We start from the raw sequence: 1,106,612 nt of genomic DNA, 5'->3' as shown, positions 1-1,106,612 counted from the left end.
TAATAAAGAACCTGTAGAGAGGCTGAGGTTTAGAACAGCAACCCTTGAGGTCAGTAGAATCAACTGAAGTTTAAGCAAGGGGTAGGATCATCACTGGTTTACCATATCTATTGACAAGTGGAATGTAGAAGCAGTTCTCAGATTCTAGTGACCTCTTAAGTCATCATGTTTGCTTAAAAGTGGTCATTGTGATGGCAACACTTAGAATTTGTCTCCTTTAAAATACCTGTTATTTTGGAAACACTTCTTCCTGCTAGCTCATCTCAGAGCAGTCAGCTGTAGTTCTGCTTACAGGTAAACTTCATGTTTTTTCTTTAATCAAATATGTCTAGACTTGTTTCAGCTGGCAGATACATATTGTATGAAACCAGCTGTGGAATTTCTGGTCATGTGTCTCTTCAGATGCTGCCAGGCAGATGGGAAGGACAAATGATAATGAAAAGTTCCAGTTACAGTCCCAAGTACACATTTTGTAACAAGATGTTCAGGATAAGAACACTTATAACATACTTAAAATTCACCATTATGTCATGAGTGACAGCTGGACACACTGAAAAGGGACTTCCAGCAGTGCTGGTGCTGGGACATGCTAGAAGAAAATGGAGATGCAGATATTGTTGAGAGCTCCTGAGTCCCTGGGTGGACCTGGCATGATTGAACGCAGAAATGAAGGCAAGAAGTTCAGGTGAGTATGCAAGTGTGTGCATTTATTGATTTCCATCTTCAAAATGGAAAAAAAATGCTTCTTCCCTTTTGAAAGCACAGCCATATGTGACTGAGTTAAGAAAATTATGCAGTGTTTTGGAGAAAGTGGGTTCTCTTAATACTTTTCTGTTTGTGTGTTAGGATGAGTGTAAAGCTGCCAGTTGTGTTGCAGATTTCTTGTCATAATTCGTTGCAAGCAAATCAAACTATTCAATCTGTCACCTGGGTAAGAAGGGAAGGTACCCATACTTTAGTCCTTGGAAGCAGTCCAGTAAGGGGCCACTTAAACAAAGTGTGATGTATTTCAGGAACTTCTGAAGTAAAACTCATTTTAAAAGCAGTAGTTTAATTCTACAGTTCAGCCAGCCTTGTTCACTCTAAATGAACACCAGGGTAATACATGGTAGAGAGGAAAAATGTGGTAGATGCTGAATCTGTAGCTGAGGTTAGTTTTGTTTCAGAATGAAGAATATGATACCAGCCACCTCTGGTAGAGTTCCTTTGTGTAGGTAAAGGGCCACTGCTGCTTAATTCCATGTATTTAAAAGTCAGAGACATTCTGAAGATGAGATGGAACAACAAGGGCTGCAGTGAGAGCCAGAGTTCATGAGGAAAGATGTGGCCTTTCTGAAAAAGCTACTGCCATCCTACGGGTTTTTTGGGTAGTTGTTTTGCTTGTTTTGTTTCAACCCTGCCTCCACCTCCCTTTCTCTCCCCTAGTTGGCACCTGAGCTGACGGCTCATGTCCCACCTCAAAACAGCACTCCTCTGAAAGGCTTAAGGCTTCTATGGCTCAGGAAAAACATGAGCACATAAAGCTGAACACAATAGTGCTTTAAGACTTGATAGCTCCAGCTCCATAGCACAGCAATGTTGTCTGGCTATTAATGTGCACAAATCTGCACTTTTGTTAAAATTTTATTTCACTAACCTGATGCTAGTATTTCTTTCTTTGTGGTTTGTAACTTGTAGGACACAATACAGAAGAGGTTTAGTTATCTTGCGGAAATTGACCAAGTTGTGAAGCGGTACCAACACTTTTTCAGGCTTAGCCACTCATTTATGTTGCAGCTGTTTATTTAGAATAGAGTTAAATCGCCTTGTTGCTGGGGGGGGGGGGCTTGGTTTACTGTTTCCTAAGTAGTGGTGCAAACAGCACAATGCTAAGAGCTGCCAAATTTCCATCTGCAGTACAAGCCATACTGTGCCAGTGCAGTAAGGAAGAGATACTGTTTCATGTCCATCCTACTCTTTTTTTTTTTTTCCCCAAATAAGCTAAACTTCAGCCTTATATGTGTTTGAACTATGCTAATGAAAGGGGCCAAGCTATATTCATAAAGTAGAAATAATATTAATTTCCACATACAGAAGAGTTTGCTACTGTCTGAACATTTGCTCTTGTCTGTGTAGTCCCAGGTCCCTGTGCTGGTCTTAGAAGTTTCCCATTTAGTCCTGGATGACCCTTCTGCCATGTGTTCTGTTCACCACCTTGCATTCTTAATTCAGATGCCTCTGCAGCTCTACCATCACCTGTGTCTTACATGGTTATGTTCTTGTTACTGTGGCTTTCCTGCACAGTGGCCTGGAGAGCACTGGGCTGCCAGTCACTGCCATGTGCCAGCTTCTGGCATCTGGCACATGTTTGGGATCCTGCACTCTAATGACACTGAGCTCCAGGAAGTTAAAAAAAAAAACCCCACAAGGTGCTAGAATTTTATTATTTTTTTTTTTAAAAAAGGAAGTTTGAGAAGTGTCCCTGTTATCTTGGGCTGATATATACCATGATGTGCTGCTGGCTGGTGGCTTTGGATTGGTTTTGTGTAAGGCAGGTCAGGGTAAGAATTGTTTTCTTCTACTGCTGTCAGTTTCATGACACAAATCTTGAGTTGTTCCCGTCACATACCCAGCTGTAAGGACAAGTATCTGAGTAACTCTGAGATCTCATTAAATTTATGATGATCTCTCTGTGAGGCAGGGCAGAATCCTAGCTTTCTTCCCCAGCTATAGCAACTTAAGCTGAACATAGAGAATTCTAAACACTGAAATAATAACTGCTCAGTCTAATGCCAGATAGTTAAGATTATTTTTTTTCCTAGTCATTCTTTTGACAGATAATTTTTGTAAATAAGACCAATGAAAAGCTAAGCAACAAATAGTACTCTGCATCTAATACATTTGGCAAACTGTTGATTTATGTAACTAGAAATAGATGCACACATGAACACGGTGTAATAAACAATTTAAGTGTTTATTTGAAAAATGCTAATGGTACAAATTGGCATGGGCAGATTTGGCCTACTTACCAACAGTAAGCCAGTATTTTTATAGAATTTTGTAGAATTTTCTTTTTTGAGACTTCAAATAGTACTGCTGTCACAGGTACAAAAAGCATATTGTTTACAAGTGTGAACAATTTTTGAGTGGATAGGGCCATAAAAGTGTAAAGTGCTTGAAATATAAATCTGCCTTTTTAACTTTTGTTTTGCATATACAAAATGTCAAATTACTTGAGTAACACAAATGCTTGGTAGTGATCTTTTCCTTGCAAGGCACACTTAACCCTAAGAGACCTGAAACCAGGCTGGGCAGCTTCAGTTAGACTTGCAGGCATGGCTGATGTTTGCAATACTCCTTTGTCCTTTTCTGAGGAATGCTTCCTGCAGACTTCATGACACCCTGCATTCCATCATCTCACTATTCACAACAGCTGTTCTGGTTTATCTATGGGTGTGAAGGTAGCCAGCATCCTGTCTGAGGTGTGGAAAAGTGACTTCACAGAAGTTAAAACCAATCATAGTCCTCAGGGTGGAAATTCTGAAGCTTCTGAAAAAGCTGCATGTTTATTGAGAGGCACAGGGAAGTCAGCTTTGGGCCTCAGCCTGAGTATCCCTTCACTGATTAATCAACTGACTTGGTTTTCTTGGTAGAAGACAAGGTATTAAGATCAAGTGCCAAATTTCAGGTAAATTAAAAATTTGTTTTTAAAAAACAGTTAACTCCAAAGCAAACACAGTATTAAATACATGCTTTCTCATCTAAATTATTTTTCCTGTCTGGAAGATCTGAAGGCAGGCTGATAGTAATCACAGGTACAAAGCTGACTTCATCCAGGAGAAGGATGCCACTGAAAGGTAAGATTAGCTGGCATTAGAAAACAATATACAAAATAATTCTGTATTCTAAAAATTAGATTTATTTTTAAACTCCATCAAGTAAGTACTACCCTCATCATACCTCTTTTATGAAGCTAGAATGAGAACCCAATGGAAAAGTGGTTCAAAAATGTACTAGCTGTGGTTTCAGAGGGGTCCTTTCACCCCGTTTCTACATGTGAAATATCAGCAGTGTAGGCTCTATACACTCAATTTCATAGTAGCCTAAAACTGTCTGATGTCAGGAGCTGTGAGGCTCTTGCACTGAATTCTCTAAGAAGGCTAAAGCCTCTTGTTTTATCACTGTACTGTAGAATGGTATTCAAGACTTTGGACGAGGTCCTGACTCAAGTCTGCAACTGCCATTCACCAAATGAGACCTTCTACTCATTCTTACTAATTTGCAATCATGAATTAAACCACTACCACTTTTTACAGGACCACTTTATATTTTTTCTTTTAGCAAGAAAATTATTCTGGTTTTGAGGGGTTTTGTCTGTTTATTTTTGTTGTTTCTTTTTTTAAAGGGAGGGGAGGACCATCCTTCCAGTGTTACAACTTCTTGAAATGCTCTGACAAGCTATGCACAAGCCCCATGTTCTCCAGTTAGAAAAGAAATAACTGCAGGCTGGTTCCTCTGCTCTGCACTGACCTCTGCCATGGACAGGCTATCAGACAGTTCATGGAACAGTTGATGGGGATCAGAATATTTTTTTTCCTAGTTCTACTTAATAAAAGTTTCACACCTGGCAGTGTTAAGCTACTTACTGCTGTGAGGGGTACAAAGTATTTCTTTACTTTCTCTGCTCCAAGAAGGTAGCTGCAAGAGGTACTCCAGTCTGACAGCACATGTTGTTGAAATGTCAGGGGAGAGCATGGTCTCTTTTGTCACTGCAGTTTCCAACCTTTCTGATCTCCCAACCCTCCATTTTTCTAGCTCTGTCAGAAGGACTAAGATACATGAATTAACTGCATTCAGGACTGTTCAGAAGCACAGCTGGTCAACTGCATTTGAAGACACCAGCTGTGCTTGTAGGTGATGAAGCACACTACACTGTTAGTCACTTGTATTGAAAGATGTGTGGTTCCAGGGGGCAGATCTTCTAGAAGTGATGTGGATTGCTTTATTATGTACATGCTTGCCTGCTCCTGCACTAAACCTTTCTTGCTTCTCTGAAAAATATTAGTGTTGCTGGTACCACATCAACTGAGAAAATAAAGCCATTTGCAGTCTTTCAACTTTTATCACCTGTTGCCACCACTGCTACACCAATCGCTATGACTTGAATTTCCATACAAATTTGCAAAGCTGAATTTGAGGCCTTTCATAACTCCTGTAATATGTCAAACACAGTAGGAGTATGAAAGTACTGAATTGTTGGAATTGTTTATCTCCAGCTTCTACCATCCTCTCTTGGAGCTATGTTAACAGTGTCTCACAGTGTAGTCCTTAGAAGACAGTAAAAGTTTGGCAGTATGACAGCCCAGCTAAAGACAGTTCCCATCAAAGGTGTGGCCACATTCCTCTGAAATACCTGTGTGTCAAAAGAGTCACTTAGAATGAAAAGTTACTGGCAGCCTTTCCACTGAATTGTTGCCACCATCTTCCTACACAATGGGGCTCATTCTTGAAAATTTTTTTAGTTAATGTTTTGCTGTCATCAGAGAAAAAAAGCAAAAATTACTTACTTCTTTTCACAGGAAGGGAAAATCACCTTTAAGACTTTGAGAATAAGAGCTGCTCCAACAACTCCAACTACAATGACTTCCATCAGACTAAAGAAGATAGGTAAAGATCGAAACCAGAATCCACACAACCCTTTTCTCAAGTCTTCCACCCACTGGCACATCACCTACAACCAAACAGGTAAAAATAAAAAGATAGGCTGCAAAATGTAGTAAGTACAGTTTTTGTAGCTACTGGTTAATCACGTTACATGGTGATAGTTGTACTTAAATTTATGTATGCTTAAGCATACACAAAAGCAGGATGGAATTAAGTGGTGATTCAGACCTCCTTCTTATAAGAAGTTTGGAACAGGTGAAGGTTTAGTTCTCTGCTCATCCTAGCAGAGGTCTCTGAAAGGAAAGGCCACCATAGACAACAAAGGACACTTGGACAGAGCAGGTGAAGGGTGAGCCATTTGGCCTAAGCATAGAGAAGCTATGATACCATGGTAGTGTGTAGCAGGGTAAGGGTTACTGACAGCCCAGGAGAGACATAGCACCTTCTCTAACCTATCTGTAACTTTCAACCTACTATCTTGGCTCTCCTGTCTCTGCAGTAGATCATAAGGTGTTTCTTTCAGTCACAGAGGAGGTCATTATGCCCATTCCTAGCTAATGTGGAATTGAAACTTCTCAAGCTGTTACTGTGTTTCTTACAGCAGGGGAGAGCACTGGCCTCGCTCCCAGAGGAGTAAGACCTCCAGCAGTCAGAAAAAGCTGATGTAATTTAAAGCTAAACAGCACATGAAATAAGTATAAATGCTTAGCTTGGTATAATGTGAATATCAAAACTTGCTGTCATGAAGTATCTGTGAGGTGAGAACATTGCAGGATTTAGAAGCCCATCTGATTCCTACTGGAGTAAAAAAAAACCTCAAAAATTTATCACTGCTAAGGAGTAATTTTAGAAGGTTTCTTTAAAGCTTCCTAGATTATGCCTGTAAAAGTCTGTTGTTCTTAGTGGTTGGCTGTGGGGATTTCTTAGACTTCTGTGGAAGTCAGTTAAGTGTCAGATACCTCACACAGTAGAAAACCCTGGTGTTTAACAAATATAAACCAGACAAGTAGTACTCCAAGAAGTCAGTACTAGATTAAAGTAGCAATGGCAATTCTCTATTTCAGACATTAGTTACTACATACTATGTTGCTCTTCTTCAAATAAAAAAAATAAAGGACCAAAGGCTTAGGAATTTTACATACCTTCTTACCATCTTTAAATGGATGTTGTGTTTGATCTTTACATGAGGAAAACCCAGTACCTGAATCCTAACAATGATGGGTTTGTTTTGTTTATTCTGTAAGCATCCACAAAGGAGGAAAACATAGTATTTGTATGTGTTTCTGTAGATAATACTAAAAATTGAGAAGGAAGTTTATTCCCTTAAATACTGAATAACATTCAGCTCTATCTGCAACACGTAACTACAACTTTTCCTCCTTGAAATGTCACCAAGTTGTGTGCATTTCATCTCTGGGAAAACAGGGAAAAAGAGGGAGGGGGAAAAACTGCTTATCTCTTTTAGACCAGTCTTCAAAGACATATACTAATAAATAAAATAAATTAAGAACAAAATTACCTTGTAAGAAGATGGAGGCTCTACCCTAAGAGGGGTCTCTGGTAACTTGCCAGGTAAGGTCTCTTCATCTACTGTAGTCTCTACCTGCCAGATGAGGTACTGACTAGTAGTTTGCAGTGGATCTTGAGTATCTGAAGAAGAAAAACTAGATTTAGTGGGGGCTTGTTTTTTATTTGAGTCACTATTCAGGAAAAGAAAGATATATTGCATTTCTATACTTATGGTAAAGTTCTCACACATTTACAGCAAGAACGCTGAAGGCTGACTTTTTTACTTGTGTTTTTTTTTTAACTTGAGTAGTGAGCTCCACAAGAAGCAGAGCAAGTGTTACAGCCCAGCCTTAAGCTCTGCCCTTAGCTGTAAGTTTCAGCTGTTGCCAGATTAAAAGGTGATGAACTAGATCAAAATATTCATCTCCTATGAAATCCTTGAGAGTTTTTAATTAAACAAAACTGAAATAAGATTAAGGCATCAAATAAATTATCTTGCTTTTAAGTTATTCAAGTCTAACATAATAAAATTATTCTCTGGTTTGGAAGTGACCCAGACAGGTATTTTTTCTTCAGTTTTCTTTCCTTCTCAGGAAGAAGGGGGAGCTTTAGAGAAACTTCCATTATAGCATGGAGAAATTTACTCCTGTGAGACATCTGTGTTGCAGATTTACAAGTACCAAGTGCTTCAAAGGAGAACAGATTTGAAAACAAACAAACAAAATACCTAGAATGTGAGTAGTCAAGGAAATACCTTGAATTTAGTTATTTAAAACAAAATAAAACAACAAACCACATAAAACACTTCCCTGTTAATGAAGAAACTGTTTCACTATGTAAAACACAGGAATAATGATGTTCTTTCACCCTTTTGTAAAGCAATACATCTACTATGGATAAAAATGTTATATAACAGCTAAGAGAGATACCTTTTCCTGAGAGATTGGGAAGAGTAAAAACGATGTCATTGTCCCTTGGGATGGAGTACAGCATGCTCTCTTTTAAAGCAACAGTGTAGTTTGAATGTCTAAGTACTCTCAGGTCCTTTACTAAAATATCTATTTCTGTTACTTCTTCCTGCTGAACCTAGAAGAGATGCAAACATGTTGATATTGCTGAGTTTAAAGTAAGAGTGAAGTAGGCTGGCAGAGAAAAACAATACATCACAGAGAAGTCTAAGCTGTTGAGAGTTAGACCTAGGGATGTCGTAACAGGAACACTTCTATAGACTTCACCACGTTATAAAATACAGTGAACAGACTGGGTGTCTCTCTCCTGCAAAAACCTTGTGGTAGTCACTCCATGGGCTCTTTACCTAGTCTTGCATAGCTCATTACAGTCCTCTTTCAGGGGGGTGTTTTAGAGCATGGAAAACTCAAGTAAATAGTGAAAGAGCACTTGCAAACATGGAAAGTGTTGCTAAGGCAAGACTGACATTTTTGCTTTTGCAGTAATGTGGCTTTTTTTCAACAAGTGAAAGAACAGTTTCCTTCCTCTTCCAGCAATGCACTAGACCCATTTCATTTAATTATCACTGCAAGCATCACTTGTATAGAACACATTCAGAATAACTCCTACTAACATCAAAACCGCATTGTGAGGACAAGAACTGACTGAAATCCAGAGGGTTTGTGACCATTATTACAACTGCTAAATAGAAATGTAACTGCAAAAGAGGAATGCAGCAGTGTGACTCATGCTTTCAGAGCCATAGGCCAGGCAATGGTTTCCTTTTGCTTCAATGAAATCCTGGAATGCTCTGTGATGTCTAGTTTGAGATCTGAAATACAACACTATTGGGTAACAGCTGAATCAAACCAGGATGTATTAGCCTCTTAACAGTGGGATAAACACCTCATTAGAAAAGCTTCAGACCTCTCAGTGGGACTTCTAATTAACAGAGTAAAATCTTGACATGATGCAGATCCCTGTAAAAATACTAGATGCTGAGCATGCAGTTAATTAAGGATCAGTGGTATTATCATCTTCCTTTTAAAAAAAGGCAGCAGAGCATAAGCCAGCTTCAAAAGAGCTGTGTGACATGTAAGACGTGGATGTGTACTGAAACAAAAATTTGACACTTTTTGCTGGCTTCAGCAGCTGTATCTTTTCTTCACAACCTCTCTGGTGGGAAAAATAACTATACCTTACAGGTGATTTTGAGAACTCAGTTCTGTACATTTCAGTCTCAGCTAAAATTGTAACCTCTCACATTCACTGGTATTTGTGCAAGTACAGTTAGAATTTGGGGCTTTTTTTTCAGTTCATCTCAAAACCCATGTTCGTTACCAAGATTTTTATTCAAATTTATTAATTATCTTATATGTAAAATATTCTAAGGCTAAACTCTCAGGGGCTGAGCACTTTCAAAACACGCCCACCTGCTGCAAGAGTTTGCTGCTGCAAGCTGTTCCCATGCTAACTCTTTGTTAGCTTAGAATAAGTAATGAGGAAAACCTCAGGACTTGAAATGAGCCCATGCCCCTTTTATTAGTTTTGTACATTATTCTGTAAATGAAGTTTTGCTTCACTTGCATAAATGCATGTGTTCAAAGAGTATGTGACAGAATTAATGATATTCTAACAAGGTTTAGGGGAAAGTCATCCAACACTAATTATTAAAATAAGAACAGAAGTATTAAAACTGGAAGTTTCTTCATTAAATACTCCTGCTACTATACAGGAACTTTGGTTGGTATCTCACTCAGTACTGTGCTAACTAGCATTAGGTTACATACTTTGTGCTCTAACCACTAGGCAGATACATGTAAACCTTTTAATCCATGGTAACTACTTGCCTCTGCTAAATTAAAAACAAGCAGAACGTTGAGGGGTTTTTTTACCTGTTTTCCATCAATTTCTGTCACTTCTTCCTGAATGACAATCAGCTGCAAATCAGAACTGGATGCCAAAGGCCACTCATGAACCATGATGCGAACACTGACGGTTCCCAAGTGCTGCTGATCTGGTAAGTTATCCACGTTTCCGTTCTCCACTGTTAACATACAGTGTTGCAATTTTCAATAACAAACCACTCCCCCCAGAATGTGGTATAGAACCATGGGGAAACAGTTGCAACTGAGACAGAGATGCCCTTGCACACTTAGGACCAGAATGGAAAAGTCATTACTACCAAGAGGACTACTAGTCCCAGACCAGAGATGCATGAACATTTGTATGCAAGTCTGTGTTATGCTGATGTCTTCAGTGCTTCAGTAACTGCTGTTAAAAGCTGTAGTAATCTGGGAAACAGGTAAAACAGATGCCATGATTTTTTTTTTTTACCAGTGTATCACTAAATCAAACTTGGGGCAGGTCTTATATTACACAGCAGACAACAGCAGCACTGTATGATCCCCAGACTGAGGGAGCCCACAGACAATGTCACATCCCTGCCTTTAGGGTTTGCATTTAAGCACTCTAAGCAGTACTCTTTGGCTTCACAATTGCTGCATTTTTATATTAGTTGTCCAAAGGAGTTCATAATAGTAATGCCACAGCCCAGCCAGCCACCTGTGTAAACATCTCAGTTTGCACAGTATTGCCCTTCTCGATACAGAAACAAATACGCTCTTTTCCACACACTGCATACACTACCCAAGTGTCAGTGCCTTCATATGTGTTTTTAGTTTTCCCCCATTCTGTTTTCATATGTGACCATGACAGCTCAAACTCTCTTCCTACTCAAAAGCTTTCAGCTATTTCAACCATCTAATATTTTAGAAGGGCATAGAGAACTGCTTTTCTGCCCTCGGTGTTTTTGCAGAGTTAGGATCCTTTTCCCAGCTATCATGCCTCTACTACAGCTGAGGAGGGCATGCTAGAACTGAAGTGCTGCAGAAGTGCAAGAGCAGAGGTGACAGACCTCTCCAGCATGCAAGACAGCAGCACACATGAACTGAGACTGAACTGGTCCCTTTCTCTAAGCCACTAGTGCTGAGCCTAAGAGGCAAGGGTAAAGGTCAGACTACTGTCTTTCAGTTGCACAGTAACAACTCAATGTGTTCACTGCTTTTATGCTATGACCCCTTTCCTCATAGAGCTATTTCGTTTATTTTAAATATAGAAAAATACTTTTTTACATCATTTAGCAGTATCTCCCATTGCAAAAAAAAAAAAAAAAAAAAAAAAAAAAGGTGGCAGAAGGAGAGAAAGAGGTTAGAGAGAAAAGAGAAAAGTTCCCTATAGGTACGAGCCACAGCACTAACGTGGCTGCTGAATGTTTTCTGACTTACAGCAGCAAGCCTACACCTTAAAGGACCAAAGCCTAAAAGATGAAAAGTAGCTGAAGCTCCTTGTGGTCCCAACCTTTCATGTGTCAAGTTGCTCAATCCCCACTATATTCAACAAGAGTGAAAGACACTCGGGATTCCAAAATTGACGTATGTGGGAACTGTGAGAGGAAATTGGTGCCAGGCAGTATCTGACACATTCAAGAGGATGAATATTTGCCTCAAGTTTGGTTTTCACATACATTCAGGAGTATTTCACCATCTATTAACAGATAACAAGTATCTCAATATTCTGTTAGCATTTTACAGACATTTACAAACATCTGAATCTACTGTTGAGGATTAAGTTAGCAAATCCTATAAACATTATTTTGCAGATAACAGAGAGAAGTACTCTGCTGAGTGCAGTAGCACAGAAGTAAGAGGAGCATAACTATACCAGAAAAGGAGAAATCCATTACTGCTCTTCCTTTCCAGAAAAGAAATAGTGTCAAATTAATAATTGATCATACTTGGGGAGGAAGGGTTCAAGAAACAAGGTCAAGGCTCAGAGAAGCAATTTAGAAAAAGCATTAGTAGTCTCTAAGTAGATGTCTGATTGTAAAGAGAGGATGACCTCAGAAACCAAGCTAGAGACTGACTGCACCTGATCCACCAAGAGATCATTCTGAATACAACAGAAGCGTAAATGAGCATAATGGTCCTTGTTTAATTAATTATACAGTATGCTCTGTGTATCTCAAAAAAATTCACAGTACTTTGTGGTCTTTCACAAGAGGTGTGAGGCATTGAATCGGTGGGAAAAACAGCAGTTTCAAGATAATGAAGTAATTAACCACTGCAGGAGACTAGCAAAACTGCAGAATTTGTGCTATAGTATCCTATCCAGCAGAAACTTTTTTGTCCAATAGATGTAAAAATGAGAATTAAGAGATCTTCCTAACAATAACTCACTGAATCTCTTTTTGGATATATGCCAACTAACCTAGGGACACAGCCATTAGCAGGGTGGAGTTGCATCCTTCTGTTTACATTGTCTAGCTTGCAGTACAAAACATTCTTTAGAAAAGATAGGCAGGGCCTGGATTTCAGATTGGACCATTTACATATAAGCGTATGAATGTGACTTAAGAACAACACAGTAAGATTTTTTTCCCCACCCATTTTAGTAGCAAAATTAAACCACCTTGGGAAATTATTTGCTTCTACTGTTGCTCAGGTTTGCGGAGTATGAGAACATGTAGTGGTTGTAAGCTTTAGTTACTGGTTAACAGGGAAGTAAAACACCACAGGGGGGGGAAAATTAAGAAAGAGAATACTCACATATTACTGTTTGACATGTTATGTGGGCAACCCCACTTTTCATAGGAAAATCATTTAAATATACCTGTCCATTAATATAGGTGATATTAAAAACAACCTGAAAGAAAGAAAGGCAGCATGAATGTGTGGTTCCTGGCCCTGTGCCACAACTCTGTTCTCAGAGGAACAGACTTCATACTGACTGACGTCAGACAAAACAATATATTTGCATCCACAGGCAGACTTTGTTCCACAGCAAATTAATTCATTGAATAAATAGAAAAACTGGGCAAACCTGTCCTTTGTGAAATTCTCCATTGGTTTTCAACATCAGAACATTCACTCTGATGGTTTCCTGAAAAACAACAGTGAGAAGAAATTTAAGTTTCTGAGGGAATATATAAGCTACTGCAGGCCGCAGGCAGCTCTCATACTGCCTGAACAGAATGACAACATGCAATCCCCAGGCTTTCTATCCAGCAGACAGAAAGAGGAATATGCTTGTTTCATGTAAGAGTTGGGGCTTTCCCCCCTTCCTTTTTAATAAAGAGGATTGATGAAAAAGAATGATAGCTGCCATGCCCTTATGTATAAAAGGTTTTTAAAATAAAGATAATAAAGCTAAATTCACAGGAGGACTTGTTTCACATGGATATAATGGAAAAGAAGTCTCTTATATTAGCTGAAAAATAATAGGTAATACAAAGTAAAAATGAGATTCTCTGTAAATGTTAAGTGCTCCAGTTAGTCTTCAAGGTGAAGTAAAATTTAATACATGTTAACCTCTACTAAAGAACATTCCGTTTTGTCAGTGTGAGCAGTAATCCTGTTTCTTTTCTTTGGTTATCATTTCCAAATTATGCCACATGGGACATCTCCAGACTCACGTCTAATGGGGATTTGCTGTCTTCTTTCAAATCTTAATTGCTGTAATTTATTGACTCGCTCATTCTGTCCTCTCATTTCATCCTCGTAATTTCAGGGGCTCTTTTGCAGATAGGACCTCAAGTCTCCCACACCTGCCCCTTACAAAACCTAAATACAAAAGCCAAACCTCTGTTGGACATAACCAAAAGTAATGATTGCTACACTGCTTTTCTGAGTCACCTCTTAAAAGAAAAAAAAAAAAAAGTCAAGCTCCCCATTTGCCTTTTGGAAGCCTTAAACAATTTCCTCTGGAAAACTTCTCCATACCTTCAGCATCTTCTTTAGCTCTGTGTTTGAGTCATGGTTTCACAACTAGCAACTAAAAGTAAGTCATGTCTCAGAGTTGAACTTGCAATAAATTAAAAACCTAAATACATAAAAAAGCTTTTAATTTGGGATTTTTATAAAACACTAATTTTCAGGCAGGAAATAATTGAAATATACAGTACCTAGCATATTATAGACCCAATTAATGAACAGAGGGCTTCTGAAGTGCAACTATAATGTAAAAAAAAAATCCTTAAAACAACAGATGTTAATCAGTATATGCAGGTAGCCAGGACTGCCAAAAACTGAAAAACATCCAAATATGATTCAGCAGAAATTTGGCATCATGAGAAGCATGGTTTAAAATCTAGCTCAGATAACCTTTTGATTAGAAATGACTTACTGATGTTTCAGACACATTTGTCAAATCAGAAGGAAAACTCTGGCCACTGAGACCAAAAAGAAATGTCTTTCTTGATGTCCCATCTAGGAAACGTGTTTATACTAATTTTTCTGCAAACCTTAAATCTTAGATATTACCTATTACTTAGAGAACTGGAAATCTACAACTGAAAATATAAACAAGATTACATCCTATGATTATATTATTAATCTATTATGTCATCCTATCATTTCTTCAAATCACTTATTTTTTTCTCTTTTAGCTTTTTTAGCTCTAGCATCCAGGGCTCTACGTCTTTTACACCCTCACACTGTTAACAGATTACCAAAACCTTGTGTCATTACTTCCTTTTCTGTTTTTTGGGAATTCAGAGGGCACAAAAGATAGATTTTCCAGGCAGCCTTAATAGTCCTTCAGTTTTTAAGCCTTAATTGAAATTCTAGTTAATTTACATGGAAGCTATTTTGCAATCTTTTCTTCTACAAAGTGACTCACTGAGATTACAAGAAAAAGGAAATGACTGAGAGTTTGTGTCAGTTAAAAAAAAAAAAAAAAAAAAAAAGAGCAAGGTCCCCCCTACATTTAATCAAATGCTTTACTGGAAAATGAAAGGCATGGGTCAACACAGCTACCCTCAACGACTGAGCATTAAATATACAGTGACAGGTATATACACAATTATTAATTTTATTCAAAACAGCTGTCAATTCTGTTGACATAGTATCCACAAGCACTGTCATTAATTGTGGTTCATACTTGAAACTTGCATTTTAAGAGCATACTATATGTTTAAGAAATTAAAATATTTCAGTGGATCACTTCCATGCTGTCAGAGTTACAAAAAATAGATCATAGCTTGCAGACAAATAAGGCAGCTTAACAGCTTGCTGCCTCTGCCACTAAAAGAGCATGTATATCTCTCCTGCACATCATCCTTCCCTCTCATTTATGCTAAGTCAGTGAGCCAATTTAGCTCATTAAATTGGCAGGAAAACTTTCCCTCTTTTTGCCAGACTACTTTCCCGTCAGTTGAACAAGCAAGGAAGAGCCAGACAAGCACAAGAGATTCAAGAATGCAACTGGGAGGATGGAGCTGGGCTACTTGTTCTGATGGCCTCAGGCTGTTAAATTGGCTCTGCTGCGCAGTCTGCCTGTCCTTGCACCATCTCCTTGGGAGAGGCCCATCCTCTCCATCATCTCAGGAGACGGTGGTGCATCTCCTGAACAGCACAGGTTCATAAACCTACTCAATAACTTAAAGCAGTGATTAATACTCCACTACAGTGGCTACACCATGACCCTTGCAATTTTGTGTTCATAAGCAATTGAGAACTATTATTGCCATTTCTGTGACCAGTCTGTTCACATCCAGATCAAACAAATTCTACTGTTCACTTCCCATATTTTGTACATCTGTTCTCCTGAGTTGCTCTGTGTTCTCATTTTGCCTCTTCACTAAGCAGTGTCACAAGACTTGATGTTGCCCTTGCTAAGAAATATTTCAAATAGATCTAAAAGTTTTGATGGTAAAAAAATAACCAATTTTCAATTGTTCTTGCTCCAAATGTTCCTGAACTGACACAAAAACATCTCAAGGACCAGAGGAAGACCAGCTTTTCCTGACATACTTCTTAAAGGTCTCCAGTGATGTCCAAAATTTTCACACTCTCTTCAGCTATTTGCTCTAATACTCAGCTACTTTTAACATGAAATGTTTTCCTAAGGTCTAACCTGAAGCTTCCTCACTGCAACTTATGAACAGGTCATTTCTTTCTCTTCACAATGTCTTCCCATGGTAAAAACCAGTCCTCCAACTCAGTCTTTTTGATTTGGCTAATGCTCCCAGCTCACATAATCCTTCCTCAGAGGTGAGTTCCTCACTGCTGTCATCCCATGGCTTCCCACTGATCTTCTCTACAGTGCTGCACTCAAAATTCAACAGGTCTTGCTGTGGCCAGTCTTCCTGACACCCCATACCAAAATCTACACGAGGACAAGAACTGCAAGCTACGTGCTAAACAGCACAGGGAAAGAGGAAGGGATACTGCAAGCAACTCTCAGGAGAGCAGAGTGCCATCCCAGTAGACCCAGTTTGACCCACAGCAGGGAATGGGTGATGCACAGCATTTTCCCTGTTAACACAATCCCAATTGGTACCCCTTGATACCTGCTCATGAATATGTGCTCAAGAGTCATACACTGTTAATGCTTGCTGAACTGAGAGGAAAACAGACTGAGCAGGCCAATAGCTCTTGTAGCATGCTTTCATGATGAAGTGCCTGGCCTGACAAGCCATACTTGCTAGAAAGTCCTCCAATGATAACTCAAATATCCATCTTTCCAATCCTAGGGGTGAAGACTCACACACCTATGAAACATCCTTTAATTTCAACAGATAAAGTACTGTGTTATATTACCATCATAAAACTTAATACTTGGGGGGGGAGGAGGGGAGCAATTTGGGTCCCTAGGAAGCAGGTTGTGCTGTCAACTTAGCAGTGACACCCATTCCAGCATTCACAGCACCTTATCCCTTCCTGTGCTGGTGAATGCTTTCACACAAAACTCTCCAACTTACACTAAAAATGCTCCATCACTCTTAATGCTGTTATAGGAGGTATGTGTCTCTCCTGAGTTTTTTCCTATGATTTCTCATCACTGTTTTAGCAGTGATATTTACAGTGGTAATGGCCACAGTATATGTAAAGAGGACAGCATTCTACCACAAATGTATGTCACTCTGTTCTAGGACAGCTAGACAACAGCTGTAACAGTGTGGCAACATACATTACAGTCAATTAGTGACTTTTTGTGACCTTGGATCAATAGAGATAATCAGGTAGTAATCATTCTCTAATCCCTTCTCTTTCACCATGTGCTGCTACAGAATCCAGGAGTGTTAACTGGTGCAGTACAATCACAGCAGCAGCAAAAGAGCAAGATGGGGAAATGATGGCAGCAAAGAAAATAAAGCGTTTAGCCTAAGTTATAAGGGAATATTCATTAATTCTCAAAGACTTCCCATACCAAAGCCACACAAATCTACAGGAACATTTCCCCTTATATTAGCCTTTTATGAAGAACGCCACAGCTGTTGGCTCTAATCACACAGCAACTTCAAACAGATCTGATTACAGAATCACGGCAAAACTTCTTCCACAGGCAGTGAGGACCTGATGGGGTGTACTGTACAGTTTTTCCCAGTACAGGATAACTGTACTTGTACAGGATAACTTGTACACTTGAAGTCCTACACAACTGCATTAGTCACATAAACCCCATCTAGATTCAGGTGCTAGCAGCCAGTCCACTTAAAGCACAGCTGTTCCCTGTTGAGTCTCGCTGAACAAGGCTCTTTCTGCTCCAGGCAGCCTGTGGGAAGCAGAGCGGGCAGCACTAGGAACAGATGGCAGAGTGCCTTGCAAGATGGCCAGCTGTACAGAGGCTTGGAAGACAGACAATCCCCTTGCAGTGATTACAAAGGCACCATTGGGATATCCTGTCTGTGACAGGAAAATCAAAAGTCCAAAGAAGGTGGCCAAACAGATAAGAAATACACAAAACTAATAACTTGTTTCTAAATTTGAAAGGAGATTATGGGGGGAAAAAAAAGAATAGACAAACAAAACTACAACCCAAACTCAAATGTCCTGGCACTCACATGGGCAACTGGCTCCAAATAGTGTAACTGTTTATTTGCAACCCAGGGCTCTGATCTGTGTTTCTCACAGTTCTTTCATCAGACTCAAAACAGGACTATGTTGTAGGATGAGTCTTAACTGCAATCACACATAGCTGAGTTAAGAAATAATTATAGTACAAGTTTGACCTGACAAGTTTGCAGGATTGTAATTAGCACCTCATACTTTACAAAATTTTAGTATAAAATCTTCTCCAATAGTGTTTGGCATTATTAAACTTCATTATAATATCGGAGGCAAGATAATGAAATCCAGTATTTGCTTAAGTAACTAAAGATGAACTATTTTGTTTTACATAAAAATATAACATGATGCTTTTGCTTTACTTTTCTGAAAAACAAATTTCTATTCCTTCCTTGTTTTGCAGTGTTTCTTAGTATAACGTTGCCTATCCTTCCCTTTGCCCTACATATGTTGCTAGAATTAATCGCCTTTGCTTTCTCCCTATTAAATCAAGGCATACTATGAATTTTTTATCAGAAGTTTTAAAGATGAACACTTAGTCTCACATCACTGGGACATGGTTGCATCATGCTGCTTTAATTTAATCAAATATACATGGAAAGATGATGTCAGTTCTTTTAACCATAAAGTTCAAAACATGCACCAGGCTGTTAATAGAGAAACTGACATAAAACATTGCAAGAAATATTTCAGCATGTCACTATGGACAAATTTCTTCTTTGATTAAAATACATTACACCCATTGCGCACATACTCAAGTGGTTGGTGCACTGAAGATTACTTTCTTCTGTTGTGAAATAACCCATGCACACACAGGTTTCCTGCAGCTGGCAAATAATCTGAAAATCTTTTTTCAGGCAACTAAACTTAAAAAAAATAAAAATACTCTGGTAGGCAAGTACGCCATTCAGAAAGAACATTGCTAAACCTGAACTATCAAGAGGCAGAGTAAGCAAACAACATAGCATTAGCACTCAGCCCACTGTGCTTTTAGCCAGTTCCTATCAGCACATTAAAAAAAAACACTCTAAAACACAAAACCTAATTCTTGACCTTGCAAGAGAAAAACACATTACTTTAATGCAACAGTCAGTTGTCTTATTGCATCATTCCCTGGCTTTTTCAACTGTGTCTAATGTCAATCAATCTGTAATCCAGCTTTGCTCATCCAAATTTCAAGAGGAGAAAGAAAAATCAAAACACATGCTAATGTTTAAAAAAAAAAAAAAGTGCCCAGATTTCAAAACAGCTTATTTAAGAAATGACAAGTATTGCACAACAACAGAGGCATACGCATTCCAAAGCTGAACAAAAGCATTTCGGCCTTACAAAACATTATTCCAATGTTTCAAGGTTTCTCCTCAGTCCTTCTGTTACGGTGTCTGTAACATCATGGCCATCAACTTGGAGGTAAACTTTAACACAAGGATTACAAAAAGTGAAGCTAACAGTGGGCTCACAGAACTGTAGCCAAAGAAAAGCTGAACATGTTGATGCTGCCTGCTCCCAGCCAGTCTGCAGTCCCAAGCCATTCTGAGGATCCATCACCCACTGTCATTAAGCTTGTGTCTTCTGAAGCACACCTGACAGCATGGCATTCCTACTTTGCCTATTCCTGCAGCCTAGGTACTTCTGTTCCTATCAGCCCACCACAAACCAGCTCATGCTCAAAACATAGCAATTCTTCTACTCAAAACTTTCTCAAGATGCATTGTTCCTTTTACATTAAAAAAATGATCCTTTATGTACAAAAAAGTAGTGCAGGAGGAAACACAAGCTTTTATTTTTTCAAATTTGACATTTAAAGAGAAAAACTACTAAAGTAAAAATGTGTATGTTCCCTTTTTGACTCTTAAAACAGCTTTCCTGCATTTATTTATGCCATCACACCAGTATAAAGCTTAAAAAGTGCAGACATTTCTATAAAAAGCTGAGCTGACAGACCACCAAAGCAGTATGGCACAAATGGACACGCTCAACCCCATAAAACACAGAGCTATGCTCCTAAGGCATTACACCCCAGATACTAAGTGAAGCCCTAGCAGCACTCTGAAACATACCTGTTCTATTTCTGACCCCAAGCTGGCTTCCACGGGACTGCTACAGCGCCCCTGTGCCCTGCTCCCTCACGCTTTCAGATCCAAAGATAGCATGCACAGATGTGCCTCCACATCTTGTCCAATTGCCAGCTGTGACAACGTTAATGCTATTACGCTGAAGTTTCAGTGTGAAAGTGTAATAGCTTCCACGTAGAAGGTAGGCAAGAGCATAGGTCTATATTCCATTGTTACTTCCTGTGTCTTTTGGCAAGTTCAAGCTAGCACTCCTTTCTCAGAGGGATAAGTAAAGCTCCTGAGGACTGAGCTCTCTCTGTTTTCTTTAGTGCACCTGACTTCAAGCACTCATGCACTTTTATAGGTGTCTGAGGAGCTAGATCCCTATTTCGAAATCAGAGCTAAGCAGATTTATCTTCAAATGTTCATATAAAGAAGCAGAAACCAGGAAGTGAGCCCAGGAATGCTGCTTTGCAGTACAGGATGTGCCAGTGCAGGGCCTCTGTCAGGCTTTCTTGGAGAGGCTTTACTTAGATAAAAAAAAAACAACCCACAACCACCCCAAAAAAAACCCAACCAAAAAACAACAAAACCCCTACCCTCTGGATGAAAAGAAAGCCATAATAAATTTAATCATACAACAGTGACTTCACATTGGCTAGCCAAATGACTACAAACCCAACACAGCCTTTCCCTCTTTGTGATATCACACTTTGGAGTTCATGATTATAACAATTAGAGGACGTATTTAGTCATGATTCCAGTGCAGACAAAAGGACCCAGTTCTTTATTCTATAGTTCTAGAGGTCAAAGCTCACTGGTTCCACAGCACATCTTTTTATCCCCACTGGTAAGATCTCACAGGCAGTAGACAAAAAATTCCTTCCACTCTTTAAGAAGCTACCAAATTGAATTTATAACTAACCTTGCCAAGATACAGCATAGGCACTGGAATGGAAAAAACAGACAGCACAATGCCCCATAACACACCAATGCATCAAAACACTTCTCTTGGTTCAAGAGTACAGAGAATCACTAGGAGCAAGTGTGGACCCAACACACGGCACGCTTCCGTAGCACCGAACCATCGAGATGTGGGTAGGCGAGCATAAAAAATACAATATAAATGCATCTGTATTGCCTAAAAGTAACTTTCTCCCCCCACAACCTGTCACATACCTCAGCATATCAAATCCTATGCAAACCAATCATTGAAGGCAGAGGGAAAACACCGCACGCACGGTGACCGAGGTCGTGGCCGATGCGTAACTACGTCCTTTTGTACCATTTTTCCTACATTTCAGACCAAAATGTCCTCGAGCGGCAGGACAGGCAGTGTAAGTAGGGGCAATACACCCCAGGCTGCCAAGTGTCACCGCCGGCAGAACCCCCGGCACCCGCCCTTCGGCACCGCCGGCAGAACCCCCGGCAGAACCCCCGGCAGAACCCCCGGCAGAACCCCGGCACCCCGCCCTTCGGCACCGCCGCCTCCGCCCGCTGCCCCGAACGCCGGGCCGGCCCTGCCCGGCTGCGGTCGCGGCAACCCCGGGCAGGAGGCGCCGGCGCAGCCGCGCAACGCCCCGGCAGGGTCCGGCTCCCCTCGGAGGCGGAGGGGCTGGCACGGCCCGGCCCGGCCCGCTCGGTACCTGCAGGTCCAGCTGCAGCGGCGCGGCCGGGCCCAGCGGCGCGGCCACCAGCAGCAGCAGCGGCGGCAGCAGCAGCAGCAGCTCTCGCCGTCCCAGCGCCGCCTCCATCTTGCGACCCGGGAATTAAAAACAAAGTGAAACATCAGCAAGCGGCAGGGGCGGGGCCGCCGGGCAGAGGGCCGGGCGGCGGGAGGGGCCGGGCCCGGCCAGCCCAGCCCGGCCCAGGCCGGCCCGGCCCTCGCTCGTCTCCGCCCGCGGTTGCCGCTCCCGCCTCCTGAGCGGGGAGAGCCGGGCCGCGCTGCCCGCTCCCAGCTGCGGGCGCGTGTCAGCGCGGGAATGGCCTTTTGTTGGAAGAGGGGCAGAAGTTTAGCGAACCAACTGAATTTGTGCCTTCGTGTCGCCGCTGCCGGGGGCGGCGGGACTGCCCGGCTGCCCGGCCCGGCTGCCCGGCCCGGCCCCGGCTCCGCCGCCGCGGGAAGATCCAGATTAGCCCTTGCAGAGCAACGCGTGGACACTTCCCTGCTCCTGCAAGCGCTCATTACCCTTAGCAGATGGCACCAGCCTTTGCAGGCACTTTGCGTTACCCACGTAGCTGGTATCAGTAATGACCGCGCTGCGGAAGGGCCGGCGCAGCGTGTCCAGCCCGGAGACACCCGCCCCGGGCCGGCTGCACGGGCGGAGCAGCCTGGCCCCGCTGCGAGCACCGCACATCAGGAGCGGCTTCTCGAAAGCAAGAGCAGGCAGCGCGCTCCCGGGGAGAGCAGAAAGCCAGCAGAAAGCCATCAGAAAGGAGGAAAGCTGGAGATGAAGTTGTAAAGAGCTAGAGGTCTTCAGGCTAGGGAAGAGAAAACGGAGGGAAGCTTAGTAGCAGCAGGCAAAGCCTCAGAAGGCTCAGCCAAAGAGAAAGGAAATAACTTGGACCTCCAGGCCATCTGTGGGTGTCAAGATAAATAGTGCTTTATTTGCAACAAGAAAGACTGAAGTTATCTGTCAGCAAAAACTTTCCAGCGGTAAGGATGGCAAACATCTTAACAGCTTGTCCAGGGAGGTTTTACTGCCCTGACCAGGGGCAGGGCAATAAATTAGCTGTCCTATTTAAGCAATCTGTAGCCTGGTTTTATATTGCTCTATGACTCCCACTTGGCTGATAGTGATCATAAGTCATAAACCCCACAGGAACTTAGTATTATTTTATGTGCTGTGGCAGTCATGAGACGCTGGTATAAACATCTGGCACAAGATACAAGGCACTGGAAAATGAGGCCTAAGAGAGTCATATACTGTGAAGAATAGTTCATACATACTATGTTAGAACCTCAGACATGTCATCACTACATACATTTATTATCAGTAGTTAGTACTACTTTAGTAATTGGAAAAAGTAAAGCTGATTAACTGCCTTCTTTGTAATCACACACATCAGTAATGGATGAAGGAATAGAAACAGTGACATCTTAATTTCCACTGCCTCTCTTTACTATCACCTAGTTTACCTAGTTTCTCTTAGACCTGTCCTTATGTTTGTTTGGGTTTTTTTAGGTAAAAGTGTCTGTTCACTGTGCAGTCTCTCAAGGCAGAAAACCACATGGCAAGTCAGCTTCCTAACAAGATGTTTTGCTGAATCTCGTAAGAGGTGCATAAGAATCTTTGGGGGTAAGATGGCAGCTACAAGAATGCAGCTCCTGTTGGTACTTGCAGTCATTTACATGTGGTGGTGGGAGGAATTTTGAATTACCTAAACTCCTAACTATGAGTTGTATTCTGTGTGTAAATCAGAGTGGGCGTTACCTCCCAACAGGACTGGTAACATCCTAGATAAGCAAAAGTGAGCTGCGATAATGCAGTGTTTTGTGTATTAGATTCACAAGTAAAATGTTTACAAAATGTACCAGAGGCATAATAATTAATGGTATCAGAGTATATAAAAATACAGGGAAGCAAGGGGTGCTGACCAGCAGCCTTTATAGATTCAGCAAAGTTCAGGCTGAGTTCTCAGGTGACCTTGAGAAATTGAGCATCTCACTGAAACAGAACAGGAGATGAATGCCTGTTCCTTTTTGACTATCTCCTTTTCCAAGTTTCCTGGTTAACTCCCTATGAAGTAATGTTTTCCTTCCATTTTTATTTCCTTCGTTCTTTCTTTTTTCTCCCAGTCCTTTGCACCCCTTTTCTTTAATCCTCTTTCTGCCTTTCTTTTTTTCGCCTGGAACTTAAAACTGCAAAAATTATGTTCTAAAAATGCTTTCAGCGTACTACTGTTTTCCCAAAATTTCAAAGCTTTTATTAGTCTAACAGCACAATGGATGTGATAACAGTTTTATTTAATGCAAAAGGTAAAATTCCTAGGAATAACTAAGTAACTAGTGATCTAGTTTCAGAATTGATCTGTTCTTGGATGATGCAGTAGCTACTTAGTGCTGGGACAGGCTGAGAGCACAAAAAGTCTTTACCTTTTGGCAAATATGCATGTTTCCTAGACTGTTCTAGTCTACTAGTGAATGTGTCCTGACATGTGTAACTGTTAAAACGTGAAACATTTTAAAATATTTTGTAGTGTACTGCTTCAGCTGCTGAATGCACCAGAAGTGGTGAATTTTGGTGGTTTTATATTTAAGTTGGAAGTGATGTTTCTGACTTTTTGAGTAATCATGAAAAAAAGTAAGTGGCCTGAAGTGCAAAGAATGAGTTCTCAAAGTAGCAAGTAAATAGTTAAACTTCAGTCAGCATGGGCTTGCATAAAACTGATGTACTGTTTACATCCCTCTTAAAGTTTCAGAGTGTTACCTGTGATGTGTCCTGTAGTGCTTTCTTCTATCAAGAACTGCCATAGAGGATGGCTTAAAACCAGCCTTGAGTTAAGTGATGTACAGCCTGGGAATAAACTCACAAAAGCAATACAACACAGCAAAATGCCTGATGATTGCACAGATGGCTTTGAAGACTATCACACTATGGAGGCAGAATACAGCTCCCTGCAGTGCAGATCTTGGTCCCAGGACCAGCCCACTACATCTCCAGGACCATCACGCAGCAGGATAGTGATGAACAGAAAAGTGGGTAAATTCCCTGCTTGGCTGTTTCTAATACTGGTGTTATACAATGTGGTGATCTGGTATTACTTCTAAGTGCTTTTTAAAGAGGAGATCCTGCTCCTACCAACCTACATGCACCTCTTTGTAACTGCCAGCTGTGGATTCCTGCTCCCCCTTCCCCTTCCCTGGTTCTCTTTTGCTGTGCCCCGAGTCAATTTGGGTCACTCATCTGGCAGAAAAAAAAAAAATCAGCAATAAAAAAAAATATAATTTCCTGACAGATTATAGAGGTTTGAATCAACTCGTTGTGTGATGAGTTATCAGAGTGTGATCTGGGAAGAGGGGAAGACAGGGGAGTGGGATCCCATGCACTGAAGGAACAGGCAGTGTTGTAGTTGTGTGCTCCAGGCAAATATTGGGACTGTTAATCACTTTATAACCCTCTAATTAATAACTGTGAGCTCAAAGTGGTTTTATTTGACTATGCAGAATAAGCACACACAGCCCTTAGTGAGCACCATGCTCAAAAGCTGGATGATCAGCCTCAAAACCTACACTTGGCCTGAAAAGGTGGCTCCTGGGGGTCTCCACTCTCCCCCAACCCCTTCAGGAAGGTCTCCCTGGAAGCCTTACCCGCGCTGCCTCTCGCAATGCCCCTGCCGGGGAGGAGAGGCCTGGGGATGCAGCCGCGCCTTCCCGGCCTTGCGAGAGCCGGGGACGCGGCCGCGCTTCTGGGTGCGCGAGGGACACGCGGCTTTCCTCCCGCCGGGAAGGCTGCAGCGCGGAGACGGGCAGCTGCCAGCGCCGGCCCGGCCTCGGGGCGCTCGTCCCGCTGCGGGGCCGACGCGGGGGCATCCACCCCCGAGGAGAGGACGCGCTGGCAGCAGGCTGCTCCCCGTGCCGCCCCCCGGCGTCCAACAGGCTGCCCCGCGGCAGCGCTCGCGCCGGGACCGCGCCGGGACCGCGCCGGGACCGCGCCGGGACCGCGCCGGGACCGCGCCGGGACCGCGCCGGGACCGCGCCGGGACCGCGCCGGGACCGCGCCGGGACCGCGCCGGGACCGCGCCGGGACCGCGCCGGGACCGCGCCGGGACCGCGCCGGGACCGCCGCGCCGGCTCCTCCGCGCCGGCAGGGGGCGGCGCAGCAGGGGCGGGCGCGCAGCGGCGGCGCGCGGGCCCGGCCATGGCCGTGCTGCTGGAGACCACGGTGGGCGACCTGGTGATCGACCTGTACACGGAGGAGCGGCCCCGCGGTAGGAGCGCGGCGGGGCGGGGCGGGGCGGGGAGCCGAGCCGGGCCGAGCCGCGGCGGCCGCGGTTTCGTCTCTTGCGGGGCAGGTGGGAGCCCCGAGTCACGAAGCGGGAGGGCTGGGGCGGGCGGATGGCGCCCGGTCCTGTCGGGAAGCGCCCGTCCCTCCCAGGCCGCTCCGGGAGCTGCGCTGGATCCCGAGGTTTTCCGCCGCCCTTGGGCTGCCTGTCTGAACGTGTTCGAAATACTGAAAAGCGTCAAGTGCTGTTCCGAAGTTGGGGTTATTTATTATTACTATTATTATTATTATTATTATTATTATTATTATTATTACGCGTGTATTGTGCATGTAATGCGTGTTTACTCAGGAAATGGAGAAGATGTGACATGTTGTCAGTCAGAAGGTAGCTTTCTTCCTTAGGTGTTTGGAAATCAAGCAGAGAGGAAAAAAGGCCTTCCTGTTTTTTAATAAGTAGTTTTATTTAAGGTTCTCTGGATTACTAGAGGAAAGGTTCAGGGAGTGAGGAAGTATTACTTCTTTGAGCAGTTCTTAGAGCCTTTATAGGCTGCACGCTGATAAGCCCAAACACAGGCTGCTCCAAAAACGCTTTTCTACACGTGGAACTGGGTATCTGTATTGCTATATTTATTCTATCTGGAGTTTTCTTTAGTAAATGTTGGTGTAATTTCTTGCAGCTTGTCTGAATTTTCTGAAGCTCTGCAAAGTCAAGTACTACAACTATTGTCTTATTTATAATGTGCAGGTGAGTATTTTCAATTTCTTTTTGTTGTTGTTGTTGTTTTAAATTCACAAACATGAAAGTAGTATCTTATGTATTCTGCTTTGTGACAGAGAGATTTTATTATACAAACTGGTGACCCCATGGGAACTGGCCGTGGAGGGGAATCCATATATTGGTAAGTAAAACTTCTGTGTTTCTTAATGGACAGAGAAGTTCTGTAGGGGAGCAGAAGTTCCAATTAGATTGGCTTCAGTTCTCTTGGGGCAGAATTACTGATGGGAATTAAAAATGTTGAGGCATAAGCTTATTTGTTTTCCATACCTAAATACCTTTTCAATTCCTTTGCTGCCTTTGGCCGTTCACATTTTTTGTTCTCAACAGTATTCTGTCTCTGACCTTAGAAGTGAAGTTACAACTGACAAGTTGCACATACATTCAATTGTTTATAAGGTAACAAATAACTAAAGGTTTGGTTTTGCTAGAGAAGTATCATAACTAAGTGTTCTGTAGAAGGCAGAATCGTTAGCAGTTTGTTACTACTTTTCTTTTGTAACAAAATGCATTTTGTTGAAAGGGAGGGGAATATAGAGGCTATACTTAATCCCCCCTGTCTATAAGAAAGTTATCCTGTTCTAAAAATACTTACTTGTGTTCATTTAGTAATGTTGAATGTGTATAAGGAAATGGCTTATTCAAACAGCTAGGATGGAAGTTAGAAAAGTGCATATGTTCTATATGATTCCTTTGAAATTTTTATTAAAAGTATAATGAAAGTTAAAGAGCAAAACTAAACCTGGAGTGCTGGGGAGCACAGAGATAAATAGCTCAGTTTGAACAGAGGCAGTGTTGCTAGACCAGTGTTGATTACTCTAAGTCTGCTCTGTCAGAGCCTCTTAAATGCAAAACCTTGAAAACTTGGATGCATGGATCACCACTCTGGTGATCTGGGAAGCAGTGCAATCGGGCTAAGCAGGTGCAAGTCCAGGTAGGTAAACTTGCCAAAGCTGAGCTGTCTCTTCACATTGGTAGATCAAGTTTATTTTGATACTTCACTCTTTTAGAAGGGTTGGTCTTCTGAGGCTCTTTGGTGTGGCAGATAGGGAGATAGTGTGATGAGAAAGAGGAAGAGTCTGTTCTGCTACTAGCGTGGAGAGGGGCGGTTTGTCTTTTCTAGCTGTTCGTCACTGCTGAAGTTCATGAAATTGGAGTTCCTGTTCTTGCTCCCCAGGAAACTGATTCAGGAAGCATTTAATTTGAATCCTCTCTTAGCAAAATTAATTTGAACAGAGCACTGTCCTCAGATTTGGGCAAATGTGTGTATTGACCGTGCCTCTGTCAGGTACAGAGTGAGACAAAATGAGTGATATCAGGGTTAGACTTTAAAAGAATTTAACAATTTGCCATATCCTGTATATCTCAAATTACTCTACACAGTCCTGTCTACGTGATGAACTTAGTTTGCACAGATTAGTGGCTTTCTGTTTATTTTGGAAGAGCAATTTGTGACATAAATAATTACATTTTTACAGAGTGGATTGGCTTAATTTTACAGAACCTACTCATCAAAATACATACTTGCTTCATACATTAGAAAAATGTTATATATTGCATTTAAAAACATACACCCCACCAAAAAAAGCTGCTATGAAATGCCTCAGAGAAAAACCTGTTGTTCCCTCTAATTTAAGTTAATTATTTAAGTGAAGCAGTCCATAAAAATGTGTGTGGATGCCATGTGAGCTCTAGTTTTATTTGAATGCCAATGTAAACATTTTTAAGATGTTTTATTTACTGTTTCACAGCATTTATTTATCTCACTTTTTAAAGTTCCTTTGCCTTGTGTAACATGTTTGTTACAAATGTATTTTCAGTCAACTATATGGTGATCAAGCTAGATTTTTTGAAGCAGAAAAAGTGCCGAGAATAAAGCACAAGAAAAAGGGAACTGTGTCAATGGTGAACAATGGCAACGATCAGCATGGATCACAGGTCAGCATACAGTGGAAAGCCTTGATATATGTCTGAGTAACTAAAATGAAAATTCTTTAGATTTACAAAAGAGGCACAACAGTGATAGTGTCTTCTCAGTAGCCTCATTGGTCAAAAAGCATGTAAAAAGACAGCCATAGATAAGTATTTTGCAGTGTCAATGGGTATTTGATTATAGACAGAAAAGAGATTAAAATGCTCAGATCCAAATCCTGTCCTAGATTACTGTTATTCATTTTATTTGTTATAATTCAGTCCTCTATTTTTTTCTTTTGTTTAATTTTAATTTCTGTTAATACTTTTATGTGACTGTGCTAATTTATTGAATGGACAGGCAAAAATCCTGGAGTTAAATGAAAGTGAAAAGTAAGGAAAATGGATTTTAAAATAATCTTAAAACTTTCTGGTTATAGCTTTGTGTTAGTTTGGAAACTGAAATCACACCACAGTCTACTCTGTCTGGTGATATAAAAGTGTGCAACACAATGTAAGTTTACAGTTCTAATCCAGTACTGTTATAAAACAATTATTGAAAGTGGTTGTTTTCCCTTTGCTGTTCCCTGTTCACAAGCACTGAGTTTATCCTGGGGGTGTATTTAAAGCTTTAATCTCATAGAATGAGATTCTAAATCATTATTTTAGACACATTGTCACTTTGTAATATCCATATGTTTTAATTTAGAAAGAGGATTATTTTTAATAATGGAAGATCAGTTTTTAAAAAGTATGTTTTTTTCCCAGCTAGAGCTTGTTATACATGAAGTAATTTTGCTGCTTCCTTGCATTGTATGTATAAAATTGTTTGAATGAGGGATTTAAGAAGAGATGACGTTTATATTTACATTTAAGAATATAGCCTGCTAGCATATACACAGACCCATGGGAATGAATGCAGTTCACAGGAACATTATTACAGCTTCTTGGTTTGGGAACGAAAAAATCCAGTAGGAAATTACGTGGAGTTGACTTACAAATATAATATAGCTTCATGTAACCTGTATACCAAATACTAACCAGTCTTAACTGTGTTTCAGAGAATGAGTGAGATGTTACAAGTGAGATTGTGAAGCATGTACATAATGGTTCTGTTTTCTGTGCACATCTGCTTCTTCGTGCATTTCTGAGTGTCCGTGCTCTGGTTTGTTACCAAGTGTTCAGTTGGTGTCAATTTTCATAGCTTCAGTTTTGCTCTAAAGCAGTTTGTGATAGAGCACATTTCAGTGCCAGTTCAAGCTGATCTAAGTCGATGCTACTGTGTTCTAGTTCTCTCAGTACTACTGCATCCTGGTTTTGGGAGAGAAGGGTTTGTGATAGAAGTGAGAGAAAAAGTTCTGGGTAGAAGCAGGTGAAGGTAGAACGATGGGAGCTTTTGCCAAAATTGTGAAAATGGACCTGCTGAGTGCAGTTTGCTGAGCAGGTGATGAGACAGCTCACTGCTGCCCAGAGCTGCAGCCCTCTCCTTTCTGTCCTCTCCCCCTCATCGGCGGTGAGGCCTGCCACATCCTTTGCTGATCTTGCTCAACAATAACTATCTGCTCTTTGTCTGCCAGTCCAGTTTTCTGCAAAGTTACTGAGTCAAATCAATTCTTAGAAGGGTCCAATGAGCCAGAGCTGCAAGCTTGTGTGGAGGGAGACTTGTATGAGAGAGCCTCTGTACTTCACGCAGTGGCTCTGAGCTGTAGGTTGGCTCACCATGTTCTCTGAGCTGACAGAGGAAGACTAATCTTCTCCTGCAGAACTCAGGAAGAGGGTTGTGTTTTACATACTGATTTCAGTGAGAGTTGGACCTCTCTTAAGGTAAAACTCAAGTCCTGAGTTTTTTTATTTACTGTTACTGGTTTTGTATCTCCTTTTCTAGTTTCTTATTACGACAGGGGAGAACCTGGATTACCTTGATGGTGTGCATACAGTATTTGGAGAAGTGACAGAAGGCATGGATGTATTGAAGACAATTAATGAAACCTTTGTAGATAAGGATTTTATCCCATATCAAGATATCAGGTGTGACTGCTTTTTACTTCTCTTTCTGAGGAATACATTATAATGTAACAAATTATTCCTTTTTGGAAACTAGATTAATATAGTGATGTCGTGTGACCTGTACATAGTATCTTAAATACTCTTTTATTCCAGTATTATTGGTAAGCAGGTACTAAGAAAAACAACTATATGAGAAAATATACAACTATGTTCCCTTTACAAAAGCATCAGAATGAGTATTTACAAGCATACAGTATGTTTGGCTGTTTGGGATTTAACTGAGAGTCAGTGGAGCTGGTTTCCTGTTGCTTGGGTAAAGAGAGTTTTACTTGCATGTGACTGATGCTGATCTTGACTTTGTTTTCTGTAAGGATAAATCACACAGTAATTTTAGATGATCCATTTGATGATCCACCTGGCTTGTCTATTCCGGATCGCTCACCAGAACCTACTAAGGAGCAGCTAGATGTGAGTATTTATGGTAGCTTCTTGTGGGACAGGTGGGAGAAATAAGTGAATACACTTATCCCTATTAGTGGCCAACACACTCTTGGAAAAATAAGAATTCTATCTTTAAGAGCTTCTGTCAAATCTATGTCCTATAAAGCTACACAGTTTTAGTGTAGGAGGGTAAGAGATAGTCTTCTACTATGCCATCCTGAGTTCTGATGTGTCAAGTGCTTATCTGTTATTTGGGGCTATTACTGTGTTTAGTCAAATACAGCTGCTTAATCTTTCAAGAAAAGGACAAATGGCTGATTTGGGTGCTCTGCCTTGTGACTGTGGTGGACTTAGGTTGGAAAACCATATTTTAGATTGATATTTACAGTGCAGTTAAGCAGAACCTTCAGAATATTCACCTTTGGCATTACTGTTTTCTGTATATTTGATAGAAGACAAAATATAACTAACATTTATTAATATTAAAGTGCCTACTGCAGTTTTCCTTTAAAATGTGAAATACTGGATTTTGGTGGGAAGTAATCTTGGTTATTCTTTGAGTTACATCTGCAAGCCTTTATACTGTTGTGTATTTGATCAGGCAGAAGGAATTTACTGAAAATATAGTACTAATTATTCAGAACTTACTCATAGCATGCAGTTATGGAAGTTGCTGTGTGAAATTATCTCCTTGTATGGAAATAGTCATTTCAAGCAATGAATAGACAGAATATTGTTTATTTTTAATCTTAGTAGATACAATGGTAAGATTGGAATTAGGCTTTCATAGTATGTCGGTACTGTGGTGAATCTCTGATGTACCTTCAGATATCTTAAAAGGCATAAGGAATTTAATAGCTCACTGCCAACAGTGTAGAGGTTTGAAAGCTTATAGTTTTCTTCTCCCATAGGCTGTATGAAGGTACACCTTTTGGCATAGAAATGTCTGTAAGAAGGGCAGCAGCATTCTAGAGATGCTAATGAGCAGAAAAAAATTAATCCTCAAGTCCCGTCTAGATATAGATGTGTAAGTGTAGAATTCTTGTTGTGATATATTTAATATTTGAGTCTTATTAGACACCACAGATATTTGCAGTGTTCCTTATCTTCATTTCTGGTAGGAGTTATCTAGATTAGAAACGAATTGACACTTGTGGTGAGATGTTGAGTATGAGATGGGAATATAAAATTATTTAGAATATCTAACTGAATATGGTTCAGATAGGACCTGGAAGTTCATACGTAGTTCATAGTGCCTGAAACACATGAGGATAACATCTTCTCTCTCCTCTTTTAATCTAAGTGGGAAGAACAGAATGAGCCCAGTTCTGCAGAGATGCAGCGCTTAAGCATTTTTTCATGTCTTGGAGGGTTGTGAGCAGGGAGGTCATTCAAGTAGTATTTGGAAAGTGGGAAATAATTTTTGGCTGAGGCTTGGTATCAAATAGCTTTTCTCTTCATTTTCAGAGTGGCAGAATAGGAGCAGACGAAGAAATTGATGACTTGAAAGGACGGTCTGCAGATGAAATAGAAGAAGTTCAGGCAGAAAAAGAAGCAAAAACTCGTGCCATTCTTCTGGAAATGGTGTGTGCAGGTTATATAAAGCCTAGAAGCATATGTACTATTTATTTTGAAATTGCATATCTGTTTATGATGCCATGGCTAGGAATCTGTGCTATTAAATGTCTGTGGTGCAGTGAAAATGATTGAGCATAAACACTGGAGGTAGTTTTCTGATAAAATCTGTAATATTTCATTTTCAAAGCCAGGATTAAAAGTGGACTGGTGGAGGCTTTATATAAACTTGCTAGAAAATACCTCTTAATTAGCATATTAAGTTAAAGATGGAGATAAATTGTTTAAATACAACTAGTCTCTTTTTCAGGTTTTAAAAAGAAGTGCTACAATTCAACAGGAAACGGCACGTGTATTTGCATTTCCCTCTGTAATCTAATTTGCTAGTTTGAGGATGGGAGTTTTGGTCAAAGATTGCAAACTTTATAAAGTTGTGTGTACTGTAAGCAAGTGCTGTTTCTTAGTGAGCACAAGTGCTTTCTTCCTTCTATCTGAACAAAGTTGTGTAATTTTAACTTCTCATCCTCATCTTAAATTCAAGCTTATCCTAGCTGTTGTCACATTTCAAGGAAGGGTGAGTTTACCTTAGGTACAGACGAGGACTAAGGAATTTACTCAGTCCCTTTTTGTAACAGAGTAACTTTAAAAGTACACTTTCACCTTTTAGAGCTGTGTATTTGTTATGAACAGGAAAAACAAGGTAGAACGTATGTGTGACTTTCATTAAGTTCCAGTGGTGAAATTGCAAATAGATAATAACTTTTAGGTGCTATGGAAAGCACTTTCTTTGTGACATTGAGTTGGAAAAATGTTATTAAATTTTGATTTTGTGATAGGAATGTATCTGAGATAATCCAAAAGATATGTTGCCAGCGAGCCTGTGGCAATAAAATCTAGAGAGCTTTAGGCAGAAGTGATGAAAGCCTTTTTCTGTATGCCACAGGTGGGAGACTTACCAGATGCAGAGGTCAAGCCACCAGAAAACGTACTGTTTGTTTGTAAACTGAATCCTGTGACCACAGATGAAGACCTAGAGATAATATTTTCACGATTTGGTCCCATTAAAAGGTAATTATTTTATTGACCTTCTTTGTTGAAACTGAACTTGATTACTGCCAGTCTATTTAGATTGAGCTGTTTAGTAGTATTCTGGTGTCTCTGGACATTTATCCTGTGCCTGCATGTTTTTGGATAGAGACCACAACAGTCAGATCTAGCTAGCTGAGTATGCTGTCCTAGCACTGTTTTTTAAGTGAAAGCCTACAGAAGTGTAGAAACAAGGAGAGCATGTGATAATCTCCCCAGCCCTCTGTCCTCTCCCTCCTTTCAGCAGTTTTATCTCAGATGCTACATAAGCTAGGTACACTCTCTTAGTTTTTGTCTTCTATGGGAGTATGTATCTTTTTGAGATAAAGTGACAAACAGTTCTGCCATCCAGTACACTCCTTGTTGAAGTGTTCCTCATGCCCTACTGCCTTTTTCATTTTTGAATTTGGCTCCTAGTTTCAGTTGATTTCTACTAGTACTGGTATCAAAAGACATGATGGGCAGTGAAACTTACTTTCCTGCATCTCTCCATTCTGTACCCCAAAGTTATATTTTTATTGCTAAGAGTACTAGCCTACATACTCACGCTTTGTAGAGAAATTTTCCTTACCTTGCTTCGCTATTCTGAACCTTTTTCTGTTATTTTGTTTTCATCTCAGAACTGCACACAGTGTGAAAGAAATTACAGATTTACAGTTGGCACAGCGATATTCTCTGATTTGCTCTCAACCTTTTCTATTTAATGCTAGAGTTTTGTGGGTTTTTTTGCTTTACAATGCACAATCAGGATTCCCCCCTCCATGCCCATCTTGTTGCATTTGTCTTTGTTGAATGTCATTCACTGTCTTGTTGTACAGTTGTTCTCTTAAGAATTTTCTGCAGTTTTTCTCATAGTTTATTTTTGCCACCTTTCATAATTTTAGAATCATAGGCAAACTCCACTGCTGTCCTCTTTGTATTCTCAGTGGGAAGTGACTGTTTACTCTTACCTGGTGTTTCACATGTTTATCAATGCAAAGATGTTTCATCTACCATTGCTGCTTGGTTTGCCTAAAAAGCCTTTGGTGCAGGAGTTTATTAGCATTTCCAGTGAGATTTCAAAAGACTGCATCAAATAGATCATTATCACACATAAGCTTATGTTTATTCAGATGGTCCTGAGTAGGTCCTGTTTATTCAGATGCACACCAACTCTTCTGCATTAATTTTCTGTCAGTTTGTGCAGTACTGGCTTACAGGTCTGCAGACTGCCATATCATTCACTAGACTGAGTATGTAAGTGAAATTGGCATTGTGTTTGCCACTTCTAAAACTCCAGCATGATTTCTGGATGCACCTTTTTTTTAATCTTATCAGTTTGTTCGATACCTCTTTCGCAGTCCTTCTGCTTTCAGACAGGTTCTCTGAATAATCCATAAAGGAGTGTTCTGGCACAAGACTGTCATAGAAATATACAATCGACAAGGTTGGAAAAGACCTTCAAGATCATCAAGTCCAACTGTCCATCCTACAACCCCTAACCAGTAAACCATCTTATGAAACACCCTTTTTTAATGCCTCCAGGGATGGTGCCTCTACCACCTCCCTGGGCAGCCTGTTCCAATGCCTCACCACTCTTCCTCTGGATAAATTTTTCCTAATATCAGCCTGAACCTCCCCTGGTACAACTCGACCCCATTTCTTACCCTATCACTGGTCACTAGGGAGAAGAGGCCAACACCTGCCTCACTACAACCTTCTTTCAGGTAGTTGTAGAGGGCAATGAGGTCTCCCCTCAGCCTCGTCTTCTCCAGGCTGAGCAGCCCCAGCTCCCTCAACCTCTCCTCACAAGACCTGTTCTCCAGACCCCTATTCAGCCCAGTTGCCCTTCTCTGTACCTTCTCCAGCACCTCAATGTCCTTCCTATACTGTGGTGCCCAAAACTGCACACAGGGCTTGAGGTGCAGCCTCACCAAGGCCAAGTACAGGGGTAAGATCACCTCCCTGGTCCTGCTGGTCACACTATTCCTGGTGCAGGCCAGGATGCCTTTGACCTTCTTGGCCACCTGGGCACACTGTTGGCTCATGTTGAGCCGGCTGTTAATAACACCGCCAGGTCCCTCTCTGCTGGGAAGAACTCCTCCCTGAATAGCCTTGTCTTTGTGTGTGTGTTTTGTTTGTTTGTTTTTGTTTGGTTTGGTTTTGTTTTGCTTTTTGTGTTTGTTTTTGTTTGGTCTTGATAATCTTTTGGATAGTTTATGCTAATCCTGATTTGTCACTTCCTCAGTACATATAGGGGAGGAGGTCTCACATTATGAAATGTCACCTTAATACTGCATTTCCTGCCTTTGTTGCCTGCCTGACCTCCTTCAAGATCCTGTAGCCAGAATTCTTATGTCAAATACAACCATTTGGTAATACTGATGCAGTACTGTACTCTTCCCAATTTCCATCTACTGATCCAATACTTCAGGCTTCTTATTTTTGCCCAGTGAACTGCTTGATAAGAAAATGGTTACTAAAGAGTTGCTTGCTAAGAAGAGGAAGTTTGTTACTTGATGTATGTTTAAACTTCCTTTAAAATGACAGAGAAAACAGAATGTGAATTTTTTTGTCGTGCATTAATGAAATGCAAAAAATCAGTATCAAATAATAATGTTGGAGAACAGATTTTGTTTCATTGATCAGAAATTCATCCCTAGTTCTACACTTCCTGTTAACCACTTGTGAGTTAAATGTAAAAAAATGTAAAAATTACTCAAGTAATGTCACATGCATTTTTTTCTGTGCAGACACCCTGACATCAGTAGCTGTCTCAGAATCAGGTGTTTTAATACCTTCAAGGTTTTATTGTTGTTTTAATTTTTTATTTTGTAACTGTTACTCTTCCTTTTAAGCAGTGCTTGACTATTCTGGTTTTTTTTGCTCCAAGACCATTGACATTTTATTTTCATATAAATTTTTCAGCTGTGAAGTGATTCGGGACTGGAAGACTGGTGAATCTCTTTGTTATGCTTTCATTGAGTTTGAAAAGGTACATGTTTTAGGTATACTGTATGTATATTCTGCTTATAAAAGTTCATGTTCAGTATACTTCCTCTAAGGAAAAGCAATGAAATCTTCAAGTATGGGGTAGCCAATATTTTCTCTTAGTTATAGAAGATGCAAGTTGTAGATGAGGCAAACATTTGAGTCTTTATTCAACCAAGCAATACAAATATGTTCTTCTTAGGTTGCCTTGAAACCAGTGAGAGAGGAGCAGGTACCTTTTTTTTTTTTCCCCAGGGCACATTAGAACTTTAAAGAGTTAGAGAAGAGAATGCTACCAGAAAAAGAAGTCAACTGCATAAAGAGAGGAAGGTGTACAAAAGAAAGTAGATTGATTATGTATAGTGGGGTCCTATGCTTGCCCTGTAAATGATGCTTGTCTTGTCAACATGCTGCTGTCACAGTGAGGTTGATAGTAAAAGTTCTCTTGATGGTCCATAGCTTCTTGTTCGTATCTGCAAATGTCTCTATGAGGAAAGCTGGAAAACTGTTCTCACTTTTCTTTAGCCTACTTGTATACTTAAAATGGAGCTTTTATTAGTTGTCCTTTCTTTTCCTTCTCTTCCTGAATGCATTACGTGCCAAACATGTAGCTGGATTGGCAAGTTTTTGAAGTAGTGAAATGAACTGAAGAAATGGAATTTGAAATGCTTATCTTTGGGCAAAGCAAAACTACTTCTTTTGATACAGCACAATGCAAGGACTGCTGTGCTTCAGGCAGTTTTAGGAAAAAAAAGTATGCCATTAAGTAGTCGAGTGTGTGTTTGAGCTCTTCAGACTATTCCTATTAAATAATCATGACTCAAAATTTTCTGGAAACATTACTATCAGGAGGAAGACTGTGAGAAAGCCTACTTCAAAATGGACAATGTGCTGATAGATGACAGACGGATACATGTGGATTTTAGCCAGTCTGTTGCAAAAATTAAATGGAAGGGAAAAGGTAGGTACACTTGTTATACTTTGACCCTCATAACTTAATAAGCCATGGCTTCTAAACTGTATATATTATATAAAGAGAACCAGTTATTCTGAGCTTAAATAATCTAATCTTCAGGAATATATTTTTTCCTGGTATTCTGGTAAATAGAGCAACACAGTTGCTGTCTCTTCACTTTCCCTAAGAAAGGGTGGAAAGGTTTTCTCTTGTTCTATTAACGTAATATTGCCAAGCATTGTCTTTTTATCAGGTGTATTTTTGGCAGTAAATAATTTTTTTTTTTCTCTTAAGCTTGGAAGTTAAGGGGTTTTTATATCACTTATTAGCAAACTAATGTGGCAGTACGTTGTTACTTTCTAGTTTTGTTTCTTTATTGACTGTAAGACAGTTGGGTGTACACAAGAAAACATTAGTATTCAGGCCAGGGATTTCCATTCTTCACCTCCTGCAGGTCAAGCATATTGTATAGCAGACTGCATCTTATAAAACCCCATTTCAGATGTTTGAGGATGTTGTGGGAGGAAAAAGATGGAGGATGAGGTGTAGATAACAGTGTTTATTTGGTTGTTGGGTATGTGAGGAAAATAAATACTGGACTTGGAGAGGTGACTGTGCATTGCAGTGGTGATGTTCTTGTGTGTCTTGGCCTAGAAATGCAGCCAGCCCTCCATTGTTTGCATACGTTTTCTCCAGGCTGGAGACTAGTAATGGACACTGAAGTACTAGAATTCACTCTGCACAGAGCTGAGATGATTTTGTAATCTATACCATGCTCTGCAGTGCATCCTGAACTCACTGACTAGGAAAACTTTTCTTTATCTGGATAACTTAGGTCTAAATTGTCCTAAATACTGGAAAGCTAACTACATTGTCATCTTGTTGTGCCTACATGGTAGCCCAAAAGAAGACGAAGAGGAGATATTGTCCTTCCACCTTCTGCAGCCGTTTCTGACCTAGTCAGTTAATATTGCAGTTCTAAGTATGACCGCCAGATGGCAGCACGTTGCTGTAGAACAGTTTGTTAATCTCTGAGCTGGTACTTCTGAGTGAACAGATGGAAAATGGTATTGGTCATGTCCCTCTCTTAACTCAAGACATGACTGTTTTTTTTTTAGTTTTCCACCTGAATTCCTAAGATGTATCTGTCTCAGAGGTTTCACTTTGTGCAGCCCAGAGCAAAAAAATCATTCTATAATGAGAACAGTCTGTAGGCTTTAATGATAACAGAGTTTTAAGCAGTGTGGCATAGGACCTGTAATCAAGGTAGGACTAATTGCTAAATCCTGCTTTGTGATCCTGTTCATGTATTGTCTCCACTGGACATGAGTGAGGGGAAAGCCCTATGGTGTTTAATAGCATCTGCAAGCAAGGGAAGGATAGAAAGTCACACCTTGTCCTCCTCTTTTCTGCTCACAAGTCAATGTTGATTCTGGATCTGTATCCTGCTATGAATCTCTGTATGGTTATGAAGAGCCCTTAAATTTATAAGCAGAACACAGTGATAGGTGTGGATCTTGTTGGTTTTTTTCAGTTGGAGTAAATAGAATCTGCTTTTCTGTGCACAGGGGGGCGTTATACCAAGGACGATTTCAAAGAATATGAAAAGGAACGTGGCAAACCTTCAAAACTTACTCTGAAAGAGAAGGTAAAACCAAAGCAGGAGTATCCTTTTCTGGTAAAACATATTTTTTGCACTAAGTACAGTTTATGAAAACAGCCTGGAAAAAACTTCTTATTCTTAAAGCTTGCCAAATGGGTGTTTTGCTGCTGCTTGATATAAACATTTGGTGTTTGAGACAGAATTAAGCATTTTGTGCTTTTCAGTTGATGACTTTAATGAATTTAGTCAAATCAGAATGTGCTGTTTCACTTGCATGTTTTGTGCAGTTAAAAGTTCCCAGTCCAGAGCCCTGGAATGACATGTGGCTTAACAGTGCTTTAAGTAGTTTCACAAGGGACCTACTACATCCAAAACAAGATCATGGTAGTAACTAAATTATGCTCTGCAATTCTACTTTGCTTCTGGTGAGCATGAGGGAAGAGAAGACCATAGCTTGTTCATATATCCATTGGTAATAAAGAAAGATCTGGGACCTGGCTGTACTGTGTGGCAGGACAGAATTCAGTCATTTTAGCACAGGTGATTTTGTTCTGACTGAAATACATAGTAAGTCTTGGTAAACTCTGGTCTGATAAACGGTGGTTTGTTTGCTTTGTGAGGTTTTATGTTCTGCTATTTATTGATGTGAAGTAACAGATCTGTCCTTAATCAACACCATCAGTGCCAAGTATGACCTCCTGCTGGATGAGGATATAGAAGAGTCTCAAACTAGTCAGTCACACTTGACTAAAAAACAAAAGAAGAAAAAGCACCACCACTCTGAAGATGAAGAGGATGACAAGAGGACCAAAAAATCTAAGGTACTAACCTCTTCATGCATTAGCTTTATACCCATTTATTGTTATTCTAATAAAAAAAGCCAAGAAAAAAAAAAGTCAGATATTGAGCTGAGGACAAAGCAACACCCGTAAAATACAGCAGTGGTAAATGTACAGAGGGCTGATGTTAATATCTGATTATGACAGAGACTTTCCAGATCTGCCTGGACTTTTGAAGCTTGGCATGTCTGAATGGCTTTTTGCCAAAACATCCTGGAGAGGCAATGTAGCGTCTCATAAAGTAGGAGATCTTTAGCACTTTGAACCTGTTGTTCATATATTCCCAGTCATCAACTAATAGTTAATCATATTTCATGAATGTAAACTATTTCTCGTTTGCTTGCCAGACCAGCATGTGTTGACTTTTTCCCATATGGAATCAGGAACAATCTCTTTGTATTGTCTCTCTTCTTTTTTCTTAATTGTTTTAGAAGCATTTTTGTAAAATCTATATGCTTGTTTTCTTTCATCTGTCTTGTGCAAGCATGTGGTGCGGTAAGACTCGGACAGTGGAGGACATCATGAGAAGACAGTGGTTCTGTCACTCATTAGTTCTACAGCAGCCTGTCAAGACAGCAGTCTCATGTATCTGTGAATTTGGGATAGTCAAGATGTTGGCATTTCTTGAAAACAATGTCTGCAGTGATAAAGTGGAGGGTTAACCAGCACTGAAGTGTGATCATTAGGGGGAACTGAACTGAAAAAAAAACCCAGACCCCAAAGTGCAATATTTTAACAATGCAAGCTTTATGAGTTAGAACAAAGCTGTCTTCTAGCAATTTTGCAGAAAGTGATAAGGTTCGAGCCTCAGTAAATAAAACCATTGTCCCAGGGTGAGTTTTGAGTACTGCTTTGGAGTTCTGTGTACACAAGAGCTTGCATGATTCTGTTGTTCCATTGCATCACTTCTTGCTGTGATGCTAAAAATAGCTTTTCTCATTAACGTTAGCAATTAAGTTTTTTCAGTGCCACCAGTATGCCCTAGGGCTCATTTTAGTCTTTTTGCCACTTGTGTGCTAGTTCTGTTGGGAGCCTTTGGGTGGAGAGGAGGGACTTGTTCAGATAATTTAATTCTTGATTGGAGCATATACATACAAGAGGTCTGACGTAACGTTTGTTTAGTCTTCCTCCTGTCTTTCTGGCTGATTGACATTGTCACTTGAACATTCTTGAAACAGTTCTGGAAGTAGTCTTTGTTCTTGATGGTTCAGAAAGTACACCTGTGGAACTGGCTGGTCATGCAATATTAGCAGAAAACATTTTAAAATCATACAGATATCCCTAGCCCTGTAGGTGGTAAAACAAATACTGGCAGCAGTAGGCTGTTCACCTCTGTGTGTTACAGTTGTTACAAGTGGACTCTGAGACACATTAGCAAAGGATTTCATAGCACAAAGTACATGTCTTGAGTGTGGCCCTTTCCAGAAGAAATCAGCATGAGCTTAGCTGAAAAATCCTGTTTAGCATATACAAAATGAAATTATTTTTTTTAAGAGTTATAATTTAAGCATAATCTGGGGAACTCATACAAGAATAGTGGAAGGAGACATTCTGAAAGCAGAGTATGTTCAGTGTGAATACCAAGATGAGCACAAAGCATAACAGTATGGAAACTTTTTTATGAATGGTAGCATTTTTAATATAGGTAAACAAAGCATTTTCCCTTAACCCTATTTTGGAAATATTAGAATGTATTTGAGGTAAGAACTTCCACAACTAATTGGCCAAAGACCACAATAGCCGTGCTTCATACACACACTTCCACCCTGAGCCCCTACTGTGGCAGAGATTTTAATTAACAGAGAACAGTCTTACAATTCTGGCAACAGAAACTGCAGTTTGTGCTACCAACTCCAGCTATGACTGAAGAGGTTTTGTTTTCTGAATAGTTTCCATGATGTTGAGTTGTTTTTCTGTTCTCTTGCTGTTGTGTTTTTTTTTTCTTTAGTGTATTTTGACTCAACTTTTTCTTAGTCTGACACCCATTTCCTGAATCTTCAGCCTCTGTGTTGATGTTTTATTTTTGAATCTTGTGCTGATTGACTTATTCCAAAGGGTAGAAGAGGTAGGGTGCTGTGGCTTGCTCTTAGTAGGTAACAGGATGTGGGTCTGGAGCAGGAGGCTGCATGTAGTTTTGTGAATAGGACTTAGTAGAGGGGTTTTTTTAATACATGTCGTCCTTCTGCTTGAGATCTATGTTATGACTTTGATCCTTTTCCAGTTTTCACTGTATTTCTTGGTTCCTTGGATTTTATTTATTTAGTCAAGGTAACTGGTTCAGTGGAGTAGTATAGCCTGTCCAATGAATTTTTGTGAGACGTAGGGCCTTCCTGATTTTCAGGTTTTTGTAGTGTGTGATTTTTGCAGAGACTGATTTTTCTGGTTTTCGTTTCCTGCTCTTACTGCTTATTGGGCACTGTTCTCTTTATATTCAGGGTCAGTTTTGATCAAAATATCCCTCCTGAAAAAGCTGTCTCTATTTTTTTGCTCATTTTAATTTTTGACTAGTGTGCTTAAAATATACTTGGATGTGGTGTATTTGTTAAAATTCTGTGGTCATGGTATTTCTAGCTGATTTACCTGCAAATGCAGTTTGGCAAGTTGCCACTTTTGGCAAAGCCAGCTGTGAACTTCTAGAGAAGTGTCTTTCCCTCTTTTCATAATTCCTTCCTTGTGTATGTTCATTAGCACAGTGCTGGATTAAGAATTGGGGTGATCATCACTTACTCATTGGCTGATAAGAGCCTGTGATCGTGGATGGAGAAATCAGGAGTTCAGCAGTGTGAGAGAGCCTGTTTTAAGTAGGAATCTTTTTCTTCCTCTTGCAATGGGAGAACAGCATGTTTCTGACTTGGATAGGGCATAGAAGATTTTATTTCAAAACACTGTTATTTTTAATAATTTTAAGTGTTTAAAACGTTGGCTCTTTTTCTGTGCCAAAGGCTTAAAAAAGGTAAAGTCTTATTTAAGGGGAAACGTAATTGGGTTTTTTTTGGGCAACTAAGATGCAATTAATTCTATTAATTCAAATTACTACATTTTTTTCTTCACGATGTGATCGTATTAGCTCCTGTGATTAACTTCTTGTGGCACTTTCAGGCTTGCCCTGGACACCTCTACCCTAAATGCTTTTGTGAAGGTTATTGTGCTTAGCTGGCTCTATGCTCCTAAGACTTTTTTTATCCTTTCAACAAGTTGCCCCTTTCCATGGCTTTCAACATAGGCTAATTGTCTTCACTAACCTGTTCCCTGCCTTGACTTGGCCAGTAGCCTGTCCTAGTGTTGGCTTGGTAGATTTTTCAACTGAGTGGTGTTCTGCTTTTTTCGTTTCTCCTTGTGCTGGGAGGTGACTTCAGCAACAAACCAGCTAGAAGGCAGCAGTGCACCAAGCCCCCCATCTGTGTTTATGGCCAATATATTTGTCTTGTTCCTCTATATTCCACCACCAGTCTGTCCATCTTCTGATGTTTACTCAGGCCCTGCCACAGGGGGACTTGAAACTTGTCTTCATGTTCAAACAGATGGAGACTGGGGCTTTTGGATACAAGAGTAATATAGCCCTGCATCATTCTGAAGATGAAGGGACAAACCTCTTCTAAATAGCTGGAATGACCACTCCTTTTTGATGGATTCAGGTTTTAAAGTCTGTACTGAAAGATACTTTGAAAGCATAGATGTGAAGTAAGTGTTTGGCCTCCAGCAAGATTACTGTGTACCCATCAGTAGCAGAAAGATCAAATCTGTGATTATGGCTGTGTGTTGGTCTAGGGGGTTTATGTTGCTTATTTTAACTTTAGTATTTCAGTATTATCTACATAATTTTAAAGGTGGTGTTTCTCTGGGAACCATCCTGATCACTCCTTTCTGAATAAAAGCTTTAAGTAGGTTTTTTTTCACTATTTTAAGTGAAGTTTTCTTTTTTGTACATGCAGTATAGATTTTAGGAATACAATTGTGAATGCTAATGTAATGAGTATGTTTTTAGAAAAATGAAAATCATATCTGAAATTAAGAAATACTGTGTAGTTTAATGCAGACATTTTCATGGTTCATAATGATCTGTATTTAATAGTGATGTTATTAAAAACCCATAAAGTGGTATCTATCTGCTAGAGCTTATAGTGATTCTAAACTTTCAATGATGGTACCTTCAAAGCAAAAGTGCCAACCACAGTTTTAGTGGGAACTTACATATGTATCTTTCTACAAGATTCTGAAGTTCTTGTATTTTTTTTTTCACTGTATATCAGATCAGAATATTTTTTAGCAGTGCTTGAAAATGCTAGGAGTTCATATGTCCAAACTTAGTGTTGTGTATTAAGAAATGAAGTTGCAACTTTCTACATGATCTTTTTCTTTTTACTTTCAAAATTGCTATGATGCTGTGGCCTGTATGGGTGTTGGTGTCTCCACATAGTTGTTCTAGCATGTGCTGTGCCATGGTCTTGTTAGTGTGACATTCTGCAATCTTAGTAATTAAGCCATCTTTCCTTCCTACTAATGAATTGTATCAGTGGTTTCATACTGTTTGCCTAGTGCAACAAGTGAAGCAGGTGTGCTACTGACTGCAACTCCCCCTTTGCTACATAAACCTCATTTCTCTCCAGAGCAAATTTGTTCTGAGTGCTGAGCCACTTGGTCAACATCCTCAGTGATGATATGCAGAAAGCCAGGGAAATGAAAAATTTCCTCATTTTTTGCCACCTGAACTTTAAGGATTTTTGTCTCTTAGGAGTTCTGTGGGTGTGCTGAAACACCATTATGACTTGTAGTACCTACTGGTGGTCTGTCTTTTTTAGCCCATTTAAAATCACCCCTTAGAGTTTCCTATGTCTGTGTGAGTGTATCCTCATATGTTTCTCAATGGGTTGTACACATCAGTCTGCAAAGTACAACTGTTTTTTATTACCTTGTTACTGTTTGACTGCACATGTAAGAGGATTGGATTCTCCATATGGCTTTTTCTTGTGGACTCCCAGCTTCAAGGAAGTGAAGTCGTTCACATGCATGTGTGTTGGGTGTAGTTTTGGTCTTTGTAACAGTGTAATTAATTTTTCTGAAGCCTGAACCTTAGGCCATTAAGGATTGCTACAGGCGGGTATTAGAATGTGTTCTGCATCTTCATAGCACTGGAACACCTGTGGGACTTGAGCCAAACAAAACCTGTGACAAAATACTTCAGTTGCTTAGATAGGAAGTCAAAATCCAAATCTAGCCTAGAAGCTTGTGTTATGCAATAGAAGAGTTTGATAATATCCATCTGAGTTGAATCCCTGATACAAGCACTTTTTGCTAAAGCTCCTCAGGAGATACAAGCAGCAGCATGCCTCACAGCCATGCTTTTTTCTGTAAATGTTGACCAAAGCTGTAGATTCATTTTCTTGTTATAGTTACAGTGGGAGGTTTTTATGTGTTATCTCTTCAGATCATTCACATCATGGATGTGAATCTATTTCAGGTAGTACCAGCCCTAGCTAAGGAACCAAGCATGCTTGACTCTTTTCTACTTGTCTCCTCTTTTCCCCTCTTGTCTGTAACTGCCTGTCTGTGCAATTCCTCTGGCAGGATTCTGATCGGCAGCACGAGGGAGAACGCCATAGAGAGAAGCTGAAGGGCGAGAAGAAAGACGGGCACGGGAGTCGCAGCCGATCTCAAGAGAGAGACTACACTTCCAGCAGGCACAGAGACAAGCACAGAGAGGACTTCCGAACAAGAGACTGGGATAAAAAAGCAGACAGAAGCAGAAGTCCTAAGAAATCAAAAGACAAAGAGAGGTCCAAGTACAGATGAAGGCTGAAGAAAAGAGATGGTGGAACTAAAATATGTTTTCTTCTTGCATTTCCAACGTTCTCTTAAATGGATGTGCACTTACTGGATAACAGCAGGTGCCTTCTGTTGGCAGCTTGGCCCTGTGACTGTTGGAGTAAGCCCTGATTCCAAAAAAGTTGTTTCAATAAAGCATTTCACATTAGTGAAATAATTTGAGTCTCCATTAAGCAATGTTTTCTAAAGTTTCTGGAAGCATAAGCATGCACCAGTAAGTGAGTTGCCCTTCTCCACTGTGAAGAGATTTTGCAGGACATACCTCCATTCTACAAGGAGCTTGTATTTATCTTTCAGCTCTTTCAGATGCTATGGTAATGAGTGTGATAGAAGTCCTTGGGAGACAGAAATGTGCTGTGCACACTCCTTCCAGAAAGTGGGAAGATACCATTTGTATACGAGTACTCAAAACTCTATTACCTTCCTTTAACATTAAGTGCTTCTAGTTGTCTTAGTCCTATCAGCTCTATTTGTTGGCACCACTGTGCAGCAGAGGTTGCAGGCACTGAAGTGCTGCTTGCAAGGGCGATGGAAGTGCTAAGAACAGCACTTACTTGCTGTCCTATTTACATGGATCAACTGGTGTTGTGGCATTGCTGAAGGATGCCTCTCAAAACTTGAGATTCACTTGCTACTTGACTCATCTGGCGTCTGTAATGTCAGGGGAATCCAGCTGCTAGGATGTCAGGCAGGTTGTGTTGTGTGGGTAAGAAAGAAGAACGTAGTCACTACTTGCATTGTATTTGCCAAAGCCTAGATGCAATTAATTTTCAGGTTTCATGGCAAAAGTAGGTCAGTTAATAGCTCTTCATCTTTAGAGGAATGCAGGTGATGTTACCAGGGTCTGAGTCCTAGTGAAAGTTGGGAGCCTCCTGAATGTCTAGCTTGCTCTGATAAACATGACCTTGCCATTTAAGCAGTGTTAGCCAGTATATACATACATTTTTAAGAACATGTGTGTCTTCTTTCTCTGCAGAGAGAGATCTTGCAGTGTTTGGAGGAGAGGAGACATGGGGAATAGTATTTGTCTTTCCTTCCCTTCCATGGAATGTGTGATGGCTCAGAGGCAGTCTGCTTTGATGAATAAATCTAACTTCTTTTTTTGTGGTTGTGTTTTTTCTGCAATAGTTGCTGTAGTGTCTGATTATAATGTGTAATAAGATTTTATAGTTTGATACCCCTCACTGGAATGTGATCTGCAGGAATGATTAAACTTTAAGGCAGCCAAGGAGAGTCATTGCAAATTACTGTGCCCTGGAGGCCCAGTAGCAGTTCCTGCCGTGTCTGGCTAGTGCATTTGAATGGAGTGTGTGCAGAAACTGAACTTCTGATTAAGATACTTCTATGAAAGGCTGGTACTAAAGGAACAAAAGCAGCTGTTTACCCCATGGCAGAAAACTTTGATGCAGCAGGCTGAGCCAGATGCCTAGGATACCCAGATCCAAGCTGAGCAAGGACAATGAGGGTATTGTATACAGGAATGTGCTTTCCAGCATCATCTACCCTGTCTTTGGTTTGTTAACCATTGTGTGTTTGGCTAAGCAGCTGCCTTTTGCTGATTCTCTCCTTTCTAGCTTTTGCATGCTTCAAAGCATAGAACTAGAAACCCAGTGTTTCCGTAACTGTATCCTGACAAAACATCTCCAAGCTGCTGAGGACCTGTAGGGGCCTTTAAAGTCCTTGCATGCTGAGCCTGCTGTCCCAGAGGAGAAATAAACAGGAAGCATGCTCTTGGGAGTCTTCCGGGGAGCTGGGGCTGAGCACTGCTCACTGTTCCTGTCAAGAAAGTTTCTGCCTTCAGTCTGAGCATAAGAAGACTTCCAAAGAACTGTGCTAGACCAGGATATGATGCATTTGGGGTAGTGCTGCTGAGACAACAGGTTTTCTGCTTTGTTAAAGAAGAAAGGTTTGCACTGCCATACTGTCCTCAGTTCTTTCCAATTGCACGTTTTTGATGTGCAAAAACATTGGCCAAATTTGACAAGGATGTGGAGATGCAAAAGCACTTGACTTCCTGCTGTTTTTAAGGAAATGGCAGTCACAGAAGGAGACAAAAAGCTTCCACTCTGAGAAAAAGCTGGATTCCTGGTGAACACCAGAGGTCCTCTTAGGAGAGCGATGATACCGGTGAGTCAACAGCACAAAGAGTTTCAGCAGGCTTCAGCTAGCCCCCAGCCACCTGTGGGACCCACAGACCTTGGCATTTAAAAACAAACACCCTTTTCCTGACAAATGTGCTCATTTCTCAGCAGCAGAAATGGCTTTTTTCTCACAACTGGTAAATGCTTAAGAACTGAATGTTCATATGACTAGAGCATAGAAATAAATAGTAAATTTGCATAGGTGGCAAATTTCAAGTCTCTCGATTTTCAGTGTGCCTTAGTGCTTTTAAAAATATATCCAGTATCTTCAGATGGGTGAAATTAACTGTTTATATAAAACTTTCAAACATGGTAGGTGACAGCACAAAAGCTCCCTATTTGGAGGTAGGTACTTAATTTTAGGTACTGCTAAATAAAACTGAATTTCTGGGCTAGTCTGCTGCCACTCTGGAAGGATCACAGTTCGCCTGGTACACAGGTGAAGTGCTGAGCACTCTTTCAAGTTAGGTGGGATTTACTGCTACAGTCATTGGAAGTGATAGTTGTGTACATGTGGTTCTTCTGGAAACGACATGAATGAACTGTATGGTCAGCTGAAACCACACGTTTCCTGCTGCTGCTGACCTGCTGGAGACGCTGGAGTGGACAGGACTTATAATTATCTGGGAGTTGAAGAGTTGGCTTGTCTTATTCTAATGAGTTCACACTTCCCTATCCTAATTTCCTTTTTGTCAATCTATCTCCAGCCCCAGTTTCAGTATTGACCTTTGGTGCTTGTGGTAGTTAAACAAAACAGAACAAAATACCCCACCTTCCTCTGTAACATGGAAAATGTCGCAGCAGAAACACTAGCTTCTTCACTAGGACTTAGCTGAGGCCTGTTTGCAGGGGAACTCATCATGCTTTAGGTTCTCTGTTCAGAGGTCGAAGGCTTAAAAATCAGCTCCTTACAGTTTTCTATTAGATTCCCTTCTCTGAAACCATAACATGATGCAGGCTCTGTGTGCTGTTGTAGCCATGGATATGAGGAAGTTGGTAGACCTATTCTGTAGTCACGCTTGCAGTTCCTTTAGTTTGCTGTAGGCTTGAGGTGGACTTGACCAAAACCATATTATGAGTGGGGTCTGGTCTAAAAGCACTAAAGACAAGTGAGACAGGCTGGGGTCTTGCAACAAAGATCTCTCTTCCATCCCAAGGACATCACACAAGTCAGTAGAACGAGCATGACGTGGTAAGCAGTTACCCCAGAACATTTCTGATCACCCTCTGTTCATCCTGGCGCGTGCTCTGCCGTGCCGGTGGCTTCCTGTTTTTCTTTGCTCAAAGATCATTAGTGTGTTTATGAAACTCCTTGAGCATAAATCCAAGCTGTGCTCTGGGCGGGTTGGGGAGCTGGTGACATAAGCATTCTTCATCAAAATCCCGTTTTGGCAGAATACCTCGGTGTGTTGGCTCTTCCTTTGGGATGTGTGCTGGAAGAGTTGTTCTGTGTAGTCCCATGCATGGATGGAAGAGCGTGCCATGTGTCCCTTGTTCTGGGCTGCCAAGATTCTTTACTCTCTGTAAGTAAAACTGCACCTGCTTCCTTCCACTTCTCTAAGAAACCCACCCCCACCCATCCAAATAAACAAAAACAACAACAAAAAAGCACACCCCTCCCTGCTAGTTATTTGAACAACATTTTTAATGGCACATTTAAGAAGCTGCATTTGAAAGTTTCTAGAAGTTCAGAAGCATTTTTCAGTCTGTTGGTGCTCTAATCGTTGTTCATCTCACCCTCCTATAGCCTGTATTTTTTGGTATAAATCTTAACAACAGGATTGCAGGTTTTGCTATTGAGCTTCCTAGAGCATGGATAATGCCAGTGCCTGTACTATCTATAAGGATAGCATAAGCACTTTGAAAATTTGAAAAATGTTGAATTATGCTAAGAATTATGTAAAAACTAGCTACAGGGCAGTATTTTCATGTGAAACTATTGGTCTGGTTGCTGACAGAATGTGTTTTTTCCTGGTGAGCAAGTCAGTAGCATCTTGGTTAAATGCAGAAGCTGTGTTAAAGGCAGCAGTAAACCATGCTAAGGTGAAGGTCTTCCAAGCACACGATAAATCATCGAAGCTTAGATATGGTTCCAAGTGCTTTCTGAACTCTGAAGCTAAACAGAAGTAAACATTTGAACTTGAAAGTTGTTTGGGACTTTCTGATTGTAGAAGGTACTTTTTATTATAAGCCGAATGGACAACACTTGAGTAATAGCAATATCTTTTTATATAAAAGGCAGAGGGAAAAAAAATACATTTTAGGCAAAAAACAACATCAAATCATGAGATGGGACTGTAATTTTCCAAGAAGCAAAAGAAGTTACCATTGTCTGTACTATTGAAGTCAGTTCTTCTCTGTTTTCCCTGTTCTGTGGTCAGATGGAATGCTCACTACTGGGACATAGTTTTGGGGAGGGAGGAAAGGTGGTCATTCTGGGTAGCATGTACAAATATTTATTCTAAACATACTGGCTCTTTACCATCCTGAATATGGGGTTCCTCATCAGTAACTGATTTGGCACTCCAGCAGGACCTATTAACCCCTTTTTTGGGGTGAAAACCTGTCTCCAAGTCAAAATTTCTAGTGTCTCCAACAGGGAGAGAATTTCCCTGGCAAGAAACATCTAGACTTTGCCTAATAGTGTGTCACAGCTTGTACTGTGCAACTGTCACTTGTTCTCAGTGAACCAGGAGACTGAATTGAGGCAGGATGGCTTGAGGGTCTGATCCCAGCCTTGTAGCAGGCAGTGGGGAGACACTCTCACTCAAGGCAGGATGGGGAATGTATTAGTTCCAGACAGTATTTAATATATTCCTGGCACTAGACCTGCATTTGATCAAGCACTTGCTTTATCTTGACTGTCTTCTGCTGGTTAGGGGCTAAATAATTTTCACTGATACTACAGCAACCTACACTAGTTTGATTTTTCCCAGCAGGTGAAATTTTTCAGATGAGGAAGATGATAATAATGATTTTTCTCTAGTGCTGATGCAATAAATGACTATTTCCTTTAGCAAAGCAAATAGCTCACTGGGGTGTGTAGACCAAAATACCTGTGGTTTTGCACAGGGAGCCTCCTTGAAAGTGCTTGGTCCTCTTCTTAGCCTCCAGGAACTGCCACAACAAGGCTGTTGTGCTTTGAGGTTGGTAATGATTCCTTCTGGTGAAGGTCTAGTTGTTTTTTCAAACCAGTAGATCCTCAGTATTCAGCTCAAAAGAAGAGCACCCACTAGCACAGTGGAGCTTCTCTAAAAGCTTCTCCTACTGCAGCGCTTTCCCTCTGGAGCATCACAATACCATTGAGGAGCAAAAAATCCTTGTGCTGGGAAAATTCAGTGTGCTTGTCAGCACCAGGGAGCACAGCAGGGAAAGGAAATATCTATGAAACCACAGCCTTGGTTGCTCAAATATTTATCTGCACTGGCAAATGATAGGGTCTGAGACCATTTGAAAAATGAAACATGATCCTTTATTTCACTTGGTCTTCTGTCTCTCATCCAGCAATCGTCTAGGTAAAGGCCCTTGACAGATTCCAGAGATTGAGTAAGGGTCTTCCTGGCTGACTACAATTTGAATGATGTTAAAGTCTATTGCTTTTTACAGTAGATGGATTTAGTAATTTCATTACAAATGAAACACAAGTGTGAAATTCTCTTATCTGATTTCCTTCTTGTTTATTTTTATAAGCTCTGCTTTGTTCTTATTTATGTAGGAAAAAAAGTGTTTGACTGAGAAGTAGGAGTTAGAACGATACTATGCAATGTCATATGCTTTGCTCTGTTGCTTTCCTGGATTATAAATAGCAGCAACTTTCTCTTTCCTTTCCAGTAGTACTGCTCTGTGGCAGTCTTGTGACGAGCTGTGTGTCATTCTGCAAGTTTAAATGGATCAAAGATCCTTCTTCTCCAGAGATGTGGAGTCGAGGGCTCTGGATGTTCTGTCCCTACAGCTGTTTGGAGCAGCAGCAGCAAACTAACATGTTTCTTCAGGAGTGACCTTAGGAAAACTTTCCTATTTCTGTAGCCACTAAAGTGCTCAGCCAGACCTTTGAGAATCAGAGGAAGTTTTGTGCCAGTGGCAGGTTAGATGAGGTGGTTTGCTGCCCTTTCATCCTGCAACTGCCCGGTGCTGCTTTGCACAGCAGCAGGGCAGCCTGGCTCCCAAAATGTTTTCAGGAGCCTGGATGCAATGCAAAGGGATGACTATTGGCGGGAAGCAGTTGGCAAGGCTTGCTTACCAGCAACCAGTCTTTGGGTTAAACAGGATGCCACTACAAAAGGTTAGGCCACCCTGCTTCCTCCCACAAAGTGTGCAATTTGGGGGGGCGGAGGAATTTCTGACCTGGAAAGGGCAGCCCTGCACCTTGCGACAGTGACAGAGGTGCTCTCCGTCGCCCCCACACCCCCCAGCCCTGTGGGCAGAAGGCATCATGCCAGCAGCATCCAAAGGTTTAACCCCACCTTAAGTCTCCAACACTTCCTGCTGCCTAGAAGTAGACTCGGGGCACATTTATTTGCAGGAAGGTAAGGAACAAACAGAAGAAAACTTGGTTTCTACTGGTAAGTGCCTGTTGAGCTTTGCTGTGGACAGGCTGCATGTCTCTGAAGCAGTTTTTCAATCGAGGCACAGTAGGTTGGGGGAGTTGGTTTGTTTTTTGGTATTTTACTGTAGTCTCCCAGAGCAGGTTCCTCAGATGTGGGTGTTTGAGCAAGGCTTTGCAATATCAGGTGCTAAGCAAAATGTTGATTTTGTAAAGATTTTTTTTTTCCCATGTGTCTCTGAAGGTCAGAAATTTGCCAGACCCAAGGGGAATGAGGCTGAAATAACTTGTTAAAACATCCCTGGCGGAAAACTTCATTTGCCTTAGAATTTATATGCTGTTTCGTTACTGCCCAGTCTTGTGTATCCCTGCGTGGGTTTGACTAATCTTTGCCTGTGACTCAGAACACAGATGTGTTGGGAAGTTCATTGTGGTTTGGTTGTTTGTTGTTTTTTTTTCCCTTTTGAAAAGTGAAGTGAAAATTTATCAACCTGTACAGTTAAGTGAGAGCTCAGCCAGACAAATGAGGAAGCCAGACGTTTGCACAGGAGCCCTAACCTGCTCACTGCACTTGTTTGCTCTCAGTTGATATCAGCCCTGCCATAAAGCCTCTAAATATGGGCTGACAACTTCCTTGTGAGTCCAGTACCACTCTGAATCCAGCTTCTGGCTGGTGAAGGCTGGGACCGTGTTGCTGGGACGCAGAACCTGCAGCTGTCAGGTGAGGTGCAGAGCAAGCAGGGCTACCCGAGCACGGCCGGCTCTGCCCGTGTTGGTGTTTCCTGGTTTTGGCAAATGCAGCAGGGAGCTGGGGAAGAAAAAGGCAAAACTTTTTCTAAGTCATCAAGATAACAAATGACTGGGCTTGTTATTAATAGTTTATGTGCATCTCTAATTAGTGAAAGTAAAAATTTTTCTGAAAGCAGAGCAGCCTGGTTTCTTTCAGAAAACCAGCTTATGGCAGGGCTTGAGTGGGCTGCGGTGGTTTATGGCATGATTCTCAGGGATGGAGGAGGAAGAAGAGGCAGCCCAGGCCTACGGTGTGAGGGGGAACACAAAAGTGGCAGGGACCTGTTGCTGCACTCCTAGTGCTACTTGGCATGCATGTCTAGTTTCGAGAAGACCCGAACCTGCTCTGCCTTGACCAGTGCCAGGTCTGGCTGGGGATGCATCTCCTCTGTGCTGGCTGCAGCAGGATGGGGCTTTGGTGGAGGCCTTGAGGAACCCCAGCTCCCACTGGCTCAAACTGGTTCTTATTGTGGTTCTGTAGCCTGAGGTCATGGAAGGGGCTGCTTAAACACACCCCTGGGGGGGCACCTGGTTCTGCTCTGACTGTTCACAGAGCAAACATTTTTACAGTCATTCAAGATGAGGAATTAGAATATAAACATTACATTGTGGAAAGTGTTTACAAAAGTTTCAAATTATTATTTTCTAATCTTCCAATTCTGTCAAAAAACCCCATAAACACAAAACAAACAAACAAAAAACCTTGACTGGTCTAAATTTTTTGGTCAAAAGTAGGGTTTTATATTGATAGTTACAATTAAAATAGAAATTTGGAAATGTCACTAAAGCGGGTCCCTCTGGGGGTGTGTGTGCACACGTGCGTGCAAGAGTGGGCACAACTGCAGAGAGGGATGCTTTTCAGACTATAGTATAGGATAGGCACACCACTACCTGTAGATAAATTTAGCCAGGAAATGAGAATACTTTGGCTCTCAGGGAGAAAGTGGCAGAAGGAAATCAGAGTAGTTTGAAAACAAAGGTCATACCTTTTATGAACGGGCTTTCACAACCTGTTTGTGATAGCAAAAGCTGGACTCTGTGATGCACCATTTCTCCTTCTCATATGTTTTTGTACTGGTTATACACACCCAACTGACCTATTGGACTTGGGCACACTGCTGACTGTTTACTACCATGGAAGCTAGAGATTTTATTATCCTTTAATTCTTTAGAAGGGTGACCTCAGTGTTGCCTGTCACCAAGGCTTTTGCCTCAGGATTGCAAGCTTGTTCTCTCTGTGGTGGAAGCCCTGCAGTAGCAATATTACTTATTTATAATATTTGGCCAAACTGCAGCAGCAATACAGTGGTTAACTTTGCAAAACCATCACGTTGCTGGTGATGCTGATAGTGCATTGTATCAATGCCAGGCAGCAACCCAGAGCTCAGCTTTGCTACAATCCCAGCCTAGCCATGACAGCTGCAGCTTTATTCAGGCACAAACACACATCCTTGTATTTCAGTTCAGAGAACGGTTATTTCAAAGCTGAGAAACCATCTCAGTAACTAAAAAGTAGGCAAATTCATCTTCAGTCCGTGCATTAAAAAACAACGATTAGATGTAAAAACTGTTACACTTGTGGAGAAACCTGTAAGGAAAATCGGTCAAGTCCACTGGCTAAAATAAGCAACACTTTGGTTTAGATGGGAAAATACACATGGTAACTGCTTTCCCCTTATGTATATGACATACTGTCTGCCTCTTTTAAAAGAGTGCCACATTTATTCTGTAGAATACCTGAAATTATAAGGCTAAGTAGAAAAGTAAAGATCAAAGCCATATGAGGTGGGGTTATTAACTAATCATCAGGTTTTCCTGCTGAACTAATCAGTTTTAAATTAACTGAACCCAATGCACATTTGATCCCCACAGCCCATGGGGTTTCTACTGCCTTGGGAGAGCTGATCTCGGGCTCCTCTCGTTTCCCTGTCTGTCTCCAGTCCCTCTGTGTTGTCCTTCAAGTGGTTTTGGCTTCTGAGCTCCTGGGGTGCCCCACTGCTGGGCAGGGAGCGGCTGGTGGGCCAGCAGCATGCAGGGCAAGCTGGGAGTGTGGGTGCAATGTGGTTATGGCTCTGGGCTGGTCATGGAGGTGGTTGGTTGGTCAGTTAATTCTGCGTCATTTGCTGACTGCAATTAGTGAAAGGAAGAGGGCCACCCCTACATCCTACGTGTGGGCAGATGAGCCAGCCACAGCTTTTATCCAGGCAGCACAAATCTTGCAGAGATGTGGTGAGAGAAGCTTCAGTGCAAGCATGTCAATAGTGTCAGAAGGTGTTTGGCTTGACGCATGAGTGGTCACCCTGGATGTCCTGTGACACACAGGACACCCTGGATGTCCTGTAACACCCCGGCTCATGCTTCCCGGGCTGAAGCAGCTCTGGCTATGCCAGCATATGCTGCCCATCACCTTCATTTACTGCCTATGCTAGAAATAGCACAGTTCTGGAGAAGCTTGGAGTAGCTTTCTGCTACTTCTGCACACTGAGTTCTGAATTACCAGCTTCTCTTTAAAATAAATAGAATGGAAACTGCTTTTCAGATTGCTTGCTTCCAAACACTGCCCCAACAGCTTCCAAAAACCAGGCTGCTTCTCTGAGTATAAAAGTCCTCACTGAAACAGCAAATAAAAGGAAAAGAGTAAGTGCAGGCATCACTGGAACAGATGAGTGACAGCATGTCAGAAGGCATGGCTGGGTATGCACAGACAGACACATACTAGGAAAGACAAAACTACAGAAAATAGTTCAGAGTTCCCAGCTACTTTGCAAACAACTTATTTCCTTAAATCACTCGATGAAACTTGCTACACTTGTGAAGTTGCTATGGCATCTGAGCTTATCCAACAACACTCAAAAGATATTTATCTGCGGCTCACAAACCACACTGAGCAAACTGAAAATCCCCGGTTACACCGTCCTTTATATCATTTCCTGTGAGATAAGCCTGAAGAACAAGCTTACGCAGACAGCGTGTCTGTCACTGTGCAGACAGGCTTGCACAGCTCATGAAGGAGGGTGACACCTGTCTGACCTAACTCCTGGAGAGTGACAAACATTGCATGGGACACTCCAGTGCTTTTATAAACAAGTGTGGACCAGCAAACGTTTTCATGCTGAGAGAAGAGTGGACAGTCTTTTCAGAGAGAAGGCAGCTGACCAGAAAGTCTCTTTGCTGTGCACTAGGTAAATAACTGAGACTGCAGGTTCTTTCTTCGTGCTTGTGTTTTGTTGTTTCTAATCTTTTCTCCACTTAAAGCCGATGCCTGTTGGATGAGGCTGGGAAGACAGGAGCACTTTTAGAGGAACGTACATGCCTGCTGAGATGGCTCTGGCCAGTTCACTTTCCAACAAACCAGTATCACCATGCTCCAGAAAAGTTTCTACTGCAGGGGTGGAAGTGCACCAGAGCAAGCTGGATTTTTTCTGCAAGCTGGGCTATGGTAAGCAGGACATCTGCAAAGTGCTGGACAACCTTGGCCAAGAGGCCCTGGAAGATGATGTGCTGAAAGAGCTGATTCGGATGGGAAGCAAACCTCAAGCTCTGGACACCCAGGCTCAGCCTTCCACACTAAAACTTGTTGCCCGTGGATCATGTAGCACTACACCAGGGTCAAAGTGGCTTGGAGAAGATGACAGTGATTCTTCTGATCACTTCAGACCCATTGTGATTGATGGCAGCAACGTTGCAATGAGGTAAGCTCTGTTTTCTAAAAAGAGATTTCTCTTCCTCTGAAGATTTTGAATTTTAAAGCTGATGGCTTGAAGTATCCTTTTTCTTCAGGCGAGGGGTGCCTTGATGTGTTTGATGTGTAAGGTATGAACCACTGCTCAGTCCTGCCCTTCGGCTGAGGCACAGCTTCTGGGGACCTGCTGTCTCTATGCCTGTAAACACACATGCCAGATGCAATCACTGGCTCGCTCTGCATGTTGACCTTTCAGAAGCCAGCAGCCAGCTAACCACTGCTGCTCATGGCAGAGTGATTCAGCAGCTCACTCTCCCTACTAGCTCACCACTGACGTTTCCCTGCCTTTTCAAATGGGTACCTAGGATTTCTTAATCTGTATGCTGAGGTGTTTCTAGGAAAAACTGATAAACAGATAGAGAGAACAGCCCAACTAACCTAAGAAATAGAGGGAAAATAAAGATAGGTGACTGTGTTTCCTAGCAACATCACAGTTGTACTGTTTTGAATGGCAAGTAAACCCCAACAATGTTTCCAGATTATATAATTTTGTTGATTTTCAGTTTGGCTTCATTTTTATGGAAAGATCAGGGAATTAAAGCATCATTGACTTGTACTGAATAGTTTCATTTCCCCCTTAATTAATTCTGGTTTTGGGGAATGGTAACTGGCCAGTTACCTCTCCTAAGCAGTGTCCTGACACTGTGAAAGCCCCGTTACCGATGGGGAGCCCAGCACATCCATGTGGATGGGAAGTCCAAAGACAGTGCTGGGCTGGCCTCTGGTTACCTGAGCAATACAAATGGCCACAGGTGCTGGCAGCTGAGAGTCCAGAATGAGCTGGCTATCCACCGGTTTTCCCTGTTAACTTCCTTTTCCGCTCAGAATGGCCCATCCCCGTGGGGGGCTTCCTACTTTGTAGCTTTGCTGTGAGATGAGAGGAGACCACATCTCTGCTTAGAAAGCAAAGGGACCAAGCACAGTCAACAGCAACCGGAGACTAAGCAAATCATGCCATCTTCTGGATGAAGGGAGAAATGCCATAAAAAAATGAGGGGCTCCTTGGTTGGGGCAGCTCATGAGGAGTGAGAAATGCACAACATCACTTAGCCTTGGCTGGACCATAACCTTGGTAGCCAGGTGTTAGGATCTCCTGCCTTCATTAGTATTTTAACCCTAGACCATCCTTAAGGTGTCCTTCCTATCTCTCTGTGAGCACCCATCCATGCAGACTGGCTGAGCTGAGCCCCTACCCTTTCATTGTGTTAGGGGCAATGCTACCCTTGACTAGACGTGCTCCAGTCTCCTGGCACAACCTTGTCCTCACCAGTTTCCCAGGGCTTTTTCAGAACAGGCAGCAATGGACAAGGCAGAGAACAGTGTGCTTTCCAAGATGGCAGAAGATGCAGCCTTGTCACTGAGCAGGAGGCCCAGAGTAGGTTGGTGGCGAATGAGATAGTGCATGTCTGGAGTACTCTGGGAGAGCTCTGAGATTGATGATGGTCCATGGACTACAGGACCGTGTGGGGATGGTGACAGGAGCCAGTCTGTTGTCAGGTGACAGATATTCACCACACAGGGAGAATGAACAGTGTTGAAGCCCCTGCCTGGGGCTCCATTGTGTCAACACTGCCAGGCACTGTGCAGGTCCACACTGGTTTAGTTACACCTTCCCCAGGTCTGGCTGCAGCAATGCAGCAGCACCTGGATTAAGTGCTAATGCTGAGAAACTATTCCAGGTGCCTCTTCTCACTTGTTCTGCTTGGTCTTTTGGCCAAATCACTTCTGCTTGAGTGCTTTGCCTTCTGCACTGGGGATACATCCATGATTAATTTCCTAAATCTGACAAGGTTATAGATATGTAAGTAGTAAATGTTAAAGCAGGAGGTTGTTGAACTTTGTTTGAGTTGTGGTATTAAAGATGTACCTGGACTTCCTTTTAAAGGCAATTATCTGAAAAAGTCTCCTGCACTTCCAATTTACCTGTCCAGGTGACTTCATCCCTATCCTGGTTATATCCTTTATAACCAAACAAAACAGTTCCTCTAGAATGGAGCACTCAGATCATTTATTGGGTGGGTCTGTTTTTTTTAAAGACTTCTTGCTGCCTGGGTAGCTATCAACAAACAACTGGGTTTCTTCCTCCAAACTGCACTGTTCTTCATCTGTGGTCATTATTTCAGCACTGAAACTTGTATTGGGTGTAAGATGTAGCTTTGATTATGAGGCTGTTATAGGCAAAACCTAGACTTGAATTCCTGTGGGATGAAGTGGGGATAAGACTGTGTCATTGTCCTTGACTGATCTGTCACTGCAGGTAAGTGTAGTAACCAAGAATACGTTTTGCAGAGGTGAAAGCCTGAGTAAGGCTGTGATGATGTTATCCAGAAAGCTCAAAGTACAAGGATGAGGTTTCTGTATATACTGAGGGCATTAATCCATTTTTGGACTTTATGTAGTGTTTATTTTTGTTTCCTTGTGCAGAGGTAATTAACAAATTACCTTCTGTTACACATACTCTGCACTGTAGTCAAATTTGAGATAAGGGAATAACATGCAGTAAGAACTTCCAATAGCGGAGGGAGAAACTCAGGAAGGGTATCACCTCTAGTTGTTTTTCTTGAGGTTTTTTTTCCCTAATTGTTTTTCTTGAGGTTGTTTTGTGTCTTGCTTTGAATAATTCTCCAGAACCCTCTTTGCCTGTGTCTGCTACAGTGCCTGTCTGAGGGTTTTCCTACCTGTCTGTGCAAAGAAGACAAAATCCACCAACTAGAGCAAGATAAAAATGGAGTTGCCTGTGGCCATCTTTACTGAGGATTTGTCCCTTTCTTTTGGTGTCCTGGCTTAGCTTCTGTGTATTTCCCATCCTGCCTCTTAAGAGTTCCTGTTTCCAGTCTCTGTTTCCTAAAGAGATCATCAGCAGAACGACCTGTGATCACACTCACACCCATCCCTAGTGAGACCACATTTGGAGTATTGTGTCCAGTTCTGGGCTCTCCACTTCAAGAGGGACAGGGATTTACTAGAGAGAGTCCAATGGGACTGGAATACCTTCCTTGTGAGTAAAGGCTGAGAGACCTGGGGCAGTTTAGCCTAGAGAAGAGAAGACTGAGAGGGTATCTTACTAATGTATATAAATATCTAAAGGGTGGGTGTCAAGAAGGAGGGGCCAATCTCTTTTCAGTTGTGCGCTGTGATAGGACAAGAGGCAATGGACACAAACTAGAACACAGGAAGTTCCACCTCAACATGAGGAAGAACTTCTCTGCTGTAAGGGTTATGGAGCACTGGAACAGGCTATCCAGAGAGGTTGTGGAGTCTCCTTCTCTGGAGAGTTGCAAGACCCATCTGGATGTGTTCCTGTGTGGCCTTCCCTAGGTGGTCCTGCTCTAGCAGGGGGCTTGGACTCTATGATCTCCAGAGGTCTCTTCCAACCCCTAGCATTCTGTGATTCTATTATTAAAATCCCTAATGTCATTGTTACCACAAAAGAAAATTACCATATTTTATTTCTCATAGGAGAGCCTTGCCTGTTTCTCCTTCTGCTGGAAAAAAAACTCTCACTCCTCAAACCCTTGTCAGACAATGCATGAGAAGGGTCTGACACAGCCTAAGATCCTGCAGGTACTTGAAGACCAAAGTCCATCCAGATACCAATGAAAGCAACAGGCTTGGGTAGCAGACAGGTCATAGAAATAGTATATAGCATACCTCTGTTTTTAAGTATCCAAACAAGTTCCTGGTTCTGCTGAAGGAGGTATTTGGATCTGTCCAACCAGGACATCCTGCCAACTTGTTTTCTTGGAGACTGATGAATGACACAAAAGCTGTTTGTTTTGCTGTTTCATTCCTGACTCAGTTAAAGAGAACTGGAAGCTTCATGAAAGCTTTGCTTCACCATCCTCCCTTTTCTTTTTATAGTCATGGGAACAAAGAGGTATTCTCCTGCTGGGGGATCCAGTTGGCAGTGGATTGGTTTCGAGAAAGGGGGCACACATACATCAAAGTTATTGTCCCACTCTGGAGAAAAGAGCCCCCTCGACAAGACAGTCCCATTGCAGGTAGGTAACCATCCCAGGCATAATTTGGCAATGACTAGGTGCAGTTTGGAGACAAGGGTGTGAATAGTCTAGTACATCTTCGCCCTGTAAAGACAAGCATGGTGCAAGTTCTGTATCAGTCTTCTATCCTTAAATTATTAACTTATTGCCACAAGCTCTTGGCCAGCAGCTAAAATGGCACACAAGGCTTTGTTGCACTGCTTTGAGCCTTCAGCTTTGCAAGCACAAGTTGCTGCCAGCTGAGTTAAAGAAGAGTGAATCTGTCACCTCACAACCAGTCTGCAGAGCTTTGAAGCCCTGCCAGGAGACCACGACATCATTGCACACATTACCGAGAGGCAGCAGCATTCGATGCATTCACTATGTGTGACTATTATCTATTAGTCTGTTACCCTGATAGAGGAGCTACATGGGTTCCTCTACCAGGAGAAGGAAATGCATCAGCTGAAGCCCGTGGAGGGCAGCAAGATTTACTTTGTATAGACACAGACCTGCCAGCTTTGTGCCAGCAGCTTGGTGGCTGCAGATGAGGCAGCTGGGGTTCCGGGTTTCTGCATAGCAGGGATGACAAGAAGTCAGAGTGTTCTCAATAGCAGCGAAATTAATTTATTTATTTTACCAGCCACATTTTATCTGATGTCAGGCTGGCTATGAGCCTTCCAGCATCTAGTGGGGTAAAAAGGGGAGCTACAGGGGTTCAGCATATCTCTGGTGTAGAATTCAAACCATCCTTTTACAGATAAAAGACTTAAAAATGAAAAAGGAGTGTCTGAGATTTCACAAGTAGATGCTTTTGCAAAAGCCCTAATTTTCGCGTTGCCAAATAACCATGAGATTTCAGTGTGTCTGAAAATCACACCACTCTAAGTTGCTTAAGGTGCTGAAACATCTTTAGATTCCTGCAGGTTTCTAGCACAATTCAGACCTGATCATTATTAATTAATTAGTTTATCTTTGTAATTTTTTTTTCCCCTTCTATGTCTGCCAACTACACCCCCCTCCCCCCAGATCAGCACATTCTTGAAGAGCTGGAAAAGCAATCCATCCTTGTGTACACCCCATCCAGGAAGGTGAAAGGCAAGAGGGTGGTTTGCTACGATGATCGCTACATAGTGAAGGTCGCTTATGAGAAAGATGGAGTCATTGTTTCCAATGATCATTACCGGGATCTCCAGAACGAAAACCCCGAGTGGAAATGGTTTATTGAGCAGCGACTACTCATGTATTCTTTTGTCAGTAACAGGTAAGAGACAGTTGTTATTAAACAACCTTGAATTTGAACATTATGGGCCAAGCCAGCTCCAACATCCATGCACCTCCCACTGGTAGCAGAGTACCCAAGTCTTTTTCTGAAGGGAATTTACCTCAAATTTTCTTAGTTCTGTAGTTTTGGGGCAAATCCTGCCTGACCAATCTAGTGGCTTTCTACAATGGAGTGACTGCATCAGTGGGCAAGTGAAGATGTACAGATGTCATCTATCTGGACTTCTGCAAGGCCTTTGACATGGTCCCCCACAACATCCTTCTCTTTAACTCAAAGAGATACGGGTTTGATGGGTGGACTGTTCAGTGGAGAAGGAATTGGCTGGATGGTCACATCCAGAGGGTAGTGGTCAATGGCTTGAAATCCAGATGGAAAATGGTGACAAGTGGTGTCCCTCAGGGGTCTGTACTGGGAGCAATGTTGTTTAATATCTCCATTAACAATATTGACAGTGGCACTGAGAGCACCCTCAGCAAGTTTGCTGATGACACGAAGCTGGGCAGTGAGGTCGATATGCCAGAGGGATGGGATGCCATCCAGAGGGACCTCGACAAGCTGGAGAAGTGGGCCCAGGTGAACTTCATGAGGTTCAACAAGGCCAAGTGCAGGGTCCTGCACCTGGGCCTGGGCAACCAGAGATAGGAATACAGGTTGTTGGAAGACATGCTGGAGAGCAGCCCTGTGGAAAAAGACCTGGGGGTACTATCAGATGAAAAGCTGGACATGAGCCACCAATGTGCAGTTGCAGCCCAGAAGGCCAACTGCATCCTGTGCTGCATCAAAAGAAGTGTGGCCAGCAGATCGAGAGAGGTGATTCTGCCCCTCTACTCTGCCCTGGTGAGACCTCACCTAGAACACTGCATCCAGCTCTGGTGCCTCCAGTATAAGAAGGATGCGGACCTGTTGGAACGTGTCCAGAGGGCAATGAAAATGATCCTGAAAATGCTGGAGCACCTCCCTTATGAGGACAGGCTGAGGGAGTTGGGGTTGTTCAGCCTGAAGAAAAGACTCTGTGGCACCTTATAGCAGCCTTCCAAAACCTGAAAGGAGCCTGTAAGAAGGCTGGGGAAGAGCTGTTCACAAGGGCATATAATGATAGGACAAGGGGTAATGGGTTCAAGGTAGAGAAGGGTAGATTTAGGTCAGACATTAGGAAAAAGTTCTTTACTATGAGGATGGTTGATCACTGGAAGAGGTTGCCGAGAGAGGTGGTGGGGGCCCCATCCCTGGAGACATTCACGTTCAGGCTTGATGGGGCTCTGAGCAATCTGTTCTAGTGTGAAATGTCCCTGCTTTTATTGTAGGGAGGGTTGGACTAGATGACCTTTAAGAGGTCCCTTTTAACCCAAGACATTCTATGATTTTATGATTCTGCAATTCCTGTTCCCTCACCTTTGGTCTTAACCTCCATGTAACTCTTCTCTATTTGAATGGCATCATTAGTGACCAGCTTTGCTTCTTTCCAATCCAAACTGGGATGTTAAACCAAGGCTTGTGTCTTGTAATTTCTGTTTCGTATAAGAAACAGAATTAAATCTGTGAGAGGAGGCTGGCTGCCTGGCAGTATTTTTAACTCCCCTACAAGGCAGAACAGCACTTTTTCCTATGCTTTTGTAACCATAACTTCCTAGAAGAAGAGAGACAGAAAGCTGGTCTCTCTGGCCCTCAACCATTCCCATCAGGGAAGGTTTTCATTCAGGCACTTGCACCGTGTGAGGCTGAGCTGTACACTCCACAGTCTGTACACACCAACCCTGCCTGAGCCTCCTGGTAGTTTCCTTGTCAGCCACTAGTCTGGGAAGGAAAATGCACTTGGGAGACATCCAGAGCTTATGGACCAGTGAGAGCTGAGAAGATGGCTTACACAGCAGCATTCTCTATGGGTCAGGATGGAGGCATGGGTCTCCCACCACCAAAATTGGATGGGAGTGCCTGGCACTGGGTTTCAGTTTCCCTGCAACTTTGTTCACAGAAATGCTGTCAGTGAACATCAGCAGACTCTATTCCTCGAAGCTGCAGTCCATTACTGCAGCAATTTTCTGCCCTAAGCTTGTGCCTCAACTGGTGATGGCACTTTAGCCCCAGAAATTCAAGGTATTCTTGTTACCCTTGTGACTTTTTCCTCTTTCAGGTTTATGCCTCCTGATGATCCACTAGGCCGGCATGGACCCACTCTTACTAACTTCCTCAGCAAAAAGCCAGTGCTTCCTGAACCAAAATGGCAGCCTTGTCCCTATGGTGGGTTTCTCTCCATGCTGTGAACTGCCACCCCTCTTCCTCCCACCCCCTGCTTCCCAGAAGTGCTTTCCTTCAGCTAAGGGCAGGCACCATTGCCATGTTCTGTCACACTTTTTGTGGTAGGGACTTGGGCCAGGGCTGCTCAGACATGTGATGACACATTTTCTCCTCTTCTGCTTAAGTGACTTCAGCCTCAGCAGAGGCAGAAGCTGTTCCTGCCTTCTCCATCCTTGCCTGCACACAGCACCCAATCCACGCACTCTGGCTGTGCTGACCTACCAGCCTGCACACACTTTTCACTCTGCAGAGTGGACTCGCATGGCAGCGCTTGGGAAAGGCCAGTAATGTGGAGGTTTCCCAGTGGTAACTCCCTATACCATTTTTCAAAGCAGCCCCTTGCAGCAGCAGGTCTCCCAGCCCACTGAGTGCAGCAACTGGAACATACATTAATTTCAGGCACTTCCAAAATAGCAGAAACTTCCCTTCACTGCTGCTTCACCCTGCTATTTAGGTCACCAATATTTAATTTTGGGGCCAAAAGTACAGAACTAGAAAATTGCACTTCCCCTCTTTGCTGTCTGTGCTCACCACGCCTCTTCAAACTCACAGTGCTGGGGAGGAGCGATGAGCATGTTAATCAACGTGGGTACCAGTGACAACCTCCTGTTTGACCTTTTTGTTCTTTCAGGTAAGAAATGCACCTATGGCAATAAATGCAAATTTTACCACCCGGAGAGGGCACATCAAGCTCAGCTCTCGGTTGCTGACGAGCTCAGGGCCAAAATAAAGGTCCCGTTAAGCCTGGGGAAAGAGGAGGAGTCGCGTAACTGCTCACCCTACGGGCCCGGAGCGCCGGCGCTGCCCGACGCCCGCCCGGGAACGCTGCGAGGAGCCAGTGGCTGTGCAGGGGCCTCCTGCTACCCAGGGTGGTCCCAGGGGAGCTGCCCTGAACAGCCAGACAGCACCTGGGCTGGTGTCTCCAGCTCTGACCTGTGGCTGGACCAGAGGCTGCTACAGGCAGAGTGGCTGCGAGACCAGCCCTTCCTGGAGAAGATGTCAGCGATGTCCATCAGTGACAACCCCTGCAGCTACCACTGGTCCCCACACTGCTCTCTGGACAGAGAGGTGACAGAGAGCCCTCATCGCTGCCGTGACCTCAGGCTCAACCCATACTCGCTGCATCACCCCCACAGCTTGGACCACACCTGCTTACCAGGATGCCCCTTCCAGCACCCAGTGCTTCTGCCTGCATGGGGCGGGATGCACCCAGACCCCAGGTGGCCTCAGGAGTGCTGTGGCACTCACAGGATGGGTCAGAGGAGCTGCTACTTCCCTGATGCTGCTCAGCACAGGCGGGCCCTGGAGCCTGTGCAGCAGGTCTGGCGGCCGCTGGCAGCTCCTGCCCCGCCTCACTCGCCCAGCCAGCACCAGCACCAGCGCTTCCCCAGCCAGCCCCCGAAGCAGCCCTTCCTGTTAGACTCCAGAAACAGGCTGGGCTTCTTCCAGAAAGCCTGTGCTTACCCTGATGCCCCTTCCAGTGACAACTGGCCCACCCCGGCTGCAAGGCCACCCTCTGCCCAGCAAGCAAACATAGAGAGGGAGCTGTGCTCTCTGTTCCCTTACAGCGAGGTGAACCACATCATGGCTTTGTACCCCGATATCAAGGATGTTGCTAGCTTGACTTTACTGATTCAAAGACACAGAAACTTGTGAAGCCTCCAGATCAAACCTTTCTCAATAAGCACAAATCCCAGGGAGGGAAAGGATGCCACTCTGAGGCTTAAATAAGTGTTATTAAAGGGTGTAACAGCAAGGGTTACAGCTGTTGCAGGAGCACCAGGGTACGCATCAGCCAGCTGTGTCACATGAGACATCAAGCCAAAGCAAAGGCTGCCAGTCCCTGCAGTGGGATCCCATTCACCTCCCATGGAAATGCCTGGGAGGGCTCAGGCTAACTGGGCTGTCACTATTTGAACCTTAGTGGTGTCTGGGTTCAGGATGGCAGAGATCTTCATTAATGCCTTGAAACACTAGAGTTGTCTATAACATCCTAACCTATTGTTCAACCACCATGAAAGACCCATGCTCCGTAGCCCCCAGTCAAGGGCTCTCCACAGACCCCCCATGACTACCAGCTCAGCTGGCGTAAAAAGTAATTTGGCCTGTTTCCCCTAAGACAGGGCCATGCGCTCTGCCAAAAGGCATCTTTGGGTCCACAGCATCACCTGAAACAGGCCTAGGCCTGTGCCAGTGAGCTTCCAAACATACATCTCCTCTTGCTAAACCAATGCTGAGAACACATGGGGCCAGCAGCAGAGGTGGAGGAGCACCAGAGCTCTTGCTGATGGCTGCAGGGACACTTCTCAGGGATCACACACAATGGAAGAAAAACCAGGGAAGTCATCTTCACCTTAAGTCCTGATGTGGACTGAGGGTTTGGGGTTGTTAATTCAAAAGAAGGAACCCAGATACCAAGGGGGTCAAAAAACCCCCACAACCAACAACAAAACAAACAAACAAAACAAAAAGCAGCTTTAAAGTGTCTCTGTTGCAGCAAACAAGAAAACTATTGTTGACTTAACCTTTAATTATCACATGGGGTCCCATAATATAATTATACAGCTGATTTACTATTACAAATATTTAAACTGTGTTCTGTTGGGACATGTTGGATTTTTCAGTAAGCTGTAAAGCTGCTAATCTCTGCATTATTCCACTGAATTCTTCAGGCTATAATTGAAATATTAACATTAATCCTGAAAGTTTTTGGCATTATACCAAAGTTTAAGTATGTCTGTATGACATGTTTTAAAAGTGCTTTAACACGTTATAAAATGGTCATCTAGAACACTTTGTTCTGAATAATGTTGTCTTTTTTAATTTTCTTTTTTTTTGTGGTGGTGTTTAAAGAATCTTCAGAAAATAAGTACACTGTATCAGTTCAATCTCTTCTGCCCACATGGTTGGCTCCAAGAAATTCTAACTTGGAGTTTGAAGGTATGATTTATCTCCACAGAACATGAGTTTTTTTCCAATGTAATGAACCTTCCACTGATTAGTCATAATATATACATTGTAACAGGATCACCAGAATGGCTTGTGAATTTATCCACTGCATATTACCTAAAGAAATGACAACAAAACTATGGAATAAACACCCTATGAATTTTTTTTGAAAAGCACTTGAGCTCTACAGCCATCACTTTTTGTTGAAACATGCCAGGCACCACTCTGAACACACTCAGGTGACCCGAGTCATGCAATGGAGTAGATGCCTTTATTGTGTCTTTGCAAGGTTCAGTAGCTCACCCAGCAACCTGTGCCGGAGCCTTCCCCACCACCGCTGCACACGTGGATGCTGCTGCACACGTAAACGTGCGCACATAAACGTGCACACGCTTGCAGAGGAACTTTGCTATGGAATGGAAAAATACCTTCCACATACTCAAACAAGTGTGCAAGTCCCAGATGGCAACATTCAGAAAATATACACCCAGCAATGGAGCAGGATATAACTGTACTTGTCAACATTTATTTTTATGTCTGGAATGTACGTTATATATTTCAATACAGAAAGCATTTAAAACCTGGAGGAAAACTGGCACGATGCCTTTATATTGTGCCCTTGGCTTGCTCAAGACATGCATAGGCTTTTCTCCTCTTCCTTTGAGGATGCACAGGAATTTGGTGGTTGCCCAAAACCCTCTCTTGACGCCTAATCACTTATTTTTCTTCCATCTCTGTCTTACTTCAGCAAAATACATAGAATGTGCATTCTGCTGAGAAAGAGCCTGAGGAAACAAATCAGATTTTGGTGCTAAACAGAACTTCATTTCTCTTGGCTTTTCTGGTCACCAGAGGGATTTTTCTCATGGAGTTTTAATTCACAGGGCAGCTCAGCAGTCGTGCTGTCTCACTGCTTGCTTGGGAGGAGCTCTGCCTCTGGCCAAGAGCCCATGGGAAGCACAGGCTGCTGCCTTAGTTCACCACAGCTCAAGCCTCTGGGACTCGGGACTCCCTGCTGCAGAGCCTTCTGCACTTTCCAAGGCAGAAGAATTTATTTTTGGCTTTGTTAGCTCCTGAGGTAAGGGAATGGGGTGCTGAGAGAAAGGAGCAGGCAGCTTTTGCACAGGCAGGGTAAGAGGCTAATGCTCCTTGGTATCTTTGTGGAGATGCATTCAAGTGCAGCTCTTGCTGCCAAGTTGAAAATGAATCAATACATCCCAAAAAGCCCTGGATGTTCTTTGCTTTTTCGTTGTCAAGACGCTTTTAAAAGAAGACTGAAGTAGTAGGAGCAATCCTCCAGGAGACAGGCTGCTTTCCTAAGGGAGATTTACAGAGTTGCCAAATTCATTTTAAGATTAAAAAAAGAACAATTTAAAAAAAGTCATAAAACAAAGTCCTCCTCCCTTCTCTGCTTTCACCCTTTCTCAAAAAGTCTGGAAGCCACAGAGACCCTCCTTTATGAGGGGCTGGGGAAATTAAATGCAAGTATTCAACAGAAAACTCTTGGGTGAAAGTCCACCCTGCATCAGCTCCTCAGTGTAAGTAAACAAGAGGTTGGTCCTCTGTACCCATGCAGCCCTGGGCAGCTCACAGGACCTTCCTCCCACCCCTTCTTAAGCATGTAAATTTCACTGACAACAAATCTACTAATTTGGACAGCTTAGGTACCGTAAAAATTAATGCCATAAGATGCTTTATGTAGATCATTATCTTGCTCTGTAACAAGCACCTGTATTTACCAATCATACTGAGAAGTTTTGCTAATACTATAACTCACTTCCCGTAAGAGCTGGCACAACTTATAAGCAAACATTTGAAGTAATCACAAACAGCTACATAGAACAAGACAGGTTTCACAGCTTCTCCCCTCCCTAAGTGTTGGATTGGTAGGGGAGAACAAGCATGCCCTGTACTCCACCAGGTGTGACAATCCACCTCTGCATAGCAAAGAAAAAACCAAAGCCTCTGGTGAAAGTCTTTAACAGTCTCCTACGTTGGACACAGGTACATTACATACCTATCTCTAAGATAACTATTCAGATATTATCTTTCACCTTTTGCATGAACTTACTTTCAGAACAGGCAGAACATCTGTTTTACTCCTTGTAACTCATTCACTCTGCCACCATAAGTCTTTTTTTCCTCTGCCTCAGGGTACATCTGTTCTGCACTCACACTCATAGAAGGCCGCTGTAGACTTCTGACGTGCTGGTGGGACTGGGATGCTTCGAACTCTTGAGAAGAACAGTTTTAATATTACATTAGCACTACTTATCAGCATAATTAAGAAAGCACTAAGACTTGCAATTGATAGTGAAGGGATTTTTACAGCATTTTAGCCACATCCCTTCTCTGCCCCGAGCTGGGCTTGCTGCCTTGAAGTCTTGCAGCAGTGTTGCAAGAACTCTATAGTAAGAGGTACTGATGTGCTGACTTGGCAGATGAAAATCAAAAGGTCCGTATAAATGGAGCAAAGCTGTGGACACAGTGATTTGTGGGCAGAGCAGACACAAGGAGGCAAGACAGAAAGTTAGGACATACATGTGGGGCTGGGAGGCCTGTGAGCACAGTAAGGAAACCAGACTACATGTTTCTGCTGATGAGTGGCAGCATCAGAAGTGCTCATTGTGACTGCAATGAGAGCTCCTCCTCTTTGACCTTCCCCTGTGCCACCCAATTGGCTTGCCTAGTTCTTCCACATTTTTTTCTTCCCAGTCTTGCTGGGCTCAGAATTCCCATCCCATCTTTTATGGAGCAGGTCACAAGTTACAAAACGCTGCCCTGTCCCAACCACTCTCCTTCCAACTTCACAAAAACACACACTCCACACCCTGCCCCACTGCCCCAAACTATTGATTTGTACTCCTTTCTTTTCCCTGCTCCCTCATCTCCTCCCTTGCAACAGGCACAAGCTGGAGCATAGGAGGTTCAAGTAAAACATAAGGAAAAACTTATTTACTATGAGAGTGACAGGGCACTGGAACAGGCTACCCAGAGAGGTTGTGGAGTCTCCTTCTCTGGAGACATTCAAAACCCACCTGGACATGTTCCCATGTGATCTGCTCTAGGTGATCCTGCTCTAGCAGGGGGGTTGGACTAGATGATCTTCAGAGGTCCCTTCCAACCCTGATGACTCTGACTTCCTTCAGCCCCGCCCTCCAGCTCAAGGGTTTTTTGGGGGAGATTTTTTGTTTGGGATTTTTTTTACATAATTTGTTTTAGTTTTGCTGTTGTTAAAACCTTGACATGAATACCTTTAGCCTGGCAGAGATCTGATATGCTCAGGCAGTTTTCCCATCCTGCCTTGAGGAAGTCTTCCCACCAAAAGTTGTTTGGGAAAGGAAACAGAGGCAAAGCTACATCGACATGTACTCGTGCTGACTTCTTCCAGCTTTCTCTTCTCTAAGGATCAAACGGGGACACGAGCAGAAACTCAGCCACCATGCCCTCTTCACTACCTTAAATCCTACTGAAAAGCAATATTTATCCTTCACCTACCACCACCAAACAGCACATTTGAGAAAATTACTAACACTACTGGTTTCATGCAGAAAACTAATGGGCATTAGGACACTGAATGGCAAAATAAAACCATTAACTGGAAGCACACAGCAAAGCATGGATGGCAGTAAAAACTGTCTAATGAGACAAATGGAAATTGATTTTTCTAACAGAATTAAACAAGATTAGAATTGGTAGAAGCAAATATTTTATGTTACTTAAGGCACAATTACTGCTGTGCAAAGCAACATTCAAAAGGTGGCTGCTGCCCATCCATGTCCAGCTTGCTAGTGTGATCATCAGCTTGCTAGCTCTGATAGCCATAGCACAGAGACTTCCAAAAACTGAGGAAACAGCTATGTAAGAAGCAGTATCAATTATAGTAACTTGATGAACTACAGTGTTGAACATGAGGACAAGACAAAGACAGCATCACTGTCTGGTGATTTGGTTTCCAGATGAGATCCAGCTTTATTACAAGAATAACATTCTCCTGGCATCACTGCAGAGGGACAAGAACTGCCTAACTGGACTGAAGAGCAGCCAACGCTTGCAAAGGGGGATAGCAGAAGAAGCACAGAGGAATGCGAAGGCTTTTACCACTTGAAATGGTAAATGGCAAAAGGCACTTCATAAATAAAACCACATTCTGCAGCTTCAGGGAAACCAAAGGCATAAATGCCACGATAGCCTGGCAAAGGCTGCAGTCCATCTGATCACCACTCCAAAAGCAGTGCTGAAGAAATTTTAGCTGGGAAGCAAACTTGACTACGATTTGTTATTGCCAAAAAATACACAGCCATTGGCAGACAATTATGTTACTCAAAACCATCATTGGAATGAGAAATACCAAGTCCACCCCACAGGAGGTCCTATTAGGAAGAGACTGAAGGGAATACAGAAGCTTGTAAAAATGTTATTTCCAGCAGGGAAACATTCTTAGAGAAGAACTTCAGCATCTGAATATCCTTTTTCTCATAACATAATAAATGACATGTGGTGGAACTGGAGCCCTGACTTCACTTGAAGAAGCAGATGGAAGATCTTTAAACCTCTAGAGCATCTTTCTTAGGTTACATAGGTCATATTTAAGCCTTGCAGAAGGGGAAAAAAGTGAATGTAAGTTTAAGGTGAAGTCAAAATAGCAATATTATGGAAAAAAGGGGCAGAGAATTCAAGTTATGGATGCGTAGAAAAAAAATACTCTCCAGCGATTACTTCTGTTCATCTTTTATGATATTAATATGCAACTGGGATTGGCATTTGGAAGACATTGGTCTAGTCAGCCTCTGCACTTTGCTTTTTGATGTTCTAGTGCTCGCATTTGTCTAAGAGAGCTTAAATGGTGTTGAAAGAAAAAGTATAAATAGGCAAGTGGAACGCCTCTAGGAAATGTCAAGCAATTGACATCTCTACACTGATTGGCCTGCAAGAATGTATTTTACAAACCATGCTGGTCAAAGTCCACCACAAGGTGTCAATGTGGCAGCACTAGATACAAAGGTTTGCTCCTCCAAGGCTTTTACCAGCCAAGCACACCCACTCACACAAAACCCATCAGCAAGGGTTGCCTGCACCTCACCCACACTCAGAGCACAGTTCAGGCGCTATCCAACAGAACCCACACGACACGGCATTAACGTGTCAGAGGGCTGTGTGGTAGAGATTCAGCTCTGCTCAGCACAAAGACAGCCTGGCCAGGGCCTCCTGGCCAGAGAAGCCCCTGTAGGTTGGAAGAATTTCATGCACCTGCAGGCAAGGCTCCATCACCCCAGCTGAACTGATTCTGCTGCCTTCTGCTGGCTGCTGCTCCGTATGTGGAGCTGAAGCTCGGTGCTATTCAACACTTACATGGCTTCTAAACTTCAGCCTCTGTTTTATGGTTAAGCAGCCCTAGAAGTGTGTGTATGGCAGCTTAGATGGTCATAGAAGTTGCAGCATCCCATCAGACCACAGAGCAGGATCACTTCAATAACAGGTTTAAGAAAGGGGGCATTTTACAAGTCTACCCTTTATTTTGTATTTTTATTCTCCTCCCTCACCTGCAGCTCAAGCTATGCCTGCCCTGACATCAGCAGCTCAGGATTTATCTTGGCTGGGGCCCAGGAGCTGCTGCCAGGCTTCCCTTTCAGGGCAGCAGTCCTGGGAAAGTCACTTGGGGTCAAGTTTAGAGTTCCAGGTTGGCACATTCTTAACGCAAGCCAAAAATAAGTGTGAATGGGGATCAATTTTATGAATTTGCTGAGCTGCCAAAAATATTTTAAAGCTGAAATCTGAAACTAGGTGTACCAATTGGATACATATCACTGCCAATGCTTAGACAGAAATTAACTGGAAAAAACACCAAGTCCAGAGAGCATTGCCTTACAAAAATTATCTCTGAAGTCTTTCCATGTCAATCTGACCATGGAGAATTTTAACTAGTGAAGTTATTATCTTGCATATATGTAAATTGAGAGTTAAGCAGATAGACAAGAAGTATTCCAGGCATATAGCTTTAAGTCAGCACTAAGTGAGGGGGCAGAAACATCTTCCAAAGCAATTTAAAACATCACGGTTTCCTATGGCATTCCTTTTACACCTTCTTTCCTTGCATTTTAGGGAGCAGAGCCACCACAGCTGTCCAACTGCTCAAGGCCAGGTAGCTGGGTTGTGCACCCACATCCTCGTAAAACCAAAAATAAAACCCTCCACTAGCCCAGACAAAGGCACACACAGCTATCTGAAACCTGCTCACAGCCTTGTGTCCAAGCTCCTTGCCAGAGGCACAAATAACCCCCTTGGTCCTGCTACTGCATCCCTGGCACAGCAACAATGCTGGCTTGAAGGCAAGATTTCCTGAGCCTCTTGATGGAGTCTGTATTTGCCTGCAGGAGGGCAGCTGATTCCCAATGCTTTGCCATCCTCAATTTAATTTTTTCAGGCCTGCTTTAAACATTGCATCTGTGGTACCAAGCAGAGCTCAAAATGTAGGTTTTTTTATATTCTGGAAAATGCAGTTAGTCCCATTTCAAGGCAGAATTGCATAACAGTAATTAGCCATAATATTAGAAAAGTTACACATTTTTTCTAGAATTTATGTTGTGTGCACAAGAAGCTGTAAAACCAAAAGACACCCCCACCCTTTTTGGACACATCTTATTAATGGAAACTTTTACACTTACGTATTTTTAGTAAAATGGCTCTCAAGAGACTGCCATGGTGAAAGCAAAGACTGCAAGAGAAATCAGAAACAAATATACCTCAATTATAACTCATCTCTTAAACAGTTAAGTTGAAAAACTACTGAGTTGCACAGGGTATTAAATTTTAAACTATATAAATCCACTGGGAAAACTTCCAGAGCAAATCTTCTGGAGGATGCAGAGCATGCTATGATATATCCCCTGGACGAGATCAGGTTACACCACACCAATACAGAGCCGGGACCCAACAAGGATCCACAAACATGCCAGGCTACACACAGGGTTCCAGTCAATGTCTCCAGGGATGCTGCTGTGGCCCTGCCTGGAAACACTGCTCTTCAGTTCACAGCATGTGAAGTGTAGGGCAATCTGTGCTGAAAGCTGCACACAGCTGAAAGTAAAGGTTCCCACAGGCTGGCTTGGATGTGATTTTGAACAAAGCAGGAAACACCGTCTCCTCTCCTGCCCACCCGTGAACCAGACAGCTCTACATGGGGTTCAGAGTACAATAAAACACTGTTAGCTCAGGGTTGACTCAGCAGCTTGTGTGCATTGCATCAAGCCCTGCACCGTCACACATGCTAGCAGGAATGCTAAGAGAAGAATGACAAAAATAAGGGCTTTGTGAGTTCTCCATGCCCGCACCATGGTATAACGCCTCACAACACTGCACCAGGCTTACCTGCTCCAGATAGGAAAGGGGTAGAAGGCAGGGAAAGGAAGTTCCATCAGCGCCAGTATCAGAAACTGATGAAAAAACAGTAGGAAAATGTCACTGTGCACACTGGCTCATGTTACTGCTTGAGGGCATACAGAGAGAACTAACTGTGCCTGCGACCTGACAGGCTGGCACCAAATAAAATCCATCTAGAAGCAGCCAAGAGAAACAGCAGGTACGGAACCGATTTGTAGCTAAATACAATAAAGTAGGGTTTGAGGGTGGAGAAGACAGCAGAAAACAACCCTTTCAAACATGAGCAACAGCTGTTGTTTTAAAGGATCACACAGTAGTTACTGATAGATGACTAATGACAGACAAAACAAGCCTCTGAGCAATCCAGTTTATGCCACCTACCTCAGGCTCTTGTCCATAATTTCTTCACTGGTGTGTTTTACTCGTTGGTCTTTTCCAAGTTTGCAGTGAAACACTTTTGCTCTTAAAAAAAGATGAAAAGAAAAAAGGTTATGGGTGTAAAAGCAGAATCCAGTTGCACTGTGAAAAGAGTCATGTCACCTTCCTGCTAGCCCGGCTAGCCATACAACAAAAACTTCAGAACATTTTCCTTTTTGCTTCAGAATTAGAAGCCCTTCGACAGAAGGTAGAAAATGGCAGCCCTGACCAAACGGTGATGACAATGCCGAGATCAGCCTTTGCCTTCACCCCTGGAGAGGGTGTGCCCTTCTGATACCAAAACACAGGATTAATGGCTCATTAATAGCTCCATAGAGAACGGGAACATCGGAATCCAACCCTGTAAAACAGCAAAGAAGATATTTCCAGCTGGGAGGGTGATGAAATCCTTGCTTCAAAGCCTTATTAACACATTTTCTCTAAAAGTCTCACGAGATGAATTTCACTTGTGAAAATAAAAGATATTAAGTGAGCCAAAATCACCACATAGCAGCCTGCCACCTTCTGAGGGAGCACCAGAACTAATAAAAGTGTTTTAAGAAGCAAGAGAAAAGCATGGTTGCCATGGGGGGACAGACTGATGTTCAAGTGAGATCCAGATGCTGATTCAAGTCTTGAACAAAATCATACCATTAAAAGGCAACAGGTTCAATCCTGGTATCAGGGTACAGGTATCCATCTAGGAAAATAACAGGATGAAAAGTGGAAAAAAAAATGAAAACCAACACGAAGTCAGAGATCAGGAGATGGATTATATGCCTTTCAAGAAAACTACATAAGATGTACTTTTGCGCGTTATGCGTCTCACATCCACTTTGAACATGGCTGGGCTCTCCAAGTGGGAAGGAAGCTTCCAAGTACAGCATCACATAGCACAGCTATGCCTGACAGTTGTTTCAGGTGCAATTGTACATCACTTGAATAGTAAAGTATTCCTCTCCATTATTCAACTCTACTGTTGCTTCAGGAAACACTGAAAACAGAACGTATCACAGTTGCCTTGAAAAATGTTAGCCTGCTCTTCAGAGGAAAACTACTGATAAGTTTGGAGTATGGAGCTTGATGGCCAGGGTCGTGGGGCTGGCAGAAAAGCACTCCCTGGGGCAGCTGTACACAAGCTTCTTTAACTCAAGGAAATTTAGTCTCCAACCTTACTGGCTGGCTGCTCTGCTTCATGCAGTCCAGAGTCCCAAGGCCAGAAGTGAAGCTCATAGTGGCTGAACACTGGCCAGGCAGCACAGAGACTGATTTCCTCAGGGGTTCAAAAAGCCCAACAATTGAATTGAAAAGGACCAAGCTCAGCAGAAAAAACCCCAGCATTACTAATCTTTATTAAAGGGGGAAAGCTTTTGTCACATCCTTCAGCTCAAAAAAAAAACCACAGCTGTGCTATTATTTTCATTTCTCATGTACAGGGCACTTGTGCTAAAGATTGGGAAGAGCTTCCAATACCAAAAGATATGTTACCTTATATATCTATACATATATATTTTTTTTACTTAAGAACAGTCGCATAGTATGAACCTCTAGTACATAGCCCCACTTCTAGAAAACCTTAACATTCAGGAACATGGATAGAGAAGCAGTATGCACCTCCAAACACTTTCACAATTGCAAGGGGAATTGCACAAGAAACACAGCAAAACCAAGAAAGGTCATACTGCCACCATGGAGCAGATAGACAAGGACCTGGGCAACTTTCTCTGAATCACCAAGAAGTCAGTGAGATGGCATCAAATCACACTCAGACTTCAAGATGGATGCCTGATGACAGCATCCATCATCCTCTCTGTGGCAGCAATTTTAATCTGTAGATAGTGGGTATGAAAAAGTTACTCTTGGAGACAGAAAAGATGGCTCACGACAATTGCTTCATAATTGTGTCAGGTGCGTCTGTTGGAAGACAGTATTTTCTTTCCTCAGGTTGTCTTTAAATTTGATTTTCGGAGGGAAAACAAAGACGTAAGGAAGCGGCTCATGAAAAAAAACAAAAGACACATCCCTGTTTTAACCCAGATTTTCACTGTAGCTACCACATAGGTATAACACAATGTAGGAAGTTTGTCTTCAGTGGTTGTTCAAGTCTCTTAATAAGATGGGGGAAAAAGGAAAGCTGAAAAGACAACAGGCAGAGATAGGGACGCAGATGAATGAAGGCAACAGCAAAATTCTGCACACTGCTTGGTGCAGCACTATCATGTCACCAGTGCAGAACACCTTCTAAGAAGTAAGCCAGTGACACAATAATATTGCTGAGTTAAACACTTGTCCTCCAATCCCTGTGGTCATACTGGAACCTGTGATGTATTTACATTTTTCACTTAGCATCTTCTGTGATCCTCTCATTACTTACCTGCCCCCTTCCATCCCCATTAGCAGCAAGAAAAGCTATTGCAAGCTATACAGTGAGAAGAAATGTATTTTTTTAGGATGTCTTTACACGTTATCAGAGGAAACATACAGGCCCAAAACTGGTGTCAGAAGACTTCCAGCAGAAAGAAGAGCTGGGCCTGCTTCTGCTTCAGGAGGTTGTTCTTCCTACAACTTCCTTGATTTGCTTTCCCCCTCTTCTCCAACAGGTCCCTTCCAACAAACTTGGTTTTGGCCAAATGCCTTGTTTGTGAGTGGCATTTCACACTTTTCACTACTGTCCACAGGCTCCATGTCAGCTCCAGCGCCAAAGTAACCACAGGAGTGTGAAGAGGTGAAACACATCAAAGTATGTTCCACATCTTTTTTCCTAACACCAGCTCCCCAGGCTGGTGACAGTCTCCAATTACAATACTGTAAGACAATAACCAAGTAATTCTGGAAATCTGACTAACACAAAACAAACAACAAAAGCAAAACTGAAAAAAAGATTAAAAAAAATAAGCAGATCTGTCCAATTATGTTCTACCCAGGATACAACAAATAAAATACCAAGTATTAACAATAAAATAACAGTAAAAAAAAGCCCTCAAGTTAAAATTTACTACAGATTTGCTACAGTAAGTAGTTTGTAAATTAAATTATTTTTTAAAATAATGGCTGATAAGAGACATTCTGTACAAACATTTGCTTTGTTTGTAATATTAGATCAACATAAAGCCACTATAAAACTAATTCTGTATCTGAAATTCCAGGGCTGATAATTTTCCTAATTCAGTTTTCACTCCAAAACAAGCGTTCATCCTTTCATCTGAAATTCCCTCCTTCCAGGCACATCAATATTCACTGACCTGTTCCGAGCCGAGATGGGTTAGTAGCTGTGTACCAGCCAGACAAGGTGCTCTGGGGACTGTCCTGTTCCTAGGAGAACCTTGTGAACCTTTCCTTGGCATGTAACCAAGCATGAGACCCTGGCATGTGGTGGAAACACAGCAATGACCCCATGATGTGATAAAACTGTTAACTTGTACCAACAGACTTCTGAGGCACCACCACTACAGACCAAGCACAAAAGTCTTCACAGCCAGACATGCTACAGATGCTGTGTCCTAAGATCCCAACCCCAACGTTTACAGCCTTTCAGCTTTGAGGCCTTATGTTGACTACATTTTAGTCTGCATGTTACACTGGGGTGCAAGAAAAGCAACGCGACTTGCTTCTGCATGTGAAGAAAAAAGAACACAGCATTCTTCAGCTCATTTCCTCTGTCACCGTTACCCTTTTTCTCAGTGCTGGATCTCAACAACTTTGTGGTTGGAATTGATCTTAAAGGTATTTTCCAACCAGAATGATTCTGTGATTCTCTGATTCAATCAGCTGCAACAGTGACTTGAATTTCATCAAAACCCACCAAGTCACAAGCTGAATGCAATCTGTTGAAAATTTACTAAGATGAAATCACATAAAAAATGCTAAATATACCTTTCTTCCATTCATTTGCTACCAAATCAACTACAGCAAACTTGTATTGGCACTGTGCTCCTGTAAACGATGAGAAAAACAGTATGCAATCACCAAATTCAAAACCATAACACAAGGCACATCCATTAAAAAATATAATTAGGTTTATACAAGCATTTCAAATCGCTCATTTCAGTAATACCAAAACTGATATGCTCCTCTTGTACAAAATCTGCATTCGCATACAATATGGTAGTGTTTTATTATTTTAAATAAGCTTGCAGTTAATAGGAAGTTTGAATTCATAAAGATGGTAAATAATTTTGGATCTAAGTCACCTGTAACTAAACATAAATACCTGCATTTTAAATCAATGAAGAAAAGGGGACTGTGGTAAAAACCGTCAGCTGAACCCATGCCTGCAGCAGTACACTGGCTGGAGATTGTTACATTTTGGTTAAAAATATCTGCATATTCAATGAAAACATAATTGGATCCACTTACACTGCTGGGAATCAACATGTCTAAAGCCCAACTGAAGCAACCACTTCTGTGAGATCTGAGAGTGCTGCCACTGAAGGTGGTGCCTGAGAAGCTCTGCTGTAGAAGCAAACATATCACTGATACAGAACTGCTTAATCAAAGAAAACCAAATAAAAAACATTGAGAATTATGTCAAAATGAATCTCAACATTCATCATTATTCCCAAGTGTTTGTATAGCACTTGGGGTCGTCACAGAGCCTGAAGCCCTCAAACATTTGATACTCTTTCTGTTCTCTCACTCTCCAGTAATTTTTAAACAGTTTACACAAAATAGGAGCTTCACAAGCTATTTTGGACTACATAAAATCAGACTGCCAAAATTACCAATATGAAGAGCTACTCAAGCAGTCAGGCTTTAAAAAGGAAAGCACTGTAATCATACTATGTAATGATGAAAGGAACAAAAAGTTTAAAGCTGACTTGTATTTTCTGTTCAAATTATAAGCGTTTTTTTAACAAGAGATAAATAAAAGTCCAATTATTTCCTGGCTATTGAAAGTTAGAACTAAATATTAGTAAAAGTTGGCATGGATTCACAGGATACACTATAGATGCTGTTAATTAACTGCATTGAAAAGATTCTGTCACTGTTTCATGGCAATAGTCCCATTTTAGAGTAATGAAATGGGCAAATAGTCAGATTTCAATACTTGGCTTTTGTCTTTTTTAAAATGCTTGTTCAACCCTTCAAATTGTGTCCAGGTGCCAATTTACCCTCAAAATAGAGGAATCTGACTGAAGAAATGCAGTACCAGTAAGAATACTTTCCTTAAAATGAAAAATGTATTCTCCTGGGCATCTACAAAATATGCTTAAGGCAGGCATTTCAAAATAATAAAATCAATTTAGTTCACACACATCAAACAAATACACAGACAGGCACCATGGAGTTTAAAAAAATTCATCTATCATGAGACTGAGACTGAAGATATCACATCTCACAACTGATCTGAATTTCAGGGGTGCCACATATAACCATACTCCTGGGCAACAGAATAACTCTACTGATTGGAGACAAATGGTTTTGTAATTTACCTGAAAAGCTAGTAACGTGAACTGAAATCAGTTCCACAGAGCTTGATGTGACACAACAAACCAGTTACCACCTCTTTGTCTCAGTTTTGCTGCTTGCATTTCTAAAGGCATCCCAATTCTAAAGCTGGGCCAAGGGATGAGTACTTCATGCATTCACAAAAAACGAACAGGAACACCTCTAAAAGCCACAAAATGTACTTCTCCCTTCTGCTAAAGAGTGAAATAATATATTTTCTTTTGTTTGTGATATTTTTTTTTTCACTATTATAGAAATCACTAGCAAAGACAGTATAGAAATGTAAAGTCATAAAGCATCATTCAAGATAAAGTACTGATGTTCAAAACATAAAGCTTATCTTCTCTTCAATGAGGAAAAATAAATTCAGCGGTGAAATCTAGTTCCATTTCATACTTCAAAACTAAAACCCTTTAAAACCTACCCTTTAAAAATACACATCAGCGATGTATCAATATACTGGCATCAACTTGAAGGAAGAGCTAATGATAGACACGATCTGATATACAGGAAGAACATAAAACCCCTGAAGGGGAAGGTAAAAGTCTGTAGAAGAGACGACACTGGAGATGTCATTCCTCTTGCCCCACTGCTCCAGGATCAGTTACTGAAAATACCTGTGGATACACATACACTAGCATGTTGATGGCTCTGCGCAGCTCACTGGAGCTAGGATGCAGGTGTTCTTTCTTTTTTGTTGTTCCTCCAGGAAACAAATGCAGGGAAAAGATCAATTAGACCTTTGATAGGATGAGAAGAATTCCATTTTACCTAATTTCCCAAACATTTTTTTCCACCCTGTAGGTGATTGGTTGTATGCTTTTGGAATACAGCTGCCCTCCTCACTCCACTGTTTTTCATACAGGAGACTGAGGCACTTCAGTTGACTGGTGTGTGTTATGGAATGTTTTTTGCTGATCATCTGTTCATAGATGCCTCCTGAAGGACTTTTACACAGCATCACTGTGTCTTGGGAAAGCCCAGCTCCACATACCAAACATCTGTCTAGACAGGGTCCAAGTGGGAAAGAAGTCCAGTAAAATGGCACATCTTGTAACCCTATAATATACATAGCACCAAAATACAGTTTAAGCATATTTATCCTTACACTGTTCTTATATCAACAGTACACAACTATGTCTTCTATTACCTTGGACAAAGTGGCTGCCCATTGAATTAGAAAAATATTCTAACAATCATAAACCTCTAAAGCATGAAGTAAAAAGGCCTACTTATTATGTCAGGAATAAGGGAATGGTTCTTAGGTCAGGATTCAACCTTGTAATTATAACTTTATGGAATACATTCCTTGCTCTCACTGAATTAGTATTACACAGAATAATGCAAAACAAAAGCTTAAATAAAATCTCCAGTCTTAAGAAATCAGTCTAATTTTAATACTCTTTATGCTTATTGTTCATTATTCTGTTGCTCCACAGCATGGAAAAAGCAAACAAATCACAAAACGAAGCATTAGAATATATTTTTTTTTTTTTAATTTTTATAAATAACTTATCTGTTACAAAGACAGTTTACCCAGCTAAATCACAAAACCATCAACTCAAGATATCCAAGTTAGGTTTTATTAATAAACAGGTAAAAACTGATTTGTCAATCTTCACATAGAACTGCAGATGAAGCTGAAAAACAAGGCCTCGTTTCATAAACAAAATGCATTGAATGCAAGTGCTTTGGGTCTACTGCCTAATTACCTGGGATTGGCATTTTCTTCCCACATAAAAAAATGCAAAGCCTTCAAAACAAAGGCATCTGTGCATTCACATAGATCACTTGTAAAACTCCTAATGAAAGTGTCCACTGGCAAATGTTTACAGTGGGTGACAGTCTACTTTGTCTCTTGCTACATTGTTAGCACTCCCTCCAGCCTCACGCTAAGTGCTGCTACATAATTCTTTGCGTGCCGTCTTTCATGCATACTGTACTGGAATTCCATTTTCTTGATCTCAGCTATATACATCCCCGATCATGTGAATATTTTCCTTATAAAAATAGATCATAAAAATAAAGAGATGCTTGAGGTTGCTTCAGTGTTCAAGTCTGTTTGATTTCTCTTTTCCAGCCTTATTTCAGTTGTCCTAAATATTGCTATCCTTGTTTGCTATAAATATGAGACTTCACCACAAAGTCAGGTTTAGAAACTGGCTGCCAAAACAGGAAAGCATTTGAAGTCCTTGAACAAAGCTGTACGATGCTGCTGCTGTTGATTTTGGCACTGTATGAACTTCCCCAATGAATCTCTCTTCAGGAGTCTGCAAGATACCCAGCAGATGAAGCAAGCTTAAATCGGATGCTGATCTGTTGGTGGGTTGAAAGTTTCTTAGTATAAAGTTTCCTCATGCCAGACAAAACACTACCTTGTGTCACCCACCGTAAAACTCAGTGTACAGAGTGAACTATATGCGTAACTCTTCCAACTTTTCCTGCATTTTTACCACGCTGCATCTGCAGGTCTTCACAGATCATCAGCATTTACAAGAGCAATGTACAGAACGAGCCGAGGAAAGCTATTTTGTGCATAGTTTCTTATTAATGCTCTTATTTTAAGGCATTGCTTCTCTCAGATAAAAGCTTAAAAAAGGGACACGATCGTGGCTTAATCACTTAAAGGAAAAAAAAAAGAAAGTTAACAAAAAGACTATTACACTATACATACAGAAGTACAAGAAAATAATCAAGGTGAAGAAAAGAAATCACTTAAAGCAGGCTCTAGAGCTATGTACAGTAGGAAAAGCTTTGGGGTATTTCACTGTGTGTATTGTACAGACAACGCATGCAGTTTTTCCTTTTCATCTTTAGATGTGATTGTATTGATTTCTGGCTTCACAGAGATGTTTTCAGGGAAGACAAGGCAAGGAGTACCACTGATTTGTGAAGTTCTTCCCTTTATTGAAGGCACTATGTGGCAGCAAATGGTTTATATAGTTAAACCTTGTTCCTTTTAGATCTCCTCTGTGCATGTAGTGTTTCACTGAAAGCTCTGAAAACAAAACGCTAGCACTCTACTCCTTTCCCCTGTCAAAATTCAGTAGTGACACTGGGGCAGAGAAGAGGATGGACAACACCCAAGCACTGAACATGGTGTGTGTTACTGGGACACTGGTAATACTGTACATGGTTTAGGCAGCTGGCAACTGAGTCTTTCAGCAGATTACTTTTCAGCCGATGAACTTCAACTGCCTGTGACACGACACTGAGGTATTACTAGCTCTGTGGGCTGACATTTAACATTAGCAAAATACCATCTCATCACACCTTCAATTTTACAAAATCCTATACATAAACACTTTCTTTGCCTCCCAATGACTGGATTGTTCCTTGCATGTTTGCTATGGTTTTACACAAGGTAACAGGCCTGTTGGCTCAGAAATGCCGGGGCATTTCACACTGTTCACAGCGATTTAAGGCTGGATGATTTAAAAAAGTACAGGCAGTACAACTCCACTGAGCCCCCTCATCTTCATCTGTGTCTGGAACAGTCTTTGGTGTTTTCACAATGGACCTCTGATCTGTGACATGAAAGAGATAAGATAAGCAGTTACTAACCCAGAACAGCATGGAAAGAATTTTGAGATTATTTTTTTTTTCAGTAACTGAGAACTATCTTGTTCCCCTGAGAACAGTACAGTTATTGCAAGTGACAGAGGCAGCATTTTACCACCCCCTTGACTACAGCTTGATTGTAAGTCAGCCAAATGGCACAAGGTGAAACTATAAAAAGCAAGTTTCCCATCCCTTCACTCTGCCTTCTTTTCTTTTGGTCTCAGTTCACAGCTGTTGTATGAAAACGAGATACAACTTAGAAACTAATCAGCATGGGAAACATGCACAAGATTTAGAAGCCTGAGGTCTATGGAGCAGTCTAAAATTCATTACAACAAGAAGTGCTCTAAAACCTTTTGACATATTTAACATTTTGACCATAGAATGAGCATCAGCAGCTCTTCCTCAAACCAGATAAGCAGATAAGCTGAAGAAAAATCAATGCCTATCTCTGTCATGCTACAGCATAATCCTCCCAGGTGTACAGGTGCATCTTTTTGCACGACACATTAGAAAACAGCCTTAAACTATTTTAAAAAGAGAAAAGATGAAAAGAAATTAAAAAGATGAAAAGACAGAAGAGCAACTTCTGAAGTTAAGGGTTCCCAGTATAGGCAAATGTAGTAAGGTCTTTCAGCCAATTACTTGAAATGGAGAAGATCTCATTAGCAACTAGCCAAAAGCAACTGCTCCAAAATGATAGCAACAGCTTCAGGAAGTACAATGCTACTGACCACAATGGCAAAAAGAATTTGTTCATTCTTTTGTGAACAGTGCTAATTCTGGTTTAAGTCACAGCCTACATCATAGTTACAGTGCAACTTCAACCAAAGAAAAAAGTTAATGAAGGACTAAGATACAGTAGTGATTATTCTCTAAAAAGAAAGAAAGAGAAAGCATAAGAGGGAATTCAGAGATTTATAAATCAGTCAGGGTTAACTTTGCATTTTCAAGATAGATTTTGCATAAAATTATTTAAACACTTGAAATTTATGAGTTCCTCCAAGATGAGTCAATGCAACTGTTAACAACTAGTCATAGAAAATTAATTTTCTTCTTTGATGGGTTAGTTTTTACTTACTGCAAATGTAATTGACAGAACTTCAGATAAATTCTGCATGGTTCAGCTGTAAAACGTGTCTAATAGGATTGCATATGGATTTAATTTTACTCAGTGTTTTTACTAACAGATTGAATAATGAGACATGAAAACCCCTTAAAAGCACGAAGAACAGAACCAGTCTGGAGGAATTACAGTCTGGAGGACAAAAAAAATTTCAATCTAGCTAGACCATTCTGAAACAGAATTGCCAGAAATCCCTAAGATGAGATCCTGTAAAAACAGTTACTGCACTCTAGAAGGACCAGTCACACACACACACACATATATATATGTTGAGAAATTCCTAGACAGAAAGACTGCACAGACACATTGGTGGATTATCCACTTCATTCGGTGGTCAGCCTATAGGTCATAGCATAATTCTGTCGCAAACAAGTGTAACAATCAAGAGGTACTTATTCTGTTTCGTTTGGCATCCCACTAAGGCAAAATGGTAATGTGCAAAATTCAATGAAAAGCAGAATGTTGAAGACTAATAAACTCAGCAATACTGACTGCCCTATTGGGCAGCATTTCTCTCCTCATCAGCTATCTAAAACTACACCTAACAACAGTCCAAAGAGGCTTTTAATATGTTAATAAAAATTCTACTGTAGTCAGGAAGTTCAGTAAGGGTAACTAAACTGAGTTGCTGTAACATGTAAATAAATCCACCCTTCACCAAGGACAGTGATGAAGTAATCTAAGCAAATTTATCTCATCCCTAAGCAATGAATCTCATGCTCATTTAAACAACAACAAAAAGAGATGCTTCAACTTACCTAAACTACTTCTCAACATATTATCCATCTTTAAACATACCCCATTTAATATATTTCTCTTTCCTGAATGTATGAGCAGAGAGAAAATGAGCAAACAGAAAAACATTTACTGCTAATACAAATAAAATGCAATACGTGTATACTTTTGAAGTAACCTATTTATTAAACAACATTTAAACTAGACTCATAGAACAAAACTTGATACCAGAAGCAAACCAGATATTGACATTAAATCCAAATTTTTACAGTACCTTTGGGTTTCGGTGGCACCGGACCAAGAAATCCAATATTATCATAAAAATTATGAATAGCACTGGGATTAAAATGTGGTCCTGAAAATAAAAAAGAAAGTGCAGCAGTTTTAAAAATAAACTTGAGTAGGAAAAGTATATCAGGTTTTCTTGGCAGTAATTCTGAAACAGCACTATTATTTATTTATCACCTTTTATATCAAGGTGGCAAGACAGACCCGAGTGATACATTAGTGATGTCAGCAATAAACTTAAAAGAAACTTATTGCCCAAAATATGCAATCTAAAGTCAGAGATGGAATCGAGCAGACCAGACTCCTTAAGTATTATTTTTTCTGCCACTCTTCAATATTTCACTGTTTTATTAGTAAATTTTACCAGAGACCTTTTCTAAATTGTAACTGTACTAAAGAGATCTATTAGCTACCATGCAGTTTACTATATATGCTTAGATTTAACACTTAGAGGAACTCCTAGCTGCAACTTACTGTGACAAAACAGATATATAACCACATGCAATTTGAATACTCTATTTAAGTTCAAGTTTTTAATGCAGCATTACTTTCGGTACACCTGCTTATTTTCTCCTCACCTGCAGGTTCATTGTCTAAAGGAGAACTTGCACAGCTCATGACTGAATTTATCTAGCAGCTCGCTGCTGAAAGTGGAAAGCATTAGTCCCTTTCCTCTTGCTATCTCAGTTCTCCCTTCTTGTGCCTCTCCCTGCCATCAGCTGTAGCAAGCTCTTCCAGCAACACAACATTTTTTGCTTCTAGTGAGCAGAATCAGTTCTGCAAAGGGTCTAAAAAGCTAATACAGAGCCAGATCACAGTAAGCTGCAAGAGGGAAGCAGGAAGAGAGAGGGACCTCCTACAGGCAACTCTTGAATCAGTTCAGCTGTCTCATAATTTCACCCTCCTGACCAAAGGCTGTGTCCGTGCAGACAAGGAAAGTTCAAGGAGGAGAGAGTACTGGAAGTTACAACCATACTTTGTATTTGCAAACTTGAGAGGCTGAATACAAGACAGAAGAAATGGAAAACAAGAGAGACAGGGATGGACACATCTGTATGGCTATGTAATTTAAAAAGCCCTCCACCCTCTTCTTTGATAGTCAAATAACCAGATTTCCTACCCCTCCCCCCACCCCCACATTTATTAAATAAACAGCACAGTAAATCACAAGTTTCTCTCTTCTGAGTCACGTATGAGATAGGAATGACCAAGGGATTAGAAAAATCATAAAGCCAATAAAAATAATAGGCTTAGAAGACAATTACTTCCATGGTTTCACTCAAACTAATACGATGATTTTGCAAATAGTGCAAATACTCATCATTTATAAGACAGCTTCCTTTGGTACATGCAGAGAGTGAAAGAAAGGAAAAAAAATCCACATTTACAGTTGGTGAACTACTAAGACATACTGTACCTCTTGCTTGAAAAAGATCAATCTCTTTGGTTAGGCAATCTATGTCTATCTGCAGCTGTCTGTTACAACTTCTTAACTGTTGCATTTCTTCCAGCTGAAAAAATAAATCTGCCTGTTAGACTAAATTTTCCCATTTGATTACCACTCACACATAGGTAGACAACATTCAGTTATTTCAGAAGTTAAGATAAAACCTTTTCAATCCAAGCATAATCTTACAGAAAGCTTTCAAACCCACTTAATTCTTCTCTCTCATCAGATTTCAGAGCTGACTGAACGACTTCAGACTGTGGAGGACCCAGCCAATGGTCCACCAGATCGATGGATCATTTTCTGGCACTGAAAACTGGCGCATTAATCAGTTTCTTTGAGATTAGTATATGGATGAAGACCAAGAAAAATGGAGTGGAAAGCACTAAGTAATAAGTTGTGGTCTGAAACATTAGGAGATTATGCCTTCAACAGGTCAAACCTTTTGTAGCTGCCTTTAAAAGCAACACTTAGTCGACACTTAACCAATAAGTGATTATATAACACACACTTAAGTTTTTACTCTAAACTACACTGTTTACCATTTTAATTCTAGCTATACTGCCTGTCATTGGTATATTGTCAATATATGAGCCACTGTTCCTTTAATTTATTGTGACAGACTATGCTTGTGGTTTAGGTTTATAGACTACAGACGTTTTAACTTACAGATGGAATTTGAGAAACAGAATTAGATCTTTTCAGGCGCCTTCGTGTTAGATTATTCTCCATTTCATTGACCTCTGATTTTAGTTTCTCCAACTTTTTCTTTTGAATCTCAAGTTCTCGTTGAAGTCGCTCCATCCTGGCCTTCTGATGTACCAGTAAAGCTGCAATACATAAAGTCCCATTTTATGTACTTGATTATCCTTCATATGGCAACATTAGATAAAGATGAAAGTTACAATTCTTTTGGGAAAATACAGGCAAAACCAAACTGCTTTTCTATTCTTCTCAAGAAAAATAGCTGTCTTATGGCAGAGGTTTTTTTGAAACCAGCACAAACCAATGACAGACAACAAACAAATACAATGAGAAAGTCATACAATGTAACAGATGACCATACAGAATTTACCTACAACCTGCAAATATCTTTTTCAAGAACCCAACCAATCTACAAGAATAACTACCAAAACCCCAAACCAAATGTTTCCTTGCATTGTATTCAGCCCAACCACTGTAAAACAGGTAGCATATAGAGGATTTCAGAGAGACAGTTTCAATACAGAACACTATATATGCTGGATAAATACAAAGGTTTTGATTTTGATTGCTATTTCGATTGGGAGATAATCTAATGTTCTTGTCATCACAGGAGACACCAAAAGAAACTAAAAATGAAAGTACTACAAGCAATACTTCTGGCAAACAGCAATTATATTTATAACAGAGGCTGAACTGTATGCCATTTTATCTTTACACAATGGTGCAGAATCATTAGCACAGCTTCCAATTTCTAACATGGCTTACTGTTTGTAAAGAAAATGAAACAAGGAGACCTAATTTAGAAACAATGAAGCTGGCATTTAAATCTGAGCTTTTTAAAGCTATAAAGAAGTAGCAAAAGATGAAATCAAATTAATAACATTTAGGAGTTTATGTAAAGACAGTTATACCTATAAATATCACATGAGCAGATAACACGGCTCAAAGCAATAGTTACTTTCTATAAAAGTAGGGAAGAATTTAATGAAATACACTAAACAACCATTTCAACTGCTGCATAGCCATTCATTCATCCATTAAATTACTAATTCACAGAAGTTGGCATCAATTTCACAAAGTATTGATAGCTTTATAGCGCTGTGGAAATTACAAAAAACTAGCAGTAATCAAGTATTCAAGGAATATTGAAATTTGCCTCACAAAGTGTTTAAGCACAGCTCTAGCTGGAATGTGACATTTAATTCACCACAATTTCTTTCAGGTACCAAAAAATTAGAAGCACTAAAATTTGGCTGGTTAGGTTCCCCGAGTAGTAGCAGAGAAAAAAACAGCACATCAAAAAGATGTAACTTTCCATATATTTGGCAAGCAGAACTACCCTCTGCTGCAATTCTTGCCCATTCATTCATTCACACATCATATTTTGTCTTCCAGAGGTTCTTCAAAAGGAAGAACTATGCCAAACTATTTTTATACAGTGTTACAAAACTGCAAGACCTTATTGAGATTCAGCCTCAGCTTTTAAGTCATGTTCAAAATATACTGACATGACCAAGCTGCTTGAGTTTCTGCTTAGTTTTGTTCAATTGAGAGATGTTTACATAAATATAGGCACACCTGTATTTGTGGCAACAACTAAACACAATACAGTTAAAGTTGCAGCTGTGCTCATATATAATATAAAACCTTATTAACTGAAATCCCAAGGTAATGGTTTTGTTGAAGACTTGGAATCATCATCAGGTAGGTAGTCTCAAAAGACAGCCTGCCTCCCTGTCTTGAAAGGCCTTTTAGAAACAGCTGAAGGGACTTTTTTCCATTTATGAAATGCAGGAGTTACAAATGTAGCTGCATCTATAAAGAAAGAGTACTTTGCCTCTACTCTCACAGAGAGAGTAGAAGCCCCTTTTCCTTTTACACTTTATTTCCACATTTAGATAGTATCTTCTACTTTCATTGCCTTGGTCTTACTACAGAGGCAACTCCTAAAAGCTCAGGTTATCAGTACTTGGCTCAGCTGTGCTCTACCAACCAGACTTGGAACTCTTCAGCCCTGTCAAACTATGGACTGGTGGTGAGCAGCCAGTACACTGGACATGGTAAAGGAGAAGGAGTTCTACCAGAGCATCTCCAGGATGCATGGCGTGGCATGGCATGGCCTCAAGAGAAGACTGACCAGCTCTGGAGGACTTAGTCCTGCTGCTCTCGCTTTTTTTTTTTTTTTTTTGTAAAGGGAAAAAACCCCGCAACGTCTCATTTCAATGTCTCTCATTTCTGTGGTTTAGAAACTAAGCTGTCACTATGGAACCACACACAGAGCAGAAGACACTGAAAGCCCACAGCACTGTTACATGCGGTTCATTTTCATACCAGTCTCCAGACATGACCCAATTTATTCTCCTAGCACCTTTGTGACTACTTTACCATTTTACAATTTCAAATCACAACAGGTTTTAAACACACTTATTACAAAATTACCATTATGATTAAATAAGAAAAATTTGCTATGCAAAGCTTCTACTATTATGAATAACTTAGATAAGGGTCTGGCATGACATTGGTTTAAGTGGTGGCATCAACAGAATTTGGTAACTTCGCTTAAATACCAATTTGACAGCAGTAGGGGAAAAAAAGGGTGGGGAAGACAGAATCCCACCATATCTCATTGCAGTATTTATTTAAAGAAAACAGCAATTTAAGTATTCAGCTCCCTCTAGTGTTGATCAGAGCAACTGAAGACATTTAGAAAAAACTGCAGCGCATGTCTGAAGCTAATGCAATTCAGCTATTAGATCTAGTTTAGGAGATAATGTCTTTTTCATAATCCTAACTAATCCTGTGCTTTTTACAGGAAGGGGATTCCACTAATGCAGGCACAAACAAGTTCACTCTACATAGACTAACCTGGAGTGCAAGCCAGATAACCTCAGGCTTGCACCTGTTTATTCAGACATCCTTAAAAAGAAGCTATTCCCTGTGATCATCCTAGCAAAAGAAGCATGAAGACTGTCTCTGACTCAAGTTTACTTATTTTTTTATGGGTTTTCTTGGTTGTTGGTTTGTTTTTGGGTTTTTTTGTGGGGTTTTTTGTTTGGTTTTGTTTGTTTGGCTTTTTTTAACATCTACAAGGACTGGTTAGGATTTCAAGAAATTTGTCTCGTGCAGTCTTTTTTTTTTAAAAATCTTACTAGTTTATCAATCAATTAGAATATTTAAATTAAAATAACGGTGGCAAGAATGTACCTCCACAAATATATCTATACTCGGGCATACCATCCCCTCCCTAAGGAAAATATTAAAAAGTCAGTCAAAAGCCAAGTAGTATTCAACTAAGGGACTTAATTCCCTAGTATGAAAACATCAACCTAAAGATTTTATTACACAATTATGCATTTTCTCGATAGGATGTCTGCCCATTATACAGATGGAAAGCTATATCCAAAATGAGCAACTATTAAAAAATTGTTTAGCCTCACTATTCAACATGTGACTGCATGCACTATGAGTGTGCATCACAAAAACACTTCTGAGTACAGAATTCCCAGTTTCTAAAAAGATTTAACTGTTTTTCACCCATAGGAAATTTTATACAAAAGTAAATTACATACTGAAACGTTAGTTACTTCATATTTATAAAACTAATTATATTATAAATGGAAATATCTGCTAAGTAATGGGAACTGATACTCCTGTACACGCATGGAACTGATACTAAATAGATAAGCAAAAAATGCATTCTCTTTTGACAGTTCTTTTGGGCATGCACCTGGCATTATTTTTCTCAGAGCGTTATTAATTCTCATTGACTTCAGTAACAGATGAGTGCCCTCAACATTAGCACAAGCAAATCTGCAGTATCTCAAACTGGAATCTCAGAAAACATCAATTAGAAACAACTTCTGGTCTGGTGACAGTGAAATTCTTACAATCACAGAGTCAGTGGCAGAGATATAACCCGCTATTCCAGTGTAATGGTCAATGTCTTGACTACACTCATTCTATCTGAGCAACACCCTACTCCTTTCACATCACATAACCTCCATCAGTTGCATTGTAGAGGCAGAACAAAAGAAAGGGACACTCTTTCCCAGCAAGTACTTGAAATGCAGAATGCTTGGGAAACAAGTTCATGATGTAGAAAAGTCTTTAGAGCCTTCAAACAAGATTCTGACTGCTTAACTTCTGGATATATGAAGTCTTCTAGGATTAAACCAGCCAGCCAAGTCTCCCTTCACTGTAAGGGAAGGTAGTAACACTTTTGGAGGGCAATTTCTTTTGCTTATCTATAGACTTTTCTGAAGTTCTTAAATCCTTCATTCATTGTAAAAGACAGACTAGGATTATTAGGTTTCTTGTTTTGACACCTAACCTTTAGGCACTTGAGTTAGGATGGTTTATTCTCTCACAGGTACGATTACATCCAGAAGTAATGCACAAACTAAAATGAGGTTTTGATTTACTTCATCACTATAGTACTCCAGATGCGGAACAGGCTTCCAGTGTCCTTATCACTGTACATACTTACACAAAACAAGTAAATTTATCTGAAGAACATTTAGACTGGTCGTGGAACAACCCAGTTTTTTAAATACTGTCTTGTTTGCCAAATCCAAAGAGGACTAATGAGGTAAAAGATAAGTTATTTTTACAGTCCATCCTGAATACTGTTTAAACATCCTAAGACTCATTCAACATCTTCACACAAAACGTCCACAGAAGTGTTAATAAACCATCAAGTTGGTAATAAAGTGTGCAAAACCATGAAAACAGAAGAAAAAGATTAGCAGTTTGGGTTACCATGTCACGTATTTCAAGTTTTACTCTCCAATTACTACTGATTCTTTAAAATAGCATTCTTTGGTGTGGTGTTCCTTCTTTTATAAAGTAAGTATCAAGACTTTAAAGCATTTTATTGTCAGGCACACATTAGGAAACACGAAGGTCAATGCTTCATCCCCCTAATTGCTTTTGTAGTCTAACTTTCATGCTTCTTAAGTAACACTTGGAAAAAGAAAAAAATTGGAAACATTATCCAATGGGAACGGTATCTCAAATGATTAAAAAATCTGCCAGGAGACTTGTAACTTTAAATAATTAGGAAAAATTGAAGAAGCTTAGATGTTCCCATAAAAATGAAGATGCTATGACTCCAATTCACTCAAGAGATATCACATCTACTTAAGACAAACAGAAGAATTATCTCCCAATATTCAGTTATGTATCTTAACCATAAAAAGAAATCTACAATTTGCTTATAAAGCTTTTTTTATTTAGGAAATACCCATGAATACTAAAATTGAAGATACTGCATTACCATCACAAAGGTTAACAACTGTTTCCTGTTCTGTAATCTACATAATGAACTGACAACCTGGTTGAAATCTCTACTATTTATATTAAGAATATTACCTTGCGTGTAGGCAGCATCATCAGATCCCATACTCAATTTCCGTGCATCACTGATCCTATCCACATGTGCTAAAACAGGGTCAGTAAGATGCTGGATACCCTCTGGTTCAACATAGTGATCAGGAAGGTTTAGAAGGTTTGTAGGTTCAAAAGTTGGGGACACTACCCCTGGGGAAACTGCAGGGGGCTTATTTGGAGAAACTGTAATTTTAAAAGTATATTTTGTGTTAGGCTGCGTAACCACCACTCGAGGAGAGGTTGCAGTGGTGCTGTTGCCCACTGCTCGACTCTTGGGTGGATGGTGATGAATAAATGCAGGACCCATGCTTACTTGACCAGACATATTCCTAGAAGTGGCAGATACTCCAGGATTTGTCGATATGAAAAGTGTGGGCTGGTTCCGCACAACTTGATCATCTCCTGTTGCAGCATTTGCTGAAATGTAGACCTTGGGCTGACCACGTGTGATCACTTCATCAGTATTTGGAGGACTGGCCGATATGTAAACAGTGGGTTGACTTCTACTTAATGTCTGGCTGTTGAGGGAAGAAGGAGTAGTTGAAGTGCGAGGGCCAGTTGAACGCAACTTAGAAGAACTGTTTCTTTGTGGTGGTTCAAGTTTGATTTCAATTTGGTTTTTGCGAGGTCCTGTGGATATATTCTGAATGTTGTATTGGCCATGAGCAGAGGATTGTGAGCTACCAGATGAATGAATCATAGGTGCTTGTGGAGTAGTAGGAGAACTGATAGGCATATAGACATGAGAAGTCTGGTGGCCTTGCTGATTCGGCTGCGTTGAGTGTTGCGATGAGGTATGTGATGTAGAACTGGATGTAGGAAGAGTAGTCCAGGGACTTGGTTGTGAAGGCTGGTAGACTTGTTGAGGGTGCATAGGATTATTAAACTGAGATGTCCAGCCTGGCTGCTGCTGTGTCTGTCGAGTGGTACCACTAGGAGTCGTGATGTAAGGCCTAATATAGATAGAATTTCCCTGTGGACTGTTAAGTACAGGAGGAGGTACACCATGTATGTGCAAAGACGTAGGGGTATTGCGACCAGGCTGAATATTTGGGGCTAAAGTTACCATAATGGGATTGAATCTGGGTGTTTGTTGAGACAAGTTAGAAACTCCTTTGTTGCCTAGGTGAAATCCAAGATGTGGCCCTGGACTAGAAGTACTAACTGTATTAGCCATCCCAAAGACATTAAATCCTTGTGGAACCTGTGCAGGTGCCGTCTGTGGTTCCTGCTGAAAGAGTTCATTGTTGGACTGACTGGTTTGAAGGTGTCCATCACTAACGCTGTGAGCTAGAGTCCTACTTCCATTCATTCTACTTCCTTCTCTTCCATGATGATACACGTTCTGTGACTGCAAATCCAAATTAAGAGATGTCATGTGATTTCGTAGTCCAGGAATCCCAGAATCATCCGAAAAACCTAGGTCTCCTTCACCGTAGAGATATTTTGTGCTCTCCTGAGAGAGAACTGCACAACATGCATCCAAATTATTGTTATTCTATAAAAGACAGATGAAAGTTTGACATTATTGATAAAATACTGTCACAGTTAGATATATATACATCTAATAATCATTGAAAAATTAACAGTGTAGCAAACAACAAAGCTTTAAGTGGTTGGCTAGTATAGCTGCTACAAATTCATAAAGGCCTTGCTTAAGCTTACTGTTTCAAGAACAAGTGACTCAGTCACTGGCACCAAGGGTGCTTTTGAAGCAATGACAGGGAGATCCTGGACATTGACAAGGTGACAGCATGATACACCTTGGATTAATACTTTTGCTATTCCTTGTCAATTTCAGAACAATCTTCAGCAATGACCAAGTCTCTGGCTTGTGGGGGAAAGTGTCAGAAGGAATGTATTAATGGCATCTTTGTATCATGAGCTAATAACTTAAAAAAGAAAATCAAAATACACATTTACTTTAAATGTTTCCCCAAACACTTCAATATCAGTTATACATGCATTACCTCCTGTTGAAAATGGAAAGTTAAGCTTATGCAGAGAACAAACATGCTGACCCAAGGAGATCTATCTACATAACTTAAGAGGAAATGTAAAAATTCAGTTTATACAAGAACAGCACAATTACACTTTTGTAAGATGAAACTATGTCAGAAAACCCAAGGGACATTTGTATTTTCATTTTAAACCACTACTTGCAAAACTTTCCAATACTTACATTTGTATAGTTACTTTATATAAATCTGTAATAGGATGACCTAGAACAAAACCCACAACCCTGCTAATTTGCTTTTTAAGAACAGTTCATAAGCAAACTGCTAATCCCTCTTCTCTTTTTCCACAAGTTTAGTAATATGGTACTCAGATCTTCTTAATTTACTTTCCTACATAAGAATTTTTACAAAATAGTGAACATACACCAGTGGCATAATTTCTTAATATTGTGCTCTGTTCGTATCACTTTTCTTACAGAACTCTGACACCTCCTCCCTCCACTGCTCCAAGAAATAAAGGTTAATACTTTCAGCCAGAAGAGCACTTCTTGAGGCCCAGATGTTATTAGAACTAAATAGGTGTCACATTCATCCAGCACACAGAAACAGTTACTGGAAAGAATGCATATGATCAAGGAAAAAAACCTGCAGATGTCAAGTAATAACATTATCAGTTAGTTAATGAATAACACAAGCAAGATCAATTGTTCCATGCTACATGCTTTGTATCAAGTTATTTTTGTTAAACTAGTGTACAGCAATTCTCATCTTTCACCAGGATGAGAGGTCATAGAGTGTGTTGTGCAGACATAGAAAAACTGTCTCTCTCTTACAGACTTAAAAAAAAATAATTTATTAACATAAGTGGGAGGACAACGCCAAACTCCACCCACAAACCAAAACTATGTCTTCATACAGGCCAGCTCTGAATTCTTGAAAAAAATCCCACAAAAACCCCCCAGCCACAAACTCTTTTAAAATAACAGGATTCCCATAAAGGCTAACTAGTCAGCTGTACATAAACATTGTTGCAGAAAAGTCTTGAGAGATATGAAAATTTGTCAAACTGATGGAATGCATATCAGATCTAGTTTGGAGAAAGCACCAGAGGACAAGATAATCACATCAAGTTAGTAGTGAAGAAAGGATTCACACATGGACAGAACAGTGGGTAAGAAAATACAATAGCCTTGTATTTGTTGCAAAGAAGGGAGCCAGAAAAGGGAAAAAGAGAGGATGCCACAGAAAAACAAGCTAGAAAGATCGTAAAGGCAGATTTTGCATGAACTTAGGTGAATTAAAATTATTAACAGAAAGGCCAAAAGAACCAAACGAAAAAGGAACAGGCCAAGCTTGCAAGGCCCTTACATTCAGCTTGAATGCATTTCTTTGGACAATTTTTTTCTTTTTTAAGACTGCATTCAATCAATTCCAAAATTTCTGTGACGTCAATGAGCAAATTGGAGAACTCAAAGGGGAAACAGGGGCACATGGAACCCCTGGCATCTTCTGGCTGGCAGAGGCAGAGTTTCAACCGCTTCTAGTTCTTTATAGATCACAGAACCGGTTGATGGCAGAACTGAGCATATTCCAGCAAAAGAATACCCCTCATCTTAGCTCTGCCCATGTCCCAAATGAGTTTAAAATGTTGGCACCCTGAAAGAGAAAGAAAAAAAAAGAAAGAATAAGAACGTTGGAGGGACACAAGGAAGCAAGGAGAGCACGTAGACTTGAGGAGCAGGTGGTTATTAGAATGCTCCAGACAAAAAAGAACAAAAGGGGACAATGTCCACAGATGGGGGATGCTGCAGCGACTCCATTATGTGAAGAGAAGGGGAGAGCTGAATGCAGGAGACTTGTTGGGAAGAATGGAGAGATGCAAAACTTCTCAGGAACATTCACTGCTGTCAGCCCAAGAAAGCAACAACACTTTTTTACTCCCTAGATTACACAGGTTTAAATTTCATCCTATTAGATTTTTGGTGGTCCTCTGTTTTTAGTGTACTAGATATTGTTCAGGTGTTTCAACAGTGGGCTACTCACCTCAAGACTGCATACTCTTTATCCTTAAGTTTTTAATTATAAGTGTATAATGTTATAATGCCTCCTTTAAAACCAAGCTGAAAGTGTTTGGCTAAAAAAGTTAAAATAAAAGGACTATATCGTTTTCCTGAACAATTCACAGTGATCTGAAGTAACTTTTCTTGTTATAAAAGCCTTTTGTCAATATCATTATAAATGGTAAATACTCTTTCAAGTTCTCTTCTTAGAGCACCTCTCTTATGACGACAGGCTGAGAGAGTTGGGGTTGTTCAGCCTGGAGAATAGAAAGGCTGTAAGGAGACCTCATAGAAGCCTTCCAGTACCTGAAGGGGCCTACAGGAAAGCTGGAGAGGGGCTTTTTAGAAGGGCATGCAGCAATAGGATGAGGAGTAACATTTTCAAACTGAAGAGCGTAGATTTAGATCAGGTATTGCAAATACATTTTTTATTGTGAGGGTGGCGAGACACTGGAATAGGTTGCCCAGAGAACCTGGGAATGCTCATCCCTGGAAGTGTCGAAGGCCAGGTTGGATGGCGCTTGGAGCAACATGATCTAGTGGGAGGTGTCCCTGCCCATGCAGGGGGGTTGGAACTAGATTATCTTTAAGGTCCCTTCCAACCCAAACCATTCCATGATTCCATGATCTCTTATACTTCCTGGTTTAAAAATAACTTCACCTGACACATGATGCTTGCACATCAGGTACTGTGGGGGCAAAGCAAATGCAGCATTTTTTATAGCCAATAATGTCCTTAAGTACTTATCTCTGACCTAAACCATAGTTACTGCATTTATCAGAAATTCTTTCAACTACACTCAACTGTAAGAAGGCAGAACTCTGTTCCAGCAGCATTGCAAACACATGCTAAAGTACTCTCAAATTCTGTTTTCGCATCTTTACTGCCAGTCCAAGTGCAAAATCTTTTGGATTCAAGAGGTCATATTAGACTTCATTTTTAAAAAAACAAACCTGCATCTTAGAGGAGTAGTACAGCCAGAAGCTAACTGATTAAGAGAAAACAAAGTTCATCAAATTTCAAAGAACCACCAACACAGCAGGATTTTGTTGGTGAGTCTTAAAAGCTCACTTAACAACAAAAAGATAGCTTTCTAGCATAATGAATTAGTGTAATAACATTGCACATATGGAACATTAATTACACTACAGAATTTTTGAAAAATCCTCTACGAAAACTGACCTAAAACACTCCCTCTTTATTTGCAGTATAAGAATTAGATTACTCCTACAGGGAACTAATATAAAAATGGTGTAGGATTCTGAAAAAAAATACAGGCAATTCAGTTTCCACTTCAGCTAAATAATTGGAGGTAAAGGGTTGGGAAAAGCTTGAAACCTCACAAGCCCCAAGCAGAATTTTGCCCTCTTGCAAATCAATCCAAATTCTCTCAAAGAACTGCACTTTTCACAGCTTCTTACTCCAGTGTGAACTGAGTCATGACAAAATCTTGAAAATATGATCATCAAATTGGCACAGTCACACTTATACTCCCAACAGTACAAACACTGTATTTGGTTGCACATGTATATGACTACATATACATATGTAAGTATACACACATATGTATTTTATACATAAAAATACATATAAAAAGCAAGACAAACATTTTTTATATTCTACTTATATCACAACTACAGATGTCCTAGCACAGATGTCCATAGACTGCTAACTTCTTGAAATCATGATCTTTTTTTTTTTTTCCCAATCAAGCTACGCATACTGATAAGGATGAATATTTAGATAATTCTCTTATCCAGAGTACTCAAAGGTTGAATATCTTAGATAATGAAAAAAAACCAATCAGTATGGATGCTTTTGGATCACTGGAAAACGCACAGCAAGCATGTTTAAGCAACACAGCTAACTAAGTCCATTGGCAGTTGTTAACTCTAGGCATTCAGGTGTCAGTACATCAGGCTCTGGATAGACAATTTATCTACTGAAGTAACTAACATGATGTTACAGAGCCCAAGCTGAAGCAAAAGATGGGCACATAAATACTCTGACAGTAGCAGTATAGAAAATAGACAGCTAGAGGTAGAAGTGGATGATACAGCAGTCTGTAACCTTAGCATTAATTACAATGCCAGTAAAAATGTTTTATTACTTCCAAACTCAATAGAAATCCACAGATCAGCAGCAAAGACTCCAAAGCTACAATAAAATAAATCAAGCTGATCTGGCAGCCAAAACCCTGTGAAGCACTAGGCAGAGGCACACTAGTGCATCACACCCACTCAAGTGCAGCACGGTGGACGACAGGCTACAACCACCCAGTCCTGGCCCGATTCTGGCCTGCTGCAGAAGATGTGCAATGTCACCAGCCTTGGCTCTGCAGGAGAAGGGAGCTGGGAGTGGAAAGCAGTGGGGTCAACCTGCATATAGGCAAGGGCCCATTAATCAATTTGAAGCCTTACAGAGACCAGGTAGTAAAGTTGCTTCTGGACCTGCCCTGGCTCTCATAGCAAAAAAAGCAAAGCAAGAGAAGAAGCTGCATTTGTGTAGTACTGCTTTAAATTGTCCCTGCTGCACTCAAGTTGGCTTTGCACCCCTTCTTTTGCCACAGTTAGATTTTGTTCTTGAGAAGGCCAAAAGGCACGAGCATACTGATTGGTGAGATGGTAGTCTCCATGCACACACTGATTTACAGGCTGGTTTACCTTAAGCCTCCGCCAACTAGACATGGAAAAAGAGAGGCCAACTGAACACTTAGCTTGCTGTGTAACAAAGAAACTGGCTGTGTAAATTTCTCTCACTCAAAAAGGAGAACAGAAAGAAAAAAATTGCTTTCCAGGGAGAAATCCACAAATAACACTTAAAATAAGCATTCCTGCTTACTCCTAATGATTAACAGAACACTGACCTGTAACATGCATCTGGATACAACACCTTCAGGTACCTCAGGGAACTTCTGTCGCAGGTCATGTAAAACCTGAATATCAATTTGCTGGCTTCCTTGGGCCATTCGTATATTGCCTGGTCCAGATTGTTTTTCAACAGGCAGTTTTAGGCCTTAGTAAAGGGAGTACTCATCTCTTCTGTCCCAGCATTTTCTGGAAAAGGAAGGAAAACCTTAAGACACTGAAAGCAGGCACTGCTGATGTAACAAAACCAACCAACCAAACAAGAAATCCCAAAAAAGAAAACACACGCACACAAAACCTTTTTCCAATTAAGAAATATAAGTCTGTATTTTATGTTAATGTTTTCCCACACATCTCCGGTTAACTGACTGTCTTTCAGACACTCTTAATCTTGAAAACTGCCCATTTATACACACATCTGAGCAGTTTCCTTCTACCTTGGTTTTTATACTGATATTATAAAAATACTACTAATAAAGAAATACTTGAACTATCAAAGTATTAACATTTATGGTTTTAATAACAGCATTTTTACTTATTTAAAACAAAAGTAAACACGTAGGTCCACACAGAAATATAGGAAGGTAGTATTCATTCAGCTGTTCAGGATACCTACACTGTTACCTTTAGCATCCCTGTTACCATCTACTTCCATAATATTGTGGCTAGACATTCAGTATTTCTGTGTTTCAGGTTTACTTGCAACTGTCTACTCAAACTACTTAAGAAATATGCTGAGATTATAGGGTTATTTCCTTCTAGTAGTAACAACTCAGGTTCCTCCAACTAATTATGTTTCTCCTTTGAAGGAAATAATGGAAGATTATATTACAATTACCCAATCAGCACTTTTATACAAATTCTGTCTTGGCCATGTAATACCTATAGCCATTTACCAAGAAGAATTTCAACCAATTAAATCTGCAAGAATGCACCCTTGTATTAAGCAATGGAATGGTATAAACTTCATAATATTACAAATAAAAGTGACCATATGGTTTATAAAAAAATCTGAAGTAGCAAACAGCAACAATTTCTCTACCTCTTAAGTTAGCAAATATTTTTTAAACACCTCTATCAATTTAGCCAATTTCTCATCCAATTTCTTATCACCCTCTGCCTGCTTTTCTTTGCCTGATATTCATCATGCGCTATCACCTCCAGGTACTGACCCACAGGAACCTGCAGCAGAGAACAACTTCCAGTACTATGAGGCACCTGTATGGGCTGCTACCTAGATTCTGGTAGCCCAACTTCTTTCCCAACAATCCCACTGGGACACTCACTTTGTAAGTGAGCCTATGTGCTTATGTTTCTGTATATCTATGCACTAAAAGGCGTCAAGTGGGGGCAAATTACTTGGGAGCATAATCCTCAATTTTTTAGTGCATTAATGCCACTTGCTATTCAAACGTAATATAGTACAACGCTACAACCTCTCTTGAGAGTGAAAAGCTGGAAAGAAACTTAAAAGAATTGATGGGAAAGCACAACACACACCATTTTCAGCAGGGATGGCAAGACAGGCATAATACTATTCCAGGACTGAAGTCATGAACCACTGCATTTCAAGAGTTTTTCAACTCCTATGTCTTCTCTGGTTTGAAGTGATACAGTTACTAATTGACTGGTAACTGGCCTGAACCAGAACAACTCCAGTAACAGCTGAACGTGATCTGAAAAGCAACATGTTAACTAGTTGAACTTTCTGCCAACAATTTAAAAATAGTTCTGAAGAAAGAAAAAAACCAAACCAACCCAAAATACGTTTCACTGAAGACTCCACCTATATGCACTATCCATGGGAAAAAACAACTTGTTAGCTAATAAAACAATGAAGACTAGAATGCCTAAAAATATTCCAGGAAGCAACTGCTCATTATTTTAAACCCATAAATGCCATTTTCTCTGATATAATCACAATACATACTTTAAAAATACAATCAAGAATAGAAATTATTCAGGGATGTTCTGATAAAACACAGATCATAATCCTACCCAGTTTTAGTGTACATGATAACAATACAATATTCCACTACTGAGAACAGTACCACAACTTCAAAATGCCTTAACCTATGACAAGTACCTACCAAGACTGTTAGAACGGGAAACTCAGGTCATGGTATTTCATCCCAGAACACACATTATGTTTAGCTGACTGTGTAAGTTCAGCTTCCCTTCTCTTCATGCACTTTATTAACAGAGCCAGAGCAGCCCAACTTCTCAGGGAGTTAGGAAGTCTGGTTCTATTCAGACCTGTACAATTAAAAAAGCCTACAACTTATCTGCAAAGAGGTGACCAGTATGAAGATCTGGGAAAATAACAGGCAAGAGAGGATTTTGTGAGAGTCCTACACAAATAACTGAGAAGTAGTGAGCACCCTTTTAACACTAACAGTCATAGTATGATTATGGTTTAGTTAGATCCCACCACTTATCCTGAATAAATTTACTCTGCATATAGTAAAAATTATCTCACAGGGATAAAGAAATACGGAAAACAACTGCTACGTAAGACAACTTGTGGCTGCTACTGTAAGTACCCAAGATCACCTACTCAAAAGAAGCATGGATATATCTAAACTAGCTGCTGTCAATAGTTCAGACTGAAGTTTAGACACACCTAAGACACCTCAAAAACTGCAACACTGGAGAAGCGGAGGATCAAAACATTATTTTGAACAACTCAAGCTATGCATCTGAAAAACCATGGTGTCCAAGAGCAAACTGAAGCAGCAAATCTTGGCTTATATAACTGAGGAATATCACCCTGGCCAAAGAAAACACAAGTAAATACCTCATCTAAAGCAAAAAGTGGTAATTTATCAGGTTTTTACTCTATTATAGAGAAAAGCTACATTAAACATAATATTAATATGATGAAAATAAGGGATAAGAATTGCAGAAGTTAACATGAAGTAATGAAACAGTCTTTAAACACAAATGCAAGTACTTGAGAGTGCCTTTTCCCTTCCCATGCACCAGCCAGCACAAGGTTCAGTATGTACATATGCTGTTAAAATTATGCTAAAGCCTGTTTACATTTACTCAGGTTTTAAGCAAGCAATTAATAAAGTTTTGGGAACGAAGAATACTTTGGGAGACCCTGAAGTCTTGGAACAAATGGCTGTTCACTATGGCAGACCCAGAGGCAGGCCTGATGATCCAGGCAGAGCTCACAAGCTACAGCCAGATAAGAAAGCAGGCCCTTGAGCACAGGACACGGCTGCACACATTCCCCTGAGAACTACCCACTCCTCTCTTGCTTCAACAGGGACTGGAGATCCTGCATCGAATTGTTAAAAATAAGTCTTCAGACAGAAAACATCGAGCTGGGCTGACACTGCTCTGAAATTGTATATCCTTAAACTCTGGAAAGTCAACTCTGTGGTACTGGGAGTGCAATTTTAAAAATTAATTAATGCGTGCATTGCAAAGACAACATTCCTGTTAATTCTTCATTAGTTTAGAATGCTATACAAATCTGAGCAATGACAACACACTATTGATTTTATACTTTAAGTAACTATTAATAAAAACACTATTAAGCAGAGAAAAAAACCTCAGGAAACCAAGCAATTAAAGAACACCATTTTTTATCAATGATAACTGTACTGCAATGCTTCTCTAATTAAAATTTAAAGCTGGCAAGATCACAGCAAGACCAGAAAAATATACAATTGTCCTAATAAGGAAAATGGTCTGCTTTAGTTCAGTTTCAAATGCCACTCTTCTACTCTTCGTATTCCGAGTAGCCCATTAAACTTACTGCTAAATAAACAGTTAACCGTCCCATAATCCTCTTAAGACTTTTTTTTTTTCCAAATTCTCTAACCTACATTAAAGTAACCCATACCACAACACATTATCATTATCAAAACAGTAAATTCTAAACTTTCCATCTCAAATTCCCTGTACTGTACTAAAAAGCTTGTGTTCACTCTCTACATAAACGTCCATCTTTTGCCTGATGAATCAACCAGATTGGCGAAACAGCACCTTCACAGCTCTTGTAACAAAAACTGCATGGAAAAAGACTAATTCATCCACTCTTTTTATGAAAAACACAGATAAAAGATTAAAAAACACATTATTTTGAATACTTAAACCAGGAGAACACCCCACAGTCACCCCAGTACTTCACTTCAGTAAGGTATTTTGTATCTAGCTCATTTTTCAGTGTCTATACTCTTGATAAAACACAAAATGACCACAATTTCCATTTATTACTCCAAAACAGCAAAGTATTCTAGTAACTACTTTAAAATTCAAAGTAGTACTGCAAAGAAGCTTTCCTGCATCTTCATGAGGCATAAAATGACTCATGGGGCATCATCCAATGCTTGTACAATTATTTGTTGGTAGAAGGCAACACTTGAGAGATAGCTTATTCTTAATTTATTATTGTACTTTTCAGTTTTGGTGGCTTAGCACCCAGAAGATGGATGCAGTTAGTGCAGGAAGAGCTAGAATCAACATCTACTCTATCATGTTACTAAAGTTACTAAGAAATTTTTGTACACATGGAAACATGTCAACATGCTGGAACATTGTTATATTTATTGTGGTACAGGAGAAAATATATGTATTTTCATTCACAGAGAAACATATGTATACGGTGTAGGCAGTATACACATCACATTCACAAAAAAGGGGGTTTTTTTCTACTTCAGTTTCAATTACAACAGGCATCTGATATGACTTCACTGACAATGCAGCATATGAAAAAATGCACTTGAATCATATCAATATTAAGGTCTCACTGCAATAATCACTCAAAAATGCAGAGCTCAAAGATATTTAAAGATTGTTAATAAACTCAAATTAACCCTAAGAAGTCTATAGAGTGGCAGAACAGGAGGCCTCATGAGGCCTCTCTAGTACACACATTAAAAGTTTTTTTTCCAATTCTTGATGTTGCAAAGGAACAATAACATGGACTCAGTATACATCTTGCTGGAGGAAAATCTAAAGGAATTCAAAGTTATTTGAGAGATGCAAGCCTAAGAAACAGAAACATAGTGCTGGTGTCAGCCATGGAACTCAGAATCCGGCAGCAGGACATCCAAAATATAGTTAGAAAGTTATATACACCAGTGGAAAAATAAAAGGCACAAATGCAAGAGTGAACAGCCAAGACAGCCAGTAATATAGTGCAGAAGAAAAAGGTATCACCAGAAGGTAAGGAAAACTGCTGGCAGTGGCATTTTGGCTTCATTCAGAGACTCAGACATAAAAAAGAGCAATACAGCATTCCAGAAGTAAACTGAAAATACTATTCAAGAAATTATCAGCAGAAATTAAATCCAGCAATGGTGACTCAGAGAAGAACTTTTCCCAAAACCACCAGAGTGAGAGTTTACTTACAAAGGAAAATTAAAATACTGGAGTTCAGTACAACATATTTTTGTAGTAATGTCCTTTTATTAATACTTATACATACTGCTGCTTTTAGGCATTTCAAAAAAACCTTCAGTGTGACTTTATACTGTTGAAGAGACATGCACAACAAAGATTCTAGGGATCACTTATGCCAGAAATTCTAAATAAATGGAAGAATTAATTAGTTGTGTTCCTTTAAAGACTACTGCCAAGATCCCCAGATAACTTAAAAGGCCTGGCAATTGTAACATGGAGCTCCTGTTGAAGCTGTATTCTGTGAAAACTACTGATACAAAAGTCAACCACGCGTCATCTCTCAAAGGCTACTCAGAACCACGAATACAAGACAAAATAAACTGTTTATCATGATTATTAAAAAACTCAAAGAATGTTTAATGTGAAATATGATTCAGATGTCAAATATTAGGCTGTTACAATGCTGGACCCGTAGGTAGTTAAGAAATGAATAAACTTTAAAGTATCTTTTCTTCTGACAGAGCACAGTTCAACAGGTTAGAGACAGTATTTCCATACAAACATTAGTATCACATTAATGTTTCACAAAACACTTGGAATGTAAGTGTCTCTCAGAGTAAATTCTGCCAAAACTGATTTTATCAAGTAATTATACCTACAAAATCTTAAACAAAGCAGCTGACAGTCAAGAATGTTACTTGTAGTTCTCGTTTATTACTAATCTTTTATTACTGCAAGTTCACATACAGTCCATGCCATAAGAAAGATCAAAGGTAACTGTGCAAATATAACTGCTGTATCAAGAAACTGCAGTTGAACTTATGATGCACTTATTATAACTGAAGTCCCATTTATGGTTAGCTACCACACTGGAAACGGTGTCTGAGAATTCAAGAGAACAGCTTTTGGAAATACGTAGAACACTGCAATAGTAAAGACTATGCCCATCACCTTCCCAAAATCCAACCAATGAAACTGCTTCAGCTGCCTTTATATTTCAGCTACATCTAATAAGTACACTGCCCATGCTTTTTCATACCTTTAATCTGACCACATCTGATCTGCATGTCACTGAATTCTTATAGAAGACAAAATGCTCTGGCTCACATCATTCACATAGGTAAAAATGCAATAAAAGCAATACATCTAGAAGTTTATTTTATAAATCTGGCTCTAAATATTTATAAGATGGATGCTGTGAATACAGAAACAAGAGGACATTTCTTTGTAGCATAAAAAGACTGCTGTAATGACAGCAAATTAGATGCCACAAGTTGCAATGCAAGACCAGCAGAGGTTGCTGAAATGCCTGTCGATACAGCAGCCAAGGGAATTCTGGCATTTCTTTTAATGGATCCAAGAGGTGCAGAAAGACAGCAGAAACAGACAAGCAATTACAGAGACAACCGAAAAAAAACACTCCAAAGAACCAACCAACAACCACCCAACCCCTCTGTACTTATCTCAGGTTCCTTCAGCAGGACTAAGTAGCTCCCCAATTCTCCTGAACTGTTCACCTATCCACTGGTGAGCCCAGCAAAGGAAAATTGCCTTTTTCCCCTCCTCATGCTATTTTGAGCAGTACCTTCCCTTGTGTATTTAGCTACTTTTTTCCTGTTGTCCAAACACTTACCCATGCACCAGGTCAACAGCAAATATTAAAAAACTTCTATGGACCCTGCTTTTCAGCCAGACCACAAACCTGATGGATTACTCCATATCACTAATTCAGCTTTAGGTCACTTTCCACTGAGGACTTCCTTACACTGAACAGCCCGAATTACATGCAGTATGGCTAGTATAGATATTGCTAGCACTTCTTTCAAGAGCATAACAATGTCTCTGGTCTACACTTAAGACTGGTAACCACATTATAAACAAGTTTATGAATCTCTACCCACAAAATACCTCTCCTAAGCAGGATCTCAAGCATAACAGTAACAAGCATTTAAATTTTACTGCCAGTGTCTATCTCCTTTTTATGTGTCAACACTCTCCCACAGAATTTTTGTATCCTTATTGCTTGGGAAAAAAATAATTAAAAAATCAGACTCTAAGCACCATATTCACCTCCTGCAACCTGCCTCATCAATCACTTACATACTGATTTCCACACCTATTAGTCCTTCCTTTCCTTCCTCACCTATACCTGCAAGTCCTTGTTACATGTGAGACTAGGAAGGTCCCACTTCACATGTCTAGCAAATGGGGATAGGAAAAAAGTCAAGAGATACCATGGCCCCTAAGGCCAACCTTCACTAAAAAGTAAGTTCCTAGCTCCAGGGAGGACTGCACAGTTTTAACTATAAAACTTGCACCTTGTAGTCAGGAAGAAAAGAAAAATGAAAACCCCAAGTAAAATAAAACCAAATGTGCATGATTCTTAAAAAAGCTACAGTACAAAATACATTTAGAAATTAAACAGCAAGAAATAATGAAATAGGCTTCCCCTCTATCTAACCCAAATACACCTCTTTTAATGTTTACATGGAGTCAAATATCAGACTGCCTGAACACACTTTTGACTTAAAATTCAGAGTAACTGAGAAAGGCAGAAAAATACAGAAACAAGAACATTCTACCAAGGTCCCATGTCTCATTGCAAAAGAGTAAGGGGAGAAATAACAGCATATAAAAGCTTACACTAACAAACAACACTGATCTTTTAATTTTTTTTTAATGAGTGTGTAAGACCTAGATTACGGGAACAGGATTATTAAAATATTCCTAGCAGAATTTCATTTTTCTAATACATTACCCAGCTTTTCCATGGCTATTCGGAACCATTTCAACAGTCCTTCCAGTACCTCTACTTAAAACAGAATTGTGAAGAGGTTTAATACGTCAATATTTTCTTAGAAATGATGAGCAGATACATAATTGCTTTTTCAAAGAAAATTAGTTAGCTAGGGTTGTACTTTTTTCATGTTGCACAAATACTTCTTTTTTTTTTAAACTGTGAATTGGTTTATTTCTTGCTAGGTCAGCCATGCTAACATGCACATTAAGGGATCCCCCTATCAAGTGATTTGACATAATTTGGGTTTAAGTTTGGTTGTTTGTTTTTTTTTCCTTCCCTAGAAAATTCATTAAAAACAAGGCCACTTTCCTTTACTGTGGGCCGTTCCATGGATTGTACCAAAGCACAGCAGACTTCTCCACAGCTCAGCACTATGTTGGCAAATCTCATACATTAGCACCTGAAAAATGAGGTTTCTCAGATCACTATAAATAATTCCTCAGGATTGTGGTTTCACTAGAGAAAAATCTATCACAACAGTTACCAAGTTCACCTCAAGCTACTGTTATAGCAGACAGTTCGAAATTTGTATTCTGTGCACAGCACATGAACAACAGAAATCTGGATGCAAAAGCTTTGAAATTTGTAAAGAAGGGTTTCAATTCTTTCTTACTGGAGATTATGTAGAGGTGAAGAAAGCAAGCCACTTCTAACATGGTTGAGAAGGCTTTTTGAATTATTTCAAAGCTTATTCTCAAGGGCCAACCCAACCATTTAAGAGCAATACTTTCATGTACTCTCCTGTCCACACAGTCATTCCAAAACCTCTAAAAGCTTTACAGCATCGGAAGTTCGCCTTCAGGTTAAGAAGAGAGGTTAAGTCCCTTTCAGAATCAAATGTCTGATAAAGTATAAATTAACAGGTCACAAGAAGAAAATCTAAACATGTTATTTTTTCTCATTTTTATTCCCTGACAAGGACAGTGACAGTGCAATTAATTGCTATAAAACAAGCAATTATTTGTTAGGTATTCACATGACTCTGAAAATAAGGGCTCTATACATTAAGTTACTCTGGGAATATATGTGCAGATAAAAATCAATATGCCTGAATTCCACGTGTATCTTAAATACAGTCTTTAATGAAACTCCAACTTTTAAAACTCAGAATTTTATAAATTTATCTTGATGAGGCATTTTTTCCACCTCAGAAGCAACCATACACTTTGCATGTGTTTTATACCACCTGCTTCATGGCAACTGTAAGCTGACATATGGAAATGAAGTAGAAAAAGTGAATATTGAACTATAACCCAGTCATGGTATTTTTATTCATGAACTCCATAGTAACTCTAAATTCTGTCTGCATTGAGATTCCAGTCTTAGCATCCTTCATGTCAACTTTACTCTGGTAATCAATTCTCTCCGCCTTTAAGCAGATTTATTCGCTTCTTTTCTATGCATCTGCTTCCATTTGACAGTTTCCTAATGCATGAAAAAAAAAAATCTATCATTACTTCAGGGAAAGTTCAAGTAGCAAGTATTAATCTTCACATCCCCAACTCTGACTGTATTATTTTTTTTTTCACATTTTTTCCTTCTGCACCCTCAAATTTCTACTAGGGCTGCAACATAAAGCTTTCATAAAGATAATCCTCTATGCACTCTTTGAAGTCTACTGTTAAAGGAAGGTATTGTTAGTTTGAAAAACATGCACTATTGTCTAGTGTGACTACCCTGGAATTCAGAGAAAGAGAAAAGAACTTGGAAAAAAAAATGTCAATCAGAAAAAGAGGCAGGAAAACATGGACCCATCTGACCAGCCGTTATTAAAAAGTAGTTTGAAAACAGTAACATAATCTGCACAGAGTATTTGTTTAATTAAGCTTGTTCTTTTTCTCTTCAATTAGCTTGATTACATTTCCTTTCAAATCTGTTTTTTGACTGATGACTGACAAATGGAAAAAATTCAAAGCCTTCCAAAATGAAGTGATGATTTTAAACAGCTAGTGTAAATTTAAGTAGATGCTATAGTCTCCCACAGATCCTCACAATGCACTCTAGTATAAGAGTGTAAGAAATATCCCACTGAGACAGATGAATGGTTGTTTTAGCTCAGTTCTGTCTGCACAACAGGGGCAAAAAAGCAATATTCAGGAACAACATGTAAGCCTGAGCCTTGCTGTAGTTAGTTTCTCTCATCTTCTCAGTATTTACAACTGTGTGATCAAGGAAATTATTGAGCAGATCCCCATCTATTCTCTTTACAGACCTCTCTCTTTTTACTGCTGACAGTGTATTAATCAAATTCCTTCTCTTCACCTGCTGAAATCATCTGCTTCTGAAATACTCTGCATCAAAAGATTCCAGAAGTTTACTACTGTGTGCATTCAAAAGTAATAATAATAAAAAAAAGCAAAATCTTCCTCAGACTCATTCTAACCAGTTGTGCTCTATGCTTTGAGTGCTACGTAGTTCTAAGGTTGCAGGATTTGGTAACAGTTATGCACTCACCATCTTAATGAATTTCTAAGCTTCACTCATAAATCCTCCTAAAACCTTCGTCTCTCCAAACTGCTAAGTCTCAGTCTTTTAAGTCCTTCCTTGAAAGGCAAGAGTTGACATCTTGATTAAAAAAAAAATCTTCTTGCTATCTTCTGTGAGATCAATATATCCCCCCAAAATACAGGGACCATAGCACCCATACTCAAGAGAAGGGCTCACCATGGCTTTACACAGGAACAAAATGACACTATTCTCATGTCCTCAGTATCTTTCTGATGATGCCCAACACCTCTGAAGGCTTTTCTGGCTGCCACTGAACATTAAGCCAATAGTTTCTGTTAACTGCAATGAATCCAGGATCTATTCTGAATTTTAATGAGGGTTCTGAGTACAGTACCTGTAAGCATTACCAGGCCTATTATATACCACAAGACTGCATACTGGAACTTTAATCACCTATTCCTACCCCTCACTCCCACCTTCTCCACTTTTAGCATGAAATATTTGCCAATGCCTTACTACTTCCTAGTTTGTTGAGTAGGAGATAGCTTGGTAGAAGCTGCAACACAGCCAGAATCGAATAGTCAACAAAGTCCTTAGTACCTCAAAGTCAGAAAAGTGTGAAGCTTGTGAAACAAAGCCTGTTGTACATACTGGTTATGACCATGGTAATAAGTATGGTAACAAGCACCTGAAAGCATTAGTTTATGTCTATCCCTCTGCTTTCATTAATTTTACTCACTACTCTACACACAGAACTGTAGAGAATTCTAAAAAGAGCTGGCTCCAGAGCAGTTCATAAAGCTCCCACTTTTGTATCTGACTTCAGTCAAAATCATATCAAAGTCTTCCTTGAACAAGCTGTCCTCTAAAAAAACCTGTAGATATTCAGGGAACTTGCCAGTAACTTACTGCCAACAGCAGCAGTAAAACAGACGTGAATGACAAGTTCATTCAAAAGCTTCAAGAACCTCTACAACAGTTGACTCTGGGCCAAAGGGGACTACCCTGTAGCTTAAGTATACAGAAGCCCATCTCAAAACCTCTTGGCTCTGAACACACTCTCAATAGCATGAAACCACACTCCAGTGAGACCTGGAGCTGCAGAGCTTTAAGACTTCTGGATCCACCACCGAAAACCACAGTCCAGCATGACTGGCTGCTTCAGAGCTGTCAGTCCAAACTCTGGAGTCATTAGCCCCATGGCAGTTTCACTGAATTCAGGTAAGATTCACCTTACACTCGCTAAGCCCTTACTTCATTTAAAAATCTTCCCTTAAATGATACAGACATATGATGAAACAAGAATAATAATTTCTAGAGTCATAACCCTAGATACTTCACAGTACTTTCTGACAGCCATTTCCCCATTTCAAAATAAAACAAGCACACAAGCAAATTTTGAACCTTTCAGGAGAGACTGATACACCTTACTACTACCTGAACAGCCATCATGGGACATTACCATATAGGAGGTGACACATAGGAAGAGGATTATGCTTTTTCTTCTTTAAAGATCACATGACCAGGAATATCTCAGGCTTCCTCAATGTAAAACTCTTCAAAATTATACATAAAAAGTTTAAGTTTAGAAGACAGAAATATGAATAACCAGAGAAATAAATTTAAAATTCAAATAGTTTGAAATTTGATTTTAAAAAGCACAAAGAGAATCAAGTCCACACTGAAATACTTAGCTAAAGAACCATGGCTGGGTTTCATGCTGATGAGCAAACAGCTCCTGTGAAACAATGTATGATACCTTAACATAACCATTTGTAAAGATCTATTGCACCATTGCTACAAAGTTTCTCACAAATCAAAGTTATGCATAGCTTGCTGCACATATCTTAGCTCTCATTCTAAATAGAACAGCAAGAAATGTCATTGCTTCAATTCAGAACTAAGTAAAACTACTGTTCCTACACCCTTCCCATTGTGAAGACTATCAGAGGCACTTCAAACACAACTGGTTTGAAACTGAAATAACTGATTTTTCAATTTAAAAGCCTCTGGGAAAAAGCCTTAATTTCAAAAATGAAAGCACACGAAGGGCTAAAGGAGTGCCATGCTAAGTTATGTGTTGGGCATATAATGCTTTTGCTGGATTTTTTAAGTGACCTACAATGGTTGGATGTAAAATTATCCTGTTGTCACATTTCCACAACAGTGGAAAGTCTGAAAGTGAACTTTGTGCCCTTTTAATGTGTTCCCACTGAGAGTACGGCCGTATTTCTTCAAAAGTCATACGAGAACATAAAAAGACAAGCCCTTTTGTGCCATATTTTAGCTGTTTGCCTAGTAGTTCAATTTCCAATATGTATTTCAGGTTACTCAGTTCACAGCAGGAAGCTCTGGAAAGCCTTTGTACTGAGGCAAATACCTGAACTTTGGCAATTAAATGCAGAAGCCAGCAACGACATTACAAACGAAAAAGCTTTCATTATGTAAGCTAATCTTTTGGTAGCTTTGCTTATGACTGGACTGGTATTTGAAAACTGTTCCTATGTTTCATATCGATACTAAAGCAATTACCCCTAAAAAACGCTATGAAGTTGCATTATCCTGTGGGCATTGAGACAATCGAACAGGTTGTTTGGCGAGGTTGTGGATGGCCCTCATTGGAAGTGTACAGGTTGGACGGGACTTTGAGCAACCTGATCCTACGAAAGATGTCCCTGCCCACAGCAGTGGTCTTGGACTATAAGATCTTTAAAGGCTGCTTCAGACCTAAACCCATCAATCTGAATCAGTGACATTCAAACCAAAGATAACTGGAATTACTTAAACTGCATCAAAATACAATGCATTAAGGCCTTAAGAATTTTATTTTCCTACAATTAGACAATGTTGCTGAGGTCAGGCTATATAGCAGTTGATGCAAACACTAGTATTAGAAAAACATAATCCCAAAAACCCTGATACTAACAAGGTATTTCAACTATTTTCTCATTCACATTATATGCTGTGTTCTTTTCTAATCCATGCATTATTTTTCCATAAAGAAATAGCTTGCTTATAATATTGGCCTAAAATCTTGTTATAGCACACCTCATGCTATTGCCAATGAGATTTTCTGAAACAAAAATGTTCACCCCAATATTTTAAAAAATTAAGATGAAGCTTTCTTGTGACTTTGACTGCAAAACATTAGTTTACAGAAAAAACTACAAACCGTTTGCATCCCTCTCATTTAGGCATACAGAAGGTACAGGTCAGTTCCTGGTTTTACGAGAAAGTTATTATAATTATTTTCCTGATTCCATTAAGTCAGTCTCCATTTTTTGCTTAAAAATCCTATTCCAACAAAACCTGGTCTCATCTTTTAAAAGCTGACATAGTCAGCATGGGGTGGAGGGGAAGAGGAGGAGGGAGAAAAGCCAAGCTGCCATATATAAAAAGTATTTTCATTGAACTCCAAAATATAGGCTATGATTTATCCTCTTCTTCCACACCTCACTGCTTTTTCTCTTCCCCCCCTTTTTTTTTTAATTAGTACTCAAATGCTTACATGAATATATAAAGAATAAAAGTGAGAACATTTCAAGTTCAGAACTAGTTACACCTTTGACAGATTCAAATCAAAACTTAGGTGTTCTTATTTGGAAAATGTTCGCCTTCAGCATGTATGGTCTTATTATTTTTTTTTCCTTGTTACTTTTATGCCTCTTGAATCTGATTAAACCAGACAAGGAGGTAATTTTAGCTGTGGTTTAGACAAGCAGATGAAACCAATTCAGGTGTGCAGGGTACAGCCCCACAGTAGGGGGCAAGTATCCAATAGGAGTGGCAAGTGGCTGTCTAAAGTTGACAGCTGAATCTTCTCACTGAGGATGAAATATAACTAACCGTAAGGGAACTTAAAGGATAGAGGGCTAACTTTAGCCGTAAGCAGATGTTGGAGAAACAAAAATGCTATGTCTGGAAAACTGATTTAGAAGGAACTATGATCTCTGCTATAAGACTTAAAAGAATCTTCTAGTTTTCTTTGTAACCTTCCCAGAATAGAGTCAACCAGACATCTTTTCTCCATCCTTCATTTTTTATGTTGTTCTAAGGGTTGTTCCTACTGCAGCAAGAGCAAGACTGATGCCGATGTTTTTAAATACAGTCATCATGACACAGTGCCAAAATCTCCTCAAGCCATACAATGAGAAGGGAAATGTATATTAACTTTCTAACTCAGTCAATGAGATGCGATAACATTTCACAAGGCAAGCAAGAAAAGTCACTAGTGTGAGGAATTCTCATTACTAAATTAAAAAAGTTAGCTCCTAACAATAGGTATATTAGAATACTACTACTACTTCAAATTCTCATTTTCTGCTACAGTAAGGCTACTACAGGAAATAAAATTCCTATGAAGTATATTCCTGCTGGGTCTTTGCCCTCACAGCCATGTTATGTACTGCTCATTATATTCTACAAACAATGCAATAACTGAATAAAAGGCCTCAAAAAGGTATGATTATACCAAAGGTAAATTAAATCTAGTTGTGATCTCTCCATCAGTTATGAATTTAAGGGTGGTTCAGTCATATAATGATAGCCAAACTCCACAAACAGTACAATTTGCTTTTAACTATTCCTCATTTGTATCTTAAATTGGTGTGTAGTGTTCAACAATTAATATATCTGCTGCAGAGCAGACTATATTATGGTGAAGTAACTCAATAAAGACCTTAAATAAATACCCACATGAAGTAACACTGCTTTTGAAATAATCAAACCAAACAAAAACAAACACAAAACCCAACCAATAAAAGAAAGAAACAAACAAAAAACAAAAAAAAATCAAGCTCTGGGAAATAAAAATATTCAGTAACATCACAATCGAGACATATAATGACACACATCACAAGTCCTGGCTAACACCATGCAGTGACTTCACAGTAACGCCAGGAATAGAACTGCACACTCTCATTTTTAACACATTGGAACACAACCAAAGAAATGATTTCTCTCTTCTTATCGTACTCCAGTTCATTCATCATCTTTCTTTCATATTTCACTAGAGGAAACACTACACCTCTGAACGGTATCTTCCAAATAGTCTTACCAATGTAATCTCTTTGCTGATCTCATTTTAAAGTATAGCAACAATTCTAGATTGTGAAACAAAATTTTTCCAGCTCGTAGGGTCAAAATCTCTGATTCCCCATGTGCTAAGCAGGCACTTAGAGAAGAACACTAACATTTTGCAAACATTTATATCAAGGCCTCTCATATCTGTGGCAGTCAGCACTGGTATACAATGTGCACAAAAAAAAAACAATTCAGCTTGCTGAAGCCACATTCATGTAGCATATCACTGTGATTTCACATACTCTGAGAATGTCTGAGTCATACAAAACACCACTCAAAAGAAAACTGTTAGAAGTAAACAATTTCTGAGGAGTACCACTGGCTTTAGAAAAATTATCTGCTCAGAGGAAAGTAAAAAGATACCAAGGGTAGCTTGTGCAGCTGAGTTTTAAGTCTGAAAGCTATTGCAAAATACAAACCATATGATTTCGAAGCAAAATAATCACTTATCACCTTCAGTGTTCTTTCCTATACAGTATAAACAGTTACCTTTATGTAAAAATATGGATTATACATTGCATGCAAGCACAGTGTGAAGTTCTGATGGTGGAATTTGTGATCCTACTTACACAAAAGCTATTACTCAGAGCAGTAAAATGTATCATCACCGACCTACAGCTGCATGTTTGGACTTCTAGTGCACTGTGTTACAAGACGAAGAAGCTGTTTTACTTCCTTCTAGTTGTCATGTATACTCACGACACCAACACAACTTCTAGTCATCACCACACAAGTTTTTGTTTTTCAAGCCACTGAATTCACAACCAGTATAAGCCTTCATTACAACAAACCAAATCCTTTCATTCATATTTCAGTGAAGATGTAAATTAATTTTAAGTTGTTTGTCTAGTATTTGTAACTCAGTATCATTAATTAACCGATTAAGATTACACTGTGGAACTATAACTCCTGGTATATCAAAGTTTTTATGAAACATTAATATAGAAATCATTCATATGGGTAATTTATGTACATTTATACCAGGCATGGCATGATGGACAAGAGGCACTTAAGACAGTCTGAGGTCCTGGTTCTCTCAAGAGTTAAGATCCTTTCCTCCTCTCCGTTAGTACCTCAGCTGGCACTTCCTCTCTCTCCCTTGAGCAATTACCTGTATGAAAAAAACCAGACTTATGTAAAATACATTTTAGTCTACTTAGTAATCTCATTGTTCTGGGGGCTAGGTTAATTTTAACCTTAATCAGTTTCCCAGCCTTGTTCATCACTCTGCCAATCTAATGCTTATGCCAGCTGGAGCAATACAGGCTGGTAGTAGCTATGCCAGCAAAAATTCTCAGAACTATGATCTGAAGATGAAAAACTATTTCACAGAATGCTAATGCTTGCCTTCTTCCTGATGTTAGTCTCTAGAGAAAAAAAACATTACTTAGTGCCAAAAAAAGAAGCTTTTGGAACGTTTTTAAAAATATGTCTAGCAAGACAGGTACTTTGTTCTTATTTACAAGTCAAGTGGAAGGAAAACAAATGTAATACTTAGAAAGCTTTTAGCTGGTGCTTTCACCTTTACCCACAGAATAAATAAGCTGTGGAAGACTAGCTAATAATACAAAAAATATACAATTTACAAAGAAACTGGAAGTTTGGACTTTCAAATAAAGCATCAAACAACAAAACAAACAGTTCTATTTCATATATATCAGACTTCAGAAAAATATTCAGTTGCTGAGCAGCAAAAGGCTATGGGCATCTGTAGCAGATTGACGACAACAAAGGAACAGCCACAGAGCCCCTCACTCAGCTCTCTCTCTCTCTCACACACACACACACACTCTGGCAGGAGGAGGACAAAGCTCATGGGTTGAGACAAAGGACAAGGAGGGTTCTGCACCAATTAAGGTCCCAGACAAAACAGACTCAACTTGGGGAAAAAATAACAATTTAATTTCACACTAATAAACACACATAGGACACACACAACAAGTGCTTGCACATGTTACCCTACCCCTCCCTTCTTCCTGGGCCCAAATCACCCCAGCAGCACAGGGGGAAAGGGGATGGGGCTTAGAGTCACTTCACAGGCTGGTGGTTCTTGCTGCACCATCCTCCTCAGGAAGAAGGATTCCTTACTGTTCTTCCCTGCTTCCCCTCAGGGTCTCTTCCCATAGCATAGAGTCCTCCATAAACCTCTCCTTCATGAGTCCTTCCCACAAGGTCCGGAGCTGCTCCAGCCTGGGCTTCTCAGAGTCACAGGCTGCTTTGAGAACAAACTCCCCTGGCGCCAGGGTCTTCCAAAGCTGCGTAAGTCCAGAGTCCACTGGCAGCAAATCCCGTGGCCACAAAATCCAAGTCCACTGGCCAAGTTCACCCTTCCTGGCACCTTCAGGGAATGTTCCAGCACGTTCCTCCATGAGTGCAGAGGGACAGCTGCCATCTCGCCATGGGTTGCAGGGAAACTTCTGCTAGGGGACCTTCTTCCTCATCGACCACCAGTACGGCTCTCCTTCCCCGCTGTTCTTTCATATGTTAATCGCAGAGGCACATCTATTGTCCCTCTAATGGCTCCTTGGTTGGGTTTGGAGCAGGGGGAGCTTCTCAGCTTCTTATGGGAGCCACCCCTGAGGCCCTTCCCCCGCTACCAAAAAACCCACCAAACCAATCCAGAACAGCATCCCATTAGATTTTAATGTTTCACTGATCATCTGTTAGAGAAAGTTTTGCAAAATAATTTATCAAAATATGTAATAAAAGTAACGTTTTAGCTACATTTTGAGAAAGTATACTTGAAAAATGTACTAAACTTGAAAATGTACTAAACACTACAAAAAAATCAAGCAAATACAGATGCTGTTAATGTCACAAGTAATACATACCCGTTTTTAAGTAGTCTAGAGCAAAATAGAGAACCAAATGAGTAAGAAAGCTTTTAACTTTTGGCATTAAGCTTCTCCCCTAGGGACAGAACAGGCTGTCCCCACAAAACTAGTATTTACCAAACGTGGCTCAGTGATGAAATTACACTTTCCCTGGCATTTACCAAGTAGTGAATGCATATGTCACAAAAAGCCACAAGGAATCTAAAAAGTAACTTCAAGTATTCTCTTTACTTTCCACGTACCTAAAAATAACAATTAACTAAAATAATTGGTCCAGGATGGTAATGATACTGATTGTAACGTGTCAAAACGCATTCCTGTGTGATGTACTCCAGGTGATCCTGCTTTGGCAGGGGGGTTGGATGAGATTTCGAGGTCCCTTCCAACTCTTAAGATTCTGTGATTCTGTGACAAACAGAACTCTTCTTATAATTCAGATTGTCAAACTAAGAGAATGATTTATGGCAAAAACATTATGCATGAAAAATAATTTTTTAATAATTACATGATAGTTTAAATTTATAATTTAAATAATTTTATAGCAATACATAGTTATTTCATAATCATAATAAGTTTTTTTAAAAGAGAACTGTGCTCATTCAGATTAATGACTCCACAGGTGACTTTCATCACACTCTTCCTGAAGTTTCATTATTTTCCATTGTTCTTTAGTTAACATTTGCATGCACTCAAGCAAAACAGTAATCTCAAGTTTTACCAAAACAATTTAATTAATTCCCCCTTCACACTCACCCTATCCCAAAACACTACTTCAAAATATTGTAGCTAAAATCTGACTTAAGTAAAAACACCCCCAAAACACTTCTAAGAAACATGTAGAAACATTCTAGGAAGCACTAGTCTCACTTTGAGCAGTTGCAAACAGACGGGAATGATATAATATAAAACTACCTCCAAAAGCATCCCTGACAAAACAATATTGAGCTGGAGTATCTTCTCAACTTGGACCTACAACTCTGGAATACTTTGCAATAAAAAACAGTTCAATTTTCAATGAACAACTGAAAAGTTTAGGTTGAAAGAGACTTCTGGAGGTCAACAGATCCAAACACCTATTCAAACCAGGACTAACTTCAGGTTTACGCCAGCTGCACAGTGCCTTTACCAACCACATTCTGAAAAATCCCCAGAGACAGAGATCCCACCAGGTTTCCGTAAAACCTCCTCCAGTGTCTTATCACTCCCACTAAGAACTGTTTCCTTATGTCTAATTGGCATTTCCCTTGTTGCAACCTATGACTTCTCTCGTCATTCTGCTCACCATCTGAGATGAGCATGCCTCCCCCAACTTATCTGTAATTCCCATTAAAACAATGTACGACTATAAGTCCACCTTTAGCCCTCTTGCCCACATTAAAGGAAGATGCTGAGTTTCCTCATCCTCTTCACATGTCACTAACCACCTCAGTTGCTCTCAGCTGAACTTGCTCCCATCTGTCAGCTTTTCTGGCAATGGCAGGCTCAAGACAGCCAGATGCACCCTCACAAGGATACAAGTAGAAAGAATCAACACATGCTGCAACATGGTCACTATGCTTGCTCTTATGTTCAGTCTGCAAAGAGCTTTTGCCTATGATTTGAGAAGACTTGACACATTGTAAAGTACTTTGAAGCTCATTTAGATTCACAGCTGCTCTTTGAAATATGCTTTTTTTAAAAAAGGTTAATTAACTTGAAGCTTTTACAGCGCTTTTGTATCAGCAACTGTATTATAAATTAAGTAAAAATAGGTAAGTAAAGAATTAGATTAATAAGTATACAGTCATAAAATAATTTTAGCTGAAAAAGACCTTCAAGATCAAGATCATCAATCCCAACTGTTAACCCAGCACTGCCAAGTTCACTACTGAGCTATGTCCCTAAGCACCACATCTACACATCTTTAAAATACCTTCAGGGATGGTGACTCCACCATTTCCCTGAGCAGGCTGTGCCAGTGCCTAAAAACCCTTTCAATAAAGAGATTCTCCCCAGTATCTTATTTAAACCTCCCCTGGCACAACTTAAGGCCATTTTTTCTTGTTCTGTCACCTGTTACTTTTGAGAAGAGACCACCCCCCGCCTCAGCTACAGCCTCTTTCAGGTAATTGTAGGGAGTCTCCCCTCAGCCTCCTTTTTTCCAGACTAAACAATCCCTGTTCCCTCAGCTGCTCCTCATAAAGACTTGTGTTCCAGACCCTTCAACAGCTTCCTTGCCCTTGACATGCTCAGGGACGTCAATGTCTTTCTACTTGTAGTGAAGGGCCCAAAACTGAACACAGTACCCGAGATGCAGCCTCATCAGCGCTGAGTACAGGGGGACAATCTGTTCCCTACTTCTGCTGGCCTGTTTCTCATAGAAACCAGGATGCTGCTGGCCTTCTTGGCCACCTGGCTGGCCACTGCTGGCTCATATTCAGCCAGCTGTAGACCAACACCCGCAGGTCCTTTTCCTCTGCTCTGCTTTTCAGCCACTGTCTCAAAGGCTATAGCGTTGCCTGGGGCTGCCGTGACCCAAGTGAAGGACTGGGGACTTGGCGTTGTTGAACTTCATATAATTTGCCTCAGCCCATCAATCCAGCCTGTCCAGGTCCCTCTGTAGAACCTTCCTTCCCTCACACAGATCAACACTCCCACCCAATTTGGTGTCATCTGCAAGGGTGCAGATGACTTGCTGTCTACTGAGGGTGCACTCGAGTGCCTTGTCCAGATCATTGACAAAGATATTAAATAGAAATACTTGCTCTGCTTTTACATGTGTTAATACTTTCAGTATTTTAATGTACTTTTGATTATTTTGTGAACACACAACTACAGAAACGGATTGAGTTTGACAGCTGCCTACTTAAGAAACTGAAATGAAGAAAAACATGCAGAGAAAAAAGAAAGTTTCTTATAGCATATTCAGCCCCATAAGTGTCTTAGGAAAAATTATAAGCCTCAAAGCATTTTGTGATGTTGATCCCAAATTAAATGCAAACCTCTGTGCCAAGAATTTATCTGCTACTGTTGGGCTCTGCACGGAACCTTAATCAGTAGCTTATGTGAGCCCCGAGTCCTTTTTTTCCAGAGAACTTTAGATCATAGAATCATAGAATCCTAGGGGTTGGAAGGGACCTCGAAAGATCATCTAGATCCCCCCTCCACTAACTACATGTTCACTTTTCAGTGGAATTTAGTTCCGTTTCAATAAGACTTATTTCAAGCCCAGAAACATGTTTGCTCTAGACATCACAAATAATCCATTTAAATATCTGAAATCCAAATTTTAAAATGTCAAACTTCTTAATGCCAAAATTCAAAGCCACTGCTAACAATATTTTCACAGCAGGAGACCTTTGGATGCCAGTATAGACAGTGGAAAAGATTTTTCAATATAATGTACTGAAGTTCAGACAAAATTGTCAGGCCTCACATCTTCCCATGTCATAGCAGCTGGCAGATCTTGCTCTGCTGTTGTGGACAAATGCAGGATTGTTGTCTACTGACAAAGAGAACAGTAAACCTTGCAAGTGAAAGTGCTTATAGATATAAAAAAGGTCTTCTCTGAGTTGTTACTGATGCTAGTCATTATGAAACCAAGGGAAAAAAAAACCCAAACAAACCCAAATGAAAACCTAGTGGTAAACTTAATTTTCTCCCCACTGCCTTGAAAAGCATCTTCTTTCCAATAAGGAATGGAAACTGCTAACTTTCCATGTAATAAAAGTTACCACCATGCTGCAAATGAATGATTAGTTATTTTAAATGAGGTGGTATAGTTAATTTCTCATGTGGAAAAAAAGTTATTAAAAATATTTTGAAATGCTGTGGCTTCCTCTTAATCCTACAGATCTTCCAGAAAACCTGATTGATTAGTCTCTAGACAGACAGATATGCAATCACTTTTGGTCATTATCTAAGAAGTCCTCCGAACAAAAGCAAAGACAACAACCTAAGAAGTAATATAGAAAGACTACACCTCCTTTGAGTGTAAATGTCTTTTGACTTTGCCCTTAAAGCCATGTTCAAGCTGAAAGAAGTCAGCAACTTGTCATTCGAAATGTCACATCCTCATTCTGACACTGTCAGGGTACACTTAACACATTTTAAAAAATAAGTAGTTCTAGTGATTGGGTCAGAGCAAATAAATCAGAATAAAATTCCAGGCATCCCTGGAACCTGGCCCAGTATGCAGATGACAAGGCCTCTCACTCCCTATTACTATTTAATAGCATTAATGACACTCACAAAGACTTCTTAACCATTTCAATGGGAGCCACAGTGTAGGCTTGGTTAGCCACAACAGCTTGGTTGACTGGTGTGTAACAGTAACTAAATCACATACAGATGAATTTTCAAGACATTGCAGCATGAGTTTTGCCTTTCTAAATCAATGAGAGCTATATAGGTTTAAAATACACAAGTAATTTTAGCCTCTGTAAGGGAGGATAAGTCATGCTGGACACACAGCATCCAAGGAACCAATCAAAATAAAAAGCAAGTCTTCCACAGAATCCACTGAATTTGTCATAATGCAACATCATACATAATTACATCCAATAAACCTACAGCCATTCCATTTTACAGTGTTAAAACATATTCTGAAATATTCACAGTTGCTTCATTATTTCAGCTACAGTAAACTCAATCCCTTTTTACCATCAGAGAATCCTAACAGGATTGACTGTGCCAGCCAGATCAAAACTAAATACCAGTAACACCAATCTTAGAAACAAACTACCAGCCTGTACCTTTCAGGAACAAATCAAACGAACATACTCAAGAACAACAAAATCTAAGGTGAACAATTACCATTTCAGGTATATAAATTTAGAATGAACTGTGAAATGCTCTTAGGCCTCAGTTAATAGTAAAATTAATATGTATAACGGTAGATTAAATGACATTCTATCCACTGTATTTCACAGAAAAAACTAACAATTATTCCAACTCTACAACAATAAATGTAACTTGCCTTTTTTTAAAAAAGCATGCCATGTATCACAAAAGAGATAAAAGGCACTTGTTCTCAAAACTTACAATTCTACAAAGAAATATCCCTTACAAACAACTCTGGCAATTAGAAATACATTTCTTAAAGATTCAAGAGCAAGAGAAACTACTACTATGGCAAAATGTGTTGTGCATATGCCTTTTTCCAACTTTAGAAGAAATTCTGCATGAGTGTTCTCTATAGCTTCTAATCCATTGCATAATTTTCTCAAGTATCAGTGATTTTAGCAATTTCCTTCTTGCACAGATCAGCAAGCTTACCCACATATTAAAATGTCTCTTCAGTGCTTAGGAAAGCTACAAAAAGTCAGCAAAAATCTGCCTACAAAGAACAGTTTTGTGTTTCCTTTCCAAGCCACAAAACGTAGAAGTTCAGGAGCTGCTTCCCCCCTCCCCTCCATTTTAATGAAACCTTAAACTGCATAATTAGAAAAAGTTCTTTCTAGTTGTTGTCATAGGGATAATGAACTCTTAAAGGAATATGCAAAGCATCAATTTATACTGTAACATTACCTTACATTTCTCAATCAATTTGTAATTGTTTGGCATTAACATTACATGACTATTTGATAAAAGCATTTAGAATAACAGTTTGTTTAAAAACCTTTGATTTCTCACTTTTGCTGTTCTCAAAGCCCATTTCAGATCAGTATTTGAAAGATGAACTGGGGAGAAGGAACTCCAAACACTACTAAATAATATCAATGAAACTGTTTTATAGCCACATGTGAGCTTAGGTATTTATCAACTTAAAGAGAATAAAAATAAGAAATACTGTAACATTAAAAAAAAATCCTATAAAGACACTATTAGTCAAATACGACTGAAGAAGGCCCACTGTAGCTGAATGGTACCTGAATATAAATAAATGTAACAACCTTTAAAAAAATATATCATATGTAGCAGTACTCAGTATTACAAATTTTAAAACGAAAGCATAAACATTAAAAAATCCTTAACTATTCCATGTAAGGGAGAACAGTGTCTTTCCCCCCATTTATAGCACAAGACCAAGAACTGAAGTAAACTGACACTTCAAATGATAGAATCACCAGATCAGAAAATAAAGAATCTAATTGCATGGGTGCAGGAAATTTGACAAGTAATAGGACAGCCCAAGTTTCTGGCCAAAGAATCAAAACATTTTGATGCTTTCTTTCCCAAAAGAACCCATAGCTATATAACCACCTTTTTAAGTGTGTAGTGGCAAAAAAAGGAATTATTAAGAAATCACATATTAGCTCCTGAAATCTTAAACCTATTATTAAGAGCTTTTAGCTTCTTTTCATATCTAATCCAGAATTGTGACTTCTTGTAAGACTTCCTGTTGCCTTCACCTTCAAAAATAGAGAACGTTATTGGTCCCTCATCATCTGCAGGAATACCAACGTTACCAGTTAAAGATGGAATATGTTTAACGTTGAGATAGTTGCTTCTAAGTAGACAGCACAAATAGAGGATTCCTTAATTTTATAGTTCTTCCATTTTCCTAATGATTCATAGTAGTTAAAATTATTTTTTATGTAAAGAATAATTTTTTATACAGAATCAACAAACATACATTGTGTATCATACGTATGATATATTTTGACAACATAGAAGTATCACAGCAAAACCCTTTATTATCCTTTTCTCCATTTCATAATCAAAATAAACTCCACTGATGAAAGCTGCATCTGTGTGAGGAATATTTTGCCAGTATAGTATAACTGCACCAGCAAAACATTTAGAATACACAGATTAAACCACAGGCTACAGTTTCACAACACTTTTTCCACTGCAGTACCAGCTTAAGCAGTCCTCATCTCTCAGCTGTGCTGGCACAACTGTTTGTGCAGCTGAGCAGTGAGACCGGTCAGGGAATCGATCCAGGTCAAAAATAATATCTTTCTGATGGTAAATTCCACAATCTGCTTTGCTGCATAGCCACCTGAAACCTTAACTAGTTATACTAATGCATCTGAGGGGCAATGCAGGAATAAGAAGCTAAGGTCAGGGCAGCTCATACTAGTCTTGATATGGAAAGAAATGCTCACTAAACTACACCTTTGGTCCTAAAATATTTTTGCATTCCCTCATTAAGTGCATTATCCAAACATTGCACACTAAAAAAGAATACTACTGCACAAGTGTAAAAAAAGCACAGGAAGCTTCCATCCGCTTTTCAGAAAATACTACGCAAGGGCTAGAAAAAAATTTAAGAAACTTTTTTTTTTTTTTAATGGAAGTTGCAAACTGTATCACTTTCCCCCTCTCTCACCATTGTTTCCCATTTGTGTGGAACAAATGTATTCTACCATTCACTGTTTCTTTCAGCAGTTCACACTCAAAACCTGGTATTGGATCTCTGCCCTTCAGGCAAACAGACAAGATTGTAGTGCATTTGTTCTCTTAATAAATCCTGGGAAAAGGAAGGAAAAATTAACTGTAAGCTACAACAGTGATACTGGTTTAGTGCACCTTTGAATGTAAACATGTATTTTTTGTGCTGTGATAAAGTAACAACAAAACTAAAAAAAGTACAACTCATCTCACAATCCTAGCTACCCTGTTTGTATAAGATCTACACCCGTAGCTCCTTGCTGACATTTTGACCAACAGCAGCAATAGGACAAGCCTTTCTCTGTGCGATCTGCCTCACAACCTCAAGTTTTTCAGTCCAAAGAAACTACTGGATAAACACATCCACAAGGTCACAAAAAGGTACGAGCTCTTGCTGGTTGCACTCTACTGATAGAAATGTTTTCTACTCTTGGGGACAAAAGCTATTAACAAACTCCTAAAGCTTATTTACTATGTGAATAAGGCTTCCAGACAGAAGCTGGTCTATGAGCATGGCACACAGCTGTCTCAATCATGTTCAACAGCAGTATGCCTGGCACATCCATCTTCCTCCTCCTGGTTACAACACAATTTTTGAAAGTTGTAGTTAATACCCAAAAGCAAGCATATGCTTTTACATAAAAGGAAAAAAAAACCCTGAATTTTAGGAAGTCTGTCATTTAAGTTCATAACTTGTTCACACATACATTCTTCACACTTAGACAAGTTTCCGTATATATGTCAGAAAAGTTAATAAATGAAATGCATCACTTTAAATGTTTAAACTAAAAATCTATCAAACCACTAAATCCAACTTTTGTAGCTTCTTTCTAGAATTTGCTCCAAAAGCACTGAGATTTTAAGACTATCAACTTACATGAGTAAATGTATTTTCACCTGTTAACTTCAGATGTTTATAATCAATTTTCATTCAAAGTACAGTTCAGAATGTCAAGGAAGGAATACTGTAATTAAGGACTGAGCCTTATAAAAAAAAAAAAAAAATTGTGAATCAATATTATTGCCAAGAATACACTGCACTCTTTTCCAGCCATCACTAGAAAAAGGGAACTTTTCAGAGATGGAAAATGAGCAACAGATTTTGTTTAATATTTTGATATTTTATTAGATTTCCAATGGATATTACAACATAGCAAATCAGTGACAATGATAAATGACAGTCTTTTGACTTGAGACATTTTTTTAAAAACCTCAAGCCGGAATTAATTTTGTGTGAAACACTGACACAGGCTCAAATCAGGTTAAGACAAGTTATTGTCTATCTTGAATGCAACTCGACTTATCCCACCATAGATGTTTATCCTCCCAGGATTAAAGGTTGCACAATTCCAAATACATCCAGATAATAATACTAGCAAAAAGTGTGCACTTGTTCAATTAAGCAGTGTATTCATCAGACCCAGACTAAAACATCTGAAACTACTGATTGCCCTGTAGCATCACTCCACAGTAGTCTACGCTGTAAAGGAAACACCACACTAAGTCTTGAGACAGTAGGCTGATTCATCATCCGGTCTGCAAGTACCTTTTTAGGGGTCAGATTTCACTGCACAACCATTATACTGAGAATTCTGATAAACTCAGAGCTAACCTAAATTGTAGTCTGTGGGAGTCCATGAACATACAACTTAATTTAGATAGTTGTTCTAGCAGCTTCTCACAGCTGTGAAAGACCAGGTAAGAGTAATTAATTTTCATGTGCTCAAATACATAATCCAACACATATACTACATGCTTATGCACAAAAGGCAATTATTTTTAAATGTATGTTTTCTCTGATTTAAGTCTTACCATATTGTTATGATAATACAGATACACCTAAACTAACCTACCTTCTCACAAGATCCTACAACAGTTGAGCAAACAAGAGCAGCTTGCTGTTACTCAGAGGAGTTTCTTTCTAAATACTAATGCTGAGTTCTTTTGGTAAGTGTCCTCAAGTGAAGTGCATCACAACAACTTTTGCAGACAGTTCTGAGATAAATCCTTTAAACAGGACATTGTCTGTTAAAAGCTACCACGTTATCTTAAGTGAACTTTCTTCATGTCTTTATCACATACCTGTCCTCATTCCTCTGTCCCCTCACACCTCTACTTAAGTCAGTTCAACAGATGGCTGCTGCCACCTACCGGAATACGGCTTCCTCTCCTTTCTTCACCACGATAACTTTTCTCTGACTTTTCTACTCACAAGACCCTTTGAAGAAGCAATTCCATCTCCTAGCACATCCGGAAGTTATTTTTTGATGGGTGAGGGGGAGCCTGAATCAGTCTCTAGCGAATTGAGATGGCTAGAAGAGGGGTCTAAGTAGTGCCAATACAAGCCCACCTGTAGGGGAAGAGTATGGACCGGGTGTTTCCCTTGTTAACAGGAGGTGACTGTTGTATTAGCACTTCATTATTTCCAATTATAGGAACAAGCAGAATGACTGCTAACTCTAGAGCTAACAGCCAAATAGCATGTTGCTCATTATAAAGTGACTACTGCTATCATTAAATGTGTAACCGCACCAATACTGTTTACAGAAACCATAAAAAGTTGGGTTTCTCAAGCCTACCACTTTCACATACACATTTAAAGATACTTGAGCTTTTAAAAATGCTTAGCTTACACTAGGTACCTTCTGTAATTCTTGATCTTGAACCATTTTGTCATTAAAATATAGCCTTGAGTACTGAATTAATATGAAGTAAAAATCCTATACAACCGATTCCAAGCTTTCAATGAATTTCCAAAGTTATGACAAACTACTCCTTTCTTAGCAATTGGGCTAGTACCCATCCGTTTGGTAAGAGAACAGAAAGCAACCTCCAATTCACCTTTCCACTAATCTCCTTAAAATTTTATTTATATATCCTGACATTTCAAGTGAACTAAGGCAAAGAGACTAAAATCAAGACAGCCTAAGTGTTAGATATGCTATGAACACATCCACAGAACAGTTCTACCCCACCATGGAAAAATATTAATAAAGTATGTCATCCACATCATGAAGCAAGAACAAGACGTATCACGTTACAGAGCTGTACAGGTATCTGGTAATTCACAAAAATAACAGTTTTGGTCTTGGCATCAGATAGGCAATGGTGGCACTTCTGCTCAGATCTGCCTTTTATCATTCAGTTGTGAAAACTCCTCAGAATACCAATTTTTTAATTAGATAGTTTTACAATTTTTACTCCACTCAAATGTAGTTTTGTATCAATTACAGTTACCATCAGCATGAAGCTGACTAGAACTGCTTTCAAGTTTTTAAAGTTAAGGAACACTGATCAAAAAAGAGACTGTCACAATGACATAAAAATAAGCTTCGGTTTTCAGCAAGAAAGAAGGGAACTCTTATCAGTGTCATTCACTTTTCTCTCTTCCACTTTGTTTCATTCAAAACAAACAGCAGTTATACCCTTTAACGGAAAAAAATAAGCATTAGAGGCTTAAGTTTTAGGAAATTCTAAGGTAAATGGGAAGACAATAGGCTCCACAGAGTCTGCTTAACAGCATGAAAGGCAGGAGAGTAGAACCAGTCTAGAAGGTTAAGACTGAATAGCTGTCAACTCAGCAGAGACTTTCAGTTTCACATTTGGCAGTAATGTGTTTCTACACATTCAGACAATTTTATATGACTGGAGGACTTGGAAGGGAAGGAACTTGTCTTACTCTTCAAGTTTTGTTCCCATTTCTCTTCTGTTTTCCCCTTTAACTTCCACATCACCCAGAGTCCATCCATTCCAAAGATTAAAAAAAGGAAAAACACAGAAGCATTGAAAATTAATCCAGAAAACCCTGGGTCCTTCTTAGTTGTTGGGTTTTTTTTTTCCCAAAAATTTTTAACCTTTAATTTTTGTATGTGCAGGCTACGTTCTGCATGCTTGAAGAACAGAAGCTTCTGTTTTAAGAACATTCAAATTCTGACTTCAGGAGCCAGGGCTCAAAGAACACTAACTGTCACACAACTCACTTAAAAAACACTGGAGTTAGCATGTTTCTTTTGCTACTTACTGATGTCATCTCTTCACGCACATACTACCAGTAAGCAAAAAAATACAATAAAAAATCTCAGAAAAAATATGTTCAGAAACCAACACTTAATTACCCTACATCCACACTCTGATCTGTTAAAAGATGCAAGCACAAGATGAAATTTCACTTCCCCATCCTAACAGAAATTCCAATTGCTACAATCAGCATGAGAAAACCAGATACAGATATAGTTTGAAACAGACCTGGCACTATAGGGTGGAAGAAAAAGTTAGAAACAGGTATAGAAAGAGCACAGTACAGATTCCCTTGTAGGACACTCAGGAAAATTAGGAACAGAGTAGAAAGGTCCTGAGAAACAATCACGAACCTCACATAGCAGACAGTTTAAAGTGAGTTTTGGAGGGGGACAGGTGCGTTAATAACACCTACTAGAAACAGTCTTTGACTACCCTGTGTCGTATTCCTTTAAATTATGTGTTACTGATATAAATCCTATCAACTACTGTGTATAACTACAAGTTCCTAATATAGAATTCCATGTACCTACAACTTGCTGATCCAGCTTTTGGAAATTGCATCTGTTCTTGAAAGACAATTTTACTGGCTCCTCTGCTAGAAATCTTATCTACTTCAAAATGTAAGACACCAGTATGATTTTAAAACTCAGATGTCAGTGTCTCCCCCTCTAATTCCAGTAGTCTTCAACATTTTATATTTCATTCGCCCAGTGTTGTAACTGCAATAAATTGTCTCAGCAGCTACCTACACAAAGTTGGATGACGGATTTAACGTGTAGGGATAACAAAAAAGAAAATTCCCCCTTTCTTTGGTCAAGGAAAGAAAAATTAAATGCAAACATGATCATAACCAAGACAACTAGAAGTCTCAGAACAGATTATCAGAGACCACCTCCCCACACATATATAGTTGTACAGCCTGATGTCCTTGACTCATTATTTGCTCAAATATTGATAAAATCAAATGTCTGTTCTCCATGCATAATGTTAAAGGTAAAAATAAACAATGCACATGGAATAACAAAAGAATTAATTTATGTTATCAAGACATTTAAGTAATTAAATTGCAAATACCTGAAAACTATAATCACGGGCCCTTAGCAGGGCAAAGATCCTTAGAACATCACTATGCCTAACTGCTGAAGAAAGAGGGACAAGAAATTAAAAAACCTTTCCCTTATGAACATCTATAATCACCAGGCTTCTTTAGGAAAAAAACAACAAGCAAATTGCTGACAAAAAGCTACCAATTCCTTTCCCTCCTTTAAAAAGTGAAGAAAAAAGCCTTAAATCAGAACTGTCAGAGATTTGACCTTAACCATAAAAGACAATACACTAATAATTTAAGCCTAATCAAAAACTAATTGGTTCAAAATATTCAGGCAGAAAGTTACATTCTCCAGCTTTTCACAGAAATCAGTCTCCATCTCCTTTTTTTACACCTTCCACATACAGCACAATTCTTCTTGCTCAAAAGCTTCAAAGTGTTTTATTAGAGACAATACCACTTCAAAGCACTCATACTAATTCAATCCAGAAAATAAAGTCAGTGTATTAAAATGTTTCACATATTACAAAGTATATCACACAAAATTATGATACATGTGAGTCTCCTGAAAAGAAGTCAGACTATTTTTGAAATTTAAAGTTTTTTTCTGAGGTAGAAAATGACTAGCTACAGTTATTAATCATAGGTTTCTCTTATTTCAGTGAAGTAAAAGCAGATTTGCTCTAATGAAGGCAAGTATTTTTTGTCATTTTAAGGATTTGGGGAAAATTTCCATGCAAGAGTTTATTCAAAGAGGTGACCTTTAGAGAACAGCAGGCTTAAAGACACAGCGTAATATTTAAACACATCATTAAAAGATACACCCAAAGACCAAATAGAAAACATCTTCAGTTTTGTGCCTCACTGTTCTTCAGTTTATATTTTCCCGAGAAAATTACTACAATTATCAAAGAAAAAAGCTTTTATTTTCCTTGCTAGGCTTATAATAAAAGTTAAAACTCTCCTTTTTTTGCATCTTGTCACACTTAAAAGTTTTTCCAGTTACACTTGGAACTGGCATAGTAGGACAAGCCTCAAGGTGTTACCATAGAATAGTTAGGGTTGGAAGGCACCTTAAAGATCATCTAGTTTCAATTTCTCTGCACTAGGAAAGACAACTCCCACTGAACCAGGTTGCTCCAAGCCCCATCCAACCTGGCCTTCAACACTTCTGGGGATGGTGCACCCGTAACTTCTCTAGGCAACTTGTTCCAGTGTCTCATCACCTTCACACTAAAGAGGACACACACAACACAAAGAGCAGTGCTTGCATGTTACCCTACCCCTCCCTTCTTCCTGGGCCCAAATCGCTTTGTTCCCGGTTTCTCTCCCTCCATACCCCCAGCAGCACAGGGGGGTGGGGATGGGGTTTAGAGTCACTTCACAGGCTGGTGGTTCTTGCTGCTCCTTCCTCCTCAGGAAGAAGGATTCCTTACAGTCCTTCCCTGCTTCCCCAAGGGAACTCTCCCATGGAAGAGAGTCTTCCACAAACCTCTCCTTCATGAGTCCTTCCCACAAGGTCCGGAGCTGCTCCAGCCTGGGCTTCTCAGAGTCACAGGCTGCTTTGAGAACAAACTCCCCTGGCGCCAGGGTCTTCCAAAGCTGCGTAAGTCCAGAGTCCACTGGCAGCAAATCCCGTGGCCACAAAATCCAAGTCCACTGGCCAAGTTCACCCTTCCTGGCACCTTCAGGGAATGTTCCAGCACGTTCCTCCATGAGTGCAGAGGGACAGCTGCCATCTCGCCATGGGTTGCAGGGAAACTTCTGCTAGGGGACCTTCTTCCTCACGGACCACCACTCTTTTTCTTTTAAGTGCTCCCTCTGCCCAGGTCTCATGTCAGTTCTTTTGTTTGTTAATTGCAGAGGCACATCTATTGTCCCTCTAATGGCTCCTTGGTTGGGTTTGGAGCAGAGGGAGCTTCTCAGCTTCTTATGGGAGCCACTCCTGGGGCCCTTCCCCCACTACCAAAAAACCCACCAAACCAAACCAGAACACCTTCTCTTCTCTAAGCTGAACAACCCCAACTCTCTCAGCCTGTCTTCACAGCAGAGATGCTCCAGGCCTCTGATCATCTTTGTGGCCCTCCTCTGGACACCCTCCAGCAGGCTCCATGTCCGTCTTGCGTTGAGGACTCCAGAACTGGACACAGTACCCCAGGGTGGGGTCTCATGAGAGCGGATCAAAAGGGGAGAATAACTTCCCTTGACCTGCTGGCCACTCTTCTTTTGATGCAGCCCAGGACACAGTTGGCTTTCTGGGTCGCAAGCACACATTGCTGGCTCATGTTCAGCTTCTCATCAACCAGAACCCCCAAGTCCTTCTCCTCAGGGCTGTTCTCAATCTAATCTCTACCCAACCTGCAACTGTGCTTGGGATTGCCCTAACCCACGTGCAGAATCTTGCACTTGACTTTACTGAATTTCATGAGGTTGGCATGGTCCCACCTCTCAAGCCTGTCAAGGTCTGCCTGGATGGCCTCCCTTCCCTCCAGCATGTCAACCTCACTAAATGTTAAACAGCACTAGTCCAAGTACCAACCTCTGAGGAACACCACTCATCACTGTTCTTCATTTGGACATCGAATCACTGACCAAAACTCTTGGAGTACAACCAGCCAGCCGACTGCTTATCCACTAATCCATAAAACCCGTATCTTTCCAATTTAGAGACCAGGAGTTGTGTGGGACAGCGCTGAATGCTTTGCACAGGTCCAGGCAGATTATGTCAGTTCCTCTCCCTTTGTCCACTGACACTGTGATCCCACTTGTAAAAAGCAAGCAAATTTGTCAGGCATTATTCGCTCTTGGTGAAGCCATGTTGGTTGCTCTGAACCACTTCCACATTTTCCATGTGCCTTAACAGAGCCTTCAAGAAAATCCACTCCATGATCCTGCCAGAAGCAGAGGTGATGCTGACTGGGCCTTAGTTCCCCAGGCCCCTTTCCCCCTTTTTGAAAACTGTGGTTATGTTTCCCCTTTTCTAGTCAGTGAGAATTTCACCTGACTGCAATGACTTTTCAAATATGATGGAAAGGGGCTTTGCAACATCATCCATCAGTTCTCTCAGGAGCCACAGATGAATGTTTTCAGGTCCTTGGACACTTTCAGGTTATTTAGATGATCTCAAACCTGCTCTTCTCTTGCAGTGGATGGGTCTTCTGACTCCCAGTCCCTGCCTTTGCCTTCTGCAACTTGGGTGGTGTGGCAAGAGTCCTTGCCAGTGAGGACTGAGGCTAAAAAGTCCTTGAGTACCTCAGCATTACCCATATCCCACACGAACAGGTCTCCTGTTTCCTTCTGGAGAGGGCCACATTTTGCCCAGTCTTCCTTTTATCACTCACATACCCATAAAAGCTTTTCTTGTTACACTTGATGTCCCTGGCCAGTTTAAATTATATCTGTGCTTTAGCTTTGCAATCCTGATCCCTGGCTGCTCAGACAACTTCTTTGTACTCCTCCCAAGCTACCTGTCCTTGCTTCCACCCTCTGTAGACTTTCTTTTTCCATCTAAGCGTATCCAGGAGCTCCCTGCTCATCCATGAAGACCTCCTGGCACTCCTGTCTGCCTTCCTCTTTGTTGGGATACCCCTCCTGGGCTTGGAGGAGGTGATCCTTGAATCTTAACCAACTTTCTTGGGCTCCTCTCCCCTCCAACCCAACTCTCTCTCTCTCCCCTCAGCCATGACCAGTGATACCTTGTCCTGCAGCCTCCAAAATGGTGACATCCCTTATGTTTAGCTCCCATTTCATAGCAGCTAGATCAGATGAGAGGTGGGTAGGTAGAAGGAGGCTAATGAGCAAAGAAAAAAAATCAGTCACTCCTTAAAAGTACACTGACCGTTTTCAAAACACTTCCACCTTTTGTAGTTAATATCACAGTATCACCTATCACTACCAATTAGTAAAAAGAGTAATGTGTGACAACTAACGGGGGCTTAGATTTTTATGAGAAAGTTTTATGTCCTATTTCCCACAGACATAGATGAAAGCAGAATTAAAGGTCTGAAGCAAATGGACATGTGGGCAGGCAGTCAGCTAATTAAGCAGCAGATAAGTAGCATGATCACCAAATTTCCTCAAACAGAGAAAATATAGGGCAACTTCTACTCCCTTCTCATTTACCCTGGGTGACTCACCTCGAGAACCATCTCAGTTTATTTCATGAACTTAAGAGATTTCATCTCCCAGCAACCCTTATGCTGTTCTCTCCTGGTCAAGGAGCACAAAGGAGTGTGTCAAACATTTTTACTTCTGGGCTGACCAAATACTTCCTTTTTCATTCTTCCCCTCTTTACAAAACTTGAACAATTTATTTAATTGACAGAAGAGGTTCACTGGTAAATTCAGCATTCAGGTGGACGCCTAATGAAAGCCAGACTCTGGCAAAAAAAAAATTCCTTTTTCATCTTAGTCAGGAACTTTATTTTTTTACTAATGTATAGTTTACTCCTTAAAATGTTGTTCCAAAACAATTCAATACCGCTACTGTCATTCCTCCTGCTCCCAGGCAATGCATTCTCCCTCCTGTGATCTACGCAAATGTTGGCACTCATCTGATCCTGTAGCAAGCCAGTTCATGGAGCAAAAAAAGAGCTGGGAGGGTAGGGGGGGATATAAAAGTAGCATTGATTTTCTGCTAGTTTAACTTTGACTCAGAAGAATGCCAGTGTGAACACAGGGAAAGGAGCACAGCCAACTTACACTGATTTGCAACTCACACCCTTAGTTTTTCCTGAAGGCAATCTCGAAGGAGGGGGAAAAAACCAGGACAGGTTGCACTCAACACTAAAAGGGACTCTTCTGATTTTATGTTACCTTTTACAGTATACTAGAATAAACACTTAGAAATTAAACATCTAGCCCAACCACACAAGGCTGTCTCTGGCAGATGTCATAAACAAACAATGCAGGCCTGTAGGGTAACAGGAAGGAAGATAAATGCAAATTCTACAGAAGCAACACAAAGAGGGTTAATAACAGCAAACCACTTCCTTGAGCTATTAGCAGCTATTTGGAAACAACTGTGTTAAAAGACAGCACCTGAAGTGATAGCAGGTGAAGAAGTTTCAGAATCCTTGATAGGACACCACCAAGAGGGAAGCTACCACCAGCATGCAGGGAAGAAAGACTTCCAGCTATTTAACTGAGTGACACAAAGAAAGGAACAGCCACCTAAGTCCACTTTTCTGTCTTTCTGCTTCTTCAGATGGGGAATTGAGGACCTTGGATATAAAGGATGTCCATATTAGGAAAAGGCTTACAGCTGGGCTGCCATAGTTTTAGGCTAACAGAGGTTGACTTAGTATCTAAGTGCAGTTATCTTCACCTGTGAAAACCACACTGGCTGAAGGTCCTAAGGTAACAGAGGACAACTTTGACAGAATAGGTGCCAGGGAAAAGAAGGGAGAAATGCGGTCATGGAAACTGAGTTTTCTTTTAGTTCCCAAAGTAACACATGTAAAGGCAAAACCAAGACCACTACTGCAACATTTGGGAGGAAGCCTCTAGTTTCTGCTTATCTTCTGCCAACTTTATAGTAGTAGGGAAAATAAACAAAAATCTATTAACTTGGGAAAAAAACTACACCAAGTAACAGACCCCAACAGGCAAGAGTCAAACAGAAATACTCATGGTGGTGCCAATATAACTTATATTTCCTGTTGCTTTTCTTCAAGGAGTGTATTTTGTACACAAGGAGGGGACAGTAACAGATGTCTAAACAGCTGTTCCTCTAGTTCCCAATTATTTTTCAATACTTATCATCTTCTAGACTAAAATACAGATTTCCTACCTAGGAACTGATAATACATAATTTTAAAATCAGCTATTTTTTTCTCCTGAGTTGCCCATGCTTCACTATTAACTTTTTTCAAAGAATACAAGAATACCGCTTGTTCTCCAACCTTCTGTAAAGGAAAGATGTGATCACTGCACTTTTTGCTATGTAAGAAACTAACACCACTGACCCATTTTTCTGCACTTCACTCCACACGATTCACGGAGAGGAAAGCTAGGAAGAGCAGAAATGCCTCCAATATTCAAGGCTTCTCAATACTTACTTTTCTTATGCTGTTACAACCTTTAAAAGATGGCCACTAATCCTTTTACAAATTAACCTATATTCTCATTTTCTACCTTAAACAGTATCTCCTTGCAAAGGTCCTGACAACAGATACAGAATAACAACACAACTAGACACTCAAAGGAAAAAATTAAAAATAACCTGCTCTGAAAAAGGCAGATGAGGAAACAGAAGGAAGCTGAAAAAGAATAGAAAAGATGCCTCATAGTGCAAGGCAAGTAAAGAGCTTTTAACCTTGTAAAGTCCTCCACTTTGTCACAATGCTTGGGAATAAAAGAGACACCCACAACGTCAGCAAAATTTAGAGAAGACTGAAATATTCACAGAAAGATTCAGAATATTTGCAACTAAGATTATGTCCTATGCCTATTCCAAGGCCCTTTCTTAAAAACAATGGACAGGGGGAGCAGAGGCAAAGTGCAGAAATAAACCATTTTTTAAAAAGCTAGAAATCAAGATTACACTATCATCTAGCATTTTCCCCCTACCTTTATTTAACACTTAAATCTTCCCACTCAGATTTGACCTTCCCCGGCATTTTCAGCATACTATACCACCTTACAGGCTTTAAGAGATTAGCTGTGTTTTATCTCTTTAAAACTGGAATTAAACACTAAAAATACAGAAAGTACATACAAAAATAATTGTTAAGCCTCAGTGTTTATCTTCTAACCACAGATATAGCCAGATAGAACGTATTTTCAGGAAACTGAAGACAGAGCAGAGATCCTATTTTATAAATACAACACATATTAAACAACTCCATGGAGGAGGTGTAACTCTCCATTAAACTTTCCATGGAGGAAAAGTGACTCTGCTAGTGTGAATAGCTCTTCACAGCTCAGATGCACTAATAAATTTCTTGCATTTACAACAAAGATAAGAGGCCTGTTAATAGAAGTAGACCAACTTTTGAAAGATAAGATGAACAAAGTTATGCAGATAAAGTGGCAAAGGATTCAAAACTCTTATACTTAGCTTCAGGTTTCAGAAGGATTCATTTTTTTCACCCATTCCAATTTTCCAGTGCTTTTCCTGCAAAAATACTAAGCCACAAGTTACAGGGTCGCATAATTTAAAAATGCAAATGTGGACTTTTCAAAGGAGCTGGCAAGAACAAAGATATTAAAATATGCTTGTGCGTATGTGCATGTGATAAAGGCACATTTTCCAACCCCTATAAATGAACTACAAATTATTATTACTGCCAATTACTTATAGTTTCATTCTCACAGTAGGCTCAGAAAGGATGACAGAGAAGTGACAATAAATTCTTAAGTTCACAAGAGAAACAAAGCTGCATTGCTATGTTTCTCCTAAACTAATTTAAAAACTTAGTCCATACATGTACATCAGAAAACAAAGCTACAAGAGTCAGAGAAGCTGTATGGCAATAGTAAAACATGAAATGAGGAAGTGCTTTTGAAATCAGTGAATTCTGGCAGTCTGTGCAGTCACTATAAGCATTCAGCAACATTCATTGACATGACAGTGTAAGGTGATGACTTGCCCTTATCAGAAACAAGCAGCAGTTTGAAGTCACACAAAGCCAAAATACTCTTTTGCACCAAGACTCCTAAAAACTTCAAACAAGAAGACAACTTTTTTTAATTGATAATATTCCATGCTAGAATAACTCTGGATATTTTTCCAGCTGAAGTAATTTTTTCAGTATGAAATATATTACATCGAGTCAAGTTGCAGTATCTCATTTGTGTTGGCAAGAATTTCCTCACTCATTGATGGGGAGTGGAAAAAACATTCCAGAGAGTTACAATTGGCTGTACACTGAAGAAACAAGCTACAGCTTGGCCTGTCCTTTTGGCCAGTTTCAACAGGAAGGAAGCCTGTAGCTCCATCAACTCTGCTAACACCATCAGATGGTACTTTGACTTTAAGATACTCTCTGTTGCAGGGAATTTATTTGAAGTTAAAAGTCCACAAGAAAAAAAAATAAATAAATCAGCAAAACCAATACAAGAAACACAACCAAGAAGCAATAATGTCCAACTTCAGCGTCTAGATAAGGCTTAAACACGTGTGTTTTGTACATTTTTTATACAGATGGACATTTACATTAAGCTTTACCTTCAAAAAGTTATCAGCATTTGCTAGTCTAGAACCTGCACATGCAGGCCAGATAGTCAACTACCGTTATGTTCCAAAGTCCATCCAAACTCTGCAATTTAAAGAAAGAGAACACCTACAAAACTATTTTAATTTACTCATCCTTCAATTAAGCTTGATATTCACTAATATGGCTGAATAGCAATATTTAATAGATTTATCAGCTTCTTCTAATAACCATTAAAGTTCACAAAAGGCTCTAATTTTAGGCCAGTTTAAATAATACTCCCCTGCAGTATACAGGTGGAACAAGAATATATTTTCAGAACATCTGTTTTGCTGTCCTGTTTTAAACATATCTTCCCTCGAGTGTGAACAAGTGCTGCACCTTTTCTCTAAATTATTCTCTCACAGAATCACAGAATCTTAGGGGTTGGGAGGGACTTCGAAAGATCACCTAGTCCAATCCCCCTGCCAGAGCAGGATCACCTAGAGCACATCACACAGGAACGCGTCCAGGTGGGTTTTGAACGCCTCCAGCAAAAGAGACTCCACAACCTCTCTGGGCAGCCTGTTCCAGTGCTCTGTCACTCTCACAGCAGTTGTTTCTGAAGTTTACGTGGAACCTACTATGTTCCAGTTTGCACCCATTGCCCCTTGTCCAGTTACTAGACATCAGTGAAAAAAGTCTGGCTCTGTCCTCCAGACACTAGCCCTTAACATATTTGTAAACACCAATGAGGTCTCCATCTTTCTCTTTCCATACCTTACACACCTTATCGAAGTTATGCTTATCTCTATTTGCCACACTTTCATCAGTTTCAATGGGGCCTGAATCTCCTACACCACTGCAAAACTGGATCACAACATTTAAAGATTAAACACCTTAGGAAAAAAACTAGCCACGCTGATTGATAAAGCTTGCCAAAATTCTTACAGGTAGCATGACCACTAATTAAAACATGCCAGCTGGAAGGATTTAAGACTCCTTGATTATCTCCAGATAACAGGAGAAAGATAACTGTTGACAACTTTCACCCATAGTCCACTGGTAGAAGATTTCACACAGTGGCAGAATCCACATATGTGGGTTCTGTGGTGAAGTCTGTTCAACTAGTTCTTGTCCTACTTTTTAAAGAGCAAGCTTTTAATTTGCTTCATTTCAGCAATTCAGTTGACAACCCTCTAAACAGCTGCAGCGCTACAGTGGAGAAAAATGAACTCTTGAACTGGTCTTCCTGCTTGTCTATCACAGCACTGCTCTTAGTTCTACAGTTCCATAAGAGGCTTCTTCAGCACCAATACCAGCTTGATAAACCCTTACCTCTTCTTCGACTTCTAACCATACCTCAAGTTTTGCAGCAAAACCTATTTGTTAGATGCTCCTCAGCATCAAGGGGTTAGTCCCACTCCGTGAGATCACCTAAGACAGTTAAACAGCAATCAGCTTTTTCTGCTGAGTTTTCTAACCGCCAGTACATTGACTGGCCTGGCTCACAGACAGTTGAGACAAGTACCAGAGATCAGCTGCTTGTGTCAGTGAAAGAAACCTTCACTGTTCAGTCACAGCAAACTATCAGACTGGCCCCCAGTGCTCACAAATGCTTTTATTTGTCCATCTTTTGCTTTACTTGCTATCGCAAAGCAAATTTTTTATATTACTCCAAGAGTATTTCATTTACACAGAAATACTGACAAGAGTAAAAGCATTCCTTTCATGGGAGCAAAGGCATATTTTGTATTAATAAACTAAAACTATTCACCCTAGTCAAGGCTGAAGCTCTTCTAGAAAAATAACACCATTTTGCATATGCAACTACTGCTACACTAGCAACCTCTGCATTCATATAGCTACATTATTAAAGGATGACACTCCAAATGCATCCAAAATGATGCAGCCATGTTGGTAACATGCACAGCTTTGACAAGACCTACACTACCAGAAGACTGAAGATCACAGATTATCATATTGATATTTTTTTCCCCTTCACAGAACATGTATAAGAGCACTACTACAACTGATATTTTCCTTTCAGTCTGAAAACCACAGGGGTTTTTGGCCCCATGCAGGGGAAAAGAGAAACAAATAATGGGTATTTTCTCTGAACCTTACTTCTGAACACATCACCTGTTAGAAACAAGAGGCTGGAGAGAACAGGAATTTCCACACTCCAAATTACAGTTCTTTCCCACTGCTTACAATTTATTTTATTCCCCTTCACCAGATACTGTGGAAGAGGAATCCAAAAGGCACTTTAGGCCTGAGAAAGTAAGATCAAAATGTGCTTCTTACAGAGAATCAGGGAAATTATTTAGCAACCCCTTTTACACATACGTTCGTGCTAAATCCTAGTTGTATTGCTTAAAAATTTGCCAGTGGTCAAATCTACTTGTATTCAACTCATTTACAAAAGAATGTTCTCATTCTGATTGAAGTCCTGAATGTTAGCATCACAGATGCCACACAGGCAGATCCACTGTCACAACCTTCAAAAGAATTCCCAGCTTTGGTACACCTACCTCTACCCTAAGCAGCTACCAATGAATGCAAGCTGGCTAATTCAAGTAATTTCATAATTCAGCTATGAATTGTCCAGACAAATCTTAAAAGTCATGTGTCAGAACAGATAAATTAGTTACAGCTATTAAAGACAGTTTTAACTATTTTTTAAGACTGGCACAGTTTAAAATGTCTGAAGAACAGGTATAATAAAGATAACACATACTTTGCTGAATGTCTTTGCCTAATCCACTATATGCATCTTGGCAAACAAACTATTATTCATGGGACTACAAACTCTTCGGGGTCTGTCTTGATTTAATAAATATTTACACAGTGCTCTGCACATAAGTAAAATATACTAATCTGGTATTGGCAATTTTTCCAGCAAGACAGTTCAAAATACAGTGTGAGACACACAAAATAATCTTATCCTCATTTACTAAAGACAAGATCAATATTTTTTAAAAAGGGAACAAGGTGCCTACATTTTTAACTTGAAGCAGCTTCATAAGCTGAGATGAAACATACTACTTTTTACTTACTTAAAATGCCATTTTAAGCACACCTTTGCTGAGTGCCTGGAGATTCCCTGTTCCCAGGCTTAAGCCTGTTAGATCAATGAAGGACCTCTAGGAAAGATAACCTACCATTTCCTTCACAAAAAAAAAAGTTTGTCAAACAAATGTAAAGTAGCAGTCTGAACCACTTGAATCAAATGAAAGAAATCCAAGCACAGAACTTAGGACACTTGTTTTTTCTCTCATTCTCTCAAGGAAGCCTAAATGGAGCAAGGGCAAACAGCAGGAGAAATAAATTACAAGTGCCAAACTGGTCTCTTAAGGAAGAAAAGTTTCCAAGAAGAAATATTAGAACAAAAAAGAATGCCAAAAAGAAGTATAAACACAAGGGCACTTACGTTTCATTTATAAAGAATAGATCATACATTGCCTAGGCAAGGGAAAGCACAAGTGCAAGAGTGAAGAAAGGGTATGAATGAACAGACCTCCTCTTCTCAAGGTCACCTACATATATTAAAGGATGCCAGTAAAAAGGTGGTTAGAGGAGACAAATTCCACATGGGGCACATTCTTAAAGAGCCAAGAAAAAATAAACAGAAAAAAAATAAAAGTGCTGTAAAAAGACAGGAGACTACTGTAAAAAGAGATGCGTAGCACAGCATGGAAACAGGAGGTGAAGACTCTTCTGAAGGGTTTAAATGTGACATGAATTGACAAAGGGTATAATTACATGCCAAACTGTACAACTTCATTTTTGAAGTGTGTGCTTTCGCCCCCCCTTCCCTTATGTAGGTGTAAGCGTTCATAATTTTTTTTCCACCTGGGGAAATCAGAAAAGACTCTTCTGCATTTCTAACCTTCAGTATAAAGTAGAAATCAATTACCTCCCCCCCCTGCTCTAAACAGTTTCAGTAAAACAGATGATTTATCTGGATGCACATATTAGTCACAACTTCTGAGGCATCACATCAGTAACAAGTACTAATGTCTCATGGGGTGGTCAGATTCTGATACTTACTGCATTTTTTTTTTCCCCATTTAGCTTACCCTTCTGAAAAAGTCATTCAGAGAACACATTGATAAAGAGATTGATCAACAAATTTGTTTGGTTTTTTACACCAAAAAATGCAATTTCCTTTTCAAAATGCATTCTAAAGCCCTAGAACTCTGATAGCCTCTAAGATTTTTCCTAAGAATGACCCCCTAAAGCTAATTGTTTAACTTTATACAAGTCACCTAGGACCTGATAACATCAAAAGCATGTCCTTGAACAATGAAGATATGCTGCAGCAAATAAAATTAAAAGTTCGCTGGTAAAGCCTATTTTATTTGTCTGCCAGTTATTTCTTTTCCATTTCTACTAGCATAATCTACAAAATAGAGTTAAATGCTTATTTCAAGGATTCAACAAACTCCATAAAATCTTTAGTCTGTAATAAATTTTTATTTAAAATGTCAGGCTTATTAGAATTATTTAATAATAACATGGATCACCTTGACAGATAAATCTATTAGACCTGAGAGTACATGAAAAATACCATTGCATGTGACAGCCCACAGAGGCATAACTGAATAGTACTATTAGTACGAGACAAACATCTAAGTCACACTACCTAAAAAACCTTATAACTATATACAATATAACAATATAAGAATGCTTTTCATAACGCATTTTGTGAATAACACATTTCTTAAGGCAGTTTAAGAAACTCGTCCCTCACGCACATTCTTGCCCCATGCTGCTCCATGCACAGAGTCAGACTGATTGTTAGGGCAACTGTGTCGCATCAGACCCATACACACACATTTGCGGCACAGCAGAAGAGGCTCTGCATGGAGGAAGCAAAAGTATCACCAAACATCTAATAGTGATCTCACCCTAAGAGTTTCTATCACTGTAGTCAAAAGTTGTGCCACTGTTACAACACAATCCTAGCAGTCCAGCAGTCTTCTCGGCTACCTTACGTATCTTGCCCGTTTTGTTTTGTTTTCGTCAGTGTTTATCTCCTTAAGAACCTATTGTAACATTATTTTTTGTTTAGTAAAACTGGTTAGCTGCTGCTAACCTTCCTCATAAAGGCACTGTCCCAAAAATAGCAGAACTAACAAAGCCCTGTTTCCCATAGATTTGCATTCAGTTGCAGTCATGCCCTTGTTCCAAGTAGTCACATTCCACCTCTATCCCAGATGCCTATTATCTTACCTCCCTCTTCCAAGCACTAGCCACAATATACTTAACCTCTCATGTCCTCAAACTACTGACTGAAGCAAAGGGTACTGCACTTCATACCTAGTTCTTACCCCATAGACAACTGCTTGCTGGCCAACTGGCATGCTAAATGCAGGTCACTGCTAAATTCATGCAAAACTTCCCTCTGAAGAGATGATCTTAATTAATGAAGACATCAATGTTAACAAAGCTTGTTAAACATTATTAAAATGTAAAGTCTTTGAGCCCTTGCCCCTTGGCTAATTTCTTTACTGAAACTAGCTGATGACCTCAAAATGTAGAGATAAAGCGTTAAAGAAAACATAATTGTTCAATATTTGTCTTCAGAAAGGCAAATTAAAGATTGTTTATACAATACACAAAAATATAAAAACCAACAGCAACTCTAAATTTCTTTTTAAAAAGCCACAGACAACAGGTGCATCTCAACACCTTATCCATGTGACATCAGGCAATTCTGAACTCCCAAACTGCAAAAATTTCTTTTCTAGCACGTCTAATTAACTAAGGTTTCTTAAACTGCATTTACATGTTCCACTTGTCCTTTTAGTAAGTATTTGTATCCTCCAACAATTTTCAAGTGCATTTTAGAGGATGTGTAAAAGTCTGAGATAAAGACTTCTACAAATTTTCAGAAAACTGGCAGCTTTGCAGAAAAAAAATCTCAAATTCATGCTTTCAATGAGGGAAAAGGCAGATGGAACTCTACCCTCCCCACTGGCATCCCCAGCAGACCAGCCAGCATGCACACAGCACCACTCTTTATTCATTCTGGAACAAACTTTAGATACTTAGATTTTCTTAAGTTAGATAAACATGCAGATGCTAAGTAGTGAGGATATACAGTGGCTTTGTCCTTTTTCTGGTAAATTCTAGCAAGTCTGACTAATACGTGAACAGTTTTGGTTGGGTTTTTTTGTTTGTTTGAATTTATTTTTTAAAAACTTGTATATGCAACCTGCAGAAATACATGTTTTTACTCTACCACTGTACGTTCTTAAATTAATGCTTTTCTAAGCATCAAAGAGCACACAAGTTTTATATCTGTTCTGAAACACAGATTTTTTAATAACGGAAAAATTAAATTCTGCTCATAGTACAACCAATATCTGAATGAGTTTTAAATTACTCATTAAAGAAAGGGAAATTTGATCTTCATCTGTGTCCAGAATAGGAATGAGCTATACATCTTCCATATTGCTACAAAAATTTACAATGCATAGCATTTTTGTTAGAAAATAATGCATATTTTAAACAAAATAATATTTTTTTTCTGCAAAATTATGTGGCCAGATACTAACTTAAACAATGTTTATTTAGCACATTACCATACGTTATGCTTAACTTCTTGCCAGCAAAAAAATCTAACACATTCTAAAAATATTAACTATTTAACTACATCTTAACTGCACCTACAGCAACAAGAACATCCTGAATTACACCATTCATTCAACAGACATGGATGTTCCCAGAATATCAGGATACCACATACAAACAAAACAGATCTTTCAACTGTATGTCAAGCTATTTCACCTGGTTTCACTAGAACCCAATTACTACAAATTAAAAACCATCAAAACCCAAAGGTGGTGTAACACAAAGGTAGAAAGAACTCAGTAAACACCTGTTCACTGTTTGGAATACTTTCTTGCATGAAAGCTGGAGTTTGCTGATCAGTTAAATAAAAATAATTTTCTAATTTTACTATAATTAGGATAAAGGTCTACAAAATCTTTTGCCAGGGAAAGGATTAATATTAATGTCAGTGATTATTTTTTTTGTAAGTAGTCTCAAGAGAGGGTGAACCTATAATTATTATACTGAAAACTCTGACTAAAACTAAAAGTTCATTAAAAACACTATTAAATTGTGAATCTGACAGCTTTCTTGCTCTCAGAGTTGCATTTAAATGTGTAATCCAATCCAAATCAATTTCCAAAGCAGAATTCAAGATGTTTTCGAACATCCATCCACCAGTACTTCTGTTCGAAAGAAAAAAAGAAAAAAGTGTATACTTGCCAAGTTGTGATAACCTACTATGCAATCAAAGAAAAAAAAAAACCACAACTTGAATCACCATATATATTAATAGGGAAAAAAGTGAACTTTCCTTTCGATCATTTAAATATTTGAGTTTTGAGTATAGCTTTAAAAAATCCAGTTCTGAATCACTGGAATTTTTGTTCTATTTCCTGTAAAAGCACCAACAGCAACATCATTCAGCATTCCTCTTGCAGCAGTTCAGAAAAGATCAGACCAATCCCTCAGTCCTAAATTCACAGGCATCTCATAAACTTGAAAACACATCTGACCAACTTATTTCTTCCAGTGTTTCCAACCGTGGAGATGATGATAGGGAGGCAGCAGTTATATAAGGATGAAGAGCAATCTAGTTTTGTTTCAAAGTATACTCTCATATGAAATAGGTTGCCAAAAGCTCTTAATTCTTCCTAGAAAATAAAAATCAATATATATATTTATATATTTGCTGAGAATAATCTCTTCAACAGATGACAGGTTTAATTCTACAAGGCTTGAAAATCATACCAGTTATCTAGAAAGCCAAAGACCATTACAGAACACAGGACCTCAAGCCTTCAAAGCAATGTCATGGTGAGAAAAACCACTATTTTTTTTTTCCCCATTCTACCACTGCTGGAAAAGAGAAGTTTTTACTAGGATATTGTCATAAGAAGAATGCCCATTTTCAATAATTCTATTTTTACAAGTACCTCAATCTAATTTAAAGGAAGAAAGAAGAAGCCTTTGACTTCTCCTTCATATTTAGAAGGGAAATGGCTTACTTTTCACCAAGTTATAGAGTCACAAAATTGTTTTGTTTAGAAAAGGCCTTTAAGATCATCAAGTCTCACTCTCAAATCCACCACTGAACCATGTCCCTAAGCACCACAACTACACATCTTTTAAAATACCTATGGGGATGGTGACTCCACCATGTCCCTGAGCAGGCTGCTCTAGTGCCTGAAAACCCTTTCAATAAATTTTTCCCAATATCCAATCTAAACCTCCCCTGGTACAACTTGAAGCCATTTCCTCTTGCTTTACATTTGTTTACCTGGGAGAAGAGACCAACATCCACCTGGCTATGAACTCTTTTCAGGTAGTTGTAGAGAGTAGTAAGGTCTTCCCACAGCCTCCTTTTCTCCAAACTAAACAACCCCAGTTCCCTCAGAGCTGCTCCTCGTAAGACTCACGCTCTAGACCCTTCACCAGCTTCATTGCCCTTCTCTGGACATGCTCTAGCACCTCAACGTCCTTCTTGTAGTGTGGAGCCCAAAACTGAACACAGTATTCGAGGTGCAGCCTCAGCAGTGGCAAGTACAAGTGGACAATGCCTTCCCTAGACCTGCTGGCCACACAAAGTCTTTGAAAGCTGGTGTAAGCAAAGATAGAGCATTGCTTAGCCAGAAGATTGCACTGCCTCCATAAGTACTGACAGACAATGCTTTATCAAACATATCTTAAACTAAGCTGGGATGACCCAAACTGAGTATCTCCTCCAATAGCCTTCCTCCCCTCTTCCCTTTTGCAGGCCCTCCTGTGAAGCAACATGAGAAAAACCACCCAGGTTTTCTCAGTTTTTAGAAGAAATGGAGAGTCAGCTCAGCATCCATTCTGCCACAGCACCAGCCAAGGTACTATTTACAGATGAGCATCCACAAGTTTAACCTTATGTCCTGGTTTGAGCCAGGATGAAGTCAATTTTCTTTTCACAGATTTTTTTTTTTTCCTTCAGTGAGTGACAGCTTCATTTATATCGAAGGGCAGAATTTACTGAGGCAGATTATGTGTGTCTGCTAATTTGTCAGTGGAACTGCTAAAAGCAGATATCGCAACTCCGGTATTTGACAAAACCTAATCACAATAATACAGATAAGAACAAATAGTGGAAATATTAATATGAAATGCAAATGCTTGGTTATCTAGGAAATCATTAGCCAAGCTGAAAATTATTCCCAATTTCAGCAAATCGTGGCCAATCATTAATATAGTGCTATTGCTATAGAGTCAGTAGCCCTCCTTACTGTAGTGCATGCAAAGTACCATTTTGGTGGCTGAAGTTATGATACAAAACAATACAAACAGTATAAAAGAACGACTCTGTATATAAAATGTCTTTTAACCACCTACGTAAGTCAGAGTACTGAAAATTATATGCGACATCGTTTTCACCATTCTACAGTTAAACTTCAAAAACAGCTTTTTTCAGTCTATATATCAAATATTCTAAGCTTATAATGACTAGAGAAGCACACCAGAAACCCACTCCTTGCTAGTAAGTATTCCTTCTGAATTCCTTTTTAAATACGTACTTACTATCAGTAATACAGAAACACCTATAGGTCTTGTGCACAAACCAGGCTCTGCAGAGCTACCAGGTAAAGTATTAAGAACATAAGGTCCCTGCACTGAAGCGCTTGCTACTTCAGGACTAAGCATTCAGACTTTTAACTCAAGCCTTTCAATGAATGAGACCAAGTACTACACACCTCCGCATAGCATTCCCAGGACAGACGAAACAGAAAAAGAGAAGAAGAAAAAAGAAACTGTATGCATCTCCTCTCTTCAAAATCCCTCTTATCAGAACCACGTCAAGAGTTTCTACTCAACAATTAAACTGACTTGAATAATGGAAACTAACGTCCCAGATGGACTATATATGGAATGGAGCCCCGACAGCCCCCACAAAGCCACCAGGCACCACCAGATCGCACCTCTGACACTCTGGTTACTCATCCTCAAATGGCGGAGTCTCGCCCGACGCACTCACACCTGTCACCTGCTGGGCGCCAGGCCAGCCCCCCCTGCTCCCTCCCCCAGCACGGCCGGCCCGCTGGCAGACCGCTCCCGCTGCTCCCGCCCCTCCCGGCCGCGCAGCCCCCCGCCGCGGGGCAGGCCGGGGCCGGGGCCGCCGCCACGCACGCCGCCCCGCGCCCCTCACACGCGGGCCCGCCGGATCCCTCCCCTGCGCTACGGGGAGGGAAGCTCCGTCGACTCGCGAAGGAAAATAAAAGTTTCCATCTCTCTCTGAACGCCTCGCTGCGCGGCAGCTTCCCGTCCCGTCCCTGCCCTCTCCCTTCTACGCCCCACCGGGGCGGCTGATTCCCACCCCCACCACGTCGGGATGAGCGGGGTGCCGGGGGCTGCTCCCCCGCGACCCACAGGCCTCCCCCGCCCCAACCCCGGCAGAGCCCAGGGCGAGGAGAGGGGCTGCGGGAGCGCCTCGGGCCCCCTGCTCCTCTCAGGCCTACGGGCCGGGCCAGCCCCCCGCGCCTCTCCCTGCAGCCCCCCGGGGACGGGACCAGCCCGTCCAGGAAACCAGCCGGAGGAGCTGCCACCAGGCCCGCCTCGCTAGGGTCAGCCTTACCCTGCTGCTGCTGCTTCTCCTCCTCCTCCTCCGCCGCCGCCTCCCCCACCACGGCAGCAGCCGCCGCCACTACCGCCGCCACCAGCGCCGCCGCCGCCTCCGCCCGGCAGGGGGGAACCCGCCGATCCAGCCCGCTCCGCAGCCTCCCGCCGCCGCCGTTCCGCTCCGCGGAGGGAGGAAGAGGGAAGGAACGGGGGGTCCGTGCTGCCGCTGCGGGCGGGAAAAGCGGGGAGGCCGGCTCTGGGTGGGTGAGTAGGTGGGTGCCTGCGGCGCCGCTCCCGTCCTCAGCTGGAACCGCTCCGGCTGCGCGTCGCTCCCGGCCCCCCCTCCCCTTCCCCCCGCTCGCTACGCTCCAAATCAAAATAGTGTCACAACATGGCGGCGGCGGCCCAGCCTCGCGAGACCTGGGGCCGTGCTCGCGGGAGGCGGCGCGCGCCAGTGGCTGCCGGGGAGCCGGGGAGGGGGGGGAGGGGGCTGCGCGGGGGCGGGCGTCTCGCGCCGGCCGCCCCGCCCCGGTCACCGGCCGCGCGCGTGCGGTAACGGTTCCCGCCCCGCCCGCCCCTCGTGCCCCGCGCGCTCCGGCCGGTCCCGGCGGCGGCGGGGGGGGGGGGGGGGGGGGGCGGGTTGGGCCGCCGGGGAACGGGGAAAGCGGCGGGAAAGGAAGCAGCGTTTGAGAGAGCGGAGGGAGGGAGGGAGGGAGGGCACCGGGCCCGGGAGCATCTCTGCTGGGAGAAGCGGAATTGGGGAAGAAAAAAACCCAACAAAACACAAACCGCCGCTGTATCCGAAACAGTTGTTCTGAGAGGGAATTGCCAGACAATTCCTGCCGGAAGTACTGGTGCTTTCTCTGCGTTTATTTAGGTCTCCGTCCTCCCTCTGAGATAGCAGCTCAGCCTAATTTCTTTATCTTCACGAAGCGCCAGCAGGCGGGCGGGGGCCTGTCTGCTGCCCGTGAAGCCCCTTCCTGGCCGGCAGCGGCAGCAGCAGCAGCTGGAAGACATCCCTGACCCAGAGCGCAGGGCCGGTGGGGTCTCTGGGGGTGCCCGGGCAGCCTCCGGGGCAGGAGGACACAGCGGTCACGGAACCATGGAGCTGTTGCCGTTGGAAAAGACCTCTAAGACCATCGCATCCAACCATCCGCGCTCCACGCCCCGCCCGCAAAAAAAAAAAACCACACAACCAAAAAGCCAAAACCAAACAAACCAAAACCAAACAGCCCAGGAGAGCATGTCTTGAAGTGCCTCATCCACACGGTTTTTAAATACCTCCAGGGATGGTGACTCCACCACCTCCCTCGGCAGTCCATCCCAGCATCTGACTGCTCTTCCAGTATCCTGCCTAATACCTAGCCTAAGCCTCCCCTCGTGCAACTTCAGGTCACTCCCTCTAGTCTTTATCATTACTTACTTGAGAGAAGAGGTCAACACCCACCTACCTGCTACCTCCTTTCAGGTAGTTGTGGAGAGCAATTAGGTTTCCCCTCCAAACTAAACAAATCCCAACCTGCAGATTAATGTGCAGACCGTAAAATGGGGTCAGATTCCTCCTACAGGAGACAGGCGTCCTCCATTTCGTGAGAGGTTCAAGTAAGCCTTAGTATTTCCATAATTCAGGAAGTTTAATCTTAAATGAAAAGACAACTTTTAGATGAGTTTGTAAAATCATCCAGTAAATCAGTTGTTTTTTGGGACTCTGATACCTTACACTGTTTTTACTCACTCTCCTGTGTTTCCTTTTTTCCTCCATCTCTTGGATCCTTCTTCCTCCTCGAAGTGAGCAGGTGCTGCTTGTGCTGTCTAACACCGGACAATCTATTCATCTGTTCTTGGGTAATCCTAGTCTGCAAAATACAGACAGAAAAATACTTTTAAAGTAGTCTCTATCACCTGTAGCAGAAGGAAAACTGCCTGAAACCCTGCAACATAGAATGGAGCTTGGTGGGGATAGGGATGTGGTGGAGTTTTCAGATTTCCCTACACAGCAGTGGTGCTGAGAAGAAATGAATAGAGGGATTTTTCTTCCCCACCTTAACTCTCAAGGCAACCAGTGGTTTCCAGCGTGCTCCAGTCTATGAATGGAACTACAAAACTGCCAGCCTGTCATAATCTCAAACTTTAAAAGCTGCACTATCCGTTGCAATGGTGTGATGAGAGACAACCATACTTGCCTCACATCAGCTGTCAAACCAGCCAATTCAAAACTGAAATAAAATGTGAGAAAAATTAATAAGAAAGTAATATGTACTAGGCAGGAACTAAATTATCTGTGAAAATTTAGGCTGAGTGTTCTATCACAAGAAATAAAGCTGACTTTGCCATTGCAACCGTGCATATTTTCAGAAATGATTGAAAAAGAATTCACAAATGAAGAAAAAAAAAACAAACCTCTCAATAACATTTAGTTCAAATTGTCAAACAGAGAGAATCCCAAGGTAAGCAACTGCAGAGACTAGCTTGGCGCAGGCAGGACAGAGAGAAGACAATGCTGGCAAGTCTAACAGTTAGTTGTTATGTTAGGAAAAAAAAAATAAATAAAAAAGAGAAAAAGGAAGGCAGGTATTTTTCCCTCATGCAATGTGATGGTGTTTACACATTCCAGTAAGAATCCATTGTCTTCATAAGCTACAACAGAGAAGCTTGCAGGTCTTTTGTACCTCAGCAGCAGGGTGCAGAAATGTTTGTCACAGCCTGTATTGAGTAAAGACTATAACAGGGCTGAGAATCTGCTGAAGTTTGTTTGTTTATTGTAAGCAAAACAGTATTTCCCCAAACCCAGCCAGACATTAGTATAGTGCCTTACAGAAATGGGCAATGGGGCACCTAGAAAGAAGACGCAACGGAAAGATCAGAGCACAGAGAGCTGTGCTGGGCTCACGCCCCTGAAATGGGTCAGGAACATCAATCAAACCTTTCTCTCTTGCGACAACTCGTGATCTGCCCAGTCATCCACACAAACACTGAACTGGTGTTCAACTCTTCCAGCAAAAATATTTCAAACTTTGCTAAGCCATACCTGACCTTTCAGGCAGACAGGACAGTATACTCACAGGACTATGTTCTGTGCAGTAGAAACAGAGTTTATTTTGCTAAGTTTAATACCAACTTAAATATTTTACCCTTTTGCCTACAGTTGCTAAAACAGGGATTTACCACAGGAAAGTGAAAGACCATCTCTCACTGCTCCATCAGCAGTATTTACTGCAATGGTTAAGAACTGAGACCACGTGAGTGAGCTGCACAGCCCTCTCTCCTCCCTCTCTCAGACTCCACATTTCATTTGTAAGCCTGTTGCTAAAATTGCTCTTATCTCCTCTATTGTGGCCAATTTTGAATAAATTTTTAAGAGCTTTCCAGAACAATGTATTTAGGAACATAATTCTGTGTACTGAGATTCAGAAAAGAACTGTTTTCCTTTGTATCTGTACCAAGAACTAGGACAAGCTAGCTAATGTTAAAATCTGGGTGTAACTCTTAGCTGTGGTGCAAATCAGGGCTCCAGTCACCAGAGAGGCATGGGGAGTTGCCTGCCCAGCAGTCCCCTTGCTTCAGATCCTTGCTTCTTTCCCTGCAGATTTTAAATATTACCCATATTTTTGGCCATGCAAAGTCTGAGTTCATGTTTTTAAAACCTTCATCAGACCGTTTATATTCTTCACTGCTAGAAAGTGAAAATATAAATAGGATTGGGGAATTATTCTAAACATATTGTACAGGAAAACCATTTCTGCAAAATACAGTTAATTTTGTCAGCTTGGTGCTGACATTTCTGATGCTGAAATTTCCTGACAATTCTTTTAGAAAAGAGAACAAGTCCAGTTAAACCAATCCACAACTGGCATAATTGTTTCTGAAACTGAGTTTGAAATTAGTTTTCTGCAGTGGAAAAAGGTCACATTGGCCGCTTTAAAAACACCCTTGAACATTCACCTGGCAATTTCTTTTTCATTCTTCTAGACAGAAGGTCTGTCAGTCTTCAGGTTGACAAAAATAGAGGTAGCATTCACTGGCCAAAGGACAGTCCTTGGAAGCTGTCAGTCTGAGGTTACATCCGCAGCACCTCCTATAAAAATAATTATTTAGAATTTACATTAATAAGGTGACAAGGATATACAGAAATTCACCTTATTTCACAAGATCTGCTCGGTGTACTTTCCCTAGAAGTTATCAGCTGTGCACTGCAGTACAGTAATTTGACCAGGTTGGTGTAGAGAAGTGGATAATGCTGAATTTGGAAGTAAATGAAACTGCCAAGCCTCAGCATGAAGCCAAAGCCGTGACATGCAGCATAGCTTTGCTCAAGTGAAGGTTCTCAGCACTTGTCTCCCCCACCCCACTAGGAGTGTTTATACTATGTGATAGCTTAAAAAAATCCCTTTTTGTTTCCAGAGTAGGAGTAGTCCAGCTATTGATATTTATTTGGAGGAGAGTGTTGGAAACTGTAGTGTAGATATTCTAGTTTACTATCTTTTCCGTCTGTTTTAAATGCCAGTGTAATTCTAAGTCTGGTTTAAAAAACAAACTGAACCCAAAACATTCTTCTTTAATCAGAACCATCAGCTCTAGGAACTCAGAATTTATGAAGAATCCTAAAATAACAAACAAGTGTAATCATTCAAGTAGAAGAGAATATTTTGGTAAAGAAATGAGTTTCAGGTCAAATTATTCAAAGACTGTAGTGAACTCCGGTTGCGTAGATGGCACGTGTGTGCAGTTGCTAAAAGCTGTTGTGCCCTGATGTTTTTCTTTTCAATCCACAGTACACAAGGAGCTCTGCTATCACTGTTGAGAGTCCCCTGGTTTTCCAGGTTGCTCCCTTCCTTTCTTCAAGATAGCAGCAGCTTTTTTACTTCCTAACAGCTCATCTATTTCAGAGTTGAGAGCAAACATGACGTTTGAGATAAGGATATGATTAAGAGGTGCCTTAGTGGTTCATGAGTTCTAGCAGCCTTGCAAGATTTGGATAAGGCCTTTGCGTAAGGGAAATCCATCAAGAGAGGCAGCCTACCCTGGCATTTCCATTTTAAAAGCATAGTGAGCTGCTTTTTTGAAGAGGAGCTTTATTGTAGGCTATGTATTAATCTGACATACTGAAATAGTGTTTTTTTGGAGACTTGGCAAGACTTTTGTTTTACAATAGCCTAAAAAAAGCATTCATTTATATTGATAATGAGTATCTTAGAAGAATGTTTACACTTGAAGGAACGTATCTTAGCCTAGACAAATCAATTCTGAAGTTTTTAAAATAATTTTTGAAAACTAGGAAAGACTGCTATATTAAATTAAACTTTTGACTAAGTCAACAAAAAGTGCATTGGTGATAGCATCAACAATTTACAGATCATTCAGTGCTCTAAATAAGATAATTTAAAATGTATGAATGAAAGCTCTAGATGTACAGTTGAGCCAATACCTACTAAGGAGACAAATTCAGTATTATTTGATGCTACCATGTGCCTCTTCTATGAAAATGCTTTTTGATAACTCAGTGACATAAAATGTAGAAAGCGAAGACCACTTGAGGCTCCAAGATAGTTCAGAAAAAATACTGGTTATCTTTCTTCCCAAATCCTCTGTTTCCTATGCTTTCTGAGAAATTGAGTAGACAGCAATTACAACAATATATATCTGCTTTTCTTGAGATGTATATAATTTTGGCACATAGTTACTACATGTCCTTAAGATCTTGATTCAGCAACATACCTAGCCTCTTTCTAAAGCCCATCTTTATCCAGGGTTACTTCCAACTACTTGCATAAACTTTACACCATGTTGCAACTTGAGGCAAAAAAATGGGCTTAAGTGTTTTTCTGGACAGGTATAACATGCTGATTTGAGACATGGAACCTACCTATAAGTCCAAACAAATTACTTTTGTGTTTCAGATTAAAATCAGGAATGTTTTCATAACCCTTGCAGAACATCTTACAGCTCTTTCATTTTCCAGCTATTGATTTTAACCTCTTTTGTCTCACAGGCTTTAGCCAAATCCCCTTCCTTTACACACTTTGTAAATGTGAGAGTGAGTGCAAACTGCAAAATACTGAATATTATTAGATATGTTAACACACAAGGTGCAATAATTATATTGTGTTTAAATTCCTGTAAATCTGGAGGACGTTATGGGTAGGTGACTAGTACATTTTTAAAAATAACCCAAAACACTCTCTAAGCCTAAATGGTTTGTGGTATTAGATTTCTCCTTCATCTTCTGGCTTTCTGCCCCACTGCTGTAATTGCCTTACTTCCTCACCCAATAATACAATAATAAAACTTTCTGAACAAATCCTGTGCCTGCTATTAGGTAAAATTAAAGCTTAGTACAGATTCTCTGCATTCTTTCTTCTCTTCAGCTGTGGTGCTTGACAGCTTGCATGGTACTAGTGAAACACACTAAGCCTTTAAGTCCACCTCATTTAAAAAAGAAAAAAAAAGAAAAAAGTAGTAACTCGGAGCTTTCTGATACTGGTAAATATTCTAGAAACAGCTGATTTTGGTGAAGAGTGGTATCAGATTCTCCATTTCTTCAGACAACTGAGCAATCTAACAAAAGAGAATCAGTCGTACAAGTTTATATATACACTGTACTGTTTGGTTTTTTTAACTCCTGGATCTCATGCAAGCCCTTGTAAGTAGAAGGCAGCTCAGTTTCCTGGTCCGCACTGTGCTGGGTGTGTCTGAGATTGCCAGTAGGAGTGAAAATTACAGGGATACATTTAAGTATGTATACAGCTATCCTCTAGCTATACTGGGTCAAAATCACCATGTTCTACCTGTATGACTCTCAAGTTCCAAGCTGAGCTATGGTTCAGTCATCATCTCTCAAGCTTGTACTTTTCCATGGGAAAAGGTGATTTTATGTACCTACAGTTAAAAAATGTTTTAGTATCACAGAGCAAAATGTTAAGAAATATTGAACTTCTAAATCATCAGCTCACTAGCATTAAGAAAGATCATTCTGTTGCCAAGCTAAAATGCTCCATACAACTAGGAAAACCAACACAGAAACCAAAACAGGTCATTAATGCAAATACCCAGCTAGTATCTCAGCTGTTTTCAGCTACACAATGTCACACAGAGGTGGAAGAGGAGGTTGTGGGAAGTTTGTTAGGAGTTCCATAAAATACATATTCAAAGGAATGCGTTAATGGCCAAACATTTTACTTTTTACTTGCTGGTACATTTTGCTTCTCAAGATCTGACAGGTAACGAAATACCTTAAAAACTGACAAAAGTCTGTTCTTCCATCAGGAGGGTGCCCATTCTACAAAATGCACACAATCCTCAAATACATAACCTAGAACTGTAACCCCAGCTAAGCCAAGTGCAAACTTGTGCTTAAATTTGGGCATAGGAACAGTTCTGTTGGCTTTACTTGTATGCTGAAAATTAAGCATATGCTTTAACACTGCACTGGATTAGGGCCCATGTCAGCAAAATAAATTTCTTGGGAAGAAGTAATAAAAACGTAGCTTGCAGCGAGGGACAGCAGAGCCATTCACAGCTACAAAAGCTTTAAAACACTAGCTGGTATTTATATATTTAAAGAAGAAATCAGGCGTTAAGCAAAACATTTATTTTAGATAGCTATCTAATTAGTCTGCTACACAAGCACCTTCATTTTTCTTAATTTGATGATAAACATTTTTTGTGTCCTTGCATCCCTGAAAGCAAATTAAACTATACAGCAAGGAAAAGAATGTTTTGCAAGCACAAGCTTCAAAAGCAATTTTCCCACTGTTTAGTAACAGCCTGGCTGTTCCAGAGATACCATTGCACTCCCTGGAGAAGGGGACAGATGGGAGGCCAAGCTTTTCGAACACTGAATTTTGTTACACACATGCTCTTGAATTTGCTCATTCAAATGATTTATGCAACAAATAAATAATATAATTGAATATATACAATAAATGGCAGCTCACTAATTTTCTTGTATGCATTGTGCGCTGATGTGTGTTTATCTCTAAATATTTGGTATTGTATGTCTAGCCTTTAAAGGGAACTTACATCGTTTGCACAACCAGAATGGATATAATTCTACTAGACTGCGTCTATGTTAATTATTTTTTTCCCAGCAAAAACTTTCTGTTGCTAACAACAGTGCAGCAAAGTATGTATTCTAGTGTAGATGCAGCCCCTTTGGCATTTTAGGAGCAGTTCTATGTGGCCTCATCCAGGAACCGAGTATACCAAGTACACCAGTGGTCACAGCAGCTTACTCTGCAACAGCACTTTGGCTCTTCCCAGTAGCCATGGAGCTGTATCAATGGGCAATCCTCTCACGAAACTCCCTACACAGAAAATGGGAGAAACTCTTTCGCAATAACAGCTGCATTTATTCCTTTAGCATTACTTCCCACCTGACTCACCAGACAATACATTTGCATTGTATTTTCTGCATTTTCAAAAGGAAAATCCTTCATTCAGAAGACAAGACATAATAACTTGTTTTCCAGTTGCCTTTTTCTCCCATTTTTAGTAGCCCTCTCCTTATAGCCAATTCTCTGAAGTGGACAAGGTTGCTGAGAACATAGCCTGCAGATGTTTGTGTTCATCCCTTGTGGCCAGCCACAGCCTCTGATCCCATTGGACAGTTTCAGATAGACACACTTGTAATTCTCAACTTTTTCAGAAAAATAAAAGCTTGGTGTGCAAATAGACACAGTAGTCTCCTTGCAAAGGAGAATCTATCCAAATAAGAAAGATGAGGCTTCCCTCACCCTTATAACATGTGAGAGAATCCACTGGGAACTCCAGCCTTGAGACACAGGTCTATGGAAAAAAAAACAAACCAGGTTACATGACTCCATTGTTACCAAATTCCTGATTTCACTGGGATTCAAAGCTCAGGATCCTCAGTCCTCTTATTTGCACAGGCCGCTGCTCCATCAAGACCAGTGCAAGGTCCTATACCCTGCAGTACAAACAAAAAATAAACAGTAAACTTATTGACTGCATAAGAATTACAAGATCATAGATGAGAAGAAAAATGGCTCAAAGAGAATGTTGTGTCCGGTTAGCCTTATGGACAGTTGAAGGACTGTAATTATCAGGTTTTGTAAAAAAAAAAACAAAAACACAAAAATAAAAATCCACTCTTCTTCCTACCTCTTATGTCAGAGATTGCCTTTTCTTCAAAATTCACTCCTTTTCAGCACTTCTGACGATATGTTTCAAGTTCTGCAGTGTTGTCTACAGATAATATTAGTCTGGTTAAAATGCTTAATTCTTTTAAAAATGCCACATTTCTAGTAAACCACTACGATTCCTGTTCAGCTGGAAATAAGGACTGTGGAAGCCATAGTGCATACCAGTCAAGTCTCACTCCCACTGTACATCTCTCATCTTCTACTGATGGGTAGGAGACCTGAGCACAAATTAAAATTGTGATTTGCTGCATGTGTGTAGGTTTTGTGTCTCAACAGTGCTGCAAAGAAGCATCAGCACTGAACTGCACATTGACCAGAAGAGTGGGAGAAAGGAAAGTTTGATTTATTGGCAATAGAAGCAAGGTTGGAGCTAGGTCAAGCTGGCCAGCTAAGCCAATATGTACTAACCTGTATCCAGAAATCAGCCTGGTGGTGCAGGCTAAGATACGAGATGGCCAGAATAACAGGTCAGATTCACCAGCAGTTTCCTCAGTGCTGTGTTTTTAAATAGCTGTATTAATGGAGCCGTAAAAACTCCCACCAGGTTGAGGTGTCCAGTTGGAGAGCTTTTCCTAATGTACTACATATTTTAAAGCTTAATCATCAGCCATTCTCCAGGTAAAACTTCTACCTGTTTTAGTTAATCTTTATCAGAATCAATCCCATTACAGGGTAACAGGCTGCAGTTAAGGTAAAAATTTAAAAACAAGGTTCTAATAACAGAAAATACATTCTGAAGTAGTCTCCCAACAGAACTGGGGAGTGAAAATGAGTTTCAAAATGGAATAAAAATGTATTATTGGAGCCTCATAGAACTATGTTTAATGAACCATAGAGATTTCGTCCAGTTCAATTTCCTAGCTACCAAAATCCAATACCTGCTAGTCATCTGAAATTTGTACATGCATTAAACTGTTATTGATTAGAAGACTTGTCACTGAGTATTTTTTTTTTTTAGGGAGACCATCACCCTTAGAAAAACAGAAGATTAAAAGCAGCATAAGTAATTATTTTTTTTTATAATAAGCCACTTATCAGCTTGCTTGTAAATACCTGGTGCCCAACAGCATAAACAGTCTTTGATTTTAATTTGGAGAGTTTCAGTTTTGTTTTTAAGAATAATATTTCTATCCAGAAATCTTGCTACAGAACTATGCACAAATTTTTGTTCCAAATAATGTCTGTCTGCAAAGGCAATGCATATATTAAATTACAAAAGCACCTGTGCATTCCCAAGGCTATTAATATTAAAGTCGTAAGTGTGTTTCAAGTATGAGTAGTTCTCATAGGAACTTTGGGGTTGTAAATCAGTACTTTAAAATCTAAACTAGCTACTACCCATCAGCTTCTATAGGAAAGAAAAAAACCCAAAATAACATAGAAAAAAGGAACCAGAAGAGTTAAGTTTTGGCTATTATTTCTAGTATAGTTATCCTATCACTGAAAAAACAAAGGAACATCACAATAGAAGAAAAACAGATGTGGAAAACAATGAAGACATGATGTTAAGTTGCTACATCTGAGACTCACAAGGTACCGGTATAAAGAGCAAGTGAAAGAGCCCACTGCACAAGAGGGGGCCAGGAGTGATTTTTTAAGTGTTTAAGTCAAGATGTCCTACATAACAAGTTCCCTTTTGGTTGTTAATCTGTGATAAGTAATTAATTGATTCTACCCAACTTTTAGTTTAAGAATGTAGAAGCCATTTATTTTGAGTCACAGTTCTAGCTGCTTTCATCTACAGCTTTTATTTCTCAAACCTGTAGCATAAATAAATTTGTAGTTGGCAGTTTACATAATGCAGCTTCAAAAAAGGAATGACATAGCCTGTGTGACTGGGCAATATAACTGCAGGTGCTTTCTGTTTCTTTTAGAGGTATGATGAGTTGTAGGGGAAAATTATATATCTGTAGTCACTCTGAAGCAATGTAGCAATGAAAAAACAGTACCTGGTATCATTTCAGAATGGAATCAAATAGAAATGTCGTAAAAGGGAGGGGGAAAAGTTGCAGCACAGTGTGTAATTTTCTGCTGAAATGAAAGGACACACTGTAGTAGATGGTGCAATAACATAATAGTGTACAACATCAAACACAATGCATTTTTGCAATGAAGGAGTTGGCTTGTAGATAATACACCTACATTTCCTGTAAGGTGTTTCACATTGCAATTGCCTCACTAAAATGAAGAAATTTTTCATGGACATCTTGGGGCAAGCATTGCCTCTGTTTTTTGGTGTTGATTTGTAAAAATTCCTAGAAATTGCTCTAACTATCTTATAATAGAGAAACAATAATAAGTGTATAAGGTTGCATCAGCAATAATTTGCTACAACTTTTAGGAAAAAATGTGTGTATTACTTTGGGAAGTACTTTTAGCAGTGTTGTAGTGGTACCATTTTGAGGCACTGAAATTAGGCTGAAAATAGCTATTGAAATATAGGAGAGTTGCAGTATTCATACCAGTTTACTTCTTCTCGAGATAATCCAGTGCCCTGTCTTTAAATATGCAGATCAGATAATTAGAGTGTCCAAATGTACACTTAAATCATTTAGCTGAGCACAGCTCCAGTGTCACTGTAATGTAGCTAGTGGTGATAATTTCTGTTCTGGTTCCCTGGCCAAGCATTAAGTTAATACAGCTTTTTGTCTTTTTACTTAAAGATCTGTAGCTAAAAAGAACTTGTTCAACAAATCAGTTATGTACTTTATGAGGCCTCATTACTTATTTTTGGTACAAACATTTTAAACCGCACAAAGTCTGTAGTGCTTTGAGCATTAATTCCTGGTTTAGTACTAGCTAGGAGAGCATTTCCAATATAAATCTGAAGGATTTTTGGTCATTGACCTTGTGGAGCTAACTAATGTTAGATTGTAGTGAGGTGCTGTGTTTGTGGCATAACCTCAGACAGTATTAAGCACAACTGTGTGGAGCATCACCCTGATGGCTGTGTGTGCTGTGTCAAATCACTCTGTGCAAGCAGAAACTCTTCCATCTGGCTTATAACATCCTATGCAGAAGTAGAGGGAGGAACACAAGGCTGCAGGAAGTACCAGTGAATTGTCTCTCACAGCTACAGCCCCAGTTGGCTCTGCAGCCCATCTTGAAATAGACCCTTTTCATCAAGATAATTTTATGAGTGGAGTTCTTTCATGTCACTACTCAACACACAGTACCTGAACTGGGATGGCAAATTGTGCCTTAAAGACATCCTGCTGAAGAATGTGTAATCAGCAGATACTGAAAGCAGTATGATGTGTCTTTTAATCACATTGCATAATGCAGTGCAGTTATTTGCATGTGCTTTAAAGCAAGAACGTCTTATATTGCTAACACAGCAAAGTGAGATAGGGGAGGAGTAATGCTGTTATCTTATTTTTATAAGAAAAGTAGAGAATAAGGAGTGAGCAAGAGGTTCCTGTCAGGAGTAGTGCCTAAAACACTGTTAATAAAGAAATTTGTAGAGCAGTATAATTCCCAGCACTTTAATTCTGTGGGAAGATGCTGACTTGTGAAATACTAATTTCCTTTTGTGGTAAGGAAAAATAAATAAATAATGTGTCATCCACCTAACTCTGAAGATATTACAAATGTCTTAATTAAAAGGCAAGCATGTAGGACAGCACAGAAACAAAAGAAACAAACATATGTATAACAAATACATCTACATGTAGAAAAATATCTCCAAAAAGTCAAAGACCAGAAGAATTACCTGGGCAAAGGATGAGTCCTTGCCACTACTGCAGAACAGGTTCCTTGGCACGTACTAAGGAAACCCAGGCTGAATGGAGGCACTCTAGGAGCATGGAGCCATTGGCATTTGGCAAGCATACGACACAAAACTACCTGAAAACACAGAAACCCCTCACCCCAACAACAGCAGAAGGTGGGAAATAGATCAAATGCATCAATGAATTATTTAAAAATACAGAGCAGTTCCATTATATGAACATTTTTTTATCTTCTGTGATACTCTCAATGTAACAGTTCTGCCTGGTGTTAGATAACATTCTAACTATTATTATAATTCCTTTGGTTTCCAACATGCTTAACACAAAATAAATTAAAATTTCTACTGATGTTTACTGGTTAATTTCTACCAGTGTACTCTCCCTTGGCAAAATTCTACAATTCTTAGATTTAAACTTAGGAACAAGCAACTCTCCTTGTTGTTTGTGCTTCTGTGTTTCCTTTTAAAACTCAACAGCTATGACTTTTTAATTGTGTGTGGGTTTCTTCTTATTCACAGCTTATTAAAAACATTTCTACCAACAGCCAGTTCTTGGTCATCATTCACATTAGTTTGTTTCAGTTCTTTTTTTTTTAAAAGCGTGGGGCAGACACATTTTCTCACCTTCATCAAGTGATCCCTTTTCAAAACAGGAAGAACTTCTGAATAAACAATGTCATATTAGGCTTTATAAGCAAGAGTAAAGTCAGCAAGATACAGAAAGTAATCTTGCCCTACTCAGCACTGGCTTTAGTTCAGTTTTATTGAAAACGGAGAAGAGCAACAAGAAAGGATTACAAGTCAGAAAAATCCAGCCTATGTGGAGAAGATTGAAAGAACTGGCACTGTTTGATCAAGAGAAGAAAAGACTGAAGGCAGATAAAACAACAAACTTAAAAAATGGAACAGGGGCTTTAAAAAAAAGAAGTTTCAATTGCTGCAGTTTATGGCTAGACCTTAAGTGAACCTTTCTTAACAGTGAATGCAATAAAAGCATTGCAATACCTAGGAGAGTTCACCCAGTTCCATCTTTCGAGATTTCTGCAAACAGGTTAAAGTATAAACATCTGTCAGGAATGCCGTAGGGTATAGTTAATCCCACAGGGGATAGATTAAATAACTTCTTTAAGTCCCTCCCCAGATTTATATACAATTCTGCTTATACAATAAAAATTTGTAATTAAGATGCAAACATTTCTGTTAGCTTATCACAATTTTTTACTATTGTCATAAACTCCTTTATCAATGTGAAACACTATCATGTTAGACACATGCAAAATATGTGGTTCGATGCAAATAGAAAAAATACTGGTATTTTTACAAAGTTTTATGGTTCACAAAATCTGTGTCTCTCTTCTTTACCTCTTCCTTCAGACTATCAGGTGATAAAAGATCAAGTCACTTTATTCTGTTTATGCTATTTGGTATGAGAAATTATGATCCTGTGCATTATCAGTAAGAGGACTGGTCCATGAGTATTCCAGCTCCTATATTCCCAATTTGTATATAAAGGATTGGAAAGGATCTTCTGGATCATCAAGTCTAGGTCCTGGTCATCAAAATCAGCCCTATATTCTATAATTTATCAAGCCTAAATATGATTACAAAGATCTATCTTAAAACATAATTTCTATTACACTGACTGGGTGGCTGTCTTGAGACTGCTCTCTGATGTTTCAAAACTTCTGAGGTTTTCAAGGTAAATTTAGTTGGGGCAGTTTATACTATTTTGCTCTTGTACCAGCACTGATTTTTACCTTTAATATCTCCTTTCTGCCCCCCAGTGACAGCAATCCTATTCCCTCTAGTTTTCTGGTTAATTTTTTTTGCCTCTTCATTAGCTGGTCCCTTAGCCACCTTTCCTTTTCTCCTACTAATTTTCATCTTTGCTACGTTAACTCTTGTTTTCCCTGATGTGTTTCTTTGACATCTGGATGGATTGGATCCAATGCTTTCCTTGTCAGCAAGAAGGTCAGTTGGTAAATACGTGTAACTCATCAGTAGGGCATAATGTGCTCCTAAATTATATGGTGTGTTTGATCTTACTTTAAATTTTTCTCAATATCTTTGGTTTTATTTCTTTCAATATTTACCAGCCTTGCATAGCGTTTAGATATGATAAATGGCTCCAACTGCTTACATCGTAGCCTTGCTTCTTCCTAATCATAGGCACAGTATTTGCTATTTATGCCCCATCCTCACTGTCTGAGACCAAGTCTCAGCTATTTATTAAAAAAATCTTTACTTCTGGATTCCATTTTACCAGCTAGTTCTTCCAAATATACTGATTACTTTAATGTATAATCTCTGTCTTGCTGTTTGAATATGCATATTCAGGTCTTTCAACTTCACTGCCATCTCAGGTGTGCTCATTTTCATTTTGTGGTGTTGAACACCCTTCTTCTGAAACTATGTATTCCTCAGTAACTTAGAGGCAATACCATTTTTCACCTACACTTTGACTGCCTTTAGTAGTTTCCATGCTCTTTCCTCAGATACTTCGTTATTGGCACTTATTTAAATCAGAGGACACCCATGAATATTTTCACCAGCTAGATTTTGTGTGGTAGCCTACAGCACTCATCAGAGAGGAGGCAACTAGTATTTGGCATCTTCCTTGACCTCCTCATCCAAGTCGTTCCTACATGCATGGGCTGCTCATCCACTCCCACCACAGGCATTTCTCATGTAGGGCCTCCCACATCCCACCTACAGCCTGGGTTACTGCACTGTTCAAATTCAAAAAACCTTCCTGGAACTAAAGTGGAAGGAGGAAGAAAGAGCTTATATCTACAACCCAGCATCAGGGGTTTGGGCAGAGGTGACACCTGAGGTGTAGTCCCCAGGCTGTTAGTGCATTGAGCTGAGAAGTGGTGGTAGCGCACATCACTAGCTGCCTGTTGCAGCTCTGTGTAGATCAGGTACAGAGAGGTGGGTGCTCCAAGATTAAATTCACAACAAAATCACCCTGAGCAATTGGGAAATCCTGCGTCTCACTCACATTTCAGTGCCTACTTATGGCGCAGGAGAGAGAAACCTGCTGGCCTTTGGACGGAGAGGCAGGTAAGGAAGTAGGCTGGGTGTTCTGCAGGCTGCATGGCTACAGTTAGGCAACCTCAGTTCCACTTTTAACCAAATGTAAGCACTTTGGTGCCTACAAAATTACTTCTTTATCAACAATTTGCTGATAAAACCTGAGTCCAACAGCAATTAAGGAGAAGCTTTATGGCTGTGGACTACCTGACTTTTCTAGCCCCACCTCAAACTCACTGACCTCTGCAGCTTGCCCACCTGTAAAGGAGCAGTAACACCCTAGCAGAGTTTATGCAACTGCTACTCAAAACTGCATTAAGCTTCCTCCGTCTGACATGTAAAACTTCCATCTGCTCTGTCACCCAAGTCCTTACTTGAACTAACATCTCCTGATACTACCGTGCTATATTTGCTTCCAGCAGGCTGATAACGAAGTGTACAGAGGAGTGCCTGATCCAATTTATGCTATAGCTTGAGACAATAATTGCTTTACGCTGTTGGTTATCACCTAGCAGCAGGATCCATTTAAGTCTGTTGCTCTCTAGGGAAGAAGGAAACCACAAATACAGGGAGAAATCCATGTGCCATGGTGTTTTAAAATGTCAGAGAGACACTACTTTTTTTTTTTATATATATTTTTAATATATTTTTGTTAAGTATAATTTTAAGTTTTGACAATGCTATCAGTGAGTCTTGGTATTTTGTCATCACTGTACTATTTGTAAACATCTGTTTCTCTCCATTGGCTTCTTCTTTCATCTCTGTGGTTGGCAGCCTTGTTCTCTGTTTTTCTGTCTAATGAAAATTCTAGAACTACTGGTAGAAAGCGAAGCATTACTATGAAAAACACAATACCCCTGCCCCTTTCAATACATCTTTCTCTCTGGTTAAAAAGGAATACTTTACAAAGTAAATTAATACTGTTTCCTTCCCCTCCCAGTTCGTTCCTAAGGCAGCAGGAGCTTTTAAAAAGCTGTCTCTCTAAACTTACCAGTGAGATAATTCTGAGCTCTGAGAAAAGTTTGGTTTTGTCCACCTCCTTCACTTTTGCACAGAGACATTTTCACAAATCTCCTGTTATCAGGCAGTGCTGAGAGTGAAGCAACTGTGGAGTCTGTAAAATGCCAGCAAAGATGATTGAGCTTGCAGTGATAGAGTGCAGGAATAAACAAAACATTATGGCATGCTTTAAATATTCAATCCATCTCTTCATTTGAGTATTTCCTTGGCCTCATCCACACAAAAGAAATATAAAAAAGGCAAACAAGTACAAAATAAGCCTCTGTATTCTAGTACAGCACAATAAAGCAGCTCATAGGCTTTCTGCTTAAGCAGCTTTGTAGAGCTCTGGTAATCAGTGAAGATTCCAAACTTCTAAATCTGGCAAGTTTTTTTACTACTTTTATGCTCATTTACAGATCTCCAATCTCTAGTTCCTTCTCCACCCTTACTAAATGCCCTGCTGCTGCTGCACACAGAATCAGGTTTCTGGATGTTTCCTCACAAAATACAAGACAGCTGATCTTACCACCTGTAAACAACTCCATCTGTTCCAAAACAATTTGTGTCTGAAGAGAAACAAACAGAGAAAGAACTCCACTCACCTTGGTAGAAGGCAGTCACTGGCAATACTTGCTCCCTCTCCGTAATGCTCTGGGAAACCAGTTTAATGAACCAGCTGGGCATTCCCTTCCCACCATTCCCTGAGATTCTATAGGCTTTATGGTCCCCTTCTTTTCCTAGTTGTCGGTTCACATTAGAACAGGTGATGAGAGTCCAAAGGATTTAAATGCAGTGCTGGCAGGGCAGAGATGCTCTAAAATACAGGAGAAACATTTCCAGGACTGTTGTGTTGATGAAGTAGACTTTTCACATTCTTTCATTCCTGGTGGAGGTCAGTTCTAGCTGATCTCTGTAGTAGACACACTCCTGACCACAGACTAGGAGAGCCACAAGAAAAAGCTGACTGTGGCACTGGTGTGCTGAATTCAGCATATCTTTATGGAAACAAGGCTCTTAGACGACCAGGGACACCTAGCTGGTGCATTCAGGTTGGGGTTAGGTGGAAGCAGTGGTGGAGATACTCAGCTGCATCAAGCCATCCTGGGGAGGTGGCAGCAGAACTTGAGACATGTACAGAAAATTAGAAATACTTAGGGCTCCTCAGGTGTTAAAAATCAAGGCATGTTTTGTACAAGGCTTATTAAATTTCACTTCAGCAATGTTTTAGATGTTTCTTTTTTGTATGTGGCACTGTTCTGAAGGAGCAGTAGATTTACTCAGCCTGGGAACAGCTGAAGAAAGGTGAGGTAGATGGTGATAGCATCACTCTGGCTTCTCCTGCCTCGCAGGTCATTCACTGCTGTGCATTCAGGGGGGATTTAAGGTCCACAGGTAGTGCCACAAGTGCAGCAGTCCAGTCCATAGTGGATACCCTAAACTTAGGTCTTCCAAACAGCAAATGGATACTTCAGTTCTGACCCACAGCTAAATTAATAACCTGTAACAAATGCAAAAACCTTGCAGGTGGTTTTAAGCGTGTCCTTGGGACTTTGGTGTTACTGTTGCCATGGAGGCATCAACGTGAGTAGAACAGATTGAGATGCCTCAGGGAGGTCGGACATCTAGGACACAGCAGCTCTACTTATTGCTGAGTCCTTATAAGCTTCTGGGTGTCAGTGAAAGGAATCATCATAATTTCTAATGGCAGTAAGCCTCTCAGTCTCACAGAATTTGTCTGCTTCTAAAGTCCATCACAGTAGCTGTATTCTGATGCTGACATTTGTGTGGAAACCTTCCCCTTTGCAAGGGAAACCTTCCGCAGATTGTGAGAGAAACTGGCTTTAAAGGCTTTATTCAGCCCCTATGCTTATATAGTAAAGCACCCGTTTATTACATTTTTCATTCTTATTCTGAGTGATCAAACATGAGTTTTTAAAATTTTAGGGGCAGGGCTGGAAGCAAAGGATTGAGCTTCTTGATTAATCCAGTTTCTCACAAAAAGTGTTCACAGTGTAGCCAAAAATTGTCATTATAAGCTTTTCTGAGGTGCAAGTAAAGAGCAGTGTGTATGTGAGGTGTGAAAATATCCAAGAAAACTTGGAAGGCAGAACTTCAGGAAAATTCAGAAGGCACCATGGAGAAAATGACACAAACTCATGTGCCTGAGTGCTGGATTTCATCCTCAGAGCTCCAGTTTATGTTACAAGGTTGGAGAATCTTCTGTTTCCAAAGTCCTTCTGCCCCAGTTCTAAGGAAGCATATGAACACCTGGAAGATAGGATTAAAACAAGTAATGTGTAATAAAAGGCCAATTTATTCTGTTGGGATTAGCAAGGACTTCATAAAGAAAGATTTTTTCTTGTTAGAACAAGAGATTTTGTGCCAAGTTTTCTTCTAAACTGTGAAATACCCCACACTGAATGTGTGTGTCTGTAACCAAAGGCAAGAACAAGCATTTAAGAGACAGAGAAAAAAAAATAAAACAGTATGAGAAAAGGGACTAAGGAGTTAAAAAGAGTGTTTCCCTTCAATTTCTAAAGGCACAACGAAACTAAATACTTTGCATGAGCTACCCCATCAATAGCTTTACAAGATTAGGAGAGGGGCATTCTTTTTGTGCACATGACCTTTTCAGCAGCATGGCATATAAAATAAATAAAAAGAATAGGCCAAATTCAGAGGTGGGTTTATATTTAAACTCAAAGTTTACACTCAAGTTTCTAGGAGAAGAACTGGAACAATGTGGAGTAAGCTTGGATCTTCTCGTTCTGTTAAGACTGAATTGTGTAATATTTTTAGACTTTAATACTGTACATGTTTTGACCCAAATTGTAGTTAAAGTCTTCTTTTGTCTTGGATCTGTAGTGAGTTATTAGCGCTTGACATTCTATAAACTGAGGCAGGCATAGACTTTCATAGACACAAACCCAGAATCAGAGTGGGGTTGTGTGGCTGTTGGGTTGTGGGTTTTTTGGTGTTTGTTTGTTTGTTTCAGTAAACAGAGATTTATAATGTGCCAAAAACTCTACAGTTCCCTTCAATCAGAAGTCAAGGGGAGGCTTTCAAAACATTCTAGTTTTTTTTTATTTGAGCCACCTCACAGCTTTTTGTGCAGGCATTCCTTCCCAGAAAACAGCACAAGAGCTAGCATGCTGAACAAATAAATACACAAACATTACTGAATGTATAACCCTTTCCCTCCAAGCAATCTGCTTTTACCTTGCATACATATACATTGCAGGTTTACACTGTAGGCAGAATTTAATTCCTTCAAACAAACCAACCAAACAAACCTTGTAAGAATTCAGAAAAAAAAAAAAAAAAAAAAAAAAAAGAAAAGGTTATTTAGTCATGGCAACTTATTTAATGTGTGAACTTCCTAAAAGATCAAAAACCTCTAGGAATAATTTGCTTGTTGAAAAGTTTGTTTAGACCTCATCTTAACATTCAGGAGAGACTCCTGTGCATCCTGAGCCCTCAACAAGGAAAGACGTGAAGACTGCTGATGAGAAACACCAAGTTCATCTTCTTGGGGAATTTTCTGACTTGCAGCAACTTTCTAATAACCATACCTAGCCCTAGTGGCATCTTGTTCACTGCTCTGGTTACATACATTAAGTGAACATGACTTAATAAGGCAAAGGTAAGTTTTTTCCCTAATCTTAAATACATTAAGGCAGACTTCATGTTTTTAAAAGCGAAAAAAAGCAAACAGCTCTCATGAAAGAGTTGCTTTGGAAATGCTTTTTTGCTACTGTATCTCAGACTTCGCTTACACTGTTACAAAGCTGCACCCTCTCAGTCTCCAAAAACAAGCTACCATTTCAGTAACTAGCCATCTTGAAGCAGGTAAACACATCCAAGGAATTAAAACCACCTGCCAGTTACCATAACTGGACTGCTTCACTGTAGTCAGAAGATTAGTTTCTGTGCCATAAAAATGATATACTTTTGGGCTCCCAAGGACCACACCAGCAGTCTTCAGTTTAATAAAAAAAGAGAAGGAAAGAAAGAGAAGCACCTTTGCCACAGTATTTCACAACACTGTATCTTTCCACAAGGCTCACAGCCAGGCCCACTCTGAAGCTGAGGGGTGAGCTGTAGTGTTCTCTGCACTGTGGTGCACCCAAGGCCACTTCCCCATGTCTGTGCCCTCAGCCAGGCCAGTTGCTTCTCCTGCAGCAAGTCCTGCCCCAGCCTGCATAGGAGGGGAGGTTAATTGCTTAAGCCTCTATTTCCACAGCTACTCTTCAGGTCATATGAAGCCTGAACGCGTTAACAACATTTTTCTAAGTTTGTTTGTTTGTTTGTTTGTTTGTTTGTTTGTTTTCCCCAGATTTTTCAGTACTCATTTGGATCTAGATCCTTTTGAACCACATTTACAAAGTGAATTAAATATTTGGAAAAATATTTTTATAGAGCTTAAAAACCACATAGTTAGAAAAATCTGAACCAGAACTTAATGTTCTGTGTGGAACTGATAAAAGCAGACTCTTTTGGCCTTTTCTTCCCTCTAGGAAAGTGGCATTATGGAGGCATTAGATGTGAAGACATGTTAAAGATCCTTTGTTAGCTACATAAAGCACAGTGACCATCTCCTCTTTCTTCAAGGAGGGCAGTACCATTCCCTTCTCATGTCCACTTGTTTGAATGATGGACATCACTGAGAGGGCAGGCATGACTGGCAGAGGAAATTCTCTATTACAGCAGTCACGCGATGCAGTGCTCCCAGTGACTGTGCTGGGGAGGATGGCTGTACACACAGGAAATCCTTAGTGGTTAGGGTTTGTCATTACATTTTCCCATGAAACCAGAACTGAAAGAAGACCCAGTTTTCAGGAACTTCTAAAGTTGACCTTCTGATCCAGTAACTCAGAGTGTTTCTCTAGGACTTGAAAAGCATTAGTAATACATCAGATGATACAGGTATATAAATAAAACCTCCACTTTTACTGATCTCTATATTCACTCTTATACTGCAAACTTTTCAGAGTAAGAACTTGTAAGGACCTGCCATAGTGCAGCACAACAGGTTAGAAAAAGTGGTAGCACCAGTTAAGGACAATAAGGATATAAAAATCTAACCTGTCTTTCACCTGACAGCTAAGAGAAAATACTGGCAATAGCTCCTTGGGACAAATTTCTCATCTCCTTTGCCACATTAGTGTTTTTCAGTGTTTTATCCCAGTACTTTCTTTACATAAGTTTTCTGTTTCATTTATTCTCTCACCTTGTATACTTCCCAAGGCTCAAGCTGTTTATTCTTCCTGCAACCAACAGAAATATTATTTTATTTTTTATTTTCCATTCCCTCTCCATTTGTCTTCTGTTCACAACTTCATTTCCTGCTGCTGCATTTTCTACTTCCTGTTTCTGTATCAAAGTTCCTGGCTTTTGTTTTCATCTCATGTCAATCTGGAATCTTGGCTTCTTTTCCTTCTCTCACCCCTTGCTTTCACAGCCTTTTCTTGACATTAGTGCAATCCTGTATCACCACAAATAGCCTGCTAAACTCTCTGTAGGTGTGTGGTTTTGCATGAGGATACACATACACACACATACACTTTGTTGCTTAAAAAATTGCCTTGGGCTATCTTGGGGATGTCCCCAGTTCTCCATGACTAATTCAATGGCACAGTCACTTTGGGACTCTTAAATGAGCTAAGGAGGCTAGTTCTGAAAGTGCCCGCAATAAAAATCTCTTTCAGCTTTTCCCTTTCCACAGAGTGCAGTTTGTGCCTGTCAGAGCTGTGAGTGCCCAGATGACCTGTTCCTTGATCTCCTGTACTTTGCTGCTTGAAGTCTCTCCTCAAACTCTACCTGCAGGTGCTACCCACATTCAAGGGAACATATGAGAAACACACACTTGCTCCTCAACTGAGATTATTCGGGGTGTCTGATCCATGCAGACGAAGCAGTAGCTGCAAAATATTCTAGTCCGTAGTTCACATCAGTTTGCTTTCTCTCTCTCTGCAATCCTCCAAGTCATCCATTTGGGTTTGTCCTCTTGCTGTCTTGCTGTGCCTTCAAGCCCTGGACTCCTTGGGAAAGGCTGTATGGTGCCCAGCCACAACCAGCTCCCAAGCCTCCGGGGGCTCCCCAGGCACCCCTGAAGTGGGAGCATCCCCACTGCTGTGGTTAGAAATGCCTGCCATCTCAGCTATTCAGAAATAAAGGCCATCCCCAGAAGAATCGCTAGGCCTCGATTCAATCCTTTGAACTCAGTGTAAATACAGCCTGGTCTGCGTGAGACCTGGATCTGGCCCTTAATCAGGCAGTGAGTGCAGTAGTACGGCTAAGTATAGCAACCACTTAGTTTACAGTACAGTGACCCAATAATTATGCAAGATAATACTGTATGCACTTAGCTTGCCTGTACCATTCAGAGTGCTTGCCAATAATACACAAGCACATTTCATTATCTCCTTCCCCAGCTCAGGGCTCTTTATAAATGGTCTGTTTTCTCCTGAGATGACTGAAGCTGTGGCACAGAGAACTGCCTAGGTATATTTAACCCTGCGGGTCATTCCAACATGCTTCTTTAAAAGAAGATCATATTGTTTTTCCTGCTTTCCATTTTTGAAAGGCTAGGCTTTGGCCAGAGGGTACTCTACATATCTGGCTGCAAATAGACTGCTGGGAGCCAAGCAATGTGGTGCCTTGACTAATTTCGGCATTCACTTAAGCTAAATTATTTATGATACTCTCTGCACAGGCTTTCTCTGTTGTTGTTGTTTTAATGTTGTAATCTCAGCCAGAATAAAAGGATAATTTGCATGCATTTCCAGCTACTGCAGTAGCTGACACATGGCTCTGAAGACTGAAGCCAACTACAATACGTTCAAAGTTTGAACTGAGTGGCCAGAAAGGGAAATTTTGACATGCCAGTAAATCATGTCCCTAATGGTGAGAAAGCTTAACATTTTTTCATGAGCAGCTGAAACAACATCAGAAACATTTTCCAGTGATATAGTTATTCACTTGTATCAAAAGCTCATCACTTTTGCTGCACTAACATAAATCAGGATGATGTTAAAACTGAGAAGGGTCTCTTTTCACCTCTGAGCTGGTATTATGAGTCCAAGTTCATTGCCAGCCGAGAATGGCTGTGTCGTCGTGAGAATGTAAATGCCACAAAGAGGGAAGAAATACAACAGTGTTTTTAAGGAGCCTTCTAGTTTCCAGCAGGCATAAGGCACAGGAGATAAGAAACAAAATAAAAGTTACAAGGGAATGCAGAGCAGAGAAGTACCCCCTACTCCTCCTGCTGGTGGCTTGCCAAAGAAAACAAGAGAAGTGGGGATTAGGGCTTGCGACGTTCACATTAGAATAAGACTACCTATTCCCTGCCTTTTCTCCTCTGAAAAGCTGCCATGTGAGGAGAAACGTTCCTTTTATTATTTATGGCGACAACCACTCGTGTTTATTATGCTCATGTTACTATGCTACATACCAAGTACAAGCCCTCTTTTTCATACAGAGGTTTTTTCTTTGTACAAAGGGGGGGAAAAGAAAATAAAAACCCAACAACCTTATTTGCAGGATTAGTGAGGAAATTAAAGGCAGGGTAGAGAAAGGAGGTTTTTCTGCGGAGCTGTGCTTTGCTTAGAGAGGTGGTAGGAAGCAGAGCAGAGCAGTGGCCTGACACCGACGTGCTCCAAGAGATTAGTAGATCTGCCTCGGTAGAATTCCTGCTCACCCCAGCAGGGCTCAGGCATCTACATCCCTCAACAGCCCGAGCTGAGAACTCACAGAGGAAGAAAGATAAACAATCAATAATATGAATATCAGTAGTTGTGCAGCTTGTAGAAGATGAATATTGTTTCCCCCTCTGGGTTTGGAAGAACGTTAATAGGAAGGAAAGAAAACCAAGTTTATTCCCCCCCTTCTTTTTTTTTTTTTTTTTTTTTTTTCAAGGCAGCCAAAGGACAGCTGACCTATTTTCTGGGTTCTGCAGCACAGGAGGCTGCCCAGCACCTGATCACTTCTTTGTGCCTGACCCCTGAAGCATGTTTAATACCGAAAAGCCTGGCCCTGGTCAGTGATGGCAAAGGACTAAACCCTTGGCCTCTCCTGGACTGTGGCCTTCATCCTGAATGTGGGCAAGGGTTTAAAACAATCTACTGAATGCAAAGCAAATCCCAAAGCAGAGGGAAGGGAAACCAGGCAACAGTTCTTTCTGTGGGAGATGGCAGTGGATCTACCGCCCGGCAGTTCACAAACTGCCTACAGCTGGGGGAAATTGCTAGTTCAATTCTCCCATGTTTAATGTGATTACTGGTACTAGTTCATAGGCTTAATTTCATTCCCTTGAATTCCTCTCCACTAACAAAACCAAAACAATTGAACAGAAAAATACACAATAAAAATCCCTTCCAGAAATACGGAATTCAGAATGCATCTTTCAAAACAGGAACCTTCACTCATTTTGCCTTCAGAAGAGATTTTTTTCTTGTAAACCAAATCATAAACAGAAAGATCTTGCTGTGGAAAATTAATATGCAATGTTGTATGGAAGGAAAAGAATTATTTCTCCTTTCTCACTGAAGTTTTTAAAAGAGACCCTGACCAATGTACCTTGAGCGTATAATCTAGGAATTAAATATTTAGATATGGAAGAAAGCAGAAAGATGACAGATTTGCAGGGGCCATATGAAAACCTGACTCAGTTGGATAGAGACAGGGTACAGCTCTCCCCAGCCAGAAGAGCAGGGTAACTACAAAGCTCCAGACTTCAGCATCACAGCTCCCACACAGAGGCTTGGTTCAGCCGAGAAGGGATGAGAGGGTGAAAACATTAACAGAACACAAAAGCTCCTCTCTCACACCTATTTTTTCAAATTTTATCCTTAAAACACAGGCTACATCAACTTAGTTGTATTTCAGTAAACCACTTATTGCTTTACCATGGCCTTACAAGAGGCTGAGCAAATGTTTTCCTGTTTATCAGCAAGACAAACAGTGTGTGACAACAGCAATACTTCAGCTACAATCTTTTTTTCTTTATCTGAAATATAAAACAATTCCCAAGACCCAAAAGGAACATAACATAACAAAATGTATTCCAACAAATCCCATTTTTCACAGTATGAGGCTGCTATTACATAAGCACTGTCAGCAAATTATGTGTTTAACATACCAATTTACCCTTGGTTGCGATAAGTTGCTGAGCTAACTTGGATTTCACCCTTCATATAGTCTTCATGGTTGTTGAAATTAATGTATTTAATACATTCCCAAGGCAGGTATCTCCAAATTATTGGGATAATACCTTTACATGCTCTTTCAGCCTTGCTTTGTTGTATTTTGCAGATATCGTTTCTTTCATGGACTAAAACAAGGCTGTGTTTCTTTTTCATTTTTCTCATAAAGATGCAGAAATCATGGCCATGCTATAAATGAAACATCTGATATATGGCAATGTAATACTGCTCCTCTAGGCTCTGTATTATCCTGAGTCCACCGCAGAATATGGTTTTGCTTGCTGATTTTGCTACTTCTAAAAGATATCTTCTCTGTCACTGAGACTGCTCATTTAACTTAATTTACATCTTGCTCTGCAACTACTACATTATTTAAGCATTTATTATAATGCTTGCCAAAGACTGTCTCCATGGGTCTAATTTGTTGATTAACATTTATTGCCTATCTGATTGTATTTTACTCATTGTTGGCTTAATTTACATTGCATAAGCCATAAACAGTTCTTATGAGTTATTATCAGTTTAGCTTGGTACAGGATTAACACTATGCCATTGTTGACATGAAACTACACTTAATAATTCACTAAATTCCCTTCAGCCTCACCACCATAGCAGGCACAGAGTTATTCTCCTGTTGCTGTCCTTGACTGCACAGCCCTGCCCAAGCCAGGTTATCTGGTAGGTTTAGAGGTGAGTTATGTTCCAGGGCTCTCTTTACACCATCATCTTCTTTCATCCTTTCACTGTCCTCACCTAATGAATGTCAAACCAAGTCCATTAGCTTCAAGAGAATTCCTTTTATTTGTAGCAGGAGACAGCCAGGCTCAGTGAGCTCTGCCTCTGGCCACATCCTGGCAGGCATGCCTCACTCCAGTGCCCTAGCAGGCTTAGTTTCTTTACTCCCTCATTTTCTCCTACTTCAGGCTTACTTCTGGCTTCCTCCCCTTATTGTTGGTTTTGGTGCTGCCAGGCAAGCTCTTCCAGTCCTCCCCAGCACTTCTTTTTGCTGCACAGCCACTGATCCCCTCTGTGCTACTCAGTTCGGAATATTTCCATCATCATTTTTTCCACGTGACAACTTTAAAATGTTTTTAGCCACTGCCTTCTAATAGAGAGTGTCTGCAGCTTCTTAGTGTCATAGAATAATAGAAACATTAAGGTTGGAAAAAACCTCTAAGATTATCAAGTCCAATACCTTTCTTGCAACCTCTGTGTATTTGTAAAAATCAGATTTAATTCCTGGTGTACTATCTGAGATTATTTTCCCTCTGAGTGACTAGACAGTCTCACACAGAAGGAGTGAGTAGGTGAGGAAATCTTTTCCCAGCTAGTGGACTTGACATCTTCTCTCCTTTCACTACATTTCATCAGTTCCCTCTCAATCCTTCTGCACTCTCAAAATAACACAAGACTACACATTCCTCTCCTAAAAACCTTCCAAGCCTTTTCAAACTTAATCCACTGTCATAACTGGTTACCTAACTCCTGTATTTTTTTGTTTTGTTTTGTATCCAGGTGAGTTCTTGTCTCCACAAATCCTTTCCTTTATCAAGGGGCCTGTGCTTCCCCTTTCATGACTCCTACTGATGCCCTCAGTAGGGAAGAAGTGCACCCAGGCTCTCAGCACCATGGCTGTACCTTGTTCTGCCAGCCTAGGTCCTGTCCCTGGAGAGACGGTGACATGATGTGAGGTAGCCATCAAACTCAGCACCCAGAGCTGCCAGGCTGTGTGCCCAGCTGGGCTGCTGCAGCACTGCTCACCCACCCCAGACCCACAGTCTGAAGGTGCAGGATAAGCCTCCTCCCGAATCCAGTTACTGGCCACTTCTGAAGGATGAACAGAAGCCTTTATTTTGTCTGAGAAACACCCCTTCCTCTTCTAAGAAGGACATTAAAAATTACTAACTTCCCCCTGTGGCTTAAAGGGACAGGTGACTCCAAAATTTGCCTGCCTCGGGGAAGTCAGCACTTCCTATGCACTGGTGTGCCCACCCCTGAAGCTTCCCTACCCAGGGGAACAAGCTCTTCTGCAAACATACCCATCCTCAATCACCTTACAGCTACAGGACTCCTCAACAGCACTTGGGGACTGGACATGACATCTGACTCTGCAGCAGGTTTGTCATGGCTACACTGGTGTTCACAGCCTGTGGATCTGAGTCCCCCAAAGTGTCTTTGCCTGCAGTTGTTCAAAATCCCCCCTGGCTGTGTTTGCTCACAATACAGACCCCAAAGCTTGGACGTGATTTTATTGTATCACTCTTCCTGGCTCCAGCTCGGTTGACTGAGCACTGGGAGAAATGGTGTGAACTTGTCTGTTTGTAAATCATGCTGCAAAGTGGAGTTATAATCATAGTGGGAGGCTCTGGGCACCATTACAGTACTAATAAATGGTCAGTAATAATAAAAATAAAGGAATAAACTAAAACCAAATAGCAGCAGCAGCTGGCAAGAGCCAAGAGGCTTGAATATTTTCTTTTCTTTGACTTTTTATTGAAGTTAGTAAAAAAATTAGTATATGAGAAGTCTTTCCAGAAAAAAATGCCTCTTCTTTTCCCCAGAGTGAAAACTCACCAACAAAAACAAAAGTTTCTACACCACCGTAGTCAAATTTGCTCCATCCACAGATATGTTCATTTACTGAAACAAACCATTTTAGGCAAACATAAACATTTGACAAGAATTAAAAAATGCTAGAAAATAATTACAAAAATTATGGAATGCTGAAGAAACCTCAAAAGTAATTCTGAATACTGATCCAGTTGCATAGTTACTGCTAAAAAATTGCAACCTATTTGAATATATTGAATACAAAAGTGTGTGTGTGCATGTATTCTTATATGTGTATAAATATGTACAAATACCTATATGTGCTTAACTGTTTTATGGCCTCACAAAAATATCACGACCCTCTACGGGTGCCAACATTCCCTGCCCTTGCTGTGACACAAAATATCTGGAAAGACAGAACCTGCTAGGCACTCACACTGTGGCTATCAAGGGATATAAAGGGTCCAAATGGATTGTGGTCAAAAGTTCATCCATCTTGAAATGGAACTAGGAAATGCTTTGATACACTGAAATAAAAGCTACTCCTTTTTCACACTGTTTCTGGAAGTGCCTCAGCCTCCTTTGCTGAGGAGGTTTTCTTGCAACAAGTACAACTGTGAGGGCCAGCTAGCAGCCAGCCTCTGCTCTTAGAACTACTCTTAGAGTGGTTCTGTTGCTCCTGAAGTGCAATAGGTCACCGACTTAAAAAAGTTTCACATTCCACCTTGAGTGGAGCAATAACTTTACCTTGTTATAAATAATATAATTGTAATTTAGGTGTAAATTAAGGACCCTGATGATTAGTTTCAAATACTTATCCTTCATCCCCAAAGGAAAACAGTGTCCTGTTTCTTAACATGAACCATAGCAGATGCTTAGAGACAGAGCAGAAGTAGTATGGACAGTAGTATGGTTCCTTTCCCTGATAAATCTTCCCAGCTACCAGCAATCAGCAGATAGGGGATTTCTGACGCAGAAGATGGCACCTGAATTGTTGCATTAATAGGTCTTGACTGAGCTTTTCCCTATAAATTGCCTAATATTTTCTTATTAAATTATTATTTTGGCTGCCACGGCATCATACAGGAATGAATCCCACAGCAGAATTGTTGTCTGTGTGTATTGACTTAAAACTGATGCCTGATTGTTCAGATGACACCTAGTTTTTTTGATATGAGATGTAATGAAAAAGTGCTTCCTGTGCATCATCTTCCCTCCCTTCGTTTTATAGCTTTCACATCTCACAATGATATCTTCTTTCAGGGTAAAAAATGGCAAACTCTTTAGTTTCCCCTCACATTCCATACCTCTGAGCATCTCGCCTCTCTTTCCTGACCTCTCTCTCATTTGACCAGCTCTTTCTGAGACAGGGGAACAGAACTGCCTGCAATAACCACAGTGTAGGTGGATGATAAATTTGCATGGTGAAACAATGTTTTCTGTTTCGCTCTCCTTTGCTTTTTTAACTCTTTCTGAGTCTAATGCAACCATTTTCGGCCAATTAGCCACAGTGATTCAAAGGTCCCCTTCCTAAACAGCAGTTAATATAGTACCCAGCATACTGCACAGATAGCTTAATTTCTCATTTCCACCATCTCGCGGTTCATATTTCTCAACGCTGAATTTCACTTGCCACTTTATCCTCATCTTTTAGTGCACTCTGTACACAAAACAGTTAATCCTCAATATGTGGATGGGAAAGAAAAAATATTACATGCATTTCTGATGTACACACTCATGCATCTTGTCTTTTAACTACCTCACTCTGAACAATGTAATCCCCCCTTGCTAACAATGCTTTGCTGATCTCTCACTGACATCCCCAAATCAGAAGGAATTGCTTTGTTTTGTAGAAGCATAGACTTTGTAATATGCACAACATATTACAAATTCTACCATGAACACCTTGCTGTTTATTGTCTCTGAAAGGTAACCTTTTTTTAAAAATATCTTTACTAATGTTTTACTGATAGGATAGAAAATGTCTAGTAAATTGTGATCAAATTTACTCAGAGTTCCATAAACATTTTCCATCTGAAACAGGTAAGATTTGGATGTGTTATCATAGCCAAATAATATACAATTTTAGCACCATCTTAGAGTCATGAGATCTACATCATTATGGAAGAGGCTGCCCAGGGAAGTGGTGGAGTCACTATTCCCAGATGTGTTAAAAAAACCCCAACATGTGGACATATCACATCAGGTCATTGTTTAGTTGGTGTGTTGGTGTTGGGTTGATAGTTGGACTTCATGATCTTAGAGGTCTTTTTCAACCTTAATGATTCTATGATCTGCTTTTTATCTTGTATTTTAAAAAATTTAGTGTTGGATACCTGTTCCATGCAATATCAAACAAGAACAGTAATAATTTGTTCATTGGGAATTGACCAGATGAACTAGTGGGCATGGACTTCCTTCTGTCTGAATGCTTTCACAGCAGGCTATCATTGGCACATAAATCTCAAAGCACCCTTAGGTGACTACTTCAGCTTGTCTCCAAGTCTTGTCTGGAAGGTGTTTTCCAAAAGAATCCCACATTACCAATTTCCTGTTGCCAGACATACCATGTTTTCTGACACAGCACCCTTTCTAGTTTATTCTGTCCCTGTTTTTCCTTTTGGAGTCCCTACGGGATAACTTAAACTCTTATTCAGACTTCTGCACACCAAGAAAAAAAGGTTACGAAAGTGAAAAACGAAACATCAAATTTGTAACAAGAGGACATAGACCAAGGCAGTAAAACCAAAACCTCAAGCAAAAGTAAGAGTAAAATTCTAGTAAAGAATAGAATTCAGTTACGCAAACTACTTGCTAATTGATTTCCTTCTTTCATTACAGCACAAATGCAGCAGATCCTGAAATGTGATGAACCTCTGAGAATTCTTGTGGCTGAAGGGTCCTCCTGGTATAAGCTTTTATCTCTGTGCAAGGTGTGCTACCACCCTTTAGGGCTGCACTGCTTCCCTAATACCTTTTTGCAGCACTTGACTGTTTTTCTGCACAGCTAGAGTGAACTGGCACATTTCACCTCTCCATTACACCTCCTGCCTTGCATCTAGTTATTGGCCTTTCTAGAAGTAAGGCAACCGTGAGGAAAGAAGTGATCTCAGATACCACTACTTGCAAATTTAGGAGACAAATTAATATGATCTGGAAAATCAGTTAAAAAACCCACTCACCTCTTTGTTACATGTTATGAAAATACAAACAAAATTAAAACAATAATCTCAAAATAGTGGTTATGGATACCTGCAAGCCGAAATGATCTGGGGTAACCCCCAGAGCTGGAGGTGTATGCAAAGCTTCAGTGTCTGAGGGCTGGGATCCCCAGGTGTTGAGTTTTGGGGAAACCCCTCCTGCAGGCACAGACCAGCTTCTCCTTAGCAGTTAGCAAGCAGCAGAGATGGTTTTTTCCTGGGGAAACCAGGTTGCCACATATTCTAAACATATATTTTTAAAAGGGTTTTTTAAGGCTATACCCTCGTTTTTTAATAGTTAAATCATGAGACTAAAGGGTAGAACCTAATTATAATTATTATGTGATGATGCATGGCTTTGTTTCTTGTAACCATTTCTTTGAACAGGAGCCTCCGAGACTGTTATTGAAAGACTTTCTCATTGGGTAATTTGTCAGGAGATTGGGTTATTTCAGGGACTTTGAACTCAAAGAAGTTACATATAAAGGAGGAGCCAAGTTCCACAGCCGCAATTGTGCTACACATGGCCTAGAGGAAACCCAGGCCAAAGGCAGCAAAGCAGCATGGATGCAGCTACCCTGCTCCGGGGCAAACCCTGAACACTGTGAATTTCAGCTGGTCTTTACCACTTGGCTGTGGAATTAGTACCTGGAGTTAGGGTTATTGCACTGTTTGTACATAACAAGAAGATACATTTGTGTCTTTACAGCCTTTGAAGAAAGGTTCTCAATTTATGAATATTGAGTTTCCAGGGAGCCCAGTGAAATTCCTGTTAGGAGTTTTGGACATGAATGAAACAATATGCTGTAAGTTTAAAGTACTCATTCATCATCACACAAGTTATTTAGCAGCAGGAGCCTGAAACCCAGAAGCCTTTCTGGTGCTTGGTAAACCCATAATAAATGCTGAGATGACAAGGCGTTCCCAAGGCAGAGGCTGATAAGGCAAGAGTTGCATTCCAGACTCCTATCTCCTGCTTACTTCAATCTGATCACTGGGCAGCATTCTTTCCAGTGGCAGGAGTAAAGTGGGAATCTCCTTCTTTCCTTCCTTCTGGAGGGCTAGGCTCCCTTTCTGGGCAGAGTGTGAGGGTTTACCTTATCAGGAGAAATTCTTGTGCAGCACAGCCTGACAGACAGCTCAGCCACATGCAACGTGCATTTGTGTGCTGTAGCAAGAGGAAGAGCTGGTGGAAGATGCACTACTCTGCAATATCTAGGGACAGATAATACTGTAATGACAACATGAACAAGTCTGAATGGTCTGGGAGCTTTAATGGGTTGTAATGGAGCTCTCTCATTTGGGTGATGTGGTGACAGAGGTTGCATGGTCTGCATAGTTCAGAGCGTTCCCCAGTACCTCAGCCCATGCTGGGCAAACAGCGCAAGTTTTAAACTCTCTGGAAAGTGCTTCCCATGCCAAAGTGGATGGCCAGGGTTTCCTGGTCCATTGTTTGAATGCAGAAAGGCATAGCAGCTCCTGTCTTAAGAGGAACTGATATTCTCAGAGCTGTCAGGAAAACCTAGTAAAGGCATCAGCAGTGGGGTGCCCTGGAAAGTCCTAAAACAAAGGACATGCTGCTGCTAATGTAGAGATGTTGGGGGCTGAGTGCCTCAGAACATCAATAAGTGGACAGGAAGGGTCCCACGAACTGAAGCAAAGCCCATGGCCATGGGGACCTGCGGCCAGTACTGCTGCACATCCACGCTGCCGTGTCACTTGGGTGGGTTTGGTTAGCAGCTACAGCACTAGTGTTATGGGCACCTGTTCCGTTCATCTGGCACCCTCGCTGACAGCGTCCCCACGGGGAGTAAGGAAAGAGAGGCGCCTTGAAGCTTTACTCTTTTACCTCAGAGGTGAAGCACTGCAAGGTCCAAATATCTGCTGGAACGACAGCCTGGGGAAGATTCTCTCACAGCTATGCTTGCTATATATGCCCTGGGGATAGCTAAAGGATTTCAGTCTCCCTCTGGCTCCTTTAATGAGCATTACTTCCAATGCAAACAATTTTAAAGAAAAATTTTTGGAGTGCAAGCTCAGCTTACTGGGGAGGAACAACATGCACAAATGGAAGGGGAGTCCTGAGATGCACTCTGTGTGCAGCAGATCCAGCTGGTTTGCTTGATTCCATTCTAGCCATAATCTGCAAGAGCTTTTGCTTAGTTGGTAAGTAACTCTCCTGGTTGCAGCTCTGTTCCAGCTCCTTTTCAGGACTAGCACTGGAAGAACCCTTCCTGCATCATGCCACACTGGAGTCACCTACATATGCCCATCCTAGATAAGTCCCTATATCAACTACTGTGTCCCAGTCAGAAAGGAAGAATGTTTTGGTTTAATGAATGAGGGTTTTACTACTTTTTGTAGATTTTTGGTCAGTTCATCTCTGCAGGAGAGGGGACTACCTTTCATCAGTATTTGAAACCACAAGAAGATTGGACTTGACTTGAACAGGGGCCTCTAAGCTCCTGTAACACTGATAATAAATAATTAGGCACATTGGGAAGGGCAAATAACAACAGTTTTTCTTTCAGATTGTGGAGTGGTATCTGTTAGGCAGGTAGGATCTGTTCTAAATGTACAGCATTTTGTCTACAGGTGGGGTACTCTGTACAAGCAGTGACAACAGCACATTTCTAATACCTTTTGCAAAATTGTCTAATATCACCTGTTAAAAAAGCATCTGGAAAATCCACCTTAAAAAACTCAAACCAATGAAATGGCCTGCCAAGCTGCAGCTTCCCGATCCTTCCATTATAAAGAAATCTGCTTATGGTGCAATTTATGTAGGCTCCATATTCCAGCAAAAATACATCAAGTGGTATCAGGTTACCAGAATCCTAAAGCAACTGTTTCCTACAGGGGGAGGAAAAAAAAAGAAGCGGCAGCTTGCTTCACATTCAGTAAGCCATTGTGACACAAAGCTCTCAGGGAAGTAACAGGAACATGAGAAACAAGTTGTGTTTTTTGTTTTGGTTTGTTTTTTTCTATTGAAAGCCTAACATGGTTACTAAAAGTAGAGGAAACACCCACTTTTCAAAACTGAACCATAATCCATTTTCTAACAAGGGCAGTGTCTCCAGACAACAGTCTATCTGCTACAACAAAGCAACAGTACACCCCTTGCTCTTTAAGAAACTTCCTGGAAAAAAACATTAGTGTCTCTAAATCTTCCAATGCTATAAAACCCTTTGAGTGGGGGGTTTGATGGCAAAAAATGCTTTGACTCTTAGTTTGGGTCAAAGAGGCTTCCTGAAAGAAGCTTCAACCACCTACTCACTACAGATAATCTTATGCTGAGTTTTCCAGCAGAAACTGACATTTCAAAAACATGATTTGAAATAAAAATAAAGGGTTTTCATCTTTTGCTGAGCTGCTTTGGTTTTTCTGTGAGGGAAGCAAATATTAGCAAAAGCCAACACAGCTGCTACAGAGGGTTTCTTTTTAAAGATGCTACATAGATGCATGAAACAAAACTAAACCACATGTTCAATCAGTGGGAGTCAGAATAATTTCACCAGAATCCACAATCACATATTCGTCAGCTGAAAACACCAATTTTTATGTAGGGATTTTTTCCTTTTCCCCACTTATCTGAAGCAGACACAGCAAGCACAGAAGGAAACTTGAGCCCAGACAGTTCGTTATTTCAGAGGCTAACTTGCCCACTAGAAAAGCACTTTTACACAAAGTGGAAGTGACCTGTTTAAGGCCTGTGACTAATTTTCCTCTTTCTTTAGGCTGGTAGTTAGCTGCCATACTTTTGTCCCCCTCAGGCCCAGTGGAAGGATCTTGTTTTGCTGAGCATATGTGTGGAACATTAACTGTGAAGCATTGCAAAATGTGCTCTGGAGATGAGGGTGAGCCTGAAGTACCTGAATCTACATAAAACTTCAGCTTTACAGGAGTCTTATTTTGGCAAGTAGTAACCCTGTGGTTACACCACTGGGTGTTATATTGTCTTGCAGGGTAAATCCAGGCAGGCACATGCTTATTTGGAAAGTTTTTAAAAGTTAGATCTGTAGAAGGCACTGGCTTGACTACTTTCTCAGCTGATGCATCACCTGCTCCCATTGCTTGACTTCTTGAGTCATAAGAACAAGGTGAAACTGAAGAGGTGACACCCATGAGAAGTACTTCACTTACATACTGGCAACAGCAATTGAACTTTTATAGCTGATGTTGCATTCTGGGCTTGGGTAACTGTGAGTGAGAACTGAGTATTTGATCTTTTAAGTTTCTTTTTGGAAAATGTGCTCAAGGCTGCATCTTGCTTATGCTATTATCCAAGCTTGCCTGCAACTTCTATTCATGTAGCCCTGAGATCCTAAACATGCCATTTAGTTTCAGGGCACTTCATAGTAATCCTCTTATGAACAGTCACTATGCAGAGGAAGAGATTAAAACCCAAATGGCTGACTCATGCCAATTTGCAGACTGGCAGGCTGCAGACTCATTAAGGAATAGCTCTGCGAGCTTCCCCTGCACACACCTGCAGCTCCCACCTGCCGCCACGCCCAGCAGCTGGGCACAGGGCTCATACCCAGACTTAGCTCCTGGTATGAACTGCCAGGAACCCACCACCTCCCTGGCCTGACCAGGTCTTTGTCTTGCCACCACCACCGGTGGTGTGGCATCTAATCTGGCAAGCTGTGCAGCCACAGGCCTGTTACTGCTCGTGGACTTGGGGATGGGCCTGCGTTCTCCTTTGCACACCTGTCTGTGGCTCTGAGTGGACTGACCAAAGTATCTGCACCATTTCCTACCCACACAGTCCTTTTAAAAGCAAAGAGAAGAACGTTATTTGTATTGTTTTCTCTCTGCTCATCTGAGAACCATTGCTTTAAATAGGTACTGTTAGACTGTTCAATAGTTTAGTTTCACAATTCCAGACTAAAAATAGGTAAGAGCCAAAACTGGGAGCTAGAACAGCATCATGACAACCAGTGGCATTACATAGCACTGAATGAACACAGTCTGGAAAACATCTGTATGCCTCTTGCAGTTTTCCTTGAAAAAGTAAAAATGCTTGTAAGCAAAGCTATTGTCTTATGTTAACATATTTCTCAGATAATTCTTTTTCTACATGCAACTTACCTTTCTAGAAGAGCCTATGTACAATATAGATTTAAATTTCTTATGGTATTTACAGTATTACTACAAAACATCTTATCATATAGTAAAATAATCTCTTGATTTCAGCTTCTCTTTCTGTCAATGCTTGATGTGTCTCTACCACTTCCAAATTTTCTTACCTTGTCTCCTATAGCCCTTTCTGAAGATCTTAATTATTCTGGCTTTCTCTGATAACCACAGCAATCTCCTCTATGGGCCAGTTCTTCCATCATGCGATGTGCCATTTATATGGTATTAAGCACTGAAGCTTAAACCCTCCCCTGCAAAAAAAACCCCAAAACAAAACAAAGAAACCAACCCTAAAAACTTGGCCACAGACTTCTCGTTACATGGTGTTCTTTACCAACATATGTTCAGTGCCAAGCTGGCCTTAAAATAAACTTCATTTGACAGTTTAAAACCTCCAACCTCCCTCCCAGCCCTGCCAGATAGTTCCCCTCTTATCAGCCTCTTGCATTTTTCAGGTAAGTTTTTTAGATACTGAGAAGGTAATTAAATAACAATCAAATTAAATACGTCCATCACTGAGTAGAATGTGTCAGGGCTTATGCTGAGGGTGCGAGGAGAACTCAGCAAGCAGAGTGCAGGGACTGGCAAACTGCTCAGAAGAGCGGACATAAAGCCAGGCCTCAGTGATAGGTGAAAGATATTTCCTAGAGTTTCAAAGATGATCTTCTCAGAAGAGCTTTTGTTGCAATACAGAAGTTCCGAACTGCTGAACTGAGAGGAAGCCTGAAAATAAGGACCTTTCCTGTCAGGACATAGTGGGCAAGAAGGAATTCAGTTTCCAAACGCTTTTATTTGTATTTTGTCTCACTCTAAGTTTTACCTGTTTTAAAAGCTATAGAATTTAGTCTCTGTTAAAATAAAACTTGGGGACTCTTTAGCCTGGAGATGAGAAGGCTGAAGGGAGATCTTAACAATGCATATAAGTATCTAAAGGGTGGGTACAAGGAAGATGGACACAGGCTCTTCTCAGTAGTTCCCAGTGTCAGAACGAGGGGCAACAGGTACAAGTTGGAACACAGGAAGTTCCATTTAAATATGAGGAAAAACTTCTTTACAGGGAGGGTGACAGAGCACTGGAACAGGCTGCTCAGGGAGGTTGTGGAGTCTCCATCTCTGGAGATATTCAAAACCTGCCTGGATACAGTCCTGTGTTAAAGTGCTATCCTACTTCAGTGGGAGAGCTGGACTAGATCATCTCTAGAGGTCCCTTCCAACTCCAGCAATTCTGTGATTCTGTCTCAAAACTTTCAGAATTACAGAGAAACAGCACTGTACCAAGCACATATCAGCCTTTTTGTCTGCATTCACTTGCATGACTCTTGCTGATCTTTGCTGTTCTGGGATTTATACCTTGATTGTATTACAGTGGGGAATCTCAGTAAGCTGCATAGGAAAAAAGGTCAGAGGAAGAATGAACAGATGAATCAAATGGCTTGTTCAGACAGTTAAAGAAATGGAAGGGACTTGGTCTTGCAATACCATTTTTGCACAGAAAGGCAAAAAGATTATTCCTGTTACCTGGTACACTACACCACTCCTTGGCTTGCAAATCCCTGTTCCCAAGGCAGTCCCCTGCCACGACTGCCCACTTCCTTGCCCACTGGAATGGACCATTCTGGTGCTCCGAGTAGGTTCTTCTTGAAGATAAAACAAATGTGAACCCCCTTCAGGCCGCTCTATTGCATCCTCCCACGGTATCCTGAAGAAGAGGGAACCTGCTGTCCTTAAGTCCAGGCTTATCATCCTACTCTTTGCCTTCCTTTCTTTCCCTGGGACCTTAAATTTTATAGTATTATTTTATTAGGCTCAAAGTCAAGTCAAATTGTGATGTAAAGGCAGGTTGTCAGATAAACAGCAGAACAGCTAGAATATCAGCTTACTTAATAGTAAATAGTTTCAAGACAATCCTTTATAACGCAAATATGAAGATCAGATAAAAATGTTACTGTGATGTGAAGCCAAAATGAGATGTGAGAGTGACTAGTGTATCTTTTCTTATTACTCTATTGTCACTCATCATTCTAGCTTTTCCTTGCAGGTTTTACCCAGTAATTAAATAGTTAACTATACTAAACTGTATATTGCTGCATGACTTAAGCAATAACATGCCAATAAGATGAGTGGGAAAGGTTTAGATCTTCAAGATGTTGCTCTGCTGGCCTGTGGACACCTTTGTATTGCTTATCTTTGGCTTGCATTTTCAAAACCATCCTCACAGCCATTTGAGGGCAAACAGGATGCTTGTAAAATGTAAAATCCAGGGGATACAACACAAAGTGGCATCCTCTGCAAGACAGACTCATCTTATGCTGTCTGTGAGCCAACTCAAACTGCCCACTCAGCACATTTCCACATGATCCATACGCTTCTTTTGGGTCATACACTCCCCTGCTCCTCCCTTCATCTTCTGTAGCTTTTCACAATTTTTACAAGAACCCTTTATTCAGAGGTAACATCAAAAAAAACAACACTTAAAATGGTCATGGATTTACCTAACTTATGTAAATACATGTGTTGTTTTTCACATGTGCACGCATATTTACTTGTATGTGTACACACATTAAAATTTAGTTTAGTGATTCTTGTTTTTCTGCCTTTCCATCCCTGCTTTGTTGACATCCAGAAATAAGCTGCCATTAACAATAGTTTGGAAACCAGTGAGCATGAATTTGTGAATAGAATTTCAGTGCCGTGCTATTTTGTCAGTCATTAATACTTCATTTTACATGCCACCCATAACATTCCCAAACCAGAATCTGGTTGCCTGAATGTGTTTTTGCTGTAGCTAATAATAACTGTTTTATTTTAGAGACATAAACCATTGCTGCTAAAGTGTGGTCCTAATGAGGAGTCTGTGTTTGAGGAAATCAAGGTCTTGATTTGACTGCAGCAGGGAGTTACAGCTAAAACACTTTTATCTTTTTCAGTCTGCCAAACAAGGTGTTGCTGTATTTAGGCAGCCAGGCAAAGAAACCTCTAGCATTTCGAGTTACTTCTGATACATATATCACATCTAAACCAGCATGACAATCTTCTGATACAGTAAATAAAAGCATGAAAAACATCCAATAGCATGAACATCCTGAAAAATATTGACAGCTCAGTCTCTCAAGCTTCCTCTCAAGATGGATAAAAGTTTAAGAAGCAGCTTATTAGACTGATAGCTCCTTTTCTGTCTCTACAGACTGTGGCTGAGATCTTAAAAGTTATTCAGCCACCCGACTTTGGTTTGTACAACTTTGGGGGTCTGGGCCTTGGTGCCTTCTGTCAAGGTTACGCACATCTCTTCAGAGATCCCTCTACTCCAGGATCCCTTCATTATTGTTTTTTTCCTTTTAATTTCCTTCTAGAGTGAATTACAATTACGTTTATCACAGCAGCATTTAGGTGAGTCAGTGCAGAAGGCTATTGATACAGGTTCTCCTTCTTCCCTGCTGCTGCTCCAGTGCCCCTTCTGAGTCCCACAGTAGTCATGGTATGGATTGGAAGCCTCAACTTTTATGAGGTGTCAGCTGACCCCACAACCCACCTCTGTCAATGCAATAATCAAGACTTGCTTTGCTCCCAGCAGCTCAGAAAGTACTTTGTATGTATCATAGGCTCTCATCTGCTGCATTGCTCACAGCGTAAGCTTTCAAATCTATTCATGTAATATAATCCTTTTAGCAATTGCTATTGCTTTTAAAACCAATTTGTTCCGCACTCAAGGGCCTCTAAGCTCCCATAATATTAGGATTGGTGCCTGTACTCTAAACTCTGCTTGCTGACAGAGGTCTCAGAAAACGATCCGGTTACACATCAGGCTGCTGCAGAAACAATGGAAAAAGAAGCACATTTCAACTACACTTACTAGTCTTCCTTTCAGAATTGTAAAATTCCCTGTGTTGTAAATAAATGATGCGTAATTTCTCACATAGTTATACAGTGTAATGGTTGTTTGAAAACTCTTTCTTATCACAACCCAGTGTAAAATGCTGATCTTGCACAGCAGTTCTGAAGACAGAAGGTAGAAAGCTGTTGTTTTACAATATTTTTAAGTACACTTTATACACGATTACAGTTTTTTTTGCATTAATTTGAACTAAACAATGAGGGAGGTAAAACAACTCCACTCCCTGAGCATGTTAATCTCCCTTCATAGCGCAAGGATTCAGATGAACAAGGGCTTACACAAAAGCTCATTTGTCTATCAGACCCTTCCCCAGGTACTTTTGAACCTGGTAGACAGTTTCCATCATGTTTGGGAGAGCAGCAGCCTACTAAAGCTAATCTCATGTTTCACAGAAATCCATGAAGAATGAAGAAGGGGCAAGAGAGAGATGACCAAACCAGTTCCCTTCTTGAGGGAAAGACAAGCAAAAACCAGCCATTATCTGTGGCTTTGGTGAGCACACAACTCTTGCCTTGTGCTTGTACACAAAGTCTCTTGCTTACCTACCAGGCAAAAATAGTAGATGGTGAAAATATGAGGAAATATTTGAGTTGATGAGTAGGATGAAGTGGAGGTATCACTAAAGGGAAAAATGCTGAGGACACGGAATGAAACAAAGGCTTAAGGGAACCAGAGATGGAATAATTTTGAGTATGTGGGAGGAGCCTGCGGATATTGTTATGAAGAAGCCTTACGAGATCAAGGAGAAGATGGGGTTATTTTTTTGAACACCATAGGAAACAGAGGATGCAGACACATGGGGAACCAGAATTCATTATTTTATGCCTCTTCTGGAGTGTACTAATATGCTACATGAGTCTGGAACTTACTTTTATGCAGTCCAAAGCTTCCAAGCAGAAAGGATTCAAAGCTATCACTCATATGACATTTCCATATCCTAGAAATGGGATTGATTTCCAAAGCTAAACCTAAATGTATAGTTACACTGATACAGAGGTTTGGCCATGATACTACTTTTAACCAGACCACTTCATCATGCTGCATTGTCCAGCTCTAACTATCCACAGTGTAGGCCACTTTTGCAAACCAGAATTTTTCAAAAAAAACCAACAACCCTATCTGAGGGTTGTTTGACCTCTCTGAGCTGGTGTTTAGCAGTCAGCCTTTGAAAGAAGTAGCACAGTGAAAAAGAATGAGAGGGCAATACAAAGGAAGTTATGGGATTGCAGCTGACACCTTCTATTTAAGGCCAGCAGTTATCAGCAGGCACACTGGGAGTGGTTGAGTGATAAAGTGGGGAAACTGAGGAGTTTCCAAGGTGATCCAGGCTTTCGCCAGTGGCAAGCCCAAGTACTCCTGGCAGAACTGGTCACCAGCCACAGGCTGACCACAAGGGTCAGCAGTGGCACGGCCTAGTGTTTACAGACTTTGAGTGTTAACATCAAGGTGTTACCTCAGGCATCAGCTGATAAAATCTGGCAGCACAGACCAGGCATGTATCACGATACGCTTAGACTTTTCTGTAGGCATTGCTTACCAACCACTGTCTGACAAGTGTACTGCACTGGGGAACTCTTGTACTGACCCTCTTGGCAATTTTTATGCTCCTATAAAGCTAAATACAGGTTCTACTGTCATAGCACCACAAAGGCAAGCTGCTCCCTAAAGTGAGGTGAGCCAGGAGGTGATGGGAACCCAGGGGCCAGCAGATCAGGGACCTTCCCATCTAGGGCCGATCCACAGCATCTGAATTAGGTGAACAGGACAAACCTGGAGATGATGGCCAGAATCAGCTGAATCCAGATCAGAAGGCAAGACCGCAGTGATGAGACAGGTCAGAGGTCCAGTTGGAAATTCAGTCTGTAGGTCAGGGTTAAGATCAGGTCTAGCAATGGCTGGGGAGGTCCACAACAGCAAAGTTGCCCTGAGGTCTAGCCAAGATAACAATCTGCAGGTTAAGATCTGCACCAACAAGGCCTATAATAGCAAAACAAAAAACAAGCAAAAAACCAAACAACCAAAAAACCCCCCAAAATAGCCAAAAGCAAGCTGGAAAGTAGCACCCTTCCAGCATAGCTCAGCCAGAGTTTGTCTCTGAGCTGAACTACTCAAGCTGAACTAGAGTGTGAGTGGAAGCCCCAGCTGAGGCTAATCAAGGCCATTAATGATTACTCACAGACTCAGGGGCCTGGCATACACAAACTTGATAAAGAAGATGAGGGGTGGCTCAAAAAGATGCTATAGAATGTTTGAATCTACTTAGCGGTTACAAAGAGTCAGTGACAGTACCCCAGAAACAATAGATACCTCATTCTGCCACAAAGGCTGGTGTGGCTGGGCTAAAAACATGCTCTGAGGAGGGTGGGCTGCAGGGGTGGGAGTGGCATTCTGTTGTTCACACTGTTAAACAATGTCTTTCCACTTCCCCTGTAAAGACATACCGGGAAAAACACCACTAGCACCTTGTTAGCTTTAAAAATTTCTCATACCCACCTGAATCTTAATTGAGAAAAATGAAACAAAAGTCAAGATCAAAGGGCCAGTGTGCTGAAAACACATACACATGACATACATGTGCACTCACTCCCCTTTTATTGAACTTAGATCTACAAAAGTTGATCTTACCCTAGGTTAAGCAGACAAATGTCTCTTCTTGGGACTGCTTGTGTACTGCAACTAATTTCAGCATCTTTTGCGAGGACACTGAGCATTTCCAGTGTGAGCTCCAGGAACCTGAGCAAATTCAGGCTGAGCTGAATTGCTGGTTCTGTTATTACATCTGCAGTGCCTCCTTATTGGTGCTAAGCAGAGTGTTCACCATCTGCCCCCCGTGTGATACTCCTAAATGTAATCAATGTACAATTTGTGCAGGCAATGCTGCAAGGTAAAAGTATTCTTTCTTTGCCAGATATATGTTAATTGGTTGTTTCATTTTGCACGTATGGGACAGTAAATTTTATTTTTCTTGCCAATAAACAAACATTTTCCTAATGCTCCTTAGTCAGATCGTGTCTACAAAAGGAGAAGGCTCTAATGTTTCCTGTTGGGTTTATGGTTTACATTACTATTCATACACAAATACTTTTTGGCATCTAAATCCTGAGCTAGAAGTATTTTTAAAATTATGTCCTGAAATAGGAACTTCAGAACACTGTGTCGGCATCTGGCAGATATCTCAAGAGTGTCATGAACTGTTACTACTTGAGGAACTTGGCAGGCTCTCCACAAGCCCTGTGTACCTTACAAGTGTGTAGGAGTCCAGTAACAGCTTAATTGCTCAGCATCTGTGTAGCTAGTTTCTGTAATGGGCACATGTCCACCAACCAAACTCAAAACCACAAGGTGGCCCGTGCAGATTTCACAGGATGTATCTGAGCTCCTGAGCTATGAGGGCTGCTCAAACATGAGTGACAACACCCAACTATTTTATAAATGCAAGCATTCTCTCAGGACAAACCTTGAACCACTGTCTCACTGCTCAAAGAATTTGGCATTTGTGTTTCCAGTCCCTTGTGTTTTACAAAGTGCTGATATGCATGGTAAGTATGAAAGCACTGTATAAAGTGTTTGGGATCTCATGCACAATAGGATTTCCTGGTAGGAGAACACAGGGCGCATTGCTGGGGCCCAAGGTGAGAGGCAGTGGTGAAGCCAGCAGGCCCCAGAGTATGCACACATGGCTGGAGGTGACCACTGTCCTTGCCCCAGGAGAAAAAGGATAACTTTCAGGTAAAACGTGGTGCCATGTCCATGTTGAGACCTAGGGAGTGCTTGGTCTTTTTGTAGGACTTTGCCCCTAACCTAACTGGCATTGTAGCCATGCTTTGTGATTGCTCAAAAGCAGTAGTAGCTGTGCTTACAGACTGCAGTTTGCCTGGAAAGTAGATTTCATCTCAGTCTGCTTAACTAGGCATTTTCAGCAGCCTTTTGGTGGGAGTTATATATGTGATGCCCTTCCAAGCATCTTTGATCTGCAAACATGCTCTTTCTGGACAAACTTCTGCTCTTTTAAGAAGACACACATGCACCATAGACTTCCTTACAGTTAATGACAAAGCAAGACCATTTGCCATTTTTGAGGGTCTTCATGGAAAAAGTTGCATAAGTCTACACAAAAATGTTAGGGTTTTTTCATGGTTTACTTATGATTCTGGCACAGAAACCACATAGCTCCAGTGCGAAAAACAATGGCTTTGGCACTGGAGCCATGAAACTAAGGGCTGGGAACCCAGGAGCCCTACCAGGGTAAGCAGCAGCACCAGCAACCAAGGAAAGGGAGTTGAGGCAGACTGCCATTTTCAACCTAGGCATGCATGCCACGATAAAGCATAAGACAGCTTTTCCCAGATGCCTCAGCAACAGTTCCTTCACCTTCTATTTCTTAACTGAGCAGAGAAATCCCCCATTTTGGGAAGACTGTGAAGAGATGTGTAGAGATCCAAGACCATGTAGTAATTTAGTCCCATAGCCTACCTCCCACACAGAGCAGGACAGAAGCAAAAAATACAGGAGTGTCAGAAGAACAGGGCTCTAGGTGAGAGGCAAGTGCTCCTTGGAGGCCCATGTTACTTGTGCTTATTTAAGACACCAGCTTTCCTACAGCTGAGCACCTTGTCAGCCCTGTCCTCTCTGACAGGAGCTGGTATCTTGCTCTGGGGCTGTTAAATATTTATGATAGTTGAAATGAACTACCATGCTCTTGCTCTGTAGCTCTGGGCCTGAGATGCTGGGACCAGCCAAGGAGACTTCTCCCCCCAGGTCCTTGGCTCCAGTATTTATTGCTCCTTGCCATGCAGTTTGGACAGTTGTAGAATGTGTCGCAAGACAGAACTTTTAACTCTGGCCTTTATTTGATTTGACATTGGGTGAGGCCTTTATTCTACATCTTTCTTTAGTGGATAGAAATGCGTTTGGTCTACATTAATTTTTTGTTCTGTACCAATGGTTGGCATTGTTTGGTTTCAGTTGTGGTTTTTTTCACTATAAATGTTAAAATAAACAAACCCAAGGTCCCATGTGGTGGTCAGGGATTTTGCCAGACCATGGGAAGTAGTGGGCCCCGAGAGGCTCTGAAAACCATCCAGAGAAATACAGTACAGAAGATCTGCACTAAGCAGGGATAATAATCCATTCCAGAAGCTAGAAAATATTTTCCAGGAGACTTGGCAATTGTGGCTTAAGACGGAGAAAGAGAGAAAGAGAGACAGATAGAGAGAAAGTGTTCATTTTCCAGGAAAATGGAAAAGCCTGAGAAAAGAGAAGCCTCTGCTATTGCAGGGTACTTAGCTCCAAGGAGAGAGTTGCTCAGCAGAGGGTTTGCATCTTTGGAGATGCAGAGACAGTGCCTCATCCAGCCATAGAGTCTGGACAGGCAAAAGCTACAGGAAGTCTATTTACAAGAGAGGTGACAAAAAAGGCTGGTTAATAAGAATTTTAAAATTTAAACTCACCTCTACCCGTCTCTTAGACCCACAGAATGAGGGCTAGAGAGGTCAATAACTCATCTGGTCTGAGCCTCTCTAAGCCAGTTAAGTTTCAGTCCTTGGGATGGGCTGTTAGGTTTTGGACAGTCATTCTCATAAGGAATCCAATAGCTTGTCTAACACAAATTTGTCATTTGGAAAGGCCTGGAGCTTTGACATGATGATAGCTTGACATGAAGAACTGACCGCTTTCTTTGGCAATTTGTTTTAATGCTTACTCCCACTGTTAAACATTTCTGTTTATCTTCTCATTTGAATTTGCTGGGCTTCCGATTTCAGCCATTGGCTTTTGTTGCACATTTCTCTCCTCAATTAAGAGCTCTTTAGTCCACAACATTTTCCCCAGGAGCAAAATATCCTCTGTAATCGAGTCATTTCTCACTTTTTACAAGTCTTTTTTAAACTCAACAGACTGAATTCTCCAAGTCTTTGCTATGGCCTTTTTCTCTAGACCTTGCATAGATTTTGTGGCTGTTTTCTGCACCCATTCCAGTATTTCAACAACCTTCTAAGACTGTGGACATAAAAACAATCTTCCTAATACCGTACACAAGGATAAAAGCACATCCCTGCTCAAACTGGATTAGGGTGGTAAAATGTTCCGTTTCTTATTCCGAGGTTTTGGTTTTTTTTCAGTTGTTATCAGAAGCTGATCTGGATTCCAGCCACTAATGAGGTCCCGCTCCCTCATGTGCTTTGCTGGTGCTTCTTACTCATATGCTCAAACTTATACCTATTGCCTGAGTTGGCTTTGACAGGTCAGATCATTGAGGGCCTTTGTGGGGTTTTCCCTCTTTTTACAGCAGAGATCAGTCATTCATCTCTCATCTGAGCAATTCCTTGCCAATGTAGCAAGACTGATTCTGTCTCAGTCTTACCTGTGACCTGCAGCTGATGACTGAGACACTGTAGTCAAACTACAGTCTAACTGCTTTTTGGTTCAGTCTTGTCATGTCTAAGCAGCATTGAATAACCTGCTGCATATGGATGGCCAGCTGAAGAGAACCAGCTAATGAGTTCTTTGGAGTGACTTCAAGCCCTTTGTTAATCCCTTTGGAAGAAACCACACAGACATTGTATATCATTAGTTTCTTACAAGAATGCTATGTTGTAAACCAGTGTAGACTTCTAGTGACTATGTTCCCATCAAATTTCATTAGCAATTCATTTTTCTGCTGCCTAGGATCCCTTTTGTCAGGCAAACCAATCTGCAGTGCTGTCAAGTGTGCTGTTGACCTACTGTGACATTGGCTGAACACTCTGCATTGTTCTGATGTTTCAAGATTCACTAAAAATGACTATTTCTAGGCCAGGATCTTCTCCACCATCTCTGTAGGTCTTTTTATTGCAAATTTTCTAGCTCTCCTGATTTAAAAAAAAATGTTCATCCCTAGTCAGTGTGGTTTAATATAGTTGTGTTTTATGAGTGGAGAGAAGGCATTTATGCACATTAGCTTTCTAACTTCCAAATACAGAGAAGAACACAGTAAGTCTAATATTTTCTACACAGCCACTGATTGTTTTATCATCTTTACCTATCAAGGGGCCATTTACCTCTTGTAATATTTCTTGTGTCAAAGTAGTCATATTGTCACTTATGACATAAATACAGCTGCCCCTTTCTTACTTGTTTTCAGCTGCTTTTTACATCTTCCATGTTCCTAAAGCTCCACACTTTCCTCTCTTGCTTATTAATGTATAGTTCATTTCCCTTGAATATTGCTTTTGATTACTAGAGGCAATATTCTGAGGGACACTAATGTATTCATATGATCTGAAATTTTGGCATCTGCATCATTCTCTAGAAGAATCTCACTCCTTCAGTAGGGAATTCAGGCTCTTGTGTGATGCGGTCTGAATGTCACTAAATTTTGTTAACTTGAATGGGAGTAAGCGTTGCAACTGTGTGGTTCACTTTAGATTAGCTTTTGGTCCTAGTTTACTTCCTTTCAACTCAAGCTTTTGTTCTCTCTTTGGTTTTAACAAATTACTGTATCAATTTTATATGAATGTCAAATACATTTTTCTCTAAGTTAATAATAATTCTTCTACCTATTTTTTGTTTTGTTGTTTGTTTGTTGTTTGTTTGTGGGTTTTTGGTGTTTTTTTGTTTGTTTTTAAAAATATCTACAACTCATCAGCATTGTTTTCCATTTGCCCCTACTAACTGCCATGCTGCTGCAGGCAGGCTACTATTAAGTTTCAGACCAGTGACTAATTATCTTTATCTAGTATAAAGAAAACCAAAAGATTTATCTCTGTGGCCACAATACCCTTTTGCTAGAAATTCTTTTCAGACAAGGATTATCTTTTAAGGGAATCTTACCTCTTCAGAATTTTTTTAAAAATGAAGCAATTAGTTATATCTGCTCCTGCCCAGCCCTCCCAAAGTCTTCATCTGTGGCCTTGTGCTGGAAACGAGTAAAATGGGAGGAGAGGTAGAGGCAAATAGAGAGAGGCTGGCTGAGAGGCAGACAAATAAGTGAACTTACTTAATGGACAGTCTTCTCAACCCTACTCTACTTCCACGGTATTAAGCAATACACTTTATTTTGATCTCTGGAATGCCTCTGCCTCTCTTCTACTTAATGAGACATAATTAACCAATACTTCTATTTACCCTAAACCCTGTTTATTTTACATTCCCTTGTATTAAAAACTCGAAGCAGCACTGCTTAGACTATTTTCAGTGTTGACAGTGTTTCTTCCAGTGTATAAATCTCTGATATGGGTGCAAGCAGACACCCTGTGGGGTTATAAATCCATTCATTTCCCTGGGCATAGGGTTTTTTGTTTTGTTTTTCCTTTAAAAAATATTCTTATCAGAATGCAGAGAGCTTTTTTCTTAAAAAAAAAAATTGCTGTTTACTTGTGTATGAGTCCCAATTCTGAAAAGCAGAAGAAATATAAAATGCTGCTTGATGGCAAAAAATTACAACTGTGATTCATCCATTTTTGTGTGTGAATGGACAGAGCTGTTCAGCGATGCCTCTAGCTGAATGATTTTCTTAGTTTCTGTTGAAATTGAACACAAAATTGTTTCCCGTACCTTGCGTATCGATATTTTTTCTACCACAGTGATGATAGTTAGGGAGCTGTTAAAACTGAAAACAGGAACACAACTGGATAAATAGACCTAAGGAATCCCAACCCTTAGGGAATTGCTATCCACGTATTCAGCCAACTAAAACTGAAAATGTTTATGTAAGAAAAAGACTTGTATTTCCTGTTCTGTGCCAGGCCCTTTGGTAATTATTGTGCCAACATAAAATTCTTCATTCATCAATGCCATGCACATGTTGTGTGCAGCTCCTGCAAAGTCCTGAGCAATCCCAAGCTCACTGACAACTAAGCTCAAGTTGTCCAACACAGATTTAGCTGGAGCCAGAGGAAGCAGGAGTGCATAGCCAGTAGAAAGGGGAAGAGAGACAGTACAGAATGTACATTTCAGGTACAAGGTAGCTGAAAGTAAAGAGCCTGTACCAAACCTGAATCAACAAATAACCTTAAATTCCACTATAAGGTTATCTCCAAAGGAGTGGACTGCATCCCATACACTTGCTGATTAACAGTTCACTCTGAAATGGCCAGCCAAGACCACTCAGACACTCACACCCAGACAACTGTCTGGTTGACAAGACTCCGGAAAGGAGGAATCAATGCCAGGAATCCCTCCCAAAGCCCAGTTTTAGATGTACCTTTGCATTCTTCCCCTAGTGTCCCTCCAAATCCCTGAAGGCAGCAGGTTGAATGGTCAGGGAGCACCAAAGACCACAGTCTGAGGTGGTTGTATTATTGCTGAAAAACTGAATGGTATTTGAAGAAAAAAATAATTGTTTTGGGCTAGCCAGAACTGAAGGCACAGAGACTTGTTGGAGCCAAGGAAACTTTGTCGCAATCCCTTATGCCAAGTATTTTGCACTTCCAAAGTAATCACTGAGCTGTATCCCTAAACACACAAAGTGTGTGCAGGACATCAGAGCAGGAATAGGGAAGGAAGGGAAAGTCACTGTGTGACCAACAGTTCTTGCTGTCTGGCAGATATGGTCTAAAACAAGACTGCAATTGATAAATTTGTCTATTGTGCCTCTTTTGTTTGTTGTAAGAAGCTTTGGCCAAGGAAGATGCCTCGTTGCCAGGAAATGGCTTTTTGCTGTGATACCATATTTTCTGCTCCATTGTTCTGGACAAGTGACTGGACTGAATGCCTAGCTCCATGAAAACAATTGAGATCAGGCCTTGTCATACAAAGGACCTGTTTTCTATTGACACGGACTACTTTTGAAAAATATTTATGAAACAAACCATCAACTGTGAAGACTGGTGCCATGAATGTTTCTAAACTGTGATGGTATGGTTTTCTCATCATATCCTGAAGCAAAGCTCATGTGAGAACAACCCCTTTCTTTCCTCATTTCATGTGAAACTGCTCTCTGAGCAATACCCCAGGCACAGTGTCGTCCTAGCAAGACCCCAATGAGACACTTCCCTTTGTGCAGAATTTGGCCCATTGATTAGGAAGGGAACGAAACAGGCAGGCACACAGGCATGCCTTTGCTTAGTGTTTTAACGTAGCCAGTCCTTCAGGTAAGTGTAAACAATTGCTGGCCAAGATAAGCATGGAAAGAAGAAAGATGCTGACAGGCACATGGCTATATCTCAAGGGAGGCAACGTGACCGCTTTCAGTATCAGACCTACTTCCAGCTTGTGGGGGTGAGCTGGCAAGCCCCAGCTGCCCTGGCAGAGGCATCCTCACACTGGGTATGTGGATGGGACCTACACTGTGCTGTTTGTGGATGGACTGTGCTGTAGGCACCACCACATCAGCATCCTCCCACGTCCACTGTGGCTGAATCCCAAGGTGCCTACCAACCCCCTGGCTCATGGGTCAAATCCAGCTATCCCCATGGGAACATGATCTGCCTGCTAGCTACCACCCACAGGGAGGGAAAGGTGCTTGCGCTGTAAAGGAGTGAAAAATGTTTGTCTCCCCTTTAAAGATAAAATACTTACTCTTATTAGCAAAGATCGTGCAGGGAGATCACTGCTTTGCAAAACATGATCTGGGTTTCTCTTAGGATCCATTTGGGGCACATCTCTCACATTTTCAGTACATTATTAGTGATACATCTATTTGATGTACAGGTTGGTTCTGACAGTTTTCTTCTCACAGGTCAGCTACCACTTGGGAAAAAAAACAATGCCTCCTAAAAATCTCTTTTGAAGATTAGTGCAGTCATGGTGTCCATCAGGGGAGCAACAAGGAGATCAGAGATTGAATTGGCATATACTAACACTAAGACTGACTGCAGTTGTGTATCTTTCAAGAGCTGAGTGCTTTGCTGTGTTTCACCCTAACTTCATAGGTTTTGAAGATGGTTACTTTTGACCTGCTCCATTAGAAATCAGCCATTTCTGAAACATTTCTTTGGATAGCTTGCTCTAGTGGCTGATTTGGCTCACTACAAAATATGATCATTTACACACAAACTTGCCAAACGTCGATTGCATCCATTCCAGTATGGGAGGTTTTACTGCAGTCTCTTGAGAAGAGTGGCAGTTGTGTGAATGAGGCCTTTTAAGGCCCATTGCCAGCGCAGAGGGGCTAGACTTGGGCCGTTACAAAAAGCAGCAATTTTCATGATTCTTAGAAGCAGATCTGTCAGGCAATCTTGCAGGCATGTTCAAGTCCCGCTGGGCTATTACTTCCAGATTCAGAGATAACAGCTTTGAGGAGTTGGCAAGTGCCTGCTGGTCTGGAGCACGAACCAGTGGAATGTGGCAGGAGTGGTGTAGGTTGGGCAGGGAGAGGAGGCCACGTGCAGTTGTGGGCTCCAGAGGCGAGGGCTGCAAACACTGGGGTGTAAGTGAAAAAAGGGTGCACCACCCACATCAAGAGGGACACAAACCCCCACCTACTCAGCAGAGAGATCAGCTGCAGATGACGGTGTGCTGGTATCAGTCTGTCTGCCCTGCTAACTGGGTTTTTCTGAGCCAAACCTGATGCTGGTAGGCAAAGAGAGTCCCTGGAGCAACAGAGGGAAATGCTTCACCAGATACTGGAAGTTGACTTTCGACCACTGTGCACACTGAGATTTTTTTTCTGGTACTGATTTAACAACTCAGCAAATGTAAAGCCAGTGAGCATAGAATCATGGAATTGTTTTTGTTGGAAAAGACCTTTAAAATCACTGAGTCCAACTGTTAACCAGCACTGCCAAGTCCACCACTAAACCATGTCCCTGTGCACCGCATCTACACATCTTTAAAATATCTCCAGGGATGGTGACTCAACCAGTTCCACAGGCAGCCTGTTCCAGTGCCTGACAATCCCTTCCATGAAGAGATTTTTTATAATATCCAATATAAACCTCCTCTGACACAACTTGAGGCCATTTCTTCTTGTACTCTCACTTGTTACTTGGGGCAATGGACCAATGCCCACCTTGCTGTACCTCCTTTCAGGTAGCTGTAGAGAGCAAATAAGGTCTCCCCTCAGCCTCTTTCTCTCCAGACTAAACAACTCCAGTGCCCTCAGCCGCAACTCGTTAAGACTTGTGCTTTAGACCCTTCACCAGCTTCGTTTGTGTTCTCTGGACATGCAGATGAAATGTGACTAATTTCCTAGACTAACTGGAAATGAAGGAAGCAGTCCTCTGTTGTAGCAGCCCCTACAGTTTGGTTACCGTTGGTCTGGGGATGTAGCCCAAACCCTGCTCTGCCACACCTGAATTTACTGGCACGTCTGTCCTGGTTTGAGCCAGGATAGAAGCAATTTTCTTTAAGTAATTTTACTTCTCAGCAAGACAGATCCCAGCCCTGCTTATAACTTCCAACAATTTTTTCTTATTGATGGATGTAAAGGGGATATGAGCCAGAGCAGCAGTACAAAACATTGTGGCTCTGAGAATGAGAAAAACGTTCACACAACAATGACAGAAAAATATTTTGGATTCCAACAGCAACTAGGGAAATAGGAGTTTTCTAGGGGCATAAATTTGTTAGTCCTCTAGGATAAGTATGCCATGATAAAATACAGTGATAAAAAAATTAGTGCTTGAATTGCTTGGAATGGCGCATGGAGAAAGGGGAAGGCAGGAGAGGTAATGTTAATAAATCATTGTCCTATCCAGTGGGCTTCCATTATTCAGAGAGAAGGGCAATTACCAAGGCATACCACTGCCCAGCTTTCAAAGTTTAACATTCCTATTTGATATCTGATCTAGCAAACAGTGTTAGAAGGTATCCAAGCAGCATGCAAAGCACTTTAAATGATTAAGGGAGCAGGGTGCTTGAGCATGTGGGCCTTCTAGGCCATAGCACTCCAGTAATTAGACATCCATACAGAGGTATCTCCTTAGATATTTATTGATATGGCCCAAATTTGGTTTCAGTGAGAAAAGAAAACCACATTCCAGGCACTGTAGCAGCGGTGTCAGGTCTGAGGCTGCTGCATCCCTGAAAGACAAGGGTTTATGCTGCCAAAATCAGAGCCTGTCTCCACTTCTTTCCTTTCTAAAGCTATGACTGTGCCCTGGCTGGACTCTTTTAGAGAAAGGTCACTAAATGTTGGCAAGATTGAGTGGGCAGTTCAGACACGGCCACCTCTTCACCCTCCCCAAATAACAGGTTGGTTGGCTCCAAATCCAGTGACTCTAATCCCACAGGACAGATTCAAACCTCGAGATACCTTTTGCTCAGTGCAGTGAGTGTAATGAATACCCTTGAAAATACAGCACAAAGCTACAAACTTACTTTGGCACAAAAATGCATTTTTGCCCATCATAACCTTGCTGCCATCTTCCACAACTGTCCCAGTAACCTCTGATAAACTGGAGAATGCTGTGTTGTATTAATTCTCACCTGGAACCCTCTCACTGACCTCCTGTCTGAGCTTGGCACTGCACCTTGACTCTGAAGTCCAGCTACAAAATAGGACTAATGAGACTGATCTGTCTCACTGGGGTGTGCATTCCTCTGTGTGTGTATGTCTGTGAACACAAGGCAAAGACTGAGGCAAGTTTTTATAAATATTCAGTGGATACAGAGTCCAACTGAGTGTACAGCCCAGTATGATCTGGGTGTTGAAACACCAGTTTGGCTCACCTGACCTTTAGCCTTGCATCTTTATTTATGGTTTGAACCACCCACTCCTTCACCAAGCCTAGACAGGGTTTAACCATTTGAAAGAAGAGGGACTTAGGACTCAGAGTAGCTGTAACTGTGACAGGATAAGGATACAAGCCAGGCAAGCTTTGCAGGGAGGGCTACTTACTGTGTGTATTTCCCTTTGCTTTTGAATCTTGCTTCAACTCTCCATGACACTTATCAAGCCTCTTGTGGATTCAAAACTAATTTACAGAGCAGGGAAGGAACCTACTAGAACCAACATCTCTAAGCTGCAGGTCAAATGCTCTGTTGTTCGCTTGATCAGAAACACAGCCCTGCCCTTGCTGCTGTGCCATGAAACAGAACTTGGAGTGGAAATAGGCAGATAATAGGCAGGATGTCAGCCTGCTAACCCTGGACTAGTTAAAGCTGACATATGCCTTTCATAGTACCTCATATCAGCTTGGGTTGTCAAGTTCACAGGCTAAAAGTTGTCTTTGGGTCTCTGACCAGGATAACCATTTCATCCAGCTGCTACAGCTTTCTTTTGGTTTATGGGGAAGACCTACAGAAAAGCCTCTTTCCTGTGGAAAGATCCACTGATCTACCTGACCTATGTTGATTCATGTTAGTCTGTCTGTTGTTGATCTTCTTTCCTTGAGATTTTAATATAAGGAAGCATGGGCCTGACCCTGCTCCTGCTGACACAGATGTCAATGATCTGTAACTCCAGGGATTGTATGGAGCTGCATGGATGTCTTTCAGGCCCTGACGCAAATGAGTTTCCACCTACCTTCAGCCGGCAGGCCAGAGGCTGCTTACTGAAACTGATGGTCACAAACAGGCAGGTGTCCCAGCAGCATTAGCTCCTTCCTCTGGGTCATATTTGCTCTGTAATTTTCTAGTGTTGGTCTGCAACTCAGCAGTTACCATTTCACTGGCTGTAATGTTCTGGCATTCAGAAGAGAGATGCTTTCATTTCCAGCACAGAAAAATACAGTGGATCAAGGCAAGAGGAGGTCAGCAATCTGCCATCTGCATCCTCCTCAACCTTCCTCTCATCTTACTTGAAGAAGTTATAGTAGCAAACACATCTATCTGCCTGGCTTGTGATGGATCTGAATGCCCTATCAAAAAAAACCTCCCAGGAACCAACTCTTTACAAAGAGAAGAAGCTCTCAAGTCCAGTTAAATACCATCGTTGATCAGTGGATAAAGTTGCCAACAGTGTTTCTGTCTCCTTGGCATTTGCACCTGCTGATCACTCTATCAGCACCAGCTGCACCTTTTTGCTGAGCTATCACAGGGAGTTACTGACATGCAACACCTGAATGGAACCATTTCTAGAGTCAAAGCCATGGGTACTGTATCTCGTATCCATATGGGGTATGCAGTCTAACCCAAAGCAACCCTGAAATATGGACTGACCAGGTCAAACCTTTATGTTCAGTGAACAACAGATTCATGCACTCACATGTCCATGCACCTTTGCACTGCTAATAAAACAGAATTAGTTCTCATTAAAACACTAAACTAAAAAAAACACTCCTTCATTATGCTTAGGCTTAGAAAGTCAGAAAACTCCCCAGAACCTACTGTTCAGGATCAGTTATTCTATCACTGGCTATTTGTATGTAGTAGTGGTGGTACTACTCTTGCCACTGTGAGGAGCACAGTGCAACAGCTGAAGACCTCTCCTATGCTGCTGTAAATGGTAGATGTTGCGTACTTGGGAGCTCGCTTGCTAGGGTGCGCTGCTGAGCCCCTGCCACTGAATCACCTAACAGAATTGCATGCATTTTAACAGAACGCAGATTGTCCAAGTTTTTACGTTATCTTCACTTTTTCATGTTCCAGAAAAAAAAGTGCTGGTTTATATCTCATTTTCTCCAGTCAAAGAGCGTGTTCTCCAGCCTAGGCTCTGAGCACTTTTGTTTTAACCACTGCTGAATGCCAACCCCCAAAGTACTCTAAAATGCTTAAATGAATTGCACCTAGGAGGAATGCAGATGTGGGAACTTTGTTCTAGGCAACAGAATATTATCTGGTTTTACCCAACAGACACTGGCAAATTGGTTTTCATCAGACAGCATCTTTGTCTCAGAAGAACACATAAATTGAATGTTAGCAATGTGCACCAGAGTGCCATTCCAGATGTGTATTAGCTACCTCACCAAGGGGAGAGCAGAAAGAGGCTTTTCAGAGACGTTGCATCCTGTCCTTTTGAGCAATCTTTGAGTTATTATCTCGGGATCTCACATTTGAAGTACTGTAATAAATGGCACTATTCATTAGGAAACTGGCATTCCACTGTCACCTTCTGGTATCTCTAAATGGATTCTCAGAGTGGGCAGGCTTAATGAGTCTCTGATTTGGATGGGGGAACCTTTTTACACAGCTGTAATAGACACATTGTGAAAGCAAAGATATGCCTGGACTGCCAGTATTTTCTAGGAGATACACACTCAACATTTTCCATACAATAGTGAAAAATTCTCAGTTAGAGATTTGGAAAGTCTTCACTCTCCAAATCCTGGAGCCTGTACTCTTGTAATCCACCTTTACTTTGGCTGGCCTTGCCACAATCTGGTGAAGTGCCACCACCTGATCAGTGTTCCCCAGGCATGGGTGAAAGCTCATCTTGTCCCAGTGGTAGTGGATGGTTTGCCCTGGAAAGACACAGGGAGGAGAGAGAGGCCTGCATTGCCCTGAACCTGCTGCTCTTGCTAGAGATGTACTTGTGAACCTGAAGCTTGAGAGAGGCATCTGGGTCTGTCTGCCTGCCATGACTACTGAAGTTTTGAGATGCAAAAGTAGCTCTCATTTGTCTGTGCAGCAACAAAAACTACTAGGGAAAACTGGCCATTCACCACAGCACATTAGAGGCTTTAAGAAGTGACCTGCCACAGACATTAAACAGCTTTGTCACTCCTCTGCCAGCCACTACCACTCCAGCTCGGCACATGTCAAATGGTTTTTAAAGTGAATTTGTTTCTCTTTAATTCCTCCTTATCACTCCCATCCAAGCCTGTGGTGACACCACATCTTTTATCATCAGCTTTGGGAGAAAACATGGCAAGGTGAGAAGGAATAGCAAGAGCTGACATCCTGGCTCCAGGATTACCTGGAGTGTGCAGCTTGGTGCAAGGAGAAACTCTGTGTCTTCCTTCTAACCAGGAAAAATCCTGCCTTCTATGAAGGGGGGATTATGGGATTCCTTCAGTCAGGCCAGGATTTTGCTCTTCTTCTTCTGGAAGCACACTGTAGAAGTAGCTGCAAGTGGACAAGAGCTCAAGTGAGAGGCAGTGCTACTCTACTGCTGCTGCTGTGCTGGGGATAGTAGCAGGCTGAGGGCACACAGGAGGAGAACAATGGGGTCCACCAGCACACTGCATCATTTCAGATGAGGAGGTCTCTTCCTCAGGTCCTGCACAGTGATCTCTTTGTTTCCAGAGTAGGTGCAGAAGTCATCGTATTTTCTTAGCACTGATCTTCACAGTGAAAGGACTTTATGGAAACCACATGCAATTGACTTAGAGACTGATGCTACCAACACCTGCCATTACTATTTATGTCCATTTTTAATATATTTTCACACAATGCTGATGTAGCATAAACTCTATTCTTTAATATCCTTCCTGGAAGCTGAACTTTGCCAAGAAATTTCACACAACTACATGTGGAAATAACCTGATATTTTTCCAGCAGAAATGGATGAAAGTTTCTGTGTATTTTTTGGTGGCTTGAAAGGTTGTGTCTGACCTTACCACCCACAGGTATGCCAGCATCTTATGAAAAAGAGAGGAAAGCTCAGAACATGTTGTCTTCCCATGGGCACACTGATACAAGAAGCATGGCCAAGCCCCTGGCCACTGCAGCTCCTCATGGCAAATGACAGCTTTAACTGCTTGGGAATATGCTGAATTTCTCAATTATGTCCCACTTGCTGTGAATGACAGACCTCTTGAGCCTTTAGGTGAAGGACTGCATTGTTTTCCTGCATGGAAATTTCCAACCCAAATCCCAAATCTTGATTCCTAGTCTACACTGATTTATAGTACCCTAAATAGCAGGACTCATAAGAGTGTTTATTTTAAATGTAAAAAATGTAAATGCAAGTGAAATAAGCTGTACTTGACTTACAGTTACACTAGCAGCTTATTAATGTTATGTGAGTGGGTATATGTACAAAATGAATACAAGTAATCTGCCTCCTTCCTCCTGACAAAGCAGCATAATACATTCTTCTCTTAGGTATTTGTTGAAGAAAATAATAGAAACCAAACCTGAGCTATTTGAATCATCTGCCTCACTACATCTGAGCTATGTGGTTCTCCTTTCCTCCTGTTGTCCTCCTGACAACAGAATCTCTTCTGCTTGTTTCCCCCTCACTTTATTGCTGCAGTTAATTCTGTGTAGCTTTTGGATATCAGCTATGGAAACCATGCCAGCTTCTCCAAAGTAGATTTTGTTTGTAGCTTGTCACAATTCAGTAGTGACACAAAACTCAGTTTCATCCCTGCATTTTGGAGTAAGTTAAAAAAGTATTTAAGGAGCCTTTGCTCTTCAACACGTAGCTGTTTGCCACTGTACTTTGGCAGCTTCTTTGGACATCAGCACAGTGTCTGTGGAAAGCTTAAAATCCTGAGTCTCTGCTGCTTGTTCCTTTCATGCTGTGGTAGAAGAAACTGTTGAGCCTTGCTATGCCTGGATGAATCCAACACTTGCTTAGGAGCTCTGGGTTTCTAGCCAGGAGCTGCTGCAAGCACCTATTCCCTTCTTTCTAAAGTCCTTTCCATCCTTTTCACCCATGTGCTTCTGGCCCATATTCAGACTCCCTCACATATTGCTTATGTCCACCAGCACCAGGAACATGCAGGTGACCCAGACCCCAAGCTACTTCTGAGGTCTGTAGAGAGGCTGGTGTGACAGTCCTGTACCTCTTGTTTTAGTTGTTTGTCTATTCCACCTTCAAAATCTCAGCAGTCCTGCTCACCTTTCTCTCTCTCATGGTCACTTATCCTCACCTGAGGGACACCGTGCTGTTTCCATGCTGCTCCCTAGGCCATGGCATCCAAAAGGACTGGTAGAAGTGCCTTGCAAGATTTGTTCCCCAGCGAGAGAGACCTGATTTCACCGGGCATCCCTTCTACCAAGTGGACCAGATGACAAGAAAGAAAGAAAAGAAATAATTCTCTCGAAGACATGCACCCTGCAGAGACAGAACCACTGACTGCCCAGGTCCTCCCTCCTGTCACTCCTGAAGGTGTAGAGGCAGGCTGACACATGTGGAAGCCACAGCAGAGAAGTGGGAGGTGAAGGTTAAGGCAGAAAGGAGAATCTTATAAACCCTCTCTCCCTGTTCAGGGAATAAATTCTGTGTATCCCAGAGGCCATCAACTATATGCCTTTCAAAGGCAGATATTCCCAACAAATCCATGCCTAAATTAGGCCCTATTACAGTACACCAGGTCTTTCTGATATTCAATACCTCCTTCTGCTTTAACAGGGCTTTCTGAGGTCTAGCAAACTCCTCTCAGGTTTCAGATGATGGCAAGCTGCTTTTTAATATTCTGTGCCATTGCTGCTTAGCATGGTAGGAGAACCGAGTGGCTGCTCTACCCAGATCCCACCTCACTTGCATTTCCATAGCTATGTCAGGAAAACTACAAGTGAATCAAAACACCTTTCAGCACAAATTCCTTTTGTTAAGAGGCAGCCATAGTCTTCCTGTAACATCTGAGCAAGAGGCAATCACTGCCACGACAGCTTGGGTGTTGCCTCTGGAATCTGGAAGGATGAAATCATCACACGTCCCACCACCCTGCTAACTTTGAGGCATTTCTGACTAGGCTCATATGATGTGGTTGCCTCCAATTAGAAGAGACTGGGATCAGTGATTCAGGAGGTCACTTCCAGTCCTGCAACCTTTAAATAGCATGGAAAGAGTTAGTCTGAGGTTACCAGTGGAAGGCAACAATAATTGTTAAAAATGGCCCAGGGCCGGGTAGTATGTGATTAGGGCAGGAGAGGGGAGATACTTATCCCAGCTGTTGTGTAACTCAGTTCATGAGTTTTGGCAAATCTGTAGTCCCATTGTCCTTTATGTTTCAACTAAGTTTGTCCCCTGGGAGTGATGGCTCTTCCCAGCCTCTTTAAGGCCCTGTGATCTCTGTGTATCATTGACTCATGCTGGCTACTGGCCATCAATCTGGGTCAGCAGCAAGATACTGATTGACAGGATGATTCAGAGTCACTAGAAGCAGGCACTATACAGTGTTCTATCATATACAGTTTTGTATCAATGGCACCCAGATCTAGATGGATGCACTCATCATGTATGCAACTATCCCTTTCCTGCATTTTGATTCTGTCTTGGGAACATCTCCTTGCAGGAAGCAACAGGCACCATTGCATTTTCTGGTCCAACCCACTGCAGGGCAGTTACAGGTTCAGGAGTATGCTTTTATAATGCAGCTAATTGGTAGGGAAGGCTGCTTTAAGAGTCTTTACTCCTTTAAAAAAGCCAAAGTCAAGCAGTCTAATTGACTACCACAAAATAAAGTCCTTCCTTTCTTTTCAAAATGCCTGCCCAGTATTAAAAAATATCCTCTTGACCAAACTGGGACAAGATCCCTGCACACCTTGGGCACACAGAGCCTCAAAGGAACTTTCTTACACAGGGTATGAGACTCAAAATATTTATGCAAAAATGTGTTTCTATGGCTGTGTTCATATTCACACGTAATTACCCAGCAGCAAAGCATTTTACAGCCTTATCCTCTCTCTGTCTCCAACAAAGATTGCCTTTAATGTCTCAGTGAGGTACCAATTCAGTCTTTACATCTCTTTCTACTGTGAAAGCAATTGTATGAAGTTTGTCAGCAATATTTCTTGTCTGTTATAAGCAGCACCAACAACTGATTTTCATTTCCTTAAAGAAGAAACCCACATCTATGCTCTCTGAAGGAAAAAAAAAAAAAAAAAGAAAGTATAAAACATTTCCTGAGCAGTAATTTCTGGGCATGATGTGATGCCAGTCTCAAGCCCTGATGCTGAAAATTGTTGTTCTGTAACTTATTACTGCCAGTTCCTCCTTTAGCCTGCAGATGAGGGTGCATGGACTAATAACTCAGCAGAATAATACAAGTGGTAAGATATTCAGTAATACTCAGCTTTACCCATGCATTCTTTCTCCTCTGTTTTTGTACAGAGTTCCCCTTCTTCTTACAGTTAAGCCTGGACATATTTTTCTATTTTATATTTTCCAATGATTTGTACAAGAGAGTATTAAATCGCTAAAGGGCATATTAAGTATTACAGCTTTGTTAAACTTGAATGAAGCAATGCAAGTCTGGAACACATTTAATAAATCTGCAGCTTGATAAGCAAACTTTCTTTGCAGAATCTGACATTCCTTTGCATTACTCACCTACGTGAAAGAGCTGCCTCTAATTCTTTTATTCTTTTTAACTTCCTCACTCCAGGACTCAAACCAGCTGCAGGCCTCCCCTTCTCTTGGCACCATATAATTTAAAACCCTTTCTATGGCCTTCAGAGGAAGGTGTGCAGGAGCCAGGCAGCAGCTGCAGAGCTGTCTCCGTGGCCTCAATGGAGCGCTCCTCACTTAGATTTTTTTCAGTCTTTTATTTGTTTTTTTTGCCTTCTAAGTTGGAGAATGAGCACACAGCACTTAGCTCTGGGGAGGATTCACTCTGTGTGTGTGTGTCAACTGTATCAAGAAGACACCTATGTCAGTTAATGCAGGGGGAAGAGATCAAATCAGGCCATTCAGAATTGCCTGGGAAAATTGGGAGACTGATGACAGATTTTTTTAAAAACCTTTTGTTTTAATTTTTTTTACATTTTTCTATCACATTAAAACCCACAGGTCATTTCCAGGGTGATTCATTTTAATTTCACCTGCAGTAACCATTGGATTAGGATCCCTGAGGAAAAGCTTGTGAAACGTGAGGCTATTACAGTGGCAATGTAAGGTGGCAAGTCAGTTTTGATGGATGACAACTCTTCTAGAAGACTTTGCTACTGATTTCTGCTGGTGGCGTATCACACTACCATGTCTGTCTGACTCTGCACCTTCTTGCCTCATAGAGTTGTTCTGGTCTATTTGCTGTGTGCTACGCTTATGTTTAACATATTAAATTAATTCATCTGGGAAGATTATGAAACCCACTTCAACAGAGATTTCACACCTTAGGAAGAGCCTGTATAAACTCTCAGACCTGTTGATAAAACAGTAAAGAGGAAAACCTTCAGGCCTGTATGATGAAAGCTTCTGCTTTCTCATATCATATGATAAATAGCCTTAGTAGAGTCAACACTTCTTGCCTGAGATAGCCTCTTGCACAGTCCTAGACTCGCTCTTGATCCCAGACTGGAGGGGAAGGCTGACAACAGCAGAGCAGGCACATGGCTACATCACTGCCATGCTCCTGCAAGAGCTCCTGACAACTGCTTTATTCTTACAGCTGCACCGGTGGTGAGACAGTGAGCCAATTATTTGATGAGATTTAATTCCTCTATTTAATATCTCCCTTTGCAATATCTTGTAATAACTTCATTTTAAATTATGTGAAGAGTGACAATAAAACACATGGGCACAACTTTTTCGGCTCACTAGCAAACAGCACTTCACAAAACAGAAGTGATTTCTTCATGAAAATCCAACTGCTAGTGGATGCTTATGAGGAGAGGCTGAGGGAGCTGGGTCTCTTTAGCTTGGAGAAAAGGAGACTGAGGGGTGACCTCATTAATGTTTACAAATACGTAGGGGGTGAGTGTCAGGGAGATGGAGTTAGGCTTTTCTCAGTGATGACCAGTGATAGGACAAGGGGTAATGGGTGGAAATTGGAGCATAGGAGGTTCAAGGTGAATATATGAAAATTTTTTTTTACTGTGAGAGTGACAGAGCACTGGAACAGGCTGCCCAGGGAGGTTGTGGAGTCTCCTTCACTGGAGACATTCAAAACCCACCTGGATGCGTTCTTGTGTGATGTGCTCTAGGTGACCCTGCTCTAGCAGGGGGGGTTGGACTAGATGATCTTTCGAGGTCCCTTCCAACCCCTAAGATTCTATGATTCTATGCTCAAACGGCTGATGTTGTGGGGCTGGCAAACTCAAGGGGAGTTTCACAAGACCTTGACAGCCATCAGCAGGACAGCAAACATCATGGCTGCTGTCCAGGACCCTAGTCTTTCCCTGGAGTGCAGCACAAAGCAGCTGTGTCTGCAGGGACTCCAATTCCTCCTCACTGGGCTGCTCACGATGTCAGTGCAACAGCCCATTTCTCACTGCTCATCTGTTGGAGAGTCTGCCCAGTTGTGTGTCACTGTACTGAGATACTGCCCAGGCACTCAGCTTCATGCCCAGGACTAGCAAGGGAACTAGAGAGGAGGGTGAGTAGGCAGAGGAAATGACAGTGTCCCTGTCAGGTAGCAGACAAGACAAGACACAGCATTTCATTCAGGAGAGAAGGGCAAATGGTCATGGCAAAACAGTAGCTGCAGGATTGATGGTTGAGTCCTTGAGCCTAGTGAGAGGAAACTGGATGTCCTTCTCCTTTAAAGTGAATGTACAGTAGCAAGTCCCCGTGCTGTGTGCCAGACTGGCAGGACAGAAAAAGAAAGTCAGTCTATGTCAAGAGGGCAAGTACTGTATTGACAGCAGGAGCACAAGGCTCCTCATGCTTTTCTGATGACACGTTTCAGCCCAGATCAAGCTCTTTAGGAGTGAGCTGCCTCGTGTCATAGCCCTCAAATCCTTGGCCTCTGCACTGAGACTACCAACGAGAATGCCAGCTATGATGGTGGGTTTATTTTCACCAGACTGAATGGACTTCCCTCTCATTCCACAGAGAGCACGAGACAGCTGTAAGTTAGCAACAGCTTTTCCTTGGAGAGGGGCCCGAGGCATAAGATTTAAACCACCTAATCTCTCTGTGCCCGTGTCCCAGGATCAATGTCCTGCCAGGACCGAAATAGCAAACAAGGAACCACGGGCGAGTTCACCTAATGGTAACTGTCCATACGCTGTATGGTGCGGATGGAGGAGAGGTAATGGGAAGGTAGGAAGGCTCCTGCTTAAAGTGAAGTGCTAGGAAGAAACATTGGTGCCTATTCCTGAAGTGCAAGACTGGGTAAGTCAAATGCTTCTAATTGTGCCAAGCAAAGCTGGGATTGGTGAACAACCTTGAGAGAGAGTGATAAGGTTTAGGATGTTCCTCTTTTCTGGGCTTTGATATCGCCAGAAGAAAGGTTACCATCTGTGCAGAAGTTTAATTTGTTCTTCACACTGCCAAAAGTCAATGGGAACATGGTTTTGCAGGTTTTATGTCTGTTGATTGAAGACTGTTTTTGCCCTAGCCTGGAAGGGATTTTTCACATACTTTGTTTCTTCAGTTGGCTGTTGAAAATAAGCTGTATGTTGTCATGTCAGTATGCAGCAAGATGCTTCCTCTCTCTTCCTCCCATCTCGAGCGAGTTTATCCTTTCGGTGATCTCCAGAGATGTGGCCGCTCTCTAGTTTTCCTCTCCCTAGTTCACCTGCCTGCAACCTCTTGCCGTTCTGGGTGCCTGGATGCTCGCTGCCTTCCAGAACCCCTTGGCAGTTCTGGCTCCCTCCAGGCTCTCTCAGACAGCTCCCTTCTTCTGACGACAAACCAGTCCTCCTCATCCTCCTCGCTGGCTGCCCCAGGCTTGCCAGCAGATACCCGAGGGAACCAAGCCGGGGACGCTGCCGCCACCAAGCCACGGCCGAGCGAGAGCGCTACATCCGAGAAGAACCTAGGGAGCCAGCTCCGATAGCACGTCTCTCTGCTTCTTGTGCGACCGGGAGCCACCCCCGCCGCTGCTCCCCCTGCCCGGGCGCCGGAGCCAGGAGGCAGCAGGGGCTGGTCGGGCGAGGGGCGGGAGGGAGGCGGGCGGCGGGAAACGGGCGGCGGGAGCGGCCGGAGCGGCGGGAAACGGGCGGCGGGAAACGGGCGGCGGGAGCGGCCGGAGCGGCGGGAAACGGGCGGCGGGAAACGGGCGGCGGGCGGGCTGCGGCCGCGGCTCCCTCTAGTGCCCGCCTGACGCCGGGCAGCGAGGGGCTGGGGGGAAACGTGCCGGTGAGAGCCGGGGGTGCTCTCCGTAGAATCATTTTGGTTGGAAAAGACCTTGAGGGTAATCAGACCCAGCCGTTAACCCAGCACACTGCGAAGTGCACCACTAAACCACGTCCCTAAGCATGACATCCAGTAAGTTCGCAGATGACGTCAAGTTGGGCAGGAGTGTTGATCTGCCTGAGGGTAGGAAGGCTCTGCAGAGGGAGCTGGACAAGCCGGATCGATGGGCTGAGGCCAATTGTATGAAATTCAACAAGGTCAGGTCACAGCAACCCTATGTAACACCACAGGGGCGGGGAAGAGCAGCTGGAAAGCTGCTCAGAGGAAAAGGGCCTGGGGGTATCTCCAGGCAGGTCCTCTGAGCTGTCCGCAATTCCTTTTGGCTGTGGCTCGGGAGGCAGCAGGCACCACATATCCCTGTGTGGAGAGCATCACCAAGGTTATCCACTGTTTTCTCCATACTGTTAACCTGGGGAAGAAAATAAAAAAAAAAAGCCCACCCAAAAATAGAAAAGAAGCTCACAGGGAAAGGAAAACCTCACCTCTTGCATGAAGAATAATTTGTTCGCTTTCCCCTGTTTCTCAATATAGAAGCTCTTTTTCCCAAAACAGGATGTTGGGCCAGGGAGAGGTAATATAAACAGATGCATTCTTTAAAAGCTTGCAGTGCATTTTTGCGGAGTACAGGCTCTGCATTGAAATGCAGAGACCCATGAGGTCTCAGGGACCTAACAAGGGACTGCAGCAGGAGAAAAAAACCCTTCCTCTGAGAGTCAGCCCAGAGCCTTCCTTGACTTAAGCAATTCCTCTTCTGCAGAAGCAGAGGGCACAAAGTTGTGACTGAGAGGTGAAGAAAATCTTTAAACAAAGCTGATATTGGCTGACTGGTAGAAGAAAGCTTGAAACAGTATTGTAGGCAGCTTTTCTTCCTTTTATAAATATGCAGTATTAGTTAATTTGCACCAGCAGTGGCCATTGCTGACAGGAATCAAACAGTAGACAGATCCTGTCTCTACTGGCCTCCTGTCAGACTGGCTCTAGCACCTGAAAGCCAGTGACTTCCAGGGTTATTTAGCAGTTCCATCTGGATCCATCACCGTGTCTGGACCTGGGTTGAACCCTTTCCCTTTTGCTGTATGCTCCTGTCTTTTATCAGGCTTTTCACAGAGTGTGCCTTCAGCAGCAGGGGCAGGGAGAGTGGAGCCAGAGCAGCTGCAACTGGCCTGCCAGCTCATTTAAGGATGTCCAGCAGCTTCATACCTGCACTGGGAGTATCTACCCTTGTCTCCCCTTGTACAGGGTTCTGCTCCTTACATCTTACCTAGCGTCTCACCTTATCTCTGGTTTCTCCACTCTGGTCTCCAAACTTCTTTCAAACTTCATAGAAGCAAACCCCTCCTGTCTTTCTTGGCCTCACCTCGAGTACTGTGTGCAGTTCTAGGCCCCTCACTTCAAGAATGATATTGAGGTGCTGGAGCAGGTCCAGAGGACAGCAACAAGGCTGGTGAAAGGACTAGAGGGAAAATCTTATAGGGATAGGCTGAGGGAGCTGGGATTGTTTAGCCTGGAGACTCAGGGGGGACCTTATCACTCTCTTCAAATACCTGAAGGGAGGTTGTAGTCAGGTGGGGACTGGGCTCTTTTTTCCAGGCAACTAGCAACAAGACAAGAGGGAATAACCTCAAGCTGCTCCAGGAGAGGTTTAGGTTGAATATTAGTTAGCACTTCTTCACAGAGAGGGTGATTAGACATTGGAATGGACTTCTCAGGGAAGTGGTGGAGGCACTGTCCCTGGATGTGTTCAAGGAAAGGCTGCATGTGGCACTTAGTGCCATGGTCTAGCTGATGTGGTGGTGTTGGTCATAAGCTGGACTTGATGATCTTAAAGGTCTTTTCCTTTGCGATTCTGTGATTCTGTGATTCTTGTCTAAAAAACCTTGTGGTGGTTCAGAGTGCCATAGTTAAGTTTTGAACCTATACACATATACCTGGTTATGTTCCTATACAAGTGTAGAAACCCAACACACACTAACTGCCATGCTGCAGTGGGAACTTGCCGTTGCTGTGCGTGCCAGCCCAGTTTTGCTCCACTTGGTTATTTCACATGGGGGTTCCCTTTAGGATGGCACCTCCATACAGGCCTCACTGGCCCTGAGCAAATAACAGCCAGAAACCAGGCCTGGAGTCCTAACAGCTAATGCTATGCTTCCCCCAGAATGAGCTACTGAATCCCAGTGCAAATTTCAGGGCTTGTCCACACCTTTTCTCTGCCAGGTCTCCTCCTGAGCAATGCAAATGGGAATAATGAATAAGGGAGCAATACCTTTTGACTCACTGGACAAATGCAAACCACTTTTGGACTAACAGTCTGGAAAAAAACAACGGATCCTTGGGTTTGGCTTGGCTTACTATTTTTTCTAAAAGGCTGTTCAATCTAAACTGCAATGACTGGCATGCAATGGAGGGGAAGGAAGAAGGAAAAAAACAGCTATGCCCAGGCATTGAGCACTGCAGTCTAGGCCTCCTCAGCAAGGGGCTCCTGCAGTTTAACCAGCACTCATCCACCTCTTGCTTAAGGTTTCCTCTGCAGATGAACCTTTTGTTAGTTTACAATTGCAGCATCTACTACTCAGTTGAACATTAATCCTGTGAGTTAAACACAATATTATTATCATTACTATTAGTCATTACTATTACTATTTGATCCTAAATGTTGACTGTAAGAGCAGTCTTCAAGGGTATGATGTGGCACTGCTGGCTTCACAGTACACCAGGGCTGGTGAAAAAAAGAAGGGATATTTTGGGGTAGGTCACATTACCTGTCATTTCCAGGCAGGAAAATGAGAAAGTTTTCCCCATGGAAAATTTCCCCATGGAAATTCTCAGTGCCTTCTTTTTATTTTCAGGGGAATATACCCTAGAGCAAAGTCCCTGAGTGGTTCAGAGATCTGCGTTCAGCTGCGCAGGCTCCTTTCTGAGCCTGGGACTGACACATAAGGAGGGAGACGGAGGCTAAAGTGCCAGGGGCAGGCTGGGCAGCTGCACCTCAGCTGGATTTTGAGTGGCCTGGGGCACTTGCTGCTGGGATCGGTGGGAGGCAGAGGAGAACACTTCTTGCCGGCAGAGACTGCAAACAGTACAAGCGCTCGGGTTTGCCAAGTCCGGCTCCACCGCAGCTATTGTGATCCCTGCTATTCAGGAATTCTACAAAACCGGACCAACTCTCATAAAAGTTTTGCAGAGTAGATAAATACTATGCTCCAGCCTTCGCGGCGAGGGGAAAAGGAAAGCTTTAAGCAATTAGGCCGGCCCACACAGCGATTCGGCATCAAGCCGGGTCGCCAGCTGCGAGGGGCTCCTAAGGCAGCCGTGCCTCTGCATCCTGTCCTGCCGCCTGTGGCAGCACCGGCACGGCTGTGACTGGCAGCACCGGCACGGCTGTGACTGGCAGCACCGGCACGGCTGTGGCAGCACCGGCACGGCTGTGACTGGCAGCACCGACACGGCTGTGACTGACAGCACCGGCACGGCTGTGGCAGCACCGGCACGGCTGTGACTGGCAGCACCGGCACGGCTGTGACTGGCAGCACCGGCACGGCTGTGACTGACAGCACCGGCACGGCTGTGACTGGCAGCACCGGCACGGCTGTGACTGGCAGCACCGGCACGGCTGTGACTGGCAGCACCGGCACGGCTGTGGCAGCACCGGTAGGGCTATGACAGCACCGGCACGGCTGTAGCCGCCAGGGCAGCAGCCACGAGGGGGGGAGGGGACACCATAGGACCACATGTATTATTTTAAGGAAAGAAAGGGCCTTCCTCATGTTAGCAAGGAGCAGCAGCTTTCCTAAAAGATGCTGACCTGTGGCTAAACGCATTTTCCCTGGATTGGTCCAGTAAGCTTTGCTATCTCTTTTGCACTTTTCCATCTGTATTGCAGAGAAGTTAGAAGCCCTTTGGTTGGAGCTGTTCTTGGCCAAGGTTTTGCTGACACCTGCGTTCCCTTTCCCATGGTGAGAACAGTGAAATGGGTTGGGTCTCATCTTGCCTTCCTCACAGGAGATGGCTGCCATGGTGCTCTACCTATAAAAGATGAAAATGCTTCAGGCTCCTTAGGGGGTGACCCGTACATGCCTGTGAGGGATCCCAGTAAGTTTGAGAAGAGCCTCCTTGCCCTAGACATAAGAGGATATTCTCTTTTCTTTCTAAGAAGCAAAAAGCTTTTTCATTTGACTCAAAATATATTGTTTTGGAAAATCAGAGCTGACCACATAATAATTCCTTCTCCCAGTTTTGGAGTGATAAGACATGTGCGATGCTGCTTGACACTGTGATATTTATAAGACAAAGTAGAGGTCAAATTTGCTGAACAGTTTCCAAATTCCAGTGAGGTTTATCACAAAGAGTCCCATGCATGGACCCAAGTGGCGTGACTGACTAGGGCTGGATTGTGGAGACACTAGAAAGCTCAGTTTCCACTCAACACTGATGGGCCAAATCATGTTCTTTGGTGGCAAAACCTGCTGGAAAGCTACAATTTTGTGAGGACTCCAGGGAGTTCTCACAGCATGGTTTCTGACAAGAAGCCCCACTGTGAGGAGCTGGGTTTTCAAGCTTCAAGGAGCAACACTGTCCTCTATCAGCATTGTCCTGCCTGGGTCTGGCGAGAAGCAGCCCAAGCTTAGTCTCCTGTGGGGTGGGCAGGCAGGCAGTCAGGAGAGGCTACCACCCTCCCTTCCCTGCATCCTCATATCTCTGCTGGATGTCTCAAGCCTCCTTGGAAAAGAGGCACTTGCTGGGCTCTCCTTGCCAGCTTTCTGTCCCAAGAAGCGCAGGAAGAAAGGTTTTCCCACAGCAAGTGCTGACAGGACTAGCACAAACTTGTCCAAGGGAGACTTGGCAGAAATGCCCACCAGCTAGCTATGACTGAGAAACTGGCTCCGTTTCCCTCTCCTTGCTCAGACAACAGCCTGCAGGGCTCCTGCTGACACCGAGCATCCCTGCTCTCGCTGGAGCACTGACGTTGCTGAGTCTTCTTTGCACCCTGATGCGCTCACCTGCCAGCGCATTTCAGCCTCCCGGCCCAAAGCCAAAGGGGACGGATTTGGCGTTGCTAAGCCTCAGTTATTTCAACAGAGACAGGCTGGGGCTCGCTCTAATACTCAGAGCAGAAACTAGATCTGGAGCAGGAACGAAGCTGACACCTACAAGATGGGCTCAACCTGAACAGTGGTCCCCCAGTACTGAAGTTCAGAGCAAGGCTCAGCAGCCCTTGCTCCTCCACAACGCATGGACACTTGGACACAGGAGGTTGTATTATGTCCACATTTGCTCAGTCTTCCTTAAGATTCTCCCCAGAAGACATACGCAAAAATTTTAATGACGTGTGCTGTCCTGGAAAGGGAGGGACCTGGAGGAGATGAGGGGAAAGCACCAGATCCCTCAGCTGAGAGGCATATGCCCCTGGTCTGATAGCTGAAGAAGCCTTCTGGTTTATGGACACACCAGAAAAAAACAGCTAGATGGTGAGCCGAGCAAGAACTGTCTTTTCACTCCATGCTCGTGTTGCTTGCTGAACAGTAAGGCATCGGTTCATGTTCTGGGTTTCTAGAGACTGCAGAAAACAAAAGGAAAACAAAAGTTAGACTACCTACTGGAACACAGGTTTGATGAGTCTTCAGGTAGGCTACAAGTACCACATATTGCAGGAGAAAATGTGACCATATTATTGTAAACAGCTAAATTTACAAGACATTACTTCAGCCACCCATTGATCTGCTTATCTGGTCTTCCTGCTACAGGATCACCTTTCCCAAACATAAAGCCATCTTACAGCCATGCCATTTCTGCAGGTGTTCATTGTGCAACTAAGCAGATACAACTAGGAATTAATCTTTGTCCCAAAAGGCCATAAATGATGTGCTGAAGGGCTAAAAAGTCATCCATATTTCGGCAATTACCTGAAAAGTTTGCAGAGTTTTAAGGACAAGATCAGGGAGACAACTCCATATTAACTAAAATTCTCCATGGTACTTGTTTTGCCTTCTAAAATCTAGGACCAATCTTAGAGCAGAAAATAAAGTTTAAGGATTGAGACACTTGGCTAAATTATAATTGGTGCTTTTTCACAACATTCCTGTGTGACACTGGGAATATCACTTACCCACTTACTGTATCCACTCCCAATGCATGAACTGGACATAACAGCACTTCTTTACCTCCACTGTGGATCAAAGGGAAAAAGATACTCATCATTTTCCAAGATGCTTGGAAAATACAGTTAGTGCAGAAATACCCTACACAGACTCACCGTGGGAAATACACCAAATACAGCCTATGGATTATTTAAATACAAGGAAATGGAGAAAGTGAAAATGGCAAAGGTTCACAACTCTTCACTGAGGCAGAGGTGCCTTATTGCCACTTCTAGCACATCTCTCCAGCACAATCCTGTGACTCTTGTCTTCTTTGGGGAATCAGAGACTAATGACTGGAGTTGATTTCCCCTCCCTGAGTTTACACACAAACTAGACTGGAGGCTCCTAGAAGAGAAATTCCTGTGTGCTGTGGGAAGCCATACAAGGGACTGTATCTTTTGTTTCTGCCATGGACTGTAACTGCCTGTTTTTCTTGCGCCCAAACTGGAGATAATAATTCACTACCTGACAATGCTCCCATGAGCCCTGAGGTTACCTACAGTCTCCCATATTTTCCTGCCCTGATGAAATACAAAACTTCAGTAATACTTTCTCTTGTAGCACAGTAACTAAATCATAAGCAGCACCACTGCATGGAGAAGGATTTGATTGATACAGCCCATTACTTGCACTCAGCCTGGAGAGAGGTTTGCTGAAGGATCAAATCTATGTCTCAGATCAGCTCTTGCACATCACACACAGGTGTAGGCTGTATGTTTATCCTCTGCCAGGTTTCTGAGGGAGAGTAGCAATTCAGAAGTGCATGGAAAAATCCCTCAAAAATGATAACACAAATCATAAGCCTGAAGTATCACAGAATCACAGAATCTTAGGGGTTGGAAGGGATGTCAAAAGATCATCTAGTCCAACCCTCCTACCAGAGCAGGGTCACCTAGAGCACATCACACAGGAACGTGTCCAGGTGGGTTTTGAATGTCTCCAGAGAAGGAGACTCCACAACCTCTCTGGGCAGCCTGTTCCAGTGCTCTGTCACTCTCATAGTAAAGAAGTTTTTTCTGATGTTTACGTGGAACCTCCTGTGTTCCAGTTTGCACCCACTGCCCCTTGTCCTATCACTAGACATCACTGAAAAAAGCCTGGCTCTGTCCTCTAGACACTTGCCCTTAACATATTTGTAAGTCTCCTCTTCTCCAAGCTAAAGAGACCCAGCTCCCTCAGCCTTTCCTCATAAGGGAGATGTTCCACTCCCTTAATCATCTTTGTGGCTCTGTCCTGGACTCTTTCAAGCAGTTCCCTGTCCTTCTTGAACTGAGGGGCCCAGAACTGGACACAATATTCCAGATGTGGCCTCACCAAGGCAGAATAGAGGGGGAGGAGAACCTCTCTTGACCTGCTAACCACACCCTTTCTAATACACCCCAGGATGCCATTGGCCTTCTTGGCCACAAGGGCACATTGCTGGCTCATGGTCATCCTCCTGTCCAGCAGGACCCCCAGGTCCCTTTCTCCTACACTGCTGTCCAGCAGGTCAGCCCCCAACCTGTACTGGTATTTGGGGTTGTTCTTCCCCAGATGCAAGACTCTACACTTGCCTTTGTTGAATTTAATCAAGTTTCTCCCAGTAGCATTTGATTTTGAAGCATGTCTCAAGATTTCCAGATGAGCCAAAGCTATAGAGAATAAACATTTTGTGTAGCCCTTCTGCTGGGTGGTCTGTATCAGCACAGTATTTAGACCATTATTCTTAACCTGAAACAGCATCACCTCCATGTATTCCTGCTAATCTCCACTTTTCACAGCACCAGTTCCCCTGCAGTGTAGCAGAATTGTTTGCCATTGGCCTTTTGGCCCATCGGATCCAAAGCCAGTAGCAGAAGGATGGCAGAAGTTTGCACAAAACCTGTTCCTACTGTGCCTGCCTGAAAGGCAAAACCTTCTTAGCTGCAATCAGTTAAATACAAAATGCATGTCTTCCTTTGAGGTACTCAGAAAAGGAAATATACGTTTATATTCAAAATGCACACTCAGATATACCACTAGCCAAATCTTACCATCTTACAGCATATGAAAGGCCAAATATGTACTTGCAGAAAACATCCCCCTCTCCCCCATCCTGTTGCCCCCAGAACAACCTCCCACCCCAACTCCAGTCTCTCCCAATATGACAGCATCAGATGCTGGTGCTGGGACACAATCATTATGGTGTGCTAGTGCTGCCATCATATACACCTATTTTCAAAAGCTTATAACTGAGCTTTGAAGTTCACTTTGTGCTGCAGCTTGGCGTGCAATGCCATTTCTGGGCAAATTGAAGAAAGTGTATGACAGTTTTTCAGTTGTAAGTCAGACATCACCAACTGATTCATGGTGGCTGAGATTTAACTTTCAAATTTCAGCACACTTCCCACCATACCTGTGGGACAGACACAGACAGACCCTGCTGAGGTGGTCCCACTGATTCCAGCACCACTAGACAAGCATTTCCAAAGCTTGCTAAGGCCTGTTTTTTGTTTTCCCATGGAGCTTGTGCATGGATGTCTATATGTAAAGATGCTCAGTTCTTTTCTCTGGTCGTGGCTCATGCAAGCTTATTGATTAACCATTTTTAATGTATTTGCTGAACTCATTGCAATAAAGGCTGATTCCTTAAAAATACAACAGAAAGAGTGCTGTGGTATTGTATTACAATATTCTAGCTCTCAAAAATGTTGCTGTGTTGCTTTAGGATACAGTCTAACATCACAGATGTTCCCTTTCTTAAAATGGGGGGAAAGATCAGAGCAACATCATTACCCTTAACTGGGAATTACAGACCTTTATTGTTTAAGAGGATGTAGCATTTTATTCTTTGGCAGATGATGTTTTTTCACTCGATAAGAGGACATAAGTTGGCATGCAGTGTGGTTTCCTTTGTTAGTCTGAAAATCGACCTTTACATTAAATATTTTTATTACGTCAAGTATTGAAAGGAGGAAGAATTCAATGGCTGGAATCCAAAGATCTGTTCTCCAATGTTTAGAATTTATAATTTTGTGTCTTTATAATATGATGTACCATTGTATATTACACATTCAAACAATTCATCAAAGGTCCAGTGATAAAAAACTGCAAATAAGTTGAAACACTTCAAATACACCATCAGTTTCACTTACCTCTGATTTTGCCAACATGCTGCTCTACATGTAAGTAGAGAACAATTCAGATACTTGGACTTAGCCTTGCATCATCAGCACAGTTTATGTGGAAGAGAAGTAATTTAAACAGGAAAAAAAATCCCTGCACCATTTGTCACTGTCACTTGAAACTTAAAGACTAAAATTTATTTTTTCCCGAATGCTGCATTTTAACAACAGTTGATTCTCTCTAGTGTGAAAGCACTGATGTTTCACTTACATTACAAATTATTCTGGGCTACTGGAGCTTTTACGCCTGGCCATCAAATACCATGCCTAATAAAATGCAGAGTATGGGGACCAAGCTGTTTCTCTCCTGGATAAAACTTCCTTCTACTTAGCAGCCACAAAGCACGTGAGACAATGTACTTCAGGGTAGTTACTGCACATCTCAGGTGAGTAAAATAATTCCACCTTCACTCTCACACCTCCAGACGTATCCAATCCCCTGTTTTGCCAGGGGCAACTCCAGCCTCTTACCCACCGCTGCTGTCTCCAGGCAAGAAAACTAGTGTAAGCAAGTGGACTATGATGCTAGGAAGAAATGCACAAGTTTTATTTTCAAACATCACTGGACTGCAATATGGAGAGTCATATGGCTTATTCATATTTCAGGAGATGATAGTGAATAATTTAAAGAATATTTCATCCCAAAACATAGGTTGCTTTAATTTATAGCTAAGCTAATGTACACACGTTTTCTTACTTTCATAAATGTCAAGCACCCACCTTTCTACCCCCACAAAGATTTACAAGTACATGCATGGCACTTCCTACAAAGCTGTTGTGGGCTAAAGGCTTACAAATAGTGTTGATTTTTTTGAGTAAGAAATATTTATCAGACCAAAATATAATCATTTAAATCAACTTCTTCCTGAGCAACTTAAGAATTTGGAATGTGCTGAAAAGTTTTAATAAATAAGTAAAAGATTAACCAGCTCAAAACGTACCTTTTAACAATTAAGTAAAATATATTTCATGACAGACAAAAAGGCTGTAGGACCGGCAATCTCAGACACTATGTGCCAGATAAATTTATGAAGTACCATTCATGAAGGAGAGGCCAGGTTGATTGTTATGAAAAATACAACAATATTAAAACCTAGCAAGTAAATCAGTAAAGAGGTTTTGTATTTAGGTTCTAAGTAGTGATGGCTGACGATACCATTAAATAAACAGATAAATGCAGACTCTACGGTAAGCGGCAGTGAACTAGCAGGAAGGGTGGAAGTGTTAAGTGACTGATTATTCTGTTACAATGTTGGCAAAAAGGATTAAAACAGATTTTCTGAAAGGTGTGAATATTAGTTTTCTTTCCAAAATATAACAGCTCCACTGTGTGTAAACTAATCATTACTCTTTCAATGTAATTTCATAGAAACCACTTAAAATATACAATGCAGCAGATTCATATTTTAGCTAATATGTTAGTTGTTATCTGTGCCATTTTCAGTTTCCTTTAATGTGTTACCCCACGGTCGTGTATTGCTACCATCAACCTGGGATGTTAATAATGAGAACAGAATCTTCTACATAATGTTTTCTGTAAGTTAGCATCTTGTCTTTAACACGATTACACTTCTTTATTTTCGTTCTCTGCCTGTAGGTACAGTAAAGACTGACTGGTGATGAAGATGGGCCATAATGTCTATTTGCTCTCAGCAGGCTCATGGAAGAGGAAACCCTTAAAAAGCACATTCGAGCTTAGCCCGAGTTTATATGCCTCGTCCATCACAAAATAACTTTTGCTTATTATTTCAAACCAAAGTAGGACCTTGCAGATGGCAAACACACTGCTGAGGCAGCTGCAGAATAGGTAGATGTTTAAAAAAGACTGTAATTTAGACAGTGGTGCATTGCCCCTGGAGTGTTACTGAGGCTCATCCTGCCAAGGGGCTGCAGCTCCTCAGCTCTGCTTCCTTCCTGCGCTTCGGGACAGGAATTTATTGCTATTATCCCCTACTAATCCATCTTCATCCGGCAAAAATGGTGCACAAGAGGACAGGGCCTCATCATGACCCCCAAGCCCCCCTATTCTGCTACAGAACAGACAGCCAAATAGTTCTGCCCATTGCTGCCTGCAGGTCTGTCACTTCTGCCCTACCAGTCCTGGCAAGCCTGCACGTCACAGGGAACCCTGGGGACAACTACCTTAAAGACAACTGCATGTCATATTGAAGCTATCCTCTATTCCCCTCCCAGCCTCCACCCTTCCCCTTTCTAGTGTTTGCTGATAATACTTGTAGTGATTAACAAAGGCAAACTTCCCCAGGCTCCTCTCAACAACGTATCTTTAATCAGCTTTGGTTTCACAGAGTATGCCACCTCCTTTTACCACTCTGAAATATTTAAACTAGAGAAGCTGTGTATGCCATATTGGTAGTTTTACTTCCAGCCATGCTGAAAGCTGACTTCTGGTGTTTGTGCTGGTGGGGCAGCTGCATGCAGCTTGAGAAGTGACCAACTAAACTCTGCAATGGCAGAAATACTGGTCATGCTTAATGGGACTTCCAGATAGTCTATGTTTTTAAATGAGTAACTTTTTCTGTGTATCTTTGGATTTCTGACCCATAAAAATCTACCAATACCCTTCCTGAACATAAAAACCATAGGCTGCACCTTTTCCTTCAGTCTAATAGAAAAGCACTCAACTGCAGAAACAAAACTCTACCATTTAGGTAACCCTGCCTCGCACTTTTCATCTGTTGTTGCCCTTCACTGACCTGATAACTTTTTCCACTCTATGAACTAGAAGGGTTTACCACAACAATCTAGTTCCTGTAACTTGCCTTACGTCCACTAACATTAATTTGCCAGAATAGCAGCCTCACTCCTCCCACACTGGGTAATTCAGGAGCCATTATCCTGCCCCCTTCTGAGCCTGTTATCCTCGATGTGCACAGACACGGCAGCGGCTCTGACCGTACCACTGGGATACCAGTGTGCTCTGGGCAGAAAGAGGCACTTCCCACACGGCTCCCTGCCCGCAGTCCACATTGCTGGTAGTTAGTGCCGCAGTGTTACGCAATCAAGACCTGTTTCTGGAGAAAGAGAGAGACAAGAGTCTGTAAAATTTACTTTTCAAGACCACTTCATCTATTCTTCTGTGTTTTGCAGGTTCCCAGACTACTGTGTACTCTACAAGTTATTTTGTGATAGACAGTAGATACTTCTCTCTTAAGCTATAGCACAAATGCTACAGAGTCAACATGTTATAATGAATCAAACCCGCAAAACCAGGTATCTCCTGACGGCCCCAGCACGTGCGAAAAAGGTCTCTTTCATTCTGTTTCAAATGCTGCTGCACATTAACTCAGTTCCTTAAGGAATTGCTTTTAACAATAATTAAAAAAAAATAATCTTAAAAAAGCTGGAGGGGTCACCAGAAGAGAAAGGATAGCTCTTCCATCCATCACCTTTTATAGATATCCTCTAGCCACTTCTCATCATCTTGTTCCTCATCATCGATTGGTTCCTCTGTTTCCAGGGGTGAAGGAATGAAGAACTCTGGTCTGGGATGTGGTTTTCTGATATGAGACTTCAATCCAAATTTGCGCTTCAGCAGGTGGAACTGTTCCTTGACATAGTAATAAAACTCATATTCATATCTCATGCGTTGGTAGAGGATCTGTACTGCTTCTGGAGATGGGACGGTCTTTTTCACTGTCACAGTCAGATTGCCAAGTTTCCTATGTTCTATAAAAAGCAAAAAAACAAGCAACATGGTGGATGCTGATTCATGAGACCAGACCTAAACTTTTAAAAATAAAAAAAAAGATTAAGGCATGGCCCTACTGCAGTACTGACACAAACGACCTCAATATGTCTCCTTAATCGTGGATTCATTTTTAACGACAGATGAAAAAAGAGAGATGTTTGAAGTTTAATGTTTAAATATGGCTAGTTCATGCATGGCATTTGGCACTGTGTGTAGTCACCGAGGATCTTAATTAGCAGCTGTTACATGAAAACGCAAATCAGCTCATACCAATTATGAGCATAAAGTACACGTTGAGAGACACATAATCTTGCCTTGCTTTGGAACTTTTGCCCGATACATGCAAAATTATCTCCAGCACACAGCTGAGCTCAGCTAATAAATAATTTCCTATATAGCACACTATGTCATGTCTCAGTTGTGTTTAATTATTGTTCAAACCTAAACAGATATATATCAACCTGAATCCACCTCAGGCTAGCACCAAAGCACTGGCACCACCATTTAACACCTTGAGACGGAATATACCAGTTGACTTTCTCATCCTGTTATACCTGTTGATTAAATTAGACTTCATCTTCCTGTCGTGCCCTGGGACTGGAAGATTTCAGTATCTTCTCTTCACCTGTCAACTCTTGCTTTGGTAAATGAAAAAAAACACTTTTCTTGTTGATAAAAGAACTAGAGTTACTGACAAAACCACTGAACTGCGTTTTTGACTCCTCTCAACAGATTTTTGGAGATTAATGTATTTGAGCAAGGTGTAAAGCAATCATTTTGCTGTTTTCTACCAGATGGCAACAGGCTGACAGAGCATCCTAGGCATTCTCATATGCATTTGACTTAATTGCATGACACACATCATGACACACATCTGGTGCAAAAGGAAAAACAGTTGTATCTGAAAGATGTATTCTCCCTCTCAGTTTTGCTTACCAAGTACAGCAGAGTAATTTGAAAGGTAGGCAGAATATGACACAAGGAGAGAACAGGTGAACTAGCTACCAAATGTAACGCTGTTCTAAATCACACGCACACAAAATATTTCAAGCATTTATTTTATTTTGCATTCATACTTTTAATTGCTTTTCAAATAATGCTTTTCATTACTTGTTAAAATTATAACATATTGCTTGTAATGATATGGAGATTTTACACCCAACTTTGTAGTTCTTTACACTGAGATCTTTGTCTCTACCAATTTGTCATAGTAATTAAATAACTTAGTACACAGAGTTCTTTCTTCTTTAATTACAATGATACATGGTGATATATGTTCTGTACTTACTGAATCTTCACAGTTTATTCATTTGTATAGTTTTATTTAGATAGGAGCAAAATGATTAAAATATTTAAGAACTGAATTTAAAATAGATAAGCTCTCTTTAATGTGATGTCTAGCTAAGATAAAGTGTAGAGGAAGGATAATTAAATGCTTGCATTTGAAATAGACATTAGTATAGAAAGCACCACCTGTAGCTAGTGAATGGGATAAAGTATTTTTGGTGAAAATATCCAGGACCCCAAGAGCTTATTCTCTTCTACGCCACCTTTACCCAGGGACCAGAACAGACTAACAAATGTCTCATCTTCTTACATTCTCAGTCAGTTGCCATTGATGGGTATTATATGAACACATACCAGAAAGGACACTGTACTCAGTCTGTCCTTGGCTGGGAAGGCCTTATGATTGTTGAGCACTACAACATTCCTTTTTCTGGTGCTTGGTTGGTAGCTCCTGCCAGCTTTGCAGTCTGGTTTTCTTTACGCAGTCAGCAGCAAATATACACTACTAAATATTGCATTTATTAAGCTTAAGCCTTTATACTGCTTGCCAACTTAATTTTTATTTTACATAGGTTATTTTTGTTACAGAAAACTCCATTTACATAGCTGGAAAAAGCTCTTTACTTATACAGTCCCTCCAGGACTCTAACTGGGAAAAGCCACTTCTTACAGCTCCAGCTCCCTTTGGTGGTGGCTGCTCCTCCCAGCAGAGAGAGGCACTTATGTTGGGCTCAGAGGTGCTGCCAGTGATGACAGCGTGAAAGGCACTTGACTGTTTCCGGGGGGGGGTGGTCAGTACAGGGCAGGACAAGCCAAAGAAGATTTGAATGATGGTGTGCCAGGCAGGGACCAGCCTGCTGACACCTCCTGGCCAAAGCAGCCAGCTGCTACACAGCACCCTCAGGGCGGGCAGAGAGCAAGCAGCAAACACCCTCACCGGCTGAACCTGCAGTAGTCATAGCATAAGAGGGCTCCTGGACACGCACAACTCTTCTCTGCTCTACACGTATACCTACGTGTATAGATGTATATATACATACAGACATAAACACTCAAGACTCTGGAAGGCTACAGAATAACGTAGACTTCTCTGGCTTCTGTTGGTTTGCCTCACAGCATCATCATCAGCAACCACAGAGCATAAATAGCTGTGAGGTGCTGGCTGTCAGATGGTGCAAGCTGGGGCTGTGCCTGGCTGCAGGCTCAAGCCTTTTGATAAAACAAATGAACTTAGCTTTTTTTGCACTTGAATTTTATTTAGACTGGTTTCTAATCTTAAATACATTTTAAAGGCTCTTTAATACAAATATGAATTAACAACAGAACTGCCTCTTGAAGCCACCTTAACCACCTCTCCTCATCATAGAAGCAAAATGGAAAAATTAGGTACATCTGGCTTGAAGCCAAAATAACAATCTGCATATGCTACATAAACCCAGCTGTCCCACCAAAGGACCCCCATTTTATGACCATTGAGACAGCTAACCATATGGAGGGCAACAAACGACACCATTTACTTCTTATGGTTATTTTTTTTAACTATGTTTGCTTTGGCATTCTTATAAATTACTAAAAAGCATGTACTATACACTAACCCAACCTCCCAGTGCAGCCTGCTCGTGCCTCGAATGAAGACTAAATGGGCATGCAGATATGGATGAAGAAAATTAAATTCCTTTGGGTTACCAGATGATGAATATTTAACATTACTTGGCCTTTTCTTTATTTTTAATTTTTTTTTAACATAAGAAATCTTTTTACTTAAACAAGCCTGCAGCAACCCAAACCAGAGGGGAAAGTGGGTTTTAGACTTTGTGGCTCAAAACCCCTTGGATTGTCATATTTAGACAAAATGCTCCTAAAGGCATTCTCCACCTCAAAAGAGGATTTCAGAGTGAAGCTCTTCCCGGTGCCCCACCATTCCAGCAGGTGTGACACAGAGGCTTGCTCCCCAGTGCTGCTCTGCTCCTGCTGGACAAAGCTGCAGGGAGCCCAGCATCCCAGGGGATCAGGCTGGGAGAGGTTGGAGCTGGAGCCAGTGCAGGGCAGCTGCAGGCCAGCGTTAGCTGTGGGCTCTCCCAGCTCACGCTTGCGGTGGAAAAACCCCACGCTGAGCCCTGCTGCTCTACGGCTGTGTGAACATGACGGCTGTCACAGATGTAGTAAACTCATTTCCTGGAACTAAAAGGGGATGCCCCGCGTTTCAATAGTAGGCAGCTGAGCAGCAGCACGTACCTACTTCTCCACAGTTTTAAATGGAAATAAATGTGTGTCACTGTGGTTAGATGTGACGCACAATCAGCCAGGACTCTGCTTGACATGCCACTCAAACAATCACTGCAGTGCTAAAACAGGGCTCTGATGTCCATGCAAGAAATTATCTCCTTCCAGAATATCTAACTACAGCTCAGCAGAGAATATTCAAACTTGAAATTTTCAGCTGGGCTCCTGAAGGATATCTGGGAAAAATATGGTTTTGGGCAAACAGATGACCGTTTGGCTCTTCTTGCCATCTTTCCGACAGCCATGGGGCTGCTACTGGCGAGGAGCATGGTGGGCCTGGGCAGGTCCCCAGTCTCAGGCAGGAGGAGGGATGGGGCACCATGGCTGTGCTGTGTGACTGAGCACCTTGTGAAGGCTCATGCTTGCCAAAAGAAAGCAGGGACGGTGGAGAAAAACTACTAGTCACCAACAAGGAAGAAGTGTACTACAGACCACAGCTGATGAAAAAGTAAGTAGTGATTTATCCCACAGCATCTACTAGCTTTGTCTGTCTGAAACACTAAGAATCCAAATTATCAACTTCCTTACTGCTAGTTTATTCTCTTCTCAGTTATATTCATATCAACAAAACAAGGCTTAAGTTTTAACAACATGTAGATAAAGATGAGACACTCATGTGTGTACTGAGGACGGTTATGCTAGGCTCACTAGCAATGTTTGCTTTGTTTCAGCATTTCTGTCCTGAACTACTGTGCTGCTTTGATGACATGGAATGATTCCAGGGGATTAGGAGAACTCTAGACCACTGGCTCACTACAATGTCCCATCTCCTAAAAGTCAGATATGGACTTCTCTGAAAGGACAGATCTTCAGGAGCCATGGAAACATCCAAAATTCCGGACACCTGCAATCCTAGGTAAATCAGATGTCCTATTATCAAACAGGGATATTGGGAGCAAATGCATCAGACTGTAATAGCAATGGACCCTGCAAAACGATGGCTGCCAAGCACAGAGACTGAACTAGGTGAGACAGTTACAACAGTGCTCTTTCTTACTGCTACAATGAATAAGGAAGAATAATGTCACTGTTAAATTTAATTATTAACACTAATGTGGACAAAATGCAGGGAGCTTATAGAATCATAATCTGGCAGAAAAAAAAGGAGAGATGCCAAAACAGAGATTAGCCAGGAAGAGCTCAGAGACTATCTGAAAGACATAATCAAACAACTACTAATGCTCTAGGATGTAAACTCCAAGGAGGCATGACACAAACTCAGAACAAGGCAAAAAGTATGGAAACGTCTCATATCTCTCATGTGATCAGGTAACAAATCTCAACAGACTTTTCTCAGAGACTCTTTATTTGGTGCACCTTAATGTTGCATTCACAATTAAGATAACAAATAAGGAAAGAAAAGCTGATAAATAAGGCACATTGGGAGAGTGAAAAGGCAGACTGTTATGAGAATGTGGTCAGGCACTTTTACTGCTGTTAAGCAACTTGTAAGTTGAACTAGACAGAGTTGGAAGTGCCAAAACCAAAGTCAACTGCAGAGGAAATGCCAGGATTCTCTAGTTGGAGTTGCCGAGAGAACTGCTATGGTTGCAGTTCATATGCAATTTCTAATGTATCTTTTATAGCTGTATAAGCAATATTGAATGGATCCAGTGAAATCTGGATCTGACAAAACCACAATTTAAAAATAGGTTCTTATAGACTGCTTGTGAATTGTGTTGCATAGTAGGTGATGCAGATACTAATGTTATTGCTTTTTTGCAGAAAGAAGAGAAGAGAAGAGAAGAGAAGAGAAGAGAAGAGAAGAGAAGAGAAGAGAAGAGAAGAGAAGAGAAGAGAAGAGAAGAGAAGAGAAGAGAAGAGAAGAGAAGAGGGAAGCTGCAGTTATTCAGACAAATTTCAGCAGTGCTCACAAGCAGGAAAAGCTTTATCACAGGTATGCTAGGCAGAAAATCTGCAGAGATACAGCCTGGGACTTCAGAACCTAGAGCAAGGATCTAGCCTTTGTGCTTTGCATCACAGTAGGCTGCTATCTGTGATTTTTGTCCACAAAAAGGAAGCGATAGAAGAGGCATGCTGTGCAAGGTTAAGATGTCTAAGAGGGATGGAGTGAGGTGGAGGTGCCTTTATTTCCATATATAGTATTGACAAGTGCAACACTGGCATATAGCATCCAGTTTTGTAACCACATCCTAAATCAGACAGGGTATGAAAACAGCCTCAGAATGACTACCGAGGTTCGAAGGGACACTTTAGAGAAAGATGACAGAACCATTCTGGTCAGCTTACCAAAAAAAGAAGATTGAGAGGTGATTTGTTTATAGCATCTGCATATTTTTATGGTGAGAAAACTATGGATACTGAAAGGTTGGAAGATGAAGCCAGAGAAATACAGACTGGAAGTAGGGCACAGCTTTTTAAAGTGGTGAAGTAGGTTAATCACTAGAACAAAATAAGAGTTGATTTGCTATCACTTGATACTTTTATGTCAATACAGGATAACTCCAATTACTGATCTCTGTGCAGAGGTAAAATAAACTGCGTGGAGTATAGCACACAAGAAGCCAAGCTGAATGACCCAATGGTCCATTTAAGTCTTTCATAGAGGCAAGTTCCAAACATTTCACATGTCAGCTTTCAAGTCCAGAGCACCATTGAGAAAGCCATTTTGTCAGTGTCTTTGAGATACTGCAGTGTGACTGTCATTTTTAGAAGATGTCTGAACACATAATTTGATACCTTTTCCAGCTGTTCGCAGTTCAAAACCAGTGGTCACCACCCTTCAATATCAGGCCTTGCAGGAATGTAAAGCAACATGACATTTTTAAAAAAAGTTTGAGAGCATGGCCTTAAAATTATTAATTGTAAGTGCTGCCTCTTCTTGTCTTCCTAGAGCATATATATAACTGCTTATTGTTTTATATAAGATTAATTACTAAAAGGAGAAATGAAATAAAAAATACTAATTAGGACTAATAGTAATGGCTAATAATAAAATCTATGCACTGCCAAGATTACTGACAGGATATACAGGCCTGGAAGATGTGTATTACTGTATGAAAGCTGCTATTAAAATGGGGGGGGGAAAGGGTGGGAAATCAGTTCTTTTCCCCCTTGTAAGGAAGCTGACAGTTCTAAGGAGATTTTCTCCCAACTATGTCTGCACACAGGCAACTGAAAGCCCTGAAACTGCATTATTTCTTATTATTGCAAGATACAAGCGATCAAGAGAAAATTCTCTCCTTTGGCCTTCGGTTCTTTTTTGTATAATGAGTGACTGAAGGCAGCCAGGGGCTGAGGCACTGGTGAAGAAGGAAGAATGCTACCAGAGCAGAAACAACACACTGTTCCTTTCAAGTTCACCCCCTCCTGGCCCACAGCCCATCGGCCTTGGCCAGCTGCCAGGGTATCAAGACAAAGGCTTCCTCCTCTGGCCAAAACCGAGGAAAAGGGTCTGTTGTTTAACACAGGCAGACTTGTTTCAGCAAGAGAAAAAACTGAAAAAAGGGGGAATTATATTAACTGGAAGTCCTGGGAGAGGAGGGTAATCTCCTAGCATGGCTAATGCAATTCTCACCCTATGCTTTTTCTGGAGAGAGAACATCTAGATTCTGCTTGGGCTAGAAGGCAAAGTATAATGTCTTGGGGATAAGCCCTAAAGCTGCCAGGGTTTACATATACCTTGAGGTTACTATGAACCAGAAACAAGAATGCATCTTTCCTCCTTCCAGGAAGCCCCGACTGACCCACTGCTCCCCTCAATGCCTGCACTAATAAGCCTGTGTGAAGGGTGAGTGTCCGCACTCATAGAAAGATAGAAATTTCTATGCACCTATCAGACCCTGAAGAGTCTGATAGATTGGTGAGCCAAACATTTAGCTATCTCAGGACTCCACTGTGACTGAGGCTTCTGCTGGATTTCCAGAAAGCCATTAAACAAAAGTAAATGTGAATTCACACCTGGGTTTTTTCCTATCTCTGTAACAGAGTCTGCAGCCCTGGTCTGTGATGGAGAACTTTGGATACTTGGGGTTTGCGACAAGTTGAGAGGTCATGACCCTCCCTGAAACCTCCAAGGCAGATGCTGTTGCAGAGGTTACACAGAGATACAGTGGCTCTACATGCCAACCTCAGCACTTCTCTAATAGCACAGCCATAGGAAAAGGGTGATGACTTGAAAAAGGCAAGAGAAAATCCCTAGGTCTGGAGTGGCCTGTTTGATTCTGAGCACTGAAATGCTTGGGTGGGGTGAGCTACTTCAGAGGATGTATCACAGGATGCAGTGCCTCTGTGAACTGTGGCAGGAGACTTCCCCTAGCAATTATTTGTATGTCCCAGAGTTTTCAGAAGCAGGCCCCAATTCAAGAAGTGTGATATTAATCTGCTTGGGCTAATATAAATGAACACACAACATTTTTAGGTGCTTAGATGCTCTACAAACACTATTGAGATTTACATATGCATGTACTTGCTCTGTATTCCAGGCATAGGTCTTTCTCCTGAAGGAGGGGAAGTGGCATTTCTGACACATAGAGACCAAGATCTTTGCAGACAAAGGCCTCCTATGCACCCTGTGCATCTGCACCAGCCAGTAGCAAAGACAGCCTCCCCTGTAGTACCTCTCATCTGTCTTCAGTGACTTACATGATCAGCTCCAGCACACCTCAACCATTCTTGCTTGTGCATCAGCACCAAGAGCAATCCACTGAATAAACAAGAGTTCAATCAATGATCCTTCTTAATTCAACTGGCATGTAGCATTACTGTGCTGACAGGGAAGCAACACATGGACACACCATCCTGCCATCTATCTCCTTGTTCACAGGAAGTATATTCTCAGTAGCCTTAACTCTATTGCAGGTTAAAGGAATTAGCTGAGTACTGTGAAAACACCCAGGAATCAGAGTGGGAGATTTACAGGGTATGAAAGCCACTGCTCCTGCACTTAGTCCTGCAAATTGTCTTATGTCTGCAGTGTTTCAATCAGCAGTTTCATTCCAGTCTTAGAGAGACTGGCTAGTATCAAGGTGCCAGGACGACTGCACTGTTTTGATTTAATGACAATACTAGCCCTGACATAATTACTACCATGCTTCAAGGTTATACTGCACAAAACTTTCCCTTGTGCTTAAGAAAACAGGAGATAAAATGACCTGCTGTCTTTTTCCATGTCAGTATCTATGAGCATACATAAACATTAACACCTCTGAAGGACGATAAAATAGGACAGAAACCAGGAAGGATGTGACAGCAATTAGGAAGAGCTTTTCAAGAAAAATCAGTTTTTGGAGGGAGTGAGGTTACTAAAAAGAACACTAAACCTGCAACAAGCCAGGCTTTTGTTGAAGAATACTGCATCTTTCCACACTGTGATCTTCAGGAGTGGTAAAATAAAGGCCCCCAACATGATTCACAAGACCTGCAACATTAGAGTTGCATCAAGAAAAAGAGAGAAACCCTGTTGCGGCAGGTTGTCCCCAGCCAGCAGCTAAGCCCCCATGTGGCCACTTGCTCACTCTGCCAGTGAGCCAAGCCACAACTCTGCTCCCTTGTCCAAAGGGAGGGAACACGAAGAATGAAAGAGAAAACTCAAGGGCAGAGATAAGGACAGTGGGGGAAAAATAAGAAGCTACGCAAAGGAAACCCCTCACCACCTCCCACAGCCAGCCAGTCTCTGAGCAATGGCCACCTTGGAAACAAAAACCTGGTTCTTCCTCCTCCACCCCTGCCTTTATTGCTGAGCATGATGTTATATGGTACAAACTATCCCTCTGACCAGTTTGGGTCAGCTGTCCTTGCTGTCTCCCCTCCCAGCCTCTTTCCATCCCCAGCCTACTGACTGAGGGGGGAGAGCAACAAGCAGAGGAGGCCTTGACATTGTGCGAGCTCTGCTCAGCAACAGCCAAGACACTGGTGTGCTGTCAGCTCTGTTTCAGCCATAAATCCAACACAGCACTATGAGGGTTGCTATAAAGAAAATCAGCTTGAATCTATCCAGAGGGAGCAGAGTAAAAACGGCTGCTGTCAGGTGTGGGTAAACCTATCACACCTGTCTCTAGGAAATTTAAAACACACACAAAATACATACATAATAAATATCACAGACACAACAGAGGAGGTGAAGTACCCACTTAGACACTATACTGAGTATTGGAATGGTGGCCAGCAGTGGATGCTTGGAGGAGTGGCAGAGGCACAGACGGTGTCCTCCCTGCAGCGCTGTCTCGCAGCTTCTGGAGCTCAGCAGCCATGCACCCCTTGAGCCAGGAGCTGCATGGGTAGCTGCACAAAGAACTTCTCCATGAATGCACAGTTCTGCAGTCCTAACAAGGGTTTGGTCATCAGCATGGTGTGTTGCAGGGAGTTCTACATTACAGCTATTTGTTGGTTTGAAAGACCAAAACCACAACCGATACCAGCCAACCCTTTATGTCTATTTTAAGCTTTAAAAACCTGATTCTCCCTGAGAAATCAAGACTAACATTTTTTTTTCATTTCTAGCACATCCCACTTCAGTTTGTGTCTTTTCCAAACTCAGAGGTCTATTTATTCAATTTATTTTCCTATGAAAACCATTCCAAGTCCCTGACCATCATCCTTGCTCCTGCTTTGTACATTTTCTAATTCTGTTAGATCCTTTTTGAGACAGTGTGATTAGAACTACAAATAATTAATGGAAAATGCTGCAATTTGTGGTTAAAAAGCCACATGATATAACTAATTTTAACTTTTTTCATATTTAAGAATCAGAAGTAAATGATACCTTGTGTTTCTTTACCACAGATTGGAACTGTTGCTTGTCCCAAAGTACAAACTGAGAATATTTATTTTACTTTAAAAAAAAGGCAATTCAGGGCAAGGGATTTCTTCATAGGCTAATTCTAAAAGCAAGAGGAGAACCTAGAAGCATATTTAATTTATCTGGTAAAGTAGCATAGAAATTATAATTATGAACCAGGAGTTCACATTTCAGTGCCCAATTTCAACAGATACACCTCAAAACAACAAATCTGATTCTGAACCTATGAAATGTTATGCAATTTGCTAAGGTAACAGAATCACATACACCTAAATTTCACTCCTGTGAACAGCTGAAAGAAATCCTGAAACCACAAACGATCACAGCTTTTTACAATCTGCAGACAGAATGCACCATTGAACATATTATTAATGTTTTTTTAAAAAAACAACCTCAGAATATTTAAATTAAGTTCTGTGGAAAATATGATGAAAAATTAATCTGAGAGAATGGTACATTCAGTGTTTCCACAATAATAAAAAAAAAAAGGGAAAAAAAAATAAAATCAAAGGAGCTTTGTAAAGGCCTGTCCGAAAAAATATAAAATTCACCTCTGGGAGGCTTGGCATATGTTGGTGTAGAAGGGACACCTACTGTGTTGAGCGTGTACATGCACTTACCCTCAGCCACAGGCCCTGTGGTGCATGTTCTGACCCAGGCTCAGCACTCAGTGCATGCCATCAGGTTTTGTCTTAGTGCTGAGTACATGGGGCCCAGAACTCAGCTCAGGGCCTAGAGGAAGGCCCCATTCTCCTGTAAGCCAGTAGATGTTGGGAATAAGAAATTGTGATTCCAAGCTCTTTAAAAATAACATTCCTCACAGGCTACTCCTGTGTGGCTGGTGACTATGGTCATCAGCTTCTAAACAAACATGGTAAGCTGGGCACATCACATTCAGCTGAAACTTCATCCATCTGCTTGCCATGGTGGTTGACAGCATTTCTGGCACATTCCCAGAGCATTTAATTTTGTTAAGTACATGTATTGAAGAAACGAATCCCCCTGAACTGAGCAAATACAGAGTTCTCATAAATATAATCACTTTCTTTTTTCTTTTCTTTTTTTCTCTTTTTTTTTCTTTTTCATTTGGTCGGAATAACAGTGGGAAATGAAAAACCACAAAACTGAAGGAAGCGAAGGGGCTATTTATGTAGCATGGGAAAAATTAAACTGAGATTCAATACTTATAAAGTGTGTGACATCTGTTTATCAAAATACTTTTCTTGTATCTCTTTTGCCTTTGATTATCCAGTGAGTCTGGTAAGACTTAGGAACAGGGATGCATTGCTAGATTTGTCCTTTGATTTTAGCAGCAATCTGTGTATGTTCTGCCACTACTTTGAAATAAAAATGTTGGTCTGGCATTGCCAATTGCTCCTAAAATATACCAATATATTATGTGCCATTTCTTCACAAAATTACTCACACATGTGGATAATATATAAAGAGATGCGTGGGACTTGGAGTTTTCCCTTTCTGCATGAGAGTCAGAGTGTTTGTGTGCTAACTTTTTGTTTCTATTAAGACAAAACCTGTTGAACAAGTGGGATGTACACCAACATGTGGTCTGGAAGGATAACAGAAGCAGCCTGTGAACTGCATAGCTGAATTAAGCAGGAACTCAAACCATTGATTTCTACAAGTAGCTTGCAAAAACATGCACCAAAGAAAGTAATTTTCAGCAATTCAAAGCAGAACCTTTGGCTAAGTGGTGAGTTTGCCCTTAAAATAGACTAAATAACGTGTTCTGCAGCTTCACAAAGCACTGGAGACTGCCAGAGACCCCATATTCCACCAGCAGCAGAAGACAGTGCCAAGCAAATGCTGAAATTCAATATACAGACAAATACACTTTGCAATTTCACTGCTATTCTGTTAGTAAAATTCTAAATGAAATGGGCTGACATTCTTGGTAAGCTGTTTGCTAAGGACAACAGACTGAGGTTTCTTGCCATCAGCCACATGCACTGGCATGGCTGCACCAAGCAGGCGAGGCTGGACAAGCTGCAGTTTGCTTCTGTTATTTTCAGTTAATAAGAGCTGAAAACAGTTGACTATGAAAAGGGTTTGCAGTCCCATCATAGCTGTTCTTGGTATATCAGGATATATACGTATGTACATCAGGATGTGTGTATATGTGTGTATAAATATATATGCCTATTAGGATAATGTCTTCTTTCAAGGGCCTTGACACCAACAGCACTCATCTCAGCCTTTGTCACCACACTGACTGGAAAGAAAAAATTGCCATTTGCAAACAAAACAAAACAATCTCAACTAGAGAAATCTACTTCATTTTGATTAAAAAGAGTATACATCCTTCATGCTAAGCATCTCACCTGGTTATTAATGAAAATCAATTGGTCTAACACACAAAATCATTGGCTAAACTAAGTATCCAAAACCAAAGGAAAGACCATGACCTCTTTAAAGTGCTCAATGGCATCCAGGATTCCCAGATTATACCCTGTCTCCAAAGGCTTTTAATTGCCATCACAGTCACTCAAAATTTACCACTGAACTTACTACTTACTGAACTAAATTTAAAAAGGGAATGGGTAGGATAAGAATCAAGAAGGATTGAAAAATTCACAAAACCTGAAATAATAACCCTAAGGAAGACATGGAAAGCACTATTACCTACTATTACCTGATACCATTATGGTGAAACTGGACAAACACTAGTCCCAGGATTCAGTGCAGAAAAACAGACTGAGAACTTCTCAACATTGTGGACAGTGCAAGATCACAGACACATCTCACATGTGCTGCATCCAAAAAATCCTGGAGAGAATATGGAGGAAGCAACTGGAGAAATTACCCTGCTGCCAAATACCTGAGTAGGTTTTTTTGACCATCAAACTCTATCCCAGCTGGTCTGCCATGTTTGTCCTCTTCAAGACCCCTTCATAGTTTTAATATCCAAACTCCTTCCCCAGGCTTCCTGTCTTCTGAAGTTAATTTACTCTAAGCACTCTTCTAGCAGCTGGCTTGGCCAATATGCAGAGGTTTCTCAACAGTCTACTAGAATAGATCCTCCTCGTCATTTATCTCCTTTGCTTTTGGCAAGGAAGTCCTGGGCTTCTGCTGTTTTTCTTTGCCCCAAAGGGAACTAGATCATAGACTTTGCTCCTGCAAACACTTCAGGAGAAGATACTGCCAAGGGGCCAACCGTCCCCCCCCCAGCAATTTCACCAAAACCTTAGCTCAACTAGTACTCAGTGATGCACAGATCTACCTATTGGATAGACAAGGAGAGCAATAAGCAGGCATGATGTAAACTTTGGTTTAAATGCACACTTCATCCTTGCTCCTATAAACACTACTGTGTGCCAAATCCTTGACAAAATCTATCTCTACCCAACTGTATACCAGTACACAGCGTAAGTGAGAAATATTCCTGCTGCTTAACTCCAGGAAGCCACTCAGGGCATCAACCAAACCCTGGAGAGATAAACAGCCATTGACCACTCTTCACTGATCATGCAAGGAGTTCCATTTCCCTGGTACATAATTTAAGCACCTGATATTAAGTAATGTCAATCCCCAGTAAAGTAAACCATGTTTGTCATTTGCCTGAAGACCCTTCAAAGATCAGTCATGGCTACTGTGAAAATGGCAGAGCACTTACAGGGACAGCGGAGAGCAGAAGAGAACTTAAAAAATAAAAATAAGACTTTGATGCTCAGCAAAATACTTAGTGGTATTTGGGCTAAAAAGAGTTTTCTGTGAGTATTTTCATTCAACACTTCAAATAAATTTGCTTTGGCTATGCTCTCGTTCCTGTCATGTGCAATTACCACTAGCTTTTAGGACATGTATATTGTGTATCAGACAAACATTAATCCCATGCTCTCATTTTATGTAACAGAAAAAGTACATGTTCTCACCCAAGCAGTAAACCTCCAAACTTGCTAACATCCCAACAGCCCCGAGAACACAGCTCTGCAAAGCACCGGGGGCTCGGCCAGACTGCACACACACACCCCCTGAGAGGCAGGCACCAAGTGCTCTGCTGCAGCAACCTCAGAGAGCTCCATGTCTTCCCCCAACAGAGGCTTAAGACAACCAACCAGCCCCTGGGCTCTCCCAGTAACTTATGTTGCACTTGCTTCTGGCTAGAAACAAAAAGACAAGGAAACAACCCACCACCTCTCTCCTTTTTTGCTAGATCCAACAGTGCACTTTACTTGTCTCCTTTTCCCCCTTCCACTCCACAAAAAGCAAGAAATCCAACAGTGTAGCTGATTGTTTGGAAATTATTCAAAGCAGTCACACAACAGGAGGAGCAAAGACAGAGACAAACATTCAGAGGCTCTGTTACTACCAAAGATGTAATACTTGTAATGACTTACAGGTACACCTGTACCCTAGGTAAAGCAATACATCACATATTAACACCACTTCATAGACCCTCCAGTATTCCATTGAAAAAAACCACTATGGAAAAAGGCAGACCACTGGAATGATCTCATTTAAGATTTTCACTACACAAAATGTATTAGATGGAATCTTAGAATCACAGAATTGCTTAGGTTGGAAAAGACCTTTAACATCATCAAGCCCAACAGTTAACCCAGCACTGCCAAGTCCACCACTAAACCACATCTCTAAGCACCACATCTTCAAGTCTTTTAAATACCTACAGGGACGGTGACTCAACTGCTTCCTTGTGCAGCCTGTCCCAGAGCCTGACAACCCTTGCAGTGAAAAATTTTTTCCTAACATCAATCTGAACCTCCCCTGGCACAACTTGAAGCCATTTCCTCTAGTCCAATCACTTGTTACTAGGGAGAAGAGACCAACCCCCACCTGGCTACAACCTTCTTTCAGGTAGTTGTAGAGGGCAATGAGGTCTCTCCTCAGCCTCCTTTTCTCCAGACTAAACAACCCCAGTTCCCTCAGCCACTCCTCATGTACTGTAAAAGGCACAGGGATGGGGTATATTGTTTTAGCCCTGAGGTGGAAGAACACAATAAATAAGGTTTCTTCCTAAGGTGTGTGCACAGAGGTAACTGATGTCACTTACAGGAAAGCCACACCAGAGGAGCCAAAGAAAGCCATGGGGGAAGCAAATGGATTGTGAAGAGAATATTTCAGGGCCTGAGAACAGAGCAGGAGTGCTTGCGTGGGCAGACAACAGATGCTGCTCCAGACATTCAGCACGCAGCAAAGCAGGGAGGGATGGGTAAATACTGGGGTTTACTTGTTGTTTTAACTCCAGCAATTGGAGGAAGATGACAATTTAAGGCACTGTCCCAGGATAGCTCTTCTATTCCTCCTGAGTCTCCAATTACAATGTTTTTCTTTCTGTTCAATACCCTCCTTTCCCCTGAGTATGCACTCATCAGGAATTTGCATTCCCCAGAAATCCTCCCACTAGCTATCTGGAAAGACATTAATGCTAGAGGGCATAACACTCTTCTAACATGTAGATGCCTTTAAAACCACAAGTCCTCTTCAGAAACCAAATTACATGGAGGTGTATGAAGAAATCCTCCAAAACCTATTTTGGAAGCAAGTGAATTCAGCCAACTCACAAACATCAGCTGTAATTTCAACCCAGTAAGCATGTTTGGTATTCTCAAAAGCCTCCCTCAAACCACACACCTCTTGCACGTGCACTGCTTTTTAAAAGATTTTTTTTTTCTTGGTCTGGTTTTACACTCACTTTTTGCCCTCAGCCTGTAAGATAAAAACGTTTTCTGGGTGAGCCCTGGAGAACCAAGCAGACCAAACACTAATGCTCATATGGAATTTATTTAGAGCAGGAGAAAAAATCCCTTAAGTTGAGTAGTCATGTTATTTTGAACTGTTTTTATATTTTATGCGTACACAGTGAAGCCGGAATTTCAGTGCTGGCTTTTGTTTGCATTCATCATGAAACATTTGTTATATGAGCTGCCGCTACTGCTACCAAAACAGCAGCTGCTCACTGCTAGAAAACCAGAGACCAACTCAACAGTTTCTTTCTTCCTCTGGCAAGTCTAGCTGGTAAATGAGGCCTGGTGTTTCTACAGAAAATTACCTTTGATTTACTTCACTTTCATCCTTGCCATCTTTTGCCTAACCAGAACATGGACTTGAAAAAGAATGGATACAGGTACATACTGATGCTCCTGAATCATCTACAATTGAATGTAGAGCTGAAGTACAGCTGTACGAACTCCCTGCTTTGCAGCTAGGGCAGCACCTCAAATGTGAATGTCTTTCCTTCAGCTGCTCTTGAGATTTACTCAGGATTTAGCCCTTCTGTCCTGCATCATTTTCCACCGTCTGAAAAAACTGAGCCATGTCTCGATCTAACTTTGCATAAAGTCTTTTTTTCTGTAGGGGACTGCTTCCCTGTGCAGAAAAAAATACCCACTCATCTGACAATCTGTGCACTTCCCCACCAATTTGGACACAGATAGGATGCAGACCATCAGCAGACTGCAGTCCTGAGTGCCAAGGACAGGCCTTCTCAACTGCACATTAGCTGAATTTTAACGTGCTGCTTTGTTAACGATTACTAAAACACTTCAGTGTTCTTCTTGTTGCTTCCTGATAATTCTGTATCGGCACTCTCTCACTTTTCTCTCACTTCAGTCTCATCTTTTTAAGAGAACATTTATCCCAGGCTGGAGCACAGACCCTGAGGGACTCCCCTCAGGTTGTTCAAAGTAAGGAGAGACTACCAAACAATTAATGCCTATCTCTTTAACTGATTTTATCCTGCAGGAGAACATTCTCCCATATTCTGACAACTTATTTTCTTTTTTTGGACAGAGATCCCACTGAAAATCACACTTCTACCATCTCATACCCCTGTGCTTGCTGACTCCTTCAAAGAACTAGGTGATTTATGAGGCTCCACAAATGCCATACTGACTTTTCCCAACTGTTCATTAATCCCATTCTTTATTACAGTTCCTACCAGTACATAAATTGGATTCTTTAATCTGTTGCTGTCCAGGTGGCCATTGCAGCCCTTTAAAAGCTTAGAGTCATGTCAACTACCTTCCATTCTTACAAAATAGCTGCTGATTGAATGACAGGATACACTGCAAAATTGGCAATTTCCGTTTCAAAGAGACTCTTGGTGAATACGAGCTCTGACAGCCGAACTGGCACTGCCAAAGAGTAAAGATAGCTGAAGAGAAAAAAACACCACACCCTAACACCTAATCTGTGATCTGTATTATGGATGGCACCTGCAAGTAACTGAAAAGTTATTCAAACTGAGTCCAAACAGTGCAAATAAAACTCAAAGTTGAGATTTATGAAGTGCAGTAACCATTGTGCAAATGTTGGAGACAGAAAAAGAAGCCCAACTGGAAAGAAGATACTAATTTAAAAACACAATGGGAATGCAGTTTGAAGGAAAGGGAGGAAACATGGAAGATGAGCTTACAGAGAAGTGGAGGGGAGGACATTCTTCCTACATTTGTAAATTTGTGATTTCCTCCAAGAACAGAGGAAAAGAAGAAAAATGATTCTTCCCAGCTATATTTAGTAAAACCCCCTTCTCTTGCTATAGCTTCTTGGAGAGCAAGTTGTCAGGAGGGACAGATCAAAAAGGCTGGGAAATTCCATCTGGGAAAGGAACCAGGGAGCATAAACTCCATGACAGACTCACTCTTGGAAGAACAAGAGGTCAGCTTTCCAGCCCCACAAACTGCCTCCAAAGCAGGTATAGCAAAGTGGCTCAGAGAAAGCAGGACAGGCATGGTGTGAAGCTATGCTCAAGAGCGCAGAGTATCCCCTCAGGCGTGACGGCTGGGAGATGTACCAAAAGGACTGTGGTGTAGCTCTCAGCAGAGCTACGCTGATGATCTATTTCCTTCATTTTAAGTCTTATAACTTAGTAATTAAGGGCCAAGCCTTGAACTTTGCTGAAATTTTTTCTACTAATTCTTTTAATTCTTTTCTAATTGCTATAACAGTGGTCTTAAGATGACTAAAAGCACAATATACAGTGTCCTCTGTGAGTAACTGGTCTATTTACAGATGTACAGATAACTCTTCCCTGAGAGTGTCTTCGTACCACCTCTTCCAGTTGTTCCCCACTGTCTCCCTCTCCCCAGCCTAGTTGTAATGTGGTTGAAGAAAAACTTTTGGTATTAGCTTTAATGCCTTTAGCAAGCTGCATGCCAGAAAGTGCCTTGCTGTAATTTCACACCTAACTTGTCAGAATTTATGCTCTTTCATGTTTCCCTCATTTTAATTATTACAGCACTTTAATTATTTGAGCATCTCATTTGTGTAACTGTAAAAACTTGATTTTAAATGGCAATGTCAATGTTTATGTGAAAACCTGAGCAATTCCTTCAGAATGGCTGCTCATCTTTCTGTGCAAAATTACAGGTGAAAGCATTTTACAATTAAATTTACTTTTCTAGTTACTTGAATAATTATTTTTCAAAACATTTCTGAGTTATTAAAGATACTGTCTCATGGTACTCACATTGGTCTTGCAAGATGCCTCAGAGATAAGGATAACCAGATTAACCTGTAGCCTTATTCTGTTTGCTACAGTGGGCAGCACTTATATTAGTCTGAGGGAAAAATACAATAGCCTTCTTAGGAGACTGAAAATATTGTTAGACTCATAAAAGCAAAGTGAATAGTCATCTCTGTGATCTGCTCCATACTGTTCCTGTGTCTTTAATGCCAAATACGCTCAGTTTTCAGTTAAAATATGTTTCTCTCCAAACACTGACTCTGGAAACATACTGGGAGACACAATGATGATCAAGCTAAATTCTCAGTTTTTTGGCCTTATTATTAACAACCGGTTTTTAGAATCCAGCCTCAGGCACCTTGTGCAACTTACCTGCTTTCATGTAGGTGAAATGAAGACCTGTGCAAATGTACTGCAGCTGGGATTTAATGGCAGTCCTCTTCTATGCCTTCTGTTACCTGAGTTGAGGTCAAAGCTGTCAAAGAAGCAGTCTGCATAATCTGTCACTGCTATGATTTTTATTCTAATGCTATTTTAAAAGCAGAAGCAGTAACAGAGGTTTAGCTGGAATGTTACTGATTAAAATAGCAGTATGATTTTATTTAGTAAGTTAGTCAAGAAGGAATGAACTGTCATTGCAAGCTTTAACTGTCTGTCATTAAAATGTTTGTGGTGTTTTGTCATCAGTGACCCTGGATTATTTATGAGGTATAGCTAATGCTGTATCTGAATGCAGCTTTCCCTCTGTGCCAAAGCTTTAACAAAGCTGCTTGTCTTTGTGTTTTTCATTTTGTTATACTAGGAACAGGAAACATTCAAAAGATACATCAGGGAATCAACCTCAGATGAATAGCAGAAGCACTGTTGTAAACATAACATCTTTAGTGACTGATACCCTCATTAGATAAACATGGCAGCTGCTTGAAAGATGCCAGCAGCAACCCTTCAAAATGATCTTCTGACACAAAAAAAATTACACATGAATTCTTGTATGTAGGATGCAAAGGTCTGGCTGACTGGCCCCTTGGGATGAGACCACAAATAAGTTTTGTTTTTACTGCAACAAAGTATGAAATTACATCTGTGTGCCTTTAGTTCAAAACCAGATAGCCTATCAATAGATCTGACGAAAGGAAACGGAAACAATGCAAGCATCATGAAGATGTGGAATAAAATGCAAAATCTGGAGGCTGAATTCTTTTGGAATTGCACTAAAAGATCGACGATGATGCTGCAAGTGGTCTCAGTCTTCATAATCTTACAGGTATAAATACATCATATGGAAAATTTAGAGAGGGGAAACGCTGCTCATGACAAGAGAATGCCAAGAAGTTAAGTGTGCTTGGCTTCAGGTAAAGACTTTGCCAGCTGATTGGAAAGAGCGATATGAAAAAGGTGGTGGAGAGGAACAGGACTGCAGGGCACAAGCTCTGTATATACAATGTGTATTATAGCACAAAGAAAGAAAAGATACTGTGAAAAAACACTTAGCCTATCTCTACAATACACTGTAGGTTGTCAGAGCCAGTGTAAAAGCTCACATGTCCAGAAACTTTGGAAGAAAAGAAACATCTGATCTAGGTTTTTCAAGGGATGATTTGAGGGAACATGGAATTCACCTTCCACTGCAACTCATTCTGAGCAGAGCCTTTGCAAATTCAACTGTATCTAAGCCTAAAATAAGGATGTAAAAATCTGCATTGTACTTCTTTGCCATATTCAGCGGTGAGACCTGGAAGGCAGACAACCTCCTCAAATGCCAGAAGCCATGGGCAGAGGCACTGTGGATCAATATCAGCCCTCCTCATTCCTCCAGTTCATGAACCATGCCCAACATCCCAAACTGCCAATAACAAATACACCAGTTTCTCACCTGATCTAAGTTATTATTGTTGGTGCTACTGTACTGGGAAAGTCAACTACTCATTTTCACTCTAGGAGAAATGAGAACCACAGTAATATGTTTGGCAGATGGACCTGTAAATCCTGCTTCCCTGCACGGTAAGGTCAGGGAGCAGATTTACCTGGAGTGAGCATCATGGCTGCCTCAGGCTGTCAGCTTCCTCACTTTTCATCTCAAAATGCATCATTCATTTTGGGCCACAAGATGTATTTGTAGGCAAATGCTCTGCTGTGTAACCATGCACATGAGAGCTAACTTCAGTCTGACAAGTACATACTAGCAGAGAACAGTAAATACAGCAGACTTGAGTCTGGATGTATGCAAGCTCCATGTGGGCTTGGAAAGCTGTGACAAACTCTCTTGGCACACCTTAACTGTTGCTTGTAGTTTAGCAATGAGACTGATATTATCTTGGATAAATCTTCTGGTGCCACAGCTATGGCTCTCACACAACACACACAGTCTGGAGCAGCTTCACCTTCCTCAGCAGAACAAGAACCATAGCTGTTATGAGCTGCTAATCTTTGCTGCAGAACTTGTCATAGAGAAGTTCAGCTTCTGAGACAAATCTTCCGAAGACCTAGTGGATCTTTTGAAATAGAGTAATGAAAAAGCCCAGAAATGCTCATGTTCTTTCAAGAGCTCCTGTTCTTAAAACTGCTTAGTTTATTCACAATGGGACTTGAGACCTCTGAAAGACAGAAAACAACGTTTTCCTTTTATGGAACTAGAAAAAGAAAGGATATTTCCATTCATTGTGCTTATTGCTGATTGGTGCATCCACTAATTTCAAGGCGTCCCAGGGCAGGCAGTCGAGTTTTGTCCCTGAGTTAAATAATGTATCTACAGCTTTTGATACTACCTTCAGCTTTATAAAACAAATGAAGGAATAGATCAGCTGTGTACAATGTCCTAGATGCTATCGACCTAATTGGGAACAAACACCCTGGGGAATATGCACTGTGACTCTTCCTCTTTCCCTGCCTTTCTTGCACTCAGAGAACTTGGAATTTCTGTTACGATAAAAAGAAAAACTCAATTAACACTCTTCCTAAAGCTTAAACTGCCTGTTTTAGCACACACGTTGCTTTAGAGTGTTCTCTATGTAATTTTGAAAGTTCAGACTTCAGAGGATTAAGAAAGGAACTGTTTGTTCACATTTCCTATTTTTATTTTCTATTTTCAGAACAGGATGTTGGGTGCTAAAGAAGAAAACGCCACCCAGGCAGAATGTAAATTCACATGTGCTATTAGCACCGGCATGAAGTTCAAGTCCCCTGAAAGTCCTGAACAAGCAGGGAGATTACACCACCTTCTGGACAAAACTTTTTAAGTTGCACATTTGCTTTGCTTCACATAAAGGATGGGAACGTGTTATGGAAATGTTACATAGTTATTACTTCCCAAGTCAAACCTCGTGTTTTACCTCCACATGAAATTCAGAATTTTTTTTCTTCTGTAGAAAACTTTGATACACTGTGATTCCTCTTGACATTTATTATTTGTTTATTTAGGGAAAGCAGAAAGCTGTTCTGGAGTGTGAAGGAAAAGAAAAGACACCGTGTTTGGCGTCTCCAAAGTTTTTGAACATTTGAATGTGATCAAAGTTTTCCCAGATCCTTTTGGATTTTAAGTAAGTAGCAGATGCAAAGAAGTGATGCAAAAGAATTTCAGCATTTAAAGTGAATCTAATCCAAGCTGCTTTTGTTCTCAGATCAAGAGTGCAGATGCTTGAAGAGAGAAGTTCTGTGCATTTGTGCACAATAGATGGGCCAATATATTTCCCTTCCACATACCAGTCACAACCCTCTCCAGAAAGTACAGTTCATGAGAAGCAGGCAGACTACCAGAAGCTGCAGATCATTTGTCCTAATTTTTTACTTCCTTTCACTTTGTGCTGAACAAAGGCAGAACATAAGATGACCACTGGTTAACGACACCGCACAAAAAGCTCCACCTCCTTCCACCAGATCTCTTTCAACATTTCTTACCCAGAGTTTTTGCTATTGGAAGTTGTGCCTGCAAAGACATTCATCCCAGTTTCTCAGAGGGGAAAAAAGAACAGTGCAATCTTCTTGCCCTCTCTTTGCTTTCTTTATATCACAGCAACTTCTACAGCCCTGATCGTCACCTCCTGAATGTTTCCAAATGCATAGCATCCACAACATGCCAAAGCAGCCCTAGAACAGGGTGGGAGAAAGGCTGCCAGAAGAATGTAGACAGAAGGTAGCAGTCAGACTATGGGGAGCACTGCTAACAAAGTGAACGCTTGGAATGAAGCATAAGGAAAGTAAGAAGATCCTCTCTCAGCCTCTTCCACTTGCCAAGAGTTTTATTTTGACAAGGAATGGGAAAATGTTCTTTCCCACTTCCAGCACAGGAACCACCTGAGGGCATGCCCCAACTCCAGTGCTGCCCAGGCACAGAAGCAATTTTCAGCACAGTGAAAAGGCTTCTGGGGTTGATCCCACCCTTTTCCAAACTCCATCAAAGAAGGCTTCATCATCTTTTTCATGGTAACTCAGCATTGCAATAAAGACAAATGGCAGCATCTCCCTCTTTACTGGGTTTAAAAAGAAGGGGAAGCTTATAAACAGAAAAAGTCCAGACTGTGTCACTAGCATTCATCAACAGATTGAACTTAAAAAAACAGCAGGTTTCTATTACTCAGGATAATATTACTACTACAGTCAGAACATTCCCTGCAATTGTGGTTCTGGAGGAGAAGCATATTTTCGTTGCATTTTCAAAAAAAGCACATTTTACACTTTACCTGATAAATATATTTTGTTCCAGCTGACAGCACAAGTATTTTCATTGCACTCAATAAAATTCACTGTTAGAAAAGCTTAAGTCAGTCTTCTTGCTTTCGAGTAAGATCTACACATTCTCCATGCAAAATGTAACTTTCAGGAAACAAAGATTATTTTTTTTCTGGTATTGGGAAGAAGTGTTTTTATAGGGCTTCTGATGCCAAAGAAAATCTATGAACTCCTGTAGAGAGGTGAGAGGATATGGGCTATTTCTGAGGCGACAAAAAACATTTTATTGCCTATTCTTCGACATTAGATGCTGTTAGCTATTGCCCCATGCCACAGAAGTTGGCAAGTCAGAAGAAAATTCTATGTGCATAGAGTGTATTTTCTGTCTCTTAAAAACACCAAAGATATGAAACCCACATATGCCTATTTCAAAAGAAACTGTGTAAACATTCTCTGCGTTCTGGCTACCAGCCAGACTATGGAAGTGAGCTATAGCCAGCAAAAATGAACAGGACTGACCAATTATTTTTCCTTCAATTGTGCTCCTGAAAGTGAGGAGAGATTTTACATGTAAAGTTATGCTATAACTATTTCAGACCTTTCAAAGAGTTAAGGGAATACTTCCAAATTTTAAAGTAAATATAATCCAAGGCTCTGCAGTTGCACCCTATCTAACCCAGTGCCAGGGAAAAGAGAAAGACAGAATTTCGTGCAAATTTTACTGGGTCAGAAAAGAAATCTAGTAAACACGGTAACATTTAAATTATTATTATTATTTTTTAAATTCTACTCACCTATGAATCTAATAACCTATTCCACAATCTATCTGCCACCTGTCCCCCTCCTCCTCCATGCCCTTCCCTTTTCATCTCTTGTCAAAAGCAGTTCTGGCTGTCATGGCAGGAAGAGTTTGTCACTTTGGACAAAAGAAGTGTCAAAAAAAGAGAGTCCATTTGTAACTTGACTCATTATCAACATTAGAAGAACACTTAATTTCAAGGAGAGAGTTAAAAAGGAGAAAATCAGGAAGCCTGTAGCTGTGAAGTATTTTACAAGATAAAATTAGATTGGCTCCAATTAAAGTTTTAGCACCACAAAGAGCTTTCATATTTTGTTGCATGTTGTTACAAAAACACAGGTTAAAATACTTGGCGTATGAATTAGCTGAAGGCAACATTTTAATTAATGCAATGAAGTAAATAATCTTCCTAGTGTTCTATGACACTAAAATTTCCTGTCATACAGGATTGCCAACCTTTTTAAAACTGATAAAATCTGAGGAAAATTGGTGTGCATTTCAAAATGTGACACGATGAAAAAGAAAAGAAAAAGCCAGCACAGAACAAATACACAGCAGCTGGCAAAGTATTAAAAATCTCACTCTTTTTATTTTTTATATTTTACCTTTCTTGACAGCTTCCTTACACAAGCTTATGTAAAACACATCATTAGCATCACCAACAAAAGTGCTCATGTAGTGCTGTGTTAAGCCTTTATCTGGGTCTTTACATACACCGAGACACTTGCACTCACATTTCTGTGCTCTCTGATGTAAATGTCCCACTATCTGATGAACAGAGCTACAGTTTTACTGATCTCCTGCTTCAGAACAATAGCAGCAAAATATTCTTTGAAGGTAAAAAGGCTACAGGCCTTTGTTTTCTAGCTAGAAGGACACCGAGCAAGAGTTCCATAATAAATGATACATGCTGTCCCAGATGACAAATTTTACTACTGACACAGAAGAAAAAAAAGTACTTTGATTAGGGCTTGCATGGTTACAGGAAACTGAGACAAGAAAAAGTTCCCAGATTTCCTGATTTCTATTAACATCAACCTATACTGAAGTCTCCTCACTGCAAGAAGTTTGCTTGGATAGGAGCTGTAGTGCTCTGGTGCCCACCCAAAGCACCTGTAATGAGGGAGAAGGGTCCCAACTTTGGGAAGAAGGGATTGAACCCAGAACTCCTGCATCTTATATGCAGATGTGACCTTATGGGTTTGGTAACATTCAGCCGTCTGCTTCCTACAGCACGAGGAAGTTGCTTTTAATTTGGTTTATGAAATTGGTGGGACAGCAACCACCAGCTTCCTGTTCTGGTTTCTAATCTGTGGAATCCACTAAAGCAACACTGGATGGAAACTGCATTCCTTCAGTTACTTTCTGGTTCAAAGCAGCTCTGCAAATCCAGTTTTTTAATTGCGCCTAATCCAGAAATGCTTATTTAGTGGAATCTGGTGCAGATTCACTGACCTGGAAGCAAATCACCTTTCTGTACCTGGTCCTTCACTGTGTTTTTCTCATCTCAACATATTAAACTGATAGAAAGCTGGAAAAGCTTTACTTTATACAAAAAGAGGAAAAATTTCCATAAGAGTATCTCAGGTGGAGCAGCAGGCCAGCAGACAAAACTGTAAGTTGTACAGATTTAATCTGCAAGTGTTAGTTGCAACGATAGGTCAGTTTTGGCTCAAAGAATCTGCTCCTTTGTCGGATCAGCACACAGCTGAGTGAGCAGAGGAACATCTCTTCTTCGAAGTGCTTCATGATGCAACAGCAGAGGGTGTTGCAGATCCCTTCTACGGTGCCCTGAGAAGAAAGATGTAGCATTTCTTATATAGCACTTGGATTTTATTTTATTTTATTTCTGGCTGATTCTGCTAAGTTTTTTGTAAGCATTAGCACCAACTCAGAAATAACCTGAAAATAATTATGATTGGAAACAACCCCCAAACATATGCATGAGGAGAGAGAGGAGTTAACACAAAGAAACTGCTTCCTTTATATTCTTCCTTGTCAGTAACTGAATGGGAAACATAAACCAAAAGTTTAATCAGCATGGAAGGAATGAGGTGAATCTTCAGATAGGACACAAGACCAGTCTTGCACATGAAAACCCAGAGGAAATCACTGATCTGAAACAGGGGATGGAATCTCCCCCAGATAGTGGGAAGAGAAGAGGATTATCCAGCACCTAACAGTTCTGGGAAATTGCATATGCTTAGTGCATACCTGATGACTTCTAGGGCTCCCTGATGAAAAACAAGACCCTGCATGCTGTTTATTAGCAAGCCCCACTGTACAAGAACTGAAAATGTGTGGTGCACACACAGCTGAGGAAGTTCTATAGATTCCAAAGAAAAATCTGCTTACTGCAAAGAGAGCATCCCTCTACTGATGCTCCGCCTTCCTCTTGTCTAACATCCTCACGGGAAAATCTTGGAGGCTGAGTTGTGCAAACCTTTAGGAAGACTTACACATACTGCAAACATAGCTTTTTAAAATTTTTTTATTTACAAAGATAAATAACTGACCCAAAACTGGGCACCGCTCCTGTGTCAATTATGATGTCAATGCTCTCCTTAGGTCTGTTAGTGAGCAAAACAGCTCCATGGGTGGATATAGCACCACAACAAAGGAACACTCACACCTTCTAAATAGCTGCCTTAATTGCCTTATTGCAAGGCTATAACTACTCACTGAAATCATGTTCAGAGGAGGAATGCCACACTTTCCCAGTAATACCTCTATCATTGCTAAATACAAAATTTTCAAAGAGGCATCCTGGAAGGAGGGATTGGTGGACAGTCACTTATAATCCCTGATTATGGAAAGAAACACATGATTTCACCAAAATGACTTAATAACTGTGATGGCTGCTCTCGGTGAAAAGCCAGCCATCAGCTACATGTATTACAAACAAAATTAGATCATTAATTCTTGCAGTTTTAATATACAACGTGGTACAAAATGCACATTTCTGGCTGTAGGAATTTCATACTGAAATGAATACAACTGAGCAAGGAGTAATTCCCTTCCGGTTCATACGATGCTGCTGGCCCAGCCAAATGTAAGCAGGAAATCAGTTCTGCTGGAATGACATGCACAGCCCCACAGAAGCATCATATTTCTTGATAGAACATAAGAACAACCATAGGACACAACTGCCTTCTAAAGAAGTTAGCAATAAATAAGCATTGGGAGGGATGGACTGACACACAGAAGAGAGAACCCTTTAAGATTGATGGTGGGGTACCAATTAAGGAGTAGATTAAGTTTTCATTTCTCTACTCAAGTCTCCTAAGTCATTTCCATCAGGATGCTTTGTACTTAGAAGTCCTTTAAATACATGTTCTTATTTGTACTTTATCTAAATTCAGCTGAACTGAAGGTTTGTTTCATTTCACCTCTTAGACAAGGCTGAGGGAAAATAAAATATTCTGGTCCTGGAGAATCTCCAAAACATCCAGCTATCCAAACCATTTATTGAAGATTAACTTAGATATTATTGACACTATTTGAAGAATATTTTGATAGTATTATTTGAGAGCTGAGCATGACAGAACTGAAATACAAAAAAGCCACTCCAGTGGTAAATGAAAAGGTTTCTGGCATTTGGCAAGATCACTGGAGCACCAAGTACTTGCCCAGGAATGAAAACTACACAGTAGTAGCATTAAGAATAAAAGCAGAGTATGTACCCTTCCCCATCGATCAAATCTGCTGCTTAGAAGGAAGAACAATCTATACATTGATTAAATGAGGCATAAACACGTACCTTTCAGCAGCCATGTAGATTTGGCCAAAGTTTCTGTAAGAATAGCTTTTTAATGGAAAAAGTTACCTGGATTTTTGTAGATGCTAAGCACATCCTTGAAATAATGAGGTAAGAATCTTTCTAATAAAAGCAGCACATCCTCCAGCTCCTCCAGAATGCCCACAAGCAGAAAATTTTCATTAACATTCAGCTTTGCTCTTTCAAGGGCCCATTCACCAGGCTCCCTATATGAAATTAATGGAGGGGGAGAGAGAGAACAGGAAAAAAAAAGTTTAAATATGCATTTTCTTTGGAAATTCATACAAAGAACAAAACTGAATAAAAAATATTCAGTGCTGTACTTCTAGCAGAACATAAAGAACTCTACCAAACCTGAGTGTCTTATTGAGCCTTTCTGCACAACATCTAGAGCTGGTTTGTCATGTAAACATATGATCACCTTAAAAGGAGGTTAATCACTGCATAGAAGTAGTTAATTCTGAAGACATCTTTCACCAAGTTGTTTATAAACTTAAACTTGTGAACTGTGTTATGACTCAGAAGCATGACCTGTTTCATGGGAAGAACAACTTCCCTGGGTGACAAGAATTGCTAAGGAGGGGCAGTTTCCCTGAACCCCATCAGGAGAACTGCTGTGAGCTACCACTGCTTGCTGTTGCTCAGTAAATATCACACAGGAGGCTACCAGCTATTTCCCATCTTATCCTTCATTTTAACTTCTGCCAAAGTCTCCACGAGCTTCCCTTTCACTGCCATGACCTCTGACTGCCTTGAAGCTCTGCTACAGATTTGCATTTGTTTAATCTGACTGATACTGGTTTTGAAGATCAGTTTAGGGTTTTTTCTATCTTTTACCCCAGTGAGAGAAGCTGGCAGGACACCAGTACATCTTTATGCTTCTCTCATAGTTTCCTGGAAGAACAATTTGGTTAGACAAGCATGTGAATCCTAAATTCTTTAGACTAACTCATACCAATTATGTCCTGAGCGCAGTGGTCAGTATTCATATTGATAGGGGATATAATGCCAGCACCCCAAACTAAAGGAAATAAGCTTTTTCACAGAGTCCAGCTGGTATGATGAACATCTGAGTCACATATGCTACTTGAGAATGGCTGGAGATCACTCCTCTTTCTTGGCTCCATTAGATTATTGCAAACTTTGTGCAATAGTGATTTTAACAACATTTGTCAGAAGCTCTTTTGATGACATGTGGAAAAGCTTTTTGCTTTACACTCCTACTAGAGCACACTTGGATGAGGTTTTTCATTCCCTACAACTTTCTGTGCACTGATCCATTTTCTGGAAGTGCAGTGTCCTAACAAGTATGTCAAGCCTCCTTCTTGCAGCTCCTTGTGAGACTAAGTAGCTGAAGGAAGTGCAAGGGCATGTTAGGAAATAGGTCTATAACAAGGTACAAAACAGTACTTCAATATACTGCTTGGGAATCTGACAAAGATGTGTTGTGAAAGAATTCAGGTAAGTGACTGTTGTTAATAGAATTCCTCATACACACAAGTTAAATGTGTAACCATAAGCATTTACAAACGAGGTCAAAGTACATCAAGAAAAAAGTGTAACAAAAATGAAGTAATAAATCTGTTTAGTTTCTTAATCATAACTTCACTTATGCCAAACAACTAAAGCAGGATTTTACAGCAAAGGTTTTTAGAAACTGAGACATAAGAAGGAACACATTTTCACTTGTTTTTACTGCTATTAAAAAGTATGGCTTTTGACAGAAATTTTAAAAAACATGTGCAGCTGCTCTGCTGTGGAGAACTGGCAACAATAAATAAAGATAACTTGAAGTTGAACAAACCTAATAAAGAACATGCTTTGACCATTAATAAGAAAGCATTTGAAAACAAAAAGGTATTTAAAATTATTCACATATTATTGCATAGAAGTTTACTACACAGTATCAGTAATACAGCAATATGAGCATAGCATAAATAGACACATTAAAAATAAGCTATCTCAATGACAGCAGTAGGAGTCTGTGTTTTCTAAGTTTTAAGCATGATTACTATTTCTTACATGGACACACAAACCTGGAAGTCCTCATATATATAGACATGGTACGAGCATCTGAGCAGAGCTAAAGTATGTATTACAAAAATACAGTGCAGGTAAAATGAGTAATGAGCACGTACAGTTACTGCCATTCTCACTTTGCCAACTCAGTAAAAATGTCCACATAAATAGACCCAGCTTTGATTAACTATTCAAATATTAAAACCAGAAAGAATAATACTTAATCTGCCTTACCCTCCTTACTCCAGAACACATGCATGCAGTTAGCACATAAAGCACTACACTGTGCTTACACTTTTCTCTTGCACTTCAAATAACTGTTGCATCTTTATTACCAGTTTCTGACAAAATGTTGGCAATAGCTATTGCTGAACAAACTGGGATACCTTGTATATATTTACCTGCATCTTGGATGCTGTCCACAGAAATATGGTATGATGTAAAATAACCTGGGATTTGAACATTCAGGGTAGTTTTCAAGGATACATACATTAATGTCCTGTGGGGTAGGGAAGGAAAAAAAAAAAAAAGAAAAAGAAAGAAGCTGAATATGACATTTTCCATTCTCTATTAACAAGTGGGTTTTTTTAATCCCATACGTTACCACTTCGAGTCATCTCAGAGTCAAAGTATTATACTGAGGCTACACCAAATACCTTAAAAGTCATCTACTGCTCAATGTATCTACTTCTAAATAGCATTAGAAAGTTTCAGGTGATTAAAAAACAAGTGATTTTCTTTTAGAATGCAAAAAACATATTTTCTTTTTTATTGCTGCAAATACCACAATTATTATATTGAGATTACTGCATGATTCAAAGAGTGACACATGGATCAACTTTCATATTGAGTAATATTTAAAATATTCAGGAGATTATTTTCAGACTCTTCTTTCTTCTAAATGCACTCTTGGGAAAATCTGAAGTAGCCAGAATAAATATAATTGAGATAACTATTATATTCTTGATTTTCTTTTTATTCTGCTTCATTCAAGAACTGGAATGAACAAATGTAAGCTGTAATTTGCACAGGTTACTCTTGATATAAAAACATATATCACTTTTGATTAAAATTCTCTACATTCCTCAGATGTTCAGAATTGAGGCTATTGTGTTAACCTCCACTGTTTAGAATGGATTATTAGAATGTATTTATAATTCTCCATTTATTGTTCATCCAACTAGGTGCTATTTATAATTTTTCGAAGACTAGGCATACCTACTGTACCCTGAGGAACTATATTCCATTTCTAGCTTAACTCTACCACAGTAAATAAACTTACTAGCAACTGGGATTGGATTCCACTACCCTCATCTAGTCTAATAGACCCTTACTCTTCATGCAGACCCACTGACTCCAAAGAGACTTAGAGCACAAAAAAACATGCAAGACAACGTGAGCAAAGATGAAAGGATTTCACCTTTGTAAAACCAATCTTCATTCTTATTTAAAGACATGTGTTTTTACAATGCATTCGGCTTGATACACATCAATATCAAACCAGTGACTAATCAAATCTGTACTTTATGAAGTAAAATGAAATGTGACAGAGAACCCTTCAGTGGGCAGCATGCTCTCCACCAGACAGAAGTGCTCGGCAGTGTGAGCGACATGAGAGCATCCCCTGCCCTCTCAGGGCAGTGTGGGGTACAGGCCTCCAGCTGCAGCACCCACTTCTGAGACTGGAGAAGAAAAGCCCTTTGCTGAACAAACAAGCTCTTCCCAGAATTCGAACCTCATGCCTAACTTCACATTTGGGTCTGTAAGCCTTTTAAAGTACATTCCTGTTTCCTCCTCTGTCTTACGCTTCTGTCAATCAGTCTTTATTAGCATATCAGAAGGTCCCAGGCAGGCAAGTAAATCACATGGTGAGGAACCATCAAAGAATATGCCATAAAATTGCCAAGTGGGATACCCTTCAGTGTATTCAAGCATACTGAGAAGGGCTTGCCTTAAATATGCACCAGAAGATTTATGGTCAAGCCCTGAATTTTAACATCCAAGGCCTTAAGCTTGAAGCTAACCAGCCTCTCATTCTCAATTCTATGAATATAACTAAGAAATCTACTGGTGGCACAGTAAGTTGGTGCAGGCAAAGTGTCCGTCCTATCATCCTGATAAGGCTTTTTTTAATATTAACTACAAATTGCAGTTTTAAAAAGGTTTATTGTGTTTTTACTATAGACACCACCAGAGGTTTTTTCAGGAATACATCTTTTTGGTTTCCATAAGAACCTGCAGGACCTGAAGTAAATTCACAAATTGCTTGGATTTTAAAAAAAATAAATTTAAATTGTCCCAACAATATTTTAAATTATGTCCAAGCCATCCTACACTTGATTGATGGATTAACTGAAAGGCAGAAACAGCTACAAAAAAACCTAAAAAATCATTAGTAACACCCAACCACGAACCATTCCTCTTTTCTCTATCCCGTACAAAGGTGAAGGGACATTAACTCACAACAAAGAAACTTAAAGGTTCTTTGCAAGAATAAAGAATACAGGAAGACAGAAAATATCCCGAGATAAATAAATACTAAATGCAAACATGAAAGTGCAACATCCTTGTTATTCTGAAAACAATACTTGAGTAATTTTGCAGAAGAAACATCCATATAATAAAAGCAATGTAAATTAACATGGAAAAATCCTGCAGCTTTAACAAGTGAACAGCTTGTATTTAGTCAAAACGAGATTTTTAGCATTCCTTTTTAGGGTAAACTGCTGTAGCATCATGGAAACAACTGGACAGCACTAATCTAAACTATCCAGTGGTGATTCCCTTTTTATTTGTTTTGTGGAATGCAAAAAGATGAGAGAGAAAAACCTCCCCCCCCCCACTGATGCACTCAAGGTTTAAGATAAAGGCCAGGTATGCTTTCAGAGAACCTGCAATTTTTTTGCCATGCAACAGCCCACATTTCACATTCCTGACACCAGAAGTGCCAGGTTTTCTCTGCAGTAAGAGCACTGCCCCTTTCCAGTCTCCAGTTATCACCACTGCTGTGATCCAAATTACAGCTGCTGGAGGGTCCAGATGCATGGGCAGCACCTGCTCACCTATTTGACTGTATTCATAATCTCTGAAATAAATCAATAGCCACCATCCAACCCCTCAGAGGAGTTTTTATTTGATGATAACTATGCAGCTCCATGAGATGTGAAATCACAGTTTCTAACCAAGAAGTGGGGTGAAATGAAGCTCGGCCTGAGGTGTGCTAGTCATTACAAAATTTAAACACACCTACAGGAAAGCTGCTCTTCAGTTGCTAGCAGGACTTAAAGGAATTTCTGGGGGTTTGTTGGGTTTTTTTATGAGCACAGAAAACTAAGATGAAATTACATTCTAGGCAGTGTTATTCTGTTATCCTAAGCAACATTAATGTCACATTTCCCAGTAAGAGCATATTTTCCCAGCAGGACACAGATCTTTCAGGGCAGAAAGGTTCTTATGAGAGACAAAAAATTGCGAGGTGACAGATGACAGCCTTGCTCATTTAAATCACCAGAGGAACCTTGTAAAAAAAAAATTATTCTAACACAGCCAGGAAAGATACAGGAAGAAATATGCACAGCTACTTCAATCATACCCCTCCACAATACAGAAAGAGGACTTTTATTCTATTCCTCAGCTCCCAGCTACAATCCACACTTCTCATGTCCCACTGGGTTTCTGTCACCAGCAGGGCAGAGGGACACCCAGGAACCAGCCCTGGGGCTGCAAGGAACAACAGAAGCCATAGTTCTTTTTAATAGTGCTATGTTTTTCTATTGGTGTCATAATTTTGGCTGAAATGGTAAACTGGTAGCATCTACCAGTAATCTGTAAAACTATCTTTCATATAAAAATCACAACATGCCCTAATCCATTAATCTGTCAGCAGCCAGACTACTCACCTATCAGAAATATAACAAAGCTGTGTTATAATATTTTTCATGTTAAAAACAAACTTTTATTTGCCGTGGTGAGTTCATACATGTCATAAGACAAAGTCAGCACATCATTAAAAGTATTTAATGGATAAAAAAATCCCTTCGGGAATAAACAATTTACTTAAATTAATTATCTCTACTGTACCATATACAAAAAGATGTGAACTTTTTAATTAGATTTGAGATTTTGATTTTTTTTTTCCTCCTAATATAAAATCTGAAGAGTACTGGGAAAAATAATAACTTATTTTTTTGTGTCTGGTGGAATGAACACTTTAGTTCTCAACTAAAAATTAAGGAAACATCACATTCTGCCATGGATCACAGAATCATATCATAGAATGGTTTGGGCTGGAAGGCACCTTAAAGATCATCTAGATCCAACTCCCCTGCACTGGCAGGGACACCTCCCACTAGATCAGGTTGCTCCAAGCCTCATCCAGCCTGGCCTTGACCATTTCCAGGGAGGGGGCATCCACATCTTCCTGGCCAACCTGTTCCAGTGTCTCACCACTCTCACACTAAAGAATTTCTTCCTAATGTCTAACCTAAATCTCCCCGGTTCCAGTTAAAAGCCATTACCACTTTTCTTTCACTACAAGCCCTTGTACAAAGTCCCTCCCCAGCTTTCCTGCAGCCCCTTCAGGTACTGTAAGGCTACTGTAAGGTCTCCCCAGAGCCTTCTCTTCTCCAGGCTGAACAACCTCAACTCTCTCGGCCTCTCTTCATAGGAGAGGTGCTCCAGCCCTCTGATCTTCTCTGTGGCCCTTCTCTGGCCTTGTTCCATGAGCTCCATGTCCTTCTTAGGTTGGGTGCTCCAAAACTGGACAGAGTACTCCAGGTGGGGCTTCACAAGAGCTGAGTAGAGTGGGAGAATCACCTCCCTTGATCTGCTGGCCACTCTTCTTTTGATGCAGTCCAGGACACAGTTGGCTTTCTGGGCTGCAAGTGCGCATTGTCGGTTCACGTTGAGCTTCTCATCCACTATCCCTCTTCAGCCCTTCTCCTCCAAGCTGTTTTAGTCCATTCTCCACCCAGCCTGTAACGGGGCTTGGGATTGCCCTGACACAGCTGCAGAACCTTGCACTTGGCCTTGTTGAACTTCTTGCATTTTGCATAAGCCCACCTCTCCAGCTTGTTAAGGTCCCTCTGGATGGCCTCCCTTTCCTCCAGTGTGTTGACCTCACCACACACTTTGATATCATCAGCAAACTTGCTGAGAGTGCACTCAATGCCACTGTCCATGCCGCTGACAAAGATGTTTAACAGCACCAGACTAAGTACTGATCCTTGGGGAACACCACTCACCACAGGTCTCCACATGGATATCGAGCCGTTGATCACCACTCTTTGAGCAAGACCATCCAGCCAGTTCCTTACTCAATGAGTGGTCCATCCATCAAATCCATACCATCACAGTTTCGATACCAGGATGTCATGTAGGACAGTGTTGAAAGCTTTGCATAGATCCAGGTAGAGGATGTCGGTTGCTCTTCCTTTGTCCACCAACTCTGCAACCCCATTGCAGAAGGCCACCAAATTAGTCAGGCAGGATCTGCCCTTAGTGAAGCCATGCTGTCTGTCATCAATCATCCCTTTGCTTCCCATGTGCCTTAGCAAAGCCTTCATGAGGATCTGCTCCATGATCTTGCCAGGCAAAGTGGTGAGACTTACTGGTCTATAGTTCCCCAGGTCTTCCTTTTTTCCCTTTTTGAAAATGGGGCGTATTTTTCCCCTTTTCCAGTCAGTGGGAACTTCACCAGACTGCCAAGACTATTCAAATATGATGGAAAGCTGCTTCACAACTTCACCAGCCAGTTTCTTCAGGAGCCAGTATAGCAATTCTAACAATTTAAAATGAGAAATCATAACTCAAATACATACATGCCTTGTAAACATTTGTCCATTAATCATCTATTAATCTATGGGAAGCCATAAAAACGGCCTTTCACAATCAAATTGAAAAATATCACATGTTGTCTTTCCATGCCCTGCCCTCATAGGATATTGCAACTTCTGTGAAACCAGAGACCCTGCTTACAGCCTGGCCATGGTACATGCTCCTTACTTAAGTCTGAGGCTGAAGATGCAAAACTGAGGTGTGTCATGAAGGCTACAGAGGAACCAGCGACCTGCATAAATACCTTTCAAGTTTCCATGAAAGGAAATTAAATAAATTGATGTGGAAAACCAGTGAGTGATCCCAGTCTACAGTGACCTCTCCTGCTTACAAGGCTGTTCTTCATACGCTGCTACAGTCAAAGGCACAGTCTAGTCCTCACCATTGCCAGCCAAGGAAAATTCTTCTGCTCTGCTGAGAGCCCCCAAGAGCCCTCTTGTGGCTCATAAAACTTTTTCTCACATACTTGCTTGGTGTCTGTGAAGAGGTCAAACTGACCGTTACATCCTGAGGACAACATTGCATCATATGAACTAAATACAACCATACTGGAAAAAAAAAGCAGCGCTTTCTCTGACCCCAGCCAGGGAGCTCTGGGTGGCCATGGAGTGATGGGGAAGAAAACGTAAACATGACAGCTCAGAAAAGGGCTCCTGAGTGTAAATATGAAAGAAGGAAAAGCACAACTTCCTACTTTGTAATGCTGCAGAAAGACACTGAAAACTCAAAGTATAGTTGGCATTAAGGTTTTCAAAAATTAATGCAACATGACCTACTAAATCTTATTCAGACACACAATTTATTTATATGTTTTTATGGAAAATAAACCACAATGCAACACATTTTTAACCATAATTAGAGAGGTTTTTACTTAATTAGATTATATTTAATGCTTCTATTCAATCTCAGTCAAATATTTGGATAACTAGACCCACACAGCAGCACGATGACAGCTCATTTCAAATTCTGGAGGCATTGGTACTTGCCTGCATCTCTGATAATGGCACATCCAGCAAGGCTCATTCTCTATTTGGTCCATGCAGCAGATTTAGGTCTGCCCTGCGACGACAGATGCTACAGGAGATGGAGGCCAGACAGGATTTTAGAGACTGGAGCACAAAACGGGGAAGTGCCTGGGGCACCAAACAGTTTGGGCTGTGCTCTGCAAAGACTTCTAGCTGACTTTAACCATTGCTTTCCTGCTTAAAGGTCAAGAGGTACGTTGCTTTACCTTCAACAAACAGTACATTTGAAAGCTGAGCTAAGGTTTGCATTTGAAAACTAGTTTTCAGTCACAGATAGTACTCCTTGCAACTCTTCCTCACTTGGTGTGTCTGCTTTTGAAGAGGTACATTTCTGAACTCTTTTGTACAGCTCTTAAAAACCTGCATAGACATTTCTCACTTTGCAGGTATTCAAGTTCCTTTCCTCCACATATCTTTCAGGAGTCGAAATATGCTTTCTAAAAAAAAATAAAAATCCTTGATCTCTTTCATTCCCAGAAAATCCTCATTATAATTTCTTCAACAAACTGCTCTTTGCCTTCAGCTGAATAATGTATTTGATAAAATGCAGCAGCAACTGAAGAATGAAGAGCCCTCTCATCACCCATACATCTGTAAGGCCCAGTGAACTGCTACAGAAGGACACAGCGGAACAGCCTATGCAGGAGATGGGAAGAATATTCTTTAGAAGGTGCCAGAGATTCCTAGCAGCAGCATGTTGGATAAGCAAAAGCAGCGTGTAGAGCCAGCCTGGCCGTCTTATTTAAAGGTAAGCTCAAAACAGAAGCTGTCCTGTAAAACAAAGCAATGTGCCCTTATCAATGTGTCGGGGTCTTTTTTTCCCCAAATAATTTTTCACTTATTATTCTTATCTAGTGACAGACTCCCTTCTGTTTTCCTCTCTTTCATTTTTTCAGATGCTTCCTGCAACCATCATTTCTGTCTTCTTCACCTGTGGTTACAAGGACAGCTTACAGACGTGCTGGTTTGGTGGGTTTTTTGGTAGCAGGGGAAGGGCCCCAGGAGTGGTTCCAGTAAGAAGCTGAGAAGCTCCCCCTGCTCCAAACCCAACCACGAAGCCATTAGAGGGACAACAGATGCACCTCTGCAATTAACATACGAAAGAACTGAGGTAACACCTGAGCAGAGGAGCACTTAGAGAAAAGGAGAAGAGCAGTGCCAGAGAAGGCAGACGGGTTCTGGTGGTTGGTGAGGAAGAAGAGGAGGAAGGTGCCTCAGAAGTTTCCCTGCAACCCATGGTGAGATGGCAGCTGTCCCCCTGCACTCATGGAGGAACGTGGTGGAACATTCCCTGAAGGTGCCAGGAAGGGTGAACCTGGCCACTGGACTTGGATTTTGTGGCCACGGGATTTGCTGCCAGTGGACTCTGGACTTAGGCAGCTTTGGAAGACCCTGGTGCCAGGGGAGTTTGTTCTCAAAGCAGCCTGTGACTCTGTGGGAAGCCCAGGCTGGAGCAGCTCTGGACCTCATAGGAAGGACTCGTGAAGGAGAGGGTCATGGAGGACTATCTGCTATGGGAAGAGACCCTGTGGGGAAGTAGGGAAGGACTGTAAGGAATCCTTCTTCCTGAGGAGGAAGGAGCAGCAGGAACCACCAGCCTGTGAACTGACTCTAAACCCCATCCACACCCCCCTGTGCTGCTGGGAGAAAAGGAGGGAGAGAAACTGGGAACAAAGTGACTTGGGCCCGGGAAGAAGGGAGGGGTGGGGTAACATATGCAAGCCCTGCTCTTTGTGTGGTGTGTGTCCTGTGTGCGTTTGCTTAGCATGAAATAAAATTATTTTTCTTCCCCAAGTTGAGTCTGTTTTGCCTGGGACCTTAATCAGTGAAGAACCCTTCTTGTCCTTTGTCTCAACCCATGAGCTTTGTCCTCCTCATCCCAGAGTGTGTTGGGGGGGAGTTGAGTGAGCAGCCATGGGGCTGTTCCTTTGTTGTGGTGTTGGGCCCAAACCACGACACAGACTTACCCTAAATATTTCTTTTTCACATGCTCCAGGGTGTTGCATTAATGCTGCATGTGAGAGTGGGAATGGGAAGCTTACAGAACCCTTGTCAACTATTGATGATTTGAGATCAACCTTAAATATTAGCAGAGATAGTACATTAAGGAACACATATATCTTATGTTTCTCTCCTCAAAGCTTAGTACTTTTCCTGAATAACTGCATTGGTAGGTTAGACATTTATACTTGCAAGTTAATGTAATTTCATTTTGTTAATGGTATGAAATATTTTTTCTTTAATTAAAAAAGCCTGTACTGTAAGAGTACAATTATTAAAAGAAAATTATATTAAGAAAATCTGGAGAAAAAGATACCTTAAAATATGTAGGCTGGTTCAGTTAGGTCTTTTAATTGTGCATTAACAAAGAAACTTGACTTTTTAAAGCTAGCCTGGGGTAGCCTTTGGCTTGCTTAGATTCAATTTGTGCTGTCTTTATATCAGCACAGATTGCCTTGATTTTTTTATTTTTTTTTTGAGAGGATAGTTCTGGCCTTTCTTTGAATTGACTTTCCACTTTTTTCTGGCAAGATTTGTGTTTTTCATTTTTCCCCAAGACCACATAAGCAAATAGACGGCCAAGTTTAATTCCCACTTTTTGCTTTTCGATGGACTCCTTTGGATGGGCTAATTTGCCTGGATTTTCTGCCAACAATGTATTCAGCTTTTCTTTCTGGCATCTCGGCAAGTGAAGGAGCAGCTAACAAAACACTGTCTTCAGCTAACCGTCTACATTTTCATTTAGCTCAGTCATAAATTATTCATTAACGTACAAACTTTTGCTGGCATTAAGGTAGCAGAGGTGATGAATTATGCCTATGATGCTACTATTTAGATGCAACAAACACAAAACACATTTTTAGTTCCCAATTTTCTAACTTATAATGATGTAAAGCATGAAGAAAATACATAGGTTGATATATTTCTTTCCTCTGTGTTACCAGAAATTACACTAGTAATTTGTCAAAGACGAGTTTTACCAGTTAGAACGGAATAACTTCACAGTCATAAGGAAGAATTATCTCTTTTTTTTGTTTTTCCCTGTTGCTTTTGTATTTTTCACCACAAGCTGTCTTAGTACGGGAAAGATATGAAAAAAAACCCACAAAAGAAAAAAACAACCCCAAAAAAGAAGAAATTATACAAAAAGAGTAAGACTGCCTGCCAGCTGGAAGAAGTGTATAAGCATTAAATAACCATCCTGTTACAGAGGGCACAGATCCAGGGAAGACCACAAATACAGATCATTATACTGCAATCAAGAATGAATCCCAGTAGCAACTAACAGAAGGGAGATCATACATCTGTTAGTTCTGTTTACTAACACCTCTTCATAAAAGAGCCTGGAAAATTAGTCGGCTTCTATGATGACCCTTAACAAAGTCAATTAGGGATACAGGCGTATATTCAATTCTGCAAATGCTGGGCAGGAAATCCCCCCCACCTCAAGGATGTCTCAGCCCTCCCTAATGCAGCACTGCTGCAGCCTAGCCAACAGACGTCTGTCAGAAAAACAGTGAGATACATCCAGCAATTCATGCTCACAAAAGGTAGCTCTGGAGCACAGATAAAGTCATTCTTGGACAGAAGATGGCCTCAGCCTTGCCGCTGACTACAAGGCTGAAGGCAGTAGGCTGGAAGTGGACAGAGATGCAGCTGGTGAGCAAAGGTCCTCTCAGCAGCATGGTCTCACCATACCTGGCGATGTAGAGCAGCCCTGCCTGCTCCCTATCCTGGCAAGAAAGGCTGCTACAGAAGACACAGGGTGTTGAGAAGCATTTTAGACTATCCTTTGCTAAGGAAGAACCAGGTTTATCTAAACCAGTATTGCCATTTGTCCAATCTGCTCATAAAAATGTTCATATCTGCTCTAATTCATAGCAGCCTGTTACTGCTCCTACTGTCAGAAAAGCTTTACTAGCATCTGATACGAAAACACCTTAATGTAATTTAAGGAAACTTCTTTTTGTCTTAATCTTGATGAACACAAGGAATAACTGCAGGACATCTGCTTCATAGCATATTTTTATTCATTCAAATATTTAAATTTCTCTACAGGATTTCCTTTTTAAGAACAATTTTCTGGACTCTACTCAGTTTCTTAGAAGCTTAACTTAGGGTTTTCAGCTCCAAATAAAGCAGAAAAGACTGACGGTGCCTTACATGAGTTCTCATCTGAACAAGAGAACACCACAGAGGGCATTTTGTGTCTCTGGCTCCTTGAACCAGCATCTTCTGTGCCACACATTAATTTTTTTTAAACCAAATTGGGTAAGATACAGAGGAAATCCTCATCCAGCATCATAGACTATCACCTCTCAAGTGAACTACTCTGAATGTTAAAACCATCACTGTCCAGCCAGTGAGTCCTGCACTGAGGCCAAGTCCTGCTCCCAACTGAGCAGTGATACGCATTATAGATTGCTCAGAGTCAGAAATCATGTAAAAAAAAAAATACCACAGGAGATCTGGATGCTTTTCACATACAGAAAAGGGGCCTCTAGAGAGGGGCATAAGTCAGAAGTGAACTCAAGTGACAGTCAATTGAATAAAAAATGAACAGAAGATTGTAAAAAACAGCTAGTATTAGACAATGCTATAGAAGAACCCAACCAAGAAGGGGGAGAATCAAACTCAGCAGAGAAAGCTGTGCCTCTGCAAATTCCAACAGGTCTTTGATTCAGTCAGTAAAGATGTGATAAACACAATCTGATATTCTTAAATTCTCAGGAAAAAAAAAAAGAGGATAGGCTGATAAAGGATAGGAACCTAAGGACAGGAATAAAATGACTCATTTTCTTAGTGAAACAGAACACTGAGTAGGGTCACACAGCATCTGTGCTGAGACCTCCTGCATATAACAAAGAGGGCTTAACAGTGAAATAGCCCATTTTTCAGGGAATATTAATGAAAGCAGATATGAAATCTAACCTGAAGGAGCTATAAAAGGACACTATAATGCTGATTAGGCAATAAAATGCTAGAAGAAATTAAGTGTTGGCAAATGCATGGGTCCTTGCACCAGCATACTCTGGATGACAAAGGTTTAAGATGGATTTAAAAAACATGAACACAACACAAGAATAGCAGTAAAAAAGAAGTAAAAAATATATACTCATAGAAGAAAGGTCTATCATGGACTATTAAACACAGCTAGGGAAGGAAAGTCTGGCTTTGGAAATTGGTAAGTTGAAGAGCGTCAGAAAGCTGGGAGGACATGGGAGGGGAAGCAACCCTTTGCCATCTCCCCAGCTTGTATTGTCTTCCTCAGCTGGGCCTGATGGTGCTCCTATCTCAAGAAGCAAGTTCACACCTTTACATATGACACAATGTGATTTGCACAGATCTAATGAGATTTACATGTTTCAAAATACTGCTTCAGTGCTAGAATACAGGAAAGCCTATTTCAATAACGAGATGTTTCTGTAGTTTCTGTAGTTTCTGTAGTTCATGCTTTCCTCATGTTTTCTTTTTCAGATCAGATGTTCTAATTCCTTGACCGCATGCACAGAAATTATGCTCAGCAGATTTTAGCCCAAAACTCAAAAATGTTTTGTCATGTATTAACAGAAACACATTTAGGTTCTATGAATGCCACAACATCTTGAAACATTATACTGTTTTCTGCAGAGGTCCGTGAAAAACAGTATCAACAATACGAAAGTTTTAAAGAGGTTATTAATAAAAATATCAGAGTTCTGAATGTTAAAGATGTCATCAAAGAGAAACAATCTGTGAGCCAAAAGTCAATTCTTTCCCTTGGCAATGAGCATTAAACATTTTGCTCTGCTACATCCCATCAAGACAGAGGTGAAACAAACAAGAGAGATGATTTCATTTGCATATATTTTTACAGAACCTCATGTGACAAGAATTAGGGAGGAAAATGCTTATTTTCTTCACTATAAATCTTCAAAATAAAAGAGTATATCCACGGAGAAGGGAAGATATGCCACAATAAATCTGAAAAAATATATTATTACAGGTTTCAGGAAAGCAGTATTTAATAATTAAGCTCCTCTAATCTACAGATATAGCAAAATTTTCACTAAAGAAAATGAACACTGGTTAGCTGATGCATCTTAAAAGTTTTATTTTATCATACTGCTCAGTGATAGCTTAGATTATCTGCTATAATAAATTCTAGTTATACAATTCTCTTTCACTGATGCTAAAGGGACACAGACTGTATCCAGCAGCTCCTGATGTGCACCTGCAATAATCCAGTCACATCAAGTACACTGCCCAGCAAAAAAGAAAAAGAAACCTGCTGCTGAATTCTCCATATAAAAAGAGAAAACATATGATGATCAGGTTATATATTTATCTGGTTTTGCCCATTTTTTAAAGTTAGTACTGTAGTGACTTTTAAGAAAAACAGACTGGCTTCATCACAGCAGCAAGGTCTAAACATGTTTTATGTCCTCTCGACATTTGTGGTTGCACCTTACCACAAGCCTCTTGAATGGTGAGAAGAAAAGCCACAACTGCAAGCTGTGCTCATTCTGCTTTCTTACCAGCCTTCTTCCCAGCACTGACTAACTTTGAATCTCTCCCATCATCTCTCAGGGCTGAAATGCAAAAGGAGTTGCAGAGCAGAGAAGAAAACCAGACTGCTTGTGGCTTCCCTGCTGCTGCAGCTGGGGATGGTTTCTGCTCTGCTGCCCCTATCTAATTTCTGCAGCTATAAATCTTCCCCCTGCTGAACAGCTCTCATGCTTTTCTGGAAAATTACTAATACTTTGCATCATTTGCAGCACTGCCATTCTGAATAGAGGAACAAAACGGAACAAAAAAAACTGATTCCACTTTTCAGTTTGACAAGACTACCACTCTATTGACAACTCAAAGTATTTAAAAACTCCTACAATTACAAGTTTCAGAGGCGTAATTAATGTCCCTACTTGCCGCTTTCTTATTTTTTTAACCTTGAGTCACCTGCTGAAGGGATCCCTTCTACAACTATGAAAAACACAGCCATGCCTCTCTCCCCACAGGAAAACCCAGAATCTCTCAGTCCCCTCATCACAGGTGCTATGGTTTCAAAGAGCACAGCAAGTAACAACATCAATAACAAAATCATGGAGTTTAGTAACTGCCAGAAGGAGGGGAAAAGTATAAAATCTGCCTTTTTTTCTTCCTGTTTATTGAATACATAATCTCTTTGTATTACATTCTGAAGAATTTTTTTTTTCTTCAACCAGTGATGAGCACTTTAGGTTTTTTTTCCTTTTAAAAATATCAGAAAATTAATTTATTTTAATAAATAAATAAATGTAATTTAGCAATCCATATTCACCATGGAAATTTTCCCATTTGACACTGCTTAGTGGATTTTTCCTTGAGAAAAAGGAAATTACTCCTGACAAGCTCAGTTATGAGTAGTGGCTGGCTTTGCTTGGATCAGAGTTCATAGGAAAAAAAAGTTGTGCTCAAGGTAACCTGACTAGACCATGTTTCAGTAATTCACCGAGTAGTAGGAAGCTTTGCTGAAACAATGCTGTCCATTTTCCAGAGTCCGGAGGAAGAAATAATCAGCTAAACACCCTTGGTTGGTTTGGGTTTTTTTGGTGTTTTGGTTGTTATTTTATTTAAAGCAACCATAGCTATAAGGGATACAGAAGCTTTGAAAATAGTATTCAGTAAGAAAAAAAGATAAAAGAACACTTGGAATAAAAGTCAGAAAAAGTAAACACTACTTTTACTTCAAAGGAAAATTCTCCCACCTTGTTCATGGGCATAGTATTTTCTCAGATAACCCAGAAGGTCTACTGCTTATTCTGAAAGATGGAATTACCTTGTCATTCAAGACAGGCCCCATTGCCCCTGTGGTTGCTCACAACCATGCAACATTGTCAGGCAACTGGGGATGGATGTGTGTTTTTGAGTAAATTATACAACTTTGAATAATCATCTTAAGGGGGGGGGGTGGAGCTCATTTGAAACAGCTGATGCCCATTTCTTGTTTTCTCTCATTTCTTTCTTTAAATAAGGTAGAATAATAAGAAAGGCAAATGAGTTCCTGGCAGCAATACCCCTCCTTACTTGACTGAGTAAGGAAACAATGGCCAAATGCCCTAAATCCACACTGAATGTCAACAAATACAGGTTTTTCAGTTTGTCACAGTTCATTCCCTCATGTTTTCTTTTGGCAACATCATCTTACCAAGTTATGAAATAACACTTGCATTTGTTCTTTTGAATTTAAATAAAATCCATCACAAAAAGGCTAAAATAATCAGGGTGTTTATGGATTTCTGAAGGAGTCTGTGTGACTATCAGTGTCCCTCAGATGCCTGGGTTTATTTCCATTCAATGAAGGTGACAAGACACCTTAGGGCATGTGGTTTGAAGCCATCCTCCTCTCAGGGCACAGAAGCCATTAGCCTTCCCAAAGCTACTGCACTAATCAGCAAAACTTGCCAACTGCTCTTGTGATTGCGATTGCTTATTGGTCTGGGAAATAAGCCAATCTGCTGCCTCATTGTCTGAAGTTGCTCATCCCTTCATATTCCTTCAGGAAAAAAAAAATGAGAAGGGAGGACACCTAGTACGAGTCTGAAGCCTACAGACTGGAAAAGTTCATTTAACGGAAGCTACTGGTATGCAGATAATCCTCATAACACTGATTACACTCTTGCAAAAAAAACCCCCAAAACAACAACAACATAGAAACCAAACAAAAACTCCAAGAAAAAAAAAAAAAAGATAAACATCTGTAGCAATATCCTTTACACCAAGATGCAAAGTACACAAGCAACTTGCCAGGCAGGCCCAAGCAACCAGAGACAACACCTCAGTCCAGCTGCCAACACAAACCTACAGAATTTGGTTGCTGTTTTCCAGAAACACAAATGCACATTTCTACTTTACAGGAGCATGCTGAAACAAACAGAGCAAGACTAGATTGCCAGCACTCTGATTTTTTCAGGAAAACTATTTCCCATTTCAGATCTGTTCATTCTGCAATGAGACAAAACCAAAAACTAAATTCTCATCTCTACGCTTCACTTTCACTGTTGAGCAAGGGGTTCTTTCATTTATTTGCATATGTTTAATCAGTCCAGAATTACAGTATTTTTTTTTTTATTAAATGCAATGAGGCAGTACCCAGCATATAATATGCTGTGTTTACAATGCTGTGAATGCAAGACCCTTGCAATTTAAATACTTCTCATTACACTTACTTACTACTAAGACTACATAGTCTTCATTCAACAAAGGAGGATGCTGACACTTGACACTGCAGAGAAACCCTTCTCTCCCCATGAGAAGCAGAGTAGGCGGATGACAGTGGTGCCCAGGGAAGTATCTGGCACAGGGAAACACTCCCTGTCCTGGCAGTTTCCAGTACGGATACTCAGGGTAAAGGCTGCATGCTCTTCTCTGAGAGGACAAACAAGTCTGAGTGGCTACAGATGCCCTCAAATCTCACATGATAAGATTGTTATTGTTGAATAGGACATTACTGCTCTGACTGTTGACATTGGTCTCACTCAAGTAGCCTTTCTTTTCTCTTGTTCCTTCCTCCATTTAACCAGAAAGACCCGAACAAATAGTAACACCATCCTGGAAAACGTTGTGATCCCTGCACTGAGGACATGGATTTGAGACTTCTCCCATTCCTACCTGCAGTAGTCCACTTCTCCATCCAGCTCCTTCTTGTTCTGCTTGGTCCTAAATTTGCGTTGTATCCTAACTTGAAAGATTACACTGTCAAACTAAGTAGGGATGGCATCTTTTCCATGGTGGTCCAGGCTGCTCTTTATTGAGAAGCCAAACCTTAAAGCCATAGGCTGACATCGTCCAGACAGACAGTACTGGATAGGGGTTGCCCCAGAAGAAGACCTATTGGTCACAGGCAGTATTAGTTTTATTTATAGCCCAGGCAAACAACAATCTATCAGCTTTAGCCTCTGAAAGAAACCTCTGCAGAGACCCTCCAGATCAGCATCTCCTGGAAGGATGTGTACGGAGGCAGCGAAGACACTGTGCAATCATTGGGGAAGGCAGCAAGGAAAGAAGCTGTGGAGGCTCAGCAGGCTCTGCTTGCTGATCTAGCTGGAAAGCATCTTCCAGCCTCCTTGGCATGGACATGCACCCCAGCTGTGTCCCATGAGGCATTCAGGCAGTCCACATTGCCCCAGCTCCAGGAATGTGAGCCTGGGTGCTGACCAGAAAGGAGCACCCTGCTTCAAAAGGCCCTGGCATCCATGCCAGCTGGGACCAGAACCAAGCAGAGGATTTTACTCTGTAGCCTAGAACGATCCCAAGACACTTCAGAAAAAGTAGGATAAACTAAATCTGGAGTATCCCTGGGCACTGCATGCCCCTTTCTTCTGCAACATGCCATCTCCGCTTCCAGGTGATTTCAACACAAACTATTTCAGAGCAATAAAAGTATACAACTCACTAGTGTGACCCAGTCAGTCAACAGAAGAGTCCACATCCCCACTAAAAAACTACATGACAGGAAAATATGTTGTTGATGACAAACTCCTAAAGACCAGGATAGAGCCTTGGATGCTTTTATTAAAACATGGCTATTAGCCCTCACCATATCAGCCACACGCTCCAGGCAGGTAGTTCTCCTAACCCCACCACCCTGAATCCTCCCTGTCATCCACCAACTCAAAGCTTCAGCTTTACATGAGCTAATAAGTTTTAGAGATCAGGATTTCAGTTCATTTCACTTTGCTGGCAGTGCTGACAGTCAGAAAACTTATGTATAATCCACAAAAAGGAAAAAGGAAGGAGAATGACAGACAACGAATAAGAAGGGCTAATAAATTCAGTTCTCTTCTCACAGGTTGTCAATTCCTGCAGGTTTTAACACCTACAGAGTGAAGTGAATATACGACTGCTTGAAATTACATTATCATGCCACAGCCTGAACATGTTCAATATATATGCACTAAAGGGAAGGCTGCCTCTCTCTGCCTTTCCTCTATTGAGAGGACTACAAGTTCTTCAGTTCCTGCCCCATCACATCACATCTACTGCCAATAAAAGAGTTTTCATTTAAGCTGGTTAAAGCATAATGCAACCAGGAAAAGGAAACAGGTCTACTCCTAGCAAGGAGTGTACTTAGGAGCATATTTAGTAGGGTTTTCTAGGGAGGGCTACCACAATTTCCTTACACAAGACTTGAAAGGGTTTTTTTAACTAAACATGAAAACAATACCAAGCACTTAAAAAGTCAAACTTCTAAATATACACACACACAGATATAGATATGATTACATCATATTTTTCAAACAGATTATCTGCTGGTCAATGTCCCATCTCTGTTATTTAGGCTACGTATAAAATGCACCTTTAAAAAAGATTAATTAAAAATATATATATTAAGAAAAAAGGTAAATGAAAGCCTTATTTTCTTCCAGATGATAAAACACTCCAGTTCTAAAAATAATTCTATTCCAACTTTTGACAAACAAAAATAAATAAATAAATAATTACATATAATTACATATAAACTGTTACCAACAACAATGTCCAGCAAGGACTTCCACAGCTTAACTAAACGTTGACCGAATTGACATTTTTACACACAGTGAGGTTCTCTGCTTTGTTCTGTATTGCTTGTGCTTGGGATTTTTTTGACTGCTACTGAGAACCGAGCTAATGCTATGCTAGAACCATCCACCACACACATAAGTTCTCATTCCTGACCTTGTCTGAGCTGGCTGAGTATTCATAATTTTCTAGTGAAATAAGGATTATCCCCCCTAAACCGTTTTCCCACCTTTGCTGATGGCGACACTGGCTTTTATTCCTGGGCTACACAAGAATGCTCCTTTCTGTTCTCATTTCAATCTCCAAAAATGTATCTCCTGAAAATATATCTTATTCAGTTTATAAGGCCTTAGAAGGCCAGCAACAATATATTAGACTTTTTGTTCTGTGTTTGGGATTTTCCACTCTACAAACAATAGCTTCCTATAGAGAAGCTGGAGAAAACTAGTTCCTCGGGCTACAACAACACATAAAACCAAACCAAACCAAAAAACAAACCACAAAAAATAGCATCAAAAACTATCCTGTATTCATACTCAGAAAGGCACAAATAACAAACTTGGCAAAACTGTTAAAGAAATGAAGCGTCATCATTCTCAACCTACTTAATACAGTTAGGTCCTTACATAAAAGAACATAAATTACTATATGTACAAACATATTTAATACCATATACTGATAATTGGTGGTGCCAAGATCCTGTAATAATATTAAGTTTAAATAAGGTTGTGGGTACTCAGTGCTTGGGGTTCTTCTGCTACTTGGCTTCTGGTTTCTTGTGTAGTTCCTTAAAATTTGCAACAGCCAAAAATTTTCAGACCAGTAGAACATTGCATGAAAAAACACTTCATGTTTTCACATTCTGAAGCAAAATATTGTGGCTATCCTGCGTCCTACCTCCACGAAAAGCAATGCAATACAGAATGGTATGTTTAAAATAAAAGCATGGTATTAATAAAATCCAGATCTCTTTATCCTTGCTATCAATATAAGTAAGTATTATGAATTTCATGGAAGATTTTAATGCTGCAATCTTAACCAATGGTATATTGCTTATTTACTATGTGCAATTGATGCAGATTACTAAATGAAAACAAATTAGGAAGGCACACGTTCTTGCTCTGGTATAACTGAATAATGCTGTAATGTTTGGAATGCAAGCTCTGCAGGGGAACATTAAAAAATATTGGTTTGTAAATTGAAGTAACTGAAAAGTTAATGTCAGCTATGAAAACATTTCCTTTAATATTACATTTTATATGTTGTTTAATCAGTCCCTCCTCCAGCTGAGGTCTGAATTATCATTAACTTTGTGGTTCAATAAATTATTAATACAAAATGGGAGAATCTAAGGGAAAGGTGGTGCTTTAGAGATTACAGAGCAGATGAAGAGCTATCAAAACTCTTCATAGGGCCAGAAATTTCACTGTGAAGAGTTAATGCAGTAAAAGGGAACAGATGGAGACTATTAAAAGCCTCATTAAAAGGAAGAAGCAGCAAACTGTTCTAATTGGGTCAGCTGACAGGTGGCTGTGCTTGAGCAGTGCCCTCCCGGCAGCCCAGTCCCAGCCGCAGAGATTGATGCTACTGTGTGATCCTTGATCCAGATCTACAGCTGCAAAGCTGTGCTGCAGCTTGGGACATATCATGGGACCTCCAGTGACCAATTCAAATCATCTCAGCACCAATATGTAACACAGGGAGCAAAATGACTACTGTATGTGTGGTGACAAGTCAGGGAAATCACAGAGGGTGCATAAAGTGTTTATGCTATTAACTACAGCTCAGAACCCAGTAACTGAAACATGTACTTTTTAAATTTATATATTTAACTCCCTAATATCTGATATGCACTGCACTGACACAGCCAAATAATTTTAACCTCTGCATGCCTCAGACTTCCAATCTAAATAACATTAACCAAGTTCACAAGACCCTCCTCAAAAGTTCCAAGCTTCAATCAATGCACATGTGTAGCCCCTGTGAGGTCCTCAGCAGAAAAATCCCACATAGAAAAGAACCCTCTACTCCCCCCTCCACCAAACCTGCAGGCAGGCAACTCGCCCACTGCCTTTCCTGTACAGAACCACACTCATGAGAGTGTCAGTCAGGAGGTCTCCGGAGGCCTGGGCTCCACACCATGTTCTCTCCTGGAGGTCAGGTCTCTGGCAGACTGAAAGGCTTCAAGAAACACATCTAAAGTCATGAAGGAGAAAGCCCAGTGTGTTACTACTCACAACAATTCACAATACAATTAGCCATGGTTAAATATTTCTATTATCCAGATAAAGGCAGGAACTAACACAGCTAGACGCTGTCAGCAGAACCATTGCAGTTGGTAGAAGTATAGTTTTCAGGTAGAAGATTTTGGGATATAAATAAAAATATTGCTTATACTTATTTAGCGAATATTCTTATGCTAATACAAAACAATGTAGTAATAAAAGGAAATTCTCAAAATTTAAGAATACGAAAAATTGTTATATAGAGTTTAACTGTTCAGCTTTTCCTACGATTTTGTTTGAAATTTATGAAACGACCTAAACAATATTGGTTTAAATACTTAGCAAGAAAAGCCAATCTTTGCCACAGGAGAGGTCCCTATAATAAAAAATTTGACTTGAAAGTTCCCTGATGTCCTTTGAATTTTACTTCCCTCCTTTGCACTAATCCTAACATACTTCGTACAAATATTTTAACATTTAATTTGAAAGACAGAAAGGCAGATGATCCTTTATGGATTTACTTGCATGAGTAATCTTTAGCATAACCGAGGCTGAATGTCCTATAGTAAGGTGACAAATTCTTAATTTACCGAATGATCTTTTTTATACAAAACCTCTCTCTTCCGACAAATGAACTCAGAGATGTTTAGATCTCATACTTGAGTGAGTTAGGAGCCATGCTATTTGTGAGCCTAACAGAGGATAGAATTGCATAAAACCAGATATCCTACAATTCAGGCAACAATAAACATCCCACACTGCTTCACACACCTTCAGTCTTGGCTGTCTTAAATCAAAGTTTTAGCAAGTATTGAAGAAAGACGAAAAGCCCATACATGCCTTTTGTATCTGATGCCTCATGCTCCAGTTGTAATAAATACTAGGTAATTACTAACAAACCTTCTGGAAAGTACAATTTTCATACAACATTTTCAAATATTTACAGTAGTTTCTGTCTTTATCAGCAGTGATGCGAACCTTCTGCACTTTAAAGCCTTAAACTAGATCACCTAGTGCACATTCTTCTTTTTTATTGGTACCAGCAGCACTCACAGGTGCACTGGTAAGGGTTTACTTGCTTTATTGAAGCGTATTTACTCTAAGAACTCCAGTTCAACCTGAAACACATTCACTGTGATGGATTTAAATTAAGTTTTGTGAGCTTATCTCATCTTACAGGACCATAAGGTTAGGGCAACTTTGGCATGAGTGTGCCTGACACTCAACCTGAGGTGCTCACCACTGTTTCAGACCATTACCTCTTTGCCATATTCCATGCTCATGCGATGCTGCTGTTTATTTTGGGGAAGCCTGGAAGTTATCTCTTTAGGTCCCTGACAGTAACTCACTCCAGCAGAGAAAGTGCCAGGTCAGGGCAAGGAGGTGACTGATCTGGGTGTGAAGTCTCATGTGGCAGCAGCTGCCTCTGCCATATCTGACTCATGGATAAAGGGCTTGTTCTCTATCCTAGCTTTCAATTAAATTTTGGTAAACATAGATATTTACCAAAACATTTGTAACAATTTATCTGCCTCTTGAATGAACAGTTGTTTCTTCTGCAAAGGAATCAAAGCCTGAAGCTCTAAAATGATCAGTGAACAGTGGGAATTTCTGTCTCCATTTCTGATCTTTGCAATGTCAGCAGTTTAGATTTCCAAACTTAAAGAACAGAGCCCAAGGTATTACAAGACTTCCAGGTTTTTTTCAATCTCCCCTTTTTTAAGGATTAGAATTGAAGAGAGAGAAAGTCTCCATTAAGGATATGACCACCCAATGGCCAAGCAAGACACGAAATCTGACCCTAAAATGCTTTTCCTCCCTTTAGAGCCTGATTTATAGAGGTGCTGAGCTCCCACACTTCCACACCGCAGTTTCTGAGGGAAAATGCCCACTGCCCACAGCTTTTGAAGGGAGAAAGCCCGTGTTGGCAGCTGAATGGCCTGGAAAGGTTCCCAGTTGCTCACAGCACCTTCCAAGAGATGGAAAGCCAGGAACAACATGGTTGAGAAAAGCACAATTAGGTCCTAATACCCTAGTTTTGAAAGATGTGTATCTTTCTGCAGGCAATCCTGTCTCTCCTGGAGTTAAATTTTACAGCTTCTCTAGGCCAGTTTGTAAGTCTGTAACTGCTGTCAACACAAGGCTTCTCTGGCTCTTTAGCAATGAGCTCAACCTTGTGGAGCAATCAGCAGTTTTCTATTTTCCTAGCTGTTGATCTGAGGCTTGATGAAAGAAGAAAAATAAAAGCTTCTTGCATCCTGCCCCTGATTTCACATATATGCTCACAGTCAGGCACATCTCATCCCAAATGACTTGGGATTAATAGTGTTCTCAATATAGAAACAATATAATATTCTAAATCTAAGCTTATCCTTCAAATAGCCTCCTATAAAAAAGTGATGCTTTATGGTGAGTTTTCAATTTAAAAAAAGAAAAGAGGCAAAAATATCAGAGAAGAACTGCACAATGTACAAGGCTAGCATTCAGACCTGCCATCAGTCCTGTACTGAAGGGCTGCTCTGCCTCATGCTCAGAGGCAAAATCAGTTGCTTTACTTTCTTCCCAGCTAGATTAGGCAATTGATTTAGCAGACTTCTGAAGCTACTGTTCCACAAAATCCATTAGCTGAGTTTTAAAATATGTGCCAGCAGATTTCCTTGCACCACTGAGGAAAAGATTAAAATGCAGTCATGCAATGTATTATGTGGCTGGATAGCACAAGTCTTAAAAATGCTTAACATTTGGAATGAGAGGCTTTTGTTAAAATGAATTTCACCGGCAGGTGGCCTATACATTACTGTGACAGGAGCAACTACCCTCTTTGAGCAGTGCAAATGACAGCCAAAGTCTGCCAAGGAGGGATGGAGGACAGATTCCAAAAATGTTTCCAGGATTCTAACACTGAATTACCAAGATAGAAAACCAAAATGAAAAAGCAAAACCAGTTTTTATAAAGGATGCTGATGTGCCTCAGACTGACAAACAGCCTTTTGAACAAAATTACTACTGACCTCAGATGGCCACTTTATTTCCTTTACATTATAGCTTTTGTACCAATCTGTGTATGGGTACACATGTGCACATGCTTATAAATAATTAATTCCTTAAAGAACATCCAATGCAAATGAAATGCAATGACTTCTTTCCAGTATCTTTTAAAACAACACAAACAACAGAAATCAGATCTATTAACTTCAATTCTGCTTTAAGTAATGTTTCACTGGCTGTACAATCACATCTTAAACTGCACAGGTGGTACTAAATTAACACCAGCTTTTACAGTCAGTCAGCTGTGAGTCGTGCCCATCACTGCACATTCCACTTCAAAAGAGAAGTAGAGGCACTCAGTGAAGTACAGACTGTGCTGCTCATTTTTAACATTTTCAAAAAAGAAAACGTGATAGTGTTAACAAAGTCATAATGTAGTAAAAAACACAATCCATATTAATTTCTGTAAATCCATTTCTGTACCATCCACAGACAACCAAATAAAAATCCATGCCCACAGTGTGCAAAGCAGCTGGGGCTGCCCCCTGACTGCACATCAGGAGGTCAAAATCTGCCTAGCTGACCCAGGGACCTCTTGGTAGCCCTAGACATGTAGCAAAGAAGAAATAATTTGCAACACTATTGAAATTAGTTTATATCTGTATAGCAGATGTCATTAAGGCTATACATAGCTACACTGATACCAGTCCCACCTTCAATTATTCATAATTTATAAGCATATCTGTTCACAGGGCTTTGCATGACAAACAACAGTAGTGAAGTACAAAAGAAATCAACACAGCTCTGCCCTACAGAAAGAAACACCAATCCTCCTTAGATCCCTCTGACCTCAGCTAAGATTGAAACATGCTGTGTGGCAGTCATTCAGAGCTGTGCTCTCTATGGCTCATGCACACATCTTGTACTCTGCTGCCTTCCAAAACACCATCAAAATGTTCTCGCTTTGCTCTTCAAAAGCCACATTCTCTCTGTTTTGATGCTACTTCTGGCCCGTGACATCTGTTGTAAGCCAAAGCCAGGGGGGCTACAGACCATCAAGCTGCCCTGTCACTGCTGTGTCACTGAACTCTCTGCAGGTTCAAGTGTGGCTAAAGGCTGAGTCAGATCAAAATGGATCTACACTACAGAGAGGGTAAGAACTAATTCCACTGTTTTGTCTTCTTAGGGAGATGTCAGTGTGAATGCAAAGAGATCAGTAACAAACCAACCAGCTCCCTAGCTTCTGTGTTTCTTATTTGGCATTTGTAGAAGTCCTGCTGCCACAGGACTTTGGTCTGTGACAAAGGCTGACAGGTGCTATGACAGTTCAACAGCTGTACAAAATAAAAACTTATTATGAACACCTTATCCAGCATTATTGCTACCTTCTTAATCCAAAAAAGGCAACAAAACCAAACCAAGAACTGAGATCACAGTCCTGGTATAAAGAACACTATGCAGAACCTATTAGCAAGAACATAAGAGGCGTGGGCTCACTGAACTGCTCTGTTCCCAAGTTCCCTCTGAAGCTGCATAGTTACAGACAGTTTCAACCTAAAAATCTGTCTGAACATTCACAGTGATACATACAGTCAGAATTACTATGCCTAACCACTACACAGTGGAAATCAAACTCCTTGAAAGGACCATAATTCAACAGTAGCAATCTGGGACTTCCTGTCAGTTTACACAGTATCAAACTGGATCACTGAATTAATCAGCAACACTCTCCATGCTAAAGCTGACCCAACTAAGGACTAGACCAGACCAAGATGAAAAAAATGCAACATGGAAGATGGCTCAGTCTCCCACTTTCCAAGCATCCAGTTTGAACATCAGCATTATGTAACAATGCTGGGAAACCAGTAATCACAGCCTTTTATTTAAACATACCAGATATCTTTCCTCTTGCCTCATGCTTGGGGTACGGATCATGTGATTCTGTTCTCCTCTCCAGTCTCCGAAACGTCGAAAAAAATAATTGGATAAAAATCGATTGACAGGATCTCTAATAATATTGATGTACACGGGCTGGTCACCTCCAAACCTGGTAGGAAGAAAAACGGGTGAATCTCATCAGAAGGTTCCACACAGGCACACATAACTGTCTTTCACCTGAATGTTTTCAAATTCCTCTCTACAGAAGTCCAGAGCTTTTAAAAGGTTAGAGTAAGACTGAGAAGCTTATAACCAGTTACCAAACCTTTGTAAAAGATCTCTTTAGGATGAACAATAAATCTGATATCACATTAAGCTACATGTATACTACAAACCGTGTAAGACCATTTTCCCCCCTGCATCAGTATTTTTGCTTCTTGAGTTTTCTCCTTGCTGTTTTCAGAAGAAAAACCTCCCGCAGCTGGCACCAAGAATGAGCATTTCTCCTTTCTTAACATGTTTCTCATCTGGGAAGTCATGTCAGAGCAGGCACCACCTAGCACTAACTGCCATTAGGCAGCCTTGGATCATCCTCACCTGTGCAGGAAGTGTAGTGATGTGCAAAGGATTTCGCAACATTCGAGCTTATTTCAAAAGGCTTCCTTTGGACAAACTGACAGATATGCATGGTATTTCCATCTTAATATTTGCTGGAACTTGTGCAGATCCTCCTCCCCTCACCCCCAGCCTGCACCACTGGCTGGATTTGAGGTTATTTTGTGCTTATGCAACAATACCTTATCTGTGTACTGTGCTTCATGAAGATTTATTTTTTTTAAAGCCAATATGAAAATTCCTGCTTCAAAAAGAAATTAAGTAACCATTTCAAGTACACTCAAGCCCAAGGAAAACAAAAGGGTAAAACCAGCTGTGACCTGGCTCTGCACAAAAGCAAAATGCAGCATAGGTTCCAGCACTTTAGAGATGAGAAGATAAACCAGAGCAACCTCATCAGCTCAACTTTACCCTCTGTTATACCTCCTCCTGGTAGTTAATAACAAACACCTTCAGTTTAATAGACAGGCTACAAAACGAGGAAAGGAAGAAAAAGGAGCTTAAGAAGGCCTGCGATTATACTGTATTTTCAGGGTGTTATAATACTGAGAGCATATCTAACATTGATAAACAGCATCAGGAGAACAGGCCTAGCTGGAAGAAAAAAAGGAAAGTTGCTTTCACTCCTCCATGGTGAAAACTGAAAAATGGACTACAAATGCTGTCAGATAAAGAATAAAATAAAACCTTTTTGGATTAACAACTTCATAGGATAAATTCAACTTGGAATTTGAACGATCAAAGAACGTTAATTATGTTTTTTCCTTCTTTTCCCACAATTTAGGAGAACAATTCCTACTACTAGCTTATGCTTTATTTCTGGGAGCTTGAGGACATAGCCATATTTAAGTATTTAGGTGCTCTTCTGATGATTTTCTGATTCACAACTGTAATACAGTAGATTAGAAGAGAGAAAACTGAAGACACCCTTTAGATTAAAAAAAAAACAAACCCTCTGCTTCTCTTCATATTTTGAGTCAGATAAATAATTCAATAAGTATAATAAAATACCAGGGCTCATGATAAATATTTAAGAGCCACCAAAATTGTTTAAAAACATTAATTCCAGTAAAAAAAAAAAAAAAAAAAGAAGAGAAATATTCCACCCAGTTTGAACTGGATTTTTATTCTGCATGATTTCCCAGACCACTAAAATACAGTCTGCAAAGGCTTGTCTCATGAATAACTAGGCATATCAGTAATTTAATTGACCTCAATGTTGCAAGTTCACTGCCATAATTTGAAACTGCACAGACAGCATAAAACTTTAAAACAATCCAATTAAGAAGACAGATGCTTCTTGCTTCCTGATTAGTGCACAGCCCAGTTTGGACATGAGTGTGCAACAGAAATACCCTGAATCAAGATTCCAAATTCTTCTCTGAGTTTGCCTTTCCTGTTTTTTGTCTGTATACAGAAATAAAACCTACATTAAAAAAAAAAAATAAAAAAAGAAAAAAAGGGCATTCCTGCAAGTACCATCAGACAATGAGGGCAAAAAGCTTTGACAATATTTATTTAAATTCAAAGCTTTTGGTGAATGCCATGGATGGTAGCCATGAAAACTGAGTATTTCAAGTGAAATTTATGGCAAGAATAGGTTGCATCTGAATTACTGAACTCATTATCTTCTTGCTGCTTGATGCAGATCAGCAATAATCTAAAGACAAAGGGAGTGGAGAAGAGCAAAGAAAGGGGAAGCAATGAAGACAGTAAGAAGCGATGACAGCAGCAAATTGTCTTAAGATAGGAACAGAAAAGATTCAGAGAAGCAAGACAGCAGCAATATCCTGCCCTGGGTTTTGCAGAGGACACTAAGCCTAAATGCTTCCCAGAAGAGAAAAGAAAATAAAAGCAGGCAGCTATTAGTTGTCTAGATAGAAATATTCAACACATATTGTCGTTTCTGAAGTAAAGGGATGGGTTGGATTGCATAACGGAGCCACCAAAGTGTCAGAGCCTGTCTGTCCTTCTGCTGGGAAGGTCCTGTCCCTGAACATGTGAACAGTAAACCCAGTACCAGCAGCTCCAAGAGAAGAGGCACACGCAACCTTGTCTGTCCTGAGAGGACAGCTGAGGTGGGAGGTCACTCTTTCAAAGAGCTACAGAGGAACTTCTCATTTCTGAAATGGAGACCCTGCCCCTCCAAAAACACAGCTCCAATTTTTGATTTCCTGCCCACTCTAACCAGCCTGGTCTACATGCAGCTGCAGTTGCTCCACCAGGCAACAACTAGGAAATGTTTAGAAAAATTGAGTCTGTTCTGGCTGTTATTCAAATCTGTATTGTTTAAAAATATGGTTCATAATGCTTCAAATTCCAACCATTTGTTTATGTGGACTGAACTGAGACTCTTTTATGGAAGCTAAGCAGCACCCACATGGCATAAAAAAATCATACTGGTTAAAAAAATCAATAGCTTAAACTGTTCAGACAAAAAGAAGGGCAAATTTGTGCTCCATTTGTTCAAGTATGTTCTGCATATTTTTAGATACATAGCAATCACAACATCCTAAACACTTCTTAGTTCTTTAGAGTGAAAATTTTCAAATTAACAACACCCAAATGAAAGTGCTCCTGTAAACAATAACATACTGTGCCGTCCTTATACATCATGTGACTGTATTTATAATTGCATACCTATCGTGGAGGATTCAAAAAGGGATTCACAATCGTATTTTTCTAGGCCTGAGCAGAAGGCTTACCTTTTCTGAGTGGAATTAAGATTGGATCCTACATGATGAAGGTACCTGATCATTCTCATGCTTTGCAGTACATCATTGCAACTGGATATAGCGGGCCAAGACACTGCCACTCCAGCAGAGCTCTGATCCTCTGCAGTGCTCCTCCTGCACTTAACTTCTCCTAATTATTTAGTACATACTATTAAACCCCATTAGTTTCAACTGCTCTGTTGTGACAGGTATATTTTTTAAGTTCTCATAAAAATAACGAGAATATTTGCAGGCTTCAGTCAACAATACTTAGGTTCACTCATAGCATCTTTCCCCAACCCTTTTTAAAAAAAAAGTAGAAAAAAAGGCTTAATAAATATGCCAGATGTTGCAAGTCTGCCCATAGAAAAATGTCTCTGATGAATTCCAATTGTACCACTTAAATGAGCAAAATCTTTGTTCAAAATCATTTACAAACCCCTTATGAGTTTAAAAAAAATTAAAAGATTCAATCAAAGCAATTTGCTTGGCTTTATAATGGAAGATCTCTCAGCTCCTAAAATTTTTCATTTCACCCAGGAGGCTGCTGCATTTCTGTTAAGCACAAAACTCTTGGCACAATTAGAAGCAGGCTTCTTCATTCCTGAGGGTAAACTGCACTCCTAGAGGAAGACTCCTAACCTATTCTCCAGAAGAAACTGGACTACTTACCTTCTTTTAAGGTAAAAAGTCTCCCCTTAAACAAATGAGTTGGTTGTTAGAAATTCAATAAAATGGAAGCAAATAAGAACTGGCAGTCACCAGTTAATAGGCACAGGCATATTATGTCCTTAGGAGGCACTATGTCCTTTTACAGCTTCATACAACTGAGAATTACATGCCAAGAACATAATTGCCCAGCAAGCTTCATTCATCAATGATGTTACATGTCCATTACCTGCTCTACAGCAGAGCTTCTGGGGGAGGTCACATAAAGGCACTAACTTTCACCTTTTTAGAACCTACATCAAAATCTATATTCCTGAAATGGTATCTTGAAATGAAAAGTTATGATAATACCTTGTATTAGCATGCACTTGTGGCAAAGCAAACCTATTCTGCACACAAGGCACCAGGCACCTCTGGGATGCTCCAACAACCCTCCTCAAGGACAAGCTGCAAAGATTCCCAGAGGAATAGGCTGAGGTACCGTCTGCCTGGGACTACACGGTATTGCCAGCCTCCAAAACTCAGGCCTTTATCTTCTTGCTTTTGTCTCTAGCACCTCACTTCCAGCTTTTGCACCTTCACCCGAGGCAGTGGCCATGTTTTCAAGCTTTTCTTTGGAATCAGGAGCGGAGAAAAAGGAAAGTGAGTTGAGATCAATGTTTTCCTTTCAAAACCCTGTCTTTGGCTGGCCTGGCCTTAAATGGGAGGCATGTGTGGGGATCCCAAATTCAAGGTTCAAGGTTAACAGTAAAATAGTGCAAACTGGCAACACTACACTCATTAATTACCTTTTCTGGAGCTGTGATTTCAACACTAGAATTTTCAGCTTCTGAAGTGATGTGTCTGGGTAATGTCACTGTAAAAATTGCAACTGAGTCTTCTGGCAATTGATTAACAAACTGCTTCAGACCAGCAAATGGCTACAAGATTACACTATAAAGACATATTCCTCTGTTTCGCTATCCTGTAAATTTCCCAGAATATTTTATGTTGTTCTGTCAGGTTTTTATGTTCATGCATGCAAAACAATGAGTTTTTTACCTATGCTTTTCATCATGCTGAAGATATCAAAGTAGTTCAACATACAAATTCATAATGAATAGCATCAACACTGATACAATCCTGCCTGGGTCTGTATAGCATCTCCAACTCAAGTAAAGGCAACACTTCAGAAGGAAATACTGTTTTCATCTATGTCATGCAAAGTTAGAGCTGGAAACAGATAAGAGAGAAAACACTAATTCTCCACAAAACACAAATAGCAGCTATAGTCAAACTCTGCATTATTTAAAACAACTTAATTCCAGAGACCTTCTATTCAAGACTTTCCAAAGATCTGGCTCAGAATCTCTCTGGACCTCTGATTAACATTTCATTGTAATTCAGATATGCAAATGTTGCATATTATACAGAAAAATCTAATTACAGATTATTACAATACATTTCCAGCAAATAGCAGAACAGCTGATACAGCTCTTTGGGAAGTATTAAATCAACAACCATGCTGTGTAGAAAAGACACAGCTTCAAAATTGGATGAGACTGCAGATTTGACTGAGATAGTTATGTTCACATAAAATCTTGTGGCTCAACTTCTTAGAAGTTTTAATGCAAAGGATGTTGCAATGCACTTGGTACTGTATATTCAACTTCTCGTATTAATACATTTATCAAGAGTGTCATGGGTGATTCCAGCTGTTCTGGGGAAATGGCTGTTGCAGAAAGCTACCCAAGATAATGCTAAGAATGTCCATACGGAAACTGAAATACAGTAAATTGGGTATAATAAAAAAATCACTGTACCTTGGTGGCATATATCATGTATACAATGTATAGAATATAAAAATCAATGTAACTGAAATTGAAAAGATGGCTGCTCTGTCCCAGATGGGAAATTGCACCACCGAACTGAGGGAGCTGTGGGTATCATCACGCTCCATGCTTTGAATCGACTGCTTGACATGATACACTGTGATTCAGAAGGTAAGTTCGAAACTGCTGATAACGAAGATACTGTTTCAGGTAACAAAGTTGCAAAAGGAGAGAATAACGAAGGAAGTAGTATGGTGATCAAGAGCCACTTGAGCTTCAGGGCCAGCAAGACATACGTACACATCATGCCCTGTACTATGGCAAATAAAACCCAAAGCGTGTAGAACGAGAAGCAGAGGATGCTCACAGAGAAGGAGCAGTCCTGGCAAGAACTTGCATGCCTCCACAGATTATCAGCAGTGTGTGAGAATCCACAGGCCAGAATAATCCTAAATTTTCCTTGTTCTGATAAGGAGGAAGAGAGAGGAGCAAAGACCTGGAATAGCACTGATGTGACCACTAACAGAGTTCATTTTAAGCAAAGCATGCACAAAGTTCACTGCAGTCTCAAGATGGATGAAAATAATGCCTTGCAATGGGAACATGTCAAGAGATGGAAAACCTTCTGCTTGAAAAGAAAATAAGAAAAAACAGAGAGAAGACTGAGAGGGGACTGCACTACAGTGTGTGAGAAATTATACAGGGAAGTTCATATAGGGGTAATTTTTGATAAAAGGAGTCTTTACATAGTGGGCAGATGTACTCTGAGATCTAAGGAAAAGGAATCAGTTTGATTTCTCAGAAAAAATAAGGGGAAAAATAACTCGCCATTTACAATCTGAGAAAACAATTCAGTATTAGAAGAATTATGTACGGCAACAGATTCTCCATTTCTGGTGATTTTGAAACAAGACTTGAATTTCCTTTCTGAAATATGATACTTTAAGGTTTAAACCTAGATATTCTGTATCATGCATTACACAAGGGTGAGAAAGACTAGAAAGGACTAGAAAGCAACAATGGTGAACTAGTAACATAACAGACGAGGAGGACACTGAAACTCTGACTAGCTTTTTTGCCTCAGTCTTTAATGGGAACCGCTTTCCTCATGGCTCTCAGGTTGATGACCCACAAGATGGAGACCAGGGAGACAAAGTCCCTCCCACCGTAAGTGAAGACAAGGTTTGTGGCCATCTGAGGAACCTCAACACACACAAGTCCATGGGTCCTCATGAGATGAATCCCAGAGATGGGATGGAGAAGAGCTGCTCAGTACAACATGTAGCAATAGGACAAGGGGTAATGATTTTAAACTAGAAACAGGTAGATTTAGGTTTGACATTAGGAGAAAGTTCTTTAATATGAGGGTGGTGGATCACTGGAAGGTGTTGCCCAGAGAGGTGATGAAGGCCCCATCCCTGGAGACACTCAAGGTCAGGCTTCATGGGGCTCTGAGCAATCTGTTCCAGTGTGAGATGTACCTGCTTATTCTAGGGGGTTGGACTAGATGACCTTTACAGGTCCCTTCCAACCAATACATTCTTTGATTCTATTACCTGCGACTGCCACCATCCATCTTTTTTCATGAAGGCAGGATCAGCTATGTGATTGCCACCACCAGCTACAAAATTCTCAAGTACAAGCAATACCGATGCATTGCTGTACTTGTTGTTCAAGCCTTTTCCTAAATGTCTGATCTAGAACTTTGTCAATGTGATTTAAGGCCACCACTTTTGCTATCTTTACTCATGAAGAAACATACAGTCCTTTTATCTCTGCAGAACTTTTTGAATATAAAACTCAAAAGTGACATCACAGTTCCCTCTTTCCAGTCTTTTTTTCTTTCTCTGCCCTTTCAATCTTTTTTTCACAGCTCAATTTTTTATATTTCTGATAATTATCTTTATTCTTTTTTGAAGTAATCAACATATTTTTAAAATTCAGTTATTAATGAACTGGTAATATAATCTACAGTGTGAATATGAGCAAGGAAGCCTAACAACAGTAAAAATAGGATAGCTTAGGTGTTATGCTTGATCCCACCTTCAGTAACTGAATTTCAAGCAACCAAGTCCATTTTGAGAATATCATATGACCAGCAGAATGAAAGCTAGAAGGTGTATTATGTGAAGAACATGGGAAATCTAGGGAAATAAATTTTAAATCAGATAATCTTAAAATCTGTAGAAAAACTCACTGTAGAGCAATGTTTTTTTAAAAAATAAACCCTTAAAAACCCTTCAGACCATACAAAGGTCAAAATGCAAGTCAGATTTGTGCTTAGCCCTCCATCAAGTCACAGTTAAAAAACATCATTACACACTCACACCATTAAAAAAAATGCAGTATAAAAAAAGGAAAAAAAGATCTAGGAGGGATTACAGCACCATGTGGCCATTCATAAAATGTGTACTTTACAAGGCAGACCTCACATGACGGTAGAAAGTGTTTCATGATGTGTTAGTGAAAAAGTATAGATTGTAATGAACACACATAAAGACACAGTGTTAAGGCCGTCCACAGAAGTTTAGCTGACATTTCCCTACTTTCAAGAGCTTACCCAGAGGGTAATAATTTTTTTGTTACCCTATGTTTAATGACATTCCCTAGGTGTGTATGTTTTTCTTTTTAAAGGAGAAAAAAATCCACAACATGAAACTACTTCATTAGATAATCTTTGCCTGCGATCATTGTTTACAGATGTTGATTCCAGGAGGCTTTCAAAGAACCAATTCCTCTCTCAGCTGAGCTGTACATAATCACTGTGAGCTGATGGAACTACTGCTGTTCATACAAAGTATACCTGAGTTTGCATGCAAAAGGGTCATGGACACTCAACATCTTGTTATAGCTGCTCCACCCATTTGTGCAGGACACTACTTTGAAAAGTTAGTGGAGCATGATTAGAACACATGAATAGGTATGTTCTGCAAAACATCTATGTTCTGTGTGATATTACTTGTCCAGAGAAAAGGAGAAACAAGGATCCTCAAGTTATTAATAAATCTAAAGTGTTGTGACAACTATCCCATGACTGTTTTAAGTCAATGAAAACTGCATCACAGATTTCCCTTGATTTTACAGACCTCTTACCAGTCTATAAAAAATTCAAAAGTGAAATTCTGTTTCCAAATCAGTGGTTCAAAGACATGTACATAGGTTAATTCATGGCAAAGCAGCATAATTATTTGCCCATAAAAATTGTAAATGTGTCCTCCAACTGTCATGAGCAGTCAACAAGCTAACAAGTAAGGCTTCCAAACACCACACTGCTAGCATAGTGTTCTCCTGCTTTCAAAAGCACAGCTTATTCACATGACATATAGTCAACTCTTTGAGATTTCCCTCTTTTTTGTTTGTTGGATATGAACACATTTTACAGAGCCCAAGAACAGGGAATGCTGTAATGTAAAAGTGCTGTGTTAATTTTAGAGCTGATTCTGCATAAGAAAAATCCAACAAAACTGATGATTAATGACAAAACCTGAACATTATTCACAGAAGTTTCGTTTTGTGCTTATCCAGACTGAATCTCTCTTTGTGTACCTCTGCCTTCATACAGCATGTGATTTACTGCTACCCGTACCTCAGAATTCAGGTCAGAGTTGAAGGAGACTGTCCAAACCCATCAGCAGTGCAGCATGTGACACTCTCTGCCTGTAACAGCCTGATTTATTAATTTTCATTAGGTAGTGCTGGCCACTGTGTCTGTTTTTAAAAAGCAGTATTTACATATATATAAATAATCAGTAATGCTGATACAGACTGTCTACCAAAAAATACTTTTTCAAGAAAAACAAGAACTTTAGACATTAACTCTGCTAATGAATAACAGAAAATCAGAACTATTTCTTATGCTGATTCCAGGGACTAAGGAAGTACCTTCCCATGCAGAAGACCAAACAGATCCTTCTTGCCTTCCCAAAACCTGTCCCTTCTCACCCGTCATGCACTGAGCATAGGTTGGAATCCAAGCAGGGCACAGAGAGGTGGCTGCTGTCTGTGGCCCAACAGAAGGTCCAGCAGCTCTGTGTTGCTTGGCTTTGCCTTCAGCAGATGTACTTGCAGCAATATGATTGTCTCTGAGTCTTCTACTGGCCTTCCACAAGTTTGGTTTGAAAGTGGCCAATGGGTTCAGCAATTATTTAGGAATTAGGTATGGGGGAAAACTAGAAACACATGCAGAACAGCTGGAACGGCTGTATGAGTTTTATTTCATTAGAAGATTATGCTAGAAGGGAAGAGTTGTCCCCTGCCCTTCAACACATGCACACATGTACCAAATACACACAGCAGACATTAAACTGCACCTAAAAGGAGGAAGAGGGCAGCAGCCCGACAGCACAGAAAGGAAGGCTCCTCACATACTAATGCTGGGCAACCATTAATACTGTCTTTGAACAAATAAGATACACCAAACTGAATGATTAGGACTAATTAAAATGTAAGATGAACTTGAGTCCATGCTTTATCTGTGCATCGCCTTACCACATCATAGTAAGTTTTAAAGGAGATCATCCCCTAGTGACCTGTAACTACTGCAGAAAGTAAAGAATTCATGGTTCCAGTGAGACATGAAAAAGCCTGTTTCTCTCACTGGGTGGTCTTTTCAATGCTTCTCCCTCCTATGACTTTACCCTGACCTAATAAGCCAGCCCTTAAACAAGCAAAAGTCACTTACCAGTCACTGGTAGGGGCACATCTTTAGGTTTTTACGCATTCCCTCTGTAACGTTCATTTACTTTCAGACAGGAGGGAGCAGCCAAGCTTCCCACTCAGCCTGAACTGGGGTCTGTAAGTGGATACTTGGAATATAACAGTTCCGTGTCAGAGGGAGGAAAGCTGTCTTCCCATGTCCAAAACAGGAGTTGCGCAATTCTCCCCATTCCTGACTCATCCTGACCCAAAACTGTGGCCTCACCACCCCCTGTGTGTTCCTGCAAATGTTCTTTCTGCTTCTCTGAAATCTGTGACACTTGGAGCACACACCAAGCATCTTGAGTAGCTGCCCAAAGACTGTTAATTAGTTCAGCAGAAGATTACTAAGAGGTCAAGTGGGGTTTTTCCACAAACTTAAACTTCTTCCTGCTTCATTTTTTCTCAGGTTAAATAAATAGATGACAAGTGGCGCTTATGATAAAGCACAGCAAACAACCTGCACCTATCCTGAAATAGCTTTTTGTCTCTCTGTAGGTTACTTCAGTTCTTCACAGCTTCCCACTCTAGCACTGTCCTGCTTAGATCTACCACTAACACCTCCAGTCTCAGCAAATGTATCAGTGTTTGAATCTTAATCTGCTTATAGTAGAGACATTCTTTAATAATTGCTTCTGATTGACATTTTGGATGTTCTTCTCAGCAACTTTCATATATAAACTTCAATACAGTGTTTCTACTAATGTAATGCCTCCCACAAATATTTTTAAATACATGCAGCATTGACTTTGAAAAAGAATTGGAATATGACAAAGATAAATGATAGCTGTTACCCTGGTCCTGACATGCACCCTCTTCAGGCACATATTCCTGCATGGAGGCAAACCTCCTGAATTTCTGAGTTCTGCAAAAACGGAGGTGGGTGTCTCTGTCCTGTGCATCGCAGACCACAATGCAAGTTATGACTGACAAATCCTAGAGCTCCTTACACATGTGAGAATAAAAGGTCTTTGTCTTGTTTTTTGGGTTTTTTTTGTTTCTTTTTATTTTTCCTTTTTTGTTTTTTAACATAGGCCAACAGACCTCAGCATTCTCAGAGTACACATATATATCATGGGAGGTTTTCTTCTTTTTTATTTTTTATTCAAAGAATTTTCTAATTTACAACATCCACTGCAGTCGGGCAGCAGCTAGTAATTTTATATGCTTCATGTAGCTCATTTTTCCCCCTCGGTTAACACATCTTAAGAATAAGGAATGAAGGCCATTACTACAGCATGGGAAAAGGCAGCCTGCTGAACAGTGACTAAGAAAGGATCTAGGCAACACTGGCAAAACAACTGTCCTGGAAAGCCCAGATTGGTCTGACACAACTGTAGCTTAAGAAGGTACAAGCACGGTGACCGCAAAGTGGTTTTTTCTCCTACCATATACAGTAACAGTGAAGCTGATACAGGTCTAGAGTACAGTTTTGATGCTTACACTTAATAGAGACTATGAAACTACTGGAGAAGTTTCAGAGAAGAGTCACAGAGTTATTAAATGGATGAGGAAAACATCTGCTGCCAAAAGGTTTGGAAGTACCTGTAGCAGCAGACAGATGCAAGGGGATAAACACCAGGAAACAGAAAAATCATTTCAGTCAATACGAAGCACAAGACAGAGAAATTCACATTAGAAATTAGCCTCAATAATTTGACAGTAAAGCTGACAGACAACTGGAACCAAGTGCCTAAGGCAGTGGGAGAGGTGGTGGAACATGATGACATCAAATGCAGCCTGGATGCTTTTTCTGAGAGATACACTTTTGCCATTCAAAAGCCAGAAAATCCCATGCTGGGTTAGCCCCAGTAACAACAGCCAGTATGAAACCAAAAAGCACCGAAGTCTTTAGCTTTGTATATAAAAACAATTTCCAGGTAGGGTTATTAGAAGAAAGCCAGGTATGGAGAGGTCATTCCAGCATTTAGGGTGAAATGAGGAGGATGATGACTACAGAGCCATAACGAAAAGCCTCAACCTGGAATCATAACTAAAGAAGAATTCAATAAACAGCACCACCTTCCCAAAAATAAATGTTTCAGAAATGGACTGGATGGAGTAGCCACCCTCCCCAGGCATCCTCTCAATAAAACAAAAAATGTATTTCAAAGGTTTACAAGGAACAGTCAAAAAGGAAGCTGCAAATACTTTTATAGATCTTATATAATTTTACGTGTTTTCACAAATTTGTATTGCAAGAAAAATGTAGAGCCATTTAATCTCATGGATACAGCACAGAAGAAACATGTTACCTATGTGGCAAGGATGTACCATATGTATAGAAAATGGGACCTTGGAAGGAGAAAGAGGTGACCATGTTCCTCTTTTCTTCATGTACCTCGTGTTGTACACCATCTATCAAAAATCAGTTTAACCAAAAAACAACCCTTTGACCCTGGGGTGTGGCTACTTGTTTGATCTTGCACTTCAGCAGAGAAATAATTTCTCAAAGATAAAGAGTCCTATTCTAATGAGTTTTATTCTTTACAGAAAATACATTAGAAATGGAACTCTCATGGAATTGGAATAAAGAACACAGACAACAGGAATTTTGTTTAACTCTCTTCATGTAAAAAAGTAACGCACATAGTTAAGTTACAGGTCAAGTGAATCTCCAGGTGCTCACAAATAACTTGTTTTTTAAAACACAAAACAGCCTCTCTCAAATTTTAGCATTTCTTTCTACACTGTCTACCCACACCTGAAGCCATACATTCAAAGGATATGCACTGACATTACCACATAAACAAAACGTTGGAAAGTTGGGCAAGGTCTTGCAAAGATCTGCAGAAAATTCACAGTTCTACAGACATTTTTCTATCTAAATATGAGGAGTCTAAGCTAATGGCACAGGCAGCATAGGTCCTGAATATAATTTCCAAATTAAATTTACAGCCTGGGCAATAACCATCTGCAGTCAGCTTTAATCTCTGTGTCCCAGCTAAATGTTAGCTGGCACCGCTCATTCGCATCCTTCCAAAAATACCTCAGAAGTTTCATCCAAATTCAATTTTCTTCACATTCCCTGCTATAAATGACTTTAGAGTCTTGGTACATACTTCTAAATAGCTGCCAGAAGGGACTGTACTCCCATGATGCAGAGTATAATGTGTTTGCATGGTAATAAACTTCCATACCCTGTAGAATGGGGACTACTTTGTCAGAAGAATATTAAATCGTTTAAATTGATGAAGAGTCATTCCAGGTACAAAATTAATGAACTCAGTAGCATTTTCAGACTCATATTGGCATCTGACTATATGGAGATGAAACATTCACAACAGTGTGCTGCCACTTTTAAAACATGAGTGCACAGTTTAGAGACCCAAGTGACCATTCCACGTATGTTGGCTGGAAATGTTATAAACCAAGATCACCTCGGAGGCAAAGGCATGCAGTAGCTTCCTGGGTTTTCACAAACACACTGTACATAACTATTCTGTAGCAAAGAGAGTGTAGGAAAAAAGCCATCCCAACTGCTGAATGTGACTTCAGTGACAGAAAGGAGGAAAAAGAAAAGTCTGTCATCTTGTTCATATGTAAAAACAGAGGGGAAATATTTCAATTATTACAATTAACGGAAATCAATGAAAAAGTCTTTTAATTGAAAAAAATTGCCTTACCTTGAGAAGTTGAGGAAATGAACGTGTCTAGTGAATAAATAGGGCTGCTCAGCAGTGCTTATGTTTTTAATCAATTCCATCTAAAAAGAATTAACAAATCAAATTTTCCACGTTAGATCAACGCACATTTTGAGAAAAACATAACTCTCAAACAACATTTGATGATGTGATTTTAAAGTCCAAATAGCTCAAGAACTCCTTCCCCACCATCAACCCCAAACACTGTCATCAAGATAGAACAACTGCTACCTCACAAGTAAGCAAGAAAGGTTAAGCTGCAGACACTATCCTGCTATCAAGGACCTTACGTACTTCCAAAAGCAGGCATCAGGTTAAGGAAAGGTATCAACTACAGGAAAAAACCATCCCCTGCCTAAATCTGCACCAGAGTTTTACAAGTTGCAGCTGTCTCTGAAGACACTGGCTCTAACCACCAGAATGCCCAAATGTCAAATGTCTGAAACTGTAATAGAAAATGGGAGCTGAGCCAACAACCACTCATATAGCAATAAAAATTGCCAACCTTGTCAGAACACTGATTGATTTGCGTGCTTAAATATAGAAATTAGCACTTGCCATTCCTTTTACTGTTACAGCAAATTAAGAGTAAAAAGTAGATGGGTACTTTTAGATGCTAAATTCTACTTTAGGCACATTCACACCATTTTAATTTTATTTTTTAAATTATTTAAATTTTTAGATCATTAAAATGGAATAATGTAAACAGCATATACTGAAGACTGTGCACCATGGAGATGAGTATCTATGTTGTGTAAAGTGAGTTCTATCTGTGCTCTAAAGGAAGCTGAAAGTGTCTAATGGAGCATCATCATGCTAGAGTCAAGGCACCCTTGTTAATTAATCTTCCTTACTATTAATCTCCTAAGAACTATTTTCTGATTTTCTGTTCTGTGCTCAAATGCAGATGAAATGAGAGGGTTACTGATTTTACAAACTGGGTAGTATAAAGTAATATAGAAAGTAACAGAAATTCATCAACAGGGGAAAAATAAAACAAGGTAAGAGAATGTGAACCAAATGTTCTGGTTAGAGTCATATCAATTCATGTGCTAAATTTAAACACCATTATGGAGACATTAATGAAAGAAAATAATCTGTTTCTTAAAACCTGAATGCTATAGCTGACATAGACAAAATAAAGGAAAACATGGAATCCAGCCTGCTATGTGGTCAAGATAAACGATACCCATGCCATAACAAATACTAAACTACCTTTAAGGGACAGCAATTGTCAATTGTTTTTCTTCTCTTTCCCAGTTTTGATACACTGATATTTTTCCATGGTTTTTAAGCTGTGTGTCACATCTTACTGCCTCTTACCCATCTTTCACCCTCCATTTTTTCCTAGGACATATAACCTCCTACTTTCTTCTTTCAGACAGCACAAGCTATAGCCATTTAACTTCTAGGACCAAATAAAATCAGTGCACCAGCTAATATACTTTTCCCTACTTTGCCTTCAACAATTTTATATGCATACACGTATGATGAACACTGAAGCAAATAGTTCAGTTTGTCTGTGTTCTCAGACTAGGCCTTCTCCTGTCAAACTAGTTCAAGTACACCAAGGTGTATTAGCTATAAATCTTGTATATCAAGGTCCGAGAAAGTGTATCAAGGTAAGTTATATCAGACTATATTAGGTCTGAGAAAGGCTGCAAAAGCAAGGGAATGGAACATAATGAAGATGAGATCACCAGTATAAAGACAATACAAAAACAAAAGAGAAACAAGAGAAAACAGAGAGATGTGTGATTTTTAAAACAGAAAAAAAAAAAAAAGCAGAAAGGGAATAGCCCCCTGCTTTAGTTAGTGATACCTGAACTGTTTAATTGAGGTGCAGACCGGTCTTCATACAGCTCCTTCAGTACAATATAAATGGTATGAACAAGAAATTCATAAAACTGAAGAGCAGAGCTTGTCCAGATGTAGGAAGCCCAGGAAACTTCTCAATAATTGGCACAAAGTAATTGAGTATTGTTTTGTTAGTGCTCTGAAGAGATGAAGGCTTTCCTAGCAAAAGGAATAAGCTAAAATTTCTTTAGGACTGGTAATACTCTCTGCCAAAAAATGATATTAATTTGCCTTGCAGAATGAGACAAGGGAAAACTCTAGAGGCTGGATATCAGTCACCTCAACTGGCTCTTTTTTTGTTGTTGTTTTACCCAGACAGGTTACAGGAGAAGTGAAATTCTCAGAACTGTCTAAAGCTTTACATTGTATTAGCATTTTACTGATGTTACTCTATCTGCATGACTGAAGGAGGATGGCAGAAGGAAGTTATTGATACAGAATTAAAGCTCTATTCATGCCACTATGGTCATCACTGTAATCCCATCTTGGAATAAATGAAAAAACGTAATTATAGTTCAAATATGGAGATGTAAAGATAGTCTATAAATACAAAGTAAGGCCACTGAGTTAAAAAAAAGGGGCAACTTTAATATAATACCACCAGATCAACATGTGCGTGTGGGTACGTGTTAGAGTCCCACACAAGCCTCCCTTGCCCCTCAGCTCACCCTGGGGCTGGTACCAATTTGCCAGTACCAGGTGGATTCACATTTTTACCACTGCCACTTTTCCCACTACACTTCACTCCATGTCAGTGTCAGGCTCCTGTCAACCTGCTGCTGGACTAGCACGGGCACTTCTGGCTCAGGAGCAAAGGGAGTCTGGAAAGATGCATGGGGAGCAGGACAACATCCGGCTCCTGGCTCTTTCTTTTAATCTCTTGCTACCAAACTCAGCCTTTTGAGCTATGATAACAGCTCACTCCAAAGCAGACAGAATTTTATTTTGACTTGGAGTACCTTCATATTTAGACATTTCATGGTCACTGGACTTGTAAGCAGATGTGGATAAAGCTACAATATGTGTATGAACAAACAAGCAAAAAAATTTTCTTTTAATAATTCTGCCAAAAGGGTAAGTAAGGCTTAACTGAAACAACACACAGATGTCAGGAGGGAAAAATAAATAACTGTAATGGCTCATGGCCACATGCAAATTGTGGCCATATTTCCCATGTCTGATGTGTCTGATCCCACTGTGCTGAACCGATTTCCATCTAACAAGCCAAAACATATTGCTCAGGAATACCTAGTGATTCACTCCTCCTTTTAAGATGATGATAAAGAAAAAAAAAAGAAGAAGAAAAATCTTCCAACGTCTCCCAGAAGAGCAAGGTCTCTAGTGGGTTTTTTTTCTCTCTTGTGTTCTGTTTTTTTGTTTTGTTTTGTGTTTTGTTTTTGTGTTGGTTGTTGTTCTTGGGGGTTTTTTTGTTGTTTTGCTGTTGTTTTTTTTACAAGATGATTAGTGTAGGGAACAGAGAGAAAGAGTGAGCAGAGAATGAGAGCTGAGGCAAGCAAGTACCTTTGTATGGAATGAGTGATGAAGGAGAGATACATACAAGCACAGACAATCTACGAGACAGTCTAAAACCAACCTAAGTTAGAAAAGAGATGAAGATGCAAAAGCAGCAGAAGATAAACTACTCCCACAAACACTGTTAGGGGAGAGATGAACCAGAACATATGCATGTTTGGAGGGAGAAGCTGTAAAAATATCTGGAGGAAGCCTGAAAGGAGCACACACCTGCTAGGGTAAGGGCCCATAAAGAGCCACTCCTCATTCACACTGCTGCCCTAAGCTCTCCTGTGAGAGTAAGGCTATTTCAGTGGAACAGTGCTGAAACAGACAGCAATTTGCTTTAGAAATTAACTAAATTGCACCAGAGAGTGAATGCTGCTAAACAGGGATCCAAGGAGAGGGAAATGCCAGGAGATTAAGAGCATATAGGAAGAGGCAGGTGGTGGCACCCTGTGCTCATGCACCCACCAGCAGAGCCCACAGCATGGCCCAGCCACATCAGCTCCACTGCTGGGCAAAAGCAAACCAAAAGCACTGGTGCACTGTGCTGCCCGAGGAAGGGGAGCATGCACACCAACCTCCAGGAGTCTGTACAGACATAAAAACACGGCACGCGGTTGAAAATATCTCTGTGTGTGGTCAACACACATTCGCTGTCGTTCCACCCTTCCCTCTCAAACACCCGTTAACTGTAAGGAACAGAGCCTTTAGTCTAAATGCTGATTTGCTCCCTAGCATAACATCTTTCTACCACTGTGAGTCCTTGCTTAAACTTTCATTCTACATTTTTCTCCAAAATTAATTTTCTGCACTGAGCTTTTAAATGGGGATTTCAAAGACAACCAGATCCACAGACACAATCCTGTAAATCACAAGCTATTTTTGAATCTTAAAGCCCACCTGAGCAAGTAGACCAAGAGGCAACATTCCAAGGGGAAAGGCTTTTCCTTGTCTACTGTCCTACACTATCACTGCAGGATCCTAGATGGCCATACTGAAGAAATCAAATCATAATACCCCAGCATTGCCCATGTATTTGTACTTCACTGTTGCTGCATTGTAAATAATACTCCAGCAGATGGCATAGTGAAATGACTCTGGGAGAGACTGGATGGGAGCCCTACCCATAAGGGGAGAAACGTGGATGATGGCTTTGCTCCAGCCACAGCATTGATCTTGCCCAAGAAATCAACTCAGGCTTGTGAGAAAGGACACCTTCCTCCCTTCTTCTGCAACTGGCCAGCCCCCTGCGCTGACTGCTCAGAGCAGTTCTGTTTGGTTCAGGATTTGCCAGAAGTAAATCCTACTGGGAAGAAAAAGATATAATTGGATAATATTCCCGCCCAGACAACAGCCAAAATGTTACTAGTTTTTTTAGCTGCTGTACTTCACCGAGAGAATTCAGGGCCAAAATGTATGAAAATGCTGAGGCACCTGGGATTTTCTGAGTGAGGTCAGATGGATGATACTATGATCTCCCCTAACACTGATACAATTAGGACACAAACATCTCTGTATCTGTCTTTCTTCTACTACTGCTTTCTGTCTCTACTAAAAGCATGTAGGGTTCAGGAGGCACAAGTATCTACAGGTATATGGTATATTACTTTCATTTTGATATTCATTTTCATGAACTCCTCATAGGAATGAAAGTAGATAATAATTTTCAGCTCTCAAAAATCTGGAATAGTTTCAAGAATTTCTTCAGCTCCTTAAGCTGCTATGACCAATTTTCTGTCTTTAAAAGCATTTAAGAAAAATTAGTAAAGGATTTTTAGTGTGTTAAACTGGAATTATAAATAAAGCTGGCTGCAGAGCCAGAAAGATGGGTGGTAGAAAGAAACAATATGAGGCTAACCTATCTATTACTCCTGTATGTGATTGGTATTTGTATATCTATAAGCATACTCCACCTGATTTCTCTGAATGCAAAAATAATGGGGATGGGGAGGAAGTCAGGGAAAGGGAAGAATACATCTTGCAACAGTTTGTGTGTCATTTTAAGGCCACATCGATTAGATTGACTTTATATACATGAATACTACATATTATTTTCTGTATTTAATTTACATGGAAATATTATAGCAAATGGTATAGTACAGACTAACATCAGTTTCCAGAACTCATTCCCTTATGCTCACAGATATTCAAAAGCCCTTCTAATTGCTGGCAGTCACACATAACTCAGGAAAATTTCTTAGTAGGAAGGAGACTGGAAAAGGGAATGAAAATATGGATTCCAGTTATGTGCAATCTCTTATGTTATTAAGAACACCTACGTGCTTAACTTTATTTAACAACAGCAGACTGCACAAGCTAAATATTTACAGAAGAGTCTTGGCTGGATCAGGGCTTTAACCAAACACAGGAGAGATAAATGACAGAAGGAAGTGAGATGCATCATCTCAAGCAAGAAGCCCGTGCTCATACTAGGAGCCTACAGCCCAGCCCAGCTCTCTTTTCTCTCATTCCAATGCCTGGAGCCTGAGACCATTCATTCTGGCCTGAAACTTTTACCGACCTCTTGTGTACACAATATTCAAGGTGGGAGAAATAATCCATTTTTCCATATTCTGCTCATAAAAAATGAGAAGACAACTAAAAATGCCCCAAACAACAGAGCAGTTACTGTCTCCAGGCATGTTTCCTGGCAATCAAAGGCACTTTTCACCAAAAGTAGTCATTAAATTATGAACCTATTGTCACTATGTAAATAAGCCATAAATTAAAATAAAGTGACTCAAGTTAAAGTAGGGCAATCTATAGAGTAAATCATCAGCTCTGTAGCAATAAATCCAGCACCATCTGTGCTCCTGCACATTTGCTGTCTAGTAATCTACCAGCTTCTGGAGTGCAAAAAGGCTCCAAAAAGGCAGTTATTTATCCTCAGTCAATGTATTGGCTGCATCAAAACCAAGACTCGGCCTCTCCAGAATCTTTAGATGACGGACTAAAGCACAGAAGACTGTTCAGATGTGATCTTGTATCCTGTTTAACAAAGTACAACCCAACTTCCAGAGAAAGGCAGAACAGAACTGAAACAAAGTAGCTGATGAGGGTGAAAACTGGTGATCGTAGGAAAGCGTTTGCCAGTGAAACCCGATGAAGGACAGTCAAAACAAAACCCAAACAACCTGAAACACAAAACCAGTCATAGCCAAAGAATAGCCTAGGATAGTTTGACCTGGACCTGAAAAACTCCCCAGACGCTGCAGCACTGCCAGTGGGACACACAGAGGGATGCTTCCGTAGCTGCAGCCCAGGGCTCTGCCCCTTCCCTGGGGCACTGTCCCCCCTACAGCCTTTCACTGGGGCACCACACCCCGCTGTGCACAGAAGCTCTGGGCTGGCAGCCCTGGCCAGCTGACCCTGCTGGGGGCTGAACCTGAGCACTGTGCGGGCTTAGGCAAGCCGGCTGCCACGGGGATGCTAGCGGCCACCTTGGAAAGGAGGAAAGTGGGACCTGCAGGAGCAGTATCTGCTCCCAAATTTCCGTTTGGAATGAACTTCTGTATCTAAAATAACAAACTTATGCTTGTAAACAGGCTACAAATAAGTTGCCCCCAATCACAGCACAAGGCCACTGGCAGGCCCACGTCCATATTCTGTCCATCCCATACAGCCTCTTAGTGGTTTGCAGGCTGCTATTCCCAGGAGCGGCGTAGGAGTTCCTGCAGCATCCACCTGATCAGCAGATCGAAATGGCAGCTTTGGGCAACAAGTGCACCTGCCATGTGCACTCTGGAGCCTGAGGCTTTGCATATTACTCACATCAAAGCCTACTGATGGCAGTGATACTCAAACAGAGCACAGTTACTCTAAATACAGGGGAATTTAAATAACTGGATCTTTTGGGGAATCAAAGCTGCAAAAATAATGACCTCTACATCTTCAAGGGAACATGAAACAGGGAGTCTGGGTAAAGAGGTTTCATGTGATATTTTTTACTTGTTTTAGTGAGGGTTGTGTGGTAACATGAAAAAGACAGATGAGCAAGAGGCTGAGATAGGATCAAGGACAAGTCAGATTACAGCAACATGAATTAGCACAGCCACAGGAAACCACTTTTTGAAGCAAGTCATTACAGGAAGTGAATTTCAGAAGTAAGAAAAAAACTCCACAAAAACTGTTAGCTATTATTTATTCCTGATCTGCTTAAAGACACCCAAGCTAGGTCTGAATAAGCTGGCCTGCTTTTATGATAAATGGCTGTGCCCTGCAGATACATTAATGTAATTCCCAGAAGCTGTTAGCACCTAACTTCACTTGTACTAACCCTTCTTGCCTCTGCTGCACCAACTGCTGACTAAATTCAAGAGCTGGCTCACTGGAAGTTAGATTTTTTGGTTAGCTTCCACATCATGTTGCTCTTGGCTCTACTATCCATTTCTCCTATTAGCTAAAGCCACTTAACAAGGATGATGAGTTCTGGCTGATTACTCAGGTCTAAGTAGCAGTAAATGTCTTCAATATGATTTCTGCTGGCATATACCTTTGCTTCTCAGTTTCACAAACACAGTAAGAAAACTGGATCTAAGATGAGCAGGAGTAACTTACCTGTTCATTTTTAGTCAGTCTTGTTTTGTTATGGATGTCAGATGTAACCAGATTGAATCCATGTTTCTCTGACAAAATTCTCAAAAGCAAAACCACAGTTCGACTCCCACACTTTCCAACTCTGTTGTAGACCACCTGGCTGGGGAAAGGGAGTACCTAAATAAAGATTGAAAAATATTGAGTCAGCGTATTGGTATTTTTGTTTCTGTGTACCTCTGAATCATGGCATGTTTTGACTGTAAACCAAAATATACATACAGGAAAATTTCTAGGACCCTGCCTGAGTCAGAAGCATTCACTTCCACCAGCAAGCCAGAAGCTCAAAAAGAAAAAGCCTTAAAACAACAACCAGTCTGATAGACATGAAATTAATAAACTGTTTCAATTTCAAATATAAACTTAAATCTTCCAAAGAGACTGAGAACAAATCATGCCACTGGTGAGGTATGTACTTGTGGAATAAACAATGCAGGTGACCACAGGTGGCCTGGAGGCGAAATGGGACAGTGTGATCACATCTGTACCTAGTAACATTCACTAAACCTCAAAACAGAACAGCCACAGCCAACCTGCCTGCTGGGAAAAGGCTCCAGCCCGTGCTACCTCTTGCACCTTGCTCTCCTCCCTGGGAAACCAGAACAAGCAAGTAGCCATCCAGTGTCTTGAAGTACACTGGATGTTTTGTTCCTGGACAATGTCCATGAGCTGTTCTTTCAGTGAGAGGCATTCTGAAACTACACTACTGCACTAGATGAGTATTTGATGTATAGCATATAGCAGCATCTGATAATACAGCTGAAGAGGCATCTGTTTTCAAGCCTTTTGTATCAGCTAACACAGTCAGGAGTTCAGTTTGATACACAGCCGTGCATATATGGCACTCATTTACAGAAAGGTCATTTTTCTATTATGACAGTGGGCACAAAATGTTTCCTGACATGGGGCCTGCAGCCTAGTTCCAGGACACATGCTCGGCACCAGGAATGGCTCGTGTGCCAAAGTGATGGTTGCTATTGGTGCAATCCCATTCTCCCAGCAGAAGGATTTCTGACATAAAAGCAGTCAGATAAGGCATATGGCATTTTGTAATGTTTTATATGAAGTTTTCTTTGAGAAACCTATTCCCCCTTATTCTTATCAATCTTTCCTTCAGAAGCCCTGCTTCCTATGAAATACAAAATCCCAGCTTCAATGATTAGATAACTCCAAAGGTGATTAATGTAACATCTCTATGTTACAGCCACAGCTAACTTTTTCCAAAAGAACTGTTAATGATGTCTGAAAGGTTAACATGTGACCACATTCTATTATGTCGATTACAACACTAGGAAACACCATCATGGAAGCTTTTCTTTCTAGATATAGTCTAGATGTATTTTTGATTAATTTCTTTGCATGACAAAACCCAGTATTTGACGTGGCCCTGCGGCACTATTCACACAACACCACTGCAATGTTTGGAATGAGAGTTTCTCCTCTGCTCAGCCACACAGTTTTGGCGTACTTTGCTGTTCAAATGTGTGGAAGTCTTCAAGAGAAACACAAAGTAGTCTGACAAGTGCCCATGAAGGAGTAAGAGCTCATACAGGATGTGTGCCTAGCATCCTAGAAATGTGGTAATGAGATTTTGCAGGGCTATGGAAATATTTTAAAATGCTTCGTAATTATTAACTGCTTTGATTTTCATAGCAGAGTTGCACTTGGTGATACAGGAAGCAAATTTTTTTCATTGGTATTTCACTCATTTAAAGTAGAATTTTACTGCACCTACATTACATTTAAGTTCTCATTAAATCCCTGACTTAACTAGCCAGTAACTTTGGGTGAATCTTATTAATACCATCCTTTAAAAATGAAGTAAAATTAAAGCAGGTCTTTGTAAACTCTACTCTAAGTTCAAAAAAACTTAACCAGCTAAAAAAATGACAGTTGCTACCAAGTCTGGCCAGTTCTCACATTTGTTTCTGAAACTCACCTGCCTACATTGCCCAATTCTATTGTCCATGGCAACCCCCAAAATGAAACCACACACAAATACTCACTGCAGATACAGAAAACTGAAATAAAGGGCTATTATCTTCAGACAACTGTTTAGCTTAAAGGAGGCCAGCACATCAATGCCTCAATTCAGTAAACATCTGAATGCACTTAGGTAAAATCAGACAAGATTCAAGACAAATGCTACAGCCCAAAGCTCATTTCAGAAAAACTGTCATTAATGGTAACCAAATCTATAATTGCAGCACTGCTGAATGTGGCTGGCTTTAAGGACGCACTGCTGAAGCTCTCTCTGCTCATGTTATGTCTGTTCACATCACCATTCCACTTACACACCTACATGCACCAGAGAGTGTACCACCCAGTACACAAAACTTTTACACAGGCTCTTGGTACATAAGCAGGTATTTGCCTAATGTGACCAGTTTCCTTAGGACATTGCAAATCTGTTTTCTGCATTTTAGAAAGTGTTTAAGTAATTTCAAAGAAAAAGAAACACATCTTCCAGAAACCTGAGTTTGTATCAGGCAGATCTAAAAATGCAAGAAAGAGATAGCTTTTTCAAAGAGAAACTTTTCTTCTTCACAATACACGTAACAGTAAGGCTCAGACAATTTAAGTGATGGTGGCAGAGGAGGCACTTGAAAAGAAGACTCATATAAAATTAGCAGAAACATGATGGAAAACAGCATTTGGAGGTTTACAAAATGCTAATTGGATTACATTTTATTTGACAATAAGAATACGCTTCATGAAGATTGACTAGCTGCTGAGGTGATGCTCTGGCAACATGATATTCATGTAACAATAGCCATAACTTCAACATAATTACAGAGTGACTTTATTGAGCACTGCATCAAAGCCCAGAGGTAATATAAACAATTAAAACATGTAATTCACTTTTGAGTTATATGAATTAGTACTTACAGCTATAAAAAAGTAAAACCCACAGTATAATTACAACAGCTCTCTCTAAGGGTTTGGAAAGTTATGTAACAATTTACTTGTCAGCTCAAATGGATTTCTTGTTCTTTTGTTCCCCAGTTGAAGAAGATGTAAAAAAGCATTGTGAATTAAATCAAGGAGAAGAAAAAGCAAATTTATCCCAAAGTGAATTTGCATGACGGACAACTGTCAAGCAGCTCTGCAGGGTACGTCTGCCGGTTTCAGGAGGGAAGGCATTTCTCAGACAGCCTGACAAAACCTCAGGTTTCCATCTTCAGTTGTGGCTTTGTCTCCAGGTAGACTTTTGCACCATTAAAAAAATTACACTAGATAATTACTTCAGTGTTAACTATTTAGAGATCTACCCAAAGGCCTAAATTATTGCACTTTTACTGGGACAAATCCAGTAAAATTTTGCCAATTTACCAACAATTTCACAGTCCAGGTACCATCTGCCCAAACAAATAACACATCAGGACACATTCCCAGAAAAAAAACTATTATCTCCACAACTTCTGCAAATGACTGAACCCTGTCCTTATTAATGAGAGAGGCCAGAAGTGAGTGCCAGAGCTGGCTTCTCCTTTCTGAGAAGAAACTATCCTGTGGTCCAATGGTGTTCTGTGTTTTTCATGTGAATGTGATCAATGGGGCAGAATCTAGTCGGAGGCCTGTGACTAGTGGAGTCCCTCAGGGGTTGGTACTGGCACCAGCACTGTTCAGTTTTTTCATCAATGACCTGGATGAGGGAACAGAGTGTGCCCTCAGCAAGTTTGCTGATGACACTAAACTGGGAGGAGTGGCTGACACACCAGAAGGCTGTGCTGCCATTCAGCGAGACCTGGACAGGCTGGAGAGTTGGGCAGGGAGAAACTTGATGAAATTCAACAAGGGCAAGTGTAGAGTCTTGCATCTGGGGAAGAACACCACCATGTACCAGTACAAGTTGGGGGCTGACCTGTTGGAGAGCAGTGTAGGAGAAAGGGACTGGGGGGTCCTGCTGGACAGGAGGATGACCATGAGCCAACAATGTGCCCTTGTGGCCAAGAAGGCCAATGGCATCCTGGGGTGCATTAGGAAGGGTGTGGTTAGTAGGTCAAGAGAGGTTCTCCTCCCCCTCTATTCTGCATTGGTGAGGCCACATCTGGAATATTGTGTCCAGTTCTGGGCCCCTCAGTACAAGAAGGACAGGCAACTGCTTGAAAGAGTCCAGCACAAAGCCACAAAGATGATTAAGGGAGTGGAACATCTCCCTTATGAGGAAAGCATGAGGGAGCTGGGTCTCTTTAGCTTGGAGAAGACGAGACTGAGGGGTGACCTCATCCATGTTTACAAATATGTTAAGGGCGAGTTTCTGGAGGACAGAGCCAGGCTTTTTTCAGTGATGTCTAGTGATAGGACAAGGAGCAGTGGGTGCAAACTGAAACATAGGAGGTACCATGTAAACATCAGAAAAAACTTCTTTACTGTAAGAGTGACAGAGCCCTGGAACAGGCTGCCCAGAGAGGTTGTGGAGTCTCCTTCACTGGAGACATTCAAAACCCACCTGGACACGTTCCTGTGTGATGTGCTCTAGGTGATCCTGCTCTGACGGGGGGTTGGACCAGATGATCTTTTGACATCCCTTCCAACCCCCAAGATTCTGTGATTCTGTGGCCAACCAACATAGACAAAACTGGTAAGGTCATGAGAGCAATGACACATTTGCTGACATCACGTATCTTTATAGAGCATTGCATCTTCCCAGTGCAACTTCTCCATTTTTTTTCCAGTCCAACTAAGATAGAATTACAAGAATTTTTAAAATTATTTACTGGATCAAAGCAATGACCCATTGGGCTAATGAGTGCTATAAGATGCTTGTTAGGCACCTGCAAATCTGAGTGCTATCAGCAGTCCATTTCTCTCCAGGATCTCTCCTCCTCCAGTGTCCCCAGAGACTGAAATATGGGATCTCAGGGGGCAGATCCTTCCCTGCTGCCTCCCACGATTTCTTACACAACCTGGTATACCAACAAATTCCAGAATTTTGTTACCCACCATGCATTTCATTTTTAGCTCATCTTCTACCATTTCCAGAGAACACCTGTTCATATATTGTGGGTTTCATGAAGACAGATCAGATAATTTTCAGTCTCCAGCTTTGTTATCTTCTTTGATTCATCATATGCCTCTTTTTTAATTAAAGATTGTCACAAGTCTTTCATGGCCTATTTAAAGACAAACTGTAAAGCCACAAAGCCATAACACATTCTAAACCTAATTCCAGGAATTGCTGCACAAAATCTCATGCCAAACAAGTATCAACTTTTTTCCCTCGCTTTTAAAGCAATTACAATAAAGAACTGGTAGCACAAAGATAAGTCAGCAGAAAACAAGACTGAAATATGAAAAAGAGAGAAAACAAAATAAATTACTAGTTAGCCTCCTTCTTTATCTAAACCACACAGATTCAGTTATATCAAGATCCACTTGCAGAGCATAGTGACAAGCAATGGAGACAAGCTTTTGGAAGCAACCAACTCTAAAACAGACCAGGCAGCATGCTCTTCTCTATAGGTCCCTTAAAATACACTGGAAACCACAAGAAAGGTAATGGGTGAAGTTTGTTTCTTTGCGAAGTTTGAAAGCCATATCCTTAAGTGGAGCACTGAAAACAGGGCAAAAGAAGAAACAGAAGATTCTTCTGTTGCATTTTTATTAAGCAACTAATTTAATTGAATAAGGATGACTTCCAGCTCCTGCCCCAAACAATGCATTTAATCCGTTTGTCATCTGACATATTTAGAAGAATGAGTTAAAATGTGTTCTCTAATGAATCTACATCCTTAAGTACCAAAATAAATAAAAAACACGAGCATGGAGCATGAACAGCCAAAGGAGACTGACTGATTGTAGACACAGTCCTCAGACTAAAGAAAAGTATTACTGTGAAGTGTCCGCCAAAGCTGGTGGTTCCTGGTATGTCCCATGAAATAGATATGCATAGCCAATATGAAAACTTCCAATAACTTTTCTGTGAGGAAGTACTGCACCCATACAAATCTAAAAAGAGCTCAGTTCAAAGCATAGTGAAGTCTGCCTGTTAAGTCTCAATCAGGTCCTATTACTGGATACTACGGCTATACATACAGCAAATTGAAACCATGATGAAATCAGTAACAGCCTGGGAAAACGACAAAGAAAAGGTCAAATGTCAAGTTTCCCAAGTTGGCTGCATCCTGTCAACAGATTTAATTTTACTCTTTTTATACCTTACAGTTGATTTACCTTCCTACAACAGCAGCTCACAGGTAAGCAAAACCTCTACTTCTGCAGCCAGCTGCACAAGATTCCCCACCAAAGAGAGTGCAGAACCAGGTTTATTTCAGGTATGTGAAGTTACAGCAACATTCAAATTCAGTACATCTATACAAAGAGGCAAACAGGCTGGTAAAGAGCAGATGTTCTGTTCACTCAGCAGTTTCAGGTGGTCACTCATGTTAGGCAGCCCCTGCAGGTGTGAGCAGAATCCTGGGTCTCATCACTCAGCAACACTCACTGTAGGCAAGTGACCAAACACATGCAAGGCAATCGCCCTACCAAGCAGGTAATTGCTTGTGGAGGGGTTACAACCAACACCTGCTGGATTAACCAAATATTTTCCTTTCACCCTTTCTTAACATAGCATGCTTTTCAACCTCCTCCTCATTCTTCTTGCTTGCCTCCACAGTTTGCAATTTGCTCACCTCTTCTGGAACCAAAATTAGGTATTTTGCTGTATCTTGTCACCCTAGTGCCAAAGAGGAGAGGTATCCTCCATATTTTGCAGACACCCCCCTTAAATACTTCTGAGGATGGCATTTAGAAGAGTCAAAGCATATGGGACTGTTGCGGGTATAGGGAGGGGTGCAGAACACAAAGCCATCCCACTTCTTTTTTAGTCTACATGAGTATGAAGATTACAAGAGAAAAAGAACAGAAAGACCCTCATCAGTTCTCTTGTGAAAAGCAGTATTTTAATCTCTTATTCTAAAGTTCCTCACATTGTGGAAGTTGCCTTGCCTTACTGGTATGCACCCATCTCATACCAAGATAAAGCATACAAATGATGCAAGGACATGGTTCACTGACACTGGTATTCGTTGAGGGAACTAGCATGAATTCAGGTAAAGAATTTTAGTGTCACTTTATTTACCCAGTTTTCCACTCGAAGGCTTTCCATGTAATATCAAAAAACCCTTAAGCTGCAGAATTTGTGCAAGTCAGATTTTAACTCCAGAGCAACTTCACACGATATTTATATGAATCTTGGAATGGTAAATTTTAAAACGGCTGTTTTTCCTCCTGAGCCCAGAGTTCTGTACACTCTGATGTGCTCAGAAAATACTGGCACAGTTATTCTCTGTTTAAATAGTAAATTCTATCACATCCAACCCACATGTTTATATTGGATACTTACAAAATGAGAGATATTAAGTGGGTAAGCCTGGTTTTAAAACTTCATAATACATCCCAGCACTGGTGTTCCCTTAAGTAGCCTAACTACCTTAGAGTAGTTTCTATCCTTCCAATGCAACATTCACTAATTCACTCTGGGAGCCAATAATACTGGAATTGAACATGGTGAGTGGTAGACTAAATAATTTATTCCTCTGTATGCACTTGTCTTTCTTCAGACTAAGGTTTAACCCCTTTGAACCTATCTATTAGGCTTGCAGCTACAGCACAACAGCTCATGGCTTCACCATTGCCAGGGATCTGTCATACTGTGTTTCAGTTTGCCCTCCTGCCCTTTACTTTGGGTCCCTCTCAGTAATTCATGTTTTATTTTAATGTCTCCAACATGCTTGCCTTTTCCACCGCACTTTCTGCAGGCACTATATAAGTCAATTGTAGTATGAAATAAAGGTTGTTTATAGCTGTAACTGGATTTTAATTTGTAAAACAGGCCAGTTCTTTTGGACTGTAACCCACATTATCATTAGTGATGAGCTGGCTCTGAAGTGCTCTTGCTCTACATGCTCAGAGGAATTCAAAGGGACTGAATTTCCATCACAGCTTCTGCAGGTAAGACTCAAACCTAGTTCATGACAATGTGGCACCACCTGGAAGGAACAACACCAACAAGCACCTACAGGATGAATCATGTGCTGCCAGCCAACTCTTGTAGCAGAGCCATAACACAGCAGAAATCCCAGTGTCATTTAAACTTACTCAAAGGCCCAGAATATCTTCCCCACTGACTATAGTCCATGTGTGAGTCAGGTGAACCCTGTGGTGTTGCTGATGCCACACATTGGAGGCAATAATGGACAAGGCCCAGCATCAGGTGGTCCCATTTCACCTTTCTGCAGTCTGAACTGACTAATCTGGCTTGCTCAGACAAACTAAACCTCATTCCCGATGACAAGGCAGGACTCCTTTACACTTCAATGGAGGGAGTTTCTCTCTGCATCTGCTCAAAATCCTCAATGGTGGCAGCAGCAAAGGGCTCAATACTCCCCCAAGACCATTGTAGTGTCATGGGTGCTGTCCTGAGAACTGTCTGTTTGTCCCTTCACTTCCTTGTCCTTACAGTACTTGCTCAAATGCCTCCTTTACCTGAATTCCCATGATACTGTCACTCTTACACAGTCCAGTCAAGACACCCTGTCCTTTTCGCCTGATGTTTTGAATCTAGTCAACTGCTCATAGGCAAGATCACAATCCAATTTTTGATTAAAGCTCCCAGCCCTTCTTAGAGTACCTCACCACTATTTACTGTTTCCTGAACTACACTTTGTAAAGCCCAACTGGAAAAATGCCAGGACCTAACAGCTCATCTTCAAAAACATGAGGCTTTCAAAATAACACTAGAATTCTTTTTTTTCTCCCCTCCTGCCCCCCGCCCCAGTTTTGCAAGTCTCTACAGCATCATAAGTTCCAGGTTTTCAGATTTTTTTCTTCAAACACCACAGCTATAAAAAAACCCCGTTTTTCAGGTCAACCAAGATTCTTTCAGAACTGTTTAATAGTAACAGTTCAGGATTTAAGAAAAGCATCAAGACATACAAGACCTGTGATAAAATTGTGAGGTTTACTCAACTGAGTCATGAGGCTTAGCAACATCAGCCAAATCAGTCTGTTACTGAAAAGATACCATCATGCTACCCCTAACAAGAAGGGTAGATTTTTGTTTTTCCACTGAAGATTTAGGCCATCCAGACCCAGCTGTAATTGGACTTCAGTATTATATTCCAGCACTTCCCAATAAAAAGACAATGAAGATGGCCATAACTGAATGGTAATGATCTCCTCCAATGCTACCTTAATTTACAAATACCTTCCTATCATGGAAAGAAGGGGAAGGAGAAAGGAAAGTGTTAAAGAGCTGAAAATTTTAAACTGTATTCTGTAAAAAAATATTCATATGCTGTGAAATAATCTGCACAGATGCTTTGCAGGTGAACAAAAATCTACTCAGAGTGGATTACACCCCAAATTTCAGTGAAAACTAAGAGCCCTACTAGCTTCAAAAGTAGGGACACTAATGGCTTGGATAGTTTTTTTAGCTATAGCATGCAATGTAGAACAAAACCTATAGGTTGCAAAATTGGTGAAATGAGAATTTTTCTATTTTGTGTAACAGTGGGTAGGCTGCTGTGTTAATGCTGGAGGAAAGCAAAATTTACCTTTAATTATGCACACAGCCTGACAATTCAAGTACAAACTAAAAGATTAAATACTTTAACAAGCTTCTTTGAAATTGGATGTAATAATTTAATGATAAGTTTCAACAGAGATGGTTGAGGACTACCATCAGAGGTACTGGCCTCTACCCCATCCCTATCTACTCTCATGTGCTGCACTAATATTCGTGGTGTACCGCATCAGCAAAACAATTTGTCTGAAAGCTAAACTAGAAGACAGGTAAGTTTTCAGGCAACTGCTCTAGCTCACCCAAATCAGCCACTGGTGGGAATCCTGCACTGCTGAGAAAAAAACACAACCCTTTCATCAGCAGACTCTACCTTTTGCCTAGAAGTGACCACAGAACCTCACCTTTTCATGGGAAGTTCTTAAAACAGGTAAAAATTCTACTTAAATATCAACAGGGCTTACAAAAGCTTTCAGGCATCTAAATTCCATTAAAATAATACCACTCAAAAAGTTTAATATAAAAGAAACCCATAGGCTGTATTCATATAAAATATTATAGACATAATCACAGTGCCTCCCACCTTCTTTCTGCTTTGGAGTTTTACAAGTAACAATAAGAATTCTGCATAATTTGGAAAGGAAACTTTCATAAAAGCTGCACCTTCAAGCAACTGCAACTGTACAGCAGAAAGTGCAGTTAGTTTTACACCAATACCTCAGTAAGATACTACACTTTACCTACAGAAATAAAGTGAGCTGGGGGAAAGTAAAGCTTGGCAAAAAAGCTGTTGTCTCTTTTATTAAAAACAACAACAACAAACTACTATAAGAAAGGAGTTATAATAGTCTTCTTCTCTGAAAACAGACACAAGATAGCAGCAAATCATGTTTTAAAGAATAAACCAACAGAGGGTAAACCCAAATAAAACAAGAAACCCTAAAACCCTAAATGCCTGCTTCCACTTTCTCCTCTTGAAGAAGCCATCACCATGCTGGTCTTCACCTTAAATGTTGTGAGGTGCCACAACGATGATGAGGGAAAAGCCAATGCTGCAGAGTCATATGTGATGGGAACAATGTACTCTATCCCAATTAAAGGGCTCATTACGCACATTCATTAAATATGTCCTATCGCTCTGCTTGAAAGCATTGCACCTGCATCAGAGCGCTTTCTAGGAACTGCTGGCAGTAAAAAGGCCATCTTCACTTGCTTTATTAGCTCCAACTGTGGTGTCTTGCTTTTGCATAAATGTGCTGACAGACAAAATATCACTAAAATTCTGCCTCCCCTTGACTCAATGACAAAAATTCCATTATTTTAATCACACGGAGATTTAAACCAAGTTACTTATAAATGCCTGAAAAGACTGAAGGGGAAAAGTCAGGAAGGCCAAGCACTGTTGATGTAATATTAGCAGAGTTGCTTTACATACAAGTAAACACACAACTAGTTAAAAACCAAAAAAAGCAAGAAGACAGCAAACACAAAATAACAGCAGCTCACCTTTTGAGGGGGTGGTCCATGGTCATCCAAATAAGTGGAATTTCCTACAAAAAGAAGAAGGATGGAGATAAACAAAAGTGATCCAGTGCAACTTCAAAACTTGCCAATTCAAGGAAGCAGTGTTTCTCTATCTCACTAATTATGTGGTGTCAAATAAGTCAAGGAAGATAAATACCCTTTGCTTGAATTTTTTATTAACATGAGAACAACAAAACTAATTTGTTTTGGCTACATTTATGATAAAAGATTAGATGCGCATTGTAATTTTAGCATCAAACTAAATGGGCCAAGGCAGCTTGAATTAAATAGTCATGGCATTCTATTACTTGCATGACAGAAACTGTCATCTGCATGCTTGCAAATTTTAAGCAAGTCAGTACAGTTAACCTCAAAAAGTATCAAAGGCCTTAATCAGATTTTGGTCTGATGGAGTTGACAAGCATTCATTTATCTCTCTTCTAACATGGGTTTTTCTCAACCTCCAAGCTACTTTTCTGTTCCCAAATGGTACTGACTGAATGGGAGTTGTATTCTGCTATAATTACATCTGCTCTTTCAATATGCCATTACTTACACTCACTGATATATAAAATACACCCTACACACATGGGCTCTCTTCCCTGCAAATGTCCTTCCTGAACCTTTCTCCTGAAGGATTAATCAAGAGCCTTCCCAACACATCCCAGCAGCAGATGAAACCTTGCAGCAAGTCTAAGAGTTCCCCTCAGGCCACACACGCCTCTGCTCTCAGTCATTCTCATACCAAAGACAGAAAAAATACCTCTGCTCTAACCTTCTATCAGCATAGAGTATAAGAATAATTTTTACAAGTGCCTACTAGATACCCAAATGTCACATGGAGAAGGAACATAAAAAGCATGTCCCACTAGTGAGCTTCTCCGTTCCTGGCATGTTGAACAGCCAGCAGATACTGCCACAAAACAAACCAGTGGCGCTAAAACTTAATTTGGCACCAAAGGGCTCTTCTCTTTGACAATCTGACCAAAAGGACACCGTGTACCATTATGTTTTTCGGAGTGACATAAAAACCAAAGATATTTCTGGATCCAGGAGACAGGAAGAAGTTAATGTGTGAGTGTGTTGAATTTTCATGTACTATAATAAAAAGTCAGGATTACTTTGCAGAAGTATTTTACTTTCTCATGTTACTAAGCTTTTCTTGCATAAATTATGAAGTTACAAAGACTTGAGTGAAAAGGCTTCCAATTCATGTAGAGTTAAGTCCCAATACCATAAACTTGTTATTTGACAGATGTATGTACCTTGATCTTGCAACAGTTCTCACTACAACTTTTCAATGGTCATTGGAAATCATGAACCATCATCTGAAGCATACCAGAAACTCACCTTTCTATACATTTGAAGCAAATATCCATCCTTTGAACAATTCATCTGATTAATTTAATGCTATAGATAATATGGCTGATTCCCTATATTCAGGAATTTATATTACCTGTTCCTCTGATACGATTCTAATTGCCAGGGAAGTAATTCAGTTCCCAGGCTGTCAAGAGAGTTGAGTATGGCTTTCCAATAAAGTAGCTACTCCATACACAGTGAGATGGACTTGAAAATAAGCATTCCAGGAAAACACAGAGTTACACCTGGGAGGGGAACGAGAAAGCTCTGTTATGCCTCTCCTTCCATTCTTATTCAGCATTTAAAACTTCCCAGGAAGATCAAGCTGTTAATATGTAGTTCATAGCAACATTCTCCTCTCTGTAATTAAGCAACTCAAATAACTGCCACTGTTGTTGATAAAAATAAATCTTAGGGTTTTCTCATTGTCAGGAAAACTGTTTTGGTTTGATCCACGCTAACATTTAATCCACCAAACTCACGTTTGCTAAAAAGTCTTTTTGTTGTATAAACAAGCTAATACACTAGAAATGGCATATACATATAAAAAACCCCTAGTAATCTGTGATAAAGAGTAATAAAACTTTTGAGTTTTATGAGCAGTATTAAGGACACACTACTAGTCAACTGTATTTCTCATCTCCCCAAAATCTTAGCAGTTTATGCTTACCTAAATGAAAAAGGAATATTAACTACACATATTTTAACTACATCTTCAGTAATCACCTATTTTGCTATAGAGAAGGATTTGAATTACCACCTTCTCTTGAGAAAACAGATCATTAGTCATATTTTATAGAGTATCTTACAGAGCAGTGTCATGAGTGTTTGAGCTATATTATGGAAGCCTTTCTGAGATACTCTTTACAGTTAAGGAACCAGTAACAGCCAATTTCACCTTTTTGTATCACTATTCTGTTCTTAGTATGCATACTACATTTTTCTTACTTTGTAATTTTTTAATGATTAACATTACCTCAAAATATCTCTGGCTTTGGACACACATTCTCTATGCTGAATTTCTGCTTTCAGTATGATTTTGGTTTTATTTGTGTGTTTGGATTTTTTTTGTTGTTTTGGGTTGGGTTTTTTGTGGGGTTTTTTATTTGGGGGCTTTTTGTTTGGTTGGGTTTGGTTTTTTTTGTGGTCAAGAAAATCAGAAGTACTGATTTGAAACCTAATCAGAACAGCTTACAAATGAAGAGCCAAGGAATGAAAGCTGCAGACCTTCTCCACTCCCTTAGGCTGCCCCAAACACCATGTGCTAAGCTAGTTCCCCTCCCCAGCCCCATCTCTGATTTTTGCTCCTCAGGTGTATGAACCAGCGCTGATCTCAGCATCCTCAGAATGCCACATCAATTCAATAGTCTGAATTCTTTTGGGTTCAGGTTTTAAAAGAGTATTTGTTTTCAGTAATAAAAGTGAAACCGTTCTCTGTATGATTCATACTATACCCTGAATAAAAAAAATCACTAAAATAACTCCAATAACCCAGCTGCAATGGAGTGCAGTGGGCAGGCTCTGGGGTGCCACAGCCAGCTCCTTAACCCCACAAAGCCCTGCACAAGCTCTCACTGATCACACAGTCCTAGAACTGGGCTTTTCCATTTGGCTTGCAAAACTGGGACCACACTAAAGGAGACTTAATGAACACAGAAATACCCTAAAAATCTGCACCAGATCAGAATACTGCTGCAGAAAATGGAGAAATGCCAAGGCAACGCCAATCTATGAGCTATTGTCTAGCAGATGACAAAGAAGTACAAAAAGAAAAGTTGCACAGTAAAAATCAGGGACTTTGGAACAAATACCATAAAGGCTAAACTCACTGTTCATAACCTCAAGCATTCAATATAACTACATCAACACAACAAGCTTATCTAGGATGGAGAACATTATTATGCAGCTTTTATATACTGTGGCACATACAGCATGTGTTTGACACCACTAAGTGCCAGAAGAAGAGTATTTCTGCACTGGAAATGATAAAGCAATAGAAGAGGGGGTAATCTTTCCTCATTAAGAATCTAGTTCATCACCCTGATGCAACTTATGACATTAAATTATTAGGATGACTTCTCTGAAATTCTTTAATAAAGCTTTACTAAAGACATCATTGCTCTTGTCTGTCGCCTGACAGGATACTTCTAGTTTTGTTTTTGTTTCGTTGAGGGTTTTTGTTTGTTTGATTGATTTTTCCTGGAGAAGAGTATATATTCTTTAAAAATTAAATGCTTTACCTCATAATATATTCCACCTTCCTGTAATAGTGTGAAAGTCTAAGGCATTAGAAACAAGTCAGAAAGAATAATCAAGTCTCAAAATAGTGGTATTATGCATTCCATAAACATGCTCAACAGCACACTTGAGCTGACTGAACACAGATTCCTCCAGCCTCTGTCAGAGAAAAAAATACAAATAAAATTGGCTTTATTACAGAACATGGTGAATACATAGAAGCAGTTCAAATTTTTCCAAAATTTATTATCTTTGAGGTTAAGTGAATCAGCTGTATGCAAAATCTTTGAGGAAACCTTGTGGTTATGTTCCTTTTTTTCTTGGAATCACTGAAGTGTGGGGGTTTTGCTTGAAGCAAGCCAAGTTTATACAGAGAAAGTTGATCAGTCACCAGGATTAAGGACAAATATTACTGTGTCCAGTTCAGAAAGACAGAAAACGAGAATCACTGCAATCCTGGAAAAAACCTTTAAAAAAAATTGATGGGGGAGTATGGGAAGAGGTGATAAAAGGGCTTATGTATGCACTGAAGATCTTTTGGTAACAACCAAAACAGCATCACTCCATTTGAACAATTCAGATATCATGCAGAAAGAACTGAGCAGAGACGAAGGATAAAGCCAAGATGGAAAATGTGGAGTTTTGACTGTTTTCCTGGAGCAGGGTTTTCCCTTGGTAGAAATCACAAGCAGCAGTTGTAGGGAGTTGGGATCCAGCTGCTGCCAAGTTTAATATGTCTTGTAAAAATCCTGTTTTATTCTCTTCTCTTGGTCAGTCTGAAACTTCGAGGCGCAAATACAACCTTTACTGGCATACCATCCTTTAGATCATCTGATGCCTAAAGGAAAGGAACGGTTTAATAGAAGTTTGATGAATCTTCTGGCCTGGAAATCAAGGCTTTGAAGAACGACTCCCTCACCAAGCACCCCTACTCATTAACAGTTCCAGTGAGCAATCAGATGAGCATCAGCTCTGCTCTGCCTCCAGACAAACAGTTATTTAAGCAAGAAACTGGAAAGCCTCCCATAACCAAATTCAGTTCATGGCTCCCTAGTGCCAGTTATCATTTTATTCTACGCAATTTCCTTTCTGCCATGAAAAACTGTCCCCTACAAAAACACTGGGGAGGCTCCACCGGTAGGAGCAGTAGCTCTAACAGGATGCCCGTGGCTGGCAGCACGTACCCAAGCTACACAGGATTGCCAGAAACAAAAGGCTGGGTGTGGTTTTTGCAATTTATTCTCAGCCTCCTGTATTTTATAGGTGTTTCTCTAATTTTTTTCCTTATTTATTTTTTTCCTCCCAGTGCAGCTGTGGACATCCTTAGAAATTTCATAGGTTTTTGCAGCTTTGAAATAATAAGCTGTTCTTAATCATTGTGTCATGACACCCTTTATGCTCCAAAGGCAGGAAGGGGGCTGAGGACTGCAATTTGAAAAACAGCAGCTTAGCAGAATGACACTGCCCAGCTCAAAATGAACCTAAAAGGATTGCTGATATTGCTGAGGCCAGCAGAGCCATACCAGCTTTAACAGAGGGAATTTTTCAGAGGTGTGAGGAGAAGTTTAACATAGCAAAACATATCCAAACCCCACTGACCAGTCTATACTGGAATACAAAGTGACTTACTGCAATTTCTTCCATCATATATAGAAGTCTCTGTACCTACAACTGGTTTCCTCTGTGGAAGACTAACATCCTGTCAAAGGTTCCAGGGAAAAAATGCAGCATAAGCATTATTAAAAAAAACAACAAAACATTCTGAAATGGGTTTTTCTGCTTCCTTTCTTGTTTTTTAAAAATATTTTGGTTATTTCTCATTTTTTAAAATCATAAATACAAAAAACCCAACCCCAGACCCATACATTTAACTCTCTCTACATTACTGCATGCAGTTAAGCAAAGAAGCTGGAATATGATAAAAATACATATTTGGCTTAATTACCCAGTCAACTGAACCCTGGAAACTTCATTAAGATGTAATTCAGATTTGTTTACCTACCAGTTTTATAATTCTAACACAATTAGGAGAGAAACTGGTACACATAGGTACAGTTTTTGAGAACTTACTGCTAATTCTCAATAAGTAATATACATAAAAGTACTGCTGGAACACAGATACAAAGGGTCTGGATAATGGTAGGTTCTAAACCAATGGAGAATATATATCAGAGAAGGATTCTAAATTAAGAAAAATACCTTTATGAAAACAAATAACAAAGAATACTGACCTTCTGTATACTTATCAGTTTATCCAAAATCATTAGTGTTTATATTTATATTCTTGCCTTTTGACACTCTCAGGACTGGTGTTAGCTTGTTCCATAGCTCAATTTCTTGTGAAAAGTGTCCACTTTATTTGTTACATTCAAACATACCGAAATATATAATTATACTTAATAAACAAGAAGTTAAAAATTTTCAGTAGTTTCATTAAAAAAAAATTAAAAATAAAATCAAATTTCTAATAAGATCCCATCTATCCAAATTATGTTATCTACATCAAGCATTAATACTGCAGACATTGATTTTACTGGTGATATTCCTGGTACTTTTTGCTTTTTTTACTACCCTTTAACGGCAGACCTTCCAGCTTGGAATTCAACAAGTTGAAAGACCCATTTTAATGAAGCATGGGCTAGATAAAACTGAATATTTGATAAAGAAAAGTCATTACTAAAACTGCTCTCAAATAAGAAGGAAAATTCTTCTATTTTACTAACTCACACAGACATACCTAGGTGGTCTGACATCAGAAACTTCAAATCTTCCTACTACAAGCACCCACATTGTGTATTTGTCCTATATACATACCAATCAGTTGAACATTTTGGTCCAAGACACTTGCTGGGAGATTCCTCCTAACCCCAGTTGTCTGACACCTGCGTCTAATCTTCAGTCAGGAAGTCTTCCATGACTAGTTCACACCAACATTTTTCTTGTACTGGCCCCTAGCACCCAGAAGTCTTCATAGCCCAGTATATACCAGCCCCAGCCCAACAATCCTACTAATACCAGGCTGAGGAAACTCCGGGATTAACACAGAAAGATGCTGAGCAGTTAAACTAATAAACTGAAAAGACAAGATGCAATTCAGTAAAAAAAAGCATAAAAATTTGAACTCATGATAAGAGCAACATCTTCATAAAAACAGAGACAAAGGTAAAAACAGCAGAAAAGAGCGTGAATACGAATTCCCTTCCTTTGGATCTCTTTGAGCACTCCGTAAAAGCTTTTCAGGAAGATCTTTCCACTTCAGCTGAATGTACAGTGATAGCTTCACTAGCCTGGGAAGAAGTCAATTGATTACCACATGAAGAAACTTTTTAAGACTTAGGGTTACTCCAATTCCTTCAGAGGGACAGACAGGCATGAGGACGCTCACACGCCACTTGCCTTTTAACCTCTGCCCTGCAGAACGCACGATGCACAGGAAGAAACTGTGGGACAAAAGATAGTGGCAGGGCCATGACACCTTCCCTCTCAATGTGCACACTCTGCTCTGCACAGAGAGCAGCACACCGAATGCAGGAGACCTCCCTCTGCATATCTGAAGTACAGGACTGCAATTCCACACACAAACCCTCACTTTGCAAGGCTCTGCTTGCCAAAGTGATGACAAATAAGAGGTGGGTTGAGGGCTGGACAAAGGACAATGATGAAACGTCAGTGAAGGCCCTATGACATGCAAAGCTCTTAGTCTTACCTTACTCTGCCATTCAGGCTACAAACTTCAGGGAACCTGTATCTGTCCAGACACCTTCTCAGATGATATCAGTCTCAAGAGTTTCCAACGACATCAATACCAGACATCAGCTTTGCTCTTCTGCATGACATTTTTCCAGAGATAAGGATTTTATTATTGAAACTTAACCCAATTTGCAAGCTGTATTCCTGACCACTGAACTTATGTAGATACTTTCAGATAGATGTCTCTCTTTTGCCCCTGCACAGGCAATCTTGGAAAATAGCAATTTAATGAATTCTGGAAAACACGCAGCTGGCGAGTCACCAATTATTCAAGGAAGATTTTTATTACTATTATTAGAATAATTAAAGTACCACGCTGCAAACGCTGTCCAGAATGGCTCATTTGTTGGGCGTTGGGTTTGAAGTTCCTGTCCCTGGGGGCACATTTCCGAGAAGCTGCCTAGGTCTGTGGTCTGACCCCCGCGGCACCTTCCAAGCAGGGAAGAACTGAACACGCTTTATAGACAATGGGTCACACCAAGCTCTAAAGAATTATTCATATTTTTGTTGTGCTAAGGCCAAATGAGTTTTCCTTGTATGTGCTTTTCGCAACATCTTGAGTCATACAGTTGCTATGATTTTATTACACTTCTTTACAGAGACAGCTGCATTTAGGATAATGGACCCCCACCTGGGGTAGCCTGCAGGATTGAGCTGTATGTCTGTAGGTTTTCTACTTTCTTCACAGTTCAGGTTCTCTTTCTATCTGATCTCAAAAAGTACTACTGAAAATATATAGAGCCTTTTTGCAAGTCTGTCTCCTTTTCCTCCTCTCTATTGTTTTGTTTGCACCACCAGAGAATCACTGTAAAACTCTTCCCTACACTCATATACCTCCTGAAAAGCAAGAAGACTCTATGTAAGAAGTGGCTACGTTTGTATTGCTTTCCTCTCTAAAGATATATATTTTTTTTTTTTAATTTCAATTTGTTTAATAATTGTTAGCCTCCCATCCTCAAATGGCTTAATAGGCACAAAACTGGAAGTAGCGTTTCTTGCCAAGGTTGGTTAGAAGCCTATAACTGCAAAACAGAATATATAAGTAGGTCAGATAAGGAACACATTGTACCTATATAAGCTCTTTTTCTTTATGACACATTAGCATAAAATTTTATTAATATCTATTACAAAAAATGCTAAAGCATCAGATGGTTTTCTAGTCTTCAACATGATTTAATACAAATATTTTCCATGACTAGAAAGGCTTTGGCCAAACTGCTGAATTTTCACACTATCCAGCTACTGGTTTCTGTTCATAAAATACCTTAACTCCTTTCTACCCATGTCTCAAACAGATGCATTTGAGTGACAAAAAGACTTCTCAGTGCAAGTGACTTGTATTTTAGGAACTTCTATATAGAAATTGCATGTTTGGAAATAAGAAGCAAGATCTAGCAACCACAGAGCACTGGACTTGGCTTAAAACTTGCCTTTCCTTTTCAGCACTCTTTCATCTCCTGCAACTGTAAAAGGATGGGATTAACCCCATTCCTGTCATTCCAACCCCTTGCAATATGTACCTTCTACTTCAGATTTTAGCCTCTAGTGAGAAAAGAGTAATTTTAGTAGATTTAATAGATAACTTAAAACTTGAGGTTTCTGAAAGAATTTTCATCTTCTACAGAGAACTGCAAATGCCCAGCACAACCATCATGATTTCTAAAAACAGGACTTCTCCTGCCTTCTGCCTCATTTCTCATATTAAACAAGATTAATACCCTTTTTTTTACCAACACATTGATTCATAAACATTCTGCAGGGTCCCTAATGAAAAAATAATTTAATATGGTGGTGTAAAAGCTTTTGCTTTTCAAAATCTAATGCTGTCTTTATTACTTATTCCTTATTACTGAAGCCTAATACCCATAATGCACACACAAGTATGTACACAATACCTGTATGAAAGACACAACACAACCCTCATTACTTTAATCAACTCATAAATGTACCCAATAGAAAACATAAATACGTACTGATGATTTTTCCCAGATTGTAAACTGAATAGATTTTGCTATCAATTATCAAGCATTTAGTATGCTTTCAGTTTTCAAGACTAAGCGAAAACATTTGGAAGACAATGGACACATGAAGAGTTTTCAGATGTGCTGATTAATTCACACAGGCCTAAGCTCTCCAGACTAAAACTGTCTCAAAAATGTCAGCAATAAGAGTTTCTGCATTGACATCTTTATGTTAAAAAGGTAACTACATTGGATGCAGTGTCATACAACCACACAAGCAGTTCAAGTTTAATCACCTTCAGCAGAATTCTTCAAATTGGCATTATTCCTTTCATACTCTACACATCCTAGAAAGATTTGCACTTTGTACATTTATTACTAAAGGGTAATACATAACCTAAAGGGTGAGGATTTCAACTCAGTGAAGGTAACAAGAAGGTAAAAAATGCATTTTGACTCACTTGGGTAACTGTTTGTTTATTTAGGACTGCTCTTGGGTGTTTCGACCGCACTTACGAACTCTTGAGATGCAAACATTCATCACTGGTAACAATTACCTAGGCGTGTTCGTTCTTTTTATATCATTTTCCTGTGTTTTATTTAGCTTGGAGAACCACATCAGGATGTCACCAGTAAGATGTGGTAGTTTAATAGATCTCTAAATGCCACTTCACCAGCCCTCCTGCAGACCATGCTCCTTACAAGATACAGCTTAAAATATATGAGAAACATCTGTGCCATGTAGACTATACCCATATAATAGTCATTATCTAAATTCAGCTTCTTAGTGTATGCACGCATCAAGAGAATTTTTCTACTTTATCTACATATAACTATACAAATATATATCAGCAACAATCTCTGCTTTGCGTGAACAGTTGGGAGACTCCTAACCAATACGAAATCAAATATTTTAGAAAGTTAAAACAAAAGTATTCATATTGGCACGTACTACAGGACAGTATAACTTAAGATGTATTACTGCATTATATTATTAGGTGGTGTATTATTTTTAAGACATGACTGTCAGCCTTCTTTGTAAGAGTAATGATGCATTTTCAAATGCCAGAGCATTATGGCAGTACTTTTAAACTTTTGCTGAAAGATGAAAATAGGCTTTTTATTCTAATCATATAGCAGGCATGGTGGTGTATTTCTAAAGCACTTCACTGGGTCATTTCAGGGACAGTATTTTGTTCCTGAAAATTTCCATTGAGCTTGGCTGAGATACAGAGTAGATAAATTGCAGCATACTGAAATTAACATGCAGATACAGGAAAAATGCAATCCTTCATCATTGTGTATTAGATTCTGTGTTTCTCAGAAAAATGACATTTGTTCACAAATAACGTCAGGAGAAATATTCCTAGAGAAATCTGATCTAGAGAATTATTGTTTTACAGAGAAGAAAGACTGAAGACCCTCTAGAGCTAAGCCTGGCTCCTGTTTAATGTTATCTAAGTGCCAACAGCAGCAGTTAACCAGTTTATGAAAAGTTTATTATTAACTACCAAACATGAGGTCTTTCCACTTTCTTATACCTGAGAAAGCAAGAATTAGCAGAAGAGAAAGCAAAAATAACAATCTTATAAAATATAATACCTAAGAAGTACCTTCTCCCCAGTTACAAAGTTTATAGAGTCATGGTTTACTTTAACGTGCTATACATTTCCTTAAGGAAAAAACATTCTTACAAGGCAAGATCATCCAGATCTCAGTCATTAATTTTCTTACAGCTTTGTCCTTCTTCAAGTGGGATTTCTGTCCCTTTATAGCAGAGGTTGTCTAAGTACAATAATTCTGAAGTTAAACTCTTGAGTTCCCCAGTCAGCAACATACTGCAAAATTCACTTCTCCTAAGTGAGCCCCACTTAATATGGATGGCAGTCTTTATTCAGGAGATGTATAATGGAGATGTGTTCACAGAAGCACCACAGAAACATAATCAACCTCATTCCAGGTATTGAAGTTTGTTTTTGTTTGTTTGGGGTTTTTTTGTTGTTGTTATTGTTGGTTGGTTTGAGTTTTTTTGTTGATTTTTTTTTTAATGCTTATGTTCTAAAGCTGTCTAACAGATTGGATACCTTACATCTTGAAGGAGACCATTGTCAGAGGGTAAATGCAGGAATTTTTCTGAAACCAGGTACATAAAAGGTAAGGAACCTAGCACCTCCACCCACAGAAACCAGAGTCAGCAGTGAAAAAATCATCAGGACAGACAGACATGTATGTGGATGGTGCCTGCAGTACCAATATTAGTTACTCATCAAGAGTTTAACACTTCCACAGATTGTCCAGGCCTCTGATCCAAAGACACAGAGAGTACTTTCTGATTAATAATGAGCTCTCCTTCAAATGGACTCCTGTGGAAAAGGGATTCTATTCCGAACAATGCCCCAAAGTCAGTCTAACGCTAATACACATTTCTTTTCAATCTGAATGCAGCCTTCACACTTTAAAGGAGCGTGCTCAACAAAACTGCACTGCCACAGCAGCAGGCATGCTCAACTTGCTACTCCGCAATGAAGGTGAAATAACCTTTTACCGCTGGTAGTAGCAGATAGCTCAAGGCTTCAGTGCCTTTGGCCTGATGATGCTTTAGGACACCCATCAGGACTCTTGCAACATTATTTTCCTATCCAAGCCTCAAAAATTCATATTGGACTTCCTATCATCAGTCATGTTTTTCCACGTCTTGACATCCATATGGATCCACTATCAGAAGCTCTCATGCTATGGTCAGCCAGAGTGTCAGCTCCTCAGCTTCTCTAACTCCAAACAAAATACAGCTGTAAAAATACCTCCTCTCCACTGCTGCTGCAACTTCACATAAGCTGTTTTAGAGGTCTCCACTGTTTTCTTCTCATTTCCCACAACAGATTCCACTGTAATATTTACCAAAGAAGAGCCTTCCAGAACTTATTTTTGTCAAACACTAAGAAACAATGCAATTCCCCTAGCCAGCTTCTCAAAAACAGTACATTATTTTTTTACTCAATTTAAAACAAATAGTTAAGAAAAAAAAAATAAAATTAGCCCGAGACAGACTTCTGGCACTGAAAATACACCAACCCAAACTGCTGAAAATTAGGAAGCTGAAAATGGGGCCTTAAGGAGGTAAAGCAGGGGTAGAAACCTTGAAAAAAAATGTTTTGGCACTTGGACTACCAATATTCTTATTTCAGAAGACCTCAGTGTAGTTACTCAGGCTGAAACACATGTTCCCAGCCAAGGCACAAGCAATAAAGTGCTTCAAATGACTCAGCTGGTCCCGGAGCTCCTACTGCCATGCCAGGCAGTTCCCTTCCCTTCTTTGCAATCCTTCTTTAAAGTAAGCCAAAATAGTGTCACCTCAAACATCTCTAACAGCAATTTTTTCTTCAGTGAAATCTTAAAATAAAAATAATTGTTTTATATATTTTTAAGACCCATTCTAAAAGTAAACTCATTTAAAACCCCGGCAAAGGGTTACTTTAGTACATTACTTTTACACTAGCAATGCTTCCAGGATAGACCCTTCAGATTAGCACTGCTTTGGAAAGAAGATACAGCCACTTGACACGCTCAAGTAGGGCCCAGCACTCACTAACTCCATAATTAACTAAAACACATCAAGTTACCAAAAATCCTGAGAGTTTATTATTCATTTAAGTCCAGCACTTTACATACTTTTACATTTTTTACTCTTTCTTTGGGATGTAAACAAGCATTACATTTAGCTCCTCAGAAACCTTAAAATATGCTGCCATATTAGTTCATGGAAACTTAAAGGAAGAGGTATAAATACAGCGCTGTCAGCTGGAGCATGTGGTGAGCGAGAACAAACAGGACTTTGCACAGGCAGTGACACGAGACTCATATAAAACTTCACAATTTTACTGCAGAACACTGACTCCCACATACCACCCTGGGTGGAAACCAGGTTAGTTGGGTTGCTTTTGCTTTCTTTTTAAAACAAATGGTCTGATGCATGAATTACAGTAGGAAATCAGTGTACACTCCCCCTAAAATAAAACCTAAAAAGCCTAAAGCTTGACAGCTGAACCAGGAAGGCCAGCTTTGCTCCCATACATTCTTTTTGGTTTTGATTTTTCATTGCTTCTTTCCTTCCCTCTCATCTGCTATTTTAGAAGTGTGTCTTTATTGTAATGGAATCAAAGATTAGTCTACATATAATCTCCCTGGGAAGAAAAGCAACTTTGTACTTATCTTGTCACATTAAGCTACTATATTTGTGCTGAGGCTGGGAAGGATGCCAGCAGACTCAGCATAAGCTCTCCTGCCACCTTCAGTCAAGGAAAAGCTTTCAGGGCCTTCTGCTTCTTTACAGCACTCAACAAATAGTACCTCTGAAAATACTCTCCGTTTTTATAATGCAGCTGAATGACAAGATACATTTGCACCGCGTATTCTCATGGCACATGCTGAATGCTTAGTCAAATTTTAAGTGCCAGAACTGAAAGCTATTAATGTAAGTCATCCCTTACGAATTCTTCAGGACAGGAAAAAACAACACAAACATGGTTATCAGCACCTCATCGCTCACACTGCAAAGTTTAAGCCCTATGCTGCAGCTGCTGCATGTACATGGACCCAAGGAGAAGCCCAGACCCCATGCAAAATGCCAGCCTTGCTTCACGGAGTTAGGCCTTGTCCTCAATCTCTTCCACCATCACTGCCGAATCTGGAAGCACTACCAGCGACAGCAGGACCACTTATTTTAAAACAAACATCTACAGAGCCTAAGAAACCATGTTCGCAACTGACACTGCTCCTCCTGGGAATCACAAGCCTTGGTTTAGACTGTAAAAATTTTCAAAGTTATTGTGGGAGCTAGCACAGAAAAAAGGCAGTGAGGATGAGTCCCAAGAAAGGTAGAGTGAGACATTACAGCATCAGGTGGATTCTTCTCCTCTTTTACCAAATTGAAGTTGAAAACAAATACTAGTAAGCTGAACAGTTGTTAAGTTTTTCGATTTCTGTAATAGTTTCTCCAACTTGTAGATTTAACAGAGCCAACCCAAAACATTGACCGACATCAGCACCATTGCTGGGACTAAGGCAGACCATGCAGGAGAAGCTAATGGAGTATATCATCACTTCAGATAACTGTGCTCTAGCCACAAACCACAAGAAAAAAACAAACCCAGACAACAAAACAAACCCACCACTTACCTAGGAACTTCTGATGTTCATTTCTCAACCGTTCTGCAGAACAGACACTCATGTCATCAGAACCCAAATGAACTTTTAAATAAATTTCTGCTGAAGCCAGTGCTGAAATCAGTGGAAACTTTTCCAGCTACTTAAGTTCTGTTTACATAGAAGAGTTTCTCCTCTGAAGGAAAGAATGATCTCCTGCATGGATCCTAGCTGTTATCAGGTGGACATTTCTGACACTTCACTTTCCATGCAATACTCTGATGGTATCAATACAAAAATAACGGAGTCAGTGCACTCCCTCCCAAGCATGCACGCATTCTTAAGTGCACAAGCAGTTTCCCCATGCAAATAAGAAGTGACTGAAGCTTGAAGAACTTCAATGTGCTTAAAGTACTCTTCACAATATGGCTAGGCAACAGTAGCTTCACCCAGACAGAACAGGACAGCAATGTCACAAGTAGTTAGGGTAGGTTGAGAAATGTGATTTCATAGTATAGCTAAGATCTAGGAATAATTTACTCACTCAAAGATCACCAAGGGAAAGAGGTTTTTAGTCCTCCCAGCCACTGACCAGTATCCTGGAGGAGCTACCATTTCTGCTAAATCAATCACAGAGAAATAGGCATTTTACAGTTTTAAAATTTGTTTTCAGTACAGAAATAAGTGATGGCAGCTCACACTTTTCAGGAAACTCATAAAGGCAGCACAGAAATGTCAAAAAATTAGTTGCAATGTCTTCAGTGATTAGAAAATTTCTGCCATTACAAATGGAAGAATATCTTCACGTCTAACGTAACACTATTTTCACACCGCTGAAATTAGTCTTTCTTATATCTTTGCAATCTGGCAAACAACCTGTTTTTGACTTGCTTTCCGTTGTTAGTATGCTACTTATGCAATTTGGGCATTTTAACTTTTTTTTCCAATTATCCAAGTTCCATATTTGTCCACAACTGACCTGTTATTTACTGTCAACCTATTTTTTCCACATTATTCTGAAATGTGTCTCTGCCTTTTACCGTATCTCTATTTCAGAATCATCTGCAAATATAATCAAAATGTTAACTCTCCACTTTCTGAGCATTAAAGCTCAGACATTGCACAAAACCAGAGTACTGATCCTTAATAGACACCTTCCTTAATGCATACATATATAATTATAACTTAGCACCATGGTATATGAAAAATATTATATTATTCTCATCAGTAAAGAACATGTGCTAATGGAGAGTGCAGGTTAAATGAAGTAAAGAAAATTGGCTTCTATAAAACATCATCATATAATCACTCTTATTATAATTTTAGTGTTGCACTCCAACATACCCTAAATGACACACAGCCACATTCAGTAACCAGATCCTCCTTGAAACCAGCAGCATCCTCAGCACTGCAAGAGACCATCATGACCTGCACATGGTCATTCCTCTGCCTTCTGCAAACCTGCCCTGAGCTGTTCCTGGGTGCAAACGTGGCACCTGCATCCCTGAGCCCCTAAGCCACCCCACAACACCCAGACTCACACCCTGGCAGATGCATCCCTCCACCTTGCCCAGCCAGAGCAGCCAGATAGATCCGAGTCACACCTTGGCGGTACTGCTTTCACTTCCTAGAGGGACAGGGAAGTTCCACACCAGCCACTCCAAGAGCAGCTTTCAACACAACCTTGAGTGTTGAACCACTGCAGCGAGATTGTTGTTCCCAGCACAGAGCAGTCACCCTCTGGCTTCTCCACACATTGTGTACAATGTGGCATGCATGAAATTATTTATTGAGTTACAATTCTTTACTGTATTTTCATTTCTAACAGCCCTGAATCAAGACCATGCATTTTGAACATAGGACCCCTGATAAGCTGGTCACTTCAGAGACTTCTGAAGTGTTAAAGAGAGAAAGGAGACACAGGAATTGCAAGCTGTTTTGAGATATCCTTTTTGCCTCTCTTTGTTTCTATGGAAACTGAAACCTTTTTGCTTTCTCTTCCTACTCAAGTATATTCACACTTTCATATAATCTCTGCTTTTAATTTAACAGAAATCCCAATTCAGAAAAATATTTAGAAAATAATACTTCTGTTGTGACAAGAGCATCCCATACCAAAGAGCAGGAGAGCTGTGCTACTGCTGCTGAGCCACTTCTTCCTAAAATCTCCTCCAGATTTGGTCATTCACCTGATCAACAGCAAGGGAAAACAGTACAGAGAAAACATTCAAAGTGACAGTTGAATAACCCACCACCACTCAAGGATATTTGAGATTTTTCCAAATTAAACAGAAGGCAAACTAAATTGCTCTTCTTGTACACTCCATCATATGTTTACATTTCCTGTAAACACTTTAACTATAGCAATTCTTTATCTTCTTCAACTGTTAGGAAAGTAGTTTTAATGCATTAACAACAAAGAAAAGTCCAAAACCACATCCCCAACCATAAAATATTTAAGAATGACAGCCTTCACTCAAGCATTATGGATTCACTTCCCTTGTGATACAAACCAGACTAAACCTCCTGACAACCTTTTGCCACAAGTCACAGCAAACGTACAATGCAAGTCAGGTGGACAGTGATTCAGCTTAACAATCCCACCAGCATTTCATCTGTGACCCTACTGAACACAGAAACTCATGTCCCCAGCTGAGCCCAGTCATCAAGCTCTCCTCCAAAGGGCCTGTGACAGCTTCCCCACCAGCCCCTGTGCCAGCCAAACACCATGGGCTCCCAGCTGGCAGCTCCACAGCAGTGTTTTTTGCAATCCAGTCATGAGAGACTCTTGTGCAAGGCCACCATGAAAAACCTAATGTTCCCCACACCCACAGGAGCCCAGCAGGAATTTTTGCCTCACACGGAGGCACTACAGTCCTATAGTAACTGTCAGACCTGCGGCCACAGTGAGTTCACCATGGCCACACAGGTAGCCACAGTAGTAACTAATCTGAGGAAAGCAGTTCAGGGGAACAAGTCCTATTCTTACTAAGACAGCTCAAGAAACACACGTAACTGGAGAGCATTAGCAAGCATGTAATACACATACAAAGCAGCTCCTGGAGTTACAGGGCAATCAAGAAAACAATGCTGGTAAATTTGCCCAATAGGTGTGTTTCAGCAAGAGGTAAAATCTCACACCATCCACTTTACAAGTGGCTAAATTCCATTTTTGTCATGTTTTCCCCCAGGTATGAGAGAGCTGCCAGGGAAATTGGAACAGCAATCAGAACCATGGACTTGTCCTCACTCCATTGACACCAGTTGAGATGGGGCTTTTCCAATCTTCTGCTTTACTCCACAAACAAGCAGAGGGCAGCTCCCTGCCCACAGGGTGGACAAGCATCCTGCCTGAACCACAGTTGATGTCATTTGCACTCCTAAAGCTTCCAGAAATCCGATGGAAACATTTTCCTTTTGGTGTCTGGAAAACAAGGAATACTCAGTCTGCAACCACCTCCAGACATGTTGATTTAACCAAGCTGCCCACTGGAGTGCCTGTTGGAGAGGCAAGAACAAATGCCAGCCTCGAGCAGGACACAGGTGCTGCTGGCAGGAGGCTTTTCTCTTCCACAGTGCCACTTTCTGCCTTATTTGGGACCAGTCTTACACCAGCACCTGATGAGGCAGAGGGCAGCCTGCCTCCCTCCCTGCATCACTGATTGAACAGACTCCTGCAACTATTCTCCACCTTCTCTCCTTATGCTCCCTGGCATCTATTGTCAGCACTTCCAATATATGCTGGGTCCTGATTTTCCCTCCTTGATCTTTGGCAGTGGTCCTGACAGCACACCATGCTGGCCCAGTGACTGCCTGAGTGGGCACAGGACATCTCCTTCCCTTGTTGACCTTCCTAGGTTGGCAACAGAACAACTACTTAAAAAGAGCAAATGCTTTTTATTAAAACGATGAAGAAAAGATCATAAATATTTTCACTGTCAGATGTCTGCAGCTTCACAGGGTACTACTACTACTTTGCAACTAATCACACTCACTTTTGCTTACCTCCTCCTCCCAGTCAAACCATTATTTTCACAATGTGATATCATTTCTAGCAACAAGTCGCATTACAAGCAAGGTTAAAGTGGATTTTTGCAAGTCACATTTTCTGCAAGTTTTTGATTGCAGGATGTGTGAACAACTTTGAGCATTTTCCTTTTCAAGTTTTATAACCTACAAAGACTTGTAAAAAGAGTGAATGTTTGTTTTGAAACAGACTCTCAAGCTAGACATGGAAACTACAGCTGGAAAAACAACTTGGATTTTACTGAGCAGAAAAAAAAAGCAAAGCAAGATAATGCGTACAGACAAAAGCTCAACGTTGTGCTATCTAGATAGTTTTCAGTACATGTAAGAAACATAATTACACAACAAGAAACAAAGAAATTCAAACTAAAAAAAACCCCTCCTTTTTGCTGAACCAAAAAGTATCCTATTTTTGTGTTTAACTGAACGATCTCCAGAAAAGACATCTGAATTCAATTAAAAGAAGTTTTGTTTTGGGGATTGCACTTCTGTGTGTGTGTGTGTGTGGTTTTGTTTTGTTAGTTTAAGTATTGAACATTTAACTATGTGAACTCATCATCATTGCTGAATTTCAGGATCACAAGATGGTAAAAGCCTAATCCAAGTTTTGAATAGCTCCTTAGGAAAAGTTGTGTGCAAAATAAACACAGAATGTGATCATACTGAAAAACTGCAGCAAGATGTGCAACAGTCATGCTGCTACTAATTAATATATTCTGATTTTGGTAGTTGCTTATCCTCAAAGTCCTGAGCATACAGATGATGTATAGTTCTCAACTGTCTAATTTTAATGACTTTTCCTTGGAAGACAGATTAAGGTTCTTTTTTTTCCTGAGAATATAAAAGCCACTCAAATCAGTTAACTTGAAAAATGCATGTAATTACAAGACTTATTTTTTGCCTAATATTTCCAGATACTGGTTTGCCTCTGATGTGTGGAGATCGATACACAGTTAAGTTCTGATGCATCAACACAGAAGTAGTCAGTAGCTTCTTTCTGCAGGGTTTCTCTGGAAGCACAGCCCCCTGTTTGTCTCAAGGGCAACACATAGACTGGACTTGACCCACCAGAAGCTTCCTTTGCCTTCCTTTAAGAGGTGTGAATGACCACTCAAAACTTAAACAGCTCTTCCTCCAAAACTTGCCATGACTCCAATTACGCCTGGGACAGAGCATTGCTATTATAAGACACTATAAACAAAGTAGTCCATTACACCTACAAGTGTATACACTGAAAATCACAAAGTCCTGAACACCCATGAAAAAAAACAACAAACAGTAGCATTAGGCACAGCACATGGGAGGAAAATTGAATAATTTTGCTAAAATTTACTGAAGTGGTGGCAAGCTGCTACTGTCAATGAGAGAAGCAGTTTGCAGATGGAATGGATTTTAGCTGCTGGTACAGCCAAGCTACTCAATAAAGATAAAATACCAATTTCAGACATTTTCAGACACTGATTAGTTAACAGATTACAACAGACTCTTCTCCCAGCCTCTTTAGGGGTGCTGCCCCCTGCTTGATGTGTGCTATATAATATTCTGCATCATGAGATCCTTCATCTTCCAGAGGCTGTACATACCAGAGATGTCTCAGGCTGTTGTGCCTTGCACAGTAACCATGACTATCCTTTACCTCTAAAATGAAAATAAAATAAAAAAACACCATCCTTCTTTCTAATGTCTGACAAAAATATACTAAAGTATTTGTTTGCACTAGATTCAGCTTTTTTACCAGAAGTATTTATTCAAAAACAAGAGCTGAGATAGATGTACAGATAAGAGCAAAGGGAGGGTGAGAATAAGAAGCCTTCCAGCACTGTCCACGTGAACACTTTCTTTGCACAGCTTGAAATCACCAACGTCTTTTATTGTCTGTACATTGTCCAATATAAGTAACTAAATCCAGCCTCATTTGTAGCATCTCTTGACTCAAATGCAGGCATTTACGCCCCTCTTTCCTCTGGCCTCAACACAGCAAGTTTCCTTGGTTATCCTGTCAGATCTCCAGCTTTATGGGAATAAAAGGCTGGATTATTACAAGTGTGGGGATGTGCATCTTGTGACTTGAATCCACTGTGAAATTATAAATTCAACATGAAGTCCACAATCAAACAAGCAAACAACACAGCAATGTAACAATACCTATCACCCATGGTAAACCCTGATTTTAAGCCATTATTATTTTTCTCCAGAATAGCAAATGTCAGTTTCAAAATAAACAGATTCAGAATTAGAGGAACTAGTTCAGGGTCTCTGTAACCAAAGTACACACATTCAAGAGATGATCAAACACTACAGTACATAATTAGCTGCCATGTAAGGCAGGGAAGAGACACTGTACCATTTCTTTTGGGGTGTTTGTGTGAGAAGCAACTGTCATCTCAGTTCAGAAAAATTATTTCAGTGTCTTGGGTCAGAGAGTTTCAAATGACAGAAACATTTCTTTCCGAATTGTTACCTATCACATCGCACTTAACAGCACATTCACAAGAACATGTATGCTTATTTTTTCTGAAACCATTCTAGATATAAAATTTGCTTGCTTAGTGCCATTCTAGTGGTGATTCCAGGCAAAAGCACTTTTCTGGTCTATCTTCAAGCAGATTATCAGTTCACAGCTAACACTGGTAATGCTGGGCATTCGCAGATTACTCCCAACATGTGCAAGTCTAGGACTAACTGCCACACTGAGAAAGACAAGCTGCAATTATTCAGTTATGGCAGAGGGCTTGTCTCCTACTTTTCCTGCTATTTTACACTAAGGAATATAGGAGAAAAGAATCCTCACTCAATACTTCTAGTCCTGTTGTTCAAAACATTAGGAACAGAAGTATAAAAGGCTCAGCTACCATTAGAAGACAGACTGCCATCCATTTGAAGAGAGCCAAGTATTGCAAAGCCAACACAGAAACAGGGAAGTAACACTGATGTTGATATTTGGCACTGGTTTAGAATTGCTCAGAAATATGTAGTGTTTTGGGGAGGTATATAATATTAAACTGGACGTCTCCTCTTAAACCACAAGAACTCATGTGCTTTGCTTTTCAATTTCGAACCTCATTTTTTCAGGAGGTCGAACTCCACATATCATCTGATACCAACCCTCTTACTGCTTTCTACGAAAAGCTTGAGACAGTGATCCAAAAAAAGCGTAAGCAAAGTTTTGTCCTGGCACATGCAAAAATTTCCCAGGAGCAGCTATGATTGTTTCGTTGGTCACCTGGCTCCTATTCTGGAACAGTCCTGCTCCGCTGTCGGCTGCAAGACCTGGCTGGCTGGTGCCACTGAGGGCAGCCCTTGCTTGCTGCCCATGCTCTGCTGCACTTCTGCCAGCCTCCCTGACTCTCTGCCTGTATCTGCAAAACACAACTCAGTTTCATCAAGTTCAGACTCAATGAAGCACCTTCCCTTGCCCACTGTGTCTCTCAAGTCACATTGTGTCCACAACCTTCCTTCCTTCTTTGCAGTCAAAAGGGATGATGATCTTGAAGGGGGCTTGTGTGGCAGAAAAAAACATCCTTGTTGAAAAACCTGCTCAATGAAAACTTGCACAGCTTGTTCAGAGAGCTCACAGGAAACTCCTTTCCATGATAGCTGTTTAGGTCTGCTGGTAACAAGACTTGCCAGAGCCCAGAAAACTCTCCTCTCTCTAGCTCCCACACAAACTACTTGTTCAAGGCCATGTCATGAGTATGCTACTATCTGCAGCTGTTTATAATACCAAGCCTTGCAGCACCCATATTTTGTAAAGGGACAAGTATCCAGCTCAAGCAAACAGAGTTTAACTCCTAGGCAAAGTATGCAGAGTGAACAAACATGGCTGAAAATGCAGCATGAAGTTCAGATTCTTTCCCAAAAATCAGAAAACATCTCCCTTCTCTCCCCTCCCAAAGGCTAGAAGAGGCTATTCTCATATGGCGGTCCTGTACAACAGGTTAGGAATTTTTACCTCTCAATTACTGCCCAGCTCTCCCACCCATAGGATATTTACAGAGACTGCTTTCTGAGAGAGCTGCCATTTTTCAAGGCAGAACCAAAGTGGTTGATGCTGCTCAAAACAGTTCAAGTCCATTTTGACAAAGATTGCTACAGCTGGTTTTCTTTCAAAATTAAAGAGCCATGATGAGGTTGTAAAAAACTGACTTATTTTTGGAGTGCTGAGTATTACAACTCCAGCATTTGCCAAAGAAATCAGCAGAATGTTTTCATATTTTTTTTTTCAGAAGAGACATATCTTTGAGTCCTTGCCACAAGAAATGTTTTTGTCCTACATTTTTTATAAGCTCCCAGAACATTTTTCTCCTCCCTTAATTAAGAAATGTTGGTGTTTTTTCCATAGTTTCTACACAAACAGCATAGTAATGCCAAAATGTTTCTCAGAATACAACTTTCAATGAAGAACTTGCTACTGATACTGACCTTGTTACAGCCAGATTCGGCACAACAGATTTTTCTCTTCACATAACTTATGGCTGTCCCCAGTTCTCCACATAATTGCATTATCATTGCTATTTCCAATTCAAATTTAACTGACTGCAGCTTCCAGCTATTGCTTCCTGTTATGACTTTCTCATCTGCTGTAATTTCCTTGGTATTTTTTCCTTGAAAAGGTACTTGACCACTGTCCCAGTCTTCTCTATGCTAAATCAATACAAAGTTTCACACTGCAAGGTATTTTTTCTAGCCCTCAAATAATTGTTGCAGGATTTTTTCCAGTATTCCTCCAATTTGTTCTTTCCTCCCAAAAATGTGGCTGTCCGAAACTGTACTATGCACAGAGATAAACTTAATCTCACTGTTCTTCTGTTCACATAACTCAGGACTAAATAACTGGTTTTTACTACAGTATCAGTGCGAAGCATATTTTGATGCACAGGAAGACAATAATATATAAAGCAAGCTTTGACTTGAATATGTACCTACACTATTGAGTCATTTTATGAATGTAAGAATTTGCATTCTGGATAGCACAAACATTATACCAGTGATGTAGTGATTGCTGCTTAGGCTAAAATTCACATACACTTAAATATCTAAAATACCAATCTAAAATTACTGTACTTGATATCAGCAACACTAATAGCCAAGAAAAGCTGAACAGGACAACACTTTATTAAAGAGAGTTTACAAGTCGTGTTTGTCCAACTCACTTTCATGATTTGTGTTTAAAAATTCTGCCTTGATTTATGAATTTGGACTAATTTCCATGTCTTAAAACCCAAAAAACTTCACTTGTATTTAATTTCTTGAGCATTCTGTAGACTGCCCCTAAAAGTAGAAGCAATTTCCTAAGCTATCTTGTTAGACAGAGGTACACAGAAGTGCACAGGCACTTCCTGCCTTCGTCTGGGCTTAGCTTTTAAAACAAGGAAAAAAATACAAACACTTGGCATCTGCCCTTTCAACACTTAAACAACAAGGGTGATGCCCTGAGAGTTTTTAGGTTTTTAGGTCTTTCAGCTCCTCCTTTGTACTTTTAAGCATCATAGATTTTATATTTCCTGTTATCCTTAAATACAGGTCAAGTGAATCTGAACTAGCAATTTCACATCTAAATCTCTCCAATTGTTAGCACATGCATCTACAAGCACCAGTTCCTCACTGATCTGCTGGCAGACCTTTAGAATCTTTAAGCTCTGCTAGTAACAGAAACACAAAAACCCCACATTTTTTCCAGAGTTTTTCCAGTAATTCTTTTTCACATTCCATTTTCATTAGAAGTTATTTCTTCAAAATAGCATTTCGTCTCTACATCTGTTGAAGCACCATCATGTTGACAAGTTCCTCTTGTAATAAACAATGAACATCATGAGAGCTGACCATAAAGCTGGTGGGAAGCAAGAAAACTCTTAAACATATTAATTTCTAGATTTTGCCAAAAATACACACGGATCACAACACAAGAGCAAGCAACTGTGGATACCTCTGTACCACACAGTGGGTGGTGCAGACAGCAAAGCCACACGTGGAAACAGGAGCAGTGATGTGGCACTCAGGACACAATGCTACCAAGCCAGAGGGCAGCGAGGCATGTTGTGCTGCCAATGCAACGGCCTTGCCCGCTGATGCACTGCTGCTGCCCCGTACCCAGGAAACGCCTGCCTTCTCTGAAGGTGTGGCTCTTGCTCTGCAGGTGTGGCTACCTGCCACTGCCTGGGTCCGATCAGGGGAGGCTCCATGCGGCCTTCAGCTGGTCCACCCCAGCCTTGCTGCAATGGCAGCTGGGGACAGACTGCCAGCGGTGCCTACGACCAACGGCAGCACTCACCTCCTATCCCAAAAGGAGGGTGTTACTAAGCTGTTTCCACTTGCTTAGAAACTAGGAGACTTAGGCTATTTAGACCAGTATTTTCCACATCAAACCTTTGCCCTGTGCTGCAGGTTTTCAGGAACTAACACCTGAGGTATACAAAAAGGAAGTCTTCTCGTACCAAATATGCAAATAATAGCAACTGATGGCTACCTGAGAAAGTACTTTTTTTATCACTGGCAGTTCTTCACTAGATGACAGGTCTTACCCGGGTACAAACACACTTCATGAGAGCAAGCCAGGAACCCTAATGAGCCTGTGGATTAAATAAGGGGGTTATGGTACAAGCTGCAAGAGCAAAGAAAATAGGATCTCTGAAACACTGGAGAAGAGAAATATTGAGCACACCTGCAGAGCCAATGACTAGCAAACAAGTCATCTCAGACAGCAAACATTTTTTACAGAGAAGTTCATTTGTCTTCCCCAGTCATAACCATTATCCAATAAAAAAAAACCTAGCTGTCTTTCCATAATGCTCAGCTTCATCAAGTCTGTGGCAGAATTTGAACATTCTTTTATCTCTTAAAGGCAGAGAGGTTCCAGTACTTTTGCCTGAACACGGCAGAAATATCACTGACGCACAAACATATGGCTTCTACCCGACACCAATACTCAGCAGAGCACTACGGATTTCACCCCTTTCTTTCGCAGGGCAACACTCTCTGATACAGTATCCACATTTAAGACAGTACAAGATGTGAGAGTGTATACAGTAACTTCCAGATTTGCAAACAAAATTACAATACTTACACACTTACACTTCCATTTCTTAATACAAGAACTCTTCTCTCCACAATCCAACAAGAACGTGTGTGGCAGAGAATACAAAACTTAAAATCAAACAATATCTAAACCTGTACTAAGACCCTGACCACCCAGTTTCTAACAGTTATAAACGTGCAGCTTCTTAAGGTATGCAGAGACGTACCTGTGACAAGTGACTCACAGGCAGCAACAAATGTACCCATCTCTTTCCCACCACAGCGTTCTCCAACCTGAGCCAAAGGGCTCCTGCTGCCTCCTGAGACAACTAGAGCACATGTAGAAAACACCCAGCATCCCCAGACAAGGAACCTGAGGTATCTGTGTTGAAAATACCAAAAGGCTTAACCTGTCTTCACTTGCAAATCTATCAATCATTTTTCTACTTCTCTTTTTTTTGTGAAGAAGGCAAAATAAGAAAGTTCAAAAGGTCTTTTTTTTAAAAAAAAAAAATTTAAACCCTAAAGGATTTTTTTTTTTTTTCCCTCGTAGGAAACATTAACTGAAGTAATATCTTTCATTATTATACAATATGTTTTAGGCAAATTATTTGAATCCACAATAAGACCTCCAAGTACATGCATGGAATCTCAACAGCCTGGGGATTCTAGCATGTTGCAAGGTTTATTGCCTCTTTGTTGCTATTGTAACTCTCTTACTTAATTGTCAAACTATGAAAAGCCCAACACATGCCTCACATCTTTTTATGTACCTTCAAACCCTTTCGACCTATTTGCAAAACTGCAACCAGCAGGCTAATAGCAGAAAAGGTTTCTGCCAGCTTCATGCAGTGCAACAGAAATAATTTCCAAAGAAGGAGCAGTAGAGGTAATCGCACTTGAAGTCCCCCCATTCTCTGGAACAAGCTGCTTCAAAAAAGTAAAATTACAATGAAATAGCAAGTTTCAAAATCGAATCTTGGTTCAGAAGAGGCAGTCTTCACCTGTTAAAAGCACCACTTGTCATGCAGATTCACTGCTGTTTAAATCCTTGTCCCTGCGCACAAGGAGGCAAGAATGCAAAAGCAGAAGTAGCATATGCTCCAACATAACACTTTAAAGATTGCTATGAGGGCTAAATTTTCACTGTGCTCTATCTGCTGTAAATATGAGTCACTCTAATAATAATAATAATAATAATTATTATTATTATTATATAATTATATTATTATTAATTGTTACTTCATCTGTGTCATGAATACACATATGGAAACTTTTCGAGTTTTTTGCATGAGTAGTGCTATCTGATGTGACAGAACTATTTGATGTGAGGGAGAAGGATTTAGGATCACAGGCTCCTTCCAAGGACAAGCAGTGGATAAATATTACAACTGAACTGCTTTCCATAATTTCCTTGAATCGAATGAGTGCACACAGAGAGACCCAAACCAATGCAAAGGCTGGATTTGCTGACTATGGCCATGAAAAAGATATTTCTTATTCCAGCAAAATCCAAAATACAGCCAAAGAAAGACAGACTGAATTTAGAATAAACTAAGCACATTACTGCTTTTTTCCTATGCAATGAGTGCTGCACTCACCAGAGCTGAACTGTAGCTTGGCCAGTCAACCAGAAAGCTCTCAGGGCACATTTCAAATGCCCAGTGAAGTCCCATGGGACGCACCCAGCTAGTCCTGAAAACAAGCCACTCTAATATTGGATGAGTCTCATTGCACTAGCACAATACTCTGCTTAAGCTCATTATCCTGATGAGAAAATTAATTACTAAATTAACTAAAGAAGGCTTAAGGTGTCTAGAGATTAATCTCTTAGTCATCTATTCAGTAAAATTACAGCATTCAGCCACTCCAGTAGTAAGCCTTTTACACAAAAAACATACATGTCCATATTCAGACCAGTATAGCCATACTTTTTCCCTTTCTTGAATGACAGCACATCTCCTTAGAGACCCTTAAAACCCAAGTTCTTGATATTAACTTCTCTAACTGTATGCCTAAGTCTTCCTTGCAACTTGGTATGAACTACACAGCTGTACAATTTTTCTCTCTGAACCTGCAAGTTCAGACATCCACAGTGCCTGCAAGTACTAGAACAAAATTGTCAATCCAGGTTCATCAATCAAAACATAATTATCCATTTCCCTTGAGCTAAAATTGCATAGAGTCAGTCACCATTGTATAAGGAAGGCTGCCTCGGCAATTCCTCAGAATCCATACAGACGGTTGAAGTTTGTGAAGTTTCCAATCACCTTAGTCATATGGCATACATATGACAACGTGAGATCTAAGAAACAGTGGATCCTGTCCCAAGTTTCCTACTACTTCTGTAATTTTTTGTTAACCTTAAGCATTAAAGCTGTAAGAAACTTTTGAATCAGAAGTACCTTAAAGATGAGGTTCAACAAGGCCAACTGCAAGTTCCTGCACCTGGGTAGGGGCAATCCTCATTATCAATACGGGCTGGGGGATGATGAGATAGAGATGAGCCCTGCAGAAAGGGACTTGGGGGAACTGGTGGACAAAAAGCTGGACACAAGCCAACAATGCATGCTCAGAGCCCAGAGGGCCAAACACATCCTGGGCTGCATCAAAAGAAGTGTGGTCAGCAGATAGAGAGTGGTAATTCACCTCTATCCCTGACAAAACGACAGAGTACCTAATTCTGAAGGTCATCTCTAAGCACACGGGAAAGAAGAACGTTATCAGTAGTCAGCATGGATTTACCAAGGGGAAATAATGTTTGACTAATCTGATAGCCTCCTATGATGGTGTGACTCAATGAGTAGATGCAGGGAGAGCAGTGGATCTAGTGACTGCAGTAAGGCTTTTGACACTGTCTCCCATGACATTCTCATGAGCAAGCTCAGGAAGTGTGGGGTAGAAGAGTGGACAGTGAGATGGACTGAGAACTGACTAAACAACACAGCCCAAAGGGTCATGATCAATGGTGCAGAGTTCAGCTGGAGATGTGTAACTAGTGGAGTCCCACAGGGATCAGTGCTGGGTCCAGTCCTGTTCAACATCTTAATCAACGACCTGGATAAGGGTCCTACAGAAGCCCTCCAGTACCTGAAGGGAGCCTAAGGGAAAGCTGGGGAGGGACTTTTTACAAGGGCATGTAGTGATAGGGCGAGGGGCTATGGTCTTAACTTAGAGCAGGGTAGACTTAGATTAAACATTAAGAAGAAGTTCTTTACTATGAGGGTGGTGAAACACTGGAACAGGTTGCCCAGAGAGATGGTGGAGGCCCCGTGCCTGGAGACATTCAAGGTCAGGCTCGATGTATCTCTGAGCAACCTGATCTAGTTGAAGAGGTCCCTGCTCACTGCAGCAAGGGCTGGACTAGATAACCTTTCAGAAGTCCTTTCCAACCCCACACATTCTAGGTTTCTATGATTTACGTGTCCACATCTATAAGTTGATGATAATGAATGTTAAGAAAGGCAAACAGGAGTGTGGTGTGCATCAGGAAAGTTATGTCCAGAGAAGGAAAAGAAGTACTAACACCACTTAACAGTCTTGCATGAGACTGTATATAAAATACCATGTACCATTCCTGGCCATTTTGTTCCAGGAAGAGTAGTTTGCCTTGTAACAGGTGCAAGAAGTGTTACTAGCCCCATTAGAAGAAAGGGAGTCCTGCCAGAAACAGAGTGCTGGTTTTCTTCCATGAAAGGGCTACATTAGCTTTTACAGGCTCATACTGCTCCAGTGACTTGCCTAAACAGACATAGCAGGGATTCAGCACAAGATCATTCCCTCCTAAATCCAGTCCTTCACCTTACAGCTTAATCAACACAGAGAGGCATCTATTGGTAGGAAATGCACTGTGGAGCCACAGCTACCTGAGAGCTAGAGACACTAATCTTCATCTCAATAAAACCTACTTCAGATACTTCCAATACATTTACTGCTATTTTTTTTTCCTCTTTTTAGCTTACACTTCCCTCTTCATTCTTTTCCATCTATAGCAAAAGGTGTATCGTGATCTGCATTAAAAAAAAACAAACCAACAACGACTTGTAATAACAAAACATTAGAAGCTCAACCATTGCTAATAATTGGGCTTAATCCACAAACACTCATTAGGGGAACTCAGTTTCTTCACTGCGGAAGTCTGGCCAACACCAGTTTCCACACTCTGTTGCTGATGGCCAGCACCCCTACGAGAGGGGTAGAATGTCTCTTCAAACCCAGCACTTCATTTATGCTGCTGAACATACGAATCAAATTTGGAAGCAGTTCAGCATCAGATTATTTTTTTTTTGGCATATTTGCAATTTTCCACTCTTGACAACGCAGCAAGAACTAACAAACAGAAAAAAAAAATCCACCCGCATGTTTTCAGTAAATTATGCCACATCATCATGAAGTTTCAGTTGAATTTTAAAATTCAAGAGTAAGAGACAAAGTCAACAACCTCAAAACAGGCAGATTTCCTGGTATGTGCTAATAAAAGCTGCTTATTCTGTTCCAACTCACACAGCACCAGAAGAGTAGGTTTGATTATGTTCAGAGTCTTTCCACTAATTACACATCCAGAACTACCACAGTGTGGCTTACTATTAAAAACCATACAGCTTAGCTCATATGCTTATCAAAAGTGAAAATAAAGGTAAGCCATTTTGAACAACCTGCCAAATATATCCAGTAGTAGAGGCATATATAGAATGCTGGTTGTCTCCCCCATCTCAAGCTTCTAATCATGTTTTCTTCTGCTGAACTACTGCTACAAAAATTCCTAAAATGTCAACAGTTCTAATATACAGGAAAAAAATGAAACAAAACATCTTAACCACAGTATTGCAAAGGTTCTCAACATCTGGCAAAGATGCACATGACAGAACAGTGTTTTTACTGTTAGATATATGCTAGAAATCCTTCCACTCAACCCATGTATTTTCAACGCTTCCATATAATACACTGAAGAAACCTCTGACACGTGTGAAGTTCAATAGACAAAGACTGCACTGCCGGGGAACTTGGCAGTACTTAAATTGAGAAGTTTGCTGCAACCAGTTTTCAACAGACCTAAAAAGCATCTCCAAAATCTAATCCAGTTTATAATCTCCAGCTTTTGTAAATGCCACTCTCCAAATCTGCAGAATGGACTCAGTCATTTAAGGTAACTAATTCCTTGAATTTCAAATTTCAATTTTTATCATCATCACACAAAACAAACCAGCAAACATTTACATTCCCATTCAAGTGTTAACACGATTTGAAGCAGCATGATGAAACCAGCTAGGACAGATGGCATCTGGTATCATAATCAAGGCCAGAGTGTCCCCTTTGAAAGGCAGAAGATTAATTGTTTAGAAAATTCACAAGTGCAGTCTCCCTGATCTAAATCCAGACACAAAGTTAATGATAAACAGAAATAAATGTAATTTATATGTCCTTAATTTAGCCAATACAGTTTATTCTCATATCTCACAAAGTAAACCACCAAAGGTATTCAGTTTGTTTATCAGTTTTTCTGGTAATTCCATGACTTAGGATGGGAGGAGAGGACACATGCCTAGAAGTTGTGTTTCAGGACCAATGCAGGTATTCGGGTGTTGCACAAAACAGCACCCCTTTGACCTATGCATCCCTATGGCCTTGTACACAGCTTTTAGATTCCCTGCAATACATCACAACTTTTTCTAATTCACCCCAAAAAAGCACTAATGTAGAGCAATGAAGCACTGATCCAAAAGCAACTGGAGACATTGCAAGAGGTACTGACTGGGATTCAAGCCCCTCAGCCAGAGCCCACAGCAAACAGGGAACCTTCAGGGGGGTTCACGCTTTTTGGAAGAAGGCTTAGTTTCCCTCTCAGTAAGACTGAATGAACACCTTCCAGTCAATAAGGCACAAAGTTCTTGTTTATTTACTCCCACAACCTTTGAGCTGTTTCCAATGTTGATGGTAGCATTCAACAGTGTAAGTACTACACGCAGCCTACAATGCATCTCCTGTCAGTCTGAGAAAAATCACAGCTTCAGCAAGGCAATCTCCCCAGCCCAACATACACCACTGCCATATCCCAAGGCTTTCCTTTACACCCTTTGCTCCACTTGCAGTCTACAGGAGACATCCACCAGCCAACACGTCCAAAGACATGGCCTGCTTACTAGAAGACATGTTTACAGCATGTCCAAAACAATATTCTCCTGCATCTGCTCTGTTTATTTTGGTTTCTACACATTCGTAATTTTTTCCAGCTGTTCAATATTACTAGAAGCTTTACTACAAAAATAGGTATTACACTCTCAATAACATTTCACATAACCGAAGAGCCTTCTACTTTGTCAGAGATGTGCCTATCCCAGGAGCCATCATTTTTCCAGAATGTCAGAAGAGAACAACTAAGTGCATGCTAAAACCCAAGCACACAAAAAAATGCATTAATTACTATGGTTCCAGAGATTTGAAGCAAGAGAAAAAAACTGAAATGAAATATGAATAAATATAAATGCTATCATACCTGAAAAACCTCCAAAGCCTTATCTTGCTACTACCAATGTTCTCTATTTTCTTGAACCTCACTGGTATGCTGTCACCACCACCACATTTGCCATTATACCTTTTTTAAATGCTTTTCACAGAAAACAAAAAGTGGTGATGAAGTGTCAGACTCTTTCCCCCCCCTGCAACTTGAATAAAAAAGGTGAATCATCTTCATTCTTCAGAGAAGAATAAATCTCATAAAAGCTATAAAACTTAAACCAATAGTTTTATGTCTTCCATAATTGTTTTTTTTTTACCTAAACTGCTAAATGAATGATATTGCAACCAGAAAAGATAACAGTAATTAAAAATAATTTCACTTCAGGAATTCTTTTTGTCCCAAACTACCTAACATGACCCCACAAGAATCACTTAGGACACTATCAATTGAAACACGCTTTCAACTGTGCATATTAATGTACCATAATGTTCAAAGAAGCCATTACTAAACTCAATGTCTCTTTTGCCACATCCTTTTAAAAGATTTGTTACCAAAAGCCACGTTAGCACTACTTATCCATCTGTTGGGGAAAATTTATGTTGGTATGTCAAACAAATAAAGCTTAAAACTGCACACAGTGATGAGGACTGCTAGTCTGATCACAGGTAGCCCTGCAGCCAGGTGGGGTGACAGACCTCAGGGCTATGAGGCCAGGGACAGATTCTGCCTGCCACCTTCCCAGCCAGGAAAGACATTCCAGGAGCAAGGCATCAGTGAAGAAGCAGACAGATCCCTGCTGCACGCTAGTGACCCTGTCAAAACCTGATAAAACATGTTACTTTGTATGCTTGGCAACAGCAGCACCCAAGTTGATAAAAATAGCAAACAAATTACAATTGTCTTGTCCTTGAAAACTACCAGGTTTTATGCAGAAAACAAAACACCACATGCTCTTTGGAGGGGTAATCGCTACTCCCTCAGTAAACCAGACCTTTGTAACATGAACCCAGAAACAAGTTACCTCTTCGGAAATTAAGACACAACCTAGATTTTTTTTTTTTTTTTTTTTTTCCCCCTGCATGGTGAATTATATTCACACTACCTAGAAAATACCAGTGTTACACCCCTTCTAAAATACAGTTCTCTGGGCTAAAACATAACAAACATGAAATAAACTCTCTTTGGGCTTGGAGCAAGTAAGGAGTTAACTTATTTCTGTGAAGTTCAAAAATAAGATACTGTGGCATTTGGAACAAAACAGAGAATACATAGAGGAAAAAAACCTCTCAGTTCTCACTAACAACTGATGGACATAATACTATATAAAAACTTGGAGTCACTTAAAACAGTCATTGGAAGTCAGATTTATGGCAGTATGGAATTTATATTCATGAGGAGACAGTCAGTGAAGTTTTTATTTAGTAAAAAAACTTCCTGTCATACATATAGCTCAAATTACTTTTCAGTGAGATACAGAATCATATTTGGTAAACTATGCTGCATGCATGCACACCTTCACACTTACCACTTTTTATATTCACAAGTTTAATTTTTTTCCTGTACAAAAGTTTCTGTAATTTTAGTCACAACTTACATTTTAAGACTGCCACATACAGATCCAGCTGCAGTCTTAGAAGAAACATGACACCCACTATTTGCTCCTTAATGAAGGAGTCACACTTACTGCAACACAGAAGCCCACCAAGTACAAATATTTTATTAGGCCACTGCCACCTACTTCTAGATTATATTCTTTATAATCTGGGTTAACCAGGCATAAGGACTTTTTGGCCAACACATGCTCACCAAGTAGCCTCAGAGATGATGACTGCAGAATACTGGACCTACAATCCCCATCCAACAAACACTAACGGTCACAGAAACATGTAAGAAATGCTAGAAGCACACAGGTAAGAAAAACCAGTATGAAGTTACTCTAAAAAACAACATATTGTTACATTTGTTTTTTTTTTTTCAGCTGAGCAATCTTTAACTATACAGATCAGCTAGAAAAGCTTACTTACATATGTAAAATTAATGCCAAATATATAATTCTAGCCTGAAACCAAACACCAGAGGAGTAAAAGCAGGCGCTGCTGCCTTTGAGCTACACTACTTTTCAGAGCGCAGCTGTTCCCTCTCTCGGTTCTGTTTGTGCATTAGCTGGCAGCTCCCGCTGGCTGCATTTTTCTGAGAGAAAGATTCTGATGCAAGTCCAACAGTAAGCAGTGGTTGTTTTTTCTCTTTAGATCATGGGGTTTCCTTAACTGTTAGCAGTAAATGTCAGCTATGTGATGACAATTACAACATATGTCAAAATTTATAGACCATGTTGATAATCACTTTCAGAAAGCCAGATTCAAATGCACATCCGAATTCTTTAAGAGAACACCAAAAGAGAGATTCAGAAATTCCTGCAATTTCAAACATTTATCCATGAAGCTTAAAACATTAACTTTCTGGAATACCACCTGATTTCTGGTTCCTTCTGGATATTTCAACGTTCACATGGTGCAGAGAAGGGCACACTGACAGAAATAAGTTTAAAGCTTCAGAAATTTCTCATTTCTCCTTACAACTATAAAAGGTTCCTTCTTTGTAAATTCTTGTCTATCTATATTTAAGTTTGTATATCATGGTTTACTTTGTATTTATTAATAATGAACACCATCTAGACTGTTTCCTCTTTTTGGAATCTATCCGTGCTAGGCTTTTTGTGTTGGTGTCTGATAGACAACCTTGCTCTTATTTCTAGGTTTTTTCATTTCAAAACTTCTCTGTTCAGTTTTTAAGGAAATTACAATCCAACTGGGGCACAATTAAAAAAAATATATATAATAAAATCAGTCTCCTACATGAGAGGATAAGAAACCACATATTTTTTCCAAACAGTAAAACTAAGGCACAGTGTAAGGCATTACATGTATTTTAAGGAGATAAATTTTAATTTCCAATGCAACTTCACAGTAAATTCTTTGTGCTATTGCTTACACTCTTGCCCTTCCAAGAAAAGGTGGACTGGAAGAACAAAAGCAGTGGATGAGGGAATGCAGCATATCATAAAGTTGCCATCTCACAAAGGGCTGAGACTCCTCTTATTCAAAGGTTTATTAAGGGAAGCTTCCTGTTCCCTGCAAGAACATGTGGAGGTTCAAGGAGCAAGAAAGTAGCTTTGTAAAACTGGCATATGAGTGTATGAAGCAGAACTGAAAATTCCTTTCACAGTATCAACGCTTATCTGTATTCCCAATTCTCTTTATTGCTATTGTTTATTTCTCAGAACAGAGAATCTTCAGCTTTAAATGACCACCGGTCACTGGTGCAGTGCACAGACCCCCCCTTCCCTGTCAAGACCCTCTCACCTGGCTCATGTTTGCAGTCTGGGTGCTAGCAACTACCAATAATGTCTTTTGAGTCCAGTTCACATCAATGAACCAGCTGAAGGGACAATGAAAATAGCTTTTAATTTCTTTCCTAAACAAGCCAACCCAGCACACTAAATGAAACAGAGCTTTTGCAACAGAGCACATTCTCACTCCCAACTGGCCAATTTTAAGGGACAATTACACAGGCCTGTTACCTGAGTTAGTACCCTTGTTTTATCTACTTAATTAAATTTTAACAGATGGGTACCTTTCCACAAAAGACACAAGTAACTTTTTAAGTATTTAAACCCTTTTATTTTCTTTTGTTTCCTAGTTTTGGGGTGTTGGTTTTTTTCAGAAATGTCCTTTACCTCTCACCCAAAGGTGAGTCAGTAGCAGACTCCTGTTGAAAGCTGACAAGTCACTGTTAGCTGGTTTGTCCTTTCCCTGCTACTCTAACTCAGATGTTCAGAGTTTTAGGCAATCAATAGTAGGCAAGCCAGTGGGGAAAGCTACAGAGACCAAAGTGAGAAAGCAAGGCCTTTTAAAAGAAGACAGTATTTGGTATCTGTTTAAATGGAAAACAATTTTAAAAGTCTTCTATTATCTAATAAAACATTTGAGGAAAAGAAAGTGAGGGGGAAAAAAAGGAGGAAAAAAAAAAATAATCAGTGAAATGCAATCATACAGCTCAATTCTATAATTCGAAGTATTCAAATTAATTCTTTGTCAACTCGCAACATCACTGCATTTGTTGAACTGCTGAAGGTTTCCTTTAGAACTTGTTCAGAATCTCTTAGCCACTTAACTAGATCTAATTAACACACAGAGTTCAAGGGGCACTGTATGAAAAGGGATGTAGAAGTACTCAGGCTGCTCTTCCTTCACTCCAGGAAATGGTAAAAGCTCAGCAAAAAATAAGAAAAATCATTTCAGATCGGAATGTTTACCCATGCCAAATATGAATGTCATGTGCATGAAGGAAGATCTCATAATATTACCTCTCATCTCAGTAAATAAATTAACACAATAACAATTCCACTCTCAATCCACACGTAATTCTAACTTAAGCTTGCTATAATTTTTAAAAAATTACACTGTAATTGAAAAAATTATGTTTTCTTTTGTCTCCTTAAACTTCAAGACTCACATCCTTGGCACAGCCATCCAAATAAGATCCAACTTGCCAGAGGTATCAGTTTCATTGAAACAAATCTGCTTCAATATTTTTCACTTGAAAGAAATTAGACCATGCCTTTGCAAGATAGAATCACACTGGAGTCAGAGAAACAAAAACAAGCAGGCTAGATTCTGTCTGACTTCAGCAAGGAGAATGAAGCATTGTATCTTTTGAAGTTAGTATGTCCTAGAGGCACAATGGATTTACTGTTCTACCTCCCCATTATAAAAAAATTGCTCTCCTACTGACCCAAGAGGAAAAAACACACAAGTAAGAAGGGGAAAAAGCCATCACTCTACGTGGTAAAAGATAACTGGAACAGCTAAGAAGCATTCCCTTCCCAATATGATCATACACTGTCAAGGTTTAACGCTGAGCTGGCAATTAAACAAAAGACAGATGATCTCTATTAAGCCCTCTCCCTTTATAGACATATAGCCTTTATTGAATTTCCTATCCATTCTCTCTCCCTTACACTCAGACACATACATTATCTAAGACTCTTTTTTGGAAAAACTTAAGTTTTGTAGAATATTGTTTGATTAGCTTCTGTATGGTTTTGTTTGGGTTTGTTTGATTGTTTCAGCTACAGAGAATTGTTTATTTTATTTAAATTCCCAGGCTCTAGTCCAACTGGATAGTTAACTCTGTGTAAAACATAAATGCAAGTTTATTATCAAAGTCACTACTTATTTTTCTCTTAAGCTATATACTTCTTGAAGGATGACATGATGCAAGATGACAGACTTCACACAGCTATTAAAAGAAAACTATGCAAGGAACAACATGATGAAGAAAACTTTGCAGTAGCATATTCCACCTTCCAGCTTAAAAGAACAAGTACGATTCAGTGTAAGAAGTTGCTAGTAGTCAAGTAATCTTTGCTTCTCTTTGCAACATGAAAAACTACATTCTTCCACATTCAATTAATCAATTCCTAGAAAATAACTTCTAAGAATCCAGAAAAAAAAAAAAAGTCATTGAAGTGATTCATGAATTTGACATGCTTTTTTGACTTAGCAATCTCTTTTGGGTTAATACTGGTACTAGGACTCAAGCTGTATCCCTAGACCTGCCACTAATCAGCAACATGTGTATCTTGTCCATCTTCTTTAATGCATGCATTAAAATAGCTCCACAGGAAGTACAGTACCAGAAATACTGAAAGCTGGCTACATGGACTGGACTATTCTCACAGTGTTCAGTCTTAATTTTACAAAATCCCACCTACAGCAAGAAATACAAAGTAGTATGATGACTGTTTTTTCTGTGCCCTTTCATCTCCTAGCACCAAAGAGGAAGAATTTTCTCTGTGCTTCAAACTAGGGATGATTTTTCACTCCTACTCCTAACCACATTTCTGCAAAGACAGCACACACCATTAGATTCCAGGAGCACAGCCCATGGCATGACAGAAAGGCACCTCTGTAGAGCTTCTCATCCACTCTGACCCTCTGCTTAGAGCAGAGCCAACTAGAGCAGGGTGCTTAGGGATGGGTTTTGAATACCTTGGGGCAACCTCTGCCAGTATTTTTTTACATTTAAATGGATTTCCTCTGTTTCAGCCTGTGCCCTCTGCCTCTTGTCCTGGTCCTGGGTATTACTGGGAAGAATCTAGCTCCATCTTCTATACTGCCCCCAAAAGGTATTTGTATACATACACTGGTATGATTTTCTTCTCCAGGCTGAGCAGTCCCAGCCCTCATGACACATGCTTCAGGTCCATTATAATCTTACACCTACGCTGGATGTGCTCCACCAAGACCATAACTTTCTTGCACTTGCTGAACATCATCCAGGTCATTAATGAAACTGTTGAACAGTGCTGGCGCCAGTGGTGATAATGGGATACACCACTAGTGACTGCCCCTGTCTAGACTTCGTGCTGCTGATCACAATGCTTGGAGCTGGCAGTTCAGCCAGCTGTCAGTCAACCTCAGTGTCCACACTTCATCAGTTTGTCTATCAGGATGCCAGAAGAGATCAGAGTCAAAAGCCTTGTCAACACTGAGACAAACAACATCCACTGTTCTTCCCTCATCCAGCGATACCTGACATTTCATTGCAGAAAGCTATCAGGTTGGTCAGGCATTATTTCCCCTTATAAATAGATGATGACTGTTCCAAATCACCTTGTCCTTTGCAAATTATTTGCAAAATTATTTTCTCCATCACAGGGATCAAGATGAGACTACCTTGATATTCTTGTCTTTCTTAAAGACAGGATCAATTTTTGCTTCTTCCAGCCCTCAGGAACCTCCCCCAGTCACCATGACCTTTCAAAAGAGAATCGAGAGTGGTCCTGAAGTGACATCAGCCAGCTTCCCCAGCACTCATGGATACATCCCATCAAGCCCCATGGACTTGTGTACATCCATGCTGTTTTAATGTTACCTGACCAGTTCTTCTGCATCCGAGGGCAAGTTTTCCTTGCCTGGGCTTCCTGAAGGCAAATGTCACCGGTAAAGGCTGAGGTGAAGATGGCATTAAGTACTTCAGTCACTTCTGTCCCCATTTAGCAAACAGCCCTCATTTTCGCTTCTGACATGCCTGGAGGAATCTTTCTTGTTTCCCTTCACATCCTTCACTTGTCAACCACATGTGGGCTTTGGCTTTCTTAACCCCATCCCTGTATGCTCTAACAAGTTCTCTCTACTCCTTCTAGGAAGGATTCAATACAAATCTTACCAAAACTTCTTACAAGAGCAATTGCTCTTGTAAATTGCCATTGCTGTCTAAGTTCCTGAGTTCCAAGAAGAGAAAAGATACATTCAACAGTACCTCAGACCAATTTCTTTGTAGGCACATCAGCATCAACATCCACAAGCAACTTTCGTCTTGAGATGAATTTGTACAACTCGGATATAGAGAAAATCTGTGACCATTCTACTTAAAAACAAAACTTGTTAACGTCTTCGATCCTTGGTTAATACCAGCTATCTATTACCACAGATGTAGGAGATACATCAGCAAGTAATTCTCACCTTAACATCATGGATAAAGGAGATCCAACAGTAAGTGCTTAATTCTTTATATCCATTCCTTGTTCATTTTTATACCAGAGGGAAGACACAAATACTGACAAGTAGCAAGGCTTTAACAGGCTTTAACAATGTATTACACATGCTTCGGCTTTATGTTGTGTATGGACAGCAGCACTCTTCGTGTTGATCAAACTGTGTATAACCAAGAATATGACCTCTCTTTTTCATACACATATTCACACATATGTATTACTGATCTTGGTCTTTTCCAGAAGCAGATTACATCTTATTTCTATTACAGAAAAAGTCCTGTTACCCAGCATCTATGCTTTGAGCCATTTCTACACTCAAAAACACACAGGGAAAAAAATTACTATTGAAGAAACAAATCTAGCAGACCTTCCTCCTAAAAAAGAAAATACAGCACTACAGACTGAACTCCAAATAAAACAAACTAAAGATAGAGTTGCATAAATAAAATAATATTAAATAATGAAATGTAAATTCTAAGAAACTTCAATATATGCCAGTATAATAAACCTACGCTGGTCACACACTACGTTATTTCTAGTTAAAGAAAATAAATATCAAGCCCTACTGAACTGCAGTTCTCAGCAGGAACTTAACTTTTGTGTTGTGGACAGACTGAAGCTGGTAAAACTCACAGAAGAACCATTAATGCAAACTCTTGACTTTTTAGTTGCCCAATACAAACTTTCCCCACTTCTAAACTCATTTTCTTTTCAGGATTTTTAAGCTGGTAAAGCCCTTGGGTTTCTTTTTGTTTGTCTTTTTGGTCAAAGAAATTGCAATGCATTGAAAAGAACACAAAACAATGTTTTACAAGTTTACACTTTCTATAAACTGTTCTTTGTGGTTCACAAAGATGTACAGCTGCAGGACTCAGAACACATTAAGTTCCATTTTAGTGCTAACATCATTTTGTCATATGTGTTCAAAAACACAGTGAAAGAAGGAAAGAGAAAGAATGCTTACAATTTTCCTCTTCTTTGTTCTTACCTCCAACCTTCCTTCCCAGTTTATCAGGATCATTTTCTAAACTCTAAGTGTGACTGGCCCAGTATTACAAACCTCTGTGCTATATGAATCAATGCAATACACAGATATGTACTAAGAAATCTACCTGGCCCTGTGGCATCATGAACTAAAAGTAATTGGTTCTGCAATCCACAAACTATTTCCTGCACCAGCATGACACTAAAGCAAACTGAAGAGCTTTATTAAAAATGAGAGTTACCTGGTCAGTGAGCAGGAACAAGTGCAGTCACAGATCAGGAGTGCAAACAGTCTATGACAGAAGTGAAGCTTGAGTGTTTGAAGAGTGTAAACCACACTTATGCTATGTACAGAGTATAAGTAAGTAAATATTTTTAACCAGGGTCATAATACAATTGCATAACTAAACCTGTCATTTTTAACTTGGACTTAAGTTTCTTATTCTCTTTCATGTTGACCATATTCACAAAGTTATAGTCTGAGACTGCCTCATTTATTTCTTACAGAAATTAAATTTCAAGCCTGAATTAGGATCCAGAGTACTCTGCTTCAAAACAGAAATTTTTCATACTTTATGAGCCAAAACAATCATGCTGCAAAAACAACTGCTAGACCACAAGCCATTCAACTGACCTGCCTAAAGTTTCATCATTTTGTGATCATGACACGGCAATGATTCTGATGGGATGAGAAAACAAGTTCCCTGGTCATTTTTATTATACAAAGCAACCATCAATTCAGAATTAAGGAAACCTCTGGGTGTAAAATTTTAGCCAAAAATAGCCAGAGGGCCTAACAGATGGATAAAGTTTGTAGGAGACTCTCACTGACTCCATCATATTACGGGCTACTTTGTATTTAAATTATTTCTGTCTTCAGAATAAATAAGTTAAGGAAATACTCCTGAAGATGACTATACAGCAATGTTTATTAAGCAACATGGGCTATGTGCAGCAGCTGTTTTAAAATCCACTTGTGTCACAAATACGACTTTTTCCACCCAATTCCACAGAAGTGTCAAAGACAGCTGCAGAAAGCAGAAAAGAATACTTCTCAGTGGGAAGTCTCCTTACTGTGCTGTTTATCACTTACCTGCTCCCCCAGTATTATTCCTGACTCTCACAGGCTCATTTTAAGCAAAATATGTTAAAAGGTATGCTGTTATAGCTTAAATTGGAAAAGCTTTACACAGCAACTTGTCCTCCTCTCACCTCACTTTCTGTTCTCCCAGCTACCACCTCCTCTCACAGGCTTTCCTGTCATTCTGAGAGTCCCAAGCCAGATGCACAGCTCCGCAGTAGCAGGCTTCCCTGCTGACAGGAACAGCGTGAGGGAAGACTCTAAAAAGTTGCTGCTCACCAACAGGAAAATCCAAGTTCCCATACCTGTGCTGGATGGAGGCTCTGCTCCACAGTTTGGTAGACCTGGTTTCACACCTCCCCTAACCATCTTGTACTTCAGAAGGTGCACCAGAAAAATAACTTCACTAATTTTCAGGAATGTTGTGCAAATGTGAGCCCCACAGACTGTACAAACTCAAATCACCCCAGCCAGGAGAGGCAGGTTAGTGCTCAGATACGGGCAAGCAAAAGAGTTTCCTTGTTGCTGACCATCAGTGTTTTGTTGGACATGTACATGTTTCTAGGCAAAACCCTGCACTTCTAAGAATGCAAGGCATCATGGTAGTATTCTTGATATTGCTACTGATCTGCCAAATGACACCAAGAAAAGCATGTGGCCTGTCCATGCTCTTTAAATAAAATACAAAGAAGTGTTAATAGTTACCTTCTCTTTGACCTGCTAGATGGATACTGCTGCATGAGGATAAAAAAACAAAGTTGTACTCTCCGGTCAGCATCAGTAATGACAGAGAGAGAAGAGGAGTCAAGGAAGACACTTAGTAGCTTATTTTTACAAGATAGAAAGATTTCTTGGTCTAAAATACCTAGCAAGAGAGCTGGGACTGTTCAGCCTGGACATAAGAAGACTAAGAGGCATGCTATCAATGTATGTAAATACCTGAAGAGAGAAGAAGGTAGAGCCAGGCTCTCTTCAGTGGTGTCTAGTGACAGGGCCAGAAGCAATGGGCACAAACTCAAACACAGGGGGTTCCCTTTGAATATCAGGCAACAAGTTACTGTGAGGGTGACCAAACACTGGCATGGGTTGCCCATGGAGGTTGTGGAGTCTCCATTCTCGGAGACACTCAAAAGTCACCTGGACATGGTCCTGGGCCCTAAGTGGCCCCTGCTTGAGCATGGGGAGTGGAACAGATGACATTGAGAGGTCCCTTCCAAGCTCAACCATTCTGCGATTCTGTGTGGGTGGCTGAAAATAATTTAGTTCAGTCAGAAAATTAAAATGGTTGGAAAATACATATCCCCGATTGCTATCTACAGTGGCTACTCCCTGACTTTCATAAAACATCAAACTTTCATTTCCTCCCAAATTGCCTCATTTCAACATTTCCTCTCAAATTGTCTCGTTTCAACGTTTTCTCAGCCAATAAGTAACAATGCATCCTTGGAGAGCAGCTTATTCTTAGTGTCTCCTGCCCCCACGCCAGTTCCTAATGGTAGTCAATACATTTGCTAGTATTCACCTATATATGCAACTATCTCTATTTGCTTGTTGCACAGGTGCAGTGATGACCAAAATGACACATCTGGAAAAAAAAAGAACAAAAACACTAAAGCACAACTGCCTTCCCAAACTGAAACAACCACAGGTGGTGGGGTTTGGGCCCTGCTGTTTTGTTATTCATCCTAATTTTGTTATTGTGGTATCTCCCGATATGCAACACAAAAGAAATCTGTACATTTGTATGGGGATTTCTGCTAGGAAAGAACAATCTGCTGCAGATACGAAAGGAACTGAGAAGTCAGCAGTTTCACAGCCTTTGCCTTACAATATCTGCTGCAGTATTTCAGATTATATCAAAGCTGTTGTTATAACCCTTTTCATGGAACTGCAAGAATTGGGGAAAACCAGACATGCATCAAATCCACCCATGAAGCAGGAATAGCTATCCCTTGCAATGCTGTTTTTCTAGTGATTTATGTAGTCTTTATTTTAGGCATCCTAAGCAGCCAGGTTTCAATGACCAACTGACATGAAGTGACAATCTAAAAATCTTGCTAGCGTAAAACCCAGTCTCCTCCCCCTCACCATCTCCTTTCCACTGGTTGGTAACCAATGTTTCTAAGACTAAATACCATGAAGACCCAGATTCTTCCCACCACACTTTCTCCATACACAAGTCAGGCACTCAGCTATCAAAGACACCAGTAGCCTGAGTTGCTCTTTGGAGATAACTCTGCCTCTCCCTGCGGACTTCAGGGTTAACCTCTGAAAGAAGGACTCAGGGTGTTGTAGAAAAGCCATACACTGCCTAAATCTTGTCTATCTTTTTCTGATCATCAAGACACCTCTTTGTCCCCTCTTCCTCCCAGCAGTTCTCTCCTTGGTACTGTACTGCCCAATGTGCATGCAATTTCTACATGTAATCTCATCAAACATGAACAAAAGAGATCCCAGCTTCAAGATCTTTCAGTGTATTTCAAAGCACCTCATTAGCATTTTTCCTTGCCTTTTAGGAATGCAAAGGCATGGGCTACTTGTCGGATACTTCTAAGATCCCACTCACTTCTGATTTTCAATGCATAGATTCAGATGGCTGTTCTCTAGATGTAGGTCAGACAAAAGCAGCAAGAGTATTTGCTTTACAATGCAAGCCACTGAAGAAAAGAGAACTTGGCTGAAGGAAGTAAGACCACCAGCATGACACGATTTGGAAACTACCAGCTGTTAAAGTAGGTCTGATGTTGTACAGGAACGGATTAACAAGAGGACTGGGCAAGTGCCTGTAAATACAAGAGGACTAGAAGCAAAAAAATGTGCTTGCATCATGGAAGACAATAAGAAAACAGATGAGAGAAAATGAGACAGAAGGAAAAGGCTATATTGGTGTTTTATTGAGCTCCTTTCATAATAAAAAAAAAAAAGGGAGGGGAGAGGGAGGGAGAGAAGAAGGCATACTTAATGCTATCTCCTGCTAATTGCTATGAGATAAAACCATATCAACCCTAATCAGTTGCTTTAAGCATTCCCAAAATTACTGTGTCACCTGAAACTGAAACTGGTATATTGTGAGACAATTCGCCAATGTTTTCTGAAACAACATCATAAGGCTTGATTTCTTCTCACATCTCCCCATCTGCCCCAATCCCTTCAGGTCTCATGTCTGTTTCAACACAAGTCACTGCCACGGAGTAAAAGTGCACAACTTCATTTTCTGAATAGACATTTAAGTGAGCAAAAATTCACTCAGAAAAACAATGACAATTCTAACCTAAACAAAGATTTCTAAACAAAGTTCAGGAGATCTTACAAAGTAAAGAGACACAACTGGAATTTAAATTTCAAGATCAAGCTTTGAATTCTGGGCTGAAACATCTTGTAAAAAAAAAATCTTTGAGAGTACAGAGGAGGGCAACGAAGCTGGTGAAGGGCCTAGAAAATAAATCTTATGAAGAATGCTAGGAGCTGGGAATGCTTAGTTTGAGGAAGAGGAGGCTGAGGGGAGACCTCATCAGTCTCTACAACTACCTGAAAGGACATTGTAGAGAGGCTGGTGCTGGTCTCTTCTCACAGGTAATTAGCGACAGAACAAGAGGGAATGGCTTCAAGCTGCAACAGGGGAGGTTTAGACTGGACATTAGGAAAATTTTTTTCACAGAAAGAGTGGTCAGACATTGGAACAGGCTGCCCAGGGAGGCGGTTGAGTCACCATTCCTGGATGTGTTTAAGGGTCATTTGGATGTGGTGTTGGTAGATATGGTTTAGGGGAGAACTTCATAGAGTAGGGATGATGGTTGGACTCGGTGATCCCAAGGGTCTTTTCCAACTTGAATAGTTCTATGATTCTGTGATTATCGTAATTACCTCAAAAGTAACCTGCCATTCTGATCAGAAGACAAGCAACAACTGAGACTTCACTAAAGTGCCTAGTAGTAATTAGGCAAAAGCTATGAAACATTCACTTATTTGATACAAATTTGTTGTATGTATTTTAGAAACACTTATTGTCAAACTACAAGGACAGCTGTAAGGAACACCTCCTCCTCCCCAATTGTCCAGGACTTTCCAAATTGGAAAAAAAAAGTGAAAATAGTAAGTAGAATCTCCTTGACTAGCAGCTTTTAACACAGCTACTGGCAGCTCATCTCACAGATTTGTCACTTGCTAGCAGTTTAGTTACCTTGTACGAATAGGATTTTATGTTGGCAGCCTCTCTCCGGGCAGATACATTAAACTGAAACAAACATCCACTTTACCAGTAGAGGTTTTTAAAATAAACATTCTCAGAGGTGCTGAAACATACTATTTACATATGGCAGAGATGCACTGCTGCTTTACTCAAACTGCCATGGGCTCCATATGATCTCCATCTCAGCCTCCTGATGACTTCTAACCTGAATCATTAAGTGTGTTAAGAAGTAAAACTTGGCAAGCATACAAATGTTGACTTCTAAAGAATTAGTACTCAGAAACCATAATATAAACCTAATAATTGTGCTTCCATGCTTACAAACAAAGGCAGACATCTATTTTCCACACAAAAGGGTCCTGCTTCTCTCAGTGCAGTCCTCAAGAGCAAGAGAATAAAGTAAATTTCAAATAATTGCTCTCCACTTCCTATCCACCCCTCCAATCTCCAAACATCCTCTAACCCAGATTCTAAATAAAGAAAAACAAATGCCTCACTATATAAACATGAGTTATACTTGAAAATCTACTTGCCTACTGACCAGCAATGATGGGGAAACTTTCTTTGGTGAAATGTTGTATGTGATCACTTTCCACAGCTTTCACTTGAAAGTTAAAAAAATAATTTAAAAAACCCTCACAAGCTTTTAGCTTATGCTTTCAAGCCAATGCTGCACCAGTCTGATTATGTCTTAGAGGCCAGTCTGATTAGGTCTTACAGGCAAACACCTCCACCACCCAGGGAAAGGCAGCAGTGGCTAAGGCAGTGGCAGCACACTCAATCCTGATGTTTCCAAGTTAATGGCAACAGGCTGACTGACATCTCTGAAAAGGGCTGATCCTACTTGCATCTTATGTCTATCATAAACTGTAAAGATCTGGAAGTGGCCCTCCCCCCTCAGTGGTAAAACAGGAAAACCAGGTAACTAGCTGAGAATTACATTAATTCTACAGCAAGATAAAAGATTCTCACTAATTCTCACTAATTTCAACGTGATTATCCTTCATTTCTTGTCCCCACGGTAAGAATGCACAGTCCCTGGAACTGCACCAGCCCTGGGTCCAAAACTTACTGCTCCAAGAGTGCAACAGCAGAGAAGGGGGATTAGGAGACATTCTCCATCCACCCTATTCTTCAGAAAAGACAATCCAATTAGAAATGACTGTAAATACATCCTTAAAAATTATCTGCCCTGAACAACAATGCAGTAGTTTATTTTGGAAAGTGTGTTCATACACACTCACATGAGCACACAGAGTGGCTATTCACCCCCTTGGCTGCACTCAGAAGGGCGGAAGCACACAGGGCTCCCTTTCACAGCATACAAGTTTCAAACAGCACTCAGAGCAGCTCAGCAGCAGGTGCAAAGTCACAACTTCCAAAAAAACCAACACCTAGAAACAGACTTTTCTCCCCAGTCCAACATGAAAGTGTTAACCCTTACATCTCACCTGCAAACTTGTCTTTGCACAGAGGGGCAGTGCAAAGACAAGTGCACTAGCAGTACTCTTCTTGAATAGGTCAGGAGTCAGAAGCTAAAAAAAATGCAAGTAGTTTCACATGAGGCTATGATAACAACACAGAAACAAGGGCTCTTTTCTGTGCCCAAAGTGACCAACATTTATGTAAAAAAAAAAAAAGGGGTGATTATCATACAAAACACATTCAAGAAATTTCAGTAATTCCAGTTTCTTACTAGACACAAGACATTAGAAACATTATTATTAATACATTAATTTAAATTGTGGGATCAGAAGAGGAGGGTGGGGGAGAAAGAACAGAATGCCAGCTGTAAACAGGGGGTAGAAGAGGATATTGGAAAAATATGAGATATGAAAAATAGGTGTGTTGCTCTTTTTTGTTTCATCCCATTGCGTTTACTGTTTCAAGTTTTTGTGTCAGAACAGACATAGAATCTTATTTGACCTGTTCCACCATTTTAAGAGCACTCCAACTAAAAATGACGTCAAAATCAAGTCCCTCTATTATACCTTCATTGTATGTTTAACAAACATTGAACATACAGACTTAAACAACAAATTAAAAACCTCCACTTACTGTCACTGCTGATTTTGACACACACTATTGATTTCAAAACAGTTTTAGCACTAGTCAGTGCAGCAGACCTAGCACAGATGTTCATCTCAGATCCTTTACTGGAGGTTAAGGAAAAAAAAAAATTAGACAGCTTTTATTTTCCCCACAGAACACGAAGTGTTAAAGATTTTGTATCAGTTACTTTTGCTAGAGAATCTCCCTTTATGGCAGCCTTTAATGCTGATTGTTCTTTCTCAAAGTTTAAGCAAAAGCAATCTTCCTTCTCCCCAGTTTTGAATGAAAATATGAGGATCACTGCATCAACCACTTTCTCCTGCCATGACAGCCACAATTTGCTTTGGCCGAGTATTCTCTGAGAGAGCACAAAGTGCTTGCCACTCCCTTTGGGTGAACAAAGCTTCAAACCCCAGTATTTTTACTTTCATTTTTGAAAATTAAGTCTAAGCAGCACCACTGCAAAAAAGAAGTAAGTGTCCTGGCTACATTGTCCTGGACGTGAATCTTCTATATGAGGGCATATAAAAATTGATGCCCTTTGATGAGGCTCTGGAAATTACAGCAATAAATTCTGAAGTAAAACTGCACAGAGACTGTGTAAAATGGACAGTGGTGATACCCTTGAAAGAAAAGTAGCTGGACCACTGGCAGCCTCAGCCTACACAAGAGCTCCCTTCTAACACTCTCCATCCACCTTATCTCTTTGACATGGCCAAAATCCCTTCCCAGTAATAGGATTTACCACAAGTATATTTTTCGTTTAAGTATTTCTATGGCTATAACAACTGTGACTTCTGTTACACATTTATCTTCAAAATGTTTGGACAAAAGGGGATTAACTGCAGAGAGAATTAACACACAACTTGTTCAGTGCAACATGAAGTCTGTCAGGGCAGGGAACTGAAGCATCCCTCATCTCCCTATGCCTAAGTAGAGCATCCCATTTAACCAATAGACTTGACCTGTCACAGGTGTATACATCCTACTGTCATATAACCTGAAAGGAAACCAAAGCAAATACATTTTTTAAAAAGCTGTAGTCATATTTCCTTTCATCAATAACTGAATGAATCCTTTAAATCTTTTGTCAACAAAGTTGATAATACAAAACAGAAAAATGTTTACAGTTTCATATACACAACACCCGATTCACAAACTGGAGTTTGATTTTGAAAGCAGAAAATACATCTCTGAATAAATGCTGCCCAGTTTTCCAACTATGTTTAGAGTATCATCACAACACATACACATAATCTTATTTTTTGCTATGAATTCACTGTACACAGTGTTTTATGGTCCAGTGACCACTTCATCTTTTTGAAGGGAAAATGCTCAAGTCAGTTATAAAACGAGATGCATTCTGGTTCTCCACAGAGGATCCTTTTGACAGCATCTTGTGTTAGGTAGAGCTTTGTTAATCTTACAATCAGACAAGCCATGAGCAATGAGCAAGTCATGCAACCTTGTAACAAAAGCTTCCTGGAGATGAGGCACATCTTTTATCTTCAGGAAAGCTCACTTACAACTTGAGGGCTTACAAAGTAAGTGGATAGTCCAAACATACTTTATCTAAAAGTTAATACTTAATCACATTCACAAAAGCAAAATTAGGAAGTCCAAGGAGGACAGAAAAGTTTATTAATAAAGGACATAGCTACAGACTTGTCATGTTGGTTCAGACTCTCTCATTTCAGGGCTTCAGGAACCAGCTTCTAAACTGACCTTTCAGCTCCTTACAAAGGTAATTAATTTTAAAATGTATTATGTTCCGTGTGCAATGGAACTAAACAATCCCCTGAGAAGCAAGAGAAAAAGCAAAGTAGTTTAAAGTATGGAAGAACATCCTAACTGCTTTTATTATTTAGACAAGTTTGCCCTGAAAAGACCTGCTTTCTATCACTTTAGATATAAATGCAATATTACCAGAATAAAAACCCCAACCCTAACTCCCCTCCAAAATCCCCAACTGCTGTTTCCCACCTTCCCTTCTACAGCTGAGTAATAAAATTTGTGTATTAGAACATTGCTAGTCACTTTCCCTGTTTACCTTGGAGAGTCAGCTTTTCTTTTTAACCCTCTGTTAACACCTTACCAGGAAAAAGCCAGATACTTCAGAAGAAAAAAACAACACCTCACAAAAAAAAAAGCAAAAGCCAATCTCAAAACACCCTATTGAAGTAAAGCAAATTGATACTATCTCAATTAAAAAAAGAAAAAAGCTTCACTTTGTGTTTAGTTTTAAATATTTTGAAAGTTACAACCTCCTCAAATACACTTCTTTCTACTTCTTCCATTTGACAGAATTATGGTTATTTTCCCCCATGTGTCCAAAATAAACATAGCTGTTGTTGTGATAACTTTGAACCTATGAAGTCCAGCTGGCCATAATACCTGAGAGCTTTCAGTAGCATGATGACTGAGAGCAGGGACTAATTAAGAGATTGTCTGAAAAATTGCCCACCCAAGTCTTTAGTTTTGCATAGGAAGCCACAGCAAAGGCAATTTCCTCACGCAATCAAACCAGTGTACTTGTGGGCAGGCTCTTGGGAAGTTCAACAGGGGAAATGCTTCGATTGACACGAACAACAAGTTTGCACTGCAACTACTGAAGATTAAAAGTGTTTTGGTTTTGTTGTTTTTACTTTTATTGGCCATTAGAGGGTTGCTACCAGCCTTTGGAAATACTCATTTCTGTATTCTGAAGCATGTATATATCATAAGCCAAAGTGGGGAAGAATAAAGCAGTGTAAAACCACTGCAGTTGCTGGAGAACAGAGTCCCCAGTGTGTTCCCCAAAAGCCACAGGGCTGTCCAAGATTTATGATTTCTGTCTTACTCATCTGAGGGAAGACTCTTCTCACTTCCTCCCACTGCTGGAGCTGGTTTTTGAATAGTGAGCCAGGATTACCTTGGCAGAATCAAGAAGCAAGACCTCATAGATGTTGTGCAAGGCCCAATTCTCCAGTTTATTACTGGAAAGCCTGGCAGTTTTTAAATATTCTGGGGGTTTTTGTGCTCATAGACAGTCTGGGACTGGTATGCACCTCCATACAGCCAATTTAAGCCTACTGGCAACAGCCACGCTTTTAAGAATCTTCCACAGATTCTTTAGAAGTAAACCACTAATGCCAATGCCCTCACCAATTACACGCTGAAAACCACGGCTCTAGATCTATCCTGATGGGATGACTACAGTGTGAAACTTGAGATGTGTTTCTGTGAATCACAGCCAGAACTGAGAGCAGAAACCATTAGATTTCCACAGACCTTTCTGTCTTCTGAACTATTATGAGCTTGAAGTCAGAAGGGGACAAATAAGGAAGCACAGCCTTGTATCTACTTATCTACTCTCATTTGTTCCATATGACTCTGCTAGAGTTTTGCAATGCAAAGTAGAAATACTGGATATAACTACCTTCTTCCCTACAAGGTGCCATAATGTCTTTCTGAAAGATTCTCCACAGTCAGTATGACAATGAAACAAAAAGGGAGATACCTATGGACAGGACACCAGAGAAGTTGGTCCAGGAGAAAAACAAATTAATAGTCTGAATATTCTACAAATATATTCATCTGTACTACCACCAAAGGAAAGTTCATAGAACTAGTGAATCTTCACACAATTTCTTAGAAAATAAATTTATTCCTCCTCCTCAGTGTGGTTCAGGCTTAAGAGCAAAAAGAAAGTTTATCAACTTGAGTGTTTTCATGCTGCCTAGATTTTCTTTTATGCACACACCTGCCTGATGCAGGTGTGAGTTCTACCCCGATCGCTACTGAAGTTTTGTGTTGTTACTTGTGAACATCCTTTCAAGTCCCAAGGTAAAAAAACATCCAAGTATTCCCTCCAGTGTAATGTAACTAATCACAAGCAATGCACTGAAACTTGCAAAGCAAATAAAAAACTGGAAGTCAGACAAGATGACCCCTTCCCACGTTGTGGAAGTGCCACAAAGTAGTTAAACACAGAAATCAATTTTCCCTCTGGTCCTTCTTGGTTCATGTAGATTTAAATGCAGTAAGGGTGCTTGCAAAATTCACACATTGCAAACATAGTTTGCACATGAACTGTTCCTTTCTGCTTGGGGATTTAAATTTTAACACCATAAATTGTGGGTTGGAAGGACTGAAGGAAAGAGTTGCTTGTACACCAAGTCTGTGGCTTCAGGGGGGAAAAAAGTTTAATTTTTAAATGTCATGGAACTCGACTAGTTCAACTGTTGTGTAAAAGACACACACAAAAATGAAGGCCTTTGGTAATTAGCTGGACTGGATGTCCAATAGCTATTCCTCCAAAAACTGCTGTTAGTCCCCTGGAAAACATGCAAACTTACAAAAAAAATCGGTCATAAATTTGCAAACCTTGCAAGTTGGGTACCCCAACGAGTATGCACCATTCTTGCAAAACCTACACTCAGTAAAACAAAAGTCTTTAGCCGTGTCATTCCGATGGATACCCTTTGACAGCTCAAGTGAAACAGTACATCGAGGAAGTATAAAATAACTTTAGAAAAAAGCTCACTAACATGCACCTTAGCATCCAGGCAAAAGATGTTCCACCTCTCTGCATAGGCAGCAGCACAGCTTGCATAGTGGTGCCTAGGATTCCAGCCACTAGGACTCTGCTTCCCTCTCAGCCACTGGCCTGCTGCAGGATGCTAGACAAGTCTTTGTCTTCTCAATATCCCAGGTGACCCAGGCACAGAGAGGAAGCTCCTCAACTAATTGCTATAACAAGTGCAGAGTTTCATTAATGGTTAGATATTAACAGATCAGTCTACTTTTTCCTGAGAGTAGCCAAAACTCAAAAAAAAACCCCAAACTATTTTCAAAGACTGCACTCCTACCCCAGAGGCTCATCATGTTCAAACACACACAATAAAGGCTCTTCTGCACTTCCACAAAAATGATCATGACCCTTTAACCAAGACACAGTGGTTTCCAAGCCTTTCATGTACAGGCCTCAGAAGATTTTCCAGCAGAGACACAACTGCTGGCTAGATCAGCTAAGGTAGTAGATCCTAGTTTTATTTCCCAGATCCCTCAAAAGCAAAAAGGCCACAAACTGAGAAGCTGCATAACAAAGTGTTTCTCACAGTCTCTTACTACACAAGCCGAGCAACGTACATCCTTGATTAAAACTAAAATTTAAAAAACTGACATCAACTTTCACCTGAAAAACAGAGATCTGTGCTTGATCTAATTAAAAACTCAATCAATTGTAAGCAAAATCTGCTTCTACCTTGGTGGAAAATGTGTCCGTTTCCTCTTCAGTGGAGGAATTTCTTCCTAATCGTAACATTAAAGGAAGGAAAAAAAATCATTAAAACCCAAGCTAAAAAGGCAACACTCTATTCTGTTTGGGAAGTCATATTCAAAGGGTGTCTTCTCCTGTTTTCACTTGAATTTCTACTGATTTTTTTTCTTCCAGTTACAGCAGAATCACAGAACAATATGAACTGGAAGATACTTCTGTTCAACTGGTCCTATCGCTCCAACAAAATAGGGACAAATTAACTTGGGTTGCTCAGTGCCTTGTCCAGCTGATTATCTGCAAGGTTATCTCACCCTCCTTGGGTACCCTGTTTCAAAGTCTGACCACCCTCACACTGACACTTTTTTCCCCCCTAACATCTCATTGGAATTTGCCCTGTCACAACTTGTGTCTGTTGCCTCTTGTCCCACAAAGGCCTGGCTCTGTCCTCTTTGTACCCTCTCACCAAGTTAACTGAAAACATGGGATAGTTTTCCCCGAAAGAAAAGCAACACATATCCACCCTCCCAGCTGTCTTCACAAGATATTCATAAAGCCAGATACGGATTTTCAACTTATTTTTTCCGAAATACAAGTACTATACTTTTGTATGCAACACAACAGTCTCTCACGGATTGCCCTTCTCTCACCTTCATAGACAAATAACACAGAGTAGCTAATTGTTCTATAGTAATCCTCCCATATAGAGAACTCCCTAGTTCTTGTTCCCTATTTGAACTAGCCTTGCCAGTCTCTGGTACTTACATGACCTCACAAAACACTCTTTTTCACGACCTTTCTGTTACACAGGGAAGCAACACTTAGCGATGTGGAAAATGGGCACAAAGGAAAACCACGTGCAAAACTTGTGGTCAGCACGAGGGTGAGGACCGCAGGCCAGGGCGCGGGGCTCAGCCGGTGGCCGAGCGCCGGGGCCAGCGCCGGGGCTGCTCCCGGGCTGCTCTCACCCCGCTCGCACACCGCTCTCTCCTGACGCCAATCCGCTGCACGTGGGTGGATACTCGGCTCACAAAGTAGATGCGTTTGGTTTGTTTGGGGGTATTCTGTTTGCTCGCTCTTACTTGAAAACAGTACCTCCTGCCACGAGTCACCTGTAACGCCGTGTCGTGTTCCCCCCCCCCCCCCCCCGGCACAGCCCCTCGGCCACCCGGGCGGGCGCTGACAGGCCGGGACGGCCGCGCCGGAGCTCCCCGCCCTGCGGCCCGCGGCTGCCCGCGGCTCTCCTCTCCCCTCAGACCCCACCTGACGGCAAGAAGCAGCCGGCAGACCGCGCTCTGCCACGGTCAGCGGGCAGACAAAGAGCCAGCCCCGGCTGCAAAGCTGCCTCGGTCTGAGGACGCGTCTCACGGGGACTCGACCTTTCGCCGAGATGAACTTCCGACAGGGCGCACCCCTGCGCGCCGCTGCCGGGGCGCGCCGGCCCTTCCCACCTCGGTGTCAGACCTCACCGCCCCGCGTCCCGCCTGCCCGTCCCGGCCAGGCAGCCCCGGCCCCGCGAATCCCGCCAAGCCCTGGAGTCCCGCGGCTGCCCCCAGCCCCGCAAGCCCGGAGGGAGGCCCCAGCCCCGCGGCCCCGGGGGCAAGGAGGAGCCGCAACAAGTCTCCGCCAGGCGCCCTTACCCAGATAGTGCCGCAGGTCCAACAGAAAGTGCGGGGGGCCCCCGTTGAGCTGGTAGAAGAGGGAGCCCAGGCAGAAGAGCAGCAGGGCGGCCATGCAGAAGCCGTAGTCGCGCAGCGAAAGGAAGGGCAGCAGCGAGAGGGGCCGCCGCCTCTTCCAGCCCCCGCCCTGGCCCGGGCCCCCTCCCGCCGCCGCGGGGGGCCGGGGCGCCGGGCAGTCCCCGCCGCCGTGCTGCTGCTTCTTCTTCATCCTCCCCTTCGCCGCCGCCGGCTCACGCAGCCCGCCGGGGAAAGCGCATCCTCCATCCGCCTGCTCGGCTCCGGCTGCCCACGGCGGGGAAAGTTCCCGGGAGCTCAGGGAACACGTCCCGTCTCCATCGCCGGCTGCCCGCGGCAGGCGAGTCCCCGGCGCTGCGGCGGCGGCTGCTGCGGAGCGCCGCTAAGGGGTGGGGAAGGAGGTGGTCACCATCCCGCTCCCTGGGGCTCCTCTCCTCCTCCGCCGCCGCTCTCGCTGCCTCTCTCCGCTCGGCCTCTTGCTCGGGTGTCAAGTTACAGCCAGCGCTCCGCCGCCGACCCACTGCAACTCGCGGCCGACTTGTGCGCGCCGCCCGGCCCCGCCGCCCCCCGGCTGCCCCCCGGCCGCCCGGGCCCCGAGCCCCGCCACCCGCCCACCCCAGCGAGCCCCGGCCCGCCCGGGCCCCGAGCCCCGCGGCGCGACCGCTGCCTCCGCGCCAGCGACCCCTGCGGGCGCCGCCGGGCGCCGCCGCCCCTCGGCCTGGCTGCTGCGGGGCCCGCCCCGGCCGCCCCGCCCCACCTGCCCCACCTGCCCCGGCCGCCCCGCCCCACCTGCCCCACCTGCCCCGGCCGCCCCGCCCCACCTGCCCCACCTGCCCCGGCCGCCCCGCCCCACCCCGCCCCACCTGCCCTGCCCCACCTGCCCCGGCCGGCTAGCCCCACCTGCCCCGCCCCGCCCCGGCCGGCCCGCCCCCCTCCGGGGCCGCGGTGAGTGGGGCCGGTAGCCGTGGGGCAGGGCTGCGGCAGGGTTTCTCCTTGTCCCCGGGCCGCAGGGGTCTGCCTTCACAGCCGGCCCCGCGGGGAGCAGTGGTTGGGCCCGCCTTGTCCAAAATCCTGCCCCTCAGCTGCACTTCTCCCGCTGGGGCAGGGCTGGGGACACCCCGCCGGGACCTGGGTGAGGGGTCTCATCTCCCCGGGGCCCCAGCGGCCCACACGCCGCGCGAGGACTGCCGTATCTTTCCTCACAGTCATGAATGATAGCAGTAAAAAGGTTTGGTATTAGGGTGATTTAGACAAGGTTAACACAGTGTAACATCAGCCATGGGGGAAGCGAGGGATCACTCTTCTTGTTGCAGCTTTGCTGGGGTGATTAAAGTGGGGTTGTGGTGTACAGGGGACCAGGCTTTAGACACAAGTACGGAAATTACAAAATTAGGATTGCTCATGCAACCTTAATTTGACCCCCGTGTACATATGTCTTACGATACAGTCTGTAACTACTTGATCATGCTGTTTTTCCTCGAGAACAGCTTCCCACTATGCATAGGGTGCATGGCGTTAGCGCTGAGCTGTTGAAAAGCTTCATCCTCTTTACACAACATATGTCCCCAATATGTCCTGATGGCTTTTTTTGAGCTATTGTCTTCATTGTCTGAAGTAGAAATATATTTCATTCTGTCATGGGGCTGCGTTGTCTGTGCAGCAGTGGAGGGAGGAGGGCTTGGGATGGTATTGCCAGTTCACCATTTTGCTTTATGGACCTAGATGGAAAAGAGGCCTTCCTCAAGATCCTGCTCAAGGGATGACACTAGACTTTTCATTTCTAAGCAACAGCAAGTTCTACCCAGTGTGGTTTGGGAGAAAAGTGGGAAATCATGATCCAAGTCTAACTCTCCAGGTCAAAAATTAAAAAGCAATCACCCTTTTCCTTCTTAGGCTTAAAAAAATGTGTCCTGATTCAGGGGGCCTGACAGTGAAAGGTCTGGAGACAGAACTGGAGAAAATTGTTTTTTTCAGGGGACTGCTTCCTTATACAGTGCATGGGACAGACATTGTTCACTGTGTGTGCAGCTTTTCAGGGTTTTTTTAATCTATTTGTTCTACATATGTCCCCGAGCTTTGTTTAAAGCCATTTAAATCCTGCTTGTAATGTGGAATTATTAGGGTCATAGGAGGATTTTCTACAGCATTAATTGTTACAGTACCTTGAGCATATGATGAATGCTTATGAATTACTTTCATGAGATGTAGCTAATATCACCATTTTACTGATTGGGAAATGAGACACATAGAGAGTTTAAGGTTAAATGCATCTATTAATTTTGGTTGTCAGCCTTGAGATGACTAGGGTTTGCCTTGGTGAAATACTTGTGTTATGCAGCACTTTGTACATGCCAGGTATAGCTCCCTTTGACTTCAGATGCAGCTGTGAATGCTAACTACTTCTACAAATCAGACCCCAGGCTCTCAGACTGAACATCAAGCATAAAAAGAGCATTCGGTGACCACCTGTACATCAAGTAATCTGCTTGACACCATTTAGGAGTGCCGTGGTGCTAGCAGACACAGAATCAATCATTTTCAGAGTGGTGTTCACTGCAGCAGTCCTCATCCTCTGCCTGCCTTGACCTTGTCCCACTCTCTTTTTTCCTCCTCTCCTAGATCTAGTCTCAGCTCCAGGTTCTTGGTCCAAATCTGTTTTGGACCAAGATCCAAATCCTTCCATGACCTCATCCAGTCCCAGCCCAGCTTTTGGTCAGACTGAATCCCCTTCCCGGCTGCAACAGTTCCCACAAGTAGGACATGGTGAGCACAGAGGTGCATTCCCAGGGCTGGAACAGCATGCTCTGTACGGTGAAAGGAGTGGAGAAAAAGCTGTTCAAAATTTCTAAGTAGGTCCATATCGATGCTGTGCTAGAGACTTCAGAGCTGATTTGTAACTCCAAATGGATAGTTTCAGAAACTTCGATAAGCAAGGTAAAGAGCACGTGAAGATTGTGTGTCTGGCAGCTCTCATTAGCAATACCTGCCTGGCCATGTCAGCATGGGTTACCCCCTGGTTAGTCAGTTTTCCTGTTCAGCCAGCCTGGATGTAATATCTTGCCAGCTGGGCTGTGCACTCATGATTTGGAGCCCATGTCACTAGTATCTTGTTTGGGAATGTATGTGCCAGGCTGCTGCAGCTCTCTTTTACTGTGCCCACATAATCTGAGGTTACACAGAGATCTCTAGTCTTCCATGGGAACAGCAAAAATCCACACGCCTTAGAAACAGAACACCAGTGCTCCAAGGAACAGATGCAGTACAATTTCATCTTTTTGCAGTGGCAGGATTTTGTTTCTAACATAGGCAAAACATCTTTCTCTTATTCTTAGAAACATCTGAACACTTTTGTTGATATTTTCTAAACAAATTATCTAAATAAATTTTCATTAAGCAGAATTCCCCCGTGGGGCATATTTCAGAAGAGGCAGTTTGCAAAGGTGTAAGCAACTAGGAAGGGGTAAAATACAGCCTGGGCCCTAATTTTCATAAGACAGTAAAGACAGAGGAGATTTAAATGCAAGACTTCACTGAGTAAAGGTTTACAGGTACAACAGAATAATGTAATGTCATCTGAAAAGCACCCGTGAAAGATCACAGCTTTAGATTCCTCCAGCACTCTCAGATTAAGAAAGGGTTCAGAGCATAACAGAGTAAATGATGGCAACTATGTAGGCTTTATTCAGCAACAGTTAATAATTTGATGGAGATCAAATAAGGGTGCACCATACTCTCATGCATATAGAATGCTTGCAAGTATCAACTGCCTTGACTGAATTGGAATTGCAGCTCTCTGCCAGTGGGTTGTATTAATTTCTGTGCTTTGTGGAAGGTTCAGAAATACATCCCTGGGAAAAATATGACAGTAAATATCTGAAGACAGGGAAATATATATTTGTTTGTCAGATACATACAACTTAGTGACACTCTGATGGAGCAGGTTCACTTCAGAAGAGGTATTTATAATTTGTAATTGAAAGGGTATTTGGAATTACATGAGCATGGTGTATCAACATCACTCAGAGTATGATGGATTTATCAAAAGGTGTTTATATGAATCCCTGGCAATTGCTGGCTATCTCCTACAAACTGCTATTCACAGAGCTGTCTTAACTTCTGACACTACTGGTTTTCTTTGTTTGCTTAATTTTCTCAGAAAATGGGTAACAAGAGAATTCAACTAAGACTATTTCATTTTTAATCACATGTGTATCATTCAGGAGAGGCAGTTGAAGCTAGAGGTACAAGAGGATGTTGTATAATGCACAGTCTTGATGATCAATCCTTTCCTTTTATAAATACCCACTCAGAAACCTCCACTACCTGAGTTCCCTTTGACTTTGTGTCCTCTCTGTATTGATTTTTCAATAGCAGTCTAATGCCTGCATTCATCTGCCGAAACTACTAATGGAAAGGCAGAAGTAGCAATGTGTGAACATGAGCTTTCACACAGCAGACCCATTAGAAACTACATTTGTTTAGACAGTTAACAGAGTAACACCATATGATGTCCTGGACAGATTTAGACACGTAGAGAAGGAGACAGTCACATGGGGAAAATACAATACTGGTGCTAATCAGGCACTAATTAAAGTAGATAGTTAGACACTTATGTCTACATCCAGGAAATGCAAAACTATATTAGAATCACAGAATCATCATGGTTGGAAAGGACCTCTGAGATCATCAAGTCCAACCATCAACACAAAAACCAACCAAACAAAAAACCCAAAACACACCCCACCAAAAACCACCCACAAAAAACTCCCACAACCTTGGCCACTAGAGTACACCCTGAAGTGCCACATCTACATGTTTCCTGCATACCTCCAAGGGTGGTGACTCAACCACCTCCCTGGGCAGGCTGTTCCAGTGCCTGACCACTCTTTCATTATAGAAAGTCTTCCTAATATTTAATTTAAACCTCCCCAGCCACAACTTCAGGCCATTTACTCTGGTCCTATCATTATATACTTGGGGGAAGAGGCCAAGACTCACCTCCCTATAACCTCCTTTCAGGTAGTTGTAGAGGGCAATGAGATCTTCCCTCAGCCTCCTTTTCTTTAGACTGAACAACCCCAGTTCCCTCAGCTGCTACTCATATGACTTGTTCTCTAGACCCTTCACCAGCTTGGCAGCTCTCCTCTGAACATATTTCAGCACCTCAATGTCCTTCTTGTATTGAAGAGCCCAGAACTGAACATGGTACTCAAGGTGCAGCCTCACTAGTGCTGAGTACAGGAGCAGCATCACTTCCCTACTCCTGCTGGCCACACTATTCCTGATAAAGGCCAGGATGCTGTTGGCCTTCTTGGCCACCTGGGCACACTGCTGGCTCATGTTGAGTCAGCTGTCAACCAGCACCCCCAGGTCCTTTTCTGCTGGGCAGCTTTCCAACCACTCTTCCCCAAGCCTGTAGCATTGCATGGGGCTGTTGTGGCTGAAATGCAGGACCTGGCACTTGGCCTTGCTGGATCTCAAACAACTGGCCTTGGCCTATCAATCCAGCCTGTCCACCACCTAGCTACCTCCAGAGACACCCAGCTACCTCCGAACTAGCTGGTGCATGCATCCAACTCCACACAGAGCTATGCCATTGTAATACCAGGAAGCAGCAGAGCTGGCTTAGTGCAGGGCTCTCTGCAGGATTAGTCAGGGTGGGCAGAGAGCCATTCTGGCACTGGTTTACCTCGACCAGTCCCAGAGCCATTTTACAGCTCTCCATAGTGCACTGCATTCTGTACCATAGGGAAAAACTTTGGGGAGAAGTAAGCTAATGCACCAAGAGGTGTATTGAGGTTCAGCTTGGAATGTCACAGGAGGATAAAACAGACTTTGTCAGACAAAGCCATTTAGTCTAGCCTATAAGAAACCTCAATCCACATCTCTGAAACCACTCCTAAAATTAATATTCTAACTCCTAATTTTCTAACAGTAACACCACCACTGCTGTCTTATCAAATAAGGCAGACCTATAACCAAGATCTCCCTTTCTTGCAAGTGGGGACTCCAGCCAGTGGGAGGAGACTCTCCAACTTTTTTGGTTTTTTTTTGGTTTTAGGGTTTTTGGGAGGGGGAAGGTGAGGGAAAAGGAAGGTGAAAAGCCAAAGTGAAAGCAAGTGAAAAAAAGAAGTGGACTTGTATGAAGGACTAGAAAAGCGTGGCACACTAAAGGTGAAGACAGAGAAGATCCTACTACACCTAGTGTGGCATGCAAGGTAGAGAGGTCATCTGTACTTACAGGAGAGAAGAAAGAGATTTCTTCATAGTGGGGTGGGGAAAACAGAATAGTTTTAACCCTTAGCAGTCTCAGACTCCAGGTGGGATTTTCAAAAGCAGCTGTCTGAACAACTGGGGGTCTAAATTGTAAATTTGGTCCTGTTTTTTCAGCTCATCTCAGACCTTATATATGAAACAATTCATAAGCTGAAAGTTACTTTACTGAATTATTCAGAGACAGATTGCATGTAATCAAAGTATTTCAGAAAAACTATTTGTTCATGTATCAAAAAGCCAGCAAATGTCAAGCTCTTTATCATGGATCTCTCACATGGTAAGCTGGTATTAACCAAAAATAGAGCAATACATTGGCTGCTTTTGTATCATCCTCCACAGAGATGTCATTACATACGTTAGGTAAAATTTTCAAAACATCAACGTACAAAAATGGGACTGACCCCCAAGATAAAGTTTACTGTTAAGTCTGCAAATCAGGTTACTTCATTCTCTAACCTCCCACAAGTGGTGGCTCCACAGTGCTTGTGCTGCATGAAACTGCCTTTGCTCTTCCTTCAGCTACCAAAGCTCTGCTGCTCCCACCCCTAAATAGAAGCACACCGTATTTCAGGTTATACAAACTACTCATGAGCTACAGCAGAGGGAATGTCCTTCAGAACTGCTTGCCTTTGCCATATAGGTAACGAGGTCTTTTAGGCACTCAGTTTTATCAGCAAGCTTTTGACTGTAGAGTGGTGATACATCTCTGAGAACTTAAACGGAAGTTCAAAAATTAAAAACCCAACACCAGCAGAGTAATAGTCAAATTGCTAGAACAACATCCCGGAATTCTCCCCTCATACGAGGGACTGGAAAAGAGTGGTGCATCAAAGGTGAAGACACTGTCCTGTATACAAGTATGCACACAAACATACATGAGATGTAAAATGCTGACTTACACTAGTTCAGGCAGCTTATTGCAACAGCCCAGAGAGTTCTTTTTCTACTGAATTTTGACTCATTTCCCAGACAGTTACATATATATAACCTTGGCTTCCTATCATTTCCTTGACACATGCACATATAAAGCTGAAAGTTTTTAAATGGTATGTAAAGTTTCATTTTGATTCTGTAGTCAGATTAGGAGTTTTATTCAGTGTCAGCTTGAAGCAGAACTGTGGGAAATACGGAACCTTTAATTTTTTAATTCAGTAAGAATGTCTCATTTAAATAATTCATTCTTGCTACTCCTGCAGTTTCATATTGCTCTTAAAATGTGAAATACGCAAAGAAGCAAGTGGATCTGCATATCATAAACTATTTCCTCCCACTTTTAAATTAAATTCTTTGGCAACAGTATTTCTGGAATGCAGCAAACATTTCTTCTTCTTTTTTTTTTTTTTTCTTTTAAGCCTATATAAAATACATCTGGAAAATAATGCCTATGAAAACGCCTGTTGAAAAAGTAGACTGTATAAATAAATTACTTAGGACCTCTGAAGTAGAGCAATAAAATCGATAAAATGAATATTAAAATATGCAATTCAATTAACACAGTCATGAATGTTTACACAAAAATAGCAGCCAAGAGGAGAAAGAATGTCATTCATTTATAATGAATCAAAGGCTCCTTGCTCACATTTATTGAGATTTACCCAACATCAAGGCTTCCTCTGGACCAATTTGATTTTTCTGCAGTCTTTGTCCAGAGCCACGTGACTGGAGCAAAACTATGAATTGCTTTAAGCACTCCCAGATGCTGGGGTTGTCAGTCTTAGATCATACTATTTCCAATCCTTGTGGAAAAAGAAAGCATGTATTCTCATTATACTGGACCTTCAACTGAGTCATCTCCTGATTGAGAGACTTGAGTTTAAAAACCAGAGCATCAGTTACGATCAGCTGGTTTGTTTCTGTTGCTTGATGAAATAAAAATTGACTCTATTACTGCCACTATTTTTTGTCTCCACTGTATTTTACTTCTCTGGCCCTTGCTGCAGCAACCTTAGCTGCTTCACTCGGGCTGTGTGTGTGCTGCTGATTGAGCTAAGCCAGACGTTAACATCACACCTTGTAAAGGCAGCTCCTGCTGCCCTTACAGGAGGCTCTTCCAAAAGATGTCACCTTTTTTCCCTCTCTTTTTATCTCAAACTAATGCAAGCAGGCTCAACCAACAGAAGACTGTTGCAAGGACTAAGTGTGACAGTCCCTGCTTACACACCTCAGATGAGTTACAGACCTCTTACATTTGTAGAGTCCTATGTTGGCTGAAGGATGGGAGATGACAGATGTGCATCTGGGTAGGAAATCTCATGTGAATTGCATAATGGAAATCCCCAAATACATACAGAAGTCATGTGGTATGTAAATCCTTCTTTCCTTTAAGACAGATAACAAGAGAAAGGTGGCAGGACAAGGCTGTTGCTCCAAAATCTGCACATTGCATCAGCTACATCTCCACTCTTCTGGATGTCAGCCTAGGTTCCTTGTGCCAAGCATGGTGTGATGAAGAATGATTCCTCCTGCAATCATCTGTGCCTGATCCCAGGTCAGGAAAAAACTACAGCACTGTACTGCAAATGTATGAGAGGCAAGTGCTGTGGAAGAAATTATGACACAGGGTCCAAAGTGTGATTCTCCCACTGAATCAAGATGTTTGATTGGCTTGTTAGTGTCTGCAAGAGTTGAATTGCACCCTGGGAAGATATTTTAACAATTACTTTAATTGTTATATGCTTAAGTGTTACAACAGCAGCATCCATATTGTTATGGATCATAGCAGCTAGAGGATAAGCAGCACCTTCTACCCTAATTTAAGCTCTCCTTCAAAGTAACAGCCTTGTGTCTCTAGCTCTACTCAAAGTAGGAAACTAAAATTTCCCCACTCTTCCTTACTGCTTGTATTGCTCACACACGTGACCAAGATGTCTCTCTCTTCACAAATGAAGTATGTTTGTTCAAGCCAGGGCAGGCAGCTGCAAAACTGAACACTGATGTTTTGAAAATTCTTCTCCTATTAATCAGAAATATAAATATTAGATGGAAATAAATCATGGTTATACCAAGCTCTCAGCCAAAACCAAAGGAGAAAGTTTGCTGTCGTGATGAGATAATATTTTAGGAAAATAGGGACCTCAGAACTGGTTGGGTTTTGGTTCTTTTTGTTTAGTTGGTTGGTTGCTTTTTTGTTGTTGTTGTTTGTGGGGTTTTTGTTGTTGTTGTTGTGTTGTTTTAATACTGATGCTTTAAATCTAAGCTTTAGAAATGTGGAAATGTTTGTTTTTAGCCTTGAGACTTGCCCCAGATGTGATTGCCCCACACGGACAAGTGACTGTGAACTGTATATGTATACAATAGATGAACTGTTAGACTAATAGGAGGCTGCAGTAGGTTTCTGGGGCCCCTTCAATAACCTGGTGACAAATATTCATCTCTTATTATAGAGGATACATTTTCTCTTATGTCTCTTCTGCAATTCACTGTTTTTCTCTTTTTAAAAAGACTTTCAACTTGTGTTCTCCGAGTTCTCAAGGGAATATCAGATGAGTAAAAGATTTTTATTACTTATTAATTATCAGTCAAGATTTCTAATATTAATAGGCAGCTGAGGTTCTTGTAACTGCAAGCCTTATAGCTGAGACATTTCAGCTTCTCTGAGCTTGTGGGTATGGAAATCTAAATTCCTGGTTTGGATACACAAGAACTACAAGCCCAGTTTTTTGCCATAGTGTTTAAACAGCAAGCTGAAAGTTTTATTAATTATATATCAATTTTTATATATCTAAACCCAAGAATGCTGAGGATTCAATGCATGAGTTTAGTGTGCCATCTACAGTATAAGTACATTAAATAAATAACTTGGTCTGGTGGTCCCCAGGCACCTCAAAGGCCCTTTTTGGAATGTTTGCAGCTTACAGTCTCCCATCCTGCTCCTGTGTCTTTTGCCTTCTGAAGATCGGTTTTATAGCCCTGCATACTAAAAGTCAGGACGCTTGTTGCCTGCAGGTTTTCAGGATGCAAAATGCCATCCTGTCCTAACAGCCACACCTGTATCATGATGATACACAGAAAGCCCAAATCTTGGGTGGTGCAATTAGGTAATTCTTCTTTTGTAAATTCCTTTCCAGCCTCTGCAAAAAATGAGCTACCAAATGCCCACATAGTATGAGCTTCCAGGTTTTTGCTTTATTTGCACATCTTTGAAAGGATAAACCTTTCCAGTAAGTCTATAGAATGGTGAATCCTGGCTTACAAGCCTATAGTCTGCTTTCCCAAGCCTTTCACTTTCCATGGGGTTACCATTTACTGTTGGGGCAGAACAACAACTCACCTAAAGACAGTCCCACGTATGTCCTGTATCTCACTGAGATGGATATTCCTTCCACTGGGTTTTGTTTGATAAATGAAAGGTGGCAAAAAGAAAAATCCAAAGCATTCCCCCACACTACCTGCAACCCCCAGGACGCCTCTAATTCTCATCCCCAGGCTCTGCTTTAAAGGCCTTTTCCATCCAGTGGATGGAATAGGTTTTCTAGAGCACACCTATAACTAAGCAAGAAAAACTAGGAGGGGGTCATGGGAGTAATTTTACTGGAGTTTTATGGCTGGGACTGAGAAGCAAACAAATCAATGCAATTTCAGAGGAGTTTGGATAACACTGATTAATGATGAGACTTATGCAATAGAAAACCATGAAGGCACAGGAGTACCCCATGTGTTCTTCTTCTGCATAGTTACAGACTTTTGTAAATTAAAGTAGGGCTGGAAGATCCCAAAGAAGTTTAGCAGAGAGATGTTGAAACACTTTATAACATTTAAATAATTGTCTTGTATTTTTCAAGGGAAATTACTCATAGTGTGATTTCTACTGTAAGTAGAAATTTACTCCCTCCTACGGCACTGCAGGCTAACTTGCAGAGAAGCACGGACTAGCTGATGTTAGCAAGATGACAATTCCTTACTGTTGTGGCTCCTAATTTAAACTCTATCTGTTTTTTATGAAGTGAATATGAAAATATGTTAATGCTTTGGGGATATCTGCAGGGAGAATCTGAGATGGGACCCTGAACGTGCTGCATACAACTCAGCCCTTTGCTCTGAAGAGGGTGACGGGTGGTTTGCCCTTTGAGCATGTTACATGCTTTGTAACATTGCCCCTAAAGGAATAATCCCATACCTGCTTTGGCAGTGCTTCCAGCAAGAGGTACACTAAGAGATAGGGTAAAGCCTATAGGAATTCTGCTGTGTTTTCTTTACGTTATGCTCTAGAAAGTGAGACAAAACTGCTGTCATTGAAGCTGTCACATCCTTTTAGGATTTGGCTGGCTGGGAAATGAGGAATGCATATAACTGGGAATAGGAGAGTGTTAAAAAAATTCCAAATTCACCATGTCCAGAATATGTGCAATATTTGCAAAAGGCAGGCACAGACCATCTAACACTGTCCCCAGGCATGGGTCCTGTGGCTGGCAGGCTGGTAAACGTGCTGCAAGGGCACCTGTAGACTATGTTCTGATTTTAAAAAGGGCCACATATAGAGACCACCTTGCTATACCTTAATGCTGCTTTTTAATTTTCAGTTGAAACCTCTCTTTAAAATAATTTGAACTTCTTATGTATTATTATGTGGACTTTTCAAGCATATAATTATTACACTCTGTTATGACAATGTTAGAACCTGCAGCAGTCTTTCATGCTGACATTTTAATCACTACTACTTTCTATTACAAAACTTCTCGCAGGCAGAATTGATTTGTGAAATCAAATCTTACATAATTTATGGGGTTTGACATATTACATAACTAAGTAATTTAATGTACATGGTATGTCACTGATTTTTCATGGAAAAAAATATGTTAAACTGAGACTTGTATCTGTTATTTTCTTTCAATGGCGAATTCTGCCCATTATAAATATTCCTTTTTTAATCCATTTTGATTTTCAAGAGAGAAATTTGTTTAGTTAGATTAAGATGTCATGATTTTGCAGTCTGGTCATCAGGATTACTTCTCTTTTTTAGAAGTGCAGGGTTTTTTTCTGAATGTGGTTGAAGTAGTTATCCCCCAAAACCTGTCTGACAAAAGGATGTTTTGTATCTTTTCATCTCATTTCGGCCTTTGCATAAAAGTCAATATTGTCTTTCCATATGAATTACAACTACCTTGCTGTATATCCTTCCTTGCATAACAAGTTTTTCTGCTCATTATTATTAATTGTAGAAGCAAAAAGGGAAGAGAAAAAGACAATAGTGTTCTATGTCATCTATTCATTGTATAATATCAATGTAGCAAATGACTGGATGGATTTTTCTAACTGAAGTTGTAGAGTCGGTGTATTGGAAGCAGAGCAGGTTTATACACAATGGATGTATAAACATTATGCATCCAAACTCCTATTCCCTCTACACTATAAAAAGGGAGTTTATTTTATCCCCCTTTAGTTTATGAAGTCTACATTTCAGATGATGCATGGTTAGTTGAATCTAATCTGAGAAAAAATATATTGTCATATGTGAGTACAATTTCTTTGGTGCTCTGTTGTAACTGGTATACCTATCACCTAGAACTACAATACTTAAGCTTTGAAATGGCACCTTTCCTATGTAGGTTAGAAGTTATTTAGAAATGCTCACTGCCCCTTTATAAGTTTAGGAAACCTAGGTTCTTGCTTACAGAAGAGGCAAGCTGCTCTTGTCAAGGTTTCAGATGCCCACTTAATAATCCAAAGCTGGGTGCAGAACTTCTCTTCCTCAGTGACCAGCCACGTGCTGTGGTCACTGCTGACTCTGCCTGAAGTCAGGTCCCCCTGGCTTCCACAACCAGCTTTGATTGCTTCCTCCCCCTCCTGCCTGCTCCTTCAGAGGAGCCTTGCTGTCCTCCCAAGATTTCTGTGGGCACTGTTGTTCTCTTCTTTCTCCACACCGTATTTCAGGGTAATATGAGCTATGAACACAAATATAGTTATCATTGGTTTGGTGTCTTGCTGATACACTTCAGATCTGCCTCCTGTCCAACCTAATGTTGCAGCCTATCTCTTTTGCATTTAATGGATCTTTGGCTGATATAATAGTAGAAGAAGAACTCAATCTTCCCCTACATGTTCTTTTTCTATTTCTTTTCTTCATGCATTTGGCCATCCTGCCAGTCTCTCAGCCCTGACATTTTTTGCCCCCAGTGTGGGCTTCTCTGATTGTACCAAAGCCTCAAACTAAAACCTGAAGAGTATAACACTGTGAGGAAGTAACTGAATCTGAGATTTATCAATTAATGACTTCAACAGTAAAAGGCATAAGTGAAAAGCAGCAACAATAACAAAAGGAAAAAGGGTGCTTATCTGTGCACTTACTAAGGAACAGACATTTCAAGGGAGAGAAGCAAGCTGTGGGTATTATATGGACTTAGATAGAGAGGACATTTAAAAGTTTTGATCTTAATCTAAAATAATCTGAAAGGAGGAGGAATAATTGAATCAAAGAGGTCAATCAAGGACACCAAAATTAAGCAGGGGACAGTATGGCAGAGGAGTTGAGGTCCTGAATGATGAATTGAAAGTCAGCAGTGGTTAAAAGAAGATCTTCAAGTCAACTGGACAAGGCAGCCTGCAACAAGTGTAGCAGGACTAGAAGGAGAAGAGTATAGATTAGAGGTATATAAGTAGATTGGAAGGAAATAAAAACGCTGTTCTCTGTACTGTACTTTTTCACACTTTTTCTACATTTGGGAGTTATTCAGGTTTTATCAGGGAGCACTACACGTCTAAACTCCATAGTTATGAAGCAGCAAAATCTAATAAAATTGCAGTTGTCATTCAGCAAGGCCCATGTTTGGGTGTGTTCATGTATCAGGAACTAAATGGATTCCTAAAAATGTGTAAATATTTTGCTGAATAGATATCCATCTCATTACTTTAAAAACTTCTCTCACATATAACATAACATTAAAGGCCAAGAGGCTTTAATTATACGGGTAGGAAAACTTTTCATCTCTTTGAATAAGCTTAAAGGTGCCAAGGACTGACTCCAGAAACAATCCCAGCCAATTGTGGAATCTAAAGGACATGTTATTGTGGTTCCTGCCATTACTTTCAGTGAAAAAAACACCTGTATGCAATAGGCAGAAGTATATATAATTCATTTTTTGCTTCTGTGGCCAAGATCATAAACAGTAAAAACACCTTCCAAAAAGGAAGGCATGTTTTTGCTTATGTAAAACACCTGTCTTTCCAAGCTACGGTGGTGAAGGTTGAATGTCAAGACATTTTTTTCCCCTAAAATGTAAAGCAATATTCTAGGACTATGCAGAGGGTGGCAAGGGGTAGAAATGATACATTCAGAGATGGCATTTGGCTAAACCATTGGTCAGAAGCCTTCCAGCATGACCTCAGGGGAGAACAGCATCAGAAAACAAAAAAGGGATTTTGTTTTTACATACACGATAGCTGAAGAGTGCTGCGTTTTAAAAGTAGTAGAATGATAGAATAGGTCTACAACGGAACTCAGTAGGTCATTTAGCATATCCCCCTCTCCCAAGATAGAATTGTCTGTGTCTAGACTATGCTGGCAGATGTTAAACATCTGAAGAGATGTTCTCGAAACCTCCAACACCAAAGAGCCTACCACTTCACCAGACTCCAGTCTTTCGCTATTCTGTTGGTGATGTCTCGGCTACAGCTCACTTGATGTACTCACAAAGAACAATTTTATTCCATTTTTTCCTAGTGGCCTCTAGAATTTCTGAGGATTGCTATTACCATTTTCCCAAGTTACCTCTTCTCCAAGCTAAACAAAAGAAATTTCTGTGACTATTGTCACTGGTCACTTATTTCCTCAAGCTCTGCTCACTGCCCTTGCTCTCCACAACACTTTGGTTGTTCAATACCCCTTTAAATGTACCCTATTTACACATAGGGCTGAAAAGTAGGGAAGTGCTATCGTTTAATGATCTCACCAGGGTAGGGAGTTCTACCTTTCACCATCTAAGTCTGCTCTCTGGGACCCAAACTTATTTTCACAGACAATGGGAATGCCAAAGTGATGAAGTGAGAGTCCTAATTAAGTGAATTATCTTTGAAAGTTGGACACCAACCAATAATCTTTCAACCAGGATTTTCCTTGAAACATAATAAAAGAAGTCTAAATTCTTTTCTTGTGCAGATACAGGGGTATTAATCATAGTTCTGACTTCTTAGGGAACCTTTCTTATTTCCTACAAGTGACAGACTATTTAATTTAAGCTGTTCTTTACCTAAGCTGTTATTTTCTAAGGAAGTTCATAAGTTAATTAGAAAACAGGAGGGGGTGAGTACTTTCTGCAACATGAGTGATTTAGGAGCTTATCTATGCAGATATTACATTAGTTTTTTTGAAATTTGCTTTTGAAAATGTGGCCCAGACTTAAATCAAAGTGTAAATGAAGAAATGTTTATTTTGAATATATGTGTACATTATAGTTCATGTGTTTACATATTTTAATGTCACCTCCTAATCCTTATTTGTATGTCCTGCTCCAGTCCCAATTTGTTTTGTTTTTATTCACCAATTATTTTTTTTTTAGAGACAGATATTCCCCAGATGTATTTTATTCCTCTTGACAATTAAAGCCATATTAAATGTACTTTTTTTTTTCTAAGTTGCAAGAGTCATCTCTGTTTCTCTTTTCCCAAGCCAACAGCATCCTCTGGCTCAAACAAACAGTTTATGTAAGCTGGGAAGCAAAATTCCTCCTGAAGTCTGTTTTCCTTCTGTGAGGACACAAATTGTAGCTTCCGGCCTCTGCTGAGATTCGCTGAGCACACCCCTACTGCTAAATTAAAAAAAAAAAAAAAAAGGCCCTGCAGCAAGCATTAGCACCACAGCTCAGATGAGGTGTATTACTCAGTTGCTAATGAGCTCCCTGTTGTGGGCTACACCCGATACCCTGCTCCAGGAGGTGAGTGGGTGCAGTTCTGGAAATACTTATCTCCATGGGTTGTTCCCAAAAGGTGATATGGACATAGCTGCCCTGAGCTTGGCTTCCTCCACCTTGCACAGTTTTCTGATATTATTCTAGGAGGTTTTGTGCTACAAAATGTTTCCCATGTGACACCATGGCATGCCACAATACCCTCAATTTCATCCTGTAAAACCATCAATATTGTGGGCTGTAACGCAGCCCAGATTGCTTCAGATACCCTGAATTTAAAACCAAACAAAACAATCCCCCCAAAACCTAACTAACACCCCCTAGGGCCTCAGTGCAACAGATGAGGCCTGGAGGAGGCACAGGACAGAGCATGGGACAGGACTTCAGGGCACGTTCTGCTCAGAGGGGAGCCAGGCACCAGGAGGATCAGCAGGACCTATCCTGAGGTCTTGCTTTCTGCCATGGATTATTCAGCAGTGCAGACATCCCCACAGACTCGCTCAGAAGAGTTATTTAATTGTAAGTACAGCCTCACACACATACTCCTGTCAGTGACTCTGGGGGTAAAGTATGTTGCCATGTGCACTGTTTGTGCATGTAGTTTAAATTGGATTGTAATAAATACCCATTTTCTTGTCAGTTGAAATATAGGGGCAGTAACTTCCTCAGAGCTCTCGGTTGTCAGACAGATGTGAAAGAAGTTCTGTTACCACTGACAATTTTTATCAGGCTGTTCAATCTACAGAGAAAACACAAAATGAGGCTCAGCCTCCTCTCACCCATGGGTGAGTTTCCAACCCCAGTAGCTACTGGGTGGTGACAGGCAGTCCCATGCTGGGCCTCTTTAAACTTGCTCTGCTTTGCATAAAGACTTGAAGATCCCTGGGCCCACGAGCCAAGACCTTCAGCCTCTGAAGGAGGGAGCTTTGCAGAAAAGTGGCAGATCTGAGTTTAAATTGTCTGAGGCAAGGAGAAGACTCCACACTCATCTCCTATGCCTTGCATGGGAAGATCATGCAAACAGATTTTAAACTGGCAAACATTCTTTCAAGTGATCAGAATGTATCCCTGCCTTGCTATGGATATACAAACAGAATTGGGAATCACACGGAGTAGAAAGATAAAAATACAACAATTACTGAAAGGAACTAAACTGCTCAGTTGCATGAACGGCCTCAAAATTATACATTTTCTTGTGTTATGTGATGCAAAACGCCTTGTGTTCTACCAGAAACATAGACCTTTACTTACAAAGCTTCAGTTTTGAAGTCCCTCACAAGCAGCTTTAATTAATATCTGAAAAGACCAAGCAGGAGCATGCCTGTAAGGCTTGTGCAAACACATCCTGCTACTTAATTCCATTAAGATGTAAATGAAAACCATACCCCTCAGGATATGAGAATATAATAAATAGCAATAAATACTTCATGGAGATGGAAATAAACAGGCAGGAGGAGTTTAGAGTTGATAGCTGGCATTAGATTACTCTATGCTATGTAAACAAATACTAAGCCCAACTTAAGCATGAGAAGAAGAAGGTGAAAGGAAGAAGGACATGTTCAATTGAATTACTGTGCTTCTGAAATTTCTTGTGCTAGATTCACACAGAATTTATATAATGACTAAATTCATTATCAAGCCCATGCTGCAAAGTCTCACACTCCATTTAACATAAAATTATGTTCCTGAGTCATGGCTGTGAATAAATTCTTGAAGACATGGATCAAACAGAACTGACACAGCCTTATTTTCAAGACACCAAAGACAATCAGAGAATAATTTTCAGTTTGTCTACTGTTTATTCCTATGCAATACTGACTCTGAAATTTGAAGATGACAGACTAAATGTTAACATTGTTAACTCTTTTACTGCAGATCATTTTAATAGAGCCAGCTAATTTAGAAAATATACTTAAAGACAATAATATGTTTATGTTCCACTTAGAGCCTGATACAATCAAACTGATTGTACTTGGGTTTCTGAACAGAAGCAAGTATCACAAAAATATGTTCATGAAGTATTTTCTGAGTATTTGTGATGAGCTCAACAATTCTTCAAAGCCATCTATAAAAAAAATTAATAGTCAGGAGCTGAAAATTGATTCTGTCCCAAAATAAAAGGTAATTTTATTTTTTTAAGGTGTATTCTTATTTAGTCAATACTCTTGTGTGAATCAGATGGTTCACGGACTTCAGTCTCCCCCATGGTTGGGCTGGGTGTCTCCTTTCCAAACTATTGTTAAGGCACAGAAACAAGAAGCCAACTTTGCCTGTGGTAACAGTAGAAAAAAACCCATGAAACCCAAACCCACACACAGAGTACTTTGGTCTTCACATCAACAGTCTAGGAAGAGGAGTGCAAGCACATCATCTTGTTACTGATCCAGAATTACAAATGTAAAATTCTGGGTAAAATATTTAGCTTTTATGTGAAGAAAAAAAAACACACCACCAACCAAAAAAACCCCACAACCAAACAACAAAACCAATGTTGATACAAGAGAGGACCAGATGGGAGATGAAGGAGAGAATGCAGAAGCGAAAAGTTTCCATGTGGAATTTTAAACCAGCAGCAACAGTGCAAATGGCCAAAACCAGTATCTGAATACCCAGTAATGTAGCCATAAGAGCTGTACTTAGACCTTTACTTTTTTAAGATAGGAAAGCTTTAGATGGCTGGAGCTTTTGTGGCCCTCTCCTAGGACTCCAGGCTCCTAAGGCTTCATCCCACAGCACAGTGCCAGCCATTGTTTCTAGAGGGCATTCAGAACCTCAAGGGGTTAGAGGCAGGACTTCTGAGCTAGCTCGGCTGTCCTCTCCAGCTCAGAGATTTCAGTTCCAATATTTACAATTATATTATTGCTTTCAAAACTTGTAAGACATTCTGTTCTCCTGAATATGTAAAAAACAAAACAAAGCAAACCCCAAAAGCAACAAAACAAAACCCAAACAAAACCAAAGAACCCACAACCAAATAAAAAACCCAAAAAAACAAACGGCAGGGGTGGATTCACCACTCATAGTTTCACAAATCAAAGTAATCTCTCTCAAACTGCTGTGGAGGTCAGCAGCTCAGTGTTATTGTTTCACTCTGAAAATGGCACCTTTCAGCACCGAGACAAAGCATGTGCTTTGTCCCAAAGAGGAAATGACATCTAGTGAGTCACTGGGAGAAAGACGGAGCTCACACATTTTTCTGGTGCCTCCTGCCCAGGCGCTGCTCAACTCTGCAGTGCTGCAGCTGCTGGGACTTGACATCAGCACTTGAAAAGGCTGGCAGTCTCCACCTGCTGAAGACAGTTTTTCACTGTGTGGTTTTGACCATCTGAACACAGCATCCTTACTTTATTTCTTGGAACACCACTTTTCATGAGTTCCCAGGAAACTGGATTTCACTCTTCTGCTTGATTCAAGCTGACAAAATCATCTGCTGTTTTCTTCCAACTGGCTAAGCTTTTTTTCTTCAAATTCTTTTGACTTTGGGACAGATAACTCACCCCAGATTGCCTTTGAAATATGTTTCTAACATTTTATCTGCAGGCTACCTCCTTCTTACTTAAAATGTTTAATAAAAAAGAAACCAAAAGAGTTTTTGGGGTTTTTTTACTTAAATTAAGTTGCCACATACTTTCTGAACAGGATGCACAGCCCTATTGCTTGCAGTGCCAAAAATAACTGTAAATGAATTTGGCATTAACACTTGAGCCTTAAAAAAAACATTTTCATTGCTAAAAACACCATGAGGAACATTATTTCTCTTGGCAACAGATGTTTTAGTATATACTGTGAGCTTCAGTGATGAAGAAAATGTAAAGACATATCAGGAAGCAGTAAGGCACGTGTGGGAGGTGGAGCTTAGGTAAATTCCTTAAGTCACTAATGGAGAAGAATCCAAACTTAAAATGCCAAACTACATGTAGAAACATACATGTATACTATGCATGTGGCATATAGGTATTCTGTATTGGGCCATGCCATCTCCTTTCTAATTAAAAAACCTGCTAGTTATGAAAGTGTGACAGACCCCTATGTCAGCTTTTTATTTGCATGTGTCATTGATTTTTACTTTTTTTTAAGCTTTGTCTCAGGTCTTAAATGGGGATGGGAGAAACCCTCAACCACAAAAAACCAGCAAGATGTTTTTCAGAAAAGGATCTAAATGTAAACCAGGCCATCAGACAGTACTCACAGCAGCTCTGTTTGTCATCCTACTCAATAGATTTTCTGGCATTATTTTCCTTACAGCTAGGATGCTGAGATTTACCCTGAACACTTTTCTGCTTTTCCACCAGGAGAAAAATAAATCTAATGATAAAATTTTGTGTTCAATTTACTGATGATTTTCTGAACTTGGCCTTCAATTCAGCTTTACTCCTACAAAACCCTGCAATCTCAGTGGTGTTCACCTCAATTTCATCCAAAAGAAACAGACTCTGCTTTTTTTTTGCCTTTTTACCAGGGCAGGTTTAATCAACCATATATATGAGTAGGTTCATTTCCAAATATCGAACACGGTGATCTGAAATTGCAATATCTGCATTGCAATATTGCTCCATAATCTCTGTCTAGATGCAGCAGTACTGGGGATAAAGGACATCTTCTCAGGGGACCCACATATGGGGTTTTCCATGAGCTGGGAGTCTACTTCTGCACTTCTTCTCTCAGAGTATATAAAGCATTTACTCAGGTAAGGGGAAGAGAGGACTGACCTCCAGCAAAGGCTGGATCATACAGGACCCCCCAAGGGAATTCTTGCAGCACTTAGAATGTAAAACTGGTAGTCAAGAAAGGTAAAGTTGGATACTTGCAAACATCCATCTGAAAATATCATGATTAGCATTTCAGTCTTTGTATTTAGACTCAGGTACTCCCCATGGTAAAGATAATGGATTAAATCTCTTGTTCAGTTTGCTGTGCTGTGTGGTATCTTGCATGTGTCCTTAACTTGTGCTTATAGTTCCTCAAACTCTATTGCAAATCAAGTAACATGCAAACATTTCATAGCAGAGTTCTGCCTTATGAAATCTGGGCAACAGGTTGTGTCTACACCATTTAATGTATATATATAACATATATGTTGAACTACATGTGTAAAAATTAAAAAATTCCTGGAGGCCTTGAGTCTGGTGTTGAGATGAAAAAAAGCAGTGTGATTGTAAAAGACAGTTCAAAAATTTTAAAAGAGTAGCAGACAACACCCTAAAGATTGAATTTCTGTGAGTTTCCATATCTAAGTTATGGATTATGTCATTCCCTCCAACTGCCCTACCAACAGAGCACTGCAATGTTTTGCCCTGAGCAAGAGCCCAGGGCAAAAATGTTACCAGGGCATGTGGGGCAGAACCTGGCATGGCCCATCAGAGTACACCATAGAGCACCCAGCAGGAGAGCCCCTGAAGACATGGGTGGCATCACCGTGCAGCACAGCCCAAGCAGCCCTGCTCCACAGCCGTGGGCCTGAGCTGCAGATGGGGCTTCTCACCCACAGCTCAGGGACAGCCAGCTGCCTAACAAAGCCTTCTGGGTGCCTGCCTCTGCAAATGCTCTGGCTATTATCCATGCTTTTGCATCATGCCAGTCCCTCTTACTCTAGGTGGAGCAGAGATAGCTGTGTTCAGAAATCACTTAGACATCGTACATATAATGTAATGGGGCACAAACACAGCGTCTTACACTCTTCTGTCAGGTCTTGGTGGAAGGAGAGGACCACAAAGTGCACTAAAGAACACCTGATCATTCAAATTGATACCGTCTAGCTCTTACATATTTTGGGAGTCTGTCCTCCTTGGTTTTTTAAGTGTACATGATAGTAACAAACAAAAAAACAAACCAACAAAAAAACAAACAAACAAAACAAAAAAAACCCCACAAAACCACAAACCCCAAAACAAATCAAAAGAAAAACAAATATCAATCCCCAAACCCTCAAGTATGAGTCCTATGGTAAAGTTCAATTAACTCCAAGCCAAGACATTCAGGTTTCATATCTTAATACTAGAATAATGTTACATGTTTTCTGTATTCTTATGAGGGCATTTTTTCCAAATACAGAAAATTAGTAATATTCTTTCATAGAAACAACTAAATGAAAGCTGCTGCATGTTGCCTTATTCATATGTGAAGTCTTCAGTGAAATACAAATAATTAATGAGGTGTGTGTTCCCCATTCCATACGAAGAGGTATTTGAAATGTCATGAAGTCCATGAAACATGATGATAAGGGACAGATAGGTGATCTTGGTAATTGCCAGTAGCAGATTGCACGCTCCTGAAGTGGCAAAGAAACCCTTGATACTCCTGGCTTTTTTTGACTAGATTATATTCTGAATAAGTCTGTTTGAGTTGAAAGCTAGGGCAAAAGAGAACATCTATTTTATACAGTTCTTTACTCAACATGCCCATATGGGAGAAGGGACTTAGGAAAGCAGGTTTCCTATCTTATATTTTCTCTTTTTAAAAGCTTGTCTTCTTAGAACATGTTAAGTAGGTTCCCAGCATTGAGGCCGTTGAGCATGTCCTGGAGAGAGCTGGCAGGGAGGAACAGGTTGTGAGGTAGTATATGAAGGGGGGTGTCACTGGGGCTGCTGAAGTGCAATCTGACCAGGTAGCTGGCAGCACATGTGAGGCTTTGCTGGTGGGGATAGCATCTGGGAGTGCTGGCAGGAGTTGAAGCTGGATGCAGCTCCATTCCCAGAGGACTGTACCCACCCCCAGAGAGCATTCTGCCTCTACCACGATTGATCCTTTGATATCCTAGACCAGGTCTTGTTCAAGCAGCATATTCTGGTTTTAATCTGACCTTGTTAGATGCTCTTCTGAAAAGGTAAGTATAGATGTCACTGGAGGAATGTATTTGCTGGAGACTTTTGGAGGTATAGTCGGTGTGCAGAGGGGAACAGGGCGAGCATGCAGCACTGATACTTCTGCACAGGAAGGAGCTACAGTTCCCTCACTTGTCACTTCCTTCTTACATCCCAGCGGCTTGTTTCAGTAAATGAGGTGTGTAAGCATATCACTGAATGGGCAGTGCAAACAGCATGTGTTTACTATACTATGCCCAAAGCTGTCCCACCACATACCAATCTGCTGCAGGGCACCAATAGCAGGATAAAGATTAGTCTCTGTGGTCCCTCTGCTCTTGCTGGATTCTTGCAGCCACCTGTTACCAGGCAGGTATCACCCCCCCAACACCACCATATGCAGAAGGAGTAATTCCCACATTTACTCAGTTATGATCTACTTACAATAAGTGTGCAGTGACTTAAAGAAATGATGTTCTGGTAAATCTTCCTAAAATAAAGGATGGTAGAAATTACAACCACCAACAGCTCAGGAAAGTCAATGGTCTTGTGCTCCCTTCAGCTATGACAGTCATAAAACAAAATCAACAAGTAGCACAGTCTTAATCCATTTTGTGACATTCATTTTCTTTGAAAAATACTCTCTCTGTGATTTCCACAGATCAGAGAGAACTAACTAGTTGCTGGCAGTTGGTGGGAACTAAACCTCTTCTCCTCTTGTGCTGCGGGAGGGTAAATAAGAGGCTGGTCCCTCACAGCCACATGCTCCATCCTAATTAAAAGTCCTTGTCTTTTCCTTAGTGGTGTGAACTACCCTTCTACCATAGCTGACAAAATTATTTCTATTGTTGTAAATATAACCCTGTTTACCAAGATTTAAGTGAACTGGAAACAATATTAATGTATTTGTTTTCCTTAGACCCATGATAAAAGTTCAGTTGCCTCTTAGCCTCAAAACAAAAATGAAACAACTCCCTACAGATTCAGTGTTTTGCAAAAAGTGTGCTTACATCCTCCCAGACCATCTTGAACTCTTACACCCTGAAGATGTAGTGGCTGTTAAGTGATATTTTCCTTCCTAAAGTAGGAAGGAATGGTTTAGTTTTTATAGCTTAGAGATGATAATGTGTTCATTAGTCACACAGCTATTCTTTACATCAGCTTTGCCACTTAAAACAATTTGTTATGACAACACTCTGATAGCCCATACTAAGTAGGTTTCACTCCTTGCAATAAAAGACCTCACCCATTTAAAAAGCATAAATGCTCTGACATTGATTTAATAAATAAAACAGCTGTCAACTTTTTTACTCTTTAAAGTTGACTAGTTGAAAATACATGGGCAGTTACTCAGCAAAATAGTTTCTTACCATTCTGCTAAGTGAAAGCACAGCTCAACCCAGGTCAGAATAGGGACATTTATGCATGCCTGTAATGCAAAGAAAAATACCTTGTGCTGCAAAGCACTGAACCCCATTATTAGTATTTGCAGAGACACACATACATAAATGTGTGAGGAAAAAACTGCCACTGCAAGGAAAAAGCAGATCTGGAATGTAGAAACTTAGGGGAGAGCACAGACAAGAGGGAGAGGTCGTTCAAAGAATTACACAAGAGAAATATAAACAATTTGCAGAGAGGAAAACACGCCAAGAGTTCTCCATCAGTCCTTGAACAACAAGAATCAGTTAACTTGCAATTAACAATTTTGGCTAACGCTAAACCACTTTTAAGCTGAATGATAGTCTGTTGGCTTAAGGAGTCAAGGGATGGAAACCTATAAATATAAAAAAGGAAAAAGGGAAGGAATGATCCTTCCAGAGACACAGACTGAGGACTCACCAACAGGGAGGATGGCAAGCAATCAGTAGAACCTCTTGTGGCACATCTTACATTAAGCACATGAAGACAACAACAGCTCACACCCTCCCTCAGCTCACCTTTTGCTTCCTGACAAAACACAATTTCCTTTTTTTAAAAGGGTAAAATACAAAAGTTTCCCCAAGAAGTAAAACTGAGCACAGACAACCATTGGCTCTGTGGCCAGAGCAGTCAGTGAACAACTGGGGAGCATTCCATTTAGGAAAGAAGATGAAGAATAACCCAGACCTGGCTGCTTTTGAGTCACATCACATGCCTGCCACCCCCCCAGCTGCTCAGGCTACCTCAGCACAGGGACCCCCTGCACAGCCTCTGTGCCAGGGCAGGCTGCAGGCCCAAGTGCTGCTGCAGAGCTTACCTTGGCAAAACCAGCTCAGGGCTCCCTCCCTACTTCTGACAGAGCCTCCCAGTTCCGTGCAAGTGGAGCTAATTAGCAATTATAGAATGAGCTGTCCCACCCACCCTTTTTTTTTTTTTTTTTTTTTTTTTTCCCCCCTCCCCCCTTCTCTGTAGAGGTGCAGCTGCCCTTGTGTCCCTCTGCATGGCTCTTGAGGCTCACTTCAGCCTTCATTCTTGCCGCTCTGTGCTCCTGCCTCTGCATCCAGCAGGGGCTTGACATTCCCTACGGATGTTTTGGTGCCTCCTCAGTCTCTCTGGTGGCAGATCCTGAGTGTTTCCTGCTGATAGGCCTGGTGGTGGGTGGCTTTTGGGTGTTATCCTCCCCATGGGCACAGGCCCAATGGTTCCTCTGGGAGCTGTGTTTTTCTGCTACTCTAGAATGCTGCAAATAATTTGTCTTGCAAGATGATTTCCAGTTATAAGTTTCTGAAACCACATTAAAAAAAGCAATAGAGTCACTTAAACGACACATACAGACCATTTTATCCCTCCAGCAGGATTTTACAGGTCATGTAACGTAACTGTGCTGTCCCTCCTAAGAAACACATTGAAGAGAAAGACAGAAATGTTGGGAAACTGGCCCTCTTCATTAAAGGAAGAACAGTGGCCTTTTCCATTAATTACATGATAAATGTGCACTATCTCCCACCCCTGCTTTTGGGCTATGCAGTGTAACTTCAGGTGATTTCTGGAACGCTTCAGCTGACCATGGGATTAAATGTGTTCAGCTTGTAAGGAAAAAAAAATGTTCTATAAGGCTGCCAGCCCCACACACCCTCTCAGGGCTGTGAAAGACAAGCTGTGTTCTTCCTGGCACCAACTGCCTCTATCACCCCAGCCCAGAGAGATGCTCGGCAGGCGCAGTTAAGGTGTAGCTGAAGCCTGTGAGAGAGGATTTGTGAGCCAGGTGCAGCTTGAGCTCTGGCAGCTAGAAAAAACTTTTTTTTTTTTTTTTTTTTTTTTAACTTTAAAATGAGCAGATCTGAGGCTATGTGTCTGAGAACCCATAAATATGGACATGGGCTTTTTACAGAGTGTCTTTTCAGAGAGTAGGAGCTCTCAGCCTCAGAAGTTGGGATGGAGCCATACCATATATGTTTATGTGGCAGTACAGAAAGTAAGGTTATCATGTTTTAGTTAACTAAAAGAAATTGAGTCTGAAATGTTAATTTTCTGCTCAAACCAAGCCTCAGCTCCCTCCCCTGCCCTTAGATTGTAAAGCAATTTCACACCATAAAAGTGACTTTTGAAAACACAGATGCTTGCCCTGACTCCCTGGTCAAAGTAAAACCAAGCAAAAATAAATTCGGAGGCATTGAAATGTTATCTTTCTTCCTATTGAAAATTTCACTGGATAATCTACCAGAGTCCTAACTGACCTCCAGAGACAGCATCTGCATGTGAACATCCATTTGTCCCTCTCACTCTGTGTTACTGGAGGCATCATTTTTACAGTCATCTCCTTTGGCTCACGGGGATCACTAGTAATGCTGCTCTGGGAACTGCGAATGTCTTTTATCTGGACACAGATGGCTTCCTCTCCAGCTATTCACAGAATCCCAAGAAGTGTTAATCAGCAAGTTTTGAATAGTAAAGTATTTCCAGCTAAAAGCAGCCTTGCCCTAAGGGGTAACTATTCTGACTTTGGGAGCATCAATCTGTGAGCTCAGTGTTGGAGTGAGCACAAATAACCCTTTAGCACACTTAGATCATCTTTGTCATTCTCAAAAGTCAGTAGTGGAGGATCTTTTAGAGGTATTACATAGTCAAATTTTACCAAGAGAGCAAGATTATTAAAACAGATCTGCATCTTCTGGTAGTTTGTTACAATTCATCTGTTTTGGGTTATTAAGTTTATGGTTTTTCTAGAGGTCTTTCAAACTCCATAGGGCATGGAGTTACATATCAGGTATCATATAATAAATATTATGTATTTTATCCTTATTTCTACATTTCTACACTTCTCTGTTCGTATCACAGTTTTACAGATTATTTGGTGCAAAATTTCTTCTAGCTTTTATCTTCTTTCTGAACTTGCCATGCAGGAGTAATCCATCTGATGAGAGAAGTCAAAGGCAAGTTTTGTTATCATTCCTCATGTACCAATTCATGCATCAGCTCACCTTTGAAAGTGCTCTCCTGAAAGCTGAAGAGTGCAGGACTCCAAGACACAAGTGTGTTGTTCAGACAGCAATGAGATATCACTGCTATGGAACAAAGTTTGTCTGGCATCTGTCCTGACACTGGCAATTTGAGCAATAATTTCCTCTCCAGATGCTGTGCAATTTGAGAGATTTTGGCTCAACAGGTTAAAATAATAATGGTCTGGCAGTAAACAGCTTTTTAGAAATATTATTTTGAGACTTAAACTTGTGCAATGCTTTGCCTACAGTAACAGGAATTGCAGCAAGTAATGGTATTAAATACACCATCTGTACCTTATATGATCTACCTGAAAGAGAGAGCTGTGCTGGACTTTGAAAACTTTTCTGTTATGACATTACTTTTCCAGCTTCTTTCTTTTTATCCTGCTTGAATCACTGGATAATGACATGAGTTGAACACCCACGGACTTTGGGAAAACCTGCGTTTAGGTCTAAAAGTCAGGTTTTGGTTCTGTTCTAAAGATCTGTGAATTTATTTTCCTATAAAGAAATCTCACAGCTAATAAGTAAAAGAAAGAAATGTTAAGTAATCCTCAGAGCAATAAACATCAGCCAGCTCAATTTCCTTCTTTCCCATCAAACCCAGTCACTATTTACAAGCTGATTTCTTTAAAGTCAATCAGAAAGAGGCAGACTTTTCCCCTGTGAAGATGAACCATAATTCAGCCCATGCATCCTCATCCTGGCTTGGCCCTAGCTGCTCTGTGTTTCAGAGGCAACGGGGGGGTGGTGGTGGGGGTGGTGGTGAAGCATTCTTGAGCTGCTCGAGGGGTCCAGACCACTGAAAAGGTCAAACAAACAAAGTTAAAATAACCATGACACTTGCTGGCCAGCCAAGGCTCTGGGTCCAAGATCAGCAGTACTGCTGCTTGGTGACTAATGCAATTAAATCAGCTCTTGGTCCCACACGCAGAAACAAATCTTAAAGTGTTGTGTACTGCTGCCAGACGGATTGCTCAAGCTTGGAAAGCTCCCTCATGTGCACACACTTAATCACGACAGGCCCTATTCGTGGAAAGCCATGGCACTGAAGGAAGGATTTTTAGCTGCATTCCTGTAGAAAACAACATCAGGGAGCAGACTTCAACGTCTGGGCTATGGGAGGTGAACGTGGGCTTTGTGGGTCGCAAAGAGCTGTTTGTTTGTTGGGAACAGCAGCAAAACGAAGCCTAAAGGAGCATGTGCTGGGAAGGCTTGGTGGAACTTGTGCCAGAGAGCACTGTGGGATGCTCACTGGTGCCAGGGATGCTCTGCCAGGCTCCCCCCTGAGCCCTGGCACCCCCAGCCTCTCCCAGAGACAGGCTCTGGCCGTGGCTGCTGGGGTTGTTTCTCTAGTTTGTGCAGTTGCTTCAACCCTGAAAAATTAGTGATTGGAATAACAGTGAGAAAGTAAGATGTCTGGAATTTGTTTGGATTGAATGGGATGGATGGTTTCTCTGCATCCCACTTCATCAGTGGAAAGCTGGATAAAAAGGATGGGAGGGCAATGATAGTATCTGAAACAGGCTTATGTCACCCCCTGCACAGCTGCTTAATTCATCAGTCTCCCCATGGTGACCCTTACAATGAAAACACTTCTGCTTCCTTCTCATCAGGTGCTCCTAGTTTTGTCGCAAGTTTCATTATCACATGGAAGGAGACAAGCAGCACCTGTTTAAGGCCATGTGTTACCACTGAGTTCCAGAAACAGAACACAAAAATTGAGTGTCAGACAGGAGAGACCATTCCTGTGCTGCTGCTGTTGGCATGAGTTAAAGTTTGGGAAGCCCTATGGAGTAACACAGTAGTGATCTACTCAGTTTTTAATGGGAAGGCCCTTCCTGTTTCATTTGAATTCTCACAGGCTTCTGGGCAATCAAACTGCGGTTTGAGATTCTGCAGATTGCTCTTAGCCAAAAGAAAAGTAATCTCATATTTGACATCCATCGCTAAATCCATGTTATTACCACTAGTCCAGACTATGGAAAAAATGAGATTTAAGGGGGAAAACACAAGCTGCACCTGCCCGTCTACCAGTAAGTCTCCCAAATGTGTTAATGTTGGAATAGTTGTCTTAGGTCAGACTAAGGGTTTACTCATCTTGGTATCTTTCCTTCAGATGCATCCTAAACTATGTTTGTGAATTAAGTATGAGACTTTCCCCCCTGTACACTCTCCCAGCTATCTGTGGTTTGTGTCCTGATGTCAAGCCTGCATTCACGACATAATCTTCTTAGCAACCATAAATGAAGCTATGTATTTCACTGCCTCTCCAGTTCCTTAATTCATGTGGCCTCTGAAGCAGCTTGCTGTAAGGAACACAACAATTAAACTACACAGTCATGAACAATTATTTCCTCTTGCTGATTTAATGCCAGTGGAGCAGTGTGTTGTGAAGACCCTGGGCAATCTGTTCTCCATTTACCAGCTCACAACACCTGGCCATCATCATTTCACTGGCTTTCATCCTACCCTGCCTCAGCATCTCCCTCCAGACCTCAGAGCTATTTAGTCTCTCTTCATATGAAAGTTGTGCCACACTGAACATCCCTGTCCTCATCCTGTACTGCATGTAGTTCTAACACATCGTTTTCTGAGCTAGCAGTGACCTTAATGGCATCCAGTAGGTAAGTTATAGATAAACATTTAAACATCACACCTATGACGTTAGGAAGGAAGTTACTCAGTTAGATATTAGTGACTCAGATAACTGTATTGAAAGAACAGAGTCCCCACCCTGCTTTGCTGGGACCTGCATTTGCCTTGCAGCAAGTCCAGAAGTGTCTGCTTGGACTCATCCAATTGTGCCAAGGCCCTCCTAGACTGGCCCTAGCACAGAGTGGGGTTTGCCCAAAATACATGCCCCCCTAAGGAGGTGCCCCTCCAACTGCACAGCCTGCTCAGTAGGACCAGTGCTATGGAGGGGCAAGAAGAAGGGCAGTTAGCAGAGGCAGTTAAATCTTAAGGCAGTGGAAACTAAATAGAGTTTATTTTGAAGGGAACGTACTGAGGAAGTAGCAGAATAATAGTAGCAGAAAATAAAGTGGGCAGGGTCACTGGAGACCCTGGAAGAAACAGATGAGGAGAGCATGCTCATGTGTTTGTGGAAAAGGAAGGGTGAATATACCTATTTTGGATAGGAAAAGCTCATCTTTTTGTCCTCAAGACACACCACTGGAGGCAAAGTATGCACAGAGTAAAGAAATACAGAAAACCAAGCTATCAAGCTATATGCTAGACGCCATTATGGCACCAGGGCCAGCAATATGTTAGTTTATAATTTTCCTGAATCAAGATGGGCGGAAGCAAGTGCCTTGGTCCAGGGCAGCCCATGGAAGTATATTGCAGAATATCATTACATTTTGTTCTTGTAAAGAGAAAGCAACAAAACTAAAAGAAATAACATATAAGCTCAGCTGTAGCTGTAGTCTCTGAAGAATATTGTTAAAAGGTTTTACAAAAGGTAGTTCACCGACTTCTCATTCTCCCACTCCCTCTGCAAAAGGCTTCAGCTTCTACAAGGCAGAGCTGGTTACCCAAGCTAATTGCTCTACTGTGTGTACCACAGATGGAGGCATGACCTGACTCTGGGTGAGGCAATGGGACGGGGAACACTCATGTTCAGAGAAACAGAAAGTAGCCACTGGAAGCAAGGCACAAAGTCAAGACAGTGAAGATTTGCTGTTAAGCCCAGATTTCTAGATCCAAGCACAGAGAAGTTTTCAAGCAGACATGGGACATTCCCCAGTTTTGCATCTGCATGTCCAACCCGGGGACTGCCTGGGCTCTGACTGGGCCATGAGTGCCGGTGGGCAGGGGGGAGCTGCCAGCAGAGGCAGACTCTCCCACTGGAGAGCCAAATCTTTTTTCTTATGATGCCACTCAGAAAACTTATTGGACAAAATCCCCCATCCTATTAATCCTGAAGTTTTTGTCTCTTGTACATAATTTCTCAGAACTCTGCTTGGAAACTTCCCCAGCTCCCCACCCTGTTTAGCTTTTTCTCTTTGTTTTCAAGAAATACAGTCTCATCAAAATGAAAAAATAGCCAAGCTGCTGCACAGAAAATGGAACCAATTGACGGATCTTCTGACTTAGAGTCTGGAGGAAAACTGTACCAATAGCAAAGTGGTAACTTTTTTTTTCCCCTCCCAGACATACATTGCTTAGCACTGAGATTTGCCTCTGTCTGAAGTGTTGCTTTAAAGTGGAGTATGATCAAAGTCAGATGGCGTGGTAGATTTTCCTCAGAAAGAGAGAGAGCATGCCCTGTGTGAGAGGCAGAGAATAAAACCCATGTGCTTTTTCAGGGAAAGGAGATGAGCAGAAATCTACTTTCTCCTGTAAAGGAATCTCCCAAATTAATGTGATAAACACCATTTCAATAATACTAGGGTGGCTGGACTCCCCTGGCTGTGCACCCTAAAAAAATCTTTCAACCATTTAAGAAAAAAAAACAAGGAAGATGATGTAGCAACAACAATAACTCCTCAGTTGTCATTATTCCACTTCTGCCATGGAGCACTTGCAGGTTCATTGCTTTAGTATCATGGCTGTTGGCAAAATCTGGGTCTCATTGCTTCTGTCATGTTTTTTTTTTACTTGCTAAAATGGTGAGAAGAATGTATGTATGTATGTATTTATTTAATTTATTTTGCACTAAAAATAGTCCATCTTAAAACAAGTCTCAACACTGGCTGCAGCCACTGTGTGCACCATGCAAATCTGTTCAGCAGATTTGCCATAATGTGCGGGATCTGACTGGGACATTCCCTGAAATGCCTTCCTCCTGCTGCACCAGCTGAGTCTTGGCAGCAATAAGTGAACAAGTTGTCTGGAGTGAAATGCTCATGGCTGTGGTATTCAGCAGAGAGGAAGAGGCTGGAACAAGCACCTCGATAGGGGATCTAAGGACAAGGTAAGTGAGGGGAGGTGACGAGGGAAAGGGCGGAGTAAAAATACGGGGCTGGCACAAGACTGAGGTAGAGAAAGATGGAGAGGAAACAGGGGTGCAGGTGGACAGAAGGACTCAGGAGAGCTGTAGTGGCTGGAACATGTTCTTCTTGAAACACAGCCAAACCTTCAATACCTTTCTTCCTCCTTTTTAAGCAAATTATGTTATTTTCATATTTTCTAGGTTACAGGTGTGATTCAAAACAGCCTCAACTGACACAACCATGAAACCATTCTTTCTCTTACCGTACATATCTGCCTCATTTGATATCTCCTCCAAAATTCCTCAGTAAGGCTGTCCACAATCTTATAGATTATTTTCCTCCCCCCTTATTTTAAATCTGCCACCTGGATCGTCTCAATATAGAGTCAGGTTCTGCAGCAACTGAGAAGAGCATCCTGTAGGAAACACGGTCAGCTCATCAGAGGCAGTTGTAGAGCTCTTGGTAGGGTGAATTGAGGCTGAAACAGCCATTTTAATTCTTCTTCTCCCTGCCTTCTAAGAACATTGCATAGTCTTTAAACAAAATATAAACTTGGAAGGCAGCAAGAGATTACTGGATATTAATTAGGCTTAAATGCACAGATTCATCACACAGGCAAAATGAGATGGACAGAGGGAGAAAACTTTAGATGTTTTGTTTTAATTAGTTTTTGCCATAAATTCTGTTACTAGTAATTTTATCTCTCAGTAGTAGTACTATTGAGCTGTCCAGTAGCCGTTTTTACAACTGTTAGGCCACAAAGGTCACAGAAATACACAAGTTCAGGACTAAGAAAGCTTTAATTGTTAACAACATTTTTCCTGACTGCTAATCTAGTAAATCCAGCTTTAAATGAACCATATATGTTCATTTTGAAGAATATTTAAAAAAAAAAAAATCTTGAGGTGCCTCACTGTAAATATAATACTTATGTGGTCTTTAAAGATGGTGAAGACGAGAAGCTGCTTTCCGTAGCAGAGAAACAGTTTTATAGGCCATCACAGATTTGGATCAGTTGTATAGAAGCGAAGAAAGTTACAGCCAAATATGCAGAGGCAAGATAGTTCCCTTACAATGCAGTATCTGTTTATTGGATCTGACTGCTTTACTCTCCACTAGATGGCAATGCAGTCCTTGGCCAGTAAAACAATCATGTGAAAAGGCAACAGTATAAAAGGCCGTGGAGACTTTAGGTATATATTCTAAGTGCCACTTCAGACCACAAAAGTTATTCAAATGAATCATTTGACTGGTGTTTTATTATCTCACTGGACAGCATGAGACAATGCAAGAACAAATAAGACTTGAGAAGTGTGTGTGAAAAAGGCAGTGCCTTTCAGCAAGGGGAAGATTCTGATGCTTTTAAAGGCTGCTGGCTGTTTTAGTGATGACAGTTTCTTACACATATTTTTAGAAGAGTTGGAAGTATAAATGTAAATTTTGGTGTCTGCTAATTTGGAATTTTACTTGCTCTTGGAGTGGTGTAGATCCATTTCTTGTGTTTAAGGAAAAATTGCACAGAACTCTCCCTTCTGTTTGACATTTCTCTCCAGACTGTGGCTGTGTGTCCTACAAGTGTCTGTGCCTCTTCTGCTTGCTTACATTGCTCCAGGACAATTTCTGGGATTGTCAGTGTAGATCAAACCCACAAAACATGTCAGATTCAGCATGGTCCCTGCCTCAGCTGATAGCCTAGTTATTCACCTAGTTATTCACCACCTGTGGTGGTGTTTCCCTTCGCAGCAGGGAGCTGGTGGGAGGTATGAAATTAGGGGCACCAGAAGAGAGACAGACCAGAGGGTTTGGCAGCAGTTTTGCATTGTATGACACAGAGATGGCTGAAGTGCTCATCAGCATCCCATAGCTCAGGGCTGTGCAGACAGAGAGAGCCACAATCCAGCTAGGTTACCTAAAGAGAAGTAGGGCACGTCCTGTGAAAAAGGGCAACAAGTCAGTAGGCAGCAAAGCAAAGGCAGTAAATCAATAGAGATTAAAATGTATTTTGCCAATAGTAAATAACCTTTCCCATCTCTAAGTCCTTATAGGCTTTCTTCATTGTTGCATTTACGCATTTGCTTTTAAGCTTTCTGATTTCTAAAAGTATGGAGGCAAAAACCAGCTTTTTTCAAATATTTGACCCTTCTGTAACAGAGATGAAAGCAGCAACACTTGCAGAACAGTTTACATTTTCAGAGCCTTCTACGAACATCAGTTACTGTTTGCATTCCACTTTGGATCTAGAAGGAGCTGGAAGCAAATGGTAGGTTTGCATGGGATGCAGATAATGGCACCAAGTGGCAAAGTTTCTGTGTAAATATGGTTCAGAAATGGCCACACTGTTTTTTGCTGATTAGCTCAGTAGCAAAAAGTAGGAGGTTGTTGATTTTGTGTGGTCTCACCATTTGCATTTTGTTTGCTTTGGTTTTAAAAAGCCCTTAAAGAAGCAGTTAACGCAATGGTGATGACAAACCTTGTAGCTGCTACTTTTTTGATAAGTGAAGCCAGTGAGCAGAAACTATTTGTCTGGGAAGACTAACAATCTACTTTATGTTCCCACTGCTGTGTGTGAGAGAGGATGAATCAGATGCTGTTGTGAGCTGGCATTAGTAACAGCCTGCACAGAGCAGCATAGAGATGAAGAACAGCAGTCCATCCTGAGAGCCTGATGTCTCACCTTGCCCGGTAGTAATTGTCTTGAGCCAGAAGATGCCTGCTCTGGAGGGAAACAGCACATAGTTCCCACAAGTGTTGAGAAATAAAAGCGAACTTTCTTCTTTTCCTTAGATTTTTAAATATATATTTTAGGTAGTTCCTCTTTGAAAAGTATCTTCTTAAACTAACTCATTAAATGCATGGCACAGCCCTGTCTAATACACACCAAAACACCTGAAATGCAAGACCTCTCTCTTCCCAGAAAGTAGAAATGCTGTTCCTATTTTTATGACATTCATCAGCTTTCCACTAGTTCTTTCATCCAGCCCTTCCTTCTGTCCCTCCTGTCTCCCCCAGTAATCCTCACTACCACCTCAGCTGCTACATGAGCTGGTTGATGTGTTTTCCTTTCCCCTGTGCCTCTAACGCAGCCAGAGCAAACACATGCCAGGAATACTTGGAGCCAGTTTTTCCCTGGGCTGCTTGGAGGGACTGCCCTACTTGGGTGGCTCAGTAACACCTTGAGGGGGCTCAAAGGAAGAAGTAAGGCACAGCCCATAAATGTTGTTCCCACAGCACATGCAGGACTGAACAGAGGTAAGGAATGTATTTGGGATGATATTGGAAAGAATAGAAAACAAATAGCAGAAATCAGATGTTTCCTAATCTGGCACTGTGCAAACCTCCCACAAGGCTCAGGGTGCAACCTGACAGATTTTGCAGTTTGATCTAAATAGGATTTATCTAGATTTACTTCACTTATTTTAAGAAGATGGTGTCTGTGGGATCTTGCTGTTATTTGCCATATCTTCCTGATCTCCTAGGCCTCTCATTGCCTGTGCCTCAGGACCGAGTGCTCCTGGTAAAAGCAACATTATTCCGAATTGGCCTGGATGCTTCTCTCACTGATTGAACTGAATTACCCTTTGCCAGATAGTATCTTTATTTCACAGAGCTTTACACAAATGCTCATCAAAGTAGATACACCTGGAAAAATGAGCAGAAATAGTTACCAGCTTGGAGGAACCTCCCGTCATTTGGTTTGTTTTCTTAACTCTGTTTCCCATTTGAATGTGGGATTTTTGTCCTGACAAGGTATTCACCATGTGAGCTGCATTTTCCCTGTGACATTTTACACCTTTGGTGCTGCTTGCATGAGGGATCACAGAGCTGATTTTGTTCTTGCACACACCTGAGCGAGCACTGAACAATGAGATGGAGACCAGAACTTGGCGAACCCTTGGCTTTGGACTTCTCACATGCCAAACAACTAACATGACAATAAGATGCAGTCGGATGCAACTTGCAAAGGTGCTTAGAGTGAGGCTGAATCTCTGCAGACAAGCACAGGCAGATATGGCTTTTTTTATGTGTTCCTGGGCATGAAACAGCCACTGTGGGAAAGCTTTGCTGCAAGGTTAAACACTGTGTGTTGCAGACACTTGTCTGCTCCTGGGGGAGAAGGAGGGCATATGGAAGGTTCCATACACACATGGAAGGTTGTACCATTGCTTTTAAGCTTGCATGAATCTTCATAGACTCAGGTAGAAGCCTCCCATTTTCCTGAAGCAAGACATGAGTGACTCAATTGCTAGAATGCACACACACACAAAGTAAGTTTTTGAGCACCGTGGACTCATTCCAGAGGTTTTTGCTATGTGCTAAAAGGCAAATTTTGACTCACACTCGCATGCATATTAGAATGCAGCCTGAAACTTTCTCCTTTGTTATCAGGTTGTGGAGGAGAAAACTCAGAAGGAAGCAATTGGTCCCAAGGAATGTGCTAAATCCAGCCCTTGGGGGATAAAAACATCTCTCTCGAAGGGAAAAGGCTTAATGAATTGAGAGGGTCTCTCATGTCTCATCCAATTTCAATTTCTGTTAAGCACATAAGCACTTATTTGAGTAACTGAATTAATCCAAGCCATTCTTCTGCTCTTCAGAGACTGCACTGCTCCAAACCCAAAGCACCACCAATGATTCCCATACTTTGATGCTCATAAGCAAGGGCAGCCTGCGCTGCTCCCAAACAGCAGCAGCCCTGAAGCGGTGAGCAGGTGAGTGAAAGACAGATTATTTCAACACTGCCAGTACTGTACAGAAAAGGCTCACCATATGTTTGAGGCGGCATTGCATTTTGGTTTATATATATATATGTATTTTCAGTATGATAAGAGTCAGTGAAGCCAAAGAATGAAAGAAATAATAGCAGATTGATAGTGTAATTCTTCAGTGTGTCTCCTTAGGGCAGGATTTTTGGACATAAATACCAGTCTTGTTTTCATAACCTTGCACAGTTGTATATTCTTTTTGTGGCTAAATGGAGAAATACAACTCATGGGACTTTTAGAGTTGCATGTGACAATATAATGGATGTGTCAGGGACAGAAAAGCTCTGCCTACCTGAGATAGGATCTGCCTTGGAAGAGCCAGTCTAGAACCTCCAAGCCTATGCAGGACTAGTCTCAGAGATGGTGAAGTTAAAAGGCTGGATTAGATTAAACAATATAGCTTTTTGAAGTGCGAAAGTATAGTCCCTACTCGCCTTTCTCTCCTACTCATACCTGTCTGGTCTTAGAAGCAACTAATCTCACCAGGTGTCTGTTTGACCTTAGGCATCTAGAGTTCTGCTGAACTCCAGCAACTGCAGCCTAAGTGACAAGTTTTCCTTGAAATAAGACCTATGGCTTTGTTCTAATCTGACTTTTTGGAAGCACACTAATTCCACTATAAATGTCCTGAAAAGTTTTTAAGGAGGGTTGTTTTTTTGTTGTTGTTGTTGTTGGGTTTTTTGGTGTGTTTTTTTTTTGTGTGTGTGTAGAATACTTTAAGTTTATTTATGTGTGTAAAATTTTTTCTTCTGCATGGGGACAGGCCCAAACTCACTGAAAATGACAGAATCTCGGTAATATCAGAGCTTTGGGGCTAGGGCCTGAACACCTGTCAGCACAGTCATGGAAGCATAAGTTCAGCATAAACTAACAGTGTTGCAGAATCAAAGGAAAAATAATTATGTCCATTTGTGCAATAAAAGACTGCAGAACCTGCAAAAGGGCAAGCTTAAGAGCTAATAAGACTTTTCCTGACTGTTAAATGATTAACCTTTAGTAGTCTCATGAGGTAGCTCTGGCAGTATGTGTAACAAGACATGCATGGCTTTTAAGTCTCCATGGCTTACATCCGAACCTTTTGCTCAGGCATAAAGCCCCTTTTTATAAGTATTAGTAGCAAGATTTTTTCACTACCTTTTTTTTTTTTTTTTCTTATTTTAATGCAAGTACTTTCTTGTGGAGGGAAAACTTTTAGGACAAGGCAAGGTATGTACATGTCGGGTTGCGTGGTGGTGCTTGGCTTCGGCAGTGGCTGTGGTGGTTAGCACACATTGGATCAAAAGGCAGAGTGAAAGATGGGGGCTTCGTATTTCAGCTGCTCCCAAAGCAATCCTGGACCATAGCAGACTTGGAAGGGAAGCAATACTCCTTCCAGCTGCAGAAATGGCAAGCCCTGTGGCTTTTCATGTTGTGTAGTGTTTGTTTTGTTTTTATTTCTGTTTTGTTACTTGAGAGACTCTTGGAAACAGGCTGTGTTGGAAACAGCTGCAGCCCCCGGGGGCCAGCTGCAGGCTCTCATCCAGCCTGCAGAGCAGTGCCCTCTGGCGCACCAGCACAGCAGTGGTCTGGTCCTCAGCTGAACCAAAAGATATTAATAGAGGAGAAAAATTGAAAGTTCACATCTGACACGCTGTCTCATTCCCATGAACTGTTTGCCACGTTGTACAGTTCTGATGGGAGCACTGCCCCAGGGGAACCAAAGACTCGGCTGTCTGGATCCAACCCAAACAATAGATTTTCTTGTTTTCTCTTATATCATTTCCAGATTTAAGCTTCTGCTTAACAACAATTAATGCAGGCATAACCCACCCTTGTTACTTAGCTCTAACTCCACAAAGGATTAGCTTCTAGATATGGTGCACCAGTGTCATGTGGACCTGCCAGCACTCTGCCAGGTAGCTAACTGTACCTATTAATTACACAGCAAATTTAACTAGACCAACAAATGCAGCTCACTGCATTGAGATAGGAGGAAGTGCCAAGAGTCATGTCCTAAGGCTCCCTTTCCCTAAAACCTGGAGGCCACTGGTCTTGTGGAGGCCGCAGAGATTACCTGACTGCCCAGGAGTCACAGCCGCACTCTCTGGAACAAGGAACCCAGCCCAGTGAAGCAAAGCTGCAGCTGAAAACCAGGTTTGTCATCTCTTCTTTCAGGCAAGAGCTGTAACTGCAACTCCGGAGCATGATACTTGTATACACTTCTTCTGGTTCCACTGATTTAAATTATTCCATTGCAAAGTAGAAAAGTTCCCAAGGGGAGACCACTTCCACATCTCCCTGGGTCCAGCAGCTGGACATTCATGGCATGTTAGAGACAAAGTTTGGACAGTGATGAACCATATCCCATGGAACCACATTTTGAGGGCTGCTTCTAGTCCTGGATTCTCAGGACTTTTAGTATTTTTTTAAAAAGCTTTTTATCCTGCTGTAGATATATGTTGAGAGCGCTTACAAGGTGAGGAACTACAGGTTTGGTAAGCTGGAGGGACAGGGCCTGGGACACAAGCAAATAAATTAGAGAGACACTGCTACCAGATCAGTAAACAGAAGATCTGTTAGCTAAATTAAAAACAACCAAAAAAGAGAGAGACCAAGGAAATTTATTTACTTTTTATCTATGAACAGTATGACATATAATTATAGACAAGTTTTGATACACAGGAAAACCCTTTTGTCAACCTTTTTTTTTTTTTTTTTTGCTAAATGAAACAGCACAATAATCTTTACACATTCATATTTTGCTTTTTCTTTTTTTTTTTTTCTTTACAATACACAGCTTTCTTGGGTTGAAGCAAACTGCAGGACATATCGAGTACTGGTATATTACAGCTACTTACATCATTTAAGAACAGCAAATGGAGAAAAATAAGTTATTTAAATATTGATTTCATATACAGAAAGTGCAACTTTGTTAGTTGTTACATAACTTGCTTAACAGTTTTGATTCCCCAGAGGGTCAATTAAAGATAAAAGTATCTTGGACCAAAAGTATTATTTATTCTAAAAATAATACAGTACAACTGCACAGCTGTGACTTGGTGAATCGACCACTATTGCTGCTCTTAGAGATGATGACCTGTTGGAATAATGCAATGTTTCATGCTTCTGATCAAGCTCCCAAGTTTGCATCCGAAGGCAATGTCCTGGTTTGAGCCAGGATGAAGCTCAAACCAGGACAGGCAGGCTTGCCAGAGCACAGGGAACTACAGGGGTCAGTACCACCTGGGTGGTGGCAGAGGGTGGTCGATCGAAGCTTTCGGTTCTGATGGCTTTTGCTAATATTTTGGGCTTGCTGCTTCTATTGTTAAATAGCTGTTTCAGAGTGACAATGGTATAATCGATAGACACTTAACATCGTTAGCCTGAGCAGAGCGGATTAGGATTCCAGCAGCAGGTTTCTTTTGTGCTTCCCAAGAGTAGGTAAGTGAACTTTTGCTTAGAGCACTGAACAGTTGCAAGAAAATGTAAGAGATTAAGGCTCTCATACTGCACCACCTCACCTGCTCGGGGAACACCACAGGTCACTGAAACCACAGAAGGGAAGCTCAAACACTGAGAAGCTTAAGGCTTTTTTTCTTTAATTAAAATATAAACTAAAATTGTAATTCGAGTAAAACTGCAGAGCCAAGTCTTAAAAGAAAAACAAAGCAACTATTAAAACTCACAAATCTCAAAGTGCCCAACTCTAGTCCTGATGGGTGTGATTTAGTTTCCCAGGGTTACACAATCATTTAAAAATCACGGATTGGCACACAGATTCAGCTGATTCTCATAATTCTCCTTCTGTTATTAAGAAAGGGGAAAGTAAATAATATGGGAAAGCTTTATGTGACTTGTATTCCCTGCAATGTGAGGAAATCTGTTCCTTTTTTTATTGCATATAGCCAGCTTGGACTTTTCCCTTGCTCCAATATAGCTGCTGTCTACTTAACTTCTACTCAGTTCTGTCCCCTGCCAACAGTCCCAGCAAGTCCCAAATACTCCTTCCATCTCCTGCTTACTGACCGTTGCCATGTAAGCCTCAGAGAGGAACACACAAATCATCATTATTAAAATTACACCCAATTTCTTTTTAATAATTTTTTCTTCATTTTTTTAATTTTCACCTGTGCAAAGCACCTATGCTGTATGTTTCCTTACGCTGTCATATTAGAATATGCCGATGATCCACACACCAAGGAGAACATTACAGGAACATATCTGGAGGCTTTGCTTGAGAACAATTTCAAGTTGCATCAGTGAACTTGTTGCCTTCACATGATGCTGTGCAGGAGACAGTGGTGAAATATGAAATGAGGGAGGTAAACCTAACTCCTATCAATTCTACTAGAAGCCAAATTAATTATCATCTGTAGTAAAATTCACCTGACTTAAAACATGATCGTGAAAGAACTGTATATAGTAAGGGATCATGGACTAAACGCAATTTTGCATTCATCTGAGAACATTTTATCAGGAAAAGTGTCATTAGCTCAACATGAGGCTGAGATAACTGAGGCACCAAATTTTCAAGTGCCTTCTCTGTTTTTTTACAGTTAGTTGATGTCAGAACAGATGTTGGAAACAGCCACACATCCTGGTCTGTGCCCAGGTTTCTATACTACCTCCCTTTACCTACCAGAGCAAGGCTGCTCTGTCTTTCATGGAGTGTTTGTGCTACAAGAAGCTGGATGCACCATGCGTAGACCTCAAAGGAAAAGCTATTATTGATAATCTGTATTGGGTAAAATAAAAATTGGTCATTAACCACATATGCAAATGGAATATTTTACACTGATTTAGGCAGAAAAATACCATTACATCATGGAAAAATGGTTCACCACAAATGCCAGAACCCTGCTCTCTTCCAGTGGGAGGTAACATTAATACATAGTCATGAGGGGTATCAACTGTTGTAAAATCACAGTGTAATTCATAAGACTACATCAGATTATTATTTTTTTTATCGTCCGTGAAACGGAGTTACTGGATCTGATGATTTCTGTGGGACACAATTTGCTTTTTCAAGGTGTTTTGTCTACCACAAGTGAATTTTCATTTGCAGAAACCCACTGTTTGGAATTGCTATGGTCAGGATACCAAGTCAAAGCTGCAGCATAATGATTGACGATATAACACAGTACACAGAATATGATTAAAATTAAAAGCAGTTACATATATACAAGGCTGTATATCTCAGAACAGTTTAGTAACAACAGTAAATGCAGACTGTAGTGAACAAGAAGTTAGCCTGACAACCAAAATCTAGCATAACCCTGCATTTGTAAAAGCATCTCTACAACACGGAGTGTGTTATGATGAGCATTTTGTAGAAGCTACTTCAGCTGGAAATCACCCTCAGCACATCTCAAGGGTGAAGGTTGAAACAAGGCTTTAGAAACATGATTACAGGTAAGTGAACACTAGATAACTGCTTAAAAGCTTTTCTTAAGGCAAATAAAAAGCTGATTGCTAGAAAGCAGTTATAAAAATGACCTCAGCTCTGTACAAATAAAAATAAGCTTTTTGACTCTCCATGGGTTAGTTGCATTGGAGTGACATAGATGGACCATAGTGAAAACTAATTCCAGTCCATTAACTTTGGCCTAGCTAAAGGCTTTGTGGCGTATTGGGACCTACAACAAGCAACAGCGAAGATGACAGGGGGGTCTGTGGTTAGCTCTAAACTGCTAAAATAAACAAAAGGCATTTGCCAAACAGCTTCTACTGGAATTTTCATCTTGGCTTGTACCCGGTCTTTGGGACTGACTCCAGATACCTGGAACCTTAGAAGACCTCCAACCTAAGAAGCTCTCCATAGAAACAAGGGTCTACTAGTAGTATTACTTTCACAAAATTGCAGGGGTCCCTTAATTCAGCAAAGCTGTCTGATTCTCAGGCCAACCCTGTGCACTTTATGAGATAAGAATACATTACAGGGAAGTGAGCAGGGACGGAAGTACCACATCTATGTTACCTGGTGGTTGCTTATCTTCTCCTTCAGTTGCCAAAGACAGCAATAGAAACATTTCATATCCTCTGAAGAAGATATCTGCCTGTCCTTGGGAGCCACTTCCTTGATCCCTTTAGCTATGTGAAATAATTAGAGCAATACTGGTGCAGGAAGAAGCAGTGGATTTTCAACCAGGCAATGCCACACAACGGAGCATGTTAAATTGCCTCTGGATCAAGAGGTTTGAAGAGTCTTGCCGCTGCCAGGAGCTTGCTTATGTGCCTTTCCTCTGTGATGCCAGCTTCTTGAAGGTAAGTTTGTGACAGAGAAGGCACTTTGCTCAGTGTGTTGAATCCTGCTTCTGTGAGCAGGCTGGAATACATAGGTAGACCAATGGAAATCAGCCAGTCAGATACAGACGTGATAAGTCCCGGGGATACAGGTTTTCGGCAAATTTCAGTGAGCCCTCCACTTGGAATCTGGACAGTAAAGAAAAAAATAAATGCTTCATGTTTAATATAACTGCTTGATTCACAACAAAATCTCTCTCTTTTTTTCTTTTTTTTTTTTTTTCCCCCCCTATCTATAGCAGATGTTTCAACTTCTCTCAGGTCACATTGGTCAGTATAAGAGTGCTGTGGGTTGAAAGGCTAAGATCACTTAGCACAGGAGCAACAGTAACACTTTTGGCAATGCAGGTGCAGTGGGCAGTACCCAGCTGCTTGGGTGACCATCATGTGCCATTCTGAATTGGTTTGAAATCAATAAAAAACACTCAATGACAAGGAATTCAGGGTGATCCATTTCACTTCTCAGTAAGGCAAGAGAATACCAATTTTGCCTACTACCTCCTCCGACAGACCAAGTTCTCTTTTAAAAAGCCATGAAAGCTTTTGTGCGTTTCCCCTCCTAGTTTTGCTAAGGAGGAGTGGACAGTAGTATAGCTTAAGAAATGAAAAAGGAGTGTAAAACCTTTCAGATGTCAATACAGAAACATTTAACACATGCCACCCTTAGTGAGCAAGTTTCTGTTACCACTGCTTGCAGTCTGCTTAGACTTTGAAGACTGCTACTTAGTCAAGAGACATGGCTATTCACTCTTCTTTCAACTACTGACTGTCCTCCTTTGAAACAGGGAGAAGTACCTCCTGCCCCTGTAGTGGCCCTATATACCTTGTAGCTGCTGGGTGAATACAGGGAGCACCAGGACTTTGCACAAACCTCTCAACTCATCATCAGTCCTTTTTAAAGTCTGCTTATAAGTAAGAAAATTTGGTTTAGGGAGATACTCACTGCCATGCGATGCTGCTTCCTCAGCTGCTTTACCCGGATTTGGTCCATGTTTGTGGCAACATCCTTTACAGGCTGGTCTAAGTCTTCAGAGTACCTCTGTACCAAAGCCTCAGGAATGCCACAGCGACCATGCTGAATGTTCCCAGTCAGACACAAGGGAGAGAAGATAAAAGAAGACCAATCAATGCAAACATAAAGAGAAGTACACGATGGCAGCAAGAAGGAGCTATGCTTGAGATTGCATGAAAACTGATAAAGCAATCCCTAAAGGAAGGTCTGCACCTTATGGCTCCTTCCTTCCCCAAAAGATGTCCTAATCACTATGCTATCAATTTAGATTTTCTTGGAAGCATAAAACCTAATAATGACTTCTTTTCAGATCTAATTCCCCACAGTAGCAGAAAAAGAGACATTTTCACGCCCAGTGCCACCAAAGTACTAGTGGCCTGAAAATATGAAGGTTCAGAAGAAGTTTGGGATTTCTCAGTCCCCCCAGAAGAGTTACTTTAGACAAAAGGCCTGATAGTAAAGACAAACACAGTCAAAGAATGTCTAATGTCCCAATGATTTATGGTTTATCTAGGCTGGTTACTCATAAAATACGACAGATACAATAAACTAAAGAGTATCCCTCAGAATGCTAGTAGAATAAAATGTGGAAGCAATGTCCTTCACTTACCTTGTCAGAGTATGGTTCTTCAGTGAGATCAATGTCTTCAGACTGCAACTTGTTCTCAATTACCATTTCCAGATCCATTCCCCTGCTACAAGAGACTTTCCTTGCTGAAGCAGGACCGAGCTTTATCATGTGCTGCTGAACACTAGCAGTTTCTGGGAGCTCCGACAGCCAGGGTGGCAGCGGGCTAGGAGGGGTACTGGGCTCCTGTTCAGAAGATGTCCTATGGACAGGTACTCCATAACAATCAATGGGAGTGGATGAGCTGGTCTTTTTTACTGGCAAACATGGTGCTTCTAGACTTGAATGGCTCCCACTTGGGGTCGTGGGAGGAATATATAATCCATTAGAAAGGCGTTCTCGGCATTTTTTGGCAGGGACAGGTGGTGGCTGAGAAGGATTTTTTGGTTGCATTCTTGCCTCATTTATGCCTTTTCGCTCAGCTTCTAGACCTCCCTTGAGGACTGGAGCATAATCAGCCCGTGCAAGGTCATGAAAGCCTTTACTTCTTATTTCCAGAGGCGTTCTTGTTGCAAGATGCGCTGCTAAGGCAGGTGGAGCTTCACAGTTTTTCAAGGGGAACGGAGCAGGCTTTCCACCTGCAGTCTCCATTAGAGAGCAGTCCAATTCCTTTCCTCTTCCCTTCTGAGAACTAGCAGCTCCTTGACCCTGCTTAGGCATCAAGTCATCTACCATACAGCTGCCTGCATGAGACTGAGGGGGCAAGGCAGAGCCAGTTGCCTTTTTTGCTACAACCAGCGAATCCTGAGGAAAATAACCCACTTTCTGGCTAGCGTTCTGTAGGTTAGTATTGGATTCTCCCTGGAGATCATCCAGCGAGTGAGATCTTGGCCATGTATCCACATCTTGGGGGCCATCCAGAGTTTCATAGCTCCGACAAACAGCAACTGGTAAACTCCTACGGTTCTTCAGACCTGTAACAGCTGGAGGTTTGACAGAGCTCTTCAAAGCATGATGTGCACAGCTCAACCGGCTTTCCTTTTCCCCTTGCTGTAGAGTTTCTATTGACTTGGTCAGTGGAAGTGTGGGATAATTTGATAGCTGGTTTCTGCTGAAGTCCTTAAAGCTATGCTCACTTGCTGATTTTGAGGGCAGAAGACAGGTCCTTCGAGTTTTACCTAGAAGGAAATACACCACAAACTACCATTAAAAAAACCACAGAAACTCTGCAGAGTAAATAATAATTTCTAAATGCCTTTGAAACAAAATTATTTACTTAACTCTAAATGTACAAGAACTCAGTGCCATTTTAAGCTTATGAATTTGTGAGCTTCAGCTTTATTAATGAAGAACTGGTAAATGTGATCATGTAAGGAAAATACATTTAGAATACTTAATATCCTCCCAACTCCCCAGTTTGCAGGCATTTGAGGCTTGGCTTATGTAAATGTTTTCCAGTCTAGAAATATCCTACAGATAAAACTGATACCCTATTCCCATTATATAAGCTGGTTTGACTCAACACAGAAATAACCCAAAAGATCTACTGTTTTTTTTCCTACTTTTCTAATTTGTTTAGGATCTTGACAATTATATTCACCTTCCAATGAAGTTTACTAGATTGCTCAGGATCCTGTTTATTTATTTTAATTACAAAGTGTGCCAGTAGCGTTATTTCATCTTTTAAATGAGCAGCAAACTATATGCAAAGGCAAACTAGAGAGCAAAAAGGTGCTACAACACTGGTGTTGCACCAGTCCCTTTCTTTTAGGGACAGCAGATTTTAATGGAAAAAGGTCTTATACTACAAAATGGAGAAATGTTTCCAAAGGAAGTTTCAAGTGTGACTAGTCTTTGTGTTATTCTCATGTCATAGTGTTTTATTGAAGTGGAAGGTCTTAGAGTTGTGCTGTTTTATTATAACCACTTAAGATGAGATGACAAGAATAAACATGAACGACATGTTCTTTGTAAGCTTTATTTTGTAGTTCTATGAGATTATGCAGCACTGATTTCAAAAAGTGAAGTCCATAAAATCTGCTCAACAGAAAAATTCTGATCAAAGGGACTGAGCTCATTAGAGTATTCATTAGTATGAAATATAAGGTCACTTCTCAAATACTGCATACATATTTTAAAATTTCTTTTTGACATGACAGAAGTAAACGTCTCAAAGCAGACAGCACATCCTGAACAGTTACTGTTTTCTGAGAGACAGGAATACTTTCCCCTATGTATAATAAGATTTCTAAAATCAGGGTAGATAGATAGACAGAGTGAAACTTCTTTTGTCCAAGGAGAAAAAGCAAAATAAAGTAACAGATTAACAGATTAGGCTAAATGACATCAGAAGTGTGTAATAATAGGCAATGAATAGTTTCTGCTTAAAGGGCTGGTTACTTTTAGAGATCTGAGAAGTTCTGCTAACTTCATTAAAACTAAATTAATCTGGTATATTTTTAAGCAATTGCTACTTTCTTCTCATGCAGCTTGCTTTCAGAGGTTTATCCTGAAAGAACCTCAATGCTTGGTTTTTTAATAATACACACTGCTTGCTTTGACTATGACCTATTTAATCTGAAAAAGAAATAGCTTGCTTTCTCTCTTTCTGTTGCCTGTTTCCTTGCTCAAGGAGTTTATATAACAAAGTATCCATAAAACTAGCAAAGAAACTGGAGGTTACATTTGAAGAGAAATAAGGAAAAATTCCCCTCAAAACAAGTTGGTTGTGTTTACTGGCATGCCAGCAATGTTATTCCATCTAAAATCAAGGTGTGCCTAGAAGGATGAATGCAAGTGTACAGCAACTCCTTTATCAGAAGCTACATGGTTCACAGCTCAGCTCCAGCTAAGTATTAGCATTTCCACAAAATGATAAGCAAGACACACCACCTATTAAGCTGGCTCCCTTGCTACTACCTTGAGTTCAGATAGCTCAGAGAAGCAGCAGAAAAACTTTTCTGGGTGTACCTTTCCACGGAGCTAGGCCACTGCCTTCTGAAATAACTTACAACCACATTAAAAAGATGTGTAAGAAATGTTACATCCATTTTTTAGTGCCTTCAGGCACTAATGTCAATATGTAATGAGTATGGAAACGAGTGTTCCCTTTCATTATTCATATTTGCTAGTACATGTCCTACTTGTGCAGTAATTCACCATATTATCTGGGACTTGCTGTCACAGCTCACCTAACAGAATCTATGTACCTTCTTTTCAATCTGAAATATTGATCAGGAGTTATACTGGTTTTAGGAAAGCACACTCAGGAACCTCAGCACTGAAAGAAAAGTTGTGACAAATGCTATTACTGTGCAATATAAGCTCTTCCTGAGGCCATAAGTGTATGTAGTAAACAACATTTAATTTCTTTAGAAATGCAGTAAATTGAGTAAAAGCAGTAGCCTTGGAATGGAAAAAGGAAGAAATGCAAAATAGCATAATGAAGGAAAAAACCCAAAACAACAAATATTTTTTTTTTCAGAAAGTAAAATAAAATCTTCAGTTCATTCGAGCCCTGTTTTGCATTAAAGTAAAAACATGGAGAGAATGGGAGGAATTAAACCACATTGTGTTTCTACAATATATAACTGACCATGCCATTTTTAAGCTCTCTGCTTCAAAATAGTTCAAAAACAGTGCTGGTTCAATATTACTGTTTTGTACAAAGGACAGAGGTTCAGAATGTAATTTCTCTTGCATAGATTATAGTCAAGAGCAATAGCAGGAGGACAGCTTTGATTTCTCTTTTTCTAGCTATTCCTTCCATCCTCCTGACTGCCACGTGTAACTTCATTATGCTTCCGAGACTTCAAGAAAGGAATATAACATTTCCTGAAAATGTGCTCTTAAGTTGTTTTCATAAAGACTATATAAACAACGTCCACAAATGTAACAACTCCTCACTACCTCAGAAAAAAAACCACAACAAAAACAATCAAAAAACCCCCCACAAAACAAAAAAACCCCAACAAAACAAAACAACAAAAAAAACAACACACACACACAAAAAAAACCCCAAAACAAAAACCCCAAACCAACAACAACCAAAAAAACCCAACCAAACAACCTACAAGGGTTAAAGTATGTAGCTAGTAAATTCAAAACACATATTTAATGTTAACGTTCTTTATAATAATTCAGTCTTACAACTCCCTGGTACATGTAAGCAGTCTAATGCCTTTCATAGTGCTGTTAATCACAGTAGCATCTCTGATTTAAATGTGTGCAGAATGACACAGGTGCCTGGGTGTAAACTAAGATAACAAGGTGGTCCTTATACAAAATGAATGGAAAGTTGATACTGTCTCCCATGTTGGGTTCAAGCTACAGGGATGCTTCAACTGTTCCGTTTAACGTTACAGTGCAGTTTTTGTTAGATAAAGCACTGTCAGCCTCTCATGATATGTCTTATTAGAATACTGAAGAGGAACTTTACAATTCTCTGTCATCATCTTCAGAAGAAAGGAGATTATTTTTGGGAATATTCCCAGAGCTACAGCAACAAATTTGCAGTGTTTCTCTTAGTACTCCTTTCTGTGTGGAAGATGCCCCTCAGAAAATTCAAGTACTCAAAAGCAGAAATGGAATGCATTCAGTGGCCTGTCCAGATCCCAGATTTTCTTAACTTCAGTTTGACATGGCTCTCTGTGGCTACATTTTGCATGCAGTTCAAACAGCTCTGTTGACACAACAAGGATGATGGCAGGGTAGTCAATCCTAGTCTCGTAATGATTACAAACTAGTAGAAATAGACGCTACTAGTAGAAATAGCAACATGGCCACCTGTTCCGACTAATTAGCACTGAATGCTTAAGTGTTTAGGATGCCCACTTGACACTATGGAAATCTGGGCCCGAGATTTATCCCACCTGATAAAGCCATGGTTTGTCTGCCACATCAGTCCTGCACGTTGCACGTGCAATTCTGATCTCTTCACAACCCCCCTCTACTTATAAAAAGCTATAAAGTACAAGTAAAGGTTCACAGAAACCAGCCATGATTTGAGACATGAATGACCTATAAGGAATAATTAACAGGCCTTCTAAGACTAGGAAAAAGATGACTTGGGAAGAAGTATGACAGAAGTCTATACACAGATACTGTTAGGTATGGAGTCTGTAAGGAAGACCAAGGATGTTCATAAAGACAGCTTTAAGAAAATGGATGAATGCCAGGAATCAGTATCTAATTTTTGAAGTCCTTCAATGATTCGTTTCCCAAGAGATCCCTGGGAAGCATCAACTATGCTTGCTCTGCTCCTATACTGTTCTCTAGCTATCTTTTGGCTGGTCCTGTGAGAACCAGATTTCCAACAATTTCCAAATGCATCTCAGACAGATGACACTTGCATGCAGAATACGCCCAATAACTGCACTCTTGTCAGAAGCCTAAAGGAGAGCTTGCTCTCCTTGCCTTGTTTCAAACCAAGGATTGGACTATATGGATTAATGGTCTGATCACGGATGGTTGCTCTCTGCTCTTATCACAAACTGTATGTTCCTTGGTCTCTGTAAATTTGAATAAAATCACAGTGCTGCTGTGACTACACTGTGGATATCTATGAGAACACCCAAACATTTCTGCAGTGGAACTCAGAGAAGTACCTATAAAAGATAGATCTGTACCACTGCCACAGTACATAGCAAACCATTTTCTAGCCAAAACGTAAGAGCAGCTCTGAAATCTTGAACTGATGCCAAAAGGTCCAATATCAGCCCAAAACAGGGTACTATACTAGTCATAAAAATGTCTATGTTATGTATAACCTTTGCTGAGAAAATCTGAAGACCAATTTCTTCTCAGAATGATTTCTCCTCTATGAAGTGCAGTTTATTATTGCCGACCTGCACATTATCATGCTTAAACTAGACAAATGATTATCCTTATTTTAACAGATGACAATCCAACATATTTTGAAAAGAATATGCATATAAATTACTATGGTCCATGAACTTTGTGAAGAAGGTGGAGCACATTTCAGACTAACCAGCCTTAACAAAAATCTCTGAATTAATCCCACACCAAATGTTCTTTTATAATGATTTTCAAAACAAGCACTAAACACATTTGTGAGTAAAAATTATGCAGAAATGAAGCAAGCCATACATGAAAAGCAACATAAAAATCATCAGTGGTATTTCACATTCTGCAAAACTCAGATAGAAATATTAGTTTAAATCTAATAGTAAGTATCTAAGCAAACAGGCAATGACAATCGCTTTCTAAAGATTTTATTACATTTTTAAAATAAGGAAAATGTACAGGCAGCAATTTAACATCAGTGCTACAGTTATTATGGCACTTAGAGAGAAAAAGGAAAGAAAATTGTCACATATGCCATATATTTAGCTAATATTCCAGCACACCTGCTGTATGGGGATTCATATTCAACAAAAAAAAATCTGCTTTCAGGAATTTAGTATGTTGCTGATTTTAGGCATTCAGTTCCCAAGCAAATTGCAATTTCCTTCAATAAATGGTCATTTCTGAGTGGCAAACTGTCAGAAAATGCACATAGTAGGAGAAAGGTCTTTAGCTCCTATTTTAAATTGGAAAAACAGCCACTACAAAGGGCATAGAGTATCTCTATTTATTCTGCTCTTGGTTTCCTGTTTATATTGGATGATTGTGATGAAACCAGGCAATCTGAGGCCACGCCAGGGTGCAAATGCTTGAAGTGATAATGCCAAACTCAAACCAATTTCTTCAGAACAGAAAGAGTAATCTCCTTTATCACCTGTCTTCAGTGCACCACCTTTCACTGATGCAAGACCAGGGAATGGGAATTGATACCACAAGCATTTTTTCACAGTTTATTTCCTTATCAACTTCGCAATCAATTTAACTTGCTACTATTCATATACTAAAAAGTCTTAAATCTCTGCTATTTGCTTCTGATCGGAGGAGAATGCAATGTGCAACCTAAGCAAACATCAAAATGCGGCCTAAAACTGAGAACATTTTTTCTAAACAGTTTTTGTATGAGTTTATAAGAGAACCTCTTAATCTCAGTGGAGTTCACTGACTTCTCCATTGCCAGTGGTCCCTTAGATATGGGTTATCAGAGTGTAAATAGTGGAGGTCTCATGATGCACAATTGCATGAGAATGTAAGACGGAGTGGAGAAGGCAGGGAATGGCAGTGAGGGTGTTTTTTGCCTTAGGATCACAAAAGAAAGATGATATGTGAAATGTAATCTGTTTCCTACCAACGCAAATGAATAAATTAGAAATTAAAACAAATGGCTTGAGTCAAGAGGGAAAGAGGCAGTGATACCAAAGGAGAAAGTCAAGTATGAAGTAGCTTCTTGGGTTAACTAGCAACAGGAGCAGAAAGCATATGAAATTATCTACATGAAAAACAACACTGCAAGGATTATAAGGCTCATTGCTGTTGCCATTACCATTCTCCAGGTTTTCACTGCTTTCGTAGCAGCCAGAATCCCGAGGAGAGCATCCAGTTAGGCCTTGGCCTTCAATGAGAAGTTTCTCCTGAGATCCTGACTGGTCGCTGTTACCTAAAGGATGCAAGAATACAGTGAAAAACAGGCAAACATAAAATCCAGCTGAACTTCTCAATCTTCCACTTCCAACACCATTATCTTCCCTGTTGTATTAATTATATCAGATCACCATTATAAAAAGTGTGAGCATTAGAAACAGCCAGCATGAATGTTGGAAATATTCATCCTGTTTGTTTAAGAAGCAGCCTCAACATGAGTGTGAGGGAGCAGTGTGGTACATAATGAAAGCAGAATGGACTGGTGTGCACCTCAGCTGCCTTGGGGTCAGGTCCTGCAACTTACAGCAATGGAAATTTATTTAATATGATTGTGATAAAGCACTTCCTAAGACTTAAAAAAACCCAACAACCAATGCCCAAACAAAAGCAAAAAGCGATGACAAGAAATAAATTGAGTAAAAAATAATAAAATTCTAACCCTGACCTACTTTCCAGAAGGGACTGAGAGGAAGGATCAGGAGTGGGTCTGGTGAAGTTAGATACTGTCCCCTTAACAAAGCATGAAGGGACAAGGAAGAGACTAGCGGTAAAAATTCCTTCTTTCCTTGGTCTGTGCAAAGAGCCAACACTCAAGTGTGGTCCATCCATGCTGCACAGGCCAAATCCAGGAATTTACCCAGAATGTCTAGTCAGAAATCACATTTTGTAAAAAAATTAAATCTGGATCTGAAGACACAGAAAATCAACTTCATGATGCAAGGGTACAGTTTATACTGGTTGTTTTTTTCTTCTTCTTTTTTTTCTTTCCCTGCACTAAAATGCCAGAAATGGCTACTTCAATTCCTATTCTCAGCACATCAAAGGTAATTATGGGGTGGAACTAAGTGCTGCTGCCCTTCCCAGATTTCAGCTGTCTGGTCCTCACTTCTCTTTCACCTCATCACCCTGACTTGGAAATGGAATTTATACTTTCCAACTCCCACACCATATAGCTCCAAGTTCTCAAACCAAAACTGAAAGGCCCTAAAAAAAAGGGAAGTTAACATGCTAAATAGGTCTGCAAATAAGGAAGAGAAGCTCATGTTAGGTAATTAAAAGCTGCACTGATATAAGTGAAAAGAATCTAATTCTACAACTGCAGTTTCTTTGGACAGTACAGGAGGGCAGAGAAAGTGTGGATGCCTCTTTGGGAAATGAAATCAACAAGACACATGCCAGTGAAAGCCCAGGTCACACAGCACTGTCTATAGACACTAATCACACATCTCAATGAAATTAAGCATTGCCCACTTACTAAGCAGCTGTTTAAATTGCTGCTATGGCAGTTAAAGTCATAATACAGGATTTTGCACAGAAGCAGCTGAGAAAGCTCTCACACAATCCATCCCACTGATTCTGCTTGGTAAGATACTAAACTTCTGCTGACATTTAAGGATGAAGGGGAAACTCAATACTGTCTTGGGTTGCTGCAACTAGTTATTCAGTGCATCTAAATTCCTCTCTCAAGCTACACTTGCTTTTCTAGTGATTCTACCCTACCATGACTATCGAGCAGATCATACAGCCCTGCTTCCTCCTGTGTAGTAAAGATGCCATCAGATGTGACTGTCCTGGCTTACTCTGCTTTCCTTCATCTTTATAACCACTTGCCTGAGACACTGCACAACAGACAGAATTGCAGTGCTGCACCTTAGATACTTGGGTCAGGGTCTTTCACTCTTTGCACTTGACTGATATATTTTCTTTTTCTCCCTTGGAGAATCACTGTGCTGTCATGTGTACAATCTGAAGCTACCTGTACAATCCTGCAGTTCATGCTCCAAGAATCATATCTATATGCGGGTAAAAGGAGATAAAGTTTAATTCACATTACTCTTCTCCAAAGCCTTCTGGGCTTTGATGTTTTTCTTGCCCTTGATAACTTAAACCTCCTCCTTCCAGACTAGAAGTTTCTTCTTTCCTGTTCTCCATGACTCAGCTTCTTATTTTGAGTAGGTTATCTCAGGATTTATTCCTGACCATGAGTATTCTAAAGGGTATGTGTAGTTAATTTGACATCACTTGAGTAAGTTGGGTAGCAGGGCTTACATGAAAAGAATTCTTGGCAGAACAAACGCAAATCTTAAGTCATTCCTCAAGAATTTACATCTTGCTACACAGGATTACTCTGGAAATAATTAGATTAGGGGAAAAAAAAGAGCAAAATTCTGGAACCAGTTTTCTTTTTAAGGGGTTCACAAGGTTCTTGGCAGACCTCTAGTGAAATTGAAAACCACAAACATTACACGTACTATCATACTCCTGTAGAAGTTCCACTGCTGTGAGGAGAACAGCTCTGTGCTCTGGATCACGGATGTTCAGTTCATCCAAATCTTCTTCTTCTAAAAGCTTAAAGGTATCTAGATCTTCATAACCATTGAACAGAAAAGTAGGCATGTGCTCCTGCATTAAAAAAAAAGGGAAAAAAACCAACGGAGCTGTAAGAAAATACACTTATTTGACTTATTTTGTCAATAAAGATACTAGAAGGGATTTTCACAATCAGCAAATAAAGCAGTACTTTAGCAAAGTCAGACTACTGTATCATAGCAAAATTATAGGATTAAAGCTTGTATAAACATTGCTCAGAGTTCAGGGAGGTAACTGTGCCAGAACTAGAATGCTGCACATATTTTTGTATTTGGAATGTATTGTATTAAAGGACCTGGGTAGCATGCTACCCAAATGCACAGTATGGCTCAGCTCTGCAGGCAGGGAGAAGAACAAAGGGTGAACAACAGCCACACCAGTTTATCCCTAGCTCTACTACACAGAATGTGGGGAAAAAAATTTCCTCTTTAAAGACAAGGTAACTGTTACTATTTTACACTTTCTGCTTGCTTTTGAAGTATGTAAGCTAGTAGCCATACTATGCAATGATTAATAGCCTCCAAGTGCATACAACTTGCAGCCTACTGTGCTTCTTCAAGCGTGGCGTCAGCTATTTTCCCTCTGCAGCTAAGACCTGATTCCTCCAAGTGGTGTCACAGTCCTTAGGACTATCAATCTGGTGTGCATCTTTCAAAACTAACAACTCTAAAGATGTGGCCCCCTTCCCACAAGCAAAACTGAAGGGTAAACAGAAAGAGAAAATTTGGACCTTTAAGTTGATGCGATCCAAGAGATCCTCAACTGACTTGGGCTGGGGTGGTCTGCTTTTCCGGCGTCTCCTCGTGGGCCGCTTCGGCTTCTCTTCCTCCTCATTTAGGACATCCACATAGATAAATTTGAAAGTGCCAACTTTGTTGTTCAACAGACCCATCCAAGTGCCCATGGGAGGTTTGCTGATTATATCAATGATATCACCTTTCTGCAGACCGAAGAAGCAAGAAAGCTATTTAGACATGCTTTCTGACAGATATTCGAGCAAATACATCCACCTTATCTTAGATTTTCACGTACACAGAATGGACATCACTATTTAGTAGTCATAAGGTTAACACAGCTCTTGCAAAAGTCACACAGAATCATACAGAATCTTAGGGGTTGGAAGGGACCTCAAAAGATCATCTAGTCCAACCCTCCTGCCAGAGCAGGCGCACCTAGAGCACATCACACAGGAACATGTCCGGGTGGGTTTTGAATGTCTCCAGCGAAGGAGACTTGACAACCTCTCTGGGCAGCCTGTTCCAGGGCTCTGTCACTCTCACAGGAAAGAAATTTTTTCTGATGTTTACATGGAACCTCCTGTGTTCCAGTTCGCACTCACTGCCCCTTGTCCTATCACTAGACATCACTGAAAAAAAGCCTGGCTCTGTCCTCCTGACACTCACCCTTAACATATTTGTAAACATTGATGAGGTCGCCCCTCAGTCTCCTCTTCTCCAAGCTAAAGAGACCCAGCTCCCTCATGCTTTCCTCATAAGGGAGATGTTTCATTCCCTTCATCATCTTTGTGGCTCTGTGCTGGACTCTTTCAAGCAGTTCCTTGTCCTTCTTGAACTGAGGGGCCCAGAACTGGACACAATATTCCAGATGTGGCCTCACCAAGGCAGAATAGAGGGGTAGGAAACCTCTCTTGACCTACTAACCACACACTTCCTAATGCACCCCAAGATGCCATTGGCCTTCTTGGCCACAAGGGCACATTGTTGGCTCATGGTCATCCTCCTGTCCAGCAGGAGCCCCAGGTCCCTTTCTCCTACACTGCTCTCCAGGAGGTCAGCCCCCAACTTGTACTGGTACGTGGGGTTGTTCTTCCCCAGATGCAAGACTCTACACTTGCCCTTGTTGAATTTCATCAAGTGTCTTCCTGCCCAGCTCTCCAGCCTGTCCAGGTCTTGCTGAATAGCAGCACAGCCTTCTGGTGTGTCAGCCACTCCTCCCAGTTTAGTGTCATCAGCAAACTTGCTGAGGGCACACTCTGTTCCCTCATCCAGGTCTTTGATGAAAATGTTGAATAGTGCCGGACCCAGTACCGACCCCTGAGGGACTCCACTAGTCACAGACCTCCAAGTAGATTCTGTCCCACTGACCACAACTCTTTGACTTCTTCCTTTCAACCAGTTCATGATCCACCTCACTACCTGACCATCAAGAACACACTTCCTCATTTTATCTATGAGGAGATGGGAGACAGTGTCAAATGCTTTACTGAAATCAAGATAAGCCACATCTACCGCTCTACCATGATCTATCCACCTAGTTACTTCCTCATAGAAGGCTACAAGGTTGGTCAAACATGACTTACCCTTGGTAAAACCATGTTGACTGCTCCTAATGACCCCCTCATCCTTGATATGCCTAGAGATAGTGCCAAGAACAAGTTGTTCATCACCTTTCAGGGATGGAGGTGAGGCTGACAGGTCTGTAGTCACCTGGGTCCTCCTTCTTGCCCTTCTTGTAGACTGGAGTGACATTTGCTTTCCTCCAGTCCTCAGGCTCCTCTCCTGTTGCCCACAACTTACCAAAGATGATGGAATGGCCTAGCAATGACCTCCGCCAGTTCCCTCAGCACCCACGGGTGTATTCCATCCAGACCCATCGATTTATGGATGTCCAGATTGCTTAGCTGATCCCTAACCCAATCCTCATCTACCAAAGCAAACTCCTCCTTCATCCTGACTTCTTCTGGGGCTTTAGGGATCTGGGGCTCCTGGGGAGAGTCTGCAGCAGTAAAGACAGAGGCAAAGAAGGCATCAGTACCTCTGCCTTCTTTATATCCTCTGGCACCAGGTCACCCACCTCATTCAGCAGTGGGCCTATATTGCCTCTAGTGTTAGTTCTATCTGCAATGTATTTGAAGAAACCCTTTCTATTGTTTTTGACCTCACTAGAAAGGTTTAGTTCCAAGTTTAGCTTTCCTAATTGCCTCCCTACATCCTCTGACTACAGTCCTATATTCCTCTCAAGTGGCCAGCCCCTCCTTCCATGATCCATATATTCTCTTTTTCCACTTGTATTTGCCCAGCAGTTCCTTGTTTAACCATGAGGGTCTCCTGGCTCCCTTACTCGATTTTCTACCCATTGGGATGCTCTGATCCTGAGCTTGCAAGTGGTCCTTGAATGTTGACCAACTATCTTGAGTCCCTTTACCATCTAGTACCCTGTTCCATGGGACTTCTCTTAATAATTGATCGAAGAGGCCAAAGTTGGCCCTGCAGAGCTCCAGGGTTGTGGTCCTGCTAGGTATTCTATTCCTCCCACACAAGATCCTGCATTCCACCATCTCGTGGTCACTGCAGCCAGGGCTGCCATTGACTGCCACCACTTCAACCAGACCCTCCTTGTTGGCGAGTACAAGATTCAGCACTACTCCTCTCCTAGTTGATGTCTGATTATACTTGTTTTACAAATGAAAGAAAAGAGAATTAAGTGTCATGCCTAAGACCAAAGAGCAAGTCAACAAAAAAACCTAGAATGGACACCAACTGTCCAGATTCAAAACCTGCTTACACCCCAGTGGTGCATCACTGCTGTTTTGTACACATGTCCCTAAGCTGTGCAACTATCTGAAACTGGTGCAAAAACGAATATGCTCAGTGTATATGAGCACAATCTCACATCAGATCTCCTGAGGAAAGGAGAACCATGCAGAAGGAACCATGCAACAGTGTTGTTTTTCCTAATGTGCTCCTGACCATATAAAAGAAATGGACACAAAACTGTTTTTGTAGCCTTAAAGAGATTACCTTACGTACATCTATTTTAATAGGAGTTAGCTGCCCACAGAATTAAAGAATGAGATAGTTTGAATCAAATACAGTACAAGTAAAAATACAAAAACCTCATACCCAGAAAAATTAAAGGGAGGTGACAACTCATAGTCAGCAGAGTCACTCAGTGTTGGCTCAGAACAAATGATACTAACTGAAATGCCTTTAAGAGACACTATGCGTAGGCACATCTACATTTCTTCCAAGGATTCTGAAAAGAGGCCTTAATTAAAAATGTTGCCAAAATAAATGTTTGAAACCTTAAAAACAGATATAGCTGGTACCTTGAGCTTCAAAGAGTCTGTATCATAAGGACTGGGAGTAAAATCAGTGTGAACCCTGGCTCTTCCACAAAAAGGTCCTCTGTAAGGAGGCTCTTCATCATCACCATCTTCTGATTTCACACTCTCCCTGTTGCTTGTTGAGGAATCTGTTGTGCTCACTGTCTGACCACCTGTGCAAAAGACATAGTATCAGTCCACAAAAAAATAATCTCTTTGTGAAGAAGGTTAAGACTCAAACAGTGGCCAGAGAGAAAATGGGTCTTCTTTCTACAAAACATGATAATTAAAGTTAAAAGTCCTTAAATGCTGCTACATCTTATATACCCATGTAATGGGAGAATTAGTTAATCTACTTTGCACTCCTGTTTTCCCAAATGCAGCTCCTCAATATTAACTGTTTAACTAGTGTCTCATCTTCGGTATGTCATAGGAGATATCATCTTTCTGGGAAGTTTAGCCCATAAAAAATCCCATAGTGGTGTGAGGAAAATAAGCTCTGAATCCTCCATTTTTTTCAGGGCTTTGTGTAAACACAAAGCAAAAAAAAAAAAAAATCTCTGCACCAAAATGCTTACAGTTCTTTGTAAACCCTGAATGACTAACCCATCAGACTTTCTATTTTTTAATGACTGCTTCTGCTTTGACCTTCTCTGATTGTGCTTACTGTGGAGATCTCTGCCCCCTGAAGCCACAGAAATGGAGCAACGCAATCACAACCAAACTTACTCATTGAGCTCTGACCACTTAAGGAACTCCTCAGGCTCTCTACTGAGCCACCGGCTTTCAGCTTGGGTTTGTCCAGGGAGTCAGTGTCTGGTGGTGGCAACTGTGGAGAGCCTGGCATGACCCCAGGGCTGGACTCCTGAAAGGGATTGAAGTATTTCAGTTTGGTAAATGAGAATAGGCACTGACAGGAGATGCTTGTTCATCTCCAAGGAAAGAGATTCTGCTTTCCTGCTCTTGACCAGACAGAATGAAATCTTCTGTTAATCTACTTTTGTGATACTCTGCTGTGGCAGAAACCCCACTTTATCAGGCATGATAGCAGGGACAGGAGCAAACAGTCCACAGCATCCTAAGTAGAAAGAAACACTACACGAACCTCCCAATTCAGAGGTTTTCTTGACACATGGTATTTTTGCCAGCAATACTTGCAAAACAGCTAACACCAAATTCAGCTTTCTGTATCAGGATTTTGTACAAAGATGAATACAAACAAATCAAATGATGCAAGCGAGGCACACAACAATGCACTTCTTTTTTTTCAGTGAATTTTTGATATCTTTGCTCACTTACCTTGAAGAAAAAAAAAATCACCATAAAATGCAGCCTGCACATACTACAAATACTCTTAAACATAAATAGAAATAAGATTTTGCTATACGTGCAATAGATGAGCAATGTCTCTCCTTATGCAGTCAAGCATTAGAGGAAATCAAAAAGGGTCTTCCCTAAATTGAAATTCTGTCAACCTCTGTGAAGCACAGTTAAAGCAAATCAGCAGATACTTGTAGCCAGAATGCCTTTGCTTGTTTTTTGAAAGCAGAAAGAGATATTGGCACACAGTTTGAAAACAAAAGAACTGTAGCTTGCATACAAGAAGAATATTTGTGGAGATGTGTGGTCATAAAACTCTTAGCTGAAAGCTATGATTTGCATCTGCAGAATCATCAGAAAAAAAAGTCATCCTGGCATACGACTTCAGAGGTCAAGCCAATCTTGGAGAGAGGTAGAGAGCAGAAGTACTACTAACTCACTGAAAATCTATTTTCTCAAAGTATCCTTTTCTTAGGCAGACTTTACAGAGGGCCACTGTAAGGCCAGTCAGACACCAAATCATCTTCTTATCAGTATCAAATCATGTTAGACCTTAAAATGTTTTAGCTGTAAATTTAAATTTAATAACTGTAACTGTAGCACTGCTCCTGGTTCTGAGTAAGTATGGCTAATAATGCTACAGGAAAGGGATTCTAATGTTGCAAAGCACCGCATGAAACTGGTTACTTTTCTGCCGCACTGTGCTGTCTCCAGATTTTGCACTGTGGGGTTTTTATTTTGAATCTTACCAATCGCTTCTCTTACGGGCACTAAGGCTTTGCATCAAAACCAAAAGGCAGCCCTAGTGGGGCACGGCTCCCGTTCCCGTTTCCATTCCCGACGGCTGCAAGGATCCATGCGATCCAGCGGCCGCCACGAGGCCACCTGGGGGCGGTGTTAGCCAGGGAGAGCTCTGCTCTGTCGGCGGCTGGCGGAGCTATTACTGACACATTTCAAGTGGCAAGATTGGTTTTAAAACAAATGCTGAAGAATTCTTGACACTCCACCAAAGCAAAGAACCCAAAGTACACCAAAGCGGAAAAAGACAGCAATTGCTCCTAGGCACTGAAATTCAAAGCCTAATTTACAACTAATGTACTTCAGATTTGTCTTTAAGAATAAACTATAAAAAACTGTAATAACAGAATAATAGGAAAATCTGTGGGATGTCTCTTTCTGACCACATTGTGCTTCTCTTTTAATGGGCTGCTGCAGAGGGCAAGCTATGATGGAGAAAAGATCTGTAATAGTGGAGAGGAACCGTGTACGTGAAGTTATGTTGGGAGTTTAAACTAAGGTGCAAATTGCAGATTAAATATATTACTGTGACCCTGTGTCACAGACCAGTTCTCTTAATGATGATAAAGAAATGGAAATATAAAGAGAGATGTGTAATGCCATCAACCACAGACTTCTGCTGATGAGCTACTTGAATGAAAATCAGAAAACACATTATGATGATTTGGCATCTATAGGAAGCCACTTCACAGTGAGGCATTTTATAAGAACATAGGAATAAGCCACACCACATAAGACTTGTTAGAAATTTCTTCAGAGATGCCTTGAAGCATGAGAATCAATACTGATTATTACTTCTACGCTATTAAGTGGATTCCACTGCAAACCTCACATACCTGCTCAGACAGAGAGCTGCTGTATTTTTTAGACATCCTTTTCTTCATGGTTTCTTTTACAGACTTCACCTTTTTGCCCAGAGATATACGGGAGGCAGAGGGTGATTTGATCACTTCTTTATAAACAAAGTCTCCTTCTTTTCCCTGCAAAATAAAACAGAGTTTGAGTTTATAAAATACGAGGGCTATTTTGTTCTCAGTTAGCAGTCCTTGTGGAGGTATCAAAGCAGACAAAAGATGATGCTGTCCTGTTTACTGCTCTAAATTCACTGTTGAGACCTGGTGCAAACCACTGTAGCAGTCTGCTGTCTAAGGCCTGTTAGGATCCTAAGGATCTGTTAGGATGCCTTTATTCCTTTGAGTTTCAGGTAAGTATTTGACCTGATAGAAAACTCCACAATTTCAGGCTAAATGCTCCTGACAGGACATAAAACAGTAGTCGTGGTTCATGTTGGTCAGTACAGTTTAACAGAAGTAAAGGTACCTCTGAGATTGTAGCCAAATATATGTCTCTGTGTGTGTGTATATATTTATATGGACACCTACATTTGGCTACCCTATTTTCAGCCAGGCATTCAGTTAAGCTCTCTGGATGGCCGTCTCTGTGGTTTTACTGTTGATTGTTTGTTAAAAAAAAAAAAAAGAGAAAAAAAAAGGCAAAAAACCCTACTAAATCCATCCATCATGGTAGAAGGTTATACTTGCACAGCTATTCTTAAGACACACAACACAATACTGCCAAACTAAATTAGTTGGTCCATATATAATGGATGACAAAGGCCAGCTGCTTTGAACGCATTTAACCTTCTCTAAAACAGCTTAAGATACCCAGCATTTACTTGTGCCACAAACACACACAAAGAATTAACATGGATCAGTTAACATTTTGCCAAACTTACTTGTATGACTCAGCCGTTACTCAGATTGTCCCGGCAGCACATTAGACATGGTTTTTCACCCTGCACTGTGTCAGGAATCACACAAGGCAGCTCTACTAGAGCTACTGTCAGCATCCTCCCTTGAAAAGGGTGCACCAAAAATCACAATGCAAAAAGGACCAAAATCTGTTTGGCCAAATCTATTGACTATTGAATTTGGTCTCTCACTTGGTTCAATAATCCTTTTGAGGATTATTTAGGTAAATAAGATAACAAACCCTAAAATAAGTGTATACTGTATTCTACATAAAATACTTACCTGTTTTTTCTAAATTTATGAATGTTTGCTGCTTTACTAATGTTCTCACCAAAAGTTTATCTGATATTCAGCTGATACTTATTTTCTTGTAATGATATATTTTTTTGTTTTACAAGTGGTTTGTGACTACAATTTGTTCGGTAACTTTTTGTCTGTTAGCAGAAATTAAGGACAGCTCTTTGCCTTATCTTTTTGGAACAAAACTCTTCCTTTTAATGACTTAGATGTTTTCAAGGAAAAAACCCCTCAATCTGCACACGTTATTATGGTGCACTGCATCTCTCCCATAACTGATGCTAGTAGGGAAATATGGAACTTCTAGGTTTCACACTTTCCCGTATCAAAACCAATCTGAACAAAATATGCTGAATTATCTGTGGTTAAAGATAAACACCAAGTTTGGAAGCTAACATTTTTACTAAGTTGAAAATTGTTGAACCTAATGACCCACAGTTTTGGCCAATTTAGGGGTAATTTATGATGTTAAAAAAACAATGACAAAAAAACCCCAACAAAACAGAAAACTACAACAACCTAAGAAAACCACAGCTGACACAAAAAAGCATATAATGCTAGCATATAAAATGTTTCACAACTTAGACTTAAGCGAATAGAGAAGTTATCACAGCCAATGCTGAAACAGAAAAGAAAAACATATATGGACAAAAGAAAAAAAATGTTAGAAATTTCATTTGATATAATGTTCTCGCTCATTTCTATTCTGTCATTTTTGGCTGCAAGCTGACCAACAGCAACTCTGGGATAAACACGAGTAAAATAAAATTGAATTAATTCTCAGGGGGGGTGTTTTGTTTTTTTTAAACACAAAAGCTGTGAGACCAATTGCACAGCACCCAGCACAATGGGATCCTGGTCTACTGCAGAGCTCTTAGATACAATGAGAAAACAAATAATAAATCTCTTGCATAATGACTTCCACCCAAATAACCTGCCAATCTTCAGCAAATGAAAGTTGATCTCATCATTCCAAATAGTAAATATTTTTACCAAGAAAGCAAAGTAATCATATGTTTTGCCTGGGGTGATGCTCTGAGGAAGTCAGACATAAGAATAGCCCACAGATGTGCATCCAGATCTTCACTTTGATCATTTATTCCTGCTTCTTCACACATATGATATATAAATACTTACACTCACATGAATATGGGTGTGTATGGTTTTCTCAAAGCTAAGGAAGTTTGAGGCTAACGAAGATACTCTGATTTCTTGGATTCCCAAACTGTTATTACAGACCTAAATTACACTTCAGCCTATTCCAACTCCATTGCACAGTTCATTCTATGCTATTTCAATTCTGCACCTTCTTGTCTTATACTCACCATTTGGTCAGAACTGTTTCCAATATGAAGGGAACGATTTGTCAAGTCAAAACCTCCAAAGCTACAGGTTCTCTGAAAAAGAAAATAAAAATGGATGGATACTACTTCTGTCTCAATTAGATCACTCAAAACAATTGTGATTTGGAGAGTATGAGTGGAAACACAAATGTCTGCAAAAATGGGAACAAACAAACAAACAAAAGGATGGGAGATTTTATTATAAATCAAGAAATCTGTTATAAATCAGTTTGAGTCATTTGTCTTTTCCATAGATGACTTCTTGGCCTGAGGTCTGTTGCTGTTGAGTCATCTATTGCCTACTTTTCTTTTTTTAAAAAGAAAAAAGACTTTTGGTCTGAGGAAACTGTTGATCTTATGCATCAAGTTTTCCAGGGTGCTGGCAACTCCAACTCATCACTCCCAACTGCCTTCATAAATAAGTTGACAGTAGCACTGAAACAGAGAACCACCAATCCTTTAAAGCACTGAATAACCTACCTTCTGGGACTAGCTGCACAGACTCCATTTCCACTGAAATACAGGGAAACACTAGAGGCCTTGCAGGCCAAGCCCTTGGTAAGAGGAGGGAAAAACCAGCCCGTCTATCCATAACCATTGTGTCCCCAGAGACTTTACAAGCCATGATTCCACATTAGGTATTTACCTCTGGTGGTATGTGGCAACTCCACTACTTCTGGGAGGAAGCATGCTATGTTTACAGTGCCATAATCATCTATGGAAGTGACTCAGTTTTGGCTGAATGCACAGATGCGGTTTATCGTAATCAACCTGAATAAAAAATCAGCACTAGACACACCTCTCTCAAAGGCAGAGGGCAGCCAAACTCAGTACAGCTGCATTTCCACTGCCAGCCATGGTTTAACTGTGGGAGATTAATCTCTGCTACAGTTTTTGCATAATTTGTAAAAAGACCAGGCTCTTAGGGGGCTCAGAGAGAATCCAACTTTTGCTTTGCAATCCAGAAGATAAAACCTTTGACTTTTTATTTGGCCACTGAGCAATCAGCTGCACAGCACCCAACTACCTGGCCCTACCAGAAGTCTCACAAGGCAATCCAGGGAAATGAAGGTATAGCAGCTACAATTTACTTGCACAACTTCAACTCTGGGCTCTGAGTGTGGGTTGCGACAGGCAGATGTCTATTATAAATACTCGCTTCAGAATCAGAGTTGATACAAACAGAAGGCAGAAGATCAACCACTTGCAAACCACAAGTTTCTAGGGCCTGAACTACCGAACAGAGGAACTTCAAAGATATGTTAAGACTTAGCTACGGATCAGATCAGACCTAAAAAGGGTTGTCCAGTCAGTACTGTGAGTGTGTACTTGGGTTAAGACTGAGAACTACCACTCTGCTTCGACACTCCGTCAGGAAGAAGCAAGGCCTATAAACTGTGCCACTAACTAAACAATTATATCAATCAGTTCTATTAAAGTAAACATGCCTCCTGCTCTGGTCACTGCAAATCAGCATATATATTAATAGCTTTTAAAAAGTTTTCTTTTCTAGCTTTTATGTTTGGTGCTGTGTGCCTACAGTGCTTGGATGACAGTTTTTGTAACCACCACAACTCTATTGGAACTCAAAGCCAGCTTTGTCTAGGCTCCACACACAGTAAAGAGTGCTGTGATGTAGAATTTTTTAAAGTGTTTGTTTCCAGAAGGCGATGTGACCATGGCATAGCTTTTAAAAATTGTTTTTTGGAAAGTATTTGAGACCAACCACAAGTAATAAGATCAGTTTTTAAAGCACAGCACGTTTAGCTATGAGTAATATTATCCTGTGAAGAGTCCATTCTAACTAATTCTACAGTGTATGGCAATCCCAGCAATCAAGGGAGGACATCTGGAACTGCTCTGAGCAAACTTGTCTGTCAAACAAGCCAGAGCTCCTCCTAAAGCAGTCTTCTCAGAGAGCAAAATGGCTGCTGGTAAAAAGCTTCTGAATAAATGTACCATATTAAGGATGTTTCATTATGGACCTCCTCGTACATTTAACCTTTGACTTCCACCTTCATATTCCAGTAGCAATACTGTACCAAACAAAAGGTCTGTGGATGAGGAGAGGGATATTCAATGGAATGGCCATGCAACCAAAAGTATTGCTGTTCTGGGAGAAAAGAAAAACTGATGCAATTTGAAAATTTCATGCATGTCCAGGTCACTGAAACAAATATAAATGACAAAAAAGAAAGGCAAGGCAAGACAGAGTGACCAATTCCACTGAATACATAGGCATTGCAATTTCCCTGAGGTTGCAGCAAACAAACATTAAGTGTTTCTAAGAAGAAGGAGTAGTATTAGTTGAAGTTTGCTAGATTTTACAGTTTCAGGAAGAAGTGTGCTGGAAAAGCTACTAAGAGCAGTGTGTCTCCACCATTTATCCAATTCAAACGAGGCTGGAGCAGTTGACTGAGGAATTCCTCAACAACAGTAACACACTATCCATTTCTTCTCTATCTCTGTGAATTAGCTGAAGTCCATCCAGAGGGTTTTCATAATCAAATTACTATAGCGAGACTGCTTATTAGAATAACTGTAAAGCTTGTTTCTGTCATCTGTATTTACAGAGACAGTTTTAGAGGGTACTTTTAATTATGGGGCATCTCTAGCCCATAGGAGTATGTTCTTTTGCCTGAGTTACCAGGCAATCAACCCACAGAAGGATAAGTAAAGTTTATCTTATAATTGTAATATCCTTATGGGAAAACAATGCCTTTTGTGTACAATATCTGTAAAAATAAACAGCATCCAGTGAGTGGCGGAGCAAGTAGTAAATGCAGAAGAAATAGCAAAGCTGCCAAGAGAGAACATTAATGATATTGAGCAGGAAAAACCCATTTATTGTGTGGCCAAACAGCAAAAAAGTGAAACATTTAGTCTTGGTCACCTCCCACAGGAGACCAAGGCTCTCGTATTAAGAATACCTCACACCTGAAGAAATAAAGCAGAGATCTCTCAAAATAAAATCTGTAGTTCAAGGGGAAAAGCTGTTTCTACTTTACTGTTCACTGGAATATCTTGTTAAATGTTATGGCTGTACTGCTGTTTCCACCCACTGAAGCAGGGAACATATCTACACTGTCAACTAGACAACAGACTAGCTGGCTCAGCTTTAGAGATCCAGCTGACCCCAAAGGCAAGCTCCTAGGAAACTCAGCATCATGGTTGAGGCAACTGTCAAAACTGGATCATATAATCAGGAAGCAGCTTTGGATCTCTCTGGAGTGCTCATAATACTTAATTTCCCATTGTACAGCACAATTTGCTTTTTTTGGCCACCACTTGCTTCCTCTCCACAATGCTCTAAGGAAAAGTGACAGTTTCAACCTATGCTAGAAAGAAGGAGCAGTGGCCAGAGAGAGGAGAAGGAGCACTTCTGGTGATGCTGAGCAGCAAGCAGGAGGGCAGTATCTACATAATGTAAAACTCAGCTTTTCTGCAGCCATGTGTGCAACAGAATACAGAGCTGGGAGGGTGAATTGATGCAATGCAAACTGGAAAGGCAAGGACCAATACAAGGCAAAGACAACAGTAGAGAAATAGAGCACGGTCGACTAAGGATGCTCTAATCCTCTGAAAATTTTGCTCATCTCTTGGTATCCCTTTAAGAGACCATTGATTTTCAAACCATCGCAAAGCTCCTCTGTTCACCAGTGATCTCAGTCTCTGCACTATGTGAATTTAAAAAGCAGCATTTTGTCATATTTGCTCTCTCTCCTGGAGTTATTCTGTACACATAGAAACTGAAGACTCAACAAAACTCTTCTCTGACAGGATTATATCAAACTCTTCCCTTATAGTGAATTACAGTGCTTAAGAGTTTCTAACAGCAAGGAAAGCAGAAGCACTGAGTTCAGTTAAAAGTATAAAGCAGAAAGTGTTGACTGCAACCTCACAGAAACTGGAAGACCACCTTCATGGCAACTCTTTGACTCACAGACTTTTGGTGGATTCTCAAGAGAACCCTTTTAGTACAGCGATCCACTGTGGCAGCCCATTTCCTCTTGGCCTCCTCATCCTCCTCCAGCAGGCATCTCCTCAGGTCCTGCTTGTCGGCCTTGCTCAGGGTCCTGTCAGTAACGGGACGCACCAGCTGTGAGAGGTTGAGGTGACTGTACAGGCTTCTCTCCACCACATAGGTAATATTGAACTCGCTGACAGAAGTGCGCCCTCGTAGCCTTCTGTTTGGGAAGCCACAACCTCCACCCCCTTTCGTTTTGTGCCGCAGTAACTGTAGGTCGCAAGGTGTGGGAGATGCTCCTTTCCTAGCAGGGCGCTGGCAAAGAAAAGCTCTGGAACAGGAATAGTTAGTATCCATTTTCTTCAATCGGATCTGCTTCCTTAAACTTTGAATCTCCTCCAGGGACACCAGAAGATGGTGCTTGTGCCTGTTGCTGTCATAAAAGCAAATGCTTTCTGTACTTACCCCATGGCTCAGTGAGCCAAGGCTCTTCTTCATTTCCCCATCTGTCAAGGAGCGGCAAACTTTCTGGGTCTTCTCCTCTTCTGGGTAAGAGAAAAATGTCCCAAGTTTCTTGGGAGGCTTGATAAGGCCACGGCTATCAGTTTTGCTGAGGGTCTTCACCAGCTTCCGGTTAGCTCCCCAGGTATCAAGACTGCTGGACGAGGGAGAAGTAGTGAGTGAGTCCAAGTCTTCCTCTGGCTGCTTTTCACAGGAGCCATCAAAGTAGAATTGCTTCTTGTGAACTCCAGAGTAAAGTGGCGATCTGTCATCCAGAACAGGAGAGTTGTCTAGTGAGTGCTCTTCCACACCTGCAGGGGACAAAAGCAGCACAATGCATGTCATGGTACATGTTTCACTGTAGAGATGCAATGTATTTAAGATATCACCCAATTAAAATTGAATAAAACTTCCTGATACAAGAACCATCTCTGAATGTGTTTAAAAATTGTATACTATGGTGCTTAGGGACATGGTTTAGCAGTGGGTTGGAAGATGTAGGTTAATCGAGTTAGGTTAAAGGCTGGACAGGATGATCTTACGAGTCTTTTCCAATCCCAACAACTCTATGAGTCTATGACTCTATAAGCAGTCCAGAAGGTATTTGTGAGTGGATAAATCTGAAGCAGCTCCTTCCATTTGTGAAGTAAGAGTTCTGGGATGAGTTATAAGTAAACAAACAACAGCAACCGGTAAGTAAAGTAATTATTAAGCTTTTCTCTTTCATCTGCAGTGAAGTAAAACCACAGATGTTCTCAGTATGGAACCCTTAAAAGCTGGATCTGGGATCTGTTTCTTATTTTTTTCTTTTGATACTTGCATATGATGATCAGCTCTAGTGAGATTACAATAGGTCAGAAGTATATCCAGGTATTAAAAACCAAACGAGTATCTCTCAGGTCCAGTTTTCCAATACACAGAGTTGCTGCTGCTACTGCTGTAGAAAGCAGTTATTTTTCCCAGAAAGCTATGGAGTTGAGCTCCAGGATGAAATAAAAAGTTTTGGGTTTTAATGGGGGTCGAGACACCAACTTGAATCACACAAAATTGAGCAGATGCAAATTTTAAAAAAAGTAGGTCATACTGTGGGCATGACAATTTCAACACTGTCCTGGTACTGACAGAAATACTTGGTTTTCACCAGGTACGTATTTCACAGAAAGGACAGACAATTTTTTTTAATTGCAAGTACTAGAGATGGGCAAGCAACCAGGTTTCCTCTTCGAAGTGGAGAGCAGGGAATAAAGGACCTGAAATTGCAATTCCTTTGCACGTTTATTGTTTAAGAAACTTTTTTCTGGTCTTTTCTTCTGAGTGAAGTGTAGGCTCACGTATCAGATGCAGTACCAAAGGAAGAGTCAAACAAGAGTAAGCATCCTCCTCCATCCTGCTTGACAAATTTCATAGCATTCATAGGTATCTGCAACTCGCACAGAAATGTGACTGCATTTGACGCTTGCCAAAATACATTTCTTGCCTGACCCAATTTTGCCTTCATCTTTGATTGCTTCCACAGTCTTAGAGCAGAGATAAATTTGAACCATTACCAAAATACCTATGATTTACTAAACTTAGTAACAGGGGACTCATTTTAAGATGAAATAAGATGAGTTGCTGTGTATAGGCTTCCTGCCTCACCTTCAATTGGCAAAACATATTTGACACATATTTGCTGAAACCTAAGATGCTGTTTTACCATGATAAAACTTCTTTGGATAGTGAATCACAGCTGACACACAACTTTCACTTTTGAGAACTTTTCTGGAGTAGGTCTGTAGACTGGACTCTGATTTTGATACTGCTTTCACTGGACTATTCAACTTGCTCTTTTTCCCCTCTGCTTCTCAATTTGAACAGAAAATAGACATTCTCCTGGGACTGAATATGTGCTGATAAACAATTTTAGTTCACAGAGTAAATATGTTTTTAAACAGTTTGTAAAATATGCATTGTGTGTCAACACTGTAACAGATGTTATTTGGAGCGACTCCATGATACAAAGCCATAAAAACAGATGTAGATGTGACTTGTTTTAAAATGCTATATAAGAATGGTGCCCTGGAATTAGAAAGATTCAGTTATTTAGCTCACTAGGAGCAAACACACAATATACACATGGATTCAGACACTGGCACATTCTAGTGAGTATCAGATCCCTCTGATGTATCTTTAGTGTGACAACAAGAGTCAAAAGTAGAAATGTGGGAGAAGATCTGGGACTAGTGCACTTTTCTTTAAAAATTACCGGAATATATAAGGGAAATCTGGCAAAGTTGTTATTTGTGAAGAAATTCTTGAGGAGGAATATGTGGAATCTTTCTTCTGGAGAACTGCACTTCAAAGTCTACTGTTATACTTTTTCAAAAGGCTGTTGAACACTGATGAATTTATTAAAATTTGAATCAAATTTTACAGCCAGCTGCCCAAAACCAAGCCATCTAGGATTTCAAGTTATGTCACATTTATAATGCAGATTCAAATAAAAGCAGCAAGCAGCTCAAGAACAGATGAACTGTAGGTTAACTTGGAAGGCCAGACAGCGATCCCCAAATCTGACTACAGTGGTTTTAGTGATCTTGCAGAGCTCTCTGACAGATCCAAATGGGAATACAGACCTACATTATGAGATACGGGGATGGACAGTATTTATGAAGCACTTTTAATTTGCCACATGAAAACTTGTGTGTGAGGGGAATTTAGCGAAAGAAAAGTCACAGGTATCGACTCCTAATGTAGACTTGGCTACTTAAGGGCCCTTCTACTTATGAAGAAGTCATATTGTTACTTAGCAGTAATTTTGCTATGGAGTTTCCTAAAAGCCAGTCTACAACGGAACTACAGAGTACTAGATAAAGTATGAATTCAGAGTTCCAGATAGTTTATTCAGAAAAGTCAAGAATTAAAACAGAGAAGACAGACAGGAGATGGAGAAAGAAGGAAGCAGTGCAGTGCAGTGATTTTTTTTTCTGTGAGGCTGCAGTGGAAAACCTTGGTAAAAATTTTCTGGAAAGAACTGGGACACTTCAGTGAAAGACCGAAAGAGAAAAGGAAATAAGGAGGTGAAGCACTATAAGAGAGGGAACAGAGAGCAAAATAGGCAGTTAAGATGCTGAAGAGAAGGTCTGGTCAAACTGCAGGAAGGCATCTGCACACCCAGTGGCCCCTCAGCTGCCTGCTCCTGCAGCTTCTCCCACCCCTGGAGCCTCTGGCTGACTGCATCCTGCAGCTCTTTCCCAGGCCACCAGGGAGAAAGCCTTTCTGGCGCCTTTCTTTTCCCAGAGCAGGGGAAAAATACCCCTGCTTTGTTTGCCCTGTCTCATAAATCATATTTTTGCTTCCAAGGTAATCCAGCTTTATGCTCATCCTATGAAGAGACAGAACCTTTTCACTCAGACCAAGGCAACTGCCTGGTGCAGAGCTCTAGAGTGGCTGTGCCTTTCACACAAGCCAGTAAGAGAGGGGCAGGCTACATCACAAATCTGTCAAGAGCTTCCTGCCACATACAGATGCACAGGTTCTCCTTAAATGCACTAGGAAGGAATCATAATACAGCTCAGCTCACTGCAAACCTGAGGGGAATACGCATAAGAACCTGGGAAAGCCACTAACATAGAGGGGTGTCCACAACTTCAGTGAGGACTCAAGCAGGGCTGTGCAGAGAGGCTTCTGAGGCTCAGGCTCCATTAATCTGAGTGCTCACACATGTATACAGATCATCCAGAGTTAATTCTGCTGCATGGCATTCCCAGGGGCTGAACACTGCTTCCCATTTCCCCACCCTCCTCCTCCTCCCTTCTCTGCACTTCTCTTTTGGCAGCAGGGATCACTCAGGAGCCAAACTGCAAGCAGGCTCCCCCAGAAGTAGGAGTTCATATTACACCAGTCTGTCACTATCCCACAAGAATATCTGAGAGAGTTTTTGTACATTTGCCACAGGATGATGCCATGTGACACAACTGCACCACTAGCCAGCAGCTACCCTCCTAAAAGTCGTGAGAGCTTCACCTGTGTGAAGGAGGCTTTGGAGGAGGAAGCAACACAGTGGTGGCTCCACTTACCTCCTTGCTGAGCCTGTGGGGCAGCCAGCTGGGATTGCTCCTAGTCTCATTCCCTCACCAGCATGGGGCATAAAACATAAACCAAGTACTAATCTTTTAATGAGGGGCTCTTCAGGGCTGCTCTGGGAATACCAGATCAGTGGTAACCACATGCTAGGCTGTCACTTTCCTCCTTCCACAGTCTCAAAATGCAGTAACTTGGATAAGGCATGCACCATAGACAAGGCAGTCTTTCCCACTGTCCCTTAAGAACACTCCACCCTTCCCTCCCCCAACCCTCCACTTTCTGTCCCCTCTCAACAGAAACATGTATTCACACATGCAGTTTTAAACATAAGCATGTTGCTTTTTACCTTCTGTGCTGGGTTTTTTCATTTCTTCCACTCTTATGAGTTTCTTCCTGACTCTGCGAGTAGAATTCACCAGCTTGTGCAACCGCTTAAACTTCACCGACTCCTCTGTTTCATCATCGGATTGTTCTCTTGACTGGCAAAGAAACAAAGGGAATATTAATAAAGTAGTAGTTCCATGGCTTGTTTCTTCAAGTTAAGTTAACCGGCTCATCTGCTGTGCTGTGCCGATGCAGCTCTGTAACTGGTGCTATATTTTCAGCCCAGGTCAGAAAGAAACATTTAAATTACTGAGGGTTGTTGTTTTTTTTTTTCTTTTTCTGAAAGCATGACATACCATTTTGATTTCTAAATCTGTGCAACGTAAGATCCTAGGCACTGAATTGCATTCCTGCCCTTGTCTTTCTTCCCATGCATTGTGTAATAACTACTTCCACGTCCTCTCTCAGTTTTTTTCAGGCAGGGCTCTTTCCCAGGGCTCTTCTTACCATACCAGTTATGCTCCTGTGGTTTGGGTCAGTCACTGGTCTGTCTGGCATCTCAGAACTCGCTGTTTAAACCTGGTTATAAACAGCTTCTCCAAACCGAAGCTCTGTCATTGGCGACTTCTCTTTTTTTTCCCCCCTCAGTCTTTACAGAAAATCAAAACCAGCAGCACAAGAAAAGGACGGGAAGGAAAAGGAAGGAGGAGACCTAATCTGCCTTGCTCACAAACTGCCACAGCTACAAGATTTTATTTTCCTCCTCCCTGCTCCCTACACTCCTCCTGAAGGCTCTCAAGGCTGGAATTAAGATGGACACAGCATTCCTCCAGCACTGACCAAGGGAAAACTCTGACCTTTTCAGATATACAGTGCAGTCCATATTCCCCAGCATCCCGTTTCGTTTTGCATCTGATCCAGTATGCTCTGTTCCAGCTGTTTTCCCTCAAGTATCAAACATTACAGAGACAAAAAAAAATTCCCCTCTCTCCAGCAGCAGTGACACAACAAGTTGAAACAATCCATTCCTTGTGAACAAGAAGACGACTTCAATTTTCAAGCCAGATTCAACGTTCAATGTGCTACTTCCTCTGTTTTAATCAGTTCAGAATGTGGAAGGCGACTGGGGGAAGGGTAGGGAAGGGAAGGAGAGAGGGGAGGAGGCCAGCAGGGCTCTATGGCTCAGGCCAGGACAGCCCTGGCACTGCATGCTGCTGCACATTCCTGCGTGCAGCGCAGGCTCCAGCTGGAGCACAGTATGGATCATATACCTTACTTTGTTTTTGCCCGCAATCCGAGCCAATTCACTGCATTCCTAATGGCTGGCTCTAAAAACCCTCATACAACTTCCTGTCGGCACAGCTATCCCGCTTTCCACAGTGAGCTCATCCTTTTTCCCCCTTCTCCTTAATGAAACTTTAAAAAAAAAGAAAAATCCCCCAACAACAGCAAGCCAAAAAAAGACCAAAACTAAAAAGAAGCCACCCCCTCTCAATCAAAAATGCTGCTGGAGGCTAAATAAAAGATAGGCCAAATACAAAAATGCATTCTGCTTTTCTAATACACTTAAATATCAGGATGTGGTAATAACAGTAGATGCTATGGGGCAGGACACCAATTAGCAGTTGCAGATGTATGGATACACTTCCAAGGGCACAAATAGCTCTTGAAGGAGCCAGAGCAGCTCTGAAAGCCTACCTCGCCGGCATGCTCCTCACGAGGCCTACCCCAGAGCAAACTTCGACCATTTTCCGCAAAGGCACTGTCAGTTACCGATTTCCCACAAAGGTCATGTTACTCCAAAATAAGAAGGAACACCAAATGGATCAGATGGCAGTAGGAATTGCCATTCTGCCATCCAAGAGCCACAGGAATGCATTTACTATGGGTACAGACTGGCTAGGTAATTAACAACCTTTTCCAGGAATAACAGGGCAGTAAAGAGAAGTATCAGACTTGTTTATACCAAGGTAAATTAAGCAGCAAGATGAACATTAATTCAGAGATCATGGCTTGGACAACTTAGTGACACATCAAACAACAAACAATTATATTTAGATAAGATGAAGAATGGATTTTTTTTACTGTAATCAAGATGTTCAGTCAAGAGTTCTTAGGCCATCAAGCGCATCTTGGCAAGCAACCACCTACATACTCTGCACTCCAGTTATGTTTATTTTAAATGCAATTACTCAAAGTAATTTCTTTCCTTCATTACTTTTTATACACCCTTGGTTTTCAAGACTATTGCTAGTCAATTGTGAGCTCTGGAAGATTGAGAGAATGGCTCATACCTGGTCCTCCCTCCCAGGATTTCATAAACAAATAAAACAATCAGTCTTAATTTTTCACTACTAGCATCCAATAAATAACTGTCCCACTCACAATTACCAAGATACAACAACAACACAAGCTTTTACAATGTCTGACATGTGCATTCATGACTACCACCATGAAAGCAAAGGCTGAAATAGCTTCAGTGCGAGGGTACTGACATCAAACCCAAGTGGGTGGTAGCGGGGGTCCCATAACACTTCAAAATTCATTCAGACCCATTGTAATCAAATGCCAGCTGGTCTTCCCCATCACTTCAGGACTCCTGGCACCCTTTGAGTTGGGGTTCTTCTCAGGCAGCCACAGACCCTTCCCATGACCGTGCTCAGCTGGGAGAGGCAAGAACAGCTTGTGCCTAACAACAGGATCCACTGGATAATGGGCTGACTAAAACCAAAGTCCATTCCTCTTCAGCAGCCTATTTCCTATCATATTGGGTAACATGTGGCATGGAAAATCTTCTGTAAAGGAAAAGATGGCTAAGAAGTTCATGCAAAAAGGCCTAAAAAGTCTGTGACTACACCAGTGGTGCTCTTCAGGAAACTTCCTTGTCAAATAATGCTGATTCCCTGAAAATGAAACTGTTTGGAAAAAGGGTTACACTTTTGATTCGCTTCCGGTTTTCAAAACGATTTGTTAAAAAAAAACAAAACAAAAACAAAAACGGCCTTGAAATGATCCAAAGATTCCATTTTGGCACATGGGAAACAGAGCTTATTTTCCCAGCTCAAGCAATGTGGATTTTTTTTTTTTTTTTTTTTTTTTTACAGCTAATATTAAACAGAAAGCAGAAATGTAAAGCATGCAGCCCAAAAGCGACATACTTGGAAATCACTGAACTTCAATGTTTTGACTTCCCCAACTCACTCTACCCTCCCTGCTTCCACGGTGACAGAACTACTTTTTTTGGTGCCTCTCCCTGACTTTGCATGGGAGAATCACCCGTATCTCCCCAACATGTGGTGGGCCATGCAAATGGCTTCCTGGACAGCTCTAGTATCCAGGCCTTGGCACAGGGCTTCAATACAGCCAGCAGCCAGCCCCACTCTCACCTTCCCCCTCCTTAAAGAGCATTTGAGTGTGCTGCAGCACTGCAAAGGGATAGACATAACCTGCTAAAGAAGGAATGATGCATCTGCAAGAGGCTAGGCCAGAGGCTCCCTGGAACAGGGAAAAGGAGGAGGACAAGCTGCACCCTCTCCTCTCCACCAGCACCTCCTGCTCTGAGCACATGGCTGTTCCCCCCTTAAGCCAAGCCTCGGGGTTGTTAATGTGCTGGTAAAACAGCCAGGGCCTCTCCATCTCTCCATCCACCCGCTGGAGCAAGGCCTCTCCCCGTGCTCCAAGGGGAAAACAAACGGATTTGCAGTACTGTAAATAGGAACAACTTAACTTCCATCTCTTTTGCTCCAAATTTTTCCATCCAAAAGCTCATACAGCTCAACTTTTAATTATTTTGGCTAATGCTGTATGTAGTAATTCTGTGGTGAATGCTTAAGTGTTTCATTTCTGGTTTCCAGGGCAACATTACATCAGATTGCAGACAGCTGGCTCCACAGCCTTAAACCATAACAAATTGGCCAAAGCCGACGCACAAAACTCGCGCTTGCTCTAGAGGAAGCGTGCAGGGCTCAGCCGGGCTGCCGGCACAGCCTGCGGGGCCCCTTGGTGGGGCTGGCCAGGCACAGCCACCCTTCCCCGCCCTGCTTGGAGCAAGTGCCTCCCCAACACATCTGCAACGCTCCCACCGTGCAGAAACCCGCCAGCTCGGAGAGCTCGGCTGCACAAACACGTGAAGGACTACAGGGAAACAGGGATGAATTTAACAGCATCTGGAAATACCAACGACTGCATGCAGAGGACTCCAGCCACCACGTACCACATGGCTGGAAAATGATGGAGAGGCCAAGGCCCGTCCCCACCACCCAGCTCTTCGCTGCTAACAAATGTGGCCACAAACCTACAAAGATGCTATCAAATACAGGAAAAATCAATTTCCTCTGTCACATCTAGTGTCTCTTCTGCTTGGAATACTTTTCTGCTCACGCACCTCTAAAGACCATGCTTTGCATCATCTCACATGTAAGATCAAAGTAAGAATCCTTACATTCAGGAACAAACAGGAAATGATCACATGTACTTTGATACTCCAGGAGCTCTCTGTAGTTCTGCTCCTGGTGCCCTCTTTGCTTTCTCTCCCCCTTTTCTCATGCAGACTCTTCGCTGCTGCCTGCTCTGGAGGCAAGGCACATGGCTTGCTCTGCCACTCTCTAGCATCCAGCCCATTTCACATGCCATAGAAATAACAAACCTAACCTCCCCCTTTGAATTAGTGCTTCACACATACACACACAGAAAACTAACATTTATTAGGGTACTTGGAATTAATTGGCAAAAAGTAAACCAGAAGTAAGTAGCTAGCTTTCGGCAGGACTATGTTTGGAAACACTTCAGAGTTATAGTAGCAGTCCTTAAAAAATACAAGACAGGCAAAGCCTGATAGTCAGGTCCTCAGAAAAAAGTTTAAGAAACACTAGGACAACATCCAGTTAAAGCTATCATAACTGATTAATCTGTTTCAGCTCCATAAACAAAAACATATGTGATTTTTACATGAGCTGTGTGAAGCCATTTAGAAAGTTGTTAAAATTTTATAAATCACTTTTATGCCTAGTAGTAGTTCAGCCCCAAACTGAAACCACTAGGAAACTTCCCATATAAGAAACAAGGAAATCTGTTAATATCTGATCAAGCTCAAGCTGCAATTATTTTTGGCTAGCAGAAAATTCTTGTTCAGCAAAGTGCAGCAAAAATACACATTCAGACTTGTGGGCATATCACATCACATCCCCCAGCCCCTGGCTAGCTCACTTGAGAACTATGAGCTCTACAGTAAATGCAAAGAGATTTTGCTGTTCCCTTTAGCAGACATGGCTACACATGTCCATTCTTCTTTCTCTCTAAGAGGCTTTACAGCTGCCAAAAAACCCAACCTTTCTAAATTTGTTAAGTTTTATTAAAGATGACTGGATAAAGTCAGAGACAGGAAAACAGAACAGAAAATAACTTAAAAGCCCAAGGAAAAGCAGCAGAGAACTGAGAAATGCTACACGTGCTGTGCCTAAGAATAACCACAAAAGCCTTTTCTGTTTATCCCTCTCCGAAACAAGAGGCACATCCTCTCCACATCATGCTACATGCTCAGTGACTTACCAGCTTCGGCATTTATAGGCCTAAAGCTCAGTTTCAAGTAATTCCCCCTGAGTCCTCAACTGCTGTCAGCTTCGTAACCCTAAAATTTAGGATCAGACCCTTCTTCTTAAGTATTGTACTCGCTCTGAATCCTGAGCACAAAATGCCTCTTCTCTGAAGTTACATTATCAGACACCAAGCTGGCTCTGATTCCAGCGCTGAATATGTAAAGAAAAAAGCGTGATGCTGGAGTCAATTAGCTGTTTTCTGCTCACTGATTGATTCCCCTAGTTACTCGCTAGCTGCATAACTTGCAAGAAAGGCATAAGTCATCAGCTCTAAGCAAATCTTCTATTCACCACAAGGAAAAAAGGGAGTGTTGTACATGGCAAACAATCCCTGTTTTCACTGACGAAGGCTTGCTGACCCCTTGCTGGCCTCCAGTTCCTTAATTACTGTCTATGGAATTTCAGTGAACGAAAAAAAATACAGAGAAACTCTGCAAAGCCAGGACGAAGACTGACCCTCAAACATGACCACTAGAGTGGAGGCTGTGTCTGTAGAAAATATAACTTAAGCCCATTACCAGGCTCTTTTTATTTTCACTTTTAAATTCTTCTGACAAAAAGCCCCTCTGAGAATTTCTCTTCACAAAGGGCTAACTTGACAGAAAAATATACCTTGCTTAAATGTTTTTTAAATTAGTGAACTTACATACTTTTTTTTTTTTTCCCCCCTTTCTACTTGCTTTCAGTGCTATACAAAAATAACATCACTAAGAACAGGAAAGGCAGAGGGTGTTTAATTCAGAAATCTCAGACTGGCCTAGAATTAGCCACGTTGCAGCTTTATGAAGCACTCCAGGCATAACATCCAGCCTCTCCTTCTAGGCTGGGCTCAGACTCTCCTTCCCAAGAAACAGACTCTGAGATGTTCAAGTAAATTGGCACTTCTCCTGCAATCAACCATACCTAATCACAAACCTTGGGACAAACCCAGAATTTGGACACTTCTCAGAGCAAAAAAAAACACAGAGCAAAAACCTCTACTAATTAGGAATACTGCTATCCAGTGGTGGAAAGCAGTAGCAAAGGCATAACACATTAGCACTCTCTGTAAGACCAGAAGAGATTGCCCTTACTCAGGACCATTCCGTCAATGGCCAGTTAATCTGGATTCAACACAGATCAATCACACAGTGAAATCCCAGTGGAATTAAATATCTACTTCTTTTGAAGACTGGCTGATTTTAATGAGCCACATAGCCAAATATCCTTTCCAATTTTCTCTACCATTGTGCTAGGGACCTTACACAGCTTTTCTACTCCCTACTGGCCATGTAAACTAGATTTATTGGCATGTTGTAGCTGCATTCTTAACCTTGAATTACTTCAGCCCCAAAACCCTGATGTAAAACCCTATGGAAAATTCTGAGCTTCAGATAAAACAAGCTAGTGTTCTCCAGTTTCAATAACATACTGACCCACATCAAGTGAAACATGACAGGGACTTCCTTGAAATTATCCCAGATTTCCTTAGAAGTTCATGGCCATGACTGAAACTGATCTAAGTCTGGGGCTTTGCAACTTGAGTTTTGAAGGTTTTGGGTTTCATTAAGAAAGTTTCACAAACCTCTAACCCTCGCAGAGGCTGTTTACAGAAAACTGTCTGAAGCTCAGAAGTGATAATCTGCATCATATCCTGAGGTTACAAATAAAGACCTCCAAAATTTTAAAGAAAATTAACAGAGGTCATAAAAGTTTTGCCACTTCACATAATTCACTGAAAGAGCATGAGTTGCAAAGGCTGTGTAAGTCTAAACTGTGCAATGGTAGCATCAGCCCCCCCCAGGTAAACTGTGGGAAACAGTAATTCCATGTCTGGGTTTGGTCTGTGATTACTTACAAGGAATCAAAGGAGCATCCAATGGCTACTTTGGTGAAAGATTCATGACACACTCGCTGATGACGACACTGCTTGCTGAAATTAGTGGGAAATATTTGTCATAAGTAACAAGAACACAAAAATTTAATTCTCCCAGGAGGTCTGTCTTCATACTAGAATAGCTGCTTATGCAAATTCCTAGATGTTAACTGTTTCCAGGTTTTAGTTAAGTAATTTTGAGAAGCACATTGCTGACGTTTGCATCTGCAAGCCAGACACATTTCCTCAAAGCCAAGTGTTTCTCTCACTGATTAGCATAATTAATTTTAAAGACATTACAACTGTACTCATGTACCACTCATCATAAGTATATATAAAGCAGAATCAAGCTCTGCATTACATTATTCCTTATTTATTACATCATTCCTTTCCAATTCTCCTGCGGACACCTCTATACATGGGAAAGGTTCTCTAACAAGGCTCCATCAAGTGCATCTTGTCTTTAGGGAAGGCCTGGGGAGAATCCCTATTCTTTGGTGTAGACTGTACTATTATCAAATGGAGTACACCACTAGTCCTGGAAACCAACCTCCCTGCATTTCAGAAAACCAAAGGCAGAACAACAATGCATGAAATACAGGGAAATTTGTATCAGAGAAAAAAATATATATTAAAAGAGAATGAGAATCCTTTAGTGAAGGCTGCAGTAATTTAAATTACTTTTTAAAATAATCAAACTACTAATATTACCACCCTAAGTGCAAGGAAAGAAACACTGGCAGTAGGGAGGGGGAGTAAGTGGTAACCAACAGGAGTGCAACTACAATTTTCTGTTTTATCACAAGTAAAGATTATTCAGCATGGGTCTGCCAAATAGGGCAGTGAAACACATGGCTTTTGAGATTCTTGAACCGAGCAAGGCTTTGTTCCAATTTAATAGGCTTGGTCTCAGAAAAGATGGGGGCAGGGAAACCACATTAGGGATTACAGCATCTCCTGCTGGTCGATGCATGCAGGGAGAATGCTCATTGGCTACCACAGTCCCTCAGTCTCTAGGTAATACGAAATCAGGCATCTGCCCAAAGGCATAAAGGTATAAAAGAGCCAAGTAACATGACAGAGTGAATATTAAATTAATTTGCCTTCCCACCTCTCACCCTCCCCAAATAATGTGGCAAAATGTTTTGCAGAAAGTAAGTCAACAGGGCTTGTCTGAATGCAGTCAAAACAGAAGTGGTTGTGAACATGCCTAATTACAGCCAGTGCCTGTGCATTACTGTAAGTTGTCTTCTCTGTTTCATGACCACAAGAAGATTTTTCTCAGAGACCTTACAACAGACCAATTACATCCAGTCTTCACATCCACAGGAGCAACTCCTACTGGCAGTGAGCAGGAGGTTTACTTGGGTTACATTACTGCCAACTGCTTAGTCCAATCCTGTGGTGACAGTCTTTAGTCACTGCATACTTAGGGACACAAGTTGTATCTGACAACAACATGGACGGGTCTTGCATGGTAAATAATACTTAAAGAAATGATCAAGTTTTATTCCTAAATAAACGTGTTTCTCCTGCAAATTTTAAAGCATTCTGAAAAATTTCAGACCAAATAGGTAAAAACCTCCCTAGAGTGTTCTACCAAAGTCTAAACACATCAGTGGTCTCTTGCTCTTCTATCATCTACTCCACAGGATTGACCTTACTTGAAACTTTCTATTATATTCCGGGAACTGTAACGATGATTTGCCTTTCTCTCATGAAGTTTCTTTGTATTGCTGTACCCATAGGAAACCCTACTCTTACGTGTGCAGAGAGACAGGAGAAAGAGCGTAACAAAAATACTGTAATTTTTTTGCTAGTAACTTTCACTGAGGAGTGCTAGACACTGTTTCTGAGATCAGTGGAAAAGGAGGGCAGCCAGTGCCTCTCAGGACAGATCCCCATGCTGGACACACAACATGGGAACGTAGCACTGTCATTCATTCTGAAGCCATGTCTCATTGTTGGCTGTTTCTACATCATAACTGCTACCAAGTACTGACAGCGTTATAGGAACTTGGATGACAATCATAAATATACCATCCAATACAATGAGGTCCATCAGAGCTTTTCAGGAAATCTTAAACAGAAATTGGGTCACTAGAGTCCTTGGAGCAAAGATTAAAGCTCTGCATTCATTCATAGCCACGCTCAGCACCAGCTCCCTCTCTTACTTCAAAGACCATGCAAGACCATGCAAGGTCTGGAGACAGCAGTAAGTTTTCCAAGAACTGAAACATAGAAACATCTTATTCCACCCTTTAGCCTGTAATGGAAAAAACAAACAACCCAACAACTTAAAAAAACCCGTAAGTCCTGTGGTAGCAGCAAAACCAGGGCTAACATAGTACATAGCTTTCAAAATGCTCAGAAGATCTATGTTGCTTCAGTTTAAACACTACTGTTTAAATTAAAAAAAAACACAACTCATCAGACCCTAGTTCAATTGATATCCAATACTGGTTCCCAATATGCATCGACTTTGAGCTTAGTTCTAATAACTTAAACTGATTATACCAAAAGAAGGTCTTTTTTCTGCTTACAATATCAATCCTGTAGTATAAGCAATAATAATGTTAACAAATGGTTAAACATTTTAAGAACCCATCAGTAATATGAGTAACACTGTATTCAGAAAGCATCTACAGTCTGAATTACTGAAATACAGTGTAACTCTGAATAATGTGGATTTGCTGTAGTTACACTCTAGAGTTACTCTTCAGGTAACTGGTGCTACAGAAGTTATATTGCAATTACTTCTTTTCCTTCTGACTTACCAAACAATACAGTAATGACTATTGTGAGTCAGAGATAATTCTATCAGACTTTTGTCAGAGCTGGCTTTATACCATAGGTAATACAATCCTGATTTCAACAGCTTTGGCACCCCTTGGATCGAAACAAATACAACCCAAAGTCCATTCTCATCTCTTATTCTGCCTTTGACAATAGTAGTAAACACAAACACAACACTGCCCACCCTTTCAACTTTTAGCCCTATTTAATGACTTGGTAAATGAAAATGTGCTTGGGAAATAATACAAAGGAACAGGAACAGCAAAATATGATCTCACTCCAGCTAGAGCTGTCACAGTGTGGACTCGGTTTGCTGCTGTCCATTATGATGGTGATCAATAGAAGATGGAAAAGAGTGGCAAGGCAGGGTTTTCCCCAGCATCGGCCTCACAGCAGATGCAGGTGTGCACAGTATGTCTCTGGGTCTGCACATGCTGCCATCCTACTCAGTGAAAACAAACAGGGTGCCAGTTTCCTACTGGTAACTGTGCCATGCTGCCATTCCTGGATAAAGAAGTGTTGGGAGGTAAAACAGCACCGTGGGCTCCCACCCATGCTGTTGGAGGGAGATGCTGTCTTTGTTCTCCCTGCTTATAGATTTTGATTGACTGTCTGCTGAGGCTGCTAAGGCCATGTGGCAGGTGGGGAGGTCTTGGGAGCATGCAGCACAGCTCACTGTGGCACCCTGCAAAGAAAGGCCAGCTCTGCTACCTGGAAGCTCACCTTAATGACCTCTGGAGGCCTGACCATTATCTGTTGATCAAAATCGAAACACCGAAGCCCAACAAGAGCAACGGAACAGTTCAGCCCAGAGAAGATTACAACTTAATTTAACTTGCATCTACAAAAAAATGTCAGCACGGCTACTTAGTAGTTTGTTTCAGTGGCATCACACATATGATACACACCTCTGTCACAACCTCCCTTCTTCTTCTCTGACTCACTCCCACATATAAATATGGTAACTGGTACCAATGGCAGCCTTTCAGCAGAGGACACAGGAAAGGATTTAGACTGGTTTCTCCTAATGTTGTACCAGCAGGGTTCTGGGGATGAAGCAGCCCTTCTTTAGATGAACTGAGAATTCTGGCTCCCAAAAGTTATCAAATGAGCTTCTATCTTTAAGAAGCATAAAAGGCACCTCAGTGAACAGAAAGAATGTGATTTTGAAGCGATTTTGAAGTCCTCTCTTTCCTTGGACTTTCTGACTCTTGAGGACAAACAGGCCCTTATCTAAAAATCCAGAAAGAGATCCATTTGTATCTGCACCTGCTTTACATCCCAATGCTTGGCACAAGGCAATGAAAGCTTGTCTAGTGTTACTGCAAGCAGCCTTCATTTCAACAAAGATGAAACAAAAATATTCAGAAATAAATTTTCAAAAACATGATGAGGAATTTTAGACTTTTGATACATCTGACTGAAAAGAAAAACATTTTCAACAGCATTCCCACATTAGCAAATAAATAACACTCATACTTTGTTGTGAAACAAAGGGACCAAAGCAGTAAACTGAAAGCTACAAACTGCTCTCAAGTGGCAGAGAACCAAGTCACCTACTGACTTGGCAAGGCTTTTGTTTGTTTGTTTCTTAGGAGCAAACAAGAAGGACACACAATTAACAGTCCAGCAATGACTCTGGTCTGCCTCCCTTCAGATGCTGAGATGATGATCCTTCAGTGCTTTGCAGTTCATCTTCGGGGTTTAGCATTGTAAAGGTATGAAACGCAAGTTTCCATTATCTGGTACAGAAATTTAAAAGACAAGGAGCTGGAAAAAAGAATCCTTAAATCAATCTATAAAATTATTTAAGGATCCACACCAGTCATGTTAGTCATAAACACATGACATTTTTCATTTTCCTAAAAAGCAAACCAACAACAACTAATGATATTTGCCCTTTAGATATTATTTTGTAGGTGGCTGTTCTCATGCTGTGGGTAGAGCTGACTTGAAAGCACTGGAGTATTAAATGCTTAGAACACTCTGCCTTCATTTTTAGATTATCTTATTCCTCCGAGTCCACCTTTTTTTTTTTCTTCCTGAAATGTAGCCATTGGGCAAAGCTAGACTAAGATTCTCCACAAAAGCCTAGCAACTCATCCTCATAAGTCCTCCTAACTAGCAGCAGATCTCTCTGCCTATGAAGACAAACTGAGCAGTAAAAAACCAAACACCTAAACCAACAACAACAGAAAGCAAATAACAAACCAAAAAAACATTATACTAGTGTCTTGATATCTTTTAAATCCCCAATGTTACCAAACGAATGTACAGCAACTACATTAAAAACTTTTCCTCAGTTCCCTCAATCTGGAATTATCCTGCAATTTGCTTTTATCATTTGTGTGTGCAAATTGTTTACAAAAAGATAAGTATGATCACAATGTTCTATTAAAAACTGCCTAGTAACAATCTGGACATGAGAATGAAATAAAAAAAAATGCCAACAGAACCAGAAGAGTCACTGCTCAAGTAGTTTTAAATTAAACCAGAAACTTCAATTTCAGTGGCTCATATTTTCAATTACTTGCTGAGGTTAAAAGGCACTGGGCTATCAAACTGGATGTTTTCAATACATGGAAACATCTTTGCTTCATGGCGTCTTTAAAATGAGTGTGGTAGTTTAAGATGAGATTCCAAATTTGCAGAGTATTAATACCACAGATGTCACTGGAAGTCAAACCATTTGGCAAAGAAAGGGCTTGAAAACACAGTCATCTTTGCACCTCTCAAAAGCTGGTCATTTCAGGTTAACAGAGATCTCCTTTGGCAAAACAGTGTGATGAACACCTAACCTACCTCTAGATACAGCTGATACTTTGCACTGTTTGTTTTTCCCTCTTGCAAGTCAATTACAGCCCAAAGTCTTTCAGTTCAGTTAACCCTAGTTTCTTTCTTGTCCACAAAAAGAGAAACCAAGCTGACTTTTGTTCTAACATGAAGTTTCATTTCTGCAGATGATCTGCTTTTCCCTTGGAGGCAAGCAGTTTCACAGCTTCTATGAAATGTAACCAGGATAGAATATAGGAGCAAGGGCAAAAATCTTGAGAGGTATCTACAACAATGGAATAGAGGTCTCCCATTGTAGATAGCAGGAAGATGGTTCAAATCCTACCAGAACAGTGGAGAGAGGCCCCACTTGACTTGAAGTGCAAAGATGGCTTAGCAAAATAATTTTGGAGAAAAGGTGCCAAGACATTCCAATAAGAAGCAAACACTGAGTCATGTTCAGTCCTCACAGGTATACACACCTTTCAGTAACTTCAACACAAGCATAAACCACTATCAGAAGATTTAAGGGAGAAATTCCTTATCCTTCTGAGATTTGACCATGGTAAATGAGAGTCTTGAGGCTTTTATGCTATAGGTATCTTAGCCAAAGGCTTTAAGAAGGGAAAGCTCAGGCAATAAATACTAATGAGTAAAAGATCAAGACATCTTTCAGCCAGCTAAACAATCAGCGCAGAAAAGTCAGGATCCTTCTTTCTCTATTTGCACATTTCTGATATATCAGACCAGAGTATAAGGCAACACCAGCCCCCCTCTGCTCCCATCTAACTAAAGATGGGCTCATTTTTTTTTAAATACAAACAAGAAAATCTTTCTCCACCACAAAATATTTTAAACATCTCATAAAACGACAAAGCATTCCTCTTTTCATTTATGGAGGAGAAGCTGTCTGCTGCAGTTAGCAGGAAATTCCATTGACAATAAAATCAATCAATCAATCAATGGTCTCAAAAGCCTATGATTCAATTATATGGGTTACTAAGAGCTTGGATTTGACAGCTGAATGTGTTCTTCTCTAGGATTTATCTGTGAACTTTCAATTAGAGAAATGAAGTGGAATAAACTACTAATATGAAGATATTTGGAAGGAAAATTAATTCAAATGGCCTGACACAAAAACTGTCTGGTACCCATGAAAACAACATAAGCTACACAGCTCAGACTTAAAAATTAAGAGAGGAAAGCTGCCTTACTGTTTAGGGGTCTGGCAAAAGGTGAAAATTCTCCGGGGCTGAGAGTTAGCAAATGCAGAAATAGAACTGTTTGAAAGCAGCAGGCAGATAGGACTTAGCCAGATCCTCATCTAGAATGCACCAACAAAAGCTAGGAAGGCCTGAGAAACTCTGATTATCTGTTACTGCCAATCAGCAAAATTAAACAGCTCCCTCTAAACAACCTAAAAAATCTTTTATATGAATTTTGGAACACTAGCATTTTTGCCTGGGATCACCTATATTTCAAAAGCTCAGTGACAAAGGGCCAGATTAAAAAAAAAGATTATACAAGAAGACCATTGAAGTCTATGACAACAGACCTTGAAGATTTTAAATCCATGCTAAAGATTTCTGCAGACAGAACACAGTATCACAAGGTCAAATGATCCATTTTCTATTAAGAAAATCAGCCGGTACATATTTCTGTAATGTCACAAAAGAATTTAAATGTTAAATGATACTGGGTAGCTATATCAGAAGGACAGGTACTTACATTACAATTGGAAGACCCATCAAATGTTGAGTAAGAACCATCAGGCCATTCTGTACCATCCACAGTGCTCGACTGCCTGTGCTGGGCTTCATATTCCTTCAGCTAAGATTTAAAAAAACACAGAGAACATTTTCCAGTGAGAAGAAGCTATCAATCTTTATGAAAAGAGCAAGAGTTAATGTCCTTTCAGGTTTTTTTCAACCTCGCATCATTTTGCAACTGGGAAAATCAGAACTTTTGCATTGCATGTCTTGCTTGTTCAAAATAAATTGTTTTAGAATCAGAAGTTTTAATTATGAGATTTTTTTTTCTTAAAAGGAAGTGATCTAGAAATACTGAATTTTGATGAACTGTCATTAGTGAAGTATAAATTACACATCCCCATCTAAGAGGCACAGTTTACAGAGGACAGACTAAATCAAAATAGCCTGCCAATTTCCTTCTTAAAGAAAATGATCTGCATTTAAGACTAGGAACCATCTTTTATATTTTTATAACAAAAGACCATTTTTCCTGTTTTCCAATAAAAGGCTTAAGACATGAACTGATCCTACTGCAGTCAAACTGTTGAGAGGTCATTAAGCAGTGATATAAAAAAAACACACAACAATAAAGGTTGCTGCTAGCAGCTCAGACCGCTAAAGGGAAATACAATACATATACTAACCATATAGATCAGGTACAAGCTTCCCTCCACAAAAATTTTAACAGCAGAGCAGTAAAGGAATTCCTAATATTACCACCTGCTGATTTTAAAATGTTGCATTTTTTTCATTATATGTTTGCCAGCAAAGCAATATTTTCTTCAGGTGATAACATGACTTTATATTCTAGGATAATCTATTTCTAATATAGATTGTCAGTATAGAAATTTATCTGAGTGCCAATTCATGATCTAAATCATGTTTTCTGCACCACCCACACAGAATACCCTGTGCTCCATCACAGCATCTTGCACAAAGGTACAAAATCAGAAGTGGTGTGGAGACTTTAACACTGACCTTTTTGCTCCTGAGCAATTTAAATCTCAGCTCTATTGCTGCACAAAGACAATACCTTACAGTTATTCTTCAAGTAGTTTATTAACACTTGAATTTTGTAAAGAAAACCTAGTTACAGCCACTGTATTTATAAAAATACATTTGAATTTATTTTAATAGCAAATGTAAAAAATGGCTGAATATGTTTTCTTGAAGGCTATTACACCAAAACAATGGCTTCTGGTCTAAGATACAAGCAGAAGACATTTTAGCTTAAATCTTAGTATTTTTTTAAGTTTTAATAGCTGAAGTTGGAAGCCTTCACTCAAACTGCCCTTCAGTCATTAGCAGCAGGAAAATAATAAGAAATATATGTGTTCTGAAACAAATTAGGCAACATAAACTATAAATTGCTATCTAATTTCTGCTACCTAGTGCAGTGGGACAAACAGACAGGCTTACTCTCCATTCTCCTATGTTTTGTAAGCAAACAAAACCTCCAAATTGGTATATAATACATTCTAAAATATGCTTCTCAAGGAAACTGAAGTATGTACATATCATACTCTAGCAAGTGCTTCCTCAATGGTGATCATCTTCTCTTTGACCATCATCATCAGCTGGATCCGCTCCTCATCACTCATTGTGATCTCACTGGCCACGTACCCTACATCTTCTCCTGCAGCAAAAAGCACAGAGATAACAAGCACATGTAAGAGGTGATGCACAGAGCAGGGTACATTGAAACTGGATTTTACCCAGTGCTCTGAAACCTGGTCATCACATGGATGTGGCTGGCCAGAAACAGAACCTCCTCAGAGCAGGCTCAGGGTATTTCAAAGGACTGAACGATTTGGAAGTAACTGAGCAAGAAAAGGAAGTAAATTAGGGCTAGAAAACTAAGTCTACTTGGACACTGAAAGCAAGAAAGCATGAAAAGGGGAAATAAAAAGTGACTGTCATCACAAACTTATTGACCCTGAAATACAAAAATCAAAAGACAAAGTGCTAATGCCAGTGAAGTTCTGCACTCAGCCCTGAGGAAGACTGTATTCATCGCCCAGAGTGGACTGGAAACCCTTCCAGGAATAGCATGCTGGGCCATTTGCAAACTGGTCATGTTCCCTTATCTATCCAGGCTATATAATCAGCCTCTGAGCTAGCACATGGTGCTGGATGTATTTGGGCTCTCAACTTTAGGACAATCACTACATGCATTAACAGCTAGCAAGGACCCACATTTAACTGACAGTGTAAATGTGCTCTTTTTCAACCTCCTACGTGGGCTCCCGACATCTTTCACAATCCATCTGAACACATACACAGTGACGTGGAGAAGCATCCCCTTGCAACACAAGGATCTAACAGATACACATGGGGAAAACAGAGATTTTCTGTGTGAAGAGAAATACTTTAAACAATGCACAGCTGCATCTTTTGTAGAAGGAAGACATCTGACAGTTCAAGTTTAGATGGAATCAATCCTACATTTGCACTAGTCACCAGATCCACTTTCACTATTCCTTGTAGTGTCTTCTGCAACAAGAGGTTGGATTCAAGCCTAAAGCAACGAGTCAAAGTAATCAAATGTCACAGAAAGGAGAAACATCTCTCTAATTAAAACAGATTATGATTTCTCTTATCAAGTCAGGATCAGGGAAAAAAAAAAAAGCATCTTGTTCATTTACAGATATTACTTATAAATATATATCAATGGCATCACTTGGCATATGTGCCACCACTGACAGAACTGAAGGTGTCTCAGCCTCATGTAGATGCAGTCTCACAGAACATGACTTGTTTTTTGGAGCTGCGTCATCATGAACCAAACAAACCACACTTCCAGATCCACAACCCTCCAACTACCACACTGTTGCAAATGTATTTTACTGCTTTGTGAGGCTGGCTCCTTCTATTTTACATGGACAGTTTGTGTGTCCTTAAATAAGATTTACCTTTCGAAGTCTGCCTCATTAGTCCTTTCTGGTTCTTTCGGAAATTCTGCCAAAAAAACTTATTTTTCTTTTTCCAGTCTGCTTTCCCTAAAAGGAAAGTGGGAAGGGAGGATAAGGGGGAAGGGGAAAAGAATTTTAAAAAGAAACATTAATTAGCAAATGCTAGAGAAGCTTTCAGGCATTAAGTTATATTTTATAAGTCAAAAACAACAATAAAAAAACTCTCAATATCTCTGTTTTTCTTTATTTATTCTATACTAGAACTATGCTGATGTAGCTATTGCAGAGAAATGCACATTCTTTTATAAATGCCAGTGCTACAGAGGACTGAGATAAGGTAGTAACTTACATATTTGAATTATAAACAGAAAATATTTTACATTCATTTTGATATCTATTGAGTTGTTAATGTCAAGTTTTCAAGTGTTTTTGAAGTTTTTTGTTGGTTTATTCTCTTTAACTGAATCACAATTATGCAGCCTAAGCCACAACTCAGATAAATAATTTTCTAGTATGTGTGTGCATATCTATACATAAATACATCACATACATAAAATGCAGACACACATGCATAAAGATGCACACATTCTGCTACTTGGCATGAGAAATTTTATGAGATCATCAGCTACATCTGATTCTTGCTCTCAATATGCCCAGAGTGTACAATTAATATCAGATCTGCATATGGCTTGATGATTCAGAGTAAATAATTTGTTCTAAAAAAGAAATGCGATCTGGCTTAAGGTAGGGCATATAACTGTGCTCTGTTGAATTAACCAGGGCACATGCCATAAAGTTTATGCCATCTGCAAGAGAACACGCTGTGCCTGATCTGGCAGAAATGCTACTCCATCCTTCTGCTTTTGAAAAATTCAAAGGAACACAGTTTATACAGTACCACTGAGTTTCAGCATGTGACTACAGTATTTCAGATCTCACCCTAGAAGACCTAAAGCTGGATTTATTGACTCCCTGAAACACAGCTTAACATTAGTATGGAAATATCCCCAGAAAAAAAAAAAAAAAAAGAAGTAAAAATAAACAAGAAAAAAAACTCTCCCTTTTTAAAAATTTTTTTTTCTCTCCAGTGAGCAAAATAAAATTTGCCCAGAACTGATTTAGCTCTGCTAATAAGTTAAGAAAGCAGTAAGAACTAATTATAGTAAGCCTTAAAAAATAAGAAAGTGAAAGACAATGGAAAACAAACACACATCTAAGAATGTTGAATATTTCAGAAACAAAGGAAGAGACCTCTGTGTTACATCAACCAAAATAAAGATAATGCCAGTTATTTACTGGTGGTGGTAATTTTCAGAATACAAACAGATAGGCTAGCAGTGATCTAACATGCAGACGTTTGTAATTCAATATAACAAATCAAAAGATGCATATTTATCACATGACAAGGCTATCTGGGCAGTTTCAATGATCACTAAGACACTCAGCATCTAATTCTTAAGCAGTTGAGACTTGCCCTTCCCTTCCCCCCCAATGCACAAATGATGCTTACTTCTGCCTACATTGTGTTTACTCAGCTCTTCACATCCCAGCACAAGCAAAACTCAAAACCTGTTTAAGAATTCTATAGGAGTATAAAGTAAAATGAAATATACTGACCTACAGAGCCTTCTTCTGAACTTGATTTATGAATGGAGAGCCTAGGACAAAAAAAAAGAAGTGGACTTAGTGATGCAAGCTTCTCACATTTCATGGGAGCTGTCTGATTACAGTAAATTATAGTTTCCAAACAATACATCGTGAGGTGTTTTCCTTTTTCTTCCCAACACAGCAAGTTGGAAACAAAAACTGAACCCTGTGGTCTGACCACAGTAACTGAATTCCTCTCTTAAGCATGCCTTTTATGACCAGCATAGAAAAACATACTGACAGAAACCTATGATTAGGCAAAGGAGTCTAGCTATCCCTCAGAAAGAAAAACAACAAAACCAAACACCTTTTCAGATACTTTCCCCCTTTCCATTTGCAAAACATTAATTTGGCTACCTTAGAAACTGTAGCACTGGGATGCAGCATTTATCTGTTTAACAGTTGAAGGCCTATTTGTTTTTTATCTAAAAATGCTTTATAAATACACACCCATTAAACCTTCAGAAGCCACTGTGTGGAAGAGAGGAGCAGAGATTTTTTTTAAAGACAAGGTGAAGACAGCTTGTCCAGACCCTGTGAAGGGCAACCATAGATGACTGGAGATGACAGCTTCTTTCTCCTGATTCCTATTTGTGTGCTTTCCCACCAGTGCACACTCCTTTCCACAAAAGCTAGCTGGACAGACTTATTTTTAACAGAACATGGACCTCACAAATTACCCACTAAACAGTAAGTAAATCTTTTGTTCTCAGTCTTTATGTTCATTGAACTAGTTTTCCATAATGGATTCCAACTCTGTGCCAACAGTTCATTGCAGGATCTCTTGATGTGACATCACCCCCCTTTGCTGCCTTTTCTTCTGTCTGTATAAATGGAGCTTAAAGGAATCACCAAATCTTGTGCATTTCTTTGAAGCCTTCCTAATGGGGATCACTGTTTCGCCAAGCCAGTGAAATGACTTCTGCCAGCTTGAAGAGCTTTGCTGGATGCTCCAAGTGCAAACTGCACTACTGCAGAACAGACACGCAGAACGGAAACACGCGCACCCCAGCATAGCCGGAAGACCTCCAGCCAAATCGTTCCTTGAATGAGGCCATATAACAATACACGCATGCCATCCTCCAGTTGCTGTCGGCAGTGTCTGCACAGGCTCCTTGCGTTTTCTTAGACCCTCCAGAAGAGGGCAATGAAGAGTTTTTGATCAATTCAGTAAACCACTTAAAGGAAATCTGAGTTCAAGCCAGTTCAGTTTCGAAGATGTAAGCAATTACTGGCCAGCGTTTTGTAAGCACAAAAAACCCATGCTCATCAATTTGCAAATACATCATTAAAGGGGAAATGAGACAGTATGAAGTTTCAGTTTGATTTAGAATTCATTGAGACAAGGGGGTTTGGCACAGTGAAGCCCTCAAAGCAAACTCCTTCAACCTCAGCCTGATTAGAAATGTAATCCAGTGCAAACCGGAAATCGATTGAAGCAAACAAATTCCAGATTTTTAGTGCACCAGGTGGAGGGAGACATTTACTGTTTTCCTTGCTGGTAAACTTTACCCCTAAAGGGGAAAAGTTAATGATATAGGTGATGTGCCACCTAATGCTTAGTTGTTAAGAAGCCTGAATAACAAATGCAGGAGAAAAACACAAACTCCGTACACTCTGTGTAAAAACTCCCCAAAAAACAGTGTCAAAATGTAAAGACTTCCAACAGGGCTAGGATTTCATACAGACACTTAAAAATAAAGTTGTCAGTCAGCATTTTTCTAAATAAAGGTAAATCAGATAAAAAGGATGTTGACTTGCATATGGTGACAACCAAGAAAACAGAAAGGCAAGTTCTGTTGGAAGTGACAGAATCAATCCACTCCATGTTTTGCACTCAAGCATACACCTCACTCTTCAAGTAGTTACTCTGTTTATCTTAAACAAATGTAGTATCCATTAAATGCAGCAAATCACCATCCTTAGAAAATTAAATCTGTTAACGATCAGAACTTCGCCTCACTAGTGAAATCAGCCTTGAAATGGAGAGAGAGACTCCTGCGCTCTTCAGCCTCCATAACCATTTTAATCCTTTTCTTCTCCTGCACAGTTGCCAACAAGGATGCAAGTAGCAGGTGTCGCAGCAATGCTTGTGATGTGGACATCTGTTCACTGGGAATTAGCCTGAGGCCTCCAGCTCATCACACACTGGCCTCCAAAAAAGGGGAAGAGCAGTAGGAGCAAAATTCTGACACGCCTGAGCTAGAGGGGGTGAGAATCCAAGCAGGCCACTCTCTCATTTATAACTGATTTAAGAGCTAAGCTAAGTTTCATCAGAGGATGCAAATTGCCAGTTATAATTTCATGCATTCCCTAAAGAAGAAATCTTCCATGCCTGCACTGACCTTGAAAATGCTAACAGCTGGTCTGAAGAGATGGAAATGCTGACAAAACCTACCACATATAGCCTGATAAGGCACTCACTTTTTAGTTCCACCAGACAACTCTGATGCTTAAAAATCCTCAGTGAAATCAATCTACCGTTTTACTTCCTAGATGTCTGGTGAAAAATTCCAGAGTACCTCAGAGTTGCTGTATGCTTGATTTGCCAATTACACTCCCTAACTCTGTTAAATCTGCAGCTTCTCTCTGAACGTGCACTGAAAATTATTTGTGTTCTTCCATTCACAGACTGATAACTTGTACTGAAAGTTAATGATGCAGTGATACTTGGCAGAAGTTTCAGCACTGCGAGTCTGAAAGGGAGCCAAATGCCATTACTCCACCATAGAGGCCTTAATTTTAAGCACTGAACGGGTAAATTAGGTTATGGTAGGGGAATTTAGGTTATAGTTGGACTTGATGATCTTCACGGTCCCTTCCAACCAGGATGATTCTATGATTCTACTTTTGTTGTGGCCTGATGTACAATTTCATTAGCAAGCTTCTACATTAAATGTACACAGCATATAGCAGAAGAAAGGTATGGGTATATGATCAGATAAGAAGGAAGAAAAAAAGATTTATGGCCAGAGGGAAGGATACTTTCTTATCAACCTATAATCTCTGGAAGCAAGCTGCAGAAGGGATTTTAATCCATTAATCTCACAAATTCAAAACCATCCTTAGGCTGATACATCAGGCCTCTTGGAGCCAAAATGGAATCTGGAGCAGGAATTAGCTGATTAGAAAGACTGGCTTAACAGAATTTGACTTTACATTCAAGACTAAAATGTGCAAGTACACAACCAGGACTGACACAAAAGTCAGTCTTTCAAACACTGGAGGTTTTCAAATGACCAACTGAAAAAGGATGATTGGGGAAAAACACAACATGTTCATCCTAAAAGGCATAAGCATGGGAAATTCCAATGGCAGTACAAAGAATGAATAGATATGGGAATAGCTGTACAACCATCATTACTCATGCTTAAAAGAGACAAATTCAAACCAGAAGTGGTAAAGAGAAAAGCTGTTAGAACAGTCAGGAAACCAGAGAGCTTATCTTATGAGACAAAGGTAGAAAAGCTTTGCCTGTTCAGTCTGTCAAAATTAAAAGCTGCAAGAAAATTAATTTATTGTCCATTAATAAATCAGGCACAGGAACAAGTAGACATAAGCTGGAAATAAATTAGAAAAGAGAAGTTAAGATTTCCTAACTATTTGGACAAACTTTGAAAGGGAGGGCAGGTTGAAAAACTAATTAACTACTTTTAAGAGGGTGCTTGAAAGATAGAGACAAGACTAGATGTGTTTGACCAGAAAGATCTGGATATGAGGACTGCCTCTGGAGGGCATTTTTTGTTCTTCTTTTGCAGCCTGTGGGTTTTGTATGAACAATGGCAAAACAGTCTTTGAATTTTTCTGTAAAAGTGCTGCAGTGGGGATGACCTTGCTATATCTAAGTAATCCCTTCCTTTTATAAATTTGCACTTGAATCCTGGAGGTGGGCTCCAAAACTTGGAGCACCAGAAAGAACCAATGTGCACATTTGCATTATAAGCCAACTGAGACTGTATCTGATTATTACGATAGGTTTTAATTAGACTGCATTGAGCTACCAGGCTACAGCTTTCCCTACTAACTCTGGATTGATTCTGATCTGAGATAGACAAACAGCGAGGCTTATCTTGCATACAGAGTGGCTGATTTTACAAGAGACACAGTCATACATGCCCTGAGATGTGGATGTGCTGGTACACCGCAGAACCGGGAGAGGAAACAAATGACACCATGTGCTGCTTTCATGAATGCGCCTGTTGATTTTTGAAAGCTCATCATTCTCAAATCAGAACAAACATGGGCACTAAGAATGAGAGGATTTCTGATGGGTTTTTGTTTCAACAGTAAGTATTTTAAATGCAGATGTGCTTTAACACATGGCCACATCTCATTTATGGACCATAAAATCCACAGGTGCATAGCACCATCTGATAATTAAACCACTACTGTTACGATCTTCAATAAACTGATAGTGGCCCTCTTATTCTTTCTCAATGACTATTTATAGCCCATTGAGGAAAATACTTTGGATGCATTTTCAATCTACAAATATTATGAACGTTTATAGTAGTAAATAAACCAATGCAAAAGCCCACACTGGCTCCACTGCAAAGCCATTTGGTTGTCCATGTGCACTAGAAATGGCCCAGCCACATAATTAGCTTGAAAAACTGACAGACTTGTAACTGCTCCTGACTGAATACAAAGTAATTTATCTAACCAGAGCCAGCAGAGGGAAGAAAACAGGCCTTTGGTATTTTTATCAAATTTGCATGAACCTGAAGAGAAAGCAGGCCTGCAAGGTTCTGACCTTGCTTGCACCAGTGTGAGAAAGGGATGGAAAGCAAAGACATTTCATTCAATTATCTTCTCATTAGGTTTCCATAGCAATGGCTCTTTAAGCAGGTCAAAACTTTCTCAGTGGAAACAAACACTGAGCTGCTTATAGGCCGTGCATGTGTATGTGTATTTTCTATCACCACCAGCATGGAAGCCACCACATTGGTCCCACAGGCTTGGTCTGGTGACTGGGCAGCAGGCAGATGCGCTATGTCACATATTTAATAACAAAACAGTGGGTCTCAGACAAGAGAGAGATAATTGCCAGCTAAAAACCCTTAGACAGCAAAGAGCTGGGCCCAATGTACCACATGCAATGTTCTGTGTGCGTTGCTCACTACGCGCTGTGTCGACGAGCTGCGACAAGTTGGGCTTTCTTGTGAAAGGCGCCCTTCATGCTTCCTTGTACAAAATTACCAGGCTTGAAATCTTCATCCAGCTGCTCAAAGGCTCCCTCCTCACGTGTCCCGGGGTGGCGTTTGGCTGGCCTCTGGCTCCCATTGTGTGAGTTATTGTGGGAGTTTCCTGCCCTACTTCTCTTGAGGAGGCTGTTTAAAGGCAGCATGAATAATTTGGCTTTGACTAAATCAGTCCTCAAACAAGTGAAAACATGGCTGTACACATTCACTGATTCTTTTTGATTCCTGCAAGCACAGGGTATTAAAAAAAAAAAAAGGTATCTTAAACGCAGACAACTCAAGTACAGTAAGTTCTTACTTTTTCTTCCTCCAGTATTCCCTTCCATTTTTAAACTACACAAAAGGATCCATTTATGCTGTTAGTAATTAAGTGCAGCCTTTAGCATGCTTGGTTTGGGGAATTTGTCTTCTGCTTTGCTCTTCCCAGTTTCTGTCCTCTCTCTGCCTTATGCCCTTATCAGACCTGTGCTGCCATTTCTTTGCAGATGAGCTTACATATACCTGCCAAAGTTTATGTGGGCACCTGGAGAAGTTGCCAAAATCAAACATTATAGAATTTAAGCCCACCCCCTAAATGACCTGGAGAGATAATTTATTAACCTCCAGCATTCAAAGCTGCACCTGAAGTTCTGATGCTGCAGGGGATGAAGATTAGGAAATCTAGTGTTAAAAACTGATGGCAAAGGCCAGCAGGTTAGTGTACCAAAGGGGGCAGAATTGAGGCTTGCACGAACCCTTTTGCAAAACAAAAGCCATTTTAAAAGAGACTGCTGCTTTCAGCCAAAATCATCGTGGAAGATAGGGACACTGAACTGCAGGCATTCTCCAAGCCTTAGGCTGATTCAGAGTTCAAGCTTACACTACAGGGCAGTGAACAGCTTTACTATGGCACATCTATTGCAGAAAATCCTTTAAAACCAATTCAGTCAATAGTTTCTCTTGCAGAGATAATAGCACACAGATAGCCACTTTTGCTGTGGTCTCACTGGTTGCCTGCTAACAACCTCAGAGAAAATCTTAAGGCCTGAGCAGCCTACAACTCCTCCTCTGACATTCCCAACAAGCCATCAGGGATCTGGCCAAACTGTATAAATTCCATCTGTGCAGGGCTCAGTTTAAGATTGTCCATCCTGCACACACAGAGAGGATGACAAAGACATTCACTCTCAGAGCAGCTGAGGCAGGGAGTTGAGGACACAGCTGCCAGAGGCACAGCAGCTCCCCCATGCCAGGGGAATGCAAAGCCCCCAAGCAATGCTCCCCTCGGCTGCCTGCACCTCACATGTGTTTGCTTTTCTCCAGCACCTTCTGCTCAATGAGTCTATTTCTGCTTATCTTCCGGCTCTGGCAGAGTCTGGGGGTTTAGATGCTCAGGATCACAGGGTTGAGAACACTTAAACTGTACTGTGCCACAGGCTGAGGAGTACAGCAGGATGAGTTGTGGCATTTAATATGAAGGATGACCGTTCACTTGGTCAGGAATGTGCCTGAGTGGTACAGCTCAAGAAACAACAGGTAATTCATGTAGGAGGAGACAACTGGTAACACCCACTGCCACGTGAAAGTGATGGGAATGCCTGTGAAACACCAGATACAGGCACAACTGCTACTAGACCTATGCGTTGTTCTTTGCCCTTCCTTCCTATAGCAGCTGCAAAGAAAAAAAAGTATATAGGAGTGACTGTCCCTCATCCTATCTGTATGTAGTGCTCTTCGGTCTCTCCCACTTCCTTCTTTTTCCTGGCAGTTCTCTGATGAACCACATTTGAAACTTGCCCAGAGGCCACTAGAGTGAACATTGACAGAAAACAGATTTCCCAGGAGAGAAAATGCACAACTTCCCCTCTGCAACATCCCCAGTTCTTCTAAAAACAGGATGAGAGTCAGGATGCAGAAGCTTGAGTTCAGGGGACTGGGTTTAACCTGGATTTCCTGGCAAACATGCAGAGCTCATCAGTTTGTCGTGTAGACTTGAATGCTCAAAAATGGGAACAGACTAAAAGTTGGATTACATTGTTTTAAATGCTCTGTTTACAATTATGAGAAAACCCTGCTCAGTCCCCATGCCTGAGTAAACATCCTTGGGGTGTTGCCATCACTAGGAAATAATAGGGATTGTATATACAATACATCCCCAGATCAACATGGTATGGAGACAAAGAAGCAACAGAAACTGCTATGAACACATTTACTGCATGTTTGTTACATTGATTATTCTTCTAGCAAAAGCAAAAGTCAGCATGCGCATACAGGAGAACCTGCACATATGGGGAGATTTTTGTTTAAAATTAATACTACCACTGTTGAAGACACTGTTGACACTTTGCTTAACATACACTGAGAATCTGCGAAGTTATGCTACCACCACAGCTGACAGCACAACTGCAGTTTAAAAGATGGGAATCTTGGAAAGGGCAGAGGAGAAAGGAATTTGTTATTAAGAGACGAAAGTTACAAATACCTCATTCCATGCTTTGCATTATTTGCTGAATATTGTATTACTCTGAAGCCTGCCCAACTGGTTCAATTTACAGAAGAAACTCCAGTATGGCCAAAAAATCAGAGCAATTGTGAGGCAAAGCTTGAACAAACACGACTGTTTTCTGTTGTTTACAGATAGCTTTTCAGGCTACATCAGTACCCTTGCTGTTACTCATATAAATCTCAGAGACCTTTGCTACAACAAAGATTTTCCTCTCTTTGTCAGAACCAACTGAATGAAAACCACCTCTGGCAGGGCATTTATAATGCAGAGTAGATTTGTATGTGCAGTCCTTTTTGTAGCTTCATCTAATTAACATGAACAGAGTTGTCAGCAACAGAGGAAGGTAGTATTGCCCAAATACCTTTTGGAGGAACAATGACTTGAAGGGACAAACAACTCTGCCTTCAGACTCATTTAACCTCTTTTGTCTCCCTCCAGGAACTATGGCTGCTCTTCTGTGTCACAGCACATGAGTTCCTACATAGGTATTTGTTGAGCAACTTGTTGGACTAAGGGCACTGACTAATTTCACACTGGCTTTCAACAGATTGGACAGCAGGCTTAGTAAGACTCAAGGCAAGACTGAACATACATTGCTTGTCCACACTAACAGAATTTTTTCCTACCACGGAGCACCAAGGCTAATCTGTTTTCAGTGTGGTGCACAGTGGTGCCTGTCAGGCTCTCGTCAGTTGCATCAGAGAAAAGGAAAACCAACCAGATTAAAACAAACATGGCTTCTTCCAGACTCTGTCAAAGCTTCTTTCTGTCTGGAATCTCTCTATTCTGGGAAATAAACAACTGTCCAGGTGTGTTATTTTAAAACTTTAGACCTTGGTAGCTTTAATCTGAGGGCTGTGCAGGCAGCAGCGCTGGGCAAGGGAGCTACCAAGAGCGACCATGCTCCAAGCTGGCTACCGGCTTTATCCAGCCTATCCCAGCTTTTACTTTCTGAACTAACCTGCTCAGAACACCAGACCAGAAACAACTCACCATCCCCTCAGAAAATGTTGGTATTTTCAGTTTGTAGAAATACAGCTCTTTCTTGAGCAAGCTTTTCTTTTGCTTTGGAGGAATACTCAAAACAACAAATTTATCAGCTCCTAAAAATCTGGATGGCTATTTTGGGACAAATCTTTCCTTTGCCTTTGTGAATATGAGAAACCAGTGCACATCTGCATCAAGTTTCAAATTTGGCAAACTGGAGTCTTCTCATAACAATACAAGTTCTGTAAAAGGTATATCCCGTATCTTTCACGCAGCATGAAGAGGCCACAAAAGCAGTGGGACCAAAGGGACCACCCTTCCTGTCTCATAACATGCTCACACAGTAAATTCAGATGAAAGCCATAAACTAAATACTGAACACAAAAAAATTCCTCCAGAGCCAACATGCCGTCCTCCCTTGACAAACATAAAATTCAACATGTTAATAGCATGTGCAGATATATTGGATGGACTTGAAGTCATTTTCCTGCAGATCAATGATATAAACTCTGTCTCCCTGGAAGAGGCATTCCTGTGACAATTTAGTCCCCCAAGCTAGAGGGATGGAACCAGCATTGATGTGGCAAGCTGTCACTAGCAGTCACAGGCCTGGATAATTTCAGTACGGAATAATTTGCATGGTATGGAGTAGATATAATTTATTATTTTCAACATCTTGTCCAATTAACATGCATCACATGGCCTTGTTTCTTACTGCACAAATATTTTACACAATCTGCCTTGTGCTGGTTTCATATATCTGATCTAGTTAATCATGTACACATTTCAGCTGACAGACAATCCTCAAACAGGACACCTTCATTCTTGAAAGGTCCACAAAAAACACAGGTCCCTTCCATATGAACTAAGATAATGAAGTTAATTTCCTTTCAGTGAGGTAAATGGGCTCTTTCAGAATAGAGCCACACAGAAGATGTTTTTATAGATACTGTCTTCCCACTCAGTTATTTGTGGTACAACACCTACAAAGAAACACATTTTAGGAAACTGGCTAGAACTTGTAAAAGGAGTTTATGCCTAGCTGTGTGCTGTCCTCCTGCGAGATCTTTATCTCATTATTTCCTGAGATGGGATGATATTTACCCATGGGGAAAGTGCTTTGAGACTGACAGAAATGCATTACGATTATAGGATAACCTTGGAGGCTTACTTTCCAGATTACAGTTCTCAATGTTCCTATTCACTTGGCACTTTTGGTTTCATTATAATGTTAGACAGGCTTGTATCCTTGAAGAAAACTTCTCCCTGATTCAATATTCAAAGTTCTACTTTTAAACTCTCAGCCTTCTAGGCTTTCTCTGTTAACAACATGTAATACGGGGGCAATGACAGGACCCAATGTAAAAATCATCTTACTTGTCTTAAGTTTTTTGAAAATCAGCATTTAACTGAAGCACACCATAGCTGCTTTCTCTGTAAGCAATTAAGAGAAACAAGGCACCTCTAAAGGATAATTTATTGCTTTCCAAGATCTTAAGCATGAAACAGCTTTCAGAAGGAAAAGCTCCTAAGTAGCTGTTCCCTACCATACACCTGACTTTAACATGGTCAATGCTCAGGCATGTCCAATACCCTTCATCCACCACAGCTCCTTCTGGGACTAACACTCCTACTGAACTAGCAAGGGCAGCAATAGTCCAGTTTTGAATCACTAGAAGATACTCAAACGTGGGACTGTAAAAACCTTATGAAAGCACATCACATCTTAACTGTATTCCACATACTCCCTCTGAAATAGTCCAGCTGGCATTGCCCCATGAAATGCAGGCAATTGGAAGTACAGTGTCAGTTGTATTCATGCACTGCTGCACGTTACCCTTAGCAGCAAGGATCCAAGATCTTGGGATCAAAGGAAGGAGGCACAGAAAACAAGCACACACACTGCTGCAGGAGGTGACAGTAAACAGAAACCCCCTCATTCCTCACAGAGAGGTTTTATCAAGGATTGCTAAAATTAAAGCTCCTTTTAACTTGGTTTGAATTACTTCATTCCTTTGGCACCTTATTCAAAAGAACAGTTACAAACCCAGGAGCGCACAGGAAAAGGAAAGTGGTTTAAGTTTGTAACTCTCCCTTCCTCTCTCCTATCTCTTCAGGGCTACATTTAGCTCTAGTCACAGACAACTATTCTTTAAGTAGGTTTAAATTGCAGAGAACCTGAAATCAATGATGTTCCTCAGAAACGACTACCAGTCATATTGGTGTATGCACACCTCAAGTGCTCACAGAAGAGAGAAAAATATAACCCTTTCTTGAACTGAAAACCTAAATAATAAAAGGCCAAAAGAGAATGAGAGAAGGAACATGTTCCAAAACAGGTTTCACTAACAGGAGCTGGATCTGAAATCTTGAAACACCAATACAATACAAAATTAATTTACTTCAATGAAAAAGAAAACACACCAAATCCCCCTCCCTCCTTTCTCACCTCCTGAGTCTTTCACTTACTTTCTTTCAGAGTCGGGTGTTGATGCCGTGCTGCTGAGACCAAGTGACTCCTGAAAGAGAAGACACAGCAGTGACAGCGAACATGAGAGCAACTTTCACCCAACTTATGGAGCATACCAAATTAAAGAACAAACAAAATTGGATGATCAAGAAGTGCTAACCTCAATCTGGGATCGCAGCTGTAGAGATGTGGAGCTGGCATCAGGTTTCTCCTAAAACAGAACAGATGTCAGGTTAATGAAATATCCAGACATTAGAAAGAAGAAATCTAAAGGGGAGAAAAAGGAAAGGAGAACCAGTAAGAGAACCAAGGACTACCTCAAAGCCATGCAAATGGGAAACATTAACCTCTCCAGAACAAACTACTTTCAGAAAAAAATCTTAAATACGCCAGTAAAATGGCTTATTCCATCCTTATTACTGGAGAATTTAGGTAATTTAGAATTACTGGAGAAGAAGGTAAAATTGCCAGACAGAAGTAGCTAAAAAGAAAATAGAAAGAGGGCTATGTTATTTCACTAGATCATCACACATTACTTTAGATAACTTTAAGTGCAATTTCAAAAAAGCTACTTTCAGGAAGAACACACAGTGAAAACCTGACATTAAAAGAGCATTCTCTGAGCTAAAAATACTGAGAAGATTCAGATACCTTTCAGCAAGGCCTGTTTCTCACACGGAAATTTGTCAGCAGGACACAATTCCTTCAAACATCTAGTACTTAACCATGACCAGGACCTGGTCATCCAGAGTCCCTTTGCAGTCAATGGAAAGAGTCAGGAACTCTTACAAAACAACATGCCTGACAGGTTTCAGCTCCCTCAAGTTAGATGAGGCGAGTTCCACTGGTGGTATCTAATTTAAGTCTGCAAGCCAGCTGCCTAAAAGGCACATACTATTAACAAGTCTAGCTGCAGTCAGTGGGAAAACTCCAATTAGAATGGAGAAAGAAATTATAGTTGCTAGTACTGACAACTACACTTCGCTGGTTGCATGTGAAACCATGGGGGAACCTACTTACAGTCATTCTGTTCATGCAATCCTCAGCCTACATGTAAGTCTCTTATCTCTGTGAAATGGCACTTCCTATGCCCTTTGTTTACAGAAAGGGTGACAAAATGTTCTCAAGATTTAATACAAAAAAGAAAACCAGACACAGTTTTCTGGAAACACAGTTTTTTTGATACTAAACAGGAAATGAACACTGAATGCCATGAAGCAGTGTTGGATTAGTCTGCCCAGAAAGTCTGGAAGATCTAGAGTAGAGAGGAGCCTACTCTACAGTCACAGGACTGAGTCGGCTTGCACTGCTGGCCATGGCAGCCAGCAGGGCATAGGATGGATCATGGCCATGTTCTTGCTAATAAATAAGGCTGACATAGGCTCATTGCCCAACTGGGGGATTTTGCCTGACCGTGCATGGTCTGCATGTCTGTTTCTGCTAATTTTATATAATAGAAAAGGAACTGAAGTCCTTGAGTGGAAGTCAGCATGAACAGGCAACCCCATTCTCCTCCTGATAGATCCAACAGGACTCCTCTACTCAAGCAGAAGCTGGACCAAGCCCAGGGAAATTCCACAGATGTTCACAGATCAGGGAAGTCAAATTAGCTATTTGGCAACAGGCATCCCTCTCCTTCTGCATTAGCTCCATCAAAATGGAATCCAATTAAGTTTTGCATCTGGAAAAGTCTGCAGACACATTGCTGCGAATCTTCCTCAGGCACTCTCCCACCCCCACCTAGCAGTCCATAAAGAGGGAGAGACAAGCCCCATTCTCTGAACACTTCCTGTTCACAAGCACCTCACTTGCCCACACACTGCTGCACAGGTGAAAAAGGGAGCATTTTACCAGCTATTCCAGCTTAAAGTTTCACACAGCCAGTCAGGAGAATCCATCATGTCTCCAACGTCTCATTTCTGATTATTTATCTGTTGCCTTAAAAAAGTACGTGCTGCAAGTGTTTGGTGGGTTTTGGTGTTTTTTGTGTTGGTTTTTTTGTTTGTTTGGGTTTTTTGTTTTGTTTTGTTTTAAAATATGCTAGTTTTTAGAAACTATCTGCTCCCAGGGCTTATAGGAGTCTTTTGCCTGAGCAGTTGCTCATTAAGTCATAGCCTGAGATTGCAATTAGATGGAAAGTTACTACTTTCAGCCTAAAACTATTCAGCTGAACAGCCAGCTGCAAACCCCACAGAATAAAATCCTAAAAAAGCTGATTGCATTTGCTTTCTCTTTTCTCATTTACTGTCCAGCCTAGCCTATCACAGAACAGGAGCAGTTTTAAAGGATCAAGATTACTATGGAGGACAGAAGCAAGGACAACTCTTCTCTCCTTCCTCTAAAGCTCTACTTTGTAATGCTGGAATGCAAAACACCTGACAGTCCTATACTGTTGTGATTAGCAGAATGATATTTCTCCTATTGCTATTAGACAAACAAAGGAAAATACTAAGGATGGCACTACTCTTGTCTGAACTCCTGGCATAGATCTAGAACACAACTGAGAGAACTTTCAACAGCCTTGAGCAACTATTCATTTAGGTTAAAATCCACTAAAACTCACATTAAAATCCACAAGTTGGGTTGACTTTAATCCAATAGGGACTGGACTTTTTTATACCAAGGGCTAATTCTAGAAGTTTGAGCAAATGTTGTAGCATTAGCACACTCTCAGGCACCCTATACCATCTTTCAAAACATGTTTTCAAAGACGTGTTTCATGAAAGTACATCTTTCACCCTTCTCAACCAAATCTTAAACATTAAGTAGAGGAGAGCTTGGATTTATACAAACAGCCACTGCAGTAACAGACATCCCTCGCCTGCATTTCCAGGACTCTGGTCTAGACAAAGCAGATATCAGAGTGATAGGTATTTTGTTCTAGCAGTCTACTGCCCTCCATGCATGCCCATAAAGCTTGTCTGAGGTGTACCAGACATTCAAGACACCTGCACACTATGCAGTGTGCCCGAGTCACCCAGACAGCGTCGGTGCACGCTGCAAACATCCAACACATTGTTAAATCATAGCAACTACGATCTGAAGATTCTGGAAAAACTGGGATATTAATAAATTGTATCTAACCCCCAAGGAGCACAGAAGAGAGAGTGCAAACAGTGGCTTAGCACCAGCTTGTGCAGTTCCCCTCGAGGTCCAAGGTTAGTGCAGCACAGAATCTCAACTACTGATAATAAAGCCAGAGGCAGGTGTTAAAAATTAGTAATGCTAATATCCTGTAGAGTGGAGCCCACTGAATTTAATCTAGCATCATAAAGCCACCTACAGTTGATTTTAAACAATCTCAATTTGCAGAAACATTTTCTTCTCCCAGCCTTAAAGCCATATTCTTATCAGTCCTATTTCCTTCCTGTCTCCTCCTTTACCCAAAGCTGACGCCATAATGGGGACAGCTGCAGGATGAGGCCCCAAGGTCCAGGCTGAAACTAAGATCCAACAGCCAAAGAAAGGGAAGGTCTACAGGCGTTGTGCTGCCCAGGTACTGCCTTGTATCACCAACCCTTCTGCACTGTGGGTGCTGCAGAAAGCGAATGCAGAGACAAACAGGCTTGGGAGCTCTGATGCACAAGTGCAAATCACCAAAGTGCTTTTTACAAATCTCTCATTTTGAAAGAAAATGTGAGTTGTAAGCTTCACAAGCAGGACTTGTGGCTTATGCTTCAGGCCTCAAGATGTTTGCCTCAGGGCTCAAGAAAGAAACTTCTTCACAGGTAGCTTTTCTTCTTACTTTGCACAGTGCAATTTATGTGATCATTTGGATACACTTTCTTTTCAAATTATTGCAGGCTTCTAAATAGTGTGATTTTGGTTTTATATACTACCTTCCCTTATAAAAATCTTGAAAACAGTTTTACAATCATTTATGAGCTAAGCTTGAAAAACGCATATGGGAAGAAATCACAAAATACACAGTGAAGAAGCTGGAAACTAATTTACTGACTGGAATGGCAGGTTTTAAATTCATGAGAGACTTTTCCCCTTGTGATAACTTCAGTTCAGTTGTTTTGTATGTAAGATAACAGATAAGGGACATGGCCTATCTGAAGGCGTTGCTGTTCTGCCCCTGAAATGCACAAGCATGGACAGATGAGCATTGAAAAAGAAACTGGGTACCCAGAGTAGAACTCATACATTCTAGGTGAATGCCTGTCTTTTAATCACCTAAACATTAAGATTCATTTATGCTCCGCACCACAACTTAAGTCAGTTTAGGAAATTATATTCATTGAATGAATCCCTTCTAATTAAAAATTTATGAACTTCTTCACAGTTTCTGCCACAGGAGCTGTACAAATTTGAATTATAAATTTAAACACTCCTCTGCAGATCCCAAGACAGGATTAATCTCACTGTGCAGAGAGCAACTGTGCAAAGTGAGACTCGGCTGAGTGGTGGGAAAATCCTGTGGCATAACCAGTGGAAAAAAGAAATGGGTAAAATGTTAATACACTTTAAAAGATTTTTATGAAACCATTTTAGCAGGTCTAAAGGCACCTACAGTAGAAAACTTCCAAGAGAAAATTCTGCCAGTGCCTTTCCCCAAACATTTTCCCTGGTTGCTCTGATCACACACAGCATATTCTAGTCTAGCTTTTGAAATGATTAAACAAAGATATATCTGAAGGATAGTCAGAGCACCAAAGGTCTCTAAGAGTTTGCTTTACTTTGAAAGCAATCATTCTAGCTGGTGTCCTCTACCACATACCATAGTTTAGCATCTACAGAGGTTTTGGAGAAGGTGATGGGAAGCCCTTGTGCAGAGACTGGGCAGGTACGCAGGTGCATAAATGGAAACTGTCTACAAGTCACTAGCTCTGAGTCACAGGTAAAGAAATAAAAAAGATCTATCCCTGTGGCAACCACCTCAGCAAGCATTTGAGGGAATTAAGCACCTCAGCGAGTTCCCAGTGGTATAGATTAGTAAAAGTCCCATTTTGAGCCTCAAAGCCTCTGCACCAACCTCTTAGCTGTTTCAGTGAAGAGTAAAGGCTTTTCTGCTCCATTACTCTTGCACGTTAGAGCCAGAGCTGACACATGCTAAATGGTAATATCCTGCAGCAGCAGCAGCAAACCTCTGGAGTAAGGAAATGAGCTATGCAGGACAAATGGGGGGGGGGGGGAAAAAAAAAAAAAAAAAAAAAAAGAATTTCAAACAAGAAATACTTCTACACATGAAACAGCAGCCTAAGTGTCTTGGTGCCTCATACAGCAGTGCAGACATAGGTACACACTTAGCGTAACTACTGATTAAATGCAGCTTCAGAGAGAACATGCTGCTACAGCACTCAATTGCCTGCTTTTAGTATTAGGTAGGGAAGAAATATCATGCCTCCCAGCTTGACACAAATGCTGGAATCTATCGAACATAACATGTCATGGGGGGGAATGTTTGACACTTTCCTGTCTGCCAGCAATACAAACTGAAAGGGTTTTTTTTGCCCATCTCGAATACATTGCATTCAACACTAATGCTGGAAGCCACAGGGGATGAAAAACATTCTGTGATGATTTTGAAAAATGTAATTCGTTAGCAATTACAAAGAAACTGCAGCTTTAGTAAAGCTCTGTAAAAATGAAAAGTGAGGCAGTGATAACTCATAAATCCATTTGTAACAAATGGGGACCGAATCCAGCAAAATTACAACACAAAGACAAAAAACACCAGCAATAGGTTTAAGAGAAAGGAGAAGTCGATATGGGAATATAGCACTCTGCAGTGGGGAAATCACATACCTTCTGATCAATTTTCCAAACAAGATGAAGGAAGCCTAGAACTATGGTAGCTGTCCTTGTGCTAAAAACGTATTAATATAGAGGTGTACAAATGTGATTGGGACACAGCAGGTCTTTGATTGATGTATCTTACATCCATTACTCAAGTGGTAAAACAGTACAGTGCTCTTGTGCTGGCATAACTGCAGCTATACTCAAGCTCTTGCTGGTATTAAATAGGACTGGTAAGTCCTGTCATTTTTGCCTAAAGCTCCTGAGGTCTGCCAGCATTAACTTTTACCATACAGGTAAGGCCAAAAAGAAGTTTTGTGAGGTGAAATAATGGAAGAAAACAGTGTGAATGACATGGGTTTCCAGTGAGAACCTGAAGATAGAGCGCGGCATCAGGAAGAGCGGCGGTATTTCAGAGGGATGGAAACAAACAAACAAACACACAAAAACCTCAACATATCAAGAATGGGTAAATGCAAAGCTGGAGAGTGCTCAGGATGTGACGTAGGTGAGGGAGGCATGAGGCAAAGCCCAACCAGACACTGCCTAAAGCAAGGGGCCTTTCTTCTGCAGGAGCTGGCAATGGGCCTGGGGAAGAGTTGCCACTTCCCCTAGGGAGAGGATTTTGGCTTATAGGAAAATAACACAAGGGAGAAAATAAATGAACAAACAATTTTTTGTTACAGTGTACTGTGGAGCAGGAACAGCCTGGTCAGCCAGGGACAGTGTCCTCTCTCAGCTGTTGGTCCTCCAGCAAGGACAGCTACAGCTGCAAGTAGCTACCTTGACCTCATCCACTACCTGAACCAATAGTCTCAAGTAATGAGGAAGTCAGCATCTCTGTGAACCACACACCCCCCACACCGCTTTCCTGGAACTGCCAGGCCAGGAGGTTGGAGTGGGTTTGAAGTGTAGCACTCACAGCATCACCAATAAGATGAAAATAATTATGAATAGCTCCCTGCCTTGAAAGCCATGGCAGAATATGCCAAATTTCTTTCTAAATATCAGTGGTCCCGGATCTGTTTGTTTGTGCTCTTAAACTCAGAACACTAATTCTTCAGGTTCAGTGATGTTTGCCATTTTGCTCTGAAGTTTTTCAGACCTCACTGATTTTTCATTTACATGCATGCACAGCTGTACTACATTTGCATTAAATTTATTTGCCATTTTCTCAATTTCTCTTTTCAATACTTTCAAGATCAACAAAAGCTGTATTACATTTTTGACATCCAGCAAGGAAAGACAAAGGGAAGCCCAGGCTCAGACCAATGCCTTCAGGAAACTTCTACAGCTGTGCTACAAGACCTTTCAAACAGACCTATCATGGAATCACAGGATAACAACACAGGTCCACTGTATGTTGTATTTGAATTGATACTGTATTTGTGCATCTACAAGGCCAAAACCCATGCCCCCAGCATGTGAAATTTCATATGATCTATACTGCAAATGAATAGAAGCTTTCATGCTGAATCAGTCAATACACTCAAGTCTCAGAGATTCTTGTGAAATGCGTTGTTATCGTAACACTCATTTTTACAAGTGCGCTCCCTTTCACATCACCATTTATTGTGCTAGCTGATATTTAAAAACTCCGTATTATTTTCACTTCCTGTTGTGCCAAATAATAAGCTGTCAATGAATTATTCAGAAGATCTATAGCAGAAAACAGGAACTACAGTTGACTTGGAGTTACTAAGACCTTAAAAACCCTGGTGAAATTCAAGAGTAAGGCACTGCTCATTAAGCAATCCGCAAAGTTGTTGGTTTTTGTATTACCACAGGTGCACGGGGTACCCGCAATGAAGTTCCTTATTTCAGGGGGGAAAAAACAAACAACAAAACAATTTTGCATTAATTTCATTCTGGGAAAGTAGAGATTTGTTTGTTAAAAATAAGACAGACAAAAAAAAAAAAAGTTATCTAGTGGAAAACAAAGGATTTTCTTTTAGTTAAAATTTTTCCCTGACTTTTAAAGTGTTTTGTTTTTTTTTTCCAATTTATGTCAAGCTGATAAACTGCAATGCATTTTTTGTCAGCAAGTTACATCATTACAGTCACTGTAATGCACAGACTGGCTACAGCAGTAAAATTAAGACACTTCTCACCATCTCATTTACTTGAGACTTCTCACATTACAGAGACTCAAAGCGAAAACAAAATAAATATGGAAGAGATTCATCTCTTTTTGTTTAATCTTTCAGCTGCACTGGGCAAAATAAAAATTCAGAACTTGATAGCATCATGAGCAGTGGAAGAAAAACACCAGTTCATTGAGGAATCTGGCACCACTGTTTTTGCTAAAACTGCTACCCTTTGGGCTGTCTCTTGCTGCTATCAGGCCATGCTTTTCAGAACTCATGACCTCCTCCTGGCTTCATATGCCTCCAGGAAAATCTGCACCTACATCCAAGTTTCCAGTTTTAAGAAGTCTGTTTGTATAGAAGTACATACATCTTCTCTGATTTTTTTCTTTTAAACATTAAATTGAACCTTCCGGAATAGGACTACTACCTTTATTTAATTAAGAAAAATCTACTAGATATAAGACTTTGAAACATCCAGCACAGAATTTCTGAAAATTTTAGTGCACTGCTCAAGAAATGGATTTTGCTTTTTAATTTTTCAGAGAAGAGAAAGAATCAAGTAGAAAACAGGTAAGAGGCCACAAAACCATGTAACACAGAGTGAAGTTGAGCCAGAACCTGGCACACATTATCCCACATCCTCAACAAATGTTCTTATAATGACACTACGCCTACATGCACATTTACTGGTTTTCTCATCTTTCCATGAATAAATTAAAAGTCTCCTGTTGCATCCTTCCATGCAAGAAGAATTACGTCAAAACTTCAAATATTTGGGCAAAATGGATTCTTGCTTTCCAACTGAATGTAAAACTGTACCTCTGTTTTCCTCTTTCAGAGGTTAAAACTATCAATAGCTGCAAGCCCCAAAAATGCAGACACCGTGAACCCAGGCGTCTTGTTAGCAAAAAGTCTTGCAGTTCTAGCTTTCAATCCATCAATTCTCAGCATTTTAGATTTAGCAGGCCTTTTCTGCTGATTTGCACTTTAATGTTTTTGATCCAGTTTAGTTCCCCTTTAGTGACTCCATAATTCCGTGAGAACCCAGTCAGAAAGCTGTAACAACATGGTATGACATGCTGTGTATTTCATCACTTGTAAGTATGGAAGGCTGGTAGGGTTTGACCCTAATTTCAGCTGCTCTGACAGTAGAAACAGCAGGACTACAGATCAGAAGAGACTTGGAAAAACTTTCTATCAGACAAACTTGTGTCATCATATGGGAACTTAATCTTTGTTAACATTTTCTACTACAACAAATTTATTATGAAAACCAGTTTATTTCAGAATTGTTTTTAAGATGACACACTTGAAGCAGGAAAGAAACTGGTTATACTGGGAAAAGATGCTATATGTTTGGTTGGGGCTTTTTTTAACCTGACTTTTATAACCATTTAAGAAGCAGAATCAATGTCTAGCTTGAAATCAAACTGGTTTTGTTTACTGTGTAGGTATGTGAAACTGAGTATGTGAAAACTAAGATGGCTAATGCAAATTCATTCCCTAGAGCTAGGCACTGAACTGCTCACTCTCAACCTGCATAAATGCACTCCAGGGCATGGGAGGTGAGGGAAGAGAGACAAAGGTGGCTAGTTGGATGCTAACTTCAAAGTCTCCTAGAAAGTGAGGGAGACCATAAATTGCTAGTCTGTATTTATTCATCCTCCCTTCAAAAACTGCCTTTGATACAGAAACTTCCACTCTTTAGCTTTGAAACTGAAGTCTAGATTTGATACATGCTTTGGGCCAAATCCTTACTTATTTAAGTCTTCAGGACTGGCCATGACATGAGGATTATTATCAAACTGAATTTCAAATCATCTCTGACGCACTCTATTGTATTTTTAGGCCCAAAGAAGACATGCAAAATTGTTCCCATCAGAGGGAAAAATTACCATTGAAGGCCATTATACCATATTACACAACTCTGTGTATTTACAAAGAATATGCACAGCAACCTTGTTTGATAATACTAAGAAGCAATTATTGCCTTCCACATATTCATGACGTAATTCTGTATCTACAAAAATATTGATAGAAATATTCTTCATTTTCTATTTACATTAAAAGTAAGGCTGGACTAGAAACGCTTTTGCTGCAGATGAGTAGTTAACAGTAATGGCCCCACATGGTGACGCAGCAAATGGAAGCTGTGCTCTCAGGGCTTACTGCTGCAGCAAATTTTGCTCTGAAGGTAATGGTGTGACAGTGACATCTGACAGCTCCAACAATAATCAGCACAACTGCTGGTAAGGGGTTAAATTAAAGGCTTCAATCACACCATTAACAGCTCTCTCTCTTGGGCCTGGATCCAACCCAGCTGCAGAGCTTCAGCCAGTTCTTGCAAAGCTCAGCTGTTCTGCTGAAAAGCACAAGTGGGCTCCTGCCGCACAGCAGCACTTGGGGTAGGAAGTGAGTTTTGCCTTGGCACACCAGCCAGACAGCAGAAAAGTGGTTAATACAGGTTTCTGTGATTCTTAAATGGCAACAAATCTGAATTGTGCGGATACATCAAACAGTTGTAAAACGCTCATCCCTTCCTTTGTTCAAAGCGGAAGGTTGAGAGACTTTCCCCAGAGGAAGATGGTGGGGACCAGAGCTCTCTTCCAAGGGCCACAGCAGGCTCCTGGTGAGATCAGGAGTGTGAGATCCAGGGGCTAACTCCCACTCTCTCTAGCCTCCTCCCGCTGCTTTCAGGCTAGTGCCAGGCAGTGCACAATTTTGCCTTGTGGTATTTTTATGCAGTTATCCCACCACAGGGTCTTTTCCAAACAAAAGCCAATTGCTGAATGATGAACTAACCTAGTTTGGAGAATGTCTGCAGAGAAAAAATAATTATGACACTGTTACATGCTGCTTACAGAGAAAGTGTTTGAACCTCAGCAAAGAGCCATCCTTCAGTAATGTCAGACAACTCAGACCTGTGGAATCTGCAAAGAAACCTGCCACTTCTCCTCCAAGCAAATGATCTGCAATTATCACCCACAACTACTCGCCAGAGAATTAGTAGTGCTCAAGTATAGCCACACAAATTATTCTCTCACTGTCCTGACTTGAGCCAGGATAGAACCAATTTTCTTTCTAGTTATTTTACTTTTCAATTAAGACTCTTCTAAGTAGCTGCACTTGCTGAAATTGATGACATTTTTCAGTCAGTGATAATACTCCATGTTTATAGCTACTACTAGATAATGGTATGCAGAACCAAGGCCAGTGTTTGTTTCTGCTGAACATCTTATGCTCTGGAAACAGAAGGGAGTACAGGCGTCACACCTGTGACCCTTCAGTGGGGAGGAGAGGACCCGACGGGTGACCAAAATTCACCAAACAAGTACTCCATCCCATGCGCATCACACTCAGTATAAATCTGAGGGACCCAGTGTCCTGGAAGGAGTCTGTCCATTTTTCTGCCTTTGATCCTGATCTGTGTGTTCCCAAATCTGTGTGTTCCTGTATCCAGCTCCCATCTGCCACAGACTCCAGGAGCCAAGCCCAGAACTTTCCTAGGGCCTACCCTGGGAACATATTCTCCCTGCACAGTCAGACCACATATTCACAATTCAGCCACTCAGACCATTTTATTTCTGAAGTGGCAACTACAATGAGCTTCTTCCCAAGTTCTAGTTGCAACTTCAGCCTTTCTCTCCACCAGGCTGTGGGTCACGCTTCACTTTAAGAAGGACACACAGAATTGGCAAAGCACAAATAACTGAAGCACAAGTGCAGAGCAGACTTGCACTCCAAGAGCCACCCACAGTTTTTCAGTGATGCAATGTATACAGTAGCACATACAGTTCATTCCAGCAAAGCCTGTACAGCTTTGTACTCCCTGCCTCATGCACCTTCTTATTCACCCTATCCAGCAGCACCATATTTTACAAGTAAAGGAGTCTTGCAGTCACAGTTAATTTAATTATTGAATTAAAAATGCTGGCATGCATTGCTTTGAATTTCTTTAACTTGTCTTCTAAACACAGAAAACATGAAAGAGGGCCCTCAGCCCCTAGTAACTATGTCTGTTTGGAGGTCCATTCAAAGCCCAGCCCCTTTGCTAATAGCACTGAACAGCATACAGGCTATGCAGCAGCACAGGAGTTGGCCATGTGTTACAAGGATACCATGATGAACTAGGTAAAACTAGCAAATTATGTGAGTATCCCTCACCTGTACTGCTTCAGAGGAGCTTCAGCCCTCCACAGGCCTTAGCAGAAATATAAAACTAGGTAACTGAAAGGAGGTCACTTACCACTGTAAATGCAAGAGGCCACCTAGAGCAAGCATGCTCCACATTAACCCAGATGATTTAAGAACAGTATAAAGGCCATCTTTTAGCATCTTGATGCAGAAACTTGTGGCTTCATCATGACTCCTACTTCATACAACTAAAGCTTCCTAATAATATTCTAAAGAGGTGTGTACATTGAATGGAAATAGACCAAAAACAACCAACCAAAAACCCAGGGGATAAATTAAATATTATGGGCAAATAAATAACAAGACTAGAAGTGACAAATAAAATGTTGACAGCTGGGATGTATGGGCAATAAGACAGAGAGCAAAGCAGACTGTATGTTGCAGTCCTCAAGGTAAGAAAGTCTTGAGCCCAACCTCATCCTGGAGATATATACAATAGCTAGAATAAAGAATAATCAGCAAAATCATTAAAAACTCCAACCAATTGCACAAACTCCTCAAAAAAAAGGCAGTAGCAAAGGTATAGAAGAAACATATAACTCACAAACATCTAGGAAGCCAGACCTACAAGCCCAGAGACACTGGTGCCCCTTAATAACACTGCAGTATTGCTATGAGTGATAGTAACTCTCAATTTCAATCTAAACCAAATGGCAGTCAAAAGCTTTAGACTGGGGAAAAAAATCTATTGAAGTCAAATAATTTCAGTTAATAATCTGCTGCCAAGTGCTTTCAATGCTGCTTTGTCATTGCTGGCAAGCCCGTGGAGCAAGCGCACTGCAAGCTGCCTGCTGCACCAAGCTATGGGTTTGCTGTGGGAAGGGAGCGTGCTGTGTCTTGTCTCCTCTTCCCTCCAGCAAATACGACTCACGCACGCAAAACCCGGCGAACAAATGACCAAGCACCCTGTCTTTGCAAATGTCTTTGTGTAAGCATTATGACTCAGTTTGCTGGTAGGCCCTCCAACTAAATTAATTTACTGTGGTAAGGAAAATACCAGCAAAGTAAAATTTAAGCTGTACAAACACCTGCAAGAGTTTCTAAATGCCTGGGTTTTCGCAGCCAAGACTTGCTTGTTTGGGCAGGTGCTGCCACTGTTGTGGGAGTGTCCACAGTCCAAATTCCTCTGCTTAGTTTTCAGAAGGGAAAGCTGTCCTGGCTTCTTGGAAACAAGTCTGCTCTAATCACAACAGCAACAAAATGTCTTGACTGAAAGCTGATTTTTTTTCCTTTCTGCTCTACCCTTGGTATCTTCATTTTTCTTCCAGGTTATGGCCTTAACAGGGTTTAACCAGCTCGAGGCTCTCATCAGTGTATACACCATTTCCTTCAAAGTTTTTCAGATCCAATTGTAGCCCAGACTACTCCTCAATAATATTATTTGTGTCTTATTCAAAGTTACATGTGCTCTGTAAATGCATTCCAAAAGATACAGAATGGATTTTCAATTACACAAGTTTTTGTTCAAAAAAGTGAAATAAAAATAGTACAGTAGTAGCTGAAACTACAGAACAATCTCCCATTTGTTACATTAGGCTTTCACAGATACCAACAGGTCCCATTATATGAATTTGATCAAGTATATTGCAATGTGCTCAGGGCACTCCTTACTTGCATAAAGAAACTGGTTTACGTACTTTCAGTGGCAAACTAGAAAGAGGCACACAGTTCATCAACATCAAGTTATCTTCACTGTCTTTCTAGCCTGCTCTTCATTTAGGTTATGTATGATCATTCTAATATGTAATTTTAATACAATCTGTCAGGGAATTGAAGGGTTAGGACAACAAAGCATTTAAGCCCATGCCTGCAATAGTACTTGTATGCTTAAGCATCTGCAAGTTCTTGCATGCTTTACTGGATGGACTCCTGAGCCCACAGGACAGGGTACAAGCAGTAAGAGAAGTTAGTAAATAACACAGGATACCTTTATTTTCCATTGCACAGAATTGCAGTTCCTGTAGAAACTGCAGCTTTCATGTTTCACAATGTGTAAGCTGCAGTTCCTATACAACTAACCAAGCCTTTATAGGATATACAGATCTTTTAATAAAAATCCGCAAAAAGACTAAATCACTCACTGTCCAAACATATCCAGAGGCTTCCCTTTGTCCCTCCCTTTCAGGGAGGAAGACAAGAGTGTGGAAACTAGTCGGAACTAGGAAAAGAGTGGGAGCTGCAACACTTTGACAGTTTCATTACTCCTCATAAATGCATGCAAATCCTCACACCCAGATATGCTCCAGCACTGAAACTCTCTGAGGGCTCCTATGACTGCTAAATTGCAAAGGCAGATGTAACACAATTTCTTAGATGTCAGAGACCTACTGGAACTCTGCACTTCAAAAACAGGTTCCAAATCTTGATGGAATTGCAATGCCAAGACTAGATTTGAAGCAATGCTTCAAACAGAGAAGCAAAAAGCCCTGAAAATCAATCCACCAACTGACTTGTTCTTAACTTTTTCCAAAGCACATGATGACACTAGACCAGATAAGTTACACTTGTATTCATAAATTATTTCATTTCTCTCATGTTTCCCTATCTGTGACAAGGACCCAATTCTAGCTCCTTGTAAAAAATGCACAACAAATGTATATATAATGAAGCAGAGGCCTGTTTCAAATCACAAGCAGCTCACTAGGATTTTAAAATGCAAAAAATCAAGCTTAAATAAGGTGAGAGCGTTGATCTTTATCTTTACAGTTAAAAAAATCCAAACAAACCACAACTAAATTGCCTCCCAGCTGTCAGCTTGAATTAGACATTATTCATTACATAAACTCAATTATTAGCCTTTTATATTAACAGTTTTGTTTGCTCACTTATTCAGGACCCTTCAGTTCTAATTAAGAAACAACTTTTACCACCACAACACTACACGTTTCAGAAGGCGTGGACTGAAAGGATTGTCACAATTCTTTTGCAGCTGTGCCCTCTGACGAGGCCTTGGAATGCCCGCAAAGATTCAAAATGTTGCTACCGCTGTTTAGGGATTAAATTGTGAGGTTATCTCAGTACATCACTCCCACTCCAGACTCTTTGCTGGCTATGCAAGGTATCTGCTGTAAGAACTGCTCTTCACGGCAATTGCCTATTTGCTGCTAAATTAATCTGTTTTCTTTGCACGTCCTTGGCTTCTCTAGCACTGGTAAATGCTTGTCTTTTATACCATTCCTTTCTCTCACTTGAAGACTGTGTTTGAGGACAAAAAGACATTTTGCAGTTTACTGAAAAACAGAAAAACCTTAGCTAGACAGAATGAAGAATGACTGACCTGTTTGCTTTAATATATTTAAAATCAGGTTCTTGGTGGCTATAAATGTGCTTGTGTGTAATAATTTTCAACAAGCTTGAAAAAAGTGAAACTATTTCAATTAGCAGTCCATGTAAAATAGGATGAGTTACAGGAAGAAGGTTTAAAGGCTGGCATGCAAGGCCGTTTCCCTCTTTCCATCTGCGTCTCCCATCTCTCTAATTCTGATACACTGCATGCCATAATTTTTTATGTCCTCCACACCAGGGGAAAGGAAAAGTCTTCAAAGAGGAAAAAGGTCTCGTACAGAGTTTCCTTCTGTATATTTTGCACTTAGCACCGCCTCAAGTAGAAGATTTGCCTTTTTTTTTTTTTTTTTTTACTATACACTGTCCGAGTCTCTGTGGGTGTGGGACCTACTCCCAGGGGATTTTTCCACAGCTACACACTTAGATATGTGATTTATGTAGTGACCATGAAACACACAATGCACTACTATTCCCAGAAAGGGAAAAACTAAACAAATAGCCACTCAACCTTGAGACTATGCCTCCCACCAGGTCAGCCACTGGGTTCACATCTGGTGTACTGCTTTGAACTCTCTCTTTTGTACCACTGAAGAGCAGATCAGCAGCTCCATAGGTAAAATCTGGAACAGAACACTGTGATGGTCCAAAGGGAACGTGGCACAAAGCCCAAACACACAGGAGACTTCAGAAGATAGTGCTCCTTGGGAGGAAACAGCTTAAGACAAAATCAGCAGTGCAGTGCTGATGTACGTGTAGATTAAACTTGACATTACTCAGACTGCTATGGTCTTCCAATGGACAGCAAGACTCCTCACACCTACCATTCCTTCTGCAATAAATTAGCTCAATGCAGCACTGAGTGACTCTGTAGTTCATTCAGTGAATCTACAAAAAAAAAGATTCCTGTTACATTATTTTCATGTGCTCTTGCTGCAAATACTCTGAATAAGCATCTCTCAGATTTAGAAGCCTGAACTGGAATGACCCAGACTATAAAATAAAAGTAATAATAATAATAAAAAAGTAAAACGTAGCTATTACTGGTGCCTGTTCTGCCTCAAATTGCCTCCTGCAAATGCCCAAAGACAACACGGAGCATTGTTTATTACAAAGATAAAAAGCACATCCCCTGAGGGTGGGAACCCAAGCAGAAAAACCCAAACCCACCACAAACACAGCATAAAAAGTAAAGGGCTTCTCTTCTCACCTTCTGTGAACAGCATTCCCAAAACAGAGAGGGAGAAATCTAGACACTAAAAATGCTAATTCCCGCTTGCAGTTCTGCTAGTGGCTTTCTATATTATCTCAAGGGAATTACTTAAACCCTTTGTATCTCCATACATTTGTCTGGAAACAAGAATTCTTACCTACTGCATGGATTTGTCAAAGTTTTTGTGAAGCTGCCTGAACACCTCAGGAAAGACATTGGTGTCCTGCGTTTGCAGGTGATGGTCAGCAACACAGGGAGTCCCAACTCAAACTATGACGCACGGCTGGCTGCCCAAAGAGTATTCTGGGCTGCTGCAACCACCCTATTGCCAAAACCAACCTTGAAAACCATCAATGACATGATCGTCTGAGAAAATAACCAACACTCTGCGACTGTCTCCCACTTAGTTCCAGATAAACCTCTCTCTCTCCATATTCTTACAGGGATGCATATATGGTGGTTTTGCCTTTGTTTTTTTATTAGATAGACTAGATTTTAATTAGACTTGATCACTAGAAGCAGGGTAACCAGGGGGTCCAAGAAAGCAGGATGACAAGACAGACAGAGAGGAGCTATTTTTACAAATAGCACTTGTGAAAGCAAAGTTGGCAAAGGCCCCAGCAAACAGATGAAGTCTTGTTCAGTAGGTTAAATAACTCACCCTACCTTATGTAACTGCATGCCTGCTGTCAGGTCCTCAACTTTTAGAGTAAAATTTTGTATAGCAATCCAATTCCCTGAAAACTCACTTCATTAAAACTGAGCATGCCAATTTGACATAACATCTGTAGATGTTATAATTCTGATCTATGCAGCAATTAATTATTTGCTCTTCATCAACTCTGGCTCTGATTCCACATACACATGAACAAGGAGCCCTGCAGACTTCCTGGACTGTGACTTTATGTCCACCACTCAAAAAACCACAACTGAATTACCCAATGTAATTTGCCTCCTAAAACTTCCCTTGTTTTGAAAAAAACACGTAACAATTGTGCTCTGAAAGCAGACTTTGAGGAGAATGTGTCAGCAGTTAGCATTATCCCCCTAATTAAAGCACCATATTTATGGTCTCCACCAATTCCCTCTGTAGCCATACTGTCATTGTTTCTATAGGCCAATTTCACAGTATATGCAAATGTTTCCATATTATCAGCCCTGCCTTGCTGACGGCTTAAGATTAGGTGCTCATCTAGCAATACAAAGGAGACTTGGCTTTGTCTGCCATATATTAATGAGAAATGGGAACACAGAGAGCCTTCCACTGCTCCAGAAAATAATCTCTCCTGACTGCACAAGAATGTTACCTTTTCTTGATTATTTCAGGGCACAGCATTATGAATATACTTTTTTTCCCTCCTTCTTCTGAGCTAGCATCCCATAAACACAATGCCCTGAATTTTTGTTGCAACTCCTTCAAATGCTAATTTATGTTCCTCTGGTGATTGTTGCCCTCTGCACTTGGACAGCTTTTCACATATAGCTGAACTAATGTCCTGATATTTTCATCAAGTTCAGAGAATTGATTGTTACTTTCAATACTGAGAAGCTTACTTTGTTTTCTTGCCATTTTGAGAAAATGTATTGTGGCAAATGAAAATCCAGAAATGGCCTGCAGCCAACTGTCAAGAAAATCTGGAAACCAAGAGCAGCTGAACATCCTGGATGCCCAACACCAGGACCACCACTTCACCACTCAGCTGTGTTACTTCTCAGTGTTACTGAAAAAGGCATCGTTTGTTATTACGTAAAACTCGATCACTGTCCCATCACAGGCTGGATCCACATCCAGCCAAGAGAACTGAGTTTGTCAATAGGTGCTGGGTCAAACCCCAAAGTCTTCCAACAGAAATGATTTAACTTCTGTACGCCTCTGTTCAAGCATCTGTAAAATGGGTACTTTAGCATCCAGCTTTGTGCAATGTACAGATGAAAATCACAGGTAACAATAATCTGTCTGCATACACAGCAATATCATGGGACAACAAAAGTGAGTCCTCCCAGTGCTGCAGATAAAAAGGCTGCGCTCGTCATGGCAGCTGCAATCCATTACCTGAAAAGGTGTTTTCAGGAAGTGATGTCATGATGTTCGTGAAAGTCTGGACTTACTTTACATGATATGCTCCTATAATTCTGAAATTATTTTTTTTAGACACAAATCAAGTGACTACCACAGAAGTACCTTTCCTGCATAGTTTTAAACTTTTTTTTTTTTTTTTTTTTAATGAAGAATGGTATTTTCCACAGAAAAGGAGGGGGGAAAAACCTCATGAAAGTAACTTCAGCAGCAGTGTTTGGTCTATGGTACTCTTTCATATTAGTGAAAACCAGATCATAAAACAGCCTGTGAACAAAACAAGTGGCAGACAAACAGCCATATTAAAAACAATAGAGTTTTTCCTATAATAAGACACATTTGGGATATTGTTTTTGAAATAAAAACTAAATCAGGACTTCAAAATACAATTCCATAGAGCAACACAATGTCTGCCAATGGGAAATAAGTTACATGAATAATTTTGTTTCATAATTATATCATTTCAATCTATGCAATATACCATGATATTTGATTTCAAAGTCAACAGGCCACTAGGAATGCAACTGCACTTGTTTTTTCAGTGTATCAGGAAAATATAAAACCATATACAAAAAAGCAGGTATTAATACTACATAATATTGACAAAAAGCAATAAACTTTTTTGGTTTTTACAGCTCAGTTCCACCAAACAGAAGGTTGGATGGGAGGCACGTTACTGTCTGAGCTGAACTCTTATTTTTTCTTTACTGTTGCAAGCAATAAATAAAGCCTTCAGGGTTCAAGGAGTTAATTACCAAATTTATGGAAGGCTGCATTATAGGAATCAATAAATGATGACTAAAGGCAGCATTAGGAATACAACTTCATAGTATTGGCAACTCCATCTGAGAGAATGGCAAAAAATTCTATGTAAGAAGCATATACCAAATCAATGGAATATAATTTGCATTGAATTAACTTTATATTTTGCACATGACCTCAATGCAGAGACAGGTTAATTTCTCTCCCATCATTTTGCAAGGTCACATTTAAAGACAGGGGATTCTTAGGACCCTTCACTGTCACTATTACTTGCAGACTGACCCTTTCTTAAAAATATTAACAGTGGCATATGCTTTCAGGAATTGAAAAATGTCTACATCAATTAAGACGACTGAAAGAGCACATAATGGGACTGATCAATCAAAACCTGCCACCTCACGACCTTGCCTAATTTTTGCCCAAGCTAGCATGATCTATATAAATATACACATATGTATTTTATATATATATACAAATATACATATTAGATCAATAAATATATGTTTGATCTCTGCTGATGGATCGAGTGAGAAAGGTACAAAGAGAGACTGTAGTCTACTTCTGTTACTAAGGAGTAAAGAAGAAGACACTGTCCTTATCCATTAGAAGACAAAGGTTGTTTTCATATAAGGCTCCATTCTAGAAAAATAAATATGTCTATCTGCTGCACCACTGTTAGGGAAATAACTGATGAAAAAGCAGGTTATTCTGGCTTAATGTTTGGAAATCAAATGCTATTCAATATGGAGAACTGAAAGGTACTGCATTTAAACAGAACTACACAAAGGGTTCCAGGGTGGGGAACATCTGGAGTTAAAAGGTTGGCAGAAAAGGATGCAGGGATTACCATGAATCATAAACTAAGCATGAGTCTTACTGTCATGTCATTGTGTAAAGAATCATTATTGTTCTAGAAATACAAACAAGAAAATGGTGTGCTACCAACCCTTCTGCTCTAGACAGTCCTGCTAAGACCTCAGGTGCAATCACATACTTGGTTTTTGGTACTGTCATTCCAAAAAGAGGGCGCAAATTTATTACAGTTCAGAAAAAATAAACATTGGTATTTGTTAATGGCCTTCCAAAAACTGATGTTGGAAATTAGCACTGTTTAACCTGTGGAAAGAAAACAAAGAGAAGAAAAAAAAAAAAAGGAGCGGGGGAGGAGAAGAACATAATGTCCTTCATAAATACAAAAAAGTTGCTGTAAAGAACACAATTTCTGGCATCCATGGAAGGCCATGAAAGTTAAAGACAAATGTCTGTAAGGCACCAATAGAACCACCCAGTGGTAAGGACACTAGAATAGTTTGCCTAGGGAGACAGCAGAATTAACATGCTTGAACAGTTTTAAGTACAGGTCAGAACAACCTCTGTCAGGAATGATAAGCAAAGCTGAATCTGTCTTGGGGCAAAGGACGCGCCAAGTGATTTCTCAACATTATAAAATGAAGCCAAGGTAAGTTCCATGAAGTACAACAGTATTAATAAACACAGACTGAGGTAGCAGAAAACTTTTAAAAAGTATGTTTGGTAACCAGTAACAAAAAATTCAGATATTGCTATAATTTTATTTCACTTTTGGTTTACACATTTCACATACAAGTACAAAGAGCATCTCCACTCCTCCATTTGTAGTAACAAGCAATTTTACCCCAGAGCAGGTGTTAGAACCATCATTTGGTGTGGCTGAGATGCAGACTGCTTACTGTGATATCTAATCCAAAACCGGGAGAAGCTGGATGTACCGGGTGAATTTTTTAATTTATTTTGTGTTTCAAGAGACATTTTACAATTGCACCATCCTCAACTCATCAGTCTTCCAGGGGATGTTTTTGCACAGACTTTTCATTTTTTACATTCTATTGCTGTTCTGCAGAAGTAGCGTAGCTGCTTTCACAAAGCCCTGCTCTGCATGACAACATACAATTCAGGGAGATAGTATGAGAAAGAATAAGGAACATGGAAGTGTGGAAGAAAAGTATGGTGCAGGACACATTCAAGGAAAAGGAAAAATAAAGCATGTGGTACAAAGTGAAAGCAGAGAGGGCGCTGTGAGGACTCTTCTGAGTACTGGGTTGAGCGAAAGGGCTGTGAAGCTCTGAAAAGATGCACAGGTGGACTGAAATGAGGAAGGCAAGAGGGCACAGGGTGAGCAACTAAGGGAAGGAAGAGGAAGACTATAGGGACCAGTAAGAAGAACAGCCTTAAGAACAAAGATGGTGTCACTGAAGGAAAGTTATTACAGATAAAAGATGGAGACTCCTCCCATAGCTCTGAGACTCCTGTAACATGGCAATACAAAGGCACTATATGAATATCACTGAGGGACAGCGATGTTCGATCTGGAACAATGCAGCTTCCTCAGGTGTTTTATCCTACATCTCCCTGAGAAAGAGGCTGACAAATCCAGCGTTGGTAACCAAAACTTCACCTGCAGGTCGGTAGCTCTGCAACAGTTCTGTAAATAAAAGCCTTACTTTCAAACCCAGAGATGAAAACCACCAGAACAGTATAAATGCCTAACACATAGTAATACAGCATGACATTCTCGATTTTAAACATATCTTGCCACTCAACATAACTGCATCCAAGTTGCTCTGAAGCTGCTGGTAACAAAGGGCACAAAAGACTGACAAGCTTATGTTAAAAAAAAAAAAAAAAAAAAAAAAAGGTTCTTTTGCATGAAGCCCCTTTCTGCAGGCTTGTAAATTCTTACTCAAAAAAGTTTACCATGTTCTGAACGTGATGAACCAGGTTAAGAAACAGGTCCAACCTCTTTAGGCCTCACTCACCTATCCAGTCCTCAGATGAGGAACTGCAGCTACTGACACCAGGATTCATGCCAACTGAAGTTAATTTTCTTAGTATGACATAGAAGAATTTTTTTTTCACAGTTTCTCAACTCCAGCAAACCTGGAGACGCAGAGAGTCCATAAGCTCCTTAAAAACTTCTAATACGCCACTTTTTATTAAAAGAGCTGTTAAAATGACATTAAATACTCATGAATCACACTTGTTCTCAGGAAGCCTTAATTTCATTTTCACTCTGCTTTTCAGACAGCTGAAAAACCAATTTATCTAAGATAACCTTTTAGCTTTCCAAACCTCCTTTGGTGTTGCTATTAGCTGTTAAGTGAAATATGCCATTTCCCTTCTGTTAAAGGGGTGAGACAAGAAACAGCTCATCTTATATCATTCCATTTTGGGTGGTTTGGGGATATGAGTAATGCAAGAATATGTGCTATGAGATCAGCATTTCTGTGTTACAAGTGTTACATTACCTAAAACATTGCCACAGTAAAATATGTGTTCATATAGAAAAGGTATTACATGAAGGTTGCCAAGAAATTTTTAGGTTTTACTCATTGACAAAGTGTCTCTCCTAGCAAGTAAATGAACCTCATAATTTCAGAGTGGCCCTCAGGTAAGAGAGATCAACCCAGAGGGAATTGCATTAGCAGTAAGAAACAGAATGACCCCGTCTTATGTATAAGATTAACTTTTTAAAGTTTTTTTAAATACTTTATTTTGTTAAGAAGGAAATTGTTAGGCTTCAGGTCCTGGCAAACTGCTGTGACCTCATTCAGAAAACACTGTACTACTATTTTCAAATCTGCTAGAGGGTAAAAAAGGACTGTGGTCATAAAATAAGGGAAATAGGTTTTAAAAAAATCTACACTCCAGAGATAATGAAAAAAAAAATTCAAGATCACTAGCTTTTTAAGAGAATCCATAAGCTTGTAGGTAGAGATTTGAAAAATACTATAACCATCTCTAATGAAAACTTTCATACCTGAAGCACAGTTCAAGGGCTGCTACTGTACAACCAGAAATATTCTTTCAACAGAATCACCTCAAACTATCTAAAAGATAATGATAGAATACTCTTTAGTGCTAGGAGGACTCCAAGATTTAGTAGAGAAGAGCTAAAAAAGCCATTTATGTTAAAGGCTGAAAGGAAACACAACCTGTAACTTGGTATAAGCCAAATTACCTTGAGAGACAATTGCAAAGCCTTGCCCAAACTATACTAATTTTACTGTAAAAAAAAAAAAAAAAAAGAAGAAAAGATCAATTGTGTTTGTACTATTTAGAGAAAACAATAAATATTTCCTATTCTATGTAGCATGGATATAGAAGAAAATACAAAGAGTGTTTCCTATTGTACTTTGCTATGCTTCCCATGAAAGTGGCTTTTGGCAAAATGCCCACTCTGTAAACTTCACTATGGACCTTAGATTTTTTATATCATTCACTCAGCTAAACTGTCTTCCTGCTTTCTGCCTGAACTGTGGTCAGGAAGATATGTCTATTTTTTGTAGTTTTTAAAAGTAGAAGAAATGCATTAAGGGTGCAAATGCTAGGGATATTCATGCCCTGCCATTGCTCTAAATTAAGCTTTAATTCAATAAATACCTTTTGTATTTCAGGATCTTCTTAGGTTTTCACTGAAGTCATGCAGTTTATTCTTCAGAGTTAACAGTTTAAGTCCTATTAATCTGTGAAGCTGGACTAAGAAATGGCTAACATCAATTTTATTTTTTCCCCTAGGTGCTTTCAAGTGTATGAAACATTACAAAGAATCTGGTATATCTTTACTCTTTTTCAGCTGTTTCATTTCTCCTTTCTCATTCATTTAATCTGAATTTGCAAAATTTCAGGGCAACCTATTGCAGTGGAAATCAGAGCCTTGGCTATGGCTCACTGCTTCTCCTGAAGTACCTATCACGCACAGGTCAAAAGTGCTCTTCAAAAATCTCCTCCTTTGACCTGATGACTCATCAAATTTAGCCTGCCTTATGGCCAGTGACCGTGACAGATTCACAACAAAAGAGTGCACCACTGAGTGATGATGTTCTTGGCAAGCCATGACATCAATTCCAGCTCTAACTCTCAATAGAATTGCAACTGCCTTAAAACAACCAAAGCTGTGCTACCATAGTGAGTGTTGCATTTTTATTATTATTACTTACCATATTTTTTAAGTTACACTGTTACTTCTTCCTCATCAACACAGCTAGTTCAGGGCCCATATAGGCAAAAATTACTTACTGCTTTGTGGCACTTTTTTCCCTTGCAGCCAGAGTGCATCACCTGTTTTTCTTTACCCTAGCTTTGTTTTCTAGTGAACTACTCACTGAACCTTCTAGCACTTCATCCCTCACCCTTGTGAGCAAGCAATGACCAAACTCCCTTCTTTTAACTTCTTTCACCTTAAAAAGACAATGAGAGGTTTCAGCTGGGACACCTGCTTCAGACTCTCTCGGATTCCTCATTCTGCTCTCCCCTGCCCAAAGCTGAGGCTCCTTTCTTCAGTACTTGTCATCTCCTGTGCCTGAAATGTTTTAAGTATACCAACAAAACCTACAAGACGAGTAAAACTGAGCAAAAAGCTCCAAAGGGCATGTCCAGTTGCCAAGATTTATTTTAAGCTCTCTTCCCACCTAGCCTTCTTTACTCCCTGTGGCCAGCAGGTCAAGGCAGGTTATCCTCCCCCTCTACTCTGCCCTGGTGAGGCCTCACCTGGAATACTGTGTGCAGTTCTGGGCTCCCCAGCTCAAGAAAGACAAGGAACTACTAGAGAGAGTCCAGCACAGGGCCACTTAAGTGATTAAGGGCCTGGAGCAGCTACCATTTGAGGAAAGGCTAGGAGAGCTGAGTCTGTTTTGCTTAGAGAAAAGGAGGCTGAGGGGGGATCTCATCAGTGTTTATAAATATCTAAAGGGCAGGGTCAGGAGGATGGGCCTAGACTCTTCAGTGGTGTCCAGTGACAGAACAAGGGGCAACGGTCACAAACTGGTAAAGGGTAGGTTTAACCTAAATATAAGAAAATAATTGTTCCCTCTGACGGTAACAGAGCACTGGAACAGGCTGCCCAGAGAGGTTGTAGAGTCTCCATCCCTGGAGACATTCAAAACCTGCCTGGACATATTCCTATGTAATCTGTTCTAGGGGATCCTGCTCTAGCAGGGAAGTTGGACTAGATGATCTTTAGAGGTCCCTTCCAACTACTAATATTCTGTGATTCTATGAAAAATTTGGTGAGAAAAATTCATGGCTACTTAGCTTTTATAATAACTGTTTACCTTTAATTTGTTTATTGACATGTTTTTAACAACATGTCTTCCATGTCTAACTACCCCTTGTCATTCAGTCATGGAAAGCTTCCTGAGATACTATTTCCCTGTTACCAAAGTTTAGCCAATCATGCTGGTTTTCCACTTCCATTGTTTAAAGAAATTTTGAAGAACATTAACTGACTGCTACAAGCTATTTGTATATTTCAAGAGCAAAGGTGTAAGTTTACAGGTACCACCTGCAATTCAATAGCTACAACAAAACTAAGCTACTAATGCTAAAAAATACCACTCAGTTCAACAGAGGAAAAAGTTACCAAGTCCCCCAAAATGCTCCTCCAGCCTAGTATTAAGATACACTCTAGTCTTGCTGTTAACTTGGAAGACTACTCATAAAGAAAGAGATCAAGGGAGATAATTTGCCTGCTATTGTCTATCCTACTAACAAGAAGTTATCCAAACTAGTTATGGAGTCAAAAACAGCAATCAAGAAAAATAAAACTTGATGTGGTTCCTTTTTAGAGTATCATTCTGATGTGAAGTAACCAAAATACATATAATAATGAAAAAGGAGTGAAAAACCATTAGGCTGAGATTCACATTCCTCCACTGTTCCTAATAAAGCTGTTGAATGCTGTTTAAGGTATTCTAATTATTTAACCTGCAAGTGAAGAAGAAAAGATTCACTAGCTTTGTGAAGAAGACTCCTGCCTGGAAGATGAGATACTGGTATCTCCATTGGTACAACAGGAACTGTTTATATATGCAAATAGGGTTGATCAATAGATAAGGTTGCTAGAACTACAGAATATTAAATTGCAGGGCACTCTGCTTCAAGGTAGGAGATAAGAACTCAAGTTTCCTCAGGCAGAGGAGAGAACCAAATCCTGGCTTTCTCCACTGCTGGATCAAACCACCCTCCTGCTACTTTGCACACTGCAACCTTCATTTCTCATACATTCCCACAGGTGTTTAAAATCAAGCATTTTGTTTGGAGCTTAACGAAATGGCATTTCGTTCAGCCATCACCAGTTAATGTTATTCCAGTGAAACTAAGGTGTTGTTGAAGAAATATAAGCCTGCTCCACAGTGAAGTAGCACAGCTCTCTGCGTTTGTATCAGCATTATCCTTACCATACAACAGACAGTCTTTCAAAGTAGGAGCAGGACAGTAGAAGACATGACTGGCAGTGAGCCACTGACCAGTAGAGCTAGATTCTTCATCAGAACCCCCCACTCCAGAGGAAAATAGGACCATTCTCTGAACGATGCGAGACTGGGAATGCTATAATGTTCTGGCACAATTTGAAGATATTTTTGGTCTCTTTAAAGTGTGGGCTAGGGGACTGGACTTCAGGTTTGAGCCACAGGTGACCCAGACTGTCTTCACTCACTGCCCATGCCTTGCTTAATTAGCTCTCAGCTTAATTAGCTGTAAACTGGGGTAGACCCCAAGTAACATCATTGTCTGTTACTAAGTTGTTCTGAATTTACCCTAAAGTTTGTGTTATGCCGTTGAAAACTTACAGAGGCAGAATTACAGAATTATATAGGTTAATCTTTATGAGCAGCTGAATCTCAGGGAGGTTAGTCCTAAATAGGGATAATGGTACTCAAAGTACTAACCTCAAAGGATTAAAAAAAAAAAAAGCTAATTAATGTTTTTAAAGGGTTTTGAGGGTGGAAAGTGCTATACAAAGGAGAAATAAAACTGTTTTTGTGAGCTTGTGTGTATGCTAGCACCTAAGGCTCCAATTATGTGGCTTTCAATAGTTAACCACATGAACATAATATAAAGCAACTGACTTCTTTCTTACTTCTTATTTGCATGACTTTCAGCACCTCCCACATGCTGCAAAACTTTAAAAGCTCTCTCTTCTGTCAAAATGGACTTGAACTATGGCTTAACCTGGGCTGAGCTACCAAAACAAGGAGAAACCTGAACAGGTCTGTAGATGCACCAAGACAGAAAGGTGACTGAAACCTGAAAAATCTGCCCCATTTGGAGGTGGAGGGTGAAGGGGAGATGGACATCTTTCAAATATTGTTTGATTTATCAGCCTAGTTTGCCTTAAAAGGAAGCTTCCAAGTTCTGATTTTTCTTTTGCCAGCTTTTTTATCATCCTAATTTATCTGGATAGCTTGTGAATAAAGCCTTATATGACAAAAAGTTTGTCTGCTTTTCCACAGATATATCCAGGTGTTTAATAAGACACTATTCCTGCAAATAATGCCTTCTTTACATCCTTAAATGAGCCTGGGTACACAACCAGAGTGTCAACTATTTTCACAAGGAGCCTAAACCAAATGATTATAACTGTGGTCTTATCAGGAACTTCAACAGCAACAGGAAAAAGACAAACAAAAAATTACCAGTGTGTGTTTTGTAAGGAACTTATGGATTCAAAATTTTGTTAATTAATTCAAGTCTTTAATTAGTTTCTAATCCATGACTGATTTTATTCATCATGCCCAGCATCACAAGAAATTAATCCTTCTGATAAGGTACTGAAATTGAATCATTTTGTAAAACAGCACCCATTCATTTCCCTACATATGTTTTTACAGGATTTTTGCCTTCCCCAGCTCAATTTGCATGAGCAGCCAAAAAATACTTAGATTCAGGGAAAACCGGATGTAGGAATCCCAAATTACTTAGTTCCCTTATGTAAGATACATCTGCAATCTAAACTATAAATCAAGAGGGATATGACATATGGGAGTCAAGAAGAGGTGTTTCAGCTGATAGCCATGTCTTTTTATTATTTTTGTGGAAAACAGACTGATCAATCATCAAAGAAATCGCATCTCTTCAAACTGCTTAAGTTCTCCTTCAAACACAAAATTCACAGACCATTTTGTTTGAAACAGAGCATTTCTCTTGTGTGCTTCAGGCAACACTGCTGAAACAGGAAACCTACACAACACAGAGAAGATAATGCATGGAGAGATCAAAGGAGAGTAGCTGTGAAGAATCAGAACCTGCATCATGAAGAGCAGGGCCAGGCTGGCAAAAAAACCCAAACAAACAAAAAGAAGAAACCAACTCCTTTGAATTCGCAGATGGAGACTTGCCTTTCCTCTGGGCATCTTTGTTGGAAGAGAATCCTTCAGCTCTGGAGAAACAGATGTTCCAAAGTACATCCAGATGTGCACAAATACTCATGATGTGTTTCTTATTCTCATCACAACATGCTCTTGTATTCTTGATTAAGACCTGTTTGTTTTCCCTGATGACCTGCAAGGCTGTTATAGTTCTTACAAGCGTGGTTTTTAAATACCTCAGTAACTTCAAGACTTCCTCTCGAGCAATATCCTTACTATTCCTTGAGGATCTGGAGTGGTGTTGCTCTACCTAAGGACTTTGAAGAAGTGCAAGCTAGTGCAGCTTGACACCTGAAATCACCATCAGCAGCCTTCAGCATACAGAGCTGGACTGGAGAGCAGTGGATGGGGGACAGGAGGAGAGTTCATAGAGGCTGTGTGGGGATTCAGGCTGAATGACAAAAAGGAGTAATCTTTATACAAGACATTACACCTCCTAGGATCATTCTTCTGTTGTTTTAGCTTTGGCCACATTACGAAGTCTGACACGCTTCTGACCCAGCCAATACACATTACTGTTCTTCCCAGAATAATACCACTCAGCTGGGCACTGTGGACTTCTAGCAATATGGGAATGGCAAGCTGGGCTGCACACCACAGGAACTGTTCACCACAGAGTTTGGGTGTTTGGGTTTTTGTTTGTTCTTTGGTTTTTTGGGGGGTTTTTTGTGTGTTTGTTTTTCCTTAGTTTTTTTTTCCCTTCAGAGATGCACCTTCTTAAATGACAATTTAATTTGCATTGATTTTTAGCAATCATATCCTTGGCAATGAAATTTACCTAATGGTCCAGATAGCCTGATGCTGTACATTTTGTTTTCTGCTGTCATTTTTTAATTCAGAGGAGAGAAAGGACAAAAAAAATACACAGAGGGAGCCAAAGGCAGTGAACATCCTCCCTCCCAAAGTCTTCAGGCTCCCATGAGATTAAATCAGTTAATACAAATTTAGTCTGTCAGTTCCAGCAGACCCACACTGCTTCTAGGATAAAAGAACAGCACAGTAAGAATATATTCAACTGATCTTTGGTTCAAAGTAAAAGTCCTGCTGAATGTAAAGGTACAAGAAAATCACTACAGATGATGCTAACGGATTAAGAATAGTTAGAAAAACATTTATAACACTAAAGAGAATTTATTCTCTCCACAATTACCAATCAGACTACCAGAAGAAAGTTATCTTTTCTATTTATACCAAATATTTTATTCATAACAGTATTGCCAATTCAGAAAAAAAACACAATTAACTTTGACAACCTGTTCTTCCCATAACACCGACACTGCCAAAAATACAAACATTTTTAGAAGACCGAAGTGTTAAAACTGAAGATCCTGCTCCAAAAAGCAAGGACCCTCCAAACCTATGAAAGGAAGATATAAGGTCATCCAACCCACCACAGCTGCACAGCCTGCTGAGACTCCAACCTATGAAGTCTGCCTATAAACAGACAGATTTTGCTTCAGGGATTGCTCATAGATGGGCTTCCAACAAAAACAGTGGTGAGACTGCAGGAGATCATTAGCTTACAGAAAGTTGAGAGATTTTTACTTAGTCTGCTAGTACTAAGCAGACTAAGAATTGTTTAAGAATGGAATTCACTTCGCTGCACGTGGAACAAACCTTACTTTATTTTGACGCTTAATGCTAGCTCTGTATTTAAATGCCTTTGCTGTCTTGGTGTGTGATACATGAGACACTAAAAATAGCCCATTTGTCCTAGAAGTTCCACTGTGTCTACCTTTGAAAAGCTCCATTAATAATGAAAAAATCACTATTAATTTCACTTATGAAGATAAAGCCTAAAATATTCAGAGATTGAGACAAGGTAAATCTCTATTATGTTTTCTGTGTAAGTCTACTTTATGCACCTTGTATTACAGCAAAATCCTCTCTATTTCACCTGCAGGAAAAAAAATATATATACTTGAAAGTCCATGTATTTTACTGCTACCTTTTCTTTTGTGTGTCTGCCTGATAAGGCCTGGAAACTTTCCAAAATTTAGGAAGTCTTATCTGTGTGTTCTCCAGCTCCATTTTTTGTGCTGTAGATACCTTTTTAATCTGACTCAGATGTTGTTTATACTTTGGAGGGCCTCTTGCAGCCAGCAAGACAAAACAGTGGGATACTGTTCCAGCAAGATACGGAGGTGTCTTCTCAGGACAAAGGTAAAAACAGCCAATATTGCATTTGCAACACAGAGCTGATCACTTCATGGCAGGCAATAAGCGGTCTATTTTAGGATCCTGATGTTTTACTGTATGTAAGATGCAGATGTTAGATGTATGTTAGAGCAGGCACATAGAGAGTCCACAAAGATGTTCAGTATCATAAGTGCAGCTTCAGTGGCTAATTCCCACGGAGATTTCCTAAATACACATCAATCACTGACTGCAACAGTTCTGGGTATTTTAGTCTCTTTCTGTGAAGGCTGACTGGTTTCTCAAGTAGTCTTATGATATTGCCAACCAGCAGTACCATATGAGCCAAATACACCTCTATAAATGTTAAAGCCTAATTACTCTATCACTCACATTATTACTCTACTTTTGCCACTTCCCTCCACTCTGCCTTGCTGGACACATACCATTTATGTGGGATAACATTATCTAGACAGCCTACTCCACTTGTAATCAAACTACTGGTTGCTGTGCACCTTTCAAAACCATGCACAGCCAAAACTTATGATGACTAGATGCATGTTGGGCACAAGGCAAGAAACTTACAGTGGTTTTACATTAATTTCTGTTTTTTTTACTTTTTGTGTGTACATGGGCAGCTACTGCAAAAACACGTGGGACTGGGCAAGTCACCCAGTCAAAAACATGCACTGTACATTACCACGATGTATATAGAAATTCTGAACAATTTCCCTTCTATTTATTGAAATTAATTAAATGGAGAAAAAAAAGAGTATACTTGTATGCCTTATAGCCTTTCCAGTGGCATTCATTTCAATTTATGAAATCTACGAGTCAATAGATGAATGCAGCTTCTCAGTGCCACAATCATAGCTGTCAGAGCCCATCAGGAAAACTCAAGCTGTTCTTTGACTTCAAGATCATCAGCTACAATACAGACCTTGGCAGCAGCACTTAGCTGGCTGCTGTCAGTGACGGATGAGACAACAGAATTCAGTTTGCTCTTTCACAGCTATATCAACGCTGTCCCACCCTGCTGATAGGCAAGGCAAACCTGCTTTTGTCTGTGAGCCAGGCAGATATGATCCTGAAGACACCAAGGAAGCAGATATGAGCAGTAACAAGGTGCCACCCTCACAGAATCACTTTTCTGGCTATAACTGCATTTTAGCAGATGTCCAGCTCAATTCTAGCAGTGATACATCCATTATGGGCCTGAAAATCCACTCTGTCTACTCCAACTGCAGTTTCTTCTTGGCCAAAAAACCACATGGCACACAGCAATAGGCCAAATGCTAGGAAACGTGGGCAACTCCCATGCTGTTCACAAACATTAATGTCCAAACCCAAGCACATTCTCCATTAGAAAAACAGCAGCAAAATTCCAAACACAAAGAGCAGTTATCATGGTTAGGCACAACTAACAATCCTTGACAGCACTGCCATTTGGAAAAACACTCTGTTTTCAGCTCCATCTGCAGCTACTGTTTTGTTACAAGATATGCTGCTCTCACAAACAATTTAAGTGATTTTTTAATTTTATTTTATTTTTAATACAACTCCAGAGCAGGATATCTAGACTGAAATGGCCATGCTCTGGTAGGAAAGGTTGGAGAGCTGATTAGAAAGTACAATATACAATCAAGGTATCAACACTCGCTCCCAAACAGCTTTAAATTATTTAAAAGTGTACAGAAGCAGCAATAAACAGTTCATATTTCTGTCCTTCCAGTGGAAATGCTACAAAGGGCAATCTGGGCAAGCCAGCATTAACGACATGTTCCTGGCAAAGCTCTGCAGCTCAGGCACTTCTTTGTTAGTACACTGCTCCTCCTAGCATAGCCTCTCTGGGCAACTTTTAGAGGACGCTTTCACCCCTGGGGTGACCCATTCTTTCTCTTTGTTCAGACCATTCAGTAAAAGCAGCTTCAAACCTAACTTCAGCTTTTCGTGTTTCTGCTACGTATTAATTGCTCATACTGCATTTCAGACAAAAACATCAGAACCGCCACCCAAAAATCAAGCTGCAGTCTCCCAGCTACATCACAGCTGCTGATCGCCTGATCTTTCATGATTAGAAAATCTGAAGATGTATCCCAACACCTTTTGCTTTATGAAATTTTTGGCACATGGGATCTGCAGCTTTGAGATAGCTGTGAACAGAGACTCTCCCAGCTGCCCCCTTACTCCTCATTAAGACCTGATATCAGTGCAGGGGTTGGGTTTATCCTATGGTATCTCCTTCTCATGATTCAGTAACCTTCACTCCAGTGAACCCCTGGCAACTTGCACTAAGACTACTGCGTATCAGCTCTGCTCTAGCACTTAGCTAAAGAGAGGGAGAAGACCATTGGGTGGGGGGCACTAGGAAGAGCAGAAGTACTGCCCACCTCCAGCTTTGACATTACTACATTGCTGGGAAGAGAGGGCATACAGACAGTACTACCCCTCCTCACCTCTGCTAGGAGAGTACTGTACAACAGAGCAAAGCCAGACTAAACTAACAGCCCAAAAATACTGCATAATAATTTGGGAGCTGCATATATTTGCCATCTGCTGCATGTATTTTGCTATCAAAGCATACCTGGGATATGCTACGGAGCTGGCACTTCCCCCAGCATTACTCCCCATTCACTGTTCCAAAACCTCTGCAAATACACTACTTTTCCTCAAGCTGTAAAGAGAAAAAAATATTCATCAGATGAGTCACTATTCTGTTTTGTCTTTCACATTAGTAGTTTTGCAATTGCCTTGGCAGATGTGCTGTTTAAACCAGCTCCTGTTTCTACAGCAGATTATCAAGAGGCTTACTACTCTGTCACACCAAAAATGCATTCTAGTCAACATGGCCATTTCCCTCTTCCTGTGTACCCAAGTCAAGCCCACCTACTTATTGGTGAGAGCAAGTTTCAGCTGCAGTCAGCACTGTTTGGATGCTGCTGTTGTGGAAGCAAGCTAATATCTATACTCTGTTGTGTTATCAGCAGAACGGGTATCCGATGTCCAGAAACTGTATTATAGCAGTGATGGACTTAAAAATTGAGCACTAATTTCATTTTCGATTGCAATATCTTCTCTCTGACCTGACAGTTCAATAAGTCATCACAAGACTACCAGAGTGAGAAAACTCAATGAGAGCCACTGAAGAGCAATCTCCAGGATGCCTTTTCACACAACCACTTTCTCTGACTACAGCTTCTCTTGAGCAGAATGCGCTAGTGAATCACTTACTGGTCTGTCTTGGGTTACCTCACATCTATTTAAACCAGCGTGAAGCTCTGCACCTTTGATGTGAGTTAATTAAGCTCATATGGCTTTCCCCAGCCTGGCTTCTGCAGTCTCGGAAGTGAAGGAAGCCAAATTAGGCCCACCTGTCTAAATGGAAGGGAATCCTGTCCTGCCATAAGGCATGCTTCATTACACAGCACAAGAGCTGCCTTCCAAGAGCACCAGAAAAGGGGGTTTCATTGTGGTCAACACCAGCAATGAATACCCCAGAATATCAGGTATATCGAGCCGAGGGGCGGGGCTTGACAAGAGCTACAATTCTGCGCCATCAGCTTCTTTGCACAGAAGCTTCAAGGGTCTGTCTACAAAGGGATTTCCTGCAATAACTTCTTATTTAACACTTGGAACTTCTTGGCATCAATAGATCTGCAAAATAAGTTTTGGGTTGTTTTTTCATTTAAAAACAAAAGAATTAATTAGCACACTTGAGTAGGGCAGAGCAGGTGGTGCTCTGCCTTGATCCTGCAGCCATTCCTTGTGCAACTCAAGTTTGTGGTCTGTACAAACTCTAGAAGCCTCTCAATTGTTAAATTGGAATCCCAAGAGGAAAGAAAGCTGCCTTAAGTAATCCATGTCATCAGATGCAGCTGCTAAAGAAAGGAGACAAACCACTCCCTGTTACTAGTCAGTGCTAGCAAAAGTAGAAGACACAATTATACAACTCCAACTCCCAAATTTATCTTAAAGGTATTGGCCTTGTAAAGGAACTGCAGAAGAGTGATCAGATCCCATGCTAGCTGTGCCATACGGCTGTGCCTCAGTAGAGGTATTATTAACCATACTTTTGTTATGCATTTCTGTACATGATATCCAGAAGTTACCCCCACAGCAAAACTATACGTGACAACAAATATCATTCTTTCAGTAACTTGTTTTCTGCAAGACAAGACTTGAAGGAAGTATCTGTAAGGCTGTATGTAAAAATGTATATTATTGGGAAATACAACACTAACAGCTGACAGCTTTTTCACTGTCACGGATGAGCTTTATGAATGTTATAAAAACTAACAAAGAAAGTGTACAATGAAAAAGCACGGCAATCAGTAATACATACATATACACCCTAAGCATCAACAAACATTTACTGAAGTTACGGGACAGTACGAAAATTGTCCAACAAGTAAAAATAAGTCATACTTTTGTGATAGGCCCCTAAAAGGTTCCTTCTTAAACCTAACAAAAATGAGGTATGAGATGACTTGCACAAAAATTAGTTTTGGCTAAAATGGGACTCACCAGGGAGTCTACACAACTCAAAGGGTGAAAAAACCAGCTAGTTGAGCTTTAATAGTAGTGTTTATTGTACTACACTTTGAGGCCAGTTAGAAGCAGAGCAGTAAAGGGGTCTATCCTGTTAGAAAGCCAAGAAGAAAACAGAGGGCATCCCATCAAGGTAACAGATGATGTGCACCTCAGACTGCAGTCACCACAGTTGAGTGAAGGGCTGCCATTCAGAGTGGCCTGGCAGGAAAGCTTATTAAATTCAACTTGGACAAATGCAAAGTCCTGCTCCTGAGGAGGAGTGAGCCCATGAGCCAGCACAGGCTAGGGACTGGCTGGCTGGGCCAGCCTGCTCTGCAGAAAAGGCCTTAGCACACGCCAGCAGCATGCCCAGGGCAGCAATGACTGCCAGCAGCATCCCACAGCGTGTCAACAACAGTGTAGACAGGAGATGGAGGGAAGTGATTCTTCCTCTTTCCCTGGAACCTGTCAGGCCATCCTTGGACCACCATCTCTGGATCTGCAGTCCTGTGTGCCAGGCAGGTATTGATAAACTTGAATAAAAGTTGGATTAGAGACCCGGAAATTCGACGACCCCATCTGCAGGTTCTGTAATGTGTAATAAAAGGGGGAAGGAGTTCACAAAATTGAAGACTGCTTACATTTGGGAGCCTGAAACCAGTATTTACACCTTGGAGTTCTGAGAAGTTTGTACAGCACAACTGAAAAACAGCACACAGTTTTGCTGTGCCCATGCTGGGAGCATCTTGGAGCAGGGAAACAGTGCTTTCATCAGACACTACATTGTCTCAAAGAGTTGGGTTTGCAAGCAAATGTGTGCAAGCAAAATGTAATTAAAGAACAAAGAAATGCAGGCTCTAAGGCTTAACTAATCATAACAAATGCCTAGAAAAAAATACTAATCCTGCTAATTTTCAAGCATTTAATTGAGTTGGCTGAAATATTTGTGTGCGTGAACACAGTCACATATAGTTATTCCTCTGGGTAGGACTCTTCAAGCTGAAATACCGATTCTTTATCTGGGGCATGAATGGCAATCATTTGCTAATGAACTCATAACTTCACTACATACCATATCAAGGTCCTGGGAAACTCTCCGTTTGCGCAGCTCTTCCATCCTCTCGCAGACATCCGTGAAGCAGGTGTTATAGTAGTCTGCATACTGCTGTGCCAGGTCATCGATATTTCCCAGCGACCCATCCTAAGGTGGAGACAAGGAAAAAGAAAGGACATTAATCAACTTTAAAAATCTAATTTAAAGGTAACACCACACTCAGAGGGACACTCCCTGCAGCACGTCCAGCACACAGCTCTTGCATCATCCTCTTAATCCTTAGCCCTGAGTATGTAAGAACAACTGTATATTTTCAAACAACAGTACCACAGTAGCTCTTCAAAAACAGGCGAGTCCTTGCTAATTCCTACACAGAGAGAGAAGGCAGGGACAGCACTACACAGTAGAGGAACAGTATATCCCTAGGCACTACCTATCTCAGCTCCCTCCACCCACATATATTCATATTCCATCTGGTTCTCCCAAGCAGCTGCCCACTCATCCAATAACCAGTCATTACATTTCACTGACTTTATTTACGTGGGAGTAGCACTGCTATCCTTGACAATGACTAACAGCAGTTTGAAATATTAACTTCTTGCTTATAAGCACAATCAGCTGGACTGCAGGCAGTTGTAGCCAAACAACTTTAAGAGGCAAGTTTATGCCACCCACCAAGCACTCTGCCAATTGGTCTTTTCAGATACATTGGAGGCAGAAACATGGTTTGATTGGTCTCAAATGTCTGCCTTGCGAGGCAGGATTCCTCTACCCTGTTGATAAAACGACTATAGCCAAGAATGTAATTGTAATTATCTGATGGTTACAGTTAAAATTCATGTTTTTAAAACTATGGATAAATAAGGGAAAATAGCCCAATCCCCCTTAAAAAAAAAAAAAAAAAAAAAAAAGACAAAAGACAAACTCAACAAATCAAAACCAGCCGTAAGACGTCATTCTAAAGTTCAGGTATGTATGCCACAGAGGGCCAGGTGAGGGCAGGGTGAATTAACAGGGTTTTTTCATAAAATATACACACACTTAAAAATAGGTTCAAAAGAGGGGATCGAGTAATGTTGTTTCTCTATTTGTCTGATTTATGAAATAACATGTATGTTACTGCATACATTATTTAAAAGGTTACAATCTACTCTTTGGGCATATTCTGAGAAGAATAAGAATACACTGTAGCTTGTTATTTCATTCTTGCTGTTATTAGATGCAACACAGATAGATATAAAATTATGCCTTGAATATTGAGGAAAAAATTAACAACTGAGGAATAATTTTTAAATAATTATGCTAATAATACACATAAATTGCAATGCAGAATTTTAGCATACAAGCTAGGAGGAAATCCTTTAATTAGAAACCACACCTTACTGAAACTGTTGCCAACTGGAAATACATGATCCTGCTGTTGGGGTTCGTGACTACAGACCTTTTTAATCAAGCATCACTTCCAGAGAATTGGAAAAAACATTTCAATTAAAACCAAGGGGAAAGGCTGTTAAACCTCAGGCTCTGTAAAACCCTCTACATTTTAAAAATGCAACTCCACACATGGATCAGTTACCTCAAATTTCCCAGGAAGTTTTGTAGAGGTCATGTTTCCAAAATTCAGAACAGCGTGCAGTTTCTTAAAACTACCATGTACAGTAGAGGTGGAAAACAACTTGCATGTCACTTGTTGGAGCAGCAGAAGCAAAATAACTACACTAAATGTGTATCTATACACAGAACTCCCTCTATACATACCTATTTTTACTGTACTTTCCATGTCTCAACCTGCCAAAGACCTTAAACGGGAGATGTTTCGAATGTTAAAAGATCAGGTTCTCTATTTGAGAACTTTTAGCTTTCCAGAGTTTTGGACAAACAACTTTCCACACCACTAAGCAAGTGTGTAGATCACAACGACAAAACAAGAGCATCTTTGAGAGCACAGCAGTGCTATCCTGCCTTTTCACCAGTGCAGCAGCACTGCCCAGTCAGTGGACAGCAAACCTACATCTGCCTCCACTGCCTCCTCACCATCCATCACTTCCCAACAAGCTGGGAAAGAAACCCTGACTCACTCTGTGCCACAACCTCTACACATCTGCCTGCACAACTGGACACTCTTCCACTGGCTGAGCTTGCTGATCCAACATGCACAACAAGCTGCTTTCACAAGGTTTGCACACTCAGTTGGGATAAGTAGTGCAGCAGTGCCAGGAAGGAAAATGAACACCAAACAGAAAAAGCAACTTCACAACTTAGCCTTCATTTGCTCCCTGTTGCAGGCAATTAGAAAACCTGTATGACTTCCAAAGAGGTGATGCGACAACTGAATCCTAGCCACTCGATTATAACTAACATCCCTCTCTAAGGGTTACCGAAAATTCCCACTATAGACTATGTTCCCCAGACAGAGTCTGTTTATTGCTTGAGAAGTTCTGCCAATTCAGAGTATAGGAGACGAAAAATGTAATGAGATAAGGGCAAGATGAAAAATCCCATTTTATTAGAACAATATGAAATCTGCCTATCTGCTTTATCAATGTGTTTCCTCTCAACTCTGGAAACCATTAAATTTCATGTAGTAAACCTTCTTGGAAAGAGGTGTAACTTGTGATGGTAAAGTCATGACTTTGAAACTGAGCAGTATACTCCAAATAAAACCATATCACCTGAAATTCAGCTTAGCTGAGAGCTGGGTGGAGCTGAGGTAGGGATCGCAGCACACTCCTCAGGTATGTGATCACAGGCCACTCATGGGACAGCAGTAGTGCTGCATAACCAACCAAACCACACTGAACAAGTGCTCATTTTTCACTTATGCTGGTGTGCTTTTTTTAAAGGTGGTCTCTACAATGCTGAAGATTTTCAGCTATTCCTAGAGCAAAATTAGCTCAACTGCAGCACCCCAATAAAAGACAGAATGTGGGTGGTCCCACTGCCAGCGAGCTCGTGGCTGCAAAGAAAGGCCTATTCACAAGCAACCCAGCCCGCCAGTGCCGCAACGTCCAGGGAAGCTGAGCTGCAGGCACCAGCCTGTCTGCCTGACAGAAGGAATTGTTCTCAATGCTTGGGACTCAGTTTAGGGACTGTGCTCCCAATACAGCTCATGTCAGCTCTCCTGAGATGATCAGTCCTGCGTGAGATCACAGGAAAAAACACCCGAAAAAAGACAAAGGAACATAAATACCACAAGATCTTAGAGATGAGAACTGGTAACGGAAACACATACTCAATGCAACCCTGCTTTTGCTGGGCTACCAAAAGGCAGCAAGTTTTACAAGTTAACCACTCCACAAAAGCAGAAAGCAACCTCCTAGCTACATGCAGACAGTGTTGGGGCTTTAAGTCTCAAGCTTCAAATAATGAGAACAAAAATACAAACATTTGCGTTTACAACTCAGCTTGCCAGCAAGTTGCACTGGAGGAGGACGACTGCATCAGTTGTCTGCATGGCAAAGAGCTTCTTTTTATGATGTTGTATGTGTGGGTATGCAAAGCACTGCTATTGTCAAAAAAGAAATACAGATCCACAAACCAACCCAAGCCAAAGACAAAAGGTATTTCACATCCACATTACATTTAATCAAGTAATGTCATAACTTAGTGAAGGACTGTATATCTGATTTGTACTACCTCAAATTTTAACCCTACATATAATTATCTCCATCATCCTCCTTTGTACTTCAAGTATTATTAAAAACATTGCAAAACTAGAAGAAGAAAAAATGTTTCATTCTTCCACTGCACTGATAATGGTAGACAGGATCCAATTTAGATCAAACCACAAGTACAACTAACAAGACGACAAATTTTCAACTATGGCATTTTGTCTGTCTATTCATTCAGTTGACTCCTCTAAATTCTCCAAACAGTTCTAAAATGTCTCACATAAAATCACTACCAGTGTGCCTTGCATTTCTATTCTGTTTACAAGTTAACTGAGTATTTTTTTAAAAATTAGTATGTAAAATTTTAGCTCCAGCTTGAGAACTCATTCATTCCCTTGCAAAGCACAGAGTCAAAGGAACTGTCTGAAATGCTCTTTAAAAAACCCTAGCATTATTAATAGAAAAAAGTATTCATAAGTAATAGTATTTCTTAAATATTTCAGTCTGATGCATAAAGAATAAAAGACAGTGACAATTTTTGTAAGTTCCTTTTACTTTCTTTGACATGCAAGCCAAAACCTAGAAGATTAAGACAGCAGAAATAAACGCCTAAACCCATCAAGTTGCTCATCTTCTTCTGTATTACAACAAATGTGGAGTGCCATTTTAGTTTCACAGGTAGGAAAAAGCACATTTCTATTTGATAGCAAAAATAATAAGGCAATGTAATTGATAATAAGCCTCCAGTTATGTGCCACTGTGTCCCATTTTAACATAGATCCCGTATTTGAAACGGATTATGCCAGTAATGAAAAAGACACAGCTTTCAAATCTATTCTTACTGATACATATGTAATTCAGTAGCCACTGATGTGCTCTTAACTGCTTTAGGTCAGTAATATTTTTAAAACAAGACCTTATAATACTTTTTTAAAAGCAAGACCCTATAATAAACTCCCTCGTTTTATTACAAATGTAACAGTTAGGCAAACCCCTACCATGAAGACTGCTTTGCACCAGTTGTGTTTATTGCCATACAAACTGCAATGTTCCAGCTATATAATCCCACAGATCTTCTCTGTTGGAAAAAAAAAATCCTAAGCAACAAACATTAAGCAGAAATACCATTCCTGAAATGCTTTACTTTATTCATAAAAAGTTATAGCGTGTTTCTCCTAAGACTCCATTACTGCCTGAGACCTCTCCATGTAACAGTTTGACAGTCAGGAAAGCAAACAACCCATTACTTTTGAACAGCTAAACCTAAAATGAAGATTTAATAAAATATTCTAATGAAAACAGTAGTTAACTCAGATTTCTATTTTTGGCTGTCAAATACGTTCCTAAATTTCCATCTCATAATCTACGCATGCAACATTTTTTGTCATCATAAAACACAGAGTAAATGATGAATTGCCCTGGAATTCCCAGAGAATTACTTCCGATATGCATGTGAATACCGAAGGAATCCACTGGGATTCCTGTTAATGGAGTGACTACAAAGAAAAGTTGAAATGATTTGACGCTTATTATAAAGTTAGGATTTATCGGTCACTGCACATCAGTTGGTTTAACATACTAGTGAAATTCTTTGTATTTGACATCTGAAAGCGTAAAGGAGAAACATTTTTTTGTCAGAGCCCTCTGCTGGCAATAAAATTAAGTAAAAAAAAAGAATCTTTTAATAATAGCAATTAAACACACTATGCCTATTATTAGGAGGAATAATGGACTTCACTAAGTAACCTATACTTTTCATGAACCTGCATATGGACCTAAACACTAGGCACTGGCCACGCATACATACTTTCTGAATAAATTTCCAAGCAGAAAAAGAGTTCAAGAAAAAGCTTCCAAAAATACAATTACTTGAGACGGTACTTTTCTATCTCAGTTTCTCAAAGTTGTATTACAAAACTGCACATTCCAGCATATCCCCTTCCTATTCCAATAGATGTTGGGAATGTCAGGAAAGAGGACTTGATTATCAGGTGTTTGTGCTCACTCTCCAAGCCACAGGATGAAATGCATTTAGCTGCATCAATCTCAAATATGTAAAAGAAAAAGACATGCACACTATAAGCCCATTTGGTCAGCAAGACAGATGGGTCTCCATCTGGGCATGGCAACAGAGATTGCAACACACAATGCAGACATACAAGCTCCTAATTTGAAAACCAATCCAGCTATGGCCACAGCATTGGCAGGTTAGGAATAGGTCAGAAACTGTTAGGAATAAAAAAATCTGGTTTTTTCCTATTGAAATATAAATAAATGTATGTTGAAAGGGCACAGACGAAAGGAGGACGCTCTTTCACAACACTTTGCAATCACGCCCTGGAAAAGGCACGTTGTTGATCTTCACAGCCCAAGATGAGAAAGAAATCCATTTCCGTGCCTGAAACACAGGACTACTGTGTGGAGAGTCACTGTAAACATCAGCAGCTTATTTCTGGCAGTCGGATCGTAACAGGGACGCCTACCAAAAATTTGTGGAACATGACCCTGCATTTCAGTAATACCTTTGGTTTGGACAGTCATAAGAAGCACATAAACGAAAAGCAGAATGTGTGCCAGAGCAAACAGGCTTGTTTGGGGAGGTGAGTGGGGTAAGAGGGAACTAAAAAAGCAGTAAAATGAGACCATCTGCTGAAGGGAAACATGTTTGTACCTAATAAACACAGTGTTTTCAACAGGACTTCATCTACATCGCACACATTCTACAAGATGTTTAAGCAGAACTAGATTACCTAGAAAGCAAGGGCTACTCAGATTCTCATGGGACAATTCTGAATAAGATACCAGTGCTTTCTAAGCATTTTCCTAATGCAGGCTCATAGAAGCTTGAGAAACTTGTGCATCCTTGCCAAGGCAACCTAAGGCTGGCAGCCTACCTCCCTGTTCTGCAAAGTGTACTAATACATTAAGTCAGGCTTCAGGTGATTAATCTAAGAGAGATTGTATTTCACATTCCTCCAGAGTTCTTTCTAAGGACACAGATTTCTATTGGATCCAAACCTTTTCAAAACAGAAGAGTTAAATCTGCATGTACCTGTCTGGCTAGGGCTTGCATCTCAATTTGCTACAATAACACAGACTCGAAAACGATGAGGACAGCCATCCATAGGAAATCCTGCAGAGCTTCACAATAATTTTCTCTCTTACATGCTTCTGACCTTCTAAACTATTCCTTGCTAGTAATGTATTTCTGCCAGGAATAAGTCTGATGTTTCGCCTTCTGGCTCAGCTTGAAAATGGCTGCCATTAAAAATAAAACCAACAAGCTGCTAGAGAAAAGTTCCCTTGTTTTTCTACGGCTCAGAAAGAACACTCTTCCATTCAGCAGAAGTAACAATTCCACTATCCATGAAGTGACAGGTTCAAAGTCTGCCTTGACAGTCAGAATGATCAGAAATGTGAATAAGACAGAAGTGTGAGGCCAGGCAGCCCAGCGCTTGCCTTGATATTCAGGGGAACGCATAAAATACTCAGTGTAGAAGTCATGACATTTTTATATTGAGAACAGCTATTTTAGCAGATGTTGAAGGGTTGTCATGGTTCCTTTGACCTCTCTGTAGCTGGACGCTGTGAGAACAAAGAGAACATATAGATCAGACCAATTCAATGGAACTTTCCATTAATTTTTATGGCATCTGAGGGTTGAGTCATTAAGCTATGCGCCTTTACAGACAGAGTTACAAAAATAGATCTAATAAAACTGTGTCAAGCTCTCTGCAGCATGATTAAAGCAGTTCTAAATACTCTACAATAAGCAGAATGCACAATGGTAGGGTTTAATATAAAAGCCTTTGCAGCAGTTATCTAAAATATCGGATATAGCCCACTGAGTTCAGAGCACAGCTACTCAGAAATGTCATATTAAATAACACAGCAATGTCACATTTTTCAAATGTATGGGAAACCTTGCCCTATATCTTTACATCATAACAAACTCTTCCCCTTTTCAAATTCTGTAAATGAAGTGTTTCCTTCACTTATTAGCACCATTACCTCTTCCCCCTCACTTCTCACTGTAAAGCCCCAAAGTCTTTGTCAAGAAGCTATAACAAAGCATTCAGAATGTGATTTACATTTCCCCTTTTGTAAATTAAAATTGATTTGAAAGCACACTACTGGGATCCCTCTCTCTGGCATGCAACCAAGGAAGTCCCCTATGTAAAAATAAAATGTATGTGCGTGCATAGATACACATGCTAACAAAAAAGTTCTATCTATGCAAATGTACATTCCAACACTTACAAAGTGGGTATTTATCACAAGTAGAACCAGCTATTTCACATGCTTATTATCTTGACAGACAAGAATATGTGCAAATTTTATTCATGAAAAGTTAGTTCAAAGGACTCTTAATGTCCAGCCTGCTTAATAACAGTACATTATCTTCGACCCTCCTTTCCCTCAGGTGATCTGCACTATGCTCATAAAAATGTAACTCAAAATTCTTGCCTGCTCTGATACCTGCCAGTCCACCACTACCCACCCAGCTGCTCAGCGGTCAGGCAAGGTTATTATTGCCAGCCTGTAAAGCCAAATAAGTGAACAACTCCTTAGGCCATGTAATAGCTGTACCTGACATCACCTCTCATTAGTTTTGCTTCCCTTGCTCCCACTGCCTCCTCCTTTTTTGGCTGAAACTTTTTTTCTCAAATTCAATAGAAAAGTCTCTTTGTGCACAGCAGCTGCAGTGGGCTTCTATCCTTGGAACAGAAACAAATGGTGAGCAGAAGAATGGCAAGAATTAAGAAATTACCTTGCATGTGGTTGAAGCATCACTAAGGAGATGGAGATTAATTTGTAGGTCAACCTCCCTATATTTTCTACGCCTATGTCAGATTTTATTCTAACCTAATCCTGTTATCCTTTAAAAGAAGTGCAATATCAACATCATAAAACAGTACAGAGAGCACTAAACTTTGAATTTGTGAATCTACTGCATCAACACATGGCAATAAAACCCTTACAGTGCCCTATACTGTGTGTACTTACTGTGCAAGTTAATTCTTGCCAGAGACAACAATATAGACAGGGTCCAAACAGGTACACATATAAGGGGCATATACATAACTGTCACTATGCTACCGCAGGCAAACAAAATGCTTCTTTAGTAAAATAACTTTTTATCCACTTCGGTGGTCCCTCAATAGTTTCTCCAAGTAAAATGCACTAAATTTCTTTTTTGCCTATGAAGTGTTTATTCTTCTTTTACCCTGACAATAAGCTCCTACAATCTGTACTTTCTTAGTGGAAGAAATGGTATTTCACTCTGCCATGTGCTAGATGCTGTATAAAAACTGAGAGCAACAAGTACCTACTCTGACCTTTGTTCCTCTAATACATTTTCCAAGTGTCACAGCTGTAAAAATAACCATCTTGAACTTTGCTATGCTTTTGATCAGGACAGTTTGGCACAAGAAGAACTTACCTGAACCAAGAAAAAGTTCATTTTAAGAAACTTCCTATCCTTCTTTCTCTGTTTCCCCTGCCCTTTTCCCTTGCTTCTTCAGCATACCACTGAGCACTTTTCGCCCCTTTATTTCTACTTCTCTGGGTTTGGTGTTTAACCCCCCACCTTTCTGAGTGTTAGGCCTGGGATGCTGAGTCTCTCCTGCCTGGGCCTCCCTGAGGACTGCAGCTTGCCCCAGCCCACTGAAACCTAGTGGCACTGACTTTGGGGATGCAGCGATAAAAGACAAGACCCCTCCATGCTTTCCCTCATTTCTCACCACCTCAGCAGTTGAATCATGCACTGGCACCTTCCCCCCCAGCTAAAATTACCAGAGAGATCACAGCCCTCTCCTGTTCTGCAGGGAAGCCAGTGCCCAGGAAAGCCCAGGTTTCTCCTGGCTGAACCAGCTCGTTGCCTTATCTGCACTTCCATGGCAAGATCTCTGGAGCAGCACCGCACCTTTGTTCATGCAGCCCCCAGCTCAGCAATGACCATCCCAACGTTTAGAGCTGCTATTATGAATTTGGGTGTGACAGCAAGCACTATTCTTTACTCCTCCAATGTGCCATTTAAGAGCCTAATTTCCAAGATACAGGAACACTCCTGCAATCCATGTGCAGGTTTTGGAAAGGTAGAAAAAGAATCTTGGCATATCTGCCTTCACCCCAAAATCCAGTTTTACAGAGCATGAAAAAAATGCTGCTCAACAGGGTCTTTCCAGTGTCCTGGTTGCTGTGCCCAGCAATACATAGTACCACACACCCCAGAGACATAGCCCCTGATTTATGGAGGCACAGAGGGGAGCCTAGCTGTTAGCTCTGGAAGACCAGAATGTTGACCTTTAAAGTGCTTTCTCAAACTCTGCTGCTCTTCCATTTTTCTCCTGCTAGAAATTCAGCAGCTTCCAGCCTGGAGGATACACCCAACACTTTTGCATACCCAGGGACTAACCTCGCCTTCACTCCTACTGCTTCCTGACAGGCTGCCTTTTACCAGGAAAGGAAACAACCATAATTGAGCATGGCAGCAATCCATGTTTCCCCATCAAATCTTAGCAGCATAAAAAATGGTTTCCTGTAGCTCCTGTAAGCAAGCTGCACCCAGGCCCCTCCTCACAGACACCATCGATCCCTCCTGCCCATGCCCCCCCTGCAAACCCTCGCTTCTGCTGGGACTGGGTGCCCACCACTGCCACAGGCACAAAGGGGTTCTCACTCTTCCGTGGCATTAATAAGCTCCTTGAAACAGACACTACACATTCATACGAATAACATAAAACCAGAAAGGTTGCCCTGAAGCATTTCAGTGAAGCCTCAGCTTTTGACTCCAGCAGAGGTATGGCACTGTTAGCACACACTCTCAACCTCTGCAGGTAGCAGACAGATGAACTAAAACTAAAGCTGCTCATGCAAAACATCACAGTGCTGGGCTCAGATTTTTTTATTGCCTTAACTAAGCATCCTGAAGTCTCTTTGGAGAGTGTTTTATTTAGGAGCTGTAATGCACAGTTATCATGGGGTTTCAGCTCATTTAATTAAGTTGAATACAATTACACTCCAGTGGGTCTTAAAACTGCAAGAATCTATTTAAATATTATTGAGTTGCGTATCTTTCAACTACCACAGACTGCACAGGGGTTCATGTTTATATCAATTAGGGATACCAACCTAGCAATAAGAACTCTCTCTTGGCAGCTTACAATCCTTACTACTCTGGGATCTCATATTTTATTTGCACATTTCCCTTTATCTGTGTACAGTGAAGATGGGCTTCTCTCATTCCTGTGTGCTCATATTGTTTCATCATTGCCAAAGCGCTCCCTAATTAGGCTAAATAGGCCTCTTACTCAAATAAAAGAGAAATATTTCTGCTTACCTACAGAGCAAATCCTACAGAGTTTGAGCTTGGGTAACTGTGTGATTGCCATATCTCCCAGATGATTCAAGCACGTTTCTCTGGGGGGGCAACATGCAATTTATTACTTCCAGGAGCTCCCCAAAAAGCCATACATCATGTGTGTTTCAAGGAAGTACTTAAGCCCATGAGTGTTGTCAGTCCAGTCGGTCTGCCCACTGATAATAGACATGGGGACATGAAATGAAACTGTGCCAGAGGAAGCTCAGATTGGACGTTACAAAAAGGTTCTTCACTGCAAAGGCAGTTGGTCCCTGGAACAGGCTCCCTAGAGAAGCGGTCATGGTACCAAGCCTGTCAGTGTTTAAGGAGCATCTGGATGATACCTTAAATCACATGGTTTAGTTTTAGGTTAGTCCTGTGAGGCGGAGGGAGCTGGACTTGATGGATTTTATGGGTCCCTTCCAACTTGAGATATTCTATGATTCTATGTTGCTTTTACTGAAGACTGAATACATTACTCAAGAGTTGCACATCACCGAGATGCAACTTGAACCAAAGTGTGACACAATCTGAAAAGCCCCACGTGGTTAGAAATCATAAAAAGCAGAAGTTGGCAGAAGCCCAGCATCAATAAAGCTCACAAAACATTATGTGTCTCTGCACAACCCAGTAGCTGGTTCTGACTGACCCAAGGCCTTGAACCACAGGTTGAAAGACAACATCTATAGATAAAGACACTTGGACTTGGAAGGTAAGCTAAGTTCTCACTTTAGCAACTTCTTTATGCAAAGGAACTTGAACATCAAAAAGAGGGCATCCTGCTAACCATTTGTCAGGAGAGTTGTCATGCTGAAGAAAAACATCTCACCTAGTTGCAAAAGCAACTGCAACACAAGAAGAAAGTCTCAGATGGAAGGAGTTTGTTCACAGACTGTGCTTCTGAGATGAGAGAGGAGGCTGCAGTCCCAGAGAACACCAAACCATGAACCCAGCAAGAATGCCAGGACGCCCAACGTACCAGGATGCATGTGAAGCACCATAAAAACAGCAGGGAGCTCCCTGAGCAAAAGGAAGATGTTACACCACTTCTCACAGCAGGGATCATTACCAGTTTCAAATCAAAGCATGTATAGTAAATAAGCCGCCTCATGCAGAGAATCAGGACTTGAAGAGAAACAAGTATTTTGCTGTATGACTGTCTCATGGAGAAAAGAGAATCTCATGTTTTTAGATGTGAAGATCCCTTCAAAGCTTGAGAGGTACAACCCAAAAAGCAAAGGTTGGTTCAGGATGACTTGTGTGTGAACAGGGAGGACAGGCATCAGACTGTCTCCAGCAAAATAGCAAATTGCACTCTCATCCTCAGCCTGCTTTAGTTAACCAGCCCTCTGCTACAAATTACCCATTTGAAGCATCTGCTGCCATTACCGGAACAACATAATTTTACATGACTCATAAGCACATCAACAGTTACCCACCTATAGTCTGGATTTGTCTTCAAACAAAAACAAGGCGCAACCAGTGAGACACGAAAGCTTACTTTGCCCTCTGATATCCCTACTCAGTGCCTCAAGCAAGCCCTGTCGTTTCTGAACCAGGCTTAAATTTCCATCATTTACCTCCCACATGCTAGCTCCCTGTCCACACCATTCAGCCACCTCCTCTGGGGCTCCCTGAAGCCAGTCTGCACACTGACCTTCGCCTGCCAAGGTCCCAGTGTGTGCTCCAGCCATTTCCTGCTGTGAAGGTGGCAAAATTCTTCCTTTCACATGATCTTCCCAAATCACTCTTCCTAAGAGTTTCAAGTTACTCTTCCTGGCTGGTACACTCTTTTCACTTTTCTAAGCCACAGAAAAACAAGTCTGGATACTGAGTCACTACACCTTCATCCCATGACATCCTCCTCCGTTTCCTCTTTATACTTGAAATATTTTCCTAAGAGAAACACAAGTCTGGAGAAAAAACCCTCATTGCTACTTTTTAATATTTTTTTTACATTGCTCAACCCACACAGTGACAGATCTACCTAATAAAGGCAGAAGGACCAGAAGAGCTCGCATACTTCACTACCTCCCTCTCACTATTTCATGGCAGTTTACAGATAGATATTTAAATTGTAAGCCCTTTGCAGTAATTAGGTTTGGCTGCTGAAAAATGAAAATTTGTATAATCTTTGTGAGGATTAAAAACCACAAGTAATTTGGCAAAAATTACTTGAAGAATGTACGGTTCTATCTGACAGAAAAAACAACGTTGTGAACATCCACCTTGTTCTTTTCTCTCCACTTAGGCAATTCAGAACTCAATCTCCACATTGACCAAACACAGTGAGACTTAAAACGAACAGGTCTGTAACAAGGATGTGCAGAAGCATCCCTTTCCATTCTCATTTACAGATGAACACATGCCATATGTGGTATGAAGCAACTCTTCATTTTCATGCCAACATTTTGATTAAGTCCTTGACCTTACGTTCTCTGTTAACTTCCTGAGTTTAGATAGCTATCGTGCAAAGCTTAGGTTTTAAAAATTTCATCCATCTGCACGTACGTACTCACTCCCGGATGCAAAATCTAAACAATACATTGCTGGATCTAGGCTGAGCAAGAAATATTTACCAAGCCAAGCCATCCCAGTATTCCTTCAGTTTGGTACACAACAGAACACACCACCACAGCGGAGAGGGATAACACAGGATGAGATGCCATGCCTCACTGTGAAACACTCCGAATAAAAGTAACAGTAATTAACAAGGAAAACAAAACTTATAAAGACTGACAAACATTTTACAATGACAAATGATACCTACAGCTGAGTAGTCTCCACTGATGAGACAAGAAACAAAACAGACCTTTCCCCTAGACATCTCCAAACGATGAACAGGACACAATCATAAAATAAAATATAATGAAAAAGATGCATCTTTCAATTTTCATTTGTACAGTGCACAGCGAACAATGTGGGAACTTCCACACACAAGCTGAAACACTAACAGAGAAATTTGGACAGTTGAGACCCTGAGAATTTGCCACTTTCCTCTATAAGGAAAACACAAACTCAGAGAAACTTCAGAGAAGTACAGTATGTAAAAACACAGAGAAAAATGTCCAAAGAATGTGCCATGTACAGGGATTCACATTGTGCCCCACCAGCAGGAAATCTGCCTTTACTCAGCCTTTTTTCTCCAATGAAATGAAAATACACCTAAGGAAACACATCAGTGGGGGAAGAGAGGTTTCTCCCTGCTATTGCAGCCACACCAGTGCTCCATGCACGCAAGAACATCAGTGCCGGTGTGTCTTCTCTGTGGTACCTGAAACTAGCCCTGCTGTCAACATTCTTCAAAGCATACAAGCAGCCTGCAAGCAGAATGCTCTTACTTCCAATGGCACAAAAATCCGTTGCAAATAACAGGTGACCTCAGGGAGAAGAGAAACACAAACAGCATCTGTGGTCAAGATTCCTCATTGTGTTTGCTGTCCTGAAAAAAGATTTACATGCCAGAGATACAGCAAAAAGTAAATACCTGTTCTGAACCTAATTAGTCCTCAGTCTGAGATAAAAGTATCATGTAAATCCAATGAAGAACAGGTTAGAAACCAGTCAACATGGCTTAGTGCCACAGATACCAGCATCTCTGCTCCACTGCCCATCGACTGCTGTATTTCTTGGCATGCCCAACATGGCAGCTGACCACAAGCTTTTGATTGCTTGCTCAACTAGAAATTTCCTCACCTTACCCTTTGTTTTGAAATACAGCATCTTTAGGCCTCTGATATAACCATGCATGTGGAAACCTGTTCTTCCCAATTTCTGTATAAAACATGACATATTCCCACAACACACTCTTAAAGCACTGAGTTTTTGAAGAGTAAAGATACAGTTATCCAGAAAATGGAAACTTGAAGACAGAAACCACGACTAACATACAATGAGCAGTCTGTCCCCACCTTTCCCCATTTCACAATGGTTATTTATGAATTCTAGGTTGAGAAATAAGCCTAATAAAGGGGTGAAAATCACAACCTGCAATTTGCAGTGCGTATCATGTATGGATACAAATACACTTATGTATAAGCCAAGATTTTTCCTCTCTTCATCTTCGCAGAGTATACATTTTCAGTTGAAATGCAAAGCATATATTGTCAGATTTCAGAGAAACTGCATTGTGCTGGCCAACGGCTGAAAGCTTCAAAACTTACAAGTATTAAAAATTATTCTGTGTGGCTGAAGGCTACATTTAAGTCTATGCAGTAATATTGATAACAACATGAAATATGTCTAATGGGCATGGTGAAAACAGACGATCCTCAACTTAACAGCAGAAAGCAAGTATCTTCTATTTGCACTCTAACCCTAGGATTGCACTACAAACCCTTTCAGCAGAGTTGGAATACATAGGAAGCTCCTGCTACAAAACTGCAAGCACAAAAACCGAAGAGGATGAATGTGTTTCAGAACTGTAACAGACACAGATAAACACAAAACATCCAAACATCTCCCCAGCTGTAAGTACATAAAAACTACAGATTATACAGCAATGAGATATCACTTCTACAGGTATTTATTATTACCAGTAAGAGATTATTCTGACAAGCAAAATACCTTAAAAGCCTAAAATGCCCTTTTCCTGAAGTGCAATGTAATTCTATGCAATCAGACCTAGCACATGTTCTCACCAAAGCTCCAGCTGTGGATGTACAGTCACTGAAGGAACTTTTAACTGTGCCACTGTGGTGCAATGAGCTCTCATGGTAAGTGCTCTAAAATCCCTTTTTTCCTTCATCAAGTTAGACTGGGTTTGCAGTCGAGCAGTGAGCAAGCTCTGCACAGCTGGGCTGACTTGGTACTGGCACTGTAAGGACCAGGAGGCTCAACTCACCTGAACTTGTGAGGAAATGACAAAAGTTGCTCTTTCCTTTCTTGTTTAAAACTTCGGGGACACGCTGTCCAGTATAAATAAACTTTGTGCCTTAGACTCGCAAAGTTTTTAATGTAAACAGGGCAGAAATTAGACCCTTTATCTTCTCCTCCTTTTCTTCATCTGTTTCCATCATACTTATCAGCACTACACAAAGCATCTTCAGCTGCGAGAGGTTTAGGAACAGCCAGCAATCAAGAGACTGCTCATGTACTCTCAATTTAATATTGTAACAAGCATGATACTGTTTTCACTACCATCTATTGACTCTCCTCATGCCCACCTACAAAGTCCTGCTTTTCTATTGTATTAAATAATGACTTAAACTCCTTTACGCACACACTCTCACAGAGAATATACTGAAGGTGGAGAACACAGTGATACAAAATTTTATCATGCTGTTACTGAAGAGCTGAAAGCACTGTATATCATCATAAATTGAGTAACAACGAAACAGAAACGTGTGTATTTATATTCCTGATAATCATATTACCATGCTTGTAAGCTTCAATGTGTGTGTTTACCCAGGCACATAAGAACAACCATATTTTTTCCATCTGGAGGCCTAATCATGTAAACTGATCTCAATAGCATATCCCCATGTTTCTGTCAGGCCACAGGGAAGTCAAATCATCAACATCTAATGGGCTTGTAGCAGAGCAGTCCTGCAACATTGCTCTAACCAGATCACACTCGCATCAGGACATGGATATTAGGAACCAGTTCTCCAATTTATCATGTAGTTTTGATAAAAAAGCCCAAAAGTGTGATTTATAAATAATTGTTGTATTATATTCTTAAGCTTGTCCATCTAAATTTCCAGTTATACCCTGCTTGAAACTGTTTGCCAGACAGGTGATACGATTTCAAACTCTTCATAGGAAATGTGCCTCTAGACCTAGGACACAGTTCAAAAATGCTTATCCAGGTGTCATAAAACCTTAAGCCATTAAGTACTTTAGTATACGGAGATTACTTCAAATAAAAATAGCACATAACTTTGGGCTTTGAAACATGGCAGCAGACAAGAAAGGTCTGCTGTTACTGTAAGCCAGAAACAGCCAGCATGCCCACACCTGACCCACATCACAGCTACTGCACTGGAGTCAGCTCCTGTTATTTTTAGAGTAGTTATTTTTCATAATGGAAATCCTTGTTGCAAATTCCTGAGTTTGAATGCATTTCAGTGAACTGTGTAGGAGTTTTTTCTTGTCAGTGGGACAGCTAAATCTCTTGATGATACCAAGAAAAAAAAAAGAAAAAGCTCTTCGTATCTCAGTCTAATCACACAGCACACGTCTATGTACTTCTGTACTGGAGAATATGCTTTCATAGGAGAAACTTCATTGTTACAGACTTGCCCATATTAAACCCAGTTCTTTCTTTTTTTCACTTCCTCATGGAACACCTGGCAATCCAAATTCTTGCAAAGCCACCTCAGCATTCCAGCAGTCACAACAACCACCTTCTTCCTCCTTCTCCCACTCCCAATAATGGCAACAGAGAAAGCAGGTTAATTAGTCATCATCTGTATCACACAATCTCAAAGAGGAAAATTATTGGTGGCACTCCACATTAAAACAGGTATTGTGACAAATCACTTTTCTGGGTCACTACAAAGTAATTCTTATTCATTCTGTGTTACTGAACCTCCTACATCCAGGGCACAACAGGTACTCTATAATAATTAATACAGTGACAATGGGGAAAGTGGAAAAGGAAAAAGCCTGTGCTGCTGTATGAAGGAAAAGCGACAACCAGAGACTCCAAACGATGGGAGAATGACCTGGGAAGGCACCAGCAGGGCTGGGTGCCCCAGCAGCCCCTCCCTCACCACACTGCTTCTGGAGGAAAAGTCCTGAAGGAGTTGAGCCCAGGGCTGAAGCTGGAGCAGTTCAACTAGGGTCTGGGAGAAGATGGAAGTCCTTTCTCCCTGCTAACTCTAACTGCCCTGACCCAGACACTGCCTGTTTCATCTGTCCCTCAGCCCATGCCACGTCCAGCACTGACCTTGCTCCGGTCCCTCTGCCCAGCTCAAGTAGCTTAACTCCTCTGTTTGCACCGCACCTTGTGCCACCAGGACTGATTTACAGTAATTTCTAGACAGCATCAGGTTAAGTCAGATTAATCACTATAAAGTGCCATAAAATGTCACTTCCTCCAAGATATAAAAAAAATAGTTTTTCACCACTGCTCTTAACAGACAGCAAGAGCTGGGTTGACTTTCATAACATTAAAAAAAAAAAGAGGAAAAGTATTTTCAAATATCAATAAATGGAGCGGGAAGCCACAGCAAACCAGCAACACTCTGAAAAACAGAATTTATCCCCAACATTCCAGTTTACCTTAAGTATATAGTTATTCTCTAGTAAACAACAGTTCATAGCAGACAAAGAACATCTCCCCTTTTTCCATTGCAATGCAAAGGCCAGGGAACCCCAAAGTTTGCTTTCAAGAGAGAATGAAGACAGCACCAGAACCAAAACCCCTTATAATTTCTGACTGTACAGGATCTTGTGGAGACTGTACTGTTTGAGGGAGACCTCTGTGTTATGTGACCTGATGTGCAAGAAAAAGCCAAGACCAAAGGTTATCTGTGTGAGCTGTCTGTCTTCATAAAGAGATTAGCATTGCTAAGCCTAACTTTACATGGAGGCGAGAGAGATGCAACAGGTTAAGTTTAAAATATAAAATTGAATCCAACAACTAAACTGACAGTCAGTCACTCTTCATTTGGATTACTTTATTTGAAAGCAAAATATACTTCACAGTTTTGTAAAACAGAAAAAAACACTACCTGCTAGTTTGAAAAGTAGACGCCAGACCTTACTGGGTTCATCCTTGTTGTTGCAGCTAGGATAGGCTTTAAAACACACTCCAAAGGAGAAGATGGAATAAAAATGTTTTGCATCAGAGTGTCCCAAAGTGCTTTTGGGGCTAATTACACGGTGCCACAGCCATTTTGCCAATATGTCAATAAAAATCAGAAAAAATAGTATACTGCATTTTCAAAAGCATGTTCTACCTGTAGCAGCCGCTCGGTTGCCTGTGCTTTTCTGTAGAGCCATGCTGGCTGCTGCAGCTTCATCTGGAGAGGCCTCTCAGTGCCAAGCAGACACCAGAGAAATAGTCACCCAAATGAGTTGCTGGGAGGGCGATGGAGTAGAGATATTTCCATGGGAGGTTACGGCAAACTAATGATGGTTTAGGAAACAGCAATCCTGGGAGAAATTTGAAGCTAGTGTGAGCTGCCACAGCTCCTCCTGGCAGTCCTTGGACTGCTTTTATCAGTTGGGAATCTACTTCTCCGATCTCTCCAGATATCTAGGCTCCCTGGCTTAATATTAAATTCCTCTCCCCAAAGTATGTTAGCCAGTATGTAATTACATGTTATCACAGCAGTATTATCAGTTGGCATCTTTCTCTCTTTTGGTTTGTTTCTTTATTACTGTGATAAGAAATTCAAATAGTCACTGAAACAGAGAGCGAGACAGATTATACATGTAAATATTAGAGCTCCAAGTACAAAACCAAGTGAGCTTTATTATCCTCAAAATACTTCTCTTTAGTTGACAACAGATGGTAAGAACACACTGGTCTTCTCTTAGCATAACTACAAAATATTTTTCAGTGTTATGGAAAAATTAATTGTTTTCAGCTGTTATAATTGATTCAATAATTTGAAAAAAGAAACTAGTTATCACTTTGAAATAAAAAGCTAGAAAGACTTCTCATTTCATTGCATCTCTTGAAAATTCCTCTGTATCTTTTGCATTTTGGTCCTCAAAGACAGAAGTTCCTCTCACAAATAGACTTCTTTAGTGAAATCCCTGCTCTGTTAAAACTGATCAGTTTTGCCAGTGATTTCACTAATGTCAGGATTTGACCCAGATACCTGTTACATCTATAGTATGCAAGAAGGAAGCACATCACATTAATAAGAAAGGCACTGGTGTGTCTTCCCCATACGAAGGTAAATAGCCTATATTTTGAGAGCACATCTTCAGAAGAATTAAGTTCATTATTTTCACTTCATATAACAATTTGTTCCCAAATCTGATCAAATACAAACCTTCAGACTTTTCAGCAGTTCGCTGTCACCACATCAATACCTGATTCTATGTCAAAAATAAGCCTTTTTATGGTGTTGAGTTTTGGAGATGCAGAGAAATTTTATACTAGTACTCATGATCTACCTACTGCAATCTCTCTCTAAATCCTGAATACACTTCCATCATCCATTGTTGCTTTGAGACACTGCAAATTATAATTAACCAGTACATTCCAACATGTATGCTTGCTACATAATAAGGAAAAGCTTTTAAGTATAATTATGTTATCTAGTGAGCTCCATTAACAGCATAAATAGCTTTGAGGTGTTTACACCACAGCTGCAGCTATGGAATCTTCCATTAGAATAAGTGCAAAAGGGAAAAGTGGCTTTTACTTCACCGTAATTCCAGTACAGCTGCAAGTACACTCAATATTTGTCAAGTACAGAGAGAGTTATCATGCAACTTCAGTGTCCATAAAATATGCTGCTTACAAGCACCACTTGAGAAGTATTTGCTTCCCCACCGGACCTGGGATCTGCCATCACAGGTTCCTCCTAACAAGGTCCTATTTTAAGGAACCTAATGTACAGAATGTACATAAACAATTAAATATATTTATCCACTGAGTGACAGGAGTTCAATTTGTATTTTAAATAACTGCAGTACCAAATCTACCACCTGGGCTGACTTGTGTGGCCTCTCTTCCTAAACTCACACCTAGAGAAGACCCCACCATGACCATCACCATGCCCCACAAGGCTTCCAGCAGGGGCAGTGTGAGGAAGACCACACCTTCCTCTCATCTTCCCCATCTTAGTAACTCTTCAGTATGAGAAGAACAGAATCAGGCATTTCATCATTTTTACAAAGAACAACTTTTTCACAGTAAGAACAACAAAGCGGTGGAACAGGCTGCACAGAGAGATTGTGCAGTTTCTGTCCCTGGAGGTTTTCAAGACCAGGCTGGATAAAGCCCCAAGCAAGCTTACCTCAGAGCTCTCTCTACTTCAGTGCAAGGTTAGGCTAGATGCTGCCCGAGGTCCTTTCTAACCTGTTTCATCCTACAATCACTGCTTAAGAATGCAATTTTCTCTCTTTCAATCAACGAACTTTTGATGACCACCTTGTTTCTTGCTTTCATTGTAGCTTTCCCCTCCCAAGATCCTGGATACGCTCTCCTGCCCACCCACCACCCCTTCCCTGCCTGCTGGTGCATTCCCTTGGTAGCTTTCAAGCTGTTGCAGGACCAACCTACCCAGCTTGTCACAGCACCAACTTCTTGGTTCATAAAGCCATTCCCAGTGCACGACTCCTGTGTTTCCTAAACATTTTGGATCATTAATTACTTTAAAACCCAGGAATTTAAGACCCATACCCTCACTTAATTGACAAGATGAAAGAAGTAAGACAGCTCTTCAGGCAACTGCCATGGCCTTATGGACCATGACCAACCATTTGTAGACCTCCATTTGATAACCACTAACCTAGTTTACTGTTTGCCTTTTGCAGCAAAGGTTTGAAAAGGACAAAGCTCTAGGTACCAAAAATACAAGCAGTGAAAAAAAACACCGGTGCAACCTCTTCCTTGCCTTCAGGTAAGAACAGAGCACTAAACAAGCTTATACTCTCTTCATATTAAGATGTATTTTGCAGCCGCAAGACTAGAAACTCCTTTAAAGCCCTACATCTGGAGAAAGGGGTCAGCTTGCAGAGAGAAGAGCATCTGTCTTCCCTTAGATACGTTATTATTTGGGACCCAACACAAGGGTATCTTTTAATATTTGTAATTGTGTTACAACACAAAATACTGCAGTAAGGAAAAATGATAGTGCTGGGTGATGTTTACGACTAATATAAACCAGCAACTTCATAGCTACAAGATGATTCCTTCCTGTAAAGTAGACCAACTCCAAGACAAATTACTTTAGCTTAGTTTTATTAGAAAACAAAAAATAAATAGCTCTGTTTTCTCAGGAAGGAAACTAGCTTGTACAGCCAGCAGAAACCTATTCAAACTATTAGTTGCGTGAGAATCAGGATCTTTTTCTGCACTGAACTCCAGCACTTTAGGCTGTTGGTTTGGCCTCCTCCAACACTCCTTCCCAGGCATCCAATAGCACTTTGCTCTTACTAAATGCAGTACTGAAACCTGCCAGAAAAAGAAAGAAAGAGACTGTTCATGAAGTACCAACTGTGTGCTCCCTACAAACTGGCAGAACTGACTCTCCTTGCATTCATAGACTAAAACAGTGAAAGAGTGTACGCAGCCGGGTGCTATTAAAGTGAATGCCATGTCAAAGGAGAACTTCCATGAGGAAAAGGAACGAGGCAGCTTTTTTAGTCTTAGTTTGAATATTAACAATAACATCCATGTGGAAAAAAATTTGCAGCATAAAACGGTAATTAAATTATCTGTTCAATTCTATAACACTTTTGAATTAGATCCTACTGGTTTAGCATTTGTTACATTTCATGTAAGTTTTCCATAAGATATTTCTCATAATATCCTTTCATGTGCATTGGTTAAATGTTAACAACAAAAATTAAAACACATCAAGCTTATTCATTTGCTTTTAATATGAATAAACAGGCACTCCAGTGCTGATTACCACATTCCTGCATCACTGGAAAACTGCCAGCTCCAGTAGGTATATAACATTAGTATTTGGGTTTTTTTGCTGAGTAGCAGTCCTCTCTGGTAATTATCATCTTGCACCTAATGTAAATATTATTCTCTCTCTGCAAGCAGAAATAAAGAATTGGCTCTTCCTGTATTTTTACGGCTTGCCATCCAACCCGTCCTGTCGGCACTCAATGTAATTGTCGAGCCCCTGTTAGCGGGGCCATCTCTTTTGTTTGTAACCAGCGAATTACGAGGATTAGTCCCTCCTCACAAGATCACCAGCGCAGCAACTCCACGGACAGGCACGGACCAACTCCTTTCCAAAAAGCTACCGGGAACGGGAGCTCCACCACCGGCCCCCGGGAGCGTCGCCGGGCACCGGGCAGCGTTGCGGGCCGGGCCCGGGGCACACGGACACGTGCGTGGAACGTAAAGGCGGCAACAAACCAGCATTTCGCCCCAATTTCACCGAACCCACCAACACGCCGGAACAACATGAGACAATGCGCCCATTGACCGGCCTAAACAAGCGCTCGTGAGGGTGTAAACAGACGCGGGGTCTGGTCCGCTCCGGTAACACCCCAAACCCGGGCTGCTCCGCCGTGGTACCTCCGCCCCCCCGGCACTGACAGCCGGGAGAACTTCACGCCACAACTGTGACTAAAGCGGTCGCTGATGCAACACTTGGTTTTGCCCACGGAAGTTTTCCGGGGATGTAGGAGCCCGCACGGCGAGGTCACCCTCCGACTCGGGCAAACCCCGCGGCAGGTGTCGGGGAGACCGGCGCCCCGAACCAAGCGCCGGCGCCCGCGCTGGGGAAGCAGCGCTGGGTGCGGCGCCCCGCAGCCCACCCCGTCCCACGGCAGGCTCCCCCGCTGCCAACCCAGCCCCCGGCCCCGGCCGCACTCACCAGGATGCCCATCACGTCAGCCCACAGCTGGGCAAACGCCTCCGACGTGCCGCTCTCCGCCAGGGCGGCGGGGCCGTCCGCCCGCTCCCCCTCCATGCCCCGGGCCGGCCACCGGATCAGCGCCGGCTCCCCACCGCCGCCAGGCCGCCCCGCCCCGCCATGCCTCCCCCGCCCCGCTCCCGGCCCGCCCCGGGACACCGCGGGCCGCCCCCGCCTCTCCAGCTGGCAGCGCGGCGGCAGGGCGAGCGGCGGTGCCACTGCGGCGCGGCGGGGGCGCCCACCCGGCGGCGGGGCGGCAAAGTCCCGCCGGCCCTCCCGCCGGCCGCCCCGCACCCCCCGCCGGCCCGTGGGCTCGCCCGCTGCACGTGGCCGCTTCGGGGCGGCAACAAAGGGCCCCAGCACCGCCCCGGCGGGGTCTCGGCTGCTACCCCCCCGCCCCCCAAAACCTAGAGCCTGAGAGGCGAGATCCGGTTGCCTCGTAAAAGGTAAAGCTCTCCTTGGGGAGAGAGTGTGGAAACGCTCCCTCCGTTTATGCCCCTTGCTTCCTGTTGCTTGCCCTCCCATTATAATGACATGAAATAATCGCTAATTACAGACAAGCAGTAGGGATGCTCCTGCATCCTTCTTCGGAAACAGCTGAGTGCCTGTGCACACACGCACACCCCTGCACACTTCTCGGGGAAGGCACGTTAGGTAACGGTGGGCAAAGCCCCTGCCCGCGGGATGGGTGGGCCGGGGGCCTGCCCACCCCCTCACACCTGGCTCCTGACCTCTGCCAGAAGCAGCAGCAAGGAAACTCCTTACTCCTCTTAGTCTTAGTGCTCACAATTAAGCTTTGAAATGGTTGGATGAATCTTGAAAGGCTACAGTTTCAAGCTGTTGTTCATTGGAAGCACCTGTCTGCACAGGAAAAATGATGCATTTAATGGTCATGCAGCTGTCATGCCCTGGCCAAGCGTTTTAAGAGCTCTCATCTTCGAACAGTAGCTTCTCCAGCATCTCACCAGCACTGCTTGCTGCCAGGCTAGTTGTTACATGCCCTGCACCAACCAAACACAACCCAGTGCCCGGCCTGATCTCTGGCCTCCCCTCCAGGCTCCCCATTCAGCCCCAGGGTCTCCAAGCACCAGGCCCCCCCAGCCCCACAGGGGCTCGCATGACACCAGCAGCCTGGGAGGACTAGAGCAACAAATGACACCATTTGCTAACAGGGCGAAAAATAGATTCTGGAGAAAGCATAAAGCAGAAGTGGGGTGACTATGTGCTCCTCCTCTTCTCTTCACATTCCCAGCGATGCCCTCTTTCTGTCCTCAAAGCTACATTGGCTTATTAAATTGTGTAGCACAGCACCAGAGAGAAAAGCTGATCAAAATGTTTTATTTCTCAGCAACTGGTACACAATGAACCAAACGAAAATTTTCGAAGCACTGTGTTGTTACAGCTATTGCTGCAGTGGTGAAGTGCACACACAGAACAGAAAAAAGGAGGTGGGGGACACAGGTAGAAAAACTAAGTGAATTATGCTGGAAGTGGTAAAGAAACTCCTGAGGATGAAGAAATATGCCCATTTTTCCTGACTCTTCTTGACGATGCACATTATATAATTAATCATATTATTGACTAGTAATGAGAAACAATGAAAGGCCCAAACCAGGCATAAAATCTCTACTACTTGACCTTTACATTATATGCAACTATAAGCCTATGGAGTATGAGGATAAAGGTGTGCAAGTGAAGTCTTCTCTGTGCTCTGAGATGGCTTGCATAACTCAAAACTGGTTTAATTAGTCAGGGGTAATTTGCTTAGTGACCCTCCAAAATGCATGTTGAACCACTTACAACAGTCATATCAAAATATCTACTTCCAAAATATCTGAAAGAGGCATAGTGTTGATTTCAGGATTTTAAGACACTGGTCTCCTCTTGTAGATCCTGTGTAATGTTATTATGGAGATGTATTTTACAAGAAATCCAGCAACTGCAGCACAAAGTCTGAAAAACCCTCATTGTTCTGACTCAGGCAGCAACAGATTAAGATCAAATAGGTGGTAGGGGCAGGGCTCTTGCTTGCCTTGCCCCTCCCTGCCAAGGGAGGTCATTGCTCCTGTGCAGCTATGACTACAATGCTTACAGAAGCAGGTCCTGAATACCTGCACTTTTCAGCCTTGCCATACAGGTAACAGAAACTAGATTATGAATTGTGGTGGTCCAAGAGCTACTTCCTGAGCCATTATGTCATCCCTTTATTGGAGGCGGCAACTTTCATCAGAGGAGCATGACACGTGGCTGTGGCAGTCTTCCCCACAGGCGGTTGACTTTAATTTGAGACACACAGCCTTGGATTTTAAAAAAGGGAGACAATGGAAAAAAGATCTTGCAGAATCACTTGACTCTGGGAGCTGTTGCTTTAAGAAACAAATTGACATGGGAGAGTTGTAACAAATTCTCAGCAGTCTTCTATGGTCTTGCAATTGTAGTATGTATTCATCTTCAGACATACACAAGATGCCAGTTTTCCAAGACAATCAATGACTATGACATGCTAAAATATTCCCTGTTCTCCTTCCTTCAGACAGCCCCGTGTCCTGGTTTAAGCCAGGGCAACGCCCCCCCGCTCCCCACAGGGTTCCTCTAAAAAAAACACAACAAAAACAAACAAACAAAAAAAAACAGCTGCAAAGGCAGTATTAGAGTTTTAGAACAAGAAGAAACTCACTGAAGCCTAGCTATGACTGCAGTATTTGGACTGTGTTACAACTGGCACTACAGAATTTCAAATTAATTGCAATTAAGCATGTCACAATACAGTTTTGTTTGCATTTTTATCTGTAGTTGTCAAGATGGTAACTCATGCATCCACAAAAGACCATGTTCTAGGAGTATGTTGTACTGGACCTCTGTATGCTACTGGAAAGAAATAAATATGGTCAATTTTTTGAGATTTTTGGGATGTCTCACAGGAGTTCTGACCAGATGCTTAACATTTGGACATCTTGGAAAATGGTCACCGTGCACCTACGGGACAGCACTAGGCAGTGGGGCAGCAAGCCTGACACAGTTCCCCAGTGTGTCAGACTCAGAGTGCACAGGCTCATGATTGCTCTCACGTACAGTCCAGTGCACTCTGGATGGAAAGTCCCTCTACAGAGCAGGTATGGAGCTCCCTGCAGTTGTTCTCCTACAAATCTCAACACAGGATATGGAAATGTATGTAACATGTATGTAACGCAACTAGTTTTGCCCAGTTATGGCAGATGCACCATGCATGTGAGAGTATCCTCCTATCACACCATCAGATACACGTGGGCGTGCAGTTAATAAGATTTTCCCACATCTACACCCCAGGTTTTAACCAACTTGGAGAGCACTCTTCTGTACTATATGGACTTTCTTCTAGACGGCTACTTGGAGCAGGATCCTAGCTCTAGGTTAAAGTGGCAGTAGAGCAGCTCATCTTTCTCCTTTCTTTGTTGAGGGGTTTGGGAGACTGCCTTCACCAGGCCAAACTCTTTCTCTGTGTATACTTCCTCACAAGCACAAGCCTCGAACACAAAACTTAGAGTCATTAAGACAAAAGATGAAAATCTTTCTGTCCCAAAAGCAGTGTGTATCATCTCACCCCAGAGTTATATGAAAGTCACATAATGGTTTCAACAAAGGATTTAGCAGTGAAAAATTGAAATATGCATTAAAATGAACTGAAAAAGCTGATGTGCACCATCAGAACCAGATTATCATAAATACTGGCAACCACGTAAAAGGCATTTAATGCAAGAAATCTATACCACAAACAACCCCAAGCACATTGATATCACTTATAAACTACATGCAAGAGGCTGGGAGAGATCAGGTTGCTTTGGAAAGTGGACAATTTAATGGACACCAAGGTTCCTGATAGATGACCTGAAGGGAACTGGCTTCCTGCTCAGAGGCCAGGCAATTAACTGCCTGCATGAACAAAACACATGAGGTTTCTCAACATCAGTAACAACACCCTCCCAATATATCAAGTCTAAATTGAAACATCAAAGCTTCAAAGGAAAAAATAAGCAAGCCATTGTATGCACAAAGTATAGGTGCAGGGAAAGGGAAGAGTAAAAATTCCAGCCACCTCCTACAGGTGACCCATGAATGTGCTAAAACTCTTAACACAGACAAATTACAATGCAACACACTATTAGCAATGTTTGTATCTACTTTCAGCTCTCTCCCTCTCTCCCCTTGGTGGAGAAATCACCTTATCCATCTTGGAACAATTTTATCTCATTGTCCCCACCATTTTTTTTAAAGTCCTTCTAAAGTATAATTTCTTCTCATTCTTACCTGTAACTTAATTTTTCAAGTATTTTCCTTAAGAATTATTTAAATACGATTATTATTTCTGCTAGCGATGTCCCTCAAAGTGGAGTTCTCTGCATCACCTGTGTCAGCCAAAGGAGCCAGCAGCTGCTCTCCAGCAGAAAGTGGACATGCCAGCGGCTCCTCCAGCATGAGGCCAGACGGAGACCCACACACCCACCCATCAGCCATTCTGCCAAACAAGCTATCACTCTGTTTCAGACACTCTTGCTATGTACAGGCAGAAATTACAAGAGAGTGACTGATCCATCCTGTGCATATGCACATCAGACTGCTATATATTCCTAAAATTATAAGTTCAGCATCCTCTTCCAGTTTGATAACTACAGAAAATATTCCTGATTTTGAGAGCAGTGCAGACAATACGTAGCCAGTAGCTTTAAAACAGACAGTATTTAGAACATACAGTCTTTGTTGTACAGTCAGAAATAATTATTTATTTGTTTTGAGGCTTAGCTGTCAGTTCCCAGTCTTACTGACAGCCTCATGACTATAGAGTATCATCACATCAGAGCAACAGCAGTACACTAATGCCCAACAGGAACCAGATTGAGTTAAATCTGTTTAATTCTACCAGTAGAATGCAGTTAGGAACAACAAATTGCTTTATTCTAAGGAAAGTCTGAACTCTCCACATTACATCTGATCCATCATTCCCCTAGATATCAGTAGCCTACTAGATTAAATAAGAAGGAGGCAGAGACACATGTCTAGGAAAACCATTCCAGTAGTCCTAACATGTTAGCACCATGCTCACTAGACACACAAACACTGCTGAGTGTGGCAGTCTTCAGTTAAAATACACTGGCTGTGACTTTGCATGACAAATCATACAAGGAAAAGAAATCTAAACACAGCACCCAGTAAGTGTCACGGCCCTTCCGGAAGGATACCTTTTGCCTCATAAGAAGAAAGGAAAGGTTTGTACCCTCCCTTCCTGTCCACAGATGTGGTCCACAAAAGCCTTCCATATCTTGCCCAGCTTCCCCCCAACCTGCCAGGAAGCACAGCACCACGTTTCTTTACTGGGAGGCAGCAGCACCAGCTCAGCCAGCGGAGGGGCTCCAGGAGCTGACATGTGACCCCTGAGAGACACACAACCCCAGCGACAGCACAGTGTGCTGTTCCAAAACTGCCCATGGATCAGGACTCTATTCACCCCCCATGATGTTGGACATTGTCTGAAAAACTTCCAAAACACACTGAGACTCTTGCTGCTTCATGTTTTTCCTTCTGCCTTCTCCACCCAAACTTAGCACCCCCCCTTCTCTAACTGCATGGCAAAGCCAGCTTTGTTATTTCCTGTCAACATTTAAATACTTCACATTCATTTTACATTAGTTTTCTGCAGCAGTTTTTACTAAATCTTTTTATAAGCCTTAATTAATTTTTCAGACAGGACTTCATCATTCTTTGGGATGTCTGGAGGTAGCCTTTACACTGTTGGTCAGAGGAGCTTGCTCCACTTCTTATACTCTTTTCATAAGCGTCTGCTAGAAAGGTTGCATACAAATCTTTTTTTGTAAGTAACTTACAAAAACCACAGAGACAGAACTATTTAGCTCAGCGTCTTTTGGCTGCGCTTATCTCAAATAATTTTAGAACGGGGGAAATGAAAAAGGAGAAAAGCATGCCTAAGAGCTGGGAATAGGATTTAAGCCTTTCCTTTTTCCAAACACAGTGTCTTTTGATTCCTTTCTTGAAGGTCTTAGTAAATTACTAATGAAAAGGAGTCTGATGATCTCATCCTAGAGCGCATCATAAAACCAGCCAAGAATAAGGTACAATTTAGTAGCATGTGATAGTTGTGTATTTCAGAGATGCTCAGCACTGACATAAATACCACACCAAGCTTACTGTAGTAAGGTGGGAGGAGCACCAGAGAGATGGCCAACCTCACACAATGACTTTTTTATTACAAGTCATTCCATGACCAGCTCAGATTTTAAAAATAAGAATGGATACACATCACAAATTATACTTATTGCATCTCCTTTTGAAAGACAAAAATATCTTTCCTAAAAGGTATACTTTCTGGAAAAACAAATCAAAGAACTTTAATTAATTGTATCTTTGCAAAAGCAGCCAATTATGATATGCAAATGTAGATTTTTTTTTTTAAAAAAGAAGTTATTTGCTTTCACGAGAGAGACAAAAATTTAGAGCTGCCCTTGGCAAAGTATATCAGAGTATACGTGACACAAACATACCAATGGTAGATACTTACAAGAAAACAAGAGAGGAAGAGTTGCTTTGCTTCTCTTCCAGAACAGACTGCTTCCACCCTCAAGGCACCTCCTCCCCACTCCACCTACCACCCACTCCCCAGTTTACCAATTAAATATTGTTCTAAAACATAACAGAGCACGAAGGATTTCCTCAACTACTTTGAAAATTAATACACCACTATTCTTAACAAGCAGTGAACAGACCCTACCAAGACGTGACTTTCAGTCTCACAGGGATTCAGTACCAAGCTCAGACTTTCTGCTTTTAAGCCTATATCCCAAGTCACATAGATATATTATTAGTGAAGGAGTAGGTGGGCCTACTTAATGCAGAAGCCAACCAACAAAAAAACCCACAACCCACCATCTGGATTATCTCAGTCAGTGACAGGTGAAGAAAATAGGCAAGTACCCAGATGCATTTATTTGATGTTTGCTTGCAGATCACATCAGCCTAGGCTCAATTTTCCCTACTGCTGTCACTGAGAAGAACATACTGGGTTCAATGTCTTCTTTCAGATGTACTATCACCAGAGCTTTTCCTTCTGCCTCCATCCCGGAAAACAGCTCTAACCAGTGGGCACTGATGGATGCAGAGCACCCAATTTTCTCTCACTTTCCAAACAGCTGCCCTACCTCTCCTTTTCAATGCTTTCTGCCCCCTGCCATGGAGATCAAACTGAAATATGGATGTCCTCCCCATCTCAGAATTGTGCCCGTGGGTTATCTGACCTATGCACCACTCAGCAAGCCCAGACGCTACATTAAGAGACAAGTTAGGGAAAAATAAACAGCAGCTGACTAACAAGCAGTAGGCAAGCAGTTGGGTTACACGTGGTGTTTCAGTTTCTGTTGCTGTTGATAAGTGTTCAAAGCTCACAGATGCCAGGCACCTGAAAATTACACTTGCATTTAAATATAATGGAAGTTTTTAAGTAAGACTTTTGGAGTGCTTCAGGTTCAATTGTCTGAGTCATCAGGGTGTACTTCGGTCACATTTTCACCCTTTTATTTAAAAACAAAACCCAGAATTTACATTTCCATTATTAAAAAAACAAACAAGAAAACAGCAGGAAATTGAGGTTTTTACACCACTTAGCTTCACCTGACAGGACATTAAATGAATCATCAAGCTAGTGATGAAATCAGAAGCATTCACAAGACTGTGGCAATGTAGTCTGATGATAAGTATGCATTTCAGCTGTGGTTGTAAACACAGGCATGAGCTTTATTCACAGAGCCTGTGCTCTTCTGGAGGAGACTTTGGTTTCACTACGGTGCAGGCTGTACAATAATTTAGGCCTCTCTCTCTGAAATCAGAGTTTTAAATCACCATGGAAAAACACATTTAAACCTGCTCTATGCTCACTAACAAGTGTTAGCATGAAGTTGGAGAATCATAACCGATCTGAACATTTAATTTTCCTTATATTGTTAGTGACATGTTGCACTTCCTAACACTTCATTAAGTAGTAGAGAAAAAAGAAACATCTCTGTGCAGCCAAGCACACCTGAAAACCTGTAACAATGTATTTTACATCCATAAATTAATTGAAGGCGCTTGCAACACTTACTACTTCTGTAACACAGCAAGGAGGGGGAGTAATTTCAAAGAGCAGCTGCTTCCAGTAAGGGAAACTCAGTTGGAAAGCAGAGGTGCCTGTTAAACTAATTACAATGAGGAGAACCCCTCTATCTGAAACTCCAGCTTTTAAGCCCCGGCCAACCTACTCCCAAAATGGAATTAAAAAAAAAAAGAAGAGATAGATAGTGACAGAGACAAGTGAAAACAGGATTAAGGATTGCTGAAAATATACCTCTGGGCTACACTCTCAATAAATATTTTGGGAAGTTTGTGAACAGAAGGATTATTGTGACTATGGTGGTGTGAGTGGGAGGAATTTACCCTCCACAACTCAACCAACTGTATCAACGATGATACAAGAGCCCTCAAGGGCAATAAGCTCCATGTTGAAGTTTTACAAGGAAGTAATTTTGTTTAAGTATATGAAGAGTAGGTTGGTATCTCTAGTTCTCAGAAAAATGAATCTTCATTTGCAAAAAGTTTAATAGTTATGCAATTCTACTTGAGGATGGCCAAGATGCTTTTGCAGTACAATATGTATTCTGCAGCAAAATATGCCTAAGAAAACGTAATTGAGAATTGGGGTTTTGGAAGTTACTAATACTTAATCCCAGAAGTGCATCACACGTTCCTTTTGACTTCTGTGGGAAGATGTGATTTGTGAGAATAAATTTTAAAAACAGTTGCTTGGCTAGATGAAGGTTAAAAGGACTAGAAAGGATGCAGTGATTATTTGAAAGCATGAAGGGTGTGTAAACACCATGGGCAAAGTCAGATTCCTGAAGAAAGCTCAAGAGGGTGTAACTCGCAGCAATGAGATAAATGTATGTGTTTTTAAGCCTTGAAATATTGGCTCCTAAAATGATGACATTATTTGTGTATGCAAAAGAAGCTCTAGTTATTTCAGAAGTCATCACTACTTGTCATTGAGGACAAAATATGTGAAAGTGGCCTAAAAGGAATGAAATTTTATGTATTGGCTAGAGGAATAAGAAAAAAACCTGCAGTAATTTTGTATCTTGGGGGCAAGCCAGGTGACCTTCTGGAGTCACTTTATGTTATCTACCATCTCCACAACTGAGAAGGCAGCAGCAGGGGCAGTAAGCCCAGAAGGCTCTGGGCTAGATACAATCCATGACTTAATTTCTCATGGCTCGCAGCTACATGAATTCTTTTGGGTGTTTTTTAACGGATAATTCTAAAGAGTCTGCTACTGGGGCAACTGTCTAAGAAGTATGAAAATCTTGTGTGACCTTTGGGCTCCCCATGATTCCACATGTGGCATGTAGGGAATATATAAGCATGTGGTAAGATGCCAGCAAGGTATTTGGCCTCAGATGATTTTAATCACACAGTTTTTTATATAGAAATTTTAAACACCTGGAGATAAAAATTATTATTATTTTTATTGTTGTCTATTATATATTTGTAATGTAAACTGCATAAGCAGACAGAGCTGAGAAAAGACTACACTTTGGCTTGTCATAAAGACAAATTCCTTACCTACTAAAGCATTCTCCAAATGTCATAATACCTCCTTATGTTGTAGTATTTTCCAAGTAACATACTAACAGTCATGGACTTCTTATGTTAGAAAGTAAATATGATTGTTCTCTTGGATCGTTACTTAGAGCATCTTTCAATGTATCCAACATGATTTAAACTTAGGCCTTCTATTGCCTGTACTTGCCCGGCTATTGTTCATGTTCATCTGCAACCAGATAGGAATTCAAAGGACTTAGTTATTCACAGCACCCCCAAACATGCCCAATATTATCCTGGTCTCTAACAAGTTCATAGGTATCCAAAGATTTTGGCAAGGGAGCAACAATTTTAAAATATTTTAGCACCTACTATTTCCCAAAGAAATGTGTGTGTATATATAGGTAGCAAAGGCTAAATAGCTGGATTGTTTTTATATGGATGTATGAGAAATGACTGTAACAGGCTCCACATATGACAGATGATTCCTGTCAGTGTCAAAAGGGCTAAACAGTATTAGAGGCTACTTGGTGTGCCTGCTGGTTTCAAATAAGCTTAACCTATTTGCATTTGTCCAAGAATGCCCAGGCTTGATTTTAAGATACAAAGATTTTTGGCAGTAATAATAACTGCTGCCTTCGTCTCTAGTTCTCACTCCCACACCATGGTAATTACAAATGACTCAAGAAGAGTAGAGTTCAGGGAGGCAAAGGGAGGGCAAGCACTGGGCTGGAAAGATACATGGAAGAGTTATATAATGTTTCTTTTTCCAGCCTTTTATCCTGGCAATAGTCTAAATCAGCCAAATGGATTTGTCAAGAAATAATTGTGTGAAATCAATCTAATTTCCTTCCTTGGAGGATAATTGGTATTGGATAAGAAGCAACAGCAGATGGAATACATACTGAATTTAATGGGGTTTCTACCTTATTCAACACAGTCAGCTGATACCATTATACAGTGGTACACAACTGGTTGAAAAAAACCTACTTTCAGAGGTTAATTTTCAGTGGTTGGCAGCCACAGTGAAAGAATATATTGAGTGGGGTTTTGCAGGGATCTGTTCTTCAATATTTTAATTAACAACTTGGATAGTAGAAGAGTGAATATGATCACTACATTTACAGAAGACAGAAAGTTCAGAGAGCTGGAAAATAACTATTGAACATGAATCAAACAAGTCATCTTGCTGCAGAGCAGCAAGTTTCCTAGTAGGACATACCCAGTACAGCCAGTAGGATATGCAACCACATCCAAGACCTGTAGCAATCTATGTGCTGGTCATCAGGCCCAAGCCTTCAGCTGGAGCACTGGGCTATGTTTTGACCTAACATGCCCTACACCTGAAGACAAACAAGGACTAATGGGAGAAAATGTAGAAGACAACTGCATGAATAGGATATTTACTAGCAGAAATGGAAAAAGATGAGGATGCATTATTGAAAAGATTTCCAGAGAATAGGATAATAATTTTCAAATATGTAAAAGCTTTGCTTCACTAAGAAAAATAAATTTCTCTGCTACTAAGGATGGGGCAAGAATGAACAGGTTTAGCTGCAGCAGGGGTGACACTGGGTCAAACACCAGACAAAGCTTTCTAACTGCAAGGTTCGTAAAAGTGGTAGAATTGATGGCCTGGGGTCAGTGTGGTGCCTTCATCACTGTCTAACCTGTTTTTGAGAGCCTCCCAACATCCCATTATTTTGGTGCAACCAATTTTGCTCTGGGGCTTAGGGTTGGCTAAATAACCTCTTAAGATTCTTTCAATTTTTTTTTTTCTTTTTTTTTCTTTTTTTGTGTGTGTGTGTGTGTGTTTAATTCTTTAAAACCAGACAGTGAAAGCCCTATGTAGAGCAGCCAGGATTTATTCAAAAGTCTATCTGGATGGAATTAATGCCAAAAGGGCAACATACAATCCTGCAAGTTAGAATTAGAGTTTACAGGTATCAATGATACCTCCAAGTGCATTAAAATGCTTTGTATGCCAGTGCCACAGAAACACCTACAGACACCTGGAAAACTGAGGAATTTTTATACAGGTTATTTGTAAATCCTATGATTTCGACAGTTACCTGAAGATCTATCCCAGAGTTTGCTACCAACTGGCCTGCTTTTAATATTAACACTTGCACAAGATGTTTGAGTGGCTGTGGCAGCATGTAACTGATATGACTGAGGATGACAGTTGCCGGAGGGACAGGCTGCTGCACAAGGAAGGCAAGAATCTCAAACTCAATATGCTTCGTAAGAATAATCCTAAAAATTACAGCTGCTCAAGGGCAAGGGGTTTAATAGTTCATTGTATTCCAACTGAAATGCATTCAATATTTGTTTGGATATTTCTACCCCCCCTTCATCATATCCAGTGATAACCACTATGAAATACAGTCTAGCTACCTTTCCAAAAGTGATATCATCTCGTTGTCTGCTTTCTTCAAAGAAGCAATTTCTGGGGAAGCATATGTGTCTGTTGGGATTTAAATGCTGGAAGACATTGCAAATGTGGTTTTCTTCTGTAAACCAGACCTGCCAAGGAGTGTACAACCTTTAGCAGAAGTTAAAATCAAAACAGTTATTCTGTGTTTTTCATATTAGACATACATATGTGCAAGAACTGAGCATGATGGTGGCATGCCAAGATCAGCACAAATGACTGGGACAGCTACGTTCTTCTGTGATATCTTCATAGACACCAGCCTTTTGGAAATCAGTCCCCCACGGTGTCTGGAATCCCAAAACCAGGTATTTGCAAAATCCCTCCTTTGGGAGCCTGAGAGGGGAAGGAGGCATGGAGAGACATGTGCATTCACACATCCCCAGAGACAGAATTTCACAGACATCTTCATGTATTCTACACATATTCAATTATACATGTCATTATGTGCTTGCATAGACAGTCAGCTCTGCTATTTACATTAAATTATATGCACACAATGACATCTGTTGCTGCAGATACAAAATGCATGGTAGTCAAGTCAACAGCAAGTGACCAACCAGCCAAAATGGCAAACTGAGCAGCTAGAAATAATTTCCCTGAGTTATGAATTCCCAAGAGGCTTCACAGGAGAGTTAGCAAGTTATTGTTTTCACTCTTCACTGGGTAATAAGTGAATTTCGCAAGTTGCTGATGAAGAACAAGTGCTCTCTAAGACTCCGTAGCCCATACTTTATAAGGCAGGATGCATGGAGAGAGTTATTAAGGTTCTGTCAATTAGAAAGAACAGTAAAATGGCATCCCATCTGCTCTACAAATGTCAAAGAGATTCATGGCACCTGTCTGAGTGGAAAAACAAAATGAGCAAGAGTTTACCACAGGTTTGAATACTCCTGTGAAACAAAGGACTCTTTGTATTAGTCCTTTCCACAGCGAAAGTCCTTTTGAAAAGTTTGGAACATTTTTTGCAGTAGTGTTTGATATCATGGTGAAAAAAAGAAAAAATATATACACATACTTTCCACACTGAATGCCTTACCACAAAAGTAAGTGAATTTTTTTGTAACTTTGAAGATGCAGAAACTGTAGTTAAAGACTCCACTGGTAGGAAAAAACTCCCTCCCCTCAAATACAAATGTTGAAAGAAGAATGAAGTTGGCAACTTATACTTTAAGTATCTCATTTCCCTGCCAGAAACCTTTCCTAGTAAATTCTGGTAAATTGCAAAAGGTACAATGCCACTTGTAAATCTCCCACTCACTTCCCCTGGAACAAGAACAGCTTCTGGAATGGAGCAGCAGGAAGTTTCCTTTCTCCTTCATAATCCAAGCAGAATCAGGGAGAACCAGTCTGTTCTTCTTGTTGCTCTCAACAGAGACAAGGTCGTCTCTGAAATTCCAGCGCTCTCTCCCTGCACTAATCCGTTATGCTTCCTTTGAAATGTCTGAAAAACTAATCCAATTTGCAAAAAAACCCAGAAAATCAATGTTGACATGGATATAAAGCAATAGCTACAGCTTATGAAAGAGTTTTTTTCCTTGGTATGACTATTTTCTGTGTTAAAAACCAAACCAAATCTAAAATCATCAGTACTTGGACTTTATCATAGCTGCCATTACCTTGGCAACTGTGAAAGGGAGCTCCCTTTTTCCTAAGCAACTTGCTCCTACTGCCTGAACTGCCACGGTGTCAGCCATCTGCAATTCAAGGTGTTCTAACTCTTGCAGTAATAATGAGTGACAATGTGACCAAAGTTAAGAGTTATCAAAGTCAGAGGAATGTACAAAGCAACATGGGAGCTTTTTTCTACACATGAAGTTCTGGAAAGTCTAGAAAGAAATAATGCAGGAATAAATTCATGACCAGGAAATGACAGGTAGTGGGAGGACCATGATAAAAATTTTCCCTGAAAGTGTTTCCCCAAATAGGTCTTTTATCGTGTTCCAGTTTCTGACTGTGTTTTGTTACTTCAGAATGACTTAGCATTTTGCATGTATTTAGTGTTTATTACAGAAGTGTTTATTACCTTTAGGCAAGGTACACCTTACCTAAAGAACAAGATCTTACTGTACTAAGCACTGCATATAGATTAAGGCTATTTTCACTCAACATCTGAGTCAGAAATAGAGAGTGAAGATGCACAAATATGAAGTTATTTGCACTGGGAAACACAGCAAATAATAGAGTCAAAAAAGGAAATCAGGATCTTCCTGAGTTGCGGTCCAGGGCACTGCTGACTGGACTAAGCCATACTCCTCATGCTGTAAATAACCATGCACCAGTCCAGGCTACATGTCACATGCTCCGTGACTCTAAGAAAGCAAAGATAATTGAGGAAATAATCTGTTTCGCTGGACACCTTTTGTACAATGAAGCATAACAGAAATAAACCTGCTAGAACATTACAGTAATAACCAGGGGAAACATGCAACTGTAAGCAGACACTCCTATGAAGTCCCAAACCATGTGAAGACGTGGGAGTGTTTGCTGGAAAGTAATATTTCTGTACTACAAAGTGCATGCAAAATTCAGAGTTTCACAAAAAACTGAACAGAAATAGAAAACATTTTTAAAGTTAAGTCTTTTTGCAAGTGAGAACTAAAAGCATTGTAGTCACCTGAAGAACGTTATCTGCACTGTGATATTTTTGGAAGGTAGCACAGTGGCAAGCAGTCATATTTCAATTGTATTCTCCATGTAAAATAATATTAATGGTAATTACATAAGTAGCAGACACTATATCAGAGTGACCTCTGGTCATCACTTGCTGACACAGTAGCAAAGATGAAGAATCACAGAGGATTCAACTACAACCACACTAGGTTGTAAAGGTTTATAAAAATCACAGTGATAGTTTCATCCCTCTTCTTTTCAGGCTTTCACATCTTTCTGGATTTCATGTTTCCTCCCCATATTGAAAACTATATATCAATATGGTGCAATGGGGGAAAGAGAAATAAGACATTTAGAATAATGTAGTTGCTGAAGTCTTTTCCATATTAGTATCAGTGAAGTAAACTAATTGCTTTTGAAACCTCTACTGCTAATCTTCACTGCTTAAGGACACAGCAGATGCCTTTTTCTTATTTACTAGCAGCAATGCAGTTAACAAGCATGTGAATTCACCACTAATCCCTAATACATTGTTTCTGAAGCTGCGGTTTCAGTTTGTGGTTCATGGACTTCTGAGGTCTCACTAAGTATCATAATGAAGTCCTTATAAAGTAATAAAGAACATTTCTTAGTTTTTAATGGCCTTAAAATTACCACAGTGATTTGCAACTTCACCTAGACATCTTTAGGAGTACAGAAATGTTGCAAATGCTTTTGCTGAGTTTCAACCAGAGTCTGAAACTAACTAGATAAATTATGCTACCAGATAAATGTACAGCATATGACATTAAGTGATGGTATGTACTAATGGAAGCCACAGCTAATGTGCAGGAATTGTTGCAAGCAAAAATAAGTGGGATAGTTAGTTTTTCTGGGGCAGTTTAGTAGTCAGTTCAACACGGCAATGTCCTAGCACTTGGGTGACTAAGTAGCAGAGAGGCCCTCAAATACACATACAAACTGCATAGTCTTTAAGGGAAGAGGGAAGAAGCAATCAAGAGGAGGTGGCCATAACATTTTTTAATAAATTACAAACTCTCTTGTAAGACATCTAAGCTCTTAGGTATCCAGGATTTTTCTCTCAAGTCTTTTTTTTTTAAAAAAAAACAAAAACAAACAAACAAACAAAAAACCCAAACAAAACAAAACAAAAAAAACCCAAACTATTTAGAAGTTTGTTTCCCTTTGCTAGGGTCTTGAGCCTCTTCCCTTGCTTGTCCTTCAATTTATCAGGAGCCCAGGCACCCCCAGCCTGAGTGGAAAGTGCTCCTGTTCCTCTGCAGGTGTTTAGGCACCTTACTGATTCCCCTCCATCCATAGTTCTGGCCTCTTTCAGAAGGGGCAAAAAGTTTCTCTTACTTCAAGAAATGCATCAAGAGATGACCAGAAACAAAACCATGGATTCCTAGGGAAAGCAGGACAAATTCAGAAAATAACTGGACTAAGCGAGAAGGTGCAAGGGCTCCCCAAGCATTCCCTCAGACCCTGCCAAACTAGCATATAAGGACCAGGCAGCGGAGAGGGGCACACATGGATGTGCATGCACACATGCACACACACACACATTGGGGCTGGATGCAGAGGCTGGGCAGAGGACACTGCCAAGAGTGCTTTGACTTCTTTGATCATGGGGTAATGGCTCCACAACAGATTCCCTGCTATTCTGCTGTTATCCATCTAGTGAAGAAAGACAGAAAACAACAAAGTCAACTAAATTCTCCCCTCTCAACAGAAACAATGCCAGCAACAGTCAGAACCCAGGCAAGTGATGGAACAGAGGAAAAAAAGAGCACAAACTCTGAAAAAGGGAAGGGAGGGAAGAGAGATACTGGGGTTCACTGTAAGGTCACAAGAGGGACAGGAATAAATAGCAGCTCAGTCTGGCAAACGTATAAATCCCTTGTGCTAATAGAACAGCTATAAGGAATAAAAAAGGAGGAAATGGAAGACTTAATGCATAATAAATATGAGATTTAACTGGCACAACAGAAACCTGATGAGTTCTCACAACTGAAATACTAATATAGAAAAGAAACAGCTTTTTCAGGAATGATAGACAATGGAGAGGCCTCTGTTTGTATTTCAAAGGAAACCTACCTTTGTTCCAGACTCTGGAAAGACAGAGAAGAAAGCCCTGCTGAGAGTCTTGGGGCATTAATAACAAAAGGTCTGGTACTCTCGAACACCAACTTTAGACAACTAAACCAGGCATTAAGCAGGGTGAAGATGGATTATTTCTGAATAGTATCACACAAAGCAGAACCTGATGGCAAGCAAAAAGATCTAAGTACCCAAGTGCTGCTGGGAAAAAATCCACAGGCTGCTAAGTGCATCTTTGGTACGTAGGTGAGACCAAGTGGCTGGAGGTGGTCTTAGCAGATGCTAAGGCAGAGAAACTGAGTCCTACCCACCCCCAGAGAGGTCACCTGCATGTTCTGGGCCCCTGCTGGACCCTCGCAGAGCTGCCCCAAGCTGCTGCCCTGCCTCTTGCTGCCTCTGCCCTCTGCTGCCTCAGCCATGGACACCAAAATCTTCCTGGCACAGATGCAAGCACAACGATACAGATGGTAAATACCCCAGGAGACAAGTCAATGCTCATCTTCTTGGGCTGAAAGTAGGTTTCACAGTGGCCCTGCTGACATTTCAGTCTGACTTAAGAGAAAAAAAATGCTCAGGAACAAAGAATCACGTATGCTATTTGTAAGTAAGTAAGAACTGCAAGGTCACATGCTTTTGTGAGAAAAAATTTAAGTTATTGTCGAATAAAGTTAATTTTTGTTCAAAAGCACAAGTATTTACCTTACATATTAGAAGAAAGCAGATGAGATATATCTCCATTTTTATACAGTTTCCAATGCTTCTTCACATGGCATATTAATGAATAGAACAGTATGCATGAAATTGTCAGTGCATGACAGGGAAACCATGTCAAAGAGTATTTACCAATGGTTCCCCATCAAATTGGAAAGATGCATCAAGAGATTTCGCCACTATTCAATATTTTTACAGTATACTTGTTTAGGGGCTGTTTGCATTTTAAGACTTGTGACGAAGACACCAATTTTGAAGCTTTTCCAGAGACAATAACCATCCTCTCCAGAGACAGTAACCATCCTCTCTAGATCACAATGCTCAGCACCAACCTGCAGGCAGTGCCTGAGCCTGCAGAGGCCAACAGAAAGCACTGAAAATTGTGAGTATGAGAAGACCATGTAATAGGTTAGCTTCTGATGTGGATGATGCAACCTGATTACAGATTTTTCAGATTGCACAAAGCTAGAAGGAGCTGCAGGCATATTGAGCATCATTAGATACACAGACAGATAATGGCAATTGTAAAAATGGGCTAAGAGAAAAAGGAGGCAGCATGCAAAAAGGACACACTGTTGCAAAATATTTCACTTGGGAAGAATTAAGTGAGTGGTAGATGGGAGACAGCTGGCCCTGCAGCAGTTCTCACAAAAGGAATTGCAGGCTACAGGCTGAACATGACTCAACTTCCTTCATACTGTCATAGAACAGCAACCATGACATAAAAATTAACTAACAGATGGCACACAAAACAAATCTTTTGCTCTCCTCAGGACTGCAAGACCTCCATCAGCTGGGCAATGAGATTCACTGCTGACATTGCACTTCAAAAAAGATCTGAATCAAGTAGGGGAAGTCCAGAGGAGAGCACCTTAAATAAACTATAGGCCTAGTTATTAGGTCTACGAAACATGTTCTTAAGAAAAAAAAAAAAAGAAAAAGGCAACTGCCTGGGAGTTAGTGCTAGCTCAACTGGAAGATCTTTAACCTAAGAATTTATGACAACTGGCATTTCCTTCCCTTGCTGCAAAAACATGAAGTTATGTGGACATAACTTTTTTTTTTTTTTAAATTGCAGTGGAGATTAGGAGAAGGAAGCAACGATTTTTAACCCTCTTGATTTCACAGTGCATGAAAATACCATTTCAGCATATCTGAAATACTGATAAAAACCTGCCTGGCATAAAAAGATACCAAAAATGTATTGGGCAGTATTGCTTAAAGAATTCTCATTATTCAGGAAGTCTAACTTAAGCTTGGACAGCTGAGATCAAGAATACTACCTATTTACAACAGACTATATGAGGAAGAAAATTGAAAGTATTCAAAAAAAGAAAAAGATGGTCTTCATAATTTAAGAAGGAAGGCAATAAAGCCCAGTTGCTTTATTTTTAAATTAATTTTTCCTAAAATAGACTATCTGCACTTAGAGATACATAATCCTCCTTCAACAGTGGTATCTTCAATATTCCAGTTATATCTTTCAAATTAATTTAATCCAAGTATATAGTGCCACTACATTGTATTTCCTTTTTATTTACTTCTTCTACTTTCTCCATTCAGAGAAATACATTTAGCTTCAGTCCCTTTAGGGCACAGTAGTTCCCACTGATACAGTGAGGGATGCAAAGAGCCAAGTCTTCACCAACAAGAATGACTCAAGTCCTATTTTTGTCAAAATTGTTTTCCCTAATGAGTCTTACGAAAGTGTTTCTGCTGGAACTTTAAAAATAACTTGGTTTGGTTCTACACATAATTCTAGAAATTAAGAATCTTAAGCTTGATTTTATACCATTTATTATAAAGTGTATATACTGTAATGTACTATATACTATAAAGTACTACATACTATAAAGTATACTTTATAGGTGTAAAATGTTTAAAATTTCTTATGCTGAACTGTAGCCAGCATTTTTTTTTTTTTTTAAACCAGGCATGTAATTGAACAGCTTCTGAATTCAAGTTACAACTCACTTACATAATGAGCACTGGCATTAAAAAACTGACAACTCCTTATCTCAGTGCCAACAAAGAAAAATATTTTTGCAAGTTTTCACACACTGAAAATTTGTAAGTCAGGAAAAAATTCCAACTGAAAATCAAACATTTTCTGATGTTATCCTCCTAAAGCCCTTTGGCTTGACACCTAATTTAATTCCCAGAGAGTGAGAAGGAATATTCTGCCTTATTGTGCTCTGGGATCTTAAAGCTCAGCATGTTGCTAACATCCGTGCATCACTGGAAACAGGCCTTGCATGCCCCCAGGAACTTTTTTTCACATCTTGACTGCATTTTCTCAACTGAATTACCCCACCCATCTGGCAGACAAAAGGCCCAGAGGTATGCTCTGATTCAAAGGCTTTACTTTCTAAGGAAAAGTCACTCTTAATTGAGATTTCATTTCTTGTGCCATCCCTGGGAAGTACTAACAGCTTCAGTCACCCAATGAATCACTGAAGTTTTATGTTCTCTGATTTGGTGCAGAAAATTCTATCTAGAGCCCGTGAATACACAGGAGCAACATTCAGTTTCTGTTGGCTCTAAAACAACGTTAACAGGTGAGTAATTAGAAGATGTAGCAAGTGAGAAAGAATCTGAATGCAAGCTAAATTCAAGAAGCAAGTTTTCACTGGTATTTAAAACAGAGAGACAAAAAACCTCCCACAGCTAACATTTATATACATCTTGCTGCTCCACATTTGTATTTATTGGTCTTTTTCCTTTCAGTTTAAACATTTCCCACCTTCATATTTTTCCACAAATGTTATTTAAAGGAAGAAATTAAAAGTATAAGCCAACCTTAAAATCTGATCTGTAATATTAACTGACTGTCCCATTTAATTTCTTAACTTTCTGCAACAGGAAGAGAAGAAGCAGCAGAAGTCTTCACAAACAGTAACATCAAAGGTAATGCTTCTATTTCTCAGGGTGAAACCCTTTTGAAAGTAACTTTACTTTCAATCAAATATGCAATGCCAGTAATGATTAAATTCAGCTATAGTTAACCATATGACAGCTTTGTAAAAAGCATCAGTGCAATCTGAATGTATTTTGGAAATACAGGAAAATAGGTGCAAAAAGAGATGAGAAGGGAGGGATCTAAATAACTTACCATCTGACACCAATGAATTGTGATTGCCTCAATAGGGATTATTAAATTATTTCTTCTTTACAGCCTAGACTACTCTCCAAAGTGTCTCTGCCACTCACGTCTCCATCAACTTCCAGACCCAGAAAAGGGAAAATTCCCATCAGCCATCAAAACAGCATTTCATACTCCAGATGAAATGCATCAGCAAGCCAAACAGTCCCATATTCCTGAAGAAGAGCCACGCCTGCTAAAAATGCTGGTGGAACACTCCCTGAAATATGAAAAAAGATATTGACAGGTAGGTACAAAGGCTCAGAGGAGCTGAGCCAAAGGCCTTGCTGACTCCTCGGCTCTACATTTCAAACAAAGGCAGAGCCACCCAGCTGCAGTTGTCCAGCTGCTGGCCTTCCTTTGACAAACACCTTCTTCCCTTGCTGCTAGACGTGTGTCATTTCCACCACTGAGTGCCGGCTACCCACTAACACCGACTGCCAAAACGCTGCGCCTGGAACACAAGGGCTCTCCAGCCTGCCAGGGGAGCAGCCAGCCCCATTCCCCAGCATCTCCCTGCATCCCCCAAGCATGTCCCTCACCTGGAGGTCACGGTCTTGGCCCCAGGCTGGTCCCTTCACAACTTCCGCTTCAGCCTGGACCAACCTGAGCCCTGCTGGTTATGAAAACAGCTGATAAGGATTGTGCTGCCAAGTTGTTGTGGCCCTCTGAATCTTATCTAGGACTAAATACTGCAACAGCATTGTAACTGTACAAATGAAAATGAACTTGGAGTGCAGAGAGTAAGCAAATGTGTTGGAAATTGTTCCTTGTTCCTATGTATATACATACACAAACAAATTTCTCTTAGACATATGCATGCACACACTCACAGAAGATCTTAAATATTAGGCTCACAGAAAGGTCTTTGCATGTAATTTTCTAAAATATCTTTTTAGGTCTATTTGGAAGCAAATTAAAATTAAAATACTCTAGAAAAGACATATATCACTATGAGTTCAAAAGGGATAAAATGATTCTGAGATGGCGTACCATCTATCAAGTCCCTCTACACCATTGTAACGATGTCCTTAGACTTTCCCTTTTCATGTTAAAAAAATCTTGATTTCTTCCTTGTATGAGCTAAAATGGCATTGCTGTTTTGAAGTACTGGAAGGGCAGAAAACCATTTTCTACAGATGACGGTGACTGGGTTTTTAATTTAAAATAAAATTTTAAATAATTTCCCCACACTCCACTACTTTTGTTAGCTCACCTTGGCAGCTCAGCAATTCCTGCGTTTGCAAAGCAAAGCTGTGCTCTGGCAGCAGCAGCTCTTTGCAGTTGCTCTAGGTGGCATTTCCATCTGCAGCTATTAAACAGGGCAGTTCTTGCAGGGTCTGGTTCTCCTACACTCCCAGAAGAAAGGAGGCCTGACCTCAGTATTACAGGGGCAAACAGTGCAGGCTAGAGCTGCACACCATCCCGACCCCACTAACCACCCCTGCTGCTGTGAAAAGTGGAATGAGGGCTGCGATAAAATGAGAGGCATATATAGGAAACAGCCACAGCCATCAGGCGTCTGATACAGGGACCGAGACCCACATTTACATCCAATGGCAGCGACCTGGGGGCTAAACTGAGTGGGACAAGCCTCAGCCCACCCAAGCACAGCACCAACTGTCCAAGGGTGCTGAGGGAAAGGACAGAGGGTGGGCTGAAGGGGGTGCAGGAGGGTCAGGGCCAGTGCCCAACAGCTGAGGAACCCTGGCAGGAACAACACAGGAAGGAAGCAGGAAACATGCTGTCACCTACACTTGGGATTTCATTTCAAGTCTTGAGAATCTCTTCTTTTTTTTTTCATTAAAAGAAAAGGAAAGAAACTCCCCTGTTTACTCCTTCTGGTATCAGAGAAAAAGATTAAAGCGAGAAAACTTTAACTGCTTCCTTATGCCTCCACAGGGTTTAAAATTTAGAAAGTAAATACAAAGATTCAACTGATCTATTTTTAACCTTGTGCTTCAGTCCGATTCAAGTATTTCAAATGTTTGTATGTGTCTGCAGAGGGAATAAATCTTCCTTAACAAGACTTCCATATGCTTAATGTGTGTGTGCGCACATTTTATATGTTTAATGACAAATGTCCAGTTGGACATAATAATGCATTCAAAAACGGCACAAATATCTAACACTAGGAAATCAAGAGCAGAAAAGGGACAAAAAGATAATACACACTGCAGAATTTGTAAGACACTGTCAGACAGGGAGAATTTTTGGTTTTCAAGTTGATTGATTTCCCCACTGAAAGCAGAGCTTTACAACCTCTTCTGAACAGCCACAATGCCAGAAAAAAGGCTTAAGCTTCTGAATTTAAAGTACAAACAGGGAGTAAGGCAGAGAATTACTTTTGTCTGTTTCTTTCCCCTTATATCCATCAAAAATAACAGATGCACAATATATTTCCTGAGGAAATTTTATTGCTGTCAATCCTGTGAAGAACACTGCTGAGGACAGTCCTACTGCATGTGCTGCCTCTGCTGTGCATTCAACAATAAAGATGTAGGAGAAAGAGCCTGAACTTCTCCCAGGGCCACACAAGATGTTCCTGCAGCTGATTGTGGGGTCCCTGTGCCAGCAATTCCGTGTGTATCCTGTGTCCTCCAAGTGTGGGCTTCTCTAATCCCTCCATGTCATCTGCATCCTTGTGTCCCAGGTACCTGGATCTGTAACCACAAGACATCAACCTTTGTGTGACCCTTTCCCTCTGTTGTGCCTCCATCCTACAACCCTTACTACAACTCTTACTACAGCCTGTTCTGGATACAACATTTGTGTGTCCCATCACCTTCCCTCTCCAATTTCCTGACCAGGTTGCTTTAATGACCTCCTGTACCAGGACCTCTGTCTCTTCCCATTTACCTCTCTTGCTGGATGACTGTCAGCTCCCTGTTCTGTCTCTCAGTCCAAGATTTTTTTTTTTAATGCATCTGACTTGCCTACCAGAGTTCCTTATGCCTCCTCCTTCCTTCATGCACCTTGTTCTTGCTGCTTTTCCTCTCTATTTTCCCACCTCCCACTGCAAGAGAACAGGACTCCTGGGTTTTTGGGCATCAGCATCTCAAACTGTATCCACAGAGTAAATGTGGAAACCAGCTGGTTTGCTGGTTGCTATTAATGGATATGACTCTCATCCACATATTTATTTCTCTGTCAATAATGTTATTCTGTTATCTATTGCCTGTCAATAATGGAAAGATATTCCGTGGTATTCTTTAATTCCTCCACTGTCAGATGCTTGCTTCAGGCAAAATACCCCAATTATTTATGTTTAAGGCCATGTACTGTTTATGCATTTAAATAGAAAGTTATGCATTGTTTATGCATTTAAACATGAATATAAAGGCATTAAATGTTAAATGCATTTAAACATTGCATTTAAACAATCCTGCAACGTTTTAATGCTACAGATCTATAAATAGAAATGGCATCTAGTTGAATAAAAGATTTTTCAGACTGCCTCATTAAAATGAGGTTTACATGCAGTCTTGAAAGTGGAATAACGATTTACTTCATGTGTCTCCCTGGAAAATCACAAGTGCAGAGATTAAAACAAAAATTACATAGAAAAACCCAGTAAGTTTTATCTCTAACATGCAATAAGTAACTAACAATTTTTAAACATGCAGCAATTTTCTGTCTAATGTCCCTGATGTGCTCTTTCCAGGAGTGGGCTCAGGGCAGCTAATTTGCTTATGATAACAGTGCATCTCATTTCAGCGATGACAGCTTCATTGCTTGTCCCTTCCTATGGCTGCCCAGAACTGAAAAAAGTCAGCTCAAGGAAAGCACAAGGATTTCAATAGACCCCCCTCACCAGTTCCACAGGTGAGGCTTTTCTGCACCTATACCTCTTCCAGCTGGAGAAACACACCACAGGTCTTCCTTGGCCTGGCAAGGAGGCTACTGCAGACAGGGCTCACTGCTTAGCATGCCCAGGCATAGCAGCATGTGTCCCTGCTGCAGCCGACCGAGCATCCTCCAGCCTAAATCCCACCCCGAGTTGTAACAGAGAGGGCAGTAAATACACACACACGAGTGCACGTATTACTCTGTATGACTGTGCAAGCCCTATTGGCTGGTGAAAGAAAACTGCAGGTTGAGTGATCAATGAACCGGTCTTGGTAAGTGATTGCTCATTGCCTCTTGATTATTAGTCTGTGTAAAAGTCCTGGGCAAATCGATCATGCAAGCACACAAGACTTCAGGGCCCAACTGCTTTAAAAATACAGCTGGGTTCAGGGACCTGGTTACGAAATGGTTCCAATTTGTAGTGCCGACAGGATCTTAATAGTATCCTACAGGCAAGCACAAGCCCTAGGCTGTCTCATTTGTACCATTCCTTGTTCTGCTTTCTCTTTCTTTTTAAATAAGGAACAATACAAAGAATGAGAACTCAAAATCCAAGTCATGCTGTCAGGAAGAATAATGCATCTATTCTGTACAAAAATGCCTGTATTGTTGGTTTGTTTACTTCAGCTGTTTCATGGCCATGCTGCTGTCAGAGCTCTGGAGACAAAGCCCCAGCTCTGAGCCTGCTTCTGGGTGCTGGGCAGGGAGATCTTCCCCCTCTGCTGCTTTTACCCGGGAGGCAACAGAAGTCAGTGTTGGAGCAGCATACCCCACCCATCCCCATAAGCAATGCTGAGGATGGGAGCTGTTAGATAAATCGGAGACATCCAGGCTTCCCATTAAATCCAGCCCTTCTACGAAGCTCCAATCTCTCAATGGCACATGGGGATTTATAGGCAAGAAGCCTATTAAGCATGCAAGGGAGTTAGGCATGGCTCACACAGCTCTGCACATCTGTGAGGAGGCTTAAACCTCAGTGTCTTTCACTGGAAGGGCGTCTCCAAACACGATACTCTGCTTCATGTCACCCCAATAATGACTAATACACTGTCAGAATGTCTCAGTTAGATTGATGACAAGGAGGGGGTTTTTAGAGAGTCGCAATTCAAATAAATAACTAAGCAGAAAATAGTCAGTTCCCATATAGCTATAGCAACCACAATCTGCTAGCAACTTTCTAAACAAAACAGAGTTACAGTTTTACAAGAAATCTAAACAAGGATCTAAATAAGAAAACAAAGACAATGAGTAAAGGAAAGGGTAGATTTCATAACCTACAAAGAAAGAATCAGCACGGTGGACTGACATGCATACTAATGGATGTGTATTTTTTTTTCTGTGCGGTTCAGATATCTTGTAAAATCTATTGGTAAGCAGTTTTCTCAGTTTCTGGAAGGATGATTTAAAAAAAAAAAAAAAAAAGAGTTCCAGTCATGAGTTACAAAACTACAAAAAGAATCATTACATCTGACTTGCAAGTTAAATCCCAGAACGGAGAAAGCAATTTCCAAATCTCAGAACAGTCTATGGAAGAAACAATCCTGCTCTTATATTCTGATAATTTTTTAAAAAGACATTCTCATTCTAGTTAAGCTTCTTAATGAAACAGCACCACAGCAGACAATTCTGACCAAAGCAGGAATAACTGCATTTTGACTATAAGTTTCTATAATTGCCAAGAAAAAGTCTAAATCTCCCCTAGCCCCAGCATGGATGAATTAGCTGTGCTGCTGCCACGTTTGTGAAACAACACATCGACAGAGTGGATGAAGATGCTCTCTTTGCTACACGGAGTGTCACAGAGCCGAGCTGCAAACCCAGCAGGGAGCCGAAAGAAAAACACCAAACATTTTGATGGTAAATTTGATTCAATTGAGCCAGCTTCATGCAATGTTATTTTAATTCAGTGTTAACAAAAAATGCCTTTGTGTGAAGTATTTTCAAATGCCTGTGACAATGTTAGTGTGAAAATTTTTTTAACTCATCCAGTTCATTCCTAGACGATGTTTCCTGCCAGCTACATTCACCACAAATGATGTCTGGTAAATAGCAGCTGCAAAGGAAGGGTAAGGGTGCCAGGGGACACTTCAGTAAACACTCCTTCTCAGTAGCTCACTATATCCTGGGCCAAGCAACCTAATATACATTCACAGCCATGTATAAAAAATATCCTCAAACACAGTAGGACTTTGCATTGGTAACTCCCCTGAAGGTGAGGATAGGAAATCAAGGGCATGCCCACACTTGGTGCTGCCTTTGCGCCAGGAGCTCAGCGGGGCAGCACGCGGGGCCAGCAGCCAGACCCCAGCCCCAGCCCTGCAGCTGCTCAGCGCCCTCCGCCTCGCAGGGCAGCACGTTCTGGAGGCGCGATGTTGCACGCTGGCCACGCACCCGGGTGGGCATGCTCCCCTGCCACCCAGCCCGGGCTGTTCAGGCTGTGCCCTGCCTTTTGACTGGCTGCATGGAAATGCAAAGACCTGGAATTAAATCGAACTATTCTCATGCCTCTTCTTGCTCCCTCACCTAGCCCGTCCTGTTTTCACAAGCTGACGTCTTTCCCTCAGGCTGCCAGGCAGCAGGGAGAAAACTGGAGTGAAGGCCGTGGTCTGCCATCACCAGGCTGCCTCTGCACGTACCCCGTCGGCAGGGCCGTAACAGCTACCAGGAAAGACCAGGCTGCTGTTGAGCAACACTTCCCCCAGATCCTGGCCAGAAGCGGCTCCAAGGGGAGGACTGCTAGAGCCGGACAAGCCATGCTGACTGACCTGGAAAACTATTGCAGGCGCCAAAAGCCAGAAGGAGAGAGAGGGTTTCCAGGAGCCACACCTGTGGGGATAAACACACACCAGGGCAGGCAGCATTCCCCGGGGAAAAGATTACTGCCTGCTGGCGTCACTCCCTCTCCACCAAAAGTTATCAGTCTCGCAAAGGCACTAAGGAAACTGCCGGTGTGAATGGCCCTAATCTGCTTCTCCTGAAGCCCCTGATAACCCCGGGAGCAGCGAGGCAAACAACGTTTGCCCAGCATCACGAGGAGCTGAGGCTAAACCGCCTTTCACCAGCATGGAGGAAGCAAAAGAGTAGGATCTATCCATAGCCTGTTGCAAAGTTATCCTACAGCTACACTGACAGAGTGCCCTGCAGAGCACTTGTGTAAAGCACAAGTACAACCCCCCTGCAGTAGTTTTAGCTGACCCCAACTTACACAGGAGCCAGCCAAGGGGATGCTAGCAGGTGTGCAGTGCTATCCAGACCTCAGTCCTCCCTAATCACTACTGACTTTGTGCTGCTGAAACCTCCCCTGCCTTCTCTCTGGTATCTTCAGTTATACAATTGTTTCCCAAGGTGGCTAAGTGCCAATTCATGTGATTAAGCAGGCAGTGAGCAGGGTAGGAAAATCATGGACTGCAAGAAGAGACAGAAAACATAAAGAGAAATTGCATCATCAATTCAGAAAAGTCAGTGACAGCTTCTGTCACACAAAAGGAGACAGGATGGAGTGGGTGGAGGGCCTGGCCCGTAACAGTAGCAGAGGAATAAAAAGAAATAATAATAATAAAAAATAATTTAGAAAAATGAAAATTTTGTTGCCACTTCTCCTCCCATCTCGTCTCTCCAAGAAAGCCAGACACATCAGCAACACTTCCAGAAGCTCACATGGAGGAGAGCGCACCTAACCTCCTAGTCACAGCATGGCTGTAACCATGCATGGCTGCATAGAGGGAGAACAAATGGCAAAAATCGACTATTCCAACTTGATAAAACTTTGCTCCAGAGAACTCTGTTACATCAAACCTAACATTGGATGAACATCACCAGCTCCACCTTCCCACCAACAGCCTTGGACAATAAACAAGAGGTATCAAAGGAAACCCTGTAGTTGCTAGTACAGCACCAGTGTATGGCCTGAGGTATCCTGGTAATCAGTATTGCACTTCATTAATTAAACAACCTAAACTCTTGTACAAAAGAAACCCACACTCCATGGCCTAGAACCTTTTTAGCAGTGATGGCCACAGTAATCACTGGCACTACTTGAATAGTAGTACCTCTGACAGAGATTTTTAAAAGCAGTTGACAAAAAATAACTAAATAACACAAAAGCACTGTAAATAAGAGCAAGATTTCCCACATGCAGCAAAGCAAGACTCTCATGGATAGGTTACAGGGGAAAAGAGAGGGGGAAAAGGTGGTGATACCACCACATAAAATTACTTCTGTGGTGCAAAGCTTTCAAGATTTTTTTTTCCTCTTTCTAGCTAACTCTCATATTTTAGGTTGCATTACTTGGAAGGCTGAACCCACTAAGGACTCTATTTCTAGCCATGTCTCCTTCTCCAATAGTTTACGAACATTTATTACCTAAATATGAAAGTCCAAACCTTTCAAAACAAAGAAAACACAGGTCAGGAAAGCTGCACAAAACCAAGAGTGTGGGAGGAAAACAGTCCTGTGTGAAGCTGATTCGGCACTAGACAAATAAAATCCTTTCTCTCTGGATAGAAAGACATAACTCTTATTTATGTGAATGGGAAACATGCTCATGCATTGAGGGAGGAATAACTGCCATAGATCAGCAGAACGACTGCACTGGAGATAGCTAAAACCAGACTACATGTGCAATGAATGTGAAAGCCATTTCAGCCATCTGGGCTATGTAATTTTTCACAGATGCTTTCAGAGCTGGATGGACTGTGTTGCCCCTCTTTTCTCTGACATTTCTCCAATGTCTGCAAATTACTTTCTGTGACCTCTAGGACCGTACTCCATAAAAATTTAGTCTGTTCCTTTCTGCCATCATCCCAAGTGTTCACACAGACCTCTGCAGCCAATTTTCTTTCCAGAAGGATTCTGTAAAAAACCTTGTTCAGTTGGTTGCAGCCACCAGGCAGGTATTCAGACCAGTAACACATCGACACAGACTGCAGTATAGCCAGCTCCACAGACAGCTTCAAGAAACTCCAATTGCAAACAGCTTAATTCATTGTGGAAAAAGTTTTTTCCTTGGGTACCTAAAAAATACACACCCTCACCAACTCATTAAGACACAGGGATGCTCCTCTCAGTAGCATAGCTACCAAAAGTAACTATCTCCTCTGTAAAAGCGGACCATCACGAAACCAAAATGAGAGACTCGTATTACTTTTTATTCAGCTACTTCAGAACAGTTTTGCAAGTCCGGAGCATTAAAAACAGAAAACTGCATGCTAGACTTCATGAGCTACTGGTGGATTAGAGTTTGTTAGCTGGATTTTAACCAACTGGATTTAGCTAGGGAGATTCTATTTCATTTATTTATTTATCTATCCCTTTTGAAGCTCTTGTCACACAATGTGGTAACTCTGGTTCTAGAACACACAGTACCAAATAAAATTAAATCCAGCTATTGGACATTAAAAGTTGAACCTGCTCAAACCTACACTTCTGGTTCTGATCTGCTTTAAAGTATTTCTGAAGAACTTTAGTTCTGGCAGGAATTACTCCCGACTAGGAACTGTCTGTCCTCTGACTCCAGTGTAAACAGAAGTCTGAAATACATGCTGGTTTTCAGGCTTGGGCTAATTGAGTAACCATGTGCCGAAGTCTGATCTGAGATACATCTATGCTGGCAGGTGATCTGAATATGGTGTTGCAGAGACTGGATCTTAATGGCAAGGTAAGCAGGATGGATGCCTGTGGGACCACAGTGCTAGTACCACCCAGACACTTTTTACATCTTTTTCAGATGCATGAACCTACTTCTGGATGGTATCCAACAAGATAATGTTATACAACCACAACCAGCCTGGATCACAGCAATGGCACACTGAGAACAAATCCACACAAAAGAAACCCATCAGGGTGAGTTTCAGATTTGTGGGAAATGTTTCCCAATTTTGTAGAGGTTCTTCATACACCCACAGAAAGCAGCTGGCAGTCTAGACTTGTGCTTTTGCACTTCATCCAGCTGAAACTATGGTCCTTGGAGCATTTTTTTTTATGGCAAGGATAGTTTAAACAGCCCTGGCTCCCCTTCTTCGGACATCGGTGCTCACCCCACTCCTCTCCCTGTGTTCTGCCAAAGCTAACTATTTATGCAGCTGTGTGGTGAAATGTGTGGAGCTGATCCAGGCAAGGAGAAAAAAAACTTGAAATAAAAATCAAGGTTATTTTCCCAGCCAGATCACTTCTGTGATCAGGTACATCAGGAAGCCACATGAATACTTTTGTTGGCATAGCCTGGGGTAGGACAGAGGAAAGAAGGAAGGCTGCTTTATGGAGGTGTTATTCAAACAGTGCTGCTCTTGGATGTGGAGCCACAGCCAAAGCATTCTCCTGCATCCCTGCAAAATGGGATTTGTGTGCACAGTTCAGGCATTTATTAGTAATGGCTGGGCCCCCTTTTTAAACTTTACCTACTTCTCACAGGGCTGTGGGGGGAAACAGGCTGATGTGGTTCTGCTAGAATGAAGTTAAAGCCTTGTAAATCTAAATAAAGCTAGGCATCATTTTTATAAGCTTGGTAATAGTGCCCTGTGGAAACAGGCCATGATTACAAGCATGGCAGTTTCTAACTGCATCTTTAAGTGGCGTCCCAAGTCTGTCACACTGATATTTTCAAAGGGCTTTGAAGCAAGAACAATCACTGTTGTTAAGACTAGGCAGTTTTATATCTTTTAAATTCCAGCCATCAATAAGACAAAACTAGGTAAGCATTTTATATAAATCTGCAGAAAACTGAATAAGTTGAGGCTTGCTCCATGACCCATCACAGTTGCTATTAATCTTAATACACAAAAACAACTACACGTAACAGGCAAGCCTGACTCACTGCATTCCCTCCCTTTAATGCAGAAAACTGTCTTATGTCTACTGTTAACACAGAGAAGCTAGAGACTGCCAAAGAAAGAAAAAATCTTTACCCCAAACTGTAAAACTTCAATGTCTAAATCAGTCTTTTGAAATAACTAAAGCTTATAAGGAATAAGGCTGCCTGTGACTGTGGCTAGCCAAGCTCCAAGGAGCTTCATTTGAAGCCTCTTCTCCTGCCATGAGGAATACTGTTGGCTAAAACTTCCCAGTGTCTCCTTGAAGGGCTGTCTCAATGACAGGAACTGTTAAAAGGATGGAGTGCTTTTCTTATACAATATCAGAGGGCACATGACGAAGTACAGCTGAAACCTAAGCAACAAAAAGAAAAGGTGGAAGTCCGAACTTCCGTTCATTTGTGATATGGAAACACACTTTATTTGAAGGAAGCAAGAAGTGTTAGATGGCCCAAACCTTTTACAGCTAACTGAATCAGCTGCTCTCACCCTTTGCAATGACTATCAGTTTTGCAGATGGGACCTGGAAGACTATGGGAAAGAGGAGAGCAGCATAGAAAAACACACGCACCCGAAAGTGATACAGATCAATTAGGAGTCACCTCAGAGGTGCATTACAACAGTTTTGAAACCTGCTAAGTGACAACACCATACTAAATCAAAGAACTAAATACTTGCTTTCCTCCTACCACAGTGCACAAACAGAAAACAATTCACAAGTACTGCAAGCTCCTGCTGGGTAATTTTTAACTTGATTGTGTTTTTTTTTAGTCTGGAAACAATCACAAGCATGCAAACACAACACTCACAAAATTCATTGCTCCTGATGTGTTGGCTCTCTTCTTACTTGGAAATAAATACTTATCTCTAAATAAATCATCACTACTACAACAATCTTTGATTTATTGTAGCATTTAAGGACTTCTGAAGGAGTTTAAAGATGACATATAAACTGACATTTTTGTATGATAAAGTGAGACTGCTGCATTCAGCACTGAAACCTAATTCTCGCCAGGGCAGAAGGCAGTGACTCTTTCCCAGCCGGAGCAGTATCCCACCAGCCCCAGAAAGCACAGAGGTAAAAGCAAGCAGCGACTGCTTGGAAGCGTGCAGGAATTGGGCAGGAGGTATCTACCCCTGCGATACTTTATTTAATGCCGGGCAGCGGAGCGTGGCTTCACGGTGCTTGCAGCAGCACAAGCCCCGGTTTGCAGATGGCGAGCGGGAAGGGAGCGCGACTCTCGGCCGGGCAGGGCCCCCTGGAGCACATGTTCAGAACTGGGACAGAGGAACATCGCTGCCCAGAGGAATTCCTGCTCCTGTTTACATCAAAACTGTTTCTTGAAGAAGTCAGCTGGATTTTTAAAATTGCCTTGCTCACTAACTGGCCATGCTCACCCACACCCCTCACTCCACTGAGGCTACATATTTTTTGCATGTATTTATTTATTTATTTACTTATTTGTCTTGTTTTAGTCCTAGCAATGCAAGCAGATGTGACTTCCACTACATTATCTTCCCATCTAGATCTTACTGGTTTAACATTTAAAAGTCTGAATTCTTCCATTTCTGAAAACAACATCACCTGCTTTTCCAAGCTGCTTTTAAAAAGCAGAAGAATGCTGCATATCACTTTTAACATCTATCTGGTGTTACCTTGAAGTGCCCAGTCCCTCAGCAACTTCATCCATTTGTGCCTCACTGGAAAAAAGTTTTGCATAGACACAGCAAGTTGGCTACTGCTGTTTTATGTGCTAATTTCAGAGTTAAACAGGGAATGACTGGTCTGTAATGTGTACAGTCTTGATTCTGGACATCCCACTCAAATACTGTAGCTTTATGTGTAAGAGGCAAATTTCAGGGCTCTTTTTCCATTCAGAGTTTTGCAGCTCCAGAGTTTGTTTTCAAATCTTTGCAACAAGGGCTGAATTTTACCACTGATGCAACTTTAAATTTATTTTATTTTAATGAAAGCTGTCTTTCTCATATAATCACTATATTCAGTAACTAGGAATTAGCAAAGATACCAAATAATGTGAGAAATCTCATAAAACGAAAAGAGACAACAATATTCACCACTTGTTCTGCACTCCCACTATTGCTCTTGGCAGTGGATCTGGGCCAACAGTTTAGATAATGGAAAACATTTGCAAAGAGGTCTTCATGTGTGAAGAATACTTAACTTTCCATACAGTGGAATTCAGGAGTATTTTCCTGACAGTGTGGGGCAGTGCTTCTCCAGTGAGGTTTACTCTGAATGCCTGCACAACCTTATGTGACTTGCAGAAGACCTGCTGGCATAGAAAACCACTGCAGTAGCCAAGCTAGTCCACAGTGGTTTTGCACAACAGGTAGGAACAACTGTTCAAAAGGTTTAATTTTTTTTTAAATGGGGATGTAATTTCCAGTCCCCTAAAAATGAGAAGCATCAACCATTTCAAAAATAAGCCACATTTTTCCTGGATTCCTTACAGAATACCTTTATAAAATTATCTTGCCAGACGAACTTTAACATGTGAAGAACAACATTAAATAACCATGTATAGCAGGTGAAAGTGAAAAGCTGTATATTTTTTTAAAGTGAGATTCAGAGATGCATCAAAATGTATATTAGTCTATGGAATAATTACTGGCTTAAGACTGGGCAAAGACCTTCCCTGTAATTACATATCTTATACTTGAATCAAAGTGCAACCCGAACTGTAAACTTCCTGTGTTTGGAGGCCTAACAAGAAAGTACAGTTGATTAACTGTAGGGACCAGGAAATGCTTTGATCCACAGTTCAAGAGGCACATAAAGCAAATAGGCACTACTGAGGCCGCTAACACATTTAAAGATTTTGTTGCTTCTGTTTCACTAACCATGTTAACTGTTATCAGGTGTCTAACATCATTAAGATGAGTGACAAAGGGGTGAAAACTCACGTCAGATTAGGCAAAAGAACAGGCTACAGACGACATAGATAAATGGCATGTTTTCAAAAAGGCTAGTTCAGGGTGTTAGCAATGCCTCTGGATCCTCCTGAGAAGTGGCTGGCATTCCAGAGACTGCAAAAAGGCAAATGTAGCACCTCATTTTGGTGCCTTTCCTTCATTATCTTTCTGTCATAAAGTTTAAAATGTCACTAGCAATTCCTTTGAAAGCTCTCAAGTTCTAATTCCCCTCGGTTTGATATCCTGAAAAAGACTTCAGGTTTTGCAGACAAGAAAATGTTTGGGTTTGACAAAGCAGTAACTGCAACGACGCTCACAATAATGGTAAAAGAAGGAATAAATGTAATTCCTTATCTTCTGTGTGCATGACCAAATGTACATACATGCTGAACTTTTAAAAAAAGTTGTATTGATAAACCATCAGCAGTTTAAAAGACTCCTAAAACATTAGAGAACACAATATAGTGTTTAATTTACACCTGAGTTCTCAACACTCATTTGTTCTTCAGGTCATATGGTCTATAACTGAATAAATGAAGAAAAAAAATTTGACAGCTGTAGTCACCTGCCTCTGAGGTACTAATCTGCTTGCAAATTGTTTGGCATGGCTGCTTACTAATAAAAACATAGAGAGTATTAATTAATACATACTACCCATTTCCCTTTAGAAATGCTGAATGGTAAAAATCCTTCAAAAATTATAAAGAAAGTAACAGTATATTCTTGAAGTTAATGCATGAAAATATAAGCACACAAACCACAAGTCTTAATATGAAAATTTTTTTTCAGGAAAAAAAAATATTGAGAAGATCATTGTTCAAGATATGGACGTGCATTGATATACAGGATATAGAAAGTTTTGGTGATATGGCCAATAAAAAGCAATTATCTGCTTTATTATCCTTATTCTTCTCTGTTAAATTCCCTAGTCAAAACTAGAAAGCTATGCTTTGTTGAGTAAGAGCCTTTTAAAAGTTGAGAGAATGTCTGTTGTTTGTACTGACGATGTTACTTTTGGCTGTGGAAAGAATCAAGTTGTTTGGGATGGTTACAAACAAAGCTAAGCTGAGAAGCATCAGGGATATGCCTCAGCCATTTTAATGGTGGTTTAACAAACAGGAAACAAAAATTCCTTGAACCAGCCAACCAACAAACAAAGGAGGAAAAAATCCGATAGTGGTGGGCAAAAGGAGAGACATTTTGAGGCAAGCTCAGAGGAGGGCCACAAAACTGATCAGAGGGCTGAAGCCCCTCTCCTATAAGGAAAGAGTGAGAGAGTTGGGTGTGTCCAGCATGGGGAAGACAAAGCTCCGGGCAGACCTTATAGCAGCCTTTCAATACTAAAATGGGCTTATAAAAATGACGGGGACAAACTTTTTAGGGCATGTTGCGATAGGACAAGGGGTAATTGTTTTAAACTAAAAGAGGGTAGATTCAGACTAGATACAAGGAAGAATTTTTTTGTGATGAAGGTGATAACATTCCTGGAACAGGTTGCCTAAAATGGGGCAGATGCCCCATCCCTGGAAATATTCAAGGTCAGGTTGGATGGGGCTCTGAACAACCTGATTTAGTGTAAGGTGTCCCTGCTCATTGCAAGGGGGTTGGACTAGATGACCTTTAAAGGTCCCTTCCAACCCAAAACATTCTAGGATTCTGTTATTCTAAACCCAGTATTCTTATAGCTCAATGTCCTGATATAGTCACAAGTGTGACATAATAAAACAATGTTTTCTTCTGACAAATGCTGGAAAGTGCTGTGGTGTCACTCCATCAGGACAATTATATTTAAGAATACAAATGGGGGTCATCTCAAGTCAACTATTTCTGTGGCTACAATTAAGCTCATGCTTACATGTTGTGTATCTAGCAAGACTGTGCTCTAGTTATGTCAGAACAGGAAAGATTTAGCAGGGCTTGCGATAGGCTGGTCACTGCTGCGCCCTGGGCACTGACAGCAGAGCCAGCTGACCACCAATAAGCAAAAATTCTGTAAAAGCTGATGTATTTTTCTACATAAAAGCTTAATTATCTAATCTAATATATGACAAATGTAGATTTCTCAGGGAGAAGCTGAGGAGACAGTGCCCTTCCCTGATCATACAGATACCAAGTAACATGACAGCACAGCACCCACTTCCTTGCATTGTTCCTTCTTCCTCCGCTAATCTACATGGCACCTTCATTTGGTCTGTTAATGAGAACACATTTCATGTTAATAATTTTGCCTGTATAATTTAGTAAAATAATACTTGAAATTTTGACTGTTTGCCTGCTGACTATTTCTCCTGCTGCCAGACTACAGAATAGAGGTGACTGATGCCTGACAACAATCTGCAAAGCATGCAAGGCCAGGTATAACTTGTAACATTTTGGGGATTTTGCAAAGATTTTAAGTCAAATTCTGTGAATACTGGGTAATCTTACACACACGAAGTTAACTGTAGAGAGGAAACAAACAAAATAAATGTAGAAAGATTAGTTAACATTTTCTCACAAATGTTGTGTTTCTTCAGGAATAGCATACACATAAACAAAAATTATTAGTAATGCTGCAGTAGATTTTCTTTAAAAACCTAGCTTGTGCAGTTGTAAAACATTCACAGAATCACAGAATCACACAGAATCTTAGGGGTTCAAAGGGACCTCAAAAGATCATCTAGTCCAACCCCCCTGCCAGAGCAGGATCACCTAGAGCACATCACACAGGAACGTGTCCAGGCGGGTTTTGAATGTCTCCAGCGAAGGAGACTTCACAACCTCTCTGGGCAGCCTGTTCCAGGGCTCTGTCACTCTCACAGGAAAGAAGTTTTTTCTGATGTTTACGTGGAACCTCCTATGTTCCAGTTTGCACTCACTGCCCCTAGTCCTATCACTGGACATCACTGAAAAAAGCTTAGCTCCATCCTCCAGACACTCACCCTTAACATATTTGTAAACATTGATGAGGTCACCCCTCAGTCTCCTCTTTTCCAGGCTAAGACCCAGCTCCCTCAGCCTTTCCTCATAAGGGAGATGTTCCACTCCCTTAATCATCTTTGTGGCTCTGCGCTGGACTCTTTCAAGCAGTTCCCTGTCCTTCCTGAACTGAGGGGCCCAGAACTGGACACAATATTCCAGATGTGGCCTCACCAATGCAGAATAGAGGGGGAGGAGAACCTCTCTTGACCTACTAACCACACCCTTTCTAATACACCCCAGGATGCCACTGGCCTTCTTAGCCACAAGGGCACACTGCTGGCTCATGGTCATCCTCCTGTCCACCAGCACCCCCAGGTCCCTTTCACCTACACTGCTCTCCAGCAGGTCAGCCCCCAACCTGTACTGGTATGTGGTGTTGTTTTTCCCCAGATGCAAGACTCTACACTTCGCCTTTTTGAATTTCATCAAGTTTCTCACTGCCCAACTCTCCAGCCTGTCTAGGTGAAGTAAGAGTTTTCTTCCTTTTACATAAGTAATGCATAAGGACTCTTCCAAGTGCAAACAGCATGTCCCTATCTCACCCCCAAGACCATGTTATCTCTCTCTGCTCCTCTGCCATGATTAGATTGTCAGCAGCACTGCCAGTGAGTCAAAGCCAAAGAATGTGTGTCTTTGATCAAAAATGAATTCAATAACAAGATAAATACAACCATCAAAAGATAACTTTCCATTCCCATTGATCTGAAGCAATCTGGATTTTGAGAGATGGGAAGAGTTTTCAAGTAATCTACTTTCTTAACTGACTCTCAATCACCCATTACTCAAATGGTTTGAGCTACCTGTAATCTGTTCATTCTACCAATCAGCTTTTTGGTCTTTCAGGGTGAGGGTGGTGAGACACTGGAACAGATTGCCCGGGGAAGTTGAGGATGCTTCATCCCTGGAAGGGTTCAAGGTCAGACTTGATGGGACTTTGAGCAACCTGGTCTAGTGGGAGGTGTCCCTGCCCATGCAGGGGGATTGGAACTAGATGATCTTTAAGGTCCCTTCCAACGTACTGTTCTATGATTCTATGAAATAAGCCACCAAGAAACCAAATAAAAAACCTGGCTGATCATAAGGCAAAGATAGTCCCATGGCAGTCTGCAGTCATTTTTGGCATACGCTAAAACCTGACATCATTTAAGGGATGATGGCAGGTTCTCAACACACAACAAAATTTTGGATCCTCTAAAGAAAACATCACCTCCTGGCCAATATATAATTACTTCAGTTATGGGAAGGTCATGTAACATATATTCTCCTAACACTATCACAATGTTTATGATCAATGGACTTAGAAAAAAGAAAGTGGTAGCTGACTTGATCAGATTTTGCTCCCACTTTTCCAACAGCCCTGAAAGAAAGGAAGAATGTTTTCCAGGGACTCTTACTCCGGGTTTCCAAAATCTTTGTAGCTTTTATTATTTCTTTTATAATGAATCAACAAAAATATTTCTTTCCACTTTTGTCAGCTACTTGGCTCCCTATCCTTCACGTGTTTTTAGTCACTGGATGTAACTCATACCTCCTGCAGGGAGTCAATCTTTGATTCACAGCCTCATTTCCTTAAAAATTGGGTCTGTTGCCTCCCACGGTCTTGTCCTGTCCCAAGCAGCCAGTCCAAAAGCTATCAACAAAGCAGTTGTCCCATCTCTCTTCATGCTAACCACTACTTGAACTCAACATATATCTAGATGATTCAGTTTTAATTTGTGTCACTGTTGTCCCAGATGACAAGAAGAGACTTAATTTTACATGCAAACACTCAAACAATGAACTAAAAAAGCAGAGCAGTATAATGTTATTCATTAACTTTTTAAGGGGAGGTGAAACAGTCAAGGACAGCTTCAAAGTGAACAACTTGCTATGGTAAAACACTCCATGCTTTGCTCAGTCACCTCTGGCATAAGCTGGTTCTTAAATACACCAAAACTGCTCAGAAGCAAAACAAATGAAGAAGCAGAAAAGCCAAAGGACTCAGATAATATTCACAGCATGCTTTATTATAGTTTTAAAATGTTCAGATACTGACATATTGCATTAAATTTGCTAAAATTAGTTTTTCTGCAGTGAAAAAGATTTAGATCAATTACACATTATGTTTAAGATGGAAATGGTTATGAAAAACCTACCTTGATACTGGATTAAAAAATAAATAAACTGGTGGCTACCAAGAAGCAGTACTGACTGCTGTGTTCTCCCCATTACCAGAGAGAAGTAAAAATGCCCATGATGTAAGTAATTTATTGAGTTGTACAAAGACAGATCAATCTGTGCAAAAACTATACTGTATGAATTACAAATATGTGCTGCCTCTACAGAGCTGTAGTCTCTTGCACAGTAAGAGCAAATCTAAAGCATGTATTAGAGCCTGACAGGAGGCCAGTGAGGCACCAGCATCATTGGAGACATCAGGCCATATTTCAGCTGAAGGAGGAAGCAGTGATGAGGCTGAAGCAAACAGTCCCTGCAGCTGTACAGCACATATTTCCTTGCTTCCTGTGTAGTCCATTCTTTAAGCACATTATTCCTATCTTACTCTAACTAATAGTGGGAAGTATTTTTAAACAACAGAACATGTATCTCTCTGCTACTCCAAGGAAGAAGTTAATTGCTTGTAATGTCATCCTATTTTTTTTAAAAATGTACTTCCCAACAGACTCATTTCTAGTGTATCAGCAATACTGATGTAATGCTCTTTAATGCAGATCTGTTTTCAATTCAGGACAGATGCAGGCTACCTTTTTGCACCCACAGGAATAATCTAATCACTCTTAACATAGAGTATAAAACAGAGGAATCGAATCCCAAGGCTTACATAGGATTCCATCAAACTGTCAGTAAGCATGTGCCAAAATGAAGGCTTACATAACTAACTGATTTTTAAAGAAAAAAGATGGGGTTTGCAATATATCCTCTTGAGAAATAAATAAAATGTTAAGCTATGCCATTAGGTGCCAGGCACACTATACCTTTTAAATGTGTTCTAACCAGATGCTGTGGTTCTGTTGTAGTGTAGTTGAAAGGCAACAGATTTCTGTGGCAGTTATATGGTCTTGCAACCCAAGACCCATTTTCAAAAATCCATTTCAACGTTAGTTGCTTGAGTTCAGAAAATCAGGAACAGAGTTCCAATGGCACTGAAATCCTGTTCAGCTGTATAACTGCTGCTAGGTTTCTCTCCTGAATAAAAGCCAATGGCTCCAAATTTCCCATTTATGAAACCTGAAAAGTGTTATCTATTAGAAAATACCCTTGCAATAATAAATACACAAATACTGATGTTGTATTTGAACCAGACCATCCACATGTGCTTTCTGCCTTCCTCCTCTATAGGAATAGTCAGCATGCCCCACATTAAAATATGAGTAAAGAAAAGTTTTGTGAAAAATTATCAGAACTCCTACCATGTTGCATAATACACTCTGATTTTTTAAAATCAAAATAGACAAATTACTAATAACTGGTATATGCTGATAAAACACACACACACAAGAATATAAAATTGAAGATGGGTCCATTTATCTTTCTCTAATATATAAAAAATCAGTACTGTAAAGCTAACCATTTAATTGACTTTCTATGCTTAAAAACAAAACAATGAATGTAATTATTAGAGCAAGATTACATGATTAATTGAAAAAACGACCTATTTATTCTGAAATAACGGGCAATGGGCCACCTAGTTCTTTTTCTTAAAAACCCAGACACCTCCCAAACCCAAGCTGGAAGTGAACTCTGTTCCCTTTACTTAAGACTTTGGTTTTTGAAGCCCCGTTGCCTCTGGAGCACAGGTTTTAGCCCCACAGCCCGAGTCACATCTCTCTTGCTGGAGCAAGGCTCCCTGTCCAAGGCAGGAGCAGGCTGCACATGTGCTCAGCAGATGGCTTCAAGACACACTCACTTTTCAGAGGCTCAGAGGGGATGCAGAGCTCTCAGGAGGAAAGAGTTTGCACTTCTATCTTACACCTCAGTGATGCACATGTGACAAAGTTGCTTTCCTTCTCGAGATAGTCTCCTCTGCACCAGAGCTGGCCTTAGTCTTAAACATGATATTTGTGAAGGCCTTCATTAGCAAAGCCAGCATTTATCTGGATAAAAGAAGTATAAATAAACTTTCTTATTATTTATTTGTGCAAATCCATGCTAGCATTTGTTCCACATGGCTGAATCGTGGCCTCGAGGAAACTTGCCCTGAAACATTCATGGCCTACATCAAACAGAACACGGGGTTTGCGAAGTGCAAATTTTATGTGGTCCAGCCATGAAAATCTCAGTATTTATGCACTGAAACAAAAGAGAATGACATTGAGCCGAAGGCTGGAAAATAAAGCAATGCTAATATCCATAGTGTTCCATTGCAGACTACTGCTATTCTGTCTTTCACCTTTTTGAAAACATAGACTGCTGCCAGGTCTTGATACCCGGCATCTGGTTTTTCTACTTTGAAAAGCTTTTGCCTGCACTGGAATTTTCAGCTGGGAGGAACAGTCCATGACCCAAGTCCACATGGCAAACTTTGGCATAAGGCAAAGGTAGGAACATCTGCTGCCATCATGAACAGCTTGTTGGCCGAGTTCAGCTGCAGAGGAGTGCCAAGCAACTGATCTACTTTCACACTCCTCTGGTTTTGCTAGTAGACCCCATGTGAATTAATCTGAAACACTCAAAACACTGAGCACACTTGCTCTGGGAAGGACTGATCACAAAGGCATTATTTAGATCCATTCCTCCAGAAAGGGAAAATTTAAGGATCTGTCCTTGCATTCTGAGGACCATATTCCTCATGTCACTTTGTTTTTTTTTCTTCTGATATACTTTTGAATTTTGTTGTTTCTCTAAATTCTAGTCATTCTAACACTGAGAGCCAAGTCCTATGGTCATTTGTGGAAATGGAAAACATTTTCTGATTTTCTGGCAATTTATAGGTCTTTACTCTCCTAAGTGTTTTGTGGGGCTTTTTTTGGTTGGTTGGGGATTTTTTTACCATTTGGGTAACTCATAAATATGCAAAGCACTCATGCATTCCTCAAACCATCTTAAAATAATTTTTACTAAAAATGTAAAGATACTAGATTTAAAATACACATACAGGATAGCTTAGGTGACTGAGATGGCTACATCGCTAAGGAGTATTGGAGTGTTTTCCTTTTGGCTTAAAGACTGCATGGACCTCTGGAAAAAAGCAGAACCATTCTGTCTCAGTTTTTCTATTCCCTATATAGTGGTTGTAATTTTTATCCCCCTACCTTGCTGCAGTATTTGGAGGAATGCTTGATTAGCATACCCCTGTGCTGTGCTTTAGGTAAGATACATGGAAAGGATGTTAAGCATGTTTTACTCATCCATAAAAAAGAAAAAAAATACAGATGAGGAAACTCAAATGTTTAGTAGTTATACAGACAATGAATATGACTTACAGGTGAGGTTATCTTCTTCCATTTCTTGTATTCACTCTATAGACTATGGGAACTAATTTTTCTGCCTGTCCTCACTTCTCCATTGCTTCTTGAATAAAACTACATGGAAATCTCAGAATGTTTTATTTTGGTTTTGTTTTGGTTTTGTTTAAAAAAACAACAAACAAACAAAAAAACAACCCCAAAACTACAAAACCACTCATGAAATACTGAGAGTCCAAAGGCAGCACTCATACAGCCTGACCTGTCTGGCTAGCTAAGCAGCCCTGCAGAAAAGCATGTGGGGGTGCCTCCTGTTGGACATCAAGTTGAGTGCTGGGCATCAAGAAGGCAGGGACAACCTCTTTTCACTTGTGCTCTGTGACAGGACGAGGGGCGATAGATTCAAACTCAAGCACAGGAAGTTCCACCTCAACATGAGGAAGAATTTCTTTACTGTGAGGGCTACAGGCCACTGGAATAGGCTCCCCAGAAAGGTTGTGCTTCCTTCTCTGGAGACTTTCAAGACCTATCTGGATGCCTTTCTAACTGATCTGCCCTTGTTCATGTGTGGTTTTTTTTGATTTTTTGAGTCCTGCTCTAGCAGGGGGGTGGGACTCAATGATCTTTGCAGGTCTCTTCCAACCCCTAATATTCTGTGCTTCTGTGATTCTATGGGCCAGCGATGCACTCTTGCAGTGAGGGAGACTAGTTGTATACCAGGTTGCACGAGCAAGATAATAACCAGCAGGTCTAGAGAAAGGTTTTTTCTCTTTTCTCCAGCAACTGACACCACACCCAAAGCACTGTGGCCAATTTGGCCACCCAGCATAAGAGAAATACTGATAAATTAAAGAAAAATGCAGAGGCCAAGAAGTTGTGAGGCTGGTCCAACGCCAACACTGCCGTGCTTGCTTGCCTTGGAGAAAAGAAGGCAGAAAGGCAACCTAACCAGTCTTCACCTACCAAAAGCAGGGTCATAGATATGACATAGAGAAGACAGCAGCAAACTTTTCTTGGAGATGCATGACAAAAGGTCAAGAGGCAACAGTCACAAATTGCAACAAGATAAATTCTGATCAGACACAAGGAAAAAATTATTTACAGTGAGACTGGTTTAGCACTGGAAGGGGCACCCGGGGAGTTAGCAGAATCAGCATCCCTGAAGACAGTCAGAAGTTGGCAGGACCTGATCTACCTTTTAAGTTAGCCCTTCTGCAAACAGCCATTGGGACTAGATGGTCTCCATAAGCCCCTTTCAACTTAAATTATTATGTGATTCTATAATTTATGACTAATAAGAAGCATCATTAATGTTCCCATTATTTGCTCTCTCCTCTTCCTCTCTCCCACCCCCTCCTTTCCCTAAGGGGGATGCTGGCTCGCCAAGATGCACAAAATTGTCTAATATTCTCAACAGTACACAGTGTCCATGTAAGGTGTCAAGTATGAAACATCAGTGTTAGCAAAAAGCCAAATGCCAAAATATAAACTTCTAGAGCTCAGCTGGATTTTTTACTTGTCAGATCTGTGTTGTAATTGCTGTTTATCCACATTCTTCTTTGCTGACATGTATTTGCAGTCTTGCAGTCCTACTGATTTAGCTGGTCATTTTGAGCCTATAAGGAATTGTATAATTAAATATTGTGATTTAAACCCTTCAAACACATTAATGTTACTTGCCAGTAAAGTTAAGCATGGGAAAGATGACATTGCGAGAGCCTGCATTTATGTATAAGGTTTACATGTTTAAATGAATCTAAGAGTCTTTTAGGACTTGTCCCCACTGGCAAGTATATTTAAATTGAACATGATTCAGGAATAACAGTAGAAAAATTTATGTTCCAAAATCAGAACGCCTAAGTTTTGGAAATTACTTTAACTTGCTCTCCAAAGTATGAAAACTTCGTATGAAGATGATATTCTTACCTTGAAATAAGCATGTCAACCTGCATGTGAGTTAACCAGGAGTATTTTATCTAAAATAATTATTGCTTAATTATTAGTGAGAAAATTATTATCCAGACAGATAAAACTACTGTACAGCCTATACATGCAATTCAAGCAAAAATGGCCAAAGTTCAATTACAAATAAGACAATCTTATTGGTATGTCTTAGAACAATGCCCAATTTTAAAGGGTAATAGCCTGCTTTGGATCCTCTCAGGACAGATGGAAGACACTTCTGCAATTGACTCTCAAGACTATTCAGGTATTTCCACCTCTCCCATTCCAGCCTAGGAAAACACATGACTTTTTTTTTCATCTTAAAATTGTAAATGCCATTACTCTGTTGACAAATCACAAGATAGCCTCAAAAAAAGTGAAAGTTAGACCTGTAATAGATTTGTTGCTTTGAAGAAATCCCAGTCTGGTGTTTTGTATTCAAGTTTCAGCTTAGAGGTAGACAAACTTTTATGGCTGAGTTATTAACTCCTGAAAACAGAGCTCTGTAATAGAAATGCTGACAGACACTTTAGTACAGCAGTGCTATTGGGCACTGCTATAGTCATCAGTTTTAATGAGAGATGTTAGTATCACCTCAATCAAAATGGTTGCCCTGGGCTGATGTCTCGGGCTGTGCACAGGTGCTCTCAGCCAAAAATGTGATGAAGGTTATTACATTATCAATGAGGCACAGATGTACATCCCGTCTGAACTCAGGGTGGTGTTACTGCCAAGCAGGCATCTTTTTCAGCAGGTCCCAGGTCTGTTTACATCAATACACTGTTCCAGCTCAGTGAACCCAGGCACAGCCTTCTGCTTCTCCATGGCATCGCCAGTCAGAGAAGGAGCAACTTTTAAGAATGCAAGAAGGATTTACCCCTGATATGCAGGTGGATCACAAAAAAAACGAAACCAAACAACACCAACCCTGGATTGGTTTGTGATAGTCTCTGAACTTGGAATTAATGCATTTGGGTCTGGACTGCTTCAGCATTTCAGAGCAGTTCCTCCTTTTCACCAAGCACAGTAACAATATTGGCTTGAGGGTAAACTCACTCTTACATCTGTGTTCCCTTTTCTTTGTCTCATCTGAAATCCAACATACTTTTCATGGGATTTGCATGCTTTCCAAGCTATGCTTCGTACTTCATTAATTAGTGCTCCTGTTTGCTTCCTTCACTATACAAATCACACAAGCAAGTCACATTTCTTCTCTATTTTTTTAAAGCAACTCTTGCTTTTATAGTAAATGTACACAAATTTTTCTGACATATCCTGAATAACAGGATCTCTACTGGCAGATGCAAATACTAGAGTGGGTTATATTTCTACTGAGATAACACCTGGGCATTTAGAAACCAATGTGAAACAAGCCATAACCTTTGCTGAAGCCATTGTTCTTCCTTTGCCCTTCTAGGACCCCAGCCTGAGGGATGCAGTACTGCAAGAGGGCTGATGTAAATGAGAAATGGCATCTCATCAGAACAAAGAGCATGTGTGCTTTTGCAGAGGAAGACAACTGCTCACAGATACCAGCTGGCATGGTGATGTTACTGTGCTCCCTGGAAGCGTATGTTATACCTGGAAGGATTTTCACGTAGGTAAAGGAGCCAAGCAAGAATCACAGATTCTATTGTACCAAAATCTGAGGGTGTGCACACTTTTGTGCAGTGCACACACAGGGAAAAGATAGAGTGTGACAAGGCAGCCACTATTGCTCAGGCTTCCTAAATGTAATTCTTGATGAATTCTGCTAGGAGGAGGATGAATGTGCTGCCTTCCCCCTTAGCCTTCTGCTTCATCTTTGTCCACTTCAGACTTCACCAACCAAGTGCTGATGTCAAGCTATTTATGGTTTCACAGTTATTCCTCCGTAACTGAAGGGACAGACAAAGATGAACCCTGTCCACCAGACTGCATTTGGGATCCCTAGCACTGATCCAACATAACTGATAGTTTGAATGGGCTCTATGATGAAATCCCTGGCACTGGATTATGTAGGTGATACCAGTGATTCTCTGGCATTAAAATCTGTGCTTGAGAACAATGTTGGAAGCTGAGTCATTGCAACAAGAGGACAACATGGACCTGAACAGTGGAGGCAAACAAAGCAGAGCCCAGGCTGCAGTGTGGCAGCTAAAGGTACAGATAGGCACCCTAGACACAGAGGTAGTGGTTAAGACATGACTGACACTTTCAGCTTTGGTCTTGAACACTGTGGGTGCAAATTAAACTCTGGGTTCCCAAATATGCCCCAACACAATGTTTGGAAGTGATCTGACAAGTCAGCCTAGAAATGCAGGAAGGGAAGAAATCAATGCATTTGACGGTTTGAGCTTTGAAATAGAATAGCTTTAGATAATTATTTTCCTTTAAAAATAACAGCCTTGTTCTTGTAAAGGATTAGATGACTCTGATAAGCAAAGCTATATTTAGGTGAGCAACACTAAAACTGGAAGGAAACAAGACAAGAACTATTGCTCCAGCCAAGCAGAAGCAACACTGCCACAGAGCACTGTTTTCAAATCAGGGGATTCAAACTAGGGCTGTTTTATTTCTACCAAAAGTAAAGCTGCACTCCCTCATTTCTCCTTAGTCAAATGCCTAAGTGGAGAAATGAATAGAGATGCTCTCATCTGCATTTCTCGGCAGCAAGTACAAAGTAATCTGGTTTCGATTTATTCTGGCTGCCCTAGCATGCTCCTGTATTCTTGTCACTGTCCAAGTGGAAAGAAGTCAGTCAGGCAGAGACCTGCCCCAGCCAGCAGGCTACATGCATTAAAGTCCTGCCCCTGTGAGCATCTACACACAAATCCTGATCTAACCCTGAAAACAGCTCCCCACAAGACTTTAACCTTTGTGAGCCATTTATACATTTCAAGCAAGGCTTAAAGCAAACAGATATCAAAACCCAATGAAAGTGATCAAAGTATATCCCAGAAGAAGCTTATGTTGAGAGCAATCGCGACAAAGGAAATGTTCAGCTATCATGGTCTGAGTAACTTTCAACCCGGGGCTGAAGGGATAAGGGCAGACTTTGCTGCTGGCACTTCTCCACAGCTGCCATGTTTATTTACTCTCTGGTCTTTCGATGGCCACAAATCCTGCACAGTGCCTCAGGAGGTGGCCAGCAAGAGGTGCGACAGCACAGTCTTGTTCATGAGGGAAGTAATCCAAACTTTCTAAAGCATCCTTTTCCCTAATCATTACACACATATGAAACAGACAACCCCAAACTTTATCTATAGCAAGTGCAGAAAAGAACTTTAAAACAACAGTAGCAGCAGAAAACAGCTCTCTCCCTGCCCCAATATAAGAGATTGCTTAGCAGGAACTTAGACAGTGATTTCCTTAAATTAAATATAATACCCTAATTAGCAAACAATGCAAGGTTTTAGAATGGGGGTTTCCTGGCTTAGGTTTCTTCAATAATAATAATGAATGCTGTAAGATGATGACAGCACATAGCAATGTCAAGGAGAGCAAAACTGCTGATGTTGCACAAGGAAACATTTGCTGAGGGGAAGGGCAGGAAGTGGACTGACTCTCTTAAAAGTTTTACATTTTTATTTCCTCCCACCTCTCATGTGCAGATCCTTCTTCTAATAGTTTAAATATAAAGGATGCAATCTGTATTCAAGACAGATTGCATGAATAATTTTCTTTTATCACAGACCAGCCACAACTGTCCTTGGGTAGCTAACAAGAAACTACATGAATTGCTCCAGGTCCCAGCTGCAGGAAGCATTAGGTTTATAAATAAATTTTAGCATTTTAAATTCAACTGCACTACAGCCTCTTTTGCACCAATACATTGAAGAAGCAGTATGTTCATCTGTATGTTGAAATAAGACAAAAGGCAACATATTCTTCAAGAATTTAGATCTGTATGATCAAACAACAGACTGGTTTCTATGAGTATTCCACTGGTATCAGGAATCTCTTTCCCATGCTAAATCCTCTGCTTCTTAAACAATGCGCTTTTGCGGGGAGCCCTGGTGTGTCCCTGGAGGACTTCATTCTGCATGGGGCCTGAAATGCAGAATGATGCTGGAGCTTTCACTTTCATCCTCCTGTAGCTCCTCTGGAACTGTGTCACTAACCTCACTGATACGGGTGTTCTCTGACATTTTACTGGGGACAGACAGGGGTGTCTCTGGACACATGGGTTGGAAAGAAAGTGTGTCTGCCCTCTGGTCTCCTTTAGGAGCAGGGGCTGCCCTCACTTCCCCAGAAGGAACAGCCAGGTCGGCTTCAGTAGCATCATCCCACCTTGGAGCAGAGGACAGCAAAGGAAGAAGGGGAGAAATACCTAATTAATGGATTTTTTTTTTTTTTTTTTTTAGTTTTGTGAATGCCACAATTAACATTGGCAACTCCCAGTTTTGATGCCATCTACCAGCAAAGTCATGATCCTGCCATGATATTGATGCATATCTGCCAAACAACTGTCAGGATCTCCCACTTGGGTAGTCCATAATAGCTCTTTAGGGCAGAACTTCTTATGGGTGCCCTGCACCTGGCAGCTGCCAGAAAAAACACTTTGTTGTCAGTCCTGAAAGAAATAGCCATGACTATCAGCTGTGTAGATTAAAACTTGTAACTTTTGTGTTACAATAAACATTCTTGGAATAAACAGCTCTATGTAGCTATATCAATAGTGGCTGAGAAACACCTTTTTCCTAAACTATGGTCCAGGAAGGCATAAAGAGTAATACTGGTCATCATATTTGATTAGTTATAAGCTGATACTGCATTTGATTGTACTAGTGAAATAAAAAAGAGCAGGACAGAGAGGAAGACTGACATCCATGGAAATGAAAGAGATATGGCTATCAGGAAATCTAGCCACCCAAAGGGGGAGTACAGGCATATTGAAATACAGACTGCCTATTTAATGTACTAACATTTTGCCTTACATTTCCTTGCCAACTTCTGGAATCTTCCAATTACGCTTTCACTTAAAATTATTTGTATTTCTCCTACTGCATTGTTATCTGATAGGCCTATATAATCCAAGAATTAAGAATAATTTCAACAGAGCTATGTCATGAGGCCTTTTACAGATCCATGCAAAAGTAGTTTAAATTAGCTGGCAACTCTTTCAGTTGCTGGGAGTTAACACTGTATTAATTCCATGAAAAAAATCATTGTTTAAGTATGAATTAGCTATCCAAGAAAATCCATAATTCCTAGTCATTTTTGATGGATTATGGCCAAAACAAATTTACCTTTCCTCACAAAACTTGTCAAGTGCTGTTGACAATACGGCTCCTCTTTCTATCGTTCTGGCCCATATTTGGGGGTTGTGTTTGATTCCTTCCTTTTAGCCACATCCAGACCATCTCCAAGTAATGACACTTATCTCTACAACATCTTGAAAATCTTCAAAATCCACCCTTTCATCTCGATCCTTAGAGTGCAATCCTTTGCTTATGTCTCACACGTATCCCATTTTGGTTACTGCAGCCTCCATTCCTCCTTTCTGGCTTCCCGTGTGCACAAATGCACAGAAATCAAAGTGCTGCCAAATAAACATGTGTTTCTTGCCTGGAAGTTTGATCACCTCTTTTCTTTCCCCTCCTCCCATCCCTTTTTTAGCTCCACTACTGGCTTCCCTCCAAAATCATAACTGATGTCAGCACTTTCCAAGCTCAGTGTAGTTCTGGGTCCTTTTAATTTATCTTTCCCTTGTTAAGCTTTATCTTAAATTCTTCCCCCCTCCCGCCCCTTTTCTCCCAGCCCTCCTGCCTGCCAGGTTTTCAGAGTTCCCTTCTCTTTTGCCCCATATTGCTTCTTCTGTTCAACTTTCCCTAAAAGCTCTGCTTTACTTGAACCTGGCAGATCCATTTGCACCATGCTGCTTATGAAAAGACATCTATTTTTAAGCTGTGCAGAGTAACATTATTTCTTTTTGCCTTATCAGTTGTCCAAGCTGCCATCCTCAAGTGCTTAGACAGTGCCAAGCTTACAGCTGGCCCTCCTGCAAACACTCACAGCAACGACTCAGGCACAACACTGAAAACTGATTAAATTGTATGCTAGAGGATATATCAAACACAGCAATACTCAAATGCTGTCATATATGTGAGGCAAACAAGTTGGAAGACATTAACAGAAGCAAAAGTTACTTCATATTCATTTAGTTACAGGAACATTGGCTTTTATTTCTATGAAGAATTGTTGTTTCTTTTTCTTTCTAAAGAGTGTAACTGTCATCTCTACCTCCTGTTTCTTTAGCAAAATTACTATGTATATTACAGCAATTAATTCCTTTTCTATGTCTTAACACCCCTTCTTCGGGTACCTGTTACCCTTTACACTCTGGTAAAATCTACCCTAAAGCCACTTTCTTGAGGGAGTTATTCTGGATTTACAGCACTGCAAATGCTAACACAAGCTGAACCATACTCTTCTGGGAGTGGGAGAATACGACTATGACTCAAAATACCTACCCAACACTTTATTTAACAATTAACATTAATCTGCTGCAAGTCCAACTCAAAAGTTTCCTGTTTACATCAATACATGCATGAACACATCCATGCATGTGGACAATCAGACTTCAGCCTCTCTACCAGACCCCTATAAGGCTGCTGCTTCTCTGTGAGTAATCACTAGGAGTCAGCCCTATACCAGACTAATTTTTGACTGTCCATCCTGAAGGCATAATAGTAAGAATTTTAGCTGTTGTAGGACAGAAAGCCACACAATTCCACAATTACTTTTTATATCTGTTTAGGATCTCAAAGAGAAAAAAAGATTTGCTGAATGACTATTAGCAGATACTTCAAAAACCCCACTAAAGAGCCATCTTTAGATGAACAAGTCTAAGGTACTTCAGATTTGAAAATCTGAGCCCACATGCCCATATCACATCACTTTCATCCTTTTCTTGATGTAGCTTTTCAAATCCTGATGAACTATATGGTTTAATACTAAAGAGCTCTCCACTTCGATGTCCATTGAGAGCCTGCACAACGCACTATCCTTTACTTAGACAAACAAAAAATGTTAGGGTAGGTCTTCAGCCTCTGACTTTGGCAAGAAATGTGTTAAATGTTGTTTGTGTTGCTAAAGGGGAGAAATTGCATCAATCCCCCAGACGGAAAACCTCAGAAGCTTTCAGTATTTCCTCTCTTAAGCATGAGGCAGCTGTTTCTCCTGGGAAGGTTTCTGGAAGACATCTAAGATGAATACAGGAGGCTGGAATGTGGGATGGACGAAGAAACACCAGGACAGGACTTCCACCCTTAGGCAATACCCCAGGTCTCCATTTAACAGCTTTCACAGCCCTGCCAGCTGCTCAGCTTCAGCAATTCTGTACACCACCTCCACACCCCAGCAAACTGGGAACACAGCTAAGCCTCCTGACCAGGGGCAGAGCTCTTTCTTCAGTGCGCACCTTCCACCAGAGGCCGATGGGTGAACACAGAGAGTGGACAGAGGCCAGCCTTGGCAAGAGCCCTGCTCTGACACATCCTCACATGGTCACCCACTGCAAAGCAACCACCCAAGTCTTTCATCAGGAACTGCTCAGAGGGGATTTTTTAAAGATACCCAGTTCAGAAGGTTGAGGTGCAGAGTTTACATGCAGGGACATGTATCCCTGTGTGTACATCAAACACAGCTATGCTGTTAAAAAGCCATAGCATTCTCAGGTGCGTTTAGATTTGTGATTCTTTTAAAACATATATAGAACAACTTAGAAAGATAAAAGACACAACTAGTAACTTGGGATTAAAACACAGTGTTTTGTTGTAACAGCATGCCTTGTGCTCTGAGCAGATACTGCTGGCAAAGGGCTGTTAAAGGGAAGTATGCGCTTTATGGCAGTGGTATGCACCTATAAGTCATTTAGTTTCAGAGGGAAAGAAGAAAACCTACTAAAGGATATGACTACATGACTGGAAAATACAGTATTTAAAACAACAGGAACAACTGCTTATAAAGTTGCATCCTAAATCACGACTCAAACATTTGCTGCCCAGTTCCATAAGCAAGGAGCTCCCTCTGCTCTGCAGGCACTTCTGCAGGCAGGCCTCAAGCCTTCCTCCTCAGACCCACCACCAGAGGGAAATGGTATAACAAGAGAGAGATGGATTGTTAAAGCAGATCATGCTGTGACAAATAATAAAAATCCCAGAGCCTTATTATTATTATTATTATTATTAAGTAGAGGTGCAAAAAAAGGAATTTCTTGTATCTTTTTTTTTTCCTTTTTATGATCTGTTTTATTTGTTTTTAAGCATCACATGGTGATAACAATAGGGTTTTATTTATGTGGCACGCTGATAGCCTGGAGTGGTCCGAAGAACAGGCCTCCTCCCTTATCCTCTCTCCACATGAAGAAGAAAAAGCCTTCATTAGAGGGATCTGATTTGAGCTGCTGCCAGATGTGTTTCCTGTAACTGAATGCTTTCAGCTGATTCAGGCTAGTAAAACTCTGTAATTAAAGCTAGGTTTCACATTTTTTCCCCTTGCAAAGCAAAGCCTTCTTCCACATCTGAACTGATAGATTGTGCTGGCAGAGGGATGGGGGAAAGATCCGAAGAGCTCACGGAAGGCATGAAGATGGGAATGTGTGTACAAAATGACCTAATAAGAAATTGCCTCATTGTCTCATACAACACATGTAAGAAATTCCTCCTGCAGCTTTAATGATAGAGTGGGAAGCTAAACCCCATAGGAGTTCCTCCCCCTATTTACCAGAAAGGCAAGATATGGGCTCCAGTGATGAAGTGTTCCATTAATATTAGTGCTAGAGGAAATAAAGTGACTTAATTGTAAACTAACGACCTCATCCTAATAACCTAATAACTAAACAGAAAAGGCAAGAAAAAAACCTACTTTCAGCCATGCTGCCAACTCATAAATTAAGCAAATGACATTGGGTTATAATTATACTAATTAGTACTGATGCCACGCAAAGTCTATTTACGGATATACATTTACCCAATTTCTAACCCTAGAGCCTAAATCTAAAATAGTAGCTCAATCAGAGCACACTTTGGAAATTCAGTGTTATTGTTTATGCCATTGTGGATCTAATTTAATCAATACTATATTCTCATTAAATGCAAGGTCTGTTAAAGATATTCCTTTCACAGGCCCTACAAATGAACTTTATTGGATTCGTCTCATTACATTTATTGCTCTGGGCTTAACTATCCATCATTAAAAGAAACAATATACAACTTAAGTGTGAAGCTCTATAGATCACCTTAAAATGACAAAGTCACACATGATTATGGTCATAAATGATTGGACTGATAAAAGCAGGCATCCACAGTGGCTGTCAGATGCTCATTGGCTCTTTCACATCAAAAAGGGTATCTGAATTCCTGGTCACCTTTGTAGTGCTTAAAGGGAAAATAATGGAAATGGGTTCCCTACAGCTTTTCACGTTCCAGTCACAAAGAAAGGACTCTAGCACTATGGTGCAGTGGGTTTTAAGTGGTCAACACAAGGTATCTCTATCACAATATCCCAAAGAGTTCAGCAAGCTCTCCATCTTAAACTGCTACCAAGAGTACATTAATTTCTTCTCTTACTCCTTCCTAATTAATACAAAGATACGTATTATACAGATGATGAGTGTACCAGCATTATTTAGCTTTATGGGCTGCCTCCCTGTTTTTTCTTTCTTTTAGGTGTGACTGTATTTGCAACACCTACTACTGCTCTCTGTTAGCTGGGTGCTCTTCAACAGCAGAGTATCACATACATGATACACATGGCCCTCTCTGGTTTACCTCTGAAACAACCATGCATAGAAGAGCTGCCAAGAAAATTTTTCATTCATTTTTTTATGACATTGAGAGACATTATTACAGCTTGCACTGCCTCACCAGCATCCCTTCACTTAATCACTCATTTAGTTGCAAACCTCTAGCAGCTTCATTGACTTCACCAGATTTGGGGGTTTTGGTTTGCTTGGCTTTGGTTTGTTGGGGTTTTTTTTTGTGGTTTGTTTTGTTTTGTTTTCCCTTTCTTTTTCTTTTCCAAGAACTGGCCAACAAGCTCTATGATTGTAGTCTAATTGTTTACTGGAAACATATATAGGTATATATATATAGGGAGAGCCTGAGCAGAAAACAGCAGAGAATGCTTCCTTGTCTAAATTCTTTTCTTGATATTTCTACCAACCATTTCCATGTAGAGTTCTTCATTGATTGTAATTGCTAGAAAATTGCATGTTTTTGCTTGTCCCTTTGGACAAATTAGAGGTTGCACATATCTGCAGCTGACTCATTATAACATAAAGCAGCAGACTGTGGGACTGGAGGTTTTTTTGGATCTGTTATTTTAGGATGGGAATTGCTGAGTTGGCAGGCAGTCCGACCATCTAAATCAAACAGCAACTTCATACTTTTAAAATTACATGGTGCATAGTCAATTTAATCTGTAATGTTTGAAGGAAAATAGCTTTATTGGGGAAGTACTGCTAATAAAAATTCAACCCACAGCACCTCTTAGGTCACTAAGGGCAAAGCCATAGGCCAGTATTTGTAACACCAGACAACTGGCTCGCTCTTAATCAGCCTGCCTTTGGATTGCTTCTGGAGGAACAACAGCACCTTTATATAAGTAACAGAAAAAGACCACCATTATCTAATGGAGTTACTGCTTTCACCAGCACTTGAGGAGGAGCATGAACATAACTAGAGTGCAAAACCAGCACAGATAGCTCTGTTGTGACTCTTGGAAGATCCTTCCCCCACTTTGCAACAAAAGTCATTAACACCTCCTCAGTGTCATTCCCCTAAGTATTCTGGTTCCAAGGCAGCTTTCTGGTTAATGGCTTAAGGAGAAGCAGAAAACCTGGAGGGAACCTACTTAATTACCATCTCCTTGTGGTGGAGCAGCACAAACTGCAGCTTCTCTTTCTGGAGGCATCTTGAGAAGAGGAGGACTTGAGCAGGGCCATGTTCACGGAGTCAAGGTGTTGTATCAGACTAAGGAGCAGCAATTGTCAAGCCAAGTCTTGGGACAAGTTCACAACCTTTTATACATGGGGGAAAGCTCAAGCTTCACTTTTACATAGGATACTCTAGGGCAGAACTGACATAAATCTTTTTAGGGTGGTCCCTTCAGGAGGGTGGAGTAAGGGGATGGTTGAAACAAATGTACTGAAAGATAATGCACAATTCTGTCAGTTATGGATGCCAAGACACTTTCTGAGAATGGGAATTTCCACATGGAATGGTATAAAGACAAGGCAACCAGGCTGGGGGACTGCATCATGGGACCCACAGGTCTTTCACTGCCATTACCTGGAACGGCTCACATCCAGTAGGACACATGAAATTCCCATTGCTTTCTGGCCTTGTATTCAATAGCTGATTAATAGAATTGCTTATCTTCATGTTGTAAATAGCAAAGCAAAAATCTGCTCATGTATAAATGGAATGTTTTCTCTTTGGTTATTTCATAGGTCTTGACAAAGACAACAGGAAAAATAAAACCAAAATACTGTCTTTCAAGGACATGTTTCTTGAATCCAAATATTGGAGAATAGAAACAAGAAAAAAATGCTGCAGTCATCAATGTATTTGAAATGCTGCAACGGTTTAGGGGAGGGGAAGAGGGAAAAAAAATCAAGGGGCTCAGATTCCAGACAGGAACAGAGTAAGTTTGTCTGAATTAAAATGGACAAAATAAAAGTGATATATTTTGAACTGTAAAATATATTGCGGAGTAATTTATTTCTATCTCTGATTTAACAGCAACAAATAAATATTCAAATACATACAGGTGTTTTTAGGAGTCTTCTGGAAAAGCAAAAGATATTGGGAAAAACAAAGAACCTGGAAACTAACAACCCATTTAGCTTGAATAACTTATTTAGAACTAACACCTGCTGTAAAAAAATAAAAATGAAAAATCCTTACTATTAAGCAAATTAAGGTGCTCCTGAGAATCAGCTATTTGCTTTCATTCTCCAGAGAGCCTCATTAGAAGGCATAAAGTATTTTTTAAAAAGGAAAAATTGTTTCTTTCAAAAATATAATTCCCACCTTGGCACTCATTTTCAGTGTAGGTAATGGACATAAAACAAATTAAATGTTTAGAAATGGCTGCTAAAAATAAAGCACTTGTGCTCCATCTTCTACTTTTTTTACGTTAACAACACTATTCTCTGTTTGCCAGAGGAAAAATAATTTTAATATAAGGAGCTTCATTCATACTCAAAAACTAAAAGGAAGACATGGAAGATTTTCCAAAGGCTGTGGGAATATAGGCCTGACTGATTTATTGAAAAACCTCTCGTTAGTAGCCTTTAGACTGCTTTGATGACATATTCCCTGAACAGTATGTGATTATTGACATAACACTGACATCCAGGAAAGCAACTATGACCACACATAAATTCCAAGTCTGCACAAGAGCTACTAATTTCTCTAATTCTGTTTTCTAGCACTCAATAGTATTGGCTTTTAAAACCATATTATATTGCCATAGCAATTGTTTTGCAATGTCTATTGCTACTGAGAATATGAAAAAAAAAGAATTGGGAAAGTGAATAAACTTAAAGAATCTAATGCATGCATATCTTATTCTTAGAACTGGTTTGATCTTGGTTATTTTAAATCAAAAATTCAGGAAGACAGAGTAAGCAATACCTGTTGATCAACATTTGCTGACTCTATGAAGTGCAGTGGAAATTACTGTGTTTTGTTTTTTTTTTTTACAAACTTGACACTCCAGTTCCAGGACTGTAATTAAACCTGTTATTTAAATTACCCTTGCTCAGTGCATCAGCTCAGTTTCTTCCCACTCTACAAGACCAGACATGTCTGTGTATAAGCTGAAAAGCAGCTGGCTGTTGCTCACCTAGGTGGAGAACACTTTTCTTCAAGTTCAAAGGAGAACTTGGGCAAATCATACTCGTTGTACCTGCTTTTACATGAGATTTCCCCTCCACCAAACCACTGCACTGATGACAGATGTAGAATTCTTATTTGCTACAGCTGCACCTCAACATTCACAGATTTTTTCATAACCTCTCGATTGAGTTCTCAGGATTTCTGGATTCAGTAAGACCAGCTTTACAGTAACTGAATGCAGATGTCCCAACCTGTGTATTAAGCCATAGGCATCTATTACAGACCAAAAAATAACAACTCTCACATTGCATTAATACCTCTAGTGGATCCTCTTGATTTTCATACCTTTACAGCTCCGTTTAATTTTATTTCCTAGCCTCACACAATCTGTATTTCTTGTTCTTGGAGGATGAATTTTCCAGAGTTTAACATTTTGGAGAACTGTGAAAACATCACTGTTATTTTCATTACTTCTACCATTTCTTAGAAAGCGGTTTTATCCCCAAATACCTAGTAAAGAAGTACAAAAATATTATTTAAGGACCAATGAGATGCAACTTTCAGTCTTCTGGTAAAAAAAGATTTGTCTTCTCCGAGTCTCAGATTTCAAACACACATAGTGCAGCATGCAGGCTAACCACATGGCAAAATGTTTAGCAAAGCTGAACTGGTGAAAATGCCCTGTATGATGTTTTCTCATCAAGCAGACCCAAGTAACACAGCTCAGAAAGTGCTCAGGGGAAGCAGTCTTTGTCATAAGCTCAGCATGGAGTGTTTGGATGTATCTTTCTCCAGGCTTTTCCCATGCACACTGTTAATTTTCCACTCCTTTTCCTTGAAAAATTAGTTTTAAAAGATCTGAAAGGAATGTAGCCGTGCAATTTAAAAGGTTTGTTTGGCTGAGATGAGACTGTCTGGACCAGTGATTTCAAAGAGGAAGAGACAGGGGAAGAGGGAAGGGAAATAAAAATTTATCAGGGACCCTCCTCTTTTTTTGTCTAAGAGCCTTAGATTACGGCTGGCTGCAAGAGGAAGGCATTTCCTGGCTCCAGTCTATAAAACAAGAGAAAAAAAAAATCCACATAAACTGAAAAGTGTAACCCAGCTGGATAGATACCTCAATTTCTTAGGCCTTGAAGGAATTGGTAGGAGGTAGCTTCCCCCTCTTATTTCATCACTAATGGCATAAGTATAAATGAACCAAAAAAGCTGGGGGGGTAGAGAAGTGAGGGATGAGAAAGGAAAAGTGAAGTTACTCTTGCATGCACCGAGGAGCACATACAATCTCTGTAAATCAGGAATTACAGTGTCATGGCATCCCAGTGACAGGGGACTTACAGTATTAGGAGAAAATAATATAAATTAAAAATTGACAAAAAGTAATGTGTGAAAATCCATGAAGGTTAACCAGCTCATCTTCTTGGTCAAAGAGCTGGTATCTTCCTTGTGATTTTTGTTTGTGAATCAAAACAGGTCCAAATCATTACACTGAAATAAACAAAATGAGGATATCGTGTGTGGTTTTTTTGTTTGTTTGTTTATTTTTTCAAAGTATTAACTAATACATTTCTGATAGATCTTGTGATACAGCAGTCTAAGGCAAAATTTTTGCTCTCAAAAGAAAAAAAGGGACCACATCTAAAAATCTGCAAACTAAACAACAATTAAGTGATTAATGTATTAAAAACACTGGCATAGGGAAAAACTAAAAAACAACAAAACAGATTTTCAGCAGTGCTTTGAAATTAGATGGTGAACAGATGCTTCAGAAAGCTACAGGAGGATCTATTTAAGGCAGCACAGTTTTAGGCAGCCTTCGGTAGGACCAAAAGCCTTGCGATGCTAGATGAGAGAGGTGAGATCACACAAAATCTGTGCAAAACAAGGCAACTTTGAGAATTAGGACATTGCAGGAGAAGGAGAAATCTTTTGAGAGAGTTGCCACAACATCTGTCCTGTCGATGTAGAACCACCTGCTTCCTATTACCACCTACTACAACTGCTAAGTAAAGAAGTAGATAGTCTTTGCCTTCCACTGGCAAAGAGCTTAACTATCCTGAGTTTCCATCTTCTCCACCTTGACAGCTCCCTGTGCTCCACACCTTCACAGGAATCATATCAGAAAGGCCCCTTTTTTGTCAGTGACACGTGAAAAAACCTTTGCAACAAGCCAAAGTGATCATGCACACATCTTGCTGGAGCACAGGCAGGGAACACGACATGTCAGCTTCCAGAGCACACATGCAGGGCTCCACAGCTTTGACCTGTGCTCGGGCTATAAACATATGCTTGAAATTTTTCCATGCTGCATCTAAACTCTAAAATTTAAACACAGCTTTTCTGGATATTTGAACGCTAAACAAAACTACCACAAAGCCTGTAAAGATGAAAAAAAACCCAAGGTGCTTGAACTGATGACAATTCCTTGTCTTTTCATTTTACCACTGCCTAGCAAATGATGAACTTAGTTTACCACTAAATATAATAAATGGCAAAAAAATCCTAGGAAGAAGCAACTTGAGCCTGTTCAGCTGTTTGCAGGAGGTGGATTTTATAATTAGCTCACAGAAAATAAAATCCCCTTTATTAACCTATTAATCTAGTTGAACAGTGTTAATATTTTTTTCATCATTTTACAGGGTGCTATTCCTTTATCAATAATTTGATTTAAACCCAGGGAGATTACTGGAATTTAATCTTGGCACCTTAGAGTTTTTCCTCTTCTTTTCCCTTCCGATGGGAGAATTTAGAAGACTTTGAGTGATCTGCTATACAAATCAATGAAACTGCTCAACCCAGATTATACTGCAGTTTAGTCACTTAATGTAATAGTTTATCATCTTGCATATTAAAATCAGGGAACCAGATGCCTTAACCATAGTCCAGGGGAAGGGACTACTAGGGGCAATTTTATCTGCATTTTTTGTGTATTTGAATGGACTACTTTCAAGAGTAGAATAAACTGCAAATTTTTTCAAGAAACATCCTATTTTGATTTGCTATCAATAAAACTGATTGTGAAAGTGCCATTTTTGTAGCAGTATTTTTTTCTTGTTTTGAAACATTAGCAATTTTAGAATCTGCCAAAAGTGGCAAAACAAGGAGCAAAAATGGAGGAAAAGGCACAGAAAACAAAGAGATACTGTGATTATTTTTGTGTTTATTATTAGTTTGTGAATTTTTGATGCTCCCCAGGATTTTGGCTTTCCATCCTACTCCGAGAATAAAAAAATTACTTAATATAAATTGTCACTGCATGTGAAGATTACTTCTATACCATGACCAGCCAGAAAGAAACCTTTACAAGTTCAGAAAGCTCTAAGGGTTTGCCTGTGTTGCAGCAACCCACTAATGCAAATCTTGGCTTATTTTGGGAGTGCTGGTAGGAGGATCAGCCCTTTTGCTGATTCATAGAATCACAGAATGGTTTGGATTGGAAGGGATCTTAAAAATCCTCTCAATTTACTGAGTACTTCTGACCCAGCAGTTTTTGGAAGAACTCCTCAGTGTCCACACTGTCAACATCTCTTTCCATTTCCCAAGGGAAACCTTGAGCCTTGGCTTTGCTTTGGCAAATGTTGTAGGTAAGCATACCATCACATCTTTCAAGTAAAGATGCCAACCACGCCTAAATATGGCCAGATGTGACATGATTAATGTGGCTGAGGAGTTATAAAGGGCTGGGCAAGATTTAATACAAACCATGCCTTCATTCATTAAGATGACAGTGAGTAGTGACCAGTGCGTGTGGTGACTGAGTGGTTCTGTCACCCTTGCCTTTGACCTCATAACAATTTGGAGAGAAATACTAAATGAAGTCCAAAGGCAGGGTATGCCTAAGAATGCAGAGACACTATTTTGGTTTACAGATGAGGAGGACAGCATGACAGCTTGTTCTCTGCTCGAGTTTCAAAAGCAGCACATCACTGTAGGGGGATGGATGCTTAGATGAAGTTTCACCTCTGCATGTCTGAAAATAATATCTAGACCTGGAAACAGATAAGAAGATAGTTCTTTTTTCTGCTTTGTGTGGCAATAGTAAAAGGTATCACAGAGTTTATGCAAGGCATGAGGTGCCTTCATTGAAGACAGCACAAAAATTCAGCATCTGTGTGGGATCACAGCTCTGCTTTGTACAGGGATTGCTGTTTAAGAGTTAAAGAAAGCATATGCAAGTGGTAGTATGTCTTCTCATAGAGAAACTTCTGCTACAGCTAGGATAAATTAACTGACTTATCCCAGCACTTTCCTGCATGTCAATGTCTTTAACTTTTTAATCACAACCACCCATAATATGGGTAATATGGAAATTAAGAACAGCATCATTCTCCAGTAATTACCAGAAACACACATTTTTCAACAAGGTGACATTATGTCATGAATTCCCTTGTCAAGAGGAAAAAAAGACAAAACGTATCATACTTGTTTGAGAAGGCAAAGTGACAGATTTGTCATGAAGGTAATAATCTATAAAAAAAAATCCACTATTATCAACTTCCTGAATTTCTGAAAAGGGATTCATTTTCTGCCTGAGCTAATAATGAACATTTCTATCCTATTCATCATCTTCAGTTATTTTGTCTCTTGAGATTCATTTATCATTAACTACTGAAACCAAGAAATAAAAAATAGGCAACATCCCCTTTCGAAGTAATGGCTTAGAAGACTATTAAATCAGGAGGAAAAAGATGGATTTCAAATATATACATTCAAAATTCTTGTACCAGCTGAAGGTTTTTCACATGAGATAATCACTGCCAGTTTACTAAAGGTATAGAGGAAAGTAAGTTCATCGTGTGAACTTACGAAGTGGTGAACAGCAAATTGTTTGGGATTTTTTTTCTGAGATAAAAATTACAATGAAAGGAATGAAATTTCAGAAATAATGTGATCCATGGCACTATAATGCACAATTCATGTAGCAGGAATTAGCTCAGGATGATGTTCAAGCACATTTTAAATCTAAAATAGCCTGTGTTAAAGCAGATCATGCAGATGCTTGAAGCCTTGCGAACCCTTCTGCCCCAGCACAGCTCCCAGCTTGTCAGAGCCTGCTTGGGGCACTGATTGTTTTGCACTCTTGAGATACAGAGTGACAGCCACACTCAGTGGAATGGCCAAAAATGCTTTTCCTCTGGTTCAATGGGGCCTGAGGCTCCTCCAAGGATCTCATAGTCCCAGTGAGGCTGAGCTTTCTTTGTTGCTGGCGTCACTGCTCTTCTGCAGAGTGAAGAAATGGGGCATTTCTGGAGGCAAAAAAAGAAAGACACAGGATTTGCACTTTAATTCTTCTCGTTGGATTCTGCTGCCACATTGTTATCCCTACCTTGTATTTTCCAACAGAATGAACCATCATATCATCAGCCTGTGAAAACACCGGAAGGAGTTACAGACAGGAGATTGAAGGAGCACGACTTTCTTCTTGTGAGTCAGATGGAGAGAAGACCTCCTCAAATTCCCTCTTGCCTCATATCACTTGCTCAACCTTTTCTGGCACACTGGGTAAAAAAACATATGACAATTGCTGTTGGAGGTGCTTGCCTGATGCTAATTAAGTGTTTTCACAAGGTTATTGTGTTAGTGCATTCAGATCACTCACTTGGGTCCAGACAAAGGTCTCTGGGCAAATCAACAAGTCTAACTTCCGGGAGAAGCCTTCTGAAAGGTGTGCTTCAGCAAGACCAGGACACTAGAATTCACATCAAGGTACAGGTTTCTGACATTATTGGTTCTATACTTTCCATGTGGTCTCTCTGCGATATTGTCCAAACACAACTTCTTGCTCTAACTTGCTATGCTAAAGCAAAGGTATGAGATTTAGCGATTACTCTCTTAGAACCTCAGATGAAGACAAGACCTCTGGAGTTCCAATGCTAAGCAATTTTAGGATGCAAGGCTGCCTCTGTGCAGGAGAGGCTCAACTTCACCAGCTTGCAAAGCTGACAACAAAACACAGACTCTCTGTGACTTACTTCTATAGAGTTCCCAAGCGATGGGGCAGCAGGGAGGGATAGGTGTAAATTCAGTCTGCATTTGGACAGTGTGACAATATGTGTTTTGTTTTTATGAAGTCAACAGTCTATATGGATGTTCCCTTAGTTAAGCCAATACAGCAGCTTTCCTCTACAAATGAAGCTCATGGGTTCCCTGGTTAGGAAGCAGAGACAGATTTCCATAGCAAATTCTCATCTCGGTGTTGAATGAACCAAGAGCAGGACTGGAGGAGGAACAGAGGCTTCAACATCTGGTAACGGCACTGAATAATGTCACAGGTCAGCAAAACAATTTTATTCATGAGGTGATTTCTTGACACTGATTGCTCCAACACAGAGTTGCCAACAAGCCCAGCTAGCCCTAGGAGCACCCTAGAAGTAAATACAGCTGTTTCTAGAATTTTGCATAGTGGGTATTGAAATGGATTCTTTGCTTAACATAGCAGACAGCTAGCAAGAACAAAGGATGAAATCAAATTCCATCAGTCCCTTAAATTTGTTTATGCAATCCATTGTTACTGCTCACAGAACAGCTTTGGCAAGCAAAGGCCACGACAAAATGTAGCTTTTGTTTACACAGAAAGATTCTTCCCATCTGCCATTTTTGTTGTCAGTTGTTTTATATTGATTTCTCTCCATGCAGTTCCAAGTTTAACTGAGGCACAGCTGCATTGATCCAAGAAAGCTGAAGTAATTTGTCTCATGAAGTGACGCAGAAATGGGGCAGGACATGGTACCTATCACCATTTTTCTGGTAGGAATATGTTAGAAGCTCTCTCCCATAGCACTGATGTAGATTAAGCCTGCACTTATGGCTTTTCATACAAATATTTCTGGCAATTCCATTTTATCTCTGGCAAGCAAGATGAAATTCACACCAAGGAACATATTCTCAAGTAACTTTTTCCTTCACCTAGGAATGAGCTGACTCAGCACATGAATTATGGAATCACAGCTATGCAGTGCTGTATCATAGCCCTTAGACTTAAAAAGGAGATTTTTCATTAACTGTAAGCAGCATTGCTAGGACTCTACAATAAAGAGATTTGACCTGCAACTACCTGGAGCCCCACATTATTTATTTGCTGAACTGGCCCACAGGATGTGACCTACGGGTCATTTTCAATGGTCACAATTGCCTGTTCCTTTCTACAGGGTCATTTTTTCAAAACCTTTCTGGTTACTGTACAGTCATGAAAGAGAAAATATAAGCAGCCAGCGTATTATCTATCATACGAGAGGAGCAGAGGCTGCTTACCTTAGTAAAAGCAGAGTCTGAGTTGGAGACCAAGCTGAGGGAAGAAAACTTATTTAAGTTAAAAACATCTCTCTGTAAGATGACCACAAGGGCAACCAAATAAAAGGGTTGCTGAAGCAGTGAGGTTCAGGGCTGCCAGCCTAACTACCAGTAAGGCTCAGAAGACTCCTCTCAGTCCTTATTTTTTTATGGTAAGCTGTAGCACTGACATGAAAAATTCCTACTGGCACAGGAGTACTACAGATACATTAAAAAACCCCGCTATAATTATAGAAATAATTTTATGCTGTCAAAAAAGTAATCTAGTAGGATTTTCAAGCTTTTCAATGAGCACGATCCACCATAACAGTAAATACTGTTAGAAAGTATGATCAATTCTATTCATTGCCACCTTTTGATACATGGTGAAGTCAGATGAAATCCAGTGGGTTTTATATACCAGTAAAGCTTCATTGCAGATAAAGCTTCAACAGCAAGAAAACTGCAATTCTTTTCTGCTAATGAGTGTTGTTAGATTATTGTATGACAGTAAGAATACGACTGGGGAATAACCCCCCTGAACATTTCACCCTCCCTGAAATATGTTTTTGTGAGTTAAGTCACAAAAAATATTATGTGCCAATTCTCTAACTTATTAGAGAAAAGAGCAGGTACATTAAGAACTCGGTGCAAATATGAGAGAACTTGCTGGCAGGCATGGACATGGTTTAAATGCCATTTCCAGTCAGAACACTATAGGTAAAGGCCAGACATGTAGCCCAATTGTATAGTAACTGGAAATTGTTCTCTTGCTGTGAACAGGAATGACTGACAAAGCCTGATACAAAAATTCAGGAATAATCAAAATAGACACCAGAAAGCCACAGAAAAAGAGTTTCAAGCAAGCAGATGATAGGAGCCAAACATGACTTACGCTGAGAAATGCAAAATATATCTATGGAATTCCAAACTTGAAGCATGTCATCAATAATGAACATGAAGTGACATTTTAAAGGTCCAAAGACCTTTAAGGTCTAAAGACCTGGTTTACCCTTTCAAATATGAACTTCTCATTTATTAAAGAGTTAGCTGTTTTCTCTTTGAAAGGGGTTAAGAGTGCATTTCACATTTTTATTTTGCTGAGCACCCAACCAGAATATCCTTCCCTTCTCCCATTTGGATAGCCATCATCGGACATAGCTTCTCTTTCTGCTCCCAAACTCCCAAACCAAGCTGTTAAAGCTTTTCCCATTTGATAAGCTAAGAACAAAGCTCCAACAGTTTCCAAGAAGAGAATGATAGACAGGATGTTGAGTGCTAAATGAGGATATTTGGAATACATCTGTGGACATATACTTTGTCATTTGCTACTCAGTGCATCTCCAGCTCAGAGGAATGGAGTCTCTTAATGCAGCAGCATCTGTTATTGTTTGGATTGTAAATAGTCATAAGCCATATGGTGTGGCAGAAGAAAAAAACTTCACACTTTCTCACATGGACAAATATTATTATTGCAAAGCATAAACAATGTATGTGTCTTTTCTCCAAGGAAGCATATTAGCCTTCAACGTGATTCTAAAAAAATTATCAGACTCCAGATTAACAGATTACCTGTAAATATTAGGTTTGGATTTTTGCAATGTGGATGACTTGATAGAAAACAAATCAAGGTGGTGTAGTAGATACAGTGCTTTCAGTTCCACAGATGGGATGAAAAATAAACACAAACTATAAACAGAGGTAGTAAATTGGGAGTGAAAATTAGGAGGGAGAAAAAAGACATTCCATATGCAACTAATATGGAAAAATGTATTTCAGTGTCTTTTGCTGCCTACTATCTAACTATATAAAAAGCAGCAGGACTGCGGCATATCATGCAAATAGATCAGCAGTTTCTTTACACATGTGAATCTGAACTTTCCACTTGGTCAGTGATGGGTAAAGCCTTTCAGATGTTAGTGGATTGTCTGCAGTCAAGAGCAGGCCTCTCAAAAACTGTGGTGCTTCTGCTTGGCAAGGGAAGCTAGCTACAATCCACGTCTCCAGAACAAGGAACAAGGAGAAGATGCAGCCCACTCCTTTGCTGTGCCTGAGCTTACAAAATCAGGCTTTCTCCCCTCTACACCTAAGACTACAGAATAAACATTGAGTTCAGCAGAAGGGTTGTTTTATTTTTAAACCATAATTTTTCAGTGTTCATGTTTAAAACTTACTACTGCTTTTATTTATGTTATCACTCAAGCACTTCTTAGCTTCACTTTTTACTTCAAGCACTTTAATTAAAGTGTGATCCCTCTTTTCATTGTATGGTGAGGTTGGCAACACACAGTTTACTTAAGTTTTGCAGAGCCAAGTTTCTGACCCACATCTCAAAAATCTTAGCAGAGTGAAACTGCACTCACCAATTGCAAAGCATGACACATCCTACTCCTATGGTTAGACAGCCCCCTAGAACCCATGACCTGGTAATTAACAGTTCTTCTGTTATGCTCTCTTTCTATCAGCCCATTTCAAGCTCTGCGTTGACACCAACTGGAACACCACAGCAGTTTGGAATTTATACGAAGACAACCCTCCTTCACTAAGAAACTCTGTTGGTGACTAGCTGCACTCTAAATGAACAGATCCAGCAGATGATAAGGACAGCAGGGGACTCCTGAGCCTGCAAGAGACATGCCTAGGCTTAGGATGCTGCAGCCACAAAGGGAAGTCAAGAGAATTTCCACATTCATCAGCCCTTGTTGAGAGTCACAGTTCAAACCTGACACATAGATACAAAAAGAGGCAGCAAATCAGTGTCTAAAAGGAACTGAGGAAAAAAAACACCACTATCTTTCCACAGGATTTGGTTGCCCTGTATCAAACGGCCATTTTGCTCTAATGACCTCCATCCCACTCCTCAGTTTTCCATATAAAATGACTATAGGATTAAACACTTTTCTACCACTATTATGCTTTCTATCCTGACATCATTAGCATTTATTGTTTTATTTTGAAATTACAAGCAATACTTCCAGGCATCCTTCGTCCAAAATCCTTCCTGAAAATTACAGTGCTCACACAACAGCCCTATTTTTAAAATAGAATTTTTGCTCCTTTGGATATTCAAAATGTTTAAGTTGTGTTCAAGTGCAAAAAACAATTAAGAAAATGGCATCCTACAAGCAACACTCTATGACAAGAAAACATTAGAACACACAGATACTTATTTGAAAACTTGATTTCAAGAGATAGGAAAACCCATAGATGGAAGCTTTAATTTCAGATTCTTTGTGTAGGGTTTATAAAGCTCAGGTCTGAGTGCAGGACTCTGCTCTTCGCAAAGAGAGCTCACCTGAGAAGAAACTAGGGTCAAGTGAAGATGGAAGTGCTACTATTCTGGGGGAAAGGCAGCAAAAAAACCCAGTAACTGCAAAAAAAGAACAAACTGAGAGGCGCTTTTTTTTTTTTTTTTTTTAAGAAATATTTAAAACAGTTAGCAAATAATGAAGAGGATACATTCCCAAAGCCATCACTGGACATGAGCTTACCTGAAATAACTACATTGTGAAGGTAACTTCCATGCATAGGAACCATGCATATGTCCAGGCAACCACAGGTATTTTCTATACCCACAAAACACAAAACTCTTGGTTTACAACCAGATTGCATGATCATGGCTTAAGGGTTCAACAGGATGATAATTTCCCCTTGCAAACCTGCTGTCATGAGCTAAGATGATTGCACAAATCACATACACAAGATAGCAAAGTTAAGAACTTCATAGCTTGCAAACTTCAACTCAACTATATGAAGAAGATTAGCTTAACTCATGCATCTCTAAAATGCAGGTTGTTTATGAACCTCTGTATTTTCAGGATTTGGACAGCCAAATGGTTACTTTAGTTGCCTTTTTTAAAACAAGGAAATACAAGTAATTCCTTGCAAATGTGCACAAGTTTTATATGAATCACTCTCCTAACTGCAGTGCTGTCTGTGGAGGAAAGACCTAGAGATGGCTGAAATAGTGCCACCAAAATCTAAATACACCAACGGAGTAAAATCACAGCAGCCCTGTGAAGGAGACAAAAATTACTAATATTTAAAAAACCTGGAAACCTACAGATTTTGTGTGGGTACCTTGCCATGTAAGTTAAGTACAATTCATTTTGTAAGCAAGTGTAGTGAAATTGGTTATATGATGGCTTCCTCAAATTCATCTAAGGCTGCCCATGGCAATGCCTGAGATGATAAGCCAGACACACTGATTATACGCTTTACCAGCTAGATCAGCCTGCCTCTCTCCCTCAGAAAAAAAAAGAGTTCCTTAAGTTACTTTAGAAAACCTCCTGTTGATTTTTTTCTTTTCATCAGGCTAATATGTCCTGATTACCATCAGTAACAAGAGAAGGCACAATAAAATTTACTTGTCCTAACCTGCAGCTATGCATATGGTTACCTCCCTGTACTTAAGCAGCATTATTTTGTCTGGCCTTTTTTACTGTTATGGGCAAAACTTCAACTTCAAAAAACCATCCAGACTCTTTGAATGAAATAAACAATTCAATAACTGAAGTATTGTTTTCATTTTGATGGCAAAAAAAAGAGAAAAAAGAAACAAAAGAAAATGGCTGGTACAGAACATGCAGAATACAGTTAGTACAAAGAATAGTTTCCAGAAAGCAAATAACTGTAATTAATAATTTAAAAAGTTTTCCCCCATCTGAAACACAATTAGGTTTTGGTTTTATTTTTCCTTTTCTTTAGTAAAAAAACTACCCTCTTTAAATATCTAGATAGCAATACCACAAATGATTTTCAAAATCTAGATTACTATTATGTTAAAAGCAGCTGCTGAGACAAAAAGCATCTTTTTAATGAGGTGACACGTTTCCCTTTCAGAATAAGTCATATGAACTAACTGTGAACCACATTTGTATCTTGGTATTAAGAGAGAAATCACATTCCACTTTCCCATGGAATACAACAGCAAGCATGCCTGTTACTGTCTCAACCCTTCTTTAATCGTTACGTTATGTTTTCCACTTAATAAAAAACATATAAGCCTGCAGTCACAATACCAAAAATCACTTCCATCTTAGTTTTCAGAAACTGCTAAATAAAACTCAGAAACGAAAATAATCCCTCCTTCCCCACCCACATGGTTTACTCACCATCACTTTACTCCAAAACTCAGTTTCACTTGAAAAATGATCCATAAGAATGAAATTATTTCTTCCTTGTCAAAAGTATTGCTCCAATCATTTAAATTACTGAACGAAGAAAAGGAAACATTGCTCCACAGAGAGCTCTAAACAGGCACTGTTGTTTTCGCTGATGCAACGAGGCTTCTAAGCAAACGAGTTTGCCAGCAAGCTGGGCAGTGGCATTTTCCTTATGATTCAAAAGTGAAGTATGCTTCAGCTAACTGAATGCTTGCACAACGTATAATAAAGGAACTCAACGATTCATACATGTCTCTAACATAATAATTTGTAAAACTTCAGCTCCTTTTACCATCTGTAACTCTGCCACACCTCAAAAATGACGTGCCAGATACAAACTTTTACTGGGTGCTATGTGCAGCCAAGAGAAAGATAGCTTCAAGCCAGAGGCTTGTTCTTAAAAGTCTCTGAAGTGTAAGTCCCTAAGGTGTATGAAGTTACATACTGCAAAAGAAACGTAAATGTGGATTCCTGCTTGATATATACATAAATATCATAAAGTTCACCATAAGCCACATGTTAAAAACATCTAGTCTGCCACAATGCATCACTGGATTAATGCACAAAATTACTGTGATAGGAAGAAGTTAAAAAAACATATTTAAATGCACTTCTACTTGCTGCTTTTAACAACTGAACCCCCACCCTCAAACTCCAAGAAAAGCACAGAAGAATTTGCAGTGCATTTTTTGAGAAATGGGGAGGGCAAGATCCAGGGACAATCTAAATGCTGCACTTTCTTTTCCATAGGCACACAGACTTATTTGCCCCCCAAGAGAAGAGGCTGAGGACTCTAGTAACGACTCCCTGCAACAAATTTAAATGGGGGAAATATGTAACAACCTAGAGACTGCCTTCTAGCTGGGAGGGTCTGGTGCAGGATTTGTCAGTTGTTTAATCTGCCTATCTTTATAGCTTTGGGTCAGCTGTCTTCGCAGGTGAACACGGTAAAGGTTCAAAATCTATCAAGTCCTAGACTAAAAATGTAACTCCAAGCAAATAAATGCTGTTGTAGACCTTTACAACACCATCAAGTCCTCACCAGATTAATCAGGTTACCTTTTTTAATTTGCAAGCTTTGCTTTTTCTGACACATTGAGGTCTGAGATAGTATTCACTCTAAGCCTCTTGGCATTTTCTAGTAAGTTGGGACCACTTGCAGCTCTTACTGACTTGAAAATTCCTGGGACAATCTAGATTAATGTTGTTCACAGCTCCAAGTTTTAGTATCAAAAAGCTTTTGTTTTCTGCCAACCTCCTATCTTTAACATCGTCCTCTGATGCCCTTGCTGTGCTTGTGGGTTCTTGTAACTACGAGAAGTGGACAGGCTCAACCAAGCAGGAACATGGATGGAAGCTGGGAGCAGTTCCTGGGGGAGCCTGAGCACCCTCTGCCAGGGCCAGGTCCCTGCAGCAGCAGGTTTGGGCTCAGGGTTGGAGTGACCCCTAAACTGCTGGGGTGTGATGTACCTACCTGGTGGTTTTCACTAGGTGAGAAAGTAGTAATGCCATCACCCCCTTAAACCATTGAAAATGGAGGAAAAGCCTTCCATCTTCTTACAGCTTTGGAAATTCTACCTATAGATATAATATTTGATAATACAATATACATAGAGTAACATAGTATCTATGCTTTTATAGCCTGAAACACTTACGTGCTTTCATATAGCATTTAATTAGATCAGTGGGACATAACGAAAAGGAGAATAAAAATGCCATGTCAGCACCCAGTGGAGTTGCCCAGGCTAGTAAAACGTCCCCACCTGACAACTGACTGCACACTCTGCTGAAGGACAAACTTCCACTATTTAACACACCTCTCAACAAGTACAATGCAATGATCCGATTTCAGATTTCCTAAGTCCAAGCAATTTGGGATAAATTTACATGCACCTTTAATCAGCACTTCTTCCCAGTTAATCACTTCAATGTTTTACTTATACAAACAAAATGAAATAAACCAGGATGTCAATCATTCTGTATCTGTCCAGAAAAACTTACAAAGAATGTTGTTCAGCAATAAATCTATTATTAGTGCTTTTCAAGCTCTTTATTTGCAAAAACTAGCAAACTGTCCCTTATCAGCATGTATAATTTTCCTGGTTTATCCTGTTAATCCTGCAACTTCGCAAATGAATATAATTCTTCTGGCATTTTGTAGAACACAGACATCTTTGTCCTACTGCAAAGGATCCTTAACCCTCTGGGCTTTCCAGTTACAACCAGGATGTCCCCAATACTTCATCTGTTGTTTTGAACCACATACATTGAAAACAGTGGTTTGGAAACATGTCCTGTGGCTGAGCTCCCCTGTAAGCCCTAGGGAATTTTTCTAGATCCTTTTTTTTACCTTTATCATAATGTTACTTTATTTTACTTAGGCATTTTATTTTGAGGAGCATTTGAATTTGTATTATAAAATTTAATTTACACATAAAATTCCCTCAGATTAGCTTTTTAAAAAACTGAAAAACAATACATACAGTAAGAAATACTGCAGTGAAAATGGTAAGTGACTGACTTCCTGGTTTTGAACTACTGTTTGGAATGGGAGGGTACAAAAGAAAAGTCAAGGGTGAGGATGGCAGCTTGTGCGTAACTAGATCCTATAAGCAGGAACTCAGGATAGAGATGGCAAGGAAAACCACAGAGGTGAAAGGGCACACAATAGAAACCAACTTTAAAAGCCTATTTTTGTCTTTTTTCTCCCTTGCTTTTTGTGCTATACAGCATAAAATCTTCTATTGGGATCAAATTAAACATCTATCAAAGATCTTTCTCAGCTACCTTAACAGAAGGCCCAATAATTCAGAGACCAGCTGAAGTTCAATTACATTTTTCTGCAGTAAGCTAGAAAAAGGTGAAAAGTAAATCACCTTTATGCACCCTTCCTGAAGTTCTTTTATATTGATCCCCCATGAAAACATGTCCTGAACATGCCCATCATCTAGCTCCATGCTTCTGCCTGTACCAAGCAGACCGCTTCCCAACTTTCTATTTTCATTTTAATACCTATGTAAATAGCTCCACGTTAAAATCATGCACTTGTACTAATGTCTTATAAACATTATTCCTTAGTGCTTCATCACACTTTACCTGCTTTGATATGAGAGAAAGATTTCCTAGGTTTGGTCTCTGTAGCAATTGCAAGTAGATTTTTTTTTTTTTTAATGACCTATTTCTGAAGCAGACCTTGGTACCACAGCTACATACTAGGGGGCCATCTCTTCTTTCTCAGCTGTGGAAGTTCAGCAATTCACTGCAGCCAGGAGCCATCTTTACATACTAATGCAACACTGCAGATTTCCCTTATCCTGTGGGTGATTAGGACAGTCCATTGTGACACTACAGTGCCAAATATGAGATGCACAAGTTCTTTGTCCCCAGTATTCTCCATCATCTTCACTCTTACCTGACAAGGCAGAGGAAGATTTCACTTCTGGTTTACCAGGTGGGGTCTGCCTTTTGCAGCATGAAGTAAGACTGCAGGAGTCTGACTCAAATTATCAGCACCAGAAACCTGGCATACTCCTTCTCTCCCTTTATGTAGAACTGAGTGCTGTCAGGCTTTGGCCTTACAGCAATGCAGGATGTGTTTCACTACTTGATGCAGAGAACAATGTGAGGCACCTTGTGGCCCTCACTTCACACAGGTTTGTAAGAAATGCCACTTCATAGAAGAGGTAACAGATTTGGAAATTACATAAAGTGGCTGAGCCCTTCCAACATCCTTTTTAGGGAAACTATAACATAAACACAGAATATTGCACAGTAAAAAGTGAAGGCACAGCTGAAAGATTCATAACCTGCAACAGTCATTTAATAATTACTTATACAATAACAACATCGGCTGACACTGGGAGCTGATGGTACCTTCCCAATCAGTGCATCCATAACAATTACCTTTTACTTGATTATTATAATGTAGTTGATACTGGATGCAATTTGAAGATTATTAAAGCCAGTGAGTGTTCTTCATTAATATAAATGGAATTTGGGTCAGATTCATCAAGTTAAAATGTAAGAGAGGAAGTAGAACTGTAGAAGAAGCATAAGCAGCAATGGTGGTTCTAGACTTTGACATTAAAAATTACTGTATGCATACTACATACAGTGATAGAAGATCCTTGAAAACAGTTGCTTTGGATAGTTTGCAACAAAGGCAAGATTACGTTTGACCACTTACTAGAAATCTCCACTGTTATCTTTGCACATGATCTCCTTTTGAAACTTCAAAATATCCTTTGAGTTGTGAAATACCAAGAGAGTTCTGCTCATAAAATCCTACAGTTCTGAATACTAAACTCAGACTGGAATTCAGTTTTGCAGCTGAGCTTCTCTCATCACATGAAATGGTAACATTTCTGACCATGAAGTCTGAGGGGTGAGGGGAATTATTTTTCCTGTTTATTACAGAGCAATACATAAGGATACAACAGAAAGGACATTGATAATTGATAAAATGAAGATTAAATGGGGCAGAAAGGTCTCTAACTTCTGTAACAGTGACTCCAAAAGCAAACTATATAGTAAATTAGTAAATCTGAAAAAAGTTGTGCTAAGGGAACCTTAGGTTTTAGCATTTTTCCTTGCTTGCTATGCTACAGAGATTCGTAGGTATCAGGACAAAATTTAGCTAGGGAAATCTTTATCCCTTTACTGCATTTTTTTTTTTTTCCTTTTTATTAATTTAAAACACTGAATGAGCATGAAGACTTCAGAGGGGTTGGGACACTAAGTAAGGAGTGTAAAGTTCCATGGCAAGTTTGGGAATTCAAAGCAGAGGTCAGTAGCTACACCTGCCAGGAATGCCTACACAGGTCTGCAGCACCAATGAGTAGAAAAACTTTGTCACATTCACAGATACTTCTACCAAAATGGAGAAGCAGGGAAATGTTGCTTTTAGTTTTCTAACTCTTTATGCTTTCTTTTCCTCTTCCTCCTCCTCCTTGCAGGAACTATGGGGCCTCTTGAAATCAGGGTGCTGACAGTAAGAGTTCCTGTTGCTCTTTTACTCTTTATAGATCCTGTAGCAGAAAACTCTGGTATGAACAAAAAATTGCTTTAGCAGGTCTCCTTTCACTGCTGGAACAAAGCTGGGACATCAAGACAAATTCCTATGGGAACTGTGAGAAACATTAAAGACATATTGTAAGCAGAGGAGCACAAATCCATTCCCCTGGATCACACCTATGGTCTTTGGGGCTGGGAGTTAGAAGTTGCAGATGGCATTGCTTTCCATCTGGGGCCAGTCTAACTTGGAATGCTTATCTGCTCAAATACAGATCAGAACACTTGGCCACTAACACAAGCAAAGCAAGGCTTTGTGTGGAATGAAGGATTGCACAATATTAAGCACCTTAAAACATATTTTTAGCCGCTTTCCAGAGCAGTGGCTTTCTTACTTTGTAGAGTTCACCAGAATGGACAGATTGACAACAGCAATTTTAAGCTTAAAGAACGAAATAAATAAAAACAAACAAAAAACCCCCAACCATCTCTTCTTGAAAATATTTCATGTCTGCTAGCTGCCTTACTTTCACCTGACCTAGGTTTTGTGTACTTAGGTTGTTGACCATATAGATTGTGCTGTATGTTGCAGACCATGTACACAGACTGCTACCACGTGAGAGGGGAAGAGAAAGCCATTAGGCAGCTCTGCTACCTCTGCAGGAGTGATGACAGCAAACTCAGTGACAAGTGGGTTTGTGCTTACATTAATTTCTTATAAAACACAACATTCTAAAATTTGCCTGTGCTGGAAGGCAGGACAGAAAGCCACCAATGCTCTTTGCTCAGTCAGGCCTACCCAGACATGAATATTATGTATTTTTTGGAAACAAAGGAGTGAAGGCTGATGCTGGTTTTCTTAGAAAAGGTACTAACTCATCTACGTCAAAAAAAACAGAAAAGTTTTTTTGTTCTAGTATAAAGTCCCCCAGTAAATTACAGTAAACAATGCTTTTCCTCTCTCCTGCTTAGACTTGCAGAGATTTTTAAACAACTTTCTCATGCAGCACCATTTTCTCTCCATCTACAGCAGACAGTCCCTGTGTTCAATTTAACGTTGCAACCCAGCAGTATGGAAAAAACGTTTATAGCCCAAGCTCAGTTGCAGCACAGACTGATAAGATTACCTGTCAAAAATAACTCAGAATTATGTGAAGTATATAAATAATCAGCAAGACATTTATCAAACTACTTGACAGTACTCTATAAAGGATACGACAGAGTTTGATAGTTGATAGGGAAAAAAATACACCCAAGGTGAGAAGTCAGTATATTCCTGATCTGGCTCTTAGCAAAAGTAGTGGTTATATCCCCATCCCTCCCTAAGCATCCGGCTTCAACAGCACAGTGTTTAGCAGTATTGTTGGTCAGTCTTATTCCTGATTATCTATATATAATATCCATAGATACTTTGATAACTAAAAATAACACACAAAACCTGCAAACAGCAATACTATAATTTCAATTAACATAAATTCAATCACTTTGAGCTTTCTCAAAGGAAAGCTTTCTTTTTTAAAATTTCAGCTCTGGGAATCACTTTTTTGATGAGAAGCTCAGTTTTCATTAAGAATATCAGGATGTTTTAAGCATTCAGAGTCTAACACCTAAAAGATACTAATGTAATAAGGTAAATAAAACTTTTTAAAAATATCTGGCATTAGCATTGGGGAAAAAAAACAGCCTCTTAGCATCAAGGGAATCCTTCAGCATGTTGGTCACATCCATAGATCTTTATCCTAAATCACAATGGACTCAGTTGTCTCACCTATTTCTTTCCAGAATATCATAAACAATGCAAAATTTCCTTTCTCTTCCACTGTATCCAGCTCCAATGTGATAGCAGGAAAGCACACAATGAAACAACTTTTCAGTGCTATAAACAAACTACTGATCTTGCAATAGCTGATACCAAAATACAATGCAAGTGCTAGCAACTTTACAGTAGTAATTTTGGATATGAAGTGGCTGTAAATGGCAAACAAATCTGTAGTTTCAAATCTAGGCCTTGAAAAAAGCCAATGGCATAACTTCATTTCAATGAATAGATGCCAGATAATTTGAAAGAACAGTCTGAATGGCTAAATTATTTAAACCACATCATCATCATCCTTATCAGAAAAAATTCATTTTTGGAAAACAAGCATGCAAGTAAACTTATGATTATTAAGTCAGGACAAAATATCAGCTCTCCTGTCTATCATGTTTAAATTGTGAACTTGTACATCAGCAAATAATGCTTCTCCTTCTTTGGCCTGCTCAAGTTGTCTCGTGGTTTTCTTTTTCCTTCATTTTGTTGAGGTTTGAGGGCAGAAGAGGCTGTTTGGTGCAGACTTTTCCAGCAAACCCGATTTTTAAAATTTATTTATTTTTTTAAATACAAAAACCAAATCATAACGCCAGCTCCTCCCCTGTTACTGATGAGGTGGGAGCCCTGAAAAGCCTCTGATGACACCCCACAGCTGGCAGCCCTGGGAGCGCACCCACACCTCCCCACCCCTGAGCGCTGCGAGGGGCTGTGCCGGGTATTCCCTGCGCTGGGGGCTTTCCCCTGCCCGGGCAAGTAAGAACGAAACATCCCACCCCAACCACAGCCCCAAAGCCCTACCGCTTACAAGCAAGGGGCGCTGACCAGGTTTGCTTCCCTTCCCTTCCTGCGGCTTTCCCCTGCTGGGGCGGGTGAGGCCGCTAGGTGGCAGGCGGCGCGCGGGGAGGCGGCGGTTGGCGGCGGTTGGCGGCGGTTGGCGGGTTTTTCTTAAATGTAGCAGAAGAGGTTTTGAACAAAACGTCCCCATCGCTGTTGAAGCCCAACAGAGAGACCAAACAAGCAAGCGAGCTCCATCACTGATGGCACTGCTCAGAGACAAATCCTATGAAGCAGTAAACATTTGAGTGTTGCCTGTCGGATCTGTGGCCCGGCCTGACTTTACCACCCTGGGGTTGCCTCTTCGCAACAAAAGCAACAAAGACCTGTCAGCGACCTGGAAGGGCACTGCACCGGTTTGCTTGGCATATTGGAAGAGACAAGAATGAACAATTCCTACTGAAAATAAGTATCTGTAGAGTAAGAAGTAGTAAAAGAAAGGGATGCTCAACCAGAGGCAGCTTTTAAGAGGAAACAGAAATGGGTGCATGTCAGCCCAAGTGGTCCCCAGGCCTCCCCTCAGCCCCAAGCTTATCCCTGGCCTGGGGAGGAGGGAAAGCCAGCCAAAGCCTGGTAAGGAAAGGGACTGGGCCCAGCAGTTCCTACCATCTAAGCACATCTCCCATCCAGTATTTCTGAGAAGAAAGGTAGCACAATCCATTTATTGTTAAAAAGCTATGGCTTGTTTCTGTCATCACCACACACCTAACAGTGAAAAGTGGCATGGCTGGAAGAGAGAAAACAGATGACTATAGATAAAATATTAGCCTATCCCTTCGTTTTTATGCCAGGGATATTGTATGCCTACATTTACTCAAGTAAACACAAATTCTGAAACATGGAAGTTACATTTAATATCAGCATGTATTTATGTTCATGTGGGTCTCTCTTGAGTGCACAAACGACAGCAGAGCACTTCCAAGCCTGTTGTTGGCCAGGGAAATGACTGCCAGATTACACTCTGGAAATAAATTTCTATCTAACTTCTTATGTTGCATTTTTATGCCTTTTTTGCAGTTCTTTATGACACAAATTGGAGGCTATATAAAGATGTTTGATTACTCTCATTGTATACCCTTAAGCTACTCACAATCTGAATTGTCCCATTTGAAATGAAGAAAAAAATTGAACACTAGGATTCAAACAGCTGCTTAAAAAAACCTGTATAATAGAATTCTCACATGAGATATGTGCTTCCCCCCCCAGATAGAGACTGGTGTAATGTAAGTAAGAGCAAATTATGCAAAAGTTGCTGAATGCACACGAAATATGCAGCAGTTCAGGAACATCCTGTAAAAAAACATTAACCAAGTAAGTAACTCCAGTCCTGACAAGGCCAAGCACAGGAGACTACATGAGGATGATGAAGAGCAACCTAGCTTTAGCTCGGATTTAATGGTGCCTCTCTCCCTCCCCCTTTTTTCCTTCTCTCCTTTTCAGTATCCAACATTAACCTCCAGTGCTGCCAATTTTTCTGAACCTGTTTTTAGCAAACATTGAAAGTGATAGCAGAGCCTGTTCCATAATGAACTGATATCCTTTACATCAATAAGTCAACTTCTTTAGAACACCTCTCTCTGAATGAGGTTTGTCCTTCTCTAGCCAAATCTTTGTAAGACAAATGATCTAAGAAGTTTGTGAACTTTCCCACTTTGAAATCCATTCTTTCTTCTGGTTGCAATAATCAGAGGTCACAAGGTTTTCAAGAGGATTTATCCCTTTTCAGAAAAAAAACTTTTTATTTTATAAATAAAAACAGAAACCTGCTTTGGCTAGTTAAGGCTCTGGAAGACTGCTCAGTAAGGGAAAATAAGGAAGGGCAAAGAGGATTTGCTCTAGAAAAGTAGCCTGGCTGGGGAATAAACAACATTTCAGTTCCTAGGAAATGCACTGCAGCTGAGATCCTGGCCCAGCCCCTCAGCCTGCACAACCTGTGCAACTCAGCTTCTCTGATGTGGTTACAACAATTTGCAGCTCTTCTTGGAGTTGCAGATGTGCTCCTCCTTACCTTTGCAGGGCAGAAGTCAAACCACAGATTGTCTTACCCAGGACCATACAGAAAGTTTGCAGCAAAGCAAGGACTTGGAGCCAGGTCACCCATGCTTCCAGACAGTCACCTCAGCCTTTTCCCAGCCTTGTTTCCCTCAATCAGAAATCACTTTGCAGCCACAGGCAGGGTTGATAAAAAGAGGGATGATAGGTAAGTGAGGTGGTGAGAAACTGAGTTAAGGAACAATCATCAGAAGTCCGCTGCATATTAATAGTTAAATTCATCTTTTTGTTAAATAGAACTGGGAAAGAAAGCTGTGATAGGAGGTTTTCAAAGGCAGCTGGAGCTTATATACACAGAGAAATTATTTGGCTTATGACTTAAAATGTTTATTTTCAGGGCGTTGATGGGAATGTGTGTCCTGCCTAAGGGCCTGGCACAGCTCAGCATTTTTTTTTACCATGAGGATTGCTGTCCTGAGCATCTCAGATGGCAACCACCTGGCACACACCAGCTGGCAAATGGCCTCACTGTACTTGTATGGCAGTACATTGCCGTGGTTACTCTGGTATAAACTCCCTGCCAGGGCACTCATGAAACAAGAGTGATGGGAGGAGTTATACCTGTGTAACTAGAGCAGCTTAATTACACTGGCAAATTTTCCCTGCAGAGAAGCACTAAGAGACCTAATTCTCATTCTTTTCCAGGAGAAAATCACTAGGGATGCCTCTGCACCTTTGTGAAGTTTGGGAGTGCTTACAGTGTCTTCATCTGTAGCAGGAATAACCTGCAACACTGGACTTTCCCGTCGTGATGATTTTGTTTCAGAATACCCAAGTTGCCTGTGCTCCCACCTCTGCAATAAGTATCTCTGAGAATACTGCTTAAGAGATAATAATAGAAAAACATTAAAAGAAATAAAAAGACACATACTTCCAAATATACATAAAAACCTCAACACCTTACAGTTTGAGAAATGAATGTAATTCTTTTCACTGTTGTTGTTGTAAAAGGCTTCATTTCGCTACCTGTTAAAGCTTTTCATTTATCCTTGGAGAATTTCAGGAAGCCAATAAAGAAACTAAGCAAACTGACCAAGAAAAAAAAAAAGAAACTGCACAGTACCAATGAGAACAGTGCATGCAGCTTATTAACAGCAGGTCTGATGAAACACACCCCTGACTTCTCTTTCCATCCTGGCACTGGTCCAAAGCAGACTCAACCACAGCAGCATGTGCCAAGCTGTGCCACAAGCTCATTACAAGGTCTCAGCCAGGTGACCTCCTGACACTTCCACTTGTTCCTGCTGCTTTGGAGGCAAAGGACCGAACACATACCCCCAGACCTTGTGCCTGAGACTATTCAGCATCTTCCTTCACGATTTTAGAAGCAGCCCAAGCTAGACCTGAAGAAACTTCATGCTGGATGTTGTACTGACGCTAGCATGTAGGTTGTGACCTAGGTTTCAACAGCGCCCCAGCAGTACTTTTCCAGCAGTACTGGGCGTACTCAAACACTTGAACTTCCCAAAGTAGGCACATCAAGTGTATCAAAAAGCAATTTTGATCCAATCCCATCAGATTAGAACCCATCTAATCCCATACAAACATGTAAATAATTCACTTACCTGTATAGTTGTTATTTGTTATTAACCAACTCTAAATAGCTAGTAAAGGCTGAGTGAAGGGAAGGTATCAGGTCTTACATGCAGTAACACTCTCAACTGAAATTCAGAGTATCATGAATCCCTTGATCATGAATACGTGCAATACGTGGACCACTCATCTCAAGTAACAGAGGTATTTTTGGGGGAGAAAAGTGCCAATTCCCATACTGCCTAAGAGTTAGAGCAAGTAAAGTGCTTATTCAGGGATCAGAGTTTGCTGGCTCTAGTCCTGGTTTGAGACGATTGCTTCTGTGCTATGGAAACATAAGTGAATATTTGCTTTCTCTGTAAACTAGCTAGGGTTTGTTGACAGTCCAGTTTAAGAAAGCATTACGGGATCCTTTTCCCTGTTTCTGTGTTTCTTCACAGGTAAAGAAAAAAATTGCCACCACTCAGCTCTAAAAGCCCATTTAGAAAATAATACAAACAAGTGTGACTAGGGCTAAGCTGAAGAAAACTGCAACACTAACTGCACATGCTGTACACTTACTAAATTACAAGGGCCTTGCATGGGATTACTAAAAACTGCAGAAATACTCAGAAGTTTAGGCCAAACTGTGATTTGTACTACAGTAATTCTACTCATTTAATCGGATCATTCCAGTTCCAAAAAAAGTTTATTTTAAGGCTTTTACATTTCTCCTCATCATTGTAACTTCCACGTGTCGTCCATGTAACAGCAACAACTGTAGACAAAAGTCTTAAAGTTCTCAACTCTCTGACATTTTCTTTTCAGAATAAAAACTCTTTTGGCAAGAGTAAAAGGAGCCGAGATTTATGGATACAAGGCAATGCCAAGTAAATATAATCTTCTTATGATGGAAAGTAATTTTTCATGGTGAGCAATGGTCAAACTAGACATTCACCTAATATTTGCCTTTCCAGGACCAGAAGTTCTTGACTTTCTCACAGAGGTTCACTGATTAGTACAAATTTCAAGATGACGACATTACAGAGAAATGCAAAGCTATTATTGCTTTTGAACACCCTTCCGCTGTTTTTGGCCTTGAACTGGAAGATTAGAAGATTCACCTTGTTACATCGAGGTGAACAGAGAATGCACATTCCTGCAGCAGGGAAGGGAAGAAAAAGGGCTGTGACTACAACCTCTCAGATGCCTCTTTGAATTGGGGAAGGAGTTGCCAGAAAGGAGTAAACAAGCTTAAAACTAACAAGCTGTTGCTGCTGCCATTGCACCCTGCACACGAATCTGGGCAACAGATCCTTGTTAGCAGGTTTAGCAAGGGGTGATTAAAGCTGCTGGAAGAAGCCCAGCATGGGTGCAGTCCAAGAGGCTGTCCCAGAGGGCAGGTGGACAGACTGCCAGCTGGGAGCTCTGCCGCATTTTTACATGCAGCTACAAAGCCTATAAATTGGGGTTGCTGAGCCTGGAATTAAAATGTGCACAACTCCCAAGTATTGATCAGGGATGAAGGAGTGACATCTCCAAGAGAGCTTGAAGACTTAGGGGAAAAAAACGAACAATACTAAACCAACAAAACCCCCCCAAAACGGCAAAGACACTGAAGATATATGGAGTATCAAAAAGGAGCTCATGCTTCTCACAGCTAATAGGGACTGTGAGACCAAAGTAACATCTTGGTTTAGTTCGTCTGCGTTTCACCTTGTCATCCAGTATCACTGGATTGATCACTATCACTATGTTTGCTCCTTTTCATTCACAGCCTGATTTTGTGCATAGATTTTAACAAGTTACAAGTGGAGAGGATTTCTGTCATTTGGAAACGTGCCATTAAATGTTTGTGGGATTTGCGATACTTTCATACCTATATCATTTGCAGTTGAGAACAAGGGTTTTTTTTTACACTAATTCTTCCAATATATGTATAGAAAAATTAAAAAGGGAATTATTAGACTCTACATACACTGTCTTCATCACCCTCTGCAGACTCAGGTCTTTGGGCAGGCACTTATTAGTCTGCTGAATTTACTTTAGATTAGAAGAGGTTACAAATATATAATCCTATTTATTTGAGGTGTTTCAGTGAAAAGTTTCCCTTTTCAGTGATGTTAGAAGTCTCTCCATTAGAAAAGATGGAGAGCAAGCTCTCACCCTATCAAAGACAGCTTCAGTAACACTTTATTACTATCAGGTAACAATTTTATTCACAGGACTGATTGTACAGCAGAGTTACAACCCAAATGTTTTGTGCATTCTTCATTAGCTGATCTCAGTTAATGACTACCAGAGATTACACAGGTATTTAACTGGTTAGTGTTTGAAATGGAATAATTATTTGCTATTCTTAAATTTTTACTTTTCATTGTTCTTCTAATATTGCATTTCATACTTCAATGACTTTTTAATAATAATTTTAAAAGTGTCTATTTTAATGGGGAATCTAGTGTTTTTAGGTTGCTGGTCCTGCGTAGCAATGAATTGTCACTATGGCCTGGTCTAGACTGTTACCTAAAGCAACACTTGCATTTCTCAAATACATCTAGCAACTTGTCCAGTAGTTTAACAGTCCCCACGCATTTGAGACACTTCTTGGGGTGTTTTTTTTTGTTTGTTTGTTTGTTTGGGTTTTTTTGTTTTGTTTTTCCTGTGACATCTTTATTTTTGATGCAATGCAGCAGAGGGACAACAGACAGGAAAGACTTAAAACATGAGGAAACAACAGCTCCAGCCTGTGCCTACATGCACTATGCTGCAGGGCTGTGCTCTTTCTTCTGCAGTTGTGCTAACTTATCTTTACACCTCTGATATTCCCAATACAGCTTAATGAGTGCATCAGCACTTCTACCCTCCCCCTCTGCCACCCCTTCCCAATTTCTTCTCATTACAAGTACTAATTGATTAGTAGATTTACTGTTTGGAAGAAAGAAAACAAAAAATGGTTTGTAGCTACATTCTCCTTGTTAAAACCACCTCAACTATTCCAACGGATATTCTTTAGACAGCCTATGTCTCTCCTCTCCACTAATGCTTTTAACCTTGTCTGCCCTACCAAAAACTGCTATTAAGTTAGTCCCATTCCATTTGTTAAAAGAGCATATATATCAACTTTGGAAACTCTGACTTAACTCACTGTAAAAAAGGAATGACTTTTCTATTAGGAGAATAAATTCATTTTACTGAGATAAAACTAAAAGTTCAGTACTTAGAATAGTTTTAGAAATAATTTTAGCTTTCAGTGTTTGCAGGAACAGCGTTTCCATATTTCTTTGCCTAAATCACTGTAACAGCACCGTCTTTGACAATGTTGGAGCTAACTTCTCTTTCAAGAGATTTCTTCTAGCACATTACATTGTCCTATCATCGCAGAACAGTTTGGGTTGGAAGCAATCATCAAAGATCATCTAGTCCAACTGCCCCATTTTACGAGCTATTTTGTATTCTCTACCAGAAGTTCAAGGCACTTTCTGTAACACTGTGCACAAAACAAAATACATCTGCAGAATGTAAAACAAAGTTACCACTGTAAAGGACTCAGGTGCCTGCCTTTGCAGCAACCTCTGTGAGCACATAAAATGTCTACAGCTCCCAGTACTGCAAGGGTAACCTGCTAACACCACCAGTGTCAGAACTCTGGTTTAGCCTCACATTAGCTCTCCAGCACTGCTGAGAGCACAATGTGTCCTTTCCTGCAAGGTTTCTTGCTGTTCATGGCAAATCATCTGCAAATACACACTAATATAAGCAATTAAATGTCTGGCTAGACATAGGTAGATATGTGAAAGATATAAAAATGTATTTCTTCTCTTCATCCTAGCTTAAATGTTTTGCAGTTTGAGAATTAATGAGAACTTATTTTCTATATCTAATATCTGTATTAACATTGGTAACAGTAGAAAAATCAAATAAAAACCCCGACAAGTATCTTTAATCCAAACCTGCTCAACTTCATTGTTTTGAAAGCTCAAATAAAAACAAACCAAGGAACTCTCCTTGGAGTTTTTGCAAAACCAAATCCAGACTGACAAGATTTTATGAACATAAAGGCTCCCTTGGGACATATTTAAGTGCTCTTGATTTATTACAGCTTTGTAGGTAACAGCTATTACCTACTTTCAGAGGGAAAAAGAAAAGGTAGTTCCAGTTTGTAAACTGTTGCTTTGTGACATGGAAGGAAAGCAATAGCCAATATCATAGAATCATAAAATGGTTTGAATTGGAAGAAACCTTAAAGATCATCTAGTTACAACCCCCCTGTATGGGTAGGGCCACCTCCCACTAGATAAGTTCGCTCAAAGCCCCATCCAACCTGCCCTTGAACACTTCCAGGGTGGGGGCATCCACAACTTCCCTGGTCAACCTGTGCCAGTGTCTCACCACCCTCATAGGAAAGAATTTCTTCCTAATGTCTAATCTAAAACTCCCCTCTTCCAGTTTTAATCCATTACCCCTTGTCCCCTCACTACAAGCCTTTGGAAAAAGCCCCTCCCCAGCTTTCCTGTAGTCCCTTCAGATACTGGAAGGCCTCTATGAGGCCTCCCCAGAGCCTTCTCTTCCCCAGTGTGAACAGTCCCAACTCTCTCAGCCTGTCTTTGTAGCAGAGGTGCTCCAGCCCTTGGATCATCTTTGTGGCTCTCCTGTGGAGTTCCTCCAGGAGCTCCATGTCCTTCCTATTTTAGAAACTTCAGAACTGGACACAGTACTCCAGGTGGGGTCTCACAAGAACCGAGTAAAGGGGGACAATCACCTGCCCTCAGACCCCACACAGCCACTGGAGCAACAGCAACGCTGCGTGCCTCACCAGGGATGAATGTGTACGGGTTGGGGTGACAGCAAGCCACAAAAGAGAGCATAAAAATCACAACTGCTAAAGGGATCCATCCAGTTGATCTACTTCTAATAATTCCTGAAAACATAGCGCATGTCACAGACATAAAAACTGCATTCAGATAAGGCCTTGAAAAACATGATTTGATAGTCAACATCTAGACACTAAACATAGTAAAAAAAAAACAGGAAGGAGAAATGCAGCATTGTTAAATTAATTTGACCTCCTTCCCTGCATCAAAATAAATCATGCTCCTGAGTAATAACTACGGAGTTAGCAACGTTTTGTACTTGGTCATCTAATGTATCATGAAAAAAAAAAAAGGCATACAATAGGCTCTTTGCAAACACTTTTGCTTTGGGCAATCATTCATTCTTCTGTATTATAAGAGTGATGATTATGCAATCAGAACCATCAACAATATCAACGTATGGGATCTTGATTGCAATCCCACCACTGGTACAGAGCCACTGACAAATATAGTATTTGTGATTTTACCTGGTATATATAACTTGATGATTTTAGAATACCTTGATTTAATGCCTTTCAAAACTCAAGACATAACCTGTTGAAGAGTGGTGCCTGACTAATGGATTTATGAATAAGCAAATCCAAGAATACAGACACTACTGGAAGCAGCAGCCTGTTGTTCGGTACTTGTACATCTAAATAGTTTTAAATTTCATTAATAAGTCCATTCAGCGTTCCCCCTGCACCTCCCTTTCCTCCCCATTCCCCAGTTTGTAAGGACATTTATATTCTTGATTTACTTCTTTAGAAAACACAAGATTTTATTTCTGTGTGGAAATACTTCAAAAGGTTTATAGCTTTATGCTTTAGGTAATGACTCTTGATATAACCTGTCTGCTACCCATTAGATCATGTTCACAGACAATATTCCTGAATCATTGGGCACCCTGCATATATGTTAAGACAACACTGAACTGCCTTATTAGGTTCTCTGCAGCAGGCTCCAGTATCTTGAATAAGAAAGTGAAATAAAACTTATTACTACAAAAGTAAATATTTCCTCCCACAAAATGTAAAGCAGTCATCTAGTCCCACTAGGAAGGGCGATAACTGTTCTGAAATAACACTTGTTCCCTTATTCCTTGCTAATAAATTGTTTATATTGTACCAGAAAAAGGTTCTATTTCTTTTCAGATAGAGAATTCTTACAGATCCTCTCTCAAAATGCTTGTGATCATTACTAATTTGCTTATAGAAGGAATTATAAACATCACACAAACCCCCTGAAATCTGTATTTTCTTCCACAGAAAAATAGCAAGGAAAAGTCCAGCCAGACCAAGCAAATAAAAACATAGTGAGAAAAAAAATACATATCCCCATGGGAAACATACCATCATATTAGCTTTTCCCCTTTCTTCAAAGGCTGTAAATACAGAAAGCAATTAATTCTAGGACATACCATAATACATCACGTGTGAAGTTCTAACACTTTGCTATGGGCCATCCATTGGCAGATGGTATTCCTAAAGGAATGACACCAGTCCAACCAGTATATAGAAATGAGGTATATTTACATCATTGGTGACTACAAGCTAATAAAGCCTCCAGGCTGAAGATCAAATATTTTATAATCGCAAATTGCATGCAATCCAAAGAGTAAAAAAAACAAAACAAACAAAAAACATAAACAACAAAACAACAAAAAACCCAACCAAACAAAAAGAACAGTAACAGGACATTTGGTGAGAAAACACAGAGGCAAAATTCATCATTAAAATTATTCACTCAGCATTAGCATTACAGCTGTGTTTTGCCTCCCAAGACTTTTGCCTTTATCTGCAATTGTGTTGATTATGCATATGCAAAATATTTTATCTATTCCATCTATCCCTTTTCCTTTTAAGTGATGCACTAATCTGTAATGACAAGCATGGCGCTGCACATGGAAGACTCATCTTCAGGGCAAGCAGAGGCCCTCGGTTCATATCTAGCAACTTTCAAATCTCTGAATGCAGAATGAAATTGATATAAATCTCTAACAATGTAAATGTGCCGTGTTATACAAGAATGATGCTTTGGTTTTAGGAAACAGTTGCGGTATGTCGGTTGAATTCATCACTGATTATTCTGAAAGCATGACTGCAGCAGCAAACCAGCACTTCAATTTTAATTTGTGAGCCTTGTGCAGGGTGACAGACATTTGCATAAGAGTGACAGTTACTTTAATCCCCCTATACTCTTGACTTGCATCTTGGTTTCTCTGAATGCATTTCTAAATCAGCAAAGCCTCAGTCAATTAGGAATTATAATACTTCTTGGGAAAGAAAAAACGTTTTCAATCCCAATACAATTCCCCTGAAATAATTTGCATACAGCACAGCCAGTGCCTGTAACTGTATTAAAATGCCATTGCTAATTAAATTGTATCCTTTAAAACCTGACAGTTTTAAGCAGCAAAGGAGGGGAAAGCATTAAATATATGTGTAATTTCAAGCAATATTCTAGACACATATTACTTGACAAATATTTGCTGAGTATTTCCTGGCTAAAATGCATTGTGATAGCTATTTTCCTATTCCCTCACACAAAAGGGCAAGACGACAAAAGCAGCTGTCTGATTAGGGGCACTGTTGTCCTGAATCAATTACATCCCCGCAGCAGACAGCTCCACTTATGCACCTGTTTTTAAATAGAAAGCTTCTGTAGCTCCCAAGCCTTGTAGAAGGGAGATGGGGGGAGAAACCATGAGTGAAAGAAACAATAATTCTTCTGAAGGTCAGCCAGGGCATCCTGCATCCCTTGCTCTCCACACTCACTGATTGCCTCTGAATAGGAAATACGCCCAAATCTTCTGTTACGATCAAGGCTGGGGGTGGGAGGGAGGAGATCCTTGTTGAACATGTGCCACTTTCACTTACTTTTGAAGGAATATAATTACTATGTTTCACTGACTGACTTATCGCCTTCCCAGAGCTTTTTAGGCTGAAGGGTGGCAGAGCTGAGGAGCCTGAGAAACGGATGCTCATCCCAATTGCAACATGTCTCCATGTACCCATTAGTGCATCCCCACCCCCCTCCCCTTCTCTCCTATCCTCCTGGCTGGGGTTGCTGCTTCAAACTCTGCTCAGAGCAGATGTACCCTGACACTTGCCTGCTTCTTTGCACTGCATCCTGACACAGGCAGTTCCTGTTTACCTGTTTTTGTTTCTAGTCTGGCTGCAGACTGAGAGCCCACAATCTGGTTATTTTGATGAGCTCATATCCCACACAAGGAACCTTCTCTAATAAATTCTGTCCCATGGCTTCTAGTAGACATCTTTCTACAAGAAATTCACTATCACTTACCACTTGGAATAAAAAGAAGACTGTTTATGCAGTCTTTTACTACATGCATAAAGATTTCTATATAGTATGAAATATTTCTCCAGAGCACATTTTTTTTTTTCCTTAATAAAGTCACAGTCTTTGCTTCATACATATTAATTTTTAACAGGCTAACAAAATTTGAATACATTAGTTTTTTATTACCTGAATGCATGAAGAAAAATGTTATCCATCTGATGAAACAGAGTGGGCTTTGGCCAAGGCAACTGTTCTGCAGTTTGTGCATATATTGTTTTCATTTTCCACCATTGAAGTGAAAAGCCCGCAGGCCTCTGTTTCCTTGTGTACACAGTAGAGGACAACTAGACAGCTATCTTCAGGAAAACTGCCCTGTGAGTACTACAGAAGGAAAAAGCCACCCCAAAATATACACAGAAGTATGTTTTAACATAATTTCTGAATGTTTTTTTCTGTTTTGCTTTTATATGCAAAAAAAAGTCTGATAAGTCTTTCAGACTTAAAGACCAGCCTTACAGGGTTTGTACTAAATAAGGACTATGAAAATCAAGGCTGAAAAATTCTTAAACATAATTTTATAAATCCTTTCAAGAATTTAATTTTTCAGGCCTTAGACACTAAATTACTAAGTAGATACAATCATGTTGCATTTGGATCCCCAAACTGGGATAGTCTAGGAACTGCAACAATTAGAAATTAAGTTTTGCATTATAATGGGACCTACCTGGACAGCTTATCTGTAGGAACGCATTTAAAAATCAGCCTAAACAGAATCTGCCTGAAGGCAATTTCTGAGGCTGAAGGATGACCTTTTTGAAAGATACTGCTATGAAAACAAAGCTTTTCACTCAACTGTATTATAAGTTTCCTTTTTTATTAAATAGCAAACATCACTCAATCTGATTTTTACTCAATAGAAGAAAAGCAAAAGGCTACTTGTTAAAAGAAGACACTTTGATTCAGTCATTCCTGCTACTTCAAAAACTTGCACAAATGCAGATAAGCAGTGCCAGCAAAGGGTTTTTTCACTGTTTGAGCAGTGAAGCAGTGGAACAGATTGCTCAGAGAGGCTCTAAAAGTGGACAAACCCTTGAGCAACCTCATCTGAACTCATAGCTCATCCTACTTTGAGCAAGAGGTTGGAGTAGATGCCTCCTCATCATCCTCAGGCCTGCATTGTGCTGTGGTATGTTTAAACTGCAATAAAGGAAAACAATACCAATCTGAGTATTTAAAAAATGCACTATTTATACTATTGATAATAAGTGTATAAATTTATATTCAAATATAATGTTGATAATTCTTGCCAAGAAACTAGGCACCTTTCTAACTTCACACCAACTGCCATGTGAAATCTCACATTTTATTGTGACAATGGATGACTTAGACCAACAGGCAAGACAAATGCAGTACTTGGAAGGAATAATGCATATTGACTTTTCTAAAGACTCATGATGAGGTTATTTTATTCATCTTTCTTTGCCTAGCAAAACTCAGTAAGACTAAGACCTTTGGTGTATTTTAAGTGCCACATATTAAAAATTTGTGCAGTGTACAGAAACTACATGTCAAATTAAATTACAATACGTTTCTTAAAGCACACATTATATTAAGTGAAAATTAAAAGAGGGGAAAATCTGCTCGACTAGACAATGACAAAGTATAAAAACCTATGCTTTTATACAGTATACAGCCTGACACTTAAAAAAAATAAATCTGTAAGCATTTTGCCCTGTAAAAGATCAGAAATGTTCTTCACCTTATGTTTCTATGAGAGGTTGTTTAGGTTTTTTTTGTTTGTGAGTGTGAGTTTGTTATTTAGTAAGTCAACCTCCAGTGTTGAAAGTTATGGGTTTGAGACTACCGTGCAGCAAACAGCCATGGGCAATATACACAGATCAGAGACAGTTCAAGTATTGCATTGCTCACTCTCCCACAGATGTGTCTAAAAGGTAATTTGCACTGCCCCTATTTTAACATGGATGATATCACAACACTGTTGTATTTAGACATAATGACCTATTGCAAGCTACCTCCTAGAACTGCAGTTCAAGAATAATACATATTTGTAGCATTCAGTCACTAGGAAACAAGCACATTTGTAGCTCTCTTCATAAAGGGAGGCTTCCAGTTGTCTAGTTAGACAATCTGAGCATCAGTCTTCCTGGCAGATCATAGCTAATACAGAGTACTAACCTGAGTCTAAATTAGTAAAGCAAGAGATTATATTTCCATAAAGACTATTTTGTATTCTTTTAGTCTGTATACACCAGTTATAATCCATACATACTTTAAAGAACAGGTCAAGTGATTGACAAATCTGTAAAAAGAAGTTCCAGGGATTTAGAAGAATAACATAATTTGCAAAATCTATTCACATCAATCCTTAGATGAAAAGGATTCCCATCATGCAATTAAACCAGGTATTATTAAAGTTTTCTAACTGGGACACACAGCTTATATTTCTTTATACTACCTGCTGAGTGAGCAGCTAACACCATCAGGAAGTACATCTTAAACAGGAAGTGGCATTTGAGATGTTCAATGCCTCTTCATTGAATTAGTGAAAGGAAACATGTAGAATAATATTTTTTGTTTTAATTATCTGTATACAGTAACTATTATAGCAACTGTGTTACTATTTACTTTCTTGGTATCAATGATTAAATATGTTACAATGAAAAAGAAATAAAATGAGCTAAAATAAGTTAGAGAAGAAAGAGGAAATAACCCTTGAAATTACAGCTTGAAAGAAATACCTAAAATGTCAATACCTAAAAAGTCATTTTCACAGCTAGGGGCTCCGGAGCTTTGCACACCAATGGCAGTATGTGCAGCACACTCTGCACTTTTAAGTTTTGCTTGACCTGATGACAGTGCAGCAATATCTGTATTTGACCTGCAAGAAAACTCTACAGGCACATCCTGCATTTCTTTGCTCTGGCACAGCCAGTGTGACAGACTTTCTTTTTAATTTCAAGTGTCTCTTTATGGGAAATCATGCCCAAGTCACAAAATAAGCCAGGCAGACTGGTAGCAGGTTTTTGACTAATAAGGTTTAATACTGCCATGTTATTAAACCTATCCCACAAACCTCTGAAATTTCACTTGAATATGAGGTATGTCTGCTCGGTTGCAGTAAAAGTAGTTGAAGTCCATTGAACATTAATAAGCCAGTAGGATTCGCAAGCCAGCACTGTGTGACTGCAGCAGCAAATGGTTGAACATGGTCTTACTAAAGTGCTCTCCAGGCAGTGCCTGGCCCCATGAAGGCACCTACCCAGGGCTCACAGCCCAGCAGGTCTGAGAACCACACCTGCTACACCAGCAGAGGGTGAGGCTGCAGTGCAGACACCTAAAAGGTTGGGCCAGGCCTACTGTCAGAGCAGGACTAGAGGCTTGGCAGAGGTGTGCCCACCAAGGGCTTATAATCTGAACCTGAAATTCAGCTACAGAAACAAAACCCAGAAACTGACAGGTTGGGATTCATCACTGAATGTGAGACACTGCAGCCTGAAGACCTGTTTCATGGCTGAATGCATTTTCTCCTCTCAGACTGCTCTGGTGGATAAATACTACCACACTCAGGGACCATTGACACCCATTTTTCACAACTTTTACTTCTCCCAGACAGTGCATCCCTTATTTCAGTGATATATGGGAACAGAAAATATCAGCAATAAAAGATGATAACCACAATGTCTCAGCCCTGACAAGGTTATGCATTTTCAGCAATTCTCACCATTCCCGTGGGAGCCCAAAGCAGCTCAAGCAATAGTATCTCCTTTCCTTCTAGAAGCAGTGAACAAGACAGGTAGCTGCCTCCAAAATCCAAGTTCAGATTCAGAGCCCCTCTTCTCCTGTTCTCCATGTAAATGTGCTGTGCCCTGTAACCCTCTGTACTCTTTTCAACTCTGCTGGCTGCAGCTCCATTATCTCTGGAAGTTGCTTTAACACCTGCCTCCTGCGCCAGCCAAAACAACACCATCTGTTGCAAAGCCTGTAAGGTCTAGGAGCCACAGTGTTTTCTGATTTGCCTGAAATATAATGAATCTTTTCTCCCCAAGTATGCCAGGCCTATCAGCCTTTCTGGGGCTCCGCTGGGTGCTTGTTTCACTCCCCTAGTTCCCTTTGTTCCTGCCTGGGCAGAGGGGCCAGCCCCATGCCAGCTCACGGCACTCGCTGCCTGAGAGGTCAGAACAAAAACTCCATGAAAACGGCTTGCAAACACACGCCAAATGCACAGCCAAGGCTGCATAAGGTTTCTAATTGCAGTCTGTGGGACAGAGTGTGATGCTTCAGACTCCTCATTACTCTCCAATTTGGTTTTTCAACAGATGACAGGGGGTAGGTGAGTGGCAGGTCAGATCTTGCAGTTAAGAGAAAGCATGTGTGGGTCTTGGGGCCAACATGCAACTGCATTGCTCTGTGCTCTCATTCACCCTGGGCTCTGCCCTGCCCCTTCTATTTCCTTTCCAGTTTTCTCCTCCTCTGCTACAGTATCTTAGGCCTTTTTCCTCTTCTCACTTTAAAAATAATTTGCACTGAATTAATTAATTAATTTATCAAGGCAATTAAAAAAGGATGGAGGTGGGATGAAGGAGCTGATACTCACATACTATGCTACAGACCACCAGGAAGATGAACCTGAACCTTTGTCCTTGTACTACCTGAAGATTTAGCCTTTATTTTACCTTAAAATTTGCACTTGTCCTACCTTCAGATTTGGAAAGTTTAAGTTCAGATTTCCTAGCAGTCTGAGAAACAGTAGTATTTTGTGGAATATAAAGACTCATACAAACCACCTGCATATTAAGAAGAAGTGTGATGCATTTTGATCAGTGTGTCTCTGTGGATATTTTTATTTTTTGTCTTCTCTGACTATGCACCTCGAACTAAGGAGGAGAACTGGAAGCCAGCCAGCCAAACAGCCAGCCCTTTTGTCTACACTGTTTCTGTGGAGGAAAGCAGGGGAATGGAGCAGTCCAAGCAAAATTGGAAAAAGCTCAAAGGAAACAATAATTTTGCATGTTCTAATGCTCATTTGAAGTTAGTAACTTATCTAAATCTCAAATATTACATTTAATAGTAACAAAAATTAGCTTTCTGGGATTCAGCTCAGCTGAACAGGCAATACTCAGTTTTGCATAAAATAACATAAGAATGAGTCTCATCAGAAATCAGCAGTATTTCAAAGGAACTGGGAGTTAGAGTGCTGAGATTGAAATGAGTAGTTATAATAAAGAGTTCCAATAAACAGACTTTTCTGCTTCATCCCTGCCTAACACACATTTTGTCTCAAAGTGCAGAATAGTGAAACTTTCCTTATTTGCCACAATGAAGGAAGTTCCTAGCTGCATGTAAGAGGCAGTAATCCTCAAAACCCTCCAATTATCCTCCATTATGTAATGCTGCTGTCATGTATCATTACTTCTTTCCTACCTGTAATCTTCAGACTTTACATTAAACAAAAAAGACAACCATTGAAAGCTGCAGGACTTCTCACAAAGATCATCCAATTTGTATGTGTTAGTACCTAGTAAGGAGGAAGTCTGTGTGGAAACATTTGTCATTCATGGAGACTGCTGACCTGTCCCTCTGGCACAGTTCAGAGGTAGTGGGGAAGGCTCTGCTGCAACCTTAGACAAATTACTCTTTTATAAGGCTAAGGGTCCAGTTTACATCTGGCTCTGTTTCTCTACTGCTACATCCACCTAGGTGAAATTTAAATCTTTCTCAAAGCAGCTTTGTGTCTACATCATCTATGATTAGTAAACAGCCATAATTTATAATGTTCTTTGGAAAATGTTTTGGCTGAATTTCAAGCATTTTTATATATTCTCATAATGATCTTTTTCTATAATTAAATTTAAGATAATTAACATTTTCCTTGCAGTCTGTATCTGCACATCTTTTTAGCCATGTTCCAGAACATTAAATTACATTTAGTAAAACCTTCATTGTATCCTGGAAAACAACTGAATCACTGAAGGTCAAACTCTTATTTTTATTTCATGTAAATAATAAATGATAGTGCATACAATAATGCAATATTTACTCCAAATTCTCAAATGACATTTGACTGGAAATTGGTTTTATAAAGCTATTTACTTCCCTTAATATCTAAGATGTACAAAATGTACTTTATAAATACTGAAGGGTGAGGTGAGTCAATAGTTCAACAGAGCACAATCCACTGTGAATTTGACGATAATGCAGCTAACCCTGGCATGGCTGGATTTCTTTCTTCTACGTTTTTTTGAAGTGTTGAAAGATCAGAAGAGGAAACTTTAGTGCCATCAAAAAATCAGTAGACACATCAGGAAAAAACAAAAAATGCAATTACAGGCTCCCACATTTACATATTTCAGGCTTAAGATTTATCTAATACATATTTAATGTGTGTATTTTAATGTCAATTCAGCTTTTAACAGATTGCAGTATTTCCAAAAGAACTATCATGAATTGTCTTTGTTGAAGGAAACCTCAATTCCTCTATAAGTATTTAAATTCACAGACTTCACCTCTTTATTTACAAGTCTGCTAAACTAATTCTCACTATAGTGGTCCATCTGTATTCAACAAGACACTAAAGCAAAAAGAAACATTTCTACTACCAATTTTAAGAATAAGAAGTTTATAAATGTGATATATTTTAAAAATAAGTTCACAATTTCATAGTGCTGCTGCTAAGATTATACAAGGAAATAATTTCTATAAATGTCACTGGTAATTGTCAAGATACATGTTGATTTTTTTTTTAAAGAAAAAATAAACTGAAATTACTTGAAGTTACTAGTGCAGCAGAACAAGCTTTAGCAAGGAGCCTTTTGTCAAAGTGATTATAGTCAGGCTCAAAATTAAACGTGACAAATTTATTTGTCTGTGATAACAGGAAAACTCAAATATTTTTCCTCTTTTTTTTCACAATATTTAAACAATAGACATTCCATACAAATATTTTAAATACTGAAAAATAGTCAATAGAAAGGAACTTTTTTTTTTGCCCCTAGGAAGGTAAATTATGCTTCTTTTTGTACCAACAATTTAAGAACTTCTGGATTCTTCTCACAATTCTGCATTCCATTTTATAAACAGAACTTCAGTCATGCTGATTTTATTCTTTTAAGTATCATGAAAAGGAGAATGTAATTTGTGCTGGTGTCCCTTATTGAGCAGAATATATTCTAAAACTTGCTCATTTACCTCAAACTGGGCAAAAGACCAACTACTAAGTATGAGACTCCCTATATTTTACGAGGTAAGAAGTACTCACATTTAATAAACTACAAGGCACAGTAAAATGTGGAAGATCTAAAAAATGCACTTTAATTCCAGTGATCCCTTTATTATTCTTCTGCTCAAGGTTAACCATCACTAGAACTACGGAAATAATATTCCAATCTGTTTTCTAAATAGTGTGGCAACCGTAATCTGAATTTATATTCATTCAGTGATTGAATATTCAGAGCAAGCTGCCTGAACCCAGACCATCTTCTAGGGATTTTACACATCAACAGCAGCACAGCAAACCCATCCTTTATCAAGGTGTCAGCTGAGCAGCAGTATACTCAGAAATTCCAATTGTATTGTCCTTGAGAAATGGTCCCTCAATCCTTTACTTTCCAAACTCACACAGGCAATTCAGTTGTAGACACCATATTCTGCTACAGCTTTGAACTCACAAACATTACTTGATGTGTAATTATTGAAATAACTAATCTCCAGTAGATAAATAAGTAATTGAGAAAAGTATAAGTCACTAAGCATACCTAGCTATAGCTCCAGTGGTTCCTCTTTATTATTAAAACCACATAATTTTTTCCTTAAATATTCACATCTATTTAAAGTGCAAATAATTTCTAGAGCTCTCTAATACTACCATAGTTGTTCATAATACTGAGGTATTCATCCTCTTGTCTTTTTATGTCCCTCCCCCTTTATTTTGAAATTATTATTTTTTTCTCCCAAAGCTGTAGGCATTTGTAACATCAACGGAAACTCTGTGGAAGATTGATGCCACCCTCTTGCCCAAGCCAACAGTAAACCTACCCTGCCCTTGTGAGTGACAAAACACCCTGCAGATCATACCCAAGAAACATGGCAAAAACCCCACTAGAGCCTGCTGGTGAGCTGATGGAACACACCTTAGCCCTGGCTGAGATATAGGCCGGGTTTCTGTGAAATCTGAAACCCCTCCTGTGCTTGTAATCCCATCTGGAGCACCGTGCCATGCAAACAGCAGGCGAGATAGAAATCTCAAAGTAATGAAATGTTTGTACAAAATACTCAACTTCCACCCTCCTCTTTGTAAAACTTCTGTATTCCTTCTGATAAATAAATTGTAGTCGAGTTACCGAGACAGAGTTGATGTAACACCTGTCGTAACAATCTGCAACTGATTTCTGTTTCCTAGTATTTGCTGATTTAACATTTATGCCGATGCTCTCTTTCAGGACTCAGTAGGTTGTAATATTTAATGCTGCTGTAATTCCTCAGGGGTTAAAATCAACCTATTTCAATGCATCCTCAACATAGAAACAATGCTGATGTTTTCTACCATCTTTTGGTAGAATGACGGACAACTTCTGAGCCCAGAATTTTCACTGCTCCATGTCTGTGATACATGAGGATACGCTTGCAGGTTTATTCATTCTACTCCATTCAAAACACCCCTACACCCCTCCAAGGTTCCAGTGTTCTGTCCTCATCTAGCAAACGTGTCCAAAATTTGGAAAAAACCCCTATCAAATCACACATTTACAGTGTGCCTTTTTACAGTAAAAAAACCCCAAACAACTAAGGCCTTACTTTCAAACATGAGGAACTTTCAGCAGCTTTTACTAAATGTGTGGAATGCTCCTACACTGAAAAAGGACCTGCTACCTAGCTAGGAACCTATCTAAGATTAGCCTTTAAAAGCTTTTTTAAAACATAAGACAACATTTTTTTGAAGAACAGACTACTTATGTAAGTAAATTAAAAGTACACAGGAGTGTCTGCAAAATCAAGGCTTTTAAATATCATAAGATGCAGTGGGTCAGTAACAAGCAGGAATATTGAGGCAAGCTGCAAATACTGCTGATAAGCAGGTGTGCTTGGGTTGCATCTCTGTCAGTCAGACTCTGGATGAAAATACTTCACAAATCCATCTGCTGAAAAACCCAAAGATAAAAAACAATCCCAACAAGATTAGGGACTAATTTTTGTGTGGTGGGGTTTTTTTTAAGTGAAAATTCTCTATGAAGGGATTTTTAATTTGTATATTTACAAAGCAGGCTGGCATTGCCCTTGACAATTGGTGTCGATGCTTAGAGGTCACTCAGAACAGAACCCTGAGCAGGCTCTGCTGGGAATCACTTTGCCGTGCTGAGCATGACATCAGAGATGTTCTGCATCTGGATCCTGTTTTACTTGCTTAAAGTAAGTTACTATCTGAGCTTGAAGCAAAAGCAGAGACCTGTTTTTCTGAACAAGGTAAACTCCGAAGAAAAAGTAAACTACAAAGAAAAGCATCATGTTCATGGATTTTTATAATGATTCTTTGGTTTCTGTGTATACTTGTGTTTTCTTGTATACTTGTGTATACCTGAGTTTTCCTTTTTTTAACAAAAAGGTGGGAATTAACAGAAATCCTCTGCTGATATATTATGGCAAGTTCAACCATTGCAACACATATAAAGAGGCAGAAAATTGCCCCAAGGAACATGGCATTCTGGAGGAAGACTCATTTTATCAGTCTGAGTGATCACTACTGATCCAGTGAGAGTTGGGCCAGAGGAATCTGTTCTCAGGAAGCCCGAAACAGATGTGTCCTCTAACACTATTCCTGTAACACCAAGCTAAGAACTTCATCCACCCTAGTAGCCTCTTCCTTGAAGGACAGTTTGATCAAATTTGTGATACAGGTAATTGCATGACAAAAATAATCTTTCTTGCAAATCAGCGATAAAGACTTCCCCCTTCCCCCAAAGGCATGCTGTGTGCTCAGTTAATTGACTGAGGATATTTTTTCCTACACACTTTTTGCTATGGAAACAAATAAACCACTAGAACTAGTAGCAGCAGCAGCAGCAGCTTGCCATCTGCTGACACATTTTCATCTGACACTGTTCTTTGCACTGTATTTCATGTTTGGATTTGTACAGAAACATCTAACCATCCACCTACTAGACCTAGTCTGATAGTTTCATGAATCTGCCTGTATGCAATGTATGAAGTACAGCAGTAAGTCCTCCTTTAGCACTGCCTCGGTGAACATGCAGTCAAACACAAACTATTGGGACTTTGCCACATATTTTCCTGGCTGGAGAAAGCAAAAGGTCATTGAAGCTGTAGAGCCATCACTTGAGCTGAAGTGCCCTTCTGTAAGTTCAAAATTATATTGAACTACAGCCAAAGTGAAGTGTTTAGAAGACGAGGGGGAGGAGCAATGTATACAACAGTGGAATGTATTCAGAATAATACAACACAGTAGAAATAAGCAGTGGATTTAAAAAACAAGGTCCAAGAGTTGCTGGGAGAACCCACAGAAGCATGCCATTCAGCAAAGGAAAACCAAGGAGTGTCATTTTAATAGCAGAAAAAAGGAAGCAAATTGGCTGTCCATAGGCAAGAGCAAAAAATTAGACACACTATGGCCTGGATAGGTCAGGCAGGTACAGAAGCCTGATCTAAGTGGTCTGTACCTTGCTCACATTGGGCTGATGAGCTCTGTGCAGCTCTGCTGATGTCTCATAAGGAAATGTTCACAGCCTCCCCTTGGCACAAAAAGTGAAGAACTACTGACTTGTTTCTACTATGGCATGGATACAGCCTCTGAGATAGAAACCCCCCCTTAGGAACACATTATACTGGGATTTTAACACGATAACTGAGTAACTGTTCAGCTGGGGGAATTTTAACAAGACTGTAATAAAGCTTTTACTATTGTTCAGTCTGATTTATTAGAGAATCTTTTCTCCATCCAGCTTCATTTAAGCTTTTTCCACTCTGCCCCTCTACCCCTCTGTCCCCAAGTAAATCCAATCAACTAAGTAGCCATTTAGTTAAAAACCTCTCAGGGTCAGAACCTTCAATTCCTTCAGGACTCTTACAGCCCTATCATCATTTTTTCAACTCTGTTTTTCTAGATCATTGATTTTTTTTTTTTTCAGAGACGTTTGAAACTGTTCCTCTGGTAGTATTTGTGTAATAGCCCATTGTGTGGGGAGCATTGCCCAGGTCTAACACACAGTTCCATACCAGAGTGTGCCTCTGACAGTCCATTAGAGCCAGCCTCCACTGCAGAGGAAACTGCATCAATTTCGATTGCTTTATTTAATTCCCCCACATACACACCTTTGATATGGAGATTAACACTGTAATTCTCTGAAGTCTGCAGAATAGCCCAGAGAATGTGCATGGGTCTGGCTGCTATCTTATAGCTGACAGTAATGCAGCAGGAAACTGGAGGGCCCACTTAGTAGAAATTCCCACAAATGTTTCTGGCACTTCAGTGTATCTTGGATCCACACAAATATTTGATCTAAGACATAGACTGAGGAGAAATTCTCTCAATAGCTATTGCATTTTGTTCAATCAAAAACTGCAAGGAGAAAGTGTGCATTGCTGGAAACCAACATCAGACCCAGCCAGGACTTGCAGTAGCTAAGGAGAAGGAGAGGGCAAAAGCCAATACCATGTGGGTCCTGGAAGCTGCCATGGAAACAAGTGTCTGTGATGGGAAACCATGACTGCAGATAGCAGGACATGACAAGAAGCAGGTGGCATGGCATGAAGTTGTCAACCAAGATTGGCAGTTTTTATACAGAAGTAGGCAGTGGCATCTTGCCCACATCCCAGAAGAGTGGGATGGTGTCTTCCTTGAGATTATCTGAACTGAGAACCCACAGTACGCCAAAGAGCTGAGTTTGAGGCACAAGAAGAATTACCACAGTTAAGACTGCTCATACTCTAGTTTTACTTCAGGGTAGCCCCATCAATCAACACAAAACAGTCCAGGACTCCTCAGTAACTGATTATATATTGCCATATTTGATTGTAATTGCTTTCTTGTGTTTTCCAGTGGTATTACTGTTGTGTTTGGCTGAGAAATAAAAATGGGAAAAAGTGCTGTTAATAAGTCCTGGCATGAGCTAATTGGAACAACATGTTATACAGTACTGCTTACTGCACTGCACTGCTTGGTCTGATTTTCTGGTATGGCATAAAGTACATTTGCCAAGCACCCTGGTTCCAAGTAACTGTCTCCTAGCATGAGAACACAAGGAGCCACAGCAGAATTTGATAGACTTCATCTGTAACTCCAAATAGCGCTCTCCACTTCAGCTACACTTCTTGAGCAGCATTAAACGATGAGCTACAGGTTGAACTTTTGTCCTATCTCAGGAAGAGTGCAAGAGATTGGAAACCATCTATGTTAACAGAAATGGTGTTTTACCATCATAATGTAATTTTCCAGTATTGCTGGCCTTGTGATGGTAGGCAACAGGAACAGTCTGAAGGCCAATCTTTAAAAAACAAACAGCCTTTAATGCAGTCCTTAATTTGGCATGTTAATAGAGTTGATTCATTTTTATAAACTCGCATGAGAAAAAGAGTAGCTGAAAATGCTGTTTTAAAAGCAGGGATACTATAATTCTGGCTGCATGGCCATGTAAAGATGTACTCAAAAAGTATTAGACTGCTGAAATTTACTGCCCATTACTTCTTTCCTGTCTTGAGTATACTGCATTTAAATGCAACAATGAGCTAGCATCTGTATATTCCACAAAGGAGAAGGCTGATAAATATTAATGAAATTTGCTCCTCACGTATCTTATGAATTTTTATGTATTCTTTCATCTAGGGGCATCATTGTACAACTTTCACATAAATGATTGCAGAGATCCCATTTCAACCTTGAATTTCCACTTTGCACACAAGCCCCCACAGAGGGGGCCTACAGAGCACTCACTTTAGCTGACAACTCTGACTATTGAAAAGCCTCTCACCCTCGCAGAAGAGGCCTTTTCTCTTCTGTTTAAAGAACAGTGGTAAGATTAATTCTGTCCCTAAACAGATTAATTTTAACTCAACAGCAGCAGAATGAGTCCTTAGTAGATTGCCTTCAGATAGGCACACTGCCTCTTACACCTAACCATGCAGCTAGGCACCATAAAACTGATGCAATAGATGAACACTATTAAACTACATTTCATGGTTTATAAGAGGAAAAGAAGTAGGAAATCTCTACTGTTAAATAAGACCATCCTTGAATACAGCAATATCTCTCAAATGCAAAATGCTTACTCTTCTCTTCCTTTTTTGTGTTTTTCCTCATTCCAAATTGATGCTGTAGACTCAGCACTCATAAGCCTTTTTACAAGAAAATAGCAAAAACCCGTTTTAATAAATGCAACCCACTCCAGAATGCCGTGGTTATCTGACCCCTGCAGAGAGAAGCTTAAACAAAGACCTTAAGTTAACTCTTAGACCAAATACAATGTGTAGCTTGTGTTTTTTGCTCTAGGCATGCAAAGATCACTCCTCCCCTCAGAACAATTTCATTAGCCAAGAAAGTACAGATTTTTTTAAACTAAGCTCTTATAATTAAGAGGAAAGAAGAAAAGATGTAGTCTATAAAATACAGAAACTATCTTGTGATTTCTGTGGTGTCTTCTGAAGACACAAACTGATCTTAGCATTTCATGCATTAAAATATGCAACTTAAAAATCACTCTATAGAAACTTTCATGTAGCCCTCAAGATTTATTTCACTGAGTAGTGTCTGCCATTTCCAGTCTTTTCTTGCCATAAGTTAACCATGACGGTTTAATTCTTTAACCCTAGGGATCAAAGCTTGTTTCGGGGTGACACTAAGCACAAAATTCCCCCAATATGCACAACCTCATTCTTCGTCTTCAGTGGTTCCTTGGGATTTGGTCCTTTCATAGCCTATATGAAGCACATGATGGAATGGTGTGTCTCTATTCTTTATTCATTTACTTAAAGCTGCATTGTATTTGCTTACATTATTGCTTTGTTCTTAACAAAATCATTTAAATCCAAAATACAGCTAAGATCCTGAACAAAATCTCAGTCATGCTGACCTGCACCAAATTAGCTCAAAAACACAATTTGGAAAACAGCACACACTAGAAAGAGTGACTAATGGCTACAGTAAAAGGCCACTCATGAAGGTAATCACTCAGTTCAGACACCAGGAACAGACCCTGCTGAGCATGAAGGTGTCAGAGCAGATGACTGGGAACGTCTGAAAAAGCATCTGCAGACTCATGAGGAAGATGGTAACAGTGACATTCTTCACACATCTCTAAAATACACAAACTTGTCTAGAACTTGCTGGCTCAAAATTATGTCATTGTTATTCCAACAGCACAACAAGGGTGAAAAGCAAGTGTAGTGGAAGCCAAAATTTTTTTTAAAACTATGCCAATAGCTATAGAACAGAAAGATTTCTTACAGTTAATATGTTACAGCTGATTAAATAACTTACAGCCAGATACAATACTCAGGCTGTTGGATGATTTCTTTTGATACAGAACTCTCTTTTCTGAAAATGTGATTTAAAGCAACTGTTTAAAATTGTGGTCATCTCCACCCCTGAAACATATTCCTGCCTTTAATGAAGATACATGAGAAAAAGAACTAGAGAGAGCCCTTTATTTCAGTAACTAATAGTTGATTCACTGCAGTGTTGACTCCACTATAAACAATTTACTGAAAATGAGCAGTACATAGGAAAAAACCCATCAAAAGTCTTTCTGCAAATGCTACCTAAGATATTCTTATCTTCAACTCTTCCAAACTGAAGAAAAGGTACTATCACAGTCCTTGTGTATATATTGTAATGTTAAGAAGAATTTGAATGAATTTTCATCATAAGGCCTAAAGTCTGCTGTATTGGGGTGACTACCTTTTTTTTTTTCCCCCCCTTTTTTAATAAAGTACTGGCTGTACAGTTAATATTGTCACCTCTCTCTCTCAAAAAAAAAAAAAAAAAAAGCCAAAAAAGTAATATATTGATAAAAAATTAATATGTTGATATGTGTCTGCATGACTTCCAGTAATGGCCGAATGGTATGTTGGGAAAGCAAAAGGCCCAGGAAGTCACCTGTACTTCCATGGACAAGTTGCAGGCAAACCCAAGACTGCTCTCACCTGTAACAGAAATGGGGTATTTCTTTTTCTTCTCCATTAGCTTGCTCTCCAGGGTAACCAGGAGTGAAGAGGTTACTGTCAGACAGCTACTTTCTTTTTCCTACTTACCACTGATGTGTGCTGCTGAAGCGAACCTCTAAATATTCCTCAGGTGCCATGGAACCAGTGGGAAGAGCAAGATTACCCCAAGACACTTCAGGAATTTCATAATCAAAGGACTTAATAATGGACTTTCTGTCTGCTTTGTATGATTGAGCAAGTCAGCTTGACAGGAAATACTAAACTACCCCAACATTCTTATCTGCCTGCATTTCCCAATACAGATTTCCTAGTTAAAACTGCACCCAGATTTTTACTGAAAGAATTATTTTGTCTGATGGCCACAAAAATGTTTCTGTTTTTAAAATTATTATTATTATTATTATTATTATTAATAATAATAATAATAATAATAATAATAATAATAATAATAATAATAATAATAATAAATAATAAACATTTTTTCAACTACTTTGGTACTGTGTTACTATAGGAGATTTTTGGTAAGCTGACAGTTCAGCTGGAAAAGGCAGTTTGGTGATGAGTTTGACTTTGAAAAGGAAACTAATTTCCAAGTTGAAAGGCCAGGAACTTAATCCAGCCTCCAGGAGGGCTGAGAAATTATCACCTCAGACCCAATCCTGCTAGCAGTGAATCTGTCAGATCGCACAGCCTGCACAATAGACAGTATGTTCAGAAGCTAAATATAAGAAAACCCTGCATTTTTACATAAGACCAGTGTATAACAGCTGAGTTAAACATACTTGCAGTATGGACAGTTTTGTTAGAAACATTTTTTTTTTATGATGAAGAGATAATAGTTTTCATAATACAGAACACATACTGTCCACTTCTTCCCTTATGCTGTTACATATTAATAAGAAAGCAGTATCTGCACTACCATATGAAAGTAAAATTTGTGTTAGAAAGAAAAATCAAATCTACAGCATCTAAAATATTCAGTTTAACCTTAGAATATCAAATTATAGGCAAAATGGGTGATGGTATTTTTCACCACCTTATGGTACAACGTGGGTTTTGCTAACCATTAAAAACTTAAACATTAAAAACACCAATCCCCACTCCAGTCCTGGAAAACTGAAGCCAATGTCATTTTATTTTAAAAGATTGCTTGCATTTGACACCATTATGCAAGTTAAACAGTCTTTCAGGCATGCATTGAAATTTTACAGAGCATTTAGCCTTGGAAACTGTGCCCACCTGCTGCCAGTTCAGAATCTGTGAGAAGTCAGACAAAAATTTATATTCCCATAGTGTGCCCCTACATTGTCTAATCCAACATGACTACTAAATTAAAATCCTAGTAAATTAAATAATGTCAGCATTATAAAACATATAATTTATATCCATTTGAACTTACTATACCCTTCTGATTAATCATTCCTGATACACTGTACATCAATAATTAAATATCTTCCAGAAATGTCAATGTGTATCAGAAAATTACTTAGTTGGGAACACATTAGCATTATAATTTACCTAATGTTTATGTTTAACGACTGAATTTATGATCCTATTTCTTACAAAGATTAGTCGTGAATTACATGTGTAAAACTTAGATCATGAACCTGCATGGGGAAAAAAAAAAAAGGTGTAGGACACTCTGAAGACCATCTGAGGTAGGTTTCAAGGGATTATGGAATGAGTGATATACAAAGAATTACAGGAATAACTGGAACAGATAAATAAAAAATAAGATTAGAAAGTCATCTGAAATATTCTAGCAGTAACATCATTTATTCAGTTGCCTACAACCAGAATGAATAATCAATTGCTCCTGTCTTTCAACTGGAACGTATCAGGCTAGCCATGAAAAGAAATATATTTATAAATTATCAGTTAGATCTTGCCTTGCTTTGATAACAGAAAGAATCTCTGTACTTTAAGATTAATTTCTATTTCTTTTGAACCTCTACTGCACAGAATTCACTTTTAAAAGAACTAATTTTGCAGAAGGATTAATCAAGGGATTTGGCATTTATAGGAATAATATGAAGAGTTACAACTACACAGATGGAACAGAAATACTCCTAAGGCATCCTGGTGTTAAGAAGGAACTTTCCCTTACAGCAGCTTATTCCATAATTGTCCACTGTGGGAGTTTTAGCACTTTTCTCCAAGATCTAATACTCTCCACTGCTGGAGACAGACAGAAACACTGGGACAGATAAATAAATAATTCTGTGGATCAAGTTTGGAAAGACTTATTTTACTTTTTTTTCTAAATGGTAAAGGCTTATCTACCCACCAACCTCTATTCCAAGAGTTAGCTCATACTTATTTGAGGACTCAGACCAAACAGTGACAGCACTTTTGAGAAAGTGGTAGACATAGCTGCCCTCCTGGCCACTGCCATTGTTTGAAGCCACCGTGTCAGCTAACTCTCCATAAAATGGTTCCATTCAACGAGGTGTTTAAAACAAATGGCACCAGTTGTAGCTGGTTTACACCATTATACACACAGCAGATGAAGCATTAAAAATACAATGGCTCTCATTCTTAGAAGTGTCACATTTTGTGGTGTGAATACACAAACTAGCTACATAGAAAAGTATTTTTAAAAACCGTGAGAGAGGAAATACAAATAGTATATACTTAAGGGAGAGCACTTCTGAGAATATAAGTAATTTCCTACTCTTATTTCTCAGATGTATTTTTTGTTACATTAATCACTTGGAAGCAGACCCAAATTCTGCCATAGTCAATATACTTTTGGAATATTCTTTTTACGTCTCTGTCTCTCAACCTGCTAATAAACCTCAAGTGTAGTCAGTATTTTTTGCTGCTGTTCCCACTGCTGAAATGCATAGAGGGTATTAATCAGAACATGTCAGGACAGACAGAGATGAAGCTAATGAAAATGGAAGTTATTATTGTTTTGTCTGTACTTTCTTCATCATGAAATAAACATCACAAAAACCAAACTAAAATACCCTATTTTTTAAAAGGAACACAAGACATTAAAACCACTTGAGAAGTAAAGGCAGATATAAACACTGCACTTTCTAGCCTTGATGAGTAAATGCTTGCTGAGAGCACATTGCCATTTTCTCTATTCTGAGCCTGAAGGACTGCAGGCACTGAACAACCTTTATTGAAACAAAATAAAAATAAATAAATAAATGAATCACACAGCATAGCTGCCATCCACATCCCTGGTGAAAGCTCAGGTGGCTGCAGAACTAGGGCTACTTTTCAAGAGATCCGTGCAAAGAATCTCAGTGAAATGTATAGTGAAGGAATAAGGTTCAGAAATGGTTACTGAAGAACCCTGTGTTTAATTGCAGTAGTAAGCTTAACATAAGTTTTTATAGAATCATAGAATAGTTTGGGTTGGAAGAGATCTTTAAAGGTCATCTAGTTCCACACCCCTGCAGTGAGCAGGGACATCATCAACTAGATCAGGTTCCTCAGAGCCCTGTCCAGCCTGACCTAGAATACTTCCACTGTGCCAGTGTTTCACCACCTTCACCGTAAAAAAAAAAAATTCTTACAATTGAGTCTGAATCTACCCTCTTTTAGTTTAAAACCACGAACCCTTGTCCTATCTGAACAGGCCCTGCTAAAAAAGTTTGTCCTCATCTTGCATATAAGCCGCCTTTAAGTATTGAAATGGACACAGTACTCCCAGTGGGGTCTTACTGGAACAGAGGGGCAGAATCATCTCCCTTGACCTGCTGACCACACATAGGTATCTACCTTTATGTTACTACTAGGGCAAACTAATGGTAACACTACAAACCTAACACTGGCATAGACCTCTTTATCAGGTAGGAACTGCTACAGGCCTGAAAAAGGGATGAGGATGGTCAGAGATTAGAAATCCTCTCATGTTCCTCTATTCTGCTTTTTTGTCTAAACTAGCAGTTTCAAAGCCCAGGAAAATAGAATAATTGCTCTCACATTTTGTATTGCTACTTCTGCACTCAGACCAAGCCCTGTTAGGATCTTCACTTACTGTCCCCAATATAAACTACAGACACTGTCTACCAGGAGGAGAACCTGATGGAAAGTCTGGAAATACAGCAAAAGGCATTATTTAATAGTATAAAGAATGCACGAAAAGGAATTAAAGGTGAATTAAAGATGGAGGGTGTATTATACATGATTTTAAAAATACTTCAATGTGAGGTTAAAATATTCCTTGATTGCCTCAGATGTTCCTGGAACTGATGCCTATTTGAGTTAGAAAATCTCTTGAAAATACTGAGTCATGTTCCACCACCAACACGGTTTAGAAAATCCATCCTTGATGGTAGTACATTTTGCCAGTGTTTATTTATCACTATTAAAAGTAGGCACTAAATCTCTCTCAATTTTGTCTAGCTTCCAGTCGTTAGATATGTTTGTTAGCTGAACTGCAAAGCCCTCAGACATCACACTTTTATTCTCTGTGTAAGTACTACTAAACTAATAATTTAGTTCTTTCTCAATAATTTTATTGACCAACAAAGTACCTACAAGTTAAGATCCTTTAGTCAACCACTGCAATGCTCTCACCAGACACCTTCCAAATTTGCTGGTTTCCTTCTTACAGCAGGGACATCAGAACTAGACACAGTAGTCTAGCAGCAGTTATCCCAAGTTCCAAATCTAAAGCTGGTAAGGATCTACAGATCATAGACCATATTAGCTTCACTGCTGCCTTGGAAAAAATGTTCAGCCAGTACCTGCTGTGATCAACAGATGCAGAACTACTGTTCACTCAGATAATATCCCCCAACCAGAGGAGGACTACTTACATTCCTCCTCTTCCCCATTTTAACTCCACCACTGCAAGGAGAGGGAAGGTTTTGTCCTATTTATTGCAGTCACATATTCCTGAATTTGCTCATCAAAAAGTTTGTTTTCGTAAAGAAAAACCTGATCAGCCAAAGACTCAGAAAGTATGATTAAAGTATGGATGAAGTTACTTGTCTAACCTGATAATCCAGGAAAGTCTCAGGGCTTTATATTAAACAGCAAGGCCTTCCTCTGCCCTGATAAGGACAATATACTCATATGAAAGATCACTCTTCATTAAAAAGGCTGACAAGACAGAGGAATAGAGGGATAAGTGAGATTAAAAGCAGTTTGTCAGTTATGCAGAGCTTTTCAACAAATGCTTGAGTTGTTGTTTAAAGGATAAAGGAAAAGTTTTTTCTAGGAACAAGTACAAACTCATCAAATTTCACCATTAGATTCCATGTAACTTGGAAGTTGGAGGCAATTGCCCAAATATTTTACAAACAGATGATATGAGACTTATCAATATTATGAGACTAAGACAAAGTTGTAAAATACGCTGCTCCCTCCCCTCCATAAGGCGGGTGGCAGATTCACAACCTAAAGAATTACTGCTGGGCTGCTGACAAATTTATGGCCATTGGTTTGGCATAGCAAGGCAAAAGACCAGGTGCTACCCAAAGACCTGCACAAGGCTGCCCACAAGAGAGGTAAGCTGAATCCACACTTCTACCACAAGACTGACCAACCACTGCCAGGAGATGCCCATGCAAATGCTTCCTACCTTTTGAAAAGCTGAAAACCTCTTCAGGTTTGCTCTGTACGTGCAATTAATCTTATTTGTACCAGGCCTCTCAAAAAATAGAGATGCCAGTCTGAGGCCCTTCTGACTCTTCAAGAGTCCCCATCAAGAGCATGGGGATCAGTCTGAGCAGTTCAAAGAAAGCAGCGAACCTCATCCCTGATTTGGAGCACTCAAAACTCAAGACAAGCACTTTAAACCTAAGACAGAAAATACTAAGCGAGTACTTCACACTGAATTGCAACACTTTTACAGCTCAGAAAGATAGCAAATGTACATGCTATGGGATTCTGCAGGCCCCAGCTCAGGAGGGGATGTTTCAAACATACACAGTCTTCTCCTAACTTTATGTACACAGCAAAATACAGTTGAAAGGCTGCCCAATTCCTTTCTTCTCTTCTAAAACCAGAAGTGACTAACAGTTTGGATATGATCTGACATTTGAAAGCTTGGAATTTCTTCTTGAAATTTCAAAAGGTAAAGAAAAAGCAATGTTAGTTATGCTATTTAGCTGTCTCTTGTTTTACACTATAAGGGAACTAAGCTGCAGTGGCTATACTGCAGCTTCTTTGTACAATTTCTTATTTGGCTGAAGCATTATTTTTTTCCCCAACATATTATTTTATATTAACAGCAAAAGGCTTTTAGTACGCTGTACTCCCGCAGAGAAAAAAAACCAACAACCCTATATTCAATACCATCCCTTCACTCTCCTATTATTTTTTAACCAACTATCAGTCATTGTCCTCAGGATTCTCATTAGTTCTGAAACTTAAAAGATATCCATCAGCAGTATCATAAATTCATACATAGCTATGAACAGGCACATCTCTCTCTGAGCATGACTTTCTCTTTTATAGTTTAACTTCCGTAATTAACTGACATTTTTGTGTCTTGTAGCATCTTATATGCAAATGGAGTAATTTCTTCTAGAAAGATCTTTTCTTAATACTTAACACATTCTTCCTTGTCTCTGATCTCCAGAGCACAGAGAAATAATATTTTCTAACTGGCAGGCACAATAACTGTGCATGTGAATAGGTAGTAAAACATGTTAAAATGCTTATATATTGGTGAAGTTTCAGTACCATGTCTGGATTAAGAAGGGTAGGAGAAGGTTAAAACTTTTCAAAGATGAAACTAGTCTGAAGTTTTAATTATCCCATGTTTTCAAGCCATCAGGTCATGACTTAGAGGATGCAATTACTATTTTGACTATTAATGGAATTTTTCCCTCAACTTGAAGAAAAAATTGTTAACATAGGAGACTATAAAGAGGATTACAATTATTCAAATAGCAATCTAATGAAAAAAAGGTAAAACATTCTGTAGTTTTGTAGATGTCTGTTAAGTTTCATGAATAATTTTCTGCTCCTCTACCCCTAAACTAAAACCCTGCCCCCAAGTAACAGCCCAAGCCTGCTGCAGACAGGAGTCTCCTAATACTTGGCACTTGCTAGCACTCACTGCAGGTGAGCCCAGGCTGCAATCCCAAACCATTTATCTCCAACAACCAACATCTGCCAAACGCAAGTAGGATGTGTCAAACAGTGGCATTCAATATAAGCAATCTACAAAATGCATAATCACCAATCCATTTCCAGTATGATACTGTAAAATAGGCTTCCTTTTCCTGCCAGTTGAGTCACAATTTCAAATTCTTATTAGCAGAGATTACAGGCGGTGGAGCAATAATGGTATAGTGTTGCTGAAAACTAAAGGTGTAAGCAACATAATTACAAAAGCTACAACCAGCATCTATGGTTTAGCAGCACCAATTGTATCTAAATAAAAGAGCAATTGCAAGCTGGATAGCTATTAAAGGTCCATTCAACAGAAGCTAAACATACGAAGGGGTGGCAGAAACAATTCTAGACTGCTTATCCATGTTTCAAAATTACCAGAATGTTATTTTCCACCTCACAGTGCTGTAATGCTTTACTGCATACCACTGATGAAAATGGTTGAAGCCCATGAAGGGCTTGATCTTGGGTACAGCAAAGGTACTACTGGAAAGCAGCAATGCAGCTGCCCGGCCAGAGCTGCACAGATTTTTCCATACCTTTGTGCTTACTTACAACTTAATTTTGGAATGTTACATCTTTGTGAAATACCCACACACAACATCCACAGATTTCCCAGCTTGAGACCTTAGGCTGAACAGCTTGCTTCAGTTCAATTATTATTCAAGCACTGATAGCCAGCATTATCCTAGATGAAATACAAACCAAGTGAGAAACAGATTCCACATGAAAAAGCTTGCCGGCTAAAAGAAAATGAAATAAATCCTCAGCCTTTCAACTCCTTAAAGTGATAGGCAATAACAGGGCTGCCAAGCCAGAGTAAACCTGAAAAGAAAGATGTTGTGATTCATGATTGAAAGGAAACATGAAAGGATGTCAGGTAGATGGATGCTTTATTGCTGTTTTATGTTTGAAACCAGGAAACAAGGCCAGGTTGTAGCTGAAGACATGGAATTGCAACTCTTCCATCTATTTTAGGATACCTGGCTGATATTGCTAACTTTGTTGTCTGATCATGATCACACCCCTTCATCTTTTCTATACATCGATCAGCTGTTTCCTTTGAGAGAAACTTGTCACTAACATCTCTAGGGATTGATATTTATATGCATGTCCTTTTCTCCCTGTTATATTTTTATTGCAAACAACCTATGAATACAGTAAGTATGTTGGTAGTAAAAATAGCTGCATAGCAGGGAGGAGCTGATACCAAGTTCTTATCTCCAAAAGGAGAGACCTGGCTTTTTTCACAGTTTTCAAAGTTAGGTCATCCAGACTGTGGTGGTTTCATGCTGTTTGGCAGCTAAGACCACCCCCCCATTCGCTCAGTTCCCTGCAGTGGGATAGGGGAGAGAATGAGAAGGACAAAAGCAAGAAAAAAATTGCTCTCACTCTAGTGGGTCAAGAAAAAGTCTAGTAAGTGAAACAAAAGATCCAAACCAAACCAAATGATACAAAAGCCATCACTTGCTATCTCCCACTAGCAGACTGATGCCCAGTCAGCCTCCAAGTAATACCCACTTCGGAAAAAACTACCCACCCCCAGATTACTCCTGTGCATGATGTCATACGGGCTGCAACACCTCTTTGCTCAGCTCAGGTCAGCTGTCCTGGCTGCTTCCCCCTCCTAGCCTCTTGCCCACTCCCAGCCTACTTGCTAGGGCAGCAGGTGAGAAACAGAAAAGGCCTTGAAGCTGCATGAGCTGGCATGAGCTCTGCTCAGCAATAACTAAACCATTGATGTGTTACCCACACTGTTTTGGCCACAAAGCTAAAGCACAGCATCATACAGGCTGCTTTGAGGAAAACTAACTCCATCCCAACCAGACCAAATACAAAGATCCATCCTGCATCATTCTCATCTTCTGGTTGCTCTCTCCCTCAGCTGTTTTAAAAACAAAAACCCATACAACTCTCTGCTATGTTTTCCCCAGTCTAACTTGGATTTCTCCCACCAGTTAAATGTTTCAGGTTTTCTTTTGTTGTTTTCCAGAATACCAGTGTGCTTTAGTATTTCAAATATATTTCATTTTAATGTCATATGAACAAAGGAATGAAATCAACAAAAAAGAAAGGAGAAAAGTCTGACAAGTCCATGATTCCATGAAAAATATGCATATTCAGACTGCTGAGCAGCCTGCTGAGCGAGTCTACAAAAACATTGTGCTGCAATGTCTCCCATTTAATTGAAGAGCCAAATACATCAATGCTCATTCAATTCAATTTCCTACTGAATTAGTCGGGGAAATAATCACCTATCTACACCAGAACTTCAAATTCAGTGACAAGGAAACAGTGTAATTGAAGACTTCCTCCAGTGGAAACCAAATGGAAATACTGACATGGAAGAAATGGGCCCTGTGTGATTTGGTAACAAACGCTAGGAAGCTGCAAATTCTTAACTCAGCCACAAATGCCACTTTACTCTGGCCAAGGGATGGATTCTCATATAGTACAGCCTTATTGCTGTCTCCAATGCCTCAGAGCTATGGCTGAGAAGGATGAAAAAAAAAAAAAAATTAAAAAAATCCTCTGCTCCTTGAGACCACATGAGGAAGCTTTTCCCCCCTGAAGAGAAACAAGCACTCATTTTTCAACAGAAGCAGGCATGCCTCTGGCTTCACACATCTGGTCTTCCTCTTTGCTTATTCATAAGAGGTATGACCAGAAAATTGCCTGATCCAAGCAATAATGGAGGTGTGAACTTGTATCTGTATGTATGTGGGTAACTTGTGACTGTGTCAACCTGGTTCCTTTTATTGGTGCTTCCTCAGAATGTCTTGGGTAACATGAGAACCTTCCAGTGCTGCAGAAGGGCCTTTGCACGGATCTTACAATGAGGAGAAACTGACTGAGCTCTACTAATGACATATGACTGCATCAACAATCAGTATCATGGATTGCACAAAGAGCTGTATTGTGCTGTATCATATTGTATTTTCTCATAACCTGACTCTATTCTGCCTGTTAACTTAGGGAGTAACAAGTGCCATTTTTTCTTTTACACAGTGTGAAATGCTGACCATTTCTAAAGACTAGATGTAGATGCCTGCTTTGATGTGTGGAATACAGTTTTGTGATCAGCATAGACTCCAAGAGCAGTCCACATATTCATGATGCCCTTCTCAAGCTTGGGAACACAGCACTGAAAACACTTAGATCCTTTCTCTTAAATATTTCTTAAGGAAAAAAAATCACCACAAAAATAACACAACAAAAATACCAAAAGAAGTTCTCAGATGTGAAATTTTCAATTTTATTTAATGCTTCCTTTTTAATCTCTTGAGATGAGTCTCAGCTCTGCATACTGGAGAACAACTTCACTTTCAAAACTTAGCATTTCTGACCACCAAGCAAATATCTCTATCACTTGGTGATATATTCAACAAAGTGTTATTTGTTATATTTACTGGGGGGGGAGGGGCGGAAATCTTCACTTTCTCTTTGGCTTATTGAAAATATGAAAAGCAAGTAATATGAAAAGCAAAAACAACTTCACAGATATAGGAAAAGACATGAAAAAGGGTGTAATACTAAAAAGGAAGGAAAAGTTTGGGGAAAATGGAAATTAATATTTTAGTTTGGAAATTTTGCAAGAATTGAATGAAAATTTCTTTTCAGAAAGAGGTAAAACTTTTTTCAGAGAGGAGTTCTGAAGAAATACAAACTACCTTTTCTAAGGAATCACCAAAAATAACCTCTCTTGACAGTTTACAAAGACCTAGATTAAGCTTTCAGATAATAGACTAGGAAGGAGAAAGCAAAACATGAATGGATATCACATCTTTTATTCTACCGATCTAAGGCAAGTAGGGAACAGCTAGCAAGTGTCCACTATTGGATTGAGACTTGGACTGGATTTCTAATGCTAAATTGACAGGTGTTCAAATACTAGCGTGATAAGTAGGCTATAAATACACAGAGGCTGACATCTCAAATAGTTTGCTAAAATAGACAGCTCTAAGAGCTATTCTGGATAACCCTTTATCTATCCATCCATCCAAACTCACTCTCTAAGCTGTCTGTCTGAGTTTTCAGACAGGATATTTTAGCAGGAAAGCTTGTTGAAATATGGCTATAGCAGCTATAACAGAGAGATAGATAGCTAAAACAGATATGAAGCTAGATACTTAGTAGTACAGAGAGCTCCAGGAGTTATGGAGAAGGGCAGGGGGTGGGGAAAGTGTGAGTATGGATGACTGAAAAGCAAGTATGCACCTTAAAAAAGAAATAAAAGTAAAAATCGTGGTGCTGGCAACTACATTTTTCTCATAGCTTTCTGTGTTGCAATGAAGGAGGCTTGAAAATCCATCTTCAAACATCATTCCCACCAGCACTGTAGAGAGTGCATGTGTTTGTATGGACTGGACACCTGCAGTGATGCTCTAACTGAGGGCCAGGGAAAATCTCTCTCTCATTTATTCCCCTGTTTAGGTTGTCCAACATGTCCTTCAGCCCCTATTTTTTTCCTTACAACTGTGTATTTCTGCTGTTTGCTGTATCTTAGGAAACTGAATTTCCAGAACACAGCCCACCCCTGCCCCTCACCCCGTTTCAGCTCTTCATAGACTCATATCCCCACAGAAATTTTAAAACAATTAAAGCCATAACTGGATTTTACCAGCTAATCGGTGTTCTATGTCTTGAATAATTTTGTACATTCAATAGCTACATTTTTAAGAAAATCACACTACATCACAGCTAGATAGCAGAAGATATTTAAAGGTCTTTTACATAACAAGTTGCTAGTTGCCAGCTGTTTTCCTGATCTTTATGGTAAATCCTGCATTGAAAGATTGCTGCCTAGAAGGCAGGAGCTGACAATGAGTTGAATCTACTAGCCATCCCTGCGGATCAGATGCCATTATTACCAGTGGAATTAGTATTCCATTCACATGCTCTTGTTTTTCCCTCTTGGAAAAAACTTTACAAAAAATAATATGGAAAAAAATATATTGATATACTATGTTTACATATGCTGTGTTCATCCATTTACATGTTTCAGCATAGCTTTCTACTAGACTGTATACAGTATGCCTACATCCTCTGTATCCTACCATCCTACCACATGCTTTTTATAATATTAATCTTTCACCTAAATGATGCGATAAAGGTGTTCATTTAGTGGATAAATACTGGTGTAGTCACGGGAATTTTGCTCCTCCTTTAGCATTTCTTTGTTATTTTAAATCTAGAAAGGCATTATAAATATAAAAAATATAAAAGTAACAGCTATTCTGGTACAACTTTGGTACTTAAGTTTTATTATTCTCCTATACAAATCAACTCAAAGTTTATGGATTTGCTCTGCAAAAAGCAAAATAGCAAGAAACAAAAGATCTGTCTGCTTAATGTAGACAACAGAAAACACACAAAATTGCTTTAAGCTGCTATTGTTAACTGGAGATGACACATCAAGGAAAATAGAGGTTTGAATTAGAAAAAGACAAAAAAAAAATAATTGTCAATTCTTTTGACAAAGTTGCACCACAATGCATTGGCTTCAATATGAAGATGCTAACCAAATTAATACCTTAGAGGTCAAAATTCTGGAATAAGCCATTGTAGCACATTAAAAGAATTTACCTGATCACCATATAAGCACAGGCAAAGATCCATGCACTTACAAAGCCCAACATAAGAAAGACTTTATGTGATAGGTACATAGTTCAAAGCTGGTTACTGTTTTTGTTTCAGTTCCGAGCTAAGGCTTTTAACTAGAGAAAACAGCAACACGTGAAACTTGAGACCTGTAGAGGAGTCATGTACTCAAGAGTGTTGTGGGACAGCATTATAAAACAAGCAGAAGGACATCTGCAGCTACAACTTTTCCTCTAGAAACTGGACTTCCTAAAAAATGTTTAGCAGGAAACTACAAGCTGGCAAGCTTCAATCAGTTTGTACGTATTTCAGAAATAAGAGGTGGAAATACATATTATGTCAATCTTCCATTCTGTGATCACTGGCAGATTATTCCCTATTACATACTCCTGAGCTCTTTGTCCACTGTAGTTTTAAATTACTCAAGTGCTTGGACTTCAACCACTTCCCAGGGGAGACTTATCTATTCCACAGTCTAACAGATCTCACTGTCAGGAAACGGCCTCCATTTGCCTTTGCTCAATCTTATCCCATTACTCCTAGTTATATGGTAGTTTTTTCCTGTTGTGCTCTGAAACACCCTTATAATGGCCCCAGAATCAGAGCGGAATAACAGCCATAAATGGAAACCCCGTCATCTTGCATTAAGTGCTCCCTCATCCCCTGGATCCCTTAGCCTGGCACAACACACTAGGAGAGACAGGAACAGTTGCAGTGAGCATGACCTGGACTAATGCCACCCAATACAGGCCATTGCACAAGGCTCAGCCATAATTATGGCACAATGGGACACAGGTAGCAGCATGGGATAAAAGCAGTGACAGTGAGCAGGGACACTTCCTTTTAACCCAGGCAGTCTTTTAAGTTACATGCTCAATTTTGTAAATAGCCCAATTTTGTAAATGGGCATTAATCATCTTAGTGAAACATCTCATCAGCATCAGCACTCCTATGTGGTGTGCCTGTCTTTCTGCTTCGCTCCTCCTTTCTTTGCTGAACTGTAGCCAAACACTGTGCTGTGCATTCTATGACTAACTTTCACTGTTTTAGAAGCTTCTGTGAGACTGAATCCAAATTCCAGCACGACTCACTTATCAGCATGGCAAAGGTGAAGGTGTGCAGTAACATAGCTTCCTGGTTTTACACAGCAGAGATATGTGTTTGTGTTAGTTAAAGATCACACTTTGATTTAAAGACATAAGATGTTTGCTTTAATTGCTTCTTGGTCTTGAACAGTAAAGACAGCAGTAGTGAAGCAGAGACAATGGTGGATGGCTGCTAGCACACAGAAAGCCCCCAAACCAGCAGAGAAAAGCTCACATTGCCAGATGAAGAAAAGAGTGGTGAACAGAGATAAACCTCTCCTCATTATGTGAGATGAAAATACCGTGTCACCCAGGAAACAAAGATGTAAGAAGTTAGTATTAGCCAATCCAGAATTTAAATACCAGTTCATGTTTTCGCCTATAATGATTTTAGGTAGCAAACTAAATAGAAGTGATTAAGCTTATGGAACGAAAATAAACTTAGCAGAGAAAAAGGAACTTTTCAATTTCCCAATAAATCCAGACAGAAACAACTCAATTTCCCTTATGCTTTTCTAATTTAAAACAGTTTCAGTTACTTCTGCTGCTCATCTTTTCCATTCCTTATGCTCCTTTTAAGTGTTTTGCTGAGAATATCTTACTCTGAAGCTTGGTTAGTTTCAAGGGTATTTTTATTTGTTTTGGTTAAGGCCTACCTTAGACCATTTCAATTTCTCAGGAAGTTTCCCTGTGGTGTCCTTGGAAACACTCAATCTGTATATTATAATCTGGGGACTGACAGAGTAAAAGAAAACATAAATATCAGCATTGAGTTGTCCGTAACAAATTATGACCTTTTTTTACAGACCTGACTTTTTATTAACTCCTGCACTACTTTGCTGTTTCATGGAAGAAAAATGAAGCAGCCAAGGGAGAGCTACTGGAAAAATCTATCTTCAAGTTATATTTTAGTCCTGAATAAAAACTATCAAAGGAAACAGCATACATAAGGGTGCTCTCTTCACACACACAAAGAAACCCAGCTTCTTTCCATCTAACTTATTTCCCATCCACCAGAGGATGCACAATATCTTTGAGAAGCAGAACAGATGCCAAGTTATTGATTTTAAAAAGGCCTCAAAATCTTTAAAAAAAAAGATGACAAAAAAAAAAAAAAAACACCCATCACCTTAAAAAGCTAAAGAAGTAAGTGGAAATAGTCCAGACCAAGATGTCTTGCACTTAAAATGCTGTGCAGGCAAAGGAAAGCAATAGTCCCACACTCCATGCTCCTGAATATTTTCTTAGGTACATTAAGAGACAATTGAAACAAAAGTAAAATTGTTTTCTCCTCCTTCTTAGTCTATTTCATGGAAAACAAGGAGTGACTGCAGATAAGAGTAATCAACAAAAAATTCAAAATGAATTATTAACATAGAGCCACAAAACCTCCCCACCATAATAACCTCTCGTAATAAGTGGCGTAAATGACTGGAAATATGAGTAATTCAGTTTCTTATTAAGGTGAGCCTTTTTACAGCTACATATTTCACATTGTGGTGGTGTTCGTTGACAGCTCGAGGGCCTGAAACATCAGACATTCTCTTTTCCTCCATGCATCAGAAACCCTCTGGTTTTCCTGCAGAGAAAGGTGACCCTTGTTCCTACCCTAATTCAACCACTAAATTCCCATTATTTTCACTTGGCACTAGGCCAGGCCCATAAGATTTGACAAGCAAATCCTGATGTTGTATTAAAAAAAGGATGCAGTGCAACTGCTTTATGTTTTGGCTCCTTAGCTTAGTGTGTCTGGAGGGCACAGCTTCATAACTGCTCTCCCTCCATTTTCATACATTTACAGCCTTGCAGGTCAGAGAAGTGACAATGTTGTTGTTTGGGCACTCTGTTCTGCTTCTCTGAAGCATGTAATAAGGAATAAATACATTCTTGGTCATCCATGTATTTCTAACTGCTGTGAACACACAGAAGGTACTTCAGGTACCAGTGTCTTGTTTCTCTTTGCTCATTACCCCACAGAAATTTGGCTTACCCAAGCTCCACACCTGGCCCCCCAAGGCCGGATTTCTCCGTAGGGTTGGATCTGCACTTACATAGAGGCTGTGCCACTGCAGAAAGTGAAGCCATTAAATTAGGGGCTAACTACTCCTCTGAGGATTTGATGACTTGATGTGTGAATTGTCTGTTATACTGTTCACCAAGGATTTGCAAACTGGCTGTCTGTTTTTGACAAGAAAAACTGGGAGCATAGCACAAACTGACAGAAGTGTATCTTCTTTTTTTTTTTTTTTATTAAGCATCTTTTTTTGCATCTAGTTGATGCGTATAAATAAACATGAGGAGAACACTGTGGTAGACATTATTAGTCTAGTGGAAAGTACCGTATTGCAAACATAAACTTCTTTGGGGAGATCGCTCCTGATTGGCCAGAAAACCCAATCAAAATACGACTTTTTCTTCAGCTTAACCATATTATACACTTTATCACCCAGTGTCTTGTGCAATAAATGTTACTGAAAAGACTAATTTAGGACCTGAATTTATTTTAATTAGTCTTCGTAATAGTGCAGCAGATGTTAGCCTGTATAAAAGCAAACCTGCACTTGTGATGAATCTCAATGAGAAGGACCCCAACGTTTGATATTCTCAGACATGCTGCTTCAGATTGCAACAGCAGACAGGAGGGAAGAAAGGAAACTAAAGAACGAACAAGAATCGTAAGGGCAAGGAGAAAGGCAACAGAGATTCATTTTCTTATAAACATGTCCTGTTATCAGTCACAGCACTGTAAAGGTGAGGCTGCAGAGCACCATTAATAACTGACAGTTGTTGTTAACTACCAGGGAACACCAGATAACCTTCCTGAGAATATCTATACCCCATCTTGGGCAGCAAAGTAATGAGTCCCACTGGAAAGAAAGCACTGGCTGCCTTTGTTGTAGCTATTGATCTCCTGATGTGATTTAGATAAGGGAGGAAGAGATAATGGCATTGATTATTCTATTTGGGAACCAGACTGAGACTAAACTCAAGTACAATACATAAAGAGGAAAAATCCACACTCAATCACTCCTTGTCTTTTCTTTGCAGTTCAAGGCAATGATAGGCGGTCACAGCAACAGGGACACATCTTAATAAACATATGGGGTTTGGTTATTGGATCAATTTGATGTAAATGAATATATCATGGATGGTTGTGTTTTCTTTTGTTTCTTCTTCCTTATTTTAACAAGCACACATTATTTTCATGAAGCAAAGCACAGACAGAATGGGCTGTTTTTCTGCCAAGGAGGTTGACAGAAGTCAATGATGGAGATCTCAGGCTGACAGCAGGACATGCATAGCTAATTTTACTTTACTCTCTTCTTCCCCACTGTGAGGGGTAGTCAGCTCAGGTCAGGTTCTTTACAGGAAAGAATCTTAGAAGAAGACAAAGGATGCTCAGCAAGATGTAATTATTCAGACAAAGCTTAAATGCAGGTCATCTGAAGATATGGATTAGGCCTCAGGCCTCACCTCAGAGCTAAAAGGAATACCTCTTGCACCTGAGAGCAGATACCAGAGAGATTTAGAAGTACCTTAAAGAAAAACAGAAAGTGAAACTATTTCCAATCTTTTTAAAGTTGCTGACCCTAAACTGCCTCTGAATATGTTAACAGGTTATAGGAGGTACTGTTCTACTCAGGGAACACAGTGAGGGGGTAGGGTGGATTGACAGCCATATTCTGTTTTATATTCTCTTCCATATTCTCTAGAATACTGTCCTGGACCTGAAAACCAACATAAACTTGTACTTTTACTTCTGTCCCTGGTGGAGGTTTTCATTAATTGTGCCATGCAGAAAGGATAGATTTACTCATTTCCTTAACACAGAAAATGGGATCAGTAGTGTTAGTGTTTGAAATAAAAAGCATGTACATTTCTGGTTTTGCTAGAGAACAACAGAGGATTTAATGGGGGGATGCCTGGCATGAAAAAAAATGCAACTTGGAATTCCATTACTGTAAGCAAATAGAATACAGAAAATCATTGGCACAAATCCTTGTTTTTCCCATTTATAGCCATAAAATACTATGACCGAAAAGTGATTTATGAAGACTGCATTCTGAATTTAGATACAGGCTGAGGTGGCACTACAATCAGAAGTCATATTCTATAGTTATTGTGAAAGACCATTAGGATAAGCCAAAATCCCAGGCATAAAGCACACCAAAAATTGATTGGACCTTAAGCATCTGAAATGAAATAGTTCTAGTTCTGAGTAAGATGGAACTTTCAGAGCATCTTTAGAGTAACACTACAGCATCTGTATTGGTCCAAGCAACTCAAACCTGATCTGCAGAAGCATTTAATTTTAGCCATACTATGCTTCTGATACAGAAATATAATTTCAGGTGAAAGTTGCCTTTAAATATTCATTGTGCTTCTAGCAATTTCAAGACAATTTTGTAAAGTGTTAAAAAGAAGTTGTGGCAGTTGACCTGTCTGGCAGCAGACATAAAACAAACCAAGTAATTACCATACACTAAAATCCTTCCCAGTGCTATCTTTAATTCCACTCAATTCTACTCTTGCTCTAAGGCTAGTATGTGAATACTTTGACTGTATCATCACTTCTTTTGCTTTTTGACAGATCCTCCAGAGTTAGACAAATTATTAAAGATATAATAATTAAAAATATTTTCAGAATCAAAGGAAAAGGTCAATTTATTTACTACTGTTTTTCAAATAGATTCATACCTTGCAGCTACAGCCACTAGAAATTCTAAGAGATTACTCATTTAGACCATGTTTCTCAGCCACTTCTAAGTCAAGCTGCTGTTTTCAATACAAACTGTCAAAATAAGCGACAAATCCATGTGGAAGTGATTAGGTTTCTAGCAATAACTTTTAGGAGTTATCTTCTACAAGAAATATTCCCTTTCCCCCATGTGCAAATTCTCAGGTACATAGTTAAACATAAAATGTCTATCAGTTAAGCTTCAGTTAACAAAATTGACTGATGCTCTATCTTCTGCTTAATTGCCACTGAGGTACTGAGTCACTTCCTCCAACTTGTACTTCATGTTATTAAAGTGATAGTGAATGGTCTTGCCTGAAAATAATTCATCACTCTGGATAAGTCTTTCAACTAGTTATGGAGATAGTTAATATCTAGAAAATAATTTTATTGCCAGGCAAATGACAAAGAGTTACAAGGGAGTCTCCTATTCCAGTTTAGTTGTAGTTTCTGAGGAAACAATGGAAATGCTATGTTGCCAGGCCCCTTACTGGCTGTTTTAGCAAATGTCCTTTAGATCAAGTCCTTTTATTTAATATTCCAGCCCTTCCTGGTTTCTAGGCAAGCTGAACAAAAACTGGATCCAGCACCAGAAACGTGCTTTCATGCAATTTCCTTGAGTCTGCCCTCAAACCAGCTAAAGTCCATGGAAACAACTGTTCAGTGCTCACCTGAGAAAAGGTTCTGATCAAAACGATACTAGATGATGGCATTCATTTTTAAATGCCTGGTTTGTTTACAGGGAATATACGTCAGTTGTCCTAGAACCGTTGCAATGCGACATGAGAGAACTCGTGTTACGTAAAATAAACCAAAAACTTGTTTATTTTTAAGAGAAACAAAATTATGCCTTTCTCACTTTAAGAGAAGTGAGATATTTGAGAGGGAGGGAAACTGTGCCAGAAACAAATAGATACTTTCCACTTCTTAATCATTCTTTGTGGTAGATACCTGCCTGGGAATAGAGATGATGAAAGTAACCAGAGAACAGACATTTAGTCTTCAGGACCTGTATTTTTAATTTATCATAAAATGACAACTGAATAATTGCAATGCTAACATTTCTTGAAACTTAAAGACCATACAAATTACTAACCCTATAGAGAATATTCCCCACATTATATATGCACATAGTAAGGGCATTTGCAAGAGAAGATCACAAGACACCATGTCTTAAGTTTAATAACCCATTTAATATTGCCTTTCAACTCCATTTCATGCTCAGTAAAGCAAGAATAACTGAACCTTTCACTGATGCTGGCCTTAGATGAACAGCTTTTGTTTTGAGGGCTTTGTTTGCAATACCTTATCATGGTTGACATTTAAGGCCTTGTACCGAGTGCCAGTGATAGTGGTAGAGGAACTGCTTTTGCACCTGAACAAGGATACTTCTTTAATGGGCTATTTTTCTTAATTAGGGTCATGCTAGGTGCTCATGTACCTAGGGAAAAGGTAAGGCATGCATAGCCTTTGTCCTTTCCCCACCACATTCCCCCATTCTTCCTGTAATGAAATACAGTGCCTGCAAATTGGCAAGGGGTGAGAATGTGCATGACATGCTGAAGTAAGCGAAACACAGCACACTGTCCCATCAGAAAGGTTAATGGCAAAAAGAAGCAAGACATCTAAACTCATGGCATGCTAAAAAGCCACTCGGAAAAGGTTAATGGTTATTGCTCCCAGTGCTTGCTTAAAGAACAAACTGTATTGGGATTCAGCCAACCGAGAGGGAAGAATATAAAAGGAATGAGCAATGGTTTGATGCAAAGAGTACAAATTGAACCCCTACCCCATCAGACAGCAAAGGTTTATGGCACAGTCACACATGCAGTGCAACATAACATTATTTTATATTGCTCATAAACAAAATTATTTGATCAGTAGAATAGGAAAATTGTACAGAATTTTGTATTTCAGGTCTATCCATACAGCATAAGCAAGGTGACTAACCACTAACTCATCAGGAAATTTATAGCATGTGGTTTGGTGCTTGCAGTATAAACTGGCTCCAGCCATGCTACTCTAAAGCCTTTAAAGACCAGCAGGTGCTATATTTGCTTTCACCTTTGTATAACCTACTGAGAAATCTTGTGTTTCGCCTTGGAAAAGGCAAAACATATCAGTAAAATAATAGATAGAGATAATAATATTGTAACAGTGTCCCAGCCTTATTATAACCAACTCCAAATGGAAAATTAAAAAGACGTAGGGAAAATTGCTATAAACAACTACTAGAAATATGACAAATTACTGCCTTGTAGACACGCAGCCTAGCTAGAGATTTCAGCAGTTTAAAGACTATGCATTAAAGCTTTACTAAGACAGGGCTGACCTACATGCTTTGTAAAAAGCTGAAATTCTTACTTGTCGTGCACCTCAGTAAGTCATAGTTCCACCTTGGTTACATCAGAGATACAGACTCCAAAGCAGTGCAGAGAGACCAATCAGTCTCAGAGAAAGCAATTCCCCATTATCATGGAATCCTCTTATTGCAGTTTTGGTGTTGTGGGCTACTTTTTTGGTTTTGTTTGTCTGGGGGCTTGTTTCTTTTGTGGGTTGTTTTTTTGTGTGTGTGTTTGGTTTTTTTGGTGTTTGTTTTTTTTTTTTTAATCCCTGTCACTTTCACAAAAAAGGAATAACTTATATCTGTACTTTTTATAGAGCTTTTTTCCCCCTTCTGGCACAGCTGCCCTCAGTGCCTTCCCAAAAATGTTGCTTCTCCATCCCATTCAACACAGCATCACATTCCTTTGCACTGCTAAGACCTTCTGAGGAGACAACTGTTAATCTAACCATGTGTTCACATTTCTCCAAAATGTGATGGTCCACTCAACCACAATGTGACAGTGCGATACTGCCACCAGCTTTTGATACAATTGCCTGTGCTATGCTCTGCACTGTGATGAATATACAACATTAAGGGGGAAACTACATTTGTGAATCTGTCTTTAAAATATGAAGTACAGTAATTGGAATACTTAAAAAAGGATAAAAAAAAAAAAATTGGAGAACATACACAAATTCACATAAAAAAGCATGCTGTTTGAGTCTACAGATGAAACGGCAACAGCATTCTTCCTGCAGTTCTAGTACTGTCTCTGCTTGCAGAAGACCTCAGTTCTATGGGGATCTCACCTTGAAAGCTCCTTGGTAGCACAGGACAGACAGGTTTTAAAAAGCTGTTGTAATTCTATAAGCATTTATATGCAGCTTTTTTTTACTTACAGCTACTTGTTATTCTTTCATGCTGCAACCCTAAGCTCTATAAATTGCTTCAAAACAATGTAAGATCAGCTGTCTCAACTTTTGAATAACACAAACCACATCATGTGTGGGGAAAAAAAACACCAAAACAAACCAAACAAATGAACTGATATGATTCTGTAACATGATAAATCTCCCTCACATAATCTATGCTTTTGACGAGGGCTTAACAATTCTTATTTCCTCCAAAGTAAAGCAATCTTCCAACGTACTTCTGGGATCAAAAAGAAGATTATGGGAAGCAATATTGCTGTCTGATGTTATGAAGCCATTGATACCTTACTGTGCCTCACATTATATAGCACCTGTTTTGCAACCACAACTGTATCAGCTGTGACAAAGCACCTATTCTTAATGCTTTCCTCCTCCTTTAATAGCTTAAACTTTCTGGAAAAAAAGGTGACCTTCTATTTTATTAAAGCCCTCTCACCTCAAATCAGTGAGAAATTTAAAATTAAAGCTGTAGAGAGAGACAAACTTAAAACTTTTCTTCCTCAACCCCATCAGTATCACCATTTTGATAAAATGCATTTTCAGTAACAAGTTTGTTACAAAATTGAATTCATCTCCTGTGCAGAGCTATAATCTCCACTGCTGTGTGATTGTAGGTCTTTGCATTATTTTTTAAATCCTCTTCGAAAAAATCCAAGTATGTAATTTAATGTATGGCTACATTTTGTGAACGTTCCTATTTTTCTTCAGAAATGTACTAGCTTCCTCATTTGATATTATATGTTTTTCTAAGTCAACACATTAAACCAAAACATCCACAATAAAATTATTGCCAATTACTCTGTAAATTCAAAAAGCCATTAATGCTGATAATGCCAACAGGTAAAGAAAATGCCATGGTTGAGTGGAAAACAGAGAAGAGCTCAGCAAGAGAATAATTTAAAAGAATTATCTCAAATAATGGAATAGTTTGGGAAATAAAAAAACGTCTTTATATACTTTCAGACGGAAGCTTCTTCAGATTTGTAAAATCAGTTATTAATCCAGAAAGAAGTCACAACTGAGTGCAAAGGGATTTTCATGTGCTTCTGCACAATTTGTTACATCCTGTACATTTCACAGAGAACCAGAAATTACCAAACACACACAAACACAGTCTAAAAGTGACACTGTTTCTATGTTGAATTGCAGAAATCCCAAATCTTGAGTATTTCTGCTGTCAACCACTTGCACAGGGAGTATCTGTGTGCCAGATCGCAGCTGGGTCCCCACCTGTCCCCAGGAGGGATGGTGAGGGGGGCTCCCTCCCACCCCAGGCAGAGCGACAGTCCAGCAGCCTTCCTGGGCTTCCCCTGCCTTCCTTCTGCTTTGAGGAACACAATCTTAAGACAAAAATCTGATTAAAATAAACCCTAAGCATAACCAATGGCAGAGGATTTTTAAAAATAAATATTACCTTTCCCACAAAACAATAAATGGGCTCAAAAATAAAACAGGTTTTTTATTTTTTTACCTAAATTACATACTTGCAGCTCTTCTTTCCTTCAGGTGTTATAAAATATGGCCTTTTCAACAGACCACAACCCTATGCAGACCATTAGGTCTATGTATTTGACAATGTATTTTGAAAACAAGACTGTCTGTGAATTCATAAGTCCTGTGGACATGTGTGTCATCTGCTTATTTTTCAGTTAACAAATTAAATCCTATTGCTAGAAATACATCAAACTTTTCAAGAGAAAACAACCTATTTCAAAAAGCATATGGAACAGCATTGAAACAGTCAAGTGCCCTTCACAAAGACCCAGAGACCACGAGACATGACAATGTGAATGTTGCTATTTATACTGACTCTTCCCCTAGTTAATTTTTCTCAATATTTTGATATTTCTTGGAAAGTAGAATATGAAGCTGAGATCTTTAGGGAAAACATGCATCATCAAAGAGAATTATATTGACTTATAGTTTGGCTGGTAACAAGATTTATTAATCTTTGAGTTATAATAATGTCATGGATTTGCTGAAGTCAATCTCTCTCATGCCAATAAATTTTGATATTGGCAAGAGAAGTCAATGCCTACTTAGAATTTTTCCAACCACTGACAAAGCATCCTGTTAGTCTCAGATGTGCAATCATGCAATAGGCAGTTCCTCTGATACTTCATTCTGGCCATGCAATCTGTTTTACTCAAAAGCAAATTTCTTTCCAAGTCCCATCATTTACTTCACTGATGGATCAGCTTTCAAGCATACAATCAAGCAGAGGGACACAAAAAACTCAACACTTCTGTACCTGCATAGAGGATGAAGGGTACATTCTTGTGCTTAAGCAAGGCGGATGGTACATGATGGTGTTTAATATTTGGCAGTTCCTTACCAGTCTAGCTTAGTGACAATTTTTGAGACAGCTGCTTAGCCTCTTGGTATGCAAAAAATACAAGTTTTTCAACATGATGCTTTGGGTACAATGACCAAAAACTGGAAAAGCAAATAAAAGATCTTTTTATTTGATAATAAACAAATCTGAAACTCCCACAGATACTTTTATTGAAATAATACTTTTTTACTACATTTGCTTCAACAATGTCATATTGCCCTTCCTCAATGTCAACAGTGACATCTTTGATGTAAAATAATAACTCAGAATCCTTAATTTTAAAGCAACTTCTCTAACTTGTTTATTCTCAGTTTCTGTTTCACTCCTACTAGGTTATTACTTCATATTACTGGTCATATCTTAAAACTAACATTTTCCGTTATAATCTAATCTGACATACATTTTCCTAACAAAATAACCTCCTCATAAGAGAATGTGTTTTCAAAATACATTTTTTTGTTAAAATATACCAAACTTGTCAAAACACTCCAAATATTCCAACACTGGTTTCCAATTTAATTTTACACTTAATTATCTGTGCAATAATCTACAATGAAAGTCAATGTCTTGATGGATCAGTCACGGAAATCTGAAGTAATTACCCTCATTCTAATATTCCTATTTAAATGCATGGAAAAATGATTAGCTGCAAGTACTTTATGTAGCAGGAAAGGCATCTGCTTAATATTTATGCTAATGTGAAATACCTTTTACCCTAAAGGTTAGGGGTGATGCATGAATGAAAAATGAAACCAAATAAAACAAAAACAAATATCTGCTACATAATGCCACTTTAATTGATATTCCCCCCCACTCCCAGTAGAACAAGTTTTGCATTCTTTTTTGGTCATAACTCAGCTTTAAGGTTTGGAGGTTTCTTTTGCTGATATAAGCAGAATCCTACAAAGGTTGTTGGTTTTTTTTGCTACCTTTCCCCCTCCTTTTGCTGGTAATACCTGTGAGACCTAAGCTGGGTTTAATCCAATGCACTAAAGATGTCTGATCCCTTAGGGCATAGTCAATTCTGCACATGAACATGACCTAAGAAATGGTTAACACTACCCAAGCATTGGATAGCTCTCTCTCTGTTCCCCATCATACATTCCTGCAGCAAAGGGACCAAGAACTACACCAGCCTTTTGTTTGTCCCATGTCTATCTTGGCTCATCCAAGGACTTGCACTTCAGTGAACAGTCCTGAACCAATTCACTCCCCCTTCATAATTTGTAATGGCAAAGTATTAAAATGCTCACTTAGAAACATAAAGGACATTTCTGCCAGTCATTACCATTGGTAGAGTGTTCTCTCTCTCTTTTCCTGCTCTTTTACTTTCTACAGAGTTAAATACATTAAAAAATAATAATAATAATAATAAAAAAGTATATAAAACTGACAAATTCATTCTAGTTCTCACAATTTTCAAGTTGCAAAGGACCTAGGTTCAGCCAAGGTTTGAAAATCTTTAAGGGTGGAGAGACAACCTCCCTGGGCTTCTGTTCCAGTGCTGGAGCCTCACAGGCAAAATTCTCCCTGCCCTGTATGAAAAAGGAGAAAGATTCCGCCTGTATTCCATCCCCCAGCACACACGAAATGTCTGCTGCCACTTGTCTTTTCTCTGTGCAGCTCCAAGAAGAACCCAATTGCTTTCTCTAGAACCTTCCTCCCCACATGTTAACTGAAAAAACCTGCAATTATATACCTGATTATCTTTCTCTTCTTCAGGCTGCAAAACCCACCTCTCAGTTTCTCTTCCTACACTATACTTGCCAGCCCCCTAACCATTTTAATAATCTTCTGCTTTTGAGCTTTTCATTGTTATTCTTGTTTCATCTTTGAAGTGAAATGTGAATAGCAAGGCCATTGATGACTCCTACTCAGCAAATACCTCCAAAGTTTTGCTTTGAAATTCACTGTCCTAGAAGCAGAGCTGTTTGCTCTTCAAAACTAGTGAATCTCCCTATAGAAATCTTCAGTAACAGTTAGGTTAATGTTATTTACATTCCTTGCCCAATTTTTTTTCTTTTGAGAAAGAACCACTGAACATGCACTTTGGTGTTTTAAGAACTGCAAGGGATGGTTTTTATGTGCTAGCAATGTTGGGAAATCCTCTTTGGCTCATGCTAGATAGAGCTTCTTTTGGAAAGCTTGGTATATTTTTCCATAAAGCATATTTGTTTTATTTATATTTGCTACTATTAACCTACACTTTTGTTGATTCCTGTTAACTAACTTGCCCTTTTAGTGATCTGGACATAGGAGGCTATGGGAATTATCCATTACCCACAATCAAGCAGCTGAAGGCTCTCCAACAGGTGACATGTCTCTAGACAAAAGTTTTGATCTCTATCAAACCTTCCATAAACTGCTAGAAGCCCTTATGCAAACACTACCTTACAAGGACTTAATATCTCAAAAAGAAGAGATATGAGGAGATGTTCCCCCAAAAAAGACCAAATCAGAAGACTACTGGGAGTGAAATAGTAACATCAAGAAAACAAGAGTGCTCAGAAGTTGAAGAGAGCTAGAACTCATCTGCAGACTTCACCAAAAGACAGACTCGTGCCAAGTGAGAAATGAGACATTTGGATCAGAAACAATAAAAAACTCAGTACTTTTCTAAAATACCACTGGACTGAGAGCTGTGGAATTGCTATGCACTAAGTCAAGGTAAGTTGGGACTTAAGTTATAGTGAGTAAATTGACTACTACTACACGAAATTTGGGCAAGGGGAGCAAAAGCTATATGAGGTTGGAAAAGGAAAGTGTGACAATTTTTTTTTTCTTTTTTTACTAAGCCTAAGCCAATGAGTAAGACACAATGATGAGACTACAGAAGATTCAATGACTCAATCAGATAATGACTGGAAAAAAAGACAGGAAAAAAGCTACATAAAAGCCTGGAAAATCCAGAATTGGGAAAATATATGGAGACATGTGCAGTCCTTCAGAAAGATAAAAAATACATGAAGTTTATATAGGAGCTTTGTCTGTATATCTAATAACTAAATAATGAATCTTCACAGTATTTCCAGGCCTAACATTTAACATGATCATCAATGGCAAGCTTATGAAGAAAAAAAAAAACTAGATAGAGAAAAATTCAGCAAAAATGAGGGTGCCTGCTGGAAAACTAACACCTGAGAATTACTGTATGACCATGAGTTGATAATGAAAAGGAATTGGTAGAATATTGATTACTGTTCAGTGCTATAGAGTTTTAAAAATATCAACAGAAACAGATATCTTTAACAAGCCATTGAGTGTCTTACGGTAATTTAAAAACTCAGAGAAGAAACAATGCTGGCCCAAAAGACACTGTTGAAAATATCATCTGAACCAGGTATTGATATTTACACACAGAAATTAAACGTTACTATTAAATTATTACTTATATTTCCAGAGATTGCACTAAAGGGAAATCTCAGTGCACTAGAAATGGTGGCACCTGATAAGGGCTTTCAGCTCAATAGCCAGGACTTGGAGCAATTTGCAGTTTTAAGCATCACCATTGAGTCCCAGACTCAGGCATGAAGCCAATGGCATCCTGAGGTGCATCAAGAGTGTGGCCAGCAGGTCGAGTCAGGTTCTCCTCCTCCTCTACTCTGTCCTAGTGAGGCCACAGCTGGAGTATTGCATCCAGTTCTGGGCTCCCCAGTTCAAGAGGTACAGGGATTTACTTGAGAGAGTCCAACAGAGGGCTATGAGGATGATTAAGGGACTGGAACACCTGCCTTATGAGGAAAGGCTGAGAGACCTGGGGCTATTTAATCTAGAGAAAAGAAGACTGAGAGGGGATCTTACTAAAGTTTACAAATATCTGAAGGGTGGGTGTCAAGAAGAAGGTGTCTATTTTCAGTTGTGCCCTGTGATTGGACAAGGGGCAATGGATGCAAACTGGAATACAGGAAGTTTCACCTCAACATGAAGGGTTATGGAGCACTGGAACAGGCTGCCCAGAGAGGTTGTGGAGTCCCCATCTCTGAAAGTTTTTGAGACCCATCTGGATGCATTCCTCTGTGACCTGCCCTAGGTGGTCCTGCTCTGGCAGGGAGGTTGGACTAGAAGAATTCCAGAGGTCCCTTTCAACCCCTACAATTCTATGATTCTATTATAATGGAGCTTAAAATATTTTTGAAATTGCTAATACAGTATCTGAAATCAAATGACAGACTCACATTTGGCTATATTTGACATACAATAGCATTTTTAGAACAGACTGTAAACAGCCAAAATTTCACTTTAATTGAAGTCCAAATTCCCATCCTCATCAGAAGTCTAACAGACACTAGAAATGAATGAGTAAGCAAAGAGAACAAGTTGAAGCTCAGAGAAAGAGCTCTTGCACATCGAGGTGTTTAACTTTCCAAAAACAGAACACCCACACTGAAACACCAAAAAACCCACAAAACAAACTGCATTTCCTCTGCCCCACCCCCCCTCAACTAACGACAAGTTTTTATACAACTTACTTTCCTCTAAGATTTGCTTGAGCATGTGCTTTAAGGCACTAAGTCCTTTATCAGAGCTAGTACAGTGGTTTTAAAAAGCATGGCAAAAATAAGTATCAGAAAATAATTCAGATCTTTATTTATATTTCTTCTTTAAAAACACTCTTTCATTTTCTTGATAATTTAATTTGATGAAATCAGTCTCTTTCAAAACTTAGAATTAAGTCCAAACCACTAACAGCACATGACTAGTTTAACAATACACACCTAATTATCACTACTTTTTGTAAGGTGATCAATTTTTTGTTTGTTAAAATGAGATTTTAGATGCACTTTATTGTTAGGTGCCAAACCGAATTTTAGTGATAGAAAACAAATCCTATATTTTTTTGACAGTGTGTGTAAAATGCTAGACTATAGCAGCAACCACATTCCCTCTGAAGTGAAACAGTCACAGTTGCCAGCTGGCAGCTGTAATAGAATGGAAATATATAGCTCTGTAGAATATAAGCAAATGGATTAATATTTTATTACCTCGTGGAAGAAAGAATTCACATAGCAATGAGCATCCCTAGAACAGATTCCACTCACTGGGAAATACCTTCACACTTCACATGGGAGGTTCCATGTTCTTGAATTACGAGAATTTAACTCACTTCCAAATCCTGGGTATGCCCTTTAGGTCACCTCTTTCTAATCCTTTCAGTTTGATGTTAGCAGGCAATAATCTCTTCGATTTAATAACGATACCACAGAAGTCAGTTCTGTCAATCATTATGACTGTTACACTGAAGAAGTCTAAAAATCTTCAATTTTAGAATTGAAGCCTGCAATCTGCTAAAATGATTATATTTATCATAGAGTGTTTCTGTCAGCCACTGAATTATGAGGTCGCCTTATCACATACATTCCACCACAGGCAGGTTTTGAAGGGTTAAAAAGGCTTTCATATAGGTGAGGATGTTGCTCTATGAACTGTAAAATCAGTATTGAAAGCAACTTGGCAAAGGATCTTAGGCCCTGGCTTAATTAAAGTTGAGCTTGTTGTGCAAGTAAACGGCACACAGTTGGGATTTGCTCTCTGCATAATTTACACATCTCTTGTTGGCTTGCTCTCAAAGCAATAGAGACTAATTCTAAGGCAAGCCTTTCCTGATTTAAATCAGAGGTCATGTCATTGGAATAAAAAGAAAGAAAAATCACACACTTATATGTTTAGGAAAGCTTATCTCAGAGTTTCAAAGGCCTAAAATAATTTTTAAAAATGAAATATTAATAACAGTTTTACTCAGTTCAATAATAGAGTACTAATATCAGAGATTCTTAAAGTGAGGTATTATAACTACTTATTTTTAAATTATTATGGTCATAGATACATCCAAAACATTTTTATATTAAAAAATGTGTATGTCCAAACATACCTTTAACATTTTGTGGGTTAAATTAGATCTTAGATTCCAATTTCTCCAGGGAAATATTTAAATTGTTCTATGTGCTCTTGGGCCCATGTGTGGGACTGTTTGATAGTTTTGGCTTTCTACTGAGATAGTGAAATTATGCTCTCCATCTGTTGTTCCTTACACAGTTGAAGTTTTTTAACTGGCAACCCTCTTAAATACATGGGGTATTTAAATACAGAGGGCCTGTAAGGTATCTGCACTTGCTGGCAAGTACTTAAAGCACGTAAGAATGAAAAAAATTGGAGTCTAAATGGAGCTCACATCACGTAAAAGGAAAGTTAGAAGTCTGTAATATTAGTCATCATGTATTCACAAACTGCTAATACTTACATCCTTTGGTTACCAAGGTCTAAATTCTACCTTTGATACCAAACTCAAGGGAGAAACACAGACGCAGTTGTATCAGGCAGTAACTCAAAGGCAAGGGACCAAGCCAGCAAAAGCTTTATGGTGGTCCAGATCATTCCCATCCACCTCTGTCTCAGCTCAGGCACACTGACTAGCAGCAAAAGGAGCTGTGAGGAAGGGTCTACCTCGTCTCTCATCCATGCTTAGCAGCACTGGTTTGCTCCCTGCTGGACTATAACCTATAGCCCAGGCCAGTGGTGCAGAAGGCTTAGTGGTGCTTTAGATTATTCTTCCCCTGGCAATAGGCATTGGCCCCAATCTGGGTCAAAAGTAAGCAAGGTGATATGTGCCTAGACATGCGTTTAGAACATACTGTGTTAATGCAAATGTAAGATTCTATAATGAATACAAGAAATAAGCTTTTCTTTTTAAGGTTTCAGTGCTGTAATATAGATACCATAAAAATATGCAAAGATGTAAAAAATGTGTAAAGTCAGATAAAGAACAAATCCATAAAGCAATTTAACTGTATGAAAAGAAGGCCATAAAAAGAATACACTACTAAAAAAGATATATATTTTTTCCCCTACATGCTGATCAGAATCACACAATGAATCATGATTTATAACACAATCTTTGCAAATAGACTTTGTGCATTAGATTGTTCTAACAGGTCATGGGTTTTTTTTATGTGACTTCAAAATCTTCCTTTCATAATGAAAAAACTTAGAGACCTTGAGACTACTACGTGGTCATAAAACAAGGTGATTCCCCTTGCTTAAAATGAATTAATCTTAGAAAGTCATTGTCCTCAGGATATAAGACATACTATTGGCATAGATCCTACTGCTCATTCGTTTGCCCCCTTCTCGTCAGGTCATTGCTGAGACAGAATTTACCAAGTGACTGACGTGAACATATTTACAGGCAACTTTTATAATATATTTTACACATGGCAGCAAGGGACCCCCTAGGAACTACACATAGACCATCTAGCATCTGAAAGTAAAACATCACAGAAAACCATGCATAATAGCTGCTCTCACCTTGGAAAATCTGCCTCAATATACAGTAATAAAAACATATATATTGGCATGAAATGGTAGATAATTTTACATAACCAATACACTAGACATTACTGACCAGTACATTTTTTCTTTGAGTTTCATAAGTACCTATTCAGAAAATAAAAATACATCATTAAACAGTTAGGTTTATTAATATACTTGAAATATTTTTCAAGTAGCAATTTTGACCAAATATCTTAAACTTTTTTGTCTACCCTTATTCAATCTGAAGCTTATAGAAAAGCCAAAAAAATTATTGTTTATTCTATAATACTTCTAATTGCAGCAACAGCTCTGCTTTAAACATAAAAATGGGAAATACAGTGGAGATTTAAAAAAAGGGAAAAAAACCCAAATAAACAAAGAAAAAAAAAAGCTTAATCACTCCTAAATTTTGCTTTTCTAAAATTTGACAACAAGCACTGATATTTCCCCTTGGAATTATCTATCTAGATTTAGATCTGTATTTTAGATTATAAAATAAACCCTAGATGTTTGAAATTAATAGAACTAGATGTGAAATCTCATTAGAATCTTTATTATGTCAATTATAGTATTTCTAATGCAAAACTTTTTATTAATACCCAGTGTTAGACACTAATGCTTTCTGCCACTTAATGCTACGATTTCATTGTTACAGATGGCACACATCATTGATTCCACACCTAATAATTCTCAGGTTAACAGTCCAGTCATCAAATGCATTAGCTTGAGAAGAACAGTAATAATCAGAGTTATGGAATTTTTTACCAATACAGTCACTCCTGGCTTTTTAAAGGCATATAGCATACACTGTTAGTCTCAAAGGTGGAAGACATTGGATATATTTAAAAAACAAAACGAAAATGACCACTAACCCATCAGGTTGTAAGTTTTTTGGAACTAGTTCAGCACAAGCTATTGTGATTTTTCCATCTTAATTTAGCATATTAGTAATCTTCTTTGTAGGCCATTACCTATATATCATTACAGAGAAGAGACTAAAATAAAGTCATTCCAGCCAACACAAACAATTGTCAACATACACATATACCATTAAATAACACAGATTTCTAGTTCAATCGTGGGTCATGTCTTGCTGACTATCTGTATCTCATCCTTTGAAGAAAGAGAAAGTCTTCACTCAGACACAACTGAGGTTCGATTGTGGGGACTTGCTTTGGCTTCTCCGTCCAGGAGACAGTATCAAAGAAGCAGCACCACTTAACATGACCTTCTGCCAGAACCATCTCTCCTGCTGGAGAAGTTGACTGCTGCCGTCTGTCATGACCTTGACATTAAGCCATAAACCAGCACCCTGATGGGCTGTGACTTAGCTTTCTCATTACTTAAGGTTACAAACGAAACCTCTCCCTTTCTGTACCTCACACAAAACTCTTATGACTGGGAGTGGCAGGGGTGCCTCATGTAGACCAGGAGAGACATGGTGGGAACACCAAGTCAGTCTAGAGGAGTTTAATGTGAATCCTATGGACTTGAGGCACTCTGGACCTCTCTATTTTGCAAGCCATGTAATAAACTATTTACTACGATAGGCTCAACTTGTGATTTCCTCTTTCAGTGCACATCTTCCTGATACCAAGCTGTCCAGCTTTGATGCTGTTGCACCAGAGCCCGATAGTGCTAAACTATAACCTTACTACAGAGAGATGTCCCCATGATGACAAGATTTCTTTTTAAATGAAAACTGCATGTTTGGGTTTGTTTTTTTTTTACCTATGCAGTATAACAAACATAAATTTGTTATTGCCTGGCTATATTAAGAGTTGGTTTGTGTTTAATTTCCAATTTTCTCTTCCAATTTGGCACAACCAATGCATTTTATAAACACATGGCATTTTTCTCACAAAATTAGTACTGAAACTCTTCGTGCAGCATAAGCAGGGCTACCAACAACCAGTGATGCCCTCAGTAGATCCTCCTTCCTTTAGTCAGTGCACTGTCATTGATCATTCAGTAGTTGTGGTTACTGCCTGTCAGTTTTTCATTCCTCAAAGGGTATTTAAATTTAAGTTACTGGAAATATATCTCTAAGTGACATTGCATATGATCTTGTAGCAAATGAAAACTTATTAAATCTGGGTAAATGTCTACTAACTACAATGATGTGACCAAGTGAAAAAATGTCATGAAACAGACACCACTGCTCTTCCTCTGGGTGGTTCCCCTAGCTTGTTGGTGACCGGAGAGATTAATTCCTTTCAAGTTTATCACTTCACCATACTCAGAACTAACTTCAAATTTCTGGAAAGAACATTATACATAATGTGATATTTGGTAACTTGTAACTTCTCAGTTACTTCTTACATTATCCAAACACATGACTGTCACATTAATTTTACTGAAATGCTTCACCTTGTTTAAAGCATGCATGAGTTCACAACATTTTAACAGTAAGGTCACCAATTCAACCCAAATTTATTTCCAATGATCCTGTCTTATAATTATAGGTGTATAATACTTGCAAACCTTATTAAGTGCGAAGAGTTTATACCTGCAGTCTCAAGTTTCATTTTTAATGTGGTAAAAAAAATGTCTGTAGTCAAAGATCAAGCAAAGATCTCCAAACCAGGAATTTAAGTCTGGTAAAACTATAAGCTACAGGAAGCAGACTTTAATAATGGAAAGCATTAGGCAACCTTACTTCCTTGCTTGTTTGCTTAAAATTATTCTGTCAGAAGCAATTTGCCTATTTCCCTTTCAATACACATGCTTTAAGGAAGAAGGAACAATTATTTTATAAAATGCAATAACACCAGACCATATTTTGGGAGAAGATGTGATCACACTGTTTTACAAGAATTGCAACGTAGTCAGAGGACAATTATGTAAAGTCAGTTTTGGTCTGGACATCATTAGTTGCCATTTCTAAAAACAATTCATGAAAGAACATAATGTCAAAATTTTAAGTGATCAAACCTCAGATTTACAACTTTTCCACTAGAAGAAAACATACGTAATGTTCTCTTAATGCAATAATTTATCTGCCTTCACCAATCAGTCCTATGAATCATCTCAAACTCTTGATAGATACACCAACCAAGCACTGACCAGTCTTCACTGTACCTTGTCCTTTGTCATGGTAAGACAAAAAGGCAAAACACTATGGCTATATTTTTCTGTAATGTTAACACTGACCAGTAATATTCAAAGAGCAATCCTCTGACCCATAATGGAAGAAAAGATCAATTAATCTGCCTCATGTACTAGTCAGAAACAAAAACGTCTCACAAAAGGAAGATGCTTATAATACCATGTTCCTTTATCCTTATTTAAGGGAGAAAAAGCACCATAGCAAGATGTGTGGCAATTCCCCTCTAACCTTGTGAGCTGCCAAGCTCCTCCATCATTCTTGACTTCTGTAAGACAGCTCTGAATATGGAGCAAAGTGTTTGCTCTAATTTTGCAGCCCCTCTTGCCCTACCCTGGTACGGTGCCATTTCAGCATATTTCTTTGAAACCGTACCCATTGTCCCAGGTTGTTTTCTCTGAAAGCACTTCTTCAGTAAAATGTTTTGGCTCAGAGACAGGTATGGATCTGCTCTTCCTCTGCAATTACTCCTATTTATAGCCCAGGTGTTAGCAGCTGTGATCTTGGAGTCATCAGCCACAGCTACCATAAATAATTTGCAGGTCTGAAAAAATACTGTTTCCATGAATTTGCTAGCAAGGGGAGACTGATGGTAGGGTGGAAAGTCAGCACAAGTGCTTTATTGCAGACTTGCTCCATTTTACCTACTAATTCTTCCTTCTTATAGCCTGTCTCCTGGGAGGAATAAAGTCTTTTCTTCTGCAGACTGCAGGTGACACTGCAACAGGAAAGAAAATGTCCTGTCATGATCAGAGACAATAACTGGAATGATCTCTAGAATTTCATTAATTATAAGAGACAAACTCATGACTTCATTTAACTTGTAAAGGCTTACCTAACTGGAAAAAATAGAAATAAAAAGATTCCAAAGCTGGCTTCAGGTAAGCTAAACTTACAACTTCCTTATAGAAAAGTTCTGTATCTACTAGAATTTTAATTTAGATCAAATATGTTTTTTACTATCAGTTACTAATATACGAATATCTACAACATTAAAATATCTGATGGATTTATAACTTGCTGTTTAATGATCACTCCAGTTAAATCTCCAGGTATATCAGTTCTCTGAAAATGCTGGCTGTTAGATTCAAGGTCTATAAGGGAAATGCTTAAATATTGGTATAAAAATGTCTGTGATAAAATCAGAAGCTCTGAATTTCATGGTCCTTTAATGCTGCCTCTGAAGTAATGGAAAAGCCATTTTCTAGAACTTGCTTCATGGACTCCACTAATAACGTTTTTCACAAAGGACCTATCTCTTATTTAATAAGTTATTGTGAGGTTATTATAAAGTTTTAAAAATCATGCAACTAAATTTTGATCACAAATTGATCACAACTTCTCAGCCTTTAAATTCTGCTTAATGAAAGATTCCTTAGATTAATCATAGTTCCCATTGCAACTTTATATGCAGTCCCATAACAAGAATGGTATTACCAAATTATTGCTTTATTATGACTCTTGTGTACAACTTAGCTTGCCAGTCATATCACCATGAACTAGTTTACAAAAAACAATTTCTGGCCAAAGTTGAAAACTGATTTGGTACCTTCAGACAAATCACTGTCATCTAACCTTTATCACAGAAAAGCCCATTGTGCTGCCTGCTGTTTAGCAGCTACTGCAAGGAAGTAAGAGGGGCTTGCATAGTGACAAAATAACACTGACAGAGCTGTGCTTGAAAACATATACAAATATTCAGTGCTTGTCTGGAATATAGACAGAAGGAGAACAAGTTTTATACTGGGAAAATGCAGCAACTCTTGTCATAAGCAAAATGCATGTCCTGATAGCTCTGCATAGAGGATACACCCTGCTCCCTGTCTTATCACTGGAATAGTCATGCTGCAACTACATAATAACCTGCTCACTTGCAGAAGCCAATTAACTAAACTAAGTTTTATTTTGGAGACAGCACTAAAGATTATGTTGAATGATTTTTTTTTTTTTAAATGTAGACTAGAAGTATAATTAACGGGATGCTTCAGCAAATGCTGACTTTTATTTTTCAAGAGAGAGCAATTTCTTTTAATTTCTAGCACTTAATACTTAAATTTATTTTGAGCCCAACCCATGAGGCCTGAATCTAATCACGATTAAAGTCTCTAGGCCTGAGGATTCTGAGTTCTCAAAAATAATTTGATTCAAAATTATTCATGAGCTATCCTAACTGCTTTCAGAGATATGAGATCCAGACTCTAATCTGTCTTCCAGGAACTTCAACTGAAGCTTAAGGGCCTTTGGACCTCCCTCATTAAATCTACCCAAATAACATAAATCTGTGCTGCTCCTTTTTCTAGTTTGAAACCCATAACTGCATAGGTAAAGGCACCTTCAGATATACCCTTCCTAATCAAGGTCTTGTATCTGTGGACATAAAGGAGGAAACTGCAGAAGCCTACTTTTGCTTGTCCCCTGCCAAGTGCACTCTCTCCACTTAAGCTTCCTTCCCACCAGCCCACAAAGGAGTGTTTCCTTTCAAAAGGAAGAGGTGCAGCTTCTTCTACTTCTCCAAGGTTCCAGGACAGGCATTCCCTACACTTTTTTAGCTCCTTTAATCTGAGAGGGGTAAAGAGAGAAATTATCTTGAAGACTCCTGTGACAGCAAAAGGCAAGTTTCCTTTCAACATCTCTGCTTGTTTACCTGGCAGATTGAATTCCAAATAGTTTCCATAAAAATTGACTGGGAAAAACCCATAAAACCAAAAATTATAAATCCATCCCCATAAAAAAAGAAACTTTTAATAAAGTTTCAGAAGGTCTGAAATTTAGAGCCTCGATGGATACTTAGATACCACATTTTCATGAGTATTCAGTTTTAAGCTGAAGAGCAATTGAATTTATTTCTGATTTGCTAGGTAACAGATTTGCTAACTGCAAATGTAATCAGCATTGGCCACAGAGTGGGAGAAAGTAAAAATGAACATTTTCAAAGGGAAAAAAGGTTATTTTACTGAAATTAATCTCTATACAGTATCAGTTGCCTAGGAGCCCACCACCAAACTTCAGTGGCTCTACACCTTAACCATTTTGTCCAAGGGAGACAAGGTGAGCGTGATATACACTACAGCAAAGGTACCACATTAAAATTGAGGAAAATATATCTCCAGCTGTTCAAGATGTAATTGAAGATTTAATATATTAAGGCTACTAGTGAAATACTGGGGACTAGAATGAGTATGTCAATCTTCTAGTTCATTATTGAATAGCTTGACAGGTATAAAATTCTTTGTTACCTTGGGCTGGAGTGGTTCAAACGTATGCCTGCTAGATGGTCAACAACCCATAAAATGATAAAGCATTACAGTATTACCTTGTGATTACTTCTTAATTCTGTATACTTGCTTCAGATGCATTTAGTTTTATTTTTTCTTAATATGATTCAGTAGCAAAAGTATTAAGTGATGTGAAAAGTGTTCTGAGTTTCAGAATGCAAGACACCTCCCCTCAGTAAGCTAAAGTTCAGAAATACTGAAGCATAATATTGTTTCTACAGATACAGTCAGTCATATTCATAGTATTCTAAAAAGTTACCTCTACATTTCAATGCATTGAATATGTAATAATATATAAAATCTACATGCATCTATAAGTATACACAATGTTGTTTGCCTCATTTTCAATGAAGTGGTGAACTAGAGGTCACATTGTCAGTACTAGAATTACATGGACAACATGAGAAAAAAAATAATTAATGGAGTCTAAATCCACAATGAACTTACTAAAAAAGTCACAAAATTTACTAGGTTTTTCTTTCATCAAATGAAAAAACATAGCTATTTCATTTCTTCATGACAAAGCATGCCAAGGTACTACAAAGGCTAAATTATTTCTTAACTGATCAGCCACTAGCAATATCAGCTTTAAGCGTACACAAGTTTTTAGCTTAAAAGGTAATACACACATTCCACACAGGATACTGGTCTGAATTATCTAGGCACAGCATGGGTAGCCTTGAACTTCGGGCCTTTGAGGGCTGTGTTTAGAATACTGATTTAGCCTCTGCATGCAATTAACTAAATTCAAATGGCATTCATGCAAAAAAAATTCTTTTGCTTCTGATTAATCAGAGATTAAAAGCCCTGAAACCATGCTTCCAACATTATCAAAGAGAAAAGTAGCGTGTTCCTTAAGTTTTTATGCTGGTAGGCAAATGCAATACCATGGACACAAAATAGATTTACATATAGATGTCAGACAGGTGCAGCAAGCTAATACACATTCAGTATAACTACACGTTGCAAAAGAAAAATCTGAGAACAAGCATTCCTCTGCTGCCAGCCCCAGCACCATTAGAATATCATTCCTGATCTTGGAAATCCACCATTTTCTCACTAATTCAGAAATGAGCTTGCTGGCAACATGATAGACACAGAGAAAGATCTGAGATGGATAGTTAGCCATATTTTAGTGCTACTAAGAGAAACTGATCTTGCAGGAACCAAAAAGTTTGCTTATCAAAATGCTAGCAAGGAGTACCTGACCTTTAAGGGGCAGGACCCTTGCTACACAACAGAAAAAAAACCACACAGAAAAGTTCTCATTTTAAGGTTGACATTACTAACATTTTCTATTCACCACATTACCCTATGACAAGAGAAATTTCTTTGCCATCTAAACAATCACACTAGCAGTGATGTGTTCCCTCAGACAAAATGACATTTTTGACTTGGGCAGCGCAAGAGCCGAACATCTGCAGTAATTCCTGCAAGACAGTGGGTATTCACATAGCTCTGTAGGTGGCCAAGGCTGGTGGTACTTGCAAGTAAAATCAGTGATGTTTTAGGCTTACTTACTCTGGGGAAGCTCCAAAAGCAAGTACTATATTAAAGAATCTGAATCTTGACTACACAAATGTTTTGATGTGCCATGCTAACATTCAAATTAGTTTCTTTAGGCCTGAGCAGCCAGCCTGTGTCTCCAGTTACAGAAAGGCACAGCCTTGCCAAAGCCTATCTTAAGTGGAAGTCACAGACTGAAAGACACAAACACATGACCTAAGAGGAAAAAAACAACCAACACAGGAGCACAGCCCCCAAAGCACATGGCTGGCAGGGTTGTGCCTTAGAGATCAGAAAAATAATTTCTTCCTATATAAGTGAGACTTTCAGCCTTCCCAGGTGACACATGCACTAGAATAACAGCATAACACACAAAATGAAAGGTGCAATTAATATCTCTAAATATTACTTATTGCTAGAACACAGGAATTGGCTCATTTGACTAGTAACCCTCCCCTGATGTCAGCTAACCAACAATACTACGAGTAGTTAAAGAATATTAAAATGGCCTGAATGCTTTAATGTATTTACAGCACTTTGCAAGCGAAGAATGAAGAAGCACCCAGATGAAAAATAACCTAATCCAAGGAAAGAAAATACCTGGGAGTGGCACTATATATATTTTAGATTTTTAATGAATATAATTGATTTTCAGAAACCTCCATGAGATGGTTTCTCTACACTTGCTGCTCTCCAGCACTATCATACTACATTTAGGGGCACCTCAGAATGTGAGGGAGGACAGAAAACTTCTGAATTGCCAAGTTAATAAAAAATGGTGCCGATAAAGGAAAAGATGTAATATTAAAAGGAAACCAATAATTACAAGGTTTCTTAATAAAAGATACTCCACATAAAATAAATGCTATGTTGAGAGGGAATTTCTGAGCAGAAAAGTCAGACAACATACAATACAAATTAATCAATGGAAAACACCAACAGATTTGATTCCTGGTTTCAAATATTTGCTAGAAACTGTTTATTGACTGAAGATGCATCATTAATACAAACATTTCTACTGCAATTCATCATTAATAATACAGACAGAATAAATCAATTAATCTAGAAATGTAAAACATCATGCAATTCATTACTATTTAAAACTATTGGAAATGAAATATCCTTTAATACAAACACAGCACTTGAAGTGGTCTTCAGATGTATCCCACATTCTTGATAATTCTATGCTACATATAAAGAAGAAGAATCTCTTTCAGGGTTTATTTCTGTTTTTCAGATATGGTAATCACGCTTAGGCTACCCTAACTTACAATTTCTTGTACCTACTCAAAGGTTCTCAGGGTGACTTGAAAACAAAGTATCATATCAAAACCCAAAAAATTACACCCAGAGTTTATAAATTTTTAAAGTGTTTTTGGCATATTTAATTTCAGAGAAAAAGCTTTAAACTCTCGTTATGCACTACAAAAAACTGATTTCTACTTAAATGGAAGATGATATACTCATATAGAATTAAATTAGTGTATCATCTATTAAAGACCTCTGGTTCTAAGACTGAGAAGCTGTCTTCTGTACTGTGCTTCAAGAAAAAAAAAAAAATCAAACCAAGCTACCACAAAAAAAAGAACAAACCCAAAAAGACTACCCTTCAGTACCTTCAATAAAGAATAACTTTCCATCACTGTTGGATGTTCTGTTACCTCAGTAATAATTTGGAGGTAGTCCTACAGTTTTCATTTCCCACAATGACATTAGGCAGATGATAGATACGTCATACCACACTTTCTGCTAACAGCATTTTCTGTCTTTAAAACTGACCAGATACTGTTTTTCTTCACTCTATATATGAAATGGGGTTGGATTCCATGTAGCTCCCCTTCAGGATGCAAAAGATTTACTAACACCCACAACATTCTGTCATTTGTTTCAGGCTTGCGGTTTCCCTGACCTTCCAGGCCTTCCCACTCCACTCCCTGAAGCTAGACAGATCCCATGGAGAAAAAAAAAAAAAAAGTCTTAAGGATGTTGCCATGAGGAGTTTTACTCTGCATTTACTGATTCATTGCATGAGAAGTTGAAATACTGGACAAATCAGATTCTTAACTTTCAGAGATAGTTAAATGTTTGCATTTCACATTGTCTGGGCTTCCAGTTGAAGAGTCAGGTTCTTATTTGCAGCAGTGATGTAGTGCTACAAGTAGGAGCTACATTTTTAATCAAAGAGTACCCTTTAAGTGAGGATAGTATTAGGAAGAAATTTTTTACCGTGAGGGTGGTGAGACAGTGGAACAGGTTGCCCAGGGAAGTTGTAGCTGACTCCTTAGAAGTGTTCATGGCCAGGTTGGATGGGACTTTGAGCAACCTGACCTAGTGGGAGGTGTCCCTGCCCATGACAGTGGGGTTGGAACTAGTTTGCAATGATAAAACACTTCAGAAAACTGAGAAGAATATAACTTGTTCTATTTGAAAAGAATTTTAATAACATGCAGTAAAACAGGTATAGGGACTGTGCACAAGGAACAAACAGGTGAGAAGAAAAAATAAAATCCTTCCTGACTGAAGAACTCGGAGGTGAAAAAACAGTGTATGCAAAAATTGCTATGCATATGCACAAGAAGACTTAACAGAGACCATGAAGAAAATCTTCGCAATGTCATCTCCTAGCTCCTGAAAACTAAATTTTATGACCTTAATAAGGCTACCTTAACACTGCTTTTTTTTGGTATTATATATAATACAAATATAGAATCTTTATATATTTATGAATTACATGATTGTCTACACACATACTTCCCAACAAACATACTCCCACACTGTTAATGTATTTTATTCTTGCTGTTTCACTTCCATCTGGAATATTTTGGTTTGCACATCTGCAAGATGAATAGCAGATTAAAACACACTGTTCTGTCACACCATTTAAAGCAAGCTTACGTGTTTTTATGCTACTCTGCATGAAGAGTACATAGCACAGATATAGTGCAAACTGGGATAGTATCAACATTCTTGTAGGAAGCCTTTACTGCCACCATTTTCTCCTCCTTCAGCTCACCTCAAGCTGATGCTGCCATTCCCCCATTCATGTCCACAAAGCTATCCAGACAGAACAGTGTCTGAATTTAGTAGACCAGCAGAGTTTGGGGTCTGCTAGCTCAAAGCTCACAAATGCTGCTGTACTGGCATTAGCACCAGTGAGCAGAAGGGTGCTGTGCTGGGTCCTGCCCTCTGTAATTTTGCATTTTTCCTTGCTCTGCATCAGAACTATGAATGACCTTGGGTACCCCTCCTGCATCTTACCACAACACTGCTTTTACTTACAGTCTTTGCCTGGCCTATTTGTGAATTTTTGGACAGATGCTCATTAACATTTATAATGTCAAATATGATAGAGCCAATTTCAAAAGGAGCCTCTAGGTGCTACTATAATACCAAAAATAAATAATTTTTTTTATATTCTTGATGAAGCTAGGTCAGAGCTGTTGATACTTTATAAGCAAAGCCCCAGAGAATTTAATATGAATATCAAATCAATTCCTCTCCTTTACCACTATTGCTAAAGAGAAGGGTTTTGGGGTTTTTTATGTCTCTCTTTAACAACAACATCAAAGAACTAAAGAAAACAAATTTTGCATCCTGAAGGCTGTGTCAAAAAAAAAAAAAAAATTACTTCAAACAAGGCATCACATAGAGCTGAAGAGAAATTTAAATACTAACCAGCATAAATGTATTTATTAAATTACGATTACAAGAAAATGTTGTGTAACCTTCTGATTTAAATACCTCTTTCCCTTCAAGCAGGGTTTTCATTGCCAAAATGGATTCTTAGCTTTATAAGCATTTTGAAAGTTTGATTCTTATGTATTAGCCCATATTTCCTCATTTATAATCAATCATGGGTGATTTATAATCACCTATTTGTCTCAATGAACACACAGATGTAGAGGTTTGCAAAAGCATTACAGGTTAATCTGTATCTCTCTCATGTAAATTCTTTTCTTTAATATCCATGTGGGAAAAACAGATTTAATGGATGAATGAACTTAAGGTGGTGGGAGCTATGAATGCTTCTTTCTGTACAGCTTTCCAACCTGTAACAAGAGATGTACACAAGATAGATGAAAACTGAACTAAAACAATTTCATGATAAGGGGCCATACACAGAGTGGATACTGGAAGTCTCAATTAATAAGAATTATAAGCAGGTGTGTTATGACTGAGATGCTAGAACATCAGAAAGGCACTCGGGGGACTAACTCACATCTATCCTAATGAGGTTTCCTTGACAAAGGAGAAATAGGATGATACAGGTAGTCTATATATAATTTATGAATTCTTGGCACAGTTATAATGTTGACATGTAATTGCTTTAAGGAGGAGTGTGAGTCTGTGGGAAAGGGGACTGAAACATGCCTTTGTGGGAAGCTGGATCAGGTGAAGAGGTTAACCCTAACATGCTGCCCTGCTCCAAGAGCAGGCAGGCTAAAGAAGCTGCCTAGGTGGGCAACCAGTTTGTCAAAGGCTCTGTGCAAAGGGATACTGAAACAGCTACTGAAGAAATCACTGGGATATACTAAAGGAACTGAGTCCCTGAAGAGCATTGGCACAGTACAGAAAGTGAAAAGCCTGCTTTCTCAGCAGGTGGAGTCCTGTCTAAATACAGGGTCAAAGAGTGAAAGCAATGAGGTTTAAACTGGGAGAAGGGTTCTGAAGGAGCTTAAGGTATTTGAAAAGATATATTAAAGGGATTCCTATTTTTGCATTTCTTGTGCAATTTAAGAAAAAGTTAATTCTAATCCTATGCAAGATAAGCATATCTATAAGGTATACCCTACTATGCACCCCCAAACAGGTAAATTTTAAGTTTGGACAATTCAGGGGGCAGAGCACTAGTGCATGTAAATGACTTCCAGCTCAGCCTGAAAGCACAGTTCTCATGAAGGGAAGGCAAGAGTGTGAGAACACCTAAACTTTGATGGTTTGATTTCAGGACACAATACAGTGTCTCTGCTAGGGAACCTAGCAACTGGGATAGGTAATCAAAGACACAGTCATAAGTAGCTTTCAAAACAAATAAAAACTGTTTTCCTGCAAGAATACTGGGCTAGTCTTTAGATCTCAATGGCTTTAAGGAAAGGAAAAGTAAAAAATACAGTATAAACCAAGAACAAGGATGTAACCTAGTTCATCTTGCTGTGTGCTAAAGATTATAGAAAGAACTAAACGGAGCTTCACTATCTTCATTTCCATTGCAGAAAATTATCTTTCAAATTAATACACTTTATATATTTCATATACACTAAGCAGCAAAATTTCTGAGCTGAATTATGCCAACACATCCTAGTGTGCCTATTCAGAAGGACCAGAATATCTCCCTATATTGCTATTCAGAGTAAGATACATAGAGAGATACTGAGAATTCCTGTGGTCTCTTCCCTACTTGACTTGCCTTACCAGTTACTATTGTTATGTGCTTGCTGCTCAATGTCTTTTTCATCACAGAATGGCCGTTTCCTACTCTGTGCAAGGCGCGCCTGGCTTTTTAAACTAGTGATCTGCAAAAATTATTAGAACACTGTTTACCAGATCACACAACATGCTCAAATGATACAGCACATCTATGCAATGCACAGCCCTCAGAAATAAAAAGATTCTTTCAAATTAAACAAATCATGATTCTTTCTCTGCAATTTATATCACTGCGTTTTGTGTTAGAATATTGAAATTGGTGATAATGAGCTTTAGGACATCTCAAGGGACACATCTGTCACTTTTTTCAAAATATACAGGCACTGTTTTGCTAAATGGTTGTATCCTCTGGTTCATTAGGATCCAATAAAAATGCTTTGAATAATTTCAAGCACAAAGAAACAGATTAAAAAAAAATGATACAGCAAAATGTCACAATGTTTTTCAGAGCACTTGTCCTTCTGAAATAATCATTGATGTCTAAGACTTGCAAGGAGACCTTCTATTATAAAAATAAAATAAATCAGGAGTGTGAATGGCCTCGATCCATGTAAAGTATTTTTCAACTGACAGTTGAAGTGCATGATGAAAAGTCAAAGCTGTTGTAGTAAAATCTGCTTGATTTTCAAAACACATTCAAAGCATCATCCTGCCCTTGTTTTTCACAGAAGGAACAAAAACCAGAAAAAACCAAAAACCCAAAACATCAAACATCTCTGCATGTGTCAGTGATTTTAGTTTTATGGATGGCTGAGACAAATAAGCAGCTGAATGCAGACATTTATCCCATAGGAAGTTAAACCCACACTATTTATTTTCAGCTTTTACTGAAGCTCTAACAGCTTTGAAGAGTAAAGTTGCCCAATTTATCCCAGAAATCCCAAGTGACAGTACTATCCTTTAGTGAGAAAGAAAACAGCAACCTAAGAAATGCTCCTACCATGTCGTTATGGAATGGTACTGCAGTTTGAGGAAATTAATTAGGAAAGCTTAGGAATACATTCACTCTTACTTTCCAGAGCTAGTTTACAGCCCTCCAAGAGTACAAAACCAAATATTCTACCCCTAAATGACAACCAAAACATCCAAAGGAGGTAGCTTTTTGCACTACTACAAAGTGGCGTAGTTGACCACCACATTACTTCCCCTATGTAATGGAAATGGACAGAGAGAGACTGTACAGCATCGTACAAGGAGATGACAGATCAGACTGTCAAAAGGGTAAAATGCAGATACATGTTGTCGAAACTCAGTACCTAGGACTGTGGATGAATAATAAGACTCAGCTATGCACATACAATCCCCAATTTTTCTCCTCCATCTGTGTGTGTCCCCTCCCAACAGACAAATCAGGTGGAAATTTCTTAGACTTAATGCAGTTTTGATTAATCTTAAGACTGCCTTTGTGATACTATAAAGCCTGTGTGGCCTGCTGAGAAGAAATACTCATGTTTTCTTTTGGGTTTGGTTTTTTTGTTTGTTTGTTTGTTTTGTTTTGATGGGTGTGCTCTTTTGGTGTATAAGAGTTTTTACAACAAAACTCACTTGATTTAATCCAAAGGATGGTAAGTATGAGGAATGTATGAAGATCATCTGTTTCAGAACTGCCAGTACAAATAAACGAACACTTTATACAGTGTTTCGTTTTCAAATGTTAATTTCAGATTTGTAGTTGATACCATATATTTGAAACTTAAATAAAATAAAAAAGGTTAAAAAATACAGATTCCACTGAATAAAAGCCAACGTATCTATCTATTTAAGCTACATGAGATAATTTTAAAAAAATCAACATGAAAGAAACTACCTCATTCAGGCCTTTCAAAATACTTGTCATTAAAAGATGGTTTGTTGAAACTTCAGACAGGCTAAATGTATGCCACATTTTGAGTGAAAGAATTACCTTTCCAGGGTTGCAATTACAACTGTACTTAGTTGTCATGGCAACCTGGCAACATATAGATGTTTTCAGATAAAGACATCAAGGGGCAGACAGCTATTTTCAAATTACCGTGTGCCAAGTGTCATTTTTCACGGGTATGTCTGTGCTCACTTAAGAAAGAAAATTAAAAAATGGAAAATTAGCATTTTAAAACAAAGTTTAAATAGCATTCAGATCACAATACCAATATCCAATTTTATTGAGCTACTTCAGTATTCTTAGATTAGTACCTGCTTTTTCTTCTTTTTTTTCAGTTAACATGTTCCCAAAATATAAGCACAGCATGGGGAGTTGAAAGGCAAAGAGGTCAGGCTCAGCTACGAAGGTTTCAGTGCTTTGGTGACTGCTTATGTCCTGCTATTATCCTCCCCCTTTTCTTCCCATTTTAATTGTCCTGCTATCTTGACTTGGGTATTTTCAGTCAGATGCTCTTTTTGACCTGTACTCTGATTCCTTTTGAAACAGCAAAAGGAAAAATGTAACTACACTAAAAGCCAGTGTTGAGCGTGCCCCAAAGATACGCAGTTCTGTGAGTACTCCAGCTTGTAAAGGTTGAGGCTGAATCCAGAAAACATCCAGTACAAACACAGCTTTCAGTTCTCTGCAATAGGCAGCTCACACTATGGTGCTGTCATCTATACTGCTATTTTTACTTCTGCTGAGGCTGGGTTTACTCGGTTTTATATTAAGGGTTCCAAGAAAAGTTTTACGAGTTGGTGCTCCATTTATTTACATGGGCTTATCCTACCATGATGCCAACTCGCCAATGCCATGCCATATGGTACCAGTCTGAAATGGATGAAGCCTAAAGATAGCTTGCACATCCTTCCATCTAACCAGAGTTCATGTAGGTGTTAATGCTGTAGAGAAAGCCAGAGGCACCATTCCAGCATAAAATTTGTCTGAATACCAAATACTGTAAGCAAGCAGAAAGCACCCAGTACCATCTTGTCTGGACAAAACTATTCTTTCAGAGCTTTTAAACAAATTGGAACTGCAATAGATTGTGCACTATTTACATGGCTAAGATGTTTATGATCTAGCACTGAATATCTCAAAACCCAAACTCACCACCTTATAAATCCGTACCTTATTATAAATCTGCCTGGCTCACTGAAATACCCACACACTGCAAAACTAGACACTAAAAATACAGAGCAAAAATTTGTTTAACTTATTAGCCAAGTGTAACTCAGATTTACTATGCTTAATGTGTACAGATTCGTGAGGATAAAGGTCAATGTAAGCTTGTTTGATTGTGCTGGTTTTTTTGTTTGTTTGTTTTGGGTTTTTTTGTATTTTAGAATGACATAAAGAGCATTTTATTCTGTTATTCCTAAACACCTTCAATAATCTGATTGACTTACTAAAACACATTCACTTCTGGACAGAAAGTGACAGTAAACACAGGAAAGAGTAACAATAATAAAAGGTTGAGTAAAATTTACGTAAGTGCACACTGAAAAACAATTTATTTTAAAGAGTAAAGGTTCTAGTTATTATTTTTAACCAAAGCTTAGATTCTTCAAAGTACCCAGAAATTTCTCCATAAAGTTATATTTATATAGATTACTGGTTTTGTGCTTTCAGATTTTCACTGTTAGAGGGCTGAAGAGCAATCATCACAAAAGGCAAGCTGCATGCCACCATGCTACTTCTCATAATTATGACTCAGTATTTTTCTTGTCTTTATTTCCCTTTATTTTCCTCCAAATGCTTCAGGAAAAGGCAGCACTCCTTGTAAAATTCTATCACCTCCCAAACTTTTAGAAATGAAAGCACTGATAAATTGAAATAGTAAACATTTTTTTCTTCTCTTGTGCAAAGAAAGACAATCTCATTAGTTCAACCTCACACAATAAAATAATAATAATGAAAAAAGTAATCTAAAGAAGGCCCCAAAGTCCATGTATCCCACTGTGTAGTAACCAAAAACCAAAACTTAGTCTATTCCTTGGCAAACACTGCATAAGAGGAAAAAGAACGAACACTGGAATTACATATGCACGTGTGCAAAGAAAGAAGTAGAGGTCTTTTAACAGTGCTAGTTCTATTTTGGGCCTGCAGTGACGTTAATGTATCTTAATTTTAAAGGCAAATAAAGATATTTTCCTGACACTCAGCACATTAAATACAAAATCTGGTCAATAGTTTGAAATTCCAGCGTGGTTAAAAAAGGAACTGCTGGGGAAACTCAAGTGGAAGAGGAAAATCTATAGATCATGGAAGGAGGGGCTGGTCACTTGGGAGGAATATAGGACTGTTGTCAGAGAATGTAGGGAGGCAACTAGGAAAGCTAAGGCCTCCTTGGAACTTAACCTTGCATGTCGGGTTAAGGACAGTAGAAAGGGCTTTTTCAAATACATAGCCAACAAAGCTAATACCAGAGGCAATATAGGCCCACTGCTGAATGAGGTGGGTGCCCTGGTGACAGAGGATATGAAGAAGGCAGAGGTGCTGAATGCCTTCTTTGCCTCTGTCTTTACTCCTGCAGGCTTTTCCCATGAGCCCCAGATTCATATAACCCCAGAAGTAGTCAAGATAGGTGAGGACATAGTAGATGAGGATGGGTTAGGGCAGTTGCATAATCTGGACATCCATAAATCGATGGGTCCGGATGAAATGCATCCAAGGGTGCTGAGGGAGCTGGCGGAGGTCATTGCTAGTCCACTCTCCATCATCTTCGGTAAGTCATGGGTAACTGGAGAGGTGCCTGAGGACTGGAGGATAGCAAACGTCACTCCAGTCTACAAGAAGGGCAAGAAGGAGGACCCGGGTAACTATAGACCGGTCAGCCTCACCTCCATCCCTGGAAAGGTGATGGAACAACTTGTCCTTGGCACTATCTCTAGACATATCAAGGAGATGGGGGTCATCAAGAGCAGTCAACATGGTTTTACCAAGGGTAAGTCATGTTTGACTAACCTCATAGCCTTCTATGAGGAAATTACTAGGTGGATAGATGATGGTAGAGCAGTGGATGTGGTCTATCTTGATTTCAGTAAAGCATTTGACACCGTCTCCCACAGCATCCTTGTAGATAAGTTGATCAAGTATGGGTTTGATGATCAGGCAGTGAGGTGGATCAAGAACTGGTTGAAAGGAGAAGTCAGAGAGTTGTAGTCAATGGGGCAGAATCTAGTTGGAGGCCTGTGACTAGTGGAGTCCCCCAGGGGTCGGTACTGGGACCGGTGTTGTTCAATATCTTCATCAACGACCTGGATGAGGGCACAGAATGTACCCTCAGCAAGTTTGCTGATGACACCAAGCTGGGAGGAGTGGCTGACACACCAGAAGGCTGTGCTGCCATTCAGAGAGACTTAGACAGGCTGGAGACTTGGGCGGGGAAAAACCTGATGAAGTTTAACAAGAGCAAGTGTAGAGTTTTGCATTTGGGGAAGAAAAACGCCATGCACCAGTACAGGTTGGGGGCTGACCTGCTGGAGAGCAGTGTAGGTGAAAGGGACCTGGGGGTCATGGTAGACAGGAGGATGACCATGAGTCAGCAGTGTGCCCTTGTGGCTAAGAAGGCCAATGGCATCCTGGGGTGTATTAGAAAGGGTGTGGTTAGTAGGTCAAGAGAGGTTCTCCTCCCCCTCTATTCTGCATTGGTGAGGCCACATCTGGAATATTGTGTCCAGTTCTGGGCCCCTCAGTTCAAGAAGGACAGGGAACTGCTGGAAAGAGTCCAGCGCAGAGCCACAAGGATGATTAAGGGAGTGGAACATCTCCCTTATGAGGAAAGGCTGAGGGAGCTGGGTCTCTTTAGTTTGGAGGAGACTGAGGGGGGACCTCATCAATGTTTACAAATATGTAAAGGGTGAGTGTCAAGACGATGGAGTTAAGCTTTTTTCAGTGAAGACCAGTGATAGGACAAGGGGTAATGGATACAAGTTGGAGCATAGGAGGTTTAAGATGAATATCAGGAAAAATTTTTTTACTGTAAGAGTGACAGAGCACTGGAACAGGCTGCCCAGAGAGGTTGTGGAGTCTCCTTCGCTGGAGACATTCAAAACCCGCCTGGATGCCTTCCTGTGTGATGTACTCTAGGTGACCCTGCTCTGGCAGGGGGGTTGGACTAGATGATCTTTCGAGGTCCCTTCCAACCCCTAGGTTTCTATGATTCTATGATTCTATGATTCTATGATTCTATGATTCTATGAACCCATGATTCTATGATTCTATGATCTTCAAGGCCCTATCTGTATTTCATTAATGAATGCTGATCAGGTCAGATGTCTGTATCTATTTTAAAAAATATTTTAATGGAACTCATACCTGTATCAGTTCTCCTCTTGTATTCCTAATTTGAAACAAAAGTTTAATGAAATATTTGGTTTGGCCAAAGGAAGTGTGCCCTTATTTATGATCTTAACATGCAGACAATTTACACCAGCCATGGTGTATCTATAGAGATACAGGGATCTGTCAACCAAAGTTTAGCCGTAAAGAGCCACCTCATTTTATACAAGCCTCCTCTGTACAAGTCTATATCCTCCTTGATACAAACCTCCATCAGGTTATGGCCCTTAGTTACTACTAACTACAGTGGGCTACAAGTTTCCCCTGTATGGAGGCAGTTGTGAAGTCTTCATGTGCCTCCATGGTTAAAGGTCATCGTTAACCTGTCAGTTGCCTGGGATTGCATTTATTGCTTACATCTTCTGAACCACTGTGACTTTCCCAGCAGGTAAAATAGCATTTCTTAAACCTTGCCAATCTTTTTAATTTCACCCCATCAGGAATTTTAAGAGGTGACACCAACATTTTAAAAAATAAGAGAAACCTACCAGGAAACTCTTTTTCCTTATCTGTAGGACACAAAGCAAAATACAGCTGATTAGGAGAGACCTTTAATTTTCAAGTGGGGTCAAGAATCATCCTCCTGTACCAACAGGGATGAGTAACTGCAGGTGAAAAATTGTTCAACACCCCCTAATTTTTCTGAAATTAACAGGTGATAAAAAGACTGACTCCCTTGCTACCCCACCCATTTGAGTAAATGTCCTGGTTTGAGCCAAGATGCAGCCAATTTATTTTTAAACTGTTTGTTGTTTTTTTTTTTCCTTCAGTGAGCTCTCTTTTAAGTAGTAAGTTTTCCAGCTAGTGGACTGCTAACGCCAGAATGTTTATAAATACTGTCAAGACATCAAGGACACTGCTCTGCTTAGGATAGCAAAGGAGCAGAAGAGTCATATCTGCAGCCCTCCCGTAGGCAGAACTGGACTAGATGGACAGCAAAATCAGGCAGAGATTTTCCATACATCTATATATACATGTAAGGCTCAGTATAAAGTCAGAGGTCACAGAAGTCAAGCCCCTTCCCTCCTGCTTCTTCTTCACTTCTCTCTCATCCATGGCCAGCATCCAGGGACATCTCTGTGTATCCTGTTGATCTCTAGGCTCGTGCATTCCTGACCCTCATAACTCTCCCCTCAGCTCCTGTCTGCTCTGCCACCCTGTCCAGCAGCACTCCAGGACATTTCAGAACTGCTCCCAGCTCAGGAGATGCCATGGGAGTTGCTGGGGGTAGGAGGAGGCAATATTGTTTTGCACACTCCTGAACATACTTGTATATAATTGTACATACTTTCTTTTGTCCTTAGTATTTAAAGCTGTCTAGTTTAGTTTTCAACCCTGAAAGTCCCTCTCCTAATTATCTCTCTCCTTTCCCTACCTGGGTGGGAGAGGGAGGGGATAGAGAGCATTGTTGTTGCTGGCTTAATTGTCAATCCTGAGTCAAACCATGACAGTAAATAAGAAAAAGGACATCAAAACCTGTTCAATTACAAAACAAGTTAAGATGTTAGTGACCTTTCTTATGTGCTTTTTGTCTCAGAAATAATCTCTTTCTTCAACTTCAGAATCAAACATTGCTATAAAAGAGCACAGAATATGTTACTTGAAATAAGAACACAAAGAACCAAAAAGTTTGCAACATGTGTTTAAAACGTTAAAATCCTACTTTATGAGAGTTTTGTTTTGTTTTGTTTTCTGCTAGGCAAAAACATCAGTATCATTGACATTCAAATGCTCTTCATTTTCAATGTAATTTAATAGGTCAATCTTAGAAAGTTGAGACTGACTTTTACAGTAATATTTCAGAAGTATTTGTAAGGTAAGTTCACATAGCGAGTTATGGCAGTACTAATTCCAGCCTTTATACATATATACAAATATAATTGCATGGGAGTATTTTACATAGAGAAGAAAACAATTCCAGAACTGATTAAAACCAAACACCTGGTCTATAAAAGTTTTTCCTCAGCCTAACAAATGTGACCTGTCAGGTCCCTAACAAGTTTGTCTCACAACAAAGAAAAATCAGTCAGGTATTACTAGATCTACCTGGTTATCCCAATATGAAGACAGGTATCTTGCATTTCACTTAAAGCATACTCTGGAAATATTAAAAAAAAAAAAGTCATTTTAGCTTGTGAACTACCAAGATGTCCTTCAGCTGTGGGCGACACCCACAACTTTTAGTTTTTCTCTAAACATTGGGAGAGATGAAATGTGTTACCAGGACAACAGGACATGCTCAGAGTTGTGAATAATTGAAGTCCCTATGTCAAGTCTCCCTCAAGTTCTCCCTCAGAGCACGCGGCAGCGGTGAGAGCGCAGAGCGGCAGCGGTGAGAGCTGCTCCTTTAATTACTGAGGATTAGAGAAGAGACCGGGCTTCCCGGAGACGGCGAAACCGGAGCAGAGCGAGGAGACCCGAGTCTGAGCGGGAATCCTGAGAGGAGCAGGAAGGCTGACGTGGCAGGGGGTGTGGCTGAGAACCGCGGCAAGGTTTAAAAGCGGCCATCTCGGCAGCTCCTCAGAGCGCGCGGCAGCGGTGGGAGCGCAGAGCGGCAGCGGCCGTCACAGGAAGTGAAGTGGCGCGAGGGCAGGGGGAGAGCGGAGTGAGTGGAGGCAGGAAGCAGAGAACACCAGTAAATTTCTCTAGCATGGTGGCAACACGCCCTAAAACTGTATTGAAGAAGGATATGGGAACTCAGACGGAGGTTCTGAGCAGGCACGCAGCCGTGCAGGTCTCTGGCTGCAGCGAGTGCCTGAGCCTGGCACTGGTGTCAGAGGGAGCCAGTGGCACCGCGTGTGTGCGGTGCGAGCAAATCGATGATCTCCTCAGGCAGGTGGTTAGACTGACAGAGGAGGCTGAAAGACTGAGAATTATCAGAGAATGTGAGAATGAAATAGATTGGTGGAGTCAAACCCTGAGGCAAGGGCAGGAGGAAGAGATGCTAGAACAAGTGATGGATCCCCTCCCCTCCTGTTCTCAGACAGAAGGAGAGAACTTTAGGAACATGGAGGAATGGAGGGAGGTCCGTCCTCGGAGAGGCAAGAAAAAACCCTCCCAACTCCGTCCATCCTCCGAATTGCCCTTGAAGAATAGGTACGAGGTCTTGGAACTTCAGGGAAAGGAAAATGAAGCTGGAGTGACAGATTTGTCTAGTGAACCGCCTATGACTTGTCGCTCAGCTCCACGACTTAGGACTTCTTCAACTAAGAAGGAAAGGAGGGTAGTTGTGGTGGGTGACTCCCTTCTGAGGGGAACAGAGGGGCCCATCTGTAGACCTGACCCATCCCACAGGGAGGTCTGCTGCCTCCCTGGGGCTCGCATTAGAGATGTTAAAAGGAAACTCTCTAGTATGGTAAATCCATCTGATTACTACCCACTGCTGATTTTTCAGGTTGGCAGTGACAAAATTACTACAAGAAATGTAAGGGCAATGAAGAGAGACTTCAGGGCCCTGGGACGGCTAGTTAGGGGGTCTGCAGCACAAGTCGTGTTTGCCTCCATACCTCCTGCAAGAATGGGTGGAGAGATAAGCAGGAAGAGTTTAATGATGAACGAATGGCTAAGAGACTGGTGCCAAAGGCAGGGCTTTGGCTTTTTTGATCATGGGCTGCTCTATGAGACACCTGGCCTGATGGTGGCGGGTGGGATGCACCTGTCCCAGAGGGGGAAAAGGCTTTTGGGGCAGGACTTAGCAGGGCTCATTGAGAGAGCTTTAAACTAGATGTGAAGGGGGAAGGGGAGAGAACTGGGTCTGTTAGGGACAAGCCCAAGAGGAACATACCAGGGCCTGTAGGAGGATGGGCTAAGGAGGATTTAGTCCCACCGATGTGCTCTACTTGCTTCCTGAAATGCCTGTACACCAATGCACGCAGCATGGGGAATAAACAGGAAGAGTTAGAGGTCTGTGTGCGGTCTAAGGGTTATGATCTGGTAGCAATAACAGAGACATGGTGGGACAGCTCACACGACTGGAATGTGGCCATGGATGGCTATGTGCTTTTTAGGAAAGATCGGTCGGTGAAGCGAGGTGGTGGAGTTGCTCTTTATGTGAGAGAGCAACTAGAATGTATTGAGTTTTGTACAGGGGCTGATGAGGGGCGAGTTGAAATTCTGTGGGTAAGAATTAAAGGACAGGGTAGTATGGGTGACACAGTTGTGGGGGTCTACTACAGACCTCCTGATCAAGATGAGGAAGTTGATGAGGCTTTCTACAGGCAGCTGAAAGCAGCCTCACAACTGCAGTCCTTGGTCCTCATGGGAGATTTTAACTATCCCGATATCTGCTGGAAGACTTATACAGCCAGCCTTTCACAGTCTAGGAGGTTCCTCCAATGCATTGATGACAACTTCTTAATGCAAATGGTGGATGAGCCGACTAGAAGAGGAGCGCTGCTGGATCTTGTGCTCACCAACAAGGAGGGCCTTATTGAAGCAGTGGTGGTCAATGGCAACCTTGGCTGCAGCGACCATGAGATGGTGGAGTTCAGGATCCTGTGTGGGAGGAACAGAATTTCCAGCAGGACCAGAACCCTGGACTTCTACAGAGCAAACTTCGGCCTCCTCAACCAATTGTTAAGGGAAGTCCCATGGGACAGAGTGCTAGAAGGTAAAGGGGCTCAAGATAGCTGGACAATATTCAAGGACCACTTCTTGCAAGCACAGCATCAGTGTGTCCCAATGGGTAGAAAATCTAGTAAGGGAGCTAGGAGACCAGCGTGGTTAAAAAAGGAACTGCTGGGGAAACTCAAGTGGAAGAGGAAAATCTATAGATCATGGAAGGAGGGACTGGTCACTTGGGAGGAATATAGGAATGTTGTCAGGGAATGTAGGGAGGCAACTAGGAAAGCTAAGGCCTCCTTGGAACTTAACCTTGCAAGTCGGGTTAAGGACAGTAGAAAGGGCTTTTTCAAATACATAGCCAACAAAGCTAATACCAGAGGCAATATAGGCCCACTGCTGAATGAGGTGGGTGCCCTGGTGACAGAGGATATGAAGAAGGCAGAGGTGCTGAATGCCTTCTTTGCCTCTGTCTTTACTCCTGCAGGCTTTTCCCATGAGCCCCAGATTCATATAACCCCAGAAGTAGTCAAGATAGGTGAGGACATAGTAGATGAGGATTGGGTTAGGGATCAGTTGCATAATCTGGACATCCATAAATCGATGGGTCCGGATGAAATGCATCCAAGGGTGCTGAGGGAGCTGGCGGAGGTCATTGCTAGTCCACTCTCCATCATCTTCGGTAAGTCATGGGTAACTGGAGAGGTGCCTGAGGACTGGAGGATAGCAAATGTCACTCCAGTCTACAAGAAGGGCAAGAAAGAGGACCCGGGTAACTATAGACCGGTCAGCCTCACCTCCATCCCTGGAAAGGTAATGGAACAACTTGTCCTTGGCACTATCTCTAGACATATCAAGGAGATGGGGGTCATCAAGAGCAGTCAACATGGTTTTACCAAGGGTAAATCATGTTTGACTAACCTCATAGCCTTCTATGAGGAAATTACTAGGTGGATAGATGATGGTAGAGCGGTAGATGTGGTCTATCTTGATTTCAGTAAAGCATTTGACACCGTCTCCCACAGCATCCTTGTAGATAAGTTGATCAAGTATGGGTTTGATGATCAGGCAGTGAGGTGGATCAAGAACTGGTTGAAAGGAAGAAGTCAGAGAGTTGTAGTCAATGGGGCAGAATCTAGTTGGAGGCCTGTGACTAGTGGAGTCCCTCAGGGGTCGGTACTGGGTCAGGTGTTGTTCAATATCTTCATCAACGACCTGGATGAGGGCACAGAATGTACCCTCAGCAAGTTTGCTGATGACACCAAGCTGGGAGGAGTGGCTGACACACCAGAAGGCTGTGCTGCCATTCAGAGAGACTTAGACAGGCTGGAGACTTGGGCGGGGAAAAACCTGATGAAGTTCAACAAGGGCAAGTGTAGAGTTTTGCATTTGGGGAAGAAAAACGCCATGCACCAGTACAGGTTGGGGGCTGACCTGCTGGAGAGCAGTGTAGGTGAAAGGGACCTGGGGGTCATGGTAGACAGGAGGATGACCATGAGTCAGCAGTGTGCCCTTGTGGCTAAGAAGGCCAATGGCATCCTGGGGTGTATTAGAAAGGGTGTGGTTAGTAGGTCAAGAGAGGTTCTCCTCCCCCTCTATTCTGCATTGGTGAGGCCACATCTGGAATATTGTGTCCAGTTCTGGGCCCCTCAGTTCAAGAAGGACAGGGAACTGCTGGAAAGAGTCCAGCGCAGAGCCACAAAGATGATTAAGGGAGTGGAACATCTCCCTTATGAGGAAAGGCTGAGGGAGCTGGGTCTCTTTAGTTTGGAGAAAAGGAGACTGAGGGGGGACCTCATCAATGTTTACAAATATGTAAAGGGTGAGTGTCAAGACGATGGAGTTAAGCTTTTTTCAGTGAAGGCCAGTGATAGGACAAGGGGTAATGGATACAAGTTGGAGCATAGGAGGTTTAAGATGAATATCAGGAAAAATTTTTTTACTGTGAGAGTGACAGAGCACTGGAACAGGCTGCCCAGAGAGGTTGTGGAGTCTCCTTCGCTGGAGACATTCAAAACCCGCCTGGATGCCTTCCTGTGTGATGTACTCTAGGTGACCCTGCTCTGGCAGGGGGGTTGGACTAGATGATCTTTCGAGGTCCCTTCCAACCCCTAGGATTCTATGATAAGTCTAAACTTCTGTTTCAAGGCAGTGGTGGTGTTCGGATAAACCAAAATCAAGAGACTCAAGTATCAATTGGGGAACAAAAATAGTTCAGGGAGAAGCCACAACAGAAGTGAGACTTAGAGGAAATTCAAATTAGGACCCTGGTACCTGGCAGAAGACAGAACTAGTCTTAACTCCAGGTGAAAGCAGCATATACTGCCACAAGTGGGAAAAACTAGCAAGGGAAAATGACATCTCTTTCCTCAAAATGTATTTAGAAAATTAAGGTGTTGAAATTCTATTAATAATTTTGCTGTCAGCATGTTTCTTAACATTTCATTCCTTTCCTCTTCCAAGCCACTGTGGCTTTGGAACGTATAAGGGATTCTGGTGTGATTTACAGAGACATCTTGGCACAGGAAGCTACAAATCATCTGCATAGGACACAGAAGTACTTACAAGAAGCAAAGGAACTTACTAGGCAATCTCTCAATCCATTTGTCAAAGCACCTACAGGACTCATTTGGAGGCAGGTGAACTAATAAACTCCAGCAAAGCAGCCACCAAGAGAGCATTCTGTTTTACCAAAAGGATTTGTAGCCTTTCCTCCCATCCCCCACCAAAACATACACACTTTAACTTACTGGCTCTTATCTCACTCTCTACTATAATAAATCAGAGGTTGGAAAAGCTAGCTGAGAGCAGAACAATAGGGTTGGAAATCATGACCTTTATGTGTAGTAATTGAAAACCACAGAGTTCAGAATGTAGAATGGACTCCTGGACACAACTGTACTGGGAGCTCTGGAGCCTGAAATTATCCACTGTCATAATTCTAGGCATAATTCTAGGCTTACATAGCAGTGTTGTCAAATTGTAAGCTGGAAGTAGGTTAAATAATTATAGTTCACAGCATTAGTAGGTAATTATGGAATCAAAAATACCATACAGATATACTATTATCTTATTACAATAGCACTTTTTTTTTTTTTTTCTCCTGGGACAGCCAATGTTTGGACCACCTGTTAGGATGTATCAGTTGTAGAAGGGTACAAAGCAGCTACCAAGACTGCAGTGTCTGTAAATAGCTTGTGAGGGCAGCTGTGTCTTTCCACATCAATACTCCCACTATTGCACTGTGCAGATAGAAATAACATAGGAAAAATTAGAAAAAAAAAATTAAAATCCAAATTTAGTTAAGATTAGGGTAACAATCAGTATTTAAAACAATGTTCTGTTACCACCTCACCCTTTTTAACTTCAATCACCAGTAACTAGTCTACTGTTGCCTAGGTACAGGTTACATCACTCCGCTGTAAGACTCTTGACACTGCAACTACTATGGTTTTTTTTGTGTGAGACAACAGCATTGCTAGCTTCAGACTCTGGCTTAACTCACTAATGTTTTTAATAAGGTCTTTATTCTTTACCCTTCAAATCACTCAAGTTGAAAAAAATAAAATTGTCTTGGCAACCTCACAATCCCTTTGCGTGCTATACCTTTCACTATAGGTATTTTACCAGTGCTTTTGTCTTTGGAAGAAGTGTTGTCTGACTGCAGTGAAACAATTTATCATCAAAAGGCTGAATGCCTTTTGATTTTTCAATAATAATAAATTTCCTTCCATTGAAAAGACACTGTCCTCAAATGCAAATGAGATGCTTCTGGGGAAGACTTCTATTCACCAGAAGGGTGAACAAACATCACATTTCTATAGGAAGCAGTGCTAAGCTCCAGTTTCTAAATTTTTATTTATTTTTTTAAATTAAATTAAAATCTACTAAATTGCAAACGCACTTTAAGGGAGTGAGAAGGCCAGTAAATCGATATAAACAAAGAAATACATCAAGAGAAAATACTGCAAACTTAGCTAGCTACGTAAAAATGTAAAGCACAGTAAAAGAATAAGTCTGAAGCTCTATCTTTTCAGGGCAAAACAAACAAGCTTGACTTTGTAGAAGTGGACTATTAAGTGTAAAATAACATCCCATGTGTGATAACCCCATTTGTTTTAAACACAACTTCCAGGAACAGTTTGGGGATGCTGCCACATCACAAGACATTGTCATCATATACCACCATTTAACTAAGAGCTTAGTTAACACACAGAACAACATGTTAGCCTGTGTTAAAAACCAAGGCTGCATTTGTCTGAAATTGCTAAAAATCAGTGCTAGCACTGTTAACATCAGAGCTAAATTTCAAATTCTGTAAATACAGAGATTGTGTTAGAGAAAGCTAATGAATAAGACTTATCGCCACTTGCAGAAGTAAAAACCACATCTAACCTCTTCAGCCACAGACTGCAAGACTACTTCTCTTCATCATTCTGCACCACAAAGCATAATCATACTTGTCCTCGTTATTTTTATTTTCCTTGGCATCTTCATCAGGAATTATTTTCCTCTTCCAGAAGAAACAATTTCCCCTCATCTTTATTTTTTATCCCTTTATAAGTAAAAGCCAACAAGCCCATCTATCCCAAGTCCTTCACCTTTTCCACTTATCCCAGTTGTTTTGTCTGCAGATCCATCCAGAAAACAGCTTGGATGTGGTTCTTTTACACCATCATTGTCCTTGCTTTCCATAGACACGTCTAAACATGATCTCCTAAATATTTTTAAATGTATAGTAATACTAAGATTTCTGAAAAATAATTTGCTTATATCTTAAAAGGAAAAGTTTGTTTTAAAACTGGAATCAGAACTCCTCTCAATATCCTTATATCTGTACACAGATCCTTCAGACCAAGGTTCAAAAATATATTTCCATTCAAGTTTTAACACAATCTTCTCCAAGATGATAAAGAAGAGTAAAAAAATTACACCTATGTTCTTTGAACACAGCAGCATTTTATAATACTTTAAGACTTATATTTGTATTTTACTGCTATAGAAAAAAATAGAATAAAAAAATAAAATCTAAGTCCCCTGAATGAATTTTAAGTTGAAGCAAAACAGTCCTTTGATTTTAAAATCCTTAAGCAGAACTGCACTGCTTCAGGACAAGGAAACCATCAGGAACAGATCTGTACAAACATGCTGCCCATCCTCTTCAGACACACCTGTAAACTCATTTTTGACATACAAAGGTGACTTTATTTCTCTCTGTGCTCTACTTATGCATAACAGTATGTTACACATGAAGGCTTCAGTACACTGATAATGTAATTTAGGCTTCTATCATACCAGCCTCAGACAACATAGCTGTGTCCACAATACCTTTGTACCACTGTTAGTTTTATGCGTTAAGACATAAGAACAGGCTCTAAATCAGGCTCTACTTCACAACTTCCTATACTTAGCATTTGCATTAAATTCTGCTTGCTAAATCATCTGAAGCTGTTTTAATTACAAATGATTAGACAATGTAATGCCGAACTAGAGCGTAATGTTTGTAAAGTGCAACAAGTCTATGCAAACCTTATGAACAACAGGAAGCTGGAAAACTGCAGAACTACCTCAAAAAACCCCTAAATACTGAACCTGGGTGGGCTCATTTCTATTAACACAGAATAAACCCAACAACACAGAATGCAAGAAAAACAGCATGAAAACAAAATCCTTTGGGGTAAAAAGACAACATGTCAAATGAAAAATACTATAGTTTTAAGGACAGAATATGGCATATAAACCTAACTGCAGCAGGTAGGCACACAAGTAAAGGGCATTTGTCAAAATGCTAACATCAAAGCAGGGAAAGGAAACCAGAGATCCTATGTTTAGAAATGTCATTGCTATAATCTCTATATCATATTTTACATACAGTTTAAGACAGGCCACACAAGTAAAAAGAAAAACACAGCTACATGCAGTGGCCCAAGCTGGCAAGGGACACGCAGCCAGGAATCAAGTTACCTGTAGCATGAAATTTAAGAAAACATAGTCTAGTGCCTGTTCTCTAATAATTATGTTACTTCCTCAGACTTAGGAATCCAGTTCTCCCACACTTTTCCCAAAACCTTTTTCAGCCTCTCACAATTTGCTTTGGAAGAAGCATCCATGGTTTCTGCTTTCCCAGAAGTACACACGCTACCTTCATAGCAAATCTAGCTATCATTTTGGGGGATCTGATCAGGTAGTCGAAACACAGGGTAAGAGTAACTTTGAAGGAGCAGGTCTGTGCAATGCAAACCAGAAAAAGTGAAAATGGTTTGAAATGCTGATGTTGAGTATTCCACTTGCTAGAAGTTTTAGTCTTGCACTCGGGGCAGTTCAAGCCATTTTAAAATAAGCAGAGTCACTTTCTATCATTTTGTTCCCATTGATAAGGGAACCAGTTGCCACATGTAATAAAAATATGAATTGTAGTGAAATTAGAGGAAGCCAGAGTTCAAAGAGAAGGGTATAAACAAATACAGTCATGATGTGGTGGAGAAGGCAAGTAGTTTTAACAATAGACTCCACTGACTGATAGCTGAAGAACAGAGCAGAGCAGGTAGCAGCAAACTCTACATGCCTATTTTTCAGCTGCAAAAGCAGCTTTATCAACATTTCAGAGCAAGGCTAGGCAGCACACTACATAGACATGGAGTACTTGGCACAAGGGCAATCTCTCTGGATTCAGATGGGTGTGCAAGTGTTTGCAGGGTTTAAGACAGACCAAGGATTTGAAGGGGCTGAGGATCTGACACGACGCCCGTTGTTGAGGGAGGCATATGCAAAGGCCAGGATAAGTGGCAAGGTCACTGAAGGGCAGCTCTCCTGGTGGTTTTGCAGTACATGGGGAAACATTTCCTCTACCCTTCCAAAAGGAATCCTCTATTACTTAAGCCAAATGCCACATATCTGGAGTCTGCTACTTAGAATGTCAAATGGAACAGAAACACATCCTTGACTACACTAATATTTGTTTTTATTTAACACATTTTTTCTCCGTTGGAGAAGACATGCTGGAATGCTGTAAGATTATTATGCTACTCACTGAGCGTTAAACAAGTTATTCTACTTGGCATGTACAGCAACTACTGACCACAAATGACAGGAGGTTTCATGATCGGGGGTTTTGTTATTTTTTGTTAAATTTCACCTGGCACATGTTAAGCTACCAAACATGTGTACACATGCACATACCCTTACAGAAATTCTTCATGAGTGTGTGCAAGAAGTTCTGTGCTCTTGATCTGCTGTTTGCTGACTAGGTAGTTATCTGGCCACAGGTGAGATTGACTGTAACGCTGTTCAAACTTTATATTCCAAATGGTATTGAAGTGAAACATGACATAACCCTTAAGATCAAGTGCTAATATATTTGATAAAACTGATTATTACTACCAAATTTTCAATGCATGTTTTTCAGTGTAGAGATTCAACCATCCTTTGAAGTGTTCCTGATCTGGTATCACAGCCAATGGATTCCCTATTGATGAGAAATTATAACAACTGAATATGTATAGCCACTTCACTGAATGTTAGAGAGAACAGAATTCTGTTACACTGGAAATCACCAACATTCACAGATGAAGCCACAGGTGTCACATTAATTTTACAAGAAAAGGCTCAGAACCATAAAATACAACCTGCACACAATCTTGTTTGACCTTCCACAGATATGCCTCTTTTCCCATAGCCAAACAATAAATCTGAGAGCACTGAAAACACATTGCTGCTATCAAAAAACAAATTATAGAAAATTGTTGTAAATCTGTAAAAAATATTTCCTTATCATGTTACTATTTGACGTATTTTCAGCTTCAAACCAGATTATTCTTTTACAGACTCTTACATCATCCCTTACAGAATCTCACATCATTCCTTACAGCTTCATGGTATTTAAAATCACATTATGTGATTATTACAACTATGAAGGCAAATAGGTTAATTGGAAAGAGGGTTTAAAAAGCTGAGGCTTGCATTTTAGAGACTTCTTATTTTAACAAGCAAAGTAATACGTTGACCTTTATTTATAAAAGTATATGTTAAATACACAAGAGAATCTAATATTTTAAGAGCTTAGTCCAAGATAAAAAAACCCACAAAATAAATATCTGATAATAGCTTGCCTCCTGTTTTTTTTTCCCCTCTTTGAGCAAGATAATTGAGAAATATCTAATAAAACAAACTTAAACCAAACTTCAAAGTGGAAAACAATCTAATGTTTCCTCTTCACTTCTGCTTGGTATCACTAATTTTGCTTTTTGAAGCAAACTCCTCTTAACTTGCCCTACCCCAAGGGAAGCAAGGGTGAGAACCACCAGGCTCACTGCTATTTGACCTACTACTTTCCTTCAGAGGAACTGATGATTAGCTGATGGGAAAGCTCATATTGCAGTTAAACAAATTACTCCACAAGGCATTTATATTAGCAGACATTTAATACCAGGGCTGCCTCCATGGCCACACAGGAGGCAAAGTAATGTCAAAGGCATTACAATTCATCAACATGCAGAGTCCAACAAAGTGCTAGCAACACACTAACATGGCAAGGCATATGGAAACTGATCCTGCTACAGTGACCTCTAGCCCACTCAAAGATACCATCCATATAGTTTTTAGGATCTACTGCTGTTTCCAGTGACAATTCTGCACTGTATAACAGATTCTCAGGCTGTTTTGGAGATTACTAGAGCATCAAGTACTCATGACATTCTGAAGCATGCTGGCAAAACTAAGATATTTATCTGCAACAAACTTACTTCTCAGAAGACAGCACAACAGTAATTGCAAAGATGAATGTGCAATAGCAACAGGGTGTCCCATGTCTTACACTAATACGCATTCATCACACTCTGATGAAATATTATCCATGTTGATGATAGATGAATCTTTTCCTAAGTGATATTTTTTTATTTTTTTTGCAACACATTCCAGCAGCTTTCTAAATGTGTCGAGCATTTCCCTGTGAGAAATGTAAATAAGTGTCTGATGGAGAAGATTAAGCCAGTTATCACTTCAATTTGCAGGAATAAAGCATATAAATATAATTTTACTAGATTTCTGAGTGAAGTATGAATATAACTTCATTTTCAGCAACATGCATCTGTTGAGGAAGTAGATTTAAGCCAGGTGACTTGTTATTAGTTTTCTGGCGGTATCTGTTAGCAACAATGATGTAGTTGACTAAAAGGAACCATCTCTGACTTGGAAAAGAAACTGGTTTTGAGCACATGACCTAACACACACCTTATTACCAAAATACTAAAATGCTATTTCTATGTTTGGCCTTCCTTTAAAAAAAAAGTTTACTAGAAAGGGAAGTCCCATGGGACAGAGTGCTAGAAGGTAAAGGGGCTCAAGATAGCTTGTCAACATTCAAGGACCACTTCTTGCAAGCACAGGATCAGTGTGTCCCAATGGGTAGAAAATCTAGTAAGGGAGCTAGGAGACCAGCGTGGTTAAAAAAGGAACTGCTGGGCAAACTCAAATGGAAAAGGAAAATCTATAGATCATGGAAAGAGGGGCTGGTTACTTGGGAGGAATATAGGACTGTTGTCAGAGAATGTAGGGAGGCAACTAGGAAAGCTAAGGCCTCCTTGGAACTTAACCTTACAAGTCGGGTTAAGGACAATAGAAAGGGCTTTTTCAGATACATAGCCAACAAAACTAATACCAGAGGCAATATAGGCCCACTGCTGAATGAGGTGGGTGCCCTGGTGACAGAGGATTTAAAGAAGGCAGAGGTGCTGAATGCCTTCTTTGCCTCTGTCTTTACTCCTGCAGGCTTTCCCCATGAGCCCCAGTTTCATATAGCCCCAGTAGAAGTCAAGATAAAGGAGGAGTTTGCCCAGGTAGATGAGGATTGGGTTAGGGATCAGTTGCGTAATCTGGACATCCATAAATCGATGGGTCCGGATGAAATGCATCCAAGGGTGCTGAGGGAGCTGGTGGAGGTCATTGCTAGTCCACTCTCCATCATCTTCGGTAAGTCATGGGTAACAGGAGAGGTGCCTGAGGACTGGAGGATAGCAAACGTCACTCCAGTCTACAAGAAGGGCAAGAAAGAGGACCCGGGTAACTATAGACCGGTCAGCCTCACCTCCATCCCTGGAAAGGTGATGGAACAACTTGTCCTTGGCACTATCTCTAGACATATCAAGGAGATGGGGGTCATCAAGAGCAGTCAACATGGTTTTACCAAGGGTAAATCATGTTTGACTAACCTCATAGCCTTCTGTGAGGAAATTACTAGGTGGATAGATGATGGTAGAGCGGTAGATGTGGCCTATCTTGATTTCAGTAAAGCATTTGACACCGTCTCTCACAGCATCCTTGTAGATAAGTTGATCAAGTATGGGTTTGATGATCAGGCAGTGAGGTGGATCAAGAACTGGTTGAAAGGAAGAAGTCAGAGAGTTGTAGTCAATGGGGCAAAATCTAGTTGGAGGCCTGTGACTAGTGGAGTCCCTCAGGGGTCAGTACTGGGACCGGTGTTGTTCAACATCTTCATCAACGACCTGGATGAGGGCACAGAATGTACCCTCAGCAAGTTTGCTGATGACACCAAGCTGGGAGGAGTGGCTGACAAACCAGAAGGCTGTGCTGCCATTCAGAGAGACCTAGACAGGCTGGAGACTTGGGCGGGGAAAAACCTTATAAAGTTTAACAAGGGCAAGTGTAGAGTTTTGCATTTGGGGAAGAAAAATGTCATGCACCAGTACAGGTTGGGGGCTGACCTGCTGCAGAGCAGTGTAGGTGAAAGGGATCTGGGGGTCCTGGTAGACAGGAGGATGACCATGAGCCAGCAATGTGCCCTTGTGGCTAAGAAGGCCAATGGCATCCTGGGGTATATTAGAAAGGGTGTGGTTAGTAGGTCAAGAGAGGTTCTCCTCCCCTTCTATTCTGCATTGGTGAGGTCGCATCTGGAGTATTGTGTCCAGTTCTGGGCCCCTCAGTTCAAGAAGGACAGGGAACTGCTGGAAAGAGTCCAGCGCAGAGCCACAAAGATGATGAAGGGAGTGGAACATCTCCCTTATGAGGAAAGGCTGAGAAAGCTGGCTCTCTTTAGCCTGGAAAAGAGGAGACTGAGGGGTGACCTCATCAATGTTTACAAATACGTAAAGGGTGAGTGTCAAGAAGATGGAGTTAAGCTTTTTTCAGTGATGACCAGTGATAGGACAAGGAGTAACGGGATCAAATTGGAGCATAGGAGGTTCAAGGTGAATATTCAAAAAAATTTTTTTACTGTGAGAGTGACAGAGCACTGGAACAGGCTGCCCAGAGAGGTTGTGGAGTCTCCTTCTCTGGAGACATTCAAAACCCGCCTGGACGCCTTCCTGTGTGATGTGCTCTAGGTGACCCTGCTCTGGCAGGGGGGTTGGACTAGATGATCTTTCGAGGTCCCTTCCAACCCGTATGATTCTATGATTCTGAATATCAGAAAGGAATAATAAAAGTTTGAGGGCTTTATGATCCTTAAAACATGGAATAGGAAGAATATCAATAAAAAGGCATGTTCCTTCCTTGACTAGCTAGGTAGAAGACAGGCATCTTTTACACAACTCAAAATGTAAATAGATAGTAATTTTTGCTGCTGTTGCATTTTTGCTGCTGTTGCATTTCTGCTGGTTAGAGCATTTATCTTAGAAATAAAGGTTATAAACCTGCCAAGCTTTTTCCAGAACTCCTATAAAACAAAATAAGTAATATTCAAATCATTAGTACTACATACTTTCTAGCTTCTTTAGTTTACTCTATTCCTGTTTATCAGTACTTCAACACTCAGGCTTCAGCCTCATCCACCAAATACATTCACAACAAGCATTTTGAGGACTGAATCTTCACTTCAATTAGAAGGGGCAGCATAGCTTCAGGAAAGTTATTTTAAAAATACATACTTTATGTGGCCAAGACCAACAGATACCTAACGGATGAAATTTCTGCCTGAAAAGCAGCATAGGCTACACTAGCACTATCACTAACTCACCTATCTAACCTTATTCTGAGTATCTTAGTCCTTTTTAGTCAGTATTCTTTGCATATTGACTGTTTTGTCAAGTTACACACAATTTCAGCCTACTCTTAAAAAATATTCTTAGAATTTTGCAATTTTAGTTCTAGCAGGAGACAGAAGTATAGATTACATTTATTTTACATGGATTTCTCTGAAGAATAGCAATATAATTATGTACTTGATGAAACATAAAATAACTGAACCACTTTGAAATCTCAGATGGATAGCTCCAAAGACTATGAACAGGTACTAATGGCTTCAGAGTTGGTACTTGAGACTAATGTCATTAAAAGGCACTCAACATCACTAATGTTGATCCTTTGTATAGTTTGAACAACAAGCTTTGCAGATAAGCAGGAACATTTGAATCATTTAGTAATTCTTCCATACAAATTAATCTTATCTTGGTAAAAATAAACTCAGGAGAAGTAGATACACAAACATCTCTGATGCTGAAGATCAGTAAAGTAGGATACAAAACAGTAAAGTCGCCATTAAAAACGCACAATAAAAAAACCCACAAGTACTAGTTTTCATTTGCATACCTTCAAACGCCTCATACCACTATCTTGGGGGTGAGGGAGGAACTAAAAATTCTCTTGGCCATCATCTTCTTGATGAAAATAACTTGAAATGAACCAATCTGCAAATACACTTTAGCCCCCCTTATCCACTTTCTACAGGTAAAGAGCATGCAGCAGCACAGCAGATGGCTATTAAGGAAATGAAGCTAGGTGCAAACTGGTTGTAGGTGTTTAAGTTTGAGAAGTCACTTGCATCTTCCACAAAATTTATTCAAGTTTTCAATACTGAAACCCACAGAAGTTGGTCATACAAATAACTTCAAGACTCTGGGCTTTTATTGAGCAACCAACACATTGCTTGTACATAAAACTAATTGGTAACAGGTACAGCAAGTGAGTGGGGAAGTAATTTCTGAACTGAAAAAAGTAATTCTCACTTGTAGATGTCTTTACTGAGTGCTGGTAGAGAAGAACATACCACCCTGGGCACCTTCAGAGAGCCCAGCACTTGCCAGGCAATGGGAAGGTCGCCAAGCACCCTCACAAGCCGTGAACAGAAAGGGTCTTCTAGAGTGAAGTCTGTGGGTGGAGAAGCCTAGGGACAGCTACAAAAGATGACCAAAGTACTAGTTAGCTTATGCAAAAATTTCCCTCTGAACAGCTTATAGATCAGTGTCCTATTACCTTAAAAAAGTAGTCATCAGCACAACCAAATCCTGAAAAAAGTTGGAGGGAAAGAAAAGTCAAGATTATTTTATAGGACATGTGACATTTGACAAGAACAAACAACCCAATAAAAGGAGATGTGCTTTATGAGCTTTGGACAGTCCTCAGCTAAGGTTTGCTATGTACCCCTTCAGTCTCTACCATGTTGTTTTGATTAAACAATCCCAAATCCTACACATTTCCCATAACAGCAACATTGATAGAAAAATCATCAATGTTCACTTGAAGTCCTAGAGATAGGTAGAGTGGGTAGATTTAGTTTAGCTGAGTCTAGTTACTGGGGACAGAGAGAAACAGAGTGTGGGGGACTACATGAAAACCTTTATTCCTGAAAGTGAGGCTCAGGCCGACAGGTGGGTCACACAGAGGTTTGACAGAGGCTTCTCTCGTTCCTCAAACCCAAAGCCACATTTCCCTCACAAGCTGCTTGTCTCATGCTGGTGAGTTTGTAGAAGTACGTCTAGGTCACCATCAATAAATTCAACCAGAAAACTGGAAAAAAAGCCTGGGACTGATGAGCTGGCATTTTACCTACTGCATTTTATCTCCATGCAGAAGCAACAAGAGTTAAAGCATTAGCAGCTGGTTACCTCCATTTGATCCTATTGATATCTGACACTGCAGTGAGGCAAACAGCATTTCAAGATAGCAAAAAGTGCCTACAAAATTCCAAGCCCAAGACCTTGAGCTCCTAGAAAAGGAAAGCAAACAAACACCTCCCTTTAATCTTCCAAACTACCATTCTGCAAGAGAAACAGACCATAGAAATAACAGACCACAGAAACAGAGAAGCAGACTCAGAAGTTTTGCTTCATGGTTTTCAGTAAACTGCAGGTTGAATCAAAGATGCAGAACTGTTTGTAAGTAAACAAGTTGACAGAGGAAAGGTCAGATCACTAAAAAAATAAACCTTCTGAGACTTTTCCTTGTCACTGAGATTCAGCAGAGAGCTTTGTATCTCAGGAATATATTATCACAGATGGGAAACCTGCCAAGAACAAACTCAAGAGGAAGGGAAAAAGAGAAGATAGTCACCAATTCTGCTTTCTGCTTTTGCTTACTGTCATATTTTAGTTAAAACATTTAATTTTGCCACAATACAGCATCTACATATGGGGAGATTAGTAAATGACAGTTTATCTTATGTTGGCTGATGTGCTGTTCTTGTTTTGAATTTGTTAGAGAAAACCTTTTAAAAAACTGTCTTTAGCATAAAAATAAGTGTTTATTCTGTATCAAGAACTTCCTAGTTTTCCAATCAATTAAATATAAGCAGAATTCTCCAAAAGACCTTCTTATTCTTCTCATGTCTTTTAAGCCCTAAAATTTTAGATATAGAGTCAAAGTGACCTAAGGTAAACACCACTGACTAGGCACAAAGACACACAGTGACCCATCACCCCATACGAACAATGATCATGTTCTCCACTCCTTTGATTTCCATGCTTCCTACAGCTATGCCCCCAGAAGCAAAGCTAAGAAGTAAGAATGGACGTGGAAGGAATTAACCTGTTTGGGGCTTGATTAAATTGAATAGAAGGAAGATATGAAAATACAAGGCGATGGCCACCTACCTATTTTTTCATGACTCCACATGCCTAAGGATCTGTAACTTGGCACTAAGATGGACACTGACATGTTCAAAGCAATGCACTGTCATCAGAACTGTTGCAGCATCTAATTTCAAAAGGCAAATAAGGAAGCTGGGTAACAATTTTACCAGTTATTCACAAAGCTAAATAATAACGTAGTAAGAATCATGGAGTCTTCTGATGAATGTGCTACAGATTAAAGATGGCATAATTTCTCTGAGAAAGATACCAAAGGGGTGGCACCGTTTCTTTTATTGGAGGTGTTTGGAAAATTGGTCATTTCCAGCAGCTAAGCCAGAAATGTCCTATTTTTCAATTAGACAAAAATCTCATTTGCACATTCTCAAAGACAACAGGTTATTCTGCTCCCTGTAGCTTTTTAATGGTGCAAAGTTAATCTTTATTTGTCCCTGCAGAAGTCTTTCACTCACATTTTCAAACAAGTTACCAGAACTTGCCTGTAATGGAACAAGGTAAAAATATGTCATATAAATATTGCAATATTCAGTCCTGCACAGAATTTAATTTCCTTCCACAGCTGCACAGGTGTACTGGGATGGGGGCTGGTGGTGTGAAGATTTAGCAGAATTAAAATCTATCCAGTATCCTGGTTTTGTCTATAAATGTGCTTGTAAAGCTCTATATTGTACACCTAAAATTTAAGATTTCAAATGCAATAGCTTCCTCTGACAAAAATAAATTCTATGTATGTTACTCAAGTAGTAGTTTTAGATCACAGAACCTTGAAATTTTGTTTAGCCATCCCAAAGCCTAGGACAACTCTCACTCAATCATGCTCCATCTTGTGCTCACAGTAAACCAAGTCACTTGTCTTCAAATTCCCCTCCTTTAAATAGCACATTTGAAATACACATGTTGGAAGGAGGATTCAACAGGAAACTCCTCTGCCTTCCCTCTGCTAAAACTTAGAAAAAAACACCAAAAACCAAACCAAACCAAACCAAACTTTCCTGGGGAGATCTAGAAACCACCTGAACTTACCTCATTGTAGCATCTGAGACATCCTCGTATTCTATTCTAAAGATCATGTGAATCAGAGACCTGAAGCTATGCAAGAATTTATTCCCTTTTTTCTTAATCTCATTAGCATTGCCTTTGCCACCTCTCAGAGGTGCTACCCTAGTTCTTTCAGGTCAATTCTTCTCTTTCTTACAATGCCACGCCGTAAGCTTAAGCATTAACAACAGTAGCTATTCATTGCATTATAAAATACATGGTTATGTCACGTTTAAATATGTTGTTTGATTCTCCCATTATGCAAAATTACTGGGTAAATGGGAGGGAAAGAGTGGGGCATCACTGCTGAACTGTCATGTACATGTTAAAAAACCCATGACTATAAGACCCAACAGGTTTTTGTTCTGCTGATCTGGGACCTATTTAAAACAAAATGATACATTTAAAATTATTTCCTAGTGGATTCGATTAGCGAAATAAATTAATGACTGCTATTAAATAAAACATTTTGGCACTGAATATTGTGGTAACTTGATTTGCATAATTTAACAGTTGCAGGGACTTCGGGAAATAACAATGTAAATGAGTTCTGAAAGTGTGCAGTTAATGAAAGAGCAGATTTATCATGCATAAGACTCTTCCCCCATGATTTTATTTTAAGGTTATCTTTTCAGTTCTTAATTACATTTGTAAACAAAGATTAAAGCAATTTGTTGTCAACACCTCTGCTGTCACCCCCTTCTGTTGTTGTTATAGATCTCCACTCTATAAAGGAAAATTTAAGTTCTGAATATAGAAGAATAAGACAGAAATCCTTACAGTTGGCAAAACAGGAAAAAGAAAAGCTGACATTACTAACAAGCTACAAAATTGCATTTTACCATTTCCTGTCAAGCAGACCCTGAGAAAAACAGGTATTTCAAATAACTATTCAAATAAAATAAAAAATGTTTAATTTAAATTTTTCATTTAAAAAAAAAAAACAAGAGCTTCAGTTGCCATTCATAAATTTCACTATGTTTCAAAAAAAACAAAAGGTAGTAAAATTCATAGATCAATATTTATGCAGCAATCCATGATACAGTTGTTAATTTTTGCACATTCACAGCAATTAAATACTCTGGAGTTATTCTGCTCCATAAGCAATACAACGATTCTTCAACATCTGATTTTGATACAAAACACCAAATAATTGGTCTTTCAGTTTGTCCTCACTAGTTAATGAAGAAAGCACAAAAATATCCAAAATATTTTCAAGGCTTCATAAAATGTTTAAGGCTAGTCAACTACCCTATTAAAAATGTAAATTATCTGATGCTTAGTTTCAATGTCCCACTTTGACTGGTATATATAAGGGCACGTAAACAGCGATTTAAGTGCTCTCAAGGGGATCTCAGTCAAATCTGAGCACTCCAGTTTAACAAGACAATGCGTCACTCTAACCCCACACTGGGTTTGTAGATGGGACACTAAGCAAGCCAAGTAAAACAACTAATCTGAAGCCATATTGCACAGAAGCTCCCTATTGCTGCTGCTCATAAGGGTTCTACCCACTCTAGCTTAAATAAACTAATCCTGCTATGGAGGATGGTGTCCATCTTCTGGGACTGCATGGATTATTTCCAAACAAATTCATTTTCAAAATTTAGCAATAACAATAACCAAAAAGCTGCAGCTACATGTTTATTACAAAGCCCTTCAAATTAAATTTAATACACTAAAAATTACAATTATAAGCTTTTGACCATGTTCCCTTTGGACTGGACTTCTGAATTAAAGCAACTACTGTGCTTTTCTGCTTTATGGAATGCGATTCAGACTAATCCCACCTAAAACGTGGTAAGATAAAGGTGAGGTCATTGACTACAAGAGATCACAAAGCAATTCAAAATGTCTGTTTACAAAAGTTGAAAAAGAAATGTAGTTCTGATTGTTTGAACAAATGGCAAAGTATAATCTAGCTAGATTGGTATTATAAGCCTGCTTTGTCATCTACATGTTTACATATACAAGCACACTTTTACATATATACCATTTCAAAACTTTTAGGTTATTATTTTATTAGTATAGTTCAATGAAAGACAGTGTCTTTCTCATGGGAGGCTGAAGTTTCTTCGACAGTTAACCTTAACCAGCATACTGCAGAAAGAAGGCTGCTCAGGAAAATCTCAATAGTTCAATAACGAAAAGCAAAGTTAGATGTTAAATGGAAGTAAATTTATTAGAAGCAACCTGTCATTGCAAATTTCACATCTGTTCCAAAGACGAGTCAGGGTGGTTTGTTTGGGGTTTATCCCTTGATTTATCCCTTAAGATAAAAGCTTTAAAAAGCACTTGCTGGAATAAAATCTTTTTTTTTTTTTTTTTTTTTTAAATCAACTTTGTTAATACACACAAACCATCAAGTGAAAAGGGTTTTAAAAAATTGTTTGAGAAAGGCAGTAAGTGAAAAAAACAAAAAGCAAACCACACCTCAAAAACCCAACACAGTACTGCAAAAAAAACCCACCCCAAAAGATCATCAATGGTGGGTTCTTTCTGAAAGAAAAGTTAACCTATTAGCCAGATAGAGGAACTTTATGATTGCCTTCATCCACCTAAGAACAAATGCACTCCAGACATGTCCCTAAGTCATGTTCAGCTGATCTAAGCTGCTGAGCTATTCAGAAGTGCTTTCCCCTCCCATAGACACAAACTTCACAGGTTGAAAGTAGTTGTTATGAACATCAAATCCAACATTTACTAAACTGTGATTAAAAATAGCTATTTTGAAACAAGATTTTTAGTGTTCACAAGATTTGGACAGTGTTATTTTACATTTGGTGTCTTTAAGCTGCAGTAAAAGGCACAGCTGTTACTTTTGATGTTTGAATGTCTTTACTGTAGCCTTTGACTTAGCTATTAATGCAAGAGAATAAGCAAAATGGTAATAGAAGCTGCAAGCTAAATGTGTTTTAAAAAGTTATTTGATTTCTGAAAATAAAAATAAACTTGATCACTAATAATGTAACTAGTGATTGAATATGGAAATGACACTAGAAGCATTTACAATCTGAAATAATGAGCAAGAAAGCCTGCAAAGCCTGACTAATAAAGTGTTTGCTACATGAAAAGGATTCAAGACATACTTTTCCCAGTTTCTACAATACTGTTTTGTTTTATTGAAGTTTCTCTACAGAAATTTGAAAGCAACCCAAGCTGCGAAATGAACTGGAAGATTCTGAATATCTGCATCAAACCCAAATTCCATTCTTAGCATTCTGAAGATTGCTTAAGTACCAAGAAAACTAAGAATATCTATTACAGCTTAAAAAACAAAGTTTTGCAAGTAATGATGCTGAGTACAAACCAGGGTCACTGTGGGTAAACAGCATTTAAAAAACCCAAAAAACTATGATAAATTGTCAACTGCAGCTTTTACAGTGAGCAACTTCATTGATTTGAGCACACCGAAATCAAATGCAAAAGTATTAGCTCTTGAAATGGGGTGCAGCTGTCAAGTTGCTGGTCTGTATATGGTCATGAAAAGCCGCAGGACAGGTTTGTCCTGACACTGGGTGTCATTTGCTCTGGCCAATGTCCTTTGAGGTAGCTCTTCAAACAATGTCTAGATTTGTGTGTCTCTGTCATTCTTAAAAGGGTTCAAAGCAAAGTATGAAAAAGCCTACACAAGCACAAAAACTGACCTTCTTTACCTTCGCGTTTTTCCATTTTTTGATCTTCCCAGTCCTGCTTCTTTAATAGAAAACTGTAACAGGCCTGGAAACAGCATGGGGCATGGACCTTGATGTAGAATCTAAAGTAAAATCTGCTGTCTTCAGTACGTTTCAAGAAAAAAATAATTTGTCTGCCAGGAGTTCATTTTCAAGTGTTTCTACCCAACAAAGAGATTAAATGTAGAAACTGAAAAATAGGATGTAACAAGGCTTGACACAGATTTCTTGACAGTTTTCTTCCCCCATAGACCACTGGCAACTCATTGGCAGATAATTTGTATATAATGTTACAGACACAGCTTCCTTCTGCCTTATGATGGGTATCAGTAGCAGGACAGGTTCTGATTTTTCTAACCACACAGCCAGCACTCAACTAAAGCAATGGGGACAATAATACCCAGCAGTTTATTAAACTTTGGCATTAAATGTTCTTCCATTTGGACATTTTCTACTTCTTGAAGTGTCAGTTTTCTACTACTCTACATCACCAGGCAATAAAATATTATTTGTGTTGGAAAGGTGTGATAGGTGTTTGTTTCTTTATTTTAAATTAATTTGAATTTTTGTACCTGTCTCTTTGGACAACAATTATTTTTTTTTTTTTTTCGGTAAGACATAAAAAAATAATTAAAAAATAATACTTCAGCAAGAATTCAGTAAAAAAAGTAGGTGAGGGGAAAGGATATTTGAAGCAAATAGTAGTTTCAAAAATTTTGAATATGAAAGAAGAAGTAAATAGTTTTTATCAGGTGATGCATCCTATTACAAAGATCATTTGAATACAACCTACTTAAGACTTACATGTTATTGAAAGGGTTTTTTTTGAGATTGTTTAGTTTTGTTGGGTTTTTAAAATTACTTTTAAGCACTGGAAGACTGAGTCACTAGACATCTTTAAATAAAAAGTTCATATATTTGTATATGTACATAATCATACATTTGTTGTTCTTTTGTCTTCTCTCCTCACCTCAGTATTACACCTCTGCATCTACAATAATCTATAACCTTTAGAAAATACGTGTCCAGTTTGGATGTAGGTGTAATATTAAAGTGTTTTCCTTAAGAAAAAAACCACAAACAAACAAACAAACCCCAACAACCCCACAACTGGCTATCCTCCAGCTAATTAAAAAATGTCTTGCTTGAAGAAAATTTGAATTTTAAAAGTTCAGATTTAACTATACAATGATCTTTTTTCCACAGAAAATAGCTATGCCAGTGTAGATGGACTATGCCGAGCCATGGATCATTCTAAAGCAGCACATATTTCAGCTCCATCACTTTCATATTCAATTAAAAAATATTTTAAAAATTAAGATAATCACCACTTACCTATTTGATAAAATATTTACAATGCAAATATATTAGCCTCATTTGGTTAAAAAGTGATCTCTACATTTCCCTTATAGAGAACAAACTGCAAATGCTTTAAAAAAAAAGAACAAAAAACAACTATTGAAAAAAAGCCATTTTAATGAAGAACTATTGTGCACTAGCACAGCACTCTTCAAAAAATTCAAAAAATACCATCAATATAAATAATGCTGTTGGCAAAGGCTAAGCTTGCTAGATATGCTTAAAATACTACCACCCTAAGTAATGCATTCTTTAACCCAATAAATAAATGAAAAGCATATAAAGATTTATAGTCATAAAGCCCCAAAACTCCTTCAAAACAAAAAAAAAAAATCAAGCCAGGTCATAAAATTCCATTTCAAAGCCACAACTGAATAGATGGTGCTAGAATACGAGATTACAGTCCTTTCAACAAGGAGATTACACATGCATGTATTGCCGTTTCTAGGACAATGCCAGAAACACAAAAGGAGGTTTCTCCCTCTTCCAGTTCACTGCCTCCTTCATCCTACACCTGCACAGGAAAAAAACGTACCATCTAAAAACCCAGTTTCTAAAAGTTAGTTCATCCTGACTTTTCACTCAGCTATGGTATATGAGGAACATTTAGTGCACAGAAGCTAATTTAAACATTCATTTTTACTCTGAAACTACTTCTACTTAGGTAATATTTTTTTTTTCTTTTCATACACACATACCAATTATAAAGTAATTTGCAATTTAAAAATGCTTCCAGTAATAAGTCTGAGCAACTAACGATCAGAACTTTGCTACTGCCAAAGTAGTGTGAAATAATGCCAAAGGAGATTAGGAAAACAACATTTATTATAATAACTGAACACATAAAATCTGCAGGACAAATAGCCAAAACAGCAACACAGGTAAACCACTTCAGCTAACAAACTTCTGTACTGTAAGACCAAACAAAACATTACAAGCTAATGCTAAACCATAGTCGCCTGAATAAAAAAAGAGTGAGGATACCTGCAAGCTGTACAACTAAGCCGATCTACAGAGAACAAATCATCTTCTTCATACAAAAACACCAACAACTATTGTAGGAGAAGCAGCATCTGTGTGTGTATATGTATGTATATATATATATATATATATATATATATATGCAGCCTTCTAGAAACCATCAGCTGCCACTTGTGAAGCCAACACAACACAACTGATCCCCATATTCATGTGATGCAGAACACTTACCACAGCAATTAAACGCATCCCCAAGCCAGGAAGAGAAAGTTTCCACTTACCTAAAAGAAAAAAAAAAGGAAGATGAAAATAATATTTTAATAAATCTATGTTACAGGTCTGACATTTAGAAGAATAAAAGTTTTACTGAAGTTTGACTTCTGTTTTGGCTCTCCCTTCTTCTCCCTCCACCCACACACAAAAAAAAAAGGTAAGAGATGTTCTCCAGGGGATAAACTGTATGTCTGCATGTGTGCTACAACGAGCACATACATTTAATCAATATTCATCATCAATAAACCTCTTCTCCAAAATGGTGCAGAAATTCAGAATTCTGGGAAAGGTATATATAATTTAGGGTGATGGGGAGAACTGTGTGGGAAGACAAACCCCATCCAGCAAGGACAGATGGAAAAGCTACTCAGAGCAATTCCCTGACCAGGAGGCCAGACCCCAAGCTCATCTGCCCACTCCCTCCCATGCTGCATTAGCAGTAATTCTTCAGCCTAGAGCAATACTCAGTCAAGGCACACCTGAGCCAGGTCCACCCCTTCTGCCCAGGGAAGTTGTGGATACCCCCTCCCCCGAGCTATTCAAGGCCAGGTTGGATGGGGCTCTGAGCAACCTGGTCTAGTGGGAGGTGTCCCTGCCCATACAGGCAGGTTGGAACTAGATGATCATTAAGGTCCCTTCCAATCCAAACCATTCTAGGATTCTATGAATGGGCCGATTGATTTCAGTGGCCATACTTGAGAGCAAGTGAAAACTAAATTCATACATTACTATAAAACCAACAACTATACAATTGGCATAGTATTTAGAATTCAGCAAGCATAAAATAGTTTTTAATAAATGGAGTGGTGTTAGATAAGAAGTCTGCCCTGATTCATTAGCTTAGTAAGCAAAATCATGATAATAAATATGAATTTAGTGAAATCTGAAATGAGGTAGTGTCTGAAAGTTAGTGGAACATGGGATTTTAAAAATCGGGACAAGTTGTCTCCACTGTAAATGTGTATAGAGACATTCAGAAACATTCTAATTACTAGTATGTATTATGAAAGAAGGGGTAGTTTGAGAATACACCACTGTTCAACCGCATGAAATGCTTAACGTGTAAAGACACTTAAAAGAGCAGTTAGAAAGAGAGAAAAAGGAAAAGAACAAAGTGCCTTATTTACAACTGATACCACTTTTGAACTGCACTGCTCCTTTTCTAAATTTGCCATCATAGGAAGCATTTGAATCATTTGAAATATGATGTTGTGCATTTAAATAAGGAACTCTGAAAGTCTGTTAAACAAAGGATTCCCTACAGAGTATAGCTGACTGTATAATAAACCTCTAATTCTCAGAAAGATTTTAAATAGTTTGTATGGAGTGGTGCCCTTCCAACATATATTTGAAGTGCTTTTTTTTTTTTTTTTTTTTTTTTTTTAACAGCAAGACTGTGCCTACTATTTTGGAGACAGATGCCATCTAGTTTGTAAAAGGCTGTGTCATTCAGCACAGTTGCAGAGCTTCTTTAATCATAAAACTACAGAGGAAATGTACAGATGTTGTGCCACACCCTGGTCCAGAGGGACCTTGCCAGACCCATGGCAGACTGCGGTACTTGCTCAGCAGATTCACAGCAGACTACTCCTCCACTGGGGGCCTTCTGGCTGGGCATGAGAGTATGGGTCAATGCAGGGACACTGTAGGTGTTTCCTACTCATACCCAGCATTCAGCAGATTTCACCTGTTGCCCCTCTCCTTTATCCCAAGGGAGACAAGAGGAGAAAGTGGATGGGAAGGAGATTCAACATGATGAGGAAGGCACACCACCAAAAACTCTGCCAGTCTTCCTCATTAACTCTCATTTCTTGTAAAACTCATATAATTTCTACCTAAACTACCATTTGAGAAATACCTTTCCCTTCAGCCTTTCAACTTAACGTTTGCATATTAATCATAGCTAAGACATTGCTGCTGTGTGTCCTTTCACCCTAACAGATGCTCTGCAAGGAAGGACTCAAAATGGGCCCTAAACAAATGCTCGTATTTGGACAAGAAAATTTGTATTCACAATCCATTTGACAAATTAGGACTGGGGACATAGAGCACACATCAGATACTGTTGTTAAGGTACCTCTTATTCCTACCACTGTCTTACTGCTATGGGACAGTTAGAAACACAGAACAGTTGACTTTTAGCAAACACATATAAGCATTAGGAGTTACTAAATTGTAAGCAGCAATCCTAGAAAGAGTTACCAAAATTTTTAGCTTGGGTGGCTGCATATGATATAGTTATGAATTATCTGACAATTCTGCTGCTGCTCCTCCTGGGCAGTGCTGCACAGTGAGCAGTGGTCTCCCCTCCACATCACCCCTCTGTTAGGTGACCTAACAAGCTCTTAGAAAACCCCCATATTTCACTTTTAAGTAAAATAAGAAAAATAACAAAATCAAAGAACCAATAGCATGTTCTTTCTAAACATTTCAATTCTAGTAATTCATTATGAAGCTTGTTAAGATTGTCCTCCCTCCAATCCACAACACAGCGTTTATATTACTCAAACCTAAAACGTCCTATAACTGCATAAATTTAACATATAGGCTACTCCATGAGAACTTGTGTTATCATTCTATTAATGATGCTATTATTGAAAAAAAACCCCACAAAACAAGGCCACAGTGCACAGGTACTGAAGGTGCTACGATCAAATTAATTAATACTAGCAGGTAAGGCTGTATCCAGAAGAGAGGAGCTGTGCTGCAAGATAAGCCTTTGGCATGGATGGCTTTCTGCCAAGTTTCCAGACTTCAGTCTCAGAGGAAGATAAGGACATCTTAAATCCCATATCAGAAAAACTCTTGTGTAAATGTCAATCTTGCCTCAGAGTCACTGCAGCTTCAAGCCTATGTGCTTTATCAAACTGAGATTTAAGAAAAACAAAAGCTTAGTATGACATGTAATGAAAGCTATCTTTTTATTTAATTCCAGTTTAAAAGAAAGCTAAGTCACAGAGAGTTTTGCCTATTGCAGATATGCGAACATGCTTTGTTTTAGTCCGGAACCAAAACGGTGCAAACGATGAAGAGGAAAAGTTTTCCTTGCCTTAAAATTTTTTCTGTTCTACTCCCTGCAACACAGCTAAACCTGTCAGCATCTACATATATTTAATTTTAAATAAATTTGGAAGTGTTCTGAAGTCAGGCTGTTCCTCTTCTGCCACCTCTAAGAACATTACACAAGGAATACTACACAAATGTTTTTCTTTCTAGCAAGCCTACTCAAGAATATCTATAAACCCTTAGTCTGTATCATTGCCATCAATTTTTATCCTCTTTCATTAGATTCAGTTTAAGGGGCTTTGTTTCTGTACCAAATGCAGTGAACTCACAAAAAAAACCCAAAACAAACAAAACAAAAAACCTGTAAGATGGAGATAAGCTATGACCACAGTTGCTTTATTAGTTTGCTTGCATGGTGGACATTTTGGTGATTATAGTTACTCCACGATTTAACAGTAGGAGGCTAATGGAAATGTTACTTGCTATGGTAGTGGGCTAAATCAGTTGGGGAAAGGAAAAGAAATGTGTTTACACTTGAAGATGTCAATTAAACAGTGGGAAGCTCCCACCCCTGACACCAGAACTGGCATGCTCACTCAAGGACATTATTACATGCTCCTTCACATTTAGAAATTTATTAATTTACAATTAGTTGTATTGATTTTATAGAGGATTTCTAAGTTCTGTAGTAATTTACAGACTACTGAAGAAATTAACTATGCCTATTCCAAAGAGAACTGTCGATAAAGAGGCCTTGGCAAGTGTTGCTGAACACACCACTGACAGCCTGGGTATTTTGCTGTAAATTCTACAATAATTACAGCAGAAATTATTGGTAGATTCTATCCATCCCACCAAGAGCTTCGTCCCTCACTCCTGACAGTAATCCACGAGTAGGAAATGTAATCAGCCATAGGAGAGAATGTCAGGTCAGACTCTGATGGCTTGTTAAGTTAGAGAGATTTAAAATAATACAGTTATTGCATATACCATCTCACTGGCAAGGGCACTGTGTTCTCAAAAAAAACCCCAAACCAATCAAAATTCAGAAAAGAAAATCACAAAATACAATTTCTTTTTTTCTTGAGAGCTGTATCTACCAAGGCACTGAAAACACTGACAGAGTCGCTGTTACTGAGAATGAGCTACATCTAGAACATATACTGTATAAAACATGAGAACCCATTTCCCAGAACAATGCCTGTTGCTTATTATTTAATAAATTTAATAAAATATTTTGTAGTTGGGGGTGTGTGTCTGTATTATTTTGAGAAAACAGTAAGACATTTTATAAAATAGGCTTGTGCATGTTAGTTCTGGCATATTTTTGCAATTCCTCCATACAACTATGAAATAAAAATTTACTTCCAATAAAAAATAAACTATCTCATTTTTCTGCTATGCTCAGTACTTCACTCAATGACAGTATGAACAGAATTCATTTCAATGATAGGTGAATCCCTTTCAATATAAAACTGGTTACTAAATAAAACACTTCATTCCTGATTCATAAAACCATGCTACCGAAACATCGAATCAGTGCTAATCATAAAAATCTCTGAGAAACTGCCTGCTTTCAGAAATCTTTTAGTTCTGTGAATATCTTCTTAAAATAAAAATTCTCTTTTTCACTGACAGGCCCTGGTTGTGTAATGTTGCTGACACATCTGTCTCCGCTCAGCACCTGCTCAGTGGAAAGTCAGACTTTATCTTTGTAAAACTCTGTGTTAGCCTGGGTTGGATTTATGGCACCCCAACAAAATCTTGGCAGAATTGTTAAGTTGTACATGGTTAGTTATGCACTTCAATCATGGCAGTAGGTGAGTGGTGTACAAACTCTGATGAACTTATTTGAGCATTTCTAAGAGCAAACACGGAAACAGTGAACAAAACAGTGACTTTTCCAGTTATCCTATTATTCCTTAAACCTAAGTATCACAAGAAGTCCTTTGCTGTAAAACTCAGAGCTGCTTGAAGATGACAAATTGAAGGTCCTAGAGTTACAAAATAATTTTCCATGCAATATTTAGGAGCTTAACAATTAGCAATGTAATCCAGATCTTGTCTGTCACTTTTTTTTCAAATGCGGTCCCACCTGTTGTCATGTACACCATTTTAGCATACCTTTACCATAATCAGGTGAGCAAACTAATAACAAATAACAAATGAACTCTCAGTGTTTGCTCAAAATTCACAGCTACAGGTAGCTGCTGCAGTTCTGCACTCATCTACAAAAGTAAAACAGGCTGTGGAGCTGATTAGCGATCAGCTGGACTATATGCTGCTACTAAAAAAATTCCATGTTGCTACTGACAGTCAATATTTCAGTTACATCTCCTTGTGGACAGTCACAAAGAGAAGGTTGGAAGCCACTCACTCTGTAGCGTGAATAGGTAAATCATAAAGAAACACAGTGCACAAGCAGTATCACAAAACACTGGGTTTAGTGTATGTTTACTGTATGTTTACTGACACAGTATGTCAAGGTGTGTTAGTTATGGCTGGGTGAGAGTTAATTTTCTTCATAGTAGCTAGTATGGAGCTATATTTTGTATTTGTGTTAGAATCAGTGTTGATAACACAGGGATGTTTTAGTTATTGCCGAGCAGTGTTTGCACAGAGTCAAGGCCTTTTCTGCTTCTCATGCTGCCCCACCAGCGAGTAGGCAGGGGGTGCACAAGAAGATGGGAGGAGACACAGCTAGGAGAGCTGACCTGAACTGACCAAAGGGATATTCCATACCATATGGCATTGTGCTCAGCACATAAAGCTGAAATAAAAAGAAGGATGGGGGGGATGCTCAGAGTGATGCCGTCTTCCCAAGTAACCATTATGCATGATGGAGTCCTGCTCTCTTGGGTATGGCTGAACACTTGCCAGTGGGAAAAACTGAAGGAATGAAGAAATGAAGGAATGAATTATTTACTTGTTTTGCTTTGCTTGCACACATGGCTTTTACTTTACCTATTAAAGTGTCTTTATCTCAACCCATGAGTTTTCTACTCTTCATTCTCTCCCCCATCCCACTGGTGGGGAGTCAATGAGAAGCTGTGTGGGGCTGAGCTGCTGGTTAACATTAAACCACAACACTATCCTAATTTGAAACTCAATTGTGGGCATCTTCTAAGGGAAAAAAGAGCTATCCTGTGATCAGAAAGGCATCTAGGAGTGACACGGGGTGTTGCACAAACAGGCAAGCAGGGGGATGAGAAGTCTTAATCTCTCAGAAATAGGTTAAATTTCCAGGATATGTTGGCTTTGGAGGGAGGAACAAAACATAGAGCTTTAGGGAAGAAGGAATGCAAGTGTTCCTTGCATATAAATAATGACAGAAATTCAAGAATGTAAGCAGTTACATAATGCTGAAAGTTCAGCCCCTAGGAGAAAAATCACATGGTACAATAGTTAGGATCAGAAAACTGCTGGAAGGCTGGATCAGTAGAATATTGTTTTCAGTGCAGGGAGCTATCACATCACATCAGTCTGTGATGTTATCTGTGAAACGACATATAGCCACAGCAGCAGGCCACACAGGGCTCTATGAGTACAAAGGCCTGTTCAGCTCTGCGTGGGCCCAGATGTAACAGCTTTGCCCAGAGGGAACAGACCAATTTATGGAAGCAACGCTTGATGCGTATCTAAGGAGGGCAATATTGAGCTTCACTGTAAAAATCACAAAGATCCCTTAAATGGTTTCTTGCAGTGTGACTGGAATGAAGATCACAAAAAAGGAGGAAGATCTGATGTTCACACCAAGAAAACTTAAGATTATCAAGTTTCTGAACATAGTGGAAAAACAAAAGACACCAAACCCACCTCTACAAAACCATTACAATTTTCCTTTTCCCACAGCTCAAACCTGTCACCTCTGTCACCTGCCCAATTTAAAACTACAGACCAGCTCATCAATTGCCTCAGCTCTACTCTGAGAAAAATAAAACGGCATGTAAATGTAAAAAGCAACTATATGAAAATCTAAATTACAGAATCCCCTAGATGTGCTGCAGCTCCCTTCTTTTGTCTAAATTCTGTATAGTATTAATATGCTCTAAACACTGTTAGTTGAACCCAGAACACAGCCTGTTGAATGGCAAAGGAAAGATGTCTGCAGAAGAAAATGTGCACAACACTGAGGTTTGATGGTATATAGGAATGCAATAAGGAAGGCTAAAGCCTCTTTAGAACTAAACCTGGCAAAGAAAGTAAAAGAGAACAAGTAGGGATTCTTCAAATACATCAGTGGTAAAAGGAAGAATAGGGAAAATACGGGCCCACTGCTGAATGAAGTAGGAGCTGTGGTGACAAAGGATGCAGAGAAGGCAGAGCTATTGAATACCTTCTTTGCTTCAGTCTTTACTCCTAAGACTAGCCCTTGGGAATCCCAGATCCTGGAAGTAAGAGAGAAAGCCTGGAGGAAGGAAGACTCTCCACTGGTCAGTGAGGATTGGGTTAGAGATCATTTGCGTAAACTGAACATACACGAGTCCATGGGCCCCGATGGGATGCACCCATGATTGTTGAGAGAGCTGGCTGATGTTGTTACTCTAACATGTTCCATCATTTTCGAAAGATCACGGAAAACAGGAGAGGTGCGCGAGGACTGGAGGAAAACCAGTGTCACTCCAGTCTTCAAAAGGGCAAGGATGATGCAGGAAACTACAGACCAGCCAGCCTCACCTCCATCCCTGGAAAAATGATGGAGCAACTCATTCTGGAGGTCATCTCTAAGCACATGGAAGAGCAGACAGTCATCAGGAGTAGCCAGCATGGATTCACCAAGGGGAAATCATGTTTAACAAATCTGATCTATTCTCAGGAACCTTCACTGCAGTTATTCTCTGTAAATGTAAAAGCAATAAATATATTGAAGCCTGGTATTTAATAAATTAGTGTATGGACGTGTATATACACACACACACAAACCCACAAAAAGCTATTTCCCCACTCTGATTTTTTTAAAAAATAATTATACTAAACCCCTGCAAATTGTATCTAAATACTTTATTTGTGGAGGAGTGAAAATATTGAAAGATCAGGAGATTATACATAGTGAAAATGTCCTGCTTTTACAAAGAATCCCACTATGTTTCTGAATATTAACAGGTGCAATTTCTGTTTCTTTCAAAAGCATTCTAGATTAAATAAATGAAGCCACATGAGTCCTGTATGGCAAAATGCACAAAGCTGAGATAAACAGCTTCTCACTGAAGATTGTTTAAGCTATAAATTTGGAATAAAGGAAAGGATATATAGGGATTCATTATATTTTTACCTCCATAAACTTCAGTTTAGAGAAAACTAAATACATAAAACAAGAATACGATTTTATAACTGTAGAATATACTATTAAATCAAAGCCTTGCCAGTCCTGTTTTCCCTTAGTCTGTCAGCATACATGTGCAGACTGTAATACCTGACAACTGAGGCGTATGAATTCTCTATCAGTCAGCACAGCAGCAATGTAGAATCACAGAATGGTTTGGGTTGAAAAACCTCTATAAAGGAAACAGAATCAGAAAATCAGTTAGGTTTTCTCTGCGGTTTCCCTGTTAATGACAGGGAATCACAAAGGAACTGTGTGGTGTTGCAGCCATATTTGACACTGAAGAATCTCCAAACATCAAAACAAAAACCCCAGCACTAACCAAAAAATAGTATTTAGGTACCTGCAATGCTCAGGCAATGCTATTCCTTCTAAAATACTCCCAGCTTTATATCATAATATGCAGCAAATGTTTAAACACAACTTTCTTTTACTAATAGTTGATGCATGTAAAGATTTTGTCTTTACATGATACCTAACAAATGTGTCTTAAGACTTTTAAAAATATATTTGTACAAATTTTGGATGAAAGATGATACAAAATTAGCAACATTGTTTATTTTAATAAAATACATTATTCTTTTATATAAATAATTAAAAACTGTTTTGCCACTAAAGCTCTAAGTTGCCTTTGAGACAGAGATAGACCTGATAGATCTCTATTTTTGAAAAGCCAAGGCAATGAAATACACATTCTTTCCCACACAGGAAGATGCTGTTAACATGTAATGTCACACCACTTACAAAGCAATTTACACCAGGAATTTACATGCCTGTCACTTGATGACTAATTTAAGGAATCTACATGGAGCGGCATGAGCAGGAAAAAAGTTTATTGGCATCACTCAAGAGACTTCCAAGCAAAGAGGAGGCAAGTCAATTGCTTAAGGCCATAAAAAGCATTGCAAATCCCCCAAACTCTCATAGGGCATTCCCTGCAAATTCTGTACTGAAGGCTATATCAATGATATCAGGGCTGTTCACACAGTGGGAAACAGCTCTTCTGGGTATTAGGAGGTGGTGGCACAATGAATTAAGGTATCAGTTTATGATATGATTATTTCCCACAAGTAGGCGTAGAACATGCTATTTTAACACATGATTATACAAATAACTTGGTAGGCATCTCAGCAATAAGAATTAAATCTTCACAGAATGGACTCTACAGGAGCATTTTCTAGTTGGGATGTCCTCTGTGATTCAAATAACCTCCAAACTTGCATTTAGAATTTTCTCAATGTTAGACCTTTAAAACTAGTAATTGAAACCTGCCAAATAAACCAGCTCTTTGCAAGAATGCAAAGCCACACCCTCTTAAACTGCTTATCTAAGAACCAAAAAGCATAGTTTTATGAATTGTGATGAAGCCCTATAAATACTTATGAGAGTTTAAAATAGAAAAAAAAAAAAAATTAAAAAAATAAAAAATTGAAGTGACAATCCAAGTCATATTAAAGTGTATGTGGCAACATTCCTGAGGCATGACACTAAAATTGATAAACACTGCTGACTCGTATAATAGAAGCCAGCATCTTCAAGAAACCCACTGAAGCAGCAAGAATAAGAATTTGTACTAGATGGTTGGACCCTCTCTAATCAAGGATATACTGGCTGCTAAGGCAAAATATAGCAACTGTAAAGCTGGCGTCATGCTTTTCATCTAAAGTTTGTTAGTCTGTCTTGACCTGGTGGCTTGGATTTTTTGCTTTTGAACTATTTGTCTTAATAATCTTCTAGAAACCACCTCAGAAACATTAATGTGCAAAAAAAATCAGGGAAAAATAATAACATGCTTTACATACCATGAGGGGAAAACAAAGTAAGAATATAATCACTGAAATAACCTATCTGAAAGAGATACTAGGAAGGAGAAGGAAAACTAGGGAGCCACTTGTCCCCTATCAGCAATAATGATCAGTATCTCTCATAAAAAATCTCATTGCCAAACCTGTAGTGTGGCATTCATGTACACTAAAACGCACTCGTTAGATCCACTGCAAATAGACCGCTTCCACAAGCTCTAATTTAGAGCTCAAATTGTTTGGGTTTGCTGGCACTGAAATGCTATCCCCAGGTATACGTTACTCAAGATCTACTTAGAGGAGTTTTTTTACATTTTCCTATTTACATTTTTCCTCCTCCTTTCTAAAACATTGTCACTTCTAAAGTGTATTTTACAGAACCTGACTGGGTTAAAAAATTATAGAGGTAAACTTTTCTATCAACTGTAGAAAATGTTGTTTGAATGCAATTTCTAGTACGCCTGTTACAAATTGAGCCTTTTCCATGGTATTTCCTTTTTTTTGTATGATTTGCAGTTATTTAAGGAGAAATTAATTTTGTTCTCTGGTTTGATTCAGTAGTTTGTGATATATCTCAGCAGTACTCCCTCCTCAGCTTTAGCAGCCAGCACAGTGATATGTTTACCTTCAAAAACCTATGTTTCCAAGTTATCAAAACCTATAATTATAATGTCTGATGTAGACTGTGTAAGATATGCCTAAACCATTGTATTAAGGTCCTCCCCAAGCATGTTTAGAGAGGAATCTTGTGTTCAAAGCATTGCTGTGGCTTTCTGCATGGGGAAGGAGCAAAAGATTCAAGAGGAAGAGAATTCTTTTTGAGCACTTCACACAAATGTACACAGAAAAAAGTGATGAGGGAACGATGTGCAATGAGGATGTATCCAGCTGTTGTGTTAAATGCAGCATTCAACAGCAGGAAATTATCTTACGGGGCAAATCCTAACAGCTGCTCTTGTGGCTACCTGTTTTCCAGCTGAATTCCACACAGTTTCTTCTATAATGCACTTGAAAACATTGTCAGTTCTCATATACAGCAAATTAACTTCAGTTATAGTAGATCAGCACTTCTAAAGCTACCGAATATTAAACCCACTGAAAGTTACAGGTTTTCGAGACTGCTTCTAGCTCTTTAAATCAGAAAGCCTGAATTCTAATGGTTATATTTCCATTTTTTCTCTAAACTCCAGCCTATTCTCAGTAACAGGCAAAAAGATTAAAGTGACTTAATAACACCTTGCTTTCCTGGCTAAATCTCTTTTTTGTAATTTATATAATTTTTTACGCATTACATTGATGACGATTGTCACTTGCTTTGAAGGTACACATGGATTTTCTACTTAGGCGACAAATAGATATTTGCATTTCAAAATTTATATAAATATTCCTAAACACAGATTTACACACGTCATACAGCATATGCAAATTAATTCAGGAATGTTATTAAGGGATTGGACCGTCTTTAAAGAAGTATGATTCCCTGCTGTTTTATCTGTGTAAGAGAACAGTTGTTCTCAACACAGTTTTATTTGAAGTTCTAAACATCAGCATGAAAAATGGCTACAAAAAGCACAATTAGGAAAGCGGCTTTCCATCTGCTAGACCACTACCCAAAGCCACTCACTTAGCATGGGGTGCAAGCCTGCAAATTTTATTCCATCAGACAATACAGAAACCTTATATCCATCTCTCTCTCCTTCTTGCAAATGAAACCTCTCTTTACTCACGTTTTCTTCCCAAGGTCAAATGGAATTTGATGGAAACAATTTCCATTAACCAGAAAAAAAAAAACACAACAAAACCAAAATTTGAAGAAGACCTGATAAAAAAAACAACAACAAAACAACAAAAATTGCACAAAAATCAAAAGACAAAAAATATCTTTTGTCAGCAGTAGTTGCCTTATGTCGTATGTTTAGCACTGCAAACCTCAGTAACAAAATCCTGCATATCTGGACAGGACAGGAAAAGTGACAGAGATCAGAATGACACTTTTATTTTCCTGATCTCTGTGGATTTACATTTTTATTGGTATCCTAATTTTTTTTTCCATAAAACTTACAGTAGCTTTCATAAAATGAATCAGAAAGAGGGAAAGAAATGAGGAGTAACTTAGAACAGAAAAAAAATATTTCTGCTTTGAATCATATTAACACTTCTTTGTGCACCATTTAATAATTGAGCAGAATTTGCAATACTGAAAAAAATATATTTATATTATACAATTAGAGAGAAGTAACTGTATTCCATACATTTTAAAGACATGAATATTCAGATAACCACTGTAGATCACTTAAGATTTGTCAATTCCCCAACTGTTAGCACTCATTCTCTATAAAAGGTCTCCTTACATAACCTCAGCTCAAGAATTAGAAAATGCAATTCCTCAGAGCATTAGTCACTTCTGAAAATTTAGGTCAGAGAAGATTTCTACACTTCAGCATCAAAATGATATTTCTTTGAAAACTCACAGGGATTTGAATCTGTTTCCTTGGGAACTTCTACTGAATATAAGGGAAAGCAAAGCACAATCATCGAACCTTTACCAGAGCCTTGTGCCTGCATGTCAGAGAAAAAGCTCCAAGGAAGAACTCTGGAAGGATGAGACCTCTCAGGTCATGTGTGTGAAGTGAGGAAAAGTATTGCACCAGCTTTCATCAACTAGAATCCCATGAGTGCTTTCTATAATTTTAGAGCATCTCCCCTTCGCTTGCCACCTTAGAAAAGCTATAGCAGGTTTGACAGTTGGCTGAAGCAAAGTTTCTAAGAGAGTAGTAGAAATGTGGCTGCATTAGAACGTTAGTATCCCTCTTATGGATTACAAACATTACAAGCAAGTGACTCTTAAATCTCCTTTCTAAATTAAGTGAAAGTTACATACAAAAGCATAGAGGAGGAAAGCTAAATTTTAATTATTTTTTAAAACTACTTAAGTAACAGGTAAAAGGTTCATAGGACTCAATGATAAGTGATACCACTGCCAAGTTTCTGCTAGTAATGTACAACTGCCAAACCAACCATAGCATTAAAGAAAAAACAGAACAACCACACAACGAAAAAAAAACAAATAAAGAAAACAAGAAAACAAAAAACGCCACAACAACAACTAAAAACCCAGTAGGTTGGTTCTAATCTCACAACCTAGTGCTGTGGCTTCATGCAACTCGGCTTTTCTTCTTCTACCAAGTAAAGCAATGTGCTTTACATGGGCTTCCTGCTCTAGCAATACATGGAAAGGGCCAAGTCAGGCATTTTTCTCCCAGCCAGTTGTACTCTCCTTCTCAACATGGGCTGGAGCAGAGCAAGAAGATAACTACAAGTCCCAGGAAGACAGCAGCTGAAGGGAGGAACTTTTAGGGACAGAGTTTGGGGCATGTCAGCACTACCTGATACTGTAGCATTCAACAGAGGTGTAAGCTCCCCATGAACATGGCTGGCTTCCAAAGAAAAACCAAACTGCCCAAGAATAAGGAGAATGATGAGGGCATATAAATACCTTTTGAACTCTCTCCAAACTGTCCTTCAGAAGGCAGAATTATGATTGCACACTATAGATTGCAGTGTGCTAGTTAGCAATATTATAATAAAAGGCAATTTATGATTCTAACCTGCAGAACGTGAGGACTGCAGCCATCATGAAGCCACGAAGAGAACACAGAGCTCTCCTGGGCACTTGCAACTGCAAAGGTAGGAAGCATGTTTTTTCTAAAGCTGTGGGTCGAAAACATATACATTACATTCGGAGGGTGAGATCTTTTTTTTATATGTGGTACTGGAGATGGTTACCATCGTTTTCTGAAATCAGCAACACTCATCATGTCTTCTGGTAAAAATACTCGCCTACAAGTAAATATAAACATATGTACAAATACACTGTCCTTAGAACAAAAACCCCAAACAGTGCAATAAGGACCTCTGATTCACCAAAAATTTTATGCTGCTTCATATACATCTTATGTGAATTGACACAGTGGTCTTTCCTTTTGACAGGAAAGAAGTGCCCATAACCAACCAAAGGCATTACTAAAGTAAGAACAAATCCAATTTAAATAAAAAATATGTTTGGTTGATGTTAAGTGCTGATATGCAACCTTCAAATTTTTGCCACAGGGAGCCATAAAGACACCTATAGAAGAAAGAAATATTTTAAGAACTCTTTATTAGAAGAGACTTCTTTATTTATGCCAGTTGCAACTGTATACCTGAAGTTATAAAGAAAACCTCTCTACAATTTTTTCAGCTGAATTCTGTAATTCTCAGTCTGGCACCTTTTTAAATATGGATGCATTATTTCAGCATTAGCTAAAAGCCAAACATGAAACAAATGAACAAACAAACAACCTCACTTAGAAAGCTGTAGTCTTCAACTTTATTTCTACCTCTACAGTCTCAAAAGTGCTAATTTAAAGAGATGAGGAGCAGTGAGAAGTGTCATGTCCATCTTTAAAACTCTGTTCTCTCACTAGCAGCTTGCTAGCTTCACTACTAAGAAATAAAACCAAGAAAAGGATTTTGAAAGTCTATGTTTTAGTGCAGATTTTAGAATAGTTTGTTGGGATTTCAAGTGAGGCTTTTGTTGTCAGACAGAAATTTCACCATCAAGCTGTAACTGTTTCTAGCTTGACAAAGATCAGCAGAGACCAAACGAAGGTTAGTCTGCTCAGTTACATAATTACTTAAGGGAAATTATATTACAGTGACAAATGAGAATAAAGAAGACTATCAAAAAAGTGAGCTAAAAGCCCAAATAATTGTTCATTTTAAAGCCTCTCTCTGGAGATGTACTTATATAATCATAAAAAGTATAAATTAAAAAATAGTGTCAGTAGATCAGAACTGAGTTTTAAAAAGCATTTGCATACTAGAGATACTGGAAGTATTTAACTAGGCCTTTTGTACTTCTGCTGCAAAGACTGTGAGAGAAAGATGTGCTTCTTCACATGGTTTGTAATGCCCACAGAATGCAACTGTGGAGATTACAACTTCTCCTTGTAAATGTCAAAGGAGCCAGGAATGTAATATGGATAAGCTTTTTTTTCAAGAACTACTGAGAGATCAAAAGAAGGTTTGCAGATTAATATGCTGTGTGAAAATGAATGTGATTTAAAAAAAAACTATATGCAAAATATACATTACAATTTGGACACTGTAAATGTGTGTGTGTATATGTGTGTGTGTATGTGTGTGTGTGTGTGTGTGTGTGTGTGTGTGTGTGTGTGTGTGTGTATGGTGTGGTTGCAAGTCTGCGAGACACTCCTGTTGAAGTTCATAGTTTGAAAACTGATCCTTCTTTGTTTGGTTCCAGCACTCCTGTATATTCCCTGAAGCCAATGAGTTTTTCTCCCATTCCTGTCCTACTTGAATTGAGGCATCTTATCACTGGGTCACTAAATTCCAGGCTTGCTTTTAATCTCTACTTGTTTCAATCAGTTAACTGTGAGTAAAAAGAACACCCTGTATTTAGCGTTGATTTTCCATTTTCTGCCTCATTGAATTTTTATCTGCATAAAGTCAGAAATTCACCTAAATGACCAAATTATCCCACCCATTGATGGAATCACATATCTGCTTAAGCTAAGAGCAAACAGAAGTATTCATCTACTCTTACTCTCCTTTGATCTTTGCATTTGAAGGAGGAAAACAATTATCTTCTAAGGGTTGTATTTTTTTCCTCAGAGTTAAATTACACTACTATCAGACTTCTCTTCCTTCACACAATTCACTGACACTATATATAACTTCTATATCCATGTTGTGATGTTCAAGTTGAGAGCCACCCTAGAATCTTCAAATGGTGCCCTAGGAGGTCACAGACACCACTAAGTACTGGTCCGGTAACTCTCATGTATTTTATAATATGACACTGCATGCAAACATTAATGGCTCACTTTGTACACTGGAATTACTTTGATGAAAAATTTTCTTTGGTACTTTTCTTTTTCAAGGGCAAAACTAAAGAGTTCAATAGTTTTTACTATAGAGCTTGTTATTGTTATTAGAAGTAAACCACACTTGAAGTAAATAAACATTTTGAACTTTTGTCATGCCTCTGTCAAAACTTCCCTAAATTAAGTCTTTGGAATGGTAGTACCTGTAATGATAATATCAGCTAAATACAATGTTTCATGTGAGAGGTAATCTGGTAAATTTTCCTTTAAAAATAATGTAGCACAAATACCCCAAAACACATGAGCATCTCAGACAAAAAGTTGGCCGTTAATTTTAGGGTACTGTGGCTAGTTATATTGCATTGAAAATAATATCCTTATGTAAAAACATTGAGACATACAGTCTGAATCCCAGCCTACTTTCAAATTATATATGTATGCATAACTTTATAAGGTAGGAAAGTACAGATAGTTTGGGGTCCATTTACCCTTTGAATGAATTAAAACATCTGTCCAGGTATTATGCCTGTTTGTCCCATTCATACATATCAGAATTCTTTCTTTATTAAAAAAAAGTTTTTTCCCTTTCTTTTAGGAGATTTTTATCTACATACAACCAAATTTAAAGATACTTTGTCCCATTAAACAAACACAGAAGCTTGTCTTTTAGAATTGCAAGAAGCTTGCATACCACTGTCGTTAGCAGAAAGGTTGCATTGTTCTGTTAGGTCATCAAGTAATTAGGGCATAAGAGACAAGCTTTCTCTAAATCTATTATAATTCTCTGAAAATGCAGAGGTATTCCACAAAATCTTAGGTAAAGGGTGACACCAACCAGATCCTCCACAAAGCCTCAGGAGAAGTAATGAGGAAAATTATGAGCCTCTGCCAGTCTCCTGCACAGGAACAGAAAAAAAAAAATCACTGTCTACTTTTGTGGCCCCCCACAGTGGCATGATAGAGCCACAGCTTATGATGAATCACAGAAAAAAAAAAAAAAAAAAAAAAGTTATGTGGTAACTATCTACAGAATAAATTGCATTTTTTGTGTAGCAAAACCACTTGATAAATTGCTTTTACTGTGGACCTCTGCCCTCTCTCTCTCCTGTTTTTGACATCCCTGGGTATCAAGGCAAAGTTACTATTTTAAAATTATCACCCATCTAAAAGCAAATCCTTGTTTTCTCAAAGCCCCCCATTTTTCATCCAAAAAACTTAAAAAACACACAGCAATTAACCTGAACACATGGAGACATTACTGACACCCAGTAAGCACTGCTCTCAAACTCTCTATCTCTGTGCACCTTTCACAGCTGAGGGAATGGCTGATAGAAGGGTCACTTAACTTTACATGCCTAGAGAATGACAACTTCTAGATGACTCTTTATTGTCAGTGCAGAGAAACAGACACTTCTGTTGTATTTTTGGCACTAACCTTAGGATGATCTTGACCACTTCCTGGAAAGACCTTTTCCTCCTCCCTGATTACCAAGGAGAGGTCTACATCCCCAGTTCACTTGTGGATGCCGATGTTGGGGGAAGTTTAAGATATATCCTACCCTCAGTGTAAAACAATGAGGCTGCTCTGTCCTGTTTAGTATTGTTGTAAGTTACATAATACAGAAGAGTATATGAATAAAATATAGTGAACGCTTTGCTTGGCATCAGGTAAAGGAACATCATTCACATACTATGGCTGTGACATACATAACAGTTGGTGTGTCTGGAGTCTTGCAATGACTGATTATTGAAAAGCTAAAACCTTCAACAAGAGTGTTATTTTCACTTTTGTACAAAAAGGAGAAACCGATGCACAGAAAAAACCAGATGCTTAAGAAATTTAAATGCTGCAGAAAAAATATGAAATATTAAATGGTTTGTATCAAAAGTACATCAAAAGTCCTTACCATGGTCAAAAAAAAAAAAGCAAAACCAAAAAGGAATAAGGACACAAAAAAGCAATGTTGGACAATCATAAAAATTCTGCTCTGATAAAGTATCACTGAGCAGACAAAAAGAATCATAAAAGATAGTACCTAACTCTTATCATTTGCTTCTTCCTCTTTCAAATGCCAACATAGTTAGATCCTTTTTTGTACTCACCATGCTGTTTAGGAGGATGAGAAAGGATCAGAAAGGAGCCGGAAGTTTATTGAATATAAGAATACCATTACTTGAAAACAAAACTAGTAATAGAACTAGAATGGAGATAAGAATCAAAATTGAAAATAGCAAGCTTACGTTCTCTAAAATAACTTAATTCAAACAAAATAATCTTGTTTGAAATCTAAAGATAATTTTGATGCATGTAATAAGGCTGCTGCATAATCTTCAGAGGACAGACTTATACAAAAAATACCCTCTTTTCCATCCTTCTTTAAGCACAGAATTTAAGCAGAGGGAAGGCTTTGTAAAGCTGACCTAGTAATATGCAGCAGAGACAGAAAGACCAGGATGACTGAGCCAAAATATGAGAGATGTGCCCCCCCCACCTCCAAAAAAAAAAAAAAAAAATCTTATCAAGCAGCCAGCTGTCTGTAATAAGGGTTGTAGAGAGCAAACAAACTGAAGATCATCTTTGTGGAACAGCAAGCTTTTCAGTGCCAGGACAAAAGCTTCAGTTTAATGTGTTTTAGAGCTGGCTTCCCAATAAAAGCAAGAAAAGGTCATTTTTTATTGAAAAGAGCACTTTGATAATAAGAATTATCTAATCAACCTGTGAACATGCTTTTCTTTTATTACCAAGATGTAATAAGCAAAGGACCATTTGATGAACGGAGGCTTCCATTTAACAGATTTTTCATATGTTAAATTCAAGGGAGCGATCCAATATTATTTTTTCTGCTCCCTGTTACAGAAACCTAAGGAAACATTTTTGTTTTGCATGCATTTACTGTCTGCAAAACCTAAAAGGGATATATTATGTAATGCATTGCACCAGTTCTCTTCCCTTTTAAAAAAATTGATCACTTTTTACCCACTTAAAATAGGACCTATTATACAATTACCCGTTTTCATCCAGAAAAGTCTGCAATACATAAAAAGAACATTAATAGAGAAAAGCTACCACACCAAATCCAACATAGTCTTTAGGTTTTGACAGCTGGTTCATAGAATCATTGAACTGTTTTGGTTGGAAAAGACCTTTAAGATCATCAAGTCCAACTGTTAACCCAGCACTGCCAAGTCCACCACTGAACCACGTCCCTAAGCACCACATCTACACATCTTTTAAATACTTCCAGGGATGGTGACTCAACCACTTCCCTGGATAGCCTGTTCCAGTGCCTGACAACCCTTTCAACGGATAAATATTTCCACATATCCAATCTAAAGCTTCACTGGCACAACTTGAGGCCATTTCCACTCGTCACTTGGGAGAAGAGACCAACCCCCACACCTGGCTACAACCTCCTTTCAGGTAGTTGTAGAGAGCACTAAGGTCTCCCCGCAGCCTCCTTTCCTCTAGACTGAAAAACCCCATTTCCCTCAGTCTCTCCTCATAAGACCTGTTCTCTGGACCCTTCACCAGCTTCACTGCCCTCACTGCTCCAGCACCTCAATGTCCTTCTCACCACGAGAGACCCAAAACAGAACTGTTCAGTAAACACCACAACCAAGTCACCTGCTAAAGACCTTCTTTTGCAAACCCAGTTCTTTGCTCATGCTCCTTTCATTCTTCCACACAGATTTAATGGCTGGCTTTCCATGCAAAAGTCTGTGCCCTACTGATGTGTGAGGGATCCCAGGCCATATTAGACCTCTCCCTTTTGGCTCTGACCTCACAAACATCTAAAATATCTCCAGTACCACTGAATTAATACCACAGAGGCAAAAAAACCCCAACGTTTGTATAAGAAAGATCTAGATACATAGTCTTGTAGCCCAAATAAGAACAAGTGATTTTAGAGGGAGTAATTACTCGAACATTTCAATAGGATATACTATTAAAGAAGTATTAGAAGTTATAAAACTATCACTGAACAAATTCAATCTACATTTCACACAGTTATGCTTACACCAAGGGACAGGGAGACCTTTCTTCACCAAAACTAGGCCCTGGCACACAGCACTTAAACGGAGGAAGAGCAAACAATGCAGGCCTGAAGAAAGCTGCAGAATGTATTTCAAACTAGAGACTGTTCATATATCCTTGTTCACTGATATTTTAAGATACTATTTTATTATTGCATTTTGAATAAAAAACAGTTTTAAAAGTGAAAGGAGGTTGTTCTTTAGACTGAAGCAAACTTCATCTGCCTCTTCCCTCATTTCAAACTAGTATTTTCAGGGAGCTTTCTCTGCCAGCACCTCCCAATGTATTTAATAACAGAGGCCAAAGAGGGAGAAAAGATCCTCATGCAAAATTATAAACAGATACTTTGGAGAGAACATTAGTGGCTGACAAATTATAGTGTCAGAATATCTGGGGTAAGGTCATACCAAACAAAGGGGAGGTAAATGGCTTTCCTGGTGGGCAGAGGATATGGATTGCACAGAAGACTTCCCACTGAGGGAAGTACATTTCCAATACTCCTTACTCCTCCTGGGAATGCTCATGAAGGTCTGTATGGATGACACCATCTCAGAGAGATGCAGTTTGGGTACACAGAAAGGCACTGCAGAAGAACTCCGAGTACACAGAAGGTGTTGTGAGATATTTGCGTAGAGGGGGTGGAGCACATTAGTTGTTTATTTTTTACACTTACATAAATAATCAGAAAGCTTTGTAAATGTTAACGTTGCTACTGGATGACTGCCATCATGTGTAGCAGAGACCAGGCATGTAACTGTGCCTAATTACAGACCAAGTTTAATCCACCAGATGATCTGGCTGTGCGGAAGTCTGGCAGGAGCTGTCAAGAAACATCACCTTGAGGGCCTCAGTACAGGGAGGCATCAAAAGCTTTATTTCACTTCTGAAACATTTCTGCAATGCACCAGAAGGCAGTTTAAAAATTAGCTCTGTTTTCTACCCTAATGAAGCCTTTAAAACACTGAATACTGGTGAGCAAATTCAGCACATACCCAGAGCCAAGAAGCTACGTAATGATGTGAACATAGAGTATCCTGAATGTCTTCTGAATATGACCATTAGTTTTTCAGATTACTTTATTATGCAGGTATTTTACACAGTATCTCTTGTCTTTGACAACCAGCAGCAAATGAAGGCAGATTCAAATGTTTCTGGAACAAAGTGAATTATTTCCTTGAATACCAGTAATCACAGATACTGTATTTCCACAAAAGCAGCATTAGCCCTTGATTTATTTCCATCCAAAATTTAATGCAGTGTTACAGCAAGGCAGTATGAGAGAGCTTTCAAACAGCTCTCCACACTACAACCAGCATGACGTGGAAACACCACAGGAATGGCTCTGATACCAGGAATGGCTGCCTATTTGCTAATTGAGTGTTTTTCAGCCTTTTCTGATGCATTGATACAGAAGAGTTTTCATGGAAGATACAGCTCCTTTAAAAAGATTCGTACACTCTGAATGCATTATGTTCATTTGACTCTTGTATTTCCCAGCAGAGGCCTCAAAAGCAGCACAGGGACCCCCGCGAGGCTGAGGACCCAGACAGGGACAGCCCCCTGGGGAGCTGAGCCTGCTGCCTGCCCAGCTGCCTTCTCTCCCTTCTCTGTTGATGCAGTCTTCAGCAAAGGAGCTTGAACAAATTCCTGTGTCTACGAAGTGTTTGTACACATCTATATAATGCAACAAACTTTGACCGATGCATTTGTTGTGATTCCCTAAAAACCGAGTGAGCTACGGCTCAGGAGCAAAAGATGTACCTCATATCAATGCCCCGCATGGCAGTCATGCCACAGGAGGAGCATGACACTGTCCAGGGCATGTATCCCACATGCTCCTCAACTTTTTGGGGCTGCCTTTCCTGATTATTGGAGGCAGCAGGGCCAGCCTGGCCAGCAGGGTCCCGCTGCCCCATGAGGCAGGGCCACAAGCCCCCCAAGCCAGGCCAGACCAGGCCACGCTCTGCCCAGCCAGTGGCCAGGCCTGCTACCATAACCTCCACCCACACAGCCCACAAGCACATTTTCAATCTTTTCTACTTTACCAGCTCTTCTGAGGACACAGCTGTGGCCTCTCCCCACCCCGAATGTATGGGGACTCACTCCAGCCCCTCTCCTCTGCATGCAGGCCCCGGAGGCAGAGGTGGGCTACAGCACCAGCAGCTCCTGAGGACACCAGAGATGGGCAACAGGCAGCAGGAGAAAGGCATGTGCCTCTGATTGAATGTGCCCCTGGAGTGGCTGAAGGGAAGCTGGGTGTGCAGAGACACCCACAGAGCCCACCTGGACTGCCTCTTCACTGGGGAGGTGCGGCCAGAAACATGGCCAGCTTGGTGTGACCAGAGCCCTCCTTCCTGCCAGGCAGGAGCAGCTCTCAGACCTCCAGGGCATCAGCTCTTGAGAAGTATAGTCCTACATTTCATTTGCTTTGCCACGGGAGAGAATGATTTTACCATTACCAAACATGAACAAAGACACAAACTGCACAAACTAACCCCCACACCTGAAATGCCACCTGAGAGGGAGCACAGCATGCACCTTCAGCACAGCATGACTGCTCCTGCATGTCACAGCCTCTCTAATGGCTTGATCCTCCTATTGCCAAATTTTACATTTCTTGCAAAATCTGCTATTAAATGCTGGGAGTAGCAAACAGTCAAATATGCAAACCCTGCTTGAGTTACACAGTATCTCCTTTTTTTAACACTGATCTCACAACTGGTTTGTACACTTAGGATGGTATGCGTTACAGTAATGATTTGAAAAATAAGATAAATGTAAAACAGTGTTTAAGTAGCTTGAGAAACAGTCATTATTCTTCATTTCAGTAACTTTCAGTAACTTTAAAGTAAGAGTGACTAAGAAATAGATGAAAAAACAAACTAGTATTTTGAAGATGGCTCTTGTGGTTTTGGTTCGGGAGTTGGGTTTGGGTTTCTTTCCAAACACAGAGTATGATAAGTGAATTATATATATTTTATGCAGTTGCAAGAATGCTCTGAAAAAAACATAACAGTCAGCATAACAAAACAGTCAGCTTAACTTACTTTCAAACAATTATACAGGCCGAATTCACCTATGATATAAGCAGAGATTTACCTGGCTTGAGTAACATCAGTGCAGAATGCCTCAGTAGCTTCTCTGACCACACAAAACAACCACCTGTTCTGCCCCTGAAAAATCTGTGCAGCAAACTGAGATGCATTATCGCTAAGCTTGCAGACAATGAGCTTTATAAGGAAAAGCTCTTCAGAAAATGTCAGAGGCAATGTAGCCCTAGAAGGACACCTATCTCAGGTTTTATGGATTCTGCTGTAGGGCAGGAAACTTGGACTGCATCTGTCACTGCTTGATGCTGGCTCTCAGCAGGCAGGCTCTGGTGAGACAGAGCATGCTGACTTCTGCTGGCATCACTGCTTCTGCCCTGCATCTTTCACAGGTAACGGGTCATCTTGGCAGAAGACGCTATTGTGCTAGACTCCATATTCAAACTTTTCCACTTAGCTTTCAATTTGCTTTGAGAGACTCACTTTATATTTTTTTTCTTGTTTATTTTGATGTTAAGACTATCTCGGTACCATCCTTGCCATGTCTTCTTTAATGCCACAGCCACTGGTGCTGCTCCTACTATCACAGGCACAGGAGCAACCATCATGTCTATGAATCAGTTCCTTCAGAACAAACTCAAAACAAGCAAAGTGGGTTGCAGCAGGGTCACAAAGCTTCATACAGAAAGCAGAGCAACCCCTGCAAGGCCAACAGCTCATTCTTTGTTTGGGTAGACTGGAAGGAACTAGCATCAGCAAAACTGAAAGCCAGGCTCAGCTTCAGGAAGGCCCTGGGGCTGTGTATGCTGGAGGGAGAGAGTGTGCATCTGTGATACTTTCCAGTGGTGCTGCTGGAGCTGCTCAGGGCACTGACTTCTCATGCTGAGGAGAGCAGCAGCCAACTAAAGCCTGTCTGCAGGGCTTTGCCTCTGCGGCATATGACAGCTACCGAAAGCTGAGCTGTTTTCTGACATCTTTCTCACTCAGCTGCACTTTTCTTCTCTTACGTAGCCTGTTTTATCTACAACAGGGAATATTAGCTGGGCTCCTTATATAAACTTTCATCACATGGATGTAAAGAGGGGAAATGGAATGAAACTTAAAAGAAACACAAGATTTTGCGAGTAGCTTTGATGTTCGCTAGCTTCTTATTTATAGAATACAGATTAACTTCCTTTTGTTAACATCTATTGTTGTTTTATAATGGGTGCTGCAAATGCTTTGATAAATGAATTGAAAGAGTTTGCTGCAGCTCCTGCTAAGTGCCCTGACTTGCTAAAAGGTTGGTTCTGTAAAAATGTGTTTCTGACTGAAAAATGGAAGAAGAAAATTTCATCTGATTTTGAATGGTTATGAAATAAAGCAATTGCTTTGAAGCTGTGAAATATGGGGTTTTTTTTACCCACATGTAATGCATGAAAGTCAGCCTCAACCTAGCCCCCATATCTGCATTGGAAAAACACGAACAGTAAGTCTATTCTTTAGCCACTAACCCTTCTTTGTATGACTACAATGTTTTGCTGAGACCCTACATATCCCTTTTCTTCTGCCTCTTGCTTCTCTATTATCAGTGTATCTTTGTAATACATTGGGAAATTTTGCTTCTGAGGTGGATGTCAGACCCTTTCCTCATTAAACATGAACCTGTTTGAAAATTTCTACAGATGTCTGTAATAATCCCAAAGGTGGCAAATATTCTGAGACTTTCTAGTATGATTAGAAAGAATTAGTAGGAAAATCTATCATGAATGAGGCTAGGTATGTACAGTCTAGCACTAGTGTCACTGGGTGGCTAATGCTGTTTCCCTACTTATTTCCATTCACCCACCTCATGTTGCTTGTCTGTTGCTGTCCTCAGTGCCACTGTTCCTCATACCAGTGCTTTGGTCACTGTGGAGGTTTTCAATTCAGCAGTTTCAAATACAGACAGATAACCCAGAACGCAAGTGACAAAGGTCCAAAACAGCACAAGAGCTGAGGCACTTAACAAGCAGTTTAAGGAGAAGATAGTAGCCCAGATCACAAACTTCTAACTTTCTCACAAACCATTCCTATATCAATAAATTAAATAGGCAAAACCTCAAGGTCTGCTAGTAGGTACGCAGAAATTATTTATAGGGAAAAGTTAGAAATCAGCAATAAATAAAACACCCTTTTCAGTCTGTATGCTGTTCAAAATGCCATTTCCCATCACACAGTCTGCAAATGACTTTTTGCTGGTATCCTACAGCTGCATTCAGCACAATGCTTTTACCAAACCCAGATGTCTTCTTGCAAGGCAGTAATGAGGATTTGAGTCTTGTCAGGTCACAGAGGAAACTGAAGTCAGAGCTTGAGAGCTCTGGATGAGTGCTCCCAATTGCGAGGCTATGTGTAAAGGTCAGCAACTTGACTGTATAAAACAAACAATTCAGTATTTGTGCATACTCAAAAGGATCATTTTCAGAGATTAATTCCAGATTTGGGATTATGAATTTAAATATTTTAGAGTTCCCTTAAGTGTCCAACAAGGTATCTAATTTGTAAAAGACACCCTCCTCCACAGGTAAACATTCTTACCAAAAGGCATTTTTTCACCTCAGGTTTTTTTGTTTGCATGACTATAATCCTTTGCTTTTTGCTCTTCCCACTAGTTGTAAGTGCAATAGGAGCACGACTCACCGGTTCATCATCTGAAGATACCACTTAACGACATATGCTAAACCTTGCTTTAATACAATGTCTAGCTTATTTCTCTTAATTTCTTTTTTTTTTTTTTTAAGAATGTCTTTTTCCAGTCTAGCAGATTATTCCCATTTAGTTTATTTAATCTGCAGGGTGATTCTGAAGGAAAAAACATCTTTCCTTTTTTTCCCACTTGTTTGTAGGTTCTTTAAAGTGTTCAGGGCTTCTTTCTCAGCCATCTAATTGGCCAGATGAGTAAAAGGCACTCAAGCAACTTGTAAATTCCTTTTATTTAAATTTAAAATAATGTAATTTTCAGTATTTAATGATTTCCAGCTCAGTTTTGCAAAAATAATATTTGGGGAATTGGGCATGCTAGTTAGCTGCCATTCCTCTCCTCTTTCAGCTGCTTCCTGCTGCAGAATGCTCTCTTTTCATCTCAGCTTTTTAACCCCAAGGACTTGAACTCTATTTTTAGCCTCTGTATGAATTTCCAATCTAATGCATTTAAAGAACCTATCACAGATGTCTAAAACCTTGGAAGTAATTAATTAAGTCCTGCTATTTCCAGACTACACCAAAACAATTTGTCATTGCATGTAAAATGGTATAATCAAGTAGTATAAATGTTTTCTGGCCAAGTCTTGCAATGCATTATTTAGTTCATCTCTCCTAATTAAAGACCTATTGGAGGATTAATGTCTCATGACCTGACAAACTATTTTACAAATTATCCATGTAATGACCTCAAACTAAATTCACATAACTTGAGTAGCAATTTGCATAAGTATACAAAATCCACTGAAACAGAGAATATTATTCCTTGATAGTCAAAACCTAGATTTTCAATTTGCATTCAATAAAGGAATTTGGACCAAATGTAAATATACTGGAAAAAATAATTCACTGGAGATTTTTTTTTTTTGCAGCATTTACATAAATACCAGTTTACAAGGACTGTTTCTGTGAATACAGCAAGATAAAATAATTATTCTGTGAAGTGAAAGCATGGATGCCCTCATGGAAATATGACTTATTTTTCTCTGTAATGCATGCAACACATATATTTCCTGGTTATAGAATTTGTATTATAAACCTACAGCATATGCTGCGCACCTGAAGGTAGTTTTGGAAAGAAAGCAATGTCAGTGGTTCAAATAGGTAGTGAAAGATGAAATAGGTCACTGTAGAAATATAAGTAAATGTAGAAAGATGAAATGTTGGGTCAATATGGAATATTGAAGCAATGAGGAAAGCAGGAAGCAATGCTATGCTTCCACAAAAAAAATGTTCAGAACTGTTTAGTTGCCAAAAATTGATAATGCAAAATATTAACAATGAAAAGAACAGGCTATAGCTAAAACAGACAGCGATGCTTTATAAGCTCCCCCTCTGTCTCCTAGGGTCCTGGCTGTCTGTACTTCCAAGAATGGAGGCCCAGCTCTGATCCAGCCCAACTGTGTAATTGTGACTCCAGCTTCTGAGAAAATTACTAAGGAGAAAAAGCTGTATGGAAAAGCAGAAAGACAAGAAAAGAAAAATTACAAATGGGGTACCATTGTTGAGATGGGGCTTGTTAGTAGCTCAAGGATTCAAGAGGGAAAGGTGCACCAACACAGAAAGGTATAAAATCTTAAAGGGAAAGGCCACGGACACTGGTCAAGTGGGTTTGGAATCATGGGGTCATGTCTCTGAGTTTCTAGTGGCAGCAGTGATGACAGAGCTGGTGGCAGACGGCAGCTCAGCATTGCTGCGGAGCCGGTGCCTGGGGCTGCAGAGGCTGAGCCTTCCCCGCTGGGCTCATGCTGGCCGGAGGTGCCGCACGCTTAGCCTAACAGCTAATGCTAATGCTTATGGACTGATGCTTAACCTAATAGCTCATTAAATCCTGCCTATCTTCTGTGTGCTAGTTAGACAATAACTGCTTGATACTTTATGCTATATATATCCTGTATCCTACGTCTTTTTGTACCGTCTTCATGAGACCTGAACAAAACGATCCAAACTGGCAAAAAAGCCTGCCACTTTTATATTTCTTGCCCCGAATAGGTGACCTATTTCTGTTAAGCACAGCAGATCAGGCTAGGAGTGGAGAACTTCTGAGTTCCAGATTTTCAGACTCTAAGCCAAATTACACCTTACTTCTGGTTTCCTTTCATCCTGCTTTTACCAGGCCACAGTTCTCTCTCAAAATGTTTAGTAAATGAAAATGCAATTAAAATTAAAAACATGTCACCTCTTCTTGTCTCGCTTCAGCATCTGCAGAAGAAATTACAATCAACATACATATTATAGTCTGACTGGAGACAAGTGCTTAGTGTACATACAAAAAAGAATTTATTAGGGGTTTCTGTCTTTAATCCTGCAAACTCTACTATAATACACATAATTGCAACATACAATGCTGAGCAAAAAAACCTGCAGCTTTATATATACCAATTGCCTGCAAGGAAGATGAAAAATAGACAATGAATCTGGAGCTGACTTCTGTAGTTTAGGGGAGAGGACATGAAGGAACATGTTTTACTGAAGAACCCACAGAAGGAAAGGCTAGCAAATTCCCCAAATCCGTAACAACCATGATTTTACTACTCATCCAAATCCAAAAGTAAAACAGAGAAAAAATTCAAACAGACTGAAATTTAACACAGAAAAACAGTCCTTCCTGACCAGGGCTTTAATGAGCCTCTGAATTATCTAACCTTACAAAATTGCTTCTTAGGAGGAAAAAGGCCTTCAGGTAATAGAACTGATGCCTCAGGAAAATGGGCAATAGTTAAAACACACAAATGTTAGCAAACCTAACAGAACAGTCTTTAGGGTTTGGTTTGTTCTTCTCTTGGAATAGAGCATAGCGTAACTTCCAATAAAGGAATTCCAAAATTCCTGTATGAAAAATGGAAGGGAAGAAAAATAAAACACCTACACTATATTCTAGACTTGATAAAATATTACAGGCTGTTAAATCTACTGAACTGGTCTACTTTCAAAAGTCAGGATAATCACAGTGCAAAATCTCACTATCAGTTAATGCTCAATAAAATGCAGATAACAACATGTAAAACATAGTACCTTCAAACCTATTATAACTGTCTTTGTATCCCAATTTTGGAATATCTACACTTCTATAATAATATCCCTCTATCTTTAGAACTCAGGAAGCATCAGCTTCATTGTAGGTCCATATGCTGGGTTTTGTATAAGCTACATATATACAAAAACCCTTCTGCAAAATTGAAGAGAAAAAACACCAAACCAAACAAAAAAATCTGAACAGTTTTGCAGGGTCCCAGTCTTTATATATATCCTACACAGCTTGTCTATACCAACTAGTTATAAGACCCGGTGGCTAAGCTGTGAGCCTTTCAGTTTGGCTGAGCCAGTGGTAAAATGCACACCTGCTGCCTCAGCTGGCAGTTAAAACCCACTTATGATACACCCTGCTCTGTCTGTACTGCTGCTGCCCCTTCCCAATAGTTCCTCCTACCGAGTTGGCACGTGGCACAGCATCTTCCTAGACAGAAAATTAGGGAGATCTGAGGTTAGCAAATAGTGCAAATGGACCATTTATGGACTTCTGTATTATTTTAACTATTTCCAGATGCATTGAGTTGTGTAATTGTTTAGCTTTAATGTAGAGATTGCATTTGAAATACTTCCATGGTGTGATTTGGATATACTTTTGAAAGTTTCCTCCTACAATTCTGGAGGGCACATCAGCCTCCTGAGAGCAGCGGGAGAAAAAAGTGACATGACAAACTTGTGTTTTCTACTGGAAGTTACAAGGTCAATGCTGATTTAATTGAGATCTGGGGAGCACAGCTTTACCCAGAGGTATAAAAGAGAAAGATGCTACAAGGAGATTTCTTTTCATGAAAATTTCAATTCAAATCAATATGAAAGCTACACATTTGGATCAAAAATGGCAGAGAATCCTCAAGGACCCTACATACAAAGAGCTCACCTAATCTTAAAGCAGCCTTTGATAGCCTGAGAGAGATAATTTTGTGGCTTTGAAAATGTTGAAACATCTGAAAACATCAATGTTGCTGGAATCTTTACTTTAAAATTAATGTCAGGCAGTGCCACTTCTAACTATTTTCAATCCTTCCATGCTAATTTCTTTCTTCACCAAAAAGGCTTTTCCTAGGAATGCTATATGAGTTCTCCATGTCCTAATGAGGGTACTTGAAGAAACATAAGGCAAAATTGGAGGGCCACCCTAGGACAAGTTAATAAATTACCTTGTTTAAGAGTTCGAGCTAGAAAAATGTTGAAAGTCCCAGTATGTTGAATATCTCTGTTTCTCTGTATGTCTCTGTGTGTTGTTTTGTTTTGCAATATGCATTTTAAAGAAAGTCCTGACTTATTTTTGTCTTTCAAAGGCTAAATAAAAAAAACCAACAAAACCCACACAAACCAAGAAGCAAGAGAACATTACTTAGGTACCATATATAGCTGCCATATCGAAATACTTCCATCTATAGCATCAACACAGTTGGATATGCTTTCATATAAACTTACACTAGAACAAAAGTGGTTTCCTCCTAAACCCATTTTAGACCAAATTATACAGGTCTGGATCAAAGCAGGCCTTATATCAATAGGTGAGCTGGTGTGGATATTGGGAATTTAATTGGAATTTGACTTGTCGTTTTTTTGAATCAGCTTAATGCAAGTGAAAATATGTATATTTTACATGCACTATTTTATTAAATTTATATTAAATGCACTGTATATATTTACATTTATAGTTTATAATCTACTTTTTTATTAACATTTTAAATATGAGTAAGTGAATAAAACACCTAGAAAATAATGGAGTGGTGTTTAAAATTATCTGAAATTTGTGAACTGCAAACATTTAAATTTCGTAACTGAAATATTTTTACTTTGCTTTATTTATATCACAGTTTATTTTGGAATGCAGCAGCACTGATAATCTCTTTCAAGAGAGATGTGCTCAAAATATATTACTAAACCATTTAAAATGAAATAATTATCAGGGGCCATGTGTAATATAGTGAACATTAAAAAAAAATCTAAGCCAATTCTAAGCTTATTTATGCATTTTCTTCTCTTGTGTGGAATAAATGGATATGCAGTTTGCTTTGGATTTATGTTTGGATTTATTATCTACATCTGAATAAAAGGTTGCTCAATTAATTTCTAGGATAACTAGAAAATCAGACCAAATTAAACCACTCATTAGTCTTACCAGATTTGTCTACTCTTTATACATATATTTGCACACACAGACACAGTTACATTTATACTGTCCAACTCAACACTCACGCTGCTTTCTCTCTTGATCATACTACCATCTCTGGGTTCCACAAAATTGGGCTAATGCATATTCCCTACCGGACTGTGATAAAGTAATATGAATAAAGCTCTATCATCATTGTCCAGGTCACAAATTTTAAATGTTTGTTGACTGTTTTTTTTTTTAAAGGACTGTATTTTGTCAGAAAAAGCATCTCATAAATGGTAAATAACTCATACAGCATAGCAGTATTTCCAGATACTGCATGTGTCTGAGCCTGTATACAAAAGACTGAGAAATAATGGAGCTCCATTGTTTGGCAGTAGTGCCACCAATCACCTTTTTTAAAAAAAAACCACAAACAAAACCCATGGCATTTACTACCAGGAAAACTGCATGTATTTATAGCTAAGTCAAAATAATGCAGCTCACATGACAGAGGAGAATAAAACAAGAAGTACATAGAAGACCTGGGAAGCTGTTACTTTAAATACAAATGTTTGTGACTTCATGATTTTTCCAAGCTCCAACAATTCTGACTGCTGTTGATTCAGAGGTGACTAGCAGGGCTGAAACTTGCATGGCTGGCTTATATCTGAGAGTATGCAGAGCACCAAAACCTATGAGTCTGACTGAAGTAAAGCAGATGCTGTGATGGGGCACACACCTAATAAACTTAAATAAATAATAAAGAACAAAACCCCCAAATAACCCTTTTGACTTAAACTTTGGTCAATGATTAAGAGTCATTGACCACTAGAAATCTAAAGTATTATTAAAAGGTAGCAGGACAAGACAGATAAACAATACAGATGATGCGAAATGTTAAGTTGACTGACTGCTTGAATGAAATAATTAACACTGTCACTGTGACAGGAGACATAAAAGCTGAAGACTAACCAAAATGCCAGTTAAAGGGGAAAAGATGCCTTTGCTTGCAATGGCACGGAAAGTAGTTGCCCAAAAGTATTGCCTGATTTAAAATATGACTAGCAGTAAATGATCTACCTTTTACTTTTAACTATCAACGGAACCTTCTCACAGCCCCAGAGGCTAAGCATGAACTTTCATGCAACCAGAACCATGTGCATCCCACACATTTAGGAGCAGTTGCATAAGTAACAACCACAGTATAAACCACCACAGAAAGCTTCTCTCTCCCCAAGCAAAAAAATGAACCTTGTTCTTCACTGTAATCTTTACAGGAGACCAATTTTTGCTATGAATCAGTCAGATCCAGGCCTTCCTCATCCTTTCTCCTGTCCGTCTAGATTTATCAATTTAGGAATTTGGAAGGTTTAAGAATCAAGTGGTTTTTTCAGTCAATCCTAGTCTCAGATAACTTTTCTGCAGAAGCTGAGACAGACCAGTAAGTGTCAGGTGAAGAAACTGTATCTGTTCTGCAAAAGCAACAGAAATAACTGAGGTTCAGAACAAATAATCTCCTATCTTTACTCCTCTGCAGGCATAAGGTCATGCACAGTCTGTGTCAGCCAGAAAGCCAGGCCACTTGGGTCAATTTGATGTCTCAGTATCTCATTTTGGGGAATATTAACTTTGACATTAACGTGGGACAATAAAACAGGGAAGAACGAGCCAGATAGCCCTGGTAATGATTTCTGAGAGTCAACCAGAAGTCATGAAAACATAGATATAATTTCATCAGCTATATTAAGAATAAAGTATTCATTTTCCACTACAGAAATGGTTAAGATCTAAACTTTTGAAACTGAAATCTAGTGGAGGAGCTGAAACAGCTCCAGATCTCATAACTTTGATGCTGGATAAGATGAGTAGCAAAAGTTTAGAGGAATATTCTGCTTCCTACTAACATAATTTTAAGTTTCTTATATTGGACAATGACCTTCTGGACACCTCTGATGTTTCATTGCCTATGGTGGGTCTGCCAGCCCGCACATCCTCATTTGGTCTCAGAATTGTGCCTCTCCATGTTAGTGATGCAGGGGCGAGAAGGGTAAGTGTCTCCAGTCCTTCAGGTGTGCCTCCTCTCCTGGTCCTGCACTAGCAGAATAAGCTAAAGTACAAAAGAACTGAGAATTGGTGTTTGGTGCTCTCTCCTTCTCTCACATATACATCTTTTTTTTGTGCCCAAGCTCTGCTAAATGGAGAAATTTCCCTTCCTGACCTCTCACATGCCTTTTCAGTCTGCAAAGATTCAAGATTTTCTTTTTGCATTTAATAGCATGTGAAATTACACAAGAGCTATAGTGGGAGAACATTCAACACAGAGAAAAATTGCAAGTGAAACACGTAGTAAAAGGGAGCAGGTCATCATCTTGATCCTTAATCTCTAATTGAACCTTACTATTACCCCTAAAAATAATGTTAAGTCATGTAGAATATTATAGAAATGTCACCTAATAAAAAATGAAATCCCTTTAAGAATGTAAACAGCAAGAGCCTTGAGCAGTTGACAGTAGGTTTCCCCCAGAGAAACAACTCATCTAGACAGAGGAGTCAGGATTACTGGAGCTGGCTGTCATGCAGCTCTGAACTTTGTACATTTCTGTTAGCTGAGGGTATTGGCCCGTGCTGACCTTCTGTACTCTGCTTGAGGCAATCACATCAAACTCCCTTTCTGATGAGCCAATGTGAATGGCACTCTGCTAATGACTCTTCATGCCACATTTCAAGATTCATGACAGTTACATCCAAAGGAATTATGGACTCCATATCTTGTGTCTGCAATTAATGAAATCCTTTCAGTTGAAAGACCCTTAACTTTAATGCTAATTCAAAGGATATCAAAGTAATTGATAGTCTACATGAATAAATCTGTGTGCTTTAAAATACTTAACCTTCAAAAAACCCATCAATTTATAATCATGGTGCCTTAAAATGGTGAAATCACTAACCAGAAGAAATTCCTGAGCATTACGAATACAGTTGGTTAACCTATATTAGGAAAAGGAGTTAATCTCCTTATCAACTGATTTCACAGAGGAAAGTCAAACAGCAAGTAAGTACATCCTGCTTCTTCTATTCAGGAGCTCTTACTTGAACTCTGCTTGGAAAATTTCTGCTCATTGCCAGTTCCAGTGCTACTTGCATTTCTAGTGTTCCTCTTGATTAAAAAATCCAAACTAATTAGCATGTAACAACCAACATTAACAACATATGCTGGGACTAAAACGAACTCCTAATTTGTAAAATGTTCTCAAGGATGCCGTATTATTGATTAAAAATTAACATTTTCTCTTGCTTTAGAGCAATTAGTGAATATTTATAAAGCTAAGGTTAAAACTTGGTCATAGTCTAAGAAACCATTTTTGTGCTTAATAGCAGCCAGAAAACTGTTGGCAAGCGGATCTTACAGATTGGTTTTCAGGGAAGGACTTTGTTCATTGCCATGTGCTTTACAGCTAGAGCTGAGAATGCAACAAAAGGGCATTTTCCCTCAAAAAAGACAAAAGGCAGCAGCAACAGCACCAAATAAAGTAAAGCTAACTTCTAGTGCATATTCTTAAGTGTTTATCATTGGAAGAGAAAGGTCAAACTGTCGAGTTAGCTAACACCTTTGATAGTCAACAGCAATGCTAGTTACAGCTTTGCCTTTTCAGTTCAGAGAAACAGTTTCTGCATGCTGCGTTGCACTCATTTGCTAGGACTCCTGTGATGGAGTACAAGGCCGTAGCTAGACATCTTTACTGCTATGGCAAAGGTAAGATTTCACCTGTCCTTCAGTCTTAGTAACAACAGCTTATTTTGATGACCTGTTCAGCTAGCTGTGTACTTCACGCTACACTCATCACACAATTATAGCTGTTGGCACTTCGTGTTAGTGTCAACTTTCTATCCATATAAGATTTAGTTGTTCCATAGCCCAGTCGAGGTTGTCAACAAAACCTTCTTGTTTTGCACTTTCTGGTATTGGTTCCCTTATCCCAGCAGATTGCACATGTATTAAAAACTTTTTTATACTTATTAAAGAGATTGCTCCTGGACTTGCTGTACCTGAGATGATAAAACAAAGGTGTAAAATTTTGAAGACATATATATTTCAGATATATTAAACACTCAGAAATTACTTACATTGGAAGAAACACTTCAAAGTAGTTGCTAACTCTGGAGCTGCTAACTTCTGGAAATTACAAGAGAAGAAAATACAAAGGAACAGCTGTCACCAGGGCTTTCCTCAAGATCAAGAAAAAAATTATTGCTGTGTATATCCCACAGTCTTTAGAAACATGGAGATATATTAGGTGGTCACTAGGCAGGGAAAAATCTGCTTGTAAAGGATACCATATCCCTTCAAAATATAACGTAACCCTAGCCACCCCTCATCTCCAATCTGAACAGTAATCTTGGTGTACAGGCAGACAGGTGAGTATTAAATCTCTTTCTTCTTTTTTTGGGCCAGATGGGAATTCAAACCTATCTTGAGAGCTGCCATCTCACTCTTCCTATAGGCAACTAGGACTTCATGTGTCATGCTGCGAGCTCAAGGTATTAAGTTCTTAATCAAAAAAGATGCTATTCTCTTTGAAGAAGAGTCTTGCTTACATAACAGGCATGGCAGCAGAATCTGCTGATCACAGCTGTGGCTGCAATATTTGTCTAGCTGCAGTCTTCACAGAAATGCTTCTGCCAGTGAAGGAAAGGTTGTTAAAAGCTGTCTGTCACAAACTGAAGCACCATGGACAGAGACTTTTTTTTATAGCTTGAACCCTTCTGGAACTATTGGAAGTGTTTTAGTTTTTTGGGGGCTGTCGGTTTTTGATGGTTTGGGGTTTTTTTGTTGTTTTGGTTTGGTTTCTTGGTTGTTGTTTTTTTGTGTGTGTGTGTTTTGGTTTTTTGTTTGTTTGGTTTTTTTAATAATAAATAGGTTATATCTATAAACATAGAATGAAAAAGGATCCTAAAATTAGGCTGCAATATTATCTCTCCTCCTTATTTGCTAACTCCATAGCCCTCCTTCTCTAAGGTGAAATTACAGGTTTATCATAATCAAAATATCAACACCTGTTTCTGTCAAGAAGGAAAGACTCAATGCTTTCACATTACAACTCAGAAAAAACCTTTTATCAGCACAATTGTTTTGCTAGTTAGCTTTTAAATTTTAATGTAAGTTATTAATATGAAAGTTTTAAATTAGGTCCTTGACTGCAGAAGGGCTGACTATAGCATTACCAATCACAAATGAAATGCTGAATGAAAAAAAGCTCACTACATCATTTGCATTTCCTCTTCTTAACTTCAGTAGATGTGACTTATCAAAGGAAATGGCTTCATATTTCCTCATTCTGAAAGAAACATCCAAATCTGTTCTTCACTACTATAGTTTCAGCAGGAAAGCATTTCTTTCTTTACTTTTTTTTTTTTTTAAATCATAAACCTAGAGAACTCAAAATTAGAAAGCAATGTCTCAACCTTGCTTCATTTCATCAGAGAAACTCTGAAAAGTTGTAAAGCAAGGCTGAGAATCTGTGTGCTCCAGGATGAGAAAAAGTGAAACCTCCCAGTAAATCCACTTGAGACCTCACCTGTGAATTATATGTCTGACCCGAGCAGGTCAGAGATGATACTCACCCACCAATTTTTATGCGTAGGAAGAAAGTGAAGCTGTCTAAGATGAAACATAAAAAGCAGCTTGAGGAGACCTACAACACCATATCCTGATGCAGGCAGAAACACTGTAGGCTCCTGTGGTCTCTGGAGTGGGGACTGGAGTTGGGTGCAGAAGGGAACTCTCCAGCATTGCCCTGCCTCTACAGCTTGGAGGAATCACGCTCCTACTCCTCCAAGTGGATATGTAGTGTTGCAATGCAGTGAGCGGAAGACCCACTATTTTTTTGTCTCCCACAAACTCAAAACTCCTCCCAAATATTTTTTTGCATCACTTCTCTGGTGCTAGTTAATTACCTTCTACCCTGCACCTATGCTGACTTTGTAGCAAATAGGACAAAATAAAATCCTTTCACTTGCAATCAGGCAAGCCTCAAGGGACTGGCTATCTGATTGACATTCCAGCCACAGAAGTTTGCTAGGATAATCAAACATGTTTGGAGAAGGAGGAGTTACCTGGAGCTCTTCTGCCTAGTTCAGTTAATTTTATTGAACCATTATCCTCTGAACACACTGCTTGCATCTTTTTGTCAGTCTGTTCTTGTCAGGACTTGTATCACTTCTCTGGGACATTCTCTAATTTCTGATCACACTAACTATTGCAAATGAACATCAACCAAAATCCAAGGTTTTGACATACCCTAGAGTCGATTAAGGTAAATCTATTACTGAATTACAAATGAGAAGCCAAGAGACTTAAAGGAAAAGTATATCCCGTGATTCTCTTTTCTCATGTCAGAATGCAAAATTATGTGCTCACAATCATGTAACCAAAGAAAAATAATTATATCTTACCTTCATAAGAATTTCACATTAAATTAATTACAATGATAACTTGTATAGGACAATTTAATTCCTGATATATCTGTCTACTAAAGATCAGGTAAACATAAGGACTTTTATTAATGCCATCTTTATAAACTTCTTACAGTTTAAGTATTATTTACTTAAGCATAAAACCAGCAAAACCAAGAGAGATGTAGCCCTGCTGCCAGTAGCTGTAATTCTTTAATGTTCCTGAGGAAGTTACATGATAGGTGAATCCTTCACTGTCATTTCCAATAGCCTATAAATTGCTGTTCTACTAGGCTTATTTTTTAGTTACCTTTCCCCTAAGATCAGCATGGCAGCTGGGCATCAGCAGAGGATGGGTTCAGCTGTGTCCCATAGGGGACAAATTAGGGTCACTCCAGAGTGGAGCACTGATTTCTGCAGTTCTCACCTCCACAGGTTGTCCAAGCTGAATGTAGGGCTCATTTTGGCACCTTGACCTTGGCACCACAAAGGAGGAACATTTTCTGCTGCAGTCAAGTCAAGGTGGCAGGTTTAGTATTTAACATGGGAACAGTAGAAAATTGTTTTGTTGCTTCTCCATCCTCAGACTTTCTCTCCTATTATTCTATAAAAGGTATTGCAATTTAATTTGTAGAACTATTTATTACAAAAACTTCAGATGTTCACAGGTAATGAACTTACAAAAAGATTGTAATTTCTTTTAAATGTGAGTATCCAACATTCCTGTAAAAGATTCAGCACATCCTTTTTATCCATCTTGTTAATTTTTTTCCAATTTGCTCTTACATTTTGTCTTCAGTCATCCTACTCATTATGAGACTTTTTCATCTCTGTACTATTTCTTTTGATTGCCAGTAATAATCTATCTACAGTTTCTTTTCAGAGATTGTAATTATAATTTCAGATTATGTTTTTCTTAAATGAAATTATTAAAGAGAATATGTAATAGGAAGCAGAGGAATGTCTGCAAGTCTTCTTTCTTCTAATTCACCATAGCTTTACACTTGAACTTTTAATGTAATAGATTTAGTGAGTATCACAGTATTATTGTTACCCAAGTTATGTGATGACCATTAAGATGTAATGGAATGTTAAACATAGATAATAAACATCAAAACCTTTCTTAGAATTTTTTAACTCAGAAAAATGAAGGAAATATGTAAGGGACAAGATTTTTTCACCCAGAGGATTTCTGCTATATTTTTTTAATATATCTTTGGTGACTTACATGGTGAAAGACCTTTCATACACTTATGCTTAGTTTCAATTGTGCAAACTACACAGCTAATTTGAACAATTAATCTTAAAGCAGTATAGATCCAGAAAAATCTTTTTCTAATATTAAATCATGGTACAAAACCAAAGTTTAACAACTTCCATTAAGCATTTTAAGCTCTCGTGTAATTCAATACTGATAGTGCTATCAGATGGCCTTTGCCATCATGTCCAAATTAATCAGAACACATGTTCTTAGTGGCTTGTTCCATTAAAAAAAAAAAAAAGAAAAAAGAAAAAAAGTAGCTTTATGTTTTCTTTTCCTTTAAAATCTTGGTGATTTTAACACAAAAGGAAGGAGCCAGGAAAGGAGGGTGTTTATCACAAACAAAAAGGAACACAGGCAACAGGTCAGCACTCAAATAGTTAAGTGGTTCAAGACATGAATTACCACTGTGATAATGAACACCATTGCAACCAAGTCAGGTACAAAGCTGAGGCCACTCTGTAAATACTCTGAGATGGATTGAACTGAATTGTGATTGTACCAACTCCTGTTCCTCAGTATTGTTCCTCAATTACCAGGACACACAGCCACAGTTTCTGTAGGTTTTTTTTTTGAAAGGAGCTGAGCATATGTATAACCTACGGAAAACCCATGACTCAGTTCTCTGCAGCTCTCTGTGAATTTTGGTGACATTGGGAGCAACTTACACCTTGAAAAAGCACTATGTATTTTGGCAAATTAAAGCTTCTGTTTTTAGAAGTGCTCCATACAAACCACCAGGGACACAGCTGCAATTAACTGGTAAATTTGCAGGCCTCTTTTTTCAGAAACAGATATTAAGTACTACCCCAGAGAAATTCAGTGCTGTATTTCAATTTCCATAAACTGCAATTTATTATGTAATTAAGAGTTTCACAGCAATACAACTTGGAGTGTTGCTTCTTAGTTTAAAATAATAAATAATCAAATACAAGTGTCAAAACAGAACAGAATCTGTGTGAGTTTTCAGGACAGCTGACTTGTTATAATTCAACTACAGTCTACATCAGCATTGCCCAGGCTGACTCAACCCAAGGGTTTTGCTGTCTGACTCTAACTAGAATTAATATTTTCTTTACTAATTCATGCCTGGAAATCCTCTGAATGAATTATTTTTTGGCCAGTGTCAAAGGTGCCATATAATATAAACACTTGCTTAGAGTTATCACTATTATACTTAATTTATTGAGATAAATAAGGAATCCCTTGGCACAACTAGTATTTTACACCATAAAGAGCAGACTATTTTGACAACAGTCAGCATTATGGGTTCACAAGTAATTACTGACATAAATCAATAAATGCTGAAGATATTGATTATACATTTACTGTTAATTTTCTGGCACTGTATCTTTAAGATATGACCATCACATTTTTCACTTAAGTCTTCCAAAAAAGCCTAGAAAAAAATACAGAATTTCAGGCTCTGGCAAAAATTAAATCAGTTAACGACTCTTCAGAGAAAACCTTACTATGTCACTGCATCATCAGACTTTGAATGATCCATGAAGAAATGTATTACCTCCTTCTCAATTAGTGTAAGATGTTAATATGGGTTAAAGGGAACCTTCCAACAAAATGAGAGAAATATGATAACTGTCATAGGAATTCCTGGTTGCACTTTTCCTAGTTCTGGCAAATGGAAGTTAAATGTCATCTCCACCTTTAATGTGTTCTGCTGTGATTGAGTTGGGCAGGAGGAGTATGTTCAAAGATCAGCATTTTATATTGCTTCATGAGAGGAGAGGTTCTTAGCATTGGCCAATATAATTTCAGAAAGCTTAAATGAGTTTTAAATACAAAAGAGGAAGATTTAACTGTGAGGGATAAGAGAACAGTAATTATTTACAACGGGTCTTTTTGGTGAATTTGGGTGTGTGCACATAGGTTTATGTCAAGGAAAATTCTGTCAGACAAGGAAGGTAGAAGCTACACTGGACATACAAATAATGTAAGGCACCAGACACTTGGGAGCGCAGACACTAGAGAAAAGACATCAAGTCAAACTGGTCATGTTGGCAAATACATTTAGTTTGGGAATTAAAAGGAAATTACTAGTCTGTATAAGCAAGGGAGGCAACTGTTCTAATTAGTTTTCAAATGGAACTTGATTAATTTATTACCAATAATCCATCAAGCTGTAGCTGTAATCACCAGAAACTGAAATAGTTTTTTACCTGCTAAAGCACATCCTATGAGCTTGCTTTCTCCTAGCACACTGATCTCCTGCATTTTCACCCTGAAAATATGTAGTTATATTTTGGATCTTCAAACACCACATCTCCTCTTTTTCTAAAAAGAATTGTCCTGTTTTAGAGAATTTCTCAGCCTTTTCTAAGAAACACCAACTGTATTCGAGCTGCCACTGTTCCAAGCCTCTACCCTAGGTTAGTAACACACATTTCTGCCACCCATACCTTTTCAGAGTACTGTTTCTTAGCAAGGCTGCAGCAGGATATAATTTTTTTTAGATCTAATAGAAAATTTAACTGCTGATAACTGAAATTTTAACTAGCACCTTCATTATTAGAATTGTAGACACTTTGCTTAGTAGGACCAATACCAGGGGCCTTCCAGAGCTACTTCTCACTTAAAAAGTCCCTGACAAAGCCCCAAGCTGAAATGTTTTCTTAGTACAATGTGTTCATTTCCAAAAGGCATTTACAGGCTCTCCCTTTCTCAAGCACAGACGTCTTATACTTTGGATACGTGTAAATGTCCTGATGCAGGAATAACCCCTTGTGGTGCCTCTCTGATTTTCAAGAGACTTTCAAACAGTGCTTATACCACAGAGAGGGACAGAGCTCACTCTGTAATTGAAGGAAGCTGTGATGGTCACTGCCCCAGTAGGACAATGGAGGGTAATGCAACCCCAGTCATCTTAAAACTCATTCAGATCAAATTAAACTTCCCATTTAATTCATGCAATGACCAGGCAGATAAGAGCCTTTAAACTGAAAATGGGACCTATAAGATTTGTATGAATTTGACTAACGAACGTGCCACGTAATGGATACAGAGTCACATGCCTCGACTTAAAACAGATTTTCAGATTATATACGAAACAAATTATACAAGATTGTTTCATGCATTTTAAAGAACTGTATACTCATCTCTACTACAAAGTGTACACCTTCTTCGGCTGCATTGTAAATGCTTTAAAAGTAATAAAATAAAACTGCATGTTATCTCTTTTAGATTTTATTGATTCATTCTTAAAACATGTTGCATAATCTTTTATGACTGCATTTTCAAATTATGACTTTCAATACCTTTATGTCTGTGCATTAAAATAAATGAAATTTTAACAGTAGACCAAAACCAATTGATGCAATCTGGTTAATTTTAAAACACAAGTAAATCCCTTTCATTCCAGATGGCAGCCTGATTTGCTATCTCTCCTTCATGTCACAGCTTTGCTCTACTTCACACTAAATACGGAAGGCTCTTCTATTTAAGTAGGGAAGTACATGACATCTGTACTTTCTAGAATCTACCTTTGGCCAAATACTATTGCACTAGCTTTTGGCAATATTATCAACTACAGTGACAGTCAAAGATCTGTCCAGAAAGGGACAGCAGAAGCCCCATAACCCCAGCTACAATCTTCCAAAGCCAGCTAGACCTGGATGGAAAGCAGACAACTTGAGACATGAATTATTTTGTACACTTGCACATACACCAACACCAGTTTTCCCAGTCAATTCTGGAACCAGACTAGAACTGAGAAGCAGTTATCTGGCTGCTTTTAATAAGCTAGTGTATGAGGCAGCTTATTTTTACAGATGCCAAACACATGAACAGGATTTTATGGCCTGTCAGGTAGTATCTCTCAAATGCTAAAGAAGGGTTCAGGCACAGTCTTTCCAACTATGTTTTTTACCAAAGATGAAGCAATCCTCTAAACTCAGACAAAAGATGCCCCATATGCATATACACTCATGTTTTTACTTCATGACAGAACCTCTGTAAAAGAGGCAGCATCTGCATAATCAGCAGCTGTTCACAAATAAGTCCATGCTCTTGCAACAGATGGGACTGCTAATGACAGTGAACATGACCCATGCTGCGGAATTCTTCCTCTAAAAATACTTGCTTATTTTAAAAAGGCATTTTTAGATTTTTCAAATAAAAAGGTACAACACAGAAATGACTTAGCAATTCTTACTGTGCACTTAAATGTTGGTCTTGCATACAGCCTGATCAAGAAACTTGCTTTTTCATTTTATTTAAATAAAATATATAATGTGTTTAGTATTCATACTCCATTACTAAATTGCAGTTGGCTTTGAAATTACACCTTTGGAGAAAGCAAAAATATTAACATGGGCTGTTTCAAAAAAAGTGACTGTGTTTTTAAAACAATTCTGGATGTAAACTAAGATTGTCTATCAAACTATTAGTTATAAAGTGCCTACATAACTGTGGGAGTGTTTTGGTTGGTTCCACAGAAACTCTGCTAAATTGACATTGTTCACACACTGCTCATTTCTGAAATACTCCAAAATAAAATGGTTTCAGAAAAAGAATGGAGTCCTAGGCAGCAGATTCAATTCAGCTCCAGAATGTTTTGAATTCTTCTTTTGGGATCATAAATATAGTTGATGCTGGGAACTGAAAAATTGTTGACATATAATTTGTCTCCAAGATGCATTGTGAACTGACTCAGCTTTCGCAGTCACAGAACAATAAAACATTCTGATGTAATCTGCCCTGCTTTCGGCATCATGTTTCATAGCTCCCTCTAGAAAATCTCACTTAAATCTAAGATGTTTGTGGATTTTCTTCCCTACGTGGGACAAACATCCTTTTCCCACTAATCCCAACCTCAGATCAGTTTAAAATCTGGAACAGAAACCATAGACCTCACTTTAATGAGGAAATCAGGTCCAATTCCTATTTAGACATAGCAAGCTGGCTATATTCCCATCTAGTTAACCACCCTATTTGACTATATCCATCAATGTCAATGGATGAAACAAGCACTGACACTAATAACTTTGCTTGCAGTTTCTGAACACTGCTGAATGGAAGGAGAGTAAATGCAGCTGAACTCTTCTACGGAATGCGGCCTTTCTCCTGTTCTCCTTCCCTGAAAATATTTTACAGTGTTTTTGACAGAATGATTCTGAAGATGCTACACTGATGTCATTTAACATTAGGCATTCTTGTCACCTTAGCTCTCAGAAATTTTCTGCTATCCATTTCTATACAATTTGGTATTGCACAGGCTTCTTGAAATCAGCATAAGAGGCTGTTCTGACCTATGGGGTAGCGCCTCGTGAAACATCCTGTAAATGTCCAGCCAAGAAAGCTTCAAATCAGTTCTTATGCACTTTGCAAAAAGACTAGCTGCTATATTAATATATTATGAAGAGCTAGAAGATTGAGTTCCCACCTCACTCTACCATCAGTCATACCATTAACAGTTCTTTCATTAACACTGACAATATAAAATCTAATTACTTCCAGCTTCCCATTATTTTGTATATACAACATAACATGTATATTATAGATGTAATATTGTATCCCATATATAGTATTATTGTATACTATGTAAACTCTCAAATATCTTATAAATAATGGTTAATCCTTATCCTTGGCTGTCTGCCATATATCCTGCCTATTGTTACAACCTTACAAGGCTCAGAAGCTGCTTATAACAGTAATTACAATTTTTTTTCAGTTACAGATCAACCACTAACAAAGTCTAACTGCTTTCCTAAACCAGCTGAGTGAGACTTTATTAAACAAGGAACATAACTTGGGGCAAAAAAATTGCATTTGCTAATAAAAAATCGGCATTAGATTAACTCACGTAGAAGTATTTGGGCATTTTCTGCCTCCCTCCACAAATTACAAAATTTGGTCTTTGTCAAAAGCAGAAGTACAAAGTTTAATAGGGTAATATAGGACCTGTTGTGAGGTAACATCATAAAAAAAATATTTAAAAAATCATAACCAGGTCATAGATGTTGAAATGCAAAAGGAAGGAAATGCCTGTTATTCATCTTCCAGGCAGTATTCAGACATTCATGAAATTGAAAGTTAATGTACCAGGGACTTTCATTATCTGACCCATTCCATACTATCCATTAGAATCCCATAGTACCAGAGACAGAGGACCAATATGTCACTAATACAAGATGGAAAAGGTCACAAAAACTGAGCATCAATAAGACATTACTTCTCTATTAAGTTTTACAACACTCAGCAGAAAACACACTTGCTGAAACCAGAATATTTTATTATGTAATGCAACTAAATGGAGAAAAATATATGTTTACCAAGGCAAGGGCATAATGATTAGTTGTCGAGTGAAAATAATGAGTTTTTCCTCCATTTCCTCATTAAAGACATTGTATTTGTCTAAAAAGAAAGTATTGCATGGCTTGTTTTTGTTTTTAAGGCTATTTCTTTCAACAGAAATAAGCTGTTCCTTTGGCTATAGCAAAGGTATCCTTTCACACCACTGAAAATACAATATTTACTAGTACACTGTGAAGTCAAAACAAATTGGCTTTCTGTTTTCTCTAGTGGAATATTTCATTTATTCAGAATTGCTTTCAGTAAGAACAGTATCTCTACTACTGCAACATCATTTTCACGTAGAAAGATGATGTACTGATTCCCCTGAGCTGTCTCCATCCCATTTCTCCCCTAACGTTGTTGCCCAAGCCCCTCCACACACATAGCTCTTACTACACAGCTAAGAAAAATGCACAGCAGAAACTCTGATGTATGATTAAATTATTACAAAGCAACTTATAAAAACATTATGACTTTACCTTTTGCTCTTACAGAAAATATATGAACATTCAGAATGTTTAAGCGCTGGAAACAGTTTTTCTGTGAGGCAAAGCTCGCTGTCCAAGATCTTGGGACTCACTCAGATGATAATCTCTTCCTTCATGTTACTTTATCCAGTACTGGGTAAAGAGGAGGACCTCTCCCAGTAGAACACTTATCTATGTAAATGAAAACAGGTAGGCAGGTGATTATGTGCCAGTGGACATTAGGCCACAGGATTTTATTCACCACTTTGTGAGTTTTGGGGAATGCCATGGGAACAAATAGTTACAGTTGTCCGAGTTGTATCTTGATACGTTGGTTTAATGGTGCTATGATTTTACAACAGCACCACAAACACCTGGAGACTGGGATAAAACTTTTATTATTTAAATGTAAAGAAATACCCCTAACTCTCTGTCAAAATTATTTGAGAAAAGCTATAAAAGCAGCCTGTACTAGAGTATAAAGAAGATACAAAAATGAAAATATGATTACATAAAAGAAAGGAGATCATAGGAAGGAAATTTTGATTCCTGACAATAGACTGGACAAAGTGACACAATGTATTACAGCATCCATGATTTAAAGTGCAATTCTGAACTGGCTGGATAAGACACAAAGGATGGCTAGCATCTCCCTGCCTGACCCCCTTATAGTCAGGATGGTTTGAATTTTAGGTTAATCGTGCAAACCAGAGAGTGGCTCAAGAAAAGCCTGACATAATTTCAAGTCAGCTGGAGCCCTGGGATACAATGGCCTCCCTCTTTCTTTCAAAAATTCTCAAAGACACTGAATATCTGCAGCCTTTCATTGGAGATGCGCAGTCTCTACTTTTTCTTTTTTTTTTTTTTTTTTTTTTACTGGAAGGGTTGCTAGAAAAACATAATTGCAGCTGAAGAAATTCTGAACCGTTGAGTGACAAAATCAAAACAAAAGTACTGGAAGACAAACTATCGCCTTGCCTTCAGTCCAGCGACTCTCAATGTCTAAGTTTAAACCTCTTGCCACTGTACTAGAGAGCATGGGAAAGCTCCTCTTCTTTTCATCAGTTCAGGGACAAGGCTTCCCAGTGCTCATCAGCTTCCTGCTTTCCCCAGGTCTCCTTGATTGTGCTTCAGCAGCAGGGTCCTGCTGGCTGATCTGCTCTGCTCTGCCATGAGGGACAGAAGTAGAAGCCTGATGGCTCTTAGGAAAGAGAAACCTTCTCCAGCATCCTGTCCAGAAGGCTAAACCCAAAGAATGGTGACCAGGTCAAAGGGAGAGACATTATCCCTATATCCTTAATGATTTAAAATTCAATATTTAACCAATAAATATGAACAAACATCTAAAACATTCTCCTGATTATCAGAACAGTATCCCATTATGATATTATTCAGAGGGCACAATCAAAGCATCTGCATTTCTTTAAAATTAATCCCATGGTTTAAGGAGGACACAGAAGGACACATTTTAGATATTTTTTACTCTTGCTTTGGTTAACACTTTGCAAAGGACTGTGACACAATTTTTATGTAGAAAGTTGTCTTTTTAACTGTGCCTGAAAGACAGAATCAATAGTAACACAGACAAGGTTAGCAGTTACTGACTAACCTCGGTCCAAGCTAGCAGGCCCCTGAGGCACACGGAATTTATGCAAAATCAAAGTTAACAGCGCTGAAAAAATAAATAAATCCGTGAGTCCCTGCTACTTGATGTTGCCTTCTATCCAATGAGCTCAATGAGTTCAATGTGTTTGAGATAACAGAAGATAAGCCAACAGCCCTTTGCCATCCTAATCTCCTAATGAACTTTTCTTTTTTGGCAACACATATTATAAAACTGAAAGCCAAAACCACAGAAATCAATTTTATTACAATTAGCTTGTAAAAGGCAAGAAAGAATTGTGTTTGTTTGTTTTAACATTATTATTCCCTGAATTAAAATAGCTGATTAAAATGGCAGTTGCACCTCTGTGTCCACTAACTTTTAATAAGGGTTAGATCGAAGTGGAGCATTAGGTCATACTCCTGCTCCTCCTATAAGGGCAAGTCTGGTATTTTCAACTATCCTTTGAAATAAGGTTGTTTTTCACATTACATCTTCTGCCTACAGATGTACTATTCTGAAGTGAACCCAACACATAAAGACAGAAGACACTAAACTGCAATCTGAATATTTCAAGTTTGGTAATAAGATTCCTCACACATTTTTTCAGTCTCTGTTCGTGACAGACTTAGAAAACCAAGAGAACATTACCAAGCATTGCAATTCTAAAAGGAATTCCTGAGCTCTTAGTAGATTACAGCAAACCCACCCATATATTGTTACATAAAGAGATCAATATTACAGTGCTAGGCATTAGAACCCAAAATCGTTATTTTCCAAAAGAAAATGACAGCTAAGGTAACTCATCCAGCTACGCTTCAATAATAGGTCAGGCCATATTGTTGCTTTACTGGGAAGAAAGTACATGACAAGTACAGCTTTGGTTAGGCTTAATGTGACTGTACCCAAAAAAGTAGTTAGCCACCACCAAAAAAAGAAAACCTTTAAAAAAGTCACTATGCAACACACAAAATACAGCACTTACAATATTACAGCTTGAAAAGGCTCTTAAAAACATTCAATAAAGTTTCTCAATATATTAATTTATTTGACATGCTTCCATGTATTACTGTCATAATTTACTACTAATGTACTTTAATTAGGTCCTCCTACCAAAATTAATTATTGAAGAATCTGGTACAATGAAGAATAATAAATTCTGTTAATTCCTATGTTCCTAAATAATTCTGCTCCTATAGAACAAAAAATGGAAGTCTTGTCTGCAAGTTAACAGAGTGCAAAATCAGTTGCAACAATTCTTTCAAAATCTCATGTCACATGCTGTACTGCAGGAGTTTAATTTAACATAGCTGCACAGGATATCCAAACTGTAATCTAGTGCTGTATTACTGGACCCTATGTAGCTTATAATGAGTGACACTGAAATTGCTGCCTACGTGGGCTGAGACAGACACCCTCCCAGCCAAGTCCTGCCCTCAAATAGCATCACTGCAAGAAATGTGAAAAGCTCCACGTTTTCAGCTCTGCGTAATTACCTAGTTATGGAGCAAATACTGATTCCTCAAGAGAAGGTTTATTAATGGAATACGACTTGGATCACCCTGGCTCTCAGTGATAGCCAGGGTGATGTTGCTTGAACTTTCCCAGCAGAAATTCCTGAGGTTTAAATGTAAATATTAAATATATATATATCACAGAGGTGAGAAGAGATGCTGAACAAAGTCAGAATCTGCTTTTCTGCCTTAAATGAGATCCTTATTCCAAATTAAATCCTGCAGGAAAGTTCAGGATTGTATGGTGAAGGCTGTGGCCCAGAACTCTTACGGGACTCTCTGTACATTCTCCCCTTACCTTGGGTGCAGGATTGCCTCCCTGAGCCAGTTCCCCCCCCACTATGACAGAATGAAAATGACAGCTCTCTCTGGTACTTGAAGGGATAAGGAAAACCTGCCACTGCAGGGTAAGGAAAAAAAAAGAGAGGCTCATCACTAGGTCCTCCATTTCTATAAAAACTGCTCAGCTCCTAGGACACAGGTGGAACACAAGTGGAGCTGTGTAATCTCATGGGAGAACTCCCTGCATGCCAAATTGCAGATTTTTTACCAGACCCATTATTTACCTTTATCATTGTCCTTTAATACCATGGAAAAACCCCACAAAACCAACTAAAACTCAAGACTTCTTTTTTCTGCAAGTCATAAAAAACCTAAAATACCTTGCTAACCTTTCACATGGTCTCTGCCTTCCATCAGCAGGCTGTACTCCAAGAGCAACAAGCATGGGTAGGAAGGACTCATGGTACAAAAAGAAAGATCACTACAGATGCTGCTAGAGACAAGTAAAGGAAGAGAAAGAAGAAGTGAGAAAGCGGCTATGAACTCACAGTCTAGAAGATGAGAACAAGGTTTACCTTTGTGCCTCATCCTTTTTCTGGAAAAGTAGTATCAAATAGTTTCTGCACCGCTGAGAAGAGAGGGCAGCATGCTTAAGTAAAGAGAATAAATGGTGCCCTGGAGGCTGCTACTAATCCAGAGCATAGCTTTGTGTAACAGCAGAGACCTGAGGAAGGAGTGGAGGCCAGCGTTAATTAATTTGATTTGGCCAAGATACTAGAATTAACTGACTTCATTTGGCTGGGCACAATTCACTTACGAAAGGGTTGAAGTGAATATTTTGAACACTGAAATGATTTATTTCAGAGAAGTAAACATATATGGATGGAAACTAACCAAAGACATGCAGGAGAGCATGCACCACAGAGAATTTCTCATCCCCTTTCAGGTAAACTGGCTTGATACTTTAACTCTTGGGGTCCAGGAGATTTGCCCTTAGGAAGAACCCTTAGCAAACAGCATCTATACATATTTGGCTTGCTTAAAGTCTTGGCAAAACACATTTCTAAACAAGCCAAATAAGTAAAAAAATGTTCCAATTTTGAGTCAGTCTGAAACCATATACCAAATGGTACACACATATAATGGTACACACATATGGATCAAGTGCTTATGTGCACAGCCATCTAACTGGTGCATGGCAACAAATACTTTTAAAAAGTACTTGAATAATTTCAGATGCCTCACTGAGACCCTGCTGAAAATATGGCTTCCATATTTTATAGAAATACCTTTCTTTTTTCTTTTCTTTTTTTTTTTTTCCAAGTAGAATATTTAATGCCAGGTAAAGTCATGTATGTATTAATTTTTTTATATGTAAAATTTGTAATTGCATGGCATCTATGATACAAAGCAGAATAAAGTAACACTGTCTTGAATTAAATAATTGAAATTCCAACAGGTTGGGTGGAAAAAGTTTCCTCTCTTCTCTTTGTGCTTTTTCATGGCAAAGATAAAAATTAGCAGGGTAGGTAGTGGCTTAGCAACATCAACTGCCAGTCCCCCCAGGACTTGTGAATAGATCTCATCAGGTCCCATGGACTTGTGCACCTTTAGATTCCTTAGATGGTCTGGAACCTGATCTACCCCTATTTTGAATAGTTCTTCACTCTCCTGGTCCCTGCTTTTGTGTTCTGTGACTTGGGTGGTGCAGCTTGAGCCCTTGCTGGTGAAGACTGAGGCCAAAATTATATCGCATACGACCAGGTCCTTCCGGAGATGATCCACATTTTCCCTACTCTACCTTTTAACCATGGCATACACATAGAAGGTTTTCCTGTTGTCCTTAATGTCCCTTGCCAGACTTAACTCAGGGCTTTAGCTTTCCTAACCTGATTCCTGGCTGCTTGCTCTGTATTCCTCCCAGGGTAGCTGTCCTTGCTTCCACCCTCTGTAAGCTTCCTTTTGGTGTCAGAGAGTGTCCAGGAGCTCCTTGTTTATCCCTGCAGGCCTCCTGGCATTTTCACCTGACTTTCTCTTTGTTGGGATGCATTGCTCCGGAGGTTGGAGGAGGTGATCCTTGAATATTAACCAGCTTCCTTGGGCTCTTTTTCCCTCTAGGCCTTTATCCCATGGTACTCTACCAAACATGTCTCTGAAGAGGCCAAAGTCTGCTCTCCTGAAGTCCAGAGTAGTGAGCTTGCTCTACAGAATTCAGAATTTGCTTTCAGAATTTTGCATTTTATCCAGCTTCTCTGTGAGAACAGCTACTCCTTGACTGTGTATAAAAGAAGCTTCCACAGTGTTAACTCCAGACTCTGTTTTCAGTTTAGGGTTAATTCCAGAAGAAAAGCTAACACTGGTTCTAAATATACCTTCCTTCACCTTAAACTTGACTAGTCTGGTCTCTGGATTCCTGAGAACCAATTTATTTCATTCAAACAAATCAACCTCTATTTGCAGTCTGGGCTAATTTGTCACTAATACATTCAAAAAGTGCCTTCATTTATCCTAGTTCTTTTAGCTCATCTCATTTTCTCTTCTACACTTTTTCCCTGGCCGAGGAAGATGATCTGATTAAGACTCCTTTTAAAAGCAGCAAGGTGTTGGCAGAACCCTTCTTTTGTACCATTGCCAGCAGAGAATGATCAACATTAATATTGTAGCTAGTCCCAATAGTGAAAGCGAAGCAATGGCTCATGCAAAGCCAGGACTAGCATTTTGAAACAGGCAGGGAAACAAAATGGGCCCACATACCTGGCAGAAATAAGAGTCCCTTCTCTGATTGATGGGAATAAATATAAAGGCTGATAGCACAGTAATAAAACGATGATGATAACCCAAAATTATTTATTACCAGGGAAGAACACTGCTGCCTGCTCAGACTGTGCTGTAAACGGAAGCCGACATCAATGGATGACTCTCAGTGAGAAAACATGGCCCATTTTAATTTGGGAAGTGTCATCTCATTTTTAAGGTGAAAGCCATTATGACAGGTGACAATGATCTACAGTGAATCAAAAGAAACAACAAAAACCCATACTTAACCCCTCAGTCCAGTGTGTTTGCTACAAATAGTGACTTCCTTACAAACACCAAAACAACATCTTAAGACGTTGAAAAACACCAATAACATAATCTCAGTAATCAAAAGTCCTACTGGGTTTTTAAAAGAAGATCAGAAGTGATACTGATGTAATATTTTCTTTGAAGATAACACAATCAGTCAATATTATTCAAAGTATGACTCCCACTGAAAAATAGGTCACCCCATCAGAAATAATGAAAAAGCACAAGACAAAAACCTGGAATAAAGTAAAATTCTGATGAACTGTGTTCAATAACTGCTAGAGTTTAGTCACCAAGGGAAACATTTCTTCTCACTACTATTACCTGCCTTAATACAGCTAAACCTATGTTGATATATTTAAGACAGATAACGTGTAAAAGAAGCCTTATGGCACATCCTGTATAAGTTGTATGGCCTCCAGTAAAATGTTGCCATAGAAACACCTTTGCCACAAGGAAGGTGTACTTTTACAAAGGACCTGGGGGTAAACATTCAGATTCCCATGACAACTGTTGTATCCAAAGGCTGAAGTACCATGTGTCAGTGTCTTTTGGAGAGGTATGCAGGAAAAAGGAGAAAAAGAAAAAAAAGCTACCCAGTATTTTCTCCACTGGACCTGGTAATCATAGTTCAAGGCACCTACCCAAAGGGAGAATAGTTACAGACATTATTTTGAGTTAAAAATTGTGTGTGAGATGATAAAATAGCTGAAAAATAAAGGAGAAAAGTAGTATTGATTAAAATGGCAGCGAATAATCTGAAACACTCTCAGTGAGTAATGCATATTGGGGATTTACTTTTTTAATCTTAGAAGAGGGTCTTAAAATTTCCCAGATATGCTTAATTCAAAAAGAACTACAGTACAAAAAAATTCAGTCCTTTTTTCCCATTAGATTTTAGACTTCCTAAGACAAGAAACTATTTTACTGTCATATATTCTACCACCACCATATGCTGGGAACAGATCTCACCCAGAGAATACACTCCTTGACAAAGGTGAAGAGTAATATTTTACTGAAGGAGGGCTACACATTTCTCATACTTCAGCAGATTTCCAGTTGGCTAAACCCTAACAAAAAGAAACCCTAACAAACAGAAAACATTTATTAAAAGCAGATTGTCAGATAATACTTGTATTTTAAAATTATCTAAGCCCATCTCCCTTCTACTGACAAAACAGAAGATATTTTTGAGAGCAATCTCTCTGGCCATCCTGCCAGTATTTTCTTTTCCTCTAAACTACTTCCCCAAAGATTGCTTCTTTCACATCTTACAGTTTTGTGTTGTAGATCTCAGGTTCAGATCAACCAAGATTATCAACTCTACTCCCATGAAATCTAAGAGGTCATAATGATCTACATTTCATGTTCTGCTAAACAGGTCTTCCCATGGGACCCATTTCATTATCTTTGATTTGTTTTCCACAGTTAGCTATATATATGAAGTCTTTTTAACAATTATTTAACAATTTGTCCTGGCTGTTCTCTTGTTAAAAAGCATGCTGAACAAGGAAGGCTATTTCCTTCACTAACGTGCACATAGTGTTCCATGATCCTTCATAGTGGTTCAAACCTCATATGAAGGGAGTGAAGTCCATATATACGCCTTGGGGAGAGAAGTAAGACTCATCTCAATTTTTTCAGAAAGTAAACGTAGAAAGAACATTTTGCCCATTTCACAGCAGAAATCATGCAGGTAACCAGTATATCCAAAACTCAAATCCATCCCAGGAGCAGCTGACTCCTGCTCAGCTGGGAAGATCGTGAATGCTGGAGGAGAAGAACTGGCAGATAAGAAACTAACTAAAAATATGGAAGCCAAGCAGCAAATCGATAAAATTCAAATGTTGATCTTCTTTGTCCAGGGAGCAGCCCTGTTTTTTAAGTAAGCAAGAGTAACTTCTATGAAGCATTATATGCACTCAGAAATGCTTCAGGTGTGCAGATTAAAAGTAGTGAACAGTGATTAGTAGTACCCACTAGCCATATTTTTTCTTTTCATTGATAACTGCTGCATTAATTTGCTTGTGTCAACCAAAGTTTCAGTCAACTAGTTCAGTTGTGAAAATCCTAGAACAGAGGCAGAGACGTAGATTTTTTTTTTTTTTAATCCAACCAAACTTTTTAGAGGATAGAAAAGTCTGCCTGAGAGCCACAGCATGCAAAAGAAAAAAGTGAACACAGGGATTCCTGATGCATAAGCTGTCAATACATACTAACTTTATTATTTATTAACTATAATTCCTAATAGGCAATTTTTAAGTAGGAATGTCTTTTTGTAAAAATACAAAACAAAACAAAAAAAAACCTCTCCCATCTGTAAAATTATCAAGGGCTCAGGGAATAATGAGAGTGAAATTATTAAATATTTATATTTTTTTTCTTTCTGGAATTCTCTATACTTATTCTTGCAGATTTAGTTTTGGAAAGCAAAACATGCTGGGAAAAAGATCCAGAACTGAGAGGAAAATTAAATAACACTTCTGCCACTGAATCCCAAAACTTCAGAAAACTAGAATATGGGCATAATTAACAGTAGAGAAACACTAATGTATTTATCAGCTGAATTTTGAAATCTTGTCCTTTCTGGAGCGCAATAAAGGTCAGGTTCTTTAATGAATGCCTAAGTAAAAAAAAGTGTTTATTTTCTAAGGTTGACTGAGAAATACAATGATGCTTATTGTCTGGACGGTTAACCTCTCCGTTTCTTGTCCCAAAGCCTAAGATACTAGCCTAAGATATAAATGTCTAGGAATCTGAGAGAAAACCACTTGTGGATGCTGAATTGGTATCTGTTAAAACATCGATAGTAACTGAATTATTACCTTTCTGTGACCTGTGTAGGGACTCTGATATTCTCATTCTCATTAATCCCATTTGATCTGGTAAAACCCCTGACCTTTTTTGTTCAGAAGTAGGCTCTTGTTATAATTAGATGCCTGTTCTCTGAGGTCTTTGAAATTATCTTTAATGAAAACTTGGAAAGTAACTAGTGTTATATCTGGTCACTGTCAAAGTATTTGGAGTTCCTTGAAAGCAAATAGTTAGAATTTTTTATAGAAAAAGCAACAGGAATTTTTTCTTCAGTACCTGAATTGAAACTAGCAATATTTTTTTTAGAATAGCCAAACCTGGACTGAGAGTAAAGGAATGCTCAAGAAAAAATGATGAAAAAGTTGAAAAGTGTCTTCAGCTGAAAGATTCCGTCACTACACCAGATACATTATCAACAAGCTGCTTATGCATTTCCTGTCATAACCCAGACACACACTGCAGACCAAAAAAAACCAGAGCACAAGAAGGCATTGCCTGGAATCAGTCTACACTCTGACAAAGTTCAAGAAGGACTGGTGATGCAGAGAAACTGCCACAGAAGGGCAAGCCTTCTTTTAGCATATGAAAAATCATGAAACTCCAGGACATAAATATTTTTATTTTCAAACCAGGAAGGCCTAGATTTTGTGAAGAGAAGTTTCTTGCAGTCAGCTGCAAAAAGTCAATACTGTGAAAACCTCTCCTTCCGTGACAACGAAACTTAAATACAACCCTCCAGAATCCCTTATGGGGGAATAAATAAATAAATAAATAAATAAATACATAAATAAAGTTATATTTTTCTGGCAAAAGTGATGCACAGCTTTATCCTTCACTGCCTCTTTTGTAGAGGTTAAATAGTTATGGGAATGCATCTCTCTGATGTGGTTTATTAAATTTTATTTTCAATGCTTCAAAACATAAGAGAGAAAATGTACACTTGAAGCAATTGCATGTCACCAAATCTAGTCCCCTGCTATACCAGACAAGCTGTTGTGTCACATAATCCTGTTTATAACCTTACCAAGTGAGATCTTAAATCTGGTTAGATTTCCTATTCCCACGGGAGAGCTAGTGCAGTGGTTGTCTCAGTACTCGCAGAAATTTTCTAGGCAAGAGATACACATTGGGCTGACATCTATTTGTTCTTCAACAAACATGTTCTTCCCTTGATAATCTGAAATCCTGAGAGTCCTTTAGATAATTTTTATCATTCTTGAAGACAGACATGTTCATGGCATTTCAGAAGGACCCCCATCGAAGTTTTAAATAGTTGTTACTACTCAGTAGAAGGGCTTGAAATACTTTATCTTATGCCTCTTGCTATTGTATGTTTTGCACAGCCAAATCTCATCAGTATTTCATAAACATCCTATGACTGCCTGGTGCACTTAAGTTTTTTTATTTTAACTGATGAGAACTTGGAATAAAGCAGAAATTATTACTTGCTTCTGATGCACGTCTTTGTCTTTTCTACTATTAAAATCTACCTCTTTTTATTCACTTCAGCTCTCGATATTACCAAATTCATCCTGCTTGTTATTCAGCTCCTCCTCTGCATTGAGATTGACCCCATCTCTGCTTTATCAGCAAATTTCATTTGTGAGTCAAGGTCATTAAGAAGAATATTAAATAACTGGATGAACTCCTCTAATATCCTTTTTCCCTGAAATCACCAGAGAGGGCAGTGATAGGACAAGGGGTATTGGTTTTAAACTGAAAGAGGGGAAATTTAGGTTATATATCAGGAAGAAATTCTTCACCATGAGAGCAGCAAGGCACTCAAATAGGTTGCCTAGGGAGGCCTCCTTGGAGGTGTTCAAGGCCAGGTTGGATGAGGCTTTGTGCAGCCTGGTCTAGTGTGAGGTGTCCCTGCTCATGGCAGGGAGGTTGGAATCTGATGATCTTTAAGGTCCCTTCCAACTTTAACCATTCCATGATTCTATTATTCTATTGAATACCTCCACTTTCAAGATAACCCATCAACCTGAGTAGATAAGGAGCATACACACAATAGACAAAGGGTCAGGAATTAACCTGACTGCTTCGAGCCTCTTCCTGGAATAGCAATAAACTGAAACCTGTCAGTATTATCAAAGGTATTACATATTAATGTGACTGTGTGTTGTGTTTTGGTGGTACTAGACCTGTGTCTCATTCTGTAGTCCCACACAGGGTGTGGCTCTTTGCTAAACCATAATTTGTTATGCCAAACTCATCCCAGCCTGGCCCAGGCATAGGGACAGCACCACCGGCGTGGCTCACACAACCCAGTAAAATCGCGAAAGGGACTCCTGCCAGCAAAATGACATGTGTGGGGTCAGGGGCTGCTGGAGGGACCTGGAGGGAAGCTGGGAGGAACATGGAGGGTGAGAGAGTCCTCCCAATCTACAGCACAGGAGCTGATAATATAAGGCAAAATCTCCCAAAGAAATGTCATCATATCCACAAGAAAACCAAGACCAGCAGGACGACAGAGTTATTGTAAGGAAAGAAAGAGATCCCCGGACTCTTCAAATGTAACTGAAATAGTTTCAGAGCATCAGATATTTTGCAGTATCATGATTCTTACTTTTTAGTATCAATATTGTGAAAGGTTCAGATTATATTATGCATTCTAGTACAATATAATGATCTGCAATCCTCATGGCTTTGCTGAAGTGGTTTTATAGCTGTGCAACAAAATATTGCCCTCTTGTCCTTTACTGCTGACAGGTTCTCAACCATTCAGCTAGTCCACTGGATCTGGCAGGCCAATGAGGCAAGAAATTAGACACTCTCAGCAATGTTCCTTAGATGAAAGCCATTGCTAGGCTTAGTAAGATTGCAGGCTAAGCCAATCTGGCACAAATAAAGAGAAACTGGGAAGACAGACAAACAAGAAAGAAACGAGAGAGAGAGAGAAAGAGAGAAACAGAGAGAGACAATGAGAGAGAGAGAAAGAGAAAGAAGAAGAAAGTGAGAGAAAGAGAGGGAAAGAGAGAGAGAGAGAGTGAGAGAAGGCAGGCAGGAAGGCAAGAAACAAAGAAGGGAAGGCAGGCAGGAAGCAAGCGAGCTTAACTGAACCTCTTCAAGCATATTCTGGTTACTTTTGTGCCTGTTGGCCTGTGCAGACTGGCAGTACAGACAATGGCAATAAAAGCAGGTGTGGAAATGAGATGGTCCCTAAGTGGAAGGGAGGCCAAACAGCAGCCATGCAGGTTCACAGGCCATAGTAGAGCCTTCTGGACTGGAGGCAAACCATGAGGTAGAAAATGAAGCAGGGAAAGAGGAGAAAACAAAGGTAAAATGGAGAACTGAAACAGACTGATCACATCTGAGTGACCTTAATTCAAGCAAACTGCCTCATGATATACAGAAGTACAAATTGACTTTTGAAACATGCTGGCCTATTTTATAAGAATTTATTGTCAAATATTGTGTTTTCATGGCAACTATGTTACAGGAGTTCACACAAAAATTTGATACAGGCAATTAATTTCTTGCATTTCTGTTGCTCCTCTGCTGAAGCACAGAAGCCCTCAGATGGCATAGAGCAGCCATATGGACACATCCCAAACACAAACAGGCTGGCAGCTCACTTACAGAAAGCTAACTTACAGAACAGCCTGATGGTAAGCTTTTCTGCTGTAGGTATGACTCAGTTTTTTGGGTCAGTCTGAGGAATTTACATCTTTGAGTTAGAGTTAAGCTTTATAGAGTAGTTACAAATTGAGTTTAAAAAGCCCTTACAAGTACATAAAAGAAAGATACCTATAAAATCCAGTTAAACACAATATAATTTATTTGAAGATAGAGGCTAATAGTAAAATGGAAAAAGAGCTGTGCAGTCAATAGCCAAATGAATCAAGAATTAATCTGAGATTTTCACAGAACCTTGAAGAATTAGGCAAGCCTCTGAAAACCTCTTTCTTAGAGGTAAGATATGTGGCTTCAAAGAAAAGTCAGCTGTCAATCAGTCTCCAAGAGTACATGCTGCATGCAAAGACAAGGAGTCAGAATTCAAGGCCAGAGTTTGTAACTAGGTGGAATCTCTTGCATTAGCTATTTTCCTGGGATATTAATCAATGTGAAAAATCAATAAAAAGTCTAGAAAATATCAAAGTGTGATCTGAAAGAAATTTCTAATGAAAACATCAAGAACTATATCAGCACAAACACGGTACTTGATAATAAAATCCTCATGCAAGACAACTTCAGATTTAAGGATAATTAGTGATTAAGGATTATACCAAAAGCCTGCAAGAACAGATTATAAATATATGCAACATCTCTCAGTAATTTTATTGTTTTAAAGGCTATTATACTGATGCTCCTTTTTGGGGACCTTCATCAGTTACAGATTAGGACTGTAAAATAGATATATTTGGGAAAGTTCTCTGTTTCATTTCCACTGTAGTCCTGAACAAGTTTTTTAGAACACTGGCTGACAAATATTAAGCATATAAAAAAATAATAACCCTGACCCATCAAAACAACAGCTGAGGTAATTCACAGGAGGGGTCCAGTATTAGGTGCTTTTTAGGAATGGGTATGGATTATTGGCTGTTTTAAAGGAATTCATGTTGTCTTATAAATCCTTACACAGTTGCCAGAACACTTTCTTTTCACTTGCCTCATCCTGCATTTGCAGTACAATGGGGAAGACATACACCTGTAGCTGTTCAAGTAAACGAAGGTAAGTCATAAAAGGGAAATCACATTGGGATCCCATAAGGTAGAGGCAGAGCAGGGCTGGAAACTCTGCCTCCCTAACAAGAGGTAATCAGCTTCCAACAGAAGGAAACTAAAATGTTCTGCTGCAAGGATAATTACCGGTACTGCAATATAGCCTTCAAGACATAATATTCTTTCTGCGCACCATTCTTATTTAAGTTCTTCCTGCAACTGAATTAAAGAAATCAAAGCATAATTTTATTAATCAACATTTTAATTTCATATGCTGAGACCCATTTTAGAGCAAACTGCTTTTCCATAGTAGGCATCATTCTTCAAGTTTTATAAATTTCCTTTTCTACGTCTGCTATTTTTAACACCTATGTAAATGAAGTTACAGGCACACTACCTATTGCCCTCGTTATGAGAAAAATCTGATGTGTACATTAGTACATCCTAAGGTTTAGTAAGTAAAAGTGTCAAGAAATTCCCTTTTGCTTTTTCAGCTAATTACCTAATCGATGCATTTGCTTCATTAAGCTTTAGGGTTTATTTTTCTTCTTTCAAGTAGCAAAATGTTAGCTGCCATGCATTTTAAACAGGTATCACTTTCAGCTGAATGGTTTAAGGAACATCTGAAAGTGTAGTTTCTTACAACCCTTATAACAATGTCATACAGACCAACATTTAAAAAGTTGCACAAATACTATTCAAAAAGACACAAACTGCATTATCCACATTGAATATCTCTACACTAGTTGTGCACAGTAGAGGTTCTTTTCCTGTTGCAAAATGTGAGGCCTTTAAAGTGCAGCTTTACAGAGTTGAGAAATTAGGCAATTCAAGTTAATACACAGACACACAGAAATTACACATTTTTGCAAAGGAGAATAATTAGTGCCAGATAAATGTAATTTTTAAAGCCGGTAAAAGAAACTGAACCATGTGTGAAAAGCCTATTCTCTTTTAACAGGTGAAAAGTCTTTTCAACATGAATTAAAGTTAATAATATCAGGATATGGCACATATTCAATAAAATAATGGTTACTTCCTTATTTGAGCTGTCAAAGGCAATATTACTGCTTTTCCACAACACTGTTCTTTTTGTTGAACTTTATTAACAATCATATTGAATGCAATTATTAAATATCATTAAATTGTGTAGTAGCAGGGCACAGACTGCTGAATCTGCTAGCTAAAAATGGATTTAAACTTTGCAAAGAACAAAGCAGCTACACTATTTTACGTAGGTTTGGAGAAGTGTGATGTCTGTTCAACATGCGATTCACTATCCACTCTGCCTGTATCGTTAATATCATGGAGAGAAAAATGCTCACATGTAACTAACAGAATTTTCAGTCAGCCTTGAGTAACTACTAGTAGGATCTATATATACTGAAGCAGACAGACTTCAAGCTACCACTTCTTTTGCCAGATTCCATAAAAAACAACAACATAATTACACAGGGTGGAATCAGGTGTCACCACTATAGTAAAGTAGCTGGAGAGTTAAGTGAGGTGCTAAAAGAGTTCAGAATGCAAAGGAATAGTGTTTTGGAGATGTGACAAAGAGAAAGACTATTTGAAATCTGCATTAACTGTTGAGCAAAACCTACAAGCCAGAGAACAAAAATCTGTTTTAAATTTGACTCTTCAAACACTCTTTTCATCTACATGCACGTGTTCAAAGTGTCAGAGTGAAAAGCAAAGCCCGTATCTCTTCGGTGTGCAGACCAGAGCCTGTTCTGGAAGGTGCATGTTCAATCCACAACATTCTTCCAGCCACAGCATGGAAGGACCCATTGCCTGGTTAAACATCTATGAGCAGCTGACTTTGAGGGATCTAACTTATGAGTAGAAATTAGACTTTTTATTGTGAAGTGTTCCTTGATTGATTAAAGTTTCCTTAATAGGTCATGTCCTGTGGCAACAAATCTGAAATTAATGTAGGAAAAGTTTTGCTGATTTCTTCAGAGCTGATTTACAGAATTCTTTGAGGGTCCAGAGGAATTCCATAAAGTCCATCAACTGTTTTACCAGATTTGATCATGTCAATGACTCTGTTGCCCCTCCTTCTTCTCCTTTGATTTCACAGAGAGAATGCCCAGAGAATATGTGGAAAGGAGTATGTAGCCGAAATTTCCAAGCTTCTGCCTCTGTAGACTTCCAAATTCAGCCTCAAAAGACAAACTCCAAACACAATTTTATGTTAAAAATATACATACTGATAGGATGTTTCAATGCGTGGCTTTTGACAAAGTTAGCTTGGTGTTAAAATTGGTGGTGTTGAAAGAACATAAACATCACCAGATAAGTCATTATCTTGACTGTTATCTTTCTGTAGTGATAGCAGATGGACATAACTGTCCACCTTTCTGGGGTGCTTCTCAGGTATATATTAGACTGGGAACACTTTGTCTGGGTTAGAATGGGGAATGGTATAATTAAGAGCTCAGTGACCTACTGTGCAGGAGGTTTCTGCTATTTCTGAATAAATAAATAAAGTACAGGGGTATTTCTGCCCTGCATTGCCTCCCTTCCTATCTCATCTCATCTAAAACCCATAGCATCTACATAGTCATACAAGACAGAACTAGATTTTGCCACTATATTGAAGTAAGAGGCATCCTAAAAGATACCAGAACAAAAACTTTTTTTTTTTTTTTAAGACTGGAAGCCTGATAAAAGCTTGCACTTCAGTTGAGCAGGCAGCTAAACTCTGTTAAGCTTAGCAAAGCAGAACATTGATAAAAGCTTACTAATTACAGAAAACACAGTAACAAAAACAAAATCTGAAAAAATCTGAACTTCTTTCTATGCTTTCTGGCTGTTATTAGGATAACAGGTTCCAGTATAAGCAGAACCACTTCTGAAAAGAAATGTTCAGTCTGTAAGACCCAAGAGCTAAACCTTTTGTCTGTATCAGCACCTATTTCATAGGTGGCCTTTTGCATAGGGCTGTGGCTTCCCTAAACCCATCCTTGTGCACTTGGACAGTGTCTCTATAACCCACCTGAGTCATCTAACCCTGCCTTCATGTTTTGTTAGCTATCTTTTTTATGTTTGGGCTCTGTCTGGACCTTGTTCATTCATGCAAGCCTCCTGCTAACATTGCATTACTTCCTGCACATCAGGCTGGACTGTTAAGGAGCTTGGAAAAGGAGATCCTTGAAAACCAACCAGCTCTTTTGAACCCCTCTTCTTTCCAGGGCCATATCCCATGGGATCCTTCTAAGTAGGTCCATCAACAAGCAGAAGCTGGTTCTTCTGAAGCCCAGTGTTCTGATCCTGCTTTTTGCCTTGTTACCTCTTTGCAGGATCCTGAACTTCTCCATTTCATGATCACTACAGCCAAGACTGCTCCTGGCCTTCAAATCCCCAACGAGTTCTTCCTTGTTTGTGAGTATGTGGTCCAGCAGAGTGTTTCCTGTTGTTGGCTCATTGATAACTTGTGACATAAATGAATCGTTTTCCCTTCAATTCACCGCTTTTTCTTTGCTCAGGAAAGCTTGCAAGGCAAAACTAGAAGAATCATAAAGAATAAGAACAAGAGGATGAGATGAACTATAAAGCAACAGTCAGTGGTGTGGTTTCCTATTTGAGCATTCATGCAGCTCTTATAGAAACATCATACATTAAAACACAGTCAGGTATTTTCTTGGAGAAACCAAGGCAATAGACAAGTTCATCTCCAGCTGTCCAGCAGCCTTAATTTTTTCTAGCATCTCCTATGGAAGGTGCTCAGTGACATGCCTAGATCCAAGGGTCTGCTGATGTCTGGTTATCTAACATGACATTGCATGGAGAAGGCGTTTGTCTCCTTGTTCCATGTGACAAGAGCATCCTGTCTTTGCCCTATCTCTTGCACAGGTTTAGAAGTTGGCTGTGAAACCCACTGGCACTCAGAAAAATTCTGCAGTGGATCAGACAGCAAAAAATAGTTAAGAATTCAGTGAGGTTTGCAGTCTGCAGGTTTAACTGCACAGTGGCACCTGACGTACTGTGTCACTGTGCTCAGCAAACCACTTATAACGGTCCATTTAGACTGTCATTTAATTTCTCATTTTGATTCTGTACTTACAATACCTTCACTTACAGTCCAAATTATGCAATGCATTAAAACATCTTGAAAGTGGGAAGCAAACGAGCACCAAAAATTAGTTTCAGTAACCCTTGCTGTGTGGAAATTGAATGATAACACCCCCTGCAGGGGTGCAGAGATTTACAAGTAATCATATCTACTCATACCAACCATTCAGATCCTGGACAATATGTAAACACCAGGTTCCCTGTAGTGTATCTAATAATTTGCCTATGCTTACCTTCAGGTAATGATTTTTTCCTCCCCAAAAGAAGTTTATAAGATGTAAAATTTGGCCTAAATCAGATTTGAAGCTTTATGGATAAAAGGACAAAAGATTTGGGGTTTAGCCCTACGCACAACATAACTAAGTACTTTAAATGACCTCTTAGTTAAAAACATAACAGAGAGAAAACCTGTACTACACAGCACAAAAGCCTTTAAAATTAATCTACCATTTAACATTGCTGTATGTAATTAATTTTGATAAACATGAATTTAATGAGAGAAAACTTGACAAGAATTTGGGGCTTTGAAGAATTTTAGCTACAATGCCTCCCATACATGGCATGATAGTTGTGGGAGCTATGATCAGATACAGGTTTGCAGTTCAAAGGCTGTGTGTGTATAAGAAATGTATCTATTTTGTTGGAGTGGTAGGGCAAAAAGAGACAGTTACCAATAACCATTCGACTGTCCCTTTGTCTGGAACTTTAATTCTCTCAGACTAACACATAATGATAGAAACTCCAACAGATTTTTCTTTTCCTCTTTCTTCCAGCATCTCAACTATTGATAACTTCTGTGGCTTTTTGTTCACTTTACTTTTAGCAATTTTGCCTTAGAATCATAGAACCATAGAACTATTCAGGTTGGAAAAGACCCTTGGGATCACAGAGTTTAACCATCATCCCTACTCTACAAAGTTCTCCCCTAAACCATATCCACCAATACCACATCCAAAGGACGCTTAAACACATCCAGGAATGGTGACTCAACCACTTCCCTGGGCAGCCTATTCCAGTGTCTGACCACTTTCTGTGAAAATTATTTTCCTAATGTCCAGTCTAAACCTCCCCAGTTGCAGCTTGAAGCCATTCCCTCTTGTCTGTCACTAATTACCTGTGAAAAGAGACCAGCACCAACCTCTCTACAATGACCTTTCAGGTAGTTGTAGAGACTGATGAAGTCTCCCCTCAGCCTCCTCTTTCTCAATCAAAGCATTCCCAGCTCCTTCAAGCATTCTTCATAAGATTTATTCTCTAGGCCCTTCGCCAGCTTCGTTGCCCTCCTCTGTACTCGCTCCAGCACCTCGAGATCTCTCTTGAATTGAGGTGCCCAAAACTGGACGCAACACTTCAGGTGTGGCCTCACCAGTGCTGAGTACAGGGGGACAATCACACCTCTGCTTCTGCTGGTCACACTCTTTCTAATACAAGCCAGGATGCCATTGGCTTTCCTGGACACCTGGGCACACTGCTGGCTCATATTCAGCCTATGATCTCACAATGTTACTCAACCAAAGACACACACATACGCACACCCCTTACCAAGATGCAGCCACTGCATTTTAACTACACTCAAGCGACCCTGTCACAACCAGCTTGTTCACTTGCAGCTTCTCCTGGTTTCTAGCTTCTCTGCTTCCAGGGGAGACATTTCATGCTACGTTTTCTCAAAGGCAAGAGAACTTTCACAGATCTTTCAGGTTTTCTTGGAAAGATTCCTTAACTTTCACTGACCGAATCCACATACAGCTTTTTCTGGAAACATTACAGCTTTTATTCCTGCCTGCTCCAGAGCCCTTCTGCTTACTTGTCACTAAACACAGCCACTTCCACATAAGTTTGAGAAAGTGAAAATAAAGTAAACCCACATGTGGGTGCACTGTATATCACCTTTAGTATGCAAATGATTGTTTAGAGAAGAATAAAAGGCTGTAAATATTTTGAGAAGTGGGCCCCCAGTGCCTCTTCAGTATGCCAAATGGCACCATGTGCTTCGTAATTATGTAATATAGAGAATACCAGCTGGCTTGAATCATTCCCAGGGGCTTTGGATGATACTGAAATGCTCGGCTCCCCCAGCGACAGCCATAATCAAACAAGTAATACCGTAAAGTCGGACCAAATTGACATTGAGTTGTTGGTTTTCAACACACTTTAAACCAGATGTTAATGCCGTACATTGTGATTTTAAATTTTGGGGGGCTTTTTCCTTAGCTAAAGTATTATTTACCTGACAAAGTGATGTTCTGGTATTTAGACTTTCTCTCAGGACCTGCATTTTATATTTTCTGAAGAGACAGATAGCCAGATGTTTCTTTTCCATTGCTATGGCAAAGAGTGGAAGGGGTACTTGTTTTGCTGTCACGAAGTAGTGCAGGGAGGCAGTCAACTCAAACTCACACATTGTTATGTATGTGGCAACACAGTTGCTGAAAGCAAAGTCTTGGGAGCAAACTGGTCAATTCTTTCAGAGGTACTAACTGAGAAGAACTGCTAGCTCCTTTTATATTAACAGGTAAAAATAGGAAAGCATCTCCATTTATCAAATTTTTGCAATTGGTTCTCTAGTGCTTTACAAAGCAATAGACACCTAGAATTTCTCCAGAGCTCATGGTCTTTCACTCTTTACATAAATGTAGTATGAAACTAATCACAGAACTGGGGTTTATAATATTATATCCATTTTATGAGATCTAATATAGAAAGCTAAGAAAGCTCTCAAGCTGTTGGTACAACTGCTCCCCTAATGAAGCATCACAGTTAAACCATTCTCTTTCCACAGAGATTACAGCTTCCTTCATCATATTCTTAAGAAGGTTTTAGAGCTATATTGAGAAAACTTTCAATTTTTTATGTCAGGGCAAAGAGCTCCTTCCTTTTGCATGCCTTCCCACCTCCAAGACACTGTAAGCCAAAGAATGAATTGTGAACCATTTATATTGGTTTTTTATGTCTATGACTGTTAGTGGAGTTGAACATAACTTGAGTGGCTACTCTCTGTTTACACTAGCAAGTGAAAAACACACCCTGCCTCCTCAGGGTGTCTAGTGCAATAGCAGGATTGTCTTATCAATCTGCACTACAGACTGGAGGCCCAGCACGCAGGATGCAGCTCACTGCCCTGGTGCTCAATAGCCAATTCTTGTGCGTAACCAACAAATATTTTACATGATCCCCACACAAATCCTATTTACAATTTTCTTACAACATGAGTCAAAAATCTGCCAAATCTCAAGGACTCAAGAATGAAAGCATGGCTGCCATGTGTTATATATGATCATGAGCTCAGTCCATGTTCATCCTTCCTCCCCTCCTCACAGCCTTACCAGTTTGCCACTTTGATCCCTTGACTGTAATTCTGTTGGTTTTAAGATGCTTTGCATGCTGCTGTCTCATCTGAGATGTGGGAAACAAAGAGTGTTAGGAGATTACAGGTGCAGTTAAACAAAGCTACTGCGTAAGGGACAGAGTTCAGCAACTGCTTGGCTGAAAGAAAATGAGAGAAATGCAAAAATGTACTGATTAACTACTGTACATTACAATATCCTGAGGTGTGCCACAGAGACATTTCCTCCCTAAGACACTAATATAGCACAGATGACATATAAAAATGTAACAATTCTTCACCAAAAATCAGTGCAACATTCTATTTTCCTCTGGAATAAGCAAAAAATGTTTCAAGTACTATCATAGCCTCTGTCTGGATAGTTATGCAAAAGCAGCAAACAGACAAGCCCTTAGGTAAAAGGAACAAGCACAAGCAATTATGTTATCAATTATTCAGATGGATAATTAGTTTAAAGAAGACAGCACAGCTGCTTTAATAATTAATAATATTTGGGACACTAACAAACTACAATGTCACTTAAAGAGATATTTATGGCCTGCTGGACAAATATGTTTTTGAGGAACACAAAAATAAAAGAGCATTTGAGAGACTTCTACTTGGGTTACAGAAAGATTGCATCAGCGTTTCCAGTTAAATTGCACTTGTAAAGTTACTTTCCACAACAACTTTCTATCCCAAGTAAGAGGTTCTAAATAACTGTGGCAGTCTTGTCTTTCAGTGGTTAATATTTTGATTTTTATTGAGTCTGCCTTTTAGAAGATTTTTTTTCTTACCAGTTTCATTATTTCCAACATATCAAAAACTGACTTTCAATCCTTCTTTTCCCAATGGCATTCCATAAAAAAACCACATGTGAAAATGGAAAATTTTGAGAATGGGTGGTTGAATTAATCTCCTACTAGGAGTTCCCTAGAATTTAAGAAAATAAGAACAAAAATTACCAAATCAGCTCAGTATTTATAAAAAAGTACCTTTTGAGGAGCTTAACAAAAATATATGCAACTGCATTTTCGTATCTAGGGCACTACACCTTCCTTATTTATTTTATTAGTTCCATTTATCCAAGACACAGGAGAGGACAGAGATTATTGCCCTGAAGAGCATTCAGAATTTTCTTTACAGGAGTGCCTACAGATAGAATTCTAAATCAGTACTTGGGTATCTAAAGAGGTTTGGCTTTTTGGCATGAATAACAAACAGCTTTGAAGACATTCAGCACCTTATAAAATAATTGATGGTAGGTTCTTATTCAATGTCTATTAAAGAATAGAAGAATCTCTAATTCAGTGGGACAATTCTTGTATCCCTTAAGATTAAAATAATTACTACAGATCTGTGCCTTTCAAAGACCAAGATCCTCTGGCAGGTTCAATAATTTCAAGAATTAACCTGGAGCTGACTGTGGGATCAGAGCTATAAGTTTTATTGCTTACATTTGGCCCTCTAAAAGGTAGTTTATCCCCCAGGTGTCTTTTCCAGAATTGTCTCTTGCAACTGTGCTTCACTGATTGCTTATGATTCGAGGACATGACTGTGCAAGAAATTTGTCACAGCAGGCTGGAAGGGTGTACCATTTATGTTCAAAAACCCACAGAGTTCATGGTAATACGTCTTTCGACTTGCCCCAACACAGTAACTACAAAGCAAACAGCTTCTCAGAAAATACTAACACCTGACTTCCAGAGGGAGCAAAAAGCAACATGATTTTTGATTCACAACATGATACCTTGCCTACAGATACCAGCATATTTAGAAAAGAATTTGCACTTGGAAGAAATTTAACTACACTTAAGTTTAAGGTAATAAAAACTTGTTTCAAAAGATACTACCAATTTCTATATCAGACCTTAACTATCTGCAAAAGCAATATGTGATTTCTTTGGCTAGAAAGATAAATACAGTTGCTTTGCTAAATTTTATTTTACATCTATTTTTTAATATTAAAAACAAAATCCTTAGGTTTGGGATTATTTATTGGAGCTGATTCTTTCACGACTTTTAGGAGCTCATTTTAAATTATTTAGGGAATTGTATGTAAACAGTAAAATATTAAATATGACATTGCATTGGTAAATCTAGAAATAAGCAAAGATTATCTTAATTCAAGTACAACTACACAGGGTCTGAACTCAAACAAGTCATAGGATTCAACTAGTTGATATTTTTTCCCTTTCTATCTCTGCCTCCCATCAAGGGCTGTAGCTAATGCCAAATCCACACCAGAGATTTTGACTGGGAGAGTGATAAAATATGGGTGAAATTATTTAGCTTTCATTACCACTGTGAAGTATGTTATTAGAAACATGGGATAAGATCTAAGATCAACCAGAATCAAATGACAGATGGCAGGTATACAGCCATTATAAAAAAGGCTTTAAAATCTAGTAATAAGACAAGACTTAGCAACAGTAAATATTTCCATTATAGATGGAACTATAAAACTTCATAACACGTTGATGAGACTCAAGTATTCAAATAACACTTGTATTAGTAAAAAGCAGAATGCAGTACTCATCACATGATGTGAGAATTTTTCATCATGTGAGTAATTTAAGTGGATAAATACTTAACATGGACTATGGATAAGGATTACTAAATCAGCTTCTTTTTTATAATGACCTCCCAAAGCTCTGTGGAGGTGGCTGGAGAGACAGTTGGACAGCTATTACCAGCTTTTATATAAACCTTGTAATACTCAGGAAATTTCCACAGAGAAAGCTTGGTGAAGGTTGGAGGAACTGCAAGAAAGCAGCACAATACACATCCATCTCAGACTCATGTACGCAATAAACTTTTCTTCCACCCCAGCTCAGAGTATATTGCTCAAGCAGTCTTTCCTTCCACCCCAGCTCAGATAGTATATTGCTCAAGGAGCTGATATTTTAGATGTTAGGCACCTAATATCTTTTGAGCATCTGGCAGAGAAGTTTAATCTCTTGCCCAATCATTTTTATGTCTATCTGTCCTACAGCTTCAGCATTCTAGTTGTGCACTTTTGGAAGCAGTATCAGAATATTTCTGTGGCAATTTTTTGTTGTAAAGGCCTTATTTTGTTCCAAGTTATAAATTAGGTTAGCCTGTGTTTGAAGAATTCTTCTTGCAGTAAGAAATGGTCAAAATTAACCTTCTGGGCCATGAGCTGATCTAGTGGCTGGTGATTTACAGCAGTACATACAGCCCTGACTTATGATAAGTGCAGTTCTAGTCATAGCGAGGCCCTAAATAGGCACCTACACCTTCTTGAGAGATCAGGGAAGTCCTTTTATGCCAGCAACACAGAGTATGAAAGCCACAAATGTGAACAAGGAAATACTGTTCTCACTTCCATAGCACTGCTGTGAAAAACACAATTTTCCATAGTTTACATTTGACTGAGAGGAGAAGGAAGAAATAGAGTGAGATGTAAAAAAAGAAGTAGCAGAGGGATTCTTAACAGATGGCTAGAAGATCTCTCAAAGGAGAAGAAAATGTAAGTGCTCCTTCAACCGTGGAAAAGAATACAAGGGCTAGAAAAGAAGAAAACCTACTGAGATAAGGTAGAGGGTGGGTTACAGATGCAATACACAGAAGCAAAGTGAGCAGGTAATTTTTACAACGGAAGAGATCTTGAGTAGCTAAAGTATAGCAATATACATAAAAGAGGCAAAAGGAGGGGTGTATATATATGGTAGCAAGGAGATGTGGAAAGAAGAAAGATGCAGGAGCTTGCAAGAAGGAGAGGATAAAGAAAGAGGGCACACCTCTTAGAAAGCAGATGGGGAGAGATACTTTGAAGTGGAAAGTAAGTAAGGATGGTGTGCAGCATGATTTGGAGGGAAAATATAGCCATAGAAAAATAGAACTTTATCTTGAGAAGGTATGAAAGAGATGCTTGGTAGAAGGTTGTGGGGTTTTTTTAAAAAGGAGCTTCAGAGTTCAATGATTAATAAAGAGGGTCATTAATAGAAAGATGGTATGGAAAATATTGGTATCTAGGAAGGAAATGCAGAGAATCAGTATGGGATGGGATTTTACCACTTCAGAAGGTGTCAGTCTACTCAAGAGAGATGCCCGAAGTGCACAAGATACTGATGAATTTGAGTGGTCCTCATGAAAAACCAGAAGTTAAACCAAAGATCCAATAAGCAGAGAGAAGTAAATAAGTGTTTGCAATCAGAGATACAAAGACAGCCTGCATCCATGACAAATGGCAGAATCAACATTAACCAATCTCTTAACCAATCCAGGCATCCTAAATAAGCAAATAATTAATCAAGACAACATATAAGGAAATAATATTTAATGCTAGCTGAAACTGTGTGGTTTCTCAGGATGGACAGCCATGAGTTTCATCAGCTTACAAAGGTCTTCATTATTCCCACGTGCTGTATTCCATTTTTTCATATGCTGCACACCTGCAGGCTATATTAACAGCACTTAAGTATGTACAGCTCTCTCCAAATACTCATACCAAATTGATTACTGGATTTTATATTTGTTGCCTTTCTAAGATGCAACTTAAGTTACTGAAGGACTCAAAACAGTCTTAGAACGTGATGATAATTAACATTACAAACACATACTTATCATTGTTTTAAGCCCTTCCACAGAGCAGATATGTGCTGTGATGCTGGTATGAAAAGATCAGAAACTTATTTCTATTGAATTAACAGGAAATGACTTGACAAAGTAAAAGGAAGAAAAGGCACTATATTTTTTTCCTATTCTGGGTGTGTGCACTTGTAAAGCTGTCACATCTTGTCATGATCAGAAGGAAAAAACTCACAAACGTTTTGGAACAAATTCTTTGAATCTACTTAATCAGATACACCTAAAATATATTTGGAAGCACTCATTTTGACAGAGGTCTGAAAAATTACTCAAGCCTAACTCAAGTATATGAATCAGAAACCAAAACAGTGTTATTCCCGGTAAGTCTACCAGCTGCTGGGTTTCTCTAGAAGGGAGTTACTACTGCATTTTGCTCCCAGGTATCAATCAACCTCAATCACCTTTGCTGGTGTGTTTCTCATATTTTGAACTCCATTTCCCTTTATCCTTTCTGTCTCAGTTGTTGTGTCCAGGAGTTAAGAAATGCAGTTCTTTCTCTTTTCATCACTTCAAAAGCATCCTGTTTATTCAGCCATCCCATCATCTATGACTACTTCAACCTCAGTGTTTTAGGGTTTTTTTTCTCACCCAGGACAGCACAGTACCTGTGGGATTCTTCCTTTGTATCTTCACAAAACTGAAAACAGTAACAATGAAGCAAAACATCATTGATCTGCCAGTATTACTATATACCTGCCTGTAAAAGGTGCCAGCAGCAGCACAGTTGTGAAGCTCTGTGTGCCAACCAAAGCAGGTTATTACTTGTTAGCATCAGCTAGTACCAACATAAGCCATGTTTTGGGACTATCAGGGAGAGAACTACCCTTGAAATAATTTTTAGGACCATTTTAGCTCCTTGGTTTTAACACATTAGACCTTGGGCCAGAGCAAAGTTTTGTTCTGTGTCAAGGAGTTCCATGTTAGGTGAAGAACTGCCCCCTTTTACTGTTCCAAACCTACCTTCTACCAGCTCTAGTTCAGTCCTTTCTTACTTACAGGATCAGCCTGTTCAGACCAAATTTTGCAGACTGGTCAGAAAAAGAGAAGTTTGTCATCTCTTTTCCAGCCTGAAGAATCTGTGCTCACTCAGTCATTCCAGGCCATTCCATACCTCTCATCTTTACTTTTGCTCTTCTTTGAGACTCTTCCAATTCAACTGTATACTACAGTGTGGGAAGTGTAAGGAGATGCTGAGAGAGCGAGCTCTGCTCAGCCTTAAGAGGCAGCTCTGGCAGACCTTATTGCTTTTTGCAGTTACCTAAGTGGAAGGTGTAGATAAGATGTACACAGTGTCTTTGGGATTTTGAGGTGGGCTAATCAGACTGCATACGCTATTCCAGATGAGGATGCACAATAGATTTATACACTGGCATAACAATCTTTTTCCATTTGCTCTCTTTTTCTAAGAATTACAAACATCCAATTTGTCTTTTCTACCACTAAACAGCACAGTATTATTTTTTCCTAGATTGGTCAGAACCTCCAGATATGTCTCCTGAGTAACAATGGTGAACTCAATGTCTTCATTTTCTATGTGAAGTTCAGAATTTTTTTATGTGCATCACTGTATATCTACCTACATTGCATTTTATCTGCCATTTTACTGCTCAGTCACTGTTTCTTGTAAGCTCACCTTGCAGTTTGTTACTGAGGGACCCTGTCTTTACTATCCTGAGTTAATATCATCAACATACTTGGTCACATGTGTATTCCTTCTAGCTATTTCTGTTCCTTGGTTTTGAACCACTATCTGTTTATGCAAGCCATTGTATCAGCTGCAACCCTAGAGTCACTTAATTTCATTAAAACATTTGGGAAGGAAGTCTCTTTGAAGGCCATCTGGAAATTCTGACAGACTCCTCTTCCCACACACTTGTGGAAAACTTTGAAAAATTCCAGTGGTTTTGTGAATCAAGCACTCAATTTTAAAAACCACCATAAATATTCAGCATATTTACTGACATATCCATTAATTCTATTTTCACCATTTTTTATTAATTTCCCTGAAAATTATATTTGTCTGTTACAGACTAACACCTGTATAGCTTACAGGTCTGTATTAACCCTGACTTTCCTGAAAGCCTTTTTAAATAACTGCTTTCACTTGTGCAGATTATGTGATGAAGTGTAGGCTGAAGTTAGACAAAAATGATGAATAAACATCTTTTAAAAACAAAACATTACAAAGTCATTTTCAGCTAATGATGTGTCTAAAGGATTAAGAACTGTTGCTCTATTTTCTGCCAACTGCTCCTGACTGCATATGTACTTTATCCATTTAAAATAGAAAGTACCCTACCTCTCAGCTATCCAAAGAAAGACATTTTCTGATCTGCTGATTATGCCCAGAAATTGGTTTGTATGCACTACCTGCTAGTATGTCTCTGTCACTACTGGCAAAAGCAACCACAAGAACAAAAGCCTTAAGCAGCATCCTTCCCAAGAATTACTGCTTAAATTTAATTGGATACGATGACTTCCTGTTGTTTCCAGATGTTGGCATAATAGAGTTCAAATTTAATTATAACTAAAAATAGCTAAATTTCTATGAGAAAGCTGTTTAGTTGTGAACTTTGGTCACCTAAAGGTTCAAACAAAAAACTGCAGAGGATTTAACATAACTATCTCTGATTAAGCACCCTGTCATCTCTTAAACAATTCAACAATTTTGTTCCTTTGTCTCACCAGCAACTACCACTCCTCTGGGTCTGAGAAATGCAAATTTAAATTATGTACAGACAATATACATTAGCCATAATGCAACACTATCTACAAATGTTCACACTAGGTTAGATTATTCTTAGCGCAAAGAACATTTGTTCTATTTATGCAATACATGAGAAGGACATTACTGTAGATCATATATCTACATAAATGACCAAATGGTATTTAATATATGGAAAACAGTTTGTACATACACAAACTCATTTTATTCCAGTTACAAAAGTTGTATCTAATACAGACAACATATGGCACATGATGGAAACACCAACTCATTTTCTTCCAGCCTTGATTCAAGGGTTCTCTGTGCTTCACCAAGCAGAGAAAGATGTTTTTTGTTCTTGCACCAGACACAAGCAAGTAGAAGCTTTTGCTTATTTGCCTCATGACATTTCATCTAAATACAATCTGGTCACAGCAGCTACTGCAGAAAATTGCTTGCAGTTTGCTGGCACCATGGGAGACCATCATTACTGACAAGATTGAGAAACCCATCAATGACAATTCAGGACTCAATCTAACTGTGGCCTCCAAGTGCTGTGCTTTTTTATTAGGGCTATTTTCTTGCATCTCTTTAATTCTTATTCATGTCCATTGGTCCTTGACTCACATTGTGATTCAATGCAATAAAGGCTTCAGCTCAACTGAATTCAATCTCAGAAATCATCAAAAAGCAAGATTTATGTAGTACATTTTAGAAAACCTTATGACAGCCACCAGTTCAAGTGAGGAGATGTAAGCTCTTCTTTAACAAAGATTGTCACCCATCCCCTTCACAAAGGACTCATGCAGGGCAGTCTATTCTGTGTCATGTTGTGATGATATAAATAACTTTGGCTGCGGATGTTTCACAGAAATCAGTGACCACCTACACCAGCATCTTTGTTTAATAAGTTTGTTTGGTTGAAACTCATCTATCATATGGTAGTTTTTACAGAAAAAAAAAAAATTCTCATGATCACTCACTTCAAATCAGACTAAAGCCGTTACTACTTTTAAAAATATTTAAGTAGGCTACAGAACTGTTCTTTTGAAAATATGACTTGCTGAGCTTAGAAATATCACAGAACAACCAGTAGAAAACAATAACTGAAGAAGACAGGTCTATTTTTGTCTTCCTTGTTATCACAAATGGTTTATCTATGGCTACAAGGGAGAGAGATACAAAAATCCTAGAAACAGGACAATTATTTTTCTTCTTTTCATGAACATGATGTAAGACACAAAGATTCATATTGTCTTCAGCTGATGTTGATGCACTTGTCATTCCTATGCTGTGGCAGTTCTCTGGTCTTCATCTGCGGAACAAATCTCATTTAATAAAAATCTACTATTCCGTACAGTGGCAAAGATTTACAGCTGCCTTTTCCCAAAGCAGTTAATCAAATCTCTAATCAGAATCTCATTTGCAGGTGGAAAAAAAACCACAACAACAAACAACAAGCAACAAAACAAAACTGTGGAATTCTTATTTTTTGTTTTCTTATACTAACCTATAATCCCTGTTTGGAAGATCTGAAAAAATTATATCCCTGGTCTCTCACTGGTAAGTGCTAGTGCGGTTATTGAAAAACAATCTCTTGAAATACACTCAAAACACCTTGTTTCTAAATGTAGTGCAGATTCCCAATATGGACAGCTACCTGGATTTTTTTGTGGGTTTTGTTGGGGTTTTTTAATGTTTTATAGTCAGGCACTGAAAAGAGGTTAGGCTGGAGGGTGCTGAAGATAACACAAGATTTGTGAAGGTATTTTTAAAAAGAAAAATTATCTGGCTGGCCTTCTTTTGTACCATAAGGCTTTTTCTATCTCAAGTGAGATCATCACAGTCTAGCTTAATTATAGACATTGTATTAAGCTATCATGCCTCTAAACAATTCCTCTTTTTCTTTCATCGTGACATTACACAGATCCAAACAGAGATACCAGATAGATCATGGTTTAAAGCCAGTACTGGCAAACACACTAGCAACCCAGCAAGACGCAGGCAAACTTTCATCTGTGAAACTGATACTGTGCAAATGGAAAAACACATCTGTGTTCTAGGGTTCACTGACTTGTTCTGAATCCCATGTTCAAATGACTCTCAAACAAAGCAGGTGGTAATAAGACCTATTTATTCTTTACGTGACCAAAATAAATGTAAAAAACACAACAAATAAAAACGTATCTGGCACTTAATTAGAGTCAGGAAATAAGCAGACCTACAGTTACAAAAGCCAGGACCTTTTTTTTTTTTCAAAAAAAAATTAATTTCCTTCTATGATTTTCTTTTTCTAGCTCCAATCTGTTTTTAATCTTTAGATTGTGAACTGTTCTTTTGCCTCTTTACATTCCACAGTGTATTAAACTTTTCATGGAAATATTTGAGTGGTACAGTGGGATAATTATTACTGATAATAGACCCAGAATGTTTTTTTTTTTCCTTCTGGTACTTCTAACTATTCAAATTTGATCAATTTTTAGTACATATTTTCAACATCCATGTGTTTGTTTTCTTTTTTTGCAGAAAAGAAGAAAAAAAGAAAAAATAATAATAAGAAAAAAAATTACTGTAAGTGAATTACTGCAAAGTAAATGTCACTGTAGCTTAGTTTCTTTCCTATTAGGTACATTGAAACTTGCACTAATCCATACTTACACTGAAATCATGGAAGACACAGTATGTAAATATAACTATTTATACCAAGTTTTGAAGCCTCAGATTTGAACATAAACTAAGATTAAATTGTCAGTTTCACGTACTTGTGCAAACATTTTTCACTGTTTTACTTGAAACATCTTAAAGACATAAAAGTCTATTCAGAAGACTTAGGTTATTGCTGAATGAAACCACAATGTTTTAATTCATCCCTGTAGCTGCTCCCTCTGAATTTACTCCTAAACAGTTGCTACTTTTTTTTTTTACCTGCAATCTGATTTTGAATAAGGTTTAGTTTCAATGAGACTGTGAAGGACCAGTACTCTATGGAGAAGATAAAAATTCTTAATGTTAATCTCAGAAAAAACAGTGTCAGTAAGATCCAGCCTCTTTACCTGGTCCTTCTCTCAAGGTCCACACAAGACAGCAGTTCCATTTATTTCTGTCATTTAACTCGATCACCTGTGACAATCACTCTGTCATAGGAGTACAGTTTTTACACTCAAGGGAATATATTAATTATTTTATATAAGGAATATTTATTCAGCACAGGAAAATGTTGTCTTTTATACGTTATACAATAGAAATAGCAGAATGAAATAAAGTATCAGTCTATGGTCCAAGGAACAAGAACTTACAGCTACAGATCATACACAGTCTTAAAGTCAAGTCATTCTAAGACTTACTAGGAAGACCAGACTTTTGAAAGGGATATTTTTCCCACGGTTAAAGACTACAAACTGATTAAAATCAGGAGCATGCCCCATTAGAGTTGAATCTGTAGATTATATATATAAGTCTTCATTAGGTGAACATATAGCAGTCAAATCAGAAAGAAAAACAGTTTTTAAAAAATGTTTGAAAGTGATGCTTTAAGAAAACCTTGAAAGTGTTGCTCTTAATGCTTGCCTCGTGTGTTCACATGAGGATTTGCAAAGGAGAATGAGCTTACTCTTGGCCTAAGCAATTCTACATTCCGTTTTCAAATAGGAAGCAGTGGACTACACAGGTTAAATGCACTAATACTTTTTTAACTATGCAAAAAAAACAACAAACAAAGAAAAAATAAAATTGAATAGACTGATCAAAAATATATTAAACTCCGAAGTTACAAAATTAATTAACCTGAAGTACAATGGAATCATATGAATTTCACCACTGGAAAGACCTAGTTGTTTTTTTTTAGTGTGAGATGTGTCTTTTCATGGCATTTTTTGAGGGAATGATACTGACAGAGGCTGGTCACAGAGAAGGACGAAGCTAGTTGTAGTAACACTGGCTTTAGACAGCAAATGATATGTATACAGCAATACTGTATTTATAAAATAATCAGATTTCATGTCACACATCTATACAGAAATACTGCAAGTCTCTCCCCCTAATACAGTTCAAATTATTTTCCCCAAAACCACCCTATAGCAGTGGGATATATACTCAGATATTTGCATGTGGTCAGCCTAATCAATTATTCCTGGACACAGGAAAATATTAATATAACCTAAGCTGTCCAGGCTGGACAATTCATAGAATCATAAAATGGTTTGGGTTGGAAGGGACGTTTAAAGATTATCTAGTTCCAACCTCCCTGCCATGGGCAGGGAAACCTCCTACTAGACCAGGTTGCTCAAAGCCCCGTTCAACCTGGCCTTGAACACTTCCAGGGACGGGCCTTGTGGGGAACGGTCCATCTTCTCTCCCCCCACATAAGACTAAACAAAATGCCTTTCAAGGCAGCAAAGCAAGAGTGACGTCTTTTTACTGATTTAGCCAAGGACAGAATGGAACAGGCCTCTTGCTCTACCAGATAACTCCACAGCAAGAAAAACAGCATAAGGGTTACGATAACTGGCAGAAAAATGGACACTAGGTTAAAGACTGCCTCTAACAGAGCACGTACCTGGCCAGTGCTAATTGGCTAATTTGAATAGTGGTACTTTCTCGAACAGTGACTTCTAATCTATAAAAGAGGGCAAGATGCGCAGGCTGGTGCTCTCTGTCTGACTGGGACAAGACCCTGCTGCAGCACCTGGACCTGCCTGGAACACCATCCTCGCTGTCCGGAGGAGCCGAGATGGAAGGGGGGGCTGCCCCGCGACCGCTGCCTGGAGAAGTCCGCAGGGACCCTGCCTGCCCAGCCTAAACCAAACCAGACCAAAGTAGGAGCTTGCCCAGCCTGACACACACACACCACACACACACACACACTCTCTCTCACTCACTCACTCACTCACTCACTCACTCACTCACTCACTCACACTCTAACTTTCCTGCCAGGCTCAGCTCCTACCCTTTCACTCCATTGATTTTACACTCAGCCTCAGAGTATGCATTTAATAAGACCATAGTACCTTGAATCCCTTTTCCAACATACATCTAGACAACCTCTCCTGAACCTTGATCCCTTAATTTGTGTTAACCCTTAATAAACTGATTAATTCGTAAACTAAACTTTGGTCTCAGTAGCAATTTGTGAGTGTGGTGGGAGGATATTCCAATCTTCCCTCTAAGATGCGGTCCCGCAGCGGCCGTTCCTCTGTGAGAGGCGAATGCCGCGTGTGACCCTCGGTCTCATTCACAAACCTCTCCACACTGCGGGGGGAAGTCGCGGAAACATCCTGACAGCCGGTAGCCCCCGATACCGGCCCGCGACAGGGCTTCCACAACCTCCTGGGCAACCTGTAATTTATGTAGAAAGTTAACAAAATGCTAGAATGTATTAGGCACTTGTAGAGTCAAAACTAAAACTGGATTGCTTGATAACCTTTCCCCTACATTGAGAATATGATTACAAAACAATTTTCTGCCATTCCATATCTTTAACTGTTCACTCTTTCCTTGTGGCAATAAAAGGTACACAGGTGCAGGACTTCTTTTTCCCTCATTATGTTAATCCTTTCTTGCCAAAACAAAAGGTCTGGGAAAATTTTGTCTAAAGCAAATGTCTACTAAAAAGTGCCCTGCCCACAAATGAAGGAAATGAATGAAAGGAAAGTTATTTGATTGGTGAAATTATCCTAGTTTTCAGTAAATAGGCATCTTCAGATCATTCACTCTTCAGGTGTTTCTGGGGTCAGTAGATTATTCCCGTCTACTCCCTGGGAGATCAGAATCACATCAGCATCGTGGCTCTATTGCTTGAAACTAATTTTGGTTGTCTTTTTATAACTTGGAAAAAAATAATAAATACTCAAACATACAATTAGAGCAGTGAGAGACTGCCATTAAAAACATTCAACATATGTCTAGTTACTCAACTAGGATAAAGGCAGTCTCCCTTTAACAGAAATCTAATTAAAAACAGCTTACATAGAGTGTCTCCAGAGTATGCTGAGACAATATGGAAAATATGCATATTTAAAATCCATGGATTTAAATCTAGTAGAGCAAAAAATGCAGAAGAATGTAGAAGGAGTACTTTAAATGAAATTTAGAATCCTAAGTATTTTTTTTCTCTTTTGCAAGTAGGATCTTAGGTTATTTGGCACATCTGACAATTTTATCTTTGGACTATAAGACAGGTTTTCCAGCTGGGTCTCAGATTCTGTAGACACCACCTCAGATGAGTAACCTGGATGACATAATCACAAATAGAATGTGGTAGAAGAACTGGAGCTTTACATAATTCTGCTCATTCTTTGGAAGACCCAGGAAGATCTTGTGAAGAAGTACATTCTTCACTAAGCAGAAGTGACTGAAAACACACCCTTAAAGAAGAGTCTCTCTCTCAAGCACTGTGGTTTTTGAACAGCATCTAACACCAGGAAGAAAATGAAAATCTAGAAAATAATCTGAGCAGGAAATATATGGAAGGCAACTGCAAAAGATCTAATCAACATTCCCTATTTTAATGAATGAGTGCTGGTGAAAAGAAAAGCATGCAGAGAATAGTCTGACAGCAGCAGATTCCTGTGTTCTTGGTGTGTTTTGGTAGGCAATCATGCAGAGGGAGCTACCTGTGCAAGCATGTTGCATATAACTGCAGAGTCATACCTGACATTAGATTAACACATTTGTTTTAAAACATGTTTTCAGCTTGAGGATGGAAGAGAAATTAAACCTTGAGAAAGCTTTGTGGCTGATCTAAGGATGAAAAGCTGTTTACAACTCTGAGAGGATTAGCTGAGATAAAAGACCAAGTCTCGATCAGACTACAGGGCAAAAATCTCAGAGGGAGATTTTGAGGAGACTTAGAATTAGTCCGTTACAAGGTGATTCTCATTTTCCCAGCGACAGACACCGTGTTTACCAGGCTGAAGTTTCTGACCCCATAGGCAAGATTAAAAATGCTAAGATATCACACAGACTCAAAGCAAAAAGTAAGTGGAGTTGGTTCAATATATATTCAATACTACCTGACACTTGCACAAAGTAACAAAACCAGTATAATGTAATGAAGGAAAAAAAAACAAGGGATGCCATTTATTTTTAAGGATACTAATGTACAGATGGAGTGGTGACAGCACCGTGATGGTATGACACTGTACACCAATGGACACAGTCCATTAGGGTCCCAAAAGAGGCATGCTGAGACTGTTAACTCATATGCTCACTCTTCATTTTCAGAAACGCAGTCAAGAAACACCTCCATTTCAAATTCCCAGCCACAGAACAGATGTCTTTGCATACTGAGAAGCACCTTAGCCTGTAGAGAGGCATCTGTCACCTAAGCTCTGGTGTAACTACCTCCACCTAAGCTCCCCAGAGAAATAAAGTCAGTAAATATGACTAAGGGAGCCTGCACTGACTCAAACGTGAGGCTCACAATGGGCAGATGAAGCCATGTCTACCTCTGGGGCATCCAGTAGTTAGCACAGCTGCTGACAGAGGCAGGACCCAGGTGTTCCCAGCCTGAGAGTATTTGAACTCAACCGTTCAGGAGTGCCCTGCTCATCTGACAAGAGGTAGGACTAAGAGGGAGCTGCCTCTTTTCAGAGCTGGGAAACCAAGAAATGAAGATGCAAAGGGCTGAAGAGAAAATAAACATGAGAAAAGCTGATACAGTAGCTCCGTTCCCATTCAATGATAATTGCATGCACCTTAAAAATGGTTTTAAGAACAAGGACCATCATCTCAAACTCCCAGAGGAATTTGTTCTTAAATAGGCGATGTGAACAATATGTAACCATCTCAAGTCGCACCAGGGGAGGTTTAGGTTTGATGTTAGGAAGAATTTCTTCACCAAAAGGGTTATCAGGCATTGGAACTGGCTGCCCGGGAGGGACTTAAGAGTCGTATGCATGTAGTATTTAGAGATATGCTTTAGTTAAGAACTTGTCAGTGTTAGGCTGACTGTTGGACTTGGTGATCTTTAAGGTCTTTTCCAACCAAGGTAATTCTGTGATTCTGATCTTTAGCCTGGAAAGGAGACTGAAGGGGTGTCTCATAAATGCTTATAAATATCTACAGGGTGGGTGTCAGGAGGATAGGAGCAGACTCTTTTCAGTGGTGTCCAATGACAGGACAAGGGGCGATGGTCACAAACTGGAACACAGGTTGTTCAACTTAAATATAAGGAAAAACTCCTTACTGTGAGCACTGGAACAGGCTGCCCAGTGAGGCTGTGGAGTCTCAGTAGACACTGAAAACTCATCTGGACATGTTCCTATGCGGTCTAGTCTAGGTGATCCTGCTCTAGCAGGGAGGTTGGACTAGATGATCTCCAGAGGTCCCTTCCAACCCCTACAGTTCTGTGATTCTGTGATTGTGTTCTGTACTTGATGTTTACCTTTAAATGGAATAGTCTACTGTTACAGTAGACTATATTTTGCAATTTGCAACTAAAATTTCCTAGGGAAACAATCAAAATAACTTATAGAAGCCTAAGCAGCTGGTTAAAGGGCTCCTAGTCTGGTCTGCCAGAGCATTTGAGTATATCAATGAAAAGCCAGCAATTTATGAATGTTTAAATTGCATAGGCAGGAGAGTATCGGTCAAGGTCATACTTTTGTAATTTGCATTTCTGATTTTATACAGAGGCAAAATATGCAGGGCAGCTCTCCAAAGTTGTACACATCATTCAGTTCTGCTGCTGACCTGCTTAAAAACTTGAACTTTAATTCTCAAAGAATGACTGAGAAAACAGGACAAAGCTGCATTTTCCTTAATAGGTCAGATCTCATCAGGAAATGTCCAGTTGCTGAGTCAGTAAGTTTTTTAAAAATGCTTCTCCATAAAGCAGCTCTAATACTGGATTACTTCTAGTCTACTTTTTTATCCCCTTGTTGAATTACGGGGCATGGATTTTTCTAACAAAGCCCCACTGCCTGTCATTAATCCTTCTGGGTAAGCAAATCAGCAAACCTTTTAATCACTGGGATTGATACAACCACTCCCAGCAAAGCATCACAAACCATCTGCCAATTTCACAACTATCAGAGCCATGAGTGAATGAAAGCAGAAGATAAACAGCATGGTACGGAATGTCACATCCAAATAAAAAATTAGAACCATCACAGAGGAGACGGATTACTGCTTTATTGTATTACAATCCATAGAGCAGTTAAATCTCGACATATCATTCCTATTATGGTATCCTTTGCTCCAAACTGCAAGTCTAAGCATAATAATACATATTTCTTTGTATTATGAGAACAGAAGAATGCAGTCACATACCTAACAAATATGAATATAACGTACATTTTCACAGGTGACCTTATTCACATTGCCTACAATCATGCTGTATCTGAAACAGCACTTCAAAATAAAGAAAAGCCTTTGTATCCTTTTAACTTACAAATTTTATAATTTTTGTTCCATATAGGTATATAAAACCAAAACTCATCAATAGGATATGAAATACTCCTTCAAAATGATGCCAGGCCAATCTCACAGAACACTAGTTGCTAAAACTTGGTCCAAAACAAAATCCGCAGCAGGTTGCTTTTGAAACGGTAGAAAAGACTGTGAGGTGAAGTAAAGAAAGGTCACTTGCCTGATCATTTAGGAGAAAGTAATACAGGAGTAAAAACCCTAAACTATGTCAAAACCTAAAATCACTAAAAAATGTATGTCTAACCACCATCACAACTCATAAGAATCAATGCTGGCTCCAGCAGAACAAAGGAAACAGCTTGGAGCTCAGCTTAAAAGAACTGGCAAACAGTCCTCTGGGGCCCCTTCTGAGCCTCTCTGAACCTTGTGAAGAACAAAATACTCACCTCAAGCCTTTCCAGTGTAAGTTCAAAACTCACAGAGCCAAATATTTAAGAGTCACAAACAGAAAAAAAAAAGCCAGAAAGAAAAAAAAAAGCCAGCGGTAAGTATAAACTGTAAAAATTCTAATTGTTGTTTCCCTTCCCTTTTGCCCTGGCAGAGATTTCCACTTCCATAGACAGCAGTTGCATAAAAAGCTTAGAAACAGCAGTTGATTGCATTTCAGACAACTGACAGGCATACAATTCCAGTGGGAAGAGAAGACAGTGAGAAAAGAAAGACTCTCCTGCACTAGTTTGGTTGCTTGTCGCCAAGCCTCTGGTGCCACAAAAAGCAGCCACACACCCCCTTGGATGGGCAGTCTCACCCCCAGAGCTGTTTCTCAGGGCGGAAGGAAAAGCCTCTGCTGGCAGCGTGGAAGTAAGGCAAGAACCAAACTGCTGCTCAACAAGTTACAGCTTATGAAAATGAGAATAAATAAGGAAGCTGCTGGTGAGCAGCTCCGCCTGGATGTGGAGAAGAGAGTCGACCTGGACCTGCAGATCCTGGATGGGTTCCTAAGGCTAAGGTAATCAGTAGAAAGGTAGAAGGCAGCTCAGACCTGCAGCCCAGTCTCTCCCAGCAGCATGTGGTAGCTGCAGCCAAACTCCATGAAGGAGCTCCACTGGGCATCACCTCTTTCGGAGCCTCTGAGGCTCTCAGTGGATCAGGCCTCTCTGAATACTCAGAGAGAGGAAAGCCTCCTTTCTGGATCCTGATATAGAATGGGCACCAGAAGAACTGGAAACACTCTATGATGCTGCATGCAGGATGGCCAGAAACTGCTCTTTTCTTATTCACTTTGCTCAGGACCCTCCATCACAGCTGTGTCTGGAGCAGAGCTAGCTGGAGAGGTCAAAACAACCCCTGGTTCCTGATCTAAGATCATGTCCTGGGCCTCTTTATCATCTTTACTGCTGTACACATAGAGATCACAAGGGACACTTACCAAGAAAAAAACCCAAAAACATTAATTGTTTTGTTTGTTTGCATTTTTTCCTAAAAAGTACAAAACCATTGTTGGCACAACATAAAAATTTGGTCAGTGCTTTCAAATTTAGATGGCCAAGTTGTACAAAAAATTGAAACAGCCTTAATTACCAAAATGCAATTAATTCAATTTTTACTATTTGGAAACTCTGGCAATCAACTTAAGTGCTTAGTTCTGATGTATAAACATGGACTTAGATACCTTAGATAACTACAGTATCTCAGTAACAAAATGACAGTATGACTATACAATGTCCAAACAGAAGGTCTTCATTAAAATTCTCTTATCTACTTCTTGAAGGCCATTTATCTGCAGAACATATGCAAAACATATTCCCATTAAAAACTGGTGATATTCGATTTAAAAATGTCCATGACTTCAATGGCAGAAGTGATTCATCAGGCTAAGTGGCAACATTAGTACAGGATAAAGTTATCCAGAAATATCTGTATTTATTGGCAACTGTGGCTGAGAAATCAGAGCAAATCATAGAATCATAGAATCCTAGGGGTTGGAAGGGACCTCGAAAGATCATCTAGTCCAACCCCCCTGCCAGAGCAGGGTCACCTAGAGCACATCACACAGGAAGGCGTCCAGGCGGGTTTTGAATGTCTCCAGCGAAGGAGACTCCACAACCTCTCTGGGCAGCCTGTTCCAGTGCTCTGTCACTCTTACAGTAAAAAAATTTTTCCTGATATTCATCTTAAACCTCCTATGCTCCAACTTGTATCCATTACTCCTTGTCCTATCACTGGTCATCACTGAAAAAAGCTTAACTCCATCTTCTTGACACTCACCCTTTACATATTTGTAAACATTGATGAGGTCCCCCCTCAGTCTCCTTTTCTCCAAACTAAAGAGACCCAGCTCCCTCAGCCTTTCCTCATAAGGGAGATGTTCCACTCCCTTAATCATCCTTGTGGCTCTGCGCTGGACTCTTTCCAGCAGTTCCCTGTCCTTCTTGAACTGAGGGGCCCAGAACTGGACACAATATTCCAGATGTGGCCTCACCAAGGCAGAATAGAGGGGGAGGAGAACCTCTCTTGACCTACTAACCACACCCTTTCTAATACACCCCAGGATGCCATTGGCCTTCTTAGCCACAAGGGCACACTGCTGGCTCATGGTCATCCTCCTGTCTACCATGACCCCCAGGTCCCTTTCACCTACACTGCTCTCCAGCAGGTCAGCCCCCAACCTGTACTGGTGCATGGCGTTTTTCTTCCCCAAATGCAAAACTCTACACTTGCTCTTGTTAAACTTCATCAGGTTTTTCCCCGCCCAAGTCTCCAGCCTGTCTAGGTCTCTCTGAATGGCAGCACAGCCTTCTGGTGTGTCAGCCACTCCTCCCAGCTTGGTGTCATCAGCAAACTTGCTGAGGGTACATTCTGTACCCTCATCCAGGTCGTTGATGAAGATGTTGAACAACACCGGTCCCAGTACCGACCCCTGAGGGACTCCACTAGTCACAGGCCTCCAACTAGATTCTGCCCCATTGACTACAACTCTCTGACTTCTTCCTTTCAACCAGTTCTTGATCCACCTCACTGCCTGATCATCAAACCCATACTTGATCAACTTATCTACAAGGATGCTGTGGGAGACGGTGTCAAATGCTTTACTGAAATCAAGATAGACCACATCTACCGCTCTACCATCATCTATCCACCTAGTAATTTCCTCATAGAAGGCTATGAGGTTAGTCAAACATGACTTACCCTTGGTAAAACCATGTTGACTGCTCTTGATGACCCCCATCTCCCTGATATGTCTAGAGATAGTGCCAAGGACAAGTTGTTCCATTACCTTTCCAGGGATGGAGGTGAGGCTGACCGGTCTATAGTTACCCGGGTCCTCCTTCTTGCCCTTCTTGTAGACTGGAGTGACGTTTGCTATCCTCCAGTCCTCAGGCACCTCTCCAGTTACCCATGACTTACCGAAGATGATGGAGAGTGGACTAGCAATGACCTCCGCCAGCTCCCTCAGCACCCTTGGATGCATTTCATCCGGACCCATCGATTTATGAATGTCCAGATTATGCAACTGATCCCTAACCCAATCCTCATCTACTATGTCCTCACCTATCTTGACTACTTCTGGGGTTATACGAATCTGGGGCTCATGGGAAAAGCCTGCAGGAGTAAAGACAGAGGCAAAGAAGGCATTCAGCACCTCTGCCTTCTTCATATCCTCTGTCACCAGGGCACCCACCTCATTCAGCAGTGGGCCTATATTGCCTCTGGTATTAGCTTTGTTGGCTATGTATTTGAAAAAGCCCTTTCTACTGTCCTTAACCCGACTTGCAAGGTTAAGTTCCAAGGAGGCCTTAGCTTTCCTAGTTGCCTCCCTACATTCCCTGACAACATTCCTATATTCCTCCCAAGTGACCAGTCCCTCCTTCCATGATCTATAGATTTTCCTCTTCCACTTGAGTTTCCCCAGCAGTTCCTTTTTTAACCACGCTGGTCTCCTAGCTCCCTTACTAGATTTTCTACCCATTGGGACACACTGATGCTGTGCTTGCAAGAAGTGGTCCTTGAATATTGTCCAGCTATCTTGAGCCCCTTTACCTTCTAGCACTCTATCCCATGGGACTTCCCTTAACAATTGGTTGAGGAGGCCGAAGTTTGCTCTGTAGAAGTCCAGGGTTCTGGTCCTGCTGGAAATTCTGTTCCTCCCACACAGGATCCTGAACTCCACCATCTCATGGTCACTGCAGCCAAGGTTGCCATTGACCACCACTGCTTCAATAAGGCCCTCCTTGTTGGTGAGCACAAGATCCAGCAGCGCTCCTCTTCTAGTCGGCTCATCCACCATTTGCATTAAGAAGTTGTCATCAATGCATTGGAGGAACCTCCTAGACTGTGAAAGGCTGGCTGTATAAGTCTTCCAGCAGATAAGAAGAGAGTTACTAGATACTGACTGCCTTATACTGTTGAATCTATTCATTATGCACAAGTATAACTTTTAATAACAATTTGTTATAGTTGAAGTTTACTGCTTATTTAGTTTACATTATTTATTTATTATCTGAAGCGCAATTCTTGGATGCAACAGCCACTTCCTGGAAAGTAGTGACAAATGAGATAAACAGAGACTACAGTGAGTTATTAACCTTTCCAGATGACAGAAGTACCCCCTTGAGGTAATTAATAGATATGATACTGCCATAAGCAGTTCAGAAATAATCACTTTACGCTTTTTTAGCGAAACTATTTTTGAGAAGAGCTATAGTTTTATTTGTTGCAACCCTTTCCTAAAGCCTTTGAAAGACCTTCCAGAAGTGCCAGGTACTTCTGAAGGCGTTGGGCTCTGAAATTTAGCACATTCAACCTTATTTACAATTTTTACTGTTCTGCCAACAGAATCTGCAGTTTTAAGCATTAGAGGGGATATACGCTTTGTAAAATTGGGTCAGCTGGCCTGCTCCTATTGGAGCAAAGACTTTGGTCTATTCATAGAAAGACCAAGGTATGATGTGGCTTCAGGTTTGCTATTACCTCATGAATCTTAAAAGTCACAATTATTTTTGATTCTGTGAAATATTTATATAAGTAAATGCAGAAAGTTACGGTCTCCCTCCAGATTTCCAGGATGGTCCTCCTACTTTCTAAATATTCCACCTTTTTGACATTTTCTCAGTGCTTTTATCTTCCACATCACCCTTCCAACTAGAATCTGCTATCCTTTCCGCAAAACAACCATGGGGCCATTTTCACACTTCACTGTTTGAATTTTCGTAGTTTCAAATTTATGTATTATTTAAGACTCCTGTGTAGTGTGAGGAAAAAATGAATACGTGTTGCAAAGTTCAAGCTCCTGTTTCCGCTCCTTCCCTTGAATCTGAATGAGTTTTTGCAAATTATTAAAACTTTTGAAAAATAAATAAAGACATAACAGTAATTCCAATCCAGTTTGAGAGACTAAAAAAACCAGAGGAAGAGCATCAATTAAACTAAGCATATTTGGTGGCTGATTTGTGTAAAATCCCTATATAGTCCAGAAAGCAAGGAGCAGAACCCAACTAAAGATGTGGAGGCAGCTACCCTGAACACCTTATACTTGCAACTAGCATTCTGGTTTATGTCACTTGTAATCTCAGCACTTTTTTAAACTGGTCTAAGTCTGTGCTGATCCTGAAAAGGTCAATTTCTCTCTTCTCTTCACTCTCTGCTTAGTGTTTCTACCCTCCACGCCCCCAGTCAGCCTCAGAGATTGGGCAACTGCCTACAGATTTTGAAAGGGGGAGAGAGATTTTCACTCAATCAAGTCTTAAAGCTCTCATCTAAACAAAAGTCATTTCTGCTACACCATGTTATTTGTGATTTACTTGAAAGATGCTGGATACTTCCAGGCACTTAAATAAAAATAATACATACAGTTTGATATTCCTCGTTCCTATAGTGAACTACCACAAAACTATGATTCACAGTCTATGTCTTCACATCTCAAGAGAGTGATATGCCTTTTACTGGTGATTACTACTGAATAAAGTTACTTAGATAGTGAAAGGATGCATAAAAACCAATACAGTTGCTTTGTGATGTCTGAAGCCTTATTATAAAAGCATGAAATGCCTTTCGCTACAGTTATTGTGAGTATACTTGAAAAGAACACAGTCCATTTTTTATGATACAGTATTCCATGCCCGAAATAAGGAAGTGAAGATGAAAATTGCTATCAGTTTAGAATTCCCACAATGAAGCACTCATTAGGAACTCAAAGATACCCTATAGGCAGACACACGTGTATATTTCTCACATTTTACATCTTAGAGACTACTCAGAGGATGAATTTTGTGTAACTTCAGATGCTTTGCAAACTTTCAAACATACCCTTACAGTAACTGCATGACCTTGAAGGTTTGTTCCATTTTACATTACAGTGATTTGAAACTGAAGATTAGACTGAGTGACAGAACCATCAGTCAGTGCAATTTTAGAGCATTTCAGAGTATCACACAAGCAAGAATAAACCTGCTTTTTCATTATGGGAACATGAACAAGAAGTGATGCCGTGACAACTGCAGTACACCTCCTTTACCTTCTTCATCAAGGCTTTCTTCTAGGCTTTTCTCTGTCACTTCTGTATTGCATAGGATGTTAAGCAAGCTGTTTTAAAAGCATGGAAATGCAGTCCTCTCTTGGACATGCCTCTAACAGATGGCCATGCCTGTTGCCTCCCACATGATCTAAAGCCCACTGAGTCTGTCCAGTGATTAACAATGTCTCCTGGTCTTAGAGCTCTCAAATACAGTCATTCTGTGATGCCAGAAATTAGAGGGATCAGTCACCTTTTTAAGTCCACCCAGAGTATCTCCTACTTTGTGACTTCAGATATTTAGATACAATCCCCCCCAATGTATGGATAATAGGGCTGAAAATAGGTTCTAGCACCACTCTGAGATCACTTATTGTCAAAGTTTTAATTAATACCTTGTCTGGTGCTTTTCGCTCACATCAGATAGCACTGGTGTAACTGGGCAACAGTGTGGCTGAAAAGGCAGTGCTGATGAAGCCAAGATATTTTTTGGAGGGAAAAAAGTTAGCTATATGCGTGTAAACTCTTTTAAAAAGTCTTTCTTGTAAGTTTTTTAAAGTCTTTCCAATTTCTTCTTTGCCTTGTCTTCTACTGTAATTCTAAATAAGCCTTTATAATCAAGACACATTTCACTCTTGAAACAAATCAGCTGTCAAGGTGCTGACTTCTTAAAAACCTTATCCTAGAGCAGTTAGATTTCTGAATGTATGTATATATTCCAACCTAACAGCACAAGCAAAGAAAAAGATATGTAACTTCAAATCTAACTCTTTTAAAAAAAGGAAATTAAAGACCTTTAAGCTCAAGCTCAAAGAGCCGATTATTAACTCAGGCAAATGATGTCATGAATCCTTGTCTTCACAAAATGAATATAGATTTTAAGGATCAGATGTGTATTTTGCTTAGCAAGCACCTGCAATAGTTGAAGATGCTGCTATTCCACAGCAATGTGTTACTGTCTCTGGGCTGGAGGTTACTGTATTGACCTGCATTCTTCAGTCACTTAATGCAAAATCCAGCAGCTTAGCCCAAGCCACATTTCCATGACAGTATAAAATAAAATCACTTAACTTTGCACCAGCTGAGGAATTCTCACATGGCCTGTTGACGCAGCTGTACAGAGGCAGCAGGCAACTGGCAGATTGTTCTTAATCTTTTTCTACTGATTGCCATGTGACATGCACTTAAGTTTTCAAATGAAAATTAAATATAAACTTAAAATTTGTACCACTAATATGCTACTTCAGAAGCCAGGCAGCTCCTCCCTGCAGCACTTTTTGTTCTAGTTTGCAAGTAGGACTGCTCAAAAGTCTAGAATTGGAGCTTTAGATCTTTCTGCTACTAGCTCAAAATTAATACACAGGTTCAGAACTTCCAACTACACAAAAGTGTTTTTTAAAATACAGTCAGGTGTGAATTTCATTAATTAGGCTCTATATGCTACACACTCCAAACAAGCTAATTTAAACAAGGAGACTTGACAGTTATGGTTTGCCCAGAGGCAAAAGCCCTAAGGAGATATGGGTTGCAGAACTAAAGCTGTGAAAATCTGTATAACATACATAACTGTAAAACAAAGTGGTGGAATGAAATCATCAAGCATCTGAAAAGCAAAAAAATAAAACTATGTTCTCTAAATCAGAAGTTATTAGTACAGTACTACCAGCATACAGAGCTTAAATGATTGAATTTTGCACATATCACATTCAGACTGATGGAAATGAAGATGCTTGCAACCATATTCTGCATTGTCTGAACAGCATATCAGGACACGGTTTTCTAATAGTTAGAGTGGAAAAATGTGCTAATGGAAGGGAGCCTGAGGAAAAAAATGCCATTTTAAATTATTTATTTGGTCAGCTCCTATACTACATAGCATAATCACTTCTATAAATTATGAAAACTTTACTCTTGTTGTAATGACTTGGTAATAAGTCCAAATGCACTGAAGCATGATATAATACCCAAACCATTACATGAAGTGTAAAAGATCATTACCTGGTTCAGAAATTATTACTGTAAATAACATCTTGTGCAAACAATTAACAACCTCCATTGCATTTGTAAAATGACATCACTTTTGGGCAAATGTTCTCCAACATTTGTGTATTATTGTGAATCAAAGACAGCTTTATAGTTAGAGCCAAAACTCTTGAAAATCGGGAATGTATGTGTTTGAGGAAGAAAGAACGTGGATGTCTTCACTGGTTGTCGTCTGTTTGCAGTATGTGTTGAAATCCAGGATGCGATAACCTCAGACAGTCTCTGAACTGGGTATACATTTGGTAATTTTCTGCTTTGCAGAAAATAGTCGAGATGTAGGTCCTAGCTACCATATGCTATCCACATGCTCATCTATTATCAAAATACAGTAAACTTGTTTTAGTATACAATGAACTTGGGGAAAAAGACTTTTAGATCGGTGCATAATGAAAGCTGCTGTCTCTGCCCGCTTCCTTAGGGGCACAGGAAAATTTCAATTTTCAATACTATACTGTTGGAAAGTTTCTTATAAGTTTTCTAAGAGCACAAAATCCATTTTTATTTTGATGCTTTATGGTTTTGGATCCTAAACCATCAATGTTATTGTTTTTACTGAAAAGCTAATGATTACAATAACAGGGTCCAGTTGATGGCAATGTGGTCCTCTGTTTCCAAAGGAGACTGCTTTCTGTTCTAAGTGCATTTATGAAGGAATAATTTTTTTTTTTAAAGAGTATTTTTCAGCCTTTTTATGTTGAGTCCCATACCATCATAAAGTAACCAAAGTGATAGTTCCACCTTCCCATGCTTCACCAGAGCACCTCATTAATAAACAACAAGAAAGGATTTTCTCCAACTGGAGAAAAATCTATATCAGGTTCTCCTGTCCTTGTCGTTAAGTCCAGGAATGCACTGCCCAGAGGATACTGCAGAGGTGCTCATTACACTGTTACTCCATTTTAACCAGTTTCAGTAGCCTCTTGGTTTACATTACTTACTTTTCTACCCCTTCCTTTCTGATACATTTTCATCTTTACTCTCAGTGTACAGAAAACACACTAAATGCAATTACACCGACTCCTGAGGTTTTGTTCTGTAATTCTAGATTTAGGCACGTGTGTGTTTCTGAAACAGAACCTTGGTCTTTTAATTATAGCCTCGATCATGAAATATTACATTATTTCTTTAAAGAAATTCATTCACGTTGCCATATTTTATGTCAGACACAAAATTCAGAATTGGGTTCCTAAAGAAAAAGAGTGTGTTTATATCTATATATGTATCTGAGAAGTATAACCCATTTGTCTTTAGATCTATATAGCACATAACATCCACAAATAACAATAAATCAGATGAGCAGCAAAATGAGTCTTGGCAACAGAAACTATGTTCTTTTTCCACTGCCTCCTTATCCAAAATCCAAATCACAGTCAAACCCAACTTTTTTTCTGCTTTGAAAAACTTAGCTAACTTTTTCTCATCAGCATTTTCTTTTTCTGTGATCTCCACATCACAAGAATATCAGACAAAATGCAGCTATTGTGGTCAGACTGCTGACAAGCAGTGAAGGATTCTTTTCAGTTGTGGACTGGTTTGTGGAGTCAGTATGTTCAGAGATGGAATAATTCTCTAGATCTCTGCAAACATGATCAAATTGTTTGAGATTCTTCCAGAAGTAATATTAGGAAAGGCAACACTTGCATTCGAGCAAGTGCCACTTTTATTAGCTAACAGCTCCATACCAAAAATATGAAGAACAACAAGACTCACTTTATATAAATCCACAGCCCAAAACCATTACCCCCTTTTGATATAATAAAACAGCTGTTCATTTAACCAGCCTTTTAAATATGTAACATGATTGTTACCAAGACTGGGTCAAAGCCCCCTTAATGTCTTTAAGGTATTTCTGACCTGCTGGCTCCTAGCCCGTTTTAAGTAAGTACTGCAGCATAGCTGGACAGTTCCTGGAGGAGCAATTTGGGAAGCCATTAATTTATAACCACAGTCTTAAAATCCCTCCAACAGGGCCACACGAGATGCAGGTGAGAATCCAGACACACTCAGTATGCTTTAGTGTCATGGTTTAACGCTGGGCCAGCAATTAAACGAATGACAGATGCTCTGTATTAACCAGGACATACAGGCAGTGAGATTTCAGGAGAAAGCATGTGACTGAACTGCATCCCAAAAGAGATTCACTAAAGCAAAGTTGTGAAGCTTTGATGTATAGCTTGCATATACAATTAAGTCAATAACTTTTCCAGATTCTCCTTTCAGAGTGGATGCTGAAACCTCCTGACTGCCTTCTTACTGAGAGCAAATAAAAAAATACTCCAAGATCACAGCATGATCCTCTGTACAGATAAGCTGGATAATACACCACCTCAAACAAACCATTATTCTTCCACTCTATGGATCTACAGTTGCAGGTGTTGTCTGAATCACATACTGCACCATAATTTAAATGACTAACTGTCCACACCATATAGCTCATTAGTAAAAGAGGAAAGCTGTATTCTCTCCAGTTTACTCTGTTTCCTTAATTAGCACAAAATCTGCTTTCTCTCACTACTATAATATATATTAATGAGATATATTTCACTCATCTACTAATTTATTAGAAGATTTTTATTTCAAAAACTGGATTCTGAAAGGAAGATTCACTTTTACTGTTGTTTTCACAGTTCAGTTTTTTGATCATCTGATAGGAAACACAGTGGGAGATGCCTTGTTTCAGGGAGGTAATGGGGGACTTACCAAATCAGAGGATTTATCTCTACTTAGCTGTGCTATCAATAAAACAACAGAGCTCCTGCTAAGGAAGCAGTTTTTTGGGGGCATGTAACACAGTAGGAACACCATGTGTCTTTAAAGGTGACCTGAAAAAATCATGTGATACTGCTGAGATATTTATTATGGGGCCTGTTCATTTTACAGCAGAAAACCTGTCACACATAAAAATTACTCCAAAATCTTACTTCAATAATCCTTGTTTGAGAAAACCTGAAGAACGTGCATCCTATTACACAGAGAGAGGGTCAGTAGACCTGCACAGTAACGATGTAAGGCAGACACAATGCAAGTTCACACACTGACAGATGACAAACATTTGCCAAGGAGCAGTATGACTAATTTTTTGCTATGCCTTTCATTGCTTCAGTAGTGACACATTTTAGTAGGGCCTGCTGCAATAGGACAAGGGGTAATGGCTTTAAACTAAAGGAAGGTAGATTCAGACTAGGTATAAGGAAGAAGTTTTTTATAAAGACTGCGGTGAAAACTTGGCACAGGCTTCCCAGAGAGGTGGTAAATGCTCCATCCCCGAAACATTCTAGGTTGGATGGAGCACTGAGTAACCTGATCTAGTTGAAGATGTCCCTGCTCACTGCCAGGGTGTTGGAGCAGATGACCTTTAAAAATCCCTCTAACCCAAACTATTCTATGATTGCATGATTCCATTATTCTATTTTTATTTCATTTTCGTCATACCTTTTTTCCCTACCTGCCCCCCACTCCCACCAGCCCCCCAACATGTATTTCAAAATACAACCAGTTCAGGTTGTTGAATTACTCCAGATGTGACTCAGGTATCAGAGGTGGGTTTAGCAGATATAGTTTAAATTCCACAATCCACATAACTTGAACTTGTCTCTCTCATCTTCACACTATATGCTGTTTAAAGCCTTTACCCTGCTTTTTGGCAGGGATAATATTTTTTTCTAAATATATACACACTGTAGAGGTAATTGAGTGCCAGTCTTGGTGCATATAGGCTAATGGCAGTTATCGTGATTTAAGTAAATTATATAAACTACATATGTTATCTCAACTATATAAATTTACAAAACATCTCACTTATCTTTTTTAACTATGCTAGTTGCCTCCCACTGATATAACAGCTGAGATGACAGTAGCTTTTGTAAATAAAGAATACATTAAACTACATCAGTAACTGCAATTCATCTATCTTAATTTGCTATCCAGTTCTTCATTAGTTTAAATTAATATTACACTTTCCTTAGGCTGGAGATAAATATCTTCATCATTTAATCCCTTAATTTGCTCAACATTCTACTATCTTCTCCCCTTCAACAGAAATGAAAATATTATTATTATCATTAACATACACATGTATGTAAAAATAAATCCTCTCTTGATGGCATGGGTGGATTGCCTAAATGACAGCTAGCTACATTGCCAGCTAAAAAGTGGGCCTGTTAAGTGGCTGTGCTGCCATGTAAGCTGATCTACTCTGCTTCTGGAGTGGAGCTGGTACCTCCACAGCACAATACTGCCCTGTCAGGTTTAGTTCAGGTTGTCCAGAGAATCACAAAGCCTTCCTATTTCCATCACATCCCCAGCTAATGTTTGTAATAAGTTCCATATTTTACATTTTTTTCCTTTTGGGCTTATTTTTTTTTGGTTTTACTTCATTCTGTTCAGCTCATGTACTCATGACCCTGTTGAAGACTTACCAGCACACTGGTCTTTGTATCTGTTAAACAAATTCCGACCTTTAATTTGCACTGGCTTCAGTGACATTACAGATGACCATAATGTGTCTATTAACACACAGAAGAGAGAAACTTAACACACTGGTGAAATACATATTTAATTGCCACAAAATGTAAGGATAAATCCAACATGATTTTACCAGGAGCTACAGTCCTTTAACTTTGCATTTTGGCATCAATGTCATCTGTCTTTGAAACAGAAAAATAAAAATGTTTGATGAGAACAAATCCCTCCCAGAATGTGGCCTTCTGCACCAAGGTCATACAGTTATGAAGATGTTTTTCCTCTATTAGAGCACAGTACCATTATGATTTATGACTGCAAAAACCTTTTCAAATTAAGATTTGTTTGATTGTCGGTTTCTATTAAGGGTATCATAACAATATTTTTCCCTTTTCCAAACAAATGTTCTACACAACCTAGCAGCCACAAGACATGCCCAAGGATGTGACAGTGATTAATTTCTGTTGCTGAATTCTTCAATTCCAATATCTAATTTAAGACAGTCACCACGTTTTAATAACTAAATGATATACATTCTGCAGGGTATTTTTGCTTAGGTAATTGATAAAACATCTTCATATTAATGACTCTATATTATGACTGTATCATATAAAACCGGCTCCTTGGAAGTCTCCTGTAGTACACAGCAGTCAGTACTGGCAGCTGCTGTGCACTGAGGCATAACATTTCTATTATGAAAAAGAACACATACCCGCAATGCCAGAAGTTGTCTGAACAAATATAAATATTATTTTTTTTTTTCTGCTTGAGTTTTATCTGGATGATAGAGTTCTGATGACATCATATATAATTGAAATAAATTACAGACACGGTTGTTGAGACTCGTTGAATATCATCTTTCCCTAAAAAATGGCAAAAGCGCATTTTAGGTTTTTAAAAACAAATTAGACAAACCACTGGAAAACTGCCTGTGGAGAACAATTGTACAGTGGCAGACTGAAGGATTAAATGACTTAGCAGAACCTTCCTAGTATCTAAGAATTTCTAAATCACTAGTCCTTCCTAGGTAAAACTATAGCTAAAACCAGACAAATTGGATGCGATTGCAAAAATACTAAACTAACTCTCCACTTTTAAAGCAAGCTCATAAAAGATTTATCCTTGCTTCTACACCCTTTCTTCAAACTGAGGCCCATATTAGAAGATTAGGAAATTTTCTTGCATAGTACCATAAAAACACCTAAATGTTTAGAAAATAATTTGGTCCTATGATTTCTGTATATATGCCCAACTATTTTTAAAAAAGCTATGTGAAGTTTTTCCAGGCAGTGATGAGCCTCAGTCAGTACAGATGGATAATCAGTGTTATGAGAGAACCTAATATCTTGGTTCCACCCTTTAATCCATGTGTAAACCACTACATTCTCCAGAAGTTACCTGGCAATAGTCAAAATATGCTGGTATTTCATCCAATATTAGCATCCATAGGTTCATATTCAACTTTATTGCACCTTACAGAAAATTATAGTCCAAATCTTTGGGTTAACAAAGGTGAAGATTTAATCCCAGAGTGAACATAAGCCCGAGTGAAAGACATATTCAACAGAAACCTAGTTTTCTGAAATATTTTGTCAAATACCCTCCACCAGCATACCTTCTGCCTCTTTGGATATATAGCCAGACCACAGAGGGGAGTAAAGAAAAGTTCTCCAGATACATAACAGCTATTCTTTGTTGTGTTTTTTTAACTGAGATTCAAAGCAGACAATATTCCAGTAAAGGATAAAATCACAAGTATTGTGTTTTAACAGAGTAAAGGCAGAGTCATAATTTATTTGTACTGCACTATCTTTGTTTATATTGCAGCTATCCTTCATAGTTGCACAGAAACAACAGGAGCTTTGGGCGATACAAGGCCACTGACACATTACACCCTACTTGGACACCCATATAAGACTGCTGATCAACATCTCTCTAGACATTCTATCTAAGAAACCTTATATCACTTCTATTCATGCTACTACGTGCCATTTTTTGTGCATATAGCATTTTATGGTTTATTGAAAAAACCCGCTAAGATGTCCCTGCCAAAAACTCTTCACAGACAATATGCAGGGCAGCAGAAACCTTGTGTGTAAATATGTAGCTGAATTTTAACAGCCTCAGAAGAAGCAACAGAGAAAGGGTTGCAAAAGGAAGAAGACTCTTAGTCTATAGGCCGGTATACATAAATACAATCCTCCAAACACGTAACTGCTTCTCAGACATGCTCTTATTGTGCATTATTGTGTTATTAAAATGTAACAAGAAAAAGAATTCAGCTGATGCTCCGAAGAGAGACCAGTTACTATTTTTTAGCATTCTGTCTTTTTAGCAATATCACGGGATTTACTCAGCACCAGTCAGTCATGTCTTTCAGGGACCAAAAGCCTTGCTGGAACTGACAAAGGCATTGTGTTACATTATTTTTGTACTGTAAAGCAATTTATCAGGCATGGAGCAGCATAGTAAAAGAAAATTACAGTAATTCTCAAATTGACTGGATGAATGTGCTGTTACCTTAACTACACTGAGTATCACTGAAAGGAGAGCTCTGAATTCCAAACAAACCTTGACATGCCTCAGCCTGCAGCTGAACACACCCTCCTTCCTCTTCCCTCTTACTCAAAAGTGCTATGCTGGTGTTAGCCCAGGCTAGATGCTTTGCTGGGGTCAATTTTCCCTTACGCCAACGAGGCTATTTTGTAGGAAAATTTTAGTTTTCAAATTGCTGCAAGTATAAACACTGTCCTGCTTTTGCAAACAATAATGTAATTAGAGGCTATTATAAAATAATCAACTCTGAACCATAATTTTGCATGTTTTAACTAAAACTGCACAGACTGTCATTTTTAAGTATTATAATTATTGCTTTTATCATTCAAGTAACGTTTCATGGAGAAGCTTCACTAGAAGCAGATTCTGAAAGACCTGATACCTTGAACAGTTGCAAAGTCATAAACTAATAGTTCCTCTCTGTAAATTAAGATTTTACAAAAGAAATGTGCTAAAAGCCTTGAAACAGACACAGATGGTGCTTCATATCCCTATGTCTCAGCAGTAAAAACTTTAAAAAAAGTCTTAAAAAAACCCCAAGAAACAAAAACCAAAAACTGAAAAAAAAGAGAAAACCCCACCCCATAGACTAAGGAGCAATTTTAGGGTAGTAGCAAGGCTACTTACACTGGTAGCAAACTTCATTTAATAGTTTCTCTCAAGCAAAACTTTTGGGGTGACAGTGGAGAAAACTGTATGTTCATGTCATACAGAGGACACAAATTTCTGAAAACTTTCTGACAGACCAATCTTTAAAATATGTAAATGTATGTTAATGTATACTATATGATACTTTTGCTTCTAAGAATTAGTTTTTGAATGGACTTGCATCTCAAAACTTTCTCTATTCAATACTGAAAAAATAATGGAATATATGTACATATTCCAAATCCAAGGACTTTACTGGAATGAAACTTGAGCCTGATAGGTACCTCCAGCTAAGGAATGAAACCTAACAAAGATATTCAAATATCCTCTAATTTGCACCTATAACTCAATCTAAATTTAAGTATACTCTACATTTACATTGAAGAACGTATCTTTACTTTTACTGTACAAAAGAAAAGCAGTCCAAAAAAATACTACTCCATAGTTAAAAATCTAAGCTTTCTGTTTTTAAGTGAGAATTGAATAGACAAGAACTGCAGCCTCTGCCCTTAGCAGATCTCCCTGGGAAATAATTGCCACAGGTTTTCTTCATGCTGATAAGGGGTCAAAAGAAGAGAGAAAAGAGTTCCTGTGAATAACTGGAAATGGATTCGAGATTTACAGGAGAGACATGACGTATTTGTACATTTTTTACTTACATAGGTACAGCATGTATTGAAAATAATTTAAAACCACATAAGCAAGACTACAGAAGGTAGATTTGAGAAGTATGACAGTGAAAATGAAGAAGATTTGAAGGGAGTTTTGCCATTAATATCAACAAACTAAAAATGTTATTAAATTTACAAATATTTTCTTTAATATTAAGTTAAAAAGTGTATCACAAGATAACAATTTTCCATCTCTTTTTAGTAGTAATATCTAAGAGCAGCATGAACAGGGTATTTTGGCACAATACTAGGCTTCATTTATTAATAAAGTAACTTGTCCGCAAGTATTTTGTTTTGGGACCAAAAAAGCCTGGCCCCTTGCCTATTTCTGACAATGAATTTCCTTGAAAACTATGAAAAAATGGAAGGCACAAAGTTTCCCATGTTTGTGCACTCAGCTATTAAAGCAGTGAGCAGTTCTCCATCCACACCATGGCTCCCTACATAGGGCACAGAGCAATCTTGAAGCTGGTAACACAGCTGGGTCTGCCTAGTTCTGGTATAGCAAGATGAGTTACTATAATACTTTGATCTGTTTGTCTCATGGAAGCAGACAAAGAGGAGCTATCACAGCAACAAAAGAAAATGCTGTGTTAGGCTACTACAGTGCACCGACTTCCTACATGGTAGTAAAAAGTGGTTTTAATGTCTTGATGTGCTTTGCTTTAATAGACGTAGAGAACATTTCACAACCAGTAACTTGATTTTAAAATAAAAATGCTTTATGTATTTATGGTGTACTGATCTTAATTAATATCCTTGGTTTAATTAAAAGCCTAGCCAAAAGAGAAGTTCTCAATAAAATGAGTCACTTGGCTGCCTGACATAATCCAATCTATGATCACATGGAAAGAACCAAGTGTGGAGCAAACTCACCCTCCCTTGCTTCCACTTGAAAAGGACATTACAGCATGACATGTGGTGCACACATACAATGACATATTATGGGCCCATGTAAAGTTCATCAATGCCAAGTGCAAGGTCCTGAACATGGATGGGGGAAATCCCAAGCATAAATAAAGGCTGAGTGGAGAAAGGATTGAAAACAGTCCATCCGGAGGAGAAGGACTTGGTGGTTTTGGTTGATGGAAAGCTCAACATGAACCAGCAACATGTGCTTGCAGCCCAGAAAGCCAATCATGTCCTGGGCTGCATCAAAGGAAGCATGGCCAGCAGGTCAAGGGAGGTGATTCTCCCCCTCTGCTCTCGTGAGATCCTGCCTGGGGTACTGTGTCCAGTTCTGGAGCCCACAACACAGGAATAATAGAATGCCAGGTTGGAAGGGACCTCAAGGATCATCTGGCCGAGCTTTCCAGGTACTCCTGTAGCAATGAGACCTTATAGCAGCCTTCCAGTAACTGAAGGAGCCTACAGGAAAGCTGGGGAGGGACTTTTTACAGGGGCATGTAAAGACGGGAGAAGAGGAAACTTTTTTAAACTGGAAGAGGGTAGATTTAGATGAGATATTAGGAAGAAATTCTTCCCTGTGAGGGTGGTGAGACACTAGAACAGGTTGCCCAGGGAAGTTTAGGATGCCCCATCCCTGGAAGTCTTCAAGGACAGGTTGGATGGGACTTTGAGCAATCTGGTCTAGTGAGAGGTGTCCCTGCCCATGCAGGGGGCTGGAACTAGATGATCTTTAAGGTCCCTTCCAGCCCAAATAACTCTGTGATTCAATTAGCCTGTTCCTTTCTTCCACAATGCTCATTCTCTGCTTTGACTTCTTTCAAATAGTGCAAACACTGAAAGGATGTTCTATCAAAAAGTGTTCACAGTGAAGCTTTGGATAAGAAGACCACATTTAATCTAATTGGCTGTGATCTTAAATGCAACCTTATCAAGGAGAAACTTGATCGCCAGGTAGAATTTGCTTAGAATAGAAACTGCAGCTGCACAATGCAGAAGAGCTACTGCACATCTACAAATACTGTCACTGCTCTTATTGTCTTATTGTGTATCCAAACATTCCAATTCAACCTGCCACTACCTTTTTTCTTTAGAACCTTTATAGTTGAGCCATTCATTAAACTATTTTTACATAAAATGTGAGGGGGAAAGTGTAGTGTTTAATTTCCTGCACATTCCATGTATTTTTCTTTTTTTCATATCTATCTTATTAGAAATCTTTCTCCATTCTAAGCATATTATTTCCTTTCCTTCTTATTTTCCTTTGTTACACAATCCTTTATTGCTCCTAACTACCCTTATTTCTTTATGGTGCAATTGTTATACCTAATACTAAAGCAATTTAAATTTCCCTATGTGTCTTTCCGGAACATCCCTTTTCTCTTATCCAGCATGTGCATGTTCCATGACCTTCCTTTTGTCCATCAGCATTTTTTCCTAGCACTCTGAAAATATGACCGTATTTTTATATCATGTCTTTTTGGTTTTCACATCTACTTTTCAGTTCTCCCAAGTCTAAAACAAACATCTCTAGCACACTTCAAAATAATCACTCAATGTCTTGCTTGTATGTATACCTGCCCTAACCATGTGCTAGAATTTAGATTTCTCCCTTACATGATCCATATGATGGCCAAGTCACCAAAAAGAAAAGCACCACAGGAATCCCTGAGGAAAAGTACAGGTCTCCTAGCAGAGTCAAGAAGAAGAGAAAGGCTGAATGAGCCCTTCTCTCAGCTCTATGCAGGAGTACATTCCGTGGTATACCGTGGGGGCACAGATAATTAAAGCTACAGACAATTCAGTAGGACACAACAGGGAGCAAATAAAGTAACATGTATATTACTCAGAAGGCATTACTGAGTGAGCCACAGAGAAAGTATTTTGGGATACAGAAGGAAAAAAAAAGGGACAGCCTTTTGTGTACACAGAGAAAGAATTCATTTGAATACGAGGGCTTCTCCTTCCAATTGTGGAACATGACAATACACTAATGGGCAAGAACACACCCTGTCATTGTCAGATTTCCAAACTAAAGAAATAAAAAGAGCATTCTATGATTCACTTTTGTCACTGCTTTTACTGCACTGGCCATCACTGACATAATCTGGAAAAGGACAACTTGTGAGGGCAGTGTTGTGTTTAACTACTCTTCTCATGTGGCTGATGAGAGTAATTTCCTAGAGATGCAACTGAAGACATTTTCAGAATTATTTGAGTAAAATCCTGCTGCACATACAATTCTCACTTCCAATTAAGAGCATGAGCAAAGTTCCTTGAGATCAGCTCAGAGAAAAGACAACATTCCCAGACTTAACCTTGTTGTCTGGCAGGGAGCTAAAATTTGCTATGCTTACTGTAAGGAGTTCACAACTATCATTTAATAGTTTCCCTATTTCAGTTTCTACTATACAAAGGGAAAACATCAAAATGAAGGATAAATTTGGGGTTTCTACAGGCTTTTCAGAGCATGAATTGTTTCCAATGTTTCTAAAAATACATACTTATCTATGGCAAATACCTGTCTTCCCTCTCATCTCCCTTCTTATATATAATTGAGGAAGAATATATCTTTCTGCTGCTAAATCTTGAAAGTACATGGGAAAAAATAACCTTCAAATGTTTTAACATAGTACACATGACAAGCCAAGCAGAAGGAAATTTGGGGTTTGCTTTCATAGAATCAGAGAATGGTAGGGGTTGAAAAGGACCTCCAGAGATCATCTAGTCCAACCCTCCTGATAAAGCAGGTTAGTTTTGTTGTATTCAAGGGACAAGCATATGAATATTTACAGGTTGGGGTATCTGACTTAATTTTGTCTCTTGTTGGCTAGAAAGAGCAAATTGCTTCACTTCATTTTCAGCAACCTAGCATTTGATTCAGAAGATCACAGAACAGCTGGTGCACATTCAAAGATAAGCCTTCACTTTCTAAAGTGAGATCTAAAAAGGTAGTATGCCTTTCCTTGTAATTAATTTATATTCTCATTTTTTAGTAACTAGAACCACCACAAGAGACTGCAGAATACACAGCTGCATCAGGATTATTTCCTTTCATAACTTAGTTCAGGTAAATATTAATGGACACATGTAAAAAAAAAAAAGTTTAAGATTTTTGGTTCAAAGCTGACTTGTGCTACAGTCTGTGTGCACGTGACTATGAGAAAACAAGCATGCTAAAAAAGAAGAGGGGTATCTAAGCCAGTAAGAACAGAGATGTATCCGGGTGGGTAACAGCAACAACATTCATTTGCACAAAGTGTAAAATTTTCATTATATAACAATGCGTTGCATACTCAACTTAATAGATAGGGTTTTTTTTCATTAATGTGTCACGTTATTTGCATACAATACTAATAACAATTATTTTTCAAATTCAACTTTTTTAAAGGGCCCCCAGGAAAAGTCAGATTTAAAGTCTAAGACATTGAGCACTGGCTAAATCACTTTTGGATATTAGACTTTGAATAAATTTTACAGCCAAAACAATTCAGTTTCTCTGCATTCTTGTGTCAAGGATTCTTTGTCTCTCTGCCTTGTTTCAGATTTAGTGATTTATGCAATGACATGGTGAGATAGTTCAGTTGGCTCATCCTATGGAAAACTAAGTCTGCCAACACAGAAAAATAGAAGGAAAGTTTTCTGATGGATCAACAACACATCAACTCACCTTCTAGTGATAAAATCACTTGATTTTAGTAGAGAAAGTGGCAACATGGTGTGGGGGTAGGAGAGCAAATAGACTGTTCCTTTGGTAGTCGCTTGCCACAGGATCAGCTACGTCATTAATGCCCTTCACATGTCCCCACTCTATGGGTCATTCCTTAAATTTTACTATCTAAGATTCCTTCTCTGGCTGTGACTTGGCAGCACTTTCTACCGCTTTTTGTGCGGAAGATGAGATTGTGTCCAATGACTTCAGTGTGCTTGTTGCACTTTCTCAACAGATTAGTTTTTCTAATGCTGTTGCATGTATATTATTTAAAAAGTTGTGATATCTCACTCAAGCTTTCCATGATTACTTATCTTCACAACTCATCCTTTGATAAGTTCTTAAACCATATCTCAGGAAGCGGACCAATTGTGGAAAGCACCTGATGAGGAGTGCCTCATAAATTTGGAGATGCATCATTATTAAGAGAAGTCTTCTTAAAGTAGTCCTTGCCTTTTAGTGACTGACACTGAAAAAAATGAGGTACAAAAGGCAACCATGTACTCAAATACATCTGAGAGAGACCTTGAAACAACAGGATCATTTGGAAAGAGTGTTCTTTGAAAGAAATTTACAGTCCAGTGAGACTTAGACATCCAAGACTATAGGGCTCCTGAAGAACACAGGAGACTGAGAATAGATGATCGGCTGCAGTAAGGAAAACATTCGGTTTTTATCTTCTGAAAATGTGTTGCCAGCATCTGAGATCTGTGATGGAGAAGTCACTGGAGAGAGCACCCTGGCTTCAGATGAAACAGACACAATCATACACTGAAGGCCTGGATCCGCAAAGTGCCAATTTGACCTCATGCTGTTTTAAGTGGAATAGGAGCTGGCAACTCCCAGAATATCATAAAGTTTAGTAATACAGATTTCAACACTGAATCAACTCATAAGCTTGGCCAACGTCCTGAGCAGCTTCAGTGATGAGATGTTCAGTGCTGAGCTAAGTGGCCTGACAAGAGATGACTGGTGCTAATACCAAATCTGTGAAAATCATTGATGTCTTTGTCTGAGATGCTGCAAAGGAGAAAACACCAGAGGCAGCATAATCCTTTGAGACAAATAAAACATTAATGATTACAGGCATAAGTCTTGGAATAATGAGCCTCGGATAAAGAACAGAAGAACTTTAAGAACAGGAACCTTGAAGTTTTTCCTGGCTTCTCAGAAACAGCAGGTTTGGAGCCTCTAACAGCAATAGCTTAATTGTCAACTGTCTCCAGAGCCAATGAAGTCACAAGAATGTTTGCATGTTGAAGAACATGGATGGTAGGCAGGCCTATAGATCTGCCACAATGATTAAAGTAGCCTCCTTAAAAGGATAGTCAGTAGGGAGAAACTATTGATCAATATAAAGTTACTTTTTTTCCTTCCAAAGATGGAATTCATAGAAACTCAAGGAATAGGAGAAATAAAATCCACTTGTAAAATGAGAATGCAACTGTCTCTCACATAAGTAAGCTCTGTTATAGAAGGGACAGAGCCCGTGGCTAGCATTTGGTCTCACACTAATCTTGACTTCTTGGACTTCTGTTGTGGTCAAAAAACATTTATTAACTGTGATGTACTCTCACAGTCTATGTGAACATTCATATGAGAACAGACAGACAGTTAAAGAACAAACACTTTAAAGTCAACTAAGCAAATTAACACAACTGAAAGGTGGAGACTAATTCTCTTTGAAGTTCTCTCTCCTGAATGTATTATTCACCACAAACACTATGGTAGTCGCATAATTTATTTGTTCTCTCAGCTTAAAGCCTCTGGTTACTATATACTGGGACTGATTTCACAGATTTAATTCAAGAGAGCATTTTTGGATCTTAAAATATTTTGTAGTATCCCCTGCAGGACTACTTTTAATTATGCTGTCCTTGCATAACTCGTCTCCTGAGCTCATTAAATACCTCCAGTTCCTCTTTTGTTGCTTAGGCAACTGGAAGGAAAAGTCCCATTTGAGAATCCTAGACTTCCTACTGTCTGCAGTCAGCCCAATGCAAATGAAAACCTAGATCACATCCAGTACTGAAGAACATCTCAGTATGCCCTAAGCATTTGACATGTCAGTCATGACAGTGAAACTCCAGCACAGGTTGTGCTATTCCAACAGCTCAAGGTGTTGAATTCGGTGAATGTAAAGAATCCAAGATTCTGGGAGAAATGGAAAAAAGTACAGTATCACTGTACTTCAGAGTAAAGCAAAGTGAAAATCAGATATGTATTTTTCTTCACAACTAAAATATGAATACTCTTTGAAAGTGAGAAGACAGATTTTGTTGCCACTTGCTACTGATTTGAGAAGAGTGCAACCAACATAGATAAACCTGGTGACCACTTTGATCTTTTTTCTGTTAACTAGTGTTGGGACAGTTGACCTGGAGAAGGTTGAACTACACCCTTAGCTTCTTTCACCATAAGACTGAAGTCACTGGACAATGCTGATAAGTAGTTGAAGATACGCTGCACATTTTTTTGTGGAGTGTGCAGCAATTCTGCAATCTCAAGCAACCAGGACCATCTCTGGATTTAGACTTGTCTTCTTGTTTTGGTTGTTCACTCCCACACTCCTGCGGGCATTACCAAGAAGGGAAGAGGGAAAAGAAGACAGATGATGAGAAAGTTCTCTGGACTTGACTAAGTGATTATATCAGCACCTACAGTCACTGAACTAGCAGATGAGATTATAGATAGTGCAGATAAGGACAGATGTTAGTTTTTTCAGGGTCATTCTGAGATACCATACCCTTTCATCACAATGCCCAGCTAGGACCATCAACTATTCTGCACTCAGCACATAACTACATTTGCTTTGAAGAAGTACTTTGTCAACAGAAAGCAAGTTCTTAGATAAGCAAGGGTAATCTTTTGCCAGGAGTATCATCCGTGATCACAATATTTACAGGAGCACTCAAATCTAGTCTCATGTACATAAGTCACACACCAAATATATAATCTTTGTAGACATTCATTCAAAGAAGAAGCAATAAAAGAATTGAGTAATTGAGTTGTCCATATAAACAGAGGACCAGAAACACTGGTTATTGGTTCTTAATGCTATGAAAATACTTAATTCGTACTTTCTAAAAAAAACCCCAAACATAAACATTTAAAAATTGGCCCAAAACCATAGCAGAAGAGCAGTACAATCTATGGGTTTAAAATAAAAAGCTGTTAAAAATTTGGATTGAATGTTCAACAATAATTTTTCATTAAAAAATACTACAGGGCTGCCACAAGGCTGCCAGAGATATTAGAATCAATATACTGCATATTCCAACCTTTACATTCAATTTGACCTAAATCTTAGCAGACTGTAAGTCTACAAGACGCTCCTTTTCCCACCCTACTACATACCTGACATTTAAGTAAAGAAAAACTAAAATAAAAAAGGGGGGAGTGGAAGGCAGACTTGGTAATTTTGTTTGCTATTGGTCTTTTCCATACTTCCATGTTCATTTTTCAGTATTTGCATTTTGGATATTTTAGATATTTGATCATAGCAAACCTCCTGACTGCAGGGGGGAAGAATTACTCAAAGGAGAGGAAATCACACAAAAAGCCGAACTGTACACAGTAGTTAAGCAAAGAACAAACATTGTAATCATACTGCATATTATTGTGAAACTGTATAGAAAAAAAATCACCAAGCAAACTTCCATTGTATCAAAGAAAGTATCTACTTTCTAAACAATAATGGTATTTTTTGTTCAGAATTCTCTCTCCTAAAAAAAAAATCAAACTTTTAAACAAATCATGCACAATTTCCATAGGAAACAAAAAACTGTGGTTTTGACCAGTTCTAGAATTATTTAATCAGTGCAGCTGAGACTATCTGTATCTCCAGCAGTTCGAAAGGGCACTGCTGTTATTCCCCTCATGCCTTAAATCAGAAGTAGCAGTTTATAAAACACAGGGTCTTTTTTTTTGTTGCAGTCAAATACTGCAACACTGAAGGTCTGTTTTTCAGATGACAATATCTAACAACAAAGAAGGTAAGGATAATGGAATAGTATGACTAAATAACACAGATAATGTTGGGATTATTTTTTCTTATGAAAGCCCACAATATTCAGCAGAGGAACAACACACTTAGGAAGTGAAAATTCTGTTTGTAAGAAATGTCAATACATCTAATTACAGTGACAGCACAGTAGCACAGCTTTGATAAACAAATTACCTCTTGAAGGGTGCTGCATAGTAATACCTGAAGCATAAAGAGAGGAAATTGAGTTTAATTAACTATTGCCCAGCTATATCACACCAGAAAGGGCAGGGAGGTGGAAAGAATACTGAGGACTTCAGTTCTGCACAGAAGTGGTAGGACAGAGTAATCAGGCAAAAGTCTGTATCTCAAAGCATGCCCAAGCTAGAGTGGGTTACACACTGGCAGTTTCTGATGAGCAAAAGCACCCATTCTCACTCCTCCCCACAAAGTCCCTTTCAACATGCAACATTCATTTTCTCACCCTTGTACACAAAGGATGAAAAGCAATGCCATAAAACAAGGAAGAATTAGTAAGGCTGAGCCACATGTGTTCTAATTCATATTTAATTCTTAAAAAAATACAAAGCTGTAGTGCAATGTGCATTAGTAGCCCAGCAGGAAAGTCCTGGGGAAAAAAAAATTTATAAGGGCAGATGAAACTATTGTAGAGAAAAGCTGCCAGTATTATACGGCAGTTGGAAAATGATGGCACTCAAACATTTTTGTTTTGCAGAATTACAGGGTGTTTTAATCAGGACTGGCATGATGCTAAAACTAGCATGTACACTGTTTTTCTTAGGTATCACAATTAATACTCCAAGAGGAGTACCAATCACCTGGAACTACCTATCTGTCCATTAAAATCAAAAGCAATGTACCCTAACACATTTGGAAAGTCTCTTATTATTATATTTCATTTTTTAGGATTCCAACTTATGTAGGAACAAGTAGATTCACCAAAAACATGTTGCCACAGTGCTGTAATACTTACTGACATCTCACAGATTAAAAGGAGCTTGCGTTCAATTTTGCCTTTTGTCCTTGACTTGGACCATTTCATTTTGTATTAATGTTCTATTGCCTTAAATAAAGGGACTTTCAGAAGCAGCCAATGGATTGACAGTGTCCTAAATTTAGAGGCATTTTTTAAGATTACTTTTGTAAGCAACAATTCAACCATTTGATAGGATATAAATTTCTAGGCTTTTATGACTGTGAGAAATAATTCCAGTTCTTGTTTTTCCCCACTCTAATCCCTAAACTGAAATGTATCTTCAATACATACTTACGTACAATGTATAATAGTTTGAAAGCAGAGTCCAGACATGAATTTAATATGTGGTGAACTTTACTGAAAGACCATCCCAACTGCAATGCACACTAATAATACAAGGAAACTTGCACTGAAGTCAAGGAAGTTTCGCAGTGGACTCACCTTTTGCAAGCAAGCACAGGCAGATACTGTAACCTCTCTTGCAGTTTTGCTTTTGCATAATTAAATAATAAAGGCTTTTTAAAGTGTTTTAAGCAACCTAATCCCACAGAAATATTTTTTTCATAGGAATTTCATGTTTCTTGAGAAGGTTGATTAACCAAATGAGAACCTAAAGGTCTGAGAAAACAATCATGACACTGCTTGTGCTTCTGTAGTGATACTGATTCTTAACTGGGCAGTCAAAACAAAAAACAGGTTCAGCAGCAAATTGCCTGTGCTAATAATAGAGACTAGGCATCATCTAATTAGCACACCAATAACTGAATATTGATTAGAGTTTGTCACTTTTAAAATAATTTAATACATCTCACTTCTAACAGCCAAAAGACTGTTAATGATTTGTAATAAACAAAGGATATTCAATTCATGAACGTCTTGCCAGCTTTCCTATTGTGTTCTGTACACTGAAAGGCACATTCAAAATATTTCCCCCATTTGATAATTTTCCCTATTTTTCAGTTCCCAAAGTGAAAACACAGTATCGTGAGTGCATAAAATTCACACATACCACCTTCTTCCTCTGTATAAAAGTAGATCCAAGTACAAAGGATTTCAGAAAAGTAAAACCTGGTGATACTGTTGAATGTTACATAATTTACTGAAAATTTAGGACAAATGTATAAGGTTTCCACAACAGCTATGAAAGGTCAGTAACACAAAACAGAAGGGTTTTTTCTGGTTTTTGTTGTTTGGTTTTTGGGGTTTTTTTTTTGCATTTATTTATTTATTTATTTATTTATTTTTGATTTTTTTTTTGGAGGCTGAATTTTCAAAGAAATGGTTAAAGTATAACTTGTGCATCTACCAAAAGCTTCTATGTGATTGCATGGAGCCACTGAATCCTGAAAAATGGCAACACTTGAAATAACTGGAAGAATAATGTCTGGGAAGGTATCTGCATGGTTAACAGTAATGAGTTAAGAGTATAACCCTATAACCTCTCTTGGGAACAGAGAAGCCATTAATCTTCAAATGGTTTCTTCTTGGGAGTGAGAGGAATAGAAGGATATGACACCAAAAAAACAAGCCCAAACCAGAGAAATGACTGTAAATGGAATAGTGTTCAGAACAAAGACTCCTTCGAGTGTTTTTAACTCTTCCTGAGTTCCCTCAGTTTCACATGTCTGTAGTCCTTAACAGCAAGGCCTCAGAATACATAAGAATTATTATTCAACAGTTGATTTTAAAACAATAGCAATGACCTTGTCAACTTCCATCTCATTTTCACCGTAAGATTTCAAGTTTTCAACAGAGGTTACTTCATTTTTAAGTTAAAAATTCACATGTGAGAATATATGTATGTCATATATATACACATAAACAAATGTGATTTACCAAGATATTTAAAAGGGATGGATGTGAATTTAATTTAATATAAACTTAATTTTAATTCATAATAAAATGGAGTTTTTAAGGATTCAAGAAATGAATTTATTTTAGAAAAAAATTCCACCATTTCATATCAAAGCAAACATTTTGTGATATTTGCTGAGGTACAGGGAACCTTATAACTGAAACTGCCTGTTTACACAAGTGACTTCTCAGATCCATATTCTCCAACCTGAAAGAAGTGCAAGGGCTTAACCAAATGATAAAGCATGAAAAGCAATTTATATGGTTAAACAGTACTTCAGGTGCTACTGGTAGAATAAATAAATATATTTTACTATGTTTATCAAAGGAGTCAGTTTATAGGTGCTGTTTTGCTATACCATGTTTCTTACAATACTGAAGAATGGGGCCCTCTACAATTTATGCAGCAACTTGGGAGAAATGGTGACACATACCCCACCAAATACATCTTTTTTTCCCTCACAGAAGCTTTCGTTTGTGCATGGATTTTGGGGGAGAATAACCTGGATGAAAAATTAAATTTTTCATTAAAAGTCACTGAAGCTCATCCTTCAATTGATGCTAAAAACGGTTCCTGCATTTCTACCTTTTGTGCCCAGATTCATCATGTAGGGAATTTTTACAGCAAATTCTACACCACCTGCAAAGCAACATTTAAAATGGAAGCTCTAACACAACATTAGCAATGGCCATGCTATGAGAAGAGAGAAGAGAATACAACAATTGTTATAGTTTGCTAAGCTCCACCTGGAGGATCTGGTGGCTAAATGGATTACTTGCTGACTTTTCACCTTTGGGATTCCAGCCCTGACTGGAGTGACTGAAAATCATTCTGATCAGTCAAGTGAAAAAAGACCAAAGTGAAATTACACTGGTGGTTTCAGCTTGGTTCCCTTGGTGCTGTACTTCCAAATCACAAAACCACAGCACATTGAACACTGCTAGCAGAGGAGAAAGTGGGAAGCTTTGAGGCTTAATGAGCCTGTATCCAGTTAGCTATCCAGCTCACAAACACCTTGACACAGAATATAACCATCCTATACAAACAGGCACACAATATAATAAATGACCATGGATTACCCTACAAATTAATCAGAAGCAATCCCTTGTGATTGTGTATTGAAATGCTTGCATTGCATATCACAATAATATAATGGTCAACCATATTAGATTAACTCTGACAGTCAGATGATACTTTGGTAAGTGTTTAAAGAAAGTCTCTAGCTGTATTTGAGTATTCCCATTAAAAAAAATGCCTTCTATTTTCATTGCACTCACAAGTAAACCTAGCATAATCCATAACCTCTGTATGGAAGAATTATTTTAATTTATAATGGAGAGACTGGGGAACAGAGAGTTTGAAGTGCTTTATCCATAGATTTTTTTTTTAAGGCCACAAAAGGACATTATGATCATCTAATCTGACATTACACTTCCTGCCATCTCTGTACAAGGCTGGACAGTGAGAGTCAATAAAGAGAATCACTGTTAGGATGCAGGAATCCATGATTTCAAACCCCAAGCTCAATTCCCTGTCAATTTATAGAACCAGGCAGAAAAAATTTGCCACAAAGTCAGTGTTTTACTGCAAACAAAGGTGTCTTCCCCTGTGCTGCTGCCTTTAGCTGTATCTCATCCAAGAAAGACAAAAAAAATCCTTCTTCCTCCAGTGAGACAGTTTAAAGGGGAAAGAGAGCTAGCAGGCATTAAATGTGTATGTAAAAGACCTCATTAAATTACTGCTTGGAACCAATAAGGAGAAAGAATTCTATCATACTTTGAATAATTCAGGGATAGGTTTTTTGTTTGGTTGGTTTCCTTCCTTGCCTTAAATCATTCTCTAATATCACTTCTTTATGGCAGAACCTGCAGAAAATACTCATTTGCTGCGTGAACATGAGTGACAGTGTAGGTGTGGAAGAAATTGTGATGTTGTAGGCTGGAGCTGAGATGTCTCAAAAAGGAGTCTCATAAAGAATGCTGCCTATAAAAATGAACATTTTTATTTATGAGATTATTATTTGGGGGCATCTAACACATTGCCATTTTTTTTTCATTAAATGAAAAATCAATTGAGAAAAAAACAGAGCCTGTGAATTTCTCCAGGGGATCAGGCATTGTTCCTCACTCAAAAGCGATGTTGGTTTTGCACCTCAGAGCTTTCTCAATTCTCACATCAGAGTAACAAATGGAACAGGAGTTCTTACAAAGCAGCCACAGCAGCTGAACTTCTCACTGAAGTCGCTGACATTATTCTCCTCCCATAAAAATTATCCATCTTCCAAGCTTTATTTAATGAGATTAGGGAATATTAGCAAATATGCAGCATTGGACTGTTGTGAAAATGCGTGAGAAAAACTTAGAAGCTGATTGAAACATTCTGTGTACGTGGAGGATTTTTAAATATGGCTCACTGCAGAAGGCTTGATTAGCTAGATATGACTGCAATCACTAATTCTCTTCTTTAGGGTCATATGACTGTGCGATGCCCAGGAAATTTCAATGACAAAGCAAAAGCCTTCTTAAATACTGTATTTGCCCACAGCTTATACAGGAATGTCATGCTTTAGAACTATTTGTGTTTATTTAATAATTGCTTTAAAGTATTTTTTTTTTTTTTAATGGTATACAATATAAAACTGCTTGGATAACTTTTTTACAACTTAGGTTTAATTAATTAGTATGTCAAAAGCCTTCTAGAAACCTGAAAACAATTGAGACACCCGATAGCTACTTGATTATTAGCATAGTATACATTTCTCCAAATTAATTTATTTCATGTATTGCATACACCTTATCCTGCAAGGCCTCTACATGTTTACCCTTCAGCTCACTGCCTTTTACACTGTTGAAAGGAGACTGTAACCATAAACTGTACTTTCTTTATTTGGATCATCAGTCTGACAACTTGGAGCTGGGTTACTTACAACAGTCTATTGACTTATTGCTCCTGAAGACCATGCAACATTATTCTTCTCTGGCAAGTCATATACATTATAGTAAAAACTGGTTCAGAGAGAAGCTTTGTAAAAACTAGTCCAAAATTAACTGGCCTCCATACAGACATGAATAAGAGGCACAAGACCTGACACATGCTATCATAAAGGAAAAATCAAATTTGCTAATGGCATTTACTGCTATGCAAAACTAAGAAGTTAGATGCAAGTTAATTGCACGCAATATTTCATCTATTTAATTGTAGAAACTCTTCATGTGCACTGCCTTCTACCACTGTAGAAAATTATATTAACTTTCTTTTGACATTACCAGAAATTGAGGACAACATTTTAAAGAGTCTGTTGGAGAACCAACATATTTTCCACGTTTTCATCCTTTGTTTCCCCAAAATGGATTTTCTTATTGATTTTTGAGTTATCATACATTTTAGTTCACAGTAGGCTGGCACACTGAAATGTTGCTCAACACATTTATTTCTTGTGCTCTCTGCTATTTTGCATTATATAGTCATTAATCTCCCAGTATCCAAGTATGCATCGTTTTCATCTGTGAAATCTATTAATAATTTCTAGCTTTATTTTCACATCAAACTCTTTCTTACCAAGGTAGCCAAATCTTAGCTAAAAATAGAAATTTAAAAATCTACTTAAGATTGCTTTAAGTAAGCCTGCAGCACTTTGTTTCATGTCAACAGAAACATACTCATTTAATCGTTATTTTCCTGTTTTACACTTGCAGCAGTGTCCAACAAAATTCAGATAATAGAAAAAAAATGTTCTTCCAAACTATTTCTTCCAAACACACTCTCTCTTCAGAATGGCCGTCATTAAGTCTAGTTTAATTCAAAAGCTAGTAATAAGTCAGATGCAGTTTTCTTATTTAAGTGCATGCTTATCTAAAGAAGCATTACCTGTCTATGTTTGTACAGAAAATGTAGCTCTCAGAGCATGAACAACCTGACCTGTGAGCTACTGCCTGGAAATCAGATGGAAGGGTTTACCTTAAAGTGCACTGGCGCTGCTGCAGGGCACTGCGAAAATGCTGAGACCTAGCTGCACATTCTCCCTACCTGGATGTGAGATGTCAACCTGATGCCACATCTAGGTTTGTGTTTCTAGAACTTAGAGACTGCATTTGGTAGTCCTTCAGGTAGATTGTTAAGTCATTCTGAATTACTCTCTTCCCCTTCTGCATGAGAGCCATGGAGCAAAGTGAAAGCAACAGCATCCTCAGCACCCCAGGCAGGTCTGGGCATGTAACAAAACCAAATCTTCAAATCAGGGCTCTAGTCAGCAAAAAAGGCTTAGGAGAAAGTCTGTTCTCAGACAGGATTTCAGCTGTGATGTCATGCAAGTGCCCTAACTGTGTAACAAGGAAAATACTTCAAATTACTTAAAATAATAGGAAAATATGAGCTTGATTTCCTGTATTTTGCAATCTCTAATGGTAATTCATGTGTTGATAATATATTTACCATGGACTAAGAATTAACATCTCAATTTTATGTGAACATTAATCTTCAAGGATGGGGTTTTTTTATTCATTCTTCCATACCTGCAGCTATGGTTAGTTGGGGAGTCAACAGTTAGCACAATAACCAACACCAAGGTACAGTAGCCAGAAACAGGAGACAGGGCAGAAGGATTCCTGCAGAGCTGCCGTGGCTGATGTCGCAAGAGACAGCTTGGGGCATCGTTCAGAACAGAATGCTCTCCCGACAGCCATCCTCTGCCAGAGGGCGCTTAGTGAGAAAGGAGAAGTGAGAGAATGCCTAAGCCCCTGTGTTTGTAACAATGCCATAGCATTTTTCCTAAGGGACCCTTTGAGTTTATTTATAATTATCTGCAATATATTTTAGCTTTTCTCCAGCTTCTTCGCACAGTGGGAACCGTAGGCAAGCAGTACATTTCCTGAATCTCACACTACTGCAATGAGGTGCTTCAAGGGGAGGCATAAAAGATAGCCCCATTACGCTGCAGTGCCACTCACACTTGGTTTCTGAGAGGCCTAATTCTTCTCTCTCATAAAAACCTCCCAGCAAACACAATCAAAAAGGCCAAGGAGACCACATCCCTACCAGCTGTCTTTGCTAGAAGGTCCATTGAGCACCCGTGAGTTCATTTATGTTGCTGATATTGGCAAGGCTTTATTTTCTTCTCACTGGTGATGCTATTTTAGGGGAAATGCTGTTCAAAATAAACACACCTGTAATCACTGACGCTTCATAAAGTGCCTTCGGGCACAATAGCAGCCAAACAATGGATTCCCCCTCATACATTTGCACATATTTGGACTTTTCATTCAGAGGAAAAGTTATTAGACATAAATAACGTTTGAGAATGCCAATATATAAAGATAATTGCATTATATATTTAAACTGGCCTTCCTCCCGCCCCAGCAATACTGCTTGGAATGGGTATTTTTAATATAGCACAGCCAGAAGTTTCAACAACACTAGGCTGTCATGAACAACTGAGATTATTGCAGCAGCTTTTCCTACAAATAACAGTTTGGGTTGGTAGATGTCTTGATGTGGTCCCTAATGAATAACCTTTTCCACCATGGCAAACATTGGATATAGAGCCCCAAAACCCAGGTGCTACCCTCGAAACTCTTAAGTCTCTCTCACTAAAGCAACAAACATCTTTGTAACTAACAGCAACCTTCTAGAATATTCCCAATTATCATCAGATCATTGTCCAGGAAACCATAACTGGTCACAAGTTCTTTAAAAGCAAATGGCAAATGTTGCTAAATTCTAGCCTTCCCCAAATAATAACTCCAAGAGCTGCAAAAGCTAGCAGCACACAATATAAGACTGCCAAATTAAGGGTGGTATTGAGTATTACTACTAGAAGTTGAAAAATATTTTTTCTTAATAAACCTTGGCTAACCTAATGTTATTCTTTTTATACCTGGATGAATTCAGAAATAACAATCCTCAGAACTACTGTAAGATTAAATAAAAAGGTGAGAGGGGAAATAAAGCATTAAAATATTCTTATGTATTAAACAGGCTCCCTTAAAGAACACTCTAATGAAAAATACATTAAATATTAATCAACTTTTACATAAAATAAACTGGAAAAGTGTAGCTAATATATTTAATAGATCTCATGTAGCCTATAAAAGCATTACAATCTTGTAGTTCCAATTAAGACCATACAGGATGTATACAATTAATTTCATTTTGAACACACTGAGAATTAGCCTTTTTTAGGAATATAAGCTCATGCTGTATTCAAGTTAAAAAGAAAGAGACATGAGTCCTTGGGAGTATTATGTAGTTACCCATGGTATGAAAACAAATAAGCCTAGATCTAGTTCATCTTTGAAAAAGGTCAGCAATAAGTGGGAAAACACTGGCATTTTATAGTAGGCACTTCCTGACACTTCAACTTTATTTTTAAATCACAAAGATTTAATTTTTATATATATATATATAAGTAATAATAATAATATATATATATATAAGTAAAATATAAAAAGGGTTCTCTGCGTTGTTTTCACATAATTTGTTCAACCTGATGTACAGAGTTTTTACTCTTTAGCACTAGAGGAATTACTGAGTGTTTGCAACTTCTTTTGAGTAAAGCTTAATCTGAGAAAACTAAAGACTGCTGTCCTCAAGGATGCTCAAGCTCATTTTTCTTTGAATGGCCAGATAGTTTTGCTCATTCTGCTAGACAAAAAAAAAAACAAAAAACTTGGAAGGGACAGCCCAGCAAGTAATTCCACCTCTTAAATTTTTATGCTGATCACCAGTCCCTTCACAAGTCGCCACTGATCCATTTTAAACTAACCAGTTGTTTTACTCCCTCTGCTGCTGTTGAAAAGTTGCTTCAGAACTGTGAATGGAGTTTCTCATGGTGAGAAACCTTCAAAGGCAAATATTTCAGAGACAGTGGCATTAATTTTGTGCTGATGCTACCACTGCCCTTTAGCTAGGGCTAAATAGCTCTTCCACTTCCTGCTGTTGTGCCTGCTCCTGAAGGAGTAATCACAGTCCTGAGCCTTAAATGTACAGTTTCGAAACCAAGCTCTTTTTGTCCCCTCCAAATGGCAACCTTTCAATTTCCTTAACTACTCTAGCTGCAGCAGTCCCAGCTCAAATTCATTTTCCATGAACGTGGCTAATCAAAACTGTCAGATGAGGCCTCTCCACTGTCCTGTACAAGGTCATAAACACTGTTCCATCTCTACCAAAACGCACTCTTCCCCACTGTCTAATACAACAGCCTGATTTATGCGCTCAGCTTGCAAGTGCCTCTGGTAAGAGGGTCCTAGCAGGTCTATTTTATTACTTGTTAATTTGCAACAGAAGGTGGCACAACAGTGCAGAAACTGATACGATACTCTGTAAGGCTAAAGAAAACAAATCCCAGGTTTTCTCGATCCCTAAAGCCACATACACACCACACAGCATCAGTCTCAAAGACTGGGTGTATTCTGTACCTATCTGGCCCAAGGACATGGTGATGATGACAATAACTACCATTGTGGCTATTAGTATTATTACTACTGCTGTTGAGTGTTTTGTTTCAGTTCAAAGACTGAAATGAGAAACCCATGTTGTAGCCCACTACTGTAGTATTTTTATCCGACAAAATGGAGGTTACGTATAATGTACAGCACACGGGTGCAGCATGAAAGCATACAGAAACATTTGAAAGTTGACATTTCAGGGTTAGGTGGTGCCAACACTGATACTGTCCAAACTGGCTTTCAGGAATGGTGTTTGGAGCACACTGATGCCATGCCTCAAGGCTAGTTGTGGCATGACCTAAAACCACCTCAGGAAGCATGCTAAAAATTAGGGACCATGCTAAAAATTTACTGGCACAATCTATAGTCACTGCCTTATCTCATGACCTGTTCTCCATTGTATTCAGCAGTCTACATATAACGTACAGAAATGACCTTGCATTTTCTAAAACTAAATTTCATTACATTTCTGTTATTATAACCTTCAACTTCACCTGGTTCTTAAAGGGCAAGGGTCGGGACAACACAGCCAGGCTCTTCTTAGCAAGGTCCAATTATAGGACAAGAAGCAACAGGTGCAAGCTGGAGCATAGGAGGTTGTGCATAAACATACTGAAAACCTTTTTTACTGTGAGGGTGACATAGGGTGACTGAAACAGGCTGCCCACAGAGATTGTGGAGTCTCCTTCCCTGGACACATTCAAAACCCACTTGGATGTATTTCTGTGTGACCTGCTCTAGAGGATCCTGCTCAGGCACAGGGGTTGAACTAGATGATCTTCTGAGGTCCTTTCCAACCCCTAACATTTTTTGATTCTGTGATCCCACTATCTCAGCCGCTTTCTCTGTTGAGAGTCCTAAATTTGTGTCAAGTGCAACAGCACAGTAATATAACTTGCTAGAATATTATTAATGAAACTAGGACTAACTCTATTATCTTCTTAATCTTTGGGAAAATCCACTGTTTTTTTTCCCCCCTCAAGCCAGAATTTTCTTTTTCAATACAATCCACTGTCATGTCCTGTTAGCCAGCTCTTCTGCTTCCTAATATTTCACACACTAAGTCACATCTTCCCTGGTTATGTAAATACTTTGTCATTCCTCAGCTATGCTTCAATATTATTCCTGTCATTGTAGATTCCCTCAAAATTATTAATTCCAAACTGACAAACTTACTTGCAAATTGCCTCACAAATCTGGGGTATAAACTATGCAGTTCTCTGGAAATGAGCACATTAAACTCTGGAAATTCAGATGCGGCAATTCCCATTCTCACACAGTCAGACCACAGCTGCTTGTGCTTAAGCTCAGCGCAGCCTTACCGTGTAGAAAAAACAATTACTCATTACTTCTTTACGTAGAGAGTTGAAAAACTTATTTCTAAGGTTTCATAAGGATTTAAAAGTAGTCTATAAGTGCCAAAGTATGAGTCTTTTACAGTACTTCACTTTTGTTGCACCTTCATGGCCGAGTCTCTTCAGTGCTATCATAATACTTTTCAATTATATAGTTATTTAAATATGTGTCTTGGTTCAGAACTTCACCATAATGTGATGTAGGTCACAGAAATGAACAGATGAAACTTTCTGAGCTTTCCAAATGTTGACCCTACTGATAAGCTGCTAATGAGTCTGAATTGTAATGCTAAAAGAATAAAAACATTTACCTTGATTTTAAATTTACATTTATATTAATATTATTTTAAGCATGCTTTAATGAAACAGCTGTAATACCCAGTAGTGAGAAAGCATTTAGGTTTAAGAATTCTTGAATTGATTAAAAGGGTTCTCTCCCTTAAAAGGAAATTATATCAAACATCATGCTATCAATTCTTTACAGCCTGTTGCTGAAAGACACACTTTCTTTCCATCACTTAGGTTTTGAACAATTCGATGATTACAGTTGGGGTTTTTTTCAATAAACATTCTGCTTCGAAAGAAACTTCTCGGCTATTCTGCCCAGCTAGATCCAAGAGTTCCTAAATTTGATGTATCTCTAATAGAAGTAACTGAAGAAACAAAAGGTGGAAGATAGTCTCTATCAGAGTGAGAGAGCAGATGAAGTCTCATACAGTGATACAGATGTTTTACCATTTTACATGAGTGACCTTGCCAATGAAGCAGTGACCTCCTGATTAATTCTGGAATCAACTCCACTTTTTAGCATTTCAGACAGGTTATTTTTCAATTATTTGCTTTGTGAAAAAAACAAACATAATATTTGTCCCATTTTTCCTATGAGAGGAATGGGCTGAACAGTGGCATGTCTCCAAGAAGTGCTCGTCCTCCCTCCTGCAACTCTCAAACTCACTTACCAGTTTCAGAGAAACTTTCTTGCTGTCCTAAATGTGTTGGTGCCTGACATTCCAAAAGAGACTAAATGAAGGAGAATTAGTTATAGGCACTATAGTTATAGTTATTAGGCACTAGTTATATGGTGGGGCTCTGGGTTGTTGGGTGTTTTTTTCTTAACAGAGGGAGAGGATATGCTTTTGCTTCATTCATTGAGATTAAATAAATGCCTCTAAGATGGTTTCTCTCCTTTGCCTCTTGTTCTCTCAATTAAAATATACAGTATAACAAAAAGCATATTCTGATTAATATTCCACAAAATAACCAATCCCCTGAGCTTATTCTCCTCTCAACAGCTGAAATAAAAAGACAGGAGCTAGAGTCTTTGTATCCTAACAAACTGCCTGTGCAGTCTAAGGTGCAGATTATATATTATTTGTACACTTTTCTCATTTACTCCAGAAGCTTCTTTGACCATAAGAACTACTTACACCTGCAAGACTAACACAAAAGCTGACTTTTAAAACTTGTTCTTGGTCCGTCCTTTGCCAGTACCTCTTGACTCAGCTTCCTCTGTCTCTCTTGAATTAAATGAAAGCCATATGCTGAAAGGACGTAATTTGAACACTCTTCCAACGTAAGCAAACTTATGACTTGCACTGACAGAACAATGCTTAAATAAAAAAATAGCTACTGTGGTATCATCTTTTCAGAAGCATTGCATACAGCCTGACCTATCATTAATATGTAGAAGCACAGAAAAACTGTTTTTGGAGACAAACCTACCAAGTAACCTGACAGATGTTCTTCTCCCTCCCAAAGACAGCTAATTGTAGGATTCTTCTGAAGATGAAAAAAAATTCCCATGTTCACATATAGAGAGGCAAAACCAGTCTATTTATGGTCTGACTGAGAATGTCCATGTAGGCAGAAGTACACATTGCACCTTGCCAGATTTATTTTCTGACATCAGATGCAAAGAAATAATGTGTGAGCATGCAGTTTGCACAGGAGGAACACTTTAAGAGAAAATAATAATGAACAAATGCTTCAACATGCACCATCACAGCAATATAGTCCAACAGCACAATAACTTCCAAGAAGCATAAATGCATTCCCACACAACAAAACCCAGAAAACTGATCCTTTTATATCAGACAGCTCTGGCCAAGCTGAAATCCCTCATTTTCAGGATGGATTCAATCATAAACAAACTCCTAAAGAGAAGTCACACAAGACTGATTTCTTTTCTGCTTTAGCAGATGGGCATTTTAGGTCTGCTCCATATATCATGAATTTAAATTCAATTTTAAAAAAATGCCATATTATTCTATAGAAAATGGAAAGTGGAATCCTATCAGGTGAATAAACACTTACTCTTTTGAAGTGCCATTCCTAAAGAGTGAAAAATAACACATAAACTTCACTTCTAGTAGAGGTGGTGGCAATGTTGTTGACACCGTTAGAAGTTTCACCACCTGCATCAATTTTTAAAGAACATTAACAATTCCCATGTTATGGTAACTCCAACCATTGAACATATTTTTAAAAAACAAACGGGTTTTTTGCTCAAAGATATGACTAGAAAAAAATAAGAGCTTCCTTATATAAATAGTGTTAAATTAATTTGCATAAGTATCCATCATTATCGCCTACAGTTCTTCCTCTGTGGTTCACTGTAGTTTAGATACAGTTCCCAATCTGCTGAGAATGGATACAGGTTCACTTCCCCAGAAGGGAATCAAAACATCTCATTTTCTTTCAATGGGACCTCTTCTCACAAATGACTTTTTGCCTGAATGCCCTTCTCTAAAATCTCAATGAAGCTTTTCACAGGCAAAATTATCCTTTACCATTTATAGTTTCTTTTATTTTAATTAATAACCCAGGATATAATTGCAATACAACATTTCAGAGAGTGCAATTATAGTCTAATAAACCACACAGGGCATTTAAAGGCAAAGTGCCCTAGGTTTTCAAGTACTCTGCATTATTTGCATACTCTTTGACATGCTTTGTGGCTTACTCTGATGTGGCTTTTCTAATTAGAAAGAAACAGAAGTCAATCATTCAGGAGGCAATGGGAAAAGGAGAATCAGAAAAATAGACCTATTTTGCAGTTACATCTTAATTCCATGCAGTAATTGAGACATAATTTAATCCTTTTCTTTTTCCTTATTTTTTTTTTCCCCAAATAGACAGAAAAATTAGAGTGAGACTGACAAAGGAAAAAAAACAGATAATTTATCAACATGGAAAAAAAAAAATCTATTAACATTTATTTAAGGGTCACCTCTGTCCACACTGGGTTTTCTGAGCAAAACTTTGGTATTGTTCTTCCACAGGGATAATAAACACAATTAGTTAACTACATGATTCAGAGGAAAAGAATTTGGTAAGGTTATCACCCAAGTTGTAAGTGGAATCCACAGAACTCATTTATCAGTTAAGAAATTCCATGGTACCATCCCATTACTCACTTCCTAGTATTTTGGGACTGTGTAACTTCAGTGCGGATAATTACTTGGGAAAAAAGTGCAATCAAATTATGTAGGAACAAGGTCAGATGTCCGAACAACCCGAAGACTTTATTAAATAAAACAACTGTTCAGCTGCTGTCTTGCGGAAGCTCGGAAAAGATAAGGAAGCTGTGTACATGCAAGGATTTTGACATGCTTCATAGTACTGAGTGGGGAACAATTACAATAGTCATCCTACTGAGTAAATTCTGCGTTAAGGTATGTAATTTAGCCTCCACTTTCAAACTAAGTCACAACTAGAATTATCAGTGTCTCCAGGTACTCACTGTTGCATACAGACATCTCAAAATTACGAACTTTTGATAACAAGTCCTGAAATGATGATCTCTTGCTACTTCAGACTACTTCTGCAGCCAACGATTTTTACAACAGATATTTTAAATAATGGATCATGCTCTGAATGAGGAGAAAATTAAGAAACAGGATCAACTCACTTGGAAAAATCTCTAGGAATCTGATCAGAAGGAAATAAAAAATGTTATTTTTATTATACTAATGGCAGAATAGGAAACTAGAATTATTTTTTTGCACTTCTCTTCCTTCCTACCCTTCTTGTAAAGGCTAACCTTCAAATACCAAATTTCAATGACTAACTGATTAAATTTCCAGCTGTTCTTCCTAATGTGTGTATATTAGCAAGCTAAGAGTTCATGAAGCACTCAGTGTGCTGTCATTCTTGCGTTATGTATATTCCAGCTGTGTTAACTTACATTCATTTGACTAGTGTTTTTTTTTTTTTCTCTCTGTGTATTTAGCCTTGTGCATGCTTCACTGTTTTGCTAGGGTGGGCTGTCAAGGAATAACCATTATTCACTTGGGACCTCAATATTTTTGCCACTAATCTAGTAATCTCAAAACAGAGAATTGCAAGGCATGGTTAGTTATATTCAGTACTATGCTTACTATCCAGTCTAAAGAAACCTCACAGTAATATACCAGAGCCTTGAAAGAGCTTTGCTTATTAATTCTTTTTGCTTTGTTTTGTTACTTTCATTTAATGAAAAAACCTTTCAAATACACAGACTTTCAATCTACAGCTGCCAGGAGGACCACAAAAAAGCCCCCAACCACCAGGTGCCCACCCTTATGCTTGAACTGGGAGACTTTATTTTGTTAAATTACAACAGAACTTTCATTATGGTATTTGGTTCAAATAGTGGTCAAAAGTGGTCGGCATTTTTATAATGAGAGAACACCGTTTCAGTAAATGGAGGCTATTCACTGTATGTGCTCATCTTCCCAGCACCTGTGGGAGCTGCTACCAAAGCAGATGGTCAAAAGGAGGATGAAAGGAAGACACATGAAGGAAAGAAGGAAGCAGACGGACAAGCCAAGATGGTGTTCATCTAATACTTCCCAATTCTTTTTTCCTGTTTTCTCCCTTCTGTCTCTTTGTCTGTTCCAGTTTGAAAACCAGTGGTTCTTCTTCAGGACATTTTTTACAAGCAAACTAAATGAACATACTAATTCTGCTTTTACAGGGCTCCCAATAGTGAGCAATATAAATGCACATTTATAACAGCAAAATGCTAAGCAAAATGTGTTTATGCCTGCAATAAAATGGCTTTCTGATTATGTGGTTCTCCCATCTCATAAGCACAAAATTGTTTCACAACAATTCATCATTCTGAATTTATCTTCCTCAAGTCCTGATTATCCCAGCAGTTTACCTCTGTTTCTTAACCACCTTCCTCCAATCCTGAAACTTCTACTAATACTCATGTAAAACATTACTAAAAGCATATAATTAGACTTAAATCAATAACTGGATATCTGGATTGTGCAGCGGCAAAAGTCAGGCAATTCCACAGAAACAGCCCCTGAGGAATATCCTCTGCTGCTCTGTGAGGTTTTAGATTTTACCTTCTGCATTTTGACTGATTAATACAAAATGTATCTTGGCATTTTTGCTGCTTATAATGCAAAAGGTTTGCAACACTGAGCAAGATCCACTTACATTAGTTCAATATTTCTAATACAAACACTGCCTTAAATTTTCTGAATTACAGCTAGAGATTTTTATAAGCCTTTTTTTCCCCCTCTGCTGGTAAAAGCAGTAGCTATTTCATGTTTTTTAATGAGAATTAAAAATATGTTTATTTGATTTAATCAGCTCATTAAGTATTCTCTTTGTACCTTTAATCCCTTAAATGGAGTTGTCAGGGCATGTGATAGCACATAGCCATGACAATCATCTCAGGAGGTTTTCCATTGCTGCCATTTATAATAAGTAATGTATTTTAGTGCTAAAGAGACAGCTATACTCATTACAGGGGAAATCTACTCCTCCCCATGCATAAGAGCAGCAGCATCTGCCTTTGGGCAAGGAATTATGGAGGCCTTCAAGGTACAGAACCTATTTCCAAAGTGGGAAATGGGTCAGTAGCCCTCCACAAAGGGCCTGCCACTCCATCACCTCTTATTTTTCAGCCTCTAGTCTAAGAGGCAAATGATAGTTACCTCTTACAGCACTCCCTTCTGTTATATCACATTCAAAGGCTGCCATGGACCCACCACTCTACTCTGTCACTGAATATGAGCACAATGGGACCCACAAGGACGAAGAGCCTTCTGTATCCAGTTAGGGCTACCTTTCAGCTTATACATGCATGTGGTGGATGTATAACATTACACACTGAATGAATGTCTGTGTGTATAAAAAAAAAGTCTATTTTTACCCCAGAACCGAGCACCTTCAATTACCCATCACTGCAAAATAAACTCTTTTCAGAGGTGTTGGGTAATGAAAGGCTGTTGGAACCTCAGTTTTAGCTGCTTCAATACATTTTCAGTTTCTTGCATTCAAAATTGAATATTGTTGGCCACGATCTGTAGATAAACATAATTAAAGGATAGGTTAGAGAAAAACATGCTGCAATAGAAAAGCAAATTTTAGTCTAGAGATGAAAAGGTAGGCTTTCCCACTTATCTTGTTATGTATAATTTTATTTAACAGAGACAGTTTCCTCTCATTTCAGTCTCCCATTCACTACAACAATTCTTCTGGATACCCTGCTTCTCTTTACAAACTCATCAGTGCCTGAAGTTGCTCTTCATGATGAAAAAACCCCAATAAAATCAGCAACATGCTGCAAAGGATCATGCAATGCTGACTAGCATTCACTTCAATGGTTTGCCCACTGAACAAGGGAGGTCAACTAAGTCATTAAGGTTATCATGACTGCTCAGTCATTCTGCCTCTGGAGAACTATACATTCATTTCAAGTAAGGCAATTTTTGCCTCGTTTCTTAACTTATTGAGATAGGAAGAGTTAAGCCATTAGCCCTTCTGCCTCAAAGAGAGAAAATGATTTGGTTTTCCCACTAAATTGCTGCTCTGAACTTTCAAAGAACAATGAAAAACCAGACTGCTCGTGCTAGTGTAGCAAGACCATAAAGTCTTTCAGAGTTTATCACTGTCAGGCTTGAACTGCATTTTGTTATTTTTTTCAAATCCAACAGTTACTTGCATTTGTAACACTTTTATATTCTTTTACACTTTGTCTTATGTGGGAAATATGGTTGCCTTTAACTACAGAACTGAAAATGCTTCTGGGACTTCTATGGAAGTTTAAGTCTGCTGCTGTTACTTGAACATGCATATTTATGTTTAAGCTTTAGTCTGCAGAAACACTGTGGGAATCAATCATAAAATCCCCATGTCAAAGAAGCAGCACAATATAACTAACCTGTGAAGTGACTAGATCTGTAATAATTGTCTGCTTGAGGTAGCAGCACAAGTTCTGTTCAGCTATGTGTAGAGGAATAACAAATTCCTTAAAAGCAGCAGTTACCTGAGAGTCGTAGTGACACCGAGAGCAGAACACAACCATAAATAGCAGCAGATGAGACAGCACAGGACATGCCGTGATGTTTACTTGTTTGTATGAGAGTTGACTCTGACACGAAAGATGTATTAGTATATGAGTATAGAACTGAATAACTAAGTCTGAAGAACTACAATATCCAAATTCCCAATTCTAAAGATGAATTTCAAAGGCTGCAGAATCAGACTCACTTTTTAATGCAATAATAATGTTTTTAAGCCTTCATTTCCTAGCCATATATTCATATAGCCCAAAGCAGCAACCAAGAATATTATGAAGTTTTACAAAGAAAGGAAAATTTCCCTATCATGTTTGTTGAGTGCCATTAAATGGCTATTCAGTCATCAGACCGAAACTTGGCTTTCATCTGATGTCCACTCCAGGGAAAGCATCCCTAAGGTGTGCACCCCCTTCTCTCTGCACACACAGCTTCACTGACTAGAAACAACTGTAGCTCCCCACCAGAGCTCGTTCAGGAATTCATTCACTACATTGAGAGTGGTAGGTTTGAAATAAACTTGGGACCCTACTGGTAAAATATTCAGAGCTTCTCCAGCAAAAGAGAAATATTATGAAAGCAATTCAAGACAGCTCAAGTGTCAATTTAGCCATGATGTAGTCCAGTACGAATGGAGTATCTCACAGATACCTATTGCACCCCCTCAAAAGAGCCCACAAGAATGAGAAATTTTAACATAACCAATTAAAGTGGGTAAAAGTGACAGACACTAGGGCTGCCTTGTGCAGTGAGGCATGCAGAGAGAAGCTTCTTCCACCAGATGTAATGAATTCTGTGTAAGCACATTAACAAGCCACTTGCTTCTATTCTGATTTATCTTTGCCATCAATTAGATAACTTTTATTTACGCCTCAGGGCTGTGCTGTGTTGGCACTTGCTGTGCACTGTTCCCCCAGTGAATTTATTAGCCAAAGATGTAATTTAATCAGTGATTTCAATTTACCACCAGCAAATCACATTTATCATCATTGTTTCCAGCAATACTGTTTTTAAACAACGTGGTCTTTTGCTGTGTCACACTTTTAAACAGTGTCTTCAGTATTGTCAATCTGGTCACATTAAGCCTCAATCTGCATAAAAGAATGTGCTAGATTCCCTGAGGAACAACTCTCTATTCTCCAACAGCATACCATGCATGTCAAAAATATAATCAAAATTTAAAACTAATGCCTCAGGAGAGTTTCTTGTCTGCCTTTTCCTGCCCTGTTCCCATATATCCTAAAAAGCACTCAGATACAAAACACTGAATCAGAGCTTCATATGTGCACTTATTATTACATTACCTTCATACCTCAGTTACAGTTCTGTTACTTTCTGGATACTATTCCCAGTGGTTTCAAAAAAGAAAGCAAGCCATCAGATCAACAAGACCTGTGTGAGTAGGGTAAGAGTGACAAAAGATGGAGAAGCTGCTTCTCTTCAGGCACCTTTTATAATTGCATTTGATATTAACATTCCTTGTGGATCATAGTCATCTCTAGGGCAAGACCTGAAGTAGTCAAGGAGCAGTTACCATAATAAATATACCATCTGATTTTCATGGATATCCAAGTTGACTATGCCAATGAGCCCTCCAACTGGCTTCTGCAATCTTTAAGGACTTAATCCCTTTATTACCTGTGTTTCTGTGGAGTATGGAAACCAGGATCATTGTGATTTTTTTCACACACACATAAAACATATGATATGCTGAGCCATATAATATAAACTGTAGTAGTACCTAGAAGGTTGGACCAGACAATCCTTGAGGTCCCTTCCAACCTGGCATTCTATGAAATAAAACAAAATCAAAGGAAGACTGAAGAGTTTCTTCCAGATAAATGTAACTTGTAAATTTTTTTTAAATGCAGGCTAATTTCAACATCTGCCAGTTTTGCATATAAGCTGAAACAATGGTATTCAAAAGGAAAAAACAAAAACAAAAAAGATATTCATGATGAAAGTTGAAAAAGTTATAAATTTATTAGCACTTAAAAGATGTAGTCACTTACTAAAAAATAGGTTTTCTTATACCAACCATTCATGATTCTCTTTAAGTTGATATTGAAATGAAACAATTAATTACAGATTGTAATTTCTAGATAATTTAATATACATACAAACTCCATAATTCAGATCATAAAATGCCTTGGGTTGGAAGTGACCTCTAAAGGTCATCTAGTCTAACCCCCCCTACAATAAGCAGGGACATCTCACACTAGAAGAGATTGCTCAGAGCCCCAGATCTTGAACATCAAGCTGTTACTGAAGAGTATTTTGTGATTTATTGGTTGTGTTCTGTAAACATAATTTTTACTGTGGTTTTATATACTCCAATTAGGATAAAAAGTTAATATGCTTCATTCAATACTTGGGAATGTAGGCTTCCTTAAAATTACAAGCTGGTATGGTTAATGGGTCTCAAAAATTTCATATGAGAAAAAAAACACATCTGTGAATAACTAGATTTTATACGATATTTTTAATGAGTAAAGACTGACAACAGGAGCAATGAACTCAACAAGAAAAATATTTATAAACATTAATCTCTGTTTGTTCTACAGTTTAGTTCCTCACATGCACAGTTATAATTAGTAAGAATTATGGAAACCAAAGAAAATCTAACATCTTAGGTATCATTAAACTGGATTATGCTTTTCCTGAGGTTCAAAAGGCTTTTTAACATGGTACAAATAGGTGGGGATGAAGAATCCCAGTTCTTCAATCTAAAGAGAGAGATGTTTAAATTCATTTGAGGAGACTGCATGTTTCCTGAAAATGAAACTTGAAATGTCAGAGTTCCCTCACCTACTACAGGTCTGCACCCTTTCAAGTATATACACTCACTCCCCATTAGCTTTGCAAGGCTTTACCTCACTATATTAAATAACCTGAGTCAAATCCTCAGATACAACAAGGTGCCTCTTTGGCAGGACAACAGGGACAGACTGTAGGCAGATTGTCCCACCTGCCATACTTATCTTTTACCTCTCTATCACGGAGTAAAACATTAAAGGAAATAGATAATACGGTCAGGGCTTCACTTTACCAAGCAATGTATTCAAGTTATATATTACAGAACAATCTCAAAAAATGACTGTGCTACATCCACATTGCCACAGACTTTCATCAGAATCAGGAGCTGCAGACAAGTATTTTTGGGCAGCTAGAAATCCAGGCCGCTGTCTTTACTTTTTTTTTCTAAGTGGCTTCAGTTACCTGCCTGCTGTCATCAGCAAACTGCAGCATATTCACAAAATGAATTAAGGTCCCAGGTTATCATTCTGTGCAACAATAGAATAAAACCAGATTTCAGTTGCATGGATACAATCTCATGGAAAATCCTTTAGACTGAGCCAGTGGGGTAAGAACAAAAAAACCCTACAAGCCCTCAGAGGACAAAACCATGATACTTGAAGCTCACTCCTTAGTTCATAGCATACAGAATAATGTAAAGGGCTTGTGCCTGATTTGATAAAAATGTACTTCCTTACTTGATCTTTTTTTTCATCTGCAACACAACAAGAAAAAAATTTTTTACAATAAATTTAATTTGTGGTAACACACATCTTCCTGTGGAAAAACTAAACGATTTGTTTCTAAGTGAGGCTAAGGTTGAGCCTTGCTGCATTTGAAGAACTGAATTTAAAACAAACAAACAAACAAAAAAAACCAAACAACAACAAAACAGCCTCAGGGGTTTCCAGATATCCAGATGGAACTATCAGTTGGACAGTGAAATTTTCCTGCATGATGTGCCCTCAGAAGACAGGGACATGCTACCACAGTATATCCTGAAACATCTCAGTGCTAACAAATTAAAGATTGGGCATTAGAGATTTCAGAGGTATTAACACAAAAATAACCCTTTGTACTTCATCACTGCACTGAAAATAACATCCAAAGAGATAATTTAGGTCTTCAGTTCTCAGAGGAGTCAAAACCAATTACATTCCATTCTCAGGAAAATTTGGCCATGAGAGTCCACTATTGATCAAAGGTTCTATGTATTTAGGTTTGCATATACGCTAAGAGTTAGCTGAGGGAGCTGTGTACAATGCTAGTTAGGCAAAAAAGTATGGGCTAGTATAAGTTTATCCACTTTAAAATTTAAAAAATGAAAATGGTTTAACTGAAGTAATCAAAATGCAAAGCTAACACAGCGACTCAGCAGTTCATTACTTCCACCTGTATGCTGCCTTTTAACTTACCTTTCTAACAGAATTACTAGAATAAGAAAACATTGCAAAGGAGCATGAACCTTTCAAGGAGATGAAGAGACATTATGTCCCACTGAGGACACTGTAAGGTGGCAGAGCTCTGCACCTTGCAGGATGACACATAAAAGTTTCACTTAAAACCAATGGGAACTGAACTGTCTAAAGATAGTGGTCCTTGGATGGTTAAAATACAAAGGCATCTTTGGATAGGGACACAGTGGAAAAGCTCAGATCCTTTTTTGATGAGAAGAATGAGGGAGAATGAAGGGAAGCATTTGTTCAGAGGAAGACCAAACACACTCAAAATACAGTCTCTGTCTGCCAAACAGAGGATATATGAAGACTGCACACTGGCTTCTAGAGTACTTTTTGAAGATGTTTCCTTGAAGGCTATCAAAAAACTTGAGCTCACAAAGGGCGAGATCTACAAAACAAGAAATTTTCTTTGTAAAAAGTTATTTGTAAAGTTGTACAAAAAGGAAACTCAGCATAATTCACCAGTTAGGAGGCTAAGGAGCATTTCTTCCAGCACTCCTCTGTACCCTGTGTCAATCCCTTTTTCTTAGTATGACAAGGAAAAGAGGAAACAAAAACTCCCATTTCTAAAAGGATACCCCTCCATGGAAGTGTTCAAGGCCAGGTTGGATGAGGCTTTGAGCAGCCTGGTGTAGTGGAAGGTGTCCCTGCCAATGCAAGGGGGGCTGAAACTAGATGATCTCTAAGGTCTCTTCCAACCCAAACCATTCTATGATACATGCTTCATTTTCTGTAATAGTCAAAATTTGTGACACTGGAAAAGCACATGACCTTTCTCTACATAACTGCAAGTCTGCTCTTGTTTACAGGTGCTGCTGCTGCCTTATGCTGGTATCATTATATTATTTGCAACATAAATTGCATTATGGATCTCATTTTTAATAGCTTACTTTTTGGAGGAAAACTGTTTGATAGCACAAAAAAATCTCCAGGCAAAACAATATTGGCAGTTTTTAATTTTTCCAACGTATTATTACTAATAGTACTTAGTATTTCTGCCACAAGTCATTCGCTGGTACCCAAGTGCTATATAAGCAATAATTAATTAGGTTTCTCAACATGCTGGTGAGGTACCATGGCTATTATTTCCATCATACCAAGAGATTAAATGACTTGTTCAAGGACGCAGAAAAAAAATCTGATATTCAAGTGGGAGCACTGAATCCTAGGTTCCTGCTTTTAATGGTGACAAACACTTCCTACGTTTCCCTCTTCTTTCACTGAAGAGAGGCCATAATAAAAATTTTCATCAGTAGTCTCTTGAACATCTAATAGTGCACTATGCAGACTATCAGGATCAGTGCACATAAGTACACGGTATCCAAGTGCTTCATCTTCATTCTAAGACAAATAGTTTCAACAATAATGAAAAAGGAGATGTTTCAGAAAAAGAGATCAGAGGTTAATTGTTATCACATTAAACTCTAAAAATACAGTCCCCTTTAACACCTCCTGACAGATGCCAGAAAAGTAAAGAGAATGTGTCACCAGGGAACAAAAGATGCTAATTTGCAGATAAGCCAACTATAGTCTACAGTAATAAAGTCAGTTATTGTTGTTTCTTAATAATGAGCTGTCAGATGGCAGGATTACAGTGTGCTTTGACACCAAACTACTTCTCACAGAGAGCCACAGCATTGTGACAACACTCACCTCCTTCACTCCACTGCAGTATTTCAATTCTATTACTTATAAAATGGAACCCAATTTCCTATGTTGTACAAACCAACTTCGAAACCTTTAACATAATTCTGTGGGGTGGTGAGGAACAAGGAAACCACTTAAAAAGCAAACAAAATCATATTACTAGATTATAATTTCTCACAAATTTACTCCCTGCTCTGCCTGGTACCCTCTCTCTTTTTCCGTTTGCCCCAGGGCACAACACAGTACAGTGCAGCATATTGCTTTATGAATCTTCTTCAAGTACCCAATTATCCTGGTGCACCAGACTTGTCATTACCATGACAGCTGTGTGCAGTATGCAGTACATGCTGTCTGAGGTGAAAGATTGTACACAGGCATCCTGCATTTCCATTACAATGTGGAAAGTGAAGGGGAAGGAAAAGACAGACACAAACACGCACACCTCCTCAACAAACAACTTTGCTAAAGATGCTGATTAAAAGCAGAGGTTAGATAATTTTTTAAGTGTTAATATAATCACCAGACATACTGGTGCTGTCTATGCCTCCAGCAAGATTCCTCCTGTGTATTTTTTGTCACAATAATCAAGGAGGTAGTGTAAGTACCTTTTAAGCACTTTTTAACAGAGTTGAATAAAACAGTCCATCAGCCTGCTGTTCCTTAGAAGGAGAATTAAGCTTTGTATTTTCTTCTTCTGATCAGTTTTCTTCTTTTTAAAAAGTAAATATGCCATCACTACTCACACACAGAGACCCACCCACCCACAAGCCCCTGAGGGCTATCACTGCAGTAATTGAGCTGCGCTGACTCAAATAGGCTCCCAGGTATAGAAAGAGGTACAGAAGAGATACAGGACACATGCCCTCTAGCTGAACAGTACTGGCTGAGCACAGAGATTTGCCCCAGGACACATCTGGGAAACTGCCTGGTGATGGATCAAAGCTGGCACTTGCATGGCAGGAGATAACTGATGTTACCCCTCTGAGCATATGTTCATGCAAGGTGACATATGCCCTCAGTTCCCACTAATATCAATGAGAACTGTACCCTGCAAACATTACGGTCAGGATCTCACAGGATCCTGTCTTTAAGGACAAATATGCAGCATAGATGAGTGGCCACAGTTTGTAAGAATGTGCTGCAGATTTTCTAGCTACACACAGTGTTTTGCACTTTTGTTCTGCGTCTCACTTCCTCCTTCCTGAATTATCCCCAGCAGGCCCCTACCAATTCTTCATGTGATCATGCAGTTCATTACAGCTGTAAATATCAACATCCTTTTTTTCGCAACCTATCATTATTAGGAAACCAGATGGGAAAAAACATACAGATCAACATCAGATATACTGAGATTTCTTCTTTCTGTAGTAGTAGATTTTCTATTTTAAACCAGTGAATAATAAGCTTGTACAAAACAACAGTTACAGTATGTATAGGTAAGACAGTTAAGGATTCTTTCTAAAGACAAGCAGGCAGAAAAGGCTGTGTAATTGAAATAACTCAAAATTAAAAATTAATTTAATCTACATCAACAAAGACAAATGGAAGCAACCTGAAACCTCTGGTCAAATATTCTACTACCAGCACTCTTTAATTTAAAATAGAGAAGGGGAGCAGCTGCAGAGAAAGAAGGGAAGAAAACAGAGAACTCCCACCTCTCCTTTTCAAAGTGGGAATGAGGTGTTTATTACTCAGCATCAGCTGTATTCATAGGATGATCTAACACATGAACCTCCTAAACATCATCTAGAGTTAATACCTTGTTCAGACATTCAGCATATTTGTCTGGCTAATGCACCTGGAAGACTGAGGTTATGGGGAGTCAGTGCAGCCTAATGAGTTGCCTTTTGCTCAGCTCTGCATATAACTAAAGAATAAACTTTGGTTCCTTGAAAGAGTGATACGAAAAACTGAAATCAGTGCTCTATCATGAATCATGATACTGTTTGGAAAAAAACATGCTTACAGGACAGTAAGAAATCATATAAGCAATCTCATTCTTACTTCAGGGTTAATAACATAGAAGACACAAAAACTGGGTAGACAGGGGATAAGCATTGAAATGCAAAAAAAAATAGGCATTGTGACACTCTTCATGTACTCTTTCATAAGTTTGTTCCACTGCAAAGGCCCAGGAGCATAACTACCACCTTCTTAATGGTATACTCAACAGTTTTGACAACAGACTTGGCCCTACTTGAAGAAAGAACTTTGGAGATAGGGCGGGAATGATTACAGTGAGCTAAGGGAGTGAAAAAGGAGGGAAAAAAAGAGAAAGAATAATAACAGTAGCAATAACAAGGTGAGCTTTAATAAGATGAACTTAATACTTGTGTCTTGTAACAGGAGTTCTGACAAAAAAAAAATCCAGCAGTTAATCTGACAAATATAAAATATGCATAATTTTTACTAGTTATGAAAAGTGGAGCTGTTTTATAGCAGAAGGTTATAAATGTCCATACATTCAAGATTTGTATCATTTCTTTTAAAATCTACACCAAACTAACAACCAAGTATAATTTTTATTAATTTGAAAATTCCATTTTTCTAGAGTGAATTACTTTCATTTGCAGTGATGCTCTATTTTTTTTTTCCCCACAAAAACGAGTGCTTATAAAAATTTACTAATACACAATTTATCACATATTTCTAAAGTAAATATCCTCTTATGCAGTTGCAAGGTCAGAGGAATAAAAAGGACACACAACCACGTCAGCGGTAAGAAGAAGCTATAAATATCTTAATCAATTTTATTACTAATTTTCCTCCCAAGCTCCCTTCAATTTGTTAAAGCTAGTGAATCTTCTCCACATGCTGAAGCTTTGTAAATGGGAGCACTGCATGGCTGGAGGACGTGATAGCTTTGCAATCCTAAAGTTATGCTTCATAATACCTGGACAGCACCTATGTGAAGGCTGAAGGAAAGCAGAGAGCTCTAGAGTTCCGCTTTTTAAGGGCTCTTAGTGTGACTAAGTTCTAGTTTTAGCTCTATAAAATTACTCTCATGCTTAAGATTTTTTTATGCTTTGGTTTTTTTTACATCTATTTTCCCTCCTGGCATTCTGGTACTTCTGAAAGTTAAATCGTGTGCAATTCCAGCTGTCAAAAATGATTTTCATAGCTTGAGATTAATAGTCCTGAATAACACCATGCATTTTGCTAAACACAGAAAAATCTCTTCAAAATGTGCTACATAGGAAAACTAGGGTGCTAAATGAAACTTCCATCCAGAAAAGCAACATTGTAAAATTAAGGTATGCATGTCTGAGCCTTTCTGGAAGGTGAAAATAATGTACTATCTTGATTAATCAAACTAGAAATTAAAAAATTACTTGGTGATAAAAAGATCCATTTCCATGAAAGGAGGAGGAAACTGCTCACTGAATATTTAGTCCCTTCTGCACACGTCCCCAACAACAGAAACTGAGGAAACCAATTTGGGAGATGAAGATCTCAAATTAACCAAAACTCGTGGGACCATTCACAGACCATGAACCACTGGTATCACATGTACACCAATGAAGATGTATCACAGCTCCCTTTCTGGAAATTTTCTTATCTTAATTCTGATTAAAATTGAGACTTTGATTTTGAAGGCAAGCATATTATCCCAAACTTGCACTTCCATTACTATGACCACCACTATAATTACAAAAACAATTTTCAAGATCTAAAGTTATTCTTAAGCTATACATGAAAAATTATTTAATTAAAAAAAAAATTCCGCAAAAGAAATGATCACCTTGTTGATTTGAAGAAAAAGGAAAATAATGCATATATGAGTACATTTAAAACTCTCTGAAGTAATATTGCTCCATCATCAAATTATACCTGTAGAACTATGTTGCATTCATGCTTTAAGTTATCTGTAATTATTATTGTTCTCAACATTAAAAGTTACAAAAAACCCAACAGAAGTTAGTGAAAGAGGACAAAAAATTATAGTGAAGACATTCTACTTCAGTAAAACTGATAGTGAACATCCTGCTCGTGTAGAGAATTTGTTTAAACCTTTGAAAATCCTTCTGCAGAACATGCAAACCTTGCAGACCACAGTGCTACTTGTTGCGAAATGCCAGCTGTTCCAGCTGATCTTGTACTTCAACAACAGAAATGGCCACCTTTTGCTAACTTCCATTTTCTTTTCCTTTTATCTGCTGTTATGTTTTCTTTCAATACTAGACCTTTTCTCCCTAAACTCAGCCCATTCATAACTGTAGGCCACACTCAGGAGACTGAGAAACAGTCTCAGGAGTGTTTGTAGAGCCAAAAATGTGTACATACAAGTGATAAATTCTGGCTGATTTATCAAACTGTCAGAAAATGCGTCACCATACCTGGAATCCATCATCTGTTTTCTACATAGTAAAACTCATCTCCCATAGCAAGCACAACAGAGAATCATTACTTTTGAAAGATGATATTTGCACACCTAGAATGTCTTTGATGAACCAGCAATAGTTTGTGGGCCTAGCATGGTAAAATCACAAAAGTACCTGCTGCCATGGAAGGTTAACAGGTAGAGAGCCTTCACCACCATCATATGCCACGGAGTCCAAACAAAGCAAAAACGAGGCAAATTACTTGTATTAAGGGACCATGAGGGAAGATTGCAAAAAAGCAGAGCTCAGCGGGTTAGGACCCAGCCAGAGCTGCTATATGAACATTCAGAAGAAGGAGCTCTATACTGTGACAGTGTGTGCTTTCAAATTCATGTAACCATCTTGTACTACAGAATAAGCATGTTTTGTTCACTAAACCTGTGGTGAAACGTATCTTGAAGGTCAAAGCCTTAAAATAATTATATACCTGCAGGGGAAACATTGCTGCTACCTACTGCTTGAGATAACATCAGGCACTAAAAGAGTCTTCATTTTTTCATCACCATATCGTAATTTGAATTGGCAAAGTTTTAAAAAAATACCAAATGCAGCATCATATAAGAAGGATTTGAACATATTATCAATGTAAGTCTTCTGGAAGATTGCCTTCACACCTAGACAGTCTTGTAATTTCCAGCTTTTCTGTTTTCATCTTACGTGCCTTTTAATAATGTGGCACATTTAAACTGCCATGGGACAAAAATATTAGTAGAAATACTTGATAGCAATAAAGCTTTGATAACATTTATCATTCTTCCTTAACTGTGTTGCAAAGCAGCAAACCCTTCATCTCTCCCAGGCCCAGACTCTGTAGAAATGCTGCCTTCCAGCTTTCCTGATCCTCTGCTCATTGTGATCTCCATCTCAAATCCTGCTCTGTGGAATTGCACAGACATGTCTGAAAAGATGGTCTGTTCCTTGCAGGGACACTACATAAACTGTCCAAAATATTTTAATCTTCTAAAGCTGTAGCATAACATAGTGCTCCATCAACATGATCGAATGAGAGAGTGTGTAAGAAAAAGAAGAAATTGCTCAATCTGCAGTAGAATTTCACTCTTATTAATTTGCAACAGTAATTGCTAAGGGGTTTCTGGTTAATAGTTTTAAGGATCTCATAAAAAGACAGCCTAAAAATGAAGATCATTATTGTCAAAAGAACATGAATAGATGGGCAGCAGTAGCCTAAAAGATGACTTATTAGAGGTACTCCTTGGTTACACCTACAGCAAGAAACTGTGCCAAGGAATGTTCCTGGGTACCAACCCTTAGTTCTATCTACTGTTAAACTACTAGATTATCTTTTTTGGCTGTGATGACCAGCCTGTTCTCCAAGAATGTTGTGCCATGGTTCAGGGGTTAGTACACAATAGAAACTCTTCCCAATAGACTGCCTATAGCCATACTGCTTCTGCTGTGGAGGACATGAGAGTGAAAACGTATTACAAGTGTATGGATATGCCGTAACAGTACTTGGCATGTTTAATTTAGTAATGACAGGGTGTAGCAGATCCCAGAGGTTGATTCAAATATGTTCAGCACAAGCTATGAATAGATACTATATTCAGCAAAATTTAAACCTTTTAATTTTTTAAAGTGCATGAAAAAAGTACTGAAAACAGGAGATGTGAAGGACTATTAAAGAAGTAAAAGTTACAAAAAAATTGCATATAACTAAGAGAAACAGTAACTGCATTAAACTGTGTTTTTTGGCTCAGCCAATGAAGTTTTATTTGCAAATATAGTTAAGTTACTACAGTGGGAAAACATTATTTCAGGGTAAAGATGTCTGTTATCAGACAGAAGGTTCCTACAGAGCAATCTCTGTGTATTGTGGATACACAATCTGAGAAAAAAAAGTGCATTGCACTCATGTGGAATAAGCCAACTGGTGTAATACAGTAATTGCCATGAACTTTTTAAGGTCACTACTTTCTAGGCATTGAGTGAAAATAACCAGTATAAAAAAATGCAATTCAAGTTGTGTGTTACTCTCTGCTGCTACCAGATGTATATGGTGTTATTTGTTTTTACTTGTTTAGGATATAAAGAAACCTCTGTTCTTCATAAGAAAAGAGATTTGGCTACATTCCACCAAACACTCTTACGTCTTGCACCTCAGGGGTCCGGCCAGTAACTTCATTTTGCTTTTGTTTTGTCTTTACATAACAGTCTCCATATGCTTTACCAACAAATCCATATGTCTTTTCTTTGTGCCTCCAAATAAAGAATCTGGGGGTTTCTCTTTTTAACAAAGATTTTGTTAACATTTATCTCATGTGAAAGGACAGCATGAAATGGAAATAATTATAAAAATATGACTGAACCAGCTTTCTTTTCACCTCTGGATGCTCACAAATGGCTACCAATCTCAGTACTCAGAAGTCAGTTCTAATACTCGGAGTATAGCACATGATCATGTAATTTAGGGTGCTTGGGACAAAGCCTTCTTAACAGTATCTTCTCAAAACTTCCAGCTAAATTCCTCTTCCAAGAACATACAACCAAATTGAAAAAACATATAAGTCAGAAAAAATATGGTATACAATTTCACTTGAATGTCTGTCTTCATACATACTGGTTTTGTTAAAACTTTAAAAGCAATGGCCTTAAAATAACCACTATATTGCATTTTTTACATGCGAGTGTACTTTTTTTTTGTGGACTACTGCTACATAAATTCCTTTCTCTTTCAAGGTTTCTCTTTACTATAGCCTCTTGAGTCCATCTGAATAATACTAGTTGGGACAGAGAGGAGGAACTGTCCAGTGTTTACAGAAATACACAAAGTGGAGATTTTAGAATTTAATATGAAGAGTAAAGACACAAGTCTGGGGAGACAGACCCTGTATGCAGTAACTTCTCAGTGCATAATTTGGGTTCCTGTTTTCCACATCTCTGAAGTCCTTTCCTGCTTTAACAGCAGTAACTCTTATAGACAGAGCAGTTAAAATACCAAAGGTTTTTCTCTTGAATCATAGTATCTTTGCTATTATAAAAGAGCCCTTACATTACATAGCTCTGTTTCAGTCTGTCTGTGTTTTAATAATCATAATTTCAAAGGTTAAAATCCCTGCATGTTACTTTGTAGAAAAAGGCAAGTAATACACAGAATGTCACTTAGTATGACAGATACATTTTTTTATTCTGCACATAGTAATTTCCTTGAGAGTTCTCCCTTCCCATGCTGTCCTCTCCAAGACACTTCCATGGAAAAGGAATCTAAACCCCACAAAGACATTGTCACTGAGTAACATAAACTGAAAGCTAGATTATGTCATCAGGTAGCTACACTGAGAGAGAAGGAAAAACCAAGCAAGCTAATAATAATTAGAAATATCCACTGTGCAAGTTTGAAAGCCAAGTCTCTGCAACTGATCAAAATAAAAATGCAACCAAAGACATCCATGTTCAGACTGGCGGTAAGTCAATACAGCTCCTGCCCACTAATTTTATTTGCAGCAACTGCCAGTTACTCCCAGGAAGCCTGTGATTTCTGTCACAACAAAGATGATACATTATCTCCCTCTGCCTTTATACGTCAGATACTGTGTCTTTTAAGGAAGTTTTCTGCTAGCTCTGTCCCACTGGCCAATAATTCCAGCAAAAAACCTAGCACTTTCTGGCCACCGTGAGCAAGTACAACATGAAATGTAATGTTGCTTGTGCCACTACAGCAGCAAAGGGGCTATCTTGCCTCTTCCATTACCCTACCTTAAGGGTGATGTTTGTGAAGTAACACAAACTTTTCTGCTTCTTAAAGCAGCAATCCTTAAACACCCAAGACAGCCAGAGAGCACTGCAGCACATTTCACTATAAGAACTCAGAAAAGAGATATTCTACAGTAAAAGGGGGAATTAAAAGCCTGTGTGAAAGTCTGCAGTAGAGGAAAGGGTATTTCACTCTAGCCTGACATTCAGCCACCATGTTATTTGGATGGTAATATAAAGTAAAATTAAAATAAATGTGTTTCATAAAGCTCAAGGCTAAGAAAAGGATTACAAAAAAGACAGACTGGCAGATCATAATTCTTTGTTATGCAGTGAGACTGGTTAAAATAATCTGTGCCTGGGTTTCAATACATTCTTATGTTGGCAACAATTTTAGAGTATCTTGAAAGATGTGTTATCTGACTGTTAATTTGATTTTTGTACTATTTTTTTTCCCTTACTTTATTTTTATAACATGCACAATTATAACTTGGAAAAGAATATTATTTTTTCAGACTGCACATCCTGTAAGTTAAGCAAGGGAAAAATATATGGAGAAATCTAGAGAAAACACACACTTTGTAGTTTTTAAATATTCCTTTGACATCAAGAAGGTAAGAGTCCCTCAAGCTTCAGAGAAGCCAAGAAGTGAGATACAGACTGATGAAATGGGCATCTTCTCCATAAATACTGCCTCATAATCAGATGTCCATCCAAAATCAACCCTTCTGAAGTAATCTGTTTAGAAGAGCGTTGTGGCTTTGAATCCCACTGGTCTATTAGAATACTTAAAAAAAAAAAAATCTCCTTGAGCCTTGATCCCCAACATCCAAACAAAACATTCCCTAAAAAAATATAATAAACTACCAGCAATGAGGGGAAAAAAAACAAAACAAAGCAAACAAAAAAACTAAAGAAAAAAACCAACAGCCCCCCCCCCCAAAAAAAGCCAAAACTAAAAAATCAACAATCAAAACAACAAAAACAAAAAAAAACACCCAAAATAACAACCCAACTTGGAAAATTTCTATGCTACTTTGATTTGTACCAGCTCTTTGTGTTTGATTAGGTATTTGCTCCTCAGACTAAGGTACTCTTGGGTGCACATTGAAGACAGCTGAAATACTCTAGAACTCAACAGGAGGTAGTAAAATGGTTTTGCTTGACCTTTGAGTTTTCTAAGCCCTTTCTTTAGCCAGGGAACCTAGATTTCACTTGAACATAGTGTCCCTGTATCTCACCGACTTCTGAGACTTTAAATTAATTTCTTTCAACCAGTAAAATGTGGCTTTGCTCTGAGAAGTTTTTCACCCAGTTCATGGTTTTCCTTCTCAATACTTCTCCTGTGTTTTCCACGGTGTGTACAGTTCTGCTCTGCCCAGTTGATGACTTCTGCACAGTGCAAGATTTGCCTTGTGTCTTTGTCTGATAGCCTGTAAATCTGAAGTGAAAGATGTTACACTTCCAATTTTATTTTTCAGCATCCAGTAAGAAAGCACAGCGTTATTACAGAACACTGCCACAACAGTAGCCACATTTTTCCTTATAAACGTTTTGTTCCTGCTTTTCTACTTCTTTATAAAAGATGACAACTCAACTCATTTCACAATCGTTCATACTTACAACGTCAGAGTTAATTTTCACTTGGCTCTTCCCTTTACCACACAGCTGAGTCATCCTCCAATTCTACTGCTGCTTCTTTCTTAACATCTCCAAGAACCTGCTACTGTTTCGTACAAGCAAGTCTCTTACTCAGACCCTCATTATATCCCACCTTGAGCACTGGTTAATCCTGTTCCTTGACCTGCCAAAAGACTCCCTCATTCCATGCAAAACATAGCTGAAACAGCCATCTTCCTCACTTGCCAATTTGATCATGTCAAGTCACTCCCTCTTTGAAGCCTTCCACTTCTATCACATCAAATTTAAACTTTTTGTCATCACCTTCAAAGCTTTAAATTGCCTGTCACTGTCCCTTGTTCCCTTGACTGGTTTTCCTTATGCGGTGAGTTCCCTAGAGCAGAGAACATCCTCCTTGAACACTTCTAAAGTGATTAGTTGTATGACAGAGGCTATTACCACAAATAAATCAAAACAATAACGATCACACCAAACCTCATTTTTTATTTCACTGTTAACCTTGCAAGCTCATTTCTACAGCTCAGGCAATAGTGAGATAAATTTCACATACTGGATGACATCTGCAAAATTTCTAAATTACTGACCTCAAAAAATCTCTTCCCCAGAGTAACAGAGTAAATTGCAGTGTAGAGAGAGAAACAGGAACGTGCAGAAAGAACAGAAAATTTTTCACTGACAAAGTAGAAAGCAAGAGTCAAAAACCAAAATTATTCTCAAAGGAGGCTTACATAACAACAAACAAATGCTCTTTTACTTCTAAATAAAACCCTAAAGAGGGTTTGATGACTCTCTATGCACATTAGATCACACGATGAACAAATTGCTTTCCTACATGCCACTCCAAAGAGCAGCCCTGTTTCTCAGATGTGTCAAACAGGGAAGAAAGTACCACAACTGCTTTTGCTGCTTTATGAGATTATTCTGCATAGTAGTATAGCTACTTTATGTGCCTTCTCATCTACTTAAATATAAAATTTGTACCTGAGCAATCCATATATGGTAGCAGTGCACTTTGTTTGCTGCTTGGCTGACTGGAAGGAGTAACTTCAAAAGCTGTGATTTTCCTCAATGTTTCTTCACCAATTTGCAGCTTCCCAACAGTTTACTACAGATATTGGGCACAACAACTTTTTTACAAATGGGCTTTTTGTGGATAACCAGATTCCTTATCCTTAAATGCTGAACAAATGAGACAATTGTGCTTCATCATCCAGCTCTTCTGTCCAAAGGTATATGAAACGAGAGCAAGCTGGCTAACTAGCTAAAAGACCCCTTATCTGCTCCAAAGAACTTTCCTCTTTATATGTATTCTGGCTTTCTCTGTGTTAATTAAGACAAGCTAGATTTCCACTCGAGCTAACTGCAATATGTCAACATCTGTAACACATTTAATCCCTTTTTCTTTAGCTGCTATTACGTCAAATGTATGCTATATTTCTATCAATTCTCTGCTTGCTCATGACAGATTTAAACACCCGTGACAGCTCAGCACAAAGGAAGGATTTAAGCTTCTGAGAATTCCAGCAAGCGCCACTGGAAAACCTCCTTAGGCCACCACACAGCCCTATAGCCTTCACATTTCCTCTGTATCACTAAGTACCTGTTGTTCTTACCACTAAATGCTTCTCTCCTTTTATTACTTAAATACTTCACTGACACACTGAAATTAGCCTATAGTGTTTCTAGTGTATTTAAAAAAAAAGTAATCTTATCACTATCTGCTATGTTCATATATATATTTCAGAGAAGGCAGAGGGATTCAAATGGAAAAACATCCAATAAAATCTATTGCGCTTTTTTCTGCGGCAGATGTAATTTTCAAAACGCTGCCACAAGTTTATAAGGAACATTAAAAAGCACTTCATCTGCCTCTCATCCTCCTTTGCATCACATCAAGCGACCGTTCATTTTTGCGCTTGCTAGAGTCAGAGCAAAAAAGAAGCCTAAGAAAAGGAAGTGAAGAACTTTCTGCTGAATTAGCAACTTGAATGAATTAAAGCAAAAGTTGGTGAGAGGCAAAGATGTGGCAAAGGAGATGGGCAGAACTGTGTGGTTTAACAGCAAAGAGGAAAAGCAAGGAAGGACTCTTCTCTATAGCTCTTGATAGGCTCAGCAGTAACATGTAATTGCATCTCCAGGCTAAGGCTCTACAACAGGTCACACAAACCAGCTACTGGCTACTTGGACAAGTGCTTTACTGGCTTCTTGTGGTGAAATGTAGGTTTGATGAACACCAGAACTGGCACAAGTGAGTGGGATGAGATGGTGCAGCAAACAAATGAGAAATGTGGGACTATGCAGCCAGCAGTGAGATCAACTTAAAATTCCTGCTAGGTGCTAATGAGAACTTCAGTTATTTTTCTAAGACAGGAATTATCTGTATTCATACAGTGCCTCATACAATTCAGCTTAAAACTCAATGAGGCTGTTAAGTACAATCTCATTGGAAAAATACAATAGAACAGAGAAAATAAAAAGATGTCAAAGCGAACATGTCGCTTATAATATTTGCTGGACTGGCCATATTCCTATTAAGTAATAGCATCAGACGCATCGTAGATTTTGCTTGGAAAATAATATCTCAGTATATTTGACAGACCTCCTGCAGACATTCCAAATGGCAGAGTCCAACATGAAGTGCTTTCATTTTGGAAGACCTATGGGCATCAGAAAGAGAGCCATAAATCCTTTCTTTTTTGTTTCTAGATTATTTTTTTGTAAGACAAGAAAGATATATCAACTTAAATATACTGCACTAATGTAGCAACAACATGTGGGACCTTGTTTAGCAAACTGATGCTCTTTCTTTGATGGTTTATAACCCTTTTAAAAGGCTCTTCAAAGTTTAAATAAAATGTGACAATTTTCTTCCTACCATATGTAGAGGTAATGAATCTATCAAGTCTCTTGAGACAGCCCGCAATTATCTCTGACATTAGATACGCACTTGCGTTTACCCACACCAAGCATAATTTAAACTGTGGGCAAGAATAATTAAAACTTTGAAAGCTACTACGAAGTGAGGACAGAACAGCTGGTGAAAAGAAAGAGCACTGCAAATAGATTCTAAAACTGGGATGAATTTCTCTTGATTGCAGTTGTGGCAGTTAAAGTGGTCCATCAAAAGATACTCAACAAGACAGTTTGGCTGAGTCCACCACTGAACAGTTACAGCATCTGTGGATCCACTTGCTCTTAATAGATGCAGCTCCCTCCATGTCTGATGTATATCTCCTCTGAATATTTTGGTGTCACTTTGAACTCAATCTTTCTCAGTCCTTCCCCTGACTGCAGGCTCCTTTTGTTTCTACTTTTATAAATTCTGGCTAAAGAAGTAATTTAATCACAGCCACTACACTGTAAAGAGTTTGGAAATTCTAATTCAAACCAAATTCAAACTGGGCTTGCCCAATCTGTCTAATCTCACTGTTTCCCGAACCTGAAAATTTCTAGGCAGGCAGAGTTTTTCACTTTCCTGTCCTCCAGTCACCTTTGCACAGGGATGGTCAACACTCTTGAATGCACTGTCTCTACCACATAGAAAGGCTGAGAAGTGTCCAGTGGTATTAGTTACTCAGTGATGCTTTCACAGAAAATTCACTGTCCCAGCTATCTGGGCCAACTTTTGAGAGACAAGCCAAACTGATGTCCAGGATCACCTTGTGATGGCTTTCAGGGGCAGGCTGTCAAGTGCCCCTCTCAGCAGGTACCCTGTCTCAGGCACGGCTAGATGTGTTCTTGCTGTAATACAACATGGAGATCCTAAAACAAGATGGAGTGGCAGTTTCACACAGATGTATCTTCAGGCCCAGGTGAGTTACAGCTAGGCAGTGATTTCCACATGATACAACTCCATGAGAAGTTTCCATATCCTCCTTTTCATCTTTATCTGGGCTGCCAAGTCCTCAAGCCTACACCACAGGAGAAACTTGGACTTCTTTCTCCTCCATCCTCTCAGAGTAGGTTGTTACTGCAGCTCAGCACAAAGTTGTTTCCAGACATCTGAATATACTAACCACACTTGATTAGTGAGTAGCATATACACTGTTCGTATAGGTCAGCAACTACCTGTGAGCAAATAGAAAGCTAAGAATAAAATGCACCTATTGATGTGCCTGTTCCTACTCACAGCACCTCTGGTGTCCCACAGGAGTGATACAAATCAAGCACTAGACCTCTTCCACAGCAGTTCTCAATGCTGCAATGAAGTGCTGTTGTATGCATATAGGACAGTAAAGTCCATTTTTTACTGTAGTGCATTCAAGTCTGTATGGAAATATGACGTCTTTAGATATACAGGGCCTGTTACATAGGACGGAGCCTGGCATTACAACTGGGGGTGGGGAGTGGGACAGAAAAATAAAAAAAAAAACAACATAAACAAAACAACCAAACAAAACCAAACAAAAAACAGGAGTAACACAGTGACTATTTTCATGAGACAGCAGGTCTATGCTACAGCTAAGAAACACAGCTCTATTTTTAATTTATTTTTAATTTCCTTTAGCACTCCCTGGAACTCATGAATGCTAGAGACCCCTGAAGTCACAGTTTCCTGGCACTGAACATCAAGCCTGCTTGGGTTATGCTCTCTTTGGAAAAGCCCTGTTGTCAGCATAATGGAAGTTTTTCAGGCTCACTTGAAAAACTGTTGCTTTTAGTTTCATCTTTACATGACAGAACGCCCCTCCAAATCATTCCACAGTTACAATTATAAACCCACCATATGTTTGAAATAGATGTGTAAATTAACATTTGCCTCATAAGCTTGCTAAGCCTTCAGAATCACTATGGTTAAAACTTACTTTGATCACCTCTACAGCTTTCCATTGTGACAGTATGATGAAAATTAACAGATTTGATGTATACTGTGGAGATTCATGTTAACTTTTGTGCCTACATGACATAGGAATAGGAGGGAGAAGCACAATGGTAATTAATAAACTATCTGGATGTTGTGGCAGTGTTAATTAGATGCTGCAAAAACTGATTTAGCTCCACAACAGTTTTCACTGAGGTAGTCACTTCAAGCACTTTTTAAGGGGTCTTTCTATCAATCATATGAAAAGATTCCAGTTTTGCTGCTGCTTTTTTTTTTTTTTTTTCCAACTGCCATAACGTACTTAAAAACTTGGCATACAAAAGAATAAAGATCGAACCATGCCTCATGTAATTTTCTCTGCAATCAAAACAAACTCAATACTTGACAAGTCAGGCTTATTTAATTTGTGCAGGGTATGTCACAGTGTAGCTGTATTTAATTGTGGAATGATTTAACATACCAGGCCACAGGGCAAAACAAGAGTTCAGTCACTGCTTCTAGCCTATTCCTCAGAGGTGATCTACGTAAAAAAACAGAAGTTTTTAAGATATACATTTCTATTTTCTGCTAGAAAAGAAGGTAGATCTAAGAAAGCAACACAGATTTCTGTGGGAGAACAAAATTGTCAGGCTTGCAGCCCTAAAATACCAAGCACACAAGATAATGTCATGTCCACAAATTGTTGCACTTGTAGCTGGCATTTTAGAATGAATTAGGTGGGTGGACGGTTAGATGACAACAAGTACTGTATATCTTCAGCCCTGAAGGAAGGCAGTACTTCAGATACCATTACATTCTTTTTTTTTTCTTCTTCTTTAAGGTAATAATTTTTTCCAGGAAAAGGTCAGGCCAATGTGACAGAAAATCATTCTGATTTGAAGGCCGTGAGGAGTCATGAATGTAACACACCCTGCTATATTCAGCCTGGCTGGATGTGTGCAGAAACCTGCACAACACAAAAACACAGAAGGAGAAAAAAACCAACCAAACAAACCTTACACAAAAAGAGCAAAACAATATCCCCATGAAGAAAGTCTTATCAAAAATACAACCAACAGAGGGAGAAAAGAGTGACAATATTACTTGCTTTTGAATACAAAGCCTCTTATATCTATTCTAGCTCCATCTTCTACCTTTTTTTTTTTTTTTTCACATGAGAAGAAGCTATTTCTTTAGAGGATTTGGGAACAAGTTGGGCTATATGAGTTTTTAAACAGCAGTGGTAAAGCTTTGAAAAAGCATGGAGGTCCCAGCTGTGAGGTGACTTAAATCTTTTCCCTTAAAATGTGTTGACCAGAAGAGGTGGGCTAAGAGGGGAGATAAGCAGTGGCAGGTTTAAAGCTCATGACCACACAGTCATCTAGCTCCAAGACACATCCTACAGGGCTTCTTCGAAGACTTATTTCACTGCATTCTTTAGCAAACAAGGAAACTCCTCTAATCCACAAGTAAAGGAAATTACAAATGTGAACAAAAAAAACCCCAAAAACGAGCTTTTTACAGACTATTCAACCTTAGATGATTTTACCCTGAACTGTTAATTAAACATTTTTTTATAACTCTCTCCTGAGTCCGCCTGGGGCTACACCTTTAAATTACCTTTTAATGGGAAATTGATGTGAACAGCATGCAGCCACAAGACCAGGGAAATGAGTTGCTGTTCTTAGGATGTCTGCTGTACACATCAGCGGACATGAGGGGTTGTGTAGAACTGCTACCTCTATTCTTGGCTGTGTGAAGAGCTAGCCAATTAATTGGCTGTCAGAAAATGCATACAGCACTATAACACTTGGATGGAAAATGAGAAAGACCATACAAATTGGAGAATATCTAAGCAGGTCAACTATCTCAAAAGTGTGAAAAGGAAAAATAGCTACTGGAAATACATGATCATACTTCCAATTCAGTGGAGTTACAGTGGAGGTAAGCTAAGCCAACATGTTTATACAATGACATATATCACACTGTGATATATTCTGGAATATTTCCAAAAGCTTGATTTACATTAAAAGAAAGCCCCTGGTAGCACATGTCAGATGAATAGTGTAAATGAGATTATTGATATGATAAACTGTTACAAAAGGAAATTTAAATAGCAATGGCTTCATTTAGCATTACCCTACAGTAATGCAGGGTAATGCTAAAAGTTTGATGAGGTTTTGTTTCATTATTATGGTGCCTCATTTTGCAGAAAAGACAGGTCTGATACAGGCAGCAGCTTTAGCATCTTAAAGGTCTTTTGTCAAAGACAGCATTTTCCACTAGGTCCATCCTAAGAAAATCCAGAGGAAATGCAAAGATACAAGATGCAAGATATGAATTTATATCTATATAAAGTATAAAACTGCAAAATATATCAAATAGGCCACTATTAGAATGAAATGGAATCGAGCTAAGTTCTGCCCTCATGTTGCATCATAGAAAAACTGGTTTTCACACAGTGTACAAATGCATCCAGGGAAGACTTTTAACTCAGAACAACAGGACTGGCAGAAAAAATTAAAAATCCTACAATTTAAAGAAAGTTAAAACTCATCTTTTTTGAACAAAAGAAAAACTATATGAAAAAAATAACTTCATGACATATAAATGTTGAAGTTCAGCAGCAATACAAATCAGAATAGCTATGATGGAGCCTGAATTCATGACAAAATTACAGGTCAGGTCAGAGCCTCATTCCCAGGACTGGGGAAGCAAAAATAAAATAGCTCCAAGCAACAACTACTGAAACAGTAATATTTAAAATATATATTCAGCTACATTAAATTCTTCTATCCTTACCTGATCAACTCCTATATAGTAAAAAACCAAAAGCCAGTGCATTTTCAGAGTTGCAGTGTAGACTTTATCCTTTACTAGTAAAACCAGAAGTCTAAAAATCTTGGTAAAGTTTGAATCCCATAGCAGTTGAAGTTTAGAAAGAAATTACACTAATAACTGCATCAATGCAGCATCATGCTGTGCACTTCTGTTCTTAGTCTTTTCTAAATGATTGTCACAATTTAAACTAAGAAGCACAAAGCTAATCACATGCAGTGGAGCAGGAACAGGCCTAAGATAACAAGCCTGAGCATCTTGATTCTGCAACAGCAATGGTTATAAGACAACAGAAGGGATGGATTACAATAAGAAGTCTACTTCATTAACTATTTCTGAAATAGCATCCATATCTTCAGTTTGAATTCATGACTGATCATCAGATAAAAAGGAGGTAATTCAGCATTTCATATCCAAAATCTTATTCTTCTGTTATGCAGAGCCAGCAGGAGGGGGAGTAATAATTCGCTATTCCAACAGGTTATCAGCTAATTGCTATCGTCTTAGAGGGAAGAAGCAGCAAGGAGGGAACTGTAGGAATGGGCTACATCCTGCTGACTCAACACAGCTTGAAGAAAAAACCTGTTCTTTGAAGCAGGAATGTAAATGCTCATGATGGATAAATTCCTTCCTACTTCCTCAAAAAAAAGAAATGTGATCTTCACATGCAAACAGCATCCTCATATGTGAACATTTCCATATTGTATTTCAGGATGCTGACATGTTACTTGATCTTTAAAATTCCCGAATATGACTCTGTTGAACCATATTTGTCTCTACTGACATTATACTGCAATTGCCAAGAAACACCATTTCTTTTGAGAGCACCTCAGCAAAGATGATCACATAGCATGTGATAATAAATTAGGGGCTGAGTTCCCCTCCTAGAGAAGATGAGTCCTTCTTGAGATTATTGACCACCCAAAAAATCCCACAATAAAATGTAGACTTGGTTGGCTAAGTCTTTGAGCTACCGAGTAATTTTGAAGCTGGTTAAGTGGAACATTTTACTGCACAAAATCTACAATGCACAGCTGGAAACAAAAGAGTAAGTGCACAGCATTTAAACTCCCAAGTGGTAAAAGACATATGGAGACATCAAATAAGATGTAAACATATCTTTTCAAAATTTAAGAGAGGTAATCTAAGAATCATCCTTTTCATGGAGGAGTTATCTGCAGTGGAGTCTAGCTCTTAAATAACATTATTTTGCTGCTTACTATCATCCCCAGTAATGCTGATAAAATGCAACCACAAGGAGAACAGGAATCTTTCCAGCAGGCAAATGGCTTTGCCAATGGCAATACTGAGAAAGTAACTTTTAACAGACAATCCGTTGCAAGTGTAACAAGTTACTGGATTTTTTAATTGTTTTGTTTTTTTGTGCACAGATCTGGTTTCAGACTACTTTAAAATGTAATCAGGCATAGTTAATTACTTTAAGTTATTTCTTACAATGAGCATTAAGATGTGTTGAAAAGAAAGACTGCTAAAATACTGCAACACTTCCTCACTCCCTCCCCCTGGGAAAGAGGAAGACTCAAGGATCTGGGAAAGAAGAGAGGCTGCTCCTGACTGCTATTTCAAATTGCACTGTATCACTCTTCCATTCAGCTGTAGAAATGCAAGCTAAAGAATGAAAAATATTACTGATATTCCCACTGCACCTAAGTAGAACAAGCATTTTACTTGTATAGATTTTTCTTGGGTTTGAATGCTGAAGTCCACAGAGCCTTTACAGTAAATTTTCCATTTGTTTTCCTTGTGGGGAGAAAGGTGGGGGAAGTAAAAAGAGGCAGAAGGGACATACAGACTACCTACAGAAACAACATAAAACACCTCGAACTAAAAGCTCACCATTCCAGACAGCATTTAATCAGGATAAATACAAAGAACAAGAATATTTACTCACCATCATACTTAGAAGAAATGTCTCCAGAAACCCCTAACTATTCTCTTCCCTCAAATCCTCTTAAATCCCACTGGTGTCACAGCTACCAAAGTCTGATAGTGGTGTAAGGCAAGGAATTACTGCAGCACTGTTTATAACCTTGCATTTTAGAATTTATTGTAGAATTTTGCTAGGAATATAAATATACATTGATTCATACGTATTTTTCCATACACATACTAATTCTAATGGAATGTATTTTTAAGTATGATTTACAGATACACATGAAACTGTAGAATGCGTATTTTTTAAAAAAAAACATTTAAAATTTTACAACACACAGCATTGAAAGGCTGCCTTCAGAAATGACTGTGTGCCAGGACAAATGAAGCCACAGCCTAAAAAGCCAGGAAGATTCACATCCTTGGGCATCTCACGTGGCACTCAAGTATACTCCATTTTCCCCTCCTCCTCCCAGATGTTAGCATAGATGCTTATAGCTTACACCCTCTTATTAAACAGCGTGTATAGCTATCCAGATAGTTCAGGCATTTCTTCTTTCTGCACAATGATGTTATATACTGGTTTAGAACACATCATGTAACTCTACCCTGCTACTTTCAATAGCCATTACAAAAAAAACCCACAAACAGCTAACAACAATATCAAAAAGGTAACAATGACCTGAGTTTGAAATTAGTGTCCAGGTACTTTTTGAGTCACTCTTGTTCATGTACAGAATGAACCCTCCTTACGTTCAGAAATGCTTACAAGTACCACAGTTTTCCAGGATACCACTTCATTTGAAGGAACAGTTTACTGACCTGATATGCTATAAAAAACTTTACATTAAAATAATATATTAACTTTCCTGTACGTTTTATCTTAATGCATTATCTGACTCCCTCTGCTACACACAAGAGGAAAGATGCAGGAGGCATGCAATACTAAAGGCTGTATCCCTGTTTTGTGTTACCCATTGTAAGACTGATAGCTGAAGGACTCAAGAAACTGGATTGTAAAACATGGCAGGAAGCCCGACAAAGCTATTGCCATGAAGAGAAAATAGTCTCAGGCACTAGAGGGAGCATCTGCCTTTACAGTCATCAAACAAAAAATTCTATGCGCCTACAGCATATTCCATAGAATATACAGAAAGTATTTTGCACATTAGATATTTGGGTACAAGTTCTAGTATTTTCACAAAAAAAAACCCCACCAACACAACCCAAAGAAAATAAAAGAAATATCAAAATTACTTAATTGACATTTAAAATAAATGCACTTTCTCATCTACTTAACTTACTCAACCATCATTTTAAATGTTTTTCTTAAAGTTCAGACTCTGAAAGTAAACTTTCTTTGCAATTATCTAAATAGCCTAATAGCATTAGAATGCCACAGCTTGCATTGTTCAGGAAATGAAAGCAATGACATTTCATTTTAAGGACATAGCTTCAGACCTCTGCAACACAGACATCCACATCTTGGATAGCTGCCTAGATTCACCATGAGAGAGATGGGCATTTTTGGGCTGTGATTCACCTGACCAGCTCTAGACATCTGTCAGAGAATGAAAGTGTGAATCATTTTCTCCAAGTGCCACTTGTGTGAACTGCAAAGCTAGCTGAATTAACATGTAGATGTGTACACCACAGATGATTAGGTCACAAGATCCCCACCCAAAAATATAAACAGAACACACTAAGCAAAAATATGCATGACAACATTAGTGAATATAAAGGCAGGGTGGGGAGCAGAGAAGGTGAAAGAGCATATATTACAGCCATTAAGACTAACTAACCCTCAATTGCCAACACTAAGGTAAATTATTTAAAATGGAAATCAGTTTCATGTAGCACAGCTACTTTGACAGTCATAAAGCTTTAAGAAAACACAGTGGCAACCGAAAAGCATCGTCCTCAGCAGAGGACTGTATCAGCTGGATAATTGGAGCACACTGGCACCACACTCATTGTTCATTTTCTAGTACTGTAAAACTCTTCATTCTTGATACATGCAACAGATTCAGTTAAAGAAAGTGAAAGGAAAGAGACTAAGAGCAGAAATCCCTTCTTAAAGCCTGTCAAGCTTTTGTACAGATCCATTTGAACATTATTTTTCCCCTAAAAGTGATAGAAAACAAGAAGTACTTGCCACCTATACTTCTCTTTAATGCCTCAGCCTTGCTATGAATTCCCTTGCTGCCTGTCTGGATACTGATACCTGAAACACTGCTGAGAATCACAGCTTAGTTTACCTTATACAGTTTAGTAGCCATGGTTTTAATATGCATTATGCTCCCAGACTGCTTGCCAAGCCCCGAGACAGGAAATTCTATTTTCAGATCTATCAAAATGGTACTTCTGTAGTCAGGAATATTAAATTATGTAGTTTTAGTTTGTTGTGTGGTTTCTTACTTTTTTCCCAATCTTCAGCCACATAAGACAGGCTGTAAATTTTGGAAGAAATATTATCTCCACTTATGTCCTCTGAAAAAGTACAGTGACTATGGTTCTCTGGAATTTTCATTAGAAAGCTCCTTTCTTCTTCCCCTCAACATGAAGGTCCTTCCTCATTTCTAGACAACAAGGACTACACAATGCAAAGGCAAAACTGCAATGGTATCTTCAGTTATCCTCCCAAATGTGCAAAGCAAAGTGATTAGCAATACTGCTAGTAACATTTAAAGCTGGAAGATCTTGCAAACCCACTGGTTTGGACCCTGATAAAGATGAACATAAATTACTTTACAAAAAAGGATTCTAAGCACCTATAAATTTCAGTTCTCTTTTAAAGCATTTCTCATTGCAACACAAACATATTTGCAGTAGTGTAACAAAGTCTCCACAAAACAGTAAGTACATAACGTTCAAGTAGTAATAAAAAGAATATGGAGAAATCACCAAAAAAAAAGCTTAAAAGGTCAAATTTTCAAGATGTAGCAGATACAGAGCTTTTCAGAATATAACCACCTCTCTATATAAAACCAGATTTGCCTTGTAGTCCCAACAGCTAGCACCTTTGGCACTGTAGCAACAAGGTACCTGGAGATTCCCATACCACTGGGGCTTGTTAGTCACAAAGACTGTGTCTGAACTGCAGGTCACTCAACCTGTGTGTGGGTGTGGGGAAAATAGAAAAGAGAAGGGCAATAAGAGTAGGAGGAATTACTGTGTAGTCTAGACTTGTCCCAACATGAATCTGGGACATTACAAGACTCATAATTTAGAGATGAGCAAAAGTGAAGAAATAGCCTTTCATCTTTCTCACTTTCTCCATTCACTCACTGTGACCTTCAGCACAGAGGTGTTCAGCTACCTCAAGTTAGGTGTGCAATATATTCATCATCCTGAAAAGGGGAAAAGTTGTTCTTAAAGTGAACTTGAGATTCACTTGACAGACAATGTATATTCTGAGAAACTAAGACCCACATAATACAAACCTTTGATTACCTCCTATGTAGGTGGGAGACATGCTGTTGGCCTGTTGAACTGAGCCTGGCAGCAGGGAGGCTACAAACATCAATGAACTGAGGAATCAGACAACCCCATTTTTTTCCTTGTAGAAGTCAAGCACAAAAGTTACAGTGATCAGTAATATTATGCTATAAAGGCAGAACATTTTATATCTAGGAAATTACTCTTTCCCACTGCTATCTACTTTCAAAAAGCAGGCACAACTCCTTCCTGTAATAACTTCCTAGGAAGTTGCTAGTCATCTCTTTTGTCCAACTCTTCATTAAATATTCTAATTTTAAGAAAGCAGCCACAAAGACGTGTATTAAAAGAGATTGGTTCTGATTCATCTGCTTAGCTCTGTTTAATTTGGACCACAAAAATCAACTGCTAAATCTTGTGCTGGGTGAATTAAGAAGTGCAGTAGACTCAGTCCAGGAGGATGAAGAAGCAAAGTCACCTTTATGTCTCCTACCTGCATTAAACCTCTTAGAGGATGCTCCATTACTCAGATCAGCTCCCTCCCCCAGCTACCAAAGGACAGCTTCATTCTCCAAAATAGCAAAGCAATGTTTCTGTTTGGTCCACAGGTTCCCTCCCAACACACCAGACTGCACTACATGTTGTGAGTGGGAAGGCTACAAATGACTTACACCACTCCTTCTCCATTCCTTAGGCTTTGGGGAGGCAGGGGGGGAAAATAAATCTATTTCAGGGCAACTGATTTCCTGTCATGTTTCAAAAAGCAAAGCCTTAGTAGCTATAATGGCATGATCTGAATTTTTTAAATAGTGAAATCTGCTAAGGCTGAATCTCTTCAAAAGAAGGTAACAGATACTGTTCTTTTTCCACAAGCTCTGAAAATTACATAGTAGAGCCATGTGAACCATTTTCTATACAAACTGTGGAATACTTGCTGTCTTAAAAGCAATCCATAAATATGTATTACTAGTTTATAAATATGTATTGTATTACAAATGAAGAAAACAACTGAATAGAAGACCTCATAATTGGTATGATCCTTTATTTTAAAATAAAAAAAGCAAACACATAATTCCACAGGGACTTACTTTACATGCGAGCATGGCAACACAGTATAGCAAATAGTTTCTGTTTCTTTGTACTTACATGTAGCATTTGTGGGTTGGTTTGGGCTTTTTTTGTTTTGGTTTTGAACTTAATCTTTTTTTTAGTTTGTGATTTATAAACTGAGGCAAGCGCAAAAGGAGGCAGAACGGGCTGTCTGTGTTGTTGGAAGACGGAAGAAAGATAGGACTGATTCTGTATCCATCCACACGGCTATAATGCTCATGGCAAGCCCACAGTATCTCACACCTTGATTACTGCACTTTCTTTCTAAGGCTAGTCAATGCAACACTGCTCAGTTGTGAACACATCCTCAAGCTGTTGCTTTCAGTATGCCATTCACATATTGCCCTTCATTTTCTATTGCATTGAAGGAAGCAAGTGTAGAAACATGATGGTAATTTTATGCAAGTTCTGATCAAGCAAGTTGATCAGCCAATTTGAAGTCTGGTCATATATTGTGAAATTCGCAAATAAAAGAAAAAATAAATAAATTGGCTGAACTTCCTGTAGAAAAGTATTCATTTTGTCAAATTTGTTCTGTCCATCTAACATGTTCCCAATTTAAAAAGTTATCCACACATCAGCCAGGCACTGCACACCCCTTAATAAATGCTGGGCAGAGAAACTGGTAAAGAATCCCCAGCTGCTCAGCACTCAGCTGACTGGATACTGATGTGAGCTGTTTGAAGAGACACACACACACAGGTCCATTAGTTTAGGCTCTTGAATCCTGGATATTAAGCGAAAAAACCAGGAACCTGAATCAACCAGAGAGGAAGAAAAAGTCTGAAGCCAAAGACTAGGCATCTAGAAAACTAAACTTACTACAATTCTACTTTAGTGTAGAATTAGATAGCATAAGAATGGATTGTGTATAATTTTGAAAATAAAATTAAACAGTGATAATATCAGAAAATGTGGCAATTATTTCTTATTTTATAATATAGAATAACCATATAAGGATCATAATGAACTCAGGAGGCATATTATTAACTGGGAATACCATGTGTACCTCAGTTTACCTACTAGACATTACCCAACTGTATGGAGCTGTATCAAAATAATGCTTTATAGATAATTATAATCTCTAACCAATAGTTGCCAGATGCATTGCAGTCTGGTTTTCCAATGGTCAGAGAGTAAGACTAAGATCCATAATATAAGCATGGTACATAGATAGGTATTTAATTAGATTAACTTCCATTCCTAAGGACATGATTTCCAGACTCTTTACCTTGTGTCTTTGATGACATTTGTAAAAGTAATTCTACCTCTATTCCCAGGGTTAAGCCTGAAGAATTTAAACCCACAAGGCAAATTTTGAGCAAATGTGATGCTGCAGCCTAAGAATTCAGCTCAAATTCAGCAGCTCTGCTCCAGAAACAGAACTGGAATAATGCCAATCATCTGAATTGCAGGAAAAACTTGTGGGTTGTCCTAACATCCTTGAGCCCAAATCACCTCACCTCCATTCAGCCTTATGTATGAAAGGTGAAATTTGAGACACAGGAAGAGTTGTCCAATACTTCCATAATATTCATCACTCTTTCATTACTTTGCCACACAAAATTCAACCAGACTAGGGAGCTCTTTAGAAAACCATGCTAAAGACCAGGTAGGCAAAGGGTCATCCCCTAGAATGTTACAAAATGTGATTGTATCTTCCATGTAAGATAATGCAAGGGTGCAACAGAAGCAGGTGGACCCAACTGAATGAGACTGGATTTCTGTGGGACCATCTCTTCTTTTGGGGCAGCGGAAAATTTGGTCTTGCACTGTATGCCTTCTATTTTCAGGACAAAAATGGCACTACCATCTGAGTATGACATACTGCCTTTGTTAATGTACTGCAATTTACATGAAAAGTAGACCACACAATTCAGTAACCTGAAGTAAAGCAGTTCTGAATTAAAGCAGTTCAGTTCTGAATTAAAGCAAACGAGATGTTGAGAGGGGAGTATAAATGAAAGGGCTCAGTAGTGAAATTTCCACAAATAAAGATCCAAAGATTTGTGAGAAACAATTTCCAAAAACCATTGATTATTTGACTGTTATCCTTCAACAAGGACTAGAAATATAGTACCATTTTCTGGCGATCCACTATGTCTATCTTTATTGAAACAGTGTTTTGTTACAAAATTAAAAGATAATTTACTGGGAGTTTATGAGTAAGAAATTATTTCACACTTTCTAATCTCACTCCCATCCAAATACCATAAATGTCTCATTGTTCTCCCGAGAGCACATCTCTAGTGGAATATAAAGATGGTGCTTACAGCAGCGTTTTGAGACTATTAGTAGTTAATCATATGTAAAACTGTTAAAAACTAAGGGACCGAAAAAATTTTAAACCTCCCTCACGCATTGTGTAATTGTAATGTGGGAGACTGAAAGCCTGATGAATACTGGGTCAACATTTTGCAAAATACAGTGTTTAGGCAACTGAATAGGTAACAGAATAATAACAGCATGGAAATTAAAAGGGAAAATAAACCTTTAAAACAAAATTACTACAGGAAATGTAGACATATCTAAGCATGTCCCTCAGGAAATTCAGGTCTCAGCCTGGCATGCAGGATCAGGGGTTCTATAAAATCAAGTGTCTGGTCAGACTTGCAGAACACTAGAAGGGTAAGCATGTTATGTTGTATTCATATTTGACATGCCTCCTCACTGTCATAGTGAAATCGGATGCAAGAGCTGTCTCGAATATCTCATGAGATTTAAGCCTTTCCTCCATTCCCCGTTTTCCTGTTCATCTATTGGGACTGACTGCCACATTATGTTTTGATTATTTGGATTCCCATTTGATTCCTGTTTTGGGCTAATGTTCATAACACTTAAACACATGCAGTGCAGCCTTATGTATTCAAACCCTATTAGAAAACCAAATAAAAGAAGTAGAATGGAAGACATCTCATAGGAGCACATGTACTATGGTGACCAGAGGGCCCATGTTAATGATCATTAAAGCATGACCTCTGTGTTCTGAACAAAGTTCCTGCTTTTTGTTCCATGTAGAATCCATTATGGAAGGTTTTTACCAGTTCCCTATTCTAAGCAAGGGCTTTCGGAATTTACTAATTCACACACTCGAAAGGAAGCCAGGAGAAGACAGGCAACCTGGCATTAACCCTATTAACATAGCATTGAAGCTGTTGCTCATCATATAATCTGCTGTAGGAGAGGGAAATCCTTCAATTGATAATCCTGCGTTTCATTAAAAAATCAAATGCATGTTCCTACAATAGGGTAGCAATCCCCAACAGGTGGAAAAAAAGAACAGGGATTAAGTCCAAGCATGTGAACTTCATGCGTTATGAAAACATTGGAGGTGTCACATAACAGGAACAACATTGCCCTTTCTTTGCAAAAAAATGCTGCAAAGCCCTGGAGTTTAGACTCTGTGCCTATTCTAGATGGAAGAAGCCAGCAGAGGATGGGTTTTGTTGGTTTGCTTCTAGCACACCACCATCAGCAGTGCAGCTCCATCAGCTCACTGTGAGCAACCTTTGACGTCTTGGCTGCCTCCTCCTTTCAGACATGCAAAGATTTGTATCATGTCAGCAACCAAAAAAAGCCTTTGAAAGCCACACTGATTCCCCTACCACACTGGGCAATAAAAGAGAGTATCTCAACATCCTCCTGAAATCACCTATGTTTGAGCACAGTTGTTTCTAACTTGTTTTCTATTGATAACTGTTGAAATAAAAATTCTAACATTTTAGTATGGGTTACCTTTAAAGACTATGAAGTACATTCACTGACTTGGCCAAGAAGGAAAAAGAGACTAGTAGAAGTCTAAAATCAAAACAAATTCACTTGAAGTGTTGGAAGAACTGTCAACATTGCAATGTGAGGTTTTTGCAATAGAATAGCATGGCCATACATATAAACCCAATTTTTATTTATTTTTATTTTTCCATATTATATAATATTATAAAATATGTCACAAATAAACATCAAATTATTCTTCCTGGACATTGAGTAATGTCTGATCATCTTTGCACAGTATCTGGCCATTAAGTGTGAAAAGTCCCTTTTCAGTACATCACTGAAAAAACCTATAACCACCATTTACTTCCCACATTTTGGGACTAAAAGGAAGGAGAAATAGTAAAAATAATATTCAGAACAGCGTATTCAGTACTTTAGAAATGTACTGAATGCAAAACAGAACAGCTCTGAAATCTGTGTCACACAGAAGTGAAAAAAACATGTCTATACTTACTACTCAGCTGGCAAAGAAGCTGCTTGTGTGAATGCCAAAAAAAATTAAATAATATTCATTTGGAAGCCATTCAGGGTTTAGTTTCACATGATTATAGTGAATTAAATGCAGCCAGGATTCACAGCATCAAAGTACTCAATCAAAATAAAACAATGAGAAAACAGGCAAGTGAGCTTGATTATTTAAATATGAACAATTATATCACAGAGCAAATAATTTTCAGTGACACAGCCAGGGGAAAAAAGGACAACCCCTGACATTAAGCATTTTGCCTTTTGGTATTTTTTGCACCTTCTGTAAAATGAACACCATTTGTTTGAAAATATATACTACTACATTAAAAAGTAAAACAGACTTTGATTGACAGAGAGGGACAAGGATTAAAATCCCCAAGGTTTACTAGCCTGAAGGCAGCCATGACAAACTGCTGCCAGTTGCGCAAAGCCTCCACAGCTACTCGAGCACACAATCCTCAAAATAGTCATATGTGGCTGAGGACAATCCCTGCTGTGCAGAGCTGAATTTCAAACTGGGCTCAAGAGAAGGGAAAACATCAACACAATCACACACCAGTCACTCACATCTTACATTCATTATCAGGTTTTTCAAAGGAATCCCCAAGGCTACTATATTTCACAGAACTGAAGATTTAAAATAAAAAACAAAGCAACTCTTTCTACTCAAAACTGTATTTATGCTAGTTTATAAACTCACAATAAAACATATGAAATAAAATTGCTCAAGTAGATTTTAAGATAAAAATATTTCTTCGAAAGTGAAAAATAAGTACTAAGAGCCTAGGTTAACAGCAATAATACTGCTACTAGGCAATCAAATGCCATTCAATATATAGATTCTACACCAAATGCTATATACTTAGAAGAATCTTATTTTCCAGGAAAACTTGCAAAGAGATTTTGATTTGCTGTACAGAAGGCATAGCTACCCATCTTGCCCTTTCCCCTGTAAAAATTCTATGTATCACTGCAAACAAATATAATGTATCAGCAGTAGGATGTGATATGTTAATGTGCTCTAATTTCCATTACTTCAGCAGAACTGATGTGTGAAGAAATTTAAAGTCCATGCATTAGACAGATTAATAGAGTCTAGGAATGAATAAAATACTCAATTAGAAATTTCTGTTTAAATTAAAAGAGAATTTGCAGAGAGGAAGGCACATTACATTCATGTGAATGGCAATCTACTGATTTTTTTTTTTTTTTTTTTGTGCTTTCTGGTGTCAGACTGAAATTTTCTTTACTAGGGTACCCTGAAAAAAATACACGGGAAAAGATTAATAAAAACTTGAGAAGGATTTATGCATATTTCACTGATGTGGGGTTAACACCCTTCTTCAGGAAAGATACTTAGTAGTAAAAAATAAGGCAACATATACCAGTAGCTCCTGCAGATAGTGAATGATCCAAACAAATACACATCTCTTAATGACACATTACATGTATAGATGAGAATATTAAGTACAGCTTGGGAGCTGCTGGTTTTCTTCTGTTTATTCTACTGTGAGACATCTGTAGTCCACATACAGCACTGCACTGTCTTAGTGAGAATCTTTCTTTCATATTAGCCTTTTTCACTAGTGGGAAGTATTTCATTAACAAAACCCTGAGACTAAACAGATCAGAGCAGTTAGTGAGACTGACTGCAGCCTGCAAAGTCACTGTCATTACCCCATTCTAAGAATTGCCCATCACTCTCACAAAGGAAATGTGGCAACTGGCAACCCCTGGTTGTGTCAGGCACAGATGGGAAAGCTTCTTCCTTCTGCTAATTGACTGGGAAGAAAACTCATTAAATAGCATTTTTCACCTGTCACAGTCCAAGAGCAAACTCAGCAGCCGTCTCGGCTGCCCACCTGTTGGGGAAGGCATAGCTGATGCTGCACTGGGTACTCTCCTGCCACTAAACAAATGCCCTGTTGCTCAACAAGAAAGAGTTCCCCCTGACAATTAAGCTCCTGTAAATCCCAGTGTCATATGCACCATTAAGTTCTATCTCCACGTCAAAAAAATATTCTAATCCCCAATTTTCATAAGCAGTAAATAACAAATAAACTACAGGATTAATTCTGTACTTAGTTATGGCTTTCTACTTCCCTTTTAAAGCACTGTCAGCAAAATAAAGCTTTATGAAAATACATTTTGATTAAAAAAATAAGAAAAAGCATTTTTTTAATGAGACTTTTCCTTTTTCCATAAACAGGTCCATCACTATTAGAAAATAATGTAAAAAATAATATTGAGAGATATTCTTTCTGCTTTGTGCTCTACTTTATGCTGCATTTAATAGCAGCCTAAATTTTCAAAGGCCAAAGAACTAAAGGCATCTGTGACATTAGTGTAAATCCATGCTAGATCAGCAAATATAACTTGTGTTACACTAGTACAAACCAAACAGGATTTGGCTTGAGGCACTTGCTGGAATAGTTAAAATAGCTCCTAGATATTTGTGTTAATTCACTAGGTGGTGAAATCTGACAGTGGACTTAAAGAGCAACATGCTTAAATACCACACCTAAAAATTAATACATGATTGCAATATGTTACTCTGCCTTTAAAGGCAGAACCTACCACCATAATGACGTATTCTCACATATAGACGATGCCAGGGAAAAAAAACAAAACAGAGCTATAAATCTCAAAAGTACACACAGTAACTTCAGTGTACAACAGCAATCTGCAAGAATTTGCAGTTCTCATCAAGGGGCCAGTGGAAAAAGGATAGTAAAAGGTTTTAGTGAATGGCTTTGTGCAACTTCTGAAGCACACAGGGTACCCTATCCCCAAAACAGTTTTAAAGGGAGTTCTACCAGTTTCCTGTCAACCAGATCAGCAAAGCGGCAAAGCAGGCATCAATAGAATCTATAATCAGAATTCCTCCCACTGCTGCTCTTCCCCCACCTCTCACATCCCCAAGAAAACCCCACTAATGTTTATCTGTACTGCTGTGTATCATGGCTGGTCTCCCCTTCACACAGACCCATCCTTGTATGTAAAATGAACAGGATTGCAGGAAGAAGATAATTTTATTTCAAAGCAGTGCTGCTTTCAAGAGCAGATTGACTACCAGTCTGCTTTACTTTTTAGATTTGCATGCCAACTCTAAACCACAAAATAATTTTCTGTCATGAGCACTCGAGACAGATAATTCAGGGTGCTGACACTGAAACGGAAAGAACGATAAGGAAAAACAGTCCTGGAATAAATCCTATTGCAAGGAACTGTGCCATGCAGCAGAGTAAAACGGACTGGCCCTGACACCTCAGCCACTTTTTAAATTTAGCACTTTTTCTGAGTGTTGCTCTCCTTATCCTTCCATTGTGTCCTTCCTTCAAGCAACATGCTAACAAATACGAGTAAGATGACTTGCTCTTTGCCTTAGCTATAGATCAAGATCTCTCTGTTGTAGAAAACAGAATGAGGAAAAAAAAAACAAAAACAAACTATAGTCCTTCTATTTAGTAAAATATTATACTTAAGGAAGGTGAGGAAATTGATTTGGAGACATGGAAGTCCAAAAAAACAGAAAGTGGGAGCAGTATGGGTCAGCCTAACAGCCACGTATTAAATTCTGTTTTCCATTAGTCTCATGATGAAGGACAGTTTAAAGAAGGAATATGAAAGAAAGCAATGAAGTAGCTCTGCAGGTCTCCATTATGAACTCCATCCCATACGGGAAGCATGTGAGAAACTGGAATGGATGCTCACTTGAGAATCTCTTTAGTAAGCAACACAGATAAAGATCATACGCTTGTGCAAGGGAGAAGATTATGCTCTCAAGAGCAGTTTTAATTTTAGACCTATCCAGTGCAAGAGCAGGCTGCTGCCAAGAGGGAACATACATCAAATAAGAAACAAAGACAAGTATCTATGGTAGCTAGGTAGTAGAAAATAAGTAGCAAGTGCACAGACTCAAAGAGCAGCACAGTCAAGGCAACAGGCCAGGAAAAGGACATACCATGCAGCAGCCTGAAAAGGGGCAAGACAAGCAATCTTCATTTACAGAGGAAGAGAGAAGGATAAGTGTCTACAAAAGAGATAGGATGAACACTAAGTTTGTCCTTTCCTCTGCTGGCTCCAAAAGCTGTTGAAGAAATGATGCATAGAAAACAAATCAGGAAATTAAGATATACTCCCAAAAATGTCACTTTCAGATTCACAATTAACAATCATGTTTGTGCACAGAGTAGAATCCAGGACTAAGCTGCTTTCCCTCTTAAATATCTTTCCATGAGACATGATGGTTAGACCAAATTTGCTGCATAGACTCAATCTGCCCACTTTTCTACTGTGTCCTATTTTAACAGACAATACTCCAAACCAAACTATTGTGTAAGCTCTTTGGTTTAGCTGGGCTTTGAAAAGATTACCACAATGTTATAAAACATCTAAAAGAATGCAAACAAAAACTCGTATTGTGAGACGTTATTTGGTCACTGCTATCCAATTTGAAATGCTTTTTTTGCTCATTCCTTGCTTCAGATGCAGTGGTCCTATTATGTTTTCAGATGTCAGACACAGTTAGTGAACACAATGCTGTCAAATTATAATGTACAAAGATATTTATTTTCTATACTGTGTTTCAAGAGAACTGCTAAGCTATATAATTTCCTTCAATGAAGCTAATTTACAAGGAAAATGAATCATGGGAAAGCCAAAGAAGATATCAACTATTCTACATCCACCCTGTTCCTTCCTGTATCTGTGCCTGGAAAAACCAAGCAACAGAAGCACAATAGACTGAAGTCAGATCTGGTGTAATGCCATTGAAGCCAACGATGTTTTGTCATGAATTAATCTGGCATAGCACCAATTTAATTTTTAGCAATGCTGAAGCCAATCCTAGCTTGACAATATGACAAGAACTTCTGTTTTAAAGCAGCGTATTCTACATGCATTCTAACTGGGAAGTTGCAGGTGAGCAAGAGGCACACTGTATACTCAGAGCTAAGTTAATGCTGCAGCAGAACAACAGAGTAACTGCTCTAATAAGCTGCTTGAAGGATTAGCAGTAACAGCAGCCACATAATGCCAGACAAAAACAACCAAACAAAATCCTATCTTTTTTGTTGCATCTGTGCATCAAACAGACTTCAAGATCAGAGGGACAATGTAATAACTATGATTTAGAAATAATTTTTATCATAAATTCCTACATATCAGGCATTTTCATACATTTTCTTAGGGAGGTCATCCTTTGGGACAAAATTTCTCACGCTTGATTTTTTTTCCCATGATTTCCGAGGGTATTTGCCATTCTTGCAAAATTGCAAAACACTCCCCTACAGAAAAAAACCCAAACACCAGCAACAGTGCTTCCACTGCTATCCAAGGCTTAAAATCACATGAGACATGGGAAATTCTTCTCCATCTTTTAAAATTAAGCTTCTATATCCTTACTGTTGAAAACTGATTTTAGATTAAGAATGTGTAAGCATAAAAACTATTATGGAAATCCATCAACCTTTGTCAAACTAAAAAAGTTTTAACATTGAACATTAACAGGTAAGGAAGAAAGAGAGACGGATCAGGTACAATTCAAAAACAAAAGACTAAAAGCACAAGCCAATGACTAATTGCAGAATATAGATGTATATTGAACAGCATTAAAGAAAAAAATAATCTTTCATAACTTTATAGGAACAGATCATTTACACAGTGCTCTTATGTATCCAGAGAGCCCCTGAATCAATCACATTGATTCCACAGACAACAGATGGGCCAAAGAAAAATTAATGGCCTATTGAACTGCGTGTTGGGCTGAGCAAGACCTGCCATTGGCTCACTGACCTAGATGTATCACTTTGCCACTTTGTGCCTCAGTTTCCCCATCATCCAAATGAAGGCCCATGACATTAAGCTTACTAAGTGCTTTCTGATTTCACCAGGACAAGCACTACAAATGCTTCAAGCTGGGTGTTGCTTTAATTAGCAGTGTCACATGTTTTCAATCACACAAGCTTTACTAATTATGACTAAAATACAGTCTTGTGCGGGAGAGGTCTGCAAATAAAACCACCCTGCTCCCTTGTTAAGTGCCTAAAAAGGTATTTTTAATAGAGTTGCAGTCAATGCAGGTCACAAGCAAATAGGAGACAGTTTGTGCTGTTGCAACTCAAGTTCAGAAACAGTCTAAGAGGGACACGGTTTGTGTTCTTTCCCTCAAGTTCCAGAGGAGAGTAAAAGCATACTGTTGCAATATACGTTCCCTAATGCTCCTCTGCTGAATTGCATTGAGGGGAGCACAGCATAAACTCACCTGAAAATATCTGACTCCTTAAGTGGAGGGCTGCTTTCTTATGTAGGTCCAGCTTCTGCTCTTGTTTTCCTACCAGCAACTCGTCAGCCAACTGTAAAAGGACATCTCTACCCCTTCTCCATGAAGCCATTCTCCACTTCTGAGGGTTGTTTGCACTCTCTCCAAACACAAATCTGAGCCATGCAACAAGCATATAACAAGGGCCGCAGTCCATCACTTATTTACTACAATACCATACATTTTAGAAATTTTATTTCAAGCAAAGGACTGATTGTACTTAAAAACAAACAAGCAAACCTTGAGGAAAGGAAACAAATATCAAAGCAAAGAATAACCAGGAATAGTTATGGTTCCACGTATTTTTCAGGGGCTGCCAAATAAAAAATTAAGTAGAAAAAAAAAACCTCTAAAAATTGATTTCATAAATGTAATGTGGCAAAGTATACTATTTGCTAATTAAAAAAGGCTACAGCTTCGTTAAAATAATAGTAAACATTCCTTTCAAGTGTCTGCTAAAATGATGTTTGAACTATACCACCAGAATTCTGAAGTATAGCACTATTTGTCCAGAAACTTATCACAGGCACAGACATAAAGAAATGAAGGCAGCCAGCCAGCATTTACTGAAGGGAAATAAATAGCAGTAACTGAAATTACTCCAAATATGCAAAATTATATAGCCATACATTTAGGGAAAAAATATAACCAAGCAATGCTTACAAACAGCTTCAGCTAGAAACCTTGGTGTTTACGCATATAAATGCGCACATGCAAAATAGTGAGCAGTACTGAAAATACATTATGTTTTCTTCTACTTGCACAGTAACATGCAGCACCACCTTACTCATTCACTAAGTATGTTGGCAGCAGGGCAACACAAGCGGGAGCTGCAATTGAAGTTTCTTCTGTAAAGACCAAATCAGCTTTTAAAGGTTTAGAAAGAAAAAACCCTGAAGCAGCTTATTATGTATGAAACCATTTGTTCTTCAACAGAAAACAAAACATGTTCCTTTTTATTTAGGGGTGATTAGGACACACAACCTATTAATTCAATTTAAAGCCTTAACTTTAATTAAACTGCTCTCTTAAATATCACTTAATGGTGCTGTTGGTTGCATTATGAGGAGTAGGTTCACTTTACTGAAATGACGCATATACATTTGCTGAGGTGATAACAAGAGTACATATATTTTATCCCCACACACACACACCGAAGGAGTTATGTATGCCTCACTGGAATTTTTTTTTCCCAGAACACCACACACAGAATGAACGTTTACACCTCTGAACTCCATTCTATATGCTTTTAGCACCATTCTAGGTTACCAGAGTGACGCATTTTTCATATTTTTTGTACTTATATTTGTAAAAGGTAGGAAATTCGCATTATTTAACAATATACAGAACATAATCACGTAGTATATTCAGACATAAAATCAGCATCTACCTACTTGCAGGTGACTGAAAATCACAAGCAAAATTATATTACCTTTAGTGTAAGATAACCATACAGAAAAATAATTTTGACCCACATAACTCATTAATCCTAATCAGCCTTACTGCTAAATTCTTTCACATTCAACTAAACTACAATGTTTAAGAAGTATTTCCTACAGTATAATGCCCTGCTGTGCAGACTTACTGCAATTAGCTCTAGGAGCATAAAGGTCTCAATGACCTTTCAGGGGTTCAGGGGGTGCACCTGTACTGCTCCATATTGTTAATTACAGCAACAGATTCAGAGCCTTACTGTAAATTACCATCGATCCAGAAAGAGAGACTCCCATAATTGTATCTGAGCAGCACTGTTATGCAAAAAACACGCAAAAACCCCTCCCAAACCCCATAAAGAATTCCAACAGGATTCTGTTTTGTTTTCAAACTGAAAAAAAATCACACAACAAAATGTAACAGATTTTGTAAAGAAGCCCTTCCAGACTTGCTGGGCTTTTGATGATGGATCAAATTATTCCACTGTTACTTTCTTTCCCCCCCTACTAAAGAGCAAGGAGGTGGTCTGATTAAAATATAGCTACTTAAGCCAGGCTATTGTTTCTTTCCCCTCCAAGACCACCCAGATTTTCAATACTGAATCATCTCTGCACTAGACAGATTAAACTACTACTACCACAGCTCTCTGTGCAAAGACCTGCAACTCTTCCTGTTCTGCAATATATTTATTGCTATTGACCACCATCACTGCATAAACAGAGCACACTGTGCTGGCTAAATACATACAGATAAAAAGAGACAGTATAAGTTAAAAATAAAATGTGAAATCTTAGGCATTTGGCAGGGAAGAGCCATGACTCTTTGACAAGACCCTTGTCAAAACTCAGGAGTTTATGTCTAAAAATAGTCTTTCTTTTACAGACTATATGTAAAATCATTTATTTTCTTTACACATTCAGAGTTTTGAGTCTTACATCTTCAAGCTGGGGGTTTAATTAAAATTTATAAAGGAAATGGGAGTTATCACATGATAACCTAATTCCAAGCTCTAGCATTTCTGAAAATAATAATAAAATCCCTAGAGGACTGATGTTACAGTTTGTCCTAGACCTTAGGGCATTACGTTGGGAATTAGAAAATCAAGATTTTAATTATGGCTTTCTTGTTATCTGCTTCCACTCTCAGCTTCTGGTGCTTCAGTTTCCCACCCAGAAACTGGTATATTGCTACTGGTCTCCACTGTGTTTTGAAATCCACAAAAAAGAAGTAGAAGGTATGAAAAGAGCTATGCTATTATGAAAATGAACACAGGGGATAGATACTGCTTAGGGGTACAATTTATCTATATAGTTTTGGCCAGCTTTAAAAAACAACAAAAAAAACCCAACCCAACAAAAAATAATCCACGCACACACTCTTATTACAGGAAAGGGTAGAGAACATCTTTAGAGGTAGGCAAGAAAAATCAATGTGGAGATGCTCAAGACTAGTGCATGTCCAGACAGCTAGATTTAGGTGACTTGAAACGCATCATAGACAACAAAATAAAGTAGAATTACACACATGAAAAACATGTCAGGCACTTGTCCTTGGCTCGTCAAAGCACCACAATGGTGCCAGTGTTGTACTGTATTAGCATAATCAATTTTTCCTGTGATCAGCTGTATATATTATTTACTAATTATGAACTTGTCACCTCAGACTCCATGTAACTGGCACAGAAACTATCCTATAAATCACAGCAGCTACTCAGCAGTGAAGTGGAGCAGGCAAGAGCTAAGAGGATCACAAAGAGAGGGCACTTCTTTCTGTTATGGTATATATCAAGGAGCACGTGAAGACAAAGTTATGTTTGAACTGAAGATGTCTTTATTAAACCTAATTAACTAATATCAACACAGATTTAGAATGGAAATTGTAAAAAGGGGGAAAGGTGTACACTAGAGTCCTGCCAGTAATAACACAGTCCATCTTAAATATCCATTTTGAATACCATACTAAACCAGGCATTTTTTAAACTACAAAACAAATGAGATATAAAAATTACTGCTCTGTTGCTGCTGATATTTAATACGACACACAAGCAAAATGCTGCATGTTAGATGTTGGGTTTGTACTCTTAATTCCTTGTTCTGGGTCCCTGCAAAACTACATGAGTTGGAATGTGCAGCTCCTCTTGGAAACCAGGCTGCTCCTTCCTTCTTTCCATTACAGTCAGCATGGATATGATAACATGGCAATGTAAACTAACTAAATGGAGGACAGAGGAAACGGGGGGGGCGTGTGGGTGTTTCTGAGAAGTGCACAGAGACAGGATGAGTGACCATTGACAAGGGTAGTAACACAGGAAATTCCAGTGAGGTATTAGGAAATCAGTTTTTACAATGAAACAGTTGAGTGCTGCCCAGTCAAGTTGTTGAATGCTCATCTTTGGAGACAACTCAAAACTGCAATGGATGAGGCCCTGGGCAACCTGTAGTAGTTGGTCCTGTCTGGAGTGGAGAACTGGACCTAGGGCTCCAAGGTCCCTTCCAACTTAAATTATTTTTATTCTAAACCACCCTGAAATACATTTTCTTTTTAAATGGTTACTGCTTGTAAGCCATTTAATATTATTACAGTTAACAATAAGGTACTATTGTCAGTGTTTCCATCATGCATATTTCCCCAGCAGGAGTACTGCTTGTCAGGTGGGCAAAAAACCCCTGCACCACTGACCTATGAGCCTGCCTTGAACATCTTAAGCTTGCTCTACAAAAAGCCATTTCTTTCTTGCAGTCTTGGTGTGCTTTCTTTTCACTCCATCCCTGTCCCCAGCTGTGGCCTATAACTAGTTTTCTGCCTATAAAATAACAGTGGCCTTTGTTCTTTCGGATAATTATATCACACCTGCCAAGTTGCCATTTTTAAGGAGGTTTGCTGTTGCCCATTTTGAGCCTGGGTTTTGAATCTCTCCACATGCAGACAAGGAAAAAAAATAATAGTTTGTGCTGTTGCAACTCAAGTTCAGAAATAACTTATTTGTTGTGATGGGCTGTTCCTAAAAAGAGATTACTCAAAATATATTAGCATATAGCTAAAAAGGTGGTTGTTTATAGACTTTCTACCATTCTAATAGGTACACTGGCTCATCCTAACTCTCCAGCAAAATCATAAACACATCCAGACAATAGCAAAACAACAGCATCGTTTCTGGGGTAGACAGTTGTTCCTCTTTTTCACTTTAGTACCAGCAGAACTTCACAGAAATCAGTCCAGCAGTAAAACGTCAAATGGCAACAGGTATTTCACACAGGTTGAAGATCATTTATGCGTGAAAGTGTTCCTGCCATTTTTGCCAACTCTTAATTTGCTCCTAACTTGGTAATATGTAAAGAACCACCACCTCACAGGCATCTGACATTGACAACTGCATCAGATTACGCATTGGACAGAGTAAAAAGTTAGTATTAATTATCATATTGTCATTATAAATTCATCGGCTACTGAGCTTTTGCACACTTCAGGGCGGCAAGAATATCTGTAATGTTACAAATACCAAACCCATCTGCATGAGGGAGGAAACACAATAGGATCAAAAGGGAAAAAACAAGGAGATACTTAAACTCTGAGAAAATGCTCAACTGGTGGCTGTTGCTTTCCAAATATTTAAGGCCAGAGCACATGCAAGCACATTTATGACAATCACTTTGTCAACTGAAGGTTAGCAGGTTTTTTTATGTCATTCATAATGATTTCTTCTCGTGCCTAAGAAATATAGCCTTACCACATTTTTCCTCCATTCATAAGTTCCCATACAAAAAGCTAGCTTAATACAATATTAATGCTGGACGAAGATTGAGTCATTTTTGCTGTCACATAAAATTTTGATTTTTTTTTTTGTAAATATGAATAAAACTTAAAAAATTGAAACATGGCCACCAGCCAAAAGTATTCCTAAACCAATCTGAATGTTTTATTTTGATGGCTGCACTTTAAAAAAAATTTTACTATAAATCACTATGGCTTTTGAAATATACACCAAAGAGTAAAGCACAACTATTTAATGTAAATACTATGAAATTAGAATGTCACAACAATATGAAAATTCCATCAACAACACTTCAAAGCAGGAAATTCCTGATCACTTCCTATTAAGGCTGAAGCCAGGAAAATTCTGGTATAGCTTGCTACTTAGCCTGGCCTTTGTGTGAGTGACATGAAGTATTTCTACTACAGAGCTGCAGTAAAGAGATAGCATTCCAAACTCAACCATTTTTGAAACTGGAATGAAAAGTGAGGCACATTTTATAAAATGTATTTACATAATGAATTGTTACTGAATCAGAGGAGCTTATGTAAGAAATAAAAGAAAAAAAACAGAAACTGCTTGCATGTATCCATGCAAAGCAATATTATGGTATCTTGTACTTTAATTTTTAATTAATTACTTTTATTGGTGCAAAAAGTATTTGACAAATGAGTGGAAAGTTAATGAGCTTGTGTTGTATAATCTGGGTGGTGAGTCAATCTCACACTCATCTGCAGGCAACATGAAATACAACAGAAAGGGATGCTGTAGAACTGTGGCTCAGCACTGAATGAATTATTCTGTCCCTGGATCACCATATTTAATCTCCAGATGTGTTGAAGCTGATCTCAAGAATTAATTTTAATTCTTCAGATGTGCAGGATTTATAAGTGTCACTATGGTTTTGAGAAGACTATCTAGAAAACGTGAAATTGGTGGCTTTTCAACCACCTTGTTATATGTGGACATACTTAGCACATGCTGCTATGTAACAATGCACAGTGCTCTGCATTCATAGGGAAAGGAGTTGCCTCATCAGGGCACGCTCAGAAACTAGCAACCTGGCTAGTGAAACACCCAAGTTAGCCAACAGAACAATAAATGCTAGTGGGGAGCCTAATGGTGCATTTTCAACCCAAATTCTCCTGTAGCACAAGCTGCAATGTGCCCATTTAAATAGCTTGGATTGTAGTCCAAGAGTTAGATGCAATCCTGTTTTTAAATAAGTGTTACATCTTTTTGTAAGAAACAGTTTCAGGACTGTCCCTCAGCCCTGATGAGTGTCATCTGCAAGGCAGGACACTTTCCTGTGGTGTGTGGCTAGCACATTCCCAGATGGGAGAGAGAAGAAATCTTCAATCTCTCACTTCCTTGCTGAGCTCTCTAAAACTGACATGGGAAAGCTGCTCCCTCCCTTCCATTTTGGGGTGCATTTTTCTTCCATCTTTTGCAGACATGTTGTGATTTTCCAGGGCAGCAAAATGACAGGAATAATCATGTGGATATTGCAGACATCTTAATACCTAGGCAGAAAGAGAACTTCCTGCTCTCAGATAATTTCAGTAATGAAAATCTAGGCAGTAATTAATTTGAGATGTGTGTGGTTAAACATATATTGAGAACGTAATTAGGCTTCTAGACTTCTATCTAGTTTTGGGCCCACTGGGTCTTGCGTCTCAGTAGTTTGCTGGAATGCAGGAAAATGGAAACAGAAGGAGTGAGGCAGGGGCAGAAAGTATTTTGTCAGGGAACATTTCACAAACGTAGAGAGTGAAAGATGCTCCGCAATGTCTAAAAGTAACAAAGGACATTTTCTGACACATCATGTCCCAGAGCAGACTCTTTTACATATTTAAAGTATTCAGCATTATGTGTACTTCAGTTGTTCCCAAACACAAAGGCTTTTCACTTGCAACCAGACACAGTCATGAAAGGCTGGGAAATGGAAGCCCAGGACTGCGCAACTTTCAAAAGTTCTGTAGCAGAACTCGGAGGCCATTAACAGCTCAAATCTTCCTTAACAATCCTCAGGTGATATCTAAGGAATTAGGTGGTTTTACTGAATTAATAACGTCTTAGTTATTAAATACTTAACAGATTTATTATAACCAGAACAAGAGCAAACAACAGCTTTTAAAGAAACTTCCTGTTCTGGAGGAAATCGCATTCTTGTACTTCACAGATCTCTGACATTGACTTTCTTTTGTTTCATTTTGTCCATGAAGTTGCTACTTAGTAGGCATCTTTTAGTGCTAGTTGGAGTAGAAGAGAATATAAATTTGTCTCAAGCTACTATGAACTTCAGTCCCACCTAGTTTCGTAGTTGAACAAGAGCAGCACCAATGGTAACAGAAATTTATTGCAACAGAAGCACATCACTGGGGTGTTCGCAGAGACTCCTACTATTTTCCCAGAAAATTATTCCCTTACTAAAATAAACAAACAAAAAACCCACCTAGAACCGGTGGGGTTTGTTTTTTTGGGTTTTGGGCTTTTTACAGTTTTTTGGTTTGGTTTGGTTTTGCTAGGTGGTGTATTGGGGAGCTCCTTCTCCTTGTTTAAGTACAGAAAGAATGAGACAGTTTAAACTGCTGAATAGCAATTTCAACAGAATTGCCAGTTAATGCAAATTACCTACCCCCTGTGGCATGTTTACTAACCAATCAAAATATTTTCTTCAGACAAAGAACTGCAATAAATTTAAACAAAAATAAGGAGAACTACAACACAAGACACATAATAAGAGATTTGTGCACAGCATGGAAAGTATCTTACAAGTTAGAAAATGATGTCCATGCTTTACAGTACAGAATTTTAAGAATCACACAGCATGTTTATCATCTGCTGCAGTACAGTTATTTCCAACAACTTAATGAAAAAACTCCAGTTATACATTGCTATTGGACTTACTAGGAATAAAAAATTAATCTGAGCAAAGTATGTGAAAAACCATGCATATTCTATCAGAGCATATCTTTTATCACAATCTTTATAGTAAAGAACCCTTACAGAAATGTACATTGCAACCCTGCAAGAAAATTCAGTCTGATGATTTCTGAGGTCCATCACAAGTTTAGATGGAGTATAACACAGTTCTCAAAAAAATATGTGGGACAAGGTGCAAATACCAGCAAGGACTGAACAGAAAGGACTTAGAAATACCCTGCAAAATAACTTCATATCCCTTCAACGGACTGATGTTTAAGACTCCTCATTGCTAGCAAGCTCAGAAAGTCTCTCCTGGTTTTCTCCCACTTACAAAAGAAATGCCACACCCAGAATGGCATATGAAATTACACCTTCGGAAAATGACATCTATCCCAACACAGGGTAGAAAGTATTGCATAAAATATCTCTCCATCTTCTTCTAAGGGATACAGCTCTTTGGTCTGTTTTGGTATGTGAATTCACAGTCCCAGCATCTTTCTGTACAGCTTCTCCCTTTGGCTTAATTACTACATCACATAGATAGATATATACACACACATACAAATATATATATATGATATACATATATGTATATATATATAAAACACCAACCTGTACTGACACCTTGAATAAAGAGACAATATCATCCCTATGCCTCTTCAAATCCAGTTTTCCAATGTGTTGGCATTTGGCAGAACTCGCATTGCTGCCACTGGCTACCTCCTTTAGATTTCTCAGTGCAGGATCCTCTAATATGTGTAGCTGTAGTAGGCAAGTAGACTGCTGGGACCAGGTAAAAACTCCTATCCCTTCTGCTTGTTTTTCCAAGCTAGGGGTGCTGATGGTGATGCCGAGGGTGAGTGCAAGACATGGCAGTGACTCCTGCCTGGAGGAGAAAGAAACAGCCCTGCCCTCTGGGGCAGCTGGCCTGCCCTCATCTCTCTTTGCCCATCAAGCACATTACCTGTCCAACCAGAGCATATGTCCATCCACCTAGCTGTATTTCCTCTTGCCCAGAAAAAGCCAAACATTTGAAATATTTTAAAATAGAGAGGACATCACAGAACTTGTAACAACACGGCAGAAGCAGGTAAGAAGCATGAACAGCCAAAAATAATGTGAAGGGGAAAAGGGAGAGGCCACACACAACAGGGAAATGTGCCATGATCTGTCATGGTCCATCCACTAATCTTATCTGCATCATTCTGATTTAGGGAAATGGAACAACTTGGTAGCATGAAACTAAAAAGTCTGCAACTTTAAGTCTTTTTGCTTTTTTCAAGCAAAAGAAGAATAAGAACGGCTAGGATATAAAAGTGAAGTAGTTGCATAGAGAAGTTAGAATCAAAGTTCCCCATCTCATAACACAAGGACAAGGAATTGTGCAATGAGACTAAAGGCAGAGAAATTCAGAAATAAAAAGTAATCAATACTGTTTTACAGACAAAAAATAATCAAAATACAATTTTTGAAAATTTTGAAAGCCATAACTTGTGCAGCTTTCAAGGATACTCAGATTCCATTAAACCAACATACCATTTTGAAAGGCTGAGTCACATATTTTATGGTTTTAAACTCATCTTTCAATATCTATAATCAAGGAGAAAACAGTTGTGAAGAAGGAATTATCTGCCTACTGTGCCATTCTTACAACTTCAGTTATCTGATGCTGTCAAACGCACAGTCAGAGCCAGGACACCAGCCAAGGCAGCACTGGGAGCTGGTATTCCCGCATACAAAGGACTCATTCCTCATCACTGAGGTTTCCCATAGCCATGGTTCTGTGAACTCGGTGATTCTGAAATAAATCACAGTTCAAAGACCAAAGGGGCAATTGGAAAAAAGGCCATGATGCTAGAACTGGATTCACAAACACCAGAAAATTTGAAGTAACTGATCTGCATGCTGTCCTTCATTAAGTATGCCAGATTTTGGTTAAAAGTTTAAACATTAAATTATAATATACAGAACATAAGACATATTTTGGGAAACAAAAAAAAACATACAAAACTTTATGTTCCTAATTTATGCTCCCCCTTCTTTTCTGAAGCAGGGGAGATTTTTTTTTTTATTATATAGCATCTTTGGTTTAAACAACTATTACAACATCGTGACAGCTTTTGCTATTCAGTTAAAACAAGACTTATCATCCAAACTGAAAACCAAACCCAGAGCCAAACTGAAGAATTCTGCTTTAGTGTAAGAAGAAAACAAAACAGTGATTCCTGTCAGGCCCTAAGGTTTTTATTTTTTTGAATGTTATTTTGTATAGAAACTTATAATTATCCCAAGCTTCTTTTAAAGTCCACATTCTGCTTGTGTACTATCTCCAACTACAAATACAGGCACAAACCATTTCAGTCCAGTAAATTAATGAAAAATAAAATAAGTCCTGATCTTTTTCTATTACCAATAGTTTAACATTTTGTTATGGTTTGGGAGACCCCGACACGGCGTTGGACATCTATAGAGACTGGAAGGGTCAGTATTCCTGCCCACTTATTGTCACAATTTGTAAAAGCCAAGAGGGCCGGAAGCCAGACCCTTCTCCCTTCCTGTTCTTTTCTCCCTCCTGCTGATGCTGCTGGTTCCTTCAGCTTCCCACGTGCTCACTCCAAAATCCAGCTGCATCGGGTGCTGTGAGGAGCCGTGCACCTCTCCCCCTGGAGTGGCCCTGCCTTTCCCATACCTGTGCGATCATCGAGATAGGTTTTGTATATAAATACTTACCTGTTCTTCCCCTACGTTTTATCCTTTTACCTTGTGTTACAGTAAATTTGTTTCTAGTTTCAATTTCCAAAGTTTAAGTCTTTCTTCTTTATTCCCCTTCTATCTTCCCTTAGGAGGGGGGAGGAGGGGGGGTAATAGAGAGCAATTCTGGCCTCTGATTTTTGGGATTCAGCTTTAATATTTAAACCAGGACACATTTTTACTGAATCTTGGCTGAAACCTCCTCTCCTCCACAGAGATATAAAGTTAACTTGAGGCTGGATATCTTGAATCCTGACTATCTAGTGCAGATGGCAGTGTGGCTGAGAGCCCAGGATCTAGTTTAAATTGGGTTAGCACTTGTCCATTTTGTAGAGAGAAGACAACTAAATACTAGGAATCTTCCAGTGACCCTCTTGCAATCCCTCGTTCCCCATAAGAAATGCTAGTTTGCCACATCTGTCTGGAGTAATGTTAAGGCATTTCAGGTCTTTGGGACATACTAGTAGACATCCTCAGTCCACTGCTCATCAACCAGTAAAATAACTACATTTAAAAAAACCCAACAAACCCCAAACAAAAAACACATACAAACCCCCACTAAAGCTTAAGATTACAAGTATGGAAGTATGGGTGTACAGGAACTGGAATCTGTGTTTCCCTGTCTCTGTCACCTTGGATGAACTAGTCCTGCTCTCTGTGTATGAAAATGTTTCTGATTAGCTTCATGCACAGGCACCCCTCTTGCGAGGGTCTGGATGTGGGGCTCATCAGACATAGCTATTACAGTTTTCACTCTGCTATAATGATAAACATTTGGAAGGAGAGCTAAGGCTGAATTTTCAGCAGTATTGAGGCCTCAGGTGGCTGACAACAAGGATGTGACTGAGATCAGCCAGTGGGAGCTCCACAGCTCTGAAAATTGCAGGAGGTGGCCAGCTGTATCTGCAGACATGAAAGTGGACTGGCTGGTCAGTAAGTAGACATCTTACACAGCCTTTCCCATCTCACATGGGCAAGATGCCCTGCAGCAGGCAGTGCTAGGGAAGCAGCAACACTTGTCCACTTCTAGAAAACGCATGCCTACCTAGAGGCTTTTCAAAACAGGCACTTGTATTTCCATAAACATCCATTCTTCATCCATGGAGCAATGTGTAGTGCTTGCAGTGTTCAGCTTTATAAAATAAACTGAAGTAAGGTGGATTCTGTCAGTGCCTTTTCACTCAACCATCTTTTTTACTGACACTGTTTGGAATTGTATGTGTTCCTATTTCAAGTCCTCCAGTGGCTTTTGAAGGGTAAACAAAGAAAAACCTGACCACTTACAGCACTACATTAAGAGGGGAATTAAATGATACAAATTATAAATTTAAAAGGAAAAAGTAGAACCTAGGAAACTGTAGAAAATATCAATAATTTGTAATGTTTAATATGCTTATTAAAATAAAATATATACAGTAGCTTCTAGTTTTCATACCAGTATTTAGAAATTACTTTTCACCTCCCATTCCCTTACAATATTTTAATCTCCAGTTAAGTACATCTCATAACCACCTTCAACAAACATTTCCCTCCAGATATTTGGCAGGCAGGGAAGTGCTATTGTCTCATTCTTCATAAAGGTGCCTAGAAACTCATTATTAAAACCAATTCTGTGAATGCTCAATTCTAATTCATGACTTCTCAGAAACTATTTAATGAAACCAAGATGTCTGATAGTCAAGAAAGTTCTTCCAATGGGCATGAGCAACAGATCTTCCACAACCTGACAGAAGATGTGCCAAGACTAGTTCCTTTCCTGTGTAATAGAAGCCACAGGAATCAAAGTTTCTGATCAAAGTCCAACACCTCACCAGTGCCAAAAGCTGACAAGCCCTTTTTCCCCTCTTTCCTGAAAACAACTCTGTAATCACAGTGGATTTTAATAGGATAACTATCTCTTGGACTCAGGCTGAACTTGGTTGTATTAAACTATGATTAAACCATATGACAGCTGATACATATAGCATTACTTCATACATTTATTTTTCAAGTGTTCTGAGTTTCTTATGCAACCTACTGCCACAGTCCATGGTGTTTTTGTGGAGTTTTGTTTGCTTTTTGTTTTTGTTTTTTTTTAATGCACAGACACTTTTCTTCTGTCAGGAACACTGTATTATGCGTGAAACAAAATATTCAAGCAGTGGACGTACAGTTCTGGATTTGCTGAATGGTAGTCCAGAACATACACACTGGATTTAATTAAGCTATTCTGTTTTGACCAGCATATCTGTGAAGATATTTTAACACTTGGAAACAAATTCTCATGTACATTCTTTCACACTGTGGAGCAGTGCAGATGAAGCTGTTCCTAACCTTTTCATAGCCATGGTTCTTGCAAAATTTTAACGGCTACAAAATTCCCACATCAAGATTCAGGGACTGAAATAACCACCTGAGCACACAGAAAAACAGTACAGGTTTGTTTGGCAATGTTTATCTACTCACATTTTGTGCTGCAGCTCTCAGACAGTGTAAATCCAGCTCACCAGCGAGGCACATATGACTAGTGGGGGGATGTAACCTGAGACCATGTAAAGTCATCTTTAATATGTGAAAGTGGTATAAAACTGTCCCTGAGTAAGAACAAGCCTTAACAGGGTCTCACGTAGACAAAATAAAAGAGATGTTTAAATGTAATATTCTGAACAGCCATTTCACACCCTAGGAATGGGGAAGAGGAAGGAGATCCACGTGTGTGGCTTTCTAAGCTGTGCTGCTGCAGTGCTTCCCATGGAGCAGAGGCACAACCACATGCACATACAGAGCAACTCAAGCCTTCACTGAAGAACTCGTGTGGACAAGTGCCACTCCAGCCAGCCAGCATCCTGCAGCAGCAACACACCTAATCTTAGCTAATTATATGTCACTGAGACGCTTTACAAACTTAAGATTTCCATCAGTTGTACTCATATAAGCTGGTAAAACTGTTTACCAGTTTTAGGATGTGGAGCTAACCTTTAGAAGTTATTCAATTAAATGCACTGGGGGAACAAGTAGTTCAATAGTAACATACAACAGTCAGCTTCTGAGAAAAAGTAAACCACTGTCCAAAGTCTGCAGAATACCTTGACAGCAGCCTTGTTGAGAGATTCTCTGAACTGTAAATTCCAGGAGTTAAGTTTGTGAGTCTCTGATCACTGCAAAGGAAGTGTATTGCATGTCTTGATTTTAATTTTGAAATTTTTAACCATAAAAATGTTCCAAAGTGAATAGTCACAATCTTCAGAGCTTCAACATAGTTCCTCAAGTGCACCCAGCCATAGCAGTTATCCTGGCCAAAAAATGTGTCTTGTGGGAAGAGGAGATGTATCCTCTGATACAAAAAGGTCTAATTGTCCTCAAAAGGAAGGACAGTAATGATAACAAGTAGCCTACCATGAAAAGTCAGAAGGACTTCAGTACACAGAATACTGCACTTCTCCTCAGGCGGCAAAGAAACAGTTCCAGTTCTTCTGTTTGAGTCAAATCACTGTTAAATGTGTTTGCCAATGACCTAATTCTGTTTTCTAAAGATGTATTACTCACGCAAGAGAGACCATAACAACCTCTTCACAACTATTTCCAGTCAACTGTGGAGTTACATATTTGCAAAACATACAGTGCACAGTGAAACTTAACAGTAAGAAAACATGCAGAACCCAATTTAGCAAAGGGATTAAAATAAGTTAATAGAGCCTCAGTTATATCTCCATTCAGTAAAGCCAATCTATCAGATTTCACGCCACACCTTTATGGAAATTTTAGCACCTACAGAGAAACAAGTTAGCTTCCTGAGGCATTATTTTCAAATATAAGATGTTATGAAAGCATAAAAATACCATCAATAACTCATAATGTAAACCTCTATTTTAGCATAATTTTTCTTTTAAACCTACCAGATGGAGAGAGAACCTGTTTTCTCTCACAGCTCTCTCCACTCAACAGTTACTTCCATGCCCACAATATTCAACTAAATAGCATCTAGCAACTTACAACAGTGCTATCATCTCAGTTAATATTTTGAGAGTGTTTCTATAGGAAACTTAATTTTCAGTATATGCTTGGGCTTATATTAAGAACAGTTCTTAGGACTTCAATGTTTTGTATTGATTAAGCTACCTTACAATTTGCTGCACTGGCTAAATTCTCAGCAGAAACTAAATCACACTGAGGTGTAACAGGTTTGGCTACAAGATACCTATCCCTCAAATAGCAATTTTGTGTCAGACCTGGTAAAACTGTCATTGCAACCTAACCTAAAGATAACCTGATTTATTACGCCTGCCTGTACCTACCCATGAGCTGCTTCTTATGGGCAGGAATGATGGGGACATGCAACATCTGGTGATATTAAGGCCTCTGGAGCAGTTCCAGTCAGCCCAGGGCTTCCAGCATGGAGTTGACAGATGCAACCTCCCCGCAGGGGTCAGGTGAGAAAATGCTGTGGGCTTGGACACAAGTGGAACCAGCTTGGTGACAGAGCAAGGCTCATTTTTTCCTGCCTATTATTGGCCTGATACTTTTCTCAGTCAAGTTAAAAGAGTTTTTCCAACTGGATTCAGTGAGAGGAGAATTTAAATCTTCAAATACTCTCATTATTTAAAAAAACCTTCACATAGAGGTAAAACACTCAAGCATCATAAACCTGGAAAAAGGGGTATTTCCGTAAATGCAGAAACTTTATATTCACAGTAGGAATTTGAAAAAACATCCAAACCTGAAAGTTACCATTTACAATGCGTAAGTTCATGTGTATTGCAAACCTCAATTCCTTTTTATCCTGCATGTTGTACCTAAAATGTAGCTGTTCACATCCTGGCAAAGCCCAACCAGTCAAGAAAACATCTGTGATTTGCTGTGCTGCCAACAGTTACTTTATAGCTTGAGCAGGTATTTTAAGTTGCCTCCCATTACCTGGAGTGCTAATTTAGCTGAAAACGTCACCAGACCAAACTCTTCTCTTGGTGAAATGGTCTTTAATCCTCCCACCCACCACACATACACACATGCACCCATCCCTTTTGCCTTTCATGGGATGGCTGACTTTGCTTGGAAATTCTTCCCAGTGTAATCCTAGCATGGGAGAAGCAAAGCGGATCCCTCTGCCAGTGTTGCTCCTTGGCCAAGGTGCAGGAAACAGTTTTCCCTTCACGCCGCTTAAGAGGGGACAGATTATTTTGCATTATTGCCAAGTGGGGGAAGTTAAAGTCACAAGTGATCATGTGCCTGATAACGTTAGCACATATGATGATCACACTTCCTAGTAAACTACTTAGGGTATTTTGGCACAGTTACATTTGTAAATGCGTTACAAGACATCTATGCTTAGATATTTATTAAATAATTTACCCGCAGTCATGAAAAAAAGCACATAGAGCTAGGAAGAACTGAGGAGACAGGGAGCAGTTTTCCAAGTTCTTTCCATTAAGGAACAAAAAGGTTCGAAGGAAGAGCTAAAGTTTAGGTACGCCTTGCTACATACTTGCCTGGCAGCCAGGCAGGAATCATTTACTAATCTATTGAACAGCATAACCCTGTAATCCTTGTGCGGCAACCCAAAACACAAGTGCCAACAGAAGTACGTGGCTGACTTAGAACGGAAGACCACTCGTTTTTCCACAAGACTGAACATATTAATGGATATTCCTAACTACTACTTCGCTGCAGTTTACTACTAAAATAATACATGAAAACAAGATGTGAAAATAAAGGCTTTTTTTAATTCGCCTATCAAGTGTTAAAAGCCCACACATTCATCATGCCTTGGAATTAAAGCTGCCATTACTTAGGAGGTTTCAAATAGGAAAGTACACTGGCACAGTAATGAACAACTGGATAAAGACTCCCTATTTGATGTACAGAAGAGAAATACTACAATCTGTATTGCAGAATTAAAGGTGATTAAAATTGTTTTCCTGCATTTTTCAATTGCATGATGAGAAGAATAGCAAAAAAAAAAAAGTTCAAAAGAAATTTAGATTTTTCTTGCCAATTCTAGAGGCCGATATACCCTAAAAATATCTCCACACTTTAAGGCAAAATTCTGCAAATGCCAAACTGTAATACACTTTTTTTTTTTCTTATCTCTTGCGGGAACACACATGAATTCATGGTGAGCAGGAAATGTTTACTGTAACTCACATTGCATACTTCTGAGATCAGATGGGAGGGTATGAAGGAATATTCATTCACGGTTACAATTTTCTTGAAACTGTACTGCCCCACAAAGCAATGACAGCAGCACTGCAGTATATCTTCCCTCACACATGCATATTAAAAACTTCCAGATACAGAGAGATGAGCTTGTTAACAAATTGAAGACAAGTAAGATGAAGTGTCCTGGAATGGTTGTTTTCCCATTAATTGTTTTGACATCATAAGAGAAAATCTGCAAAGAGACTTTCACAGGAAAGCAGTGTCTGTAAAGTATTTTGTGAAGATAGTAAGTCTTTACACATCAGATTTTGCTCTGGTTCATCAAGATGCCACTGATTTTGATTTGTCACATAAAACCAGATATCTAAATAGCTAAGAAATTAAATCAGCACTAGTGTATGCTTAAATTTTTAAGCTCTGAGAATTGCTACAGATGTAATGTCAACCATATGTTTAGTATCCAGCTGAATGATTACCAGTTTATCTAAAGGCAATTAAGAATTCCCATGTACATGTTGAAGAAATGTAACTATTTTCATGTTGCATAAACCATAATGCATTATGGCTTAATCAAAAATTAAAACCCCATACATTTTTTCCTGTCTAAATTGCATTAGGCTTCTTTAAAGTACTTAATATCATCTTTATCTTTTTATCTTACCTCAACTGCTTCGTAACATCCACAATTTAAAATATCAAGGAGGGTTTATATTTTGTTGTCCAATCATTCTATTTTCTTATTTCCTCTAACAAGAACAATCAATAGTTCATTGCAAAAATGTGTGCTTCACATTTGTTTCCAGAAGTAATTCCATCACCATTTAACTAACATGGAGATGGCCATAATGCAGTCTTGACAAGTACCCATCTCATTAATGCCTTTTTAATCATCAAGGATGACATCCCTGTCAAGTTCTGGATACATTATGTCAAAACACATTCAACACACAAAAGCATCACTCTCTCATACATTTGAGTAGAAATGGTTTTATTATGGAAACAAGAAATGAAAAAGCACTGTGTAAGAGCACGGGAAAATAATAAAAGAAAGTGCATTAAAGCAAGGGGTTTAGTGACATGTTGAAGAACCAAGGGGGTTTTGTTTGGTTAATTGGTTTGTTTGGTATGGGCTTTGGGGTTCTTTTAGGTTCGTTAGGCTTTTGTTTTTGTTCTCCCCAATCCTAGCCTTCCCCTGTGTCACAAAAAATTTAAGAACTATCAGGATTACTAGTTCTTTTTCCTCCCACTGCTACTGTTCCACTACCACTGAAATGCTTCTGCCCTGCTCCTTGCCTCCTTTGCACACTCCTGTCTGACAGCTTCTTCCTCAGCTTTGCCTCAGGGCCAGCACAGGGTTCACCAAGAGCACAGCAAGATAGGGGCTATGATTTCAGTTTCAGAGCTAGTTCTTCAGCCAGGAGCAGAAATTGCAGTAAAATGAATCCAACTTTAATGATGTAGCTCCAGGCTAAAGTGTGTTAAGAATCTTAGGGGGAGGTTGTTATGTGCACAGACTGGTTGGCTAGCACTAGCAGAACTAAAAGGTGCAGCAAAATGCTCACCCGCAACTTTAGAGAATTCAGGAAACCTTAACAGGAGTAGTCACCAGGCCTAAATTCAGTCAGCTGAGTTTTCTCTCCCTTGACTTCCTCCAGAAGTAATGAAAGAAGAGAACAACTCAGCAGGAACCTAACTTTGATCCTTTGAATCAGCCTTGTAGAACTTGTCTGCCATTAACTACAGAGAAGTTTAGCCCTTTTTAATACTTCCCTTTTGTCTCTATTCAGCTCACTCAAGCAGACATGAAAAGTTTGTAACTTGGCAAATGAATAATGAAAGACATACCCCTGACAAAAAGGCCACCTGCTCCTAAATTTCAAGGCTGTGCTCCCAATTATAGAACTCAGTAGATAAAAATAATAATAAAAGCTGCTGAAATTATTTTAAATGTAAAACATTTTTTCTTCTCATATAATTTCCAATCGTTTAGTCTGAAACTTTAAAAAATAATTTTAAAAAAATCAATTTTTACAGAAATTTTAAACCAAACAGATATACAACAGGAGCTGTACAGAATGATTCATTCACAATGCTCAGTTTGCAGCACTATTAAAGGTTGTCATCACCAAGCACACAGAATACTTTTTCACCCAGACCCTTATCTTCAGAAAGGAGACTAACAATGCGAAGGTTGAAAGATCTTCTAAATATCCATCAATATTTGTCCCAATAAAAACACATCCTTCCCCATCAGAGAAAACACCTCATAAAGCCCCCAAACCTACACACTCCTCCCTTCCCCCCTGCCCCAAGAAGAGGGAATAGCATTGCAGAAACAAACACTAATTTAGCTGCATTTCACCAGATGCTTTTTATGCTTAATTACTTCTGTTATCATAAAATTAGACCAGAAGTATATTATGATAAAAAATTGTTACTCAAGCTTTAATTTGAGCAGTTTCTGTATTCAAATGTTTAACCAAGCAAATGTACTTCATGAACACATACTTCTTATTTTCTAAATGGATTAGCTTTACCACATTGCAAAATTTCTTATAATGAAAGTCTCTTCACAAACATTTTAAGATCTTAAAAATGTATTGTCAGAATACTATCCAGATTGGTCAAGGTAAAGCAAGACCACAAACAAACAACTGTAAGACATTTCAAACAGAGTTTTTAATCCTTTTCTAGATACCACTCATTTAAGCAAAGTGCAACTAAGACATAATTTGACTTTTCTGATAATATCTGATGAAACAAACTTTCTTGCTATTATCTGTAGCTGGCTTGGAACAGTTTACAGGGGAGCTGACAGCCAATGGCAGCCTAAATGTATTTTGAAACATTAAAAAGAGTAACATTATCAATACATTAATATTCACTGAGGGCTTCTACATATGCCTTTGGAATAAGGTTTTGAACATCTATCAGATGAGTAAAATTGCATATCTTTGCATTGTCTTGTCCAACTCATATGGGGTGTCTACTCTGCTCCTCACTAGCACTATAGCTGGAATTCTACCACTCAGGTAGAATTTTCATTACCAACAACTCCCTGTTTCCTTCCCCCACCCTTTTTTACACACAAAGCTTTCAAAACAGAAAATATTTTCTTAAACTTCACAAACATCAGGAAAAAAAAGAAAATCCAGTGAAAGGTGTTGATACTTTAAAAACAACAAAAAACAAACAACAACAACAAAACCAACAAACTAAGAAATTCCTGCTTTTCCAGCTATCACCTCTTTTGAACTTTATTAGGTTCCACCCACTGAACTTAATGGCATTGCACGAATGTATCTGAGAAGAGAATTTGGCTAAGAGTGGTTAGAAAGTATGGCAGTGGGTCAATATTTAGACTTCTCTGCCAAGGGCAACAGAGAGTTGAATATTATAGACGTTCTGCTGGGCTTCAGTACAGCTGCATGTCAAGTTGTTCCCTTCCCACAGATGGGCCATAAACTGCTGGAAGCAGAGGTGGCAATCTGGGGCTTTAAAGTAGCTTAGAACAGTTAGCCACTGAATGCCCCATTGACTGGGTATTTAATTCCTTTTGCTCCCTCTAAAAAGCTCAGCTTTCTTGCACAGTCTCCTAGCTAACGGATGCCATACATATAAAATAATGTTCCCATACATCAGATTTCTAAAGTTATTCAGCTGTCTCCATGCCTAATGGGATTTTCAAAAGCACTGAGTTATTTAACTTCCATTGATTTCAGTGGAGGTAGGCCTTCACACCACAACTGGCATCTAACTATACGAACATCTACAATTTAACTGGATTTATAATGAGATCACCTAATTGGGTACTCCAGTTTTGTCATTGCTAGTGGTGTGACTTCCAAAGATGCTGAATCTTTGCAAATCCAAGTGACTCAGAGCTTTGTAGATGCTCAGCACTTCTCAAAAGGCAGGCTTGAAGCACACCTGCCCTAATCAGAAGCAGGCTACCTTTGATCAAGTATGCCTGACACAGCATGTTTATTTCAAGCGCTGAAGTATGATGTGCCATATGCTGAGAAAGTCTGCCTAAACAGGAGACCTAGGGGCCCTTCAGCTTTCATTCAAAAACTGACTTGACTTTCCAGGAGCTGTGCTTAGGTAGGCTGGAAGAACAGAAAGCTATTCATATGTCAAGGATCCTTACCACAGACAACAAAAAACAGAAGGTACAAACTAAGTTACCTTTAAAAACCTGTATTTGCCAAACATAGTGCAGCCTTCATGCTCTCCTGTTATCTGCAGAAATGGGAGCAAAGATACAAATTCATTTCTGTGACATATACTTTGGAATCTATTTATACCTACTTGGAAAGTTGGCTGGCATGTCACCATCTCCCAGCTTTCAAAATAATCTTTTTATTCACATAGCAAGAATCTTCTGTACTTGAAACCATCCTGACAAAGTAAAAGTTTCTCTAAAGTCTACAAATAGCTAGTGTCAAAGGAATAAAACAGAGTAGGGTGGTGAGGAACTTGAGCGCGTAGAAGAGTTTGGCAGGGTGGTAAAGACTGTAATTTCTTGAAATAATCTCACTTTTGAGGTATGCCTTTAATCTGTGCTCTTCAGGGAGTTCTCAATGCTGGCCAAAAGAGGCAGTTCTTGTAACAAATCTCATACTTTGTCCATTCTAGGAGGAAGTTTTTCATTGAGTTGTGGAGATCATAAAACCATATTTTTTCTGCACTTAATATGTGCATCTATAATGGAAAATAAATATAAGCAAGGTGGGGAAAAGGTTCTGTCTTATTAAAGAAGTCTTTATTAGCACTAGTGTAAGATGCAGAATAATATAACAGTAATAGCTATGTCGTGGTTTTTTGCAAGTAGGCTAAAGAGGTTGGAGTAAATACTATAAATATAGCTTTCATTAGGACACAAAAAGGAGAAATCAAGACATTAATAGAATCAAGAGTGAAAAATGGACCTTTTGATTTCACTGCTGGGAAACAATTTCAAAGACACAAAATAAACTTACGTGCTCCAAACAGTCCTATAGATCAGCAGAACTTGGGCACATCTTAATTCTGCCTCTGAAGACTTCTAAACCCAGATTTTGGAGTGCAGTCATTATCCTTGAATTTGAATCCATGAAAACATTAAGGTTGAGGTTGGATAGCAGGATTTCTCAAATGCTTTTACATTGCAAACTATGTCTTAACATAGTCTTACATTTCTTTCACAGACAACTTTCCTGTTCCATTCACAAGTAATATAATAACTTTTCAATGACCATATAAATTACTGACACAAGAGCACAATATTGGCAATGTGGTTTTGTCTTCCTTTTAATGCAATTCCAAAATTGAAAATTAAGAGGACAGTTAAAACCATACGATTAGTTAGCTCTCTAAGGATCAAATACTTGCCATATACTTCCCAGACCACCAGTAACTAGTGAACCACAGAGTGAAAACCTCTACGACACAGTGGAAAGTCAGGATAAAAGTAGGTAGTGAGTTTTGCTTCTTTCACTTTACTACTCAAATGATTCCTAGCACTGCTGCCTGAAATCCACAGACTGAATATACAAGGACTAATACAATAGGAAGTGACTGTAAAATTCTAAATAAAGAATTGAGCTTAGAATGAGGAATGAAAGAAAAAAAAAAAAAAAAAGGAGTGCAAGGGGGAGGAGTGAGTATTGATGAGACAAACTGTTTTCCAGTTTCTGATCAGCCAGATTCCAAAGATTCTTTAGACAGAAAATATTTCAGATTCAACTATAGCAAAGTCTCAAACAATACTGTAATTTGTTTGAGGGGTGGATACTCTTTTCTATCAAATGCTTACATGTTAGGGTTTTTTGAGAGGGAGCGGTTGTATTTTGGGTTTTTTTAAGCACTTATTAAAAAAAATAATCAAAGAATGATTTTCACAGTTATTGGAATACAAACTTATTGTATAAATTACAAAGAAAAAAAACTCACCACAAAATACTACCTGTTCAGCTGCCACTGAAAGGTTTTCAATTAATGATAATGTCAGACACATTTTTTTAAATCCCAGTGAAAGAATTTAGAGAAAAAACAATACTGAATTTATTTTTTTTAAGATGAGCTAAATAAAGGTTGTGCCCTTGAAACATGCTGAGGCTTCTCCTAATTCTACAGAGTTTTATAGAGCTATGTTTTCTATTTTCGTCCTTTAATAGATTCAGGATTTATTACCTCAGTTCAGCATTCTATTTTCCAGTTAGTCCTCTGTGCTTGGTTAGCCACATGCAGACAGCTATTGATACAGTGCAACTGTAGGTTTCTGCATGACACAGTCCAGACAATAAACACTTCAGTTATCTCTAGCTCAGTCTGCAGCTAGAAACAGAATTATACCCTTGCACAGTCTTCACTTCCCAGAACTCAGCTGGAAACCGAGCCAATGTAATCTAAAAGCTCCCTAAAATATCTGTTAACACTAAATTAGATGGACAGAAGCTGAAGGCACCTGAACAAGATGTTTCCTGAGTGAAACCAGTTTCACTCAGGTCTGAGGTCCCACAAAGTTTTATTCAAAGTATTGTTTCCTGTTGCCAGCAGTTCGCATAAGTTCAATGCCAGCTGGCAAAACCTGGCCTGTCACCTCAGTAAAACTACCTTCACAAACAGTGCAAGCTTCCAGCAAAATGTCACTACGGACAAACTCCAATTGAGAACATATGCCCTCGGCTCCTCTGACAGTGTCTTTTCCCAGTATAGCACCTTTCTCAGCAAGAATGATGGCACTGGGAAAAGCAGCCAACTCTGCAGATGTTCCAATAATACAGCAACACTGGCAGCTGAGGGCTGGCAAGTTTTGGAGTCTTATGCACACCAGGACAGGAATATAAGAGCTGTGGATTGTGTTCTAGGATTTTACTTAAAATTAATATAATTTTATTAAGGCTTAAATTCCTTCTCCTTCCCTTCTTTTATACCTGATAAATGAAAATGGATGGAATTTTAAGAGGAAGGTGTGAGAGGAGAAATGAAATAGATCCTTGTCTCTTATGGCCACAACATGGTAGCGAAAATGCAGCCATGGCAGCTTGCAGTTACATTCTAGCCTGTTATACAATAATTAGAACTGACGAGGTAGTTTATACCTTGGCTTCTAGAGAACCGAGAGGGAAGCATGATCCCTAGTCCCATTACTTTTAGATGGCTACAATGTCATTACCGAGAACTGTTTTAGTCATAAAACTAAAGATGCTAAATATCAAGATTTAATTTTGAAACCCCCACTTTTTCAAAAAAAATCACAAAGCAATCAGACCAGCACAAACATGCACAGCATATCCTATATATTTCAGAATGCAGAGAAACATTTTTTTTTTTCCTCCCCCAAACCTGTGCACATAAAGTTATGCATAGTGTGTGGTCTAAGCACTTTCCATTCCTGTGGGACAAACAGTATCAGTCAAATTAAACCAGACAGGATGACTTTGCCAGACTTGACCCAAATGACAGCCCGTTTACAAGCTGCACTGTGAAGCAGCACACCACAGAGACCAACACGCCTTTGGGAATGATGCAGCACACATCGCTTTCACAGTGGTTAGTCTCCCTGTACCAAAGGCAGAGAAAGTGAAAACCAGCAGAATAGCTTTCCTCATCCTTGCACGCATATAAATTGAAAGTGGGAAGATAGGAGCATGTGGGAGGGCAGCAGGCTGGTTCACCAGATCTGTAGTAATGGCTTTTTACCAAAAGCTTAGTGACCTTGGGCTCAGCAGCCACGTTCCCATCCAGTAGCAAGGGAAGTAACAAACATACCCAAGTAAATGCAAGAGTTCAGCAGCAGCAGCAGAACTGGTATAAGATTATGACTTACTGGCACAAGGTAAGTCGGTTATTGAAATTGAAAACAATTAAGCTATTTGCATGTTTATACAGTAACATTCACTTTTGCAAGAGCTTTTTCTGGGTCACTGGAAAGGAGGCATTTGAATAACAACCCCTTAGTTTTTAATCATACATTGTCTATTCATAAATATATTCGGTGACTGAATGGAAAAAATAACCAATGCTAATTCAAAATAGATTTTTACTCAGAGGAAAAGAAGAAAAGATACAGCTCTGCTGCACTTCAATAAATTCAACTCCTGTTTAATACACGGCCAAACAAATGAACCATTCTAAATCTTGGTCTACAAAAATTCAACAACTAATATTGCTGCTCGAGGGACAGTATCTCAGTAGACATCTGGAGAACCTACTGATTAATTAATAGATCCATTAATTAGACAGCTGTACTGTTAGTAGCAAATTTAATTGTTTGGATTAATAACCCTACTAATTAGTCATAAGGAAAATCACAATCAACCCACAGAGATAAAAAAATACCGAGTTCCTAAATGCCCATCTGCATGATTAACTTCATGTTTCTAGAATATGCTAGTTAACTACTGACTGTCTTTAAAGACTGTATGTGCTGTGGGAACATCCAGAGCAACTCCAAAAGCAGTGGCATCTCTAGTTTCTAGGTATATACCACTGGAGACAAAGGCTATTAAAAATAATTTACTTATTTCTTGATTCTGAATTACGGCACTGTCATGAGAATCTGAGAAAAACAATTATGAATATCAAGCCTGTGAGCAAATACATAAATCATGAGGCAGCTTATAAATATTACTTAATTTAAAATCATCAAGGTAGGCAAGTGATACACAACAGCAAAGACAAGCCTATGCAAAACCATGACAGGGCTATAATGTTTGTGAATAACCCTGTTTAGTTGTTTTGTCTTACCAAGAAGATGGGCATACCCCCTTTCCACAAAGGAAATATTGTAATTATATGAGGTATTTCATATTAAACATAATCATCTACAATGTGTGACAGCCAACTTAAGAGTGCTGTCTAATACCAAGCTCACCGCAGGATGTTCCTGTCATCATAGCTGAATCTGACAGTATGTCTATACAATGGTAAAAATACATGTTTTCCTCCTTTGTATCTTAAGTTACCCAAATTATAATAGAAATAGTACATCAAGAGATATCATGAACATAAATTAATGAACTTTGTGAAGCAGAAAGATGATTCATTGACATCCACACCAGAACCCCACAGAGAAATCAATAATTTTGCATTAAATATAATTTAATATAATTTAGCACACCAAAATGTACTAGGGATATAATGAGGAAAAAGTAACATTTTGTACATCACACACCGCATATAATGAAAAAAGTTACGACTAGTTAAAATAAGCCCAAAGATCTATGAAACAGCATACACATGGAAGGAGAGGAGGAGGGATGTTAAAAATGGCACAGGTAGCCACAACTTCATATTTACTCCATTCTGAGTGCTTGTTTCTGCAACCATAATAATTTCTTCTTGCATTCCTGAATTCTTTAGCTTATTAAGTCTTTGCATGCTGCTTATTTTTTGAAAACTAGGTCAGCCCAAGACTGAAAGAAAATACTTGAAGTCAGATTATAAAAGCTACTTAGTAAAATCAAAATTCACCAAGGTGCCTAGTAGAATCTCAATGGGTAATAACTCCGAAGGACTTTTTATTAAAACTGCATCACATTATTTATCTGCATCACATTATGCCCAAATCCCTCTCATCCAGGAGGTCAAAGAAAACTCTTCATGAATGTGTGTCACATAATTATAACAGACTACATGACAACATGACAGACATCTAGTTTATAACTTGAGTTAAACAAATACACAGAATAGTTGCCATTGTTGGTTTTGTTAGGGTGCTGATTTTACCTGCAAGGTAATGCTTGGATATTACTATCAAAGCCAAAATTTCTGCTCACAAACATAAAAAAAAAAATATAAAAAAATCTGCAGTTGTAAGCTAAATCAGAAGGTCCCTAATTTTGATCCCTATTGATCAAGTTCAACTGATACTTGCCATTAACTTCAGTCCTATCAAGCCATTGCACAGTCGTGTGCACTTTAAGCCTAGTGCTTCCAAAACACATTACATCTCCCCAAGAACGCAATCTGCAGAGGCAAAACTGAGTAGATGGTGGGAGGAGTGCTAAGAGAATCCTTCAGAGACAGCTAGTGTGAAGATGAAGTAAAAGGAAATTTCAGGTTTTGCACTACATGATTAATACCATTACTTGTTTTCAAGCTGAGGTTTGGTAGGAAAGTGTGCTTTTCATGGAATAAATGGTCGATACACAGTTACAGTCACAAGATGAGAGAGTAGAATGGGCAGTAGATGACTTGTGACATATGAAATCACACACACAAACTCTACCCTGCCCTACCACTCTTATGTAATATGCAGTCCATCTTCTACTTTCTACCCAGCCTCAGTCTCTTAGAAAGGTAAGTGAAGAGCCTTAACTAGTAATGAAGAAGTTGGTGCTATCTCTGCACTCTCCACCTTCCCATGCGTCTCACCTACTAAAAGGATAGCTGTCCTGGTTTGAGCCAACTATAGGCCAAACCAAGTTAAGAGTGCTTTCTGTCCCCTTTTGAACTCTGCAATGCTTGTATGTACAATGACAATTTTTTAGGCTTACAGAGAAAGCACAGGGGAGGAGACAAAAAACAACACAAAACAAACAGTAGTAAGTAACAGTTTGTTACTTACTGTTTCACAGTCTGTGTAAAAGGCATCCATCCACTGTTCTTCCAACAAATACCTTTTCCTAACAGAATTATCTGTTTTATCCAAATACTGATTCATACAAAATAAAGATACAGGTAGCGACCACAACACAAAGGACTTCCCTGTTAAAACTAATTGTCTATGTATTTTAGATACTTGCTTTAATTTAATTGCACTGTCCTCAGAATAACTGGAACTAGTTGAAGAAGTCCTCTGGATAACTTGAAAAGAAGAAAAATTAATCAAAGAAAATGAGATAGTCATGCACTGGAATGAAGAAAAACACCCACTGATGTCAGCCTCTTTTACAGCACATTTGTAGAAAATAGTAAATTGTTGTTTTTACTGACAGAAAAAGAATAACATTTTATACGTTAATTTCAAGAAACAAGTCCACAATGTGATGAAATATGTTCAAATGAACATTGTGTTATGGGAAACAACATTCTTGCCCTCTGTAAGTATTCCAAAAGTTAACAAAAACACTTGAGACAAAACCAAACATTAAAACCTATGGTAGGAAAAATTCTTTAAGTAGATTTACTTCAGGGATAAAAGCCACAAATTCCTCTTATATGGTATTAAGGGGAAGACAGATACCTCTTTAGATTCCTGTGACTGCAGTCAATAAATGTATTTCATCACTGCTGCTGCCAAAATTGTACAGAAATGTGCCTGACAAGTGTAAAGAGAACGAAGAGAAATTGAATGACTTATTGTTTGCATTACATTAATAACTGAATTGCCTGCAGAAAGATGGACCAAGTGGGATCAACTAGCTAAAAATAAATCATTTATACTGCATTTTTTAAAATAACCTTTATCCATAACTTACATTTTGACTTTTCATATTACTTTTTCCACTCCGTTTGACAACCTTTCCTCCTGACATTTATTTAAGAAACTATCGCATACAGGCAATGATTCTACCTGATACAAAAATCTCTAATGTAACAGTCACCTAACACATTTAAATTGCAAACATCAGCTAAAAGTAGATTATTTGCTGAGCATGAAAGAGCCTAATTGAAAAGAAAATTAATTTAAAGAATGTATTGAAACAAACTACTGTAAATAAGCAAACAGCACAGGAACACCACTGTTGACCTAAGTAGCACCTCTATCGTCCTTTACATCTCCCGTTTCCTTCTATTGATTTTGGCATTTAAAAATATATATAATTCAAATTGTGTAAGTCAATTGGAAGACTTTTTTCCTTCCTCTTCAACTGAAGCACCAGGAGAGAAAACCTGAACTTTTAGATAAATTGAAACATAACTGCATTCAGCCTTCAGTAACTGGTCAGCATCTGCAGATCTGTCAAACAGTAAATTAAGATAAAACCAAATGTCCTTGGTACTATTGCAAATGCTTTCTGTAATGACTTTTTAAAAAAAATATATATATAGAAAATATTGTTACTGCTACACTTGAAGTTATCGGATTATCTCTTGTAGCTGAAATATTAAAACACTCTTTTAATTGCTTGCATTATTATGTTGTATTGAGAACAGGAATGTGCAATAAAACCCAGTTCACCAATCCAACGACCACGTGTTTGCTTTAAGAGAGGCTAATTTTTATGGTAGACTGTACAAGAGGGGAAAGGAAGTTTATATGGGGGAAAACAATGGTCACATAAAATAAATTTAAAAGACTGAACAATTTGGAAACACAACACTGAGGACTTGAGTTCTACAGAGTGGGAAGCAGGGAAAACTGGGAGAATGAGCTTTTATACCTGTGCTTGACCATAACAAAAGTCTTGTGACACCCATATACTTAAATGTGATTCTCACTTCTCTGTTTAGACATTAGTAGTGGAAAAAATAGGGGGTTGTTTTTTTCTTTCTTTCTTTCTTTTTTTTTTTTTTAAATGCATGACATCCAAATAATTTAGAGTGTCAACATTTAAGTGTCAAAGTCTGCCTGCCTTCTCTGTCAAGAACACAGAGAGGATCTGAGCATGTTGCCAACTTCTACAACACTGTGAGAAGTGCTATCGGAGCTTCAGCAATCTTTCTTTTTTTTCCTGAGGCATATGGTTAAGTGACAATCCAATGAGCACCCACTCTTTAATATGTGTTCTTTGTAGCTGGGTGAAAAGCTTAAAAAGCACAAAAGCAAAAACAACAGACAAAAATAAATTTCAGAAGAACTTAAAGAACCTGAATTAATCTCATTTTTGATAAATTTCCTTATTTCTTATTTGAGTGGTAATAAAGCTGTGGTGGCCTAGAAGACCAAAGAAAGGGAGCCTGCACTCTCAGTAAGGTCTGTGCATGGCAGTGCCCTAAACCTAGTTACGAAAGAGTAGCAGTAATTAAGAGTCACCATCAAGAGGATATATAACCCCAAGGTGAATATGGCAGCAAAGTCTCCAGTACGTCTCTCCTGTGAGGACAGAAAAACACAACAGCTCCTCACCACACCCAGCACAGAAGAGATTTACTGCAGAATCTACTGCTTCCCTTGCAGTTCAGAATAAGTGTGATGAACCAAGTCAGTTTTTTGTGCAGATATCTAAATAGGCCTCTGCAGCAAATACCTTCCCCTGCCCAGAGCTGAGCTTCATTATGCTCACTGATGGAAGGAGCACTCTTATTCCTGAGATAACAACTGAGATTTTCTGGCATGAGCATGTGATCATTTAGCATTATTGTTGTTCATAACTATTGAGAGGCAGATCTATTACACATACCTACATATGGGATCCTCTAAAAAAAAGTAACATAACTCATTGGAATTACACAGTCTTTGGTTCCCAAAGAGACCATAGAGAATGGGATTAAAACACAGTCCCTAAGTCACGAGGATAGCATCCTTTCTCCCCCATTCACAACATCATCCTTATGGTATAAATTCTCCCACTGTGTTCTGAGAAACAAATCTGGCCCTGCTAAAAAAGTAGTACACATTTCCATATTTTCACTTGCTTGTGCACACTGTATCCCTGGCATTTAACAACTACCTCCATGGTCTTTAATAAATAAAGCTTTAGAAAGAATGTTACTGCTCTGCAACAGATTCTTACTTCAAAAGTCCCAGTACCTTCCATAGGACTTTCCATCAAGATATGTCAACAGAAAATAAGTAAAACTGCACCATAAACAAACAAACAAACAAAAAATCCACAGCTTTACAGTGCAGGGTGTTCATTTAATGTGCTCATCAAGCATAACTACACTTTCACTGCCTGTTCAACCTTCAGATCACAAATGCATGAAAATACTGAAAACTATCATAAAAAGAAGCAATTATGGCTCTTTAATGGTTGCATTTCACATTTTCAAGGAGGAGGGCAGCCTGCATTGGCACTTTCCTGACACAGAGCAGCATTTTCTACGGCTCTGCAGTATGCTGTATTATGGAGTATTTTATACTGGATCTTATAAATCAAATCAATAAAATGTATACCAATGCATACATTTATGCATTACTGATGTTTACATTTATGATGTAAACATGTATCAATGTAATATAGATACAATTCCTTTTGGATTAATCTCCACCATCTAAAGACCGTCTATATGTATTTTCACAGTGGATTGCTAAAAAAAAAAAAAGAAAAAAGAAAAAAGAAAAAAAAAACCACCACCAACTCACTAAACAAAAAAAACAGAAAAACTTACCACCATGTCAGTCTGGCTTTTAGAAATAAAGCAGATGTTCAAATTGGGTCACAAATAACCAAAATTTAATTCTCAATTCTGTTTTCAATGGTCTCAAGTTATGTGATTCTTGATAAACAAATAGTAATAAAAATAAAGGAAAAAACCCACATTGGAGAGAAAATGTATTGCAATCAAAAAAGTTCTGAAGCAACTATCACACTTTAATGCAGTTGCTTTGGATTTACTTCAGCTCAACTGTGGACAGTATTAAACGCACTGAAGTCTTTCACTTCTTGCCATAAATCTCAGTCTCTCTATCTGCAAACCAGCTTGCTGCTGGAAGTAGAAATAATGAGGTTTATGGTACATGGGAAAATAGAAACGAACATCTCCAAGACCCTTGAATCAACAAAACTATACACTTTTTGTCAGGAGCTAGCATATTATATAACAAAAAGGAAAGGAAGACATCCTTCTGACTAAAATTCCAGCCATCTATATTTTCAAAACTAAGCATTTGGCAGAACATTTCTTTCCATTTGAGTAGTGGATAATACACGTAAATCTTCCATGATACTTGCACTGAAATATTGTACTCCAAACGCTGTGGCACTTAAGGCATGATGACTTGCTGCATCATGAGGGACTGATGAGTGTTGCCACCTTAGTGCAAACAGTTGTCTTCCATTTGATCCTATCTCTGTAGGACATCACACCATTCTGGGAATGGTATCATAGGATGATCCCAGGTTTTGCTCCACTCCACATACATGCAGTGCTGCTCATGTAGCTCTTTACTGCCCAGAGTCAAAAGGTACTCCTCAAACCACACATGCAAACAAACCCCAGACAAAAAATTCCAATTTAACAAAACATCTAATTCTTACAGCTCCACGATTTCAGGTTTTCGTTTTCTTTTATTTAATTCTGTTTTTTTTCATCCCCCCTTCATTTTGTGCTTGTCACATTTTGGTAAACCATGAGACAAAAAATTACTCTGTCAGGATTTCTTAAATCCTCTTAAAATTTTAAACTCTCTCCTCCTCCTGTCCTAGCAATCCCTCTCATCCTGAAGTAGGTTGTTCATTTTTCAGAATTCAGCAGGGATAAGGATGGAAATCATTCTACTTCCATGCTACAGATTCCCCTTTTATAAGTTATTGCAATAATTTATTCTTAGATGCAATAACTCACAGATTAAATTAACAGACATAAAGTCAATCCCAGGTAAAATACAGCAGGTACATTTTAGTTCTGAAATACTGAAAAATCTAGGGTGCTCTGTGTCCCTCTGAGCTGATTTTTGATGACATGGGAAAGCAGGTCTGAAACCCAAGTAACCTGCCACCATGATTAAGTGCTGCCAACAGTACCTGCAAAAGCGCCGGTGCAGCAGTCATAGAATTTCTGTGTGAACAACCAAGAAGCATGTGCTCTCTCTCAAGGAGCTGGCTCATAAGCATTTGACTGACAGCTTGTTGCCTTTAATGAACTGGAAAACCGTTTCCTGTCTCTGCAGATTTGGGCAAGTTCAGCTCTATGAAAAATCATGAGCTGCTTTCCTTACCTTTGCCCTCTTCATCATCCCACTCCTTTCAACAGCCCACTCTGGGTAATTAAAAAGACAAAGGCTTGTTTTGCATTTCGAAGGTTTTCTTCACTACCACTTTATCTTCCCTGTAGCTTTGTGCCATTCAGACAGAAGATTCAAATATGTTTGAAAGCTACAAGGCCTCACTGACAAGAGCTTTTATTCCCATATGACAGAGTCTTCATTTTTCTTCTTACTATATGTTTGTATTCATTAGCAAGATGATATTTTCCATAAAACTGCATCTACAGAATGGAGCATGTCACATTCATGGCATGAATACCCTACAAATAACCATGCTGACTCAGAACTGCTGGAGCCAACATTCACATAGTGTATAAAAAACATTTTTGCAGATTATGGAATAAAGATAACTGAGTTGCCGATCATCTGATTTTAATGCCAATTTCTTTTTCCTTCTTGATATGGTTATTAGAACTGGGAAAAAAGCTTTTATTTAAAAAAAAAATAAAATAAAAATGGGGAGGAGAAAGCTGTTTCCTGAGCAAGGCACTGCTAGGCAGGATGTAGAAGTTGCTGCAATTCTTCCTTGCTGTGAAATTAAATTAGGCTCAATTTAGAGCTGACTAAACACTGCAACTGGCAACACTTAACTGTGTAATAAGAATTTGAAGTTCCTATCTTATTCTGTTTTTGTAAAGTTGCTTTTAATATCTATTCTTCTTCAATGCTCCCTCAATTCTGCAGTTATAAGCTCAGAAGATGTTTCCGGACAGGAGTGCCCAATTTCCTTCTGACAGCTTCTCCATGGAACACATCACTGCAGTGGCCCAAGGAAGGTTATTCTTCATAAGGCAGGGGAATCTGCTTCTGCTGCTCCTCTTGGAGACGGTGAAGCACTTTGCACAAGAACTGGCAAAGAGCCACCACGATCCTTGCCAATGTTTCATTGCCCCTGAAGGAGGAGGAATACTGTTTGTGATGAAATTTTCTGAATTCGTGCCCTGGCACAAGAATAAAAGAACAATCTGACACTCAATAGCTGCAAGCTTAAAGCCTCTGAGTTCTAGCTCACTGGACCTCAGACTGCACAATTCTAGATTCCACCCCCCCTTTCAGTAGCTTTCCAATGCTGTCAGTGCATGGAACAGCCATTCCCTCCAGAGGCCCCCTGTGACATCTGTTGAAACATCTGCTTCATTTTCTATTCTGTAAAATATCCAGAAAAAAAAGCATTCAAAAAAACCTCACAAGAAAGCTTCTGCTTTTTTAAAAATTAATAGATAAGACAAACACACAGCTTTTGTAGAACTTTCAGCAACTTGTTCTCATTGTAATACAGTAACAAGTTTTACAGGGAGAGGCGGTGCCTGTGAACACCAGCCTGCCCAGCATATCCTACAACATTTACTTTTCTCTATTGGTTCCAAAGAAAACATGTTTTACACTACGCAACAGAGTGGAAAAACTTAAATCTCATCATGCGCCTACATTTGCAACACTGCCAAACTAAACAGAATCAAGGGTAACCAAACACCACTACTTCCATCAGAGCCCAACTTTCTTCACTTATTTGTCCTTATGCCTTTAACATACACAAGGACAATAACTCCAGGATTTTTCAACAAAGATCAGTAGCTTTCTGTATGCTGCATCATCTCTATAAATAAAAATCAAACCAGTGTGCTTATCACACACTCATAAATAATTTAAAGTGATTTATGGTTTGTGAAATTTTAGCCATGTTCTGGTTTGGTAGGTTTTTTGGTAGCAGGGGAAAGGCCACAGGAGTTGCTCTGATAAGAAGCTGAGAAGCTCCCCCTGCTCCAAACCCAACCACGGAGCCATTAGAGGGACAACAGATGCGCCTCTGGGATTAACATACTAAAGAACTGAAACACCTGAGCAGAGAAGCACTTGGAGAAAAGGATAAGAGCTGTGCTGGGGGAGGAGAGCAGTGCTGGTGGTTGGTGAGGAAGAAAGGGAGGAAGGTGCCCGAGCAGAAGTTTCCCTGCATCCCATGGCGAGATGGCAGCTGTCCCCCTGCACTCATGGAGGAACGTGGTGGAACATTCCCTGAAGGTGCCAGGAGGGGTGAACTTGGCCAGTGGACTTGGATTTTGTGGCCAGTGGACTTGGATTTTGTGGCCAGTGGATTTGCTGCCTGTAGACTCTGATTACGCAGCTTTGGAAGACCCCGGTGCCAGGGGAGTTTGTTCCTGAAGCAGCCCGTGACTCTGTGGGAAGCCCAGGCTGGAGCAGCTCCAGACTTCATGGGAAGGACTCGTGAAGGAGAAGGTTGTGGAGGACTCTCTCCCATGGGAGGGACTCTGTGGGGAAACAGGGATGGACTGTAAGGAATCCTTCTTCCTGAGGAGGATGGCACGGCAGGAGCCAGCAGCCTGTGAACTGACTCTAAATCCCACCCCCTGTCCCCCTGTGCTGCTGGGGGGAAGGAGGGAGAGAAACTGGGAACAAAGTGATTTGGGCCTGGGAAGAAGGGAGGGGTGGGGTAACATATGCAAGCTCCGCTCTTTGTGTTGTGTGTGTCCTATGTGGGTTTGATTAGTATTAAATTATTATTTTTTTCCCCAAGTTGAGTCTGTTTTGCCCGGGACCTTAATCAGTGAAGAACCCTCCTTGTCCTTTGTCTTGACCCATGAGCTTTGTCCTCATCCCAGAGTGTGTGTGTGTGTGGGGGGGGGGGGGGGCAGTTGAGTGAGCGGCCATGGGGCTGTTCCTTTGTTGTCGTGTTGGGCCCAAATCACGACAACTAATAATTCACCAATTTAGAAATAATGAATTGATGAGAAACTGTACCTCCATTTTAATATTTGAGTCACAAGGAAATTTCACAACTGAGGAAGTGAACAGTTCATTCTTGTTCTTAAAAAAAAAAAATCTTTTGTAATAATGAATTTAGTACTTAGAAAACATATAGGGTTTGCACTTTTAAGAGTCTATCCAGGGAGAAGAAAGAATGTAGACAAATTATGCACATTTATAAACTCAGTCCATGCTAGTGCAGAGAGATTGTGCCTAGGCTGTGAAGAGAAAGGAGATTATTTTGTTGTTGTTCTGTGGATGGAGGCTACTAAGAATGTCACTGAGATCCCATATCCATGTCATAGCTCCTCACATATGACCCTATCTACCAGTACTGACAGGACAAAGTTTTACTTGGGACCTAGAGTTTAAAAACTGAATCTTGCTGTATAAAATCCCTTGCTTCACTTGTGCACATAAAGGGAAACAAGGACCAGTGTAATCTGGCACAAGAAGGTTGGACGAAGAAACAGCTTCTCAGCAGAACAATGAAGTGTTCTAAGAGTAAGAATATTAAAAAATACTACTATTAACAATAGGTTGTTCAAATGAACTTCAGCACATTGGGGCTTAGGAGACCAATTCCTCCTGCAGCCAAATGTGTTTTTACAGTGTTCTCCCAATTACACTCTGATTTCTAGACCTGCCAAACAACCAAGTTTGACCTGGACCACATAGGTTTCAGGAAGCTTTTCAGGTACCCAAAGTAAGGGCAAGCCATTAAAAACCCATGGGAGCTGCACTTGCATCACCCAAACACAGCTCCTTTTGGGTGGTATCACACCAGAGGACATGTTGCAAATAAATACTCAAACTGAGCAGGTGGAACTCAAAACAGGCCAAGGATTTCTGGGCACTGAGCAGAACAACTTTGGTACATGCCACATGCCAGGCTTCCAGCATAAGACATAGCCTGGTGCTACTTGGATGTGGGTCCACACAGATCCATGAGCTAGCTTCATCTAGCTCATGTTACTCTACTGGTCAGCATTTCAAACCCTTCCCCCTCCCATAACACTATTTTGAGGAACATATGGTTCAACATGAGGGATGTAAGGTAGTTCTCCTCCACTCTGATCAGCATTGTGCTACATAGGAAATTTAAATAAGAAAAGCAAGCAACAAGATCTGATGGGAAATCTTGGCACTTTTAAAACAGCCAACAATGCTTCTATTTTAGAATTTAGCCATTGTTATACCCCTTCTCCTAGTTTTGATAACAGCCTCAGGGAGATCAAGTTACAGTCAATGTAAGGAAATCAGTCATAAGCATATAGCTATGCCCTGTTCCATCCCTATGAGCATAAGCATATACATTTTTATCCCCGAATTCCCAATGAAACTCATTTGCAACTGCTAGCTTTCTCTCTCAAAATAGTCCTTTCTGCTACAGAGCATATCCATTTTCAACAAAGGACCAAGAAAAGAAGGGAGAAGTAATTTTATTATTTTTCAAGGTCTGTTAGAAAAAACTTAAGGAATAAAATTTGACTATCTATACCTTATTTCTAATGCATCCACCCTTGCTCAACTGATGTAAGCATCAAGTTGATGTTTTATTCTCAAGCAACTGTTGATCTCAAGCAAATTATGGGGATTACTATACCAAATCATTTCACACAGCTTTTCATTTTCTAAATTAGCATTCTTTCTTTATTAACTTCACTAAAATAAACTGGTTCTCTCTTAAAAGAAAACTCAGATCTAACTATTAAGCAACACAATGTGTAAAGCAACAGAATAGAATGTGAAATAAAATACTAGTTAGCAAGCTTCCCTAATAATTATTGTCAACAAAACCTTTAACTTGGCTGGATTCTGAAACCTTTAACAAAGGCAAATGCCAACTAATACATTTTGACAGGTGGTAGACTTGAAGAACATTTTGAAATACTGTGTGAAATAAGAGACTGCATAGATTGTTGTGTAAATAGCTGTATTTCAGAATGCTATATAGTAAAGCACTGTAAAATGCCCAGATTATCTCTTGAAATACCATCTATTTAGTAGATCTATTTGTTTGACGCATTTCATTTTTGCAATAATTTACTTAATATTGCTGTACAGATCTCAAGGGTCTCTGTCTGGGATATTACACAGCACAAGAGAATTTTAAATTAACTTCTGTTTTAAACGTATTTTAAACATACATCTATGCACATTGTATTCATTTTGTGTTGCAGCTTGACATTTTTCTTTTTATTATATAAAAGCCTTTTTTATCAAAGTTGTTGCCTTGTTTTTTTTATGAAGTAATACAGTTTAAAAAAATGCAGTAAAATAAACTGTTCACAAAGAGTCCAAGTGATTGTCCAACTAGATTTTCTTTCACTTGCCATATTTGTGTCTGCACACAAGAAGGGGAGGATTAAAGTAGGAAAGACTTTTTCTTATTTTTCTCAGTTCAAATAGAGAATGTTCAGCCACTGCTTCTAATATCATTCAGAAGGATACTCTAGGCAACTGGAGTTGCTAAAAGTATTCTGCTTTTCTGGGTGGATTTAAATTCAAACACATTTTGTTCTCAATTTTCTATTAAATTTGCTTTTATTTTCAAAGTAACAGAAAACAAAGAACTATGATGAGCTTATTCAGGAGCATACAGTGCTAGAGACACCCACTAGAGTGTTTCTGAATATATTTGCAATATTACAGCTCAGTGGAAACACTGAACAAAATGGTTGTATGTTATACCCATTGAAGCAGACAAAATTTGCTATTAAAACTTATCAGCCTAAATAAAACCTTCAAAGACAACAAATCCAGAAACGACTTCTGCATGAACTGAGAGAAAAGATACAATTAACAGTATAAAAACAAGTAGAGGAGCTAAAAGGGCAAGTTAAAATGATGGAAGAGGAAAGCATAGAGTATCCACGCCACAATTTGATCAATGAGACAAAGGGATGATCTACAATAACAAGACAATTCAATTTAACTGTTCTTAACATAGACCAAGAGTCTGACAAAAGATCTAATTATATCAATTGTGCTACACAATTCGTTTGGAAGAGCTGTTGTCTTTCATGATAAATATTGGATGCTATGATTGCTGAACCTCCAACATAGAAAAGTTTCCTTTCTGAGTAAGAGGACAAAGATAATCTGGAAGGTAAAATCCCACTAAATATTCCATTTTTACTTTTTTTTAAAAAAAAAACCCAAAACTTTTCAAGTTTATAGTTATGTACACTTTTCCCCCCTCTTCTTTTTGTAAGTTAGTGAGTTATGCACATCGTAAATAATATAGGAGCAAAAATCCAACAGATCAAATTATTTTATGTAAAAGTTTACACAGCACAGGAAAACGTAAATGGAAAAGCAAAGAGACACCTGTGACACCTGTGCAGAGCAGCCCCCAACCCTGATGGCAGCCCAGGATTGTAGAGCCTGCCCTGCCTGCCACCAGCAAGTCCATCTGCCTCTCAGCTTCTGGCTGAGTTAATCCCAAATCTGGATAATTAGACCACAGCAAGTCAAGACATAAAAATACCATTTTATGTCATTCAAAACATGGAGAGATGCAAGGCTTTTTCTCAAAAGTCTTCCCCTCCCCTGCTTAGTCAGCATGAAATATATAAACTTTTATTTTAGCAGTATATAATTTAAACAAAAATAACATCTTCTCCTGAAAGTAAGATCCAGTTCCTGAACACCACCCAAAACTGCTCTTTAATGACCACCACCTTTTGCCTAATATTTATAGACAGCATTACACAAAATTTTTTGGTCAAAAATAAAATTTTCATTGCCTTAGAATTTTTTCTTTCATTAAACTCACTGCAAATAGTGCAAGCAATGATTATTTGATATTTGATTTTGATACAATAACTTATGTTGTCCAGGTCAGCATTAAGATGTTGATACCTTTTCTCCATGTTTGTGCTGGTTACATGCACACCCTTAATTACAAAAACATACACTCCCTCTAGGCAACCTGAAAAATGATGGATAATCACATTTACAATTTGTTCAAGGTTTCTCCTTTATAATTAACCTTCTTAAAGTGAATAGAATACATACTACACATATAGTAGAATGACAATTTGACTGTTTTTTTACTTGTATGAGGCCAGACCTCAAATTATCTAACAGACATAAGATTACGCAAACCAGTATATTCTGAAAAACATTCTTCTCCAAATTTTTTTTCAGAAAAATCTGTCAAGTAACACAATTTGTAAATCTCTATTAAGAATCAAGATACCGACTACTTTTTCCACAGAGACTCAAGATTTTTAAGAGCTCTTTTAATTTTATGCTTGCAACTCACACAAATTCTGATCAACTAATATGAACAAATTATTAGAATTTTGTACTTATTGAAGTTAATTTGGTTTAGATACTGAATTCATAAATTTAACTGAAAATCTTTAATGTAGCTAGTAAAGGACATACTTAGTATGGCTAACATGGAACAAGCAAGATTAATCCAGGTCACTGAAAATGAGAGGATTCATTCTAATGGAAGAAGTTTTGGGATGGGAGCAGAAGGCTGTCAAGACGCAAACTCAAGAACTATTCCATGCAGTTCAAAAACATTAGCAAGTTTCACTCATGCTAAACTCATGCATTAAGTTTCAGATCTTTTTGATTATATTCTCATCTCTGAAAAGTAACATACACTCTTCACAACTTGTCATGGAGTGCTTCAACTGGTTTCTCCCATTTCTTTCATATACTAGAAGCAGATAGAAAAAGAGGTGGCACGTGAAACAAAAATTTCAATGAAACTGAATTTATTTCTACATTAGTTTGATTACCATCTTTGTTGAAAACACTACTTCAGTTCAAAAAGTAATTTATCTATGATAGGCTGAGTAGAATTCTTGAAAGACAGTTTCAGTAGTAGGCCTGGAAACTGATTTTACTCTTCATATGTCCCAGATCATCCGCTCCATGCACATGCAATCAGCTAGTTTAAAAACCACATTTTAATTATTTTTTTATTTCACAATGGACTCAATCATCTATATTTGACTCTAAAAGGACAAGCCTTAAACTTCTCTAGTTCTGTGGTTCACTTTGTCCAGTCAACATTTGAAATGCTAATCTCAATATTTGGCAAATTATACCTTTTTGTGAATAAACACAAGGCCTCCCACATCCCTGTTGGCTGGAGCTGGCACATAGCTGCAGACCATTACCACCAGCCTACACCTATTTTGCTCATGCTTAGTCACAAGCATAATTTGCTTTCAACAGCAATTCAATGAATATTCAAGAAGAAACAACAACAACAATCAACAAAGATTGTTTTTTCTCTCAGAATGCCCCCATTGTCCAAAACTTGGAAACCATATTTCTATATACAATTTATGTCTCTCTCTTAACTGAATATACAGAAGGGCTGAGAGCTGCCCAAAACAGACAGGTTCTTTGCAAGTAACAGCAAGGGTGAACTGCTGTCACCATTGGTCTATTGTACTGATGTTGCAAGAATGAAAAGCAATAAGCACAGTATTCTGCAAGTCATGATAAATCTAAACAGTTACTCTAACTGTATGGAAAATCATGCTTCTAACTTATGTTGGTTTCTCTGTAAGGACTAATTTTCAAGATCCTCATTCTTACGAGGAGTAGATCATACATGAAATTTGGAAATATGTCAAGCTGTTATTCAATAGAAGTAATTGTACCAAGTATAGTTATAGTGTAGCAATAGCTTTAAGTAAAAAGATAGAAAGGAAAAAGCTAAGATGCTTGTGCTGTATGAAAAGAATAAACAAATTCTTTTTGAGTTAAAGGTCCCCCCTGAAAAAAATTTATAATCCAACAGGGAAATATTTTTAGGACAATACTTAAATAAAACTGAAGACCCCACACACTCTTATGTAAGCACTTGCATTGTTGAACAAGGCCCAGAATGACATTTCAGCGACAGGGCAGATTTCTGTATTTTGGAGGATTTTATTGAATCAAGCCATTAACATCTGAACCAGTTCATAAGAACACTTAGAACCATTAAAACAAATAGAGAAAACAGTGACATGCCTGACATTTTGTCCCAGGGATGTACTACTTTATACTTTACATATTTGAAAGATTGTTTCATTTTTGAAATAATACATGTTGTCATTTTTATAAATGTCATGACAAAATATAACCATAAAAGATTCTTCCGGTCTTAAATTATGTTTAAAAGTTTATTTCCTTCCTAATGTTCCAGTGGAACAACTTTTTTTTGGCAGAACTGCCTGGAAAGTAGAAACCAGATGTAAATGCAGAGTTTAACGCATTTAGTTAAGACCTGAAATTAGTACTAACATTAACAAAATGTTGAAGTTTTCCCAAAGCTGTAAGTGAACAGAAATAATCCTCTTTATTATTCACTTTAATTTGCCTTTTGATATTTATTCTCCCAGGAAATTCAGGAGACATTACTTTAGAAGCTAGCTGAAGAGTCCAGCATTCCTTTTTTAACTCAGTTGCTTAGCTTACTCCTTCGTATGACTCTCAATAGCAATTTTCAGTGGGAAAAATTACTACTGCCCTGATTCAGTAGTGCACATTGATGTGAACTATCCACTACAGCCCTATACTGTTTTGTCTCAAGAACTGCAGAAGCAGAAGTTAGGATTAAATACATTTATCAAACACATGTAAAACATGTTCTGCTTTATAACTTGAACTGATCACTAACTGGTTTTTACGTATCTATTGGCCCAAGATCAAAGCAGATAAAATTTGGATTAATATTGTCCAGTTTGGTATCACACTCCACAATAAAAGTGAAGATTCCTGAAGCTTGGATGAAAAAAGAAATGTCAGCAAAGCATATGTAATACATGCAACAGAAAGATGCTCACTAGAAGAATCTAAAAACACATACAAAGCCACAAAAACCCCATGCCCAACCCACCACCAAAAAAGCTCCAAAAAGTAAAACAAATAAATAAATAAATAAATGTCCAAACCCAAACACCCAAGCTCTTGGTCAAAACTTACTTTCTCTTAAAAAATATATATATATTAAAAAAACTTTCATCTTTCTTGTGGGATATGAAGAAATGTAATAATCACAGTTTCATACTAACTCCTGTTTCAGAAGACAACCTCCATGGAATTAACACTTCAAATTCAACATTTCTTTAACTTCAGACATGAGCAAGAAGTACTTTTGCTTTGAGTGGAACAGCTCACTTGTCTCAAATTAAGGTAACACCGTTAGTGTTTATAGACTCTTATTCTACAAAACCAGTTAATTTCTCAGTGTCAGTTTTATTAGTGCACAACAACTTTATCTATATACTTCACTAGCTATATTCCTTCCCACTATAAGTCACAAATTTCCAAAAGCCAATGTGTCCCTCCTCCTAACCAACTGTTCTTTCTAAATTACAAAGGAGCAAATAATAAAAATTATGAAAAATCCATTTCATATGCAATAGCTGAAACACACCCAGGATTTTGCACAGTTTTTACATGGAACTGTTTAGCAGAGGGATCTGTCATTCTAAGCAAATTCTTTGGTATTAATTAAAAAATATGACAAAGCTCTACTGTACAGCTTCCATCACACAAGGTTGTAATTAATTTATTTTGAATAAAATGCTGGTAGTCTTACAAAAACACGTGACTTTTCCTTCTGTAGAAATAGCATGAAAAAGAAAAACAGAAGCAGCAATGAGATTCCACAGAGAGACTATGAGAAAATATCAGTCAGGTTGTTGTATGGTGTCTAACCATTTAGGGCACAGTAACTATCACCTTTCCTGTGCTCAAATAGTAATCTGGCGAGAGAAGAGCTGAGTTCCTTTCCCCTACGTAGATTTAATTTAGGCACCTTTGCTATGTTGGAAAGTTGAAAGTGAAATCCTGTTCTGAATGGTACCTTCAAGAAAGTACATTGAATGGGTTATTGCCTTTATAACTGGTATAAATTCTCCCCAGTTTCATTTGTTCTCTTTTGTGTGTTCCCACAACCACACAACTTACCAAGCTCAGTAGGTCACTTCACAGGAGCTACTGACCAATTTCTATTTGCATCTCATCGTCAAACTTGGCTTTACCATTTTAACTAATAATATACTAAATAACCTACCAGCTTGAGGATGGACAACAAAGAGCACAGCTCTTTGACAGTGATCAAAACATTTGAAGATAACACAGATAAGCCATTTATTACAGTAAAATTGATTCTTGGCAGAAGCTATCATCTTATAACTCTGTAAATATCATGTGTGTGTGTTGATGTGTGTGGACCAGCATTTGTAATAATAACTACTGAACAATTCTAGAGCATCTATGTGATTTCTACAATGGAAGCCATGTTAGCACTGTAAAACCCTCCTATCGTATAGGGTTATGTAATTAAAAAGCTCAAGCCACTTAAATTGCAATAGTCAACTAAAAGGGAAACCACACAGAATGCACCATGGCTAGTGGCAGCTCTAAGTGTCTTCAAACAATACTCTATTCTAGTTAAAGCCACACACACTGACAGAAAACAAATTATTTCTGTATGTATGATTCCCAGCAATTACTTCACACATTTCATGATCATTTCTCCATTTAATTACTTTCCTTGGGGATTACTTTATACTACAATACTGTGCATTCTATTTCATTTCAAAGAAGGATTTTGAAAGCCAGGCCTCTTGCACCATAAAGTTTCCTGGTTTTAGTCCTTCTGAAAGAGCCTTACCAATGGGTCTCTCCTCCTACCTTCCTTTCAGAATAATGAAGTGATTGGAATACAAAGACATTTTCTTCTAGAAAAATAAGCAAGTATCATAAACATTACAACCTGATAATGAAATTCTCTTTTCCATTGCACTCAACTAAAAGCAGCTAAGTTAGTGAAGAGCACAGAAATCCAGTGCATCAGGTTTTATGACTGAAATCTACCAAGAAAACACTGAGCATATGCTGGAAAACGGGTATATAAGTTACATAAAATTACGTGCTGCATTATCATGGCATATTTATCCATGGCACTACAATTAATAACCAGCTGTCAACATACTGGAATGGCTTTGGAACACATTAAACACAGCACGCTTAAATACTTTTAACTTCTTTTTGTTAACATGCTTCTTTGAACAAGCAGAATTTTTTACATAAGCACTGTATTATGAATGCCTGAATAGGATTAAGAGGCTTTCTTGAAATGCAGCAACCCACTGGATTTCATCTGCTATGTGAGAAGCCAGGGCTGTTCATGGGCTTCTCAGGTTTATATTACATCCATTATCTTCAAGCACTGTTAGGTGTTGACAGTTCTAACTGCCTTCATTGGAATGACGGCCCGTGCAAAACTGAATGCGAGCAGAATTTACAATTTACCGCCCATCTGTCAAGGCAGAGCGTCCGTCCTCCAGAAACATGTGCCACGGTGCATCTCCCCCAGCTCTTCCTGGGGAGACACAAGTGGAGAGTCTGGGCCAGGAGGTGACAGGGGCTGGGAAGGGATCTCCAGCACTCCTGGATCTTTCACTGAATGGTCACCCTCATCTTGCTGCAGGAGATCAAGCAACTCCCAGAAACCTACAGAAATCTTCCTGAAGAGGCTTACAGGTACCTGAAATGGAACTTAGGCCTGTGCCTCAATCTACACTGGAGAAATGAGCATAAGCATATACTTTGATAAAGATTTCCAAGAGTACAGACACGGGTGAAATTGAGGGATTCCTTGGTCAACGATACGAAGATGTTTAGATGATCCTGTGCTCTGATACTATCCTACAACCCAGGAAAACTTTTCCCATATTTTCCTTTTAAAAGCAATCCAACATATCAAGGCCAGGTTGGATGAGCCTCTGAGCAGCCTGATCTAGTGGGAGGTGTCTCTGCCCATGCAGGAGGGTTGGAACCCTGTGATCTCTAAGGTCCCTTCCAACTCTAACCATTCTATGATTCTATGATATTCTAAAGCATGCTTAGCCTTTTAAATTTCTCCTTCCATCAAGTACACAAGTTTTGTCTACAGATCACTTCAGCTTTTTTTCAAAGCATACTCAGATATATTAAAAGCATGTTTTTCTCATAATTTTTTCATTATACTATTACTGTAAATTACATTAAACCAATGAAAAATTTTTAGTGATTGAAAAGAAAGTCATACTTGAAATAATTGCCTGCTGGTGCCAGTATGTTAACTATTATGCTGTTATTAATTGGTTTGGTATCCTACCAAATGATGTAGTGCAACCACAAAATGCTAGATGGATTACACATAGAAGTTCACTCACGCATTTTTCCAACTACTGCTTATGGCATTTAAAAACAAATTAAAATACTGAAGTAATGGAAATAAAAAAAATAAAACCATGTTTCAATACAATACAAAAAAAGGCATTGCATTGTTCCATACAAACCCCCCCCCTTTGCTAGTGAAAACCCTCCCCTCCTTTGCTAGTAAAATTCAGTGACAAAGAATGAATTATAAATCTTTAAACAACACACAGAGAAGAATATTTTACCCTAAGTCAAGTTTACAGTGAGAGAAAGAATCACAGAATGGTTAATGTTGGAAGGGACCTTAAAGATTGTGAGGTTCCAGCCTCCTTGCTATGAGCAGGGACACCTCACACTAGACCAGGCAGCACAAAACCTCATCCAACCTGGCCTTAAACACCTCCAGAGAGGAGGCTTCCACAACCTGTCCCTGGGCAACCCATTCCAGCACCTTACTACCCTCATGGTGAAGAATTTCTTCCTGATGTCTAACCTAAATCTACGCTCTTTCAGTTTTAAACAATTACCCTTGTTCTATCACTACCCTCTCTGGTTAAAAGCCCCTCTCCAGCTTTCCTGTAGTCCCTTCAAGTACTGGAAGGCTGCTATAAGGTCTCCCCTGAGCCTTCTCTTCTCTAGGCTGAACAGCCCCAACTCTCTCAGCCTGTCTTCATAGCAGAGGTGCTCCAGGCCTTTGATCATCTTTGTGGCCCTTCTCTGGACTCTCTCCAACAGCTCTATGTTTCCTGTTCTGAGAGCTCCAGAGCTGTATGCAGCACTCCAGGTGGGGTCTCACCAGAGCAGAGTAAAGGGGCAGAATCACCTCCCTGGCCTGCTGGCCACACTTCTCTTGATGCAGCCCTCCGGGCTCCAGCGCACACTGGCAGCTCAAGTCGAGCTTCTCATCTACTATCACCCCCAAGTACTTTTCCTTGGGACTGCTAAAACCTAAAAAAGTTATAGTAGATGTCTACTGCATGCATTGTTTTATTTTTTAAAAACATGTACATGAAATATAAAAAAATCCAGCCCTGATATTGGGTCTTGAAAATAATCCTTTTGCAAGACTCTCCAGTCACTCAGAGCTTTTCTCCAGCTCTATTCCATCCTGTTATGATAGAAAGAAAACTCTCACATACGTGTACAAAAGGTAAGTAGCTTTGAAGTCAAAAGAACAAGTCACAGCCTATGTTAGGCATTTAAGTAACTGATTAAGTGGAACCCAGAAATACGATCCTGTACTTACGCTTAATTTTCCATAATAAACACACTCCTACTGCTGAGCTGCTCACAGCATGTGTGAAGTCAAGCACTCACACAGAAGACCACCAAAATTTTGCTGGAGCAAATTCATCTTAAACACGAGTTCGAAGCTATGAGTGAAGAACAGTGTTTTATTGAAGACACCAAAAATACAGTTATCTCAGTAACAGAACCTACCACACAGAAAATAATAAAAGGGGGGGGGGGGGCAGAATAAAAGGAACTAATAAGAGCAAGGCTTAGTGACTGCTGGAAGAGGTAAAGTGGATTCTTTTCATCCACCACTAAAAAAAAAAAGTTTTGGTAGGATGGTGTTTAAATTTAAGGTATGGATCAAACTTTGGCTCACTTTTCAATAGCAGAGGATATAGAACTTGAGGCAGAAGACATGAACAAGAAAGGATGAGTTCTTAGACTACTCAGTGTAGAGGTTCATGCTTAGATTTGGAGGACCAGATGATCTGCTTTCCATAATTGTGAAGAGAAAATAAATTGATAGGGTCGGTGGGAAGATCTTTGCATAAGCCCAACAGATCACTTGTGGCAGAACAAGAAAAACATCCCAGTGGTTCAGACAGCTGGCCCATTTAGATCCATATTCTGTCCCCAGCAGCAGCAATAAAAAACTGGTATTTAAAGAAGCAGGCATGGAAACTGCCACTTTCTACAGTTCATCTCCCTTTCTGTTGTGAGGATGGGCAGTTTTGGAAGTTCCCTACTTGCTGTGTCAGGAACACTTTCTTTATCCACTTAACATCCATATCCTACACATTTTGAGTCCACTGCAGTTTTCATGTCACAAGACTCAGTGAATAGCAAATGCAGTCTGTGATGTTTGATCTTCCCAAGTTCTGACTGGCATTTCCAAGTTCAGACATGTGTAGGCCTTGTTTCTATTATTCCTCCCTTCATTGTACTATTTACTTACTTTTCTGCACTAAAACTATTCACTGTCTTTTTGCCCCTTTACTCAGTTTTATGAAGCTCCACCTGCAGTTCCCTGGCACTGTCACAGGGTTTGGCCACTCAAAAAACAGCTCAACAGATCATCCATAAGGTTAAGAATTTTACTGTTTCAACTCTTCTTCACATCGGTGAAGAAGATACCAATAACAACCCCTTCCCATCATCAATCTCAGTGGGAATCACTCTGCTGACTTTTCTTCAACCTGAAAATTTGCTATTAACCCCCAGTTTATTCTTTCTCCTTAACCCATGAAAACACCTTTCTTCCAATTCCACTGAAATGTGGTTTCTTTAACAGCACTTGATGTGGAACCAGAGTCTTTCTGAAAACCCAACAACACTATGTTCACAGGCTGCTCTCCTCTCATTTACACATCATGGACACATCAAAATTCTTGTCAGATTTCTCATGCTCACCCTCTCTTAAAAGCATTTAGCCATCTTCTCACTGATCTTATCCTTTATCATAGGCTCTACCAGTGTATCACAAAGTCAGACTTACGGGTCCCTAGTTTCCAGGATGGCCACTTGAGCCCTTCTCATAGATAGGAGCCATACTGGCATCCCATTTGAAATGAGCAAGCAGCTCAGCAATTTTGCATGTCACAGTCAAGTCCCTTCAATACTCTTTGGTGAATGACATCTGGTCCTGGCAAACTGTTAACACCTCATCTGTTCAGTCTCACATTTTCTCCATATGCACATCAAATTCATCTCATTTCCTACAGAGACAGCAGGGTGATTAGTACATTAATTTGAAAGCAGTCAGAGACACAGCCAGGTTATAAGGAAAAGGGAACTATACAAAGTAAACAAGGTTGTTGTTCTTCAATGATCAGTCCCAAGACTGATCTTATTTATTATTGTCCCTCACATGAAAAAAGGAGCAAGCAGGATTTGTGGATGTAACAAAGCAGGGGAGCCTCACCAAAACACAGGAGGATCAGTCTCATGCAGGACTGAACAATCTGAAGGATTACTGTATGGAAAAAGGACAGCTATGGCACATCAGAGTACAAGGTCAGTTTATTTCAAAACATCAGAGAAGGGAAGACGCGAGTATATACATCAAACTACATTTAACTGGGAGTGTCAGCAGGACAACACTGCCCACAGGAAAGCGAATAAAATGCAGTGATGGATCAACAAGGGACATGCAGTGGAAATATTCCATTTCAGCAGAAATAAATCAAATTTATGTATATGGCACATTTTTGTTAAGGCAGAAACAAAAGTTTAATTCTGCTTCAAAATTACTTCCTTTGATCTGTGCAGGAGGCCAAAATAACTATACTGACAGCTTTTTCTAAAACAAAAACAAAAACAAACCCACCACAAACAAAAAATACTGAGACCTCTACTCGATCTTAAAAAACCCCCAACAAACCAGTAACTAAACTTTATAGAAAAGAGATAAATCTCACTTTGTATAATGAACCAAATCCCCCCTCCCTTTTTTTTTTTTCATTCTTTTAGACCATAAAGATTAATGTTGTCATTGGAGAAGAGACAGCTTTATCTGATTGAATTTGTCTGACTGAATTTAAAAATTATATTAACACTGTAGACAATTAGGGATATTAATACTTATATAATAAAATATAACCTTGCAGATAAGTATATTAACCTTGCAGATAATTAGAATAACCAGTGTTTGCAAAGAGTCATGAGCAGGGAAATGCTATATATAGCACTATATGTGCACACATATGCTTCCAGTTACTATTTCTAGTAACTGCCAGCTATTTTTTTCCAGGAAAACACAAATTTCAGAAAAAAATAGCTGTACAAGGAGGTATTTTTTACTGCAAGAAAATAAAGAGTGGCACAGGAAAACCTGTGTTTTACTCCCAGATCTTCAAGTGATCTAATGAGCACATTCAGGTGATTTATTTTGCTACTATTCATAAGTTTAATCTCCTGTCAAATGGCACTTATTTCCGCTCTAAAACATTTTAAAACTACTGATGAGGATCTCTACAATACCAAGTACTTCTATTTTTCAGTTCACTAACTGGGCATCTAGGTCAAGAGATTATAGAATCTACAGATCAAAGGAACAAAATAAATTGTCACATGCAATATTTAAAAGTATACCCAAAGTCTTGAGAGTATCACTTCTGATAAAATACAATGAAAAAAAAATCCAAAGCCCTAAAAAATTAATTGTTCCCACTTAGTAAGAGAAGTGTTTTGTTGGAAAGTGATTAATTTATTCAAAAAATCACTGGTAGTTTTATTGAAAAATAAAATAAATATCTCTTAATTCAGTTGAACTAAATATTTAATTTAATTTCATATCTATTTTTCTACTTCAGAATGATGACCGCATTGGCTGGAAAACCAAGAAACTTAGTAACTATGAACTGAATTTTCCTCAAATCCCAGAAAAACCCAACTACTGAGCATTAAACACTCCCTTGAAACCATTGATACCAGGCAACAACGTTGTTTAAAAAAAAAAAAACAAACAACAAAACAACCCCACAACAACAAAGTCACTGTTTATCAGAAACAAAAGCCAACAGTAGCACACAGCAATGTAGTTGGTAATTATGTTTGAACTACTGTCTTCCTGTCTCTGGAGAGATATTACTGTCTTTGCTTACTTGAAGACATAAACATAACAAAGGCATTTTCGTTGATTATATTCTTCTATTTACGGTCAGGTTACGCTGTCACTGAAAATACTGTGTATCACAGAATCCAAAACTCTACATTTGCCAAGTGAAAAAATAGCTGAGAGGGTTGGAAACATAAAGCAAAACAGTGGTTATGGGGTTACAAGGAGCAGCGGATCGAAACTGCGAGGCTGCTAGCCAGCTCATCCAGCCCTCAGCACTACCTGCCTGAAGGGGGAAACAGGAAAATTCTAGTGTTGTTCCCATAGACTCCAAGGAATATAAAAGATTTATGTCACTTGGCACAAAGTCTGAATTTGGTGATCTGAAGTTGCCAATATCCCATGATGAACCATCAGGCTTCACACATTATGAATCAGCCAAAAAAGACGACTCCCACAGGAAAACCACAGGGCTGCTGAACCAAAGAAAGGAGTAGCTAGGCCTAAGGTCCCCATCTCCCTTTATCAATAGTCAGCATAGCTTTGAAAACAGGTTATCAACCTGGAAAAATCTAGTCCCAGTTCTGATATTCAACAGCTCTACCCGTGTTTTTTTTTTGTTTGTTTGCTTTTTTCATAGTTCACCTTGCCTCTTCAGATGCTAAGTCCAAGTAACAGTGTCCTTCACATGTTCATCAAGCAGCACAGCAGCAAGTGCTAACCTTGTACCAAGATCATTCTCACTAAAAATATATCGCAGCACCCAGTACCATGTCAGAGATTTTTCAGCCAGCCACCTCAGGTCATAGATCCTGTAGGCTAAATTAGAGGCTGGGTAATACCCAAGTATTGGATAATAAAATCAGCAAAGCTCCATTAAGTTGCAGGTGAGTTCTTTACCAGTATTCTTCCAAACCATTTATACAAATCATAGAATGGTTAAGGTTGGAAGAGACCATAAAGATCATCAGGTTCCAACCTCGCTACTATGAGCAGGGACACCTCACACTAGACCAGGTTGCACAAAGCTTCTGTTGACTGAACTTTGTACATTTAAATTATAAGGGTGAGAACTAAAATATTTACTGCAATAAAACACTTGCCTACAATAATGCTACCTTGACTAATGCTAGAGGGGTAAGGGTTTGGGTTTTCTGGTTGGTTGGTTCTGTGGTTTATTTGGCTTTTTTTAATGGCACGTAACTCCCTCTCACATTGATTACTTAATTCAAGACCAGAGTATAACCTGTTTCTCCTCAGAAAGACTCCCATGAAGGCATACTTTTTAAACTGCAGTTCCTCCTACCATTCTCAAAAATGCCTTGTCTTCTGAGAGCTGTTGCTTCTAGTTGTAAAACAAACAATGTGCAGAACAATCCTGTGCAGATGATAATTCTATGCACTGATTAACTCTGTGCATCCTGGGATTGAAGTAGTGAAAAGAAAATTTAAAAAATGCATACAGACCCACATTACACAAACAAATACACATCAAACATCGCATTCAATTGTAATTATATAATTTTTTTTCCTGACTCTAGCTCCATTATTTCAATCACTCTCCAACAGTTATTTTTGGATGGAACACTACAGTGCCTTCTAACTCTTCAATAAAACCTCTAACATTTAAAAGTAAATAATAACAACAAAAAATTAAAAAGCAACGTCCACTTCAGTAAACATGCTTAGTGTTGGTTTTTAAGGCTCAGGAAACTGTTTTCATTCCCAAATGCCTTGCTTTTTCACATACATAGCAACGAGGAGCTCGACCAAGTCTGCTACTGAGAAGTTTGGGCATTTTTTTATATAGAATTTCACTGCATCCATTTATCTGTTACAGCCCTTCTGGCATCTGTGACACATCGTATTTCTCAAATTCATCATCAGGAGATGATTTTTTTCATATGTTAGCTCTTTATGCTGCCATACAGGCATTCCAGTCACTGATATTTTACCACTAGGAAAAGAATCTTCTGACTTCAAGACACAGAGGGAGACTAATGATGGAGCCCTCAGCAGGACACTGCATCTCCTCAACACCAATCAGAGATTACATTTCCTGCCTCCCACGGCAGCAGGAAAGCACCGGCTGAGCAGCTCAGATGAGATCCAAGTAGCTTAGAAAACATCCCAGAGCCAATCACAACTGCCTACTGGACACAGCAGTCGCAAAGAACTGGATTAGTATGCAGAGCAGGAAGAAGATGCAAGTTATTTATTAACTCAGTCATCTGGGTGCCTTATTAAACAACTGAAGAGGAGACAAAAGAGGCAGAGTATGATAAAAATAGAGCATTAGAAAGAAAAAAAATAATAAAACCCCTTCTCCTATGACAAACACATTTGATTGGCACAGCTATTCAAATATCAGTGCTCTTAGACTAATGACACAACTATTCTGCTCTCAATCTCCACACAGATTTCTTAGAAGGCCAGGATGATTCATCAACTCTCTTCCCAAGTATACCATCCTACCTGGAAAGGGCAAAGGCTGGAAAGACAAGGGCCTGGACACTCAGCCACATAGCCTCCTCGAAAAAAAAAGCTAATGTTCTTGTCCACACAAATGTAAATCTAAGTCATTGAGAAAATTTGAGAAAAAAGATAAACCCTTCATAGGTTGGGCTGTATCCTTCAAAGGTTGTCAACAACAATAAAAATCTGTAAAAAGTTATCAGAATTGTCATATATGAACTGGGAGAATCTCGATCCTGAAACAATCTAGCTAAGGAGCAGCAACATGTAGAGATTCTCTGCATATCACCTACAGCACAAACAGCTTGACGGTATGAAGAAAATCAGAGCAGGGACACAAAATGTTGCTATAACTAGAGTAATTTGATTAGCATTAAATAAAATAATTTTAGATCTCATACAACGTTTTATTTGATTTCAGAGTTGTATGAACATAGTAAGACCAGTTTTGTGGGTGTTACACATTGTCTGTTCTAGTTGGAAGAGAGACCTGCTTTGGGGTGTATGAAGAAAGAAAGACAATGGGGAAAAAAGCTGCTATCTTTCATCACAGATTGGAACAGGATCTGGAACAATCAGTTGCAAGAAATCATGATCAAAAGAAGTTTAGGGTGTCTACCTTAAGGGTACATAAACACATAGAGCAAATAGGTGTGCTTTAGAAGACTCCAATTATCTGGAGTCCCCCAAGTTCACCACTAAGCCATGTCCCTAAGTATCAGATCTACCTGTCTTTTAAATACCTCCAGATGAAGTACTCAGCAGAAGTATTCTAAGTTGTCCATTTAAAGCCTTTTTGTAAACTCCAATGAATGTGGCTGTTTCTTGTGAAAAACTGAAACCTAACAAAATGCTGAAGTATTGAACCTCACATACTTAAAAACCTGAATATTGTCAGAAAAAAAAGCATTTTACAAGCTCTACTGTCCAATTAAGTATAACAGCAGCTGAATTTAAAATTTGAACTTAAAACCAGAATCTTCTAAAGTTTTAGGATTATAATCAGGTGCAGAAAACTCTGTCTAAAGAACAACCAGGGGCTCATTATCACAAAATGTAGACTCTAAAGAGGTCATTTGTGTATCAGTGACAAGTGGTAGGACAAATAAAACTTAGCTGCTCACAGCAATATAGATCTGCCAGAAAAACAAAAAACCCAACACAAAGTCTTCTCCAGTCCTGGCAAGGCAGAGTGTTCTGTTTGTACCACGCTCCTCTTCCTCATTTATAGTAGGACAAGGGAACATTCAGGTTGTGGTCTGCATTTTCCTCAGTTAATGCATTGCCTCTCCGCGCAGTTATGAGATGTCCTTGGCAACTAATGATTTACCTCACCTGTTCCAAGAACAAGCTGATTGTAATAAATTACTCTGGCTTTCAACACTTCTCCACCCATATGGCCCCTAGCATACACTCCTCATTTATCTACAAGGTTTTGTGAAACAAGCGGTCATGGAGAAGGAAGTGCTCACACAGTAAAATAACATTTATACTCACAAGAGGCAAGACTTTGGAAAAATATGTTCATGCTAAGCTTCAATACTGAATGTGTCCTTAGACTCCTCAGTCTCACTTGTCTGTGGTTTCAACTGAGCCCCTAACATTGCACTTTAAAAGATTATTTTAGGCCAATCACTGAAATATAGGGTCTACTACATATTACTTCACAGACGAGTGACAGTGCTACTGCTGTATGAACTCACAAACCAGGCATTAGTGATGTAGACATTTAATATGTCACAAGACAACTTCAATTTCACACTTTAAATTACATGAGTCCAAGCCAGCTGCTGCCACTTCATACATCCCCTTATTGCTCAATTTCCATAGTTTAATATTTTTTAAAAACTTGTTTGTAAGCAAAGTATACCTTTGCCATGGTTCCTTACCTCCCGTTCATAACTTTGCTGTAGAAGCCTCAAAGTGTAGGTTGGTGGTGCAATGTATCTGCATGCTTTGGCACCACGTGCTTATCAAGAAACATGTAGCAGAAATTCATACACTGCACAGATGGATCCTTTGCAGCATATTAAGAGGGGAATTAGTAAGACAGAAAGAGATTCTCACTTCTGCAGATCATTACATAAAAGGATATAGAAGATATATCTCATAGAGAAATAATTCTAGGACAAAAAAATGAAGTCTGATTCATAAGAAACAGAAGGCATGGCCATGATACAGTTCTTTGACTACATCCAGAATAATTAAATAATTGGCTCAAAAGCAAATAATGCAGTGCTTCAATTTTCCTAAAGTCCCCATAAGTCTATTTTGTGACACTATAATTTACCAAACAACATGCCTTAAGATGTACAGTATCTAAAAGATAAACCAGTATTAGTTTTACAAAATATTGTTCATCCTGCTACTACTGTTTCATTTTGAAAAGACATACAGGATAAAACACACCAGATTCAACTCTGCAATGACTCCACAAAAGTTTTGTACATTACATCAGGGACAAACCCTGCTTCTCAAGTTTTGCGAGCAGTCAAGCAAAAAACCCAACCCTATACACTGTCAGCTGTACAGGCCCACAGACAGAACACATCCTCACCTCTCCAGAAGAAAAAAGCACCTAGGGAAAAGCACTGATCCCTCGGGCAGCCTGAGAAGGTTAACTTGCACGTGGTCACAGCAGCCACGTGCATCAGGAAATGTTGTGTGCCCAGACATCCAAAACGGTGGCAAACAGAGCAGCTTCCACTGCTGGCACTCCTCAGTGTCCTGACTGTCATACACATGTATTTAACAGAGCTCCCAAGCAAACTGTACAGAATTTATAAAGTAAAAAGTTGGTAAAAGTGACTGGGCCTTTTGTTGCTATGTTACATTAAACTATCACAAGTCACACTCCGGTGTCATATGCAGCCACTGTAACATAATTCAGACTTGGGTTTTATGTTTGCTACAAGAAAATCTGCACAAATAAAGTTCATGTAAATCTTCATGTGAGAAACTTCTACCTCCTAGAAGACTCAAAGATCTCCTTCATATACAGGGACTAACCCCCCCAACCAGTTCCTTCAATAAATTCCATGTTGCATTTTATTACTTCTGAGTTAATAAAAAAAAAAGTTCATCCCTGTCCATGCTACTTTAGCCCAGGTACTTCAAATACCCCTTCTGAGCCCATAGGCTTACCCAGCAGTCTCACTCTGCAAAACAATGAAGCTTTAGCTAATTATGCTAATTAATTAAACTAATTAGGCAGCTTCAGCTAATGCATGTAAATGCAGCTGGTTTCAGAATATTTCATTTTTAAAGGCTAACATAATTCAACGTGACTGAAGGCAAACAGACACTTTTATATTAAGTGTTAACAAACAGCTGCAGTGGGCTGTTTTGCACAGGAAACTCTTGCTGTCTTATACTGCCAGAGAGAAATGCTCAGGGGACTCAACAACACTTGAAAAGAATAAGTTCAGCTCAATGACAGCAAAAGTGTAACTTGCACATCTACCCACTGTATGCACCTTGCTGCCCAGAAAATTCCCAGCAAAATTTCACAGTTGACACTGAATTCCAGAATGTGACATTTCTGCTATCATCCAGCTAGGTTTAATCTGAAAGAGTGATTTTTTTTTATTTTTTTTTTTGCCTTCATGCAGTCAGAGATTGTCCTTGTTAGACAGACACGGCTGTTTTACCTTAAAGACCACAAATGCCTTGATCTTCATGAGCTAAATGACCAGTAAGGAGTTAGCAGAATACACTTCTGGCTTATATATTCCATCTCTCTTGGAGCAGAATATTGTAAAAGCTTCAGTGTTAAAAATGTATTAACATGTCTTTGATTTTGCTAACATAAAGATTAGCTATGGATTACTGGTGTCTCTTGAAGGTCCAGAGGCCTCAAATGTAATTTCTATTGCTAGGCTGAGCTTCAAGTAGTAGATTCATTTGAAGTCTGACCATTTTACATTTGGTAAGCCCTTCAAAAGAGCAAAGTATACCTCTTCCTCATCTTGCTGCATAAAAGCACTCATTAGGAAGACATTAAGAGTATCAGTATTAGGGTGGATGAGTAAAAGGCTGAAGAAAATTAAAGTATGGAACATACAAAAATGAAACTGACCTATATTCACTTTGGGTAATTATTAGAAGGATGAAAAAGCCACAGCTTTTAAAATTTGAACTTGAGACCATACATTTTTTGTAGGAAAAAGGTACTGAGATCTTAGCAAGAAAGAATACAACATGACAAATGACAGCTATGATTAAGTGGAAACTAAGAGCAGCAGCATACTGGCAGTCTCTCCCAGTTTTGCTTGCTGTTTATCTTATTTCCTTGTCATTAAGGAAGTATCTCTTTTCCCTTCGTGGAACTGTAGTGACATTTGACAAAGTAATTAAGAGAAGGATGATCATGATCAGCTCCTTTTGCCCTGTCACGGAACACAGTCAAACCACAGTTCATGACTCCAGCAGATGTTTGTGCTTTACAGACTTACTGAGAGTTTGGTCTTACTTTTCTGTCCTTCCTGTATTATATGGAAAACAGAGCCTAAACAGAGAAACAACGGAATTATTAGCAGCAAGTATTAACCCATCCAGCACAATCCACTGTAAAAATCAACAAAGAATAAACTCTGCCGACTGGTTTAATTTCAAATCCAGTGCTGTTTCGAAACAGGCAGGCTTGAACTCTCAACAAGCAGATGAAAAGCTAGTTTGAGCAAAGGGCTCTGTCAGGGCTGTTTGCCGCTCATCTGTCACTCGTTACCCCTTCCAGTTAATACTTGGCTGAAATAAGCCTGCACACAAAACACAAATCTAGAGCACATAGGATGGTGGGTCCCATACTTTAAGGAGGCAGAGGCAGGTGGCAGAGGGAAGCCCTAACTCTGAAGAAGCACTCATGAATCCTCCCCAGCCCCCATCTCCTCCCTCTCTCTACTCCATCCCTGACTTACGCCACTCTTCTTTGCATGGCTACTGACCTGTGCATATCACAGGGCTAATCCAAGTCTAACCCTTCTTACTGACTAAAAAGACTTAACAAAAAAACACAAACAGTTTAAACTAGATGTAAAATGAGGGCCTAATTCTGATTCAGACTCTTTTACTTTCACTGTGTTAGCTGAAATACAGTAGTTAAAACCTGATTTGGCAAACAGCATCTTTAGCCATGCAAGAATGCAACTTCACTGAACAGCTCTGAGGGCTTGCAGGATCCACAATGGCTCCTGGGGAAGCTCTTCCTCACCTTGACAGTGAATACCTAGATTTCAAATACTGGAGTGTTGGCTACACAACAGAAACCCACCTGGGCTTGACAGATATATCAATGACTGGCTGCAGAAAATGGGGCCAGATACCAGCTAGGGATTCTCAGGTTCTCCAGTGAGGAAAAGGAAGAAAGGAGAAATGAAAAGGTGAGGGTTTACAGACCAGAAAGAAACTGGTGGAAGCCTGGGACAAGTTTCATCAGAAAAGAAAAGTTTGCTCAACCTGTAATAATCCAAGAGAAATATTTCAGAATCTTAGTGTTAATCAAAAAATATCAAGAAACTTCTAGACATGAATACATCAAGGTGAAAAAAACACTCTCTTCTGTTGAGGATTTGGGTTTTATCTCTCCTGCTTGTACTTAAAAATGTTTAACCCCTTAACTGTGATAAACTAAAGATAAAATCTTGCTGTTTTAACTTTATGGTGCACCCCATCTCACACGACCATAATCACCTCAACAAGATACTAAGGTAGAAAGAATTTGCCAGAGTGTGTAAACCTAAAAGCAACTAGCACCAAGGTGGTCTCTGCTGCATTTCAAAGCCCCGTTTCAGATGAAGAATTTTGACAATGAGAATTTCCAAGGGTGAGCACTCAAGATATTTTGCAAACTGGGAGATTAATACAACTGTTAATGTTACACAATTATTAAAACCTTAGTTAACCATGGATTTCATGTAAATAAAATACAAACTAATATTAAGTCCTGTAAGTTTATTCTAATAACACTCTTGTCAAAATTAATTGGAACACTATTTCCATGAGAGTTTGTAGAAAAAAAAACCAACACACAAAACGCTGTCATCGAACAGTTCAGGAACTTGTCTAGTTTTGAATTTTCCACTCTGTATTTCTGAAAAGTAGATATATAATCAGTAACTATGCCAGGAAGTTTTACATCGTGACTTGACTGCTAATGAACCTGATCACTATCTTATCTTAGTTAAAATCCAGTTTAATAACAAGGGGAAAGAGCTATTTATGCTAATGCGTGAGAAGAAACAAGTTATTGTTAGACTGGCTTTAACTCTTATGGTTCCCAAATGCAAAGCCCAATTCAGAAATAATACTTCTTAAAAGGTGGCAATGTTTGCCTTGAGGTTTGAGGCATGAAGGAATCAGAAAAGAGGAAATATTGAGGAAAGAAAGTGGACAGGAAAGAGAAACATGAGCAGAACCCATCCATATTCCTTCCTTATTCCAAAGGTATTTAAAAATTATTTGTGGGTAAAATGGGTCTTCCTTTTTTCTATATGATGTTAAGTGCTCAAAATTTCAGTGTATCAGCTACCTTTTAATAATTCACACATACCTAGATAGGTACTTGGGGCGTGGGGAGGGGTGAAGAAAAGGGCTTATTTACATCCCCTGCTATACAGAAATGAGTTTATCACCTAATTTTAAAATTTGTGGACCTTAACAGAAACTAAGAAAAAAAATACAACTCTATTGAAAGTCAGCTAATTTATTTCATTTGCAATTAATTTCCAGCAACAAAAGACAAAGAGCTACATACGTATTCTTTAATGTACACAATTAAAAGTAAATTTAAACCAGACATTATTTTATCATCTATTAACAAATAAATAATTTTACAGCTTTCTAACATATAGTTCTTAAGCTCTAAATCACTGACCATAACTAATAAACAGTGTAATAGCATGAGTATATGAAGTAAAACCACAGGCTGCAATTTTGTTGATTGTAAATCATCATAATTTTTAATGCAAAGGCAACAGCAAATCTCTGCAATTACTGGGTGCATTTTGAATCACTTTTATGATTACTACTCTATTCCCATTAAAAATCCAAAACACTGAACTGCACAGGGTATAAAACTAGAATTATGATACACTACAAGCTATAATTGAAATCCATAAATTTCCTTACTAGTGCTCAAAATTGTTTTGTTGCCAGGAACTACAGCCCTGCAGAACTGACTTTAAAAACATTTACTTTATCTACCTGAGTGTTAGTGGCAAGGACAGTAGCAGTTGATTTGGGGTATTAGAAAAACCAATACTTTAAAATGTTAAGGATCAGATTTGACACTCCCACTTATTTATGTAATACTACCAAAATCCCAAGTCTAAAAAAAATATCTGCTCTAAGTGCTGTAAGTAAAAACCAAAAAGGCCTGCAGTGGAATACATTTTATTTGGACCTGTAATTAAAATCTACAAGACACAGCTTTTAACACCCAGTATGACTTACCACATACAGCTCTGGCACAGAACATGCCACAAAGTAGTAAAACAGTGCATATGAATCATTATTTTTACAAAGAATGTCCACACACTACTTGGGCAAACTAATGAATTTCTTTTGTAATAAAAACAAAACTGGCTTCTAGAAATACACGTTTTCTAGGAAGGTTAGAAAAGAAATCAGAAAAAATTAAATACCTCCTAACAGGAAAAGGTTTTAATGCTTCTAGATCCATGATAGCTAGACATCTAGTATTAGAATAGAAAACATTTGGAATTAAACCACATTCAAAAAAAGGGACAATAAAAACTTAGATGGGTGCATGAAAGGTGTGTCAGGATGTTCAAGGAGCTCGACACCTCAATCTACAAGGAGAGACTGGAAGAGCTTTCCTTGTTTCAGCTGTCAGAACAAAGACATAAGAGATAGGACTGCAGTCATCCTGATGGTGAATCTGGGGTATTCTTTGAAAGGGAACTACTGTATGGGTGCAATGAATCTCTACATGCAAGGAGATACACCCATATTGGAGACTATGCACAGGTGGAGGGACATGGTACTGTCCTTTTTCTTTTTACATGACAACCTACTTTAAAAGTCCTTGTTTGTGTGGGGTTTTTTTTAAGGTATAAGAAATCACTAAGAAATGTGAGTTGAAAATTAGACAGGTCCTATTGAAAAAAAGGAAAATAAAAAATTTAGACTCTTTAAGTGCTTCTATTGGGATAAAAGATAGGAATAAACCAGTTTCATAAATCAGAAAATGTTTTCCATGCCTATATACTCATATTGTTTCCTCCCACTGACCATCAAAGTTTATTATAGTGAAGGTAACAATTGTGTTTATTCTGGTGGAGTTTTCCTAAATTAAAGACACGGAAAAAAAAATAGTAAGAGACAATTTACAGATGCATCCTGCAGAACTGAAACAGAAACTGAACAAGATAAAAAGTACACACTTGGTTTTGTTTTTTTTACCCTTCCAACTTGAACACAGAAATTTATGCATAACCAGATCAGGCCATCCTATTATGAGCCACAGTCATGGCTGAAGAAGCATTCTTTAATCTAATAAACCAGTGAAGAGGGACTAACTTCCCCTTAATTGTTTCCTAATTTTTCCAGTTTTCATCCAGAAGCAACCATGCAAAATATTTCCCCTAAAAGCAATATACTGAACTGTTTGTTTTCAGAAACAGTGTGCTGATAGTAGGTAACATCAGCATTATTTAAGAATCATAGAATGGTTGTTAAGGTTGGAACGGACCTTAAAGATCACCCGGTTCCAACCTCCCTCCTAAGAGCAGGGACACCTCACACTAGACCAGGCTGCCCTAACTCCCTCAGCCTGTCTTCATAGCAGAGATGCTCCAGCCCTCTGACCATCTCGAGCTTCTCATCTACTATCACCCTCCAGTCCTTCTCCTCAGAGCTGCTCTCTAGCCATTCTCCGCCCAGCCTGCTTTTGTGCTTGGACTTGAGGCAACTCAGGTGCAGGACCTTTCACTTGGCCTTGTTGAACTTCATGAGGGTGGCACTAGCTCACCTCTCAAGCCTATCAAGGTCACTCTAGATGGCATCCCTTCCCTCTAGGGTGTCAACCACACCACACAGCTTGGGGTCATCAGCAAACTTGGTGAGGATACGCTCAATCCTACTGTCCACATCTCCAACAAAGGTGTTGAACAGCGTGGGTCCCAGTACTGACCGCTGAGGGACACCACTCATCACCTGCCTCCACTTGGACACTGAACCATTGACCACAACTCTCTGGGTGCAGCCAACCAGCCAATTTCTTATCCACTGAGTAGTTCACCTGTCAAATCCATGTCTTGTCAGTTTGGAGACCAGGATGTTGTATGAGACAGTGTCAAATGCCTTGCACAAATCCAGGTAGATGACATCAGTTGCTCTGCCACCACCCACCATCTCTGTAGCCTTGTCATAGAAGGCCACCAAATTGGTCAGGCATGATTTGCCCTTAGTGAAGCCATGCTGGCTGTCACCAATCACCTCCTTGTTTTCCATGTGCCTTAGCAGGTTTTCCAGGAGGATCTGCTCCATGACCTTGCCAACCACAAAAGTAAGACTGACTGGCCTGTAGTCCCCTGGGTTTTCCTTTTTCCCCTTTTTCAATATAGGGGCCATGTTCTCTTTTTTCCAATCAGCAGGAACCTCACCAGACCACCATGACCTCCCAAATATGATGGACAGAGGCTTAGCAACTGCATCCGCCAGCTCCCTCAGGACCTATGGATGGACTCCATAAAGTCCCATAGATTTGTGGGCCTTCTTTAGATGGTCACAAACCTGTTATTCTCCTACAGTGGGGGGTGCTTTGTTCTCCCAGTCTCTGCTTTCACCTGCTGTGGCCTTTGTGATGAGGCTGGAGCACTTGCCAGAGAAGACTGATGCAAAGAAGTCATTGACAACCTCAGCCTTCTCAATATCCTGTGTAGCTAGGTCTTCCATTTCCTTCAAGAGAGGGCCTACACTATCCTTGGCTGTCCTTTTATCCCCAACATACCTATAGAAGCTTTTCTTATTGCTCTTTGCATCCCCGGCAAGATTTAATTCTATCTGGGACTTGGCCCTCCTCATCTGATCCCTAGCAGCTTGGACCAACTCCCTGTAATCATTCCAGGGTACCTGCCCTAGCTTCCACGCCCTGTATGCTTCCTTCTTCAGTTTGAGCTTTTCTAGAAGCTGCTTGCTCATCCACACTGACCTCCTGGAGCTTTTACCTGACTTTCTCTTAGTTGGGATGCATTCTCTTGGGCCTGGAGAAGGTGATCCCGAAATATTAGCCAGCTTTCATGGGCCCCTCTTCCCTCCAGGATGTTATTCCATGACATTCTCAAGTGCAGATCCCTGAAGAGGCTGAAATCTGCCCTCCTGAAGTAGTAAAGGGTAGTAAGCTTACTGTGAGCCCTCCTTGCTGCCCTAAGAATCTTGAATTCCACCATTTCATGGTCACTACAACCAAGGCTGCCATTGAGCTTGGCACCCCTCACCAGCCCTTCCCTGTTGGCGAGAACAAGGCCCAGCATAGCACCTCTCCTTGTTGGTTCCTCGATTACTTGGAAAAGGAAGTTGTCATCAACAAAATTGTCATCAATAATGTTTTAAACTACTTAAAAATAAACTGTTGAAACTGCCAGACTTCGTATATGTAGATGAAAGTGTGTATCAGTAATGAAGAATGATCTCCAGTTTGCTGCAGCTTGCCCCCTTCACATTATGATCAGCATTTTTTAATTCAGACACATTCAGTGCATTAGAATGATAATACAGACAACACTTAAAGACACTAACATGGTTCCCACTGTATTAAACGGAAGATCTTACAATTATGCAAGCAGGGAGTAAGCTATACAGCACCAGAGAGAAGCAGGCATGGGGATTCCTCATTTTTCCCCTCCATTGCTAAGGCTTGAGGAAACCTGAGTCACTTGGCTATGGTCTTCCCTTGCCTTTGCACTTAAACTCTCCAGGGCTTTTCCACGATCTTAATTCCTTTCAGCAGCACACCTTTCCCCATGGTTACTCTACAAAAAGCTATGTTTCAGGATGCTGTGCATATGACTGAGCACTTGTTTTAGGGTCAGGAAACAATTTCTTCTTGGTAGGCCAAATGCTTAAGGTGTTATTGTCAACTGCTCTTGCTTCAGCCTTTTACAACATCACAGCAGGTAGATCCTCACATTGTATAGACATCATACAATGCAATTAATAGAGAAAGAGCCCTTCTTCATAGGTAATGACATATGAGATTTCATTACTGGACCACTGTTGACAGAAGAAGAGATTTACAATAATCCCATTGTGACTCACCCGTGTAAGGGACAGGTTAGGTAGGTTTAAAAAGGGATGGAGATCCTAAGTATTAAAAGCATGAATTATGAATTCCCAGCAAGACAAAAACAAGATGTAAAATTGGGAAAGGAGAAGGCAGCTTTTCTCTCCACAGAATGAAGGCAAGTTGTGATGCAAGTGTGTTTCTGTGTCAGCCATTCAGTTGCTCATACTTGTACAGCAGGTTACGCCAGGGACTTTCTCCCCGACATGTTGTGTAAACTCGAGCAAACTACTCAACTGGTTTCTGGTTTTAGTTGGCTGGCTTTTAGTCTACCCCACTAAATAAAAACCCATAAGCCACATACAAACTGCAGGATACCCATCTGCCCAACACCAGATCTACAAGAAGCTTATAAAACTTTGAGGTCCTGATGCAAGAGGAAGAACGTAGAATAGCAGAGACTCCTTGGATAGAGCCAATCCACCAAGCTATCCAGACAGATTCTTGCAAGTATGTAGTAAAATCCCAAAAGCCTCCAATTAAAACCCACATTAGTCCTACCCCTAGTGACCCTGATTTGGGTCAGTATATTTGCAGGGAGACACAGAACAGACATTTATTTTTACATTACATGCTCAGCAGGAAAAGTGTTTCCTACAGTTCATACTTTTGAGTCAGACTAACATTGAATAAATATATGTTAAGGTTAAGGATTAAGAAATTTAATCCTGATTCATGTGTGACCCAGGCACATTATTGTTTTCTTCAGCTACATCCCAAAAGACAGAATGGATGATGCACAGCGTTCAACACACACTAGGCCAGATCCTTGGCAATGGCCAAAGGGCACACAGTACTCCCCAGGAGAGGATTTATGCAAGTGCCTGAAGGTCTTCCTTTGCAGACACTGCTTTTGCACATATATGTTGCTGTAGTGCCTACAGAGAAACTCTCCTCAGGCACAAAGTGCTCAAGCGCAGCACAGAGTTATCCTCAGTTCGCTCTACCCACTGAAAAACTAGCAGGAGCTAAAAGGACACATAGGTTCATGGGTCTGGCAGACATCATATATGTAAGGACTAATAGCTCTACAAACGAGTTCATCTACTAGCTTAGCTTAGGTTTCTGATCACAGCTAGACTGGTAGCCTGGGGGAGAAAACTGGTCTGCATGCAAGAAGATGGTCTGCTGTGCATCAGAATCACACTACCCTCTCCCCAAACTGGTGGTGTAAGTGACCAAGATGGTTACTTTTGGGATAAGGCAAGATACCAGAAGGATGAAACAAACCTGTATTTATTGGAACAAGCTTATTATGCTGCATATGGAAAATGTCACTGATCCTCTAAGACATAAAAGTGCTTTTGGTTTCATTAATCAAAAGGTAACAAGATGTTTAACAGTCAACATAGGCTTGTCAAAAACTAATTATGGCAAATTGGCCTAATCTCTTTGTATATCAGATGACAAACCTTCCCGCATAAAAGGAAATAAGTAGATGCCAAAAATCTTGGCTTTATTACACCTTTTGACACCGTTTCACAAGATATTTGTATTAGCAAACTAGGGAAGAACAGACTAAATGAAAATAATGAGTACAAAATATGAAAAAAAAAAATTACAAACCATCTATGCCAAAATTTGAAGAAGTATCGAGAGAAATTTTGCAGGGGGCTGTCTTAAGTACAGCAATAATCATTATTTTTAGTAGTGACCTGGTTAGTGAAATAAGAGAATGCTGTTGGTTTTTTTTTATCAGCAGGCCACATTCAATTGGTTGGAGCATTACTGCCCAGAGGTGAAGCTTAGACTTCAAAATGGCCATAAACTGGAGGGAGAGTCTGTTAAATGCAGAGATATTATTCATCAAGGACAACAGCAAGAAAGCAAACCTGGCTGTGAAACATTACATACACCAATAATGGGAAACAAATGCCTTACTCTGCTACCTAAAAGTCCTAGGGCCTCCTGTAGACCCAAGGCCTAAGTTAACAATATAACAACATTACCATAAGGGTAATAGCCATATGAGGGTAAAAGAACTAAATTAGAAATGGCAAAGACAGAGTAACTTACGTTCTGCCCAACACCAGCAAGGTCCTCACAGGGATACTATGTCCACAGCCCTTCAGACCAACAAGGGAGAGAGTATGGAAGGAACCAACTTCAAAGGATGAGAATTGGTCCAGAAAGTGTAACCTAAACAGAGGATTAATGAACCATCTTCTTTATTCTAGCAGAGACATTCAGGTAGAACTTTGTATTATCCACAGGTTGCTAAAGCTTGCCACCACAGGAAAAGAAAAAAAAAAAAACAACACAAACAACTATCCATTCCCCTTGGCAGGCATGGCAAGAAGTAAGAAGCCAAAGTTGCTACACAGAATATTTAAGTAAGACATCAGGGAAAAAAAAAACAAACAAAAAACAAATAAAACCTAATGGCACAGACAGTTTAGCATTGTGAAAAGATTAACAGCCAAGATCAGGATTGCCAGTAATGCAACCTCTGTAAAATCAGACAACTTCTTGTTAATCAGTGGTTTCAAAATCCAGCTCAAGCTTGAAGAGAACACTTGACACTGTCACCTCTACTCAGACGTACGGAGGAAGTATTTAAATCACAAAAATTATTAAGGGTTGGTACTACCTATTAGCCAAGCAGCAGAAGGACATTTAATTCCCAGTGTGGATCTGCTGTCACAAACAGAATTATTTTTACAACTTTGGCCATATCCTATTAGTCAAATCATCAATATATTTAAAGGAAACGCATGGGAAACAGCTACATAAATTTCACTGCTCTTTGGAGATAAGCAGTTGCTTCAGTTCTATGCAGCACTACCACTTGTACACTGGAAAAGAAGCTTGCATAAAGCTAAAGGAGTCTAAACATACTCTTCAGCTGCAAGTTGTCCAAACAACATCCAGAGCTGTGATTTACACAAGCCTATGGGGGGGGGAAAAAAAAAAAAAGAGAAAAAAAAAAAGCATTTCTCTTCCAATTTTCTCTTGTATTTAAAAGACACTGACAGTATTTGGAAACTGAAGTTTTAAGTATTTTTTACACACAGCTTTGGGAATATAAAAATAAAACATCCTTAGAGTGTTATTCACATACCCTTTTAGACCTTTTTTTTTGGTTTTTTTTCAGGCTGACAAAATGGTCTACAAGGGCACAAGCAATTAGCTAACATGTTCAAAACCACATGCATTTATCAGGAAAAGGAGCAGAAATCAGATTTTGAAGAAAAAGGGAGCATATGGGCAGACAGCCAGAAACTCCTCTGAACACATCATTTTAAATTAAAGAAAGAACAGGAAATTAGTTACAATGTCTGCCAAATTTCCACATTTAGGATTGACCAAACATGCACATAAACCAATCTAACCATCTCCAAAGAAATCCCACCATTTCACCTAAGTCCAAGAGATCTCCTCCCTGGGGCACACAGCTCCAGAACAACATAATAGAAACTCAGTCTAAAACTGTTTTCTCAACCTGGTCAACCTGCCTGCTCTTGAGATTTCTTTACTACATCTCCTACTTCTCTTCCAAGTTTAGCTTCTCCCAGGCAGTTTAAGCCTAGTAAGGCACCAGTTATTAACCTATGCAGCATCAGTAAATAATTTTAGCCACAATCAAACTTTTTCCACTACTTGCCTTCTAAATATTTTTCATGTTCCAAAATGCATCTCATTCTTACCGATTATATTTTCTTTTCCCTTCTAGCTGAAAAATGGAAAAACCTTCAAGTGGGGGGTGGTGCAATGGGGAGGTTGGAGGAGGGAGGAGGTGAAGAGGAAAGCAAGCAAGCAAAAAAAAAAAAATCAACCAAACAAAAAAACAACTAAGAGAGAAAAGAAGGAAAAGAGGTACAGATCAGTTTAATGGTATTAGGATGGGAACATTAATTGGAGGAGAAGGGCACCCAAAATCTCAGCAGCTCATTCCAAAGAGAAATAACTTTTACCAGTTAATGAAAACAGCAGCTAATAAAAACATGTTTAAAAAGCTATTTATATCAAGGGAAAGTTTCAACCAGAAACCATAATGAGTACTTTTTTTTATTTAGTACTTTGAAAGCAGAACTGTAGGTCCTTGGCAAAAACCTCAGTCTGTTCCCAACACAATCAATAGCAAAATTTCCACTGACTTTCATGATATGGATAAAAGGGTCATAGCCTGTGTACTTGACTGAATCTACTGTAAACATGCTTTTACTTTTGGAAATCCTACTATAGAAAAGGCAACTGATAACACTGCTTAAACTTCAGAAGTTTCCTCTTATATGAAAGAGCTATTTACCTACCAACGTACAGGTTCCAGTTACATAGTCTGCATGTCTCACTTTCAAGCAGCTAGCAAACAGGTGCAGGAATGTACAAAAACACAACAGTTAAATGCTGCAGTCTGTTTAGAAAGCATTACAAAATCCCAAACATTAAAACCTTAATATTCATACATGCCACTATAATCACATATTATAAAAACCATTAATATTGCTCTGTTAGCATATAATTCCTTGTCTGTATGTTATACAAAATCACTAGGAGATTACTATTCAAGTAACTATCTGAAAAAGTCTATAGCAAAGTTTGGTGGAATGTTTGAGGGTTTTTTTGTAAATGCAACGCTTTGCCAGAAAAACCTGCACTAAAATACAGACTGGTCAAAAGCCATGCCATTTAGAGTGGAATTATTTCTCTTTTGTCAGCAGGACCCAGAGAAATTAAAAAATATATCAGCAGATGCTAAGAGGGGGATGGGGGAGGGGGAAACAAAAGAAAGGAGTGGAAATTTTAAAAGGAAGTTTGTATTACTACAGAGCCAAGAGAAATTCTGGGAGAGGCTGTCTAAAGAAGCAAGGTGTTAAAATACCTGAATCATTCTGAAAGTCATTTTTAAAATGCTACCTCTAAAAATTCTTAGCAGAAAAACAATGCTACCACTTCAGTTAAAAATAGTACATCTTGAAAATTTGAAATTAGACCCTTATGAACTGAAAACTATCAAGTTCCTGAAGTGTATATTCATATTGCACACATTATCGGGAAAAACAACAAAAAATGAAAGATTATTAAGTTAGAACATGCTAAGTAAAAGGAGGAAATTGGTTTTGCCCAGTTGTATAGCAAATTCAAATTTGAGAAAGACATTTTTCCATGATAAATAGGACAAGAGAGACAAGGAAAAGGTAAGGAAAATAAAGCTCTTGAAATTCCTTCACTACCTTTGCCTTGAATTTAATTCATAATCATTATATGTACAAAGCTATTTCTTATTCAGAAGATTATGTTCATTTCCTTATCCCTGTAGGAAGTGTGCTCAGCACAAAGGAATTTCCGCCTCATTTTCCAAATCTAGATCAATACTATTAGCTATTAAGTCAATTTCAGCCACTGAAAGAGCTATAAAACAAGTTTTAGGAAAACAATTAGTTCTCCTGGACAAACCTGTGCTCCTTCCAAAACCAAAAGCATCACACAGAGAGAGAGGAAGGATATACCGAAACAGTTTATTTCCTGTTAGCCACCATAGGAATTGATTTAATGAAGCCAGTGATTACATAAGCAGTTATTTTTAATATATGCAAGTTTAGAATATAAATTCTCTTTTAAGTAAGTTTCCAGCTCTAAGATTAAACATTTCCTTAGGGGAACATCTCAATCCTTTACAACTACATATATAGGTAAATTAATACCTGCTACCAAAGGCTTATATGAAAACCACACAAATATCTAAGTGATGTAATATTTTCTATTTTATAAACCACACAGCACCCACACAATTGCGTACTTGCTATAGTATCATGACAAGCCAGCTTCAACAAGAGACTCAGACTACATCTAGTTATTATAATCTCTGCTTTCATTGAATATGCATAAAACTTACCTATGACAAGTGGCATTGCAGATTTTCTAACTTCCATTGGAAAAAAGTATCATTAACCAGATCAATCCCATGCAGCACTTCTCATACTTACAGAAGTAAATGAGCACTGAGGCCAAGAACCTAGGAGTACCCAGGGGCAAGCCTGGCTCAGCTGATTTCCTTTACTACCTGATAACAATTAAGTTAGTTCCCTTTCTTTCACTTTGCAGCACATGCATTCCTTTCTATCAAAAATAATAAAATCCTTTTCCCAAGGAATTGTTCCATCAGGACCCAAAGTACAACTGAAAGGAGAATTTTTCAACATGGCTTCAAACACTGAGTTTTTAGACAACAAATCTGAGAAATAAAGTCAACTATTGAGGAGAAATTTGCCATTACCTTTGCTAGGGATACTAATGTTACTTCTTACAGAAACACAAAATGAGTTAAATGTGTTTTCTTTATCTGGTTTAGACATTATTGGCAATGACACATACACGTTATTACTTGTAGTCACTGGCTGCATAATGTCCTTACTATATGTAATTTTTAGAGCTGGACAGAAACCAGCCAGTAGTATTCTTGTCAAACTTCCTCTTGCTCCAACCTACTCCACAAGCTACAGAGCATTATTTTTACCACTGTGTAAATACAAAGTGTATGTGAAAATCCTCTCTCTGAAATACTCTCTTGGAAAAATCTTATTTAGAACTTATCATAGGAAAATACAGTAAGTCTTCCTTACATTAAAATAACAAAGCAGGTGAAATAAAAATTGTTCTATTTCCAGATCACTTGGTATAGTTTCAGTCACACACTTCCTTGTTTTCTGTTTTTCTCCTTTTTTAAAATATCAACACCTTAAGATGAGCAAACTTTCCTGGTCAGTAATTTCCAATTCTCTTTATTAACCCTTAAGTTATTTCAGGTTAGTTTTTTAAAATGGGATTTACTTGTGATGTTGGTCTGATACGAGAGTGAATGTAGACTCAATGGCTGAAATAGTTACTCATTCCTGCTTTTAGGTTGAAATTCTTAGCCTAGGAACTAGCACATGAAGATCTGTGACAGACCCTCTTAAGAACAAATTTGGTTCTTCATGATTCTTTATTCCGGTAGTTTTCATTCCCTAGCCATGGAAAAACCTTTGCTAAACTAATAGCATGATATTTAGGGGGAAACCTTAACTATGAGGTATACAAAAGATCAGAGACGCAATTGTATAAAAATTCTCAATACAGTACAACACAAGCAGTTATTAGTAGAACAGGTTTAAACAAAACTCTAAGAAAAACATTTTGGCAACCACTAAACAATCAGACAAGAGTTCAAAGATGCTGTAGTTAGAAGCTATTATTATAATTGCATGATTAGCACTAAATAATTATGCCAGAAAAGTCTTTCAGTGTTTTTTCATAAACTCATAATTTTCATAATTTTTTACAAGGTTACAACACTTTTTTAACAATACACTCAGTCTTGCTTCAAGAAGACCAAGTCAGTCCCATACATATGTTGGAAACCTGTAATACATTCTCCTTTTCCTAGACTGATCCCATCTTTCTGCCACAGAACTGGGGCTGGAGGAATTTTGGACAACTGCAGCTTGGGGTGGTTTTAAGATTGAAATTTTTAAGATGGAAGTCTAGAGCTTTAGTTTTATGAGAACAACTTGGGCTCAACCACCTGCATTGGTCAGTGGGAAAACAGCTGGGGGCACTGAGCGCAGATCGGAAGACACAGCTTTCTTCTCATCAGACCATGGGGGAGGAGAGAGGATCCAAATTACAGCTTGAGACTCTGGGGCAGAGATGGAATGAAACTCATGAAGGGCTTAGGATGGGATGGGTGGGGTGGGGATCAAGTGAGAAAGGCACAGCATTGTCTTAAGCTGTACAAATGTATCACCTCATCAAGGCTGTCTTTCCACCCAAACGGATCATGGTTAACGTGACTCAACTTTGTTTAGAGAATATGGACTGGGGAGAAAAAAGTTAGGGAGACCTAAGGCAAAAGATGTACATTCTTGGGTGGGAAAGAGATTCCTCTGCCTTGAGGCAGACTTATGGAAGATGATTTAGGAGAAGTCAAGGAATGGGTAGCTCTGCAGTACACAGAGGGCTTTGGGACAGCAAGGCTGGCAGATACGGAGCTTAAGGGACACGAACTTGCTAGTGCAGAAGAGTCACTCCGAGCAAGTGTCTGCACCAATGCAGAACTGGCACCCATTCCTAGTTTTGATTTCTCAGGTTGTTATTGTTTTTTCTTTATGGAAACTTACTATGTTTTTGGTTTATACTGGCTTTTAGCCTCTTCACAGGATGAACAGCCTGTCCCCTGCTCTCAGGCACTGAAATTCTCAATGCCTTTTTCTGCTAATAAAAATATTTCCTTCCATGCATGTAAGAGCATGGCCAAGTGGCCACTTAACTAACTCCAGGAATAAAACAGTACAAATTTTTCTTAGTCCCTGACTGAAAGGTAAGTCTCTATTTCCAGCTTTTTACCTCTTTTCTTAATCACACCAAATTTACTGGGTGGTTTTAGAGGCACAGACATCAGAACTGGACTTAATTTCACCATGAAGTCCCATCTGACATCATATGCAGTGATAACACTACATCTCTGCTTTAGAGTGTGGATCCTCAAACCAAAGCAATTTTTGGGAAAAGAAGAACTTGTGGAAGATACACATTTGCACCCAGTTGTAAGTTTTATTTGCTATGTATTATTGCCATTTATCCCTGATTTTAAGTTACTGAGAGGACAGCTATAAACAACTATGTGTACTTGATTCCAGCCTATAAACATTAGCGGAGATTGCAGGCAATATTTACCCAACATTTATTCTAGCACAAACCTGTAAGATCTATGTTTGTAAGCTTGTCTTGCTGCTGTTTGAGCTGCTAATGTTGATACTTAAAGCACTGAAAAGTTCTGATTTGTTTTGGGTTTTTTTTTTTGCATGTTACTGCTGTAACATTTCTCATCTCATGTCATCCTGTTCTCACCCACCACAACAATTACAGTCGGTAAGCGTGCGCTTGTTAGCTGATTTAAATTTGAACATTTCATGCCAAACCCAACATCAAATGAAATCACTGGCAAAACCCCTGCAGATTCACTGGGAATGAGACCAACTTGGAAGAGCAAGGTTCCCGGGAGAGGCATGCATCACTGTCTCTCACATCCTGCTGAGTTTGTGAGAACCAAGATAAGATACTAACTATTTGAAGGCCCTTCTACTTGTGTTTCATGTGACACACCACTTCTCTCTTGTTTTGCTTTAAGGAAAGTTTTTAACTATCTGCAAGGAACAAACCAAAGAGGCTGGATGAGTCACTGGAGATAGTTTTGGGCCAGCTCAGGCTCGCAGACTGCCAGTGTCAGGGAAGGTTCACCCGATTGTCCCCTTCCTGCTGCATGGCCAGTCCCAAAATAACGTGGCAGTGCTAAACATAGTGCCGCCGTGCTTTCTTAATAAACAACAATGCCTGCTGCGTGTACGAGCCACCACATTTGTCAAGATAAGCACATCAATATGAGATGTCATATTAGCCCAGACAAAGCAATTGAACCAGATAGCTTTGTCAAAGACCAAGCACACAAGCTCATTCAGAGTGACAAAGCAAGACATTTAAAAGTTGAACCTACCAATCAAGTCTTAACTCATTCCATCCTCTCCTGCTTTGGAAGGGTCTCAAACCAGTAAGCAAGCTCCTGTAACTGATATAATAAATTCTTCCCTAATCTACAATAACAATATTCCTGTCACTTCAAAACCCTCTGCTGCACTTTTCAAAATTTCTGTAATAGTTGTTTGTATGTTTCAGATTATACATATAGAGCTATATACCTTAGTGGATAGGTACTACTCATAATGACAGATGCACAGAGGGTAAAATTAACAAGCATAACTAATCGCCATACAGCCAAGATACTTGTTACGTCTTGATCGCTTTTCTGTTACCTACACATAACGAAGTTTACTCTAAAATGTAAGGCAAAGGACAAAGATGCTGTAGTAGTGGGTCTCCATGCGTCGTCTACATTTTTTCATGACTTTAGGCAAATTTTTCACTTTCACATCTGAAATTGAATCACACAGTTGCCCTACGTATTATGGTAAATGTGAGATAATGATACTAGTCATAAACAAAACTAGAAATGGGTTCACAAGATTACTTTGTTGGTGAGAAATTATCTTGATTTCTTTGGTATTCCTCATGCATGGTTGTGTGTGTGGGCTTCATCATCCTACATATGGTGGAGACAGAAGTTCTGGGGGTGGGGGTATCAACAGAAATATTTTCCTTAAAATGTGTTTTCTGCTCGGAAAGACTTATGATCACCAAACCTACTTAAAACAAGACAGTTTTATTGGTGTGTGGGAGTGAAACTGGTAGTTAAGACTTCTGCCACACCACTGGCAGTGTCCCTGTTGAGGTGCAGCACGCACATGAGACCCCACATTATGTGAGAAAATTCAGTTCAGCTTTGCACCACAGAGGTCTGACTAAATCATGTCCTTTAAGGGAAGAAGGAGCCTTCAGGGAACTAGCAAAGGCCAAGCATTTCTCTTTTGCCAGGGAACTGTAAGTTCAGCTTTTCTTTCAAAGTTAGAGCCCAGTGGAGGCCTAAGGAAGGATTCCCTCACAGAGCAGCTGCTCTGCTCCCAGTGCCAGGCTGTGCAGTCCCACAAAGCTCCTCTGAGCTGGGAGCCACATGCTCCCCTCTCCTCTGCCAGCCCCCACCATGACCAGAGCTGAGAAAATACACTGGAGAACTGAGCATGATTGCAGAAAGGGGGTGAAAAGGCTGGGGAGTTGATACTATCCTCTCTCAGGACTCCACTTTTAATATACCCTAATGGGATCTTCCTCCCCTCAAAAGGGAGAGATAATGAAACCCAGGAAGATTTCCATTCAGCATTTCCAGAGGAGTCTGAATACACTTTAAAATATTCAGGAACAATTCAAATGCAAATATGGTACTGTATTATTCATATTCTGCAGCATTTTGCCTTAATGGTCTAATTGGAAGATCTTTTCCAGTTTGTTTTCTGGGAGTGTAATAAACCAAGACTTTCAAACAACTGCCCAGTATATGAGGTGCTATATTTTCTTTAAAAGCAAACAGAGTTATGAAGCCAAGGGTAAATTCAGTGGTTTCTTATATAAAATACCTTTTCACTTCCTGAACATTGCCTGTAGCTTTGCTAATTTATTGCCATGAAAATATTGTTACAACTTAATGCACTAGTACTTTTTGTCAATAGGCAGCTTTCCCCAAGGCATGTTTGAGAACGCTCTGCTAATCAGAGTTGATGCAGTTACTCCAAAGCAGCCAGGTCTTTAGAAAAAGGTTGATGTTTAATTTTAGTATGGGTGAATGTTGACATTTCTTCAAAGCACAATATTTTTAATTCACTGAATTCACCTCTATAGATACCTAAAACGCTGACTACATTATCCAGCCCCAGACTCAGCTTGAACCAGTGTGTTTCAAAGAAATACTGCTCAAAGAAATATTTACCTCTTAACATTTAACTTATATGAAATACTCCTCATTTTGTAGTGACAAAGATTAAACCAAGATTTAATCAGAACCACAAATCTGTGCTATATCATCAGCACAGCACTTGAAAAAATGTGGTTGGGTGTTTAAGCAGCTACTTGGATCTGACTTCTTTTCTACATCTGCTTGAACTCTTGAGATTATGACCTCAAATGCAGCTGAATTTTTAGTATTTGTTTTCAAGCATGCTAATAATTACGAATGGCACAGTGAATGACAATGAGGTCACAAACACATACATATGTCACACTACAGTTTTATTCTCTAATACTGAAAACTACGTGAGGGTAACTTTACTGAGGCTAAGTAAATCATCTTAATTGATGGAGGGGCTTTTAATCTATGTACATTTTCAGTGATTTTTAATGTATTTGCAATTCTGCAGATGAAAAATTGAATAAAGTTCCTCAAGAAACAGGTCAGGTCATTTATTTAAATAAGAAATAGTAATGAAATTCCAGTAAGCTATTAAATGTCACTTAATCTATATTCAAGATAAATAGAATACTTCATTTCTCTTGGCATGTTCCACAACAAGGCACCCAACCAGTCTTTATATTGACAACATTGGTGGCCCTCTGCTTTCCCTACCACAGTGACATTTAGTGACATTATTCCTGTTCAAACCTAGCATGGATGTAACCCATCTGCCAAAGTCAGAAGTGTCTCAGTATGGAAGTAAAGGCTCCACTTCCTCTGATCAGGCTGGTTCAGGTCAGTGCTGCACTTCCTTTCGTTCATCTTCATTGAAATTCAGGGTGGGGGGAGGGCCCTCCTCATTGTGGTTTCCTTCTGCCATCAGACCCATCCACCAAAATTTCTATACAGCAGAACAGTATTAATACTACTCCTAATTTTGTAATTAAGGGCAGAACTGACACAATCAAGGAGAATTTTTTAAAAGCAGGTAGATGTTTTGAGATGACACAGATGTTCCACTTGACTCAGAGAGGTACCACGGGTTCTTGTTTGAAGGGCATTTAAGTCCACCACCTTCACAAAAAGTTTCTTACACACATGCGACTTCTAAGGCTATTAGCCAGCAACAGCAGGCATGAAACTAAAACAGAAGGCATTGACATGGAATAAAAACTGACTTCTGTAGAGTTCTTCCCAGTTACAGTTATATTCCTTGGTTTATACCTGAAAAATATAGAAGATGCAATTTGAGGATGTAAGGCCTTGTTCGAGTTTTTCATGGAAATAATCACGATGGCTTGTGATAATTATCCATATTTAAAGTCACCCACACACATGGCTTCAATTCAAAGTCTGCATGTTTTTAAGAGATTTATATTGAGCTCTGCTAAGTACCTGTTAGTCATTTCTGCTGACTGTAATCAAACTAAGTTAAACTAAATTTAACTGTGCCAATACATTTCTATCCTTCTCACTCTGTTGTTTCACCCTTCATCTGAAAATCCAGCAACAACAATGGAAGGACAAAGCAAAAGGATGCTTTTAACATCTCCACATCCAATATTCATTTTTGATCTTTTGACATGTCTCCAGCTCAGGCAGCTCACAAAAGGCTACAAACAAGGCAGAAGCAGCACTTCCAGTTCTCAGGGATGTTTTCATACAAAACTCCAAAACTGTCTGAAAAATATATAACTGAACAAATAAAGTATTCTTCAGCAAACAAGTAATACATACATACACAAACAAGCATGCTTCTCCATTCATAGGTACTACTTTCCATTCATAGATATTGAGAGGAAAAGACGATGGCATTTCCTGTGTGAGCCATGGATGGAAGTAGGAGACTCAGCAGCTCAGCAGCACCAGAAATGCAAATAGATGTCAAATAGGTCAGTGTCTAGTGCCCTGCTCCAGAACATCCATGTGGCCACCTATAGATGGATGTGAGATAAACAAAATACTTGACAAAAACCTCCAGCTGATTCTTTAATCCTGTGCACAGCAGAGAATACATCAAGTTTCTTTTGACATGCAGAAGTCTGTACACTGCATATTCTACATAAAAACTATAATACAGGTTGCTAAATTTTCTAAAGTTTTCTTGCGTTGTTTTTGTTTTGTTTTGATTTTTTGTGCCCTTTTTTTTTTTAAGAGACAGTGTCATAGTATGGCTTTCTCCCAAATGAAAGCATACAATATTTCAGTTTTCTTGCTCTTAACAGCAACCAATGAATAATATACAGTGACGTGATCTTTTGCTATTCCCTTTAAGCTGTTTTGGGGATGGATTGCTACAGTGGGTGGCATTCAGAATAACATGTTGAGCAACATACACTCAAATCTTGCCAGGTTTATGGTTTCTTACAACACGCTATAATGTGAAGTGATTCACATGGAGGAGATGGGGAAAATTCTTCTATTACTGTAAAAAAAATAAGATGCTATATGCTTTTATCATCCAATGCATTGGCACCACAGGCTGAAATAAAACTAGGCAAGTAGGCTCAGTTCCTCTATTTCAAAATACTACATTTAGATTTAAAGCAATTAAAGCTGAGTGATGCTTTCTGTGTAAAATGAGCTTGCCCTGACAGTTAATCCACCCTATTATCAGACCCATCAAATTAAAATAAGGTGAGCTAAAGAAGAAATCACTGCCAAATATTTGAATTTCCTTGATGTCATATACTGGCATCTTAGGTATTTTACAGTTCTTATGGAGGAGATACAGAAGAGAGACGGTAAAGGACCCACTTGGTAAGATGGAATTGGTGACTATGAACACACACAAAGTTGAAAGGAAGAAGTGAAATGTAGGTATCGATGTGGGTAATGTGCTGCAGCTACACTCATTAGCCAAAACTTTCATAGAAGTTGTTTTATATAAGACATATAATGATAATTTCAGAGGAGTATCAGTCCAATGACGTATCAACTTCAAAGGGAGGAGAAAAAAAAAATCTCTGAAATGATAAAAGTACTTTTTGGAAGATGCTCTACTTAGACTAGATGTTCATGAATGTTTTATTAGATTTGGCGATAGCCCTATCAGATCTAAGACATTTTCTCTGATAATGTCATCAGCTGGATGTTTCAGGAAAAGAGAAAACACTACTATCTCAAAACAGCCAACTGTGTTGTACCAGAGAAGTGACTAGTGGCCCTCTATCCCCAGCTGGAGTCCTGAAATTTACTGTCCTATCAGTCTTACTATCTGCATCTCCACTTTATTATCCAAGTCAGATTTTACTCATTATCCACACATCCAGGTTCCCTGCAGCAGATAATGAATTCCCAATTTTAATTCCACACATTTCTGGAAACTCAGACCTGTAGACTTCCCTGTCACCTTGCCTTCCTACCTTCATAAGCTCTTCAGAGGTAAATATTATCCACAAGTTGAAGGTCAACTGCAATTGCTCAGTCTTTCCAAAAAGTCAGACTTCAAATCATTAAAGAAAATACAGGCATCTTTGGTCATCAAACAACTTTGAAGCACTTCATTCTGAACTCTGAAACAACCATGCATTATAACCCCTTGTTTTCTTTCACAATTCCTTTCCTCCTCCATTGTATCATCCATTTAATTCTACATTTTAATTTATTCTGCATATGATGTTTTCGGCAAGAACCTACATAAGGTTTATACAAAACAATTTCTATCTTTCAAATCACATTAATCTTACGTTTTAACCTTTCAAAAGTCAAGAACTAGGTAAATACTTGGGTTTCATCAAACTCAAATGTACTCTTCTGAGACCTGCACTTTTCTGGTCTTTAAGCAGACCGTGTGTCCTGGATATAAACCAAACTGCGCTGATGAATAGTTTCAACGTTTACCAGGCACTACCATCCTCCAGTAACAGAAAGAGTACTCAGGCAACAGAAAGAGTTGTTCCTCCAGCCAGGTTACCACTTGCTTCATGAGCCTTTTCACCAATTGACACTAATGTATTACCTTCAACAAAAGATGAGAGAGAAGCCATCACTCTCCAACACAATTGAAACGTTTCGCAAAAAAAGAAAAAAAACACAAAACCAAACAAAACCCCAAACCATTCAGATCATTCTGTCAATTTCTGCCTTCACACCCCAATCAGACTGGACTAAAAGAACAGGTTAATGCCAAAAAAACAACAAACAATACCAAACCAAACCAAAAAACCCAGGCGAAACCAAACCAAAACACAGCATAACACTGCACCACCCTGTAAGTCCACATCAGGCCAACAAGCGTTGATGGATCTGACCTACTTTGGCCCCACTTCACACCTGGCTGGTGCAAAGTCCTGCCTGTATTTCCATCAAAAAATGCCACAAGCACAGCTGAGACACCAAGCGCCAGTGCACGGCAGAGGCGGGACCACCACTCATCTCTTGGCTGATGCCACCACGTTTCCCTCTGAAAACGCCACAAGCACAGCTGAAACACGGAGCACCCGAGCATGGCAGAGGTGGAACCAGGCTCTGCCAGACCCCTCATCTCCAGGAGGATGCCACCCAACCCTTGCCTGTGGGAGCACTTGTCCCACTGCCACCACTGCCGCACCGCACCTGGGAACCACAGCCCCTCGCGGGGCAGGGGCCGGGCAGGGACCCTCTTACCTTGTTGGAGTAGGGGGGTTTGCTCAGGTTGATGCCGTCGCGGATGAGCTTGTCCCGGATCATGATCTTCAGCTTCAGCCTGGGGTAGGCCACCAGCCCCCCGCCACCGGCCGCCCCCCGCCGCCCGCCCGGGCGCTGCCGGGGGGCCGCCCCCCGCCGGGCCTCCTCCTGCCCGCCCGGCCGGCGGGGGCAGCGCCCGGTGTCGGGGGGAGCCGGCCGCGGGGGCGGCGGCGGCGGCTGCGGCTCCAGGGTGAAGTACAGCCCCGCCGCCGCCTCGTCCGTCTCCTTCAGCCGCCGCACGGCTTCGTGGATCCGGCGCCGGTGGTGGGGCACGACAACGCCGATGGCATCCAGGTCCGGGTTCCCGATCTGTTTGCAGACCTCCAGGTCGTCGTAACCATTATCGACGAAGGACTCCGCGTACTGGGAGAGCTGCAGGGTCTTCAGCCACTCGTAGACTATGTTGGTGCACATAGTGACTCCAAAATAATAAGGACTGCAACTTTCAGCACCGAAGCCAGCCTCCCCCTTTCCACTCCTCGCCAAGGGAAATAAAAACACAAAACAAAAACTGCAACTAAAAGGACTCAAAATCAAGGTCAAGATAGCAACATCCACCAGGAAAAAAATTGTAAAGATCCTTAAAGGAGATCAGCAGGACATCGCAAGCACTGCTGAACGAAACCCTCCTCCTTATTCCTCTTTCCGATTTCCTACCGCCAAGTACCGCCGCTTTCTGCCACCGGGGAAGGGAGGCTCGGACTAGAGAGAAGCAAAATGTAAGGGTGCATCCCTTACAATCCCAAGACGCTGCTGCACAGCATCCACCCACTTTCTCTGGAAGTAATTCGCAGTCGCTGCCTTTTTTTCTCCCCCCCCTTCTTCCTTTCAGTGATAGTTTCTGTTTCTGTCTCACCTTCCTGCGCTCCGTGGCGTGATGAATCTGTTTGCTATGTGTAGCTGCTTTGGTACAGGATCATGTTGGCGGAAAACCGAGCGCGGCTCCCGCACCCTCGCCCAGCGCAGGCAGGGGTGCCAGTGGGCAGTGCCCTCCCTTCCCGTGCTTCTCCCGGCAGCGGGTGCACACGGCGGCTTCTGCTTTCCTTTTAAACGGGTCCTTTCAGATTAGGAGGAAAAAAAGAAGATGGGGGGGGAAAAAAATAAATAAAAAAGATAAGGATCCCGCTCACTTTTCCGAGTTACTTTCCCAGCTCCCCTCCAGCCCTGGGATGACGGCTAGAGGCTCTTCCCCGGCAACCCCTCCAGGAACTGCTTTCCAGCTGCGCTTTCTCCGCGCCGATGCCGGCCGTGCCCTCCGGCCCCTCCGGGGCACGCAGCCCGGCGCCCGGCGCACAACTTTCCCTGCTTCCCCCCGGCCCTGCCGCCGCTGCCCGCAGCCGCCCTCGGGAGGAGGCAGCCGGCGCTCCGTGCATCCTCCGGCGGTGCGGCTTGTCTCGGCGGCGAGGAGCTGATGTGCGGCAGGTCACGGGCGCTGCCGCCTGCCCCCACCCCGGCTGCTGGAGGTGCTCTCCCCCCTGCCCGTGGTACCCCGGAGGGTGCTCCCCTCCCGGGTCCGCCTTCCTCCCCTACCCCTGACGCGCCGCCAGCAGATTTCCTCCGGCTCCTCCCGCTGCTCCGGTGCTGCTTCTCCCCGCTCCTCCTCCGCGCCCGTCAACCTCCTGCCAGCCCCTGCCCCCCGCTACACCCCAGGCCTTCCCAACTTTCCCCACTGCCGGCCCGCGTTCCCTGCCGCCGGTCGCCCTGCTGTCCGGCCCGGCGGGGGCCAGGCAGCTCGGGCAGGAGCGGCTGAGCGCTGCCTCCGCTCCGCAGGCTGCCCGACGGGCTTGCCAGTCCCCGTTCCACCCGGCAGGAGAGCGGTACCGCGCAAGGGGGCAGGGCCCGGGGAGCTGACCCCCAGCGCCCTTGGCACAGCCGGACCGACGGCGGCGGCGGCGACTCGCCCGCGGGGACACCGAGCCCCTTTCGCGGCTGAAGGACGAGCCTTCCGGGGAGAGGGGGGCGCGGGGCTGCCGGCAGGAGCGAGCCTCTCGCCGCGTCCCCGGGCCGCGCTGAGCAAGGCGGCAGGCGCTGCCCCGCTCTCCCACCCGCCGCCGCGGGCTGCCCGAGGTCGGCGGAGGCGCCGCACGCTGCGCGGCCCGTAAGGCCGGGCTGGCAGCGCCCCCGCCAGGCCGCCGCGGGAAGCGCCGCCACACCCGGCCCGGCGGTGGCAGGGCGAGGGGCCGGGGCTCCGCTCTCCCCCTGCCGACCCCCGCGGGGCCAGGCGTGGACCCCGCTGCCGCTTTGATTTAAACCAGGTTGAAACTTGATTGCTTAGGAAAAATCACTCACCCTCCGCCCGCCCTTCCGCCCGCTTCGGGCCGGCCCTGCCTGCCGGGTCTCCTCAGAAGCAGCAGGGGCTGGAGCCCGGGCAGCCTGACGTGGGGTGGGGGGAGATTGGGACGCGCGGTGGGAGCGCCCACCCCGCAGCATCCCACTGCTAGGAGCAGGTGTGCCGGAGCAGGAACGCCCTCCCTTTTGTGTATTTGTTGGGGTTTATTGGTAAGAAGTTTCCCAGATGAACTTTATTTTAGCAGATGGGCCCGTGTTTGTCCTCGGTACTTCACGGCAGATCACCGCAGGGCTGTGTAGCGTAGCAGCCGCATTGCCGTGAAAAGCAATATACTGCAAGGTGTTTTGAAAAGGTCAGATACAAGCAGTTAAAATGCAGCCTTTGAGTACGAAGCCTAGAGATCAGAAAGGGAGAAAAGAGGAAAAGCATTTTGTTCCATTTAAAATCTGCTTCCGACCCTCTTCTTTTTCTGTATCTTGCTGTCTTTCCAGGCCACATAGTATTTCAAATCCACTTCTCAGGACAGAGATGGAGATTGAAGCTTCAATTATCTTCTCTTCACAGACCTGGTGAAAGACTGACAATGCCAAGACAAGTTACTAAGAAGGTTCTGTGAACTGAAGCTGCAACTGACAGTAAGAGACAGGAAAAACTGACTGGTACAGCCCATACTAATTTGGCTTGTTGACAGTACATACAGAACTATGTAATTTTTGTGTGTGCATTTTAGAAGAGTTCTGGAAGGCTTTTAAGGTATTCAATGTTATGATTCAGACATGCTTGCAAAACTGCTAGTCTCCCACCTGTAAAAGGAAAAGATCTTAGCTTTCGAAGAGACAGCAGGAGGAGAAGAGGTACATCTCCACAGGAGCACAGAGTTTGGCAGCACAACATTTCACAGCATTGTGAAACTCTTCCTGCTTCTGTTTGGCATTTTAATTTCACAAAATGAGTTCAACTGGTGGCAAATACAGCAAAGTTTTGCGTGACTTTGAAATACAAAAATAAACAACAACTAAAAATAAAATGTTATGTCCATCTTTAAAAAAAAAAAAATACAATCAGCAGTCTAGGCAACCAAAGATCAGTCCACTTCTCCTCAGCAGATAATAAGGGTGGGAAGATGCATTAGAAGCCAGACAGACTACACTGGATTGCTATGTTGCCACTGCTGTGTAACTGCACACATATGGAGAGCATGTATGGAAGTGTTGGCTGTGAAGTTGCCAGCAGAGTTTGTACATGTAAGCATTTTGGTAGTGGAAGGTAAGGATCAGATTTTTGCACTTAAGGGTAGCTTCCAGCAAAATGGATAGAAGTAATTTCTAACTTGTATTCAGAAGAATCAAGTCCAGATGAGATGCATGGCAGAAAGAAAACCCCGTATTTTTCCTGTTGCTTGTTTTCTGCTCTGTAAGCTTTGCAGGCCCACTATGAGAAAAGACTGAGATGCCTGGCAGGTTTCACAATGTCAGGCTATATTATTCACATAATAAAACACAAATGTGATTGATACTACCTAAAAGGACATAGCACAACAATGTCAGTTTCACTTAGCAAATGTAAAGGATATGTTAATGTTTTGAAGCATACACTGATGTAGTTGATGGTTGAAACAAAGCTAGACAAGAACACAAATATTTAGAAGAGTAATCCCACAGTGGATGAATGAGAGGAAGACTCTGAAATGAAGTTGTTCAGCTAGAAAAGGAAACAGTCACACACAGTGAGGGAGTACTATGTGCTGCGATGGATGGGTGCAAGGCAATACTTCTCTACTTTTCTGAAAAAACAGAAGCAGATTCTCAAATACTTTTCTAGGTTTTCCACTAGGACACAAGTTGAGAAAGTCACTAGAATGACTAGAACTGCTTGTACACAGTGGCAAAAATTTGCAGAATCAGGCTATAAATTCAGGTAAATACAGCTATTTATACTTCTGTGTAAAATGTTGCAATTATTTGACTGTACCTGGAGTACAGAATGACAGAGTACATTGACAAAGTTCCACAGAAAGCAATGATGATGGTGAGAGAAGGTTTGAAAATATCCTGTGTCTTATCTAAAGTGTTAATCATAATGAATGTATAACAAACTCAGCATCTAAAGGAAGAGTTGTTCATGTAAACTGCAGAGAAAAGTTTGTTTATAAAACTTAGAAGTTTAGTGCACATCATGTCAACTCCAGTGAGCTGTCCTAACTCTAATGAATAGTACTGACTGTTAAGTATTCTGGAGGCTGACTTTTCCTCATTAAAAAAAAATATAAATCATTATTTTAATTATTCTTTTGGAGAAGAATAGGGAAATTTATATTGGAAATGACCCCTGGGGGTCAGCCAGTCCTATACCCTGCTCAATGCAGGGCTGATAGCAAACTCGAATCAGGCTGCAGCTGAGTTTACCCAGCTGACTTTTGAAAATTTGCAGGGATGGAGATTCCTCAGCTTCTTTTGGTGGTCTCTTCCAGCAATGTTCCACTCTCACCATGAAGAACTTCTTCCTCTGTCTAGTCAAACCAGTTGCTACCTTTGTCTCATGGCCTTTTGCTGAGCACTTCTAAGAGGGGTTTGGCTCTGTCTCTCTATAGTTTTCTCCATATATAGTGAAAGACTACCTTTTGGTTCCCTTTGCCTTCTCATCTCTAGGCCAAACAAACTAAATTCTCCTAGCCTGTCCTAATATTTTGTTAGCAGACAGAAATTTGAAAATATGATGTTTGAGGGGTATGAAGGTTTATCCTTTATCAGGGAAAAAAAACAACAACAAGCAAACAAACAAAACAAAGAAAGGACACTAATGAGAACATTGCAATAAGGAATTTAAATGAAAATTAAGTGTAAAAATATAATTGTTTTTTTAAAAAAAAGCACTCAGTACTTTATATAAACAAACCAATGTTTTAATTTTAAAGGAAACTTTAAAATATACAAAACCATGACCCCCTACCCTAAATTGACTCACTGTATTTTAGTTTGTAATATTTTAATGCTCACTGAGACTATCTAACTGGGAGTGTAGAAGATGTAGCTGATTTAACATTTGTTTATTCTCTGTCATGAAGAGAAAATTATTTTGGATTTGAGTACATTTGAAAAAGAGCAGCTACTTTGTTTACTGTGGTGCTCCTTTCGCATTAAAAATTTACAGGCATTAATTTGAGATCAAGATAGAAGTTCACTTTCTAAATGCAACAGAGAAACAAATTTAATAGAAATGGGAATAAATGGGAATAAATATCCAAACCAAGGATGCTCTTTTCCTCAGACCAAGTTTTGTAACCAGAATTCAGTCTAAAAATGTATCCTTTTTTCCTCAGGAACAGAAGGAGAGGGTATAAGTGCTAAACATCTTTCATGGAGTCGCCAATTCTCTATCCACCAGTCAGCCTCTAACAGATATTTTTGTATATCAGTCTCAATGAGAAGCTAAAGCTGACGTGCACAAGTACTAGCTTCTTGGCCTTTTATGGCAAAGACTCTATCCTGAAAGAAAACAAAATTATCCTAAAACAAACAAGAAATTTACATTTTATCCCTAGAAATATATTGTGACTGCGGTTTTACCAAGTGCTGGCAGACATGTTTTTCATAAAGAAATTATTCCCTACAATAATTCAAGGTGGACTTGTCTTTGCAAACTTAAAACACTGACCAACTCTCATTACTATTGGCTTTGAGCCAGAAGATAACAGCAGTATGGTCTGTAAGCCATTGAATTTTACCTGTACTCAAAACATTTTTCTTCACATAGAATGCTCTTTAAATTAACTGTTTATTGCAGATAAATATAAGAAGAAATTCTACATTTTTACTAGTAGTTATGTTCTCGCTACTATTTAAGTTGTGGAAGTCTCTAGAAATACCAACTGAGTATCAGGACAGTGGGTAGAAAACTCATGAATATTTACATCCTCACAAGTTACAATCTAGCATGTCCATGAAATACTGTCTTGGAATCACAATGAAGAAAAAGCTGAAAACTTTGCTCACTTGGACATTTACTCTGAGCTTCTGTCTCCTTTATTCTATGAACTTCCACATACTTCTCTGAATCAAGAAGAGCTGCTTCATCAGACAGAAGCACAAACCATGAAACAATGATGTTTACGCAGCTTTCAAGTTGTTGGTCTGTTGTGTTTTTTTCCAATAAGAAACTGAATATAGAGCACGCAGTGACTGCCTAATAAAATTCAACTCACTTACAGTCAAGCACAGTCATATGTCTTAAACAAATACATTGTGAAAATCTGCAAACATCAGGCACCAGGCTTCCAGGACACCAAAGCATTTTGTGGAGGAAGAAAAAAAAAAAAGGGGGGGAGAGCATGGATTTAATAAAATGGGCAAAAATGGATCCATAATTTCAGTAGCCTGTGCAGCTTGCCCTAAAAATAACGACACTACCTTCAATTACAGGTTGTAATTACTGTGGGGCAGAAAAGTGTACGTCCAAGGAGGGGGGAGCCGTTCAACCTTTCAGAAATTATCCTCTCCATTCCAAAAGAGTCCTCCAATGTCCTAGGACTGCAAGGCAGTATCCTGATCCCAGGGAAAATTAGGTCAAAACCCCACCATTCTGTTCAGAACAGCTGAGGCTTCTGTGCATTCCTGGAGCAGTGTGAGCCATGTGTTTTACAGAGCTATTGGAAAAGCTGTTCTACAACAACCGGGTCCTAGTTCCTCCCATGTTTGTTTTTAATCTGCCTCTCCTCATAGGCATATAGGTAAAGGCCCAGATTTATAAGGTATTTAGGGGAAGATAGAAAGTAATGACATTTTCAAAATTACTCAAAACTCAGACTCTCTTAAGTACATAGGCATTAAAACTGTGCTCTTAAACTCCTTTCTACTACACAGCCAAGAGTAGGGACTGGCTATTCTTATTACCTACTGGCATATGATTAGTTTCCTTATTCCATGGCCTCTTTCTCTAACTGCTCTGTTCGTCTATCCTTCCTCTGTGTCTATTATCCCAACCAATTTCCTGCAGCTCTACCTGCCCCATGGACTGTGTTTTTGATCCTCTCCTGTTTCCAGAATTCCTGCCTTTTTCCTTCACAACTTCTCTACTGAATGGCTTTTTTGTTAACATTCTTCACTTTCAGTTATTTTCTCATTCTCTTACTATGTCCAGATCTGAATCTTTCCCCCTGCCTCTCTCCAACAAAAATAGTTAAGTTGGAAAGTTCCCTTGTAATGTTTTTTCCCCTCTTCATATGCTTATTTTTTTGCTTAGGCACCTGCTACCTAGACAGGATATTGGGCTAGAGGAACTTCATGTCTGATTCAGCATGGCCATTGCTATGTATGGTTTTTGTGAAAGATCAAAGCACAGTCCTAGCTTTCCCTCTTGAGCTCAGCTACTGTAGATGGTACAAACACGCAGCGCTTCCTGAGCGGTACTTGAGACACAAGGAATGAATGCAGGAGCTAGGCAAGGTAGAAATCAGCAAGACTAAAGCATTGAATACTTACTTTATTTCTTGAGGGTCATCAAACATTAAGTGCTTCCTTGCAGGAAGGAGTCAAGATTAGTATCCAGGTGGCTATGAGGTGAAAATTCGTGGAGCCAAGAAGCACTGCATGTTAGCAGTCCTTTCCTCTTTTGGGCCTTAGTCCAACACATCAGCAGGACCTATAGTCCTAGAGGAAGAGAAGGAACCAGATAGCATGAAAGGGTACAGGGTGATCCAAATAAGTGACACTCTCTGAAGCATCTAAGGATTTGGCTCCTGGCTTTGAACTAAGGAATCTTAGTGCTGAACCTCTGAAGAGCTTCCACCAAGAAATTAGAGAGCTCCTATCATGCCATTTCAAAACAAAGAGAGGATAAAGTGTTTGGAGCTATGCAAAAGCTTCTCTCCAAATAATCAATGTTTGGAAGAATCAAATATTTCCCCTGAATTCCCCTCAGACAGCCCCATTCTGGATGAGTAATGAGAAATTAATCATCCTGTCAGAATAAACACTGTGAGACCTTTTAGTCACGCTCTCCCCTTTCTCCGTAATAGATTTTTGTCAGTCATTCAACTAGGTCTCCCAAAAGACAGTGCTGCATCCCAGCTACTGCCTTTTGTGTGGTCTTTTTTTCCAGCTGGGACTAGTTCCACCATCCCTCGGCACATCAGGAGTCAATCACGTGTCACAGGAGCCCGACCCATGGTGCCTGCTTTGCTGCCCTGCTGCACCCACTCTTCATTAAGTCAGTGTTGATTCCAGCCTTCCTGCAGCTGATGCCCAGTGTCTTCCTAACACAGGCAGACATGGCTGTGGGGTTTTAAACTGTTTAGATGGATAAATACAAGACTAACAGAATGTTATAAGGTTTTGGAATTAATATACAAATGTTCTCACAATCATGTGAGTAACATTTTTTCTGTCTTACTGAGACAATTTTTCCTTGTTATAAGAATCATGCCAGCTAAAAGAACCTGGAGTTTTACCATAGATACAAAATTGTGATGATAGGTTTTATCTCCAGAGAACACATCTCATTTTTTATTTTTGATGTATTATATTTTAATTCATTTTTTCAACAACCAGTAGGTCAACAGGAGTTTTTTGTCTTTATATCATTGAATCTTCATTTCTCTATAGCATGCATGCAGTATCCATTCATATAAAACCACTTTCATTTAAGTGAACCCTCATCCATCTTCAATTATCAGCTTATATTTGAAGTGAAACTGGGAAGACTGCTGAAGTGTACAGACCTTGGCTGCAGAAAGACAGAGATCTGTGGGTTAATCTCTGCACCTCTGGTGGGAGGAGACAGGAGAAGGATGAGTTATAAAGCAAATAACTCTCAGATTTCAAAAATACTGTATGTGCAGATGGCTGCTGCTTGGTAACCCTGGAAATGTTAGTAGGGGAATGAAGGAAATGTTTTTTTCACTTCCATTCTGCTGCAGGCTTTCATGTCTCACCCACTTCAGCTGAGTGTACAATGTAGGAGTGGAATGCTGTGTAAGTGAAAGGAGGCTGCATATGTGAGATGATCCAAGCTGTGACACCAACTCTGATCTAGGTGCAGGTCAAACCTAGTCTAGAAATGGCCTCACAACAACTTGGCATTTGTCAACATCCTGACTCTTACCACCATTTCAGGTTTCTAAAATCAGAAGATGTAGCAGTCTGTTTTTATCAGAGAAAGGCTATGTCTCATCTTGGTGGACCAAGGACATTTCTGAGCTCTCAGATGTTCAGGTGAATTCTTAAGCTGTGTCACAACTTCTTACCAGCATAGAATTTAGGGGTCCAGGTAGTTATCTGTGCATTGGTTCATATGGTAGGAACTGCAGTTACACAGACTTACAGACAGCTATTGCTCTTGTCAACCAAAACCTTGATTTGGATGGTTGAGAGACCAGGACTTAGAAGTGTGACATGAAGCATACCTGCTTTTCCATTGAATGGCAACCCCTGTGATTCAGCCTTGCTAATGATTTGAAATCTTGTCCTCACAAAGTTCAAGACTCTGATCCAAGGTTTTATCTGTATCTAACATTTATAAAATAATGATGAATTAACTTAGTTTGTTTTAGTTGAACATTAGGGCAATTACTGTTTCGTTCAAGCCCAATTAAAGACCCAGGTAGAAGATTAATGCATTTTTATCTCTGACCATGTCTTAGCTTTATAAAATAAGCATTGATTCAAGCTGATCAGCTGAAGTGTCAGAATTAGTCTGCAGAGATGTTGTGTAATGAATTACTTTTTCTCTTACCAGATAATATAAAAATAAGTTTATGGGCTTAATATATCCTCTCCTGCTTATGAATGGTTAGAGGATATGCACAGGTACATTAACAGTGAGCTGCCATGGTAGTCAAAGTACCTCAAACCTGGCATTCACCTCCTTACTCCCTAAACTTGAGAAATCTAGTAGGCAATCAGAAGAGGTTGGTAGCATGGTGGCAGCACATCCAGAGATAGCAAAACACTTAATAAACACAGATAAACTGAACATGAGCATCCAGTATTCGTTAGAAACAGTTAGGTATGACTAGATTAGCAAGTGTTTCTGGACTTCCTTGCTCCCCATTTGAATGCCAGAATAAACACCCAGAGATCCAAAACAGCTGCAGGACTGGAACTCTCTAGAAATTTGATTGCGCCCAAGGCAGTGACAGGCCACACAAAGCTGAGCCCACCCTGTGGCTTCACCCCTGCGTCCGACCCCATGGGTGCCCAGCGTCGGCACTGGGCTTTGTCTGCAGAGCTGCTCCTGGGAAGGATAGAAAAAAACATTCCTGCTGCCCTGCTTTCCCTCCACCATGCACAGCCCAGCAGTCATCTGAGTGGCAAGTACTTGTCATGCCTTCCTTCATCAGTAGCAAGATGGAAAGCTTGATTGCCATTAAAGAAGCTTTTTAAAAACATTTTCACTAGGCTGTAACAAGCATTTCCACTGTTCATTTGTGTTAATGTTGCAAGATAGGGTGTAACCTATAGACTAACTAATTAAATGCTCTTTGATTTTGAGTGAAGTGTTTGGTACAGTTTAGACAACAGAGTCTAATTAGCGCTGGATGTTTAATGGAACTAAAGACCCATGAAAAGAAAAAGGTGCTGAAATAAAAAGTCAGTGAGACAGATGTGAAGATAAATGAGAGTAAAATAAGGAAAATAAAATAACCTATTGCTGTTCTAGAAATGCCGTTCCCTCAGAAAAACCTATATTAATTAGGAAAAATTGATAAAATCTCATCAACTCAAATGTCCAGCTGTTTAGGGTAATATAATAGAAAACTATCCGAAACACATTATGTCAGCAAGCAACAGATTAAGGTATTTCACACTATCTCACTGCATTTCATTTCTTCCAGGCAACAAATTCACCCCCAGTATTTTTACAATGGGATAAAAACCCTGTATGTATTGCTTTGTGTGCTATGATTCACAGCCTCTCAGCAGGAAATAGAATGTTTGCCTTAGCAGCACCTTCTTCTGTCAGTAAACGCAGCCAACTTATGGTTTTCCTTGGCTGACAAAAACGTGTATTTAACTTTCTAATAGTATGTAGTCAAGTCCATAAACTTAAAAAAATAAATGAATCTCAATAGATGAGTCTACAGCATAGCCTTAAAAACAATAAACTTTTGTTCAATGCATGTGTCTTCTCTAAGAAGGGATTAAGCTGAATAGTTTAAGAATAACAAAGTCTAGATTGCATCCCCAGATCTGCACTAATTCCTGGGCAGTATCATCTGCTAAAGAGCTGGGAGTGAGGTGTACCAAACCAGCACTAAAAGCCATGGCCAATTTAGTTTTTCAGCACCTCTGGTTCCCAGGCACCACCTTTTTTTTAATTATTTTTTTATTTTGCTATGGAGAGTTAGTTTTAGGTTTAGGTTTTGGTTTGGTGGGGCTTTGGGGTTTTTTTCCTCTTTTCTCTTACGGCTTTCTATTATATTTTTTGTTTATTTATTCAGAAGGAAAGAAGATGAACAATGAAGTCAGCTGTAAAGCATTGTATGTTTTCACTACCACCACTAGATTCTAACTGAGATTGATTTTTTAAAAAGGCACCCAGAATAACTGCAGTACCAACACAGACACCTTAATCCTGCCGCAGCAGCATGTAAGTGAACACAAGATCCAGTCCTTGCTTTCTAAGAACTAGCATTTGTGTAATGATGGGCAGCATCCCTATCCAGTGCTGTGCAGGAGGGCAAGGCTGCCTGCGAGGGCAAAGCCTCCTGAGGAGGGACGTGTGCCCTGAGCTCCACAGCAGGCTGCTGGGGACCCAAGATGTGGTATGGGGGGTGCAAAACCGAAGAGGTGCCTGGCCCTTGTCAGACATGGGAACCAGTAGTTGAGCAGCTGAGGCCTTATGTGTAGCTGTCATGGGGCAGGAAGAAAAATGGTCCAACAGTTCTGGAACCACTCCCTGCCACCAAGCCCTGTGACCTGTTTCCTTACTGCCCACGTACGGCATCAGACAGTGTTTGCCTTCTACACACAGCCACTCTGCCCTCTTCTCTCTCCTCAGAACATGGAAACGAGGATAATTCCCAGGGCTGGGCTCCTGTGCACTGAGGAGACATGCTTTTTGGAAGAGACCCCGCTAAGGCCACTGTTGCTGGGCAGGACTTGCTCGTGGTCCCCAAAGCTGCTTCAGTCACTGAGAAACTCAGGGGATTTTGGAATCACAGCTTCATGCAAACTTGCATGGAGCCCAGCCCCCAGTCCCTACCAGTCATGTACAATCAGATCCTCTGACATGGGATCCGTGCCAAAGGTCTTCATGCCAAGACAAGGGCAGTATGTTCTTCTGCACTACAGCTGTGTTTTCCTTCATGGGCTTCATGTAGGCTGCCTTTCCACATTTGAACTGGCATCCTGCACTGTTAAGAGTGAAAGCCAGCACTGAGCTGCCTTCTTATACTGCTGCTTGAAGCAAAGTCCAAGTCACAACAACTGCAAACTAGAGTGTTGAAGTCATGGAACCCCTGTGTGCTTTGGCCATTGGTACAGAAAGGACTGGCTGCTTCACAGCCCGCCACAGACAATGTTTTACAGCATGATATCCGTATGTGTCATATGGAGAGTTGTATGTGGCTTATGAGTGAGAGGCCACAAAGGTTGCTGTGATATTTTTTGAAGATTATGTCAGTCTTAGAAAGTCATAGAGTTTTGTTTACATCTGCACTGTATCTTCAGGCACGGAGCTTGGCATTAGCAGCCCTCTCATCACACCCATGTTTTCTTGCCAAAGGAAATGCTTAGTTCAAACCCATTTCAAAGCCAGGGCATGAATTAGCAATTCACACTTTGGACATCTGTAGGGAAATGAACTAATAAGATTAGATCATAAATTGGGCATTGCTGCTACAGATGAGAAGATTGGCATGTATAGGGTGTGCTTACATTTATCTCCCAACTTTTTCTGCTTAGTGCTTTGATAAACTTGGTAGAGCTTAAAAAATGCTTGGTGGGCATCACAGAACAGCCTTGGAGCACAGGAACTGGTTTCCTTCTGACTGAAACTAAATAAAAACACATGGTCCAGCAACAAGTGCAACGTGCTTCTTCTGTGTATGGGGTTCAGCCCAGGGGACCAGAATCAACGTAGTCAAAGGCAACCCCCTATAGCCTGAAACTCAGGTCTTTAACACCGTGTTGCTCTCTACAAATACCTTTATATCTGGCAATGCCATGTTCTAACACAGCTGTAGCCACAGTGCTCTGACACTGCTGTGAATATTTTCACCTTTGCTACTTGTCAGTCTTGGAGCTACTGCCATCACGGAGGAAAGGAGAGAACTGACTCAGTAGTTCCAGCAGCAGGGTTTTATACAGCTCAGCACAGCACACAAGGTGGCACCATATGTTCCTGCCCTTCAGCATCTAACAAATATCAATTAATTCCAGCAGGCAGCAACACAGTAGCAAATACTAATTAGAGATTTAGAGAAAGGGGTGATATTAGCAGTCTAAATATCGGGTAAAATTCATGGCTTAGAGGCACTTGAAGGAGGACAAACTGAAGGTCCTTTGCATATTTACATTAAAAAGATGTAATAGCAGTTAGCAACCCCCACTTCCCACTCTCCTCCCACTGTGCTAAGCCAGAGCTAGCTTGGTCAGAACTAAATCACAGGAGATTTGGAAAACAGACATAGAAGCTCATGTTCAGTACAGTGAAGAAAAGCAAATCAGTGAAGGCTCTCACGTGAGTGGCTGAAATGAATGTAACATTGAGCTGCAGGAAAGATACCTTCCTTGTCTGGAGTTTTGTGAAAGTCACAGAGCATCTTGGTTCTACTGACACATAACTAAATAACACAATAACAGTCTATAAGGACAAATGTATGTAATTGTAATTAGTTTTAGGAATCTATCGCTAGTTAAAAGTACAAGAAGTGTTAACTTGGATTTACTGCAGACTTACATGATCATGAGAAGGACTTGGTTTTAGACTGAAGAGCTCTTATATGCTCTGGACAGTGACAAAGTACAGCCATTTTGTGTGTGTGTGTGTTTTTTGTTTGTTTTTAATTTGGTTTTGTTTGTTTGTGTGGGTTTTTTTTTTGGGGGGGGGGTTGGGCTTTTTTAGGGACCATTCATTATATATATAGGCAAAATCTCCTGATATCTTTAAAGTTTTTCAAGTACAGCGACTTTATGATTTGACTCAACTGCCAACAGGACAGTGGAAGTTGCAGCAGGGGTAGAAGCACTCTAGGGCCAAAATTCAGCTTCAACCCAAGCTCTTACAAAGATCCCAGTCCAGAGAATTAGGATATCATCAGCAGTGACATCCTCTTTAATCTGTGCAGTTGGTTAAAAAAAAACAACAACCCTAACAAAAAAATACAGCAACCCCAACACAGATTTAAATGCAAGTCCATAGTTTGAAAGGCAGCAAGAGGAAGAAGAGCCAGAGTTCCCAAAGCCATGGAAAAGTGGCTTGTGTAACAGTGTCACCACTTAGGAAAATCCTTGTATCTTGTGAACCCCATCACCTGCAACCTCTCACACCATTTCTATTGCATTGCATGTCTGCAAAAATAATTATTAGCACAGCAAAAATAGATTAAGAAATAATTACTGAATTTCCAGGTGTATTTTCATAGAACTTAGAGGTTTTATTTTCCTCCAGTGCCAATGAAGTCTCTGGAGACCAACAATATGAGTATTTCTCTTGAAGACGAGGAAAGTCATGCCACTAGTGGTATGACCTTCTCCATCAACTATTCCTTGTTGTCTGAGGTGGGTTAATGCAGTCTCTTTTTTTTTTTTTTTTTTTTTTTTTTTCTGTAGAATCTTTGTTGATGCTAGAGGGGAAATGATGAAGAGTTATTCAAGCTGAGAAGATGAGAAATGTTGAAAACTTTACTCCAAGGCTAGTTTTCATGATTGATTAAGTAGAAACAACTGGAGCAACATGACTACTGCTAGGTCTTTATGTCATCTGCTATTCACATGGATTAGTGCTGAGAATGAAGAAATTAAATAGATGAAGCTCAGAAATGCAGACAGTACCCTGGAACACTGCTCATGTAATTAGTTGAAATGAGACTCCTCAAACTTGAATTAATATCTGGTGCTGTGTGCTGCTTCTGAAGTCACAGCTGTTGCTTTATGAGGAGGGAGGCGAGGGGAGGGAGACTTCAATGTGGCTGTTTGTGCTTAACTTGCTGCAGTAATACCAGATCTCTGAAATTAAATCACAGACCCAAAGTGTGGCCTTTTCACTGTCCATCAATTCATATTGCTTTGGACACTGGGAAGAGCACAAGTTCACCAAACTTCACATAACATACAAAATGCCTTTTAAATGCTTACAAAAGAGAAAGCGCTGAGGTTTAGGAGAGAAACTTGCACCAAGAAGGGTATTCACAAGAACATACCACCTCCTAATCCTACAAAATTATAGGCCTTGTAAGATATGGCTTCAGGCCACTTTAGTGGTTTGACAAAAATGAAAGCAAAAATATCAAAACAAACAGTCATTATACCAAACATGCATTATAGTTTCCAATGCTCTTTTTTTTTTTTCTCTCCCCTTGTCTGTCTCAGCCCAATGGCTCTTTGAAGACTTTACATATTAAAACTATCTCCCTTAAAGGCAGGCAGGGCCCGGCATTGTGCCATTGTCACCACCAGCAGTTTTCCTACTCACGCTAATAGCCCAGCATTGACTTTCTTCTAGCTCAGATATTTCCATTGATCCAAGGAGTCTAAAATTCTCAGCGCTAAGCTTTGTTGATCTTTTGAAAGAGCAGTGGTTTAGTGACCCCAACCTTCATGTCCAGACGAAAAGAGGGTACTCATAGGATGGACAGAGCCTATTTTCCCTTCAGGCGACCATTTTATTCCTGACTTAGACCAAGAAGTCTGAAACCTTCAGGGAATGTTAAGTACATAAGCTTTCAGGTAGCTGAGAAGATCTGTGTGTCATATGAAAACAAATCCAGAAGACAGTAATGAATGCTAACCATGCAGTGCAAACCAGTAAGTACACTTGCAGTCACACATTTAGGTGTTCTAAACATCTAAAAAGCTGGGCAGTGAACTCACACCTCAAACCTTCCTTACAGGGTGTCGTGAACTGACAGTCATTCTCCACACAGGGTTTCTTTAAACATCCTTACCTCCAAGCCTGACCTTCAGGCATGTTTCCTCTTTGATGGAACATGCTGAAGCTGCTTGAACTGTCAAATTTCGACTCCTCAGCAACAAACACAAACATTTCATTTGTGTGGATACCCAGCTCTCAGGAGGGTGAAATTCAATAATACACAGTAAATGTTTTCTTTTTCTTTCTCAAAAGACTAATTGTTTATGATAGAAATTCTAAAATATTTAATCCTAATTAAGATTTGTCTCTGTGATATTTGTTAAATATATGATTTGGAAAGAAATGTCATTACTGCATTACTTGTCCAGCAACATTCTTAAGATACTCTTCAGGCTTTGAAAGAGTCTCACAGGAGAGTTTACTAGAAAGGAGAGTGATGCTCTTCTAATCCAACTTACAGGTGGAAAGGCAGCAGCAATCTTCTGTTGAATTCAGCCTGATGTATGATAAATGCTGCTTTAAACTGAAAGTTTGAGATATAAATGTAGATTTTTTGCATCAGGTAAAGCATTGCTGACCAAAGGACATGTGCTAGGCAGCAGACGTTATCAAAGTGACATCACCCCAGCCCTGCTGTCTTCAGCAGTTCCGTATCTAGCAACAAATCAGAGGGAAGGTTTGATTCATCTTGTTTCATTAACAAAGTATAATTTGTATTTGTATAGTCCAACAGATTATGGAATTGGGGTTTGGAATTGGATCAGAGCCATGAGTACCTACCTCTGTGGCAGTGGCCTTAGGGCTTACTTCCTTGTCAACGGATCCAGGAGACTGAAGTTTCTAGCTCACTACAGAATGGTACTGGGGTGACAAAAACATGCCATATTTGGGGCTAAATTAACAAGCTACTTCTTTGACCTCCTGTTTGGAGAAAGAGTTAAATGCAACTTTTCCAGACTGCATAGTCCTGGGAGGTGCTGGGATGTTCATCATTTTTTGTAAGGACCTCAAATCGATTAATTGCAAGATAAAGGCAAAAAACAAAAAAACAACCACCTAGAACAGAAATCTTTGCTGAGACTGCACTCAAGGTGGTTTTATAACATAAATAACAAAAGCAATTTTACAGCTTGGTGACTGAAAGAACATGGCTGAATGGAGCAGTTATTAAAGTGGACAAAAGGCAGATTTTCCCACAGAGGCCAGTTTATACCTATTGCGAGGGCTGTGCAGAGCTCTGAGGTGGGGGAGGGGAAAGAGCATTTTACACCTGGCAACAGGCTCCCTGGTGAAAAGAGGGCTCTTGGACTTCAGAGGGAGCCTTAATCACTCTTCCTGGGGTTCAAAGGTGTAGAATGCTGAGGGACCCAATGAAAATAAAATTATTTGCTAAACCTTGTCTATTCCATTAAGGAAAGCTTATAAAGGCTTGTTAATTTTCAGATAGGAAATTATTGGTTCAACCCAGAAAGAGTTAGCTGGGGCTTGGAAGCCAATACTAGACTACGGAACTGGAGACAAAACCTGAATACACCAGGATCTGAAGGAAGTCAGATTGGCAGGAACTATATAAGAGTGACAGGACAGGAGCCTAGAGAGGGAGCGGACAGCCATGGTGGAATGGGCAGAGCCCAGCAAGGATACAGACACCAGATATTTGGGGATAATCAGCAAAGCAGGGTTAGTAGGATCCTATCTCGACCTTCTAGGGTCCTCCTAGCATGAAGGCAGAAGAGATGAAGACATTTCTGAAAGGTGTAAGGTGCTGCTGGAGTAGCTGCTGAGATGAGCTGCAAGGCAGAAGAAGTCAAAGGGTGCATATGGTGGGGACAAACCAGTGCTCTGAATGGGGTCCACAGTCCCCAGGAGCACCCTAACAGCCAGCCCAGGGCACTCGGGCAGGCTGAGGCAGCAGTGATGGGGATGGACACTGGCAGAAAACCTGGTATGTGGTAACAGGGGCAAGGAGAAAAAGTCTGTCTTGAAACCAGGATTGCTCCTACAACACACATACAAAGCAAACCTCTTTTGTCTTGAGGGGCTTAAATTTTCACTGTCCAAAATAGGAATGCAATCTGTTCTGACCTGTTTGCTGTGTTTCAGGTTAGCATAAAAATGTATAAATATTTTTGCATAAAACAAAGTATTAACATACTTTAACATTTAAAGTTCAACTTTTCCTTCATAGCTGTTTGTATTTCTGTTTTAGAACTGAAAAGAAAAAAAAAATAAATAAATCACTCTTTGTTTTGAGTCAGTTTGTTTTCCCTCAAAGGATTTCCCTCAGAATGAGCCATGCTGAACCATCTGCCCACACATCTCTGTGGCCTGAAGTGGATTAACTTTCCACCTGCCATTATGCCAGCACCTACTAAATTTCCTAGAATTTTTTAACCAGAGAAATGGCAACTAGGAAACCTCCAAGGTCTTAATCCTGGATTAACAGAATTCTTTTTGGAGTTTGATGGAAAAAAGACAGTGGGCACAGCTTCTCTATCAACTTGGGATTTTGCTACCTAGGCCTTTAATTTGGTATAAACTTTGCTGCATGTTATCTACAGTTAGTTGAATTTGTGAAGACCCAAACTAGAGGTGCATACTTCTAATAGCTGAACAGGCAAGTAAATAAGTAAAACAAATACTACACAAGCTTGGACACGGCAACCAGGTCATGACAACACAAATAGATAAGAAGGACTGCAACCCCCTTCAGCCTGGCATTAAGACTTTGCTGATGAGTGTGACAAGAAGGGTCATTAGAGAAGTGAATCAGATCCAGACTGTCTGCCTATGCATTGCAGAAATCTGAAGTAACTTGTCAGATGGAAATCATTAAGATAGAGTATGATCATAGCACTACTTTGAAGACAACTCTAAGGAAAAAAACTCTCCTCATAGAGCCAACACATTCAGCTCTAGTGTTGTTGCTCATAAATTTGGAGTGCAAAGCCACTGTAAGAGAGTCCACACACCACCCCTGGTTGACGAACTTTACTTAGGAAAACTGTATTTTTCAGAGTTGGTCCTACCAGGACCATGTGCTCCAGCATCTATACACCCATGCCACAAAAGTCTGACCCTGAAATGAAAGAAAAGCTCAAATGAAAACATAAAATGTCTGTACAGTTATTTTCCCAGGGTCACAAACAATTGCTTTGCTTGGCATGGAGACTTAATGTAGTGCCTCAACTCCAGTGAAAGAAGAAAATACAGAGGCTTCACAGCAGTATGGCTTGACTCTATCTCTGAAAAAAGTTCTTTTGTTTTTGCTTTTCAGTAATAACCTGTGATTAAGATATTGCAGTTTTTAATATTTTTGTTTGTTTGTTTGCTTGTACGAGTGGTGATTATACCTCAACAGTGAGGGAAACAAGCCACATGCAACATGGACTGTGTTGTCCTTGATTGGCGGAGAAGTGGGGCCAAGCTGGTGGTGGCCCTGCCATCCCCACCTGTGTGGGGTCCAGTCCTTCTGCTCTGCTCCTCTCCTCCCTGCCCACCCTTCTCCTCCACGGAGGGAAATGGAACAACCTCAGCCAAATAAATCAACCCACATCACTCCACAAAGCTGGCTCCATCACTGACTGCCTCCCGGTGGGGCTGTATCTACTATTTCAAATAGCAGCTGTGTTGGCCCTGCAGTTTAAGCTTGCAATTAAATTGTGGGTTAAGGTCTTTTACGAAAAATGCCATGGGATTATGAATGATCACAAGCAATTAAATAAAACAGGACATCCCTAGCACGGAGAGGGCTGTTGCTGCTGCTTGTTGGTGCATCAGGGAAATTGTTCAATTACTTATCAGCCATGATACCATTTACCTGTTGTGATTTAATGAGATCCTAGCTCCACAGGCAGGAGTCATAGTGCTATGTAGATACCTAAGCACATAGATAGGCACCCAAAAGCAGTACTCAAACCCCTAGGTTAACAGCTCCCAGAGAAAGCTGTGAAAATTCGGTGCTTAACTGATTCTGAAAATTCCCAAAGAAGCAAAGCTTTATAGATAATCAGGACTTGACTTCCACTAATTTAATGGGATAAGGCAGCCAATTATCTTTGAGGATCTGGTCCTAGCTGCTTTATAACTGTTGTGCTGCTTTGTATTTTTGTTAGCAGTGACTAGTCGTTCTACTGGTTTACATAGGGCTGCTCACAGGCAAACTCCAGAATTATTTACATATGGCCAAATGTTACATAGACCACTCTCAGACTGACTGGCATGATATTTTCATTGTATCCATCATGTTTTGTTGTAGTTTTTGAAGAATTTTTAATACTCAGTCTCTTGAAGAAACCTCACCTTTTTTTACAGACTGAAAGAAGAATTGCAACAAATAAGTTGCTACTTTGTGGCTAGTCTTAATGCACCTACATCCTGTATCTCTTCTCCCAGCCAAGAAGCTCTGCCCTAATGCACAAACCTATTGAAATATGGTTGGGGTTGCATAAGGACACTCTGAAATAAAAACACAAGCAGCTCTGAGAAAACATGGTCTGTTCTAAAGGTGCCATGTTAGCAAACAGGAGCTGTAACCCAAGTAAAATGCTTTAGTGGACTGGAGAAAGGATGAGAGATGATACAAACTCCACTGGGCTCTGGCTGTGCCAGAGGACAAGACGTGATTTATTAATGCCAGCAGAAGCTACTTGTGGCAAAAATATGTCAATGAGTATTGCTCGTATGGAAAGTCAGCAGAACTGTCTCAGCAAACTAATTTGAGAATAGGGTTTATCATAAACCACTGAAGTTACACATTATCATATCAAAGTGTTGAAAGGAATTTTTTCTTTAGAACAATGGCAGGAGACGTACCTGATGGGTAGGCAGCCTCACTACGTGGGGGGAAAAATTCATGTGTCCCCTTTGTCAGGAATACATAAGTAATTATTTGCACTTATTTATTCTGGAAGGGAGAAATTCTTTGCATGCAAGCAGTAATAAATGACGCATTTTAAGTATTTGATCCTCTGCTGTCAGAAAAACGTCAGTGCAAAAGCAGTTTCCAGTAGCTAAGGTTTGCAATAGAAGTGGCAAAGGCCTTGGATTTAAGTATCTCATTTTCTTCTGTAGTGGAAAAATAAGTAAGAACATTGTCTATTTAGGTGAATCTATATGCCTGATAAAAACTTTACAGTTTTTTTTTCAGCTTGCTGTTAGAGTTAGAATGAACCCATTTTAAACACTATTATTCTTTCCATCATTCTGAACTGAAGTGCTGGATTTTGCTAATGCACATGGCTGGTTAATGGGGTCACCACAATATTGAAGGAATAATTGTCAGAAACGGGGCAAATTGTTTTCTCTGGTTTATTGTTACCATTACTGTTTTGAGATGTATATCAGTTACCTAAATTGCCTCTGAGAACCTCATTGCAAAGTGATGGATTCCTACAATTTAGCTGGAAGAACAGATTGCTTTGTGGTCCTAACACACCACTCTGCTTCCCACCCCCTCACCTTCAAAGCATACATTTTGGTTTAGTTTCTGAATAAAAAGTTACAGTTGTACTTCTTAACCTTCATAACTGTACTGTAACTATAAATACATCAAGCAGACTTTCTGTATTTTTAAAATAATTTTCCAGGGCAAGAATAATTACGCAGGTTATAATCATAGTTTCTACAAATTCTTTACAGTAACCCTTATGAAGAGGGTATCCATGTAAAACCGAATGCAAAGAGAAGTACACAAGACTTAACGAGTCCTGCAGTGAAAACTTAAACAATGTTTCTTTGAGAGCACAGTTATGTAAAAATGAGTTCTGATTTCCAACTGAATTGCTCCTGACAATATCCAGTCACATCTGCTTAGTTGTTTGACATTAGTGACTTTTATTGCCTCTTCCCCTTGAGATACAGTATGTACCAAGGCCATTTTAGCAGTCTCCTTTCAGTGCAGAACCATGTCACGCAGCCAGAAATAGACCAGGACTTCAGCAAGCACATTCAGACCAGCCTGGCTCTTCTCTCCCCCTGCCCAGGCACACATGCTATAAAGATGGTATTTCTCTGAATTTTTGTTGTTGTTGTTGTACAACTTGTAATTTATTGCAAGGATCCAGAGGTAAACAGAGAGGCAGCTGCATGGCTAGGGTGATATTTCTCTCCTGACAACACTAGATGGACCCAGACATACGAAACAATGTGGTATCATGAGATATTTTTGCTGAATAGGATGCTTTCAATTGAGCATCTTCAAGACTGCTTCAGCTTTAAATCTGAATTTGCCAGCTCTAGCAAGGATTTGACATTGACCCTTCACCTGACAGTAATACATTTTTTATCTTTTAATAACATACAGTAGTACTGTGTTGTGATTTCAGGAAGCTCTTTGAGTAAACAAATCATATTCATTGCCTAGAGACTAGCATGCCTTCCCAGAGTCTATAAAGATGAGAGATAAGCTGAAAGACAGGCTTAGTAAAGTTTTCAGTCAGCTAGCAGCAGAAATTTTTTTTAGGAGTACATTATGGCACCAGTTGGAAATTAATGCTTAAAATTATATTTTTCAAGTTGTTTATATGATTTATTGAATTGATATCTCAATACTGTTTGATCCAAATGTACAGGGGGTTTCAAACTGGATCTTTAGCCTAGTTTCTCAGGAAAATGAGTTTTCTGTGCTCATATAGTCTAGTTGCCTATGCCAAGCAAATTGGGTTATAGCTTAAACTTCAATTTATAATTTCACTTAAATTTTACATCATGCTAAAAAGTAAATCCCTCCAGATTCTGGCTCATTCTTTGGTCGTCAACAGTTGAAACATGAACAGCAGACATATTAGTACTATTGCACCTCAACCCATGGCAAAAATGCTGAGGTGTGAGCAGGTTTTGCTCTGGTCTGGCCTGCCCTGTGGGTAGAAATGAGTGAGGGTGGGGAAGAGCCATATTACAGTAAAATAAAGCTTTTAGACAGCGTTGCTTTTAAACAGAAAATTAAGACCTCAATAAAAGGAAGGAATGTTGTTCAAAAGGCATCCTTGCAATCGGTTCCCAGGGGATATGGGCACTGCAGCAAGAAAGCAACACAAGCATCAGGCGCTGCACGTACCTTCGGGTCCTCCCAGCAGGGAGCAGCACGGGCTTTCCTCCAGATCCAGCTGCCACTTTATAGAACTTCAGTTGGCATCTGGTGGTAGGAATGAAATGTGTCCAGCACAGTAGGACAACAAAAAATTAATTAACTGTAGGCTACCTTGGGAAATTAGCTGGCTGAGGGGAGGGAGCAAGATTTGTCAGAAATTAGAGTGGTAGCCTTAGTGAAATATTTTAGAACATAAAGGGGGAGCATGACCATACTGGCCAACTGAAAAGGGTTTCCAAGTGTGTATTTGTAAAGGCAAAACGACACATGCAACCTTGAAGAACGCAGGCCTGAGCATCACCCATATCATCTACATATTTGTCTTGAAATTGTTAATGAAAGTTTTGAAACTGTGTTCAAACTGGAAGGGAATATTTTTGTGTAACACAGCGGAGAATAATTACTGACAGATTGAAATGAACAGCACATGTATTGTACCATTTATTTTATCAACTGAATTCTATGATTTGTTCCTCATCCTCCAGTCTCCTAATGGCATTAAGTGGTGATTGTGTGCTAGCCTGGGTAATCAAAATGAAAACTAGCCTTTTTCAGTTGAATTAATTGTTCCTATTTATTCTGATTCCAATTCAGTTTTCCGCTATTATTTATAGTCTTATTTAAGAAAGATTGCATCTCTTCTGCAAAACCACTGTCTTCAGCAAAACCACTGTCAGAAATAAGAGCAGTTTTACAAAAACTGAAATAATGCAGCATTTCTCATTTCAGCTGGATGTGCCTTCCATACTTAGTTTTTGGCTTGAAAAGAAAGCCATTATATTCAGATAATAGTTTTCCCAGCCAAAAGCATGTGCTCACATGGAAAAGATTGACTGTTAAACTCTAGCAAAATCTGTAATCTACGCACGATGACATTTTATAATAGAAGCCTATGCTAAGTAAAGGCATTTTGGTTTTATTTTTAAGAACTCCTGAGACACCACAGGGTTGATGTATCTAAACCCAGACCAGGAGCCTGATGTCTTTTTGTGCTTTTGACGAAAGGGGATTTGTTCAGTGCTAGAAAAGACTGAGGCAGTGGTGTCAGATTTGTTGCAATATGGCAAAGGTCACTATCTGTAAAACCTTCATCTTGTATAGGAGCTGGGTATGTTAATTCATGAGTTGGTTATTGTTGATCAACCATAACAACTGCTAAATGACCTAGGGCTCACTTCATTACAGTCAGACCTAGGTAAAAAATCCACACTGTTGCCTTTATTATGTGTTTTATGACAATGCTTTCCCCTTCCTCTAACTCTCAGCCTCTCTTTTGAGCAGACAGGTAGTAATCACAAGTATGTGTAGAGCAGCCCTTGAGAAACAAGAATTTCCCAACAAACACAAGTTGGAGGTGAGTAGGATTATACAGGGTGCTTGATTCAGCCAGGTTTTGGGTGAGCCACATGCAGGAGCTGCTGTTCCTCTCATTGGGGGATTTTCTCAAAGCTTGAGTGAAGTAAAAGGCTGTCATGTAGCTGGTCCCCTCATTGGTTAACTCTATTGATTAGATGATGAAATAAATTTAAATTAGAATTGAAAACTAAAAGCATTTGGAAGAGTCAGAGAAGCCAAACCATTTCTTACAGGTCTCCAGTGATGCCAAGTGTTTGCAAAACAGCACGTTAGGTCCTGACAAGCAAAGCCTGGTTCTACTGTGCAGTCAGAGTAGCAGCTCTCCCCACACAGACTTATTTGCACCATCCTTGGCCAGCACCACCTCTTCCATCCCCCAACTCTCCACGTACTCAACACTGCCTTGTCAATCCACAGGCTTGTTTTCTTCTCCCAGTCCCTCACCTGTCCAAAACAGAGCCCACCCTGTCTGGACGCTAGCAGAGCCAGCCAGGGCCAAGCCCAACCCCCTCCCACACTCAAAAGACCACCATCTCTAAGCCTAGGTACCTTCAGCTTCCCCACCCTGTCCTGCAGCCTCTCATCTCTCCTCCTCCCAATGTAAACATGATGCTCTTTACTCACCCAAAGGGAAAAGGTCTCCTGTTCATGAAGAGAGAAAGTCTTGGAGTTTTCCACAAGATACCTCTGCCATGTCTCTGCTCCCATTGCTCAGCTGCATTTATTTGCCTGGCATGATGAGCAAGGAAACCCCTCTACAACCAGCTGCCAGGTGGATCTACAAAAAAGCTAGAGTACAGGTTCTGGGAAAGCCTTTAGCTCACACACAGGTAGGAAAGGTTAAAAAAAAAAGTGTGTGAATTTTTTAATTGACCTTATAAAGCAAAAGTTTCTAGAGACCTACATTGTAGTTATATAGGAACTTTCTGTAGGGAGTTTTACTAGAGCATATACTAGTTACTGTATTACTCAGGATAACTAAAGAGTAATGCTGTCAGAAAGACACACAACTCACAATTGCCTACACAGTAAATACTCCAGTGCAGGGGGAGAGGAGTTTGCAATTTCAGTCATAATGCCCTGGGATCTACCAGCACAGCTTTTAGTTAAAACTACAGAGCAGAAGAGTCTTCACCTCAGCGCTAGTTTAGCTCCTTTCCTCTGGTTCCAACAAATGCCACCCTGCACAACACAGCTGCAGAGATAATTTTGAAGCCTGCTGTGTCATGCTTGTTGCCTCCCCCCTGTGCTGCCTTCCCTTTGCTCCCCACTTCTTGACAGCAGCAAACACAAGCAGTTTGTCTCCATGTTTATTGCCTTCTCAGCACCCTGCCCACTCCAGAGCCATCGTTGCTCCTTTAGTGGGATGCTGGATCTCTCAAGATTGGTGAACTATGCCAAACACTATCGATCCTGGTTAGACCACATCTATTCTTTGCTTGAAACTCTTTTTTAAAGTCCTCAATAAACTCTGCATCCACTACAGACCAGTGGCCATTCATGTTCCCAGTACCGAAGCACAAGGAGCTAGGGAAAGGCCTCGAGTGCCACGCTGCCCAGTTCAGACGCGGCATGAGTCCCAGGGTGTTGGACTGTGCCCTCAGAGCAAGATACAGGAGAGATTTTTGGTTGTTCCTTAGGGCATAATTGCTTAAATATATTAAAGTAGTTGCGATACTGGTATCAGAGCCTCCCAGCCAGCAATGCTTAGGCATTTCTCAGTTCTCCTTTACCTACTGGAAGACAAAGTTGGCGTTGGTGACGACAGCCCACAAGCTACTTGCCAAAATTGGTGCACACAGCATGACTGGACTACTGGAGAGGAAGCAGATGCTTCCAGAAGAATCCCAACAAGAACAAGCAGTTGCATATTAGACATTTGGAGCTAAACCAGTCACTTGCCTTTTACAACTGGAGGAAAGCTCTAGAGGTCAATGAAGCTTCCATGTATCCTGCTCTGGCAACAAGTTACATGTAAAAACTCCTAACATTTTTTTTTTCTAAAGAGGGTTATCTGGAAGAGGAGAATTGATATTGATCTTCCCAGGGACTTCATAGATTTCTTTCAAGAGATGCTGAAAATGGACCAGAAACTGCTGTGCTTAAATATGAAATGGAAAGTAGGTGAATGTTTGAGCCTCCTAAGCTCATAGCTAGAACAGACTGAATTTGAGCATATTAAAGAGAAAACCCAATAGAATGACTTCATTAATCCTTTTTTTTTTTTTTTATTACTAAATTTTGTCTACCCATTTCATAGGGGATGGATTTTTTTTTTTTTAAACAAAACAATCAATCTTTATATGAATTAGTACTATGTCAAAATAGTCATCGTGAAAGACAGGCATGTGTGTCTAAAGGCCTCACCAGGGGCCTGGGCCACTGTGCTCTGTGCTTCAAGATCCCAGAATAAAAAGGACCATAATCAGTAGCTGACATTCTGACATTCAGCTAGAAGAGTCTTACTGAGGTGGTGCTAAGAGACTTGCAGGTGCCCAAAAGAATTAGGAGATACCAGCTTGAAATTGTTTTCTGTTCACTCCCACAGAGGAGACTGCATTGCACATTGTTCTTCTCAAGAGCCTCTTGTGCCCCGGAAATCACAGTTACACAAAATTTCTCATTATGCCTGCTTAATTAAGCAGAGGAGTTGTAAAATTATCAAAACATAAGCATAGTCTGACATTTTGATTGCAAACCCCTTCAAATAATCAGCTCTCTCTGAAGCCCTGCTCACACTGCAACTGCAGCAAGACACAGAAGTGCTGTTAGCTGCTCCAAAGCAGAACATCAGTCTTCCCATTTTTCTCTTGACCATGACTTTTCTACAGCTTACAGTAGTTTTGGAGCCAAACAGCTTTAAAGAGAGTTAGAAGCTAAAGGAGTGCTCCCCAGGTCTGAGCCAACCAGGAGGCACAGCTCCTGCCCTGCACAAGTCTCAGCCCAGGTTTTTTCTTGTGGCTGAAAATTACAAAAAGACTACAAAAACTACAAAAAGGGAGCACCAATTACTCATTATGAAAAATTAACCAGCAATCTATAAGGTGAGAAACTAGTGTTTGCTGATGTTTTCTTGAGGGTTTATCTCTGCAGGACTGTAGTGGGAAACATTCTATTTCCCTGTGCCAGACTGGGGTGACTCCAGCAAGACTGTCACCTTTTCTCTTAATACAGGAAATAGCCAGTGCCTCTTGCTTGGCAGACCTACAGCCAAAGGAGCAGCCCAGCTGCCCCAGGGCAGAGGGAGGGAGCATGTGAGATCAGGGCTAGGATGCCCTCAAGCACCCACAAGCCAGTGGGCAACAAGAAGTTGGTTCAGGGCCGAGCCAGGATGAAGAGACTGCGTTGGAAAGCTGGAACACAAGGCTGGTCCCTATGTCTCTACTCAGCACTTAGCACTGCCCAGTTTAGAGTCCGTCTGTACTGGACCTAAGTTGCCCAACTGCCATGTCCTCACAGGGTTTCCAGCTTCCTCTCAGGAACCATTCCCAGTTAAGAATCTGGGTAGGGAAAACTTTTGGAGTGGCACAGTTAAATACTAATGGGGATACCGTTATGTGTCTGTAGATCTTAGAGGGATTTAATTTAGAGTATGTTGGCACTGGAACGGTTACAACATGATGTTAAAGTTTTATGTAGGTCTCATCAAACCCTGGTCTTCACAAAACAAAAGTTCTTCACTTTGCAACCTGAGTCTGACAATCCCCTCCTCCTCAGTCCATTGGTGCTGTGTGCAGCCCCGCAGTCCACATGGGGAGGAAGCTACTCCTGCTGAGCTGCTGGTGGTGGCAGAGATTACCAGAGCTAGTGAGGAGCTGGAGATAGTGTGGCAGCACTGAATACCTTCAATTTAATTGGGCTGAAGTTAAAATAATTTTTTATTCCAACAAACCATCCTACTTATAACTCCATGTGCTGCAAAGCTCAATATTCAGTATATGTAACTATCATACTGGAGAAAAAACAGGAAGGGAGGAGAGGTCTGGAGCCAGCAGACTTTTCTCACAGATGAAATCATGTAATAATGCATCTGCTGTGCCATAAATATAGCAAAGTAATGATCATTACTCTTCTCCCCATGCACCCTGGATTCTTGACGAAAACTGTCAAAATACAGCTACAGAAAATACTGTGCTTTACTGTGTCTTTGTAATATAAATGACCTTAACTTTTCTCATAGCTTAAAAAGGACATCCGGATTTTACATCATCACTATCATGATGCAAGTTTCAGAATATTTTTAGACCTGCTGGCTGTAGGGAGGTGGGTGTTGGCCTCTTCTCCCAAGTAAGTAATGACAGAACCAGAGGAAATGGCCTGAAGCTGTGGCCAGGGAGGTTTAGATTGAATATTAGGAATAATTTCTATACTGGAAGAGTGGTCAGGCACCGGAACAGCCTGCCCAGGGAGGTGGTTGAGTCACCATCCTTGGAGGCATTCAAGAAATGTGTAGATGTGGCACTTCAGGGCATGCTCTAGTGGCCGAGCTTGTGGGTTTTTTGTGGATGTTTTTTGGTGGAGTGTGTGGTGGGTTTGTTTTTATTTTTTTTGTTTTTGTTTTGTGTTGATGGTTGGACTCTATGTTCTCAGAGGTCCTTTCCAACCACGACAATTCTGCGGTCAACACAGACCAACCATTTTGCCTCTTGTGCTCCTTAGGGGCCACCCACTGTCAGCCTGGCTGCTACTGCCTCAAGCACACACCACTCTGCTCATTATAAAGTTCACCACACCAAAACTTAAGCAAAATGAAATGGCCTCTTTTGGCAAGGAGTCATGGTATACTCCAGCCATCAGGAAAAGAACTGCTTGGGAAGAAAAGGAGTAAACCCCACTCATTTCAGGAGAGATTTGAATAGTTTATTTTGCCCAGTCAGAGCCCTTCAGCATAATGACACATTCATATACACATATATGAACTTTTTTTTTTTAAACATTAATGTATAATACATTTTAAATTTAAAATACCAGCTGCACAGGTATTTTTATTTACAAAAATATTCCATACTTAATTTTTAAACTTTGTTATGATGACATATTTCAGTTCAAGTACATGTAAGTAAAATAACTCTATGCAATCTAACATAGTTTTGTTTGTAACAGTACAGTTTGCAGTTCTTATGAAACTATATTTGTAGACAGATGGATTTGCAACCCTACCTAAAATGCATATTCCAGTAATCACCCTCAGAAGAGCTAGTGGGGCTCAGCAAGACTTAACTGAAGAATAAGTTGCAATGAACAAAAATAAAAAAACACACATGTCCACACTAACATATACATAAACGAGAACTGCTACACATCAAGCATGCTCACCCACAAGTGGGCAATGTTAGAAAAATTTACTGATTTTTTTTTTATTTCCCCCCCCATGGTGTTGGTACAATGAAACAGTAGCATAACTAGAAAGCAGCATGTTTTCCTAGTTCTATCCACTACAGACAGCAGAGTTCAGGTCTAAAGTAACACAGTACTGCTTATTTACAATTCTGTTTTAAAGGGAATATTTAAAACATGTTCCCATCCCTCCCTCTCCCTTTGCATCACCTATTACTGAATGGTAGTGGTAATCCACATACAACTCCTTATATGTTTTCAACTGAAACAGTTTAACTTCCAGTTATTATTTGCCCAGTAACATGTAACTTAGGTACTAACAAAAACAAATACAAGTGTAAAAGAAAGCTACAGCTCTAAGACATAAACATTTCTAGGTGCTTTACATGAAAAACCAAAAAGAATACTGATTTACACCTTTCGTTTGATTGTTCTGTTTGGTTTTTTTTTTTCTCTTTTTTTTCAAAGGAATGATCACATCCTTCAGCCTAGACTTTATAAATTATAAAAGAACCCAGAAACACAGGACACTCACCTGGCTTGAAACAACAGTAAAGTAGATGATATCCAGCACATCTTTGTAACATGAATAAGAAGAGAAATTGGCCCAGCTTGGCTTTTCAGTGAAAACAGAAATAAAATTGGTTTAAGCTGATTTGCCTACACTACACTTTTTTTTTTTTGTTGTTTGTTTGCTTTTGGTTTACTTACTTCCTACCCTCAAAACATCACTTACTTCTGTCTACAAAGTATTTGAAGGTTTGGTGGTAGTAACAAAGCTATCAACATCGACCCAAAAAGATTCTCATAAATTACCCAGGAAATTGGCTAGAATGAAGAAAAGGTTCAACCAACAAGTCTCCCTGCTACTCGGAGAGGGCAGCAAAGTGCTGCACACCTTCCCCTCGTCCCCAAATTCAGCTGCTGTTAGTGCCCACCTGGGCATGTTAAACCACGATGAGAAGGAAAAGGGCACTTCAGCCACAGACTGCAAGTTTTCCAACATACTAGGGATACAAAAAAACCCCACCCTAATTTACATGTAAAGTGCTGATGTGTAATCAAAATGCATATGTTACTCAAAGAAAATAGTTATTGGGCAGACCTCACTTCAGTTTCAGGGAATTTCAAAAGACCAAGGATTAGAGCTGAAATAAAGTCTTTCATGTATATACCTAAAGAAAAATAATGGAAAACAAGTCAGCCACAGACAGCAGCTATTGAGAAAACTTTTACATTAGGCTAGTTTTCTGAATTCACTATCTTCCCTCTCCATACTTAGGGAATTGTTTAAGAAAGTTCAAAATGGGAGGTAAAAATAAGACTATTTTCTGCAAAGCAAAATTGGCTATTTGTTTTCATTGCTTAGTAAATGTATCATCTCCATATGAGATATGAATGTATTCATAAGCTTAAAACAACTTCTTCTATGGATAATATACATACTTTAAGTACTTTGACTTAAAAGTCGAACATAACTCTTTTTAAAATTAAAGGTAGAGGTGTACATATAAAATTATTTAAAACTAAAGGTATATTCTTAAGCAGTATGTATAAATATAACAGATTTTATTGTATTATCTAGTAACAAATCTGAAAGTGTTGCAGTAATTTATAAACTGAATGCAGACACAAGTGCCTTTGATTAGATTCTATAGTGTATATACTTGTATATACATATTTTGCTAAGAAAACACACATTCTAAATGATAGTCACATAGTTAGCAAATGTGCCCAAAAGTAATCTGTTCTAAAGTCTTTACTGAATGTGTGTGTTTATATACAAATAATGAACCTGATCTGCACAAATGTAGAAACAAAATTAAGGAATAAAATACCACGATCGAATTAAAGTGCAGGAAAAATTCAAGTTTAAAAGGTCAAGTAAGATCAGTGCCATTAAGCAAAAAAAACAACCAAAAAAACAAAAGGACAAAAAAAAGGAATACAGAAAGGAAAAAATAAGGAAATGAACCTGCTTCCAAAAATCCTCCTTTGGATGTAGCTTTCCAACGTGACCTGCCATGCAAGTACCACCTCAGGCAAAAAATTTTACATAAAGACAGACAAGGAACACAGCTATATATTACTATATTTTATAACTGACTGTATGCTGAAGAACAAATCACTGGAAATGCCTGTGGTGTAACACTTTCAGACTCATTTGGAATATTTACACATATCAACATTCAAAAGTTACAATTTGGCAGGACTAGGGCGAAGAAAAGCTTCTTCAGTTTACAGTTCCTAATGAGACACACTACATATAAACAGACAGGTAGCAGCAGTTTCTTACACTTCCATCAAAAAAATGTAGTAGCTCAATTATATTTTATAGTTTTCCAGACACTCTAAAAAAGTTTCACACAACTAAAATGCTAGCAAAAAACCCGGGGTACTTCCCCCTCAAGGATTTCAATATACTTTGCTGTACAAGAGGTGCACCACTAATAGCAGAATAAGATGCAACAATGCGTGTACGATCAACTTCCTTCCACAGAGAAGTAAAAACAAACATTTTGGACCAAAATTGTACATAGCCCCTTTTGTTGACCAAGAACTATTTGTATATTCATCTCCCCAATTTTCATATCTAGAAACATGCCCTGAATGTGTGCAACAGAAAAAAGATTCAACTATGGTAAATTCTGTAACGCCAAGTAAACCACTACTCTCCTTGTACTGGCAGATGGTTTCTCATTGCCTCCTTTTTTTTTTTTTGCTTGCTGGTGGCTGTCAAATGCTTCTTGATGGGAAAGTTAAGTACACTTTCCTTTCAAGCCAAGGTCATCTTCCATTGAACTGATAGCATGATTTGCTGAAGAGTATTTTTGCCATCCTCTCCCCAAGAGTCTGACCAGATTAAGTTTCCAGGATTCTGTTTCTCTGAAATACAGTTCATCTTCACCAGGTCAAATAATCATCAGTCATCTCAATTTATAAATGTGAATTAAGGAAGGGGACAAGTGTCAGCTAGGGTGTTTTATTTTTGGCAATGGTATGGATAGTAGTTTATCTTTTTTTCTGGATTTTTAATAAAATGGTTTTATTTAAATATGCATTACTTAGTCACTAAAAAGAAATTAATTAACATGCAAAGGCAAAACTTGCATGGCAAGCTAAGTAACTGGATAGAACATTGCCTCAGTAGATATGGGACAGAGTCATCAAGAACTCGTAATGCTGTTTGTTCTAAAAGTCATGTTCTCATTTTTTAAGTTCATCAAATTGTGGACATGGTATGGCATTGCCCTCATACTGGCAACAGAATTCACTTGTCTTTTTTAATTAGATATTGCTGTAAATAAAAATCAGAAAGTTTATCACTTTGTGCTATAAAGCCAAACATCTTTGCCTTTTGTTTGAAAAATGAATTAAGCAGCATCAGTAAGTTCAGTATTTTGCATCCTTTAAGTGTTCTGTAAGGTTGCCTTATTTATTTACCTGCAACATCACTTTACAATCACAGATATAACCAAGGTTTTGCTTTGGAAACATTTGGGATGTGTGTGAAAAAAAGACAGAATGTGACGCTTGGAGAAGCAAACCCAAATGATTAATTTCAGACAATGCAGACCTATCAGCTTCTAAGTACTCACTTTCAGAAAACAAAACCAATCATTAACTATTCCTGCTTTCAGGGAAAAACCTCTAAATTGTTTGAAATGTAAATGATTATTTTAAGGAATTTTCTCTTTAAAAAGAGCTCTAGTAATTCTCACTGTTACAGCTTTAGTGCAGCAGCCATTAACAGGTTAGGTCAGCTGTATTATTTACCCCACCTAAACCGAACATTATTTCATCCTGAAGTTGCAGTGGACAGTTACCACTGCCCACATTGAAAATACTGCTTTGGGAACTAAATCCAAACTTTAGGCCAACTGCCTTTAGTACTGGGTGGGCCTGAGATACATACATGTAAAACAGATCTAGCTTAGAGACTTGCTGAACAATATCTTAACAATTATTAAATTAGATGCTTGCCATTATTCATATATCAGCACTTCCATGGAGCGCAAAACTGTTTGAAAACCTGAGTCCAAGATTATTAGATGTCATTGTAAAGGACTAAAGGGGTATCTAGAACATAAGTTTTGAGCAAAACTATTCCAGCTATTTTAGTTAATGGCTGTAAAGACACATTCTGTTAAACATTTATAAAAATTCACAGCATGAATGGAACCCACAGCCAATTCTAATTGGTATACAAACTGAACCAATAACTATTTTTTGGCAAAAAAACCCAAACATTTAACTGAATTGAAGTAAAAGTATTCTTACCACAATGAAGGTGCTACCACATTTCACACTGCACAGCCATAACACAAATGAAAACTCCCAGCATGACACATTCCAGTCATATTATTCACTTGACTTTTTAATGTAAAAATTGTGTATTCTCTTATTTTGCACTTCACAGAATATTATGTGGATACAAGAATACTAGATCAGGGGTCCAAGAAAAGACTATGCACAGGTCAACTATGTATACAATTTTCAACATGAAATCTTCGAAGCTTCCAGCTTTTCCGATGAAAGAAGTGATGACAAACTTCAACTCTTCTTCAACAATAATGGTAAGTACAGAGTCCTAGAGAGTGTAAGTGTAAGTCAGCTACTGTCCAGCAAGACAAGTTTATTCCAGCTCTTGGACCCCTGATTTATTGCCTCTCCTCACAGGAGGGTATAACACTGGCAGCAATTACAATAGCACAAAAACTTTTGGCATATGAAATATTAACACAGGATTGACCCTGCATTGCCCCTGCCCATCCCACACTACATTTTCCCTTTACTCTCTCTTCCCCATGTTCTAGTTACCTTCTCTGTTCCAGCTCTCAGCTAACCAACACGTAAGAAACACTCAAGTTTGGTTTTTTTGTGTTTCTTTTAAATATAAAGCTCCTCAGTTAAAGCCATGACTGAGGTAAAACAGTGTGTGATTTGTGCTAGGAAACAACAGCATCCAATGGTGAATACTCCTTTTAATTTCAATGGTCCTGCCAAAATTAATGAAAAACCAAGACTCTCTCATCAGGACAAAATTAAACAGATGTAATCGATGAGCGTCATCAGAATTGGTACCACTTCTTGTCTTTGTACTTCAACATCATCTAAAAAACAAATAATTATTTCTAATTACTACTGTAATGTACTAAAAAGCACAATGATATAAACAAATTACGTGCTTAACAAAGCAGAGTGAGAAATGGAGACTTTAGTAAGGCTTCTCTGAACTGCAACAACATTGCTCAACAGTGAGGGTTTAGCATGATGAATTTTCTAATGGCAGCATCGCTGCTGATGATCTAGTCTCAGATAAAGAAGCTTTTAGGAGAATGGGAAGGGTGCACAAGAGTTTAGGGAATGGAAGCGATCTGCAGCAACACAGAAGAGAACAGCCATCTATCCTATGTAGCTACCGTGAAACAAATTAGCTGGGATTCATGTGGTTTGCATACAACAACTGGATCTTTAAGAACCACAGGAATCTCACAGAGAGTATTACTCCTATCACTCAATTCACTGACAAATTACTTAAGTAATGAGAACTGAGCCACACGTTTGGAAGGCTACATGTCACTCAGGCAGCAGGTATGCTCTAGACCAACCTGTGGTAAGACAAAGCTGCTTACATTAATACTTCATAATTGGGAGTAAAGGATTGATAGATAAAAGTGAAGTGTCCTTCATCAATGATACTGTGTTTCATTTAGATACCTAACATGCCTTTTTAGAAGTGAGATATTCGCAAAACTTGCATTTACTTGATACAGAATCAGTTTCATCCTTTTGATTTAACTTGTCAAAGGACTCACCTCATGAGCATGTTTAGAGAAAGAATCAGCACTGTAAAGCATTGCTGCAGTTTTTTCTTCCAGTTCTCCTAGTTTCTGTCCTCTTTCATCTAGTGCCAACCGGGCTCGTGCTAGTTCACCAACTACACCAGATGCTGCTCCTTTGACACCTTCAATACCCCCAGGTCCTGGAATATGCTGGGCAAGACTTCTTGATGCCTTCCCAGATGCTGATTCTCCAACTAGAGGCATTGACAAAGCAGCAAAAAAACAATAGTAAGGTTTCAAATCATTACTATTAAATGCCAATGTAATTAGTTTATAAAGAGGTGTCATTTCTTTGCACAGACACTGAACTCTGATAAAGGTGCCTACAAACAATACTCACTACTCAATGTTACTAGATGTTACTACTTTAATAGAATCATTAAGGTTGGAAGGGACCTTAAAGATCATCAAGTTCCAACCCCCCTGCCATGAGCAAGGAACCCTACCACTAGATCAGGTTGCACAAAACCTCCTCCAACCTGGCCTTTTTTTTAAAAACCTCCAGGGATGGGGCATCAACAACCTCCCTGGGCAACCCATTCCAGTTCCTCACCACTCTTATAGTGAAGAATTTCTTCCTAATATCTAACCTAAATCTCCCCTCTCTCAGTTTAAAAATAATAATAAAATTGAGATTTTTCAAATGTATTTCAGGCTTTCCAGGAAGGTTATAAATTACAACCTTTTCACAGCTTGACTGTGAAATTAGAACTCTCTCAGTAGTGCTGGCATCACAGTTATCAACAGACTTGTGCTGGTAAAGTGGCTTTTAACAACACAGCTTCATTCACAGGGAAAGTGTTGGGAGTTCCACAGACTAAGCAGGAGAATTTTAACAACACAAGCTGTGGTCAGTTCTAGAAGTGCTTTGCTGGTGTAGCCAGCGAGTACAACTCCACCAGCAGAAGCTTCCTTTGATGGAAGTTCAGTTTTAGATGCAGACACCTGAAGATGAAATGTCTATTCTCTCATAACTGTAAAAATCTTGTAAAAAAATTATATATGCAATACAAACAATGAAAAGGCAGTACAGTTGTAAGATCAGCTCATCTTAAACATCCACAAATGGTCAGCTGAACAGCTCTCTAGGCTCCAGTAACTGCACTGGCTACATCTCTTTCCTCATAAGGGGGCATCAGCCACCTAATTCTGTCCAGACACATAATGGACGTGTCAATCTAACACTGAATTGTACACTCTACAAAAATTTGAGTGAATGCTAGAACATTTTTGGATGCTTAAGTTAAACCAAATAATCTTTAACTTTTTTTTTTTAAAAAAACAATTAAACTGTATTTTTTTTTCCACCTCTATGAAATATAAACTTATTTAAGAAGTTTTGTTGCAGTATTTCAAGATTTTGTGATTTGATCTTATGCTTCTATGAAGAATAATTTAGATTTCAAGTAACACTATCAACACTTCAATCTTGAGGGTTTACAGAAAGAAAATAAATAATTTAATTTACTACAGATTCTGCTGTGACCCTGCTATTAAATATGACAACTTAAAAGACATCTGAAAATGTCTTTAAAATAGTAATTGAACTTACTTTCAGGCTACAATTCATTAGGCTCTTTTCCCCCAAGTCAATACTATTCTCCTCTTGAAGATCTAAGCCAAAACAGGTCTTTCTATCAAAAGCCACAAAGCCTGAGACTGAGTTATAAAAAAAGCTAGTTATGTCCTCAAAGATAGGTTAGAAGTCAGGACAAAATGGTGGAAACTTGAAATGAAATAAACAGATAGCTTCTGTAGCTAGAAAAAGAAAGGACTCAGGGAGCCTTGTCTGTTTTGACAGCTACGTTTCATGTTAAAAAGGAAACAGTTCTTACAAAGAAACTTGCATAATATGTGTTTAATCTCACAAATATCTGAATAAGTGGAAGATATTGTCCTTAAATATATTCAAATGCTGCATGTAACCACAGCAAAGAAAATGAAAAAGAAAAAAAATAAAGCTGTGATCAAAAAAACAATGAGAAAATGATAAGGTAATAAAACCTCCCAAATCTGAATGTTACTGTTCTATGAACAGAGAAGTGAATTGAGCTGTCATACAGTTCTGTCCTTGCTCTCATTCCTTAGGCATCTCTGCACAAGCCTAATGAGGAAAAAGAATCTAGCCACTGAGCTGAAGTAGAATGGAGTTTTGATTTTCTCACTGTCCAAAACAGTGCTCTTCAGAACCAGCCCCTTTCAGTTAAACAGCATTAAGAAAATTATGGTCAGAACAATACACTTCATAAGGACGAATAAAATAAGATCAGTTGTCCTTTTGTTTGTTTCATAATTTACTCCAGAATAAACGAGGTAAAGAAGCCTATGAAAACAGAGCACCAAGCTTTTCTCATCTTGCTGGTAAGGTGTACAGTACAACAGCTATGAAAAAGCAGTTGTTATTCCCCTTTTTTACTTTCCTCCTTGCACATGTAATGTCTGTCCTATTAACACAGGTAATGAATTTCTCAAGGATCACTTTCTTTCTTGAGCAGAAATACTAGAAAAGTAGTGAATACTAAAAACTTACAGAGTTCTTCTCTGTCAAGAGACTGTGCCCCACCTCCGAACAGGCCTTTGAAGAACCCCCTGTTTGGTGCTTCTGGTGTTTCTACAGGAGTGAAGAGTTCACCCAGCATTTCCTTTGTAATGAAGAGACACAACAAGATATACATTATTTTTCACAGAAATTAACAGAATATCCTTCCACTTTAAGGATTTATTTTGTGCATTTGAATTTCAAAATTAATACACTTCATTGGGTATCTGCCTTTGCCAGGTGACTTAGGAAATAAAACATATTAGGAAATCAACCCAAACAATCAGTTGTGAATGTTGGAAGCTTATAGCTCATGGAATTCAGTAACAAAGAAATGGGTCCAGTAAAGCTGTATTTACCCCTCAGCAACTTGGGCAATACTCCTGATTTTGTTCTGTTAAAACTGTATCTACAAAAACTCTTATCTGTGTGTGGTGTAGAAGTAGAGCTTACAGCCTGCACCTCTGCTGTTTCAGTACTCCATACAGCTCCCAAGCTGAAGCACACCTGAGAATCTTTTCAAGCTGTTAACATCCCTGAAACATAAAGGCTTCCTTCAAGTATCTGGAGTCAGCATTCCCTGCTTGTGTCAGCATGCATCTCCACAAGCATCAAATGAACAAGGGAGCTTTGTTAACTGCACACATTAACCAAGGAATTCTCCTACCAATCTAAAAGGAAATTAAGTAAGAAACTGTTTCAAATACAAGAGGATGGACGAAACAGTAAAATTTAAGAGTAGGAGAAGTGATTAATCCTGCAACAGGCTATAAAGCAATAAAAATCAAGACATAAAAGCCAAAATGCTCAGCTTTATGACAAACTTAATTACTGGAAGCATTTTGAATCTAGAACCGTGAACCTCAGAGTATACCTATGTCAGAAAACAGTAGGGTTGTTTTTTTAAATCATTACCTGAAGATTTTCACATGTTTCTTGACTGTAGGTGAGCCTCTGTATTTCAGTTGGTGAGACAAGATAGAGTGCTTGTCCATTATTGGTGAAGCAGAACGTTCTGGCTATCCGCATATTGGTGAGTGGCAGGTAATATACATCCAACAACGGCCTTAAACTTGGCAAACTTAAGAAAAAGAATTTTAAAACCTCATTAAATATAGCAGGGTTGCCTATTATTTACCAAATTGCTAATTTTCAAACTGCAATATATTATTTTTTTTCTTCACCATCTACGTAAGTACCGCGTAAAAAGGGCATCATTTAATGCAATTACAAAATCTCAAAGCATAAATATGAGATTTCTCATGATAGCACCTCAAAAGTGAAAAATACAAATCTGCCTCACAGATACATTTAAAAGCATAATTTACATGATAGTCTGAGCATGAAAATCACAGATTCACTTCAAGAACTATTCAGTAATTGCTAACTAAGTATTTTGATAAGTATCTGCCAAGTTTATAATTAAACATCCTGCCTCTTCTCTCAGGTGAAGAATTTCTCCTTGACTAAAAATACAAGTCCAAAAGATCTCTCCTTAAGATCACTTGGAAACATACAAGGGTTTGCTTTCAAAGGAAGGCAGAATTCAGTACCCTAAATCAACAATCTTATGAATGATCTTTACCTTTTTCTGTCTGACTGCACATTCAAGAGGACATCTTCTTAAAGTTTGCTTACCTTATATTTTCTGATTCTGCTCATGTCACTGCAGTACTTACTGCATCAAGCTACTGAAGAACAGATACAACACTCTGGCTGTAACAATGCTCTTGCTACCAAACATTCCTCTACCTCAAAGTAATAATGCAAGTAAGAAGCGACTGAACACTTGACGTCTTGATAAATGTAATTTTCTCAAGATGTTACTGTCAAATGTACCAACAATACATGGAGCAGCTTGTGCTGCAGATACCATCTGCATACAATAATTTCTAGAAACTGAAGAGTCGGGAAAGGGGCAAAGTGAAGCTGAAAACAATGAAAAACAAATAGGAAGAAAACACAACTGTAACTGTTGGTCTTTTGTGTGATACTGAGATTTCTAAATGCTAAGCTTGCATTTTAGAGACTGTGGATTGTATCTTAGCAGGAGACTTCATCTATGACAAACAAAGGGAAGGAGAACCGGTAATGTGACTTTGGAAGCAAGTTCTACAGGTAAGAAATAAATAGAAATATTCCTCTGTCGGCGTATCACCCAGAAATGACACTTCTGTGGTGCATCTATCTAAACTAAGAATATCCCTAACAGTGAGCTAGTAACAGGGAAGTACTTTGTTTCAGACAGATGGAAGCACAAAACATAGACCTTCAAGACAAAACAAAAACATTAGATGATACCACAGGCATGACATCTATGACAGCATTTTCAGAGCAACAGTCTTCAGAATCAGTCTTATTTAAACTTATATTATTCAACAAGTATTGGGCATGTTGGGCATGATACAATACTCGGACAACTCTATACAAACAGCATCATAAGTCCACTTCCCAGCAGGCATTCATGCTTATGAAATGGAGATAATACTTGGGAGTTCAACTTCCCTACACAATAGAGTAACTCAGTATTTTTTTTAATATATGGTACCTGAACAGTATTAACTAGGGAAAAAAAGAGTACTTGCCTGCACGGTGAACAACATCTTCTAGAGATGTTTAGAATATATGTTGGGATATAGATCAACGGAGTTAAAAGACTGAATCAAAACTTATTTTTTGATTGTAGCTTTAATTTTATTCCTAATAATTTCCTGAATAAGTGATATTTTTAGGGAACTTCCACAGCTGAGAATTTGTTTTCACAACGTTAAACATAGCCTTCTAGGAATTTCACTGGCACACTTCTATAATGCCAAGTTCCACATTCATCTTAGCATTAGCCAGGACTAAAATGTAGGTGTGAGGATATAGATATACACACACTGCTCTTCAGAATAAAATGGTGTTTGGAAATATTCAATAAAGAGGACCTATTAAAATTATGTAGGTGACATGTAAGTACATTCAATTATTACTTCTACATGTTTAAATTAATAATTTAAACCCCTGACTTTAGATGCCTTATTTCTATATTACAACTGCTAGCAATTAATCCTGCCGTCATACCTTGAGTTTAAGGCCTTTAAAACATGAGCAAGCTACATGACAAAAAAGGTAAGCTTGAAGCATGAGTGTGATGCAAACAGCTGCACAAAAATATGCAGAGTTGCAATTAGGTACCAGCTGAAGGTTTGGCTTAAGGCAGTTTTCTCCATCAGGAAGTAATTTCACATTTCAGAATCCTCATCATCTCAAGGATCTATATCACACGTTTGGAACTACGTGTTGAATCAGGGTAGGTTGAGCAAAGCTGGTAAACTTTTTCATAACTAATAAAAATGCATAATCAAAAGCACCCAGGCCCAAACGTTAAAAGTTCATCAACACTGAGTGAATGTAAATTATTAAAATTTATATTCTTAAGGCAAAGGCAATTTTTTACCTAGCAGAAGACTATTTGTTCATTTTATATTTAAGTTACTTTCAAACAGGTCTTACCTGAAAGTCATAATATGTCCATTGGCACAGAAACATGCAAGGCAGATACTGTTACTCAACGACACTATATCTCCACGAAGAACAAAAGAAGTCTCTGTTATGTTTTGCTTATAAATACAGTTCTGGGATGGCAGTGAGATAACTTTTGCTTGCTTTTCCGAACATATCACTGCATATTGGTTTTCACTGATTTCCTGAGAGGAAGAGGGGGACACTGAAACAGGTCGTCGCTTTTTCGATTTTTCTTTTTCATCTTTATCTTCAGGAACATTGTGTTCTCTCCAGGGTTCATGTGCTGGTGGGACCAAAGATCCTGTGGTATCCAGAAAAGCCATTCTCAAGATTGCCCCTTTTAGCCTCAGGATCGTTCCTAGGAAAAAGAAGTTGAACACCTTTCTAAAACAGATCTCTTAAATTGTTTTTCAAGCTATGAAATATTCCTTTAAGAACCTAAAAAAGTGAAAACAGGAACTTAGGCCTGCCTCTGTAGCAAAGCAGACGTACCAAAATCTCTGGATGTTTATCTAGAAACCAATGAAGCACACACAAGAAAATGAAAATGTTAAACCAGTTTTCAAGGGTTAAGTGTATACATACTCTTCCATCAGCTTCAACAGAAATGTATATGTTTATCGAGAGCAAAGCTGGAATGAATATTTGTATTCAAGTTCAGTATCACAAATGCAACTAATTTAAGTAAGCACTTCCTCTTTCTTCAATACAGACAGGTTCAGAAACAAGCAGCATGAGGGTTTTTTTGTTCAAGTTCACACTTGAATCCACTTCTCTCTAGCATAAACTGAAAGAGGAAAAGATTTTCCTCCCCACTGCTTAAATCCCTGTCTCTACAGGCCAGATAACGCTTTTATTTTACTGATATTTATTCAGATGCAGGTAAAAACATGAACATTTGACAAGCGCACAAAAAATCATAAATGTGCCAGTATCTTTTAAGAGTAATGATGCAGATGCAGTGATTAAACATACTGTCTGGTCTGCAGCCTTGCCTTTAGGATCATGTTACCAAATCTGAATACTGCTGCCAGTACCGTACTCAAGAAGCACAAATCAAATATAGTCTAGAAGTTACATTATTCCTAATTACTATTCGAATCAAATAGGATTGCCATTTGCATGTCCTGATACCATCTGTGTGAGCAAAGTGGAGCAGTGCAGAATGTTCTACATGAGACAGAAAATCAAAATCTATACCTAACAGCACATTCAGCAAACCATTAATATATAATTACAAGAAAATCAGGTGCTGCGCATCAGAAAAGCAAGATACAAGACTTCTTACAGCAAACCAAAGGAGTATTTTATCACTAACATTTAAAGCTAGTTGTTCAATATACAACCTTTAATTTGTATTAATTTGTATTCTCTTTTTATGATGCAGAAAAACTGAAAGCTACCACAAGAATAAAAAAAGATAAATTGAACCTGTGAAATACTCTTCTTTGCTGCTATTTCTGTTTAATAATTGTCATGTACTACATGAAGGTTAGAAAACATGAATTTCTCAGCAAGCATACATTAAAGAGGTATTTTTATATTATACAAGATTATATTTTCAATTTTGCAACTTTAAACCTCTCGTAGTGAAGTAACCAATCTAGACTATTAACCTTAGTAGCTAAGTTAATTAAATATATGGCAGTTTAAATTAATCCATAATTAAGAAAAAAAACATTTTAAAATAAAAAGAATGAAAATAATACTTCATCAAAGTATACTTTAACCCATTTTGTACATACCACTAGGAGAAACAATTACTGGCTGAAGAAGTCTCTGCTCTCCTCCTGGGGGTAAGTTCAGTACAATGACAAGCACTGTCCCCAGGGTGGTTCCAACCCAGAGGCATGGAGATGGTGACGTATCAGCCTTTCTTGTGAAAGTCTCACAAAAATGAAGAGCTGAAATTGCCTCACGTGACTCTTTATCAATGCTAGTTACACTAGAACTCCGAGATCGACTGAAAGAGTTGTCTTTGACATCTGAAAATAAATCAGCATGAATTAAAAAGAATGGCAAAATGCAGGCATTAGGGTAATTCAGATTTTCTTTTTTGTTCTTGAGCATAAGGTATACACTAGCTAGCATTCTACTGATTATTACTCCTGTATTCTTCCTTAGGCATATTTCCTGTTGGCCCAGTTTTCAACACTGTATGCTGAACAAAGAGCCCAATTTTACATTATTTTTTGCACATGTTGTTATTAGGTTATTATGAAAAATTGTTATGCATATATATTTCTGTCTTCTTGGGACAGAGAACAACCGTCATCATCAAACAGGACTCCTCCTTTACAAAAAACCCCTGAATTACAAGCCTCATTGCCAATTAGTTAATTGATCAGATTAAAAAACACTGGCTTCCATGGAACATTGTTTAATAATCTTAAAAAGCAGCAACTATTTTAGTTTAAGAACTGCAGTGATAACCAGACAGCATGGTAACATGTAACCTGTAATGACTCACAATTATGTCCTCTTTAGGAAACTGTATGGATAAGGTCTAGCAGGCTATTTACACACACCTGGAACCATTACTAAGAGAAAGATCACATGGTACCAAATGCCACCTGACATTGGTAAGCAAAGCTGAAGATTTCTGGTTTAAATACTATATAAAACGTCACCAATAAACTTATCAGGTTGTTTTGTTCATTGCTTAGCAAATAACGTCATAAAAGAGTGAATTCTAATATTAACAAAAGACTCCAACCAATAAATGTGTTGCTCCATTCTAGCTGTGTACTGTTTGTACATGTGGTACTTAACACATCAGCATGCCTGATTTTAGCACAAGACAACCCTTACTAGTAAAAGCTTGATGCAATTTATATGACTTATTGTTATGGACCTTTGGGGATAAAAGGTCCAATGGATTATGAGCTAAAGAACACTATATAATGACATACTTTCTGGAAGTATTATTATGATAATTTCATTAAAATACTGCAAAACTTTCTACAAATAACATTTCACATGCATTTGAAAAGCATACAAACTAGTTTTCAGCTGACTAAATACAGGCATCTACTCAACACAAACAGTTAATCTTCTCAGGAGATAATTGTCTTATTCCAAGGATAGCAAAATTATTGTCCTGCTGAATTTTAGCTAAGTCAAATGTAAAATGTGGATTATAAAAAGAAACTGTCAACCACTCAAATGTTGACATCTGAAGTTTTCACATTTTAAAAAAATCAAATCCAGAGTAAGACAATGAAAGATATTATTTGTTTAATAATTTTTCTAATGACCACAACCTCTTAAGATCTTTATTTCTTCAGGCTTGAATAGGTACTTAATGTTTTTTCAACTCTAATATGGATTAATCAGTCTGAATATAATCACGTTAGCTGCAACAGGCATAATATTGAATGTGCATTTGTTGAGTTGCATCTGGTTGAATGACTGAAAAGCATGTGTACAAATTCCAGAGCATTGGAATGGACAGGAAAAACCCTGTAAAAATTAACTTGCCAGACAATACAGGCATTGAGGACACAGGACATTCATCCAGGAAAGAGAACTGAGGATAAGGAGTTTAAACACATTAATGTATATAATTTATCCTGAAGTCAAGAAAGAATGTATGGTTTGTTAACAGAGTAGTTTCAGATGAAGAAGAAACAAAAGTGTGAAGAGCCAATACACACCGCTTCATCAGGATGGAAAGATGAGGCTCTTCTGCACCACTAAACCAAAGGACAGGACCTATTGGCAACGGTACCTAAATTACCTGGATTATGACACTGAATGGTGTAATGTTCAGGATAGCTTCTGTTTTAGAAAATGGAGGATAAATACAGAAGTGCATACTTTAGATTTTGTTTTGGCTATTTAGGGAAGAAAACGGGTAGGTTAAAGATCTAAAGACAGAGAAGAGGAATTTGAAAGAACAAGATCACGGAAGAACAGGTTTCAAGAAGCCATGGAAAAAACAGAAAATGATAAGGATAATGAATTTGGGAGAAAGACATTTCAGCTGTCTCCTAGAGTCAGCAGATACAGCCACTGAAGTGACAAATAAATACAAACAAGCTGACAATCTCTGAAGCACACTATGCAAAAGCTCTCCCACTAGAAGTAAAGACAGAAGTAAAACAGAGATTATGATTGCCTGAGGAAGTTATTTACAGACCTGAAAACCTAGAAGAATTTTACATGGAACAAAATGAGGCATCTAAGTGCAGATATCCACATATGCACAAAATCAAGCAAAACCAGTTAAAGGATATTACAATTTTGAAGCTACCAACTATTGTAAGTATACCAGTAATGAGATGACAAAAAAATGTCATTATTTCAGTAGAAAGAACAGCAGATATTAAATAATGTAGAAAATGCTGAAACTTTTTCAGGATTGGAAAGTACTGAAAGACTTTCAGCATTCTCTTTTCTCCAGTCTTAATTAAAAAACAACAACAAAACACAATCAAAAACCACCACAAAACTTCAAAGTACTTATTGCTATCAAAGAACTGGGAATAAAGCAGCAGAATTGGAATGAACTAGACAATACTAAAGTACAAATGGGGTCTAGTTTGCAAAGTATGATAAAATTCACCCTAAACTGAAATTATTCCTAAACCATTAGTAAATATTGTAAGAAAGAACAGACACAGATGGAAAAGAGAAATAATATTTTCTGCTCTTTTGTGCCACAGGGCCATAGTTAAATCCCTCTAGTGCTGGGCTCAAGATGAGGAAAAATTCCAAGTGCAGAGGAGATTAACGGAAGTAATTCTAGATTCAGACAACATAACTTAGAAAAGGATCTTTTGTAAAAAAAATTATCTACAAAAGCAAAGATGAGAGACATGACGACAGCTTTCAACAGCATACAAGATGGTTAACAAAAAGACAGGGAGTTGTCCTTATTCATTGTGGAAAGGATGAGAAAAAGTTAACAGGGAAGCACGGAAGATTGATTAAATTATAGGAAGTTTGTATGACTACAAAACATTGGAACTTTCTGTCTGGGATTTTTCTAAAAACTTATTTATCAGAGGTTGATGAATAGATGAGAGGTTAGATTGTCAGTCATCTGGATCCTTGCCATGACAATGGATTAAATGATCTCTGAGGGCTATTTCCAGTTTCACATTTCTCTGAGCAGAGCAAACTGTAATTGTAAATCAGGGTGGTCCAGCTCAGCCTCAGGGCATCACAGCGCCATGGACTCCTTCCTTGCTGAAAGCAGCAGCTCTCAAACACACGGTTCTGCAGCTGCCAGTCTGACCCTGGTCTGTCTTCTGCTGGGGTTGCGGAAGTAGTTCTGCTGCAGGAGGGAGAGCCAGCTGTGGCAGGCAGAAGGGAGCTTTCTCATGCAGGCTGTAGGTCTACAGCTATCCCACATCTTAAGAGAGGAAGGCAGGGGACTGGATCTGATCTACAAGTTGCAAGTCAAAATACTAAAAACCCCAAATAAAACTACTAATTTGTATGCTGCCTTACTTAGGCAATATAATGACCTTCAGTACTACAGACTTCACAACTGAACTACTTCTTATATAAACAGGTAGTGTGCTTTTTCAAGAAAAATAAAATGCTCAGACTGGTCATCCATCCAAACAGCTGTGTATTATTTTCACTTAGAGAGAGTGGTCACAAGATAATTAACATTTGTAAAACTATGTCCAATGGTTTGTTGAGTGGACCTCAACATATCCTGTTATCCTTAAGATACTTCATTTTTCAATTTAAAATGTATCAGATGGTTGTAAACAGGCAACAATTTTCCTTCCATGACCTGCTTATTCACACTTTTGCTGTCACAGCACTTCTGATGAAGTGAGTGACAAATGCCTAAAAACTGAGGAAAGTGTGATAAGCCATGTACAAGATTTGCAGGCTTACCTTATGATGACAGCAATGACATTTTGTGCCTGAGAGCCCCCAAAAAGAGTGGAATTAAAATTTTAGTTCTATACTTCAGATAAATGTAACATGAAGTCATGAGAGTTTACATAATTTAGGACTCTTATTTTAACATACTCACATTCTGTAAAACAGTTTTAGAAAAAATAAAATCAACTATGTAAACTTACCTAAATCAGGCTTTAACTCAGTTGGCAAACTTAGCTTCCTGGACATCTTTGCTGAAAAGTGAAGTATATCCTTTTTTAAAAAAGAATAAACATGATTCTCCTGGCCCTTACTGGTCTTTTTCCCAATATTTATCATTGTTTACTACAATAATTGCAGTACTTAACAGGATTTCTACTAAAGCAGAGCTTCCCTTCCACAAGGGATGGGTGCAAAATAAGACATGGAAGATACCAAAATCCCCAATTACAGCATTCTATGATTTTTGCCAAGCTTCACTCCTCCTCAGGCTTCAGGCAGGATTGGATGAATTTTGTTTTGACTCAACCTCAAGTTTTATCTCCTCAGGTGAGAGGACAGAATACAGACTCTTGGCTATTGGGAGGATGTGTACTGAAGTTTACATAAAGTTAACATTCCATCCCCTCCTTCTGCCCTACTTCCTGATCACACCTGAGATTTTTAGAACAGAGAAAAGATGAACTTTTAATTATGCTAAAATGTTAATCACTCGTAAGAAGTACAGCCTTAAAAGAATAAAGACATCACAGGGAATAATTATAAAATCAGCAGCACATGAACACTTGTAACGCTGTCAAACAAAACTCAGTATAATTTTGTCAATACTGCTGAAGTAAAAAACTAGCACTTGAACTTATCCCTGACTTGGAAGATTATTTTTGTAGTAATGGAAATCTTATGATCCGTTTAAAATGCAGTCCAATACTAACAAATGCTAGTATAATAAAAGTCACTAATAAACTCGTAGCCATAGATTCCTCTCATATTTCTTTCAACAATTCCTGCAGAAGGAATGATTTTTTTGTAGCTTAACTACTAGACCAGTGCTATACCCTGAATTTATTTCCCAGCCACATGCTTGAATTTTGATATATAATTTAATTCTCCATGATCACTATAAGGGGGATACTTCTCTACCTAAAGCAGATATAGAGAACAGCCTCATAATTCTAGGAGTACCTTGTAATGGATCCCAGTCATAAACCAGCCACAATCTTGCTGCTTCTCTCAGATAAAAATGGCAATAACTCATTCTAATTAAAATTCTAACAGAAATCACTCTTTTCTATGCATCCTGAAGAACAGCATGTGATTTATAGTTACTTCCACTCCTTCAAAAAGTGAAATACTTCGTTGTATCATCAATTACACTCATCAATATTGCAAATACTAGTTATCTGAAGAGTTGAACAGTTTTATTCCTGTCATACATTATAAAAATTTGAGAATAAGACTCCAAAAATAATCTTCCCATTTCCTTCACGTGTCAATGTTATAAAGTATGTCCTATTAAAATCAAACTGAAATTACTGCTTCTCAGAGTGAAATGCTAGTCTCTTTAACCTATTTTAGTGCATGCTGAAACTGCAAAGGGCAGTCTGCCTGCATTTTCCACCCTTATCTTTAAGTTGGCACCGGCATCTACCTAGCTTAATCATGAGGCCAAAACACATCTAAATGGTTTCTGCTAAGGGTTGTTTTCAACCAGGTCAACTCTTGTTTCAGATACTAGCAAAAAAACACACTATAAAACAGCACTAATGACCAGAAACATATCTTTTTGCTGTCAGCTGGAACTTGCATCAACTTGAAAAGAGATAATGAACCTTTATCTGGAATTGTGAATTAAAAGTTGGGTGTTTCTTATCCTGAGACTTGCTTTCTGTGTTAGATATATAAATCATAAAGGCTGAAAAACTGAATAAAAGCCCACAGTAAGCCCACAAAATAATTTTAGTTATTTTTGGCTTTTCACAGCTTTTACAAAACAAATTTGTCAAGAAATTTTCTTCAACAGTGATCTATGCCTCATTAATAGAACAAGAGTATAGATGGATTATTAGAAAGGATGTCATTCCTAGAAACTGTGAATTACTATGTTGTGAAAAAAAAATAAATTAAAAACCCCCCTAATATGTCAAAAACATTAGTCATTCAAATGTAAATAGGAAAAAAGAACCTATTTGCATAGCAGTAGTGCCACCTTGTGTTTAAAGAAATAAATGCCTAAAGATGCCATTAGAAAATAGGAGTATTTTGTCAGCTAGACAGTTTTTAAACTAAAATTACTTAGTAGAAAAAACTTTGCTTGTATTCATATCTAGCTTATGGTTTACGGTGTTTTTTGAAAGTTCAGTTTCGCTATGCCTCAGGTGAAAACCAGCAACATGCTAGACAACTTCTACAACACAAAAGATACACATCAGAGAAACAGAAAAGGTTGAATGGAGATTTACAGAGCAAACACACCATAGCATGCTTTTTACAAGTCACACATAAGGACACAGGTGATGGATACTGATCCTGCTGGGTGAGGCTGACCTCAAGGAGCAGCTGTCACAGTTTAACACCTCTGTTGGTGGTGGTCAGTGAAGCATTTACAGCCAAGACTACCTTCTGCAGCTGCTGTGAGACAACGAGAAAGACTGGGGAGCTGTTTTGCTCCTCCTGGCACCCTCCTGCTCAAGGCAACGATCCTTATTATGATTGTGTTTAGACCTACATTTAATACACCACTACATTAGGAAACCTGGAATCATACGCAGGCATATAGGTATTCTCCCTGTTGCTAATATATATCATTAAATGACTACATGAGAGAGTATGATATTGTGTAAGTGTTCAAAAACAATGTTCAGGATTCTTGGAGATTTCTCATAGGTCAGGCTTGAGGGGACAGGTGTTAAAATATGAAAGGTTACCTTGGCATAGTGTTATATTTCAGCATAGCAGGCTCAACCAGGTCAATGAAGAAAACCTGAAGGCTAAGACATGACTGAACTATCAATATGAAGATGTGGCTTAAAAGTCAGTTACATATTATTTGCAGTGGTTTATCCTGAGATGGTATTTTACAATGTATAGCACATCAGTTTGAAAGCTATAGAGTGATTTCTCACCCATTCCCTATTTAAGAAAACAGCCTAAACCCTTTAAAAAAATCCTCTACAGATTATAAAGGAGACAAGTGTCTTGGTGTTTCGACAGACATGAGAACTTAAAGCCTATTTCATTGAACATTTCATGAGAAATATCTAAGCAGCTTACAATTTGTTAAAACATACCAAAGTTTCCAAATTATTCTATATTTGACAACTACACAGAAGTGAAAGATTTACATCACCAATTGCAAGATGCTTAAAGAACTGACTCTTGTTTGCTCACAGTAAAACAACAAAATAGTTTATCAATGCTGAAACCTCTAAATTTGATATGATGATAAAATTTTAAGATAATACAAGAAAACATATACTTGATACAACAAAAATCAAAGTATTAAAAACACACTGGAAGCAACAGTCTTACTCTAGCATTAGGACAAATGGTATCTTATTATAAGCAACTTCAATATTTGATTCCATGAAAACAATATTCACAGCCAATGACTTTAGCACTGTTTGAAAAATGTAGGTGTACACTTAGGATGTAACAAATGGGAGAAACCTTATTTGAATAGTAACAGCAGAGATTATACAAGTCTGGAGTTAAAGCTACTTTGCTTAGATCTGTCCACTAATACAGTTTTTGCCATTTAAAAAAATGTATGAACTGCTGAAAACAAATAAAAGCAATTTTCCTGAGAAGTATTTGACTGGGACAGTTATGAAGGTCTCAGCCTCCAACGTATTGTTGAGCACATTTAGTAAAGCTTCTTCTAGCAAAGGGATGTTACAACACCTCTTTACTTCTGACCCAATTTGTAGCTATGTATTTAATCACATATATCTTTCATGCCAAATCATTAACTAACCAAAGTTTGAGTAAAACAGCTAAAGATGTTGCTTCCACTGAAGTTGGATCTCAAAAATGTTCTATAAAAATGATATAGTCTTAGAAATTAAATACTTCCTACTAATTCTTCTTCCTGTATTTAGAACACTTCTCTGTACTACTTCACAGCACATTTTACTCATACTTTCAATTATTTGCCATTCCTAAGAGAAGCAGCTGTTTTTAATAATGGTCACAGTATTTTCTATAACTTCCAGAAATTTTTAGTTACATATTGAGGTTAACCAACTTTTCCAAAGTTCACCTCTGATGGAAACAAAAGGGAAACATGGCCAAAAGAAACATAATTCACAACAGATCTTTGAGTTACTATCCATTCCTTAGCACATAACATTTAAAACTAAGTATTTAGAAAAACACAGAAGACAACTGACCTTAACCATAGATGTGACAAAGCTGAAGTGTTGGTACATGAACCAATTATATTTCATTTATGCTATTGTTGCAGTCAGGTAGTTTTTGATCCTTTAACAAAGCAAGAATCCTTGTCTGATACTATCACTAATTACAGAAATCTGTAGAAATGAAGAAGTCTCTAAACAAGTGTCAATAAAGTGATTGACACTGGCTTCATATTTCTAAACGCACATTCATTATGTTACCACTTCACAGGCCTATTCCTGAAATGAAATTACTTCTCACTTTGAAAGCAGTATTCCCTGACTCACTGTTCCCATGTGACTAAACACACGGGAGTGATATTAGCAGCAACTGAAGTTATCAATGGAAACAATTCTTGTTCTGTTTCACAATCCATCTGACAAGTTGTATGACACACATTGATAAAAAAATGGAAAGAATCCGTGAACGGATTGAACTATGTGCCAGCGCAAAGAGCTACAACCATGCTAGATACATCAAATTCACCCATGTGAACACAGCTGATGGTAAACAGTTTGTATCAGACAACACTAAGTTAAGGACAGTGACATGTTTTACAAAACTTGTTGTCTGTTCACATTTAGTTAGCAATTCAGTTTAAAACAATGGGATGCAAAACCATGCAACTATTAACAGCAGAGGTGTTTTACTTATGTGAAAGAGCTTAGAATGTAGGTTCAGAAAGACTCATGCAGAGTAAACATGCCAGATAAGGTACAGAAAACGTGGCAGTGGAAAAAGTATTCAGTGCACAGCATCAAGTCACTGAAAACTCAAACAGAACACAGATAAAATAATTGTCAATAAACTGCAAGTTGCACTGGTAGATGCTTATGAATTACACATCAAACACATTATTGTCTCAATTAACTCTGCATTTAACTTACACACTGAAGAATGCATCACTTGTAAATAATTGTTTTGCTTTTTTAGCTGTGAAAAACATTCACAATATTTTCAGTGGAAGGGCTTCAAGCTGAAACAGTTGTCAACAGTTCTACAGAACTGTCATTAGCTTGTTTTATTAATACTGTAACATTATTCTTAGAAAAGAAGTAGGGAACAAAGTGAACTCACATGCAAACTTAATATGTTTTTTTGCACAAGACAGGCTGTCCTAAGTTTAGAAGAGACTGCTTTGGAACAAAAGGGAAACATTACCTCACCAGCAGGCATTGATCTAACATGCACAAGATTAAGTGTTGGTTTTCTCATTAGAAGAACTGAACATAAGTTTCTATTTAGCCTGAACTTCATTTAGGAGAACATATCAATCAATACTCATGTAAATGATACTATTTATTTTTTTTAAATTACAGATTAATTGACATAATATATTATTTACAGCCATTTGTTTTCTTGAATTATATTCAGGCTTCCACTGTTTAAGAACTGATCATCCCTAGTATTTCTGCTATCACTGCAAGGAGGGCTCAACATAGTACTGAGCAAAGGGCATAATCTTGCTGTTTCTCCTTCTGTAACTCAGATTCCAAAGATGACTTCACCGTATCTCATTGAATTTAGAATGATTCTTTGCCTCAGCAACTGAACTACAATGAAGGTGATCAATGGTTTAGGATAAAAGTTGAATTGCCAAACAGCAAATCAAAGGGAGACTGTAGGAAAAGAAATTTCTTCACCCCTAGTCTTAAATGCATGGTTCAACACAACCTATTAAATACTTAAGCAAACAGCTTTACTATAGAAATTGGTTTCAAACTTTTGATCTGACTAAAGAGATAAAATGAAAACCTCCTACAATAACATATTAATGTACTAAACAAAACCACAATGAAACATTAACACAGTGATTCTGAAATTAAAATAACCATATCCCAGTTAAGTCTCATCCCCAAAATTAAATCATACAGTCTCTTGCCTTCATTTATTTAATGACCCAGTTTTCAGAAGCTGAGTTAATTTTCATTCCAACCATAGAAGGGTTCAATCTACCTGCATACAACATATTCCAAAGAAAATTTTGTCACCAAATTGTTAGCTATAGGGTATTGTGTCACTGTTGGATGCAGAGAAGTAAATACCATTCTGGAACAGTCATGGGGAGTATAAAAGACCAAGTCCTCTTGCAGGTGATTAAATGAAAACGTAACACATTCATCTTGACCATAGTCATATGGAAGTCTGACCATACAGCTATGAATGCAACATATACAAAGATATTGAAACAGCCACACGTTCTCAAAGAGAGCATCACCTTTGCAGAAGTAGTGGAATAATGTTGTGTCTTGCATAGACTGAACTCTTAGTATGGATTAGAATTTCACCGATCCAGAAAGGAGAGAAGTGCAATTGAAAAATCGGAGAATTTAACCCACCAATATCCTTGATTTTTTAAAAAAAGTTATTGTGCCCAGTGTATTTAGTACAGAAATAGCCCACAGAATTACCAATTAGCATAAAGAATGAAAAATTTGAATTTTATTTTTTATTTTGCTGCTGAGTTAGTGTTGCATAGAGTAAGGCACTGGATTAGGAACAGAGTAGAATTTTTCTAGTTCCTACCTATGTCATTGGCTACCATCTTGGAAAACTTTCTGCTTTTGGTCTTCACTGTAAATAATATTTTAATAAAAAAAAGAAATCAATCTAAGTGTATCAAAGTATGAACTGAAGAAAAAAACTATAGAAAATAAAAATACTGTACCCTTTTCTATAAAATTATTCATTTTTTGGTCATCATCAGAATTGTTTGGTGAACCAGAACCTATGAGTGAAGACAGAATGAAATGGATACACAAACATATACCTTTGACATAAAACCAATGTATTAATACATGCATTGAGTTTAAGGAAGATACAAAAATGTAATAAAATACCAAATACTGATACTGGTATTCTCTGTACCTGTACCAGATACTGTAAAGTCCAAAATACTTTTATATGACAGGAATTCTGCCATACTGAGATTAAATACAGAAATTATAATGCAAGATACAATGATGCAAGTTTATTGCTAGAAATATTGCCCTCATTGAATAAAATGTTTACATTGAATAACTACACTTCTGTACTAATCACAGTTCCAGGCACAAAGATTAACCAAAATTATGATTCATGGAACATAGCTGTAATAATAAAGTTCTGAAAAATCTTTTTTCCAATGTAGTAAGACCCTGTTAGGCCACAATTCTTCAAATATTCTACAGACAACTCAGACTGAATGCTGTCACCTGGGATTCTTCTGAATCCTTAATACAGAAAAACCAAGAGCAGCTATAGGTCACAACTTGAAGGCTTACCATTGTAATGAAATTAACAGTTCAACCAAAAAATGCCAAATTTAATTGGATTTTATATTGTAGAACTATATGGTTCCACAATATATATATTTATATTGTAGAACTATAAAGAAAAGAATGCAAACAATTGGACACTCATTAACATAAGAATTTGACAGTTTACAATGCAATACAGTGTTTTATGCATCAGATAAATGCCCCCAGAGCCTAAGCTTATTACCCTTTAACTTCCTGAGCAAAAGGAGGACATAGCTATTATTTCTCTTCCATTTTCACAGTGCTTCTCTAGTTCTCTGTTACTAGAACTGTAGGATACTCTCCTAACTTGCACAGGCAGATAATCCCTTTCACATTCCTCTCACTGAAGGAGGTTCAATTGAAGCTAGCTTTGACTTCTCTTCACTGGGGCATGGAAAAGTAGAAGAGGTGGAAGATCTGGATCACTTGATCAAATGTAGACTTCAGCCCAAAGAGTGGCTGGCCTTTTTTCTGGATCTTATTTTAACAGTCAAAGCCAATAACACACTCAATTACCAGTCCCATCCTCCAATTTTAAAGCTAGCAAAAAGCAAACTTCTGTACTAGTCTATCGTCCTCTTAACTGGAGAGCCTCTAGACTGGAAAAAGCTCATTTAAATCTGTCCTCTGTCCTGCACCTCAAGCTCACAAATACTGTGCAGTTGATTTCTCAGAAATGTCCCCTCTTACCTATCTTAAAACAGAATGCCATTTTCAAGCTTCTTTCCAGTCTTGTTCTCTTGCCCAATAAAGCTGTAAAACTTAAACCAAACCTAAGGAGCTGCAGCTCTTCTTTCTTCACAGATATCACCAAATTATTTCCATGTCAGGGAGATGCCTTCCTCCAAGTACCTTTCTCAAAGGAAAACTGGAGAAGCCTGCATGAACCTTATCTCATTCACTGAGAGCTGGGAGGAGAGGACAGAACCAGGGGAAGCAAGGCACTGTCCAATCCTGTTACACATGGGAATGCAGCAGTGGCTTTCCCCCTCCACCTTTTGCACATTCACTATTTTTGGACTTTAGACTTGTTTCTCTTTAGTACTCTGTGTGTACCTAAGACATTTTAGACTCTTTTCCGAGAATATTCCATTCTCCAAACTTCCAGATATTGGAGACTGATTTCTGCCTCTGCAGGAATAGGAATTTTGCCTTAATTCAGTTTCCTTTCAGGACATTTGAATCCATATACTCTAAGTTGCTTTAATTTTTTGATCCTCTTAAAGAAATATCCACATTGCAGTTATTTTTAACCTACTTTAGCTAACACAACTCAGACAGGAGAGAGGCAGGCAACGGAGAGGGAAGGAAGGTAAATTTAGGATTTTTCCATATAGACCTTGATTTTAATCTTTCTGTTAGTGGAAACAGTGAACTGAGTTTTAATCTCTAAGTTAAGAAAGAAACAATTTAATTCAAATTATATAGTGTTCTGAGTTTTAGTTGGACCAGTTGGAAGGCATTTGGGCTGAAATTTGAGTGATGCTGGAGCAAGGGGAAAAAAGGATATAGATTAAGGGTTACAAGTCATTAGCTGTTCATTGAACACTTTATAGCATTCTATCAGAAACTAGACTTAGCTTGTACTTTTTAATGGGCTCAAATTCAAATACCTTAGTAATAATCATCATCAGCTGTACTGAGTACAGCTTTGAATGAAACAGATAAACACATTCCTTTGAAAGTTTTCTCAGAGAATGATGAAGACAAGTGACAAATTTTTAATTACTACATGAAATTTTAATCTCTAATACTGTATCTTGATATGCAATACTAGGCATTTACATGGCCTCAGCTATCCAGTATTAAACAAAACAAATATTATTGCATACTGCTGAAGCTTTCATTTAAAATATTCACATACAGTAGAGGCAAATAAAAAAAAAAAAGGAAGGCGGGCGTGTTAAGCAGGGATCTCCTAATCTGTAAGCATGGCAGTTCCTGCAGATCTGTGATTCCAAAGAAAAACAGTAATTTCCCATTTCTGAGGAAGCAGAAGTACCCTAGATCTTCTTACATAATCTTTACCACTTTTGAGGACTCTGAAACTCACTCACATGAAATATTACAGGAATCTGTGTATCTCTCATCAATGTTTCAAATTCCATTGTGCACTACGTTCCCTGAAGCATAAATATTTCAGATTATGTCTCTCTTCATTCATCTTTATGACATATCCCTATTGTATCTCTTAAATCAGCCTTGTTTTGAAATGCAGTTGTGCAACACAGGAAAAATTACGACAGCTCAAACAGTTTGTGAGAAGACAACAGGTTTTACATTATTACTTAACTAGTAAATGTTGAATTAAAGCATGCCATCTTCTGGGCAAATCAGCAGCTGAAGATCAGAGAAAGCTACAATTACCTGAAGTGGGAGATTTGCAGCGATCCTCTGGCACCACCGTCCCTTCGTTAATGTCACAGAGACCCGCTGGAACACAAAACCAGTGTATAATAAATACAGCTGCTGTTCTGTCCTCTCTCTCTCTCTGCAGTTTCAAACTTCATTCCTTATTGGTCACAAACCAGCCAGTTGTGATAGAACTTGTTATGAATTACTGTTTTGTCTTTTGTGGTTTGTTGTGTTTGTTTTTTTTTTTAAATAAGACAGTATCCATAGGGACTGTAGAGTCCCTTATTTCTTCCTAGTAAAGTTTTCTTTGCAAGAAGAAAGCATCATCAAATTTCAATGAAAACTACCATATTTGAAACAAGAAAGACTTATGGGAACAGTTAATCTACATGCTATAGATACAGTTAAGTACAAATATAATTTCTAGCTTGAAAACATCCTAGGATTATATTTAAAAAGTAACTGCAAAAAAAAGTCATAAGAAAGAGGACCTTGAAGATTACAACCATGTGTGCAGCACTACGTGTAAGACTACAGTGCCTTTTTTCAAATTATTCACCCACTGCTACAGTGATGTGCTTTGAATTTGTTATTGCATTGCCAGGTCCATTTTCCAACAAAACTCCTTATAGATGCCAATTACAGAATTTAGGTTCTAGGGTGCTTACAAATGTGTTCGTCTTTCTATGGAAGAATTTCTCTAAATTCTTGTATCATCAAATCTGAGCATATGAATAACTGCAATATATTAATATCTAAAAGCTCATTCATCCCACTTCAGGAAAGAAAATAGAGCATAGAAGTCCACTATCAGATGCTAAAGATGGAAGTTGCCTTGTAAGGGTTCCAAATATTATTCCACAGCACTAACTAGAGGTATACAAGAAATTTTTCTATTTTCCTTTTTGACAAGAAACTGCTGTCAAGACTGACCACTATTAAGAAAAGTTAATTTTATTGATATTTTAAGGCTATTAATGCATATTTATGTTTACATAATAAAGTTTTCCTTCAGAAATTTCATTATGTTATACTAATGCAAATGAGCATGTAATACTTAACAGTAACAGTTGAGAAATATTTGTTAAAATGAAAAGCTCTTGCATGCACACAAGTATTTCAAAGAGTCAAAAAGCTTGAGAGGTGTAATGGTAATGGTTAAGGCAATAAGGCTTGCACATGCAAAGTCTATCCATACAGCTGTATTCTCTATGATCACTAGTACATCTGTACACATCTCTTAGCAGATGACAAAAAAACGGGGAATGGCACTATTTTTTGAACAGAGCTTTAGAATTTTCCAATACAGAAAGCTAATAATTTAAAGGAAAAATGGTTCTCCTGACATACCAATGTGAAACACATTAAATGTATGTTGTATTCAGTTTCAATTATATGAAATAGTATTTTTTAAGATACTAAGAGCATGTATAGCTTGAACCTCAAAACTCAAATGACTAGGACTTATGTGAAATTGTTAACTGCCCTTAGGCTTGGTTATGCCTACACTTAACAACAGTCCAGGAATTGATTTAAATTTTAAAATGTATGGTGAAATCTCAGCTGGAAGCTGTATCTTTCCACTACACAAAAGATAGAAAAGAGCCTTTATTTATTTATCAGTAAATCAATGAGTACTATGGGATAACTGTGGTACATATTCTCTAACAAAGTATTATTTGACCTCTGAAAGCACAGAAGTTTTAAACGTGTAGGAGACTGTTTTGTACTAGACAGGGTTGTGTAAAAATATTTTTAAAAAATCCAGGTTCTGCTTTCCCAACAAGCAATATAACTTTTAGATAGCAAACGTGCTGGGAAGACAAACCTGCACTGTGCTTTTAGAAACAGCTGCGTTTCTAGATCATGCTCCTTTGGGAGCCAAACTGTACAAATACAAACACACAGTTCAGGAACTTTATTTCCTCTTTTCTGTAAATATTTCTGTAAATATCTTCATAAAAAGAGTTTTAACAACTTCTCACACTAGTTTTCCTATGAAAAGTGAAATCCTGCAGTAACAGAAATAGTCTTTAGCTGGGAATAAAGTCACACATCTGTATGTTTGATTTCTTCGTAAGAAGTCTGAAGACTATGATTTCATTAATACACATCTTTATAAATAACTCATATCAATCAATCCAACACAAAACCCCCAAAACACTAATCATAAACCTGTACACTAATTTTATGCATTAGGTAAGATTTATCCCACTAAAGAATAAGTGGGCATTATGGCAATAATTACGGCACATGAACCTTTGAAACCTAAGCATAGCCATGATTGCTACTATTTGAGAGAAAGGGGTGACGATAATAAATACAAAGTTACTTTATCTATGACTGTATTAGTAATTAAACTAAGCAAAGAATAAAAGGAATTATCGGAATTAAGTCTGTGAAGCATGAGGGTTAGTCCATGACAAATGAGAAGAAACAACTGACGTAACAATGGTTATTGCTGTTTATCTTAAAACCTCAGGTACCCTGATAACAGCAGTATGTCTACTGACAGTAACACAGCTCTCCTGGAAAAGTTCTCATTTCAGGCTTAGGGCATATGTGCAAATTGCTATGGATTTCAAAAGCAAACTGATCCAGGATTTTCCATTTCAGAACTACAGAAACTACAGCCTGACTTTTCCCATATCTTTGTGTTCAAATCTTTGAACACAGAAATATGGGGAAGTGACATTCTAATAGCCTTTCAGCCTCTCTCTCTGAAATCTAGTAGCAAAAAAATTGGAAAATTCCAAAATGAATAAAAATATTAAACACTGTCATTAAAGACAAAAATCACCGTGTTGCACTAAAACCTCTAGAACTACAGTGGAAATTCACTGATGTATAAAGTAAGTTTCATGAGACGTTAGTCAGTTTTTCACTTAAGCTTTAGCCAGATGCATGCCTGAAGAAACTACAACTTGACTAGAAAGCAGCTTAACTAAAAACTACAAGTAGAATTAGCTATGTATGAAGATACAAAAGTTAGAATTAAAAACAATTAACTTGAAAAATGGAGTAAAAAAAATAATCCCAAATCCAACAATCAAAATTTCTGATTCAGTTTCCAACTTGGCTTGGCCACAGCTGATGCTGGTCTAGTTTAGTTGATGTGTAAGCTGATTCAAATAGAGTTCGTGTACAGATTCAGTTCAAGGAGGAAGGGGATAGGGAAAATAGACAGAACAAACCACCCAGGAAGAGTTCTAAGCATGTATTTTTTTTCAGGTTTGACTCAACCGCAGTACTGAAACTCTCGTACATTTCTTGTACACTCAAAAACACTTTTTGATCTATAAGAAGTCTCATAAAACCTTGTAACTCCCACCAAAACTAAGCTGCTAAGAGGTAAGATTGGTGTCCTATGTGAACTTCATTATGTAACTAAGCAAGGAAAATAATAACTGTACATAAGTTCCACTGTTTAGTCATAAAAGTACCAAATCTGCTATAATTTGGTACCAATACTGGCTTTCTTCTTAATGGCTACTGTCATCTTTAGCAAATGGTGTATCAAGCAAAGGTCTCTCAACAGTCTAAGCCTCCACTGTGTATAGAATTTTCATAACACTATAAAGCTTTTACTTATACATGTTGTGTCTTCTGGCACATGGCCAAAGTTGCTTCACCCCGCAGCCCACTCCCTCTATTACTACTTGAAGGCAAAGATTGACTTTGTTTTCATCCTTGACAAGCATCTGATGACACTGTCTAGAAGGCCTAGAAAGAACACATACACTGCATGCTTCACAAACTATAAATTGCCACCCAAAACATGTGAGTAATATACCTGGTATGATCACTGATAAATTCCAAAACACGATCCCAACTGGGAGCTTGTATCTGTAGAGCTAGCCTGAAATGACAGTTTACAGTCTAGCTAGTGTAGAGAGCCTTGTCTCTAAATAGGTGCTGCTTTAAGACGGGAATCTGAATTTCTTTTCTGAGTAGAAAAAATAAGATGACAGAAACATACATCATATTCTTGCAACACAGGTGAAGGGAAAATCTTGCATTTTTAAAAAGTCCTTTTAAATTTTCAATTGGTTGATTAGGACATACCATTTACTAAATTATAAGTATGTAAACAGAAACTGATGATCTATTAAAATAGACATTTTATTCTGGAACATACAGAATAGTAGGAATCTTAATGAGGAAGGCCAATTCTTGCTGTGTTTTCTGGGCAAAAACCTACAAAAGTAGTTGAGTAACAGTATGTTTTCCTAATCCCCTTTATATTGAAATAATTTTAGTTTTGGTTCTGTCAATCTTGGGATACAATGTACCATAACGATATGCTGCTGCATACTGACTGAAACTGAATTAATGTAAGTAATTAAGAACTCTTGTCTGACATAGAATAGTATAGTGTTGTGTTTTTTTTTTAAGAATACGTTGTGGTTATCTCAAAGATAATAGGAAATACACTCAGTTTCTCTAACAACCTCATTAAATACATAACCACTTTTCCTAGGAAGATTGAAAAATTAAGTACTAATACTCCTTTTTATAGAAAAATATATTTAGAAGTATTAAAATACAAAATTTTTAAGAATCCAATGAAGCCCTGTCTTTTAAAACAAAACCAATGAAGGGTAAGTTCCTCATTTCTTTGAAGACACTAGACACAGATAGTAATGTTCAAAAAAGGGAGAACACAAAATCCAAGTGTTCTGACTAACTCTCATAGTCCTATAAATATAGCAAAGGATCATTCTTTCACGTAACAGTCTTACTATTTGTGGACAATTAAACAGCAATAATGCTTTATTATTTAAGCTATTGAAGTCTGGGCAACAAATACACTGAAAGAACTACAAATAATAAGAAATATTGAATGATAACTCTAGAGAAATTATTTGCAGTTTTTTAAAAAGACTGTAGCTCCAGCTAATCAAGATATCTGGAGGGTGGTGGAGGGAAAGAGAATTAACTACATGATTTAGAAAATTAACTCTAGCATACAAAACTTATTTTAACCTATTCCGAAATTAAATAGTCCAGTAAATCAAGCTTTATGATGTTAGCTTCAGAAACCAGTTTTGGGACTTTTGCCCATATTTGCTACCCTTCAAAATAACAGATCAGTGGCAAATCCTGGTTTTCTGTTCTGGTACCATCTTAAGGTGGAGGCCGTTCTTCTATGCCTAGTTCTCTTTCTCTCTTGACAGCAGAGGTTTGAAGACTATACAGAAAGCAGTATTTGGCTATTGAGCCTACACTCTTTGAAAGGGTTTTGTTTTGTTGTTTTTTTTTAACTTCAGTTCACTCTTCTCTTAGTTTAGTTTTATTGTACTCTCCATTAAAAACTGGGGTGATTACCTACCTCTGCCCAAGACCTGGAGAAAACTGGCATCCTAGGGAAAGGAACAATGTTATCCTTTTAAAAAAATCAGCTTTACTTTCTCCAAATTCTTGAATGCTGTGAATGATGGATTAAGTCAAAGAAGCCCTTAGGTAAATCATGGTTCTCCCTCACACAGGCACCTGAACTTGAGAAAACTGCTTGAAAACCCCACAGCGCTGTGCAATACACAGACACCTCCACTCAATCCCTACAAACAACATCTTTGTACAGTAAATTTTCATTTGTAATAGACAAATCTGTCTTTTACAATATAAAAAAATCTAATACTAGAGTTCTGAAGCTTTTTCTGCCTGAAAGAGGACCAAGTAAGGGAAGCTTAAAGCCTCAGATGTTGAAACAACAATAAGTTTGGTAAGATCTTAGGTCTGTAGACATCAGCAACTGCTAAGACAGGATCTGCTTTTGATTTTGATATTTATATAAAAATATAAAACACAGAGAATATTATTATTTATTTTTTTCCTCCTTCAAGTTTCTTTTAAAGATGCCATTAATGAGAAACACAGTAGATGTGTGATGGATTAAAACCAGTTTCTGAAAGTAAAACAACTACTTAAAATGGACTAACAAATATTTACGGTGAGTGAACAATTAAAATTTGGATGTTAAAAGTATTTTATTGCCATGAGATGACTTACTTATATAAGAGGTGCGAAGCTTTTTCACAGACTCTGAATATAAGTTAGAAAGGCCGCACATGCAAGAAGCCACAGTCAGCATTCCTTTATGAAGCAATGAGAAAAGGAAAGACGGAGACACTAACAGTACATTTAAGACAGAAAAGCCAGCAGAGTAACTTGTACAACCAGGTTTATAAAATGCTCTTGCCATGCAGATTGTTAGTATTAAAATATAAAATAAAAAGGACATATGATTTAATGTAACAGTAGCATTGATGAAGAAATAGGACTTAATACATGAACGCCTCAGAGATAGTTCTAACTCAGTTATGCAGATCCAATACATTAAAATGAGAAAAGCAAAGAAAGCAAAGTGAGTAATATTTAAACTCCAAAAGGCAGTCTACAATCTAAACACATGAAGCAGAATTTAAGTCAATTTAACACAGTCAATCAGTTATTTCTCTCTTTCTTAAAAAATAATTTTTTAAATAAAGTTGTTTTTTTTTCGTAGAAGAAAACATTTTATCTAACTGGATACCGACTGTGTATGTTCTTCTCTACATTAATTATTTAGACCAGTTTCCTCAGTTGAAATAAGATGACTGGTGCTAACTGGATCTTTATCAAACAAATTATATACTACAACATATCTTAGAGCATCTATTTCAATTTGAACAAAATATTACCTAAAGAACTTACCTGGACTTCGTTCTGGATCTCTTAAAATAAAGCGATCAACACTAAAGCCTGTTTTATGAATTTTTATTATTCCTATTGAAAAATTATCATTTGAGGCAGCAGTGACATTTACCATTCTGTCTTTAGACATTGTCCAAATTAACTTAAGAGTATCCACTACATGATAAGGAGAAGAATTAAAAAATACCCAATTTTTCTTTTGGCAATAAAATAGCTTAGCATTTTGACTGAAAATTCGCTTTCTTCCTCAGCTTCTTCTTCAGTATATTTTTCAAAGATCTTTTCTTCAAAAAAGGTTTATTTTAAGTTTGTATTTGGAAGTTTATTTGGTTCATTTAAATCAAAGGCTTCCTCTCAAGCATAAAGTAACAGCATACACAACATAACATGCTTTAGCTTATCAGGGACATTTCTAGTCAAAGTTTAAAATTGGAAGCCATAAGGTCCCAGCAGACACTCTGGCCATCTGCAAACATTAATAGGCTTATATGGGCATGCTATATAGGCACTAGGTTTATCAGAAACACCAGGATACTTCTGTATCTTCATGCTGCATTATTAAGTTAAAATCTTGTGAACTGCGTAAATCCATTGTACGTTTTTACTTAAATTTCTTCACACAGATACTGTCTTCCCATCTGCTTTTTCTTTAAATATACAATACACTGAAAAGTGAGTAATGATATCAATCACCAGTAGACTCCACTAAGGAACAGTTTGAAGGGAACATGAAGTAACAAACCTGCAATACTGACATAAGAGACAGATGAAGAACAAAGGATGAGAACACAATGGAGAAAAGTATGCTTGTATTCAAAGGATATACATTAATAGCCAGATAAGCTCAGAAGAAAGGCACAGTTTTCTAAAAACAAGTATTGGGTTACTCACCTCCAGATGGCTGCCGAGTTTTCCGGGGAGATCGTGGCTCCCTGCGATAAGGATCATTGGAGCCATATAGTTCAATAGTGCCTAGATTCAAGAGCACTGTCTTCTGGAGGTAATCAACCATGGCAATACCATTACAATTTCCAAAAACTACACTGGAGAAAGAGAAGCAAAAGGAAAGACAGTGCTAATGAAATGTTGGTCAAGTTTCACAGCGGTATTCTTTGTTGTTCAGCATTTTGAGACTTCCTATTTTTTATGAATTATCCTACATTATGCATATTTATAAATTACTCTTTTAGAATGCAGTATTGTTGAATCCTTTTGTAAAAACACACGACACTGAGTGGAACAGATCACTGCCACTGTACTTGCCAACCTATCTGACAGAGCCTTTAATGACATTTAGTCTTGGCAGTACAGTGCCAGGTGAGGAAAAGCAATGCTGATTTGTTTCTGATGCTAGCATCACCAAGATCTTCCATGACCCAGAAGAAATTATCTTTTAAGCACAGAAGACTAATTGTCTCTGTTGTGTTGCTGTGCAGTTAATGTGAACATCTGTGGAGACTTAATTTTTAACAGGTAATTTTAAACCCCTTTTATAGAATAAAGAAAAAAACATGTAGAATATACTTACAGGCCATACGCTGAATTGACTGCTAAGCTGGTTATCTGTTGAGGAGGTTCTCCACTCACCCACACTAGCTGGATAACTAGCTCAATTTGGTAGCCCGGAGACTGCTTAAGAGGAGAATTTTTAACTCTGCAATATAAACAGAACATGGTCTCCTGCAATGATTCTCTACAGTCTCCATTCTTTCCTTATAGGCTCAGAATTCACACTGGACTTTAAGAAGTTGGAAAATCGCAAAAAAAACCCCAAACAACAAACCACAAACCCATAGAAACAACTAGAAAAAAACAAAACACTTTGAAACTGGTCATCCACTTCTTTTAGGGCCCATTTGATTCATTACCTAATTGAAACTTAATTGAGCAATGATCTCAAAGACTTAATTTCTCTCTTCTTCAGTGCAAGGCATAACAGCTTTAACATGCCATATTGTCTTGAATAAAGGCATTCAGTGTCTAAGAGGAAGATGTTACCCATTCTTTTCAGAGTTACCAGAAGAATTCTAATTCTAAGAAATCTAGAAAATGCAAGGGGGAGAGGGGTGCATGTGGAAAAAGGGTACTGAAAAGGGAAAGGGAAGCACAATGTAGTGAGACAAATGCAAACAAAAAAATTCAATAACAAAACTTTTGAAACTCATGATACGGCAGAAAATAAATGAAAACTAGGTAAATTTTTGTAATGGTAGACCAGTCTGTGGAATGAACCTAGGAATGGGGGAACTGAAGTTCCTGGAAAGATTTTTTTTTTGCATACTAACCAACAAGTTTATGTATGCTCTGCAGAAATTATTAGGCCTTTCATTTTCTAAGCTGAAAAAAATTACACAAAACACAAGATCCTCTGGTTCCTTAATTCCTCTTATTTTAATCATTCATTCTCATCAATGTGTATCTTGGTTTTCCAGTATTTTAGAAAAAGTCAGAATTTTATAATTTTTCTACTCTATCCAGTGTTCTTTATAAAGACACTTCTTGAAATCAGTACAACCAATAAGATATGAAAACTCCCACTCAGAGAAAATACCCCAATAGGATTAGTTATTTTCTGGATGGACTCACGCAAAGAATTAAAATCCGAGCTGATACCTTAAAACATTAGAAAACAAAAAGTACATATGTATCTTAACTTTAGATCTAAAAATGAGGTTCAATGCATATTCCTCAAGGAAAAGGTGATGGTCCAGAGGCCTCATTATGCATGATTGTAGAAGAATAAAAATAAATAAAAATAGAAAGACTTTCTCAAATTAGTAAAAGTTCACACATAAAGAACCTTAAGGAAAAAACTCCCAATTTAAAATATCTGAAAATTGGTTAAAAATCTACACTGCGAGCGCTACAAGGCATCATGAGAAATTAGAATCCATGAGAAAGGGACATTCAGTTAATTCTGTTTCCTGTTCCCAAAATACAAAGCAGCTCCCCTGGAGAGCTATGAGGAAAAAAAAAAAAACAAAAAAAAAACCCTAACTGTAGCGTAATTTTTTAAAGTATTTTATTGCTTTTGATTTGGCTCTAAAATCCTATGGCTCTGGAAAACTAACAAGTGAAATATATTCAGACATACTTAGCCTAAAGTTGAGGAAAGCCACAAAACACTAAGTAATCTATTAATTTCAATGGAAAATAAAATTTCAAACTATATTTCTGCCATTGAAAATATTAATCTAAAGCATGAGCACCTATAGCTATATAGCATCTATGCCAAAGTGTCCTAAAGCAGGCAGCAGTCATAAGATAAGAATTTGCAGATTTCTTTTTTTTTTAATCAGCTTATAAAGGTTAAAGAAACTTGAGATGCAGTATTAATTTCTTAAAAGACAACACAACTTCCAGATAGTAGGAAAACCTTGCTCTAAGAAATGAAATTTTGTCACCCACTCTGACATTTCAGTAATAATATCAAAGTGCATATATTATTACATATTCTGGTAAAGTTTCATGCTCAAAAAATATAACAGAATATACTTACTTTAAACATGGGACATTATCACGAAGTCCATCAGATGAACTGCTACTAGTAGATGGATGAGACTGGGGAACAATGGATTGGGGATTGGAACCTGTGCCTGGAGTTGGTAAAGGAGGCACCTGCTCACCATCTGGAGATTCAACATCATTTATTTCATACAACAGACGTACTTCCAGCATCTGTAAATTAAAGTGAAAAAATATCAGTAAACTCTGCCAATCAGAAAACTAGATATTAAATAATTGACATGCAACTGAAGATAATAGTGATGAAAGATGGAGAAGTCCTGGATGTCACTTTTAAAAAATAACAGTAGTTTAACGAACAGTGTAAACTAAAAACGGACATGTAGTATCCAGAAAGTCACACTAAGTACTACAGACTGACTATATGAAGACTGCTAAAACTTGAAAGCTCAACTTATTTCCCAATATTTAAAATTTTGTTGATTTATATTGCAAAGAAATAAAATTATGGATACAAAACTCATTGAATAATCATTCTGTGCACATACTAAATTCTCAGTTATGAAGATTAATAGTTGTATGTAGCTAAAAAATGCTAAAACTAAGAAGAGCTGAAGGCATATAGACAGTTACACTTAATACTATACACATATGACTTAGTTCAATGTCTGATGTTGCACTGAAATATACCATAAACATTAGAGTTTATAATGATTTCAGGTTTCCGTCTGTTGGATCTATCACAGTATTAAGTGTAGTGCAGTGTAAAATAAGTATTTTACTGTTTTATTCTCATAATCTGCCAAGTATAACTTCATTCATGGACTGAAATAAATAATTTTTTAAAACATTCCTAGTACTGAAGGACAGTTTGCTAGAAGCTAATTTGTAAAAACCAGTTTAAAAAACTTATTTCCTCAGACAGGAATGTACTTGTATGTAAGTATACACCGTAAGGAAAAAGATGTGCCTTATCTCCTTGAACTGAGACTTATCTAAAGAGGGCAGAGTAAGAGGAAGGAAAAAAAAAAAAATCAACAAAAAAACAACTCCAGGATGACTTTACAATGAAACAGATTCAAATTTGCTTTCAGCTCATACATTCACATAAGCAAAGTTGCATTTGTGTGTCCAATTTAATATTTTACTACTAAAATGAAAGACAATGAATAAGTAAATGACTACAACAATCTTACAGCTAAACCCTACAAAGTTAAAAAATGATTATACTAATTACCGGGATGACTTCTGTCGTCACTTCCTGCTTGCTGAACCTGTAAATAATGACATGTGCAGAAACTCCAGCTATGCACAGCATTCTACTTTCTGGACACCATGAGATGATTTGAATAGCATATGGATCTTCATCTACTATATCTGTGTTTGGTCTGTCATCTTTATTCCGTGATTTTTCAAATACTTTGGCTGTTTTTAGCTTATAGAGTACTTGCAGCGTTACTAGGAACAAACCAAAAGAGGTAAGAATTAGAATTAGTTCTGATCCAAACAGATTTTTTTCTTATTTTTTAATTTATAAATTCTTCACAGATAAAGCCACTATATTGAAGAAAAGAAGGCAGAGTATAAGCACTTAATATCTGTGTTGACTCTGTCTGAGCAGCATACCACTTGCCCAAAGCAGGATCCCTTAAGTTTGAAAACAAACAATAAATCCTAAAAAACACTCCTCCTGAGAAATAAACTTCAGTTATAAACTAAGCCCTCACAGCTTCTCAAGGCTTAACTACACTTAGGGATCTCTTCATAACAATAACATCTACCCACATGTGCCATACATACTATACCCAAAACTTAAGCCTATCTATGGCAGAGAAAGCAAAGCATCTTTCTTTTCTCCTTATAGTATTTCAAGTCCATGGCCTCTCATCTGCCTTCTCAGACTTAACATCGCCAGTTCCTCCAATTATTTTGTCCCATCTGATCATTCAAAAGCACTGTGCTCTTACCTGTCCGCATTTTCATGACAGCCTGTTTCCTAGAACTGTCCTAGCAAGGCCTTGCCATAGTTTAACATCATGAAAGAATTACTCCATGTTGGTTTTACAGATATTTCCACTTATTTATCCCAATTGGTTGACACTGCAATCCATTAGATCTCCATTTTTTTTCCAGAACATAACTTCTAAGTGCAAATCATTGCTCCTGTATTTAACTAAATTACCTTGGACACTATTCAAGAATTAGCAATGTTATTCTCAATTGTAATTCTAAGTCTTATATTTTCTTTCAACTATCTTGGTTTTGCTTTCAAACTTAATATTCTCTAGTCAATTACCCAAATAACTACCACAAATACTAATCGTATCACTAGGAAAACAATTTATAGCATACTTTTCTCCCCTTACAGATTTCAGTGATTTTACCTGAGTTACACTTCCCTAGTTCATCTGTAAGATTGTGCTATTAAAGAGATTAAAGTTTTTAAATCAAAATACACAATACTTGCAGTTTCTCCCTTAACAGGTTTATTTATCTGTTTCAGAAAGAAACAGGATTTCCTTTTGACAGATACTGAACAGAATTTAGCATCTTCTCTTCTACGCCAAAGAGAATTTTTAGGCATACAGAAACAATCAGTTGTTTGTTTCCATCCTCCCTTCCAGGTTCCACCCCCATCCCAAACTGAAATTAAAGACCTATAACACTCCAAATAGTCCTCCTCCCAGCTTTTAAACATATACATTGCATCTGTTCCATCCCACACCCACACACGCCTTAGCATTTTGGAATCTCACCAGTCTTCCACAGTTTTCAAAGACAACTGAGAACTATTCCAAGATTGCTTTAGACAGCTTTTTAAGTACCAGGAGTAAGGTCAGAACTAGATTAATTAAAACATCTAACTCTCTGTAGTCCATTCTAAATTGAATTCTTATGCATTTCTCACTGTTAGCTGTGTAGATCATCAGATGCAAGTAACCCTTTAACTGAAGAGAAATGTAACAGTATCACTCCTCAGGCCCGTTCAGTATTTCACCAAAGAGAAGTGTCTTCATTTCACTGTTCTACTGCTTTTCTTCACAAATGTTTAGATAATTTTATTAGCACAAACTACTACTGGTTTCAATTCTCTTTTTTAGATACTGTAAATTTATGGGGAGCTGATGTATCATAAGTACATGCCTCTGTCCTGTTTAAAAAGACAGAAATAACTTATTGAAAGTCACATCCAGGGAGGTGATTCTGCCCCTCTACTCTGCTCTGGTCAGACCCCACCTGGAATACTGTGCACAGTTTTGGTGCCCTCAGCACAAGAAAGATATAGACCTGTTGGAGAAGGGTCCAGAGAAGGGCCACCAAGATGATCAGAGGTCTGGAGCACCTCTGCTGTGAAGACAGGCTGAGAGAGTTTGGGCTGTTCAGCCTAGAGAAGAAAAGGCTCCAGGGAGACCTTATAGCACCTTCCAGTACTTGAAAGGGGCCTACAGGAAAGCTGGGGAGGGGCTTTTCATCAGAGAAGATAGTGATAGGACAAGGGGTAATGGTTTTAAACTGAGAGAGGGGAGATTTACGTTAAATATTAGGAAGAAATTCTTCACTATCAGGGTGGTGAGGAACTGGAAGGGGTTGCCCAGGGAGGCTGTTGATGCCCCATCCCTGGAGGTTTTTAAGGCCAGGTTGGATGAGCTTTTGTGCAACCTGATCTAGCGGTAGGCTTCCCTGCTCATGGCAGGGGGGTTGGAACTTGATGATCTTTAAGGTCCCTTCCAACCTTAATGATTCTATGATTCTATTAATTGTACTAAAAAGGAATGTATTTCCTTTCATGCATCTCTATGCTCAATAACGTGCTTCTGAAGGTACGTCTCAAAAATTTTCGAACTCTTCCATTATAGCTGGCCCTTAAACCACCAGTGCATTGTCACTGAGGTAGTAAAAACACTAACAACTAAGAAGTAATATTAATTGTATTTAATACTAGATGAAAGTTTCCTGTGGAACTACTGACTCTACATGAGGCAGGAAACAACGAGAATGACTAGTGTGTAATTACATTCCATTAGAGAAATCAGTAAGTTTAGAAAACTCTTACTACACAGGAAAAAATCTCTACTGAAACACTTACTTGCTGACGCATCCCAAAACTTGATTGACCCATCAGCATGCCTATGAAATATTAAAAAATTAATAAGATGGTAAAATGGTTAGCTGGAATGTTAGAAAACTGCCACTGATTAGAAAATAAATGGTTAACATTCTATTTTTATTAGTATTCTTAGTGACACTTTATTTTCACAATTTATTGGAAACCAGTATTTTACAAACATGCTCCCCAATGACTCTGGACAGAAGGGATTAAAAAAGCACTTGGAGGCTACCTCCCTGAAATTCCACTTCACTGATTTATAATTTCAAATACTGATTTCAGTTACTTGCATTTCCCATAAGCAATATGATATACCTTAGCATTTGTTGTTAGAAACGCCCTTTACTTGGAATGACAGTTTTAAAGGAGATGCCTAAACATACTGCATTTCAGTGTAAATAAGTCACCTAACTTGCTTATTTATCCTTGAAACTGAGAATCAGATGACTACATTTTTTCAGGACTGTCTCTCAAAGTCCCTGCAATGTGTAGCATACAGTGACAATAAAACTCAATAGGGCTAATGGACTTTTATAAAGAAAACTTTAGCAGTGCTCTCACTTTCAGTTATGTCCTGCACAGTTAAAAATTCAATTCTTGTTTATGCTCCTTAGAGTAGTATTAGAAGGATCAGTCTCACAGGAGAGATCAAAATGAAGATATTTAAAGTTTTGATTATCCTTTTTGAAATTAAAAACTTGGCTTCCCTTTGAGAATTGAACCCAATAACTATTTAATGGATTTCCTGTGCTTTAAAGTAGTGATCATGTAGTTCCCAAAAGTTAAAGAATAAAATACAAGATTCATCAAGTATACACTGAAAGCCAGCAGACATAATCACAATACCACATAATAATAATCCCTGTAACACATGTACTATAATTTTCTTCCTACCTTCTTTTCCACAATTTTGCTTTACTTTCTTGCTAACGCCTCAAGAAGATATGTAAATGACTTGTCTGGTGAACATAATTTCTTTAACCACCCAAACCATAGTTTTCCATAAGAGGAACAAAATATTCTCACTTCTACTTAATAAGCTAAGGAAGTTACGATCACACTGTGGTGTCACTTACCCTGTAATAATTATCTCTGGATAGCTCTGAGTGATTAAACCCCAGTTGCCTCCACTGATAGGCCATTCCTGGAAGATCAACAAGTACACTGAGGAAGAAAATATCATAGAGTACCAAACTAAGCCACTGAAATTCCTGCAGATACTGCAGATTCCAGTGTTCCACATGGCTTAAAAAAATAAATAGATATACCCATTGCAAAGAAAAAATTCAACAAGGGCTATACACATCACCCCTGCTCCAGAAGTCCAGAAGCCTCCAGTGATGTGGCAGATGAGGAAAGCATGACTATAGTTTTGACATAACTACACCCTCCCTAGACACCTGCTATTAGCCACTGTCTAAGACAGCATAACGAGTCAGATGGAGCTTTGGTCTTAGTATGGCCATGGTTAACATTGCTTAGAGCTGTTGATTTTCAGTATTTTCAAATACATATGATACAGATACTAGATGTTGTACCTTCTTACTGTATCCTTGACGTTTCTGTCGAGCGCCAACTGAATAGAGTGCAGGTATGAGGTCCACAGGACAATCAGCAAAATATTCACAACACGTAACTGGAGACTCATGTATAGTCAAAGGATAGGGATTCTCAAATATAGGGTACCTTTAAGAGATGAAAGGAGAAGACTGTTGACCTAGGAATAATTTTATTTTTTTTAAATACAGAATACAAGTACAACACTAAAGACTTAGGTTGCATTTTTCTGCATAGAGAAAAATTAATGTATTAAATTAGTTTATGAACAAATACAATATGCAACTTCACGGCTCATCCAAGTACACTATCAAGGTACTGTAATACTCCCAACAGAGCCTTAAGTTTGCATTGTTTCTAGAGTGTTTCTAGAGCACTGCTATTCCCTATAGTTTAATATTTTTAAAAGCTAACTATTTTAATGGCTTGTGAAATAAATGGAGTCATCAAGTCCTAACTGTAGCAATGTGGAGCTACAAATTTATTTCTAAGTCTTCAGTCTGCTATTCCAAGGAGAATGACAAGAAAGCTCCACTTCTCACTTGGTATTACTATACTGTTCTTAGCAAGTTGTCCAGCACTTTACCTTTGTGTGACTTGAAAATTACTTTCTGAAAGATACAGATAGCAACACTCAGTTACCAATTAGATGCAAACATCCACGAATATACTCCCCACCACTACCCCCATCGGAAAAGTGACAGCTTTAATGAGGAAATAAACCAATAATAATAAAAAACAGAGGTAAATATGTGTTCAAATAATATTTATCCCCAGAGAAATGCATCTATGCATGTGCTTAGAAGTGAAAAGGGACACAACCTCTCAGCCCCTCTAAAGGAAAAATTAGCAACAACAGATGAAAGCATTCTACATACCAATAATGTTTTACAGAGCTATCTGAAAAGCTAAAATAATCCTCTAAAGATTGAATGAAAAAGGGGCTTAATTTTAACAAAATATAATCCATATGACGACACAGGGCAAAAGCAGAACTCATGTAGCAAAAAAAAAAATCTAGTATTGTTGCTTTTTTCAGATGTGAAAATTAATACTGTGCAAATGTAACAAAGACCATTGTAATTCTGCTAAAAACATAACTGCTGAAGATTTTTTAACATGAAAGGGAACAAGTCAAAATTTCAGTGACTGCTAACTGTTTCACTTAAGAAAAAAAGTTTGTACAAACCCTTTCCTTTCAAGCTCATTAAAAAGTTTTTATTAAACTTTCCACATACGAATGTTGGAAGCTCATTGCTATTGGTATATCAGAAACAGGTCTGGATACAGCACACGGCCATGTAACACTGGAAAAATCTGAACTGAATTGCTCAGTAGCTGCAGAGACAATAGGACTACACTTGACCTTCTTCCAAATTTGAGAGAATCTTCATCATCTAAGGTATCACCACTGAGTTTAAGGATACATATTTACACATTTTTGTTTTACCGTAGAAGGATGTTTTTTACAAGCATTCTTTTTTCTTTGTTGACAATTGGTGATTTTTAACCAGGAACACTAAAAAGTGTTCCTCTGCTAACTAACACCTTAATAATTAGTTGTTACTGCCAATACTAATTTCAAATCCCTTGGTTGAAAAAAATAAATAAATAAGGTAGGATCCAGAATTTGTAATTGTCATCTAGTAAGAGTATACGGACTGTTCCATGAACAAAAGAAGAGGCTCAGAATGTGTTAGCCAAGTATTAGAAGTGAAAACTAATAGCATGCTGCTTTTAATCAACTTCATACCAGAGTAGTAAAACAGGAGGTAGATGTTACCACTCTGATTTTATGTACTTATTTGTTGCATGAGTTGCTATCTGTATCACTTAAAGTAATTAATTTGGCAATAAAATGAGCAAATCTTTATGTGATGACAATACAGTGCCAGACAAAATTACGTGCCTTATCTGAACAGTTGTTTTACTTGCTGCCCTCCCAAACTTCCAAGCTCCCCTTATAGCACTAAGTAATCAACTTCAAAATAAACGGTGATAATTAAAAAGCAGCAGTGATCTGTGAGTAATTTCTGTCAGTCACTCAAGTCTCAAAAAAATCACATAACATTCTACTAATCTACTATATACTAACTTGAGAAAAGCTGATCTATAAGGATTCCCAGTTCTCTTGAAGAAACTTTACATTTAACATTCAAAAGTTTATGTTCTGGACAGGGAGGTATTATGGTAGATTAAAAAAAGCTACAGAGCAGAACAACAGGATGATCACTGCAGCCAACCATTAAAAGGACTACACAAGCTGCTTACCCATTTTGTGCAAGGTCAATAAGAACTAAGTCCTTTTCAAGGAGAACAACTACAGCATATGGTTCCTGAAAGTCTGAAAACAATAAAGAAAATAGTTACTTGTTGGTAAGCACAGTTCTTGCACACACAGCCTCAAGTATGTGCTCAGTCCTGGCACTCCATCAGTCAACAGTAGAAAAGCCAATTAGATGACTGTAGTTTCTGAATATATTTCATATGCTCATCCCTCTGAATATCCCAAGTTTGTGGAAGTCCTGATCTCCCTTTAATCCAAAATTCTCAATTCTAGTTGCTAGAATTCATTAAACAGCTCAAATAACAGGAAAAGGAACATGTAGAGGAACTTGTATATGCAGTATTTTTGAGAAAGAGCCAATTACTGAACAATAACATCCTGTCACCCCAAAACTGCTTTTCCTCATATTCAGTGCAGTTTAAATTCTAATTGCTTACAAAACAAATTGAAAGACAGCAGACTTGGCACTAAAATAAGAAAATTGAAGGAATTTCCAAAGTTCATCTTGTCCTCTTTAGCCTCCAAATTCTGAGCTAAGCAGTTTTACATACTATAATGGAAGTTGACAGCTAAAAACATTGCAGTTATCAGCAATATAACATTATTAATCTGGGACAACTACCTAAACTATAAAAAAAAAAAAACAAACAACAACCGTCTGCAGAAGAGAGAATACAAGTTAGTGATGAACTTCCTGTGAGTATTGGCATTAATGAAAGTTTCAAGTACTACACAAACGCTCATCAAGATTTAGCATTGACTGGAAAGGTCTTACATGCCCAAATAAACGCTGATGAACACATCTGCTGCAGTAACTACAGCCTAAAACTATAACGCTACTTTTTGTCTGCAGATGCTTTTGGGATTAAAAAGAGAAAAAACATGCAACCAGTAATCAGCATTCTTCTAGAAGCAAAATGGGTTTTATAATAAACTACTCTATTATGATGATTTGCGAAGTAAAACATACTTATGACAATAGGGATAACAGATGTTGCTGCTTCAGTCTGATCCCCAGAGATAAAACAGAAAGACCATAGTAAAGACTATTCTGATGGGATAAAGCTCCAGAGAAAAGAGGTTGAAATACTGAGAAAATTCTTTACAGAGCCTACCATTAGGATATGGTGTTTCACAGAGGGTTAGAAAGTCAACAATAGAATAATCCATTTCTAGCACAGCAGTACTTTTCCCATGCATAACTGTTAAACAGGGTCTTCTTCCTACAGTGTCATATGACAAGCCTCCTGAGAGAATGATGAAAGGCTCCCTGGAATAAAGCAGAGGCATTTAGGATCAAACCAAGATAACACATTAAAAGAGACTGGGCAACGTTTTGTAACCTTGTAAGAAAGTTCAATGAGATATCATTAAGCAGAGATACATTAAGAATAACGCAAACCAGCTCTCCATGCAATGTGTAGCTTGGGTATCTGTTTCAAGCCATAAAAACCAAGAGTTAGAAAACTAAACCTCAAGTCAGACGTCTCTTAAAAAACTTATGTTAAATAAGCAATATAGAACAAACTTTTGCGACTGTTTGCCAAGATAGGATTTTTATTTTGTTAAACTTTAGAATTTTTTTCTTCTCCACTGAACTGCAGATTCTGATTTGACAAGAGTCCCATTTAGCCATAATATAAATATACCAGCAAGATCAGGAAAAATAGCCCCATTTACTTCTGTAGAGAATCACCCTGTAATTTTCAGTCACAATAATAACTGTCTTAGTGAAGCAAGAAGCTGCTTGACAAGCTTTAAAGCCCTAACATCTTTTAAGAAGCAAGAACATAAATAAATGCCCATACTTTTCTTATCACACATTTACTTCAGATATTTTACCCATTTTCCCCCATACCACTATGCACCAAATTCAAGGAATTATGCCATAGACTACTCCTACTGCATAATTAAATGCAGTAAATAGCTAAACAAAAATATTTCTTCTAGTATTGGGAAAATAAATTAGAGGCTTCTCTTCTAAAATTTTTTTCAACTCTTTACAGAAATGTGTTTAAATACATACACATTTTCTCCAATATGCTTATAACATAGTTTAGTAGTATTTCATTAATTGAAAAACAACACAAATATATTTTTTACTAGGTACTTTCTTCTTTCTCAATTATCAAAAGTCATCACTCACATCACTACTGTTTATGTTTAAAGTAGAGCATAATATTTTCAAAGAGCAGACTGATTGTTTACAAATACAAAGCTCAAGAAATTTCACCCATTACTGACTATTGCCTCCAATTTGAGCCTATATTTCTGGAGGGAAAACAGGAGCTTACGAGTGCGAAATTTGCCTGATCTACTTTTGTGCTCACTTCAGGTAGAAATCCTACCCTTTATATCTACCCTGGAATCAGTTAATATGTCAGTACCTGGAGAAAATTTGTAGAGAAACAAGCCATCCTGACATGTTGTGAAAAAGAGGCAGAAGAGATCTTTTATTTTTTGTCATTTCCTCTAGCACTATCTTTCCCATGCCGCCTAAATCGCTTTCGCTAGTTAGCATATGAAACAAACATGACAGATCATGTACATCTTTCTTCCTGAAAACTGTGTATAAAGGGTTCAGTTCATGTACATGCTGCCCTTCATCAGTTTAAGGCTTGGCTGAAATGTGCTTTGCCTTTGTAGCATTGCAGGCAAAGGAGACTGAGGTAAGCTTGCAGTTTCTACAATTATTTCACAATCTGCCTGATCCTTCAGAAAGCTCTGTGACTGAAGAGCTGAGAGGATCAGAGTTCTGCTGCCTGAGGAAGAGATCTAATCGCCATGAACTAGACCATGAGTCCACTGAGTGCAATACTCTGCCTCCAAGAGTAACTAAAAGTCTGTTTGTAGAAAAGGATTACATTTTCTCCAAGTTTTCATTTAACCTCGACTATTCATACTGGAACTTCAGACAATCTGTTATGGTTATGTACATGAAGTAATTTCAGGAAAAAGACAAACTTTAATTTAACCTGATACTTTTCAGGATGTTAATAAAGAAAAAAACTACTGGTGTGATGTACCTGCAGTATTTAATTGAGCTGGAATGATTTATTGCAATATTTTTTGCCTACACAAAATATATATTTTTTTAAACAATAATGCTGCCAGGACAATTTGAAGTAACTATTAGACTTCTGAGTTCACCAGAATCAACTAACAATAACAAAGTGACAAATTTCAGTTTCTATGTTTCGTACATCACCATAAAAACTGCATGCTGCTTTATCCTGTTTTTATTTCTCAAGGTAAACAGATTGCTTTGGGCAGGCTTGCCAGAGCCTGTATACTTATGAAGCAAAGAATGGAAGAGCTAAGAATAGATTACGTGGATCTGTCACATGGATTTTTCACAGATGAATCAAAGATTAAAGTTTACCTTAGTCTGCCAGAAAGACTAATACAGGTTTGTGTATGAATTTTTCATATATTCATGAAACCCTGGATTTACCATGAACACAAGCTGTGCATTTTCTAATTAAACACCTAGTGTTGTCCTTTAGTTGTGATACATACTAAAAGGGTTAGTGAACATGAATATGAAATAGAAATGCATAATTAAAAAACTAAGAATTTTAAGAAAATTAAAAGAATTGTATTTTTCATACTGTAAGAGATTGATCCAACTTTGATATTTGCATTTTAGCTACCTGAAAAAATTTGAAACACTTAACAAAAAGCAGGGCTCAGTTCTTAAGATAATTGCTATACAGCATTTTTAGCAGCTGCTAAACACAGATTCTTCTTTGAAACAGTTCTGCCTCAGCAGGTTTGGAAACAATCCCTTTACATTAATTTCCTCATCACTTAAATTTGTAAGACCACCTGGAGAACACAATTAAGAAGTCATTACAAGTGAGGAAATGTTTCATAGAAAATAATTTCAGAAAACAAAGAATTAGGTCTTGCAGTATATGAAAACATTAATAATAATAATAAATATAATAATGATAATAACAACAAGAACTGAGAGGTGAGTAGCTCACTACCCTAGAGGATGTTTCTGCTCAATTTTAGATGTAAACTGTTAATGTCAGCAAATTTCTGACTATCTGGATGTGAGAGAAAACAGCATATACAGAATTCAGGCCATTGGTACTAGCTGGCTTACTTTTCAAACCATGGGTGAATTTGTTCCTAAATTAATCTCTAGTAAAGGTGGAAAAGGCTTAGTTTAGTTTAAGACTGGAAATCTTGTACTAGTGAAGATAAATTACTAATTGATTTTGGGAAGCGTGCTCTTGAGCCAGCAAGCTCACACAACAAAACAGTACTATTCAAACTAAACTATCAGATCAAAAACTTTAACATACATGGAAACCTCATTTTTATTGTAACCTCTGGGTCCCAATTATATACATTCACCTTGCTAAGAGGTGCCGCTCTACTCTTATCAGTGACAGCTGCATTAGCTATCAAGACAATACCCTTTTTGATTATGTCTTATGGGAAGCCTTTGAGCTGTAACTTCTTTTACACAAAGCTCTACTAGTGAAGAATAAGCTTGGGCAATTTTACCTTAATACTAACATTGACCAGAGTAAATACTATATAGGACTGAAGCTGGAGGGGTTGATAATGGCATTAGGAAGCTCAAGAACTTCTCTATGTTCACTTCTAATAGAAAGGTATGCATAAAAAGCAACATGGAAACGTACTCAGCAAACTCAAAAGGTAACTGGTAACCCACCTTGGGAACTCACAGCTTCACAAATGGAGTATTTTATGTGAACTTAAATGGCTGGAGAACAATGACATTGTGATCTGGGATTAAAAAATTATGCTAGTTTGCTTAAGGAATATACAAAAAACTTGCCTTTTTGAGCCTCTGCCCTAGGTACACGATGACTATCAATAGTAACCTTTCTACATACATCGTCCCAGAAATAAAGCTACAGTCACAGGGTAAACAAACGTTGGTTTTGGAGACTTCACAGGCACTATCTGCAGTAGACTACAAACAAAAACAAATAAAAAAACCCCAAACCCCAACAACAGAAAAACTGCAGACTTAAAATATAAATAGGTAGTCTATAAAAACCATTAAAAGCCTCAGATCCTCCTATTTCCCCAACTTCAGCTTCACAATATGGATAACATAATGACAGAAGAAAGTGAGAAGGAAGTAATAAGAGCTACAAAAGTAGAAAGAATAGGATCTATAGCCCCTACTACAGTTTGCCAGTTGTATTCCTTCTGAGTCGTCCTGGACACCTTTTCTCTAAAAAGAAGTTTACTGAAAATTAAATGCAGTAAAGAATACAAGAAAATAATAGCAAATCAATCATTTTCCACATGAGGAGATACAGAAACAAACCTAGATCCTAGACCAATCTGGATAAGGGTAGAGCAAGAATGAAGGTGAGAGACAGGTGTTACGAGTTCCATAAGGAGCATGGAAAAAACAAACAAACATGGAATGGTAACTCACTGTTTTTCACAATAAAATAGTTAGGGGAAATAACTGAAATATACATTAAGAAGGACCTCTTAAATATGTTGTAAAGCTTTTTTGGTTTTGTTTTGTGGAATTTTGTGCTTTGTTTTTCAAGAGCAGCTAGAGCAAACTGCTATAGAAGCAAGTTTAATTTATTAGTTTCTTATACTCTTTCAGTACCTAGAAAAAAATATGTCCTATCCAGGAAGGACTTTCCTCTGTGCTACAGAAATTAAACCATGAACAACAAACAACAGTGCTTTTAACTTAAGTAAAAACTGCATTATGGTCATACATAATCAATTTCAACTGGTGAAAAGAAATACTAACATTTAAAGTAAAGGAAGGTAGCTTTTCCTTGCTTTAAAATTCTTATAAGATTACAGTTGAAATTGAAAATTGAAGTGTGATGTGCACTGAAGTATATGCAGCAGTAAATGAATAGAAATTTTCAGTGCACTGTTTTCACCATCATGGTACAAATTGAGTTTTGTTTGTTTTAAAATTAAAGTTCTGGAAGAGCATCACAACAGTTATAGATTAGAAGTACACTTAAAGCAAAGAAAATATTAGAGAGAAAATAAGAAAATGAAATGCGTCGAAACACGCAGTTTGGATGAACACAAGAAAAACCAGAGGTGTAACAGAATAAAGGCCACACTAGGAAAAAGTAGTCTCCCCAGAGAGCTATGCAGCTATGTGTTCTTAGAAATTATACTGGAATAAACTGTGTGAAAAGTCAACTAGTTTTCACATTGTAATGTTCCTTCAAAGTGACTCTTCATAACAGAAGGGTTTTGATTGCAAAAAGTGTAACTCACTGAAGCTGAGACTACTTTTGGTTACCTGTATCTTTCTTTAGATCAGCTTTTGACATTTCAGTTCACACAGGAATATGCAGAGATGTAGAGTGCTGCAACTAAAATACGCCTTTCCAGCTGATCACAGATGCTCATACATCTGTGAATTAGGCTCAATCTTAAATTTCTATCTAGTTCACTTTTAGCAAACAATAAAATACAAAAAAATCATTGACATTATATGCATGAGAATACCAGTATCTGCTAGAAACTATATTACATCAATTAAATAACCATCTTCTATAGTCCTGAATGCCTGAGAAGCAAATTAAAACAATTCATAATCCCCCCCCCCAAAAGAAAAAATGAAAAAAGTCCAGGTTCGCAAATACTTGAAGAGATTTCCATGAATATTTTATCTTTTTACTCCAACTTTTTTTTTTACTCAAACACTTTATAACACTTAGAACCATAAATAAAAGAAATTCCACATAGCTCATGAAATCCCTTCAATCCTAATTGCAGTCTTGGTAACAAAACACACTACTCAAGATACTGTAATTCCATCTGAGCCTCTCATTGCAATTACTGCTTTGTTACATTCTCAACGTGCATAATTAGGCACAATTCACTGCATAAATTACTGCACTTTACCAGAAAAACTTCTGTTAGTAACATTTTTGTTGGATGAACACATTCAGAATATTCACATCAGGCTGCTATTTGTGAAAGTTCAGTGTTTCAGGTGTCCTTTAGTGTTTTCTTTTATCAGCCCTTTTTTTTTTTTTTCTTTAATATTCTCAAAAGATTAAGCAAAAAGATACAAGTTTAGTAGCATAGAAGCAGCATGTAGATAATGCATTACCAGTATCTTTACACACGTATAGGTTTCATAGAACCATAGAATGCTATCTAAACGGCCCCAGTATTGTTCACATCAGTGATGCCAATTTTATTTCTATTCATAGAATCATAGAATGCCAGGCTGGAACAGACCTCAAGGATCACCTGGTCCAACCTTTCTAGGTGCTACTACAGTTTATATGAGATGGCTCAGCACCCTGTCAAACTGAGAATTAAAATTGTCCATCATGGGGGAATCTACCACTTCCCTTGGGAGACTATTCCAACGTTTAATTGTCCTCAATGTGGAAAATTTACCTTTGTATACAGTACTTTGTTCGCATATGTTTTTGTAGTTTATTCAGCAATATCCAGTTTGCCAAAACCCTTTCATCTATTGTAACATAGCTCAGTGCCATCAGGATATGTATCCCAACAACCAGGAAACCAAGTACATTCCCAGAGACCTGCATTTATTTTTCAAGTGTTAATTTTGCATGCAAAAAAAGTCTTACCCAGCTCTAGTTGTTTTATATTCCACCTTAAGGATAGGTTTGCAGGGTTCTGGCTTCTTTCCATCCTTCAGTTGCTTTCCTAAAGTGAATTTTGTCCTTATATTAATCTTAAAATTTCAAAACATGATAACACATTACAAAGTTCACTATGCAAGCTGCAAAACAGAACACTCACACTAAAGAATTTCTTCCTAATATCTAATCTAAATCGACATCCTTTCAGCTTAAAACTGCTCCCCCTTGTCCTGTTGCTAAATGCCCTTGTAAAAAAGGCTGCTATTAGGTCTCCTTGGAGCCTTCTCTTCTCCAGGCTGAACAGCAACCCCAATTCTCAGCCTGTTTTCATAGGACAGGTGCTCCAGCCCTCTGATCAACTTTTTGGCTCTCCTTTGGATTCACTCCAACAGCTCCATGCTCTTCCTCTGTTGGGGCCTCCAGAATCAGACACAGTACTCCAAGCGGGGTCTCACAAGAGCTAAGTAGAGGGGGAGAATCACCTCTGTCAATCTGCTGGCCAAGCTTCTTTTGATGCAGCCCAGGACACGGTTGGCTTTCCGGGCTGCAAGTGCACATTGGCAACTCATGTTGAGCTTCTTATCAACCAGCACCCCCAAGTCCTTCTCCTCAGGGCTGCTCTCAATCCATTCTCTGCCCAACCTGTAAGTATGTTTGGGATTGCACCAAAGCAGGTGCAGGACTTTGCACTTGGCCTTGCTAAACTTCATGAGGTTGGCATGTGCCCGCCTCTCAAGCCTGTCAAGGCTCCTCTGGATGGCAGCAGCAGTTTTTAATTGTTTGACTCCTACAGGATCATGAAGAAATCCACAGCTTCCTTTTTGCACTTGAGTCCATAGCCAGCACAGTAAACATGGACTTGCTGGAGGCTCAGACAGGTAAACCAGAGTGCTTAACTATAGCATCTTGTACTATGACAGTAACCACACAGATTATCCTCACTTTTACATTCAAACTTGGTAATATGAGGTAAATAAGCTGCTAAAAAATTATTTAGAGACATGCACACCATGTAAACCTGGCATTTGTATAGAACCTCTTTGAAAAGCAGCAGCATATTTCACAGAACAGTTACATGTAATGTTAATTTCCTAGATTAACATTAATACAAGACTTCTCAGAAGTGGGACCATCTTACCAGATGCTAGTCTTACTCTGTTACAAACCTTTCCAAGAATTTATATGGTAATCTACACTTTTATACAGGAAACAGATGCTTGTTTACATGTATTTTAAGCAACATAGGGGATTGTAATGTCAAGCAAAAAGCAAGCCCTGAATTAGTTAATTTGGAGATCAAGGCCATTCTGTGAAAGGCAAGCTTAAAGTTCAGAGATTTAGATAAAACTGCAGTGATTCAGATTCTTATTTCATAAAGACTTTTTAAAACAATGAAATCTACCAGAATTAGATATGACAGTTTTTTACTTGGATTGTAAGTGCATTTTTAATACTTGGTTTTGCAAAATACACTTCTATTAAAAAAAAAATTCCTGTGTTTTAAGAACTGTTAAACACAGTGGGTATCCATTTTCATCCTACCATGTGGAGTGATTGTCTGGAATGGTTTGGTAGGAGATTTTACATTCCATATGGTCAAGGTGCCATCTGAGTGACTACAAATAAATTGTTTTCCTTCATGATGCCAAGCCACCGAGTGAATAGCCTATGCAAGAGAAAAAAAAAGAAAGAACACTGTAAGTTGAAAGTCTTAGTATAATACTATTTCATTCCTTCCTCAATGACGTTAGACAGCAAAAGGAAATTAGAAAAAGTACTACTTAAACCATACTGCTCTTACTATGTCCTAATTTACCAATGACACATTTTCTGTTCATAACCAATTCTTTCTGACATAACTTCATCCAGCAAAAATACTGTCTTTATTGTACTGACACGTTTAAGGGGAAAATCCTCCTCAGAGTGTAGTAATAAAAGTATTTTTCAACAATAAGTAGCATGCAGAGAATAACTGCAAACACTTGTTTGAGCTTAGCTTACCAAGGTTTTTTCATTGTCAGGAAAAATACACTGTCCGTCTACTTGGTGGGATTAAGTCAAAGTTTTAAATGGTATTTTGAGAGGTCTATGGGGTTATGAACAAGAGGCAAGCATGGACTGAAAACGTAAATAGAACAAGAATTGAAGTAACTTCAAGATTTTGTTTTAATAGTGATGAGTGATAATGATGAACAAAAAATATTAGCTTGACTAAGCATCCTAATGTTACGATAGCAGCTTTGAGGTTAGGGAAGTGTAGGAATCTACTAGCAAGTTTTTCCAGGAATACAGAAACACCTTTATACACACAAAGTTAGGAATGGAATGATTAAGGCACGCCACATCAAATCCTACTGCAGAAAAAAGCTGACTAAATAAAATCTAGTGACTGTCTTTAGGTGAGAAAAGAATAAACAGTGAAGCAAAGTATACAAATAAGACCTAGACATTAGCTAGTAAAAGATTGGTGCCATTTCTGTTTCCAGCATCTCTGTTAGTACATGGTGACATTATGAAACCATTAGGTGATTTAGTTACAGCATGAACATATCAATAAAAATTGAAAATCCAAAGTATTTTCCTACTACCCAAATGGTGCAGAAGGAAGTATTACCTCCTTAAAGCATGGAACTTTGATGGATTTTCCTAACACTTATGGTAATGACATTACTCTAGGTATGAATATGTGAAAGGTGGACTGTACAAGACCTCCTTTTCAGTGGATACCCTCAGTAGAGATTCTGTCTGTAAGCAGGACTTACCAGCTCTTCAGGTACCTAGAGATTTCCTCTGTGAGAAAACCAGGTGTGTGAGTAATACGGAACCCTGACTAGCAGTGAAAGCTTAGGCAGTAAATTACTGCCTTCTCTTAGATGAATAGAAAATTGTGCAACACAGATCTAAACTAGCTTTACCTAAAGTATTATACTTCTTCACATCTCATAAAGTTATGCAGAACAAGACAGTTTCAAGCAATACAATTGAGAATCAAGAGATGACAACAACAGAGGAAAATGCTACATTACGCAAGTGTAGATTCTTCAGTAATAACTCTTCTAACTTAAAGCAGTAGAAGATTCTCTCTAAACTATTTACTAAGTTTAGCATTTCTTAGTGAAATTTAATCTTGTCCCCTATGTAGTGTGGAATCACTAGAGATTCTTACAAGACAGATTCAGTGTACCAATATTGCATCTACACATACATAATTAGAAACCTACAAATTTCACACGAAGTCTTCCAGAGCTAAAGTGAAATAGTCTTCCTCATTCTATATGTGAGGCAAATTATTATTTAGCAAATAAAAGCAGATATTATAAAAGAAATTTTGCATAAATATTGAAATTTTCTTTTCATTTTTTTTCCAGTGTATTACAAAAAAATTCAGATCAGCAAGTTTGAAAGTGCAGACTTGGTAAAACAGAGGTTGCATTTCAAAAAGCTCTTTTCACTAAGAGAAAAAATGATCTGTACTATGATTAGCAGTATGATGTAAAATGTATGTTTTACACACTCTCCTAGGTCAAGTCTAACCCTGACAAGAGTAGGCAGCCCATACTGTAAATTAAACAGGTTCTGATATGCATTTATGTAAAAGTAGGTCTCAGGAACCCGTAAAAAATGCAAGCTTTATAGAAGGAAGCATAAATCTGAGAAATGAACACTTTTTCCTTTTCTTGAAAATGATGAAGCAAACACAACAACTTGTTACTGTTGAAATGGCATTAATGCTCTAGAACATAAAGATCTGATAAGCTAAGCACAAAGGAAAAGGATGACTGCTATCACTTAATTTCTGCAAGGAACCTGATGGGATAGAAAGAATGCTGAATAATGAGGCGTTGGCTTTATTGCTAATTTATTGTCTAGTTTTATAGAGCATCTGGTTACATTTAGCAATGCAGCTAAATGCTATTTAGAGCATATAACAAAATACATGTTTTATGTATTTTAAAAATAATCCAACTAACAAATTCTGTGGGCTGAGTGTAATAAACTTTGGTAAAGTGCACTATCCTTTGCTATTTTCAACAGCCTAAGAAAAAATGGGAAAAAACTGCTGCGAGAGAAAGGAAAAAAAAATGTAGCTACTGAGATTTAAATGGAAATACATAATGAAGATTGTTTTGATGCAATGAAATGTGCAAGTACCTAATGACACCACTGACATGCTTTGGTTTCTGGCAAGCAAGGCTGCTTTTTTTCCCCCCTCCTCTTAATTTCATAGGCTACTTTGACATGTTTTTAATGCCGTAAAATAATCTCTTATACTCGGCCATGTACTAGAATACTGAGCCTAAAAATAGCAATCTATAATGCATTTGTTGCGTTAATGCTATCAAAGCTTATTTTAAATCAGAACCAATAAATACTACTTGAAAAATGCACTTTATTAAAAATACACTTTTATTTATCTGAAGTTGCACTTCAATTTTTCAGAAACTAAAGTAGTAGTTAAGAAATCTGTTTTATTTGTTTAACAGCTGAAAATACAGCACAGGAAACATTTACAGTATAAATTGTACTCCACATAGAAATGAGAAACTTTTATTAAAAAGTCACGATGTTTGAACATAGAAGGCATAAGAATGATGCAAAAAGAATTTACAGACTTATTTTTGCATTGAGAATGCCCAAGACGAAAAGGATGTTTTGAGGAAACGATTTCAAATAAACTTTCTAAAGAGAAGTTGATTCACAACTGCAGTTCCATTATGTCACAGATAATTTCCTCCAAATTTTCTGAAAAAAAATGTTACATTTGTGCATTCTTTTAACTAATTCTAAGCATGCAATATATTACTGTTATAATAAAAAGCATACAGTACTGCAAGTTCAGGATCTCATTTGTAATAGAGAAAAATCAAGAAAAAAAAACTAAGTAAATTCCCTGTTACAAAGGGAAGAATATACCAGAAATCAGCACTAACAGTAATGATGACCTTGAGCTGCCTCCCCCAGTCATTGTTAAGCAGAAATATGATTAATATCGTTTTAGGGGTGGTGGTGTTGCCCATTCTAGAAGCTTTCCTGTCCTTGGGATGAGTACTCCTAGTGTTCTTGTGCTGCAACTGTCAGAGCAGTGTCCTGGGCAGGCACACATGTTCAGGCAAGAAGTAGTCATGGATACTGTTCCACTTATGCAGCTTTTAGATGATAAAATGGGACTGCCCCACCAGAATGTGGGAATTGGCTTCAAGAAAGCCTCTTAAAGGTCAGGTAATTTGGAATGAAACCAAGCAAGAAGGTACAAAAAGATGATAGGATTCAGCTTCTTCCCTGAGGAAATAGCAAAGGTACTTTTCCCTAAACTGCTGATCAGGCAGGAAATTCCAACCTTTGTTGTTTCTTAGCAGAGGATGATCATAAAGGATGACACTTGAATCCCTTGGCACATCTGAAGTTTTGAATCAAAAAGAGTTGTATTAAACAATGGTGGTAGACTGCACAGCCCCTCAAGTTACGTAAGACCAATGTCAATTACAAAATGATGAGAGAAGCGTACTAACCCAATGGCTAAGTTTCTAGCCAACAGTCTTTATGATATCAATGTGCCTAGCCATCCTGTTGATGATGTCTGAGGAAGCCTAGCTGCCCATTAACAGCCACCACCATTCAAACAAAACAGAAAAGTGTGTTTCACAGCACTGATACAGGAGAAAGACCACACAGTTGGAGAGGATCCAGCTCCAGGGTCCCGACAACTACACCTCATACTTCCATGCCATGAAGAACTGCAGCTGTGCCAAGCTCTGCTGGCGTCAATCTTGTAAATTGCAGCAGCAACAAACCTCACACCCCAGAAAGAACGCTGCAATTTTTAACAGGCACAGAACGACCACCTTTGCAATGACTGGTGATGAATTGCTGACAGGACCACACAGTTAACCAGAAGAAAAATTTACTTTCAACTGGGTTAGAGCCAGAGGATATTTCCCTTGTGCTAATAAGCAGACTTGTTCACCCACCAAGATCCTTCTGTGACCCTCTCTGCTATACTTCAGCAGTCTGAGAGGGCACAGCCAGGAAGGAAGTAGGGACACCGGACAGCATTTCCTGTGTCTAATGAGCAGCTCTCCACCAAGATCCCAAGTGTGACTAGGTTGGACTAAGTTGCCCTCCTCTTACTGGTTGTCAACTGCACACTCAGAAGAGGCCTCATCAAGAACAGGTGGAGAACTGAGGACATAGACCTTGAGGTTTTAAATCCTGCTCCTTCTAAAGGGCAGAATGGCACATGCACCACCTTCTCTGAGAGAATGGGTGAAACACACCCATTGATGGAATACAGCCCTTACAGTCAGGTTATGAAAGAAGCCTCTGGCAAAGCCACTGAACTAGGAAATAGACAACAAAAAAGAGCTAGAAATATTCTCTCCACAGAAGTATTCAAATTTACAGTGATTGCTAGCAGGAAACAAAATGGCAGAGAGCTTTCTCTGCTCTGCACCACACTTGCTGGAAGCAGAGAAAGTTTCATCAGATAAGGCATTATTCCACCACTGCCATATTCCACATGTGCACTCTCTTGAGAAATGAAATCACTGCTTTGACAGAAGTCCAAAAATTATCCTCGAACCTTTAAGTTTTCACATGCAATGGGTCTTTCCAACTGATACTTTTCTTGGGTGTACAGTGAGATGGGAAAAGAGTTAATTATACTGTGACTTTCTGTGTTGTCATGCAGCCACAACTAACTACGGAAAGCTATTGTTGGGGTGGACAGTGTCAGATTGCCTTTTTGGACAGCAACACATTCTTAGATTAGACTAAGCTAGTCATTAAAGATCTTGACAATACAATACTTTAATAATTATGTCACCCTAATTTTTAGTTATTGAAGACAGAAGGCAGAAGGATCTAAATAAGGAATGAATGTAGCCACCATTTTTTTGGCATTTCATTTTTGGCTAAGTATTTTAATTGCTAATTTATTCAACTAGAATTAATGGGTTATCAGAATTCCAACAATGTCAGTCTGCCTTTTTTACAATATCAGTTATGGCATTACTTGGCTGAGACTCAAAAAGTTACCCACCTTTCCACAGTAACCTCTTTGAGCATAAGCAAGTGCGAATGCTTCAGTTTTCTTTTAAGGAAGCTGGTCATAAAAATTAGCAAGGTTTTTTATTATTTGGCAATATAATTTTATTCTTGCAAAACACAATAAAAAACCCCGTTTCTTCAGTGTTTCTTACCATTTACATTTACTTACTTGAAACTGTGCTAGCTGAAAAACAGCAAGAATGATATATTTGTATAGGACACTAGTTGGTTAGTACTAACTAGTTAGTGTTATTAAGAAAGACAACATTACGGAGTTGAATATTTCTTTTACTGACAATTTGAGGGAGATCCTCTATTTCTACAGATAAATTAAAAAAATGAGAAGAACTGAAAAACAAAATGAAAGAAAGATACAGGAGAAGCCTCACCTTACCTGACTCGCACTAAAAAACAGGAGGACAGATATATATATAGCATACATAAAATCATCTACTTTCTGCAGCTTTCTATTCATTATCTTTGCTGTATCTGATAGGATCTTCTCTCCAGGCCATCTGTCCAGAAACAGCTACAGCACACTCCGCAATGGCACCTTTCATTTCAAGAAACATTTTTTCAATTCTGTTAGACAAACTTAATACTTTATTTCTATGCCGTTCAGGCCAGAATCCAGAAGAACTTGAAACTGCCTAAATGTATCAAATCCAAATTCAAAGAAGATTAGATCTAAATAACTGCCCATTGAGGAAGAAATTCCTTGTCATACAATGTTAAATGGATAAAACCCAACAAATTACTATTGCATATAGTAATCTTTTTTCCAAAGACATATTTTTCTTAAAGGGCAACCTGAACTCACAGAAAAAGCATACTTCAGCTTTTAAGAATTGAACAGCCACTATTTTTTAAGCAACTTTACGTTGATTCTCACTAATGAGAACAGTGACACTAATCAAATTCACACTACAGATCTTAATTTTTTTTCTCTCCCCTTTGTACCCATTCCCAACTTGTAACACACACTTCTTTACCAAAGGATTTGACCTGAGGTATTTCATTACCTCTTCTGTAATCAAAATATAAACTGAAAAACTAGACGCATTTGCTCATAAATCCTAAGGGAAATAAAAGATTAAATGGCTGAACTATTCACTGCTGTTTGCAACCTCTCAAATCAGGGTTGGTTCAGAACATGAAAAGTATGCAGTAAATTTTAAAAAAAACAGACCACAAAATCCAAAGACAAACAGCAAGCAGTGTGTAGTGTCTACCCCAGCTAAGCTTCCAGACACTGCAACAAAATCTTACTGAAGAACAGTTAATTGACGTATGGATGAGAATAATATACCAGGTAAGGGAAGTCAATGTGCTTTTTGTAAAAGGAAATAATATCCAACAAACCTCCAAAAAAATGTTAACAAGTATGTGTCAATTAAGCTGTCTATGTAATTTTCAAAGTCTTTCAAGAACATCTCTCAAAGGAAACTGAAAACAAGCAGACTAGAGATCCTTGAACATATGAATAACTGGTTAAGATATCAGGAAGTAAAGCAAGCTAGAATAAAGACAGGCTGGCAGTAACTGGATGTTCATGGATGCAGGTAGAGACTCTCAGGGATCCATGCTGCTCAGTTTATTTAAAATAACTGAAAACTAGAACAAGTATATTAAGATGACTGTACCAAAGCATATTAAAGGTAGAAATCAGGATTCCAGTGAAGAACTAAAGAAACACAAAACATTTTGAATGTGAAGTGATGCATGAATACAATTGACTTTTGAACTGAAAATTAACACTGAAGAATTACTATTTCAGAGTCCTCCTTTCAAGAAACTCTTCATTGGTAGAACTAAAACACACAAGCATCAATACCGAGCCAGAACCACCAGAAAAAAACCCACCAAGACAATGAATGCTTACTCAATCTGAAGTTTCTATTACTTAAGAACTATGGCTCTTTTAAAAGAACACTTCAAGCACTTGCAATTTCAAAGAGACCTATTTATTGATCCACTGGTGACAGAAGCAGGAGATGAAAAAAAAAAAAATCACTATTAGGACAGTGAATGGTATCCTCATAGTAAGTAATCCAATGAAAACCGTTACCTCATCATGTGTGTATCTGTAATCTGCCTTCTTTGACTTCAGATCCCACAATACCACTGTTCCAGACTCAAAGCCAATCAGAAGCTGCAATAATAAGCAGATCCATTAAGTCTTTATTAGGATTAGCAAAATAGCGTCATTTGCAATGCCTGTAGTTCTTGCCTCTAAGAGATGTAGTGTAATACTACATGTAGTACATGAATGTACTTATGAAGACAACCATTATTGAAGACCTCAATGTTAGAGGTTTACTTTGTACTTACTGTAAAGAAACTTTAATATAAACTCCCTCCAGATGTTAATCACAATTGAGATAATTGGCTAAAGGAAAACCAAGTACCTAAGTTGTTAAGATGAAGAAAGCTGGAGAGAAATAAAAAAAATTTCCAAATAACCTTTTTGCCAGAAGCAAGATTAGGCCATTTCTGCAGGGAGAAAAGATTCAAATTGCTCAAACTAATTGATTAGTCTAACTCATTAATGACTATCTAAGCTTATCCTATCTTAAGTGACACTGCCTAAGTGACAACAAAACAAAGCCAATTTAAGTCAGTAGTAACAGTCTTGGCACTTGTTACATAGAAGAAGGCAATACAGACTACAAGACCATTCCTTTGAGAAACCTTGCTACAGAAAAAGCAGCTTCTAGCATTAAGCAGCATGCCATCAGTCCCACATCTTTTTCCCCAGCCTGGACATAAAAAAAAAGGAATAGTTGGCTGCTGGAATTTATTAGGTGTTGAAACAGCCTATTTTCTGTGAGAAAAAAAACACAAGTGCCCTGAGGACACTTCCTTTATATTGCAACTTAGAAAACACTGACTTCACACACATGCCATTGTAGTCAAGGATAAAGACCTAAATTATTATGGACTAATGTCATACCTAGAAGTTTTACCTAGACAGCGTTTTCAGACAGTAAGATTTTCAAGGCATACAGTTATTTCCAGTATGCAAATTAGCAGAGGACTACCTACTGGCTTACAGATAAAAGTATTTGATCTATTGCAGTGTTATACAGCACTAAAGTACCCTAAAAATATGATACACATTTGATCTAGTAAAAGTGAATATTAGATTTGGTTTTTTCACTACAGAGTTACGTATACCATTTTGAATTATATTGCCTATCATAAGCAATATTATATCATTTTTCTATTATAACTTTAAACATGCAAGAATTCAGTGATTACAAGGCTAATAGCATGGAAATACTCAATTCAGTACACAGGAGGTTCTTGCAATTGCAGGGTTTTTTAAGTGATATTTTTCTGAAGAGAAAGAAGAAGAATTTAAGGTCAGATTCTAAAACACTGATTGATAGCAACAGCAATTCTTTAATTGTTGATAATTAAATGTAGGATGGGGGTGAAATACACCAGAGCAAATAGATAATTTTTCTTTTCCGAAGTTACCATAGCTTCATTGCATTAATATTCTATGCTCCATGATTCTGGAATGCGATTCAAACTTAATTCTCCATAGAAACTCCTTAGTCATAAAAAAAACTCCACTCATGAAATTATCCTTGTTGGACTGAAACCTCAGGTGTCCAGGATACAAGCTTATAACTAGCATGTTATTAAAACACTCAAGTCACCACTGAGACAACAGTACCATTCGCTTTCTGTTCAATTTTATCCACCACTAATATGTCAAATGAAAAGCAAGTAAACAAAAAATAGCATTTTCTCCTGTGTATGTGGAACAGTAGCAACAAAAGGCAGTGGTATCTACACTTAAAAAAAAAGGTCTTGCTTGAAAAATAATGTATTCAGTAGTCTTTAAACATATCCTACCTTTCCTTCATCCATTGGATTGTCACTGATGTGTACAATCGGTCCTGGGTGAGATTTGGATGACCTAAACAAGAAATACTTCCATTTAATTAAAAAAAATTCCCCTGCCCAAAACTGCATCCCAAAATGACTGCAACTAATACAGATCCTGGAGATATAAACTATATAAGCAAGTTATTGACATTTCAGCATAGAGTAGCTTTTACTTTTCAAGCACATTAATACTTGCTATCTATTTCTAGAAACTTAAGTTTCTGTCTCATTATAACAAGACTTATTTAGTGCTTATTTGGAACACAAAAAAAATGCCATTAGCTTTACAATATTGGCATCTTAATGTTTGTTGTTACAGAATTGACACAGTTCAATAAAATGTTTATTTTGATGCAGGAAAACAGGCCTTGCCATTATTCATAAACTTCCTAAGCTAGATGTTGTTAAAACAACACAGAATTAAGCTTTATGTTCCTCTTGCTATTCAAGAAGGTGGACTAACAAAGAGCTGTGTTTGTTTCAGACTTTGCCAAGTGATGGACTTAATGTGTGTTTGGAAGATACACATAGCATTCTGGGATCCAAATAACAACAGGAGAATAGCAGCACAAAAGTAGATGTTTTCACTCTCCAAACACTATATTTACATATAGAACTTTACTATTAAAATAGGAGGAGCAATGATAACAGCTGCAAAACATGCCTTGCTTTTGGAATAGGCTTATTTAAATGTACATTTTCAGCCAGTAATTTGATATTTGGCATGCATCAGCCTTCTTACAATGCATATCCTTATACCTTGGGCTTTAACTCCAAAACTATACAATACACAGGCCTGCCCAAGTATCAGCCACATCATATTTAAACATATATTATTCTTCTAGCTCTTTATCACCACAAACAGTTGTTTTCATGTCTATTTTTATATTGTATTTTTTTGTTTATTCCAGACACTATGATAGTGTTATAGGCAGAAACAATATATATTAACACTTCATGTTTATAAGAAGAAGTATTTACATGACCAGTTATGTGCTTTGATTGCATATCTGGTATAGTGAGAATAATCTGGAGGCCATTTCTGCAACTGACGTTAGTATCTAGGACACTTCTGATCCCTCCCCCCAACAGACAATACTTGATCAAACTCACAGTTCAATGGCTTTATTCCACATGATGACATAGCCTGAGAGAGTAAATGATTCCACATTGACAATGTGAATGTTTCCTCTTTCGGTGCCCACATATAACCATTTACTTTGGAAAGGCAGATGACAAAATGTTATCCTGAAAGAGAAAGGCACCAAAGAAGTAATTAATATATTTAGATATCCTATACCTCAAGGTCTACATTGCCAAAAGGTAGAAGAAAGGGAAAAGGCAAACAGGAAGAAATAAGACAAGTTACAGCACCAAAGCCAGTACATGACAAAAGTAAGAGATATACAGACAACGTAAAAATTCACCTTGGTTTCTGTTTTTTGTTTATGCTATGCTAAAACAATTAAGTCATTCAGATAAAAATCACAAAACCACCTTTGAAAATTAACATATTGAATATCTTTGCCCAAGACTGCTGTCATTTTGAAATGAAAATACAGTAATCCTGTGTTATAACCTATAAAACTCCCTCTAAAATCTAACCAATTTCAAGTTTCAAAGAACAGAGGATTTCTAGTAGTCTTATACAGACCTCAAGTGGGGACACAAAGGCAGAAAATAAAGTATAAAAAATGTAAGTATACACATAATTTAAAGTACTCCCTAAAGAGCAAACCTAAAGCCAATCCTAAATAATTATAAAAGTAATTTTTAAAGCAGTTAAAATTTGGTGATGTTCTTTTACTTAAACCACATTTCAATTCTTTGCCTTATAGTTTTATCTTCTGCTTGAAAGAAGTCTCTGAACAAACCCAAAAGCTAACAAGTGTTTGCACCATCAGAGAAATCTTCTTTGACCATGGCTTCAGCACAGATCTTAGTATTTGAAAACTTGGTTATTTACGTCTTTTTGGGTCCTGCTTATTTTTTACTATTTCTTCAAAATTGATAAGGAAATAATGTCTGTAGAAACAACCTTCTAAAGCATCTGATTTTTCTATATAACACAAATACTAACTTGAAATTATAGTCTAGAAACTTTCTGGAAACTGTAAACTCTAAACCACTTTAATCTGACAGGGTGCAATATTGAAAGAAATTGCCAAGCTACTTAAGCTTTCACAAGTGTTTTAGAGATAACGAAAAATAATTATTCAGTGGAAACTTGTTCTGTCAGCTTTAATCCTTAGCTTTACTTTTTTTTTTTTTGTTCTTGTTTTCTCCCAGTTGGCCTCCCCTCTTGCCAAATCCATGCACCACTTCACAAGCCTGTTAATAATTATTTATGCAAAGAACAGCTTTAGATCCTTTGCATTAGATGCTCTATAAACACACAGCTTCAGCATAAAGGCAAAGGCTAACAGCAGCAATGACAAAATTGCTGATGGCTAAAAAGATATTAATTTGTATTAGAGGTTTCAAAAGTTAAGATTTCTGTAGTAATACTACCTGGATCAAAAGTGTACCACTTCACTTTTTGTATCACTCATTTCTTTCTAGTTAGGGAATGTAGCTTGCTCAAGCAAATCTTTATCAGATTTTTAACTTCCTTGATTTCTTCTGCTTGAATATTTAACTCAAAAGGCTGCACTAACTTTTTCATTGCTGTTTTACAGAAAAAGGACTATATAGAAGATTTAAAATGCTCTTACGACTCATTTAACTTACAGAGGTTGTAACATTTATACTTAGCACAGCAAACTCCACAAAAAAAAATATTTTCTTTGAAGCTAAAATCACATACATCTGTATATGCACTTCCTAGGCAGGCCTCCAAACCTTACGGCCCAGTAGCAGAGCTCTCCACTACAAGCAGGTCATGGGGAAAGGGAAAGAGATTCAGTATAACATAAACCCTCAGTGCTCTGCAACACCAGAGCTCCTTGTTGCGCCAGGACTCCACATGTGAGAAGCAGCTGGTAGTCAGATCAGCTGGATCTAAAAACATGGCCTAGCAACCAGAAATAATGCTCAGGAGCAGGGTCATGTCTTGATCTCTGAGTTAATATTGTCAGTTACAGTTGTCCAACACTTCTGTTATGAAAAACAATCTATTTAATGTAATTTAATGGTGACAAAAAATAAAATTTGAGGCTGCAGCTGATTGCTATAGCAGAAGGGCAACACTTAAAGAAATGTCCAGCTCCTCAATATCCTTGATACCCTTCTTGAATATGCAGCCATAATCAGCTTACTGTCTCCTCTGTGCAAGCAAGATTAATTTTGTCAAGAGTTAGCAAGAAATAAACCGATTCCATGTGAAGCATAAATTAGAATCAAACAAGCAACTTCACAAAATATTTACAAACCCTCAAAAGAAGGAGGTTGAAGACACTTCAAAATTTTTACGTATATGCACATATAAAACAGGGTTCTTAACCTCATTCTTCAAAGTGTGCTTTTACCAGTCTTCTAAAGTCAGAAAAAGTCTTGCAAGATTTTTACGGAACTTATAAAAATATTCTTAGAGCTTTTATGTTTCACAGAACAACCAATGACTAGTTAAACCAAACAGAAAATTGTCATGCTGATCCTGCTATGATGAAAGAATCACCATTTCACCTTAAATGTGGTAAATGTTACTCCATTTGCAAATGTAATTTTAGTCGTGTTTTCTTAATACAAAAAGTATGTCTTCCAGCTTTCAGAAATTTGATTATATTTTTGTCTAAAATGATTAATTTCAGGCAAATGCATTTATTTTAGCTATATACAGCATAACATTTCCAACATTAATGTCCATGTACTGAGCAGTGATTCTTCAGTGATTAAGACTTGACCTTAAACTATGTTTATTTTAAACACTGGATATGTTAGACCTCTGAAAAACTACAATTCAGTGACGCTAAGACCATCTGAATGACCAGTGATGACACATTAGCACATACATGCTACATTTGGTGGCCTTCCTTGCTCTGTTGAAAACCGGGCTGAGGATTAAATGGATTCAGACTTCTTCTGGAGGATAGAACCAACATGCCAGGGTCTTCTTGGTGGTGAAGCAATACCTTTATTTAACTTTATGTATATAATACTTTATTTAACACTTGGCCAAGGACCGCATGTATTTTTTTTCTTCTGAAAAATGCAGATTTTTCTTTCTACTCCATCCATAACATTTTCAGATCAAGATAACTCAATATTAGTCCCCTTCTCTCCCTGTCCATAAATGGATACATACATAAATGTGGAAAATGCAATCAATTGTTGGGAACAGATTGAAAAGACTATAGATACACTCAACCCAAGTAAAAAAAAAAATGCTTCAGGCAGTAAAAAACTGCCTGAAAACAATATATAAGCCAAAAGCAGAGTACCATACTCTTCCTCTCCTGTATCAAGCCATTCTGCTCAAAAATACTAGAACACTAGTAGAAGACACTGATAAAAGAAAAACCCTTACAAACTATTTATTGTTCTTACTGTACTTAAAATATAACTTGTGCTAGTGCTTATGGGAGAGTATGAGCAGTGATAGGAGAGTCTTTAAGAAGCCATTTGTAAACACACTGAAAGGCTTTCCTTTAACTGCAGAACATGTGCCTTTTCAGATAATCTGTCAAAGTTAGTTAAGAAAAAAATCTTAATTGTGGTTGTTTCACAATGTATATCAAAATAGATATTACAGCAAGTGATAGTATTCCCTAGAGGAATTTAATTAGAAAAACAGGAAAGACTGCAATTTATTAAATATGTAAGTCAAAGAATTAGGCCTTTAAGGGAACTATTAAGTAAAAGTGACAGGCTGATATCTTGTTTTTATAACAGAAATCCTTCTAAATTAGTCTTTACCTTTCCTTAGTCTACTGCATTATTGAGTATTATATGTTCTTCAGAATTTTCTACTGCTTTAACAAATCACAGTGACAAATACTTTGATGAATGACAAACACTGATAACAGGTTTTATTTTTAAGTTGTCACTAAAACCATTTCTAGAACCTCAGGGTATCATTATAGGTCTGCAGTTACTGTAATCATACTAGCTGCTCAGATAATTATTGCATACACAAAATAAAAAAAAAAATCTAAAAAGAAAAGTGTTAAGGTACCAAAGTTGTATTCTCCATACTTCTACCTTCAACAATGAGGCAGCCACCATGTAAAATTCAGGAGTTTTAAAGTTTTATTTCTTATGTTAGCTTAGACTCCATGTTCATGATCTCTTTTTTGAGTCTTCAGTGAGCAAAAAAGTCAAGAGCCAGTGTCAGAAGAACATACTGATGGAAGCAAGCAGTGGCTGTGAGTTTGTCAGACTGCAGCAAGGGATCTGTTTCCAGATCTGGCAACAAAAAAAAAGCAAACAATACCTACCTGTATGAAAAAGGCCTGAAGGGGCAGAAGGAAGAGGAAGAATCTCTCTTCAACACATCCCAAAATGGTCCTTCCAAAAGGACCATGGTGATAAATGCAGTATACCACAAAACCTGGACAAAATACTTCAATTCCACTTCTACAACATAACAGCCCTGCAAACGATGCTTCTCTAAACACATTCACTTCTAAAGGCAGCTGACAAGTACCTGTGTTCACTGAGTTGTGGTGCACACTAGTGGTGTCAAGATGGAGTAATGGGGAAGCAAGAGCCAAGATCAGACTGGGATCAACCGGCTGGAGAACAGCCCTGTGGAAAGGGACCTGGGGGTCTTGGTGGATAACAGGCTCAACATGAGTGAAGACTGTGCTGCAGTGGCAAAGAAAGCCAACAGGATGCTGGGCTGCATCAACAAGGGCATCAACCAGCAGAAATAAAGAAGTCATCATCCCACTCGGCACTTGTCAGACCATGCCTGGAGTATTGTGTTCAGTTTTGATCTGCATGCTATAAAAAAGGATGCAGACAGGCTGGAGAACGTCCAGAGAAGGGCCACAAGGATGATCAGAGGACCGAAGGATTTGCCATATGAGGAGAGGCTGAGAAAATGGTTTGTTCAGCCTTAAGGAAAGAAGGCTTTGGGGAGACCTTATTACCATGTTCCAGTACTTAAAGGGTGGCTACCAAGAAGATGAAGATTCCCTATTTACAAAGAGTCATGTGGAAAAGACAAGGGATAATGGGCACAAGTTGCTCCTGGAGAGCAAGTCTTACAAGAGGTAAATTTTTCACCATGAGGACAATCAAACATTGGAATAACCTCCCAAGGGAAGTGGTAGATTCCCCTATGCTGGATAGTTTTAAGTCTCAGCTTGGCAGGGTGCTGAGCCATCTCATATAAACTATAGTAGTACCTAGATAGGTTGGACCAGATGATCCTCGAGGTCCCTCCCAACCTGCCATTCCATAATTCTATGAACAGAAAAAAAATTGGCATCACTGATATGACCAATACTGGGATCATTTAGATAATTTTAGAGAAAAAGTGTCAATTTTTAAGGGTTTTTTCTGTTATTGCAGGTATTTGTATTTTGATATATTTTTTCTAATCTATTTCATGGCTTACATGTTCTTTCACATCTCACCTCTCCATTTTAAGATGGCTTTTTAAGCTTCAGTTGTACTTCACTCAGAAAGGGTCTCCGCATTTTTATATTTATACACAAATAGAAAAGGACTGCTTCACTGCTTGTAATGCTGACAAAAGACATTCTGCCATGCCTTTTGAGGCAACTGATGTGGAAACTAAGAAATTTTTTCAATATTGAAGCAATTCACACCAAATACCCTAAAGATCTGCAGATCTTTTAAATCCCCTGCACTACATATTTATGAGCTCCTGTTGAGAAATCTGACACGAATCCCAAAGTAACCAGACTTTGGCATCAGAAGACATCTAGGTACCTTGCCCTTACACATGCAGTTCATTTAATCTGGGAAATCATACACTACAACTTAAGAAAAATGGCCACAGAATCATAGAATCGTTTTGGTTGGAAAAGACCTTTAAGATCATCTAGCCCAACCATTAATCTAGTACTGCCAAGTTCACCACTACACCATGTCCCTAAGCACCATATCTACATGTCTTTAAATACCTTCACTTCCTTGGACAGCCTGTTCCAGTGTTTGACAGCACTGTCGGGAAATAATTTTTTCCTAATATCCAATCTAAACCTCCTCTGATGCAAGTTGAAGATATTTCCTCTTGGCCATGTCAGAGATGTAGCCTTCCCACTGGAGAGATAAGAATTATGTCCAGGACCGAGAGAAAAAGGTTTCTCAGAAAGGTAGTGCTTAAAGCTTAAAGGTCAAATTCTGCCCAGGAATGTGGCAGTTGGCTATTATGGGCCTCACACCACTGTGAAAGTCAGTGTGCAAGGAAAACAGCTAAGAAGACAATGGAGTCAGTTTATTAAAAACTGTTTCTTGGAAACCTGAAGGCTCAGAGTAATAGGCCTCAACACTTCAGTTCTGCCTCAGTGCCAAAGGCAGCAGAAGGCAATTGATGCAACTGCAGTTCCATCAACTGCACTGACACATGGGACTGTCTGTATGTGTGACCTCAAGAAAACATATTTGAAAGGAATCTGATGTTGCATGAAGGAGACATTCATGAATGCCTCTGCAGTGAATCTGGATAACCGACAAGTTTAACTTCTCAGAAATACTGTCTCGATATGTGTCCATAATCCTTCTGTTACACTATAATCCTACCTCAAAACACATAGGTCAAAGGGGAAAGAGCCAGAAATAGTGACACAAAAGGAAAGGAAAAAAAGAAAACCAACACAACCAGAAACCCATAAACAATATCTATCATCACCAGCTCTAACAGGCAAGAAAGGCTGTATGTCCTTCTGCTATCCACAAAGTGGCAGAATTGGTCAGTTTATAAATTCAGTGAGGTGGAAGGATAAATTCTCTCACACCTAATATATATATATCTGCTGATGCACAGGCTGGGCACAAAGTAAAAGGTAAGCTATGTATCCCAAAAGTTAAAAATCTCGTTTCTTAATAAGAATACAAGCGGGATATTTCACTCACTCACTGTAGAGAGACTTTGTGTTTTAAACACAATGCTGAAGTTGCTGTTAACAGCATGATACAAAACCAGAGATATGCAGTAAAATTTTGTAACTCTGAATTGTGCAGTTTCATGCTGAAGAAAACTATTTAAATCCCACAGTGCAAAAGCTGAAATATTAAGCTGCTATAAACACATTCAGTTATCACTATGCAAAGCACTCACACTCAACACTCAGCTCTATTCTCATACTATGATTCCGATTATTATCTTTATGCTAAATCACAAACCAAGGAAACTACTTCTTTTGGCATTAGAACACAGAATCTCAGCTCATGAAAGATGTGAGTCTTAGGTAACTGAACAAAATTTTGATACTTATGAAAAACTGATTGGAGTTTAGTTTACAGCAGACTCAAATTTGTCATCTCACTCCACTTATTTTTCAAGTTAGTATGTTACTTCACTCTCTCTTTAAATCGGTTCTGTGGAAGTCCCTGGCTCATTAGTAGTATGTATTTGACCTTTTACATCTTAGATCAGCACAAAGTTTAATAGTTCCAGCATGGCAATAAAACTAAAGCCAGAATGGATATCTATCTTACAACAAGCTTTCAATATCTACTCTAGTAAGAAGAACTACACTTATTTCAGAGTTAATCTAGCCTGACATTCACACTTGCCACTAACTCAAAACAAACTTTAAATGAGACTTCCATTACATGGGAACAGGCAAGAATTAATTCTATTATGAGTAGAATATTTATACAGGTACATAGATAACTAACTACATTGTTATTCACCAAAGTAATCTTAGAGGAGTACTAAACCTAAGATATGAATAAGTTCACACATTGAATGATGTGTTCTGCAGAAAGGTACAACCTACACACTTCTACCTTGCATGATAAGTCATGCGAGCAATGCCCCTCATTTAAGCATCAATATGCATTTTTTCCTGGCCCCTGCACACTGCTTCCTACAGTCAAGGAACTGACCAACAGCAACAGGAACAAAAGACTAGAAAACTTGCAAAACTATCTTGTTTTACAGTGCTTCTGACATGTGCCAGCAATTTCAACTAACAGATTTGTTATACATCAAAAGCTTCATCAGAAAGCTTGCTTGAAATTACTAACCATCACTGGCACACAAGGCAGTAAAAACCTATGAATCTACTAAATGGCCAGTTTCTTATACAGTCAACTCTAAGATTCAACAGAAACATCTTTAAAGACTCTTGGCTACTACTTTTAAAGAAATGTTTTGCTCAAATCTATAAAGCTGCAAGTTAACCAATGAAGATATTTTCTGCAGCTCAGAATTAAGTCTGTAGTGGGCATAAAATTATTTTTTTTTAATGGCAATTCCTTTTCACCATCTCTACTCATAAAATTCATGAGCAGAAAAGCAAGAACTCACAACACTTTCCAGTCATACACTAGAGACTGCATTCCAAAACTAATTTACAGCTGGACTACATGGAGCTCCACCTGGGGATGGGTGAGAAGGCAACTGAGAGCTTACAGGTCAGGGTTAAAGGGAGGGCAGGGACAGGGGACATCATAGTGGGGGTCTGCTACAGGGCACCCAAACAGGAAGACCGAGTAGATGAGGCCCTTTATAGAGACACAGGAGTAGCCTCACATTGACATGCCCCGGTATTCATGGAGAGCTTCAACCACCCCCATATCTGTTGGAGGGACAACACAGCAGGGCATAATTAATCCAGAAGGTTCCTAGAAGGGGTTGACATAACTTTGTTCTCCAAGTGACAGAGGAGTTAACAAGGAGAGGCTGCAGTGACCATAAAATGGTGGAGTTCAAAATCCTCAGGGGCAGCAAGGAGGATGCACAGCAAGCTCGCTTAAGAAGAGCAGACTTTGGCCTCTTCGGGCACATGCTTGGTAAAGTACCAGGGGATAAAGCCCTGGAGGGAAAAGGAACCCAAGAAAGCTGATTAATATTCAAGGATCACCTCCTCCAAGCTCAGGAGCAATGCAGATCATCTAAGGAACTCAAAGGTACACAACTGATGAGATAAATCCATGGGTCCTGAAGGAACTGGTAGATGAAGCTGCTAAGCTGCTTTCCATCATATTTGAAAAATTATGCCAAGAGGGGAAACATAACCCCCATTTTCTAAAAATGGAAAAAAAAGAAAACCCAGCAAACTAAAGGCCAGTCAGTCTCACCTCTGTGCCCAGCAAGATCACAGAGCAGATGCTCCTGAACTATGCTAAGGCACATGGAAAATAAGGAGGTGACTGGTGACTGCCAACATGGCTTAACTAAGGGCAAATCATGCCTGACCAATTTGGCAGACCAACTGATGTCATCTACCTGGACTCATACAAAGCATTTGACACTGTCCTGCATGAAATCCTTGTCTCTAAAACAGAGAGAGATGGACCACTCAGTGGATAAGGAATTGGCTAGCTTGTCGCATTCAAAGAGTTGTGGTCAACAGCTCGATGTCCAAGTGGAGATCAGTGATGAGTGGCATTCTTCAAGGGTCGGTATTGGGACTGGCACTGTCTGACATCTTTGTCAGCAACATGGACAGGGGAATGAGCGCATCCTCAGCAAGTTTGCTGACAACACCAAGGCTGTGTGGTGTGGTTGACATGCTGGAGGGAAGGGAGGCGATCCAGAGGGACCCTGACAGGCTTAAGGGCTGGGCCCATGCAAACTGAATGAAGTTCAACAAGGCTAAGTTCAAGTTCCTTTATGTGGGTGACAGCCCAGAGGAGAAGGACTTGGGAGTGTTGGCTGATGAGACGCTCAACATGAGCCAGTAATGTGCACTTGCAGCTCAGAAAGACACCTGTTTCCTGCATTGCATCAAAATAAGCATGGCCAGTAGGTCGAGGAAGGTGATTTCCTCCATCTACTCCACTCTCGTGAGACCCCACCTGCAGTACTGTGTCCAGTTCCAGGGCCCCAAACATAAAGAGGGCATGGAGCTCTTCAAGTGAGTCCAGATGAAGGTCACAAAGATAAGCAGAGTCCTGGAACACCTCTCCTGTGAAGACAGGCTGAGAGGCTTGGGGTTGTTCAGCCTAGAGAAGAAAATGCCCTGGGGAGACCTTACAGTGGCCTTCCAGGACCCAAAAGGGGCCAACAGGAAAGCTGGGGAGGGACTTCTTATAAGGGCATGTAGTGAAAGGATGAGGGGTAATGTCTTTAATCTGAAAGAGGGGACATTTAGGTTAGATATTTGGAGGAAATTCTTTAGTATGAGGGTGGTGAGACACTGGAACAGGTTCCCCAGGGAAGTTGTGGCTGCCCCATCCCTGGAAGTATTGAAGGCCAGGTTAGATGCCCATGCGGGGGGGGTTGGAATTAGGTGATTTTTAAGGTCCCTTCTAATCCAAACCATTTTATGATTCTATTAATTTAACACTCTTATTTAAATTTTCAGATAAGTGTACAAAATACTTAACACAACGCAAGCATTTATAAACAAGCTGTTTCTGTTTTTTATTCCTTATTTGAAAGGTGTTCAAAACACCTTGTTTATCAGGAGAAAAAATAATTCATTAACAAGTCATAGCCTTATCTCTTTTTCAAATTTTTTTTTGTAAAAATAGTTCAATAATAGTTTTCAAACTAGAATATCCTTTAATCTGGGTAGCTAACTGCTGCTAGAGTTTTCTATGCTAGAAACAACCTTCTAGATCACATCTAATTCTTACACAATAAAAACTCTGATTTGGAAGCCAATTCTGAATAAAAATTGGCTTGTGACATGTTGAGCTCAATTCCTATTACACAGGACAAAAATACTGCTTTTCTACAATGTCAGCACACTTCCAGGTATTCAGGTATATAATTTTAAGCCTCAGCATCTACAGAATCCTACAGTAAATACTAATGTAACTGCAAAAGTCGCCTCAATCATGTAGTAAGATGTGGCTTTGTTTCCCCTGCAAGGACATTTTTTCCAGTTTAACTTACTTAATATTTTAGCCAAATTTCCATGATACTGAAGTTCCTTACACAAGCTGACAAGTTAAAGTTTTACTAGAGAAGATATTGCTCCAAGGTTCAGCTGTAGTATTGAGTATGTTAAAGAATTCCCATCCGAGACATTAGTTATCCTTATGAGCAAATATTAATCCCACAACATACATTTCTCAAAAGACGTTATTAATTACAAATCTAACCACCTGGCGCTTACGGATTGAAAAGACCCAGTTTTATTCATGTACACTCTTCTCAATAAACTTAGAAGCTAATATACATCATAAAACTGATGTAAATAAACCCATTTAGTTTAAATTCACATACCATATCAAACCTATTAGGTATCATTAATTACTAAGACCTCTTAGTGTTAAAAAGACACATATGTAGAATTACTCAACAATATACAATTACCTGAAGTTCAAAATCAAAATAATTCACTAGTAATGAGATTACTCTTTATTTTATAAAGCTCTGTTTTATAAACCAGTCAAAAGAAAACAAGAGTATTTTAAAATAGTTAACAGTCATCCAGAATCACCTAGTAAGTGGCTATACCATCATACGGTTCTGGGATCTTAAGTGTTCTGGCTACATCTATATGGTATTATAATGGATAATTTAAGATTAAAATTACTAGCAGAATAAGGCTTTGGCTAAACTATACCTTTACCACTCTTACTAACTATGGTACTCTCATTACTTATTTTAGCAAGGCAAAGGTCTTCCTGGAAAAATTAGAACTCTGTCCAAAATCAACAACACTGAAGTGACATGAGCGATTTAGACTCCATTACACCCCTGCCCCTCTTTCTGATAAGAGTACACACAATTCCACTCCCTGTGACAGGTTTTGCTAGTGAAAACATCATGTTTATAAGAAACTGATAGTTTGAAACTCCACTCTGCTTAACCAAAGGTACTAATATATCTAAGGCTCTAAGACAGCTTCCACCAAATTAGCACACAATCAGAATCACCTCCTCAGGTACGTATTTTAAAGCAATGCCCAAATGTGGTTCCAGGGCACACTTTGTATTGACATCTAAGTAGGTGCTACAGGTAATAGTCCTTTAAGAACAAAAGAGGAAGGGACAGAGAGAAAATATAGTTTGGATACTTTGCTAAAGGTCTCTCCCACTAGAAGTTCTATGATTAAATTTGTTTATAACTTACTCTTTAAAATTCCAAGGTTACTCCATAACCTATTTAGAACATGCTATCATGTTACATCAGAAAGTTTATATAAATGTTTAACTTCGCTCTTTCTACTGCCTGCCCTTACTTATAGCTTATTACTTTCTGCCCTATTCAACAGGGCTACAAGTCACAGATTATTTTGTGTTCTTGCTAGTATCCTTTGAGCTCCCCAAGAAGTCTGTCTCTGAAGCACACTGCTCAACAGTAGACATACTTATCCATACTGGAAAAGAAGAGCTATTTTCCAGAAGGGAAAGACCACTTGTTATTAACAACAAGATATATTTTTGCAGAAACTTAATTAACTATTAGAAATTTAACCTAAAATGTCTCCCTGGCTTGCTCATAGCACTGTTACTTGAGTTTCAAAATTGTTAGTCAAAATGCACATTTTTTTTCAGCTTCTCTGAGACACACAGGCGCTCTAAGACTGCAGAATTCCAATTCCTTATCAAGGGGAGAAAAACTTCCAATTAAGAAATTGAACTAGTTTTCCTGTTGCTTTGTTGGTGCAGACACACACACACACTTTCTTTTGTTCCAAAATTCCTTTGGAGACATACATTGAAGTCTTCTATCCATTCACGTTTTAAAGATAGGAAAAACTGATGTTCAGCAAAGGAATATGCAAAGTGATAGAAAAGTCATCTCAGTTTAGGTCACTAGTATGTCTACTCTCAAGTACTTTAGGCCCTAAAAGCCTACAACTCAAACCCAATGTAAATACAGTTTCAATTACTTAAGAAGTTATGAATTAGACCGCATTAATAAATCTGATCTTACAATAGCACATAGTGTAATGGTAAGGGGCAAAGCAACAATAATCCAATTCCTACCGTTCTCGGTTAAATTTGAGTGAATGAAGTATCGCAGGTCTCTTCTGACGTAAGTTCCAGAGGTGTAAGGTATCATCAGCCAAGGCACTCACAAGAGCTCCCTACAAGAAAGAGAAAGCTTTAGCCAACATATTTAATAAACCTAGTAACTGTATATCATCATCATAGTGGAGATACATCACATATTTGCTACCAGGATGAACAAATTCTTTATAAGTATGCACATCAACATCATTGCACAGATAAGTCTTAAGTAGTAGCAATGATATAACCAATGTGATCACGTGCCATTCAGCTCACTCACACTGGGTTCAGTGTTATACTGAGGGCTGATGGGGAAGGAGCAGCTTTTTCTGGCATGTGCACATCAGTTGCTCAGGGTCACCTCCGCAGAGAAACTAAGTAATGAACTCAACAGCTAACATCTATGTGCTGACAAAGCTAATAAGGTTTGACTTCCCCATTCCTCTGAGCTAGAAATCCCCCTACACATCTGCCTCCATCTTGTGTACAAACAACAGCATCACTGCTGTCAGATCTTAGCTGCTACACTCCTAGAAAAAACACCTGAAATTACTGAGGGGTAAGATAGGAATCACTGCTCAGCTCACGTCTGAAACACAATCAAAATAAAACAAACTAACAACTCAAAATGTTAATACTATTGAAAACTACTACTTCAAGAGATAACTTGCAATGTTTAATGACATGAATAAATACTCCTAGGAAAATGGTTCTTGCTTACAGCAAAAGAGTACTCTAGAGACATTTTCAGCATTAAGTCAAGCATTTTCTAAAAATAATAAGTTTATTTATAATTGTTGCTACTGTTTGCCATTCATGCTAAGAGTCACTTGTGTTAGCTGCTTTTGATGCTTGCTTAATGAGAAATGGAAGGAAATACACTGTCTTCTCTGAATTATGGAATATGTGCATCATTTTACTAACCTCATTAATCAGGAACTGAAGCTGGATTACTGCAGCTCCACTGTCATGCTGGCAGTAGCATTCAACCCCTGGCCGACCAAAGCTGTAATTGGTACCATTAAGGAATAATAGTTGTATTTAACATAGGAAAAACACACCCAAACAGCACAACCAGCATTGTCACTATACCACATTCAAACAGGTCAACATCCTGCTTTGAGCTAGTGCACTTAACATACTTAACCACATAAATCACATAAAAAAATAATTTATGCAGAACACAAAGAAACATAAAGTAGCTAAGTCTGTCCTACCCCATGGCATACAAAAACCACATAGCTATTTCCCTTAGTCATTTAAGGGACTCTTCATCAATGAGAACATAACTGAGAATGATGATGCAGTTATTTTCGTAGTGTTCAATATCAGGACTAGTATAAAAAGGAGGTTAATCTAAATAAACATCACAATCAAATGATTTCATTTTTCAAGTCCAAAAGGAGCTTTCTCTCCTTTTCAGATATGACTTGGAGATGAAAGAGCTAAATAATGCAACCCACGTTACAAAAACCCCACAAAACTAAACAAAAAACAGCTGCTGTGACCAAGAGATCAGTAGCCAAAATATGGAGTAAACGGGAAATTAAGTATAATGTAAATTTACAGGATCTCTGTATCAAGACTTCCTGGATTCACACCAACTATGAGATAACAAAAGCTTGTTCATTTTCCTTCCCACACATAAATCAATCCTGTACTTGAATAATTAATTTCACATGGAAGCAGCAGCACACAGATATTTTCAGTTCTCCATAATTTATTCTTTGATCAGTTGCAAAGATTTTGTATTTCAAATGTGGTTATTTCCTTATTATATGAAATTATGGAAATTCTCCAGCCTCTAGGAGACAGAGCAGAAATAACAGAAGTCCAGATGAATTCTGCAAAGTGGTCAGTATTTCATCATTATAGCATGCCCACAGTCTCTGGAGTATAATTTGTCAAAGAGCTGAATACCTCGTTTTAAACAGGCACCTTAGGTTTTGGAAGAAGGGAAACAATTCCAAATATCTGTGCCAAACAGGCAATATAATGTACAATTTGTTCTCTCAGCATACACCAGAAATTAACAAAACAGTACAGTTCCCACCAATTCTGCAGGTTTTCCATTTACTCATTAATTGTTGATTAAAACCAAAATGGATAAAAATATTTTTAAAAAATATATGCATTCACACTAGAAGCAGTTGAAAAGCTGAAGAGACTATTCGGTTCTATGCAAATATAAATTCAAACATCTCCTGCTAGAGATAAAATGTAAGCAGAAGTACAATGACTACAAATCTGCTTCAACACACCACAGTATTTTAACTTACAAATGTCTATCACGTTCTTCTAGACTAATGAATCTGCATAACATCCAGCTAAGTGATAAGAGATATGAAACAGATGTTGAATAATCCCAGAAACTTAATACCAGCTTTCTTCCCCAAACAGAAATAGTAATTTAATTTTATTCTGGCATGAAGGCCTTAAAGAGCCAGCTTGCCTCACCTGTTTTTCCTTATATTTTAAATTCTTATCAATATGTTTCCTGTACAACTAAGTCATCTGACAGTTTATAGCTCTTAAACCTGCCCTCCCCCCTCAAAATACAACACCAAAAAAACCCACAAAAACACCAAAAAAGAAGACAGTTTAAAACTTGGGGGTGAGGGGCTGTCCCCATAAATGATACCTTCCTACACAAACTCAGAATACTTTCAATGTACAATAATTGCTTTCAGATTAACTACAGATTGGCTACACAAATTGAAAGATTGGAAAAAATATCCCCACAAGGAATATCAGCAGTTTCAAAGCAGATTTTATTCAGCCTTGCTCATGCTTCTGCATTCACTTGAATTAATAATTATTTGCAGAAATAGACAAAAAGCAATTTCTGAAAGTAAAATTCATATGTTTACAGGAACTGAATTTTAAAACTTGTTAAGATATTCATCTGCACTGATACAGGTAATTTTCCAACAAAATATGTTCCTAGCCCCTCCTCTGAGTATCAGCTTCCAAAAGTAAATATAAGCCTTGTTTGTTCACCCTCTCTGAGTTTCTCTGGGATTGAGGCTTTATGAGCTACCTTGCAAAAAACAAGGGGAGTATGACCCAGAAAAACAGAAAAGGCCATGGGTTCCTCCAGTTACTCCAACCTTCAGATTCTATCCCTTAAATGTTTTCTTTAAGCACTTAAGATGCAAATCTTTCTAGAAGCACTGTTAGAACTAGCCAGTAAGAAGTTCAATATTAAGACTGGAATGTTTCTTTAAACAAAAAATCCTTTCACATTTTCCAGGACAATCGAACCAGTTGTCTCTTCAGAAAACAGTAAACATAGCAGCACTGAGAGTCAGCTTACACAAGCTTTAAACATTTAGAGCAAGTTTCTTCTTTTTGACAAATTAATAGAGGCCTCATATGCAGATCTGAAAATAGAGCTTGGCCTCTTTTATAGTTCTTGCAGTTATAAAAAAAGGAAAACAGTGCTTGCAGCTAGTCCCATTTAGTTCCTTTACCCAAGGATTATGTCATCTTCACTTTTTCACCTAGTAGCTAAAATTATTCTCATCCCAAATTAATATCATCCTCCTAACCAGCATTAATCTTCTTTTCTAAAGCAATTCAAAGGCTCCCAGTTTTGCTGAGTTGAAAATGCACGTCACTTAAATACTGACTGTAGAAGGATAATACATGCCTGTTTCCACACATGTTAAGGTTTCCTCAGCCACACAAAATAGGCAGTATCCCAGGGAATGCAGTTTGTCCAAATATTCTATACGTGCATATATGTGCTTAAGGCCAGACAGCTCACTGTACTAAGCAGTGATCATCTACCACAGAGTGGTCCCCAAAACAGGCAAAAATTATAATGAATAATGACAAGATGGGCAAAGCATTTTAATTTTGTAGACAGGAAAAACTCTGTCAAAGATCTATGGTAGCTCTAGAGAAAATAGCCTGCACTGAGCAGTTTTCTAAATAAGACCTATCACCTTCCTTCTTCACTTCTAAGCATTACTTTTCTATTATTCCTGCTTCATCCCCCTATTCAAATATAAACAAATTGGATAATGAGTATCTTCTCAGCTGTACCTTTGAATATTGCTTCTGTGTTCACCACTGCCATTATGAAATTAACCTTAGAAAACATCGTTATTTCATTGTCTTTGCTGCACGTTTTTGAAAAAGCAAGAGACAAAAGCTGTGGCTGAAAGAAGGAAGCGGTAATATAATCATGTCCTAACAGTGTTAATTTTCATAACTGCTAGAAGTGTAGGTCATACATAACTAAAGCACACTATCTTTCTAACTTAATATTGCATAATTACACTGATTTTACTTCAATTTATGAGGAAAAGGCAACAGTTCTAAAAGGTGGGGATTTTTTTTTCCAAACAAGCTTTAGACCTAAGCTTACACTTTTTATTTCCAGGCAAAATTAAAACCTTTCAATTAGCGATATCTGAGTTCTCTGTTTAAAATATTATTTCTAGAAGTTATTACTATTGTTTACAGCTTATCTAGATAGAAGCAACTCAGTGCCCTTCCGCCCTTAAAAATACATTTTGAAAACTAATTCCAGAATATTTATTAAAGCCTTAGAAAAGCAGTCCTTTTTCTTTAATTCTTTTAAGTTACTCAAGGTAGACACAGAGAATATCGGGTTCTTCTTCATGTGTGCTTGACCCATCTGATGACAGGAGACAGTTGCCAAAATGTAGCCATTAATTAAATCCCCAGCACAATTCAGTTAAAGAGACACATTTGTAACATAAATTACCTTCCAAACTACTGCCACACAGGTATTTTCATCTTCATGTTATTATGAGTGAGGGTATAAAATGTTTGATAGCACAGCACAAGATATGGACCGTGTTCCTCTGTCAGGAACTCCTACTGCTACAATAGCTCCAGATTTTTAAGACAAATCTGAAACTGTAGCAGCTTTTAAAATTAATTCCTACACTCTTCTCAAAACTGTAGCTGGAACTTCTCACAGTATTTAAACATTTGACAATTTTGTTGCAAAAACCAGAACCCCAACTAGAGGGAAATACATACTAGTGACCTGAATTACATACAACACACTAAGCACAGCAGACTACTCTATATTCTTACATATACCAGTCTGCAGCCTATAGCTCTACAGGACTGCACATTATACCTCCAGGTTTTACTGTAGACATTGCTATGCAGCAGTTTTCCATTCCACTTAATAGACCCTGAATTATTTTTATAGCCACCACTTACTCCGCAGTTTTGTATGTACTTTGCTTGTGGTCCCCAAGAATTATCTTAACATAGAATAAAAAAAACACAAATGTATGATGCTGGTGAGATTTCCAAAGAGTATTTTAAGTAAAGATTGAAAGTGTGTGTGGTACTACTAACCATTGTCAAGTCTGGATACAATCCAACAAGAGATAAAACCCAAAGTCTTAATTTATATCAAGTTACAGAGTACTGGTGACACATCTAAGCAGAAATGACACAGTACAGCTTCACTCAACTTCCCTCACTTTGTCAATCTTACTCGTGCCTAGACCTAATCAGTACTATTACTTGCACATGCAAAAAGCACAATCGCTCACAGAAACAACCCCATGAAGAACAATATATCAAGCTATTTAGCAAGAGTTATTCAAAGCCAACAAGGACTACAGTCTAGACTGTCTACAAAACTAGCTTTGACCTTTCACATCCATGCATTACCAAACAAGATAAAAATCCACAAAATACTTTTGGGAGAGGTTTAGGCTTCATACTAATCCTGATATGGTATTATATCACTATTTTTCAACTACTTTAGGATTATAGAGCTTCCTTTTAAAGCTTTAGGCCTGCACAATATCTGCTGTGCTTGTATCACTCAGCTAAGCCCACTTTTAATCTTCCCCATGTCTTAGTTTTCATGTCTGCAAAACTATACAATTTTATTCATTAACTTTTCAGATCCACTCTCCTATATAAAAATAACAGCATCAAGCAAAAACAATCTAGGGCTTTAAAACTGAGATTGAAGTTTCTCAGGTGGAAATACAATCAAACTGCTGGTAACAATTTACTACAGCAATTCCAGTTGGACCACTATGATGCATTCCTCCTTCTGCCAGCTAAGGAGAGTGAAAAGGCAATCAAACTGACCGAAAGAAAACAGGGTAAGGGAAATGACGATGTCAGATACAGCCAGCCAGAAGACAATGGCTGCAACTTCCATGCCAACACAGCATTTGCAAATTGGCTGATATCTAAATACAGTTTCACCTCGCTATTACAAATATCCTACCTCATCCATCCTTTTGGTAGCACATACAGCATTAATAATTAATGAGACTTTTATTCTAATGTCCATAGCTTCTTGGCCAACACTAAGGGCAGGGCCATTCTACACTCCTAGAACTGAGGAATACTTGGAGTAAAAATGATGTCTCTTCCCAGTGTCCAAATATTTTGTACAGACATTGCCAACAGAAGCATTAACAAATGTAATGCTCTGAACTAGATGTTAAGCGAATTTATATACCTATTTAGTTTAACTTATGAAAGCATAAAGGACCTTAGATACCATCTAATGATATTATCTAATAAGGAGGGCAATTTAACATTTTCAAAGAAGGTAGCTAATTCTTCCTGAAACAATTATTGTCTGTCAACACTGATTTCTTACTGAAAAGCAATTCTTTGCTAGGTCCAGAAGTCTCTCTTCATTCACACAGCACAATCTAAAATACTGCCCCTCCCCTCCCCCCCCCCCGGCCCTTAACTCTTGCCTGCTAAAAAATTACTCTTCAGTTATTTCCAAGTAACTGATACTGGATACTCATTACAGAATCACAGAATCACCAAGGCTGGAAAACACTTTTAAGATCATCAAGTCCAGCCTTGAGGTGAGGCATCAACAGTGCTGTGCACATTGGGAGAATTACATCCCTATTCCTGCTGGCCACACTATTCCTGATACAAGCCTGGATGCCATTGACCTTCCAGGCCACCTGGGCACACTGCTGGCTCATGATGAACTGGTTGTCAACCAGCACTCCCAGGTCCCTCTCTGCCAGGCTGCTTTCCAGCCACTCTTCCCCCAGTCTGCAGAGCTGCCTGGGGTTATTGTGGCCAAAGTGCAGGACCCTGCACTTGGTCTTGTTGAATTTCATGCCATTGGCCTTGGCCCATCGACCCAGACTGTCCAGGTCCTCCTGCAGCTTCTTCCAACCCTCCGGCAGATCAACAATGCCCCCCAACTTGGTGTCATCTGCGAACTTACTAAGGGTGGACTCAATCTCTACATCCAGGTCATCAATAAAGATGTTGAATAGGACTGGCCCCAGTACTGATCCCTGGGGGACAGTGGAAGACACTAAGACACTAACTGTAATCACTAGTCATCCCATCTCAACTTTGTTCAAATACAAACCCATTCTTCAATCCCCTCCCTTCAACTGAGTAGGGTATAGTAGCTAGTCTGGTCTGCCAAGTCTCAGTTTCACGTTTGTCTCATTAACCCTTTACATAAGTTTGGCTGTTATACCACGTAAGAGACCACAGGTACTATTACAACTTACATGAACGATACTGTTGTTTCTCAAGCCACCCTGCTCCCCCACCCCCTGACCCTCTCCTTTTACATAAATTACTCTTCTATCATCCATCCTTTTGCCACCAATGCCTTATTTCTCAAATTAAACACTAATCCCTTTTAACTCTTGTATATCAAATCAGGTTTTGTCCTGTCCTTCACCTTTCCTATTCAATTTATCACTCATCATATATCCACTATTACTCACTTCCTTTAAAAAAAAGTGTAGTTCAAAAAAGTGTAGGATTATTAATAGTGATGCAGGTATAGCATGTTTTTTTGCTTACAGAGCTTTCTGAAGTAACTACCAGTAAAGTCCCTTGCTGATGTGCTAAGAGAGTCACAGATTAGAAGTACTAACACTTCCATTATATAGACAAAAGTAGAAACTTAAGACTCCAAATGAAGGTGGCAGATAAAAAGTTTACCGCTCTCTCTATACCAACTTGACATGACAATTAGTCTCCAGACTCATAGTAGTAATGGCCTCAAACTGGGACTTCTTCCAAATACCCCGAGTAATTTTAACAAGTAGTACTGCTGCAATCGCTTTTTAAATACTTCAGCTAGCATTGTCTAAATCTTAATTCAAACACAACGGAATAAACGGGTCTTAGGAAAGTGTCCCTGAAGTCTGCTCAAAGGCATACGTAAAGACATCTTAAATCTTCTCCATTAAAAATGACACCTAAAAATTAGCCTCAAACATACATGAGGCACCAATGAATATCCTCACTGCTACTCTTAACTATTTTGCAATATAGTCTAAAAACAGTGTTTTCAGTTTTATTTTAAGCTTTCTCAGGTTTCACTGTAGCATAATTTTTAGGTTTTTTTTTTAGTTTTTGCCAATCAAAGAAATTGAGAAACTCATTTCACTACTACCCCAGTAGTAGTTATAATTTCTTAGGTTTGCTCAAATTTACCACCACAAATTAAATAATAAGGTACAATTCAAGCAATTCAGTAGATGGCACTCTTCCACCAAAATCAAAAGAGGAAACTATACCCTCACATAAACAATGGGTACCTTGGAGCTGGAATTCTAATTTTTTAAATGCAAAACCAGTTTCCACGCATTAGAAAGTTTCTTAAATTTTGTGCTTTTCACAGAACTTCGATAGACAGTTTATTACAGGCCGAAATATTAAGAGGGATTACTATATTGTTGAAATACCTGTCACTTTACTTAGCCATTTTGTCCAGACATTTGTGCTATTACACATAGTTTCACACCACCACAGCTGCGTATCAGTTTTGCATGAAGTGGTACGTTTGTGGCTTAAGTTTATGAGAAATCCAACTTGAGATGGACTCATAAAAGAATTATTTGGTCCATAGAAATTGCTTATGCATTTCTACAAATGTGTTCTGGTAATTTATTTTTTAAAAGGATATGCACTGCCTCAATGTAATTAGTAAATGTTTTGCATTCTTTAGCTTAAATTTTATTTTAAATTAGTGTCAAAAATAGATAAATGGTCATTAGAAAAACCTAAATTAATTTTTCAGAAAAAAACAGCATTAAAAGATGCAGTTCTTAAATATGATTCAAATGTGAAGCACAGTGTTAAAAGTAATGCTATCCATTCCATTTTAACTCTTCTTTTAAAATTTGTTGTAGATCCCTCCTTAGATCCTGTAGTTTGCTCTTTTCTCAGTGAACTTGAGGACTTCAGATGAGTCCTTTTCCCAAGAAATGCACCACTTGACAGGGCTAAAGAGTTCCCACGTGAGTGTAAACAGAGAGCTACTGTTTTGTACAGGTTGTGGAAGTCAAACAAATAGCTCTTAGTAGCACTGAGAAGGTATAATTCAGACACTGTTCTGAGATTTCCATGTACCCACAGCCCATTTGAAGACTGCAAAAGCATGGAAAAAAAGATCAAAAACCGAATAACACAGTCCAAGGTATTTCTCCTATGCATCTGTCCTGCTTTTCTAGCAGGCACTTGAACTACTAGATGGAGAGAAGGTATTACCCTGCAAATCAAGCTTTAGTGAGTTGGGGATTTTTTTGGTATCTTAGAGAATTTGCTCATCTTTTAGACTTCTATACTTACAGTTCGTCAGATTCCAAGTACTCTGATACTTCAGGCAGTACTCAATCTGCCCTGCTATTACAAGAAAGTTTGTTGTGCTTGTTTGTAATCTGCTAGTTATTTCTGAGGCTGAAGAGCTATTTTGATCAACTTTGAAGTTGAAAGAAGTCCTGCAGATATTACTTTGCTGTACATTCCATGAAAACAGGAAGCTGAAAGAGGGGAGATACAGGCCAGATTAGGTCCATATCCCACCAAAAGGAGAAAGGGGGCGTTACTACCTCACCACCTTAAAATAGAAGCTTTGTAAAAAATGCTGCAATCACAGGAAACATTTCAAAAGTTACAACATGTAGGTAATTATACTACAAGATAGAGCCATATGACAGCAGGTTTCATATATGAAGTGTCTCTTTCTCTCCTGTAAATAAAAGTAGCAAAAAAAAAAAAAAATCTGTTTATTACAACACTCTTCCTATACACGAAACTGACCCAGTTCCAAGGGAAGGGGAAACCCCATTTTCTGAATATGATGACCTAAAGGAAGCGTTATATATGGCAAATCATGTTTTGAGTGCTTCAAAAATGCAGAGCTGTACTTGTTTATGCTGCTTAGCACTTCCAAGATTCCTCCACAATTGTGTAGCTTAACTGAAATATCTAGCATTAATTCTGCAAGAGTGAGATTGTCTAAAAGACAAAAAACCCCATACTGAAATGTAATAGTTTGATCTCTGATTTACGAGGAATGAGGAAAGGGTCAGGAAGGGGCAAAGAACGCTGAGAATTTGTCTTCACTTACTGAAGAAAAGGCTGAGGAAAGGCTTCAGAAACAGAGCAGAAATTTTCCTTTCCACAAAATGCTGCTGTTTCCTTCACCATCAGCTTGCTCCCCAAATGCCAAGAGGACACACATTTTCTCTGTTCTTTCATCTTTTTTTTTTTTTTTTTAAATGGTAAAAATAAGGAAAGGTAAAGAACAAGTCTGCACAAAAATGTGCTTGAGGAGAAATACAAACAGATTCCTTCTGAAAATGACAACCTTTAAAATGACAGCTGTTAAAAGTACAAAATCAAGGAAGTTTGGACTTTTTAAGCTATTTGGCACCCACTGGCATCCTCAAGAAGTTATTTACACATGAGGATCACTCTGAGAGAATGAAATGCCTGCTACTTAGTTAAGAGATAAAAGTATTAAAAACCACCAATCATACAACTTAAAAAAAAAAAATCTCTAACATCATCATGAGTCACTGGCCCTGCAATTAAAAAAGGCATTAAAAAATAATCAAACACTCACTGAGGTAGATTAGCAACACAGTCCAGAAATTAGCTGAGGTTTTAATGTCAAAGCCTGAAGTTGCAGATGTCAAATGGACAGGGTTTCCCACATTGTCTAGGGAAATTTTCAGCTGTGGAAAACAAAGCTTCAGAAATGCCATAACATGAAAATAGCCAGGGGCTCAGACAAAACAAAAGTACTGCCTGGAAAAGGACTCTTCATCCAGCCTCAAGATGGTTTCTAAGTAGCAAATACAGATGATTAAAATTAACATGGAATTGTAGCCTTGTCAGTTCAGACCTGTTTTGAGTTGTGAGAACCTGCATTGACACAGTGTAATTCACTGCTTTAAATGTTTTCATTAAAACAAACGTTTTAATGTTTTGAGTGTCCAACAGCTTTTTCTACTCAGCAATAGAGATAATAAAATTAGTTTTGAAAGTTCATTTCTGTAACACCTTCCATGAAAAAATAGAAGAGGAAGCCAGCAATGCAGCTCTCAGCCAGTTACTGCAACTCACCAAAAGCTGCAACATGTGGAAGTTCTATATATGCTCTGCATGGCAAGGAGTAAAAACACAGGAGGCTCAGATATATATTGGAGTAGTAAGCATTTAAGCTGATATTTGTTAGACTAAATCACTTGTGATGTTCCTCTTAAACACTTACTAGAAACAAAAATGAAAAAGAAACCACAACAAAAAGAGGAGGGAAAATTATTATTTGCTGGACTTGGCTAGAAAAGTTTTATGAGAATAGTACCTTTACAAGATACCATTCAAAGATTAGTTTTTCTTTCAAATGTTAGCACAGCAAAACAGCAATCTTAAAGAGCAACAAATAATCCCCTTGTATATTTACAGTGACCAGTAGCGCTGTGTGACTTAAAAAAAATCAACATAAAACCCCAAACATTTCAAGACAAGCATTAGACTTCCTGATGGTTAAGAATTCCACTCAAAATAAATTCAAGTCAGATATGTTTTAAGAGAAAAAGCTAAGTGTATCCTCCCTTGCAAAAAGGGAATCCTTACCAGCCAATTGCTTCAATTCTTTGAAGTCTTGTATTGCTTTGCTTGCAAAGTACCCAAAATTTTGCAAAAAAGGACTATAAAAAACCCCAACTGATATGCTAGTATTTCAACCTGAAGTCTGATGACTGCTCATTTTTCACCATGAATGCCCAGGTTCCCAACTTCAGCTTCCAGGAAAGGGTGAAAAGATGCAGCTGTTTAAAATATCCACATATATTCCGAGTCTCTATTTGACCCTCTCAACTCGGCACGTCTGCAGAGAACAGGTAGTCTTCAAATTCACTGTGCAGTAATAAGGCTGCACAGTCAGGACAAAAACATTTCAACATATTCAAGCCTTTCCCTCCTTCACAAGCCATGTACATACACAAAGTCAATTCTCTTGAAGCAGATGAGAAAGAGGAAATTTAAATCCTTCACCCCAGACCGCCCAGATGGCTTCTGTACAGGATTAATACATTCTTAGAAACTGCTCATGGTCAAGTGCTACAATTAACTCTACCAGAAGCAGCACTGTAATAAAACACATCTGAAAACTGTAAAATAGTATTTTTTAAGAATTAGTCAGAAAGAAATCAGTAACCTACAGGCACTGAAAACTAATTAAAAATTGATTATTTCTATTACCCAGTAACTTCTAGTAATTAAAAACAGCAACTATAAAAGAAACAATCTCTTAATATGATCTCCTCAAATACAAGAGAAAAAAGGAACATTAACTAGTGGCCTGTTGTACAAACCCAGGATAAAGTCTGTTTTATTGAAAACCACAATGATAGATTGATACATGTCTTCCAGGCAAACATCAACAAAAATAGCACGCTGAATAGCATTTTGTTTGTAGTAATATAGCCAGAAGGGTAACATACCAAATATCTGTGACAAGCATTGAGCTGCTAAGATAATTTAGACTACCATGCAGTTTTCAGAAGTTCTTATTAGGAGCTGAAAATATTATATTTATAATGATTCAGTGTCACTCCTATGCACTGAAGCTAACAACCTTTAAAGATAACACTAACAACAAGTATCTCCAACTGAGTTTAATTTCATCACAAGTGAACTCCCCCCAGTTTTAGTACATTTGTGTAATTTACAGTCATATGCTATCAATGGACTATATCAGACAAAGAGAAGTTTCAGAATACGAAGGATTCACGAGTTTTGGGTCTTTGGTGGGATTCTGTAGAACAAACTATGTGGACACAGGTGTCACACTGCACTTTTAAGTCTTTTACCAGTTTTCTAAGTGAAATCTGCTAGTTTCAAGATTGACATTAAATCACTAAATATGATTTCAGGAATATCTTGCAAGAACAGCTTCTTCAAACAACCTTTCCCATTGCATGTGAGTTTATTCCTTGAAATCCTATTACTCTGTAGATAGAACAGCAACCATTAGTAGTATCTTAACTGTAAAATTGTATACAACTACCATAATAGCATGCTATGACATTTGAAGAATGACACAAAGCAGTTTTTCACCTTTAAAGCTTAGTCTAGGCCATTTTTTTTTGCCTAGTACACTCTTCTAATTGTCACAGCAACCTCCACTGCAGACAAAAAAAGCAAAGGCAGAGAACATTATCAGATCACAGTGCGATTACCACACAAGTTTTCATGCCAGCTTCCTTGATGTTAAAACTCCTCACTATACCACACCAACAGTTTGGCATTTTATGTTTTACCATACCATAAAAACTGTTTCATCAACTGTTGAGGCATCTGATAAATTTTGCTTAAAGAGCAAAGACTGTTTCCTTGCTAACAAACCACAAAAAAAGTTAAGAAAATTTTAAGTTGTATTTAAAAAAACACATCATCAAGTACTGAGCTGAAATGAAGAAATTTGCACAAACATACCACTGAACAACTTCATAGTTAAAGAATGTTTTCCTCTGAGAGAAGTCAGACAGACTAACAGAACAGGAGCCACCATACTGACTCAAGACATGCAGCCCAGCATTGTCTCCTACAGCAGTATTTAACATCATTTAAGAAGAGCACACAGAAAGCTGAGCACTTTTTGCAGCCTATACCCTTTCCACTCCCAAACTAAACACTCTTGGTCCATTAGGTAGGTTAGAGGACAAATCCCAGTTAGGCATTTGCTTACAGAGCTGTTGTCTGTGAGTTGGTCTATTCCCCTCCCAAATGGAATGGTAGAGCCTGCTGACATTGCCTGCCTCACCCACCTCTCACTATATTCCAGCTAAAAATGGCTTTCCTGTCTTTAAAATTAATCTAGTAGTACTTCACTGAATGTCCCTTACTTTTTGTACTGCTAATTTGCTAAATGACAGCTCACCAAAAAATGAGTTAATGTGTCCTCCTGATTTTACAGCCCTTGGTCATATATAATCTTTCTCCTCCTACCGAACTGAGACCAAACCCTCTTCAAAGGCAGCCACTCTATTCTTAATAATTCTAGTTTCCCTCCTCTAAACCCATGCCATTTAAAATACAGAAAACAGGAAAACACAGGACTCAAAATGTGGACACATCATGGTTCAATATGAAAGCAAAATTACGTGTTTTTTTTTCTCACCATGCTCTTCCAATATTGTTGGATAGATTTGGTAAAAAAAAATAAAAATCAAAAAGCTGATTTTCAGTAGCTCATTCTGAGAAAACACCCACTTATCTACTACCAATTTAAAGCTTTGTACATTGACTGCTGTATCTTTGTCTCAGCAAAGACCTAGTTTAAGCCAACCCTATTTTTCTTTAATATATTACATATTTGTAGTACATTAAATATATTTCTAAATATATAATACTTTAAGTATTATATAGCTCAAGTAAGTATCAGCTTGAATTCAAACCAGTTAAATTCAAACTATGAAATTATAAATAGAATTTACAAACTAAACATTTAAGTAGTATTCTTGGAATTGAAGTAGTGTCTCCCAAGTTTCTGCAGCCTAAGAAGGAAATTACTGTTTTTTCCTGTCCAGGTCAATCTTTAAAATAGTGGAAGACTTAAAATTGTAAAGGACAACACAACTTCAACTGACTTATGAAAGCCTGTAGGCATGAAAAACAATATTCTTCCCTACTGGTTTTAAAAACTATGCCTCTTTAAAACAGTTTCAACTAAGGTAATAGCTAAAGTTTGTAAGCATTCTGCCCAGGCCAGCTGCACTAAACACAGGTAAGTTAATGTCACTTTTAAGCACCTGAGAGAAGAGTCTGCAATAACTTTAACAAAATAGTAGGGATTTCTATAACTTTGGTCTACTGAAATGAAATGCAGGCAACCCTTATTTGCCAGAGAAAGTGGTGATAGTGATCACCTCTAGTGCTTATTATCCCAAGGCAGATGACCTCACCCTCAGATGCAAGAGAAATAACACTCAATTTAATCTATTTTATAATGGAGAAAATCCATAAAGACAAATTATTTTAGTGATTACCATATATTCCTATTTAAGTCACATGCCATCACAATTCTGGCCCCTTTGGAATTGTAATCTCTGGTACTAAAATAGAGCTAGCTTTAAATAAAGTCTGATGCAAATACAAGTCCTTTCTGCTGCAATGTAGGGGACCAAACAGGTACTGATGCATCCAAATATTGATCACCTCTACAATTACAGCTATGCAATAACTGTGATGTCTATGTACTTGCAGATCTATAGAAGTTCTTATTTCTGTAGAACTGCATTTACAAACTGCAAGATGCCTTTACAGCTGTTAGCACTGACACTACACTCAGAGTGTTAGAGATACCTTTCTTCCGTTAAAAGAGACATGTTTACTAAGTTTAAGTCAGTTTATCAACAGAAAACTACAGGAGGTAAAAGAGGCAACACAAATGTCATCAAAGCTGGTCTGAAAATGACAGAATGCACTGTTAGTTATGCACAAGATTTTCACAAAGTACTGAAATTGCTTCTGAATATGTTATTTTAAGATGCAAAACTACAGTTCCTAAATATTTTGTAACCAAAGTTCACTGTTATCACCTTCTGGTGTGCTGCTTCTCACACTGAAGAACTGCCAGCAGAAAGAACAGATTATCAAAAGTCAGTAAAGTTTGCTCAGGAAATGCCATCATCCCCTCCCAACATTGTTTTAAAATTTATTTTTAACTCAGAAAAGCATTTATTTGATTTGGAAGTTATTGTCATAATTTGTATGGGAAAAAATAATTTAAAAATCACAAAACAAATTGACAAGCCCACAGTTCTTTTAAGTTGCCATAGTTCAAAAGTTAAGTAGTTTTTGTCCTCTGCTACTCAAGTATGAAAAGAAACAACATTATAAAAGTTAAACCCTGCTACCTCTGCCTCACAGTATTCTCTAAAGCCTGTATAAATCCCATTCTATTTTACTTTTATTTTACTATCTCTTTGACTATTACCATAACTGGGACTATATTCTCAGTACTTCCACAGGCAATATCTGAAAGAAAACAAGTACAGCAGTCAAGTCCTAGGCAGCCACTTAAACTGTGGCTAATTAAAACAAGTTTTCAGACCCTTGTTTTTGTTTAGTTTGTTGGGGTTTTTTTTAACTGAAAGAGAAGTACAAAACAAGCTCAAGAAAACAGTAGTATACTTTGTGAGTGGCTGCTATTTAAAGACTATTCTCTTTGGCCAGCATCCCTTATGAAAACATGGGGATATTACTAATAAGACTGTGTACTCTGATGAGGTAGGATACTCCATCTCTTTTTCTTTTCCAGGTTAGTAACTCACCAGGATTTCTTTCCAAAGTGTTATGTTTCCCACCTAATTATTTAAAGAATGAGGAGATATTCACCATGTCAGCAAGAAATCTCATTATATTTAGTCACTTAAATGAAAATGTAATGGGGGCTTTTTTTGGTGGCTTTCCGTTTTATCTGATATTTAAGGGTGGATGTGAAGCTAATCTCACTGCACAAGTTTGGAACATGTATAAAAGGGAAATGCCAGGCAAGCTCTAGCTATGCATTCCATTCTGCATATTAATAAGCATCACTAAAGCTTAGTAACTGTACTTCTAAAATCAACACTACAAAGTTCAGTCAAAAATGTTTTTCAACTGTGAAGATGAACATCTGCTCTGTTTAACAAGGTAGTAAGACTGGATAGAGCATATGCTAAAAAAATTACAGGCACACTAATCCTATCAATTTAACAAGTGATCACAGAAAATCACATTCTATTCTTTTTTCCCTAATGAGCAAGTCGAAAAATGCAAATTGCTTTTGTCCATCTGCTATTGCAGACTACTAGCTGGCGTTACGAGGTGGGAAAGAGGCAGGACCTTTAGCAGAAAAGGTTATCAAAAACATTGGACATGAGCTGGATTACCTCTTGAGTTGGCTTGAAGAGTTAAATGTATCATCTTAATGTGAACCAAAGATCTAATAAAAGTAATGGAACACACACAGAGTACAAGCCTGGCAGGAGCTTCAAGAGTCTATGTAATGCAATCCCCTGCTGGAAACGGTGGGAATCACACAAAACAGTAGCTTGCTAAGGCCTTGCTTCCTTTGGATCTGCATCCTTTCTTTAGTTCCTCCGTTTCCAAAGTTAAAACAGCTCCTCTGAAGACTTTTTCACATGAATATAGGACTGAGAAAGACAAATCTTACAGAATCCATGGGAGATATGACATAAAAGGGTGAGCCTGGTCTACAGCCTTCTTGGTGGAGAACCTAACTTCCGCTCTCCATCAGAATTACTCTGAACACTGTCTGGTTTGAGTGGGACAAGCTAAGACTTAGTCTGGATATGGAAGCAGTGGTCAGTGCAATTACCTCAGTTTTAGAATGGAGCTTCAAGTTGCCTAAACAAAAAACAGGGTTTGTCACTACCTTTCAATGGCACTTACGAAACAAAATCCCAGGACACTTGGTAAAATCAGTGAAGTAGTATTTAGTTATTTCCATCAAGGCATAAACTTCTCTGTAAAAGTGTTCAAGTAGTTTATTTTGCAAAATGAAACATGTCAGCCTGCACTTTTTCAAGTATTATAAGATCGGCATCATTTACTATGAAAAATTTCAGTTTCACATTTTAATTAGCTTAATCAGCATAACCTAGCTTTTCTCAAAGCATTTCATCTTGCACATTGTTTTCTATACCAGCAGATACACATTTCAAGTTTCACCTACTTTCACTGTTCTTGCTACTTATGATAAAATTCAAAGCAATTTAAGTATAGAACCACTGATGCACAGTAGAACTACTGTGGACAATTGACAATGGAAGATCCATTCCTGAAGCTTAGTGAAAATTTTTTACTACTACAATATTCGAATCAATCTTAATTCCACAACTCATATGGCTGTCTCAATTCATGTACTACCAATAAAAAAATAAATCTAGTTAAGACAAGCATTAGGATTCAAAATACACAAAGTTTTTGCAGGAAGTGATTAAGTTAGAAGAACTAGTACACAGACCAAGGCTGTCATCAAGTTGTACAGATCTCAGACACTAAAGCAGTTTTGGAATCTCTTTCCAAGGAGAGATTTTTAACTCTAAGACAAAATGTGGCACAGTTTTCAACTGAACAATCAATGTGATCAGGCCAAATGATAGACACAAAAAAATAATTGAATTAAGGCATTGTAAAAATAAAGACAAATCAGGATTCATTGAGTCTCCAGAGGCTGACAGAATTGCCACATAGTTTAGAAATCTACCAAATAAGGAATTATACCATTCTACCACAGTCCTCACTAGTGAAGTATTTCAGTTTTAGTTATTTACAAGACCGTCATTATTTTAAACTGTACCTAAATTCAGTGATACAAATATTACTACCAGAGTTTCAAATTATGTCCTCAGACCTTCACCTGTATTTGTACTGTAAGTCAGTAGAACTAGGAACTTAAGTTTTCCCTTTGATAAATATATAAGCTGTACCACTATCAAGTGTCTGTGATAGGTGACCTTTTTCATGTCAGCCCTTCTAAGTTACCACCAGTTGAATATTAAAAGACTATGCTTGATTCATGTACCAATTACCTTGCCACAGTTTAAACCTATGGTTCAGCAAAATAAGGTGGCATCAAGGGTTCACAAGTACCACAAACATCTTCATCAGGCTCACAAACAAATACACTTCATGTCAAAGAACTAGATCTCTGGAGGAGTAGTCTTGTCTAATTAATCAGATCTACTTTGCAGGATTAAGAATCTGCATTTTTTTAAAAAATAAATTACCGGTTTGATGGTACACCCCAGGATGGGCCCCATCAAGAGTAGCAAGAGGAAAAGAGAAGAACCAAGAGATTAAACAAAGACCTACCACAGAATTAACTCTCTCAAAACAGTCAAGGACTCAGTTTTTTCAACATGCGAAATCTTTACCAGATAGCTAAGATTAAGAACAAAGTGACCTGTTCCCAAAATACACATCTTCCAGTTTTGTTTAACTTCATACAGAATGTAATAATTCACAAATTTTATTATGTTTTTCACTGAGCTTCTAGATGGATATGCCTACAAAAAACAGATGTGCCATGAGAACCTGATATTTAACGTGGGGTTTTACTGTTCAATTAAACAGAGAAACAAAAATCAGTTCTAGAAAAGCAATAGGAAACAAAAAGTTAATAACTGAGGGCACTTCTAGGCCACTTGAAAATTAATGTGTAAGAACGTGTATCTTTGCCTTGTGAAGCCTTTGTAAAATTATACTTGGTCACTGAGGAGAAGTTAAGTGCAGTTACAAAATTTCTGCAAAACAGGAAGTTTTGTGAGGAGGGGTTTGCAATCTGATTTGTGCTTTCAAGCTTGCTTTATCACATCACAAATCGTGCACTGCTTCTATATTTCCAGACACAGCTTTACTGAAACTGCTCATTTCTTCTCCTGCAGCAATACTGTTGTTTCATTTCTAAAAGCCCTTCCAGTGACTGAGAAAGAACAAATCCGGTAAAATGACAAATTAAGAGCCTAGTGAATTGAGCTCTGTACCAAAAGTTTGAAAGCCTAAGATGAGTCCCAGCAGCTCAATTCCCTGCTACATTTTACCCTAACAGCATCAGGTCACACCATCTATACCACCTCAGCGTTTCACAAATAGCTACTAGGTAAAGGGAACAAGCTACCCTCATGCTATGGACACCTGCAGCCTTGCCAAACTTCACCTATCTTCTGAAGACATTTCCTTCCCCAAGCTCACTATGACCCAGCAAGTTTGAAGCTTCAAGGCTCTATCCGTGAGGCTTTACTCTGTCAGCAAAACAGCTTTAGGGAGGAAAAAAAGTTTCCATGCTGAAGTTCATTTTTCTAAATTACAGTATGAGATTTAATACAGTAATACTTCAGGCATTTTTTAACAAAAGCAATTATTACTAACAGCTGCTTAGTAGAACTACAGTATATGCAAATAATACACCAAATCGAAGACCCATTCAGTTTTCTTGCTTGGATAGCAGTTTCACCAAGTCTCACAACAAATATAACCAAATATCCAAAGGTAGCTGATTTTCTTCATTTAGGGGATGGGGATTTTTCCACTGAAAGAATGATGTAAGAGAGCTAATGATACCCATGCAAACTAAGGGCTGGAAGATAGGATAAGAAATGTGGTTGTGTTAAAAGAAATGGAAACATGGTAAGATTCATGTACGTTTTAAGCAAAGTTGTTTCCTTGTTTAAACTGCTCTGTGAATTGGGTGGCAAGGTTGCCAATAAACATTTTATTATTAACAGATAATCAGTGTCTCTTTGGCATAACACTTGCAGAAGTTTTAGTAACTTCACCAATGTATTATTTCCAAAACAGAAATATTTGTTTGAAGAAAAAGAACACTGGCAAAGGTTGAGGCTATTCTTTTCAGTGTGCAAATGCCAAAAAACCCCAACAATCAAAAAAAAAAAAAAAAGAAAAAAAAAAGAGAAGTTTAGTTCAGCTCTGGTATATTCACAAATTAGACAGAATCACAGAATAATTTAGTTTGGAAAGTACCTCCCAAGCTCATCTTGTTCAGTCTTCCACTTGAAGCTATGCTGACTTCACAGGTAGATGCTCAGTTTGAAAAAATAAAATCTTTGCTGCATACTGCAAACACAACTCCAGCCATCGCCCTACTGGAATAGGGAGGAAGAGCAGGTGTAGAGCTACTTAAAAAAAAACACAAACCCACAAACCAAACAAACCATCTCAAGTTGATGTTTCAATGAGAGGAAAAAAACCCAGACTGCCTTGCATAGTCTGAATGATCCAAAGGAAAAGCATTTCTAATGGATATAATAACACCAAATTTTAAATGGAATTTTGTTCAACTTTCAGAAAATTCACTGAATTGCTTGTATTTTTTTATATACGTCTACTGCAAAACTATCCAGATGCATCAATAGAAACACTTATTCAGAAACTGACTGCATGGAACCACACGTGCAGGCTTTGAACTATTTTGATCAAAGAATAACAGTTATGAGTCCTGCTCACAAAAGCTAGAGAATGGAAGTCACAGAAAGCAAGTTTTATGTGCCTCAAATATATGAAAACTTCAGCCATTTGCTTCTAAAAAGTCATGTTTTATTGCTGAAAAGAATGGGGGGAAATGAACAGATGCTGACATTCAGAATGATTGGGATCTTCAGATATTTAATGACAGAATGACGAACAATCTCATTTTTCTCCTTCCTGTCAACTGGGCTTGCAATAGAGAAAAAACCCAAACGTTAATTAAAGAACCTATTCTGCCTGGGAATAAAGAGTCCTGGGCTTAATTTGGTCTGAGTGGAAGGCACAACACTTATTCTACAGGTATCTCTTTTATTCTCAAGATTTTCTCAAGTCTATCTTTTTAGAATTCTTTCTATTGAGAGAGAGACTGAGCTCCAAGCTGCAAATGAGTATTTTTAAGGCAGGAAGCACCAATAAAGATACTGCATTCACATTGGCAGACAATCAAAATACATCTCATTTTATATACTGTCCTAGTTTTGCTATTGAGAAAGCATAGAAAGCTAAAGAAACTTGTTTAAGATGGAACAGCAAAACAGCAGGGAGCAGATTTCTTCCAGACTTTCTCCTTCAGCTTCAAAGCTTATTCCACCTTCCCTCAAAAGCAAAGTGTTGTTTTTAATAGCTGGACTATTATTAATTCCACAGCCCTGTACGATTAGTAAAGTTCTGAGGAAGCATCACCCTAAAGATACACAGACCCTGAAGAAGTCCACCTTTCTCACATCTCTTTACAGTTTAAATGCTACGCTTTTCTGATCACATTTGACTTCTAGAGGGACTTTTAAGCAGAAGAGTGGAAACAACAGGTAGCATGGGAGAAGGGCTATTATTTATGATACTGAATCCTGCCAGGATGTCAGAGGGTGAAATCTACCCAAGTACCCCATTCAGGCAAGTTAAACTTTGAGTACATATACCCAACTCTAGCTCATTATGAGATTTTGGTACCATTTGGGACAACAAAGCACCAATAATTATGCACAAAACTTCCAAAAAACTATAGACTGCGTGTCCTGCTACAATGGTTCAGGTATGCACAGGAAAGAAGCAAAGCGCAGATGAACTTTTAACTATTTGATATCTTTCTAACACATTCAGGACAGCAGAAGAAAAGGTGAAAGCCACCCTAGTAACAACAGCTAAATGCCTTTACGTATGGAGAAGATCAAAGAGATGGGCTTGCAGTGATGAATGAGGCCAATAGCAGCTTACTCTGATCAGTGTTTTTTGAAATAAATAATGAGCACAATTGCTACTTATGGGGAACACATCCATAAACATCCAACACTGTGCAGAAGGCTGAGCCTGAGGCAGAAGTGCCACACATAAGAGCCAGACCACCAGCCACGACTCAAACATCTCAGCCAGCTGGAGCAAGTGTCCTCTGATCAGCACCAGAAATTCAGAACAACTGGATCAGCATGAGCAGATGACTGTGGGTGTATGCGAGATAAATAAATTTAAGATTTTATGTCACTCAGTGCTGTGCTTCTGCTCTTGTGCCTACCTTGTCACTCTGTTTCCCCTGCAATATGGAAAACAGAATCAAACATTTCAATTATTTTCAAGAGACCCTATTGTCAGGGAGAAGGTCACATCAGTTGTCTGTCCTACATCCAAGAGTACAGGGTCCAGCACCTGACCTCTCTCCAAGGACTGTGTTCTGCTAAGCCATACACTTTGTAACTTTCCCTCATACACAGTAAAGAAACAAAGTTTTTGTCCACAGCTGAAAACAGAACAGAGCCTTTGCTGTTAATTGTTCTAAATGTTCCTTTGTACAGAGGGCACAAAACACTTCCCTAATTAGGGATAATACCTAAGCAATATCCATCTGTCTCATAAACACTTTTAACTCTCCTACATAAGTCAGAGTTAGAAATAGAAACAAGCTTTTTTTTAAAAAGGAATACAACGGATACACCACTCAAGTTAGGCTTCTGAATAATCCCAAACTTTAACTTTGGTGACTCATAACATTTAAGTTTTACACTAAGAAAAGTCTCCTCCTAATATTTGTATGGACTTCTCTCCCTCTTAAAACTGCAAGTTCTAGAACCAATTGCCACAAAGAATAGCGAAGTCCTGCCTCTGGCACACTAGGTCACCAATGCCACAACACTCTCCTCCAATTTTATTTTCTATTTATAGAATCATAGAATATGCAGAGTTGGAAGGGACCCATCAGGATCATCAAGTCCAACTCCTGTCCCTGTGTAGGGCACCCTGAGAATCACACCATGTGCCTGAGAGCATCATCTAAACGCTTCCTGAACTCAAGCAGGCTTGGTGCTGTGACCACTCCCCTGGGGAGCTTGTTCCAGTGCTCAACCACCCCTGTGAAATCTAGAACTCATTGAATCTAGAACTGGGGACAAAGAGTATTAACAGAGTAGTAATTCTACTTCTAATCTAAAAAGTGAAACATGCCACCTATAGTACAGGTATTTCCATTTTCATAATCACTTTGTGGATTCAAGAGAATTCAATACAATGTTGATGTTATTTTGCCTTTATCTCCAAGTGATAGTGAACTCCCAGTTCACTACTTGTATCCACAGATTTTAGTTCTTTGGAAAAAGCTTTAGTTCTATTTTTACACATCACTGTATTAATTGTCACAAAGACAACAGTACAAATACAACAGCATTTTTGTGTTAAAATTCTCTCTGTTCCTTCACTAGTCTTCAGACTCAGAAGAATGAGCTGGAAGTGTGGTTAAGAAAATCTCTGCTCACATTAAGCTCTTCTAATCAATACTGGTGTTGAAGTTAAAATAACCAAAATGCAGACTGCTCAAATAGAGACAATGTGTTCTGTAAAGGAGTTAGCAGATAAATGGCTCAAAGTAAATCAGGACTGTAATATTAATTTCCTCACATATTAATGTCATCTAGAACAGGTTAGCTAGTTCATTCCTTGAATTGACAATATTTTATCTTTAGTAACCTTTCTAAAAAAATTTGCTTCACAGTTCCTCTGATTGTTTACTTGCAATAGGAAAGAGGTGAAAGTTTGACAAGATACATCTCTACCTGCAGATGCAAGGAAAACACTAACACTCAGCTCCCACTTGCTGGTAGGCAATGAAAGAAGGATTATCATTCCTCTATTTCTATATTTTCACAACATAAATACAGAAGAAAATGAGGGCTGACTTTTCTCCCACTTTTAGGATATACTTCTCAATTAATACCTCTTCATTGACTTTCAGTCTTACTAATCCACATCTCTTTTCAATTCAAAACATTTTCACAGCTTTAAAGAGTAACTGGCTCCCACTGTTAGTGAATCCTTGCACCTTATTTATTGTTGGGAAAAATCTTAAAAGCAACCTTTAGGTCAACAAGCACTTTTTGGTTATGTTTTTCTCTTTGAGAAACAGAAGGAAAGAAGAGTTTCACTCCTTCCCAAAGTGCTTTTCAAACTGGTTTCACCAGGCATAGAGAGAGGCTGTTTTTTCATTGGGAACGTGTCTGAGTTTATCCCTTCTGCCCGTGCTCCTCCATCCCAAAGAGCAAGTAGCCACAGGAGTTTTAACTTCTGCAGTGTCATTGGCTTACAGGGCTAATCTATCAGCTGAAGTTGGGGGCTTTTAACAAATTCTTCCAACACTCAAATTCTGTAAAAATATACTAAGAAGGAGATGCATTTTCATCAAGTTAAGGAAGCACAAACAGTTCAGCCTCTGCATGAAACTTCTTCCCTAACCTTAGGAAACATTTTCTGTCAACAGACTACTTCCTCTCACAGTAACCGTTTCTTTCCTCACAAGCTTGCAATACTTCACTTGATTATTTAGAAAGCAATTCACACTCTGAGAATACACAGGTATAATCATGGATGAGTAGCAGTAAACAGATTTTATTGAGTCATCATTACCCAAGCTGCAACATCATGTTCCCCAAATCACAGGTAAGCTGTGAACAGATGCATTTTAATCCCTCCTTTTCTTCCAGCCCAAATCCTTGCCTCTTTTTGTGTTACAACCTATTCTATCAATAGGAGAGCAATTAACAGCACCACTCCCCTACCCTTGATTCTTCATTTAAATCACCTTTTTAAACTCAAAATGTATGGAGCTAAGGGAAGTTTCAAATATGGCATTAAGACCACAGCATAATAATTACTGTTACTCATACTTTGAATGAAGAGCTCTTGGGATTTCATAATAGGTATCATTATAGATACCATACAAGCTACTCCACTCCAGCATCTTCTTTAAGCCTTGGATTTGATACCGAAGTTCTAATTTTTCAACTTGTAAAAGAAAACCTTCTTAAGGCAATTAACCTGACAGACAGCCTAGGGATGCTACAGAAGGAAACAAAGAAACATCTACTTGCAGACTAATACAAGCAGCAAAGAAAAAAAAAAAGAAAAAAAAAAAAAGAGATTTACCTACACTTTAAAGGGAATTAACACAATTTTTCTAGCAAGATGGCCTAAGTCTTCCCCGAAATGGTTAGAGTTCAGTCAGATTCCAAACAACAGAGAATTCAATTAATTCTGTTCTGCTAAAAAGTAATGCTCAGGCAATGGCAGTGGGGATTAAATAATCTACAGGGCATCTTCTTTTAAAATAAGTTCAAACACGTGTTATTGCATTACTTGGATAGTACCATATGGGTATGAACATAGGCATAGTTCACTTTTTACTGAAGAAGAAACAGGGTTACTGGTGCTTTATTCCAGAATTCATTGTGCTCATCTCAGTCAGCTGGAAACTATTAGTGAGATACAATTGCTGTTCTTTTTAGTGTTCCCACTTGAAACCATCTTTTGGCAACACAGAAGCAATAGCAGGTAACCACAGTATTATAAAGCTTATCTCAAAAACTAGCCAAAAAAACCCCACAAACCTTAACAAAAACAACTAACCCCAAAAAAACCCACCAAGCAGCATGGAATTTTTCAATCCCAGAGATTAAAGCAGAACAACACACAGACCTTAGTCCAGGTCTCTCTAGATTTGCAGTCAGCTGCTGTAAACTGACAGCATACCATTAACCCTCTACAATATATATATATTAAGTTGAGATAATGGGGACTGAGCAGCCATATCTCACATCATTAACACAACTTGAACTGACATAAAGAACATCTAAAAGAGTCAGGGTACTCACCAATATAAAAATCAGCCTTTTTCCTACCCTCCTGCATACCTGTTTCCCACTGGACTTCTGAATGGTTCCAGCAGCTGAATCAAAACATCACTTGCATGAGGTGCACTAAATCCACTTCAGATTATAAAAGGATACAGCCTTAGTGCTCCAGTCTGAGTCCCGATGGCCAGTATTTTCTGAACAGGATCAAATGCCAAGGCTGAAGGTTGGTAGGGGAAACCATGGCGTACAGTCTGACAAGTCAGAGCATCACAGGAACGATGGGTCAAGCAGGAGACCAAAAATAAACAGAATCAGTATCAGATGTTAGGGAACAGGATTCAGTGTTAATAACAATTAAGAAAGGAACTACACAGCATTTTAACATCAGACTAAGAAAACCAGCTGTATTACATTTACCAATTATAAAAGATGTTTTTTAGTCATAAATACTCATTCATCCTTGATCATTAAGTGACAGTTCTACTTACTGAAACTCGATTTCAATCTTACATTTCTTCTGTACAAAGACGGTACCAGACGGTATCAACTCAGCATTATAATTTTTTATCTACCTCATTCTCTAAATAGTCATATTTTCAGCTCTAACAAAGGCACTAAACTATTAAAATCTGAGATGTTTCAGGGAAGTCTGGCAAAAAAGGCCAGATTTGTTATTAAAACTATTACAAATTACTAGACCTGCTTTTCTGAGAATCACATTTCAATCCAACAGGCCCCACATGACAGTGCAACCTATCTCAGCACATTAAGAAAAAAAACACACAAAACAACCCAAGCTCCACAGAACCAATCTCTCACCCTCTCCTTCCCCTAGAGGGGAAAAGGAAAAAAAAAAAAGGCGCACAAAACAGACAAAACCAAAAAACATCCCAGCAACAAAGCAAAACACCTTTCAACATAGGATTCTTTTTCAAAAGGAAGCCATTGGCACATTTAGTTTTTTGGTTAGCCGAGACTAATTTGGTAATTGGCCAAGCAATAACTCCATTACACTTCTCAGGCTGAAATTAATCAGAATTGGGAACATAATAAAAAAGTGTCACCTACTCTTGTTTCTGTTACAAACATACCCAACATCAGTTACACAAATGCTAGCTTTTCCGTTTCAAAACCTTTAGTTTACAGCAGAGTTATTTTAGGACCTCATAAATGTGTAGCAAACTTCTGATACACTCCCTTTACTTCACTGAAGTTGCAGGCATACCCTGCAACTCTCAGTATTTCACAGTGAATAAATCTAACTGGTAACAGTTTTACTCTTTTCCATATCCTTCATGAACAACTTGCAGAAGTGGCAGAAACATCTGCAATAATAGATAAAACAAGGAGAAGAATCCACAAACAAGCTCGTCCATATCAAGCTAGGCCCCGGGTGCATTGTAAAGATAAAAATGGGTATTGATATTCAAATTAGTTTTTATTCCTCTCGGTACATCTGGTGGATTAATTCGCTGCATCATTTTCTGAGATGTGCAGACACAAACGGCAGTATCACACACGAGAAAATAAAAAAACCAGGAACTTTTCCTCTGTCTCTGGAGAACATTTGCAGTAGAAGCAGCGGCAACTTGGCAACACACTGCAGCGAAACCACCACAAACGTCTACAGCCTTTTTCCAGGCGCAAAGGAGCAGGATAAATGCATTTCCAAACATTGCAGAGCGACAGACACCCCTGTCTTTCGGGCCGATGAGCAGAGGCTGCTCAAACGCCGCGATAACCAGCCCCGCACGACAGCGAGGTACCGCTCCTTCCCCATCCGCCCCGCTGCTCCTGCCAAGCCCCCAGGGACACGGCCAGTATCACACGCATGAAAGAGCCTAGAAGACGACAAGCCCTGAAACTCTCCAGGAAAGATGACTACAAAAATCCAATGAGAGCTGCACAGCTACACCCACCGCTTCCTTCCCGTCTCTCCCCATATTCCCCTGCCCCCCCTCCCGCCTCAATAATTAATCCCAGCAAGTAAACAGGCGCGGCGGGCAGGCGACCTAGGGACGGCGAAGCGAAGCCCGCAGCGCCCGCCGCGGCGGTGCAGCCCCTTCCCCGGCCTCCAGCCGGCCGGGAGCTGCAGCATTCCCTCACCTTGCAGAGCTGGAAGTGCTCGGACTGGAGCGTCTCCTGGATTTCGGTCTCCCGGTTCCCCGCCTGCTGCTGCTGCGCGGCGGACGACGCCGAGGCGACGGCGGAGACGGCCGTCAGGCCGTCCAGCACCTTCCTGATGTTAAATTTCCTCATGGTCTTCGGCGGCGGCGCTCCCCGCTCCGCCGGCCTCGCCGCCGCCGCGCTGCCGCTGTCACCGCCCGCAGGCGGCGGACGAGCCCCCGCCGGGAAGGCGGTGCAGGGGCGACCCGCGGTCAGGGGGGCCGCGCTCCCGGGCGCGGGGCAGCGCTCCTCCTCGCCCGTGCGGCGGGCGGCCAGGCGTCAGTCCGGCAGCGCAGCCTCGCTTCTCATAGGGGCCCGCGGGCTCGGAGACCGCGACTGGAGCGAAGCAAACACGACCCGGTCAGCCCCCCAGCGCCGCCGGTCCCACGCTCACCGCCCGCGGCCGCCCCGCGCCCTGCCCGCCGGGGCGCACGGCTCACCCGGGCCCGGCCGGCCCCGCCCCGGCCGCCCCTCCCGCCGCCAGGGGTGTGCGGGCCGCCGCTCCTCTCCGCAGAGCCTCCGCGTCCCCGCGCGCAGCCCGCCTCACATGGTGGCAGCCGCTGCTGTCCCCCGCCTCTGCCTGCGGGTGCGTGCGTGCCGGTCCCTCCCGCCGCCGCAGTCGCTCCCCCCTTCGCTGGCGCCCGCCCCGCGGCTCAGGCACCCTCCGCCTCCTCAGAGCTGCGTGTGCCGGCAGCCAGCCACCAGCGGGGCTTCTCCCGGCTGCTGCTGCTGCTGCCGCCTCCCGCCCCCAGAACCACCCTCCTCCTCCTCCTCCTCCTCCTCCCGCCGCCGCGGAGGGCGCCTCCCCCGCCTCGCGCTCGCTCCCCCTTGCCTGACAACGCGGAAGCGCAGCGCCCCGGGGAGGAGCGGCGGCGGCGGCGGCCACTAACGGGGCGCCCTGCCTGGCAGCGGCCGCGCCTGCGCGCTGAGGGAGCCGGCACCCGGATGTGGCGGAGGGGGCTGCGCGCCGTGCTGAGCCGGGCCGGGCTGCGCGGGGGGCCGCGGCGGCGGGAGGGTGCGGGCGGGGGGCGGCGGGAGCACCGCGCCAGGCCTGAGCTCGGTGTTGGCCTCCGGCCAGGCGCAGGCGGGAGCAGGTAACAGGTGCTGGCGGCTGAAGGCCGCCCTGAAGAGCCGCCCTCAGCCCGCGGGAGGCGCAGGGCGGCAGCCCGGGAGCGGGGCGGCTGTGGCGGGAGCCGCGCGTCGCGGCTGGTTAGATGCGGGGAATCCCCCAGCGGCTCCGGGGCCGGTGAGGGCAGAGCAGGCTGCGCCTCGTCCCGCGGCGGCCCGGATATCGTGGCGAGGGCCGGGCAGGCCTCGGGGTGCGGCGGGGAGGCCGGCGGGAAGCAGCGAGATGCGGCGGGGCTGGGGCGGGCGAGAGCAGCGTTTCCAGCGGCCGTGGCGCCCGACGGAGGGCGTGACACCCCGCATCCCCCCCCCGCACCTCCGCGGTGGGCAGGGGCGGCAGGACCCGGGGCAGCAGCGTGCGGAGGAGCCGCCGGGGTTGCCAAGGGGCTGCCCTCCCTTCTTGCGGCAGCAGGACTGGTTGAAGCAGGTGGCACCGAGTTAAACGCTCCTCTCGCCGCTAGTAGAGCGTTCTGCTTTGTCTTTTAGTCCTAGGTTGCATTTCTTGGATGATGTGTTTAGTGGTCAGGTAATAGGTACTGCTTTTAGCTCAGTTGTTGTTATATTGCAAAAGGTAATTCTTTTGTGACTCTTTCCTGAACTTTCTTTTCAAATAAAATGAACTGGAAGATCAGGCATCACTTAACGGAGGCAAAGCTTCTAGAGATGTGTTTCGAGACATTAACTCCCATCTCCAAGCTGCAGCGTGAATGCCTTTGCAGTAAAAGGCTCAGCCCACAGTAAAATGGTACTTTTAAGAGGTGTTTTCAGCCTGATAGCCAGCAGTAAATGTAGTAGTGCACAGAGGGATAAGAGTAATGAGAATGCAGTAAAGCAGCTGTGATGCAGCCGTCATCATAACCTCAGAAGGCAAAATTCCACAAACTTTCTGTAGACCTGTATCCCCATATCAGTTGACACCCATATTGCCAGCAGGTATATGATGTATAAACATTTGAAAGAAACCAAGGCAGTTTACATATTCTTACTAAGGCACTGAGTCAGGAACTTAGGGAACTGTTCCTCTGTGCCTCCAGGACTGTTGGACACTTCCTCGAAACAGCAAAATGTGAAAGAATGCTTCCAGAGATGGCTGAAGTCCTAGAAATGAAAGAAGTGGACTTAAAAGTGAAGTTTAGGAGATACATTTGTACATTTTCAGTATGTCTTTAATTATCCATTACCTTTTGGCTAACTGTATACATTACAGAAACAATGTCTAATTTTTCTGTCTATTCACACAGGCCTATTGTAACACACTTAAACAGGGAGGCAAACTTCTAAAACTTGACTGTATTTGACTAAATAGTAAACATAGATTGTTACAGGTAAAGACATGGGTACAGGTTTAACTTTAGGAATGTAAGTTTTAGTCCATTTAGACCCTCTTGTCAGTATATGGCAAGCCAGGACCTGCAAACACTCACTGTTTACAACTTTCATAGCACAGCTAGCATCATTATTTGTAGTAAGTAATAGTAATCAGAGAAAAAAAAAAAAGCCCTTAAAACTGGATTAACAATTAAAGGACTTTAAAAATATTCTTTTTTGCAAATTGCACTCACTTTCACTATCTATGTACTTGTC

At 39.5% G+C, this 1,106,612-nt stretch overlaps 7 protein-coding genes across 21 annotated transcripts; 2 read left to right on the top strand and 5 right to left on the bottom strand.

The window, feature by feature from the left end:
- Window positions 1-2,934: 2,934 nt before the first annotated feature.
- On the bottom strand, window positions 2,935-21,796 carry GINM1 (glycosylated integral membrane protein 1). Of its 2 annotated transcripts, none has more exons than XM_051614465.1 (8): window positions 21,649-21,796; window positions 12,982-13,041; window positions 12,708-12,804; window positions 9,996-10,147; window positions 8,082-8,238; window positions 7,163-7,293; window positions 5,547-5,710; window positions 2,935-3,829 (listed from the first exon to the last, which is right to left on the bottom strand). In XM_051614465.1, the coding sequence occupies exons 1-8, from the start codon at window positions 21,754-21,756 to the stop codon at window positions 3,721-3,723; spliced, it is 978 nt and encodes a 325-aa protein (XP_051470425.1). In that variant the 5' UTR covers window positions 21,757-21,796; the 3' UTR covers window positions 2,935-3,720. The 2 variants fall into 2 exon arrangements, with proteins under 2 accessions (XP_051470425.1, XP_051470427.1); XM_051614467.1 differs by lacking the exon at window positions 21,649-21,796 and adding an exon at window positions 21,182-21,276.
- A 4,052-nt stretch (window positions 21,797-25,848) lies between these two features.
- PPIL4 (peptidylprolyl isomerase like 4) lies at window positions 25,849-46,089 on the top strand. Its single transcript, XM_051614778.1, has 13 exons — window positions 25,849-25,933; window positions 26,625-26,692; window positions 26,782-26,846; window positions 28,543-28,660; window positions 30,519-30,661; window positions 31,012-31,108; window positions 32,549-32,665; window positions 33,600-33,724; window positions 36,650-36,716; window positions 37,562-37,673; window positions 39,236-39,332; window positions 39,953-40,091; window positions 45,675-46,089. Exons 1-13 carry the CDS (start codon window positions 25,864-25,866, stop codon window positions 45,897-45,899), a joined length of 1,443 nt encoding a protein of 480 aa, XP_051470738.1. The 5' UTR covers window positions 25,849-25,863; the 3' UTR covers window positions 45,900-46,089.
- Window positions 46,090-56,714: 10,625 nt separating this feature from the next.
- ZC3H12D (zinc finger CCCH-type containing 12D) lies at window positions 56,715-66,363 on the top strand. Its single transcript, XM_051614827.1, has 5 exons — window positions 56,715-57,097; window positions 61,009-61,148; window positions 62,157-62,391; window positions 64,544-64,650; window positions 65,339-66,363. Exons 1-5 carry the CDS (start codon window positions 56,715-56,717, stop codon window positions 66,361-66,363), a joined length of 1,890 nt encoding a protein of 629 aa, XP_051470787.1.
- A 16,011-nt stretch (window positions 66,364-82,374) lies between these two features.
- On the bottom strand, window positions 82,375-151,099 carry TAB2 (TGF-beta activated kinase 1 (MAP3K7) binding protein 2). Of its 5 annotated transcripts, none has more exons than XM_051614824.1 (8): window positions 118,689-119,116; window positions 117,699-117,836; window positions 101,037-101,226; window positions 94,134-95,649; window positions 88,728-88,888; window positions 88,029-88,122; window positions 86,598-86,678; window positions 82,375-84,428 (listed from the first exon to the last, which is right to left on the bottom strand). In XM_051614824.1, the coding sequence occupies exons 3-8, from the start codon at window positions 101,136-101,138 to the stop codon at window positions 84,283-84,285; spliced, it is 2,100 nt and encodes a 699-aa protein (XP_051470784.1). In that variant the 5' UTR covers window positions 101,139-101,226; window positions 117,699-117,836; window positions 118,689-119,116; the 3' UTR covers window positions 82,375-84,282. The 5 variants fall into 5 exon arrangements, with proteins under 5 accessions (XP_051470784.1, XP_051470782.1, XP_051470781.1 ...); XM_051614822.1 differs by having other exon boundaries at window positions 117,707-117,836; XM_051614821.1 differs by lacking the exons at window positions 117,699-117,836; window positions 118,689-119,116 and adding an exon at window positions 150,734-151,099.
- Window positions 151,100-221,425: 70,326 nt separating this feature from the next.
- UST (uronyl 2-sulfotransferase) lies at window positions 221,426-373,171 on the bottom strand. Of its 3 annotated transcripts, none has more exons than XM_051613543.1 (9): window positions 372,780-373,171; window positions 318,048-318,091; window positions 306,980-307,135; window positions 299,030-299,109; window positions 284,915-285,068; window positions 259,830-259,927; window positions 257,458-257,615; window positions 229,093-229,372; window positions 221,426-221,959 (listed from the first exon to the last, which is right to left on the bottom strand). In XM_051613543.1, the coding sequence occupies exons 1-9, from the start codon at window positions 373,024-373,026 to the stop codon at window positions 221,953-221,955; spliced, it is 1,224 nt and encodes a 407-aa protein (XP_051469503.1). In that variant the 5' UTR covers window positions 373,027-373,171; the 3' UTR covers window positions 221,426-221,952. The 3 variants fall into 3 exon arrangements, with proteins under 3 accessions (XP_051469503.1, XP_051469502.1, XP_051469504.1); XM_051613542.1 differs by lacking the exon at window positions 221,426-221,959 and adding an exon at window positions 226,212-228,717 and having other exon boundaries at window positions 372,780-373,169; XM_051613544.1 differs by lacking the exon at window positions 221,426-221,959 and having other exon boundaries at window positions 226,212-229,372; window positions 372,780-373,167.
- Window positions 373,172-412,454: 39,283 nt separating this feature from the next.
- LOC127382222 (SAM and SH3 domain-containing protein 1-like) lies at window positions 412,455-967,815 on the bottom strand. 4 transcript variants are annotated; one of them, XM_051613537.1, is made up of 21 exons: window positions 967,623-967,815; window positions 966,707-967,244; window positions 512,793-512,921; window positions 476,670-476,720; window positions 476,509-476,558; window positions 465,337-465,377; window positions 463,720-463,806; window positions 462,331-462,443; window positions 460,785-460,886; window positions 446,062-446,194; window positions 441,126-441,961; window positions 437,165-437,236; window positions 434,628-434,771; window positions 432,403-432,538; window positions 431,677-431,846; window positions 428,338-428,547; window positions 427,490-427,640; window positions 425,140-425,253; window positions 417,777-418,912; window positions 417,098-417,229; window positions 412,455-416,283 (listed from the first exon to the last, which is right to left on the bottom strand). In XM_051613537.1, the coding sequence occupies exons 2-21, from the start codon at window positions 967,178-967,180 to the stop codon at window positions 416,023-416,025; spliced, it is 4,542 nt and encodes a 1,513-aa protein (XP_051469497.1). In that variant the 5' UTR covers window positions 967,181-967,244; window positions 967,623-967,815; the 3' UTR covers window positions 412,455-416,022. The 4 variants fall into 4 exon arrangements, with proteins under 4 accessions (XP_051469497.1, XP_051469501.1, XP_051469498.1 ...); XM_051613541.1 differs by having other exon boundaries at window positions 441,615-441,961; window positions 966,707-967,815; XM_051613538.1 differs by having other exon boundaries at window positions 463,720-463,797; window positions 966,707-967,815.
- A 28,556-nt stretch (window positions 967,816-996,371) lies between these two features.
- STXBP5 (syntaxin binding protein 5) lies at window positions 996,372-1,104,456 on the bottom strand. 5 transcript variants are annotated; one of them, XM_051613694.1, is made up of 28 exons: window positions 1,103,844-1,104,456; window positions 1,101,891-1,101,988; window positions 1,076,236-1,076,317; window positions 1,075,288-1,075,388; window positions 1,062,430-1,062,564; window positions 1,061,284-1,061,347; window positions 1,059,485-1,059,568; window positions 1,051,912-1,052,035; window positions 1,050,355-1,050,433; window positions 1,043,872-1,044,026; window positions 1,042,741-1,042,813; window positions 1,040,451-1,040,598; window positions 1,039,989-1,040,056; window positions 1,038,892-1,038,932; window positions 1,036,042-1,036,262; window positions 1,034,839-1,035,017; window positions 1,032,868-1,032,993; window positions 1,032,231-1,032,382; window positions 1,024,656-1,024,721; window positions 1,021,676-1,021,735; window positions 1,021,534-1,021,581; window positions 1,014,816-1,014,866; window positions 1,010,511-1,010,750; window positions 1,008,754-1,009,123; window positions 1,006,171-1,006,336; window positions 1,005,247-1,005,358; window positions 1,002,690-1,002,910; window positions 996,372-1,001,984 (listed from the first exon to the last, which is right to left on the bottom strand). In XM_051613694.1, exons 1-28 carry the CDS (start codon window positions 1,103,994-1,103,996, stop codon window positions 1,001,943-1,001,945), a joined length of 3,459 nt encoding a protein of 1,152 aa, XP_051469654.1. In that variant the 5' UTR covers window positions 1,103,997-1,104,456; the 3' UTR covers window positions 996,372-1,001,942. The 5 variants fall into 5 exon arrangements, with proteins under 5 accessions (XP_051469654.1, XP_051469656.1, XP_051469655.1 ...); XM_051613696.1 differs by lacking the exon at window positions 1,014,816-1,014,866 and having other exon boundaries at window positions 1,103,844-1,104,455; XM_051613695.1 differs by lacking the exon at window positions 1,021,534-1,021,581 and having other exon boundaries at window positions 1,103,844-1,104,455.
- Between the last annotated feature and the right edge of the window lie 2,156 nt (window positions 1,104,457-1,106,612).

This window comes from Apus apus, chromosome 3 (assembly GCF_020740795.1).
Source record: "Apus apus isolate bApuApu2 chromosome 3, bApuApu2.pri.cur, whole genome shotgun sequence".
NCBI classification, from domain to species: Eukaryota; Metazoa; Chordata; class Aves; order Apodiformes; family Apodidae; genus Apus; species Apus apus.
Note: the sequence above shows the minus strand (reverse complement) of the source record. Positions and strands in the feature narration are given on the sequence as shown.

Excerpts from the sequence above, each read along its gene's own strand:
- GINM1 (XM_051614465.1), bottom strand. The coding sequence starts at position 21,756 with ATGGAGGCGGCGCTGGGACGGCGAGAGCTGCTGCTGCTGCTGCCGCCG. Across the intron at positions 8,239-9,995 it reads CAGAAATTGATGGAAAACAG|GTTCAGCAGGAAGAAGTAAC; the intron begins GTAAAAAAACCC and ends CATCTCTTCTAG. Across the intron at positions 3,830-5,546 it reads TTCCCTTCCTGTGAAAAGAA|TGGCATCCTTCTCCTGGATG; the intron begins GTAAGTAATTTT and ends CTTACCTTTCAG.
- PPIL4 (XM_051614778.1), top strand. The coding sequence starts at position 25,864 with ATGGCCGTGCTGCTGGAGACCACGGTGGGCGACCTGGTGATCGACCTG. Across the intron at positions 30,662-31,011 it reads ATCCCATATCAAGATATCAG|GATAAATCACACAGTAATTT; the intron begins GTGTGACTGCTT and ends GTTTTCTGTAAG. Across the intron at positions 32,666-33,599 it reads GTGCCATTCTTCTGGAAATG|GTGGGAGACTTACCAGATGC; the intron begins GTGTGTGCAGGT and ends TGTATGCCACAG.
- ZC3H12D (XM_051614827.1), top strand. The coding sequence starts at position 56,715 with ATGCCTGCTGAGATGGCTCTGGCCAGTTCACTTTCCAACAAACCAGTA. Across the intron at positions 57,098-61,008 it reads GGCAGCAACGTTGCAATGAG|TCATGGGAACAAAGAGGTAT; the intron begins GTAAGCTCTGTT and ends TTCTTTTTATAG. Across the intron at positions 61,149-62,156 it reads ACAAGACAGTCCCATTGCAG|ATCAGCACATTCTTGAAGAG; the intron begins GTAGGTAACCAT and ends CCCTCCCCCCAG.
- TAB2 (XM_051614821.1), bottom strand. The coding sequence starts at position 101,138 with ATGGCCCAAGGAAGCCAGCAAATTGATATTCAGGTTTTACATGACCTG. Across the intron at positions 88,889-94,133 it reads TGATGCTGCCTACACGCAAG|CTTTACTGGTACATCAGAAG; the intron begins GTAATATTCTTA and ends TATGTATTGCAG. Across the intron at positions 86,679-88,028 it reads TGATCTTTTTCAAGCAAGAG|GACCACATTTTAATCCCAGT; the intron begins GTACAGTATGTC and ends TTTTATTTTCAG.
- UST (XM_051613542.1), bottom strand. The coding sequence starts at position 373,026 with ATGAAGAAGAAGCAGCAGCACGGCGGCGGGGACTGCCCGGCGCCCCGG. Across the intron at positions 257,616-259,829 it reads GGACAGCATCCAAGATGCAG|GGAGCCTGGTGAATGGGCCC; the intron begins GTAAATATATAC and ends AATTTCATATAG. Across the intron at positions 229,373-257,457 it reads TAGCATCTACAAAAATCCAG|AACATAGGAAACTTGGCAAT; the intron begins GTAACTTTTTCC and ends TGCTTTTTATAG.
- LOC127382222 (XM_051613537.1), bottom strand. The coding sequence starts at position 967,180 with ATGTGCACCAACATAGTCTACGAGTGGCTGAAGACCCTGCAGCTCTCC. Across the intron at positions 432,539-434,627 it reads GCAGCTCTCTGTCTGAGCAG|GAGTCCAGCCCTGGGGTCAT; the intron begins GTATGTGAGGTT and ends AATCCCTTTCAG. Across the intron at positions 431,847-432,402 it reads AAGTGGTCAGAGCTCAATGA|GTGGTCAGACAGTGAGCACA; the intron begins GTAAGTTTGGTT and ends TCTTTTGCACAG.
- STXBP5 (XM_051613694.1), bottom strand. The coding sequence starts at position 1,103,996 with ATGAGGAAATTTAACATCAGGAAGGTGCTGGACGGCCTGACGGCCGTC. Across the intron at positions 1,035,018-1,036,041 it reads TGACGACAGAAGTCATCCCG|ATGCTGGAAGTACGTCTGTT; the intron begins GTAATTAGTATA and ends TTTAATTTACAG. Across the intron at positions 1,001,985-1,002,689 it reads TCTCTAAACATGCTCATGAG|ATGATGTTGAAGTACAAAGA; the intron begins GTGAGTCCTTTG and ends TTTGTTTTTTAG.